The 1142989-nt window shown below is 38.8% G+C and overlaps 11 protein-coding genes, 7 long non-coding RNA genes and 3 other non-coding genes across 51 annotated transcripts; 9 read left to right on the plus strand and 12 right to left on the minus strand.

Annotated features, from left to right (window-relative positions):
- Positions 1 to 17675: 17675 nt before the first annotated feature.
- LOC110832372 (uncharacterized) lies at positions 17676 to 20106 on the minus strand. Of its 2 annotated transcripts, none has more exons than XR_002543903.2 (3): positions 19969 to 20106; positions 19655 to 19892; positions 17676 to 18764 (listed from the first exon to the last, which is right to left on the minus strand). It is a non-coding gene; the product is annotated as an uncharacterized LOC110832372 (long non-coding RNA). The 2 variants fall into 2 exon arrangements; XR_002543904.2 differs by having other exon boundaries at positions 17676 to 18791.
- A 25290-nt stretch (positions 20107 to 45396) lies between these two features.
- Positions 45397 to 199545, plus strand: LOC110836314 (CABIT domain-containing protein serrano). Of its 3 annotated transcripts, none has more exons than XM_087343575.1 (4): positions 45397 to 45612; positions 93806 to 93853; positions 157840 to 159765; positions 190697 to 199545. In XM_087343575.1, exon 3 carries the CDS (start codon positions 157862 to 157864, stop codon positions 159752 to 159754), a length of 1893 nt encoding a protein of 630 aa, XP_087199701.1. In that variant the 5' UTR covers positions 45397 to 45612; positions 93806 to 93853; positions 157840 to 157861; the 3' UTR covers positions 159755 to 159765; positions 190697 to 199545. The 3 variants fall into 3 exon arrangements, with proteins under 3 accessions (XP_087199701.1, XP_087199699.1, XP_087199700.1); XM_087343573.1 differs by having other exon boundaries at positions 45397 to 45588; XM_087343574.1 differs by lacking the exon at positions 190697 to 199545 and adding an exon at positions 161007 to 161496 and having other exon boundaries at positions 45397 to 45588.
- Positions 199546 to 227879: 28334 nt separating this feature from the next.
- On the minus strand, positions 227880 to 236432 carry LOC110836307 (uncharacterized). Of its 3 annotated transcripts, none has more exons than XR_015533802.1 (6): positions 236405 to 236432; positions 236088 to 236160; positions 235363 to 235631; positions 234059 to 234130; positions 233521 to 233759; positions 227880 to 232538 (listed from the first exon to the last, which is right to left on the minus strand). It is a non-coding gene; the product is annotated as an uncharacterized LOC110836307 (transcript). The 3 variants fall into 3 exon arrangements; XR_015533801.1 differs by lacking the exon at positions 236405 to 236432 and adding an exon at positions 236347 to 236399; XR_015533803.1 differs by lacking the exon at positions 236405 to 236432 and adding an exon at positions 236347 to 236394 and having other exon boundaries at positions 235363 to 235595.
- Positions 236433 to 240099: 3667 nt separating this feature from the next.
- Positions 240100 to 756028, minus strand: SP2353 (EGF like, fibronectin type III and laminin G domains protein pikachurin). Of its 9 annotated transcripts, XM_087343561.1 has the most exons (24): positions 755527 to 756028; positions 539374 to 539490; positions 474096 to 474473; positions 412771 to 412972; positions 385357 to 385501; positions 349770 to 349959; positions 332115 to 332251; positions 322808 to 323031; positions 314472 to 314700; positions 311948 to 312219; positions 310957 to 311187; positions 309961 to 310064; positions 295460 to 308364; positions 294795 to 294917; positions 291293 to 291358; positions 288342 to 288731; positions 287604 to 287675; positions 287050 to 287305; positions 265791 to 266019; positions 243918 to 243989; positions 243377 to 243615; positions 242237 to 242393; positions 241453 to 241569; positions 240100 to 240455 (listed from the first exon to the last, which is right to left on the minus strand). In XM_087343561.1, the coding sequence occupies exons 1-13, from the start codon at positions 755636 to 755638 to the stop codon at positions 308216 to 308218; spliced, it is 2490 nt and encodes an 829-aa protein (XP_087199687.1). In that variant the 5' UTR covers positions 755639 to 756028; the 3' UTR covers positions 240100 to 240455; positions 241453 to 241569; positions 242237 to 242393; positions 243377 to 243615; positions 243918 to 243989; positions 265791 to 266019; positions 287050 to 287305; positions 287604 to 287675; positions 288342 to 288731; positions 291293 to 291358; positions 294795 to 294917; positions 295460 to 308215. The 9 variants fall into 9 exon arrangements, with proteins under 9 accessions (XP_087199687.1, XP_087199688.1, XP_087199685.1 ...); XM_087343562.1 differs by lacking the exon at positions 242237 to 242393; XM_087343559.1 differs by having other exon boundaries at positions 240100 to 241569.
- Positions 272163 to 275654, plus strand: LOC147874710 (uncharacterized). The gene is made up of 2 exons (XM_087343576.1): positions 272163 to 272291; positions 274083 to 275654. The coding sequence occupies exon 2, from the start codon at positions 274377 to 274379 to the stop codon at positions 274740 to 274742; it is 366 nt and encodes a 121-aa protein (XP_087199702.1). The 5' UTR covers positions 272163 to 272291; positions 274083 to 274376; the 3' UTR covers positions 274743 to 275654.
- LOC147874711 (uncharacterized) lies at positions 350435 to 355346 on the plus strand. 2 transcript variants are annotated; one of them, XR_015533800.1, is made up of 3 exons: positions 350435 to 350609; positions 354486 to 354642; positions 354752 to 355346. It is a non-coding gene; the product is annotated as an uncharacterized LOC147874711 (long non-coding RNA). The 2 variants fall into 2 exon arrangements; XR_015533799.1 differs by lacking the exon at positions 350435 to 350609 and having other exon boundaries at positions 354058 to 354642.
- On the plus strand, positions 489468 to 491657 carry LOC147874712 (uncharacterized). The gene is made up of 3 exons (XR_015533804.1): positions 489468 to 489510; positions 490972 to 491035; positions 491502 to 491657. It is a non-coding gene; the product is annotated as an uncharacterized LOC147874712 (long non-coding RNA).
- Positions 756029 to 760111: 4083 nt separating the features above from the next.
- Positions 760112 to 844793, minus strand: LOC110829849 (ferric reductase 1). Of its 5 annotated transcripts, none has more exons than XM_087343568.1 (12): positions 844373 to 844793; positions 779060 to 779414; positions 778011 to 778111; positions 775707 to 775893; positions 774586 to 774783; positions 772488 to 772589; positions 772011 to 772167; positions 771451 to 771677; positions 768018 to 768261; positions 766395 to 766507; positions 765980 to 766096; positions 760112 to 764946 (listed from the first exon to the last, which is right to left on the minus strand). In XM_087343568.1, the coding sequence occupies exons 2-12, from the start codon at positions 779411 to 779413 to the stop codon at positions 764797 to 764799; spliced, it is 1950 nt and encodes a 649-aa protein (XP_087199694.1). In that variant the 5' UTR covers position 779414; positions 844373 to 844793; the 3' UTR covers positions 760112 to 764796. The 5 variants fall into 5 exon arrangements, with proteins under 5 accessions (XP_087199694.1, XP_087199696.1, XP_087199695.1 ...); XM_087343570.1 differs by lacking the exon at positions 844373 to 844793 and adding an exon at positions 782608 to 782628; XM_087343569.1 differs by lacking the exon at positions 844373 to 844793 and adding an exon at positions 781921 to 782180.
- Positions 844794 to 849024: 4231 nt separating this feature from the next.
- On the minus strand, positions 849025 to 849872 carry LOC110829854 (uncharacterized). The gene is made up of 3 exons (XR_002543106.1): positions 849711 to 849872; positions 849293 to 849358; positions 849025 to 849112 (listed from the first exon to the last, which is right to left on the minus strand). It is a non-coding gene; the product is annotated as an uncharacterized LOC110829854 (long non-coding RNA).
- Positions 849873 to 857609: 7737 nt separating this feature from the next.
- Positions 857610 to 871237, minus strand: HLH3B (Helix loop helix protein 3B). Of its 2 annotated transcripts, none has more exons than XM_022064010.2 (4): positions 871026 to 871237; positions 860724 to 860992; positions 859283 to 859504; positions 857610 to 858999 (listed from the first exon to the last, which is right to left on the minus strand). In XM_022064010.2, exons 1-4 carry the CDS (start codon positions 871026 to 871028, stop codon positions 858276 to 858278), a joined length of 1218 nt encoding a protein of 405 aa, XP_021919702.1. In that variant the 5' UTR covers positions 871029 to 871237; the 3' UTR covers positions 857610 to 858275. The 2 variants fall into 2 exon arrangements, with proteins under 2 accessions (XP_021919702.1, XP_021919701.1); XM_022064009.2 differs by having other exon boundaries at positions 859283 to 859540.
- Positions 871238 to 890250: 19013 nt separating this feature from the next.
- On the minus strand, positions 890251 to 950749 carry LOC110829855 (uncharacterized). 6 transcript variants are annotated; one of them, XM_022064013.2, is made up of 6 exons: positions 950354 to 950749; positions 916253 to 916548; positions 906233 to 906414; positions 898756 to 899563; positions 897206 to 897435; positions 890251 to 895384 (listed from the first exon to the last, which is right to left on the minus strand). In XM_022064013.2, exons 1-6 carry the CDS (start codon positions 950370 to 950372, stop codon positions 895057 to 895059), a joined length of 1863 nt encoding a protein of 620 aa, XP_021919705.2. In that variant the 5' UTR covers positions 950373 to 950749; the 3' UTR covers positions 890251 to 895056. The 6 variants fall into 6 exon arrangements, with proteins under 6 accessions (XP_021919705.2, XP_087199703.1, XP_021919706.2 ...); XM_087343577.1 differs by lacking the exon at positions 950354 to 950749 and adding an exon at positions 946744 to 946843; XM_022064014.2 differs by lacking the exon at positions 950354 to 950749 and adding an exon at positions 927118 to 927258.
- Positions 916591 to 920459, plus strand: LOC110829858 (uncharacterized). Of its 3 annotated transcripts, XR_002543108.2 has the most exons (4): positions 916591 to 916727; positions 918008 to 918212; positions 918380 to 918472; positions 919843 to 920459. It is a non-coding gene; the product is annotated as an uncharacterized LOC110829858 (long non-coding RNA). The 3 variants fall into 3 exon arrangements; XR_015533805.1 differs by lacking the exon at positions 918380 to 918472; XR_002543109.2 differs by lacking the exon at positions 918008 to 918212.
- A 3495-nt stretch (positions 950750 to 954244) lies between the features above and the next one.
- Positions 954245 to 956293, minus strand: LOC147874713 (uncharacterized). The gene is made up of 2 exons (XR_015533806.1): positions 956252 to 956293; positions 954245 to 955254 (listed from the first exon to the last, which is right to left on the minus strand). It is a non-coding gene; the product is annotated as an uncharacterized LOC147874713 (long non-coding RNA).
- Positions 956294 to 957824: 1531 nt separating this feature from the next.
- On the minus strand, positions 957825 to 1014268 carry LOC110829856 (spliceosome-associated protein CWC27 homolog). 3 transcript variants are annotated; one of them, XM_087343578.1, is made up of 10 exons: positions 1014177 to 1014268; positions 976891 to 977100; positions 974050 to 974250; positions 973811 to 973953; positions 968327 to 968587; positions 967841 to 967972; positions 965001 to 965173; positions 964355 to 964514; positions 959790 to 959958; positions 957825 to 958194 (listed from the first exon to the last, which is right to left on the minus strand). In XM_087343578.1, the coding sequence occupies exons 1-9, from the start codon at positions 1014177 to 1014179 to the stop codon at positions 959796 to 959798; spliced, it is 1446 nt and encodes a 481-aa protein (XP_087199704.1). In that variant the 5' UTR covers positions 1014180 to 1014268; the 3' UTR covers positions 957825 to 958194; positions 959790 to 959795. The 3 variants fall into 3 exon arrangements, with proteins under 3 accessions (XP_087199704.1, XP_021919711.1, XP_087199705.1); XM_022064019.2 differs by lacking the exon at positions 1014177 to 1014268 and adding an exon at positions 984181 to 984349; XM_087343579.1 differs by lacking the exon at positions 1014177 to 1014268 and adding an exon at positions 984303 to 984324.
- On the plus strand, positions 984546 to 1004727 carry p47 (NSFL1 cofactor p47). 2 transcript variants are annotated; one of them, XM_087343581.1, is made up of 8 exons: positions 984546 to 984801; positions 986729 to 986874; positions 988123 to 988284; positions 988854 to 988957; positions 993449 to 993596; positions 994345 to 994482; positions 1001112 to 1001315; positions 1004014 to 1004727. In XM_087343581.1, the coding sequence occupies exons 1-8, from the start codon at positions 984700 to 984702 to the stop codon at positions 1004144 to 1004146; spliced, it is 1137 nt and encodes a 378-aa protein (XP_087199707.1). In that variant the 5' UTR covers positions 984546 to 984699; the 3' UTR covers positions 1004147 to 1004727. The 2 variants fall into 2 exon arrangements, with proteins under 2 accessions (XP_087199707.1, XP_087199706.1); XM_087343580.1 differs by having other exon boundaries at positions 984547 to 984801; positions 988120 to 988284.
- On the minus strand, positions 1005238 to 1014314 carry LOC110840401 (uncharacterized). Of its 2 annotated transcripts, XM_022085417.2 has the most exons (3): positions 1014177 to 1014314; positions 1013308 to 1013480; positions 1005238 to 1009871 (listed from the first exon to the last, which is right to left on the minus strand). In XM_022085417.2, the coding sequence occupies exon 3, from the start codon at positions 1009793 to 1009795 to the stop codon at positions 1008395 to 1008397; it is 1401 nt and encodes a 466-aa protein (XP_021941109.1). In that variant the 5' UTR covers positions 1009796 to 1009871; positions 1013308 to 1013480; positions 1014177 to 1014314; the 3' UTR covers positions 1005238 to 1008394. The 2 variants fall into 2 exon arrangements, with proteins under 2 accessions (XP_021941109.1, XP_021941108.1); XM_022085416.2 differs by lacking the exon at positions 1013308 to 1013480 and having other exon boundaries at positions 1014177 to 1014310.
- A 21004-nt stretch (positions 1014315 to 1035318) lies between these two features.
- LOC110838518 (uncharacterized) lies at positions 1035319 to 1037031 on the minus strand. Its single transcript, XM_022081790.2, has 2 exons — positions 1036486 to 1037031; positions 1035319 to 1035701 (listed from the first exon to the last, which is right to left on the minus strand). Exons 1-2 carry the CDS (start codon positions 1036785 to 1036787, stop codon positions 1035614 to 1035616), a joined length of 390 nt encoding a protein of 129 aa, XP_021937482.1. The 5' UTR covers positions 1036788 to 1037031; the 3' UTR covers positions 1035319 to 1035613.
- A 26250-nt stretch (positions 1037032 to 1063281) lies between these two features.
- LOC147874714 (uncharacterized) lies at positions 1063282 to 1069852 on the plus strand. Its single transcript, XR_015533807.1, has 2 exons — positions 1063282 to 1063602; positions 1068708 to 1069852. It is a non-coding gene; the product is annotated as an uncharacterized LOC147874714 (long non-coding RNA).
- Positions 1069853 to 1104648: 34796 nt separating this feature from the next.
- LOC147874715 (uncharacterized) lies at positions 1104649 to 1107664 on the minus strand. The gene is made up of 3 exons (XM_087343817.1): positions 1107528 to 1107664; positions 1106969 to 1107023; positions 1104649 to 1106810 (listed from the first exon to the last, which is right to left on the minus strand). Exons 1-3 carry the CDS (start codon positions 1107662 to 1107664, stop codon positions 1105962 to 1105964), a joined length of 1041 nt encoding a protein of 346 aa, XP_087199943.1. The 3' UTR covers positions 1104649 to 1105961.
- Positions 1107665 to 1110386: 2722 nt separating this feature from the next.
- Positions 1110387 to 1110492, plus strand: LOC147874716 (U6 spliceosomal RNA). Its single transcript, XR_015533867.1, has one exon. It is a non-coding gene; the product is annotated as a U6 spliceosomal RNA (small nuclear RNA).
- A 4454-nt stretch (positions 1110493 to 1114946) lies between these two features.
- Positions 1114947 to 1131976, plus strand: LOC110838769 (uncharacterized). The gene is made up of 5 exons (XR_015533808.1): positions 1114947 to 1115567; positions 1117732 to 1117857; positions 1122082 to 1122171; positions 1123765 to 1123935; positions 1129731 to 1131976. It is a non-coding gene; the product is annotated as an uncharacterized LOC110838769 (transcript).
- The last annotated feature ends 11013 nt before the right edge of the window (positions 1131977 to 1142989 follow it).

Here is a 1142989-nt window from a genome sequence, read left to right on the forward strand (position 1 = left end):
CTCGGCGCAACAACCCAGAAGACTTCCATCTTCAGCCTCGCCTCTGTGAGAATCTCAAACCTCACATTCTCCCTCTGGTTCGGCTAGCTGCAGATGTGTGTATTGTCGTTATCTTTACGCTCGTTAAACAGTAAGGTATGACGGGAGATTCTTTCGACGCCATCAACATTACAAAGTTGTAGAAAACTCAAGCACTGAAGAAGTCTCACAATAATAATGTAAATAATGATATGGTTTTTGGATATTCTATTTTACTATGCAGTTAATTAAACAACCCAAAATAGATCGTTCGAAGTTTCTATGTTTGTTACTAAAATGCTTTTTCAGGGCACGAAATGACATTTGTATTTGCTATCAATCAGTTATACGCCATCTAATTAAATCTTCAGACATATTTTTCAGAAAATCGCCTTCATTTAAAGTGTCCATAATTTTCTGGCCGTTTTTGAAACCTGTAAAAAGCATTATTTGTTAGAACTTTCTGGAAGTTGGCAAGCTCCTGAATCACAGAAAAGCGTGAATATATTCCTATAGCATTTTCAGGAACACAACACTTTATCTGTGCTGTTTGCGTAAGAGAGAAAGTAGAGATGATACATTTTACACTCCTGACAGTCCGTCGTGGGGCGTAATAACCGAGAAAATGAGAATTAAATTAAATTATTCAGCTTTCACGTATAACTTATATTTGGCCTTTTGGTCTGTTTCAATTCAGCACTGATATCAGAAACTATTAAGTTTTTAGATGTTTAGAAATTTTCTTAGAACGGGGAATTTCCATATCGCAAGTCGTATATCAACAGGAAAACACACAGCATACAGTGGGGCCTATTTTGCTGTTTTAAAAACAATCGTAAAATTGAACAGCTCAACAGATTTTAATGAAACCCCGAACTGAATAAATCTTTTTACCGCACAAAATTAATTAGGTTTTTTACAGCTTATATGAGTTTCATTCAAATCCGTTCAGCCGAATTAATGTAATTTTAAAAATTTTGCTCTGTATAAAATGCGTTTCATTACAATTCAAAGGAACAAACATAACACACGTTTATATCCTAAACACGACAGTCACTTGCTTTCAACGCTGAAATGTTGGTAACCGGAAAAAAATTAGACAGAGGCGGATTTGATAACAGATTATCTAGAAATTTCTTGATGGTATAGTGATATTAGTGACATGCACGCTAACAGCGTAATCTGTTATGCAGATATAAAATACCGGTCAGTACTCCACACAGAAACGGATAATGACTTTCAGACAAAAAATCATTGGTTCATTACCTCTTCAGATTTTAATACGAAAACTTAGTTCTGTTTCTGAACTACATTTTACAATCATAGGCAAAATATACAGTAATTTATAAAAGCGTTTACAGTAGTATGCCAACATCAGAAAGATGCCAAAATTACTATTCGATTAGAAGTTTATTATCGCATTAAAAGATTAAACACTACTCATAAAATAACTTTTCATGTCGAATAGCAATACGATTTATTGCAGCATCGCAATGAAAGTACAAAATTTATATTTTTATAATATAAAACAGATGTTAAAATGTCGTCACAGCGACTGAAACCAGATTTTTGCCAAACGCACCAACACAAAACCAACGGCCTGACCCCAGACTCCCATTAAACGCAGACTCCGCCAGGCCCCACCACAGGCACCCATACACCCTTGTTTTCATTTCTTCCTCCCAGAATCGCCACCGACACCACAGAAGTACAGTGAAGTGTGATGGACACTGGTTATTGTGTTGGGAGTAGGCAGAATTTTGTTACAACCTTGTTACCATGATGCCTGTTTCTAAACATGATTTATTGTGACAAAATTGAGAGTTTATTTCATTTGCTACCTACCAGTTCAGAAAAGTTTTTCACCCAAGGGCCATCCAGAAACATAAACATAAAATAGAACATTATAATTAAACTTGTTTAATAAAATTTGGTCTCTCGTCCTAAAGGAGGGACGTATTTGAGGATGTGTAAAAACTAGGTGCTGAAAACGATGATTATCAAGGAATTAATTAGTTGTGTTATGAAACACGTACGAGCTATTATTTTATTATTGTTCTTGCAATAGTATGAGAATGTGTCTCTGTGATATTTGGCCTCTGAAGGGCCGTTTGTCCATTCCCCCAGCCGATATACGAATGGATGTGGAGTAACGTCGGAATGATATTGACAGGGTAACACCGAAGGACTTGGAGAAAAACCTGTCCCAATACCACAAATCCAACACAAACTAACATGGACGCGAACGCGGGTCTCCGCGGTGGGAAGCTGGCAGTTTATTGTGGACTGCATTGCATTTGGTTTAACGTTATAACAAAGAGTTGTCGGATATAATCAGTGGATAGGAGTATAAATGTCTGTTAAAGTACTTGATAATTGAAGCCATCGATGTAGTCCTTAAGCGTCTAATTTGGATATTGATTTGCTGTCGTGTGTATACGCTGTGATATGCATACGAGGATAATAATCACTCAGAGGAACATTTATCATGTCATCGATTCGGTTTCAATTGAAAGTTGAGTACAAGGGTTCAAGAGGATGTATCCCATAGCAGGTTACTACAACCACAACAGCAAGGACATAGACTCGTATTTGGTAGGCCACCGGTTCGAATATCGACAGGAACGAAATTCAGGATGAGAACTCAGACTTATAACATGACCCATTTTATTAATCCTTCGACAAATTTCTTTTCTTCATCCCCTCAGACACTAAATGACCTTCTCAGATCGTCATCAAATTTTCTCGGGTCCTACAATACTACTTTTGCTCGCTGTTACGTTATATTTACTGAGTGACTGGTTCTTAAACAATGCTGTTTCAAATACAGAGGTTGCCGATTGGGAGGGAAATATAATATGACCGAGCAGTAACGCTCTATAATTGTATTCAGATGTACCCGCTTCGAATTTTTTTTAGGATACCGGCTAGCCAGGGTCAAGCTTTTTGTGGATTTCCTCAGTCTCGCCAGATGAATTTCGGTACTACTCTGAAACACATTACGCCTATTTTCCTCAAAATCATTGCTTTCTCACAACTCTTATCATTTTCCAGTCTAATTCGATGCTATATAATATCCACAATTTAAGCAGCGTCGTTGCATAACCTAAGAAATGAATAATAACCTCACTGGACTTAAATCTTACTCCATCCATCTAGTTACTGGGTAAATAACTTTCCTTTTCTTAAATGTTCTAATCACAATGATTTGTTAGGTTAGGTTTACAACGCTGTCATATTTGATTAAAATGAAAATACATATCGTAGGTTTTGAGGTTTTCACGGCTGTGAGTCTCAAGATACACGACTCAAGAATGGTGTTACGATGATATAGTTGTAATTACCTGCAGTACCTAAACTAATTCGGTTTCCAGTCGTATTAATATATGACGACGATGGTTACGTTGTGCTCATGTTTGTAGTAGAGTCGATTAACCTACCATCAGTCAGTCGCTGTCCTTGATTAACTGTGCACTGAAAACAGGTACATCAAGGGTGGACATGTCAACGTATATGAGCGGTACGACCCCACACCAATAAATTTTAAAGATCTGTGAATAAAATTAGAGACGTTTCCGACTCAAAGTCTATTTGCTTTTTAATCTATTTATGGTCATAGAACATATCCTCAAATTTATAAAAGGCAATATTAAATCGTCCTGTATAACTATAATTAACTACAGTGGTAACAAAAGCGTCCTTACATAGTGCTAAATAGACATGGGAAAAATTTATCTCTCTTCGCCATATTGTTTTCTTAGTTCTAAAACGAGCCCATTTAAGACCGAATATTCTTAAAGACAAAAATTGTAAACACCTACATTCACACTTAAATTGTCCCCATATCGGTATTATAAAAATTAAACAATTAAAAATTAATATACTAAGACATACAATGCATGATGTTAACATCTGCTTTCAAACGACCAGGCTAAGCGGACGCTTGGTCATTTCGCCTTGAAGACGGGGAAAATCAAAACGTCGACAAACCAGCCCACCACAATATTGTATCACCCAACAACAGAAATAAAATTAGCTACAAGGTCGTGATATCAAGACATCTGCAAACATTTTGTCTGCTTTTCTTCTTTGTGCTAAACGCAAAATCCTGGTTACTGGCCCCCTTTAGTGTAGAATCTACTCTCGTCTTCGTATGCAGCGAAACAGTTGCCTCTGCAGATGAGGCTAAACTTTGACAGTGGCGTCCCATTACATACCACGTCCCTGTGCGCAATTCTACTGCTTACAAAAACAATTCGAACTAACTAGAGTCTTGGGAGCCTCGCAAAATGGGTATTGCCAGATGAATACCAGTAATGGCAACCAGGTCAGAAAATGTCGCCATATGAACAGAGGCATAGACAGATGATTGCCTGAGGTCCGTACTGAAGACGAGTGAAGGGCTACCACACAAAACAATTTGACTAGATCTCATTCAGAGAACGACTCTTACAAAAATATATTCTAGAAAGAACTTGCGATTTTATAATACTATTCTTTACATTCTTCCATTGTACACTGAGGGTAGCACAGGCTCTAAATTAATAATCATACAATTTTATGACTTATTTATGTGAATACTGTCAATTAATTCCGATTTTCATTACATTTAATTACTCAAATATAACTTATAAACATTGTCGTACTTTTAATATACAATAATGTTATATAAAATATTAGAAGTTATTGTACGTTTATTATTATATCCTTGCAGTTTTCAGTTACCTAACTCACATTCTGAACTCGTTGTTATCGTAAAACGGATAGATAAACACACATTTCGCCCGTTTTCCACGTCATTTCACATTGTACAACTATGGCGGTCAAGTTGCGTAACTTTTTAAGATGTTTCCCCTCACAACATTTTAGAAGCCTAGTTTGAATTATACTAGTGTCGCTTACAATTCTGAAGATGGCATAACTACGAAAATGGGGTGGCCTCCAGTTGCAATAGATAATCCATTCTAAGCTGAATGGCATAGAAATTAAACTTTATATGAGGTTACCACGTTTAGTACGTCCTTCCCAAACATAATTCCAGCGAAGTGAATTATACATGAGTTATCTATACGTTTTCAAACATCATTAGTTGACAACATACAGCGCTGTTTATACACAGTAACGCAGAGCTATTTCCTGTGGCAGGAATACTGTGTCCTCAGGAAGTCTCGATGGGTTTAGCTACCATGATTGAGACCGCTTTTCCTAAAATCATTAAAGACCAATGGTAGCCTAGTCTGCTTCAACAATCAATAACTCTTCATTCTGTATTTATGGGTTAATTTATGATTTTCACTTAAACAGTAATTATTTTTTTAATAGTACTAACCAGCTGGTCTTTGTAAAGGTGACATATTTGCGATACGGAATTAATTCTTAAATATTATTTAGACGAGCTTTGACTTCCAGAGTTTACTCACTCCAGGTAAATGAGAGAACAGTTTTAAAATATTTTTAAATGTCCGCCTCCACACATCAAGAAAATATTACATTGTAAGTTTAAGCATTCAATTTACCACGTTTCGGACTCACTGGTCCATTTTCCGGCCCCTGTCTGGCAGCGCAATCCACAATGTAATTATTGCTCTGTTGTGTGTTTGTTCCGGTAGACACATATTAATATCTTAAGATATTTAAAGGTTAAAGTATAATAAAACTTCCACTTACATGCATTTGAATTGTGATCCTGTGTTATATTAAGTTGCTGATTATACTATGTGCAGCTGATGGACTTTCTCTCTCTTCTGTTGATTCTGTTTAAATAAGCCGTGACCCCATCCCTCAACTTCGTTATTCTTTCCATTTCATTGTTCATGTTCCTTTCGTCACTTCTTTCTTGCTCTCCAGATATTCTTCTCAGTACTCTGTACACGAGAATAGGGACAACTGGAGAGCTCTGTTTGGGCAGAGCAATGGACCTGTCGTAAGACAGAACACTTAATAATAATACACAATAAGACACAAACGCCTTCTCCTAGGATGGAATGCCCATAAAAATAACAGGTAAATTAAAGTTTTGTGCATTCCACAAGAAAATTAAATATTTTGTTCCCAGAATTTAATATTCTGAATTTCAACATGAATATCATATGGATTTCGTACTATCATTAGTAAGCAGTGTATTCCATCGCGTGATATTCAAATAACATATTGGCAGCCACTAAATTAACAGTTTACGAAAGGAGAGAGACGCAAATAGAAATTTGTCGCGACATTGTAACTAGCAGTCTAAACCATACACAGGACTAAGACTTACGGAATGTAAATCCTTCCCTCACAGTCCTCGCTCGCTAAATACATAGCGATTTGCTGACTTTGAGCCGAGAGAGTTCAAACACGACGCCTACGGCTTGTTCATGCCTGTCGATAATCGACAGTTGGATTTAGGACGCTTACCGTTCAAAAGTTCATATTAATTGGCCCTTTTAATAGCAGAGCTCTTTGTGTATCCAAGCTACAGAATTCAGGTCTAGACTGTATGGCTGATACACTGTAAGGCAGTCTTAATTAGTCTAAAAGAGGCGTTTCTCTAGTTCGGGGTTTGAGCGTGGGAAACCTTGAACTACGATATTATGCATCTTGAAATTGTGACAGAAATTAAGTGTTCCAGATGTTGAGGGTGTTGCAGTTTTCAAGGACAGGGAGTCGACACGATAAGAAACCCAAGACAAATATATGGCAAATAGTTCCTTAAGTCTTCGTATATAGCGCGAATAATCAGTGACGGTGATTACGTCTATGCTATGTTAAAACCACATAAAGGCGTTAATTATTAAGCTACAGTGCAAATAAATATGTTTGGAAGTGGCAGTATTAATTATATTCGCAAATCATTATTTGTACTGTCGACAGAGGTATCTGGAGGAATGTTGGTTAACTACTTCCAAGACCATACGGAATCACATTTCAGAAGACAACAGAACCAACAACATCTTAACAGAACATCAAACCAATTCAGTTTAAAAAAGAAAACGTATCCGCCCTCATAAACCTTTCGTTATTTTACCTGTCCGTGAGAATGAGAACCACAACATCAGTCCTACAAGTTGGCGTAAACAGACTAGGGCTAGCTGCCAGGCACTGGTCAGCCTTCTGTTTGAACCCACAGAGAGCGAATTTCTGCTCATTTGATGTAACATTATCTGTCAGCATTACAGACACAGAGACTACGGTTTTGCAACATACAGACCTACCATGGCAACGGGAGTTCAAGTCGTTAAAGTTATTATGTACTAGCCACGGGGAAGCAATTGAAACTCACATACGTAAGTTACAGGACCCCAGACAAAGTGCGTCGAACTTGCAATGCAGTGGACCTTTCATATCAAAACTGAACTCTTGTACCTCTCTTCGTTTGTTTTCGATACAACCCACTGCCAGCTATAACGAATTTTAGTGGTTGTCCCTGAAGTTCTTGACGTTACTGTATCAACTACAGGAGCTATTTACAGTCAAGTGACATGAGAGGGTAACAGTGTAAGGTGAATAAGAAGATATGGAAACGGTCACAAACGGTTTTTCTCTAATTTATTCATAGGGTCTGAGTAAAACCATAGAATGCCTCGTTTTCCGAAAAGGCACGTATTGAATTCAAGTTCGATAACATGGAAATTAAATATATGTGTTGTGGTCTCCAGTTAGCATATAAATTTTCATGAAAACATGTTGATTGGTTCGAAGATCATTTTCAAAATAATTTTGCTGTACACAGCATCAACGCAAGGAACAAAAATCAGCTTCATAAACCAATTGCCAACACCTCGTGTTTTCAGAAGAGTGCATATTATACAGGTATAAAAATTTTCAACAGTTTACCATCAAGTCTCACAAGTCTTGTAAATAAAAATACACTAAAAACTTACTTAATTACACTCTGCATTTAATGGGCGGATGTATTTGTAACATATCACCAATTACGTAAACTCTTTGCTTATAATATGTGAAATTTTATAATAATATGAATTGTACTTTAAAATGTATTATATTATTATAACCCTATTACATCCTATTGCCATCTGAATAACTTATGAATCCATGGAATGCAATGAAGGTGTGTGTTTGAAAGGTTTTATATCAGTCACCATTTCAAGAATATAACATGTAAAAGTAGATTCTTCTGATGCTGTTATTTTCGTATGTCTCAGGTACAAGTGTCTCACTGAGGTGAATTGGTATCATTGCTTTTGTTAAAAAAAATAATGGAAGTTTTCACATCCTGTAATTTTCATATTTCTTTTATTTAAAATTCTAGTTTTGCACATTTTTGTATTGCTTATTCTCTCTCATGCAAATTTATGCTCATACAACAAATTTTTACTTTCGTCTCTGTTTCATTTTCAATTAAAATGCCCTATTTCTTATCACAAAATACTTTCTCTGTATTGACATTGTTGTCGAATTTGTATTTTTATATTCCATTACGTGCATTATATATTTATTAATAATGTATGTTTAGTAAACATAGAATCATTGTCTTTCCCAGTTGCTTCTTTGCCAATCATTCCATATTTCCCTATCCTCCTTTAGAAAATACAATTATGAACATATCTTAGGGGGGAAAAAAAGACGTGAGGATGTGAACTGGATACCAGCAGTACAGGAGAGGGTCCATTGATGGGTTCTCTGTATGCTAAAAATAATCTTAATTTTTTCTAAAAGGTCGCAGATTGCTACACAGAGCAATTCACATACCTAATCATATAACAAGAAGAAAGTTTTGAAAACAAAACATAAAAATATAAATTTTGAAAAAATGAAAGCTTCGGGGTCCCTAGTAAGCTATGTTTATTTAAAATAGACTGCTTACAAATAGTTTTAATAATGTTGAGTGGGGCTCATTTCAGATTTTGATTAATGTGTCTTGATACCTTAAGAATGCCAATCAAAGTTCAGGATGTAGTGTCCAAATTAATAATTAATTAATTAAAATTTTATTACATAATGCCAGGGTCCTCAGTTTTCTATAATAATAAATCCAAACATTTATTTGAGAAGTTTTCATAACTGTAAGCACCTGAAATTAAACTTTTAATAACTTCTTAATAAAAATTGCACAAATGAAACTGAAACATGAAGAAACAACTAATGTTATGTTGAGTGAAGAAAAGTAAATGAAGAGGAACTTTAAAATTAAAATAGTTTTCCTCATATAATAGACCTACTGCTAGCATGAAGAAGTCCAGGAGAACACAAGTAGGGCATGTAACATCCTTTAGTTGGTACTAAGCTTTCATTATTTTGATCAGAAAGTAAGGAAAGGGCCCAGTTGGTACATGTGACTATAACTCAGAGGATAATAGTAAAACTGAGTGTAGAGATGCGGGATGTAAAATTGTGACTGGATTCAACTGGCTCAAGAGTTGGTCCAAAGGCACCATAATTCCCATAGACCATAACAACTTAAGATAATTTTCTCATCACAAGATGGCTGTCATCTGGGTTGTTGGACCATGTAAACTGGTAGAATTATTCTGAAATTTCAGGAGTGCTTGCTGCCTGATGATGGAGGCACATGCCACTGAAATACTAGTAAAATTCTGCTAGATTAAATTGTGACACAATTCAGATGACAGCCATTTTCATATTTGTCACCACAAGAACCTAAACTTTGACATATATCTTGGCTATGAAACAGATCTCAACACAGCAGATGGTTGCATCAGTGATAGAAATGTGTAAACATCAATTCAGGTGGTATCAAGAATGGACTTCCAACTTTCCTGAAAACCTTGTACCATTCAGACATATTCTGTAGACATTGACTAGTGAATTTCAGCACTGGAAACTCCTTCACTGATGATAAATTTCATGACACAGCATTATACCTGCCATATATCCACATCTACTTAATCGTTATATTGAAAAGACAGAAAACATAAATGAATAGTAAAATTCATATTTCTCCTGTCAAATGTCAGATGCCTGAAGCATGGAATGTTTTAACATGGACCATTTAATTTTATTTAAAGTAGAACAGGACAGAAGAATTCAGTTCCAAAATTCATTATACATTCCTTAAAACTAGACTTAGGTTGATAAGTTTTGATGGTACAATTGTAGGAAATTTAAATGGTTCTTGTTTTCCCCAAAAGGACAGCATTCATGTTAACCATGCTGGCGATTTTAATCTAGCTAACACTTTGACAAATGAAAAATAAAGTATTCAGTCTTGCTTCTGTGGTTTGGTGGTACTCCATATTTCGGAACACAGCAGAACCGACCACCATTTGCCACAAGCCTAAGCCTCAACTAGCTGGCTGTAGCTGACTGTAACTGGCTAATGATGCTTGTTATCTCATTGGTTATGCTGTGTTCCAATGTATGGAATACCACTATACCATGAAAGGTTTTTCAAAGTGTTAGCTGGGCTAACATAACTGATGTAAACACTTCACACCTGTTAACATTAATTGAAGGTACAATTTAAATGTTTTCTGAAATACATAATTTTATAGAAACATTTTTCATTGCAGAAAATAACCATTATTTTTTAGCCACACATATCATCTTTTGTACTGGTGATTTTCATGGTAATGTCTGCTCACCAATCAATTTGGGTAGGAGCTCTCAGAATTGGTGATGTGTACTTTAAAAGCTTATTCTAACAAACTCATTTGGCTTATAACAGATGAATGTGTCTGCCAAAGAAAATATATTTTGTATTTAATCTTATCAGTTGTGTGTGCATAGTAAGTTAACAGCATGTCATGGACATTAGTAGTAGATTTCTTACTTAGAATATGAACTGTAATAAGGAGTGGCCTACTAAGAATTATTTTAATTTGTGGGTTGAAAATGAATGACAATGAATTTACAGGCATTGGGACAAATGAAATATTATTTATACTAGCAGTGATTAAAGTGTTCACAGTCACTGCCATATGGTGACTAAACAACATATTCTGTGTGTATAAAATTTATTCAGCCGCTTACTAACACATGCTAATCACAACAGTGGATGATGAAAGAATGGCTGTACAGTAAAACCTGCATATAACAGAATCAATCGGAAGGGTACTGAACATGCAGAATTTGAGGTTTTCATGGTGGTGAGTCTCAAGATGACTGTATTCTGGGTTGTTGCACATGTAGTCTGGTAAAAGTTTACCGACCTCTGAAAAGTCGATGTTCCAGATGTCTACCAGAGTACATGACGGAACAACCCAGGAGACAGTCATCTTTGGTACTGAACATGTTTGCATTTAGTCAAGTTATTTACTTCTAGGCAAATACTACAGAGTACATATCCTATATACTTTGGTATTTATAACTGAAGTCACAAGTTACTGATTAATACATATTTTCAGATTTCTTTCTTTCTCTCTTTGTCCAATAACCCCGGAAAAGTATTCTGCATATTGATGGTGAGAACGTTGTTAGAGGACTGTTTCCCATTCTTAAAAGAAATTCAGGAATTATAGTATGTAACAAAATTTTATTAACGGATAAAAAATATTGAAAGAGATTGCTTTCCTCTAAATTCTTGTTTCCCTTTTTGTTTACACATTAAGCAATAAAGTCTTTTTCCCCCCTCTTCCATTTCCACATTAAGCAATCACCATCTATCTGAGGCAATTTTTCATTAGCTTTCATTAGCTTTCATTCTGTTCTCAGAACCAGAGAGATTGTTCAGTGAAGGCAGGTTTCTGTTTTAGACAGGTTTCACAATGGACTATTTTATTGTAATGAATTTGTACTTACATCATGATTTATGCGTGTCTCATCTCCTGTTAGAATACGCAGAGAGTGTAAAATATTTTAAGCCAAAGGTAGATTTCTAGGTTATGTAATGATGCAGTTTCAGCTGAAGAGGTTACGTAACATTTAAATTAATGAAATAAATTAAATTAAATGGGGAATAGCATTGTAAATAGTGAGTATGCAGGATTTTGGAAGAACATTTTATATTCTGTTTGAAAGTACTGTCCTAATATTTGTTTCAGTGATTGAGTAATACCATGTAAAACTTCATTAGATAGCCAATAATCTGGTTGGGACTTGAGCCATGTCTAGAACACTGCTGCTTCACCAACCTAGTACCATTGTAAAATATGCAACAATTATCTTAAAAGTCTCCATAGGTACTTGGTATATTACCTTTTAGCAAAGTAGCAAGATTGCTCTCCCCCTATACTTCACTGTCTGTTGGATGTCCATTGCTTTCGGTGTTGTTTGCTACTTTTTCGACTCTTTAAATTTCCAAATGAAAGTCAAAATATTGCACTTATTAGGTAAGATATAGTGTACTCATGCAAAATTCTGTTACAGAGTTACATTTATTTTGAAATATTTCACTACTTTAATATAGTTATCTTGAGAAGACAAAATCAAACAATATACAAAGTAACTAAATAACTAGTTTTTGTGCAGGAAGACCTTTTATTACTGGTAGGAGGGGCACCAGTTCTACATGTTAACCCACCTTTGATGTATACACCTGACATCAGCAGAATTTTATTTATATTGTTAATAAATGATTTCTTATTGTGTTTCTTAACCTAAATCTGGAGTGTCTCAAACTTACACGGAATTGTAAGTATAATAAATAAAAATAATTGAGATGTATATTACAGACCTCAAAATATGTGTTAGTTTGACAGTCCATCTACACAAATATTTTTGGTTATATAAGATTTGAGGTTTTCACATCGGTGAGTATGAAGATTTCCGTCTTCTGGGTTGTTGCGCTGTGTAGTCTGGTCAATGTTAACCAACGTTTCAGAGGTCATACTGCCTCCATCATCAGGGCGATGAGTATGAAGATTTCTGTCTTCTGGGTTGTTGCGCTGTGTAGTATGGTCAATGTTAACCAACGTTTCAGAGGTCATACTACCTCTGTCATCAGGGCGATGAGTATGAAGATTTCTGTCTTCTGAGTTGTTGCACTGTGTAGTATGGTCGATGTTAACCAACGTTTCAGAGGTCATACTGCCTCCATCATCATCGCCCTGATGACGGATGCAGTATGACCTCTGAAACGTTGGTTAACATAGACCAGACTACACAGCGCAACAACCCAGAAGACGGAAATCTTCATTTTTGGTTATAGTTTCAAATTTTACCAATTATGTTCAAAATATTTAGTGGATCTTAATCAACATTGAAACTAATCAAAAAACTGTTGTGTAGACACACTGTCAATGTAAGGTTCAACATGCAACAGGATGCATCCCTTAAAACAAACAAGAACTTACATTTCTGTCAAAAACTTTTATTTACTTGCAGCAATTGCTCTAGAGGAATTCAACAAATTAAGATCTGAAACCACAATCACCCTTTTTCACGGACTAGCAAGGCTACTGGGTTGTAAATAATGACAGTTTAGTGAAATTTCATGGTGGTTTGTTAAAAACTCTATCAGCAAATTATTGTAAACAGGTATACATATTACTTAATAATATGAGGTTAAGTAAATATTTGCTTAAAATTAGATATTTTTTCATAATATATATGGAAGAGGTTCAGACCAGGCACAGTGAGGAAATGAAGGTTGACAGCTCCTTAAAATTGTTTGCTATCTGGACTTTTTCCATCGTCTTTGTTTAAAAGAAACCAAATGTTTCAGAAACTGGATCTGTTTCAGTCTTCAGGTGAGAGGGAAGGTACCTACTCAGTTGGGTCCATCAGAAAGATCTAGTCTCTATCACTTGATGATGGAAGAAGACCAGATAGCAAAATATTTTAAGTTTAAGCCATAAACATCAGAACCCTTTAGAAATGAATTGGTAACTAATGTTCTAGATCATGTGCAAAAAGTGTTAGATAAATTTTAACATATGAAGGATTTCAGGTTCTCTCATTGGCAAGTATGAAAATGGCTGTCTTATGGGTTGTAACACCATATAGTCTGGTAGAAGTTTACAGACAATTTTAAAGGTATTTGCTGCCTGTATCATTGCTGTAATGAATGATGTCGCAAGTACCTTTCAAACGCTGATAAACATCTACTAGTATACATGGCAGTACAACCCACAAAACAGCCATTTTCACATCTACAAGTTCTTAACACATGTTGACTTCATGACTGTAATTACATTTCAGTGTTTTAATACATTTCATGGAGAATCAATAAACTGCGTTTCTGAATAAGTTGTTTCTATGAAGTAACTGTGGAGTACATAATGTTGGATAGTTTTATAACATGACAGTAGTTTGTATCACTTAACACAAACGTCCTTATCACAGATATTTAAACTGAGCACCATTTTTTTATTTTTGATACTCTAAACTAGATCCTACTGCAAAAATGTTATTTAACAATAATCTCAATTGTAATGCTTCCTCAGAAAAAAGGGAAACCTAAGATTAATTTTTGCTGTGATTTCTAAAGTGTATCTTATTTGTCCATGAATCATGATTAATTAAAATAACTTACAGCCTAAAACATGTGTTATGATTGGTGCATGTCTATTTTCAATTTGCTTCTAACACAGGCTTATAAATTACCAGAAAACATGCCATGATAGTTGTGAATGCAATTATTAATATATTTTGTCTTGATCCTCTGTAATTATTAGATTTTAGGGATTCTTTGGATTCTACAAGTTAAAAAGTGGACAAAATTTTGTGGTTTCCTTCCTTATTTTTAGAGAGAATGAACCATTAAAGATAAAATGCTTTCTAGATATAGAAGTATTTATATATTAGCTATATCTAGTATGCAACATTTTAAAGCTGTTAATCCTAATATTTATATTAAAATCTTGTGCATGTGCACTTCTTGCAGTATAAATTTAAAGCAATGTAACTGCAGTTTTAAAAAAAAATTACTGTTATGTTTTACCAAACAGGTTTCTGCACGGTGTAATGGTGAAAATAAAATGACTGCTTGTTAATATTCTTTTATTCACAGCAGTTATTTACTCATAAAATGTAATATTTTTCTCTAGTATATGTTTTAAAATAAATATGAAGCACCCAAGTAAAATACTCTGAGTAGAAATCTTATTTTATAAATGTTAATTTTATGAATTTTCATGTAAATATACTTGATTTTCTTTAACATATAGTGAATGTTTGCTATAGACGAAAGTTGCCAAGCTCTGAGTGTGTTTCCACCTCTATGCCACATTCGCTTTTACCGTTGCGTGTGAATCACAGCTAGAAGTCAAATGATGCTGCTTTGTTTTTGTTTTTATTTTATTTTTTTGTTTCTATATGCCTTGTATTTGTTTTAATATGTACTGTTCGTTATACTCAATAAATACTTACGCATGTATGTATACTACATATATTTCACTCCCTTTACTGTTCTTTACATATGTGTTAATTATCTCAGATCAATGTACATCTATTATTTCCTTTGAAATAAAGAAAAATCTGTTTTCATTTAGGAGAATTCCGCTTAACAAGCAACTTGCAAGTAAGAAGCAAGCATGGTCCGTATCTGTTTCATAAAACATGGAATTATTATTATGTGACATTGAAAGGGTTAGTAATGAATACTGCTTTCAAAAGTCCTAATTTTATTGCCAATATAAAAGTAAAAGTAAAGCAATCTTACTACATGCCATGTAGGTCACTTAAGGGGAAAGGAAGTATAGCTCCTACTCATTCTTGACCTCGGCACTAGATGGGGGTAAATGGTCAGCATCACGCCCCGGCTACGCTTTACCCTGTGACCCAATGTAGGGGAGGCTGGGTGGACCCCAGAGCCGGTCTGGACGCATAGGCTAGAGGAAAAATCCTCTGCCCCTAGAAGGGATTGAACCCCAGTAGTCCAGCCCATAGTCAGTCACTATACTGACTGAGCTATCCTGGCTCATATTGCCAGTATAAATATTGTAATATTTTGTAGGTGATATTCCACCAACAGTGTTTTTTTACATTTTGCATCAGAATGTCAGTTTCATATACTGTAGTAAATGCTTTGTATCAGCAGTTCATAACATCAGAGAGTTTTTTGTCTCGATGTGTCTCCACCTTGTCATGATGGTAGAGTTTGCAAGTTCAAATATTTTCAAGAGCTATGCTAGTGATATTATAGATACTGATAGGATATCCCAAACCAGAAAGGTCAAGAGTGAGGTTCCAGACTAAGTGAGACACCCTGGTCCTCCAGGTTGGGGGTTAGGCTTTGGGTTCACATCCCAATCCTGTAAAAATGAAATTTGTTGAGAAGGCAGTACAATTGAAATCCCAACCAGACATGTGTTTAGGATTACAACTTGGGCAAAGATCTAGGAAGAAGAAAACAGATATACAAATTACTACATGGAATGTTCGTACTATGTTCCAACTTGAGAAAATGCATTAAATTTGACAAGGAATCATGAAGTTTGGTATAAGTGTTGTAACCCTGCAAGAATTTACAAGGAAAGACAGAGAAAAAATAAATAAGATAGATTATTCATTAATTTTCAGTGGACCTAAAAACACAACTGGACACTTAGGCACAGGATTTATGATTAATAAGAAATTGAAGAAGCATTTGATATGATTTGAACCAATTAGTGAAAGAATTTGTAAAATAAGATTTAAAGGAAGGTTCAGGAACATCACTACGCTGTCAGACAACATCAAAATCTTGTGGAATGATAACTACAAACAAATTTGGACCATGACAGTGAAGAAAATGAAAACATAGAAACAGAATGGGATAGAATTAAACAATCGATCAAACTTCAACTTATATTACTAGAGAACAAAGGAAACAAAGAAGTGTAGAATGGTTTGACAATGAATGTTTTGATGCTTTGAAGAAAAAATTAAGCTTGAACAATAATGTTGCAACATGAAACAAAGTAATATTTTGAAACACATAATAATTATTGAAGGAAAGCTAGTAAAATATGTCAGAAGAACAAAAAATAAATGATAAAAATCAATTAGAGACAAATGAAGAACATAATTCTAAAAATGAGAACAGAATGTTTTATAGTAGATCAGTTTTACAGATGAAACGTGTTTAGCAATCAATCTTAAACCATCAAAACAAGATAAAATAATAGGAATTAAAAAAGAGATCTTAGATAGATGGAAGAGCATTTTGAAGAACTGTTAAATAAGAATGATGTAAATGATTAAAGAAATAATGAAAGTATTAAACATCTAACTGCACATTCCTTCATTGAATATCCCACTACAGGAGCAGAAGAAGATGCAATATTAAAATAAATAAATAATAAAGCTCCAGGTGAAGAGTCTATTATCGCTCAATTAATAAAACATGGAGGTCAAATCTTATTAGGAAAAATATACAAATTAATATTTATGATGTGGGACCAAGAAAAAATGCTATAAGAATGGAAGGAAGGTTTGACATACCTAACTTTAAAGAAAGAGGACAAGTTACAATGTAATAATTATAGAGGAATTACCCTCTTAAATGTGTCTTATAAAATTCTATCAAATATTATTTTTAAAAGACTTAATGTATACATCAAATAGATAATAGGGAAAAACCAATGTGGATTTTGACCAACTAGAAGCACCATTGACCAAATATTTGTGATGAGGCAAGCAATGGAAAAATGCTAATAGTACAATATAGACGTGAACATGTTTTTTATTGATTTCAGGTAAGCATTTGATAGCCTATATGGAAATTAATTATATATAGCTTTAGAATCAAATGGTAAACCATTAAAAATAATAAGGCTAATAAAAATAACACTAAATGATACTACACTAAAAGCGCTTATAACAAATAACAGTAGTAGACCTTTCAATATATTAACAGTAGTAAGACAGGGAGATGCACTATCAGCAGCACTATTTAATGTGGCACTAAATATTGTCTTAAAAGTAACTGCAGAAAAAGAAAATATTGTTCACAAATACAAACAAATTTGTGCTTATGCTGATGATTTTGTCATGGTTGCAAGAAATATTCTAGAATTAAAATAATTATTACCTGCATTGGAAACTGAGAGAAGAAAAATGGGACTATAAATTAATGAAGAGAAAACTAATATTTGGAATTAGTTATACACAATCAAAATAAAATGTGGAAAGACATTCATTTTAAAATTATGACAGCAAACCATGCATATTATGTACGCACTAAACGTTTTCCCCAAAACACTATATTAAAAATATACAAAACTCTAATAAGACCTATTCTAAGTTATGGGTTGGAAACTTGGACAATTACTTCACAAGAAATTTAGATCCTTCGAATATATAAAATAAAGATTATTAAAAAAGTCTATAAACCCATAAATGAAGGAGAAAATTGGAGAATAAGAACTAATATGGAAATGGCGGGTATATTAGAAGGGGCAGATATCAAAACATATATAAAATCTTTCAGATTGAGATGATGTGGTCATCTTGACTGGTTGAATAATGAAAGAATGCCTAAAAACATAATGATAACTAAAATGAAAGATAGAAGGAATGGCAATATAACACACAAGACAGCCATCTGAGGTTGAAGAGCTGACATACAGTGACTAAGGACCGTGAAGAATGGAGGAAAATTTTACTGGAAGATAAGGTCCACAACATATTGTAGTGATTTTGAAGACAAGGACTCTGCACAACTGATAAGTAATTAGATAATTTTGCTGGCTGTTGGCCATATTTTATTTTAAGTTGATATTTGCTTGTATCTGAAAATAGAGTATATAATCAACTAGTAGGGGTCCGCAGTGGCCGCGCGGTCTAAGGCGTGGTTCTTGTGCTGCTTTGTTGCAGGGACTGTGAGTTCAAATCCCACTCAAGCCATGGATGTTTTTCTGTGTTGTGTTGTCCAGTGTACAGGTAGAGGCCTTGTGACGAGCCGATCCCTCATCCAAGGAGTCCTACCGAATGTCCATAGATCAAGCCAACTGAAAAGTTGGGGACCCGTAAAGGGTACCGGATAATGTACAAATATTATTAAACCGGAAAATGAAGAAGAATCAACTAGTAGTGCACATGTATCGCATAAAATCTATTTGTGGTGGAAGCTTTAAATCTTAAATAATAGTAAGAGGCATAAATATAGAAAATTTATAATCTATATACTTTTTATACTGAACAGTGTGTACTGTAGATTTGTAGATATCAGTAGTTCATGAATTATGGTGTACAAACACAATAAGATTTTAATTGTAACAAAATTTGTAAATCCTCAAAACTGATAAAATGAGGTTCACATGCTATCTAGTAGTTAAGATCATAACTAAAGTGTCAGAAAACATTTTAAATCCCATAAAATTTCTTGTAGATGTGAGTTTTTCTTGTGAAGGCAACAGTGTTTGTACAATATACTGACACAGGAAAACAGAAATATTCAGAGAACAACCTACCCAGTGACATATTTCCTACCACATATCCGACATTGACTGCCCTGGGCCCCCACAGTCAGAAATTGGTGACTTACCACCTAACCTATGGCATGATTGATCATAAGTTTTGCCAAATTAAAAAATCTGCTTCTGTATAAACTTACAGATACAGATTGCCCTGCAAAAGGATGTCCACAGCTTAACTGCGTGCTCTCGGGGATCAATTTTAGTCGAAAAGATCAAATAAACATGGGTTCCGATCTGCAGCGGTTTGTCAAGAAAATAAGAATGAGAATTTTATTGCATCTGCAGCTTTTACATTATTTCCATTTAATTTTAGGTTATGTTGTAGTCATTACTATTATTATTATTATTATTATTAATATTAGACTACACTCTAAATTGAATTTGCAATTACTCACGTTATTTACGTGACTCGAAATGGCAGTTGAGCCCTTCGTGCATTTAAAGAATCATGATCATTTTTGACGTTATCACCGGAGTCCATTATTCAATTCTGCAGCTCAGCCCTATTGTTTGACTTGATGACATATACCAGGTATTTTATGTGACCCAGAGAAAGTAGTCCAAAGGCAAAAGATCTGGTGATATCGCTGGCCAAGCAAATGGACCACCTCGGCCAATCCAACGGTCTGGAAACTGTTTATTCAGAAATGCAGTCACCTGCCTACCAAAATGTGAAGGTGTGCGGTCTTCCTGCAGCCAAATTTCTTACCTGGTTAGCACAGGAACTTCTTCCAACATCAACGGCAGCTCTTCTTGTAGGAAACGTAAGTAGCGCTGAGATGACAAGCGGTCTTCAAGCGCTGTGTCTTACCTACGTGCGCCATGTGCGCAGTTAGTGAAATAATTTCTCAACCATAGCATTTTCGTGACAAACTGTTGCAGATCGGACCCATGTTTATTTGAACGTTTCGGCTCAAAATTATCCCAAGAGCACGTAGTTAGGCTATGGACATCCTGTTGCGGGACAACCTGTATAATTAGTATCTGAAGAAAACGTGGTAGTATTGCTTTCTTTTCCTGATAAATGGCTGGCTTGTGAACAATGTGACTGTGATTTGAATAAAATATTAAAATGTCCTGCGAGTAACATTTTTGACACACATTTCATGGTGAGTTGTTGACCTACCATCAAACCTCCAGGCTGCAGTACGACCCATTGTCAGCTCTCCACAACTGCTTATTCAACATATTTGTGCTGTACAGTATGAACTATGACCGTGTCATCAAATAAACCATAAAATATAAACCTCACACTAGTTTACTTTATAATATTTCTGTTGCATAAATTTCGTATGTATAGTACAATCAATCCATTGTGATTTCCACATTAACTATCATTGGCTGTACATTAGAAACGGGCCAGTTGGTTGTTTCTTTCACAGTAGCACACCACTACAATTAAACCACCTCAGAATTAAAATCTGGCCTGCAGCGCTATAGTGGGAGCCGGGAGAGCTACTCATTATAGTGATCAGTTACGGGCTCGATGACTGGGGTTCGATCCCCGACGGGGGCAGAGGATGTTTCCTCTAGCCGCTGCGTCCAGACAGGCCCTGCGGCCCAACCAGCCTCCTGTCCTTTCCCGGGGGTAAAGCACGGCCGGGACGTGACGCTGACCACTCACCCCCATCTAGTGCCGAGATCAGGAATGAGTAGGAGCTATACCTCCACTCCCCCCAAGCACCTACATGGCGTGTAGCGGGACGGCTTTATTTTTACTTGTAGCCCCATAGCAAGGGAGAAAACCCACTACTGCTGAACGATAAATGTTAATGTCTCAAGCTTTCTAAAAAATATATTTTGTATCTCTGATGGTACTTACTATGTTGGCAGCTCCGAGGCTAGTCAGATGGTGGTATTCCTCCCAACGGGAAACTTGTGTGTAGAGAATTCTGTGCATCCACACCCAAAATACTAGCAGATGACCAACAAACTGCTTCATGTTGTTCTTGTAAGTTCTAAAAATAAGAGATATTGATAAAATATTACACAAAACTCTTATAAAACAACATCCTCATATTTTCAATAATAATAAAATAGCACTACTTGTCGCTGTTCGTTCTTGTACTATAAAAAGTACTTGTGACCTACAGCAATAGCATTGTGTTTATCATATTAATGGCACAGTAGACTACGTGTGGTTGTAGATCTAACTTTGCCTACAAGTTGTGTCTTAGGAATGTATTGCATTTTTTAAACTTTTATATATAAAAAGCCTTCCCATTACATGCCAATGTTGGCACTTAGGGGAGAGGAGGTATAGGTCCGACTCATTCTCAATTTCGGCACTAGAAGAGGATGAGCGGTTAGCAGCACGGCCCGGCCGCACTTTACCCCCGAGAAAGGACCCCGAAAGCTGGGTGGTCCCCAGAGCCGGTTTGAATGCAGAAATCCTCTACCTCTGTCGGGGATCGTACCCCAATCACCCAGCCCGTAGCCAGCCATTATATTGTATTATCTGGCTCACAAACTTTTATATATAAGGAGGTATAAATGTGGCTGTAGTGTTTCTGAACTTATATGTTGTACAGATATTGCAAAGTACTTTTAATTTTACGATGCAATGTTTTATGCCGAATGTTTAACAAAGCTCTAATTCACTGTAAAGATGGAATATATTTCAGTGGCTCTGAACATGTTACACAAAGCAGGCATGTAGAGATCAATATCTATTAAGTGCCACTTGAAAAGAGGTGACTTGTTGAGTGGTATCACGTGGAGGGAACAGTATTACGAAAATATTTATTTCACATGCAGCTGAAACTTGAAATTCATTAAAACTTGAACATTTTCGAACATTGCATATAATTTGAGAACTGAGTGGGCGACATGGAATATCAAAGAAGGCTGCATATGACCCACGGATCTGACCTAAAGCATAACATATTCACCCAGCTCCAATTTCTTTATTCTAAAATTAAGTAAAATATGTGAGAACTGAGTGTAAATTTCAACCAGGCTACACAGTGTAACATCATAGAAGACAGCCATCTTCAGAGTGAAATATGTTATTTAGCCTACCTTGTATGGAATTACTGGCTCATGGTACTTATTATTGTGATTGTATGTCTGTCCTCCGTCATAACTTTATAATATATTTTGATATCTCTATAAATTAAGTTAGGTCACTGTTCACCATCATCCTGTGATGGGAAGTTACCGAATAAATATTTTTATTGGGCATTAACTGCGCTTTTTTATATTTCTAAAAAATAAATAAATAGGTTCTTTTCCCCAGAACAGAGCCAACGCTTAAGTAAAACCTTGACCTCTGAGGGAGGTGGCTTTGTGTTTCCTCTTAACATATACCTTCATAAGACAATTGACAGTCTGGCAAAGCAAAGTTGGGGGGGGGGGGGGAGAGGCAATCACATCGAGCGCCTTTGAACCCGGAAGGTCAATGCCATGGGAACACGAGTTTCTGCAATTACTCGATCCATACTGTAATGAATCCTCCTCATTATGGCTGAAGCCTTCGTGTACCCATTACAAAAGGTTCGTGGGCAGAACAGGATTTTATATCATGATTCGGATAGTCATTTACACAGTAGAAATTAGTGTTTGGGTCTGTTACGTAACATTTTCTTATGTAATAAACCACAATGTCATGTTTAATTCAGAAACAATGACCCAGCGGAATGGAAAAGAGGTTAGTGCGCCTGGCTCGCATCAGGGAAGTAACGGTTTTCAGTCTTCCAGGGTCAGGTTATTTTGAGAGTTTTCTCAGCACGTGGAGCAGCCCTTTAACATGGGCCATGACCACTTCCTCCCACAACTTAAAAATAAGTTCACCATTTCACAATTTACACCGTTGAGAAAGCGTCGTTAAATACAATAAAACAGGTTTATAATGATTGTGAGATTTGGTAGGCTGCAGCAGTATTGTCTGAATCGCATCATGGAGGTACACAGTTCTAATTTACACTAGAATATATATCCTCCGCCATTTAGATGTGTAGAGTTCGCAGATTGAGACTCCACGCATTCTAGATTTCTGAATTTGATGCAGGCGAATAATCACCTTCTCGCTCCGTCCATCTTATTTCGCAGAAAGAGTTGCTGTAAACACTAACCTGTAGGAGGTTGCGTGGGCCGTAAAGCCATTCCGGAGACAGTGAAGTTAAATGTCCTTGTTTCTGGCGGGAATCGAATTCCAGTCAGCTATTCCGAAGACATTTTACTGACTGACGTCCGTCATAGGGCCAGGTGTGATTTTACTTCAATAGAAAATTAATGAAGTAGGCCTAATGCAGTGTTACTTAGCAGATAAGGCCTAATATGATCCATAAAATAATTCTTCAATCGGTGATTATAATCACCGATTGAAGAATTAATCGAGAAAGCTGTCTTCTGGGTTGTTAGGCCATTCAGTCTGGTAGACTACATGGCGTGTAATCTACCATTGTAGTGTACTTTCTAAAATGCATTATTTCCCTTATTACAGTCAATATAAGATATAATAGTTGATATGCTCCATCGAGCAGAGACGTTGATGAGAAGCTACTATTCGCTCACTTCGTTAAGAACTTTTCCGAATCCGAAGGTCCACTGCCGTGTTCCAAAAAACCCACCACCGCATCCTGCCCAGAGTCAGATGAATATAGCCTCCTCCCTTCTCGTTTTCGGACCGAAATTTCGATCGCATTTAGTTGCAAGTTTGTTCTTATTTTAAAACCCTATTCCCGAAAACGGGACTGCTCGAACGTGAACGTAACTATAATTGGAATAAACAGGCTATTAACCTACGCTGAGTCTGTATTCACTTTCAACTGCAGGACTGCGATGATGACAATGAGGATGATGACAGTGTCGCAGAGATGATTCCCACCCTAAAAGTGGACTCGCCGCAAGCCACAGAGATATGAACGTGATGTACCGACTTGTTGAACCCCCGCCTGCCGCTATGCAGAAGGTCACGCAGGTACAGAATGTTCCAGAAATAGTGATATCTTCTGTGTATGATTTGAGGTTTTCACAGCCGTGAGTATGAAAATTTCTGTCTTCTGGATTGTTGAGCCGTGTAGACTGGTAGATGTTACCAGACTACACGGCTCCACAACCCAGAAGACAGAAATCTTCAGTGATATATTCCTTTCTCGTCGCTGTTGAACTGTGAACTTTACAGAAGAAATCCCAAACTGCTATTCAACTCAACAGGAGAACGAAAATTGGGTATAATAATAGCAACGCTACTAACAATCTAAGCTAAGTCTTTGCTTTGTTTCTTCAGTTCTACAAGTGTTGGCGGTGTTGCTATATCAGATTTTGACATTTTGACGTACTATTACAGTCCGAGGATGGATGTTCTGTTGAGATGAGAACAGGAAGCCACTCCTAATGGCGCCTCAAAGGACAGCTTGCCATTTTAATGAAAAGGTTATGTAGCTATTATATTTTGTTTACGTTTCGTTTATCGACGCTGTCTATAGCTCAGATGAAAAGTGTCGAATGACAGGATAGTTAATGGTCAGTGATGGAAGTGGTCGTGGTACCATTATGGTATTTGCCTGGAGGGACAGACGAAAGCCACGAAACACCTCATTCGCTACAGTTGGTGTCCGGGCCAAGATATGAAGCCCGGAACGTCCCGAATACGAAAAAGTCCTAACCAGTCGGCCGTGATGTTCGGTCGCTGCCGGTATAGAAAAGATCAGCTGAGAATATGTTTGAACATACTTCCAATGCAAGGCCGTTCACCTTTCGAGTACAAGTTCATATCTCGATATTGCCATATGGCAAAATGTTTTTTTCCTTCTCACGGATAGACCGAAGTTTTTTTTACACAACAGTTAAATGTTTTTCCTGTTCGACTTTTATCGACTCCTGTTCGCAATCTCATGAATAATCTCACAACGGCTTCCTGCTGCTTCAGGAAACAGCTTATCGCCTCTTCTGACACACCACCACTGTTACTAAACCCAGGTAAATAACACTGCATGTGTGAATAGGCCTATGTATGTGTGTGAGATGCATGTTTGCGTGCATCGCCCTGATCATGGAGGCAGCAGGCACCTCTAAAACGGTGGAAAACTTCTACCAGACATCTTGGCGTAACATCCCAAAATATCCTAATATCGTTAGAAAAATGAAATGGAGAAAACTGTAATATCTGAGGAATGTATGGTTATGTTGGAAAAACGATTAATAACAAAAATTTTGTGTGGATGCGTCCTGTGAAAACGGCACTTGGGAAAATGGAGAATATAATGGGAAAAATATATTATGATCGTTCTAAAAACAGATTGTTTATTTAATAACACTGTCAGAAGCTCAGATTATACATCAAGTGAGGACTGGGGTTGATGAAAGTGGCTTAAGATAGAGTCCAGTGGTAGGTTTCCGTACTAGCAGCGTTGAACCTGATTCTACTACCAGAATGATGTAATAGGGCAGCGTTTCTCAACCTATGGTACGCGAGACAATGTTGCGTGGTACGTGAACTAAGTAAGAAAATCAAAATATAATATGAACATAAATAAGTTTTCCCTGAACGCATTTGGTTACTGGTACATTTGAATTAGAATTAGTGGTACGCTAGCGAAAAAGGGTGAGAACCCCTGTAATAGAGAATCGGTAGTTAAGGGTTGCAGGAGTCGGTCGCCCCTATTTTCTAGCTCGAGAGGTAAATGCTGCCGCCGCCCCCCCCCCCCGGGCAAAAATTGCAGTTACAGTGTCGTATAAGCTGACATTTGAAGAAGGGCGGGCTAACTGCACCACATCATAATAAATTATATAATTCGATCACGAACATCTGGCTCGAAACTTATTCGAAAACATATGCAAGACGAGGTACAAAAATGACGAGTACGATAAAGAGAAGTACAAAACACCAAAAGAGAGAACAATAACAAAAGATAAAAAGATTTCCCTTTCGATGTTTACGACCGCAGACAAATTCATTAGCGTTACCGTTTCCAAAACATGACGTAACTGTGTGATCGTTCCAGTTACCGGCAATAGGCTTCTGGTGAGACCAAAGAGCAGAGGAGGGCTGGGTGAACGACCAGCGCCCTACCCTCACAGGTAGGCTGACCCTTGTGACCTCACGGCCATGACTCGGCACGTGCAACAAACGACCACTAGGTGTGCACTGGAGCCACACTATTATCTGGCAGTCGCAACCATCCAGACTTTTTATCTTGTCGGGCACAAACTATGACGTAGTATCGCTTGTCATTTCAAGTCATGAACAATTCAATCTCATAGCTCGAGCCATTATCCGATTTCCCAGATACGTGTGTAGAAAATTCCAGAAGCCCAAGCCTTAGAAGAACTCCACCTAATCAGATAAGATCGAATCATGGCGGTATAAACACTGTGTATGGTGTGAAGGATGTTCCTCGAAGTCATACAAGCCTCTACGTTCGGTTAAAATGGCCACTTCATTACTGCGATATGGCTTAACTTCCATAATTCGTGTTCCTCTACGTTTTAACGATTCCACTGACGAGCGTCCGTAATAGTGACGCGAGTAAAACCGTGATGCCATTCTGTGATTGTCACTTGCGCTCATGGACGGGTTTTCCTGGTTTCAGGTTTGTAAGTTGATAGCGTGTAACCTGCTTCTACTTGTATGCTGCATTAGTCTTGTTCGTGTGAAGTTAAGGAAATGGATTCAGCGAACTTTTCCTGTATTAATTCCTATGACAGAATGATTCGAAAAAGAATTGTGTATTTTGCAAGTCTGAACTTTTTTATGAATATTTCCAATTAAATAAACCTTCTTCTGTCATATTTGTGTGGTAACGTAGTTTCTTTCGTCGAACATCTACGAGCAGTTAATCTTAACTATTAAAAAGAGCGCGGCACGTATTTTCCATATCTCTCAGGCATCAAATAAATCTAGAGCAGAAGAGCTAGCCGAGATATCTCGTGCGTAGCATGTAATAGTTGAACCTTATGACGCAACTTGGATTCCTGTGTTAATTTATGCTACAATTTCAACCTGAGCTGAGGAAGCTGAAAATAGTTGAAAATATGCAATAAATAGAAATATTTCAACCAAGAATTTCATTTATAGGTAAAAAAAGTAGTTATGTCTGTTTGGAAACAGCACACTAGGAGCTGGGGTAAATCCACAGGCATTCTTAAACTCAACATGGATTGAGTCGAATCGTTACCTTCATGTCTCATTTGCTTTACATTCGGCGACAGAGGTAATGGCGGTGGAAAATGTCTCTCCTCTGACGGAAATCGAATACCAGTCCTCAAACCCCTAGCGACTCCTTTACTAACTAAATTTCCAGTGCTTTCGTTATTTTGTACGGTAATATAGGCTTATAATATTATGTCCATATGCATAAACGTATAGACCACTGACAATTTTCGAACAAATTTCACGAATTTTCTTGGAAGTTGGAATGATCATCAGGCCATTAAAACGCACTCTACTGTCGCACTTGTATTTCCAAATTATTCGCAATTTTAAAAAACGGTGGTATCCGTCTGTCCGCGTGTTTCAGCTCAGAAATTATCGAATGGCTTTTTCGTGTTGAAAGTCAACACTTAAAACCGCCGATCGAATTTAATTTTGGGTTTCATTAGCCTTACAAATTCCAAATGTACTGTACAGCTGGAATCGAACTTCATAATTTTTCTAGGAGATGGCTCATGGTACAATTTTATTTTAAACTGTTTCGGTGTAATATATATTTAGTTACAAATTAGCTAAGTGTAATAAGAGTTGCTGTTTTTTTAAATATATATAATTTACGACTTTAGGTCTATTTCAGTGCGATTTCTATACTGCTGATTAGGTTCTCATCAATATACTCTCAAGCCCATAGTGAATTAACACCAATAACAATGAAAAATTAAATATCCCAATAAATCATTTGGAAAACCACACCACGCAGTCTCGTTGCTGTCCGGAGCTCGGCAATCCGAATGATATAATTGTGTAATATGTTTCAGGATGAATCAATAAATAATGCGTAGAGTAACCGGCTCGGCCTTTGCGGAAGATGAGTGGAGTGACATTCCAACTTGGATGTTAATGGATTACAGAAAGAAACACAAGACATGAGAGAATGCTATACCGATATAATCATTTGCAGGAAACCAATTCGAGATTACAAGTTTTCTTTCTGTGGACATTATGGTTCTGCATCGGCCAGTGAACTTGAATTCCATCAGCTACAAATACTGTTATGGATGACAGTTACGGATGTTGATTCTTAGGCTCTTTAAGGACATTGCTTAAGCAGCAAATTTATACTGAAATGGTTGTCTGCTGTGTTGTGATGCCACGTAGTTTGGTGGAATTTACCAACGTTTCAGAGGTCCTTGCTGCTTCCATCATCAAGGCGATTAGTCAGACTACACGGCGCTACATCCCAGAAGACAGCCATCTTCATACTCACGATCGTGATGACCTCAAGTTCTACTTTGCAAAATTATACTGTTTACAGCCAAACGAAACGAGAAAATAATGAATGTTGAAGAGGAAAAGATTTATCAATAGGTGTCTGGCCTATTTTCAAGTCACTATCCAGACATTCGCTTGGAGAGACTGAAGAAAACCATGACAAACCTAGGAAGATCGGTAATCCGGTCGAGATTCAAACTGGGTATTTCTGGAACACAGGTAGCGTGCGGAGCGTTACTACTGCACCAACTTGTTTGCTTACAAATTACAGTGCTACAATAAATCTACTCCTAATATGACAGCCAATGTTCGTCACGCTTGATTGCACGAGTGCGCCGTTCTTGCGATGCGGAAAAATCGAAATTAAGTTCTATCGGTGGCGACTATGATAGCAATACGTGCACACGAGTCTATGGTGGCGCCTGTGGTGGAGTCTGCGTTTGGAGGGAGTCTAGAGTCAGGAGACTGGTTTCGAGTTAGTAATTTTGGCAGAAATTTGGCTTCAGTCAAGTGAAGATGTGTTCACATCCGATGTAGTTCATAAATACATTTTATAAATATTGTACTTTCAGTGCTAATTACAAAAACATTGTTGCAATAGATCGTATTACTGTTCAGCGCACAAAGCTTCATTACCGTCAACTTAAACAGGTCATACTACGCTATGGTGTAAATAGCAGCCACATCCTTGTACATTGTTTTCTTGAAGAGTAGACAGTTACATATCCGGTTAATAAATACTCTTTTTATGGAACTATATGACCAGGGGTAGCTGTTAGTGAAGTGACAGGCTACGAGTTGGACCACCAGGGTTAAATTCACAGCAATAACTATTTTTTCAGATTGCCACTGCTAGACTAGACGTACAGCGACCACTCAACTCCAAGTAGTTCAGAGGTCTAGAATTCGTGATTCTTCATCTCCATGCCCTGAACATTTATTCATAATGCGTTGTTTAGAAGCAGAAACCGACTTGTTTTCATTGGCCTGACATCTCTAATCTTATTTCTATAAAAATGTTATGGGTTTGTGTGAGGGATGCCTTGAAATTCAAGTAGAGCCATTGGAGAAAAACGCCAAAAAAACCCTCACTCAGAAAGTCAAATCACGTTCTCAAATAAAACAAAAATCTAAGATTATCAAAAAAACTCGTTCCATGTTGACAACACCTTTGCTGCTGATGATATATCTGCCCTGCCTGTCCCTTTGTCCTTTCATGTCACGGGATAAAAATCTGAAACTGCTAAAGATTCTCTTGTCCCCCCTAACCCAGGTGCCAACATGTCGCGTCTGGCCAGACGGCCCAGTACAGCAACGCCCTTTAGCCGCCTGAGATGACAAAGAAGTGTAATACACCCCTGTAACAGCGGCCCAGCCCAAAGACCGACTTTCAGACAAAAGAACACAGAGAGAGGTAAGTCGACTGCCCAGAGTTTATAGACACAACATAACACATCTGTAAATTGTATCACTACCTTTCTGTGTTGGGTTCGATGCCCTACTATAATCATTCTTATTTATGTAGAAGTACGTAGTTTCGTGGTGTAATAAAACGCTTGTTGTGTTGACAACCGGCAGCCATAGTATCAAGTTCTCGGACACAGGGTATGACAGCGGGACAGGCTAATTGCATGCTTTGTCTTGAAGCAAAGAGAGTGAAAGGAAGGGAAAAATGAAGATGTCTGTCTTCTGGGTTGTTGAGCCGTGATGATGGAGGCAACAAGTACCTCTGAAACGTCGGTATACATCTTCCAGACTACACGGTGCCACCCAGAAGACAGCCATCTTCATACTATCCGCCGTGAGAACCTGAAATCTGAAGAAGAAAAATAGTTTTGATAATTTTGTGTAGGTTATAATTTGATCGTGTTTCGTGTCAGCTGAATGCAGCTCAGTGGGTGGTCCACAGCTGGTCTTACCCCGCCCAATATTTACAAACCTTTCTGCATTCCTAAGATAGGCTTGATAGTGAATATATAACTCGAAACTGAACTTGACAGTTCAGATAGCAGATTTAGTTGTAGTTACAAAGTTATTGATTTTAAATAAACGGAAGTGGAAAGGAGTACTCCAGTGGAGTGCACATGCATTCCAAAGGTGAGTCTTTGTTGCGGTAATGCATGCTTTATTTGCCTTAATGTTCATTTACAACACGTACCTGTAAGCCTACTGTTTTTAAGCCATAATAATTTTTCTCGTGTTTCGCGAAGTATTTACAATACAGAAAAATTGTCAAATAAAACTTGTAGGTATTAATAAAAACAGTATTATGCAACAATTTTTGTGAATGAGTATAAAATTTATTTTGAGATTAATGTGTAGTAAGAGTTTCATGGGACCAACACAAGCCAAGATTAAATCCTCTTGACGACTCTTCGTATAATGAACTCCAAAACACTTTGTGGTTTTTCAGGTGGCCAAGAAATTCCCCCGCTTTTTATAAAATTCAGAAAAATCATTACCATATTCACAAAACTCCATCAATGTACCTTATCCGCAGCTAGTCCAATTAAATGCATACCATCTGGTATTAAATTTAATCAAAAATTTTCGAGTAGTTTCGGAAATGAAACATTCAGATGAAGGGACACGTGAACATACCAATTTTTTGTTTCATGCAATTACCTTTATCTACAAACGAATTAATTTAAAATTTAAACCAGATAGACCATTACAAAGTACCTAACTGGATATTGAAGATTTGTCTTCTGGGTTGTTGCGCTGTGTAGTCTGGTCGATGTTTACCAACGTTTCAGAGGTCATACTGCCTCCGTCATCAGGGCGATGAGTATAAAGATGTCTGTCTTCTGGGTTGTTGCGCTGTGTAGTCTGGTTGATGTTAACTAACGTTTCAGATCAGGGCGATGAAACGTCGGTTAACATCGACCAGACTACTACACAGCGCAACAACCCAGAAGACAGAAATCTTCATACTCATCGCCCTGATGATGGAGGCAGTATGACCTCTGAAACGTTGGTAAACATCGACCAGACTACACAGCGCAACATCCCAGAAGACAGAAATCTTTATACTCACCGCTGTGAAAACCTCAAATCTTACGTAACCGGATATTCATTGTCAAACTATCCTCAGCGTCTTCTGAAGCTGCTTTGGACCATAAAATTGACCCGGAAGCATATAATCACATTAGCCATGTCAGAGTTAATAGAATTCGGGCCGCAGTTTGTCCTGCATGATCGATCGGCTAGTCCCATGTGTGTAGTGACGACCACGCGCGCGGACTACGATAATCCACCTCCAAACAAGGCGAACCCTCTCGAGACAGGGGAGCAACGCCCTCCCATGATGTGATACCGGAAATTAGGATAAGCATAAAGCGCATGTTCAGGAAGAAAGCAACTGGGAATACTGATCAGTGGAGACTCAAGAATAAATTTGTTCTGATATCGAATGACCACTCTGTGTCACGGAAAACTGTTCTGCACCATCAAAATATTGAGACAAACTGAAATATTCTACTCTACAGACGAAGTAAGACCGTGCAATTTGTAGCGTACGAGATCATCGATTCGAACGTCGAAACAATGTTACTGCTGAAATAATTGTCTATCCATTGTTGCGAACATATTACTGATATTATAATATCGCTGTGAAGCATGGCACAGTTATATTTCTAAACCAGGGGTGAAGCGTTCATCTTAACCTTGTTAGCCGTGTTAGCTCGGCTAACAATTTGAGAAAATAAAAAGTTTTATTTTTTATTTTTGGTTTGCTGGTACCCTATACACTAGAACACAGGAAACCCGATTAGATAAAATTCATCGTTAGCCAGCCAGTGGAAATATGTCTATAAGAGTCTGCTTAGATAATTCTAAGAGATGAATCCTTTTGTGTGTTATTCGTTAGGTTGGCAGTCCGTCTATACAACAATTGTTGAATACAGTTTCAATGTTTATTAAGAATCTACTTCATGTTTTGCCCTTAATTGACCATCTTAAGTTGGTTCTCTTTACGTGTTCGAAACTAATAAATGTGACATATTTTTCCAGCAGCTCTTTTATGATCTTGAAGGTGACATGAGGTATTAGGGACGGTAATGTCGGTTGTTGTTGGTTTTCTAAAGATGATGTATTCAATATTTTCGTTATTTTTCTTGACGGTTAGATGAAGAAAATGTTTGGTGTTTCTTAGTTTTTTTTCCATAGCAAATTTGTCGGCAGTGAAAAGAGTTTAGTACTAACAGCATTCAGTCAGTATGTTGACATTATTTAAGTATAAACTATATGTTAAACAGAGCATATACATGTGCACATCCATTATCCTTAAACAACAAAAATATGGAAATGGAAACCATCGAAACATCCACACCACAGATACAATATCTCCTCAAACTTAATACTACCAAAGAATCCTTCAACACTAGACAGACCAAAAATTGACTATATTTGCTTACAATGGACAACAGACCGGAAACTCGCAAACCTCTTCAAAATATAGGAACCACTATTAATTTCAGAACGTCCAATAATATATACAGACACTTACAAGACACAAATATAACAAAAGTAAAATGTACTATCTAACTTGGCAAGACTGCCATAGACATTATATAGGACAAACACGCAGAAATTTCGAAACTGGGTTCATGGAATACGCCAGAGATATAAAAGCTAATAAATCTAACACAAGATTTTCCCGACATATTCTACAAAATGGACAATCACATGGCACCTTGGCAAATACAATGAAAACTGTTGAAGAGACAGAAAAGGGCAGTTACATAGGCACACTAGAAAAATTCTACAAATACAACAGCGTTAAAAAATGTTTATTTAAACGAAACAAACCCATTTTTGACAACCCGATAAACTTCAATAAGAACTGAAGACTGTTCTCCGCATACACCACCGCTACCGTTCTACCCATCGTCCCAGAAGTACCACTCAACATTAACTTCAGCTTTCCTCTGTTAACTGCATTAACGTAGTCAGCTAAATAGGCAAGCTGCTTAAAATACAGTCAATTACGTGGAAAAGTCAGCAATTGGAAATTCATGTATACAGATCAGCAGTCGTATCTCTTAGTTTTTAACACTTCAAGGAAACCACATGAAGATGACCAATAAAGGCCGAAACATGAAGTGGATTCTTAATAAACATTTAAACTATCATCAACAATTTTTGTGTAGATGTATTGTTAAACATCCGACTGTTTTGAAGATTAGTAATCAGTTTAAATTTGCGGTCAATAAAGTAATTCAAGACATTATCGCTTACAGCAAGACAAGGAAGGTCTGTTTAGATTTAGTCGGCTACCGAATGTCGCAGTCGAATGATTGGCAGTTTTGCTTCGTATTCGGGAGGTTCCAGGTTCATGTCTTGGTCCCAAGACCGACTATTTTCACTGCGGTTTTTGGGGGATTCCCCAGTTCTCCAGGCAAATGTTGGGATATTATCTTTTATTAGACAACGACCGTTTCCTTCCATAGTCTTTACAATTCATTATTTAATAATCATCCAATCAAGAGACGAATATATGCACATATTCTGCACTACCGACGTCTTCAAATAAACCACAAATAAAGAGACGTGATCTAAGATAGTATGCAGAGCGAATAGTAAGAGGAAAGCAAACGAGAAACGAGAAAATGTTTTTTTTATATCTGTACAAGCCTTAAACCTTTAAATGCCATCTCGTGTAGAAACTCCACTTTGCTCTTTAACACACTGTTACTTAACAGAGTTGTAAGTTGAATCAGCCATGTTCTGTTATATTAAGAAGTTATGATCTCAGCTGCTCGTATTGGAAAAAAAAGTTATCAAATTTAAGTTTGTGCTGATGCAGAAAGGATGTATTCTAATTCGTGTGCATAACAAGAGAAAAAAAGGTGTACCAAAATATCCAGGACGCCTCTACAGGCGTGGCTAATAGCTACAATTATTGGTATGACGAAAGATGGACTTCCGGATGACAGTAAATAAACATCAAGCAGAACAGACCTAAATAAGAAGGTACACAAAAAGTATCAACTGGAACGGGCTGTGCCTAATTAGTACACTTTTCTTGCCTGTGGGCGAGATCGCAGAGTGGAGAAGGCAAAACTTATTCGCGTGGAAAAGATGGGCAAGACTTTTCTCACACTCCAAACTGCATAAATTGTACTAATGTGAATTTTTCCAATGAAGCTTCGTGCAACGTTTGTGAAGGATAGTTGCTTCTGAAGAACAGTTTAAGAAGGGTTAAAAGCAGATTAAATCGATAGTGCGTTCAATGTTGTGACGCCACGCTGACTGTTACGTGGTTACGCATTTCCTCTGTCTTCAGAATTAAGATGGCGTTTTGGAGGAACGCTGGTAAAAACCCACAAGACCACAACTAAGAATCGAAATCTTCATCGCCGTGAACACTTAACATTCACAAAGGACTACATTAGGGAAATGTTTGTTAAAATGCATCTCAGAATATTTTACCAGAAGATTCAAATGTACAAAATTATGATGTTACTGGTACCTGTCGCTTTTATGAGTGTGACACTTGGTCTCTCCTAACATTTGCGAAACATGTAAATTGTTTAAGATGGCTGTCTTCTGGGTTGTTGCTCCGTGTTGTGTGGTAGAATTTTACCGACGTTTCAGAGGTGCTTGCTGCTCGGGGCAATAAGTTGAGGATGATTGGTTAATAATAATTTTTAAAAGATTTGGAAGGGAGCGGTCGTGGCCTAATTTAAGTATCTCTCCTTGCATTTGTAAGTAAAGACTGAGGAGAAGTACGAAAAACCTCAATCAGGATAGCCGATCTCCGGACCGAGATTTGAACTCGAGACCTCCAGAATGCAAAACAGGAGTCGTAATTACTCGACAATGACGTTTGACGTCATTCTGCAAGCTTTATAAATATATACTAATATCGATAGCATAAAAGGTTGCCTTTAAAAAATAAAGTAATGCCAAGCAGCGTTTTTCGGATGACAGTTTGGTGTACAAATTATTTCTACTTCCGTTTCCTCTTTGTTGGTTATCTGCGAGCAATCAGTGGGTATATCAATGGCACTGATGATCTTCAGATACTGTGGCATGTTAACTTTTTGAGTGGCGTTGACCTCAGATATCATGAAGTGAGTTCCAGTTAGTCACCCATCGCATACAGGAAACTGGTTAGAATTATTGCTGTGGGAATCGGTTCTGATTGCACCGGAATTTCAACTCGTGATCGGACAGGTAGAACTTCGACTTCGTGTTGAGAACACGAATATAAAACAAGGAAACTTTCAGATTTTAACGCACATTCGTCATTGCAGCTGTTAAGATTATATTCATTGCAATGCCTATTAAGACATTCTTTTGAAGAAGGATATATTCGTGCTGTTACTTTCAAAGAAACTGGATTTGTAAAATGAAACGAATTACCTGTGTTATTTTAAGGAGCTGTTTCATTACAGCATCCGATATAATAAACTAGAATGACAAATTGAACAGTCTGAAGTAGGAAGTTAATCTAAATAATATTTACAAACTAAATTTCTGCCTTAAAACACAACGCATCTCCATTACAAAGATCAATTAGTTGATACTGCTTACGGAAAAGCTGTTTATCCTGGGAATCATCCAAAATAAATACACTTTGTGAGAAAATTCAGAGTTGTTGGATGCTGCAGTATGTAGAATGAAAAGTTACACTTACGGAGTTAAGACCGACGTACAGAAGAATGAGGCAATACTGGAAAAATCTTTCGGAGTGTACACTTAACAAATAAAGAGATTTGTGGTTTATCGATGGTGAGAATGACGATGTTGTTGTTTTAAGTTTTGGTGCCGTGTATACTCGTAGATTGGCATTAGTCTACACGGCACCAAAACCCAGTTTAAAAAAATACGTTGTAGTATTTGAGGTTTTCACGGCGGTGAACCTGAAGATGGCTGTCTTCTGGTTGTTGCGCTGTTTAGTCTGGTAGAAGTTTACAGACGTTTCAGAGGTCCTAGCTGCCTCCATCATCAGTGAGTTCGCCCTGATGATGGAGGCAACTAGGACCTCTAAAACGGCTGTAAACCTCTACCAGACTAAACAGCGCAACGACCCAGAAGTAATCATCTTCAAAAAACACGTTCTTTGCCAGTGCATATCCTTTATCCTATTCATCTGATATCGTAGCGGATGTCCTAGCATCGACCGGAACTTGAAGGAGGAACTTCTCGAATGCGAGTAAATATCGTTACTGCTCGGAACTAAGGATCTCGAAAGAATTTTGTCTTAAACACAGACATAGCAAAAATTGTAGTCAGATTTTGACATGGAGTAATGTTATTGCATGTAAGGAATTCGAGTTGCCACAGGCAGCTTCTAAACAACATTTTTTTCGCATCGCGGTAGAATGCGTTCAAAAAGGAAGTAAAAAATCACATTCCAAGAAGCACTTATCAACTGTTGCACTCTGTGTTCGCAATTTGCCAATTACTACTGAATTCTTTTGAGAATGCTTTATTTAATGAGCTGAGGTTTTGTGACTCAACAGAAAATAATTTTCCTGCTGAAAACTTCCTTCCTATCTCACATTATTATGTTAAAACAGCCTTAAAAACAAAGTTTAGTTTCATAATAATTGCTTCCTGGCGCCGCACCACCAGACATTGTTCAAAACTAGATGTACGGTAAAACTTCTTTTTGCAAATCAGCACTTGCATTTCTATAAGCAGATAACCTGTAACTTAAGAACTTTAACTAATTGAGTTTAAGTTTTTAACCTCTTAACCGATTTTTATGAAATTCGTCATGAACGTTAAGTCATTGAAGAACACCGGAATTTCACACTTTTCGGTGCCCTACAATCGGTAATAACTACCCCGCTGATGCACGGCTTCTGAGGTGGGAGAAATTCTTCCACCGCTCATTATACAAACTTTAAATAAATGTATAGTAGCCTAACAGGACTCTGAATAATACTTAACTTTTATCAGATTATCGAAAAATATGTTTCAGATAGAAGTTGTAGATACTTTTTAGTTATATGTTTTATATTTCGATAAGATTCTTTGAGAAAATTTATAAATTTTATTTGTGTTTCATGTTTTCTAAGGATTATTTTGAACCAATGCCGGCCAAAAATAAGTTAGACAAACAACTCTTTTCCTGGGTCTCCAATAGTAAATTTGTTAGATATTCTTTGTGTCGTTACGGAGATGAAACATGTAGATGAAGGGGCAGCGCTAACCGTCTTTATGTGTTCATTTTACGCACTTAGCACAAAGAATGTGTGCAAACAAGGGTTATCGACGTTATATGTATACATAGGACAATGACATCGATAAAACGGCCATGAGTGGTCATGAGTTATTTGCTTATCAGTGGACAACCAACAGGAAATAATTATTGTAGCATATGGTTACATGCATGGGAGACATGAGGAAGTACATACAAAATCTTGATCAAAAATCATAAGGAAAGAAAGAACTTGGAAACCTTACGTTTTGGTTGGAGAATGATATCATAAACTTGTCCAATATGATGTAGGGGTGAGAAATGGATTTAACTGGCTCAGAATAGGGTGCAGTGGGTTCATATGGAAACGGTAGTTGTTCCTTCGGTCAAACAAGGGGCAGATATTTTTACCAGCTAAGCGACTACCAGCTTATGGAGAAGACTTGGCTCCATCGGGTTATTTAATAAATAACATCTCTGGTACCGTCATAAATAAAAATACAAATGCAATTAATTTTATAAATATTAGTAAAGTTTTTACATTTAATTTATATCATCCGAAACCCAAAGACGTATTTATCTTTTTAAGAATAATTTCTTTCCAGCAGAAATATAATCTAAATAAAACTTGCTAATGAAAGCAAAGTAATTGGATTTTTATTCTTATTCACACTGTTTCGGATCGGTTAACTATATATTATATTAACAGATACTAATTAGTCACTAGAAATCTTTATAATTTAATTTCCCCTACTATCTCACTGTATGTTTTGAAAATTTAAATTTCCATCTTCATGCGAATTTCTACGGAAAGAAATCCAATACATAGACTTATACCGAACACTCGTACACAATACATATTATGATATATCGTGATCCATGTGATGTTCCGACAGGGGCCAGCAAGTATCCAGTCCGTGTCATCGCTAAGTCTCTGGCTGACAAACACAATGGCGAGGTCGCATAGCAACACGTTCTGTCCAATGAATAGTTTCATTTCTCGCCACATAACCATTTATTCGCCTTGATTGGAATATAAATGGATACATTCGCCTTATACAAAGCGGTATTGTGGTAACTGAGTATTTAAAGCTTTTTAACACTGTATGTAAAATTTCACGCTGTTTTAATATTCTAGATTGAAGTCCATTGATGTAGATTCTCTCTTCATTTCACTTTGCTGTGTTTATCCTTTTTCTTTGACGTACTCTGTATAAGTTAGGTGTTTCTGGTGCTGCTTCGTTGTAAAAAGTTTTCCGTATTGCAAACCTATATTACAAAATTTCGGTCGCAAGTCTGTTACACTAGACCTGCACTAATTTTTAAGTGATCGTGTTTATTTCTAAACTGTCTTGTAAAAATGTAACATACAGTGGTTACTCTTTTATGCATTATGTTACTGATATGAATAAGTAAGCACTACGAATGTTACGTGCTTCTGTTAAGGTATTTGAAGTTCGTTATGTGTTTATTTGGAAGTTAATACGGGGAACTACATACATCTTGAGGATGGCTGTCTTCCGGGTAGTCTGGTATAAGTTTACCTTGTGTTTTAGTGCCGTTTGCTGTCTTTATCACAAGGACAACAAGCACCGCCGACACCTCGGCAAAACACCTTGGCTAACACACGGTACGAGAACCTGAGATCTCACTGGGTCTGAATACCTTTTGTCAAGTAGACTCATTGCTTGGTTAGGGAAAACCAGTCGTTTACTACGTTGCTATGTATGGTCTACATCAGACAATGTGAAGAATAATGAGAATATTCCATTAGGAATGTGGCATAGATGATAGAATAATATTAAAATTAATTTTCTGAGAATTAGAGTGAAGGAATTACAGTCAATCCTTCGGTGCTTACAACCCGCTGGGTCGCTGTGCTATAGGTCGCGCGATTAGTGGTGGCACGTAAATGCGCGATGTGTAAGCCGGGAGAGGGGAGTTCATTAGTAGTGGGGGTCGCACGGCCTCAGCTGCGGTGACCCACCGATCTAAACAAAACTAGAGCTACAAACCAACTGAAGATGACATCCCTCTAGCTCGTGCTTCGGGCGTCTCATATGACCAAAATCAGTGCCAACACTTCTCGCTCGGCCTCTACATACGTTTCCAAGTAGAACGGGTAATTATTAGCGTAGAAAACTGTTGATTCTTTAGATGCCAGATCGATCTGATTTTTGACCGTACCGTAAAATCCAGGATTTACATATGGGAAGAAAGAAAATAATTTACAGACAGCGAATTTCAGGCGCCTTATCCCGTGCCTGAGTGGAAATCTGTCACTATATTTCTCGGTCAAAGAGGTAGAACCATTATCGTTGTCTGTATCCAGAGGTGATCATTCTTTTTACATGAACACTGACGGCCGAACACCCCGTGAAGGAAGCTTAGTTAAACTCTGAAAACGATATCAGCCTTCGGAAGCTATTTACACAGTAAATTATCCCGCTGCTTTAAAAGTAAGTGTAAAATGGTACATTATGTTGTGGAAACTACTTGCTTTCAGTTTATGAGCTCTGTGAACAAGTACAACAGCTCTGTAAAGTTTCGTTGTTCATTTGTACAATATTTGAAAGCTTCGGGAACATCGCATTGAACACGTTTTGGTTTCAGCTTTTCCATGCGTGTGCAAAGATCTGTAATTTACATGCTGTTAAGTAAGTAAAGTTTGTCCCGCTATGCGCCATGTAGGCGCTTTGGGTGAGAGGAGGTATAGCTCCTCCCTTTCTTGACCTCGGCACTAGATAGGAGTGAGTGGTCAGGATCACGCCCCGTCCGGCTTTACCCCCGGGAAAGACCCCGGTACCCATTGTAGAGGAGGCTGGGTGGGCCCCAGAGCCGGTCTGGACGCAGAGGCTAGAGGAAAAATCCTCTGCCCCCGTCGGGGATCGAACCCCGGTCGTCCAGCCCGTAGCTAGTCACTATACTGACTGAGCTATCCCGGCTCAAATTTACATGCTGTTACATTAATTAATAAAACTGTCAGTTTTAAAGCGTCAGGTGCTAAAAGTAATTTGGGGGGGGGGCTGTAATTGTGCCCCGCAATTCTCGAATTGAAGCAGGGAAAATGACATGAGTAATGATTACGGAGCTGTGCCGAATAAAAGAAACCCTAGCCGTGGTCCTTCAAAGTATATAAAGTGAACGCAAATAGAAAGTTGTGTTTATCTATCAGTTGACACTTTTCGTTTCTAAAGCGTACTCAACTGATTTATTGAATTGGGTTTGGAGAATAAAATCATTTCCCTCGTGGTTTTTGAATTTTTGGCAATATCATCCCACTATAACTCCTGCTTCATATGCAGTGAAATCGAACTTCAATTAGCTACACCGAAATGTGTCTTGGTACAAAAAATTGGCACTCAATATAAACTGTAGCCTACATATCATTATTATCTACATATTTTTAAAAGCATTTTGAGTGTTGCAAATATTAAAAACTGGGACAAATCACGCATCGTAATTTCTTTTGTTTTGCAACAACAAATGTGTATCATCATAATGGTACTTAAGGGCTACAGAGCCTGCACAGGAAATCAAAAATAGTCATTTGGATAATACAGAGTACATACTGGAGAATAAATTTCATTGTTATTCTACAAATAGAAGTTTGTGTCTCTAACCAACTCTGACACAAAATGAGATACTGAGATAAACACGAGAATGGAGAAGCTTCGTATATTCTAAATTATTTAAGTTTTACTGCGGTTTGAAACATTTACACACCGCAGAGATACTACAGATTTATAGCCTGCAGGCACAACTTCTTAAGGCCGTGAGGGTTGGAGACACTCAGGAGTCATACGTGCTACATAACAAAGACACGTGTGAAACAAATATGGGTAAACACTACACTATTATATTCAGCACCTCTGCTTCGGTACTAGGAGTTTCCGGTTCGAGTATAGGCCGATAAACCTGCTATCTTGTTTGAGAACGTTCGTAATTTTAATCGGTAAAAGTAAAAGTAAAGTTTGTCCCACTATACGCCATGTAGGCGTTTGGGGTGAGAGGAGGTATAGCTCCTCTCTTCCTTGACCTCGGCACTAGATGGGGGTGAGTGGTCAGCATCACGCCCCGGCCGGCTTTACCCCCGGGAAAGGACCCCGGTACCCATTGTAGAGGAGGCTGGGTGGGCCCCAGAGCCGGTCTGGATGCAGAGGCTAGAGGAAAAATCCTGCCCCCATCGGGGATCGAACCCCGGTCGTCCAGCCCGTAGCTAGTCACTATACTGACTGAGCTATCCCGGCTCGTAATTTTAATCGGTAGAAGAATTTAATACAACAACATTGTAGACGCGCGAATAAATATTTGATTCTCATTTTATAGCGATGGCTAATAAAACGATGAAGTTATGCATGAGGAATTTTATGTGGTGGTAGACTGTAAATGTATCTGAAAATGCTGTACAAAAAAAAATATATGTTAGACTTACAAATATGGCAATAAAGCTAAATTTTGCTGTTTTATCCGATGCGCATGCATTCAAAGCCATCCTCATTATTATACGTGCAGTGAAACTCCGATATCGCAACCCCTACCCCGCACCCCCCCCCCCCCCAAAAAAAAATCGTCGCCCTCGCATTAAGCCTGCGGAAACCAAGAAATTCCCTATGCATTTTCAAAGCAAGTACCCCGATAAAGCGCCAAAACCGCTAGCCGCCATCCTCCAGCCTCTGTGGCAAGACAAATGTAACGTTAAGCATATGATGAAGTCCGATACAGCGCCACGCCATTTTGTTTCCACCAGCTCTACGAACAACTTCCTATAATATTCAGTTGTGCAGGCACCGTACACCAACAATTCTACCTTAACGAACGAATCGATGGATTTGTGCCGTATCTAGTAGAAGTTTACCTACGTTTCTGCGGAGCTTTACTGATTCTACCATCAGGACAACAGCCCAAAAGGTACCACCCATACTGACTAGGTGAGTCAATTGGATTGATGCTTGGGGTCAGCGGCGTAAATTCTGACATTCCAAATCCAAGCAGTTGCAGCAAATGAACCTGTTACTGGCACGGGCCTTGATTTCAAAATGGAAATATTAGTACCCAGAATAAGCAGCATACAGTTAAGAGGTAGCAATACAAGAATTCTGACAGAATAATTACACATCCATCGGTCTGTGTGACTTTTTTGTGACAGCAGCAACTACCATGTAGTACGCAACACACACTTAAGGAAGCTGAACAGATGCGTACGCTATACCCACAATGAGTATAATTTGTCGGCGATGTGTTGGAAATATTACGAGTAAAAATAAAAGTTTAAATTTACTGCTATCCCAGCTGTAACACCAGAACAGTGTGGCGCCATTATGGGGTTTGACTCTTAGTGATTAAATAAAGTACGGAACAAATTAACCACAAGAGCTCATATTAAACGAGAGAACAGGTAGCGGTAACTGTCTGCAGAGCGTACTGGTTCGAATCTCGGCTTGATTACGGGCTATATTGACTGAGTTTCATCGTTCCATGCCCTGCTCTCTGCTGGTGGTTTCATTATATTCGCTGTCTTCTGCATCTGCGATCGGACGAGTCAAGCCGTGGTGACAAGGCATCATTGAGTAACTAACGTAACTTCAAATCTGTTCAACCGTGAAAGACATAGCTGTCAGTAACAGATACGAAGAGGTTATCAGTATTGTCTAACGGAGCAATCTAGGCATTTTCGTCCAGATACGGAGCGTGTCTCACGACAGTAACACCGAATGTACAAACGTTTGTTGCTTCCGTTTCTAGATGCGAAGTGGTATGGCAAGTAACTCAGGTCTGACCCCTGACTCTGACCCCACCCCACAGGATTCACCTGCATGGAATTTCTACGTTGCCATACCAGCAGCCGTTTTATTTGAACACGAATCAAACCTTGGGTCTGTTATCCCCGCAGCTATGCATGCAACAATAGCCTGGCTGCAAGGATGTCTAAAGGTGTTCCAGCCTTCTTTCTCAAAAGGGGTAGTAATATTAATTCTTAAATTATTTTAACTACTCCGTTATAGCGTCTAATGACACAGAAAAATTAGATATCGATATCTAAGTATACAATTGTAGTGTATTTGGACGTTGAATTACTATTTATTCTAGAGAGGTTTGCCCATCAGCAGTAACTTCATACAAACTCTGACTCGACAGTCTTTTGTGAACACGGTTTCATAAAATTACGGGAATTCTGACTAGCTGACGAATATAACTTTCAGATTTGTGGTTCTCACGGGGGCGAGTATCTTCTGTTTTGTTGCGTAGCATAGTCTCGTGGAAGTTTATCGACGTTTCAAAGGTGCTTGTTGCCTCCATCACGGCGATGGGCCTGTCAATTTATCGAGAAAAACTTTGCTCCATGAAGACTGTGTATAACGCTTCGTAACTTGCTAACTTTTGGGGGGGAAGGATGATGAGTTGTTGGATCCCTGCCCAACCCTGAAGCTGGCTGTCAGCGACTGCTTATTCAGTAGGTTCACAGCTACCCTCCCTACGTACAGACCGTCTCATAAATCCGCAATCTTAGGAAGCATCATGTCGTGGCCATAAGGCTATCAGCTCCATCCGGTCTCAAATAAAGACTGTTTGTCCCTGGATTGCAACTGTTGCCTTGTCATAAGTCCTGCCATCAGTACAAGGGTATAAATTTCATAAAAAGGAAGACACCGCTTAAGTAGACACCTGCGTGGAAATGGAGCCGAGCTTAACCAGACATCTGAAGGAAAATGACACCATTCTACACATAACACCTGCAAGAAAATGACATTTCACGTAATCAACCTACTGAGAAAAAAATAAAAATGTTTAAAGACAAAGGCATCCTTTACGTGACTTGGTACAAAGATTATTGCAGATAGAGAAAAGCATCTACAAGATTCTAGTTTAAAAATTTCAGAGAAAACAAAATGCTCAGTTATGCCAGCGTTACTTACGGCATTAGTTAAAATCAGGCCATCGGTATGAACCGGAATTTGGTCAATTTCAATAGGATCATTGATGATTTTTACATTTAAACTCTCGTCCCCTGGCACCCCGCTCTCTTTTTCAAAACAGCTGACCTGAATCACCACACATTGTTCTTTTGGACGGAGTGTTGAAAAGTAACTGCATATACATGTAAGTATATGCATGCGTGCTTGCTTATGTATGAGTTTGTGTGTATGTAATGTATGTACATTCGTGGATGTATTTATGTAAGACTGGTTTTTCTTTCATTACTTGTGTGTGTCTGCATACACAAGTGGAATATTTATACATTTGGATGTATTGCGAGTGAAAGTTACACATGCGTAGGAAACAAGACATTAATGCTGAGGAACTGATTGTCTTATCTTACTGCTGAATACACTGATAAATATAGATACATACACTTACTCAGTGCTTTATTCGTTGTTTAGATGCGGTTGGGTATCGAATACCCGACGTTTAAGATGAAGTGAGACTAGTTTTAACAGTATTCCGCGAGGCATTGACCTGCAGTGTAAACAAAAAAATTAAGGTGACATTTCAGATTATGTGCAATTACAGCTCGACAGATGGCACTGAGTTCAGTTTGATGAGTGCAAGGTAGTACACAGAACTGCCAGCAGATAGTAGTGAGATCGTTCGCCTCAGCTGGCGAGTAGCTAAGTGACAACATACCCAGCCAAGAGCAGTCTCTCTCCTGCTCTCGTAGCTGAGGTAGATTGAGCTGAAGTGTCAGTGTGTGGGGCGTCTGTACATCTGCGGCCGGGCAGATGTGTTTGTGTGTTATGTTTGTGAATGTGTTAGCGAGTGACAAGTGTTCCATAAAGGCAGTCCATCGCTGAGGATTAGTAAGAAAAGTGAGTGTTTGAGACTTGAGGAGAGTGAGTACGATATTATGAATCATAGATGTTTTATTTAAGAATACTTTTTATAATTCATCAAGTTACAATACTTCATTTGCTTATATTTATTCATGAAGATGACTTTTCTGTGTGGAAGGAAATATCACTGACCGTTGGTAGTTAATTTCACTTTTGAACCTTACGGCTAACTATACGAAAACTTCATTCCTGTATAGGACCTCGTGGTCGTAAAATGCAGTGAAGTTGAAGAATTGCATGCAGTCAGTATCGTGAAGTAGCAACTTTTCTTAATGCCTCTCATTGTCAGACAGAGCATTTATCTTAAAGTGATGTTTGAAGTTGGCGCTCGACGGCGTTTGGCGAATAAGTGGGGCTTAAGAAAACAGCCAGCAACTTTTCTTTAGATGTCTTTACCATCTCCGTGCTATTAAAACGTATTTTGAAACTACTCTTGACATTCTAAATAAAATCGAAACGCCACGCGCAGTACTCACTTTTCAATGATCGTGAAGAGTTCTTATCCTTTCGTGTCGTTAAGGTTTAAATAATGACCGAAATCATTGTGAACTGGATAAATAGGAGATTTTTGGAGAAAGTTACATAATGTCGAAGTTTGCAGTTCGCATACTTCACGAAATATTTTTAGAAGATGGACGGTGCATGTAGTACGCACGTGTGCAAAATGTTGGTCAGAAGATGTCAAGGTAAGATGCTATTGGTAGACATGAGCGTAGATGGGAGTATAATATTAAAACGGACTGGATTCGACAGACTTAGATAGGGTTCATCAGTGGTTGTATCTTTTAAACGGTGTTATGTTCCTTTGAGTTACATAAAGAACTGGAGTTACTTACAGTTCCTTAAATGTGTGACTCTCTGTATACAGGCGTATATCCTTTATCAGTACCATTCAATGGCCCGGATTAAGTAAACGGTAATTCCTTCACACACAGAGAAATGTTCTTTTCAATTAGGCCTACCTAAACGATCATGTCAGAATTGACAGATTCATTGGTAATTTGATGACACTGGTTCTGATATGCAGTGTGGAATGAGATGTTAAGGTGGTATATGTATATATGGCAGGTATCTGGTTCGGCTGTCGGTCGTATTACCTACCGGCCATACTGATTCCAATACCACCTCCCTTCATCGTCCTCTTTTATTAGGCGATATTTAACCTCTGCAAATAAGATTCGTCTTTGAATGGAGAATCAGTCCTCTTCAACTCTTATCATTCGCCCGTCTGTTAATTTCTTACTTTTTTCTTCTTATCCTCCAACTATCTTTTCTGCTTCTTCCTTCCTCATTCTCTCGCATTTATCGTCATCTTTCTTCTTGATTTTCTGTTCCCACTCTTCTTAATTCTCGTCGGTCTCTTCCTCCTTCGTACACTGTACACATTATGATCTGTTAAGCCAAATTAACGTAAAACAGGCAATGCCTGTGTGTGTGTGTGTGTGTGCAGAACATCAGTGTTACTGTGTTTGTCTCCTTGTTAGTAATACGCACTGAAGCATTTAACAACCTCTAATCATTGATTAGCCAACGACCTGATTCAAGACCGCTCTGTTAGCTGCATATCGCAAAATCATGCTTCTAAACGAACTGCTGTTGGCAGTTGCGAATGGCTCGCCCCGACTAAGGAAATGTTTTCAAAGGAGCCACTGTGCACTGCTGTTTCATTCTGGTTCCTTAGTACGTATTTTATATAATAAGTCTCATTCACGAGTTTGCCAGCTTTGTAACAAACAACACATACCACATATTTTTTCTTACACACATCCAATTATCAAGAAATGACATGAGAATTATTCATTGTCTGGACTTTTTCCATCGTCCTTTTTTGAAAAGAAGAAATTCACGACGTTTCGGAGAACGGTTCTGTCTCCGTCTTCAGGCGAGAGGTACCTACTCTGTTGGGTCCATTAGATAGAGCTAGTCTCTGTCACTGGATATATGTCACCGAACTGTCTCGGCATATCCACCTGGGTACAGATCTTGTCAGCAGATGATAGGAAGAATGTGGAAAAATAAAATTGTAAGATCGATCATAAAAACTCTAAAAAACGGCCAGTAGCGAAAACACAATATTGACAAAAAATCCAAACCGAAGAGGGGGGGGGGGGGGTTTAACTCCAGCCTCTAAGTCGTCGTAGGAAATTAAAACCAACATCAGAGCCAGTCTTCGAAACGTCGTGGTTTTCTCCTTTTAAAAATAGGACGATGGAAAAAGTCCAGACAATGAATAATTTTAAGTGTATTCTATCGTCGTCAGAACCCTTTAGAATTGAAAAAAGGGCATTGTTGGATAGAATCTTCCTCATATAGTTTGTTGTAAAGAAAAAGAGTATATTTTATTTGTTTAATGGTTGGATATTCAAGAATTATTTCAGATTTTAAAGTTGAGAAAGGTGCCTACACTAAGCCTACATTCAACAAAGATTAATTTATTTACTGAATTAATTAATTGTATTCTCAACAACAAGAAATAGTCTACTGAAAATGGAATAAAAGTGCCTAGAACACTAACAACTATTTACATGGCAAGGTTCCTGTACGCGCGTCATCTGGATTTCAGCAGTGTCTCTTGTAATATGAAGACCATGCACTGGTCAGCACCTCTGCTTTGTTTTTTCGAAGATTCCGGCTTCATAACTTGGCTTGTCGACCCGCTATAGAGACCAAGGTTTCTCTTGATATTCCTCATCAATTAAATGGATCACGACCACTTTCCTCCAGTATTTCCCAAACCACCACTTACAATGAACTTGTCAGCCGCCGCTATGTACAGGGTGGGTGGAAAGCAAGTAGGCATTGAGATGGTTATAACCTCTATATTTCCAATGCAATAGCGATTATTTAATGCCTACTTACTTCCCACCCACCCTGTAGTTAGAGAAGCATCAAACACACAAGATCTTGCGCCTAGGTGCTGGAGCCTCATGCATTGGCACTGTGCCTTTATATTTAATTGCCGAGAGAATCTTTCATCGTGATTTGCGTGTTGTCATTGCTTACTTCTGACCCGCCCAGACAAATGTTCCCTTCCATGAACTTCAGTTTTGTTTGTGCATCAATTCATAATCTGCCATGACATCTGATCGGTTCAGCTTATGCACAGTAAAATGACAGAACCTGTATTGTTACCGTTAAGCTTATTTCAGTCATATTTAGGAGTAATTGCATCAAAATAGGACTTGTATCAACGGTAGACTTACTGTCTTTCCAGATAAGACCATTTCGAGTGGCCTCTTGTCTTCAAAGATCCAAACGAGAGTAACACTGTAGTTGGAATGTTTTTAAATACAGAACCCAAAGGTTCATTATCGTGTTCACATAAGCCCACCACAGGGCCCTGTCTTGAGGCCACTGAATCCAGGTCACACCAATACATTTTATTTTCTGTAAGATCCACTTTAATAAAATTCTCCTGTCTTCGTCGGTCATTCTGTCGAGGGTTTTCGTCTAATTTCTCTATCCTCATGTTATGTCCTTTCTCAGGTCTGAATATTTCCTCGCCACGTTGTTCACAGCCACTGTCTGTCTGTGTTTTCTCTCCGTTGTATCTCATTGTTACTAATGTCTACAGGGTAGGAAGATTAAGAGGCAATTTTACATTTGCCTTCTTAAATCTGGATTATATGTGCGCTCCATTGGGCTGCATCTATCCATGGACGCAGGTCAGCAACAGTAGGGTATCGTGAAACAAACGCAGATGCTAGATGTTAGAAGTTGTGGCTCGATGATGAACGGAAACAGCACCTGGTGGTCTAGAAGTATCATGGTCGCTGTTTTGGACATCACGAGTTGTCTGTCACACAAACAGAAGCAGATGGCGCAGTAGTCATGCAGATGTTGAATTGTGTCGACTCTTGTAGGTTATGGTTGTGAAACAGTAGAACACGTAACGGGACAGATTGACTGGCTGACTGCTTTCTGCCACCTTTTCATTCTACATTGATATGTCTGACCAGTTTCGTTGAAAGGCGGATGGCACTTGATTGGTTCTCTTTCTTGAAGAGGCGAACTACGGAACTAATGTACGACTTCCAGACAAACGTTACTTTTATAGTGACACCTCAACAGATAACATGTCGTAGCGTTAACCCTTATACTGCTATCTCAGTAACGTTACTGTTACCTCGTTTAATGTTTGTTATGTCCTCTTTGCTCTAAGAGCACGAGATCGTGTCTTTCCCTTTGTCCGCAGGTTTCATTAAAATGTACAGTTTATTAGAAAGGATGAAGGTGGAAGTGGCTGTATCATACTTTCAGATGCCATCCTGGCATTTTTATGGAAGGACTAATTCTCTTCACATAACATCGCGGTCTGGATAGCGGATGTTCGAAAGACATTTGAACCAAGTACCTTCCGAATACAAGTCTAGACTGCTCGATTACTGCCAACAATTATCTGTCTGCTATCACAGAGCCTGTTAATTACGAAGTGTGGAATTTCACACAAAGTTAAGACTTCTAGGTGAGACCCGTTTCTAACATGGCATGGCGGGTATTCGGATTGTGAATAGAGGATAAATCTTCCAGAAACGGCAGACATTTAGAGCGATTTTTACCGATCACATTTAAGTAATGAGTTTTCTTGCGCATTTCATATTGATTCTCTAAATTTATCAATATAGATTCCACGCGTTGATTTTACTTTGTACTGGTCCAATGTAAGACCTGCGTTAGAAGTTCCAATACAAAGTTATCAGTTTTATGCTTGTTGATAAGTGACATGGCATGATGTGACGTATTTGAAACGGTATTTGACATGGTAAATATTTTACGAAATACAAGGAAAAATGATTTCCGACCAGTAAAGAAGTAACAACATCTAAAATAACTGAACACCAAGGCCAATGATGTGTAGACCTGCAGAGTAAGAAAGAAGTAATGTGGAAATTTTGTTTTTGCATTTCCCTTATAGTGTACTATATTATTGTATTTTATCATATTAGATTTCTGGTAAAATACACAAAGCTAGATTCCTTTCTGTAGGTGCCCACATTAGATCCGGTGGACTAGATTTTACAATACATGTCTGTAGACAGCTGATCCAAACGCCTCCGAAGTGCAAGTGACACGCCGAGTCAACTTGACTACAAAACGTGTTTCTTGATCTCGATCCTCATCTTACTGAAGATGGTAAACGCGACCACTGGCGTCCACACTAAAGTAGAACACAGAACTGGAAAGTGGTTGGACGTGTATAAAGGCGTTCAAAGAAACTAGATTCTCTAAAGCTCTGTGACATTTTCTGATTCATTATACCAATGTTAGGTTGAGCACTGCTCATTTTCTGAGTTAGTGTATTTTGATATACGACGTTTCGGGAGTTGAGGTTTCTTTACGTCTTTAGATAATTAGGTGTCATTGTATTTTCTTACATGTTTGATTAAAAAACAATTCTGAACTGCTCCAGGCTATAAGGCCTAGTTCGTAAGAGTTGATGATGCTAACCACCAGAACACAGTAAGTTGCAGTAATACGGAGTAGAGAGGAAAAAGGTCGAGGTCAGTTGGCATTACACGAAGCAATGCCTAAACCACTCACTGTGTTGCTATTTTATTTTCAGTTTGGTTAAGGTGACGTAAGACAAACATTAATCAACATTTCATGCATCTTTTCAATGGCAGTTTTTCCAGTAGTCGCCTAAAACAAATGTATTTTTGAGGAAGATTTGCCACTGTTTATCGGCTTTGAAAGGAACAGAACAATCCAAAAATATGAATGATAATTTTTTTTGTATGCAGCATTTTAAGCTTTTAACTTATTGATTTATTTGAACTAAATATGGTATTGAAGTTACGCAGTTGGAGGCTACTCCAACCTCGTACGTTTTAATTTTCTGCATTCGTTAGCAATAATTTGAAGGGGAATGGGAATTATCTTTAGTCCCCTATCTTAGGCGTAAGCCGAATGGGTATTAGATGCAAAGCGTGTTCTTCAGTTTGAAATACTTTTATAATCACCTACTTTGTGTGGATCCAGTAAGCAAATGAAAAGTTAATAATAACATCTGCACGTTCCTGGAAAAGAATAGAGGTAACTTTGCAAGTCTGCTTGGCTTGTCATCAAATATTAATTAATGGGTGTATGAGAAATCAGCGGCCATAATAACTGACGTCTCTGTCGGGTGGTGTGACATGACGTGACGTGACGTAGTCTTAAAAGCTATGGTTCAGTGGCTATTCAGAACTCGTGTGCTACTACTTGCATGCCGTTGTTAAAATCAGCAGAATTGAATGGAACTAGCATTTGAAAGGTTTACCTGCCGTTCTGACTGTGTATTCATATGATTCCACCCAGTCCGTCAGTCTAATCCGATACTTCGTATTGCCATGAAATGGATAACAGGAAATTCTTCCATATTCCACTGCTTTCAGGTTTTATTGCACTTTGTTGGAGTGGCAAATCCACAACTTGTGGCATGGGTAATGCATGTCACACCCGCATTCGAAAAGCGACCATCAATCTATCGGTTCTGTTGCTATGGTAGCTTTCCTGTGAAGTAATGGGATGTTGAGCCTTTCAAGTGGTCTCTTGGTGAAATACTACGTCTCTAACGTGGTTCTGATTGACGTGACAACTGAAGCGACCCTTAGAGTAGCGCAGATCATAGCATGTTACAAATGTTCCCGTCGGAATATGGTGAAGCATGGTGATATTAGAGTAAACCAACGTAAAGTACCTCTAACAAAGGGAAATGGTTAACCGGGGAAACGAAAATAACAAAACAATGTTTCACCGGAAAACAGAATGCTAGAATGTTGTTTATTTTGTTGTTCCGAAGAAGACCGTCGACAAAATGTATGAAGAATATTCTAAAAATATAAAAGTAAATAGCGATAAAACTAAAAATGTGTGTATATATAAATATAAATAAATATAATATATATGTACTGCCATGACTTTTGTTGTAAACCCCAGGGGGTTAATACTGTACAATATATTTTCATCTAACGGAAGCATATATTAAAGCAAACAAGGTAGGATATGTACGCATGATGATAACAAATCTGACGCGCCAGTTTTACCTCTGACCTTTGAAAATGACACCACTGACGTCAGAATTTCTTATGGTCAGTGGAGTAAATGGGTGGGGGTGTCTGGCGCTCGCCTGGTTGGGTGACGGGTGTAATTACTTGTTTATCGGTTTGCTTCACAAAATTATAGAATTTTGGTAGTTGATTGGAACCCCGGCGACTGGGAGAGGGATATAAAGGTTATTTGATGACACTATATCAGTCACAGTGGTTATATAACTTCAAATTAGATTGGAACATTGGTATTAATATTAACGATGCAAGGATCTGGAAGGAAACGGTTATGACATGTTTCACTGTAAATCAAACTGTGTCGTTTCTAAAAAACTGCAGTTGACGAACTTTGGCGTCAGATGGCAAAGGTCCAAAGCGGGAAGCTGACAACTATCATCTCATACCGAAACTGGGAGAACACGTGATCCTCGAGAAATGTTCATGGCGTGGTCGGTATTAACAGGGAAAAGTTTGCCTTTTTTTCAAACAATGACGTGGGAAAAATTAAATCTCTGCAGCTTACGTTTAAGTACACGTACGTACTCACGCGCGCACGTGTGTGTTATGAATTGTTAAACTACATTTTAATGTGCCTTCACGTGAAAATAACATAGTAACCGTGTGATAAACGCCTAGTCAGGTTTAAGGTCAGAAGTTTAAAGAACAGTGTAACGAGGGGTGGTTATTTTCATTACTTTTAATTCACAGTCGGTTCAACCTTTGAGCTAATGACTACGTCCGAGTTTCATAACAGTTGAAAGGGGCTGAGTTCGCTTCATGACAGATGCTAGCGTGAGACTGGTAAATGTAATTAGTGTAATTATTTAGTTTCACCGACGGTCATTGCGTGAATATTACGTGGCTATAAGTAAAATAAAAATAGCAAGGCGCACGAGGCCTTGGATTGATCGTGGTACAGTCATCACCTACCGCGATGATCTAACCTTCACTTGAAATCGGTTGTAATTCTACCGATGGAATTACGTGTCAGCGCTGAATTATTATGTGTTTGGATCATACTAAACGTATCCTTGAACAATTTTTCGAGCCTCAATACATTCTATTTTCGTACGAGATAAACTTTTTTTCTAAAAAAGGGGGAGTAACATGACGTTGATCAGAATCACGTAATAAGGAGTTTCATGAAATTGCGACTGGCTACCAAATGTCTAAACGGATTAATCATTTCACAAGTAGCCTATTACTGAATCAGAAGAGGTCATAGAGAGACTTAAGTCGTTCTCAAGGCACCGAGCACGAAGATGGCTGTCTTCTGGGTTGTTGCGCCATGTAGTCTGGCAAAAGTGTACCGGTGTTTCAGAGATCGTTGCTGCCTCCATCATCAGGGCGCCCTAACAACCCAGAAGAGATATTTTCAAGAAGTACTTCATAATTTGTATGCTATTCTTCAGTTAATATTAGGAGGGTGATGTAACCAATGAGGGTAAGGGCTGAGTGCTCTCAGCTTCTCAAAGATTCTAATAACGCGGAGTTGGTGTTCGTGTCTTTTACAATCTAAATAGCTTTGTTTGTGTGACAATGACCCATGGGGCCACAGGTTTAACGTTTACCGTTTTGGATTTGAGATTTTCACGGTATTGAGGAAGAAGATGAAGTTCATCTGGGTTTCGGCGCCACGTAGACGCGTAGATAGATGTCAACGTTTCGGAGAAACATACTGTCTCTGTCTTCAGGACTGAAGTAGTGATGCTGGGAAGTGGGGGATTTATATAGCGTTAGAGAAAGGAGAGGTTGGGAGGATGGAGCAATCAGAGAAAATCATCAGACATTTACCAGTTACCATAGTACAAACTAAGTAAATCTGTTAAGATGGTGTAGGGTTTGAGGTTTTCACGGCGGTGAGTCTGACTATGGCTGTCTTCTGGGTTGTTGCGCTGTTTAGTCTTGTAGAAGTTTAGCGACTAAACCTTTACTCCCAACTCGACACTTTGGTTCATTTGGAAATTTTACAAAGTGTAATTCAGTTGAAATGAAATATAAATCTACAATGAAAGAATGTCTTTCTGATGAAACACTCGACTTGGAAAGGGTTAAACTCCGGACAGTAAAAACCTTGTATGCATAAAAGCAGTAAATTACAGAGAATTTTGTAAAGGACGGCCTAGAGTAGGGCTCAAATGCGAAATTATACAAAGTATTGGTAAATGAAAGGCAAAATAATGGGAGCGGATGCCAGAGACAAAAGCAGAATAGAAGCGGCAGGAACAAAATTTGGAATGCCTGCCGGACATTCCGATTGGACAAAGACGAATCCTGAAACATTAAGTTCGATAATGCAGATGACTAGATTGCTACAAACAGCGATATGTTAAATTGTTGAATCTTAGGTTATTTGATGATACTACTTCATCTGCAGAAGCTATATAAATTTGAATGAAATGTAAAGATCACAACGACTGTCAGATAAGGATTTGAAAGCCTCAATCTTAGTCTAGTTCAAGGTGCCTACCGGCATTGACCTGGAGCGGCCATTGAGTTTCGAATTGTATTTGTTTAAGATTAAGAGTGGCATCAGGCGTTAAATAAGATGAGGGCGGGGGTGGGGGGGGGAGCGGCGAGTGGCGAGTGGCACGGTTTCGAACGATGAATTGGAAATGACGTGGAAGGAAGCTTTTGGGAACTGCCCCAACAAATACGACGAAGTGATGTAAAGTACGAAAAACGCGGTCAGCTTAACCCATCTTGGCGAGAACCGAGGCCGGGGATCCTGATTACGAAAAAGAAATTAATTCCTTACTGTATTTAACGACGCCTTGTCAACTGCATTCTTGGACGGTATAACCTTAAACAGAAGTTCGCTGTTTTCAGGTACAGTCCTAGCAGCTTTATGGAAGTACTGAAATAAACGGCAGAAGGCATGATAACAGGCCTTCGGTACGAGAATCGAATCCGGGACCTATAAATTGAAGTGGTGACATGGTGACATTCCGTATGCGGATATGTGCATTTTATTTGGCATTATTTGCGAAATAGAACATTCACTTTTTTAAAAAGAAGTTAAACAAGAAACGTAGTGTTTGGTCGGTCTGTGTAAGTTCGAAACTTACGGTGGCTTCGAGGAATGTCCATGAAAGGAAAATTCGCAAACAAAACCTCTTGTTTGTTTTTTGTGCAGAAAATGTACATTAGCACAGCCCACACATGGTCGTTCACCTCAATACCAGGCATCTCACTGACTGACTGATCCCGACCGGTCGGCGTGCGAGTGATCGATACAGGAGTCAGACCAACGGCCTCTGTCGGGTTGCCTAACCATTCGCATTCGCAAACATTAATGTGCATATGTAAAGTAGAGAAGACACGGGTGCTGTGTTCAACAAGCAAACAAATGAAGGCAGATTTACCTAACTTTGTGGTTCAGTAGTTGGCAATAATTTGTATTTGACAAGTCCCAGGTTCGATTATCGACCTTAAAACCAACTGACCTGACTGAGGCTTTTATTAGTTTTACTCAGTGTTAATGATAGCGTCTTAAAGTAGGCCACGACCACTTTTACGTCTTTCCAAATTCGTCATTCACAGTGATCCTTCCAGCCCTCACTATATAGCCTGTACACTTCAGAACGCGTCGATAAATACACTATAGAAATTAGAAAATGTCGGAATAGCTTAACAATACCGGTACATTCGCTACGTTATTGCCTCAGATTTTCACTTCGTCAGCGCTAAGTTTTGATGCGGCAGACGAGTATGGACCTTCAGTATAATATCTGGAAAAAATCAATCGAGCTTATCTCGAGTTATGAAATTACATCATAAAATAATTATCACTAAAACCGTCATGCTTAATATGTAGTTGTAATAGTAATAATAGTAATTATAATAGTTTTTATTAAACATCCTAAATATCATATAATCGTTTGCTGTAAGTTGTGTGGTTTGTGAACTTTTTTTGCGTTCCCACGTTTAGCGAAATGACGTCTTATAAGGAGCAAAGTAATCGCTGCACTCGTTAAAACAGAATTTTACTGCAGTTGAAAAATTATCGTTAAATAAAATAAGAAAAAAGAGTTACGTGAACTTTAAATGACGACATGTTGATTAAACAACAATTGTTGTTATTATTACCTTTGCTGTACATCATAATCTCAAGCCCAGTCTCTCAGCCAGATGCGTTTCCGCTGCCAATGCAGTCTGTAGGAGCATCAACATCTTTAACAAAGATCGTGTTTTGCTTACTGATGTCAGTCAGCTTTTTAAATAATATTAATTGTTCTCTTTTATCTTATCACCTTTTCGTTTTCAATTAATTTTATTGTGTCTAATTATGTTTCTTATTGTACTTCTGGATTCTTTTGGTTTGTTTCCCAATGTTTACTTATTCATTTTTAAGGCAATTATAGATTATATCCTGTACTTTCGTCCAGTGCTTGGCTGTAATTGGCCTTATCTGGCTGTTATCAAGCACGTAATAAATGAATTAAATTGCATTGAATTGAATTAGCTGAGACTTAGACATCTTCAATAAGGAATTTATTTTTCTGACTGATATCCTGTACCATTATTTGTTCTGGTTAGCTTAGCTTTCTTATTCTTCCGTTTATCTATTACAATTTTTATACCTCATTCTTATATTTACTTGCTGTGTTGACTGCATCTTGTTCAGTCACTATAACCTACTCTTAAGAATGTTTTGTTATTACTTCCTATGTTTGCATTCCCCCCTTTCCCCCCACTAGTGTTTGTTTGTTTGTTATTAGTTTTTGCTGGTGGCTAACACCTTAATAAAGGAATAGTGGAATCGAGGAAATTATAATATTTAAAATATTTCCTTGTTGTGCATATTTTGTGGGATTTAATTTTTTTTAATTTTTATGGTTTCTTATTGTTTATTTGTTTTCACTTAGTATTAATATTCTATCTTATATGTCATCTATTTATTGTACCATTGTTAGTGACTGCTGTTTTTCTGCCTGGCTGTAATTAGCTTTGTTTGGCTGTTGCCATGCGCACTAATAAATTAATTGAATTATTATCATCATCATCATTATTATTATTAAATAAAAATCAAGCAAGGCTACGGAAAGTTGGGAGTAAAACTCCACTCCTTGTGCACCTTTTACTTGGATTAAGAAATCCTCGGCACCCATTGGATACGATTATGGGCTGGTCTCAGTTCTGGCCGCAGCAACGAAGAGGACACCTACTGGGATTTCAATCCGGACCGTCCCACCCATTGACACTCATTACGGTTCAATGCGCGTGTAAATTTAGGTTGACATCAAAGCGATTATTAAATTTGGGAAGTGCTTTCTACCGTTCAGATTAAATCTTTTTGTCTTCCTGTTCTGTATCTGTAAACTTAAGAAATAAAAGTATGCAAAAAGTTTATTTGTTATTTTGTATGTTTGTGAAACATAAGTATCTCAGTCAGATGGTGCGCTTAGATTGAGGTAGACTGAGTGTAAAGTTCTGAGGTGAATATTTAGAAACCCTATCAGGAGGAAAGTAACATGAGGACGAGTAATTTTGTGTGCTGAGGAGCTTTATAGGTAATTCTCCTCAAAAGATATTAGGATGACCACTTCAAGGAGAGACAGGTAATACAATATTTTAGCATAAAAATATGAAGGGAAGAGATCGCTTGGAAATGCCATTTGTAGGTAGATAAGAGGGATTATATTTAAATAGTCTAGATCGTAAAAAGTAGGGTGTGAAGAATAGGATATAATTAAAGTTTTTTAAAGGAAGTAACTGACTTTCTGGTACATTAAAAACGAGGAATTTCTTGACTAGCTGAGTAATTATCAACTATTTAAAAAGACAGGGACCACTCTGTGGAATGAGTTGGTTAATTCTGAGACTGTCAGTAGTTGGTATTATAGCAGTCACAACTTGTTGAACATTGTAGGAAGCACACAGAGATTCTGCACTGGTAGAGTACACAACTCACTAATAGCCAGGAAGTCAGAAAACAATGCTTTACATGCCCGATAGTTTCGCTCTCCTGTAGCTACCGATATGGAAACCCAAGTCCTTATACGTCTATGGTAAGTTGATGAACTTGACGTGCTGCGATCATTCACCATGACCTGAATTCGAGGACACCTTCATTCTCTTTCAGACTCTGTACGCACAATTATGCCAGTCTCGAGATTTATTTCCCGTCACATCATTACCATCAACTTATTGCAGGGAAGTGCGCGTCTGTCGACAGCGTTTATACCTGCCTCGGGGATGAAGGACGTTGAAGAAGACGAGGACCAAACAGGAGGTGAAGACGGAGAAAGATAAAAGTGAAGGGAGCTGGGATAAAAACGAAAAACGTTAGTGTCTTTTTAAAGTTAAAAAAGAACGGATGGAAGGAAGAGAAACACAATATTATGATGAAAGAGGGGAAGATGAGAAAGAATATAAAAATATATGAAAATGTAAAAGAGAATTAAGGTTGAGAAAGAAGAAACAGAAGAAAATGACGAGAAAAAGTGAAAATAAAGGATATATGACGAAGAGGTAGTAGAATAGTGAAGAGGAAGAAGTTAAGGAGGAGAATGAATAATTAAGAAATGTGAGAAGCGAAGAAGGATAACAAAGAGGAGAAGAAGAAATCGCTATGAAGAAGAATAATAAGATAAAATGTAAATGATATTTTCATGTATCATTTCCATGCTTCTATTGTTAAGGGAACCGCTCGTGTCTAAAATGTTTTAATTGTAATTGCTTTGGCTGAAAGGGCGAAACATGAGAAAGAGACCCGATTATGCCGTCCCTTCAGTGTAGTCTTCTGTCCTTTAATTAGTGTCAGTGTTTTGATTACAAGATACATCACAAATTTGTTCTCTATTGGCTGCAGAACGTCTAGTCGTTGCGGATACAGTGCGCGAGCAGAGGAAATGCTCAGCTTTTGGAGACGAAATAAGTAATGCAGGGGTGAACAAAGTACGGCTGAAAATAATTCTGTCCGCCCATACACTAATATAATCTCTCTAGGGTGTGGTGACTTATAGTTGTTCAGTTGGTCAAGAAGTTACCTGATTTTGTGGAACCCAAAAGTTTATTATCGTGTTGACAAAGGGCTGCCATCGTTCCCTATTGAGAGCCAGTTTAATCCAGTCTACAAATCGACACGACATTTCTCAAACATCCACTTCACTGTCATCGCCCCGTGTACACCCGAGTCGGAAACCAGAAGGGAAGGCCTACGCGAAAGTGGAAGCATAATATTAGAATGGGCTTGAATGAAATAATGTGTAATGGCGTGGACCAGATTTATTTGGCAAAAGATAAGGCCCAGTGACGAGTTCTTATGAACACTGTAGGCACCTCGGTCTCGCATGCCGTCAGAGGTTCGGACTAAAATTTTGTTTGCATTTTTTATTTTTGATCCGCGCTAAATGTCTAATCCATATTAACCTCCTTTATTTAATAACTTTGACAGTTTTTGATGAAGCGTACAAATTATGAAGCACCGTTATGTAATTCTCTCCATTCTCCTACTACTTCCGCTTTTTGGTGTAATTCATACATTGAAGGAAATCATTTTGTGTTTTTCGTGCTTTGAAAATTGGTTGACACTTTATTAATTGCAGAGTTTGTTGTACAAATAAAAATTAAAGTTTACTGATTTGCTCAAATATCATATCAGAAATGACGCTTGTGAAATGTGCTGGCTGGACAGGCCTGCCGCAAATAGTCATAGATGCGCATGGACTTGTTCTCAAATTCTGATTGCACAACGAATTTAAACAGTTTTCGTTTTCTTTTACTGTACTTGGAACTCAAATCAAACTTCAGCGAACGTTTTCTTAAAAAACGGCTTCTTGCCTAAAAGTAGCTACATGTCGGGCCTGTAAAATACACATCTCTGATCGAAATATATGTAAATGTGGCAGACATTTTCGGAAATACGATCTAAAAGTAAATTTCTTCTTGTGGTGTCATTCTGTACTATTTGTAGTGTAAGCTGATGTTTTGCTACACAAGGTCAATTCATAGATGACAAAATAATCTTTAGGATGAGCCAATTTGAAAGCGGAAGAGGAGGGCGTTCTTGTTGTACCACTCGCCCAGTTTCTTTGTAAATTACAAATTGCAAATTACGTCGTGGAATCCTCTAGACTGCTTTCCGTCGAAGAAAGCCGAAGTCTTCCCTCACTTAACACTTGTTATTGACGGGTGTGATTTTAACTGTACTTCTGACCAACATGCATGATGCGCGAATTTAAGAAGCCCATGAGTACAATATACACCTCAGTTTTGGAAGATTAAAGTAAAGAAATGTTTTACATACGGCTAGCAGGGCAACAATTTTTTTTCTCAGTTTGAACGTGTATTAATATAATGAAAGCGCAGTCATTTTTCTCGGTAGTTTTTGGGGAGATAATTGCACATCATACTATGGAAAATACTACGTGATTTTTGTGTTAAACAAGCTTTAATGCACGAATTCCAATTTGAAAGTACTGAATTCCTGCCCTGGCCTGAAGATAGAAAAAGTAGTTTTAAATGTAATGAAACATTTGTGTGCAGTGTTTCCACTGAAGATGTTAGTAGACTGATAACGCGGTAAAGAAATGTGAACTGATGATTATTCTCATTACTTTTTTTAATTTTATGATAATCCAACAGAATCAGGAAGAGCTGGTTCTTGTATTTCAGATGATGCCAGTTTCTTGTGGGAGAACATAAATACCACGAAAAATAACGCAGAAATCATTTTATAGACGAGAAGTAAATGTGGATACAACTAAATATATGAAGTACGGAAATTTGAAGGTGTGGTTCTTGATAAGTTCCAGTGACGAGGTCTTGTGAACACGGTAATGAAGAATAAAATAATAACGACACTGTTATTAATGAGGGTGATGATAATATGGATAATTATTATGAAAGACATGATAATGTACATGAAGACGGTCGTCATGATGAAGACTAAGCAGTATAGTGCAAATGTAAAATGTTGGTTTTCCTCATTTGCTTCATATTCCGAGTATTCTCGTTAATAACTTTGCATATTTAAAGCCTTCGTTGCTTTGCCTTCCTGGTTTACCGGTATTTTGACCCGCTGTGGATACACGGACAGTTTCCGCTGCGACAAGTATCTTGCGGGCCGATGCTGTGAGATCCGTTCTCAACTGGAAAGACTGGTCATTTCATATAATTGATAGGTTGAGCATAATTCTTGTTTTGTTAACGTAATGCTTCAGCAGTTGACAGCTGGAGTAGCTGCATTTACGGATAGTTCAAGAAATAATATCATATTTGTCACTGACAAGTTCTCTTTACCCCTTATTTTTTTCCGAACCGGGTAATAATTCACCGGGGTTCCGAATGGACAGAGTTAATTTTTCGGAAGTTTAAGATCTAGTTACATGTTTCTGCTTGTCTGCTTGAAATACAGACATCAATTTAGTGGACACTAATTTACGGAATTTTATAAAATCAGAATGAACATCATGTAATTAGAGACCTACCCATCTGCTATTTCATAACTTATATTTTGTTGTTTCTTTAATTCTGTATTCTTTCCTGTTTTGCTTCTTTTATTTTTTCCTTAGCGTTTTTTATTCTCCATTTTTTGTTATTTATTGATTTTAAAGTTGCGAAACTAGGGTGGGGTAAATGTCCAGTAACATATGATATTGCGTCTCATAGATTACAGGCGAAACATGTCCTTGAATTAAAATAAATAATTACCTACTCTTCTGAAACGAATTACGAATTCGGAAATAATCGAGAAGGGTAACTGGTCGAAAATTGTAACTGCATAACATTAGCTTTCGCTATTTTATTTTAAGATTATACGATCTTAATGATTGTTTGGGGGGGGGGGGGAGCATTTTAAACTTGCCCCGAGCTGGTTCCGTCTCTGCCAGGATACAGTGATTTATGGTAGAGCTACTAATAATGTGAGTCACAGCAACTTATATGACCATTCTCACATTCAAAGGAAAGAAAATGTCATCTGATGCTTACCCAGTCTCAAAGTCAACGAGGCTCTTCCCTCGGGATAAAATGGTGGAAGTTTGATACTGATACTTCTCTCCTACTGAAGTTAAACATTCGTGGATCATTTTCTCTGCTGTTGAGATTATGAATGCATTTTCAGCACTTTTAATGCAAGCTGTGTCCACAATGGATTTTAGCGAAGTGTAATGTGAAATGAATGTATTGTGAGAACATTAGATGGTTCAATTTAGATTAATATTTATCCGGTATGGATGGATTGCATTACAGGAATCGTTGATTACCCACGAACAACGAAAGTATTATTAAACAGGTATCAATCGCGCTATCTTTAATCTACTTCTAGATAACAAATATCTAAACTGCTGCCACTTCAGGACATTTTATTTTATCTAATCACACAATATACTGAACATATCACTGTTGGGAAATAAAACTCCCATCCTGTTCTTAATTGGTTATGAAGGACAGTTAGTGTCAGCCTACAGCCTACATTTTCGGTTGTGACCGCTACGTTGCGCATTGGTATGGCAGACTGGCAAGACAGAGAATGAGGAGAAGGGTGACGCAACACAATTCAAGAAACTGAACCATTCACATCATGGGCGTTACTAACACACCCATTTATTTTCGTTAGTGGTAAAGGTGATGACAAGGAAATTTGTTTCTGTACCAAGCAACACGCCTCAACATCGGCATTGGATGAAACCGAATGATCATACTTCATCAGCGTTACTCCGGGAAAGAAGTCTCGTTTCCCATCGGATAGGGATCCCTATTAGTGGATTCGACTAAATTAACTTTGCATACAGTTTACGGCGGCCGCGTCTAAAAGAAAGGAGTGTCCTCCAAGTTTCAGTGTGTTATTTATTATACGTTACGTATGACTATGGTCAGTCGGCAACTACAAGAAAAAATGTCTAATTGTTTATGTTGTAGGTTTTCTTTAAATAATGGTGTTAAGTTAGCCTGCCCTTGGGTTGTTGATGTTTACGTAAGTTGTGCAATTACGTGCTCTTTTGACACTACGGCCTCTAAACAGAGCTCCATGCTGTAGAAGAATGCATTAACTTAATATAACCGTGACATTTTAGTTATCTTTTACAATTACTGCAATCGAGCGCTTTGAACGAATGAGATGGCAAGTAAAATTTGCATACAACCTGTCATCGATAACACTTTTCTCGTTCGTAATTTAAAATTTGCATGCACTGCTGAGTTACAGTTCAACTCGATTAACTAAGACAATGAATTTGGATATATCAATAGCAAAGTTATTGGCTAAGATCTGGAAAACTGGGATTTGAGTTCTAATAGGACAGATTTATTTCGTTGCCCCTGCCGTGTCCAAATCGGCTGTGAGTCTCACACAATCTAACCAGTTGGTACGAGGGGCTCGTATCCAGAGATAAAGCGGTCGGATTGTGAAGCAAACCGTATACTTCCATCTAGTGTCAAGATTAAGAATGCATTGCATATCTTACTCGAAAACGAAAGATCGTAGCTCTTGATCCATTAATCCACTCCAGAAATCACATCGAGTGATGCAATCATTACGTGCAGTGACTCTGACATATGTACACATTTTCGTTTCCTTCATAACATTTGCTGATCGCCGTACATTCTGCTTTTTGAGGTACCTAATTTATTTGGCATTGACTTTGTGAGCAGTTATTTAAAAATAATTCCCAAGTACACAAACAAAACTACTTAAGAAGCTCTCTGTACACGTCCGTGTGGCGTGTTGCCTAGGAACAAGAGAACAATGTGAAAACAAGTTGTAACGAATACTGTAACGACATGCAATGACCCCTGGCAGAAATACACTCCGCTCACCATGAGCAAGAGCTGCATTATTTTGACAGTGGTGTGTTAGCTGTTTGCTGTAAATTCAACAGCAATCTTATTTCACCACAAAGGAGAGTCTATAACGAGATTTTAGCACACCTGTTTCACAAGAAAAAGTTACCTTCGTCTTTATTTTGTTGTTATTTCCAATATTCTTCAAATCGGCTCTCTGAACTGGTACCATTCGATAAACTCCTCATTTATTACACACTGTGCCTCCCTCTGCCTGTGGCTAGGGTGTATTTTATACGGTACAGATCTAGTCTAACTCTAGACTATTCTAATCAGAGAACGGGTAAAAAAATTCTTAAATTACACATCATTATACATCATTAAACGCCAATTCGTCATCTAGTTAGTCTTACATTTTTGGCGTTGTCGATATCAACCTATGCGTATACAGGACGCCAAATATCTGCGAGACTGGGCTACATCACAGCAAGAGGGAAGGGGAAGATGAAAAGGGCGAGGGGAAACAAGACGCTTTATGCGCTATATCTGGGATGGCTGACCACCAATTTGAAAAATACTTTCTCGAACATCGACGGCTTTACAATAATGAAAACTGAATGTGATATTTCAGGTAGTGCTAACTTAACACCGCGACGTTTGTTAACTCGAATAAAACATTAAAATTATGCCAACTCCAATTAAATTTTTTTATTATAATTACAGATTTCAACACTACACGGCGCAAGATCCGAGAAGGCTTTACAGAAATTGGTCGGGTTCGATCCTTATTCGTCGTAATTTGCTTCGATTACACAGGCGGTCGGTCGGACGGTCGAGTTGTGAAATGTTTGAATGAACTTCAGCAAAGTCTCTGTTTCACTCGAAGAAATTACTCACTAAGCATTGGTTTCACAGTGTTGTCCCATTAGATATCCGACTTTACTGTGATTATGTAGATGATTACTACGCCAAGGAACCATTCAAAATAGTTCACTGATCAGCCATATAATTATTTTTCATTTTCCTAAGTACATGTTACACAATTATTATAGCTGTTTCACCATACAGAACTTCAGGATGTAATGTTCAGATCGACTTTCAAGAGATATGGTCATCTGGTATCTGTTTCTAATATCTGCTAATATTAGTAGGAACGGTATTTAGATTCATCGACACCCTAAAAATGAGAATTTCGGAAGAAAATTTAACAAGCATATACATCAATAATGTGTCCGATTTGCGCTTAAAATGCACCAATTTTTCTCTCATCAAGTCCTTCAAAGATTACACAGTTAGCTGTCCTGTCTTTTCCTTCGACTTTTCATAACTTACATGGAACAGGGATTTCCTTGAAAAGACAGCAGTTACTCAGCTGGTTAAAAGTTATTTTCTCATGGAATCAAAAAGTTAATTTCTTTGTTTATAGAAACGCACTATTAGACCTGATCCATAACCAATTCATCCAGTCAAAAATTTAACAACAATTTTAATATTATACTCCCATCTACACCATTTAGTATTCCAATCAAAATTTAATTTACGTGTGTGACACATGTATCGTTTGTTTCATTCTAATATAATGCCTAAAAATATTAGGCGAAGAAAATAAGTTACGCGGCTCCTCGTTATACAATTTTCTCTATTTTCCTGTTTCATACACTTGATATAGCGTAAGTGAATAACACAGGAACCAACTATCAAATAAGACAAACATGTCGGTCGTGATCGTCCACACTGCAAACAAGTTTTGTTATTGGACGTGAATCCCGCATAATAGACTTGCATTGGTTGCTCGCAGGTCATTCACAGGCCGATAATTGTGAGGTTAGGAGTTACCCCAGGGGCGAGGTCGGGTGCATTCCTTTCCTTACGTGGGAACAAGAAGGAGTCAGAGGACATTACAATAAACAGAAGGCGGAGGGGGACATCTGTAAAGTTTTGGTAGGGGTGTGTGTGTGTTGTGATGCTGAAACCACAAATCAGGAACGTAACTGGTAAAACTTCAAATAACATATTTTACTACCATTGCAGATAGCAATTCTTCATTCACGAAGTCTGTAGAATTAGCGGTTATCAGATTGTTTAACTCTACCTATGCACGAATCAGATAAATTACGCGGAAATCGAATTATTCTTTTCTGACAGGCTTCGTTATGTGACATTATGCGTTTCCTTGAGTTTAAACACTCCATTTGCAGTATTCAAGCTTTGAAAATTGTAAATACTGCCCGCGTCAGTTTACCTGACTGCTACACTCTATAGAATCGACTTTGGCTCGGCTCGTGACGGCTGATTTACACAACGGGACGGCAAGGCAAGTATTCACCTATCAAATAACATTCTACACGGCAGTGTTTGCTCCATTGTCGCTCCTGCACACTGCACATGCTGTGCGTCCGACGGAGAGAGGTTATTTGAAGGACAGTAATGTCATACTGACCTCCGTCCTTCAAGATCCCTATTCTTTAAGACATCAAATTACATGACATGGATAAAATAACTATATATTGTAAAGAAATAAAAACTACATATTTAGCAGAGAGCGAGTTAACTGTTTCTGAAGCTGCTAATATTAATGACATTTTAAAATGAGAATGTACACTAAAAGTTGTCAAACGAATTTAATTTTGGTCTGTATCGTCCATTATAAGATGTACTTTACAAAAATTTCAATTCCATATCTTACATAACATTAGATACTCGTGTTTTAATATCCACAATTATTATATAAAACGTTTTTATATGGCGTGTATTTGACGAAATACAGCCAACAATAATTTCCCACTCTGTGTAGTGTGATTATATTTCAAAGGATGTGTTTGTGTCTACAGCACATAGAAATTAAGGCGAATGAGGCATGCGAAATAGGTAGTAACGCTCGAAATTGGAATAGGTTTTCGTATGTACGCTTTTTTTGACAGTCACGAATAAAAATACACAGTATAGGCCAATAATTGTTCAAAAGATTTAGCTTACTTGTACATTGAACTGTGTTATTCAAGGCACTAAATAAATAAACGGACATGCACTAAGAATATCGATGGTGTTCTGGGTTGTGAAACATACTGTCTCCGATACATTGCTATCTGCCTACGAGTCCACACGGTGTCACAACTCAGAGCAACATCGACATCTTCTCCGTGAGAACATCATTTTACATGCACCACGGACAACTTCCCGTTAAGTGCTTGTAACCAGATCAGTGAATCTTCATTCCGTTAGTGAAACTTGTTCTTACTCGTATTTAAGTAAGAAATATTTCTCCATTAGTTTTATGGAGAGGATTAAGAAGCCTGCTACCGGGTGTGGTGCCATCAGTGGGTGTCAAAAAACCAACCTTATTTTATTTCTTGTTCTTATTGGCGATGTAATCTGATCCAGTTTTTGGCTTCCTCTGATATGTGTACTGAACGAGTGTGAACAAGCAAGAAATCTATGCATAATATTTGTGAAGGAACTTCCTGGAAAACATACTTAGAAGAAAAACACTGTCTTCTGAGATGTTGCGCCGTGTAGTCTAGTACAGATTGACCTGCGTTTCAGAGGCGCCACTGCCTCTGTCAGGGGAAGATGAGTAAACCCGCGTGACGCAACATTCCGGAAGACAGTCATCATCTTAATACTCACTGCCATGAGAACGTAAAATCTCATCTAGACACTTGGAAGACCAAGAATGAGATGGGAAGATGGCATTAAAATAGATCACAGGTTGTGAGGATGTGTTCTGCTGCCAAAGAGTTAGTTAACTATAAATATTCTTTGTATAACTTCGACTTTTGGGTGAGAGCCGCTCAGTTATTTCGTCCGACGTTTCGGCAAACACTGCAGACGTCATTTTCAAGATAGAAATGGCAACTGCAATCAAACTAAAATACAACTTGTGGCCAGCGTACAGAGTTGTTGAATATTAAATCAGGTGATATATATATATATATATACAGCCGATCCTTAAATGGTTAAATACAGTTATCGTCATTTGAAGTAACAACCGACAAGATCTATATCCTATTTTTAATTATGGTTGGACCGCAGGTCACATCAGAGAAAACGCATTGCCCAGTGAAACTGTCTGTATTGTCCAACTCGACCTGCATCGTGCACTGTATTCTGTGGGGGCAGCAAAACACGAGAATTACAGCAACTCGGACCGAACTGTGCGCTTCGCCTACGTCACTAGCTTGCAAGTAGGAAGAAAAATACATAAACAATACAAACCCAAACTATAACCGATAAAGTAATGGAGACAGCAAGCTTTTTTCGGGCAAATACGACATTTTTTACCCAAATAACCCCAAATTTGATTGTAGCTGGTAAACCTTACATTTAAGAAGCTTTTACCAGTCTTAGTCGAAGCTACGTAATTCGAAATATTGACAGTGTTGTTAAATAAACAATAAATACAAATAGATAAAAAAATATACGTCAATTCACTCTGCCAAATTCCATTAGTAAAAATCTCGAAATGACAGAATGTTGACTGGATGAGATTTCAGGTTCAAACGGCCATGAGCATGTGTTCTGGGATATTGCACCATGTGTCTGGTAGAAGTTTTCCGACGTTTCAGAGACAATTACTGCCTTCCTCAGCAGAGCGATTGCCCTGAAGTACCTGTGAAATCTCAGTAAACTTAATTTAGCAGGTCAGTCAGAACAGTGACAGGCTGCGGGTTGGACAAGTGGGATTCAGCAGGGTCCACCAGGAATGGGGCTCACCCATATTATTTCTTACAAGGTAACAGGGTTCTTATCCCGAGATAGAGCAGCCGGAGCGTAAGGCTAAGGTCTAGAATGTGGGGATATCTACGTTTCTTCTCCGTATGTCTTTCTGGCGTGGTGCTTAGACAAAGGAGGCAGTTTCACCTTTAGGTAGCAGTACCTTTAATGTTTCAGGGGCCATTACATACTTACTAATATTTGTACAGAAAGCTATTTTTTTAAATGGCTACTTTCAATGCAAGTTTCATTTACAGTACTGGACCGACATGGGCTAAAATAAAATTTACCACAACTTTAGATCTTAGTACCAAATTTAATCTAAATTCGATCAGTAGTTCAATTCCGGAGATGAAACACTTGGACGGAGAGACAGAAGAGCAGCCACCACTTTATGATTACGATTTCATTTTATGCACTTCGCGAATACAATTCGAAAGCTCAATTGTCTTTGGTACCTGGCAAGAGATATCAGAACCATCAGAAAGCAGCTGTGTCGTAAGAACAGCAGGCTGTGTCACTCACAGTAGCTCAAAACTTTTACTATTCAATTGGCAATAGTTTTGTAACTACATCTGCAGCGCCTTGTTCCAACATTTATGAACGAACCCTGACAGAAAGCGAGAATTCATTAGCGCTGACACCTGGATACGACTCCGATTTGTTTAACCTCCGCCACGTGTACTTGTGTGAACTTAGCCACGCCCTTGTTCGATCTTTATTTCTCTTTATAATTATTGTGTAACTGCGGTAACACGATTCAAAAGTGACACAATGAAAAGTCTAGTCACGATTTTCGAAATCTTTAAGACGGAATCTTTTAAGGATGTTATTGATCTGAGACACCGATCCGTTTATTCTGAATGGGTTTCGAAACGTCTTAGCTAGTAATTCATTTAAGGGAACAATAGTTTTACGGAAAGTTATTTAATTTTAATTAGTACTGATAAACTTCTGCAGTTACTTATAACTTGTTACACAACTCGTCATTAATTGCAGCAACCTAAGTTATTTTGTAGGATTTATTACTAAGCCTTTTCCCACAGTGTAATTTAGGTCAGCATTCTACTTGAGTTTTCGAAAATAATTGTTTAGTGTCACTTGGTCAAAAATTATTTTCTACCGGTTTGTCAGGAAATTCTGAATTGAAACACGGTAATAGACACGTGACAACAGTTCACGAAGTGTGGTAATTATTAGATGTATTGGACACTTGTGGCATTTCATCGCCTTGTGCTATTGTTTTTGTTGAACGAATTCTGGTTGAATATTGACATTTTTATCGCCAAATATGTTTGATTGTTTTGTAGCTGCACGCTTCTGACTTTAAGGTTGCATTATATTTCATACCACGTACTTCCATTTATTTGTCACACAGGTCTGCTTTTCTTTAACAGCCGCTTTCTCTGCTTCTCTGTTGCCCCCGCGCCATAGAGGTGCATCGTAAAGCAGGCAACGTTATGCCCGAGCAAAGGACCATCGGTATCCCCTGGATAGTGTGGTTGCCTGCCAACAAGTGGGTCTTTCACTTTGTTGGTGGCGAGTAAAACGTTGTCTTCTAGCTGGCAGCCAGCCAATTCACTTATTGACCTATCCTGGCGACATTGTTGGCGTTCTTCACACTTTGGCTCCAGCGATGAACACATTATGGCCCTTCCATGTATGTCTCTCACGGTCTTCCTATGGGGGTAGGCATAACAATGGAGATATAACACTGTTACGCAGCAGTGACTTAGGATCACATCAGTGCACGAATGACCTTCGGCTCAACTATGACCTCGCTATACATTTGTTCTTCACGCCACATTACGTAGGTCATTGTTGCAGCAATATGATGTCATTGTGGTCCCTTAGGTCATTCTTGTAGTGACGTGATCAGAGGTCATTGTTACGGAATTGCGTGTTTCAACATTGACCTCTCTTCCCACTGTTGCGCAGTAATGATCCCCGGTCTTGCAGGTTGCCTACACCCGCAGGAGAAACGCGACAGACATGGACGGACCCATAAGGTGTTCTTCGTTCACGCGCAGGCGTGAAGAACGCTTAATAACGGTTATGAACCTTCGGGCTTCATAAAAGCATGCCATTTCCTGATCAGCTTCTCATGTAAGTTATTTCGTTGCTTATTAGCAGCTTACCCAGAAATGTGCAAGAAAAACAGAATAGCGCATTGGATCAGAACGCGCATTGAAATCAAAAGCAAATCGAATGAATCATTATTCTGCTAACCTACACATGAAGAATGGGGAATAACCAAGGATAATGCTCTTAGATAAAGAGGTGTGGACAGAATACTTGAGGCAGGCGGTTTTTGGCTTGCGGAGATGTTCCGCTCTTTTTCGCATGTCACCTAGTCGAATTTACTATCTCATGCATGGTACAGAGAAAGTACCGTAGTCGCAACAATAAACAAATGATCAGTCTTGTTTGTATACAGGCCAAAAACAAGATTTTTGGATCCCCTAGTATAAGTCGTAACTATTTATAGAGACACATACCTTGAATTTGCCACCTTTTAACTAACCTGTGCAACATACTTATCCGAGCGAGGTGTAGCTCTCAGAAGTTAGCATGGAAGCCATACTGGTATTACTTATAGAAGATACTTTAAAAGTACAAAAATGGCGTGGACACCAGTATCATGATGTTTATACAAGGTTTCGTGAAAATGCGTTAGTTGGTTTCCACGGTATACTGGCGAACAGACATGTAATATCCTTTTCAAACTAGAAAAGTACGCCCATAAAAACCATCTGACTTCGAAAGAGCAATCACTAAAAGCAATTGCCCCAGAATTAAACCATCCGGTGCCGCACTTCACAACAGATCTATTCTAGTATCCTAATTAGATTGTTAATGTAAATCATTACAGTTCAGTTGTTCCCTAGACTTCCAGACCAACATCTCAACAAGCTTCAATTAACTTTCCAGTTTCTGAAGCCCTAGATAAATCTAGAAGAACTGGTAAATTAATAGTAAACCCGCCAGAAGCAAACTCTGTTACTCTGCATGTAACTATAAGTTGGGAGGGGAGGGTGTCGGCCTGCGGGGTGGAACGGCGTGGGGTTTGGTGGGGAAAGGATTTATGTTGGAGGCCCCCCCCCCCCTTCGCCATGAACATCACGCGACCAGCAAGTTTATCACGTTCCCTTTATGACAAACCTTCTCAACTCCCCTGTTCATAGACGCGATCGAATCTACTGCGCATTTGTTTTTCCCCGGCCATGTCTGAAAAAGAGAACTAGAAATTAGTACAGTCCCATTTTTCTGACGTGACCGGTGAAAAAGAAATCACGTTTATTACATCCGTTACCAGAGAGTATGGATTAAATATGTGTGTGTTATGTGTGACAGGCAAGCAAATGCTGTAAAGAAAACAGTTTCTGAAATTGCAATGAGTAAATATTAACAGATCTTCCTGACAGACACAACACAGCTTCCATTATACAGCCATGCTTTCATTTAAGCGTTACACTGAAATGAAGATTAGATAACGAAAGAAAGGAAAGAAATACCAAGAGAAATAAGTAAAAGATGAAGGAAGGAAGAAAGGCATTTTAAAGAAAGACAAAGACAAGAAAGTAAAACTGACTAAAAAATACAAAATAACGAAAATTGTTATCTTATGGGCTGTAGCGCCGTGTAGAGTGGTAGACGTTTGCCAGCGTTTCAGAGGTCCTTGCTGTCTCCACTATCAGGGCGATTGGGACCTCAGTCACCGCCCTGATGAAGGCAGCAAGGACTTTCTGAAACGCTTATAAACTTCTACCAGACTACGTGGCGTTAAAACCCAGACGACAGCCGTCTTCGCACTCACCACCGTGAGAACCTCAAATCCAATATAAAAAAATAGAAAGAAATTCTATTAGACTGCAGGGAGGCTCATGTTATCAGTATTTCACCATGCTGTTGTGGGGACTAAAAACCTTAGCGAGAAGAAAATTGCCTTACACACAACAGACAGAATAAGAATTACAAGGTTATACAGTGACATATTTCGACCTGCGGACGGGGTCATCTTCAGGCTCTTAATATTCACACTACTCACAACATAAACATTTTGTCAGCCTTTTACAACTAGTTCAATAAACACTTATTAATTTTACCATAAATACGTACGTGTTGTTAAAGCATTACACACAACCTACATTTAAAAATGCAGTCAATAAATAATAAAATTTCAAACTTAATACGGAAAGTTGATTTCCCATTATTGTGATTATAGGACTTGGGATTGCTCAGTTGATGCTGTTCATATCTGTAGATCACGATTTACTCTTACGAACATCTCTATGATTCTGTCTTTGGTTGTGAACGCCTGTGCTCTTACGTTGTGGATCCATTTACCGCCAGCCATTTTTAATACAGACCCTACTTAATACTGCAACAACACAGTCTAAAAATTGCAACAATTTTAACAACTCAGTCGTAGTAACAATAACAAGTAGTCATTACATTAGTGGAAAAGACTGACAAAAGGTGTTGAAATATGACAATTTTTGTTTACATTGTGATTAGTAATACCAAGAGCCTGAAAAATGTCCTCTTTTGTGTTGGTACATGTAGTTGTGAATACGAATGGTATTGCACAGCCTTGTAATAGACTGAATAGAATAGTTTTATTATGTTTGTTACAAGTATGACTATCACGAAAAAAAACAGCTCAGAGGAATCTTGATTAAGATCTGCTGTGGCTGCTGGTGTGAAATGAGGTACGGTAAGAGAACAGCAAGCTGCCAGAACTGCCAACAACTACATTCCGTCGTATTTGTTTCATTCAACGTCGAACGACGTAAGTGACTGGTAATTCGTCTTATCTAGTTGTATAGGTGGCGTGATGGCTTCGGACCCAAGAACAAGTCGTTCAGTAAGGAACACAAAGCCTGACTAAAGCACCGAGTTAACGGTGACGACCAGACAGATGTGTTTGCTCCATGAGTTATCTGATGAAGCTTTACGAACTGTACAGGTTACTTCACCGGAAATGGGTTTTAATAAATTGGATAAAAGCCAGTCATGCCCATTTTGCAAGGTACTACATCGGAATTTCTAAGGAAGGACTGAGGAAACTAAAGATAACAGACACAATCTTCGGTAATTCGGAAGAGACTCGAACCGCATAACCTTCGAATAAAAATCTAGATCTTTATCCGCACATAAACAGTATTTACAGTTGTAATTTTGACATCAGTAGTACTATTTGAATGTTCTTATATTAAAGTACTCACAGCTGCTATATTCATTACAAGTCTCATGTGTGTCTTTAACTAACTCCCTGGTAGCACAACCCGCAGGTCAAACACCGAAGCCCGCCACCGGACACGATCCTGAGCCAACTCCATCCATTTTCATCCTCACAGCCCACCTCCCTAAGATCCAGCTTGATATTATCCTCCCGTCTCCTTTTTGGTCTGCCCAATGGTCGTTTTCCACACATGTTTCTTCGACCATTAATTTTTTGAATATTATTCTTCGATGCGTTTTGTCGTATTATAAAGTCGTAGCCTTGGGAGGGACTGGACGTTGCTTTATCAGTACTGGTAACCTCTCTTAACGATTGTTAATGTTGATACAAGAACAATCAAGTGGATCCCTTGTTACCATGTCACGGTGCGTCCTTAAGTTGCGGACAGAATAGACGGCCTAGAGACGTGATGGGTAGCTGCGAAACAGTGCAATAACCAGTCTTGGACTGCCGGATTCCTTAGGTCGACTTAAGCAACGGAAAATGGACATGAAAGACGACGACGACACTTGGAAGATCGTAAGAAACATGGTGCAAAGAAGTGGACTGAATTAATATGGGTAAAGTCTACTGGCGGATTCCTCGGACGATGGTAATGAACTTTTGGGTTCCAAACATGGCGGTAAATTTCTTGGCTTTTCAGAAAAGACTCTGTGCTCCATGAAGTTGGTTAACTGATTGGTTTGTTTCCTCTACGTAGATATAGAATACATAGAATGTATGGTACATAACCTACTCTGAGGATGAACCGTAGATTTATGTGGTAACGATTACCAAAAACGGAAGAGAGATGGAACAGAAAGAGTAGAACAAATAAAAGTAAAATGAACGGATGAAACATAAAAATAGATAAAAGGAGGAAGAAAAAAAGAAGACACAAAGAAAATACAAACCCAGACATTAAAAAATCAGCCGCATACCCTGTCGTACATTACCAACCTCTTAGGAATTCAACGCGATTACAAACAACACATGATACACGTAGCTTAATCAATGTAACTTGTAAGTTACAGCTCAGGCAGCCCAAATGTAGGCACACACCTTCATAAGCAGAATTCGTCAACTCCTGCCAATGAACCATGAAAACCGAAGTACACTGAAATATGTGCAACGTGGAAGGTAAAAGTGTTCACGTGCGTAAGTACAATGCCAGGAAGGTTCTATGTGGTGTGTGGAGTTCAATATCTCGATATTAGACGGAGACGAGTGCAGCGCTACGGCTGTTTTATCCCCTAATGTCCATAGCTTAGGAAGTTGGGTAGTTCCCCGAAGAGAAAATTTCTCTGAACAGGATGGAACACCATTGGTTCAGTGCATTACAGAAATTAAGTTCCATTCAGCTGCTATTACAAAAATTTCTGACACACCATCTCTACTGTTCCCAGTGCAAATTTCAACTCGTCCTCGACACCCAGTTCCTCGGTTTCAGTGTGAAGGCCATATTAAAATGGTGTGATTTTATTTAGTATTATCCATTTTCGTATGAATTTTATTCTTGAAATATCTGAGGTGTTCCTGCACCCATATTATTCAGATGACTGTACCGTTTGACTTCTGGTAGCACACGAAGATGAAAGACTCACTTATGAGGAAACAAATATCAGTCGATTGGGGATAAAATTTACATGTGGCGAAACATGTGAAACCCAATTACTAAAATAGTCCAAAATTGCATACAGTGTAGCAAATATGTCTAACGATAACATGAGACTAACTCTGTGGAGCGGAGTCAATCTTTAGAAACTGACCTTCGCTCAGCTAGGCAAGAAATTTCTTACCTGCCAAGAAAGTCGAAACTTTATTACCATGTTTACAACAGCCTAACACTGGCCCCTATTCTGAGCTAGAAGAATTCAGTTCACACCCAGTTTCTGTAAGTACAAGAATTATAATATCCTGTCATATAAGCCAAGAGTGTCTCTAAAGTAGGCCTACATACGTTTCAATGTTGTACGGTTTCCACTGCAACCCAGAAAACAGTTACGGTAATCAAAATACAAAATTACACCGAACACAAACTGAGACACGATACAACCTCTTTAGAAGAAATACAAGAACGACCCAGCATCTGTGCACAACCCACTGTTACTAAAGTTTCGCATTTCAGGGGAGCGTTATATGCCGTGACAGAAATTTGAGAATTCATCCCTAAACATTTCACCACATAAACTGTGGGACCACGAGAGCATCTCGAGCGTTTCTGATATTTTGTGGGTCGCCGCTCGGTAGACAGGATAATCCGACAGTTTTCGTGGTTTTATTCAGTCCCCAGTAAATGAGGGGTGGAGCCTAAAATACTATTTAGCAAACAATGAAACAAACACACAAAGACGGAGAAGAAAGGAACAAAGCGAGGCAGAACGAAAGGTAGTAAGAAAGACAAAATGAAATAAACAAATAGAAATACAAAGAATAAAAGTAAGAGAATTAAACGGGGTTTACATGAGGCTAACGAAATCCGTGCTAGCAGTGTATCATGAAACGGCCATGTCACAGTCGGATCTCAGACTCCGATTGGTGGGAGGGCAATGCCCTGGTCACCACACTACGGAAAATCATCATAATGAAACATGATTTAAGACACTGCATCGGAATGTCTGCTCGTCGCGCTCTGACCAGTTTGCATCATCCCACCTGCTGCACACACTCATGTGAATTGCAGTCTCTTGCAGTGGACGTTACAAGAATCATAAATCCACCCCCCCCCCCCCCCCGGGGCCGGACATTAAAAAAAAGTCCGAATCACTGCAATCCGGATAGCCTATGTGTATAGTTCAGTTTTTCTTTAAATTCAACTGGAAATTGTCGATCCCCGATCGACAAGCCACCACTACATTCAACCATTTGTAGATATAGTAGGCTTTTGCGTCAGTGAATGCCATGAGGATGGATGAATGCCTCACGTGCGTCGCAAAGTTAAAATAACTAGGTGATATTTTAAATTCTCACGGTTACTAGTATGAAGACGGCTGGGATGTTGCGCCGTGTAGTCTGGTAGACGCTGGCCGAAGTTTCAGAGGAGCTTGATGCCTTCATCATCAGGGCGAAAATCTCCTCTGAATCGTCGGTCATTATCTACCAGGCTAGGCGCAACGATCCCAGAACACAGCCATCCTGTATAAATAATGACAACGCGATGAATTTTGTATTTTTCCGAAAGAAAACAATTATGTTTGAAGTAAAAGGCTAATGTGAAAACGAATCTTAAAAATGCTCAAGAAATTAAGAGTATCTGTGAGCAGGGTAATGAATACTTTTGTTCGATAAAACACGATTTTATTTACCAGCTCAGAGTATAATCTCCTCAAGAAAGTTTCTACTCGATGGATTTACTTAGCTGTTGAAATAGTACCAGTTACCACACGTGACAGCAAATTGCTGTGAGCTGCTTTTTTATCATTTAATGTGGTTGCCAGTAGATCTTAATAATGTCCAACTTTTATTAAGTCTTGTTGGCGGCCTTTCGAAGTCTGAATTAAGCTTTCGGTTTGACTGTGGTAACTAAAGAACATTAGAGATAGAGATGCAGACCGTTTGTAAACTTAATTCTTCTTCCTTGGCTCTACAACCAAGTTGTGGGTCTTCGCCGCCTCCTTCTCGGAGGTTTCCTAGTCGTTGAACCGTGCATTTGTGAGTAGTGAGTGACCAGCCCACTTCCTCTGTACAATAACTACTCAATTCTGATTTTTGTCTGCTAGAGCAATCTAGTAGTTAATCAGGAGACAAGGGTGAGAAATGGCCGCTGAAGTTTGCTTATGAAACATCTCGTATCATGCTCGTAAGTTTATTTTACATGCCGTGAATCAACGACATGGGCTTTACTTCCCCTCCGAAGGAAGTTGTGCTACGGATTTTTAACACCCTTAACAATGAAGTTAGTTAATTGCTGTTATTTATTTGTGTCATTTAATTTTATTCGATGTTATCTGTGTATCTGAAAAATGTTTTATGCAATCTAATGATCGATCTACAATTTTTTTATCGTCTTCTGGTGCAGACTTCTCGGAGTAGAAGTGAATAAGGTTAGGCCTACTCGTATTTGTGCCAACATGGTCTTCTGCTCTCTCTTCACCAGGCCTAGAGAATGTAGGAGTACGTCTTAACAAAAGACAATAGATGAACATGACTAACAAGGTTTATAAATAATAGAACTTTCTCTGCTGTACCATGGCTGCAGCTGATGTTTCAAATATCAAGGACGCTGCTTGCAGACTCAATATTGTGACTTGTCGACGAATTTAAAGCCTTTCGCTTAAGGAAGCTCTCTTTGACCTCGTTCGTGTGTCTAAAAATATTTTACTACAGCTCTGAAGTGCTTTCATTTCGTTTTATATGTTCCAGGTCACAAGAATAATTCTGAATTTAATGTTTATGACCATTTTAACGTTTATATATTCCAGTACTATATATATATATATATTAGTGAAAGCTTCTTTCAGAACAAGTTAATATTTTTCGGCCTTTCATTATGCCAATGTGTGTTTTTCATTAATGACAATGTTTGTACGAACTGACACACTTTATTAAACTTGATATGAATATTGCGTTATTGACAGTTGGTACGATAGTCAGCTAATAGCCTAAAGCAATTACTGTTATGTCTCCTATTCCAGCACTATTACCATATTCATATTTCTTTAGTCCAGTGACATATTATGTCATTTAGAACAGGAAACGTTTGCCTTTGAAAATGGCTTTAAATTCTTCATAACACTTAGCATTTCTCACATTGTTACTACTTTTAGCGGCGTTTACTTTAAACCGAATTATGTTACAGCTTTACTATGTCATTTCGTTGCGCGACGCGAATGGATTTTTATAAAATTTGGGAATTTTAATTCTAAGAGCTTCATGACGCTCATCGGTAAGCTAATTCATTGTGTTCTATTTCCGAATATAATTCTTAACATTTTATTATATAATAAGTAACATACGACTGTGATTTAACAATAATTCATGGTGGAGGGTCTATCTGGAAAAGGTGAAACTCGCTCAGCTGGCAAAGAAATTGTTTTGTGTGCAACCCGAAGTTTCGTTAACATTTTCACAAAAAACCTGCCACACGACAACGTTTTGCGCCACATGAGCCGAGTTTTAGCCTTCAGTCCCATTCTTCTGTAAGATGGACATTAATATTATTTTCATTTCAACGCCTTAGGCATCCAAAGTGATGTCTCCAACCCATCATCAATATCTTTAGTCTGTGTTTCGTTCTCGTAGACTGTTCCTGGAATTCATAATGCATATTCACCGATCGAAACCGTCACTTTTTCTCATAAATCATTTTACCTCGATTTCCGGGTTTGTTAAGTCACCCTAGGACGGGCTTCTTTAAAGACGGCGTTGAATTTCGAATTTTTCAGAAACAGGGAATTTATAAACCACTGCTTAGAAAGACCCAAAAATCAACTAGCAAGTTATAAGTCATCACTTCCTTGTTTTCACTTTACCCATCGTCTGTTTTCTAAAAGCCTTAGATATCTTGGAACCTTAAAAATCACTACGTTTCGAAGAATGCATCTTCCTTCCCCTTTAGGTAAAAGTGGGAGGACACACATGTTCTGTTGGATATGTAGACCGAGGTATTTCAGAACTGTGATCCATTCAATTTCTTGAATCGTAGTGGTTTTTAAGCTTTCAAGATGTTTACGAAACAGACGACGAATTAAGTCCCTAACAAATAAAGCATTAATATAAGATCATCGCCAAAGACGTTCGGAGACGATGCTACAGTGTAAGTCTGTCAGTAATCCTGCCAATATTCAGTCAGCTATGACTCAGTCATCGAACACTCGAACCTCTTGTCCCAGTACTGCAAACCCGGATATGGAACTGTCGAGAAATGCTGAATACCTCGCCTCAAGGCTCGAATTGTAGACCTTTAAGACAATGGCGTGAAGTAGGCTGCGATCATTTATTATAGTAACTACTCATAAAGCCATTAACTATATAGGGGACAATTTGCATTTAAACAATACATATTCTTTAAGTTTCTTCAGACTTTTTATAAGCTTATGCGCTACCATACTGAACAGACTGTCACATATTTCAGAATGTTTCCTTATCGCATTTTTAAAACGCATTGAGTTCCATGGGATGTAGACAGGCAACAGTAGGAGAGATGAAATGACAGTTGTTATTTACTTGTCCGCCTGCAATATACGCGGGTAGTATAATTTACTGTATGTGTTGGGTGGATGTATTTGTAACATATCACGAATTATGCAAACCGTTTTTATAATTTTAGAAATTTTATAATGGTGTGAATTCTACTTGCATATATGTATTGTATTATTATGACTTCCTTCACATTATATTCTTATGTGACTAACTTATGTATCCATGGAATGTAATGAAGAAGGATGTGTGATATATGATGCTGCCCAGGATGAGGATAATAGGGAGGTACAGCGACTACGGTGCATAGTCGAGAACGTTTTTAAATAAAACAAGGTCTGGGAAGAATTACCACGTTCCCTTCTCTTCAGATATTTTAATATGACTTGTATTATGATATAAGTAAGAATTATAAATTATAGCCTAATTACATAATTTTCATCAAGAAAGGTCTGAAACAAGGAGATGCTTTGTCTCCATAGCTCTTTAACTTTGCGCTAGAATATGCCATAAGGAAAGCCCAAGATAAAGCCAAGGAGGGTTTGCAATTGAATGGGACACATCAGCTATTGGCATATGCTGATGATGTTAATTTACTGGGCTAGAAGTAGATTCAGAAAAATCTACGTACATGTTAGTATCCCGTCAGCAGAAAGGCGGGCAAAATTGTCTTAGGGTGGCTAATAAATCGTTTGAAAGAGTGACAAAGTTCAAATATTTGGAAACAACAACAACAAATCAAAATGATATTTATGAGGACGGTAGGATGAAACTAAATTCCGGAAATGCTTGCTACTTCTCAGTTCAAAATATTTTGTCTTCCCATCTGATTTCTAAGAACCTGAAAAATTAAAGTATACAAAACAATAATTTTGCCTGTTGTTTTGTATGGGTGCGAAACAAGGTCTCTCACTCTGAAGGGGGAACACAGATTGCAGGTGTTTGAGAATAGGATGAGCTTAAAAATTTGAACTCCTCCCCCAATATTGTCAGGGTCATTAAGTCAAGAAGAATGAGATGGGCGGGTCATGTGGCACGCATGGAAGGGGTAAGATGTGTTCACCGGGTTTTGGTCGGGAAGCCTGAGGGGAAGAGACCTCTGGGGAGATCTAGACGTAGATGGGAGGATATCAAGCGGGATCTATGTTAGATAGGAGTTGACGGCGACTGGATTTTGTTGACCCAGGACAGGGGCCGGTGGAGGGCATTGGTTAATTCAATGATAAAGCTTCAGGATCCGTAAGCCATCTAGTTAGTTAAAGTAAAGTAAAGTTTGTCCCTCTATGCGCCATGTAGGCGCTTGGGGTGAGTGGAGGTATAGCTCCTCTCTTTCTTGACCTCGGCACTAGATGGGGGTGAGTGGTCAGCATCACGCCCCGGCCGGCTTTACCCCCGGGAAAGGACCCCGGTACCCATTGTAGAGGAGGCTGGGTGGGCCCCAGAGCCGGTCTGGACGCAGAGACTAGAGGAAAAATCCTCTGCCCCCGTCGGTGATCGAACCCCGGTCGTCCAGCCCGTAGCTAGTCACTATACTGACTGAGCTAGCCCGGCTCATCATCTAGTTAGTTACTAATTACATAATTTAGTTATGTACTAAGAGGCTGCAGGTTTTGACTGCATAAAATTACCTTGATATTACCAAAAGTTCTGCAAAGTCGTCATGTTTGTAATTGTTAAGAAAACACGTGTCTGATATATAAACAGTTTTGTATGTATGTTTTTGATCTTTTTCCATTCAGTATTTCATAGAACTATTTCTAACTATTAATCACTTATCGCCATAAAACGGTCACCATATTACAAGACCTTTTCTTTGAAATAGTGGCATAGTTTCTAAGGTTTATAGCTACACAATATTTGAAGTGGAAAAAGTAGGAGTTAAATATTGCTAGTGTTATTACTACTATACTTTTGGGTTAGGGTTCAGGTTAGCAGGTTCGTACGCACGCCATGCCAGTATTATTTATGGCAGGGAATTAAAATGTACAGCGTTTAATGGTAAGGTGTTCAGATCTGTCATTTGATTCACAAGTTATTAAAGAGGACGGAAATAATAATATGAAGATTCCATCTACCTATCTTTCATTCTTCAATCAGGACAGTAGATTTTAATTTGTACGTCTGCTGAAATGCAAGTTAAAATTTTCTGTAGACATTTTAATTTTGGCAGATGTAATATTTATTGTATTACATGGAGTTAAAATCCAGGTGGATGGGCCTACTTATTGCTTGCGCACAGTACATGCTAGCAAGGCCGCACCTGATTGTCGGTAACTGATCTGCTAACATGTCGAGGATGAAAATGTATTGTGGTTTTGAAACATGCAGTGGACTACAACTCTAGTTGCCATGAGAGTAATTTTGCGAAACGAATAGCGTTTCAACGCAGATAGTTTAGATAGTTTTACAGGTGTACTGCCCGCAGAGTTTGACGCATTCAGCCATTACAGTACGTACTACAATATAAAATATTACAACGTAAGCCAATAAAGATAACGGGTTTGTAGCTCAAATGACTGTAAGGTATTCATACTTGAGATATAAGGTAATATTGTAAGCTCGAAGTCTGAATCACCCGGCTTGTTTTTATCTATATAAATTGGAATGCTTTCAATAAAGCGTGGATTGTGTATGCACGTGGGTTACCATGACCAAGTCTGATATTTAATATGAAACGACTAGTTCAATACGGCATGGAAAAATGGATGGTCATGCTGAAAGGTCTTCTACTATGGCCGCTGCAACTGTTGAAGTTATTTATTCTTCCCTATCGATTTTACCACATCCAGAAGACACAATATCAATCACTTTTAATCAGTTCAAATGATCTATGATAAATTGATATACAAAATAAAAAAGAATACTAGAAATAAATCATTAATTGTATCATTTTGGTGGTGTACTAAAATAAATTATTCAACCCATGAAAGAATTTTCTCAGTATTGGTCTATTCATTTTTTTATATAGCGTAGATGTTCTTTTAAGATATTAATGATATATTATTTAACATTAACTCATGTAAAGATGTGTTTGTATGTCATTCATAAGCTTTTCATTTTTATGAACTGTTGCGAAGATCACAGAATAATGCCTGAGAAAAGTTCTTAGGAGAATATTTTAACCAAAGAAAGAGAACAGGATGGTGCAGAAAATTACGCGATGAGGAACTTCATAATTTGTACTCATCAGATATCACAGATGTGGTTGAATAAAGAACGAAAACAGTAGCACGTGTTTCACCAATTTGGAAGTAAGAAATGCATTGGGAATTCCAAACAGACGAGCCGATTTTGGAGATTTAGACATGGGTGGGAAACTAAAATTAAGATGCATATTAGATAATTAGGGTGGGAGGTACGGACTGGATTAAACTGAGTCAAGATAAGATACGTACAATGGCGGACAGCAACATGGCAGTGACCATAATGAACAAATTTTTAAGATTAAACTGTTTTTGTAATAAGATTAAACTTAAGGTTGTTATTAATATTAGGAATATTGAGATTAAAATTAGTTGATTCGATTCAGAACACTATTTAAAGAATATGAAAGAACCAAGATTAGAAGACAAAATGGTTATATAAAACGTATAGCTAACAAGTCCTTCGTAGATGAGGCAGAATTAATATTCTTTAAGGAATTGCATTCATGAAGAACTTAAAGGCGAGATTACATTCTGGGAATGTGGTTCATGACTTTTAATGAACCTATAATTTTAGCCGTTGTTTGTATGGGGCTGAACTGTCTCTCACATAAAGGCATTAAGGAAAGAGCTCATATTTAGGGTGTTTGAGACCAGGATGCTGAGGAGAATATTTGAACCTAAGAGGGATGAAGTTATAGGCGGCTGGAGAGAACTGCATAGTGAGAATCGTCATAATTTGTACTCTTCACAAAATATTTATAGTTAAAAATTCTGAAGGGGAGAGACCGCTCTGACGACCTAGACGCAAATGGGAGAATGATATTAAAATGGATCTTAGAAAAATAATGTCTGGGGTGTGGATTAGATTTATCTAGTCCACGGAAGAAACCGGTGGTTGATTCTTGTGAACGTGATAATGAAGATAAGGATTACATTCAATGTGGGGATTTTATTGTTTATTTGAGCGTACTTTTCAGGATAACATTTATAAGACGCATTTCTTTTACGCTTTCGATTTTGTACTTTTAAATTGTAGCTTATACGAAAAAACACGCGTATGGATAAGCTACAAGTTTTTTTCGGGGAATTATTCTGAGGTAAGCATGCAGAGAGATACGACCAAAAGTGTATCTGTGCCCTTAAGTAATGTATGTCCTGAAACGAATACAACTGGCACACGTCACTGTTCGCATAATTAACAGAAAGATGTGAAAGAAAATTAACAGCATCTGCCGAAGAACACAGTCTTGAACCAGTTGGAAGATGTCCACATATTTCAAGCAGATTTTAAAATCGGTATTCTTAACAAACTACATTCCGCCATGCCTGCTACATGTATCCCCTATTGATTGACTAAATTACTCTGTCAAATGAAGAGTACAAATTACAAAACCCCTCATTTGATATTTGAGTTTTTACGGTGGTGAGGAGGATGCCTTCACGAGGACATTACGTTTCTCAAAAATTTTGGCATCCACCGACAAGTTTACACGGCGCCAAAAACCAGAAGAACGTCATCTTCCTCATTATTTACTTGTTCTCCCTCGAAGGGATTAAAGGGTTAATATGAGTTTCTTGCTTATCTTTTTCCCTTCTTGCCTTAATTTTTATCGTTCTTTTCCTGCGTATTTCTCTCCATTTTCGCTTTCTTTTCATTCTCTTCCGTGTGCTGTCGAATACTGCGGTCAAGACTGGGGAGTAACATTTTGTAGGGAACTTGGACCGGATCATTTTCGTACGTATTTTGAATATCCAGTTTCATTCACTGTTATAAGAGACGTTCTGTAACTAGATACGCTACATTCTCAGTCGTCTTTCGACGAAGGAGTAGTGTATTAATCATTCAGAAGGAATGCTAATACGAGGTCATTGCTTTATACTACAAAAGATACGATTTTATAGTTCCTGACATCAGGCCAGGTTTTTGTAGGAAAGCAGTTACTTGTCTAATTTTAATTTTACTGGGCCATCTTATTTATTAATTTCAAAAGAGTCTGGTAACTACGTCTAGGCTACAGGTTGGGCAAATGGGTTTGATTTCCGGCGGAGGCAAGACTCGTTTCTTAGTTACCGCGTCCAGACCGGATCCGAGGCCCACCCAGCCTTCTATCCAGTGATTACCAGGACGAAGCGTGAAGCTGACCACTTATCTCCATCTTACGCGACCAAGAAAGAGTGGAGCTATAACCAAGCCATGAAGACATGTGAGGGAATGAGGTAACTATCATTCTTAGCCTCGGCTCTAGATGGCGGTCAGGTCTGGCCGCTTTCTTTAGCCCGGGAAAAGAATCCCCAGTACCTACCTGACAAGAGGCTGTGTGGGATCCAAAACCGGTCTGGCTGATAACAGGCTGTATTGTTTATAGACTTATTATTTCCAGATATCACATACCCCAGTATGAGAATTGTTAGTAATATCGATCCATCCGTATGTGGACGTAGGTAACTCTCATAACTGTTTTGGACCTTTCTCTCTGAGAAGCACGTGGATTGATGCAACTACTGTGATCTCTGAGAGTGCACGGGATCAGAACGGATGGCGGTTCTGATGTTAGAAAGACCTATTCATATTTTATAAGGGTCTCAGCAGACGTCTACATTGCATCTAGAACGGGCTAGACGTGTACCGGCTGGTCAAGACAAGATCAAACAGACTTCGACACCTTTAGTCACGATAGGTCACACTGCCGTCTGATGGGAAACGCACATTGGTTAGACACATGAATGAGACACGTCTGAACGCATCTTTCCTGCTTGTGTGAGTTAATAACCCAAGCCCCGTTCAAATAACCAGCAACAGACAGGGACTATATTTCTGTTGTGTTTTGATGGCACATTGAGTACCAAATTTGACAGAGTATTTCTAGAAATTTAACTGAGCATTCCAATACCTCATCCCCTATGAATTTCCAGGCCTTTATACTGGTTGCGAAATATCTCCGAGCCTGGGGAACGTTATAGTGAGAGAGGACGCTTTGTGCGCCTTCGTCTTCTCTCCCTCCCTGTGCCACGGTTGGCTGGAAGAGAACGTGAGGTGGTGAAGCATTTCTTTTTGTGCCATCGAGTCGGAGCCGTCCCCTGGTGACATTATGAACAAGTTCCCTCTGATAGGGACCTTATACTTTTCCTCGGCAAATGATCAGAAGTGGTTTGCCGTTGCCTTCTTCTGTGTGTGTGTTGATGAAAATGGAGTAATTGTTGGGATGCCACTGAGAAACCGGGGAAGCCCCGGAGGAAAACTCCGTGATACCTGGACCACGGCCTTGCCCAACACAAGTTATAGATCCGGGCACAACCGGGAATCGAACCCGGGACCCCAGGATTACAAGCCCAGCGTTCTGACCGCTTGGTGAAGTATACAGGCTGCATAAAAATCTTTCGAGAACCTTTTCCGGAATGATCTTAAATTGTGATGATTTTAGAATATGCAATTAGGGATTTTACAGTAACGAAAGTTCCGCATCCATTCAGAACGTTTAGCACTTTCTTCTCATTCTTCTAGGGAATACTCACTTTTAATACAAATTTTCGAAGATTTAGAAACAGTTCCAAGTCGAAACATGCCCAAAAATGTAATAACAAGAGTAAATAAATAAGCATTGACTACATAAATACATTAACACCATGGAGCACAGTTATTTTGAGAAGATAATGTACGCTCAGATAGTCAAGAAATTTTACTCCTGTTATGGAACTCGAATGTTCATTACATTATTCACAAGATCCAGCCATCTGTCCCAAAAAAGTCGTGAAGAAACATATTAATAGTTAAATACAATACACGTCATTCCTACATTTCTTTACCTCTATGTATTTTTCAAGCATCGCATTTGAGTACCCCAATTACTGAAATGGAAAAGTAAGGGGCTGCCGCGATAGAACAAAGGTCGGTGAAGTTCAAAATAGGCAGATGACAGAGACTTGGTTGACACCCAGTCCGAAGTGCGGAGTTCATGTAGACCGGTCTGAGAAGCGAGACGATGGCAGCTGCCACAGTGCCCTTGGGTGGTGTCATGTGTGTACATGAACAGAATACGTGGGAGCCATAACGGTACTCACACACCCTGCCGTGTTCTACAGCAAGACCGGACATGCATTTCCTGTAAGAGTGACACAGCCACAACCATGGAATACTGCATATCGCGCATTAATATCACCATAGAGGATAGCGTAAATCTTGACAGAAAGTGTAGGAACCAGCCTTTAAATACTTACACTATTTTTATAACCACCGAAACAAACAACCATGGAGAATATTAATTTTCTCGATACACGTTTTGGTTTTAGAAGATCAGACCTTACAGCAAAAATGGGCAGAAGACTAAGCGAAAAAAGTTATTCTAGTCTGCGGCTACGTTAAGATTTTTTAACGTCAATTTACTTTTCCATACATTGTGTAGAGAAATTGTTTTATCGCATATAAGTTGGCGGATGGATAGACAGAAATACGGAAGGGTAAATAGATGAATAGATGGATAGTCAGATTGGTAAATAGGTATACAGACAGACATTCAAAAGTACCAAATAGATTTGTGGATGTATGGATTAAATCGGCTTAAAGTACGGTTCGTGGCATACTCTTGTGAACAAAGCAGTGAACATTCCAGTTCCACAAAATTCTAGGCATAACTTGACCAGCTGAGCGACTGCCAGTTTCTTGAGAATTAATGTAATTACGTAGTATTTGATATTATATACTATTTTGACAAACAACGATGACATCAAAGAACAGAAAGAATTTGTGTTTCTATTATACGCGGTCCGGCAAAGAATGACGTTTTTGTGTTGAGCAGTACACAACATTGTGAGGAATGGTGAGGTTTTGAAGGCAATATGTATATGTATGGCATACACGGGAGTTTGGTTGAAACACATGCGACATTGTGGTTCCAGCAAGATGGCACCACATCACATACTGCACAGAAGTTACGCGAAATGTTTCCGCATCGCCCGATGTCATGGTTTCGTGACTGAAATTGGCCTCCAAGATCTCCTGATTTCTCAGCCTGTGGCTATTTTCTTGTGAGATTATGTGAAGAGTCGCGAATTAGAGACGCGGCCGTCGCTTTGGATGAACTCAGAGAAAGACAGTCATGACGTGTTACAGCGCGTGACGGATGATTTCACTGAAGTCTTGCAAGCGGGCAGCACTGGAAAGGGGAGGGGGCTTTTGTTGTATTCTGTTTAAAGAAAGTGAACAATAGTATTAAACTGAATTTCGAGATTTCTGTTGTGTCTGTATTATTTACTGAACGGAACAATTTATTTGCAAATCAAAATGACATTTTCTGCCGGGCCCTGTGTGAAAAAAAAATAATTGCACAGGTTTTTTAGTTCTTGTACGTACTTGAATAGCGAGTATTAGATTACAAAACTGAGAACATCCTAAGGTGAGTTGATTTATACCTGGGTTACTTAACCCACGCTTTTTGAAGATACATTATACGAATTAAGACTGAAGATGTTTCGTGAAAAAAGTGTTTAAAATAATACTTGTACCTGAAACAGGGGAAGTAACGGGGGTGCAAAAAATTACATTACATTAAATTGCAATACATTAAATTGCAATACATAATGAGGCGTTTAAGAAGCTGCACTCCTCCAAAAAATACTATTATGGTTGTCAAATCAAGGAAGGTGGGAAAATAACACACATGGGGGACAGAAGGAATGAGAATAAAATTTCAGTCGGATAATTGAAAGGGAAGAGGTCATGGATAAGACCTAGAAGTAGATGAGAGTATGATATTAAAGTATCTCTTAGATAAATATGCTGCAAAGGGTATGGACTGGATTCAGTAAGCCCAGCTCCAATAGCGAGCTCTTGTGAGGACGATGGTGAACATTGAAATTCAATAAAATTTTGGGAATTTGAGCTTTTAAAATAAGAGGATGTTTCATCATATGATAGAAGTATTTTCATGTCTCCCAACGTCACGGTTTAGCGGTCACCACTCCTATGTATTTGGTTGACCCTGAGTTAAATTATCGACCTGCTATTCTGACAGACTTTTTCATGGGTTTCTCCAGCCACTCCAAGGATTCGGACGATATTGTTTTTTCCCTGTTTACATGTTTCGTTCCGTGAGATTTCAGGCGTCTGGGAAGGGACAACACCTAAGGCGGCATCAGGGCCCGCGTTACGTATGTGTAGACGATTTAAGACTTCGTGTCACCGCTCGGCTACCGGGGTCGGCATACTTTTATTTCACCACATCTAATTGTCCCATAACCGTGTCTCACGTTTTACATTGAATGTTTTGTTGTTTCATGTCTGCAAATACGAGTGTTTTCATTTCACGCCTTACTGTCTGTAGAAAATTATCTCACAAGATGGTTTCTTCTGGTTATGTGCCGCTCTGCGCTGGGCACCCAGACAGCATTTTCCTTACTGCGTCTCGTGGAGACCGTTGTAAACGGCTACATAGCTCCTTTAGAAAGGATCCAGTGCTATATCGCTCATTTATTGTAAATGCAAAGGTATTGTTTGAAAGCTTATTACGTTACATGTGACACTATATATGTGTGAATAATGTTACTTGTATTTCGTTAAGTATAAGCACTCATGTTAACAAATTTTAAGGATAAACGTTTTAGACGTTACGAGCTCTATTCTGTCAGCCCACGTACTTTCTGCACGACAGTCCGTTTTTGCTGAAAGATGTAATTTATGTTTTTGCTTCATATAAATTAGTGAGACAGACATACAGACATGGCCAACCCATAAGGCGTACTTCGCTCACGCTAGGGTGAAGAACACCGAACATGATTTGAAAGGAGTAAGCCTACTCTTTGATCACACCAACATTCGACAGGCTTTCTTCACCGCACATTACATAGATCATTCTTGCAAGAATGTAATGCCAGATCATTGTTTTACATTGTCTTCCAACAATTACCGTCGAATGCGATCTGAGGTCTCATTATAGAACAACAGTGGGACTTGCTGAATACTATAGCAGCCCAAAAACTAATTCCATAAATTGAGTTGAATCATGTGGACAGACGGACAGACAGACATAACCAGCACATAAGGTGTCCTATGCTCTCGCTAGGGCTTGAAGAACAGCTAAAAATAACAGTCCATCCCTGCCATAGGGCCTGCTCATCAATAGAGAATGCGAGTTGTGATTCGTCAGGCCATTAAAATTCTAGGAATGTAAAACAAAGGTTTTACTTTCAAACAAAAGCAGCATATTTATTATTATTATTGTTATTATTATTAAAAATTTCAATTTTTGTGCAGTTGTTGGGGGTTTAGTAATATTACATTTTTTTAATACCTGACTTCTGGACCAGTATTCGCCAGAGGTACTCGGTCACTTGAGCTCTGGAACCTAATTTAAGTCGATCTAAGCATTAGGCTGACCAAGTGCATGCTCCTCCACCCTCTTATTTTCCTTTATAATACAGTGCTTAGGAAAGTTATTTTTAACTCTGCGCTGAAGATACGCTCATGGGAACGGGATATTTCTACTTCCAGTTACTTAGCTGCGTTGAGCGTATAATTTAAATAAACAGATGTCTAGTATGACAGTGTGATTTGTAGAGAGTTCACGGCTTTAGATAAGTTCAACATCTGTGGGAACTGTTTCCGGTTCAGCGAATACAGTGTCTCGTTCATTTTTACGTGGGAAAATATACAAAAAACTAACGAGTTCAAAATTGGCAATAACTGTTCCTGAAAGCTAAAAGCATTGGATCCGATAACCGTTACTGAATATGTTAAGGTCATTATGGTGACTTGCGCCTATAACATGAGTAGCAGAGAAAGTATTAACCTCAACGAGCTACTTGGTTTTAATTCGGAGTATGTACTGGGCATTTTCCCACACATAACAAGGAAGGAAGAAAGAAATTGGATAAGAGGAACTAGGAAAATGTGTAAATGATAAGAAATAGAATGAAAGTTCAAGAAAAAGATAAAGAATTGACAGAGACAGAAAAAACTAGGAAGAGAAGGAAAGATGGAATGAAACAGAGAACGAATGTTAACGGAAGGAAAGGGCAGAAAGAAAACAAATAAATATGTACAAGAATGAGGTGGCAAAATTCCTAGAATTTGTTTGTTTCGCAAATGTTGGTCCAAGTTATTTTGTACTGCGGAGTGAGCATCGTGAACATAACCACGTGCAATGTTCGTGTTTGTGCTCTTTCTTCTTGGTCCTTCAGGTTTATTTGTGCACTGCAACTACAAAAGTTTCATTATTACATCGAAAAAGCTTTTTTCTCCAGATCCGTTCAATTGTTTCAATCTCTCTCGACGGCTGTACATTCCTCCTTACCTTCCTGACACACCTACTTCAATCTTTTACGTACTGGTTTTTATTTGAACGAAACTTCTGTTCATGTAGCGACAGGAAGCTGAAGAACATTGCCCAGTGAGGAGCTCCATAATATGCATTCTTAATCAACTGTTATTACGATGATCAAGGCAATGAGGAAGAGATGGGCGGGGGATGTAGCGCGAGTGGGGGATATGAGAAATTCGTTCAAAATTTTGGTTGGAAAACCGGAAGAGAAGCGACCACTCGAAAAACCTTGACGTAGACGGGATGATAATAATTTGGGGATATAGATTAGATTCAACTGGCTCAGGATAGGGTCCACTGGCGGGCTCTTGTGAACACTTTCATGAACTTTTGGGTTCACACAAAAATGCTGGAAATTTCTTGTCTAGCTGAGCATACGTTTGGCTTCTCAAGAAGGACTCTGCTCCATGGAGTTCCTGTGTTTATATATTTAACAAATTTCTGTTGTTGAAAGGCGTCAACTGTCGTGAGATAGCGGTATACTTTTAATTGATTTGAAAGACAGAATAAATACAGTGTTTGCAAGCAAGGTACCTCGTTCGAAGCATGGAAGGAGTTAATTGGAATCCACTTCAGTTCCAAAGAGTATTAGAACAAATATTTTGTTTTTTTATTTAAATGGTGGGTTATGGTTCACGTTACAATATGTTGCAGTAAAGTTGTGTCTAAACATCACACCACGAACGTGTAGATAAGTGGTTCTCAACCTACTGCCTGACGGCGGCATGTGGACCGTCGTTGTTGTTTGTGCAGTTCAGTTACAACATTTGTAATATTGTGTCACACTGGATTAAAAAACAATTACCCGATATCATAAAGCTGGTTTTGAAAATGTCTTCACTTTTTGAAAGAAACTGGCCTTGACGAGCAACTGTCAAATGAAAAACTAAGACGCTTCTTAGTGATGAATATTTGGTATGTTGCATGCGAACAGCGATGGTAGAAATTAAATTTGATATCCTCAAGGATAATCAGTGTCATATCTTATTAATAGCTGGCTTTGTTCAAGAAAATTACGGGGTACGTGATATGTGAATGTGTCTGAAATAATAGGCATAATTTAGTAGTAATTTTAATGAATATCCGTGAAGTTAAAATTATTAAAACTACATAATGACGAACTTAAAAATTTGTACTCCTTCCCCAGTGTTGTCAGAGTGATTAAGTCGAGATGAATTCGATGGGCGGGGAATGTAGCGCGGGTATTGGTTAGGAAGCCTGAGGGGAAGAGACCGCTGGGGAGACCTAGACGTAGATGGGAGGATAATGTCAGGCGGGATCTATGGGAGATTGGAGTTGAAGGAAACTGGATTTTGTTGGCACAAGACAGGGTCTGGTGGAGGGCATTGGTTAATTCGGTGATGAACCTTCGGGCTCGGTAAGCCATCTAGTTAGTTTGTTAGAAATTAAAATTAGTTCAGGTCTGCAAAATGTTTAGAACCCCTGGTATAGCCCATATAGGATTCATCGACTTAAATCTCCTTGCATTCTTAATTTCAGTTCTATGTGGAAGTGAATGGTTCGCTTTACGCTGTGGTCGTTTCGCCCCAATGGAGGCAGAACCACGGTGTGGGCGCGGTCGTCGTGTTGGAGACAATTCTTTGTCTGCAAGGATTTGAACATGTGCACCCAGTGCGTACGCATTCATTGCTTACTGTGCTGTGCAATCGTGGCCGTTTTAGGGAAGTATTCTGTAAGAGATTAGAGAAAGAAGACAGAAATCTTCATACTCACAGCTGTGAAAACCTCAAATCATACAAATATAGGTTAGAGAAAGCAAAATATGGACGGCGAGAGCGAAATTGTACAGAATGTTGCTTGAACACTCTGGGTTCTGTTTCTGTTTTGATGATGTTGTCTGTTTATTGACTAGTATATAATCATGGTGTTTATTTTTTTTCACAGGATTCCTGTCAGATCCAGTTCTTACAGGAGCTGCGGAATTTATCAAAGGTGAGTATTCATGTACTACACTGTACGTAGTTACTGTACATTTCAGAATGCTGAGGACGCAGTATGTCCATGTTCTTTCGGACTTGATGGTTTATGATGTTACATGATAATGGACCTACAATGCTAGGTTAGACAGGTCATGTACTGGTAGGTTATAACGTGCTGGGAATGTATCTCGCATAGTGAGTCAAAAGTAAATACATATTTTCCATTGAAAGAGGCAATTCTTGAGGGACTAGACTGGCAGATGGGAGGATAACATATACCTTAAGGAGCAAATTGTGAGGATAAATTGTAGAAAGAAGTGTCTCAGGAAGGGGTCTACTGATGGGCATTAAGATTAGCGGTGTGGAACCGGGTCCTGCTATCAGAGCGCTAGTTTTGTAAGTTGTAGTTCTAGGATTGTCGTTAGAAAATCTACAAGAAAATTAATTTTGTTTTGTTACTATTTTAATTTATGACTAAAATAAATTCACGAACCTTTTCGATTATAACTTCACACAAAATTTGAGGGCCATTTATAATGACGCCAGACTTAATTTCATGTTTTGTATTCTAACAGCAGAAAGAGTCAAAAGTACATCGTGATCTCCAGTGGCATGACCTCCACACTGATTTTTATGACGATTTGTTCGATAATTTGAATGTTATTTGGGAAGGATACGTCTCAATTAAGCATGAATGAAGCAAACGATTTTCACTGTTTATTACAGACAAATGAAACTCACGATTTATGTAGAAGCCGTGTTGAAATACAAGGTTCTTACGATTTGAGTCTTGGAGGTGTGAGAGGTAACATATCTATCAGCTATGTTATAATTAATTGAAATAGCAGGGCCTTTCCAGCATAATTTTTCTTCACTCCTGCTACTGCAGTGACTAGTCACAGTTGTGGGCGTTTCCACGTCTAATGACAGAGAATGTGCAAAATATTTTAATTAAATGTCTTAATCAGAATCCGTGCATCGTGATAACCTTGTCATCACGGCTAAGAACCGGAACGTCGCTCCTAACCCCTCATTCTGCACGCCTCCAGTTTTGAAATGAGAAAGAAGGAAATTAATAAATAAACGAAAGAGACAAAGAAAGATAACGGAAGAAAGAATGCGAGAAAAATAAAGAACTAAAGGAAAGCAGGAAGGAAGGTAACGAAGAGAAATCTAAGAAGGTAAAAAGAAAGAGAGAAAGATTCATGTGCAATAAAGGAACGCTGCGACATATCTTTTTTTCGGAACTAAGTACTTGTGATAAACGAAGACTCGTTCAAAATAGATGATGTTGAGGTCCGCTACAAAGGCAGGTTAACGCTGAGCAATCCTGCTCGGTCCTCTGATAATGACTCGCAGAACATCAGAATAGGACAAACATGATAGACAGGAGTCGTAGTGATTTGTAGGCGCATTTATGCTTTCCTTCGGATAAGCACTGCATTAAAATATTCTTACCCCCAGCAGTTGTCATGGATGGCCTGGGTTCCTCTCCGGGGAATTGTAAAAGTCCAGACCGGCTTGGGACCATCCACCCACCCTCCTGTTCAAAGCGTACTGGGTAAAGCGACCATTACTCTTCCATCTAGTGCCGAAGCTGTGAATATATGGAGCTATATCTTTATCCCCCCGCACCTTTGTTACTTAATTAAAAACCACTTTACCTCAACCACGCATTCCTTTAGAATACTCTTACTTTCAGTAACTTTCACACTGACACTACAGTTACTACAGTGACTACATTAAGCTGAACCATTAGCATAATCTGATTTGAATACAAAGGTACTAATATGAACAAGTCAGTGGTGAGGGCCAGTTTAACACGAGTCGGTAGATGTTTTCCAATTGAAGTACACAGATTTTCCAAACACTTTCCTTGCTATTTTGCATACCGCATTAGCCTTGGTGTTAATTTACAGTATATAGGGAGTGACCAATTGACCATAATGTATTTATTGCTCGTGTCTCAACGGAATGGCGCGACCTCTAGATACAGAGGAGATGGCTCCAGATACGGAGGTTAAACGCGAAAATGTCAAATAAGCAACTGCAAGCAATAGGCAACGGGCGATAGTTCCGCTTGGAGGTTGGGCGTAAGGCGAACTACCACTTCACTGTCATAAACTAGGCTAGTCCAGCAACCAGAAGTAAAACATTTTAAAGAAACACGCAGATCCGCATATCGTTAGTATGAAATATGAAAATACCAAGTCTATAATGAGACTGCATTTAATTTTAAATAAAATAATTCAGGTTTTAAGCAATTCATATAAAATTAGTGTTAGTTGACAATTTAAGAAGTAACTGTACACGTTTAAGCACAGATAAGTAACTGTTATGGTAACAATGGCCTATCATATACACCCTAAATGAACTATAGGTCATATTAATTTATTCATGATTTCTCTGGAGTAGTTTTACAGCTGAATTACACAAACTGACCTGACAATGCCAATTTACGTTGAAACATGTCGTAATTTCATAATAGGCCTGTCATCAGTGTAATGATCACGATGATGGTGGCAGCAAGCTTCTCTAAAACGTCGGCCAGTATCTATTAGACTACACAGTGCTGCATCCGAGGAGACAGCTGTCTTCAATTCGGTCGAAATTAATTCAACAGTTTACGGTGTGAAAACTGCAATGAACTTCAGATCGCGGCGTAGCCCAGACAGTAAACCTGCTTCGATTTTTGTCAGAGATCAGCTTACCTGAGCAGAGTTTCCACGTTTTCTGTTAGTTCCTGTAAGCAAATGGCAGGACATTTCAAAATAAGCTATGACTACTGTCTTCCTCATCTCTCCACTTCATCGTTCAAAATCATTTGACGCTATATTATCTACGCAGTTGAAGGATTATCGGTAGTTAATCGACACAGACTACGGAATGATGGAAACACAGGGAAAAGCTACACATTATAATCTCATTTTAAGGATTTTTGCACTACGAAAGCGTTGAACGTGGGAGTACAATCATGGGACCTTGTACAGACTTCCTGATTTAGCAGCAGTTTCCATGTATGGCGCATGCAAGTACAAAAATCTAGACAATGGCGCCACTCGATATACTGAAGGTCTTCACGGCAAGCTATTACTGGCATTCCACACTTACACAGAGTGAGCTGTTGACAGCTTCGGTAAGTAAATCATAAATAAATCAGTAAACCCACATTACGAGCAACATGCAGAATGATGATAATACAATGTACGAGGGTTTTAGCTCTTCAATGTTTAAATGGATTACCAAAGACATTCGATAGCGAACTTACGAGGAATTTTACGTAGCTTCAAAACTACACACAAGGGAAGAACGGTGCCAAAGAAAAATTAGTTCTTTTCACAAAGGGGGTCACAGGATCCAAAGTCACTAACGCGAAAATTGACCAGGGGTCGAGTCTCGGTGAACATTTTGGGTTTACGGGTAACTTTTCTTTTCTATGTATTTAACGATACGTAACCCTCGGCACGATATACGATGACACATACGAACCCACGACGAGAGTCCCAACGACGACACGAGATTCCATCTTTTGCGCAGATGCGCCCAGGAAGTCATACGACACGACGATGGTTAACCGACTTCGAGCATTAAGACGCCTACTATCGCGACGTCAACTCAGAATACTGAAAGTAAGCCAACAAAATCCTCGGGAATATATGGCAAGATGCTGGCAAACTGTCGAGGAGCATCGCGCCGCTAATTATGCCGACGTCCAAATTACATGTCACATTTAGTGTTGGGATATGATTCGACACGACGCTGAAAAGTCGACGCCTAACGTGCGTCGACCAGAATCCTAAATCAAGCTAAGAAATGCCTTGGGATGCTGGAAAGCATACTGCTGGCAAGCAGCGACACCATAAATCGGAAATTTAACGTGGATGATCCTTCGGATATCTTTTATTGTTTCCAGGCGTCGAGCATCGCGACACCTAACGTAACGAAGCAGGCGCCGAAACGCAAATGAAACCAATAGAAGCCTTGGGATGGTATGTAATGATTTTGAAAAACCGACGCTAACAGTCGGGACGTAGCTAAAAGACGCCATACCTGGCGAAAATGAGCCTTGCGATGCATTCGACATCACGTTGGAAAATCAACGCCGAGTATCACGACGGATAGTGCTGCGCCGAGTACAACGAAATGGGAGTCAGTAAAAGCCTCGGGACACCAAAAGGCTGATAGAACAAATCGACGCTGAACGCTTCGTGCACCATATGTCAAGACGCCGCTGAAAGACGATATATTTTTCGCAGGTGAGTCTTAGGATAATATTAATACGACGCGGAAAAATGAACGCCGAGCGTCGCGACGTCAGAATAGAACGGTAAATTTGGCCCAGGTTAACTTCGGGATATCGTCGAACAGGACCTGAAAAACCGACCCCAGCCCTAGTGTCGGCCGTCATGGCGATGTCGCTGAAAAGAAGTATCACTTTGCGCAAGTAAGTCTTGGGATGACACTGGACGTGACTTACGATAACCTACGCAAAGCGTCACAACGCCAATAAACGACTCCACGTTTACCATATGTGATTCAGATGCCATTTGACAGAAAGTTGGAAAACTGACACAGAGGCTCACGGCGCCGCCACAAGACACCATTTTGCGGAAATGGGTCAAGGGACGCCAATTGAAATGAAGTACAAAACGGACGCAGAGTGTTGCGATGCCATTCGTAGCGACAGCACCACTTGGTGCCATACATGAGACATGAACATTGGACACGACGTTTGAAAACCGACGCCAAACGTCACGTCGCCTCAAGAAGACTCTACATTTTCCGCAGATGTGCCTTAGAGTGTCAATGGAAACTACGCTTGAAAATTGACGCAGAGCGTCGCGACGCCTTCACGTGATGCCATATTTTACACATGGGGCCTCAGGACGCCAACAAACACGACGCTGAAAATCTGACGCCGGTTCAGAACGGTATATTTGGCACAGATGAACTCATGGATGCCATTGAACAAGACATGGAAAACTGACGCCAAGCGTCGCGTTGCCTTTCGCCAGAACGTTTACAGAATACTCTATATTTAGTGCAGGAGCCTCGGTATTACATTGGACACAACGCTGGAAAACCTATGCTAAGCGTCGCGACGCCATGTTTACCATTCCAGGTAATCCATGGGATAGCATTGGACAAGAAGCTGGGGAAACCGACGCCAAGCGTCACGCCACCGCCACAATATACTATGTTTTGCTGAAGGGCCAACGGACGCCGATGGATATGAAGTAGGAAAACAGACGCCGTCGGTATACTATTCATTGCGTTGCCGCAACAAGACTCTATGTTTGGAACTTGAACCATGTTGGCACTGCGCATGGCATGGGAAGAACGACGCCAAACGTCTCGACACCTATCATCACGACTGCCCCAAAAGACGCCACACTTACCGCAAATTAACCTCCAGGTTCCTTTGCAAACGATGCCATCCGTCGGTGCGCTCTCACGAGACGTCATATTTGGCACAAATGCACCTCAGAATGCCATATGACGGCGTTGAAAAACCGATGCTAGGCGTCGCGACGTCAAAGCGCCATATTTAAACTGGGTGCGCCTCTTTACATCGTTACACGCGATGTTGGAAACCAATGTCAACCGTCGCACCTACAAGATGTGGATATAGATAACATACTTAACGTAACCTAACCTAACACAACGGAACCGAACCCAAACTAACCTAATCTAACCAAAGCTAACCTGACTAAACCGTTCCCAACCTAAGCTGGTCTAACCTAACCTAACCTAACCCAACGCGACCTTACCCGTATCTTACTTTACGATACAATCTGACATGTTCTGACAGAAAGTTACCTAACCTTCGGGCAAGTAGTCGAGTTCGCCTGTCTCGCCCGAATCACCACGGTGACTCACTTCGTTTCCACTGCGGGCACTCAGTTATTATTTAATAATTCAGTTCGAAGCGGAAAAAAAAAAAACTTCATCATTACGAATATTAGTTTTTTTAACCTTCGTTAAGTAATTAATCGCTGTTTTACATTGTGGATCGTACGAAACAAAAACTGCATACTTACGGATTTGCAATTAGGTGGGACAGATATTTACCACCAGGCTTCAAAGGATCAAGTATTACCTAATTACACTCTTTAAGACTCAGATGCTGGGGTATCCTTATGGTTGATAGTTTGATACTGAATTACTAGTTTACTTAATACAGCGTTTTCAAGTGAATAGCTTATCTTAGGTTCAATGGAAGGATGATTCGAGAATGTTGAAATTAGAAAGGTATTTAATGAACCGGCTGTCGTCTGTTTGTGGCATAATACGTATACAATTCCTCTATGTACGTACCTGCAGGGAATGGAGGAGTGATACAAAATTTCAGTACAGGTCGTTACCAAGATGCGACTCCAACCTGGTACAACTTTATTGTAAAATAAACAGGAATAAAAATGCGTGTGCCAATGGGCTTGTGTTTTCCGAACAAGTTGTTTGGTGTTTCGAACAGGCGTACGTCATTGGTGTTGTTAATGAACTTGAGCTGTTCCTAAGGTAATAGCTCTTCAGACATCGCATGGTTTGCGTTATATTTCAAACACCTTATCGAAAAATATTTCAAATAAAGGAAATCCTATTGAGATCGATGCAACATTTTTTCGAACGATGTTGGACATTCAGGAACTAAACTGAAATTCGCCCGCTAACCCTTAGTAACTTACAACACCAACATCAGATTTTGTCGAGTTCCGTCAGGTAGTTTCAGAGATGAAAACTACGAACAGACAACGGACACAAAGAAGGAACGCACAGAAAAAGTGAATTGCGTAGAAGTAAAACACGATAGACAATAATAACAGTGACAGACCAAACTTACTGTAACCGTGATAAATACAGTTAATGCACAACTATTATTATTCGGCCTATCATATTGTTCTGGCCTGACTGTATCTAACGATGTAACGAGATCACGTACGGAGAACTTTTTTTAAGCAATTTTATAGTTGCTGCTGTCACGTTTGTTTTAAGTGTCTGGGATATCGGCCTTTCGTGTGAAGGCCAACAGTCAGTGAAAAATTTGTCTTGCAGATATGTTGTACGGATATTTCCATGTTCAAGGATTTGCAGTGACCCAAGTTGTTCAAGAAGGCTGCTGACTAGGCACGTTGTCGATTCTGCCCCATACTACAACTTTCATAGCCGCCAGTGCTCGTACTAACACCGTAAACCAAAAATGCACGTGTGATCTCATTTAAAACGGACAAGGCCGAATGCAGAGAAGAGTGGTTGAGTCTTAGGCTATTTAACGACTATATTTCAATGAGGAAGTCATCTGTGTCGTGTAAGTTGGGAAGATTATTAAGGATGCGTAGATAAGTGTTTAGAGGATTTGAGGTTTTCACTGCGGTGGGGGTTTGGCGTTATTTAGAGTCGTCGGCAGATACCAACGATTTGGAGAAACATACGGTTTTCATCTTCAGGGTTAAAAAGTGGCGATACTGGGAAGGGTGGGGTTTTATATATGGTTGGAGGAGGGAAGACTAAGGAGTGGCCTTCTCTGGTATTATATATCGGCATGTGTATGAACGTACTGAATAAAACCATGAATAAACATAAGTCAGGAGAGACATGGCCGGAATTCGAACCGGTAACTCCGGAATACGGGTGTTATCCTTACTACTGCACCGATATTCTCGGTATGAAGTAATTCCTTAAAAGTACTAAACATTTTTATTTGTTCCTTCATGCCCCCGAGTGCTACATGATAAAGCTATTACAGTGACCAGTAATAACCTTGGCCCACTTCCGTACATTCCTAATTTAGTGTCAAAACTTTTCGCCTGCATTGTTATTTATGCTTTCGGTATGGTTCAATTTACTTTAGCACTCAAGAAATCTGCTTTAATTCTTGCCCTTTGTCTTTTAAAGTCTGACGTCATATTATCGACTTTATATTTCCCTAAACTGAGAATTAGTTGTAAAAATATCAGAAATGGCGCAGGAGGCCATGAAGTTGCGTTGAAGGAAACAGCGCAAACGATTGGTAACAAAATGTTCCGACTAGACTACACCGACAGTTGCTTGAAATACGTGGCATTTGTGTACAGACACCAGGTAATGTTCAGCATTCCTCTGGGAGTCGATGTGACCTTTATGCAGTAGGACCCTAAGTTCACAACAGTACGTGCCTCACACTGCCTAAGACGCAGATCGTGCTGTGAAGTTTTATGCAGCGCTGTGTGTGCAGGCGCGGCGGTTTCAATCTTATGGTCTGTGTTATTTAACGACGTTGGTGAAAATGAGAAATCTATGGAAAATGTTCGTCGTTAATCCTTAAGGTAAGAAGAATACTTGGAAAATCTATTTCTAGTTTCTTAAGCGTCGGATGACTGGCTGTTGTGAACAGGGGATGAATATTCGAGTCCCATTGAAGCAAGGAATTTGTCGATCGGCCGAATTGTCATCATGTGTTCAGTGAAGACCCTGGAAAAGAGAGAAGATACACGTACAGCATTTGGTGAGAAAATGTTTTGTAGAACAGCTACCTGAGAAGGCCGAAGAAACTGTACGAAAACATTAAGACAATGAAGATTTCTGTCCTCTGGGTTGTTTCGCCGTGTAGTATGGTAGATGTTTACCAACGTTTCGGAGGTCATAATGCCTCCGTCATCAGGGCGATTCATCGCACACTCTTCACACTCACCGCTGTGAAAACCTCAAATCTTACAACATTAAGACAGTTTAAGATAAGCCGCAGGAAATTGGGGTTTGAGGTTGGTATGTGGATGTAACTGGCTCAGGATCGTCTCCAGTAGAGGGTTTTGTTATTAGTGCCTTTATGTCACAAGATAATAACTTGCTTATATACTTTATAGACATTCAATTTTTGTGCTTTGTCTCAGTGATGTTACTCATGAACTGGCCAACACGACTACGTGTCTGTGTGTCTGAGGGTCGATATCTTCTGATTAAGTTACGGGTACAATGTTTGCAAAGTTACTGTCGATGTCATTTTACTCGTAACTTGTTTTCGAAAGTTATTTGGGGGTATTTCGAAAGAAAATCGAATAACAGCTTTTAATTTCATTTCCGTCCGTCTCTCACCAAGTTATGCCAGTATTGAAGATGTAAGTTACATATTGTTTGGTCATTTTAAATTTTGTTTTGTTCACAGTAAGGTGCATTATACGTTAAGGGATTTCATTTTTACTTATCTCTTTAGGTTACTTTTACAAGTTTTAATGAAATTCTTGTACATGAATATTACCACATGTAAGTTTGATTTTCTCTAATTTAATTTAGTGGTTATTATACTTAACCTTTATACATTTTACTCACATCTCCAAACTTCTCTGTTGAAGCCTGAGATACACTATTTATATTAGTATTAACTAATGTGAATTTAATTTCTATTAGTTTTAAGGCTCACATTATTCAAGTGCCAGGATATATTTTGAGCATATTTGGATAAGCACTAGGCCTAGGGTCTATTCACACGACAGAAAAATTCCTTTAGTAAAATCTCTCCGTAACATACACATGATTGAGCTGTACAATATTTATATAAAGCTCGCTGATTTAAGGTAAACAACTAGTACAATGAAAATATATTCTAATTATGTGACATCGAAAGCAGTACCAACGATTCTGTCTCCACTGATGCCCACACAACTCACAACGAAATTAATATCTACACAACTGACAGGCGTCGTGCAAAATCGAAACGAACATTTGCACGCTCAAGCCGTGCTAATACGATTTGAGCGAACCCATATGTTCATAGCCTAAGTCCATTTTCTGAGCTTTTAACTCTCATTGTGCCAATGGTAACGTCTAGTGACGCGTGCAATCTAAGCACAGCTGCAGATATGACATGTGACAGCCTTACTCTGCGTTCTGCTGGTGATTTCAAGAATTCAGTAATCCCGACTGTAACACCATCGTCAGTATACTTTAAAATTGACTTGGTTACACATCTGTCTATTCTTCGTAGTTAGTGGAAAGTTATTTATAATTTTCTTATTTTTATTCTTTACCATGTTATTATTCAGCTGTTTTGGATATCTAGCAAGGTTGGTACACCATCTGTCCCGGTCTTGCAGGACAGTGGTTGTTGGCTGATATGAGCCAGTAGATGGTCTGTGATGAAGGTGGATTTCGGCATAAAAGACGAGCAAAGAAAGAAAGAAATGTGGAAAATAAATAAGAGAGTTGGTGAAGGAATAAAAATTAACTATAAAATGAGCACGTAAAAAAGCATAATTCATTTTTACTGTGAATACTTATGTACTATGTTTGTGACCATGTCGGAGTCTAGAATTATTTTACAAAATATCTCGGATGATCTGAGAAGTAAGGGTTTATTTAATGCGAGAGGCTGCTTACACAATAGCATCCTCCATCCTTATGACAGGAAATGATTAGGCCTTGTGGGAAGGGCATGGCCCCTCAGACTACAGAAAGGCAACGCCTGTCGGCCACCTTCTATACCCATGACAGGGAGAGATAAAATAATGAGGTGGTACCTGGAGTATCACTATTAAATCTTTATTATGATGTGGCCTTCCACAAACCGCAGGTACTGATGAGCAACAGAAGTGATTTTGAGACGAAAGAGCTCGTAGTTCGCTCTCCGATCCTCGCTTTTCACTTCGTCCTCATTATTTGTATCTTCCATTCTTCCGTTCTTATTTTATTTCGTTCCTAGACAGGTCTTTTAATTCTCATTTCTTGAAAGGTCCTTTGCGCCTTAAGTGATCATTTGTAGAAAGATAATTTTCTGAAGAAGGGATTCATAAATCATCTGATTTCACGAGTTTAGTATTGTTACTGGACGGCCTATTTCAAAATTACCTATCAAATTTTACTGCCCGTTCTTCGTGTGCTTTGAAACTTTCTGTGATTACCGTCACCAAACTGCATGCTTCAAGGCCACGAAAGGACTTCACATACCTTTACCGCGCGGCTCAACAGCACGACCTAGCGAGCTTTGCTACGATGAGAGCTCTGAGCTATCTTCATTCGCCTCGGCTCTGATGTTCGTGTTGCAACGGTGTGCAGTTTTGTTGCAATCCTGAAGCATGCAATTCGGCGACAGGTACTATACGTTGGAAGCTGAGAATTTCTTAGGAGGAAATAACATAGACTTAAGCAGGGCTGCTGGTTGCTTGCAAACCAATTCGGTTTGCAGTTCTGCGTTCTGAAACAAAATTCGTGACTATGAAACCATTTCTTCTCGAGGCCTTCATATTTTACAGCCAGCTTAATTGAGGTTGCTGCATCTACCTGAGCCACTTATTGCCGATGATGATAAAAATAATGGACAGATTAGTGCAATTAATTGTGAGTGTGAAACTTGGTCTCTTGCTCTAAGAAAAGAAACTAAATAGAGCATTTTAGCACAATGTGATGTGGAGAATATTTGGATCTAGAAACGAGAAGTTTACAATGTGGAGAAAATTACTGAACGGATTTATACGAAATTTGGTATTTGGTAGTTCCGGAATTCAACTTGCCTGGCCAGTTGAAGCCGTAAATATAACCCCTGTTTTATGAAGTCCAAATTCAGCTGCATTAATTAAATTTATCAAGAACTCTTCTCAGTACAATAAAGAGGAAATAAACTTACGAAGCAGTGTGATATGTATAGAGCAATTAGCTTTATAACAATGAGTTTTTGTCTGTAACGAATGAACACCAAGGAAAATTAATGTTGGAAAAACGTAAGGATAGCATTTATAAATGCGTGTAAATCCCCACGTATGAACACATATTTGGACTGTACCTTTATATGTGCAGTTATTACATGTGGTTTAGTTCTGGAGTAAATGTTACAAGTGCTTGATGGAAGACTGTAGATTACTTTCGACATGACTGCAGTGTCATTTACTCCACTGAGCGTCATATTTTCTAGTGGTCTATTTGAAGCACTTCTGGAGTGCCTGATTAATGTCATGTAGCAGTTGCAGCCTCCATAAAGCGAGGTCTTCAGAATTAGAATTTTGTTGATGAAGGTGATTTATTTATTTTTGTTATAAGAAGCGTGAAAAGATTGCTCCATTTTTAATACATTCTCTGTGATCTCACACTGTATAGTCAAATTATTTTTCATTGTATTTTGGCCATTATTCATTGTTTCGTAAACATTCACCCGAAAGAACTTTAGTGTAGAGCACCAAGTAATAAGTTTCACTGAAATCTGTCAAAATCTGATTAGTTTCATAGATGGGGCGGACAAGCAGAAAGATGAATACACATGACCATTCCATAAGCATCAGACTGTGAACTTTGTGAAAATATCGCATTAAAAATGAAACAGCAATTTTAAAATATGTATAACCGTTGCCAGTAATAGGTATTGAGACGTATTCTGGGCAAAACTTATAACAGGTAAGTCTGCATATTTTAATCACCACTTAGAAGTAAGGATGCTGACTATCGGTTTTATTTCTCCTATGAATTAAACTGTACTGTTATCTACTGTTTAATATGGGAGTGAAAATTGGTGTCCAAGGGATTGAGGGTGTTTGCCAACAGGTTTCTGCGGAGAATATTTGGACCTAAGAGGGCGGAAACAAGAGGGTGAAGAAAATTACATAATGAGGGGGTTTATAATTTTTTAGCTGCTTTTCGCGAGATATGTGGGTGATCAAATCAATGAGGAAGCAGTAGGCGTAGCATGTAGCGCGCATTGGGGACGCGAGAAATGCAATCGAAAGTTTAGTTTACAAACATGAAGGGAACAGACCGAGTAGGAAACCTAGAACTAGAAGCGAGGATAATATTAAAACTGATAATGAAGAAATGGGGTTTGAGGCTGCCCTCTTGGTTCAACTGACTCAGTATGTTTTCCACTGACAACATCTTGTAAACGCGACAAGTTGCATGTACTCCATAAAAAGGCGGGTTCTTTGTAGCTGTGCGAGTTATGAGGTTTTGGAGGACTGCCCTCCACGGAATTAATTAGTTTTAGAAGCAACGAAAGGGATGTAGCGTGGTCACAAACACGTGGTCCATAAAGTATATCCATATATGTTTACCATCTTGAACACAATGGAGACGAGATACAAGATATTCAGATTTATTCAAAAGTGTCTGTCTCGGCCGGCAACCGTGACAAGAAAGACAAAAGAAGTTGAGGAGGCAGGGTTTATGTGAGATGCCTGTTCACATTTTTATGAGACTTTTAACGTTATAAACCTCTTTCATTCTTATGAACAAAGAAGTTGTCCTTCTACGTTTGTCGTGCTGTGGGGTCTCACAGCAGGTCCGCTCCCTCAACAGACACCAAATGACAGCATGGTCTTCCTACGGACTATCTTTTGTGTTGCATCCACGTGTAGCATTTCCCTGCCTTTCCCACGTGTCAGCTTTCCTATCTCAAGGTACACCAAATCATATATTGCTTATTTATGATATTCGTCATACTTCTTTATGCCGTTTGTTTATAAAATATTTTTATTATGCATTACATTTCGTTGGAGAATTAAATATTAACAACACTTAGGAATAAATAATACATAAGAAGTGTGACAGAAAAGTAAAAACGTGAAGTTGGCCAGGTATTAAGCACCGCGCTATGAATATTTGCAAGGGAATGGAGGTTCTTAACCTTGTTACTAGATGGACGTTAGTGGTCAGCTTCACCTCCAGTGATATGGCATTAATTTATTCCGAAATTTGTGTTTGAGATTGTTTAAGCCTGCCGGACGTGTTTGAAACACTTTGCTTTTTAAACAGCCCCATAAAACGAAAACACAAGTCGACAGCAGGAAAAGTATTCGATGTTCAATCACAATTCTTAAAGTGTTTGTTGACTGCCGACCATTACGTTTCTGAATAAATTAATGCCATATCACCGGCTATGTTAATGCACGTAATGGAAAGTATTATGAATCGAGTGTACCAGTCTTGATGGACGACATCTGATGGGTGTTATTTCTAAGAAGTAACTTTGTTATAATGTCCTTCAATAATGGCAAACACTTGTCTTTAAATTAAAATTACTTTCAATAAATTTGAATGAACCGTGGTCAACTAATGTATCTTTAAAACAATGAATGAACGCTGCCCCATCCTGTACTAACGTTTAATATGGTTATTTCTAAATAAAAATTCCAGGCGAACTTATCGTTCTGATGATGGAGGCAGCAAGCACATCTGAATGTTCGATAAACTTCTACCAGACTACACAACGCAACAACCCAGTAGACAGTCATCGTCATACTAGCTGCCGTGAAATCCTGAAATCTCACTCGATATACTTCTTTAAGGATGTCTGTGGTGGGAATACAAACATATGCAGAGACGGTATCTGTAAAATGCTGTCGGCCTACTGAGATTTCAGGTTCTCACGAAGGCGAATACGAAGATGACACCGTCTTCTGGGATCCTGCGCCGGTGTAGTCTCGTAGAAATTAGCTGACGTTTCAGATGTGCTTGCTGTCCCGATGTTGGATGCAGAAACCTCCTGTGATATCTTGGTAAATTTCGACAAGACTACACGGAGCAACATCTCAGAAGACTTGTTACCTTCTGTTCGCCTGTTGGCCACAAGCAGGGGAATTTCCAGTAAACGAGGTTAAGGCAGGGCTTCTGTTTCTTGCAGAAGAAAAACATGCATTCGAACACGAACCAAATGACTGCATGATCTTGCGGATTTCTTGCGCTGAATTCCCTCTTAGCACCATGCCATGATGACGTATTGAGAAAATAGAGGTACAAGTCCAGGCATTCTAACCTCGGCAGTACAGGAGGTGAACTTAGTGCTAAATCTATACGAGGAAATGAGACACAGTACGCAGAATTTGAACTTCGCAGTGTCAAAACACTGACCATTTGGTCGCTAGCTGGAGAAATTAAAATAAGCTTGCCTCACACACTGTGAATGGTTACGGGCCGGAAGACCGTTGTTCGTTTCCGACAGTGAGGACTTTTGTCTTCACAACTATATCCAAACTGGCCCTGGAACCCTCTCGCCCTTCTATTAAATGGACACCGGAATCATTTTGTGCGAGAGTAAAGCGGTTGGAACGTAAAGCTGACCATTCAATTCCATCTAGCACAGACGCTAAAACCGCGCGAGCTTTACATAACTCTTTCTGGCGGGGTGCATAACCACAGGGACATTCTTAGCACTGTAAACGTACAGTGCACGGTTTAAGGGTTTTGGAGTCATTGAAAAATTGATTGGCTTCTATGATTCTTCATTTTTCTCATTAATTCGAACGTGTAGTTGATAAAACCCTATATAATGCAGCCCGGAAAACCAACATCTACAAAGCATAGAGGACGGCCGAATTAGTTGGCACGTCATATTCTTGTAATGAACGCGAATGTTCGTCTTCCTGGTTCACCTCCTCCAACTAACCTGCCTTGTGCCTGCCTGCATTAACCATCACCTGTTCCTAAAATTCAGACGTTGGTTATTAATAAAAACATCCAAATTCTTTCTTTTTGTAGCCTAAGCTTGTGAAATTGCAGCATCATCGCCATCTGTTCCGTGTTACCTCTTTAATGTAACAATAATCACATCTTACGCTCCATATAAAGCCTACAGTTTTATGCTTAGTTGAGCGACAAAGAGCAGTGGCATTGACTACAAACTGCCATCAAGGTTTCTGTACTTAGTGCAGTATTCGTGTGATGAGAAATGACTGGTGTTCCGCGTTTGTATATGTACTTTTGCTTATACTAATTGCTTCAGACTGGGACTGATTTCTTGTGCAATTTTGTTTTATATTCAGACCTTTAATAAATTGACGTATTTATTAGTCATTTATGTGTAGAGAGTGTCATGTGTTATTTCTGAAAATGCGGGTGCCATATATTAATATCTAAAACTGCTGAAAGTATTTCGACGAAATTTAGTATTTGGCTGTCTACTGTACATGAAATTAAAAAAAACACCTTTACAGAATTTAAAATTAAAATTAATAGGTAATGTACAAAATCTATAATTTTTATCTGAAGCATTTTTGATATAGACTATTAAATATTTAACGAGATCAATTAAAATTAATTTCGAAATTCGCAAAGTTTATCTGTAATATGACTAGCTTTCCGATAATGTAGCCCTATTTATAGGTAGAACATACGAACACAGCGCCAGTGAGGTATGCAAAATATCAAATAAAGGTTTTCTGGAAAAAAAACACATTCTGTCGGAGTACACCACACCTCTCCACCCTTCGTTCGATTATGGAGTGTTTACGAATTAATACGCTACGGCGTCCAGCATACGTCAGCACAGCAAAGGCAACTCATGTGGAAATAGACCAAAGAAATAACTCGTATTTTCTTTCAAACGTGTCTCCATGATGCGAATGAAAACTGTTGGCACTAAATAACAAAGGTGAAAGCATACTGAAACCGTTTTTAATGAAATTTTAGCGTCGACGATGTAAGATATCTAAACATAACCATATCCCATTCAAACAAGTAAATATTTATTATACGGACATAAAGAAGTATATATTAAACAGCCTGGGTGAGATTTCAGGTTCTCACGGCCGCGATTATGAGTATGTCTTGTGGGATGTTGCGCCATAGAAGGTTACCGTCATTTCAGAGGTGCCTGCTGCCTCAGTCGTGAGGGCGATCACCCTGATGATGGAGGCAGCAAGTAAACTACTTCTCAGCTTAATTTCGCGAATTGTTTATGTGAAAGGAAGTCGTCCATTTACGAAATAAACGATGTAGTTATAAAGCAATTAATACCTCACGCGGAAAAATATTTACACACTGTTAACTGATTTAAAAAAAACGCTCGCATAGTAACACCAAAGTATGTGTTACTGAAAGCGTCGTTCAAGTTCCTGCGATGAATTTTTCGTTTAACAGATGTTCGGTCTGTTCGTACAAGTGCCTAGATAACAGGCAGATGCAAACTAAACGCCTTCCTAATGCCTCACCGAAGGCTAAAATTGCCCATTATTCTCTTTGCCGCGCGGCAGACCTGCTGTGGGGCCGACCCTGCCTCGTAACGCGGGTGTTTCCAAAGCGACAAGAGCGCCAAATTGTCAGCTCGCTTCCATCTAAGAGCAGAGGCTAAGAATGTATGGAGCTTTGCCAAAGTTCCTCAGTAAGTACGGTCGTGAATGTCACTGTTATTACAAACAGAATCGGATCGTGTTCTGCAAATAGCTGAAACACGGTAAGCGTGGGACTTTACGACACTGTCCGTCGACCGGTTGCAGAACAAGCCAGAGCAGAAAACAGCCACAGGGTAAGAAAACTGACGAGAGAAGTGGGACAAGCTGTAAGAATCACAGGAAACTGGACCAATTGAATGACACAGAATAGAAGGTAATTGCTAACTGTCAGTGGTTTTCGTAATCTGAATATGGGGCAGAATTTCACCAAGTAGAAATCAGTATCGAATACTTAACCTCGTCTTCCACCACATTCTTTCTAAAGAACGCGAAGTTCATCGACTTGTTGACCACACGCTCCTTGTCGCTAAGCGCAAAAACGTGACGTCATTCCAAGGTGGTCCCATCCTAATTAAACATTATTATCTGAATTTTAGTGGCCGATAACTGTTCCAAACTGACTCCATATTGCAGGGTATCTCGTGAGAAACGGGTTTTGAGCAGGTAAAGAAATTTCCCATATTTTACGTAACTGGAAGGTTCATCATCTTCACTTGACTCTATCCTCCCACTTCATTTCAATAAACAGTTTATTTAAGATCCAGTTTTATTGTTAGTCTGCCCTCACATATATACGCCTAGGTCCCCAAATTGTATAGGATATTCGCCTAACTAAAACTCGGCATATATCTTCCATGTGTGCTACATTTCTCGCTTGTCTTATCGTCCCTGAACTGTCCGAGACACTTTTGTTAAACACTGTTTTTTTACAGTGAGGGTTGTTTGCAATGTTCAAGCTGGAGGACCACCCTTCATTGGATGTCAGTGTCTGCTTGTTCAGGATATTGTTCAGGATATTCGCAGCTGCGCTTAATATCTGGGGACTAGACATGCTGTGACGATAAGGGGCACACTCATGTATTCAAACAGCGAACTTCGTAGGCTTAAAAAGGCTGCATGCATTCTTCAGCGCACTCTTACGTACATATAACGTGAGTCGGTACATCTCAGTACAGTGACTGGTTACTGGCTTGTCTGTTGGGGTACATTTCCCGGTAGGGGTTTCTTTTCTCCACCATGTCCAGACCGATTCTGACGTCCATGCAGCATACACCTTCTTGGGAAGTTAACAGTACGCTAAGGTATGAAGATAGTGGCAGTATGTTCCTCCGAATAGTTGGCATCTGCGTACTAGATCGTACGACTCTACTACCCAAAAGACCAACGTCGACCTCGAGAACCTCAGATCTCCCATGTTACGTGTTTCTGATTGGGTTCACAACCATGGCTGCACGTGCGTGCTGTTTCTCAACAGAGAGAGTGGTGGAGGTTATTTTTGCATGGCAGCCGTGAGGACTGGTCCTTTCACTCGACACTCTGAAACTAATAACTTTTGCTGCAAATGAATGATACTTAAGAGAGAAGACTAAATACAAACTTCAGGGAGTTTACAATGTATGTATGTATGTTGATTTGCAGTTACGTCTGGCCGTACTATGTACAGTGCCATACAGAACGTTTATGTTCCTAAATAAAGTGTAGCGTGTCATTTTTTGCCATAATGAAGACATTCCGCGTGTTTCTTTTGAATTGGATCACAGACAAGTCCAGCTGTAAATGCAGCTAGATGCATGTGTTCCTTGGTGCGGGAGATTATAGTATGTGTTCCTGTCCACGTCAGTCAGTCGAAGGGTGCCTTTACCTTAGGCGGGGTCCCTGGCTGTTGACTGGCGGTCTTCAAGGGCAGAGACCTTAGCGGCGTTGCCAAGCCGAGAGGACTTCTTGTGGGCACTCCTTTCAGTATTATGCATATATAGACTGTGTTCTCTTATGGGCTGTTTACGTCCAATAATGCCATCCGTTACGAAGACAGATTTTCTGTTTTCTAACACCGGCCTGGCCTGTGAAGTAACTACGTTCTTTATGCAGGTAAAATCAAATAAAAGCGCACTCATTCAGACGATAGTATTCCATTTACTATAAAACAACAACAGTAATAATAATAACAGACTAGATATTATAATCCGAAACAAAAATGGAACTTCTCTTAATTGATATAACAATACCAACCGATAGAAATTTAATTAAGAAGGAAGCGGAGAAGATCTTGAAATACAAGGACCTTCTCATTGAAATACAGAGAATTCAGAAAGTTAAAGCAAAAATAATCCCAAGAATTATAGAAGCAATTGGAACTGTCTCCAAGTCACTCAGAAAGTATTTGGTCAACATTCCGGGCGAACACAACATCAGGGAACTGCAGAAAACTACCATTTTAGGATCTTCATACATCATTCGAAAGACGCTGTCTTAAAATATATATCCATATCTAACAATAAAATTATATAATACATGTAGCACGTATTAAAAACAAAATGTATTTCGGAAATAGCTGCTGCACTATGTACCTTAGGGACAAGGTTTGTCTAGGGTACATGTAAATACCCTATAAAGCGGTGAATGGATGGAATAATAATAATAAGTTCCTATTTATATAATCTGAGCCCCATTCGCGAAACGTAACAGCTTCCCTACTGCTGTCCAAAATTCTTTTAAAACGCAAGGTCATTTTAAAAGATTGTGAACAGTGTTTTCCTTGCTATCTTGATGAAATGAAATGTGTGCTCTTGGACACTGGCTAACCCTTTTTTTGAACAGCGTACAAGTAGACAGGAACCATTCCGCTGCATCTCACAACTGTTGCCACAAGAATCATAGCTTATTCTACACGTTGGACAACCCACTCTTCAAGTACGCTCGAAATTGTCGACGACACACCCGCCATATCGAGCCGAAGATTATGTTGCCTTTTGTTTACAATTGTCGAATGGTTTCGTAATTCGTTTTCTATACTTAACATCGTGGTACTGGTTAGATAAACAAGCACGAGAGCGCTGGGAGATATAGGTTGGAGGGTAATATTAAAATGGACGCATGAAAATTAGTATGTGAAGAGGTGGACCTGATTTATCTGGATCAGGATAAGTAGAAGTGGAGGATTTTGTGAACACGGTCATTGACTCTATAAAAATAGGGCGCACCTTGATCAGGTGGGAAAATTTAAACTGTTCTTGTTACTCGCTGTATCACACTGCTCATTATGTTTTGTGTCACCATGTGATGCAAAAACTTCAGAGTGACGTTGCTTTTTAATTGGACGTTGGAGCTCTTCTCTACGCATTTCGTTATTTGATGGCGAACAGCGCTAAGCCTCCAAAGCCCGAACACCTTTAATAACAAAGCTCATCGTCAGTCTTTTCTCCTAAGGTGCAGCAAATGTTATCCCTCTAATTTCTTTATCTTTCAAGCAGTCATTTACCAAGAAGTTCCCACTTTTTCGTCCCTATCCAACCTACATATTCAGCCCACCATATTCACCTTGTTTCTCTTACGAACACTAATATATGACCCTCATGAATAACGAAGTTCCGCGTTATATACCTTACCCTGATCTGCTCATTTATTTCATCCACCTTATGTTCCATATATTTTCCAAAGTAATTTAGTTTTAAACATGTGCAGTTTACTTTCTGTTGTTTCACTGTCATACAAAACTGGTAATATTTACTAAGTAATCCTCTGGTAAAAATAATGATTAGACTCATATTTCGGCACAGCGTTGGACGATCTTGAACCAATTCAGCTCATTTAATAGTTTTGCTATTTAAGTTTGGTTTATATGTTATCCATTCATTCCGTTCCTAGGTTTTCCGAAGGACCCGTTTCACAAGTAATCTATTTCGCCCAGATTTGTACATATTTCTTGTCTGTAACAGAAGCATTTACGATCCTTCATTTCACTTGATTTAACCAGACAACTGTTGGTTCAGAGTGATTAGTCGTGCGCTACCGAAAATTGTTCACATCAAATCAGCTGCGCTGCAGAAAAACATTCCCGTCTTTCTACACTGTGTAAACCGAGTCGCTTATATAAGCTACTGCTTTCGTTACTGTACTTAGATAGGTCTTTATAACTATTTACGTGGTGTGGAAACTATTTTGAAAAGCTTATGGTTGCTAAGCTGGTAAATAAATTTCGCACATTTTATGGAACCTAAATTCTCATCATTATGTGCACGAAATCCATATTCGATTTTATCCTGAGCCAGCTGAGTCCATTCCACACACATCTTATTTAAGATTGATTTAAATATTATATTCTCATTAAGACTACCTCTTGGCATACCAAGTTATTTATTACTTTCAGGGTTTTCGACCTTTTCTTTTTTGCATTTATCATCTCTCTTTGCTTGTTACAATGAACCGGGATAGCTCAGTCAGTATAGTGACTAGCTGTGGGCTGGACGACCGGGAATCGATCCCCGACGGGGGCAGATGATTTTTCCTCTAGCCTCTGCGTCCAGACCGGCTCTGGGGCCCACCCAGCCTCCTCTGCAATGGGTACCGGGGTCCTTTTCCGGGGGTTAAGCCGACCGTGGCGTGATGCTGACCACTCACCCCCATCTAGTGCCGAGGTCAAGGAAGAGAGGAGCTATACCTCCACTCACCCCAAACGCCTACATGGTGTATAGTGGGACAAACTTTACTTTACTTTGCTTGTTACATGTCTCGTCACCCTTAACTGAATCTAACCAAACACTTTTTATAACAGACTATTTTAACGAAGCTCCTCATTATGTAACTCTCCGATTACTCCCTCTCTCATAGGTCAGAGTTTTTTCTTCAGACACTCTCTCTTAAGTTGCAAGGCCGAATTTCACGTACAGTTCTATAACACTTTAACGTTTAAACATTTAAGCCTAAACATTACTTTTTTTAATATGGCCGTCTTCTGGGTTGTTGCGCCGTGCAACTACATTATACTTCTTAAATATATTTTTGATTATGGCTTCTGTAACAAAAGAGTAATAATCTATTCTCATTTCTCTATTCGTAATGACCAGTTATTAAATTAATTTCTTTATCTTTCGATCGATTAAGACATACCTAACAGGAATAGTCCTACATCTGTTGAAGGAATTTTTCATAATTTTCCAGCTATCACTTGACTGATGTACTTATCTCCTAATACTATTAGCATAATTAAGCCAAGCAGGAAGATACTTTTAGAGTATGCAGATTACGAATAAAATGTCGATCTCTGCAGCTGAAGCAGCATGGACAAGAACCTATGAATCGTCTAACATAACAGACCCAAGTGCTTTTATAGTTGATTACGTAAACTTTAGCATTGAAATAGTGTCGTTAAAGTCATAATCCCTAAGTGTAATTTTATAATATGCATTACGTCAGCGCCTGCAGCTGAAAGAGTATCGTTAAATAACCAAAGACTAAATGAGTATAGATCTGATTATTATTATTGCTTCAACGTCTACACTTGAACAACCGTAATTAAACAAACTCAGAATTAATTAATATTGTTTCTGTGCTGTTTATTTCATCAACCTTTACTATTGAATGAACGTCGTTAAATAATATAAAAAATAATTAGCCCTTTACATCCTAATAGCAATTGCCACCTGCGTCAGCAATCAGTAAATTTTACTTTTGTATTTATGGGTTTCATATGATTCTCTGTGTAAACAGCGATAATTTTCTTAAACAGAGTTAACCAGTTGATCGTTGTAATGGTGAAGCATTGTGTTTTATTTGTGGCACGAACTAAATTCTTAAATATTATTCGGACGAGTTTCGGTTTCATAAGATTAATACAACGTTGGTCATGTTTATTCAGTCAGCGGCTTCAGCTGAAACAGCGTCATCAAATAAACTAAGAATCATATACAGTTATACGTTTTTCTTCGTTATGTGTATCTTGCATTCCTGAGCTCTTACGATACGTATCGCATACGTTAGCAGCCATTTTAAAGCGTTAAAACCATGTACTAAACATCGAATGGTCTATACAATACGTTTTATTATGATGTATGTATGCGTTATGGTTTATCGTTTACGATACGTAACGTACGCCACGCGGCTGGCATGTAAACCAAAGTGTTTTTACTGGATAGATTAGTTTTATTAACCAAGAACAGTTCAGTGTAATTATCATATCATAAATTTCTGATAATTATTGTAATAAATACATTGCTTAAAAGTTTATTTATTTAAATCTTGCATTTATGTTCACTATACGTTTGGCATTTCGTTTTATAAGTAACTCTATCTATTGGCGACTTTAAGAAATTTTGAATGAATTGTGACGTTCGTTTTAGCGAATGTTCGTAAACCGAGAGTTGCCTGTAATAGTTTAGTGTATTTTCTTACGTCGATCTGTACACTTTAAAGAGTGTCATTAATTCACATAAAAACAGTCACTATTGTTTTCATGGTGTTCAGGCTGTCATCCTCTGCAGCTGAAACAGCATTGTGGCATAACGTAAGAATCAATCAGTGTGACGTGAAAGGATTATTCAAACTGTCTGTTTCACGGTGCCACCTTCAACATATGGCACTGCTGACCTACAGTTGTCTATTGTGAAAGCGATCTACTGTGCTACAATGGCGTCTTTTTAAGGACTCCGTATCACAACTACCGTCACGTGTCTTATTATAACTATTATTCTTAAGTAGCAGCAGTGGTGATAATTGCGTGTGCCAGTATTTAAAAACCTGACTACAATGACGTAGGAATTCATGTGACTAACCTCCATTCTCCCTTTTCTTATTTGTCTGTTAATGATCTAAATACAATAGTTCACAAGAGGCCCGTCAGTCAAGGCACTTCCGGATTAAATTAAAGATCTGAAACTCGGCGAAAACAAGGACAGATAGAATCAGGAACCAAACAAGAAAATAGGTGAAGAGGCGAGTATAAAGATGGCTATCTTCTGGGCCGTAGCACTGCGTTGTCCGGTAGAAATTTACCGACGTTTAGGAGATGCTTGCAGTCTCCATTCACACGGCGCTACAACCAAGAAGATAGCCACCTTATACTCGTCGCCGTGAACACAATGTAGATGAGTGTTGACTGAACAGAACATAGTAGCGCTAAAATGTGTACTGAACACTTTCTCACCTAACTCTGGAGCAAAGTCCTTCAAGAGGAACCTATAGTCACTCAGCTCGTTATGAATTTTCCAACCTCTTTATGGATCTAAAAGACTAATTAGCCTAGAACCTGCCAACTGACCCTATCCTAAGCTGCACACCCTCATTCCTGATTTATTTAACATACATTTGAATATTATTCCGTTGTCCCTTATTCTCAGGTTTTAGGACTAAAATTGTGAATGTATTTCTCACTTCCCCCACGCGTTTTACACATCTCGCTCATCTCATCCTCACAGATTTCATCATTTTAATAATAAATTATTTGATGAACAGTGTGTATTACGAATTTTGACATTATGTAATTTTAATGATCTTGCTCTATCACAGGCGCAAAGATCTTCTCACCATTTTGTCACAAACACAATCTAGGTTATTTTTTAGTGAGATATAGTTTAACAACCCTATAAATCAGGAGATAAAATTATAAATGCATGTTTTAAAGTTTAAGTTTTCAGCCAGTAGATAGAAAAGGAATTGAACATGTTAAAGTGGCATCACACTCCCTGATTTGTTCTATGGAATTATATTATTACTATTCAGTGGGTACCGGGAGTCCTTTTCCAGGGGTAAAGAATGAGTAGCAGCTATACGAACTCTGCCCCCAAGCGCCTACATGACAGCTTTACTTTTACTTATATTATTCCATTACATGAACGTGTTGAATCCTTAAAGCTATATTTTGCAGACATGAAGTTTTTCTACTAAAGCTTTAGTCTTGTTTTCGTACAGAAATGTTCTTTTCTCTTGTGGTTAAGATCGCTCATATATCCTGATATACATAGCAGCGTACAGAGGAGTTGCAAGGGCTGTTTTGCGCACTGGCTACTTATATCCTTGCACTACGGTCATAGACCGAAGAAGCGACTGGAAATAGAACGGTCATCTGCGTTTCCTGCCATTGTTTAAGTAGACAAGGTCGCCATTTGCATTATTCATTACTTAGTGAACCATGAACATGAGTTCCAAAATTCGACTTGGAATTTGTACGCAATTTGTACATAAATCGGCATATTAAGACATGAAATTTCTAAAATAACTGCCGTGCCGAAGGATGCCGAAACATTGCTGTACTGCTATAAGTTGAAGGACACGCTGCTTGCTAACGAAGAAATCACTAACCGATTAACACTGACAGCAAAACTTGAAAGTTAAACAAAGGCAGTCGATGGAAACGATGTTGAGTCAAAACATTTGCCTAAAATTTATCTAACGAATGTTATCATTTCATTCCGTTCTCTTAATTCAGATGTTGCCTTTGAAATACGATTTCCTACCAAACCTTTTCATGCACGTCTTACGTTTACAACCCAATGTAATTTTCTTGATACTAAGATGTCATCGAATCTTTTCGAGTAGCTGTGGATGGACAGACAGACATACGAATTCTCCCGATTATGCCTTAATCTGACGTACTTCGTGTAAATAACAGGAAAATAAAGAAAATAAATGTTTCTATTCCATCTCTGCGGCTACCTTTTTTTCTCCATTTTAAATTTTGTCCCGTTTTATTGACCCAATAACAGTAAAGTAAAAATTAGAACTGGTGGTTCTGGTTTCCAAATACAGGACTCGACCTCACACAGCTGTTGTTTTAAGGTAGCGTGTTACAACAGGTGGGCCTGACGTGGGTCTCAGTTGCCGTGCCATCCAAACGTGTTCTACGCATTTGAAAGTAGTTCTCGAAGTGACTTTACTCAGTCCTGTCTTCTCTGTTATTCGGCTTACGTTGCTGTTTGAAGATGGCTTTCTTCTGGATTGTAGCGCCGTGTAGACTGGTAGGAGTCTACCACCGTCCTTGCTGCCTCTAACATCAGGGCGATGACTCATCACACTGATGATGGAGGCAGCAAGGACCTCTGAACGCTGGTAAACTTCTACAAGTCTACAAGGCGCTACAACCCAGAAGAAAGCCATCTTCGGACTCAATACCGTGAACACTTCAAATCCTACTACGTTACTCTTTCATTACTAAATGATGATTGCATCAATATTATTTTATATTTGCTAATTTTAATATCTGTTACGTTCTGCGCTCTTTGATGCGTTCGCACCGAAAGACTGAGGAAATGGGGCTATTATTTCCGCTATGTGTGTCTGTTCGCACGAAACAACTCCAGAATAACTGAATGGATTTCCATGAAATTTAATACTGAAGAGTTCTCCTGGAATATGTTGATACATTACAATTTCGTTAAAATCTAATAAAATAATGGATACTTTTCATTTTCATGAAGACACGCGGGTCTGTGCGAAATCTCGAGCGTAACTCATTTATGTTTTTCGGACGATAAATTTTTGGTAGAATTGTTGTAGATAAAAATAAATCACGCTTTGCATGTCCAGTACACTTTTTACGTAAGTTTTACGTAAGATGGTTTTCGAGATAATTAAGTAAATGTGTTTGTTAAGCTGTGCCATCTCATAACTCGAGAACAGATGGACTTATTTTGATTAAATTCGTCTTTTTTTATCCACTCTGGCTGCTTTAAACTGTTTATAGGGGAGTATGAAACGTTAGTATTATCGATTAAAAAATCTAAAGGCAGTTATAGGGTGAAGTGCCAGAATTGTTATGCTTTGCTTCCGTTTCTAAATAGATTCAAAATGTGCCTTTCTAATATTAGTAACTTATTTATCTGTGACTCTTGTATTTATAGATTAACAATTCTTAAAATGTTGTAACTCCACTAAATATTTCTATAAATTGTAACGCATATTTCAGAAACATGAACGGAAACATAATAAAACATGGATACTTTTAACTTAGTTTATGCATGCGTGACTTCATATGACGTGAGGTGCTGAATGATATGTTTTGAATGTAGCGGCGCTAGTTGTAGTGAAGATGGTTAAGAAACACCAATTTATTGTTCACACAGATTCGACATGAGAGTGCCTGCTTAAAGGAAAGCAATACAAGGGTCGTAAGCATACCACAGACACAAATCAGGAACGGGAATTTTAAGATAAGCAATCGACTGAAATCATTAGCTATGGTTTAGGCTGGCTGTTGAGCACATACAAGGAACTTGGAGGACGACAGCTGCTTCAGTAATGCGTCCTGTGTGGGTTCGCTGTCGACTCCCATACTGCTGAATCAGGGAAGCTGATTGCTTGGCGTAGGAATTTTATAACGCAGTACGTTAAGCGTTTTCAATTTTAATACAGCGTTGACTTTATTCTAGAAGCAAGCTGGTCTTTTGTTGAGAAACCGGCCTTTGAAAACGCTATAACGAGATCCTTCAACTTCGTTTCAAGGCGCCTGATAGGATTAAATGGTTTAGGAATGTTGGACCGTTGAACGTCACTATCAAGTGCTTCGAACTCATGCTCTGAATTTGGGACTCTGTCCATGCTCAGATTTTACCGTGGCTTGCTTTACCGGTTTCCTCTAGGCAAATTTTGGGATAATACCGCTGGAAGCTGGAGAAAATACCATAATGAAGAGCTTTCCGTAATTTGTAATCCCACCAGTTATTACGATGATTAAATCAATGAGGATGAGATTGGCGAGGTATGTGACAGATATGGAGAAGTGAGATATTTGTACTAAATTTGGATCAGAAAATCTGAAGCGTGGAAACCATATGGAAGATCTATACTTAGATCGACGATTAATATTAAAATGGTCATCAAGTATCTGTTGGGAAGTTATAAGACAGGATTTATCTGGATCTAGATAGGGATTAATAACGGGCCACGGCAATGAAACTTCGAGTTTTATATATTTTTTTAATTATCTTAGCGACTGTTAGCTTCTCAAGAAGGACTCCATTACATTGCGATGAATATTTAACGGCATATAAGATAAATTAACACCGAGTGTATAAAAGGTGTTTTACCTGTACAGTTGATAGGTCTTCTTTGTTCGGCTGGTCCAAGTCCCTTATTTTACGAAACCCGACTTTTCATTAACGTGTTCACAAAGACCCGTAAGCGGACTCTGTCTTGGGCCAGTTTAATTCATTTCCTCACTACCTATTTCTCCAGTTCCATTTTTGTAGTGTACTTCGCAATTTAATCGATTTTTATTTTATCTGTCATAGAAATGAAATATTGATCGCAAATAATTTTGAAGACGATTTTTGAAGAAATATACGTATCATAATAATAATTTCTGTTTGATTTCAGGTGAGTGTACGATGTCATAAACCAGTCACACGGAATGTAAGTACCTCCCTCTGAGGGTCCTAGAATTATCAGTACTTGTATAGTTCCTATGTTTTTCAAAATTAGCGGAGAGGTCCGTTGAAACCCAACGGGTACTGACTTTGTCGGCCTTCTTGACTTATCCCTTTTATTCCATTCTTTTATCCCTTTTATTCCTTTATTTCCATTTTAAATATTTATGGACCTTCCTAATGGTAGCAGCACTTGTGAAACAACTTTCTGCTGTCTAGCGCAGGGGTACCCAACCCGCGCCCCGCGGGCCGCATGTGGCCCGCCTTGAACATTTTTCCGGCCCGCGAGATTCATCACACTTTTACAAAATATATTTATATATATTATTATTATATTATCTATGTTTACATGTAAGAATAATAGTAAACACAATAATAATAACTCATTATGTTTCAATTTTTCACTCCAAAAAAATGTCTATAGTGTATCTAAATCTAATATGGGGATATATAATTTTATATGTGGCCCGCGGAGTTATGATGCATTTCCAAAGTGGCCCGAAAGATCATTTGGGTTGGCCACCCCTGGTCTAGCGTCAATAATGTGAACTTGGTCAGTCACGTATTAACATACACACACAGAATCATGAACGGTATCTCATTATAGATACAGATACTTCAGAATCGTGTGGTTATGTAGCGTTGAATGTGAAATGTGAGGGTGGCGGTAATGGCGGAAGAGTGGTAGGATGTTGTCGTGACCGTTAAAGGTAGCAATCGTTCAGTCCCCTGGAGGATCTGATGAAAACCTTGAAAAATTATGTCAGTATTACCTGTACTCGAGGCGAAGCAACTTCGTCTGTGCAGTATTAAACGTGGCTACAGTAAATGATTGATTATAAATGGAGCTAAGGCATTTGTTCATAATTCAATCACGGGAAATTGCCTGTGTTTTTGAATGCACTCACGGAAAATTTTTACTTTGACTACTATTCTAAATTAAATATGAAAACAAGTTTCCTTATATTCACTCGCTTCCGTCCAGACCTGTTCACGTACAAATCGCTGGTGCCAGGGTAAAGAGGTTTAAGTCTAAAATTGACAACCAAACCATGATTGCTTCTTTACAGCCTGTAATTTCGCAAAACTGTCACCTCAGCCTTGAGTTGATGTACAAATTGTGTAGGCCTACTCATATTTGTGTAAATTGCTGGAAAATCGGTGTGACAGCTTTCTGAAAATTGTTGTTTATTTCGTAAAAGTTCTAGACTTTAGTCTGACACCGGCGAAAGGACGGGTAATTAGGAGAGCTGTATATTCATTTAATGGGTAAAGTTCCCATTACTTTGTTATTACAGACCGTCAGATTGCAATGTGCGTAACGGATCACTGGGCTGCCCACACCATCATTTGAGTTTAAAATTTTTTGACACGAATATTGGAAGCAGCTCCACTCACATCTCTCTCCTTTAAAAGCGCGGGTCTTCGGAATGCATGTTGAATCTACCGACTTTTCGGAGGGCAGTGGCAAGTGCCCCGGTCTGGTTAGCAGTGCACCGCCAGACCACTAAAATTGGGCAATAATTAAATAAATGTTTTACTATATTATTATTAATACACCTAGGCACTGCTGTGGCGTTGTTGGGGGAATTGATAAAAATTTATTCTATTTCCGCACGACCTGACTTCTGTCGAAGATTTGACACTCCCGGGAAGAGGCTTAAACTTTAAAATCTTGAAGAACCTTCTAAATTCTTTATCTCCCAACAATGCTTTTTCTTTATTTCTTTACTCCCTCCGTTCCTTTCTTCTTATTTCCCTCTTATCTTTTCTTCTTTCCTTCTGTTTCTGCCACATTTTCTTAATCCTTAATTTATTTCCTCATGTTCTTTCATCCCCTCATGCCTTCCTTTCCTGTCTCTTTCCTCAGAGGTTTTAGGTGTTCTGGTATCCTATACATTGTGGTGATCAGTAGGACAAGATGTAATTACCCTTTACAATTGAGGTGTAATTAGTATGCACGTGCGATAATAATGATTTTTCATTACAGTAGAGCAAAATAAGCATTTCTGATGCTTATATGTTGGCACTTTGATCACTTGAAATATGACATCCGAGATTTTTACTTCGTTAGGCGATGTTTTTGATCCGTCCAGAATAATGCGCTCCCGCCCTCTCGCTCGCGAGCAGTACCATCAGGCTTCCAGCAATGCGCTGTTTTCCGCACCGGTGGTGCTGATGTACTTCCTGCGGTTACGGACTCTGCGGTAACATCTTAAGTCATTAAATAAAGTGGAAGACGAGAAATTTAATTCCCATGCAAAGAGCAACAAAAGTGCTACACTGATATCCGGCTTCTTACCGTCTAGTAAGTAGTTACTTTCGCGGTCATGCACCCATGGTTAGTGCTGTGTATTTATCACTGTTGATCAGCACCTTGCTGATCATCGCTGTATAAAGTGACTGTAAACGTTTCTTATTAAGCAACTATCGTCTGCCATAATGACACTGTAGTAAAAGCTGATCGTTCAAACTGTTATACTCATTACACGCTATGAGGAATTAAAAAATATTTTTCATGGACACTTTGTCGGGATTGAAACGACACGTCAACTTTGTAACTTCTTTTTTATACGAGATCATGATCGTTTCAGAGTTATATAATGTCCAGACGGAACATTTTCACGAAGTTCATTATGGAACATCGACGTAAAGTCGTCTAAAAAGTGTGTATTAGCATTTGGAGGAATGTGACTTCCTTTGAAAGATACGAAAGCCAAAAGCGAAAATTTACACGACACCAGTTGGAAACCAGCAAGGGGAACAAAGGTATAGAAGAAAAGGATTTTAATGAACTGATAGAAATAATCGACAGTACTCGGACGTGGAGTATATAAAAATGGGAAATCCCCAGAACGAAAGGGAAGGATACAAAGAAACAGAAAATAAAGAACATGAAAAATAATAAAAAAACATTAAGAGAATAGTGAAAGGAATACGTAAAGTAAGGAATCATCACCTTCATCATTCTGTCACGTATTGTACCACGTGGCCAGTTACGGTTTCATGCCATGCCTTCGGCTGCCCTCCTAAACTTCTCATGCCCTTATTGTATGTTATAAGTTGGTTTGCTGTTCTGATTTTTCTGTTTTTGCATGTGAGAAAGCAAAATAAAACTAAAAAGGAATGAAACAGTGTGGCAGGAAGACGACTTAATAAATAAAGACAGGAAATAAACTCTAATCTATATTAATTTTTTCTGTCTTTGAATAATTAGTGTTTGTTGCTTGCAGTATGAAACATTTTCAAGAATTTTACGTGATTGGTTTGTCATTTTATCTTGGAGTTTCACGATTCGTTTTACACTGATGTGTCATAGACCTTGCTGCTTCCATCCTCACCTTGCAAATGGAGACAGCAAGAACCTCTGAAATGGTGGTTAACTTCTGTCAAACCACACGGCGCTACAACCCAGAATATATCCATTTTCTTTCCCGCGTGCCATCGCAACAAAGTGCAGTTCAGAATTTATTATAAAGTGCAGTTCAATATCTCATAGCACATCAAATCATATACAGGAACATCTTCTTTCAGCGGAATCCCAAGCGACCTCGACATTTTTCCGTTTTAAATATGTCTTCGTTTTCACAGGTAACACCTGCTTCGAGATAAAAGAGATATCGCATTGTACATATGCCATGATATGGTTCATAGCACAAGTCAGAAATTCATGCTGTTTGTGAACACTGAAGTGTTACAGTGTACAGTTGTCGCAAGATATCTGCGAGCTTCTTTGACCGTTGCAAATATACAACTTGGTGGCCAGCCAACTGTGGTTCGGCGAGGGAGGAGAAGTGACAGCTCACAAGGCGTTTTGTTCCCCCTTGCTTTTTACATCTTCCATTCCCGACGCAGCCCAGGCTCTCAGATATTTTGCGCCCAGTATAATGCAGATTTTCAGTTTTGTTTTGTTTTGTTTCGTTTAGTTTTGACTGTATAATCCCATAGACAATGCAGTTATGTGCATTAGGTGTATAAATATGGCATTAAGGAACTAATTTACTTTATAATAAGTTATGTACTAAAATATTCGTGCTCGCCACAAATACCACCGATCATCTCTTAATGGTATTCGGTTATAGATGCTGCAGGTAAATGCGATTAACATGAGGGATACAGCCTGATTTTTGGGCAGTGTAATTTTTGAGGTTGAGGGAACTGAACTTTCTTCTTGTAATTTACTAGAAGCCTTCTCATTACTTGTCTGTTACGTATTTAAGAAATGAATGACACATGCATATGCGATGAAGTGGCATGCAAACAGGGGCTGTTCTTAAGAATGAAAACCGCGTATATGAGAAGAAAGGAAAATTTAAAACGTGTAAATTGGGGTTGTAATTTTTTCCTTACACTACGAGGACACGTTTCATAACCACACGAAATATCAATGTATTGGCAAAGACAATAAGAAAGTAGTGATTAGATGCACATTTTGTGGAGATCGTGTACCAGTATTTCGACAGTGAATATGACTATGCAAGTCTTAAACATGCAGTGATGATTGAAAAACACTGTAGCCATCTTTGTCGTTCATAAACAGATTCGTAGCTTCAAGATTTCCACATCAGGGATGTGTACAAGAAAATCCATTGAAACTTTCTCTCGTAGTATTAAGTGACTCAGATATTGGAATGGGCCTGTTTGAGGATGATTCCTTTTATTCGTTCATTGCACTAATTGCTTGAAATGAGGACATTGAATGGAGGTCGCTGTGTCTCTTATGTTACATATCCGATTTAAATAAACTATGGTGTTAGAAATTTACATTAACCCTTAATGGCCCGATGGTAACTACCTGCTTCAACAATCAGCAAACCGTTTATTTTTATTTTTTTTCTTGTGAGTCTCACTGTAAACAGTGATTATTTCCTTCAACAGCATTAACCAGTTGGTCTTTGTAACAGTGATGTGTTGTGTTTTCTCTGTGGTACGCACTGACTTCTTAAATATTGTTTATTCGAACTTTGGCTTCAAAGGTTCAGAGGTTGTCTCGCGATGGTAATTTGTGTTCCTTTCGGTTCAACGTAACCCCTACATTACGATACGCTCTAAACGAACTCGATCAAGTTCCTCAAGAAACATAGTGAAAAAAATAATATAGATATCTTTAAGATATTTTAATTTTAATTGAAACAGCATGCAATATGGTGAATAATTAAGTAAATAAACTCTCTGCAGCACTCCATAGCTCGAAATTTAAACATCGCTAAGACCAAAGCCCGCTACTGGACATGATATTGAGCCAGTTCCATTGACCTACCATCCTCATAACTTAAGATCCATCTTAATATTATCCTCTCGTCTCTGTTCGGTCTTTTAAGAGGCTTCTCTACCAATATTTTGTATGTGTTATGGTCTCTCTCATTATAGCTACACGCGCGGTTCGTCGTAGACTCTTCTAATTCACTGTTCTAACACAACTAGATCATCTGTATACATTTTAAAGTTCGTAGTTATGTACTAATACGGTTAACATGAATGCTGCGCCCCTGGACGTTTTTATAATCGATCAAGTTAATTTAAAGCAGAGGCTACACTGGATCAACAAAGACCAAAATCAATTTCCCCCGACATGTTTTAGTGTGGATTCCTAATACGAATTTAACTGGCTTCCGTTTCGTACTTTCAGAGATGAAACATGCGCAATGAAAGATTCCATTTTCTCATTATGCGCTAATTTTGTGCACTTTGTGCAACTGAAGCATAATAAATAAGTAAATAAATAAATAAATAAATAAATATATATATATATATATATATATATAGCCTGATCATTATTTGAAATAAACCGCTCTCTGTCCCGTCAACAACAGACTGACTAGCTGTCTGCATGGTCCAGGATCTTCTTTCAAAAGTTGATACTCGCTCAGCAGCTGTTTGCTTTTAAGAAACCTAAGGGTTCATTACTGTGTCTGCAAACTCCCGCTGTATGAACCTGTCTTGAGTGTGTTGAATCCTAATACATTTTTACTTTAAGATTCATTTTAATATCATCTATGCCTACGTCTTTTCCATGTAATTTTTTACTTATTTGTGACAATGCGTTTCTTAAATGTCCTAAAATATTTTGTTAAGAGTGTAAATTTTATTCTTCTTCATTATGGAGTTTTCTCATCTTCGCGTCACCTCGTCGCCCTTCAGTATAAATGTTTTTATCAGCACGCCTAGTTTCCTTGTCTTCCCCATTTCGTTATATTATTTCAGTTTTCAACATAGGCAATCTGTTAATCCTTGCTGCCACGCCTAGGTCTTCACACTTCGTCCTTTCATTTCGTTTTACTGACCAAACAGCTATGTTCATATCATATTTTTACCATACCACGTTCTACCAGTCTCATCCTGCTTGATTTGATCACAGTACGAACATATGTCCATATATGCAGTGGAAATGAGTCCTCAAGTTAAGATAGGTTTGAACAAAACCAGGAGTTGCGCGTGCCAGTATTATATTCTGAGTCGTGTGTTCGAACGTGCGTTAGAACCGTTTAAATCCAGAATCTTGTTCACAACAAATAATCGTATTGAATTGGAACATTCACAAGTTTTTTATTCGAAGAATAAAAATCTTCCACGAGCTACTGATGATCCATGAAGAAGTTTTAATTGCATTTCCTTCTCGTCAATATCTATTCATTAATTTTTGTTCACGGTGGCTGAGTTTGCTGGTACGTGATTTCACGCTAATTGAAGAACTGCAGCAATATGCCATGGTGGTTTCCATTTCAAGGTCGTATTTATTGGTTCCCAAATGCACAGCTTAATTCAGGGTGATAAAACTGGCGGCCGCGGGTCACATGGACCCGAGACCGCTCAGCAAAATTATTTTATAATTTGCTACTAGTTAGTACAATGTTTATTTTCTTACACTGAAGGATTTTATAGGAAATCGTGATAAAGAGCTACTGACGTTAAACCCCCACTTAAGACGTTTTTACGTTAAAAAACTTATGTCAGATACAAGCTGTTGCAGGAACAAATATAAAAAATGCAACTCAAAAGTAATCTGTGCACATTATATGTTAGCAAATGGTATGGTAATTCGTTATTTCTGAATAGACTAAGTATTTTTAAAGATAACGAAAATTTTTGAAAACAATGTCCATGGCCCTACGGAAGAAAAGGATTGGAGCATTCTGTCTTTAATTCATACACGCCTCATCTGGTAACTTTAACTTTGTCGGAAGGTGTACTGTTGGAAATTATCCACAGATAGATAACACTAAATTGTGTGCTTAATACTTCACATTTCTTGAAGATTCCTGTCTTCTGGTTTGTTGCGCCGTGTAGTCTGGTCGATGCTAACCAACGTTTCAGAGATCATACTGCCTCCGTCATCATTACAGTGATTGAACATTTCAAGGAATTGAGAAATGATAAGTTATTTAAGAATTATTAGTTAAGCATTAAGTTGTCGCAGAGATCACCCTCAAACCACTGGATCCTCAAAAGGACCTTCCCGAACCTCGCGGTCAATGGACAGTGGCCACTCCCTTCTCTTCAGTTGCTGTAAATTCTTTCCCGTCCAACCTCATCGTCACCTTCTCCCAAAATATCCGTCACTTCGCTTCCCCATGCTCACAGCGACAGTTACTGCCAAATGCTAACGGCATAAGTGAATTCTTTTGATGTCCCGTAACTAATTTTATGTAACAATATTACAAAATGTTAGAAGTCTAATCGATGCAAATGAACACTACCTCAGACGTTTTAGGAAGAGAGACGATACTTTACAGTCAGATTCTTTTATGTTCGGGTGGTTTAGGTTTGGTTTCGGTGCGTTTTGCTCGGTGATTGGCGTTTGTTAAACGGAAATTTATTTAGAGACAATAACTAGGGGCACAAGTTAACTTGAAATCATAGCAAGTTATATAATTCAGGAGTTGTCAACGTTCCATTCACGCCTTCTTATCGACACGCGGGACGCTGGGTTTAAATGAGATTAATTTATTGAGACTTTATAACAGTCCTTTGAACGTACTACTAACACAATCACAGCTCACGTGTTCACATGTTAATTAATAATCAATCATTTTCTTGTAATGTATAATGATTTGTTGTTAATGATGGTTCACTGAAAACATATCAGTTCAACATAAAGCCTACAAAACTCAAATAAATCTTCCTGGTTTTCTAAAAAGGGACTCGTACAAATAATTGATCCAGAATATGAAATAAAGACCCCCATTACCGTACAGGTTACAACGTTTACTTTAAACATTTTTTAACGCGGTTAATATTTAACGAAATGTGTCTATTCAGTTGCATGTAATAGTATAAACACACGATTTTCATGATCAAAACGCAGTTTGATATCGTGTCTGTGGTACCAATCGGCTACGACCGCTCTGCCCCTCAATTCACTGCGCTTAGTAATGTTATTCAGTGCAGTTGATATGACGTTGTGAAATTGTCTAAGTAGGAACTAAGAGCTCTGCAGTATTGCCATAAAAGCCAGAATTCAAAATGAAAAGTCTGCATCTTAAGTTGTATGTAGGTGTAGGTACAGGCGGATAGAAGGAATAATGAGGAAGAGACAAATGATGTAAAAGAGAGAAAGATGAAAAATGACAGGTAGTAATAAAACTGAAGATAAAGGGATGAATGACTACAAAACAAGAGACAAGAAGCAAATTAAGTGAAGGAAGAGAAATACATGGAGGAATGATACTGAAGTGGAAAGAAAATTTAGGAGATTAAGAAAGACCAAGAGAAAGGAGGAAAAACGGAATAGTGATGGGAAAGAGGCAAATATTTGTGACAGATAGATGAATTAATAAATAAATGGGCAGAGGAGGAACTAAAGGAGTTATTCTTAATTTTCCTGTAATTATTGTGGCAAAAGGAATGGGTTACTGAGTGATATCATCGAAGGCCAGGTTGAAGGAAAGTGAGGACTGGGAAGAAGACTGATACAGCTAACCGACGATCTGAAACAAGGAAAGAAGATGAAGTTCCAGGAATTAAAACGAGAAGCTGAGAATAGGGAAAACTGGAGAGCTCTTTTTGGGCAGAGCAATGGACCTGTCGTAAGACAGAACACTGAATAATAATAATATTGTGGCAACCAGAAACCATCAGTTCTGGACCGATTGCTCGTTATACAATACACGGTTCTGTACCGTTGGAGCCAATAAGCAATTTCCCCAGCAGCCAGTCCCTCGTTTCGCTTTTCTTAACACGAGACAGTATCCGACTGCGAACTCTGCTCTGCGATTATGTACGGAATTTTGTTTCGAGAGATTTCTCTTTTTCCTCGGGACTGTTGTAATAGGTAACGATCCAAGAGGCTGATGATCGACAACAAATGGCAAGTCACGACAACGCATTGTACATCAAGTGCAAATTCGAGGCGTTTCGTCACAATTGCTTCTGCGCTGTTGTCAACAGCGATGTGGAACAGGGTTACCAACACTAGCACGATGACTGAGAAAATCGCAGTGCACGTATCTTTAGCTAAACTTCGGATCAGAAACATGAACTTTGAAAGGAAAAGATGTAAACGATCTGAAACACAACAGACGAGATTACTCACACTGTTTGATGGTCTTTCGCCAGAAGATCACGGTACTCAAGGAGTTGACTAAGGGGAAAATAAAGGAATAAAAGAGGAAGAGAAGGAAACTCTTTCTCTGTTACAGCGATTCCAAAATGCGGCCAAATTTATTACCCCTATGAGGCGTTCAGTTACTTTTTAAGAAGAGTTACAAAACGAGTCCGAAGTATCGAGAATGAGTATGGTACTAAATGTTATTCCATTCTGGGGTGTTCTGTTACATTATTCTCCATACCCTGAACGATCTCAGTGCATTACCAGTTTTCACACCCCCAAGATTTCAACGCCCTTATATGTACAGAATATTTCATAACAGGTCTGTCGCACATCGGGTTGGGGGGGGGGGGGGCGTGATTCTGGAGGAAAATTGTCCGAGAAAAATGTTAATACCTAAAACAGCGTGCTATTTCCATCCGTTGAATCGCATACAATTGAAGTATGACGATTTATAAGTGTGTGCAAGCGACAAATAAAGTTGAGTATTTACCTGATAAATTTATGGCTACTTTGTATGAGATACATCTTATAGCTGTACAAAATGTCAGCCACACAAACCGTGCTCGTTTCAAATAAGATTTTACTACCCGTTAGATCATTTGGAGGTGTTCTCGTATGTGAGAAGCATCCGTATTCGGGTGTGTACTTTGGTATTCAAGGTCACCTCTTTCATTGTATCCCATAAAAATAAATCAAGTGGAGTTAGTCCAATATCTCAGAGATATGAAAACCTTTGGATTAGTCTCGTGGTCCTATGCCGTTTTTCGTAAAATGGACGATATTTTGTTTCAACTACATGTGATAAAAGTTGTTTCCTATAAATGAGCCAAAATTAATTTTGAGCGAAATGTGGTAGTATACACCCACAATTCAAAATGTAACAATACATGATTGTCCAAAAATCAACTCGGCATTCTCAAGAGTAGTGTGCATTTGCCGCGAAGTAAATTACGGCGGAATTCTACTAACACTTCATGCAAATGGCGCATAACTGTTCTTCAGCTAATCAAGAAATTAAATTCAATAATTTTACCAAACAAATTCATATGTAAGCTAAATATGGATAGTGGTTTCTAATAGCCTACGTTCCTTGGTGAAGGACGCTATTTTTCCATATTTACATTATGTAAAGACTGCATATAATATAATATATCGTATCATATAAAACCGTACGGGCCTACTTGAAGTGCCGCTATACAGAATGTTTTGTGCGAGGTGTGCAGTTTTACAGGTTCACATTGTTGTTCGAGGAAGGTTGCATGGTGGTTCAATATCGGTAGGAACACAATACAGCCTAAGTGCACTGTGCAAACTGAAGACGAGGACTTGGCATCAGTTAAAATAACATACCTTGAAGAGTGAGCATGATTTCTGCTTTTTACACACTGTGCTGAGAGATTTATCTTGAGAAATTCATCACCGCCAACGATCCTTGCCTTTATGTTCAGGCGCCATTTCCAGCGACGAAGTTCTTGCTAACTGTTGTGGAATACACCACTGCCAATCATCTGGGTTTGGTTTTTGTCTTGAAATCCACCACTGCCAATTGTCTGGGTTACAGTATCTGTTCTGAAATCCACCACTGCCAGTGATCTGTGTTTTGGTTTCTGTTCTGAAATCCACCACTGCCAATCGCCTGGGTTTCAGGATCTGTTCTGAAATCCACCACTGCCAACAATCTGGGTTTCGATTTCTGTTCTGAAATCCACCACTGCCAGTGACCTGGGTTTCAGGATCTGTTCTGAAATCCACCACTCTCAGTGGCCTGGGTTTTGGTTCCCGTTCAGGAATGTACGTCTTGAAACTCTGTCCGTTAGCCATTACGTAACCATGTGTGTCAGTCTCCTGATGGCCTGGGCCGAGATGTGTACCAGCTGCTGCGGTCATGAACTGCCTGTTAAACACTCGTGCGTGGGCATTTTGCGTTTTTCACCTTGCTTTCTTTCCTACCTTCTTTGTTTCTTACCACCAGTCTTTCTCTGTCAATTCATAATTTCCTGTTTTAGTTTTCTTTCCCTGTTTCTTGGTTCATATAACGACACATTCTCAGCTACATCGAGTGTTTGCTGTAGCTTCTAATGCTTACGGTAAAAATTGCTTTACTAGCTGCTTGGAAATGTTGGGCTACCAGTCATTTAATGTTAAGATTCAGAATTTCCAGGACGTAGTCTGTGACGTCTCGAAATGATGTTTCTGTTGTCTGCTCCGGCATCATCTCACATAAGTTCCTCAAACGATTGAACACGAGAACTGCAAACGTTTTAAAACAAAGTTGTTATTCAACGGTAACTATTCTGTAGGTCTACCGGTACTCGAAAACTAACTACTAATATTAACACGAAGAAATAATGTACCCTAATGATGTACATTGAAAATAATGAAAATAGAATATTTTATCAGTGTGTAAATAAAATAAAAAAGGGATTCCAACCCAAATTTAATTTATGTAAGGACAAAAAAAGAAATATAATTAGTGAAGAAGAGAAAATATTATATCGATGGGCAGAATACTTTGAAGAACTGTTAAATACAGCAGGATAAGAAGATAATCTTTGTAGATATTCGACAGGCATTTGATAGCATAAATGGTAAACAAATATACACACCTCTAGAGTCTTTTGGAGTACCAAGTAAATGAATAAAGTTAGTTGAAATGACACTTAATAAATCACAAGTAAAAGTGGTGGTGGGAAACCAGCTTCCCAGATCCATAATGGTGTCATCCGGAGTGAGACAAGGGAATTCACTATCAGCTGTGCTTTTTAATTTAGTTCTCCATAAAGCATTGAAACAAATGGAAGTGGAAGGTACTATTGTTCATAAGTCTAAACAAATATATGGATATGCAAATGACGTTGCCTTAATTGGAAGGAATTTGACAGCTCTTAAGGAGTTACAGAAAGGATTTAATATGGGGTTAAGTATAAATGAAAATAAAAACAAATATATGAAAATGTCATCTACACACATTAATAGACCGCTACAAAATCTATCAATATAAGAACATAATTTTGAGGCCGTTAAATAATTTACTTACTCAGGAGTTACTATAAACAACGAAAATAAAATATAAAATGAAATATTAAGAAGATTAATGGCTGGAAATCGTACCTACTTCTCTCACATCTAATGTTTAAATCAAATATCTTATCTAAAACAACGAAAGTAAAACCATATAAAACACTTGTACGGCCAGTAGTTTGAAAACAAGATCATCAGGATTTATGGTCCTATATACTCCCAAGGGAATTGGAAAATAAGAATTAACAGGGAAATTTACTTAATTGTAGGGCATGAAGACATTGTGAATTTTATTAAGTCAACGAGAATAAGATGGTTGAGGCATTTTGAGCGAATGAGTAATGACAGGTTGTCAAAAATGATTTTAAATGCCAAAATGGAAGGTGGCAGAAAAAGAAGAGATGGATAAATGATGTAGAACAAGATCTTAGGAAGTTAGGGATACGTAATTGGAGATCAAGAGCTGGGGATCATCAGCGTTGGAGGGCTGCTGTGAGGGAAGCCAAGGTCCACCCAGGACTGTAAAACTGGAGATCATCGAGAATGTACATTCGAAAGATATCTGAATCGGAAACTTGGATCGTGTGTTCTTACAGGGTTAACTGTTCAAGTGCCTTATGTAGGTTTTGGGGAGGGGGAAGGAGGCAGGTGCCCCATAAATTCGCGAAACATCATATGAGGCCTTAAGAGAAACTCTAACGTACATGTCGATTTTATTCCCATGCTGACCGATTCTTGTGACCGCGGTGATGAAACTCATGGTTCTACAAAAGGCAGGGAATTCGTTGACTAGCTGAACGACTTGTCACTTTACTCGATGAAAAACTTGGCCGAGAATATTATCTTCACCATTTCAGGGGCCATTACTGGGTACAAATTGCTTCAACGCAGTGGTGACAAGCCCTGCGACCTTGGAAGAAGAGAGTAACAAATGATTTTTAGTTAGTGTCAGTGGAATGAACTGGAGTGTGCGGTTCAAGGTCAGTCCAGCTTCAGCAGAGCGCATCTGGACCGGTTAGTTGTCCAATTCTATCCACCAGATCTGATCATCGGTTACAGATTAACAGTGACATCATCCTAGCAACGATAGAGCGGGCAGTGATGCGATGCGCATTCTTCTTCTCATTATTGCGTTCGATTCGGTCCAGAGACGAAGTCTACGCTCCCTCTCTTGTAGAGGAACTACGACAAACAGGAACATTTCGAATTCCTTACCCATGAATCAGTGCACTGTCAGCAAATTCTTGTCCATCTCGAAGGAAGAGAAAGACGATGTTAACTGAGGACTGTAGTTAGTCGTATTTCCCGGAAAACAACGCGCATATTTCTTCATATATTTACATTTAGTCCCTGAAAAGCTGATGATTGAGTAGCTGGTCAAAATATTCTCCATCTTTACGGAACACACTGTTTTATCTCTTTGTATCTAAGAACCCCACAATTGACCATATCTCGATCCAGTTTAATCCAGTTAACAAACTTATCTTTCTCCAAGTTTTTTATGTTATCCAACCATCTGCACCTAGTCTTCTAAGTGGTTTTCTTCAGATGTTCTATCACATATTTTGTGTGCATTCCTCATCTACTCCAATGTGTGCTACATATTTCACTAATATTTTTATGAGATTACCCTAATGATATTTAACGAGGCTCCTGAATGTGTAGTTTTCTTCATTCTCCTCTGAATACCAGTCTCGTAGACCCAAATATTCTCCTCTGCACTTCGCACTTTCAAATATTCTCTTCCCTAAAGGTAAGAGACCAAGATTCGGTATAACAGCAGATAAGATTGTCGTTTCATACGAGGTGCGATCGAAAGGTTTCAAGACTGCGCGTATAAAAACCCGTACACTTATCTCAGGTATTAAATTCATCCATCACCCTCGAAGTAGTTCCCCTGGGAGTGAACACAACGATCCCAGCGCCGCTGCCAAGCCTGGAAGCATCCCTGGAAATCTTTCTTTGTCAGCCTGTCAAGCACCATCTGTGATTCTGCCTGAATCTCTTGCCAAAACGGCTACGGAAACCTATGAAATGCTAAAGCAAGCATTTGGGGAGTCCGCAATGGGTCGTGCACAAACTTTTGTGTGGCATTCACGTTTTAAAAATGGCCGAACCTCTGTCGATGATGACGAGCGTTCTGGACGACCATCTTCGAGCACAAAGCCCGAAAATGTTACGAAGATTCGGCAGGCCATTCACGAAGATCGACGTCGTACCATCAACGACTTGTGCGACATTGTTGGGATAGGCTATGGGACCTGTCAGCTGATTCTAAAGGAAGAACTCTACATGCGACGCATCATGACAACGCGCCAGCGCACACCGCCCTCAAAGTTCGCCAGTTTTTGGCCTCAAACACCATGGCCGTCATCCCGCACCCTCCTTATTCGCCGTGTGACTTCTTCCTCTTCCCAAAGATGAAAATTCAGCTAAAGGGAAGGAGATTTGAGACGATAGAAGAGATTCAGGCAGAATCGCAGATGGTGCTTGACAGGCTGACAAAGAAAGATTTCCATGGATGCTTCCAGGCTTGGCAGCGGCGCTGGGATCGTTGTGTTCACTCCCAGGGGAACTACTTCGAGGGTGATGGATGAATTTAATACCTGAGATAAGTGTACGGGTTTTTATACGCGCAGTCTTGAAACTTTCCGATCGCACCTCGTATAGCCTATTTTAATTTTAGGTTTTTAGATAACGGACAGGAAGACACGAGATTTATTGTGCATTGTATTCGCACATGCTCAGTTTTATTAAGTACTTTACGAGACATTTAATAACATTTGAATTTGCGTCAGGTACAAGTTTTAATTGTTAGGGTTTTTGAATAAGGTAGGGGACTGAAAGACAAAAGATACTTCTCCTGCAAAAATTCTTTGGACATGTTCAATTATGGTAGATATTTTCAGAAGTAACAAGACATTTAACCCAACTTAACTTCCGCCAGTATTATGCGCAGACAGATTTTCGGGACGTGTTTGGAAGAAAAGTAGGTGATTATTTTATATATTATTATTCGGGTAAGAGCGACAAGTCTGTAGTACATTATATTCTGCCGGTGAAGAAATGATCTGGTGTTTTGGTGGTCAGAATGTTCATGACGGTGTTTACGAAAGATCACCATTGGACCCTGTTCTGAGTTATTTAATTCAATTTTGCAACCTCAAATTCCATTTGTGAAAGACGAACTTTTTTTACATGCGTCATTGTTGGTTTAGATTTAAGTTGTGAATATAAAGAAATCTGAACGTGTGGCTGATTTCTGATTGTACAACAACGCCCACATCTTATCAGCCCCAATATCTTTACCTGTTATTAAAAATTTTCGTATCGTTTCTTACTGAAATGCCTTCTTTCACTTACTTTATTGTTAACTGTGTAAGCCAAGCCCCTGGCAGTTAGCTTTAACTCTCGAGAGATCGCAAGACAGGTTTCACTGTCTCTAACGCAAACATATTTAAAGCCTACGGCCTGAGTTCAGAGGATGGCACCGAATTCATCAACATTTGGCACAGGATCAGCATACTGAAAGGCCAAACGTCATGCCCCATAGGGTTTACAGTCAAATCATCTTTATTTAAGCAATGTTCAAATTGATGGCCACCAATTTCGAGGTACTTATTGACACGGAAAGTTAACAGCTGCTTGCACCTGCTGTAATGTGCCATTGTGATTTTATCATACTCAGACCATATCTTGTTCAGCAATTCCTCAACATTCCTTTGTCGTTCGGTGTAAACGACAGGCTTCAGGCTGTCCCAGAGGAAAATTCTAGAGGCGTAAGGTCCGATGACCGCAGTTATTTTTATTATAATGCATTATATTTCTATGAGGCGCGACTTTTGGTACAGTCTGTACATCGAGTCAGTCGTGCGGGCAATTAACAACAGAGGAGAACCCATCTTCGGCGTTTAGTTACAGGGCCCTTTGCGTCACTGTGAACCGTTTTATCACACTATTTTCATGGTGTAAGGTTAGTTTGAGTAGCTGATAACTGTTCATCTGATTATAAAATGTCCTGGTTTTACAAAATCAGAAGTTTCACATATATTTATCACTGAGCCGTGTCCTGGGCTAGTCGAGTCGTCCTCACCTCCAAACCCTCGCCTACGTCCCCAAATGGCCCCTTCTCTTGAGGGGTTCCGTTCAAAATGTTACTCGAAATTCCGGATTCTCGCATTAGACTTACGCTCGGTCCAGCTGGCCGGCCTAGCTTCGCAGTAACAGAACGCTAAACAGTTTAAAGTCCGGCCGGCATCCCCCAGTACAAGATTTTAAATACCCTATTCCTGCTCGATGAATGCTAATTACTCTACGCTAGAAAATGCCAATTATGTAGTTTCTAATCATATATTTTTTCCAAGTCTTTTATTCTATCTCTTTTAGGTCCAAACATCGTCAACACTTTGTTTTCCAATACCCTCAATATATATTATTCCCTTAGGGTGAGGGACCAATTATCACAACAAATAAAATTACAAAGATGACTGTCTTCTGGCTTGTTGCGTCGTGTAGTCTAGTAGAAGATGCCCATGTTTCAGAGGTGCGTACTGTATCGATCATCAGGGCAACAAGCACTTCTGAAACGTCGGTAAACTTCTACCAGACTATAAGGCGCAACATCCCAGAAGCATTCATCTTCATAGTTGCCGCTGTGAGAACCTGAAATCTCACCAAATAAAATTATAGTTTTATATATTTCAATCTTTGCATATTTAGCAGGATCTAGCGGGACCCAGGCAGATGAACGACTGTGAACAGAATAGTACCAAGCGTTTTCCGAATACAGTCTTCCCTTAAAGACATCATGACTTTCTGACTTCGTACTGTCGGACTGTAGTTACTGGCTGTTCCAAATACCTCAGGTGGTCATTTAGTATTACGATCTGTGTTAACCTTAGGGTATGAAAGAGAGAAGCAAAATGCAAGATTCTCTCACTTTTAAAAACACAAGATGTAGGGCGCTGAGCGGTTATCGAAATGATCGATTTCTATCGGTGCTCCTACTGGGCGGTTTCACTTGGGAATGGCGTGATGATGATACACCTACTGGAAGTGGGTCACTGTTGGTCATAAATTCTGAGGGCACTTGAAATGTTGCCTTCAGCGAGACAAATGGGTGTCGATTATAAGAACTCTTAAAGAAGTGCCGTTACACGAAGACTGAGCAAGCTGGCAACACGGGGAAATGCGATGAAACTTTTTAACTACACAAGGACCACGCAGTATTTCAGCTATATCATTATCAAACACATGACCTACCGCCACTCTGGCCGGGTTTCTTAACTTAAACTGTCATTCGTATAACGGTGTTGGTACAGTGCACTCGGCATCTTTTAATTTCACAGTCTCATTATCCATAATCTCTTGAATTTATTAAACTATGGGTGTTTAATGATGCTGTGTGAGCCGAAGAGACAGAACAGAAACATTGGGAAAATTACATATAGAGGAGCTTAATGATTTGTATTCTTCGCCTAATATTGTCATGGTGATTAAATCAAGGTGAAAGTGATGGGAGGGACATGTAGTATGCATGGGGAAGACAAGAGAAATATACAAAGTTTTATTCCGAAAACCACAAGTACAGATAACACCTAGGTGTAGACGAGCAGGTAATATTACATTGGATATTAGAGAAATAGAGTGAAGGTGTAGAATGGAATCAGCTTTGTAGGGTGCAGTTACAGTCTCCTGTGAACAAGAAAATTAATTTTCGTTCATCATGGAGGGTAATTTCTTTATAGGCTGAGTAGCTATTATTTTTTCAAGAAACACTTTCCATTTTTGAGTTCGGTTTGAATTTATTTTACCTACGCCATAAACACGCACTCTCGATTGTACAGTGAATATTTAGGATATTAATCTCGGTTCTAAGACGGAATTTTCTTATTGAGGTTTCTGTTGTTTCCTTAGTGCCTCCAAGCAAATGCCCTGGCAGAAACGTGAAGCAGATCGCGAATGTCCCTTCATAACCCTTCCATCTTTTTTCCTTTTGTTTGTATTTCACCTGTACACAGCGACTAGCTGCATTTATAAACGAATAATTATAGAAATTATTGACCTGTGTAGGGAAGGGTAGGGTAGTTTGGTTATCAGTGTAAATATTACACTCATCATGTGTGTAGTTCTTGATATGTTTAAGAAAGTACGTGCAAATTTTGTGGTGTTATTTATTGTCTCATTGACATATCAATTTTTTATTTTATTTTTCCATTAGATACACTCTTAAAACTTAAAAGTAAATATAGATTTTCCTTTGCCGAGTTGTTATTTCGTGATGTACGTAAAAGTTATCTTTGCAACAGTTGCATACTGTTTATAGACTGTCACGTTTCAGAACTTAGGATCTGTACATTACCTGACGTTGGTATTACAAACCAACTTCGATTTATTTTATCCCTAGTAGGACATGAAAACTACACCGTGGGGTGTCCTTCAATAACGTGAACCGGGTGAGATGTCTGAATCGATTGGAAGTATAATGTTCGATTCCTGCCTCTCTCATCGTCACCGTGTCTGAATTAGCTCTGGTGACTATCAAACCTCCGATGTAATGGGTAGTCTGTCGCGACTTTTCTAGAGCCTGGCTCGAGCGTGAAGCTGGCCAATAACCTCTACCTAGTGCTGATCTTCAGAATACGTAGCGATATACTACAACGCCCTCTATACGCCTTCACTGTATGACTGTTTTAGTATCAGCCCTACTTCTATATAGGCCTGCATTTCGGAAATTGTATATCAGATAAGTTTGAACTTACAAATTTTGAACGACTTCGCTTATTGATGTAACCTTTAATTGTGTCTTCAAGGTACATAAATTTTATATACAAACATAATTACGGATAATTTACGAAGGTAACGTGACAATGCATAAATAGTGAAATGGTGCGTTCTAATTAGCGGTGCCACGAGGCCATTTTATTTCGCAACTCCCACCAGTAAGAAACAAACAAACAAACAAACAAACGCGTAAATTGATATTTACGTTTAGTCTCCGCAATAAAAGTTATGTAATTTTACAGCCAGTGCACTGAGGTACCCTGTCAGCTTTCTGAAAAGAAAGTGTTGAATTAAAAGAATATAATTATACTAATAATTACATTTAAGATAATGCATATTTTTATCACTGGCTCTTTCAATAAACTGACACGCCAAAACACGAGAGTGAGACACTGTATATTTAAATGCCTCATAGACCGCAACACAGTATATCAGCTTCGAAAGAATGTACGTTCATAAAAATGTCATATCATTAGAAAGGTGGTAAATATATTTTCTCTGTAAACTGTATTTTCTTTTAATCTATAAATCATGTAGTGTGATCACAAGATATAAGATCCATCAACTAACTTCGTGTTGCAGAACTTCTCATGAAAGTTAAGTCATCCAGCCGGTCACGAAATTGGACAGTTAATTACCATTTTGCATAAAAGACCACCTGTAGACCCTAACCGCTAAGTAATTTACATGAAAAGTAACGTTATAATGCTGTTTCTGCAAATGATAATTTTTCATGTAAAATATTTTAATTAAGAAACTTGACCAAATCTCGGTATGAATGCCAAGACGTCACAACGATGTCTCCACTGATTCATAAATTATGTAACTATGCACTTTCAACTACCTGGGATATGCAGTGTGGAACGATGTAGAATGATTTTTGAAGACCTCTGGAAAGAAGCGGTAGTGACCTAATTAAAGGTGCAATCACAGAATTTAAGTGGATTAATTCTGACAAGAAACGTAAAATAGAGTGACAGAGTAATATATGAGGCAGAAGTGGAGTTAGAAGGAAAATGGCTACATCCGCTCTATATTTAAGGTTTAATTTTCGTACTTTATCCATTGGAAATTTAATCCAACCTTTTTTTTTTGTAGGTTATCAGATATTTATAGTTCCACCGCGACAGTAATGCGTGGCTTCTTCAGGTATTCGGTAGTTCGATGCAGTAGGATTTATACAGTTTTGAAGTATCGACTTTAATTTTAGATATATTTTTTAAGACACGCAGAATCCTCAATATCAAAATAATTTTTTAGCCTGTTTCAGCTCCTGCAAATAGACCTAACTGTCATAATTAAGATAAATAAATCTCACTGGTTAAAGAATAAAATCATTTAGTACTTTATTACGTAATTGTTTCCAGTACGTTGTTATTTTCTGTCTCTTAGTTCCAAACATTTTGTCCTCAAACACCTCAGTTTGTGATTTTCAGTTAAGAGTCAGGGACCACATTTCACACGAATGCAAGCAAGATGTAAGCTTACAGTTCTTTGTATTTTAATCTCTGTAAGTAAACCATTAGATGGTTATTATTTCAAAGTGTAGTTTCAGCATTGTTTCACTTTCAGTTATCAATTTAATATTTAGCTCATTGTTACAAAATGGCGTCAATATAAATAGGCCAATTTTTAAGGTACATTATAGGATATATTCTTAGCATTTCACGTCTTAACTTCATAAAATTGCCATCAAAATGTATGGTAGTACCTGTGCAAACATACCGTGCCTTATCAAAACTGCTTTCGATCGGCCTGTGTCCTGTAAAACGTTGACGCCTTGAAATATGAGGTTCAGGTTAGGGTGATATTTAAATCTCAAAGTTGTCATGCCCCTGACGTAAATAAATGAACTTCTTCACTAGATTCGTCCGTCAATTATGAATAGTTGTTCAACTCCTCTTATTTTAACCGCATAACAGTAAACGTTTGTGGCGGTAAATAACGGCAATACCACATTGCGGACAGCCACATGGCGTCGCGATCCGTCACCACGGACAACCTCATCGTTTCACACGATGTTTATGGTTAGAAAATGTGGTTCGCGAACCCCTTGCTCTGGTTTCATCCTCATGTTAAGAACCGACATTTGCGTGGTAACACACTACAATTGATCATCCTGCAATATTTATATTCTGTCTTGTAGTAGTTCCTTTGGGATTAATCCCGTGGAACGCAGTCTTCGGGCCACGTGTTTCGAACTTCTTCGTTTAGTGGAAGATGTTTTTTAATTTCCTCATTATTCTTGTTTACCTAGTTGCTACAAGGTGGTTTTGAGGTTAAAATTAGATGGACGTACCTTTTTATTTGGCTAATTATGAGTAATTAGTTCTGTGATGTTGGGTTATTCCAGGGAGTTCGAGCGGGTAATTCTATTCCAATCTATACCCAATATTCGTTTTCGTCATTGTTAGCAGAGTTTAATCATGTGTTGATAGATACGTAATATTTCTTCTTATTCACAACGAGGCGTTCAAAATTTCACCGAACTTGCGTGAGGCGACTGGCTACATTTACATCCCTACGTAAGACAAAAAATTAAGTCGAGAAGCGTATTTCCGCAAAACCATTCTTGTGTCAGATTACCTATCAGACTGATCCATTAGATGCTTGCGTTTCTCTTAGTGAGTCGGAAAGCTCACTCAGTAAATAGACTGACTACGGGCTGAACAGCCGGGGTTTGATTCCTGGTAGATGGACAAGATTATTTCCGTACACCGCCTTGCCAAGATTCATATCCAATAGGCAGCGGGGCTGTTTACCCGAGGGTAAAGCGGTTGAAACGTGAAACTGGCCATCGGTCCCAAGGTTAAGAATATGTGGAAATTTACTTCCACGCCCCCTGCATGTCTCCATAGCGTAGTGCTTAAGCACAGTGACAGTTTTCTGTCATAGTAGCTCGCATTTTCTTACAGTAAAATGCCAGTTAAGTTGGATATCGAGTCGTTATGACAAATGCTTCTTAATTGTGAAGCCTCTGGTTCAGTTGTTTACCCGGAGACAAGTTTAATCTAAGATATATTTGTGGTTTTCCGCGTATTCTCACAATTTATCATTCACAATCATCCGGTATTCCCACGAATTTATAAGACAGATGAGAATCAACGTCTGATAATATAGAATACAAACTGGCGAAGCGCTAGTAAACCACTTATGGACGTGCGCGCGTATGTATTTAAAAGTAGGTGCCCAGAGAAATATTTTTACCTAAGAAAGATGAAAATGATTGCCTTCTGGATTGTTACGTCGTGTAGGCTCGTAGATACTGCCACAAGTTTCAGAGGTACATACTGTGTCCATAATCAGGATGATGATCGCCCGGATGACTGAAGCTGCAAGCACCTCTGAAACGTCGGAAAACTTCTACCAGACTACATGGTGTAAATCATAGAAGACTTGAGGTGAGGCTTTCGCGGCGACTGAAGTTTATGAAAGATTCTCAGGCTACAAGCCGCGTCAGGTGTCTGAACGGTGAACAAACCATATTTTCTGCCAACGTTTCGAGAACAGTCTCCGTCCCTTTGCTGGCCCTAGCTGGTGGGAACTTAGCACAAGAAAGGAGCGGACAGGTTACCCAGCAGCCCTGATGATGAGAACGAAGATTGTTCTCGAAACGTTGGCAGAAGATATGGTTTGTTCACCGTTCAGCCACCTGACGCGTTTTGTAGCCCGAGAATCTTTCATCAACACAGAAAACAGTTATCTTCATACTCGTCGCCGTAAGAACCTGAAATCTCACAAATAACTAGGTACTTTGTATTACGCAACGAGCATCTTTGCTGTTTACACAGGTCACTCAGTAGTCTACTGTTTGCGTAATGAAATGTAGGCAGTTAGGATGAGCTGGATGCTTAGATTGGACTGGAGACGTAATGCTTGGAAGAAAACCATCTAGAAGGCCTTACAAGGTATGAAGAACAACAATTGGACGGCAGTTTCAGAAAGAAATTGTTAGGATGAAAGATCGAGGGAACTGTGGTGGTGGGCTTTTGTATTATTGTCGTTGAATCTTCAGGTTTTACACGCAGATACTTTGCGATAAACAATTCCTGAAATAATGAAAACGCTGTGGTGATGCACATGACCGGAACACGGTTACTCGCAGGTCACAAGAAGCAATCCAGGTGAACGTTTTCACTTTCTTTCGGTTTCGATGTATATCGCATTGGAAAACGAGAGCTCACGACTGTGTATGAAGGGGTCCGCCGCGGTCCATTGGCCACAGGTGTGAAGTGTTTCTTGGGTTAACTTACGTTTAGTTCTTTTTCAATTCTTACTGCATGACTCATGCTGCTTCTTCAATTGAAGTTTTTGATACATATTTTGCAGACCTGCGAACCGTTATTGTTTAACTTTTTCCTTGCTGCCTCTATCCTGTTTTGTGTGTTCCCTCCCCCATTTCGCTTCTTTCTTGTCTTTGCGTTCTTCTTCCTTGTTTCTTTCCGTATGTTATGTTCCTTGTACCTCTTTCGTTCCCTCTTCTTCTTCCTGCCCTTGTTTCCTCGTATGTGTCATTTCTGTTTTATTTTCCACAGTTTTTTAAACCTGAATTCGAGGGGATTCAAGAGTGTTCTCAAAGCTGTTTAACCCTGAGCATTTGCGTATTTAAATGAGGTTTTGCTGGAGAAACTTCAGTTTTTTGCTTTGCTTTTTTTTTCTATGTGGCGAAATATCCGTCGATAATAATGCCCTAGGAATTTTACCTGAGACAAATTGAGGTTTTTATTATGGCAATACGAAATATAACCTAATACATCCCTCAGAACTGCTATATGAAGTAACAGATTTGCTTAGAAAGTGCTAGACAGAGATGTTATCGTCACAATTAGCCAACTTCTTCTGGAATGCAGTTGGATATAACTCCAACACGTGCATGGTTCTTTTGTTCGCTGTCACAACCTCGTTCAGGACAACAGACATATTCGTTTTATCCACAAGAATGTTTTTCTTAGGTTGCATGCAACTTGACAAATTTATTATAATTCTTTCCAAAGCAATGTACCAAGGGACTCAGTCTACCACACTCACATAATCTGTCGCACCAACGACTCTTTTATATTCCACTCTCTTTTCACCCTGTAGGTTCGTAATTCCATGCTATGGGGCTATCCTGCCACTTAATCTTTACTCTTTATGTCTTCGTGGTTATGTCTTTTGAGGCTTCGAACAAGATACACCAGAACGTGAGATTATCAGTAATTCGATGGTGGGGCTGACACATAAAGGCCTTCGGACGCACTGTGTGCTGCCACATGGTTCTTCGACCTGCCCTACAGTGTACCACTAGCATTTGATGATACAAGAGGACAGTAGCAATAACGACGTTAGACTCTTAACTGAGTGGTGAAATCGTTATAGTGTAAGCCACCGTTTTCCGTGCCGCTTAACTACTTGAAGCCGAAGCTTATTTGAATAATAATTAATAATATTTAAGAATTAAGTCCGTACTGCAAAGAAATCACAATACTTTACCAAGATCAACTGATAAATGCTGTTTAAGAAAATAATCGCTGTTAGGACATAGACCATAAGAGACTGATAAATACAAAATGCAGTTACTGATTGTTAAAGCAGGTGATACATAGTAGTTCCCATTTGGCGAGTACGTACATGTTAAGCGTTGCTTTATGTTCGGTTATAGGAAGGAACTGGCATGACAGAACCTAACAGTCGCTCTGCTACTCAAGAATTTTCCTTTATTTTTTTAGGGTCCGAAGGTTGAGTCCTTTATCACAAGACCTTCCCAACGGCTTATATTCCCCACCATGTGAATCAACCCCATCCTTTTCCCTCAAGATTCATTTTAATATAAACTTCCCATATTCGACTTGGTTTTCCGAGTGGTCTCTTCCAAGTTTTCTAATCAAAATTTTGTTTGTATTTCTTATCTCCCCATTCACGCTACATGCCTCGCCCATCTGACTCCTTGATTTGATCGTCCTAATAACATTTGGTGGAGTTCATCATTATGGAATTATTTTGTCTCCTGTCACTTCGTCCTTCTTAGGTCAAAATATTCTCCACCGCAACATCTTCTCAAACGTCCATCCGTGTTCATCCAATATAAGATACCAAGTTTCGCACCCAGACAAAACAAGACGGAATTGTAGTTTCGTATATTTTAATCTTCGCGTATTTAGATGGCGAATTGGAAGAAATTATCTGAAGTACACGGTAGCAAGTATTTCTGAAGTTGATGTGTTTTTATATAAATAAGCTTGTCTGAAATGGAATTTTGTGTTTTTGGGCCAGTCTTTAACAAACTCGTTCATTCAGCACAAACGCTACTAGCCTCTTTTTACAAAATGTTGTTCGCTCCCGTTTTATCTCGCTGTAGGCTATTTTGCGACATTTGTTTCAACTGACATGGAAAGTGATAAAGACAAGTCAGCGTTCTGCGTACGCACAAATGAAATGCGGACGCGCCGGAAGCTAAGAGTTGTGGCACATAAGACATTTTCTGTTGCTCTTCCATGAGGAAGAGAAGGGAAGCTATTACTTTCTTATTATTGTCGTCACGGTTCTGAGATCCCGATGTTTTCAGTGCGTTTGTAGATAGAAGGTACTTGTATTAGCATTCTATCCCTTTGGAGAAGCACTTTACGATTCATTTCTTTAGCGAAAGAATTGCTTTAGCTCTAAATGTGGTCTTATTAGATATCTGTTAAATATTTTCATTGACTGAACATTCTCTATATGAAAATACATAAAAATGATAGCCTATTAGCATTACCTAAACAAATTACATAAAATTACGTAAATAAGAAACATATTATTCTGGAACTATGTGCTTCAACAAGTTAAGAAATTGATGCATAGGGTAGCAATACCGGCGAGTTCTCCAAAACATAACCTTTGACCTGGGACCAGTTGCTCTTCGCGTGGGCCGCGAGTCTGTCGTCTCTCTAAGTTGTGACGTTATGACGGAGGATTTACCATGTGACTGCGTCTATGACTGGGGATTCCCCAGTAGGCATTTTGGTGATAAACTGGGGATTCCCAACCCAATATTTTCCTCGATCAGAACCGCAAGTAAATGTCACGTAAAGTGTATTTTCTTACTGTCCGCTTTTAACCAAAATTAAATTCGTTTACACGTTTGATAAACTTTAATATCAAGTTTCATTACACTGATCCCGTTGTAAACACGGCAGTGAACGTTCGAATGGGAGACCTCGATGCTTTCATACCCAGTTCAATAATTAATATGAATACATGCCTTTCTGCAATTGTTGTACTTCTCTGTTACCTGGAACTCAATAGTATAGTGACTGGCTGCGACATTGGCAACCGGGGTTAGATTCCCTGCAGGGTCAGACCGTCTCTGCGGCCCATCCAGTCTTTGAAATGGGTACTGAGAGGTCTCTTCCAGGGGGAAAAGCGGTGAGGTGTCGATATTAAGAATATTAAGAATACCTCCATTCTTTCACGTATTTTTTTATATCGTGGCGCTTTCTTGAGCATGGGATATCATTACTTTTGTTTACCTTTAATATGTAATGTGTGAGAGATTTAAGTTTATAAAAGGTCACAGCTGTAAGCGGGCTGAACTTTCCCCCGGCCATATATTTTCCCATCTTTGGCGTCAAGGACCTGAAGAAAAGCATGAAAGACCCCAACCCAATGAGTGCCGGGGCCGGTGACCTGGGTACGAAGCATCGCGATCTCGGACGTTAAGGAAGGTGACTTCTTTTGTCTACTGTCCTCTCAGCAGGATCATGATTACACTGACAGATGGGTCACGGCATTGCTGGCTTCGCCGTTACCGGCCCTTATAACGGAACAGGTTTGTATCATGCTGAGGTGTGTTTCGGTCTTTCGTGGACGGGCCAATATTACTTCTTCCGTGCATCCATGTAGTGGATGTACGCACTTAAGAATTTTGTCGTCTCCACTAACAAGGAAGCAACTGAACGTATAATGTGTGTAGTATGTATGTAAATGGCTCAGCTGTCAGTGAAATCGCTGTGGACATGCAATGCAGTTAATAATAGTACTTGTATTTTAATTCACGTAAAAGATTTAACAGCATCAGAAGAGGCGTGTAAAGTTACAAACTTTTATGGAGAAAAACGTTCATAAACAAGGAATTTTCAAAATAACCTTGAGAGATACGATGTTTGCTTAACATCACTTCAGGAACTCGTAAATTTAACATTATGTCAATTTCTCTGTTAGGTCACGACACACAACAGCCATTCGAAGAAAGGAGAACGTGAAGAGACTAGTAGCAATTAAGGGAAACACTCTTGTGTTGAAACTACTAGATAACCAGTAGAATAAACACGTGAATTTAAGTAGCATGTGTAGAACATTTAATGCTACAGGGTAAAGTTACGTATGGGCTGTGCTAGAAAGTTACGTCACTCGTCTTGTGGTATCTGTTTTCCCGTTCTGTTGTTAGGCATCCAAAATCCAGAAAGCAGCCTATGTCGATCGCTATTTCGTTGCTCTACATCCTTTTTTGATATATCGCGATGTTATTGACGCAGAGGAACTATCTAAGTGGCATTACATTCTATCGTTCTTGAGAAGTTCATAATCGGCTAACTGGCCAAGACAATCCGTACCTTTTATGGAACCTACAAGTTCGTCAATGTCTTCATAAGTGCCCGAAGCTAGAGCCTGTCCTGAACCAGTTGGATCCAGTCCACACATTCACACCACTCCTTTGATTCGTAGTAATATAATTCTGTCTTCCGGTTTTTCAACTAAAATTGTATATGCATTTATCATCTTCATAATGCTTGCCATGTGATCCGTGTAACTGTAGACAGATACAAAATTCATATCATTGATAAAATCCTCTCGGGCGTCTAGCCGCGCCAACGTTCCACTCTGTCTCCATCATCAGGGAATGATGTGTTCAGAGTTGACGCGACTGGTCGCCCGAGAGGATTTTGTCACTGTCAGTCGCCTCAATACTTCAAGTCATGTATAATTCATATCAGATTTAATGCATATTAAACTTGACGTCGTCTGAAATTGTAATTTGTACCACTGAGTCCAGCAGTCAAAGAATACGTGGAGCTTTTCCTTCACGCCTCCTATCCTAATGGCATTCACAGTAGTACTTTATAATATCGGCATCTTGATGTCCCCGTGCCTGCAGACTAAAATGTCTAATTGAAATCTCGTTCCACGCTTGGATGTTTGTTCGCGGTTTTCTGTATTGTGCTCATGTGAACTGAACCCCTCTGTGGATATGATTATAGTATATATTGCATTGTGGATAAAATAATGTTTTAATTACTCGTATTTTTGCATGGCGAATGTCGTACCCTCCATTTCAAACACTATACCTACTAGCTCAGCGTTTCTCAACCTGGTGATACGCGAGCCAATGTCGAGTGGTACGCGAACTAAGTAAGACATTCAAAAGATAATATTAACATAATATGTCTTCCCTGAACGCATTTGGTTAGTGGTACTCCAGCGAAAAAGGGTGAGAACCCCTGTACTAGCTTATATGCGGGAATGTGAAATAGCTGAGTACACTGACCGGACGGGTAAGGTCTGATTTCTGGGAGTGACAGAATCTCTGTCTTAGGCATCGCGTACAGAACGGCTGTGGGGCCGGGCCAGTGTCTTATTAATAGGTAGGCCTGATTGGTGATCTTTCCGCGAGGGTGAGGCGGCCAGAACATGAAACTGATCTTCTCACCTCTATCTTCTACCGAGGTTAAAAATATCTTTATTATTTGCCTCAACGCCCCGTATAAACTTTTATGACGATGCGCACGTGGATAGTCTTAACTTTTACCTTTACCTTTGCGGAGACAGACAGAAACAATGAACGTCTGTATTGGTGAGAAGGGTTCGAAGCTCCTACTGACTCCTTGTAGCATTGAGGCGAGTGGAATATTCTTTTCACTGTACCCTGCTTGATGCGTTAGTTGTTCCGAGGCTTGCATGGAGCATACAATTGGGTCGCGGCGGGTGGGCGGGAGTCTTCGTGCTGCAGTCTGCCACAAGTTGCAACACAAGAGTCCTCCACCTTCTCTTCTTCTCTTCCTCCACCTCCCTATTTCATATTACATATCGACTGACTTCGATACGCTTGACTAATGTGGACCCCGGTACCTCTACATCGCTTTCCCTTTTCGCGGAACAAGCAGTTGCTAATTGCGATATGCCTGCCGGGGATACAGACTTTCATACCCGCGGTGTGGGGACAGAAATGCCCATCCCTATCCGTGACCCGGACTGGATTTAATAATTTGATTGTATTCTCTGCACCATCAGTTCGTACATATCAGGAGCCTTTCATAAATGTCTGTGAGAAAGAAGGAATGACAAAAATGAAAATAAAATAAAAAGAAAGGTCTGACACGAAAAAGAAATGAGAAAAACGAATACAAATAGAAAGGGAAAAAGGACGACATGAACAACAATGCAAGAGAAAGAAAGACAGAGAGACAAAGAAAAAGAGGAAAAGAAAGAGTAAGGCGGATGATATTCAAAAGAGGGAAAAACAAAAGGCAAAGGAAATAAAGACAAGGGACAAAAGAGAGACTGGTGAGGGAAAGGAGGTAGGAAGATAGGAAAATAAGATAATAAAAAGTAGAACAAAATGAGTAAAATACGAAAAGAAGAAAGGAAAGCGGAGATTGAAAGAAAAAGATCAAAACAAGTCTGTGCGATCGCATTCGCCTCCCCCCCCCCCCACCTAGAGTCATTAGGCCCTTAGTTTTTATTTGTAGTTCAGAATACCGCAAAAGTAGAACTAACATCTTAAGGAGCTGCAACAGAGGGCTAAGCAGCCTGGGGCCAAATTTAAAGAAATAAATGTCATCAATAAGTGTTGCCAGCCGTCCTCGTTGCGTCGTATGTTTTTGTAGGATAAAGGTACTACCACCACCTTCCTTTTGCATTCCTGGGCCACCGTACTTTTCGGTATTCGGGATGGAAAGTGTGAATTAACGGCAGTAAAATGTATCTTTTCCCTCCAAAATTATGGCTTCATAAGCCACTGAATTATCAAGTGCCTGCAGATGCTGATACAAACAAGACAGCAACATCTCGTGCCAGCTGAAATTCCAATCGGCCTGGTCTTGAAGCTGTCAGTTTCAAGGTCGTCTGGCTTACCAAAATCTAGACCCTAGACAGGAATTGTCTGCCACCATTATCGTTTTTTCACAACTACCAGAAAGTGCACACAGACAGAAGTAAATACGTTGCCACCATTTATTTTGCGACACTTCCTAACTGCAGGCAAATAAAGCCATATTGGACGTCGTACCGTTGTATTTCACACAATAGAAATATAGCTGAATGTGTTTATTTTATCCTCAACTGTACTGCACAAGACTGGTAATATTAATTAACTCACACCGCTAATACAAGTAGTTGCATTTGACATGTTTAACTTGTTAAGATACTTGAAAAACGTCGAGATTTTTAACCTTTACTAGTTATGTGTTCATTTGGACTTTTATTTTTACCTTCATGTGGTATAAGATTATTAATTTTATTAGAAAACTGCCCGTCAAGAATAACAAGAGAATATAAACCAGAACTTAAAAAAAAGCTTTTGTTGGAAAGTGAAACTAAACACCATATAAAAATGAAAATCATTACTTAACTTTGCTTAAGTACGAAAGCCGTGAAGTGTTAACATGTAAACATGTTTTGATGCGTTCTATGAAAGTACGTGTATATAGCAGGGCATGGATGAGAGAATAAGGTTTTGTTTCAGCGCTTTGTTTCCACAAGGAACCGTATAAAAATCAGATTTAAGTAATGCGATCAAAACTGATATTACTTTGCAAAAATGAAGAATATGAAACTATTTAACATAATGCAATTTCAAATACAATATGTTGAGTTATAACTGTGCTGCTTTGTACAGAAGTACATGCAATTGTACATAGTAGACCATGACTGAGTGAAACGTCATAAATATTATATTCCATAAGGCCCAAAAGTCTTTAATAGAAAATTGTCACCTATGAACCTAGATACCAACACTTACATATTTTTGGTACATTCTAACACATAAATATTAAAATTTATTTCAAGATGCAGCACGTTTTGTAAGAAATTATATACGCACACCCATATGATGGCCCAGGTGGGCTAAACATTTTGTATATGATAATTATTTCAAGTAACATTGTATATAATCAGTTTAAATTTGAAAATCTGGGAGCAGCAGTGGGCTTATAAATAATAAGCTGTTAGTACGATATGAGGTTTTCACGACGGTGAGTCCCGCAGATGGCTGTCTTCTGGGTTGTTCCGTGGCGTATGATAGATGATGCATCGTCTTGATCATCGCCCTGATTACGGAGGCAGTATGACCTCTGAAACGTTGGTAAACTTCTTCCAGACTACACAGCGCAACAACTCAGAAGACAGTCATCTTCCCTTTGAGTTGTAAGGCATATGGAAGAAAGCGGTCCTAGCCTATTGTTGGTAACGTTACTTGATATCAGGAAGGAAGGCCTCTCTGTATAAGTACCTAGAGACCATAGAATTTAATAATAAATGACTGTGTTTCTTGAGATTTTTAACTAATGTGGAACACTCTTATAGAGACATGCATATTATGACTTTCCTTATGAGATTACGAAAGCAGCTGATACGCGAAGCTTTTACAATGATCTAGCACCTCATTTAAAATAGGTGTAAGCCATAATTGAAAGAAATCCGAGGAGTAACTGCATGACGGTGCATCGTTGTGATCCCAATTATCAATTTCTCTTCAAATTCCGAAGCACGGGTCATTTCCGCAATCGCGACTGAATTAATTTTGGGTGTGGCATAATTCTGGTCACGAAGTCCGACAATGCTAGATCAGTCGGTCAAAGGTCATGTTCCACAGCCACCGTCTTTAATGCGGTGATTGCGCAAGTTTAATTTTAAGCTAGACATCGCGTAAGACGAGGAGGAGAGTCGTGACTGGTGACTGAAGCGTTGTCATCTTGTTATGTGTAGATGTGCCCTCACCAAACCCGTGCAACATTCTGCACTTCGTCTTTCATTGTTTTTTTTTATTTTTACTGAGAACGGCGAACTGACAAAGGTAGCAGGATTAATGCCTCGTTTGTGTGGACATGCGTACTGTTTCTAAAGTAGTGATTTAGGTTTCTCACGGCGACGAGCGTGAAGATGGCTGTCTTCTGGGACGTTGCGCGGTGTAGTGTGAGCCGTGGAAAGGAGAGTCAGAAAAAGGAAAGGAAGACAAAAACTAAAGAAAAAATAGAATGAAATAAAAATAAACTCAAAAACATGTAAGAACGATAAGAAAGAAAGAACGCGAAAGGAGAATGGAGACAAATAAATTAACAAATAAACGTTTCCGCGAACAAAGAGAACCTGTAAACATAAATGACAGTGAAATTGGCAGAACCATAATAACGCCTGTTCCAGTGTAAATCCCACCATGAATAATTGTGTCTCGAATCTGAAAGTGGACGACCAGAACACTTTCCATAACGCGTTCATTTTGCACTCGGTATTTTGCAAAGTACCCTGTCGACTACGATCTTCTGGGTTGTGATGCCTTGTATTCTCTAACGCAGGTGGTTACCGACGTTTCGGAGGATTGTTGGTAGTTACCTACAAGACCACACGGCCTCGCAACGTAGAATACTATTGTCTAGATCTTCATCACTCTGAGAATCTCATCTCAAATCGTTCGTTCTGTGTCGCTACGAAGTTGTGATGTTTGTAAGTTTATAATAAGGGATTGGAGGTAACATACGTCCTTCAGTGAAACTTACATTTTTACATCGACCCAAAGGAGTACCGGTCCTCGTACCGGAGACCCGTTATCAGCCCTAAGATACTTGTACGGAAGCAGGGAAGCCATCCGGTGATTATCACGTGTCATTACTCTTTTTACCCACATTTTCGTTGATGAGCGATTCGCCATGGTACCAAATTCATGATTCACTTTATCATACATAATCACATGGCTGCACTAAGTGCTCTTCATAGGCCTCATGAAAGGACTCTTTCTACTTGCCAACATTTAATATGGTTTACACTTCAGTGGCTGCGTCTGCTTCTTAACTGCCTGCAGTTCCAGAAAAGGGTTTAACCTATTTGCGAACATTTCTTTACGCGTAACCGCAAATTATACGCCCATATTAAGAGCCTATAGCGCGTAACAAAGACACGTGAATGGACGCTAATTTCGAAACGCCAAAGTAAGTGGCTTCAGCTCGGCGTTAGATGCTGCTTCTATTGTATGCGTTTTACTTTTGAACAAAACGAGGGTGGACACACATTCGTAATTAAATGCTTCAGATAAAAGTGGTTTTCCTTAATGAGGTACATAGGCTTATTTATTATGTTCAGGATATTTCAGAGAGGAAACCTGAAACAATTTCTCCCCATTATGTATTCATTTTATACAAGTAACATATTCAGAATGTCTGCTCCGATTTCAAGTAAAAAAAAGAAACAAAATATGGATTTGGTGCGGAGTGTTTACGTTAACCGTCTTATCCTCTTGTGTCCTGGTGAACATTACTTTTGTGATTCCATGGTAGGCCTACTGCTAACGCTGGAACAGAACGGAACCGACCAGACAAAATTTATCATTAGCCAGCTACAGTCAGTCCGCTCGCTGCTAGCGTAAGCCCCATCTTACTGGCTAACAACGACTGAACCTAGCTAATAATGCATTTTTATCTCATCGGTTCTGCTGTGTTCCAGTGTATGGAGTAGGCTTGCCATTAAACCACGAAAGTAAGACAATACTTCTTTTAATTTTCATTCTTTCAAAGTGTTAGCCGGTCTAACACGGCTAACACATTTGTTATGAGCCGAACTTGATTATGGATGGTAGCATTCGCGAACAGCCGACAACGGGTGATTCTCTGGCTAGCTTGGACTAGCGTTCTGTGTTGGGAACATTTTAACAAAACCTTGGAAATGTATGGGCGTATTGTAATGACACATGAGGAGTATGAAAGGGCCCGGGTTCTGAGACGGTATGGTATAAGCGGAGTGGAACTTTCGTGCTCCTCCTACCTAAGTGATATTTAGGTAGCGTACTGCCAGGTATTTTGATTTCCAGCTCCTTTTATCTTTTTAAGCCTTTCACGGTTTAAATTGCATATGTTCTGGCTTTAAATGCATTGTCTTGCTATATCTCTATAAGCATTATGGTTTACAGTAAACCATACTGAAGTTGTCAGTTTGATATTGTCATTTTGTTACGATTGGCCAAGCCAGTTTTGTCTGCAGCTGTTTCTTCTAGCATGTACCATTAAAATACCCAGTTCCTCCCATAATTCTATTTTGACATTGTCTAATACTGTTATATCAATTGATAGGTCATACAGTTTTAATTTTGTTTGTTTGAATTTTGCCAAAATGTTTGTTTTTTAACCCAGGTTTGTCTTTCATATAAAGATGTGGGAACTGCCAACCATTCATAAAAATTAGTTCGTTTCTCTTCGTTTGTATATAATTACATTAGTGTTATATTCACCTTCCCGCTGTATTTTTGAATAATAATGTTAATTTGTTTCTTTTTGTTTAGGACTATATAATATATTCAGCATCAAGGAAATGGCACATCCGAGGTAGTTAATATGCGAAACTTATTCTATAATTAAATTTAAAATAATTCTATAGATGAGCATTAGATTTAATTCTGTTTAAATATTTACCAAGATCTGTTGGACAAATGCTGAAAACATTTTGGTCAGACTGCGTTATTTTAACAACGTGTACTAGTTGATGGAGAAAGTTAGGGAATTAATTAATGGTCGCATTAAAACTATGGTTCCGCTTGAAACGAGCAGGTCTCAAAACTCTCACAATGTTTCAAAGACATTTTAAATAATGTGAACTTAAGCAGTGCCATTATCGAATTTTTCAATACTGTGTTCGAGATTTCGGTCGGAAATCCAGGCTCCTTATATTCTGAACATTTCGGTGTTTAAAATAGGCAGTCAATAAAGATAAGTTCTGCTGAGATATGTGATACTTCGAGATGAGGGATTTAGACGTTACAAACAACCTTGAGGACATATGAAACCGTTAGTTTTGAAAACTAAACTAACACTGAAATGCTTTTTAAACCTTTGACTTTGCAATTATATGGTCTGTTTCTTTTCTAGAACAACGAATATTCCGGCTGAAATATTAATTATTTTACCATAACTCCATGCAGCTGAGACCATATTGGGAAACTCACAGTGGCTCAGATGATCAAAACATTATCCCCCTTTATCTAACCTGAAGTTAAGTCTGTTCTATTCCTTCCCATTCGAATCTTTTAAAATTAAATTTTACATTATCCTTCCATCTTCGCCAAGGTTTCCCTTGTGGTCACAGTTGTTCTGGGTTTCCAGCAAAAATTGTCTTTGCACTTATTATTTTTCCCCATGGTAGTACAACTAAGAGTAACATTTTGCCAACTAATTTGCAGATGGAGCCGGAGAGGTGAGATCATGGCGGCCACAGATGGGCAGATCGTGGTGGCCGCTGCCCGTTGGGCGGACGAGGGCCACTACCTGCGTGAGTTTGTCGCGAAGCACAAACTGCCAGCAGTGGTGAAAATCATCAAAGGCCAGTACGGAGGTCTGGGCGTACCCACACTGCCTAGTCCAGGACTGCAGTCAACAGCGCTGATCGTATCTGCGGGACGACGACACAAGATCGCAGCCCAGGCTGTCAAGTTAAAGGAGGGCCGCAGGGTGGCCGCCGTAGGACCTCGGCTTGCCATCCCCGACACATACCCCGGATACTTCGAGCTGCTGAGTGAGGAGGGACGTGCTGTCCGGTGCATAGAGGGCGTGGCGGAGCTGGCGCGTCGGCGCCTGGAAGCGGGGTGCCTGGTGCGAGACCCGGTGCGAGCCATCGTGGCGCGCTGCGATGAGGATGGCGGCGTAACGGCAGACGGGGCACGGACGGTGGCAGCCGGAGAGACGCTTGTGCCCGCGGGGGAGGTGCAACTCGGCGGAGGGACCAAGGGACGTTACCTGCGGTGCCTAGACTCGCGCGGTGACACAGTGCTGCTCGGTATGGACCAGCGCGGGCGGTTCAGTGCACTCGCCCGCGAGGATAACATCAGCGGAGTGCACACAGCCCGAAACCTGTTGAGTAAGCGCATGCCTCTCACCGTGCGACTTGTGCACGGCTCGCCGCCGCGGGGCCTCAAGACCCCCAGCCACTTCGTGCCGGAGCTGCGCTTGCTATCCACGTTCGAAGAGGAGCACGTATTTGCACTCTCTTTGCAGAAGGAGACGGGAGCCGTCATAGCGCTGCCACTGGCGGCACCACTCAAGCTCCAGCGCACGCGCAATGACGAGCAGCTGAGGGCCCTCAAAGAATTTCAGCGACTCGTCGACAAGTGCAGCCGCCTGGTGTCCGATGTGGCGGACAGAGTCCAGGTGCTTGACGGAAAACTGGGCGACTCCAAGGCGTTACGTGTGAGCAACCAGAGCTCCGTCATTAAGACGGGCTATTTCCTGCGGAGAAGCGCCTCGTCGGATTCGGCCAACTACCACCATCACCACCACCACCACCACAGCCACAGTCACAGCCGGGACGAAAATCGCGTTCCCAGCTCGCACGCGGACGATTATGACGAGATCGATCAGATCTACGATTATGTCCGCGGCTTTGCCCCTCTTCCCAAGAACATCAGGTCTCCGTTCGCAGATACTCAGACATCAGCAGCGCCAGTAGCGCCTCTGGAGCCAACCGGTTCCCTTCCAGCCCTCATGCCATCCGCCGCGGATGAAATAAAGCCAGAGCCCCCTCCCATCGAGACGATCCCAACCAAGAAGCTACAGGCGACGCAGAACAAAGCAGAGAAACGTACACGCCCGGGCGCCACGGCGGGAAACAAAGAATCGCCTTCCTCTGTCAATAAGGAGAAACCTGCAGCTCCTATGAAGCTGTACGTGAAGAACGGGAACACCCAGAGAGGGCGCTTGTTCCGCCAAAAGGAACAACCCCCCAGCCAGACAGGAACCATAACCAAAGCAAGTTCCCCGATCTTCAATATTCGCTACAAGTCACTCAGTAACCTGCAGCAGGCAATGGAACTAGACGGTACACTGGACTCCAGTCACTCCGGCGGTCGCACGTCGGGAGATTCCGGTGCCGGAGCCAAGTTGCCAGAAAAGAGATCTCGTAGACTTAGCCGCCCTCGGTCCCTCACCAACCTGGTCTGGGAGCTGCGTGGTGGGATGGGAGTGCCTCCCGCAGCCCATCACGACGCCGAGCGAAAGTCAAAACCCAGCAAACTGGAGCCGGGTGTTCACCGCAATAACAGTAACAACAGCAACAAACTGGTCGTCAACGGTCAGAAGCGCATAGGCACCCTCTACCTGTGATGCAGTGTCAGGTACGTGTCTTTTAGACCAGACTGTACTTGACGATGATGCTCTCTCAGGGACTTTACATGTTAACAGGGCTATCACTGTGCTGAGACAGCCACGTTAGCAAAACGAGCTTAGATTACGTACATGATTGAAATTACAGTGGTTTTGGGGTGATGGCTTGGCTAACTTTGTTTCCTTGGACGAACTTATATGAGTTAATTGAGTCATAGTTTCAAAATAGGAAGCAAATGGGGAGGTCTATACATGGAAAATTATCCCCTCTAGTAACAAATAAATGTCATCTCTGCCCCCCCCCCCCTTAAATCAAACCAAATGGAGTGTGCATATATACAATTTAGATACATCAACGTTTCGAGAACCATCTTCGTCCTCGTCCTCAGGGTACTGTTGTCCTAATAGCCCGAGAAGAATTCATTACTACTATTGTAGTTGATGTACAGAAAATGTTTCATAAAGAATTAATAGGCATCTGCAAGTGGGTGACCAGATAAATGCGCACATGATAAAAGTCCACACGAAAATTCCGCACAGAAAAAAGCCCACTGTCATAAGCAGGACTCTGTTCTTTATGGAGGCGACCGACATGATAGCTCGATACTGAGGGTAGTAGTTTTTCATAAATTCCCAAATTTTGTAGAGAATAACCGTCTCCTGATATGGCTGATCCCACCAAGGGCTACCTGACATTTTCACCGACACCTTTAAATGGAAATCCTTCGGGAGTAGTACTCATCTTGGTGTGTACTGTTCGTCTGATTGGTACGGACTCCGCCTGTGGCAGCAGCAGCTCGCTCAGTAAACAGAAAAAGTAAATTTCGAGTTTCGTGCATAAAGGCACTAGCTCCATTTTTATAAATATGAAAAAAACGCGAAGGTGTGTAGTCTCTCTAAATGTGTACTGAAATTCCACAATGTTGATATTGGTCTTATTTCTGTATAAAAATTCCCGGCGTAGTTTGTTAAAAGAAATAGTACGAAACAAGAAATTCACCTCAGAACTAATGATCCAAATCGTATATTTTGATTTTTCTAGAGACTACGTTAAATTAGAAATTAATTATACATTTCTATGAGTAGATAATTTACGCTTGTATAGATTTCATTATAATGGTCATAAACGTCATAAAAGTATCGATCTTTGGTTTATTGCTTATTGCCATACAAACTTCGACACGCCTAGCTACAGCGCTTAAAAAATACAGAAATCACAATACTAATTTTTGGAGCTGCGATGTCGTTTCAGATTCCGTAAAACTTGGCCTTAGTACGACTTACATATTTTCCAAGACTTGCACCACGCTTATATGGAGTGTGAAGTGTCTGTCTCGCCTCAGACGTTCGCACTGTCGCCTCAGAAGTTCGCACTGTCGCCACTTTTGTGGTGCTGGCAGAGAAGTGGAAGCTACGAAGGTAGCTGTGGCCTACAGTATTGTGACGTTCGAAAGAATTCTCTTGAGAATCCGTGTCTTGATTTAAAAAAAATATATTAGGTAAGAGATACGAAGACGATGTTTGTTATAAAAATAAAACGTAAAGAAGGAAATAAAGAAGTAAAGAAGTAAAGAGACAGAATGAATAAATACTCAAATAGACGAAGAAATTAAATGAAGCCAACAGGTTCGCATACTTTCGAGCTTTTGCAGTTTCGTCCTATTGCACCAACCCCGTTGTGCCTCTGCATCTCTCAGCCAGTCAATTAATAGTTATAGTAAAATAAAGGTATGAGCATCCTTTATGAGTTATATTTCAAATTCCTTTTGTTACGTTCACTTTCTCCTTGCAATGTAGACAGACCAGAAGATAATTGTTTCTTGAGAGATAGTAGCGCGACCCCAGTTCATGTAACCGGGTCACATGTATTGTCGCTTGAATGCACGACTTACACACGAAGTTCTGGGAGGAACGTATGAAGCATACTTTCCATTAAGTGCTTCGATCTATTCAGCTGTGCTAGTACTAAGGATAATTAATAATTATACGATTTAATGATCCATATCGCCGATCACAGTGGCCGCTCGATCTAGGGCGTGGGTTTTGACCGCTTTGATACTATGATCGTGGGTTCGAATCCGCTCAAGGCATAGACGTTTGAAGATTTCTGTCTTCTGGGTTGTTGCGCTGTGTAGTCTGGTCGATGTTAACCAACGTTTCAGAGGTCATACTGCCTCTGTCATCAGGGCGATGAATATGCCAATAGGGTATGTGGCGCTAGGTTTATAGATGTATACGTGTTTCGCATAGACGTTTGTCCTCGTCATTCTTTGTTGTGTTCTGTGTAGGCACAGTCTTTGCGACGAAAGTAAGAAAGAAAGAAAGAAAGAAAAACTTTTGGTATCTGCGCGTAATTTCTTTAGTACATACTCGTATTCCTACTGCAGTAAAAATGTATTTCATAATTACAAGTACAAAGTTTCTTACTGCCATGTTGTAATTGTAAACGTAAAACTTCCTTCCGTTCAAAACCTGCAGGTATATTCATATTCTGTTTCCAGGCTTGTAACATCTTTTCACACTAGGCCAAGCTAATAAAGAATTCTAATTTGCATCTCAAATTAAAGAATAACTTCAGATAAACTGCTTTTGAGACGTAGTCGTGGATGAGAAAGTTCTATTAGAATTGGTACAAAACTTGTGAGTTTGTGAACTACTTTCAGCAGGCGCAGGATAGGTACAGTGGTGGTATTCTGTGGAAGTGGCAGTAAACTTCTCTTAACCCCTCTAGCGCGTGCATCGAATGGGTCCATCTCACACAAACAAAATCAGTCCTTTCGCGCGACCTCTAGCAAGATATCCCCAAGATTCGCTGACCGTTTACACACATAAGCGGCTATTTCTTCGCACGGGCAAATAAAATCATTTTTAAGTTTATAACGTGTATTTACTTTATTGCAATATATTTTTGGAAGACTCCATAGGACGTTACTTTTCGGCTGTATGTGTGTGTCATCTGATTTAGCAGAAAATTTCCTACATTTAACATTTGTGACACACCTTTTTTATAAACTTGGATGGTTTATTGCTTTCTGGATTTAATATCTCTTTTGTGTGTATGGACACACCCATCCGACCTGTACCAGAGTGGTCAAGTTTAAATCCACGCTCTTTAGTATAATCTGCTCCACACTACCGTGGACTCAGTAGAATTCGTAACAATGCATGCACCATAAACTAGACCGTACGTGTTATCTAAGATTCATTGCCAAATGATTTTATGTAGCACTTGCTAGCATGGGCAGCATAGTATAGGCAAGTTAAATGTTAATTTAATTCGCTTACCATTTTCAAAATTTCCATCTTTGCTCAAATGACGTTTCAGTGCACCATCCTACTTTAATATGACATTAAAATACACGGATATTGTTAAGACCTTTGTCAAATGCAAAATGAAGTCGCACAGCGTCTGTAGTTTCTTCCAATTGATCCTCTTGCGAGGCCTGAGTGGATGCCAAGTATCCGTCATTTGTTTCCAAAAAGGAGCGCGCCATTTGAACAGAATAGGAATGAAGAATCTTGGAAGGAGATAACAAAGAGGGCCATGGAATACACAATATTTCTTGTTTTCATTCAGTGTAATTGGGGCTACATATACTGCTATCTGTATACAACGCTAATGCAGTGAGAATAAGAAAAAAAACAATCAGGCCAGGGGATATTGTTCTGTTTGTTGGCTGTGGGAATCAGGGTACTTGAGCAATGGAGATGTTTCCCTATTGTCGTACGCACGACGTGTCATAATACAGTGCAACCTTGGATGAAATTTATCCAATTAGAATCAAATAAAGCACATGTGAGCCAGACGGGTTGTCTCAAACACGAATGCCATTGTTTATTTTTGAGGAAGCTTGGAGGTCTATAATTTTTCTATCTAATTTCCACATGTTAACAATAAATTCTGAAGAGAAATTGTGACGCCTAGTTCCCTTCAAATGCTTTAGTCGGTTATAGGATTACGATGTTGGACATTGTTTATTGTCTGAGATATATTTGATACACACGACGTTTCGGATTTTACGTCTTCAGGCGTTTGGTTGTTATGATACTGACACTTTTATGACTGTTAATGACAACGGTCGGAATCAAATCCGGGAGATTTCGAATGCTAGGGTAGCATTACTAACCGCTAGACCACTGGGGTGTCCGAAGCGAGACACGGTTGTAATTATAACTGCTTATGCTACAGATCCAGTTTTCCTGTTCCGTAATATACAGAGCCAAACTGACTTACTATAAGTTCGATTGCCTGATGGCCTATTATGTTCTGATGAATGCAGACTTTTTCAGTTTGCTAGTGATTATCTTTTTTTCTTTGTGTGCGATTTCTGCCTTATCCTATTTAACTCTATGGTCCTCGTCCCACGGGTGTTCTGCTGTTATGGACTTAGACATTTCTTCCATTGTGTTCGGTTGTCTTCCCGTCTTGGCCGGCAAGATTCCGCCTTGCCGAACTTACTCATGTACCTAAGCCAACATTTTTTCCTGATAATGGAGACAATAAGAACATCTGATCCGTCGGTCATTTGATACCACATTACACTAAGAAACATAACAGAAGACAGTAATTTTCATACATGCGGCTGTAAGAACCTGAAATCTCACCTACAAATCGATCGCTTGCCCAAGTGTTAAATATTGTCGGCTGCGGACAAATTAGCAGGACGGCAAAGAACGCATGTCTCATGACGCAGGAAAATTAATCGAAACTGATACTTAACAAAAGGAAGATTCTTTTGTCAGAAGCTGAGCACGGAAAGATGAGTTAATACTGTTGTCGTACACAGAACTATGTGTCATTGCAAACCTGGTCAGACCATTCAGTGTTCATCGAATGATACGATGATTAGTAAGTAATGAAGTTGAAAGGACATGGAAGGAAACGGAAGTAACCAAAATATATACTCCTAGGCATTTGCCTGGAGGGGGGGGGGGGGGGTGACGAAAGCCACGAAAATTGGCAGTCAATGTAACTGGCACCTATACCGGGATTTGAACACGAGGCCGTCCGAATACGAAAGGAGGTACTAACCAATCGAAGACGATGCTTGACAAAAACATGATTCATATAGGAAGGTAAGCTTAAGGACAGTTTATTATAGGACTCACCAAAAATGATACAGTAGATAGGCATATCTTATGTTTCATGTACACCTAATCGTCCTGTTTTTCAATTCAAGTGGTTCATCCATAAATTTACAGATTACGCCAGAACGAAGCGCTTTCAGTTACTTCTCTTATACAATTTTTGCACAGGTTCTGTCCATGATTTGTCCTCTCATTCAAAAAGCAGTTTCCTCAATTCTGATTCTTCGGTTATCATAGATATCTCAGACAGATCTGCTCCTTATCCTCGACACATGTTGACATCGAGTGATGTCAACCCTGAACGTATATTATCACACTTCTGCACTCCTTATTTGTCACCCATTCGTAAATGTTCCTCGTACTCATCCAATTACCGCCATACTTGTCATTCTGTACTAAGTTTCCTTAATTTTCACACTTTATGATCACGAAAATCGGTTCAGACATCGTAGATTATCAAAACTGAAAAGACAGTGATAACCATCAAGGGAAAACTGGAAGATATTGGAAGATTTCTGTCTTCTGGGTTGTTGCGCTGAATTCATCGCCCTGATGACGGAGGCAGTATGACCTCTGAAAAGTTAGTAAACATCTACCATATTACACAGCGCAACAACCCAGAAGACAGAAATCTTCATACTCACCGCTGTGAAAATCTCATATCATACATGGAAGATATTTCATATTACTTATGTCCGCCATATCTTTCACTGGTGCCAACGTCACTTTTGAGATTAATTAAACTTTTCCTCGATTATTTTACTTATACTTTCGAGAGCTTCGTTGTGTAGCATAAACTCTTGTGATGACCCATTCTTCAGGTCAGGCCATCAGCTACCGCTATTTAAATAAAGTGTGTATAAAACAGACAAAAGGAGTATAATACAAACCGTGGAATAAAAAAGGAAATAAACTGGTGTTCATTGAGTGGTGGGAGTGTAGTCACGACAGGAAAGGCTCTTTTGTCGCAAGTAAATTGCAAATTACCTCCAGGTCTCTCAGCTTTACGTTTTTGCAGTTATATTTTTATTATTATTAAAGACTGCAAAAAAGTAGAACACAGAGTGAAAACTCTTCTGCGCATTTAAAGCTGCTTTTGCTATTGAAATAACAACAAAGGAATAACACGACTTTAAAATGAGTCTTACTTTTGAATAGCATGTATGTAAAATACATAGGAACTTGACTAAAGCGAATACATGTTGAAGCATCATTGACTGACGGAAAATAATAACACAAAATTGTCTTGTACTGTATACGTACAGTCATGTGAAAATTAAAACACTCGCCGGTTGGTTGTGAATGTAGCCAGGAAATCTGCAAAGTAGTGCATATATCTTCAATGGTAATTACAGTTTTATTCCGTGTTTTAGTGCACTGATGACAGTGATTAGTGGTTAGTTATAATAACTCCTTTCAGAATTCCGTAACTTCCTTGTAACAGCCAACAACTCTTTGTGAATTGGCTTTTCCTATTGAAAACACGCGATGCCTTGTCCGTGTTTATATTCACTCCATGTTCGTACTGAAGAAAGTCTTTGTTCATGTATTAGATGCCAGTAGATTAAATAATTGAATGCTACCCTGAACAGGCCTATAGTGTGCACTCCACTTCTGAAGGACGAAATTAAAAATACGCATCAGTTGTACATGCATTATTACAGCAACAGTAATAATAATTATAATGATGATGATAATGATAATAATATTTATCGTTAACAGTGCAGTCTGTTCCGAAACCCTCTAGGGGTATTTCGCCTGTCATCTTTCCCTCGGTCGCCCAAGTTTGTAATTTTTTCACCCAATGTGGCAGTTTCTGAGCTAGTATTGTACGTGTCTTCATTGTGTGTAGGCCTATCTGTTGTATTAATTTTGATTTTTGTTCTTGATCTATCCTCTTCCAGTGAAGTAAGTTTCAACTTGATCGCTTCACTCAGTAGCAGTGGACGAGTGCTTCTGTATAGACGTGCTTTTACGCTCGGTCGAAAAATGTCAGATTGTAAATTGGAACAACGCGTTAACATTAATTTCCTCGTTAAACTTAAGAAATCCGCGACGGAAACTTTTCAATTATATAGAAACTGGAAGTCGCACAGCTTGTAAAAAATTTCCCCACGATTTATAGAACCCTAGGATTCAATACCACTCATTATTTTACCCTATCTTAAGGTCAGTACACATCCTATTACGACGCATTTTAATATTACCCTTACATTTATGCCCAGTGTTCCTACCTGCTTCTTTTTTTCAGGTTTTTCACCACAATTTGTTTGCATTTTTCACCTCCCCCAATCCCAGTATAATTTTCGATCATTCAGTTACTCTTATAATTTTTGGTAAGATCATACATGGACGCATACGTAATGCATTAATTTCTGGTCCAACAGATGTTATGCCTTTCCGTATTTCCTGATGACGTGCTCTGAAAATAAATGTGTATAACATCTTGGTGTAGGCCACTCCAAATAGGCATGAATAGGACAGATGGTTTCCTAAAACGGACTTCATCGTGGGTTACATTTGAACATATTTTATTAATCTAACTAGTTTTATTGGTGTAGGAAATTCAATGACAACGTTCTACGGTATTGATGTCTAGAGTCATAAGCTATGAAGTCTATATAAGTAGCTGAATTACCGTTCATTTTCTTCTCAATTTTGTTCAGCATATGTTGAATGCGGAATATTACTTGATATTCCCCTTATGAATCCCAGAATAAAGGTCAGTAACGTTTTTTATAAAGTTGATAAGAGTTTCCTTACAGTCATCTTTTTGCTCGTTTTATGAATAAGTTTAATAATACTGCAGATTCATTCCACTGCTGTGGCAATTCTTCCTTATTCAAAACAGATTGAATAAATCTGTGAATATTACCTTACGGTATGTGGTAACAGTAATGTTTATAAAAGTACAATTACAGTGAAATAAATACTCAGAGTACAGTCTCTTGTAAATAAATATAAACATAATTTGGCGCGGTAACATATTGGATTCCTGTTAACACGTTTAATACATAATAAGGCATAAAAATTAACGTTTTACGTGAATGGAAGAAACGTTATATGCAGCCACGCTGAACAGTCTCAATTAAAACGTACGCATTATAGCCAAGGCATATGCATTAATTTGTCAGTAATGTCATTTTATGTGGCACGAAAACAGTAGACTAATATGCAGCGAGACTTCCTGCAAAAATGTAGCATGTTGAACACAATATCTGGAACTTGGTGACCTGTTAAATACCACTGTGACTGGCAAGTGGCTTGTTCGCGTTCTTCATACAGGAAGGATCTGGGATCCCATTGTCGTTTCGGATGCCGGTTATATTGCATGACGTTTTTCGTGCATTTCCTCAGTTCTTCCTGTCAAATATTATATTACTGTAGAGTATACCACAGAAGCGTCTTTCTACATACACCTAATTTAGAATAATTTTCCCATTCTAAGAAGTCACCCGGGTTCGACCTTAAGTCTGTATGTCGACTATCTGAGATTTCTCATGATTTATCTCAGTCGCCCCAGGGGAATACTGGGTATACATTAAAATAGTTCACGACCGCTTCCTGTCACATTATTCCAAGTTCATTTATGATAATTTAAATTAACGTTAATAACGTATAACCTCCGCAGTTGTGACAGTTTCATTAAATAAAGTAAGAAATTAAAAATCTGCACATCCGACGGTATTCACCCTATACAGATCAGAAAGTGTCATTAAACAAATTAAAAAGGAAACAATGTCATTAACCGTTACGTATATGTAGTTTCATAACTTCATAACAAAGTCTAAGAGAAAAATTTTGCACATTATAATGCACCATTGCCAGGAACTTTTAGACTTCGATAAATAATTCGATATAAATTAATTGTAACACGTCTAATTATACGATTATAATTAAATTATGTCGTAATTTATCAAACCATTATCCTAATTCTCATAATGCAGCCCGGGCCACAACTCAAAAGTGGCCTACATAATTATGTGTAAAGGCGTACAAGTCTAACACCTGAACACCATCCTTAACAATAACGATTCCGTGGAGAAGTTGTTAGTTGCTCAGCTGGAGAGAAAATTCCACTGACATATTTGAGGCCCGTTGTGACATTTTGTAATATGTTAGTTTTTGCGGTTAGAGGTCAGCTTTAAAGCTGGACGTTTACCCTTTTTCGACAGTCCGCGATTGTTCATTCTGGAAATTCATAGTCATCTGAAAGCTAAGGATGCGAAATATGAAATATCACAGTGATAAAGGACACGCCCAATTTGGGCCACAACGTAATTGAGAAAGCGTCTTTACATAACCCACCCTTGTAGCCCTACTTGGTTAATATGTTACCGCGTGGGTAAAGATTGAACTATACCTCTTTAAAGTGTTATGCCAATATATGGTGGTGATCAAAACACTGATAGAGGAGGTGAAATTGCAAAGTGAAGGTGGGGACCCATCCAGTCGTGACTAGAGAGCCTGCCATCCGCCTCTTAAGCGGGAAGAATAAGGAAATTAGATACTGCCAGAAAATTCATTATCTGATAATTTGCTTGGGGCTAGACAAACACAGTATTACTATTAAGGATACCGTCAACACGTCTACATGACTGCGTACTTCAACTGCACTACTAAGATGTTTGCACAACATGTTTCGGAAGTTTGCCATCTTCGGTTTCTCAGATACATTAACATAATTGAAATATACTAAAATGTGTAATTTACTTGATGGCTAGGTATATGAACTCATACTTACAAAATAAGGGATAAAATTATAAAAAAAATGTACATTATTTCCTGAGATACGTTTGAGTGATACAGAATTACATTTTATTGTTCTAGTACAGGATGCACGTGTCCAGTTGCCCCCCCCCCCCCCCCGTTCCAATCGTAAAGACTCGTTCTCACCGATTTGTAACATACAAAACCTGAAGATGAGAGCTCGTTATTAATTGCGCGTAATGTGTAATTACATCTTTGTACTGAAACATGGAGACGGAACGTGTGTTCAGAAGACCCCTTCAGGCTTTGAGCCCAAAATGTTATCAGTGTTGGTCTTCTGGGTTATAATACCGCGTGGAATCTCAAATTCCATAACCAAAATTTTGTAAAAATTTCGTATCTCCCCACGCGCACTACATGCTCTGCCCGTTTAATCCTTTCTGACTTTATCATAACAGGAATATCTGGTGCAATGTACAAATTATGGTCCTCATGCAGTTTTCTCCAGCCTCTTGCCACTCATACCTCTTAGATCCAAAAATACTTGTCAGTAGCCTCTTTTCTAATGCCGTCAATATGTGTTGTATTAAAGTGAGAGACGAAGATTCACATCCATAAAATTATTATATTGTCTATTTTAATATTTACGTTTTGGACAGCACAAGAAAAGATTAAAAACTGCGTGGTTGCAAACATTGGTCTTAATTTCTTCATGGATGAAATTTTTACTCGATACTTTAACTTTCATACAGAGAGAATGTATTCTAGTGGGAATGATCACTATATAATCTTCGGCATTTATTTGTACAAGATGGAAATGACGAAAGGAAAGCAGACGACTTCTCGTTTTGATGATAATGAAATTTCTATCGTCAATACGGGGTGAGAAATCTCCCAAGTCCGTCTGCTTTCAGCTCTAACCTGTGAATGCCTTGTGGATACAGATTCGCGGAACACTAGTTGTATTACCTGCAGTGTATCGAGTTAAATCTACCACGTTGCCGGTCAAATGAGTAATTGGAAATACGATGTGATCTGAAATCTGAATTTTATACTATGTTGCCTAGAAGATGAGGCATGCTTAAGATAAAAACCCCTTTCCGAACTTTACCAAATAGAAAACTCCACAGGGACAGTCCACTGGAGTAAAGTTTTAAAAAATCTTTATCTCTGAATTCGCATTATTGTTCTTGTATGTCAGATTGTTAAAATCTTGCAACGTAGAACAGCGTGTGTCTTATTGTTGACAAGATTAATTAAAGTAAGATGCTTGTAGTTCGTAAAATATACACTTCACCAAAAAATGATACCAATAAATATAATAGGCTGTAGTTCTATATCAATAGGATCTTTATTTCACGTCACGTATCAGTTTACAGTCTTTAATGCCATACGAAGTTTTGGAAAAAGTTCTGTTAGCGACCATCTTGGACGGATACGAACCAAAATCAAATTTTTCCGACAAATGTTTTATAGACCACATTACCAAAATTTATCGAAAACTGTTTAGTAATTTCATATATGAAACATGCGGGCGGACATGACTCCGTGCCTTCGTGCATAGAGTATATAAACCAACCAACTTACAACTTCCTTCGTTTTCTTCATTATTTTTTGTTGTTTTTGTTTCTTACACACACACACACACACACACTGTCTTTGTTTATTCCATTCTTCGTTTTCTACTTTCATCTTGTTTTATTCCTTCCTTGTAACTGGTACCCAAAGTAGGGCCCTTTCCATGTCACAGGAACAAAATGCTGTACCATACTGCAGTTTTTATCGGCCTTTTTGGTTCCGCGAACCCCACCCCCAAAATTTTCTCACACATTTTTATGAAACAGAATAGGCCTACAAACAAAGTGTAGTTTTTGTCATAATTTTACACCAATATGAAAGTAAAAAAGTTCAGGAAGATTCTCACATCTAACAGCAATACAGCATCATAGAAACTTCTCAACTCGCGGACACCTTACGTACAACTCGAGGACCCCAGGGTTCGGCGGACGCCCGGTTGAGAAACACTGCCGTATTGTACTTGATGTAATGGACTTTACGTAATTCATTGGTCATCATGTAGCATGAGGTAAGAAGCAAGCTTGAAATTGAACTGAAATAACAAAAGGAATATTCAGTGTTTACTAGTGACACAAAGAAAAAGCAACATCTGACGGATTAATGTGGAGGGAAAGTCAGGCCTTGAAAAGTTCGCCCACGTAAATAACTGGTGTTCGTTTTCAACACACTTCTCAGGTCCTGCACGTATTTTTGTGTCTGCAACCAGCCAAACCAAAATATACAGCAGAGGTTCTCAGATTTTGTGCCTCGTACTTCTGATGAAGTCAAAGGAAACTCCGGCACCCCACGCAAAATAAACTTGGAAAATACAAAACCGACATTTGCACTGCTATCAGAAAAGAAACCACACGTAGCACAGCTTGGTTATGTTAATTTTAAACACCGGAAGCATGTGAACTACTTTCAGGCTGCAAGAAGGTCCATTATTGTAATTAATACTCTAAGTATGACGTGGAATTACCTGTACCTCTGAAATACATCTTTGGTACCCCAAGGGGTATCGGTACCATAGTTTGAGAACCGCTGGTGTATATTAATCACTTGGAGATGAATACGAGTATGTCACATCAGAGTACTGGAACTGCCATTGCTCTGTAACATTTTAACGTCGTCTCCCTCGTAACTTCTAAGTTTAATGTTTCTTTTCTGTCATGGCACATATTCTTTGATATCACTGATTAAAATTAGCTGCATCATCATCATAATTTAGTAAGAAATATTGCAACACAAGTAGTCGTTAACAAGTAGACATGAATTTGAAATTACTTAGCAGTGAACTGGGTGATTCCTGTAAAAGACATTACTCTTGTTTTGTTATTGATATTTTCATACAAAATTGTTTACCAGGATTTTGTGACTTGTAAAGAACTTCTCCCTACCACCGAATGATAAATTTCACATTCAACTTTGTGTGTGAATTCACTGCATGTTTCAATATAGACTTCACTGAGCAAAAATTAAAATTTTAAGAAGTGTCACGGGATGTACAGCATAGAGGAAATGTACCAGAAATGATAAATTCGCTCTCCAAATTGCACGTTTCGTGTACGCATGACGTATGTCTATTGTCTGGGATGCCGTGCGATGTGAATCGAACTGGTATCTACTGGGTGGAAGAGATCCCAAGAGCTTGTACTACGCCTTCAGTAACGCAGATTAAAGACATATCGTTAGGCCTATTGTACTAATGATTTTGTCGATGTTGTTTAGCTTGTCCAAATATTTTAAAGGCTATGCATAAGTTGGTGAAAGATTCTCTGGCTACATAAGCATTTCTACTTCACTTTCATTAAAGACATTTTTTGTCATGTTGATACTCAAAAAACCCTATTTAGGCCCCTGAGTAAAATGATTGGTGAATTAACCTGAAATGAAGGTTTAATAAAAGTGACAGATTTCACCTCTTTGGCCTCCTCTATGAAAGTCATTCTTGTCCGTGCCATCTCCTAGACTCGCGAAACAACTTTCACTATTGAGACTGAACTATCAGTAATCTGGAAGAGCTGACTGCGAGGTTTCGGTCCAGCAGTTATGGCGCATTCAGGACACGTCTGTCTTAACCGATGTTTCTTCTTTCTTTCCTTCCATGTGACTTTCTTCCTTCCCTCTTTCGATTTTTCTTCTTTTCTTTGTTCCTTTTTCTGGTGTTTTTCTCTTCTTAATATTTTTACTGTCCAAAACAGTTACAGCAGATATACTATATACTGCCCCTTGTATGTCATTAAAAACTCGCGTTATAATAAAGCGTTCCAAATAAATGCAGAGTATAATGAGATATATTATGCTACATACAAAGGTACGATATATACGATCTATCGTTTCCTCAGAAACATTAAGTTCCGTGAATTTATATTTACGGAAAGGAATTAAATTTTCTTGAATATTTTCATGTAAACCCTTCATATTAAATGTGAATAATACTAACACTGCCGTAATAATAATAGTAACAATAATTTATTCCGATGAGAATAGTTCTATTAATGGCAAGAAAACAAGTGTAAAGACCGTAATTTTAGTGCGATTAACGAACTTCTAGGCAACCGCAGGTCATGAGTTTGAATCCCTGTATTAATTTTTCTAGCACGGGTTTTGTGAATCCACAAATCTGCTTGACCGTTGACGCTAAATAAATCATTTTCAATCCGTGAATCCCGGTTACATCGCTTGTTACACATAAATAGTTGTTCATTTTGAAGGTGATTGATCGGAAGCTCATTTACAGCGCTTCTTTTGTGCTCATAAATATTGTATTACTACACGGTGTTCCATGACACTTGGTTTCTAAAACACAAGACTAAATTATAGTTATAGCAACTTTTATCACTGCACACCACATCACGTAGTGCCTACGTAAAACCAGTCCAACAAGTCTAGTCCAACTAATTAGAATATTTGTGTAGAGTTTTGTATATGTAGATTAGTTAGTTAGATGATAGTACGCACGCATAAAATATGTTTGTTTTCTCCACATTTATTTATGCTCTACATTATTATTATTATTATTATTCCATCTATCCACCAATTTATAGGGTATTTACTTCTATGTACCCGAGATAAACCTTGTCCCTGAGGTACATAGTGCAGCAGCTATTTCCGAAATACATTTTGTTTTTAATATGTGTTACATGTATTATATAGTTTTATTGTGAGGGATGACTACATATTTAACAAGTGTCTTTCGAATGTTATTAGTATTATTATTATTTTATATTTGAAAAGGACTTCTACTTTGATGGGATTTCCGGTTTTGAGTCTGATGATGACTATTCTGGGGTGTTGCGCCGTGTAGGTTTGTAGAAGTTGGCCGACGTTTCAAATGTGCTTACTGCCTCGTTACCCGGGCAATTCAGTGTCAGTTCTGTCCGGGTCTGAGGCTAGCTGAATCAGGAGGCCCAACAGGCATTTAGTCCTTCCCCGTTTTGTCTGATATCTAAATCAGAATAAAGCTTTCGAAACGTTGTGATTTAATAACGTAGACGACTGACAGAGTCCAAAAGAACAATTTAACGCAACATCGTCCGAATAATTCACACTTGGACTATTCGATTTCTTGTTTCCGTGGCCTATGAGAAAATCTGTTTCGAAAAAGGAAGTGGTAGGAGATTTGCAAAATTGTCACTGATTACAATGTTATGAAAACGAAACTAACCAATCTTGACTAAATTTAGGCTGCTGAACACGAAAATCACATTGGCTCCTGTTTTCGAATTATGGTTGGGGTCTCATATTAGAGATTTTCTCTACATTATCATCAGTTATAGTACCACCACGCTCTTAAAACGTGATCAGCAACAGTCATCCCGCTCTGTATTACGTGATAAGTTGTTGCCGCCTCAAATGCATCTTCAACTCTTGCAGTATTCCTCGAATCCGGCCAGGTACTGGTAATTTGTTCTCAGTTAACGGTTCTCTGTGAGATTCCTACTTCTTGAGCAGTATTTGTGTCTTGTACGATTAATATGCCCCGTAATTGTGTGAATAGCCTGGATAACTTCTGTTACGTATGTGGAGAAGTCGCATTTGCTTCAAGAAAGTGTACGTTAACTAAGCCATAAAAGAGGTTTACGAATTGTACTTTGGGTGTAAAGTAGACGATCAGGACAAGAACTGGGCTCCACACATATGCTGCACTACCTGTCCATCAAAACTCAATGCATGGGTGAACCGTAATGGACGTTCTGTGCCTCTCGCAGTGCCCATGGTATGGAGGGAGCCAACAAATCACATCACAGACTGTCACTTCTGTATGGTGCCTCCTATTCGAAAAGGGGTGACAATGAGTAAAACGTGGACAGTGACGTGCCCATATATACCATCTGCAATTCGCCTCATGCCTCATGTGAACTACTACCTATTCCTGAACCCCCCGAAAGTTTTTCTGTAGACTCTGATGAACATGAAGACACTGGTGATGTTCATGTTGAGCTTGATATAGCCTACACGAAGAAGTACAGCAGCCATACACGTCATGGGATCCACCATTTTGTACAAGCCTCTATCCTTCTGAACCACATAAGATCACAGAAAATGAGCTTAATGACCTAATCAGGGATCTCGAACTGCCGAAGAATAAGGCAGAGCCTTTGGCGTCGAGGCTACAACAGTGGAATCTTCTAGATCATTCTGTGAAAGTGACAACATTTCATGCTCGAAATAAAGACTGTGATAAATTCTATCAAACAGACGGTGAACTCATTGACTTCTTCTGAAAAACTGGGGTGCAACATGCCATTTAAGATGCATTTCTTGCACTCACACCTGGATTTCTTCCCGTCAAACTTTGGTGCTGTCAGCGACGAACATGGTGAACGCTTCCATCAAGACATCTCAGCGATGGAGCAAAGATACAAAAGCAAATGGAGTGCCGCCATGTTAGCCGATTATTGTTGGATGGTGAAAAGGGATGCTTCAGTAGCTAAATACAAGCAAAAGGCGAAAAGGCCCCGTGTTTGACAAATGTATATTCGTAGCTATATCTTACTGCCATATAACTAAAAAATATCTTGTATAAATATAACAAACTAGTTTCTTTTCGAAAACAAGAGCCAGTCTGCCAATTTGAGCTCTATTTCCGTGTTTAGCACCCCAAAATCTATAAAGTAAACTTAACTTCATGTCCATAACAAGAAATGACCCAAAATTTGTTGAACAGTGTTATACAAGGCGGGTGAGTTTGATAATACGTGTAGCACGGGGAATCTGAAATGCTTAGGCCTACACAATTTTAGTCGTTCAATCTGAAGTTCAAATACTACTATTTCAGATAATTATGCCATATTTAGGATACCACCTTATATTAAGACGGATCTCTGTTGACAAGGACGTGACGGTGGAGACTTCATTAAAATGACACGGGGTAGCGTAAAATGGCAGATTTTAGTAAAAAAGCAGAGTTGAGCCTTCGTGTTCTGTTAGAAGAGTTAGTTTATAAGAGCCGTGTTACACAAACCATAGCCAAATTTCTGTATGCAGAATAACGTGGCCTTTTGTACACCCCCATACACGCGCTCCGCGCCGTCTCCTCAACAGATGACGCAGCACGGAATAACGGTCTAACTCGTGTAAGCGTTTTTTTATGTCAGGGGCGGAGTGACCGGTCTCTGATCGGGCGGTTCCCAGATAAAGAAACCGTCTGGAGACTGAGTTCAAAACTCGACCCTACAGTCTGCACTGGTGTCTGAAGCCCGTAGCGAGAGTTACAGTGTCCAGGTTGGACCTGGCTTTTCACTGATCGTCCAGACAATTTTTCGATACTGGTTTATTCCACTACAAAGTTAGTGGAACAATATAATGGCGTAGCCCCGTTTGTCCAACATTAATTCAAATCTCTGCACCTCGTGGTGCGAGACCCTTTCCATGCAACAGATTTCAAGTTCTCAGGACGGCACGTATGAAGATGAAAGATGGTAGTCAGCCATTTTCATGTAAGATTTGAGATTTTCACAGCTGTGAGTATGAAGATTTCTGTCTTCTGGGTTGTTGCGCTGTGTAGTATGATCGATGTTTACCAACGTTTCTGAGGTCATACTGCCTCCGTCATCAGGGCGATGAATCCTCTGAAACGTTGGTAAACATCTACCATATTATAAGGCGCAACAACCCAGAAGACAGAAATCTTCAACAGCCATTTTCATGCTTGGAATTATCAGCATCGTCGTATAAGCACAACAGAAACTGTCCTGACGTCTCCTGTCTTTCAAACAACATTAATTCAACAATCCACAGAGATGTAACAACAGATGATGTCGCTTATATAAATTAAACTCTTAGAGGAAAGAAGTTAAAAAGGAACTCTCAGACCCAAAAACAATATCAGTACTGACACTGACGTGGGGCAATGACATTTTGATAATAATAAAGGAAAGAATTTTGCACTGGAACCCGAAGCTTCACAACGCATCAGATATGATCCCGAGACAATTCCAGCCACCTCCTAATATTTCAGATTGCCCTATGATCTATCCTGTCACATCTTCCGCCTCCCAAGCAGTCGCTTTTGAAAAGTTTTCCATGCGAAAGTTCTGTACGCATTTACTCTCACTATCTAAGCTACATGTCCAAATCATCGTAACGTCTGAGCTTTAATTATCTTAACAACGGCAAGTGGCATGTGTACATCACAAAGTTTTTGTTTACGCAGTATCTTGAACTACCCTCTTACGCTAAATATACTTCTGAGCACTTTGCTTTCATAAGCTTTCAAGATGTTCTGCCTTCAAACACATACGACGTTTCACAGCATTACGAAATAGTTGGTTACGTGATTATGAAACTAACCAACCAACCAATGAACCTACTAACTTCATGGTAAGGTATCTTCTTTGAACAGTTTGTACCGTTTCACTTGTTAAAGAAACTCACTGCGTGTATGGAATTTGAAGTTTCATTACCATTACGAAAACTGGACTTGTCCTTTGTCTGGTATTTTGAAAACGGCACATCCTTTGGAAACCAGATGTTTCCGTTCTCAAGTAAAACTGTATGGAGTATGTTCTCAGTTGCGTGTTTTAGAAAGATTTGCCCTGAAACACTAGAGAATACTTCTTCCTAAGGGACCCAACTGAGCAAGCCCAAAGTATTCCTCATGTTTTTATCTGATTACCGCAATAAAATCGGTTTCCGAAACGTTTTAATACCACACGATAGGCATAGTCTAAGAATCCAGTGATAGTTATTGTAATATACAATCCTTAGGGCCCTTTAGAATTGATTTCATTGCCGTGCTTACAAAATCTCGCCAATGAACTGTGTTCTGAGCCAGTATATTCCAGTTCAAATCTTCTCCCCTTATGTTTTAGCATGCAATTTAATACTTCCTTACCATATACTCTTTAATAAAGTTAGCAATTGATGCAACTTAACAAAATAACCAACTAATAACTAATTAATCAGGAATTACTTTCCGAGTCCGTGAAGAACCCAGAAAGCGAAGGCGCATTTGAAGTATTTAGGACCATTAATACGAATGAAACACATGCACATCGATCGCTGCCGACCTTGTGGCGTGACTTGGTGTAGTATGTTGTTCCTTTGGACAAGGGTTTGACAACCAGGATCCGTTCGGATACAGTACGCGACTGTAATCTTGAGACTTGCAAGGAATGCAGGAAGTCCGAAGCGTTAAAGGCCGACGCTATCTTTCCTCCTTCACCACACTTCCTCACCCCGCAAGTCACAAGATTACAGCCGCGGACTGTACTCTCGTAAGTCCAGCCAATGCATTGTTATGAATTATAATATTGAGTGTGCAGGATCAAAATTATACGGCTCGTCTTAGACAACATGGTTAGCGCCTGTGGCATTTGGGTTGCATAAGCAGGAGGTGTAAATGTGTCTGCAATTGTGAACGAATCTAGAATCGTTTGTAGTTTAGTATTATTATTTATGGAAGCCACTGACTTTTGAATGTCAACATACTTGGTAGTGACCACTCACGGCATAGAACCATCGGTTATTATAATATAATAACAGTAGTTTACAAAGTACGGGCGACATATGTACTACGTACTATGTAAACTACATGGTGCAGTTGTGCAAAGTCGAATAAGGGAGGACATGGCCAGACAATAGCTATTTGTTACTACGTCAGTAAATCTAACGGTAATTAAAGGTTATTGTTTCCCAACAGACATACGACTACGTTGTCACTAACTCTCCTTCAACTTCCGATATTTGAGCTTTTTGTTATTTTCACTGCTTCCCCTCTCGCGTGTTCAATGGGACACTGTCTAAAATAATTTATATGACTCTACATGAAAACGTTTCTAATTTGGCAATGGAGTCGATGTTAGTACGTGGAATAAGTATACAGCACGAAGGTGACAACCTTCTGGGTTACTGCGCCGTAGAGCCTCGTAGGACTTGACCGACGTTTCAGAGATGCTTTCTGCCTTCATGATTTCATAGGCAACAAGCACATCCGAAACGTTGGTCAACTTCTACGAGGCTACATGGCGCAATAACCCAATAGGATTTTGTCTTTATACTCACCGCCGTGAGAACCTGAAATCTCACAAAGTATGTGGCAGTACTAGCAACTATTGTGATTTTTTGGAGCCACATATTCCAAGCTAAAGTGAGGATACAGATTGTAAGTAGAGGTGAAATTACGGCGAAGCAAGTGCCACTTTCAAATTCTGAAATATACCTGGAGATTATGAATGTAAAATACGAAATTTTTACGCTTGTTACGTGGTTGCAAAGTATAAGGGCGCGAAGGGTTTTGAACTTGCCCTGGATGCAAAAATGACTAGTTCCGCTTCTGAATATGAGGAAAAATATATGTATCTTAGTTTGTGTCTTGAATTTTCCATGACGATGGTTAACATTCCCAGAAATTGAAAGTAACATTTGTCTCTACTGAGTCACGCCTCCAAACACAAACGAAAGGACTGAACCACTGCATAAACGCTTTTTCAGAAACTTGTTGGAAAGCGCTAATCGCCTTCAGACCCAATTCAGTGAGAATTAATGGTTTTCTGAACAATGCAAGTGCAGAAGTGACATAACAAGTAACTTTCATTTCTTGTCTCTTCCTCCTTCTGTGCCTTTATCTCCTTCCTTTTCTCCTCTTTTCGTTCCTCCTCATTTTTAACTTAGGCATTGTTATTCCTTATTCTTATACTTCTTTCTCTTCTTAGTCTATGTTCCTCTTCCTTCTTTTATTCTTCCCTTTATCCCCCTCTACTTTCCCACTTCTTTTCCTCTTCTTTGCTTCTGTCATCTTCTTCATCTTATTATTCTCCTCCAGTGGTCTCACATTTTTCTTGTACTATTCCCAAGATGTTCCGATCGCACAAATGTTCGATCAAGCACTGAAAGGATTACAGTCCTCTTTACTTACCTGAAGTATAAGATAAATCGAAGCTAAGTATTAGTTTACAGCGCCGTGACCTCTGACATTTAGTAGTCTGCACGTCTAGTGACGTACATCAGAGGCAGAGCTAGTGCCTCTGTCGGACATGCTCCGTACTATGGACGCTGTCATTTGGATTAAAGCGACGCTTCGCAGGGAACAGATGAAGATTGATGGAAAATATTTCTAACCTTGAAGCCTTTTTCCACAGGGCGGCACAATGATGCATTTCTACATCTCACAGAATCACGAATATTTTTTCTTTACACCTGGAAATAAAATCTTTGCTTACAAGATTAATTTACGAAACTGTGTCACTTTCCGGGGTTATTTAGTGTCTATAGAGGAATGTTAGCCTATGATGATTAATGAGGGGTGTGAGAATAAGCAGCGGCAACCTATTCAGACTAATGTCCTAATACTTTATTGAAGGGACTGAGGAAAAGAACGAAACATCTTCATGATAGCGAGTCCGCGGTCGGGTTTCGAACAGGTTACTTTCAGAATGAAAACTACAAGCAATGCTCGTGTCGAATCAGCGTATAATTATCACCCTAATCTATATTTTATATTATATAAGTCTACCGCAATTATACGAGATGCCATTTTATTTGAGCTTCGTGTAGTGAGACGTATACTAATCTGTATAAACCAAAATTGAATGTCTGACAAATTTTCGTGTAGACTTAGCCAAATACCACATTGCATCTATATTTGTTCAGTACTTTCGGAAATGAAATACTGAGGAATGGACAAATATCTGTTCATTTAATTTACTTTGTGCAAAGAATTAACTCCATGCTGCAGGGTCTTCCTTAAGAAGTTGATAGTTTCTCAAGAAAGTCCCCATTTTTAACCCAAGGCTCATAACACTATTCAGAAGAGCTGGCCAATAGGCCATATACTAAGCCAGTTTCAATATCATCCAGTCAATGCCTGTTTCCTTAATTTGAGGTTCCCCGACTAAAAAAGTGTGTACGAATTCCTAATCTCCCCCTGCGTGCTACATGGCCCATGCCCCTATCACATTATCCTCTATTACGGGATAAGCTAATACTAATTTCCAAACAACACAACCGTGATGCTTATACTCACACAATTTTCTCCTTCCTTCTGTCGTTTCTTTATAGGGTCCAGGTACTTGTATTAGTATTTAATTCTCAGACACCATCTGTATATACAGAGAACAAATACAGACCAATCCCGTGTTTAGGAGGTACTCTAGAAAAACTGCCTTGTTCAAGGAAGGGCATATCACTTTGATACACAAACCACGCATTTGTAAAAACATTCAGATTAATTATAAGTTAGATGTAGAATAATAGAGCTGTCTTTTCGACATGTGTTGGATGTATTGACACTTTCCCTGAAAACGAAGCAAAACAACAATCGATTCGGACCCCCCCCTCCCCCCACTTTCTCTCCAAATTGTTTCTCAGCACAAGCGCCGTGACCTAAATTCTTTCCTTGTCTGTGGGAACAGGTTACTTCCAACTCACACGACGGGTCATATTTTATTCTAAATGAGGCGTATCTGTGATGTTTACAATATTTTTAAAATTACATTTTTTTCGTAAAATATATCACGTCGATTTCTAAATTTGTGTTCCGTGGTGTATTCCCAAGGGCTCCGCGGATCTCACTGAAGCCAAGAGACTACTTAAAACGTCGCAATTAAGTTACTGCTTTTCTTTCATAAGTAGTGCTAGAAAAGCATTCCGTAATTTAACCGGTAGCAGCTTTCCAAAAAAAAAATTTGCACAAGACGGAAAACTCTAAATTTCAGTATTTTTCTTCCACATACTTCATTCTAACATTGAACTGTAGCTAGAACTCGTGACACTCTCCTACAAACACTTAAACCTATGTGGTGAGGCTAACAAGAAGCATTTAAATTCACAATTATGGATAGGTAGACAGACAGACGGGTATACAGACTGACTGATGTACGTTTGATGGATGGATGGACGGACAGACAAGCAGATCACTGCTTTGAAAAATGGCTGGATTTTCACCGTTCTTCTTCTATGAAAATAGCAAAGAATGATTTTTGTCTTTTGGATTCCTTCCCCGAAATCCTCCCCGTGCAGACTGAATCATTCTGTACACGCTGATGCAGCATCCTTTCCAGTTGGAACGCAGCCATGAGGTCGCACGTGCCGGTAGGGTTCAACAGGACCATAAGTCTGCTGGGGACGTCATCCGAGCTCGTGTAGCTACAAGCAGATTTGGTAGGGAATATCTTGCTTTTTGCTTCTCACCCACCCGCGCTTTAATTTTGTATAAAGATAGGAAGACTTTTAGAGATGTACAGGACATGTAGCAAGTATGGGGAGATGAGAAATACATACAGAATCTTAGTAGAAAAACCTCGTTGTAAGAGATCAGTTGGGCGACTAAGGTATAGATCGGACAACAGTGTTAAAGACGTAGAATGTGAAGGTATGGTCTGGGTTCAGTTGGCTCAAGTGGGTTCTAATGGCTTATATTTTGTGAACGCGGTAACGAACCATTGAGTTTCATAGAAACCGGCGGTTTCTTGGTTACTTGTATCATTGCGTTTCAAGAAATAACGTGAATATAACTGTCATTTGTTATGTTGGTATAGTGTGGTAGAAGTTAACTGACGTTTTCAGAGGTGCCTTCTGCCTCCATTATCAGGGCGATGAACTAGCAGAAGTCAAAACCTGTAGGACAGCGTAGAACTTTGGCTGCATCAGGGAGGCAGACGGTGAGAATAAGGTGAGGGCGAGAGAGCTCGCCATCTTCCGCAATGGTCCGACCAAAGTTCTGCCTTTCCGACTGAAGCCCATATATTAAACTGATTCCTCGATCACTTTTCCTCAGTTGCAAGGCAAATGCCAGGGTATAATTCAAGAGGGGCATGGCCCACCTACCCCCATCATAGAGGCCTTGGGCCAAAATGATGCCCCTTATGTTTCAAAGGTCATCATCAGCCTAAGCGACCCCAACCCTATTGGGCTAACTCTCAGACATCTATCCAGCCAAACTTCTTTTCGTAAAGGACAAATTGCCTGACGGTATCATTCTCTCATCAGTAGCAACAGCCTGAACATGTCAAGGCCTTCAGGCAAGACAACTATCACATTAGCGTAGACATAAACGTGTATGTAAGTTAATAGTTTGTAAGACACCATTAACCATTTCTAGCTGTGCATTACGTACGCAGGAATGGTCTAACCTAGCCAGGGATGATGTCCTACGCTTGCGTAGGACTCCGAAAAGCTTCAATTTGAAACAGACTGTAGTTACAAACAATGTACTGTACTGACAGGATAACAAAAAATGGGCTTCTACTGTACATAATAATATAATGCACAATGTTCACCCATCGAGCTGGTGTGTGACCTCTGACTTCCTCTTCAGAGGCGTGCACCGGAAACAGAGGCGTGCAGGAAGACAGAGACACACTCTACTGGTCATTGTCATTTGGCCTCACCTGTCTCCAAACATGGTTCATCCTTTGTTCTAGCGGTGCCGTAAACGAAATGCAAGAATGTACATGCACGTTTGTCTGCGTGGGTCCTGTTCTGTTTGGTAGATAGACTGATAGATGGAACAACCAGGCATCGAGTCACATCGAACAAGCATGCCGTCCGCATTTTCAGGGCTCTTCGGAGGTCAACTTTTTGTTTTTATACATTTCCACACAGAGCGCATAACAATGGACAGAATATGGCGTCCCCATGTATGTCCGTCCGTCCGTCCTCTCCATATGTTTCTCCGAAAACATTCGAAAGATTTGAAAGAAGTTTGGTGTGGGGATGGGAAGTGTTGGCACGCTGTAATTTGTATGTGTCCGCTGAGATTAATTTAGATGCGTATGGATAAGATAAACGCATATTTTATTAATGTAGGAATTGATGTTATCACGGCACTGTGAAAGGGATAGTGGTATTCTAGTTTGTTGTGCCGTGTAATATTTTGACTGTATGCGAACGTTTTGGAGGAACGCACTTTCTCCATCATCAGGGCTGAAGTGTTGAAGATGGAGGCAATATCTACCTCCGAAACGTTGACATGCAGCCAAAAGAACATATAGCATAAAGACCCAGAAAATCATCATCTAAACTTTATATAATTTCTTGAAAAGCCTCTTTATATAAAAATGTATTTAATGACGTTAAACAGAGCCTATATGTTCCATTAACACCTACGAATTTTATTTGTAATATTTTTGGATGTATTTAAACGAAATTAGCATATTTATTTGTTTCTACTTATCCAAAGAAGTCAGAAACCAAGTCAAGTGAGTTTTACTATTAGAACGACTTTGACGGAACCACGTCTTTTTCTGTAATCTACATTAAAATGTAAATGACATGAGCCATGAAAAGTTACTTATTCTTCTTGAACCATTTTACTAAGCATTGAATCTAAATGTTTCCTGAAATGCGTTTAAAACTTGCAGCAATACAGCAACAAAAAAATAAGAAAAGTGGAATTACTCAAATCGCGGACCCCTTAGGTACAATCTGCGGACTACCAGGTTAATAACCGGTACAATGTGTTATTTGTAACGTGATCATCCTTGAAGTATTATATCTGTATCTGCAACATATTAAATAACGTTAAGACCAATGAGGAATGTAAATAAACAAAGCGTACGGATAAGTTCATTGTCTTCTAATCACATTCCCAAGGTACGATCTAAAGATAACATTGTATTTCATTACGTATCTGAACACAGAACGTGTTTTGGTTAACCAAACTTAAAAAAAAAATAACAAGACGTGAAGCAGATTAAAGTATGTTGATACATACACACTTTCATTCACTTCCCTCTCCGATTTGTGTTCCGCAGTTGTGAATGTTCTTATTTTGATTTTTGTAAGGTCAACTACAGGATGATGGCCTTGTGTGAAACTCCGAAACGCTATTAAATAATCAACAGGAACTACGGTTACATAAACTCAACTTAAATTGTTTCAAATTTATTACACTAGGGGGACAGGGTATTGTTTCCAATTTCTTAAGATGACTTGTAGTCCTTGGAATAAAAACGCCATCAGCTCCGCCAGCCGTCATCAAGATCACATGAGGACTGCTGGCTGAGATAAATTGTCGCTAGAGGGTTCATGGTAATTGATACCATATTCAATGTAATAATGGAAAGAAGAGCCTAATGGCGTACTCCATTAAAATCTGTTTATTTATTACGCCTATGCATTAAAATATGTTATTAAATGTACAAATATATAGTTTCGAAGCAAACACACGCCTAAGTCATAGCAGAGAGGCAAAATATATTTATAGTTTAGTGAAATACAGGTATATGCTTTATGCTATTTGTCAAATCTTTGTACACCGACTCTGTTTATTGATACAGTTCGATAAATTCAAGGATGTTGATGGAATCGAAATCCATCTGTGCCGTGAACAGAATGAGTAAACTTTACCTCAATGCCAACTATTCGCCTTCACTGATCAGAGCAATTATACATTAGAATATTAAGAAGAAAATGACAATTAATCTAAATCCCGGCGTTCTGTCTGACAACTTTAATCCACAGATAATTTATAATACTGAATAATATAGAATACATAATGGATGTATCTCTAAGTTATAAATTATTTTACAAGTCTGTAGTCCCTCTGTATTATTTGAAGTGTTTAAAGGAATGTAGAGGTCGTAAGTTATTCCTAGTGCTTCAAGTAATATGAAAATACAAATCGTCTGTACAGTTCCCTTCGCTTTTTACGATGCACAAGGAGTCCATATTATACAAAGCCGGTTTGGTTTGTTTTCAGTGGTTGAGGCCGTGTTTAATGTACGAGGTATTTTAATGGGCGGGGACAGCACTGAGAATGTGTGCCCTGGCATATTACTTAACACTTAATTAAAATGTCTGATATAAAGAGTTCTTGGTAATCACACTATATGGCAACATGTTTTGTACGATGTCCCAGAGATTCTTTTGAACTGATGCTCTTTGGTTTCATGAGACTTCGATACAACACGGAATAGAATAATTTCAGTGGAATAAGTTCTTTGTGGCGGATAGTGTAATTATTTCTCTAAGTTGCTACAGGTTGATCGAAAAACCACGCGACCCATTCCTGACACACGCTCTCTTTGTCAAAAAATAAATTACATTGAAACCAGAAAAAAAACCTTATATCAAGTGTGAGAAGTGTCCACCGCGATCAGCGATGCATACATTCACTCTTTCCCTCATGTATTATACAACACAGTGAAGAGTTTCTGTAGTGACGGAAATGGTTCACCAGTCGAGAGTGTAGATTTTTTGGCTCAGTAGAATGCAAAAATGTGTCATTGGACTCATTCTGGAACGTTAAATAAGAATCAGATGCCAGGTAGTGTTAGGCAAAGAACACTCGTTGCACTTGTGAAAAAGAAATCCTTGCACCTCGACACTTTAAAGACAACTGATGGACTGGCGCGAACAGCCTACGAAATGACGTAACGTGCATGAACACTTCTACAGTCACAGCGAAATTGTGTCTTTAATTAATCCAATCGAATTGTGTTAAAAGCAACTATCAAATATCTTAGACTGGTTTCGTGACTTTTGGATCTCTCTGTTGGCGTACTTTTAATGCGAGTTTGTGAAAAAAGACACAGTAATTTACATTCGGAATTGGTTTTAGCCATTTATGATTTCAGTGAAATAAGTCGTATATGACGTACTTTTACATTGAGAAGTGAGTGTAATCCTGTTTAACGAGAGTTTGTGACGTTACTTTAAAAATGCGGTGTAACTATTAAAGTGCCCTAACTGGTTTTAGAGAATGTTGTGTGTTTGCTAAAAAGAGGAATACGTTAGCAAGGGTGAGAAGGACCGATGTGACTGAGTTGTGTAGAGATTGGGAATAAGGGAGAAAGCAAACAGGATAAAGGACCGAAAGGGATGAAGGAAGAAAAGAAAGAGAGTGAGGGGCTAATGTACGAGATAAATTATTACAACGGCATTTCACAATAGTGTTCAGTATCAAGCCACAACAATAGAAGTCACGATGTTTCTACACGAATCGGTTTCGACCACTTTTGCTGACAGATCATCACATTTGTTCTGGGGATGTCATGCATGTTGCACTTTTCCCAACATCGAATCACGTACAAGAAAAATTGAACCATCGAAGAATGATCTTTGTCACAGACTACGAGAAAATTATAAAAAAGAAAATCTCTGCAGTGTAATTATGAATTAGAAACACTGCATGGTTACTTCGAATATTACTTACAAAAGCTGAATTAAATACAATAGCTCTCAATTCCTCCTCCACTATGGATTCCCATAACACGACAATTATCACCTATTACTCCCAAGTTTGTAATATTCAAAATTTTTGTAACTGTTAAGATAGAATCAGATGTTATACACCAGATCTATCACCAATCCAAATTCTACACGTCAGCCATACAGCAGGTCTTTATCGTAAGAGCAGTGAAAGTGAATATGTCTTCTGGTTTGTTGCGCCGCGTAGTCTGATAGAAATTTACCGACGTTTCAGAGGTATTGCTTCCATTATGAGGGTGTTCGCCTTGATGTTGGGGAGGCAGCAAGCACCTCTGAAATGTCACTCGGACTACACGGTACAACAATCCAGAAGACATACACTTTCAAATTAGCTGACGTGAAAACCTGAAATCTCATATAAATTTAACGTGTTTAAAAAGAAGGTGCTGAGAAATATTAACTGGGGGGGAAGTAACAGCCAGATGAAGAAAAAGATATTAATTGGGAGTTCTATAATTTTCACCCTTCACCAAATATTATGATTAAGGGAGATGGGCGGGACATATTGCGTATGGAAGAGACAGATACTGAGAAACAATTATAAAAGTTCTGCAAATGGCATGATGAGAATACTGAGAAATAAAACTTTCAAATTATATGGTTCGATAAAATAGTGTTCTTTCATACTAACTAGAAGTTTGGGCACTAACAAAAAAACAGACAGACGAAGGACTGAAGCTGATTAAATACATGTACTTAGGCCAGTAACAGACGTTATACCCAGAGGTCGAAACATGAATGAATGTGTCAGAAATTAAATACAAATTAGTAACATTGGCTATGCACTAAAATTCAGTCTACGCAAATAAATGGTGTGAACAGACGAAACGAATGGAAGCAAATCATATCCCGTAAAATGTGCTCAAATATGGTTCAAAGGAAAAGTAAATGCCGGAGGAAACAACCAAAGGAGATTTACATAGAGAGAAAGGGTCACTGGGCCCACTCATTGAAGCCGAGGAAAATAAAATCTTAGTTTACTTTTCAATTCGAGAAGTTTTATTCTCTAGTTAGGTGACATTAGTATTCTTTCACGGATGTTTTAGAAAGAAAGCCATAGTCTTAGACCGCGGTTTTAAATCAAAGTTACAGAATTTTAATGTAATCCGGGCATAAACTACAGCACCCTTCTCTTTACTTCTGTAATTTCCTTTTTTAAACTTTGAAGACTTTTATTCACGACGACGCATAATGATCCGCGTTCTGTTGTGTACCACATATGCTTGACGAACGACAAAACGGTGGTGGACATGGATAAATTTAAAGCATTATATCGTCTGTAAATAAGAATAAACTTGTCTGATGAATATTCCTCTCTTGCCAGATTATCGATCTCCTCTGCTAGTAATGAGTTCATCATCTGGATTTACGCAATATGACGTAACACGAAAACAATAGGCCAATGTCTACGGCGCATTCAAGGATGCAGCTGGCTGTTTTCGCAAGCGCAAGGCCATCAAACTTCATTACTGTTGCCCATCCAGTTGTCCGTCCCAAGGCCCAGACCTTGTTCTTCCGGCTTCAAACATAGCCTCCACCTTGACGGATTTCCGTGTTTGTTCTGTGTAAACAGACATCTCGCGTGCAGTCCAATTCCTTGATAACTTCCACGGAAGTAATTTGGTTCTCGTATTCAAACTGTCACGGGTAACAGAACCATGTAATTTTGTTCCAAACAATGAGCAGCTATGCACAACTTCGGCTTTCGGGGATGAATCGAATGTTGAAAATTATCTACCGCTTCGGCAAACATTACAGTTGCCATCTATAGAGTGAAGTTGATAGAGAACTCGATAAAATTTAGAAAATTCGGAATATTAAATTGTGAACATTTACGTGATTTATAAAGATCGGCTATTGTTTTTGGGGTAGTGAAAGCCAAGTTGTTTCGTTGGCTTGACATATCTCGAATGAGGATGACAAAGAATGGCTACAGAATTTTGGTGGGAAAACCTTTTCGACAATTGATGGAGCATAGGAAATGGGTTCTTCGGATGGTAGGTGGATGGAACTGGCCCAGAATCGTGTCCAAATAAGGGCTGTATCATTCGCTATTTTAAACGTTCGGTTCTACCATTAGAGAGTGAGTTTCCAGGTTCTGGGGGCGGCAGACAAAAAGGTTACAATCTTCTGGGATATTGTGTAGCGCAGTAGCATATAAATTAACCGACGTTTCGATGGTGTGTACTACCTCCATCATTGCACTGAACGGAGACAGTACGCACCTCTGAAACGTCAGTCAGCTTCTATGTGACTGCACGGCGCAACATCAAAAAGGCTCTCATCTTCAAGCCATTAGATAGATTATCAATTAGTTAACCCCTTGAAACGCGTTCCAAGATTCAGTTCTTAAAGCAACTAAGATCACGTGGTTATGTAGGATTTGAGGTTTTCACGGCGGTAAGTTTGAAGATTGCTGTCTTCTGGGTTGTTGCACCGTGTAGTCTGGTAGATGTTTACCGACGTTTCAGAGGCCGATGCTGCCTCCATTATTAGGGCAATGAGAAAGCCGTGCGAGCGGAAAACGTTGGATTTATAGGAAATTACCGTTAGAGTTAGGCTCTTCCCTCCACTCACACGGGTTACTCATCGCCCTGATGATGGAGGCAGCATGGACCTCTGAAACGTCAGTAAACTTCTACCAGACTACACGGCGAAATAACCCAGAAGACAGCCATCTTCATCACTTGGTTAATGTAGTGAAACAAATTACTGTTTTCTTGACAATCATACAAAACCTATAAATAAACAGTTATTGAAATCCAGAGTTACTGCCGATTGCTAAAGCAACTGATAAACTACCGCACACTGCATACAAGGGTGCCAGTAAAGTTTCTCGCTCAGTTGTGTTTTATTCAAGAAGAGCAACGCACAAGTTGTTTATCTTTCAGATATACTTGGCTTATGACTGTATCTTTAATGTTTCAGGTTGCAAGCCGTCCACACTCTACCAGTTCATTGGAAAGGCCGGCGTATCAACTGCATCCCAGTTCAAATCTAAACAGTGAACTACTAGATTCTGTCTTCGATTCCGGGTGCATCCATGGCAGAAATCTACAATATGTTGACACGCACCTCCGATGCCTATGATCCGCACTTAATTAACTGTTGAAACTATCGATCTATAATTTTAAACTGTGACCCGAATCTGTGAATCTGAGCACTAATCTGTCTCCGAAACGTGGGAATCTATAGCATCCGTTTCCGGAGCCTGTGAACTTGCAGCACTCATCTGTGTCAGGAATCTGTGGATATGTAGCATTCAACTATTCCTGAAATCAAGGAATTTATAGCAGTCATCTGTCCCTGGAGCCTGTGAATACGTGTCTGGAATTTGTGCATCTGCAGCATTCTTCTCCGTGCGGTGCATCTGTATTATTTATCTGTATCCAGAGTCTGCGATTCCGTGGAATCTAGATTCCTCCTGAATAATGCGGATGTAGCATTATTCTATCTCTGACACCTCCGGGTCTTTGGCTTCCGGCTGTCACCATAATCTGGGTCACAACTTCAAGTTTCTTCTTGAACTATATCTCCTCGGAATCGGTGTACACGAAACGCCCTGCTGTGCTAGATGCCAGCGTGTCCGTACGAAATGTTTTTTTTTTTTTTTGGGGGGGGGGAGTTGTGGTATACACTACATACGTGATCTGTATTAATTCTGCTGCAGAATCTGTGGTCTTTCAATTTAGATTCAAAGACCCAGCATTCATTGAAATCTGCGAGCACGTAATGTACACATGACAGACCTCGGGAAACGGCCGTCATACATTTACACTAAAGCACCCACACCCTAAGATGTCGGCGAATATCAAAGACGAATTACCATGTTGTTGGCTAAATTTTCATTCAGCCGTAGTGGAAGTATTATGCAAGATTATCTAGACGTCTTTACTCTTAGTTAAAACACAGGTTCGTCATAGAACAATTACGCATCGTTAACATTAAGCTAGGCGCAATTTCGACATGTAAGTTGCAGCTAAATATGTTCGTGTAGGATATTCTATAAGATATTCCATTAGAAGTATATGAATAAAACAATTAGTTTGTTAGCAGATTATTTTAAAACCACAGAATGGTTCGAAAGTCTTTATGCACCTGCTGGACGTAGGAAGTGACCCAAGTATCCGTGCACACAAGCGCCCACTTCCAAAACTAGTTACTACATGTTCATAGAGACTTCTGAATGACTCTGTGAAAACAGATAAGTAGATTTCTTTCTTAAATATGATTAAAGACGCATCACGATTCCAGCAGACTGTAACAAGAGACCTTTCTTATAATGGTGTTTCTCTTCTGTAATATTTCAGTCCATAATTTCCACCATAGCAGCTTCTCAATTTCATACATAAACCTCAAAGTTTCGCACCGTCTTAATGTTATCGACTCATAACACACACAAATGTTTAATAAAATGTGTAATGCTAATAATTTGTCTTCATACAAAATTTCAGTTGTACAACTTCATCAGTATCGTTGTCAGAAAGCTAAAAATATATTTCGCGAGGCCGCCATATTTTTTTTCTTTGTAAAAATTTCTTGGCAATATAATATTTTTCACACATATTTCAGGACCCTTTACTTATTTCAGAAGTTCGCAGGGCTTCCTCCCTACTGTTACTGAGGGTACGTAATTAAAGATTCGAAGGAGTACGATACCCATTCTAAGTTACGTAGAAATCTGGAAGTTGATTTGTGTGCGACACACATGAAACTGGTAATGCTTTAATTGTGCTTTATTAGAAAAAAGAAGCAGAAATAGGCTAGAAATCGAACGTTTAATACACAGGATATGAGGTAGACTTCCTAATATGTATTCTATTCATGGGGAGCGAAGTTCACAAGTTCAATGTGATAAAGAAGATTGTCACCAAAAATAAAATAGATGAGTTAAATATTTGCTTTAGAAAACTTAACTTTTAAAATAAAATGATACGGGTAGTGGACCTCTTCATTCAAATCAGTATAGCCTGCGTGGTTTTAACTAATCGCCAAATTACTGACACCGTTTATGTGCCTGCCTTTCAGGAAGAGCCCGATTTAAATCTTTGATCAGGGCCGTTTAGCTTACCACACAGAGATATTCGTGTATTTACTCAGTTCGTCCCGGTATATTCCAGGTTAGTGCCTTACGAAAGGCCAAGGATGCTTCGTTCCACATATTGAACTCATTATATTAAATGAAATGAATTGAATAACTCTTTAAACGCCCCATAACCCCCGGTAGATGAGACAGAGTCTAACATAACCGAAAAACCAACCTAACCTTGAAACTACTTGATCATTCTGAGATTACTTGGGCAGTTAAAATCATTCAAATACATCTTGATTTCAGTTATCACAGAGAGATTGGTTTTGGTGCAATCTGTCAAAAAACTTTGAGTATGCAGAAGCTCTATGTGAAAGCATGATTTGGTTTAGTAACACAGTGCGAAACATTTTGGCTTCACCTTGCCTACCCCAGTTTATTTCAGTTAGAACTTAAAAATATACTGAGCTTATACCACGAACACCGAAGAAGCTTGTGTTACTGTGTTTACTCGTGCAACAACACTTTGTCTGTTATACATTTGATATTTTGTATATAATGCCGTCTCAGAAATAATTCAATTTGACCAATGACGGTCGCATTATATGAACACTACCGTCCTTTATCTACTTTTAGTTTGTCACAGATGATATAGTGTACAAGTAAAAGAATACTTATTTACGAAATACCTGTAATTCGATTTGAGAAATTCAAGCAGAGCGTACTGCAAGTTTTTGACACCTTCAGAACACCAATCATATTCTTGGATATCATATTTGAATTAGTTATTAATAATACTATATTCAGTTTTGTGGTGTATGTTTAAAATATGTTTAGTCGATGCGAACAACTGACAGTTTTAGTACAATTTTTTGTTTTTGCAAGGATTTCCACCCCGCAGTCATTTATAAATATTCCAGTTTGGTCCACGAGTAAGAATAGTTTTCCAAACCTGTTGAATATGGAGTGTCATTTGGTTGTTATGAATATAATTTCATGCCGCAGTAATGTGTTTTGAAATATTATATTTTTTTCGGATTTCTGACATTATTACATGTAATAGTCCATATATTACAAAAGTTCTCGTCTTTATATTCAGATAAATGTAAGAAGTGATTTGTAATCAGAATTATGTATCACTCATGTTGTTAAACAGGGACTTTGCAAGACGACAAATATCTTTTAAGATGTATTTTGAACACTGGTTTTTCTGCAAAACTTATATGAGTATAAAGTTGAACGGCAACTCAAAGAAATGTTATGTAAGTGAGCAGGTGAATTAGTTCAAAAAGAAATCACAAAAGGCGCTTCCAATGGAAGATTGCCACGAATGCTTTGAACCATGGCCTTCCAGATCTCCGGATCTAATCCAATGGGGTTGCGTTAAAAATAGTATCTATGGCCCACCGTTACCAATTCTTGATGACCCAAAATATAAAATCTGTAAGGCCACTGTATCAGTTGTGCATGTTTTCAAAATTACCAACGGGGCTCATTTTGAGCTTCTGTGAATTTAAAAAGAGAAATTTGGAGTTGTCGTTTCCATCTATATAAAACTACTTATGTATATGTTTTGCACAATTATTATGTTGTTGAAAATATATTTTTATGTATACTAAATGTATAATAGTTCTGCATTTCTAGCAGCACTGTTTGCAAGTTATATTAGTTCCATGTGTCTCAAATATGGCATCATATCAGGGGAACTGACTGTACAGACGGTAAGATTAATTGACGTGGCGTAATAAGAAGCGTGGCTTCGTGTCTGTCGGAAGTGAAATGAAGATTATTCAATGGACGGACGGAAATATGATATGCAATTGAATATTCAGTTTTTAATCAGAACGTTCTTATTATTCTAGAAGAAGATTATGAATGGAACTGAATCTGTTTCGTGGGGTTTGTGACATTGAAATGGTGATGTCCACCATTCGACGAGCCACTAATAATGGGCTCCTACCCCGTGTATGATTACCGGATGTGTATATATCCGACTACATTCCACATTTTAGTGTACATCATTCATTGTATTATAAGTATTTCTGAAGGCTTAAAATCCCCTTTACATCTGTGGGCGTGTAACAATACAGAGTCCAAGAATAGTTAAGAAGCAACAGCCTCACCAGTGATCCGATGACCACACCATGTTGAACACAGTGAATGCTTCTTCATCGAAAAACAATGGGTGTGGTCAGTACTTGGATGGGTGACCTCAGTAATTAGTTGAGGGCTTTAATGTAGCGTGCTTACTCTATCTCCTCTCTGATACGTTCCTGCGTGACGGTCATAAGGCATGTGGCAGTCAGAGTGCGTTACCACCAACTAACTCACACAAATAAAGTTCACCGCAAGTGTTACAAGTTGGTTGCTTTTTCAGCAAACCTTATTATTTTTTACTCTATTCTGATGAAAGGTTTGCTTTACTTTTCATAAATACTTAAAGTAATCCGCGGGCGTTACGTAACAATAAAAATATTTAGGTTCACCGACAGAACAGGATTATTAGCTGTTTAAGTCTTTCGTAAAAATGTACGAGCAGGCTCCTGTAGTGGTCACGTGTAGGTCATATGGGAGGTGCCCGGTTCGAATCTGTGCCAGATTACCAACTATCCTGATTTATCTCACATTTTCTAGGCGAATGTCAGAGGGATTATAATACAGGGGGAATATAACTCTATCGAATACGTAGTTACACAGTTCGTAATCCATTTCACACTGACGACATTCGGTGATGATTTCTTTGAAATTAAACATTCTTTAGTGAGGTAGCCGCTCACCACTGCAGTTGCCCCATCCCCCTTTGCCTCTGCCTACCACATTGGACACGTCTAGCTGGAACTCCACTGTCTGGGTGGTGGTTCTTACAGACCAGAAACTGGTATATTTGGTTTACTTTACAAACATTCTGTTGCTTTTTACTAGATTGTAAAGGTTGTGGATTTTGAGCCTTCGACAATTCAGGTAGATTAAAAGCCATATATCTTACAATATTGTATTGAGCCAATTTTAAGTCAGCATATTCAGTGCTGTTATCATTATTTCTTTTTTATATGTATATTTAATATTTGCATATAGTAAGACTTGGTGTTGTAGTTGTGCTGATTGCCCCCGGATGCTTAAATGTCCAGTTGGAACAATGTTAAATGAAACGCTGAGAAACAATTAAAATATTGTTAAAGTCATTAAACGACGACGTATGTCCAATAAAGTTCGCGGAAATTTGAATAAATCAACGATAAGAGATGTGTTTTCAAGCCATTTTTGCAACGTACTTAAAACAAGTAAAATAAAGTGTATTTTAATTTCCAACAAACATTGAACGTCGAGATTTTCTTTCAGTAAGTCGTATCTCATTGTCCTTCAAGGAAGGACAGAGTAACTTTTTTCCTTTGAACAGATTAAATTGCCTATAAAACCTAATTTGAGAACAGTACGTCTCAAAACCAAAGAAATTATATATGTATCATGAAGAATATTTGCCCAAAAATATACAATCCATCAACATACATTATTATTTACTACAACGCATTTCGATGCTGCAATAATGCTATAACTTCTGACGAAATTAGGCTGTTGTGTCGTTTATAAAACAATTATAATACACAATTTATACTCGATATTTCTTTGTTAGCGTCACCGAGTACCTGTGTAGGTTACATCTTCAAGTATAGGCCATGTCAATAATTTTGTAATGTTATAAGATGACTCGCTGGCACATACGCCCACTGTAGTAAAATAACTAGCTCTTGTAACAGAACCAGAAGCTTTAAAACTCTTAACATCAAAATCTGCCGTAGCAAGGCACTCGATCTGGAGCGAAGTTCCACCCACTGCTTATCAGCTTATCATCACTATCTGCGTTTTTGATGATGATTCTATTCCAGTCCTACGCCACAACCCTCTTCCAAGTGGCCACATTCCAGCAAGTTTATCTAAGAAAATTTTGAATTAACTTCTTGTTTCCTACATCGAAGTTACGTGTCCGGGCCATCATAGCCCCCATGATTTCAGCAACCCAACAATACTGCATTATTTGAAACAAACCAGGAAGTTTCACTTTGAAAAACGTCTATCCTAAGTTCCTCACTTTTTTGATGCATCCACTTTAGGCAAAAATATTTTTCCGAATTTCTTGTTTCTAAACACATAAGTTATGTTCTTTTATCAAAGAGGCCAAGTCTCATAGCCACAGAAAACTACTGCCAAAATCTTCGGTATATAAACATGCATTCTTACATAGGTTCATTTATGTATCTTGATTTTTTATTGCTCTGAAAAGCAGACATCTGAGCTATGCAATCTGCACTACTGACAGTTAACCCACAAATTAAACAAAGTATATGTGATTATAAAAAATTTAATTGAATAATAGCGTACACTATCACTATTAAAATTGTGGGCTTGTCGTGTATATTCTTGTGTTCTGTAGATGTAAATAATTACGTTGTTAGTAAATAATAATAATATATAATAGTGCATACGTAGATGGATTATTCATATAATGATATACCCTATGTGGTCTCGAATGGGCTGCATTGTTGCCCTTATCGATTTACCGATGATACTATCCGCTCTACAGTGCGATAAAGGATGGCTTTGTACTTCACTACACCGCGGATTTGTTCAGTTAATCTCTCCCGCCTGCAAGTACAATTTTCTGTCTTCAGGGCACATTTAAATACTACACAATGTTCTCTCAGTGCCATGGTATCTTTGTGAATTTTACTCCAGACACAGTATAAATACATATTTTTGATATGATACAATCTGTGTAAAGTGATGCAGTCATGCTGCTCAAACAGTTGCATTTCAATACGCGTAAGCAAGTCGGGGGGCATTCTGCAGTCACAATTTCTTAACTATAAAACAATGTATAGCTCTGTGATTTTATTGCACTGTACAAATTTCAGTCGGCAGTGCCAAACTGGTGCAAAATTCAGCAAGAAATCGCAATTATATTCTACATTCTTCACGTTTGTAGTTTTATGGTCTGTCCGACGTTGACTATGAAAAATATGGACACTTTAACATTTATTTTCCACCTTAATTGTTATCAATGTAATCCATATGGAATGAGCCTTATCTTCACATTCTTATTCCCTGCAATAATAAATGCACTCTTAATTATGAATTTCTAATAAGTTATCTATTGTGGTTTCTTTGGTTGTGACACCGTGTAATCTTGTACGTAGTTATCAACTTCCATCTGAAACGTTGGTAACCGTGTATAAGACAAGTCGTCACAACACCAAAGAAAACCACAATCGACATTCCCACCGCCGTGGTAACCTTAAAACAAATTTTCACACAAAAATATGTCCAACTTTTATGCTATGATGAAACTCAAATTATATACAAATAATCTGACCTTAAAGTGATTACACTGATATTACAAGCATTCATTTTCATTCAATTTTTATATGTAGATGCGCTTTCTTGCTGGGTTCATGCACACTTATGAGCTGCTGGTGAGGTAACTTTGTGACGGCTACCGCTTTATGTGCCATCAAATGGTCGGCACGCAGTTATGTGCCCTTTGCAGTATTGGGCAAGTGATGTTATGATTTGACTAGCCTTTAAAATCTTATTATGCTATTATAGTCATATCCTCAAATTTAATTTGGAATTAATATTGATCTAGTTACTTGTGACTTTGGTGTATTATTCTGAAATGACAGACACGAATGAAGGAGGCTGGCGCAGACGGAGAGAGAGAGAGAGAGCGAAACGTATAAACAAAATGGCGTATGCTTCACGCTGGAAGTAAATGAATACTTTATACACCAGCTCACGAAGGTGCGCAGCCACTAGATTTGCAGGAGCGTCGAAAACTCAGCTACCAGCATTCATGTCGCTCACTTCAGGAAGCATCAAATGGATGTGTCTATGATTGCAATGACTAGAAACCAGGAGTAAAGCGTGCATGTTAACCGTGTTAGCCGTGCTAGGTGGGCCAACACTTTCGTAATTTCAGCAGTACTTCATACATTGGAGCACGGCAAAACCTACCAGATACAGCGCATCGTTGGCCACCTCCAGTCAGCCAGGCGTTGTTAGCCAGTTGACGCTTGCAGTCACCGCGAGCGGGCTGGCCGATTCTGGTTAATGATGCATTTTATCTGATCGGTTATGCTGTGTTCCATTACGTGGAGTACCACTGAACCACGAAAGTGAGACAAAAGATTTTATTTTTCGCTTTTCAAACTGTTAACCGGGCTAAGACGACTAACATGGATACCATGAACACTCAGCCCCTGTCAGGAACACTTTGTACTTAAGCTCCGTCACTGTATACTTGAACTAGTGGCTTTTACGGTAAGAAACACAAAGTGCGTTATAGAATACCGTAATGCTGTAAACAATGTTATTAATATTTTTAGATAAACATGTAAAATTAAGTCATTCATTTCGATGCTATGTGTAAGGTTGTAAAGTTCAGGGTTAAACATATAACAACAACAAAACCACAAGACTCTTGTTTCAGCATCGAATTATGTAAGCACATTTTGATTTTATAAGTTAGCCTTGACTGCACCAGTGTGCAGAGATTTATGTAAGTCATAGACAGCTTTGATCTGTATGCAAGGAAAGGAAATATTATTACCAACAAAAATATAACCTGTGTTTTTATAATATTCTTTAGCTCATGTATAGATGATTGGTGTCAACATGTAAGCCGTTGTGTCATATATACATAGGATGCTCTCTGTGGAATAAAATAGAATGCATTCCACCTTTTTTATACAGAATGATCCAATGTTCTCAGAAGATGAAACGCGGTAGTTTGAATTCAGATACATATTTTCACATTTATCAATACTTTACAAGTATGATAACAGTAATGTAATCCCATTCAGACATGTTCTGCCATCTCATGGGCCTGAGTTGGAGTTTGCTTTTAAAACTGTTACTACCATTATATCTTTAATGTCCTCATTTTTGTTGCATGCTGTCCATTTTCAGAACAGTAATTTTTAATTTTTATATTCTATTTATATGTACTTGTCAGATTATTCGTTTTAAAATCTTCGTATTCTGCTAAATGGTTCTATAGACTTCCAATATAAATTATAAACATGACAAAGGACGAAGAATAACATGGTTTATGCTTACACACAATCACCCCTCCAAATATCAAATTTCTTCGATTTTAAGAAGCACTTTTTCACATTTTAGCATTTCTGAAATCGAGGTGAGTCTTACATTCGATGGCGTCCAAGAATCGATATAGCGTATTTTTTCCTGAAAACCTATTACTAAATCAAGGGTGTGTCTTACAATAGATGACGTCTTAAAATCGAGGAAACGCGGTAATTTTACAGAACTGTAGAATATGGTGTGCCTTGAGATGTGAGCTACATTTTCGTATGGGAAAAGTTGACAAACATTGCGGTAATCTCTACCGCGACCTACACCCCTTTCCAGTCTCCCTTTAAATTTAACAATTCAGCATAAATAATAATCTGCTTTCACAGTGATTTAAAATTATTGTCTTGTAGCAGAAAACTCTGATCAATTATGAAAGATTAATACAGATTCCACATTGTTGAAACAAGTGGATATTTGTCGGTGTAATAATGAATTAAGCAATTGTCTAAAGACAAAGCAGCAATAAAAATCACGAATAGGATACAAGACACAAGATATTAAGGTATTTTGGAAGGAAGTGACATGGACTCTCTCGGAAAGAAACCAGCGCAATACAAATAAATGTTAAATAATTTTAAAAGGACGATAACCTGTGTCGTGACTAGAAGAAGAAATTTTTGAAATCTTTTGATTGCGTTCACTTAAGTCATTATAAACAAAATGAACTAGGATGATATGAATATTTTCTTCGACATCGAAAACATCGCTTTGTGTTCGAGGAAATTATTGCGACGAATCGAACAAAATCGATGCCAGCGTTGTTTTTATTGTTGCGATGGGGTGATACTATGTCCCTGTGGAAACGGACCGCTAACAGGCCCACTGTCGAACCCTCCGATGACACATGAGTGAATATGGAGCAGCAGTGGAATAATATTGACAGAGGAAAAGCCAAAGGTTTCGTAGAAAAAAAACCCTGTCAGATTGCCACTTTGTCCACAACAGATCCAACATGGACTGACATGGGCACGAACCCGCGCTTTCACAATGAGAAATCGGCTGATAACCGCCCGAGTACTGGTACGACCAACGCGGGAGTTAACATGTGACATATTTAATTTGCCCCTTTCACTGCATATAACCATCATTGGAAGTTTTACTACTCTTTACAGTTTGATGTAATGCGGTTCGCGTAACTGATACTCATTTTTCATTTAGCTACTGGATGATAGAATGAGCCGGGATAGCTCAGTCAGTATAGTGACTAGCTACGGGCTGGATGGCCGGGGTTCGATCCCCGACGGGAGCAGAGGATTTTTTCCTCTAGCCTCTGCGTCCAGACCGGCTCTGGGGCCCACCCAGCCTCCTCTACAATGGGTACCGGGGGTCCTTTCCCGGGGGTAAAGCCGGCCGGGGCGTGATGCTGACCACTCACCCTCATCTAGTGCCGAGGTCAAGGAAGAGAGGAGCTATACCTCCACTCACCCCAAACGCCTACATGGCGTATAGTGGGACAAACTTTACTTTACTTTACTGGATGATAGATGTGAGTGTGTTTCTGTGCTAGATCAGTGATAATAGACAAGAAATCAGAATTGATTAGCTGACAATGTTTTTCTGACTACATTGGTCGAAACGCAACCTACTATTGTTAAAGAACGTAACCTCATCGAAAACAAGTGAGTTGAACTGTGTTATTGTAAGTACGTTGCGTGTTTTACTGATCTGCTGTGACAGATGTCCCGCGTGATCCGTGGTTACAGCAAGGTCTTTCGTCGGTGGCTATCCCCATCATCCGTTTACGTTACTACGTAGCCACCAGGCGCGAAGTTTGGTATTACATTAGGGTTGACGGATGTTGCCATTAACATCGCAGAGATCGTTTTGGGTTCGAGACTGTGCGAGTCCCACATCCATCCTGGACTTGGGAAAGAAAGTATTGTAAAAGGACCACGGGCATCCAAACAAGTTGAACACCAAATTTAGTATGCGACTTAGTTTAATTTGTTCTACGTTTCTTTAAAGTCTGGATAAGTATACAAGGGGAAAGAGTGTGCATTGAGAGCTTCTGTTTGCAAACAACGTGGCAGCTGGCAGGCTTTGGATTGATCGAAGCAACAATTTGTTTGGCAGTGTGAAATTTTTGGTTCTCACTGCTTAGTTTATAAAGACAACTGTCTTCTGCAGTCTGGTAGAAGTTTACCGACGGTTTAGGGCGATGAGATCGCCCTCACGATGGAAGCAAAAAACATCTGAAACGTTGGTAGACTTTCACCAAACTGCTTGGCCCAACATCCCCCCACATAACAGATAAACAGTCATCATCTTCGCCTGACTGTTAACCAACATTTCCAAGCGCATTCATGAATGTAAATCTTAACGCATTGGGTACGATGTAATTTTATGAATCTTGATGTTAATTCTACAATCGGATAGGAAGAGTAAAACTACAGCAGTGTGAAAATGATATATTTAAAGTATGGCGTATCATCCTATAGCTGTTAGTAAGCTAAGATTCGTGCAGATGAAAGTAAATCTTAGAGAATGCATTAGGTCATGAGTTCGCTCAACGAAACGGGGCAAAAGTACGAAGGCTCTTAACCAGTGCAGCAGATCAACTTTAAGCTACAACCCAGCCTCGGCCGAAAATAATCCACGGATAACTCAAATTCCTCCTGTCGACATTGTTCCATTGCCTAAGGGGAGGGAACATAAAGAAGAACAATGGGAAAATTATCAGAAATCAACACCTTTACCTTCCAAAAACTAATTAGATGCTGAGAGGCAAAGATTGGAAAACAGGAAACTTGTTACTGGAGTAACTCGCACTAAAATATCAACGTTAACGAATGTCGAAACCATCGAGTCTGTAAACATTTTACTTGAGAATATTTCCCCCACTAAGATAGTAGCAGCGTTAGTCACATCCAAACTGAATGTCTTTTTGAATTTATTTAATGTTTTTTGGCAATTCAAGCGACTAGCCAGAAGAATGCCAAAAAATGAAAGTATTCGTCGATTAAAGGCAATAAATATTTGTCCAGTGCTTTGGCTTTCGGGAGCACTTGAACAGTCAATGAGCGCTTGTATTCCATTTCACTCTGTGCTTTCTAACGTTACTTCATACCTCAGAGGTAAATACCATTTCTTAACAAAATGTTTGTAAACATTTGGAGCATCATTTTTTTACGGACTCGCTTATCACGTGGCAGCACAGTAAGAAAGAAGTGGAACCCACCAGAAGCGTCATCAGTCATCACTGGAAAACATTCCACCGAGCTGAGTTTCTTGCGATGATAAAAAGTTGGAAGTATTCTTCCAAGTTGTAATTTCTGCTTTGTCTAGAATAACCGACAAAGAAAAGAATGGAACTCATGATTAGTAGAATTAAACTTGCCGGTGACGTCATAATTGGTATGACAACACATTCAGGTGTCCTTGGGGACTCAGAACGAGAGTAGTGTTGGTAGTTATGGAACTACCAAGCATGAAGTGCAGATGGGTGAGTGGACAGGTAGGATCGCATCACAGTGTTAGATCAGCAATGTGAAGTAAACCTAATTAGAAGTTTTATTAGCAGTGTGCAGGCACGTATTTGGAGGGTTAAGTAATGTCACGCTCCTTTCACCTAAAACAGAGGTTCTCACCCTTTTTCGTTGGCGTACCGTTAATTCTAATTTAACACATTAATTGTACCACAAACCAAATTCGTTCAGGGAAACCTGTTATTTATTGTTAATATTATCTTTTGATTTTCTTGCTTAGTTCGCGTACCACTCAACATTGGCTCGCGTGCCATAGGTTCAGAAACTCTGACCTAAAATATCTGCGACACTGTTGAAAAGTAACGGTTTGAACTGAAAAAAAAATAGTTAAAATATGTTCCAGTTCGTCAATGAAAGAAGCAACATTTTTGTCAGTTTCACAGTTAATTCCTGATTGCACGCAATATTATAGCATCCCGTAACATATTTTGAAATCCCTAATTGTGACGTCAAACCAAAAGAAACCTGCAATAAATGTATCACACCGTTATGATTGTCAGAAATCCGTATTCGGAAGTCTTGGTTTCGATACTTTAGCCCGATGACAGCTTTACTAAAATGAAGTGATCGTAGATTCCGTTGGTTGCTTCAGGCAAAACATGAAGGTTGCTGTGTTGTGAATGGCTAGTTTTCTTCGTGTTCGAGAGGTCCTTCCATGTAAATGTTGGACTAGTAACTTAAAAAAAGTTACGACCGCTTCGTTCCACATCCTTTCCAATTCATTATTCACAGTTATTATTGGACGGTACGTAAAATATGCAGCTGAAAATTGGCATTAAATGGCCGAAGAATCGATCAATCCGGACAAAATAATTTTGGGTAGTATCTTACAACAGGGCACGAAACCTCCCTTTCAGTTTTTCTCAATTCATAACTCAACAGTTCTGCCGTTCGCTGCCATGCAACTTATGCAGTTGGGAAAAGTAAAGTATGTACAAAGTACGAACTATCAATGGAAGCGTTCGAGTTATTTTGCGAAGAAGTTCTTTTCAAAATTATGGGAGAAAGCGAAAGCACAACTCTTTCTGGGGTTTTACGTCAGTCTTGCATACAATAACAAGCTGCTCATTCATCTTTTAACTGGAATCGGAACACAGAGATAACGTCAATCTGATGATATAAAAGTAATACAAATTTGAGATTTCCTTCAGTAAGGTAACACAAATTGGATGAAATGACTCCACCCATGTCGCGTGACTAGTTATGAGTTGTTAATGAAACTAGAGAAGGCCCTGAAAGTATGATGACATGGACTGACGGGGAAATCAGATAACGAACTGGCAGAAATTTGTTCAGAGGCGCTTCATCTTCGATATGTATTCATCCATGTAGGTCTGACGTATATGCGCCTTGCGATATGTTTTACATGAAGCACAGACCATTATGAAAAGCGACTAGCAGCTCAGCTAATCAAGAAATTCCTCACATTTTAGGCAGCCAAAAATTTATTACTGTATTCACAAGATCCCGCCACTGAAACCTGTCCTAAGCCAGATGAATTCAGCCGACACCCTCTCACCCTATTTACTTAAGGTATACTTAATTTATCCTCCATTATGTGCTTAGTTCTTCAAACAGTCTCCGCCCTTCAGGTTTTCCGACTAAATTTGTATACGCATTTCTCTTCTACCCCATATATGCTACATTCCCCGCTCATCCCATTCTTCGAGATTAGACCACAATAATATTATTGAGCACATATTAAAAATCATGAAACTCCTCATTATTCAATTCTCTACAGTCTCCAGTTGGTTACTTCCTCCCTCTTACGTCCAAATACTCCCCTCAGCACCCTGTTCTCTAGAGCAGTGGTATTCAACCTGGGGTACGCGAAGACATCTTAGGGGTTACGTGAAATTTAAAAAAATATTATTTTATGATAAGCACTGAATAATCAATAATGTAATTTATTTAATTTATTTTAGATGTAGATTATATACTATGTATAACTTGAATTATACACCAACAACTTTGGGGGTACAAAGTTGAAGAGAAATTATATCTGGGGATACGCGAACAAAAAAGGTTCAATACCACTGCACTAGAGGGCATTAATTACTATCAGTCATTAAAAGACAAACTTAATAATGCAGACCCGCCTTGGTCGAGGGTTTGTGCATCGCGGTTTCGCTTATTCGCAAGAAAATTATTGCCGTAATATTTGTGCATCGCGGCATAGGTCCCTCAATTTTACGCTGTCGCTCTTGCGCAGGCGCACGGAGTAATACGTGGTACCATACATGGAGATGTTGAACGATACGCAGAAGAACACAAAGCAACATAATATCACCTTCTCTACTAACTTCTACTCCCCCTCCGAAATGTTGTACGATCAAGCTAACAACTTTTAGACAGGAAAGCGGATTTCATCCCAGTAACTACCAACAATAATGTCTTAATGTTTACAGTTTGCACAAAGGAAACGTCTAAACAGGACACGTAACACAAAGGCAAAGGACAATTCTGATAACTCATTAGTTCATATATATTACATATAAGAAATACACTGAGCTATAAGTCCGGCTGGACTATGGACAGCGGGCAAATTCGGTTTGTACCGTGTGATACCAGAATCCGTTAACTGGACTGCAATTAATGAAATTCTAAAATGAAAAGAAAACCAAAGAAACGTACGTGACAGTAGCTAATAACAAAACTGTTTACTGCAACTTTTGAAGGCAATTGACCAGTACCTTAATCTCTCAGAACCGCAACTTCTTTCGTGTTACTCAGCTCATTGCACTGTTGTTGTTGTTGTTGTTGTTGTGAGAAATGGAATTTCCTTTCTGTAGGGTTCATGTATTCCAGCCAGACGTTTGACGAGTAAGGCAGGACTATATTAAACCGTTTTCCATGAGCTGTACATAAAAAACTGTTTTTTATTCTTCCTCTTTTGCTATTGTACCATCACCACCAACAACAACAACAATAACTACTACTACAGATGGTGCAACAATTCGCCAACTAAGTGAAACCCGGAGGTTACATTTCTTGCTCACAAGAGGTCGCCGATGAACCAGATCTTGAAACAAGTGAATCCAATGTTCACTTTAAAATTTTGCTTTGACCTACGCTAAAGACTCCCGAGGAGTGGTCCTTCTCTTTTGGATTGTCTTACTGAAATTCTGTCCGCATTTCTCATCTTCTCCGCGAGTTCCCCAGTCCTCAACCATCCATCCCATCCTCTTTGATTGATCATCCTAATAATACGAGGTGCGATCGGAAAGTTTCAACACTGTGTCAATAGAGGGCGAACCGGATGTAGTACGAGCTTCTGCCGCTAGGGGGTGCGAATTAGTATTTGTTTCTTAGTTAAGGGCGCTTTGGTAGTGCATTACACCGACCCTCCTGCGATTTCGGAATGGCGTGTGCATCAAATTTTGCCAAAGACTCGCCAAAACGGCTACGTAAACCTATGAAATGCTAAAGCAAGCATTTGGGGAGTCCGCAATGGGTCGTGCACAAACTTTTGTGTGGCATTCACGTTTTAAAAATGGCCGAACCTCTGTCGATGATGACGAGCGATCTGGACGACCATCTTCGAGCACAACGCCCGAAAATGTTACGAAGATTCGGCAGGCCATTCTCGAAGATCGACGTCGTACCATCAACGACTTGTGCAACATTGTTGGGATAGGCTATGGGACCTGTCAGCTGATTCTAAAGGAAGAACTCCACATGCGACGCATCATGACAACGCGCCAGCGCACACCGCCCTCAAAGTTCGGCAGTTTTTGACCTCAAACACCATGGCCGTCATCCCGCACCCTCCTTATTCGCCGGATTTAGCTCCGTGTGACTTCTTCCTCTTCCCAAAGATGACAATTCAGCTAAAGGGAAGGAGATTTGAGACGATAGAAGAGATTCAGGCAGAATCGCAGATGGTGCTTGACAGGCTGACAAAGAAAGATTTCCAGGGATGCTTCCAGGCTTGGCAGCGGCGCTGGGATCGTTGTGTTCACTCCCAGGGGAACTACTTCGAGGGTGATGGATGAATTTAATACCTGAGATAAGTGTACGGGTTTTTATAGGCGCAGTCTTGAAACTTTCCGATCGCACCTCGTATCTGGTGAACGGTGCCATTTTCTCTCTCCTCCCATTTATTCCTTTCTCTTAGGACTCTCCCTTGAGAACAAAATTATTTTCGAAACGGAAGATAAATTCTAGTCATATTATAAGTTCGACAAGCAGTCTCTGATGTATAAACAACTGAAATAAAAATCAATAGATGCTATTCGCTTAAGCGAGAAAGTTTCAACATTCAGTCTCAAAGGCACGAGGAACTCCAGAAATGGCAAAATTCAGGTTAATGTTAACCAAATATTGTCTTGGAAGATGACGTGATTGAATTACATGTCCAGAATTACTAGACAACTCTGAGTGGAGATAAGAAGACATGAGTCACAAGAAACAAGAACGGAAATACAAGCACGTCTTCCAGTTTCACTGTCATCTCATCGACGTTGATGTTCACTTGTATAGATAATCTCACTACATGCGGGATACCACACAGAACAAGAATTTAACTGTTTTCATTCCTGACTTTGTCAGATTTATGACAACCTATTTGGAAAACAAGACGTACTGTAAAATATGAATAGATGATAAAGAAGTAACGTGCGAGGATATGCAAATTTATTACTTCCATGTATGATTTGAGGTTTTCACAGCGGCGAGTATGAAGATTTCTGTCTTCTGGGTTGTTGCGATTCATCGCCCTGATGACGGAGGCAGTATGACACATCTATCAGACTACACAGTGCAACAACCCAGAAGACAGAGATCTTCTTATTACTTCCACTTCGACAATTTCTCTCCTATTTTGGCTGATAATGAATTCGGTCCTAGCGTTTCGGACACCCATGTAGAGACAACTGGCCACGCCCTTGTCATTTACCACCGGAAATGTAAACAAAGCTACTACCCCAAAATGTGATACAGCAAGGCGTAATATTCTTGAAAGCTTTTGTCTACATCACGAACATTAGAGGGAGCATCTGATTATCAGCTAACATGCATGCTCTGCTTTACTGTGTCTGTGCGTATTCTGTTCATCACTGTTATCTGTCTTGTACTCGCAATGCATGGAATGGCTTTATAAGTCAGAGCTGACCCCAACTACAATCTTACTCATATAACACCTTTTATGGCTGATGGTAACTGTAATGCCTCATATTACGAGATCAGAGTGTCATTAAATTGCCATCAAGATAATTTTTGTCAGCTGAGCGAGACGGACTTCTGACTCGGATCTGGGAAAATATCGTGTACACTCTCATATTGACCAGTATTTATCAAGTGATAGCATATAAAACAGAGATCAATCTCTCAAGGCACACCAAATTATGTATTATCATTTTTCGGCTTGAGGGTGCGTGTTTATCGTGTGTGTGCGAAAAGGAAGTTTATTTTATTGTTTGAATGGAGCGATATGTGACTCGTATCGGGAAAACCTGAGTCACGCAGTTCCATCCCGAAACACGAAACTGACGGTTGCGTTGAACTTTATCGCTAAACGCAATGTATATGTGTACGAGGTGCGATTGGAAAGTTTCCAGACTGCGCCTATAAAAATAAAAACAACACGTACACTTATCTCAGGTATTAAATTCATCCATCACCCTCGAAGTAGTTCCCCTGGGAGTGAACACAACGATCCCAGCGCCGCTGCCAAGCCTGGAAGCATCCCTGGAAATCTTTCTTTGTCAGCCAGTCAAGCACCATCTGCGATTCTGCCTGAATCTCTTCTATCGTCTCAAATCTCCTTCCCTTTAGCTGAATTTTCATCTTTGGGAAGAGGAAACCTTAGAAAGGAAGTTGGGGTCGGTTCTTGCAAGATCTTTGAGCTCCTGACAAACGAGAAGTCGATTCTGCTTTTGGTCCTCAGAGAGGAGCCTTGGCACAAACTTGGCTGCGATGCTCGTACTACTTCCGGTTCGCCCTCTATTGACACAGTCTGGAAACTTTCCGATCCGATGTACGTTTTGCTACATTATGCTCACTGTTAACTGTGTTATTTATCTGCATATTTTTATGTACGTTAGAGTTTGTGAAAAAATTAACTTATCTTCATATATTTTTTAGTAAACATATATTTTGAGCACGGAAATTTGCTGGAAATATTGTTTCACATACTTGGAAAGTACCTATATTAAAATATAAAAACCGGAAGGAGGCCTAAATACAGACACATAACCCAACATAACGAACAACTTTACAAATTTAATCACAGATAAGGTTAATGAGCTTAGTCTTTTAAATAAAAAGAGAACTGATGATGTTAAACACGATTCTAAAGGGTTTTGACGACGGTAGTTTACACATAAAATTATTCATTGTCAGGAATTTTTCCATCGTCTGTTCTTTAAAATCACGACATTTCGGAGGCTGTTTCTGTCTCCGTCTTCAGATGAGAGGTACCAACTCTGTTGGGTCACTTAAATAGAGCTAGTCTCTGTCACTGGACAATATAAAACGTGCAATTATTTCACCTGAAGACGGAGACAGAACCAGCCTCCGAAACGTCGTGATTTTAAAGAACAGACGATGGAAAAAGTCCTGACAATGAAGAATTTTAAATATTAAATACGAATTACTAAAAGACCTATTTAATGCAAACGCCCTGATGATGGAGGCAGCAAGGACCTCTGAACGTCGGTAAATTTCTACCAGACTAAGCGGCGCTACAACCCAGAAGACAGCCATATTCAGACTCACCGCCGTGAAAACCTCAAATCCTACAATTAATGCATTCTACAAGATAACGGACTGAACATCTGGAGAATTCATAAACTCGCCGTATACTCGCCCGCAGATACGTCTCCAGCTAAGGACAAAATTGTGCTGGCTGGTCGGGTCTATCGTACACCTCTGAGTCGGTAATGGATGATTATGGAAAAGACCGACTCGGAGAGAAGACTGCCTATTTGCCAAAATCTACGCCACGAATCTGATGAAGAACCCAGGACTCTACGGTGACAATCAGATTTCAAAGCTCGCGTGGACCGCGAGTGTACAACAAACAGGCAGGGTGCACTGATACAGCTAGGACGGTGGAGATATTTTCCTACAAGGAACCTGGGTGCTCCTAGTATTAATTAGGGCAAAACCATCTTCATTTCTTAAGTGTCTTATTTTCAAACTTAATACATTGGTTGTTTTGATCTTTTCCTAGAAAGTGTTTCTGTTTACCAATCCCTTTTTATAACATTAAAGTTGACATGTCATGGTTTCAGTTCAGTTCTTCCACTGATGCTTCATGTTTCTTTATTATTTAAAAGCTTATAACCTACCATTTTCTTGCTCGGTGCCAGGAATTACCTTTTGCCCGCGTTATTTATCTGACTTTACTGAACTCTAGACAAAAACATGGTCCGCTTCCGAAACGCCATAATTAACTCCATGCAACAGAATGTTGAGAAGCTAGTACTTAATCAGCTAGTCAAGAAATGCATACAATACTTTTATTTTCCGTCGTTTCACAAGCTTATTGTTAAAATCACATAAAATTTCACATAAAATTGTTACATTTTTAAAATTGACGACATGTTTCGATATACAATTCTATCATCGTCAGGTCTATCAAAATTAAAATTAAAATCTGGTGTATCTGTTGCTCTGCTTATATTGATTTTGTTTTTACCCGTTTTTGATTTTATTACATCTCCAGGCTTCTTCCATTTAATTTTGGAGACTGCGCCTGGGTGCCTATATCTGTAAAATCAATTTTAATTTTCATATCGTGATTCTGGCTACCGACATAGGAAATGGAATAATTTTACTCTAATTTTATATTTATTTTAAGGAATTACTCAAATATATCGTATTACAAGCAAAAGAAATGCAATCACAAAATATAAAGTATTATAACATACCGGGTTGCGTGTGATGTGCGTGTCCGTTGTTATTGAATGGCAGACAGCAACTGAGTTGTGAGTATCGTGTGTGGCTATATATAGGTGAAAGTTGTTTAGGGGGTTGGGTCAATGGACTGTAGAATGTTAAATATCGGATTGTTCGTGTAAATGTTGCTGTCGTTTAATGCAAGGTTTTGTTTATGTGTTCTTTGTATATGATATTTCTCTATGGTGTCTCTATGTCGTTTGTTTTGTATTATTTTTATAATGTCCATTGTATGTTCTATTTTGTTGTATGAATGTCCTGTGTTTAATATATGCTTTGCATATGCTGAATGGTCTTTATTATGTTTTATTGCTGTAATATGCTCTTTATATCTTTGATTAAAGGTGCGTCCAGTTTGGCCTATATAGGTTAACGGGCAATCATTGCATTTTAACCTATATATGCCTGGTTTTTCGTATTGATTTGTTGTGTCTATTTGTGGTTTTTGTTTCAAGATGTTTTTTATAGTGTTTTTTGTTCTAAATGCTATTTTTATGTTATTTGTTTTAAATGTTTTTGTTATATATTTGGTTTCTTTTCCTATATATGTGAATGTGGCCCATTTGTTTTGTTTATTTTCGTTTCCGTCTTCATTTATGTTGTTTATATTGTTTATTTTATTTTTGGGTTTTAAGTCATAATTATTATATCCGTTTTCTATTAGAATTTGTTTTATTGTGTTACATTCAATTTGTTTGTTTTCTGTGGTTATGGGATATGTATTTTTTCTGTTTATTAAGTAGTTAATAGCAAATCTGTTTATGTTCATTCGGATGGCATGAAGAGGCATGAATTATGGTGCTTGTATTTGTGGGCTTTCTGTATATTTTGAATTCGAAGTTATTTTCGTTTCGTATTATAGTTAGATCTAAATAATTTAATTTGTTATTTTGTTCTTTTTCTAAAGTGAATAGTATATTTTGATTTATGTTGTTAAATTCATTTAAAACATTTTTTATGTCTGTATTTTTTCCATCAAAAAATGTTGACGATATACTCATGATTTTTGATGGAAAAAATACAGACATAAAAAATGTTTTAAATGAATTTAACAACATAAATCAAAATATACTATTCACTTTAGAAAAAGAACAAAATAACAAATTAAATTATTTAGATCTAACTATAATACGAAACGAAAATAACTTCGAATTCAAAATATACAGAAAGCCCACAAATACAAGCACCATAATTCATGCCTCTTCATGCCATCCGAATGAACATAAACAGATTTGCTATTAACTACTTAATAAACAGAAAAAATACATATCCCATAACCACAGAAAACAAACAAATTGAATGTAACACAATAAAACAAATTCTAATAGAAAACGGATATAATAATTATGACTTAAAACCCAAAAATAAAATAAACAATATAAACAACATAAATGAAGACGGAAACGAAAATAAACAAAACAAATGGGCCACATTCACATATATAGGAAAAGAAACCAAATATATAACAAAAACATTTAAAACAAATAACATAAAAATAGCATTTAGAACAAAAAACACTATAAAAAACATCTTGAAACAAAAACCACAAATAGACACAACAAATCAATACGAAAAACCAGGCATATATAGGTTAAAATGCAATGATTGCCCGTTAACCTATATAGGCCAAACTGGACGCACCTTTAATCAAAGATATAAAGAGCATATTACAGCAATAAAACATAATAAAGACCATTCAGCATATGCAAAGCATATATTAAACACAGGACATTCATACAACAAAATAGAACATACAATGGACATTATAAAAATAATACAAAACAAACGACATAGAGACACCATAGAGAAATATCATATACAAAGAACACATAAACAAAACCTTGCATTAAACGACAGCAACATTTACACGAACAATCCGATATTTAACATTCTACAGTCCATTGACCCAACCCCCTAAACAACTTTCACCTATATATAGCCACACACGATACTCACAACTCAGTTGCTGTCTGCCATTCAATAACAACGGACACGCACATCACACGCAACCCGGTATGTTATAATACTTTATATTTTGTGATTGCATTTCTTTTGCTTGTAATACGATATATTTGAGTAATTCCTTAAAATAAATATAAAATTAGAGTAAAATTATTCCATTTCCTATGTCGGTAGCCAGAATCACGATATGAAAATTAAAATTGATTTTACAGATATAGGCACCCAGGCGCAGTCTCCAAAATTAAATGGAAGAAGCCTGGAGATGTAATAAAATCAAAAACGGGTAAAAACAAAATCAATATAAGCAGAGCAACAGATACACCAGATTTTAATTTTAATTTTGATAGACCTGACGATGATAGAATTGTATATCGAAACATGTCGTCAATTTTAAAAATGTAACAATTTTATGTGAAATTTTATGTGATTTTAACAATAAGCTTGTGAAACGACGGAAAATAAAAGTATTGTATTGAGGAACACAAGCAGGATGCAATTAAGACACAAGAAATGCATGTTTTTAATGAAACCCGAAGGTTTATTTCGTAATCATAAAATCCTGCCACGAGCCTTTTTCCTGAGCCACAATAAATCTGTACTAATTTCTTTAATATCTAAGTGATATTTCTCTTTAGGTTTTACAGTTTAGAATTCTACGCATATTATCCATATCTCTCGTGTATTGTGTGCTGTCCTCTTCAAACTGATCATCTTAACAATGTTTGGTGAAAAGTGCAAATTATGAAGTTCCATATTTTGTAATTTTCTCCACCCTCCTGTTACGTCCTCCGACTTAGAACCAAATAATCTTCTCAAAAGTTCCTAACCTACGTTATTCCTTCACTGTCAGACACAAAGTTACTCACCGACACATAAAGAGGTAAATGCCATATTCTTATGTAGACAACGAGGAAAGAAATTCTCCCATGGCAGCATTTCATCTTGTTCAGAATAAAAGTCAGATTGATTACTCCCATGTTCCTGAGAACGTTACTGCATAATTCACTGTGACTTCTGACCTGAAGTGGAAAAGATCGATCCTATAAAGCCCTACTCTCAAGTTGTTCTTCAGCCCTCAGTTCATAGATACTAAAGCTGTCTAGGCTTAAGAGATTAATGAGAAAATAAATCAGACTTTTTTACATTTGATAGCTTTTCTTCTATTTATAAGCCTATATTTAATGTTTGTAAGTTACGAAGGTCCTTGTTTCTTCCGATTAGACTCATCCTCGTGCATTATGGTAATAGGATACATTTGTTTATTTCATACAGAAAGAATTTCTATTCAGTAATGTTTATAAATAAGTACCTCTCCTCTCTTTTATTCAGTTAAATTTTACTGCAGCAGTAAATAATTAATATACCTACAATTTACTTCACGTTTAGAAAAGACTGGAAAGTCCCCTGTCATGAAAATATTACAAAATTATCAACTAATAGTAAAGTGAAAATAAAGAAATACGTTCTGTACAAGGACGCAGTGAATAAATAAGTTCTGAACATATCATATGTTGCTGGGAAGGGCAAGGCCTACGGTCCGTGCCGAAACACACAAAACACCTGAAGGTGATAGGCCACCTCACAAACACCAATACATCCTTATATATCAGTGTGCACAGAAAATACGAACTATATTTCATGCATATAATATTTAAAATTTCGATTGTAAGTGGAAGGAATTAAACATACGAAGACATTCGAAAAGCAATTGACGGTTCAACAATGCTCCTTGAATATTTCGAATTGAACAAACGCGATCCAAACGCACGAAAGTATTATTGTTTCGAAATTCCAAAGCACTATACGTGGAGAGCAGAAATAAAATGTACCAATGATGATGAAGAAAACTGTTGAATACGAACAAAAGACAAACTTGAAGAAACAGAAGTCATGGTTTCCGCGAAGAGATGGTAAACACACAATCGGACGCGTTTACGTATAGTTTAAGCCCTAGAGATCAAGAAACATTCCATCTACGTGTTCTTTTGATGAATGTGAAAGGCGCAGAAAACACTGTCACTTATCAGACATTCACAGAAGCCTGTTTAGCACGTGGACTGATCGAAGATGACGCTGAATGGAAACGTTTCATGCAAGAAGGTGCGATCTACCAAATGCCTTATCAGCTACGTGTTTTGTTTGTTCAGATTCTAATCCATTGTCACCCATTGCACCCCGAAGAGCTTTTCAGTGATTTCATCGATATAATGGCGCAAGACTTTAAAAACAAGATAAACTTTCTGACTCTGACGCACGTGACAAAGCTCATGCCAACATTAATGAATTGTTAATTATTGAAGGGAAAACTTTGAAAGACTTTCCAACACTGCCTCAGGAAATTAAAAAATTACAGACAGTAAATAACAAAGAATTAACTGTTGAGGAACACATTGGACTTGGCGAAGAAATGTACAAATCATTGAACGAGAAACAAAAGGAAATCGTTGACATTATACTTAATCATATAGACGGAAAAACAACTGTCAAAAAACCATACTTCTACATTGATGGTCCACGATCATTGCCCCCACATACTTTGCGACTACGTAAGAACGCTGTTGATTCGTAACTTAAGCGTTTGGGAAGGATTAGTTAACGGAACACGTTTATTAGTACAGCAGATGACCAACAACCTCCGTCAATGTATGGTCATAACGGGAGATCATTCCGGTGAAATTGTTTTCATGCCACGTATAAAACTATACTGTGACAGATAATACCAAATTACGATGTGGAGACGCCAATTCTCCGTAACACTTGCCTTCGTAATCACTATCAACAAAGCTCAAGGCCAAACGTTGAAACGAATTGGCATTTATTTGGAACTGGATGCTTTCGCACATGAACAAATCTACGTCGCATTTTCACGTGCACCAAGCGACAATTGTATATTTGTTTATCTAAAAAAGGTACGAAAAAATAATCTCATTAAAAACGTTGTCTATAGAGAAATATTGAACGAACAGAGCATGAGTGGCAGGAGAACAGAAGACATTAAAAGAAAAGACAGAAAACGAAAAATTGAAATGAATCTTGACGAAATTAAAAGTGAAACAGTTGAACATGTTGTTAAACATGTAAAAGTTGAAGGAAAAAAAAGAACAATAACTCATGAAGAGAATGAAACGACGATTACACGTGAAATTGTACCAACTATCGAACATTTGAAATTGGAGAATGTCAGTGGATCAGACTGCTTTTTGATTTCCTCACTAAACATGTTGCATTCAGCTGCTATGTTCCTCGAAAGTCTAAAAGAAATGATATTAAATGAATACGACGGCAACAACAATGGTGCAAAATTGATCTCCGAGACTGCAAACGTATACAGACGTCCTCAAAACATACATAATGTCCTTTCAATACGACAGAACCTTAATCGAGATTTGAGAAGAGGTTTCCAAAGTGTGTCCGAAACGATCAACAACATTTTCGAGAATTTACCTATTGAAATGCAAAACCTGTTTGACTATCAGACGGTGAATACAAAAACATGTAGAAATGGTCATCAACGTCAAGAACGTTATAGAAACCAAATATTGGTAATGAACTTACCACAAACGAACGTGACAAACTTCAGAGACTTATTGGACCATCAAACACAAACAGATCTGCACGGAACGTGTACGGTATGTCAACAACACTACATATGTGGAACGAAAGGAATTGTTGTTGGTGACCGTCAAAAGTACGAGGCTCGTCCACAAAGTAAGTTTCCCTGGGGCCGTTTACAGAAACAAAACACAATTTCATGGAAATATTTATTGCAACAGATACAGCAAGTGTCCAGCTATTTTTCAACATATTCGCCACCGGAATTGAGACATTTGTCATACCGTGGAACCAACTTTTGAATACCTGCGTCGTAGAAGTCTGCCGCCTGGGATTGGAACCACTGTGTGACAACCATCTCCGCCTCTCTGTCATTCTCAAAACGCTGACGCTGACCGGACAGGAATTTCTTGAGGTGTAGGAAAAGATGGAAATCACTGGGAGCGAGGTCCGGGCTGTAGGGTGGATGATTAAACACCTCCCAGCTGAACTCCTGCAGGAGACTTGCTGTCCGTCGAGCCGTGTGCGGCCTAGCGTTATCACTGACCGCACTTCACAGTCGGCGGGAGCTGGAATAAGAACCTCCATCTTCAACAGCTGCAACAATGCTACTGTGAGAACGCGGGAAGTACCGTTAGTGCATGCGCCATGCTACGTCATTGCTCTATCACGTACGCACAGTCGCTTCGCGCAATATAAGGTTTGCTAGCTGTGGGACGAGTGGGAAACTTACTTTGTGGACGCGCCTCGTACATGATTTTGGAAATAAATAGATTGACTCTAAATGGAGTACGCACATTTGAAATAATGAGAATCAGACAAGACAACCAAATTATGTATGGAAAATATTGGAAATTGCAATGTGCGGTCGAATTTGTAGACATTAACGGTACTGGAAACGACGGACATTTTAAGGCATGGCGACGTTATAACGATGAATGGCTTATCTTCGACGATAATCACATTACCAAATCTAGAAAATTTATCGACAAATGTAAAAGTGTTACACTTTTATTATTTGAAATCATAGAATAAAAAATGTTGCATCATTTGTTTACTCTGTTTTGTTGTGATGGTATATTGCCTTCAACAATCCCCTTCCGTTTTTACTCATAGTATTTTAACAGACAATACGTCTTTATCGAATAATATATCGAAGATTGGCAAGGGTTGAGTTGGCTGTAGAAAGTTGACTGACCAAGAGTAGTTGGCCACCGAACATCGACGTAAAGAAGTTGAATATCAGAAGAGAATATAGGACGGTCAAAACTGCGGAAACGTGTCCTGAGTTCAATTTCCGGAGAGGGTGGTTACTGTTGCTTGGAAACTAAGCACAACAGAAAAATAGCACCAAGGCAAAATTAATTCGTTTAGGCGAGGATATTACAGGAACTAAGGTTAAAAGCCAATAAACCGTACTGGGTTCGAGTCCAGGTAAGATGGTTTGTGTATCTCGAGAAATAAGCACAAATGGAAAACTACCGCAAGACCAAAGTTGTTTTGCTGAAGAGCTTGCGGGAAAGAAGGCCGCAAGCCAACGATGCATCTACGGAAAAAACAACAAACGTTGTTTGTAAATAAGTTCTAGTTTGAACTGTCATGACAAGAACGTAACATTTGACTTTCCCTAGAAAAGGAAGGAATGTAGGACATGCATTCTCAAGAATAATTAATGTTAATAGTTTTGTGTTGAGCATTATTTTTAGAAGTTTGTAAATATGAATTCTTATTCAAACATCATTCTGTCTCTGTAGACTGTAATATTTAATTTAAAAAACAAAACTACCTCGTCAATTTAATTTAATTCCTCAGCTTGCTACAGTACAATATACACAAGCACTTTCCCGCGCTGATGTCAAATTATACTAAAGGTGCAAAGTGTGTTAGAGGAGTAAGGGATATCTGCAAAAATAATTTGTTTCGGCTGGTGCTTTAGAAAAGGGTGACCAGTGGCTTTGGACGAAGATGAATAAAGATTCTGAGGCAAGCAAAGAGGAGCATCGGTACGACGATGATACCGAATTAACATCGCGACACTGACTGAACACAAAATCATAAAAAGGTAAGCCCCGAAATGCCGTACAACACGAATCTACGACACCTATCGTCTCGACTACGACACAGAAATTCTTGTAATGTAGATGAGACAATGGCAACCATAGGGCATGACCCTAACCGAAGCCGAGGGCCGAGACAAGTTAGCATAGAAATACCATTCTATACAAAGCTGGCAAACCGACCCCGAGAATTGCGATGCCGACTCAGAATTCCAAACCAAGTCTCGGGACCACATGCGACATATTTTTCAAAAAACGACGCCGACAGTCGCAACGCCTATCGTCGCGACGATGATACATTTCATGGAGAGGTCAGATGAGACAGGAAACTATTGGGAAAAAATTGTTAACCGCCCTTCAACAAAGAAACTGCCATATATGTGAACCTATTAAACGTAGTCATGATTAAAAAACGCATGCCTCTGACCGGCTTTAAGTTAAGGAAGATTGATAAGTAAATGTAGGAATTTGTTGAATTTCCTCGCAGGAACTTTTTAGACACTACTACTGGATGCACAAACCCATGCCGAAGGCCACCAGTGGAGGCGATCCTCGGCTAGTTCAGCCATCTCCCATCCTCACGATCTGCTTCCCCAAGACTCACATTCGGGGCATACCTCCATTTACTTTCGGCGAAGATGACTTTTCTGGAATGTTACGCCGTGTAATCTGGTACAAGTTTACCGAGTTTCGGAGGCGCTTGTTGCCTCTGCAACGTCCGTAAACGTCTACCAGTCTGCACGCAACAAACTCGCTGACGTAAGAACCTAAAATCTCACCGGTTTTAATTAAGTTTTCTCTTAATTATGTAGACTGATAATTTATTCTCTCTACATCCAAACTACACATTCATTTCGTCGCAACATTCTGATTTCACTATTCTGACTAATTGACAAATTTCCTCTTTCAGCAATATCATAAACTGCTCATTACCTATATCTTCTTTCTTAGCACTTTGTTTGCTTACATTTTTAGTTTATATTATACTCTTTAAGAGTTTCACACTCATACAAGAAAGAAAATAATTTACAGCATATTTCGCACAGCACAGTTCTTCTGGGGTTTGACACAGTGCAGACTCACAGATACCAAAATGTCGGTGAAAAGTCTATATCTTCAGGATTTCAGGGCATCCTCATATCTGAAGACAGAGATAGTATGTTTCTCCGAAACGCTAGTTATCTACCTACGATTCTAAACGGTTTCAAAGCCCACAACATCGTCAATCTCATCACAGTGAGAACCTTAAATCTCAAATACTTAGTGTCCTGTAAAGCAAGTGGCTGGTGACACATTCTACACTACATAAAAATATATGCCACTGTAGCTATCAACAAATTAAATTTGAAAATATTTCGAGAATTTTAAACACGACACATCAAAATAAAGTCCCTTATTTTTACAATTCATACCTGAAACTAGAAATGACGACATTATGTTTATGAAAAAATAAACAATAGAGAGAAGATAAAATATTATCGAATCTGTCTATTCCTCGCGTTACATTAGATTTAGACTCATGACACAATGCTGACGTACCGCGGTTGGACCGCCTGGATCATCTGCGTTCCTAATAGTGAGGTAATCATAACACTCTTGGTATCGACCTTGGTAGCTCCTTTCATGGAAACCGAAGGCCATTAAACAATAAAATAATTACTATGTAAAATGCCGGGGATATTATATAAATGGATGGCGCACTACGTAAGACAAAGTTCGTATAGAATCATCATTTATTCTCGCAAAGCCCATGTTCATTCGAATGACATCAGACAATAATCTCTCCGAAGTTCACAATCACCTGCACGCCAAAGGTCATAAATGCACTGGTATGTAACATAACATACATACAATTAATGTTTATACACATTCTGAGTTGTTTTATCACTCCTCTGGTTGCGCATTTCATAAAGATTCGAGTAATTTTTGTTCTCTTTTACAGATGCGCAAAACCTGTGTTCCAGCCTGCCCATTTAACTAAGAATTCAAAGATATAGCCTACTTAATCTGGGCAATGAAAACGGCGTCCAAAGGAGACACAAACTGAATTCTGCGTCGCAGAAATTAACAGAGAATACGAAGAAATTCAATCGTTACCGAAGAAAATCTCCTGAAACCAACTCTATCGTTTACTGACACTGTCATTGTAAAATTCTCAGGTCAGTGAGGGAAGCCACGCACATCCAGTGTAATAGAATCGGTCAACTGAATAGTCCAGAAAGTAAATTAGCCAACACGAACTTTCAAAACTATTAGCATAATCCGTCCACACAAATCCATCGGATTGGTCATTTACGGTGACCTCTGGATTGCGATAGAGAGGAATTAAGTGTAAAATTTGTGTACAGAATAAAGACACAGATTTCTGGTACCAACAGAGGATGGATCAATAGTTACTGCTCAGCTATAGATCTGATGGTAACAGTGGTCGTAAATTACAGCAAAAATTATTGATGTACTCGTAGTATTTCGCAGGATTTCTACTTTTATTTACATCAACTACTACTACTATTATAAGGATTGGGCCTATTGGCCCGTTCCGGTTACTTAGGTCTTTTTTCGTTACTAACTCTCTCGTTCGGCAGCGCACAGTTTGCCTTAACGTTTTCACAGCGTATATAACTAAAAATGATGTGCTTGCTAGCATCACAGCCGTAAACTCTCAAAATTCCACGCCTTTCGCCCAAGTTCGTGAGAATGGATTTCACCGCAATTTCTGCGCAGCTAAAATTCACCGGCCTCCACAAAATATCTGAACTGTAGCCAATATCAATTGGCAATTTCTGTGAAGGTTCATTGTGTTGTAAAAAGGATTTTACTGGGCCAAAATCTTAAATCGTTCATGCATTTTGAAGTAAAGTTTGGTTTTAATATTTTACTGTTACAAACTGAAGATAATTCTCAGAAAGCAGGAAGTTTATTCGGAATTACAAGCTGAAGAATCGTAATAAAAAAACTAAGCTTAGGAGCTATATGTATATTCCATTGCTTAGCAAACGTGTTCATAATACGATTATCTTTGGTGTAATGACGAATCAAATGACAAGTTCAGAATCTCAGGATCATGACAATTACAGCTGTCTGAATCATAAATGTTCATTACAATTCAAACAAGCACTGAAGACACTCGCTGGTGTGTTTTAGTGTTCGAAGGAATACATTATGTAAATTCTGTAGAAATTATTTCAATTATATTATGGGCGAGGCACATACTATGCATGAAGAGATAAGAAATGTATTCACAATTTTAGTTTGCCTTAAGAGAGTAGACGACTTAGAATACCTAGAAGTACTTTTGAAAATAATATTAATATTAAAGGAATACCAAGAAATTGGACTGATAGTGAGAGAAAACGTCTACGTTGTGCGTTTACAAGATAGGTTATTGGAAAATGAGGTTCTCGCGGCGTTGAAGATGTCTATGTTGGTCCTCCGGGTTGCAACGCCGTGTGGATTTGTAGGCAGACATCGAAGTTTCGGAGTAAACACTATGTCCATCTTTAGGGCTAAAGTCCTGAAAATGGAGACAGTATGTTCTTCCAAAAGTTCTTGACTAGCTACGAGTTCGCCCGGCGTCACAATCCAAAAGACCACCATTTATGGACATTGTTTATAGGAAACATAGAGTAGTGGAAAAAATACTGCACAAAAATTCTTGACCGCGGGTTTGATTAACGCTGTCACCTCTTCTTTGGGCGCGAACAAAAATGCACTGTCCCTAGTCACCCTTATTAACGGGCTTTATTCTTATTAATAAAGCCTTCTCGGGCTATCAGCCGTGTTAATTGGTGACCAATCGCCGACGTTGACTGTGTGGCTGTGTGGCTCGTAGCGCGAGCCACAGTCAAAAACAGCCTTGAAAATGAGGACAGAGATGGTCCTCGAAACGTCGGCGATTGGTCACCAACTAACACGGCTGATAGCCCGAGAAGACTTTGTTAATGAAAGCCGCCGTGAATGCTTCACATCATATATCAGGCTTCATTCTTGTTTTTTTATTTATTCTGACATATTATCAGTGCCTATCGAAGTTGATATTACACGAAGCGTTGAATTCCCAAATGAAATAAATACGTTTAAAAGTGTATATAATGATAAACAACAATAATATCACAGGTGAGATTTCAGGTTCTTACGGCGGTGAGTAAGAAGATGGCTGTCTTCTGGGTTGTTGCCGTCAAGCATTTCTGAAACGTAGGTCTACTTCTAAGAGTACATGGCGCAACAACCTTGAAGACAGCCCATATTAAGATTCCCAAACTTATAAAAAAATGATATAATTTTAGCCATAATATTGTGCTGCAATTAGTACATTTTAGTATGTCTTACTATACCTATAAATGCGCACCGAAGTTCGAATAACTGACAGCAGTTTAAAAAATTTTAATTCATGAATTAGCCATGTCGCAAGATTCTCACGCCCGCTAGCAACGATAGCCCTTTGCTCCTAAGTTACAACAAACCTTACAATTCCAAATAAACTAGTTTTCCTGGAACTTGTAGGTGAGTTTCAAATCATGTAGCATAAAGCCTAAAATCAAGATCACGCCCCGAGTTACCAAGAATCTGTCTACAGATAATTACAGAGAGGTCACAACAGGGAACCATTCGACGAATGTGGCAGAGGACAGAGAGAAATGATTCTTCTTCTGAGAAATTAGGGCTCTATCCAAAAGTTCTAATCAAACGTGGCTTCTTAAGTTCTTAAGTTATTTTATGACATTACACCGGTTGTTGACATCATTTGCTGTCTCTCCGGATTAGACGATAGATTAATTTATAACAGGATTATTTTTGACATTGTTTCTACTATACAGGTTATAAAGAGGCAACCGAAAGTTGCGGCCTTGTGGTTACCGCTCCTACTTCTTGTTCAGGTTGTCCCGGGTTGAATGTTGCTCCCGGCAAGCTTAAGACTCACTATCCGAATAAAAAAGCCTGGCTGCGCTGGTTAACGATGCGCTTTATCTAACCGGTTCTGCTGTGTTCCAGTGTATGGAGTACCACTGAACCACGAAAGTAAGACAGAAGACTTTATTTTTCGATTTTACAAGGTCTTAGCCTGTCTAACACGGTTAACATGAACGCTCCGCCCCTGATAGCATTTAATGGGACATTAGCATACATGTGGTGTTTTATTAACGTTATATTTTAGACGGAAAATCTTAAGATACCAACTGATGCATCTAGAAGGCTGGAAAATATTAAAATAAATCTTAAATGCCAGAATCTGACGGTGTAAACGGAATTGAGCTAGCTCATCACATGGTCAATTTGTGGATTCTTGAGAATACAGTAATGGAACTTCGGGTTCCATACAGACGGAGAATTCCTTGCTCATTTGAGCGGCTATCACCTTCAAGGTGGACTTGGTAATAGTACCAGAAATAAAGTCAAGTGCACAAAGTAAAACATTTCTCACCTACAAGCAGATGTTGTCAGAATGTCTGCTTATCGACAAGATCACACTACTTGTTACCAGCAACCGATAGAAGCTCGAAATTGTTCCGTAACAACCCAGAAGACAATCGACAAGAGTCAAAACATTATTTTACTTGTGCCATTACTTTACAAGAACAACTGACTTGTTTCGAGGCTCCAGGAAAGCTTTAACACGCGACAAATTACTTAAATACTTCCATGATTTCTTGTGCTTAGAAACATAAGACCTTCCCTGTGAAGAGCTTTTTTGTTTAAAATTCAACGAAAAAATATCTCTCAAAGTTATTTGTCCAGTTTAACAGAGGGGAAAATTGTATTGAGTAAAGAAGCCGCAGCCTGACGTTAATTTTTACTACCATTTTCCGTATACACGTTCATGACATTGGACTTGAGCATGAAACAGCCTATTATTCTATTTAATTCGATAGCTGATAAGACGTCGTCAAATTAAGGCGTGGGAAACTGATTTAAGTGCCTTCAGAGTTTTTGTATGGAGCTAACTAGCTCCGTGTTACGCAGGAGTGGAGTGAAATTATGCATGGAGCATTTTCAATGCATTATAAAGGCAAGTGATGGAAAAAATTTAATCTTTATCGAAAACATCTAAACCCCAGTGTGTATGCTAAATTGTCAACATTAATGCAAATTGTATGCTTTATATTCACCTTCATGTCAGGCTTCAGAGTGTCTGTAATAAACGTTCCGCGAAACCGTCTTCTTTCTGCCTGTTGGTCAAATTAAAGCAAAAATTCTTGGAAACCTGCTCCTTAGGAATTTACTTCGCTATCAAGAATCAACCTTTGGTTTTAATAATGACAGATGTAGGAATCTGTCGATCGATGGAAGATGCAGCGTATACTGGCATTAAATAACCAGCGTATTATGACCCATTACTGTTGAAAGGAATACACAGTTGAACAGTAATATAACTTACTCAAACGTCATTGTAATAATAGCACATCTATCAATTTTCTTCATAAACTAAATGTGAAAATATCTTCACGGCGACTGTAATCAGATTTCTGTCAAAAGCACAGCCGACACAAAACCAACCGCATGACTCCTAATTTCCGCCAAACGCAGTGTCCACCAGACCCCAACACAGGCGCCACAATAGCCTGGTTTGAATTTCTTGTGGCCACAGTCGCCACCGCCAGAATGTAATTTCAGTTTCTTCCGCATCGCACGAACTGCGCAATCGAGTGTCACGGACATTGGCTATTATATCAGAAGCAAACAGAGCTTCAGACCTAAATGTAAAATACATTACTTCAGTGAAACTGGTAAAAAGTTTTTTCATCAGAGTCACGTGGTCTTTAAACACCCCCCCCCCCCTCTCCACCTGAAGTAACAAGCGAACATTTCCTTAATATAGGCCTGTGTCACACTATCGTCCATAAGGTATGTCTACTCTCGTGCGCTTTCGTTTTCAACATTCAATTCAACTTTCGTTTAGGGCATGCCTTTGTTGAATGTGTCAAAGGCATGCCTCTAGCTGTCCACACTACGCTGCCATTTGTCAGGCAATTCTTCTGAACAGGAGAGAGGAACATGGCAGACGTAACTTTACTTATGGGCATAAGTGCAGCATATTTAGTTATCGCAGGTGAAAGAAAAAGAAAAGAGCAACGGCGGCGACGCATATGGATGAAGGATTATTTAAAGAAACGGGATTTTGGAATTCTGAAGGATTTGGAAGTCGATGAAGAGGTTCTATTTAGAAACTTTACACGAATGTCCAGAGCAAACTTCAACACGCTTTTGGAAACAGTCGTGCCGAAAATCGCAAAAAAGAACACTCACTTCAGAGAAGTGATACATGTTGCGATCAAGTTAGCTATAACGCTGAGATTTTTAGCTACCGGTGATTCGTTTTCATCCTTAATGTATTTGTTTAAAGTTTCCAAGCAATTCATTTCAGCAATGCTGCCAGAGGTTCTGAAAGCTATAGTGCATGGACTTCATGATTATGTCAAGGTAAGTGGTTTTATTAAATTCTAAATAAATTATTATAAATTATATATATATATTTATTTATTTTTATGTTATATTTTATGTGTTTGCATACACATAATTACTTTTTTGGAAAATACAGAAATTCTTTAATGCCATCAACAGGCATGTCCGTGTTGTTTGTATGAGTAGTATATGTAGAAGATGAATATCCACTTTTTGGCGTTCCTTAGAAAAGTATGAACGCAAATTTTTTATTTTGTTTTTCACACTCTTCACGTCGATGTTTAACTTGCTGCTCATCTCAGTCAAAGCATCGCTACGTTTTGTTTTATTAGTGTAGTCTCGATGGTTGTGACGATGGTTGAAACGACCTGTAAATGTCAATAAACAACAAAGTTTCTTCTTCAGAAGACGCCATCTTGAGAATGAGACGCACGGCGTGTTGAACCAAAACCCACTCAGGCTGGGAACACGTGCAATGAGGCATGCGCTGCTAAAACTGCTGCCGTTCAACTCTCTTCAGGCATGCGCAGACGCATGCGTTACGTGCGCTATTGCTTGCGCTATAACGCATGCCATTGACGCACGTAAAAGCGCACGAGTGTAGACATAGTTAAACAGAATTTGTTGACAGCCTTCTCCATACCACAGAACGTCGCGGTTGAGTGGTTAGCATTCCCATTTCGTATTACGGAGATCCCGGATTTGAATTTCCACAAAGGGGCCGACCATCCTGAGATTTTGGATTTGTCCCCTCAGTATCATCAAAAAAGTACGGGGATTGCACTGTACCGTAAAAGAGGTCACTACCGTTTCCTTCCCAGTTTATTATTCAGAGTTACTCCAGCAATCGACGATGACTTCTGCACCTAAGAAATGTTTATAAATAGAAGAATCACATGTCGTCAGTGGACTGGTCACTCACTACTCACAAATTCACACTTCAAAGACTAGGAAACCTCCGCGAAAGGAGGGAGGTCATGTCCCGAAGCACCGTAGAATAAGAATCACATTTTTCCTATTTGACGCTGTAAAAACACCGCATTTGCAAACTACGGCCCGCGGGTCAAATCCGGGCCGCCGCCTCTTTTGTACGGCCCGCGAGCTAAGAACGGATTTTACCTATTTTATTCTTTGAAATTTCACGGATATATTTTCTGACCTCAAAATACAGTTCCAGCAGCGTTTCTCGGATCTTGATGCAAGTGCAGAAGACATTTCCATATTTCAAAATCCATTTGACTGTACAATTGAGAAGCTTCCACCTAACCTTCAATTGGAAGTGATTAATCTGCAGTGTGATGACATGCTAAAAAGCAAATTTCAAGAGAAGAATCTTAACAGAATTCTATAAATGTCTTCCAAGCGATGAATACGGTCAATTAAGATCATATGCTCGGGGATTTATATCTGTATTTGGCAGCACCTACCTGTGTGAAAAGACATTTTCAAAGATGAAATATGTAAAATCTCAATATAGGTCAGCATTAACGGATGAACAGTTACCATCAATTTTGATGCTAGGGAGTACTGAATTTAAACATCAGTTTGGTGAAATGTTATCTCATAACAGGCAATTCCATTCTTCTCATTAGTAGAGCTGTATTTCAAACAATTGTAGTAAACTTATTATTACGTTACATTTTGTTCAATAAATTTGTTAAAACTTGGTTTTTTCTTGTTACATAAGTAGGTTTACCTATATAAGTATCCTCGAGTTTGCCTCTTGGCCCGCAGAGCCTAAAATATTTACTATTTGGCCCTTTAAAAAAAATGTTTGCCGACCCCTGACCTAAACTATTATATTCTCGCACATACCCCATGATAGAGCCAAACTGTTTGCTGAAACAAGTTTTCGGGCGATAAATGCAAGAAGATACAATATGTCATAAAGTCATGCTTCACAATCCAATGAGAACGGTCTCAGGAAAGAATGACCATCGCTTCCTGCGCCGGTGTGCTGCATTTTAGTGGTGGAAGTCTCTCTTAATTTCAGATTTAAAGGATAACATTTTTTTCCATTTACGTCTTATTACTTCATTTCTTTCCGTCTAAAACACTTTAATTACAAAACCACATTTATGTTTACGTCTTTATTTTGTGAAAAAAATCAGCCGGAAGAAATTTTTGTCTCTCTTTCTATCTTTTATTTCTTATTTCCTTTGTTCCTTTCACGTGTGTATGATGTAAGGCCGGCCCTAGGATACGGAGAATATGGGCAAATGTCCCAGGAGGCGAGCTTGGAGGGAAAACTATCTTGCTCGTATTAATAAATACCGACATTCGTTTAAAAAATAAAATATGAAAACGTCTTTGAATACTTTAGTGTCAGAGCGAAATCACTTCCACGTCCATGAAAACTGGTGTAATATTCTGATGTGGGGGCTTTAGGTGAAACAGTAATGTGGTTCAACCATAATACGAGGTGCGTTCGGAAAGTTTCCAGACTGTGTCAATAGCGGGCGAACCGGATGTAGTACAAGCTTCTGCCTTTAGGGGGTGCGGCCTACATTCATAGTGAATCAGTGTGCCAGCCGGCATCATCAAATTAGCATTTGTTTCTTAGTTACGGGAGTTTTGGTAGTGCATTACACCGACCCTCCTGCGATTTCGGAATGGCGTGTGCATCAAATTTTGCCAAAAACTCGCCAAAACGGCTACGGAAACCTATGAAATGCTAAAGCAAGCATTTGGGGAGTCCGCAATGGGTCGTGCACAAACTTTTGCATGGCATTCACGTTTTAAAAATGGCCGAACCTCTGTCGATGATGACGAGCGTTCTGAACGACCATCTTCGAGCACAACGCCCGAAAATGTTACGAAGATTCGGCAGGCCATTCACGAAGATCGACGTCGTAAAATCAACGACTTGTGCGACATTGTTGGGATAGGCTATGGGACCTGTCAGCTGATTCTAAAGGAAGACTCCGCATGCGACGCATCATGACAACGCGCCAGCGCACACCGCCCTCAAAGTTCGGCAGTTTTTGGCCTCAAACACCATGGCCGTCATCCCGCTCCCTCCTTATTCGCCGTGTGACTTCTTCCTCTTCCCAAAGATGAAAATTCAGCTAAAGGGAAGGAGATTTGAGACGATAGAAGAGATTCAGGCAGAATCGCAGATGGTGATTGACAGGCTGACAAAGAAAGATTTTCAGGGATGCTTCCAGGCTTGGCAGTGGCGCTGGGATCGTTGTGTTCACTCCCAGGGGAACTACTTCGAGGGTGATGGATGAATTTAATACCTGAGATAAGTGTACGCGTTTTTATAGGCGCAGTCTAGAAACTTTCCGTTCGCACCTCGTACATCTCAACACCACTGTGCCCTCAGTTCAGCAATTTTTATTTCAAAATTGACTAATGTGGTTTTTGTTCGTTCCTCAAACCTCTAGGCGTCAGTGGTAACTAGTGCCCGCTTGCACGCTCAAAACTGATTGCTCAGAGTCATTTAATTCTCCGAATAATGAGCAAAAAGGGTCATAAAATTGTTACAATATCTACGTTTTGTATAAAATAATCTTAATTTTAGTTATACTTATACGAAATTTCCCAATTCCATTCACTTTTCCCAGTACAGCGTGTGGCCGCTACAAAACCGTGTTGGATGTTTCCATTTGATGAATTTCTTTGGCCAAATAGCTCGCGGGCCGTATAAAAAGTGGGTGCCGGGCGGATTTGGACCGCGGACCGTAGTTTGCCGACCCCTGCTCTGAAGTCAACTTGAAAATTGTGTGTGACACTAGCCCAGGATACAATTATGGTGACTGCAAGACTTAAAAGATTACCCAAGAGACAGAATACAAATGTATGATACTTCACTAAATTCACAGGGTAACAGACCAAAAATCTAGCATTATAGGTGAAGGATGTCAGTTGTTTGAGGTACATATATATTGGCATGACAACTCATCAGGTCCAATTCATTTCATACTTTGTACCAGTGCCAGAGTAAAGGGGTTAAAGTCCAAAAATTATAACAGACCTAAGACTATCTTTACAGCAAACATATATTACTTGTAACTTGGTAAAACTATTGCTACAGCTTTAAGTTCATATATAAATTGTATAACCACAATCAATAAACAGATCAATGAGAATATTAAAAAAATTAGTTTTTTTGAACCAAAAATAAAGTAACTGCTGTCATTGTTATCATTATGGAAATGACATATTCATGTAAATTTCAACCTGTCACTCACCCCTACATCCCAAACTGTTACACAATTTGTATTTATTTATGGTTACTATCCCTGACATAAATAATTTAATTTATCAACTGCAACTCCATGTTACATAGATATCATGAAATTACATTAATTACGAAACAAGTCTTAGCACACTATTTTAAATTCGGTCCATCAAATTTAACATTAATAACACTATTATCTGGTATGGTGGATGTTTACTTGCCAGGGATACAAGCACAATAGACTGGACAGCCTCTTTAAATGAATCATAAATTTTTGGTAAGAGTTCTTCAAGTTTTGTCTTGCTTGGGATTTCGCATGGAGATCTCAGAGTTGCAACAAGCCTCTGGGAACCACAGCCCCCCGCAACATCCAGCAGCTGCAAGTCAAGGATAACTAACTCTGCTATTGCACTGATATCTTTCTTACCATCCATCATGCCATGCCATGAAGATGATTGTTAATATTGTCTTCTGGGAGAACGACTGCCACATTCTGATTGGAGAGACCAGGACTACTACCCTTCAACACTACCCACACGTTGTTTTGATTACTGCTGCTTTCCTCATCTTCGAAGTTCTGAAGATTAATGACTATCACCTTCTATCTGCACTGTACCATCTGCTGCTGTTGTGTAGATGTGTGGTGGCCCAATTCCACCTGGAGACTTAAGTGACTACATGCATTCATACTCGGACGACATGGTGGCGTATTGGCCTCCAATTCCAGGTCATGTGCATGTTTATTCTGCAAATGCATTCGTAAATTACTAGTGTTGCAATTATACGCTATTTGCATTTTGCATAAGATGCACACAATTTTTACTTTTGTAAAAAAAATCTCCATCATCTGTGGCTGGGAAACCAAAATACTTCCAGTATATACTACACATAGACATCGGAACAACAATTTTTTATATGTAAAGGTGTGTTTTTCTTCCACCACTGTTTTTTGCTCTAACAAGTACTTCTCCTTCTTCCATGGCTCTCCGGTCCGTATTTGGTCCATGGCCTCCTCAATTCTCCTCTTCCATTCGGTCCTCTGTTAGGTCCGTCTGTCTGAGGCTTTGATTGAGTTTCAAAACATCTTCCTTTTTACGGTGCATAGCCTTGCAACCAACCCCCAACCTGGAGGACCAGGGTACCTGTCTTAGTCTGACCTCTCCAACTCGAGTAATCTGGCTACAGAGGCCCTACCAGTAGCTCTTGGGATGACTGAGGTACTCAAGCCCCACCACCACGAAAAGGTGCAGGTACCAGTAAGTGGGGTATCAAGTACTACTGTTGTTTAATAGGTATGGCATTGAATACACCTTTGTCACAAGAATATATAAAAAAGGCTATAAATGAAGAAACCGATATAACTCTGAAAATTCATAGCATTTAAAGTTAAATTGGTAGTTTCTAACCCTAGTAAAGGTACAATTGTCTGTAGTAAATAAACAAATGATCATGAGTGCCAGACAAGAATTGATGGTGGTGACCATTAGAGATAGGAAAGTTTGTGATGACATGGTTGACAGCAATGTTAAATTTTACATGGAATGACCCAGTATTATTTGTTTAGGGACATAAGTGATGAGATTGTTTTCCATTTTTTCAAATGAAGGAATACTTCACATTATGCTCGCAGTATTTGGTCTATACATTATGACTTGAATTACCTAACAGACAACTGTTACACACAAATACTTTAAGAATAAAAAACATTTTATTATAAATACTTATTTGCTAATTAATATTAGAACAATGAACATATATGTAAGATTTGAGGTCAAAGGTCATACTGCCTCCATCATCAGGGCGATGAGTATGGGTTGTTGCGCCGTGTGGTATGGTAAACATCGACCAGACTACACAGTGCAACAACCCAGAAGACAGAAATCTTCATACTCACCCTGTGAAAACCTCAAATCTTATAATAACACAACAGACCCTAATCTATATAGGAAGCCAACCACTCGAAGCCATTCTGATAACCACTGCGCCTATGGGCCGAGCATTGGAAGACTTCAAATGGGCGTTTTTGCAGTGCTTGGGATCTGGTGCCCTACAGCAATGAAAAACTCAACTATTATAATTATTTAAAACAAACTACCTTTACTCTAAGACAAGTCAAGTGCTTGATCAGATGATGCACCTAACTTCAGACAAAGGATATAATTGATAATTTTCTGCTTGGTCAGGGCCATCACATATCTTGTTGGGTGGTTAGAGATGAGTATCAACCAGTACAAAGTGGAAATAATGCAAGAATTATAAACAAAACATCCATTTATGTGACAATCAGGGAACCAACATTTTTGTATTACTTATGCAGGGATTTAAAAAAACTTCTTCAGGTACTTTTACTTCAGTAATACATTCACTGCAGATTTAAGTGAGAATCTCCTTCTGTGTCAAGCATAAGTGTATACACCTGAATGTAAATTTGTCATTTGTTCCTACCTACATCCTCCTGGTATGGCCTTTGCCCACCGAAGCAAGGGGGAAAGGCCACTTCTGAAGTTGGAGCACCCACAGGGCAGATGCTGTTAATTCGAATCATAGGATGATCAAGGGAATGATAGTCAGCAGACGGAACAAACAGTTTAATGTGAACTCTGAACCATGATACGAGTCTGGTATTCAGTCCCAAAGTTCCTTCATAAAACCTCAAGGTAGCATGCACATGTGGGGACCAAAATGAAGACAGAATACATACTTTGCATCATATCCTTAGTTTTCTTAATGACACTTGAGGATCTCATGACAGCAAATGTGAAGATGGTGTTTTGCATTGTTGCACTTTGTAGTCTGGTAGAAGATTACCAACATTTCAGAGATGCTTACTTTTTCAAATCACTAAGGTGATTTCCCTGATGCACCTTCGAAACATCATTAAACTTCTACAAGACTACATGGTGCCACAAACCAGATGCCACTTATCTTCTTACCTGTCTTGTTCAGGAAACAAAGTCTAAAAGGGTTGATACCATCTGTTTCAAGAAACATAATTACATTCATATATTGCTTGCTCTTCATTTACGTACCTTGCCTGTGGTCTTCCCTAACACATCTGTGAATTGTAAGTTTAATCGGTTCACTAATCCTTGCGTCGGATTATCCAGTTTGTTAAGTATAGCAAGGATAGGGGCGCCTTTGAATGCAGGATTTATCAAGAGGCTTTCCAGGAAATCTTTATCCTGCGCCCACTGATCGTCTCGAGTGCAATCAACCACGTATATTACTCCATGTACCGCCTTAAAGAGCTTCTGCCAAGCACAGCGTCCTGGAACACAGAATTTCATTAACTCGGAATCAACAACATTCCAGATAGCGTCAAAACTTTAATTTGCTTACCTATGGCATGGAAATTCTAAAATATTTCAGTTTTTGTTTCATTTAAAGATATTTGCTATTTACATTTAAAAGAGAAGTTAGTTCAGAAAAATTATAATTCAACCATCCATAACACAGCAGATTATGAAAACCATAACTGAAAGACTGATTCAGGGACTAGAAGTTTTAAACACTAGATACTTATTGTAATTAAACTTTTTAAAATGGAAATAACTTTCTTTCACTTACCTTTAGAATCGCCTTTCATGTCATATACTACATATTCGTTTTCATTTATTATGATTCTTGTCTCTTCTGCCCCTATACAAATAAAAACAGAAATATAGCTATTTCAAAATGAACACTTTCTAGCTTAGTTTATGTAATTAAATCCACACATCAGAGTCCTTTCATGCAAAGCTAACAGTCAATCAGGAAATAGCACCTCTTTTATGTTCACAAGAGGCTGCCACTTGGCCCCTCAATCCAGTCCATATTTTCTATGTTTGCTATGCCTAGCCCACAACCTTCTTGATTTGATTTCTGATCCCTACTAATACCAGAACCATATTTGCAAGGGTTTTACAGAATGAACCCTGAGATGTCTGGAATGGCATTTTGCAATAAAAAATTTATTGCCAGCAGAATAATTGGCTTATTTACGAACCGCCATTTCACATCCTCAAAAATAACCACAATTAAAAATGCTACTGCTCTGAAACAACTGTTTTGTTCCTGCTCCACTTTTACTGATACCTAGCTATATTTTGCGGAAATGCCAACCTAACAGTGCAGTTCTATTGTAAAACAAATGTAAAAGAAAATTTAATTCCGAGTCCTTCCATATTACTCTAATAACCACTCCTGCCTTGAAATAGCTACTTAAAATTAAATACAGGAAGATCCCATAGCCTCTGTGCTTCTGTATGAATACAAATATATTGAGTAGGCAAATTTTATATATAACAGAATGGAATATGTATTGGACAATATTTTCTGATTCCCGTAGAATAACACCAAGAACTGTGCAAAATAGTTCCTCTGTTATATTTTAGTGGCTATAAAATAATTCCACTCACAAATTTTCAGATACCACAGAAATGCTGTCAGCACAATGAATTAGTTTAAGCTATAAGAAACCAGTTCAATCATGTTTGATAGGGCTGGTGAAATTAATATGAAACTGGGTAAAATGAATCCACAGTTCATCAGATATTCTACATACTTCTACAACAGCTGTATATCCATTTTCAATACAACTGCATTACATTACATTGCCGTGTTAGAAAATGTTTTAAGAAACAATATTAAAAAGATGTTAACAGCATTTGTTGCAAACAGTTTCAGTTCGACGGATAAAAAGTTGCACTTTACATCTTACATTAAAACTAGCACTTAACAAAACTTATCCAACTTCCTAGACATCCATGCATTTATTATATGGAGACAGTCCTCTGCTGAGAGACTGCAATTAATCTCAGAAAATTAAGGAAGGAGGTGAACAAAGTGTCATGAAAGAGGTAAGTTTCACTTCTCATAGGCATGCTGCTTACTTTAATGCAATCTCCAATCAAAAGTGCAGATATCTGCACCCTTCATAAGGTGCACTAAGGATGATTTCCCCACTTCAGGTAATCCAACCACAAGAATTTTTCTTGAATCGTCCAGTAATGTGAAAACCACAGAACATATATCATATATCAAATCATCCATCCATGGTATGGGCTCTATGCAACCTCCTTCCAATAGCTGCCGTAATAACGTTGTCTTTCCATTTTTTCCACTCCTAAAAATGCAAACCTCACCTTCTGATGCCATAAACCTTTTATAACAGGAAAAAAGATTGAACCACGGTTCCGGAGAATCTGACGTAAATACGTCTATACGGAAAGGAAGTTTATATATTAGCTTTAATTACAACAACATTAACAACAATGCCGAGTAAACAGATGACGTTTCCTAGGTAACACAATGCACGCAAGCTGACCATTGTTGTCCATCCATATTAACACGTTTTCATTTCACTTTTTTGCCAAATGATCCTTCCGTATAGACGTATTTACGTCAAAAAAACAACCCAAAATTTGTAAGACCTAAGTTTTGGTTATGCAGTATGATTCTATTGTATAAACAAATATCCTTACATGAAAGTATTCTATCAATAAATATTAATGTGTTTTATTGGCATTGTGAACTGATGTGCTAGAAGCGCATATGGGTTTCGATTAGATCTACATGCTAAGACGAAATAAATAAACAGGATTCACATCACACTTACCCAGGTATCGCCGAACGCCACTTATTATGGTCGAAACATACTGAATAATCTACTGAACACAAAAATCCAGCTTCTGTAATGCAAAATAAAATGTAACACAGCTACTTTTATAATTGTACAATAAATGTGATCTACACATGCGGGTTCTACGGAACAAAGAGCACCATATAAAATACTGGCGGGAACTACTAAATGAAATTAATTCAACCATAAATATGGCCCAGATCTTTTACGTCCTAGTGGAATGAATTCACGTAACTCTAGACTTTACTGGCCTCTTCATGTATCGATACGGATTTAATTAACTACACTCTTACCGGTACACAGAAAAATTCATACGCCAATACTTACTTAACTATTAACCACACCAAAAGAACAAACGTACGGCCACGCCACACCACTCTGACGCCATCAATCCCCCTTCATCACATCTCTAGACGTTGCGTAATTTACAAATTGAAGATTTATGGCAACCCTGCATCGAGCAGGTCTATCGCCGCCATTTTTCCAATAGCATGTGTTCATTTCGTGTCTCTGTGTCACATTTTGGTAATTCTCGCAATGTTTCTTTAGACATAATGCTATTGCACTCTAATAGACTACAGTATTGTGTAAACATAACTTTATATGCACTGGGAAACCAAAATTTCGTGCGACTTGTTTACATTGTCATATACAGAAGCTATTTAATTTCTATATTAGTAATATCTGGGAGTAGTAGTTGTACATCAGTGTATAATTAAATTCTGGGCATCAAGTTTCAGTCACTCAGAACCTTCATTGGATACATTTTTTATTCTGAAGCAGAGTTATATGTGACTTGCCACTGTCTGAAATTATGTATTACAAAATTTAAAATTAAGTTGAGAATTAGAAATTAAAAAGTACAAGTTGTCTTGCAGTAGTGTATATAGTGCACATAAAACCAATAACACACAGTCCTACAATTAATCACATCAATCTGTAATCACAAGTTTAGTTATTCAAAATAATTAACCTTTGACCATATTAAAGTTACTTTGTACACTATAATCTTAAGTTTGAGGTTAGATATCGTTTGTAGAAGTGTGTACTGATTATTCCCAAATTTTTTTTGGAAGTTAGAGGTATTTATTATTGTTCTTACTTCTGTGACATGTGTCATGCTGTGGAACCTTTAGTATAATATTGTGACTAAATTTGCTTTGACTACATGCCAATCTAAGTGATTTAGTTTTGTTGACTTGAACGTATTGATTTCAATATAGGATGTTGATGTCTTTATTATTGTTGATAGGTGAATGAAGCTTAGGTGTTTTGAACGAATGGATAGTTCCATGGAAACTCAAAAGTTTGTTAATAATGTTCCAAAAAAGGAACCCACTCCTTCAAAACAATAATAAATTAGGAAAATATTAAATGAGTCACAGAGATTATATAACAGCAGGAACTACTCTGTACACATTCACACCAATCTCTTGCATTTTGGTGGTGCTTGAGATGCAGCTGTGCTGTAAACATGGACAAGTGTATGGGTGTATGAGTTAATTTGCTGATAGCTGTACATGCAAAGCAAGTAGACACGGATCGACCCGTTCTGCAAGTGCCTGAGCACTGTGGGTCCCAACTTCTCGTTGGCTTGTTCTATAGTCATTCGGTAGGACTCCTTGGACGAGGGATAGGCCCGTCGCAAAGCCTCTCTCTACCTGTACACAGGACAGCACAACAGAGAAAAACGCGGACAAACCTCCATGCCTTGAGTGGGATTCGAACCCAAAGTCACAGCGACCAAGCGACACAAGGCCCACGCCTCAGACCGCGCGGCCACTGCGGACCCCGAGTAGATACTAGCAAACATAAAAACTTCAGTCATTTGTATGCTGCCTACATACAGGTACAATGCATTCATTTAACAAAATTCACATTCAAAATTCTACTAGAATAACATCAAAAGTCCTATGTACTACATGGGTACCATGTCTCATGGTAATTAAAGTTTAATCTATTCCATCATATCTGCAGTTACTCTGTCTGCATCACTTCTCTTATTACTGATACCACTACCCCATTTCACTTTCCACAACTAATCTTGTATCCCTTCCCTTTTATTCACCTATTCCACTGGTAAGAACCACCATAACAAGCAATAGATCAGTACAACCAAAAATCTAGCATTATAGGTGAAGGATGTCAGTTGTTTGAGGTACATATATATTGGCATGACAACTCATCAGGTCCAATTCAATTCATACTTTGTACCAGTGCCAGAGTAAAGGGGTTAAAGTCCAAAAATTATAACAGACCTAAGACTATCTTTACAGCAAACATATATTACTTGTAACTTGGCAAAACTACTGCCACAGCTTTAAGTTCATATATAAATTGTATAACCACAATCAATAAACAGATCAATGAGAATATTAATTTTTTTTTTAGATTTTGAAGCAAAAATAAGGTAACTGCAATCATTGTTATCATTATGGAAATGACACATTCATGTAAATTTCAACCTGTCACTCACCCCTACATCCCAAACTGTTACACAATTTGTATTTATTTATGGTTACTATCCCTGACATAAATAATTTAATTTATCAACTGCAACTCCATGTTACATAGATATCATGAAATTACATTAATTACGAAACAAGTCTTAGCACACTATTTTAAATTCGGTCCATCAAATTTAACATTAATAACACTATTATCTGGTATGGTGGATGTTTACTTGCCAGGGATACAAGCACAATAGACTGGACAGCCTCTTTAAATGAATCATAAATTTTTGGTAAGAGTTCTTCAAGTTTTGTCTTGCTTGGGATTTCGCATGGAGATCTCAGAGTTGCAACAAGCCTCTGGGAACCACAGCCCCCCGCAACATCCAGCAGCTGCAAGTCAAGGATAACTAACTCTGCTATTGCACTGATATCTTTCTTACCATCCATCATGCCATGCCATGAAGATGATTGTTAATATTGTCTTCTGGGAGGACGACTGCCACATTCTGATTGGAGAGACCAGGACTACTACCCTTCAACACTACCCACACGTTGTTTTGATTACTGCTGCTTTCCTCATCTTCGAAGTTCTGAAGATTAATGACTATCACCTTCTATCTGCACTGTACCATCTGCTGCTGTTGTGTAGATGTGTGGTGGCCCAATTCCACCTGGAGACTTAAGTGACTACATGCATTCATACTCGGACGACATTGTGGCGTATTGGCCTCCAATTCCAGGTCATGTGCATGTTTAATCTGGAAATGCATTCGTAAATTACTAGTGTTGCAATTATACGCTATTTGCATTTTGCATAAGATTCACACAATTTTTACTTTTGTAAAAAAAATCTCCATCATCTGTGGCTGGGAAACCAAAATACTTCCAGTATATACTACGCAGACATCGGAACAACAATTTTTTATATGTAAAGGTGTGTTTTTCTTCCACCACTGTTTTTTCCTCTAACAAGTACTTCTTCTCCTTCTACGGCTCTCCGGTCTGTTCGGTCCATGGCCTCCTCAATTCTCCTCTTCCATTCGGTCCTCTGTTAGGTCCGTCTGTCTGAGGCTTTGATTGAGGTTTCAAACCATCTTCCTTTTTACGGTGCATAGCCTTGCAACCAACCCCCAACCTGGAGGACCAGGGTACCTGTCTTAGTCTGACCTCTCCCACTCGACCAATCTGGCTACAGAGGCCCTACCAGTAGCTCTTGGGATGACTGAGGTACTCAAGCCCCACCACCACGAAAAGGTGCAGGTACCAGTAAGTGGGGTATCAAGTACTACTGTTGTTTAATAGGTATGGCATTGAATACACCTTTGTCACAAGAATATATAAAAAAGGCTATAAATGAAGAAACCGATATAACTCTGAAAATTCATAGCATTTAAAGTTAAATTGGTAGTTTCTAAACCTAGTAAAGGTACAATTGTCTGTAGTAAATAAACAAATGATCATGAGTGCCAGACAAGAATTGATGGTGGTGACCATTAGAGATAGGAAAGTTTGTGATGACATGGTTGACAGCAATGTTAAATTTTACATGGAATGACCCAGTATTATTTATTTAGGGACATAAGTGATGAGATTGTTGTCCATTTTTTCAAATGAAGGAACACTTCACATCATGCTCGCAGTATTTGGTCTATACATTATGACTTGAATAACATAACAGATAACTGTTACACACAAAGTTACAATCTGTGAAACATTGAGATGAAGTTGGAATTCTTGTGATAAGCGATGTAGATGTTCAGAGTTTAGATGATGGTTCGTTTGTACTGAATGCATTCCATTCTGCATAGTACAGAAGATCCTTTATATGCGATACCCAACAGCACAGAGGCTCTGATGAGAAGCAAAGGACTTTGGCACGAACATCTTGAGGCTGAAATTCCAACTTCATGGGAGAAGAATTGGGATTTACTTCTCTTTAATAGTAACAAATACTTTAAGAATAAAAAACATTTTGTTATAAATACTTATTTTCTAATTAATATTTGAACAACAGTTTTATTAATGTGAAGGAACACTTAGATGAAGATTTCTGTCTTCTGGGTTGTTGCGCTGTGTAGTCTGGTCGATGTTTACCAACGTTTCACGATCGCCCCGATGACGGAGGCAGTATGACCTCCGAAACGTTGGTAAACATCGACCAGACTACAGAGTCCTTCCATATTACTCTAATAACCACTCCTGCCTTGAAATAGCTACTTAAAATTAAATACAGGAAGATTCCATAGCCTCTGTGCTTCTGTATGAATACAAATATATTGAGTAGGCAAATTTTATATATAATAGAATGGAATATGTATTGGACAATATTTTCTGATTACCGTAGAATAACACCAAGAACTGTGCAAAATAGTTCCTCTGTTATATTTTAGTGGCTATAAAATAATTCCACTCACAAATTTTCAAATACCACAGAAATGCTGTCAGCACAATGAATTAGTTTAAGCTATAAGAAACCAGTTCAAGCATGTTTGATAGGGCTGGTGAAAATAATATGAAACTGGGTAAAATAAATCCACAGTTCATCAGATATTCTACATAATTCTACAACAGCTGTATATCCATTTTCAATACAACTGCATTACATTACATTGCTGTGTTAGAAAATGTTTTAAGAAACAATATTAAAAAGATGTTAACAGCATCTGTTGCAAACAGTTTCAGTTCGACGGATAAAAAGTTGCACTTTACATCTTACATTAAAACTAGCACTTAACAAAACTTATCCAACTTCCTAGATATCCATGCATGTATTATATGGAGACAGTCCTCTGCTGAGAGACTGCAATTAATCTCAGGAAATTAAGGAAGGAGGTGAACAAAGTGTCATGAAAGAGGTAAGTTTCACTTCTCATAGGCATGCTGCTTACTTTAATGCAATCTCCAATCAAAAGTGCAGATATCTGCACCCTTCATAAGGTGCACTAAGGATGATTTCCCCACTTCAGGTAATCCAACCACAAGAATTTTTCTGGAATCGTCTAATCCTGTGAAAACCACAGAACATATATCATATATCAAATCATCCATCCATGGGCTAAGGGCTCCTTCCAATAGCTGCCATAATAACGTTGTCTTTCCATTTTTTCCACTCCTAAAAATGCAAACCTACACTTCTGATGCCATAAACCTTTTATAACAGGAAAAAAAATTGACAGTGGAACCACGGTTCCGGAGAATCTGACGTAAATACATCTATACGGAAAGGAAGTTTATATATTAGCTTTAATTACGGCATTAACAGCAATGCCGAGTAAACAGAAGACGTTTCCTAGGTAACATAACAATGCATGCAAGCTGACCATTGTTGTCCATCCATATTAACACGTTTTCCTTTCACTTTTTTGCCGAATGATCCTTCCGTATAGACGTATTTACGTCAAAAAAACAACCCAAAATTTGTAAGACCCAAGGTTTGGTTATGCAGTATGATTCTATTGTATAAACAAAGATCCTTACATGAAAGTATTCTATCATTAAATATTAATTTGTTTTATTGGCATTGTGAACTGATGTGCTAGAAGCGCATATGGGTTTCGATTAGATCTACATGCTAAGATGAAATAAATAAACATGCTAACCTCTGAAACATTGGTTAGCATTGACCAGACTACACAGCGCAACAACCCAGAAGACAGAAATCTTCATACTCACCACTGTGAAAACCTCAAATCTTATAGAAACACAACAGATGTCAATCCATGTAGAACGCCAACCACTCGAAGGCGTACTCATAACCACTGCGCCTATGAGCCGAGCATTGGAAAACTTCAAATGGGCGTTTTTGCAGTGCTTCTTGAGATCTGGTGCCCTACAGCAATGAAAAACTCAACTATTATAATTATTTAAAATAAACTACCTTTACTCTAAGACAAGTCAAGTGCTTGATCAGATGATGCCCCTAACTTCACACCAAGGATATAATTGATAATTTTCTGCTTGGTCAGGGCCATCACATATCTTGTTGGGTGGTTAGAGATGAGTATCAACCAGTATAAACTGGAAATAATACAAGAAGAATCAGGGAACCAACATTTTCGTATTACTTATGCAGGGATTTAAAAAAGACTTCTTCAGGTACTTTTACTTCAGTAATACATTCACTGCAGATTTAAGTGAGAATCTACTTCTGTGTCTAGCATAAGTGTATACACCTGAATGTAAATTTTCCAATTGTTCCTACCTATATCCTCCTGGTATGGCCTTTGCCCACCGAAGCAAGGGGGAAAGGCCACTTCTGAAGTCGGAGCACCCACAGGGCAGATGCTGTTAATTTGAATCATAGGATGATCAAGGGAATGATAGTCAGCAGACGGAACAAACAGTTTAATGTGAACTCTGAACCATGATACGAGTCTGGTATTCAGTCCCAAAGTTCCTTCATAAAACCTCAAGGTAGCATGCACATGTGGGGACCAAAATGAAGACAGAATACATACTTTGCATCATATCCTTAGTTTTCTTAATGACACTTGAGGATCTCATGACAGCAAATGTGAAGATGGTGTTTTGCATTGTTGCACTTTGTAGTCTGGTAGAAGTTTACCAACATTTCAGAGATGCTTACTTTTTCCATCACTAAGGTGATTTCCCTGATGCACCTTCGAAACACCACTAAACTTCTATATGGTCCCACAAACCAGAAGACAGTTATCTTCTTACCAGTCTTGTTCAAGAAAGAACCTCTTTCCAGAAATGTACATACTTCTGATTACTTCAGTCTAAAAGGGTTGATACCAACTGTTTCGAGAAACATCATTACATTCATATATTGCTTGCTTTTCATTTACGTACCTTGTCTGTGGTGTTCTCAAACACATCTGTGAAGTGTAAATTTATTTTATCCACTAATCCTTGTGTTGGATTATCTAAGTTGTTTAATAAAACAAGGATAGGGACTTCTTTTAAAGCAGGATTGATCAGGAGGCTCTCCAGAAAATCTTTATCCTGAGCCCACTGATCCTCTTGAGTACAATCAACCACATACATAACTCCGTTTACATGCTTGAAATGCTTCTCCCAAGCACAGCGTCCTGAAACACAGAATTTCATTAACTCGGAATCAACAACATTCCAGACTGTGTTAAAAGTTTAATTTGCTTACCTATGGCATGGAAATTCTAAAATATTTCAGTTTCTGTTTTCATTTGAAGATATTTGCTATTTCCATTTAAAAGAGAAGTTAGTTCAGAAAAATTATAATTCAACCATCCATAACACAACAGATTATGAAAACCATTACTGAAAAAGTGATTCAGGGACCAGAAGTTTTAAACACTACATAGTTATTATAATTAAACTTTTTAAAATGGAAATCCCATTTCCTTTCACTTACCTTCAAAATCGCCTTTTGTATCATACACAGTATACTCTGTGTTATTTATTTTCACTTTTGTCTCTTCTGCCTCTATACAAATAAAAACAAAAATATAGCTATTTCAAAATGAACACTTTCTAGCTTAGTTTATGTAATTAAATCCACACATCAGAGTCCTTTCATGCAAAGCTAACAGTCAATCAGGAAATAGCACCTCTTTTATGTTCACAAGAGGCTGCCACTTGGCCCCTCAATCCAGTCCATATTTTCTATGTTTGCTATGCCTAGCCCACAACCTTCTTGATTTGATTTCTGATCACTACTAATACCAGAACCATATTTGGAAGGGTATAAACAAATATCCTTACATGAAAGTATTCTATCATTAAATATTAATTTGTTTTATTGGCATTGTGAACTGATGTGCTAGAAGCGTATATGGGTTTCGACTAGATCTACATGCCAAGACGAAATAAATAAACATGATTCACATCACACTTACCCAGGTATCGCCGAACGCCACTGATTATGGTCGAAACACATTGAATAATCTACTGAACACAAAAATCCAGCTTCCGTAATGCAAAATAAAATGTAACACAGCTACTTTTATAATTGCACAATAAATGTGATCTACACATGCGGGTTCTACGGAACAAAGAGCACCATATAAAATACTCCAATGAAATTGATTCAACCATAAATATGGCCCAGATCTTTTACGTCCTAGTGGAATGAATTCACGTAACTCTAGACTTTACTGGCCTCTTCATTGACCGTCAGTCTGCATGTATCAATACGGATTTAATTAACTACACTCTTACCGGTACACAGAAAAATTCATACGCCAATAACTATTAACCACACCAAAAGAACAAACGCAAGGCCACGCCACACCACGCTGACGCCATCATTCCCCTTCATCCCATCTCTAGACGTTGCGTAATTTACAAATTGGCAACCCTGCGTCGAGCAGCCATTTTTCCAATAGCATGTGTTCATTTCATGTCTCTGTGTCACATTTTGGTAATTCTGGCAATGTTTCTTTAGACATAATGCTATTGCACTCTAATAGACTACAGTATTGTGTAAACATAACTTTATATGCACTGGAAAATCAAATAATTCTTGCGACTCGCTTACATTGTCATATACAGAAGCTATTAAATTTCTATATTAGTAATATCTGGGAGTTGTTGCTGTACATCAGTGTATAATTAAATTCTGGGCATCAAGTTTCAGTCACTCTGAACCTTCATTGCATACATTGTTTATTCTGAAGCAGAGTTATATGTGACTTGCCACTGTCTGAAATTATGTACTACAAAATTTAAAATTAAGTTGAGAACTAGAAATTAAAAAGTACAAGTTGTCTTGCAGTAGTGTATATAGTGCATATAAAACCAATAACACACAGTAGTACAATTAATCACATCAATCTGTAATCACAAGTTTAGTTATTCAAAATAATTAACCTTCGACCATATTAAAGTTACTTTGTACACTATAATATTAAGTTTGAGGTTAGATATCGTTTGTAGACGTGTATACTGATTATTCGCAAGATTTTTTTGGAAGTTAGAGGTGTTTATTATTGTTCTTACTTCTGTGACATGTGTCATGCTGTGGGGCCTTTAGTATAATATTGTGACTAAATTTGCTTTGACTACGTGCCAATCTAAGTGATTTAGTTTTGTTGACTTGAACGTATTGATTTCAATACAGGATGTCGATGTCTTTATTATTGTTGATAGGTAAATGAAGCTTAGGTGTTTTGAACGAATGGATAGTTCCATGGAAACTCAAAAGTTTGTTAATAATGTTCCAAAAAAGGAACCCACTCCTTCAAAACAATAATAAATTAGGAAAATATTAAATGAGTCACAGAGATTATATAACAGCAGGAACTACTCTGTACACATTCACACCAATCTCTTGCGTTTTGGTGGTGCTTGAGATGCAGCTGTGCTGTAAACATGGACAAGTGTATGGGTGCATGAGTTAATTTGCTGATAGCTGTACATGCAAAGCAAGTAGACACTGGGATCAACCCGTTCTGCAAGTGCCTGAGCACTGCAGGTCCCAACTTTTCGTTGGCTTGTTCTATAGACATTCGGTAGGACTCCTTGGATGAGAGATCGGCTCGTCGCAAGGCCTCTCTCTACCTGTACACAGGACAGCACAATAAAGAAAAACGCGGACAAACATCCATGGCTTGAGTGGGATTCGAACCCACGGTCACAGCGACCAAGCGGCAGAAGGCCCACGCCTCAGACCGCGCGGCCACTGCGGACCCCGAGTAGATACTAGCAAACACAAATACTTCAGTCATTTGTATGCTGCCTACATACAGGTACAAAGCATGCATTTAAAAAATTCACATTCAAAATTCTACTAGAATAACATCAAAAGTCCTATGTACTACATGGGTACCATGTCTCATGGTAATTAAAGTTTAATCTATTCCATCATATCTGCAGTTACTCTGTCTGCATCACTTCTCTTATTACTGATACCACTACCCCATTTCACTTTCCACAACTAATCTTGTATCCCTTCCCTTTTATTCACCTATTGCACTGGTAAGAACCACCATAACAAGCAATAGATCAGTACAACAATAGTGTCACTAAGCATGAGGTGAAGATTCAACATTCTCTGATTGTACATTTTATTGAAAGAAAACAATATTTATGATTAGCAATGCCCATTCAAACTTCAAACCTGTCACTCATTTCTTTCCACAAAAATTTTGTTCATATCACTGTGGCAAAGCACATAAATCCATCAGTGAAAATGAAGAGCTCTGTAGAGGAGACTGAATACTGACATTACCTACAGCAAGAACCTTGCAAAATGCACATGTAGGAATGAAATTGAGAAAAATCCCAATACAAAGAGACAATGTTTCTTGAGATTTAAGGTTTTCAGTGTTGAAAAACAGGGCTGTGGCCTTCTGGATAGAACACTGTATAGTCCTGCAGATGGTTAAAAATGTTATGTAGGAACTTATAGCCTTCATGTGCTTAGTGATATATTCCTCTGAAAGGTAAGTAACCACCTACAAGACTACACAGTGCCATAACATGACCCAAACTGCTTCTTTACCAAGGTCTGGCACAAGTCAGGTGGTTTATTATAAAGGTAATATTCATTCAACATCTAACGCTTAACCTTATAGCTAAACCTCAAAATTATAAAATTACACATACGAATTCACACTTATTAGTTTGTATTTATTCTCTGTTGTGTGCTACTGAATCCAGTCTTTCCATGTTAAATCTCACTTCAGAGGCAACATTTTCATGGCTATCTCTGATTCTAATAAACTTCTGGAGACTTGTTAGGTCTCCTTATAAAGTGAATTAAAGTAGTTCTGTCCCACTATACGCCATGTAGGCGCTTGGGAGGAGAGGCAGTATAACTCCCACTCTTTCTTAGGGGCAAATGGTCAGCATCATGCCCCGCCCGCACTTTACCACTGGGAAAGAACCCCAGTACCCATTGGATAGGAGGCTGGGTGGGCCCCAGAACTGGTCTGGATGCAGAAGCTAGATGAAAAATCCTCTGGTCCTAGTTGAGATATTGAGCTTACTCTTGAACCAATTGAAAGCTGTTAAGCAAGGCTTTAATTTGGTATGCAACTATTCTGGAACACAGAAACCTTTTGGCTGTTTCCTTCTCATTTATTTTCTTTATTCTAAAGGCTATGACAAATCAATTGTGATTCTTATCTCATCTGCTGCTTTAAATAAATATACTACATGTGCTATTTACTTTAATACCACATAATAAAATGTGGTTTCCAACCTCATTACTTGGCTACCAGCATTAATTTCTGCAACTGGTTTTTATAAGCATTTCATAACAGTGAAGTTGACCATCAACTGTCTTTTTTCACAGATTAACACATACTTTCATTTGCGCTAACATGTTTCCTCCCAGAATAATCAATACTGGAGTTAATCCACAAGTTGCTTTTAAAATAATTTAAATGTATTCAAATTGTGTAGAGAGAGTGTGTTTGTACAGTAGCGGCATTTCCAGCACATAAAAAAATGGAAAGGCAATTTTATTTGTTTTATGGAGCAATACTTGACTACAGGAAAATCTAGTAGCACTTAGCAGTGAATCATGAAGATCCTGCCAGGAGCTGCAAACTGACAATTGTGTTTGAATTTGTAAGTGGACACACTGCATAAAACACGTTCATAACAGATATGAATGTCACACAATTCATTTGATATCTGATAAGTAATCCTACATTTTAATTTTCTGAGAAGCAAACAGAGTACCTAAGAAATACATTACATACAGTGAGCATGGAAGGTGGAGTGCTGATATGGATGGTATGCATATCGCACTGTAATGGGTAATGTCACTGTTTAACTAAGCACCATGCCATCAAGACAAATGGAAGTATAACTCAACACGCTAACTTCTTACATATACGTTCCACTTCCGAAACACACATCCAAGAAACTTGGTAACATCTATATCAAGAATAAGAAAGAAATGATACACCAAACTGAAGTTATGTCTAAAGCTTGACTTTGAAACAAATTTAATAAAACTGTAGAGATTTATTCAATTTTATTCTTCACGGCGATACTCATAATACCTTCCGAAAAACCTAATATCACGGGAAAAAGACCACCGGAAAAATGGTTAGAAAAAAGGAATCATCGTATTACTAACTTCAAATACTACCTCCCGGTAGTAAACATAAGAGTTTAAAATTTCCATGCCCACCTGTGACAACCCACGTCCGTCATTCATAAGACGTTTTCCCTCTTTCCTACGGCCAAACATTGTGAAATACCTAATATTAATCAGTATCTACAAAGTTTGCTGTATAACCCATACACAAGCAAATTAAACATATTCATTACTCATTCAACTGCAACATGGTCGCCAATAGTGGTGTACTAAATTGCTTTCTCCAACAGGGTTGCCAACTGACGATTATTGTCATTATCATTACAAATAAATCAGAATTACCCACTGTGTGCAATGTAACCAATTACGTTTTGCATGTCTATTATCTTTTTACTAACAGAGGGCCCACAGTGTTACTGTAGGAATATTCTACAATTACTTACATTTCTTACCAATTATTATTGCCCGAAAGCTTTCCACAGGCCTGATAATTTGATATATGTCGCTGAATATAATAGGAAGAAATTTCCCTACACTAAACGTCTTCACCGGGACTCAGACCCACAACACACATTCGTGGTTGTGATCATTGTTCCTACAGTTCTCTCGCAGAAACAAAGTCTGATCTTGGTGTAGTTTTTCTACTGTGGTTATTTTATACTTTCTGAAATAAGGTAAACATTTTCACTAGGACTCGGACTCAACGATTTTCGATTTTCTGGCCTACGTTTCTTGGATACATTGTCAAGATTCTTGTCCTTTCTAAAATGTCTTTCTGATCTCAAGGAATAAGCTTGTTACGTTCAGTGCAAATTAATGTATTTGTTTTTTTAGCTATAATTGCACACACATAGTTTCGATTTTATAAACATTTTGGTCTTCAGACAATCGTCAGTGTCCATGCTATTTTTAACATTTAGATTCAAGAAGCAATGCATTATCTAAGGGATTCACGGCCACTAGGTATAATGAATTATTCTTGGACTACCAGCCGTGTCAAGTGATTGAATGGAGAAAAACACCAACGTTTCGAGAATCATCTTCGTCCTCGTCCCCAGTGTACTGAAGTTACCCTATGTTGGTGATCAGCCACCCAACCAACCAAAAAGCAAGCTAAGGGCGAAGTCCTGCTCTGTGCAGGACTTCGTCCCCTACTATGTTACACCATCCTTGCGAAAGAAACGCATTACTGGAAATGGTAAACAGTGTCTTACAACCAAAACGGGGTTGTGCTTACGCTGACCGGGATTTTGTCTTGGCGGAAAGGCTTGACTATTCAAACTAGGGTATATTTCGGCTGATTAGAGGTTATCCTGTCCGTCAACTTTTCCTTTATGAAAGGATTTTGGTTATATGGCTCTTACACCTGAGAAAAAGCACGGAAAAACTCAGTCAGTGTAGCCGAATGGTTACACCACTCGTTGCGCCGACTTGACCGACTTTTCTGGAAAAGCTTCGGCTATCCTGCTAAACATCAGCCCCCTTCGGTTGTCTATGGATGACCTCAACCAGCCCTTGGTCGACATAAGCGTCTTCGAAGTTGCCGAATCAAGGAGTTCCCCTCCTCAGCTAACTTTGAGTCGAAGCTCTCAGTCAGTGCTCTGATGTGCGTGGCGAAGAATGGAATTCCAAAATCCTCGTGAATTTGCGTTACCAGCGTACCGAGGCTTGTTAGTAGCAAAACATGGATTGTAATACTTGCAGCTTCCGGACGTGGCTGCTGGCATTCAAAATCCATCATAGGACGTAGGAGCTGCTTGTAGAGCAGCGAACCGTTTCTGATGGACAGGCCGCTTTTCCTGTTAATCGTTGCATTGCCCTATTTTCCACCTAGCTGACGTGCGCCGATCAGGTAAGCCCGGAGTCAAGGGTCACCCCAAGATACCGCGCTGTTTCGACCCATTGTATCGGCTCTCCGAGAAACTGCACTGCTCAGGGCTTTTGGATGCGTTTCGCGTTTTTAATGAAGAGCACAAGCTGTGCCGCTAGGTCGCTGGGACCATGGGTTCGAATCCCACGGATGTTATCAGCGTTTTTCTGTGTTGTGCTGTCCTGTGTACAGGTAGAGGCCTTGCGACTGGCCGATCCCTAGTCCAACAAGTCCTACCGAATGTCTATAGATCGAGCCAGCGAAAGGTTGGGACCCGCAGTTGAAGAACGGGTTGTTCCCAGTATTTCCCCCTCCACTCCACGCGTTGCGGAACTTGGCAGTAGCCAGTTGCCTGATCCAGCTGCTTTACCCTTCGTTAAAGAGCCTCTAAAAACATTGAAATGTCAAAGCATGGCTCATTCTCCTATCCAGATTTGAACCAGTTACTTCCCGAATACAACAAGCCTGAAGCCTTGCAGTTTTAAACACTACCTCGGTATATTAGACTTCGGAAGCTTTGTATAGGCAGGCCTACTCTATTTTTGTTCAATTTTAAAACACTACAGATTCGGTACCCCAGTTCTTTCAAACGGATGGGTATTAACAAAACCTGATTCCGACCTTGGCGTAGTAATAGGAAAAACTTAGAAGATTCGAATGTATGCAGCTCAGGTGCTCAAAAGTATTTATTATTCAGAAAAATGCTGAATGCTGCAAGATAGACCAATGGATTGTAAAATTAGCCACTACAAAATAAACCCTCTCCATATGGATAAGCGATATGCCAGGAAGGTTCCTTTCGACGCGTATCGATAAATTTAGAAGCGATATTGCTATCTTTCCGGTGCGAACGCTAAATATTGTCTAAAAGCGACATGTATTGCGTGTTGCCTTTTGCTTCTTGCTTCTCCTAAAAGGATGAGTCCATAGTCCCGAATAAGAGAAATATGCATACAAGGAGATTGAATTCGAGTTGTTCAGCCTGAATGAGTGCTAATAATAGAGGCCTTTATCCTTTCAGAAGAACATCATCGGCTCGGGCAGTACCAGGCTTTGAATTCCGGATGAAGCATCGAATGTTATGCTGTTTTCATGGTTCTCCTCAGTCTTTCCAGACTAATGCTGGGTGAATTGAAATACATCTTCACGTCTTTTCCCCCCGTTCTTACTACAACATCTTGTACAATCATAATCTGAGTCAAAGTTGAGTAGCCTCTGTACTTGATACAGCATGGTTAAATAGCCTATATTTTTATTCGTCTCTGGTCAATACCTGACCGTCGCGACCCCCTTCGGGGCGCTCATGCGAAAACCACGGTAGGTTCGCACTTCCTTCCTTGGCCAGTCTTTACCTAACAGACTGAAAGAGGAGACGCGGACAAAGATCCATGCCTTCAGTGAGACTCGAACCCACGGTCGCAGCGGCCAGGCGCACGAGGACCATGCATCAGACCGCGTGGCTACTGCGGCCGGCTAAATAACCTATAGGTCACCAAAAATATGAAAGGGACGTGGTCTCTTAACACGCCTTGTGATAAAAGAAACTGTCTGTTTGGTTAGTTATTTGCCTGTGGAATTGGGTTGCATTTCAGTACGAATGTTGACCCCATATTGTTGATAAAATGTTTCGAGGAAAGCATAAGGGACTCCTGAGTAATCCTTGATTCACAAAGAAAGTTAAACAGGAAACTGTCGAATCTCCTCTGGCACCCAAATGGCTCGCTTCCACGTTCGTTTCCTTATGTTTAAAAATAATTCACATGCTTGAATAAATCTCGTACGAAACTTCGCAGTCTGTAGGCCTACTTTCACGACTACAAATTCTTATTCTATGTTCCTTGGCTATTTTATTACGGTGAATTACAGAATTCATTTACAGTACCGAGGTAATTTACAGTTTAATTAAATATTATTGAAACTTTAAATCAGAACGGATATGGAAGTAGGCTCCAAGATGCGTGTTTTTGCAAGTCGAACTTTAGTGGAAAATTTACCGATATTTTTCTATGTTATTTGAAATGGAAATCATCGTAGTGTCGCAAATTTTTGGGTACTTCTATATTTAACTTTTTAAATCTAAAAAAATAATAATTTGCCAAGTTTCCTCTATAAGCGGAATATTCTTATTTTTATATCTTTTTACGATAAGCTGTTATATACGTATTTTGGAAAACCAATGCTTGATTGTTGAAAAACAAAGAAATTAATTTTTTCCAGGATTGTCTTTCCAAGAGGTATTTACCACTGTTTCTTTAAGACACATAAGTTTTTGAACACCCCTGTGTTTGATTTCGATATTTTTCTGGGGCTGTACCTCCAAGAGGAACAATTTTTGTCCGTGTTACTTTTTCTACGATGCGTCGTTTGGGAGGAACTTGATGACCCGGACAGACAGGCGGACTGTTGGCTGGTATATATAATTAAAGATTAGATAGAAAGTGTTGTTTTGAATATGGTTGGAGTAGACATGGAAAGAGGAAGTAATTTGGTTACCCTTTTAAACACAAAATTCACGCAAATATTATTTAAAAATTCAGTCCCTATCTCAGAGAAAACATACCACCAAATGGTTAATGCTGTTACAGAAATAATCGCTATTTGTTCCGAGAATAATATGAAACCCGTCAATGCCCTCTGCGGGAAAAATTCAGAGTTAATGAATATGAAAACCGGTTGTATGTACACTTACCAATATCAATACATAGAAGAGCCGTTTCGTTATGACCATTCTTTAGCTGCATACATTTTAACCAACTAGTTTGACATCACCGGTTATTATGTATGTATTTATTATTCCAGTCTATACACAAACTTAATTTAAAATGTTGTTGTTAAAATTATGGCGCTTTTCATCGTATTACGATGTTACATTTATTCGGCGCTTATTATTAACGACATGTTTCGATGCTATTATTGCATCATCTTCAGGTTTTTATCGTTTTTTATATCTTTAAAACTATTATATATTTTATTTTAATGCAACCATTTATTGATTTATTGATTTGTTTTGTAGATTTTCTTTTGTAGGTTTTTCAGTCTTCGTAATGTTCTGCATGTCTATGGTCAGATGTTCATATTTCAAATTTGTGATGTGTGGTGTCTTACATCTGCTATCGGGTGATGACAATCAATATAAAAACCGATAAAAACCTGAAGATGATGCAATAATAGCATCGAAACATGTCGTTAATAATAAGCGCCGAATAAATGTAACATCGTAATACGATGAAAAGCGCTATAATTTTAACAACAACATTTTAAATTAAGTTTGTGTATAGACTGGAATAATAAATACATACTTAGTTCAACACAAACATGACGCATCTAAGCTACAAACCGGTTATTATATTATTCAGTAGCCTATACAGATTCACGTTTATTAAGTACGGCCCTGCTCAGGTATTCTAGCATCCATTGTCTTATTGTCTTCCAATACAGACGTAGGGGAGACCAGGGCAGAACAGGGCATCGGCTTTATTTCCTCTGCAATGCGATGCGATCTATTGGGACCGGGTGAAATACCATTAGCAGACAGCACAGGGTTAAGTCATGTCAGTCAGCGCCATTTTGTAGTTAAAGTTTCTGAAATAATCTCCCATGCTGGATTTTGCTCCTACATTTTACAAATGTTTCTCAACTTCCAGTGAAGCTAAGACCTATTCATTATTCATATTCACTTTGTTGAATGATGCATGTTACAAGGTGTTTTCTTAAAAGTCTTAAACACAATATTTTTATTTTTATTTTCATGATGTCATTTTCGTTGGGACAATCCTAATTTGAAAGAGTATACTCTGGGCAGAATGGGGTACCCAGAGAAGAGGATCAAATGACAAGTGCCTGTAATGTGGCGATGTCTGTTCGCAGTCTATTGAAGGGTGGATCCGGTATTCGTCTTGCTTGAAATGGGCCCTTAACTCATGTGCAGGTGTTGGTAGACACGATGATGAAGAGGTGTGCATGTGTGCCATCTGCATTAGCCCTAATTAGATTTCAAATGTGTAAAGTTTCGACATTTTACATTGTATACTAAATCATTTTTATATCATGCGTCATAATTATTAGGTAATCTGTCTTCTTATAACTTTTCAAACATATATCAACCATATTCCATCTTTCCCCGGGCACGGTGCAAAATAGCGCAAGTTACATTCTTGTAGAGAAATTAATATTTAAAAGAACTGTAAATCATAGAACTAAACTTACAACACATTATCAATTTCAATTAGACAGTAAATTCACATAAAGTTCCTCCACATGTTTATCTCTCTTATTTTCCTTTCCACATGCCTCCAAAAATTAAGTTCTCAGTTCAGCCCTGGAATCCCATACGTTTCTTCCACTTGGTATCGTCACTTTAGGTTTTCAGACTAAAATTCTTTGTTTATTTCTCATCTCCCCTCCTCTTGATAGCTGTATGTCCCTTTAATCTCATTATGTTAAACAGAAATTATGATGCACTGACATCTCTGGTGACGTCATAGAAAGGGCCTCGAGCTGTTATGGCGGTTGGGGTTGTAGTAGTTTCTTTGTGGTAAAGAAAAATCTCACCCCTCCCTTCTGTGTTTCAAAGTTAACAGATCGCACGAAAAGTGTAGCCTTGTGTTCTTAATCCTTAATTTGAAAGTCTGTTCTTCTGAATCTGCAGTTTTGCAACACAATGGGCTGGCCGGGAATAAATAATATGTTATGTTAATCACGACTGGGTTAATGGCACTTTCTGGTGCGGTATTGCGGTGTAAAGTCTTCTTTCAGCCCCGGCTTATGATCTGATAAGCTGATTCTGTATTTGATTTTATCTCGGAAACATGCCTTGAGTTCCCCTTTTGATTACAGCTGTCACATTTTTTTATTACTCTGTATGTATCTTAACTAAATTCAAGTTCCTAGTTTTGTGTATTTTGTGGTAATATTTTGCACTTATTCATTAAAATACTTAAAAGTGCCGTACAAAATACCGTCAATAAATAAATACATCTGTTAATTAAGAGAATAGAATTCGAAAAGGTTGATACTTCCCTAGAGACATGGCACAATTACGCGGTATATCGGGTTAACCCAGCCAAATGTGATTTTGCAATTTTTTCAAATATCACGCGTAGGTCAGAAATAAATACAAAATTCTCAGTGTGTTGCCTTCATAATGACGATTTTGTAAATGACGTTCACGAAGCAAACATTTAATATTCCCCTAATACCATTGTTGTATACGTATAATCTAATTACGGGAATCATAATAACCACATATAGCACATATATGATTAATTATAAGGTCTAGCGGTTAGAACGCTGGCCTTGTAATCCTGGGGTCTCGGGTTCGATTCCCGGCGGTGCCCGAATTTATAACTTGTGTTGGGCAAGGCCGTGGTCTAGGCAACACGGAGTTTTCCTCCGGGGACTTCCCCGGTTTCTCCTTGGCATCCCAACAATTACTCCATTCACACACAGAAGAAGGCAATGGCAAACCACTTCTGGATCATCTGCCAAGAACGTATATGAACAGGTCCCAGTCCGAGAAAAGGATGGAAGGATCCTGTTCATATGGACCTGTCGTCAGACAGAACACTGAATAATAATAGTTATATTGTAGACCTTGTGTAGAAAGCAAGACTTTCCATTTACAGCTGTTGTAGACAGGGGCGACAGGAAGCCATTATGGTGTCCGCTCCAGATAAGTTTATTGAAAAGGGTTCCAATTGTATTCACAGATAGAGGAGGCCTGCCGAGGTCAAGACGCCCGAACTTTGACAGGGCAAGGGGTCACGGTCCCCGGGGGTTTATCGTGTCCTCTAATTGGATCCAGAACCACGCCTTGGGACGACACGTTACAGCTTGTTGCATCAGCTTGCATGTAAAAAACTGTCACTGACGTCACAAGGGCGATATCGAGATTTGCTTATAACCAGTGCATTTCGAAGACACTTTGGACATATCATTTTACTCGTCAGGGGGAAACTATGATGGTCTACGCATTTATCTATATATAGTCAACATTCTTTGTCATACGACTATAACTATCCTTCCTCACTACTTTTACCTTCTCTGTTCTTACAGAAAGAGATAGTTATATCCCGAACTAGAGTCAGTGGGGAACAAGGATCACCTCAGGGTTGACGTGGTAATTTTGATGTATATCAATAAATACAGGAACAACAAATTTAAGAAACCGAATAATTTTACTTTTTAAATTACAGAAAATCTTATACACTATTTCCCTAACTGGTACAAAAGTTTGGTTTACTGGCTAAAAGCCCGCTGTCGACTATGTCCACTCGAGTACTGCCATGTGTTTTGACCTGCAGACCAGATCCCTTGCTGGCGAGGGAACCTCCACATATGGCTTGCTAGCGGGGGGGCCTTCACCCCTGATCTTCCGGCCAGTTGAAATTTAAAGTCAAAAAGTTACAGGGGTTCTGGACTGGTATAAACTCCCCGATAATGAAGTGAGGACAATTTTGATTTCAAATTCGTCTGAACTTCTTATCTAAGCTCTAAACATCCCAACGTGAAGCAAGGTCATTATGTTACCTTATAAGTAAATACTACGTTTATCATTCGCATGCAATTTACTCCACACCTATGTGAGTCCCTATCTCCACATGCGTTGTTCTTGTATTTCTAAAAGATTATAACTCACAGATCCTCTCAATTTGTCTCCTACCTCACTACTTTTATATATATCTGACTAAACTTACACTATAAACCAAGTACCTCTATCCCGCTCAAGATTATATGTAGTGATAATTATTCCCTAGAACAATTGGTACGTATACTCAAATGTGACATCTTATAACATAGAAACATATTAAATACAAATCAAATACAAGGCAAACATATGCCAACTGGATAAACTTTTTATAGTCTGACTGCTTTATATACCCCTAATTGCTTTCTCTAATCTGCATTCTGTTTCAAACATTCCTTGCGTTCTTATCATAGCTTTCCATTATAGAGATTTTTAAAGAAATGCATGTACTATTATTTAGCTCAAACCCTCATATTTTGGGTTATGTAACCTTTTTTTTTTTTTTTTTTCTTCTAAACCTCAGGGCAGTTTGTGGGTAACAACATTTTCGTGAATGGTTTAAATTTAGATTATCTTCATTACTTTATCGCGGCTAATTCCCTTGCGGATACCTAGTACAATTCGGTGACGACATCGGTTTTGTCAATCCCGCATTTGGGTTCAGCCAAGACATCGTTTTCCATGCGAAAAGGCTTCAACTCCCGCTTGTTAAACATGCCTCGTGGTTTCCCGTGCTTATCTTCCAGCTCGAACATGGCGGGCGATAGTGCGTTTGAGATGAAGTATGGGCCTTCAAACGGACGCATAAACTTCCCCGTAACTCCTTTGCCGGCATCAGAGACAGGCATTATTCTGACAAGCACTGAGTCTCGCAGCCTAGGTTCCCATTTGGCGACTCCTTTCTTACACCTCTCCTTTCGTATGGCGGCGCGCTCTTTCATTCGTGTGTAGGCTTTAATAGCCTTCTTCTCAACGGTTTCCTCGGTTAAGAGAGGCTCCGGCGCTTTCGGTAACAATTCTCTGAAAAGTTTCGGTTTTGGACTGCCAAACATTAGTTCAGCGGGAGTAAAATTTGTGGCCTCTGAAACGGTGTTGTTTAACCAATACTCTATGTTACTAAGCAGTTGCGGCCAGCTCTTCTGCGTCGTATGGCAGTATATTCTGAAAAATTTAGATATTTCCCTCATAAACCTTTCTGAAGGGTTTGACTCCGGGTGTCGAATCGGGGAATATTTTACTCTGATGTTTAGTTCTTCCAAAGACCGTCGCCAGCCCTCGGAAGTGAATTGAGTCCCGTGGTCCGATAAGATGGCTTCTGGATGAATAACGGTGGGTACGTATTTCTGGGTAATGTTCCTCAGGCACGCCCGAGTCGTGGCCGATTTTAGAGGGTACAGCTTTACGTGCTTTGTGAATACGTCCAAGCATACAAGTATATATTTATTCCCAAAACGTCCAGATGGTAGGGGCCCAAATAAATCAACGCTGACTAATTCTCCAGCTTTTGTGGGGAGATGTGATCTTACTTCAGCCTCGTACCTCCGGTTCGGGTGTTTTACCTTCTGGCAAACTTCACAATATGAGAGGGTCTTGCGTATTTTTCTGCCTAGGTTTCTCACATAGAAGGAGTCCGTTATGGCTCTTAACGTTTTATTGGCTCCGGAATGGCCCAAATACTCATGAACGAACTTGATAAACCTGGTCTCCAGGCTGGTTGGCAAGTAGATTCTCCAGTCTGAACTGCAGTGAGGTTTCCTGCAGTACAGTACTCCTTGGTGAAGCAAGTACCTGCCTTTTATATAGGGGTCGTCGGCTTGCAGCTTTTCCCTTGCTCCTTGTATAACGTGGTCTTGACTTTGGTGAACAGCGATGTCTCTCAAATCTTTTCTAATATTTGGGTCCACATTTAACTTGAACAGAGCCACCAGTAGTTCAGTAGGCTTTCTGACTTTCGCCACCTGTCCTGGGCCCATACCCACTGGATGCCTACTCAATTGGTCTGCAAAATAATTGCTGGTCCCATTGATGTGTTCAATTCGGAAGTCATATTCCTGGAGTTGAAGTATCCACCTAGATACTCGGTTTGAAGTCAAAATGCACCTCTTTAAGAAAGATAACGCCTTGTTATCCGAGTATATGGTTATTGTCCTTCCCCATACATAAATCCGAAACTTCTGGGGGGCATATACAACAGCAAGTAGTTCCTGCTCACACGTTGTATATCTTCTTTCGGTGGCGGATAGTACCCTGGATGCAGTGGAAATGATCCTCTGACTTCCCTCACTGCCGGCTTGAGTAAGGATCGCCGCGATGGCATAGCTACTCGCGTCTGTATACACTGAAAATGGATCACCCTCATTAGGATGCATTAATTGGATACTGTTTGCAAATTGCAGTCTCAGTGTCTCAAATGCAACCTGTTTATGTTCATCCCACTTCCATCTGTTCCCCTTTTTCAATGAAGGCAACAAAGGAGCCACGTAGCTTGCATAATTTATGATAAACCGATGGTGGTAATTACAGATTCCTAAAAATCGCCTTAGTTCCTTGTGGTTTTTGGGGGCGGGATAGTTTAGCATCGCTGTCATCCTTCCAGGGTCTGGTACGACGCCGTGCTCGTTTATTATGTGACCTAGGAATTTGACTTCGGGCTGCCCGAACTTGCATTTTGTCACATTGATAGTGAAGCCCGCTTCAATTAATTTTGATAATACAGTATCCAAATGCTCGAGATGATCTCGGTAGTTCTTCGAGTAAATTAGTAAGTCGTCTACATAATTCACCAAGAAATGTGAAGTGGTTCCGTCAAATATGGTGCGTAGCGCTCTCAGTAAAGCACATAAGCTGTTTTTGAGCCCAAAAGGTACTCTCTTGAACTGGTATTGCTTTGACTCGAATAAAAATGCGGTGTATTTCCGGCATCCTTCATCCAATTCAATTTGCAAAAACGCTGACGTCAGGTCTAAGCTGGTCATGAACTTAGCCCCATGAAATCTTTGAAGTAGTTCCTCAGTTGGTCTTTCTCTTTCTGAATCCGCAATAGTTATTTCATTTACCTTCCTCGCGTCCAAACATATCCTGGGCGTTTACCCTTCCCGACTGACTATAACCAAAGGGTTGACGTGAGGGGAACTGGAAACTTCGATGATACCATCATAGATCATCTGGTTTATTTCCTTTCTTACAGCTGCCCTCAAAGAGAAAGGTATCTGCCTTGATTGCGTTCTAATCGTTGCCTCACTGTTCAATTGGAACCCATAACTATACGTTCTGCAACGCCCTGGCCTCGACGTGAAGTGTTTCAAGTACTTAACTAATACATTTGACAGTTGTCCTTTCTGCAGACGCGACAAGTTTCCCTGGGCCTCTATGATTCCGGACAGGTCCTCGCTGGAAATGTTACGACGTTCATCCGGTGCAGCTCTTGTGTTTGAATTATTCGTATTGCATTGTCTCTCCCCCTTATCAATATCGATACGTCTCCCGTATTCTAACTTTGCTGGGTCCAATTGAACGCATTCATTAATCTCAATCTCCCTTTCGGAGCAATCATAACTGCAATCCCTGTTGCAACAACTACAAATTACATGTACACCTGGGGGTTCTCCTTCTATCTCTTCACCAATCTCAGTCCCTTTCTGCGAATGGTTACAATCACGAATGGCTGCGGGTTGATCCACCTGTAGTTGGCTTTGGCTACCAGAGTCTAGTACCAGCGTGTGGTTAACGTATGCTTCGTTGTAGTGACCATCGTCCTTTGGGTCCCGTCCGTTACATCGCGCGATATCTTGTCCTGCGCCCTTGTTAGATTTGTACCTAACAACAACTCCGTCTCTCTCTGCCTGGAGGCTTCTCTCTGCAAAATTTAGTACCACTTTGTTTTCATTCAAGAAATCCGCACCTAGTATCATAGGAACCATTAATTGCGGAGCAACGAGGAAAACCTGGTTGAATTTGTCGCCTTCAATTTCAAATTCCACCATTGCCTGTTTCTTCAATCTCTTAGATTTGTTACCGAGGGCTGTAATCAGGATAGCGGCTTTAACGGGCAGCGTCAAAATTGAATATTGCTTCAATATTAATTTCTCGTAGATTTCTTCAGTGACCAAACTTATCTGCGATCCAGAATCTAATAAAGCGTCCACCTCTTCACTTCCCATGACAATTTTCACGTAGAGGCAATTGTTTAATCTGTCTCCATCTATCGCTTGTAATAAAATTTCTTCGTCTTCTAAACCCAGTTCGTCATTGCAAACTCCTACCCTTTTGGCTTTTAACTCATTCCTTGGGGCGTTTTCTACTCTATTGCACTCATCTAGGACGAACCCACGCCCTCCGGACACGTCCTGATCTAATTCCCCTGATGCTGATTGGAGCTTGGTCGTGGAATCCGCAGATCGCTGTCTTCCTCTTTCCTCTCCTGATTGAAAGTGGGGGCGTAAGGGTTTAGCTGGTTCCCCTGCCTGTCATTCCGACTCTCCTCCTCCCTGTGCTGCCCACCTGTGGCAATGTTGTCTCGCCTATTTCCAAAATACGGCTGTCGACGCGTCGGGCGGTTTTGATAGTTGTTTCCCCTACCAAATTCCATTCCTCTGACTTGATACTGCCTCTCCTGGTTTCTGCCATTGCCTCGATATTGTGCCCTGTTGTTCCGATAATTCTGCGGGTTCGAGTTGCCAGGGGGTTCTCTTTCAGTCCTGTAACCCTGCTCTTTCGCTTCTATCTCATCCATTTGCCTCAGGAAGCTGACGACCTCTTCAACATCCTTAGGCTGCTTAGCTAACCAAATTCTCTGCACGGATATTGGGTAATGAGCTTTTAATGCAGAAATGAGCTCCTGGTCTTCCATTGGGGGTTGTAGGTGCCTGGCTAAGACAGCATATTTTAGAAAATGATCGGACATACTCTTGTCGCTCTGACGACTGAATTTCTCTTGGTATATTCTGCAGCGAGTTTCCGACTGGCTTTCGTTACTCCAAAATTGTCTGATGAATGAACTCTTAAATTTCTCATAATTTTGGAACGTTCCCGCGGTCGCGAGAATCCATGACTTGGCTGATTCATTTGTGAGTGACTTCACAGCAATAGTTAGGCGAAATTGTGGAGGAATTGCTTTCAATTCGAAATATTCGTCAAGTTGTTTCACATGGAACAAAGCATTTTGCGCCGTAGCATCTACAAAAGTGGGTAACGGGATTTCTACTGCGATTAATTTCTGGATATCTGCCCTGAGATTTAAGTTTGAGTTAGGTGACTCACTTACATGAATACTTTCATTCTGCATGCACCGCCCATCAGCACTCGCATGCAACAGATGTTCAGTTTCAACCAAAGCATGCCTTACAGCTAGCGGGTCACTGGCAGGCTGTTGCAGATGTGGGGTGGGACTGCCACCACGGGCCTGCTCATGGTTGGAATGCGACTGACACGCAATTTGTCCTGGTGACGCGGAGTTCGTAGCTTCCCTTCTCAATTCTACAATTTCGCTCGACATTTCCTGCCTAACACGGGCGATTTCCTCTCTCACCGCTTCAATTTCTTTGTTTACCTTCGTATCTATGTTTAATACCTCATTTGATAGGTCCCTGGTCTTAATATCCAACACCTCTGTCTTGTTGTTTAAAGCCGTTATGGACGCATCTAACTTATTATCTAACTTGGTCGACAGTTCTCGTAGGGACGCCTCGAAATATTCGGCTTGTTTAGCAGTTTCCTCTCTAACTTTCTCGATAGTTTTAGCCAGTTTTTTGTTCTCTGCCTCAAATTTATTCGTTAGTCTTTCCGATAGTTTAGTATTCTCATCTTTCAAGCTTTGTTTCAGTGACTCGTTGCTTTCTAATATTAAATCCATAATTCTCTGTAAGGAATCATTAGTTATTAAGTTGGTTTCTGGCCGTAAAGCTACCCCCGCATTTATGGCTTGTCCCTCATCTGCTGTACTCTCTCCCCGTCTGATCGCGATAACTTCCCCGTGTCTGTCACCTACCAGGATTTCCTTTTCGGTCTGTGGTTCGGTGTCATAAACCGGAGATGGTTGACCACAAATGCTAGGTGATGTTATATCAATCTCAAGCTCTGTGTTGAGGGAGATACTTGGTTCACCACCTACATCCACTGAGCGGTTTCTCAGCTGCTTCTGGTTGTACATTTTAATTAACTAAACTCTGTGCCAACCTGGTGTTCCGAAGATGATGTTGCTGCTGTTGGGGTTGACTTCACTAAGCACTCACTGGAGAGGGTTTGTTTGTGCTTGAAGTGACCGAAGGGTTGTCGCGTAGCGTATATGTGGGCTTTCCTCCCCGCTCCAAACCTCCTTAAATTGACTTGCCAGGGTCCGCGGCTGATTCCACGGGCGACGTCTCCTCGCGGGTGCTGGAATCCCTGAATCTCGTTGCTCACTTCGAAGTCGGCAGATTTCCGGAAAGGCGGGGGCTCGTTTGATGCTCCCGTGATACTTGCAGTGTTGTGCCTGTGTTCTTCTGTCCAATCTCGACGCCGATACAGTGCGTTGTGGCCGATCCTCGTAGCCCCACGTCGTTGGGCGCCACTTTTCTATAACTATCCTTCCTCACTACTTTTACCTTCTCTGTTCTTACAGAAAGAGATAGTTATATCCCGAACTAGAGTCAGTGGGGAACAAGGATCACCTCAGGGTTGACGTGGTAATTTTGATGTATATCAATAAATACAGGAACAACAAATTTAAGAAACCGAATAATTTTACTTTTTAAATTACAGAAAATCTTATACACTATTTCCCTAACTGGTACAAAAGTTTGGTTTACTGGCTAAAAGCCCGCTGTCGACTATGTCCACTCGAGTACTGCCATGTGTTTTGACCTGCAGACCAGATCCCTTGCTGGCGAGGGAACCTCCACATATGGCTTGCTAGCGGGGGGGCCTTCACCCCTGATCTTCCGGCCAGTTGAAATTTAAAGTCAAAAAGTTACAGGGGTTCTGGACTGGTATACGACTGTACTCATCTGAATTATTAAATAAATCACCAATCGTCGAACGTCTTCTCGTCAGACTAGGCATTAACCTTTTAAGCTGTGTATTCAAACCTACCATCGCCGACCATCATTCCTAGCCGCTCGGGAATATTGCACTCCTGCGGGACTGGCCAATCCTCCGGGATAAAACACCATGAAGACAGTTTCGTTACTCGAAACATGTGGATTTAATGCAAGACGCAAAGAGAATCTGCTATGTGTTAATGGAGAGTAATATTTCGGATAAAATTAATCGTCTTACAATAATTAATTTCAATAAGACGTATTGAGCAAAAAATAACGAGGGGAAATAAATTTACCTACTTTGCTGCAAACAATATTTGACTTCATTTTTCTTTGTGGTTCCTACATCAAGTCTGTCGTATATGGACCCTGTACACATGTAATTGTGTATGACCACATGTATTGTTTGGGACTTTTAGTTCTTATTATTAATAGATACTTGTAATTATCAATCATATTGTAATAGTCAGTAATCTACAGAAGCTACGGGCCAGACTGTGGAGATATTGAACTATAAATACGATAGGAAGTTTTCCATACAAAAGTCCGATTATACATATACCCCACGCGTCTCTAATTATGTGTCGACCTATGATAAACACCAGCAGCTGTTGATGAGTCTGTTTGCCGCCTCCGGCACGACGATAGTACACGACACACTTTTAGTCCCTTTATAAACCACTGTCTGGAAGGATAACGCTAACTACACCGGAATTCACCACCGAACGTCACGTTCTACCCTGCATAACGCCTAACACACTCTTGATTCATAGTTTTCTGACTCAAGATAGTGTAAACTGGCGTAAATTTATTTCAATATATACACACATATATCTCTACTGTATTGTTACAAGTGGAATTGAATATCAGTTCTTGAGTGTCCAACGCCTCCAATCTACAGACTTCGCTCGGTCTGCGCTCCCGTATCCCATCACCATCCTTCGGGTTACAAGTCCCAGTTATCTTCATTATTTTCGTAAGGAAATTAATTAAAATTAATGTGTTCGTCATGGTTGTAATCAACTACAAACTACTGATTTTCTTGTGCCAGTCGAGGCTCGTAGTTCGATTCCCGAACGGGCTGAACCTTGAGATGAAAAGATAACCAGGCTTTGGCATATTAATCTGGTTTATACAAACGAAGGAGGCGTGATGAGATGATATTTGGTACGCTTTATTTCATCCAAATTGGATTGATTTTATTAGGTTTGGCATTGTTTTATATAGTAGATTGGAAGAGACTAGCGACAATCAGTCGCTCAAACTTCTCTCTTCCAGACTTTCCGTCTAGAGGCGGCGTGACATTCACAAAGCTTTCGCACTTCTTTGCCCTAGAACAGTCAAATACTGCGACTGGGACCTATGAAATTCGAATATGGCTTTTCTGGGCGGTTCCGACGTTATGGGGTGATTTTGGGGGACGAATCGGATCGCCGTATTCAATTCGAAATTTAAGGATTATTGTGATAGCGCGCTTGTGATGTTGTGGCGCTCTCTCAAATGTTGGACTACAAGTCGTGCAGACGTGTTCTTTTCGCAAAGTTTCAGTACATAAACAGCCGATTCATTGCGCTGCCTAATTATCAACATAATTGTGTCTTTTGCATCAGTGTGTTTCAATTTGTGAATAAGTTAATTGATTTAAACCATAAAAAGTCTGTCGTCACCAATTATATCAGCTAAACGACTTCGCTACCCTTACGCGAGCGCAGCTCCAATTAAGGCCTCCTCTGTATATTCCATGAGAGTCGCAGATCCCTGCCCACCGATTAACTCCGTATCAAGGTATCCTGAGAAAACCTTTAACCCTTTCCGCCCACCGAAGTAAGAAATGTTGTATCCGAAACAGCGCTGGTCCAGCTACTGGGATTGAAACCGTGGCTATATCAGTAGAAGAACGGTTACACTCCAAATCCAACATTTTTTTTACGTTTCTTCTTCATTAATTTGTCTCTGTGTTTGTAGGCGTAATCGCTTGCATTCGGTAGGTTCTTGATGACACAAGTCCACATATCGCATATATCAAAATTCATCTCTGCCGCCACGTACCTGCAATTTTAAATATTAAAAGTGAAAACAAACCCTCTTTCACCATCCATCAGTATTATCTCCACTCAAGACAATTTTTATCACATTTCACTGACGCAGTTACAGAAAATTATGTAACTCACGAAGAAATGCGTTTTCAACCGTACATAATTTATTTAATATAAATTTAATGGGAATCTAATTTGAATATCAATGTATTTATGTAAAGAAATTGTCCAATTTGTTAAAAATATATATACCTTTGGGGGTCTAAAATATCAGAGATTTTGGAGTAGAATAAGTATAAAAGAATTATCTATGGGAGTCGTAAAATTTGTTGACCTAAAAATATCTATGATGGGCTGGCTCATTCTTTGGGTAGAATGGAAAACTGCTTGAAGCTAAGGGCACAGCTTAAACCAAAATGTCGTTGCTTATAATTTGTCTCCAGACAACCTTAACGAAAATTCCCCCAATCGGAATTGAATGCACGATTGCCACACCATATTTCAGAACAGTTCCCACGTGATCTTGCTTTCACTCATGCACTGCCAATGTAATGAACACTTCCCCATTCCCCTAGTAGCATTCTTCCACAGACAAGCCAAACTCTCCTACACACACAAACGTTAATTATTGCTCAAGGTACGGAACATGATCAACAGTACAGCAGATCAATAGGGATGGATATAGAACATGCCAAATAGGTAAAATGTTGTGTACAGGTAACCTTCGATTTGCGCCGATTCAGAATAACGGCGCTTTTGAAACCAGCAAGTCAAAAAGTGGAAAAAAATATTTTACTATTATTTATAACGTTTTACAATGTATATCGTGCCGATTCTTATACTAAATCGTAATTCTTACATCACTGATTTTGAATAAATATCATAAATACAGTCACCTCTGCAATTACGTGTGTTTCGTTAAAGCGAATTTGCTCGAATGAGATCGATGAATCGGTAAAAGCTGTTTGTGAAATGCAAACTTTTGCATATGCAGTTTCATTCCTGGCGCTTTAAATTTTCAAAGGGCTAATTTAATCTCTGCGGAGGTACCGGGGTTATTTTTACTTCGCGATATTCTATAAGTCGGAGTCTTACATGAATGCAACTATCGCGTAACAGCAGAGATGACTGTACACATCAGTCACATGAAAGAATCGTAGGGACCAACGAATTGCCGATTGTAAGTGTATAAAATATATTTTTTAAATTCCCTTTATTTTATTTACGTTATTTCAGAGCTTTAATTGTAATGTTAATATATTACTCGTCAATGTTTGGGTGCCGGGAACGCATGCCATTGACTATTTCATTTCATGTTCAAATCACTTACTTAGTAATTATAGCAGCAAATATAAGGTCCACCTATTCTAAAATTACTCTTGACCAGTTGCAAATAATCTTCTTTGAATTTTAAAAATTACAGACTCAGTTTGAGGATATCCTCTAAAGCAGGGGTTGGTAAACATTTTTTCTAAAGGGCCAAATAGTAAATATTTTAGCCTCTGCGGGCCAAGAGGTAAACTCGAGGATATTTATATAGGTAAGCCTACTTATGTAACAAGAAAAACCAAGTTTTAACAAATGTATTGAACAAAATGTAACGTAATAATAAGTAGACTACAATTGTTTGAAATACAGCTCTACTAATGAGATGAATGGAATTGCCTGTTATGAGATAACATTTCACCAAACTGATGTTTAAATTCAGTACTCCCTATCATCAAAATTGATGGTAAATGTTCATGCTGACCTGTATTGAGATTTTACATATTTCATCTTTGAAAATGTCTTTTCACACAGGTAGGTGCTGCCAAATACAGATATAAATCACCGAGCATATGATCTTAATTGACCATATTCATCGCTTGGAAGACATTTATAGAATTCTGTTAGATTCTTCTCTTGAAATTTGCTTTTTAGCATGTCATCACACTGCAGATTAATCACTTCCAATTGAAAGTTAGGTGGAAGCTTCTCAATTGTACAGTCAAATGGTTTTTGAAATATGGAAATGTCTTCTGCACTTGCATCAAGATCCGAGAAACGCTGCTGGAACTGTAGTTTGACCTCAGAAAATATATCCGCGAAATTTCAAAGAATTAAATAGGTAAAATCCGTTCTTAGCTCGAGGTGGCCGGCCGGATTTGGCCCGCGGACCGTAGTTTGCCGACCAATGCTCTGAAGTCAACTTGAAAATTGTGTGTGACACTAGACCAGGATACAATTATGGTGACTGCAAGCCTTAGAAGATTACCCAAGAGACAGAATACAAATGTATGATACTTCACTAAATTCACAAGGTAACAGACCAAAAATCTAGCATTATAGGTGAAGGATGTCAGTTCTTTGAGATACATATATATTGGCATGACAACTCATCAGGTCCAATTCATTTCATACTTTGTACTTTAACCCCTTTACTCTTTTGCATTCATACTCGGACGACATGGTGGCGTATTGGCCTCCAATTCCAGGTCATGTGCATGTTTATTCTGCAAATGCATTCGTAAATTACTAGTGTTGCAATTATACGCTATTTGCATTTTGCATAAGATGCACACAATTTTTACTTTTGTAAAAAAAATCTTCATCATCTGTGGCTGGGAAACCAAAATACTTCCAGTATATACTACGCATAGACATTGGAACAACAATTTTTTATAAGTAAAGGTGTGTTTTTCTTCCGTTTTTTGCTCTAACAAGTATTTCTTCTCCTTCTTCTTCTACGGCTCTCCGGTCTGTTCGGTCCATGGCCTCCTCAATTCTCCTCTTCCATTCGGTCCTCTGTTAGGTCCGTCTGTCCCAGGCTTTGATTGAGGTTTCAAAATATCTTCCTTTTTACGGTGCAAGGTTGTTAGCCTTGCGACCAACCCCCAACCTGGAGGACCAGGGTACCTGTCTTAGTCTGACCTCTCCCCCTCGACCAATCTGGCTAGGGAGGCCCTACCAGTAGCTCTTGGGATGACTGAGGTACTCAAGCCCCACCACCACGAAAAGGTGCAGGTACCAGTAAGTGGGGTATCAAGTACTACTGTTGTTTAATAGGTATGGCATTGAATACACCTTTGTCACAAGAATATATAAAAAAGGCTATAAATGAAGAAACCGATATAACTCTGAAAATTCATAGCATTTAAAGTTAAATTGGTAGTTTCTAAACCTAGTAAAGGTACAATTGTCTGTAGTAAATAAACAAATGATCATGAGTGCCAGACAAGAATTGATGGTGGTGACCATTAGAGATAGGAAAGTTTGTGATGACATGGTTGACAGCAATGTTAAATTTTACATGGAATGACCCAGTATTATTTATTTAGGGACATAAGTGATGAGATTGTTGTCCATTATTTCAAATGAAGGAATACTTCACATCATGCTCGCAGTATTTAGTCTATACATTATGACTTGAATTACCTAACAGACAACTGTTACACACAAAGTTACAATCTGTGAAACATTGAGATGAAGTTGGAATTCTTGTGACAAGCAATGTAGATGTTCAGAGTTTAGATGATGGTTCATTTGTACTGAATGCATTCCATTCTGCATAGTACAGAAGATCCTTTATATGCGATACCCAACAGCACAGAGGCTCTGATGAGAAGCAAAGGACTTTGGCACGAACATCTTGAGGCTGAAATTCCAACTTCATGGGAGAAGAATTGGGATTTACTTCTCTTTAATAGTAACAAATACTTTAAGAATGTAATTAAACTAAGTTGGTATTTAATTTATCTTTGAAAAACATTGTTATAAATACTTATTTGATAAATATTATTTGAAGGATTTACTTCTCTTTAATATAATAATAATAATAATAAAAAAACATCCCGCTACACGCCGTGTATGTCGTTTGTGGGGAGTGGAGGTTATAGCTCCTACTCTTTCTTGACCTCGGCACTAGATCGGGGTGAGTGGTCAGCATCACGCCCCTTAATAGTAACAAATACTTAAAGAATATAATTAAAATAAGGTGGTATTTAATTTGTCATTGGAAAAACATTTTGTTATAAATACTTATTTGCTAAATATTATTTGAACAATGGACATATAATTTTAAATTTTAAGCTAGAAAATAGTTTACCTGAGTTCTCTCCATTACAGCACAGATAGTAACCAATGCACATATTTGTTGTGGTTCTTAAAATTCTGTATTGTAGTAAGTTATGATAATTTGATGTGAACACAATAATTAATTTTTGGTTCCAAAAAAGAGGTGATATTTCCTGACCTGACTACTTGATTGACTGTTAGCTTTGCATGAAGGACTCTGATGTGTGGATTTAATTACATAAACTAAACTAGAAAGTGTTCATTTTGAAATGGCTATATTTTTGTTTTTATTTGTATAGAGGCAGAAGAGACAAAAATTAAAATAAATAACACAGAGTATACTGTGTATGATACAAAAGGCGATTATGAAGGTAAGTGAAAGGAAATGGGATTTCCATTTTAAAAAGTTTAATTACAATAAGTATGTAGTGTTTAAAACTTCTAGTCCCTGAATCACTCTTTCAGTTATGGTTTTCATAATCTGCTGTGTTATGGATGGTTGAATTATAATTTTCCTGAACTAACTTCTCTTTTAAATGGAAATAGCAAATATCTTCAAATGAAAACAAAAACTGAAATATTTTAGAATTTCCATGTCATAGGTAAGCAAATTAAAGTTTTGACGCTGTCTGGAATGTTGTTGATTCCGAGTTAATGAAATTCTGTGTTCCAGGACGCCGTGCTTGGCAGAAGCTCTTTAAGGCGGTACATGGAGTGATATACGTCATTGATTGCACTCGAGACGATCAGTGGGTGCAGGATAAAGATTTCCTGGACGACCTCTTGATAAATCCTGTATTCGAAGGCGGCCCTATGCTTGTTTTACTTAACAAACTGGATAATCCGACGCAAGGATTAGTGAACCGAATAAACTTACAATTCACAGATGTGTTAGGGAAGACCACAGGCAAGGTACGTAAATGAAGAGCAAGCAATATATGAATGTAAGGATGTATCTCGAAACAGATGGTATCAACCCTTTTAGACTGAAGCAATCAGAAGTATGTACATTTCTGGAAAGAGGTTCTTTCTTGAACAAGACTGGTAAGAAGATAACTGTTGGACGAGTACATCAATTGATGTCTGCCGAACATTGGCAGGATAACCATAGCACGAGCGGGAATTGAAGGAAATGGCATTTCCCAATCCTATTTCATCTTGGGAAGAGCAGGTGCCCCTGCTTAGAGGTGGCAACCCCACAAGGCACTCGGGTTGTGGAATGTGAGGACACTCTATGAGACGGGAAAACTGCCACAATTGGCAGCAGAGGCAACAAGATACAAGCTTGACATCTTGGGATTAAGCGAGGTCCGCTGGAATGAGTTCGGGGAAGCAAGAATGCAAGCGGGTCAATCCCTGCTCTTCTCTGGACAACCAAACGAAGACAATCCACATCAAGGAAGAGTTGGAATCCTGCTTAGCAAGGGGGCAAGGAACAGCCTCATCGACTGGAAGCCTGTTTCATCAAGGCTGATGACTGCAAGGTTCAAGGGACGAGTGAGGAACGTGACCATCGTGAAATGTTATGCTCCCACCGAAGAGGCAAATGAAGACCTGAAGACAAGACTACTCGCAGCTCCAAGACATCATAACGAGCTGCAGCAAGGATATCCTGATGGTTATGGGAAATCTAAACGCCAAGGTCAGATCAGAGAACCTGGGATTGGAGCAGGTCATGGGGAAGCATGGGGAGGGTGTCATTAACGAAAACGGACAGCACTTTGTCGACTTCTGTGCAACAAATGATCTCGTAATTGGAGGCACCATATTTTAGAATTTCCATGTCATAGGTAAGCAAATTAAAGTTTTGACGCTGTCTGGAATGTTGTTGATTCCGAGTTAATGAAATTCTGTGTTCCAGGACGCCGTGCTTGGAAGGAGCACTTTAAGGCGGTACATGCAGTGGTATATGTGGCTGATTTCACTCAAGAGGATCAGTGGGATCAGAGTAAAGAGCTTCTAGAGAGCCTCTTAGTAAATCCTTCACTAGAAAAAGTCCCTATCCTTGTTTTATTGAACAAGTTAGATGAGCCAACAAAAGGATTAGTGGACCGAATAAATTTACACCTCTCAGATGTGTTTGAGAAGACCACAGGCAATGTACGTAAATGAAGAGCAAGAAATATATGAATGTAAGGATGTATCTCGAAACAGATGGTATCAACCCTTTTAGACTGAAGCAATCAGAAGTATGTACATTTCTGGAAAGAGGTTCTTTCTTGAACAAGACTGGTAAGAAGATAAGTGGCATCTGGTTTGTGGCACCATGTAGTCTTGTAGAAGTTTAATGATGTTTCGAAGGTGCATCAGGGAAATCACCTTAGTGATGGAAAAAGTAAGCATCTCTGAAATGTTGGTAAACTTCTACCAGACTACAAAGTGCAACAATGCAAAACACCATCTTCACATTTGCTGTCATGAGATCCTCAAGTGTCATTAAGAAAATTAAGGATAAGATGCAAAGTATGTATTCTGTTTCCATTTTGGTTCCCGCATCTGCATGCTTCCTTGAGGTTTTATGAAAGAACTTTGGGACCGAATGCCAGACTCGTATCATGGTTCAGAGTTCACATTAAACTGTTTGTTCCGTCTGCTGACTATCATTCCCTTGGTCATCCTATGATTCGAATTAACAGCATCTGCCCTGTGGGTGCTCCAACTTCAGAAGTGGCCTTTCCCCCTTGCTTCGGTGGGCAAAGGCCATACCAGGAGGATGTAGGTAGGAACAAATGACAAATTTACATTCAGGTGTATACACTTATGCTTGACAAAGAAGTAGATTCTCACTTAAATCTGCAGTGAATGTATTACTGAAGTAAAAGTACCTGAAGAAGTTTTCTTAAATCCCTGCATAAGTAATACAAAAATGTTGGTTCCCTGATTGTCACATAAATGGATGTTTTGTTTATAATTCTTCTTGCATTATTTCCACTTTATACTGGTTGATACTCATCTCTAACCACCCAAAAAGATATGTGATGGCCCTGACCAAGCAGAAAATTATCAATTATATCCTTTGTCTGAAGTTAGGGGCATCATCTGATTCAGCACTCGACTGGTCTTAGAGTAAAGGTAGTTTGTTTTAAATAATTATAATAGTTGAGTTTTTCTCATTGCTGTAGGACATGGAACCTCGAGCAGATATCGATGGACGACCATTTGAAGTTTTCATATGCCCTGTTCATGAACACAACTGTTATGAGGAGGGCCTGAAATGGCTAGACAACTACATCATATAGTTCACTTGAGTTCTCTCCATTACAGCACAGATAGTAACCAATGCACATATTTGTTGTGGTTCTTAAAATTCTGTATTGTAGTAAGTTATGATAGGAATTTTATGGAACATAAATGTTACAGGTTTTTCTGTTTGTTTTGAAATTCAAACATGCAGGATGACTGTTGAAAGTTATTTTATAAGTAAGTGATTGATTAACATATTGTTTCATTTCTTTTTTTGTGTTCATTGTAGAAGCATCTCGGGTATTTTTGCACTAAATGTTAATGTATAAGTGTAGTGGTAATAAATATAAATATACCAACATATACAGTATACAGTGAAACCTGTGTGTGGAATACAGCATTGTCTTTGAACAAATTTACATTACCAAGCAGAACATTATCAATTATATCCTTATATCCTTGGTCTGTAGTTAGGGGCATCATCTGATCCGGTCTTAGAGTAAAGGTAGTTTATTTTAAATAATTATAATAGTTGAGTTTGTTTCACTGCTGTAGTGCACCAGATCGCGAGAACCGCTCCAAGGACGCCCGTCTGAAGTATTTACATGCTCAGTTTATAAACGCACAGGATATGAGGAAGGCTTCAAATGGTTGGGCAGCTACATCGATTGATGTCTGGCACACATGGACTTGTGTTGTGTACTGCTTAACATCAATGTGTTCATGTAAGATTTTACCCTGAAGAAGGACATGATTATCGGTTTTGGGAATGTGAGGACACTCTATCAGACGGGCAAACTGGCACATTTCTGGAAAGAGATTCTTTCCTGAACAAGACAGGTAAGAAGATAACTGTTGGACGAGTACATCAATTGATGTCTGCCGAACATTGGCAGGATAACCATAGCACGAGCGGGAATTGAAGGAAATGGCATTTCCCAATCCTATTTCATCTTGGGAAGAGCAGGTGCCCCTGCTTAGAGGTGGCAACCCCACAAGGCACTCGGGTTGTGGAATGTGAGGACACTCTATGAGACGGGAAAACTGCCACAATTGGCAGCAGAGGCAACAAGATACAAGCTTGACATCTTGGGATTAAGCGAGGTCCGCTGGAATGAGTTCGGGGAAGCAAGAATGCAAGCGGGTCAATCCCTGCTCTTCTCTGGACAACCAAACGAAGACAATCCACATCAAGGAAGAGTTGGAATCCTGCTTAGCAAGGGGGCAAGGAACAGCCTCATCGACTGGAAGCCTGTTTCATCAAGGCTGATGACTGCAAGGTTCAAGGGACGAGTGAGGAACGTGACCATCGTGAAATGTTATGCTCCCACCGAAGAGGCAAATGAAGACCTGAAGACAAGACTACTCGCAGCTCCAAGACATCATAACGAGCTGCAGCAAGGATATCCTGATGGTTATGGGAAATCTAAACGCCAAGGTCAGATCAGAGAACCTGGGATTGGAGCAGGTCATGGGGAAGCATGGGGAGGGTGTCATTAACGAAAACGGACAGCACTTTGTCGACTTCTGTGCAACAAATGATCTCGTAATTGGAGGCACCATATTTTAGAATTTCCATGTCATAGGTAAGCAAATTAAAGTTTTGACGCTGTCTGGAATGTTGTTGATTCCGAGTTAATGAAATTCTGTGTTCCAGGACGCCGTGCTTGGAAGGAGCACTTTAAGGCGGTACATGCAGTGGTATATGTGGCTGATTTCACTCAAGAGGATCAGTGGGATCAGAGTAAAGAGCTTCTAGAGAGCCTCTTAGTAAATCCTTCACTAGAAAAAGTCCCTATCCTTGTTTTATTGAACAAGTTAGATGAGCCAACAAAAGGATTAGTGGACCGAATAAATTTACACCTCTCAGATGTGTTTGAGAAGACCACAGGCAATGTACGTAAATGAAGAGCAAGAAATATATGAATGTAAGGATGTATCTCGAAACAGATGGTATCAACCCTTTTAGACTGAAGCAATCAGAAGTATGTACATTTCTGGAAAGAGGTTCTTTCTTGAACAAGACTGGTAAGAAGATAAGTGGCATCTGGTTTGTGGCACCATGTAGTCTTGTAGAAGTTTAATGATGTTTCGAAGGTGCATCAGGGAAATCACCTTAGTGATGGAAAAAGTAAGCATCTCTGAAATGTTGGTAAACTTCTACCAGACTACAAAGTGCAACAATGCAAAACACCATCTTCACATTTGCTGTCATGAGATCCTCAAGTGTCATTAAGAAAATTAAGGATAAGATGCAAAGTATGTATTCTGTTTCCATTTTGGTTCCCGCATCTGCATGCTTCCTTGAGGTTTTATGAAAGAACTTTGGGACCGAATGCGAGACTCGTATCATGGTTCAGAGTTCACATTAAACTGTTTGTTCGCTCTGCTGACTATCATTCTCTTGATCATCCTATGATTCGAATTAACAGCATCTGCCCTGTGGGTGCTCCAACTTCAGAAGTGGAATTTTCTGCCTTGCCTCGGTGGGCAAAGGCCATACCAGGAGGATATAGGTATGAACAAATTTACATTACCAAGCAGAACATTATCAATTATATCCTTATATCCTTGGTCTGTTGTTAGGGGCATCATCTGATCCGGTCTTACAGTAAAGGTAGTTTATTTTAAATAATTATAATAGCTGAGTTTGTTTCATTGCTGTAGGATGGAGTATTTCGAGCAGATCTCCAAGGACGACGCCCGTTTGAAGTGTTTGTATGCTCAGTTCATGAGCTCCACAGTTATGAGGAAGGATTCCAATGGTTGGACCAGTACATCAATTGATGTCTGACGAACATTGGCGGGATAACCATAGCACGAGCGGGAAATGAAGGAAATGGCATTTCCCAATCCTATTTCATCTTGGGAAGAGCAGGTGCCCCTGCTTAGAGGTGGCAACCCCACAAGGCACTCGGTGCATGTGGGCTAATAACCCGCTAGCTTGCTTAAATATCAATTATTAAAGAAACTAAGACAAGAAGTAGCCGGACGGACTCTACGACGACGACTTTTAGTCTGAAGGACGACACGATTATTGTTTTTTGGAATGTGACGACACTCTATCAGACTGGCAAACTGGCACAATTGGCAGCAGAGGCAGAGAGCATGACATCTTGGGATTAAGCGAGGTCCGGTGGAATGGGTTCAGGGAAACAAGAACGCAAGCGGGTCAATCCCTGCTCTTCTCTGGAAAGGCGACACTTCCAACTGTGATAACTGGAGGTGTATCACTTTGCTTTCGATCTCCAGCAAAGTGCTGGCCAGAGTCATATTGAACAGGATCAAAGAGCGAATAGAAGAGAGACTGCGCAAGAGCAGGCAGGCTTCCGGAACAACCACTCGTGTATCGATCACATCAGAACTCTCAGAATTATCGTCGAACAGAAATACTCAAAAGAAGACCGTTTGAAATATTCACATGCTCTGTCAGAGAACACACTGGATATCAGTACGCCTTGGAATGGCTGGCATATTACATAGATTGATATCTGTTGTGTTGATGTATGATTTGAGATTTTCACGGCGGTGAGTATGAAGATTTCTGTCTTCTTGGTTGTTGCGCTGTGTAGTCTGGTTGATTTTTACCATACTACACGGCGCAACAACCCAGAAGATGGAAATCTTGATATTCATCGCCCTGATGATGGAGGCAGTACCACTTCTGATCTAAAATCTTACATATATGTTCATTGTTCAAAAAATAATTAGCAAATAAGTATTTATAACAAAATGTTTTTTATTCTTAAAGTATTTGTTACTATTAAAGAGAAGTAAATCCTTCAAATAATAATTAGCAAATAAGTATTTATATCAAAATGTTTTTTATTCTTAAAGTATTTGTTACTATTAAAGAGAAGTAAATCCTTCAAATATTAATTAGCAAATAAGTATTTATAACAAAATGTTTTTTATTCTTAAAGTATTTGTTACTATTAAAGAGAAGTTTTGAAGTACTGCAAGACCTAGACAGCGAGCCTGGTGAGAGCGTCGAAGAGTACTGGGCAAAGATCAAAACCGCTTTCACAAATAGAAGTAGAAGTGATAGGTTTCTGAAATGTTCAACGAAAAGATTGGATGACCGCAGAAACGTGGGAAAGAATTGAGGAGAGGAGGAAGCTCAAGTTGCAGCTTAACAACTGCAAAACAAGACTTCAAAAGACTGAGGTCCAAGCAGCCTATCTACAGAAAGACCACAAGGTTAAGCGTCATGCCAAAGCATACCTTAAGAAGTGGATAGCAGACCTAGCGCACAAGGCAGAAACAGCAGCCAACGCTGGAAATTTGAAAGAGCTATATGATGTCACACGCGCACTCTCAAAAAGAAGAACCATCCGAAACCGCCCAGTCAAAAGTAGAGAGGGAGAACTGCTAACCAACGAACAGGCACAACTGGAGAGATGGCACCAGCACTTCAACGAAGTTCTTAATAGAGAAGACGAGGATGAGCAGTGCGAAGATACTGAGGAGCAGGACAATAGAGAAGTCCTTCCCAGGTAAACGTAGTTTATTTTAAATAATTATAATACTTGAGTTTGTTTCATTGCTGTAGGCCATGGTACCTCGAGAAAATCTCAATGCACGACCATTTGAAGTTTTCATATGCTCTGTTCATGAACACAGTGGTTATGAGTACGCCTTTGAGTGGTTGGCATTCTACATGGATTGACATCTGTTGTGTTCCTATAAGATTTGAGGTTTGGGGTCAAGAACATATGCCAAAAGATTGGACAGGACTGCTTGTGAAACTCCCAAAGAAGGGCGACACTCTTGTATCAATCACATCAGCACTCTCAGAATTATCGTTGAACAGTGCAACGAGTTTATGGCCAGTCTCCATCTCGTTTTTGTAGACTTCGAGAAAACCTGTTGTAACGGTCCAAATTACATCTTCTGCTGAGGTAATTTGATCCTACCATTTAGTTCTTTTATTATTTTATTAGGCTGAATTTCTTTTTACTTTTCGTTTCAAAATTCTAACTTGTTGTTGTGTTTGGAGGGTAATACTGGGATGTTTACTTCTAGTTCATGGCATATACCTAACTGTTTAGGACAAAGACGTCCGAGGACCTTCGGTTCACATGAGTCTTGTGATTTTACACCAGGGCAATAAACTGGCGTGAATTGGTTGTAGTCCCAAGTGTCATACTTCAACATTTATGGCGGAAATATGTAGAAAGTTAGTTAGACTTTATGGTTCATTGTCACTCAGCAGATGATGTTGCTGGACCTTACGCATTAAATAGGTTGAGAGAGGACTCTTCAACAAACTTTCGAGGTAGCCGCACGCAAACCCAATACAGTTCTGAGATCATCGTCTTGTGGCTAAAGCCAAGTATTATCATCCGCACATCTGTATTTATTCTTAAATAATTAAATTGTGTATAAATAAAGTATTATATTCAGCGATAAAGGAAGCTTCTAGTTGTCGGGAGTTACATACCGTTAACACCCCTGAAGAGAGTCAAGTGATTACCAAGGAGCGAAGCTCCTATTACTGAGCGGCTATAGCAAGAGTGGCGCCCAACGTGGGGCACAAAGTGGTAACGACGGCAACAGATCCAGAGGGCAGCCAGCTGAATACATTCAACAACACCATCACAAAGCAGACTACAGTTACAAACAACGACCACACCAGGAGTCGTACTGTAACACCAACAAAGTTCAAGAAGGACAGAGCTGCAAGCTACGAGCGCTCCAGGAGTCCGCATTTAAGAAGATCACCAGATCATCAGCTCCATACGTAAAAGGTTAGTTGGTGAAGTGAGGGAAGAATGGCAACCCGCAGCTTACGTAACAGAATTGTAACTGTTTCAGAAGAAGAGAGCGACCGTTTCGGAGACGGTGAATTAGAATTGTGTCGGGTTGAAGGGTCATTGGAGGAAAATGAAAGACTAAATACGGGTTTGGAAATAGTGGAACAGGAAGAAGTTGCATTAAGAATGAACGGTGGGCAGCAGGCCTCTACTAGCGTTCCACAGAGTGACTCGCATAGTTATTTCCAAGATATGTTTGCTAAATTAATGAGTGTTATGAAGGCAGACAAATTAGAAGTAATTTCTAGCGTAAAAGGGGAAATTTCTGATATAAGAAAGGAAATTTCAAGTGTAGAAAATAAGATTGAGAGTTTACAAATAAATGTAAATAACATACGAGAAGATGTCAGACTGGAAAACGAAAGCTTGATTAAGAGAGTTGAGAGGGAAAATTCGAAATTAAACAAAGAAATTTCAGATAAATTACATTCAGAATCTGTAAGATTTTCTTGTGAAATCAAAGAAGTTAGAGAGGATAATGAAGGGGAGTTAAGAGCTGCTAAACAGAATATGCAGGAATTGTCAAATGACTTACATAATAAGTTAGACCATCACATCGTTGAGGTGAATTCGGTAACAGGAGAAATAACCAGTAGGGTTATCCAAAATGAGGAACATCTAGGACAAAAGCTAACAAAATTGACTGATGAAGTTCAGGTTCTCAGAAATGATATGGTAAAAGAACAAAAGAAACAAAGTCATCGGCAGGGGGAGCGTTTTGTAGAGATAAATAAGGAATTTGAAAGGGTTAACTGGGTTAACTGCGTTAACGACAGTAGGTTTGAGAAGTTGAACCTTGAAATTAAACATTTAAAAGGTAAGTTGTCAGAACCAACTTCCGTTGTTTGCAATGGAAATTTCTCACGATCAGCTGATGGCAATGCAGCCAGTCAAAGCAGTTCCCACTGCGAGGCTGCTGAAAACTTGGGTAGTCAGGTGTCTGGGTCAATTGATATTTCAGGGAATGCGAGTGATGTGAATTGTAATGTGTGTATGAATGTACCTGTGAGTCGTGATATCATGAATGTTCGCCATTACAATGCACATAACTATTTAAGTGCTGCTGATCTATCCCTACCCATGTTTGAAGACAGCGATAAGATCAACGCCATCTACCATTTAAACCAGTTAGATGAATTTATGAAGTTGAAGGGGGTACCAGAATCATTAAAATTGGCTATAGCATTGAAGTCAATATCAGACCCTGTTGCTAAACAGTGGATGTCAGCTGTGGCTCATACATTAAATGACTATGAGCAGTTTAAAGTCGCATTCACTAAAACGTTTTGGTCCAAGACGACACAGAGTCGAGTGAAATGTTCGATATATCAAGACAAATATGAAAAGCAATCAAATCTCTCAATGTCAGGGCACCTGATTAAATATGCTGTTTTGGCTTCATATCTAGGGATGAGTGATGCTGAATTTATTGATGCAATTAAGTTACACTACCCGGTGAACATACAGAGGTGTCTGGTGGGGGTTCCCTTGACTACAATGCAGGAAGCCATAGACGTTTTGAAGCGCCTTGAAATGCTAGAGTTTAACGAAGCAGGTAGTAAAACAAACATAAGGGCTAATTATCACCAGAACAATAATCCCGATAAGAGGCAGAACCAGAATCATCATTACGTGAGACAGACGTATAATGACAGGAGGCAGAATTATTCTGGTTACAGCCACAGCAATAGAAATGGGAACAATAACGGTAGAGGTGCTTATTTTTCTAGAGACAGGGAAGATGACAACCGTAATAAACACGAAGGGTCTTCCTTAAACCCTGGTGCCCCACCTTACCACAGTCCGACAAGGCAAACCGATAGGAAGGAACCGCAAGGACCATCCGAGCGTCCGGCGTTAAACTAATATCGAGCGGCGTTACGGATCGAACCCCGTTCGCATCAAAGACAATAGAAACTTCAGATCCAGACCCAAAGCACAGTGTAGTTTGTGAGGTGGGAGATAAATTTAGAGATGTGATGATTTCCGGTAGTAGTAATTATATGGATCCTTTGAATGAATTGGTGATATATTATATTAATGACAGCCATTTATTAAATTGTCCGCAGGTGTCAATTTCATTCGGTGATATCACTACCAATGCTATAATAGATTCAGGCAGCGAAGTTAACCTTTTGACCGAAAGTATTTATAAAGACTTAGTATCTGCAGGAGTGTCCACTTTAAGTTTACCCGTTGCCAACACAGTGTTAGTGACAGCTTTTGGCAATAAGACTCGGCGTATTAAAGATCAGATCTATATGGAATTTAGTATTGGGGGCGATAGTTTTGAGAGTGTGTTTTAGTGTCCCCACAACTGACTAGCTCAGTGATTTTAGGTTGCGATTATGCAAATGAGTATGGGATTGTTTTGGACTTCAAAAGGAAATGCTTCCGTTATGAGCTAGATGGAATTGAGAAAGTGCAATTGTTTAATCGAGGTGACCGGTTACGTGATGTGAGCAACGATGGACAGGAGTTGAAGGGAAGTTCTGCTTATAGCAATCATTTGATAGTTCAGGATTCCAACCTAGTTCGAGAAGGAGGAGGAAGTGAAGTTTTAGGGCGAAGGTCCTTGTTTATAGATGCCACAGAAGGTGATATCTACAAGTTTGATAAAGATGAAGAGAATTATGGTAGCCGTTGGGAAGGCGAATTTTTCGACGTAGCAAATAGCCGTCGTTTTTATTGTGATGGTAGTGAGAGACGAGTTGGAGAGGAAGGTCTGATGTATCCAATTTTGGTGCAGAATACTAGGATAGGTTCCCCTGATCCACGTTCTTTGCAATCTGTGGACGTAACCGCTCTGATTAATGCAAATGCACACCTCAACAGTCTTCAGAAAGAGAGTTTAATTAAATTGTTGTTGAAGTACCTGGAGTATTTCACTTCGAAACCAGGTATGTGTCGCCGGTTTCAGTACGAGTTCGTACTAAGTGATCTTAAGCCAGTCACGGGTAGTTCAAGAGTGGTCCCTTTCGCTGTCAGGCCAATTATAAGAAAACAAATAGCTCAGATGTTGGATGACGATATTTTAGAGACATGTAATTCTCCGTTCATAAATCCTATCACTATTGTGTATAAAGAAGAGAGAAAACCACGCCTTTGCATAGATGCTAGGAAAATAAATTCTGTTATGGTTCCAGATCGTGAAAGAGTTTACCCTATAGGCGAGTTATTACAGCGTTTTAATGGAGTAAGGTACATGACATCACTAGATCTCACCAGTGTTTTTCTGCAAATTAGCCTTAAAGAAAGTTCACGCCGCTTTACAGCTTTCCTGTTTGATTCAACTGTGTACCAATTCAAACGTGTCCCTTATGGATTCAAAAACTCATTATCAGCATTTGTTAGGGCGTTGAAACTTGTGCTGGGTTCAGATAGTGAGGAGTTTGTTGTGTTTTATGTGGATGATTTATTGGTATTTTCGCGCAGCTTTGAAGACCACCTAAAGCATTTAAACATAGTCATCGGCAAGTTGACTGAGGCAGGATTCACCATAAACGCTGCAAAATGTCGGTTCTGTCAGACTGAAGTTACATTTTTGGGGCACATAATAAGTCAGACCGGTGTGTCTGCAGACCCTGAGCGAGTAGCCGCCATTTTGAAGTATCCTGCACCCCGTAACCAAAAGCACTTGAGGCAGTTTTTTGGGACTTGTAACTTTCATAATAGGTTTATTATCAATTATGCAGGCTACGTAGGCGCTCTCCTTCCATTGTTGAAAAAGGGAAGTAAATGGAAGTGGACAACAGAGATGCAATGTGCTTTTGAGGAACTACGTGCGAGGTTTGCACATACAATACATTTAGTCCATCCCAATAATGACCTACCCTACGCCGTGTACACTGACGCGTGCAAGTTTGGCATTAGCGCAGTTCTGATGCAGACAGACGAAGCGGGGGTTACCAACATTGTTTCTACAGCTTCAAGGGTGTTGTCATCTGCTGAGATGAGGTTCACTACGTGTGAGCAGGAATTGTTAGCCGTGGTATATGCCTCAGAAAATTCAGACTTTATGTTTTTGGGCAAAAGGTTACTTTGTTTTCAGATAATAAGGCTTTATCGTTCCTGAAGAAATGTGCTTTGACCTCCAACCGAATTACACGTTGGGTTTTAGAAATTCAAGAATATGACATTGACATCGTACATGTAAAGGGGTCAGACAACGTCCTTGCGGATGTTATGAGCAGAAATCCTGTGGGCTTAACTGAAGAAGAGATCAAGGGAATGGGAAAGCCACGAGGCATTTTAATAGCAGCCATAAACTTGAATATCGATACCAAATTAAAGGGGGAATTAAAGAATCTAGCGCATCACCAAGCCAGCGACCCGTACGTAGTTAAGGCCAGAGAGAGACTAACTTCGGGGGCGGCAACCTATTTGGACAAGTACATGCTAAGAAATGAAGTCCTATACCAAAAAGGTATAAACTACCCGTATTGGAGGCCCGTTCTCCCTAGCAGCCTGGAAGATCGTGTGATCAACTTTGTACATACTTCATCGGGCCATCAAGGTACTGATCGATGCATTGCACAAATAGCTCATACTTTTTACCTGAGAGATTTAGGCCGAAAGGTTCGCAAATACGTCGCACACTGCGACATCTGTCAGCGCGTAAAACATCCTAACAGGAGTTACGAGGTAGAATCTAGGTCACATATGCCATCTAAACCTGGTGAGCTAATGTCTTTGGACCTGTACGGTGCTCTGCCTACAGGACGTGGAGGAGTGAAGTACATTCTGGTATGTCTGGATGTATTTTCGAAACACGTGAAACTTTATCCGATTAAATCAGCGACTACGAGAGCTTGTTTGAATAAGTTGACTCATTATTTCCGTCAAGTAGTCCAGCCTAAATCAATCCTTTCCGACCATGGCACGCAGTTTACCTCACCATCGTGGAAGAAAGCCCTTTCCAACCTAAACATTTCCGTCAGATATTCTCCTATTCGCCATCCTCAGAGCAACCCCACAGAGAGAATAATGAGAGAATTAGCTAAATATTGCAGGATATATTGTAATATCACGCAGAGAAAATGGCCTGAATTAATTCCCCTTATCGAGAATTGGTTAAATTCATCCATAAGTGGGACGACAGGTTACACACCAGTGGAACTAATGTTTGACGAGCCGAAGCCGGTCATATTCGAGAAAATTTTTGTTAAATCCCCAGATCAGAAGCCACCAGCGGAAAGTTTGGAAATTAAGGTTCTCCGGGCATACGTTAAATTGAAAGCAAAGGCACTGGAAAGAAAGAAAAGGAGGAAAATGGGAATCGCAAAGTGGAATCCTCAGCTGTCAGATAAAGTGCTTGTGCGTTGTCAACCTGTTTCAAACGCTGCACAAGGTGTTACGGGCAAGTTCATTCGTCCGTACGAAGGCCCGTACGTGATAACGAGAATCATTCCTCCTTCGGTGTATGAAATCTCAGGGAATAATGGGAAAGTCAGAGGACAATTCAATAAACATTCATTGAAGCCATATTTGGAGAAAATCAGCACTGATTGATTTGATTGCACGCGGTTGACTAAATTTCTTGGAAATCAGTAGTCACTGTTTGTCATAAATTTGAGCTCAATAATCATTTAACTATTGTAACAGCTGTAGTATGGAGTTTAATATTAAAAATTATACCAATGTAAGTGCATTGTGAGAGCAGAACAATTGAATATTGTTGTCAAATCCTACCAGTCATTTATTATTATTAGAAGTAACTTATAATTAACGCTTAAGAAATTGTTTAGTGAACGGATAACTGTTATGTTGTAATGATCAAGACAACTATGTGAAGGTCAAGTAACCTAAAGGATTTATATGTGTATGACTACTATAATTGTTAAGTGTTCATTTCATTTTGTGTATGTATCAAGTAATGTTATATTTTGTATTGTGTTGTTTTATTTTTCATTTTCATGTAATATGGTGTAATTGAGCTGAAGCTTTAGCGGCAAGAAGATATAATCTTTGACATTTCTGATAGAAAGTGACCAAAATTATACTTGGGGAGGTTGTAACGGTCCAAATTACATCTTCTGCTGAGGTAATTTGATCCTACCATTTAGTTCTTTTATTATTTTATTAGGCTGAATTTCTTTTTACTTTTCGTTTCAAAATTCTAACTTGTTGTTGTGTTTGGAGGGTAATACTGGGATGTTTACTTCTAGTTCATGGCATATACCTAACTGTTTAGGTCAAAGACGTCCGAGGACCTTCGGTTCACATGAGTCTTGTGATTTTACACCAGGGCAATAAACTGGCGTGAATTGGTTGTAGTCCCAAGTGTCATACTTCAACATTTATGGCGGAAATATGTAGAAAGTTAGTTAGACTTTATGGTTCATTGTCACTCAGCAGATGATGTTGCTGGACCTTACGCATTAAATAGGTTGAGAGAGGACTCTTCAACAAACTTTCGAGGTAGCCGCACGCAAACCCAATACAGTTCTGAGATCATCGTCTTGTGGCTAAAGCCAAGTATTATCATCCGCACATCTGTATTTATTCTTAAATAATTAAATTGTGTATAAATAAAGTATTATATTCAGCGATAAAGGAAGCTTCTAGTTGTCGGGAGTTACATACCGTTAACACCCCTGAAGAGAGTCAAGTGATTACCAAAGAGCGAAGCTCCTATTACTGAGCGGCTATACTTTCATTCCCTCAAGAGAAAGAGCATGTGGAAAATCATGCGAAATCATGGCATCCCGGAGAAGTTCATTAATATTACGAGAGAAAATTACAACTATACATGTCGGATAATTCATGAAGGGAAAGTCTCTGATTCGCTTGAAGTGAAGTCTGGAGTAAGGCAAGGGTGCATTTTATCGCCGACCATCTTTCTCCTAGTACTGGACGAGGTGATGAAGAACACCACAGAAAGAAAAAGAAGAGGCATACAGTGGGGTCTTACTGACAGACTCGAAGACTTAGATTTTGCCGACGATATCTGTCTCCTGTCGGAGTATCAGACAGACATGGAGAGGAAGTTGCAAGACCTAGAAGACAAAACAAAACAGTGGGACTTGGTCTGAAGTTAGGGGCATCATCTGATCCAGCACTTGAATGGTCTTATAGTAAAGGTAGTTTATTTTAAATAATTATAATAGTTGAGTTTGTTTCATTGTTGTAGGACATGGTACCTCGAGAAAGACTCAATAGAAGACCCTTTCAAGTATTCACATGCTCTGTTAAAGAACGCAGTGGTTATGAGTACGCCTTGGAATGGTTGGCATCCTACATTGATTGATATCTGTTGTGTTGATATAAGATTTGAGGTTTTCACAGTGGTGAGTATGAAGATTTCTGTCTTCTAGGTTGTTGCGCTGTGTAGTCTGGTAGATGTAACGGGAGAAGATGTCAAGGCGAGAATCCGCAAAGCAAACGCCGCCTTTATCCAACTGTATCCTGTTAGGAAAGCGCGAGAGGTCTCATTATCGACGAAGCTATGGATATTCAGGACAAATGTAAAAGCTGTGCTCCTTTACGGATGCAAAACTTGAAAAGTCACTGCTGAGATCATCAAGCGTCTCCAAGTATTCATCAACTGCTGCCTCCGAGGGATCCTTCGCGTGTTTAGGCACATCATCATAACAAATGAAGAACTTTTGAAACAAACAAATGAGGAGCCAATAGCCACACAAATTAAGAGCAGAAAATGGAGGTGGATTGGACATACCCTGCGGAAAGACCAATATGCTGTCGTAAAGCAAGCAATCTCCTCGAATCCCCAGGGACGGAGGAAGGGGAAGGCCAAAAACAACCTGGAGGAGAACCATTGAAGAGGAGACAAAGAAGGAAGGAAAGACCTGGAGGGAGCTGAAAGTTCTGGCTCGTAATAGAACTCGTTAATGCTGCTTTGTCAAGGCCCTATGCTCTGGCTAAGATCTACAGGACATCAATCAATTAAGTATTTATAACAAAATGTTTTTCCAATGACAAATTAAATACCAACTTAGTTTAATTATATAAATAAAGTATTTGTTACTCACCTCCATCTAGTGCTGAGGTCAAGAAAGAGTAGGAGCTATAACCTCCACTTGCCCAAAACGACCTACACCACTGATTCTTGTGCCACGTCATCACACTTGTTTGCTGAAACAAGTATAGGGAGATTTTTCATATCTGAATTATTCAGCAGGCTCTCCAGATAATATTTATCCATACTCCATCGCCTCTTGTCAGCATAATCCATCACATATACCAGTGTATGTACATGCTTGAAGTAATTTTTCCAAGCACGGCATCCTGGAACACAGAATTTCATTAACTCAGAATCAACATTCCAGACTGTGTCAAAAGTTTAATTTGCTTACCTATGGCATGGACATTCTAAAATATTTCAGTTTTTGTTTTCATTTGAAGATATTTGCTATTTCCATTTAAAAGAGAAGTTAGTTCAGAAAAATTATAATTCAACCATCCATAACACAGCAGATTATGAAAACCATAACTGAAAAAGTGATTTAGTGACTAGAAGTTTTAAACACTAGATACTTATTATAATTAAACTTTTTAAAATAGAAAAAAACTTTCTTTCACTTACCTTTAGAATTGCCTTTCATGTCACACACAGTATACTCCTTGTTATTTACTGTCACTTTTATCTCTTCTGCCTCTATACAAATAAAAACAAAAATATAGCCATTTCAAAATGAACACTTTCTTGTTTAGTTTAGGTAATTAAATCCACAAATCAGAGTCCTTTCATGCAAAGCTAACAGTCAATCAAGTAGTCAGGTCAGGAAATATCACCTCTTTTTTGGAACCAAAAATTAATTATTGTGTTCACATCAAATTATCATAACTTACTACAATACAGAATTTTAAGAACCACAACAAATATGTGCATTGGTTACTATCTGTGCTGTAATGGAGAGAACTCAGGTGAACTATTTTCTAGCTTAAAATTTAAAATTATATGTCCATTGTTCAAATAATATTTAGCAAAGAAGTATTTATAACAAAATGTTTTTCCAATGACAAATTAAATACCACCATATTTTAATTATATTCTTTAAGTATTTGTTACTATTAAGGGGCGTAATGCTGACCACTCACCCCGATCTAGTGCCGAGGTCAAGAAAGAGTAGGAGCTATAACCTCCACTCCCCCAAACGACCTACACGGCATGTAGCGGGATGTTTTTTTATTATTATTATTAAAGAGAAGTAAATCCTTCAAATAATATTTAGCAAATAAGTATTTATAACAAAATGTTTTTCCAATGACAAATTAAATACCAACTCAGTTTAATTATATACTTAAAGTATTTGTTACTTACCTCCATCTAGTGCCGAGGTCAAGAAAGAGTAGGAGCTATAACCTCCACTCCCCCCAAACGACCTACACCACTGATTCTTGTGTCACGTCATCACACTTGTTTGCTAAAACAAGTATAGGGAGATTTTTCATATCAGAATTATTCAGTAGGCTCTCCAGATAATATTTATCCATACTGCATTCTACAACTGGACGGAGCTCCCCACCATTTTCACAGGAATGGACGAGTGCTTCTCAATCGTGTTTTTCCACAGCGCTGGATGGGATGAGTTTGATTACTGTGTGGATGTGTGTCGTGTGAACCAGGGTGCACACATTGAAGGATTGTAATTAACGCATGAGAAACTTGGACAGTTGCGGCCACTGACGGTGTATGTTGTGCCCGTGTAAGCTGTAAAATAAATTTTTTATTAACTTTTGAAACTGCACCATTCTTTTGTGTACACTCTGTATATAACTGTGTCACTTCATTATATTTTAAATCATCTTTTTATTCTGTTCAGTTTTGTGAAATAGCTCCTGAGATATTACCGGGTCTACAATTTATGCTGTAACGGCCTTGCTTGCATTGCGTGCTCGGCCGAGTGCACTGTTGGTGTGGGATAGAGATAGCGTGTTATTCCCGTGAGTCACAGGCGAATCAGTTTCAGTGCCGCTAGTAACAGCGAACTACGAATATTTCTCGATACTAATACATGTTATTACATTAATTGTTCTTACCTTAAATCACAAAAGATGTTCAAAGTGACTTCCTTGTGCTTGCAGGCAAGCACCAGTGTCAGGATTTGTGAGTCTCTGAACAACAGTGGTCTTACATGATCGCAATTTCAGAAGTCTCGTTGCTGTGTGAGCAGATCCCAATGACACGCCAGATTGTGCAGCTAAACGTGCCAAAGATTTCCTAAGAAAGCTCCAATTTCATCCAATTTCTCTTCCGTCAATACACTCCATTTCCTGTTCTTCTTTTTATCCAAAACTGATCCCGTACTAAGAAATTTTTTTATTAATCTCTCTATCGTGGGCCTGCTAGGAACACTTTCACCGGGAAAATGTCTGCGATATTTACGGCGGCATCTTCCGTAGGATGAATACTTGGCATATGTTTCAACTAAGAACACACGTTGCTTAATACTGTACACCATATTATCAACGTCAATCCGCGACGAGACACGCAATGAAACTGATTCGCCTGTGACTCACGGGAATAACACGTTATCTCTATCCCACACCAACAGTGCACTCGGCCGAGCACGCAATGCAAGCAAGGCCGTTACAGCATAAATTGTAGACCCGGTACTTTTGTGGTACAAGTCTGCATGTAAATGATAAATACACCACCTTACATGTTCAATGCTTTAGACATTGTCACAAACATACAAGGAATACCAAGTTACAAATAAGTGTGCATCAAGTTCTTCAGTACTTTCAGCATTAGCTGCAAATACCCATTAGATAATTAACTAACAAGATGGTTTAGAAAACCTGATGGTTCATCACCGAATTAACAAAAGCCCTCCACCGGACTCTATCCTAGGCCAGCAAAATACAGTCGCCTTCAACTCCTATCTCCCATAGATCCCACCTGAGATTATCATCCCATCTATGTCTAGGTCTCCCGAGCAGGGTTCCTGATCAATACCCTATAAACACCTCTTGCCCCATCCACGTTATTCTTCTTGACTTAATCACCCTGACAGTATTGGGGGAGGAGAACAAAATTTAAAGCTCATCATTATAAAGTTTTCTCCATACACCATCGTCTTCTATCCTAGGCCCAAATATCCTCCTCAACACCCTATTCTCAAACCCCTACAATCTATGTTCCTCTGTCAGAGTGAGAGACCATGTTTTACACCCATACAAAACAGGCAAAATTATTGTTTTGTATATTTTAATCTTCAGGCTCTTAGAAATCAGACGGGAAGACAAAATATTTTGATGAAGAAAACTGTTTTCTGGATGTTATCCATTGTCCAATACTAAATAAAATCAATAAAAGCTACGACGTTTCTCAGATGGGAGTGTATCTCCGTCTTCAGGTAAAACCTAATCTGTAGGGCCCAATCGATACAGCTAATCCCTATTTTGAACTGAAAATGTACACACATTTCCTGAATTTAATGTTCTCCTAATTTTTCATTAATATAATTTTGATGTAATTGTTGTTCCCAGATATTTGGACTTTGTCACACTTTCAAAGTATTTACTAACCACCCTAAGATAATTCTGCCCGCCTGTCTGCTGACGACGAGATACTAACATGTATTTAGTTTTTTTCTGAATTTACTTCTAGCCCCACCTGTCTACTAGCCTCTAGTAAAACTTCTGCATTCCTCTTTAATGTATTCATATCGTCCCCCAATAAATTAACATCATCAGCATATGCCAATAGCTGATGTGTCCCATTCAATTGCAAACCCTCCTGCCTATCTTGGACTTTCCTGATGGCATATTCTAGCATAAAGTTAAAGAGGAAGGGAGACAAAGCATCTCCTTGTTTTAGACCGTTCTTGATGAAGAATGTCTCAGATACATATTTACCTACTCAAATTTTGCTACAGGTTTCATTTAAGCACATTTTTGTTAAATTCAGTAGCTTCTTTGGTATACCAAATTCAATAAGAATATTATATAGCACTTCTCTCTTAACAAATCTATAAATAATTGATGTATGGTCCAACTGAACTCCCATTTTTTCTTTAGTATCTGACGAATGCAAAAGATCTGATCAATTGTTGATCTGTTTCGTCTGAACCCACACTGATGATCCACAAATTCACCAATAATCAACAGGAATTTGTGTACGTAAAGTTTTATTATAACGGCCTTTTATATCAGTTATATATAATGATAGACTTCATTATGATCAATTGTATTTTTTATTTCACTGAATTTGGTGAAATAGTTCCTAAGATATTATATTATTGTAAAAGTTTGCATATAAAAACTCACCATCCTGCATATGCAAAGCTGCTTCCTACCACACAGGCAAGCACACAGGATAACCGTTGCACCAAACTGGAAAGGAAAACAGATATAGGAAGATAATTAATTATTGCAACATTAAGGAGTTATATTATTTTAATGGTCCCTTACATCAGTTATAAATAACACTGTGTTTTACTTCATTATGTCATAAATAATCTCTCTATTCTGTTGAACTTGGTGAAATACTACCTGAAATATTAATTTTATTGCAAAAGCCTACAAATAGAAACTCACCATTCTGAAAACTCAAAGCTGCTTCCTCCCACACAATACAACAGTTGCACCGCACGGGAATGGAAACCAGATATAGCAAGATAATTAATTATTGTAACAAGACGCTTTTATGCATAAAAGGAATATCAAGTTACAAGTGTGCGCATCAGTTTTTTCAGTACTTTCGGCGTTCTCTACATATCCAATACATTATTCATCAATAATTAACAATAACAAATGTACGCAAATTTTTATTATTTTAATGGCCCCTTACATCACCTAAATGTAACGCTGTTGTTCCTTGAGTGGGCGTATGTCCCACTACAGTGGACTATTTCTTGACTGATGTGTCATCTTCATGTTGGTCATCTGCAGCAGCTTCCATATGTCCTAGCTACATATATTCCTTCATGAAATCATTACACTGTGTTGTTTCAAGAGTCGTTTCTCAAGCTTGAAAAATCTCTCTTTGGCCATTTTTCTTGACTCACCTAGCGAGTCTGGATTGTCCTTAAGAGGCAGTCTGACCACGTATTTACCTGTGTCCAATCTTCTTGTTTTTTCACAATAATATTGCTCACATTTTCTGTCCTCCCTTGTGAGAACCCTTTCATTGTTGCATTCTTCCAACTACCAGAAAAGTTGTAATCGATGACTGATGTCATGAGTAATGCTGAGACTGCACACTGTTATTTGCTGAAGTAACAGGAACAACCCTACCTGTTACTACCCAGCCCAACTTGGTTTCTCGAAGGTAGACCCAGACTATGACTTAATGACTCTGGGATGCTGAATCCAATATGGCTCGACATGTGACTGGATGACCTTTCTGGTCCAAGATCTCAATTTGCACAGTGGCAAGTAAAACTTCGAGTTTCACTTGGATTGGTTGAATGAGCTACAAAGGAGTCCTCCTTGCTAGTTTCTGATGTTGTAACATCTTCCCCTTTATCCTTTGTATTGATTCTCTGAGGTGAATGCAGTAATGTATTGTGTCTTTTGTTGCACTGTTTACAGTGACCTGATGTGCACTGCTTGATCTGACCTTAAACAGTTGAAATAAAGTCTTAATTTCTTTACCTTCTCACGTCTCTCCTCATAATTCAATTGCAGAAACTTGAGACATTTAAATATCTGGTGGTCTCCATTGAACATGCTGCAAGTGGTTTGACGTGAGACAAAGCTTGACATTGCCTGATTATGCTTCATAGGTGGTTACGTTGTGGCTTGACATTGAAACTCCTTGTTCGGTGTTTATAATTGCCTTCCATGGCCTCCAGGATTTGACTCCTCTGTTGTAAAAACGTTGTAATGTCCTTTATTGTCGGCATCACATCTTTCTGACTTGTCGTTTCCGAATGGCATAAGGTAACTTGATCCAACTTTGATGTTAATAAATGCACAATGAGTGTGTCCCAATGCTCTGTAGGTTGTCCAAGTGCCTTGAGTGCTCTTAAATGCTTTAATGTGTCATCTAGCAGTTTCCTAAGGGCAGCAGCTGATTCCCTTTCCACTCTTGTTAACTCAAAAAGACTTCTGACATGAGTCTGTGCAATAACTCTCTTGTTTTCAAACCTCTCAAATAACATTTGCCAGGCGATGGGATAATTTCAAGTTGTTACTTGTAGTGAGTGAATTACCTTTTCTGACTGTCCCTTCAGAGTTGACTTTGAGTAATGAAATTTCTGAATGTCTGATAAAAACCTGTTATTACGAATTAAAGATGTGAATATGTCTTTGAATGGCAACCATTCATCGTAGCCCCCATTGAAGGATGGCAATTAAATCTTTGGCAGTTTAACTTCTGAACACCGATTTTGATTTATCAATAAATTGTTAATGACGTCTGTGCCCTCGTATGTTTGAATCAATGACTGTGCTTCCGCCATAGCTTCAAAATATGCTTTCTCAAATTCTTGCCAGTCATTTGCATGTACTTCGCTATCATCATACATTTCTATTTCTGTTTGAATTGCATCATACTCTGTGTAACACTCCTCAGCCTTGGAATGCCGTAACTTGAGTTGCTGTACTCCAATCTCAGCACTGAATGTGCTTAAGAATGTAGAAAACCTAGTCAATCGTACCTTGACTAAGCCCTGTTTCTTTAATAATTTTGCTAATGTGGAATCCTGAGACATGATTTACCTCATTTGATGCTGGTGCTTCTTGTGTGAGATACGTTCGATGTCTGTTATATCCAAAATGCCATGTCTGGTACGTAGTACCTGGCTGGTGATGTCGCTGCTTGATCATGCTTGGAATGCAACTTCCAATATCTGTTACTTGTAAGCTGTAGAAGTATATCAAATCTAAAACTTCTTGACGATGGTGAAGAGTCAATTGAATAAAAATTTTCTTGGATATTATCCATCGTCTAGAGATAGAGTCCCATCTCCGAAACGTCGTTTTACGTAGAAGTATGCTTGTTGAAACCGAAACTTTCGTGTTCAGATCCGGCCCGGAGGACCAAAATGTTCCTTGAGTGGGCGTATGTCCCACTACAGTGGACTATTTCTTTATTAAAACAAACTTCAAATTCGTACAGAACTTGCAGCGACCTTTCCTCGACGAAGGCACAAGGCAGAAGCTGCAAAGATTCCAGTACTAACATTATACACCGAACAGCAGCTAAGGTTACAGTCTTACCAACATGAAAACATTGAACATTAGCTAAGGTTACAGTCCTGCCAACATGAACACCGAACAACTGTTTTACTTCATTATATTGTAAATGATCTCTCTATTCTGTTGAATTAGGTGACATAGTTCCCAAGATATTAACTTCAATGGAAAAGTCTGAATAGAAATTTAAATTCCCTATCTGAGCTGTTCAGTGGATTGCCTGTAGTAGAAAATAAAACTCACCATTCGCAAACTCCAAATCAAAAACTCAGAGAAGCGTATGTCAAACAGCCAGCAACCCTTGGCGATCTCTAAACATGAATCCAGGAGTAAATTAAAAAGATTCTACCAGAGATGTTGCAGTGCATAAAGAGGATCTTCACCACACATTTATGACAGAATGTCCAGCCTGACGGAGCTCATCTGACTAATGTTATTTTAAAAAAATAACAATTTCTATGTTATGTTTTTTAAGAAACTTCCTGTGCTTGAAAATTCAATTAACACTCTAACCCCAAAAGAGTTATCACTGATTACTGATGGACCCTGCAAAATATTTACAAAATATTAGCCTACATTTAAGCACATGCCACAGCGTAAAACAACGCCATGGTAACTTGCTACTCACTTTCAGGATCTGAGGTTTTCACGGTAGTGAGTCTGAAGATGGCTGTCTTCTGAGATGTTGAACCATGTAGTCTTGTAGATGTTTACAGACATTTCAGAGGTCCTTGCTGCCTCCATCATCAGCCTGATGCAACAATAAAGAAGACACGAGCCATTATATTCGCTGCCAAGTGATCCTCCGATTGTACTTGGATGAAAATATGTTTTCTTAATTTTTAAGTATGAGTAATATCATGTAGGTAGTTTGATGCCTATTTGAATGTCAGAAATTAGCATACTTCCCTAAGCAAATAATGCAATAAGCATAAGATATGTATGATTATAGAATGGCCTGAAATGTTTTTACTATCATTTTCACCAGGGCCAAATTCAAACTTTATAGTGCAAAAAGGTCCATGCCAGTGCAGGCTTGTAGGGGCCAGAAGTCAACCACACTGTGATAAATCCCCACATAATGCACTCTGAATGACCTAAAGTACAGTAGGGCACCGCTTATACGGCAGGTTAGGGACCAGAACCCCGCCGTAAAGCGGATCTTTACCTTTTTTCACTTGTAAATGCTTATCAAAGCCTAATAAGATGTTTACACTATCATATAGTAAGTGCACAATAGCGCTAGGCCTAAGAAAACGATATGAAAGTAAAATGAATATCAGTAGTACACACATTGTGGCTCGTTTGATCTTCAATCCACACAACTAAAAGTTTTTCCATGTCAGCAATAAGGCTATCTCTTTTTCTTATGACTTTAGAGTTCATTTGTGTGGCACTTTTAATTTCATTTAACACTTTCTCCTTAGCGTTCACGATTGCACTAACAGTTTGGCGAGCTAGGCTTAGCTTACGTCCTATCTCGGCCATAGACATGCCTTGTTCACGAAGTTTAATCATATCTAACTTGGCATTTAAAGTAAGAGGCTTACGACTCCTCTTTTTATCGCTACTACCCTTAGACGCCTTTGTAATTACACTGTAGTAACACAAAAATATTACGTAAATATACAGTTTGTAATAACTTTGAAAAATTGCCAGAAATACGGAGACGCGGACCGCACAAAAGCTGTAAACAGACTGAATCAGCGACGAGAAAATGGCGCCGGACGCACTTCTCTGAATCAGCTGTTGAGCGCCATATTAGCGAATCGCCTTAAAGCGGAGCGCCGAAAAGCGGGGCCCTACTGTATGGCATAATCTGTATGCCAACAGCCCAGATATATTAAAACATTTACAGAAGTCAAGACACTGGTGATACGCAGACACACCCATAACTGAGAAACAAGCCATACTTCACATTCCAGAGTGTGGATATAAAATTCTTAAAGTGAAGGTACATTGGACCTAACCAATACTTTTCCAATGCTAACCAGGTCAATCATCAATGCTGCCAATTTCTCATGGCATTTATCTATTTCACTGCTCCCTCGAAACGCAACGACACATAACCTCAACTGACATACGACATCTCCACACACTTTCTAGTTTCTTCCTCAATACAGTAAACACTGTTCACATCAAGTTCCTAACTGCAATGAATTCTCCTTAATGTCCTATGAAAAGACTGAATACATGCCACTACGAAAGCAAATACTTTTATCATGCGCAGAAAGCCGAGAAGGGCGAAAACTACATATGCCAGTTATGCCACAATGTTTACAACGCTCCAAAGGCTGATGAATACACACCTATGCTTCCAAAGTCTTTGTCATAGTAGCGTAGTGGTAAACTATGTCTTACACAGGAAAAATCTGAGAAATGATGGGGGGGGGAATAATAATAATAATAAAAAAAAAACACACACACACAACAACACTTGAAAGTACAATCTTCCGTGTGCCTGGTGGTCCAGGGGGCAAGTTAAGAGAGTGAAATGCAAAACGCAACCAATTTGCCTCTAGCCATATCTCAACTTCTTAAAAGAAATGCAATATCCAACAGCCCAGTCTGCCTAAATCTTTAACCATTCTAAACAGCCAACAGAGGGCACATGCACAAACACAAAAATAAAATTCCAAGCAGAATGCAATGTATTTTTATTATGTTCTATATAACTGGATTCTTGTATGCATGAATAACAGCAGTTCAGATACTGGAAAGGAATAATGCTTGAAGATGGAGACAAAACTCATTACAGCTTATAAGGTTAGATTAATAGCTAAAATCTTTCTTGTAGTCATTTGAATGTTATTCCCTCATCTTGGCAATTGCTACACTGAGGTCAAGTGCTTGAAAGATGGTGCTTTGCTTCACAGAAAGTATATAAGATTAACACAGAAATCTGACCAGAGTGGCAAGTCTACAAGAAATCATCCCAAATCCTGGACAAACTCAAAATATAACTATTGGTCACAACCTCTTTGAATAGATTTCAAAACACATCACATGAAATATAGCTGGCAAGTGGTTTAAATCTTATCTTCATGACAGAAATCAACTACAAATAAAATCATCTTATTCAAATGACAGCACCTACTCAAATTGGAGTGCCTCAAGGTTCAATATATGGTCCTCTGCTTTTTCTCATATATATCAATGATCTGCCCCCAACAAACTCACATTAAATTTTTACAAAACAAATTTCATGAAATTTTGTGCTTACAACAGAATTTGTGTAAATCGAAATGTGGGGTATGTTGATAAAATAATCGAGGAAATAGAAACAACTAAATTTCTTCGCCTACAAATTGACAAACAAATTAAACTGGAAAACACATATTCAATATATCATTCCTAAACTAAGCTCGGCATGTTTTGTTATGAGGGCAGTTGCAGCATTCATTAAAACAGAAACTTTAAAATTAGTTTATTTTGCTTACTTCCATTCCATCATGTCATCATCAGGGGAATCATTTTCTGGGGAAATTCAACAGACAGCATAAACATACTTTACATTCAAAAGAGTATCATTAGAATGGCAGGCACTAAAAGGAGAGCCTCTTGTAGGGAATTATTTAAGAAGTTTAATATTCTTCAACTACCCAGTGAATTCTTGCTCTCACTATTATTTGCAGTGGATAACAAAACAAATTAGATATTCACAATATAAGAACAAGATACAAATACAACATTCATGTGCTGAATTCTAACTTCACTAAATATCAAAAAGGAGTTTACTACCTGGAATTATGTTATTCAATAATCCCCTATCTACAATCAAAAGTTTAAATCACGATATAAAAATGTTTAAGACTGTGTTAAAAGAGTGTCTCCTATTTCACTTCTTCTACTCATTAGAAGAATTTACATCACCCAAAAAGTATTAACTATTATAAATACATGAAACTAATAATGGTGATGGTTACTCATCATAATTACTCTGTTATAATACTGGAATTCCAAAAATTTCTAAATAGCTGTTATTACTGTGTATTTATATTTGTACTAGAAACATGTACTGCATTTTTGCTATGACCTGTTCTACATCATTGAATTAGGCCTATAAAGGATCTATGGAATGTAAATAAATTCTATTCTTTTCTATACAACTTATCAACTTCCAGTTATATGTAGCTTCCCACAAACATCCTATCAGAAGATTTAAAGAACCACATATTATTGGAAAGACTAAACTCTTTCACATGCCTTACACGTGGTTCAACTGCCTGCCTTCATCTCATGCTCAACCTACTCAGTGGAACGAAGAGCCGAGATCGATATACCTGCGCATGCGCCAACTAATCGATGACAGGAACCATTTCTTCCTGGAGAAGATTCACCACGAAAAAGAACTGCTAATTTGCAAAGGACCCTAGATGAAACATGTCGTGTAAAAAAGTGATGATCTAATGTAAATCGAACATTTCTATAGAGAACATCATTTAATATATTTTAAATATTTAAATGTTAATTATAATAATATTTTAATATTTAATAGGAATTTTATTGTGATTAGACTGACAAGATTTAAACAAATACGAATTTATACATCAGAATCAAGAGTTAAAACGAGAAAACGAGAAGCTGAGAGTAGGGAAAACTGGCGAACTATTTTTGGGCAGAATAATGGACTTGTCGTCAGACAGAACACTAAATAATAATACATCAGAAACGTGGAAGACTAAATCTACAAAATATTCAACTGGTAACGATTTCTTAAATCGTACCCTTGTTTTAATGTGTTGCTTCACTAAACAGAGTAAATGATAAGATGTTTTACTATCGATGCATAAATAAATTTTAAATTGATAAGAATTGTTTTGTCTTAATCCGTGTAAAAGTAGGAAAGGACTAAATTTGCCTTTCTTCATATTCCAGTTTTGCATCCACATCATCCGTTTTGATTTTAGTCATAAACTTTCGGTAACATGAAGCACAGCAGCTGCTTACACTAAAACATTTACGTCTTCTTATTCGCAAAATAATCATAAACACATCACTTGAATAAGCAACACAGTAACATGAGAATTGCAAAGGAAACTGGTCAAATTCTGAAAATTACATAACTGTTTTGTCTTGTCCCACTATATCACGCGTTATGTTGTCTGTAATTGTCGTTTTGAACACATTCTTAGAGAGACTTGCTCCTTCCTTTCCAGATTTCACTGGTGATGGTGTGTCTCATTCTAATTACTAATGATACTTACACTTCATAGTTGCTACATAATACAGTAACAATCCACATGTTATTGACTACCTTTGGCATAAATGTGCCATGACGATAGCACTATTCAGTATATTTTGAAAATTCTCTGAAAAAATGAAAATACTTGGTTCAATTTAAATAGTATTTGAAATTCAAAATATTAATAACTTTTATACTAAAAGATAAAATACTCTTAATATGAATCAGTACCAAAAGCACTGTAAAATGTATGTACTATATAAATTATTTATTAATAGGGCTTCAAGAATGTGGGTATACCAAAGCCTGACACTGAACATGATTCTCAGTCACTTCACTTTAGACGACATCCCCATGTTCTATTTCAGCACGATCCACCTAAGTTATGTCTCACATTCTCTAAGTTGCTGCTTTCCTTGACATTCCCCCAAAAAATTAAGTGAGCATTACTTATCCGCTGCCCCTACACCTGAGCTACAAAGCCAGCTCATCCCATTTTGATTTAATATCCTTAAAATTATAAATGTTGTCATTACAAGAGCTTCTTTATTCTCCACTTCCTCCATCTTTCTTGGATTTTATTTTATTTAGTGTTCTGTCTGGCGACAGGTCCATATGAACAGGATCCTTCCATCCTTTTCTCGGACTGGGACCTGTTCATATACGTTCTTGGCAGATGATCCAGAAGTGGTTTGCCATTGCCTTCTTCTGTGTGTGAATGGAGTAATTGTTGGGATGCCACGGAGAAACCGAGAAGCCCCCGGAGGAAAACTCCGTGTTGCCTAGACCACGGCCTTGCCCAACACAAGTTATAAATTCGGGTACCGCCGGGAATCGAACCCGAGACCCCAGGATTACAAGGCCAGCGTTCTAACCGCTAGACCACCGTGGCGGTCTTTCTTGGATACAATTAATAAATGTTTACTTTTACTTTGACAACTGATATTGTATTGCTTGTTAAAATGTCAATTAGAGAGCATGTTGCTGGTAAGGTCAAATTTGGAAAGTCAGGCTAGGTTGTGTCACATTACTTATTTTCTATATGGACAGGCTGAGCATCAAGCGGACATTCCGAGGATAAAGGGGTAAGCCATTGAAATAAAGAACAGTTTTAAAATATTTCTACAGAAGTCAACTGTTCATGTGCTATTACGAAAATGAAACACCTAGAAACACTTTCCATTTTAGTGTCAGACTATGTCAGGCTTCTTGCAGGGTGGTTCTATTCGTTGTAATTTGTTAGGTTCCGATAGATGTAAACATAACTGTGTTAAGCCTGAAAACTGGTAACTGAAAAAAATATGTGTTATAAAATTGAGAGTAGGATCAAAAAGATGCAAGCACCATAAAACAGAAAATATCCTAACAGGAGTTTTGTAGAGGTTATAACTACAACAATTGGTCTAACCATAAAGATATGTCAAGTGTCGTCATAAAATGTATAATGTATAAAATGCACAATATTTCCTAGTTTGGATTGGGAACAGTATGGCGTAACTGCAGTGATATAAAGTCATTAAAATTATACTCCACAATTTTCACTTGTATTAACATATGTGACATTGAATTTGAATTCCAGAATAAATAATTCAGAAAACATTCTTAATATTATAAAATTAAATAAAATGGCCGGTGTATTGGGCACCTAGTCGCTAGTTCTGCAAGTGTAAATACTTTGATTTATGGGTTTTTGATATGTGCATCTTTTGTTTGTACACAGTTTTCATTTTTATGAATATCCTTTGTTTATCGCAACGCCACATTTGTGCTATTTGCTCATTAAGTGAGACTTCAGGTTCTCATGACAGCAAGAATGGAGATGACAGCTATTTCAGAGGTGTGTACTGCCTCCATCATCAGGGTAATCACCTTTACGATGGAAATATCAGTCAACTTCTTTGAGACTGCATGTTGCAATATCTCAGCAAGCTGTCAAGATCATATTTGTTAATTCATTTCTTTAAAAGAAAGGTACAGAAAGAAAGAGGATACTGCTAAATCACAAACAGAAAGTTCAGCATCTTGAAGACCAGAAATTACAGTTGACCAGCAAACAGAGTAATCCTCTGTTGATGACCCTACTACCTTCATCTCCTCCACTTAATGTCATTACTCTAGACCAAGGAAATACATCCACATGCATAAATGCATCACTAATTATACTGGAAGAGAACCACATGATGCATAACACACACAGATTTTAGTCACTCACCACTGGACACTTATCACTTTTATATAATGTCACTGTTGCGCTGCAGACTAATAGGGAATGTGGTGAAGTGAGCAGCATTGTCATTCACCACTATGGTCATGTGACATAACTGTGAGTTCACAGACACAAGACACATTTGTCTATTGGATGATGGGTTTTCTTACATATGTATGCAACCCTTGCACTTCAACCATTAACTGTTCTTTTGTGCCTTCCCCATTCTTCTGATTCCCCACTAGTTCTGTGCCTACGCAACACACAGTATCTCACTCAACAGAATTTGATGAGAACTGCCTAGTTCCACAAAATGTCTGCATAAGTGGCAAGATTGTAAATCTGCTGGTCATAGTCAAGGCCTCATGGAGTCCCTGGGTCTTTGAAGAGGATTAACCTCTTAACTAGGATACTGCCCTCAGACCTGGGCCTTCTAGGCACCCTGGTGAAAGCCTTCCTAAGTTTAGGTAATGCCATGTAGCCAGTTGCCATAAGTTCCGGTACTACTTCGTTTCTTCGTAGTTTTAAGCTTCCTTCTGGTGCTTGCCAGCTACAGTCTGCCTGTGGAACAGTTGTCTTCCAGAATCCTTAGGTTGGGTGACACTGTCACCAACCAATGTAGTGTGTCAGAGATGCTGGTTCCTTGCTGAGAGGGATCGACTTTCAAGTGAAAACTTTGAAAGGTCTCATAATAGTATGGCCAATATCATAAAGCTTTTTACAAACTCTTTGCCTGTAACACTTTACTATACTACACCACACCATATTATTAGATATTCAGTTGAATTGTTGCTAAAACTTGATCCGTAGAATGTGCATGGGAAAGTAAAACAATGGTGGGTCCTTCCCTTATTGGCCATGTGTCATATCTTACGCACAATCCAGTTGGCCATGTTACATGATAGCGTTTTGTTACTATTAAAATCTGGCCAGAATCCTTGTAGTACAGGAATTTAAATCCCCTACTCCCATAAGATGAAGGTTAAGTATATAGAAAAAATGTATTATGCAGTTCTTTTGTTATATAACATTTTAGAAACAACTATCACATAAATTCGAATATATCTATGATCTGAACCATAAAACTAATGTTTGTAAAATTTACACACAATCACAAACTCAGCAGCTCAAATATTTTACAACTCTCAGTAACCAAAATCTCTTCTTCTCTTCAGCAACTGTTCTGAAATGTATGACATATCAGACATAATGATTACTGTCTGATCACTGTGGTGAAACTTGTAAGGACATGACATAAGAATGATTACTTGTCAATTTCTGATCCAATAGAATTTAACATTTAAAATTTAAATTTGACCTATATACAAGAAGTAATAATACACCACATCCCTATTAATAAAAATATATTTGTAGAGGAGAAATCTATTCACAATCATAACTTATTTATTGCCACTGTTTTAATCACCATTTTCAGCAGCAGACAACATTCTCTAAATGATAGGAAGTTAAATTGGCACGAAGCTGAAACAATTTGTTTGGACATTTGTGCAGAATGTCTTGCTGCTGTCACATAACCTAAATGTTCTGTACTGGTTATGAACTTGTAATATTGCTTTACACAGAATGATATTGAAGGTATAAAGATACACTATTAAATAATAAATTATTACCCAGTAATTCAGTAACAATGCTGTGTTGAAAGGTTAATGCATCTTGTGTCACTAAAATCTGAAGGGTTGAATTTTCATAGCAGAGAAAAGTCCACTGTACAGACTCTACACAAAAATTGTTTATAGCTGTTGAAGATGATTCAGATGTAAATCATAATAGAAATGGAATATGAGAGTGTGTGTGACAAGCGGTAGTACACAGGAAAGAAAATGTTTTGCATATTTATATAATTACAGACAAAAAGAGCAAAGGAACATATAATGTAGGAAGAATTAATATTTATCTTATAATAGCTATTTCTTGCAAAATCATATCTGTGCTGGATTGCAGAGGTTGTAAACCCAGGGATTAAGGAAGACAGGATAGATGCAAAAAAAAAGAGCATTTATTTCCTGCTTTAAGTTTCACAACTTTGCCTGTAAAAGTCAGAAGTTGCTTTATATGAGATATGAGAACATCTGATAATGTCACAGCAACAGTGTCAGTGGTGTTTATGCACAAAGTATGTTTTATATTAAATTCAGCAATTTTCCTTTTTTATTTTGATCACTAATTAATTATGTTTCTATAAACTGGTGAACATGTTTAATAAATATGTGAAATCCTGAGTGGCTCAACACAGTAATCACTCTTTAAAGCTCCATGTATACGTTTAATAAAGCTGAAAGTTTGTAACAAATCTTCAGCGGCCCCTAATTATTCAACACTATACCTCATGTGGTCAGAGGTGCTGCTCCTTTGAAGATTACTGTATATAAACATGAAGCATTATGTTTTCCAACGTATACACAAATGTAAGGACACAGTTTCACACTTACAGCTTGTTCTAGTTACCACACAACATGGCTGCCATAACAGGTCTACTCCCTAAAGTAATCCTGCAAGAGTTAGGTTGCATGATTGAATATGAATTGTGGTTCATGAATGATCATGTCTTCTTTATACCTTTTCCACAAGAAAACATCAAATGACATTTTTATAACATTGTACAGAAATAACATACAAAACTAATAGACTACAGGATCACATTTCACAAAATGATATGTTTTTAAGCTTTATGGATCATTACTGTGGCAGCATTGTGTTTGTATGAGTCAACAGCAGAACCTTATGTTGTGTAAGAAGTGTTCAGTTTGCTGTTGGATAAAAATTTGTGATGAAAGGGTGAAACAATAACTTACTTCCCTATGAAATTACTAAGTACCGTGCAATAAAACACTCAATAGTAAAACAGCGTGAGTACCATTTTGTAAAATGACATAATGCACTATAACAGAGGTTTATAGCATAGCAAAATGAAGAATGATTTTGGAACATACAGTCAGGTGCAAATCACTTTAAATTTGTGGGTACTGAATTTCATATTGACATAAAGAGCACTATGTTCACATTTAGTACACTTACCTCATTTGTAAGAAATTAGTGATGTACTATTTCAATGTCTGATATAACACTCACAACATATTCTAATAACCTACTATGTGTCTTACTTAGTTTGACTCCTCTTCATCTTCAGTATAAATGTCCTTATGTAATTACTGGAAATAAGAAATGTTATTTTGAGTTGATGACACGATGTCTTCACATTCCTTTTTCTTGTCTTCCCTTTGGAGAATCTGGATGTCATCTGGGAGCAGGTTGTCAAAGAGGCTGGGTATGGTCTTCCAATGTTTTTGTAAACTGCCTTTACCATTGGGCCAATATTTTATTAGATTACTTATATATGAGGCCGCTAAGTTAGAAGAGAATATCTTCTATAAAGCACTTGGAAAAGTTGAATGTAATCCCACTGTAGTTTACATAGTTCCCACATTTCAATTTTCTAGCTTTGTACAGTGCACTAGAAAGACACACATGGTTGTCATTTTTATACCTATTGATGCACACACAAAAGTACCCCATGCCATTAGATTCACTCATATCTTTCATTCACTGGACATAAAGTATCTGATTCACAATGATGAATCTATTTATAAAAGTTCAATATTTCTTTTTTAAATTATAGAATAGTTCAATCAGGCTTAGAAGAATATTGTTCTTACATCTGTACATCACTACTCTCTCTCTCCCTCTCATCATAATAAAAGTCTATATTGCCATGCTTGTGTCTGCAGATATTGGCAGATATGGATTTAACCATATAAAATTTAATGTAGATTTGCTCAAAGACTGGTGAGATGGACTTAGAAAAATCTTCAGTAATGCACCATTGGTTCAGCAGGTAATTGATTAAGTCCCTGCAGACATGGCAGTTTCAAAATGCCTAAACTGAATTTCTCTAGAAAACAGTCACTATCGCTATTCCACACAAATATTGACAAGTTGAATCCGTGTTTCTACACATTTTAAAAATTTCTTACAACCTGAAGTTTATCATGATGCTGATGCTATTCTTATCAAATTGGTCCACAATTTGAAGTTTTTCACTGAGGTATTGGGTTTCCAAACTTCTATAATATCATGAATTTGTTCACAAAGCATACATCTGTTTTTGTATGGAACAAATGTTATTTGTAGAACATTCCCAAAAGTAGTCTTTACATTCTCAATTTATAATGCAATACAATTTTATTAAATTTAGAGTTGTTTACATGGAAGTAAAGATTTTTTATAGCAAATTTAAGATCAGGTTATTGTTCTTGTCATTTGCCCTAAAGATGGCAACTGCAATGTCTGCCGAAACGTTGGATAAATCTGAGCATTTAACAAAGCTCATTACAAAAGCCAAAGTTTCACATCAGATTATTGTGTCTGACAGAACTCACAATTGGCTTCCTTTAATTTTAACATTGTTTTTTCCACCAGATTAGAAAAAAGAAAGTAAATTAACCACTGGAGAATGTAATATTATTAAAATATGATGAGGATTCCATATTTTTGTCTCAGGCAATGAACAAAAAACTCACAGATATCACAGAAAATACATTCATATAAAGTTTGTTCAGTTTGTGTTTGGTTTAATATGAAGGAATTGTCACTTATAACCTACTTTATATTCTAGTTTGATATTTATTCATGTTTTAATATAAGAGGCTGCTTTCATAGTTCACCTATGAGAAATGAAACCTATCTGAATTCAGCCCAAAATATTACTGCCATAGTTTATGTACTACACTATAGAAATTGCTAAATAAACTAAAAAATAACTTCATGGAGAAAAGTCCTCCTTGAGAGGCTAATGCCACTGAGGTAGCCCATAAATTCTCCACCTTTTATGGAACCCAAAGGTGTTTAAAAGTGCCTGCCATCAGACCCATTTATTATGCAGTTCTCTCCTGCCACCTGTCACATCATCCCTCTTAGTTCCAAATATTCTCTGTAGCATCCTTTTCCTAAACACCCTTAATATATGTTATTCACTAATGTGAGAAACCCAATTCCACATCCATGTGAAACAACAAATAAAGTTATAGTTTTGTGCAGCTTAATCTTTTTTTCAGATAGCAGACAGGAAGACAAAAGATTCTGAACTGCACTGCGGGAAATACCCTTGAACTTAATTTCTTCTTTATTTCTTCATGAATATTTAAAGTCTGCCATGTTGCATGCTAGTAAGGAGTTTGTCCAAAGGTAAACACAGAAAAAACTAAGTAGGCTGCATGTCTCATTATAAGACTGCAGGACAAAATCCTTATCATCTACTTTTATATTATGAACAATATAAAAGTAGATAAAATCCTTATTATCAATTTTATATTATGAATTTGTCTTACAGTCTTGCAACCTACTTAGTTTTCTCCGTGTTTACTTTTAGAAAAACTCCTTACTAGCACGCAACAGAACCAATAATTTATGATCGCCAGCGTACGATAGAAGTTGATGTGTCCCAATCAAATTAAGCACTTGACATTCCTAATGGTGCATTATAAACAAAAGTTTAAAGTAATGATGATACAAAATTTTCTTTTTTCAGACATTTCTAAATAGGAAAGGCATCCAAGAAATGTTTACCTATACAGATTCTGCTGCAGACTTCATTTAAATACAAATATATAAGACATGTTGCATTTACAGAACTGCAAGCTAAGACTCTAAAAACAGCACTAATTTTAAACATATTCCCAGCACTGCCAAATCAAAATTACACTAATGTGCTAAACAAGAGAAAAATAGGGCTTTGTTATTTTCAATGTAATGAAAAGCAACATTGGATAAAGCAGTATAATTCGATATATAAAAATGTATATAAATTACTGAAAGAAATACTTCATTCAAAAAAGGTCTTCTTTTCTCATATGGAAACTCTGAATAACAGAATTAAAGTTAACAGCAACGATACCGACATTGCAGGAAAAGGTGCTGGTACAGATTGCTGCAAATAGCAGCATGGCAAAATATTATGCAAAGATTTTGTTGCCTGCAGCTAGTTTATACTAATATGTACTTGAACCATCTGCATTAGAGGAACTTTGTATTATTATGCCCTAAATTACTTCACATGTATGCTGTTGCATGAAATAAGCCAAGGGCATAACACAAAAAGAAGTTATTTTTACTGGGTCCATCAGTAAGGATATTGGAAATGTTATTAGGCAGTGTTTCTTACTTTCTATAGCACATGGAAAGGTTTGCGATCATTCAACCTGAAAGTATCTTTGATACAAACATCATTTTCCATCCATGTAAACAACAATAAATTGTCTACAGTTACCCTTATCTACATTCCTGAGTGACGGCACTGTGTTATGGTACGTTGGTTTGGTCATACTTCAAAGAACCTGGCAGGCTTCATCTTTGTTCCAAAGTGACTAAACAGTGGTCCATTACCAGGCACATCAGATTCCTTTACATTCAAGGCAAGTCAGCCAGGTTCTTGAGAAGATCAGAAAACTTACTCACCGCAGCATGGTGCATCACCCATAAATGGAAACAAAATTAGATATAAATTACGATGAAAGTCTCAAGACTTCTTTTCCAGAATTGTTTCTTAAATTCTTTGAGAAATGTTAATTGAAGATCCTCTGAAATGCAGTTTAGGCACAATGAGTGCATGTGTCTTCACCATATCTCACCTCAACGTTTATTTCTAGCCACAGTGTTTGATGTTCTTGCCTGCTGTTGACATCTGAACAAGTTTCACATGATAGTCTGTGTCCAAGATCAGGTCTGAGATACAGCCAACCATACCATTCTTATATTTGTTCAGTGAAGCATGTTCTATATTCTCCATTCCACCTAAGAAAAGAAAAATTATGACATTTGTGGTAAGTTAAAGAAACTAAATTATACTTTAAAGCAATAGGTTTCAATCAGTATTCCATAAACTGACCAAAATTCCACTGTAACAGAAGAATTGTATTATGTGTTTGTATTGAAATTTGTACAGACAGTCTAGTGATTATGAATCACTTTTACTGAATACATTATGCATGGCATGTGTTCATGTTCACTTTACAGTTATGGGAGAAGCATAGTTTAAATTCACTTTAAACTTGTGTATAAAAGCAATTGTTGATGTTCGGGCATTAATAATTTTGTGTAATATCATTTACTTTATGGTATTTTGATATTTTTATGATAAAGTGTAATTGTATGATTAATAAGAAGTACTGGCAAATGAATGTATGTGTTGAAACTTGTTGAAAGAAATTACGGAGGATGGTCAGTGGTAAAGCTGTATCTAGACTTCTATTCGAGAAGCCTGAATTTTAGCCTGGTTACCACATATAATGATTATGTTTCCATGGTTTCCCAATTTTATTTTGAGTGAATTCCTGAAACAGGTCACAATTCCCTCCTTCCAAATTTTTATCATGCAGGTTGATGTGACAGGATCACTTTCAACCTGTATTCAGGAGGTACACAGTTTGAATCTTTGCTATGTTACCAATTATTTTGGCAAGCTTTTGGTGGCTTTCCTCAGTGTTTCAAAGTGAAGGCTGTGATAGAACCTTAAAAAATGGGCCACTCTTTTCTTAATATTTATTGGGTACATTGGTGTTGCATGTCATTTTAGAACTGTATTTGTGAGGCACCCAATTGGAAACTGAACTGAGTTACTGGCTATCCAAACTTTCTCATGGTTTTCCTCAGTCTCTCACCATGATCATAGTATGCTAAAATAAGAAACAAATGACTCCGTTTAAGCATTTACCTTCTCACCATTCATGACCCATCTCAATGAATGCTCCATATATCATGCAACTGAAACATTATTGTTAAATAGTATGGAAGTTAACTGCATCCCAGATTATTCTGAGATATCTAAGAGTTGATGATCTTTGTAAAAAATAAAATATCAACCTGAGTTAGCATGGGATAATATTTTTTTTCCCATCCTATTACTGCTAAACCAAATTCATTTGGGACTTAAAGAAAATACACATATCTGACTCCAGATGTTAATGAATTAGAGACTGCTGTACATTCATAAGACATGTTTATATATTTTTACACTGGAATGCATGTGAATAGGAAAACTTTTCTGCTCCTGTAGCACATGTCATAAGTTCCCACACTAGATGCAGTGACATTTATGTGTTGTTACTGTGAATAAGCTAATTTTTACAAACAATGGAAAGTGATCCTGAGATAACTTAGAATAGCAATCATTATAATTATTACATAAGCAACTTTTTGTACAGTACCATCGAATATTTTAAATCAAAACACACAACAAGAATTTAATTTTTGTTGGGATATTCCAAATGTTAAATAAAATCAAGATTTTTTATATTTTTTTCAGAAAAAAACTAATTTGGATAGTGGTTAATAATTAAAAATGTAATGAATGGTGGGAAATATGCTTATGCTTAACTAAAATATTATTACCTATGTAAAGACCAGTGTTGGTGTTCAGTTGTCTAAGCTTTCCTGGTGATCTTTTGGCGACTGTTGTGCCATTATCAACTGTCACTGAGCCTTCCTGTTCATTTCTGAAAAGAATTACAGAAACACTTTTAATCATCTTGTGAATTATTAACATATTTCATGTTTTTGGCAAGTATGGAGACAAATGCAAGAGGAAACCAAATTAACAAGGGAATAGAAACCAGCATCAGCTGTGATTCCTATCTTTGCTGACAAATCCCGAGAAGCTATGGGGCTCAGCCAGTAACCAAGCCAATGGGAAGAGGGGACTATTTCCTTTCAGATAAAGTCAGCTAGAGTGTGAAGCTGATCATTCACCTACACCAAGTGGCAGGGTCTAGAACAGAAGATGAAGCTTTATGCCTCTTTTGCTGTCACAACATGGTGATTGCCACAAGGGCAACTTTACCTTTCACATCAGCAGTTTATAATTTTCATATCTGCTAAAGGTATAAATTCTTTATGTACAATGCTGGGGTAGGCTGTCTGTTGATACATTTCTCAGATATATCAATCAATAAAATGACATGTTATGGGCTGCACGACCTGGGTTTAATTCCAAACATACACAGAGTTTTTTGTCTTTGGTATCTATAATTCAGTGTAGACCACCTATCCATAGACTATTTATTCACAGGGAAAATGATCCAGAAAATTACAGACAACTTCCAAACTGTTATAAAAGAATTTCTCTGATGTTACAAACACACTCCAATTAGTACTTAATCAATATGTATAATTAATAATTGTACAAGATAGTCAGTTGTTCAGGGCATCCACACAAAAATAAAGGTTTAAGCATTTGAAATAAAGTACATAATCTACTATATTTATTCAGCCACATCACATTAGCATATTGCACAAAGAGGTATGGATATTAATTCTACGTACGACTGAAAACTTTTTGATAGGGCTATGCAAATGCATCAAATAAAGAAAGCAAAAATTGCTACAAACCTGATAGCCTTCACTCTGTGCCAGAGGCCATCGTCAACTCGTGTATAGTTGTATGGTATGATAACTTCTCCGCTGCCTAAGTTGAACCTGAAGTGGAGATAGCCGTCTGCAATACCAAGGCCCAGGAAGTCCCCTGCTGCAGACATATTTCGACGCCCACTCCAGAGAAGAAGACCCACAGAGGAGCTAGTTCGGAATCTCATGTTGATGTTGATCTTATAGCTAATGATCCTGTGTGTAAGATGTAAAGAAAGCATTTAAAGTATGCGACAGAAAAAATTTCCATAATGCTTTCACTGTTAAGGGTGAAAAAGTTCTGGGAAACAGAAAAGAATGCTGTACCTTATAAATGGAACGGTTCTGCCCAAGTCATGACTACATTTTTTTTGGACCAGGAGCCATCCCAAAAAAAACAGGAGTCAGATAATTTTCAACTTGGTTTTATATTTTAATGACTAACAAAAATAATTCAGTGTGCCAGTAATTAATCACCTTTCTAAGCATACATAACCAGTGGAACACCTACTGAAATTACTCTGTCCATCTGTCTGTCTGTCCATATGCATGAAACAACTCGAGAATGGACAAACTGATTTTTATTAATTTGGAGAATTGGAGATTTTTGCAAAGAAATGTGTTCAGCCACTTTAATCTACATTCAGATCATAATTTCAACAAGAACTTTAGGTAACAGCATAACTACTTTTTGAGCTCATTTTATTATACAGAAAAAAATATTTCTCAGTAAAGAAGCATGCAATTTTGATTGAACCCTGGTCGTCCAGTCCATAGCGTCACTATACTGACTGAGATATGCCATACTATATGACCAATGCATTAACAAAGCATCATTAAATAGGCCAAAAACTAACTAATGTCTCACAACAATTATTCTCCCATTTAGTGCTATATAACATATTTCACTAAGAAAGCACTATTGAAGAAGTTAAAAAATTAAACTTTATGAGAGGCAAAGTAATTCACTACTTGCCTGCGCATTGTGTCGGGATCACTGTAGTGGAGGTAGCTGTCACCTGCAAACCTGGGGATTGGTATGTCCTGCAGAATGGTGGGGGCAGCATGTTGTTGGCACTGCACATCATGATGGCCTTGTGCACATTCACACGTGAAGTAATCCATTTCAGGTACACAATGACCTTCATCACCACATGGTCGAGTGACACATGGGTGAGGACAGTTGTCTACATTCACACCCCCTAAGGCAGCTGCCAGAATCTGTAATGGCTGGTTGTTAATCACCACCTAAAGCAAGTATCAGAAATTCATCCAAAGATTGTTATGAAGTCAATTTCAGATGCATGCAACACTGAATGTATCAGCCAGTGTCCAAATTTCTCACTTGATAATAAAAATGCAACTTCTCTTTACAATCCAGGAAAATAATTTCAGTGTTTAAATTTGTATATATTCTTTGAACAAGGTGCAAAATGACAGCATAATGTGGCAGGTGTTAACTGTGCATTCACCCAAATGTTCTGTATCTAGAACCAATGACTGAATTATAATAAAAGTTTATATTGGGCATCTACACTAATGAGGTAATAAAAACTCAGATTTGCTCTAAGTTGGCCCAATACAAACCCCAGTTTTCACAAACCTCAAATCAAACATCATATTTTTTCTCAAAAGTGGCTCATTACACAATACAATAAAACAACATAACTAAAGTGTTTATTAAGACACATAGATTTTATTTGAAATAATCTAAAGAGAAGAGGAACCAAAATATAAGAAACAAAACACATTGGTTCTCCAAACTCTCCTCCTCTCCTGTCAGTAATTTGTGGACAATGAAAGCCAAAGACAAAGCCATAACCACTGTTGTTCAGATGAAATCCACACAACAGCTTAAATGGACTAGAAGGCTACAAAATATACAAGACATTTCAAATTACCCAAAAACAATATCTGTGGAAACTGAAATTTTGGACTACTAATAGAATCCAGAAAGACAGGCTCCTCAAATAAATAATTAATTAGAGACCATGTGAAACAAATAATCACAGGAAACCAATGAAGAGTGCAAAATTATGAGAATGGAACTGACTCAAGATCAAACCACATGGATTTTGTTATTAGTGATTGCCAAAATTTTGAATTCTACTGCCAGAGTTAGTTCGACCAATAGAGCTTCTCCCAAACTCAATAACTGCTAAAATATCATAAAATAATCAAATACTAACCTAAATAATCAGTATGTTTCTTCCTTTCATTGGTACAACCTTAGTAGAGGAACTGAATAATTTTTTACTACGAGGGCAATTCAAAAATTAACCTCCGGTCGGGCGCGAAAAACAAACCAGCTGCCATAGCAACATAGCGCATGCGCAGTCGACATCAGCAAACCTTCACCTCGTTGCACATCAAATTGGCCGCCAATTTGTTCAATACTGCCTGAGTAGTGCGTGGTGTAAGATGGAGGCTATAGTTGCTGCTCCCGCCAGTTGTGAGGTACGTAGTGTCATTCGTTTTCTGCAAGCAGAATGAAATTCTGCCGTTGGGGACGAGACATGGGTAAGCTTCACGAATGTGGAGACTAAAGAGAAGTCGAAACAATGGATGCACACTCAATCACCGAACAAGCCCAAAAAATTCAAACAAACATTTTCGAACAAAAAAATGATGGCTACAGTGTTTTGGGACCGCAAAGGAATTTTGCTTACAGAATTCATGGAATCAGGGACGACAATAACATCACAGGTTTATTGTGAAACGTTGATAAAGCTTAGGAGATCAATCCAGAATAAACGACGTGGGATGCTCACGAAGGGGACTGTTCTTCTGCACGACAATGCGCGGCCCCACACCGCCGCTCGCACAAAGACTCTACTCGACCAGTTCAAGTGGGAGATTTTCGACCATCCCCCTTACAGCCCTGACTTGGCGCCGAGTGATTACCATCTTTTCCTAAAAATGAAGGTCTGGCTGGCTACTCAGCACTTTGAAAGTAATGAGGAACTCATGGATGGAGTCAACAACTGGCTGGGCACCTTGGCGGAACCGTTCTTCGAAGAGGGAATAGATAAGCTGGTGTCACGATACGACAAGTGTCTGAATATGGGTGGCGACTATGTTGAGAAGTAATGTATGTATGTTTGTAACTTTTGTATATAATATTTTTTTTTCACTGTATTTTGTTTTTCTTTCCTACTCGATCGGAGGTTAATTTTTGAATTGCCCTCGTACATCAATATTTAGAAATTATTTCTTGGGATACTGTTTTACATGACCAATGAAACTTAATTAACATAGTGCAGTACTATTGTATGAACTTTCTTAGATCTGTATAACAGAGTAAAGCCCCAGATAACTGATCCCAGTTGTAAGGACTTGCATGTTTGCTAATCACAAATTAGGGATGGCTCCCTCTGAATATATACTGGGGCCATCAACTTTATGGCATCTTGATCACTAACTTGCTTACAATTAGGAACAATCTGATTTACCTTGAGAAATTTATCATCATTTTGTTGTACTTATCTTTCTTTCCATACCTTCTGAATGCAGCCCACAAAGGATGTCCGGACCTTCACTTTTGGCGACACCATATCAAAGTTGGGTACTCCACCAATGTATAAGTTCTGAGGGAGAGATAGCTGTGTGAACGCACCAGGGGCCATAGCCTGTGTTGGTACCATATTGTCTACTTGCAGAATGGCGAGGCGTCCTGTCCGTGAGAGCCGCAACTCATGCCACTCGCCCAGAGTCACTGGCTCACCACTCCTGTAACATACACATATAGTGGCTTCACTTAACTTAGAACACAGCCTGTGGTATTCCACTTGTACAGAAACAATGCTGCTGACACCAATTTGTAAAAATTATAAAATTATTTTTAGGACTTTGTCAATCATCTAAATTATAAATAAAACCACAGACCTGGTCTGAGGCTAGCTCAACCATGGGGTCCAACAGATAGGGTTTCTGTACTTTCCCTTTTTTTACCTGAAGATGGAAGCAGAATCAGTATCCAAAAGATTTCAATCTTATTTATAATTTAGATGATGGACAAAATCGAAAAGAAACAATTTTACAAATTATAATACACCATCATCAGAACTCTTCAGACTTCATGCTGACACAAGTTGAAAAACAAAATAACGCTGTTAGTATACTAACAGTGCTAATGTCCAAACCTGCCACTGGACATGTACTCAGTCAGCGTCATCCATCTCCAAACTTCACAACCTCTTTCTTTAATATCCATATTAATATTATCTATCTATATCATTTTTGGCTTTCAAAGTGGCAACTTCCCCAAAGGTTTCCCACCAGATTTCAGTATTCATTCATCTCTCCATCAAACATACCTTAATTAGTGTAACAAAAATAGATCACCTGAATAAATTACGAAGTTTCTTGTCATGCCCTAACCTGCCAACTTACTTGTCCCTCTAAGTTCATTTTGATGAGCATTTTTCTTTCAAGCACTAATAATTTATGTTTTTCAAACAGTTTGTAACCACCAACAAGACCACACAATTGCAAAACTCAGAAGGCCACACTCTGAAACAGATAACATTAAGTAAAAGTAACGAATTAGTAAAAAAAATAAGTGTAGTTTTCAGTATATTTATAAAACAATGATCTATTCTGTGAAATGAAACAACTATTAATTTATGCAAATAATCTGCTGCACTAATGAGTCCCACTGGAAAAGCATATTTTGATGTAGTTCAAGAAAAGTAACATATATTGATTCACAGTTGGCAGTAGGCACTGATGAGAATGCAAAAATGTTAGGTAAGGTGATGGACTGACAAAAATAAAATAAAATAAATAAAAATAAAACAAGCAGCACAACATGAATTTCTGTGCACTGAATTTAAACTACAATTACTTACACTACTAGGCTCATGAAATGTTACAAAATTTGAAAATGGCAAAATTAATTCCAAAATTTTGCTAAACTTTTTTTGCATGTAACATTTTAATAATATTAAAAGAAGCTGAGCAAAATTTGAGCTTACCAAATGCTTCTTACTGAAAATTAATCATATGACGTCCATCTAAAATTTGTCATAGAATCGTGACAACTTTTGAATCTACCCAATGCAAATTACTTGTGCCCATGACTACTCTTCCCTTCCGTTTTGTCCATACCACAAGCCACCATAAAATAATATCACAGTACTAAGAAACCTTTGAGAAAATACTAAGTCAGCACATCGTTGCCCTGCCTAATTAGTTCCCGGTGGCGTTCTCTGTTTATGGAGTTAGGTTGTCGTCACAAAGGTTGCAGAACATACGGTGTTTAGTCACAACATGTAAGCTTTGCTCAAGGGGATTATCGTGCAGTGAGATAAATCGGAACAGAGTGAAACACGAGGGACTTGAATCCTGATAATCTAATAGGTTTCTCTTGTCCTTTGGTATGCAACAGACTCGCACTCAGTGTCATCTTATTTCATACAACAAAAAATGAAAGTGCACAATGTCAAACCAACAGTTCAAGCAAACTTTATTTTTTTTTTAAATACAACAAATCAGGAGATGTGGAAAGTAAAACTATTTTTACCCTATTGCTGTGATATTCAACAGGAATACCTAAAGGAAGAAGATAGTTTGGGGCACATGGGCATAGATAGAATGATAGTTTTGAAACAAATGTAATTAATAAACAGAGTGTGAGGTCATGGACTGGATGAAACTGGCTTGGGTAATGGCTGAATGGTGTGTTTTTGTTAACATTTCTTCTTCTTCTTCTTCTATGGCTCTCCGGTCCGTATTCGGTCCATGGCCTCCTCAATTCTCCTCTTCCATTCGGTCCTCTGTTAGGTCCGTCTGTCCGAGACTTTGATTGAAGTTTCAAAACATCTTCCTTTTTACGGTTAACACAGCAATGAATATTCAGGTTCCATACAAGACAGTACTGACTAACTGAACAACTAACAGATTTTATAAAGAACAACTCTCATCCACGGAGTCAGGTACCATATTCACATTCTTAACAAATATCACCCCTACTTTGTATTTTAAGGGTTCCAAATTTGAAAGAAGGTGTGGAGCAATATTGAAGTTTTTAATATTTTTACTCATATAAGCAAAATTTATGACAAGACATTCAGACCCCTACAAATGCCTTTTTCATGAACAATACCACACATTATTTGACAATATATAATATTTTCATTGAAAACAATAATATGAAATAAACTAAAAATCCAATACTTTGTTCCAGTCAGGAAGCAAGATACACAGGAAAAACAAATTAAATTCTTCATCCTAATTACCAAATGTCAATTGTTTTATTTATTTGAAGGAACAGTGCAATATTTAACCTATTTGCCTTACTCCATAAGGGAAAGTAGCCTTATGCTATCACGTTCCATTTAAAGAATGTGTTACGAAACTTGACGTAAATATCATGCTACTAGAAACTGTCCCACCTTTTTATTTTTAATTTCCCATCATCAATAACACCAACATGGCGATATTACTTTTTGGGTGGGAGTGACAATACCGGTACGTAATAAAAAGTACTGTAATTTTAGGTGGTAACAGGTCTTCAAAAAATATAAGTAGGTCACAAACATGGCTATATAACAGAAAAACAATTCTTATTGGCCTGTGCGAAAAATTACTAACATGATGCGACATGACACCGCAAAATGTTAACGTCATATAAGACATGCCAGTTGCGGTTTTCTGGGTTCTGACACCACTGTGGTTTTGTAAGAGGTAACAACGTTTTATAGGAACATATCACCTCCATCTTCAGGGTATGGCATCACAACACCAAAAATTACAGTCAATACCTTTTGGAAAATGTAATATAGTCAGAATCTGCACCAGCGGAACGTATTACAGAAATGGATAATTTGATTTCATAGTTACTGAATTATAACTCACGTCATCGTTGCCACAAAATAGTAGACACAGGGATCACAAGTTCTTCCCAGAACTTCTTGTTGAAAAGGTTGTTGAAGTGTCTATTTTATGTTATATGCATCTTGTGGGCTCTTACAAACCTCTGATATTGGTATCCATTAATAACTCTGATTCTGTATATGCAATTATATTATTTACTTTATTATTTGTCAACCTTAATTTCGTGAGACAATTTCCATGATTTTATGCCAAAGACACACAATGACGAGCACTGAGATGTATCTTGAAACTTCTATTCAACCCCGAGAGACAATTTACGAGATAGAACAATCTGTAAAGAATACTGAAAGAACAGTGGAGAGAGGAGAGAGGAGAGAAAGGAGAGGCAAGGACGGAATATAGACACTAAAACAAGAGACAATTCTCTGCCTCCCTACCACCATCAGCTTCATCATGTCGCTTCCTATTTATTTTAATCTTATTCTCTTAGTGCTTTGAGCTCCTAGAAGCTGTCATCAAAGATTAGAGGAAGTTCCTCTTAGTCGCTTTCTTTGTCATTACAGAGTTCATTCCACTTCTACACTTTTCTTCTTCTTCTTCTTCTTCTTCTAGCACGTTCCATTCCAATAAAGTGACTATTCTGTATTTTAACATTCTGCTGTGTTAACTACATTGGTTCTGTTCAGTCAAAAACTAATATAGTAAACACACCATGACACCAAAACACTTGTTACACTAAGAGCATGTAAGTTATTGCACTACAATGTAACAAAATACATTTTAAGAAACATTTAACTCCAAAATTTTCTGAAAGAAGAATAATCCATCAGCAAAAAGAACAAAACATTTAAGACATAGGTTTGTAAAGTGGTGGCTGAATAGAATTAATGAAGTTACTATCTTTCTTGTTTACAGATTTTTAACGGCGCTACATTAACTACAGAAGTTATGTAGTATTAACTTGTAGAATGATTGTGAATGATGAATAGGAAATGATGGATCTTACATTATAGTGTATAATGACGTTCTATCAAGTGCAGATATTATTTAGTTTCAAATTATACAAAAAGATGACCATGTCAGGTGCACTTGAAAGAAACAGAGAAGAAGCGGCCATGGCTCATTTTTAAGTAACTATCCCAAAATATGACGAAGTTTTTCTTCTGGGTTTTGGCGCCGTGTAGACTCGTCGCCATATGAAAAAGTTTTCATGTACAGATTTGAAGATGGAGACAGTAAGTTTCTCCGAAAAGTTGACACCTACTGACGAGTCTACAAGACGACATAACCTAGAAAGAAAATATCGACTTCCTCACCGCCATGAAAAACTCCCCAAGTCTCACATCCCAAAATACATTTAAAGCAACTGAGGGCAGCCACTTTCTGGGAAAAGGCAGAAAATTAATACAAAATACAAACACCACCAACGGAACCCCCAGGATTGGTCTTCAGATATTAGGTCTGTTCAGCGGCAAATGAGACGGGAATATGAACCTAAATGGTGAGTGTCGCGGCCTCTTTCAAAGTTCCAGAGATTTCTCGAGAGACTCAACAAATTCACATTGAGAAATAAACGTTAACTTCACAAAGATTCCAACAAGGCCCTGACTACAGCGTCAGCCCAACACCTATCTGCTTGGTTCTTACGAAATGTGTCCGGACAGACCGTTCCTTTGATGTACGTCTGAACACAGTTACAGAATTCGAACTCGCTAATTATCGACTGGTTAACAGGTCAAATTGGTGCTGTCCGCCCACCAACGGGCTTGTTAGCTGTTAATTGGAAGCTGAGACGTAGGCCTAATTATTACAATCCGGCAGATATGTACATCCTGACACTAATAAGAATTATATTTTAATCTATGATTTAGAACTTTCATACCTCTTCTGAAAAGAGAGTGTTTTTTATGGTTAGTTTGAAAAAAAGTACACGAAATGAATGCACAATGGAGATGCCATGCCCATCCGTCCAAATGGCACATTCGAAACTAGTGAATATATTTCGAAACACTGGTGCAGGACATCATCACCAAAAGTTGTTAAGGGAATTTAATTTTGGTTCACATGGGTCTAAAATGCTTTATATGAAGGTAGCTCTCTTCTGAGTTGTAGCGCCGTGTAGTGTAGTAGAAGTTTATCAACGTTTCAGAGGTCCTTGCTGCCTCCATCATCAGGGCGAAGAGTCATTGAACTCATCACTGTAAAAACCTGAAATCCTACTTTTTATGAAGTTCAGATAGGATTTAACAGAATTTCCGAAACCACCTTATCTCACACCCATACTAGATCTCGTTCGAATTTACAACTTTTGTTTTAAACGTTTTCCAACGTTTTTAGCGTCCAGCTTTGCGACAACTGTTAGTTTTGGTAATAAATGGTTGTCAGAATCAACGAGAGATATAAAGTTTCAAATAGCATATTTTAAAAGCACAGAGTGCTCCATACATTTCATAATCATAATATATTATAATATGGAAAATTAACCTTGTGTGTAGGCTATAGATTTAATGGGACAGTCTGTAAATGTACTTCAGCTGACAGCTGGGCCGTCCTTACACCGGAGCGGCCGCCGCAGGCACCGTGCTTCGTACGACATAATGACATGAGGACTTTTGTTACACACGGCGTGCACAAGATGAAAATTTTAAGAAACGAATATAATCTTGCAACATAACACTAGCCTCGACAGTATTATAATACACCGAGATCTCAAAGGATATGTATAACAGCAAAGACAATTATGACGTAAAATATCGGCGTTATTTTTATCAGGTACACATAGAGTTAACATGAAAATACAGAAAACGAGAAAGCCGAGTAGGGATCCAAGGCATGGATCACAAACAACCCACATGTTTCTAATTAAAAGCCAATTTTATACATTAAATGGTAGAGTAACCTCAATGTTACTGCGTATAAATTCGACAAATATTTACATTTCTAATCAATATTTATCGTCTCAAAGCTTATCGTAAACCTCATCATTTGATACGTATCGCTGAATATAAAAGGAAATAATTATTTTTCAAAACTCAACATCTTCAGGTCTGTGACCTTCGGGATGAAGGTCTAGACTCTAGACCCCGTTTGTTTCCGAACTACATAAGCATTCTCACCAAGACTGGAACCCATGACAGTTTTTGTGCAATCTCACCATCAAAACAAACAATTTTCTTCTTTGCGCCGTTCTTTCATCGTGCTTAGTTACCAAACTACAGAAACCATCTTCACTGAGACTCAAACCCAGGAAACATCTTCGGTCTTATGACGGACTTATGGTCTCCTCGCCGAAACAAACAGCTCTTGTCTTTGCGCTGTTTTCCTACTGTGCTTAGTTTCCGAGCTTCAGAAACCACCCTCACCGGGACTCGAACCTTAGACATTTTTGAAGTTTCGACCTTTCTGAAAATATCTTCCTGTTTCAAAAATAAGCATTCAATGTCTTGGACAAAGTGGTGAATCCATTCTCGAGTTATAAGCGAACACATATAGGCCCTACTTACATTTTCAATGTTATGCACGTAAGATATTACAGTATTTTAATTACGTCTTGTATCATTATGTTATAATTGCAAATGTATTAATAGAATATGGAAACAAATTGAATGAAGTGGCAATATTCAATAACTTTCCATGTTTGAGCTACGTGAACTTGTAAGATTTGAGGTTTTCACAGCAGTGTAGCATGTTAGTAGTGTGTTAATACCATTAAAATCTCAGACTACCGCAAACTGACAACATTAACCCATTCAAAGTTCTTTTGGCATGTGGCCCTAGTAAGCAGACTTTTTATAATATAACTGGTAAGCTTATAAAATTTCGAAGACCCCAAAAGTCTTCCTGGCGGCAAGTTATGCCACATCATACATCTTCAGCTTCATTACCGCGTTAGCCTATACATTGTGGCTGCGCAGGGTGCAAGTGCAGAACCAACAAATAGTAATTTTTGTAGTATTCAGTGGTCTATGTTTCTTCAGAAAAGTTCAAAAGCGTAAAGTCTTTTATAGTAGTCGCTCAGCTGGCCAAAATTTTTTCGGCTTTTATGGAACCCACAGGTTCGGTACTACTCTATGTTCACAAAGGCCCGCCACTGGATTTTATCCTATAGATCAGTGGTATTCAACCTGGGGTACGCGTACCCCCGGGGGTACGCGAAGACATCTTAGGGGGTACGTGAAATTTTAAAAAAAATATATTTTTTATGATAAACACTGAATAATCAGTAATGTAATTTATTTAATTTATTTTAGATGTAGATTATGTACTATGCATAACTTGAATTATACACCAACAACTTTGGGGGTACAAAGTTGAAGAGAAATTATATCTGGGGGTACGCGAACAAAAAAGGTTGAATACCACTGCTATAGATGAACTGTTTTTGGAAAATCTATTTTAATATTGCCTTCCCATCCATGTCTAGGTGCCCTAGGTTATCTTGAGGTTTGATGATTAAATATTTACAATTTATCAATGCGTGCTACTGATCTAGACTATCGTTACTTCAATTTAATCACTTTAAGAATATTAGACGAAGAACCTCATTACGTAATTTAATGTATTTCCGTGATTCTTTCTCCCTCTTAAATCCTAATATTATCCTCAGCAATTTGTTCCCAAATGCTCTGAGACCAATCATATTTTATGTTTTCACAAAGCACCATGTGAACTTACATTTTTGTTTTATTTTTAGGTTTCTGTGTACAATACAGGACGATAAAAGACAGAACTAACTGGTAGCATATTTTCCACAAAATTACCCAAGAAGAAATTATTTGTACTCTTTACATAATCGGATGATGCAGGCAGAATTGTGTACGCTGATCTGGTTGGCAGATGAGTCAAAATCCAGTGATTATAGTAATACACAATGGAACTGTTTATTTACACATCTTTCGGGCAGTAACTTTTCCGCAACACTTGTATTATATTCACTAACTGCGTAATTTACACATTTTTTAAGTAGCACTTCAACAAAATTTGACAAGACATTTCTTACCTGATGGTGGCAGCACCAGTACCCAGATCAAAAGTAAACTCGAGATGACCATCACTCATGTACACAGCCATGAAATCGCCGACTCCATCTGAGCGATGCCCATTGTACAGAATGACCCCATCTTGGGCACTAGGTTTTAGGGTCAACTGGAGATCAAGCCAGGAAAGCGCTGACCCCCCGAGACCCGGGTACCTCAGGTAGCTTGACCCATTGAAAGAGGGCACCTGAAAAATTTAGTTCATGATATTTGTGGTTCTCATGGCGGGAAAATACATTCAACACTGAAGATGGAGATAGCAAGTCTCTCCGAAACGCTGATATCTACCTACAGGTATGCATTATGTTACAACCCATATAACCAATAAGTTAAGTTAATTTTTGTTGCGCTCTGTAGCGGACTCGATAAACCTTTCGGTACTAAGCCTATTTTATCAAACATACTTCCTTCTAAAAGTTTAATATTATTTATAAACTAGTGCAAAAGTCCGTTAAAATTTACTGGGGAATGACCATGTATATAATTTTATTTTATTCATCTTATTATAATTAGACAAAGATTTGTAACATTATATATTTTCAATTTCGCTAGGCAAAGAAATACAATTATGATTATTTTACCGACAATCTAATAAACATAAAGATCCGTATTTCCATGCCCATTAATTTGTAATTAGTAGCTATACAGTCCGACGTCTACGGAAAGTTTAAAGAAACGCCTGCAGATGGATGAAGGTTGAAATATAGTTATCTTGACGATCGCACTGTTCATCATTTAGGTTACACACACAGCAGGATACAACTTTTCAAGATTTAAGATTCACCGGGAAAGATTTCTTCGATATCTTATTCCCTCACCCTCTTTTATTTCTTTAATTTATCAATTTTGTACTTCTGTTTTCTTCCCTCCTCTTTCCTTACTCCTTTCCAAACTCTTATAGAACTTAGTTATTTTCTGGGTACTTTGTAGCTACATAAAACAGCACACAAAGCAGGGCTGTGGAGTCGGTGCCAAAACCTCCGACTCCGACTCCTTCATAAAAACTCAATATGTATTAATAGTGGTAATCCTATTACAATGGTAAATGGTACCATAAGAGATTTCATCACCACCACGTGAGTCATCAGGCTACTTCTTAGACTTATAGCCTACATTTAAATATAAGTCTAATGTTTATTGCAACAATCGGTTGATTTGTAGACAGTCTTAAGGTACTGGAACTAAAGTTATAAGGTATTATTCCCACACCACGTGGCTCAACGCGTCGTTGAATCTCCCTAAGCGTGTGGCCACAGGCGGCTCACACGGTAGCGAAAGTGTTCCTAAGATTTTATATCGAGGTCGGAGTCGGTACATTTTTATCGACTCCGACTACACCTAAAATTGCTTCCGACTCCAACTCCACAGCCCCGATACAAAGGAACACAGAAATCACAGGTTTCTTTCTGAAATGCTTGTTTATATTTCGATTGCATGAAACCATGCTAGTATCAAGGGCGAACGAGAGACGTAAACCATCTTACGTGTTAGGCGGCTTCATATAAGCTTGACCATGTTTCTTGGCAAACTTCACGCTGGAGGTTTCATTTATTCACTAAACGAGACTTACGGCTCTCCTGAAAATGTAATTTCATTCTAAGACGTTGGATTCTATTATTACTCCATGTAATAATTAGTTTAATATTTTTTCAGCTGTTCTTTCTCTCGACAGGTTCATAGGTTTCTACCTGCAAGTTCCGTCGAGAAGTGTGGAATTTTATAGGAATCTGTCGCGCTGCAACGTGTCGCACAATGTGACAGGCCCTTTTGCAGATCGATATGGGAACCCTCAGGTCACAAGCATCAGTTTTGCACGAGGAAAGAACACATGGAAGATGAAGTACAGCTAGAGTTCTATCAGACAGCGATAAATCAGTTTTGATGAAGACCTGCTGATGGGAATTTTCTCTTGTCACCACGTTTAGATTGGCCGGCTTTCGGGTACACTCAAACCGCTTACCAGTGGCACCGGAGGGCTCTTTTACAGAGATAAAGCGGCCGAAGTATTAATATGACTAACCATCCTCATCCAATGCCCATATTCGGCTTCAAGTCGTGGTGCTTGGGTAGACGGACAAGGTTCAATGGTTTGTACTCCTGGTTCCTGTTGCAGAGATCTGGGTTCTAATCTCGACCCGGTGACAGCCTATCATAGAAGAAATGTTTCCTGGTTTTCCTCAGTCCAACCAAGTAAATTCTGGGACCGTTCTTCAAAACAGGCGCCTCCGTACATGTCATTTACAAAGTCGTAATTTACAGTAATACGAGGTTCGATCGGAAAGTTTCTAGACTGCGCCTATAAAAACCCGTACACTTATCTCAGGTATTAAATTCATCCATCACCCTCGAAGTAGTTCCCCTGGGAGTGAACACAACGATCCCAGCGCCGTTGCCAAGCCTGGAAGCATCCCTGGAAATCTTTCTTTGTCAGCCTGTCAAGCACCATCTGCGATTCTGCCTGAATCTCTTCTATCGTCTCAAATCTCCTTCCCTTTAGCTGAATTTCCATCTTTGGGAAGAGGAAGAAGTCACACGGAGCTTAGAAAGGAAGTTCGGGTCGGTTCTTGCAAGATCTTTAAGCTCCTGACAAACGAGAAGTCGATTCTGCTTCTGGTCCTCAGACAGGATGCGTCGCATGTGGAGTTCTTCCTTTAGAATCAGCTGACAGGTCCCATAGCCTATCCCAACAATGTCACACAAGTCGTTGATGGTACGACGTCGATCTTCGTGAATGGCGTTGTGCTCGAAGATGGTCGTCGAGAACGCTCGTCATCATCGACAGAGGTTCGGCCATTTTTAAAACGTGAATGCCACACAAAAGTTTGTGCACGACCCATTGCGGACTCCCCAAATGCTTGCTTTAGCATTTCATAGGTTTCCGTAACCGTTTTGGCGAGTCTTTGGCAAAATTTGATGCACACGCCATTCCGAAATCGCAGGAGGGTCGGTGTAATGCACTACCAAAACGCCCGTAACTAAGAAACAAATGCTAATTCGATGATGCCGACTGGCACACTGATTCATTATGAATGTAGGCCGCACCCCCTAAAGGCAGAAGCTCGTACTACATCCGGTTCGCCCTCTATTGACACAGTCTTGAAACTTTCCGATCGCACCTCGTACTACCATTTGACGCAACGCAGTTGAAAAATGTCGTCGATAATTTAAGAATTAATCGATCAATCATCGATCGCTATTAGAAAGGAACGGTTGGTCATTGTTCTGCTAAATTTCTAAAAGGAAAAATTAATTTTACTTCTGGCATATACAGTTACATTGTTCAGTTCGTTTATTTTTGCTTTTATATTCGAACACAATACAAAACATCAAGTATCAAAGATAACATGTTTTGGTACATACGTTTATGCCATGTGACATACGGTAGCTGTATGGCGTGCATCCGAAACTTAACATTTATAAAAGTGTGGGGATATCATGCCTAAGTCGAGAACTGAGTCGGGCCGGTTAAAATATCGAATACGGCCACGACGTTAACACACCTGATGTAAACCATAAATACCTAGCTACACAAACTATAATTTTCCTTTATGTTTTGTACGGGTGTGAAACTTGGTCTATCGCACTAAAGGGAGAATACAGATTGTCTTAGATAAGGGTGCTGGGGAGAACTAAGGTGGATGAATTATCAAAACTATCTAACTAAACAAACTAAGTGGCTTACGGAACCCAAAGGCTCATCATCGAATTAACTAAAGTCCTCCAAGGGCCCCTGTGCTATGTTGTTGAAAGTAGGTGCATTCTCATATATATAGTATGAACAAATCGTATACATTACAATTTGCAAAACCCTTTACTGAACCGAGATTTGAAACTGCATTAACAACACAGGAGATCTGTAAAATCAGAAAGCTACCACAGACCTATCGCGTTACATATTCTGTTTGTATTTAATTCTTTCTCATATATATGTAAAAATAGTGTTCGACATATATCAGACAATTGACGCATTGCATAATAGTAATGAAATATATTCTAAAAGCTGGCGATCATGCGCTGGTTTCTCAACTGTTTGGGGAAATGCTATTTTCACTGTTTTAGTCGATTTTTGATGTGTTTTGTTAAGAAATATACAGCGTTCGACAAAATTTTTGAAAATCCGAACGCTATAAAACTGCTTTTTTGGGGGTTTGTCTTTTTTCGGGGTGTTTTATTAAAACAATAGTGTCCGGATTTTTCATGAGTTCGTGCCCACATATTATATCTACTGACAGACAATGTCCAAAATAACAATTTTACATATTACAACTGTTATCATGTTCCAAAGCTGAACGTAGCAATATCTCGATGCATTCACAACACAGTATCACTCCTATTTAGAATAGGAGCTGCATTGTTGAAAGGCATGAGTTGAAAAGCTTTGTTCCTTGCAGGGTCTTAAAACAGACTTCCATATCATAATGTTTCATGCAAAACAGTTTATATCCGTTAATTGAAGGCAGGAGAAACCCGCTGAACGCAGGGAATTGCACAGATCTGATCCAATTACGTGTACGGCAAAGAACATTAATTGTTTGTAACTCTAAATGTGACAGAGAAGATGCGAGGAATACAACCACAGTACTTCGCCACTGAAGCACCATTTATGTCTTCTCGCGTGCATGAGAAATGGAATACAATTAACGTACATTTTCTGCTGCAAGGGACTGAAATGATATGCATGCTTAATCACTTGGAACGCTCAACAAATACTACCTAGCTATTTAGCTAAAGTTAAGTTCCTCAGTGCGCTTTACACAAGTAATTTTGTAGGTGACACACAGCAAAAGTCTAAGAATGCACTCGAGTGCAATATAAGTAACTCCTTTGAGCAGAGGATTCTTGAGAAACTGACAGTCGCTTAGCCAGTCGAATTTTTTTTTTTTTAAGGAACACGAATACTTATTAGCGCGTTCGAAAGAGCCCACAATCTCATGTCTTGAGGTTACCAGGCTAAATTTTTATGCATTTCTCATCTCTGGCATTTGCGCTGTATGTCCTGCCCACTTCATCCCCTATGATTTAACCATCCTAACAATCTTAATTGACATTACTGAATTTTCTCCGTTTTCATGTCAGTCAATTTTTTATGCCAGTATACTTTCACCTGCAATGAAGTACAATTAGGATAATAAACCTTATTTAAGCAGACATTTTTCACGCATTCGGTAATAGTCTCGTCATTGTAGCTTAATCTTTGTTTCATGTTTAACTCCGAAAATGTGAGCTGTTCAAATTGGATAGTATTCTACTGCCAGTTACAAAGCTGACCATGAGCGTAATGTCGTTATCTGCCTGCATTTTAAAATGCGTTCATAAGTGAGCATTGGACGCATACACCGGGTGTTCCACCTTACATAACGTTCAGCGATGCCGTCAGCGACATGACATGATGAAAAGGACCCTAGATCCTATACAGGATGATTTAAAAGGTTAGGACCAAATTGAAGGAGCATATAGAGGGACTCAGAGAGAACAACTTTCGAATAGGAATCCATGTCCTCCGAAGTTATCCTGAGTCAGTCAAGGCCATTGAAGGTAGGGAAGTCTGATAACATACCGCTGAAACAATTTGGTTTGTAAGATTGCTAATGTAATCCTTGTACATTAATAACAAACAAAATTAAGCTAGTAGGAGAATAGCGAAGTACGATTATTTCAATTTGGCCCTAACCTTTTGAATCACCTTGTATATTATGGCTGACACAATGAGTCGGACGGTCGTTGATAAAATCCTGCAATTCGCTAAATTTGGGTTCCATTTTATTTTACATAATACTTCGTATTCTCACGTGTGATTGAGAATAAATTTCGATCTGAATTTCATGTGACGTAGTGCATAAACATAAACCTAAACTAAACAGTCTACAACGAAAGTCATGGTGCAAACTGTAAATAAAAAAATTTAATAAAAATCAGTTCAGTTGTTTCTGAGTTTAATCGTTTAAAGCCGAAGCTCCCCTAAACAACCTTACATACAAAGTTTTAAGGGATGGATCTTATTATGTATTGAACGTTAAGTTAAAAGTTTACCTACATAACAAATATTGATTATGGTTTCAATGTTTATTAAGAATCCACAAATTTTTCGGCCGTAATTGGTAATCTTCAGGTGATTATCTTGAAGTTTTCGAAACTAATCGATATGACTGCTACTTTGTAAACACGTTTTCAGTTGCTTAGGTCGAAACATATAGTTAATATTTAAGAAACATTTAAACTATAATCAAGTATTATTGTGTAGGCGCAATTTCATCCTTACATATAAAGTTAAAATTATGGGTTTATAGCTCGTGAACGGATATACAGATTTGCACCAAACGTGGCACGAGTATTTCTTGAGACAAAGAAGAGAATATAAGGTCAAAACTTCAGGATAAGTTGTCCTGAGTTCGATTTCCGATTAGGGATTTTCCTGTATGATTTGGTGTTTTCACGGCGGTGCGTCCGAAGAGTTTCAGCAGCGCGTAGTCTAGTAGAAGTTTACCGACGTTTCAGAGGTTCTTGCTGACTGCATCATCAGGGCGCAATCACCGCAGCACCAGTAGCAAGGATATCTGAAATGTTGGTAAACTTACGACTACCAGACTACACGGCGTTAAAACACAGAAGACAGCCATCTGCGTTACTTGAACTTGCGAAACTAAGCACGATATAAGCATGGAGCCTAGGCGAAAGTTATTTATTTCAAAGAGAATATTACAGACACAAAGATCAGAATCCCTGATTATATTCTCAGTAAAGACAGTTCCTGTAGGTAAGATACTAAGAACGACAGAACAATGGCACCAAGATCAAAGTTGTTCGTTCCAAAGAGGATATTACAGAAATAAATTCCACAACACCAACAACTGTTATATGTTTGAGTCTTGACCATGAACGTTTATGCAGCCCCAAAACTAGGCATAAAAGGTGGACGGCGTCAAAGCAAAAGTTGTTCATTTCGGAGAGATTACAACACTCAAGGTCACAAACCCGAAAAGACGTGACATACAACATGACAAATACGAACCCACGACAGCCCTGGCGATAGGCGTTGCGACGCCGATGCCGACAAAATATTCCATATTTGTGTAGCAGATGAGAATCGGGATGTCCTACGACACATTATTAAACCGACGCTGAACGTCGAGAAACCTATCGACGCCACGCCAACTTCTTCAATTCCAAATCAAGCATCGATACGCCATAATATACTCAAAAGCCAACATCGAGCATCTCGAGACGCTGTCACAAGACCATCGAATACCATCGGAAAGGACAGAGAACATCGACGTGAACAGTCGACTGTTGTCGCGACGGCTCCAAAAGACGCCATATTTAGCGCAGGACATCCTCGGGATCACAGTAAAAACGACGACGCTTATAAACCGACGACACAAAAAATGCCATGTTTGAGACAGGTAATCCAGAGCAGTGGTATTAAACCTGGGGTACACGCACCCCCGGGGGTACGTGAAATTTTTAAAAAATATATTATTTTATGATAAATACTGAATAATCAGTAATGTAATTTATTTAATTTATTTTAGATGTAGATTATATACTATGTATAACGAATTATACACCAACAACTTTGGGGGTACAAAGTTGAAGAGAATTTAAATATGGGGGTACGCGAACAAAAAAGGTTGAATACCACTGATCCAGAGGATGCCACTGGACAATAAGTTGGAAAACCGAAGCAAAGTTTGCGAAGCAGAAAGGTGCTACATTTAGCGTAGGATAGCCTAGGGACACCACTAGAAATGGCGGCGAAAAATCGACGGCCAGCGTCACGAAGTCTAAGGTCGCGACCTCAGCTTTGAAACGTGAATGAAGCCAATACAAAAGCAGGGATGTCATGCGACACGCATTGAGAATATAGCAGAGATGAGCCTCGAAATCCATACGTTACTAAATCGACGCAGAGCGCAGCGACGACACTGTTACGACGCAGAGCGCCAAGAGGTGAATAATGGTAAACAGACCTAACCTGACCAAACTTAACATAACTTGACCAAATCCTACGATGTGACCTAACATAATCTGACGTCATAACCTAATATAACCTTAGCAAAACTAGACAAACCCGCCTACGTATCTCTCCGATGTCTCACAAGTCGCCAAGGCCACTATAACATCGCGGTCAGAATAGTCGCCAGGTCGCCACAGTATTCAGGTTTCAAAGGCCACGCATGTCGTCCAGATTGTCACAGCGGCTGGTATTCTGCTATTAATTAATTATTCAGTTCGTACCGTAAGGAATATATGTCACCATTACAAAGATCAGTATGTTAATGCAGTTCAAGGAAATAATCGCTGTTTAAACTGAAAATCATAAACGATACATACTTACAGATTGTCAAGCAGGTGAGATAAATATTTAGCACTGGGCTTTAAAAGGTTAAACATGCGGACATATATGACCTTTCCATTACACGCCCATTTTATGTACTTAATGAAAATATTCCATCATATAAAACAAGGAAACTGATTATTTCTAATTTTCTGCCTAATATAAATTCTGCCATTCATAGTTAAAGCTTCTTTTTGTCATGCAAAAAATCGAACTAAACATTCTGTATGCAGCCGTCCATTCGATTCTGTGTAAGCCAGCCTGAAGTGATCTAGAAGCATGTCCAACCAACTAATTAAATGGCGTAAGAAACTCGAAGGTTCTTCATCGAATTAACAAAAGCCCTCCACCGGTTCCTGTCCTGGGCCAACAAAATCCAGTCGCCGTCAACTCCTATCTCCCATAGATCCCGCTTGATATTATCCTCCCATCTGCATCTAGGTCTCCCCAGAGGTCTCTTCCCCTCAGGCTTCCCGACCAATACCCGGTGCACACCTCTTGACTTAATCACCCTGACAATATTGGGGGAGGAGTAGAAATTTTTAAGTTAATCATTAAGCAGTTTTCTCCAGACCCCATCGTCTTCTCTCCTAGGCCCAAATATTCTCCTCAACACCCTATTCTCAAACACCTGCAATATGTGTTCCTCCATCAGAGTAAGAGTCCATGTTTCGCATCCATACGAAACCACAGGCAAAATTATTGTTTTGTATATTTTAATCAACAGGTTCAGACTGGAAGATAAAATATTTTGAACTGAGAAATAGCAAGCATTTTTGTAATTTAGTCTCCCCCTAATTTCCCCATGAATATCATTTTTATTTGTTATTGTTGTTTCCAAATATTTGAATTTTGTAACACTTTCAAAGGATTTTATTAGAGAAGCATGACTATAAGAATTTTCTAACAGTCAGAAATGAAAGACTTCGTCCTACCTGCAAGTCGACTCTGGTCTCACACAGGTCCCCTGTAAATCCGAGGGGGCACAGACACACCGCCGTTTCTCCAGAGATGAGACACTTGCCACCATGTTGACAGGGCACCTTACTGCATCGGTCTGCGCTGCACTCCTCTGCAAAATATTAATTATTGTTGAAGATTTCTGTATTCTGGGTTGTTGCGCCGTGTAGTATGGTAGATGAATCATCGCCCTGATGACGGAGGCAGTATGACCTCTGAAACGTTGGTAAACATCTACCATACTACACGGCGCAACAACCCAGAAGACAGAAATCTTCATACTCACCGCTGTGAAAATCTTACATTAATTATTGTTATTAATTTCATTGCTACCACTTATACAACAATTATCCCTGTCAGAACAAATGAATAAAATGATAAATTCAACTGATTAATTTCTACAGCCACTTCCACGACAAATTTCCTTAACAGGATGGACATGTACAGGAAGATGATTTGTTACAGAAGCCAAGTTTCGATGTTGCCGCTGACAAAGAAATTTTCTTTGGAACCTGATAGAATGGAAATGGTCAGAAGTATCACTTCAATTGGTCTATTTCTATACAAGTCACAGTGTCCGTATGAAAGCAGTCACATGGACCAGTATAACAGTTAATGTGTACCATTTTTATTCAAGGGATTTCCCAGGTCAGTGTCTCACTCACGTTAGGTTTGTGAGCCCCTTGTGAGGTACTTCCATTCCATTAAATGTTTTGTAGAAACATGCAGTACGCGTTCCGTTACAAAGAACAAATAAAGCGACTGAGTAAACCAATTTCATGCTATCTCATGGACGGTTGACACTGTCTTCCCCGAGACCAGCACTGCTGCTTGAATTAATGAGTTACATGATCGCAGAGGGAGGATAGAAGAGGACCTCCCATGAAATATTCAATGGCAAGGGTGAGTAGCACGTGGGATGAGAAAAAGATTCCTTCGAAACTCTCTCTCGTCTTAAGGAGACTGGCGTCTAAAGACTAATAAAGCTGTAGGCTACTGGCTGATTCTTAGATATGTTTAACGACCCTGTTTCAACTACAGAGGTGACGTAATGAAGAACATCAAAACTATACGAGTGAGCCTTATGTAAGGTAAGTTCAGCGTAACGGACCAGGGGTTAGTAGAGCCATGAATAAGACAATATAGAGTCTTCACAGAATCGCATGAAACACTTCAGGTAAGAATGCAATCACAACGGAAACAATGTATCATATTGTGGAAGGACCAGACAACCCAAAAATGGCATGGTCATAATTTTTCAATCACTAAGTATAGCATCCTAGCTGATTTTCCTTTTTGTGGTCCGATTAACCCACACTTACCCTAATTTAACGACGATATCCAAATATTACTTGACGTGTAATCGGACTGGAAGATGATCAAGGATGATGAGCTGAGAGATAAATAAAGACGAGGTCGTGGTATATTTGCCTACTATCTCAGCATTCGCGTAGTGAGAAAGAGCACAACTAGAGAACTATCAGAACATCCGGTGGATACCTGTATCAGGAGTTACAATGTTCGAATCCAGGTCGGGTTACTGACTATTATCACTCAGGGCTATAGTAGTTTCTCCTAGTCTCCTAGTGCATAGGCCATAACTAGTTCCTTTCAACTGTTTAACTACTCATCATCCATAACCGTGCTCCCATAACATAAGAGAAAAAAACCACACATATTAAAAAGTTGTAGTATATGTGTGTAAAAATTGGTCCGTCATTGTGGGAGATAATCACAAATTGACGATGTCTGAAAACGAAGTACTGAGAAAAAGGAGCAGTAAGAGGAGAATGGGAAAGTTACATAATGAAAAAAGCTTCAAAATTTATTTTCACCTAGTATTGGTACGGCGATTACATCACGAAGAAGGAGATATTTATAAAAATGACTGGGAAAATGAGAAATATTGTCTATAGAATTTAGCGTGAAAACCTCCAAGGAGATAGAAGGTTACTACGGAGAACTAGACATAGAAATATTATGGGAGAATAATATTAAAATAAACCTTAGGGAAACAGAGTGAAGGTGTAGGCTGCAATCAACTGATTCAAAGTGGGGTAAAATGGAGGGTCTCTGTGATAAATTTAGAGCTCCATAAAGCTGGAAATATACTGATAAGTTTAATAATTATCCCGTAAAATTAACGCTGTTAATTTAAATAGTGAAGTTAAACAGCCCGCGAATTAATCAAACTGGACGCTTATTTTTCTCTTTACCGACGTCGTCCGGGTCCGCGCGGAGATTTCTTGTCTGTTGAAGTGCGCCATGACGCTAGTGAATGCACAATTGTGTGTCATATTGATCCACAAGAACACGAAAAAACCCAGAGCAGGTGCTTTGGCGTCAATAAAGCGGGAAGTTCCTGAAAGTATCACTAGCATCTACGAGCAAAACGGAACCTACAACTTAAGTGTTTTGAAGACAACAGTCTTTGGATAGTTTAACAAACTTGTTTGAACGGTCTGTTCATATGGGACATCGTCTGGAAACAAAATAGGGCGTTTCGATACTATCGACATTAATTGCAAAGGGCAAATCGTCGAGTGGGCTGGCTTCTTGAGAAGAGAACTGTGTAAGGAGGATGAATGTTTCGATTAATCGATCTTACGTTATTTTATAACACTGCTTAAACTGCAGAAGTAATAGCCTATAGCGCAAAACAGAATTTGAAAGAGACCATTATTAACTAATTGCCACAGGTAAGAACAGGCCTATGGAGGGAGTACAAATAAATTCTTAGGTTATTTAACGACGTTGAGTAAATTTTAGACTTTCCATAAAATAAGATTAGTTTAAGAGATGAAACAAGAGGACAGGCAAACAATCCCCCCCCCCCCCATCGTATTTTAACTTTATATACTTTAGGCAAATAACTCGTAAGCTAATGGGCACTAACAATACATAATTCCGATGAAGCCGTAGGCCGCATAAAATAGGCCACCAGATTCGTTCATGGACCAAATGTACCTGAAGGCTACAGACTCTGAAGAAGGAAGTTAACAGGAAGATGGGAAAAGAGGAAACATAAAAAGACGAAGGAAAAGGACAGAAGATATGGAGGAAAGAGATGAGAAAAAGAATAAGATGTAAGGAAAAGGATTACGAAGAGGATGGAAGAGAGAAAGACGAAAATAATAAACATGGGAAAGAAATAATGAATAATAAAAAACAAAACAAAGATGAGAAGAAGAAAAATAGGATGTAAATAAATTGGAGCACATGACGAATTCGAAGGTGTTAAATTTTTGACTAGAAAGCGATGTACTCCAGTTGTCCAGTCGAGTTCTCTGAAAGTAAAGTACAGCAAAGTAAGGTAAGGATGGGGGACAGGAGTATAGATCCAACTCATTATTAACTTCGGCACTAGATAGGAGTGAGTGGTCAGTGTCACGCCTCGGCCGCGCTTTATCCCCGGGAAAGGACGTCGGTACCCACTGGATAGGAGGCTGGGTGGGCTCCAGAGCCGGTCTGGACGCAGAGACTAGCAAGTACTGTGCGAAAGTTAATTTTACTTAATGTAATATTTCTGTTTTGTATTTGTTTGTGGTCGGATCCGTTCCCAATGCAAAATTACCTAAAACAGGGCGATGCTTTATCCCCAGTGCTCTTTAATTTTTCTCGAGAACATGCCATCAGGAAGGGCTTGGATTGAATGGTCTGCACCACGCACTTGCCTATGCTGATGACGTCAGTCTGCTCAGGGATGGTGTGGGCACCAATAACCAAGAATGCAGAAACTCTCCTACAGGAGGGCAAGGAAATAGGCATAGAAGTAAATTAGACAAAACTAAATACATGGACGTAATACGAGATGAACATCAGAAACAACAGCGGAACAAAATTATAAGTAACACATCATTTGAAAATGTTTAAAAATTTAAGTATCTGGGAAGAACAATAACAAGTAGAAATAGGTCCATGATGAAATTAAAAGTAGAATACATTCGGGAAACACTTGCTTTTCAATTTAAAAACTGTTATCTCGTTTTTAATCCAAAACACTAAAGATCAGGATATATAAAACAATAATTTTGCCGATTCTCTTGTATGGTTGTGAAACATAGTATCTTACCTTGAAGGATGAACGCAAATTACGAGTGTTTGAAAGCAAGGTGCTCAGGAAGATATTTGGACCTAGTAAGGATGAAGCAAGTGGGGAATTTAGAATACTGCATAACCAGGAGCTGCGTGAATTGTACAGGTCACCTAGCATCGTGAGAATAGTGAAATATAGGCGGCTTAGATGGGCTGGACATATAGCACGCATTGGGGGGGGGGTGAGGTTGCAATAGGTGCATACAGAATGTCGGTGGGATATCGTTCTAGAGAATGACCAGTTGGCAGACCAAGAAGGAGATGGGAGGATAATATCAAGATGGATCATAGGGAGGTGGGCTGTGAGGATGGTAAATGGATGGAGTTGGCTGAGGATCAAGGCCGGTGGCGAGCTTTGGTTTTGTAGTTTTTGGACCTGCGGTTTCTGCTACCAGGGATTAAGTTAGTTAGGGAGTTATTTGTTTGTGGTATAAACTGAAAACTTTACGAATTGCCAACAGTCGAAAGAAGGGTAAAACCATTTACAGTGAAGCTAGGGAGATGAGAAATCACGTGAATTACAAGTGTAAATAAGAAGTAGTGGAGTAAAGTCCGATGTGCCGATGTTCCGTGCAGATGAAAGAAGAGAAAAATATTATAGATTATTGATTGTAACAACGAAGCAATTGATTAGATGGGAAAGCAGAGATAAATACGATGTAGAGTTATACATTTAACAAGGTCCACATGTTCCCCCACAGCGATCCTCCACATTGCCAAAGTCAGATATCAACGTTTAGGAGAAACATACTCCCTCCAACTTCATGGCTGTAGTAATCAGTAGTAAGTTCCAAATAAACGTTGGTATCAACGTAAGGGTTCACACGGTGTCAAAACCCAGAAGACCAACATACACGGCTTTTTTTGTTGTTTGAGTCTCTCTCTACTGTACTCGAGTTTGTATTCTGACGGTCGTCCTAATCACTGGACTGAATAAGCAGATTTTATGTTGAAACTCAGGCATCCAATGTTAAACTAAGACCAGATACTGAACAAGGTAACATTTTTCAAGGGAGATAATTTTATCCCCTTTCATTATTTTAATAACATTCCTTCAAATGGGCTTCTAGTTAACAAGACAGAAAACTGGAGAAAAATAAATTGCATTTATTTCTTTTATAAATGGAATGCTCGGAGGCATATCTATGATTAAAAAGAAACAAACGAAACACAAACATCGTTTAAAAACAGAGAAAGTTAAACTTTAAAAATGAAAAATTATGTCGGATAAAGAGACACGGCAGAAGATGTTTACACTAAAAACCTACATATCTAAGGTATGTGTACTATCGACATTTTTAACAACTTAATGAAAATACATTTTATCGAATTTTCTTAGTTCAAAGTCTTCATTGTCTCTTTATATTCAAGCTTGTTTCAAATGTTATTCATTGCAAATATGAAAAGAAAGAATCTTGTGGAAGCCAAAGGTGCATCATGTCCAGAAATAACCACAAATGGACCCAATTCTGAGACAGTTACACAATAATAACCAATTTCTCTGAAAATAACAGATGCCTAGGAATCGCAAGTGATCTCTACCCTTGAGATATTCTAACGGAAATATAACGCGAATTTCTCACTTCTCACAGGAATGCTACATGTACGTCCATTTTATCTTTCTTCAATTAATAACTAGCAATATTACGCGAACTGCACAAACGAAGAAGCTTATTGTCGAGTGTATTCTTCTGGATTATGAACTGTATTCAGAAGAAAGTATCGCTTCCATATTCATGGTAAATGATTTTTATCGTATACAACTTTTAACTTGAAGATGAAGGCGATACTTTGTTTCGAAACATCGAAAATCATCTACAAGAGTATACGTCACAATTCAAAACACAATCGACATTTTTTTCACCACTGTAGGAACCTCAAATATCAGACCGAAAACTTAGCAAGTACTCAGTCTTTCGACACGAATATTTCTTACGTCAAAATACATGAGAAATAATAAGAAAGGAAAGATAGGATATTATTTATGATGAGGAAACAGACTCCATCACAAGACATACATGTTCAATACAATTAAAATAAAAATCACATGTAAAGAGCGACGTCACATAAATCACAACATTCTGTAACATCAACTGCTTTAGTTAGCTAAGAGATGTCATTACACTACAGCTATGTGCTATAAGATAGCTCACTGTCGTAATTTGAGTCGTAATATATCAAATCGCAGTGTCAGCATGACTGTCTTTTGAGATGTTGCGCCGTGTAGTCTGGCAGAAGTCTATCGACGTTTCAGACGTGCTTACCGTATATATCATCAGGGCCTTTTATCAGACTACATGACGCAACAACGCAAAAGTAGTCGTTGTCAGTAATCCTTAAAGAATTACGCTATTTACACTTGTATTAATGTAGGAATTACAGCATATATCCCACAAGCAATAGAAGATTAGGAGACTGGACGTAAACTATGGAAATTCGTGGTGATAAAAGACACTGATATTTGATTTTTGCTTAATTCCCACACAGACACTGATACTTTGTACATAATTAACTTGACAGATAGATTAACTAACTATAAGAGCCAGATATATGAAACTATACAGTGGTACTTGTTAACATTGTATGTAATCTTTAAGCTAAAAGAGCCTGCTTCAAAAACAGAAGTCTACTAGTGTTACACACTGACCTGGAATTAAGAGAGATTTTTCTGAAGTTATATGTTCGGAGCACAGCGCTATTCGGAAGCGAAACATGGCCAGAAAGAAGAAGGATAGAAGCATTTGAAATGTGATGCTGTAGAAGGATGTTGAAAATTAAGTGGACTGATGAAGTACGAAATGAGCAGGTCTTAGACAGGACAGGCGAAGGAAGAGGTCTATGGAAAAATCTTACGATGGTGGGGCACATTCTGAGGCACCCAGGATTGGTTAATTTGGTAATGGAAGGAACAGTTGAAGGGAAAAATTGTAGGGGGAGACAAGGATTGGAATATGTGATGCAGATTTTTGAGGATGTGGGCTGCAAAAAATATGTGGAAATGAAGAGATTGGCGCAAGATAGGCGAAAAAGGAGGACCATATCAAACCAGTAGGAAGACTGATGACAAAGAAACAAACAAATGTAATCTTTAGGGTTGTATTTCTGTAGCGATTCGCTATACTATGTGAGGACGGGTGTGAATAATTCTCTTAAATAATATTTTGGAAACTAAAAAAAATTTCTCTTTAGAAGTGATATACCGCAACTATTGTTAATATTTTTATTGTGAGCTGTTTTAATAAAACCATTTTATCCTTTCTTGTTTCGTTTTTGTGTTTTAATGCAATTGGCTTTTCAGCTGTTGTCAAGCTCATCAATAAATGAACTGAACTGAATTACTGGCAGGAGGGAAGAAGTGGAGGGAGACCGAACTGACTGGGAGAGGAGAGGAGCTGGGGCTTATATCGAATGGGAAACTGTGCCATCTGAATTTGCAAAATCTAGAAATGGGCTTCCTAACCCTTCCATACAGACATTAAATCTAACAATGGTAACTGCAATGTTTGCCGAAACATTTGAAAACATCCAACATTCGACGTGGCCTATCGCCGAAAGTCGAAATTATAGGCTACATTATATTATGGCTGAAAATACCAAGGTTAATAGTTGTCATCATCAGCATAATCTATGCAGAACGAGCGAAAACAGTTTCTGAGTTTTACGGTGGAAAATAAATTACGAAAAAGTTTGAAAACAATGTGTTCATGAATATAACTGGACCTAAGGAAAATTAAATAAATAAATAATTTATATATTATATAACAAGGATCTTGGCGATTTATAACGCCACTAGTATTGTTACACTTTTTAATTATGGAAGTAATGATGGACTGATCGAGTACCTAGGATGAGGAACACAAGAAAAGCTTACAGAAGTTTGGTGGGGAAGCGGTTATTTGGAAGACCAAGAGGATAACAATGACATGTATGATAAAATTTAGAAGGTTGTGAGAATAAGATAAGGATAGAAATGGTTCAGGAATGTATCCTATGACGATCTCTGGTATCAACCGTAACCTGCAGAACAACCCAGAGTTAACTGAACATATAAACGAGGGATAAGTAATTCGAATTTCATTATTAGAATATAAGTAACGAAATATCAGTGGGTTATGTTCAAACAAGAGGAACGATTGCAGTCTTTCAACTACCGGCGTTTTGCTCTTCGTACACTGGCCCGAGGACAAGCGCTTTGCCTGACTCATTTGATCCCGACAACCTCTAGCTGCAATCATGACAAACAGTTACGTCGATTGCGTGTCAGAAAAACGACAGAACTTCGAAAGTGGAAATAACAATTTCGAAAAGTCACGAATTTATGTTCTGAATGCAATTTCCTCATCAGTTTTCATAACTTTTTTAATCTAAAGTACAGCCTACATACAAATATACAGTCTTCTTCTATACAGAGAACAAATTGGCAGGAAACTTTACCTAGCGTCTTGCGTACAGAATGAGGCCTTTTGAGACTGTGGCATAAGATTCGGATAAAAATGAACACTGTGTAACTGGCCGTCAAAAAATCTTTATATATCGGCTTGCGTCATTCTGTTTCTATTTATGGCGCATCAACCCTGGCCGAACCTTGGCCTCACCACATGCGTGCATTTATGAGTAGTGAGTGACAAGCCCACTGCCTCTGCAGAATTTCTACTCAATCCTGATATGTCTGCTAGAGCCATCTAGTAGTGAATCAGGAGAGACTTGGGTGAGAAACGGCCGCTGAATTTTGCTTATGAAACAACTCTCACATGCTCGTAATGTTCTTTCACATGACGTGAATCTACGACATGGGGCTAGCGTCATTAATTAAGTCTAAATATGATTATAAGCAGTTTTTACGCTAATCCATACTACGAATCATGTCAACTTCGTCGTCCACTTCATGCAGCTAGAATGTTCCCGAACTGCACATGATATCAAAAGCCATCTGTGTACCGCTGTTTCATATATCACTTAAATAAAGTAGAAATATGTTTAAATTAAATTCACTTTTGTGTGGAACTGTGAGAAAATAAAAATTACCTCGACTTAGTGAAAGTACACGGTTATGATTTTTTCACTCATGTAATGACCCCTGTAGCAGTAAACTTATCTTCAGCGGGCAACAGTAGACGACGATTTTAACATGACTGCTCTATATTGTAATATACTATTTACACACTAACATCTGGGCACAGTACCGGAATATCATAATGGCAGACGTACAGAACAAAATCTCCATCAAAAACATAAGCAAAATAGTTGCTTCGGAACTTCTTTTTAATGTTTATGTTTATTCAAATTATTGTACTTCTCCCAAATTAACTGAGCTTTAAGCTCACAAAACCTAATCCAAAAACTTTCATCAAAGAACCTTTGTATCCTTTTAGGACGACCTCTACTTCTTTTGTCACTGTATTTATGTACTACAATATAACGCTATGAAAATCTGTTTCTGTACATTATTTCTTTTTGATTTTTCAATTTTACCGATAATCATATAACTCGTGTATTTCATTTCCAACTTACAATCTCTCCCTTGCATAAGCCTATATCTGTGGTGAAACAATTTGTAAATCCCAGCAAAGGTATTATAAGATTTCATCTGTGCTGCTTCCAAGCATTGATCGTTTCTTTTATTCGAAAACTAAATCTCCCTTTCATATAGGTCTTGCTTTTGAAGTTAAGTAATCTTAATTTAGCTTGAGCGTAAGAACGTTGCTATCGTCAAATGCTGTGACGTTCAAACCACATTTTATTAAGACACACACATCACAAACGCATGTAAATAGGATGCCATGCAATTAGCAAACATACACGCCTTATACCCCAATTTATGAATATACGGAATGTGCTCCCTCGTATATACACGGTATTCTTTCTACGAGCATCCCTGCCTAAACGAAGAGACCCACACAAACGCAGTTTGTTCATTCCTAGAAAAAGAGAATATAAGCATTCATAAGAAATTTCAGTTATTGAACAAAAATCAAGGGCGGCCTCTGCTGGAGACTATTTTCTTCCTCCAGTTATCTTCCACAAACCTAAGACCTGCTTAATACGCTCTCAAGTCTATAAAGCGAAGTTCTGAATAATAGTTGATGGGTATTAGCGTTATGATAAATAAAACAATTTTAATATTTAACTTTGATCCTTAAATTTATTACACATTTATACGTTTAAATGGCCTATTTTATTACTGTTCCAACCAACACCATACAAAAGCCAAGATGTTCCTAGCTCTTTATTGGACTCGAAGATTCACTTTCCTCTTCAAAAGAACTCACAATCGGACCACACCCCGAGCCAACTGAATCCAATAAGCAAAAATATTCGTAACCTAGCTCCCTAAGGTCCATTTTAATATTATCCTCGTAAACAGTCTCTCACCTTTAGAATTTACGATTATATTTACATTTGTACGTATTTATCACATATCCCAGGTTTACTACATGTCCGTGATGTGTTTACCACCATCATATTTAGCGAAAAATACAAATTATGAAGTTCTTCACTATACTGAAGATCGAAACTCAGGCCAATATTTGTAAAACTGATTTTATGTAAGGAAAAGTGTGTGCGTGCGTGTGTGTACCTGATGAATTTAGCTTTATTAAATTTATTTTAGGATGACAGCAAAACAAAGTTTCTTCGGACTCAGTGCTGTATGAACTTTTACTCCACTCTGTCCGTATAAAAATGGAAGCAACAGACAAGCGACACAAGTTTTCCAAAAAAATCGTACATTGTACCAAGTTTATATTACATTAAATTAGGCATACAGATATTAAAACATAAGGAAGTATGAAAAATTATGTAAACACTGTAATTTATTCATATGCACAGACACGAATAACTTCAGAATAATGTTTAATTCTGTGTGCTGTGAGATTCTTAACCATGTGTTAGTGTGTCGCCATGACGAGAACACTGAGAATCGTTGCCATGTTCCAGTCTTTCGGTACAAAATTAGGCAAAGAGGATACGAATAAACCTTAAGTTGTATGATTTGAGGTTTTCAAAGCGGTGAGTATGAAGATTTCTGTCTTCTGGGTTGTTGCGCTGTGTAGTCTGGTCGATGGTTACCAACGTTTCAGAGGTCATACTGCCTCCGTCATCAGGGCGATGAATGAATCGCCCTGATGACGGAGGCAGTATGACCTCTGAAACGTTGGTAAACATCTACCAGACTACACAGCGCAACTCAGAAGACAGAAATCTCCAAATCTTAAATTTTATGAAATTACGTTGGTACTTTGTCCACCGAGACAAGAAGTTGCGGTTGAGTACTACCAAGTACTCACTCGAATTCTAGAGGTAACCAGTTAGAATTTCAGCCCAGACGCGGTAATATTGATTTCAGTGTGTTATGGTTTTTCTTATCCCCTCCAAGCATACAATGTTGCAGCTCATTAAAACAGCCCACGACCGCTTCCTTGCATATTTCTTTTTAAGTTCATAATTCGCAGTCATACTGACATTTAACGCTACATAAACTACAAAGTTGAAAACTTGTTACAATAGAAGAACCAACAAACCATACGTGCAGTATGATAGTAGGCAAATAAGATTTCAGGTTCTCATGGCGCCGAGTATTAAAATGGCTATCTTATGGGTCGCTGCGCCGTGTAGTCCGGTAGAAATTTGCCGTTGTTTCAGAGGTGTTTGCTGCCACCATCATCAGGACGATGATAAACACCAAGCACTTCTCAAACGTCGTAAACGTCTACCAGACTACACGGCACAACAGCCCAAATGACGGCCGTCAACATGATACTAGGCAGGCTGGAGTGAATCGCTGTGTACCTGAGAAATTCAAACTGAATCCATTTCTCAGAAACCAGGATGGCGCAGTTAGATCCTTATACAAGGCTCAAGTCTACTTGATAGCAATGTTCACGCGAAACAGCAATCCCTACTCAATCTACATAATTACAGCATCACAGTTCCCTTCCCATGAGGCCTGCCTCTAAGTGACAAAAGCAATCATGCCCAGTGTTCACTGAAACGAGGTGCCACAACAGTGCTTATAGTTCACATTGTCTTTTTTATTTTCTATTATGAGCGCAGGCTTTTGGGGTTTAACTTCCGTACCACTGGCGGCAAACTCGGGGCTTATGTTACCCGCTAAAAGTACCAACGTAGATCGCGGAATAGGCCTATATGTACAGTCTGTCTGAGCGGAGAATTTGATCGAATTTGAAATGGTGACGTCATGCTCAATACTGTCCTAAAAACATTGCCTCCTTCTAAGAATAAGCGCTGTATAAACCAATAAATACAAAAAATACAAGAACGAGACGAAACACTAAAAAGCTACTAAAGTAATGGAGAATCGAGAGTCAGCTACTGTTTTTACACCGCATATCAGAACGGCTATGCCCCTGCGAAGATTGGTACTTCTGTTTAAAGGTCAAGTCCGCTCCGCTCAGACAATAAACAAGAAGAATTGAGTTCATAGAGAAGGATATTTCTCGAGAAACTCAGCAGGTCAAGAAATCCGTCATTTATAGAAACACAAGAGCCCTTCGCTGCAATCTGTCTTAAGCTAGTTGAAACTAGCCCACTACATATTTATAAAATACATTATCCTCTAAAACACGACAGCATTCTTTGAATAAAGTATTAAATATATTTCTCAATTTATTCTTATTGATTATATAACATTAATTATATTTGTGTACGAGAAATTTTTTTGAAGATCCTCATTATGTAAATGTTTCCATCCTATTTATTCGTACATTCTATCTTTTACGTCTACAGCACTTTGTTCTAAAACAATTAGGTGTTACAAAACCATCCGAATTAAAATTATAATTTCTAAAAGAGAGCAACTTTTTTCTGAGTTATTATCAATCACACAAGGTTCCTTCAAACAGCAAAATTAACAAGAGTGTAAAATATCATAATCTTCGTGAGATATCAGGTTCTCACGGCGAGCGAGTGCGCAACTCTGAAACCTGGACAACTTCTACAAGAATGCAATATCCAAAAATGTTGCCATCTTCAGTAAAGCCTTTGAAACACTGACAGAATTCATGCACTTAGGAACGACAGAATTAAAATCTTAACTGAATTCAGGAAAACATTAAGAGCAGACTGAATTCGATTAATTCTTGCTACTATTCAGTTCACAATCTTTGTTTCCTCGTGTTCTTTCTAAAAACAAACAGGTTCAGGAGGTATGAGACTAACTCGGCCAGAGGGTTCCACGATGAACAATTTAACACTGGAATATTTGTATCATAGCGAAGAAAACTGCATAATGAGATTCGTAATTTGTACTCTTCACCAGTTACTATTAGGGTGATCAAACGAGGAAAATGAGATGGGCAGAGCATATGGCGTACATGGGAAATAAATACAAAACCTTAATAGCAAAATCTGAAAGTAAGAGAATACATGAGGGACAAAAGTCATATGGGAGGAAAAACAAATAATCGTAAAAAATAGTACAAGGACGACAACTGAATTTCTCTGCCTCAATATACTGTCCAGTGACGAGCTCTTGTGAACATGGTAATGAACCTTCGGGTCTTATGAAATGAAGGACATTTCTTAACCAACCAAGCGACTATTAGCTTCTCAACAGGGACACATCTGCATGAATTTAGAAGGAAACAATCAACCGTGTCTCTCTATAACGTACTATCCCATCTTTTCCCTACAAATGTGCATAAAACCACGAAAACTTGTCAGGAAATTCGGTCTCTGGATAACTAACGAAGACGAAGCAAAAATGGTTAAGTGCTCGGTTTTAGGCTACAGGGCATGCTCGCACTAGAGACCAGTAGATCTAAAGGGGAAAAAAATTCTGGAGTTAATTGAATCGTGCATCTGAGAAAGGCCTCAGACGGTTTGACATAACTACAAACGTCGGAAATACCCCAAGACCGCTGGCGGGCATCAGAAGCGCAGAACACTGAATGCCACTTAGGGAGGTTATCTGTTGGGCGAGGTATGCCCCTCCTATCACTTCTGATGTTACTGCTCTGTCTGCATGTAAGATGCGCTGTTTAGTGAATATACAATAAACAGCGATAAATTTACCCAATCTAAGACAAATATCTCGATTGAATGTAAATATACACATTGTATATACAATAGCGATATTGTTGAAGTTTGAAGGCACCTAGCTATCTTCAGGGGTCCTTGCTGCCTCCATCATCAGGGCGATCGCCCTGAAACGTCAGTAAACTTCAACCACAGTACAAGGCGCAACAACCTAGAAGAGAGGTAACTTCATTTTTGCCACCGCGAGAATCTAAAATCTCACCAAATACTTTTTTATTGTGCTATGATTACGATGATTACACAGTCTCTTACATTGACAAAATAAATTACAACTGTTCGGAAACAAAATTCCAGGATGCATTTTGGTACAAGAAGAATGAATGAAGTAACTTATTATTTTCAAAGCGCGAACTATGTTATGTTATTTGTACATGCCCAACTAGTTTTGCCCATGTTGCTGTATGATGGAGGTTACAACATGGTAAATGACAAGAAATGCATTTAGAATACTGGTTAAGATAACATTAAGATGTATCTAAGGATGGTAAATCGTGAAAGTGGAAGATGGATAGAATTGACTTAAGATTGTGTCCAATGCTCTTTAGTATCAGAGGCGTTGAAAGTTCTGGTTCTACTATCGGAGGATAAGTTAATTCATAATGCCTATTACACATTTTATACCATACACGTACGATTGTATAATAATACCAGCGTTTCGGAGGAACATCCTGTGTCCATCTTCAAAAGTACTCATGGCGTCACTTTCCACAAGACAACTTTAATAAATTTTAATACTGGCGACAAATCCTAAAATATGTTCTGGCTATTATATGCAATACTGTAGTTGTGCATACGGGGCCAAAGTGTGGAATACAGAATGTAGACCTGGAAGCAGCCATATTCTGGATCAGTGCAAGGCAAAGATGAGCATTGTACTCCCCATTCTGCAATATATCTTTTCCGTCAGCCTTTACTCTCGACATATCTTTCCCAGTTGTTCTTATTTTTCAGGTGTAAGAAGAGATTTTAGGTACAAAAAGAAACAAAACATGTTCATGTCGTCATGTTTCGTAACGTTAAACTGAAACTGGCCTAATCAAGTTTCCTAACGCCCCCTTCTTAATGCTGCATATCTAACTAGTAGTTCGTATTTATTGCAGATAGGCTACAGGTTTAAAACCGCAAAGCTAATCACACCACATAATCATTTTTCGTTGTTGTTGTTGTTATCATTATTAACTGACTCCACGAACAGAGTTTCTCTTAAGACGATAATAGTCGCTCACATGTTAAAGAAATGTTCCCGTTTCTATAAAATCCGATGGTTCACTGCCATGTTCACATTAGCCTACCATTCGACGCTACTCTGCGACATAAATTCTAGAGTTTTATTTCATTAAGATTATGTTATTTCCAAATGGTCATTTTCCTCCAGGTTGGGATTTCATATATGTACGCATTTCTCATTTCTTCCATGAGTACTCCATACCGAGCTCATCTAATCTTCCTTCACATGGACACTAATAAAATTTGGTGCAGTATCAAGCTCCTGATTGCACAATTTCTTGCGCCCTCCTACTAATTCATCTCTGTTCTTCTCCGCACTTGGTTTCCAAACATCTTGCATCTTTAAACCTCTCTTAAAGTGAGAGAACAAAGTTCACAGTTGCATGAAACAAGAGGTAAATTACAGTTCTATATTTTAATCGTTTGATAATATATTTAGACAAATGTCGGGGCGATTGTGAACTGAACGGTGACTGTAATACTGGCATATAATCTGTTCCTTGTATCCACATTAAAATAATTCTGATTTGTTACTGCCGTTCTCATTTATTCGAACTTCGCCAAATATTCGAATAATTCATTATATATTTTTACACTGTAATTTTACCCTGAATTCTGCTTCCAAAACATAAACATTTACCTGCATTAGGTGGCATTACAGAGATACGAACTCTCAGGATTTCACATGAGTTTGTATTAAGTTCTATGTGTAACGAATACGTCATATGACTCATAAGCTCTTTAAACTCAATTTCCAGTTGGTTTAACTAGTCATGATGACTTCGGAGTTAGTGGAGGAAGTAAAACATCAGAGGGACCCTTCCTAATGACATCCGAAATTTTACAGCCTTCTTTAAAAACATTCCCTGCGTCGCTGTAATAAAAATTTTCGATATGGATTATTTTGAAAATAAATTGACTTGACTCTCCCAGTGGCTGCATGCTCCACAGCCTGGAATCAAGCACGGTATTGAGATAGTGAACAGAACATTTATGAAGCTCAGATACGTGAAGCTGATGTATTTATATTCATAGGTCACGCAGTCTGCTTATCAAAACCTGAACACAGACTTTAAGACAGGTCTTATGGCGCCGCTACTACAAATGGTAATCGCCGTACACTGGTTTCTTTAAAAAGAACTTCTGCAAAAAAATTACGAAATTTGCCTTCATCGAAATGCCCATATGTCTGTCTATATGGTAGGGTTAGTAAAACCTAAAACTTAAATATTAAATAATTTCCAATAGACACCGTGTTACAATACTACAAAATGCAGACGAGCCTCACTTCGGAGGGCTGCATGCGACCCACATGTTGAGAACCCCTGCGTTAGTATGGCACAGCCCGCATATTTCTAATTATTAATATTTAAAATTGTGTTCACCCCATAAAAACTTTCCAAATAAGTTTTACATTTTAATTAGATTTTTTCTTCTGGCGTACAAATTATTTTGTACGATACACCTTTCACGAGTAGGTACTACAGCATTCGATTTGAGCTTCCGATATGCTGAGGTCACACTGCACCAGCACGAAAGAAAACAAAGCGTTCCCCACACCTAGCCAATGTCAGATCCAAGGGTCAAATTTGATAAGGTATCCCCCCCAAGCCCCCACCCCCAAATATAAGGGCTTACAGACACAGAAACATGAAAATAAGGCATAAAAACAAACAAACGCATGTTAACTGTACGCGAGAGTTAATTATTGTAAGGACCAGATTACTTGTGAATTCCTGGCGGGGGGTGAAGAGCAAGGTGATAAGCACTGTGCGCGCACTTCCATGCTTTTACTATTCGTTCTACCTGGCCGTTCCGTGCACCGACCAGACCGTGTCGAGTGCAACTATCCACAGCACTAGGGAGCTCGGCCAGCAAGTAATGTGGACCCTAATGTAACACCTGTGACGTATACTGCCTGGGAAATCGCATACTGCGTTGATAGCAGACCCAAAAACGTCGTGCTTGTTCTGATTAAATATAAACTTAAGAGACATAATTAATAACAGTAAAACAATTATAAGATAACAAAACGAATGACGACGAACAGCGGAAAACAGAAAAAAATTGTCATAATTACTGTTTCACTAAAGACAATGTTCTCCATTCAGGAATCGGTGGGTTACGCATGCGCAAATCACTTGCCTAGCGGGGTGCCTACGTCACATGTATTTTCTTAACGCTCGCGGATTGTAGTCTATTTTTCATCTCCAGTGTTCGGCACCAAATTTTTTCCCTGGAACTGTACTTACCGACGTCAAACCCTTTGACTGCGTCCCCAAGGGGAGCCAAGTTGAAGCTATAGGCATGGTCATTCACTTCTAAGTGCCTAATGCAGCCTTTGAGTCCATCCTCTGTGGGCAGCTTGTCAGCGAGACCAGTCGTGTTTCCCGGACCGCCAACAAAAAGAGGTTCCCGGAACGTGATCCGCGAGAACAAGCCCTGAGGAAAAGAAATTCCACAACATTATTCTCTCATTATACAGAACACATTTGTTTAATGCATGTATTTAACACGAAAGGTTTAAAATGTACCTCATTTGATATTCAAGTTTCAAGTTTATTTGGTTGAGTTCTCCGTACAGTGAGCTGTTGCCACCAACACCGAGTTTTCGCGGCCACAGTCCTTAAATAGCTAGCTCCATTAACACTGTTTATTTGCTATACGTATTCCTTATTACTACTGTACCTTCTCTGCCAATTCCAATTATAAATTCCTACCTTTACTCTGCCATCTATATCTTATTTTATACAAGAAATTCCCTACATTCCTGGCATCCATATCCTTAGTACAACTTATTATCTTCTTCAAGGCCTCCCGTTTACGCTCACTTTAACAGTATGTGGATCTCATTATCCTCCTCCCTGCCCCGATTCGAACACCGATCGCCCAGTCCACAAGCTTGTCTCATTGCTAGGGGTTTCTGAATGGAGGAACATTTATGCATCGATAAAAAACGTAATTTTATTGTTCTAGAAAGTAACACACCTTCACTGGTAAGCGGGCATCAAGTTGGGTCAAAGCAGTGCTCAAGAGAAACTGAGAGACAGGCATGAGGGTTGGTTTGGAGGTCCTAGGAGTCTGTTCCTTAGGTGAAGTGATAAAAATTGCTTTGGTTTTACATTGCGCCACTTTATTTGATATTCATTTTTCTGCACTTCGTGAATACTGAACTGTTAGTAACAGGCTTACATTGTATACAGAAGACACATCGCCAAAGAAATCTGTGTATTTTATAAAAAAATTTAAACAAGGACACAAAAGAATTCCGATGCAATATAAATATTTTTAAATACGTCATCGAGATTTTGTATAAATACTTAGTCCGCATATTTAAAAACTGCAAAAGGAAAACCGCTTATTAAAAGTAAATGCACTTCAGATAATGAATTGTTCTTGGGCTGCCAGCCATGTCAGGTGGTTGAATGAAGGAAACACCAACCATCTTCCTCCTTATCCTCGTCTTCAGGGTACTGAAGTTGTTGCTCGAAGTGCCTGTGTTTTCGCCTTTCAACCACCTGACACGGCTGGTAGCCCGAGAAGAATTAATTACACGTAGTCGCCGTGAAAGCTTTAGATCATACGACACTACACATAATGCGCTGCACAATGTCAGAAATAGTTGCCGCCCTGAGAAATGTTTCAGACAAAAGTTGTAGGTCTTATATGAACTCTGCATTTTCTCACCAATTTTTGTACCATGCCCTTTTTGAGAAATTTTATAGAATTTTATTACATCTTCGGAAAAGTATGCGGTCTATAACTACCAGTAACCACAAGAATAAAATTCTTCATACATATTTAATGTCGAGCCATACAACCAATTTTGTAGATACACCGAGCAATTTTAAAGATGCATCAGACAAACCGACTGACACGTCATCGCATTCATTTACAAATTCTTACGAAGAATAAACCCAAATTAAAAAAAAACCTATGCGAGGAAAAATGCATATGTTGAGTACCCCGTAGGAACAATGATCCTGGTCATGTAACTAGAGTACCCAAACGAAACTGCGACAGACAGATAGAATGAGCCGATATGATGCACGTTGCTCACGCCAGAGCTTAATCACTAAAACAGAGAAAGCAGCATAAATAATGAAGATGACTGTCTTCTGGGTTGTTGCGCCGTGTAGCCTGGTAGAAGTTTACCGACGTTTCAGAGGTCTTTGCTGATCAACAACCCAGAAGTCAGCCATCTTCGGACTCACCGCCGTGAAAACCTCAGATTCTAAACAGAAATACTGTATGTACCTTTCACTCGTTCATTATTTGACTCCCTCGATCACTTACTCATCCATTCATTTGTCAAACCATTTATTCTTTCACTTCTTCAATCATTTAATAAGTAACTCACTTTACGTATACAATTTTTAGGTCTACGATTGAGCGCCTACGTTACATTATGCAATTTTGCTATGAAACTAATTGTAATGTGCCGATTGTGGTCTTTTAATTTGTGACGCCACTTAAACATATGGGTAGTTACCGAAGTTTTGGAGAAACGTATCGCTTCTATTCGGACTGAGGTTTTCACCGTTTCGGAGTAGCGTTATCACCTTCAGGGCTGAAGGCTTCATAAACGAAAATACCACACTCAGTATCTTCACCGCTGCGCCGTGAAAATCTCAAATATACATTTTAAAATCATCAGTTTGAATAATCGCATGTCCATTAACGGCAATAAGAATATATATATAATTTATTACCGTGACAAATTTCAGCGTTGTATAAGATTACAGAGGAAATCTAGAGCTAATAACATAATCATTATCCACCGAGCACAGACATCAGCATAATTACTGTGGGAAGCAGATCGAAGTCAGCCGCCACATAAGAGTGATGAATTACACTTTGGAGAAACCATTAGCACTGTCTGACAAGTCAAGCACTGAGGAGCAGCGCAGAAATACAGTCCGTGGTAATGTTTCAATTTATTTTTAAACAGGTCTTTACGTCAGTGCATTTCATGAGTTCTACTTGTACGAATTTTTAGTAACATAAATATCTTAAATAAATACCACTTCCAACGTCAGTGAGCATTTAATGCTTCAACTATGTTCAAAGCAAAATTAAAGTTACCTAAAATATTCAGTAGTCTAAAGGAATGAAAAAGACAAATTGTTTAAATTTCCCTAGTGTTCATATGGGCCCCTCTTCACCGCGGCATGGACTTCTTTAAGCTGCTGCGTGACAGATGGCCCCCAATACGTATTGTATCTGTTATCGGCAATGTATAAAATACATAGGCAATGTTACCGGCAATGCACTGCAGTGACGTCTTTAGTTATTCAAGAGATTTCGCATCCTACGCAAAACATGAATCCTTCACCCTATATTCCCTGGGAATCGGAGTCCCATGCTCACCGACCTCAACCCACGCCCATTATCAAATTTTCCTAATATCCCTTCCGCACTTATCAGAAAATTCGAAGCTGCAACCGTACGAGCGCCTGGCACGTCACTGGGTTTGACCCGTGGCATCAACAAGCAAACATCGAGACGAGAGTGTGGAAAGACGGTTACACTATGGAATGCCCAGGTATTTTATAAAATGCCTAGAAAATTTAGTCAATGTATGAAACTAACAGTTTATTTTATACTTTGCCTAGGTGTTCTATAGAATACCTAGGAATTTTATAAAATGCCGCAGATTCTTTAGGCAAAGTATATAACAAAGAATTTTCTGTAACACCATTTATATAATTTTATATTTATATTTTCCAAAACTTAATATAAAACAATTTTTCTTAATTATCAAAACTTTTGTTAGGTTAGGTTCGTATATAAAACATTTTTTATTCAGTAGTTTGGTGTTTTTGCGACTAGCTTGCACAACCTCTATCTTGATAACTTACCCAATCGATTTTGATTAATTTTAATTTACACAACCAAACATTACTAACATTACGATTTATTTCATACTTTGCCCACTGACTATAGGCATTCTATACATTTCCTAGGTATTCTATACATTGCAATGGTGAGCCAAGAGACGTTTACTTTTTTGCCTCTTAAGACACTTTAAGACCAGATACAGTTAATGCTAGGCAGTACGATGAATCGGCTGTTGTGTAAAGATTCTGAAGTACGTGTAGCACGGTGTGCACGACCTGAAGATCAAAGCTTAAGAGCGCCCCGCAACCACAATCGCTCTTTAAATACTCCTGCATTACGAAATTGTTATTAAATTTGAATTAAATGTGACGATCTGATTCGTTCCCCCATATCGGCAGGAACGCGCCTATAAGCCGTATTCAAATTCATTGGTCAGTCGCAGTGAGGCGCTGGTTGTAATGCAATCGTCACTCCACATCTGGAAAGGGGTCATTCGACGTCTGGAGTGACTTAAGTGCACGTCGCGTAACAATTTGAACTATTGCACAACCTTTGTTTATTCCACACTCCCTCCAGACGGAAAGTCGAGCAGAGAGACGTCCAAGCGACTGGGTATGCCCACTTTCTTCCAATTTAACACATTTAACAAGCCAAAAATTAATAAAATCAACCAAATATGGATGAAGTAAGGCGTACCAAATAATTACGCCTCCTTCGTTTATATAAACCAGATTAACATGCCAAAGCCTGGTTAACCCCTCATCTCGAGGTTCAGCCCGTTCGGGAATCGAACTACGAACCTGGACTGGCACAATAGAATGCCTGAATTTCATACTTTACCTACTGACTTTAGGCACTATATTCTGTACATTGTCGTATTTCATAGTTCGCCGGTAACATATCTACTAATATGTTAAATAAATTACAATATTCCAGCTTTTTGAACAGGCCTGGACATGAAAACGCCTCTCAACGTATACAAATGTATTAGAAATAAATATAATGAAGGATGTGGTTAAAACACCTCAAGTGACGATACCATCTGGGAGACCTAGAAGTAGATATTAAAACAGTTCTCAGAAAGACAAGGTATGAAAAACTAACTGAATTCATCTGTCTTACCACAGGGCCCAATGGCAGACTTATGGGAACAATGCAGAGTATTTCTTGACTAGCTGAGTAACTATCAGCGTCTTAATGAAGATGCTGCAGCTTGGAGTTAATTAATTTTCACGCGGTACTGAAATTACAGACTCATAACGTCGCGACTCAGCAAATACGCAGGTAAGAAAGTATGACCTTTAACCTCAGAAGGTAGCATGCCTGCCGTATTGGTATTATTAATGCGAGATTTGATTTTCTCACGGCGGCGAAATTTACATTGTTCTTCTAGGTTGTGACGTCATCTAGACTCGTAGGCAGATACCAACGGTGGCAGAAACATAGTCCCTTCAGCAGCGAAGATGGGACAGGATGTTTCCCGAAACGTTGGTATCTCGAGTTGTATAACTAAGAAACACATGACCTTGAGTGCGCGCCGTTAGAACATGTCTCACACAGTGGATCTCTAATAGGACCCACGCAATACAGAGTCCGAAAACTGGCGAAGAGGACCAAACTAGTGTTCCTATCCTGATATTTAATGCCAAAAAATGGATTTTTTTCAAGTGGAATAATATCTAAGTGATATGACATTGATACAAAATGCCACTAAATTCTTTTAACTCGTTCGCAAGTTACTGTGAGAGACAGACAGACACACAATGACGATAAATTTGTGAGCAGAGAGCATAAGAAAAGAGACAATATATTGTTTGCGTTTTCTACATTACATATCGTTGGTATAGGGCACAACTTTAAATTACATGTGGGACAAAATGTAAAGTACAAAAGTGCTTCGGGCCGCAGTCTCACATTTCCTGAATGATAATTACGTTGGTTGAAAGTATGTAAACGTTATGCATTAATTAAAACTAATTGACAAGCTCCCTGGTAGCAGAACCCGCATATTGTGCAGGCCTGGTATAATGGATTCGAGAGACAATATAAAACTACATTATGAGCTAGTTTTGTTGAAAACAAACCATCATGAAACTATCAGTTCGGAAGTCCACAATTACGCAAGGTTTGTGAGAGTATTTTCCTTGTACACCATAGTTATCAGGTCTATCAGGGACGTCACTGTCAAAGGAGAGAGAAATTCCATTTTCTGTGAACTCCACAAGCATTAAGTAGGTTTTGCTAAATGCAGTGAGCAGAAGGCAGTCAGTAACGGAAACCAAGATCTTCTGCTCGGTAAAGTGTGCCGCTATATTGAGCAACACTCAGACTTGATTGCCGGGGTGGACGTCTTCCTGCCTTTGATATTGCTGATGACGCGTAGACAAAGGCTCCAGGTTCTACCGGGCAAAACTGAAACAATAGCAGACTTTGGAACCGGAATGATTTGTCTGGGCCGACTGAGACACAGTCAACACAAATGTGAAGAAGCAAGCCTTTCGATTCGGAACTTCCATGCAGACAACAAGCGCGGAAGTAGCTGGGTCAACAAACCGACTTGACTGATTCGTCCCAATGCACTTAACTTGATTATACAGAATTGAATGAGATGGAAAGAGAACAGGTAATCAGTGGCGGATTGTCATTTAAATGTACTATCTAAATCGTGTGGCGGGGGGAGGAGTCGTGAAAATTTTGATAACTGAGAATTTACATCGATCTCCAGCTGTTTAACGATGTATTAAATCTTGTCAGTTTTGCTGTGTTCCACTCTATGGAGTACCAATGAACCTCGAATTTTCGTTTTTATTGTGTTAAGCGGACTATGAAGGCTAACACCAACGCTCCACCCCTGTAAGTAATGACTTGAAGGAGACTGTCGTGGCACATTTCAAGGCACTATAGTGGAAAGTAAAACCAAGAGACACATTAAGCAATCCAGCCCACATTAAAGTAAATACCTCCCACTACATAAACATGTTCGGTGTTAGTGGATTCATGTCCGAGATTCGATTCTCGACAGTGGCACCATGCCCACACTGGCAATGAAAATCACACAGCTTCCTGTTTTTTTTTAAGGACAGTGGTTTCTTCGCGGGATAAATCAGCCGGAGAAGGAGGCTGACCAGTCAACTTAATCTAGTGCCTGGATTAATAACCCGTGTGGCCCTAACTTTGCTCCCGCATATATGTCTTCATGGCACACACACACACACAGATGGTAGCAACTTACAATGCTCGGTAAGACGGGAAGGAAATTATAAACATATAATTATTAGTCCACAAGAGATCAGATCAAACATAAAAATAATGTATTTAAAGAACTTTTTCCCGAGTGGATAGCAGTGATATTTTTGAGGATGAAAGACTTTACAGAACGTCAGGTTACAGTCCGATTTTTTAGTCGTGGCCGCTAGGTTGCGCATAATACGAAGAGTGGGAAGAAGAATGTAGGATGTGTAATATATCTTGAAAAGAAAGTTTAAAAGAAGAAGGGTTACGTGCTATAGTTAAAGAACTTAAACGCGGTGATATTCGGCTAATATAAATGCCATATATAAAGTATCGCCAAATTATGTCAAAGGGCCAAAAATATAATATGTTAATGTTCATGTAAAGCTGCGTTTTAATGAAACAACTTAAAACGGTTGCATACAACATAGTGTATGTCTAACATACCAAGTTTCGAAGTTGTCAACTTAATACTGTGAGTGTAAATACTTTGGAACAAAATAAAATTATGACAGCAGAATGTTTTAAATACTTTTCGAAATGTTTGGGAAAAAAAGAGTAAAGTTACGTGGTTCAGTTGTCACTAACGACGTTCTTGCACGTAGTCGGGAGACCCACTGGCACGGTCGCTGCTTGGATGGATCCCAACACGCAGCAATTACGACAAGATGGAGTGCACTAGTGTAGTTAGGACTACACTTTATAATATATAGAGTCTTGGAAATTGTTGTCACCGAGAAAATTGGTTTCTCACCCGCAACGGATAGATTACATCCCATGGACTGCTTCGTGCTCTGATTTATTCTTACAACATTGTGGAAAAAAACCAATAAACGTTAACTCTGTTTTCAAATAACGATTACAGACAGACGAAACTTTAGTAATTACGGCGAAAATGTAATATTCTTCTTCTTTATCAGTGGGTAACTGTTCCAAGTTTAAAGTATTTTGGCCAGAAGGTAGCGAACCAGAACACGTGTCTAAGAGCAGCACAAACGATTCTCACAGAAAGGTTACGGGAGGGATATAACAACTCATTTCCATGAAAGAACGCCATGTTACGGTTGTAAATTGTGGTCTTTTGGGTTATAATGCTGTGTAGTCTCGTAGGTGATTGCCAATGTTTCGGGGAAATGTATCGTTTCTATCTTCAGGGCACGCAAAATATTTGTAAACTCCTACAAGACAATGAAGTGTCACAACCCCGAATGCAACTATAAATTTCGCCGCCATGACAACCTTAAATCTCTGCTGAAAAAAATCATGAAAACCGAAAATATCGTATGTTACGAAATGTTACATGGGGCTTCGCGCCTGGATTCTTTGGAACGTTCCAAGCACCGGCAAATATCAGTGATTAAATCACGGCGGGTGACCGTATGGGATGGGCGAGGCACGTAACTGAAAGCCCGCAGTTAATCACTGTACTGAGTTATGTCTGCCACTACTTTAAAACAAGAAGGAATGTAACTTACTGATTTATTTTTGTGAATAATATCCATTAGTATGCAACGCTCTACGCAAATGCTGGTAATGTCTTGAAGATAACTACAAAGAAAATAATTTATCTTTCTGTATATGTAAATCAAGGAGCGTCGGAGCGAGCTATGCTATTTTTAGCTTTCTTTTTGACAGTAGTGACAAATGTACTATTCAAAATACACATGTAGAATTTTTTGTGGAGATATGTCATAAACAGACATAAATTTTGTACGAAACACATTACACGGTTTTAAAATTTGACGACAGTACGAAATTCTAACGCTACATTTCACATCTTTGGATAAGTTGGAATGCACAGTAAGGCTTTGTATGAAGTGGTCTGAAATATGACAGCAACTTGAGAATGCAAAAACAAAGGATGTGCATGTCAGAGAGGGATGTTGGTTTTCATGCGTCCGCTGTTGGGTTAAGTGGAAGCGATCATGAAATAAATGCGTCTGTAACTGTTCATAAAGGGAAATCTCACAACGTGAGACAGGCCAGCGTTGCACAAGTTGCACCTTATTTGGAGTGGAATCAATTTACTTTAACCTTCGCATTCACCAAATCCCTCACCGTTAGACAGAGACCAGAAGAGACTTCTAAGAGATAAAGTATTTCGTGTTCTCATGCCTATAAAATGGATCAACGGGAAGGAATCACATGCATATAAAACATTACGTCAAATTACGTAATGGCTCTCACCCTGAACATGAATTATAAGTGTCACATTACAGTGTAAAGGTTACTTTTAAGGCTATTTTATGCTTTGGTCTACTTTATTCTGGGACATACTGTAATTGGTGCAAATCACGTAAGATCAGTTAGGGATATCTCGATACGTGAAGAAAAAAGATTTATATTTCAGGCATACTTTCCGAAAATTCAAGACAAATTTTCAGATAGCGTTCATGGAGGTATTTTTATCTGTATTACAATAATAATGCAGGTAAGTTTAAGGTATAGTCGGCGCAGGAGATTTTGGCCGGTGGAGGAGCTGGCGGACGGGGCTAGTCTGTGTACCTGAGGTGGCAAGGTCAGTGTATTTTTTTTGGGGGGGGGGGGCGTTCAGTCAGATAAGCTCCTCGGTGCAGTCAGCATTATACATTACACAAGTGACTCGCTCCTAGCCTTCCCCTTGAAGATTCCACCGGCCGAAAACTACTGCGTCGACTATAAACAGTGCAAAAAACCATTAAAAAAATATATATTAAAAATTACAGTCACTTACAATTATAATAATAAAATAATATTAAAAGGTTTAAAATATCATTTTAATACACTACTAGTTTCGGCTGCATTCAGCCATCGACGGGTGTATGCAATATAAACCTATCACCATTTTACTGATTTTTAACGTTATTCATATTTCACTGTCTTCATTCTTGATGGTGTTCATGTTCTTTACCGTTTCTTGTTTTGTTGCACTATCATTAGTCCTTACTAGGTTTATATTTTGTGTTTTGTGTTGGCATCATTTTGTGACCAAGAAGCAATATCCCACTCGTAGTATGTGAACGGAGAATACTGGACTGTACAGGATTGGGGCTGGTAACTGACTGATATTTTAAACCTTTTAATATTATTTTATTATTATAATTGTGAGTGACTGTAATTTTTAATATATATTTTAATATACGGATCACAATATGACGCAATTACAATATTTCATTAAAAAAAGTCAAAATGTCCACTTCTCCCTTAGTACGGGAAATTCAAGGAGACTGTAAATACTGAACAAAAACAACTTAAATTTATAAAATGCCGTAAATAAACAGTAGATATACTATATTAAAGACAGGAATTACACGTGAACTGCTTATTTGCTCAATTTTCTATGCAAGTTTCATAAAAACATCTTCCACAGTCGCCGATACATTTAACCCTTTGTTCGCTAACGCTGTCATCGTAAAAGCAACCACTGAACACAACACAGCAGTTTTCATCGCGGTTGGTGTTACTCGAGGAGCCGGATGCATCCGTCCCGAGTCGTCGTTCTGAATGACGAATAATAATTTTCTTCATTTCAGTACGCCTGTTTTGCTTTCCACTTTCCTGTCTGCTCTCTCGCTCTCAGTTTTTCTTTCTCTGAAGGCTGCTGATGTTACAACGGCCGATCCCTCTCGTTTCCTTCCTCTCCTAATAGACCAGTCAATTCGGAATGTCGTCACTGGAACTAGTGACAGTTCTTGAAAGGACGTAACAGTTGATGAGGATGCAGGGGAGTAAACAACGTCTTCTGTACCAATCAGTACTGGCACAAACTCGTACTCGAAGATATCATCTGCCAGTACGTTAGGGCTGTTGGAGTAATCTACATTTTCAAAGCTCACTAGTCAAGTTACCAACTGTCGCTGACTTACCCCAAGTAGCTTCAACACGTCACCAAAGTCTTCCTTGGCAATTTCCTTCCCTGGATGCCGACGAACGAAGTTTCTGCAGGACTCCTTGTAGAAGTACATAAGGCTGTTGTAATAAAAACATCATGCGACTGGGTGATCTGCGGGGGTAGGCACAGCACTTCAATTCCTAATTACGATGCTTTCTTAAGCTCATACGGATTCTTGTAACGGGTCCGTCTAATATTAGCAGGATTTTCCTTGCGGCTTTACCTACTAATATGATCGAGGAACACTCAGAATACCTCAGACATCATGTAGCCAGAGTCGCAGTTAAACGGATCCAATAAACATTCCTCTCGAGTGTACATCTCTCTGTCTCACCCCTTTCGTTATGACAAAAGGTGGTAAAGCCTGTCGTGTTGCACACCACAACTGTCACAACGGAGCCCTTTCCCCTGTCGTTGCATGATAAACATCCTTATTTCCTTTGCAGACATTACCTTGCCTGATTTGAAGAGTAGTTTCAGTACTCTGTATAAAAAATTCTGTCAGGCCCCATCTAAAACCCGAGATCGTCTGACGTTTCACTGATATTTCTGAAGAAATTACGAACAATTTCTTTATTTACCCCTCTCGAACTAGCATGCGACAGGCCCTGACCCTTCCGTACCCTTAAGTTTCGATTTCTATCTAAATATGAATAAACCCAATCACACTCTGCTTTTCTGTTTCTAAATTAAATCAAAAGTTTAGCCAGTTTTTTTTCAGGAAAGTGAAACGCCAATCCTCTGACATCGGTCAAGGTCAATCCAAACCCCTCAGAACACAAAAGTAGGTGGCAGAGCAACTGATCTATGGCTGTAGTTAGTGTCATAGCTTTCGCCAGCCGTCTGTTGCTTACGCTGATTGTGGTTGGTCTCGACCTCAGTGTGTTTCTAGGAACAACATTTTTTTGATGCAGTTGCTAGCGGAATTTTGTTATACTTTAATTCTTGTACTGCTCAGCCATGTTTTCTGGCTTTAATTGCCCAAGCTTGCCGTAGTAATAGTACATTCATGGCATTTTTCGTACCTGGAAATTAAACTAAATGCCATATAATTACATCCATAACGAGAAACAGAGACAACAGGGAGAAGTCGACATGTCGAAACCGCTCCGAGTTACACGATTATAATACAGATGTCACCCTTGGTCGCAGATGAAGTTTTTGTTAGTTCATATAGCATGACTGTCCTTTAGAACGTGGGAGGTGTCACAATAATTATGAATCCGCAAACGTCATGTGCATCCAATGGAATAATTATGATCTAAAATGCAATTATTACAGGAGAGTATGTAACATTCGTCTGGTCGTCTTTGAGGGCTCTTTTCAAGGTTCAAAACTGCAAAGAATCCTTTGACCTTACATAATGATCATGGTATGGTAAGCTGTCTTCTATATCGTTGCAGACCTTGCCACTAGAGTGTAGCTGTCGCTAAAGCGAAATTTCTTGAATATGTCGACATCACTCTAAATAACCTTCCCGAAATAAGTCACTAAATGATATAATGATTACTTTAATTTTAACTTCTGTGAATATACTTATGAATGTGAAGGAAAAGCAGGCCTTCTCGATATTACAACACAATTATCTGTATAACATAATTTTTATAAATGATTGGAAAGCATGTAGTCTGATGATACTGCTATAGCCTATTAGTTCCCTGCTGCTGAAGTTTCCCATCAACTCTATAACAAAATTATTTAATATTATACAATCATAACGAACCACCAACATGCCTTAATCTTAACAGACGATTCGTGCAGAACTACTATCATTATACCGTCACGTAATCACCACAAACGACATTATTTTAATATGGGCATTATGACCGTCATTTGTCGAGGTAGAAGCCTATGTAACAGCCGCTGTGAGTTGTTACATTACGCATGCAAGGCACTGCCTCTAGAAACGATTACAGTTACAGTTTCTCTGAACAGCTGCGAACATTTTCCAAGTTTCTGCTGGGATTCGGCTATAACTGTGAACATCTTCTAAGTGTTAAAATACCGTCGTAAGTAATTGGAAGCACCCTGAGGTACGTATTCTCAGTCCGCTCATTTCGACGTCAGGTAATCGGATTAATGGTAACGGGCCCTGGCTTCGTCGCACCAAATTAACGTGTTACGTAATATCAGTAAAGGATAAGACACTAGTCTGTCGCTGACTTGTGAAATTTACTGAGATGTGGAAACAAGACTCCTTCACGCGATTTAAATGTTCATAACAATTCAAATAAAAATAATGAACGACGTAACATTTTGTAAGATGAGCTACATTAGTTAGCTAAGACATTTTATAATACCACATTTATGTGCTTATATGATGAGCCGGGATAGCCCAGTCAGTATAGTGACTAGCTACGGGCTGGACGACCGGGGTTCGATCCCCGACGGGGGCAGAGGATTTTTCCTCTAGCCTCTGCGTCCAGACCGGCTCTGGGGCCCACCCAGCCTCCTCTACAATGGGTACCGGGGTCCTTTCCCGGGGGTAAAGCCGGCCGGGGCGTGATGCTGACCACTCACCCCCATCTAGTGCCGAGGTCAAGGAAGAGAGGAGCTATACCTCCACTCCCCCCAAGCGCCTACATGGCGCATAGCGGGACAAACTTTACTTTACTTTACTTTACTTTACTTTATGTGCTTATACGGACAGATCGCTGTAACTGTCTCTGTTTTCTGCGGTGTTGCGCCGTGTAGTCTGCTAGATGCTTACAAATGCTCCAGTGGTGCTTTCTGCCTCCATCAACGGGCGCTTTCCTTGATGACGTCTCAGCAAGAACCTCTAAAACGTCGGTAAACTTCCACCAGACTACACCGCGCAACATCCCAGAAGACAGCCATCTTCTTCACAGCCGTGAATACCTCAAATCACGTTTACGTAGTTACCACACCCATGCGTTAAAAACCAAGAATTCTGATTATTCGTGTTAGTCAACTCGTATAAAATATTTTCTAAAATATTAAGTGTTTATGATAAAATGTTTTGATTACTAAAATGTTTTGAATCTTATTAATTATTGTGGCATAACTAGATATGGTCTGGTGTGGAGGTGTTCTTATTTGTAGCAGAAAATATTTTGTTCAGTATTATGTTGCTTTGATTTTATAGTATGTTACAGTGTGTATTAAATTGGTTTCTTGCGTGAAGAGTCTCTTAACATGTTTCTCTAAAGGATGGGATGGGGTTTTGTGCTACTGTCTATGTTATTGTTTTGTAAGTGTTTTATGTATTACTTCGAAAATTGGATTTAATTGATCATTGTTAAATTCATTCAAATGTTTGTCATTTGCTCGCTTGGAACATGTGACATTTCGAAACTATCTAGAACTTTCCTTTCCTCGCATTTTTATTACTTGCATGGTATTTTCTGTATTCTAATGTGTGTGTCCAGTTTCTAATATATGACGATAAACACAAAGCGTATGTAAAAGTAAGGAGTAGACAGATACCAATTACCTGAATACACACCGGGATGCTCTACTACAGAGTTTGAAATGGCCTATATATAACATCTTCCATTTTACATAGACAGCATATTTATTTCTCATATCCCCTCTTTCCGCGCCACTATAAGTCTCCATTTTGTTTTCCACAATTCACAAGCGCTCTCAGCGGCAATGTGAAGAACTGCAACTAACAAACGAAACTTGAGGTTTCGCTCTACAGATATCTGCTAATATCAGCGCATTTTGGCTGTAGGTAACACGGTTACAGTTCTCCAAAGGTGTGCAGCTACTTTTGACTTATCCTGTATATTAATGATCACTCTTCTGATCTATTTTAATATCATCCTCCTATCTTGTCTTCAGCATTCCCAATAAAAGACTTCCACCAATGATAAATACGATACAGCTTAAAGGGAAAGGATTGTTGTATCCGTAATAATGTAGGAAGAGCTTGTATTTTGATAGGTGAATTTCGTAGATACCACTACATCGTTGGATCACAATGAGAAGAATGAAATTCCATTCTGTGCAGAAGCATGGGCGGTGGCGGAGTAAAGCCAACACCAGCGCAATCTGCCGAGTGCCAAGCGGTGACTTTATGGATTAATGTAAAACAAAGGCACGCAGGAATTATCTATAGGCTTATCAAAGCTTTGAACTTTAATTAATAAACCTCGTAACTGTACAAGCAACGTATTTATTAACTATGATTTATTCTGGCAGACGAATTGCTCGTTTTACGAGACGAACTCCATTGATGAAACCCAAATTCTGAATTGAACGAAGAAGCGTAGTGATTACAGCTCCAGATTCATATCACGGAAAGCCAGAGTTCAAATCCTAACACGGATATCAAAGTATTTTCGCTATTTCTCCCTGTCTCATTTACTCAGTTAGTAAATAAATTCCCTTCTTTATTGACCAAATAAAATCTACCCCTCGTTCCCTACAAAATTCCAACATCATTCTCCCATCTACGATCAGGTCTTCCAAGTGGACGTTTCCTTATTTTTTCCGGACGAACATTCCGTATGAATTTATTTCTAGCCATAAGTGTTACATATTCCAGCCTATGCCATTCTTCTTGATTTATTCGCCCTACCAATATCAGCTGAAGAGTACAAACTATAATATTCGTTACGGAGTAATTTCTCTCTAGTTATTTATTACTTCTGAAAATATACTTCCCAATACTTTGTTGTCAGATTCCCTCAAACAGCTACCGTGTATGAAGACACCTGTCTTCACGGTTTTTGCCTCGTGCAGTCTGGTAGATGTTTACGGACATTTCAGAGGTTTGCTGTTAAATGTCTCGAAATAAAAATCGACGATATAGCACTCTTAGAACCTTCCAGGACAGTTAATGTAGATAAAACACAACACGCTATACAGCGCGGTTGAAATGTAGTAACTGAGACAATAAAAGAATTATTAGATGGTTCAGAGAGATGGAAGGATGACGTAAGAAAGGCAGTTTTTGTGAAGGAAAGCTCTAGGACAAAACTGAATGATTAATTTGTCATAATTGTGGAGTATGGGTTGAAATAATGATTAAATCTTAGATTATTTAACGTTTATCATTCATAGCTAAATTTCTACAACTTCGATAGAAACGTGGAAACGATAATGATAAGTATAAATATAGGCAGCTGGATGAACATGAAATGGGAAATAAACATACACTTAGTATTAGATTTCTGTGTTGTATACGACTGATCTCTATAACTTACACAAGCTACCAGATGTAAATTGAGGCATATCTTCATTGGGTGCAACGGAATGAAAAATGATGTCTTTAATTGTGTCTCTCACCAAGACAAACACACAACGTACAATCTTCGACTATAATACACGTATTATGACCTTAATTTGTATGTTATTTAGGTATCCTTCCTCTTTATCTAATTACAGTGTCCATGAAAATCCTCGAGACTAGATCCAATCATGAGCCAGCTGAATCCAGTCCCCACATTCACAGCCTACTTAAAAAAGATTCATTTTAATATTATCTTGTAATATACTCCTAGGTCTCCAACGTGATCTCTTCCCTCGAGGTTTCTCCACCAGCATTTTGTATACCTTTCTCATCTAACAAATATGTGCTAAATGATCCGCTCATCTCATCCTGCTTGATTTTATAACGTTAAAATAGTAGGTGATTCGTCATCTCTTCAACCAGACAGTCGTCACTTGCAGTTACACCTGTTTACTTCATTTGCAGTGTAGACTGGTGTGTTTTGTATTAGTAATTCCGATACATGTGACTCTCGATATCAGAGGTTGTATTTCAGTATCATCGAAGCATCAACATACAATTTTCGGCCAAATTTCAAGCGTACTACCTACGCCAAACCTTTCTAGGTCTCATCAGGGAATGCGTTGCAAATAAGCTATGCACCAAGCAATTCTGGTGTTAGTTTAACATCAAAATGACTATCGTCATACGTTTCACGTTTTACGCGTTTTCAATAAACGCGGCGATCTAAAAGAACGCAAACCCCGTATATAACGAGTCAGCTGCATATTTCATGCAAGGGCCGTCCATGACTGACAACTCGCAACACGAAGCAAATCACATGCCATAGCACCCGCAGCAGTTCTCTCGACGGCACTGACTGTTAGAGTTTGTGACGGCGAATCCAATGAGCGAAGATTAACGGCGTACACGCCTTCACCCTGTTCCCGTCTGGCACAGACCTCGTAAAGCACCACCGAACTTGTGAACGTAAAAACCTGTCCATTGCCTTCCACCTTAAGAAGTTCCGGTGTGCTGTAAAACGTAATTTTCAAAGTACACGACTTTCATTATTTTTATAATTGCCATCATCATCATCATTAGCATTATCAGATGTCGTCAGATACGATTTCTGGCCTGTTGACACTTCATATTCATAAAATATGTCTTTTAAGGCTTTCCGTAGGGCATGTTGGATAGGATATCACCACCACTACCACTGTCATACTATTTTAACACCATTTTCATCATCCCTTTTATGAAGGTTAGTTGATTTTATTGTTTTTATGGACAGATGATTCATTCGTAAGGGGAAATTTTTGTAGCGCATGACATTGATTAATGCAAATCCTGCTGGAAAGTGATAATTGCGTTTAACTTTGTCAGTGGACCCACTGTAGATGTGAGACGGGATTCTGAACTGAATGGTAGCAAGCATTCCGCGATCCAATTTGCTCTTAAAGACTTCTTGAATGTAACTTTGATTTATTAAGGTCCTAACTAAATATTTTAAAGATACGAAGGATTTAGAAGCTACCATTGCATAACAAATTTGTTCTGAATTTAATAAAAGTAATATAATTTTCTCCAAATTTATTTCTATACCATACTACGGTGTGTTGTATTCTGCTATAAAGATATGTCTCATTTAATAACATTCTAACAATGCTGCGTACTTTGTCCACCTCGCACACAGGCATGGCCACTTCAACACAATAACCACAAATTGAACACTTTGTGTCCTGCTGTCCCTGGCTCCTTCCTTAATAATATTTCAAGGAGTAATGTTGTTCCAGATAGGTATTTGAAATCGATACTTCGAATAGGTTCCCTTTGTGTAGGGACGGGCGCTTTACAATCGCACAGTCGGATTGATAAACGAGACGAGTTCATTGCCTTTCAATTTCAACCGGTCAAAGGGCTACTCTAATAGATCGATTGGAGGAAAGCAGGGGATTCCAGCCTAGACCACTCATTCCATGTGCGTTTGAGGCTTTGCCACAACAAGGGTTATTTGACCAAAAACTGCCTAAACTAACGAAACTAATCCAAAATTTAATTGAAAGCATCCAACCCAGAGAGCTTCTTGAGAAATTGTTCAAGAAGTTCCAATCCTTTTACCGAATCCGAAAGCTCAATGCCATGCTCATAAGAACCCCACAATGGAACCTGTCTTCAGCAAGTTGAGAGTAGTCGACACCGTCACACCGTGATTTTGAAGATACATTTTAACACTCATTATCCTCCCATCTACACCTTTATCTACCAAAGTCTCTTCTGTTCTGGTTTTATGACTTAAATAATAAACAAGACAAAATAATATAATGGCTGTGTTCTGGGTTGTAGCGCCGTGTAGTCCCAGAAGACAGTCATCTTCATACAATTCGCCGTGAGAAACTCAAATCCCACTGAAATAGAATAATAGGTAACATTAACAAATGAGACACATGTATTTAGAGGTAATCGGTGCTCAAGAGTAGATTCCAAGATGAGCATTTTTAGAAATCACAGTGCTATTACTTTCTGAAAATTTGGTCTTTCAACATAAGAAGCTAGGACAATACCTGAGATAGAACATGTCTAAGACATTGAAGATTTCTGTCTTCTGGGTTTTTGCGCTGTGTAGTATGGTCGATGTTTACCAAAGTTTCTGAGGTCATATTGCCTCCATCATCAGGGCGATGAATGTGGGGGCAGGCTATAAACCTAGCTCCACCCATCCAATTGGCACATTCATCGCCCTGACGACGGAGGCAGTGTGACCTCAGAAACGTTGGTAAACATCGACCATAGTACACGGCGCAACAACCCAGAAGACAGAAAACTTCATTCTCACCACTGAAAAAACCTCAAATCTTACATGTCTAAGACATTGGTTTATAAGTTTCGTCCAATCAGAAGATCGCGAAAGATTCAATATTTAAAAAGTATCTATAATTAATGCCCTTTTATCGATTCAGGATTCTGAGCTTCGAGCCGCTAGTAACATTTCGGTAAATTTCACGTCGAGCCGCGTAGACTGCTTTCGGTACATTTAACGACGCTTAACAAATGCGTAAGACATGAACAGTCAAATAAATCGATGACATTTTAGGTTCTGACGGCAACGAGTCTGAAGATGACTGTCTCTGGAATGTCGTGCCGTGTGGTCTGGAAATACTGACGCACGTTTCAGAGATGTTTACTGCTTCCATCACCAGGGCAACAATCGCCACACACACACACACACACACATACACACACCAAGTGACGCAATATCCGCTGATTCTTCTAGTATTATCCAATAAAGAGGCACATTAAATACAGGAAACAGAGCGCACAACTCTATGGGTGACCTAAAGTGTGTTCAAGCGGTAAACGTTCCAAAATTATTTTAGAGGATTTTCAGATTCTCACGGCGGCAAACATGAAGATGGCTGTCTTCTGGGATATTCCACCGTGTAAACTAACAGAAGTTTACCAGGGCGAGTAATCGCCCTGATGATGGAGGCAGCAAGCACCTCAGAAACGTCGGTAAACTTTTACCCAACTACATGACGCAACAACAAAGAACACCGCCATCTTCAGGTAAAGGTAATCATTTTGTGTACTTATGTTTTTGTTTAGAATTTAAATGTAAATATTTTGAACCAACAACAACAGCAAACACTTGTCAACGGATGTTTGTAAGTTGTGTCAGAATAAACACATCCCAGTAACAATCATTGTAATGGTTAGAATGAGCTACAGCGCTAAGCGATGTAGTCGTAATGCCGTACTCTGTGCTGTGGCTGTAAATAGATCATGCCTACGGTATTGCCGGAACCCGGATAAATGTGCTGACCGCGATAACGAGCGTAGCTCCGGGGGATCCTGCAACAGTGGTATGTACTCCCATCCCCCAAACCCCCAACGCTACACGTAACGTGCAGGGGCTATTCCGGGAATCGCGACCAGTGGATGTCGTTTTCATTATCTTCAGCGATGTACGTTCTGAAATCTACGATTATGAGTAACATTCAAGTTAGAAACTAATTAAACACAATAATAACGATGATAATAGCAACAAGACAATGTTTTATACCTGTAAAATTTGGTCTGTCACCTCGAGGGGAGAATACAGATTGAGGGCCATGGAGATTAAAAGTGAGGAGAATAAACACAGAAGAAGAAGAAACGGGGAAATAATTTATGATCTTGAGCTTTCACGGCGACTATGTACAATAAAATCTTCTCGGGCTATCAGCAACGTCAAGTGGTTAAAACATAGAAAGACCAAAGTTTCGAGATCCATGTCTGACAGAGATAGCTGATAGCCCGAGAAGATTTTATTGGGGAAATAATTGTTTAAATAACCTATTAGTAACGACATAAATTGTAATTTAAATTTACTTGTCGTTTTTTTTTTGTTTTCCGAGTTTACTCTTTTTTATTTTGTTGAACGTAAAGTTAACTTACCGCTGTAGAAGAAACTGTTTAATTAACCCCAAAGAGTAGCTAACGCTGGTTGCAGTAGCATTGGTTCTTTGACCATCGTTAATCAATCGCAACTCTGCGTCAAATTTCCACACATGACGCACAATGCTCATTTTCTATTTTGTGTACCCAGGTTCGGGAGAATTACAGCGAGGACATTTGGTCGTGTTTACTGTTTCGATTTCTATGGAAAGGGGAATGACAATCATCAGCTAGGGACGGGTTTTTTTGTTCATAGCAGAATTAGGGCAGCAGTTAAGAGAGTAGAATTTGTTAGTGACAGGTTGTCTTACGTAATTTTGGAAGGACGTTGGTGCGACATCATTGTCCTTAATGTTCATGCCCCAACTGAAGACAAAAGCGATGATATCAAGGATAGCTTTTATGAAGAATTGGAATCAGTATTTGATACATTTGGCAAGTATCACATGAAAATTCTGCTAGGAGATTTCAATGCAAAAATTGGGAGGGAGGATGTCTTCAAACCCACAATAGGCAGCGAGAGTCTCCATGCACTTAGTAATGATAATGGCGTCAGAGCAGTGACCTTCGCTACGTCAAAAGATTTAATTGTAAAAAGTACAAAATTTCCACACCGTGATGTTCATAAATACACTTGGACTTCCCCAGATGGCAGAACACACAATCAAATAGATCATGTTTTAGTAGATAAGAGAAGGCAGACAAATGTAATTGATGTGAGATCATTCAGAGGAGCAGATTGCGACACTGATCATTATCTGGTGGTAGCAAAAGTGAGGGAGCGGCTTTCAGTAAGTAGACGAACTAAACAAAATTTTGACACAGAAAGATTTGATTTGAAAAAATTAAGTGAGGGAGAGGCAAAGGAACAATATCAAGTTGAAATTTCGAATAGGTTTCAAATTTTAGAGACAAATGAGGATAATGAAAGTGTGGACATCAACAGGGAGTGGGAAAATGTCAGAAACTGCATCAAAATTTCAGCAAAAGAGAAACTAGGATACTACAGGAGAAAGCAAAATAAACCGTGGTTTGATGAAGAATGTTCAAAATTAATAGATCGAAGGAAGCAAACAAAATTTCAATGGTTGCAGAACCCAAACAAAACAAATGCGGATAATCTATGTAACGTGAGACGTGAGGCTAGTAGAACCTTTAGGACTAAGAAAAGGGAATACCTGAAGGGCAAAATTGCTGAACTTGAGACAAATAATAAGGAAAAAAACATCAGAGACCTGTACAGAGGCATTAATAACTTTAAGAAAGGATATCAACCCCAGACTAATTTGGTAAAGGATGATAGTGGCAATTTGCTTGCAGATCCAATAAAAATTGTGAATAGGTGGAAAAATTTCTTTAGCGAGCTCTTAAATGTTCATAATACTGGTGATATTAGACAGATTAAAATGCATACAGCTGAACTGTTGGTGCCAGAACCTAGCTTAGATGAAGTGGAACTAGCCATTGGGAAGTTGAAAAGTTATAAATCTCCAGGAATTGATCAGATTCCGGCCGAATTAATTAAAGCAGGTGGCAAAGGGTTGCATATGAGGATCCATAAGCTTATTCAGTTAATTTGGGATAAGGAAGAGATGCCACATCAATGGAAGGAATCCATAATTATTCCTATTTATAAGAAGGGGGACAAGACTGAGTGTGGTAATTACCGAGGAATATCGCTGCTATCAACCTCATACAAAATTCTATCCAACATTCTTTTGGCAAGATTAACCCCATATGCGAATGAAACTATTGGGGATCATCAGTGTGGGTTCAGACGAAACAGATCAACGATTGATCAGATCTTTTGCATTCGTCAGATACTAGAGAAAAAATGGGAGTTCGGTGGGACTGTACATCAGTTATTTATAGATTTCAAAAAAGCCTATGACTCTGTGAAGAGAGAAGTGCTATATAATATTCTTATTGAATTTGGTATACCAAAGAAGCTAGTGGGTCTAATAAAAATGTGCTTAAATGAAACCTGCAGCAAAATTCGAGTAGGTAAATATGTATCTGAGACATTCCTCATCAAGAACGGTCTAAAACAAGGAGATGCTTTGTCTCCCTTGCTCTTTAACTTTGCGCTAGAATACGCCATCAGGAAGGTCCAAGGTAGGCAGGAGGGTTTGCAATTGAACGGGACACATCAGCTATTGGCATATGCTGATGATGTTAATTTATTGGGGGACGATATAAATACAATAAAGAGGAACGCAGAAGTTTTACTAGAGGCTGGTAGACAAGTGGGGCTGGAAGTAAATTCAGAAAAAACTAAGTACATGTTAGTATCTCGTCATCAGAAGACAGGCGGGCAAAATTATCTTAGGGTAGCTAATAAATCCTTTGAAAGGGTTACAAAGTTCAAATATTTGGGAACAACAATAACAAATCAAAATGATACTTGTGAGGAAGTTAGGAGGAGACTAAATTCCGGAAATGCTTGCTACTTCTCAGTCCAAAATATTTTGTCTTCCCGTCTGATTTCTAAGAACCTGAAAATTAAAGTATACAAAACAATAATCTTGCCTGTTGTTTTGTATGGGTGCGAAACATGGTCTCTCACTCAGAGGGAGGAACACAGATTGCAGGTGTTTGAGAATCGGGTGTTGAGGAGGATATTTGGGCCTAAGAGGGAAGACGATGGGGCGTGGAGAAAACTGCACAATGACGAGCTTAAAAATCTGTACTGCTCCCCCAGTATTGTGAGGGTGATTAAGTCGAGAAGAGTGAGATGGGCGGGACATGTAGCGCGCATGGATGGGACAAGAGGTGTGCACCGGGTACTGGTTGGGAAACCTGAAGGGAAGAGACCGCTGGGGAGACCTAGACGTAGATGGGAGGATAATCTCAGGCGGGATCTATGGGAGATAGGAGTTGAAGGAAACTGGATTTTGTTGGCCCAGGACAGGGTCCGGTGGAGGGCTTTGGTTAATTCGGTGATGAACCTTCGGGTTCGGTAAGCCATCTAGTTAGTTAGTTAGTTACTGTTTCGATAGATTTTCTACTGTTTATTTGATACGAATCAATGAAATAATATGAAATTCTGTTCAGAAGGTTCTGTTTATTACATTATGTACCATTCAGCAAATAGTCATCACAATTAGGCTGAAACTTGTTGGGGTGGAAGAGTAAGCTAAAATTAATGGGAATTACCAAATTAATTCTGTTGATATAAATCCAACGTAACGTTACGAACAAATTCAATGACAAAGTTATCATTTTATCACCTAAAAGTACATTCTGGTGGGGAAGATGATGGTTAGACACAAACTGTCAGCTTAACATTAAAACCAATGAACAGATAAATAATGTATTCTTACAGTACAGTTTATGGACAGGAATACAGACCAAGCAGCTCAACTTTGACAAATCATGTGTCAGTATCAAAACTGCCCATTACTAGCTTTGTTAGACTGTACTGATATAATTGTGTTGCTTGTACACTATGGCGAAATTTTTATTATTGATATCAAAAGCGCCACATATATGTCACTATATTATTATCAGTTAGCAATGAAACAGTGTTACACAGTATACAGTGCAAATAAATTCAGAAAGAGAAGGTAGTTTCCGTCGGTACCCGTGTTTGAACTGCAAATGTAGAGAAATGATTTTGATAACATTTATTATTAGATTATAGACAAAACTAACTGTGGTTCGATTCTATTTAATATAATTCCTACATAAATCGAAAGTCAAGTCTAACATCGATTTTCTTAAAAACGAAAAATTTCCAACGAAAATCTGATCGATTATATTAAATATAAACGTGATTGCAATCGAAACTTACGTTCCACTTTCTGAGTAGGTCAATATTTAAGGAAATATAAAGCAAAATATTTTCTGACTCCATGTACCGCCATTAAAATTGAAACGATAAATTCTATGTAAAATAATATATTTTCATCTGAAATAAGTGGACAGTAAAGAGGTATGCAAATATCAAATAACGCAAATACAAAGTATGGGTATTCCATGGCTACCACATCACTCTCGCTTTGAAGCGAAAGAGAAGTTTTCGATAATCGACTTTCGAATGTGAGCTCATCCATAAGGTGCGTTCGTAATCGTCGAAAGACATTTAAAAAATTAAACTACCGAATTAAATAAACGGATACACACACAAATCGCTATTGACTGTGTAAAGTTTGATTTAATTACCTGCACAATTCGCATGCAAATAGTCTCACCATTTCATTCTTCGAATGCCTACAATTCTTTGTCCTAATACTTTCTACTCCACTGCTTGGTATCTTATTAAGAACTGAGAAAAGAAAAGAAACACCTGCGAGGTATAGGCGCAAAAAATACAGCTTTTTGTATAATTATTTAAATGTAATTTATTTTTTACAATATAAAACGTGTGAAAAATGGTTTAAATTCAGTCAATATGTTCAAATCTAAATTCTTTGATACCAATTTTAATATTATATTGCATATAAACCTAAGTCTTCCAAGTGGTTTCTTCTCTTCAGTTTTTTTAACTAAAATTATGTAAGTATTTCTCATCTCGTGAGTATATGCTATGTGAATCTCATCTTAATCCACTTCATTTGTTAATTTTAATAATATTCCATGAGATGTAGAAATTATAGAACTCCACATTAAGCAGTTTTCTCCACTTTCGTAGTACTTTATTTCTCTTAGTTCAAATTATCATCCTCAGTATTTCATTCTCGAACACCGTCAATCTATGATCTCCGCTTAGGGCGACAAAGTTTCACACTAAACAAAACGTAAGATTATGTTAAATTGTTCTTCTAAACTTCATCCATCATCTAGGCATTATTAAAATCACAACGTTTCGGAAGTTTTACTTCCGTCATCAGGTAAAAAGAAGGACGAAAAGCCAATCTGTTTGGTCTCCTTGCCAAGCTAGTACCAACCCTGGAAGTTAATAATACCTATACGACGGACAAAGTCCAAAAGAATAATTTAAGACAAGCTATCATACCAATGTCAGAAACCTTCAAACATTTTTTATGTAAAATTATACTTTTCTGTATTCTAATGATTATATTTCTGTACAGCAGACGAGAAAACAAAATACTGTAGAATGCTTGTTTTCATTAAACAAGCATTCTACAGATGTAACCCGTTCCTAATTTCCTGGCAAATAGTTTCCAATTTGATCCATTACAGGCTCTCCTATGCTTATGAATTTTGCCACATTTTCAAGGGTTAATTATCTATTTTCATATCATATAAACTTGTTAGCAATATGATCAAGAGGAATAACTATGACTTAAGTAGTTCTCTCCGTGTCTACTTCCACACCAACCTACTTACTAGCGTGTAATATAAGTTCTGTGCTTTTATTTGTCTGGATTTGTGTTTCCGCCCAATTAAATTACTACTATAAACACAAACCATTCAGTTCTAATGCCTCGTCGTCTTCTTGGATCCTCCTAATGGTGAATCCTATAGAACATTACAAAGCAATTATGATACACGTACTCGTTGTTTAAGTTAAGCGTCCTAGACGGATTTTACCGCAAACTTAATTTAAAAACATTTTAATTAACCCAACTATTTATATAGATATATGACATTCATTGGCAAATTATTGTCACCTGAGACTCAGGCTTTGAGTTCTGTAAATAGTTATGTCCTCTTTTACTGCACTTCTCATTTTTTATCTCAGACAAATGCAGAATATATTCAACAGATATGTAAAATGGTGATATTAGCAATGATGGTCTCTAATAATATGATCCACGTATGGAGTTAGCCTACCGAACTGTGTTGGATAACATTTTACATGAATGGCGATATTCGTCAATAAATATTACCAATAAATTTCTCGCCTTTCTTGAACAGCGAAAAGAGATAAAAATACAGTAACAAATTCCTTCCACCACTGCGTAAATTCATCTTTATTTGAAACAAACTGAATAATATTGTGGACCTCAGAGCGTAATATTTTACCTCCTGCTTGAATTAATTTGATCGCTACCTGTTATTTATTTCTCAGCTTAGAAAACTTAGATTCAAAACAGCTAGGATCTGATACTAATGGTTCTGCTGTATGTACATTAGTCTGTGTAACTTAGCTAACCTTATTCAATATCTGACTGGCGTTATTCTTCCTCCTATTGAAATTACTGTGGAAGTTGGCAATTATACCATCATTCTCTCCCCCTATCAAGTTATTTGGGTAGCCCTTCTTAAATTCATTTATGTCTGAAAATGCCCCTTATTTTTGAGCTCACTATTTGTTTCAAGCTCATTAATTTTGTCTTTCAGATAATCCCTTCTTTCCTTCAAAAACAAATTATCTCCATTCATTTGACTTAGATTAAGCAACGACTGCAATTTTCTACAATCTGTAGTCTCCGTTAACAATTATGACCACCCTTAAACAAACCAAATGGCTATAAAGCTTCTGGTTGCGGAAGAGGTGGGGAATTTCTTGAGTAGATGAGCAACCATTATCTTCTCAAGAAGGTCTCTGTTTAATAGACCCTATTTAGTTTGTCAGTCAGAATAGTTCAACAAACCATGGCTTGTGTTACTTTAATTCCGACTAACCTCGACTCCCGTTGGCTAAAATTTCGATTTTATGACATGTTTTCGAATATTTGAGAAATAGAGTGTGGACTGTATTCAGTTGGTTCACAATAAGGTAGAATGGTGGCTTACTGTTAACACAGTCGTGAGATTTAGGGTTCCAGAAATGCCGTTAATTTTTTATCGATTTCAGTGACCATCGGTTTATCAAGAAAAAATACGTTCCATGTAGCCAATATTTTAACCAACTGATTAATGGTTTTGAAGTAACAATTTTATTAAGCCCATAGCGACAAACACACATACTGATCTACTAAAATGCATTTCTAATGTGAGAGGACTTAGAAATAAACAAAAATACAGTCTGAGCAAGCTGAGATAGTTCACTGAGAACATAATATTAGCTCTATACATAACAGCCAGCTTTTCAACTGGTTCAGCAAGAGCCATTACGTCTGTATGCATTACCTGTGGTAAATGGCCACAGGATTAAAAATCATTTTATAAATATTAATAGAATTTTACGTGTAGGTTTCTATATGCAATGCTGTATGTAAATGAATAAGCTGAAAACAAGTTTAGTAAATACACATTCAATATCAGTGAAAGAACGCAGCTGGAAATGTACAGAATTGCCATTTTAAAGACAAATTTTTTTAACCGGTAATAGAGAACCTCTGTCAGGCTAGTTATCATTACTAAATCATTCATACTCCCCGCCGCGAGAACCTAAAATCTCAATTCCATATCTATTTATTATTCAACGCAATACCTATCATTGATAGAGGGTCGTTAAATAGAGAAAAAACGAACGAATGGCTCAAGCACCGTCGTTTGTAGTGAATACGTGATGTAGAGCACAGCAGCGAGTTTAACTCAGTCAGTTGGCACTGGCGGCGCTAAATCACTTTCAGAGTGGCAGGGAGGGGGGTGGGGAGGGACTGTGTTGAGTGTAACCATTGTTAACATTTCACAACTTGTCTCATTCACTACAACATGTATCCATGTACTTCCATCAGCCAAACGTTTCCTGCAGCCATCTTTGTTCCGAATTTCAAGCTTGTTTCTTAAAAGAAACCACGAGTGCAAAAACAGCATACGTAATAAGCCTTAGACTTTCACAGTAACACACGAAGAGATTTTCAAAAACAAAATTTCAACGTAACAGAACTCAGAATTACCGGTTTTGTGGTTAGCAATAGTGCAGCTGAGAAAGTGTTGTACGGGGATATATCAACCGTTCGAAACCATAGGAAAACTTGGTAAACCTAATTTGGAACATTCGGAAAAATCACGTGTTTCAAATCTCCAGTGTTGGCCGTTACGACGCTACTCTATTGACATTATCAACAGTAAAAATTACTACGATGTTGCCAAGTTAACATGATAGCAAAAGGGGGACCTCCACCTTCGATTATGTAAAGACCCCCCCTTTCGCTGTCATGTCTACGTTGCAACATCGCCGTAAATCTTGACTACAGGTGATATACAGCGTGAAGCACCATAACGGCATGTCCTAGATAAATAAAATTCGACACCTGAGATTGAAAACTGATCATCTTCAAAATCCGTTCTCTCTTTAGAATTTGCCAAATAACATATGGCCAGGATTTAAGGAAGAGTCCACAAACCAACCAAGACACTAAAACAATGCTGATTTAAAAAGCGCAACAGATAAGGACATATAAAACATTAATTCCTTCAGCTGCTTTGTGTCAGTGGCTTCTGTTTTTGTGGTAAGAACAAACATTTCAAATATCTGAAAACGAACTGTCTAGGAAAATATTCGGACCAAAGAGGAATGAAGTAAACGAGGGCTTTAGAATTTGAGGTCTATAATGAGGAACCTGGGCGATTAATACAGGTAAATTAGTACTGATAAAACAGAATTACACTGAACACATAACTAAGAATGTATCGGGTTTGGGAAAAAAAAAAAGAAATACATGAAAAATTTTGCGAGGAAATACGTATCTTGGGCAAGAACCACTTGGAAGGTGACGAAAGAGATGGGAGACGTGCGTGCGTGTGACTGGCTCAGGATAGTGTCTAATGACGGACAGTGGCATTAAGTGTTCTACTAGAGGTTGCGCGAGTAGTCGTGGCACCTAAATGCGCGATGTGTAAGCCGTGAGATGGGAGTTCATTAGTAGTGGGGGTCGCACGGCCTCAGCTGCGGTGACGCACCGATCTAAACACAGCTAGAGCTACAAACCAACTGAAGCTGACACCCCTTTAGCGCGTGCTCCAAACGGGTCCATCTCATACGACGAAAATGGTGACCAGATAAATGCGCAAATGAAGGAAATCCACACGAAAATTCAGCACAGAAAAAACCCACTGTCATAAATACTCACATGAAGAATACCCACAAGGAAAATTGCTGACACTGATAAATGCTCACACGGACGAATGCTCACACAGAAAAATACGCAGTACAATAATTCTCACATTATTTTTAGTTTACAAAAAATAAATTTGACCAACGGGGGCCAAGGGTAGGTTAGGTTAGGTTAGTATGTATAGTATGTTTGAACTTCACTTCATAGCATGCACATAATGCTTTATTAAGAGTCTATTACTTGATAGTATTGCAAATGTGAAAATATTTCTATGTGCGTATTTTTCTTTGTGATCATTCGTCCGTGTGAGCATTTTTCATGTGAGCATTTATGAATGGGGTTTTATTCTGTGAGGAATTTTCGTGTGGGCTTTAGTCATGGAACCGACCAAAATCAGTCTTTTGCACTTCTCTCTCGGCCTCTACCAGAGAGTGGAGTTCGTTATAGATATGAAATAAGAAAACTCCTACAGTTTGGAAAAACTTCATCGTTGAAAACCGTAATTTGGATTTAGATGGTAACTGCAACTCTGGTACAAAGAGTACTACGAGTCATCGTAACATTACGAAATTACATTTAGCCGTTCTACACGAATACCTAAACATGCGAAGAATATTTATGAGAAAGATATTTTTCATCATTTTAAAAATTTAACATTTTGTACAAAAGTATAATTATAAAACACATTTTACTTTATTATACTTATTATGTTATCAACGAAAAATGTATCTGCTAGGGATGCACAAATTTAGTTTACATTTAACGAAAATTGAGCCGGCACATTTTCCAAAAAACGTTATTTGATATTTCATACAGCTCATCAGACTTCATGTTCATTTACAGCAGATATATAATTATTGTCATAAAGATAATCAGACCACACCACTTTCACTTCATAGCCCGTATTCATAAATAAATTTATTAAATTTCATTAACATCCATACCAAAAAATGATTCAAATGAATCTTGGTGATCGTAATGAGATCTATATTTTATGTCATGCGGCAAGCAGTTTTATTAAACAAATCAGTAGCTCTGGATTTAAGCTGCATGAACAACAAAAGTTATATTAGACAGATGTGAATCAAAATTAAATTCCTTTGAGAAGTTTCGGGAAAAAAATACGGAAGGACGGAATGCGCTATATGCGTTCACTTTGTGTAAACGATTCGCGTGTTGTGCCGTGTGGTAAATCTTGCTATCCGTTGCTTCGTGGTGCCACAACCGTGCATGCATTTTAATTCACAATTTTTTCTTCCACAAAACCATCTTTTTTTCAGAAACAACATAAAAATAACTAGGATTTACTGTAGTACGTACATATTAATTTTTTGAGCTGAAAGCATATTTATTTTAAGTCTTGTTTCCATTTGGCTTGCCTTTCCTCCAAGAGATGATGGAGGGTAACATCTCTCAACGCACATTATCAACGGATTTCATTTCAAACCCGCTTCATGGAGCTGCACACTAAATCTGACGCATTTTCAGCTACTTTTAAAATCTGTTCTATAAGAGGAGGTGGTAAGCCCTATATAGCAATGTTAATTTTGTCATATTAAGACACTTTTATAAACACGGTACACATGAAGTTGTCGGATTTCTGTCCCTACCGACTTTTCTCATAGTAATATATCTGTAAACAAATTTTTATGTTTTATAAAAGACTAATATTTTTCAATATTTTTCATGGTGAAACATTAATAATTTTACAACTTCATGTTTTAGAATCGTAGAAACATTTGAAGTTTCATCTATCCGTATAATTTTTGATATAATTTTATGCTTTCATTAAATAGTTTCTGAAAAATGTACCATTGTCTATCAAACCCAAGCTGTGGGAGATCACAATGTAAAAATTATCATAAATCAGTTTATAAGTAAATTATTATAAAAAAGGCAGTCGATACAGAAACAGTTTTTCAGGAAAATTCACCTTAAATTGACCAAAGTAATATTGTAGAGATGACAGAAATCGGACACCACTTCTGAAATCCTACAGGCTATTATTTCTATTAACGACTTTTAATTTTTTGTACACGTGTCTTATTTTATATGCAAAGGCATTATTACGGTAGTATCAGGTGTGTATGTGCGTCCGATGTATTTACTTTTAAACCAATTCACATATTTTCAAGCAACTCGATAGATTGCAAAACAACATGGAAGGCAAGCGAGATCAAATTCCACTTTCTACCTGATGGCTGAAATCATCGAATGCGATTCTGTATTTAAATAAATTTTATACATGAACCGAAAAGTTCTGAATGAAATATTACTTTATATGTTACCATAACAAAAATGGTGACGGTAAGAAACTTTAAAACGTGCAGTAAATGAAAATGATAAACCTCAAATAGAACGTTATTATTAGACCCCACGATCCCAGTGTTAGAGTACTGTATTCTTCATAATAAATTACCATGGATGTATTCTGATACTCGTGTAGAGAATATCTGGATTAAAGAGAGAAAATTACAATAAAAAGCTCCATAAATAGAATTATTCATTAAATAGTTGGGTGATCAATTCCAGGAAGATGAGAAGGTTAGGTACATATAACACGCAGCATGGGCGACGAGAAATTAAAAGTCCAGAAAGAAAGGTACGTAAGTGTAGAGGAGAGGATAAAATAAAATTGGATCTTCAAGAATTAGAGTGTGAAGGCGCGTACTGGATTCATGGACATGAACAAATGACGGGCTTCTGTAAACACGTCAAGTTTAAAAAAAGCGGGAGATTTCTTCACTAGCTGACTAATCAGATTTTGAAGGACTGTTCTTTATGTACTTAATTACTTAGCATAAAATACAAAATAACATGCGCATGTACAATGTGCCGTTTGTTTTGAGAGTGGATCACAAATCTTAGTCGTAGAGAGTCGCCTAGGCTTATTCTGAGAACAGTCACCACAATATCAGCAGCGGTTATGCTACTGACGCGACAGGACAACTTTCAGTGGTACTGAGACAACGAAATTCTAGGGAGAATCATCACGCCATATACCAATGACAGTAACACATAGGCAGCCTTCGAATTATTCTCCTGAAAAGTTCGGTTACCCGTTGTAAGCATCGGAAGGCGAGCTTAGGATTCATCTCACCATCATTAAATTGAAAAAATCACATGATTCTGAATACTGAATACCTAGCAGGTAGGCCTAGTTCAAGATGTGTCAATTACTAAGAAACATGTTAAGAATTAGCGTAATAATCGGTGAATGGGTTTATAGACGTTATTTGTAATAAGTACACAAAATTAATGTATAAAGAATAGGCCATGTCTGTCCGTCAGATACATTTCATATCCGAAGCCACTGAATCCGAACCTCTGTATGGCACAGGGTCTGCTTGAGCATTTTATAGCTATTCACCTACTCTCACATGGTCTAAATCAGCAACTGAAACTTGTAGTTTGATGGCCCCTATAATATGAAAGCGCATAAAACATTAAGAGTCACAGTCAAACGAAGAAATTCCTTGCTTTTATAAAACTCCAATATAATTAAATAGGCCTATAGTGTTCACAAAAATCAGGCACTGGACAAACATATGAGCCAATCTGAACCCCTAAAAACAATTTATATTACGGCTACATATATGTACGTCTCATAAAACGTTTTCCGATCAATATTTTATGTGTATTTTTCATCTTCCTATTCACTATAAAGCACTAACCTGCTCGCTAAGTGCATGATTCAGATATATACAATATCGAGACTCCGACAAATGATTACCATGAAATTTACAGTTCGAGTATTATTCCGCTAGCAGCAATGGCTGTTAAGATAGATGACACGACCAGCAGTTCGTGGGCTGCGACATTCATCGAGCGAGGTAAAAACTTCTATGCAAAATAAACATAACTTTAACTCTATATAACATAGAAATACACAATATTCCGTGATAAGCTATAGGATACCGCTCCCTGTCGCATACTAGCATCTTAAAGAAGCGTGATTTCAGATGTGCCTGGGGCGGATGCTCTAAGAGGATCATTACTTACCCTCCACAGCCTGGGTCGTGTGGCGTTCATCCCAGTCGTCATTACAGAGGATTTGCAGAGAGGAGCTGTGCTCAAGTGGCAGCGGTCCTGCAGTTAGGGTTTGTTCACAATTCATAACCTGGTCCAAACATGTTTCTTCTAATCTCACTTATATTCCGCAAGTTTAAGGCCCCCTTCACATTTCCTAGAAAGATGACAAGAAAAGACCCGGTCCGGCATTTGGCAGACAGGGCTAGAAACCAGGCCGGCAATTTTGACTTTTAGTCGATGAAAGAACGTCTTCTCAACAGAAAACATTATCCCGATAAAATGAAGTTGAATCATGAATGGCGGCCATACCGTAATTGAATGTACTATCGCAGCTTTTCATGGCGTGTATTCTGGTAGAAGTTTACCAAAGTTTAAGAGGTCTTTGCTGCTTCCATCATCAGACAACCCAGAGGACAGCCAGCCATCTTTGACTTCACCGTCTTGAAAGCCTCAAATACAACTTTGAAAGACAAATGTTTCCCAATATTCAGGAACACCACAACAAAGTTTATTTTTAAAAGTAACGCCCGTCAGATGTCCATCAATTTTGATACACTGATGCACTCGGTCCACAAGCTGACAGATCAGGCGAACGGACTGCCCGAGAAATGTTGACATGCCGAAAAATTAATCGATGTTCAAACACAGTCCTCAAAATCTTCATCGACTGACGAGCGGTAAATTTCTGAATAAATTAATGCCATATCACCAGTAAGTGTTATGAATCGAGTGCATCAATCTTAATGGACGGGTGTTTTTAAGAAGTAACTGCTATAACATTCCTCTAAAATGGCAGTTGTATTTCAATCCACACTACTTTAAATAAATAAATAAATCTGAATAAAGTGCGGTATACTAGTGTATCTTAAAAAACGACGAATGAACATAATGCCGTTTTCATGTTTCAACAATTACAAACACTCAAAGACGCGAAATTCTGAAGCTGGACCTATATTAGAGAGAATTAACATATCCGAAAACTGTAGCAGCGGACATTAAGCACCAAATCCGAACAACAGACTGTGGAATTTTAAATTATAATAGCCATCTCATGCAGGTTTAAAAATCCGAAGGGAGGCAGGCTTTCGGTGTTGTTTCTAAAACTATTTCTTTCTTTCTTAACACAAAACTGAAGTAACCTATTTTATTTTTATTTGATTTGATTTTAAAGAATTGTGTTTACATACTGATGCACACACATAACCATTATTTTGGTCTTCTTTCCTCTCCTCCTCGCCGCTTCCACACACTGACTTTTATAGTATGGAAACCAGAACCCAAATTGACTGTCATGAAATAGGATGTTAATGTACCGCTCACCCTGAATGCTACGGAACAGTATTTGGGATTGGAACAGCATCGATTTTTCGGTCGATACACTGACAAAAATGACTAATTAAATGTAGTGCGAAGCCGTTATATGCTATTTACAGGGACATTATACACTGACATCAATTAGCGTAGAATCTGTAATGATAACAACGCAGTGGCCAAAAATACGTCTTTCCACGGTAAATGTACCCTGTAATCCAGGGGTATGGAACATGTAACCCGTCAGACTCGCCATAGTGCCTACAAGTTTAAATTCACGATCTAACTACGAGCTATTAAGTCACTCAATCAGTCAACAAATTTCCTGCATTCAATAGAACTCGAATGTTCTTTACGTGTTTACAAGACTGTGCCACTTACCATTATCCCGAGCCAGTTGTATCCAATCCACAACCAACCACCCTAGTTCCTTAAAATTAATTTTAATATTAGAATAAGATCTACGACTAGATCATCCAAGTCGTCTTTTCCTTCAGATTTTCGGACCTCTAACGCCCAAAAATTAAAACGTTACACCGCGATATACATTCAATTACAAAGTCTATGTACCATCAAACGATCACGACTTTCATGTCCTCTAGTATCAGAAAGGAGACTGTCGTGGCGGGTATATAAAGCCAACCATTCCAACGTAGACACTAGAATCTGAAAGAAACGTTTTTGCGCCGTGTAGTCTAGTAGCCGTTCACCGGCGCATCACCCTGATGATAGAGTCGGCAAAAACCTCCGAAACTTCGATAAACTTTCATAAGAGTATACGGCGCAACAATCCGGAAGGCGGCCATCGTCACGCCAAAAGAATATAAAATCTCACAGTCCTAAATCTGCTAAAGAGGGATGAAAAATGCCGTTCTCTGTTTACCCAAACTGTCTCCATTATTATGACGCAGGTCGCCCAAAAGCACTATAGAAAGGACTCATGTTTTATTGCGCTCACCCAAATGGGCAGCAGTAGCTGCGACACACGTTTGAAGAAGCAGAGGGGAAACTACGAAAATCTTCAGTCAGGACAGACTGAGGCTCAAGGGGATAAGCAGGAACACTATGACGAAGGAACTTACTTTGGAGCGTCCTTCCACATGTTTGCCGTTGTTGAGCTGGATCCAGGCGTCCCAGCGGTGACGGTACAACGTGAGGCGATTCCATTGGTTCAGCAACACAGTCTCTTCAGAACGAACCACTCCAAGCCCCGATCCACAGTCAAACCTGCAACAAATGCATTGACCACTCTTCAATTCAAGTCGGAAGAATGGAAGGATATTTAATTAACATTTCCGACGATGCTATTTATTTAAATAAACCTTTTCCTTTTGTAAATATTTCCATGGTAACGTGTACCTTATATTGTTTGAAAATTCACAAACATGGATTTCCCCTTTAAGGAAATAGTGGGAATGGTTGTAAGAAAATATGATCTTGGGGTTTCCTCTTTTTTAATAAAAAGACCTTGCAATTTGATATCAGTACTTGAATTAACAAAATAAATATAAACAAGAATATAAAATATATTCTTTCAGAATTAGGATTTTTTCAAAAAAAAGTTTCTTAAAATTTTATAATTTTACACCAGAAGTATGAAATGCCGAACTACCAACGCAAAAATAAAATCATTTTACATTCGTTGTGTGTGTTATCCAGTTAAATGAATTGTACTTAAAAGCTATACAAGTAATTAAAGAATTTCGGAGTATGTAAATTAAAATAAAAACAATACTGCAACCCAGAAACTTGGTATTTTACGGACTGAAGAAACCGCGAATATATTCTCGAGATATTCAGAAATAGTTTGGTAAAGTTTAAGCGCATGGTGGTGTTCCCTAAAATTAGAAGACTCTGGGAAGCTACCAACTGTTCCCACTTGGTGGCGAAACACGTTTCTTTCACCGATGTTGTGATACGAGGTGCGATCGGAAAGTTTCAAGACTGCGCCTATAAAAACCCGTACACACAGGTATTAAATTCATCCATCACCCTCGAAGTAGTTCCCCTGGGAGTGAACACAACGATCCCAGCGCCGCTGTCAAGCCTGAAAGCATCCCTGGAAATCTTTCTTTGTCAGCCTGTCAAGCACCATCTGCGATTCTGCCTGAATCTCTTCTATCGTCTCAAATCTCCTTCCCTTTAGCTGAATTTTCATCTTTGGGAAGAGGAAGAAGTCACACGGAGCTAAGGAGGGTGCGGGATGACGGCCATGGTGTTTGAGGCCAAAAACTGCCGAACTTTGAGGGCGGTGTGCGCTGGCGCGTTGTCATGATGCAGCAGCCAGTTGTGGTTGCGCCACTTTGCCGGCCCCTTCCGTCTCACATCTTCACGCAACCGCCTCAGGACCCCACAGTAAAATTCAGCATTGACCGTCTGACCTGCAGGAAGAAACTCCCTATGGACGATCCCCTCCTGGTCGAAAAAACAGATCAGCATTGACTTCACATTGCTCTTGACCTGTCTTGCGTCTGTCTGTCGGTCGTGGTGACGATGGGCTCTTCCATTGTGAAGATTGCTGCTTCGTTTCCGGATCGTACCCGTAAACCCAGCTTTCATCACCTGTGATAAGCTTAGAAAGGAAGTTGGGGTCGGTTCTTGCAAGATCTTTCAGCTCCTGACAAACGAGAAGTCGATTCTGCTTCTGGTCCTCAGACAGGATGCGTCGCATGTGGAGTTCTTCCTTTAGAATCAGCTGACAGGTCCCATAGCCTATCCCAACAATGTCACACAAGTCGTTGATGGTACGACGTCGATCTTCGTGAATGGCCTGCCGAATCTTCGTAACATTTTCGGACGTTGTGCTCGAAGATGGTCGTCGAGAACGCTCGTCATCATCGACAGAGGTTCGGCCATTTTTAAAACGTGAATGCCACACAAAAGTTTGTGCACGACCCATTGCGGACTCCCCAAATGCTTGCTTTAGCATTTCATAGGTTTCCGTAGCCGTTTTGGCGAGTCTTTGACAAAATTTGATGCACACGCCATTCCGAAATCGCAGGAGGGTCGGTGTAATGCACTACCACAACGCCCGTAACTAAGAAACAAATGCTAATTCGATGATGCCGGCTGGCACACTGATTCACTATGAATGTAGGCCGCACCCCCTAGCGGCAGAAGCTCGTACTACATCCGGTTCGCCCTCTATTGACACAGTCTTGAAACTTTCCGATCGCACCTCGTATAGGAAAAAGAGGACCAGAACAGCACCGCAGCGGTTAATTCACCAACCGCGCATGGTTATCACTTTCTGTTCGGGAATTTGTAGTATCGACTAATGCACGCGTTACTCCATGTTTGTCTTCAGTGTCTGCTGAGACAGCAATTTGAAACAGGCTCAGTTCATCGATCCATGTCGTATATAAGTCAAGTACTTTGCAAACAGTCGTTAAATAAGCAGTGTCGACGAATCAGGTTGAAATTTATAAATGCCCTGCTTCTCACTTGGGAGGTAACAGGTTTTAATTCATACACAAACAAAAAAATACTCAACAACGTCATGCGTCTCTTTGGACGTGACATGTTTGTTGTGTAGGCCTATAGGTCTGTTCTGCTTTCTCCAGCTGTTTTCTGTTCATCATTTTTATTCGACCCCACTTTACCAAAGCAGAACTTCTCCAAACACATATCGACAGAAACTCTAAAGAATTGAACTTCAATTCAATGTGGGATGAAAGCGGCAATAGGGCAGTTGATGCGCCAGTTTCAAGAAACTGCCGTGAACACTGACGTTATGAGCGCTGCGGGCAGTTCCAACTCTTTCACGGTCTATGTCGGACTCTGGCCCAAGAGTCCCACAGTTGCAACGAAGGAGGAACGAATAAAAGTCATGGAGAGACAGCGAAGGAGAGCTTGGAAGGGCGGAGGGAAAGAAACAAAAAATAGAGATGGGAGGAAAAAGAAAGAAAAAGGGACTACATGGAGGCAATAAACTCTTACGAAACGTCGATTATTACATTGTTTTGTATCCCTGATGACAGCCATCTTCACAGTGGGCGCCGTGAAAACCTTAATCTCACCCGGTAATTATCTTGCTCCATTATATATTAATTACATAGATTTATAAGTAATTTCGCCCATTTTCTCCCTTTCTCCGTCTCTGGTCTGGCTACTAGATTATCATAACAGGCTTTTATTGTCCAGAAGTGACATATATTCAGCTTGGAACCTTTAAAGGAACTACTATATGGCGTCAATGCAGTAAATATCACAACATTGGTCACCAGAAATTACATGCACAAGACTGTTATCACAAACAGACAGGCATAATTTCAGTGGAATTAATGTAAGAAAATAGAAAATTCGAACGAAGAACGGACACTTTCGTCAAATTTTCTTTTATACTATTTATTTCGATTATACCCGAGTGCCCAACGAACACATTCACTTAATTATGTTTATTTGCCATTACGAGATTACGCGAAGAGTGCTAACGTATTTTGCTCTAGGCCATTCAACAAATCTTATGAGAGACAAAATTCCATTTCATATGGTAATTTCTTTATGATTCAAAATCATGCATAACACAGTGTATATAAATTATCTTTACAACTTTACTCATGAATAAATCCTTTATGAAAATTCCTTACGGGCTACCCTATCATCTTGCGTATTTTCCTGCACCACCTGCAACTTGCAAGCATATAGACGCAAACGTTTTCGTAACACCAGATGCGCTGTTGAATGCGGCATTTGCAACTCACGTGCTGCAGCTCGTGTCGACTAAGGCTCGATGCACACGAGCGAGTTATTTTCGCGAGCTCGCCGCGTCATTTTCTCGCGCGTTTTAGCAGTACATGTGAAGCAATGGAGCAATGCACACTATGGCGGTGACGCCGCGAGTTCGCCGCGAGGACGCGGCGAGCAATTTGCGCTCGCCAACCACTGCTGCTTCGCAGCGAGTTCGCAGCGATTTCGCCGATCGCCGCGAAGCAGCAGACTGTGTGAAAGCATTGGGCAGTGCACACGTGCTTCGCAACCCTCGCAACTGCTCAGAGTCACAACCAGCATTTCTAGAGGTATTGCAAGCCTCATCGCAGAATCTTTACTTTTGTTGGATGCATCCAGTTTTGCTGCTAGCTCATCTAACGACTTTAAGCTCATACGAAAATAAATATTAAATTTACTTTCATCTTCTCTTAAATCTATAAACATTGTCACGAACGCCCCTTTTAACAGACGTGAACTAACCAACGGGTGTGTCCAATACTTCCTATTGCGTTTTTTAAGGTTGTATTCATAAACGAAATAGGCAAAACTACACGTTTTCTTCTGTACACATCCATTTTGGTTGCCATCCAATCTAGTACTGGTGCACACGAGCGAGAAAATGTCGCGCGAGCTCGCAGCGAACTCGCAGCGAGGAAACCCGTGACAGTGCACACGTAGCGTCATCGCTGCGAGTTCGCCGAAAAACTTCCACCCGTACTAGATTGGATGGCAACCTAAATGGATGTGTACAGAAGAAAACGTGTAGTTTTGCCTATTTCGTTTATGAATACATCCTTAAAAATCGGAATAGGAAGTTTAAGGTTTACATGCGTCATGTTTGTGTTTTTGATTAAAATATATAATAAAATTCAGGTCAATACACAAAACTTTATTTGGATGTTAAAATTTAAATGTTAAAATTTTAAATTTTAAATTTGCGCCATTCATCACTATAAGGATGTTACATTAGAGCACTTTCATTCATTTCACAACATGTTTCGATGTAATACATCATCTTCAGGTGTTGTTTTTTAAAACTATTTTATATTATAATGCATGCCTTTCAATATATATATTGAATTGAATATATTGAGAGGCATGCATTATAATATAAAATAGTTTTAAAAAACAACACCTGAAGATGATGTATTACATCGAAACATGTTGTGAAATGAATGAAAGTGCTCTAATGTAACATCCTTATAGTGATGAATGGCGCAAATTTAAAATTTAAAATTTTAACATTTAAATTTTAAATTTTAACATTTAAATTTTAAATTTTAACATCCAAATAAAGTTTTGTGTATTGACCTGAATTTTATTATATATTTTAAGGAATAGGAAGTATTGGACACACCCGTTGGTTAGTTCACGGCTGTTAAAAGGGGCGTTCGTGACAATGTTTATAGATTTAAGAGAAGATGAAAGTAAATTTCATAATTATTGTCGTATGAGTATAAAGTCAAAGCAGCAAAACTGGATGCATCCAACAAAAGTAAAGATTCTGCGATGAGGCTTGCAATACCTCTAGAAATGCTGGTTGTGACTCTGAGCAGTTGCGAGGGTTGCGAAGCACGTGTGCACTGCCCAATGCTTTCACACAGTCTGCTGCTTCGCGGCGATCGGCGAACTCGCTGCGAAGCAGCAGTGGTCGGCGAGCGCAAATTACTCGCCGCGTCCTCGCGGCGAACTCGCGGCGTCACTGCCATAGTGTGCATTGCTCCATTGCTTCACATGTACTGCTAAAACGCGCGAGAAAATGACGCGGCGAGCTCGCGAAAATAACTCGCTCGTGTGCATCGAGCCTTACTTGGACTGGGGACAAAGATCCTGCGTATCCTTTCGACATTTTCATCAGACAGACGTGGACTCTGTGCCTTTCAGATGAAAAATACTTCCTAGTATCCTAAAACTGCATGTACCAGGCACCTATCGATGGCCTTGATCGTGGCGTCTTGTAATGCGTTGTTCTGAAACGTCTTTGGATCTGTGTGTTTCACTTCAACAGACCATTTCACGCACTGTGCCTTCTCCTGCGGTAACTGACGTGATACACAATGACGGATATACCGCAGTGGAAAACAACGGGTGCTGCCATCTACCAGGAACTCCGCGAAACTTTGAGAGTTTCTCTCGCAGATGACGCTGAAACAATGTGAGAGTTTCTCTCGCAGATGACGCTGAAACAATGTGTCTATGTCCTTTCATAAAGGTTTTTAATCACAAGTAAATTTGAAACATAATTTATATGCACCCGGAATGGCCGTTGTTCTAACAAATAAGACAGGCCGACATGCACTTTAGAACAAGCAGACTGCAAAATGTTAAGTTACAAGCAGTTAACACCACGTTTGCTGCTATACGCTTGGTCTAAATCTCGGTGCCACTCCAAATGTTGTATATACCAATATTACAGAATATTAAAACATGCAGACCATAATTTAGAGACTGTAAAATCTCGACTCTGCTTAACGATATAAATCATCATTCTTTTATGGGGCAAGAAGGTGAAATGTTGCCTGATTTCAATGACACTGTCCTTTAAGGTTTTTCGAAACGATGAATTTTCTACTTGGAATAAGTTCGAAATTCCCTGTCCATGTTTGGGCTTCAATTAAATTTTCGTTTGATGAAAGAACAGCTAAAACAGTGAAGACTTTTAAATTACGTTCTATTCTTACCAACGATGATTATAAAGAGGCTATTCACGTCTGTTTCTCTTATAAGACTGTCAACTAAATGAGAAGTTTTATCACTGGAGAACACTTCAGTTTAAGAAGTCGCTTTCTTCAGTGTTATTGTTTCCTTTGCTCGAAGTGAATAGGATACAATCATAACAGGGAGATCTTCCTGGTCTTATGTTTCATCCCTGGAACAATGAAACGGATTTAAAAGAGATTTGGTAATGGGGGTGGGTTACAGTAAAAGACGACTAGTGAATTTAATTCTGGACCGAATCGATCCAATACAACTACACAAAACAAAATCTACATAATCAAGACTTCCTACTTTTATATGACACAATTATTTCCAAAGAGTGTATATTTAATTAAATGCAAGGAAAATAATTTAGAATTGTTTAACAATGCCAATGTACTTGCAATATAAAAATGTAATTTTAAAAATATATTTATTGCAGTTCGAACTTCTAATCAACTAAAATATTCTCTGTGGGGGAATTCAGGCAAATATGAGCAATGTAAATAATGAAAAACCTTTATTTTTCTTATACCTGTGACCTAGTGGAATTTTATGGCATGGCGCTTATGCTGATGGCGGCTCAGGGATGTGTGAAACCTGCAATGGAATAAGAGCAGTTGTTTTTCTTGATTAATTTTCTTAGAAATTTGGACTGAAACGAGTTTATTAAATGCGAGGTTCGTTCGTTTATGTAAATCAGAGAACAAGAAAATTGTGTTATTGGTAATGTAATATTAATACCAGATACCAAGCTTGATGTCATGAATATACCTTTGGCTACAAGTTGATTCAAGTTGTATATGTGTCCCCACATTTTGAAACGAATATAAGCGTTAAGGGGGGTTCACACGGAGTCGTGGACCGGGCGAGAACACTACTCTAAGATAATATGATCACAGTTTAATGATTGCAATAAGAATTCTAATCGAGCCACCATTATCACAGTCAATGACATTTAGTACATTGTGTGATTTAAACATAAGAATAATATTTGTAGCGTAGAAATACTGTTAAACATAGAACAAACATGTAAAAACTGTTAAATGGTTGCAAATAAATCAGCCTTTCTTTGCACGTGATTGAATCTATTTTCTGAGTAAAAATGATATTTCGTGATTTTGTAAACGATGCTCATATTTCACACACCCAGTTGTAATATGAGCGTAATGAGAGGGCAGTTTTTTTTTAATGTAAGACAAACCACTGTAAGTCGATGTACATCACACTGTAGCTAAAGGATTTGGGTAAGTGACTGTCTTCCTGATCCTGTATCTTAAATAAGTTTGGTTTTCTAAAGCGTGTTCTGTACTATGCTCATATTTGCCACACTTCCTCTTGGTAAAACAAACACTGACAACTGACCGCATTTCTATCAATACCATACCCGACAACCGTAAGATATACAGAACAGTTTTGGGGCGGTTATTATGACCATCCTTATGCTCACAACAAATATTCGCGCCTCGTTTTAATAAATCTAAAAACATCCAAAAGGATTCAGATGCAGTTTACACCACTTATTTGCTGTCCTGTGCAAGACTGTGCAATGTTTTGAACGATCCTGAATTCCGAGGAAGACCTTCCGGTATTTCTGTACGTCATGTCAGAACCACGCGTGTCTCTGTCACTCTATTGTCACTGGAACAATGAATTGGAGGGGGGGGGGGAATTGTGCGCCCCGCGGATAAGTGTCATAAAACAAACTTTGTGGTTAGCTTTGTTTTTTTTTCGACTCCTAAGACTGCATTTTTACAACAACCTAAATACGTAGTACATCTTATCAGAATATACCAAAGTTATTACTCGACTGAGTATAATCAGATAAAATTTCGGCAATAAATTCCTACTCTCATGTGCGGCTGACTTCGTGTGTTCGCTTCACAATAGAACCAGATGGAACAGGGAACGGACAACGGTGAGGTAGATGAGAAGTACGAGGAGAACTAGCAAGAAAGGAAATGGATAAATAGTCCAACGCTTTGAGCCAACAAAAGATAAAGCGAGGCAAGGCCGCGGAAGGCCGACTCGCTAGCAGATTTCAGCTAGAGGGTGGGAATGTTTTTTTATTCTTTTGCGTCCTTCTTGTACAAGACTCGATAGAACTTTCCTCGCCGCTCTTTCACGCAAGTTAAACTTCGTGCCTGCCTCACAAACGTGAACGCACTTTATGGGTTAGAAAAGGGTGGGGATTGAGTTTCATAGCACACTGGTTCACGATTTATCTATTTCTCTAAACTAGACAGTAGTTGTCGAGAAAAGTTCGTACAGACGCAGAAGGAAAATCGCCCCTGCAAAATGGCTCAGGTCGAAGGATAAATATCACATGCTTATGAGTTATAAAGTGAAAGAATTTAAATTGTTAAAAGAAAATGGAAATACAGTTCCTAAACTTGGCATTTCAAATTTCACTCTGTGCAAAACGCCCTTGAAGCTTAAACTGCTTCAGTCAAAGGATAAAACTTACTCCGTTGAGTCCATCAAATTGAGCTATTGTAGTCGTGACCAAGGTGGTTGTTTCAAGGTCACAACAAAATCATATAAAGTTGGAACATTAAGAGCGAAGTCCAGGAGAAGACAGCTCACAACTCGCAACGTAGTAAAGCTAGCAGTGCTATATTCTTTTAAAGCCATATGATAGGTGGCCTTGAAGCATGCCATTTTGTGAAGGCTACTGTAATCTCTATCCCCGGGGATAGTATTTAGTGTGAGAGAATGAACTGTAAAATATATACCTGAATAGTGCGGATGTTTATAATTAAAATATACAGTTATTGTGACGTTTAATGTTAACCTATGTATAAATTCAGTTCATATGGTTTTATCGCTTTTGTCTGTGTCTCCTAACTATCGTTTTTCGATCCAATTGGCTTAGAGGGGCGATACGAATAGCAATTCATTACTGAAATATAACGACAATGAAGATGTTTGAAAATGTAAGATTTGAGGTTTTCACAGCGGTGAGTATGAAGATTCCTGTCTTCTGGGTTGTTGCGCTGTGTAGTCTGGTTGATGTTCATCGCCCTGATGATGGAGGCAGTATGACTTCTGAAACCTTGGCTAACATCAACCAGATTACACAGCGCAACAACCCAGAAGACAGGAATCTTCATGTTTGAAAATATTTTACTGGTTTGAGTTTGAATCTACAAGTGCACAAATAATGTTAATATTTACGCAATTTATGCAAGGAGTAATGCAATTTCCGGCCTGGTATGAATTTTCATCGAGTACAACAAACGCAAAGTCAAAGCTAGTCTGAAGCTTGTATGTATCAAACCAATTCCACAACTAGTAACCTAGTTCAGGAGCAATGCTGAATATAACGCGATAGAAACGTTTCTGGCGTCGCAGAATTAAAGTAAACTATTTAGAAAATCAGCATTTTCAATGGAACTCACGGAAATTTACACTTATGTAGAATTTGAGGTTTCCACGGTGATGAGTTTGAAGATGACTGCCTTCTGGGTTGTTGTGCCGTGCAGTCTGGTAGACGTTTACCGACATTTCAAAGGTCCTTACTGCCTCCATCATCCTAGAAAATCCATTTCCCTGAGGATGGTATCAGTATGTACCTCTTAAGCTTACGTAAACTTCTATCAGACTACACGGCGCAACATAACAGCGGACAACCATCTTTATATTCGCCACCGTCAGAACCTGAAATCTCACCGGATACATTGGCAGTTTAAAATTGAAGTGCTTGAATATTTCAGAGATATAATTTAGAGTTGAGTGCTGAAGGTAAATGCCAAAGGTTGGTACTGGAAGATGATTAGAGTTAATCCATTATGCTCAGGCAGAGATCTGTTAATGACATGCAAAGCGAATTAGAATTTACGGCAGACGGAAATAACATACATTTACAACAAGATTGTCACAATAAATGAGAAACTGAATTATTTCAGCACAGGTGAAAGACTTGTGCTGTAGCTAGTTATACAGACTTACAATTACGTGCCGATTTAAAGAAATTAGAACTCTAAAACCAACAAAGCTGTGAATGCGATATGTAATACATTATATCCGTTTGGTTTTATAATTTACATTTTTTAAAAGTTATCAATATCTGCAACTTCATTCAGTTCAGAGTTAGATTTTTTAAATCGGAACCTAATTATGACACATTCTTTAGAATAAAATTCTGAGAGTTTAAAAGTAATATTTAATTATTATAAGTACCTAACTGCAAAGTATAATTACTGTGTTTTCGTTATAAAGTACATTTATTGTGTCTTCATTGTAAAGTATAATTATTATGGGTGTTCTAACTGCAGAAAACAGCCTGACTCCACAAAACTGAAATTAAATTTCAAGTAATGAAAGTTATTGCGACAGAGAGAAAGCGATAGAGAGTTATGCACGAGGAAAACAAAAGCAAAAGTAAGGATAATCTTGTGTACAAAAAGACACAAAAGACACAGCTGTATGTTTATAACCTGCTTATAAAAAATCTTAAAGTCTTTCGGAAAACATTAATTAAGTTAATATTATTCACTGTCATTTATTAATTCGTTACGGTGGTTGGAATTTTATACTAAGCGCCGATTTCAATCGTGTTATTATTAATATAATATGGCACACTGAAATGTTCAAAACGAATTACTGCATTACATTTATCGCTCTTTTTTCTTTTTCAGGAGTTTTCGAGATCGAAACTACGCCCGATGGCTGAGATATTCTCAAAAGGGCCGCATTTCCTGCCTGATATAAAAATACAAATTAGTATTTGGTTTTCTATTATTAGTGACAATTTTGAATTCACACAATATCACGTGTTGAAATATTTTTGGTCTTCATTCAAGCCGTTCACCCCTATTCAACAAATTGTGGTGCATAAACTAGTTAGTTTTGCCAGTAATATAACATGGAATATGCTTTTCCGTTGTTTAATGCCATTTGCATTACAGTGCAAAAATGAAACAGGGACACTTGTTCCTATGTCAAAACAATCTACTAAACGGTACATGATATATATTATATGAACTTGAACTGTGGGTTAAGAGAAAGAGCCCAGAATTGTTTCTTTACACAGATATGAGAGGAAAAGGGGCATCACAGAACGAAAGTACGTATGATAGAATTACGCAACAAAGAAAACTGAATCTTCTGATATTACGATGTAACCTTTGGCTTAAGTAAATATTCTTTTGTACAAACGAAGACAAATTACAGTCGTTTTAGAAGAAACAAAACAGAAGTAAAACTGCAGTAAGTTATTATGCATTCTATTCATAAAATAAACAAATCTTGAAAAAGACAGCTTCCATCTTTCTCGCATGTTAGAACCTGCATCTAAGACATCACTGAACAGATAACGAAAAATTTCGGTAGCCGAGTTCTGCAGTAAAACTTGTCGGGCGAGTTTAATTTTATTTAGTATGAGCTTTTATCACCCTTACATTATGTGAAGCTCAAATCGAATATCACAATTGTTTTAAAAATTGTTTATCTTGCCAAAGTTCGTACAACATAAAATATAACACTTCCCATTAAGACAAAATATGGATTTGAAATATTGTTTTCCACGCCTAACGAATTGGAAACGAAAAATTGTGCAGTGCGGTATCTGCAGCGCATCTATGCCGTACTTGTATCAGCAATACATTAATATCAAGGCGAAGGAGGTACGAAAGATGTTAAAGAATATATTTTTATTCACGATGGGCTAAAGTGGCTGGATGTGAAGAAGAAAAAATAGTATCATCGAATGCAAAGGTCCGGGCGTCCCACGTCCACATACACTTCATGGATTAATGCTCCAGCACAGAACACACTTCCATTTTTTATACCGTATGTTTCTTTAGCTGTCTAAACAGATTCAAGCAAATAGCTGACTGGCTGCCTTCATAGAACAGTTTGTCCTTATTAGTCGAAGGATAAATGGTTCTACCAAGACATTCACTGTCAGTACAGAATCCAAACGTTCATCACTATATTGACAAAAGCTCGTCATTAAAAAAATTCAATACAGTTCATATAAACACAATCGATTTTCTGAGGAATGCATTACTATAAACTTTCAATCTCCGTCTAAATCTCAAACGGAATCTCTCTCTTTGACATTTTAAAACCAAAGGTTTCTGCAGACTCATAGCTTCCACATGAGTGCTAAATGCCCTATCCGTCCAATCCTCATTAATAAACCTTTGTAGCCTCAGTTATATAAATATGAAACAAGCTAGTCATTTTCATAAAGGTCTGACTCCCAACTTGGGAGGTCTCTGATTAGAACTCCTGGACCAGACCCAGGGCGAAAACCGAGAGGAAAACAATGCACTATCTAGAGAAAAGAACTGATACTAATTGGTTTGGTTCCAACTACGAAAAAATTCTTTCCAGTGCGCAAATATCAGTCACATGCTATTAGAAAAATATTCAGTGCAGTTGTTTGTGTGTTATTTCATTTGTCCTTTTACTGAACCACCTTTTGTTATTTTGTAATGAGTTTCAGTAATTAAACATGTTGAAAACAACAGGTAAATACATGCTTTGTACATCGTAATAAACGTTCACACGCTGTACTCTGCTATTATATTTATAACATAAAAACATACAACTAAATTAATACGTGTAATATTATGTTGTTCCTCTGTTCAGGACATAATGGATTATAGCTTTGATGTAGCTTACCACTAAATTATTACATGCAACAGAATTTAGTGTTCTAGAACAGTGGTATTCAACCTAGGGTATGCGTACCCCCGGGGGTACGCGACGACATCTTAGGGGGTACGTGAAATTTCAAATATATATTATTTTATGATAAACACTGAATAATCAGTAATGTAACGTATTTAATTTATTTTAGATGCAGATTATATACTATATATAACTTATATTATACACCAACAACTTTGGGGTACAAAGTTGAAGAGAAATTATATCTGGGGGTACGCGAACAAAAAAGGTTGAATACCACTGCTCTAGATGACTGTTGTTCTCATTCGAAAATAGGAATTGTAGTTAGAGATGATGAAAAATATTTTCTGTAGATTTCAGGTTCTCGCGGCCACCTCCATTTTCAGGGCTGACTCATCAGGGCAATCAGTCAGCTCTGACGATGGAGACAGAAGTATTTCTGAAACGTATATAAACATCTACCAGACTACAGGATGCTATAATCCAGAAGACAGTCACCTGCGTATTTTGTGTTGTTATAGTTATTTAATTCCAAAATGTACAAGAAATGAATATAAAATAACGAGGGCAATTATCGGTCATCACGAGCATGTTTAATCTCTAAACTACTAAACGGATTTCTTTACGATCCATTACATAAATTGGCCTGCGACATCCCGAATATGCTTTTACGCTTTCCACCTAAGAATTACATATAGGGACATCATATCAGTACAGATTGTATTTTATCCAGAAGTGCACAGAACAACCACGGCCAATATACATCTCCATTTTAACAGGTCAAAGGAACTGAGCCTGTACATTTGTCACCACGAGTTCTTTCTCAGAAAGGGGACAGCAACCTTTCAAGATCTCAGCACACAAAGCAGTTCTGAAAATGGAACGATAAGTTATCGTAAAATTGCAATGCAGGATACAGCTGGATGGATGTGCTATGCGCGTACGTCTATATCGTGAATACAATTAACATTATTGTCAAAAAATCTGAAGCAAACAGATAAAACTCAGATTTTGTAACAAATACCACTTGTATAAACAGTCATTAAGCTGCGAGATTTCTGGTTCTCACGGTGGCGATTATGAAGATGGTTGCCTTCTGAGTTGTTCCACAGTGTAGTCTGGTAGAAGTTCGCCGACTTGTCGCCCAGATGACAGAGTCAAAAACTACCTCTGAAACGTCGGCAAATTTCTACCAGCCTACGCGGTGCAACAACTCAGAAGACAATCGTATTTAATCATTATGTCACAATGACAGTCACAGACCCTATGAAGAACTTAAAAGTAATATTCCTATATCATTTTAAAGTTTTTTGGCAATGGTGTATTAGTAACCGTATTATTATGGAATTTTCTTTTAACATTATCCATTCATAATTTAATTGAAATTACATTAATAAACAAATTAAAAGAATTTATATACTACCAAAGCTTGAACGTTTCCGACGACTCTGCAATACCTTGAGTAGAAGTACTCTTTTGGACTTTGTTCATCGTCTAGGTGTTATTAAAACCACGAAGTTGTAGAATTTCGTTCTGCTTTCGTGAAAAGGAGAATAACTCTGAGGTTTCAGACTAACAACTAAAGGGTCCAACAAATGATTTTTTGTTCCCCTTTTCACTTTGTGACGGAAGTAGAACCGACCTCCGGAAACCTGGGGTTTTATTATAACTTAGGCCATGGAAAGAAGCTAAAAAAATAATTTAACAAAAATTACTACTTTTCGGAGACTGAATCTGGGCCAAGGATGATTATTAGCTTTGTCTAATGGTACCACACAATAAGCACCTTCTTGACTAAAACGGGAAAAGAGCCTATTTCCAAAACGTAAAAAGCTCTCAGAATTTTTAATTTTTATATTGGTATAATTGTAACAGACAACAGATAACATAACAGCCAATGTCCGTTACGTTGCTATGTCGAAAAAACTGAAATTAATTTCTGAGGATGAAGATTCTATAGCAGGAAATACAAATTACGCTATGGTTGCGCCTACTGTGGGGTCTGTCGCATTCTGCGTTCGGAGGGAGACTGGAGGCAGACTTTCGGTTTTGTGCTGGTGTGTAGCAAGAATGTAGCGTCAGTTGTCGCGAAAATGTTTTCACATTTAATTTAGTCGAAAATAAATGTTATAAATCTTGTATTTCAATGTGATCTTCAAAAAATAATTCTACAATATATTGTGTTAGTATTCAACACACAAAGGGTCCATTCCCTTCAACTTTGACGCCCAATACCACGCTAGTATCATAATGTCTCTGTATGTATCACTTTTATTATTAGGGTCAAATATCAACAACTCATGACTATATATATATATAGAGACCTATTGCCTCACGACAGACACGTTTCGGTTGCACAACTATCTTCAGTACTTTTAATCTGCAGTTTCTCATTAATATTGTTATTTTTTATATCATCCACGCTAAGTAGTACGTTAAGTCTTAAGTAGTAGAACCCAGTCGGTAAATACCAAAGAGCTACCTTGTGTACAGTTCAAGAATAAAAATAAGTAAAAATGTATCTACAAAATAATCAGTATAAAAGTGTAGAAGCAAGGAAACAAAAGACAGGCTTCAAGGACACGAACTGCAAGGACCGATATGAGTCGTCATTGCTACCAAAGTATCCTGACTAGTGTAGAATCTCAACTGTGTGTAGGCCTATGTGATAGTGGGAATAGAATTGATGAAATGGGTTTTACTACAATATAAATGCGGACAGTTACAGTTGCTTCCTCTCTCACTTAGACTCAAATATTCTCCTCAGCACACAAACGTAACTACAGCTTTTATATTAAACATCTTCGTATGAAAATTATTTCAACACAGCAGCGACGGAAACTGCTATCACAGCTTTACATTTCCTTTAGAAACTGCTGGATTCCCTTAAAAGAGAAGGAGTACATGCAGGTAGATAGCCTACTCCTTAGACTTTTATATCCGCGTTTATTCAAAATGAAGCTTTTAATATAGCGGTATGTGTAACCCTTTCAGTGGTATGGACGATGTCTCTCATGAAGATGTAAAGATGATCTTTGCTCTGACTAAATTTTTAATTTGATATCATAAGTGAAAATGAAACCACCTATTTAAAAATCGGAAATCAATATTTGTGGTCATTTAATAGCTGAAATTGTTAAGATGAAACAAAGAAACAGAACCTAAACAGAACCAACAATCAATTTATTTGTATTCTGAAATGCATTTATAAGTTTCGTTGGTCTCTTTATAGACAGAAGCATTTAGCCGAACTCTGGCGTTATTATTTCTCAAAAGTCCTTGAATCTCTGCGTTAATTCACACTCTAGGGTTTTTAATACTATGCGTTTAAGTATTTTCGAAATCAAATTATATTCTGAATGTGTATTATGACACTAATAATTTAAGTACATTATTTCGTTCTCCGTGAAAATTTCTGTTTATTACTGCTCAAATGAAGAACGTGGCCCATTTAGAGCTAGGAATTGCGATAGGTCGAGTCAGGCGGAGGGAATATAATTTGAATTGCAAATTTCTGCGTTCCGTGACAAGCTTATTCAGCTTCTTCTTCATTTCCTCGGAATCTATCTCAACCTGCATCATTTCCTTTATTCAAGCTGCAGACTGGTGCCTATAGTAGTAACACGCACTATTATCGAAAGAAAACGCGAATCTTGGTGACTTGACTTGAATTCGTTAGGATCGAATTTCGCACAACATCCGTTCTCATTTTTGCCATCAATGACTTTCACTGGGTATAAAGCAGATGAAGCCTGAAATATTTAAATACATTACGAGTTGGATTTCAAGGGATCAGAAAAATATTACTTCTACAATAAAATAATATAATTTATACAAAAATATTCATTAACACACTGGCCACCCTCATAAACCCAATGTTGTCTTGTGAGCAAAGTATTAAACGAAAGGTTCCTTAAATTTCTATTGGTGTACAAATACCGGACGAAAACTTGATAAAATCCTAGCAAAACAACCTATTAATACATTACTCTCTGATGCTGTAGCGCATTCCAAGAAGTTTAAGACAAGTATTACGTTAGAATTCACTGTGCACACCTCAAATGCAAGGGGCCGCCCGGTTATTATTACTCTGTGTTTAATTTGCTTCATCAAACAACGAACTCCGGAAACAATCTTCCTTACCCCGTCCTAACAAGTATTGTCTAAAAGGTTTATTACAGTCGACTAATGGGACCCAGAATCCAGCTTATAATTACGATTTATTCACTTCCCTTCTCTTTATAAAAAACTGTTAGATAAAATTAAACTGGCAATGTTGCGACCCTTCTAGTGCTGGTATAATGGCATGCCAGAGCTTTAGAATCCCAGATATAAACGAGAAAATTGCTTACAAATCACACTCACCGCTCTCTACTCCTTCTGCACAGCAGTGATAAGTTCGGAAGGATGTGGTTACGTTTGGGAAATAGTATTATTACCGGTATTTATCTCTGTTCAAACACACCTTATGATTTGTTTTAGTCTGATAATATTCCATTGTAACAGTGTTGCATGCGGTGATACAGAACCTGGCAAATATATTGTGATGAAGTCATTGCTCTGATAGCTTTGTATTTGTAGAAAGTTTAGAAATCGAAATATTAATGTTCCTGGAAGAATGATAGAATTTCCATGCAATTCAAATATTCAGTGATAATGCGTAGTATATCTTCCATAAACTGACGAGTGTTTTTACGTATTCCCGGCATCACTTTGCTTTACCATGTTTCTGGTTACCAAGATGAGTGGGCTCCTTGTTATTATGGCACAGCGCGTCCTCTGGTCGCGGATTTAGAATGGCTCCGGATTTGTGTTAAGGATAGCTGCGAGTATTTGGAATGATATGTCGCTACAGGTGAAAATGGGTGATCTTTCACGTCGACGGGTAGCAGGGATCTAATAACTCACAGCAATAAACTCCCATGTTACACAATGTCGTTATATTGGACCTCAAGCTTGAGTTGTTTGGAACGACTCCAAGCAACGGAAAGTGGACACGAGGTTTTGGAATTTGGAATATCAGGAACCTCTAAGGACTAGTTTAATTTAAAAAACGTATGTTTTATTTGTACAGGTGTAAAAATTTGTCTCTCACCATGAAGAGAATATACGAAAGCAAAAATTTGACAAAGAGAATTTTATGAATATCTTTATAAATTCAGTAAATATTAGGGCGATAAAATCGAGGGTAAGATGGTCGAATCATATATGGGGATACGAGAACTGCAAACGAATACTCGTCGGAAAATCTGAAGAAGAAAGAGCCCCTGGGCCACTAGGACGTAGGCGGAAGGATAATATGAAAACTTACCTTATGTGAACAGGCTGTGAGGGTGCAGAATGCTTTACAGTCGATCGGTCCACTGGCGGATTCTTGTGAATACGACAATAATTATTCGGGTTCAATTTAAGACGGGAAATTTCTTAATCAGATGCACGACTATGAAACTTATGTTACGTGGAGTTGGAAAATTTCAGAATAATAATAACATTGCCAAACAGAAACTAACCTTGCCTAACCTAACTAAATAAAGTCACATACAACTTAAGGATAATCCGTGGAGCTGAATTCATTTTCGCAATTCCGTGTATAAAAGTAGTTAAATCTTTCTGAAGGTCCAGACGATACAGCCAGGATTATTGGGTTTTGGGCGTATCCATCGTCTGATGTTATAAAATTACACGTTTCGAGGAATTGATCTGTGCCCGTCCTCAGGTGTGGTGAAGAGGAAGGTCCCATAATTTGTGAGACCCGTTTGAATGAGACAATTTCAGTGACTGGACAACTTAGGTCCAACCAACTACTAACCAAAAAAGCCAAATAAGGGCGAAGTCCTGGGCAAGCGCAAGAAATACAGTCCCTTACTAGATTACACCATTCCTGCGTACAAGGCGCAATGCTGGAAATGGTAAACAGTGCCTTAAAAATGAACGGGGTTGTGCTTACAATAATGGGAATTTCGTCGTGGTGGAAAGCCTTGACTATTCAAACTAGGGGCTACCTAATGATGGGTGATTATCCCACCAGGTAACTTGTCCTTTGTGAAAAGGAGTTTGGTTGGATGGCTGTCTGGGATTTGAAGCCAGGACTTGTGGGGTCGCTTTGGCAAATGACATCTGCGACTTAGGAGGGGGAATCACATAAGCTTAAGGCCTCCATGATTGGGGAGGGCGGGCCGTGCTCCTTTTGAATTATATCCTGGTATTTGCCTCAAAATTAAGGAAAAGCACTGAAAACCTCAGTCAGGACAACCGAGAAAATAGACAACTCATTGCGCCTACTTGGCCTCGGCTGGCCTGTTGCACATGAGGCCCCCATAGTTGCTCGTGAGTGACCTCAGTCTGCCCTTGGTCGGCTCAAGTGTATTCCAAGTTGCCGAACTAAGGGTTTTCCAGCATAAGCTAGCTTCAAGTCGAAACTCTGTCGGTGCTCTGATGTGGTTGGAAGATTGCAATCCCCAAATCCTCGTGAATTTACCTGTTACTAACGTACCAAGGCGCGTTAGTCGCAACGCGAACACACTTGGATCGTAACGATTGCAGATTCCGGACGTGGCTGCACGCAGCTGACCTCCAGACCGGGCATGCGATTTCCATCACAGGGATGGGCTTCTTGTAGAGCAGCACACTGTTTCTGACGGTCAGGCAGTTTCTGCTGTTCACGAGGGAGTCAAGCACGCCCTATAGTTGATTGCCTTTTTCCCACCTGGCTGACGTGAGGCGAACAGATATGCCTGGTTTCAAGGGCCATCTCAAGACAACGCGCTGTTTGGAGCGACTGTATTGGGTGTCCGAGAAACTGCATTTTTCTTGGCTTTTGGCTGCGTTTTAACAAAGAACACAGCAGTGATCTTTAAGACGTTGATAGCAATCCTCCAAGTCCGTTGCCAGAACACCATTCTATCGAGATAGGCCTTCAGATAACCAACGGGAAACGATGGACTACGGGACGTGGCTACCAGAGCCGTGTCATCCGCGTACTGCACTGGCACGACGTTGCGGGAGGGTGAATGTACGTCGTTGACATACATACTGAATAGCACAGGGGAGACGAGTCCACCCTGGGCAACTCCAGCCCGCATGCCACGGCAGGTGGATGTAGTTGACTAAAAGACGTTTGGAACATTCGGCAATCAAGGTATGATGAAATGGTTTTCACCATATAGGACGGGAAGTTCAGGACGGTTAGGTTGTATAGGAGACTTTGGCTTACACTGTGTCGAAACTTGGTGATCACCAGAACACCCAGGAGAGAAAGAACACTGATTATATTTCCATGGTGAATTGGATGGACGTTCTTGGACTACTGAGATGGCTGAAAATTTTTGTAACATGCCTGGACCATGTGGCTAGTTCGGCAGTGTCAATAGCCAATTTGTCAGAATCCTCCATAAAGATGTTGCTAGCAACCCTAGAGCTACCCATGGTTGTTGTTGGTAAAACTTATTATTCGCCTGAAACTAGAGGGTTTTCAAACAAAATTCCATTACGGCTTCGAACTGGAAGGCGAACCATTCCGGCAATGTGTGATCGTTGTGAAGCATATCGGTGACGACTGTAAAGGCTTCGTCCACTGGTGCGTTAGTGAAGAGACTAACCACATCAAAGCTAACGCGCGTATCTACACCTTGAAGATTTACTGATTTTAACAGTTGTATGAAATGGTCCGAATTATCCCGTTGACATAATCTGGTATCGGGTGCTTATAAACTTGCCGTAATTCTCACCTAGGATGTCCAGTGATCGAGATTAGCTCATTTTAACGGACCTCGCGTAGAAGGCGCCATTCATTTTCATTACACCTGAAGACAAGGACAGATCAAGTCCTCGAAGCGCTGTGCATTTTACAACATTAGATGACGCACAAAGTCCAAAAATCCAACAATCCAGTTTGTTTACTCTACTTCATCACAAAATAGCATCCACTGATAATGCCATCATTCTGTTCGTGTTCAGTCATCTTGCCATTCGGTTCACGATCTAGTCTAGAAAGCTGAGAAAGTGTTTTTAGGTAAAGAACGAAACTTCTTAATTTATCTGTACTAAAATATTGTGTCAGTATTTAATTAATATTACGCTCCATCCAAGACACTTTATAACTTTCCCTTTGTTCAAACGCGTAATGATCCTGACGAAGCTCGCTGAGACTTCAAAATATCTGATTGCATGTTCAAGGAAGCAGAAGAAGTTTTAGTGTCTCAGTCTAGTCTCAGTGTAAACAAATTATACGTGCTCATTCACTGGTAACGATAATTAGTTAATTGGCAAATTCATCATAAAACTGTGACTTGTAATTTAATTCCTATTCGTCATATTGTAGGTTCTCACGGCAATGAGTATGCAAATGACTGTCTTCTGGGACGTTGCGCTGTGTAGTCTGGTAGATACTGGCAGACGTTTCAGAGGTGTTTACTCTCTCCATCATGAGGGCGGTCAATATCTACCAGACTACACGGTGCCAGCATCCCACAAGAAAGCCATTTTCACATTTTTACTTGTCGGCGAAGAGCTTGAAAGTTGTCATCTCAAAATAACTGTCAAAAGTCGGTTCGTTTGACCCAGTAGCACATATGGAGAGCTGTATGACGTTTACTTGCTGTGAAAAGTCAACACCAGCAGAAATCATATTTCAAATTCTCACGGTGCCGAGAACGAAGATGGCTGTCTTCTAGATTGTTGCACCGTGTAGTCTGGTACAAGTTCATCGACGTTTCAGAGGTGCTTCCTGCCATGACCAGCTCCATCAGAGCCGCCGTGAGAACCTGAAATCTATTTGCAATGTCATTCGGCAACTCTATAGTAAAAAGTAAAATAAAGCAGTCCCGTTTGGGGGGGGGGGAGAGGAGGTATAGCTCCTACACATTCTTTACCTCGGCATTGGATGCGGGTGAGTGGTCAGCATCACGCCCCGGCCGCGCTTTACCCCCGGGAAAAGACCCCAGTACCCATTGGATATGAGGCTGGGTGGGCTCCAGAACCGGTCTGGGCGCAGAGGCTAGAGGAAAAATTCCTCTGCCCCCGTCGGGGATCGAACCCCATTCGTCTAGCCCGTAGTCACTGTACTGACTGAGCTATCCCGGATCATACCTCTGCAGAGGGCACTGGGAAGTAATTATAGTTACTAGGTAAGACTTAAAATTTCTGTGGGAATTAACGTTCTGCTTCATCTACGAAGTTCGTAGACAAAATGGCGGCTAAGCGCGACAGTGGACAGTATCGTGCATGCCGAAGATCTTCAGGATATATTACAAGTTAGATTTGAGCAACCGGCATTCCTAGAACAGGACATATATTCGAAATTCACATCAATTTTCACGGCGGTGGGTCTGAAAATGGCTGCCTTCTGGGTTGTTACGCCGTGTAGTCTGCTACAAATTTACCGACCTGATGATGGAGGCAGCAAGGAATACCGAAATCATACGCACTCAGACTACTCTAAAAAACGTATCATGCTATTAATTTGTGGCCATAGGCCGTAGTTTGCTCGCCCTAGTACGATCCGCCCTTCGTAGATAAAACTGAGTAATTACTCAATAGAAGGTTACCTTGGCCGGTGGATGTGAGGTGGGAGGGGCTAAAGGAACACAGCGGAACCTCAAGCGACTTCAGCTAAAATCCTGATTGCGGGTACTGACCTGAAGATGAATGGGGAGCAGGGGGGGGGGCCTGGGTCAATGTTCTCCCCATCTTTCACTCTCGCAATCACCCGGCGCCCAGAAGAATAAAGGAACTTGTACAAAGGCAATATATTTATAGACGTTTTATTTCTTCTCACTTCACCTAACGTCACTGTACCAGCCACATTCACGATGACAATGGAGTGAATGTAAACACTGTCAAGGAAACGGATGGAGCAACTGAAAGGCCTACAACAATTCACAATGAAAAAATGTCAGCATTCGTTATAACATAACACAGTAAAAAGTAAAGTTTGTCCCAAACCTCTACTAATCAATGGTGCGATTTCAGGTCCTTATGGCGAAGAGTGTGAAGATACATCCTCCTGGGAGGTTTAGCCGTGTAGTCTCGTGGAAACTGTCAGATGTTTCAGAGATGTTTAGAGCCTCCATCACCAGGGCGATCGCCTTAAAACATCGGTCAATTTCTACGAGAGTAGACGATGCAACATCCCAGGAGGCAGCCATCTCTCTACAAACCGAAATCCTGTTAACCGTGTCGGCCGGCCGGCAGAATTATGACGTAATAAAGAGATAACTATAAATATACAGGGTTATTCATATTTCCCTGACACATTACAAAAAATCGCCAAACTTGAATGTTGCAAAGGATGGTAACATACGACATGCCGATAAAAAGAGAAACACTCCAAGTTTGTAACAGCACTTGGAGGAAGACGGTTTCGCTGAATAACTGATTTTCAGCGACGAAGCTACGTTTCATGTTTATGGGAAGGTGAACAGACACAATGTGTGGGTATGGGGAAGTGAAAACCCAAATGCCACAATTGAACACATTCGGGAGTCACCGAAACTGAACGTTTTCTGTGCCATATCCAAAGAGAAGGTGTACGGACCATTTTTCGCCGAGGCAACCATCACTGGCACGTCCTATCTTCAGATGATGCAGGAATGACTAATGTCGCAGCTTCATGATCACAGCGATGACTTCATTTATCAGCAAGACGGGGCATCTGAGCCGCGAAGACGAATCATCGCTGTCATCTCACAAATCGATCGTGACATGCTGCAGCGGGTATGGGAGGAAATGGATTATCGGCTTGACGTCTGCCGCGTCACAAAGGGCGGACACATAGAGCATTTGTAAAATAAATTTGTATAGTTTCTCTTTCTATCGGCATGTCCTATGTTACCATCCATTGCACCATTCACGTCTAGCGATATTTTGTAATGTGTCAAGGAATTATGAATAACCCTGTATACTATGTTAATATGTTGTACACATAATATATATGTTGCCAGACGGTATTTTGTAAAAAAGAACACTTCTTTAAATTACACTGTACACATTTCTTCTTCAAATGACTACGGGCTTAGGCGATAAACGAACCCCAATAACCACATAAGAAAATACAAGAAAGGTGAGTTTCGGTTACGGGAGAGAGCCACGTTTCCATTTATACCGCATAATTGAGGTCCCGTTGTATATTTTATAATCGCTGTTCTTCTACCTCCCATTTATTACAGATTCTGACTTACAGTATACTATGATTCAAAATTAATTACAGAAAGATAGTTTTTGGTATTTGGTAGGGCTCTTTGGATGGAGAATCGAATCTTCGAAAGATATAATCTGCACAAGACAAAGAGAAAAGATGCGGACAATTGAGTAACAGAGTGGAAGTCTCGTGCAATAACTCAATGTTGTGTAATTAATTAAACAATTGAAAATATTTAATTACTTTAAACAGTGTCCGTCTGTATTATACGAGGTGCGATCAGAAAGTTTCAAGACTGTGTCAATAGAGGGCGAACCGGATGTAGTACGAGCTTCTGCCTTTAGGGAGTGCGGCCTACATTCATAGTGAATCAGTGTGCCAGCCGGAATCATCGAATTAGCATTTGTTTCTTAGTTACGGGCATTACACCGACCCTGCTGCGATTTCGGAATGGCGTGTGCATCAAATTTTGCCAAAGACTCGCCAAAACGGTTACGGAAACCTATGAAATGCTAAAGCAAGCATTTGGGGAGTCCGCAATGGGTCGTGCACAAACTTTTGTGTGGCATTCACGTTTTAAAAATGTCCGAACCTCTGTCGATGATGACGAGCGTTCTGCAAGACCATCTTCGAGCACAACGCCCGAAAATGTTACGAAGATTCGGCAGGCCATTCACGAAGATCGACGTCGTACCATCTACGACTTGTGCGACATTGTTGGGATAGGCTATGGGATCTGTCAGCTGATTCTAAAGGAAGAACTCCACATGCGACGCATCATGACAACGCGCCAGCGCACACCGCCCTCAAAGTTCGGCAGTTTTTGGCCTCAAACACCATGGCCGTCATCCCACACCCTCCTTATTCGCCGGATTTAGCTCCGTGTGACTTCTTCCTCTTCCCAAAGATGAAAATTCAGCTAAAGGGAAGGAGATTTGAGACGATAGAAGAAATTCAGGCAGAATCGCAGATGGTGCTTGACAGGCTGACAAAGAAAGATTTCCAGGGATGCTTCCAGGCTTGGCAGCGGCGCTGGGATCGTTGTGTTCACTCCCAGGGGAACTACTTCGAGGGTGATGGATGAATTTAATACCTGAGATAAGTGTACGGGTTTTTATAGGCGCAGTCTTAAAACTTTCTGATCGCACCTCGTATTAAGCGACTTCTCTAGCAAAAATAGCTTTGCATCTACACTGCGTAACATAAACACCAAAACAGCAAAGAGCGCATCTGAAGAAAATAAATGTAACAGATCTTCATACTGATATGCTTTTATGCGATTTTACGTTCTCAAGGCGGCGCGTATGAAGCGTCGGTAAACTTCTATTGGACTATACCGCGTACGAACTCAGAACAGTGCCATCTTCATGTACTTTTATTTCTTCCCACTTAACAATTTGATGTCTAGTGGGAACTAACCACCTGCTTTAACAATAAGTAAATCTGCATTTCGTATTTATGGGTCATGTATGATTCTCAGTGCAGACAGTGATAATTTCCTTACACACCATTAGCCAGCCAACTGATATTTGTAATGATGAAGTGATCTTGCCTGGGGTACGGACTGAATTCTTAAAAGTTATATTTACAAGCGCCAACTTCAAAGGGTTAATTTCTTCGCAAACTGCAAATGATATCAGAAAGTTTCATCTGCAATGCTGAGTATGCAACGAAAAACAACGGTCAGGGCTGACAACACTAACTGCAACACAATAACCTAGCTGACGTCAGTTTAATCACATACACACACATACATTGCGTCATTGGTGATTGTCTTTCGTACTGATGTTATCCCATACTGAGATTCATACTAACATATATATATCACATCATCGACTGGATATTAATTACACTCCGGGGCAATCGAAAAATTAGGATTTATAGAATACGAAATTTGGATACATTCACTGGAAAGACTGTTCCAATAATAAGAAAACCACATCCGAAGCACAAAGTAGTGGATATGGGAACTGGCTAAGCAACTAATTTGAGTACTAAGATATTTATTTACCTAGTTTAACCAACAGAAGAAGGCTGTGACTAAGTAACTTTAGGGGACAAAGTCTTCCTTGAAAGAACTACTCAGTTACTAAAAAATCAGTAATTTATTGGTTTTTGATTGTACGAGTATTCAACGTTATTTTAAATGTTAACGACAATGTACCCGACGATACCAGGCCAAACGCTGAAGCTGAAGCTGAGGCGAACTTGACACCCACGTTCGCGAAGAGCATGAAGATCATTCCGTGCTCAGAGGTGACTGTTGTGGACGTTGAACACACCCTCACAAGTAAACCACACTTTGTCTGTCCACAGAATGCGTAAAAAGAGCTCAGCGTCATTGTGTCCATGGCGTAGGCGTTCGTAAAATTGCATTCATATAGGACGATCGTCTGGAAACATGCGCGCTGCTCCAGTCGTTAAAACACATTAGTGTCTGGACGACTTCGACCAGAATAACTCAATGCGTAATTCCGCGAAGCAGTACCAACTCAACTATTGCAGGCACCGAGGTTTATGAGCATCTTGCAGTATTCGTCATGCGTGTATTTCATGGTCATTCGGTCGCAACTGAGCCCAGGAGAGCACTCTGTCTTGAGAACACCTAACAACTCGCTTTATGTATCGTCGTGATAAATGACTGCTGAGAAGTGTGTTACCCCATTTGACGGTGACGGTTTATCTCGAAATCTAAGCGTCTCAGGACATATGTCCTGTAACATTTTCTACTTATTTTTTTAAAAAAAGTAAACATACTGTGGGGAGCTTGTGCGCGAATTTCATATCATCTCAAAAGTCACAGTGAAACTGCGTGTTTAGTAACCAATAGAATTACATTCAATGACAACCTTATTATATGTTTCAGACTTTTCCATCAACCCGTATAATGGCATCTACCACGAAAACCTTTTCATATCAATTTACGAGTACAATTTACATGGTTAAAAAGCCACAAGTAACCACAACTGTCAAGGACAACAGAGTACATAATATCAAGTTATAATATAATAGCCGGCGCAGTGGCCACGCGGTCTGAGGCATGGTCCTCGTGCGCCTGGCCGCTGCGACCGTGGGTTCGAGTCCCACTGAAGGCATGGATGTTTGTCCGCGTCCTTTCTCTTCCAGTCTGGTAGATAAAGACTGGCCACGGAAGTAAGTGCGAACCCACCGTGGTACTTTCGCAAGAGAACCCCAAAAGTGGTCACGACAGTCAAGCTTGACCATAGACGATGGGAAAAAAAATACTAAACATGGTTCTGAGGAAGTTTTATCGATCATAGCATCATCAGTTACGAAATACGTGGCCTACCTAAACTCGACGAATCCCTGATGCAGGAGCAGGGCCATGAAGTCCCCAGCCATGTCGTCGCGCTCTCCCGTCAGAAATAAAATTCCATCCCACGCCTCTGGGCGGAACTCCAGTTCCAACTGCACGTGTTTATATGCAGCGCGCAGCGCGGGGAACGCGAGCCAACCCTGGCCTGTGAACCGCGGGGATCTAATCTCCACATCTGAAACAGAAGAGCAATGGTGTCAAAACTGTCACTGACATATACGGGACTGCGAACACCGATGGTGCTGATAGTTGTAAAGGCTACTGACACAGCTGACAGCTCAACAGTAAATCTGTACGGCGTCACAACCCAGAAGACCGCTATCGACATTTTCATTGTCTCGAGAAAATTAAATCTCATACAATGCTGTTATATATTCTCTGACGGAATTGTACAGTCCTTTAAAATTATTTTAGTCATGACTTGGTAAAGCAAGGCCTGCCCGTTTTTCGCCAGTGTTTTGTTTACAATTAGATTAATATTATATATACATACTTAATGGGCAAACATGGCACTCTAACAATTTACGTTGCATAATAAGTATATAGTCTAAACGAACTGCAATCAAACACCTAATTATCATAAAATTGGGACCTGAAAGCTAAACAATGCGTTATCACATTTATTTCTTAAACCTATTAGTCTACCACTGTGTCGCTGCATGGTTGCATGTCTTGTAAATAACAGATGGATAGCTTTATGCATTAGAACTGATGCTAGCGTAGCATGGCCCACCTTTGCCAAAAGTACTGAAAGTATAAACGTTGAAAAAAATTCTTATCAAAATTAATTATAAAAACATCCTCAAGACGACTAAAGCCAGATTTCAGTTAAACGCACCAATAATAATCGACCACCAGACTCCAGATTCCCGCAAGCGCAGACTCCGCCAGACTCCACCATAGGCGCATCTTTTGCTACCAGAATCGCCACCGTCAAAACATAATTTCAATTTTTCCGCATCTCACGAATTGCGCGCTCGTTCAGTGAAGCATGAAGGACATTGGCTGTTACATTTGAAGCAGATTGTCTCCTAACGATTACAACACAGACGTGGATGCAGGAAACACGCAGATATTTTTATGTTACATAGCGGGTGTAACAATATCACGGATTAATTACTGTAAGGCTATTTACGTAGGTTCTTTCAACTGAGATTTTATACAGTACTAAATGATAAGTGTTTGTGTATATGTAGGTATTGACAGAAATTGATAAATCAGTAAGGAATTTGAAATTCCGTTTACGTAAGAAACCCTCCTCTCCGGTCCTCCCTCGTTTAACCATAATTAAACTTCGTTGATTTTATTTAATCCTAGACGATGGATATGTCGAGAAAAAAAATTCCTTCATAATTAATCTTCATGTTAGTTCCGTTATATTGTCATGAATATCACATAAAACCGACCGACACTTGAATGTGTGCACACAATTACATCATTTCGACAGCTTGCGTGAGAATGGCTCCTAATCGCGTTCAATATGCAATTAGTGTAGAACACTACCAACCCACAAGCGCTAAACCCATTTACCCATTTCTCAGAGCAGTGTAGTACTTTCAATAGCAGCCTATGGGAAGGTTTCTTGTAGGACATTTTTCTCATGTTAAACAGAGTTTAATGCGATACGCAATGTCACATTGCAAATTTCTTATATAACCAACCTTATAGGTGCTAGATGATCAAGATATTCCTTGCTTCTAAGCAACCAGAAGTTTAATTACCGTGTTGAGCCACAAACTTTACCAATAAGTGAATCATCCTTGATATCGAATGCTAACAATTCGTACAACATTTTATTCCTTAAAATATATTTTTATTTCCATTATTTGTATCCTATTAAATTTAAATTAATTACAGTTCATTCCACTTCAGATACACTGGATTAGGCCGTCTGCCTGTACCATTTCAGAACTAATTTTGAAACCTCGACACATGCATGTCCCATGCGAAAATTAAAATTCATTAAAATAAATAAATGCAGGATGTGTACTGCAAATGTTACTTCCGTTGCTGTTACGTAGGCCTATGTACCTGATCGTGTCACCACACCTCAAATTACTGTATATAAATTAATTGAAAATTAATTTGTTTGTAAGGAATTTTAGTCTGAACTTTGAAGATTCACGTTCCTTTCATAAAGCGATGAGATAGTGTACGAGGTGCTACCCAAAAGTTCGGGGAATTTGAATTCCACGCGTGAACCGGTTGTGGAATGGCCTACCGCCGCTAGATAGGGCGAGCAGTACCCTTCGTGAATTAGGGTGCCAACAGCCGTGAAGGCGAGAGGCCGCGTTCTTGAGTCTCGTGCGTTTTGTAACGTTGTGTTGTAGTTGTTCGGCGATTTTTTAAATGGCAGATTTTAAGGAGCAAAGAATCTGTTTAAAATTTTGCTTTACGCTTAAAAAACTGGTGTAGAAACCCACCGATGCTTGTGGAAGCATTTGGTGAGAATGCTATGAGTCAAAGTAAAACTTTTTGTGCTACAAACGCTTTAAGGATGACCGAACGTCTATCGACGACGATGAGCGTTCAGGACGACCATCGACAAGCACAACACCGGAAAACATCGTGAAAGTGCGAGAGGCTGTGGTTGCAGATCGTAGACGAACAATCCATGACGTTTTGTGAAGTTTTGAAGCGGCTACGGGAGAGTGACCAGAAAAGTGAGAGAACAACAGCTGGGTTCTCCACAACGACAACGCGCCCGCCCACACGTCGCTCGTTGTTCGGCAGTTTTTGGCTTCCAAAAGCACGACAGTGATTCCCCACACACCCTATTCGCCTGACCTCGCCCCCTGCGACTGTTTCCTGTCCCCAAAAATAAAATTTCGATTGAAAGGCCGTCGTTTTGACACAATTGAGGAGATCCAGGCAAAATCGCAAAAGGTGCTTAAAACACTCGCACTTGAAGACTACCAGGGATGCATGGAATCATGGAAAAAACGCTGGGATCGCTGTACCCATGCCCAAGGGGACTAATTCGAAGGAGACGGTGGAAACTAGGAGTTATGATAAGCAATTTTTTGAACGGGCAAATTACCTGAACTTTTGGGTAGCACCTCGTACTGTACATTACCGAGTTCACACGATATACTGCAATATTTAGGAATAGTGAGAGCCTCTAAATATTCTGCTGCTAGGAATGTGGAATTTTTTACCAAAGCTCAAAACAAGATTTCACGATTCTATGCACTCCACAGACAGACAGGGGAATGTAATTTGATGATAAATCCAATTTCTCTTTTATTGATCTCGGAATAAGCTGCACTCGAGACATAAACCTAATTTAAGTTCGATGGAACAGGCAGTAGTCACTAATATTGGTTTCAGAACCTATCCGTGACCTAGTCAGTTGTTATAAAAAGATGGCTATGTGGTTCCCCATAGTAAAGGGCAGTTTACTGTTAAATCTGCAATTACATTCACCTGTACACGAACATTTACGACTTTATGGAACCCAAACCTTTATCTTAGTTTTCAAAAAATCTCGTCGCTGGACAATATCTAGAGATTATTTCTCAAATTTGGTCTCATCTTTTGAGGTTTTCCAAACTAAATTTTATATGAATTTCCTATATTCCCCACACACACCCGGTGCCTTCTAATACAACTATCCTTATTTTAACCACCAGTATGAGACAGAGAGACACAATATGAAGCTACTCATCATACAATTGTTTTCATTCTCCCACTACGTTATCAAATTTTGTCCCTAGCGCTTTGTTTTGACACACCCTCAGTCTCGAACTGTTTTCTTACAAAACAGATGAAAGCGATACAATAGCTGCAGTATTAGCCTATATATTCTGTTAGAAGTTATTACTGTTCTGGATCAGAACGCGTCTAGCTTTATCTACAGGCAGAATGCGTAATTGTAAAATCGATGGTGCCAAAACCTCCGTGGCACGACGACTCCTAGGAACACCTCTTTTCTCTTTCAGTGCCCTACATTCCTTGGAGGACTCTCCATTCTATAGTTTGCCTTCCGCTTCACCTGCTACATTGCAGGCAATTCATAGCTTTAACGAAAAGGGAAACGATATGCGAGTTCGCAGACCAGTGACTCAGCAACGTTTTCTAATCAAAGACTACTAAAATACAAGCAGGTTTTTCTAGAAAAGAAAATATATTGTACAGTACAAATAATACTCTCCAAACATGATCAATTATTATGGTAGACCCTCGTTATACCGCTGGCGTCAGGGGACAGTTTTAACACCCACAACGACATTTATCTAATTTTAAAATCCCTGATTTTATGTATGATTACATAGTGACTTAAAACATGAAATTCAAGACACACGTCACGCATATTATTGATTATATTGTTATACGAGGTGCGATCGAAAGGTTTCCAGACTGCGCGTATAAAAACCCGTACACTTATCTCAGGTATTAAATTCATCCATCACCCTCGAAGTAGTTCCCCTGGGAGTGAACACAACGATCCCAGCGCCGCTGCCAAGCCTGGAAGCATCCCTGGAAATCTTTCTTTGTCAGACTGTCAAGCACCATCTGCGATTCTGCCTGAATCTCTTCTATCGTCTCAAATCTCCTTCCCTTTAGCTAAATTTCCATCTTTGGGAAGATGAAGAAGTCACACGGAGCTTAGAAAGGAAGTTGGGGTCGGTTCTTGCAAGATCTTTGAGCTCCTCACAAACGAGAAGTCGATTCTGCTTCTGGTCCTCAGACAGGATGCGTCGCATGTGGAGTTCTTCCTTTAGAATCAGCTGACAGGTCCCATAGCCTATCCCAACAATGTCGCACAAGTCGTTGATGGTACGACGTCGATCTTCGTGAATGGCCTGCCGAATCTTCGTAACATTTTCGGGCGTTGTGCTCGAAGATGGTCGTCCAGAACGCTCGTCATCATCGACAGAGGTTCGGCCATTTTTAAAACGTGAATGCCACACAAAAGTTTGTGCACGACCCATTGCGGACTCCCCAAATGCTTGCTTTAGCATTTCATAGGTTTCCATAGCCGTTTTGGCGAGTCTTTGGCAAAATTTTATGCACACGCCATTCCGAAATCGCAGGAAGGTCGGTGTAATGCACTACCAAAACGCCCGTAACTAAGAAACAAATGCTAATTCGATGATGCCGGCTGGCACACTGATTCACTATGAATGTAGGCCGCACCCCCTAAAGGCAGAAGCTCGTACTACATCCGGTTCGCCCTCTATTGACACAGTCTTGAAACTTTCCGATCGCACCTCGTACATTACTATATAGTAGGTCTATTTATATTGAGTCTACTCGTAGAAAGTTGCCGTACAGTCAACTAAATAACTGAGCAAATATGGAAGTACAGTCCTATAAGTTAAACATGTTTCGTATACATTTCTATGAAATAAACATAAATATCTTGGTGAACATGATCAAACCGCTGTATAACGAGCCAGATCCCACACCTTCTATTCAATGAGCTTATTTCTCTAATACTTGTTTCCGTGTTACCCTACCATATTCAAGGTGTAAAATGAACATTTTAAAGAGTTTTCCGCACCAAAATTTTGTATGTATTCCCTGTTGGCCCTATCCTACCTACTCCCGTATGATGAAGCATATATACTTACGGTACAGAAAGTAATGTCTTAACGTGGTGGCAAAATTATAATTATCCACAAAGGAGATCTGCAATAAAAATTAAGCACCGAGTCATTCAATTATATAATTTTCTTTATCAAACATATCCGTCTTCTTGCTGGATCTCGTCACATGACTGTTTTCTCATTACGTCTACTTGAGGTGTGTAGTGTCATCACTTAACCGGTCGCTTTTTACCGTACTGTCAAAACTAAACAAAGCCAAACTAGAAGGGCCGTTCTTTGAAGCGAGACATCTGTTGAGTAGCATAAAAACTGTTAAAAGAAGCTTCCTTCCACATCGTTTAATTAATCTACAACCATGTCTACCGACACAAAGTAACCAGCTGACAAAGTGTTGTTAAACAGAAAATATGTCTCAAGAAATCTCTGTGTAGCAACCCACGTAATTTCTATTGTGTCAAAGTTCACAAGACACATAAAAAAATTTCGTGCTCTGGCCCTTGAAGTCAGCTAGGAATCGATACAGTAGATTTTGAAAACATAGGTAAATAAACGTAGCAACCTGATTTTCCATCTGCTGCCAAAACACACCGATGAGGCCACTTACTCGTAGCTGTGAGCGTTGTTACTCTCATGGAACTAAATTAAATCTTACGTATGTCCTTTCAGCCCATTTACAGATTTTTATCAAATTCAATGTATTGCACTTGTTAGCCAGGATTTTCATGTGAGAGTTCAATTATTCGCATTACTACAGACACCGCAGACACGTCATTCGTTAATGGAAAGCACATTTAAATGCTTACCCAAGGATGCATTTACCAATTACCCTAGTTCGCCTTGCTACATAAAGGGCACCATATAAAGCAGTACGTTACGAATTGTCACAAGTCCTTATATCTTATGTTTTAAGTACGAGGAAATTGAATATGTCTCCCTAAATATTTAAATATATAAATCTTAAGTACTGGTATTTGTTATTTAATAAGAACAAACGTGGAAATCTATTTCCAGCACTAAGTACAGTAGCAGTCTATGTACATGCAGTTGTGAAAGTTATAGGAGCCTGTCCCATACGTTAGGACGTAGAGGGACGCTACAGATTATGGCGAGTGTATCTGTGCGTATTAACTGAATTCGGATGTAAATTTATCTCGTTTCGCTCCACCTCCTTGCTCAATAAAGTAAGGATGGAGACAGCATTCCCTTCATCCCGTCGCTATGCAGGAAGTCTTAAAGGTATTTCTTCTATCTTCCCGTTCCATTTAGCCTAGTCAACGTTTTCTTTTTCTTGCCATTTCCGCCACCACTCCATTCCAGTTTCCTCGATTTCTAGTGTAAGAGTCTCAGTCTGTTCTCTTTGGTGTGAGGTTATGGTATCCTGGAGCCACCCTCATTACTCCCCTTCCACAATGGCTTTTACCGCCACCGCCTCCTCGCTATTTCCAGATGGATACTTGGTTTCAGAATGCGACCGTAGGTTGATAAAGCAATCGGCATTACCCACGCAACCCACCAATGCACGTCAATAATATGGCCGAACATGCAAGCGCGGGCGATGGGTGCGCCACGTATACGCTGGGTTCGGTACTGAAGCTATGTTAACAAAGTGCGTTCTGTTTGTTCAAAGTATACAAATTTGTATCTGCAATAAAATAACAAGCTCAGTATGTATCCAAAACCGCAAACAACGCATTTGGAAAATATGTGTTGGCCCTAGACCAATTTTCAGTTCTGTTTGTCAGTCATTTCGTGGAACTTCAGACGTACAACGTAGAGGATCGAGTGCATTCCTCACAGCGCATGAGTAGAGGCAAGGTAATGCCAGTAACTACACAAAGGAAAGCCTCATTGTGACGCTAAAAGTAAATCACACATTTAACGAACGTACCCCTCTTTTTGGAGCTCGAAGGGTCATTACAATGTTTAGAGGTTCATATCCTGAGCAAGAAGAATCAGGATGATAGCTATCTTCGGAGTTGTGGCGCCGTGTGGTCTGCCAGAAGTTGACCGACGTTTCAGAGGTGCATACTGCCGCCATAATAAGGGCGATTAGGCCTCTACCAGACTACACAAACATCTTCGACATTCGGCGCAGTGAGAACCTCAGACCATACTAAGAAGAATCCAGACTATTTTCTCACATACTGTTCACAACCTACTTTAATATCGAATATTTCTGTCTTCTGGTTTGTTGCGCCGTGTAGTCTGGTCGATGTTAGCCAACGTTTCAGAGGTCATACTGCCTCCGTCATCAGGGCGATGAATGGTAAACATCTACCATACTAGACAGCGCGCAACGACCCTGAAGACAGAAATCTTCATACTTACGGCTGTGAAAACCTCAAATCATACATAGAAATTGTTACTTTGCTGTTTTACTTATTTACCAATGGTTTACTGAACGACGCTGTCAGTAGTGTCGAATTAAAATATGACTAAAGAAAAATGACTTGGGAAGGATATAGAAGGACGCAGTCGCGGCCTAATTAAAGGTACTAACTGGGTAGGCCTACTTTTATTATATTTTTAGGAAAATGGAAAACAACAACGTGGCATCTTCTGATGCGTGTGTGGTAGGCTTACCGGGAAATGAAGAATCTTTAAATGACTGTCTTCTGGGTTGTTGGGCCGTGTAGTCTGGTAGAAGTTTACCAACGTTTCAGAGGTCCTTTCTGCCTGTATCATCAGGGCGATGAATTGCAGTACCACCTTTGAAACGTTGATAAACATCTACCAGACTACACAGCGCAACAACCCAGAAGACAGAAGTCTTCATACTCACCGCTGTGAAAACCTCAAATCTTGCATATTTTAATATTATCTATCCGTCTATGCCGAGGTTCACCCAAGTGGTACTTCCCATTCGTATTTTTGGCCTATATGATCTATCCACCCATATCGACCGTGATTCGTGGTATTGGGCGAAGACTACAAATTATGACTTCCGATTACGTACTTTTCTCCAGCTTCCTGTTATTCTGTTCAAACATTCTCCTCTACATCACGTTATGAAACCCTAAAATCTATGCAGTTTTCTTGACGTGAGATATAAAATTCCATTTCCCTCAAAATAAGTTAAAATTTTTGATTATTTTAATCCTTTAGAGTTTTGACAGGCCTATGTGACTTCGATCAATTTACGAATCGAAGAACGTGATTTCAAGTAGAATCGCCGCATTTACAGTCTATTCTTTGCTGCAGAACAAGTTCCCAGTTCATTTTCGGAATTCTGAATGAATATTCCTTAATCCGAAAAATATATAGTTCACTCGTTTACATATGAGACCAGACGGAAAAAATGTATCTGTTTTTAATTTCCTTGTGAATGTAGTTTTCCTTTGCGAGTGACTCTCGACCCAAGTACGAATCACTTTTCGCTCCACTAGCCACTAGACAGTCTAAAACGCGTTAGACACTTCAAACAGAGCTCATTTTAGTAATGCTCTACAACACAGAAAGGACGAATAAGAAGTCAAGGGAATTATTTTACTACACTAAGGATAACGAGATGTAATGCCGTTTGTAGTTACCTATTCAACGGGCAGTATCATATTTCGCTATCCTTCGTGTAGTAATAGAATTCTGTCTAACCTCGTACCTTCAAAATTCGTCATTCGGTAATTGCTAGTGATACATTTTCTCGTCTACCCTGCAAATGTACCATACTTTAGAAATAAAATGATTGGAATATAATAGGCCTATACAACAGTCTTGTATGCCCAGAGTGACTAATTAATGGCTACACTGGGCAGGGTATACGATCAATCAATATATGTGGTTTATTTTCAGACTGCATACAAATGATTCAATGCGACATCATAATTTTTACGATCAACTGGATGATTTAAATGACGTACAGATGCACAGTTATATTGGGAGCTTGGGTAATGCAAAGGTACTAATTGCACCCATTAATTGTATGAACGATTGTTTCCCCTAACGATGAATTATCTTGCTGCAAAGCTAATGATGTCGATGACATTATACGGCCATTATGAACGGTGAACTCTCAGTTACAAAAGTAGCCGCGTATGGTCAACATCCGGTAGAGCTTAATTACGGACAAACAAATTCTTTTGTTTCTATAGTTTTAAATTACACAGTTTTAATGACAGCAGGGTTGTAATGGATTCAGTGTGGTTAGGTTTCCGATAATCTATCTATATTACTGCATATTATCTGACGTTTATAAAAGACAACTGTTTCTACTGAAACAGCGCTGGAACATGCAGTGGAATAATGCAAGACATCCAAATGCATAACGCGCATTGAAATAAAGACACCAATACGCAGTCAAAATTTAAGATAGGTCTGAGGTGGTAGATATAGCAAGAAAACGATAATATGCGTAATTTAGCCGTCCAATTTATTTAGAAGAATCTGTCCCTTTTATACAGCTGAAGCTCCCAAAATTCATATAGCTTCAGCGATGCAACTTATAATGGTTCTTAATTTTCCTGATATTAGTACTTACGTTATAGATATCACATTGAAGATGTTTAATTATACTTTGGATCTGTACATTCGTACGCTTCACGAAACCACCATTGGTATTCGAATGAGTAAATTAAAATAGCTTACACCATCTAGTAATATAAACGCAACTGGAGTTCAGATTTTTAAAGTAGTATTAAGGATATATTTAATTACACACTTCTTTTATTGAGTTTACGAATTATTAATGTTTAAAATGAGTCATGATGTTTATTAAGGTTTTCTTGTCTTCATAGTACATAAATGGGTTATACAATTTATCTACTTTATGCAACATATCACTAATTATATGAACCCTCTTATATAATATGAAATCATTATAATAGTATAAATTGTACCTGTAATATGTGTAACATTTATTGTATTATTATGATTTATTCCATATTCTTTTGTCATCTAACTTTCGTATAGGTCCATGGTATGTAATGAAGATGCATTTATGTAGAACCTACATTGGCCCACATACATCGGACGAAATCCGACGGAAGAACCGAAGACTTTAGCCTTACCAGTGTTGAAAACATTGCAAAAACTACGTTCACAATTGCAACGACTGCAGCATGCAGTGACAGACTGAAATTCGTCGTATGTTACTAGGGGATGGGTGAACTTATCTCCTACGAAGCAGGGTTACAGATCTGCGGTTCGAACTGGACTTCGATTTCTTGTTCCCTTCGTCCTCATTTTCAGCCAAATACCAAATTCAAATAAGTGTCTGATGTCACGCGAACTGATGCATGGGAATGTCCGCAGTAGTAGATTAGGGGACTCCCCCAACAGAGTTTGTGAACATTTCAATACGAGTGCAGCCAGTTTCTAAGGTCGGGTCGATAAGCACACGTTACGCGCACGCACTCGTTTGCGAGGAACTTACAAGTGACCTCTACAAACCCTCCCTGCCATGTTTTCTTTGTTCAATAGCTCAACAAATGATTGTTTCATTGTACGAGGGTCGCTCATTAAGTAATGCCCCACATTTTTTTTCTCAGCCAATAATGAAGATAGAAAAGTGCACTTTTACATGCTTGAGATTTAATGTTTCCCGCGTTCGTGTACGGAGTTTCAAATGATTCCAACCGATAGCGGAGCTGTAGTGAACTGTTAAAATGGCGTCTGTGAACGACTCTCGTTACAAACAACGAGCTGTAATTGAATTCTTTGTTGCTGAAAAAGAAACGGTGGTGAACATTCATAAACGTTTGTGTGCTGTGTATGGAAGCTGTGCAGTCGATAGGAGCACCGTTGGTCGCTGGGCTAAGAGAGTTAAAGCTTCAGGAAGTGAAGAAACCGAGCTCCGTGATCTGCCGCGCTCTGGGCGTCCTGCCACAGCCACCACTCCAGACATGTTGAACCGCGCGGATGCCATTATTCGTGAGGATCGGCGCATCACAACTCGACAATTGGCCCAACAGCTTTCAGTCAGCAATGGAAGTGTGATTGCAATTATCCGGGCTCTTGCATATTCGAAGGTGTGCGCAAGATGGGTTCCACGAAGTCTCACAGCAGACCACAAGGATTCAAAGGAAAACGATTTCTTCTGAATTGTTGGAGCGTTTTGATGCTGAGGGAGAGATCTTTCTGTCCCGGATCATTACAGGTGACGAAACCTGGATACACCACTTTGAGCCGGAGACAAAAAGGCAGTCAATGGAGTGGCATCATCCTCTATCACCGAGAAAGAAGAAATTCAAGTCAACTCCCTCCGCCGGAAAAGTCATGATGACTGTCTTTTGGGACAGTGATGGGGTCATTCTTGTGGATGTGATGCCAAGAGGTGCGACCATCAATTCAGACGCGTACATTATGACCCTGGAAACCCTCAAGAAGCGTTTCCGACGAGTTCGGCCTCACAAGCATCCAGCAGAAATTTTGCTCCTGCATGACAATGCACGCCCTCACACAAGTCCGAGAACCCGGGAAGAAATCACCAAATTTGGTTGAACGGTGCTGCCCCATCCACCCTCCGACTCCATCTCTTTGGGCCACTTAAAGATGCTATCCGCGGAACAAGGTTTGAAGATGACGAGAGCGTTATTCAAGCAGTGAGGACATGGCTACGTGCACAGGACAAGAGCTGGTACCGGCAAGGCATGCATGCACTTGTTCCACGCTGGCGTAAAACCGTACAAGTTGATGGGGACTATGTGGAAAAATAGTATGTGTAAAGGAAACATTGATTTATATTGTCACTAAATTTGAGCCATCTTGAATAAATATGTTCTGAGGAAAAAAATGTGGGGCATTACTTAATGAGCGACCCTCGTATTTCGTTAAATATTCGCCATACCAAAAATTATTTCAATAAATATGCTATGCTCTATTTAATTCTTCTAAGATATATTTTTTATGTCATATACTTCTTATACAGAATTTAGATTGAATCTATATCAGTTAATTTGTTTTCTGAAATAAATTACGCTGAAGAACAGAAGCACACGACGATGCAGACAGGTTACATGTGTCTTTGTTCTGTGTCGTAATTACTGAATGACAGTCGTTTAGCTTAAAAATTAAAAGTTGCACTGTGTGTGTCAGGCTGAAAACGGGACGTGACACAGCAGTCGCTGTAGGCTGACACTAGTAGCCACTCATCAATGTGACTGGCGCCCAGCGGAACAGCGCGATGTTTTCTAACTGAAACCCGAGATAATTTGAAGCTTTACAATACAGCACATGTGAAGCTATTGTAAAACTCGACGTGTTCCTAGTCGAAAAGAAATTAGCACCACCTACTCTATAAACAAACATAGCTATATTACGTTCGAACTACGGTAAATATTAGGCACCCAAGACAATATCTTGACTATCAATCTGAAGACCAAAGTCTTGATCACCATACAATGTTAGATACAATATTGAGACCGAAACACTCATCAGAAAAACACGAAAATGACACTGAAGACATTGCTCACATCTACATGCTTCTATAAACTTCACCTTTTAATCTCTCCTATAATGGACGTCCAATAAACTAAATCCTGCTGTATGTCTCATGAACGCCACTGTATTTCTACATTGTTTCCATGGCGACTAATGCAGTTACCAAACTGTGGGATGATTTGTCTCTATCTCCTGTTTACAGACGTCATCTTTCAACTATCGTCTCACACCATATTTAGTTTTAAATCTGCGGTCTGCCGGACGCTGCTTAGAAGCAGGGGCGGAGACTTAAGTTAACCGTGTTAGCCCGGCTAGCACTTCCAACGACGAAACATAAAAGGTCTTCTGTCTTAATTTCCTGTTTCTTTGGTACTCCATACACTGGAAGACAGCAAAACTGATAAAATAAAATGGACCGTTAGCCAACTACACGAGGCTCACGTTTGCGGCGAGCGGGTTAGCCGTAGCTGGCTAACGATACATTTATTTTGATCCATTCTGCCATCTTCCAGTGTATGGAGTACCAAAGAAATAGGAAATTAAGACAGTAGACTTTTTATATTTTGTATTTTAAAGTGCTAACAAATACAGCATTAAAACTTCGCTATTGCAGACAGACAAATTGATAATTTAGTGCAGTCGGACTGTGAAGAAACCATCTGACAGACCCAGAAAGAGATGGGACGATAATATTAAGATAGATCTTAGATAGGTTACTAGGATCGCAAGTGGATGGAAGTGAATCAAGATCGAGTCCATTATAAGTTCTTCTGCTACATAGTCAGTACACGCCGACTGGAACAAAATTTAAGGACGATTACTGAAGGGAATTATCAGACAACTGAAAGATGAATTCCTTGAAAATTTTATGATGACAATTATGACACCAGCAATCCCTTGCATAAATAGTGCTTTTCCGGACCAACATTCGTTAAAAAATATTTATAATATAATTTATATAAAAACATTACAAGAAACGTATACTCGAGAATCCAGCAGTACTTCAACTCCAAAAAATATCTTAAGCTTCCTTTTATGCTGGTAAGAAGCTTTAGAGCGTCATTCAAACCAATTGATATTGGCAGGGTTTCGACAGGTCAGAATCTTCAAAGTTTAAGTACGTCATGACACTCCATTACGCAAGGAAATCCTCTGGTTTCAACGGAAACTTTATTAATACATGCCGATAGGCTTTATCAATGCTGTCACAAAATATTAGTTGCATCCAAACTTATTTAAAAATACAAAGGCGGTTACCAATGAAAGGTCTACGCCTATAGATTCTTACATAATTATTACTTGCTAATATGCATTTATCTGCTGTCAAATGAAACCCGGGTTATAACTTTCGTCTTATGTATCTTGTGCTGTAGCAATAAATACATTCATAACTCACACTAGTTTGTTGTCAACAGAAATTCGGAATAGAATAATGCTCTACACTATGTTTTCCGTCAAAATTGTCGAGATAATATTCGGTTCAAAGCTATTATTAACGAGGTTTGTATCACGTTTTATTTATAATATTTTTGTGTTTCAGAGTCTACAACCAACAGACAGACCATTTCAGAGACAATATATGTCGTTTGGTATGAGTTTTATGCAAAGTAATGAGTTGTTATATCGGCCAATATGTACCAGAATTGAATTCGTTCAGCAAATTTTAGTGTAGACACCCAATACCAAATTTCATCGACATCCGTTCAGTGCTTTCAGTGTGCCTGTACTTCGCGATTTTTGCTGGCGTTAAAAGCGACGGGAAGGAATGCGGAAGATAACATCACGTAATTTAATGCATGTGATCCTGTGTGCTGCTGCGACACTTGTATAACAATAAATAAATGACATAAGTTCAAGAGGATCTTCTTTCCTGAACTCTTACAACACATCACACACAACATAGTGTATTTTTAGCTTCCAATCATATATAGCACGAACAACATACATTTTTATTAAAAATTAAAAAGATTTAAAGATTATGTTGGGACGCGTTTATAAAGTCCACTGATTTTCAAACCGAACAGATCATTTATTAAGACGACAGCGTTCTGGGACAATGAGTCATGTGGACACACGAAAGTTAACCAACGTTCAAGAGGCGCTAACTGCCTCCATTATAGTGGAGGCAGTTAGCGGTGCAATGTCCCAGTAAGTTGTCATCTTAATACAAACCGCCGTGAAAACCTAAAATCTCACACAGATCATGTATAAATTAAAAGACCTAGATTTATTTATGCAGTTGAAAAGTATATTTCTTTGTTCCTTAACAATCTATTGCGCATAGCCTTCCGTTTATCTTTGATTAGTCTAATTCGATCTTAAGCTGTTTTTGTGCGAAGTTCATGAAATAAACTCACGATGGGAATGTTCGTCTGTCCGCACGTTTAAACTCTAGCACTGCTAAACGGAATGCGATGAGATTGATATCGGGCCTATAATAAGAGTGTCGAGAAAGAAAAAGAGAAGGAAATATATAAGGGCAAAGGAAGAAGGAAAATGGGAAATGAAGAAAAATAAAAAAGAAAGAAAGGAGCACGGGCAGTAAGAAATTGACGAAAATGATATAAAACAGCAAAAGAATTATAAAAGTCTGCCAAGTTTAAGAAAGAAGCAACAAACAGAACGAAGAATATATACTTCTCAGCAACAGTGTAATATAAATTATTTGTTTGTAGTTTTGACTATAAAGAGTTGGAAATGTACAGCACAGTACTCCTTGTCTAGAATTAAAATCCTGTTACAACAGAAACCTGTTTGAAACTGCCTTACTGCGTTTCCAACCGTGCTCTCAGAGATGAGGATTCTTCGTGGTGCCCTCCAAGAATAGGGAGAACCAAACAGGATTACGTGATAATCACATTTTCCAATGCTTCATCTACAACGGGTCTAAATACCCAGCGTACCCCACAGCAACTGACTTTACTCTAGAGGAGATATGCAGCAAGCAAGGGCGAGCTGGACAGTGTTAAATTATAGCGTGCTTCCCTCGCACACTGTCGTAATCCATTAAAGTCCTACTGTGCATACACAAATGCCACATAAGTAAGCTTTGCAACTTTCGGTACTGCGGGAATACAGTGCTGTTAATGGTTAATGGACACAGAAATAATTAAAAAACAGCTGTGGGCAAGTATACTTCTTCCATGCAAAGGACGTGATTTCTAGCTCAGAAATAATAAATAATTCTGAACTGAAGTTTTCTTTGTGTGCAAATATTATTCTTACACTCTAATCCATAAAACGCAATGATAATATGCAGAGAATATCACACTTGCAATCATAAATTGTATAGGTCATTACGAGTTAAAGATTTAACAAAGAATATCTAGATTAATGTGCAGTGGCTGCAGACAAAAGCCAAATGAATCGTAATAATATGTACAATATAAGAGATGAAGCTAATAAAACTTTCTAGAACAAAGAATGGTGTATCTGAAGAACAAAATTAATAAGCTTTAACCAACTGGCAAGAACAAAAATATTAAGGACTTGCGTAGAGGCATAAATAAATTAAATAAGAATTACCAACATTGAATTTGGTGAACAATAAGAGTGGTGATCTGCTTGCAGATTCCCGCAGTATTCTGAGTAGATAGAAGGATTACTTCTACCAGCTTTTCAGTGCGCATATGGTACGCGACGTTAGATTGAAATGCACACAGATAAGCCATTACAACCACGGTCTAGCACTTTTGAAGTCGAGATTGCTGCTGAAGCGCTCTAGAAATAGAAATCACTAGATAATGATCGATTTTAGGCAGACCAGATCCAAACGGGGAGTAATACATTACATTTTAAGATTAATAAATGTATTAATTATATTTGAAATAAGGAACATTTTCCACACTATTAGAAGGAATCTATTATTGAATCTAGTGAGCTTTCAGGTTTTCAGGGCGAGGACTATGAAGAAGATTGTCCTATGGGAAGTTGAGCCGTGTAGATACCGATACTGGCAAAAGGGTGATGATCGCCCTGATGATGGAGGCAGCGAGGACCTCTAAAACGTTCACAAAGGTCTACCAGACTACAAAGCGCTGCAACCCAAAATACATTCATCTTCGTACTCACCGCTGTGAGAATCTCAAATCTTCCTAACCCCTCTAGCCGCCGGTCACTTCGAGTGTCTAGTGCCTCTCAATCCAACTGTAAACATCCCAGTGGCTACTCCATTATTCTGTTTGTCCTAATTCTACTTTGCCTTGTAGTAAGTTATTTCTGTAGTCTTCAGATGCACAGATAACTGGGCCATTTGAGCTTTCTTTGATGTCATTACTTCGTTGATGATGAAACGTATGCAGCCACAATTTATATTACACTGAAATACCGTCCTCGAAAGTAGCGCGTTCGGTGAAACCGCGTTGGACAAACTTAATAATTTATGGAATAAATTGGGATCCTACTGTGGAAAGTAAATAAAAAACATAAATGTACTGTAATAATATTTAGCTCCCTATCAACAAACTGTATAAACAATAAAGCATTATCGTAAATTTAATCATTAAAGTAAAATATCAACGGAAAGTTAGACTTCAAAATACAATATCAACAAAATGTCAGGCCAAATGCTGGTGCGCTCATATCACTGCGCAACTGACTTATCTAGAATCTTTATTGTCTCATCTTGTGCTTGTCCTTACATCTTTCCTTTGCTTCATTATCACTTTTACATTCAAGTCTTGATCCCACAATGCCGCCCAATGGCAAAACAAGAGAAAACAACAGGACACAATTTAAAGTGGTGGCAGCACAGGGAAGCCTTTGACCGCGGCTTACACGCAGTTAGAGAGACGAAGAGGTGGTGAAAGACGAAAACGCGGGAAGACAGTTGAGGTGAACGGAAGGAACCAAGTTGGCTACACAAATACACACGCAAAACCTAAACGGTCTTAGCGTTTTAAACAGCAGCGATATTTTTGCATGCTACAACAGCGTGGTTGGCAGACAGCGAATAATCGATTTTTTCGCGGTCGACAAACAACCTCTCGCATTTAGTTTCACGCGTATGATCTAATTCGCGTTGGGCAACCCCACGTTGAAGGAGGCTTTACTATATACTATGAGAGTATTCTGAAATGACTTTCCAGCCGTGTAACGTTCACAGCCGGTAGAATTTAACACAGTGTTTGAATATTTAACGAAACCATTTTACCTGTATATATTACATAACTTCACGTGAGATAATCATGAATGGTATGAATTTGAAAAAGAGGCGGTCACACCCTATTTGCAGATAATACACCGAGTTGTTTATAGGGACATTATGAAAACCATAAAATAACTCAGATCAGCTGGTAACACGGCCGAGATTCAAACCGGGTACTTCACAAACACGTCTACAAGAGATCTAAATTTCTCACGGCTGTGAGTATAAACAGACTCCTCTGGGATATTGCGCCACATAGTATATTAGAAATTTACAGACGTTTCGGAAGTGTTACTGACTCTACCACCTGGGTAAAAATGGAGACAGTTATCACCTATTCAATTTTGTTAATTTCTACAAGACTACACGCCGCAATATCCCAGAAAACATTCATCTTCATAAATCTTGACCTCGACAGTTAATTTCAATAAGTACAGTACAATAAACTTCTGATTTTAATAATTATCGCCTCGGGTTTGTCATCATTCAGAGATAATATTCATACGTAAATCGTTTCGACATCTGGCAGGTCTCATCAGACCTGGGATCGGCCAATCATAATGCCTAAATATACAGAAAAATACAAAAAGAAACGTGCTGGGATGACTGTGTCGACTTTAATACAGACAATAACAATAAAATAACAAATATGTCAGTCAACGAATAAAACGTCGTACAGGTACATTCAGATAATAAACAGTGTAAAATCATATCTGTGTAAAGTACACAAATTGATGGAATCAAACTTGTTATGTGAGGAGCATGTGTTCGAATGACACGGTCCTCTTTACTTTTGTGTCCCGCAAATTACTCGCACTTTAAGTAGCTGATTTAACAAAATATAGGACTCGTAGCAAAGCCATTAAACCTTGAAACACTTCAATTAATGCAAGCTTTCAGTAATAGTACGAGAAAAATGATTCATTTGGTGTAATTTCGTATATGCAGCAACTTTGAACTACTGAAATCCCGTTAACTCTTTTAATATTTGAAAGGGCAACAGATGCTCTCTTCAGTTGTGCGGAATGCAATCTAATTAACGAGCACTACTTTACCTGCTGACACTGTACATATGTTGCTGAATAAACAAAGTTTGGTTGTTTTAACTGAATGAAATTACATAAACGTGTGAAGCATATAACATACGTCCTGCTAACAAGTATATATGGGGAAAGCTGGACCACAGGAGCCTCACCTACATGAAACGTGAATTACACGCGCGGTCAATATTCTCCAGCGGATAAACAAACACGTAGACTCCTATACAAACGCTTGTAACATCTGATTGATTTTCTGGGAGCTTAACAGTCTGTTGCATCAAAGTCTTGGCGAAAGTTCGAAGCCGCACAAAGAAAACGTTCAAATGATATTCTGGCACACGTCGTCCTCTGTCTTCCTGCTGACAATCCTCTCCTAGATGCAATTCATTATTTGCAGCTTTGCTGTTAGCCACAAAGGCATTAAGCTGTGTTACAGAAAACTTGCCGAGTAGCATCAGACACTTCACAACAGACACACCAAAAGCCACACACTTCATAATCATTCCTGTCTTCATTAGTCCAGTATTTATCGCCGTCAAATATACAGGCCTATAAGAGTGGCGAGGAAGGGTGTTTTACGAGAAGAAATACTAAATTAATAATTAATTAATTACGATCGTGATAGTGTCTTCCGGGTTTTAACACTGTGTATGCCTCCATCATCAAAGCGATGAAGACAACAAGCGCCTCTGAAACGTCGGTAAACGTGTACCAGACAACACGGCTTAGAAACCCTGAAAACAGCCCAATCATATTCATTCTCGCTGCATATTAATCTCAAATCCTACTTAGATCGTAAATCTGTTGTCTTTTCTAATCACCTCCCTCCCATACAACATTATCCCCTAAAATCAATCTTATCCATGATATCCTGCCGTCTGCTCTACCAAGTTAGTTTTCTGATATACATTTGTTTCTTATGAGAATGAATAAGTTTATCTTAAAGTCGGTCTTGAGGCTTGCGTTATTGTCCACCGTGAGCCGTTGCTGCGCCATCGGTACCTGGACCGTCGTGGATCTCTACTGTCAGCTCGGAAAGTGTGACTTCGGTCATTGGACATAGTGCTGCAACACAAGAACGCCTTCACTTCGAATAGAAAGACGCGACCCAACACATATGGGTGACTCAGTGGGACAATACACCAGTTCGTGTGCAGCACAAACCCAAAAGATTCCTGAACCAAAAGTGTGGTATTACAAACATGACATAATGGAGCAGGACACCATCTTTATACACAGTGCTTTATGACAACACGTTGTTGTATGGACTATATGGATTTAACATGTTAATGGACTGATTTTAATATGCTACTGATGATGAACTCATGAGGTTGAAACGCGTCTAGAAATATACATTTGTGCTAAGTGTAAAAAGTTTGTTTGTATTTGTGATTTTATATAGCGATTCTTTTTCCTAGAATACGTCTCTGCAATGGCATACGCAAGCGGAAACGAAAATTCCCATGTAATATGTACAAATATGTATGTATATGTGTATATATATATATATATATATATATATATATATATATACATATATACACACACACCATTAGTCCTTAAAATTGAAATTTATTCTTACAGGTTTCACTACAATCTCTGACACCTTGTACACAAAGATATTAACCAGACATGTAAGCTTACATTCACGTCAGACTACTGTGCTTTAAAGTCCATTATTCTAGAGCTTTCAAAATCCACGGTATCAGCGCAAAGCTAACACAATGGCTAACCTCATAATAACAGTAATGTTTCTGCATACGTAGGCACTATATGTCTGTCAGTACCTGAATTCATGTCAGGTATTAACAACAGGGCTACCATTGGTTAGAAGCTGTTGTAAAAAGAATGCATAACTCTACTTTGTCATTAAACCTTTAAAACTAAAGCTAGCCTAAATAATATTTTAGATTTCAGTCCGTACTGTTATTAATTTTTATTTTGAATACGTATTGTAAAGACGGTTGAAATCAAACCCTACACCTTTTTACCTACATAATATTAGTGGGTATATAATGGAACAATCACTGACAAGCTTTCAAAAATATAATTAGTGTCGGTCTGTTCGTATATTTCATTTTATGGAAGTACTGAACAATTTAGATAAATGCTATTACTGAATTTCTGACTTTTGTTCCATCGTTGATATTCTGAAAAGAACAAAGGTTTTCTGAAATTGAATTTCTTTCCGTCCTCAGGTAAAAATACGGGCTGTATGTATCTTCTAGGTTTTGAAAGACTCAATCACTGGTCCAGATCCAGTTTTCGAAACGTCCTATTCCTTTTAGAGACCAAGTCCAGGAATCCCAATAACAAATTGTAATATCCCACCTCCAGAACCTTTTACATAAAACTGGTGCTTGAGGTGTGCAGCTGGAGTTCTTAAGCTAATTTAATTTTGGTTGCATCGTTCAAATAGAAACCTTAATTTACACGAAGCGGCTCGTCGCAGAGATTGTACGGGATATAAATATAGGAGATTTATAAGTTACATTTGAAAAAGTTTCGACGTGGCAAATAATTCACAAAGTACAAGAAAACATAATTTCCAAAACTGTGCACTGAGATATCTCTGATGCGACTAATTTTACAAAAAAAAACAGATTAGCGTCTATAGTAAATTAACACAAAGAGCTTTAAGTGTGTAGATCGCATAGAACACATTAAAGCCTTTAATTCTCATAACAGCCTATTAATTTAACAATGGCCTAAACAAACTGGCAGTATCGTAAATTGTATGCTATTCCTCGGACAGAAGACTTATGGGTCGTAGAGGCGGTGTGGTAGTGGTGGCGAATACAAACACTCCTGTCCCAGCAGAAAATGAACCCCGTCCGTCCAGCTCGTAGCCAGCAACTGTACTGACTGAGATCCGCCAAAAGTTACTCTTCTGCCAAGATGTGGAAGTGCACATTCCAAGGTGCCCATTTACCTCAATATGAGGTCAGCATATTTTACCTTAATTTGTTACTAAGTGTATTTCAAAAGTAAGGGACGTAATAAATTCCGAAGCAAATACCGCGTGTTATTTGTAATAAACTTGTAACCAGGTAAAAATGCTGACCTTACCTAAAGAGAATTCAACAGCGGTAGTATAGGTCACGCGAGTAGTCATGGCACCTAAATGCGCGATGTGTAAGCCGAGAGAGGGGAGTTCAGTAGTAGTGGGGGTCGCACAGCTGCGGTGACGCACCGATCTAAACACAGCTAGAGCTGCAAACCAACTGAAGCTGACACCCCTTTAGCGCGTGCATCGAATGGGTCCATCTCACACAAACAAAATCAGTCCTTTGCGCAAGTGTCAGAACTTCTCGCGCGACCTATAGTAGTGGTAGTGGTGGTGGTGGTAGTTATGAACTATATTTATAATGCCAGAGTTGAGGGAACTTGCAGGAAAAGAAAGTCCTGTAATCATTACAACTTATTGCATACATGATTAGCTGACTACAGACAGACATAGACACGACTTGATTTTAACAGAGTGACAAATTACGCATATATTTAAGTTTATTGAAAATTATTTAAATTGCCTGTCTTATGGGTTGTTTCGCCTTGTAGTCTGGTAGACGTTTACCGACGTTTCAGAGGTCGTTGCTGCCCCCATCACCAGGGCAATGAGTCAGTCACCGCTCTGATGATAGAGGCACGTAGGATTTTGAAACGTCGTAAAACTTCTACCTGACAACACGGCGCTACAACTCAGAAGTCAGTCACCTTTAATATGAAATGTCATAAAAATTCAAGCAGCAGTTCTCCAGTTAAATAACGAGTGTAAATGGACGGATGCACAGTCGCGACCAGCCCCATATACATTGAATGTGTGCACACTGTACGACGAACGCATTCGAATGCATTTAGTTAATTCTTCACGACAAACTCCGTAAGACATGGGAGTAATATTGGACAGACTCCTAGCTAATTTGGCGTCTCTCCAACAGCCTTAAGCTCATGGTCTCATGGCAGTAATTAGGTTACTGTGACCAACTCCAGATGCTGGACTCTGGAAGATTTAGAGCCTTCTGCACCACTGTTCTCGCACACTAGTTTTCTCCCTATTTGCCTTGGCTAGGAACAAGAATAATGCCCTATTTAACCGATGTTCGCTAAATTTTAACACATCATTAGCTAAACTGTTGCATTAAAATTCAACCACAAATAAGGAACAACAAAACGTCCCCCGCAAAATCTTAATTTGCTTCCGTGTATTCACAAAGAATAGCAGAAATTGGACAATAATAATAATACAAATTAGTGACATATTTTTGTACACTGTTTCCAACGGTAAAGAATCCCACCGCCTGAGAGTTTCAATCGGAACGCTGTCGCCTGTTTGTAACTTTTAAATATAGAATGTACTGTTGCCTGTGACAAGGGTGCAATGAGAGTAAAAGAGCTTAAATTATGGCCGTAACAATTTCGCGGTTACTGTGAAGTAATTGATATCAAAATGATAGTCAAAATCTATGAACACACATAGCTTGGATACTTGGAAATAACACTATGAATTCTTTTCTAGATGGCTCTAACAGACAAAAATCAGGATTGAGTATAAATTGTGCAGAGGCAGTGGCTGGTCATTCACTACTCACAAATGCACATGTCAAAGACCAAAGAAACCTCCGAAACGAGGCGGCGAAGACCCACAATTGGGTTTTAGAGCCAAGGAAGAAAAAGAAGAAGATATGTCAGCGACGTCTGATAACAAATAGAAGAGACAGGCCAAGTACTCGCTACCACCTCAGAATGTAGCATGGCCGCCATGTTTGCATATTGTAAAAATAAATTAAAAATCTACGAAGGTGGTGTTCGATTTTAACTTTATTTTAAGTATGGTTTACATTTTACAGATCCCAACGAATGTTAAATTCTCCTAGCACCTTGTGCTCAAACCGCATTAATTAATTCAGCGCATTAATTAATTCTTTAGTACTCCTGACGGTAAAATAATTGGGATGAAAAGACAAGGTCTGCACATTACGCGTTCATCTCGGGGGTGAGGAGCGTTCGTGTTAACCGTGTTAGCCGGGCTAACAATTAGAAAAATAAAAAAATAATGTCTTGTGCCTCAATGTCGTGGATCAGTGGTACTCCATACACTGGAAAACAGCGCAGTTAATATTAACGCAACTGATAATTTTATAGCTTTTACGTACATAGTACAACAAACCTCCAAGGTCACATCATTCCGGGTCATGAACCGACGCAACTGCACGTTCAAGCTTATTCTACTGTCAGGTGGTTACTAAACTGCGAATTGTTATACACATTATCCACACTCAGTCGTTTTAAAGCTGTCAGCGAAAACCCCATGAATGGTTGGAACGTCGGTAACAATGCAGATAAAATTAAAAAGGTGGGGTTTCAGCAGAGTAAAACGAATTGTCAGTATGGCTAGATCGGTGGTCGGAAGTCTATTCGACAAAGCTTTACAATAACTATAATGAAATTAAAAAAATTGAATAATCACATTTATAGTCAAGGAAGACACAAACACTCTCGCATTCATAATCCTTGTAACTACGGCCAGTCCAGTAATAATAATGAGTCAGGAGGGAAGTTAAGCCGGAGGATTTGCGGGTTAAAGTCCGACCGAGTCGATGCTGTCCTTTGTCCCAGTTCTCTGCTCGCATCAAATACATGGAAATTAATGGAAGGACCATACAACAAGGTCTCCTTTATACTGCAAGATAGCCTGGGGCGATTTGCGGTTTATTCACAGAAGACAGTGCATGTACGGACATGATAACAACGCTCCATTGCACGCGGCTGGAACAGAGGTAAGAAAAATGTATCATTTGATGTAAAAAACGGAATCCAGCAATTTACAATATCTCATTCTCTCTGTCGCCGTTGAAGCACTGGTGTGGTCTTTATGTGTGGGGCTTGGTTGTGCTGGCACACATATATGCATTAGGTTTCGAAACACACATGACGCATATTTTCCTTCAGCTGTTTCAGTCTATATGGCAAGATAAAAATAATTATAAATAAATGCTTAATTTATAAAATTTTCATGATAGAATTTTCACTGTTGCCATGTTGTGATTGTTAACAAAGAGCCTATACAAATTTTCACACAAATATATAGTCACGTATTGTATCTAGATACACAAAGAATTTAAGTTGTTTCATAACTTAATACTAACTAACGCTAGATACAAGTTTCTCGATGTCATCCTTGTTTTAAATAATTGACGCGGCTGATCGCCGGATAAGATTTTGTTGAATTATGTCGCCGCGAAAGCTTCAAATCAAATACCGTCTGGGTTCTTACGCCGTGTTGCCTGACATATGCTTACCGACGTTCCAGAAATGCTTTCTACCTTTATTATCAGAGAATGAAACTCATCACTCATCGCCCTGATAATGGTGGCAAGCAACTCTGGAACGTCGGTAGGAGATTACTCGGCGCGACACTACAGAAGACTGTTATTTTCATACTTGTGGCCGTATGTACCTAAAATCTCACCAAGAATAAAGTTGCGTAAAGCTCTTGTTCTCTAGTTCTCAAGATAAAATGTACTTATATTATGTTAATCTTACAAGTTGTTGTTTCCCGGCACTATAACCCTGTTGTGGGTTTTCGCCGCCTCCTTTTCGGGGGTTTCTTATTCTTGGTCGTGCGTGAAGTAGTGAGTGACGAGTCCACTGACTCTGCACAATTTTTACTCAATCCTGATTTGACAGTTAATCAGGAGACTTTTAGGTGAGAAATGGCTGCTGAATTTTTCTTACGAAACATCTCGTAACATGCTTGTAATCTTACAAGTACATGCATGTATATTAACGTTGATCAATATTAAATGCGATAGCCCAGTCGGCTCAGTGACTAATTATGGGATTCGATTTCCGACAAAGGTAAGGTCTTGTCTTTCCCCCAACATTTCTTGATCAGCTCTGTGGCTCACAGAAACATATACTGAATGGGTATGGGGGGACTCGTTCTTCGGAGATAATGATGATGGAACGTGAAACTGAGCACTTACCTAGGTTTTGTGCAGAAATGTAGCTAATTACTTCTACGCCTCCCATACGCTTCCACGGTATCATACTTAGAAAATTTCGTTTCAGTTTTACACATTACATTTATGAAGGTGCTCTTCGGCATGTAGGTGTACTGCAATACAGGGCAGCTTTATAAAAGGACCAGATTTCTTGCTGGTTATTGGTGCGGGGGTGAAGAGCATGGTGATACGCACTGCGCGCGCACTTCCACGCTTTTTCTACCCCTTCTACCCGGCCGTTCCGTGCACAGTCCGGGCCGTGCCGAGTGCAACTATCTACGGCATTAAAGAGCTCAGCTACCAAGTAATCTGGTCCCTACTGTACATGTTGCAAAATATTCAGCAGCCTGAACCATTTATTTTAAAGCTGCAAATGCTTTGTGGATCGTGATTCCGCATGATTTTGAAAATGTGCTGCAGTAACCAAGCAACATGATTTTCAATACGTGGCCGCGAGTCAGGTCAAGTTATTCTTGCAAAACAAGCAGCACTCAGCATTTGATTCCAGTTCTATTCCAAAGCAATGTCGCATTTTTAGGATACAGCCGCCTATCTCCGTAACTGATCCTCTCCATATTTTGTATTGTACATTGTTTTTATGAATATCTAACGAGAACAAGCCGTCTGAGGGACTGTTTCTTTACCACAATCCTGTATCTGTTAAAGGGGATTTGGAATCAAGCCGTGATCCATTACCAATATAACAAAACTATTACTAGAGACTACACACTATGGGAAGCACATAATTTCGACGCGCGTCCATTATTATTTTAGTAACTTACTGGTTTTGATATTCATTTAATGACGATAAAAATTATTACTGTAAACTTAATCCTATTAGAAATATAGCAGTACCAAATGCAGAAATTATTTTCATTGTATTTAATTAAGTATTCACAAATAAAAATTTATTTAATACACAAGTATTAGATCGTATTAGTGCAATCCAATCACCTGTATGATTGACCATTTTCGATAAATTATGTAAGTTACAGTTGATCTTGATCTGAAGCAGGATTTATATTGGAAGGATACCAAAAAAAATAATAGTTTAACTACCCCAATACCATACATTATAAACCTCAAATTTAAAATGTATACGACACACGTTCGGTAATTTTGTACATAAAACATGAGGATAAACAGTTGAACGGATATGAGTTACGCATTACGTATCAATTTTAGTTCGTGCATGGAATATATAAAATTACCATCATGCAACGCAACAAAATCTATGCTTCGCATATGTGACAGTTTATTATGGTACAATTAACGCGCGTGCGATATACATATTTATTAAGAGAAACTGTAGATTTAAATAACCACTACTTTTGTATTCGGGTAAGAGTTATATTTAAACGTCAAAATATGAGCAAAATCGCATAATGAATAAATGACTACAAGTTTTATTATTATTATTTAGTGTTCTGTCTGACGACAGGTCCATATGAACAGGATCCTTCCATCCTTTTCTGGGACTGGGACCTGTTAATATACGTTCTTGGCAGATGATCCAGAAGTGGTTTGCCATTGCCTTCTTCAGTATGTGAATGGAGTAATTGTTGGGATGCCACGGAGAAAACAAGTTTTATACCATGATATAATTTTTAAAGAAGTCTTGCAAGCGTAGTCTTCGCCGAATATTATTTAGGCAAACGAACCTGAAAGAATAAGATGGGTGGGACATATGGGAAAGATTTTTCCTCTAGCCTCTGCGTCCAGACCGGCTCTGGGGCTCACCCAACCTCCTCTACAATGGGTACCGGGGTCCTTTCCCAGGGGTAAAGCTGGCCGGGGCGTGATGCAGACCACTCACCCCCATCTAGTGCCGAGGTCAAGGAAGAGAGGAGCTATACCTCCACTCACCCCAAACGCCTACAAACTCTACTTTTACTTTTAGTCGCACTACACATACCACACTGCACCATAATTAGCTAAATATCCACAAAATAATCAACAGTTTTACACAAGAGTTGAAGATCTTAATCAGAAATATATTCCGTGCCATGTAAGATGGGAAACAGTTCAAAATTAACTTCATGCAATTTAAGCCGTAATGTAAATTTAATTTTTATAAACCACAATTAACACATTTAGTAAACATTAGTATACAATCATCCAATACCACATTTCATCAAAATTAATTACGTGGTTTCCAAAACACGTAAAACTGTCAAGAAGTACGACCTCCTTGTGCATTTATTGCAAAGCACATGTCAGAATTGGGAACTACCGTACATTCTTGTTCAATGAATCGAACTCGAGGTTCTACGTCGAAAATTGTACGCACAAAATGTAAATTTCTGTAATTGGTTTCTAGCAAAATATCACTAAAAATACTTTTGCTCAATGTCCTTATTGCTGTTGTCAGCAACAACATATTTACCGCCCTGATCACAGGACAATGGTTACATACACCGCCTCTCCACAACAATTCAACATTCTATCTGTACATCGCAACACCTACGCGTTTCATTATACTAGAGGTATCTACACCAAATATGTGGTAACGGGAATTACTAGAAAATCGATGCATCGATTCACTGCCTCCAGTATAATGGTACAATATTAACGTCGAACCGAGAGTTACCACTATCAGCCTCATGTCGATTTACGGCTGAGTTAAAACCACCTGTAACAAAAATACACATACAGTTTTATCGGTCTGTATTTATGCTATACAATCTGACTTTTTTGTCGTGGGTTGTGCGTTAATTGCATGGAAGAAGTGGGGTGGGTGGGGTTATGTGTGAATTATAGGATGGACGACGCATGTGGCGAAAGAACTGGACTTCTTCACAGCATTGTTTGAATACTGCAAGTGAATTTCGACAACAGTTTCAGAAGATACATGACGGCTAATTGCTATTGAACATTCAAAAGAAGGCCATTTTTCTTATGTATTTCGCTTGAGAGAAGAGTCCAACCCTATATTTATGTCTATATGATGAACTGTTCTGAACAGATGGAACAACGTTCTGATACTGATGAGTAATTTTGTAAATATGAAGATTGTAACACGTTTCGTTTAGTTCATGTCCAGGTGTTACAGATGGCTAAAACTACTGTTGACTAAGATTAGTTAACATTACAGACTCTACATTACGATGATACAAAATAAAAATGAATAGAAACACGCATATCAAATGTATACTGCATAGCTGTATAATTTCTCGAAGTATTTTATAAATACAAAGATAAAACATGTTCAAAATATTTTTAGGGTCAGAATGACAGGGGATGAAGTGACACTTATGAGGAAATTAGAAATTAAGGTAAGTCGGAAAACCTGAACAGAAAAGTATGTATGTAGGCACAGGGTACTGGATACTGGGATACTGGGAACGACCTGTTCTTCAAGTGCCTGAGCACTGCGGGTCCAAACGTTTCGTTGGCTCGATCTATAGACATTCGGTAGGACTCCTTGGACGAGGGATCGGCCCGTCGCAAGGCCTCCGCCTGTACACAGGACAGCACAACACAGAAAAACGCGGACAAACATCCATGGCTGGAGTGGGATTCGAACCAACGGTCCCAGCGACCGCGAGGCCACTGCGGATCCCCAGGCACAGGGTTCAGTATAATAATATAATGTATCTTAAATGAAGATGTGTAACGGACTGAAATGCATATGATAATGACACTACGGGTTCCATAAAAATCGACGAATTTCTAGAGTAACTGAGTGACTACGAGTTCCATAAGTACGACTGTTACTCCATGAAGTTACTTGGTCGTATTTGACAAATTTAATGAAGTTCGATTTAACCATTAAGTAAAAATGAGGTTATATTGGACTGATATGACTAAAAAAGAAAACATTCCATTTCTAGGGGCTGAAGATGTTTCTCCGAAACGTCGGTATGTCTAAACGGCGCTAGAATCCAAAAGACCAATATGAATGTCTTCACCGTCATGAGAACCTCAAATCACACAGTAATAATCCAATTTCAAGTTGAAGTATTTCGTTTTTCGTCGAATTTAACAACGTATAATTTCAAATTCATGCGCCATACAGGAAATGCTAAGAAAATATTTTGCGAAAAGTTAAAAGAGGCAGTTTTCAAATACCGAACGAATTTACTGTATGTGGTGTTAATGACAGAAAGGCTTTCTCATTGGAGTCGTGACAAGATGTATAGCAGTGCAGCCGACCTATAAACTTGCCACTTCCAGGTAAGTAATGTTTCTTCTTCTAGGAGAAATGGAATTAGATCCTTGCATTTTTCATGAAAGTCTGGAATATCACTCCAGGGGGCCGGAAGCTTCTCATTCCTCGTCTTAAAGCCAAGCTGCAAGGCAGTACCAGCCGGATTAAGGACTTCGGATATGCTTTACGTACGAAGATGGCTATTTTCTGGGTTGTTTCGTCGTGTAGTCTAGTACCAATTTACCGACGTTTTAGAGGTGCTTACTGCCTCCATCATCAGGGCAATATATATATATATATATAAATATATAAAGGGTGAGTCAAAAGTATGTTTACAAACTTCGTGTGCGTGTTTCAGGAATAAAAATAAGAAAAAATGTTCATATGAACATGGGGTCGCAAATGTTTCATTTTCGAAATAATAGCCAAAAATAAGTTTCAATGACTAGACTTTATATCAAACTGTATCCGGTTTCCAGCAAAGATTTTCAATTAACGTTTGGGCAGGAATTGTTGGCGACATGCTTATTGGTCCACACATGCTTCCATCGCTTTTAAGAGGACCTTCACATCGGCAAATCTTAAGAAGACACTTGCCACTTCTCCCTGAAGAGGTACCACTGAATACAAGAAGACAAATTTAGTTTATGCACGACAGAGCCCCAGCGCACTTCTCCCATCGCGTCAGATATCATCTCAATGAACAGTACCCTCAGCGAAGGATTGGGCGTGGTGGCCCAGTAGCATGGTCACCGAGGTCACCGGACCAGAATCCATTGGACTTTCATCTGTGGGGTCACTTGAAGTCTGTCGTTTATGCCTTTATTACCAAGTATAAGGACAGGGATGTTTCTTTATAACAGATGCTCAAAGGTTGTTCCTCAATTCTCCACACTTGCACGATAACGACGTACACAAAACTGACGAATTCGTTCGTACACACCAGGGTTTCCTGCAATCATCTGGCATGCAACCTGTACACGTTCCCATAGGTCGTCATCATTGTTTATGGGTGTTGCATCAATTATTTTTGGCTATTATTTCGAAAATGAATCATTTGCGACCCCATGTAAATAGGGAAATTTTTTCTTATTTTTTATCCTTGAACACGCACACGCAGTTTGTAAACATACTTCTGACTCATCCTGTATATACCTCCCTAGTAGCAGAACCCGCAAGTTTAACACCGACAACACTAAAGCCCGGAACCGGCCACGATCCTGAGCCATCTCCATCCATTTGCCATCCTCACAGCCCGCCTCCCTACGATTCATCCTAATGTTATCCTCCCGTCTACTTCTTGGTCTGCCCATTGATCGTTTTCCAGAAGGATTCCCCACCAAAATGCTGTATGCACCCCTTGCCTTCCCCCATGCGTGCTACATGTCCAGCCCATCGAAGCCTCCTAGATTTTACTATCCTCACTATGCAAGGTGACCCATACAATCAACGCATCTCCTCGTCATGCAATATTCTAAATCCCGCACTTATTTCATCCCTCCTAGGTCCAAATATCCTCCTGAGCACCCTAATTTCAAACGCTTGTAATCTATGTTATTCCTTTGAAGTAAGAGACCATGTTTCACAACCATACAAGGCAACCGGCAAAATTATTGTTTTATATATCTTCAGTGTTTTGGATAGTAAACGAAATGGTAACAGTTTTTGAACTGAACAAAAGCAAGCGTTCCCCGAATGTATTCTACTCTTAATTTCATCATCGACCTAATTTCAGTTTATTATTGTTGTTCCCAGATACTTAAATTTTGAAAGACTTTAAAATTATGTTACTCATAATTATGTTCCGCCGTTGTTTCTGATGTTGATCCCGTATTACGCCAATGTATTTGGTTTTTTCTACATTTACTTCTAAGCATATTTCTTTGCTAGTCTGTAGGAGAGTTTCTGTATTCGTGGTTATGGTACCCACACCATCCCTGAGCAGACTGACGTCATCAGCAGAGGCAAATACCTGGTGCAGACCATTCAATTCGAGCTCTATTGATTCCCTCTGACCTTCCTGATGACATGTTCTAGAACAAAATTAAAAAGAATTGGGGATAAAGCATCCCCCGTTTCAGGCCATTGTGCACTGGGAACGGATAAGACAGAGAAGGTTACCTATACGAACTCTTCTAGATATCCCGACCATACACATCTTAATTAACCTAACAAGTTTCTTTGGTATTCCAAACTCAGTAAAAATACCTCTCTTGTAACTGAGTCATATGCCTTCCTAAAGTCCACAAATATTTGGTTAACTGACCCATCATACACCCATTTTCTCTAATATTTGTCGAATGCAAAAGATCTGATCACTGCCACCGGATATAAACCCATTTGCAGTCAATAATAATAAATAATAATAATAATAATAGTTTATCTATTACGGCAGAACCCACATTGATCATCCCCAATAGTTTCATGCATAAATGGCGTTAACCGTGCCAAAAGAATATTCGATAACATTTTGTATGAAGTTGACAAGATAGAGGTACGTCGGAAGTTACTGTACTCAGTTTTGTTACCTGTTTTGCGGATAGGGACAACAATTGTTTCTTTCCACTGTTGTACGTAGTAGTATTTCCTGTTTCCAAATAGAGAATATAAGCTTGTGTATCTCTGAGTGCAGTGTCCTATCACCTGCACGAATTAATTCCTCTGGAATTGAGTCAATGCCTGGAGATTTATAACGTTCTAATTTCCCAATGACAATTTCAACTTCATTAAGGCTCGATTCCGGGATGAGGGGCTCTGCTGTATGTACTTCAGGCTCATTAAATTGATCAGGAACGTGAACGTTTAGTAACTTGCTAAAGTAATCTTTCCATCTGTCTACGATGTCATGTGAGTCCGCGAGCAGATCTTCCTTGATCAAATGTGTCCCAGGTTTGTACCCATTCTTGAATTCACTTATGCTTCAAAACAACTCTCTGATGTTTTTCTTTGTTTTTTCTGTTAGTTTCCCCTATCTGATCTTTGAGATACTCCCCCCTTCTGACTCCTCGAAGTTCTGCTGGTTTCGCGCCTTAAACTGACATATCTTTCCTTGTTTATTCGAGTACGGGCCTGCAGCCATTGCAATCTAACCTCTTTTCTCTTTCCTACCAAGATACAACATTCTTCATCAAACCATGCTTTGTTTCGCGAAATTTTATGATAACCTACAATGTCCTCAGCTGAAATTTTCATGTTATCTCATATATTTTCCAAGGCCTTATTGACGTCTACTTCACTGTCCTCTGCATTCTCTGCATTCTCTTCAACGTTTCATAGGATTGCAAACTTATTTGAGATTTTTACCTGATGCTCTTACTTAATTTCTACATTTGATGTTGGATTTCTCAATCCTGTACGTGTGCCTCGCCTCTTTTTCGTACCGAGAGTCTTGCCCCCATTTTGGCTATCACTAAATAATGATCAGAATCACAGTCCGCTCCCTTATAAGATCGTACTTCTACAATGTTTGATTGTTTCCTCCGATCGAATAGAACGTGATCAATTTATGGGTCATCCCATCATTGGAAGTCCAAGTGTGTTCATGGACATGAAGATGTGGGAATGTTGTGCTTTTGACAATCACATTTTTGGATGTGGTAAAATTCACTAATCTAACCCCAATGTGATTACTAAATTCATGTGAACTCTCACTCACTATAGTTTATTTGAAAATATCCTCCCGACCAATTTTGGCATTGAAGTCTCCTAGCATAATTATCATGTAGTATCTACTAAACTGATCAAATACACGCTCTAATTCTCCATAAAAGATTTCTTTTACTTTATCATACTTATCTTCAGTTGGTGCGTTTACGTTTAAAATAATAATATCACACCGTCGACCACGACCACGACTAATTATGTATGACAGCCTATCACTAATAAATTCTACTTTTTTAACTGCCGGCTGAAGATATCATTTCACTAAAAACCCGTTCCCAGACAGTGGTTCTTATTACCTTTTCCATGGTGTAATATGTAGCTCCCCTTTATTAGTCTTCCATCATCAGACCACCTAACCTCCTGTATTCCTGCAATATCTAAACTATACTTCGCTACCTCCATAGCTAATGTATCCCACACTCCTGTTCTATATAGACTCCTTACATTCCATGTTCAAATTATCAGGTCCTTTAAATATCGCCTGGGTCATAAATCCGTACAATCCGTCCTAATCCGAGTCTTTAGTATTGTGTTCGTAACATAAAACATTTTTTATGGCGAAGGGTTGTTAGACCTGGTATCTAGTAAATATGAAACTGATTGGGCCTCAGAGCTGGTCTGAACGTGTGGTAAAGAGAAAAATTTTGACCACAAAGTGATTCGAACTCGATCCAGTAAAGGAAGCGGTACTACATTAGCTGAGCTATCCCGCTGTTATGTGGTGCTGTAACTCGAGGAGTAGAAAAATTAATAATTCTTGTTGAAAGTAGTAGTAGTTTGCGAGTATCCTCTGAGAAACAGCTAAATGGATCCTAATTATATTTGGTACTTGTCATCTGTATTAAAAGTTGTCAGGTAAATCTAATTCTGATCTGTACCGCCCGAATGTAAGAATCACTTCACATGACGCTCACAACGAACTTTCGGAACCATTTTAAAGCGTCATATTAGGGCTACTTCACCTGTTAGTACATGAAACAGTATCACATTTTTAAGATAGAGTCGATAGTAAGATCACACTGGTAATAAATGAAATTTAATGAAAACCTGAAAAGTGAGATTTTAGAGATGGGAGGAAAACAGAGAGCCAATAGACAGTTGAGGGTAATCCATTAAACTCTTTTGCATTCATATGAATGGAGGCCTCAGCACTTTGCTCCTATTCCTGATCGATAGATCACTGGTGCTGAAGGGATTCGATATCAGCCTGGCACCAGAACAATAGATGGATGACTAATCAAGAGCTATGCAGCTAAGCAGGGAGTTTCGCAGCCAGTCGCCGTAGTGGTAACGGTGACAAGAGGCAAGAACGAGCGACTATTAGGCCTATGCAATCACACTATTAAATTAAACGCTATCTGACTTTCATATGTGAGTTTACCATGCTTTGAATCAGTTTATGGTCATAATGTGAATTTTTTTTTAGGATTCTTCACTAACTGGTTCTATGGTTCAGAATCATCGTTGAGTAGTTGATATTATATATTTCTATTGAACCCAGAGAATCGTCACGTGGATTCTATAATGAGACAATTAATTCAGTTCAAAACTTTATATTTTTATGACATGGACTGTCATAACATTATTAACAGTAAGTTTCATCCGAAGTTCTCCAATAATAATTCCTCGTAACGTGCTAGATGTTCCATATACCTCACAGTTAATAATTTTAACAATAATAAAGTTATCATTGCTAAATTTTCTTCAATTCATTGCTAATCTATCTCTTCTTCGCAATCCGTTCCAAAATGCAATAAAGCTGTGCGCTTCCATCAAATGGGAACCCAAAATTCGCATCTTCACAAAATAGGAGGCAAAATTAGTTTTACATATTTTTGGTTTTTGCTATTTTAGACGCCAATGTCCACTTTAAGACAGCACCTTGAGATACGTAATTTTTCAATTACAATATTTGACGGGAAGTGGCGTGACTCTGGAAAATTGTTTAAAGAAAATAACTTATTTATCACAAAATACTTAAGCGCCCATGGACTGTAAATTGGTATTTTTTCACGAGGCTTTTGAAACACAATCTTATTTGCATTTCTTCATTTTACCATAGGCCTATGTGTTACATGCCCCGCGCATCTCATCCTTCTTAAATGAATGTTACTATAAATACAGATGCAGAATACCGGCTGTAAAAATCCCCGTCATGAAAGTGTCTGTAACTGCTGATCTATTAAGATATGCAAACTGCAATTTGGAAGATCCGGGGCGTGAGATAAAAACCAAAATGAATTTTAGGTTGTGAGAACGAGAGGTAACATAACTTGATAATGGTGACGCCAACTAATAGGCTTCAGTCTTGCTATTAACAATGTCAAAACTTTGGGTTTTGAGACCTACTATCAATTTTATACACTGATACCTCTGAGTAAACGTAATTACAGGTATGGTATTGAAAATCTACCTTATTAATTAGAAGTATGAGGACTAATTAGGACGTTACATAAAGAAGAACTTTGTGATTTATACTAGAACAAAAAAATACAAGACACGGCGATGCGCTGTGCATACATCACGGGTTCTCAATCTTTTCCAGGCCCGGGGCCTGGATCGTGGACCAAAAAGTTTCAAATGAGGGAACCTTTTGGAACACCACGGCAGTTTATTATAAAATGCTACAACGTTTGGCCTACCACCGTAAACAGGTTTGCATAATTATTAAATCCTCAATACTTTACTTTAACAAAAATTGGCATTATTTCGTTACTTGAAACTGATTTATTTGAATGGGCATTTATTTTATATTCATTTAGTGTTCTGCCTGACGACAGGTCCATATGAACAGGATCCTTCCATCCTTTTCTCGGACTGGGACCTGTTCATATACGTTCTTGGCAGATGATCCAGAAGTGGTTTGCCATTGCCTTCTTCTGTGTGTGAATGGAGTAATTGTTGGGATGCCACGGAGAAACCGGAGAAGCCCAAGAAGGAAAACTTCGTGTTGCCTAGACCACGGCCTTGCCCAACACAAGTTATAAATTTGGGCACCGCCGGGAATCGAACCCGAGACCCCAGGATTACAAGGCCAGCGTTCTAACCGCTAGACCACAAACAAAATGTCTAAATTTCTTTCGTTGCGGTTCGCATGCATCTTTCCATGTGTTTATCATTGAGACGCGTCTGACATCCTTCATTAAGCTGTTTAGATGCTCACAGCGACAGTTTCTGCAAAATACTGATGATGTAAACAAAGTGAATTTTCTGATATGACGTGACTACTTTTAACACACCGAGTGATATAGTGTTACAAAGAAATATGTGGGTTGCACATAACATCTTCAGGCCGCATGTTCAGAACCCCTGATCTAAATGATTGTCTATTGCATTCTTCCTTTATCAACTCACAGTATACCGGGTTACAAATGCAGTTAATTTATTGAAAATTCGGAGCAGTTTTTTAAGCGTTACCAACTGCCAATCACAGATTATAGTTTCACAAATTACTTAATAATTTGCTTAAATTTATACGGTGATTCATTGCTTGATTGCTAACTTAAAATTTGACATTTAACACGTTGGCTACCATGAGGGTCAACGGAGGGTCTCATGAGGATTAATTTTAGTACAGTAAGAGACATCAGTGGGTCCTTGGACTGTATCGTTTATTGGTGGTTCATTTTTCACAGAGATAAACGATGCATTTCTATCGCCACTGCTCGCATAGAAAATACGCATGGCGTTTGTGAGTGCCACCGGAGGGTCACACGGTTCTTATTTTTTAACGGTCACGGGACAAAATTTAAGCCTGGAAAAATTTGCCTGGGAGCCAACGTGTTCATTTTACCGCTAAATATTTTTATTATACCTCGTAATACAATATTAAAAAGTAATCGCGCCGCATATATGGCATGGATGGGTCGTAGATTGCCATACAGCATGGAATAGTAAGACAAAACGCACGCACAATTGTGATGAGAATAATTCGAAAAAGGCGTTAATTTGCAAGATCAAGAGATGGACTGGTAAGATGGTAAGCTGACAGGCTATGAGGGTGAGAGATCAATGGAACTGACAATAAGTCGCAATCCTGTTTAATGGCGGAGTGGTGCTGAACTCTAGGGTTCTATTACTACAGAGTTAGTTACTGATATATTAATATCAAAATGTATAGGTCTATTTAACCGTAAATACGATATACCGCATTTCAGTCTATCCACCAAACCAATTCATCATGTTACTGGCTGTAACAGCTTATATAACGATATTACTGGACGTTAATTTAGAATTATACAGATTAGCCAACATCCAACAATAACTAAAGAACAAGTAGAACTGCTAACCTCCAAAATTTAAAATGATTACGTCGTAAATATAGGTACAGGTAGCGCGAGAAGTGCTGGCACTTACGCAAAGGACTGATTTTGATCGCATGAGATGGACCCGTCCGAAACACGCGCTAGAGGGGTGTCTGCTTCAGTAGGTTTGCAGCTCTAGCTGTGTTTAGATCGGTGCGTCACCGCAGCTGAGGCCGTGCGACCTCCACTACTACTGGACTCCCCTCTCTCGGCTTACACATCGCGCATTTTGGTGCCACGACTACTCGCGCGACCTAAACTGACAGTTCCACTGTGTCATATTATCCTGCTTTCATTTCCTTTCAATGTAAAAAATGGGCTATTATATTACACATTGAACCAGAGTATGGAACATGTACCTAGATTTTAACTGCCATAATATTATCTGCGACCAATATACATTTGGCACCTCATATTCGGTCGGGGAAAGGAGATATAGAACGAGTAACTATTGTGACGGTCTTTTATGAACAAGATCATATTTAACAGAAATATTTTGCACGTCTAAATAAGTATCAATTGGCTCAGAATCTTGTCCGATGGTGAGCTTCAGTATTAGAGATTTTGAACCCTCCAAGTCAGAGAATTAGTTAGAGTGCAAAATTTACAGTGAATATCCGATCTCTTACAACAAATTTCTGAGGTATCGCTAAACTAGCTGAATCGATGGAAGGTCAATGAAGATGTCATCTTCGTAAAGGGATTTCTTGCGTCGTAACTTCTTCAAAATGTGTGTATAGACAGACGTTGTTTTATAAGAACACACGGAAATGTGCATACTGTTAAAGAAGACTGACAAATCTGACAAAAAAATTTTTTTGCATCACAATGGTATGCAAAACTGAAACTTTCGTAAATGTGGTCAGGTTTTCATTTCACTAATACGAACACAGATACTAAAGCTATTCAGAGCACAGCCGTAGAACAAATAAAAATTAAAGCAACCTTTCGAACACTAAAAATGTTACGTTTCTCATTTACACTCTCTGGGTTTCAGCATAGAGTATAGAGACATAAGAGATTTCTTCTGACATTTATGAATTTAATAATTAACATTTGTTGCTATTCATAACAATTAAAATCTCGAGATGCCAAGAGGAACAGAACTAGTTATCTGATTTTACGCTAAACAACTCGGCACCGAAACAATCAGAGTACTATTTAATTACAGTGGACCCTCGAACTTCGAACGGTTTGATGTTCGAACAACTTGAAACTCGAACAAAAAATTCGAGGAAAATCCTATTTTGAAACTCGAAAGTCGAACAATGAATCACGTGGTCGCCTTCTCTCTCTGCTCGGTCAGTTCTCCCGTGACTGGTTCAGTGAGCATCTCGCAAATTCAGTCTGTTTTTCAAGCGTTTTATTTATTTGTTTGAATTATTTTTATATTATCTTTAATAATACCCATTCATAATGGCACCAAGGAAAGTTATTAGAGGTGAAAAGCCTTGGAGAAAAATTGTAATTTCTACGATAGAAATGAAAAAGGAACTTATCACTAAGTGGGATAGTGATACACGTTTATCGGACCTGGCTGCTCAATATGGCATGGCTAAGTCGACCATATCGACCATACTGAAGAACAAGAAAGCCATTAAAGCGGCTAATGTGGCGAAAGGGGTAAATACCCTTACCAGTAAAAGATCGCCAGCAGTGGAAAATTTTTTAATGGTTTGGATCAATGAAAAACAGTTGGCTGGTGATAGTGTGTCTGAAGAGAAGTGGCCTCCCAATATCGCAGTTGTGATCAGGAGTATCAACCTGTTTAATGACAATGCAATGCAAAATTTCAGAATTGTTTTAAAAAATAGTCAAAAACAAATGGCATTAGACAGGTTTCTCTCCAAAGAAAATTCAAGTGGTGGTAATGTAAATGAACCACAACTCTCAATATGAAAGAAGGGTAATTCACATTCCAGTGAACAGTAATATCCCTTCTATTATTATTATTTATTGATTATTATACAATATTTTTATGTACGTACTATTATAAATAAAAACATTCAATTAATGAAATTAAATATACTTCTTTTATAATTATTTACCAATATAATATTTTGAAATAGGCACTTAAAATGTTTTATATTGGGTAAATTTTGGGTGTCTGGAACGGATTAATTCAATTTACGTTATTTATTATGGGGAAATTTAACTCGAAAGTCGAACAATTTGAAAGTCGAACCGTCTCCTGGAACGGATTGTGTTCAAAGTTCGAGGTTCCACTGTACTTAGGTCTTCAGTTGATACATTGCATACACAGAACCTGAAAGTTCATTGCAATATTCGTAATAATAAGCCAGTGAACCTATTCGAAGACAGGAGACTCCACTTCACACCCTCAAACCTAATGTATTTTCCATAATAATACTTGCCATCTTTCTATTCCTACAGCTCTTCCTTTGAGGTTTGCAGACCAAAATGTGCATGCATTTTTCACAGCTCGTATGCATGTTACATACCCCACTAATCTCGTCTTCCTTTATTGCATCATTTCAGTAATATTTGGAGAAGAATGCTAATTACGAAGCTCCTCGTTATGCAATTGTTCTCACCCCCCTATTATTTCCTTGTTCTTAGGTCCAAATACTGTCGTCAGCTCTCCATAATACATGAGTTACACTGCGAGGTTTTGGCTTGTGAAAAACAGTGAAAGTACGAATGTCACCAAGTTCGTTTTTGTTTAACAAAGCCTTTGGGATTAAGTTAAAGCTCTTCATGAAAATCCTGTTAGAAACGATTCTGTTAGTAGTTACGCGTGGACAGAGGCGTAAGCCTACGAGATGCCGTCGCTTGTAAACCAGGGGAAGCTGTAATATTGAGCTGTCAAACGAAGCTCTCGTCGATCACGAAGTGTAGTTTGAGAGTAACTTGTTAAGCGTCAAATACCTTCCATTCCTCACAACTGAAGCACACTAACAGAATAAAAACGCGTTCAACATCCTTCCCCTTACATATCCCCTAGCTGTTTCAGAAGAAAGAGATGTGTGCCAGAAACACACTAAATGTTGCGATTAATTTGGAAAATTTTTATTTAATTACTGTATTAAAAACTGTCGCGATAATAATAATTATTACTATTATTATCTGTAGCAGTAGCAGTAGTTACGGTGGTAGCAGTAACCTTATTCAACCTCTGCTCAGTATGACAGACAAAATTACATTTCTCTTTGTTTTAGAGAAACTACAGCAGCCGTCAAACGCCGATTGTTTCAGAGGCCAGGAAGAACTTTATACCCCTTAATGCGCTGCTCTACGTCACAGTGCAACGTTTCTACCTTTGCTACGCTGCTATTTCTGGGTTGTCTTCACTCGCTCGGGATCCACTGTTCGTGCTGCAATGCTGTTCGACTTTGCTATGACCTTGAAACATGCAATGATGGCTACTATAACCACTAACGTATAATTTTCAAGAAATTCCCTGCCTTTTGGAACATGAAGATTTAATATCACGTTCACAAGAAACCGCCATTTTCCCCAATTTTGAGCCACACCCTCCGACTTTATTTCCACAAAGATCAGTTTTAATGTTAACACGGCTCGCGTGGTATAAGACATTCCGACCAAAATCTAGTACGCATGGGCCATGTAGCGTCGTATGTAAAGATGATGATGGACTGGATATGATGTGGCATAACTCATTTGTATATTTTAATGTTCAACGTTTTCCTGGAAAGCATGAGGAAAATACAAAAAACCTCAGTATGGATAACCGGTCTCAGGACTGACATTACAGTAATGACCATCCGAATTGGATAGCGATATTAGGTGTTGCATGTAAATATTTTTGTATTCCGAACTTTGTAAAAAGTACAACAGAAATATTATCATATTAGGATATAAGACACAATGCTATTTCCTCTGCCATTCTCCAAGTATCTTGACCTGTACGGTAAGTATCAAGTTCACATGTTAATTTCTTCCGCGCGGCTTTCTAGGCTGTTGTTGCTTAATAGGTCTGCAAATGAATGGGGGATATCTCGAGCAGTTGATATACAATTAATCGGCAGATAAAATATTCAATTCAGATTTGAGATTGTAACGGCGACATGTATGAGACGAGTGTCTTTTGGATTGCTACGCCGTGTAGTCCGGTAGAAGTGTATTGACATTTCAGAGGTGCTCCTGCCTCCATCATCAGGACTATCGCCATGATAATAAAGATAGAAAGTAACCCTGAAACCTCGGTAAACTTCCACCAAACTATATGGCCCAACATTCCAGAAGACAGTCGTCTTCAGGTACCTTATTTTTCATTATACAGACCGATTAAATTACAGTACAGTATTACAATAAATGCCTTTCCTATGTAAAGAATACACGGCTGTTCTTAGTGCAAAAAGTTGTAAAGCAGCACCTACCTACTTTACAAAAGAAGCACCAAGATTATCCTCATCAACACAAATTTGTTACTCTATGATAGCATCGAAAAACACTTTATAATCCTTATGACAGACTGTCTGTATTAAAGTAGAAACGCAACTAATAACTGTAAAGTCAGCTGCAGTTGGATTTCAGTAATCTTAAAATCTAAAAATCAACACAAAAATAAAGTAAAGTTGTCCCAATATGCGCCATGTAGGCGCTTTGGGGGAGAAAATTATTATTTCGTACAGGCAGTGTCGTTAAAATTGATAACCCGTGACGCCGTTCTCACACGGCTGATCACCCTAGAAGATAGCACCGCTCTCAGTCGCCGTTAAAGTTTCAAAACATACATTAACCCTTAAGGCAACAACAGTACATTCATAACACCGGATGCACCACACACTAACTGCGGTTTGGAAGAAAACCTTATTTAATTTTAGCCACTCTAGGCACCGATATTCTGCTGGCTTTCTGCGCTTTGCAGACTTGTCGGTACATGTCCACGTTTCGGAGAAACATGCTGTCGCCATCTTCAGGGCTGAAGTGGCAATGCTTCCCAGCATGCAGTACGTTTCTCTAAAAGGTTAGCACCTACCGATGAGTCTACACGGCGCCGAAACCTAGAACAGCATTATCACCCTCACCGTCGAGAAAACCTTACATCTCACACAGACCATATTTTGTTTTGCTGCAATTACTTAACACTATTCATCTTCTTTATAGAATTCAAGAAGATACAATGAAGAAGGGAAGTATAATATTTTTCGGGTTCTCGGACTATTGTGATACGGTGAGACTATGTATGCTAATATAAGACTCTTTATTTTCTGCACGGGCTCACCCCAATAAAGGATGGTGGGGAACCTTTGCCCTACAGCAACGCTGAAAAAGAGAATGGACTAGATATTGTTTTATAGAGGAAGAAGAACGGAGATGAACGAAACAAAGGGGACAAAAAGTAGAGTTTTTCTATCGCACAGGGTGTTCTGTAAGTAGTGTAGGAGAGACGATAGTCGACTCATAAATAATGTATGAAGATCATTTAAACTGGCGAGGAAATGGGAACAGTGCGTTAACCTACCAAGGGTATATAAGTAAGGGTATGTACAAAGATATTTAATTTAATCTCGCCTTAGATTCCTAACACAAGGAAATGGAGAGTGGTCATTTATTTTATGGAATATTGAACTAGGGTTGAGCAAAACTCTGTTAGGCATAAATTGAATGCCTCAGACGAGGTTTTACTTAATAGGTTTTTAAATTTATTCTGAGGAATATAGAATGCCCCCGCCAAGAAAGATCCATTTTTATGTTTTAAAAATTTGCGAAATTTTCTCAAAGTGGGCGTCACACAGAAGATTTTCCGCTCAACACCGGCCCTCATCCCCCGGGGCTGTTATTCCTATTTTCCAGTAAGCAACTCGGGCAACTAAGAGCCTGTTCTGATGTCTACAGCCTTTATAAAACAATACTGACATATACATATTCATAGTTGCCTGTGCCATTTGCAAAATATCCTAAAATAAACGTATAATGCAGAGTGCATGTTCCAAACCACAAAACAGATATAAATGGAATACCACATAAAAGGTCTATATTAAATGTTACTGAGCGAATTTAATTTTCTTTCTATCAACCCCCTAAATCTCAGGCTTTATAATATCACATTCAATATCGAAATTTAATATAAGGTCTTAATATTTCGATCTTTGATCTATCAGTGCTATTCTACATTATTTACATTACATATAAAGGGCAGTATAGTGCAACTGTAACTATTTTATAATTGTGAATATTCTTAGTTCTGCTTTCATTTGTTTAATGTGTGTGTGTGTGTGTGTGTGAGAGAGAAATTATCATAAGATTTTGATGTTGGTTACATTTTAGTAAAAGCATTAAACTGAATCGAAGTGAACTACTCCTACTACTACTATTGCGTAGCAGAGAAAAACCAGATCACAGTGGCTGCGCAGTCTAAGGCGTGGTCTTTTGTTCACTTGTGTATTGTGATTATGGGGTCGAATGCCGCTCGATGCATGGATGTTCGTCCTCGTATTCCTGTTTTGTGTTGTACTGTGTACGTATAAGGGGTCCGCAGTGGCCGCGCGGTCTGAGGCGTGGGCCTTGTGTCGCTTGGTCGCTGGGACCGTTGGTTCGAATCCCACTCAAGCCATGGATGTTTGTCCGCGTTTTTCTGTGTTGTGCTGTACTGTGTACAGATATAGGCCTTGCGACGGGCCGATCCCTCGTCCAAGGAGTCCTACCGAATGTCTATAGATCGAGCCAACGAACAAGTTGGGACCCGCAGTGCTCAGGCTCTTGAAGAACGGGTCGTTCCCAGTATCCAATACTATGTACGTATAGGCCTTGCGGCAAGCCGATCCCACGTCCAAAGAGTCCTGCCAACTGTCGATCAATGGGCCCGAAACCTCACATTTGGTGGTGGCCAAGGTTCTCTGAAAACTGTACATCCACACAAAAAGAAGAATAGAGCGAAGAAACATACCGTTCTCGTACCGGACAGAGAGAAATTAGTTGAGAATGAAAAAACCAGATATACGATTTAGCCGCATAAAAATACTATACTAAATTTTTGTTTAAGGTTCTCAGCTAGGATGCACAAATTGATGGTTTCAAAAAGCCACTGTAAGAAAGTTATTTCATTTTAAAACGTCCTAGTACAGCTTCACTTTGCCAATTAGCCTTTCCACGCTAGATTCATTGAATGAAGACTTACTGTCAGGATGTTTCCATGGAAACGTATAAATTGTATTTGTTAAGAGTTAGTTTTAACTGTTGATACAGGGAAACCCAAAACCCAAACACCAGGCAAAAAGATCCAGAGATTCCGAGAAACCTATCTTCTGCATAGCAATGAAGGAATACGAACTTACGAATATTTTGGCAGGAAAGTGTAGTACCATTTATAAATAAATTTGATGCACTCATGGCTACGTACGCCACAAACGATATGAACTTAAAATAAGATTTTTATATATTACTACTCAAAGAGTTGATAAGACCGAATGTCTATTATGTTTCATATAGGGGATTACACATTGGCGTATAAGAAATTATATTAGTTATTTTTCGAAAATTACATTCTGTAGCACATTAATGAAAACCTATTAGCATTTTAATTCCAAATATCGAAGTAGATGTACTGAAAATTCTTTTGAAACTGTTATGTTTATACCTTCGCTGCACAAAATGCAATAACTGAATGTGTGTAAGAGATACACCTTTGTTGAAATATAGTCTGTAGTGAAGCATCCAGTTGTGTTATGTTGAATTATTGGTTTCTCTACAGACATTAAACAAAGGGCGTGAAAAGTGACGTGCAGAAAAACCAACAACTAAATTATAATTTCATCGACTTTCTCAGCGAAGGATCGTCGTATTAAAATGGATTTTGACAAATTATAAACGTCATTAAGTGGTATAATTCTATGTAGAATATTTCAATATAATATATTCCTTTTTAAATGCTATCAAAACATTATCAGAACGACTCCTCGACATGTGGTTGTAAGCCTAACTAACTAACTAACTAACTAGATGGCTTACCGAACCCCTAAGGTTCATCACCGAATTAACTAAAGCCCTCCACCGAACCCTGTCCTGGGCCAACAAAATCCAGTTTCCTTCAACTCCTATCTCCCATAGATCCCGCCTGAGATTATCCTCCCATCTGCGTCTAGGTCTCCCCAGCGGTCTCTTACCCTGAGGCTTCCCAACCAATACCCGGTGCACACCTCTTGCCACATCCATGCGCGCCACATGTCCCACCCATCTCATTCCACTTTACTTTATCACCCTGACAATATTGAGGGAAGAGTACAAATGTTTAAGTTCATTATGCAGTTTTCTCCACACCCCGTCCTCTTCTCTCCTAGACTCAAATATCCTCCTCAACACCCTGTTCTCAAACATCTGCAATCTATGTTCCTCTCAGAGTGAGGGACCATGTTCCGCACCCATACATAACAACAGGAAAAATTATTGTTTTGTATATTTTAATCTTCAGGTTCTTAGAAATCAGACGGGAAGATAAAATATTTTGAACTGAGAAGTAGCAAGCATTTCCAGAATTTAGTCTCCTCCTCACTTCCTCATGAATATCATTTTGATTTGTTATTGTTGTTCTCAGATATTTGAACTTTGTAACCCTTTCAAAGGATTTATTAGCCACCCTAAGATAATTTTGCCCGCCTGTCTGCTGACGACGAGATACTAACATATACTTAGCTTTTTCTGAATTTACTTCTAGCCCCACCTGTCTACTAGCCTCTATTAAAACTTCTGTGTTCCTCTTTATCTATTTATGTCGTCACCCAGTAAATTAACATCATCAGCATATGCCAATAGCTGATGTGAATGTCTGCCCTGAGAAGTGAGTTGAGCAAGTTTAAAAAAAGGCGAATATAAATAAATTTTAATATTGTCGTGCCATTTTCAATGACAGAGAACCATTGCTGCATTTATGTATTTAGATTTGAAATGTTAAATTAAACATCCTTGAAGGGCTTTTATGCCTATGTTATGATTTTTATTTCTCTACTATGTCACTACAGTTCAACAGACAGTAAATAATACGGGGGAAAGAAAGACAAAAACATCAGTACATGCTATAAAAACACAAATTATAAAACAACGTATTTAGAAAATTTGCGCCCTACTGAACAACACATTTTCACTTTTGTTGACACGTGGAGAAGCAACTGGCGCACAGATTAATCGGATTAAGACTTACAGATATTCGTGATGAAAATCTGACAATTTACAGTCACAATGATCAACATTTCATATACACCGCAGCATACCACACAGCACAAAAACCACAAGAAGATTACTGCACACATACAGACATTGCTGGTACAATACTTTTATTAATTATTCCAAATTACTAACCTAAATATTTTAAAATAGGACCTGCATTACAGTTCGCAGCAACATTGATAAATTAACGGAATATTAGAAACGGTTTATAAATTACACACTGACAGACGTAAAAACTTTGAGTAAAATTCATATTAGGAAAAGGCGTAGCAAATGTAACAAATATAAAGAAAGTTAAGTGTTGTGGCGACAAAACATTAACAGAGGAATGAAAGAAGAGTAGATTAAACAAAAGTGAACAAGATCTCATTATTACTGCCATAATTTTAGAAACGTACAGAGATGAACTTACATTTAAAATGGCATTGCTGAAAGGAACACCCGATGAAAAACCTTGATCTTTCAAATCAGAAAATTAGCCGTGCATCAACCAGTTTTTATTATGACCAATTCTGGTAATTCTGAACTTCGCTCTGAAGAAGTTACTCACAGTTGAAAGAAGATAAATTAGAAGCACTGCGAAGGGGAGTTCGCAGCCCACGCCGCGTTCTATTATAAGGGAAAGACAGGATGTGTTTGTTGCAGGGCGAACTATATCAAGCATAAATCCCGGACCAGCAACTGCAGACGCTTAATCCCAACGGTCAACAATCATGAGCAGTAATTGCGGTCGGCTTATAACTTTGTTACAATAGACTTGAATAAGTATTAAGCGACACTGTACAAGCTAATCATAATATACCAAGTAAAATTCATTCCACCGCTCACTCTGATCCGATGACAAAACATTAATTACGAGTGGCAAGGAAATTTTAAGAGCATTTTCAAGGTTTATATAAAAACACAGTTTCGTAATACTACTACTTCTATAGAGTGCAACTGTACACTCACGCACATGATTATTTTCATAGTACGATCCTTGTTTATGCAATCATGTAGTAAAACCCCTAATTTCACTGTCAGACCTGTCAGGTTTTCCACACCTGGAATTTCTAATTCTGGCAGAAGCAAATTGCCTTAAATGCCAAAGTGCCTTTAAATCCACAAACCATACACACATACATTTACTCACTCCATGGTTAATCCAAAAATGTTCTGCTTGCACGATACCCGAAGTTACATAACCCTGTTTACAAAAACATGCCACTTTTTCCCAACCCCGAGCCATTCCGATCCAGTACCGCACTTTGAGTCCTATATAAGAGACATTTTAATATTAACCTCCCATCTATGCGTAGGCTCTTCAAATAAATTTGGGTTGCAATTTTTATGCGTTGATTTCCCTCCAGCGTGCTACAAGACCAAGTAACCATCCTTAATTTTAACACTCTCACAACGTTAGTTGAGGAGTACAAACCATAAAGTTATGAAATATTCTGGTACATATTTTTTAGATATTTAACTTCGCAAAAGCTATTTCATGTATTGGTTTGTTTTGTAGTACAATCCTACATCTTAATACTTTTCCATTTAAATATAATTATTTTCGCTTTATTAACTGAAAATTAAAGCATACAGTGCTTCAATTCAGAAGAACGGGTAAGATTTCAGGTTTTCACGGCGGCAAGTATGAAAATCTCTGTCTTTTAGACTGTTGCGCCGTTCAATCTACTGGAAGTTTCCCGACGTTTCAGAGGTGCTTGCTGCCTCCTTCATCAAAGCGACAACTCAGAATACAGCCATCTTGATTTTCAGGTAGTTTCAATAGGTAATGAAACGAAGTGTTCTAACTTCGGTGTCAAAGATGTTCTGATAAGGAGACCGGAATCGGCTCTCGCTACATACACGTGAATAATACCTCTCACATTGAGATACATACAGCCTGTAATCAGGAAAGCTGCCTGTATTATCCCGACCGGGCGAACTAATCAATAATCCGTAAGAAACAGCGTTATAAACTACACGAATGGGCATATATAAAAATAACCACTTAAGAGACCCCCACAAAACTAAATAGAGTTATAAAGGAATGTAATCAAAATATTTCCAGTATTGAAACAGAAATGCGGGGGAATGTTACTTATCAGGTGGACTAGAGGGCTGCTATTGGTGGGAAGTGTGACAGGCCAGAGAGTTATGCTACTACACAGACTGAAAACATCAAGCAGTTGAGATTAGCGTGTAGTGAGTGCGTCTGTACTGTGTTCTGTGGGTGTTGTGATAATATTCTATATTCAATCACAGGTAATTTAAAGACGTCGAGTGTACGTAAACAGGGGAAAACTATTCACAGGGAAGCGCGGGAAATAATATCCAGCGTAGTGAAGCTGTGTGATGAGGAAGCAAGACTTCCGTCTTGCTTCCTCATCACACAGCTTCACTACGCTAAAATTTCTCTTGACCCGTGCAACAGACAGGGCAGCCAGATACGCGGGTGTATCTAAGGCTTTAATTAAGAAGGTAAGGCGAGAGTCAAAAGATGGAGACGAGAAGGGCACACCGTCACCTTTACACACGCCAGGGAAACACCGGCTTAGACCTACTGACATGTCAGTGATAAGGCGGACTGTGCAAGTATTTTACGCAATACAGAAGAAAGTACAAAGCTGCCCCAAGCTACTGCCCATAATTAAACAAAAAATTGACTTTCCATGGGGGTGTTGATTCTCTACGGAATATTTTACATAACTTAGGGATTAAGTGGAAGAAATGTCTAAGTAAGCGCAAGATCCTGATTGAAAAACCGGACATAGTAAACGCGAGGGAGGTATTTAGTGAATATTAAGACGCTTCGCAATAAAGAAAGACAAATATTCTACCTAGATGACAGCTGGGTAACAGTAATTTAACTTTAACTTTCAAAAAGTGCTGGCAAAGTACGGAAGTTAAAGGGGTATGCTCCGATGAAAATGCTCGAAAAAGACTGATTATGGTTCACACTGGATCGCGTGCTGGTTTCCTTCAAGGTGCGGGACTGATATATAAAGCTGGCTCGGCAAGTGGCGACTACCATGATCAGATGAACAGTACAAATTTTGAAAAGTGGGTTAGAGAGAAAATGTTACAGAATTTGCCCCCCAGTTCAGTGGCAGTACTTGATAACGCTCCATACCACAGTGTACAAGCAGATAAAGCTCCATTAAATATTCGGTTAAATCTGAAATGATCTCATGGTTACAGCGGCACGGAGTTTTCTGTGATCCAGCTATGAGAAAAGGTCAACTGTATGACCCAATACTGACAAGGAAACCAAAAGAAAAAGATTTCAAAATTGATCAGTTACTAAACGCCCATGGTCACATTGTAGTTAGGTTGCCTCCATATATATGTGACCCTAGCCCAATAGTACATGTTAGTATCTCGTCATCAGAATACAGGCGGGCAAAATTATCTTAGGGTGGCTAATAAATCCTTTGAAGGGGTTACAAAGTTCAAATATTTGGGAACAACAATAACAAATCAAAATGATACTTGTGAGGAAGTTAGGAGGAGACTAAATTCCGGAAATGCTTGCTACTTCTCAGTCCAAAATATTTTGTCTTCCCATCTGATTTCTAAGAACCTGAAAATTAAAGTATACAAAACAATAATCTTGCCTGTTGTTTTGTATGGGTGCGAAACATGGTCTCTCACTCAGAGGGAGGAACACAGATTGCAGGTGTTTGAGAATCGGGTGTTGAGGAGGATATTTGGGCCTAAGAGGGAAGACGATGGGGCGTGGAGAAAACTGCACAATGACGAGCTTAAAAATCTGTACTGCTCCCCCAGTATTGTGAGGGTGATTAAGTCGAGAAGAGTGAGATGGGCGGGACATGTAGCGCGCATGGATGGGACAAGAGGTGTGCACCGGGTACTGGTTGGGAAACCTGAAGGGAAGAGACCGCTGGGGAGACCTAGACGTAGATGGGAGGATAATCTCAGGCGGGATCTATGGGAGATAGGAGTTGAAGGAAACTGGATTTTGTTGGCCCAGGACAGGGTCCGGTGGAGGGCTTTGGTTAATTCGGTGATGAACCTTCGGGTTCGGTAAGCCATCTAGTTAGTTAGTTAGTTAGTTAGTTAGTTAGCCCAATAGAACTAGCATGGTCTAAGGTAAAAAACTACGTTCGCGAGAACAACGTGACAGGGGATCTGTCTTTGAAGCGGCTGCTGGATTTAACAATAGAAGAGATTGCAACTGTGACTGCAAAGGTTTGGGAAGGATACTTCCAACTTGTGGAACAACTGGAACAACAATACTGGGAACGGGACGGGGTTGTTGCTGACGTGATCGACTCAATAATTATTTCCAATCCAAAGGACAGTAGCGTTGACGAAGAGACTTCTTGTGAAGATGTTGAGTCTGAAGAAGCAACTGACTTTTCTGACATCGAGTTCGCTCGGCCACTGTGAGGTAATTTTAAAGCTTAGAACTTATAAAAGCCTTTTGTCTGTTGTTCCTTCAGTGGTTGTGGAACGAATGCTTTTAGGTTGGCTAGTAGCAGCTCGTCACTCACCGCGAAATCTTGCGCATGCGCTTATATCGCATTCCTACCAGGGCTTTTCTCCTGATTTGTGGACTGTATAAGTTTAAAAATTAGTCTGATGACTCACGTGGTGGTGATGAAATCTCTTATGGTATCATTTACCATTTTAGTAGCTTTATCCTTATTAATACATATTGAGCTTTTATGAAGGAGTCAGAGTTGGAGGTTTTAGTACTGACTCCACAGCCCAGACTGTGACACAAGCAAGATCTGCAGATTGCTGACTAAACATAACATCAAGACCATCTACATCCCGGTCAGGAAAAGTATCCGTATGTTCGGATATGTCAAGGACAATTTGGGTCTGAAGGTCCCCGGCATATAGCTTATCCTCTGTGAATGCGTATGCTGGACAGACTGACAGAACCACTAAGCAATTTGTCATATTCGTCTTGTCCAACAATACAGGTCTGCTGTGGCGGCCCATGACACGGAAACGACACAAGATATCTTCAACACAATCACTATACCATAAAGAAGCTACAGAGATACGCCGACATCCCAGTAACTTCAACTGGGACGGAGGTTCCACCCTGAGTCGGGCATCGTATCCTGTGACAAATATGCTCAAGGTTTCCGGCGAAAACTCTAATAGTAAAGCAGGGACACAAGACACGATCCACCCATGAGTACCGGTCCCGGACAGTGAGTCAGAATTATGTTTACAAGCTTCGTGTGCGTGTTCCTGGATGAAAAAGAAGAAAAATGTTCCTATGAACTTGTGGTCTTTCATGCTTCTTTTTCAAAATAATAACTAACAATAAGTTTCAATGTATGCCTGTATTGCTAAAGTATAAGGACAGGGATGTTTCTTTATAACAGATGCTCAGATGTTGCTCCTACATTCCCAACACATGCCCGAACACGACGTAAACAAGACTGACGGATTCGTTCATACACCAAGGTTTCCTCGAATCATCCGGCATGCAACCTGTACATGTTCCCATAGGTCGTCATCATAGTTTATGGGTGTTACATAAACGACGGACTTCACGTAACCCCACAGATAAAGTCCAATTGATTAAGGTCCGGTGACCTCGGTGGCCATGCTACTGGGCCACCGCGTCTAATCCATCGCTGAGGGTACTGTTCATTGAGATGATATCTGACGCGATGGGAGAAGTGTGCTTGGACTCTGTCGTACATAAACTACATTTGTCTTCTTGTCTTGTCTTGTGGTGCATCTTCCACGAGACGTGGCAAGTGTCTTCTTAAGAATCACCGATATGAAGGTCCTCTTAGACGCGATGGTGTGGACCAATAAGCATGTCGCCAACAATTCCCGCCCAAACGTTAATTGAAAATCTTTGCTGGAATCTGGATTAACTTTGATATAAAGTCATTCATTGAAACTCATTTTTGGCTATTATTTCGAAAATGAAACATTTGCGACCCCATGTTCATAGGGACATTTTTTATGTAGTCACATATCATAAAATTATGCAGGCAGCAAGCAGAAGTCACACAAAATCATAATCCAAATGTTCTCAATATAGGACAAGGTAAAGCCCAACACAGAAAGTATAAAAGGCTTAAACTTGGCGTTCAAATAACTAAGCTGCCGATGTAGCATAGAGAAATTTAAAATACGACATAACCTGCCTGAGCACTGCCTGGACTGGCGGAGGTCATGTATTATTGCACAGGAATTGTTAAATTTAATACATGTGTATAAAATGTACAGACTTGACAAAGACAAATCTCAGATCAGCCTTCTCGTCACAGAGGACGCCACACAATGACACATATTGTAACAGTCTGACCATGACAAATTTTAGACATGAGTCCCAAAAGACCGTCAGTTTTAAAGTGACTTGGATTTGGATACAGTCACAAGCGCCCAAATCGGCCCCAGTTTAGCATTCTCCCGAACACGAGAACTTAGACCCTGATTGGAACCACGTTGTCCATGGTGGCCGTGTCAAGACTCAGGGCACGGAGAAACATACCCCCACTTTATCCAAAATAGAAAGACGGTCCAAGCGGCAGGCTACCCTTACTGTTGGCAAGCGTAAACCCGCTTATCCTGAAGTACTGGTGGTGGACTCCCAACCACACCGATCCAGAGAAACTGACTACCCCCCCGAGTTAGTCACCGCTCGAATAAATCGCAGATCTGGACAACTTCCCAATGAAGGCCTGAGCAGACTTGTCTCCGCAGCCTCGCAGCCTCCTTCCTTCCAACAGGGGAAGTCCGCCCCCGAGCTGTCCTTAAAACTATCATCCTCTTCACAGCAGAATATAGCTGTGCGGCCTATGACATACGGGTAAAGGCCTTGCGGCTGGCTTTCTGGAATGCCGATGGTGTTCGCGTAGTTAGGAAACTGGAATTGTAACAGTTCCTCAGTAAGCACTGCGTCGATGTTTGCTTCTGAACGAGACGCACCTTGAGACGGCCGGGCCCTAAATTCGCAAAAAAAAATGTCACTGGATGAACCGCCCAACTCAAGGGGAAGGCACAGCGATCCTTGTCCGCAGGTGCATTCGCCATTCACTTAGTGTTATTTTCCTCAGTTGTAAAGCAAATATCAGGCTGAAATTCAAAAAAGGGCACGGCCCACCCTCCCCAATCATGGAGGCTATCAGCTGAAGTGATTCCCGCCAATTAGAAGAGGCCATGTGCCAAAGCGATTCCCACCACTTCTGGGTTCAAATCCCAGCGAGCCATCCAATCAAAATCCTTCTCACAAAAGACAAGTTGCCTGGTGGGATAATCTTCCATCAGAAGCAAAACCAGTCAAGGGTTTCTGCCAAGACAAAATTCACGTTAGTGTAAGCACACTCCCGATTGTTTTAAGGGCACAGTTTACCATTTCTAGCAATGCGTCTCGTACACAGGAATGGTGTAACCTAGCAAAGGGCTATGGTTTGCTAGTGCGTAGGACTCCACCTTAGTCAGCATTTTTGTTTGATTTGGTTTGGTTGGTTATCCAATCACACACCATGATGGGGAGGGAGACAGTTCCCGAAGCATTGGTCTCTTCGTGTAACCAACTGACGCGGCTGATTGCCAGAGAAGATTTTATTGAGTTTAGTCGCCTAGATTGCTTCAAATCATGTATACTGTTAGGTATGAATGCGATAATGGCAAAGAAGAACTACTGAACAACTGCATAAGTAACAATTCTAGTGTGGAACAATGAATAGAACATTAAACGGAAGAATGAGAAAGGAAGCAAATTTAAAATTTTAAGAATTCATGCCCACTTTAAACTTTGGCAGTAGAATAAGTAGGATCAACAGAGAGAGGCAAAATTTGTTTCGATTATATCTGGAAAGATGTCATTGGTGTTTTAGCAAAAGATGAAGCATAAATGATCCCATTTCTGAAGGCAAGAATATATCGAACTCTGCACCAGAAGCGAAAGAAATAGGTTAACTCGCATGGAAGCAGACGTCTGGAAGCTAAGAGGGGTTAGAAGGAGACTGGGAAAAGGAACATACCCCCTATGCAGGGTCAACGAATAAGTTAAGCATATACTCTTTAACTGCCAAAAAAATTGAGAATGCAATTTATAAACAATTATTTAAGTATAAATTAGGAACTAGAACACAGGAAAATAGTAAACTCTATAAATAAAACTCGTATAAAACAGGAGAATATTTGGACAAAGTTAAACATAAATGTAATGGGTAGGGTGAGAATTATATTCAGCTCTCATTAAATGTAAAATAATAGCTTATGTATGTAAGAGACAGTACACCAAAGAAACAAAATTTTAATTTCATTTTCACATGCCCATACTGCCACTAACAAGACGACCTAAGCAGGATACAAGCTCACAAGATGAAGTCCTTATGTAGAGTGGCAGGCAGTCCAAATTGGATACAGTTCACAAAGAAGAAATGAGAATTACGTATATTTTCAGCAGATAAAAAGTGCAGGATTATATAAGAATGGATGAAACACGTACATCGAATTGATGAAAATTGGATCCATAAAATTGGGCTGTACTAAAGATCCAAAGAAAGAAGTGATATAAATGTCCAAGATAATGATGAATTGATCAATGAAACCGGAAGAGGTAATGCTGTCTAAGAGAAGAGGGAAATAAGAAAAATAACGCAAGAAAATTGGAGCAAAAGAAGAAAAGGAAATAAACATGAAGTATAAGAAATTCAAACCCTTACTTTAACTCTCTCATTCAATAGCTACAGCAGCCAATTATAGATTCAGCATGAGACGATAACAATGACAATAATTACAAAAAAGAGAAAGAACAAATAAATGTTCTAAGTTCCTCTGCCCTAAAATGAAATCACCCACGAGTTACTGAAATAACCGAACTGTACCGAAACTGAGATATGCTAAATAAAATCTAAATATGGTGTGCAGAATTAAATTATTTTCACCAAAGTAGAGTGAACCAACTATGGACCTATATTCTTATGAATAAATAAATATTAAATTACAGACAGAGTGGGTTGAAGATTTGGGAAGAATGCAAAATTTCGAATGTCAAAAAGTACAATGAAACACAAAGCGACAGAAAACGGTAATTTTAGAAGACGAAGAATGACATAGTATAAGGCCAGAGTATATTTATAGCCTATAAAATTAATTACGAAATAATATATTAATTCCATTGATTATAGATCTAGTATCGTAGTAACATTTTGAAAAAGACAAGGGAAAAGCCACGTAGTCAAAACCACACGGCTACTGGACAAAAATTATTCTTTACTGGTTACTCTCTAATACCATCACTGAAATTAGAACATCACACTTCCCTCTAGAAACCACAGAGCGTCAGTTTCATTAAACTAAAAGAAACTACAAACACAAGACGTCTAAGAAAATATATACGTCTCCAATCATATATCGTTTTTCCACTCTGACGTTGAGACGGTGTTACGGAGCGCTGGCTTACAGATTTTCTGGCTCGGAGCTAAGCATCTTTTAATGCCCCCATCAGATGTTTCTGAGTGCAGACGGTTTATTGTAGTAGAAAATGATTCATGGTAGCTTTAATATTGCTCAGTTATAGTAAAATAAAGAAACAGGTATAAAAAAATGCTACCAGCCAGAAGATGTACAAAACTCGAATGAGCTCGTCTGCCGTGTAATTTATATGCGCTTTATGAACGAAGGTTTCTCACTGAGGCGGTCCAGGTTCGTTCCTACGGCAATGCACATCAGGATTCGTGGCGGACAAAGTGGTACTGGGACAATACTTCGCTTTTCCTCTGTCAGTATCATTCAAACAATGCTTCATATTCTGGGGATTGACAGCGTTCCCCTTAGCGGCCCTGTTCCACACCGACACAGCCCCACTCCAACGTAACAATAACAACAAATAACGTACCAACTGAATTCTTACTGGAAACGACTTGTGTCAAAATTCTGTCAGCATGTTTCACCTCCTTAAATACTTCTGTGAAATTTGATACTGGTGTGTTACAGTAAACGTTGAAGGAAAATTTTAGTTTACGTACGTACATACACACACACACACACATATATACAAACAAACAAATAAACATGTTTGCCTGAAAATGTCAAGGGAAGAGACCACCTCGAATATTCAGAAGAAGACAGGAGGCATGCTTATAATGAAATCCAAAACGAACTTCTAATTTTTCCATTTAAAACATGTTTCCATGAAAACCAGAATCCTCAACACAAAATACATTAGAATAAATGTCCACAGTTTTAGGGTCCAAATCAAATTTCACTAAATTCTGTTACATATGTAGGATTGACAGTAATCTTTTGAGTAAAAGTGGATACATCTCTTTTATTCGTTCTATTCCTTCTTTTCCATTGTGCATCAAAGTGTTCTGAACACATTCTGTCTACTGTCTGTAAGTCTATGTGTATAATTTATCTTAGGAGCTTTGTTCAGTAGACCAGCCGTAGCCTCTTTACAATTGTAATTAAGAACTGCCCCTTATGGTCCCTCGAGCAATTTCAGAAATCAGTTGAACACAGCTTACTGACCACTGGAGAAACATGTAAATGGCAAAGATGGTTTCAGAGTAATTAAATCCTTCAGAATCGTGATATTCACACAGACGAAACTTAATCACAACCAAATTATTTTGTTGGAATTTCAAAACTGTGGACTGACACTCTGGAATGAGGAAAGCGATTTTGGAATGTTAAGAATATGACAGAGGCCCTTTCGAGTTTCACATTTCCGAACACAAAACTGATCAACAGATCAAATTGTTCGTGTTTCCGTTTCGCTTTTTCTATTCCTGTCCTCTGTCCTCTTTCCTCCTTCCCCCTTTTTTATTGTATTTATTCTTTCCTTTCAATTTTGTTCTTTTCCACTCAAGACCTGACAGGTTATCCTCATACATGTCATCTTCGGCATCACACTTCTGCCCATACATTCGTTTGTCGTATCTTAAACTTACGGCATTAATGTTGCTGAAATGTGGCTCATAGAGTTTAACGGATTGTTTTTTTCGATCGGACACTAATTACATCATCAACACAACAACCGCACAGTGTCGAGGACAAGTACTTATACCTGAAGTCAACACTGACGTCAAGGTTGATCCACACAACATGTACTTCCATACTATTTTAAAACGTCACGTGGTTTGGGCTGTGATCTAATAAGACGTGTTTCGACAATAAATAGTCCACTTTGTGTAAATGGTTACAAGTGATGTAGAGCCCGATGTGGCCTACGGGACACCAGCTGAACAACAATGGCTTTGCATATACAGCGGCAAAGGCAATTAAGAATGGTTAAGTATGAGCGAACTCCGCCACGGTGGTCTAGCGGTTAGAACGCTGGCCTTGTAATCCTGGGGTCTCGGGTTCGATTCCCGGCGGTGCCCGAATTTATAACTTGTGTTGGGCAAGGCCGTGGTCTAGGCATCACGGAGTTTTCCTCCGGGGGCTTCCCCGGTTTCTCCGTGGCATCCCAACAATTACTCCACTCACACACACAGAAGAAGGCAATGACAAACCACTTCTGGATCATCTGCCAAGAACGTATATATGTATGAGCAGGTCCCTGATAACCTGAAGAGGATGGAAGGATCCTGTTCATAATATATGGACCTGTCGTTAGACAGAACACTACAAATAAAAATAAAAAGTATGAGCGAATTAGGAAGGAGAATGTCGTGGCCTATTTTGAGGTGCTATATCGGCATTCGCCTGACCAGCATGACGGCGACTATGAACAGTCCCAGTCAAGACGATGGTTTCACTTCCCAAGTTGCTTTCTGCAACGGAAAATTTTTGTGTTATGAGGCCAATGGAACAGCGTATTTGTAAACAAGCGTATCCTAAAAACATTTACGCTTTTTCCTCTTGATTAATGCGAAAGGGGGCATGTCTTTGTAGTTCTTTTAAATTATGATCTTTGTTCGCACTGTGTTACTGATTGTCCGGATGCCTTCATGGCTATATTGAATCCTGATTCACGTGAGACGTCTTGTAATGTCAGGCTGAAAGAGCCTCCGATTGCATCCAACGAGCTTTGTGACAGGACACAAAAACACACAGCACACACGTTCAACAAGGAGCACTGATCAACGCAACACCCAAGCGGACAACACTTTGACACTGAAGAAAGTAGGCCTGTCTCTAAAATCGAACAAGTGACTCGCGGACTACGGAATTTTCATTAAGCTATAATGTACAGACCCGCTCTGGAGTTCACTCAACCTCGTACCCAGTGGGTGCCTGGAGTTCTTTCTTCAGGTTAAATCGGACAGGGCTTCATAAAGGAAACGCGTATGAATATACTTTTAATAATTATTTTTCCTTTAATTTAATTACTCGTCATGCCCGCCCTTACAAATTTCTTTAAAAGAGGATAAGTACCATTTTACGTCACGTGCTCAAAATGGCCGCCACAAAGAGACTGTAGTCGAGGGATGGCCACTGTATCTTGACTTCCGCATCAGTAAGTATAATGCGGAGCTCCAAGTTCAAGGCTCTAAAGACTGACTTTTACATACTACCCGCCGCGAGAACCTGAAAACATGCTATACGCTCAAAAGTTGTATTTATGCATAGGAGCCTGCTTGACAGCTAATCAGGAATGTGGGTGGAGACAGTTCTCTTGTTCATCAAAAATTATGGTGTAAACCATACTAATATAGTTATAACGAAAGAAAAGCCGTGTGCAAATACGTTTGCCCCCCCCCTCCTCCTTCTCCTCCGAGCAACTTTTGGATCACTGGGCATATTTAAATGAAAATCGGTACGAATCGTTCCAGTAGAGGTTACATTATCTATGTAAAATGTTTTAATTTCCTATCACCAACGAAACAACAGAACATCGATTACGGTTTTGCTTATTTTTTAAGAGTTTATAGTAATATTTGTGTAAAGTGGCATACGGTCCTTGTTTTCCAAGGTCGCTCTTGCGCAGGCGCATGAACTAATACACAACAGCTTAAATGCACCTGCCTGTCTCAGTAGCCACTAAAATATCGTGCCACACGTGTGTTTTGCGGCTGTACTATTCGCAATTTTTATAACTGTTTCCCTGAGTTCGAAAAACCTCGCATCTTTCAAATTTCAGCCACAAGAGTCGATGTCATTCTAATAAACACAAACACTTATATTTTAATGTTTATCTATTATATTAAGTATAATGTTTCCTGTTTCAATGATAACCCTGTTTTCACATAACGTTTTAAATTCGCGCATCGACGTTTTACCGTTAGCAAAGTTTTTCAAAATCGTCGAACGGATGCCGTACAAACGACTGTACAAACATCTGAGGTGAGATTAACACCCACTGCACGATCCGGAGATTTGGAGTGGTAATATTAACATGTTAAAAATCTAAGTATAACTGCGGTTGATGTATTTTTGTAAATAGCAAAAGAAGAACAGGGTGACCGTGAAATATACAATACATGAGTACGTGTACATATGTACATAGGTTTCGGAGTTTTGACAATAATACACGACCAATTGAGCTAGGATAGTTAATTTTTGTACGGAGATAAAGCATCAGCGTTCCTACAGATCCTGTATAAAACACTTTTATCCGTTCTCAGTTAGACACATGGCAACGGTGTGAAATGCGGTCTTGAATCTGACAAATTTTGCATAATCGAACTTTGTAGAGAAATGTGGACTTGCGTTAACAAATTGTATATAACCCGAATTGTGGTCAAATGGAAAGCATGCAGTATAGGAGTGGAACATTAAATTGTAGAATAGGCCTATAGTTTTCTCTAGCCTTGTCATATAGATTCATGCATCTAAAATCAGGTTATCTGCAGCAAACGTTTTCCATAATTACTAGTTATTCGCTGAAATTAATCTTTTAACCTCAGACTAATAAGCTTACTCAGGTACTAAAAATAATTAGTCGTTCAACCGACCATTTAGATTGTCCCAACAATTTACACATCAAAGTTCCCAGAAACAATTACGACATAACATATCGTTTTCTGAAACTGACCTGCCTGGCAGTGGCGACCGCCTCTTCCCAGCGGGCACTGACAGCGCTGTTCTCCGGGACGGTCGGAGTCAACAGCGTCCATTGCGCAGGACCCACCGACACCACAATCCAGCAAACACGGAACAACGTCCGTTACACGAAGGCTCTCCGTTGTTTGTTCGTTACTGCCCGTGCTGCTGGGGACTTTCTGCTCCAGGTTCGGACTCTGGGTCGTCACGAATTGAACTTTTTTCTCCGTGTCTTCAGATGTGGGAGAAGGAAGGACAATGTTCCCTCTCACATCACCACTTGTGTCCAGCTCGGCTGAGAAAGACGCGTCCTTTTGATACAATATGTCTTCCTCCTCTTCAATGATAGTCTCCATCGTCGTGTTCATTTCTAGAAAGAAGAACGATAATTACTGCAGCAGGTTTTAATTTTTAACAGGAGGCTAGATGTGGCTATTGGAAGTGACCAGGGTCAACACTCCCCTGACGTTTCCCTAAATTATTCACAGCCCTAGGGTGACGAGTGAATTTTTGTTTTAACGAATATGATTTATCACAATTTTTCAAGCTCCGTACATACTCTCACGTGTATTAGCCATGGACACTTCGGATTGCATCACCTACGATATGAGTTCTGATGACGCAATTTAGAATTCGGTACAAGATCTCGGAAGATGGCAGGCGTAACACACAGAATTCACTGTAGGGAGGGTGGGGGAACATGTTCTAGTCCCGATGTGTCTCAATTAACCGGAATCCACTGTACTTGTAGTGTAGGCCTACAGCCCTTCATCACAGTGAGACCAACTGTCACGCTTATTAAAAACAAATAGGTAATTTATTAAAATAACAAACTTTCTGGGAGTTATTTATGATCTTACTAAAATTAAAACACGATGTTTTGGAGAGTGTAGTCTGTCTCCATTCCGTCTCCAGACATTTATTGTTTAATATATCTTGACATACCATGTTCCTCTTCCATAATTATTTAAGGTGCAATAGGTAAATTATTTGTGTTTCATTTCGTCCCAATTGGATCAGCTAAGGAAAGCGCTAAGTATGAAACTGCCTAAATAAATAAATGTGTGTGAGTATACATAAATAATCAATGAATGAACGAATATATTACTTAACAACAAATGGCTAAACACATTAATAAATATATATATTTAAATGTATAAATAAATACACGCTTGAGTGTATAAACAAAGTAATTTACTAAAAAATTATAAATCAATAAGAAGAAAATAAGTAAATGAATATGGAAATAAATAATAGAAATGAATAATAAATAAAGAAAGGAATAAACAGCCAAGTACATAACTAATTAAATAACTGAACAAGTAGCAAAATAAACAACTTAAAACAAAATAAATGCACATATATACACTTAACAACAACAAACGGCAAATTCATAATAGACCATAGTATGTTATGGCGCGTTTTTTGCGTGATATGCACAAAACGGACGCGTAGTACGATCATGTCTATCAGACTGGTTGTCCACATGTTTCAACTCCAGAAACGCTAGAAGGATTCTGACGACATTTTGTATGGCCTTAATGTCATTGCATGTCACCCAAATCTCGTACAATCCTACCATGAGTACGTGGATGACGCACGAATTTTTGAGGTGTGAGCGATACTAGATTCACTTAACTGTGTCATGAAATGATTGCAGCCTGATATATCTGATACTTTGAAATGTATTCTGTTTGATTATCTATTCACAGCTATTTGCACAGTAGCCCACACCAAACACACTATAATTAACTGTTAATGTAGCAAAGTTGCTATCACACCAATCACGATAGGCCTTTCAATTGTTAATTCATCTAATTCAAACGTATATGGTCTACTACAAATATACAACTAGAAGCATTCAGAATGCCACGGTGCAAAGGGCGCATGTGGAAACTGCGTGTACTTCGGAACACATTGCACCTTTCCAATAATTAAACTATTAAACTATTTTACTACTACTAAACTTCCTAGCGGGAAAGCCCCTTTAAATTCTAAGGGCTTTGGTTTCTTTCTTGTCCTCATAAAATCCTCTTTTAAGTACTCATACTAATATTTCGTTTGCACATTAAGGTTATCACAGCTGTCTAGGGAGTTAATAAACTGTTTTCATGCGTTCGTCTCGGACATGCAGGCATGTACGTATTTCTTCTGTTTTGTATTGCGTCCTGTGTAAAGTCCTGTGATGGGCAGATCCACAGTCTAGATAGTCCTAAAAATCCCCAAGGATTCATAGTTTCAAAGTTAATTCTGATTCGGAAAATGTAAGTGACCTAATATTTGAAAAATTAAGATGAGAAGAAGATATACAGATCATAAACCTCTTCATTATGTAATTTTCTCAATCACACTGTTTTTTTCTTTCCCACAATTCCAAATATTTTCTTCAACACTTCCTTCCCAAACAAACTTAATGTATTTTAACTACAAATTCACAGCTAAGAGGAAGAAGAATACGTAAAGAATCCTATTTCGTATTCGCGAAGGACTTACTTCGAATTTCGGCATGAACACTTGCTTTGTGTCAGAGTTACGTAACTTTTCATAGGCGTAAATGCCCTTCTCTCGCTAGTTACATCAGCTTTAACATAACTCAACAAAATGGCTGACATTGACAGTCTTAAAACATTCTCCACCAAGTTGTATACGCTACACAACGTCATAAATCACTCTTGCCAGCTGCAAATTCGAAGTGTCCAATTTTGACTACTTCAGAATTCTTCTTAAACCCTTCCTTACAAGGTTTAATAAAAATTGCTAGTCGACTTGGCCGGTGTTCATGGTACACTGAGTTCCAATCCCATCAGGTAGGCTCACTCTTCCAGAAGAACGAAAAAATTGAAAAGGAAGACGTAACACAAAATCCCATTTCTCACATGCTCTTTAACAGCCAAACATGGACGTATTTCGTGGCAGTACAACGTGTACGGCAAAGGTGGATTTTATCTGTTTTCAAGCCTTTATCGGTTTTCTTAAAAACAATCTTGCTTTTTATCCCCAATTCGCGTTTTCGAGAACTGCTTAGTGTTTATATCTTTGAAATGCCAGCCACATGGAAACAAGAAGGTTATTTCAACAAAATTTTGAATAAGTGCGAACTGTGTAAAAATGCGTTGCGAAAGGGCTCCTACAAAGCAACCAGGGTAAAACACGGAAATATATTTTTAAACAGGTATTATGTAACAAACTATCTTACGGAATTTAAAGTTATCTTTTATATTAACTTACAAACTTAAAAAGAAGGAAAATAGTAAAAAAAACTCACTAAGCACCCAAATAAATTAATAAAACCACCGAGAAAGGCCGTCTTAAGTTTGTATTTAACTAATCAAGAAATTCCCTATTTCATGGAACTAAAATGCTGATAACTCTGTAAACACAAATGAGCCACTGGTGCCAACCGACTCGGTCTATTTTTTATAAACAATTTTAATTGCACCTACATGAATGTCTGTGCTTCAAGAAATATCTTCACTTCAGAGTTTCCGACGTATAATTTGTATGCACTTTTCGTTTCCTCGATGCGTGCTACGTGATGTGATCGCCCTAGCCGAGTTCCCCTATAGGCCTGTGTGACTTTTTCCAGGCACTTTATACCTCACCTGTGTAACATGAAACTAGGCCTAGCTTCTTAGGTCCTACTTTAGTTTTATTCACTCTCAGTGTACATTAAATTGTTATTTTTCTTTTTTCATCAATAGTCTGGGTGTTTATTACAACCATAATGTTTCTGAACTTAGTTGTACTTGCGCCTTCTGGTGAAAGGAGAACGGAAGCCTAATCTGTCGGACTCCATAGTCGATGAGACAGTCTCAAACCTATCAAGGCTTTTGAACTCCTTTCAACTGAAGGCGGAAGTAGAATGAAGTACCGAAAGTAGGATTTGAGGTTTTCATGGCAGTGAGTCTGAAGATGGCTGTCTTTTGGGTTTTTTCGCCGTGTAGTCTGGTCGTCCTGATGACGGAGGCAGCATGACCTCTGAAACGTTGGTGGACATCTAGCATACTACACGGCGCAAAAACCCAGAAGACAGCAATCTTCGAAATACTGAAATTTTGTGCTTTAACCCATTAACGCCCAATGGTAATTGTATGTCTCGTCTGCTTCAATAATTAATTACTCTTAATTTTAAATTTGTGAGTTTCGTATGATTCTCATTATAAACAGCGATCTTTTCTTTAAACAGCACCAACCATCTGATTTATGTGATGGCGGAGAGTTCTGCTTCCTTTCCGGTACGAATTTAATTCTTATATATTATGCAGGCAAGTTTTGGCTGCAAAGAGTTGATAATACCCAAACTTCCAAACTCTCAATGTATGTCCTTTGATTATGGCACGACACCAACTTCTCCAGTCACGTAAAACAGCAGGAAATATTTCAGTCTGTGTGTTTTAAACTCTTCGCTTTGTGTTGGGGAAAGAATTATGACGTGAATCGCAGAAAATATTTCTCATATTGATCATGAATACTATCATGTTCGTTACTGTCACATTAACATATACTTTCAAAATACTATGTATTATTATTATTATCCCATCTATTCACCACTTTATGGGGTATGTACTTCTATGTACCCGAGACAGACCTTGTCCCTAAGGTACATAGGGCAGCAGCTATTTCCGGGATACATATTGTTTTTAGCAAGTGCTACATGTAGTATATAATTTTATTTTATGACAGCGTCTTTCGGATGATGTTTGAAGTTCCCAAAATGGCGGTCTTCTGCAGTTCCCTGATGTCGTGTTCGCCCGGGACGTTAGCCAAATATTTTCTGAGCGACCTGGAGACAGTTCCTGTTGCTTATTATTATTATTATTATTATTATTATTATTATTATCAGGAATGCTTTCGTATCCTTATCGTGTTAAGTGTGGGGTGCCTCAGGGTTCCACCCTAGGCCACTTACTTTTTAATATATTTATTAATGATATCTGCGACTCCATACATAACTCACAGTGCCTTTTATTTGCTGATGACTTAAAGATATATCGGAGTATTAGCGATGTTGATGACTGCAAACTGTTACAGGACGATATTCATTCAGTGCAAAATTGGTGTCTTGTTAATGGGATGCAACCTAATTTAAGTAAAACTACTGTTATATCATTCACCCGGAAGACAAACAGTATTTACTTTAATTACAAATTGTGTAACAACCTGGTGGCACGCTCCCATTGTGTTAAAGATCTCGGTGTTCTACTGGACTGTAAGCTTTATTTTCACCAGCATATCAACTATATATTCTCACAAGGCTTAAAAATGCTAGGTTTGATTCGGTACATTACTGCTTCCTTCTCCACTGTTGATAGCCTATTGGTTTTGTACAGTACTTTAGTCCGATCCAAAATCGAGTATGCATCCGTTGTTTGGAACCCTATTACTAATATTTTTATTTGTAGTGTTCTGTCTGATGACAGGTCCATATATTATGAACAGGATCCTTCCAACCTCTTCAGGTTGTCAGGGACCTACTCATACATATATACATTCTTGGCAGAGATGATCAGAAGTGGTTTGCCATTGCCTTCTTCTGTGTGTGAGTGGAGTAATTGTTGGGATGCCACGGAGAAACCGGGGAAGCCCCCGGAGGAAAACTCCGTGATGCCTAGACCACGGCCTTGCCCAACACAAGTTATAAATTTGAGCACCACCGGGAATTGAACCCGGGACCCCAGGCTTACAAGGCTAGTGTTCTGACCACTAGACCACCGTGGCGGTCTATTACTAATACTGATTCCTTTAAATTGGAAAGGATTCAAAGGAAATTTGTAGCTCTATGTTACACTAGATTCTTTAATGGCGTTTGTGCCTATAATTACGATGATATACTAGTTAGATTAAACTTCTTATCGTTACATTTAAGGAGGAGGCTTTTGGATGCGCTTTTCCTCATCAATGTTTTTAAAGGCAAAATTAGTTACTCATCTGTTTTTGATACAGTTAGTCTCTGCGTACCCACTAGGTCTATCAGAGACTACTCTACCTTTACTGTACAACGTAATTTCAAGGTCAGTCCCTCTGCCAGATGTGTTTCTGGTGCCAATGCAGTCTGTAGGAGCATCGACATCTTTAACAAAGACCGTGTTTTGCTTACTGAGGTCAGCCAGCTTTTTAAACAATAATCATTGTTTTTTATTGTTTATTTAGTATAACATTTTATTTTGTATGTCGTTTGTCCAAAATTAAACTGTTTTTAGTTTAATTATTACTTTACTTATCTATAACATTTAGTTTTTTACTTATTAGTTATTTTGCAATAAATCAATATTGTACATTTATGTTTTCAGTTCATTGTTTGCTTTTGTATTGTAATGTTTGTATTGATGTTAGTGCTTGGCTGTTATTGGCCTTTTTGGCTGTTGTCAAGCACTTTAATAAATGAATTGAATTGAATTGAATTGAATTATTATATCCCATCTATTCACCACTTTATGGGGTATGTACTTCTATGTACCCGAGACAAACCTTGCCCCTGAGGTACATAGTGCAGCAGCCATTTCCGAATACATTCTGTTTTTAATATGTATTATATAGTTTTATTGTGAGGGATGACTGTGTATTTTACGACAGCGTCTTTCGAATGATGTATGAAGATCCTAAAATATCAGTTTTCTGAGGTTACCTGATGTCGTGTTCGCCCGGGATGTTGGCCAAATATTTTCTGAGCGACCTGGAGACAGTTCCTGTTGCTTAGTATTATTATTATTACTCCCTTATTAACCTATATTTTTAATTTAAGTTTAAATAGTGCCACCTTTCCGTCCCTGTGGAAACAAACAGCTGTTGTTCCCGTGTTTAAAAAAGGAAACAGTTCCACTGTTAGTAATTATAGACCCATCTCTATTCTTAATAACTTTTCTAAAATATTTGAATTTATTGTTTACGATCATTTGCAAAAAAAAATTAAGTACAGATTAAGTCCCACACAGCATGGTTTTCGTAAATTTAATTCCACAGCAACCAATTTGGTTACTTACCTTAATTCCGTTTTTCCTACAGTGACTACTCAAGGACAAACAGATTCAGTATACTTTGATCTTACTAAAGCTTTTGACTTAGTTCCTCATAATATTATTTTTGGTAAACTTAGAAACTTTGGACTATCACCCAGTTATGTTGATTGGTTCCATAGTTATCTTTCTGACAGGCAATCCTTTGTTCGTGTTTCTGGAACTCTTTCGTATCCTTATCGTGTTAAGTGTGGAGTGCCTCAGGGTTCCACCCTAGGCCCTTTACTTTTCAATATATTTATTAATGATATCTGCGACTCCATACACAATTCACAGTGCCTTTTATTTGCTGATGACTTGAAGATATATCGGAGTATTAGCGATGTTGATGACTGCAAACTGTTACAGGATGATATTTATTCAGTGCAAAATTGGTGTCTCGTGAATGGGATGCAACTTAATTTAAGTAAAACGACTGTTATATCGTTCACCCGAAAGACAAACAGTATTTATGTAAGACTTGAGGTTCTCACAGCGGTGAGTATGAAGATTTCCGTCTTCTGGGTTGTTGCGCTGTGTAGTCTGGTCGATGTTAACCAACGTTTCAGAGGTCATACTGCCTCCGTCATCGCCCTGATGACGGAGGCAGTATGACCTCTGAAACGTTGGTTAACATCGACCAGACTACACAGCGCAACAACCCAGAAGACGGAAATCTTCAAACATATTTACTTTAATTACAAATTGTGTAACAATTTGGTGGCACGCTCTCATTGTGTTAAAGATCTCGGTGTTCTATTGGACTGTAAGCTATTTTCATCAGCACATTAACTACATATATTCACATAGCTTAAAAATGCTTGGCTTGATTCGGTACATTACTTCTTCCTTCTCCACTGTTGATAGCCTTTTGGTTTTGTACAGTACTTTAGTCCGTTCCAAAATTGAGTATGTATCCGTTGTTTGGAATTCTATTACTAATACTGATTCCTTTAAATTGGAAAAGATTCAAAGGAAATTTGTAGCTCTATGTTACACTAGATTCTTTAATGGCGTTTGTGCCTATAATTATATGATATATTAGTTAGATTAAATTTCTTATCGTTACATTTAAGGAGGAGGCTTTTGGATGCGCTATTCCTCATCGATGTTTTTAAAGGCAAAATTAATTGCTCATCTGTTTTTGAAACAGTTAGTCTCTGCATACCCACCAGGTCTATCAGAGACTACTCTACCTTTACTGTACAACGTAATTTCAAGGTCAGTCCCTCTGCCAGATGTGTTTCTGCTGCCAATGCAATCTGTAGGAGCATCGACATCTTTAACAAAGATCGTATTTTGCTTACTGATGTCAGTCAGCTTTTTAAACAATAATCATCTTTTTTTGTTTATTCATTTCCTGTGCTGACTGTATTTTATTTTGTGGTATTAATTTTATAAGGTTTTTTCTGTTTTGTTTTATTTAGTATTATTAATTGAATTATATGACTTAGGCATATTTAGTTTATTTACTTATAATTATTTTGCATTAAATTAACACTGTTATTTTTTTTGTATTGTATTGTTTGTATTGTTTGTATTGTTAGTGCTTGGTTGTTATTGGCCTTTTTGGCTGTTGTTAAGCACTTTAATAAATGAATTGAATTGAACTGAATTATCATCATCATCATCAATAGATGAATTGAATTAAATTGAATCACTTACCCACTGATTGATATTAAAAGTATTTACTAAGTGTTTTACGATAAATATTTACAAACTCAAATGTCCAATAACTGTGTATGAAATATGTTGGACAAATTCTATGTAGACTACAAGGATCTTCACTGTAAAGGGATATTTCCACTTAAAAAGCTGCAGATTATGGAGCCGGTATCTATTAGGCCCATCACTGATACTTCAGTTCCGGGATAGCTCAGTCAGTATGGTGACTAACTACGGGCTGGACGACCCCCGACGACGGGGCAGAGGATTTTTCCTCTAGCCTCTGTGTCCAGACCGGCTCTGGGGCCCACCCAGCCTCCTCTCCAATGGGTACCGGGGTTCTTTCCCGGGGGTAAAGCCGGCCGGGGCGTGATGCTGACCACTCACCCCCATCTAGTGCCGAGGTCAAGAAAGAGTAGGAGCTATACCTCCACTCACCCCAAACGCCTACATGGTGTTAGTGGGACAGCTTTACTTACTTACTTACTGATACTTCAAGCTGAATGTAGATGTTATGGTTACATTTACATATACAATACCCGTATTACCTTCTAGTACGATACTTCTATCCCTCTTATGACATGAATAATTCATTTTAATCTCACATAACAAACAAGAGTCCGGTACACTCTGAATTTAAGAAAACGGCAGTGAAAAAATAGTATTGCCATTCAGTACCCACGCTTTCCAAACACGTCAATTGTGATTTTGGATGTACCTGCCTTTATATTAATTTACGGTATACTCAAATATATTGTTACAAAGCTCATACAGCCACACGTAACACTGCGCAGTCATAAACACATTAGCAGTGTGTATATTGCTAAATATATAGCACACCATTGATTTAAGGCGCGTGAAATCTGAGCACTGGAAAAAAGGAAAAAGTAGACTAAATAAAGATCATGTTAGAACGATGAATTGCATTTAGACACCAAAGAACTTCTTGCGTAAACCCCGTCGGAAAAAGAATACCAGTTCGGCCACGAATGAGGCAACTGGACGGATACAAACTTGAGGTCCAAGTAGGTCATTTACTGGTGCATCTTCGGAAGCAGATGAGGAAACGTACGCTCGGCTTGTCAAATAATAGCTCACTTTCTTTATGGAACCCAAAGGCTCATCACCCTGTTCACAAAGGCCAACCACCGGACTCTATCCTGAGCCAGCTGTATCCAGTTCGCTCCATCGATTCCTATCTCCCTAAGGTTCTTCTTAACGTGTCATTCCATCTACGTCTAGGTCTTCCCAGCGGTCTCCTCCCTCCGGTATGCCTAACCAATACCCTCTAAACACCTCTTCCCACCTCTATGCGTGCTGCATGTCCCGCCCACCTCATCCTCCACCCTAACAATATCAGGTGATGAGTACAGGCTGTAAAACTCATCGTTATGCAATTTCTTATGATTCGTCTTCCTCCCATTTAGGCCTAAATATCTTCCTCAACACTCTGTTCTCAGAAACCCTCAATCTATGTTCCTTCCTCAAAGATAGAGACCAAGTTTCGTACCCATACAGCACAAGTGGCAAAATTACACTTCTGTGTATTTTAACCTGTAGTGTTTTCGGTAAGTGACAAGAGGACAAAAGATTTTGGACTGAATAATAGCAAGCATTGCCTGAATTTAATCTGCTCCTGATTTCGTGATGAATGTCATTCTGACTTGTTAGTGTCGTCCCCTGTTACTTGAATTCTGTCACATTTTCGAATGATTCATTAGCTGTCCTCATACTCTGGTTCTGTTATGAATTCTGATGCCGACAAGTGATCATATACTTTGTCTTCTCTGCATTTACTTGTAGACCAACATTCATACTGGCCCTAAAGAGTGTTTCTGTGTTCGCTTACATTTCGCTTAATATAAAGAACGTATACGTGAGTAAATGTTGTTATTCTGGGTTTTTGAGCCGAATAGACGCGTCTGCAGATGCCAATGGTTCGGTGGAATATACTGTCTCTGTATTTAGGGCTAAAAATGGACAAATCTACACAGCGCCTAAACGCAGGACATCAACATCAGTTTCACCGTCGTTAAAACATCATATCCCAAACACATAATTATTTCACTAATTATTATTACTGGGCAATCACTGAAATTACGTCAAAGTTCGTGTCTTATAAAGAGTTTCACTCACTGTTTAGTAATTTCTTAAAACAAAGTTGTAATGAATTCAGGTAATGCGGTAGAGGTCGTAATTATAAGGGGGTTGGATTCTGATCTGAACACGTTCGTTCACACGTCCCTTGTTTATTGGCAATTAGCAAACTCGTGATATGTTGCCTTATTACATTCTCACTAAGACCACGCAGTAAGTGGAGGGTAGGAAGTGCATCCAATATGCGTATACAGACTGTCTTGTTCAGTCAAAGACGGTGATAATGTTACACCACTCAGTCTCTGGCAATGCTACCTTACACGTTATTATAGTACATTCAGGACATAGAATAGGCAATTTTGCTTATGAAATTAGTGTTTCAACAACGTACAGCGAGACAGCTCAGGCGCCAAACCTATAGCGATATTCACCTGAAGTTAATAACCATAAAAGCAAATTTTCCAAAATGAGTGTAACCCTTTCTGTTTTTGTGTGCCTATAATAACTCGTGATTTAAATTTCCGAAAAAAGTGATAGTGGAACCACGGTTCCGGAGAATTTGACGTAAATACGTCTATACGGAAAGGAAGTTCATATATTGGCATTATTCTAAATATTTCCTTTATACATGCTTTACAATTGAGATAAGTTTGATTAAGACATTGCTTCTTCAACTTCACACTGACCCTAAAATATAGACGTATTTACGTCAAATAATGTTCTTTACTAAACAGGACAGATTCAGTTACTTATGTTTAAGACACCCAGAAATAGACGGGCGAATAATATTGAAACAAATTTTTAAAATATATGGTGTGATGATGAGGAACAGATTGAAGTGAGTGACATTTGAAATTCTCACGGCGGCGAGTATGCTGATGGCTGTCTTCTGGGTTGTTGCGCCGTGTAGTCTGATGTCCTGATGATGGAGACCGCAAACATTCGTCGGTAAACTTCTACCACACTACACAGCGCAAGAACCCAAAAGACAGCCATCTTCTTACAGTCATCCTGTTCAGAACAGGACCCATCATCAGAATCTTTTGAGCATTAACGAACCTCCACGTTTCACAACAGATTAAATAATTCTTGAGCAGCTGAGCAACAATCAGTTTGTAGAGAATTCAATTCCAAATAGTTAAAATTCTCGACACATTCTGACCTCACAATTGTCTGCATATTCCAGACTATGTTCATTTTTTACATGTTACTCGGGGCGGAATTCATGGCTTCCTTGGCGTATACTGTGGCATGCGAAGTTCGAACTTCAGAGAATTTAATTTAGTACTAAAACAGTATGAAACCCCTTTATTCGGTTGCTCACGTAATAAAACATACCAGTGACGCAACAGATCCTACAAACGCGATCATAAAAACAAACAAAACCATTTCTGAAACACAGACTTGAATTTCGCATTACATATATCCGTCATTTAAATCCTGCTGATGAACTGAGGTCATTGCACTGTAGGACTCCTCATTAATTTCATTAGCAATGGTTCGTGAGTTTTCTATCAGGTCAACCACGCGGTGAAGTCCACTCTGACAAACTTTCTGATGTATCAGAGTTCACTACAACGCCACGCAAAACAAGTCAAGAGAGCCATTGTTCACTTTAATGACGGCGACACTGACAGAGTTATCATCCATGTGAATTGCAAATTAAAACACGAGGTAGACATAAAATTGTCACAAAATGCAATGCTGCGTTACCTGCAGTAACTTTCAAGATGTGGCTTGAAATGTCTTAGAAATTATGGCACAGCGAAATTATTTTTGACGTAAATACGTCTATAAGGAAGGGTCATTCGGCAAAAAAGTGTGACGAAAAAGTGTAACCTGGTTACCTAGGAAACGTCGTGTTTACTCGGCATTGTTGTTACCTAGGACACGTCAATTGTTTACTCGGCATTGTTGTTACCTAGGACACGTCAATTGTTTACTCGGCATTATTGTTACCCACGAAACGAAAAAGTGTAACCTGGTTACCTAGGAAACGTCGTGTTTACTCGACATTGTTGTTACCTAGGAAACGTCATTTGTTTACTCGGCATTACTAGTACCTAGAAAACGTCATCTGTTTACTCGTCATTATTGTTACCTAGAAAACGTCATCTGTTTACTCAGCATTGTTGTTACCTAGGAAACGTTCGTTACATTACATTTCATTTCATTACATTACATTACATTAAATTCATCTACCACAGACCCATCTTAAGCGTAACTAATTGAAGTTGACTAAGCAATGTCTCAATCAAACTTATCTCAATTGTAAAGCACGTATAAAGGAAATATTTAGAATAAAGCCAATATATAAACTTCCTTTCCGTATAGACGTATTTACGTCAAATTCTCCGGAACCGTGGTTCCACTGACAACTTTTTAAACTATTATTACTCAGCAAAACTCGTTTGTTTAATTTACTCCACAAGAAATCGTCATTCTTATCTCGTATAACATATTGATTTGAAAATCCCACCATACACTGTATTCAACATATAAATTATGTCCGATATAAGCCATTGCAGATATAAACTTAACCCCATCGCTCTCAGCCTATTTACACTGTTCTGGTCGACAACACTCAGGCCAATTTTCACTTATTTACAGCTTAAAATTCACCCCAAAAAGATTTTTGACACATACAAATGAAAAAATCACACCCCTAAATACTGTAGATTTGGAAAAAAAGTCTCATAAATTCTAATGTCATACTTAACTTACAAAAAAATTGAGAAAAATTGAAAAATGATATCAAAGAAATTTCATTTTCAGGAGGTAAAAACAAAAACTGTTTTTTATTTTCCTTTTTTATCACTCATCCTGCAAGAAAGAACATTTATTACTGCAAAAATCTGAAATACGTTTGTTGCATGTGCTGTTATCTGGTTCTGAACTACAACAGTTTTTGTAAAACAATGTACACGTAAGTTTGAACTTGAAACAGCTATTGCCTAGGTGAAAAATTTACAATAAATGAAATTATATATAACACACTACAGAAAACAACGAAAAAATATAATAAGTACTACATAACCCTTATATTAAAAACAAAATTACGAAGCTATACACTTACCTTAGCACAATTAAACCGAAAACCACGATAAAAATACGTTAAGACGCTACGAGGTAAACATATGAGCTCAACGTATTTCATTTGTTCAAAAACCATTTTTTGTTGGCCTTTAGGAGCCATCTCCTGAGGAAGATATGAGTTAAAGTCGTTTAAAATAAATTATAACTTTATAGTAATGTGTACACATTTCAAGAAAATTTACATTTGTGCACAAAGTATGCTAATTTGCCATTTCTGAATAAGTATTGTTAAATAAAACAGAAATTGGTTGTTAGTTTTCAGAACTACTGCAAGCATAAGTATCCTGATCACTGGATCCAACGAATGAGAGAAAAATGTTTTAAAAGCCTCTAGTGAACAAAGTCAGTGTACTGCAATTTAGATAAAATGCTTCTTCTCAGTGTCCATGTCATACGATACAAATCTACATAACCTACTATGTCATGCCATCCAACCAACTTCCGCCAACCCCGATTCCTTCACGCCCTCAGTCTCAAAATTTCCAGCGCCTTCCACCCGTCTCCGGAATTTCATCTCTCCGAAGAGTAGCAGCCCAGCAACGAACACAAACCCATGAGATCACAGCTGTCCGGAGAGACGGACAAGAAGGATAACATTTTGTAACTATGATGATGTCGTCAATTACGTCAGAGACGGGTAGACTGCTTACAAAAACAAGAGATAACGATATGACCTGAAATGTTCAACGCCTTTCACGTAAACTCGAAACACTAACCTGTCACAGCAGTGATATATATATAAAATATGCACGTGTGTGTGATCACTACTTAACAATCTGCATCGAAGTCTCCAGAAATATATGCAATATTATACTATTTACGTGTATTTCCTCATTAATGACTCTAGGCGGCAGAATGTTCTATTTTACACGTATTCAAACTTAATACACATATTTATATCGGGGTAAGTAAAAAATAGCTTCACACCTTTGGAGAACTGTAACCGTGTTACCTACAGAAAAAATGTGCTGATATTAGCTGATATATTTAGAGCGTAACCTCAAGTTTCGTTTGTTGTAGTTCTTCACATTGCCGCTGAGAGCGCTTGTGAATTGTGGAAAACAAAATGGAGACTCATAATGGCGAGGAAATAGCACAATGTGTGTTCTGGTTCGAACAAATAAACAGTGTAACTCAATTTCAGCAAGATGGTGCACTACTTCATTTCCATACAGATGTCAGAGCATGTTTGGATCTCCACTTCCGAGGTCGGTGGATCAGGCGAGCAGGTCCAATCGCTTGGCCACCTCGTTCACCGGATCTCATACCAGCAGATTTTTTCCTGCGGGAATACATTAAGGATCACGTTCACCACCCACCCTTACCCAACGATCTTAGAGAATTACAAAAGGGAATTCGTTTGTTTGAACCAGAACACACATTGTGCTCTTTCCTCCCCACCATAAGTATCCATTTTGTTTTCCACAATTCACAAGCGCTCTCAGTGGCAATGTGAAGAACTACAACAAACAAACGAAACTTGAGGTTAGGCTCTACAGATATCTGCTGGTATCAGCAAATTGTGGCTGCAGGTAACACGGTTACAGTTCTCAAAATGTGTGTAGCTATTTTTGACTTACTCTGTATATTATTGTACGTCTTTACAGAGTAAGCAAACACTTCATGTCTTATTATTTAAAACACATATAACACTTAGCATTTAATGGACACATTACATGTTTTGGGTTCAAGAACACATCGCCAGGTCCCAATTTATCTTCTCGTATCACTACACTATTGGTGGACACTATAAAACTATAATAGATATCTTGGAATTAGTTAAAAGTCTTTTAAACTGTATGTTGCGAGCCATTTGATTTTGTTCGTATAACTGAGTATAACAATATGACACAAAACAATACAAAATTAGAGATTAAAACCTGTTGTGAATGGCCACTGATAAATTCCCGTCACAATATTATTGTCACTAATTAAATGCTGTGTGGTTCATCAAAGTACACCATCAGTTATGTTTAAATGTTGGAACCTCTCCGCGTAAAATCGAGGCATATAGGTTATCGTTGTCATTACCATGTTTTAGTATTCTGCAGAGCGGGAGCTGATGTAGAGAAATGACGTCCACACTCTGCAGATATGAATTTTGAGATCCTGATATCGTGTTGTGGTCTGTCTGGTGGGAGGTTCTAGGTTGTATTCCCGAAACATGTCATGCATTAAATACTAAGATATTAAGTGATGTGTGCTTATTAAATATCAAGATATTAAGTGTTAACCTCTTTTGTAAAGACGGAAAATAACGTATATATAAGTTAATCTTCAAAACATGACGCTTCAGAACAATTTCATACAAATACTTTTAGCGAAGACACTAAATGTCTCAGCAATAAATGTTAAGATAAGGGAGCACATTAACACAGAAATTTATTTCTGTATTATGTAGATGTCTCTGCATCATATATTTATCGAATTCTTCGTACATTTAAGTCGATGCTAAAATGTACTGTCTGTAAGTAAAGTCCAGTATTTAAAAAGGAAGTAAATGCTAAATACGAAAGCTGAGAAGCCAGTTGCGGCAGAAGGAACATAACCATAAGAAAACATACTTTCGGTTCCAACTTAAGCAGATAAGACTGCAAATCTACTAGGCCTGCTTGTGTATCGATTAAGACATAAAGTGCCAATAAGACTAATGTATTCTGATGAAAACAGCAGTAAATAACATATATTTACGATAAGTTTTAGTTTTCCTTCAACGAAAAGTGTTAAACGAACAGTTTGTATTCATTGCAGTCGCGTATTCGTTTTCTCACGCGACAGTTCTTGGGCACACTCCACTCCCACCCCGTACACCGAACCATTCTTTCCGTCTTTTGTCCAGAAGTCACTCCACAGGCCATTTGTTGTGTAGGAAATAGTCGCTTTCTGCTTGTAAGCTTTAATGCACTACACCCACTAGCCATTTTAGAGAGCGTGCAAAGAAACTGAACTCAGCATAATGTGGGAAATGGAAACTCTGCTCTTTTACCAGAAAAATAATCTTTTATTCGTTAACAATAGATTCCGCCTTCGGAGAAGAATTTTAAAACTGGTGGAGTGAAATGGGATTCGAAAAAGGACCGTGGTGAGTAAACATTATAGAACTTAGATCAGAATTTGTAAAGCAATTATCTGGTTGAGCTCATACAGGGAAGTTTAAGTGATTTCTTTTGTGTTTATTAATTTTATTTCAACTTCACAGTTCAAAGCTGTCGATAAAAATTTTGGACCAAAAAGACGTGGAAACAATCATGTCATGTTTTAAAGAGTTTAATCAACTTTTGACTGGGTGAATTGAGGAAAGCTATTAAAAACCTGTCCGATGATACGGTCTTAGGTTTGAGAATCGAATCCGAGATCTTTGCAAATAGCAGATAGAGTGATAACCACTACAACGTGGCATTCTGAGTGGTTAAATTATACGAACAAATTGCTGGAGGCAAATTTCTTGAACAGCAGAACGATAATCGACTTATTAAAAACGACTCTACTCCATGGAGATAGACAGTACAAGATACAAATCATAAGTATAACCGATTCGCTTGTTCCAGGAATAGATCTGCATGTGTGGCACGAGACTTCAACACAGACGTAATACACACGTACAACTTTACTGAAAACCCAGTTCTGAGTATGAAACGAGGGTATCTGGCAGCCTTTATTATAACAGTAGTCTATTTGCAATAAAAGCGTTGCTACAAACCTTATCCTAAAGACTTGGAGGAGACTGAATGATGATAAGCTATTAGAAAGACTCTTAAAAGCAATGGTCTATCGTAGGAACACAATATATAAGAGTCTAAAATTAACAAATATTTGGTAATTCATTCATGATTTTCCTAAGTTAATGTACCATTCTGAGACTATGTAAGATACCAGACGAGGGAATCTGAAAATTTTACCACAATTAACAGGAAAAAAACAGCTAACTGTGAAGGAAACTATCAATAGATTTGCTTCTACTATGAAGAGCCAATTAAGCAAATTTTATGCAATGCTTAAAGACTACTAATAGCAAAGCTTGGGCCGTTCATTTCGTGTGATGTTTTGCCTTACACGAACAATTGCACTTGATTGGGATAAAAGGCCAACTAGTCCCACGGTACGGAAACATCCTTCAAAGTAACTAAGTATTCAGTGTCTCAGCACTCTTTGGGGCGTACAAAAGCTATTCACACCTAATCCAATCCAGTCCACACCGAATTTGTCTAAACTCCATTTAAATATTGTTATAAAAAGGACAATCGATAGTCCGGGTAACTTTCGAAACGGATACCGCTGGAATTTAGTACCATAAATTTACAGCTGCACTAACTGACTTGATGCAATTTTAAGGAATAGTTTTACTGTGACCTAACTAACCGGGTGATGGCCACTCAGCATGTTAAGAAACCTTCTAGGGAACTCACAGCAAGGAATTATAACATTTCTTTCTGTTTAACCTAAAATTATTACTGATGCCTTTGCTAACAATTTAAAATCCATTTTTATCACATAATGCCCGACTGTTATTCCATTTTATTCTACCACGAAAGATTTTGTACCTATGACGTAGATCACTGTCGTTGATGAAGTGTAAAGGGCTATAAAATGTCTTAAAAATCCAAGAGTGGTGGCTTAGATAGTATTACATAATTCATTATTAAATATTTTCTGATACATTTACTCCATTTGAACTTGTATTTTAAAGTCATATTTACAAGTAAGACCTTGCTGTCTTTGTGGAAACAGACTGCTTCTTTTCGAGTGTCCGAGAAACGTAGTAGTAAAATAGTAAGTACAGTAATCAATTTCGATAATTAAAACATTTTCCAAAAAATTATAATTTATTATCAATGCCTATTTTCTAAAATACAGGCGTATTCTTTCTCAGTATCGCTTGTGAAAACAATTTTATCTTGATCTGTTGGTTACTTATCTCAATGGGTACTGTTGTCTTCGGTATCGTACATATACGTATGTACGGTCAAACTGATTATGAAAATTTTTATTTAAGTAATGCTCTTGACATTTTTCTTCGAAATTTACTTTATCGTATAATTACTAGCTTCAAAATAGCCTCTACGAGGACAGGTTTCAGTACTATCTGACCGATGGTCAGTCTTCTGTTTACATTTCTGGATCCATTTCACGTTCATATGTTTGAATTCAGGAGTTCCACAGGGATCCATTTCAGAACCTTGTTTGCTCATATATCCATTAATAATATATGTGTCTCTATTCACTATTCTAAGTGGTCTACCTCATGTTCGCTGACGACTTCAATATATATCGCAGCCTTAATAATGGTTATCGGTGAAAACCTTTGACTATAATACTGATTCTGTGCAAAATTGGTGTTCAGAAAATGGTATAATTCTTAATGTTGATGAAATTACGAATATATAATTTCCTCATAAGATAATCAGAATTAACTTTGCTTACAAATTATGTAAAAATCTAATTTTATGTTCCTAGTGTGGTAAAGATGTTATGTTTTAATTACGTTCCATTTCCATTATCACATTGGTTTAACAATTCACCAGTCGTTGGCTGTTTTCTGTATTCCCTGTGTGTCCTTCACTACAGTCTTCCTTACTTTGGAAACACATCCAACATTCGCTGTCAAGTCAATATGGCTACATGGCGTAACATTTTCTTATTGATAAAGTAAGCGTGTAGCGCCGTAACAGCTGCTTATACATAAAAAAGCTCCAAAATTTGATACTAGAAACAAATGATTTGTAACAACGTTTCCCGCTTTACATTTTCCGTGTTTTGCAAAATAAAAGAGTTCTTCTATGGCCCTGAAGTTACGCGGAAACCTGTATGTTGTGCGAACATATGGCGTACAAGGTTCTGCTTCACCCGTATGTATAACTTCCTGTCTAGAAGAACTCATCTTTCAGGTGATATTTGAGGTTCTCACGGCGACAAGAATGAAAATAACTATCTTCTAGAGCAGAGGTTCTCACCCTTTTTCATTAGCGTACCACTAAGTCTAATTTAACACATTAAATGAAACATTAACCAAATGCGTTCAGGGAAAACTTATTTATGTAAATATTCCCTTTTGATTTTCTTACTTAGTTCGTGTACCACCAGTGGTACGCATGCCATAGGTTGATAAACGCTGTTCTAGAATATTTCACCGTGTAGTCTGGTAAATACTGATCGACCGACGTTTCAGGGGACTGAAAATATCTGACTACATGGCGCAATACCTAAGTGTTGTCTGTTTATGAAACCCTGGCTAAATGTCATTACGAATTTATTGTATAATCTTTCCTGAATACGTGTATCACTTCAACTTCACTAGAGCCATTCTTAAGAAGCTAGTAGTCGCTCAGCTACTTTAAAAATAACCATCATTTACGTATCCAGAAGGTTCAGCCAGTCACTAGACCTTACCTTGGTCAGATTATTAATTATTTAGTCTTACATTAGCTTTGACACGTAGCTTTTTAGTTTATAAAACAACACCCTCATACCTACACGCACAACAAATAAAATAAATAAACTGAGTTCAAGCACATTAAATACTAGGACATAACTACACTTGAACAGGCTGCCAATAACGATTGCACCGTGAAAAGATGGCTCAGACGTCCAATGCTGTTCTCTCAGTGGACTCACATAATTGTCAGCTGCCAATTTGGTCACGCTAGACTAAACCCTAAATTGTCTCCCATCAGATATAACAGGAACGCCTCTGAATAAAATACAGGTACGCTTTAGTCTCACGATATTAAAACGCAGTGACTAATATATTTAGGTATAAACGCTCTATAATAGATGAAACATTCCATATTGACATTCAAATGTCATTAGAATTCATTCTAAGGAACGTGCCTAACACTTCTGAATTATTTAAGTATATTACGAACTCCACGGTTGTTGTTGTTGTTTCTTGGCTCTACAACCCGGTTGTGGGTTTTCGCCGCCTCCTTTTTCGGAGGTTTCTTGGTCTTGAAGTGTGCATTTATGAGTAGTGAGTGACCAACCCACTGACTCTGTACAATTTCTACTCAATTCTGATTTGACTGCCAGAGCCAACTGGTAGTTAATCAGGAGACTTGGGTGATAAATGGCCGCTGAATTTTTGCTTATGAAACATCTCGTATCATGCTCGTAAGTTTATTTTACATGCCGTGAATCAACGACATGGGATAGCCGGCTTTACTTCCCCTCCAAAGGAAGTTGTGCTACGGATTTTTATCACCCTTAAAAATCCATCGATCTCGGCTGGGATTGAACCCGCGAACCTTGGGTCCAGTGGCGAGCACGAACTCCATGGTGGTCTTTCTTAACAAGACAACTGTTCAGTTGTTGAGGAGATTCCATGGTCTTGTGGAACGTATGTTTCATTACCGTGTTCACTACAAAATTCTAATCAACCCGATTACAGTTCACAACTTCACACTGTTTGATATAAATCTTAATCATCTCATCTAAACCTGGGCCCCGTAAGAAGCTTAACATTAGAAATGTTATGATGTGTGCTACATCTCCTGTCCATCCCATCCTATTTCTTCAAAAGTATTTGTTGAAGGTTAGAAAGGTCTTAGAAACTCATAACCTCAGAAGATTTCAAAATGCTTAACTGCTGATATTATTCCGTCATGTTCGGAAATCTGTTAGGAAAATGTATAATCGCCTGCAGGTTCAGTGTACCTAAAAGTCTAATACTAAACTGTATAACCCAGAATGTTTACAATCATGGCGTTTCCCCTCACTCTATTTTTAATATCCTGATTTCCCTTTAGGTCTAATGAGAAGGCATGATGCAATACGGGTTGAAAAAAATGTCACAGTCTGGTATAAAACTGCATATCCTTTATAACCGAGCATTGATGTGGCATTGCAGTTTCCCATTCGGAAAACCCAAGTTCGATTTTGGTACGGGGGCCTGCTCTACTGAGTCTTTCTATCTTCACAGAAATTTCACGTTTCAAAGGTGAATTATCACACACAATTTACAAATTTACATTGAACGACGCCGGTGTAGTTCCAACCACACAAATTCACACGACAGCCAACTTGGTAATATTAATTTTCGGAAATATACGAAATCAAAACCTTAGAGCTGACGTGGTGTGACACGATGATCATATTAAAGCGAGACTGGCGCATAAATATATGGACGACAGGTACCAAACCCATCTTTCCTTACACATCGGGGCGAATGACACATTACTGAAGCTGAAATAAATTTTATCGTTTTTCAAAGGACAACTTACTGCATGAAACAATAGGTGATGATATAACGTGCGGACCCGTTTAGTACCTACAACTTTTATCTGTATAATTTATCCATATGTCGGAAATAGATTGTTTGCTGTAGGCCTTTATCTAAAGGGAGTCTCACTTATCGCGTAATCCGCCATGATAGCATACCGCAGAAGCAGCAAGCGAAATGCCGGGAAATGAGTTAATCACAAGGCAGAACAAAGCCGTCGCATGCCAGTAGGTGAGTTCTGAGTTACGTGGGACATTCTCTTTAACGGCAGTGTAACACTCAGTTTTACATAACCTCACTCCAAATCGGCGAAGACTTGTTTATGGAACATGATGCTGTGTATGACGTGATCTAAATGGGTCCCGCAGGCGTCTTTCATGTTATTCGAAACTCTACGCTACAAGTACGCGACAATAAATCAGACTCCCACAGTAACAGATTGGAGAAGGGTGGAAACGAGCTGAACCCTGATTAATTTCACGATGGTCTTTCAATATTTTGTATGAAACCAAACACCGTAACTTTATTACTGTAACGCCTGTCTCTGAGAATTACTTCTTCAGTGCACTGTACAATATCAGACAGGGCGTCGGTGTTCGGCAAACCCGCTGTTTTACCGTTAATTAGAAACGGCTTGAAACCACCGATACAGAAAGTTTTTCAGCTTACTGACAAGGTTTAATTTTGAAAGTTGCCAGTTCGAATTCCAGAGACCGCTATCTTGTTACTAAATTTGCCATCACCACTGTTCTTAAAAAAATAACATTGTATAATACTATTATAGCCTATTACCGTGTCTAAACACGTTTATTTTTATTTTTATTTAGTGTTCTGTCTGACGACAGGTCCATATGAACAGGATCCTTCCATCCTTTTCTCGGACTGGGACCTGTTCATATACGTTCTTGGCAGATGATCCAGAAGTGGTTTGCCATTGCCTTCTTCTGTGTGTGTGTGAATGGAGTAATTGTTGGGATGCCACGGAGAAACCGGGGAAGCCCCCGGAGGAAAACTCCGTGTTGCCTAGACCACGGCCTTGCCCAATACAAGTTATAAATTCGGGCACCGCCGGGAATCGAACCCGAGACCCCAGGATTACAAGGCCAGTATTTTAACCGCTAGACCATATATAAATAAACGCCTCTACAGGTTGAGACACATTGTTCTATAATACCGTTAAAGTTAAGCTAAATGTGTAACTTCTGATCGATTCTTTTGTCTGTCTGAAATTTGATGTTCTAACGGCTGTGAATGTGTCAACTGTAGTCTTCTGTTTTAAGACATCGTACAGCATTAAAGGTGGCTGTCAATGTTTCGGGAAAACGTATCGCTTCCATCTTTAGGGTTAAACAATTCAAATCTATAGATGGCGTTAATAAGTTCCTCCAAAACGTTATCACCTACAAGACAACATGGCGTCGCAACCGAGAAGACTGCAGTCGACAATTCTTTTATCACTTAAGCAAATATTTTTGGAACAGGTAGTAGCTCAGTGACTGTCATTTCTCTCTCCACTTTTCCTCTCCACTTGCTCTTCTCTTCGTATATCTCTAGAGTTCCCCTTATTCTGATTAAATCCACGTCAGATTTCTAAAAGGATTTTCAATAATTATGCCCGAACTGTCGTCATCTTGAAGTCGATTCGAAACTCGTTTTGGTTGTCTTCCGCATTCTTTTCTCATTCTAAGGAAATACGCCCAACGTCATCTGAGATCAACTCGAGAAGACAGTGTCTCTAAAAACTGTTTGGTGAAGAGGGCGGATGTACTTGTATTACGCATGTACACTACGTTAATAAAGAGCGATGTTATTAAATAAAGCGAAGGAAATGGAAGTTGACGGAGAACCAATATTAAAATTTCTATTTCTTCATCTCTTCAGTTTCTCAAATTACGCCCTGTGGCCTGGTCCTACTTAAACTTAGTTTCAAACAGTCAATCTTTTACGCGAGTAAATGATGAAACGGTGGCTTATTTAACGACTCTGTATCAACGGTAGCTGTTGTTTTGCGTCAAGTGTATATATCACAATGCTCGCTTTCGATAGAACTAAAAGGATTCGGGATAAAGCAGTTGTGCCTTCTTCAAGGTACTACCTTGGCATTCACATCGAGAAACCTTGCATGCTCGGGGTGTCCGCCTGGCAGGCTGGATGACAATGTAATCGCGGGGATTGACCACTGACTGCTTGAGAGGGGTGGGGTTTCAAGGTCACATTCGAGCAGAAACGCACTAGGCCTCTGTGAGAAGTGCCCACAAATCGCTGTAAGATTTTAACCCAATTGGACTGTGTTTACAAGTTCTAGTAAAACTCGGCAGCGTCAATTTTCATGGAAATACAATCAACTTTTCCGGAGTTGTGATGTACTGAAAGACGAACGGAGAGACATGGTAAAGCTAGTATTTTCTGCATAGCACAGAACCAGCGGATATACACGCCTGTTCTGACCGGAATTAGAATCTGGGAGAGTACCTTAAACCATATGACAATCCGTTATGAACCAAGAAACAAACATTCAAGATTAATATGTCAAAAACTTTTTAATCAGGCTGTGTATGACAACTTGCCTCTTGCTGTGCATGAGATTACTGGTTCACTAGTCTTTCAGTGAACGAGCAATCCATCGGCCGGGCAGATAAATAGTCACTTTAGGCAAAACCTACGTCTCTCTGGTCCCGGACTGACAGTTCCTTCAAATCCTCAGTATCCATGAGCTGGAGACACCGAACTAAAGTAACAAAAAAGCAGAAAGACGGAAGTAACTTACAGCAACTTTTATTGCCCTAATCAATCATATCCATCCTCACAGAAAATTATTCTGCTTTCTGTAAACTGAAGTTTTTATAGGTGTACCGACAAAAACGAAACAGTTTAAAAGCGTGGTACAATTATCAGCTAACTGCCCCTATTATAATAGCCTATGTCCGTCACATTGCACTTTCATGCGACTTGCAAAATGAAATGAAATTTAGTTCTGGAGTTATGGTGATGTTTTATGGAGTCTGCATTTGGCGGAGTATTTCAGCGATGGTGTCACTGAAATTCAGTAACATGAAGTTTTTAAACAGAAAGAGGTGTGCTTTCTGGGAGACTGTCTACTAAGTTCTTTAAACATAATTATATGGGAGTGCTTTTGTAAAATATCTGGCTGGAGCCCGAAACTCTAAAGGAATTTTGTACTCAAATCGTGAGTGCCAATTAAGAAAATATGTGCAAGTCGACTGTTGCTTGTTATGAGATATTGTTCCGAATTCAAATGAAGGGATTTACGAAAACTACAAAAAATACTGATCTCGAAAGTTGGCTTCAGGAATTTAAATCAGGATGTCTGGAAGCAGAGCTGCAGTAATCGCACTGGAGAGAGTTCTTCCACAGATAGAAGTCACTACACCGATAGGAGGGTGGAAATAAAGGTGATTAGGGAATGATCACCTCAATTTATATAGCAAATGGATAGGAGAGCGTTTGTGTCGCCTTCCAGTCCATAACTAATCACTTCACTGGATCAATTTCCCCGAATTACAAACTGTCTCGGTAAATTATTTTACTTAAATGTACTTTGCAGGTCCATAATGTTGACTCACAATACGATCAAAGGCGAGTAATAATTCCCCACTTCTATGATTTGCTAAACTTTAACGGATACATTTATAGAATTTTGATACTAATATTATTCATTAAATTAAATTACAAAGAAGGCAGCCTTTGCAGAAAGTAGATTACGAGGCGAAACCCAAGCAATATGGAGGGTTGTTCTTATCTCTTAATGAATTTTGTGATGTATATGAAGCTTCTTTATGCTTGGTAGGGACGAAGGGTGGTCACTAACACAAGAGTTCAAATGGAATGTTTTACGCGGGCTCATTCATTCCTGTAATTACTGCTGCAGGTAAATTAGAAACACTTCTTAAATGCAGCAGGCACTCAAAACCCCTGGTTGCCTTTCAATGGAAGTAAACCTCCAATCTGATTTCGTGAACCATTAATATAAGCGAGAAAGTAAACATAAGGTTGTGTAGCCCTTCCTCCTTTCTTTATTTTTTGTATATCCTTCGGTATTTATTCCTTTATCTTAATTTACTTTACGTTTCTGATCATGTTAATTACTATAAAATCAACAAAAGTTCAGTTATACGTTAGTAAGATTTGGAAGTAAGCTCAGAGAAATGCAACTTTCGAAAGTTCGGGTACAAGACTAATAAATTACAGGGTAATTACTCAGATTTACGAAGAAAATAAGAGCAAATTAAATTCGAGGAACCCTTGCTACCATTAAAGCAGAACACTTTGTCTTCCTGTACCTCATATAAACACCTAAATATTAAAATATTCGCCTGCCACCAAACGTTATCATGAGCCAGTTTAACCCTGCCAGCACTCTCAGACACTATTTCTCCACTAGGTCTTCTACATGACTTCTTTTCTCAAAGCTATCCGACAGAAACGTTGTATGTTTTCTCGTCTTCCCATGCTACATATACCATCCACCCTATTATCCTCCATTTGATCACCACAAAATACTAGGTGAAGAGTACAAATTATGAAGCTCCGTGCGTAATTTTCTCTGTCCTCGTCTTATTTTCTCCATTTTCTTCGTTCCAAATATCCACCTCAGACCCACATGCGTGTCGAACGTTCAAAACCAAATACAATCCGTTTGTACACACAATAATCTTATTTATTGGCTTCCGAACAGTCAACACAATATAAACAACTTGATTCGAGGAGTGAACAAAAGATTTTAGTATATGATTTTATTAAATGCTTTGTACATGTCTTGCAACTTATATTTACCTTAATAACTATCCTCAAAATCTAAAAAAAAATTCATCTCCGTATTGGTTTTGCAGACTTAAGAATTTAGATTTAAATATGAGCATCTTTAGAACCTCGAAACATTTCGCACAAACGTTAGCACTTTTTAACAGGACTTAACTGCAGAATAAAGTCGAACTCTTCTCCAATCAGTGTCGAAGGGGAAAAAACAACATATTCCACCTCTACATTCGACAGACTGTGAAGAGTTATCAGTGTACATGATTTGAAACTTTCGCGGCGACGTAACTCAATAACATTTTCTCGGGTTATCAGCCGCGTCGCATGGCTAAACGATGAAACATCAGAACCCTGATGATGGGGACAGAGATGGTCTCTGAAACGTCGGTTTCATCATTTAGCCATCTGACGCGGCTGTTCACCAGAGAAAATTTTATTGACTTATAAGTGTAGCCAACACCTGTTCATTGTACATGAATAATGCCTATACAACAGTCCTGCCACGTTTATAGACTAGGAGATTTCGGTCGTGTGTCTGTGTAGGTTAAAAGCTGATAGTCCAGTTGCGACACACGTAGTGTAACAGACGCTTGCCATCTGGTCCATAGCAACGCCGTTGGATTGAATGTAACCTCACAGGCTGTTCAAGCTTTGTGAAACATAAAGTCAAGAAGCTATACACAGGCTATCCAAAAACCTCTTTTTAATTTACTGTACCGCTAAATGGACTTATTATACCAAATGCATGGCGTATCCGACGTTTAGAAGTGACTACTAAGTCTTGTGAGCTTTTAGTTCCAATGGCGCAAGATACAGGTCATACGAAGTCTTTATTTTCCGTATCTGTTCTGTCACCATTCGAAAGAATACGTATAGCGACGTTTCTTCAAATTGACAGTAATGAAGGCAGTTATTCGTTTACTTATTTAAAAGAAACGCACAAATGTTATTTTAGAAACAATATACAGAGTGTCCTAAAAATATGTATACACACAAAGTTAATATTCCATATTATTATGTGTATACATCTTTTTGAGGCATCCTGTGTTCCATTTTAGATCATCAAGACCCCAGTGAAAATCTTCTGGGATGTTATGCTGTGCAGTATGATAGAAATGTTATGCCATTTCAGATATGATTTTGCCTCCATACAAGGCGGTGAAATATCTTAAAAGTCAGTCTGCATACTCGCCGTCATGAAAACCCGAAATCTCGCCAAATCCTACGTCCCAACATTGTCAAATATTCTCACTTAGTCGGTATACTTAGCCTCAAAAATGCGGTCAACAGTTTTACTACATATGTTGTATCTTAGAAATGTCTAACACTTTTTTCTAATAAAAACAACAGTATAAGTCGGATTGTAAGTTAAATTACTGAAGCTACAGACATATCGAGAGCTTCAGTTTATGTGTAAGGGGCAGTGTCTCTGAAATAAATCGTACAAGTAACATATATGTTCAATCTTTTCTATTTCGCAATGTACAAGGACTGCACTATCCCGCTGTTAAGTTTTAAAACTGCTGTGGCTAGATCAACAGTGTTTTATAAATGTCAGATGGGCCTTAACACACGCTGAAATTTATTGCATTCACTTAATAAGATCAGAAGGACTACATGATATATGAGGTTTTTAAAAGAAACAGATAAAATGATGTTTGAGTTATGAGAAGTATTATTCATTTTGTATCTTAACGAAAGACAATGGAAGTTGCCAAAATTCTCTTAGTACAAACCATCAACATCAGACATGTCGTTTCCTTGAAACAATCTGCAGTAAACTATTACGGAAATAAAATGTACTTAAGTCTGTGCGAAAGCACTACATAACGACGCTTTTTCAACTTCATAGGCAATCAGGCGTCGAATGGGAAGATTATTGCTAATAATGAACTGTCAAGAATGTGAAAGGAAGTGACATTAGTATCTCGTAATGTACTATCCTAACATTTGCCTGGAGAGATTAAGGAAAATCACGAAAGAACCTCGGTCATAGTAGAAGGTATACAAAGAATGGATTCTGGGAACTCTCTCTGACGATTGAGGACTGATATCACTCAACCTAAACTAATCGAAATGCGTAGGATCGACGGACGTACAGACATTGTATGTTCGCATGATGTATTTCGTTCACTGATTTCTTATAAATGGAAGTTATACAAGTAGTAAAGTATGTTTTCAGGAGTAGTATGGTGTCCTCAGAGTCTAGCAATACTTCTTTAGAATATCGATTATTGTCACCTGGTCTTCGTCCGTCTTGTGACAGCGGAGAATATGACGTCAGACACGAGCATATGCTCCTCAACTCTGACCTTCAACGCATGTCCATGTCTCAACATCAGACCCATCTGCTACCTTCTAAAGCCGATCACTGTACACGTGCAATAAATATACAATGAAAGGCTGAAGATGTCTGTCTTCTGAGTTGTTCCGCCACATAGTCCGGTAGAAGTTTACCCACATGGTGATATCACTGATGATGACGGCAGCAAGCATCTCTGATACGTCGGTAAATTTCTAGCAAACAACACGGCACAGCAACCCAGAAGGCAGTTATTTTCTTACACTGCGCACTAAGAATCTGAAATCTCACGTATTGTAATTTATTCCCGGCAGTTCCCAATACAAGTATAAAAATAAATATTTGTATGTACAATTTGAGGTTTTCGCAGCGGTGAGTATGAATATTTCTGTCTTCTTGGTTGTTGCGCCGTGTAATATGGTAGATGTTTACCTTACTACACAGCGCAATAACCCAGAAGACAGAAATCTTCAAATAAATATTTGCCCTGTTTTTGGTCACAGTTACTCAACACATCAGAAATGCGCAGTGACTGTGGTTTCTTTGTTTTTGATCTGGTTCATACAACTTACAGCACATAAAGATAGGAGAATAATAATACGTAGAGGCCTGGGTTTCTTTCTGCCAGTGCGACGAAGGAAGGGCGGTCCGCTTTATTTCTCTTCTCAAAAGACTTAGAAGAAACATCTCATTAACTATCATTATCATTTAAATGAGGCTAGCAACAGACAGAGAGGCTAACAATAGACAGAGGCATTCCACAAACAACCGCCATTAGTTTCCCGCCTGTTTTTGTTAAATGAAACAAAAACAGCGACATTCTGCTTCCATGTTGGTGTAAGTTTGTGAAGGTTGCATATATTTCAAAGCGTTCTAAAACCAACTACAGTGGAGAAGCAACGTTCATTTTTATACTAGCACGTATCTCTCAGAATAGAGTTATGACTTGTTTATGTCCTCAGAATCAGTCTCAGGATGTTTTGTGGGATTCCTCTTGAGCCCTTATTCCAGTATACCATAATACTTTATGTATTCAAATATTCCATTATTCAAGTGAACACGAAGAATATACTTCAACACAACATTCAAAGCAAGTGTTTCTTGCACAGCTACCATAATATGTATTCGGCATGACAAAAGCTTGCGCACTATGACAGTAGTGCCAACCTTCTAGGCATGGCGTACTGGTGAAACATTTTATTTCCGAGAACCCCAAAGAAGCTCTATAAATAAACCGTAGGTATTTCCAACAGAAAGTTGCAAGGAGAGATTTTAATTCTCGTAACCAAATTAGGCCGTCATATCCATGATAGAGATAATGCATGAAGCACATAAAGTGAACGCATAATAATAGTGTTCTCTGTCTGTCATTACTGCACACGTTTTATCTCCGAAAATAATAAATACAATTTTATTATTTCTGGACTAGTGGGATCAACGTTATAAGCTGCTGGAGAAATTTAATTTTGGATCCTACTGGGTCAATATAACACATACCTTACGTGAAGTAAAAGTAAAAGAATATTTTTTTTAAAAAACGGCTCACCGTATGAAAAATGATTACATTACATAAAATATCATTAATGTTAAAACGTACGACTTTTTTACATTTTTCGATATCTTAATAAGACAATTGCTGTGTCGTTCCACGTTACAACTTTTCAGCGCTTATAGTTATCAGCAGAGTGCAGCACAAGCTAAAAAAGACGAAATGAAATAACAAACACACTTTCGAATTATTTTGTACCAAGTGATTCGACACTATCACGTCTGGTGAATCGTTTCTGGTCGCGGCAGAAACTTATCACCGGGTTGCACCAAACATGAGGAAAAGAGTGAAAGCGGTGGAAAATTCCAACACTTAAAATAGCATTGTCTTTTTGACGTAAATACGTCTATGAGGAAGGGTCATTCGGCAAAAAAGTGTTACGAAAAAGGGAAATGAAAAATTGTTACGAAAAAGTGTAACTTCATTGTTATGTTACCTAGGAAACCTCATCTGTTTACTCAGCATTGTTGTTACCTAGGAAACGTCATCTGTTTACTCGGCATTGTTGTTACCTATAAAACATTACATTACATTACCTTACCTTACCTTACATTACCTTAACCTTACCTTACATTACATTACTTTACATTACATTCAGCTACAACAGACCCATTTTAAGCGCAACTAATTGAAGTTGAATAAGCAATGTCTTAATCAAATTTATCTCAATTGTAAAGCATGTATAAAGGAAATATTTAAAATAATGCCAATATATAAACTTCCTTTCCGTATAGACGTATTTACGTCAAATTCTCCGGAACCGTGGTTCCACTATCACTTTTTGTTTTGTGTCTTAAATGTAACTATTTTGTTGACAATTATAAATGTTTCAGAATGAGTTGTGTCACATTTTGATCATCTTGTATTACCTAACTATACTACTAACTACTCAAAACATTTGGTTAGTTAGCCCGTGCAACAAAAGCGCTGGCTCCACCAGGAACTCACTGTTTCCATTCTCCTGTTACTTAATTTTCCTTAGGTCCAAATGTTTTCCTCGACCATTTGTTCCCAAGCAGTATTCACGGTAATTATGCATGACAGAAAGTCAGCTATTATGGGCACAGCAGGAATGATGCCCTTCTCTAAAGAAACTGACGTAAGCCATGAAAATCCGGTAAAGAAACCAGTCAACCACAGGATATGTCCCAGAATTTATTACAGCTCTGTTTTGTTAATTGTTTCTTGATCTCAGTATTAACATGGATAACGCGTCAGATGAGACAAGGGAAGAACAATGCTCATAATGAGCCGACAATTGTAACACAATAGACGGTAAATACTTAACTTCACCTATGACAGTCACTGTTCCAGCGACACTGAATATCTTAAACTATATCAATGTGGACTTACTGTAAACGTTTTCTGATGTAGGTTATGCAATTGTTGATTCTAGAATAATATTAAAATTGATCTTAAGGAAATACGGTGCCGAAGTGAGGTACCGGTCGGACTAGACCAGGATGAACTCCAATGATAAATTTTTGTGGGCATGGTGGTAAGTAGTCGAGTTCCATAAGAACAAAATATTTCTTGATCAGAAAAATAATTAATAACTGTCGAATCAGGATTCTACAGCACACAATTAGTTCTATGAATTCTCACCTATTTCCTATAAATCAATCTCGGGCGGAAACTATGGAGAATAGGCAGCTAGCTACGAACACGAGCCAGACTTATCGTACTTGAGGCAAGAGACCTATTTCACTCAAAGCAATCTGCCATCAGGTGTCTAATTAGACGAGGGATGTATACTCAGTGACGCAAGTCGCCAAATTTGGCCTGCAGAGCATAAGGTGAAATTAGTAACAGAAAGATTTATCTTACTACTCGTAAATTAAAATTCGCATGACACACGCTTTAGGAATGAGACAGCAATGTTCTAACATGTTTGCCTTATAACAATATTCCCAGGGTAACAATTACAGGAAACTGAAACAACGACATCGAAGGCATTACGTTGAATGAAAAATGTGTCCATTCAATCTCGATAACATCCTGTTATTCAGAAAATTGAATATCAACAGACCATGCTCACTCACGCCTTGTACCCCACAATGCCTTGGAGAAGAATATTATATTACAATATCATTAACATTGTGATCTTATAGAAAATATCAGATCTGCTGTAAAATATCTCTTCTGAACTTGACTACAGAACAAGATCTGCATTTCTTCCGTTTGAGAAGTGGCATCTCTTGTGAAGCAAACAATAAAATACATCGATATAAGGAATATGTGGCACGATAAACGACGTGGAAGTATAAATAGAATATTATAACATGAGATGATAAATAGGACGACGTTGGGCGATAAACAGAATATTTTAATTGTGTGGGACCATAAGCAGAACTTGATAACTAGGGAAGATAAACAGAATATTATAAAGACGTGGAAAAATAAACAGAATATTGTACGACCTTGGACGATAAATAAAATATTGTAATTGCGTGGGAACATTAAAATGACGTGGAACGACAAACTGGGTATTATAACTACGTGTGAAGAAAACAGAATGTTATAACGAAACGTACGTAAAGAAATTAAGTTTTAATTCTATAAATTTACAGCACTTCGAACACTTCTATAAAAATTAAAACTGGATTATAAAGAAAAAAACCGTGAAACAAATTCTTCTCGAGCTACCCTGAGGACGAGGACGAAGATGGTTCTCGAAACGTTGGTGTTTTCTCCATTAAACCACCTGACACGGCTGGTAGCCCGAGAAAATCATTATACTGATTCGCCGTGAAAGTTTCAGGTCACACAACAAAACCGCTAGTTACATTCGGACAGCGGAAGCGAAATTGTTCACAGGTGTCTAGGAAAACGTTAAATCATAAAAACAAAAGAAAACGTACGAGCTAAATAATTACACGTATGCACGAATGGACAAAAAAATATGAGATAAACAGTTATCTTACTTGAACAGGTTTTCTATGGCAGACACTCAGGCTCTGCACTTCGTAACAAAACAAAGGGATACAAAAATGTAGGAAAAACGCTAAAAAAGAAAAGCTAGGAAGAGCATAATCCGTTGAGGCTGAGACACGTTGCTGAACGTTTTTGCTTAAAGGAAGAACAAAAACAACAATTTAAAAATTTCGACGTCGAGATGTTAGTAAATCCCCTCAGGGACCACATCAGTAGGTACGGGGACTGGCACCCCCGAAATACCAGAGCTATCCAGTGCCTGAGGGTATAGCTGTAGGGGGCTGTAAATACGGAGGTCTGGTCCTCCAGGTTGGGGGTTAGGGTGGGGATGACAACCCCACTCTGTAAAAAGCAACTTGTTACGAAATAAGATGAAGCAACTGCCGAATGGACTCATTCACGGCGGACTGGCAAACATATTGTCTGTGAATGAACGAAGAATGGAAGCTTTCGAAGGAGGACAGGGCCCACACAGGGTTGTAGAGCTTATAATGATGATGCTGGTAAATAAAACAAAAGTTATTACAATTAACCCACTGGCATATTTTCATGTAATCTTCTGGTGGTGTCAGATAATTTGTTAACTGTGAAACATCACTGGATATTTCCAAATATTTCTCGGGTGACATATGTAGCATACCTAGGGGCCAAGTCTTATATAGTAACTCTGTTGCATTTATTTCCAATGAAAATTCTATGTATGTATCTTGAAAATAAACTAACTAACTAGATGGCTTACCGAACCCGAAGGTTCATCACCGAATTAACCAAAGCCCTCCACCGGACCCTGTCCTGGGCCAACAAAATCCAGTTTCCTTCAACTCCTATCTCCCATAGATCCCGCCTGAGATTATCCTCCCATCTACGTCTAGGTCTCCCCAGCGGTCTCTTCCCTTCAGGTTTCCCAACCAGTACCCGGTGCACACCTCTTGTCCCATCCATGCGCGCTACATGTCCCGCCCATCTCACTCTTCTCGACTTAATCACCCTCACAATACTGGGGGAGCAGTACAGATTTTTAAGCTCGTCATTGTGCAGTTTTCTCCACGCCCCATCGTCTTCCCTCTTAGGCCCAAATATCCTCCTCAACACCCGATTCTCAAACACCTGCAATCTGTGTTCCTCCCTCTCAGTGAGAGACCATGTTTCGCACCCATACAAAACAACAGGCAAGATTATTGTTTTGTATACTTTAATTTTCAGGTTCTTAGAAATCAGACGGGAAGACAAAATATTTTGGACTGAGAAGTAGCAAGCATTTCCGGAATTTAGTCTCCTCCTAACTTCCTCACAAGTATCATTTTGATTTGTTATTGTTGTTCCCAAATATTTGAACTTTGTAACCCTTTCAAAGGATTTATTAGCCACCCTAAGATAATTTTGCCCGCCTGTCTTCTGATGACGAGATACTAACATGTACTTAGTTTTTTCTGAATTTACTTCCAGCCCCACTTGTCTACCAGCCTCTAGTAAAACTTCTGCGTTCCTCTTTATTGTATTTATATCGTCCCCCAATAAATTAACATCATCAGCATATGCCAATAGCTGATGTGTCCCATTCAATTGCAAACCCTCCTGCCTACCTTGGACCTTCCTGATGGCGTATTCTAGCGCAAAGTTAAAGAGCAAGGGAGACAAAGCATCTCCTTGTTTTAGACCGTTCTTGATGGGGAATGTCTCAGATACATATTTACCTACTCGAATTTTGCTACAGGTTTCATTTAAGCACATTTTTATTAGACCCACTAGCTTCTTTGGTATACCAAATTCAATAAGAATATTATATAGCACTTCTCTCTTCACAGAGTCATAGGCTTTTTTGAAATCTATAAATAACTGATGTACGGTCCCACCGAACTCCCATTTTTTCTCTAGTATCTGACGAATGCAAAAGATCTGATCAATCGTTGATCTGTTTCGTCTGAACCCACACTGATGATCCCCAATAATTTCATTCGCATATGGGGTTAACCTTGCCAAAAGAATGTTGGATAGAATTTTGTATGAGGTTGATAGCAGCGATATTCCTCGGTAATTACCACACTCAGTCTTGTCCCCCTTCTTATGAATAGGAATAATTATGGATTCCTTCCACTGTTGTGGCATCTCTTCCTTATCCCAAATTAACTGAATAAGCTTATGGATCCTCATATGCAACCCTTTGCCACCTGCTTTAATTAATTCGGCCGGAATCTGGTCAATTCCTGGAGATTTATAACTTTTCAACTTCCCAATGGCTAGTTCCACTTCATCTAAGCCTGGTGCTGGCACCAACAGTTCAGCTGTTAGCTACTACCACCAAGATCTGCACCGGCGGCGGCTCCAGGCGGGCTCGCGCCCTGACCCTTCCGCGTTATTTTAATCTGTCTAATATCACCAGAATCATGAACATTTAAGAGCTCGCTAAAGAAATTTTTCCACCTATTCACAATTTTTATTGGATCTGCAAGCAAATTGCCACTATCATTCTTTACCAAATTGGTCTGGGGTTGATATCCTTTCTTAAAGTTATTAATGCCTCTGTACAGGTCTCTGATGTTTTTTTCCTTATTATTTGTCTCAAGTTCAGCAATTTTGCCCTTCAGGTATTCCCTTTTCTTAGTCCTAAAGGTTCTACTAGCCTCACGTCTCACGTTTCATAGATTATCTGCATTTGTTTTGTTAGGGTTGTTCAACCATTGAAATTTTGTTTGCTTCCTTAGATCTATTAATTTTGAACATTCTTCATCAAACCACGGTTTATTTTGCTTTCTCCTGTAGTATCCTAGTTTCTCTTTTGCTGAAATTTTGATACAGTTTCTGACATTTTCCCACTCCCTGTTGATGTCCACACTTTCATTATCCTCATTTGCCTCTAAAATTTGAAACCTATTCGAAATTTCAACTTGATATTGTTCCTTTGCCTCTCCCTCACTTATTTTTTCCAAATCAAATCTTTCTGTGTCAAAATTTTGTTTAGTTCGTCTACTTACTGAAAGCCGCTCCCTCACTTTTGCTACCACCAGATAATGATCAGTGTCGCAATCTGCTCCTCTGAATGATCTCACATCAATTACATTTGTCTGCCTTCTCTTATCTACTAAACATGATCTATTTGATTGTGTATTCTGCCATCTGGGGAAGTCCAAGTGTATTTATGAACATCACGGTGTGGAAATTTTGTACTTTTTACAATTAAATCTTTTGACGTAGCGAAGGTTACTGCTCTAAGACCGTTATCATTACTAAGTGCATGGAGACTCTCGCTGCCTATTGTGGGTTTGAAGATATCCTCCCTCCCAATTTTTGCATTGAAATCTCCTAGCAGAATTTTCATGTGATACTTGCCAAATGTATCAAATACTGATTCCAATTCTTCATAAAAGCTATCCTTGATATCATCGCTTTTGTCTTCAGTTGGGGCATGAACATTAAGGACAATGATGTCGCACCAACGTCCTTCCAAAATTACGTAAGACAACCTGTCACTAACAAATTCTACTCTCTTAACTGCTGCCCTAATTCTGCTATGAACAAAAAAACCCGTCCCTAGCTGATGATTGTCATTCCCCTTTCCATAGAAAAATGTAAAATTGTCCACTGGGATCATGCCCTCCCCCTCCCATCGCACTTCCTGCACTGCCACTAAGTCTAACTTATAATTCCCTACACACTGATTTCAGTGCCCCAGCCCTATAGAGGCTCCTAATGTTCCAAGTACCAAATCTCATGTCCTTTTTCAATTGCCGTGGTCGTGCCAAAGAGTCCGTCCTGATCCGAGGCTTGGTTGATTTTTTCGTAACACATATTTTTTTAAAGGTGAAAGGTTGTTAGCCCTACACCCAACCCCCAACCTGGAGGACCAGGGTATCACTCTTAGTCTAGCGCATCTCCTTAGACCTGTCCGGCTTGGGTGACCCTACCATGAGCCGAAGCTCAGGCCGGCATAGCCCTAAGGGTCATTTGAGCACGCAAGCCTCCTCACCCGGCAGATTGCCTTCGACAAGGTGGTGATACCTTCGAGAAGGATCTTGAAAATAAAACATAGTATATTTATGAATGAATTAAACATTCGGGTAACGTATCATTTAGTTACGAAAGATCGTTCCATTATCTATCTAAAAATACGAAGAATGAAACTACAAATTTCGCTTGCTCTGTATTGGTATAAAATTTAGACTCTCGTTCTGAAAAAGTAATTTCAGTTGGATTTATTAGGAAATAAAGTGCTAAGGGTACTTACTGTTTCCTGTATAACAAAAAGAGTTTATCTAACAGGATGATTTATATCAAACCTAAAAGTTCTTGACGATGGTGATGAGTCATTTGAATAAAAATTTTCTTGGATATTATCCATCGTCTAGTAAATAAAATATAAAACGTAAAACGACGTTTCGGAGATGTGGCTCTATCTCCGAAACGTCGTTTTACGTTTTATATTTTATTTACTAGACGATGGATAATATCCAAGAAAATATTTATTCAAAGGATGATTTATCCAAAATATATACAATCATGCATACAAACAAAACTGTTTACACTTTGAAAAACACTTAGGTCATCATCAGTGGCAAAAACATTAATTCATTAGTCTGTCTATTAAATCATACAATTCAGAAGGCGATGGTTTGTTATAAAGTACTGAGATTAAAAAGGTCGCACCTTATAAAACCATACTTCATGTAATACCACACTGAACGTTTAATTGCGCATGAGTTGGTGTATTATCTAAATTGAGCTATTTAGCTTTATGTCCACTGGCCTAAGTTGAGGTTTCCGTTGTTAGTCTACGGTGAGCCGTGGTTGCGTGTTGCATTGTCTGTGCCTGGATTGTGAACTCAACGTTGCGTGGGTATTACTGTCAGTTTTGTTTGTATGAATAATTATATATATTTTAGATAAATATTCAACACTGCAAGATGTGCAAGGTTTCAAGATTAACAGGATGAGATAAGCGCATAATGAAAATTTTTGTATTCTCTTAACCTATAATTGTCAGTTTAAAAAGAAACTAGCCATCAGGCGGCTGAAACATGCGCGTATAGCACTCAAGAGAGGAATGAGTACGAGCCCATAAATTTTGGTCATATTTAGATTACGTCGAGGAAAGAGAGACCTCGTGTGAGATTCAGACGTACTGCACACAGCAGGTCAGTATTACACATATTCTTAGAGAAATACATTTTGAACATGTCAATTGGATTAAAATAGCTTACGATATGAATTGACAACGGTGATGCGCCATCAGGATTTATGAAAACAGAAACATCTTTATGAGTGTCAGACTTCAGATTCTCGCGGCGGTGAAATTGTCGATAATGTTCATGTGGGTTTTGGTGTCGAGTATATTCGTAATGCAGGTACCGTAAATTTGAAGAAACGTACTTTTTCCATCCTCAGGGCGGAAGTGGTGATGCTGGGAAGTGAAGTCCTTTACACATTCCACACAATTAACTGCTTCTACGTTATTCGTATAGTAAATATATTATTTACAAACATTTAAATACAGTAAACATAAGATAAAAATCAATTATGTATTATGAAGCCCACATTAATAATATATAATAGGCATATATAAGTAAACACGAGTATCTACCTCAACGAAGTACAGTACATCTTGAGAACCAAATAATCATTCAAAGCTAGCCAAGAAATCGCCTGACTTTTATGTCATTGTGTTCGATCAGAAGAGGCCAATATTATCCCTCTCCTGGCTTTCAACATTCTCATTTTCAGCAGTTATTGTAGCAAGTCAGCAGCTAACAACACTGATTACACATCTATTTTATCGTGGTATGTTCCATTACACAATATAATTACTGTGTCCATTACAACGTGGACGAGGTAGGATCTTTTTTAACTTTGTGTCGACAAAACCATAAAAAGCGCACTGATCGACCGCAGTTTTACTGTTTTGATGTTAGTCTCGGTCCCTAGTTTTGAATTAATCACTTTAAAGTTGTTGGTGTCATCACCAATTTATTATGCGTTCTACGCACTATGTAGGCCTGCATAATATGAATGCACAATAGGGATGCTGTGTCCATCAGTCTGAGGAAATCTTTGTTCTCAAAACGATTATAACGAAATAACGAATTTAGTGAGGGATATTGAAAGTTGTCAGGCGAGATTAATTTTAGCTCATATCGATTCAACATAAAATATTCTGTGCATGAAGCTTTATCGATATTCTCAATAATGTGGAAAGGTCTGAAAGAAAAATAACTAAGCTAGATAAATGAAAAGTATACGAGGTGCGATCGGAAAGTTTCAAGACTGTGTAAATAGAAGGCGAACCAGATGTAGTACGAGCTTCTGCCGCTAGGGGGTGCGGCCTACATTCACAGTGAATCAGTGTGCCAGCCGGCATCATCGAATTAGCATTTGTTTCTTAGTTACGGGCTTTTTGGTAGTGCATTACACCGACCCTCCTGCGATTTCGGAATGGCGGATTTTCATGAACAAATCAAATTTTGCCAAAGACTCGCCAAAACGGCTACGGAAACCTATGAAATGCTAAAGCAAGCATTTGGGGAGTCCGCAATGGGTCGTGCACAAACTTTTGTGTGGCATTCACGTTTTAAAAATGGCCGAAACTCTGTCGATGATGACGAGCGTTCTGGACGACCATCTTCGAGCACAACGCCCGAAAATGTTACGAAGATTCGGCAGGCCATTCACGAAGATCGACGTCGTACCATCTACGACTTGTGCGACATTGTTGGGATAGGCTATGGGACCTGTGAGCTGATTCTAAAGGGAAGAACTCCACATGCGACGCATCATGACAACGCGCCAGCGCACACCGCCCTCAAAGTTCGGCAGTTTTTGGCCTCAAACACCATGGCCGTCATCCCGCACCCTCCTTATTCGCCGGATTTAGCTCCGTGTGACTTCTTCCTCTTCCCAAAGATGAAAATTCATTTAAAGGGAAGGAGATTTGAGACGATAGAAGAGATTCAGGCAGAATCGCAGATGGTGCTTGACAGGCTGACAAAGAAAGATTTCCAGGGATGCTTCCAGGCTTGGCAGCGGCGCTGGGATCATTATGTTCACTCCCAGGGTAACTACTTCGAGGGTGATGGATGAATTTAATACCTGAGATAAGTGTACGGGTTTTTATAGGCGCAGTCTAGAAACTTTCCGATCGCACCCCGTATGTGTGCATGAAAAGATAAGAAAATCTTTCTTGAACGAGTTAGTACATTACTCTCCCCAATTTTATGTTTATTATTTCCTCAAAGACAGAACTAATAAATATATAAATTTCAATTAACAGCTTGACGCTCCTGTATAATCTTATCGTTCTCAGGTTTTCGCAGCTGAGTTCAATGTAAAACTCTAGCCTTCGGAGATACGGATTCGATGCGGCCCATCTCGGAATGACGAAATTAGCATGGGCCTACAGGCTATCAATCGTAGTGGAGTAAACTTACATAAAAGTATACATGATCAAAACACACAAAACCGACTTCTTTATTTAATGAAGAAATTATCTTGAACAGTTTTATAACATACTGTAATTTCACCACTAATAACAAAGTATTTAATTAACAATCTTCGTGAAGTGCAGCGAAAATTGCAGTCGCTCACGTGGTCAAGCAATTAGCTTCTTTTATGGGACTGTGATGATTACTGTGTTCATAACAGACCGCCACACAATTACACCATCATAACTTTTAAATTTATGTCAGGTGAAATATCAACACGGAGCCATAGAAATTTATGAAATGAAAACAGAACTTCTATCATTCAGTGTAGGAACTGGAGTGTCTGCATTGTGATGCATAATTCAAATAGACACCATTTCTACTAAAGTAATCTATTTAAGGAAATGGAATGTTTTCAGTCTACTCCTATCACATTTTGTAGTCAGTGCCCACTGAATTATTTGTTTTGGTCATCTATTATCTTTCATTATATGTGTATACCTACGTATAGGTAAAAAAGAAAACTTTTGTGGATTTATTTTTCTCACGAAAATATTACAACCTGAACGTTAATTCTCCTGAAGACTTTTCGTTACGATGCTCATAATTCCAAGGTTAAAGTAAAGTAAAGTTTGTCCCACTATACGCCATGTAGGCGTTTGGGGGGAGAGGAGGTATAGCTCCTCTCTTCCTTGACCTCGGCACTAGATGGGGGTGAGTGGTCAGCATCACGCCCCGGCCGGCTTTACCCCCGGGAAAGGACCCCGGTACCCATTGTAGAGGAGGCTGGGTGGGCCCCAAGGTTAGAGCGTTAATCTTTACCTCCTTGTCCCATGTATAATCCGAAGTCGTGGCTTTTAGGCTCATAGACAACTTTACATTTTACACCTTCCATTAATATCAGAATATACTTTTAAATGTTTAGGCTGACGGGCTTGTCGTTAGTGAGACAAGGTGAAAAACAAATGTTCCGATAGACAGAAAAGGGACAGTGAAACCAAGTTATTACGGCGGAGAGACCATGTACATGGAAGCACAAACTACGTCACGAAAATACAAACTGTCGCCATCACTTAATAACAGGCCTATAAAATGCTGTTATGGGGAAAAGTCTTTCCTCTTGATGTCATTATGGTACGGCAATATGAATTAAAATGAAAGACTTGTTACCGTGAAATAGAGTATGATGTGGGCCTATTTTATACGTAACGAGCTCCAGGGATATTTTCGAAGCCCGTTAGTGTCACAAGTAAGAAAGCAAGCCGCAACTTCTCCTTATCATCCTACAATTCAAGGGGAAAGAAGACGTGTCGTGCGTAAGAGCTTTCAAATAAGTGCCAAAATTTTTACAAAACTTTCCAAAGAAGCTCGAAGAAGTATCTCAAGCTAAAGGAAGAGAGCCGATTGAAGGTGTTTGAAAACAGAATGCTGATGAGTAATCAGACTATGTTTGGAGCCATGAAACAGGATGGTGGAAAATGGATCATCACAAGATTATAACTCTTCACCAAATCGTCGTATTTTTCGGGTAATGACATCAAGGAAGATAAAATGGGTGGGACATGTAGCACAAATGAGAAGATAAGTGCAAAAATAATTTTAGTCGGAAGACTGAAGGGAAGAGGCCATTTATGAGATACAGACGAAGAAGAAAGTATAATATTTAAATGGATCCTAAAGGAAATTGGGAGAGGATGTGGACTGGATTCAACTGACTCACTTTAGGGACCAGTAGCGGTCTCCTGTGAATGTGGTACAGGTGGCAACGTTCTGGCTACCATAGACAACGAAGTGTCAAGACCAGCTAAACTACCTTTGAATTGGGACAGACGGCAGCAAATGAGGGTACGACATGAAGGGCAGTCATTAACAATGTAACAAAATCGGACTACAAGGAGCAGGCCACCCTCCTTCCTCTCCCAGCCACCCGGCCTGTGGCGTCTTCACGGTAGGTCGATTGCACATATGCGTAATTGTAGTACCTTCCAACGCCTGCTCGCACTCCAACAGTGCCAGTCACTTGACAGCTTGGCGAGCCCCATTGTTCAAGTAATACAGGAGACAGCAACCAAGAAGTTGCGATGTCACTGGGGAGTTAACAGTTTTTTGTCAAGTGGTAGCGACACTCATACATTGTGAAGTGCTCTGCAATATGACCTCGATCATAAACACGTGCGCTATGTTAGCTCTCAACAACGCCTTACTTCTTCATGATACACTTTAATATTATCCTTCATCTGTACCTTGATCCCACAGAGTAGTCTCTTACCTTCCGTTGTAGGTGCGCGTTCGCAACTCTACGACGTGCCAATCACTCCATCCTGTGTACGAACGTGACAATTCGGCAACAACCTAAATAAGAGCCGTGATAGGCCGATATAATAGTTATGGCTTTTACTTTAATCCGTCGACATGAACATCAGGCAATTTACACAGAGACTTACTTACATGCGTTTCTGCGAGTACAAATCACTACGTGGGAATCCCCACGTGAGGAACACCAAGTCGGGGAATTACGCGTGGGAGATGCCCAGGCAGACACCACGGACGCCACTAACCCCAGAAAACGTCATCACTGATGACATTCAAAAGTTTAACGGTCAAATTTTCGCACAATGCCAGAATTGATATCGCCTGCGTTAGTTTCCTAACTTGTTAATTTATAAAATTAAATTTTATTGCGTAAGAATTTAGTTCTGATATGCTACAGCTCAGGATACACTGAGTTTCATGATTTTGTCATTAAATCATGGCGGATTGCGGTACAGTATCTGTTACCCCTGCCCCTTTTGCGGTATAAATCCGGACTTTCAACAAACCTGATCCTGCACAACCTCAGCAGTTGATACACACGTACGTAATAGCCAAAGGAAATGCTTTAAATAACTTCAATCAAATGTCTTGTTATTTTGGTGCAACCTGTACACTATGGCGGAATGAAGGAGATTTGAATGTGACGTGAGATGTGAACAAATGGAAGAAATTGGGATAGAAACTAATTCAGCTCCACAGCCTTACTGAGAACTGAGCACGCCATTTGTTTACAAATAATGTCAACGGAATGATTAAACAGGGAAGGAAAACGAATTATTTAAGCCACTCGAGAAATCGGAAATGCGTAAAATATGACGCCCTGAGATGTGACAACCAGAATATGAATATTAAGTAAACTTATTCAATATTTACGTACCAACGGCCTCATTATTTTCCTTCGCTTTCTACTTCTACAGCTAATTTGATGGTCTAAAATTCCCGAACAAAACCACGTACCCCCTCTTGTTTATTCTGATGTGGGGTTCTGTCAGAAAGTTTAGTGAACAAACGTTTATGGACCCCAAAGATGCTTCGTCACTGTTACCCCGGACATTAAAACATAACCTAATAATCATTGATTTCTTTAGTTCGCTTATAATGACACATTCATTACGAGTTTAAAAACAGGTTTCGACCTGCTGTCTCCACTTCACTGGGACCATAATATTGGAGAAATTCTCTAGACCATTTTAACCAAATTTACAGAATGTGTAAGTGATTTAAATGATTTTAATGGTTTACCATAACCCATAGACATTTGGCAGATGCAAGAAATTTTGAGACCGGAAACAAATTAAATGTCAGGTTCTGAAATTTTGTAAGCATCATATATTCCACGTTTCGAAAAAAATTACAACCAATTTGTCTTAATTTAAATAAATAACAAATCTAATCAATATATACATATGTTTATATGTATAATTAAAATAATTACAAATCTAATATTGATATTGAATCAACACGCTCTACGTAACTGTCATAATATAAAAATACGGAAACATAATCTGTTTTAAAATTACACCATTATCTTGAAACACCTACAACTGAGTGATTTCGGTACCAAGATAATAATCTGAACAGAACAAACAGTCTGTACAAAAATACAGCGTACTATGTGTGGCTGTGAAAATCAACATCGCCGTTTAAGTTACATAAGTTGAAAGCTGCATAAAAATCTTGCGATAGCTGTACCATATTTATAACTATTTACGCAGGACCAAATGTAACTATAATGTAAAAACTAATAATCTCTTTGAAAATGTAGCCATGTTCAGAAACGATAACCGAAAATGAAGACGGCTGTGTTCTGGGTTCCTACGCCGTGTAGTCTGGTAACGTCGTATAATTATATCGGCCTACAAGACAAAACAACCCAAAAGACAGCCATCTTCATACCCTCCGCAGGCAGAATCTGAAATCTCACGACAGTAACAAAAGTTTGATCCATATAGAATAGAAGAGCAAATTAAATTCGCTGAAGTTTACTACAATTCACTGCACGATAATTTATTTTTTTATCTTTTACCTAAACATCTGAAGGATAAAGTATTCAAGGCTGTAATTTTGTTCGGTACCCAGTGTTGAATCTGATATCACGTATGGAGGGAAATATCACTGACTGAGGGTGCCAAGACTGAGGAAGTGACTAGAGCAGGACGACTGTATAATGAGGTGTTCCATAATTATACTTTTCACGAAACAGTAATTAGGAGGAATAAAATGGAGTATGAGGTGGGTTGTGTGTTGGTGTGGACTGAATTCATCCGTCGTGAAATTTTGGGCTCTCACTACTGCGAGTATAAAGATGACTGTCTTCTGTGATGTTGTGCCGTGTAGTCAGGCGGAAGTCTACAGTCGTTAAAGATGTGCTTGCTGCGTCCACCATCAAGACAGCAAGCATCTCTGAACGTTTGTAAAAGTATACCAGACGACACGGTGCATTATCCCAGAAGACAGTCATCAAAGATTCATCTGGTTCAGAGAAGGGTCTTCTGGCAGAATCTTGTAAAAACGGTAATGCGTAGATGGCTGTCTTCTGGGTTGTAGTGACATACAGCCTGGTAGAAGTTTACGAACGTTTCAGAGGTCCTTGTTGCCTCTATCATCAGAGTGATGAGTCACCGCTTTGCATCGCCTTTAAGATGGAGGCTGCAAGAACCTCTGGAACGTTGGTAAACTTCTATCAGACAACATGGTGCTACAATCCAGAAAACAGCCAACTTCGGACTCACAGCCATGTACACCTCAAATCGTACAGTAAGGCGTCTTCGGCTTTTAACTAGGCTACTCCCAACTCATAAAGAAGGGCCACCATTCACTAGGTATTCCCACAAAGTTCAACTATCTTCCAGTTAACAGGAGTAATGAGGGAAGAAAATTAATCTACTAATTGTTTAAAGCTACTGTACAGATAGTATCAGGTGCAGGCGTCTGCTGTATTTTCATGCTCCGAGATGCTGCATGTTGCATGTAATCTGTTGCCCGTATTCAGCAACACACCGTATTTTTGGTTAATAAACACCAGATAACGAAACCATAAAGTGATGTAACTGAACTTACAGACCAAGCGTAGCAATAAATAAACGTCGAGATAAATGCTGTACGAAATATGGCAAATAATGAATTTACAAATTACAGTAAGCGTGCTCCCTTCCGAAATCATCTTATGCTAATGCTATTTACTGCATTAGCACACTCGAAAATAATGCAATAATAAAAGTATAAATTTTTGGGGGATTAATAATAATAGAATAACAAATTAGCGTAAGGAGCTGATAAAACAGCTCAGAAAATCAAGAAATTCTCCATCCTTTATGGGACCTAAAGGTTCACCGATTTATTCACAAAAGGCAATCACTGGATCCTATTCTAAATCCGTTAAATGCAGTCCACACACTCAAATCAAATTTAAGATCTTTACTTGAACCTAATAAGGTAATTTAATAGTATCCTCTGTCAAATTATCTCTTCCTTTCAGGTTTGCCAACTAAATCTTTGTAAGGGTTTCTCATTTCACCAAGTCCGCTCATCTCATTCCACTTGATTACATGATTACAAAGCTTCTCATTACGTAATTTTTATTATCAGAAGATTGCTGTCTTCTGGGTTGTTGCGCCGTGTAGTCTGGTACATGTTTACCAACGTTTCAGAGGTCATGTTACGTCCGTTATCAGGACGATGATTCAGACTACACGGCACAACAACCCAGAAGACAGAAATCTTCAGACTCACAGCCGTGAAAACCTAAAATCTTACAATTTGTATTATCCTTTTGTTACTTCTCTCATAGAAACAAACAACCTGCTTATCACTCCTTCCTCACACATCTTCAATTTACGTTCCCTTAGGATGACGTATTCACACAAAGAAACATGTAAAATAACAACAGACGAGCATCAATGATCATTGTGACAACGCCTACGCTATGCAAGTGTGGACATCATAACAGTGTTTACACATAGATTCATTAATTTTAAAGTAAACAAGGAGACAAACTATTTGAATGAAACATTTTATATTTTGTTCTTGTACTGACTTAGTTAAGTATATTTAAATGCAAGTTCCTTTCTTGTAACAAAACTTAAAAAGGACTAATTTAATCTCTGCGGAGGTACCGGGTTTATTTTTACTACGCGATTTTCTATAGGTCGGCGTCTTACATGAATGCAACTATCGCATAACAGCAGAGATGACTGTACACATCAATCGCATGAAAGAATCGCAGTCAATCGTGGGGACCAACAAATTGCCGATTGTTTTTTCATCCATGGCGTAACAGCCCTCTGAGAGCCAAGGCCGACTAACTGTCTGCTGGCCTAACGTTCACATGCCTAAGCAGAGGTGAACGATCATCCAACCAGATATAGAGTGACGTGTGGTCAGCACGACGAACCCCCAGCCATCGTTAGCTTGCCTGACCGGATTACGCTACTTATTGTAGCTCCCCAATTTCCTCACGATGCTGGGTTGGCACCGATCCCATACATTGGTCGAAAGCTCATGAGAAAATTTCTTCTCCCCCGAGATCCGAACCATCGCCCATTCCGTATCGCCGGTCCGAAGCATGATGCCTCGGACCGCGCGGCTACGGTGCGGGATTTAAGTGTATAAAATATATTTTTTTAAATTCCCTTTATTTTATTTGCGTTATTTCAGAGCTTAAAATGTAATGCCATTATATTACTCGTCAATGTTTGGGTGCTGGGAACGCATGTCATTGACTTCCCTTTGATTTACATAATAAAAGAGTTTCAATTTATGCCGATTCCGATTAAGCCGGTTCGTCCAGGAACGCATCCCCGGCGTAAATCGAGGGCTATCTGTAATGCATACACATTTTCGTCTGACCATCTGAAGCGAAGTTACCACCACTTCGAAGAATTAGAAACGTATGGTAGGATAATATTAAAAGGTAATATTTAAAATAAATGCCAAATAAAGTGAATAGCATGGTGTGAATGGTATTAATGTGGCACAGGAAAGGGACGGGTAGTGGGCTCTTGTGTATATTGTAATAAACTTTTGGGATCCACAAATGGAGAGAATATCTTGGCAAGCTGGGCGATTATTAGCTTCTCATGAAGGACTCTGACACATGGAGTTATATATAAGTTTCACAGCTTTCAGTGTTTTAATCTGTATAAGAAATATACAGATTTTAGAGTTGGCCTATCTCTTCGGAACCCTAGTAGTAAGTCCTGTAACAACACAGCATATTTACAATAATTTAATTAACAGTATATATTTCATGTACGAAAATGAACACAAGACAAGGAAGGTTCGTTTGTGTAGACTTAATAATTGGTTACAACCTTCGCTAATATTCACGAGCGCATGAATAATGAAAGGGATCCTTGAAATAAAGCGGGACATGTAATACTTCGTGTCGAAAATTATAATTTTTTAGAATAATTAAAAGTAGTAATAACATTAATCACGTCTAAACATATATATATATATATGATTAAATTATTGTACTTGGTAACGATGGGTAAAGTAAAAGTAAAGTTTGTCCCACTATACGCCATGTAGGCGTTTGAGGTGAGTGGACGTATAGCTCCTCTCTTCCTTGACCCCGGCACTAGATGGGGGTGAGTGGTCAGCATCACGCCCCGGCCGGCTTTACCCCCGGGAAAGGACCCCCGGTACCCATTGTAGAGGAGGCTGGGTGGGCCCCAGAGCCGGTCTGGACGCAGAGGCTAGAGGAAAAATCCTCTGCCCCCGTCGGGGATCAAACCCCGGTCGTCCAGCCCGTAGCTAGTCACTATACTGACTGAGCTATCCTGGCTAATGGTAACGATGGGTTAACTAAGTAAGTATTTAAAATTCACGAAACTCAGATTGTCTTAAACAAAATAAATAACATAAGTAACAAATAATATAAATTAAATGACAGATTCTTGGTAATTAATAATAATCAATAATTACACAATTGATTCCGAAAATGTTAATATATATAACATAATAAAATATAATTATTTTAATAATATAAGAAGACGTAATATATTTTATATATTAAAGGAAGTCCCATGAGTCAGTCACAGAGATCAATATTGTAGACTCTTTATAACTGGCATTTGTTATTGGAGATCACCCTACATAGGTACTTTTATTCTTTAGTCTACTTGTATAAGAACTAAGTAAAAATATTTTTATCGCGTGAAACATTTTGAACGGAGCTGTGTAAAAATCTGACACGCTTGACATGAAAATGCATATGAAAATAAATACGTTATTTCCTTACGATTTCTTATTTAATTTAACTACTTCTCATGTCTGTCAAATATTTTTTACAGGTTCATACACAAATACTCTACTAATAAGAATTAAAAATGGCAGCTTTCGAGGGGTGACCAGTTTATCCTTACGCTTCCACCAACTTGCATGATATCCTGTGTTAAAAGTCACGTGGAGAAATTTATGTAAACCAAGAGAAACATCAACTGTATAGCCACTAACTTGTTAAAAATTCGAAGACATGTTCGTAACACAAATCGAGCGTTTTCTCTGCATAAGCGTGATACAACTAGCGGTCCGTGGGCCACATCCGGCCCGAGACCACTTGTAACAGAATAAATTTATTCACTCATTTATTACTTTGACATATTTCAATGGTAGGCTTAACGTACAAATTCTGCTGTTAAAATTACACGAATAATTAGCTTTAATTAATGACAGATGGCGAATGGGTTTTTCATTGATCGTATTTAACAACAAACACGTATAAATACAGACCACAGAAGTTAATATTGCCCTACTATCCAGAGTGCAGCACATACAGGGTTAAGAGCTATATGTCATATGCGTTTACTCATTAATGATGATCAACACTTCATGCTCATTAATGCGGTGGTGTTACATATCAATGTTGAACAATAAAAACCACAATGAGATATTTCTGCCACCATTTAGATATGCAGAAGGCATCTTTAGTGGATGTAGGCTGTATTGTAATGTCGCTGAGTATAAGCACGTTTTATCATCGACGTCGCATCGCAAGCGCTTCATTTCATATTCTGATTCGATATGAGATAGCACAAAAGCACATTACATCAACTCTTCATACACTTCTTTATCTTAATACCACTCAGCACACAGCAAGCAGAGTCTGAGGGGTCTAAGGCATAGGCACTATGCCTAGCTTATATCACAGTTAACAGCGATGTTTCTCATGCTTTTTAATTTCTTTAATGGCGATCTCAAGAAAAAACTGCACACATTATACAACACCTCAAACCCTGAACTAGCTCCGGCTAGAGACCCAAAAAAAAAATTTGATAGGCAGTGTCGGACACTGCCGAAGTTATTTTCGTGAAAACGTCAATCGTGTATAGTATATTGAAATTGAACATTTTTGTAATTCTGGTTGTACTTTGCCCTCATATATCGCGACATTTTAAGAAAATCGGGAAATTTTCAAACTTTTTCAAATTCACAGCCTCGTATCTTTTTGAGTTTTTGAGATACACACTTGGAGGCCAGGATGAGTTGTAAGATATACACTCCTCTTCAAAACAACACTTAGTTCACTTGTATCGGATAATTAGTCTCTGAGATATGATCCCGTTTATGGACACGTGTCGAATCCGGAAATTCGAAAATCGTGGGTTCACTTTGCGCGTGCGCAGTTCGCGACGTCCGGCCGCCACGAATGTCGGAGTGGTACTGGCACAAACTTTCATCCTTCCTCTTTAAAACGAGACTAAGATGGCGGCGCTATGTCTAGTTTTAGCCGAGTTATTGAAGTTTGAAATTACTTCGACAGAAACTGTCGCTCATTTGGGCGCGATTGCCTCCCCACACCCGGCATCGATTTTAAAGACGTTTTCACGTCAAAAAGTAGAACTTTTATCGTATCTTCTGATGAGGGAAATAGAGTTACGTAATTTTCAGACAGATAATGGTTAAAAATCTGGAAAGAAGGACAAACTCTAAAAGATTAGTAATAAACACTATAAATATTGAAGCAATGAAACAAAATAATATTTTTATTTGCACGTGATGTGGCAAAACAACCTTCACCCTCGCTCACGTAACATTTCTGCATCTCGTCAAGTAGACTGAGCAAAGGCGTTAGGTCTACATTGAAATTAACCCCGTTATGTCGACGATCGCACGGAAGCGAAACGCGGACCGCGTAGTAAGAATGTCTGGTGTGATGGTATTTTGTTCGAAATGCGTCATTAAAGAAATAACTAAAATAAAAGAGGAAAGGTATTAAGAAACATAAAGGAAAATAAAATGAGAGAATAAAGACAAAGAAACAGAAATTGAAGAAGGGATATAACGGCAAAAGAACTAAAGAAAGACAAAGCCATGGACAGAATGATGGCACCAGGCGTTGTAATTACTCCTGTGAATCAGCACTGCAGCGGTGGCCTCAGTCATCCGTGATTCTCTAGTAGAGACTAATTATTTAAAATGTAGAGTTTCACAGTCCATAATGTTTTAGACAGGAACATAGAATGTGGAGTGTAAATTAGTCTACAGTGATTAGATAATTTTATTTTCATTGTAACTGAACCGAACAATTATGAAGTTTAGATCTACAGCTAACAAAAGTAACAATTACTAACATGTTTATTAATTAAGTAACTTCCTAAGTATCTATGCTACTAAGCATCTAAATAAACGAGAAACAAATTACTAACTTATGAATTAAAAAACTATCTTACTAAGTTACTAACCAAATAATTAACTAAAATCATGACAGTTTTACCTTAACTAGTTGGTATTAAAGCACTAAGTTTAAAACTAACTCACTAAATAAGATAGTAAATAAGCAACTCAGTAATAAAGTCACCAGTGCATAGTTGTTTATATGATCAAGAAATTCCATATTATTTTGATACCCAAAAATTATAACAAAGACCACATAGGCTAATCCATCTGCAGAATCCTAATTTTAGCCAGCTGAATTAAGAGCCCATTATCTTCATGGGCCTATTTCTTTAAGACTCTATTTAATATTGGTCCACCAGCATGTTTATCTGAAGTTGTTTATTTTCAAGCTTTCGAACCACACTCTTGTGGGCATTTTACAATTATTTCTAAAATTTGAGACTCGATACAATTGACGTATTAAAGGAGTATCAACAGGCTCAGAAGTGTTCTCACATTAGGCAAACAGTACAATTTGTGCAGCTCTTCATAACATAATACTCTTTAATTTTCTACCACTGCTCCTTTCTTATTTATTTATTACAAACCAGGCTTAAATGACATCCCCAGATCTTAGTCAAAATTTCCCGAATCCATGCTTTCCCTCAGAGTGAGAAGGCACGTTTCACACCTATACAAAACAACAAGTAAAACTGTATATATATGCCTATTAGTTATTATATAGGAATATAAAATCGTAAATATGGAAAGCCAAATGAACACTCCTTATTCGTATTCAACTTTGTTTTGCGCAGTAATACAATTTATTGCAGCATTAGCTTTGCAAATCACACTAAAAGTACAACATTTATAACATTTATTTATAAAGTAAATTAAATGAAAATTTCTTATTGCGACTGAAACGCACATACAAGAAACCGACTTTAGACTCCGGCCAAATGCAGACTCCGCCAGGTTCCACCACAACATCGTTTGTATTCCCTGATATTGCAGTCGCCACCGTCAAAAACTAATTTCATTTTATTCCGAGTCGTACGAATGGTGCACTCGTAAAGTCGGTCATGACGGGCATTGGCTATTATATTAGGGGTAGATGATTAACTGTGAACACTCTAGAAGTTTACTAACATACAAAATTGGAATTAAACTTTCTTGTCACTGGACAAAGTTTTCAAATTCTCCCTCTCTCTCTGTCGCTTTCTTCTTCTAGGCACCTCCCTCTTAAGAATAAATAGACGAAAGTTTGTCATGGGGACATCGCTGCTACCTCTTTATTTGTTTTCCACGCTGTGGAAAATCCACTTAGCCATTATCTATTAAGCCAGGGGCTAGACTTTAATTGCATGCAATGCAATGTGTTTATCACCACAGGCCTGCGTGTGCTTCTGATAGGCTTAAACTAAAGTCGCGGTTCCGCAATTTTATAAACATCAGAACGCCTGTCATTTGAAGAGTTAAAACTGTAAGAAATAAGTGTTTTCTAAATACGCCTTTTAAAGGAAGCACAAGTTATCGAACGAATAAGATCTTGGTTCATACTGGTCCAATATACAGTGTACAATACAATAAATAGGTCCATAATCGGTCCAATATATATAAAACTCAAATTACATTTTAATATTTCTCCCGAAAATAGCTTATGTATAAATGTGTTATACATGACCTTTTTTGTTGTGTGGTAGATCCGTAACTAAATAAAGGGAAATTAATTTCTTACTCCGTGAGGCGTGATATGGTAAACTGGCCAAAAATTTCATTATATATATATATATATATAATATAAATGTTTAATGTATTAGTATTGACTTTTTATGCTTTCAGTTGTATGTGGAGTATAATGAAATATTTGTTACACATGCAACGTCTTCTTGTGGTCTGTTTTTAAAAATGACCGAAATGTCTACAATTTGTCATTTTGTCCAACAGCCCGGGTAAAATGACATACATGCATACACTCTTCTCATGAACTACTATTATGAAGATTTCTGTCTTCTGGGTTATTGCGCTGTGTAGTCTGGTCGATGTTAACCAACGTTTCAGAGGTCATACTGCCCTGATGACGGAGGCAGTATGACCTCTGAAACGTTGGTTAACATCGACCAGACTACACAGCGCAATAACCCAGAAGACAGAAATCTTCATATTCACCGCTGTGAGAACCTCAAGTCTTACAACTACTATTATGTTTAATAATACAGATTACGAAACACGTAAGTTTATCATGACAAACATCATTGGACACAGAGGAGCTAAACATAAAACAGAGCAATATAACACTCTACAAACAGAACCTCCTTACTATTAATAACAAATTAATGACACGTTAAAATAAGCAAGTTATAAATATGATAAAAACTGACTTCTTCATAGCAAAGTTTTAAGACAAATAATCGAACATTAGCAAGAAAACTTAGCGACTGACAAAGGAAAATGCTCTTTGTCTGTGTGCAGAGTTCACAGACAAACCTGTTATATCATTTAACCCAAAGACGGCAGGACTTATCTCCAAACCATAATCTAAAAACAAGTCTGATCGAAAAATTAGTTTTAAATATGACATATTCCAAAGTCTTTGCTGGATATCTGTTCAATAAGTTAACCACAAGTCATGGGCTGATAATTTTAACAAACTGTAACCTTAATTTCCTAAGAGATACACCATAAAACATACTTCGCACATAAAGCTTGAAAACCGAGCTCTCGTAACACCCATCTTTCACTAGAGTTGAGCACCAACATGATACACCTAACGCCACGAAATTAAAACCCTGTGTCATTTAACTCAGCTATGTCGATTTAGGCTAGTCCCGCCTGTCTGTTACCTGAAACAAAGTAATATCATCGCCAATGAGGTATCAATCCCCTTACCTCGAAGCAGGATCTTTCTTGAAAAGCTTATCGTTGTTCAGTTGGTTAATAAATCTAAAGAAACGTTCAAAAAGACATTCATATAACTCTATATGAAATGTTTAAACACCAAATTTCAATTTGCTAAGTTTAAATTTCGTGAACTGATTGGCAATCTCCACAAACACAAATATCCTAAAACTAAACACCATAAGATAATTTTATAAACAAAATATCCATAAAACTACATTAACTACTTCAGTTCCTTTAAAAGCGAAACATTTATTGCACGTGTTACCATTCATGACTCCATATTTAAAGATGTTATTTCGCAATGATACCGTTTATGTAACAACGAAAAAAAGATAACTTGTCAAGTTTTCGGTCTTCGTCCATCTTAACGGTTCTACGGTTTATCAGCACTCCCTGATGTTAGGAGATATCTTTAAGCTATCACATTATATTATTTGTTGGATTTAGTGAGCTCCACTAAGCTGGACAGACAATAGTATCAGAAGGGATTGTTAAAAATTATGTGTATGCTTCTAACCGTTGATACGAGAAACTTTAGTTTCCTGCCAAACTGCTGTAATATCGGAGAGAAAAGTTTCTGGAAAGTACAAAGTCCTGTGAGTCCTACTCCCTAATGTCAAGCACGTTTCCTGGCTCGGCATGACAGGAATTAAAATTCCGCTTTGACTTGGAATATTTACTGCACTTGGAAGTGTCATAAGCAATTTGTGTGTGAGTAGCACTGTTAAGGAACAAACACCTTGAATATCACGCAAAATTCCAGTTTCAGAGCATTTTCTTACAAGATAGTAATTAATGTACTCGTTATGAGAGTTTTCTCGCGGCAGTGAAAATGTTGATATTCGTCTTTTGGATTGTAATCTCAAGTAAACGGATACCACCGTTTTGGATAAACATACAACAGCCATCTTTTGCGCACTTTAGAGACACCTGACCTCCAAATTAAGGACAGAAGCCTGGAAGAATCTCCATTATTTTAGCCCTCGCTCCTATTACATGCAATCACTTTGGTGTTACGAATATCAGGGAGGAAGCCGGGTCGTATCTCCACAGTGACAGCAGCGGATATCGTGATTGCATGTTCTAAAAATATATCTCAACTTGTCACGCTAGAAACACGAATCGATGCACACACGGGACGCCGAACACACTTTACACAAAAAACACGAGACGAGAGACACATGTTACGCTGAAAACACGGGTCGCTAAAAATATGGAATGCTGGAGAAACGACACTGTAAACACAGAACGCAGTAAACACAGGAAGCTGGAACGACGGGAACAAGGAAAAACTGGACGCTGAGAAAACGGAATGCTGGTAACGGGAAAAGTAGAAAACCTGGATCGCTGGTAACCTGAAACCCTAGAAACGTAGAATGCCAGAGCCCTTGGATCCTGAACACCTGGTAAAGTGCAAAGCCGAAATCGAAATCTCAACTCACCTGACCTGGTATCACATACCTGAAACTAACCTAACTCAAGTTAATCTAACCGAACATAACTTAACCTATCAAAATCCAAGCTAACGTAACCTTACCTACCAAAATCAAGGATAACATACCCTAACACAGCCTAACCCAACGTAACCTAACCTTACCTAAAATAACCTAACCTAGACTAACATAAGATAACCTAACCTAACCTAACCTAACCTAACGTAAGCCAGGCTATGCTAAGCCGACAACCCGGGATGCTGAATTGCTAGAAACCTAGCACACTGCAAAACTCGGATGCTGGAAACATGAACATGGGACGCAGGATACATTGAACGCTGCAATTACGGGATGCTGTAAATATAAAGTCTGTGCAAAAAGAGGACGGTAGTAAAGCTGGACACACGATACGCTTGAAAGCCTGGATGCTGCAAAAACGTGACGCTGGGAACACGGTACACTGGAAATATGGATCGTTGTGAAAACGCATAGCGGGAAAAACGGAACGTTGGAAAAATTAAGCACTGGAATGGGACGACGACTCCAATGGAAATGGGGGGCGTACCACAGCCTGGACAGTAGGCAGAGGAAGGTCATGAAAACAGACAGGTCCGAGAAAGCGGCCCTTATAAGGGCTCACGGGTTCCGAAAGGTGAATCACCCGATATTAGGGATGTGGGTGGACGTGATGTGGAGTACTGCGTGTAAAGGTGGAGAAGTACCATTCTCCAAAAAAGTCGCTTCAATGCAAACGCAGCCACAGGTTCGCACGTACGCGTGGTATCCATAATAAATAAGAGGAACGACCCCACGATGCCATCTTCGTACAGACCCATCAGTCTTCTTTACGGTTTTGGGAAGATCTTCGGACGATCCTACTTGCTAGGGTACGGGAGGTAAATGAACATGGGTTGATACGTGACGAACAGTCTGGGTACCAACCAAGACGTAGCACGACGCTAAAGCTGGCTCGCCTTTTTAAAAGAATTTACAGAATCGTGATGTGGAGCGGTTAAACGGAGTAGTATTCCTGGATGTGACCAAAGCCATAGATACATTGTAAGTTAAATGCATCCTTTACAAGTTAACCATTCTGAACTTCGCGTCCTACCAGGTGAGAATCATTTTATCATACCCTCACTGCCCAAAGTCACAAACGTCCTTCCAGTCAGCCATATCCGCCTGTCGTGGCATGCAAGCTGGAGTGGCTCAGGGTGGCTTCGTCTTCTCTGTGGTGTTCAGATGCATGTGAAGGACATACCTACACATCCCGCGACGTCGAGCTACGCGGATGACAGCTGTCGTAGCTACGTCCCGTAGTCTATCGCTTCTCGTCGGTTATCTGGAATCCTCCCTCGGTAAACTGGAGCTCCGGCTGCGGGCTTGGAGAATTCCTATCAAAGTATCTAAGTGTACCGAGGTGCTCATAGTTAAGGTTGCGAGACGCATCCAGAAGCCCAGAGCAGTGCATTTCCTCGTAAAGCCGGTACAGTGGGCCAGAGACAGCGCGGTATCTTAAGGTGACCCTTATCACCGGTCATATCTGTTCGTCGCACTTCGGCCAGATGAGAAAAAGGCAATTAAACGATTGAGCGTGCTTGGCCCCTCCTTAACAGCAGAACCGGCCTCTCCGCCATAAACGGCATGCTGCTCTTGAAGAAGTTCATCCGTCTTATGAAGTATTACACATGCCCGATCCGGGTGTTAGCTGCCCGCAGCCACATCCGGAAACTGCAAAGTGTTATAATCCAAGTGTCTTCGCAAAGCGACTAACGCGCATTGATACGCCGGTAACAGGCAAATTCATGAGAATTTCGGGATTCCATTCTTCGCCAACTACATCAGAGCGATGACTGTGTTCGACTCCAAATGAGCTGATGCGGGGGGCTCCTTAGTTCGGCAAGTAAGAAGGTACTTGTGCCGACCAAGGTCTACTGAGGTTGCCCACGGCCAACCGAGGAGGTCTGATGATCAGATGGTCAGCCGAGGCTGTCCCTGAATAGACGGCAAATTCGGCGCAACGACTGGTCTAACTACTCGGCTATCCTGAATGGGGGTTTCGGTTATTTTACTCAGCTGTTAGGCAAATGGCAGGGTGTAATTCAAAAGGGGCACGGTCTACCCTCCCCAACCATGGAGCCCTTCAGCTGAAGTGATTCCCCTCAAGACGCAGAGGCCATCTGCAAAAGCGATTTCCAACGCTTCAGGGTTCAAATCCCAGCAAGCCATCCAACCAAAATCCTTCTCACAAAGGATAAGTTGCCTGGTGGGATAATCTTTCAGCAGTCGCAGTAATTCATGGTTTGAAGAGGCAAGGCTTTCTGCCACAAAAAGTTCCCGTTACCGTAAGCAAACTACCATTTATTTTTAAGGTACTGTTTACTATTTCCAGCAATTCACCTTATAGGCAAGTATTGTGTAGCCTAGCGATGGGCAATGTCTTTCGCATCTGCAGGAATCCGCCCTTAGTTAACGTTTTGGTTGGTTCGTTGATTGGCGTATGGTCTACTCATCGCCCTGATGATGGAAGCAGCAATGACCTCTTAAAAGCTAGATAACTTCTTCCAGGCTATACGGCGCTACAGCCAGGAAGACAGCCATTTTCTAAACGTACCTAACCTAACCTAAGCTAAGCTAAGCTAAGCTACGTTAACCTGTGTTGCTGGAAATCGAGAAACCTGGAATGATTTAAACTTAGTGGACATAGCAACGTGTACCCTGGAAAGATGCAACGCTGGAGATACTGGGCGTTAGAGGTATGAGATTTTGGAAGGACAGGATGCTGACGATGGAAGATGCCACAAAGACTTACGTATAAAACACGGGTCGCTGAAAATACAAAACGATAGGAACACTGGAGACATAAAACATGGAACTCTGGAAGCACGGGATGATGCAAACACGGGACGCTGTTCACACGTTACGATGGAAGAACTGAACGCTGGACACACGGGACGCAGGAAACCTAGTATGCTGGAAACCAGAATCACTTTGAAGCCAAAACGCTAGAAAACTAGAATACTGGATGGAAACCTTAGATCCTGGTAACCGTGGAGACTCGATATATAAAATGCTGGAAGTGAAACCTCAACTCACATGACATGATGTGACCTGCTCGAAACTGACATAAATTAACATAACCTAACCTAAACTAACTCAACCCAACCTAACATAGCCTAATATAACTTAACTTAAACTAACCGTACCTAACGTAACCGAAGCTAAGATAAGTTAAGCTAATCTAACTTAACATTGGTTGCTGGAATACTAGAAAGCTTGAAACTAGTTACGCTGGAAACCTTGTCTGGTGTAAGCATGTAAAGCTGGAAAGACAAGAAGTTGGAGAAAACGAGACGCCGGAAAGTCTGGACACTGGAGACTCAGGACGCTAGAAACAATGGACGATGCAATATTTCCTGAAAACAGGAAGAAAAGGCTTTGAAATTCTTCAGATTAAATCTTATCATTTCTCGTTCAACGTTCTGTGCAGGTAAAACAACGATGCTGAATGACTTTTTTATACATAAGCCAACAGATATTATTTACTAGAGCATAAGTACGAAAGTAATGTAATATGTGATACAGTTGGTTTTCTTCTATTACGCATTCTACTTTATTTTTCTTTCTAGCGCTTTCCTTCTTCTTTTACTATTCCTTTCTCTCCTTTTCGATTTCTTCGTCGTGTGCTTTTCTTTTTTTTCTTCTTCTCATACTCTTCTCCAACCTGTGGCGCATCCTTGTGCCAGAAATCTTAAATATTTCTGACGCAAACAAAGATCCATATGCTTTTGCATTCCGAATTTAAATTCCTGGGTGTTATGATAGAAAATAAATGATGTCTTGACACCCATAACTGCGTCATGAGACTGCGAAACTACAGAGAGAGAGAGAGAGAGTATTTTATTATATCACAAACTTGAAGTTGTAATAAGGGTCTCCTAGCCATGCACTTCCAGCATATCTTGTATCTATGTATTACTATATTTATACAGTAATTCCATCTGGGAAAGTCTGGGTCAACTTCTGATTACATGATCAGCAAATAGATCAAAAGAGAGATCGTCTGCTGGCAACAGCTTTTCACGTTCCCACGTCCTTGAGACAGCAAACAGATCCCGTTGCCCATTCAGTTACATTTATTCTTCATTCTCAAAAAAGCAGTAAAACCTCTTCGTTGTGTCGTTTACGAAGATTCGTGTTACTAGGTAACGTTTACTACAAGACGTAGGCACATATGTTTGTTAGTCGTATCGCAGACACAAAACATCACCAAACCAGAAATAAAAGCACACTAATACGACAGAGTGGTATAGAACTTTCACTGATTCCAGTAAACAAGTTTTAGGTCTAACAGGTTTTGATCAAAATGCACACACAATAGAGTTATGATTTTTCAATTACGTTAATGTAAGCCAATAATCTCAGTAAAAATATATGGCAAATATATGCAAATCAATGTGGCAAAGACAGCAAGAATTATAGATTAATAAATAGGCACACTCTTTAGCAATTAAATTCTGCTTGTAATTTTCAATAACAATTATTTCATCTGTGTTCAGGTTAACAGATACAATCTCTAAATTTCGCACAATCTACATGTTTGTAATTGGTAAAACATTTCGTAAGAAATTTGTAGATGTTTCCGATCTTATTCCATGTGTAGCATCACAGACCTAGCTACATTGGTGCAATAGTTATTTCCCTTAAGCAAAGAGTTAAATACAGGCCATCATATTGATGTTAATATATTAAAAATTTATGTCAGCAGAAGTTGCAGCAAACAACATTTCAGAACCCTTGCAATTCACATGATCGCAATGAAACTTTGATATTGATGGTAGAAAATTAAGAAGTGTAAATGTTTAGAAGTTTCTAGTACTGTGATATATACACAGATACTATTAAGTGGTCAGACGAGAGTGAATGATGTAAACCACGAGTCAGCTGCAAGAACTCAAATAAATTTGCACAGTGAGCTTTGGTTACAAGTTGAAGGGTATTGGTCAAGGCCATACTACAATCATGTCACGTACGCCATATAGGACAGAGGAACCCTTCTATCAGCTCCCACTTTCGGCACTTGTTCCTACACGTTCATAGGAGGTTTTTAATTATTCTATACCAACCACCCAAAAAGTTACTAACGGCGGAGTGCATGGCATCGTCCCTTGCCAGGTTACACCATTCCTGCGTGCGAGACCCAAGGCTGGAAATGATAAAATATGCCTTTGTAACTGTAACTGGAGATGTGCTGTCGATAAACGGGCTGAAGGCCTTGATCTGCTCAGAGTAGTAGTCGGTCTGGTTAATAGGAGGATGATCCCACCAGGCAATTTACTCTTCAGAATCACCCTCTAGAATGCATCATGCAATAATTCCAATCATTTTTTCGCCACTAGGTAATCAACCACATGCAGTTCAATGCATTAAGCAATTAGATTTATCCGTGATCTTTCTTGGAAGTTAGATCTGGAATACCTCGGCTTACAGGATCCAACAGAACAGGTATCTCGCCCCTTTCTTCCTGATGACGAGGGAAGATCCATCCTCCGAAACGTAGTGACACCTACGATTTTTAAGACTTTTTTGTAGCATCTGTTAAATAAAACCCAAAATAGAGAAAGTATTAATATAATACTATCGCAAAAGACAATAAGGAATAAATTTCGGTCTGGTGTTTATGACTTAACGCCATGTGGAGGCGTAGCGTTAAAAAGGATAAACGGTCGATGTTGATCTTCTGAATTGTAATGCCACGTGGACTTGTAGGAAGATACCAACGTTTAGAAGGAAAATACTGACTCCATCCTCAGGTATCCTTCTATTTTGAAGGCGAAGGTAACGTGTCATAAGTGTCAATAAGTATACCCACATGGTGGAGGCAAGACGATTCACCGAAACGTCGTTACCATCTACAAAACTATATTGCGTAACAAACCAGACTTCCACAACCGATAACGTTACACGTTTAGAAGCACATTTGAATTCGAACCTTTACTCCAGCCAGATTGAGGAACACTGTATTACAGATGACAGGAAAGCTATGCTGGTCCATTTCCTCCGATCGTAACTAATTTCTAAGTGATCACGACTTGCAGAGGACACAGCGACCCAACAAGATGTTGGATCTTGAAACCTAATAAGCAGTTTTGTGTAAGGCCTAAGAATGTATAGATAAGATCTTGAGAGATAATTTATTGCAGTAATAAGTCACCATTACAATCCAAATGTTCTATGACTCTTAATTAACGGGTCGAGAGGGATTGGAGCGGGGTGTGAGGGGGGGGGGGGAAGAGCGGGCAACTTGCGGAGACAACCTACTACCAACCGACACTTTCAAGACTCATAAAAAATTCCTAATATTAAGCTCATCTCGGAGACTGGAAGTGCTACAACTTCTTGAAACAAGACCCTCCCTCCATCAAGTGCTCTTTGCATATAATTCAATGCGAAATTCCTAATGCAAAGGATATTTCTGAAATGCGTTATATTATACCTTCGTCAAATATGGGAATAACAGCAGGACAAAGTCTAGTTTGCTGATATAAAAACGTACCTGTGCTATCTTTATTATTTTTCAAGCATCAGTGGCCCTGAAATTCGATTATTACAAACACAAATTAGTCATTAAAAGCATTATCGCACTACAATCACATCATACTGCACAGAGCCAGAAGATGTGTTTATTTGTATTTCGTTAAAAACGTACCGCTCGGAATCATTTTGAAATAAGAGTTGTAGACCTTCAACACTTAACGACAGCTCTTTTTCGGAATGTTGCATTGTACAGTCTGGTAGATAATGACCGCAAACACTGGCCACAATGATGATGAAAACATTAAACTCCATTAATCGTCCGTCAATATCTACCAGACTACACGTAGCAACATCCCAGACAACTCTACACACGAAGAAACAAGTTTAAATTGAATACGTCGCGACACACTTGGGCTGCTTTCACACGTGAGCACGTGATCCGCTCAGCTGAGCGGCTAGCTGTGCCGGTAAGTAGCTCATGCGGAGCCGATACACAATTCGCAGGTCAGCTCGCATGACCCTCCACTAGAGTTATCAACTTCACTCTGTCTGTCCAACGACATATGTGCCTGTGTCTTAGTAGCGTTCATCACATAATGTTGGAACTTAATGAAGAGGTCGCTTTGATTGTGCTGGCTTTACAAAAGCGAAGAAAGCGTAGAAAAAGGTGAGTCTGGGTGCATCCCATTGTCTGTGAAATGGACTGAGGGAAGATGATAAGAAGATTTTAATTACTTCTGAATGTGAATTGCATAATTTGATGAGTTGTACAATAGCTTAAAGGGCTGCTTTTGTGGGAGAGACACAGCTAAGTAACGATGTATTCCGCCTGAAGGGAGGATTGTTGATATTGAGGCAAGCAAAGTACTCCATTTTTGTAACACTGGAGACCAAAATGGATTGTCAATCACGAACGTCATGTATAATAAAGGGTTCGACGTCGAATGCAATTCTATATTTCTTTTGGTAAACAATTCAAGTACAACTACTTATTTAACATATTATATGAAATGGTAATATTTTATAGCATAATTATCAATAATTAATAAATAGTACCCATTTCTAATTACTTTCTGGGGTTATTTTCCCCATTTTGCCGAGAGTCGCTTCAGCTCTCGTGAGCAGCTCACATGGGCCACGTGTGAAAGGGCCCTTAGACTCAGTCCATGACACTGACCTAAGTTAACATGAGGTCCATTCTTGTTACTGATAATGGGAAAACACAGGGCTAGTAAATTACTGCAATCCCAAACCCTGACCGCAACAGGGAACCGGAGACATTTGTTAGAGAATAATGTTGTATAACATCCTGTACCAACACACTGAGGTTTGTGAGCAGCGCCGTACGTAAAAAACCTCATCCTAATTATGCTAATTAAATGTAATTTATCATCCCACTCTGCTTTGAGACACACATAAATCGCTGTGTAAACTACAATAGTGTCATGAAGATTTTATTGCCACGCTTATAGAGTGACCTTTTAGCCAAATGACAAATAAATAACTTGAGGGAAACTTTACATATTTTTAAATGAATCGGAAATTACGAGGTATAAAATACAACTTAAATGATCACAACCGTAAAATGAAGTACAAAAGCTGTGTAAAATATATATTAACGTATGAACTAAAAGGGAGAAAAAATAAAGACAAATTATAAACATTAACAGCCGGTACAAGTTACCCTCCACGCTGAAGTACGAACCATTTCACGATGTTTAAGAAGTAAGATGCCCTGTATATTGCATCTCATCCTTAATTCCAACCACATTAACTTGGTACACACTCCATAATCATGAACGAGGAACTGACAACAGATTTGTGGCTGTATAACTATATCTGCAAGAAGTTAAACTAGATAATTCCGGAATACTGAAGTACAGCACTTGGGCATGCAATTTCAGTACCTAGCTCCAGAAGACCGAACTCTGACATTATAACCGTTACATTTAGTGTGTTACAAAGCCATTACGTAATTCCAGAACACTGCATAATGGCGGTAAAATCTTTAGAGCTGATGAAGATAAAATGTCACTGCCACAGTTATGTTCGAAATTATGGCCAGGTCCTTGAACATAAACCAAGAGGAAAGAGATATTTTGGGCGACGAAATCATACTTCATAAACATACTTATTTCATAGCCTGCATTAACCTTGCTTTAACGTTGCGGAAACTTTGGGGTTATATAAAACTAATGAAATGTACTCAGAATCAGTTCAGGTGGAAATTATGCACAAAAGATAACAAAATCGCACAGTTATTAATTTATATTTCTTTCCTACCTCATCGTATGGATTTAATCATTAGAAATATGCGCCGTAAGTTCTTCCCTGAAAATTTGTTTATTATGAATACTGTCCAGATTCAGTGCTTTGATAGCAAGGCGTATTGTGATAATAAAGACGCGAGCTTGTGGCAGAAATGCACGCTATATCGAACGACTACTCACCCAGACAGCTGTATCCATTCTGGTGCAGCACAAATCCGTCTTTACAGTCGCACTCGAACATCCCGTCATGCAACTCGTAGCACAGCTGTTCGCAAGGACTACCATGACCACAGCGACCTGCAAACAGAAGAGTAGCCACGTCACAAACCCAGGCCTATTAAACAGGCATCAGCTAAAAACCAGAACTACAAAGTGACGATCGTTAATTAAAATTGCTAGATACTCAGATGAACAACAAATTCCCCGTTTTATGCAAGCCGTACGTTCATACCTTACTTTAAAATTCTAACACGGAATTCTATTCTATCATACCCCACTTCCTTATGATCTATTTGAACATTGTCATGAAATCAACGCCCACGTTTCCTAATTCTATATTTTATTGAGGCTCTGCGAATAGAATTTTGTGTTCACCTGCTAACGCCCACACGAAATACGCATCCGCCCATCATAACCTCTTTGCTTCGATCACCTTAAAAATATTTGGCGGAAGAATACACATGAAGAACTTGGATTGGAGCATTCTCGTTCTGTAATAATATTGTTATTATTATCATTATTATTATTATTGGCTCCCAGGGTCAAGCTGATGCTGTTTATTTTGATCTTAGCAGTGCATTTGATCTTGTTCCTCATACTCTTCTACTCAAGAAGCTCAGTGCTTTTGGGCTCTCTGATGGTTATGTAAACTGGTTTCGTAGTTACTTAACCAACAGACAATCCCAGGTTCGCGTTTCTGGAACTCTTTCCTCTCCTTTTGTGGTCCTCTCTGGTGTTCCACAGGGATCTGTTTTGGGTCCTCTACTATTCAACTTGTTTATTGATGATATATGCCAAGTAATTAATTATTCTAAATGCTTTCTTTTTGCTGATGATATCAAAATTTTTCGTGCCATTAAATCTCCCAACGACTGCAATGAACTTCAAACTGACATTGACTCGGTACAAGGTTGGTGCACTGCTAACTTCATGAAACTCAATATTAGTAAAACTACAGTAATTTCCTTCTCCAGGAAAACCACTACTTTGATCTTTCATTACAAACTTTTTCAGTCCTCCATAACACGTACCGATACCATTAAAGACCTGGGAATATTTATCGACTCCAAGCTCCGATTTCACAACCATGTTGACCACATATTTTCACATTGTATTAAGTTGCTGGGTCTTGTTCGCACATTAACCTTTTCGTTCTCTTCTCTCGATTGCCTGTATATGTTATATGTAACCTTAGTTAGATCCAAGCTTGAGTATATCTCGGTCGTTTGGAATTCTATTACGACTACTGATGCCAACAAACTGGAACGTATTCAGCAGAAGTTTGCAGCCCTTTGCTACTATCGTTTCCTTCCCCAAGTGCATTACAGCTATGCTGATGCGTTAGAGTTTTTAAAACTCCATACCCTGCGTAAGAGAAGGCATTGCAGTGATGCACTGTTCCTTGCACATGTTTACCGCGGTTTTAAATGCTGTCCTTCCCTTCTGGAAGCTGTCGGTCTCCGCATCCCTGCTCGGAATCTGAGAGATTTTTCTATGTTCAGTTTTAGCCCTTTGATCAAAAACAGCCCTTCTGCTAGATGCGCATCAGCTGCTAATGTCATCTGCAGGGATTTGGACATATTCGAGACGAAAATTGTCACACTTCTTCACATTTTATAATAGTATAATTTACTTAATTTACAAATATCCTAATATAGTTAGTAGTAATTTTTGTGTATTTTTTCCGTATCAATGTATTTTATATATTGCTTGTTTTACCTTTTATGTTTTACTGTGTTTGTGAGTTTATCTCTCTGCTGTATCTGTAATTGGTCATCAGGCTGTTGATACAGCACACAAATAATAAAGAATTGAATTGAATTGAATTATTATTATTATTACTCCATCTATTCCCCATTTTACAGGGTATTTACTTCTATGTACCTGAGACAAACCTTGATATTTCTGGAACATATTTCGTTTTTAATACGTGTTACATCTATTATAAAGATTTATTGTGAGGTATATGCAGGTAGCCCTTGATTTACGCCGGGGATGCGTTCCTGGACGATCCGGCGTAATCGGAATCGGCGTAAATTGAAAATCTTTTATAATGTAAATCAATGGGAAGTCAATGACATGCGTTCCCGGCACCCAAATATTGACGAGTAATATATTAACATTACAATTAAAGTTCTGAAATAACGTAAATAAAATAAAGGTATTTACAAAATATATTTTATACATTTACAATCGGCAATTCGTTGGTCCCGCGATTCTTTCATGTGATTGATGTGTACAGTCATCTCTGCAGTTATGCGATAGTTGCATTCATGTAAGACGCCGACCTATAGAAAATCGCATAGTAAAAAGAACCCCGGTACCTCCGCAGAGATTAAATTAGTCCTTTGAAAGTTTAAAGTGCCAGGAATGAAACTGCATAAGAGCAAACTCGCATATGCAAAAGTTTGCATTTCACAAACAGCTTTTACCGATTCATCGATCTCATTGGAGCAAATTCGCGTTAACGAAACATGCGTAATTGCAAAGATGATTATATTTATCATTTTTATTCAAAATCAGTGATGTAAGAATTATGATTTTTCTCACTCTTTGACTTCCTGGTTTCAAAATCGGCGTTATTCTGAATCTATATATAATCTATACATTTTACATCAGAGTGTTTCGAATTATGTATGATGATCCTAGAATGACGGTTTTCTGCAGTTCCCTAATGCCGTGTTCGCCCTGGTTATTGGCCAAATATGTTTTGAGTGACTTTATTATTATTTCTATCTTTCTGTTCCTTTCTCTTTGGTTCAAATACTCTTGACATCACTTTGACTTTAACACCCTTATTCTATATTCTTTCTACGGAGTAACAGATCAAAGCAGGTAAAATTAATGATTTATATAATTTATGTTAATGTTTACTGTGTTAAACAGAAGACAGTAAGATGAGAGATTCTGAACTGAATATTTGGCGTTGAATTTTAATAGTATCTTAATTTAATGCAGAGTAAGGTTTTCATTTGGAACTGGTTTCGATAAATACACGGATTAACTAGCTGACACGCGTTTCCAATCAACATAACCTAACGATTTAAGTTTCATAAATATCATCTGCGGTACTGGACGATTTTGATGTTCTTTCAGGTTTTGGCGTCGTGTAGACCCGTCAATAGATAACAAAGTTTCGGAGAAACATACTGTTTCCCTCTTCAGAGCTGCAGATAGAGGTTGTTTGTGTATCCGAAAAGTTTACATCTACCGACGAATCTACATGGCAGCAAAACTCAGAACAACATTAAAATCACCCTCACCGTCACAAAAATCGCAAATATCATAAGACAAAGATGCTCATTGGTTTAGATTTCTTTCCTTCATTTTGGCTAAAATAAATTCTGATATATGTATCAGTTTAATATGTCAATTTCAGCTTTATGTAAAGTGAACCCTGTGTTGGGCCAATGCGAAACAAATTTATTTTTAAGGACAGTTTTGATTTTTACCTCCAGAACAAAGTTTCGCCAAAATCAGTTCAGTATATTTGGAGTGACAGACGTACAGATACGACCTCCCTTTTGCGTTCACTTCGTCAATCTCATTCGCCACAAATGTTATTGATTCTAGAATATCCAAGCTTTAAACAAAACAGTAAAACGTTAAACTCTTGGTCACGTTTCAATCAAGAGATATGTGAGACGGAAGTCAAACTCACGACTCTCCAATATCTTATTCACACTGAATACAAACACCTGGTTGAGATGCTGTCGAGTCTTCAACTCCATGAGAAGGCAGGAGAGGAAATTAACGAGTCTCGTCTAGTCTGCAGAACACGAAACACAGGTTCGGCCGACTGTCTGTGTGTCTACCAACATACCAACTCCCCGCAATATTAAATGTCATCCCGTATCTGTGAGGACCGACGCACACTGAGAGCAACCAGAACCACAAGCAAAGCACTGACTTGAAGCTGCCTCGGGGCAGAACACGGGTTTGACGTTATTATAAGGAATTTGAGGTGCATTCTGCGCGTTTTCCGCCGGTTTGTATTCCATTGATTTATGCGTGTTTAGTCAATTAACATTCTTATTGCACCCAGTCGGTTGGCGATGATGAGTCTGAAAGAATGCACCAAAGAAACAAACAAACATAATAAGAATTAAACACACCCAAACAAGCGAATAAGAAATTAATAAATGAATAAGAGACTGGAGGAAACACGGAAGGGAAAAATAATGTGAGAAAAAGACAGACAAGACATGAAAATAAATTAAAGAAGATAAATTTATAAAGACAGAAAAATATAGTAAAAAGTAAAATGAGAGGACTGAATATGTATTGCCAAATGCCGGAATGGTACCTTCAATTAGACCACAGCTTCTTGCGATGCGTTGACAAATGTTAATCCAAGAATGTATCGACTGGCACTTCGAAACCTAAGAAGCAGATATACAGTCATGAAACAGAGCTATTTGGATGAATAAATAAATGTTTTTCGACCATACATCATCTTGTCGACCTGTAACTGACGGAGCCATATGTTAACAAAATGTTATTAGGAACCAGTTTCAAATTAATGAACGAATGCGGCTGATTTTAACGCTTCTGCACATTTACTGTCACATGTTGTCGTGAACCAATCAGCTTAAGGAAGACGGTGTATAAAGTATTCAGTGATTTCAGCGTAAAGCGGACGCCATTTGTATGCATCTCTCTCAGCCACCCGCCTTCGTTCATGTTGATGCAGACTGCACTCCTGATACAACTGTCGTAAACGTTGCCGGCTAAAAACAAACGGAATAAGAGAGATGAAGGGAATTACAGAAGTTAAAGTATGCCTTGTTAATTAAATCTTCGTTTGCTGTAACATTTCGTGTGTACAAATGCATATGATAAAGATACAAATGAATACAACTTAATTTACTATAAACGAGTGTACATCATCCCTCCGTTTTTGTCTCTAAGATGGCCTTAACGGATTCTCCAGGAATTGTTCGAACCTGGACTCAATTCCCTCAATTTCTCAACGGTTTCTTGTTTACACCGTGTGCCAGACGATGATAGACCAACGATAACTAACTACTAGTTAGCGACTCTCCTGAAAACTTCATTGTTATCTAACATGTTAAGCAATTCTCCACCATCTCAACCAAAATCTACTCGTATGCCTCTAAAGAAAGGGTTTTCCTTCAAATATTCAAACAAAAATTGTTTATACTATTATCATTTCACCCATAGGGGATCCCAGGGCAGAACGCGGCCACGGGGCAGAACAGGATATCGGCTTTATTTCGTCTGCAATTCGATGCGATCTATCGGGACCGGGTGAAATGCCATTAGCAGACAGCACAGGGTTAAGTCATGTCAGTCAGCGCCATTTTGTGGTTAAAGTTTCTGAAATAATCTCCCATGCTGGATTTTGCTCCTACATTTTACAAATGTTTCTCAACTTCCAGTGAAGCTAAGACCTATTCATTATTCATATTCACTTTGTTGAATGATGCATGTTACAAGGTGTTTTCTTAAAAGTCTTAAACACAATATTTTTATTTATTTTCATGATGTAATTTTCGGTGGGACAATCCTAATTTGAAAGAGTATACTCTGGGCAGAATGGGGTACCCAGAGAAGAGGATCAAATGACAAGTGCCTGTAATGTGGCGATGTCTGTTCGCAGTCTATTGAAGGGTGGATCCGGTATTCGTCTTGCTTTAAATGGGCCCATAACTCATGTGCAGGTGTTGGTAGACACGATGATGAAGAGGTGCACATGTGTGCCATCTGCACTAGGCCTAAGTAGATTTCAAATGTGTAAAGTTTCGACATTTTACATTGTATACTAAATCATTTTTTTACTTTACGCCATAATTATTAGATAAACTGTGTCTTCTCACAACTTTCAAAACATATATCAACCATACCCCGTCTTGCCCCGGGAACGGGGGCAAAATGGGGCAAGTTACATTCTTGTAAAGAAATTGATATATTTAAAAAACTGTAACTCTTAGAACTAAACTAATAATTCATTATAAATCTCAAATAGACAATAAATCCACACAAGGTTCCTCCATGTGTTTGTCTTTGTTATAGCCCCTTCTAAATGCCTCCAAATATTAAGTTCCCCGTTCTGCCCTGGGCTCCTCTACATGCTTCTGTCTGACTCATCTCAAACTATTTGATATGATCACATTAATAATATTTGGTGAATACAAATAATGAAGGTTATTACGTAAATTTCTCCAATCCATTGCCAATTCTTCTCTCCCAGATCCAGATTCCTTTCTCAGAATTTTGTTCCTAAGCCACGCAAAGGAATGTTTAGGTTTTCAAATATGAAACAAAAGTCATCACTGTTATCATTTAGGTTTCATGTTGTCGATTGTCCACATACGTATTACAGAAAACCAGTTCCGGAAACACATTAACGCAGATTCACTCATTATCTGGTATTTCCATATGAAACGGACATTTTAATATCAAAGGAAAGTTGTCTCTCTCAGCAAAAATATTACCCCAACTTTCCTTAAACACTTTAAAATTTGCACATGTAAGGAAACTGCAACAAGCATTTTACTCTAACACGGGCTTATTTACAAGATAGAACACTATGTAAGGTAGCGTGTTTAATGTGATTAATAAAAATCCTATTTATGAAGTGTCCCTAAAGAAAACTAAGGATAAAGCGTGACAAGCAAACATCAACAGAAAGTCATATCTCCAGAGAGAATAAATTACTTCGCAGTCATTTGAAGGAGAAACTGTCTCTAGAATACTTATGCAGTACACAGCGCTGGACGGGCTCTATAAACTCTTGCGTCTGTAACTTCATACCTAAAACTTTCATGATCTGTTTGCACAACGGGCAAGTCGTGTCTCCAAACCTGGTCAATGGACGCTGGTGGAATATGGTATAGAAATTTTACATTACAAGTTATGGAAAATTGTATTTTTTGGTCCGTGTCAGTCCAAGCTCAAAATTAAATAATTTTCAATCATCTTACAAAAATTGGTGTATAAAACATCTCATTATTTGTGATACATTTTATATGTTATACATTCAGTAAGATAAGTTTCGTAACAACAGAGTTTAATCTGTAACAGTTGAACTTGGAGGCCAATGTGGTATGAAATATCGCAAAATAAGCAGTTTAAATCATGTGCGTACTCCAATACACTGCATACACCTTCTCACTCTTGTTTAAAACGATAATAAGTTTCTGATACCATAAAGATCAGTAGTTATGAAAAGTGGTGAGACAAATCAATAGCTCCTTCTATGTTGATTTATTGATTCATACGTTATTTAGCATCTTTGCATTGTCTAACAGTATATAAATTGTAAACAGCATATTTATATGGCGTCAAGTCAGAGACGACATGGAGATTATACACAATCGTAGTATTCGAAGTGTAAAGGTTCCTGACAATAGTGCGTTATACGTAACATCCAAAATTGTTGTTTTGGAATTTGTCCATAGTCTAAATTATTCAATTATAAAACTACAGGCCTGGACTCTCCAGGACCCTGGAAGGTTCAGATCTGAGGCCAGCGCAACCAGGGACCCAACAACTATGCTTTCTGTCCTCTTCCTCTTTTATACCTGAAGATGGAAGCAGAATTCGGCTCTCGAAACGTTGTAATTTAATAATATTATAACTTTGATGATGAAAATATCCATATTGTGGTTCTATCCCAGCACATACAAAGATGACCGAAGTGTGTCCCTTGTAGACACTGCATAGCATTTTCGCTCTATTCGGTGCCACATGGACTCAAGATATGTAGGACAAGTGCTAATATGTTGAATACAGCAGTCACCAAGAGCAAACACGGGATGGTCCTCCATCAAAATTAACGTCACATAAAGCCTCGGACCAAGAAATTAAAGTTTTATTCACACAGAAGTTAACAGCCCATTAAATTAAAGGAATGCTTGCAACAATTAAGTTCAGACTTTTTATAACCCCATCCCCAAACATAAAGAAAAATAAAAACACAGACATAATTTCACTAGTTTTTTGGTGTGACTTTCCTTCTGGCCTAACGGAGACACAATTTGAGAATGTTACAGAACAATGCAATGGAAAAGGATATTTGGACTAAGAGACGTAGTGACACGGAATGCAAAAATTATATAACCATATACTTCAGAATTTATATCCTTCATAAAATAAGTTGCTGGTGCAAAAGATGGACTGAGCTCGCAATGTGGCCCAAGATTTCAATTTAGTAATAATTAAGGGCACGTACAAGCGGAGCGCGTGTTGATACCTGCTCGCCATCTAGTTTTATGCACACAGGAACAAGGGCAGGGGATCGGTTCCAGTCTGCTGGTAGACGCTGATGTCTAAGAAGTACTGATGACGAAGGACGCTCGAAAATTCAAGCAAGCAGGTTTTCTAATGTTTACGTATAATTAATTGCGATAAAAATTGTTGTTACATATGAGAAAAAGCTTATTTCATGCACTTTATAGTATATTAACAGGGTGTTCCTTATTACGAAGCCGAATGACAACAGAATATTCGTATGTGGTAAAACATGTAGTACCTAAGGCGGCCCGGGGTGTAAAATTTCTTATCTTCCTGCGTGTTTGGATAAAAGAAAGTTTTCGCTAGCAATGTTAACAGTGTTTTTGTTATTAGGCGGCTTTTCTTTTATAAACTATTCAGTTGTAATTGAATGCAGCTATATGAACAAATTTGGTAAAGTGTGCAGTACCTTTTTCATTTTCTCGTATTTAAAGTGCATTTCATTTTATTATTTTACTATAAAGTATGTAAACAAACAAAACTGTTTACACTTTGAAGAACACTAATGCCAAACGCCTTTCGACCTCACCTTGATTTCAGAGTTTATATATACCCTGCACATTTTTAAAAACTGACAGCATCGTTGAAGTTCACAGGCACAGACGACGCAACCACGGCTCGCCGTAGACCAGCAACGGCAATCAGACCAGTGGACATAAGAGCTAAGTGTCCAATATAATACACCAACTCCTGTGCAATAACCGTCTTGTGAGGTGTTATATAAATATGGTTTTGTAAAATACATACCATTTATGCCCTGTTAAATACCATAATCTTTTTGATTTGTATTATGTGATTTAACTTTTTTGCCACTGATGATGACCTCTTGAGGTCGAAACGTGTTTGACATTAGTGTCCTTCAAAGTGTAAACAGTTTTGTTTGTATACATACTTTATATTTAAATACACTACACGGTATGCAAGGTTTTAAGATTTTTTAAATTTCATGCATGTTTCCTAAAACGTTTCTTGTTATTCTTTAATAATTCTACCGGCAGTCCACCTTCGGAGTCTTGGGTCCCTAAGAAGGCCCCATGTACAATTCTCCATTTCGGCTTGTGGCTTCCAAATCCTACAACATTTTCATAAATTCTGTATTTACTTTGTCACTTTTCTAGTAGATCATATGTTCAGAATTGTGAAATATACTACAACGGAATAGAATAGAATTCAAGTTCCAACACACAAAATTAAAACAAGCCTCACCCTTAAGTGGCCCATCTGTAGTTTCTACATTTCATGTAACCCAGGAGGATGAGACGAAGGAGCACGCAGTATAGCATTACATTTCAGTCGGAAAGATATCCTTTTGGAGACAGTGGCGTAACTTGAAGCATGATATTAAAACGTATTTTAAGAAGTATAACTTATGGGTGTAAACTGATTTCATGTGGCTCTGGATAGGGGCCATTGGCGAAGTGCTGTAAACCTCCGAATTCTATCCAAGACGAGGAATTTTCTAAGCAGGTGAGCGATTAATATCTTTTTGAAACGTACTCTGCTCCACCGAGTTATGCAGTCTGTTACTTAACTCGTATTCATAACCAACATCATGGTCAGACCGTGAGTCGATCTACCTACGAGTTGTGAATAGACCATAAGGCATATTCAACGTCGCTTTTCAAAACTTGTCCTTATGCAATACTTTTAAAAGCGACACGGTGCATTGAACACAAGTTACTTTATAGAGATAAGGTTTCACAGTCACTGCCCGATTACATCAAGGTTTTGAAGAAAGACTTTATTATCTGCTAACATGAAGAGGCTAAGGTTAAGTAAACAGCAAAGGGTTAAATTACGAGGTCCATCCCATCTCATTCATGGACTTGGCTTGTTATTAAAGATCGTTTCCTTCTTTCACAGAAGAGGATCTAATAAAATAACATGAACTTGGAATACACTATATTATATAACAAATCCGGCCATTTTCCATACACGCTGAAGGGTTTGACGCAGACATTAATTCTTTGGCAAGGTATGAAGGAATTAACCACTTACAGCCGAAGCTCGGCTGCACAATTTTTCATCAACATTGTGTGTTTTATGTTTGTTCGCTTATAGCTCGAGAATGGTTATATCGATTTGCACCGAACATGGCATGTTTATTTTTCTTGAGACCAGCCAGACATTGTATCAGGACAAAAACTCCGTGAAAAGAGTCTTGAGTTCGATTCCGCTCGAAAATTAAGCACGAAAGAAGAATGAAGCCCAGACCGAAGTAGTATGCTTCTAATAAGGGACTGCAGAAACAAGGTGCAGAACCCCTGAAAAAATATATTGGTTTAGATTCCCAGCACAGATTCCTTAAGCTCGCATAATAAGTACGATAGAATAAAGGCATCAAGACCAAAGTTGTATATTTTGAAGAGGGGTTAAAGAAACAAACACCACACCACAAAAACTGTCAAAGGTTCAAGTCGTGACGAGAAAGTTTTATGTACCTCAAAAACTAAGCACAAGACAAGGAGGCCAAGTGAAATTTTGTTCCATTCGGAGAAGAGATGAGAGGAACTAAGGTAACAAACTTGAAAATACTCCTGTGTTCGAGTCTTGGTGGATATTTAGAGTTAGGTACAATTCTTTCTACAATATTCAACGACACGCGACTGTCGGGTAGCCATAAATGACATTCCCAATACACGAAACCACTACAGGAGGTCCGACGATGCGCGTTGCGACCCTGATCCATGTCGCCATCCTTTGTGCAGATGAAACTACAAATGCCACAATACTCGACGCTGAAAAACCGAGGACGAACGTACCGACGCCTACTGTTGCTACGCAGACAAAAATCCATGTATGCATTAGCAAACCGACGCCAAGCTTACGAAGACAGAATATTAAATATCGTCAATAAAAGTCTCAGGATGGCACAAGCCACGACTTAACCTAACCTAAAATAACCACACATAACAAACCAAACCGACCATACCCTCCCTAACTTTTCCTAACCGAACGGGATGATACGAAACCTAATCAAACCGAACCAATCTAACCGAAATTAAGCTAACCTAACCCAACAAACTAAACTAACGCCAGTCAACCTCATCTAACCAATTCTAACCTAACGAATCCCAAACTGTAATAACTTAACGTAAGCTATTTTAATCTTACATAACCTAACTTAAACTGAGCAAAACTGCGATGCAGAAAGCAGCAAAGAACAATGTTGTGATGTGCAAATCCGCGATGCGCAAAACTGAGATATGTAAAGCTGCGCAGCGCAAAGCTACGATACGCTAAGCAAAGTTAAACTAACCTTGACAAATTTCGAAATTCTTAATGTTTTTCATATTTTACAATTTTAGATTTTTTAGAAATTTAAAAATTGTTAAAATGTTAAATCTTTTAAAATACTTCCAACAATTTTCAAGAAACTTAAAAATTCAAATTATAAATTAAATTCACAGTTTAAAAGAAATTTTAAAATTTTAAGAAATTTTCAAAATTTCTCAAACTTCTTAGATATTTCAACTTTCTATACAAATCTGAAAATATTTTTAAAATCTCAACATTTTAAGAATAGTTGTTTTCAAAATTCCTATATTTTAAAATTGTCCTAATGTTCAAAATTTGCTAATTTTTAAATTTAAAATTGTTTAGAAATTTCGCAAATTATATCATTTTCAAGTTTTTCGATATTTTTAATATTACGAAACTTAAAAGTGCCCAATTTTTCGGAATTTTAAATTCTAAACTCAATTCGCAATCAAAGTCAATATCGTGTAAATGTCTGTTATTGTGTTAAGAATCAGTTTCCATCAAATATCTAAACGAGGCGAGAAGAAAGAAAACTATATTTAAATCTACGTTCACGTATTTTGGTGCAACATGTTGAAAACCTGATTGCATTTATCTCGTTTATTTTATTGCTAGGAAGACTGATATGACAATAAGTGGGTACGATTCAATGGTTAAACCTTATGTTGAAAAGACACTTTAGTTCTTGCCTGGAGCCTAATACATATTCATATATATTAGTTCAATATTCCACTGAATACATCCTTTTCAGACACTTGTAATTTTGGCTCTTTAATAAACTTAAAAATTGTGTGTACGGATGAAAATCATGGTAGTGATATGATACAGGCATACAACTTTATTAGCCTTACAACATATAAACAGTCACTGTACAGGAAAGGAAAATGAGAAGTAAAGGCGGAGTTAAGGGGCTATTAATGTTCAAGTGAGATGCAAATCTTGCTCTTCTTAATAAACTTCGAGCTATAGTGCTCTCCTATAGCTATACATTACCTAAGTAAAAGCTCTTAAAAGATACGGTAATTAACTCGAGCAGCAATTATCCACTTTTCACCTAATTGGTATGCTGGTGTTTTCAGCCTCCTAGAATAACATCCTTACTATAAATTCTTCTGAGACTATAAATAAAATAATCAGGCTAAACAAATATTTATTCAAACTTACATACTAAGTTAGTATAAGCACGTATGAATTTGAGATTCTCAAGGCGTTGAAGATGGATTTCAGGGTTATAACGCATTACAAACCAGAAGGCCAACTTTATCCATGCGTGTGTGTGTATATATAATCAATAACTTTGCCACTTTATTGCATACGTGTAAAACATTGTCTCTGTATTTTGGAGAATTATATAAATTACACGATGTTTGGAAACAAAAAGCTATTGAAAACATTTGAACCTAAGATGCACGAAGTGAGCAATTTAGAACATTACATAATATGGAGCTTCGTTATTTATATATGTTGTTTGCTATTGTCAGAACAGCGAAGTCCAAGATGCTACAATGGCCTAGTCATGCAGCCTTGATGAGAGAGTAAGAAATAGTTCAAACCACCTTCTACTAATTTAGTATGTTAATCTTAACATACTGAGACCTGATATAAAAGGGCGAAAAATGGAAAATTGTTATTCAATATATTTGCTATTTAGTGTCTACAGTGTGAAATCAATCTGTTCCAATAAACATTGTAGGTTTTCATACGATTTGCCGTTTTTGAGGAAATCGATTAAGTTCGATTTCGACTCCATCTAATATATAATACAAAGTAGAATAAAATTTACCCGGCAACTTCTACAATGTTTTTTTAAAAACACTGCTGTTCATTAATTTTGGAAAGAACACCTGTCCATAAAAAATTAAATTAAAAAATTTCACAGCAAAACCTCAGAAGAGCTAGAAAAATTTATGAAATACACACACGTATCTGTTTCTGGACGCAAAATAATAAATTGTATTCCAGTGAAAAAAACCCAGAAGGCCCTAGAAATACTGAAGTGGAATCTGATAAAAATAAATCACTAATTCATGTAAAAAGGTAAAGACGAAAGCTAAAATGTTCAGAGATAAAAATTGTTATACATTTACATACGACAGGATCACAGGAAAATAAAATGTGAGCCTATACCACAATGGCAGTAAACTCAGCTATGGAATTGAAAAGGGTGTTTTATGAAGTTAGTGTGTTCTAAAGGCATCCATCTCAACTTGAGAGTGGTTTACAACACGTGGCTCCGAAGCTAACTTCATGAACAAGAAACTAACAATATTAACACAATAACACCCATCGGCAAGACTGATTCATTACGACAGATAACTCGCATGCCTCGTGTACACGCCACGAGTTTAATGAAACAACAGCTAATTTCAGAGAGAGTTGCTCTAAATCCCAGTCAAAGTTATCTGTGTAGTAAACTGTGATCATCTCGCCACAATATTGCCCTGGTAAAACCTGAAGTACGTTTAATGTTCAGATAGTATTGCACTTGCATGTTGATAAAAGATTACAGTTTCGACGCTTAAAAAGATTTGATTTCTCTCACATCTAAGGCAAATTATGCTTGACTCAAGGTAATCGAATAACTCCTGATGTTCGTGATTATTTGTATGAGTTCATGCATACATGAAGATAGTTTAATAAAAACTCGACCGGGATCGATTACATAAGACAGGCGTACAGCACGACACGAAGGATTCATTATATTCCTCGAAAGTGTGGTTGTATTGTGAATGGTCAATTTTTGGGGTACGTTTCCCCACAGACTTCTGTGTTTTAAAGTAAGACACGTTCCAGAGCTTGTAGAAAAATAGTTTGAGATTGCTTTTAATGCTATATAATGATAAACGTGACCTAGCAGTGATTAAATTTTAACAATGTTAAAAATTATTAAAGGTAATATAATTAATAATAACCCTAGATGTGTAATAAAAATCACCCTGAATAATAAAAAACTACATTAAAATAGAAACCTAGTAAAACAAATTGTGAGTTTCCACAAGGGACTCCAGAAATGGAGGCATGTTCTTTTCACTACAGTGATGGTATCTCAACTTTAGAGGAAATTTTAACCAACTTCAGTTTTAAAGCAGGTTTCTTTTCTTCATGCGTCACTTTCTAGAATGCCACCTGTTTTTCAACATCTTGCGCACTTTAGAACTCCTTTCTGCATTAGGGTCTTCTTGATCAATCACATTTACAAATTTGTTCCCTTTTTGCAAAATTGAAACATGCCTTTTCAATCCAAAGATCTTTCCTAGTGACGAAGAAACCACTATGTTCATCTGATTCGACGTCTTGCAGTTGGGCATTGGATTGCTGAAGTCCGATGAGGTCTTCGTTGGACGATAATTCTTAGAATGACATGTAATCAATTCATCTAACAATTTTGCGTCCATTTGTAAATTATGTTGCCTCCCATATCAACAACTTTTGTGGTCTGTTCAGTAATCTGCCTCTTTAAGATCTTGAAAGTCTGTTACAAATTGTTGGAAATCTTTCCCCATGATTGTGGATGGTTTAATTTCAGCTCAGGAATCTCCTATGTTAATTACTCCATTCCATATATTGTAAGCTAGCCCTACCAGAATTCTTTAAGGGTTGGACCGCCTTCAGTCTTCGTTGAGAAATTTTCTGGGTCATTATGTGACGCGCATAGTACAAAACGGCGAAAGGAAAAATTTGGCGAGTCCACTTGTTTGACCAGAACAAAATCATCTGTCCTAACATTGGAACCGATCGGTCGTATTTGTAGGGCATGCTATCACTGCACTATGGTAGCATTGGCGGATTGGACGTATTATGGGGTCATCGAAACCCGGAATACACCTGTATCTACTGAGCCCATTCAAAAAGTCGCGCATCCATAATTAGACGTGTCCCAATGGGTCAAAAACCACGGAGTCCTTTTTCGAAGGAATCAGAAAGTTACTCCTGAAAGATGTCGCTAACAGCGTTTTCCACTTCAGTGTATCACAGAAATCACCGGCCCTTGAGTTCCTGTTTCCTAACCGAAAAACATAAAGGACGAAAGGGGACGATCCGGACTGTGCACTGGATGCTCCACCACCACCCAACGATGGTTAACATTATATGAGGAGTATGTTACAGTGTCACAGTCTGCGCTAATCTCTAACAGTTGTTCTTGACACACACACGCTTGCTGCATCCGCCAGTGAATCTCCGCTGGATTAGAGCTCTCTCCGCCCAAAAACCGAATCACAGTACGCTGAATTTACTTCAATGGTGTGTAATGTGACGGATCGTATTTTCTATTGTGCCACACGTCACTGCGTTGAACACTCGCACTAACACACAACCTCTTGAAGCCGAAATTCTCCTCACAGTCGCACACACAAAAGTAGAAATTGTGTTAAAGTGCTTGTTCGCTTCTAGCTCGAAAACGAATATATCGATTTGTACCCAACTTGACATGCTAAACTTTTCTGACCAGGAAGAGACCAAATGAGGGTAAAAACTCAGAAAAACGTGTGCTGAGTTCAATTCCGGCGGGGGGAGTTTCCCGTAGCTCGGAAACCAAACATGATGAAGGAATTATGCCAGGACTGAAGTTATTTGTTTTGAAGACGGGATTACAGAAACAAATATCAGAAGTCCGAAAAACACCTGAATTCGATTTACAGCGAAGAGAGTTTCTGTAGCTCGGATACTACGCATGACAGAACAATGGCTCCACGACCAACGATGTTTGTTTCGAAAAGAAGATAACACCACAACAATAAAAAATTTCTAAGTTACAGTACTGACTAAGAAGTCTGATGTAGCTCCGAAACTAAGCACAAGAGAAGAATGACGTCAAGGAAAAATTTCTTCGATTCGATAAGAATATTATAGGAACTAAAGTCACAATCCCGAAAACTAACTTGGGTTCGAGACTTGGTGATTATCTTGGGTTCAAGGATAATTTTTTCAGTAATATTCGACGATACTTTACCCTCGAGATAACACACGTAACACATAAGAACCCACGACAACAACCCTGACGCTAAGCGTTACGATGTCGACACAAGACGCACCTTTTGCGGAAATGAGAATAGGGATGCCGCTAGTTATTCATTTAGGTATACCCTCCGACACGATAATATCAAATGGACTCCGATTGTCCCGACACCCATTGCAGCGACGCCGACACAAAAAGATATCGATAGCGAACACGATATAGGGAAACCACAAGACTGGACGCTGGCAAACTAACGCGCGTTGTGAAGTGTATCTATGAGACGCCTACTGAAGACTCAGTTTTTGTGAAGATGAGACCAGGGACGCCGTAAGACATGACGCTGTAAAACCGATGCCAAGCATCGTAACGTCACTTGTCGCGACGCCGAAAATCGATGAACAACGTCGCGATGATAATCGTCTCGACTCCGACATTAGAAGCAGGCGAAGACTTCAGAATGCCACAAGACACGATGTTAGCAAATCGACTCAAATCGCAGCGACGCTGATTCCGAAACACAAATAAAGGCAACAGACGTCTCGAGACGCCATGTTCTAAAATTGCGTCAAACCGACGACATGCGTCGGGATGCTAATCGATTGGAAGCAACCGAAAAACTCCTTAATTAGCAAAGATAAGCCTTGGGATTCCATTATACATGGCGTTCGGTAAACGAAGCCGAGCATCGCGACAGAGTATATTTGCACTGATGAGCCAAGGGATGCCAAAGACACGACGCATAAAAGCCTATGTAAAGAGTGGTTACCACACTGCTATATGGATCATATATGAACGCTACCAAAAGCAATGAAACAGCGAAGGTTATAATATAACACACCACATCAGAAACCAGGCAATCAAACAAGAACTAAACTTTCAATTACTTGGTGCCAAATGTGTGTAAACAGAACACACGTAGCTCGATAACCAGTTTAATATTCCATATTTTAATACGTATACACCTTTTTGGGACACACTGAATTATTGTTGAACTTCTTCACAAAATATTCACTCATGTCTTATATATCTAATTTATCACGGCATGTTTCGGACCGACAAATCCATCTTCAAGTTTGAGTGAATAGCTTTTTTTAAGTTGTGTAATGACGGTCGATAATGTACACATATATGAGCTAAACATATTTAATATCCCAGTCAAATTGAATATCAAACGAACTGGTTCTAACAGCTTAGAAGCAGTTGAGCTAAAAGCCTTCATTGCACCAGCACGCAGAAGATGGGCAGACCATACAAAAGACGGGAAGATCAATTTAAAGTTGAAACTTGGAACGGGATAATTTTCTTGAACTTTCTCATTGTGCGATAAATCGTACTGTAAAGCACTTTTCTCTCAAGTCCCCACGCATCTTGAACCCCAGCACAAGACCCAATATTTCCATCACTTTTCAGTTTTTTTCTTCTCCCCACCGCAAACTATCAGGGCCCCAGTGCCGTTCTCTGTTTCCAGTGTTTCCCTCGAGGATATTCCCCTGGCGTAGTTGCACTTTGTAAGCCTGCCTAATCGCAACCAGTAAAAATTTAGGTCGAGATAGTCGCCTCTGTACCTTTGTGTTCCTCAGTAGAACTGTGGCGCAGAGTCAGTGTCTACTCTCTGTGAGTGGCCAATCAGTGCAAAGCCGGTCTGCTGATAATCAGCAGGAGCTGAGTCTGTTCAGAATCATCGGCTGCTGAACTGCGGTGATGCTAGTTCGCACCTGTTACTTGCGTAGTGATATAACCTTGTTTTCTGATAGGGAAGAAAGAGGTGGATTTGTATAGCAAAGCTCCCGAATAAAAAGTGTTCAAGAGTAGATGATTCCTTGCATGAAAAAACGTTTAACAAAACAATTCGCATTCATTACAGATCACTAACTGTATGCTCTATACTTCCTTGCTTTGTTCCCCTGTCCATCCTTTACTTCTTTCCAAGTTACAGCACATGTGATTGGTGCAGTCTTCAGTTGCCAGTTCTACGATGGGAAAAAACAACATCGCGGCGTTTGAGTATCACAAGAGACAAGTTGCCTGACGGGATATCCTCCCATCAGCAGCAACAGACCCTAGTTAAAATAATCAAAGCTTTCCGCCACGACAAAATCCCCGTTAGCGTAATCAAATTTCCGTTTTAGTTATAAGGCTCTGTTTACCTTTTCCAGCAATACGTTTCGTACGCAGGAATGGTGTTACCTAGCAGGACACGATGTATCGCGCTTGCGCAGAACTCGGCCTTTCGTTGGCTTTTTTGTTAGTTGTCTGGCTGGCGTTGGAGGGAGTGAAAGTAAAGCTCCACAAATTCTTAACACAAACAACAGGTGGAGGTGAATTGAGCGTACTCAGTTTTACGCTTTATCCCATGAGAAATATCCTATGGAACCAACTGCTTTGGATGAAACTGTAAACCAAAGCTGGTCTGCACACAACAGCAAAGAGAGACATTTTTGCTGATATTAATGAGCTTTATGCAAATACTTCAAAAGGTATTACATGTGCACTATATGGATCCAACAAATCGTATTCAAAACACTTTACAAAAGCCTGTGTGTTGGTGTATGTGAGGCAACAGAACCAAATCCGAAACTGAAAATAGTTTTTCTAGTAATTTCGCTAGATCGCTTGAATTGAAATCAGTAATTTGAGCAATGTCTTGTATATAGAGCTGTTACAATTCCATTAGCGCCTGAGCTTATGTACTTATGTGCAAACAGTGCATACAATCCGCATATCAACAACAGAGGCTCCGCCGAACACAGACATTTGAATAAACTGGAATTAATTCTGTTAGTATTACAGTACGTCATCCGACAAACGTAACGTATTTATAGTATTATTGACCAACCTGAAATCTAAAGTCTGCACGTGGCCTTAGGGATGATTTAACGACGTAAAAACCTACAGAAAGTTTTGGAAACAATAAGACGCTTACTCGCTTACTTACCCAATACACTGGTATATATGATAACACAGTCAAGAACTGTAAAGTGATAATTATTTAATTTAGTAATATATTTATATGTATAATTTACACTAGTAGCCGAAAGACTTCAATTAGTTAAAATATTTCAGATATAACCTCAAAATTGCAGCTGTATTTATAATCAATCTGCATACAGAAATTGACGTCATTAGCTCAATTAGTTCGATAGTTACCGATATCAAACGGCAAGCTGAATACAAATTCGCAAGAAAGTCATGCTGTTCTGCATAAAATCTACCATAAAGATGCACAGTATTTTCCTACAAAAAACGTCCCAGAAAGTTTACAAACGCAGACAGTTTCGTTCCCAAGGACGTCACAACTGATGACTGGAAAGAGGAAAGGCCCTCTGCTGGTGTGTTCACGAAAATATGTCTATTGGTTCAAATGTTTTACTAAATATAAGCACACAGAAGAACACGCTTTCACGGCGACTAAGTATAATAAATTCTTCTCGGTTTTTCTCCAAACCGAATTTCACGGCTGGTAACCCGAGAATAATTTATTATAACTTTCATCGTTAAACCAGGAAATGAGGCTAAGTGTCACAAACAGCAGTCACAAGACACCAATATACTAGAAATGCTATAGTGGACAAATTCATTGACAAATCTCGAACCCAGGATCGTTTGGCTAAATACAAGACACTATCTACAAATTACGTAGGAAAAAATAAAAACAAAGAAGCAGACAAAACTCGGAAATCCACCGCTTGGAAGAACGAAATTTACGAAATTACAATTCAATATGGCGTTTAATTTACGAGGCTCAGGAAAGGTTACGAAATGGGTGGAACAATTCAAAGAAACGTGGACGAGTGTTTTTAACACGCAAGTTCTGGACGGCCAACATTATAGAATGTGTTGGGGCTAAGAAGTTGATGGATCAATGTATCCGGGACAACCGAATTCCCAGAATTGATTTAATTAAATATGAATAAGCATCAGTTGAGTAAAGACGAGACACAAGAATGTTTTAAGGCAAAAGGTAAGTTATTCTCACACAGTTCGGAAACTTCAGGATCGTTAGACCAAACGCATTAAAAAGCAGCGTGATTACGTAAAAAAACCACTATTATACAACGATTTTCTCAAACGTATAATATTTGCCTTTAATTCTTTTAACATACATTTGTAATATTTTTATAAAGAATGTTACGGGCCTCATTGCCTTGCATACTTTATTATTTGTCTTACGACGCACTATTTTCCGTGTGTTAAATATTTAAACACTGAAAGCAACACCACAGTCTCTGTGAATTTCTCATATATATATATATATATATATATATATATATATATATATATATATATATATAAAAGGCAACGGAATTCTTGACTGGCTAAGTTACTACCACCTTCTCAAAAATATGTTACATAGATTTCGTTAGTTATTTTATTATGAGATCAGTCTGATCTATATTTCTGTGTACAGCCAATTGGAACGAATCATTTTAACAAGTTTCTACGATGTCTATACAGTCGGAGCTTCTTGAGCCTATGAGATGATCCCAAAATGCATCATACCTTTTATTTCTTCAGCGACGTCTCTTTTGATCCTGTTTTGTATTAAAACTGCGTTTTGTGCGATCCTTCGTATTTTATTCAATTTTTCTTATATACCAGACCATCCCCCCCTACACAACGTATCCGTCTTGTTGCGTTTCAGATAAATGTGGTTACGAGGGAGAGAAGAGATTGATGTGCGGGTGGAGTGAAACAAGGCGGGACGAACCGTCTTCCAAACTGTCTAATCTTGTGCCGTACAGGCGCCAAACTTCAACTGGGCATTCTCGGCTGTTCATTGCAGGCTACAGACCAGATCTAAACTGAAGAAACTTATGGAGAAAGTTACAGTACTTCCCCAGTGTTTGGTTATTTAATTACTACGTTTCAGAGGTTACTTAGGATTTAAAGGGTACGACGAATTATCAAATATTATCCCAATATTTTCTTGAAGGGAGTAAGCAAAACACGTCTCAGGTATTTGTTATCATTACGTTGGTCATAACCGTCTTATTTGCAATTAAAATGCCAGAATTCAAATATTAACCAGGCTTAGAATGATTTGTGCGCTTTCTTTCCACAAAGTGCATGAAATGATCAAGTAATGGGGAAGTAGTGTCCGTGTGTCTGTCTGTATATCATTTACGAATCTAGCCTATTGAACTAATTCTATTTAAACTTTATATTCAGCAACGTTCTGGGGAGTACTCAGTTTTCTACATGCCTGTCTTCTCGGTTCTTGCGCCACTTTGATGATAATGGCATCAAACACTCTGAAACGTCGTTAAAGTCTACCAGTCTACACGATTCCGGAACCCAAAGACAGCCATCTTCATACTCGCCACTGCGAGAACCTAAGGTATTGAGTTTTGATTCGTATCGCTAAAATATAATTTGCATGAAGACCAAATAGAGTTCAGAGTGCTATGAGCTATGGGAATCATCAACATTTGTATAAGCGATGCGGCATCAGTACGCTGTTATAAGGTTACAGCATCGTACAGACGTCTTCATGTTACTCCCCGCGTCCTGGGATTTAGATTCCAGATCGTTTTGGCCTCCATCAAATCTCGTCGACCGACAGGAAAGTATAGCAACAACATCCATCAGACATATTGACACTCTCTTATTCTTTTATGGTCAGATCTGCTGTGTTTCAGAAAGGTTTGTAAGACTAGAGGACAGGTGACAGAGTCCTAGTAATATAAGTGCTAAAACACTCAAACAATTCGTGACAAGAAAGTACCACTTTAAACATTTAATTTTACCCACGTCATATGATTACACTTTCGGAAGGCGCTACACCAGTTTTACAACATAAATTGCATTTAAACAGATGACATGTAGGATCCATTTTCTGCTTCACGAGAAATTTCAGAAACATTTTAATGGAATAAGTACTTGCAAGGTACCTATTAATTAATTAATTCTTAGTTTATTTAATAGCATATTATAATGCGTGGTTTATACAGCGTCAAATTGCGGAAATTGTAAAAGAAATATGGGAGGAAGCTGTCGCGGACAAGTTTAAAAGAACAGTGAATAAATTTAGTCAGGATATCCAGGCCGAAACTCGAACCCGGACTTCCAAGAGACTAAGTAGGAATGCTAACCACCGATAGCGGCATTCGGTCACAAGCCACCGACGCATACCATTTTGTTTAACTTCATGCTACGAGCTGAAAGCAGATGGAGACCACGTACATTCTAGACAAGCATTATTTCATTACAGCTAGGCTAAATTCTTTAAGTTCTAGAACATAAATTACCACGCTCTCTCATATCACAGTTCCTCCATATTTCATCACCCAACGTCCTTTGTCTTCGCCACTGATAAAAGTCGATAACATATTCCTACAGTGTAATATTAATTTTAGAAATATACCACTTCCACTTTTCTATACTACTTCAATTGTACAACAAATATTTTAAAGACCGAGGAGATCTGAGGCTAATATTAAGATACATATTTAGGGAGACAGGGTTTAAGGAGTACACGATTGCATCCAATAGTGACTTTAGTATTAGATGTTTGATCCCTGGGGTTCTGCTACCAAAAATGTAATTACATCACACACGATTCAAATGAAAGCATAGCGAGACAGGTAACATTCAGAATATACAGATTGTATGTTATAGACAGGGGTCCACAGTGGCTGCGTGGTGTGAGGCGTGGGCCTTGTGCCGCTTGGTCGCTGGGACTGTGGGTTCGAATCTCACTCAAGCCATGGATGTTTGTCCGCGTTTTTCTGTGTTCTGCTATCCTGTATACAGGAAGCGGCCTTGGGGCGGGCCGATACCTCGTCCAAGGAGTCCTACCGAATGTTTATAGATGAAGCCTACGAAAAGTTGGGACCCGCAGTGCTCAGGCACTTGAAGAAATGGTCGTTCCCAGTATCCCATTATGTTATAGACTATATACTCGCTCACTCACGCACTCAGTGGTGCAGGATATTCTTTGAAAAGTCGATTGAATACTCGGCCTGTCAAAAAACAGCGATAGCCTATATGGGATACTATAATTGGATACCTCACAGTATCTGGGCATAGGCCTATCAAATATGCAAAGGTGACAGGCTATAATCATCCCACATATTGTGCCAAGGAAGTGTGCCCTTACTAACACATACAAAGTCTTAGTATATTTTTCATTAGCACAACCTACTTTATTTATTTCAAAGCAAACATTATCTTATGGAACCATAATGACCTTTTCTCTCTACCAGCAATCTGAATATTTATGGAAAACATTTGATGTTCTGAAAATGAATTTCTTGCGAAAGACGATGTCAATAAGATCTAGGGTGTGTGCACATGATTATCATACACTACAAAAACAGAAAATACACAACTGGGGTGGCATCAAAACTGAGCCTTTTGTTCACGTATGACGTCTGTCTCTAGCCTATGTATATGCAATAAGCAGTGAATCAAACCCCACTAGTAGGCTTTTGCAGACTCGGTAATTAACATTCAAGCTGTATAAAAGACGGAGTGTTTCTTTACTAGTTGAGAGACTCTTAGTTTCTGAAGGTGAACTTTGCTTCAAGGAGTTAGTTAAGTAGTTAAACCAAGCAGACAAGAGCTATACAGCAAACAAACTGAAAGTGGCTGCCTAACGCTTTATACGTATTCAGCGCACTTAATGAGTAGTGTTTTCATATTAATAAAAATACATTTTTAAATACAGCGAAAAAGTTTTATTTTGTATATTAATCCGTTGACCATTCTTCATTTCCTCTGTCCCTTTTGTACTTCCTGTAGAAGTACTTATGAATCTAGACACGACTTCATGGCACATGAATGCTATATATTTTTTCTCGGGCAATGAGCAGCGTCAATGTTTAATCACATGCCAGCGTTTCAGAGACTAGCTCTGTCTTCATCATCAGAATAAGTGTAAGGAATACGAAGATTGCTGTCTTCTGAGTTGCATCGCCGTGTAGTCTGGAAAATTTTACCAACGTTTCAGAGGTCCTTTCTGCCTCCACCATCATCGCCCAGACTATACGGCGCTACAACCCAGGAGACAGCCATATTCGTACTCACTGCCGTAAGTACGCTCAGCCCTACTAAGTGTAAGAAATAACCAAATTTGTTTACATATGTCAGTCTTAGCAGTGTCCCCTCTTTATTGGCATGTTATATAACCGGAGGGTGAAGTCAGGTTGTGTGGCCACACTCTCAATTTGTGCAAGGTGCCAAATCGCTTAATCTAAACCTTGGTCTTGTCCCTTGTCTTGTATTTCCCTATCGCTAGTCTCGGCCATTTCGGAATTCACCACGCCTAGTACTATTATATTCTACTATTGTCTGTGTCATTAGTTTATAATATTTTGATGGTGAGGGTCCATGGTTGACCCATATATTGCGCCCCCTGATTAAGCTAACCTCATGTCTATCTGAAGACGAAAGCAGAATCTAACTTCCAAAATGTTATTTTTCAAACTGTATAATTCAGACGAAAGACAAAGTCCAAAAGAACAATTTCACATTTGTCAGGAAGATTAATTAGGCTACGAGTTCTAGAAACAGTGGATTTGGCTAACGATTCATATTATCTGATCGATTCTGCTGTGTTCCATTTACCACAGAACCATGAAAATGAGACAAGACGTTTTTTATATTTACGCTTCTCAAAGTGTTAGCCGGGCTAACATGTTTAACATGAACAATCCGCTCATGACTAAACACCTGTGTATGGTGATTGATCTGTCAACCATTTTAAAACGTTTGTATTCTTATACTAAATGGCTTCTGGTATATTCAACTAAGAACAAAACACATGTCACCACAACAGCCTATATGTGAGCAACATAAGTAGCTTGTTGTAATGGGAACCGCTAGATTCGCCTAATACAAACTAAGTCAACTATACGAATGTGTTACCACATCAATCAATATTCACAGTCGCACTTGACACCAATAACAGTACTCTCGCCTGCGTCCATATATTTTTAATATTAAAGATTCATGTTGTACTCAGAGAAGCAATGGATGGCGTCATATATACGAACAACAGAAAGAATAATCTATTCCCATGTGAATAAACTAATTCAGTGTTATGTGCTATCTAAAATATTTTAGAGTTGCACTTTTTAATAAAATTAAAATGTGCCGTCTTCTTTCTGTTCACATACTACACACGTTTGTAGCGAATCAGAGTCTGAACAATACGATTATACGACAGTTCAAGAATGCTTGGTCAATAAAATAACTACAGCAAAAGGGAATAACATGTTACACAACCTCGTAAAATATAACGGCGAACGCAAGGTAGAGCATGGAAGTGTAATTTAAACTTTATTGTGTACTTGTTGCTCCATATGCGAGATACTGGTTTTACTGCGACAGCCCCTGCCTCCCCCTAACCCTCCCAATATCAACCCATGGCACTACAAACGTCATCCCTGAGATGTTTACGCTCAAAATTCTGAGACAGTACCTTAGAACAGACTATGATCGTCTGCTTCCACACTCCTTCCAATTCATCACTCCCATTCGGCACTACAAATGCAATTAAGAGTTATTATGCCTTTGATATCATATAAGAAAACTAAAAAATATGGACCTTCATTGTGACTATTTTATAACTTCCATTGTAGAAAGAATTAACAGTAATATTTATATCAAATTAGAAAAGACACGACATTTTTTGGTCTGCTAGTGTGCAGCACGTGACTTCCCGGGCCGCATACGACACAGGTACGTTACTCTCCTGTGCAGTAGGCAAACCTCTCAACAGTCTCACATCCTTCCTAAGGCAACAAATTTCTGGTTACGTTGATCGTGATGCTTTTTTTGTTTGTTCAATATTCTCTCCTTTCTAAGAAAGTGCGTTCCTACGCTACCTGTCAAAGTATCGAGACGTTTTGTATCGTTAGGATTATTATTCGGAATCCTGATATGACAGCCTTGCGATATCATCAGAGCTAAATTAATAAAATCTTCTCGAGCAATCAGCCGCCCTAACTGGTTACCGTAGTAAACCGACGTTTCGGGAACAAATTGTGCCCACATCAGAACCCTAAAGATGTGGACAGCTTGTTCCCGAAACGTCGGTTTACTACGGTAACCAGTTAACGCGGCTGATTGGCCGAGAAGATTTTATTGATTGTACTCGCAGCGAAAGTCTCAAATCCTGTACCATCAGAGCTGTTTGTTTCTTGTCACACAATGCCCAGGAAAAGCTTGTTACTCTGTCAGATGGTTGCTGTTTTCAGTTCCCGTCAACGTTAGAGAACAAATGCAGCAGTTCTGCTGTGCCAAGAACTTTCTTCAAACGTGAGACTGACGACGGAAATAAAACACAGTGAGGATGATCAAACCTCGGTCAGCAAAAATATTGAGACATCAATTAACAAACTGTTTGAAGTAATCAATTGTTCTTAAAGTAATTAAATTAACTGTTATTAGTGGGCTGCATCAAAAGCCAGGAGGCCAATTACAGATACATCACAAGAGAAAAACGCGATAATAAATATAACAAAATAACTATAAAATTTTCTAAAAACAACATGATATTAGGGTGCGATAATGCACAACGAAACTTATTAGTGAATACAATAAAATCTTTGAAATAATAATTCGATTGAATTACATCAATTAGATTAAAAGAAGCAGAACACATGCAAAACAAATACAAACAAAGAAGACATTAATCATGGAATTTATATAATTAAGATAAAATATAAGGCAATGCCGTGTGGAGAAAATAAAACTGTATACTTATCTTATGAACGTAATTAGTATATAATGTATAGATGGTACCAAAGTTGTTACAGAATTTGACAAAGGACAATTATTTTTGTTTTGAACATATCAAAGTCCCTGTAGACAACATTGGCAGCTGATACGCATCTAGCAAAACGATTTTAAATGAAGAGCCTAAATTAAACATAGAAAAGTCTCTGAGATACCGAGTAGGTACTCGAAGCCCGACGTCTCCCAGGAGGGAAGGACAGTATTTCAAACCACGGTAAACTTGGATAAAGAATAGTGAATCAATTCAGGAAACCATATTGTGCACTCAAATAATGATATTCCTTTTTTTTAAATCACACATTTCAATAATTATTGATTCATGCTTGATACTACGTGCAGGCGTGTACTGATCTGCTACCTGCAACTTTTAATGTCATTAATAAATAATGCAACGAATGACAGGAGAGACACAGACGTAAGTAGCGCACTACAAGAAATAAATGCCAAATTATCCTTAATTCAGGTTCCAAATCCGAAAACTTTTCTATAATTTACCGCCGCGACGCTTTATTGTGGCATAACTGTTGTAAACAACAAACAGGTTGTGTTATGCATATATCTGCATAAATGGCAAATTTTTAATTTTGATTCACAATACTCAGAGACTACTACAATCGCAAAAAGACAACAAGCTACATTAAAACATAAATTTGACACTAAGCCTAATTCAAGTTTCGATTCATATCACACGTAGTTCTAAGGCTGGATAGCTCAGTCAGTAGAGTAACTAAGTACACACTAGACGACTGGGATTCGATCCCCGACAGAGACATAGGATTTTATTCCCTAGCGTCTGCATCTAGACCGGCTCTGGGGCGAACCCAGCTTCCTTTGCAATGGGTACGGGGTCCTTTCCAGGGAGTAAATCGCGGCCGGGGCGTGACGCTGACCACTAATGCCGAGGAGCTATTTCAACTCTCCCCCAAGCGCCCACATAGCGTGTAGTTTGACAGCTCATTTTACTTTTTATCACACATATATAAAGATTACTGTCTTCCCGTAAAACAGAGAGCAAGAGATTTCCTAGCCAGTAGCTATAGAGTTACTTTCCCGATGGTTGCAGGCCTATTCACGTACCTGGACCTATTAGTCATATAAACAATTAAAATTTTAACTCAGAACTGTTTAGTTCACAAGGCGTTTGCTTGCTTGTAGGCAATTTTCAGAGGTTACTCGGTCTCCATTTATAATTATTTACTTGTAAATTTGTTTCTTGGCTTATATTCAGCACAGCTGTGTATGTTTCTCGTGGTTATGAACAACAAAACAGACAAAAAAATTAAAAAAATCTAAGAAATGTCCATGACCCTAACACAAATTGACAATTTCAGAAGTTGAATTTCTTCATATCAAGACCCAGTGACATTAAATTAGGCAATAATGTAATTTTCTCAATTTAAAATTTAATTGCTATAGCACTACGAGTCCGCCAGCTCGAATTTGATATTTACATTTCCTGTGCTATGGATTCCTAAGCACAGGAGGAATGATAATATTAAAATTAAGCTTAGATAACTAGAGTAAGAGGGCAAAAACCGGATAAAAATTGCTCAAGGCATAGCTCGAGAACACGGAATGAAGTCTTAAGGTTCCATAAAAGAAGACGATTCTTTTGCTCAGCAAAGCGAAACAGGAATGACTGCTCTATTTAGTTAGTTGGTTGGTGACTTCGGACAACAACGAATGCAATGTGACCGAACAACAACTGCCATCTGGACTACCCACAGCAAGAAAACGGACCTATTACCTTATTATAAGAATGCGTCGGACGAAGGTCATGATTCCCTCCATGATTTAGGTCCCTCAGGTATGTTATGGGCCAAATAATTAGAAGACTTCCAGGAGCCCCTCTTCCGAGAACCCGTTGCCTGGCAACGCCGGGTCGGTCTTTCCAACCACCTCAGCCTGTGACGAGCTACGGGAAGCAGGAGAAACAAACGGAAGACAATATGATGTCAGATATTCCACCGCCTGGTGCATGGAAAGATGCGACATAGCAAACACGCTTCGGCAATGCCAGAGCGGGAAATTATATCAATAAAATAAATACAACGTAAATACACGCTAACAAACTGCAAAACAGATAATTATTCTTCGTCGAAAACGATTACGAATCAGCCGAATTAACTAGAAGACGGAGATGAGACTTGTTCGGAGAGTTAAAAATTACTGAGCAGATAAAAACTATCATCTCTTGCGGAACCTTAAGCATCATTACCTTGTTCACAACCTAATGACAATATTCTTTTACTTAAACTCATCCTAAATCTTATTTCTGCAGGATAAATTTTAATGCTATTCTTCCATCTACCCGTACGCGTTATTCTTGGATCTGCTTACTGGCCTTTATGTTCATTTACTACCATTAAAATCGTTATTTTAAAGCTAATCACATTACGTATTGCGCTCTGCGTGATATTTATATTTTATTTAGTGTTCTGTCTGACGACAGGTCCATATGAACAGAATCCTTCCATCCTTTTCTCGGACTGGGACTTGTTCATATACGTTCTTGGCAGATGATCCAGAAGTGGTTTGCCATTGCCTTCTTCTGTGTGTGAATGGAGTAATTGTTGGAATGCCACGGAGAAACCGGGGAAGCCCCCGGAGGAAAACTTCGTGTTGCCTAGATCACGGCTTTGCCCAACACAAGTTATAAATTCGGACACCGCCGGGATTCGAACCCAAGACCCCAGGATTACAAGGCCAGCGTTCTAACCGCTAGACAATAATACCTGTAATATGGATAAATATTTACTGCATACAAATATTTCATATCTAAATTATACATGAAAATGGGGTCTATAATTCGTCTAACATGGTGTTTCTGTGATAAACTGCTTTTGATAAAAACATAGTTTTATTATAACATCATGTATTCTGCTTCGGGGTCCGCAGTGACCGCGCGGTCTGAGGCGTGGGCCTTGTGCCGCTTGGTCTCTGGGACCGTGGGTTCGAATCCCACTCGTTTTTCTGTGCTGTGCTGTCCTTTATACAGATAGTGGCCTTACGAAGAGCCGATCCCTCGTCCAAGGAGTCCTACCGAATGTCTATAGATAGAGCCAACGAAAAGTTGGGACCCGCAGTGCTCAGGCACTTGAAGAACGGGTCGTTCCCAATATCCAGTATCCAGTATTACGTTTCCCCGATTTTATGGTCCATCATTCCGTACCGTAAGACTGTTCTGAAGAAACGCATTCCTGTCATATCTATTCTTTTTTATTGTTGTTTAATTAAAATTCAACATTAGGGTCCATATAAAAGTAGACAAAAGTTACAGCTATTATTGTACAGAGCTTAATAAGATTTTCATAAGGCATCTGCCTATTAATAAGCACTTTATAATTCCAGGAAAGATTTGAAAACCACTTAGTATTTTTATATTGCATGTGTATCTGTCATACGGTGAAATATCAAATTTTTTGGGTATCACAGGTTTGTCCAACCTTGTTTAAAATGGTGGTTACATTGGACAGCTACGTACCAGAACCGCAAAAATTATTTAAATTTGTTGAGTATATTAGAAGATGGCGCATGCGGACAAACAAATTCTGCTTTCCCAGTATGCTTTCATTTCATTCACTCTGTGCATAGATCGTATAAAAACGGGCGATTAATAAGAACACTGAGTGTCATTTGTCTCGCCAGCATCAGCAGTACATTACTCAACTTTGCGTCCCCTCTCCTTCCTGACAGGTCACCATGGTTACAATGTCAACGCGAACAAAAGAAACAGTCGTGCGAGCAAACTAATATGAACAGCCCTTCACCGCTAACAATCGCTTGCAAATGGTGGAAGTAAATCATACAATTACAAAAAAACATTTACACTAAGAAAAATCTTACAATCAAAATCAGTAGCCTGTTTCTGCTTCAGAATGATTTACAACTAATATACATCATTCGCATTCGAATTTCAAACGTACCACAAATATTAAGGCATACTACTTCACGAATCACAGTTAATTTTGAGTACCTGACAATACCTCAGCTGGTCAAAGTGATTCACCACCGTTTACGAAACCCAAAGTTTCAACGCCATGTTCACAACAGTCGACTATAAAATCTATATTGAGGCAGTTACATATTACTCTACCGTCTACGCCCACGTCTCCCAATGGCTCCTCACCCTCAGGATTTGCAAGCAAAATGCATTCTCATTGCCTCCAATTACCCTAAATTCCTTGATTTTATCAACCCAACAATATTTGGTAAAGAGAACATATTATGAATCACCCTGCTGTATAATTTTCACCATAAATGTGTTACTTATTCTTCCCTGGGGCCATGTACTTTCCTCAGCATCTTCGTCTCAAACACCGACAATGCAACAGATCATCACTGACATCCATATGAAGAAACAGATATATCAGGCCAATATTCCCACTTTTCTACATTTTAATTTTTATGATTTTGTGTAGAACAATAGAAGATGTGGATTCTTTACACGGGTATAGTCTCTCGATGGTAATAAAATGAAACAAGCAACCGTGAAATTTCCATATCGAGTCGTCTTGCGGTGCAACCTCACGATCTGTGTGAATGTAGTGAAGAAACACACAGGAAGTAAATTATTATTATTATGAATTGTTTAATTGGTCCACAAGCAGCCAAAAACTTCAGGCGTGTTGCCGTCATAACTCGGATGCTTGCAGGCCAGATGAAACTGTAGTCACGGCTCGAACCACGAGATAGGCGGCTACAGTGAGTTGGGGTCGTGCGCACGTAGTAGTCGGAGCGACCCAAGAAGCACGGCCTTTTGCATCCGGCTGAGTAGTGCTTCAGCGTTACGCTGGCATGCCGGAATGAGCTTGATGTTAGCCAGCAGTGACGACTTGACTCCTCCAAGAACTCCAATTATAAGGACGATTAATTTGACAGTGAATCCTGGGTACAGCTGTCTTAGCTCAAACACAAGGTCTTGATACTTGGTCCGTTTTTCAGCCTCCTTCACAACTATGTTGGTTTCAGCCGGGGCCGAAAACTCGATGACATACATGGTGCATCCAGAGGTATCGATGAGAACGATGTCAGGTTTAGTGGCTGTTAACTGCCTGGTAGTGGGGAACGAATAGTTCCAATAAATTTTACATTTGTCGTTCTCAACGACGGACTCAATGTCCCCAGGAGCGTACGGCAAAACGGGTGTCTTATCTATGCCGTAAAAGTGTCTCAGGTGGTAGTAGAGTATACGTAAAGCAGCGTTATGTCGATGAATGTAGGCGCAGCTGGCATAATGTTTACATGCCGACAAAAGATGCATCAACGTCTCTGGTTGCATTCGGCATGCCCTGCAGACAGTATCCACTACCCCCACACCCATCACCATTCGGCGGTACACAAGTATGTTTACCACACCATCTTGGCACGCTAAGATGAAACCCTCGGTTTCAGACTTTAGTCCAGCCGACCGTAGAAAGGCGAACGTCAGGTCTTTTGACAAGCCCATTTTTTCTACATTTTTGAAGAAGGCCCCATGCATGGGTTTATCTGCATGTTGTTTGAGCAACAAAGTTTGCTCAGCCTTCTTAACAGTGCCCTTGAATTGATCTGACGTCAGTGTCAAGAGGGGCAACTGTCTTCGCTGTACAACTGAGCTGGTGTCGAAGTCAAGTCCGAGGTCATTTGCTGCTCTCTTTGCCGCCTGAAATATAAACGCCCCTACACCCGCAGACTCATGCGAACATACGAATGTCAAAAGGGGGTCAGAGCTATTAATGATGGAATGAGCTGTGCCCAGAACTATCCTGTTGTGAAGATTCTCCAGACCCAAGAGACCTCTACCGCCAAGATGACGCGGGAGGTATATGCGTTGGACAGAAGATTTAGGGTGAAGACTTCGGTGCATGGTCATCATTTTTCTGGTGGCCCTGTCCAGGTTTTTCAACTCGTTAACTGTCCACTTCATTGCTCCAAAAGTATAGAGCAGGATCGGAACAGCAAGCATGTTGGTGGCAGTGACTTTGTTTCTATCAGAGAGCTCGGAACTCCAAATCTGTCGTAGGGTGTGTCTATACTTGCTGCACAGAGCCTCTTTGACCTTGGAGACATCTTGGACATGACTCTCACTCACACCAAGATATGTATAGGACTCTTCGGCATCAAGATGGTGTATGATACTTCCGTCCACGAGTTGCACGTCTTCGCCGAAATCCCTATTTCTTCCCCTTTTCAAATGCAGAACTGCACACTTGTCCAATCCAAATTCCATGCCGATATCCTGAGTGTATACTTGCACGGTGTTCAGTGCACTTTGAATGCCACTGTCGCTGGCAGCATAAAGTTTTAAGTCATCCATATAGAAAAGGTGTGTGACTTTGTGCCTACGGATGGACGGTGCACCGCACATGTAGCCACGCTCACGTCTTAGCACAACGGAAAGAGGAAGTAGCGTGATGCAGAAAAGAAGAGGGCTCAAGCTGTCACCTTGAAACACTCCGCGGTGATAGTATACCAACTCGGTTGACACTACACGCTTCCCAGATGTTAGAATGAAGCGCGTTTTCCAGAGCGGTAGTAGATTTTCAATGCATTTCACTATGTCAGGTTGGACTTTCAGCGCTTTGAGCAAGATGACAATCAGCTCATGAGAAGTTGTGTCAAAAGCTTTTTTGTAGTCCACCCAGGCCATTGACAGGTTGCGCTTATAATGGACCGCATCTTGACAGATGCATCTGTCAATCAACAGATTGTCCTTGCAACCTGCAATGCCACGTTTCGAACCCCGCTGCTCATATACCTCTTTCCAGATAGGGTCAATATGGTGCAGTATGCGTTCGTTCAAGATGGAGGTGAACGCCTTGTATACAGTATTAAGACAGGTAATAGGTCGGTAGTTTTCCGGATTAGACAAATCTCCTTTCTTCGGAATAAGAACGATGCGCCCTTCTGTTAACCAAGGTGGAATGGGCTCTGTACCACACAAAAAAGATGTAAAGATACGAGATAGATGTTTGTGTGTGCTCGTGAAAGTTTTCCACCAAAAATTATTGATGGCATCTATTCCAGGAGCAGAAAAATTCTTTTTGCCAGTAAAGGCACGTTTCACATCTTGTTCGGTGACCACTAGGGGCACATCATCATCCTCTAAATGGCGATCGCAGAACTGCCTAAAGAGGCCAATGGCCGGAGAATCTATGTTCAACGGAAATCTAGTTTCGTAGAGTTTCTTCCAGAATGACTCGACCTGCGTTGCTGTTGGTGGGGTATGAACGACTGGAGTGTTCTTGCTGAAGAGACGGGAAGGGCATACACGAAAGATGGTGTTCTCCTTTACGGCCCTGTAACGTTTCACTAACTTCTTCCTGTCCGCGGTTAGTGCCCGTATTTTGTCCAGAGAGTGCTGCTTGATGGTCAGCAGCGTATTCTTGTTCAGTGTGTGATACTTGGCCTTGAGAGAGCGGGCGATAAGCCTCAGCTTGGTGGTAAATCTCCGACCAGAGTTTACATACTCAATCACGCAGTGAATTCTGGATACCAGTTGCCTTTCCAACTTTAACTTCGCGTCCAGACGTTTTGTTTGTTGCTCAGCTTTTTCTGCCACCCTAAACGGGGCTGGGGTTACTAATAACCTGGCTGCAGCGTAAACGGCGCGATTGATAGTAAGCAGATCAGAATTATTTTTTAGTAATTCATCTAGGATTTCGTTCATTTCGGTCAGATGTTTGGCCCGCAGCGATATCTTGTGGTGAACTGTTCGCTGCCTGTCCTTCAGATATTCACAGGAGTTCAACAATTGGTAGAACCGCGTTTTAATGTCGATATCAACAGTCGCAGCTGGGGGACATGGTGCGATATTTTTAATTTCTTCCGCTTTATGCGGCGTAGCTGCAACTGGATCTTGCGGCTCAAAGTCAAAGCCTTTCCTTCGCAGATGGTTCACATAGTCTCGCAGGTTTTGTTGCGAGAGACCGGAGTGCTCAGGATGCATCTCGCACCAAAGGGAATGCTTCCGTGCCATGTATCCTCTCCGCGAAGGATCACTGGTGGCGTGACACGCAAGAAGGCCACGCCGTAGATCGTCCGTCCACACCATGCGAACGGCCCCACGGTTTGTGCTACTCCCAGCGCCTCTAGGGCCCACATCCGAAACAGGCCGGCTGGAAGTGGCTTTACTATGATTCTTTTTGGGAACCAGTTTAGACTGCGTGCCGGGTGGTTGGCCCGACACACAGACGGCAGCATCTGTCAGTACAAAGACTGTCCAGGACACGCCACGAGGAGGCTGCTGATCCGATTTATTATTATTATTATTATTATTCAATCTGTTCACCATTTTAAGCGGTGTTTACTTCTATGTACCTGAGACAAACCTTTCCCCTGAGGTACACAGTGCAGCAGCTATTTCTGAAATACATTTTATTTTTTAAAACGTGTTATATTCATTACAGAGATTTAGTGTGAGACATTATTACGTATATATATTTTACATGAGCGTCTTTCGAATGATTTATTATTTCATCTGTTCACCATTTTAAGTGGTGTTTATTTCTGTGTACCTGAGAAAAACCTTGCCCCTGAGGTACATAATGCAGCAGCTATTTCTGAAATGCATTTTGTTTTTTAATACGTGTTCAAGGCATTAAATATTTTACATGAGCTTTTATTATTGAATTGAATGTAATTGAATTATTATGGTGGTTAACAACTTAATAAAGGAAAAGTGGAATTAAGGAAATTATAATATTTAAAATATTTCATTTTGTCCATATTTTTTGATATTTAATTTTGTAAGTTTCTTCTGGTTTCTTATTGTTTATTTGTTTTCACTTAGTACTAATATTTTATCTTATATGTCATCTATGTATTGTACCATTGTTAGTGACTGCTGTTTTTGTGCCTGGCTGTAATTGGCCTTGTTTGGCTGTTGTCATGCACAATAATAAATTAATTGAATTATTATTATTATTATTAAATTGTTTCCCTTAATCACATTCTAATATAATCTAATTTACTTAATAATTTAAAATTATAATTAAAAATATACTGATGTGTTCGTTAGAAATTCGCCTTTGTGAATTAATGAGCTACACATTCATATAATTTTTTACAATATCTTTGTTGTTACCTTTTATATTTATTATTATGTTCTTGTGTTCATTCCTTTCTCATGCTGTATCTGTAATTGGCCTTCTGGCTGTTGATACAGCACACTAATAATATAGAACTGAATTGAATTAAAGAATTGCATTAATATTATTATTATTATTATATTTATAATATGTTATATCCTACAAATCTGGTTGTAATGTAAACGATACAATTTATATGTATCAAGGGATATGCGATAAGATAAACCGACTTAAATACTTCCACGATACGAATGAGTTATGTCACTTTCAAGTGCCCTTGTCTGTTGGCGTTTCTCGTTCCATATTCTATATACACCTTTTACTTCCCAATGCATCTTACATGTCCCGTCCATTTCATTGTTTTTAATTTGTCACCGTAAAAAATGAGGTCATGAGTACAAATTTTGAAGCTCATAATTTTGCAATAAAGATGATTCAGAATTCCCTGTGCACCTGGAAGAACACGTATTGGATGTGCGAGCCTATTCTAAAGTCCCTGTGCACACATGCCTGAAGTGACGCAAGTGACGTGTGTGTGGGGGGGGGGCACAGGGACTTTTCAACCGCTTTCCGCTTCCAACAGATGTTCTTACAGGTGCAAAGGGACTTTTGAATCACTTTGTATATTCCCCGTAAAATGAGGTACACTTCATAATCAGGAGACATTATACACTGTATATGAAGCACAAAATCTGTACGCAAACTTTTCTGTTTTTAAAAACACTGGCGATGCTAGTCTAACAGATGACAACTCATACGAAACAGAGTACGAAGGAAACAACTGCGTTTGACATCGCATCACTCCTTCCCATGCAACGTTCGTGAGACCTGAGGCAAGATCAATGGGATTTAGTTACTAACCGTTGAACGTAACACATCGACCTGCCATACGCTTCCACTTTCAGATTCACAGAAGCGACAGATTGAACATCAGAAACCAACGTAAAGTGAATATAGTCCGTGCATCCTGATATTTCCATTTTGAACTATACGAAAAATGCACTGGAATATTTTTTCCTACACCACATCAGCAAGAAGGAACAACATTTTGTACTTTGCTTGGGTGGCCACATAAAACATGCCTTCATAGTCTGTTCAAAATTAGGCTTCCTTATAATGAGATTTCAGGCTGTAAAGGAGATAAATATGAAGAGGCCTATCTGCTGGGATGTTGCATCACATAGACTATTAGATAATGACCGAAGTTTCAGAGGTGCATCATCCTGATGATGGAAGCAAAAAGCACCTATGAAACGCCAGGCAATATCTATAAGGCTACAGGAAATCAGAATTCCAGAACACAGCAATCTTCATGTTTATTTCTGTTTCCAGAATGTTTAACACCTGAACCCAGTAATGACAAAATCCTTTACCGATAATTTTATTTCAGCTTTAATTTTAACGATTAAGTATTACATATGACATGAGATTTGAGGTTCTCAAGGCAGTGAGGATGTCGATGTTGGCCATTTGTGTTGTATTGCAGGTGCCAAGGTTTCGTAGAATCTAATCTTACTGTCTCCAGCTTCAGTCCTAATGTTGGAGACAGTTATGTTTCTCCGAAACTTTGATATACTTACAGTATGTATGACATTACAACACAGAAGACAAACAACGACTTAAGTGTAATGAGTTTTAACTCTCATATTTAATATCTCAACATTTGAATATATATACTGTATCTAAAACAATATTAACGTACTTATACACAAATATGCATCTATTATATTTCTATACTTCACGCTGCAACACTTACATATTCGGCACTGGTTTTCGTTTTATCACCACCTGATAATCATTTAAGAGTCTAAACATGCAGTGGAGTTTAATTCAAGCGACTGGATTATACGGGTCGGAGGGAGGGGAAACAAAGCAAAGACTTACTTGTATCCATGTCAGCAAGACAAAATGTCAGAGTGAGCCTTCATGAAATGCATAAATGAAAACATGATGGCGTGGTCATGTCTATGCGCTCACATGTTTCACCTACGAAACTATTCAATAGGCTCAAACGTCCATATAATTTGGTGTTCAGGAATGTGCACCAAAAATTGAATGACGGATTTAACTTTGGTTTCTATCAGTACAATACAAATTACATTGCACAAGGGACTAAAATTAAACTTACAGTTTTCATAAAAGTAGAAAGAAAGTTGTTCATTGTGTAATGTACTGGTACCTAGTATAAACACTAATATTACTAAAGTCTTCAGCAGTAATTTATAACATTTTTGATATAAAGAATATTCAAATAAACACAACAAATAATGTTTCATAACATAATGTGATAGATAGTTAGATTAGCTTTCCAAGAACAGATTATCATCCACATTTATACATTTGTACCTACAATAAATGATCAAGACCAATCAATAATGTAGACCAGTAAGTGAACCTCGAACTGACGAGGGCCAAAACCTATACCCTATTCTTTTATCTTACAAACTATTTATCATAATCGCCCTGATGATGGAGGTAGCAAGCACCTCTGAAATGTCAGTAAACTTCTAGACTACAGGAAGCAGGAACCCAGAAAACAAGTTATTTTCCACTTCATCCCTTTCTTTTAAAATTGGAGCTGCATTCTTCATTGTTAGCCAGAGAGAACTATCTGAAATCCAGGCACTAGCTGCAATGTCTACTCACTCATCCGGCCAGGAGTTTTCTTGGTGACCTAAATTCTACGGACGTTCTTCCTGGTAGTAACTGACCCTGAATTAGCCCCCTCGCTAGTCTGACACACAATTTGTTTAGACGTAATAGTGAAAAGATCCACAGTGTAAATCATAATGTTTAGCAACTTAACCACAGCGCTTGAGCGATGACACTGCAAACTGTTGGTACACTAGCGAACTAACAATTTATAACTTCCGACCGTTGTATAATTTTGTTCCACACAAAATTCATTCTTTTCTAAAATACTCGTAATTCAATTTATTATTTTTCGTCCGACATATGCTCTGATATCAGAATACTTATTGTTTACATCACAGCTTACTTTTGATTTTGACATTTATATTATTTCTATTTTTAAGGTTCTAAACTTCCAATTAGAGGCTTTGGCGTTTTGTTGTCGGGGCTTTCTACAAGATTCGGGTCCCGCCAGTCTCTAAAGTTTCATAAAGATCGCGTTGTTCCAGCAAAACTATAAAAATATCCAAGTACTTACACCCTCATTTTCTGGCAAACAGCAATATAATATACCAATAAAACACTTACTTCAGCTACAGAACAAAATTACTCCCAGAGACCGTTTAAAAAAATTGTTGAATCATATAGCCACATGAACTAACACGCGCCAACTCAACTGTCTTACCAGATACTGCACAAACCGTCCGGTTATTTGTCAGGCCTCGCTCAAGTTACATGTGTAAAAAACGGAGCTTAGAACACAGTTCAGACCCTCTTTTCTATCTAAAGAAAGACACTCCTTGCCATCTTGGCGTGAAGATTCTCAAGACTTCCGTAGAAGACTGAAACCGATTTAAACCAATCAATAAGGTTTAGTTGATTTCTGTAACTGTCTCGCAACGCTGCGCTCGAGGCGGAGATTCGTAAGAGGAGACAGGGTCCGGTAATTTGTTGCCAGCGAAAAGATAACAACTATATCGGAAGGCTTAGAAACTGAATTATGCATTCGGAAACGATCAGTTCAATTAAGACAAACAGTCAGCTAAAATTGTGGCACGTATTAATAAATAACACACATTCTTGAAGATGGTTATCTTCTGGGATATTGGGACGTGAAGTCCGGTAAAAGTTTACCTACATTTCTGAAGTGTTTACTGCATCCATTATCAGGGCGATGCACAGCTCTGAAACGTCGGCATACTCCTACCGGACTTAACGGCGCAACATCCTAGAAGACAAATATCTTCATACTCGACAACACGATAACCTGGAATCTCCAGGATCGTACTTACACTTCTCGGGGCCCGAGGCGCCAACCTCTTGTGAGGACCCATTTAAAGATATCAGAGAAAACAATCACCGATCTGTTTAAACACAAACGTTGTAATACTGCGAAATATAAAGAACAATACTGAACTAAACTCTGTGTCGAAACAGCTCGGAGGGTCTTCACGTCGTCAGCGCATCGACTCCCATCACCGTTTTTCTGGCTTTCGTCATCAGCGTCCGCTACCCTGTCACAAGTAGCTCCTCTTTTCACACCCTCTTTTTGAAAAAAATACCGTCTTTATCAGGGCTGTGCAAATGAGGGGTGCGCTGAGTGCGGCGCACCGGGACCCCGATCGATAAAGCACAAAACGTTTAATATTTTTAATTAGAAATAATAATATAATTGTCATTGGTTGCCACAGAAATATAGAAACCTGCACACAATAAGACGAAAGGAAGTTTTTGGCGTGGCCCGTTCTCCCGACTTGGTTTACTCATTGCGGCGCGGTTTAATATTTTCTTATCTCAAATAAGTAACTGGACCCCGATTTCTTCTTGCACCCGGGCCTCAAGTACCTTTGCATGACCCTGATATTTATCATTATGATTTTTACGTATTAAAATTCGTTTTTATTTTTTTATTTTTTGTCAAAATTAACTTTATTTGGGGCCCCTGATATCTGCAGGGCCCCAGGCCGGCGCCTCATGTGCCTGTACCTAAGTACGGCCCCGGGAATCTCAACAATTCTAGCAAAATTCTGCCTGCTTCCTTCCAGTATTAAGGTTTTTCGAGGCAGTCTTTCACCAGTATCAAAGAATCAGGCCGTGAAACTGTATAAACATTTCAGACACCGAACGCACAGGCAAACAGAATAATAAAGACGGTGGAAATAATAGAAAAGCGCACAAGGAATATGAGATGAAAAAGAAATGAGAGTATAAACATTAAAACTAAGTAAGAGAGTAAGAGTAAAAAGTAGAAGAAATACGAGGTGCTACCCAAAAGTTCAGGGAATTTGCCCATAAAAAATTGCTTATCATAACTCCTAGTCCCCTTGGGCATGGATACAGCGATCCCAGCGTTTTTTCCATGATTCCATGCATCCCTGGAAGTCTTCAAGTGTGAGTGTTTTAAGCACCTCCTGCGATTCTGCCTGGATCTCCTCAGTTGTGTCAAAACGACGACCTTTTAATCGAAATTTCATTTTGGGGGACAGGAAACAGTCGCAGGGGGCGAGGCTAGGCGAAGAGGGTGAGTGGGGAATCACTGGAAGCCAAAAACTGCCGAACAACGAGCGACGTGTGGGCGGGCGCGTGGAGAACCCAGCTGTTGTTCTCCCACTTTTCCGGAAGTTTGCGCCTAATGCTTTTCCGTAGCCGCTTCAAAACTTCACAAAATGTCATGGATTGTTCGTCTACGATCTGCAACCACAGCCTCTCGCACTTTCACGATGTTTTCCGGTGTTGTGCTTGTCGATGGTCGTCCTGAACGCTCATCGTCGTCGACAGACGTTCGTCCATCCTTAAAGCGTTTGTAGCACAAAAAGTTTTACTTTGACTCATAGCATTCTCACCAAATGCTTCTACAAGCACGCGGTGGGTTCGTACAGCAGTTTTTTAAGCTTAAAGCAAAATTTTATACAGATTCTTTGCTCCTTAAAATCTGCCATTTAAAAAATCGCCGAACAACTACAACACAACGTTACAAAACGCGGCCTCTCGCCTTCACGGCTGTTGGCACACTAATTCACGAAGGGTACTGCTCGCCCCATCTAGCGGCGGCAGGCCATTCCACAGCCGGTTCGCGCGTGGAATTCAAATTCGTCGAACTTTTGGGTAGCACCTCGTATGATGATCAGAAAATGAAAAGGTTATTGATTTCAAATTGTTTCCATTTAAGTTGTGTTGAGAAAAGCGTTAATCCACTATGACGACCTAGCCCTGAATGAGAGATAACGCAGTGTATAATCCACATATTCTCAACTATCTACTAGATGAATCTGGGCGTTCAGTTTCACGCAATACCGATCGAAAAAATGGGTCTTAGTGCCGGTATGAATGTGTTAGCGAATAAAAATACCGCCACAGTCGAAAATAGAACCGCGGTCGTCAAGCAAATATGTAACAGATGTCCCGTCTCACTAGTGAAATTCTTATTTCAGACTAGTCTGAATAAAAACTGCTAAAGTATTGAATTCAAAATAAGCTAACGGGTATTTTGTAACACAGTTACCCAACGGGTCTACTGGTAAGAAGGTGAAATAAATCTTCGTAGTTCGAAGGACAACAATTCATTTCAAAAAACAAAATCAGTAAAGTGGATGGCTATGGATTGCGTGACCGAGGTTCGATTCCGGCCAGGATTAGATATTTTCACCACTACTTCCAGACAATTGGATAGCTGCAGTCTGGGTGACCGAAGTTCGATTCCGGTCAGAGTTAGATATTTTCATCACTGCGTCGAGACGGGTTCTGATGTCTGCGTCTGTTGTTTTTCATAACCCGGTGTTTTGAGGACTCGATCTGTTTCCGTCATCAGGTAATATAAACGGTTCCTACTCTCTAGAGTCCCTTAGAAGGAATCAGTCTCGATACCTGGACTCCTACTAAAGTCCAAGCCGGGTATATATACTCCTTGTGTCGCATTTCATCTGTGAGAATCGTCAACACCTTAAACCTGAACAAAAATTCAAGAATATACGTAGGAGCATATCGTCGAGTTATGAGATGCAAAAAACGATGAATAATGTCCAAACCTTTAGCCAAAACTATAACTTAAACTAACTCTACTGACAGGGAGAAAATAAATCGCATACATTTCTGAAAATCAAGTCGATATATTCCCTTATGCGGCCCAGTTACAGAAGAGTTTTCACATGACTACATAATACCCTTCCCAAATTCTAAAAAAAAAACATCACCAGAGAAATGTTCATTTAATGCGCCTAGTGATGTTACACCGTCTACATTTCAAGACTGTTTTAACAATATAGGGACCATTACTTGGGCTGTCCTTTATTGGCGGTATAAATGCGCCCCCTTTATAACATTAACAACATTAAATCCTGTACAAAATGGCGACTACCCTTTGCCTGTTTAACAAAAATGTGCTACAAAACAGATCCAGTGAGAAATACAGAACTGTTATTTAAATCACTAAAACAGAGGCCCATTTTAAATGCCTTCGCTGCCTCCGACCTTGAAAAGATTCTCTGTCGTGACATATGATAAGCGAGATGAAAATTTCCAAGAACATGTCAAACAGTTGTACCACATGAATCACAAAAGTGCAGAATTGCTCTTGGGTGGAGTATATTAACCTCCACATTATATTACGCATAGTCCTTGGGAAATTGGCAGTCTATTAGCTGGTTAAGAAACTCCCCACAACATATGAAACCCGAAGGTTCAATCTTGTGTTTAGTGGGTCCTATCTTGGCAACTACATCCAGTCACAGCACTCATCTTTATTTCCGGTCTATTTTAATATTATTTCCCCATCTACGCCTGCGTCTTTCTAGTGATCACTTCCCTTCGAGTTTTGAACGAAAGTGTACGCATCTGTAATGTCTTCCGTGCGTTGTACATGTCCCTACTATTTCATCCTTCTTCATTTGGTGAGGATTAAGCCTGAACTAAAACTACTCCGAAACCAGCAATGTTCCGGGTCACACATGAAACCCTGAACTTAGGCCGAGAAGATGATAATGTGCTTCTTGAGGGCCATTGCACAACTTGTGAGGATAAAATGTGGAATGGTGATTATCAGGGGAAAACCGAAGCAATTGGAGCTGCACTTCGTCCAACAAAAATCCACGGTGAGAAGCCAGCATATGGCCGCCTGAGCCTCTATCATACAGCATTTTCCAAATACTGTATGTTATTAGTTATATAGAATACATCACTGGCCTTCGGGGTTCATTTAAATCATATACAAACGAATCTGCTTTTGCAAACCTGATCCAAGAAGACATTTCTGCACAGACAAATCGTATTTCTTTAAATATTCACAGATAAGTATTTACTATTGCACTGATTTCTCGTACGATGTTGAACAGACTGCAATTAAAATTAAAATTCTAGCGTGGATTTCCAATACCACATTTCATCTAAATCCTTCCTGAACGTTCGGATATTAAACATTAATATGCCCATGCCGACAGACACGACTCTCCCGTATGTGTTCACGTTTCGTACAAAGAGCAAACAGTTACAACCAAAACTACTTTTACGATTAAGTATCCGCTTATTTTTCATTTATTTGTGGTTTATTTAACGACGCTGTTAGTATCTCAGACCACATGCAATCGCATGACAGCACGACCAATAATGATTTGAAAAAGATACGGAAAGGAATGACTGTAGCCTGATTTTAGGTACTATCCCGGCGTACCCTGAAGGGACTGCAAAACGCCACGATAAACCTCAGCCAGAAGAGTTGATCTCCGGACCGAGTCTGCGCATTCTCCGATTTGTCAGTTGATAGGCCAGTAGTCAATTTCCGGGGTCTGCAGCGGCCGCGCGGTCTGAGGCGTGGGTGTTTGTCCGCGTTTTCTGTGTTGTGCTGTCCTGTGTACAGGCAGAGGCCTTGCGACGGGCAGATCCCTCGTCCAAGGAGTCCTACCGAATGTCTATAGATGAAGCCAACGAAGAGTTGGGACCCGCAGTGCTCAGGCACTTGAAGAACGGGTAATTCCCAGTATCTCCCCCCCCCCCCCCCGTAGTCAATTTCACGTTGCTGCATAAATTAACACAAAATCCCGGGCTGCCTCTAACAGATTGTCTCGAAATGATGTTCAAGAGGAAAATGCCTGTTTCTGTTCGGAATCGAATTCCGGCCTTCCTGTCTGTAGCCAGTTTGCTGACTGAGTAACGGTTAAGTAATGAAGAAAATTAAGGTATATTATGTGGTAGGAAGAGCACACTAAAAGTGTTTTTGAACGCAAATGCTCCAGATCAGTATTTTCCAAATATTTGCGCACCCCTTTCGGAAGAATCACTTTCTTATTGACGAACCCCTATCCTATCAGAATCAGGTAACTCGTAAGCGGAAGTACCACATTATCATTAAGCTTTAGATATGAACTGGAAAGAGCCATGAGGTAAGCTTAAAAATGTACAGAAACTTACGGGCTTTCTCAGTATTAATAAATTTGTTAATTTGTCTTTATATCGAAACTCGTATAACAACAGATAAAACTTAAAGAACAAATTTTAATAACTTACTTTTTGCCGCGTATACCTTGAAATCCTTTCGCGTACAACCGGTGGTAAGCAAAACCACAATTCGGAAACATTACTCTAGAAAGATAATCAACAGTGCGCCCATTTTCCGTTTACTTCTATTTATTTTTGGTTCACGTTATTTAATGACGTCGGTCGATCAGACTATCTCCTATACTTCGACGGATAATAGGTTAATTAATAAGTTAGGAAGGATATGGAAGGAGGAGTTCTTCTTCTTCTTCTTCTTATTCTTCCTTGGCTCTACAACCCAGTTGTGGGTCTTCGACGCCTCCTTTGCGAAGTGTTCCTAGTCTTTGAAGCGTGCATTTGTGAGTAGTGAGTGACCAGCCCACTGCCTCTGCACAATTTCTACTCAATCCTGATTTGACTGCAAGAGCCATCTAGTAGTGAATCAGGAGAGACTTGGGTGAGAAATGGCCGCTGAATTTTGCTTACGAAACATCTCGTTCATATTGTAGGATCTTTTACATGCCGTAAATCTACGACATGGGACCGCAGGTTTCAATGGAAGGTAGAGTGCGAAGCCTTATTTAAGGCACTATCCCGAAATGTCCCTGTCTGGACGAAGGAAAAAATTTCAGTCAGGTTAGCCGGTCTCCGGGCCATAATTTGAATCCGGACCTCCCCCCTCCCCCTGGTATATAAAACAGGAATGCGAACCACTCAGCCGCGACGTTCGGTTCACACACCATACAGCGCCAAATGGCATGGCAACTGTCAACAATGAAGTGGGAGTGATGCGGAAATGTTCCTATTATAGTTCAAAATACGTTCACCTAGGGACTGTATAAGCCGGGCAGATTCCCAGAACAACCAGCCTCCGGGCCGAAAAGAGAACATAAGGCATCGAGAATAAGAAGCGACACTAATCCGTGACGTCAGGTTTCGCGGTCTATTTTCGCGTGTTTATTTCTTTGCATACTTTACTGTACGACAACAATTTAGCGTATAAAGGACGAGTGACTAGGTGACAAGTGTGGACGTTTCCGATGGTACAACTTTAATTGCTATTATTCTAGAAGTAAGTGATTCTCAACGTTTTCAGACTCAAGAACCGGTAAAATAATAGCAGATTTTAGAGCCGGAATCAGGTCTGTCTGAACAATAAGTAGAAATAAAATGCAAGCCCCTAATTACTAGGCTTACTAGAAGGCTACATCTAAACATGGTTTGACTAGCCATGGACTGAACGGCCAGGTTTCGATTCCTGACAGGGACAAATATTTTTCTCGTCGCCACCTTGAGAAGACTGGTGTAAGCATCGTGGGTTCTGTACCCGGGAGGTAAAGTGCCCGAAACGTGAAGTCGCCCACTCATCTCCATCTATTGCCTGGGTCAATGACACTCGAAGGTTTACCTCCACGTCTTCACGGCGTGAGTAGACGTCATTCGTTTAATTTGCATTTTATAATACAGTGTGCGAGGAGCACTAATGTGTAGCGTATCTACTTACATACCTATGTATTCTTTTACTGCAAATTCACGTTATTTGATATTTCTGTGTTAACTTTGTTAAAAATGTATGCAGCAACTGGAAACAAAGCCGTTGACAGCCTCAAGCCGTTTATGATCCCATACTCCACACGAACCAAAATTTTTATAGGCTTCCTACTTTTCTTTGCTAAGTAATAATAATAATAATAATTTATTTAAATAATATATTAGCCCCACTTGAATGATTATTATTATACATAAATTTAGACCAATTATTCCAACTCAAATGTAAAGTTTGTTATGCTCAAAAATCATCATAACTTTAATATATCTCTTTTTAAAACTTGTCCCCGGGAGGAACCCGTGGCCGCCCATGTTACCAGGGGTATGCTCCACATCCACAAGACTCCCTCTGTACCTCCAATTTCAAAATTATACCAAAGTGTGTCACACACATTAAAAGATTCCGAAACACTCCTATAATATGTAGCTATGTATTACACCGCTATAATTTGTAACGCTGTTGCAGTAAGACCAATGACAGTATTTTCCTTACTAACAATTAAATCTGTAAACTATTATTTGCGCTACATAATGTGAGGCATATAGGGTACTGGTCTTCGGAAAATCCAATGCCGTTTTACTGCCAGAAACCAGAATTGTAGTCTGTTCAAGAAAGTTGAAAGCCGTGAAGAAAGTCTGTGTAAGGATGTATACTGCGTAGTCAAACGAAACCAATCAATGTTCTGTTTCACAAAACAAAGAGTCTTTCAGGGGCTAATCTCACACAAGTTTCTACTTGTAAGAAGCCATGTCTGATTCAGAACTCAGCCAAATATTCCCATGCTACCGCACATTTTCGGAAGTCAACGTTCACCGTTCCATAGCCACTCTTTTGTTTCACAAAAACAAGTAAAGTGACAAACTTTTGTAATGCCTTAGCATCTTACAACCTTAGGGATGGTATCGCTTTAGCGTAATTTTGTCTGGCTTGAGACTTCAGATTACATTCTTTGTTTTTCTTCCACAGGCTTCGTAATTAGAAAATTAAACCCTCTAGTATACAGCATTCAAAATTAAGGTGTCAGCCGAAATAAAAATGAGACATTCAGAGAACAAATGTAACGAACATAATGAAAATTTATCTTTGTTATTGGTGGGTAGTCTTCGTTGTACTTTGTTATTAGTTCAGTACTTTCGTGTTGAGAACAAGAGACACTCACAAGTAGGTAGTTACCACAAACTGACGGTCAGTGGCGGCTCGTGAGTCTGAACAGTGGCTGCGCAAGGGGAAAAACTCAGAATAGTTTTTCAACATATAACAATATAAATAAATGAAAAGTAAATTTAGGTCAGGAAAAAACCCATGCGTGCTCGACGATGTTTTAACTATTTGTAAGTCCGGAAGAGGGCGGCCATGATTTTTACATCACTTTTTCACTCATAGACAATTTAGAAAAAGTAATTTGCTGTAACTATGATACACTGCCTTTGCTCATTATTATTATCAGAACAAAAAATAGTCAGCACACAGAATTATTGAACACTAATTAACAATAACCACGAAACAGTTTGTGATACAGAAACCAGTCTAAAACACGTGGTACCGGGCAAGCGTGTTTACTATAAGCCGGGAGCGGGGACTGCAGCCCCGATACGCGCTGTACCAGTGAACTGCCCCTCACCCCACCTCACACCGCGCTCCCTACTTTTGACCGGCTAGCCGCGCTGAAATACTTGCAGCCGGATGACAGCTCCATTCTGCTTCGCACTCCTCGCCCGCGGACTTACTATCAGTTCAGCCGATTAGTGGATAATGACAACGTAAGGGGCAATATTAAAATAATGATATAGAGGAAATAAAGTGTTACAAATTATTTAACACAGAAAATAATTTTTTCAATTTTTGAAAAATTATAGGGGGTGCTTTAGCTCTGTAGCTCTTATGGACGGGCCTCCACTGCTGCCCCATTCGTGGGGGGGGGGGGGGTAGTTTAGTGTCTTACTCAAGATTTTAAAACATGACCAACCCCCACGAGGAGCTCCGAAAGGAGCGCTCTGCTCTAGTTATATTAAAACAGCACACTTATTGTGACTTTTAACATAATAAAGTACTTATACTGTCTACATAATCAAATTTTATTTAAATAATATGTAATTCAAGGCAACTACATGATTCGGCCTCTCAATAACCGTCTTCAGGTGACACATAATTTGTGTAATAATGTTCTAGATTTCGTTCCCAGACAATCCCATTAAGCTGTTATCTCCTCGTAATAATACAAACCTCGGCCTTAACAAGTTCCAACACTTAGGATACCAACCGAGAATACTGACTTTATTATGGAATATATTGCATATATTATACCTCGTAACTCATAGAATAAATATTAATTGTGCAAACTAAATTTAACGAAATCTTATGTATACACCCATACTATTACAGTCGTGACTTTATTCGTTTATAAAACTATATTCAAACGTGGTCATAGAGCTCAATTTTATCGTTTGATCATGAAGGTGGTCGTTTGAAAACCCGAAACATTAGTCTGAGCCTTGGAGCACTTAATATTATAGTTAGAATGTGATTGTGAATACGGTATAAATACGCCATTATATTGGAATACACAACTGGATGCCTTATAAAGACTAATTATGACATCTGTCGCCCTGCTGATGTCAACGTTAGTGATGTAAACTAAAGAACGCCTTTAGAATCTCAGTGTACTAGTAAGAGTACACTTTTCCATATTATTATTGCTGTTGTTTTTGTTTTTATTATTACTATCCCATCTATTCACCACTTTATAGGGTATTTACTTATATGTACCCTAGACAAACCTTGTCCTTAAGGTACATAGTGTAGCAGCTATTTCCAAAATACATTTTGTTTTTAATATGTGCTACATGTATTACATATCTTTATTGTTAGATATGGCTATATATTTTAAGACAGCGTCTTTCGAATGATGTATGAAGATCCCAAAATGGCAGTTTTCTGAAGCTCCCTGATGTGTTCGCCCGGGATGTTGGCCAAATATTTTATGAGTGACTTGGAGTCAGTTCCAGTTGCTCCTCTAATTATTGGAATTATTTTTGCTTTCACTTTCCACATTCGCTGTATTTCAATGAGAAGGTCCTTGTATTTCAAGATCTTCTCCGCTTCCTTCTTAATTAAATTTCTATCGGTTGGTATTGTTATATCAATTACGAGCCAAGTTCCATTTTTGTTTCGGATTATAATATTCACTTTGTTATTTGGAATGGTTCTATCTGTTTTGACTTGTTGGTTCCACAAAATAGTTATTTGGTTATCCTGACTTATTGTTGTTATTATTATTTGCTTGTCTGTAATTACCCATCCTTGTCTGCAACTATCAAGTACATAAATAAGTCGAATTTACTTAAACTACTCTCCAGCACAAATGGATATCATTGACATGGAAATGCCAAGTGTTTCAGGACTACGACAAACATTCATAAATGTACAAAAGAAAAATTGTATATATGAAATATGTTAGGTTATTTCTATGCGAAATACAGGCCTAAGCATCTTCGTGTCTGAAAGTAGATGTCTTTTGATACTTTGATGCTGCTATGAAGGTTCTGTGCAAATATTTCAGTAAACTACTGCAACTTGTGTATACTTCATCATTCGCTCTATTTCTTTCTAGGTATTATTATTATTATTATTATTATTATTATTATTATTAACAAGGACTATATTTTGCTTAGGCATTTTACATAGCCCATTAACTTGTAATGAACAACTGAACTGAAGAAATTATTGTATTTAAATATTTACCTTTTGGGTTTTCATTTTGTAAGGTTTTTGGTTTTTACTGTTTATAGTTTTTATTTAGTATTAATATTTTATTTTGTATGTTATCTATGTATTGTTTTATAATTTAACTGATTTAATTTAATTATTTTATAACTTAGGCATTTTATTTAGCTCATTTACTTGTGAATTATTAGGCAATAAATGAACTAAATTATTATCATTATTAATGTGGTACATTTATATATTTAGTTTTGTTTGTTTGTTTGTTTGTTTGTTTGTTTTTGTATTTTTAATGTTTTACTTTTATTATTGTTATATTTTATCCTGTACTGTTGACCTTATTTAGCTGTTATAAAGCACATAAATAAATGAATTTAATTTAATTATTATTATTTGTAATTGGCTCCTGTAGCTGTTGAGTTAGTACATTAAAATAAATAATTTAATTTAATTATTTTAAACTCTGCGATTGAGATAGCGTCATTAAAGAATCTTTCAATAAATCAAGAGCACGCGCCTAATCTTTTCGAGACAAAATGTGTGAGAATTAAGCCATTACACTAAAATTTGCTACGTTCCTTACACTTAAGTCCGTTCAGTCACGGTCATACTTTTTTTATACATGCCGCTGTTTTGGCTGCGTAGAAAAACTGGAATCCACTTTTAAATCAACATTTCGTATTTGCTCTTCAAACTATGCCACCTACAACACAGAATCTTGGGCACACAAGCAATAAAGATAGTAAAAATCTAGTGATGTAGCAATAAAATTCATGTCAGATGTTACATCTGTTTCCAAATACATCCATGACCAGACTATGGCCATTTCTTCCTCCCCACTGCCGATATCTAAGCACTCTGTGTTGTTTACTTTCGCTCTCGTGCAGACCAGTGGTCACAATAAAATAACAGAACTGTAAATGTTTTGTGACAAGATTAACTTGTTTCATTATCGTATTATGAAATAAAAGAGTCAAAAACTCGAAGTAATGCAGAACAGTGTTAATGCCCTTTGTCTGCTGCCTGTGTGACTAACAAACTGGCTGGGCATCTCCAATTATGTAGGAACGTGCCTTTAGGAAATGCCATACTTTCTCTTGTCTTATTACGTTGCGGAATGGAATCATTTTAATACACAGAACGTTAATACTTAAAAAATACCACAGTTACATCAAAGATAGTCGGTCAAAGGAAATACGAATATCTATTTTGAGAATTTACACTCTAAATATTAACATGAATATAAAATTTGATTATACGAGAAAGAAAATAGTACACACTTAAATGGATGCACGATGGAACTGAAAAGAACTATTATATACACATTAGCTGAGTAATGATTTGGAGGAGGAGACATGTAGTAACAAGGTCCATCAGTCATAGTCACGAAATGTAATCAATTAAAATAAAATAAATTATTTTCAGTGTAACACGTACTACAAAGTGCAAACGAAACGAAACAGATAACTCCCCATGGTATTTAGTTGGCTTTAAAGTAGGTCTATAACTGATGAAGACCTGTCCCGACCCAAAGAGAATAGAAATTTCTCCTCTAGCCCTTAATTGCTTAGCAATGTTTTAAAAAAATGTGCTTAGAGAATGTGTATAGACAGATGGAGATAGACAGCAAGCAGGGAAACGAGAAAGAAAAAGATCAAAAACACTGGAATGAAGAGAAGAATAACATAATTTGAAAGAAGTGAACTTTATCCAAATTAAACAATCTAATAAATACAATGGTGTCACATGTGGTTGTAAATACACACACCCAGCGATGTCAAAATTATTGTAGGAATAATGAAAATGTCACGTACCTGGAAATAGAAAAATAAAACTGTATTTGATTACACCCTCTCCAACACAGTGAGAATAACATAAAATTACTTCTAACTCTATAATATTAAAAAAATAGATTAATGATGAGTAAAAACACTATGTATTTTATTCGATGATTCTACCATAGTTTCAGCAGCGTTAACGTCATAGACCGCAACATACATGATCCTTACTCACTTTTATCCATACTACACACTCACAACTTATTTCTATAAAATTCACACCAATATTAGCCTATCATAATCCTCTCAATCTATCAAATAGCCACCTTCAAAGACGTTTCCCCACAGAAAATCTGCAAATATCTTTGTGTTCAAGTAAAGCTAAAAGTCCCCTTTATACAGAAAGTTCAAGAAGTCACGCATCCAATTCCGGATACCCGTTCTATTTGTCAAAATAATAAATTACACCGAAATCAAAGACAAAAAATAATGTTACATTAAGTGCTGGAAATGTCCACCCCGTTCACTCTTTCTCTCATGTTTGGTGCAACCCAGTGATGAGTTTCTGCCGTGACCAGAAACGATTCACCAGACGATAGTGTCGATTTCTTTGGCACAGAATCGAGAACTGTATCCCTAAACTCATTCTAACAAGTAAGAATGAGATGCCTGGTAGCGTTCGACATTGAACATTAGCTGTACTTGAGACAAACACGTCCTTCCATTTTTGCTCTTGAAAAACAAACGACGGACTGGCGCGAGCAGGTTCACTACATCACGTGACCTGCGTGAGCTCTTGCAAAGTCACAGGGATATTACGTGTACTAAATTTGATCTAATTGTATTGAATTGCATCCATCAATACATTTTGAGATAGGTTACGAGATTTTTCGATCCTTCTATACTACAGCCCTAATAATACGAAGTAGGATTTGAAGCTTTTACGGCGGTAAGTCAGAAGATGGGTGATTTTTTTGGGTTGTTGTGGCCTGTAGTCTGGCAGAAGTTTACCAGCGTTTCAGAGTCCCTTGCTGCCTCCATCATCACCGTCGCCCTGATGATGGAGGCAATGTTGATAAACTTCTAACAGACTATCTGGGCTGTGGAGTTGGAGTTGGAGTCGGAAGCAATTTTAGGTGTAGTCGGAGTCGATAAAAATGTACCGACTCCGACTCGATATAAAATCTTAGGAACACTTTCGCTACCGTGTGAGCCGCCTGTGGCCTCACGCTTAGGGAGATTCAACGACGCGTTGAGCCACATTGTGTGGGATTAATGCTTTGTAACTTTGGCTCCGGTACCTTAAGAATATACGTAAACTGTCTACAAATCAAATGATTTCTGCAATAACCATTATACGTAAATTTAAATATATGTTACAAGTCTAAAAAGTAGCCTGATGGTTAACGTGGTGGTGTTGAAATCTCTTGTGATACCATTTACCATTGTAATAGGATTACCACTATTAATACATATTGAGCTTATATGAAGAAGTCGGAGTCGGAGGTTTTAATATCGACTCCACAGCCCCGCAGACTACACGGTGCGAGAACCCAGAAAACAACCATCTTCTAATAAAAGTAGCTTGTCTGTACCAGTCACGAAGTTGCTCGTTTAATTTAATCGACAAATAGAAGAACATAAAAGCTTTAAAAATTGTGTACGCTCAGCAGGATTCAACCAAAAGATCCCAATGCAAACATAAGGCCGTGAGTGTTTTAAAACGTGCTGCCTTGTTTTGTTTAATTTTACTGATACGGTAGTAAACTAAAATGCTCTTCCAGTGACACTTTATTTAGGGTCAGACTGACTTATCAAACACAACAAATTGTTGTCACTAGTTCTGTTATTGATATAAAACACAGCCTCTTACAATAAATAAATTAATGCATGTCGTCTCTCCCCACGTTATATCCCCGAGATGAATTTCAATTAGGCCTACATTTGTCATTCGGTTTTAACTGCAACCTGTTGAGCGAATTTAATTTTGTTCTCGTTGGTCCAATATAACCCCCAATTTACATGAAACCCGAATCAAATTGTACTGATTTTTCTCAAAAATGGCTCATCGTACAGTACATGACAGTAGATGACAGAAAAAATTGTTCTCAACAAAACTGACAAATTAACTCTGAAATACTTCATTTATGGTACGCATTATTTTAACGAAATACAAGGATGTATATAATTTCTGGCGTTATCTGTAACATTATTTGTATATCAGAAATATACAGGAGCCCAAAAATTAGCGATTAGAAGGGGTTTAATTATTTATAAGACATAGGAACACTTTTGTATGAACTTCCGTCACTACACGTGAAAGAAACTTCAATGTTGTGTGATTATTTATAGTTTACATTTTTCATATGTGCCATAAATTAGTAATTACAGGTCCTTCACAAATCGCTAATTTATAGACACCTGTATTTGTCACCATCAATCTCGGGAACCTTGTGGGGGTTATGTTATTAAGGACTGTCAGCAAAGCCAGGTCCACACCTGCGCATTCTGCCATAAAGTAAGTCATTGCGCATGTGTGGGCCACTTTGCTGCAGCATTAGCTCCTGCTCGGTTTCACGGTATGTCCGATCGACGTTGCTGTCGGCTTTTCAGAGAACACAGAATGAAGTTTTGACACCGGAACAAGTATGGGCGTTCGATAGAATGCGAACAGTTATCGTCCACACATGAAACCTGGCATCCTTTGCTGCGTTGCACTGTTAAAGCAGATTGCACAGAAGTAGACACAGCATAAGAATCCCAAAACGGTATATCTGCATATGTAATAAATGGACATTTGCGCCAGCAGAGTAGAAAGATTTGGGGAGGGAGGAACTGTCTTTTCATTATTTATCGTTTCATCACAACAACAAAGCGCTTGAACGAACATAAACGTGCTTGTATTTGATAGTGGGTTTGGTTGCTCGCAAACAAAACCGATGCAAGATGAATAATACAAATAAGTGTTACAGTTAAAGGCAGTTATGTACATCAGTTTTATGCCATCTCCGTTTGTCCTATCTTGAATCACTTGGAAAGCACCCGGTTTAATGCAACAGGTCATGCCTTCCAAATTAATCATTCAGAATAATTCTTACAACTACTGCAACCTATCAAAAGGGCGTCATTAAAGTAAGAACTAAGAAACTCGTGTCAAAATTCAGGTTTTCACAGAGGCTAGTATGAAAATCACTGCCTTCCGGGATGTTGCACCGCGTAGTCTGATAGAAGTATGTAGACGTTTCAGAGGTGTTTGATGCCTCCATCATATGTGCATCAAACACCTCTGAAACATCGGTAAACTTTTACCAGACTACACGGCGAAACATCCAAGAAGAAGGATATCTTCAAGAAACCATCGCTCCCTTCAAGCTGGATGTCTTCTGGGTTGTAGCACCGTGTAGTCTACCGGACAGTCATCTTCAGACTCGCCGTCGTGAAAACCTCAAACCCTAAAGTGTTCCCTTGTACGTTAAAACACCGGCTCCCAACTTACCCAGTTCATACAATTAAAGAAGAATGTACAGGACGATTATAAGTGTTTTGTTAAGTAAAAACTATACAGAGACAGCGGCCTCGCTTCGTTCTCAGCTAGTAAACCGTCTCATACCGACCGGCCGTTGGAACAGCGTGGTATAAAGTGAACACAAAATTGAAGGACGAGGCATATGGCGCGTATTAGGGTGGTACTCCTGTATCATTTTCGACAGGAGTTGGCTTCGATATTCGGGCAGGGGATCGGCTATTCGGACTAACGTTTCTCCTGATACCCTAAATCCCCCCACACCAATGTTAGAACTGTTCCTTAAAATAAACCACGACCACTTCCTTCCAAATTGTTTCCAATTTATCCTCCTTAAGCCTTAAGAACCAATCACTTTCTCCAATAACATTCAACTGTTATTGTTATTCATATCAATACCAAGACGTTGGCTTCTCACCACGGAGACCCGTGGTGACATGGTGGTGGATGAAGTAGCACTGTAGAAGGATTTTCTCCGATTTCGTCTACTTTCTCCTGCATATGGCCATTCCATCACTGTTGTCACCGCCCCACAAGATGTGCGATGGCCTGACCAAACAGCACATTATCATATCCTCACTCTCTGACCTGGCACTTCGCTGGTCTCGGAGTAAAGCTACTTCTAGAAAGGACGTTTCCTGAGTTGTGCCTGGTTGCTGTACCCTTCATTATCTGGGCTCGGATCACATGCCCATACATTCCACAAGTCGACACTGCGGTATTAATACTGCAAGAAGTCATCAGACGACAAAATATTTGACAGTCTCTACAATTTATGTAGCATGCGCTCAAAAACTGTCTGAGAAATTTAATATTTATGTACGCTATTTTCAAAAATTAAATCTATTCCCATGGGCTAAGGAGCAGTCATTTCGTTTTTATACTACATTCTTTTCTGTTTATTCGGATAGAAACGCGTAAGGCATACCAGTGTCTGGCCATTACATACATCAGTTTAGTCCAGTAGTTCCAAAACTCCTTCAGCCCTGAGACTATCCTAATGCAAACCAAACATTTCCAAGACACTTAGTCACCAAATCCCTAACCTGTACAAATTACTCCTAATGCGATTTAATTACACATAATAATTACTACAGAACCTTAATCATATATGAAGTACAAATTGCATAAGTCAGCTACCTTTCACACACTATATTAGATGAAAAGCAAAGAGTTACTAGCTTTAGTAATTTGTATATGAATATCCAAACGGCATGAGGGGTATTCAGATATAGTATGGAGTATTCTTTAATTCAATATTGTAATTTAATGTGGCATTTATTTTAAATTTATGTGTCATGATCAGGTCATTTACCCTTTTATGGGTTGTAGCTCTCGCTCTGGGAAACATATGTCTAGCCAATGACAAATTATCTTCAGTACAAAAGTCTTTCGGTGTTATCCAGAGCCACTTTCTCTGTTTACAGCACGGAAAGACGTCATGAAGTTATTATTCCGCTTCTACTGGAAAGAATAAGTAAATAAGAGAAGCAAAGTGGGACACTGCAGTGAAACATGACGCAGTAAGCATTTTGTAAAATTGAACACAGAAATTCATTCCACTTAGAAGAAGTAAATTAGTATTCTGTCCGGGGAATTTGCAGCAACAACCGTCAGACGTGACAGATATCGAAGTGGAACCAAGCGGCAAGCAGGCAGGCAAATTCCGTCGCTATGATATTTGCCTGTTTCTTTATCTTAAATTCTGCTACATTTCTCGACATTTCCGAGTGTGTCGTTTGAAAGCCCACGTCGCCCGTCTCTCTAGTGCAACAAGCACCTATCTCACTCGGATATTCTGTTTAGACAAGGGGTCGGAAAAGTTTTCATTACCGCGGGCTGTTCGTATGGTCGGGCGCATAAAAAAAATTAATAATTTCATGGACAGTAATCAAAACTATTTCCTTGGCTTGAAGTGAAAATATTATATTCGCTGTATTTCTGGTTACAACCGAGTTTACTGAAGATATGTTGTTTGTTTATAAAACCTAATTTATGAAATGCTACAATACTGTTTACATTGTTTTGTTGAATTTCGTATAACTTGAACTATAATATATAGTCTTGTGTAATAAAGCGATTTTAAATTGTAAGACTTGAGGTTCTCACAGCGGTGAGTATGAAGATTTCCGTCTTCTGGGTCGTTGTGCTGTGTAGTCTGGTTGATATTAACCAACGTTTCAGAGGTCATACTGCCTCCGTCATCAGGCAGTATGACCTCTGAAACGTTGGTAAACATCTACAAGACTACACAGCGCAACAACCCAGAAGACAGAAATCTTCATACTCACCGCTGTGAAAACCTCATCGCCCTGATGACGGAGGCAGTATGACCTCTGAAACGTTGGTAAACATCGACCAGACTACACAGCGCAACAACCCAGAAGACGGAAATCTTCGATTTTAAATTCTTGCTTGTTTCATTATGTTTATTTTCTTGTGACTGTTTTGCCTTTATACTTATGTATGTATTTATATCAGTGTCCCTCAGTAGCAGAAAAAGTTTTCCCTTCTTCTTGCATTGGTTAATTCAAAATAATGTGACGGTCCCCTAAAAAAAAGGTTCCGGGGGACGCAGACAGCAGACTGCTGGCCTCTGGTTTGGACAATTCCTTAAAAGACTTAAACAGGGATACTGAAAACTTTGCTCATCATCACATTTATTTTTAAAGGCAATACACATGGAAAGAAACGGAAATGAAGCACCTATTCGTATACAAGAAATAGTTCTTCAATGAAACACACAGGTTGTAAGTATGACATCCGAATCTGCTTGTGTGTTATCGGTCAACTCAGAGGTTCGCAACCTGTTATGATATGTGGCCGTATTCACTCTTCCTCATTATTGGGTTATACATGGCGATAAGGTATTGAAACTTCATGGCAATATATTAAAGATGCCGCTAACTTAATATCACAAGCAGGTCCATATAGTGAATAATGTTCTTTAAGAGACCGTTGATTTGCTGGTTCAATCAATTATTACTTGCAATTAAATATATTATTTGATTTATGAGGCAACTATTTTCTTGCACTACACAATTTTAACACGTGCGCTCTTGGTTTGAAATTTGTTTGCGTCGGCAAAGAAGCGAAACAAAGAGGGACACTGCAGTAAAATCTGGCGCAAAAAGTATTTTTTTACTGACTGTAGAATTTAATTTCATTTAGAAGAAGTAAAATAGTCGTCTGTCTGTAGAATCTGCTGCAACATTAGTCAGATAAGACAGATATTGAAATGAAACCAACTGTAAACCATATTATTTACTTCCTTCAACCACGTTATCTTTCACGAAAACTCTTGTATCCTGTGTCAAAGGGCCTACATCGAGCTTAGGCCCCACTATGTATCCATCGTGTACTTTTGGAGAAGAAAATACACCCAACTGAAAGATACATTAAATTCAATACTGGTACGTTAAACGTTACACGTCAGTGTACTTGTCGCAAGATAGCTCCCAGCTTCGTTAACCAAAACAAACATAAGTTGTCTGCCAGCCAGCCGGAGTACGGGGAGAGTGGGGAAGCTATAGCGCATAAAGCTTCTTTACCCGCTATACCCTTCCAACTTCCCTTCCCATCTTGTTGTGACGCAGAGCAGGCTCGTAGATATTTGGTGTTCAGTACACACATGGATATTTTCGGTGCAGACCAATTAAACTCACATTGCTTAATAAGTCTCATCAAGAAACTCTTACAGTCTTAGCAGTACAGTCTCTCTTATATGACTTCAAATAAACAATAGCTATAAGAAACTGAATCTTCTGATATATGAATCCTGAAATCAGTGGCAGATTACAGGATAATGGATGAAAGAGAAATATAATAATATATATAAATATAATAATATAATATTGGACAAAAAGAAAATATCTTCAACCTAGGAAAGGAAGTAAAAGAATGCCGACGGAACGACCTAGAACAGCGTTTGCCAACCTATGGTACGCGTACCACTGGTATTACGAGATCCAATGTTGAGTGGTACTCGAACTAAGTAAGAAAATCAAAAGATAATATTAACATAAATAAGTTTTCCCAGTATTCATTTGTCTAGTGGTGCATTTAGTGTGTTAAATTACAATTAGTGGTACGCCAGCGAAAAAGGGTGAGAACCCCTGACCTAGAATATATTTTAATAACGCCAACTTACTGAATTCCTCAGAAGTTGTTTGACTACCATGCTAAGAAAGACTACCGAAGAGAGAGAAGGATAAATTCGACTAACATAGAAATCGGAGGAGATGAAAAGGCACAAAATTGCAGTTGATGATCATTCAATACTTTAGGAATTGAAACCTGTGGACAAATGTACATGCCGACCTCCGCTTTGCGCAGTAACGTCGTATACATATGCAGTCAAATCACAATAATCATAATAATCAAAATACCGCCATCTTAATTATGTCAGATTGAGACCCCAAATACGCTTGATGACTCATCAAACTGCGAGACCTGGTAATGCGTTCAGGGGAGTGTGTTAGTCTCCTCTGGGTTCAAAGTAATCGCACTGAGGTCAGCACATTACAAACACTCATCGAATCCAGACAAAGGCACTTTGTACCTAACGAAGTGGAAGAATGACAGAAAAGGGGACCTAGACAGGGAAACGAGTACTCGGAGGAACGGAAATTACTGGCAAATACGATGACTAACTCCCCCAAGTGAATACTTCCCACCCTTGTAGGGGTAGGAATCCCCTTTACGTTAGGTCTAAATTCGTAAGGGTGTTGGGAAGAACGGGTTTGTTCACAACATACCAAGTATTTAGATGCCCTATGAAAAGATACCCCTAGGACACGAAAGCTGCAACCAGAATAACGTGATGTTCAACTGTTATTCGCACTTATACGTCGTCTAGCTTTTGTTAAAATCGCAACGTTTCAGAATTTGATTTTATTCCCATCTTCAGGTGAAAGAAGGGCTATCTCGACTATGGAGTCCTCCTTTCACCTTAATGTGAAAGTAGAATCAACTTCCGAAACGTTGTGGTTTCAGGAACACCTACCAATAACACGATGTGTCGCACTACTGATAAAAACCTTCACATTTCGATCATAAATACAGTTTTCCGGAGAATAAGAATACCGTGACATTCTGACATACTGAAACGTCCAAGTTCATTATTTCTGCTTTTCCTTAAAATAAATTTGTCCCTGGGTCTAATCACCACGCCGTTAAGGCGTACAGGTCAACAAATAATATTTTTTGGAGTAAATTAAGGCGAGTGGTCAGCTCCAAACTCCGGCTGTTTTATCTCGGGCTAATAGCCGTGTAAGGTTGCTTACTGAAGAAAAAACCAACGTTTCGTGAACCATCTTCATCCTCGTCCTCAGGGTACTGTAGTTGTAAGAGATCCGTCCGTTCTCAGTATCTACCTAACCCAGTTTCGTGTTACTGGCTGAACGTTAGCCAATCGGACCTGGTGTGCAGAATGACGTGATCGCTATTTTTAGCCCAGCTTTCCGATTGGATAACATGTTTGTCACCAGGTACCAGGTCCGGCTCAAAGAGAAACCTCCGTCTCTGTTGAAGTTCCCTGAGACAAGTTGAATTTTAAATGTTTCTTTCACGAGGCGGTCCATATAACCTGTTGTCTTGTCTAACACGAAGTCAATGCGGTGTCCAGTATTTATGCTGTGCTCCGAGACCACAGATTTCTCAGGCTGCTCGAGACGTTTCTGTCTCATATTTATGTGGAAACCGATAGATCTTCCAGTCTGACCTACATATATTTTTTTCCAAATTCACACGGAATTCGGTACATGCCGGAAACATTCAGACCAAAATCATCCTTAACCGGCCTGAGCATGTTCATATTTTTCTTTAGCGGAACTTGAAACGTCTTGATGTCGTTTCGCTAGCCTGATGATTTTGTTCGAAACGGCTTTTTGACACGGTAATATGGCTAAGAGACCGCTGGGGAGACCTAAACGTAGATGGGAGGATAATCTCAGGCGGGATCTATGGGAGATAGGAGTTGAGAAGACTGGATTTTGTTGGCCCAGGACAGGGTCCGATGGAGGGCTTTGGTGAATTCGGCGATGAACTTTCGGGTTCTATAAGCCATCTACTTAGTTAGTTAGTTTATACGGCTACACCTTTGGGCTTCTCTTGTTTTAATTTCGTCTTCTCCTTCGGATGAGCACTCTCGGCTGATATCTTCCTTGCTGTAACAGTACCGAAAAACGCATTTAAGATGTTGAATTTATTCCTTGATACTTTCAGTATCACAAAGACGTCTGGTACGTCAGACTAGTGTTGTTAGTACGGCTTGTTTTTGTGCCGGGTGATATTCAGACCTAGCGTAAAGGTATAGATCCGTTTGCGTCGCTTTCTGTAAACCGCGTGTCCCAGTGATCTATCTGATTTCCTGCTCACCATAACGTTCAGAGATCATACATCCTCTGTACCCATCTAATAGAGAATGTAGGCGGGCACCAGAACAGATATTGGAGTGAATGGAAGAAAATATCCCTGCCCCTACCGGGTTCCAAATCTCGGCCACTAAACCCATAGTCATTACAATGACTGAGCTATCATGTTTTATCTTTATTTCACATTTTTGGAAATCGAATTAATTTTAACTCTTTCAGACACTATTTCTGTGCTGGTTTAATTTAAACCCGTTAGTATGTTTTCAGAAGACCATGTATGGTGAAAATGCACGAGCAGAACAGACAGAGAAAGAAATTTGTTCTTGAACATCAAATGAATTCACACCAGAAGGTCTAGTAATTATAAGGTAGGGGAGCCTAGAGCAGAACGGGGAACTTAATTTTTGGAGGCATGTGAAAGGGACAATAACAAAGACAAACACATGGAGGAACCTTGTGTGGATTTATTGTCTATTTGAAATTTATAATGACTTATTAGTTTAGTTCTAAGAGTTACAGTTTTTTAAATATATCAATTTCTTTACAAGAATGTAACTTGCCCCATTTTGCCCCGTTTCCGGGGCAAGACGGGGTATGGTTGACATATGTTTGAAAAGTTGTAAGAATTATCTAATAATTATGATTTAGTATAAAATGTAAAATGTCGAAACTTTACACTTTTGAAATCTACTTAGGCCTAACACAGACGGCACACATGTGCTTGCAGCATGCATCATTGAACAAAGTGGATATGAATAATGAATAGGTCTTACCTTCACTGGAAGTTCAGAAAAATTTGTAAAATGTAGGAGCAAAATCCATCATGGGTGATTATTTCGGAAACTGTAACCACTAAATGGCGCTGACTGACATAACATGACCCTGTGCTGTCTGCTAATGGTATTTAATCCGGTCCCGATAGATCAAATCGCACTGCAGATGAAATAAAGCCGATGCCCTGTTCTGCCCCGTGACCCCGTTCTGCCCTGGGCTCCCCTACATATCAGGGGATTATCATGGAACGGTGTACGCTCGGTTTCGTAGATTTCTGGCGCAGAATTATGTTTGACCATACAGACCTACGTATCACACTCAACATACTGTAGTATGTAAACCAAATTTCTATTTTAAGAGAAAATGCTCTACCCCTCAAACGGTTAAACCACGTAAGCTCAGGCTTATATTAAGCTTGCGTTTGTGTGTGCGCGCGCGTGTATACACGCATTTTAACATAATCTAACAGTTCATTTTGTACACACAACGTTAAATTATTTTGGTAACAACGACCTTGAAAAAATGAAATTTACTTTCTAGATATGTGAATTTAATCTCCGCGCAAAATCGTGCCTTGTGCTTTTAGACCTGCTCACAATTCCTCACTCCTCGCACATCCAGTCTCCACTTTCTTGTTCGTTGGCGGCTTGGTGCACGAAAGAAATCGTGTTGTTACTTAACACCTTTTACGCATTACGGTTTCTGACCTGTACAATCTCATAATTCTTTAAATGTAAATCCTTACGAGCTCTTTAGGCCAGGAGATCGCGATCCAGGTTCTAAAGTTTTATTTCAAAATATCTTATCAGATCTGTTCACATTAATTAACTTTCCTTATAACACAACAATGACTACACGTGTGCTTTATATATTTATCTTTCTTTACTATTATTAATTTATTAACATTTCTCTGTTAATGGTTCTGCGCCTAACAAACGACGTTAATGGGGCTAAAACATTTTATAATAGTATGAGAAGACCTAAGTTAATAGTTTTTCACTATACTACATTAGAACCAATTTTAAACATTTATGTATATAGGTGGGTGGGAAGTAAGTAGGCATTAAATCATCGCTATACATTGGAAATATGGAGGTTATAACCATTTCTCAATGCCTACTTACTTCCCACCCACCCTGTAGAATTGAAGCGCACTTTGTAACCAAGGTAATTAAAGGACCTTCTAGTCTTTTGCTGGCACGTGTGTGATAAAACACACAGTTGCCAAAAAATATCGTTTCACAATAAAAGTATACTAAATAAATACAACTTTTATTTCTGAAAGAACCACACTTTTCCTACAATTATGAAAGATAGCTTATGTATTATGACACTATGTTGGTCTCATTCTAAATAAAAGATGAAACCAATTTTTTATAACTACGGTGAGTAGGAAAAGATTTACTAAAAAAACGATAGTCGTTTAATTTCATGTACCACCTACACATACGCTTGGGAGGTTGAATAAAACCACGAATTATATCAGTCAGTACAGTCGATAGCCTGACCAAGTTTCGAATGAGATACCTACCGAAAAAAGCCTAGAATTCTACCGACACAATGTCGGTAATGTTTTAGCAAAAAAAGAGTAAAGAATTTCACATCGAAGCGCAAGAACATAGAACACTCTTACCACTAGACATAGCTGCAAGACATGTAAGCCAAGAAATATAATACTGGAGATAGATCGTCAATCAATAAAACATCCGCCCACTGGCCGTTACTGCTATCGAAACTTCCCCAGAGGTACATTTCACTTATCTGGATCTGAATGTTGTGGCAATGATGAATTGAGGCAGAGATGTTTCTTTTAAAAAAAAGTAGGCTGCAACAGTGGAGAATAAATGACCGAGTTCATGAATGTTATGATAAAACCTGACAGCAACCTCGTCACAGACAGTATATATACACCTAATATTCCGGGTGACGCAAACAAATGGCATTTATAAAAACCGTACAGTGAAACGGCTTTAAGGATTTGAGTGAAACTCGTATAAGTTACATAGAACATAACTAAGTACATGTACAAAAAGAGAGTTACGGTGTTCAGTTAATACGTTACACAAAACATTTTCCGTCTCAATGTAAAAAATTACGTGTATATTTTATTAAAATTCAATCACATGTTTTTTTGACGTAATTACGTCTATACGGAAGGGTCATTCGTCAAAAATGTGTAACGAAAATGTGTAAGATCCGTATCAACAAATCGACAACAATGGTTAGCTTGCGTGCATTGTTATGTTACCTAGGAAACGTCATCTGTTTACTCGCCATTGTTGTGTTATATTACTGCCGTCAACCTGGGCAGGGTCGATCATACTCGGAAAATTAGGACTAGGAAACAAAGAACGGATGTAGGCAAATATTCCTTTGTAAATAGGACCATAAGAAGCTGGAACCAATTACCTCCAGGCGTGCTAGAGTCTTTCCCCTGTAAATTAGGCACCTTTAGAGAAAGGGTCAGAAAAGTAGTTACAAGCTAAGGGTTATTAAGTTGGGAATAAATGGTGATAAGGGAAGTGAAGTGTCTTAGTCTCCAAGTGATGAAGGGCTGTAGTTCTTTGGGATAACATTTTCATGTACTGAGAGCGGATTTTATATTCTACTCTAAGTATTGTGATTAATTAGTGGATGTGTGTTTTGTATGGTGTGTCAGATGTTTTATTTTGAGTGCGGTATGTTGCATTGTTGTGTCTCATTGTATTGTTGTGTGAGTGCATCAGTTCATGACGTTTGTAATACATTACAGTTATTGTCTTATGTCTAGGTGGTATTAATTTTAATTTTTTTTTAAGTTAAGTACTTTAGGTTGGATGGTTTTGTAATTTATGAGTTGGTTGATTTTGAGTGGGATGTGTTGTTTTGTTGTGTCTTATTGTTTTTGTTGTGTCCTTTTGTTATTGTTTTGTTCTGTCTCTGTGTTGATGTATCTCATTGTTTGTGTGTCTTATTGTTTTTTTTGTGTCCTTTTTATTGTTTTGTTCTGTCTCTGTGTTGATGTATCTCATTGTTTGTTGTGTCTTATTGTTTTTGTTGTGTCCTTTTTTTATTGTTTTGTTCTGTCTCTGTGTTGAAGTATCTCATTGTTGTGTCTTATTGTTTTTTTGTACCCTTTTTTATTGTTTTGTTCTGTCTCTGTGTTGATATATCTCATTGTTTGTTGTGTCTTATTGTTTTTGTTGTGTCCTTTTTTTATTGTTTTGTTCTGTCTCTGTGTTGATATATCTCATTGTTTGTTGTGTCTTATTGTTTGTGTTGTGTCCTTTTGTTTATTGTTTTGTTCTGTCTCATTGTGTTGATGTATCTCATTGTTTTGTATATTATTGTAGGTCACTGCCACCGGGTATAAACCCATTTGCAGTCAATAATAAATAATAATAATAATAAAAACAATCCGCTTTCGTAACAAGATGGATGACATTGAAGATAACATTACATTATATTACATTTCACTACTTTACATTACATTTCATTACTTTACATTACGTTTTATTACATTACCTTACATAACAGAGACGTAAATATAAATTAAATAGAGAGACGTATTTACGTCAAATTCTCCGGAACCGTGGTTCCACTGTCAATTTTTTCGGAAACATACACGCAATAACGTGTCTCGAAGTATATCATATCCTGTCTTGTCAACAGTAGCGGCATCCGAGACTGGCTGGAACTAGCTAACGACGCATATGTTCTGATTGGTCTTCCTCGGTTCTTGTGTGTGGAGTACCACTAAACCATAACGTTAACACAGAAGATTTCTGATTTTCAGTACGTCAGAGTGTTAAATGGCTAACATGGATAATATGAACTCTTCACCCCTGGTGACTTCTCTTTAAAACTTACGAGCCAATGGCAATGTCGGTGGTCAGCTGCTTTTAACGATGTTTTGCACAGTACCCAGCCTTTGCCACTCACATCGGCCTCCTGTTAATTCCAGCACAAACACGACTTTATGAGGCATCTGTGAAAAGTTAATAGAAATACGCATTATGGGAAAGTCGTGTCCGTTCTTATGTCATCTCGAAGAAAGTCAAATAATTTCAATGGAATGTGGAATTGTGGGCACAAATCTACTGTGTCAATTCTAACATCGATCCAATTTAACGCATATTTTACACGAAACAAACAAAACATTCTTATAATAATTCATTCACCGTCCATACACAAACTTAAAATGTTGTTAAAATTTACTTAAAATTACATAAAATTACAACATTTTTTAGAATTAGATCTTGATACATTTCACATTTGACGACATGTTTCGGTGTATTACACCATCATCAGGTCAATCAATTTAAAAACTGTTTTAAAAGCTGTTGTACATCCTGCTCCGCGTATATTGATACGTTTGACTGTTTTGATTTTCTTCCTTTTAATGCTTGGATGTTTATATCTGTAAAATTAATTTTCAAATCATGATTTTTGGAATTGACATAGGAAATATAAATTTACAAATTTAAAATTTAAAGGGTTATTACCGTAATATAACGTAATACAAATGTAGAAGAATCATAATATAGTAGTAGATGGTAGTAAACATACCGGGTTGTAAGTGATGCGTTGTACGTCCGATATTATGGGGCTGTAGATTGCAACTGAGCTGTGTGTGTTGTGTGTGGCTATATATATTGAGTGAAAGTTGTTCAGGTGGTTGGGTCGATGGACTGTAGAATATTAAATATTGGATTGTTTGCGTAGATGTTGCTGTCGTTTAATGCTATGTTTTGTTTATGTGTTCTTTGTATATGATATTTCTCTATTGTGTCTCTGTGTCGTTTGTTTTGTACTATTTTTATAATGTCCAATATTCTACAGTCCATCGACCCAACCACCTGAACAACTTTCACTCAATATATATAGCCACACACAACACACACAGCTCAGTTGCAATCTACATCCCCATAATATCGGACGTACAACGCATCACTTACAACCCGGTATGTTTACTACCATCTACTACTATATTATGATTCTTCTACATTTGTATTACGTTATATTACGGTAATAACCCTTTAAATTTTAAATTTGTAAATTTATATTTCCTATGTCAATTCCAAAAATCATGATTTGAAAATTAATTTTACAGATATAAACATCCAAGCATTAAAAGGAAGAAAATCAAAACAGTCAAACGTATCAATATACGCGGAGCAGGATGTACAACAGCTTTTAAAACAGTTTTTAAATTGATTGACCTGATGATGGTGTAATACACCGAAACATGTCGTCAAATGTGAAATGTATCAAGATCTAATTCTAAAAAATGTTGTAATTTTATGTAATTTTAAGTAAATTTTAACAACATTTTAAGTTTGTGTATGGACGGTGAATGAATTATTATATTGATTAAACACAAACATGACGCAGTTAAGATATAAAAAAAAAAATTCTTGCTCAAAAACAATTCTCAGAATATATAATTTGAACAGTGAGTGAAATGTACAATATGTCGCATAGGCCTGAGCTGAATAAACTGTTTTATTGCTTATAGAGACTTACGTACTTCATATACACTTCAGTTGTTCTCAGAATTTTCTGTCTATAGTTGCGTTGGCACTACATCAGTTTGTTATTTATTTGTCAGAACTCGTACATTTGGTGGATAAGTTCAGAAGATCTATTACGTTGTAGACTACATTACAGACTGTGAGCAGGCATCCACAAGGCTTATATATTAACGTTAATGGTGCTTTCGAAGCCTAATTTTCATTAAACTCAATCTTAACCGAGTGTCAACCAATATAATACCGGAGTCTATTAATTGAGTCTTTAATGCATTTTGAAAATTATGTAAAGTGATTATAATTACATATTTGAATCCTTATGTTTCGATGTACCATTTAGTAGACATGAAGCAGCATTCTCTTTTGTCCAGAACTAACATGGTAGCTGCGGCAAGACCCAAGAACTCGCCTATGCTCTCAGACAATGGCAAGGACTAATAAATTTGTAATATGAATTTCAGTGAGACTCAATTCGGTATTAACGGATACAGACTCTCATTCTCGTCGACATCGGAGATAAAGTATTAATATTAAATTATCTTCAGTAAACATCTAGAAATTATTATTTTTTATATGAAGACTTAAAAGATAAATCATATTTTTCAGAAATCAAACAATAGAAAAAAAATCAAGTTATCAAAAAGTTATGTTTCCGAATATATGTGAATAAATGATAATTTACTTAGTAAACAATATATGTCATTATTTACTTTAAGAGGAAAACCTAGAGAAAATATAGTTTTATGACAACATATAAACCAATATTTACTCGGTATGTAAAGGACGCAAAAAACAATTTATTTGGCGACAGAGTACATGGACTTACAACATTAACAATCCCATTCAAATAATAGTGTAAATTAATAAATTAATACAAAATAAATGGAAGTAGTATGAACTTTACATGCGACAGCACACTTCGTGAAAATTTCGTTCTAGGCATCTGATGGGCAGAGAAGCTGACTGCTCCATTAACTCCAGACTAAAGAAATCAGCAGGCGAGACCTCCCAATAAAACCACATTCTTCTGAAGATAATGACTTTGTTATTTATCTCTTTCGCTCCTTCCGGACACCAAACTGACTTGGCACCTCATCAACAAACTCATCCTTAAAACATTGTTTCACAATCATTCTTCTTTTCAAAGGAAACAAACTATTGTAGCTATAGATCTCACTAATAGAACTATTATACAGACAAAACTATATAATTATTTATTTCTAGAATTAAATTAACCTGTACTGGTAACTCTCGGCTTCGTGTTCTGGAAGTTACCATCTCACATCCCTTCAGCAAATCCAGTTATCATGACAGGTTATCACGGTTTTCATAAGTGCCTCCAGGCAATAATAAAGTCACAAGTAGTCATTTAAATCTCCATACCTCCTTCCAAAATCACCAGTCGCTTTGCTGCTGTCGTTTGTCGGCTGTTGGTTATACAGAATCGGTATCTGGTACAGTGTTATTAAATGAAGCATGTAAAGTAAACAAGAAAAACAAACTACAAGGTGACAGAAATACGAAGTGGCAATGAGAGATAGAAGGAAGCAGGCAGTTCGCAAAACAAAGAGAGAAGAAATATTATGAAAGGGATAAAATGAAGAGAAAAGGAAGAAGAAAAGAAAGCAACGTAATGACGAAATGCAGATAACTACGTAAGTAGCAAGTTAGACAACAATAAGCAAAACAGTAAATATTGTAGATTGCTGTCTGGGTTGTTGCACCGTGTAGTCTAGTAATATCCACCGACGTTCACAGAGGTCATGCTGCCTCCGTCATCAGGGTGATCAGACTCACCGCCGTGAAAACCTCAAATCCTACACAGTAAATATTGTAGCTTCTCCTTTGTTTCTTCTCTTCCTTTCAACACTCATTCTTTGCAGACGGCTACATAAGTGTATCCACTTATTGTTTGCAGGAGTCCGAATCACTTGCTGTTCTGCATACTAAAACATGCAACGAAGCAATAAGGCTGATATAGTCGCTTGTTTCTTCACAATATTATGCGAAGGTATATGATTACGAATGACCATACAGACATGAAATCTGGTGATTCATTTTGTTTCATGGCAACCTTGCCACTTCACGCAAGCCGATAAATCCGTTACATCTCAAAGTCTTGCCCTAAGCAAGTTACGCAATTTCCGTTAATTGTCTGATCCAGGTCAATGAGCACAGAAGCAGTATGAAGTATCTGATATAATTTGCATTATTAAGAATTCGTGTCAATGATTTTAATTACAGTTACGTTTTACCTAGCCCATTGCCCGAGATATAATTAACATATAGTACTTTTCGGTGGTGGAATTGTGTAAGTCTCTCCTAAGTGGGAAGGCCTACACATATTTTTCAGTGTATTCTTTGCGATTCTAAATACCTTACAGGCATCGCGATATTCATCTCTTGCGAAAATTTAATTTTGTAAAGAATATTACAAAGGTAAAATTATAAATTTGTAAAAGTAGTATAGCATGCAAATTTTAAACTCCGATAAGGAAACTATGTTAAAAACAACAACACGCAAAAGTTAATTTCTGTAATACAGGTTTTATTATACAGAGTCGTATTAGTTCACAAAAAGGATACAATTGTTATTACATTTAATTCGCTATTACACTTTGCAGGAATTCTTCTGTTCAGCATATTTTCATCGTAGGCCAAGGGATGATTTTCTTCGCTCCGTGACCACGTGTCTTGCAGCAGGTACAAATCACAATGTCGTACATAAGCACGGCATTATGATTTCTCATAAGAAATCTTAGTCTAACTCTAAATCGGCTATTTCCCGTCTTTCATGGCAGCCTAACCCAAGAATTCATTTACAATGAGCTACTGCGCCCTATTCTAGGTCAGACGGATCCATTCAGCAAACTCACATTATATTTCGTCAAGATGCACTCCAGCTCCTATAACATTAATGGAAATTTTCCTCAGATTAGCCTAAGCAGTAGATTTCTCCGGGGTTACGCAGTAACCAATCTTCTTCTTCTTATACCATTTTATCTCCTACCTTTCGGAGGTTTCTGATCTATTTGTAGATATTTGGTAGGGACTTCTTGGACGAGTAATCACAGCCCATCGCAAGGCCTCTACCAGAGTCATGGCTGAGAAATGGCCGCTGAATTTTCTTGCGAAACATCTCGTTCATGCTCGTAAGATACCTTTACATTCAGTAAATCTACGACATAGGACCGACGTCTTTACTTCCCCTCGGAAGGAAGTCGTGCTACGTATTTTTATCACCCTTAAAAATCCATCGACCTCAGCCAGGTTTGAACCCGAAAACCTACCACTAGACCACCGGGGGCGACAGCAAACAATCTGGATATTAATAATTGCAGTACACAATAAACATTCATAATCATCCACTGAAATAAACCGACGTTAGTACAAGTTTTCCTACGTTTCCAGGAAGACTAAACAGATGAATCTGTATGACATCATTGTTTTTTATTTAAACGCACAGTGAATATCGCAGGAAAACCAAACCTTAGAAGTTCATTTACTTGGAAGTAATTAAGAAGTCACGGTCCACTGGTAGCTTAAATTGGATTTTCTGAAGTTGGAAGAGACACTGGCTTCTTTTTAAACCGTCACTATACAATAACTATAGAGGTTATTAAGGCGAGAACGTTTAAAAGTTACAGCATTTATCCTTGTTAAGATCTAAGTTTTTGTTTTAAACTCTAAAATAAAGGTGCGACATATAGGTGAGTAAAGATTCCATCGTTTTATAACTTCGTACTTAGGTTACACGTTCCCTTTCTCATCACAACTGACTCGATAAAAGATCCATTACTTTCTATGTTCATCCCGTTTCCATATGTAAGGCTAACATACGTTAAATAAATATGATCTAATAGACGTAATTCCAAAACCAAATAAAATGGGGTTTCTGAACGATCCACATCACCAATGAGAGAGCAAATACGGGAAATTAACACAGCGCTGAAAACTGATAATTGCGAACTATGCTGTACCATACAAAAAAGAGCATAAATTCGTTATCTTCTCAAATTTTCTATATTGCACTGGCCTTGACATTTAGTTATTGCAAATAAGAGACTTATGTTACAAATACAATCACGTTATAGTCATTCGTAAGAAGCTAGTAGTCCAATTCTAAAGGGTTTTGACGAAGGTAGTTTACATTTAAAATTATTCTTTGTCAGGACGTTTTCCATCGTCTGTTCTTTAAAAATCACGACGTTTCGTCCAGTGACAGAGACTAACTCTATCTAAGGGACCCAACTGAGTAGGTATCTCTCACCTGAAGACGGAGACAGAACCAGCCTCCGGAACGTTGTGTTTTTTAAAGAACAGACGATGGAAAAAGTCCTGACAAAGAATAATTTTAAAAGCTAGTAGTCGCTCATATACTCAAGAAATTGTTCCAAGGTCCCGTATTCAAATTTAGACCTGGTGACTAGCTACTCCAACTGCAAATAAATGCTGGGATACCAGAAGTACTTTATTTCACTTTCTCTCCGATTCATCAAGACAACATGACACATTGCACAATATATGAAGTTGAAGTTAAAAAACACAGAACATATGAAGTCTTTGTTTTATTCATATTTAATTTCATGTCTGTTACTGAATAAGGCTGTTTGGATGGAGGACTGGTCTATCGTGACGCCCCTCCCTAAAGAGGATCCTATTTTCATGTGTTATTAATTTTTAAAAAAGGATTTAACAACTTGGTCCTTGTTATCCATAATCATAGGATCAGAATTCGAACGCACATCTAAGCGATGGCCGGTACTGAAACTAACGATCTCAGTGAACAAGATTTCTAAGTCCGAGCTGTCACTGTAATCGGCGAACTACCATAACTGTATTTCGCGACTTGCAACTACCTGATTTTCTGACATTAAGACGGGTCGTGGACAGAGTCAACAATTTGCATGAATAGTAGGATTTGAAGTTTTCACGGCGGTGAGTCCGAAGATGGCTGTCTTGTGCGTTGTTGCGCGGTGTAGTCTGGTAGATCTTTGGCAACGTTTCAGAAGTCCTTGCTGCCTCCATCATCAGGGCGGTGAGTCACTCATTGAGTACACCATATCAACACTGCGATTTTATCGCACACTATCGCAGAACTAAACGCAGATAAGGAAAAAATTCGGTCATCTACAGGTTGAGTTAAGACTTTCAAGACTTTGTGCGTCTAGTTCAGCTAAAGCTGACGGACAATTAGTTCGGAAGAGAAGCTTCTGATGGTATGGGACACCTCCTTTCGCAGTGTTACTGTAAAGCACGTACCTACACGGCAGTGTTACCGAAGAAGCGGCTCAGTTTCGTGTCACAGCAGCTGCGCATCAAGCTTTCATGTGACCCTGGGTGTGACTTTCAATTTTAACCAACATCGCTTTTCGAGTGCATCAAAGTTCTCAGTATTATGAAAACGATTGATTTTCCTCTGTGTATAACCCATCTACATTATTTTGCTTCTTATCTTATTAAAGTTTAATTCTACTTTGTGCATAATTACTCCACGCTCTATTAGTACATATTGTCAATGATAAGGAAATGTAGATTAGTGCACAAAAAGACACATGAAAGGAAAGACTAATAAAGGAACACAAAATATTCATAAGTGATAGGAATCCTAATAAAACTGTTCACGTGGAACGCATATCTGGGCCCCAAAATAGGCAAAATGAATTAAAAGAACAGTTCTACTGGTGCACTTTAGAAATCATATCCGAGATATATTTAAGTTCGAATGTCGCCCACACACTGAACGTTGTGAAAGATTTTGTCTTGCTTCCCCCATACAGGCCACAGCCGCTTCCTTGCAAGTCCTTTCAAATGTAACCGACACAATCATCTTCTATAACTTAGGAAATAGAGTGCAACCAAGATCTTACGCAGATTATGTTTCGACCTTCTTCCAGCTGCACACGTTAACAGAATGGTTTGACAAATTGGTGACACTGACGGAGGACTGCATAACACGACTGAATGAGCCAGGACATTCGATAGAAGCAGCTTATTAATCTTAATACTCTCTTTGCTGTAATGTGCTTGGGGGGGGAGGGGGGGGATAAACATTATGAAACAACTGAAAAGGCTAAAATACAGATTATACTATTTCTGTATTGTACGTCGCTTTTGAATCTGCAAGGACCACACGGGCAAGTATGACATATAAACTCATTATGGAGTAAATGTTCGACTCAGAAAAATGGAGGCAGAAAAACTTCTGCAACACCAAACCTCTGATCAGCCATCAGTTTAATTCCAATATATAAAGTCCTGAGTAAACAAGACTGAGAGTCTTGAATACACAAGAATTCATGCCGCATCACGAAAGATGACATCAGCTCTTTTAATATCCAGTCACAGGTACAGTGGACATATCACTGTTACTCGAAATGCATAGTAAAAGCAACAATATGAAAGGCACCAGTGGATCCAAAGTTATTGTTGCAATGTAATTAGAGATCATTGCTCAGTCAACAATGATATTGTTCCCACTTTTTAATCCAGCGTTTCAGACGCAACAATGAGGCCCGTTCCCATTGCCCCAATAGTGTGTTTCAACAATGGTCCTGGGTCATATGAATTGCCTATAGTTCCTAAGAAAAACACGACAGACAGGCAGGGGCCCATAATGTGTTCTTCGCCCACGTTAGCTGTGAAGAACGCTTGAAAATAATGAACTAAAACAACGAATAGAAACAAAGTCACACAACAGCAGGACTTCTACCGAAATTCAAAGACCCTCAACAGTTTAATCCAGCCCACTTAACACAACAGTATGCTTAATGGGACGGTAAATTAAAGGAAACTTAAAAAAGCCCCTGGTGCTTTACCTAAGCACCATGCTATGCAGAAGCCCCAGTACCCATTGGACAGAAGGCTGGGCGGGCCCCAAAGCCCGTATGGTCGTAGAAAAGATACTGGCGTGGGGGATATAGAACCCCGGTCGTCCAGCTCAAAAGCTAGTCACTACGCTGACTCAGATAACCCGGTTCAATATTAAAACAGCGTGCTTACTAATCCACCATCACGACCACCACACGTAAACAGGTTGAAATAAGGTTATAATTTAAAATACTAGGCGTGCCTCCAGGCACAAATTAGTAACAAACTTCCTTCTTCAGAAGTAGGTAACAGTTCAGCAGGTCAAGATGTTTCTATTTTAATGAACCAGATGTTGCATTACCGTGTTAACAAGATCTCGCCATTGGACCGCATGCTGAACCAAGTCCGTAACTCATAATCTGTTTTTAAGATTCATTTTAAGTATATCGTTCCAACTACGCCTAGGTTTTCCGAGTTGTAACTTCGTTTAGATTTTCCCACTAAACATTGGAAGCATTTTTCATCTCTCTTCATACGCTACATGTCCCGCCTACCTCATCCTCCTCGATTTTAACACCCTACAAATTTCCAAATATTCTCCTTAGTGCAATGTTATTAAACAACCCTTACCGAGATAAAGAAATGCAATCGTCATTTATTAAAATATATCCCTCACTGACAATGCTTTACAAACAAGATACATGTGAAGACGTTTAGAAGCACTAATCATTATGAGTTTAGAAAACTAGTCTGGAAGGCCTGAGAAAACGAAATTCACAATTCATCGCAATATGCCATGTTTTTATTGGAAATCTACGACACTATTTTTCTGTCGCACAGATCATGGAGGAACCGGATAGTTCCTTCGAAACGTCGACAGTGCTTACCATAATGACACGGTCCGATTTCCTGAGGAAATAATCAAGCTTCGTATATTGCACACAGAATCCTATTCACCTGCCGTGTTACTTTAATATCGTGTGATTAATGGAGGTGAATTCCGAAGCACCTGTAGATGTCTTGAATGTGTGGGGATGCTATTAAGTTATCCAGGCGCAGAGACAAAGGCAATGGTATGAGAGCGACATGACAATGGCTGCCAACTCAACCGCATTATCACATCAATGCAGAACACTACATGTCACCGACACACAACACTTCAGCTTCATCGGAATAAATTTCATTGCAACGTTATTCACGGATCTCAGATTAATAATATGATCATTGGTGGTGTTAAAATTGTTATAAACATTACAAATGGGTTTCTGGATTTCTTTGATAGACACGGGGTGTAGCAAGTATGTCAGACATATTCACACTGCACAAATAAGCTTATATAATAATTGTGTATAAAACAGTATAACACATTAAAATGGATAATTAGTGATATTCTGGCAATAGAAAAATCAAACCTGATATAACATTATGCAACACTGATGATGGCATATTTGTGCCGAAAAGCGTCTGAATAAAGATTAACTTGTAGTAAAGTGTAGATGGAAATTCGTATAAAATTACAACATAACAATACACCACGGAAATGCATACAACACATGGAGCAGAATTCTACTAGAGAAGCAAATAGTCGCTCGTTTAGTTAAATTACATTCTGAGCCCTTTCCGGAACCCGGAAGGCCAGAAGAACCTGCCACTAAATTCTAGTTTCAGCCAGTTTAATCCGGCCCACATCCTCACACTCTTTTTATTTAGGTCTTGTAAGTGGTCCCATCCATACAGACTTCCCGACTAAAATTTGTATACATTTCTCACCTCCTCCATGCTTGTTCATTCTCTTCCACGTCACGTTCCTTGATTTGATAGTCTTAATAATATTTTATGAAAATAGCCAATTACGAAGGATTCTCAGTATGCTATTCTCTTCAGTCTCCTGTTTCTTCCTCTTGGTTGGGATCAAATATTCTCCTCAACACACTGTTCTCAAACACCCTCACTACATGCTCATCCCTCAATGTGAGATTTCAAGCTTCAAACCCTTACAAAACAACAAAAATTTTGTTCTCATTTCGATCACTAGTCTACATAGACATTTAAGACCAACGTTAATCAAATAAAGTTTAGAAGTGTAAAACCAATCGACATTATAACGTGATGTGAGGTTCATCTTAAATATGAACGAAGTCCTGTCTTGCGCTGCTACTTTATCCAAAGGTCATCTTTTCATTTAAAATTAGCTTATAGTTTACATGAATTTAGATGGAACATGCACTCGCTGGTACCGCAAACTGTAACTGCCCGACTTGACAGCCGACAGTAATTTAGAACACGTAATGGATGTTGTTGCCACTCAACGTTCATTGCTGCAAGAAGTTTCAAACTTCCCTACACTCCACACGGTGCACAACCAGAGCTTATTTTGTTTTACAGCAGTCTGAGGTTTCAGAATATTCTTGCACAAATATAAGCTGGAAACTCGATCAATAAACCTAACAATCAAGGATGAAAACCATGACTAAACTCCTTAGAGTGAAGTCTCGGTTTCGATTCTTGGCCCAGAGACCTGCTTCCTGACCAAGAACATTAGCGATTTTCCTGAGTCCCTCGAGACATTTTCCATGATAATAGGCCCACCTTAAAATAATCAATGCACGTCTCCTTCCAGACCCTTCGTATTATTTTGAACTAGTAGTTATTAGTTTTGAGGTGCCAACTTATTTCACAACAAGTGCGACGAAACTAAACATGTTAGGTAGCCCTTTACCTAAATACCACGCCAAAACGGAATATAATGAGAATTTAGAGAAGGCTACCCGTCATCCTATGCCTCGCAACTGTATAAAGGTAAGTAGTCAGCCTTACGCTCCGGCCGCATTAATTCCGGAGAAAGAGCTCTCGGTGGGGATTTGATCTAGACGAGAATAAAGCATTTCCTTCCTGGGAATCGAATTAGGGCGATCGAACTCGAAATTGTATGATTTCGGGAAAAAGTACTAGCCCCACATACCCTGACGATAAATATGGTACGTTGTTCCGCACAAGGCAAGAAGACCACAATTCAGGTTTAACGGTCTCCAGAACTGGGTCCAGTGACAGGATTTTGAAATTAAAGTATCTAATAAATCTCTGGGTCCCGTAGACGGAGTTTCTGAATCATCTGAACATTAAACACTCAAAGAAGTTAATTTCCTTGAATAGATAACAACAGTGGAAAGTTCTAGCTCACTCGAAATTGAAGTATTTATATTTTCCAAGTGCACTCTTCGATTTTTCACACATCAAGGACCTTGATTTTCACTATGTTGATACTGGGATACTGGGAACGACCCGTTCTTCAAGTGTATGAGCGCTGCGGGTCACAACTTTCGTTGGCTTCATCTACAGACATTCGGTAGGACTCCTTGGACGAGGGATCATCCCGTCGCAAGGCCTCTGCCTGTACACAGAACAGCACAACACAGAAAGACGCGGACAAACATACATGGCTTGAGTGGGATTCGAACCCACAGCCCCACGCCTCAGGCCACTACGGACACCGCTATGTTGATACAGAAATATAATTTATAATAATTTTTCTTTGCAATTCTATAAATATTCAGCATACAAATGCAATTTGTAGAACCCAACGACATGTACAAATTCTTATATGATTATTTTGTTCTTCTTCTGAGTTTTGGCGCCGTGTATACTCGTTGGTAGATGTAAACATTTCGAAGAAACATGCATTTTCCATCTTCAAGGCTAAAGAAGCAATACTCGGAAGCGGAGGGATTTATATAAAGTTAAAGAAGAGAAGGCTTTCCATTCCTCTAAGCCTATAGAAATCCCTTATCATCCCTCACTAGCACAAGCTTGCAAGTCTACACGGCACCAGAACCCTAAAGAATAACATCACTCTAACCGCCGCACCTCCGTGAAAACCTCAAATCTCACATTTCCATATGTCAGATATTTCTGAGGCAATGAACAAATTTCAATTTGGGCATCGTATAAAATAACCCTAAATTTAACTTCCTCCAGAGATTTTGGGTACCAAAAGTAATCTAAATCCGGTCTATGGTTTCAGACATGAAACACGCTGATGAACGGACACAACATTCCGATTATGAGTTTATTTTATGCAGTCTGTTCAATCATCACGGATTAATACCAATTACTAATCACTACGACAGTGATATAACTGTCAAATTCCAGCTTTAAATCTAGAAATATATTATGCACGGATGAACTCACTACAGGATGGCAGCCATTATAAAAATAAACTCGACAACAGCTATTGCCTTTCTATATAATGCACCAGGTTCAGTGTCTTCCGTGTAATGCAAAACTGTGAAGTGGAATAGAGCGAGTGACAGAGACGACTTCAGTCATGCCATTTAAACACGATAATTAATTAAAGTAGATAGTACTGCTAATTGAATTCGAAACGGATAAGTCTCATACCACTGTAATGTAATTGTACGAAGTAGTGGGCGGAACCTGCAACTTAAACACTGTATAAGTAGAAATAAGTAGAAATGAAGCGTGTCTAGAAAACAGACCTATATAGTGTACAAAATTCTGACATTCACAAACACTTGAAATATATTCAATTAATGCTCAATTCATTTATATCCTCCAACATGTGTTTAATTTATTATTGATTTTTCTATCAGCTGCGTCCATTAACATAATCGTTGTCGGTATATTTTTCAATCTAGTTTATCAGGTACTATTTGCTTTGCCAAATTCACTACAATCCTCAACATTCCATTGCCTATACTAAAAGTCTTATAATACTGTATTTGATTATTACATTTTAGAATCTGTTCATTAAATATAAATACAGATTTGTGTTAATATAAAAATATTGAAAAACATAAAGATGATAACCGCAATAACTTAAATTAAAAACACGAAATGCTTATAAAATTTTTAAAACTAAAAGGCTTACACATAATTGGAACAAGTTAGTCTACAACCTGTTTTATAAAAAGAAAAATACAGGCTCATATTAGTCCTGTCATCGTAGCTTGTGTTCCCCCTAATTAATTCATAACTAATGGACGAATTTTCATTACAGATACTATGAACATCTAGCCACTAAACGTCACTCCACATTTGTGTCTTTGAACAGTACAAACACGGATATTGTAAATTTCTCAGGTGTGACAGACAATATCGGCAATTACTGTAGGTTCATAAAATTTTATGGGAATGTATCCTCGAAAATATGCAACCTTTGTTGAGTTAATTTAGCAGAAACTAACAAAACAACATGACGATTGCAGAAAATAAGCTAAGTATTTAACAGCGATAATTGACGAATTATTTACAACAGCATATAAAGTTTCCTTTGGAAACAGGTCACAAGCACATCCATAAATTCGACATTAACTGGTTTTTGTATATAAAATTATAAACTATGACGAGGGGTCCCATTCTGGTGTTATAAAGAACACATTGGAAGCATCATAAATTTTTATTAGTTTAAATTATGAAGAGAAATGAATCACTAAATTGTGTAATAATTATCCAAGGCCTACGTTAACAATTATTGTTAACGTAGGTCTTGGATTCTCGACAAACTAATTAACTAGACTGAAACCTTTTAATAAATGATCTTCCCAGAAATTCTTCTTATATATGATATTAAGTGATGATTAGTGAGATTGCAGATTCTCATGGTAGCTAGAATAAAGATTGTAGTCTGCTGGGTTGTTGCGCCATTTAGTCAGGTACAAGTTTGCCGACGTTTCAGTGACGCTTGTTCCCTCCATCATCAGGAGGATGAGTATTTCTACCAGACTACAAGGTGTAAAAACCCAGAAAACGGCAATCATCAAGTGATGACTAATTCACCTTACCAGGAAGTCATTCCTGGTTGTTACACCCTACATTTACCACAGAATAAAGATTAATTTTTAACTTCAGTATCGATAAAAGGCAAAGTTTTCTCAAAATTCAAGTCTTCTCAAAACCCTTCTTAAAACACGAACATTTCCACCTCACTAAGACGATAACCAACCGAAAGACGTCGATATGTCTAAATTTATCATTCCAAGGCCATCTTTAAGTGAACTCACTTTAAAAAACAGAATGAAAATTGCATGTGTATTGACAGAAGCGAACTAGCTAATTATACTGTCCGACAAGAAAGTCACTGCTTCAATAAGAGCTCGGATCACGAACTTTGGTTACCGTTCGCACGGTAAACACTACGCTAAGTCCGTTCGGCGTAAAGGGAATTACCATGGAAGTTAATACGAGTCAAACGCCACCATTATCGAACACATAAAGTACTACACTTACAGACACTCTTGCCTTATAAACGTTTCGGAATAGACATCCCCATCTGTTCCAGTTTAGAATTAACTTATGAAAATACGATTATTTACTTAGGCATCCGGTAGTAGTACTCCTTGGGCGGGAACAGGCCCACTGCAAGGTCTGTACGTAGAAACAGGATAAACAGAAAAACGTGGACAACATGCAAGCCTCGAGCGGAATTCGCACCCAAGACCTTAGTATTTGGGCTTTCCAAGAAAGCGGGACCACTGATCGGTGACATGACTGCGTAAGTCACAGCGTCGACAAGGCATCAGGACGAACTTGAATGTTCAGTACGTTAAGGATTTAGAAGAAGTCGGCTTTAGCCTATTATAAGTTTCTACCCCGGAATTCTTTTCAATAACTGAGGTAAACCACGGAGAAACACAGGCAGGGTATGTGAGATTTCAGGTTATCACGGCGGTGAAGATAATGATGTTCTTCTGGGTTGTGATGCCATGTAGACAACGTGTAGACTCGTATTTAGATACCAACGTTTCGGAAAGTAAACTATCTCCATCTTCAAGAGCTGAAGGTGAAGACAGTGTGTTTGTCCAAAACGTTGGTATCTATCTACGAGTCTACACGACGTCTAAACCCAGAAGAAAAACATCGTCAGCCGGGGTAGATGGTAACAAGATGAGATTCGAACTAAGTGCCAAAAGAATACAAGTCGAGACAGTAACAGTTACATTAACCTGTTGAGTGGAGGCATTTGGAAAGTGTCTGTACAACAGATCGGAGTAGCTTACATTTTATCCCTTATTGTTTAAAAAATATAGCTGTACGAAACTTCTGGAAGGATTACAGAGTATGCCTACTCACATTTGATTAATTAAATAAAATGCAGGCCTAAAGATATAAGGCTCTCGCCATGGCCATTCCTTTTAAACTTTCTATGGTATTAATGAAATATATCTGCTTGGAAATGCATATTCTACACTGAATATCGCAGATTACATGGCATTTGCAGAGTGAAGAAATCTAAGCTGTACCTCTTGACAGCTGCAACCAACCATTCCACAAACGAAAGCTTTAAAACTGCCAGGAAAATGTAAGAAAGAGTAACTGTTAGCTGTAAAGCTGTTAGTGCGTGTTCTATTAATAGGGATTAGAACACGCACTAACAGCTTTACTGTTAAATAAGAGGCTGGTTTCTGCTGGCATTGATAAACACCAAAATTATTGCGAGTTGAATTTAGGGTAAAGATGGCTGTCTTCTGGGTTTTAGCAAGAACTTTTGAAACATTGGTAAACTTCTACAAAACTACATGACGCCATCAACCCAGAAGAAAGTCACATTAATAGAAATACAGTTTTAAATGTGAAAAATGGAATCGATCCAGCTGCATTAGGACGAGGCTAAAATTGTCTTTTGTGAATACAGCGATAAACCCCCAAGAAAAGACCCTATCAGGTAATTAGTTTGTTTTGTATAATACTGTGACGTGTCGCCGTGGGTGCCGAGGCCTCGCGCTGGGGGGGAGGGGCTGCCTGGTCTGGATCTTTCAACATCTTGGGAGGGGGATATAAACAAAGTCGCATTCCTGGGTGCGACCGAGTGGTGAAGATGCATGCAAGAGAGTGAGCTGGAGGGCACCGCGGCAGCAAGACCGCGAAGCGTTGAGCGTGTGATTAGTGTGTAGATCCCCATGTAAAAGTGTTTGTCGGATCGTATTCAAGTTAGCAGACTCCAAACAGCAAGGGTTGACAATAAAGGGCGTAAGAACCAGCCTACGTCACAATACTAATCAAATAAAAATAAATGTCTTTGTAAATGAAAGTCATGCTATTCTGGATAAAACTTAAATGGAGATCAACTCAAAACACTAAATTCTGGGAATAGCTGAGCACTCTCCCACTTGCATACAAACGACAATAAAATTATAAATTACTAATTAATCAACATGTCCCGCGCCGTAGCCACGCGGTCTGAGGCATCATGCTTCGGACCGGCGATAAGGAATGCGCGCTGGTTCGGGTCTCGGGGGAGAAGAAATTTCTCATGAGCTTTCGACCGGTGCCAACCCAGCATCATGAGGAAATTGGGGAGCTACAATGAGTAGTGCAATCCGGTCATGAAAACTAGCAATGGCTGGGGGATCGTCGTGCTGACCACACGTCACCCTATATCTGGTTGGATGATCGTTCACCTCTGCTTAGGCATGTGAACGTGAGGCCAGCAGTCAAGCTAGTCGGCTTAGGCTCTCTGGAGCTGTTACGCCACGGATTTAATTTTTAATTTAATTTTAATTAATCAACATATTAATATATTTTAAGCATAATAGCCACCAGTATATATACCGATCACACAAAAATTTTCAGAAATAACATTAACATTTATCATCTACACCCCACTTGTAAATTTTAACACACAAAAAAGTTTCATAAAAAATCCATAGGGAAATCTATCTTTATCATTTTCAAATTTGTTATTTTTTTATTGGTAGACAAACTAGCTAAATAACGAGTTCAGATAAATTAAGACTTAGATGTCCCTTGTTATTCAGTATTCTAAACTGCCCACTTAATTCTAGCCCCTATGGTCCAGACATTTTAAACTCTTTTATTTTTCAGACACTTATAATTTGTGTTTGTGTTCTTTTTTAAAGAAAGTATGACATCCATGGTAAACAACTCAGAAACTTATTGTATTGCGTATCCTAATCTTCAGCGTTTTCGAAAGGAAACGAAAAAATTACAGATTCAGAAAAAAAAGTTCCTAATTCCGTAACATCATTACTATTTGTATTCTTGCTGCCAGATGCTTATATTTTAAACAATACATTATTGATTGGTATTGAGACGGTGCTGAGATCAATAACAAAGCCTTTGACTGCTAAAATACTTATTCAAAAGGAGATATAAGGTAGATTGGAGGTAGATGATGTAGGCCTATATAGAGTACCTCTGTGAATGCTGTTCTCTTACTATACAATATTTATTGTCGTAACTATAAATCTACTCCCCTTCCCAATTTTTTTTTTACTGATTTTATACTGAAGAATTTTCCTGTACACCTTAATACAGCGTTAGTACAATTTATTATTCTCTTACAAGCCACCTCTTCGTTAACAATAACCTTTTTCTGCTCAGGAATTGTCCCATCCACTGCCTTGAATCCTTTAATTTTAATAATATATGTAAAATATCTTCTTCCTCTACATAAAAGGTGTTCCAACTGAATATGATAAGTGATTCGAACAGAGGTATAACAATGTCCCTCCCTCCCCAACACTCAATTTCAAGTGAGAACAGAAAGTTTCCTTATCAAATACTTGTGGCAATCTAGCTTCATACACCAGGCTCTAGTTTCCTTGTTTTTCGTACTCGAGGTGACGACAAGAAAACAATTGCAATACCACTGATCTCCCACACAAGGACACTGCATACAGACAGTAAAAGCATATTACCTATGCGTACAATATCGCTGCACAATGCACAAAGTTGACAAATGAATTACAGTGAACTCTTGACATTTGAAGCGTGTTTTGTTAATCAGAACAGCGGAAATAATTCTATAGTTTAATTCGAGAATTGTTATGTTTCGTGGCACAGAAGGAAGGACTAGATATCAGACTGACATAATAGAAGAACTTTGTAAATGTACGAGTAAAAATTAAACAATTCTGTAGCAGTTCCACAGCGGAGTGCAGAAGCACTACAAACAGCGCTCTTGAATCAGACATTTCCATTTTACAAAGAGCTAGACTAAAATGTTTACTTACAGTTTTGTGTTGATACACTCAATAATTATAATCCATACATTTTCAAAAGGATATTTCTGAGTTATTATATACATAATAAATGATCAGAAAGAAAATGTCTGAGAACAAAACGAATATCGGCATTTGATTTCTGGTTCAATGTTAAAAAACGCTTAGTTACAAAGTGTAGTAACTAGGTTGCGAGTTAGGTGGTCGGAAGCCACCTAGAGGAATGGTTAGCTACGAAGTTACTTAGATTTGTAGTTACATGGACAAATGAGTAGTAGGGTAAGGTTGCTCAAGTTGTACCAGTGCTTAAGTCGTACCACTTGAATTTTGAACGAACTACGACGACAACAGCACATACAACGGCAACCAAATATACATCTGAGTCAACCAAGTTGCTTTACGTATTATTGTCTGCCATAAACCAGCCTCGTTATAAATCCTGTCATCAAGTAAGTTTATTTCAATTTTCTTATAATTTTCTGCATATGTTTGGTAGTTAATATTGCAAGTAAATTATTGATAAAATTATATTCCTTATTAAATATAAATTCAGTAGAATTTACATAATCGTTTGGTCGAAACGAAATCTTATTAATTTTATTCAATGTTAGGTTATGTTTACTGTTAAATTTAACTTGTGCCGTGTCTTAAGTCGTACCCATATGAGATTCCTAAGTCGTACTGGTAAGAAGAGCTTTCTGCAGTGGTTACACAAGAAAGTAAAGAAATCCATGAGGAAGAAACGGACGCGCCTATAAACCAAATAAAACTGCAATTAAATATTTTAGCTCCTATTCCAATAATAAACCAAAGCAAAGAGTTCCGTGAATGCTCTACCTCGTCAGTCGAAATAACGTCAACGCAGAATAAAGAAAACATAAAAAATGCGGCAAATAAAAGAAACGCAGTAATTAATGAAAAGGAATTGGCATTAAAAATTAAAAAGAAGAAAAGCGATTGGTTTTGTTTTATTTGTGGAGAAGATCGGGAGGAAAACATGATTCAATGCTTGAAATTCAAATCATGGGTGCACGATGTATGCGCTGGAGTTGACAAAAGAACAAAAAAATTTGTATGTGATGTTTGTACTAACTGAATACCTATGTGTCATGTAAACAGATTAATAAAAAATACGTTTTAATTATTATTGTTGCTTAATTGAATTCTTAGGTACGACTTAGGCTATAGGTGGTACGACTTAGGAAACCAGTTACTTTAGTCGTACCGATGTAAGTTTTTAAAGATTTAGTTTATTTTACGTGAAAGCATATAGATTTTCTAATTTCGTTATAATAAATAACAACAATATTAACACAAGTTTTGAATAACACATTTAATTTCTATTTATTTGATAAATCCTAAGTTTTATACGGTTTTTTCCTTAAGGGGTACGACTTGAGCAACCTTACCCTAAGTTATCTTGTTACAAAGCTGTCTGTATCACAAGTACTTTACTAGTTACTCGGAAAATTTAGTTTCTGCTTAGTTACTTGGTTAGTTAAATAGTTAATGAGATACTTGGTCAGTAGATGGATACTTAGCCAGTTAATTAATGAGTTCCTATTACTGTTACGGTAGCCTTCTCATCGCCACACTATCTTAAAAAACATCAAAAGCCTCGCAGTAACAATTCATAACATAAAACAAAACAAATTTGTACGAAAAAATATGTAACGGATACCAAACATTCTAACACGAATAAAACTGGAACCACGTGTTCAGAATACACCGACAGAGAACGTCACAACACAGTGGTTAGCATTTTGCTTATTCAAGGCTCCTGTTTTCGTTGTCGGGCAAGAGGAAGGGCACCCTGACAGATGTTTTCATGACTATTCATTCTATTAAGTCTAATAAACAGCAAGAGTGAAGCTATCCCGCTACGCGCGAAATAAAAGGTATAAAAGCGGTATAGCTCCCACTCATTCTCAACCTGACACTCGATGGGGTTGAGTGGACAGCTTCAAGACCCGGCCTCTCTTTTCCCTCGGGGATAGGACCGCTGGTAACCACTGGAGAGGAGGCTGGATAGGCCTCAGGGCCGATCTGGAAGCAGAGGCTAGAAAAAAATCCTTTGACCCTGTCGGGGATCTAACCCAGGTCGTCCAGCCCGTAGTCAGTCAGTATACTGAATGAGCTATCCGGCTCATGTATTCAGCCTAATACCGATAGTATCTTAAAATGGAACACTATCGCTTTCTTCCAAATACTTATCCATTCTTGATAACATCCAGTCTCGGGCAGTGAAAAAATTCTACTGCTCTAAAGGAACCCGACGGCTCATTTTTGTTTTCGCAAAACCCCGTAACTAGATCCAACTTAAGCCAGTTGTATCTAGTCCCCACCCGCCCCATGCTTTTTGATTTTCAATTCAATTCAATTCAATTCAATTCAATTCATTTATTAAAGTGCTTGACAACAGCCAAAAAGGCCAATAACAGCCAAGCACTAACAATATTTAATGAAGATTACTAATTATGAAGCACATTTTAGTTTTCTAGATCCAGTTTAATATTATTCTATCCTCCATCCCTAGGTACCCCATGTGACATAAACCGCAAGAGATGTACCGAAAAGAAATTTTAATGTATATTTCATTCTCCTATCGCATGCTATATGTTCCGTTAATCCTAACCACCTTTACTTATGCATCCTAACAATATGAGGTGAACAGTACAAATTTTAAGCTCGTCGTTATGTAATTAAGCGACTGAGCGATAAGCACTCGGGACTTCCCAGGTTCAGATTTCAGTCCAAGGTTAACAGGTCATCATCTGCCCGTCTAAGCAAATACCGGGACATCACCTTAAAGTGGACAAGCGCTTCCTTCCACCTAATTATCCAGTTCATTTGAATACGTGGGAATTAAAAGGGCCATTTGTTTCAAAAATGGTGTTCTTCATGGAATAATATTCCGTAAATGCAAGCCCATGAAATCATACGAAACGGCAAATATCCCATTCAAATCAGCTTGCTAAAGGTTCTCAGGTGTTTTACAAATTGCGTGAAGTCACATGCCACTAACTTATGCCGCTGTCATAACCACAGCTGTATTCTGGTGGTGGTGTCTTGAACCACACATGTTTACTAGAAACCGCCTCCTACCTTCCCTAGCTTCAGTACATCGTAGACACGCGTGAAGTTGAGCATTGTATATCATTAAAAACCTGTCGCTCCCACACATACCAATGCAACAGATTATTTTATTTCCACCAGGGTGTAAACATTTTGAATAAGCAACACAGAAAATAACAAGTGATGTTCTTATCTGAATCATGAAGGGAGAGCGTAAGAGACTACCGAAGAAACGTGTTCCTTCTTTTGTACACAATATACCGTTAACCGTTACACTGTACGAGGCTGCTGACACGGCAAGACTCGCCGAGGTAGCCGGTTATTGACGGTCCGCTTTCCCGCTGTAGTTTAATTTAACTCTCAAAGTGACGACACTCTGCTACGAGCATGCGTCACATCGTGAGAATATGTTCCTAGAACGCCGAAGTTGCTGTATGGAAATAGCGGAACTTTCATGCCTAATATTTTATTAATGTTCTTCCAAAGAGTGAGGATTGTTCACATACATTTCCTCTTTCAGCGTGCCCAACAAATAACAGTCACAAGAATTGAAATCGTGTGATCGCGAAGGCCACAATTCATGTAATGCAAGCATAGAATTCTTCGCAATGTGCTGTTGCATTATCTTGCATAAAATTCCCGTACGTTTTTTCTTCAGAAGTCATTTGCTCGAAGAAGAGTGAGAGATTCAGTCCCACATAACGGAATTGATTTCTTTCGTAAAAGAACGCGCACTGATTGCACACCAAGCCTCAACGTTTAACTCATGTAATGGCACTTCATGAACAGCATGAGGATTTTCTGTGCTCCAGCATATATTATTTTGGCTGTTTACGTAACCACTTCGAGATTTCGTTTTGTCCAGCACCGATGCCGTAGAACGTAATTTTGGAACGATATTGCAAATCGCTGCATTACATGGCACTGTATCGTCAGGATACTTCCTACGAAACTTTCTACGGCATTTCTTCCATGAAGAACGCAGTACAAACGTATCGTGAATAATTTATGTTCAACACAATACTTGGTTTTTGAACACTATATTTCACAACACTGCGAATGCTTAACACGCAGCGCTATCGAGATATGCTAGCAAGTATCGAATGGCAAAGAGACAGTTTGGCGGCAAGTTGTGCGCATGCGTCGACAAGCAGTTTTTAGCCGGTCAGCCTAAGGACAAATTGTATCCCTGTATTACAACAGGGGGGTGAAACTTTCCTCGGGCCACTTATAGACTTCCTGTTGGACCCAATGGCCAGGGAAACGTCTCCTACAACCATTTTGAAAACTAATAGCCACTTTTCGTTGTCTTTAACTCGTAATTGTTAATAAATGACAAAATATTCCACCACAGTATATGCTCAAATATAAATTTTAGTGAAATGTGCATGAATTTCTCTAATTATCGTAGGGTGTTAAAGTCAGAAGCATGTGGCAATTGTATGTAAACAGCAAAAGAGGTACGAAACACAATATTATTTCAAAACATTCCGAGTAAAGAAAATAAATAAGCATCTAGTGACTAGTAACAAATAATTTCGAGTCTTCTCGGGCCAACACCAGCTGGAACACGTTGGATTACATCAATAACCACATATCAGAAACTGTCAAGGAACTGAATTATTTTTCGACAGCTTTCCTGGCTAAAACAAAGAATACTATTGTTGTAAGACTTAAGGTTCTCACAGCGGTGAGTATGAAGATTTCTGTCTTCTGGGTTATTGCGCTGTGTAGTCTGGTCGATGTTAACCAACGTTTCAGAGGTCATACTGCCTCCGTCATCGCCCTGATGACGGAGGCAGTATGACCTCTGAAACGTTGGTTAACATCGACCAGACTACACAGCGCAATAACCCAGAAGACAGAAATCTTCAATACTATTGTTCATTGAAAACGTACCTGCTAATATGAGATCAGCATTTCCAGCATTTCCCCGTCAGAGGACACTTTTATGAACTGTAACAAGGAACCTTGGAATTATAAAAAAAGGTATATGCAAAATAGGTAGGGCCTGTTCACCAGAAGCATACTGCAAATCGACTGAGCAGTCAAGCAGAAAAAGGAAGTTTTCTTGTGCAACAACTACTTCAGCACAGAATGTAAATGATGGTGGCCAAAGTTACACAAAAGAACACAATGGCAGTATATTCCTACTGTTTCTAGGGTCCATAAAGTTATTTTTCCATTTTACATTACTACATATGTAAGTATAGCTCTCAAAAACCAAGAAATCATCAACACAGATTTCATCGCATACAACTTCAGGCTTCATTATACCCTAATAAAAACCGACCGCAAAATGACTGTCGTCTCGGTTGTAGCGCCGTGTCGTCTGATACAATTTCACCGACGTTTCAGAGGATCTTGCTGCTTCGTTCTTCAGGGCGATGATAATATTGGCAGCAAGAACCTTTAAATCATTGGTAAACTTCTAACATACGACATAGCACTACAACCTAGATGACAGCCATCTTCGTACTCATCGCCGCGAGAATCTCGAATCCTATAATATGAACAGTAATTTCCACTTTGTCAAAAGTTTACTTGAAGTGGCATATGCCCTTTTCATTCCTAAGCATTCATTTTATATTCGGTTTTCAGTAAGAAAAACTTAATTCAATACAAATTACGCCCTACTTAGGCCCTCTTTACCGAACGCCAAACATATGTTCCACCTTTCGACGCATCACGATCGTTTAGTTCAACGTGGCGTTAAATAAACCAAGAATAAATTACGCAATTAATAATCAGCAAAGCATGTCTGCAGCCCGACTCTGCCTATCACAAAACGCAGAACAGTGGAAACCTGACAGCCAGCAACGACAAAAAGTGATAGTGGAACCACGGTTCCGGAGAATTTGATGTAAATACGTCTATACGGAAAGGAAGTTTATATATTTGCTTTATTATAAATATTTCCTTTATACGTGCTTTACAATTGAGATAAGTTTGATTGAGACATTGCTTAGTCAACTTGAATTAGTTACGCTTAAGATGGGTCTGTGGTAGCTGAATGTAATGTAAAGTAATGTAATGTAATGAAATGTAAGGTAATGTAATGAAATTGTTTTATATGTAACAACAATGCTAAGTAAACAGATGACGTTTGCTTTTTAACAATAATGCCTAGTAAACAATTGACGTTTCCAAGGTAACATAACAATGCAGTTACACTTTTTCGTTTCACTTTTTCGTTTCACTTTTTCGTTCCACTTTTTCGTTTCACTTTTTGCCGAATGACACTGACCCGAAAATATAGACGTATTTACGTAAAAAAAGCGGTAAAGGCAGAAAGAAAATGAAGCAGAAATGCGTGACCAATGCCTTCACAAAATCAGGGCCATTCGAAAGAAAGCGACAAACAAGTATGTAAGAAAAGAAATGTCTTCCGGGATATTTGGTAGAAGATAAATGATGTTTCGAATGCGCTTGTAGTCCCATCAAAGCGCATCATCCCAGAAGACAGTCAACTTCTTGCAATATGGAGTTAGCTATGACGCGGTATTTGTCATTGGTTTCTCGTGTTCTACCACAGTAAAATTGGACAGTAATATTTCTCCTTATTTCCTGTTAGACCAGTGTTCCGCAACCTTTCTTCAACCGTGACACACACTAATTTATCACAGACATGATAGCACACCACAAAATCTCGCCTCACGAAAAAAGATACAAAATTATACAGGTCAACAAATATGTCTCTATATAAAAATCCTTGCCCTATATGAATGCAAACATATGAAAACGAAAGGTAACACGTGTTAAATAAAACTACTGACTAACCAGTGTGTGTGTGTGTGTGTTAATTATTCTAATTACGATATATAAGATACTGTCTCTTTTTATAACTATTATGTACGAATATACAATTTCTTATAAAAATTCACGACACACCGGTTGCGAGAACACTGTTTAACTCATCTTCAGAGTGTGTTCGCAAATCTCCCTCGCCTACTACAGTTCTTCCTCTTGCTTCTCACGTCTTCAGTGTCAGCACAAGTTAACTTCGTACTTCCTAAAACAAATACTATTCTCGTACACTGATGTCTCGCTGACGTGATGCCTTCTTCTACAAAGAACCTTTGTCGCTTATCCTGCTTAATCTCTGGAAGGAACGTAACAGGCTTCGCTCTGAATTATTTATGAAAACACTACTCTGTCTTAAAATAATTTAGCATGATATAAGCAAGGGTTCACTAAACACACAGTCTAACTCCATGGCTCACAGCATTCCTAGCAAAGTCGATAATTAATCAGACAGAGAAGAAATTTACTGCTGTTAAAGAACTTTAAGGTTCATTATCTGTTCAGCAACAAGACTCAGTCCTGAGCTAACTAAAACCAAGTTCACCACACCCTCAAATATCATTTCTCAAAGATCCATTTTAATAGCATCTCCCATGTTGTATCTTCATTTGAGATACATCTTTCCATGAAAATCTTGCACCATTTATTTATTTTCCCTACGCGTGCTACTTGATTAACCCTTCTCATCCTACCTTGACTCAGTTGCCATATGAATTACAGGTGAAGAGTGCTCTCAAGTTCTGTTAGAAGTAAAAGGTAAGTAGATCAGAGGAGTAGGAGGTAAGGAAGCATATATACTGCACACACCATAGACATTATTTCGCAGAGTCAGTTCTTCGTAGCTTGCTGTCTCATTTCCTACGTCGGTATGTCTCTGGTTTTGTATCACATACAAGTTTGTTTTCCTTCTACCCAAAAGCCAGTGATGCAAACAAAACTCACATATTCACGCCAACCATATTACATAATTTTGAGCGACGTTATCTGTGACACTGTCAGTAACTCACGCTATATAGGGTCAAATGATACAATGAATATGAATTACGAATCGAATAGGCTGTGGAAGGACGCGGTAGGGTTAATTTACGTATTATCCCAGTATCTGCCTGGAGAGATCTAAGAAAATCACGTTGCCGGAATAATAGACTGATCAGTTCAAGGCCTAGCCTAATTTACGTCTGTTATAAGAACAAACTATTAAATTATGTTGTATCGTCTGGATGAGGTTAATACACAATAGCAAAAAAAAAATTAAAGCATGAATTTTTTAGTTTAGTAACAGCCTGAGTGCGATTTCAGGTTCTCACGGCAGAGTGTATGATGGTTTTCTTCTGCGTTGTAGCGCCGCGTAATCCGATAGAAGTTTGCCGACGTTTCAGAGATGCTTACTGCCTCCATCATCAGGTCAGGGCGCAACAACCCAGAAGACAGCAATCTTTTTAGTAAAAGTTTATTCATGTGACCTTCACTGAATCGTTACTTCAGTTCAATTACACCAGGCACAGGAAAAACAATAAGAATGGCTGTAAAATTCTTGGAAAGCAACACTTGCTGCTGTTGATAATTTTCTGATTACTGGATCTTCTACTCGAACTAAATGCGTTGCAGAATAGAATATTAAGTTCGCCTCATAATTTATTCTCAAGATGTCGTGACAAACTTTCACTCCGACTGGCTTAAAATGTGCTCTATGAATAATAAAAATGTTGGAGTTCAAGCCAAATCAATGATCTCCATTCAAAATGTAATGCAACTGTAATTTGTAAAACATGTTTACTCCTATAAATCCTTTCAGTGTTTTGCTGTTTTATGATGAGCCTGTGCGTGTTTGTACTTCTCTTTATTCTGAGCGTAGTATTACTCGTTTTGAATTCACTGCTTGTAAAATCCGAACCTGACAGAGTAAGTTAGAAGATAGAAAAGTCACTTCAAACAGAACAGACAGACGTACTCGTAGAATATTGTTATGTGACACTGCAAATGCTATTGTGGATGTGGCGTTTTTAACTAGTTTATCTAAAGAGGTGGCTGTCTTCTGGGTTGTTGCACCGTGTAGTCTGGTGTAAGTTTACTGACGTTTCAGAGGTCCTTGCTGCCTCCATCATCAGAGCGCCCTGATGATGAAGCCAGGAAGGGCCTCTGAAACGCCGTTAAATTTTTACCCTCTACACGACGCAACAACCCAGAAGACAGTCATCTTCAGAGTCATCATCGTGAAAACCTCAAATCCCTACAAGTATTGCACTGTACAGTATATATTCCATGTATTTATGATCCAAGTCCGATGATAGGAGTTTCTGTACCTCATAAAAAACAAAACACATTTTCAGATTTTTCTTTCTTTGGCCCCTTTCCTTTTCTTCGTTCTTTCTCCCCTCCTTCCACAATTTCTTCATTTATCTGTTGTTTTCTTTGCGTGTCTTTCTTAAATTACTTTTTTTCGTTTTTACTTACATTCTTGTTATTAAATTAGTCTGCATATATTTTGTCGATGGCCATACTCTTTCTTTCCTAATCCTACAGAAACATTTATTTTCAGGTAAATTGCAGAACAGAAAATGATTAATAAAATTTACTACTTTCCAGCCTTTAAAGATAATTAAACATGAGTTTAAACTCTATAATCACGAGACCAAAAGAATGCTCCGATAAAGTAAGGATTCCACTTAATGATAGTTTCGTATTAGACAGGTAGGTCTGAATTTATTGATTTGAAATGGTATTACAACTATTTAAAATAGAATTCAACTAACTTGTCTGGTAGGAATCTTATTGTTCTGTCAGAGTACATTCAACGACTGTTCTTAAATTACAAATTAAAAAAAAATAATGTGAATGGGTAATTGCGAAGGATGTAAAAGGTAGTGGTGGTAACATATTTTAAGGCACATTTCCTCAAGGAACTGAGAAAATAACAAAAACTCAGCTAGACTGCATAGCCTTAGGGCCACGAAGGTAATCTCAGTTTTCCTGAATACGAAGCAACGGTAGCAATCAGCCAACTGGAACTAACCGATCTTATAAATACACGCATAATACATACACATATTTTCATTTATAATACAAAACACATACATGTATACACATACTTATATGCATACATACACGCATGAATGTATGCATACGTACATAGATTACATACATATAGAAATGAGCTGATTTGGTCTGCCGTGAATTACATAACCACACTTTCACGCGTTGCACTATGGACAGTCTATTATGACAAGTTCCGCGCGTTGCTGCTGAAGCAAGAAATAACAAAGCCCACGTCCAGTTTGATTCTCTCCGGTGACTGAACGACGCGACTTAACCGCCTGTTCCAACGGAATGTTTGGGAGTTAAGAACACCAGAAATTTCCGTGCTTGTGAAATCCTTTCGCCACAAAACGGATTAAGACATTACAGCCTTGTTTCTGTCACTTTAATAAATTTTAACAAACAGACGGATTTTATTAAATTTGCTATGAACAGGTCTTGCTGCTTAATTCAGTATAATCGGTACTACCTACATAGCCGGTGAGAGAATTTATGAAATCGAAGCAACAAGAGCATCACTTAATACAGGGCTCTGAATATCTGTGAAGTTTACACATTAAAATTTGCAACTTTTCTAAGGCTGTATTTTTTAGACAAAAACAAACATTCAGCTATTTCTTTGGTGGCGAAAACTAATTAAGTACAGAATATGTGAAATTTTTAATGGAGGTAACTCACAAACATACCTACAAAACAAATGTTTCATATAAACAAATTACAAAAATGAGGAATGTATTAAATTTGAGTTATATCCATGAAATGTAAGGTACTTCATAATCTGTATCAGTAAAACATATTTGCACAAAAGCCACAATTCATGATTAATAATTTTCAGTTCTTCATACCCTCTCCATATTAACTAATAATGTAAAGGTGAATTCACAATTTAATTATAATAAATTAAAACTGATAAGTCTAATCAGGCTGTGAATCTCGAAAGTGGTTTGTGTAAACCTAATTGTAGCATTAATATGACGTTAATGTGCACTACGTTAACATCTAAAAACTCTGTACTTCGAAACAATTTTAGGCTTATAAATCACCAATGAGAAACTTCATTCTGCGAGGAATACTTTGTACATTGCACGAAGAAATGTTGCAAACTGAATTTAGTATAGGTTAATCGTACTAGCCCCTCTAAATACACAGACTAAAACAATGCAGTTTATTGTCCTTCTGAAGCTACACTGCCATCCGCTGAAGTCAACAAAAATCCTTCATCTTAATTCTGTAACATTACAAAATCTCAACGCAAATATTAAATTGAAAGAAGTGATGTAGAATTGAGAGATGTATTTGGTCTGCAGGTAGCGAATATTGTTGGAGCAGATATGACAACTCAAACCAGCTGTCATTTAATATTGTTCTTTCAGGTTGTCCTCAATGTCCACCTCTGGTGGCCAGGCAACCCAGATGGGGGCCATAAGACAAATGATAACATCTGGACGTGCTTCTACTGTAGCTGCAACAACATTACAGATGTAAACATAACTTACGCCATTGTGGAATTTACGTTCTGGTACAAGCACAGGACAGATAGCAGTGTCGTGCATTATTTCAAAATTGTGGCATGCATAACATTTCATCTAACAATTTTTCTATTCGAATCGTTTATAATGTCAACCATAACCATTTTATTTTTACCTTTTGGAAATGGCCAACAGGCAGCGTATTTGTGTTATTGCTACGTGTATTCCTGTTATCAGTTTAATGGGTTGGGTCTTCAGGCCTGTTATTTATACTCCTCACTTAATTTTTTTATGGTAACTAAATCGAAGAAAATGAGATGAAAGGGGAAAGTAACGCGCAAAGTAACAATTTTTTGTGCCTAAGGTCTAGGTGGGCTAGATGCAGGCATAGGTGGGCGGAACATATTAAAATCAATCGCAGGTAAACAACGTTCAAACTCGATTAAATTATCTCAGTGTAGGGTCATTATACGATCCAATGGCGAACAATTGTAAATACATGTTGAACTGTAGGGTCCCACTAAAGCAGAACATGTCTTGATCAGATTAGACATGTCTGTTAGTTATTTGACTAGTTGATTTAAAATTATTCCGAACAAATTATGAGAGGAATTTAAACTTATATCTGTATTTCGCTATTTCGAGAGTCTGGTCTAATTCTGAGCATAATACGTCATATTTTACACAAATAAAAGTCTATAAATCTAAATATTTATAACGTTTTTAAAATAGGTCTCCTCCATTTATTTGTATTGTAAACCTTAACGCCTATACGAGGTATTAAAATAGAATGTACTTAGTAATAATCTTGCACTAAACATTTTAAATTAAATATCATGCACAGGGATTTTTTAATAATTTCAGTTACCGGATGAATCAGTCTTCAAAGATATGAGTGTCTCGGTCACAACACTAAATGCAGAAAAACAGATGGAGAGATGGAAATGACAAACCAGAACTAATTAGTTGCTGAAAATAATTGAGTTGTAAAATAATACATGTTTCCAGTTGTGGTAACTAGAATATGCGGACCACCTGTTGAGAAACGCCGGCATACACCCTCCAACTTTTCCGGTGAGTGGTCTGTATTAAATCGATTGATCGAGTACAATTTGCCTGTAGTTAAATCAATATTTTCCTACAGTCAGCATCAACGAGTTCGACAGGACAACAAAACCTTTCAGCCTTCTCTTTGTAAAAGTTCCTCATTTGAACGAAGTTCACAAAAGAGCGCGTTAAAGTTAAAAACAATCAAAAGTTAAATCTCAAAACATTCTGAGACTTCCCTCAATTGATTCTGATTGTAAGTAGAAGTATCGTAAAGCTATAAAGAAGCAGAACGCCAACAATATTTCGCTTAGGTATTAATACCGTTTTAAATCTTTAATTTACGATTTAATTGCTGTTTTCTGCAAAACAAGTTGTACGCTGTGTTATTCTCTCTGCATTCCGTGTACTTTAGAACATGACGTCATAGCTTCCTTTAGGTTTAAACGCCTGTACTTCGCTGAAGTGATTGTAATTTTGTGCGATATTTGCTAAATAAATGGGCTGAAGATGGAGACACTATGTTCCTCCGAAACGTTGGAATATACTTAAAGTCCACACGGTGTTACAACCCAGAAGACCTACATCGACATCTTCATTGCCGCGATTACATCAAATCTCTCATATTTTATTTGAAAAAAATTTCCACGTAAATATTTAACTAAATATAAGGAAAAGCAATTTGGGTCTGCTTAAGTGGGATAATTAATGTGTGATAAACACAGCAAAAGCAGGTTCATATTTGTATGAAGTTAACACAAACCAATGAAATAAACAAAAATTTTATACAGCGCAACTGGAAAATAATTGTAGGCCTGTACCGCTGTAATAGGCCCACACACATCGATTCGAACTAAGATCAGTGACGCATCAAGAAGAAATATGATTATAAATTGCGTAATACGAGGGATATTCAAAACGTAAGGGCAATACTAGAATACTTCCGTTGTATGATTGATACTACTGTTGATGCCTGGTCATAATATAGCTCAAGGGCAGACATTGGCACGCTGCGAGCACAGTCCATTTGTGCCGAGTGAGGCGTGAAAGTGCTTGCTGCAGTAGAGGTTAGCAGCAGTTTCCTCAGAAGTTGCCCTACACTTTCCTAGGATCATCGCTTGGGCACGCTTCGTGTTTTGTTCTTTTGTGAATGTGGATAGGTGTCATTGCCTGTCTGCATCAACAACACTGGCTCAGCTCGGTTGCTTTAAACATTTCGATCCATTTGAACACACTCCATTGTGACAAATAGTTTCGTCCATACTTGGTAGCCAGTTCATGAATCTCTGCCCATTTCATTCCTTCACACACCAGAAAGCGCACATCTGCATGTTTATTCTATTTTGTGAAAATCTCTAGTGGAACGTCTGCACACAACACTGAAAGCAAATAACCTTTAAGTGTTACTTATTTCATGTTAATATTTCCCTATGACACGTTTTGGACAATACCGCTCATCTTCAGACAACTGCTTGTGACATACTTTGGAGACATTAAAGACTGAGAGTAACACAGAAGATTAATTTGATCCCGATATGACGCTGAAGTACAACTTGCTTTAGTGGAGCAGTCATCTTTACGGCATGGGTATGCCCACTCGGCAGAGACAAAGAATAACCGGACCACACGCGCAGCATGACCAAGCCTCAGAAGTGCTGCCAATCAGACAATGAAAATATCCCAGTATTACCATTACGGTTTCTGTTTCCTTCCGAAATAAGAACTAAATCACCGAACTTCACGTTTGAATTGTGCTTATGATCCCTGACACTTCGCACACGTCAGTCAGCGAAACTGAACGACATCGACCTGTCTTCAAACTCGAAATTGAAAAAGGAATTTGAAAACAAGAAAGGAAGAAAAATGTAATTCGTAACACATTACAACCCATCACCCCTGAGCAAATGTATTATCCCAGTATAAACAAACAAGAACGGACAAATGTAAACTTTTCTGTTACATTTACGTGTTTACGTATGAAATCTATCTGATGTCTTCTGTTTGCACTGATAAAATGAACTCCCGAAAACTAAAACAGCAATGCTAACCTCCAAGGCAGTGTTCCTAAACTTTTTTTGGTGCCAAGGACCCCTGGTAGAGAAACACTGCAGTAACGTTCGGTTTTCCCCTGATCCCTTGAAGTTGTTTTATGATTCATGTAACAGTATCTAGGATTAGGCAGGTCCGGCGTCGCGAATCTTGCATCCTGTAGGATTACCGCTCTTCGTGTAGGCCACAAAGCTGGCTCGTTCCGTGCACGGAATGGCAGCCGGAACCGGTAACTCATTATTAGGAACGCCGACGCGCCCAGCGAAGTAGCAAGCAAGCTACTGAGTGACTGCGATATCAAACAGACAATTTGGGAATACACTCAAGTGGAAAACATGATTAATATTAAGTCCGTAAAGACCATAATACGTGGCAACCAAACCCGTAAGCGACGTGTTAAATAGTAATATATTTTCAAGAGATTGTATTATTATTATTATTATTATTAATCAATTGTTAGGTTGGTTTACAAGCAGCCAAAAACTTCAGGCATGTTGCCGTCATAACTCGACTGCTTGCAGACCAGGTGAAACTGTAGCCACGGCTCGAACCACGAGATGTGCAGCTACAGTGAGTTGGGGTCGTGCGCACTAGTAGTCGGAGCGACCCAAGAAGCACGGCCTTTTGCATCCGGCTGAGTAATGCTTCAGCGTTACGCTGGCATGCCGGAATAAGCTTGATGTTAGCCAGCAGTGACGACTTGACTCCTCCAAGAACTCCGATTACAAGGACGACTAATTTAACAGTAAATCCTGGATACAATTGTCTTAGCTCAAACACAAGGTCTTGATACTTGGTCCGTTTTTCAGCCTCCTTCACAACTATGTTTGTTTCAGCCGGAGCCGAAAACTCGATGACATACATGGTGCATCCAGAGGCATCGATGAGAACGATGTCAGGCTTAGTGGCTGTTAACTGCCTGGTAGTGGGGAACGAATAGTTCCAATAAATTTTACATTTGTCGTTCTCAACGACGGACTCAATGTCCCCAGGAGCGTACGGCAAAACGGGGGTCTTATCTATGGCGTAAAAGTGCCTCTGGTGGTAACGGAGTACACGGCGTATGCAGTACAAGTTCTCATAGGTAGCGCAGGATTATTCTCTTCGCCACGACGTCCAAGATCGGTTATGCGACCCATCCTGCCCCCTATCCAATGTGTTTTCCGGTTATTTTCTCTGGTGTAATGCTGTACGCTCTTAAAATCCACATCCAACTAATGGCGAAGTTAAGAATGCGTGGAGCTATACCTCAATTTTATGTCTGCATGGCGCCGTGCTTAATCTTACCTTTAGTCCTAAGAGGATTCACAAGTGTCGCAAATGCGCCCCATTTTCGGCCAGTTATTAAACTTCATTTTTCAACTTTATTTTGCCCTATTACGGAGCTTCATTCTCAAGTACTCTTTTCGACGTTCTTTTTAGTTTTCCTGTACTTCTATTCCAGTGCATCCTTCTCTGTCGCTAATATTTCCTTCCTTAACGTCTGTTTAATGTAATTTCCACCGTCTTCCTGTAATTTTCACTGTAATCTCGATCAATCCTGTTGTGTTACTCAACTCTTGGGTGGAGATAATTTCCAATCATTTTATAAAATTGAATTAAAATTTGTATTAAGTAATGGTTTACCATATCGTCACGAATTCGACTTCTCTTCTGTATTATAGAGCCGTATACATGGGCAATTTTAATGTCAAGTAATTATTATCCCTGCTTCACATAAAGGTCAAATCAATCTTGCACAGACTTTTCTAAAAAAACGTCTTATATTACAAACGTACATGACATAAGATATATATATAATAAAATTTATAAAATGTTTCTAAACATTTCTCTATGTGGTGGTAGCCAGACAGTTTCATAACTGAAATAAAAGTAATATTTATGACTATCTGATACTGATACTGATACCTTGCAATGTGAACACAGCTTTGTAACAATATACGTATCTTTATCAGTAATAATGAATATCAAGGTAACTACGACACATAAAATAGCGAAAAATACATATTGAAAGCGGGCGCACTAAATTGGAGGGTACATTTTTATTCTTTTCACTATGTAATTTGTTGGCAATCTCTACCAGCGTTCCATAACCTTTTTCACCCGCGGCAGACCCTTATTTATCAAAACCATATGACGGTACACAACTAAAATTTGCTTCACGAAAATTGATATAAAAAACAACAACACATCTTGAATAAATCCATGGATGATGAACCAGAGTGTGTGTGCATGCGTGCGTGTTACGAATCCTAATTACGGGTGATGAATTACTGCCCTTTCCTTACTGTAACATGCGAAAAGAAGGTTCTTATAAAAACTCGAGGCATATCTGAAATCTTGTGGCGGCACACCGTTTACGGAACGCTGGTCTATACAATATTTCCTTAAAGAAAACATACGTTAAGCAGAGAAGCAGAAATCAAATTATTTTCCAAGAATAATCAAAAAGCAATATTTTTTATTCTTGCTGGTGAAAGAACTTTGGAAATACCCTCTGCGACGTTTATCAATTTTCGCAGTGTTCCAATTCCTGGCAATCCGCCACTGCTTTATCCAAACCCCTTCTATTATCACAGCAAAACTTCATTCAAATATATTACACGATAAACGCATTCAACTGAATTCCGCAGCGTTTCCGCTCAACACAGGGATTTCAAACTTGCGTTTGCAATTCCTAATAACTTTTCACAGCCCGATGAACAAGAATTGCTCTATTGTAGTCGAGATAATAACAATTTAACAAGAGCATTTTAATCAAAACAATTGTTTTGAAACATATTATTTATTTTAACATTAAAAAGCTATCTGATTATCTTTACCTCACGCATACAACAAATTTTACAAGCGAGATGAGAATATACAGGCCTAGGTATATTATCAGAACAAGAACTTATAAGAAGAACTTAGGACTTACTTTCTTTAAAGTTCTTCACTCTATGTTGTGGGGCGAATAATGATCCCATAGTGGGGGAATCTCTGTCGAGGATCTTACTGCAATATAGATAAAAATTAATTTCCAATGAAAGATAATAAAAGAAGAGTCACTGCGTCCAAGGATTATAAAATGCTACCTTAAATCTATCTTTCCATGAAAGTATAAAGAAGATAACCAAATGGAGTCTGAGTACTAAACTTCGCCAAATCAAAAAATCTAATTGCTAAGAATACAATTTCCCCACATCATGGTAATCATAAATTCACTTCGACATCTTATGACGGAAAAACACACAAAAGTTTGACCACATTTTGATAGATAGGAGACAGCATTCAAGTGTACTTGATGTCAGATATTTCAGGAAAGCTGGCTGTAATACCGATCACTATCTGGTGGATGCAAAACTTCGGGGGGGGGGGGGGGGTTACTGGCAGTAAGTAAACGAGCAACGCAAAAGTCAGATGTGGAGAGATTTAATCTCAAGAAACTAAACGACGTAGAAGGTAAAGAACAGTATCGAGTTAAAATCTCAGACAGGTTTGCAGCTCTGGAAAACTCAGATGACGATGTGGGTATCAATAGGGCTTGGGAAACCATTAGAGAGAATATCAAAATTTTAGCCAAGGAGAGTATAGGTTATTATGAATTGAAGCATCAGAAGCCATGGTTCGACGAAGGATGTTTAAAAATATTAGCTCAAAGGAAACAAGCCTAATTGCAATGGTTACAGGATCCGAGCCAAATATATAGAGAGAATCCGAACAATGTAGGACATGAAGGTAGAAGACATTTCGGGAACAAAAAGAGGGAATATCTGAAAGACAAAATTAATGAACTTGCAACACATAATAAGAGCCTTAATCAGAGGCATACGAATAAATTTATATAGGGCTGCCAACCTAGACGTATATTGGTAAATGATGAGAATGGTGACCTGCTTGTATATTCCCACAACATCTTGAATAACTGGAAGAATAACTTCTCTCAGCTATTGAATGTACATAGGGTTAGTGATGTTAGGCAGACAGAAATACGTACACCTCAGCCTAGATATTTTGAGGTTGAAATTGCTATTCAAATATGAAAAGTTATAAATCCCCAGGTAGTGATCAAATTCCGGCAGAACTGATTCAAGCAGGCTGTGAAACATTACGTTCTGTGATCCAAACACTCCTTAATTCTATTTGGAATAAGGAAAAATTGCCTAATCTGTGGAAGGAGTCTATTATTGTACCAATTTACAAGAAGGGTGATAAACCTGACTGCAGTAGTTATCGAGGCATATCAGTGTTTTCAACTTCATACAAAATGTTATCCAACATCCGTCTCTTCAGATTAAGTCTACACGTAGACGAATTATTGGGAATCATCAGTGCGGGTTTCGATGCAATAGGTCAACTACTGATCAGATATTTTGTATTCGTCAGATACAAAAGAAAAAATGGGAGTACAATGGTACAGTATATAAGCTATTCATAGACTTCAAGAACGTATATGATTCAGTTACAAGAGAAGTATTGTACAATATTCTCATGGGGTTTGGTATACCAATGGAATTAATTAGACTTATTAAAAAGTGTTTAAATTAAACTTATAGTGAAGTCCGTATAGGTAAATATTTGTCCAACACGTGTGTTATTCAAAATAGTCTAAAACTTGCCGTCATAGCTTTCCAACTTTGCTTTAGAATATGCAATTAGGAAGGTCCAAAAGAACCAGGTGGAACTGAAATAGAATGGGGCACATCAGCTTTTGGTCTATGCTGATGATGTAAATCTATTGGGGGGAACATAAATACCATAAGAAAAACAACGATACTTTACTTGATGCTAGTAAGAAGGTTAGTCTAGACGTAAACACAGAGGAAGGTATGTATATGTCGATTTCTCGTCACCAGATTGCAGAGGAAAATCGCAACATAAAGGTCGATATTGGAGGCTTTGAAATTGTGGCAAAGTTCAGATATATGGGAGTGACAATAACAAATTAAAATTTGATTCACAGAAAATTAAGAGCAGATTATATTCCGATAATGCTTGCTACTATTCAGTTCAGAACCTTTTGTCTTGTCGCCTGCTGTCTGAAAACGCAAAAATTATAATATACAAAACTACAATTTTGCTGTAGTTTTTATAGGTGTGAAGCTTACTCTCTGACACTATGGGATTAATGTAAACTGAGGGTTTCTGAGAACAAGATGCTGAGGAGAATATTTAACCCAAGAAGGATGAAATTCTAGGAGGCTGGATAAAGTTGCATAAAGAGGAGTTTCATAAGTTGTACTCCTCACCAAAAACTTTCATAAAATGTTGAGAATTCGTCAGTGGCTGACCGACTGTTGGCTTCTCAGTAACGACTTGACCGCATGGAGTAAGTACGTAAGATAACTAAAATTCCAAAGATTGTAGTTCTGTAGTTATCACTTTTCCATGATGCACTGGAGGTTCTAGGTTCGATTCTCGGTCAATCCTGAAGTAGGGGCGATATGTTCCTCTTACCTACAAGGCTATACAGCGTCAGAAGCCAGAATACCACAGTCAACGTTGTTAAATATCTAATAATAATCACTATATCAAGTAAAAAGTAAATCAGTCCCGCTATACGCCATGTAAGACGTTTGGGAGAGAGAGAGTATACCTCCTACTCATTCTTGACCTCGGCACTAGATGTGGGTGAGTGGTCAGCATCACGCCCCGGCCGCACTCCCCCCCCCCCCCCGAAAGGACCTCAGTACCCATTGGATAGGAGACTGGGTGGGGCCCAGAGCCAGTCTGGACGCAGAGGCCAGAGGAGAAATCCGTCGGGGATCGAACCCGAGTCGTCCAGCCCGTAGCTAGTCACTATACTGATTGAGTTATTCCGGCTCACACTTTATCAAGTACTATACATATTTCTGTGTGCGAAGGTACTGTAAAAACATGTAGGAGGAGTGAAAGTCCAAGCCTTGCTCAAGGTAGATAATCATTAGAGCTCCCGTAGTCTAAGGGTCGAATGTATATATACGTAAAATTAGTACAGATTTTGGTGCTTCAAGCAGCACTTAAGTGATATTCATCTCGCTATTTGGTATGCATAAGACAGCTCGACAAATTCCTTTGCGTACAGAAAATATTGACATCAAATGTACAATTCAAATGTACTCTTATGGGAGATTATCAACACAATTTCTCATGAAAACAACTTACTGGAGCAAAACAAAATCCATAAAGGCATTTAAAAAGTCAATGAAAGGTTTGTAAAGTCTGCTGTTATGATTTTTGTTCTTTAGATTTTCTTTTATTTCTTCCGCGTTGAATTATCTTCTTTATTTTTGTTCTTCAAGTCTTAGGCCCTCAGGCCCGTGCCATCTTCAAAAGAATTAATTTTTCTTGTAATTTCTCGTACCCGTGCGTTCTTGCGATTTGTAATTCAATGCTATCCTTGAGGGTGTTTTTCATCCCATTCTTAAAATATATTCATACTCATGTCTACTTTATTATCTTTTTATCTGAGCCTTCTTCCTTCCAATTTGTATTAACATAGCAACTAAAAATACGTTTGAACAGTACGAAGTCGAGGATACTGTTTTTCATTTACTCTATTAAACAATAAAATAATTACAAATAAACAATTCCTTTGTTTCTAAAGGAAATGGTTGCTGACTTCTATGTTTATTATTAGCTTGTTAAGTTATTTAATGTCGATTCCCCACTTACATAGACCACTACCAGGTAGGAGAAGTGCTAAGAAATTCAGGTTAGAATCTTCTTACGCTTCCCATGCTGAATTGTTTTTATATAAAAGCCGATATTTTATGCCTGTTGGTACACAGGAAGCCACAGCTGGCAGTTTTAACTGTCAAAACTTCGCGTGAGATGCAGTTTCGCTTACATGGCAAGAATCCAATAGCTTCCATATCAAATTATATCGGCGTTTCTAAGAGATATATCTTTTCGTAGCAAGGGAAATGCTTTCGGTATGAAGTATACTGGTTTCCAATTCGAAATTTTAAATTCTAAGCGAAATCAAAGACCGCTTCATAATCCAACTAATTCAATTAATGGAACTGGCATGTTCTAGGACTCCCAATTATGAGTAAGGTTCACATCCAAGACAAAATGTAGTAGCCAATGAGTGTCTCGATCTCTTTCAAGTACCAGCTGTAACATGTTTTATAAATATTCGAAGGGAAAATCGCTTATCTAATTTGACAAGCACTTGTAGCTGAACTCAATGCGTGCAAATTTCTCTTTGAAAAGTTAAAATAAGTCGTCAATTTCCTGATGGAAAATTCGAATAGGGAAGATTTGAAACCAAAAGACGTGTGTAGCAGGATATTAGACCACAATATTTCTTATATACGGCAGAAATTAGATTGCGCATCCATCAAGCGACGTTTTCTTCGATAATCAGAGGGCCAGCTAAGTAACCAACACTGTGGCATCAAACACCTGAAGGTTCAACGGCGCTAACACCACAGCCCCTCCTTCCGTTGGACAAGATCTTGAGCCTGTTTCAACCGTCTCACACTCCCAAAATCTACAATGTTTCTCATCCATCTCCTCTTCGATTTTCCAAGTGGACATTTTCCAGAAGGTTTCTTCACCAAAATCCTGTATACACTGATCATCCGAAATCCTTATCAAAAGCCCAGGCAGGCCATCGTAAACCACTAAACTTCACTTTTCCCAAAATACTAAGTGACTTATATTGGTAGTAAGTGACTGAATAAGCAATGAGTAATCAGTAATGGTTCACCGAATGTCACAATCATAACACACTAAGTGCTTGATTCGGCAATATGTGATTGACTGATGAGTGATTAATTGGGCTCGAATAATAATCTGGGTGGGCCCCCAAATTTGGTGGCAAAGAGAAAAATTCCTGAAATACAAACAATAGCATGCAAATGCAGAGGGTCTTTTCCTGGTATTTTATCAAATTCTTTTTGCTGGCTTATAAAGAGAAGCTTCTTAAAATCCAATTAAACTGCCTTAAGCAACATTTCTAAACTGATATGTTAATTTTATTTGACCCTAAAAATAAGCATTAAACTTGTGGATAATACAATTGATAAAATAAACGCCAGGTTAGCTCAGCCAGTACAGTCTATGACTATGGACTAGAAGACCGAGTAACTTGGGTTACGTAATGAGAAGACAATAGCCTATTGAAAGGGAACTTCAAACATATGAACGAGAAACCACAAGTAATGAGTTATGGTAGTTGTCATTACAGGCATATCGAATGCACAAAGGCTTTCTTCCGTTGGCTAATTAGAAGGCACCCTATAATAATGAAAGGAATGGCAAAGCACTAATCAAAAGGAACATCCTTGTTACAGGAAAATAAAACTCTCCTGATTTAGGATAAACTACTCTGAAACTTTGTAGTCGACGGGCAGAGTATTAACATACCTAATCAAGTAACTGAATCACGCAAATAGCTGATTGAGATAGGTACAACTAGCACAAGTTCCATCGCATCCAATGTTAGGGGCAGTCTGAAAGCCACAAATTAACCTACACAGTTCAAGGTAGTCAGAACCCCACCCCAAAGTGACATTTCTGAACGTCGCGGAAAAGTTTTTTGTGTTCAGGAGGTTTAGGGTTCAAATGTCTGCAAGGACATCGGATATTGTGACTTAATATTCTTTGTGGTTCTCCTTGAGGCAGTATCTCCTTTCGAAATGTGGTATTTACCTGCAAGTCCACACGGCGTCAAAACCCAGAAGATCAATACAAACAAATATGGTCATCTGAATGCCACTCTTGCTAACTACGGAATTCATATTATGCAAGGTATGCGCATTATATTTAGGTACATTTCTATATTCGAGACAACTCGGACAAGATTGCCCAGAAAGAAAATTAAAACAACCATAAAAAAATAGCTAAAAATACGTGCCTCTTGCTGCTCGGCGGTTCACACAATACGTATTGCTATTTCTTAAAACAAAACTGTCAGTCAGGAAATCTGTAAACTAATAAAGTGTGTAGTGATATAGTTCAAGTGCTTTTAATGCCATAAGAAAAGTGAGTAGTGATCAATTGAAATGAGTGGCATGCAGTATTTCTCAAGTCATTTTCAGAACCATTAGTTCATTACAAAATATGTTTCACATTATTCACTACAGATTTCAAAATGTTTATTTACATACCCTCCACGTACATATTTGAAGCAATGTATTAAGCAAAATCTACATTTATTGGCAAGCATATATGACCGCAACACGGAGATGATGGATCATACAAATAAATATGGGGCTTTTACTTCAAACAAGGTGATCGGTCAGTTGAATACCTCGAAAAGAACAAGTTTTCTTAAAAATTATTACAACTTTAGAACGAAACCAATTTTATTACGGCATCAAAAATAAGCACATAAAATTAAGTTCATCTTCATACATCATCGCCAAAGTGTAGAAACGATCATAACATAAAGACAGTTAACAAATCCTCAGAAAATCTAAAAAAATTAAATATCAGGATATGAAAGTAACAGACCAAATTACATTCATGATAAAGTAAAAAACACATTAAATTCAACTGAAGCTTACTACAATTCAAAATCCTTTCGTCTTCCCGCCTTTAATCTACAGGAAACTATCTTTTTAATGGTTGTCTCACAGGGGTATGAAACTTGATCTCTCGTCCTGTATTTTTAAAACGAGAACGAGAAAAGTATTTTGACTTAATAAAACGCAAGTAACAGGACGACATACAAAACTGTGTAATTAGGGGCTTCATAATTAATACTCTTCTTTATATATTGCGCTAATCAAAACGCATGGGCGGGCGAAACATAACGCTCGCATATGGGATATGAGAAATTCATAGAACAGTTTAGCCTGAAACCCTGGAGAGAAATAGGAAAGCACATGGTAGTTCGGCTAGCATGTGATTCCAACGTCCGAGCGTAGCTTGTGCCGAACATAACATTTCGAAGCCAGTGACTGAACAGTATCCTCATCGCTACACAACTGAATTTTCGTTTTATCTTTGTTTATTAATGTTGGATTGTGTTTAGGCAAGTAATATTTCACAGGGGACATCATGTTTCTACAACCGGTACTGACATTTCTACCGCGCGTGCACACACGTGTGTGTGTGTGTAAATTATTGAAGGGAGGTAGGCATAATTGTTTGTTCCAGCTCTCACACACTCTCTGTTGACAAATAATTAATTAGTTCATTTAACTGAGCTTATATTACTGTAGAGGCATTCAAAAGGTTCTCACATTTAATACGAATAAACTGTTGGTTTATTTCAGACGACAGAATGCGTTGTGCGAGTAAAATACTTAAACTATGTAGAAATAAAGCTAATGCAAACGATCAAAGAACAATTTTAAGAAAATGGCTATCTTCTGGAATGGTGCGCAGTGTAGTCTGATAGAAACTGACCTAAGTTTCAAAGGATCTTACAAATTCTCTCATCAGGGCATACCAAATGAAATGTCCAGAAATATTGTCACATGGTCAGATTAATATTAAAATGTAATATTTTCCGACACTTACTACTGCTACTTCCGCCTTGAATGTTGGGAATACCCATCTCCATAAAACGTTCTGCGTACAAACACCGACTTACCTGCAACAAAAGAGAAATGTTACCAATCAAGTTAATTCTCAGTTACTGTAGGAATTCTGTTCGTTAACAACTTCTGTGCTCAGAACCTATCCAGTGAAACATACTTGGCTTCGAGTCGTTCAGTCAGTGTAGTGACGATACTCATTAAAAAAAAAATCTAGAATCCGTGAAATTTTAGGTGAAATGCCGATCGTGGTCTCCTAAGCTGAGACAACGTGTGATCTTGAAGGTGGTTACCAACGTTTCGGAAGAACCATCAAGACCACGTTGCGTAGCAACTTAGAATACTAATATATACAAATTACACCACAGATTTCGACAATAGTTAATTTATCACACATAAAACAAGAGATATGCAATGTTGCGAAGCGTGTAATTATTAAACACAAAAAGAATATGTAATTTGTTGTACAGGCAGCTAGCATGGTAAATGCGAGAAATGTATTATAAATTTTGAAAGGAGAATTTGAGGACTAAGTATGTGACGACGACGGCAGCATCAAACAGAATCTTAAAGAAATAGGGTCTGAGAATGTGGATTGGATTCAAAGGTAGGTCGGCCTGGTCTTGTAAACACGTTACATAAGGCAAGGATTTCTTCACTAGCTGAGCAACCATAGGTTTCTTAAGGACTTTTCTCCATGGTGTGAGGGAGTTGTTAAGCAAGCCGTGTTTTAGAAGCTGTAGATATGTCTTTCAGCCATGCCATAGATCAGGCGGTTAGTCACCGGCTTTTCACAGCGGAGGCTATTCTATGGAATTTGTGGTGGACAGGCTTCTCTCCGAGTTCTTAGATTTTCCCGTCAAGAACATCCTACCGCTACTCCAAACTCACTCATACACCATTTGGGAGTTGGACAAAGGACACGTCGAAGGCCCATTTCCACAGAGACATGGTCTCACCCCACCGCAACAATATCAAGTCTATTTCACTCAATCGCTTCACTGCTGCTGGAAAAAAAAAAAAAAAAAAAATCAGTACCACGAGACCCAGAGAGCATACCAGAAATGCGGTCACAATGCTTAATAATGATGATGACAGTCTTCTGGGACATTGCTCCGTGTAGTCGCGTAGTATTATTCCGACGATCCAAGGATGCGTACTACCTCCATCATCGGCCTGTAGATGAACACATTTATAATGTAAGGGCAACGGCCCATGCGTGCAATATAATTTTTATAGTAATGTCAATTCCAATTGAAGGATTTGGAAGTTATTATTCAATTTGATGATTTTAGTGGTGTTTCTTACGTATTTTATTTGTGTTTAAATTATGAAATGTCGGTCAAATTCTACTATTGTACACGGCGAAATATTCCAAAAAGCTGTCATCTTCATTTCCGCTGCAGTAAGAACAACAAAATATTTCTTAACGCTAAAGTCAATCAGGTGTCGAAACTTATTTGAAGGCAACACGCAGTCGCTTGGGCGTCTCACTCCTCGACATTCCGTCTGGAGGGAGCGAGACGTAAACAAAGTGCACTTAAGCCATCCCAGACGTGGAATGAACCCTTTCCAGATTTGAGGTGAAGACTGCATTACGACCATCGCCTTAGTGCGACGGACCAATTGAATTTGAATACAGCTTATAGGCGCATTCCCGCCGTTGTGGGGGAACGAATCAGATCGCCGCATTTAAGCCAAATTCAATAACAAATTACGTAATGCAGGAGTATTTAAAGGGCGACTGTGGTTACGGGCTCGCTCGATACAGCTGGCTCGCCTCGTCGAAAGGATCAACAGGAACGTTGATGAGAAGCGGCTAACCGGCGCGGTTTTTCTGGACGTAGCCAAAGCCTTCGACACAGTCTGGGTCGAAGGCCTCCTATACAAACTGACCGTCTTCAATTTCCCGTCGTACTTGGTGAAAACCATCTCTTCCTACCTCGCTGACCGGACATTCCAGACGTCCTTCCAGTCGGCCACGTCCACACGTCATGCCATGCGGACTGGAGTTGTGCAGGGCGGACTTCTCTCCCCTGTGCTCTTCAGTCTGTATGTCAACGACATACCCACACCGTCCCGCCACGTCGAGTTAGCACAGTACGCGGACGACACGGCTCTAGTAGCCACGTCCCGTAGCCCAACGTTTCTCGTCAGGTATCTGGAGACCTACCTCAGTAGACTTAAGCTCTGGCTCAGGGCCTGGAGGATTGCTATCAACGTCTCGAAGAGCACCGCGGTTCTCTTCGTCTCGGCAAGAAGACGCATCCAACAGCCCAGAGCAGTGCAGTTTCTCGGACAGCCGATCCAATGGGTCAAAACAGCGCGGTATCTGGAGGTCACCCTTGACGCAGGGCTTACCTGGTCGGCGCACGTCAGCCAGGTGGGAAAGAAGGCGGCGCAACGATTAGGTGTGCTAGGCCCGCTCATCACTAGGAGAAGTGGCCTGTCCATCAGGAACGGTGTGCTGCTCTATAAGCAGCTCATCCGTACCATGATGGATTACGCATGCCCGATCTGGAGGTCAGCTGCCCGCAGCTGCAAGTGTTACAATCCAAGTGCCTTCGCATCGCTGCTAACGCGCCTTGGTACGTTAGTAACAGGCAAATACACAACGATTTGGGGATCCCTTTCTTTGCCGACCACATCAGAGCACTGACTGAGAGATTTGACTCGAGGTTAGCTGGTGTGGGGAACCCCTTAGTCCGGCAACTCGGGAGGCACTCGTGCCGAACGAGGGCTGTCAGAGGTCACCCAAGAGCAACCTAGGGGGACCGATGTTCAGCAGGCCAGCCGAGGCCGTCCCCAAAAGACGGCCAAGTCGGCACAACGAGTGGTTAGACTACTCGGCTACCCTGACTGAGGTTTTCCGTGCTTTTCCTCAGTTGTAAGGCGAATGCCAGGGTATAATTTAATAGGGGCACGCCCCGGATCATGGAGGCCATCAGCTGAAGTGATCTCCCCCCCACGCCGCAGAGGCCTTCAGCCGAAACGGCCCCTCCCTCTCTGGGTTCAAACCCGAGAGATCCAGCCAACCAAATTATTTTGGACAACTTGCCTGACGGGATAACCTCCCATCAGCAGCAACAGATCCCAGTTTGAATGGTCGAGGCTCCAGCCACGACGAAACCCTGTTAGCGTTAGCAAAATTTCCGTTTTTTAGTTTAAGACCGTGTACCATTTCCAGCAATTCGCCTCATGCGCAGGTATGGTGTCACCTAGGTAGGGACGATGCTTGCGCAGGACTCCGAACTTAGTTAGCTTTTTGGTTGGTGGTTGGTTGGACGGGCTCGCTCAAGTTTTCTTCCTTCCACCGAGAAGACACGTTTTTATCAAACGCAACAGCCGAGCTGTCTACGAGAAGTGTAATTAGGAATATATTCGTCTCTTTGTATCTTAAGAAACAATAAAGGTACGCTTCTCCGAAATATCACAGCGACATAAGAGAAGAGAATTCGCCCCATCTGTGCTGAATCCGCCTCACCTTCTGCTCCACGTATATTCCCTGGGTGTCGGAGACTCTTACTCGCCGACAACCCCACATCAACGTCAAAATTTCCCTTCAATATCTCCACACATACCCTACGTAAGATAAAGCTGTAACCACCTGAGCGCCAGGCTGAAACAACAACAAACAGTGAGAAGCAGTGTAACGTGTGGTAGAAACCAAGGACGGTTACAGTTAAAATATACAAAAGTATAATTTTTGTCATTTGTGTTGTATGGATGCGGAACTTGATCTCTCACTTTGAGGGAGGAACATAGATTGAGGGTTTTTGAGAGCAGAGTATTAAGGAAGATATTTGGACCTAAAAGGGAGAAAGACGGATCATGGACAAAATTGCATAATAATGAGCGTCACGGCCTGTACTCCTCACCTGATTTGTTAGGGTGATTAAATCTAGGATGATGAGTTGGGCGGAACATGCGGCACGCATTGGTTAAGGGAGGGGTGTTTACAGGGTACTGGTTGAGAAGCCTGAAGGGAAGAGACCTCTGGGAAAACCAGACCTTAGGTAGTTAGGAATCGATAGAGCAAACTGGATTCAGGTAGCTTAGGAAAGAGTCCGGTAGCGAGCTTTTGTGAACATGGTGATGAACCTTCGGGTTTCATAAAGAAAGTGTGCTATTCTTTGGCAAGCCGAGTATACAATCGAGTTTTCAAAAAATATCCCGTACCAAAGAGTGAGTGAGTTAAAATTGATTGAGCAATCTTACAGGATTAAAACAGTTGGTCGAGTAGATATTTAAACAACAAAGGTTAGCAGACAGTAAGTTAAAATTTAACTCTCTGTATTATTCTTCGAACACAAACTCATTAAAATAGTCAATGTTTTGTATTAATTTGTGCCTCAAAGTGAATTCTATACTAAACTCGAGTGAACTCAGTTACGGTCCAAACCGTAATGTGTCATAACTATGTGAACTACTAATTACCTTTATAAAAAGTTGACTGATGTGGACTCAGTCTACAGGTAATCATCCCGACAATATTCGCTAATCTGCAGTGAGCAACTCATCTATGCATGTCTGTGTGTGTTCAAATTACTGACGTCATGGATATGAGTTCATTATCTTTAACGAAGACTGGACAGAATCGTTGGGGTGGCTCGTTTTTAGTTTTGTAAAGTTTTGTTCCACAAAACATTTTTTCTGTCAGGCGGATATTTCACATCTTCTATAAATGTATTTTGACCATCATGAAAAATTTCAAATCTGATCCATGATATCACTTTTCTGCTAGAGTGTAATTAGTAACTTACAACGGAGTTCAAATGCTGCGATATTCTGTCTCCGGAGGACATAAACATGTATCTCTATGGCCATATTAACGGGCGAAGAAGTCAACGACTTTTCACAAGACAGAAGAAGTGGCCCTTCATTTGACCATAAAATACATGGAAGAACGTGCCTGGATAAAAAAACAGTGTACAACTAGAGGTTCTCACGGCGATATGAACAGAAACTGTGGTCCTCTGGGTTGTTGCGCCACGTAGTTTTTTGTTGCATTCAAACGTTTCTGAGGAACATGCTGCCTCCACCTTGAAGGTTTAAATAAGAAGCATTAGTAAGTTGATAGATTATATAGTGTTAAGAATAAGGAGATGAGCAATCAGAACCTTGGAAGAGGAAGAAAAGATGGAGCAGAATCCGGGCCAGAACGAGGTTGACCGGATTCACCACCCAACAAAGCCCTATAACAGGGCGAATGTTAAATTCCTTCGAACAGTTTCTGTTATGCAATCGCGCACAACGTTTTAAAGCCTTTTATGTAATTCTTCTTTCAAGCAACTGGTATGGAAAATAGTAGCGTTGCGCAAAGTTTCTCACCCGTGGCACAACCTAGCTTGTCAAAAACACACGAAGGCACAAAACAAAATTTTGCCTCACAAAAGGATCATAAATATGTTTCTACATATAAATCCTTGCTCTTTGAGAAAGATGGCGAATGAAAACAAAACATGACACATGTTGAGTAGAACTATCGTTAATGAAACTGTGTATGTGTGTGCGTGCTTCGAATTCTGATTACGAAAGACAAGATATTGCGTTTCTTCTACCTACTTGTACAACGTGCAAATATACAATTTCTTACAAAGATTCGCGGTACATCTAATATCTTGTGGCGGCACACCACTGCGCCGTGGAACACCGGTTACGGAAAACTGAAATATAGCGCTACCGCAGTGTTCTGTTGTGCATTGAAGAATCAATCGACAGTAGAAGAATGCACTGCAGTGGAGTAAGAATATTTTCCAAATGCATTCCCTGCTATTTTTCCTTTTATTTTTGTTTTATACAGGTAATATTATTATACTACAGTTATAAGAAAATATTCGTCACATTCAAAGGAGTGTGATATAAAAGTTATAGATCTTAACGAGGCGTATTTGTCACGCCATGTGCCTTTTTCATAGAGAGAGAAAGAGAAAAAGAAAGAAAGACAGATATGTATTTGAGAAACTGGTAGAATTTTATTTGTTTATACAAGATAAGAATCACATTTTAGGTTCTTACAGCGATGAACACATAGATGGCTATCTTCTAGGTTGTTGCATTGTACAGTCTGGTGGACGTTTACCGCCGTTTCAGAGGTACTTGCTGCCTCCACCATTAGGGCGATCGCAATTTGAAACATTGGCAAATTTCTACCAGACTACACGGCGCAAAAACCCAGAATACAGCCAACTGCAAGGTAAGAGTTACGTTGGAGTGTTACAAACCAAAATTAGACTTAAAGGCAGAAGGAACGACGTCATAACTTCCGCTATACACGTTCACATCTTGGTCTTTTTTAAAGTGAAGCATAATCGTGTTTTTCTACTTTCAAGAAAAGAAATGTTTGACTGCATCTGCTATTAACTTCGTCGTACGGGGTCTGTCTTCTAGAGATGATCTTTAATCAGGTACCGAAGTGCAGACTTCATGTCTATAAAATCCCCCAACTAGAATCCAATTCACATTTAACAGTTTATAAAAATTGATAGCAGTGGTTAGTTTATCATATTTATAATAAAGAACTTAATGATTTACATAGGTCATGATATTGTTTAAACAGTCGAATATCGGAAGTTACAATGGGCTAGACATACAGATCAGTTGGATGAAAACCTGTTGAAAATATATATTACTATTTATTACTCGTAAATACAGAGAATACGGGATAAAATATTTAACTGTAACAAAGGGAAATTTGTTGTAAAGGTTTATGGCACTGATATGGTGCTTGGTAACAGACCTTTACAAATGTTCAGCTTTGGTTGACATAGTTCTTGAATAATGTAAAACGACGACATGCCCGAAGATCGAAGTTAGAAACTGACCTACACTAGTCTTATTCATTGAATTCATATATGACTAAGAAGAATCGACACCTTAAACCTATATCAGTTACTGATCAAGTAAAAAGAGAAAACTGAGTTATGGCTGTTGAAAATTTCACTTGAACTGTAATCAAGCAGTTTGTACGTTCGACGATGGACCTTCCCAAACAAATAAAACAAATAGGCAGTAAGCCAACTGCATGCAATAGTTTTCATTGGCTGTGTTTATTACAACTGTAGAGTGTACAACATTCTCCATGAAACATCATGGGCATGTTATTTCTTCGTAAACTGAAAGCACAAGCCGGACGTAGCATGAACATGTTCTGTATTGGATGTTTGCCTGTATATAGGCTACTAATAAGCACGGCGATTCACTGTTCTCGTATGTATATTAGAAAGAATTAATACACAGAATAATGCATGGACGGGGTTGGTTGTACAGCGCCTAGATAATTAAATTGCTTTTGGTCGGGCAGGAGCATGTACGTAGAAAAACAAACTACTGACCACACAACTCTGGCCTTCTCTTCTGTCTGGCAGTATTCGTACACAGTGCAGACCGCATTCAATCAACGATGCGAATGCTGACAAGCAACTCTCACGATCTCTCTCCATTCTTTTTTCTTTTCTTCCTTTCATTCACTCTCTTTTCTGGGTGGGCGGTAAAATAGGGCAGTGATCATAAATATTATCATTATGTGCGGTGACACTGTCAGTGGACGAGACTTCCATCTGTTTTTCGAGTATGCACTTATGACCATTTAACACGTCAGAAATATTTTCGTTATTCGTGAAATTAAGAATTTCCGGTCTTAAGAGACAGAGACTTTTAAATTAAGGTACGGTTAGTGTCGTTTTTAAATTCGACGACACCTAGCCACCATAAGGGATTAATTTTAAAGACATTACGAATATAAATCGCTTTTAATCTTCTATCTTCCCGTTCGTGAGCAGGTCTTGAGAAATTTCGTACCTTTTTCGCCCTTAATTTTGTGCACTTCATTCCTCGTTCCTGCGTAAAATAGCTGTTCATTCTGCCATGTTTTCCCTAGGCCTCCCCGGCCCCTTTGTTCTGTGTTCTGAGTTGCCAGGATTTTAAACCACCCAGCTTGTCTTTATTCCATGTTGATTGAAGATAGCGACAACCAGCCTCACATGCGGTAGCCTAGTGGAGGGTCTTACACCTAGGAATATCCATGTCGCATTCAGAACATGGTCTTCTGGGTTGATACATCGTGCAGTTTTCTTATTGTATACCAACGTTTAGGAGTGATATGCTGTCTCCAACTTTGGGATTAAAAGTGGTTATGAAATTGAATGGCGGATGTTCAGTGCCTTTTAACTTTTTGTTTTATGCAGTCCCGCACAAAAACCAGTCTTTATTTCATCACATTCTTTATTTATTTTTTCTTTGTCTCTCCTATAATTCTATGCCTTATTCCATAAATTAATTTCTGAAATCAACTGTACTCCATTATAGGGTTTTACAAAGGATGTACAAAAACAAACCATCAAGTGGCTCTCAGAAAAGTTTCAATTGTCAGCTTCGGTTATATAGCGTTCAGTAATAACGTGACAGTATATTACTTGAAAGCGACGTGGCCTATTAAAGGCATTTGCCTGACAAGAACGACGAAATCCGTGAAAAACCTAGGACAGAACAGCCTGTCACCGTGTCAAGCTGCTCTGCACACACTGACCCTCCAGTGAGCAATGTAAAATATTGGGATTCACTGAAAAGTTACAAGAGGAATATTTACGGTAGGGTTGGTATCAGTGTGGGACCTCGAAACGTGTATTGACGTGAAGGATAACTGGGTGGGCATCCAATAAGAAACTGTCCAAACAAATGGAGGAAGATGGTATTCTTCGATCCAGCAGTTTTCAATCAGACTTTGAGTTTCCAACTTTTCGCGGCCAGCAATTCCCCGATTCCCAATCCAATGAAGTGGTACCATATGGAGGCCTAGAACGCAATCATACAGTATATCCCCATCCCTACAACACAACTGGGATTAAGAACATAAAACTTGGATTGGGAGAGCGTACGAAGTAGGCTGCTGGAAACAATGCTTGCTCGTTGAGGTTCTCCTTATTAAACTGTTACAAACAATGCAAAGATGTTGAGAAACGATAAAAGAAACCTGGACTACCCGCGAGAATCTGCAGGAACACAACGATTTAAGAGAAATAATTAGCACATATTTTCTTATGTATAATAAGCATGATATTCTTTTTGTTGAGTTCAGTATTTCAGAACAACGTATGTGAAAATCCTAACTCCTCACACAGCTGATTTTGTCTTCGGTTTAATTTCCTTCTTGTTGTTTCAGACATATTTTAACTGGAGATATAATTTTAATTTTTAACCCCAGCTTTTGAAAACTAATTTTATTCTCGAAATATACCCGAGAATACGATTAAACCCTTTTCTCTTTTGCCCAGACACTCTACTTAGAATATAAGATTGAAGTCTACACAATCATCCCCTCTTTCACAGTTCAGAAGATAAGCTTCTTTTGGAGATCCGCCGCGGCTTAATTGTCATTATTATTTCAAAATTCCCCGGGAGAGACTGAGGAATCCCACGAATAACGTAGTCAGGAAAGCCAGTAAACTGACCAAAGTTTAGCCAGGGTAACTCACGAATACAAGAATATAACGTTGACAATGAGTGTCATTAAACAAAAACATTAAGTTCTACTCGGAAGATTATGACCACCCTTCGTTTTTTCTCATTTATCTGCTGGGATTTAAGGAAATTACACAAGAACCTCCCGATTGCGAGCTAGTTGCGTTAAATAGCCCAGCACTGGCCCTGATTATTAATGGGGTAGTAAGCAAGAACTCTTGCAGGGAGCATGTTCCCTGATGTCCGGTTTTAATCCCTGAGGGCTTGATGTAATATCACTCCATCACAGCGGTACTTAAACCTCCCTACACCATTTCCTTACATAAGTTATTACTAGTCTGTGCTTAACTCAAGCTGAAGAATGTGATTATCCTGTAGGATAACTTAACGTAATATATATTACCACAGAGAGGAGGATAAATTATTACGTGTCATTTTAACTGAACTGAATTAGGAGAATTATTGAAATTAAGACAGATGTCCTCTGGATGTTGCAATTTGTAATCTGGCAAACATTCACCAAAGTTTCAGAGATAAGATTTGAGGTTATCCAAAATTAGCGACTCATCGCCCTGATGATGGAAGCATCAAGCTCCTCTCAAATGTCGATAAATATTTATCAAACTACGTGGTGCAACATCCCACAAAACAGCCATCTTCACACTAGTCGTTGTGAAAACCTTTATGCTCAACTACTGAAATTTAAATCCCCACAGATTACATAGCACAGAACTACAATTTCACTTGTTGCACCATACATGGGTGTGAAACTAGAAACTTGGTCTCTAACCTGAAGGAGGAACACAACTTGATGGTGTTTGTGACAAAGTTCTGGAGAGAATATTTCCACCTACGAGAGAAGAGGAACCAGCAGAATATCAGAAAGGACATAGTTAAGAGCTTCATACGTAATTTTACGATTCGCCAGATAATTTTAAGCTTATCACGTCAGGAAGGACGAGACATGCTAAACATGTTGCAAGCATGTGAGAAATGAAAAATGTATACATAATTTTAGTCTGAAATATGAAGGTAAGAGGACCAGTTTGGAGGTTCAGACGTAGACAGGATAATAATATTACAGTGTATCTAAAAAGAAACAGGGTGTGAGGATGAAGCATGAATTCAACTGGCTAAGATAGGATCCAGTGACGGTTTACTCTATTTTCATAAAAGGGTCGGAATTTCTTGGCCAGATTAATAAGAGTTAACTTCTACAGAAAGACTCTGCTTTGCTGAATTACTTTCTTAATTATTTCAGTCACCAATATATTTTATCTTAATTTAACTACGCCATAGCATGTTACTTCGATCAGAGATCTGCCATCATTACGCTGGTCTAAACACATAATGCAACCACTACAAGTCAAGGGAGATCCATCACGGTGGAAAAACACTTCAAGTCGTTAGTCAATATTTTCAAACACATTTCTAGCACTGTCGTGTGGTATGTCCATGTTAGGTGGATCCCTGTCACGAAGGCATGGCGCGTCCTCAGGTTGCGGATGGAGGAACAGCTTCCAGTTATGGAGGTTAGCTGCGAATATATTGAATAAGCTGTCGCGTACAGTCGACAAGGGGTGGTCCTCCAGCTTGCTGTTGGGCGTGAGGCTAACAATCTTTCACCGTAAAAACCTGTATTGTTTCAGCCAAATAGATACTAGGATACTACAGGGGAAAGAAGAATAAAACATGGTTTCATGAAGAATATTCGAAAATTAATAGATCGAAGGAAGCAAACAAAATTTCAATGGTTGCAGGACCCAAACAAAACAAATGCGGATAATCTATATAACGTGAGACGAGAAGAGAGTAGAACTTTTAGGGGAAAAGAATCTGAAAGTCAAAATTAATGAGCTTGAAACAAATAGTAAAGACAAAAATATCAGAGATCTGTACAGAGGCATAAATTATTTTAAGAAAGGATATAAACCTCAGACTAATTTGGTAAGGGATGATAATGCCAATTTACTTGCAGATTAAATCAAAATTTTGAATAGGTGGAAAAATTTAATATGTTGATGGGACTGATGATGTTTGACAGATTAAAATATATATGACCAAATTCTTAGTGGCAGAACCTAGTTTAGATAAACTTGAACTAGCAATTGAAAATTTTAAAAGTTATAAATCTTCAGGTACTGATCAAATTTTAGCAGAATTAATTGAAGCAGGTGGCAAAAATTTGCACACGAAGATCCATAAGCTTATTCAGTTAAATTTGGATAAGGAGGAGATGCCACAACTATGGAAGGAATCCATGATTATTCCTACTCATAAGAAAGGGAGATAAGACTGAGTGTGGTAATTACTAAGGAATGTCTCTACTATCAACCTCGTACAAAATTCTATCAAACATTTTTCTGGCGAGATTAACTATATATGCGAATGAAATTATTGGGGATTATCAATGTGGGTTCAGATGTAACAGATCAACAATTGACCAGATCTTCTGCATTCGTCAGGTACTAGAAACAAATTGGGAGTAGAGTGGGGCCGTACATCAATTATTTGTAGATTTCAAAAAAGCCTATGACTCTCTTAACAGAGAAGTGTTATACAATATTCTACTTGAATTGAGTGTACCAAAGAAGCTAGTGGGACTAATAAAAATGTGCTTAAATGAAACCTGTAGCAAAATTCGTATAGGTAAATTAATTTTCCTTAAGAAAGGTCTGAAACAAGGAGATGCTTTATCTCCATTGCTATTTTACTTTACGCTAGAATACGCCATCAGGAAAGTCCAAGATAGGCAGGAGGGTTCGCAATTGAATGAGACACAACAGCAATTGGCATACGCTGATGATGTTAATTTACTGGGTGACAATATGAATACGATAAGGAGGAACACAAACGTTTTACTAGAAGCTAGTAGACAGGTGGGGTTAGAAGTAAATTCAGAAAAAAACTAAGTACATGTTAGTATCTCGTCATCAGACAGGAGGGCAAAATCATATTAGGGTGGCTAATAAATCCTTTGAAAGTGTGACAATGTTTAAATATTTGGGAACAACAACAACAACAAATCAAAATTATATTTATGAGGACGGTAGGATGAGACTAAATTCCGGAAATGCTTGCTACTTCTCAGTTCAAAATATTTTGTCTTCCTGTCTGATTTCTAAGAACCTGGAGATTAAAATACACAAAACAATAATTTTGCCTGTTGTTTTGTATGGGTGCGAAACATGGTTTCTCACTCTCAGGGAAGAATACAGATTGCAGGTGTTTGAGAATAGGTGTTGAGGAGGGTATTTGGGCCTAGGAGAGAAGAGGACGGGGTGTGGAGAAAACTGCATAATGAACTTAAACATTTGTACTTTTCCCTCAGTATTGTCAGGGTGATAAAGTAAAGTGGAATGAGATGGGTTGGACATGTGGCGCGCATGGATGTGGCAAGAGGTGTGCACCGGGTATTGGTTGGGAAGCCTCAGGGTAAGAGACCGCTGGGGAGACCTAGACGCAGATGGGAGGAAAATCTAAGTCGGAATGTATGGGCGATAGGAGTTGAAGGAGACTGGATTTTTCTGGCACATGACACGAACCGGACTTTTGGTTAATTCGGTGATGAATCTTCGGGTTCCGTAAGCCATCTAGTTAGTTAGTCATGTGTTATGCTGCTATATACATGTATATGCGTCCCAGCTGGTTCCTGAAATGTAGTCGGCATTGGATTATGAAACAGGGTATCTTTTAAAAGTCCTTTTGTGTAAGTATCTGGCGGAGAGGTTCCAGGAAAATGGCAGAGAGAGAAATACGCTTTCTCTGGAAATAAAGTGGGGCACGTACGGGATTCGCTTGCGTGTATGGTCGCCCTCTGCACTCTTGTTCCATCTGAGCGGAAAACATGTTTCACGATAAACTCTTTTTCAGGCACATTCTTTCATTCTTCCCGCAGCTTAACCTAAGAACAGAGTCAACGATAAAAATGTGTCTGCAACATAACCGAATAAATATTCCACGGTTCTGCATTCACTGAGACACTCGTATATCAGGACTACGTAAACTGGGCCATACTATAATTATCAGTATCATCAAGTAATGTAAACACTGAAGATTGGTGTCTTCTGGGATATAGCGCTGTGAAAACCTCAAATCGTACAAAGTAAACACTGTTCGAGGCAGACACGTTGACATATATAAATTCTTTTTATATAAATAACAAACAGTAGAAATATATTCTCCAATCCGGAGTATACATGCTGTTCTTTACTAATTTACTGACAACATTAGCCTTAAATTATTGAACGTCGTGGCAGTGTGGTTAGCACTCCTGATTCGTATTCGGGATGTCACGAGTTCAAATCTTGGCTTAGAAACAGGATATCTTGACTCAGACCCTTCAGTGGGACCACCTCCTTTCATATCCTCTCCAATTCTTTATACTATAACATTAAACATCCGATGCTGTGCAGTCTAAGCTACTTAGAGCATCGACAAATACCATAAAAATAAAAACCACCGAAAAACTGTATTGTAGATCCCGTGCCAAACTTGATAGAAATCTGTTAAGTAGTGTCGGAGTTTATACATGCGTACGAACCAACAGACGAAATCCATATTGTGCGTTAATTCTGTGATATTCTGCACATATAACGTGTATATAAATATTTCAACCTGCGCAGTGCCCAGTAACCAACCAGGTTCTATTCGGTGCAGAATGGATTTTTCTGAAACCGAATATTACCTTTGTAATATGGGCTGACCTAAAAACAACGCATAAAAGCATATGACGTAAGCTTTACAGGAACATGTTTGGGTAAATACGCCATCGCATTCTTCGATATCCATCTGCATGTGGCGAGCGGACATTGTGATCAGCTTTTCCATCCAGTAAGTGACATTTGTCTATATTTTCTCATTCCCCCTTGAATCCAGTAATTTTATATTGCACATATCTGTCGATCCATCACTTGAATTTAGCACTCCATTCTGATAGCGTCTCTACACTCATTTTCATATTGTCGATAAAATGTAGGGTCATAAGTCAAAATGATTAACAGAGAGGATTCGGTGTGTACAATGACAGAAAGAACTAATTCTGGGAGTCAGTTGAGCCAACTAAGCTATTCAAGTTCCCTGCAAGAACAGGTATTGCGTACGACATTTGCACAAACCTCGTTTCGGTTCATTGTGAAACTCAGATTATTAAGACTAATAATAGTAAGATTAGGGTGCAAATAACACAATGAAACTACGACAAAGTCGACAATCTTAAACTTATACAGGTAAACCTCAATTTGCGCCGATTCAGAATAACGCCGCTTTTAAAACCAGCAAGTCAAAATGTGAAGAAGAAAAAATTACTATTATTTATAACGTTTTACAATGTTTATAGTACTGATTCTTATACTAAATCGTAATTCTTACATCGCTGATTTTGAATAAAAATTATAAATACAGTCACCTCTTCACTCATTGTTAAGAAGTTGCGAGATAATCTCCTAAAAATCCGCCAACATTGCGCAACAGTCACGTGAGCATTGGTCACTCTTCATTTGCGTTCAGTCTGATAAGGGAGTAAGGAAAAATGCGCTCAGTTCGCTTCTTGTTGACACATTGAATGTGCTGAAAACTGTGGCTAAACGTGTTTGTGGTGTTGTTCGACCACTATTCTACAGTAGCAACTGTTTTATATTTATAAATTGTAGAAGAGCCACCATGTCTGGTAAGAGAGGTGAATGTGTTGCTAAAAAGTTGCGTAGGTCTATTGCGTTAGAAGATAATTTGGACGTAATTCGTAGAATAGAAGGTGGTGATACCCGTCGTAATGTGTGCAGAAGTATGAAGTTGCCTTCTTCCACTGTGACTACCATAATGAAAAATTCATATAAAATAAAACAGTCAATGCAACGACAGTAAGTGCAACGCATAGCAGAAGTAAACTTTTAGAAAGAATGGAGAAATTACTGTTGCCATGGGTGGATGACATGAACCGGAAAAACATTGCCTTGACTGAAATTGCTATCACGGATAAGGCGAAGTCAATTTTTGAGGAACTTAAGTCGTCAATGTTTGGGTGCCAGGAACGCATGTCATTGACTTCTCATTGATTTACATCATAAAAAGAGTTTCAATTTACGCAGATTCCAATTACGCCGATTCGTCCAGGAAGGCATCCCCGGCGTAAATGGAGGTTTACCTGTATATTAAAAAATTGTTTTATTGTATCACCCTGGGTTAGCACATCTGGCTTGTTCCGATTCAGAATTTATTATGAATAAATGAATCCTTAGATATTGGAACGAATCTTTGTATGGTACAACGGCCGATCGTAGGAAGTAAGAACAACATAACAGAAAAACAATATAAGAAATGCATACATGCCACGAACGAAATTAGGGTCCTCAATACCAGCTTCTGAGTCGAGACGAATAGACTGTATTTCCTTAGAATGCAAAGCCATTGTGATAAGAGAAATATACATGTATGTGTCTGTGTACACACACAGAATGAATATTCAGTGCTTTCGCATTTATAAGTTGTACAACCCCACGCAACAAACGTTACAATTCCACACACACATACTTGAAATTTTGTAATAGAGAATTGATCCTACTTCGTTCGGTCATTGCTTCTCTCTTCAGTCCCTTCTTTATCATATCTCTTATTCTATGCCTTCATTTTAAACGTGACTGTACTAAATTACAATATTTTATAAAGGATTAATATAAACAAACCAGCAACTGGTCATTCAAAGGAGCAGATTGTGACACTGAACATAATCTGATAGTGGCAAAAGTGAGGGAGAGGCTGTCAGTAAGTAGAAGAATTAAGCAAAATGCCGATACAAAAAGATTTGATTGAAAAACATGTATAAGGGAGAGGTAAAGGAACAATATCAAGTCGAAATTTCGAATAGGTTTCGAATTTTAGAGACAGATAAAGATGACGAAAATGTGGATATCAACAGGGAGTGGGAAGATGTCAGAAACCGTAACAAAATTTCAGCCAAAGAGAAACTAGGATACTACAGGAGAAAAGAAACATTGTCTGAAGAAGAATGTTCAAAATTAATATACCGAAAGAAGCAAACATAATTTCAATGGTTGCAGGACCCAAACAAAGCAAATACGGATAATCTATGTAACGTGAGACGTGAAGCTAATAGAACCTTTAGGAATAAGAAAAGGGAATACACGAAGGGCAAAATTGTTGAACTTGAGACAAACAATAAGGAAAAGAATATCAGAGACCTGTAGAGAGGCGTAAATATTTTAAGAAAGTTTATCAACCTCAGAGTCCCGCGCCGTAGCCGCGCGGTCTGAGGCATCATGCTTCGGACTGGCGATACGGAATGCGCGCTGGTTCGAGCCTCGGGGAAAGAAATTTCTCATGAGATTTTGGACCGGTGTATGGGACCGGTGCCAACCCAGCATCGTGAGGAAATTGGGGAGCTACAATGGGTAGCGGAATCCGGTCAAGAAAACTTGCAATGGCTGGAGGTGGCAAAAAGTTGCATATGAAGATCCACAAGCTTATTCAGTTAATTTTCGATAAGGAAGAGATGCCACAACAATGAAAAGAATCCATAATTATTCCCATTCATAAGACTGAGTGTGGTAATTACTGAGGAATTTCTCTACTGTCAATCTCGTACACAATTCTATTAAGCAATCTTCTGGCGAGATTAACTCCTAATGTGAGTTAAATTATTCGGGATCATCAGTGTGGGTTCAGACGTAACAGATCAACAATTGATTAGATGTTTTTCTTCCGTCATTTATTAGATAATAAATGTGACTACAGTGGGACCGTACATCAATTGTTTATAGATTTTAAAAAAAACCTATGACTCTGTTAAGAGAGAAGTGTTATACAATATTCTCATATAATTTTGTATACCAAAGAAGCTAGTGAGACTAATAATAATGTGTTTAAATGAAACATGTATCAAAATTCGTATAGGCAAATTCATTTTCCAAAAAGAATGGTCTGAAACAAGGAGATGCTTTGTCACCCTTGCTCTTTAACTTTGCGCTAGAATACGCCATCAGAAAAGTGCGAGATAGGCAGGAGGGTTTTCAATTGAATGGGATACATCAGCTATTGCCATATGCTGATAACGTCAATTTATTGGGTGTAGAATGGCATCAATCCAAGCCTTTACTGTGCATGGGAAACCTTATCCTTTATCTCTTTCTGGTCAAAACAACATGAATTCTGAACTCATAACAATTTATTTTCGGTTTTGACCACAAAGAAACTAGTTAAACCCGCAGAGACTTAGATAGGTCTCCCCAGTAATAAAAAGACGACACACAACCACACGAGTTATGTAATGTTCCTTCAACATTATGCGATTACTTGTAAAAACAAGAGCCCAAATATAGCTTTAGCTTAAAAGTCTAGGTGCAAATTATGTCAGTGAATTACAATCCCATTAAAAAGGTACTTGTCAATCAAGCGTAACATAAATAGTGTGTCTGCTAGCATGTTATTTTTATTTTTCTCGAAAGTGATTTTTTGTTCTTCTGTGTCTTTTAAACAACAATTTCAATTACTTATTGATTTTTAAGTGCAGAATTCATTACTAATTTGAAATCAACAATATGATCAGGGTTAGGTACTTTTCGTGGATGTATTTGCTAACAGCTCGACTGTTCTTGACTAACTTGATACCTATTATAAAATCCATGTAACACTGATTTACCTTTCCTCTACACACTGATATTCGCGCAAAAAGCCAGATTGTTGAAGCTGCAGCCACCAGGGCACTGATATCACTAAACTGGTTATGAACAAAACTTACTTTTGATCAGGCTCCTTGTCGCGTTTCGCTCAGAATTAATTTTAAAATAAGATTACTCCTGCCTCCTGTGGATATGGTTAGACTCTGATTTGAACAGTTCAAAATTCAGCTAGTGCAATATGCATCAATAATGTCATGGTATTATGTTGAAATACTTAACATGACATAAATAAACAAGAAGAGGAAAATATGTTCTGACTAAATTTAAACTACACGCGCAACACTTAAGATGGAAAAGCTGCCGTCAGAACAAAGCGATACGTCAAAGTCACATGTGACGTTTTCGTGATTTGTTTTTCATTTTACAATCAAATTACAATGTACAACTAACTATAAAATGCAACTTTATGTGATTTTCATTGATTCTTCAGTAAAATAACGAAGTTTTCAAACTTCAGAAAAAAGCGTCGAATGAGGTAGGAATAATGCCTATGTAAGAATTAGAAGGTATCTGTCACGAACTACCTGAAGAGCTCCGAACTCTCTACTCCTTACCCTTAACATACACCATGCAATTAAAGTGTTACATCGCATATGAGGTTACCACAGCGGGTGTGAAATCAGATAGTGGTATTCTCGATTATTGTGATGTGTAATCTGCTGGTTGCATCCCAAAGCTTCGGTAGAACCCTGGAGTTTGAGACTGAATTTCTACGGAACGCTAGTATTAAGCCAAAAGGCTACACGGGACAATAATCCGCAATATCACAATCTAGTGTGGCAAGTCGGAGTCTAACAACAGAGTGGATGACCGGAATTCCGTCTCCGGCAGGGGCAAAGGATTCTTCTTTAAGCCTCTGGGGCCCACCCAGTTGACAGCCCTTTTGCCAGGGGTACGGCTCGTCCGGGGAGTGGCGCTGACCACTCACACAATCCCTCCCTCTAAGCGCCACTATAGCGTAGCGGGACACGTTTCCTACAATGTGCTAAATCATCAACATCTTACGATAAATTATTTCCGTCTTGAATTAGGCGTCTTGATGTATTCGCCACGCTATGTATTTTTGAAGATTGTTGTCTTCTGGGTTGTTGCGTCGTGTAGTCTGGTACATGTTTACCGACGTTTCAGAGGTCCTTGCTGCCTCCATCATCAGGGCGATTCATCTACCAGACTACACGGCGCAACAACCCAGAAGAGAGCAATCTTCAGACTCACCGTCGCGAAAACCTCACACGTATTTTTCTTTTACGAGCCGGCGTAGCTCAGTTAGTACAGTGACTGACAAAAGGGATTGAATCCCCGACGGGGGCAGAGAATTTTTCCTTTAGTATATGCAGCCAGATCGGCTCTGGTGCCCACCCAGCCTCCTATCCAATGGGTACCGGGGTCCTTTCCCAGGGGTATATTGCGGCCGAAGCGTGACGCTGACCACTCAATCCCATCTAGTGCCGAGGTTAAGAATGAGTAGGAGCTATACCCCCTTCCCCCCACAAGCACTAGTATGGCGTATATTGGGACAGATTTACTTTTTACGTTTATGTATTTTCCTTTCAGTGACGCTGCAGTAACCAGTGTTAAACAAGACCACTTCAAGCAACTTTCGTCTCATTTGGTCGTTAAATAGGTTTGGTCTGGGGATTATTTGAGGAAAGTCCATCTAACGATAAGGTTATATATGGCATACATTGCTGATCGCATAACTGAACGAGAAAAAATCCGTCAAACGCATTCCCTAAAACTAATCAACAAATGGAAACCTATGAGAAATGTAATGTTTTTATAGAGCAGAACTAGTTAGTAGTAAAAATAAAAAAGGTGTGAGAGCATAGTTAAACAATAGCTGTTATGTGTTCAGTTGGATGTATCCCTAAAAATTAATCATCAAATGGGCAGCTGACAGAGAAGCCGCTTTCTGCGAACTGTAAATAAGTCGGTGGGTATTTTTCATAAAAGGCTAAAACGCTAAAGAGCTACGCGCATGATTCTGTCTACAGAATGAGAGTCAGTCGCTACATATAAAGCAAATAAGAGCACAGTTAATATTTCTGATTCTCTGCTGGTCTGTTTGTGCTAATATGACTGACATTGCCCACGACTAATCAACACAAAATACATAAATGAGCTGAACCTGAACATTGGTTCTCTCAGAACATATTTGGGATAGCATTTACAATCAGAGTACCCTTTATTAATAAAAAACTCCAAGGAAAAGTAAAGCAAAACAGGTCAAATTTTTACCACATCTCTCTCTTGGGCAAAACATTTCTTATTTCCGTTTCAATAAAAGAAGGTTTCAGGTGCATTTTCTACTTTGATAGTCAACAGAATACCAGAACAATCCATCGGCCAATCAAACGCAGACGTAAATTTCGTATTAGCTCTCACTAACATGTGATAGAAAAAATTGCTTAACATAAATGCTTACAAATACGCCAATGCCGCCTCTGTAGTCTACTGGTTACCATACTAAGACAAGATTCAAAAGATACGGATTTAATTCTAATCGTAACAAATTATAAAATGCAAAATGACCACCAGTCACCTCAATACGGAAATATAACCAAGATCCAAAACGCCGTGTATAATAAATACACTTCAGACAATGAAGTCTGTCCAATATGAAATCAATTAACGTCATACACCTTTCGTGAATGATTGGATGAGTCAGTACGTCCCTCTGAAATGCTGGTACCAACCTACAATCCACTCGGCATTACAACCCAGAACTACGTACTGGACGTAACAGAAGTTGATGAATAAGAACAAGCAACAATATCACGAATGGATCCATTTACCGAAGTTATTAAATGATTATTTGTAATTTATGCACATAAAAACGGCACACTTAGCAACCTGAATAAACCAGTATGATGGCCTGAATATTACGGATGCCGAAACACGAAGTCACATAATGTAACTCATAATAAAAGTTGTGAAGATGGAAAGCAATATTAGTATATAACAATACAAACGGGCAGACTCCTATAAAATTGTGATATCATAGTCTACATTTCCTTATAAAGTAATGAAATATGCTGAAAGCATTTGCTGTAATGAAAGTCAATTCATCTACTACTTCTGCCTGTTTTGGAGCAGAGCACCTCAGTTTTTTGTGCCAGCCTCAATTCGATTTTAATGACCAAAGTCTGTGTATTATACAGTGTGTTCACAAAGTCCCTTCGGGGTTTTGAAAAATTGTGGCGCGCAAACAAATTGAGCTTGCCACATGCGGTTTACGGCAGATTACAGTGAAACTCTGGAAGTTTTTTACTGACCTCAGTAGACATTGATGTGGGTTCCCTTTGTAGCAAGGAGAACGTCCAGATGATATTCGATCTCTTGCCATGTTCTGTGGAGCATGTCCGCTGGAATAGCCGAGATCGCATTCTTGATACGGGTCTTCTGGTCATCAAGTCCGTTTACTGGTGTTCGAAACACATTGCTCTTGACATAACCCCACAGGAAAAAATCCAGTGGTGTTATGTCTGGTGAACGTGGAGGCCAAGGCATTGGGCCGTCTCTGCCGATCCATCTTCCTGGGAATGTCCTCTAGGTACGCGCGTACCTGCAGACCCCAATGAGGTGGAGCACCATCTTGTTGCAGAATTATGTGTGGCTGTAAGTGCTCAATTTGTGGTACTGCGTACAGTTCCAGCATGTCCAGGTAGGTGTTCTTGTTGATCGTCTGTTGTCGATAAAAGAAGGGTCCAATAACCTGGCCATGCATTACACCACACCACACATTCACTTTCAGACTATCACGTATGTGCTTCCTAACAACAATGTGGGTTTTCAGTGCCCCATATGCGCACTTTATGCCTGCGAACTTTACCCGAGACATGAAATGTTGCCTCGTCTGTGAACATGATTTTTTCAAGAAGTCCACATCAAGGTCAATGCGGTCGAGCATTTCTTCTGCGAAGTGTTAACGTGCTATGCCATCACCAGGTTTCAGCTGTTGCACTAACTGAACCTTGTACGCACATAACCTCAACTTCTTATGTAGCACTTTGTGTACCGTTGAACGTGGGAGTAACAATTCATGCGAATCTCGTCGTGTGGATTTTGTGGGGCTTCGTATAAACGATTCACGGATTCTTTCCACACATTCATCGCTTACACCCCGTCTGCCACTTCTCTTGCGATCATGGACGCTACCAGATTCTAAGAAACGCTGTTGCCAGTTTCTTATTGCATTGTCACTCGGAGGTTGCGTATTGAACTGTGTGCGGTAATTTCGTTGAGTCTGTGTGACTGATTTTGTCTCAAAAAGCCATCCCACACAACGCGCGCGTTCCTGCACAGTCGCCATTTCACAAAGAACTGACTGAGAAACGTAAATATGGCCGCTTATGCCATCTGTTGGCGGCAAAAAAAACTTCCAGAGTTTCACTGTAATCTGCCGCAAACCGCAAGTAGCTAGCTCAATTTGTTTGCGTGCCACAATTTTTCAAAACCCCGAAGGGACTTTGTGGACACACTGTACTTTATAAATGTCCATTTTGAATTAAAATTACGTCGTGTGGTGCTCGCGCCAATATAAAGGTCTCCTGTATCTCTTTGTGCGGTCGCATTAGTATACATATAATAGCTCTTTCTAACATTTTAGAGTCTTCAATCAACAGTGGTGAAAAGGGTCAATCCGGGTGAAAGGCAGGGTAAAGTACGCCATCACCTTCCACCATTAAGCGCATACCTGGGCGGAAATACCTCAGCAGCACCCGGCGCTGGCAATTGTATTTGAACAAGAGAATTAATTCTATAGTCAAATCAATATCAGAGCGTGCCACATACGAGCGCTGCGTAGGTCTCCTCAGCCAGAGATGAACTGTAACTGTTCCTCGCCCCGATGATATTTCGATTCCTCATTACAGTCCATCTCCAAATGCAACTCTTAAAAGATGTTAATTGTATCATTTCAGTCTACAAGTGCAATGTGTAGTAGATTTGGCGATTATAGAATATTTGTATCTTACAAACGCATCACGTACGAACGCAAAGGTATGGGTTATTATTATTATTTATTTAGTGTTCTGTTTGACGACAGGTCCATATGAACAGGATCCTTCCATCCTTTTCTCGGACTGGGACCTGTTCATATACTTTCTTGGCAGATTATCCAGAAGTGGTTTGCCATTGCCTTCTTCTGTGTGTGAATGGAGTAATTGTTGGGATGCCACGGAGAAACCGGGGAAGCCCCGGAGGAAAACTCCGTGTTGCCTAGACCACGGCCTTGCCCAACACAAGTTATAAATTCGGGCACTGCCGGGAATCGAACCCGAGACCCCAGGATTACAAGGCCAGCGTTATAACCGCTAGAACACCGTAGCATGTAAAGGTATGGGTACAAGAGTATAACTAAGTGGGCAAGCTGGTGGGTGAGTTGGTGAGTGGCTGGATTGGTGATTGGGCAGATATCATGGCAGATTGGTTGGTGAATGAGTGAAAATTTTGGTGTATGAGTTGGCCAGTAGATGGATGGGCAGGTAATTTCGCAAGAGAATGGGTGCTTTGGCTAATGAATGGGTAATTTGTCGATTCGGTAGGTGAGTGGGTAAACGAGTTTGTGTATGAATGAGTAGGCGAATAAGTGGCAGAATGACTGGGCGGGGTGTATGAATAATGGGCACAAATATGGGTAAATAAGTGAATTAATCCGTTCATGAGTAAAGGTTGGGTTACAATGAGGGGTTTTAGAGCACGATAAACAAATTTGGGGATCAATAAACACAGATAATTTCCTTACCAGTTCATTAACTAGGTACAGTTCAAATGGTCAGACAGCAGGTAGGTTCAATATCGTTGGTATGGGGAACGGCTCCAATACTGAAATGAGTGAACTAATTCAGAGGTCAGATTCCTTTAAATTGGTCACACTCGCTAAAAAAATAAGTAACAATAAACTCTTTTACAAATATCTGGTTATGCAATTGATATCGTAGGCTTGCCTTTATATAGCATATTTTGAAAACAGAGGCTTTAGCAGTTTCATATTTCAGGCATCATATATGTGTACTGCATTGAAAGCAACAACCATTGATTCCATACGGACTATTAAACTTTATCTTGAATTAACACAAGTGGTTCCACATGACCTGGCACACAAAGATAATTTAAAGTTCTGTACAATACACATTATTCCGCGCATAGAACGTTCTAATATTTAAACAATGCAGTGTGCGTAATTATGATACTTCATTAGAAGAGGTACTGAGGGTCGTCATCATGGCCGTGTTTTTAAGTGTGTTTTAAAACAGTCACCTATAAAATATTATGTTTAAGGTAACCATAACTTGGTATACAGAAATTACAACAAATTACATATAACGCACCCATGCTGAATGCTCTTATAAATGAAATTTTATAAATAGGACATGCAGAGTCTAAATAAGTTCTAATGTAAAGACTGCTATCTTCAAAAACACAATTTGTTAGGCCCATAAATCACTGTTAAATTTTAGTCCAAAGGAGCAGTTGTAAAGTAATATTTTTTGCTGTGCAATCAAACGAATCATCACTCTATAACAAAGCGCTAAAATTGTCTGAAGAAAAACTCCTATCTATGAACCGTTGTAACGGTATTGGTAATGTTGAGATTGACAAAGGCTATGTCTCTATGGAACTGGGCATATAACGGAACCTTTGCTCATTCTGCACACGATAAACGAGTAAATATGGAACAGCAATGGAAAGTTACAGGCAGGGGAAAACCATAACACTCTGAAACAAAGCCGTCCCAGTGCCACTCCGTCCCCCATAAACCTACATGAACTAGCCTGGGCACGAACCAGGGCCAACGTGGTGAGAAGCTTGCGACTAACCGCCTGAGCTTTGACGTAGCCTACGAACCACTAATTGGCCGAACGTTTGCGGAACTGATTGGTTGCAAACAGACGGAGGATATAAATCGTTAATGGTGCCTGAAACCGGAAACCACCGAGCAACGTAAACTATGACTGCGTGCTCTTAAAAGGCAGGTGTACTCTGTGGCAAATTGCTCTTATTCTTCCCTTGTTGGATTAGAATTAAACCTACTACAACTCCCACGTGTTAACTTTCCCACGTTCCTACATAATTTCACTTTGCAATGAAGATAGTGTTTCGAATATTCGTCATTGAACATGTTCAGGCAACATAAACATTGGTTGCCTATTGTCCCTTCACAATGAAAGACTTGTCGTGTAGTAATGGCCGCATATCAGTCCGTCCATCCCAGTGTGTTTTACCTAATAATTTAGGGCTAACTAATGGATTTTTATGTTTCTTGACATGAACATCATGTCTCCAGAGACTCCAATATGATGGTCACAAGAAATACTTTGATTTTACATTGAGCCACTAATGATCTTCTTCTTCTTCTTCCTATCACGGTATAAACCTTAGGTCTGTTCCGGCTTCACAATCTCACACCATCTTTTCCTGAGTCGTTCCACATCCCGAAGCCCATGCGGATAATACTTTAATACATGCTTAGGAATGCGGTCTTACATTCTTTCCAGATGATTGATCCAATATTCTCTATATAATGTTAATTTTCATGTTTCTTCCTCTATATTCATTTTGTCTCTTATTTCTGTATTTAGAATATGATCGTGTAGTTTACATCTCATCATCCCTCTCAGAAATCTCATCTCAGCTGCTTCGAGTCGTTTCAAATCTCTTTTGCCGACTGTCCGTGAGTCTCTTCCATATAATAAAATCGGTAAGGCCATAACGTTATAGAACTTTAATTGTTTATCTTTCCTAGTTTGGTCTTTAAGATTTCTTCTGATCATTCTCGTATATTTTGGAATCTATCCAGTTTAATGTCCATATATTTATCTTTACTGTAGGATGCCACAGATGACAAGTGAGTTAAATATGGAATCGAGATTCACAAAAATATACCTAAAACTTTGTATTACCCGAAATATTGTTTACGTGCCAATAATTACATCTGTGGTGACACGACGAAGCTAAAATCGGTATCTGTACTAGTGAACATTATGCACATAAATGGATTATAAAGTATATATTGTTCTGGCTGGCCTCACCATGTAAACTGGTACATACGAAGGGGAGCAGGCGTCATCATTCTTCACACAACCCTTGTTCTGCGTAGTCATCTCTTCTTCCATTTTCCGGACAAATACGTAGCTTCCGTGCACCATCAAGGAGCCGAGACCTTCTTGGGAAGGTCATTTATTGTAATACGAAAACTCCCTGCCTCTTATGAAACCCAAAGTTTCACTACCGTACAATTAATAGCCCGCTACTGATCCTTATCACAAACTATATGAATAAAATCCACACCCTCTAAACCTAATTCCTTAAGATCCATTTTAATATTATCCTCCAATCTACGATCTGTTTTTCGTTGTAGTCTCCTTCCCTCAGGCTTTCCAGAAAAAATGCTGTAAGCGTTTCTCATCTCCACAATATGCGGTACATTCCACACACATATTATCCTCCGTGAACTTGATAAAATTTGATGAAGATAACGAATTACTGACATCCACATTATGGCGATATCTCCAGCGTCCGGTAATTCCATCTCTCTTAGGTCCAAATATTCCCCTATATACTCTGTACTAAATACCCTCAATAACAGTTCTTCCTTAACGTGAGAGACAAAGTTTCACACCTTACAAAACAACAAGTAAAATTACAGATGTGTATATTTTAATATTTTAGTTTTTGGATAGTAGGCGGGAAATAAAATGGCCTGAACTGCATGGCAGTAAGCACTTTCCGATTTTAGTCTGCACGATAGAATAAAATATTGTGAACTGTGTGCGGCCAATCATCTCACGAATTGATTCTGCTCATAATTTATTTTTAGACTGCTCATTTTTGGTCGACTTGGTAGTATGGTTTCCAAATATTTTAACTCTTTCACGTTTTATAATAATGTATTAGCTACATGTCTTTCTCGAGATAAATGTTTTGTAAGGTTTGAAATTCGTATTCTTAAGGAAATAACATTTCCCCATTTCTATTCACAATCCGCCCCCAGGCTCTACGTTAGGGAAAGCAAAATAACTGAATTTTAATTTAATACCTTCTGTCAAACGTTAAAGGAAAATGTCAATAAAACACACCATATATACGCTAAAACAACAAAGCAGCACTAGAATTGAATTACACGGGAGCTCTACTAGGAACTAAAGGCTTACGATCTCCGATTTTAAAAGCCACTTGCCAGATCTCTCTACTGACTGGTTTTCTGTTTTGTTTTACCATTCCACTTTGTGTCCTTCCCCCCCCCTCCCCACGTTTAATATGACTTATCCTGGCATCAGTTCTAAACTATCCTAATAGTAGTAGTAGAATATAGTTCTAGTTGTTCTTGTAACAATATTGGTGACATCGACAAAAAAACGAACAAGATTTGAGGTTCTCATGGCGGCAGGCATGAAGATGGCTGTTTCCTGTCTTACTGTGACAAGTAGTATGGTAGAAATTCACCGACGTTTCAGAGGTGCTTACTACTGCTTCCATCAATTTACTGAACTTCTATTGTACTTACAATTATTCGCATGGGCCTTAACTGGCTTACGTATGAAGGATTTGAGGTTTTCATGGCGGTGGGACTGAAGATAGCTCTCTTCTGAGTTGTTGCTTCCAGTAGTCTGGTAGAAGTTTATCGGGCGGTGATGGAGGCAGCAAGGACCTTTAAAACGTCGGTAAACTTCTACCAGACTACACGGTGCAACATCCCAGAAGACAGCCATCTTCTGGCTTATATATTTTTACCCCATCCTGAGATTCTTGTGTAAAACGATACAGGATAATTCTCTCAGGCATATGCGAGAGGCTAGCAGCTGTGGGTATATTTCACTTCTCCACATCTAGACAGCAGACAGAGGACATGCATGTAATAAACGCCGGATATATAATGCTACAAGAAAAGTACATTTTCCCTATCTTCTTTGTAACATTTACTTCTATACTGAGTCACGTGAGATCTGAGATTCTCTTCAGGGTAGAAGTTATAAATGTAACATTGATAGTCACGTACAAAATTACTTGGCGTCAGAACCCAGAAGACATCTGCATTTTTACTGAATTGTAGCGTGCTAGTTGGTTTAAAATATTTTTTAAAGGGTCCAGTTGAAATTCATCTACAAGACATTCGAATAATGAAGGCCATCATTTCGTCTGTTCTGAAATACATCCAGACACGCAATGCTCCGCGCGATTGCAGTAATACTTTCACTTCTGAATGTGTGGCTGCTAAGATACCTATAACCTTTCCAGCACTCCGGTATTAACTCAGCTGTCCTGACAACGGCTAGCCAGTTGCTAAGTTCAGGGCAAGCTCCTGTCTGATATTTCACAGCCGCGGTTCGCGTAAATGCAATGGTAATGCTGTTTGATTAGGTACAGTGGCAAACTTACAGCAGAAATGAGTAAAGTTATTCTTCTTCAGAGACTAAAATCGAGCTGAAAGGTCAGAGGTTTTGAATGACGGTTGAATATTTTCGCAATATAGCACAAATTAGCAATTATCGTGATCTAAATTATTTATTTTTTGTTGTGAATTGTCAATCATTCTTTCATTAAGCCTATCTTTCCATCATTTTCTTATTTTATATCCTCCATCACTCTTCCTTTTCCTTTCCTCTCTTGTATTGTTTTCAGAATGTCACTGAATAAACTGGAGTTTATTATTTTTTAATTATTTATACGTATTTATTTAATGACGCTGTCAGTATTTCAGACTAACATCAAATGATAGCATGATCAAAGGATGATTTTTAAAGGATATGGATGTAAGCTATCTTGGCCTAATTTTACATAATATCCCTGCATTTACCTGAAGGTACTGAGGAAAACCTGTCAGAATAGTCTGTCTGCAGACCGAGATTTGAAGCCGGTACCTCCAAAATACGACATGATTCTTCTTGGAAATCTGTTACAGGCATTTCGACAAACAACAAAGGCGTACTTAAAATTCAGGACGCCAAGCTTTCCTGTTTATAATGAAGCGACACGTACCGAGTGTCCCTTAACTTTAAACTGCTGCTACAGACATGACAGGCACTTGACTTCTCCGGTGATTTATTTTCACATATTTGAGCTTAATATGCAATATGCCAACATCTGAAACATATTTTAGACCGACTGTAATGTATGACGCTACTCATACTAACGAAACTTCTCACATTTATGGAAAATCTAATGTCCATTGGTTCTGAGAAAGAACCAACAAAAAATCCCGTGAAATCTTGACATTTAGTTTATTTCAAAGATAATTCTGTCTACTCTGTAAGGTTATTAGAATCTTATTATTTAGCAATAAATTCCGTATATAATTTCCACTATAGGAGCACTAGCCAAAATTGCAAGGACATGGAAGAACTTCACCCACCTCCTCATACCGCGGTTCTAAGTCAATAGAACAGCGCTGCTAGCTTAGTTACGCTACTAGTTCAAGCCAAAAGCTGAGTACAAGTTTCGTTTGGCCTGACATACACAAGAAAGCTTACATAATTTTGCATATTTTTTTTGAAAATTTATCACTCAATATTTCAGTTGCCTGTAGTCACATGATGTTTATAACAAGTTTCATAAAATTCGTCTGTTGATTTAAGAAGAACACACACAGACACACGAACATAATGATTTCGGCCTCCCCCTCCTAAAGAATAACCTATCAGTTATAAACAGAAGTGCGGGGGAGGGGGTGTAACAATATAGCCTGTCTCGAGCACTGCAAATCATACTACTTCACGACTGATGGCTTAACTAAACACATGCCTCGCATGATGCCTGTTACTGGCCTACAGGCAATAAAATTTCCACAAGCGGGGTTCAAGTCAAGCCTCTATTTAATGATTCCCTGGAGTTTTTTGGCAGTGCATGATTAATTACACCAAAGTCATGTTGGATATTATTCAGCGTATGAGGCGCATGTTTTACATACACGTCGGTTCGGAATACGGTTGCCCTCCATCTTCAGAAGGTTGGTTATCATTGTACTGACATAATTTAAATATATATCTTGCTTTAAAGATTAATGGAAAAGGTCGAATATGGAACTGTAAACCTCTTAATGCAGACTTCGCATTCTATGCACCGAGTAAATGGCATTTATGTACAGATGCCTTTTTTTCTCTGTGTTGTTTTGTCATGAGCATTTACAGATGACAAAGAGCGAAATCTCCATCCACGAACACAAACCAAACATCTAAATAATTCAGCATTTCAAAATTAATTATGAATGGGAATAGTGCGATTATCTAATGCATGTAGGAGGAAGAATAATAACAATAAGACGAAGAAGAAGAAGACGAAGAAGGGAGAAAAAGGCAGAAGTATTAGTAGTAATAAGGACAAGCATGAGAAAAGAAGAACGGAGAGGGAGAAAACAAGGTTGTAGGAGAGAAATAAGAGAACGAGCATAGAAGAAAATAAGGAGAAGACATTATTCGATAAAGATGATGACAACGAAGGAAATGAATACGAAGCAACAGAAGAAAAAAGACAAAGAAAGAGGATAATAGAACAAAGAATATGTTGGCGGCGACGCAGAGGAAGTAGAAAAAAGACGAAGTAGATAAGAAAGAAAGGATAAAGATTTCGAATTTCCCTGCATAATGAATGGAAGAAATGGTTTCGTCTCACTGTGAATAACATGTGATATGCTTAATGTAAGAGTGTGCAACTCAAAATGTTATAGCACAGCGCCACTGGTATGCGGGCAAAAAAAGTAGTCGGGGGAACAGTAAGAAGCAGAGCGAACCGATTGGACACGACGCAGCCAGAATATGAATGAGATCACCCAACGTCATCCATCATAATATAGCTAGCATCAACGTGACGTCACTATCCACCAAGATAAGTAAACCTCACTGTTAGCGCTTTAGCGCGATCCATACAGGCGAAGAGGAATCTCGCTATGTCGTATCCCTCCGGTCTTACCAGCGATTCCGAAGTACAGAGTGTCTACAATGAAACGCCCTGATTTTGGAGAGTTTTTAAAAATAGGCAAATGGTTTTTCTTCAAGTCTTAAGGGTCTCCTGCGTACTATAGGACTTCAAATTCTAGCCTAAATTTTTAGGCTACCTCACGGGCCACCCTTGGGGCACTGTTGTCATTTCACGCAAATATGGCGTTAGCTCAGGAGAAGGCGCGGGTTGTTGTGTGGTTTTCTGAGTTTAAGTCCATTGTGAGGGTGAAAAGGGAGTTTCGTCGTGTTTATCAGAAAGCAGCACCAGACGCGAAGAGGATTAAAGCATGGCACAAGTTTCTGGAGACTGGGAGCGTCTGGAAAGGGCACGGAGGAGGCCGGCAACGGGTATCCGATGAGAAGGTACATAACGTCCGTTAAGCGTTCATCCGAAGTCCAAGGAAGTCAATTCGTCGGGCTTCACGGGAACTGCAGATGCCACGAGCAACTGTGCATAAGGTTCTCCGAAAGTAGTTGCGTCTCTATGCAGCGAGCTCTGAATGCAACATTTCCAGGCCGTTGGATAGGAGGAGATGGAGCAACAGATTGGCCTCCACGTTCCCCTGACATCACGCCGTTGGATTTCTTTTTGTGGGGCTACGTGAAGGACAAAATTTACGCCACTGAAGTGCGAGACCTTCGGGCCCGGATTGTGGAAGCTGTCGGTACCACCACTCCGGACATGTTGCAGCGGACCTGGGCGGAACTCTATTACAGGCTAGATATCCTACATGTCACCAACGGAGCTCATGTACAAGTGTATTGGTTTTTCAATTAAACTTGATGTATTGTGTGACTGATATTTGTCAATAAATAGGCCATATCTCCATTCCTTACTTCCTGAAAATACAATAAAATTCGGACGTTTCATTGTAGACACTCTGTACATCACTAGTTGCAAACATGAACAGCGATTCGCATACTGCATTGATATTGAATCCATTTACTGCAAATAATAAGTTAACTGCAATATCAGTCATCAAACTGCACGACTTACAATCAGAAAATAGTTTACCTTGTAATACGGTAAATATTCATCATGTCCAAAAATGTTTCAAAAATATGATGTCAATTTTAATGACATTATAATTCAGGACTTAGTGGAGCGCTATGAAGTCCAGCTGGCCACCTGTTTCCCGATTTATACAAGGCTTCCAAAAAGAGGCCAACCACTACACGTCCACCCTAAAGATGACACAATCAATATTTGTTGAAAAATTGGATAATTATCAACATTCGTTGCGGTTCATCCCCGAAAGCCGAAGTTAAACACTCTCAATGATCTTCCCTTACACTGAGGAATTAAAATTACAGGCCCACAAACCAATATTAGACGCTATTAATTTAAACTAAACTACAGGTTCACAGCTCCTGACGCATATCCAGCAGCAGTGTTTTAGATCTTGACACTGGTGTCACACAGCCTTGACCCTCACGGATAGATATCGCAGGATGGTAATACCATGTATTCTTCGTATACCATTCCTGAACTTCAATAAATATTTTCAATTCTCCATAACCTCATTTAAAGCTATTCCTGTATAAATAATTCAGACGTAAGTGCAGAAAAGTTTATACAGATCCCCTGTTCGACTCATTACATTTCATAGCCTTGGCCTAGTCGTTCACACTTTTCATCTGACACACCAGCAGAACAACGCTTCAAACTTCCTGTCACCAATCCCCACGCAAAAATCTCACGCCGAAGTATGGTATAGCAATTAACATTACTATTTCATATCTGAGAGATGAGTGTTCCGATCACGATCCAGTGACGAGACATCCTGAAGCCTTGTTAGGTTAAATATGATTTTAAGCTTTCGCGGCGACTAAATTCAATAAAATATTCTCCGGCAATCAGCCACATCAAATGGTTACACAAAGAAACTATCGTTTAGGGAAGTATGTCCCCATTATCAGGGTTCTTGCTTGGTTGTACCCAGTCGCGGCAAAAGCCTCCTCCAGATCATTTCGAATTCTCCACCTACTTCGTTTTTCGCCCTGCACGAATCATTCTAATGTTCTTTTTCGTATGTATTCAGGAGAATGTTTCGGAGGTCCGTTATTCTCCTTCTGTTCAGGTAGGTTGTCAATTTTCCTGTGTTTCTGTCTATTCTTTCATTTAACCAACAAACATTTATTTCCTTCCGTACGTCTTCGATATCCATTTACAGGCTTAAAAACTTCAATTCCGATACTTTAACTTCATTTATTCATTTGTTTTCCTACCCCAGTCCTCACTTCCTTATAAGAGTGCATGACTGTTGCAACACTCTGTAGTTCCTTTTCTTCATTCACAGTTTATCATAGAATACGGGCTTATTCCCTCATACCAACATATTTTAGTTTTCACCACAGTTACCATCACAAGAAATTCAACTTCCATTCCAGATACATTATACGTAATCATCCTACCGTGTTATTCTTGGAGCATAGTCCTTTTAAGTGACTGATAGTAGCTTAGCTGGTCAAGAAATTCCGCTTTTCATGGAATCTAAGGATCCAATATCTTGTTCGCAACAGCCGAGCAGTGAACCCCATCTTCGGCCAGTTTAATCTAGCCTTTACTCTCTAACCCTGTTTCTTTAATAACAATTGTTACGTCATCCTCCCATCTACGCCTAGTTCTCTCAAATGGCCTCTTCCTTTCAGGTTTTCCGACAAACATTTACATTGCACTCCAAGAAGTATCACACATATCAAACGGTGAAATTTCAAGTTTCCACAGCGGCAAGTATGATGATTGGTGTATCCTGGATTCTTGCGAAGTGTGGTCTGGTAGAAATTTACCGCCGTTTCAGAGGTGCTTGCTGTCTCCAATATCAGGAATATCTCATCTGTGTCCAAATATTTTCTATGGTATTTTACTCTCAGACACCCTCAAGTATACAGCTTATGCAGTTGATAAAAGTGGATATATGACGTGGATAATTCTGCGCCAAAACTCTCCAGTTCCCTTTGAGGAGCTTTCGTAACGAGTGTTAGAAAGTGCCACACAAACGAACTGTAACTCTTGTTACTCGACTCATAAATAAATCCCAAAGTGGTAGGTAGGAAATCTGATCGCGGCTTCACTCAATTTTCGTATGCAAATTGAGAAGAAGTCTACCTGAATAAAGAACTAGAGCAGACATTCAAACGAAAGAAACAGCCATCAGTACATGGAGATGGATAGTTAAAATGGAACAATCACTGTTCTTTAAAACAACGCAATTCAAACCTGCACTTTAATGTCTTGGAAACCGATCAACGTAGACCAGACTATTAATATTAAAAGAAAAATGGTAGCAATTATGTTTAAAGACCGGTCAATGGACTTTTTATAAGACATTCGCCAAATTTGAATCACCACACAAAGGAAACTGCAATGTGACATCAGTCAGTAACTTCTCACAATATGCAAGAATGTTTTTAGCCCTCGTTACTCGTTTTATAAGAAAAACAAACATTGCGGTTTCATCATATCCAAAAATTCTGTCGTGTGGCTGTTCCTCACAACTTGGAATCTTTTCACGGTCAAGACAATGAAACTGCGAGCATGAACGTTTCATAAACCTGAGGCAACCCTTGCAATGTATATCCATCAATTTAGTACCTGTAACTTCTCTGCAAATAATATCATTACCGACGAATTATACGTCTGCTTTCACCAAACGTTTCGACCACTCATTTCCCTGCTTCTCTACAAGAATATTCAGGCCGAAGTGAAGTAAGAAATCGTCTCTCCTTCAGTTAACGCAATTTCATTTTAAATTAAATTCTTAAGAACCGTAGCTACTGGCTGATCCAAAAGCTACACAATGATAAGTCAGCAATTAAGGTTCAGTATCCTACGTTATACCTTATTTGGTTACTTACTAGTAGTTCAAATATAACTACAGTAATAGCTGAACGTTCATTTGCACTGGCTGTGACTTAAGTCACTTCATGCATTAACTGGCCTATCTACCTTATGGGTTGTAAATATACAAATTATTAAACCAGATAGGTTCAACGCCTAGTTACTGATAATAATGTGTTCTATAACACCCCACCCGATATCAACTAAATCATGCTATTGTTATACACGTGTACAGAATGGATGCTATCACAGTCGTCAGTTATTTCAAACTCGAAGGAAATAAAAATATAATAACTCCACTTTATATAGACACCTGCATCAGTAAATTGGCTTTCCCGGGCTTCGAATTTAGGCTGCCTAACGGAAAGAGGCGCTTTGAACCGCTGCAGAATGCTTGAAGTGTTATGTGCCCCTTCTGTGCCTTCATAGTATTGCGCTAACACATGGGGACAGCGTTTACTTTAGCTATATCTAAAATCCTTTCGTGATGAAATTCTTTCAGTAACTTTCCTCTCGTGTTCTTTTGGGAAGATGCTCCCATCGAACTGTAATCTGAGAACGGTTGGGAGACAGCAGATGGCCAGCTACCTTGCAATTTAAGCATCAGATTTACTCGACAGGTGCAGTCCCTCGGGCCCCAGACAATTTCCAGAGCGTCTGAATCATATTTGGACGCTGAATCGCCTGTTGTAATTATTTATGATCGAGGAAGACAGTGAGAACAGTATAACAAAACATAGCCTGGACTTTAAGCTACAATAAAACCGATCGCTTCTTCTCGTGGACGAATAAATGTCGATTGCTGTTCACTTATTATATCTAACTTCTTAATGATATACAATCCATATTGATGCAATGATAAGAATCTAAATTACACAGCCATCGTCAAACACAATGTTTACTACTGATGTTTTAAAGCTTAGTTTATTAATTTTTAACCTATAGGGGAGATCAGGGCAGAACGGGGTCACGGGGCAGCTTTATTTCGTCTGCAATGCAATGTGATCTATCGGGACTGGATGAAATACCATTAGCAGACAGCACAGGGTTAAGTCATGTCAGTCAGCGCCATTTTGTGGTTACAGTTTCTGAAATAATCACCCATGATGGATTTTGCTCCCACATTTTACAAATGTTTCTCAACTTCCAGTGAAGCTAGGACCTATTCATTATTCATATCCACTTTGTTGAATGATGCATGTTACAAGGTGTTTTCTTGAAAGGCTGAAACACAATATCTTTATTTATTTTTATGATGTCATTTTCGGTGGGACAATCCTAATTTGAAAGATTATAATACTCTGGGCAGAATGGGGTACCCAGAGAAGAGGATCAAATGACAAGTGCCTGTAATGTGGCGATGTCTGTTCGCAGTCTATTGAAGGGTGGATCCGGTATTCGTCTTGCTTTAAATGGGCCCATAACTCATGTGCAGATTTCAAATGTGTAAAGTTCCGACATTTTACATTGTATACTAAATCATTTTATATCCTACGTTTTAATTACTAGATAATCTGTGTCTTCTTGCAACTTTTCAAACATATATCACCCATACTCCGTTTTGACCCGGGCACGGGGCAAAATGGGCCAAGTTACATTTTTGTAAAGAAATTAATATTTAAAAAACTGTAAATATTACAACTACACTAATAAATCATTATAAATTTCAAATAGACAATAAATCCACACAAGGTTCCTCCATGTGTTTGTCTTTGTTATTGTCCTTTCCACATGCCTCCAAATATTAAGTTCCCCGTTCTGCCCTGGTCTCCCCTATGTTTCGTCTGATCTAACAGACATCTTCAGGGGTCCATGCAACAACATTTCTAATCGAAGATAGTTATCATTTTATTTTAAAACATTTCCTAACGTTGTATTTAATTGTTTGTATGTTATAAACATTAAGTGAAATACCGTTAAAATAATCCACAACTTATATGGCACAAGCTACAAGAGACACAGTTCCCCTGAGATAATCTCGATTTAGATGAAGTAAAAAATACATTAATAATGACATTTTTCGATTAGTGGTAAAATAATAAACAATTTTATGCAATGAGATTACTATCAGATCCTACGTTCAGTTTCATCCCAATCATTTTTATAAATATCTACAACACATCCCTTCAAATGCATTACAATTCTATATTACTGTCATAGAATCCATTCGCTTTTTAATTTCGAAGCGGTTCTGTCAATATGGTGCGAAGAAATACCTCACTTTTAATTCCCCACTAGTGTTTCGAATATTTCCTGCGCATATATTTGTATAATAAGACATGCCATCAAGACGATGTTTTTTTTCAGAATTCCATTATGTCAGGGTTCTACAGTGTGTCCACAAAGTCCCTTCGGGGTTTTGAAAAATTGTGGCGCGCAAACAAATTGATGTGTAATGCATGACCAGGTTATTGGACCCTTCTTTTTTCGACAACAGACGATCAAAAAGAACACCTACCTGGATATGCTGGAACTGTACGCAGTACCACAAATTGAGCACTTACAGCCACACATCATTTTGCAACAAGATGGTACTCCACCTCATTGGGGTCTGCAGGTACGCGCGTACCTACAGGACATTCCCAGGAAGATGGATCGGCAGAGACGGTCCAATGCCTTGGCCTCCACGTTCACCAGACATAACACCACTGGATTTTTTCCTGTGGGGTTATGTCAAGAGCAATGTGTTTCGAACACCAGTAAACGGACTTGATGACCTGAAGACCCGTATCAGGAATGCGATCTCGGCTATTCCAGCGGACATGCTCCACAGAACATGGCAAGAGCTCAAATATCATCTGGACGTTCTCCGTGCTACCAAGGAGCCCACATCGAGGTCTACTGAGGTCAGTAAAAACTTCCAGAGTTTCACTGTAATCTGCCGTAAACCGCATGTCGCCAACTCAATTTGTTTGCACGCCATAATTTTTCAAAATCCCGAAGGGACTTTGTGGACACACTGTACATATTCGCAAACTCAACTGCCACAACCGTAGAATCTTCAAGCTTGAGACCGTCTCCAAATGCATTAGGCCTATCAAAGTGATGATAATTTATTGGTTCAAAATGGTCACCTGACTTAAAGGTACTTGAATAACATATAGTCCCCGTATTGCATGCACTAATCAAAAGTCAAAAAAGGAAAAGACCAGTTTTAAACACGACACGAATTGTTAATTATATATATTATTATTATTCCATCCATTCACCATTTTATTAGGTATTTACTTCTATGTACCCGAGACAAACCTTGCCCCTGAGGTACATAGTGCAGCAACTATTTCTGAAATACATTTTGTTTTTTTAATACGTGTTACGTGCATTAAACAGATTTCGTGTAAGGCAAAAAATATTTTACGTCAGCGTCTTTCGAATGATGTATGATGTTTCCTGACCGCCACGGTGGGTCTAGCGGTCAGAACGATGGGCTTGTAATCCTGGAGTTCTGGGTTTGATTCCCGGTGGTGCCCGGATTTACAACTTGTGTTGGGCAAGGCCGTGGTCCAGGTATCACGGAGTTTTCCTCCAGGGCTTCCCCGGTTTCTCCGTGGCATCCCACCAATTACTCCATTTTCTTCATCATTTACACACAGAAGTAGGCAACGGCAAACCACTTCTGGATCATATGCTGAGGTAACATATGAACAGAACTTGTTAATAATGTCACCAGGGGTTAGCTCCGACCCGATGGTACCAAAAAAAAATTATGTTCCCAGAATAGCGGTTTTCTGAAATTCCCTAATGTCGTGTTCGCCCAGGATGTTGGGAAAATATTTTCTGAGTGACTTGGAGAGCGCTGCTCCTATCATTATTGGAATTACTTGTGCTTTTAATTTCCACATTCATTTCAATGAAAAGGTTCGTGTATTTCAAAATTTTCTCCGCTTCCTTCTTAATTAAATTTCTGTCGGTTGGTATTGTTATATCAATTAAGAGACAACTTCCATTTTTGTTTCGAATTATATCAGGTTTGTTATGTGGTTTGACTTGTTGATTCCACTTGTTATCCTGACTTGTCTCAACTGCCTTCGGGATGTGCTTCTACTCTAACTTTACCCCTACCTTCCTGCATATGTTAAAATGTAACTGAGTACACACACGATCATGTCGTTGTACATATTGCTCTTTTGCCAGCACTGGGCATCCAGACAGAACGTGACCTGTCGTTTCATCAAATTGCTGACATAATCTGCATTTGCTGTCTGTACCTATTTTCAATATTTAGTGTTTAGTGCCTGGTCTTGTGCTGCTATAATCTGAATTTCAGTCTCCCCTTCCAGAGCCACAGAAATGTGTCTTCTTTGCATATAAGTTGTCTGTCCAAACTTCGGAGATACTGCCAGTGCATTGTTTTGTTTTCTCATTTTTTCTTTATAGCTGCTTGAATCAATGACTTAATTTGTTGTTTTCCTTTATTTGCGTCATTGATTTCATCTTCAGAATTGAGTTATTTAATTCTTGATGCTGTCTTAATTATTGAATTCATTGTTGCTTAGGACCTGTCGTGCGATTTTATAATATTTATATATGGATCCTTCTGATGCTTTATGTGCAAATACTCGGTTTGGGATGATATTTCCCTTATATTGTCAACGTTTTCTTAATATTTCTGTCAAATGTCTGCAGTTCTTCCAGTCTCCAGTTAATTATAAAAAATTATTATTATCACTGTTATCATCATCATCATCTGTGGCTCTGCAGCCTTCGACGGACCTCGTACTCCTCACACATGGGTGATTACTAGATCTATTTGAACATTTGACAGGACTCCTTGGACGAGTGAGCAGCCCGTCGGAAGGCCTTTACCTATATAGGGTAGCACAATACAGAAAGACGCGGACAAACATTCATGCCTCGACTTGAATTCGAACCCACGGTCCCAGTGCCCAAGCGAACAAGGCCCACGCCCCTGACCACGCTAGCGGCATAATTAGGCCTGTAAAACGACAAATTCTAATTCCTAACATTGGCACTAGATGGAGGAAGGAATCTGTTAGTTCCACGTTCCGATCCGACCCGATACCGGAATCAAAACTGGGTCGTCTGGCCGTAGTAAGTCATTTAGATGTAATCAAAGTACCCAACACACCGCAGCATTAAGGCTCATGCAAGGAGCCCTTCAGGCACTACAACCCTCGGTATTGGATGTACGAGATGAGAGGGTAGATTCACGGTGTACGACCGATAATCACCGGAAAACTCTGTGTATGGGGGCAGAGACAGTGTCCGAAACGTTGAATTACAATGATCATCCGCCACTGTTCATGTAAAAATTTTAAATCTTACGTATGAAACATATATATTTGAATCGGTTACATAATCACACTCATATGGACACAAAAACTGATAACGAAACCACACAGCAGTTGAATTAAGATTCAGCCTTAATACCATTGGGTCGACCACACGACTCTGATACAAATACAAGCACTACTGTGAAGCGAGGCACTCAGTTACGTATGGAATCAGCTATACAACAGACAGTAGTTCCAGCAGAAGAAAACACGTGAGCGCGTAGTAACATTAACATCTCCATGTTCTGCTTTCAAGTATCTGTTCAGAACCTGTATTCTAAATGTCAATTGTGTCTAGTACGTACAAAGTTACAATTTTCATACACAGCTTACGCACACAAGAAGCGCATGTCAAAAATCTTACTTTGTAGCGGAAGGTCTTCAGTATTACGCATTATTTTAACTATGTTCTGAGAATGTGGTTTTCCGTCAGTCTTCGTTGTTATACCACCAAAGTTATGAAACATATTTTATTAACATTTGTTATTGTGGGGTTGGAGAGCAGGGTGTCTACAATGAGTTGTTGGAAGAATTTAATTTTTTCCCCAATCTGTCTAACGTAGTACCCTACTTTACACGAAACACAACGAACAACTCAGTAGGGCAAATACCACACAAAATTAATCCTTTAAGATCAGTAGTTTAAGATGTTTGCATTTTGCCTACCAGTGTGCTTATGATTTTCGCATAATTTTCAAAATAAACATCAATTATAAATAGCATTGACCACTTGATGTTGAAATGGAGACGTGTTATGTCCTTTTGAACTACAAAATTAATCATTAAATGTTCTTTAACTTCGAAGATCTTCGGAATCCAAAGGCCTAATTTCTTAGCATAAAATATTTTATTTTCCTGTTAATAACATAACCTGAGACGTGCTGCTCTACGTTGTTGAGAGTGATTCTGGCAGGTCGTAGAATCCCCGCTACGGGATGGAACCAGCTGCCAAAAATTCACCGGAGACTGACACTTCATGTCTGGCGCGCGGGATGGTAAAGACAGCCCCCTGGGGCGTGCTGCGGCTTGCTAATGCTTCGCGAGCAGTAATGCCAACTGTGAGACGTGATCAGACTTATAACAAGTGTACTAAGAACAGCCTCAGCAACAATATAAATGGACTCAAATTCTAATGTTTATAGCAGAAAAATTAGTGTTGACTGATATACAATGCAAGAAATATGCACTTAAAATGAGTACACATTTCATAGCCCCTTTACTTTACAAGAAACGATAGGTTAATCGCACCGTAGTCCAACTGGTGACCTGCGTGTCACATCCGGCCCAAGACTTCTTGTAACCACGCCAGTAAAACTATTTGTTAATCCACAAACAATGGTGGGAAGAATAATTGCAAGCCGTAGGTTACACTGCTTTACCGTGTAAAATCGTATAAATTGACCATCATCAGGCCAAAACGTAAACCGCGTGCAAAAATGTAGATTAAGACATAGGCCGGACAAGGCAGAAGTTTGGCACGCTCCTATATGCAAACCTACTTCTTCACGCGCTACCTGCTCGTCGCCCTGATAATGGAGGCAGTAAATACCTCTGAAACGTCGATACACTTCTACCAAACTACATGGCGCAAAAGCCCAGAAGACAAATCTTCATACCCGTCGCCACGATAACCTGAAGACACAGAAGAAAATATGTAAGGTGCTGGTCGTCTATCATGCGTTCAAACAAGAATGAGAAGTTGCGCTCCACTTTGGTATTCACACGTTATGAAATCTGTTGTTTTCGGTTTTGCAAATTTCACGGAACTTAATTTCCATGTACTTATTGTGATGCATACAGGTTAACTTGCAGCGGGACACGATTTATTTATTTAGAGATTTCACGGCAACTGATGCAAGAGAGTCTTCTATGGCGATCAGCCTTGTAAGTGTGCAAGTGTCTGCCTCCATCATTAGGGCAGGGTAGGCGAAGACAGTCTTCGGAACGTTGGTTTCACTGAACTGATTTCATCTTCATATAAATGACTGTGTTCACACTGGTATAAATAATGTATAGAATATCCGTTTCCTTTTCTCAAAACTTTTCTCCAGGCTTCTATTTTACCTTCCGGTTGCTATCCTAGTTACAGGACCTCAGGCAAAGCAAACATCTTTTTCAAAATATGAGCGGTTTTGAGGATTAAAATTCATACTTGCCTAAATGCCTACAAACATTCACACGGCGCAATATTTAAATCTTGAATAAATCTTAGATTTATCTAACATATAATTAATCAATTTTCATTGTGTTTTCAATAAATCGTACTTGGATATCAAGTAAATTACTATTTATATGCTTATCTGTTCATTCTCTTCAACACAATATCTCCAACAAAAGCTTCAACTTTAACGAGATCTATAACCGATTTTATGTATCGTACCATATACTTTTTCCCTTCTCCGGTAAATCAAAACAAACTCTATTTGAGGCTTCTCTCATGTTGCTAGCAAGATTAAATTCTTTTTACAATGTTGATCCGCAACACCACATTCCATTTATACTAGATCAGCTGTTTCGTAGATGCAACATGTAGGGTACAATTTATCCATTACACAATCATTTTATGAACTTTATGCACAGGAAAAATAAAAATGAAACTCAAAGAGGGTTCACTGTCGAACTCAATCCAACACTGAGACAATCAAGTTCTAATGCAAAAAATGCTATGTCCTGTTTGCAAGGACGATACAAGAGGGCGACCTGCCTCCCAAGACTCGTGATTGCCGAAAGAGGGGCAGAGTGGTTATCGATCGTTGACAGGAAGGAATCTCCCAGCATCACTGATGCGGAATCTGAATTGCAGATAAGGGTATCATGAACTGTGAACAGACCCTGCCTTACGTCATACTCCAAGCTTCTGAGACGGAATGGCTCAGTAAAGTCACAGACTGAGAGCCGAATTATCTGAGGCTATCACGGCGAAGACGTCGATGTTGGTCATCTAGAATCTAGATTCTAGGTTGTAACGTTGTGTGGGCATGCAGGTAGATGCCAACGTTTTGGAGAAATACACTGCCTCAATCTTCGGCCAATAAGTGGAGAGCCCTGTTTCAAAACGAGATATCAAATTGGCCAAATGCTGAAACCGTGGTCTCTGCATTAAGTTGATATATTTTCAACGTTCCTTCCATAACAGCATCAATCTATTATTAATATAAGTGTAGGACACGCCATAGACATAATTAGATCAGTCTTCAGATTTCAGAGATCAAGCACTAAGTTACATTCGCAAACTGAAATACCATGGCTCCAGTAAGGTCGAAGTTACCATCACAAGATCGGTAAATTTTAAAATCTCTTGAACAAAACTTCTGACGAGCGAGAGCCTTTTGAAATATTCTTTTATCCTGTGTTAAATACGCTAAATCTCGCAGGTCCTTGTACATCTAAACAAAGTCCCAGTTTGTAGCACTAGTGGCCTTTTATCTAGACTTACCGTGAAGAAGTGAGTTCTTCAAAGCCATCCAACACAGCCGACAACAAAACTCTCCTGGGATCTTCACTAATGCCGACAAATTTCAACCGTGTACAGCATTCATAGAGCCACAGTAGCTCAGTCGGTACAGTGACTAGCTACGGGTTAGACGACTGGGGTTCGATCACCGACGGGGGAAAGAGGATTTTTCTCTTGCCTCTACGTCCAGACCGTCTCTGGGTCCCACCAAGTCTCTTACCCAATGGGTACCGAGGTCCTTTCCCAGGGTATGAAGCGCGACAGGGGCATGATGCTGACCACTCACCCCCATCTAGTGTCGAGGTCAAGAATGAGTAGGAGCTATACCTCATCTCCCCCAAAGCGACCTGCATGGCGTGTAGCGAGACTGCTTCAATTTTACAGCATTCATAGCTACTGTACAGAATAAAGGTATCTACATGGAATGGCCAAATCTTGAACGACATAAGTCATTTCCTGTTATGTATTTTTCTAGAGTTCGTTAATCAAATTTTGTAATTTTTCGTGAAGGTTTCCGTCTATATGCTTCCGTGCCAAACAACATTAAATATTAAAGAATCAGATTACATGATGTATTGAGGTAAACGAGGGCATGCTTAAGTGGATTTAAATAGAACTGGACTACCACCACTGGGATGTATACAAGTTACAAAAGGCACACTTTTCACATTTCTGGCTAAAATAAAACCAAAGCTGAACACAATTGATCTGTTCATAATTGAGAACACTGTCTTATCGTATTTTGCGCAGTGTATTATGGTAAAGTTTATCGACATTTCAGCAATGCTTGCTGCTTCCATTATCAAACGTCTGTAAACATCTACTAGATTACACGTTGCAAAACGTCCCCTAAGACAATCAACTTCACACTGGCCGCCGTGAGAAACTGAAATTTTACCTGTTCAATAACGGTTCTGTATACAACATAAAGTTAAAAAGGAATCATTAAATAATCCCAAAATCTTGGATTATTATAACCGGTGGTTTGAGCTGTGCTGTGTAGCTCGGGATTTACACCAGGACTATGCTACTTGCATTGCAATTCTTTCCAGCCGACGAGAACCCCTCGGTTCGACATGTCCCATCGGATGTTCAATTGCATCAGGTTCGCGTGGTAGCTCGGCTCCGAGTCACTGGTTCAATCGACAGCATATCCTCCCCTAACAGATTTCCTAACATGAGCACACTGTACAGCCCTTTAACTTCGTGCAATAACAAACTATGAACCCTTTAATCCTTTATATGTTAGTTTTTATAAAAAATATTATTGTAACGTACACTTTTGATGGTTAAAAGACACAATTTAGCTCCAACTGTTGACAGACACGCTTCTTACACTGCTCTAAAAACAAACAGATCCAGATCAAAAGAACCAGAGCTTCTAAGCGAAATAACTCGTGCATAACATGAAAGGTGATAACGAGATGATAAAAGATGTTTTATGGGAGAACAAACATTTCTGTTGTACGTTCTTTGCTAGTTTACATTCCTCTGCTGTCTGAATGCTCGAGGCAAATCAATTTTTATGTTCCTTTCGTCTCCTGTATCTTTTACCAAGTCTTTGCAGCAGAAACTGCTTATTATTGTTAACAGACACTATTTTACACGTAATTGAAAAAATATATTTATACAATACTAAGTTATTTATGCCGGTAACAGTGGCCGCACGGTCTGAGGTGTAGGCTTCGTTCGTTGGGACACCGGGACCGTGGGTTTTAATCCCACTCAAGGTAGGGATGATAGTCCGTGTCTTTCTGTATTGTGTTGTCCGGCGTAGGTAGAAACCTCGCGACGACCTAATTACTCGCCCAAGGAGTCCTGCTGAATCTCGAAACAGATTCACATTTTCAGAAGTAATTCTGAATTGGAACAAGCCAAATGAGCCTAATCCATAGGAGCATTAGGAAGAAGGAGGGACTAAGTTACTTGTATTTATTTATACTACACAATGTGGAAACATTCATCAAATGTTTTAGATCTTAATGACCCCTACATTTTATGTCATGAACTGTACCAGTTCGTTGCAGGACTCCCGGGTTTTTAGCAAAATTTACACGTTCAATTCAAATGCCATCCAAAATAGGGGTTATACTGTAGCAACACAAACCAAGATACAATTTCTCTACAAATGTTGGTGTAGATTGCCAATACCAAACTCAATAAAATCCTGTTCAGCAATTTCGGAGATGAAACATACCTCTATAACGACGTAATTTGCACAACACACATAAGCAGCCTATGCAGTTGCCCGTGTGTTTATGCATCCCGCGATGAAAGTCTTTATAGGGAACAAAGTTACTGCTTCAGACATTTTAGAACTCCGTACTAAACACAGGTAAATTGTCAGCCTCGCACTTCAGTGGCTTCACATCGAGAAAATACCCACCTACACCCGCGGTATGGGAGACAGGCAAGCCCCAAAGGAATTCCGAACGCAGCAGCGAAGAGAAAGAAAGAGCTTGTTAGCTCACTGTGAATTATTTTTCCTACCTTAAGATTACCTTATAACTGAAAAAGTTGCTTTTTTACACTAGCTTCTCGTTTTATAAATGTTGAGCTAACGAAATTCTGTTTTAATGCATATGAGGGGAAAATACTGCTCTTCCGCGTAGAAGCACGCTAAATCGAAAGGACAGCGAAACAGGCAAGTGTCCGAGGACAGTGAGCAACTACGAGAGAGTGATTATCATCTAAAGATGTCGGATCGCACCGTGTATTATCGATTTAAATTTTTTCGTTATTAATATTGCAACTTTTCATTCCACTTACTTTCTGTTTTGTTACTAATGATCATGAGGCTACAATCAAATTATAAGCCGATGAATGCATGTATAGTCCAGGCATTCTTTCCTAAATTGCTGTAAAATGTAATTAATTCTCTTAAAAATTATTAACGTATTAACATAAGGCAAATGCTGGACGTTACCAAAGTCAATTTACACATTCTACAAGATCAATTATGACATGTATATTTCATCTAAGACTAGATCTTCCATGCGTTCTCCTCCTTTTAGGATTTCCACAATCAAAATTTCCCCATTGGTGCTACTGGCTGTGCCTGTTCAATCCTCCTTACGTACTTTCGTTGAAAGAACAACTTTCAAGAGCACATTCGCCACAATATGACATATATACGAGGGTCGCTCATTAAGTAATGCCCCACATTTTTTTCCTCAGAACATATTTATTCAAGATGGCTCAAATTTAGTGACAATATAAATCAATGTTTCCTTTACACATACTATTTTTCCACATAGTCCCCATCAACTTGTACGGTTTTACGCCAGCGTGGAACAAGTGCATGCATGCCTTGCCGGTACCAGCTCTTGTCCTGTGCACGTAGCCATGTCCTCACTGCTTGAATCACGCTCTCGTCATCTTCAAATCTTGTTCCGCGGATAGCATCTTTAAGTGGCCCAAAGAGATGGAAGTCGGAGGGTGCCAGATCTGGACTGTAGGGTGGATGGGGTAGCACCGTCCAACCCAATTTGGTGATTTCTTCCCGGGTTCTCAGATTTGTGTGAGGGCGTGCATTGTCGTGCAGGAGCAAAATTTCTGCTGGGTGCTTGTGAGGCCGAACTCGTCGAAAACGCTTCTTGAGGGTTTTCAGGGTCCTGATGTACGCGTCTGAATTGATGGTCGCACCTCTTGGCATCACATCCACAAGAATGACCCCATCACTGTCCCAAAAGACAGTCATCATGACTTTTCCGGCGGAGGGAGTTGTCTTGAATTTCTTCTTTCTCGGTGATTGAGGATGATGCCACTCCATTGACTGCCTTTTTGTCTCTGGCTCAAAGTGGTGTATCCAGGTTTCGTCACCTGTAATGATCCGGGACAGAAAGACCTCTCCCTCAGCATCAAAACGCTCCAACAATTCAGAAGAAATCGTTTTCCTTTGAATCCTGTGGTCTGCTGTGAGACTTCGTGGAACCCATCTTGCGCACACCTTCGAATATGCGAGAGCCTGGATAATTGCAATCACACTTCCATTGCTGACTGAAAGCTGTTGGGCCAATTGTCGAGTTGTGATACGCCGATCCTCACGAATAATGGCATCCGCGCGGTTCAACATGTCTGGAGTGGTGGCTGTGGCAGGACGCCCAGAGCGCGGCAGATCACGGAGCTCGGTTTCTTCACTTCCTGAAGCTTTAACTCTCTTAGCCCAGCGACCAACGGTGCTCCTATCGACTGCACAGCTTCCATACACAGCACACAAACGTTTATGAATGTTCACCACCGTTTCTTTTTCAGCAACAAGGAATTCAATTACAGCTCGTTGCTTGTAACGAGAGTCGTTCACAGACGCCATTTTAACAGTTCACTACAGCTCCGCTATCGGTTGGAATCATTTGAAACTCCGTACACGAACGCGGGAAACATCAAATCTCAAGCATGTAAAAGTACACTTTTCTATCTTCATTATTGGCTGAGAAAAAAAATGTGGGGCATTACTTAATGAGCGACCCTCGTACATATACACATACCAAATATTGGAAAAGTCAAAACACGCATTCTGGTTGGCACTGTTAGTAAAACAGTACTTATAAAAGAATTCCGAAGTTAAATATCAACATGTAATAGTGACAGATATACCCGATATGTTCATAAGAGAAGTTCACTCAAATCGATATGACTCGATTTTTTGTGTTTGCATGGCAGTGACTCATAATCGTTATTTTTTATTTCCACGGATGTGACCCATTATCTTAAATACTATAATCCATGTCGTTATTTATGTGTTTGCGCGTTATTTATTTGTGTTTCCATGGATGAGAGAATCACTGGTGTGTTTGAATGAATTTTACCAGTTACTTTTGGTTCGTGACAAGTTATATGTGTTATTTTCACAGGTGTGATCCATTACTAGCAACGTTCCTCATTGTTTATGTGGTTACACGATGCTTCAATGGATGTGACTCGTTATTAGTTCAACTTATATGACCCGTTATCTGTGTGTGTGCATGGATATGAATCCTTATTCATATGCTCTCATAGACAAGATCCGTTATATTTTAGTTTACATTGTCGTGACCCGTTTTATAATAACCCCTTGGATGATGGCAATTATCTATTCACGGTTTTGGTGATGCAATATTAAATTACCAAAGCAAACAAATAATTAATACAACCTCTTAATGAACAACAATCTACGTCTAACTACCTATCGAACCAAAAAAAACAGTAGAAACTTTGGTTTAGCACCGCTAATACCGAAGACGCCACGGTGGTCTAGCGGTTAGAACGCTGGCCTTGTAATCCTGGGGTCTCGGGTTCGATTCCCGGCGGTGCCCGAATTTATAACTTGTGTTGGGCAAGGCCGTGGTCTAGGCAACACGGAGTTTTCCTCCGGGGGCTTCCCCGGTTTCTCCGTGGCATCCCAACAATTACTCCATTCACACATAGAAGAAGGCAATGGCAAACCACTTCTGGATCATCTGCCAAGAACGTATATGAACAGGTTCCAGTCCGAGAAAAGGATAGAAGGATCCTGTTCATATGGACCTGTCGTCTGACAAAACACTAAATAATAATAAATAAAATACCGAAGAACACTATTAGACGTGATGGAACAGGTCCACCTACATCCCATATCTTACAACCTTATTCCTTAAAATCTACCTCAGTAATAGCCTTATACCTACTTCTCACTCTTCCAAGTAACCATTTGCAGGAGATATCCCAAAAAACTTGTAAATGGGAGGTGGTTAACAAATCTATCGTAATCTATGAAGATAACAGTCTTCTGGGATGTTGCGTCGTGTAGTCTGTTAGAGGTTTCCCATCCCTCTGATGATACAGACAGCAAGCACCTCTGAAACGTCGATGACCTTGTATCAGACTATTCGGCGCAACATTTCAGAAATCATCTTTATACTTGCCGCCGTCAAGAACATGAAATCTCGCCGAGTTGAAATATATTCTTTAGTTTTATATTAACATAAATTTCTCTCGTAGCCTATTTCAGTCTAAATAATCAAAATTCCTCACTTGTTACAAATATTTTATTATTTGCAACAATTTTTTGGCTCTTAAACTTGTTTCCTAAATATGCATTTATAGGCCAATAAATTTAAATACTAACACACGCCAGTAATATCTAATTTACGTCACCAGGGTTTAGATTCACAGTCTGTTGTTAACATGGCGACGAGCCTTCCGATTCTATAAATATTGGAAATTTCTTTGGGCTGCTAACAGAGCGATTATCATCTTTTCAATCAGTCATTTAGGGTTTAGATTTATATTAGTAACTTGTTTGTATTTAATCCCCAAACTTAAGTCAGATTCTGTAGCAACAAAACTAAAATTGTATATGGATCGCCGTGGATGTAGCAACTTTAAAATTCCTATTACGTAGAATTCACTTCGACTTGTCATTCAACAACAAACTTATAGCTGTTATGTAATTTCCATTCCAGCCCACCGGTCTAAATCGATTTCGTCCCTTTCGTATGTAAATCAAAGGAGAAATTTGCATTGCTAAGGGTGCAGTCTGCCAGAGTGTAACATGTTTGTTCTCAAGTGCTTCGTAACGCCTGCCTACCGTCAATTTCATCCTTTCACAGTGTACATGGCATGCGATCCACTTGAATGTTGAGGACTACCAGAATTTACAAACATATTACCCGTTTGCTGTAATGAGTAGTCTTCACCTTGTGTGACATGTGAGGCCTGTCTCTCCTGAGACAATCCAGACAGCACATCACATACCTATAAGAATGTTTCACAACTTAATTAACTAGTTGCCCATGGTTTCAAATTTCAGTTAACAGGAGTAGGTCCTAGTAATCAGACTTCCTTGCCGCTGTCATTAAATATTTGATTTACTGACTCGCCCTGTTATTCTATAACTTCATGATAAGCAATTTTCCTTTCGCAGTTCATACATCTAGTAACGAACTGCCTTCTTTTTCTATCGCCCTGCCATTCCTCTATTCATTTCTCTTTAATTATTTCTGATTGTTTTCTTTCTTTTCTTACCATATTTTTCGTTCGTAACTTATTAGTGCAGTGTTGATGGTGGCCTACTGGGTTGTGGCGCCATGTTGTCTTGTAGGTGGTTACCGAAGTTTCGGAAGAATGTACCACCTCAATATTCAGGAGATGAACTTTTTCAGGTGAAATATGGTACCAGTTCCGCTTCACCGTTACATTAAGCTGAAGTCGAACTCCATGAAACACCTCAGAAACGGCACATCTTACAAGACTTTGTACAGAACATACCACAAATCTCATTAAGATTGATAACTTTCGATTGAGACGTGCTTTATTTCGTATAGGCCAATATCTAACGAAATAAAAAAAATATGACTGAACAGTACAATCGCTGTAGTCTGATTACATTGTTTACATTGTGCTTGTGTATGTAATAATTACACACGAAAGCCTAGCATATGACGTGGGCCGCAAAATCTCAAACATTGGATATAGAGTTATGCCTGCCCGTACTCCATACTGGAATACATCTTTTCACTCCTGATGTAGGATATATTGCAACACTGAAGAAGATAATCAACAAAGAAGTTATGCAGCCGAAACTTCTTAGAAGACAAAGAATGTTAACATGGAGTTCCGCGCAGAACTTACGATTCTACTGTAGAGATATCTAGTCCCAAAAATTTTGTATTGTTCATATTAGCCTATATTTTGGAATTTAAAAGTCTATAAGCAACAATAACATGTAATTTACATCGCGGGTTAGCTACTGGGCTCGTGAGTAGATGGGCATATGATCGATTCCAATTTTAATTACATATTTTATTTCTGGTTGTACAGCAAATCCTTGTTATACCGCAGGCGTAGAGAGGCAGCTTTTCAACATCCGCATTATAAGCAGAACAACATCTATGTAAACCCCATCTTCTATGGCATAATCACACCCAAGGTATAATGAGAATCAACTATAACTGTAATATTTGGAATGTTTGTGACGAGATTGGGTAGCTCAGCCAGAAGTGTCTGACTTCGGAATGGCCGACCAGGGTTCAATCCCCGACGGAGGCAGCGTATTTTTCTTCTAGCCTCTGCGTTCAGACCGACTCTCGGGCTACCCAGCAACCTATCCAATGGGTAACGGGGGTAAAGCTTTTCCGGGGCGTGGCGCTTGCCACTCACCTCCATCTAGTGCCGAAATCAAGAATGAATACGTGCTAGACTTCTCCCCCCAAGCGGCCTTATGCTGTGTAGTGGGACAGATCCACTTTACAGCATGGACGTTTACTATTATCATGTACTGGAGCAGACCGTCTCACTTTAGTACAAATTCTACCTACGCTAAAGTTGTTAGGTATAACCTCATAGCAAACCGTTAACTACAAACAGTATTACACACATATGTATGATCTATCTCCACACCAAACACCACATACTTAGCTCTAATTATAAAATGGTTATCGCTGCTAAAGGGAATTTTCGTATGTCAGTCATTTTGTTGTTTTGCATTTTACCATAAATACTCCAATAGAAGGTGCATATTTTTGAAGATCCTTTGCTGTACATCAAATGAGGTTCCTACATTAAGTGACACTAGTGTCTTTTCCATCGCATAAGTTCGAAAGTCCGCCATGTTGTTATTGTTTTTTAGAAAATTAAAAAATACAAATGTGGGATGGCTAACAATGAAATAGCTTTATAGCAGATTGTGTAGAATTCGAACTAGTTAAAACGTTGAATGGAACATACACAACACTGGCAACATGGTGATCACATAAGCCAACTATCTTTCCTTGTGTAAGGAAAATATGCGGAAATGCGGATGATAATGATTACATCTGAAAATAAGGGAGTAGCGCATACGATCCAAAAATATTTAAATGTGGAAAATAAGAGGCCTACCATAAAAATGTTTAAAAGAAAAAATTACGCTCTGGTGCAGATATTAAAATAATTTTAAGTAAACTTGTTTTCAATGACCCCAAACACTTACACTCAAACTCAGTACATTCGTTTGAACTTTGTAACTTGAGAGGAATCATGATAATGATTCAAGGGGTGCATGAATAAAACAAATTCTTGACAAGCCAATCTGTGTAACTGCTTAATTAAAACATTCCAATTGCAAATCAACAAATGACCGCAACATTCAAAGGCCATAATACAGATATCCTGAGGGGACTCTAAAACATTTAATTATACAATGGAATCAAACGAAAGCCAATTATATTTATTCCGTTAACAACATGTAGTTAATTAAATTACCACAGCCTTTCAATAAAACGTAATTTTCACCCTTCCCTTCTGTGTATAGCATGACAACTCTAAGAATATAACCGAAGGATTAGATTCACAAACCCCACTAAATTGCCCCGGTTTTAAAACTCATCCGCTTGATAATATGGATAACATTTTCGAGAGATCTGAGTTGTATAGGGCAGCGTTTCTCAACCTATGGTACGCGAACTGAGTTAGAAAATCAAAAGATAATATTAACATAAATAAGTTTTCCCTGAACGCATTCGGTTAGTGGTACATTTAATGTATAAAATGATAAATTGTGGTACGCCAGCGAAAAAGTGTGAGAACCCCTGGTATAGGGTATTTACTCGAACTATCACCTCCCCATCTAAACTACATTATAAAAACTGAACTATTTTCTTTGATGTGCATCGTAACTTAGGGACAACAGAGCGGAAAGACGTTAATTTTCTGGTGTCATGTTAGCTTCAGTTCTCCTTCAGGCAGGGTTTTTGGTTGCTACTACAAATGTATTATCTTCTTATAGAAACTGTAAAGATGTTAAAAGGTAGAAATCGCAGCCGATTTGAGGTACTCGCCCAGCTTTTGCGTAAATAAACCGAAAAAATCAGGAGATACCTCAATTGAGACAGAAACACCGCTGAAGGTCTAATGCGGCTCATTTCAGTCTGTAATTGTAAGAACAAAGGTCAGAAACCTGAGTCCCGCTGATTTCACGTGGCACTCGTCACCTTTAATGTACAAGTCACATTATTTGGACGATAACCATTAAAATGTGATAATTTCATCATTTTTATGTTGTTTAAACCATGAAAGTTTACAAACAATTAAAATTATTGCTGAATAAACAACTGAAGTTATACGAAATTAAGAACGGCTTAAAATCAAAACTGTTTCAAAGCTAACAAACAACGTATTTACAATAAACTCAGTTCTGCAGACAAATACAGCTATTATTCGTTTTCAAGGGAATACGACCTGTACACTTTTAAGTTAGAGAAATACTGTTTAGCTCGCTGTTGACAAAACATTTTGCCTTCTTTTTGCGGCATTCGACAAACATATGAACAGCTAATGCGGCCCGCAGTAATGAAAACGTTGCCAAACCCTGTCTTAGTGTATAAGAAAAAGGCTCAAACAGTTCTTGCGGAGGAACGTTTAATTGAACCTGCCTTCATTTCAGTGCACAGACCTTCCATATACAGTACGAGAACGACAGAAGTTTAATTTCGATATCTTGTTTTAAAAAAAGGTCGTGTTCCTTGAAAGTCGTTCATTATGCCAACATACATGAAATGGAAATTACAAATTAGGTCGTTTGGTCTGTTCCGATGGATCATTAATTCTGAAACGTTAAATCCTGCCACAAACTTGATAAGACTTTTGAAATGATTGAACTGAATATCTCAAAGCGTATTCCTACACAGTACAACAACGTATAAGGTGGACATAGTATCCATACCTCGAGCAAGATTCAAACGCAGAATCCAGTGTTAAAGTAGCCCAAAGTCATACATGCCTTAGATCGTGTGCCTAACAAAGCTAGAAGCCAATGATGATTATGGCGTATTTATTATTGACTATCAGTGTTACTGGCGGGAAATTCGACAAATGCTATAATTTCATATAAATCTTTGTTGCCCGAAATCTTAGCATGGTCTTCTATATTTATATCATTAAGTATCAAAGAATAAAATAATTATCCTAAACCCAACATCTCCACAAACACTCCAGTCGAGGACGGTTTGGGGCCTTAGTTCCTGTAATATCCTCGCCGAACAATTTTGTTCTTGCGCCGTTCTTCTACCGTGTTTATTTCGCGGGTTGTGGAAAATATCTCCACCGGGCCTCGAACACAGGACAGCTTTTCGGAGTTCCTGTCTTTATTTCTGTAGTCTCCTGTTAGAAACATATATTATCAGTCTTGGCGCCGTTCTTCCATCATAATTAGTTGCCTAGCTACAGAAAGCATCTTCACTGAGGCTCAAAGCCAGGACAGATTTCTTGTGGCTGTGGCCTTTGTCCCTGTAATCTCCCAGCTGAAAAACTACTTTGGCCTTTGTGACGTTCTTCTATCAACCTTACTTTCAGAGTTACAGTAACTGCCCGCACCTGGACTCGAACTCATAATACTCTTCCGGCGTTTTGGCCTTTCTATGTTCTCATCCCGGTGTCAAAGAAAGGTCATGTTAAGTTTGATGCAGATCGGTTTATCCATTCTCGAACTATAAGCGAACTTTGATATATACATGCAAACACGAAAATATACATACGTGCATGCATACATACATCACACACAATTTCAATTTGTATACCTATAAGCTCGTACTACATCCGGTTCGCCCTCTATTGACACAGTCTGGAAACTTTCCGATCGCACCTCGTAAATAAGATTTTACGACGCTGTCTATACATTACAATTGTGGTCTAATAGCTTTGAATAATGGAATGATTAATTAATTATGAACTATACAGAGTGTGAAAAGAAAAGGCCATGGCCCAATTTAAGGCACTATTCTGGATTTACCTGTAGGACCTAACGAAATCCACGATAAAATTCAGTGGGAACAGCCGGTCTCCGGGCCGAGATATGAACCAGATACCTCCCGATGGCGATGATGATAATCATAGTACCCTAGTGCCCTAGCACTATTTATGGAAGGAAATACATATTAATATGAATCTAAATAAACACATTGTGAGCGCGTGGATTGGTTTCAACTGGCTGCGGACTGTGGGTCCAGTGACGAAATCTTGTGAGAACTATAACAAACCTTCGAGTTTAGAATTTATTGACCAGTTTCATAGAGACTCTGCTCCACGGATAGTCGTAGCCGGTTATGTGACTAGTTATTTACTTAATTGGTTAGTTTGGTAGATAGTTACTCAGTCCGATAGTCTGTTAGTCTGTTTTATAAAAATGTCTTCCTTACACCAAGCACTTGCCATGCGGTATGGCAAATATCGAATACCAGGAATAGCTGGTGTGGATCGTCATATGAAATACAATATGCCAGGATCGCGTATATCAAACAATTTCCAACACAGAATGCCAATGATTCCATAAATCTAGAATTCAATAGGCCTACATGGTCCGAATGAAGCAAACTGTGGCCTTCATGAATAATACGCATACAGCAAAACCATTGATTGGCCTAATATGCGCTAGGAACTACAGATCAGCGCCCTGTGCGTCAAAAAGACTATTTCAGGGCTTGCTGGAAACACAGCCGCTGTGTGCTCCTGAGCAGCAGTCACAGTAAACATTTTATAGCAATCGAAAGCCAATTCTGAACGGGTTTGGTATTAATTTGTTCATAAAAGTAAGTTGAAGAACCCCGTTCATTTCAAAACAACATCGGAAGTTTGAGACTCGAGACTTTCAAAACAGTCTTTATTTGCTATGGAACCTTAACGGTGTCGAATCGTGACCATATGTTAAAAATTACAGGCGTTTTGGAGAAAAAAATGCTGACTCGTACTTCAGTGTTGACTTCGACCCTGTCGGAGCAGTTATATTACTCAGAAATGTCAACAATTCCTTCGCACCATATCGATACGCCGAACATCCAAAAGACTCCATAATAAACAAGTCATCGTAAAAAGTTATGGTATGAGAAGTCATATATTCCTGGTATAAGTTTTCAAGGAGATGAAAGATTCCCGGGTTACAAGCCGCGTCAGGTGGTTGAACGGTGAATAAACCAGATCTTCTGGAGTTCTTAAAAATACGAATTAAAGTTCCACAGACGTTCATAATTTAGGCGATGAGCTTTGTACCCCCCCCCCCCCAAAGAAAACGAGTAAATAGACAATCCGATGCGGTTTCGGTAACGTAGACGTAAACATTCAATCTGTGGGGTGTGTAGAGGGTGCAAGTACTGTTGCCATTGATCCAAGCGCCTTAGAGGTGAGGCGGGAGGGGTGGACGTTAGTTTGACACGCTATGTGAACTGTCTACTCAGTAGGCTACCAACGTCCTAAACATTTCTCCACAGAAGCACAGTATGTATATAATACATGTAACAATGGGTCGAACAAAGCAGCGCGAAATCGTCTCTTGACCGGTGAATATACTGTAGTGAGGGCGAATCTGTGCAATCTGCCCATGTCACTGGCTTGAGGGTAGAAGGAAAACAAACGAAAGACATTACCGAAACCGGAAATGTGCGAGACAGCGAGCTACAAAGCGGCTGGGAAATAATGTTTATAGCATGGAGAGGGCATGCTTCCTTATCTGCTACCCATTGCCTTTTTTTAATTCTAACGGATCTCGAGCACACAGACTACTGTACCTCCTTACCGATTCACAATCACATAAAGTAAACTGTCGCGTATTGTATCAATCACTTGTTACGTCACCACTAAAGATGCAGTGACAGGAGGAGACTAAAGCTGTTTCTCTTGCCTGTTAGTAATTCGCAGTAGGCCCTTACCTGAAACGGAGGAAAAGAAATAAAGTCAACGTTTCTACCAGGCAGAAAATAAACTGAAAATGAAACTTCGACCTGACACATAGACACGAGCTCATTATTTTATAAACTTCCTGCAAAGAACACATAATTCTATGGGTTCTAGTTTAACGACTTAATGTATTTCTGCATGGAGAACAGTTATGATTTGAATTTCAGACAATAAATTATCCATACAAGCACACAAACAGCACGGCAATGTAAGAAAAACAATTCTCTATTGTTTCCTTTGATCACCAACACACAGCTCGAAAGCCGAGATCATAAATCTCGTCTGGATATCACGCAAATGTGGGGTAATATGTTGAACGGGCTATATAGTCCATGGCCTTCTATAAGGCTTCATGTCACGTATTTAACCTGAGGGAAGACAGGGAGCATTGTTTACCACAGCTATCGAATGTCAGTGCAGAATAGTAAAAAACCCACAAGATGATCTCCCACGCCACCTACACTTCGTTAGCATTTGTGGTGCATTAAATCGTCTCCCCTGCTCTCACGTTCTTCACTTCATGAGTTCGGTTCGGTTTTCCTTGCGCTCAAGCACAGCGCCATGAATGTTTCTCAATAATTATGCTTCATCTAAAACATTATGGTGCTATTCAAACTACAATCTGAGCATAAATGCTGTAAGGTGGAAATGTTTTATATTTTTTTGACAGTTGCACATTTTTTCAGCTTTTATTACGACATACAGGTCAAAAGAAACTGCATGGCTGCCATGCAGAATTTATTGTTAGTACAAAGTCTACAACTGTCGTATGGCCTCTACTGGCATTATCGTACCACGTTTCATAAATATCAGTCACTTTAGTCTCATTTGTTTAGGAAAAAGAGGCATACACACACATGCATATAATATGCATATATTTCCTCATAAATGCGTTTTTTCCTACGCGAAAAATTTTGTGTACGAAAAGCGTATTAATTATGAACGCATTTGTCATTTACGGTTTTCTGTTACAGAGTAAGCATTTAAAATTTGTTTATTTCAATGTCTCCTTGGAACAGAACGCTGTAAAATCAATGAGCTGGGAAACCACAGTCTCTTGACTTCGTAAATAATTCGTGCCTGACTACAGTATCAATCTGATACACTCTGCCCCATCGGTTACAATAGGCTATATAGTGCGATTTTTCTGTTGTGTCTGCTGCATATGAGGGGAAGTGCGGTAGGGAGGTGGGGCCATACTGTACGGATTATGTTCTGTCTTTCTGTCGACCAATAAAAGCTTCGAGGAGGAGGCATGTGACGCAATGCGACGAATTGAACCAACTCACACTTATGCTTGACAAACCGACAATAATCCCTACTCCCGATTCCAAGGCGCATTCAGTGAACAGCAATCAGGTCTAAAATACGGAACAGTACAGCTGGTTCAATTCTTTATTTCGTTGTGGCCGCGAGGTTTAAAATGAGAATTGTGTTTGGCTGTTCACAAACTACAATCTAGGAACATAGATGTACGTTAGGATAACATCATGTGTAGTTGAAGCCTTTGAAAATGAACAGATGTCCCATCAAAGGAGACACACCGATTGTCTAAAGTGTCGATTTACAAAAACTATTCGTGCTTATCTTTAAATGATTATAATGACTGTTGGGATGCAGCGCTAAGCAGTTCTCCTACGTATTCGTGACCTCATTACTGCAAACCACAGCCCCGAAACTGGACACACTAATTGTTTCCCCTCAGTTCTTTCAGACGACGGAAGGGACTGAGTCTACTGCCGCCTGACTGAATGGGATTTACAGACGCTCAATCAGAGATAATTCAGTCATGAACTGGAGTGTAGTATGATGAAGAATAAAAAGAACTTCAAGTACCACTAACGATTTTCTGTTATCCTTGGGTCCATTCTGGAAGACACCTGAACTGAGTAGCTAATTCAGATATAACATGAAGACGTAGAAGTTATTAAAGAAACTGCATGTGGAGCCCTGTTAGCATTTATTTAATTCATTATTCTATTGCAGAGTTTCTCAACCTATGGTACGCGGATCAATGGTGGTACACGGGCCAATGTCGAGTAGTACGCGAACTAATTAAGAAAATCAAAAAGATAATATTAACATAAATAAGTTTTCCTTGAACAAATTTACTTAATGGTACATTCAATGTGCTAAATTAGAATTAGTGGTACCTTTAACTGATTATGGAAACAGTACTTTATAAGAATTTAGAATTCGATAGTTTTCAACATACTTTAAGCGAATAGATTAGAATAAAATAAAACAAAATGTGTCAAAGAGTCTTGATAGGACTACACGAACACAGAAATACATAAACAGCGATCTTATGTTACTGGACTGAAATTTCGTGTTTTCTTTTTTCGACTGGTTTTCCTCCTTTCCAGTTCATTATTCTCTATCATCCTCTCATTCGACACTATATATTCTGAACTGCTGAAGAAGCGTAGTTAAATAATCTATAAAGAACAAATGTTAAGAATGGAACTGAAACTTTTAACTGCATTTGAAGAAATTAGCGGTTTTGATATTAATATATACGCCTTTCCGCGGAGTCTACTTAGACGTAATAATTTAATCTAATTAACAACCAATTAATGGACATACCATTACATTTTATACAATGGCATACGCGTTTCGGCAATTAGTGTGCTCAATGCTGAAACGCGTATGCCACTGTTCTAATCACATCAAATTGCTGAAAGAATAAATCGACTCCACAAATTCTTTCCTTTCGAAGCCTGTGAAACTGAGCCCTGAACACTTATTATAACGTAGCAATTATAAATTAATTATCCCACAGGTCGATTTCTTGAAGAAAGTATGTAATTTTCGGCTCCTGCAACTGAAAACAGGCGATATTCTAAAGAGATTACTTTATTCACTTCCGCCGGGGGATTAGGCATTTCCCACACAGACTACCGTACAAAAGTAATAATTTGTATAAATTAGTACCTGACTATTACTGAATTCAGGCTACCCTAAGATTTGTACTGCGTTTATGAACAAAATCTGAGCAAGTCGAAAATGGAAATTGTGCCTTAAACAAATCACGTTAAGAATGTGGTTGCCTCCTTGGATGTTGTGCGGTGTAGTCTGGTAGATGCTGACTGATGTTTCAGAGCATTTTAATCAGAGTGATGGCGTCAACACACATTTTAAAGCTTCTTCCCTCAAAGCTATCTAGGAAATAATTTATATTTTCATCGTCCGTCAAACAAAACGAAAATGATAACTAAATATCACATTAAACCACGGTGGATATAATCGCTTTCTGAGCTATAAAAAGTATTCTAGTCGCAAAGCAATGAAGACAATCATGGAATTATAAAAATAACCTGTTCGGCCCGCAGTCGGTGAGCCATCTCCAAAAAAAAAAGTTTCCAAACACAAATTACTCTGTCAGATGATAACCATCGAAGTATTAGCAGATCAGATAGGTGCTGGTTGTTAGCTCGTTGAGTGACGAAGTACTGACCTATACCATATCTGCGTATCGTATTATGCTAATGCCTTATGCGACCTGTACTTTAAAACCATTTGTAGTGAATGAAATATATTAATTAAATCGTAGTTGCAATAAATATCTGATAATAACCTATGAAAAAAACACTTGCTAGTGCAGCGCAAAAATATCACCGTTAAAATTAATGGCAAGTTACACTTCAATACATGTTAAAATTTCTCGAAACTTTGAAGTTATTTACGACAAGAACAGTTATTTGCCTTCTTGTTCTAATACATCTGATTATAAAATATCGAGACTGAATTCATACCTCAGTTAAATTGCACTCATCATGAACGTGTAATAAATGACATTTAAAGATCAATGGCAATTTCATGGATCAACTGCTATAACATTCATTGTCTCTACATTTTGCTCGCATAATGTATTTATGTGTCGCATGATTCTCAAAACAAACATCGAACATTCCTTTAGAGAGAATTAACCAACTGAACTTTGTAATGGAGAAGCAATGTTTTCTTTCACCTAGAAACTGAATTTTTAAAAATTATTTACATGAGCTTCGGGCTCAAACAGTTAATGCACATCTATGCGAGATTACAGCTCATTACTTTGCTTCAGTCTTTCGCGGCCAGCGTTTTAAATACAGTGTTTTTTTCCTTCTGTCGATTTAACAGCGTCCAATAGTACAGAACACGTATGCGTTACTGGGACGATCAACAAGCAGAAAAGGGCACCCAAACAACGTCACAGTCTCATTACGCTGCGTTATATAATATAATATCAATACAGACAGTATCGATCTGCAAGTTTCACATGTGAGTTGACCTTTGACTTCCACGCTGTCACTTGTAGAATAATTATGGCATATCCACGTCAGTGTCTTTACTGTTCCTCACCTTAGGAACTTCAGAACCTATGACGTTATCTCAGTACATGTCAGGACGATGGATGCTACTTCATCAGCATCAAATTAAAGCTGAAGCCCTGCAAACTTCTGAGCTAGGGGAGGAATTACCAATCCATTCAAAAACATTAATTTACCTCTTAAAATTAAATATTTATTATAAAATGATACAATATTATAAAAACGTACGCAGGGCGGTATTCGGCCCTCAGACCGTGTGTAAATATCCTCCGGCCTGATAAACTAAAAAAACTGAACGGTACAGTGCACACTATTTATGCTCGGAGACCTTCGTTTTAACCACTATTTACAAAAATGGTGTTTAAAATAACAAAAAAGCAACGACGAAGTCATTATTTCTAGAGTTTATATGTTGATAAAGAGAAAAATAATACTCAGTCAGCAAAGATGAAATAAAGTCTGCATTAGACCAAGAATAAAGATAACAGGAAAGAGTTTAAAAATACAATTAGTACAATACAAAATACATAAACAGAAAACTGGATAAACAATTTGGATAGAATAACAGATGAAATAATGCCAAAAAAGTTTCTGCAGTTCAAACTAAAAAGACGCCAAGACACACGTAGACCTCGAATTAGATGAAATAAACATGTGAAGTCAGAAAGGCTTGAGTGCCTAGCTATATCATAACGTGAAGAAGCCGACGAAGAAGGGGATTTGATACACAAAAACTCTATCAAAAGATTATGCATTGTCCATTTAGAATTAAATATACAAGTAATAAAACTTGTTTTAAATTTTTAAAAAATCAAAGTTAACTTGCTATAGCTAACAACTATTTCTGAAATAGTGAGTCGTAAGAAATAAATTATAAATAGTTTTTCATATAAAAATTCCCCCAAATACATAAAACTCAAGCTGGTTACAGAGGATGGGAACTCAGTTAAAACAGGGTGGCTTAAAGGATATTGCTAGCCTGAAATGCGACACTTACGAATTCGTGAAGCATCGTTCTGACTGGAAATGTGAACGTTTGTTGAGTGTTATGCATTCCAGCAACATCAGAGTGAAAAGGTGAACTGCAATGGAATACATATGTGAAGATTTCTGTCTTCTGGGTTGTTGCGCCGTGTAGTATGGTAGATGTTTACCAACATTTCAGAGGTCATACTGCCTCCGTCATCAGGGCGATGAATTCATCGCCCTGATGATGTACCATACTACACGGCGCAACAACCCAGAAGACAGAAATCTTCATACTCACAGCTGTGAAAACCTCAAATCTTACGAATACATGTGTTATTATAATTCCGCTATATTCATTCTTAGCGGTTTTACATACCACACTAGTCTTGAGGCGTATTCATTTCCGATGCGAACACACAGTGCACTGCAGAGCAGAACATTATCTTCCTTTGTGTATCGTCAAATACTGAAAAATGCTTCAAAGATAACTTGTTCTTTCCCGCTTTAAGAAAAATTATAGGCTTATTTAAACTTCATGTAAAGTTACAGACCTGTATCATCCAAAATAACACTGACTCGACAACTTTAATTTGTGCTAATGTATATTAATCTCATCAAAATAACACATAAAACATGTGGGCAAGATGCCTGAGATACTCGTGCACTTTTTGAAAAGAACGCATGAGGGGCCTTCTAGGTCACATGTATCAAACAAGGAAAGAAGCTCCAACATTCCTTTGGACGGTGAACGCGGCGCAGAAAACCAATAAAACAGTCCCCCTACACAGTGATTTTCAATATGGAACCCACTAGACAGGGTTTTAACATAACAGGCGCTTTTCATACGGTACTATTCAGCAACACAGAAAGCCAAACGAACTTACTAGCTCCATAATACCAAACGTTACTTCAGAAGCTGACAGAAGTACCCGACCAAGAAATTTCTTACTGTTACGGAATCCAGCGTTAAAACACAACACCGCCATTAAATAATCGTATTCAGAGTGGATACACACTAAAAACGCGCCGTTTTCAACTGTAAAATCGAGTTCACAATGTACAGAAGATTGTAGTAACAAAATTACAAAATTCTGAACGCATATATCTCGAACAACTACTAATCACAATCCCAATGGCAATACACTTCACACTGTACGTTTAAGTGATTGCTTTAACAACACTAACAACAAGCTATATCTCTGGAAAAAAGCAATGGCATCGTGAGAATTGTGGGAAATATCTCATCTGGGGGTCAATAGAAGCCAAATATTTTCCTTTTACTGACATGTTCAGTCATGATTTAGGATCAGTCCACACGCATCGTGTACAGGTTGCAGTTTGTTTTTATTGTATCGGACGTTCACCCCTTCAAAATGTTCGATCTGGTAGCTGTGATGTGTCTTGTTTAATGTTGGGTAGGTGCAGTGGAAGGCTCTATATTCCTCCAGTTACAAAATGTAAAAAAATACATACAGCGTCGGGACTTTATGGTTGTCATTTCGTCTTAACATGGAAGAAAAGTGAAAAAAAGGAACGGTCCAAAAAGTCAAATGATGTTACTGCTGCAGCATCTGAATTCAAACTGCACTCGTCTCATTGTGGAGACGCTTGATTGCATTTTTTGTGATAGTTGCATACAGCTATTCAGAAAATGCAAAAAGTATGTCTGACCTCGAATGAAGGACGCGGAATGGAGATGAGAAATTCATACAAAACTTTACTCGAAAAATCTGAAGAAAAAATCTTTAGAGAGACAAACGCAATCTGGAGGATAATATTAAAATCGATCTTCAATAAATGGTGCGTTAAAGTAAGTACTCAATAAAAGACTCCATACAAAGCGTTCTCTTACCCAATCGCCACAGGCGAGTTAAAAAAGACCGTTTGTGCGTTGCCAACAGCTTTATCATTGGTCTAAATGTAGGAGTCATTGCTCTGATGATGAAGGCAGCAAGGATCAGTCTACACGGCACTACAAACCAAAAGACAGCCATTTTAAAACTCATCGTCTTGAGAAACTACTTAACCAGTTAAAGTAAAAAGGATAAAAAAGCTGTCCCGCTATACGCCAAGTAGTCGCTTTGGGGGATAGGCTACATAGCTTCTACTCATTCTTAACCTAGCACTAGATAATGGTGAATGGTCAGCGTCACGCCCCGGCCGCGTTTTATCCCCGTGAAAGGACCCCGGTACAAAGAAGATCTTAATGCTCTCTTCCGATCTCCTTCTCCACTCTAGAAGTAGTCATTTTAACAACAGATTTACTCATCAAAATTTCATGCAAATATTTGTCTGCACCATCTCAGTTAGATGCCTGCTTACTATAGAGTGAGGCCGACTGATAGTCTACAAACATGAAATACACATTAAGTGTAGATAATGCAATAAATAGCTCACATAAAAGAAAATACACAACGGATATGTATGCCTTAAATTTTAATAATTTGTAAACGTAATCTAGCATTGTTAAGGTGATTAAATTAAGAACGTTGAAATAGGCCAAACCTTTAGAATGCGTGATAGAGGCGAGAAAAGAATATGCAATTTTGGTTAAGAAACCTCAAGGGAAGAGGTGTAGAAAAAATATACTATCAAATTAGGTATTAGAGAAGTAAACGCAGTGAAAGCTCTCGCATATATTTATGTCCTATCAACAAAATAAATACATAAATGCAGCAGCATGCTTTGAAAATGTGGAAAAGTTAAGATATTTGCATAGTGGTACCCATATGTACCACCTGCTTTAACAATCGATAATTCTAGAATTTACATGTATGGGTTTTGCATGATTATTCGGCTACAAAGGGTTAAAATATGCAAAACTATAATTTTAGATGCTATTTTATATGGGTGTAGAATTTTTTCTTTCGAGAAACGGGAAGAACAGATTGCGTGTGTTTCAAGAACAGGGTGCTTAAGACATCATTTGGACCTAATACGAATGAAGTTACAGGAGGGTGATAATAAGTACTAGCCACTAATGGAGGATAATATTAAAATGGATTGTAGGGAGTATATGGTTGGTGCATGTAGATTAGATTCGTCTGGCTCAGGATAGGAACCGGTGGTCGGCCCTTGTATACACAGTATTGGACCTTCTGATTCCACATAAGGCGTTGAATTTCTTTGCTGGCTAAATGTACTATTAGTTTACAAGGACTCTACTCCATGAAATGAATTTGTGTATTTGTTAGCGAGCTAGTGGAGAAATACGATGTGAAGGTAAGTACTTGATTTAGCTGTCTCAAGATAGATTTCAACAAAACAATAAACCATTTGCTGTTTAGAATTTGACATTCTAGTTCCTTGGCTGGCTGGGTAACTATATTAACTTTACTAGGAAAATCGTGTAACATGAAATTAAGATAGAACTATTTGGTTTTGAGAATGATCTGTCTTGGGTGGAAAAACAGAAACCTTTCTCCCGAACATTGAGAAGGAAACAAAGCCAGATGTATGCTGAACGCAAAATATCTGCAAGCTTGAGATACGTCACAGTACGGACAAGTATATATGAAAAGGGGCAGGGGGGCAAGACGTATTATGACCTCCCGGCCCATGCCAATGCTGGCTGGAAACTGGATATCTGCGGGTGTATTTGTAACGGTCTACGAAGCTCGGAGATATTTTGCAATAAGCACACATTTTGGGCTGCGTCTGTCTCCGTCCTCAGGGAAAAGGCATGTATATACTGTTTCCTTTTATCTCAAGACAGAAGAAAAGGCCAGGTTCCGAACGTTCTCGTTTGCCTAGACAATGAACAATATTCAATCAAAGTACTGCCATAAGACTGCATTATACAGTCTGCATAGACGAGCTTTGAATGTACTTCTGCACCAACGTTTCTATAATGTCGAACATAGTTTGCTACAGTTGTGCTTGGAATTCTATTGATTATCGTGAAAATGTTGAATTCAAAAGTTTGTTCCCTAGAGGAGGAAATTCAGGGAGGAGGAAAGATAACTTTGTAAGGTGCTTCAACCGTCCGTAGGGCAGGAGCGCGGGTGATGCCAAAATACCGAAGAGGGTCCCGACATCTCAAGGATCAAATTTTGGTTCCTTTAAGAGCATAACAATGTAAAAGCTGCTGCCACAGTTGAACTACAGCAACAAAAGATTGTGAGCAGCGACTCTCACAGAGGTGTTTCAGTCTCTACGATCATAGGACCTGAGATTACAAATCTTACATCCCATACAAAACAGAATGATCCAAATAAATAACTTGCTTGGTCCATGATACACGCGCTATATGCAATCTGGAGATTTGGTTTGAGAAAATCGGTCAAAGAAGCGTGCCCTGCCATCTACGAGGTGCTACCCAAAAGTTTGGGGAATTTAAATTCCACGCGCGAACCGGTTGTGGAATGGCCTGCCGCCGCTAGATTCGGCGAGCAGTATCCTTTGTGAATTAGTGTGCCAACAGCCGTGAAGGCGAGAGGCCGCGTTCTTGAATCTCGTGCGTTTTGTAACGTTGTAACGTTGTCCGGCGATTTTTTAAATGGCCGATTTTAAGGAGCAAAGAATCTGTATAAAATTTTGCTTTACGCTTAAAAAACTGGTGTAGAAACCCACCGATGCTTGTGGAAGCATTTGGTGAGAATGCTATGAGTCAAAGTAAAACTTTTTGTGGTACAAACGCTTTAAGGATGACAGAACGTCTATCGACGACGATGAGCGTTCAGGACGACCATCGACAAGCACAACACCGGAAAACATTGCGAAGGTGCGAGAGGCTGTGGTTGCAGATCGTAGACGAACAATCCATGATGTTTGTGCGATCGTAGGAATATCGTACGGGTCCGTGCAACGCATCTTGTCAGACGATTTGAACATGAGACGCATTTCTGCAAAATTTGTGCCGAGACTGCTGTCCGCACTGAACTCAAAGATGAAGCCAGAGATGACCCCAACTTCATCTCCAAGATCATAACCGATATGAGTCATGGGTTTACGGTTATGACCCTCAGACTAAGTAGCATTCGTCGCAGTGGAAGTCGCAAAATTCACCGCGGCCACAAAAGAACGTCAAGTTCGCAGCAATGTGAAGTCCATGTTGATCTTTTCTTTTAACATCCAAGGCATTGTCCACAAGGAATTTGTCCTTACTGGTCAAACTGTCAACGGGAAGTCTTAGTGTGAAGTTTTGAAGCGGCTACGGGAGAACATTAGGCGCAAACGTCCGGAAAAGTGGGAGAACAACAGCTGGGTTCTCCACCACGACAACGCGCCCGCCGACATATCGCTCGTTGTTCGGCAGTTTTTGGCTTCCAAAAGCACGACAGTGATTCCCCACACACCCTATTCGCCTGACTTCGCCCCCTGCGACTTTTTCCTGTTCCCCAAAATGAAATTTCGATTGAAAGGCCGTCGTTTTGACACAATTGAGGAGATCCACGCAGAATCGCAGGAGGTGCTTAAAACACTTGAAGACTTCGAGGGATGCATGGAATCATGGAAAAAATGCTGGGATCGCTATATCCATACCCAAGGGGGCTACCTCGAAGGATACGGTGGGAACTAGGTAGCACCTCGTATTAAGAGTTAAATTTACTATTCGTAACATCTGAACTATACACGGTCTTTGCAACAGATAATCACCACTGGATGACCAACACAGGATAATGCTCAAGTCGACACTGCGGCTAAACTAAGCTTCACACTGTTAAGACATTACACCTAGTCTTCACACGGTAGCTAAGAGAACAATTTGAAGTGGACTGAAATTCCAAAGAGTTCCGAATTTGAGCCGGAGCGTAAAGTTTACGACTTTTCTCCATCTGACATAAAGAATCTGCTGAGATGTACCTCCAAGCGTAGATGCTTAGACACAATGACAAATTTACCTTTAATTGACTATAATAAATTGTATCACAACGAGAATAAATAAGACAACTGTGAACAAAAAAATAAAGAAACAAGTTAAGTCCACAACAAAATTCATATTCTTTATATTAGACATTTCCACCAAACCGACTTCAAAATCATGTTTTTAAGTGTATATGCTATTTTTGAATGGAAGCAAACATTAATGTCGTTCCTGATATCGGAGCAGGAAATGAAAATATGTGAAAAATAATTTATAGGGCTAACATAAATAACTCAATGTAACAGTTGGCTTCCTGAGAAACTGACAGTGACTCAACTGGTCAAAAAATTCTCCACCTTTCATGGAACCCAAAAGGTTTGTTGTTGGACAAGACCTAGCTCACACTTTCTCACATGCAGTTTCTTTTAGATCCAGCTGAATGTTACGAATAGTGTACTGACGAACACACTCGAACACACTAGGGCTTCTTTTACCCGTGTTATAAGCAACCCACAAACGTCGCCATAGCTCCTGCTGTGTGTTAACTGGCGTCACTGGACCTAAACCCCTTGGACTTTTACCTGTGGGGTCAATTGAAGTCCCTGGAGTATGCTACGCCACATAACAAAGTATGTGGGTTGCTTATAACACGGTTGAAACAAGCCCTGGTAGGTTCGAGCGTGTTCGCCAGTCCACTGCTCGTAGTGCTCGGGCATGCGAATGTGCTGGGATCAAAGTTTAAACACCTCTTGCAACATAGCGAATTAGATACGTCGTAATAAACACTTTGTACCAGAAATGTGTTCTCCATTCGGTTATAATATCTGGGTAAGAAAGTATTTCCTACCCCAAGTTCATGGAAACTTTTTTATTGTTTTGGTTCCCAGAACATGGCCCTTAAACTTTCCAAACATACTTTTGACTCACCTGTATATAAAATGTTAGCTCTCACCGCTATGAAAAATATAAAAACTTTATTCCCCCATGCTGAAAAACGGCGAACAATAAGAAATTATAGACCAAACTCCTCTCAATCGCAGTTGAGATTTTGAAAATAAACGGTAGAGGCAAATGCAGGATCTTGGCCGCTGAAATTAACCAGCAAAATAAACATGCAAAACCTATATAGAAACCAACATATTTTGGATGGTTACACAACCATTAATCGGTTTCTTAAATTAAATAGCATTTCCTGCAGAGCCGGTCACAGTGGCGTGGGCCCCGAGTGCTTGGATACTGTGACCACAGGTTCGAATCCCACTCAAAGCATGTCAGTGTTGTGCTGTCCTGTGTACAGGTACAGGCCTTGCGAGGGGCTGATCACTCGTCCAAGGAGACCTAACAAATGTCCAAATAGATCAAGGAAACCTCCGAAAGAAGGCCATGCTCCATATAGAAGCGAAAAACGTATAAAGAATAAACTCTCCTCCACACCACATACCGCCATAATTTGGCTTCTTGAATAAGGCAGAGTTAATTACTTCCCACCATGGTGGTTTCTGACTCAGGTATCGGTAATTCCTTCATATTACATGTGGTATTTTAATTTCCAAAATTTCGTCAAAATGTGCACAACTTACAAGTAACATTAAAAGTAAAATAAGAGAAAATACTGTGCATCCTCTCCCTTAAAACCTGACTAGCTGTCGTTGGTAATAAATGGGTTTCTAAATATGCCGTCTGAAAGAGCTAGTTCGACGGTATCTGCTGTTGATTACAATACTACACGTTCTTTATACGACGTACATAAAGCCAAACCATACAGGGCTAGTTATGTCTGTCTGCCCGCGTGATTCAACTCAAGAACCGCTGAACGGATTTGGATGAAATATGGTATGGACATTACGCCATTGGGTACCTCTCTAAAACCGTACTTTTTAATTCCAAAAAATCTATAATACCAACTTGGCAAACGAAAAAATTTGTGAGGTGGGATCCACACTAGAGCCAGTTACAATCGGGCCATACAATGATGTCTGAAAAATATTTTCGAAAAAAAAACAAGACTCTGGTGCAGTAATTCTTTGTGTTATGCAAAATAACAACATGATGACTGCATGAAATAATAAAAGTCTTAATTTGACCGGAATTCAATCTTACGACCCTACGTGTACGAGTTCAGAGTGCTGCCACAGAGCTACTCCGCCTTGACGTTGATTTGTGGTAGTTAAAGAAAATATTAAAGCCACATGATTTGTATAGTTGGAAACTAAATTTGTCTAAATAAGGTAACTGACGTAAACTTTGCAAAGAACGCATTATGTATTTCGGTACGAATAACACCTTCCTAGTCTTTCTACAGTTGTGTTAATATTACTAGGCACTTTTATAACTAAATGTTGTAATACGCACGATTGATAGCTGCGTTCTGTGTAGGTTTCCGCAAACATGCACTGAGGACGAAACTGATACAGTTTTCAAATGCATGGTTTAGCATTCATCAAAAAATATGATTCAGTTTTAATAGGCAGCGCGGAAAATAACACAGAAACAGGATACAACTTGAATTGTATGACAGGTGCACAGCTTTATGGTCTCGTCTGGGTGATATACCGCCCCTCCCACCGGCCCCAGCCAGCCTAACGTCTGCACGCATTTCTTCGTCCTTCATCCAAGGTATACGCAAAGTTCTTCTTATCCTTATTCCTTCACAGGAAGCCTACTGAGATGTCCTCGTCATGTCTGTGTATTAATTATAACTGTTTCTTATTTCATCTGCCGTAGGCTTTGGGACTCGAGATATTCTCTTTTCTTTATTATTTATTATTATTAAGTGTTCTGTCTTACGACAGGTCCATTGCTCTGCCCAAAAAGAGCTCTCCAGTTGTCCCTATTCTCGGCTTCTCGCTTTAATTCCTGGAACGTCATCTTCTTTCCTTGTTTAAGGTCGTCGGTTAGCTGTATCAGTCTTCTTCCCAGTCCTCGCTTTCCTTCAACCTGTCCTTCGATGATATCACTCAGTAACCCATTCCTTCTCATAATATGTCCCAGCCAGTTAGCTTTCCTTCACGAACATATAATATCTGATGCGGTGTTACGTAAGCCAATAACCTTTCGACACTATTAATTTGACAAACAACCAGACGTGTTTCGGTTCTCACCGAACCGTCTTCAGTGTTCAGTGCTTATATATCTGGTTCAAATATAACACAAGCCGTCATGACTCTAGTTAGCATTATAGTTAAAACTGACTTGTCAAAATCACATTATAAAAACAAATATTAATATATGGAAGATAGTAATGTTTGTTAGTCTGTTGGTGTGTGTTTAAGTAACCTTGTATACAGAAACACACGGCATAGATACAATTAAGATTCATTAAGATACAATTGAGATCATGTTTTACAACCAAGCAAAACACGTGAAAATATTAGAAACTACTTTTGTCGTTTATAATGCAAATGAGACGAGAATTTTGAAACTGCATTACCGTAACTTTCTTGAATTTATATGAGTCATATTTGAAGGGACAAGAGTGGAAGGGAAAATGTGTAGACATTATCTGTACCGCAAAACATGAAAAGTCACATTCTGGTACGGAGGAATTGGAAGGCGGAAAGGAAGGTAGGCTGTTCTTTTAGTTCGTTTTCTATTTTTATTTCTTTTTCTCTTTACTTTTTCCTGTTTTATTTCTTGCTTTCATTCGTGCGGACCCTCTCCTTGGATAATTTACCAGCTACCATATAACATCATAAGTATGGCGCTCGCCTCTTCACATTTAGAATACTTCTGCCGCCATTGACTTGAACCGGGGGAATTGAACCGAGGTGACCCGTTCCCACAAGCGGGCAGGCAGCTCTTAATACAGGCCTACACACTTTACACGCTGTCATTGATTTCCGATGGCAGTCTGCTGTTGTAGAGGGGTGGAGTTGGAACCGCGCAACTGCTGCTGGCGCTGGAAATGGCGGGAAACAATCCGGAACGTAGCCGTGACGGATCGGAATCACAGGCACCTTTACTCTACAACCGGCTACTCCAGTTACGACGTCATCACATTGCACTGGTACAATAAACAGACCATACGAATTTACAACAACAGGGTACAAAATCATAAGGAGCTTGTAAGATTACAGTTTCTAACGTCAGACGACTGTCATCTGCCGTGTAGTCTGGTAGACGTTTTTCGACATTTCAGAGGTTCACACCGCCTCCATCTTCAGGGAAATATTTACGCCAGTTGTGGCTTCTCAAGAGCATCTAACGACCTTAAAACGAAAACTAAAAATTAGTTATCGTCGGGTCACAAAATCCAGCTACTGAACTCGATCCTAGGCGAACTTAATTTAGTTTGAAGTTTTACATCGCATTTCCCACTCAGCTTTAGAGTTAAACTGTCATTTAAGCCTAGGATCCTCAAGTTTCTTCCACTGAGGTTTACATCGAAAATGCTTCACACATTTTTCGTTCCCTTCATGCGTGTTATAAGCCACGCTCATGTTCATAAAATATTGTCTTGAAAGTACAAACAATGAAAATCCTAAATACGCAATTTTCTCTACTCCTTTATTATTTAATTTCCCCATGCCAAAATATATTTTTCTCAAATGCCCTCAATCTACATTATCTTCTCAGATTGACAGGCCACATTTTGCACCATTAATTCACATTACTCCCTCTGGCGTGAGAAACTAAGTTATTGTTCAGTATATTTTAATGTTTAGAGGCACGGGATAAGCAAGAAATAGAAACTTACTTCTCAACTGAATTGTAGTTAAGTGTTCCAGGTGTTTAAACTGCTCATAAAGATTTTGAGATCTTATTTCCGTCCCGCTGAATACACTATATTTATTAGTTTACTTAAAGATGCTTTCTCAACTGTTTAAGTCATATAACGTCGAAGAATCGGAGATAAAAATTTGAAAACTTGGTCATATCAAATACAAAACGAACATGGAACTCAGAAAAATTAAACCATGAAACTTGAATCTGATATTAATTTCTGTACACATTTTAGCAACTGAATACATTGTTTCCAGGTATTAATACTAATTTACATCGATCTGGATCAAATGAGGTTAGAGCTATAAAATATATTGTGGTTATTATGTTTGAGAAGCATTTTCAGGTATAAGTGCAGCCTACAAAATAAGGTCAAATTGTTACACAATATATGTGAAATTTCTACAGCAACTTTTACTGAGAAAACTCAAGTTTGCAGTGAAAAACGCAATTAGTCACTTGTTTATTCAATTTACATTTACATTAAAACACTTATAATGGCCGGGCCTGGATTAGACGGGTCAGTGCCCACGAACTAGGGTTAACGACCGACTCACTTTAACTTCTCAAAAAGTTGGTCTTCAAAAACCAAAGTCCTAAAAACCTCACAACGCTGAATATAACCCATATATTGCAGAAATTGATCCCCTTTCGTTCACAAATGTTAATGGTTATCTCCAATGCAATCACCACTACGCTGGCTTCCTCTTCTGCCCCAATCAAACAGTTATGAGAATTCGAACCAGGAGCTTAGAGTGATACACAAATGTGTAGAGTTCAGGCATACTCCCAGATCTATGCTACGATCTATGCTGCACGAATTAACTTTGGTTGAAGCCGAGTCTGTCATTTATCGTGATCATCGTCTTGGTCGTCTATTTAAATCACCAATTTTACAGGTTCGAATCCAGAGCAAAGGTACAGATGTTTGTCCTATTTGTATTGTCCTGTGACAAAAGAGGACTAAGACGTCATGCAATTCTCGATCGAAGGAGCCCTGGTTCATGTATTACGAATGATTTACAAAAAGCTGTACAATAAAAGTGGTCCAGATCCAAATCAGGCTGCAGCATAGAGGAATAAGAAAGAAAAAATAAATAAAAATACGGCGACATCTAGAAAAAGGCTACAGATCTTTCCTGAAAATATAATGGATTGCTAAATTAGGAATTCTGTTCCTCACACGCAACCCATACAAATTAACCGATTACATTTTTGCCAAGTGCAGACTTGTTGGCTGCCCAGCATCCAATTACTCACTCACCACTGAAACCAGTTTTCTTTCATGCTTAAGTTCATAATCCCTGGTGACCTTGTAGAAGGGAACTACTGCAACTGAACGCTCTCTGCAGCTTTATACCATCACCACTGCCACCATACAGACATCTGATGATCAACTACTTCCCTATATTAGAAAATTTAATGGGCACAGTTTACTGAACTTTTCGCATAAACTGGATGAATTTTAACTGTCCATAAAATCAAAAATCATAAACAAATAGCTAAATAATTAAACAATAAACCTCCCCCTTCCGTCTTTAAAGACAAAGCTAATTAAATTATCTCTGTGCATTAACTATCACACCAAGAAGGCGCTATGCGTTCTTAAAATTTACACCATATGCATGTGGTTAGCTTCATGTTCCAGCTGCTTTACCTCTGAAGAAATAACACCCCCCTCCCACCTTCTCCCTGAACAGAATGCCGATCCGATCTGGACGTGGCGATGAAAGTAACTGCCTCTTTCTGCCGGGATTCAAGTCCTTGGCCGGCCAGGGTGTAGCCAGTTACCAAACTTCATAGCCCTGTGAGTCTCGTGAGAAACAGAGCAAACTGTTGTGACTTTGGTTCTCATGTCAATTTTCTCTTCGCTCATTACTGCCCAGATGTTTCATACGACATGACAAACTCTTTATCTCCTGAAAGATGTGCCAGTGGGAGAATCGAGAAGGTCGATACAATACACACGAGAAACTAAAATTACAAAATTAACCACTGAAATACAAAGCTTTTTAATCCAGAACTATGCATTAAGGAAGTATCTTTTATTTTGACACACCGCAGGTCGAGGAAATGCAATTTAAAACAACACACACAAATAAATTCCACACCTTACGTCTCCGGACCGCGATTTGAACCAGGGATCCTCTCTTCGATAGACCTACCTTCCTTCCTTTCTTTTCTTTTCTTCCTATCTCCTTAACTTGCCACCATCACTTTTTTAGTATCCCGTATTTCTTCCATACTTTCCTCAATCATTCAATTATTTTCTCGCTTATTTTCGCTTTCTTCTCAGATTTCTAACCACAAACTGTTCCTTCTTGCTTTATTCCAATCATATTATCGTTCCTTCCTTCCCTTATCTAACTTCTAAAAATTAATTTATCAGTTACAGTCAGAACCAAATATTCCGTTTTATGGCGAAGACAGTTTTAGATGCAACAATATTTTAGACCCTCTGTCTCCTTCTGGAAAGCCTGCTTCCTCCAGCCTGTGTATCCGTGGTCAGAAGTTACAAGCGCCCCATTCATCAGTCTGCGGACAGCGTCAGGTGAGTTACGGCGCTCTGCTATATCTTATCTTACAGAAGAGTTTGGGACCGAACATACTGCAGGTGCAACAAATTCATCATTCCTCCCATTGCATTTTCTAAGCCACACTCGATATATATATATATATATATATATATATATATATATATTTATTTATTATTTATATATATATATATAGAGAGAGAGAGAGAGAGACTGGCTACGGGCTCGGCAACCGGGGTTCCATCTGCGTCCAAACCGGCTCTGGGGCCCTCCCAGCCTCCTGTCCAGTGGGTATCGGGATCCTTTCCCGGGATAAAAAGCACGGCCGGGGCGTGATGCTGACCACACACCCGCATCTAGTGCCGAGGTCAAGAATGAGTAGGAGCTATATCTCCTCTCCCCCCATACAGACAGCGTGTTCCAAAATTAATAAAACTATTGCAGTTGGCTATACTTAATGCACCACTACAGTTACAAAAAACCTATATTTGGAGAAACAATTTGCCGCTGCAGCGGTCACGCCATCCCTAATTTAAAATGGTGTCGTCACTATTATCGGTATTACACAGACTTTACTAGATATTCCCGAGCAGAAGTTACGGCCACAGCTCATGCAGGACTTCCCTGGCCATTTACTATTCCAACAGGATGGGGCTCAACCACATTTCACTTAGCCGTGAGTATTTATCGATAATCAACTGCAAGTTGGGTAGGGCGCTGGGACGCACCACCTCTGTTACCAGACTCCACAGACCTGTCACCTCTTGAATTCTTTTCCTGGGGTTTAGTCAATAACTGCGTCTAGAGACAGCCATGGCCACAGTCCTTCTCAGAGATAGGGGGCCGGATCTCAAATACAGTTGCTCATGGCGATACAGCAATTCACACAATACACACATTTGTTGCGTAACTAGCGGTAGGCACACTGAGCATATTTAAACAAAACTTAAAGTGTTTCTTTGCATGTACCAAGTTACTTTATTGTTGTAACTGCTCCGGAGCATTAAATATTGCCAACTGTATCGTCTTAATTACTTGAAACACCCTGTATGTGTAAGGAGTCCTGAGCTATTCCGATGGTGATATATCAGTTTCCGCATTATTAAATTATCTACGTAACCCAACATTTTACAATTAACTACCTCCGATGTATCAGCTGCTCTTAAACGGATTCTAATTAAGTTTCACATAACAGTTAAAGATGGCTCACATGTGCATAAGTACCACCTGTTCCTTTGTCATCAGTCTTTCGACTGGTTTGATGCGGTCCTCCTTTTTCGCCTATCTTGCGCCAATCTCTTCATTTCCACATATTTTTTGCAGTCCACATCCTCACAAATCTTCGTCACATATTCCAATCTTTGTCTCCCCCTACAATTCTTCCCTTCAACTGTTCCTCCCATTACCAAATTAACCAATCCTGGGTGCCTCAGAATGTGCCCCACCATCGTAAGATTTTTCCATAGACTTCTTCCTTCGCCTATCCTGTCTAACACCTGCTCATTTCGTACTTTATCAGTCCACTTAATTTTCATCATCCTTCTACAGCACCACATTTCAAATGCTTCTATCCTGCTTCTTTCTGGCTATGACTACAAATAGGGGAGTGAAGACAAGGCTCCACCTATTCTTCAACTATTCTTCACCTCAATGCTAGATGAAGGTGAGTGGTATGCGTTACACTTTGCCCACGTTAATCACAACATCCGGTGAGTCGAAATCTAGCTAGGTAAACCATACAGCGGTATCAAAGATAAGAATTCCTGCCTTTGTCGGAAAACAAAACCCCGATATTCCAACACATAGCCTGACACTTCATTAAGTTTGAAAAACGATAAGTGGGATGTCTAGTCACACTTTCGTGATTCAGTGGTACTCCATCATGAGCGTAAGCCTCGACTGGTCGGCTAACGCCAGCAATTTTTATTTCAAACATATTCATGAAAATAATATTTAGATACACTAGGAACCAGATTCTGTCCATGCACTGAGATAATCTGTAAAACGATTCCCGTAGCAACAACAGATTTGTATCTAGGCCTATACTAAACTAACATTAAAGCCAAATTACACATGCAAAATGGGAAACAAATGATAAGTACAGACTGTCCCAAAAAGATGTACACATTACAATACGGAATACTTTTTGTGAAAACATCTTTTTAGAGCATACTGTATGTCGCTGAAGAAGGCCTTGTATTTCTCACAGTCTTATTGGTCTCTTATACGCAGTACCAGAGAAAGCAATGCAATCGAAAGTAAACGTAAAATCTTAATGAAAAATACAAGAGAATTTGAAGTAAATACAGAGTTTGCGGTTTCCAGAAGCCTGCTACTTAAAGCCTTCTACATCTATACAATTCAATACGTGCCTTAAGAAAATAAGAATGCTAATAAGTATTTGAGATAACTTATTATGTCCGAATTATTTATTTATAATGTTATTTTCATGCAATTTTGTATATCTATAACATAAGTTCTGTGCGAGAAAATTATTATTATATTATTTTTCGACAACCCAACTCCCATGAGCACATCGGCCTCGCCTCGTCTTTGTTATTCGCTGTCCTACGTAATTATGCAACAACAATCTCCTCGTTTGTCTTTGTTTCTTACTGTAACCCCACCGCTAAAATCTTACAGTTCAGTTCTCACGGCTCCTGTACTGCCATGTCAAGAAAGGAAACAGAGGGGCTCCAAGGTAAACACGCTCTTGTACCCAAGAACCATATCATTTCTTTTATTTCTGGTTTACTTAATGACACTGTCAGTTAACTCAGTCTATATAGCGTCGAATGACGGTATGATTAATGAATGATAAACTGAAAAGGATATGGCAGTAAGCGGTCATGGCCTGACTTACGATACTATCTCGGTTTTCACCTGGAAGGATTGAGGAAAACCTCAAGACAGCATTCGTCAGCACAGCCGGTCTCCGGGACGAGGTTTGAAGCACTGATATCCGAAGTACGTAGGAGTGTTAACTAGGCTGCGATGTTCGGCCCAAGCATCATATTATAATAGTAGGTATTAAACTTCGTAGTCGAGGCATTGGTGCTTCGTATTCAGGAGAACGCAGGTTTATATATCAGTTCGGAGACCGACTACCCTCATTAAACTTTCCGTGGTTATCCAAAGTTTTTTCAGCCGAATGCCGGAATAGTGCCTTAAATTACGGCAAGGCCGATTATTTCCACATCCTTTGAAAGTTACCACACACCATATCTGTTGTAATCCTGTTCGGGAGCATGAATCTTTGTAGGCATACACGTTTTTCTGTGTTATCTCTGTAATGATAGAGCCTTTATACACGCTGATTTTAGGCACGGACTGGTAACGAGTTAAATCAGACCAGGTCGCGCCCATATATGAAATATTTCGTGCACAGCGATACCTTAAGCGCCCAATAAGTAATAATACATAAGATACATTAAAATATGTGCATTTCATTGTAATCCCAGTACAGCGATATAAATACACTTTTAGCACATACACAGCTTGGTGCCGTAAACTTACACCCTTCCTTATTCAAGACATAAAGAGGTGAAAGCACAGAAGGTTTCCACCCCCCCACCCCCCACCAGGGGGGGGGGGACGGCTCCGGGAAGGACATTATAAATAGTGAAAAGTTACGGATGTAAGAAAAAGCAGTCGTGTCCTTAAAAGAACTCGTAACATCATGGTATTCATATAATAAGATAAAAACCTGAAAAAAATACATGTTTGCCTTTCACATCGATTATTTTAACAGGCTCTCAAAAAGTATTTTTATATAATATTTAATCTATAAGTTATTTCATTTCAAGATACAAATAGTAGGAAGATACAGACAGATAATTCACTGTCAATCGTCATTCCATTATATTTCAGAGTGATCAGATTCGAATAATAATTTATAATTGAAAATGTTTAATGGGTTCAGGATCCGACTGTTCCCATTTAGTTCATAAATGTTAGCATCTAATCCACTTTTACGAAACCCGACGATTCATACCGTATTTTTCAAAAATTGCCTTGCACCCTATCCTAAGCCAGTCGAATCCATTCCACACCCACACCCACACATCTTACTCCTTCATTCATCACATATCGAAGTCTAGCCCGTGGTATTCCTCTACGCTCTCAGCTTATTCTCCACAACACTTTTGTTCTCGGAGTAACATTATGAACTACCTTGGTTTATAAACTTTAATATTTAGGAGGTCAAAAGGGCAAAGAGTATATCAACAACTTGCTACATAGAACAGAATGTTTCTTGAAAAGCTGATAATCGCTCAAATGATCAATATATTTAATAGTCTCCAAAGCGGCCTCTTAGCTTCTTCATCTTTTACGACTAAAATATTGTGCATTCTCCTCAATTCATTATGTCTTCTACACGTCCTGAGCATCTCATTCTCATTTATTTAATTATCATGGTATTATTAGAACGCTATTACTTTTCGAAGAATTTATTAATTATTATTGTAATACTATTTATCCTGCATTAAGGGAGTGATACATGGTCAGACAATCACTCTGTTTCAAACCAACTAGAGAGAGTTGAATTTTCTTTAAATCATAAATTTCGACCAGGGTGAGCTGTAACAAATAATATCATAGGAAGTACGCACTATATGCTACACATACAGGTGCGCCAAAATACCCGGAATAGTTAAGAGATCATAACTCCACGAATAATCAACGAATTCAAACCAAATTTCTTTTATTTAACAAAAACAAGTAGCAAAACGAATGGTTACAAAACATGTTCAAAATGACCACCCTTAAATATACAAGCATCAAAACGTTTCATGAAATTATCGACGATGCTCGCACACTCTTCGCCTGTTATTTCACCCCAGGGTTTGTGCAGCGCCTGTTTCAGCTGATCCACGTAGTGCATCTTAAAGAGGAGATTTTTTCCAGAATTGACCAAACTGCGAAGTCCATAGCGTTCAGATCAGGCGAGTTAGAGGGCCAAACGTCTTTGTCCAAAATCTGCGGAAACAGCTCTTTGCAGAGTGTGATTGAAGATTTCGCTGCATGTGCGGGAGACCAGTCCTGATGAAGGTTCCAGTGTTTGTTTCCGAAATGCATGCGTGTCCACGGCTCCAATTCATCTCTTAAGATTCGTTGTTGTAGACGACGGCGTTGATTTTGACGCCGCTGTGCACAAAAACCAGCGGCGTCTTACCGGAGGAGCTGATGCCGGCCGAGACCATCACAGAGGCCGGAAAATGGAGGAGATACCTCAAAACACGTTTCGGCGAGTTGCCTGAGCCTGTGGGCAACAATTGATTCATCGATTCTGGAGCGGCTGGATGGTGAAAATCTCTTCATCCGTAAAAACAACCGAGCGATGGCGAGCAACCTGCGAAGTTTCTTTGCTTTTTTGAGTCGATTCGTCGCCATTACATCCTTGAGGTGATGACCACTTCCGAGTCTGTAATAACGGAGTTTCAGCTTCTTTTTTATGATTCTTCGAAGAGATTGTTCGCTGATACCGGGTATTTTTTGCCATCTTTCGCACTGACTGTACCGGATTGCGATCGTACCTTCTGGATGTTCCTCTTTGTAACTGCGGAAGATTTTCGTCCTCGTCCTTCCCTATCCTCATTGCTCCCAGTCTCCTTGTAACGATTTATCGCATCGTAGACGGTTTAAAGTGACGTTTTGACCATCTTCGATATTGTGTTTGCCTTAAAACTTTTTTAAACAAATTTAAAGCCGTTATGCGGCCTTCTTTTGCCATATTAAAAGTCTAAATCAACTGAAAAAGTTATTATGTTTGGTATTAGTAAGTGCAAAACAGTACGGAGAATCAAATTAAAATATTTGTTTCCCGCAGTAAACATAAAAAACGGCGCTAATTTGAAATTACGGGTATTTTTGACTTACCCTGTAGACGATAAAACTAATTATAAATGTGTATGTGCTGGTGTAATCCCGGCCTTATATTTGTATTTTGTTCCTTGAAACGTTCTTCAAAATTTCCATCAGGATCCATGAAAAAGTAGGCATGGTTAATGATATTTCAGTCTGTAGAATGTTCCAATATTAAGGTTTTGCTTTTTTCGTTTATTTTAACGACATTAAACTCACTCAGAGTTTTAAATTGAACTTGGGATCTTCGTAATGGTAATTAAATTCATAAAGATGCCGCAAGGGGAACTGGAAAAGCTTTCAGATCTTGTAAGAACTCGTGAAGAGGTCGGTGGACTGTGACAGAACTGGGCGTGTAGACCTCCGTTCGGGCGCATAAAACGGTGTTCCATGCCAACACAGACCTGTTCCCTAGTTTGTATAAAAGGAAGACAAAAAATTATGTTACAAGAAAAGACAGAAAAGCAAGAAGAAATTGTCAGCTAAAATAAAATAAGAAGTGAGGACAATGAGAGTATTAAAACAAATAAAGAACATCACAGGAGAGAAGTTGAAAAAGTAAAACGAGATTGTACGCAATGAAGCAGACTACATATAAGGGTGTTTATTGCCGAATTATTCTGATAAAAATTAAAGGATGTTATTGAGTTACTTACACGAATAGCAAAAGACGAATGTTTGAGTCATATCTGTCCACATGTGACATGTCCAAAATCACTTATAGATTTCCGTCAATTTAATATTGGGGTCTACAATAACAGTGGTTGGGAAAATTTAATTTTGACTTACATCGGTGTAATACAACTCACAGTTATTAAGTTCAAGTCTAACTATAATAATTATCTCAAAAACAAAATGTAATACAAATTGTTGTGCATAATACACTATACATTTATTCGAAACACTTTCCGATATGCTGCATAATTAACGAAAGACAAGAAATAATGTGATTCGATTAACTTTGAAACAATCGATTTTTGTTTACATTACACAGGGTGAGTCAGAGGTATGTTTACAAGTGTGCGTGTTCCAGGATCAAAAATAAGAAAAAATGTTCCTATCAACATGGGGTCGCAAATGTTTCATTTTCGAAATAATAGCCAAAAATAATTTTCAATATATGCCTTTATTGACAAGTATAAGGACAGGGATGTTTCCTTATAACAGATGCTCAAAGGTTGTTCCTCCATTCTCCACATATGCACGAGCACGACGTACACAAGACTGACGAATTCGTTCGTACACACCAGGGTTTCCTCGAATCATCTGGCATGCAACCTGCACACGTTCCAATAGGTCGTCTTCATTATTTATGGATGTTGCATACACGACGGACTTCAAGTGACCCCACAGATAAAAGTCCAATGGAGTCAGGTCCGGTGACCTCGGTGGCCATGCTACTGGGCCACACCACGCCCAATCCATCGCTGATTTAGATGATAAATTACGTGATGGGACAGGTGTGCTGGGGCTCCGTCGTGCATAAAACACATTCGTCTTCTTGTATTCAGTGGTACCTCTTCAAGAAGACGTGACTAGTGTCTTCTTAGGAATTGCCGATATGAAGGTCCCCTTAGACGCGATGGAAGCATGTGTGGACCAATAAGCATGTCACCAACAATTCCTGCCCAAACGTTAATTGAAAATCTTTGCTCGAAGCTGGATACAGTTTGATATAAAGTCTAGTCATTGAAACTTATTTTTGGTTATTATTTCGAAAATGAAACATTTGCGACCCCATGTACATAGGAACATTTTTTTCTTATTTTTGATCCTTGAACACGCACACAAAGTTTGTAAACATACTTCTGATTCACCCTGTACACATCAAGGTCAATGAGATAGCAGATAATCATCATCAGCTCTTACGGGTTAGGCCTTGTGACTTCTTCCAATTCTGAATTTATGAAACAGTTTACAAATTTGGCGGAACACTTTGGACGGGTGATAGCAGAGAATTAATATGAACTATATATATATATATATATATATATATATATATATATATATATATATATATATATACACTCCAGGCAAATATAAATCTCTGCTCTTATCTAGGCTACCAGCATTTGTATTTAACAGTACATGATCTTTAAAAGCCCTTATATCCCATTTCTCCAGTTCAGACAGACTCACTCTTCGTTCAGACGAAATTATACGTCGAGGGATAAAGTAAATACATAAATTGCATGTTTGATGTCTAATAAAATCACTGCTCACTAAATCATTAAAATCTTGAAAATTAATTTCGAACACGGTCACAGCACACCACAAGGTTTAATGAGGTTCATCACGCAAGGCTATGCGTTCTTTGATGCAATTATATGTAACAGCAGCCGATACACAATATCGAGTGATATCTTATACCCCAGTACCCCATCTCTTCCACTCGCATACAATTTCGCCCGGTTTCGGCTATTACTAACCTTCAGTGCAGTGAAACAACTGGCATCAAAAGACTGCAGCCGAGCAACATTGCAATTACTGGTGTGACCATGTAACTAACTCAGAGCCATGAAACGTCAGGATGTGCACAGGGTTCTAGGTAATATGACATGAAGAATTATACCAAGTCCTACCCACCACATTAAAAATTAATTAACCAGCTTGAAATATTTAAAAACATTATCATTGTTACCAGCGTCATCATCATCATCATCAGTGTTCAACTAAATATACTAAACCCTGCACGCTAAACTCCAAGCTCATTGGCTACTTCGCCCTGGATCGTGTTCAACGGCGGGTGTTGAACCTTAGGTCCTTGCTACCACAGAGTCAGTCACTCATCTAGCGTTACATGTTACAGAACACAGACGAAATCAAATATAAATTATTACTATGCATGAGTACCTCTGCACCTGCTGTACCTCAGCACTAGTCTATTCACCCCGACGACACAGTCGATGTACGCCTAGACAACTGTCTCGTTCCCGTGAATAGAGGTTAGACTTCAATCCGGATGCCAGTCACTTTTTGAATCTTTGTTCCAGCTCATAAAACACAAAGTAGGCCTTGTCAGTATAATAGAGAATTACATGTGTTCGTTTTGAGTAGTTTCTCTACATTTGACTTTTACTCCAATTTGTTAAATTAGCATTAGTGGTTACGGGTTTATTTTAATCTTGATACGATTGTCTGGCGAAAGATGCAAATCGTGAAATGCCTTTCGTTTTATATTTTTATGTTATACTGGCAACATCGGTAAATTTTTCAATGACATCACCAAAGTCTACAGCTGTACCGTGTAGCCTGGAAGAAACTACCGACGCTTCAGAATTACTTACTGCCTCAACCATCAAGGCGATAGAGGCAGTACGCACATCTGAAACGTCGGTAAATTTCTTCCACCGTAACATCCCAAAAGATAGCCGTCCTCACACTCGTCGCAGTGAGAACCTGCAAACTCACCTAGTCATTTGTTCGGTTAATTAATCCCCCGCTTTGGTAGACACCAAAGTTCGTCACAGTGTTCACAAAAGCTCGCCGTATATCATGCGCTTTAAAGCCTTTCAGATGTCACTATCCTAATAATACTATGTGATATTTAAAATACACAAAGTTTCTTGGTATGTAATACCTTAAATTGTTCACTTAGGGCTAATATTCTGGTCTCAGCATTATGACTCTGTAAGGCAAGCATGTCAAACTCAAAGGCTAACACGGGCCAAATAAATAAGGTTTAAGTTTATGTGGGCCGCAAAAGAACAAAAACTTCAATTTTCGTAGAAAGGTAGGTTTATTTCGAAAAGTATAGTATAAAAAAAGAACAAGAACAACGATAAAATTAATGTTTTCTTCCTAACACTTGGCATCTCTTCTCTCAAGTCAGTACAAGACTAATGACGTGGCACTGGCACGTGGTAGCAGGTATATAATCGGCTGCTAAAATATTCGCTGCTAGTATTAGTGGGAGGAAATGGTGCGCCTGCGCGTGAGGCGCGTAAGGGAAATGGATGCAACACGATTATAGTAATCAGTCATTGGAAAACGTTGTAGTTCGTTATTAATAATTATGTATAACAGGTTATTGTAAAAATTAAGTTACGAAATTTTTATTAAAACATTTTTTACATACCGTTATATTGACTGGGCTGCAAAAATATTCGTTGTGGGCCGCATGCGGCCCGCGAGTTTGACATGCTTGCTGTAAGGTATATAGGGCTTTGTCTTCTCACACCGAACTAGTTTGTTCACCTGCATTTTTAGTTTATAAATCCTTGTAATTGATTATTGTTCTTAGGATTTTGCGGTTAGTCTTCGGGGATAAGCCTAGTCAAGTGTTGAACGTGTTCCAGCGATTCGGGAAACACATCGTTACCACCTTCAGGTTGAATGGCTTGACCACATTCCTCTTTGACTACTTCCTTTTATAGCCTTCTATTATACCTTCTTAATTTTCTTATTATCCGTCTTCCTCAACCACGTGGTCTCTCCGCAATGTATAGTAAACCGCTCCTCCGCTCATCCCATTACATCTCTCACAAAAAATGTAACCCCCAATTCTTGATCGTATAAGAGCTTTCACCCCAAAAAGACCCTAAATATGACAGCTGCAATGCTTGCCGAAACGTTAACATATCCTAAACACCCGTCGTGGCTTAATCCAGAAATTAATATTAACGCTTATCTTTCTGGCTAGACAACACCTTTTATGTAATAAACTTGACGTAACACAACCCAACGCAATCAAGGACGAAAAAATCGTCTCGAAACCGACAAAATAATCCGAAAAATGCGAAAACATACTTCGGTATACCATCCGACACGTAGGTAGATAACCGATGCTGCGTGTCTTCGTAATATCGAGACGTTGCCTCAGGACTGCGACGCTCTGCATCGAACCCCGACACAAGATTCAAAATAAAGAGAAGACGAGCCTCGAGCCGACTAACGACACCGAGCGTCGCAACTACTAAGACTAGACTCCGAACGAAACAAGAATAACACTAGGACGACACCACGATGGTTAACCAGGGCCGAGTGTAACGTCGCCAATAGTCAGGATATCGACGTGAGTTTTTGAATTTATCGAAACGAGTTTCAGTACGCCATTAAGCGAAGATCAACTGCACGCCATACGACATGACGCTGCAAACTCAACGCCGAGCGTTAAGACGCCTGTCGTTCTCACACTGACACAAGATTTCGAATGAAAACGCGCACTGGGACGTCATACGTCACTTCACTCGCTGAGTGTGGCCGCAACACCTCTCTTCTCAAAAGCGACCCAAGAATCCGAGTAAAGAGAACACGAGTATCGGGACTCCATATGGCACGACACACCAGATTCCGAAAATAACAATTGCCTTGGAAAGAAATAAGACGCAAAACCGGAAATTCGACTCAAAGCGTCGTCAGGCGTTCAAACGTCAACATTTGTCATCCGCAGAGAAACTCAACCTAACTCACTAACGTAAGCCAACCTAACTGAACCATACCTAACTTAACCCGAATCCAACTTAATCCAAAACAAAACTATAAATTTATAATCCATACACACATGCGTTCATGGCATATTCTGGATTCTGAATGTCCCTACCTGAAACAGTTTGCAAAGAATCATTAACAAAATATTTCAAAAGTTATCTTACACGACTTTCGTTTCCACATCTCAAATCATATAGTCTTAATGTCTTCTGTTAGTACTTCAAGTCAACAGAGATACGTCACAAGGCGCGTTAGCTCTGTAACAGAGCACTTGATTAGTTTTCTTGTGGTGACAGGATAGAATTATGGTAATGTCAAACTATTCTCTTTTCTGCAACCGACGTGTTGTTATTTTACATTATAAAAACATTACTATAGCAAATCTGTATATTATCCGAAAATCTGTAACCACAGATTATTGTTTGGTCCTAATTCATGTAGCAGCTTTGACGATCCTCTCACCTCACAAGTTTGTTCGCTCGCCGTATTGGTAATACTAATTGCAGGAACCGGAAGTTACTATTCTTGGATAGATCCCAATGGCATAACATCCATATGAAATTTTACCCATATTTCTCCAACAGTTCTGGAGTGTAATTATGCAGACAGAAAGATAGACGAATAAATAAGACAGACATAATCAGCTTTAAATATGTTAATTTCATGCACATCGTGCAAAGAACGCATAAAAAGGATGAGAAAGGAAAACACAGGACTACGGGTGAAAGGAGTGAAGGAGATAAATATATGAAAGTACAAAAGAAAGGAAAATGGGAGGTAAGGGTAGAAGATACGAAATAAATAATTACCCGCTGAAAATCAACGAGCCCTTTTCACTAGCTTCAAATAAGCTGTACAAATTTTTTGCTAGTTCTTTATTCCGTTTAACCTGTTGTTATAACGAATATTCATTACGCACATCTTAAAGTAAAACGCTCCTTGTTCTGTAGCACACCAAGACATTTCTCCGTGGCTTTTATCGTAATGCCATGATCATTTTCATTCTAGGATTCTTAATGCATGCTCGTGGTTATAACAGAACTGAATCCTCGTGTAATGTCATCATCCGTGGAAGTCCCACTATCCCTGAAATTACTGTCAGACATTTCTGAATCTCAGAAAGCTCCCTGTCTACACAATTTCATAGCAAGTTGCCGACAGGAAACAAAGGAACATTCTTACATTATATATTGTCACGTACGTCCGAAATAATTTCTTCATGACCAGAAGACAGGCTGTTAAAAGACATAATGACAAATTACTTTACGATTCTACTTATTGCGTTCTTCGCACGAACCACACAAAATTATTGTATTTCATTGAGGTCCGTTGTCAGAATTTGATATCGCCGAAACTACTCAACACATTTGGATTCAATTCGGTACTGACAGTTCACAACATCCCAGAATATAGTAATATTCACGAGAACCTAAAATCACACCGACTTTTGATTCCGTTCACGAGCAAGTGTTATTTTCAGGTCCAAAGCAGTATTAGACTGCTCCTCAAATCGTTCGCCAGGTGGTAATCGATTTTCATTCTCTGCATTTAAAATCGCCAAATGTTCTGTGGTTTACCACATTCATGATGACGGAACTGTGCAGGCCCGTGAGGGTCAACAGGTGCCAAGGGGATAATTACACGTCACGTCGCCAGACAGGCAGATGTTAATCTCGTGTCTCATGGACAACTTCAAGTTTACGTCATTCAGACTCTGTATAATTATTATCCGTCTCACTGATTCTATAGGAGACTAAGGCGAGTCATCCACAGGAAACTAAGTGCATGAAATCAGTTTCATAAAACCGGAAACATGGTTTAATAGAAAATACTGAAGTCACACATAGTCATAAGAAAATATTCTTGCACAATTATAGTAACATGAAACACAACTTTAGTTTCGTTGGGAACGCTGCCATTTTCAGCCCTAAGAATGACTGTCTTCTAGGATGTAGCGCCGTGAAGTCTGGTAGAAGTTTAGCCTTGAAGATGGCGAAGGTATGTTCCTCCGAAATGTATCTGCATACAAGTCCACACGCCGTCACAACACATAACAACACAGCCATATTCGTCACCGTGAAAACCTCAAATTTCTCCTGTACTGATCAGCAATAAATTCTTTAATTGGGTGGAACTTGTTACGTGAAAACATGAACATGCAACTGTCTTCCTCCCTCCTTAAGAAGATGTGATAAGTGACACAAATTTTTAAGGTATTAAATAATTCGCTGAGTTTGTATTTCAGTGTCTTCCAAATTTCCTGTTTTATGTCATCCAGTTGTAGCAATGTTAGGTCATAGCAGTGTTCAGCGCCAGCAAGAAAGGAATCGTACCCGTGTCGAGTTCGAACATGAATTTGCAAGTGATGCTTACTAAGGAGTTTAAACACGGCATGCTGGTTGCAATCTGACGCCCATCAGCGGTAGACGTAAACACTCACAGAGACAGGCACAAAGGGTAGGAGAGAGAGAAAAAACAAATTACGTTGTTAACCTCGCTAATAATTCTTTGCACATTTCTAATGCTAAAATCGCACACTTTAGCAGTACATCTTGCTCTTCGACAACGACGTGGACTGACACTCCTGTGTCACCTTCCATATTTAAACACATTGACTGATTTACTGCTGGAAACCAACAATATGTGACTGAATCTGATTGGCTTATGAGAGCACGTGACAACAGATGCGCAGACGCGTCCTAAACTCACCCGCTATCATTCATATGGAACGCTGGCTTCTTAGTGACGTACGTAATATGATTTCATTAATAATGAAGCACAAAGTATTTTCAACTGGAACATATTGGTCAGAATTAACTTCCTCTTACGTTTTTAATCAAGTTTTCCTCCTCGCCCACACCACTGACAACAGAGTCAGCAGCGAACATTACACATACTGGGAGTGCCATTGCTAAACCTGGACCTAAACCAACCCCTAACGCCTCCCACGACAACCCCTCCTCCCTTCGCCCAAACCCCTCTACTGAAAACAAATTTGCAATTCGACGAAAGATAACAGAAAGGGCTCGTGCTGTGTGGCTGTTTGCAAAACAAGGTGGACTTCTGTGGCGACCTTCGTATTCCTACACAGGAAATACCTCTGAATAACTATCAACTGCTCTATAAACACAAGCCTATTGTTCCACCGAGATCATCCCGACAGAAAACACGAGGCGAGACTCGCTCACTACGCGCAGGTACGTTAACCCCGTCATAAGAGTTCGGATGTATTGTGCTGTGTTGCAATGATGTCCTGGATTTGGCGAGATGGATACAGCAACAACGCACGAATGAATGAATTAATAAATTAAAGAATGAGTGGAAGGAAGCACTAACAAATGATTATAAAATAAATTATTCGATTATTTGCAAGCCTTCGTTGTTTAATAACAGATTTAAAACAGTGAATAATGTAACAAAATCATATTTGTTTTAATATAAAAAAGCGGACAGTGGAATTAATTTTTAAAACAAACCGTTTTGACTGGGTTGTTTATTCCTAGTGCAGCTGTTGTAGAGACAGATGCACCGAATATCCGGAATGAAAAAAGTGTGAAACGTCAACTAACAAAGTTTAATACAGAAACCTTTGTGTTCTCATTACTTAGCTCTGTTACATGAAAAAATAAGCAATTAAAAACTTCCAACTTAATTAATTTCGACATGCCGATGGTATAAGTCATGTTGCTACAGAAACTTAGGATGGCTGTCTGATGATGGAGGCATTAAACCTCTGAAACGTCGTTAAACTTCTAGCAGACTACACGGCGAAACAACCCAGAAGACAGCCATCTTCAGACTCACCGCCGTGAAAACCTCAAATCCTACAGAGAAACTTAACTTTGGAACTCATTTGGTTTTCAGGTTCTATAATAAATCTGTAAGTTATAATTCATGACCAGCTTCAAATGTTATTTGTTTAATGAGCGCATTCCAGGCAACAGAAACCACATTTGGCTCCCATTGCCTCACCGCTGGTTCTTATTGTCATTTGTTGGTTTATATAGCAATTGAAAACTGTCGCATTCTTAATTTTTTTCAATAACTGCACTCTTTTATTTTGTCGATGTCCCGAAACAGAAAACGAACTAGTAAAAATGTTGCATGGAAAAAAGTAAATTAAGAAATGGCAGCCAAGACTGGAAACATGGAAAGTTTATTCACACAGAAGCAAAGAAGATTGGAATACCTTACAAGATATTTCAGAAAAGACAGAAACAACGACAAGAGTCTTCTCCAAAAAAGACAAGGAAACCAGTATCTTCGGAGGAAAAGGAAGAATTTCTCACCTTTCATTTGGTGAGGCTTTCAAACATATGGTTATTGTTTGAGATACCACATTTTTATTCCTAGTTATAGTAGATGTGAGTACTGTGTGATGTGAAGTTACACCTCCGCAACATTTTTATTAAACTACTAATTTATGGTATTTATTTTGTTCTTAATAGATACAGTACGTTGTTAACATTTCCCCGAACTGCAATGAAATGATGGTCAATCAGACCCTTAAAATTCCTCCTGCGTATCATAAACCACCGCTTTGATTAACAAAGTCAGCATTCATATGATAGTATAAATATTCAGTTCCTGGCTAATGTGGCTTCAAAAGTTTATTTTATTTTGACTTTTCCTTAGGTGGCTCCAGTTTACGCGGTCTCCCCTAGCCTTTATACTGGGATACTGGGAACGACCCTTTCTTCAAGTGCCTGAGCACTGCGGGTCCCAACTTTCCGTTGGCTCGGTCTATAGACATTCGGTAGGACTCCTTGGACGAGGCATCGGCCCGTCACAAGGCCTCTGCCTGTACACAGGAGAGCACAACCCAGAAAAACATCCATGGCTTGAGTGGGATTCGAAACCACGGTCCCAGCGACCAAGCGGCACAAGGCCCACTCCTCAGACAGCTAGGCCACTGCGGACCCCAGCCTTTATACACTGAACTAATTTGAATAACAGTGAATGAAATGTACTCCGCCATCTATCAACAGTTACAGCTTTTTTTGACTTTTCGACAATGAGAAATTATACGTTACCATGGAAATATACAAACAAAAGAAGGTCCCTGTAACACCAAATCGCAGCGCAAATGGTTAAGCATGTGAAATGATTCCCTTCTCTCCAGGGATTCAAATTAAACGTCTCTTGTTCACAGATGGGTCCATTACTCCTGAGCATTCAGTCATGTTTCTGTGCCCATATCACTTGCGGCATTCATGCGAATGCATGTCAACTAGTAATTGGAGACAGAGAGGAATAGGATTCGAATTCGCAGGACTGGCAGATGAATTACTGCCATTTTCAGCCAAACAATGTTTGTAGTGTGTTATATGGCGTACTGGCGGGTAGTAAGGTACTATCCGAAGTTCTAACTACAGAATGTGGGGAAAATGGCGCATAATAACAATGGGAACAGATAAGATGTCAAAAAAAACGAAAATGTTAAAGGAATTTAATGATGCAAGAGTCGCACCGATCATAAGGAGGAAATAAATTAGTAGTGACGCTGAGAGACAGGGAGACACACGGAGGGTTGAATAACTACAAAGAAACTGCATGTAACACTCATGAACAAATGAGCTACAAAAGAATAGAGCGAATATGAATTCCCATTTCACACATGTCAGAATGAACATCGCTTGTGAAGCGTACAACGCTTGCCGACACAGAAGAGCAGATACATAATTGAGAGAGCAGTAGTTACAGCGTCCACCACGCATTCGCCGACACGCAACCACACGTCATGGAATATTAGCTTGCACACGTCGTAACATATCTGCATCAATGGTCACCACAGCACCACGAAACTTTGCTGTCATGTCTTAAATGTCAGTCGGCTCTCATCCCTGTAAACAATTTATTTCAGGTGTCCCCAATGGAAGAAGGCCAGAGGGTTCAGGTCCGGTGACACCGCAGGCCGTGCTAGATACAGAGCCGCCACTGCTTGGCTACTAGTCAGGAAACTTGAGTGTTGAGGCGCAGTTGGGTATGTGCACTAAAATGCGTCGGAACAAACCACATACCGCGTACAGCCACCAACGGTGCATCTTCATATAGCACCGGTAGCATTTCCTGCAGTACAACCCAATAAGCAGGGACATTAATGCGACCGAGTAGTAGGTATCACCCAACCACACAACTGCCAACGATACCGGCCCATATACTGATGCTCCAGCGAACTTGATGCCCTCACTCAGGTGTCACATGGAGATTATGCTTCGTCCGACCATAAGATGTGCTCCAAAAAGCCCAGATTACGTAAAAGCCACAATTAGTATCACAGTCGATGATGATAACCATGAGACATGGGAATTTGGACCCATGAGTACAGGTCTTCATCCCGGAGGATTAAATTGACAGCGTGATGTTCGACACCCAGCCCTCGGGAAGTTCCTCGCTGCCACCACATCTCTTCGACTGATGGTAACCGGTGAGTGCACGGACGGCCCTTACCCAGCAGTGATGTTGGTAGGACGCTGCCAGTCTCCCTCATTCTGTCGTCCAGCCGGCAAAGCATTACTGATTGGATGCCGGCATGCTGGATATTTCCTGGCTGCAGCGTATGCCCGATTACAAAATACATATCACGGTATTCGTGCAACGTGAAGTCATTTTATTTACTCATTCTTGCTGTCTTGCCGCCATGGGACGACTACCCAGTACAACAGTAAGACCACTCCTGTGCGCTGAGCGTTGATCACTGACGACCGTGTTATCTCAGGGACTATCTTCATATTACCCGTGCTGTACGTCACGTCCTATGGCCCTTGGTCCTTCCACAGTGTGACTAATGCACTTGCCCCATTTGACGGTTACATGAGAATTCCTTTTAAAGAAGTCCTCTTACATTTTCGCTTGTTTAGGCTCTCCCTCCGTTTCCGCTGTTATTATGCGCCACTCTTCCCACATACTGCATAGCGGGGTCAGAATAAAGTAAACCAGCCTTAACGCTTTCCTGCCAGAGGCTCCTCTACATAATATTCTTCGTGCTTTAAAGAAAACACGTCTCCATTACAAAGATCAGTCAGCTGATGCCATTTAGGGAAATATAACCTGTATTCTCCGACAATCGTATGAAACACGTAGCAGACTTGAGCCTACAATCTGTGGACAAAACGCAGAGAGTTTTAATGTATGAGATTTGAGGTACCCATTTATGACAAAGATGCCATGGTGGTCACATCGTGCCGTTCTGAATGAATATATTGCCTCTAACCTTGAGGTAGATAGTTACTGTATGTTAAAGTGGGGTGGTAGGTCTATATACTATAAGCATCATTGTGCTTTAAAGGGCTAAATCAATACTTTCCATTGTATTAACGAAATATGTCGATTTGGAACGAGTACTTCTTCGCATAGAAAAGTAAAAGTAAAGCTGTCCTACTAAACGCCATGTAGGCGCTTGGGGGGGGAGAGGTGATATAGCTCCTACTCATTCTTGACACCTCTTCTTCGAATATCTTTGTTATGTGACATTATCAGTGAAAGTAATCTTATCATCCCTTGTCTTAAGCAAACCATTTGCCGCATTCTAGAGACTCAATTTTTACGTTAACACAAAAATATAAAAAAAACAAGACTATTTCTCTGCTGAGAGTTTCAGCGTGGGAAGGTTCGAGCCAATAGTGGGACTTCAGACTTCATTGTACGGCTCAAGGATTGTCGTTTCCAGAACCTGAGAGGCTCAATGGCCTGGTTTTGGAGAGGTACTGGGAACATACGGTGAGTTTTGTAGGCAGCGCAACCGTGAAACAAACTTTTGCATTATGGGTCGGCCCGGCTTGACGGGAGGAATGTCAGACTCTTCCGCCTGAGTGCGCGCTCGAAATAAAAATACTCAGTACAGTAGAACGTTGGAGGTTTATTTGGTAAAATGGGTATAGCAGTAGTACTTCATAAAATAAATATCTTCCATTTGTTTATTTAACTTTATTCCACTTGATAATATCCGAATGGAACTTTAACAGGGTGTGAAGGTGTGCACTGCATTGAACTGGCTCAGCATAGCATTCAATGGTTGAATTCTATGAACACAATAACAAAACATTGTTCTGTAAAAAGCGGGAAACTTCTTGAACAGCTGAGCACACATTATATCTATTAATTCATTGGCGTGTTGATTAACTATCGACGCTTCAAGAAAGAATGTGCGCCAAGGAGCCACTGAGTTGGTTAGAGAGTCAACGGGAAACAGCTAGGCTGAGTCTCTATAAATTATCCGAGAAATTTAGTTAAGCGTTTATATTTACTTGTACTTCACGTGCTTTGAGTTTAATAATAACAGCCAGTCTAGACGCGTGACGTATCTATGTGAAAACGTAAGAGGATCAAGTTGCTATATGCACCAGCATGAAATGCTGTTTGCAGTATCCATGGTGCAGGAAGTGTGTCAATTCGGCGTTTTACACATTGCATTCCACATGGATAGAACCATAAAGTGCCGATTCTACCATATAATCGCATTTAGCTAACACGCCGCCGAATAAAATCGAGGTACAAAATGATTAATTTATACATGGAGATACACTACCGTCACACAGTTAAGTGTACAAAGTATTACAAGATATCAATCTTCGTTACATGCTGGACGTGTGTCGTGTGTTAACTGCTTCAAATACACCTTAATGAGTCTTACGAGAGCGTTTTTTATTATTTAAGGACGATTTATCAAATAAAAGTTAGTATCGAATTGTAGGATAATGGCGAATGATGGTGTGGAAAAAATTGGGATGGAAGGAAGAAGTATTTGTCCGTATTAAAGTGGAATATACTCAGGAATATGCTATTAAGAACTAAAAAAACAAGAAACACCTGAATCAATATAGCGAGGGTTCGGCAAAGATTCAAACCCAGGAAGACGAGAATAATGAGTGGTAATCGCTCAACCGCGAAGTTCAAAATGGTGCGCGAAACATTGAAAACTGGTGTTTGATCTCTTACCAACAGCCTTTTAAAACAAAAGTTATAAAACCTCAATCTTATCTGCTATTTTGTATGGGTACAAAACTTGGTCCCCTCACTCCAAAGCCAGAAGACAGATTAAGGGTAGTTGAGAAGTTGCCTTCTAATCACTGACTAATGAAACTGACATGAGATCGTGAAAAATGTTAGAATTTGTGACATATCATTTGCCGAGGAAAAAGGTTACTGGATTATCAGCGTCACATATATGAAGTAGGTGATGGCGCTACTAATGAAATCGTATATGCTGCACTAAATTTGCAATCGAGGAAATTACAATTCAAATTAAATGGCAATATCCTGTCTGTTCGCAAATAACGTGACAATATATTCCCGGAAATAGAGATGGACGTCGTATGTAGCCTACATCACTGTTTACATAGGCCACTGTTAGGATTAGGAATGAAAAGTGTTACATATCCAAGATACAGTCAATTCAAATATGAGTATTTTCATCATTATCATCAACTCTTTCGGATTTGGCATACGGCCCGTTACAAATCAGAATTACTTCTGAAATTATGAATCAGTTTCGACATTTCGATGGACTCCATGAACGAGTGGGGTTCGCAGTGGCCGCGCGGTCTGAGGCGTGGGCCTTGTGCCGCTTGGTCGCTGGGACCGTGGGTTCGAATCCCACTCAAGTCATGGATGTTTGTCCGCGTTTTTCTGTGTTATGCTGTCCTGTGTACAGATAGAAGCCTTGCGACGAGCCGATCCCTCGTCCAAGGAGTCCTACCGAATGTCTATAGATCGAGCCAACGAAAAGTTGGGACCCGCAGTGCTCAGGCACTTGAAGAACGGGTCGTTCCCAGTATCCCATAAACGAGTTATCAGCCCCTCTCAAGGCCTCTACATACACAGGTCAGCACAACACATGAAGACAAACACAAATATTCGTACTTTAAGCGGATTCGAACCCGTGATCCCAGCACTCAAGCAGCCAAAACCCATGTCCTAATCAGTGCGGCCACTGAGACAGTTCCTTCCAACTGTACGAATAAGTACCAGAAACACGATCGACCGTATTCATTTAACCCGTAATACAGAGTGGCCATAAAAAACCTTTACAACTTCAACACTAAATAAAAAAATAATGAGACAAGATAACTGGATGATATTTTTGCATTCTAAACAACGTCTCTCAAAGTTTTTAAGGGAATTTTGTTTAGTGTTAATAACATAACTTTTGTTAATTGAAGGTGTGCACGTCGACTGACATTTAACATTACAGGAAATGGCTACTCCACAGGAGAAGACACAATGTGTATCCTGGTTTATCGAGACAAAATCAGATACGCAGGTGCAGCGCAAGTTCAGGACCAAATATGGAAGGGAACCGCCATCAAGACCCACAATTCGTGAGTGGCACAGGAAATTTATGGTGACTAGCAGTGTTCTGCAGCAAAAAGGCAGTGGCCGACCAAGCACAAGCGTAGTGGACATTGAATGTGTGCGTGGTGCATTTGTCCGTATCCCTAGAAAGTCCATTCGCACCGTCGCCAGACAATTGGAGTTGCCACGTTCAACCGTCCACAAAGTTCCGCACAAGAATCTGAGACTGTAGGCATACAAAGTTCAGGTGGTGCAAGCTCTTGATCCAGATGATGGGCCACGCCGCACAGCATATGCTGTCGACATGCTAGCTCGAATTGACGTCGAGAGGCTTCCTTGAGCGTGTTCTCTTTGGTGACGAGGCAACGTTCCATGTGTCAGGGTTACTGAACAGGCACAACGTAAGGATATGGGGATCCGAAAACCCCAATGCGGCCAGAGAACTTGTGCGCGATAGCCCGAAAGTTAACGTGTGGTGCGGACTCATGTGTGACCGAATAATTTGGCCATTCTTCTTCGCCGAAAAAGCAATCACATCTGAAGACGCTGACGGAATTTGCTGTCCCACAATTGGAGGACATTCAACAACATGTAATCTTCCAGCAGGATGGAGCAACACCCCACTGGGGGTTGGCGGTTCGTGGTTACCTTAACGAACAGTTTCCTGATAGGTGGATTGGGAGAGATGGTCCAATACCGTGGCCACCTCGTTCGCCCGACATAACCCAGCTGGATTTTTTCTTTGGGGTTATGTTAAGGATCTTGTGTACCGAACACAGGTTCCCGACATCGAAGAAATGAAGCGAAGGAATGTGGAAACCAAAATTACAAAACCAATCTTCAAATAATTACAATCAAATCAAATTTCATGAAAGAAATTTCAACAAACAATCCAAAAATTAATAACAATGTAACCCACCACCAACTTAAATAAAAGCTGCACCATTGCAACCATTAATGCAGAGATTCTTCAGCGAACATGGAGGGAAATCGAGTATCGAGTATGTGCTACGTGCAACTAAGGGTGCACATGTAGAGGTGTACTGACTTATGTGCATAAACCTTTGAGACACGCTGTTTAACAAGCAACAAACCCCATGCAGTTATCTTGACTCATTAATTTTTTATCAAGTCTTGAAGTTGTAAAGGTTTTTTATGGACACCCTGTACAATCTATTCTGCTGCACACTGCAGTGATTTCTGATACACTGATCGGTAGAACAGCAGTGGACCTTCTGAGGATAGCTTATTGCACATTATCATAGCCACAACGCTCTATACTTGTACCCGATTCGAAATAATTAAATTTCTAAATGATATTTCCTAGTTTCCTACGAATTCTGGAATATTGCTTAGAAATATGCCATAATCATCTCCTTCAAAACCCTTATCTACTCATGATTCATGAATATGTTTCCAGTTCATTTAAATCTGCAGTTCAAACTACGTCCTTTAAATAACACAAGAGTCGAACAACACATTTGTTCTTATCTCTAAACTGCAAAGCAAATCTGCAACCGTCACAGTGAAATTTTCCTCTTTCCAAGAATTTTAAAACCTTCATTCTTTCAAACATATTACATATTTTTGTGCAATATTCAACGTTTCTCGCTGGCTTCACTAAATTACACGCTTCAAGGTCATGAAATTTACAACGTTGCAACTCGCAGCGCAGCAAAGCTAGCAACGCTGTACCGTTGATTTAGTGATGCGTGCTAGGGCGCACGCGCGGGGGTGGGGTGGGGGAGGGGGGGGGTTGAAATAGCTCCACGGCCATAAAGCATGAAATTTCGAAACGGCTTAATACAACACTCGTTTTCGTTAAGAATACTTCGTGATCTAAGTGGCTAAGTGACAAATTGCCACAAAATTCCTAAACTTATGGCGATAATTATGATGTAGAATGGTCCCAGTAATCGGAATTCGAGAATGTTAATATTGTTTATTCAAAACGTAATGCCATTTTCAATCTGATGCAAATTCTTCCCCCTCCCCTAAACACAACGCAAGTTTGTTAGCTGTTGAAATGTATTACTGAGTCTAAAGTGTCTTGATACAAAATCTCACTTCACAGTTAGACCTAGTACTTCAGTCTCATGTTCTTTGATTTAATCACACTAACAATATTAGATTACAAAGTAGAAGTCATTGAGTTAATGATGTAAATTTGTCCATTCTCTTGTTACTTCCTCCTTTAAGGTCCAAACGTTTTCCTCAGCATTTTGTTCTTAAATAAACTGAAAGCCTACAGAAAAGTGTAAGCAGCTCCCTAATTTGAACGACCTAGCGGCTGCTGTGCCAAACGAAACCCCAATGAGCTTTAAATACCAGTATTACGTGAACTAGAATAATTCCTCTTCCATAAGCAAGACTGCTGATTACAGACCAGATGCAACGTTGAATTAGAACGAAGTCAGGCATAAGGTTGCATGGCCTGCACGGAGCAGATCAGCTCTACAGAAATGCGACCGCCTTCGACCGTCTTTCTATTCCAAAGTTCGGTAAATCTCGGGACAGAGATTTGTCGTGGTTTCCCGTATCCTTTCATGAGACGATATCTTCGTAGTCCTTTTCACTTTCAATTCATTAAAGGATCTTTTCAGAAGTTTATTATATCTTACATCCTTCTATATCATAAACGTCTGAAAGTGATATTTAATCGTTCTCTCGCAGACGTGTGACAACACTGAAGACAAACTTCTTCTTTGTCTTTTGTTTCTTTAACACTCTAAGCTGTTTTCATCTTCCTGGAAACTGCACTTATAACATCCTATTAAAATATGAAAAAAGAAGTCTTTCTAATGAAAAGCTCAACAGAGAAAGGATTAACGTACACCACTAGTGCAGCTGCTGACTTCGAAGAGGCACTTGACGTATAAATTTCAGTAACCTTAGCAACTGGCCTACGGAGCCCTATTCCAGTTGTGTCTTTGCTCATTCCACAACCTTTCTGAATTGTACAGGTCACGTACTTCAGAAATGCAGAATAATGCAATAGATTTTTAGGTTATTAAAAGAAGTTGTTCAGCTCCAAAGTGGAAAAAGTAGAAGGGCATGGAAGTGGCTGTCTTCTGGGTAATATATTAAAACTTTTCTGACAATTCGGAGGTGTATGATACCTCCATCATCAGGGTGATCATTCATTGCCCTATTGGTGGAGAGAGCTGAAACGTCGGTAAGCATTTATCAGGATACATTACACCTAGACCCAAAAGACTCGTCACCATGAAAACCTACAATCTCACCTATAAAGATATGCTCTCCCATAAATACAACAATATATGATACAACAGTATTGATATATTTACAAATATAGGCAATGTAAGGATTACGTAAATGGCCTCGCAGATGTTACTTCCACTGTTTCCCGATGTAACAAAGCGATGACTGAAAAAAGGTCTAGACAAACGATAGAAAACCTAACGCTACAGAAGTCGCGTACACTGTCTCATTCTTCATGGCCACTATGCAAATTAACAGTTCCCGTGTCGTAATACGACGTATTATCCACATGAAAGATTCAGTGAGGCACTTCGAGATACGTACTTTACTCACAATTTGACCTCAGTGAGAATAGTTCATGAATGTGTACGTCCACAGATCACTGAAGCACTAAATTAAAGTGCATTTTATAAGCCATCAAGTACAATTAGTAAGAATTGCGATTGATGGCCTATAAAAGTATATTTTAATAAAGAAATTAATACAACTAAATGGACCTTAACCAAAAAGAAAGCACCGCAAGACTTAAATGCGTTGTCATCCCCACTAAAATAATACTCAAAAATGTAAAAAAATTCTTTGACATTTATTGCAGTTAATTTCATTGACTTTAGAGTACTACAATAAAATAATTTAACAGCAATACATGTATGATCTGCGAATCAGTCATAATTATTTGGTTATTTAATGACGCTTTAATTGATTAGAACGTGAAATTTTACTCTTTGGCGTCCATAGAAGGAAGTGAAAGAAAAGTTCAGGATAGGAATAAAGGTTCAAGGCGAGAGGATAGCAATGTTAAGGTTCGCTGATGATATTGCCCTTCTGGCTGAAAGGAAGGAAGACGTAGAGAAATTATTGAATGGTATGAATAGATTACTCAGTGAGCAATTCGGCTTAAGGATAAACAAAATCAAGCCAAAAGTTATGAGGAGCAGCAGAAACGAGAATAATTGACCTATTACATATTAAAATTTGGAAAGACAAAGTAGAGAAAGTGAAAGAATTTTGTTATTTAGGAAGCAAAATCACAAAAGATGGACGAAGCAAGGAAGACATTAAAAGCAGATTAGCACAAGCTAAGAGAGCCTTCTTCAAAAACAGAAGTCTACTAGTGTTAAACATTGACCTGGAATTAAGAGAGATTTTTCTGAAGTTATATGTTCGGAGCACAGAGCTATTCGGAAGCGAAACATGGCCAGAAAGAAGCAGGATAGAAGCATTTGAAATGTGGTGCTGTAGAAGGATGTTGAAAATTAAGTGGACTGATGAAGTACGAAATGAGCAGGTCTTAGACAGGACAGGCGAAGGAAGAAGTCTATGGAAAAATCTTACGATGGTGGGGCACATTCTGAGGCACCCAGGATTGGTTAATTTGGTAGTGGGAGGAACAGTTGAAGGGAAGAATTGTAGGGGGAGACAAAGATTGGAATATGTGACGCAGATTTGTGAGGATGTGGGCTGCAAAAAATATGTGGAAATGAAGAGATTGGCGCAAGATAGACGAAAATGGAGGACCACATCAAACCAGTCGAAAGACTAATGACAAAGGAACAACAAAGGGGCGAGACCTTTGGAAGGCTGGATAAGACCTAATGCCGGTGTAAATAAGGTGGCGAAGACAAATATCTTGCCTCTAAAATCAAACCTCGCCTACCTCAAAGCCAGTTACCTACTTTGCCGTTGCTTTGTCGCTACTCTCACGTAATCCGAAATTTTCAGAAAACTAAATCAAATGTCATTCACAAAGTCTTGTAAAATAACTAGCAAATGTCGCTCAGTTTTAAGTATGTGAAATATATTACAATGCTTCTGGTGATAACAACCTTTGTTCTCGGAGCGCGAAAAATATGACAACTTGGCTTACAAATGATTTCTTTACATAGCGATGGATCCTCGCTTAAAATCGGAGCTGCAATGGTTTTCCTTCTCTCACGGTAGTAGATAATTTACTTTCAGCAACGCTGGTGATGATGAGACCATAAACTTCGCTTTGGGATTCTGTACCCACAGCAAAGCACAGATTAACTGAGCCTAATTGAGAACAGAATGCTTCATACAACATTCATTCTGCACAATGTTTTAGAAACAGCAATACATACCGCATAAAAAGAGCGGTTGCAGTAGTGGGAAGGTGCACTACAATAAAACTGTACGTAAACTACCTTCCAGATGAGTTCTTCGAAATAATATCTAAAATTTCAGTTCCAGCCTCTAAGAAAACGCAACGCATCTCGATGGTTGTCTTCTGGGTTCTTGCGCTGTTTAACCTGCTATAAATTCTGCTACCTCCAACATCACGGCAAATGTCTGCAAATCGTTAGAAATAGACCCGCATAGAAACTACTGCGCAATTACATTTCTCATCCATCCGGTTTAACGTGCAGTTGAAGAGCCGAGCTTTGTGTGAATCTATTGTACGTATTCTAACAGCTGAACACTGCCAACCACGTCTTTACATAGGAAACCGCCATCCGACAGACGCGTCTGTGGCCAACACAGCGTATAACCTTTAGCTGAGCACCTGTTTTCGACGGAACGCCACTTTAAAGGACGCAGGTTTGTTTTAACGTATTGCAAGTTTTGATCTAAACTGTGCCGTGTGGTGACAGTAGCAAAACTGTAATATTACCATGTGAGATTTCAGGTTCTCACGGCGGGCAGTGCAAAGATGGTTCTGGGGTGTTGCGCCGTGTATTCTGTTGCCGACGTTTCAGAGGTGTTTGCCGCCTCCATCATCAGGGCAAGCACCTGTAAAACGTCGGTAAACTTCTATCAGACTACACACCCAGAAGACAACCATCTGTAATGTTACCTGTTGTTTCAAACGAACGTCAAACCCGGTCTCTTCCCTAAGGGAGGACACATATTGAAGGTGTCTAAGAACAGGGTGCTGAAGAGAACATTCGGACTTGCAATAAAAAGCTGGAAAAGTTAAATATTCGCAACTGAAGAAATAATCCGCCTTCAAAGAATCTAGGGTGTATCACGGCTCAGCCTCCCGCTGTACCCTGAGAAAGAGGGAAGATGCAGCGTCCAATCTCAGAATCCCATGTCCTCTTCCTCCTCGCCCCTCGTAAGGTCACATAATCATACACCAGAAAGGGACAGTGGGGAAAATGAGTAGTACGGCACGTAAGACAAAATTTAATCTCTAGCCTTTACGAAAGGCGCAAACGACTTCAAAGTTGTCTGAGGTTAATGACCTTTGACCCCCGTGTCACAGTACCCACGCCCCTGCCAGCTTCTCTCAAAGCCTGGTTTCTCTCTCAGATGAAAGGACAGTTCAGAGAAATGGATTTTTCGTTACACATTAGGCTATTAATAATATTAATGTAAATATTATTGCAAAAGTTGTACGGCAGTGTTACTTGGATCGTCGGGTTCAAAGAAGAGCGCATTCAATTACTTTTATTCACTGCCTCGAAATCCGAAAGACTTGGTCAAATTCGGGGAAGGGAAGTGAGAAATTTCTAATTCTTTAAGTTACAAAAATGGGTTGCTAGGATACAGACAATAAAAGTATATGCTTGTGTTACAAACGAATATAGACTACTTCTCTATATGAGCTGATCTGAGCTAAATGGTATGAGTCACCAAAGGTAGCTACAGGAGTGTTCTAGATGTATGTTTTCAATTTAGTCACTCCAATCAATAAAAATATATATTTTAATACAGCTAAAAAAATCCTAGCAAGCACGCCGAATCAGGAATTCCCTGCATTTATTCATTCGGCATTAAGGACAAACCTAATTTTATAAACCATTAAAAGACGTTGACATACACCACTTAGCTCTGAGAAGTTAATATAACGAGGTAACATCAAAGAAGTATTTACTGCGGTATGTAAAGTGGTCGTTCAAACAGTTCATCTAAATGCAAATTCAAACAGCTAGACAGTTTTTCATTAACTTCTCCAACAAATGTCACCAACATCGGCTTATCCGTTCCCAAGTTGTTTCATGCCTACGGACAGTTCTCTGGTCTACCAGACCACTAAAATTGGAGGGATATAAGGAAATATTTAAGAATATAATGTAACATAACAGCGGCATATTAGTATTGTTGATATTAAAATACCCGAACCTTAGCATTGTGATGCGACCTGGAGGGGGAGAGATAAATTTTCCCCTGTTGAGCTTTTATTTAAAACAGCATCTCACGCCCCCGGCCTCCCCCAAATAAAAAGGAGTATCACAGAATAAAGTCGGTGACCAGTTGTATGGCTTGCTTGAGCGTGCGAATGCAACTAAATGTCGCGACCAAGCAGTTAAATAGGCCTACTCCGGCTTCGTACTCGGCCCGCAGAACGGTAATTATGACCAAGGGCTCTCGTTACTTTCTTCAGTCTGTCCAAGCAACTACTGAGACAGTACCTTAATTTCGGTCACAACTGCTTCCTTCCGCATCCCGATTCACCCATGTCATCCTATAATTTAATCTTACGTAACCATTCCAGTTAAAAAGCGTGTTAAATCAGTAAAGAATCAATAAATACGTACCAATTTATAAAACAGTCACGAATAATGACGGTTAGGTTAATTTAGTTTATCTTAGGTCAAGTGAATGCAAACTCGGCTACACTGTAAGCAAAGTTGATCTTTGCAACAACCGCTATTAAAGGGGGAGGGAGACATTTCAGTTATGAAGGTTCCCAGGCAGTGCTCGTTCGTCTTTTGGTAGAGGTTGCTTGAAAAGAAGGTAAGGCTTTCGAAGTGAAGAAGGAAGACTGATGAGAAGTGGAGCAAAGGAGGGAACCTGAGCACGGTCTTGCTGCACTCGAAATTTTAAATTTTGATATTGTCCTTGGAAGGCTGAGTTTGGTGGAATTTTGATGTTAACATGAGGGATTACTTGAGCGCAAATTTCTGGTGTTCATATTATAAAGAGTAAGGTCGTCTCATGAACACTTCAAAATTCACTTCTTACCTCAAAGAAAATATGCGTTCATTACAAAGATCACTTGGTAAATACCATTGAGGGAAAAAAGGCTGTTTGTTCTGAAAACGACATGACAAAAATAAACTTCGTGAGCAAAATACGGAGATAGTGACTGTTGAAGCAGTTGGCAGTTTCCACTAGATTTTAAAATTTAATTTTTATTTTGACAGTTATGTGCTGGGAAAACCTTTAAAGCTTAAAGGGTTAATCAGCACACAAATGTTAAAATATTCTGAAGTAGATAGACACCTACTCTGAGAACTCGTTCGTAAAACAATCTCGTTACACAACGAACTATACAGGCAAAAAATGACCTATAATATTTGGAGGGTTTTAAGTTACCTTGAAATGCTGCTTCAAAGATATTCTGCCCTTCTTGCTCTCTGGTAAACGAGAAGAGGCATATTGCTGGCACAAGTGCAGTAACTAGGAATGTTGACAAGGGGTTAAACATGGTGACCTCGTGAAATAAAGGCCTCTTCTTATCGCAGCAACACGTCTTTATGGAACCTTTACATACACGCAGTCCCTTCACCGCTGATCGGTCGATATTATTACTGTTATTCCCTCTCTTGTTACAGCCGTTGTCTTTCACACATGTCCCGGAAAAACTAGACGAAAAACAGTTTCAGTGTCAGTGTCAAACTGACATAAAATAAAAGCTTAAAGGAACATGGAATCAATTGTTACATAGATCTCGTAAGTCACACGGATACACTTTCATAACACAACTTATATCATAGATAATGAAGAATTAAGTACACGCGCATGCATTATCCTGAATGAGGCGTTTCGTAAATTTATTTCAGGCATGAATTCAGTTCCGTAATGCAATAAACCCGCACTCCGAAATGACACACCGGGCCACCTCTTTACATAACAGACATCATGTCTGCACCCAGATCGTCCACTGTCTGAGTCACTCCCGCTTCCACCAATAGAGGTCTCAAGTCAGCTACTATGGATGGACCGGTCGAAGCGGGAAGACTACCAGTGGCAGGGGAGAGGTGGCACGAGCCTCGTGACGTAGACAGCAGACTTCGATCGAGAACAGTACGCTTGCTCGCTGGGTATGTTTTCAGAAAGCAGCTTCGGTTTTCTCATCTTACGTTCGTTGGAAAACCTTCACTGAACAAAGAACTACATTGAACATTGGCAATGGTTATTAGTATTTGCAAGGTGGTGTTGCATTTGTGGTGTAGGATTAGGGCTGTAATTCGTACTTTGTTTTTCACTAAAAAAAAAGAAGGAACAAGTTTAGAATACGGCGATTACGTATATCTGTTGCTAAATTTGAGGTTTATTTTCAGTTACGTCTAAAATTGCTCCAAGCTAGCCAATTCCCATAACCTCGCCCCGAAATTTGGTTGACACAAAATAAATCATTGTAATGTAACTAACACAAATGGTCATTGCATTTTAAAGTTATGCCAAGATTGTATGTGTAAAAATGTTTATGATAAACGATAATTATGCATGTTTCTCAGAGCAACATTGCCACAAATCCTTCATTGGTTTATTTCCGATTAAAATTATTTTGTCTGTTGTCGCCCTAGTTTTTGTACCGACGTTGGTTTGGTGGGGCGTGATTCTTAATGTAAGAGTAAATATGCATGACGTTCTGTGTTGAGAAAAGTTACATCTTATTACATAATTCACAAACCGCTTTTTAATTACATATTTTAAACTTCATTTATTATGTGTAGGTAACCTGCGGGAAACATGGCTTTCGAAACCGTTTTATGGAGCCAGTTATATAATTTGTGTATTAACCAATGCACGCACACACATTATCCAAGCATACAGGAAAGCAATAGCAAAGAATGGCTTAAAGGTACATTGTTTTGTTTTTCAAACCATATGGTATCTAACAAAACAATATTAAAGTAAGTGGTTTGAATAACTAAAGTTTTAAAAAATTAAGTCACAAGGAAGGTAACATCTTATTAGTAAATTCAGATGCATGGAGCAATTATCCATTTTAAAGTCAATACCACTTTACATTAAAGAAATACAGTTTTGCTTACTGTCCATATTTTTTTTTCTGTGGCCCTCAACAAAGATATGAATAGCCAATGTGGCTTGCAGAAGTGGAAAGTTGCTGACATTTAATAGTCGGATGACTGAATGATGAAAAGGAAGCAGTCATTAATTCCTTTACAAGTCTTCATGGTGATACTGTTCCATCAGGTATAGCTGGAATATGCCTTATTCAGTCACAGTGCTAAGGGAATGTAAGAAACTGCCTAGTAGGAAGCGAAGACAAAGGCTACCTCTTATTCCAGTCATCTGCCATCTACAAAATTGATACAACTTACAATACTGTGAGCCAGGTACCTCAGTCAGTATAGTGACTGGCTGTGGGCTGGGTGATCGGGGCTCCATCCCCGACAGGGGCAGAGGATTTTTCCTTTAGCCTCTGCATCCACACAGGCTCTGGGGCCCACCCAGCCTCCTGTCCATTGGGTACTGGGGTCCTTTCCTGGGGGTAAAGTGCGGCTGGACCGCGCTGCTGACCGCTCACCCCGCTGAGGTTGAGAATGAGAAGGAACCATATCTCGTCTCCCCTAAGTGTCAACATTGGCATGTAACAGGACGGCTTTACTTTTTACAGTGTAAACTCACTTCACACACTTGCTCTGGTACACAATAGTTTTTTCTGCTAGTTTCAATTTCCTCCATATTGTTTTTGATAAAAATGGCACTGATAAATCATATGCCAAAATTCAATAATTGTTTATTGACAGGAATTTATATTAGTAAAATGTGCACTGTAAGTAGGAGAAGAAGGAAGAGCAGAGACCAAACACAAATTTCTGTTACAAATCTTTACATTTATCAGTTTCAAATAATACTGCCAACATTGATATTCACAATTAAGATTATGTATAAATGACAAATGAAATGTGGGAAAATTAAACTTTATGATAAAAACAGAAAAATCATACTGTTGACTTGTAAAATATATTTACATTAATAGTATCTTGTTCAATCTTTTATGACATAAATTCTTCTCAGATTACATGCTGTGTCAGGTGGTTCAAAGCCAAAGCCAGAGAAGAATTCATAATGCTTCATCGCCATAAACGCTGCAGATCATACAGCACTAATCTTGCATGACTTCTGTTGGTAAAAATGAATATATGGATTATACATTAAATGTCACTATAAAATTTACATTTTAACACTTATAAACCAGGGGCCCGGCTGTGTTATACTGGTTTCCAGCTTGTGCTATCCATGCAAATCTGAGATGCTGTTACACTTATTTATAAATCAGTTTTACTGTAGACATTCAGACTTGCATTTCAGAGATTCCATCATGATCTACTGATTTCCTGTATTGCTCTCGGAGTGCTGAAAGCACTGTTATTTTTAATGGTTTTATATGTCAGTGAATCCATGTATAATGAAGCTGATAACTAAATAATTGTATAAGGTATATTAACAAGCTTCTATCACTGTGTTTGAGAACAATAATATTTTATAAAATATAATTTAAAATGCCATGACAGAGATAATAATTTAATGAAAAAAGTAATTGAAAGATGGAAGATAAGAACCACCAATATACCATACTTTCTTTTTCATGCATGGCTCATTACATAAAAATATTTACAGGCCACTTAATGTACCTCGTTAAAGGCAGAACTGATGCCCTGCTATACAGCAGACAGTATTAGCCGACTGCTGAGAAAGTTTTCATGAAACTGACAGTGGAATAATGTCCATCACTGTATGTGCTAAGGAATGTAAAATTTGGGCCTGGTTATCCCATTTCTTTCCCATTCTCCCTGCCTTCAACCCAGTATATGCATTCTTAGTACTCTATACACATACACTTGTAAGTTAAAAGCACCTATTACACGCGTCATATGAAGATGAATAAAGTTTATGCATTTCTTCTGGACACAACATAAAATCACAAGTAATGAACATAATAAGCCACCAGTGAACGAAAGGAATTTAAAATAACACAATAGATTGTATACTGTTAGGGGCAAAGTACTCTTTGTCTTGATCAGATGGCAGAAAGTGTATTTCCAGTGCATGTTTAGTGACCAGAACTATTATCCACCATTGTTGTTGTGTAACTTATAATTCTGTAATGTGACTATCATTGTCAGATGATTAATTGCTGTGTGAGAGAAGGCCTGGATACTGCGTAAGAGAGCATTAATCCTGCATTTTAAATTCTATATATTTTGTTGAAAACATTTATTTGTTGGGTAAATGTGAAAGTTTTAGGTCTGGTAGTAAAGTCATTGACAAACCCAAATTAATTTACAGATGTGTGTGCATATCCTATTTTTCATCAGAATTTATATGAAGTGGTTAACAAACTCCACCATATTCTCAGATAAACTAATGGGTAACACACAAAGCACATGTTTCAGATTTGAAGATGAAGTTGAATGTTGTATGGAACATTACACCAAGTAGTCTGATCGTCCTGATGGTGGAGGTAATAAGAGCCTCTAAAACGTTGGTAAATTTCTACCAGCCTCTATAGTGCAACATAACATCCCAGAAGACAGTCATCTTCATACCTTTTACGCTGTTATGCATGTAGGTAAAGAATTCCTGGTAAAGAAGGACCCTCTGTCGACAACACTGGTTTTATGAACTTGAGCACAATTTTTCATTTCCATGTTTACACTTCATTTATTCAGAAACTCAAGTGAGTACACTGCACTAATATCATTGATGGACAGTTAATGACATGTTAGCTATTTCACATAAACTATACTTTCTCCAATAGGTATCAACTTATTACAAAAACTTCACATATTGTTACAAAATCTGTTCTAGTTATCAGCACATATTTAACAGACTGAATTGCTTCTCCAATCAAAAATACTTGTGTTAAATTGCTTAACTGCTGCTTGGACGAAAGACTTAACACTGGCATTTAAACACCTGGCAGTGAATGTGTTAAATTTTTATTCAGAAGAATTTGTGGCATTATATTTGTAAATATATATACAAAATTCTCTTTACTTCTTATCTTTAAAACTTAATTCTAAACTCTTATCTTTACAGTTTATGAAGTTTCTTTATAAACATTAAATTAAAGTGGCATGATTAATACAGCATTGTGCATTTATATATGAAAATTGAATGCAGTTGATTAAGGTTACCTACAACACTAATGTTATTGAGAATAAATATTAATGCATAAACCCCGAGTAATTATATAAAATATTAACAAGTGCTTCAAATTTTTGAATAACTCTATCAGTTATAGTTTCTCAAGACATACAATAGCACACCCCAGTTATCTTTCTAAAAATGAATAAACTACAAGGTCAGAGGGAAGTGACATACAAATTTGTTCTTTCAGTATTACAACAAATTTAGACCATCGTTATAAATGCCAATTATTAGCTTAATGCCACACTATTTAAAATCACAGAAGCTTGACAATATCAGACCAGCTAATTCAAATCAAATGTTCTTTACCGTTTTAGTATGTTCAACACAGCAGGAGGCATTTGCCTTTCTACTACATTTGACAGGGCATGAGAGAAAACTTACAAAGATAAAATGCTATTTCAAACATGACAGAAGTTCTGTACTCAGTGTTTTTATCCCTATCAAGGACAGGGTTTGTCAAACACTATCAACAAAATGGCTATCAAAACCAACTTCAATATAAATGGAAGTCATATTTTGTGTCACAAAAAACAATAAAAGCTTAAAGAGGTGTTGAAACTTTTATAAAACTAAATTAAAATTATATAATAAAATTAAATAACATAGAAAGCATTAGCTTTATTCTCCATACATATATTAACCTGTCAAGTCAATATTTAAATATCCACCAAGTGAACACTGTGGCGGTAATTAAATAACCTGTCAGTAAGAAATTTGTGAAATACAAATTGTCAAGTTTTTTACACTTCCAATCACTCTGCAATCATGGTCATTTCAAGAGAAAACTGCTCACTAACTCATCTCTTTTACATCACAATATCTGCTTCACTCTCTTCATTATCCGATTGTTCTTTCAACAACACTCTTTTCATCTTTATCACTATATAAGTCACTCCCACTATCACAAATTATAAAATTTCTGTTAACAGGTTCCTGCAAATTTTTGTGAAAATTCAGAATGTGCAAAAGGCTAGGATATCCCATGTTGCATACTGGTTCATAGCATCAGTGTGAAAAACGGAAATAACTCACATGCAATTATAGGTGTGAATGAACAGGTGGAAGAAATGAGAAATACAATGTTCTGAGGTCTTGTGCTCCCAATAGTACAACAAAAATCCAACAGATCATGCAGCAATGACAATTGTCTTGGTGCCTGCAAACAGTGAGTACATACTCGGAATACCACTGATAAAGTAGGTTTCTAACTGCAATTATGCTCTCAGGCTACTGGGTTGGAGGGTTAATTTTAGAGATTATAAGTATAGGTGATATCTAAAGTCATGCAAACAAACAAAACTGTTTACACTTGAAAAAGATACTTGCTGTCAAACGTGTTTTGACCTCAAGGGGTCATCAGTGGCAAACAAATTAATTCATATGAAATCATACAATTCATAAGATGATGGTTTGTTATAAAGCATAAAAGGTTGCACTTTACAAAACCGTACTTTATGTAATACCACACTGAACATTTAATTGCAAAAGAGTTGGTGCATTATCTAAATTGAGTTACTTAGCATTATGTCCACTGGCCTACGTTGAAGCTACCACTGTTGGTCGTGGTTGCATCGTCTGTGCCGGTGAACATCAATGTTGCATGAGTTTGTTTGTACGCATGATTTTATATATCAATACACTGCATGGTATGCAAGGTTTTAAGACATAGTGATATGAGTGGAGGGAAGACTTCATCTGTCTATTCCTGGCTTGGCAAGATAATTAATTTAAAGAATGTGGAAAGTAGTAGTCATGGCCAAATTTAAAATATTAGTCCTACATTTGCCTGGAGGGACTGAGGAAATTCACAAAGATCCTTGGACAGCTGGTCTTGAAGCCAAAATCTGGATTGGGCACCACCTGAATATAAAGCAGACAGGCTAACCTCTTAGTTACAACATTGAGTAAGACCCAATCAAAAGGTCTCGCCTGTATAAGTAATAACTTGCAGTTTCATAAATCTGCAATGAATTCAACAGGAGAGTAATCAGAAGCATACTTAATTTTTATATTTCACACTGTTAAGTTTTATTGTGTGTCTGTATGTTATGTTTTTTATTATTACATCCTACTGTCATTCTGGCTAACTTGTGGATCTATGGAATGTGTAGTAATATGTATGTAAGTAAAAAAAAGGCATTTAATAATGGACCCTTCTATAAAGTAACAGGAAACTCTGGAAAAGTAAAATTTCTCCATTACTTAAATTGGAATCATAAAGGTGAGGAAGTGTTGGTTTGTTGCATAGAGAGATTGTCACAAGACTAATAGTATATTGGCGATAGCAATGCACATAAACCAGTTGTGAAATTGATGTCATTCAAGGATTGTTGTCTGCAGGCAGTTTGGTGACTGGTTCATTTGCAGTCAACGGTTTACAGAAAGGGATGACAAGAGTAGTAAAACAAGGTGGCAAATTAATTGAGTGAAGAATTAATCAAAAGAAAATTTGGATATACTTGGCATGATCAAAAGGAGAATAATGTGGGTAGGATGTTTAGAAATTAAAGAAAGATGATGTAGAATATCAGAATTAAAGTTGCTTAAGTTAACTGATACTTTTATACTGAAACATTCTGTTCTGTGTTGTAAGAAACCAATTATTTTCTTAATCTGTCAGATGATGAAAGATGTAACATGCTATTCTGACCAGCATCTGATTCACATCTATCTCACACCTTCAACTCACATTACACAGTACAGAATGCCACCAGCCCACATTCAACACTCTTATACATGCCCCCAGTTCATCACAAATTAGTTTATGAAAATGCAAGCACTTCAACTTGCACTTTTCATGTTTCTAACAATCCAATATCTTAATATTCAGTCTGCATTTCATACAGTAGACCCTCATGATACTGTCGAATCGGATACACCAGGAGTAAAGCATGTACCTCAAGACATAGGTAGCTCACAACACAGATGTTGAAACTGTCTCAAACACACAAACACATCTAAAATATCCTATGCTATGTAAATAATACTTTATTGTTATTTTTATATGTGATAATAATTTTATCTTTCTGTTTTTTAGAAAATGTATGACATTTATGTAAAAAACTGATTAATTTTTAAAACCAAACCATGTTACCAACACTTTAACATTGCATTAAAATAACTACTTGCATGTAGGCCTGAAGATGGCAACCTGAACTCACTGAAACATGTAGTTTCACAGTTGTTATTGTACAGTTGTTTGTGATGGATTAATAAAAAATTGGTACGCTAATTAAAGACAAACACTTGAAAAGACCTTCAGACTTTATAGAAAATGAAAAGCATGTTATTCTTGCTTAAAATTGATCCTACTCTAAAATGGTCTTCAGAAATAAATTACAAGTTTATAAATGCAAATATTTTCATACATACAGCATAACACTACAGAAGATAAAAAGAAAATTACAAAAATTTTGAGATTTTCCTTGTATGAAAATGTTTTCAGTTGTTTCAAAATGGAACTAAATCTTACCACTAGTACTTCTACAGTAATTATGAATTATGGGAATCTACAATCCCCATAAGTCTCTGCAAGCATTATTGATCACTTAATTATGGAGGTAAAGGTACCGGTATGGTTGTAATGGTCACTGTATTCCCCTCCACCTAAACTGTGTGATTATATTTTGCTGAGATTTTTAAGGATCATATTTATCACAACTCCCTAAACTCAATAGAGTTGCAGGTAAAAATCAAAGCCTTTAGTGATATCACTCATCAGAATATGAGTTTATGAGTCATTCTTCTTTTGCATAGTGCTTCTGACATCTTCTGCAATGTATTTATGAAAATACACACATTTAAATTGTATCTTTTTTAAGACAGCACATTTCACTACAGCAATGTCATACTTTTATAAAAATGTTATTCATGTGAAAGTACTTCTACACTATACAGAAACTATACAGAAGCAAACACTAATTACAATGCTTGTTTTTACATTATCTTAGTTCCATAGTTCACTGTAGTCTTTTATCAGATAATACTGAACCAAATTTCCAGTTCTTCTTTGAAAGTAGAATACTTCTTTCTTGAACTACAAGTGTATAATTATTAACACCACAATTAATCAACTAGATTGCACCATCAAAACAGCACCTTATGGTTTAGTTTTGTTGCAAACACGTCAGAAAAACACTCATTTCTTATGTTAAAAATGGCATAAAACCCTTTGCTTCACCTCTGGAAGGAAGTTGACTACTCTCTCATATACAAACCATCAAGCTAACTTCAATAAGTAAAACACTCATTATCCTACAGTGACCAGTTAAGTCACTGTAAACAACTACTATACTTCACTGACCAACACCGCAATACAGAACTCAAAAATAAAAATATTTGTGGTGCACACAAATTTTTATAATTAAATGGACTTTCACATTATCAGGGACAAACACAGTAATACTAAAATGCTGAAATTCATACCCATTTTAAATTTGTAGAATAAGTTTACTGTCAATTTGTGTTATTTGGTGCTATCATACTCTGAAATTTTGCCCATTTTTCCTCAATGGGAGCAAATACCGTGATGATGATAAGGGCAGCCACCAGTAACAGAATCACCAGTATGTACACAGCTAACATGAATTTCCGGAAGCAGGAATGCTGCAACACAGAAGTTGTACATATAAAACTCAGTCCATAAATTCCACTTAGGAGTATGAAACACAGTCTCTATTTCGAACATAGAATTTAACCACTTTGTTATGGTAATCAAGAGTACTCAGTTTCATTTGAGTGGTTCTCCTTTGCTAAAGTTAAAAGTAGATGTGATTAAAAATTGCGGTTTTATTGTGCGGTGTGTATTTACATGATACTTCTTTGATATAAAAGTGCCAATTATGAAAACAGAAGATGAAATAATAATAATGATAATGATGATGATTTGATTTAATTTAATTTTAGAACAAGCTTCATGTTTTAACTCCCGGAGATGTGACAATTCTGATGAAGTTATGATGTATACAATAAAATGAACTGATATCTACAAATGAGGGATGATAAACAGACAAGTAAGAAAAGAGGCAAATTTCATATTTTATATAGTGATGATAGTTGTCACAGTTCTATATGGAATTGCAACTATTATTAAATCAAGGCAGCATAGATAAAATGATTTAAGTGTTGAGGGATATACTAGATTTAGACAAAATTAAGAAAAAAGATATATATGACAGGAAACAACATTTACAAGGTAAATAAAACAATAAATAATTACAGTTAACACCTTAACACAGTGGATAAAAACAGACTGTCAAATGAGATTTGAGATTCTCACAGCAACTAAGAACTTCATGGTGGTCTTCTGGGTTGTAACACCAGGTGGACTCACAGATGGGTAACAAGATGAAAGTAGTGTGTTCCTTAAAAATGTTGGTACTCACCTACAAGTTTACAGCACATACAACCCACAAGACCACCACTGCCAACAGATGGCCAAATGTTTCATTTGGGTTCAAATCAAAAGGATGTAGAAATATAATTTAATAAATGGCTATGAGCCTTATCCACAAAGAAGAATAAAGAGACAGAGAGGTAATGTAAAATAAGAATCAGGGAGTGGCAGAAGAATATTGAAATCATCCCAGGTAGTACTTGGCTCTGAAAGTATTAGAAGGCTGCAGAAAAGCAGACTCACAGGAGAATCCTGCTTCCTCTCAGAAGAGTGTAGTGGACTGCGACTGGAGGTCATCTCCTTCATAGGAAATGAATTCACTCTCTTGCTATGGTTTCTCTCACTGGCAATGCTTGCAATCTGCAATAAAATGACCATATTTCATTTACAGTCTTTGTGTGCTTCAATCAACATACAAATGAGCTTGACTATTTATATACATGAACACCCACAAAATATGGTGATAAAACAGCATTTGTGTTGTATGCTTGAAACACTTTATTGAACTCGAGGCCTGTGGTACAAATAAGGAAAACATAGCATGATAAAAGACGTGATAAAACAAACTGAATTCCTGTTGAGTTTGTTATCAATTTATAGGTAAGTCCAAATGCATTAAACACACAAACTTCCTTCCACAATTACAAATGAGGCTCACCGATAAGATAAGATGAACAGCAACATGGAATGCCACATAACCAACCAGAATCCAGTCCATCCAGTCAGGCAACTCAGCTTTTGTCAATTTTGTGGCAAAGAAAATGGTCACAACTGAAAAAATACATTTGACTTGCTATTAAAACATAACAGTAGAGTATTTACAGCTACTTTCGTTAAGCCAAATTCTTCCATGATCTTAGTTACTGATGCATAAGTCTCTAGTTTCTCAGCAACCTTTAATTTATCCACAATATTCAGAGTAACAAGTTCCCTTTCCATTTCACTTCTTTTAAAAGCCAGAGTTGACTGAATTAATTTATATCCAAATAAACAAATATGTACAAGGTAATTACTAATATGTTACTGTACATATACTCACCTCAAACTGAACTACAACTTGTACGATTTGAGGTTCTCACTGCAGTGAGTATGAAAATGGGTATCTCATGGGTTGTAGCATCATGTAGTCTGGTAAAAGCTTACCACTGTTTCAGAGGTCCTTGCTGCCTCTATCATCAGGGTGGTGATGATGGAGGCAGCAAGGACCCCTGAAACAATGGCAAACTTCTACCACACTACACAGTGCTACAATCCAGAAGACAGCTATCTTTGGACTATAACATAATTTTTATCTTTATATACTGTCTTCATATAACATGTCTAAGTCCAGAATTTGTCCACTTCGACTGAAGTGTCCTATAATTTACCTTAAAATATTCATTTAACTTTGTAGCAAGAGTAAACATAGAATAGGTTATACTCATACTCAGGAAGAGTGAATTTCAGATATGAATGCATGTGTCCATTTTTTAGAAATTTAAAAAACTGGGAGTTAGTTCTGACCTCGAATTATTAGATAAACAACCAGAATTTCTTGAAATGTGAGACCAAGAGAGACCTTGCTTAGAGTGGGGAATGATGCATCAAGCTATAAATAATGTCAGAACACTCAGTTCAATGTAATTTTGGACTCAGCACATAACAGTTGCAGAAAGAAATTAAAATAAAGAAGAAATATTAAATACATACATATTACTAATACAAGCAGAAAATAGTATCTTTTGAAGTGAACAAAAATATTTACCAGAATAAGATCATATTTATACTCTGCCAATTAATATGCTTGTGAATATCATTTGCATCTTTATCTCAATTAACATTTTTCATATGGGATTTAGAGTTCCATATTACAGGGCTCCTGGCCACACTTAACTCTGGGGTTAATGGCATAGTACTGTATCAAACAGCCAGCCATGATGCACAGCCAATAAAGCTTGATAATGTTCAAATTTTTACCAAACATCATTACTGAATATTTGTCCTCTTCACATTCATATCTCATATCAGACATTCATCATTCTAAGGTCTCTCATAACTTTTCTTAGTCCCTCCAGGCAAATGTCAGGATAGTTAGTACCTTAAAACAGACCATAATCACTTCCTTCCAAATTGTTTTCAATTTATCATTCACAAATCATCTTACCATTTGACAAATAATCGATCATGTAGATTATTCCCATTTCACCTGATTATCCCATCCAACATGCAAAGTTACCCAAGATTCATTATTGCACCAACTAACAACATTAATTTTTGGATTAAATAACAGTCTTGTACTTACTGCCAAGAATATGTGCCGCATTTCCAATAAGCCAATGTAGCCAGTTGAAGATGGGTCGTCGTCTTGAATCGGGATGTGGTCGGAAAGCTGCTCCAAATGGTTGCACAAATGCTAGTGCTGTTGTTACACATCCAAGAATTGCATGTGGATTGTCCTCAGCAGACCAGTCTTTCAATTCGAGGAAGATCAGAACAAAGGCAGCCACTGTCAACCCCCATGTCAACACCATGAACATTCGATGCCACTGAAATTAAAATCAAAATATTCTTTGACTTTGACTATTTTCAGATCTTCCTTTAGATATTTTTTTAAGGAGTGAAGCTTAAATTCCAATCTCATCTTCACACAGTACATTGCATGGCAATCAAGTTATGGAAGCATACAGGCTACATCCACAGTAGAGACAAATCACTACTTAAATCTAGAAGAATTGAGTCATGGCAACATAACCATTAAGACTAGTATGGAGGGAAAATTACTACCAAAATTTGGGTTCATATAATTACAAGCTCAGTATATGTAACAGGCACACTGAAAATGAGAAATAGTTACAGAATAATTGGGCAGAAAATCTGATGGAAAGAGATCACTTGGGAGACCTAGATGGAATGATAATAGCACAATGAACTTACAGTGATATGGTATGAAGGTATGGTTTATTTAACAATGCTGTTAATAACTAAGTTTGTATAGCAACAAACTTTACGAAATCAAGCTGCACCATGCTCAGATGCCACTTGTAAAAGAACTTGAACGAGATAAAGAATGAAAAATGAAGAATTTGGTTATGCTAAATCTGCACACTGAGCACAAACTATAAACAATACTGAATGAATGGAAGAAGGATGTTGGACTTGTAGGTCCACTCCTTGGGTCACCACTTGTAATTATTCTTGCCTCAAGTAGTACAGCAAATGAGAAATCACAAGGGTTTACCTATAGATGGGATTGCTCAAAAGTAACACAAGAGGTGAAGGAAATGTAAGCTAAAATAATGACAATTGAACTTTGTAGTTAACTGGTGGCAATTCTTTCAGAGTGCTATTGCACCACTCACACAAAACATGCACTTCACTACACGTTGTTGCAGAATATGTAATAATCAACTTGAGGATTTATGAATTATTTATAATTTCTGGATTACGAGTTTTGTCCTTAAAATACTTGCAATAAGTGCAGTTATGTTATTTAGATTTTGTTCACTAAATTTGATACAAGTATAAATTTGATGGCATATAGTGTCTGTGACCTGCTAATATCTGTACTTGAACTTGGAAACCAAAGTGCTGGAAGCTCGCTGACATGCAGTGATATTTTCTACAAAATGTGAAAATCTTCTCCCTCAAATCCAATTGAATCTATGCATAACCAATGGGTAGTTTATGTTACTTAGCTGTGATATGGCAGAAGGTCCAATATCCAGAATCAAGGATCTGGCTAGTATGTTGTTCAAATAAACAAAGAAGTATTTCAATTGTGGAAATGAAATAGTGAAATGTGACTTGGCTGATTTTTGCTATAAATTCCTTGATCAAAATATTAGGGGTTATGGTCAAGAGGTACGTTATGGACAAATTAGCACCCTTGCTGAAGCTGAAAACAAATTAACACATATGCACATGCACAAGTGTTAGCACACAGAACACACACACACACACTCCTTATACAAACATTTGCAATTGAAAAATGGTTAGACTTGAATTTAAACCAAAGCTGCCCAAAGAAAGAGGCTGTGGTAATCTGCTGAAAAATGCTGGGATAAGTGAACAATGATTTGGAAAAATATGAAAGGAAGTGACCACGGCATATTTTATGTATTGTACCAGCATTTGTTTGGAAGTAGCTAAATCGACAACAAATCTCAGTCAGGATAGTTGTCTCCAGGTAGACATCTGACCACAGCATTCAATGTGAAGATGTGGACTAGAATTAACTGCCTGAGAGTTGGTTCAAATGGTAGGCTCTTTCAATGTGGTGATATTCCTTGTTCCATAAATGAAAACCATTTCTTGGTTTTTTTTGCCTGTCACTTTTCACACACTCTGTTCACTGTCTGTTCGCTTGAACAAAATGTTTCGAACTAATGTGGCCATTAATACACCCATCATTTCACAACAACGTACCATAACACACACAACTCAGAGGAAATACACTCATCCTCACAAGGCTGTGATAAAAACAATGAAAAACATTTTGTTAATCATTTTAGCAATTTAACTTTTAAATGAATTAACACAGTTATAAATGTGTTAATATAAAGTTATTATTTCTGGACATCGGGGAGAAGATTCTTACTGCAATGACACAGAAGCAGGGAATTGAAACCAATGATGGCCACATTGGTTTGAAACATGTTATTCAAATGAACAGAGTGTGTGAAAAGTGATGGGCATAAAAACTAAGAATTCAACATAACACACCAGGATGCTACACTACAGATGAAAAACATTTCCTGACCAACTGAGAAACTAAAAACTTTGTATCAGAGAACTAATAGGTAGGTACTAAGTTGTTCACAGTAATGGAATGCGATGAATTTCATGTAAAACTCCCAAAAACATTCTTGTATGTTATGTCACTGACAGCTGTAAACAATAAAAAGCAAAAAAAAACCACTAATATTACTCCTTTTAACAGCTAATGGCTTGTCCTTGTTGTTCATTGTACTACATCAACACTAAGTTCGACAAGCTAGCAGCCCAATTAACTGGTGCGGAGACATGTGTCACGAACCAACTGGAAACCTAACTGGTTAATAAGTCACTGATAAAGATCACTTACATATGGTATACTATCTTCTTTTATTTGTGATAAATACAAAATTCACATTCTGCTTCATAATAAACATACGTGAATTAAGTGAGATTTGATGTTTTCACAGCACCAAATATGAAGCAGGCTGTCTTCTAGGTTGTTGCACCATGTACTCTGGTAGAAGTTTACTGATGTTTCAGAGGGGCTTGCTGCTTCATCACTTTGATGATGGAGGCAGCAAGCGTATCTGAAATGTTGGCACACTTTTACCAGACTATGTGGTACAACATCATGCAAAATGCGTTTTGAAACGAAATCACTCCTCTGATGTCATTGCAAAGAATATGGTCATGAAAATCTTCATTCAGAAATCCATACAAAAAATTGTTAATAAAAACAGTATGTCACTGTTGATTTCTTATGAATAGATCCATCTGCTATTTGTAGGGAGCACATAATAAACTTAATAATTAATGTGAAAATTCCACCAAAACACAAATATATAAAATCAAAAATATATAGATAAGAATATCACACAAAAAGCCTAAGTGTGTCAAATCTAAACAAATTCAACTGGATATAAAAATAAAGTTTCTGAAGACAGAAAAAACAGACAGGCATCAACACTAGAATCAAATGTTCCCAACGTCTGGACCTCATACTACAACGAACAACTTACAGCAAACCACTGATCTTTTCCACAAAGCTGGCTTCCAACCCAGGTCTGCTTGAAGTAACGCGCCAGCAAAATTCCAATTCCTGCAGCACCAATCCAAGCTCCAATCATGAATGCCCCATGAAGTCTGAGTAGCAAGTTGGAAGATACAGATGCTATGCTGACATCAGCCAAGGACTGACTGACTTCAGCTGCTGCACGTCCTACATCATGATATCCCACATTGCCACCTGAAATACAAACATTCTGTACACGTATTCTACATTTATAGATACATTAACATTATAAATTAAATGCATGGTGTATGGTTTTCTTGAAACATCAATATATATTTAATTGATCAAAGAATTCCCAGCATTCACAGAACCAAAAATTTCATAATCAGGTTCATGTCAGCTTGCTACTGGGCCAAAAACAGAACGCCTGACCTGATTTCTAGGAATGATATGGCTCTGGACCAATCGACTTCAACCAGTACATATGTGATTTCCAGAGGCATGTATGACCACAATTTACGTAGGATGTAATGCTAAGATGGTACACCTTATTGTGTTAAATCTCACCATGAACCTTAGATCCTGCTGCTACCAACAAATGGTACTTGTCCTTAGCCAAATTAAACTCTGTATTTTCAACATTTGTAATAGGATCTCTCATGAATTTGCAGTAAATTGTTCCATCCACAAATGAAGAATTTTTAAGAGAAATTCCATCTTGAACCTAGAACAGCAAACATGAATATTAAATGGGTAAATACAAATATATTATCAGTTGACTCAACAAACAGAATATAAAGCATTTAATTGCATAAAGGCGAGGAAAATATGAGAAACGTTGTATGAAATGGAGACAGCTCCAGAAATAAAAACATTCTGTAGTAAGTGGTATAAAAATAAAATAATATAAAGTCTGATTCATATAAAAATATATACTGTACTAACATAGACCTCCATCCCACAATAACCAAGGTAAAATGGGAGGAACCATTTATATGTGTACTACAAAACTCAGTAAACAAACAGCATTTGTCCATTTCTTACCTTCAGTCGTCTGTTTTCTTTTCCAGAGTTCCAAGACATATAAGCATTTACACTGTTACCACTTGTGCCATCATGTACACATTCCACAACACTGTCATCACCCTGAAAGCACATAAAGATAACAAATAAGACAAAGTATATCTGACTTATCAGTCTCTGCAATACTCAAAATATAAGAAAAATAACAGGATATGTGAAAATAAAAGCAGATGTGAAATATCAATACTACAAGGAAAGTGAAGCAGTTCAGAAGTCAGGGTGGACGTAGCTAAATGGTATATGAATCCTTACGTCTGAAAACAGAACATTAGGGTAGGTATGACTAAGGGATATATAAATCATTTGGTGAGAGAATGGAGCAGTGCAGTAGTTAAGGCTGATGTGGCTAAAAGGTTCACGAATCCATGGGTCACAGTATGGAGCATTGCAGGGGTCAGAATTGATGTTCATAAAGCATGAGCTCCATGATTCCTTCAATGACCTCCATAACTTTTCCCCCAAAAATTATTTCACATCAACAAAAGAAAATTGTCAACATGGTCGTTAGGAAATGAGGAAAACTCAAAGAAACAGACTTCATTTCCTGTGATGGCCATAGAATGCCAACTGTTTTAGTACCTGAATGTCACCCTGCAGGAAACCAGAAAGACCTTCAAGTAACACATGAAGGTGAGGGCACCTGTAGCCCTCAGGGCCATGTACAACATAGGGAACCTGATAATACTCTCCCTACAGACAGCCATGAAACTATTTACTTAAGAAATAACATTGGTACTCAAACACAGTCTTGAACAGATTTGGGATCACTTGGTGGAAAATTACCTTATGATCCTCAAGAATGTGACAGCGACATACCTTACAAGGGCACTTTATCACGGTTCATGGTGCACTGAGGCACGCATACTACGGCACGGGATCTCTTCTTAATTGAAGAGTTCAGTAACAAAGCCATTTATAGACATATCTGAGAAACTGCTGAACATAAGGCACAATTCTGAAGTAAACTATACACTGCTTGTATCACATACCATGCGAGAAACAACACATCCTCACATGTGGAAAAAGGGCTTGTTCTATAACATACCAAGGCAAAGAACACTAAGGCTGTACCATAGATTAATAAAATTCACAATCTATACATTGTGCACGAAGCAGGGATAACTCAGTCAGTATAGTGACTAGCTATGGGCTGGACGACTGGGGTTTGATCCCCAACGGGGACAGAGGATTTTTCCTCTAGCCTCTGCATCCAGACCAGCTCTGGTGCCCACCCAGCCTCTTATCCAATGGGTACCGGGGTCCTTTCCTGGAGGTAATGTGCGGCTGGGGTGTGATGCTGACCGCTCACCCCCGTTTAGTGCCAAGGTCAAGAAAGAGTAGGAGCTATACCTCCACTTCCCTCCAAGCACCTGCATAGGTGTGTAGCATGACAGCTTTACTTTTTACAGATTGTGCACATGTCTTCTCATTTATAAAGCAGTTTTATCCTAGTTATGGGCTGTGGGCTGCTAACAGTCAGCAGCACAGTTTATGCTTGTCTGTAAATTTTTGCTACAGTCAGAAAAATTAATATTTTATTAGCAGTCATATTTTTACAGTTTAATATCCTTTTGATACCTAAATAGTTTGTAGTGAATGTTAAATTTTTTCAGAAGTATCATTAGCTAAGTTGAATTGATTACTTTTTCCTTCTGTTATGTAGACCTACTGACAAGACAATATGAGTGCTCTCTGACAAATTATTTTATATGGCCTCATAAGTAATATTTAATTTGCATATGTTCACTGTGGTGATGGAAACATTTGTTGAATTTTAATACCACATAAACTTATTATTTTATTTTTTAAATACAGTAACATATTCAGACATGCTAGTGTTAAACAGATTTATAGACTGTCATATGTACGTACTGTACAATGTAGGATAGACAGGATATCAGTTCTCAGACACCATGCTGGTGTTTTACCAGCAAAAGAGTCAGGATAAGCTAGGGACAATTCATATAAATACTTTATGAATGGCTGGGTTAGCAAATGGCTGGAGCATAGATGAAGCAGTTAATGAAGATAATATATAGAAATTAATACATATTCTTACCATATTCACATCTTGGGAGAGACCCACTGCAACATAAGCACTATTGCTTGCTTTCATATCAAACTCATATCTGTCTCCTTGAACCAAGCAAGATACCACCGCTCTGCAAGACTTTGTTTCCACACAGCCACCCGGAAATCCAAAACATGTCTTCTCTGTGCCACAACCATTATAGATGGGATCTGTCACAACAGACGCCTATGCAAGAAACAAAGATACAGTGAATTATACGTATAGTCCATAACTGGTTACTGTCAGAATATCCACAATCTTACATTATATTTACATAAGAATACTCTTTATTGTTTAAATTATTTAATGACGCTAAATAAAGTTCAAAGATTGTTCATCTTAAAAAATTCCCAATCTGTGACCAGCCTGGCAAATGTATTCAAACTAAAGTGAGTTTGTGTACTGTACGCTAGTTACTGAAAGTGTCTGGAAAACACTTCCATCACTAAAGAGTCTATACCTGATCAAACAGATATAAAGAGGTGTGGATCTGCAACTCTTCTGTCAGGATTCTTGGAATGTTACATATTACTGTTTGAAGCTTATTCTGGGTTTGTTTCTGTTTGTAAATCAATTTCCCTGTTAATTTTAAAATACTAGATTATAGGTCTAATATTCTTCATCAGTATCATAAGGCAAGTCATATGAATGATGGGTTAGGACAGGTAAAGCATTCCCTGAAGATATTAACACACAACTGTCAAACTTATTCTGCTTAAAAAAATGTGAATAATTTGGTTTACTATCTTACAAAGCAATTCTCAAACACACTAAGCACTTTCAAATGGTATAATGATCTTCCACACTGGAAACCACAGAATTAAGTTACTGTAGTTAAATATGTTTGTAACAAAGAAGGTCGTATGGTGTGGAGCTAAGGCACAGAGGCAACACTCCCAATATCACATGTGATAATATTTTTGGATTTCCAATATCTGAAAATGTCTTTAGAAAGAAACCAAATTGCTGATAAACTAGAAATCCACAGAATAATTTTGTAAGACTCTTAAAGACACAGTCCAAAATTACAAAAAATAATTACCTCTGACAGGAAAGTGTCTTTAATTGTACCGTGTACTGTGTAAGTTTATGAAACATGATTTGCATACCCTTCTTGGCGGAGTTGTAGGAACTGAAGGCGGAGTGACAGTTGACCTGAGAGTTGTAACAAGCGGTTGTCTTGTGGTTGAGATCCCTGTTGACTGTGAACTGTTGTCCACTGCACGTTTTGCAACACTTATAGGCGCAGACTTCACACCTTCCCAGAAAGTGGAGAAGTCTTGCACCACAGTAGCACTACACATTAAGAATTACAATGTTACCAACACGCCACACTATATAATATGAATGACAATGACAACAACAACTTACTCTTGTTATCAATATTGATTTCATTATTACTGTTATTGCATGCTTATTTTATAAATTTTATACTGATAATTAAATATAATTAACATATCTCGGTCAAACTATTGCACATGCATATTCCAGTTATAAATAATTAAAAATCTGCAGACGGCAGTTGTCTGACTTCTGTAACTGAATGTGTATGTTTGTATTTAACTATAGATATTCTATGCTGGAAGATGACTCAAGTCAAAGAAATGATGACTTGCATCACAATCATCTTTTCTTTTTTTCTTTTTTTGTATATTAAGTGTATTTGGTACTGAGATGTCAATTAAGTATAAAGTTTTCCTTCTCTTCTCTAAAAGTGTAACATGTGGTCTGCTGTGTATGATGGGTTTATAGGCGGTGATGTCTTTGATATTTAATACTGTTTCAAGAACATATTTTTACCACGGTATATCTAATTCTTTAAAATATGTTTTCACACTCAAATTGATGGATTTGATTAGCTACATCATCATTCTTTTGTATATATTCTTTGTGTTAGACCACTGCACCCAATTCTTATATGTTCTATGGATTCTTATTGTGTATTGTATTTTCTGCATTTGCAGGGGGTAATTGCTGAATCTTTTACTATGAGTTTAAGATACTTCTTGGCGCTTATATTTGGCCTTGTACGGTGATCTCATGAACCCCTCAGTTTTTCCATATATTGTGCCTTGTCCAACCTTATTGTTATTATATAAGGATACATTTTTTGTGTATACAACATATAGTTTTAATCTTATGATTTTGTAGTTTAAAAATCTTTTTACACTATATTATGGGAAAATTTCAAAAAAATTTCTTAATTCAATAAAATTTAATGGCTTCAGATCCCTTATTCTGCAACAAGTGTATTTATTGAGTTTAAAGTCATACATTAAACTTTACCATATAGTAGCCATACTACAGGGTTGCCAGCTAGACTTCTAATTCTCGCATTAACAGTTTAGAGGTATGCAAATGTAATGCATTATTTGAGAACAACAGTAATGAAACTATACCGCATCATAAAGCAATGAAAAGCACACTACATTAGGATAATACCTGCTACCATTCAGTTCAGAATCTTGTATCTAAAATCTGAAGATCAAAATGCACAAATGTTAAAATGCCTTTGGTTTATTAATGTTGTCAAACTTGTGTCTCACACTCTAAAGGAAGAACATAAATTAAGGTTGTATGAGAACAAGGTACTGAGCAAAATGTTTGAAATGAAAAGGATGGCAAACATTTGTAAGAATGAGCATCATAATTTGTTGTCTTAATAAAAAATTATTAAAGTGAGCAAGTAGAGTGAAGCATCAGAAATGTAGCAACCACATGGAAGTTTAAAAATGTATACAAAATATTAGTTAGAAAACATGAGAGAAACATATCACTTGGTACACCAAGGTATAGATAGATGGTCAAATATTAAAGTTGATGTCAAAGAAGCAGGGTGTGATGGTGTGATCAGATTCATGTGGCTCAATTTTGGGGCTTCTGTAAACCCAATAATATATTTGGGTTTCATAAAAGGAAGAAAATTTCTTGATCAGGTAAGCAACTATCAGATCTGCAATAAGGACTCTCATCTACAAAGTTAGTTATCATCACGCAGAATATTACAACCCTATAATGGTGCTAATATCAGCATGGCTGACAATTGGTACTCTTAATGACAATAAATAAATCAAATTTAGATGAAACCTTGCACTACATAGTCTTGCAGAAGTTGACCACCATTTCAGAGGTCCTCATAGAAATGTTGATCAACTTCTACAAGATTACATGGTGCAATATCCCTAATGACTTATCTACATAATCACTGCCATGAGAACACAAATCTCAACAAGCTTAAATGGACTTCCATGTTATCATGTTCTTAACAAATTTAATAAAAGTTGGTTAATTAGTGTCTTATATTATTGTCCATAATAGTACCAAACTAACAGAGTTCTGTAGAAGGTTGTGTTCATTCAGTCCCCAAAACAATTACATAATTTAAATATATGCTACAGATGTATTCCACTTACACAAATATTATGGAACCCTCATAGAAGTCAGGCGCTTCCCACTCAAACTCCAGGCTGTCTCGTTCTGATGGATCTGCATGTGTAACAGTATTCTGAGAATTCTGAAAGCAGCATAAATTGTGTTTGTTTTATTTATTTAGTAAACTTGTGTTGCACATCAATGTGTGCATTATTTAGTATCTTCTTTAAATAGGTCACAGATTACCTACAAATAGCAGACTGTGGCACATTCATTAATTTTTATTGCTTGTACATTGAAACTGCATCTGAATTTGATCAAAAGTTTATTTAAATCTGATTACTGGGAGTAAGTTTGAACTTCAGTTCACAAATCACTCTGAAGTAGTCAGTGTCACTACTTTGTGTACAGAATTTATATTCCACTGTGCAGAGAAATTTTCATGTGCTAAAATTATCATAATTTAGCATGTGACTACCAACACCTAGCACCAGCTACAGTACCAAATTACACAGAACTCTGCAGTCCATCCATAACCTGTACCAAATAGGATACCGCACCATGTACTGGTCAGGATATGAAATGCAATTAGCTCTCTGCAGTCTGTCCCAGGTCTTCTTCTTCTTCTTTCTAAGATGTTTCCACTTTATACAGGCCATCAGACTGAACCAGATATGACACCAAAAAACTTAACACACCCAGTTCTGGTTACAGTATCAGAAATGCTTACAACCCTACAGTGAACATCATGTATTGGTTAGGGTACCAAATGCAGTTAGACAATAGAACCAAGAATCTAAGTTGATAAATATGTTGAAGATGGCTGTCTTCTGGGATATTGCACCATCCAGTCTGATACTGACAAACATTTCAGAAATGCTTATTGCCTCCATGATCTATTTGATCACCCTGCTGATGAAGGCAATATGTCAGTTAATGTTTACCAGACTACAAGGCACAACATACCAAAATATCTGACAAAGGTTATTTAAATTAATTTCTGTTTTCTTCACAGTAGATGCAATTTTGATGTTCTATATTTGTATTCATGAAGGTTAAATATTCATCACAGAAGCATGAATATACTCACCTGATAGCCTCCTGCACAGGTGAAAGCCTTGGTGAGGTTTGGCAGTGCAGTGAACTCGCCAATTGCAGAGTCACTATCTTCTGACTTTCGTGCTTGCAGTACAAAACCCTTGAAAGGTATTCCAGTAGTTGATGTCACCATAAGCTTTAGTTTTGAACCGGGAGCAACGCTGAGTTTGCCGGCAGTCACAGCAAATGGAGACAAAGTTTGTTGGGCAGGTGCACCATGGTGCTTTGGAGCCAATGTAAAACAAGTGCTGTGTGGGGCACCAGATGGGTAGCTTTCTGTGCCATTAAGCAATGTCAGTAGTGCCAATGTCAGCAGCAGGAATGGGTGAAATGATAATATTGTCATTCTGTAACAAAATAATTCAATCAGAAGGCTGGAAATGATTCAAAGCGAAGAAAAAACAAGAAGTAAAAAAGATTCGTAGGAAAGTAGAAATTCTTTTATTTTAATATTTAGTGAAAAGACCTTGTTTTACCTATAGACTGAAATTTCAATAGGATGAACAATGATAAAAATTCTATTGATAAATTACAAAAAACCACACAACTGGTATCAACAATTTATTTGAAATAAAAATATCAGAAGCACTGAAAGATGAAAGGGCAGGACATGTGTGAGGGAAACAACAAAGGAATGTTTTTTGTAACTTCGACTTTCGAGGATGGGCAGTGTGAAATGCTGAGAATTATCCAAACGTTTCGGCAAACAATGCAACTGCCATCCTCAGGGTGTGTAATGGTTGGGCCCTTTTCGAAGCCTTATATATGGCATGCAGTATGTGGTGAGTTAGGTTTGACGGTGATGATTATTGGAGTGGAAGAGCATTTTACAGAAAAAGTTTCTTCCTATATTTCCCTTTCATTAGAAGTGTCTGAGATGCTGATACAAAGGAATGTCGCATTACGCATGTACAACACTGTTAGCCAAAACAGTATAGAAAACAGACACTTTACAGTAAGCGCTGACCAGAACAAAAACACGATCGTTCCATTAGTAAGCGCCTGTCACTCAGAAAGACAACTGCAAACTGACCTCAAAACTTGAACCACAAGCGCATGACGTCTTGACGAGGGAACAGTGTCTCCTCCCTTCGAGGCTTGTGTGTAACGGAATAAATGCATGAATAAATAAATGGAGTAAATTTATCATTATATGCATGAATAAACAATTTATTTACCAAATGAATTAGTAAACGAGTTAATTAATAGGTAGATGAGTAGGCGAATGAGTAAATTTAATAAAAACAACGTAACGAGTAAACAAATGCATTATTAAACTCTCAATAAATAAACGCATAACTAAATCGATAAATAAGAAGTACATAAATATATGAATAAATAAATGTGTTTATAAACAAACAAGACTAATTACAGTGGCTAAACGGTTCAAAGTCTCATGCGGTCTTGAATCGCTCGAACACTGGCATCACCCGTTCGAATTCCGCTAGTAATAATGGATGTATATATGTCACTCATCGCCCTGATGATGGAGGCAGCAAGGACCTTTGAAACGTCGGTAAACTTCTACCAGACTACAGGGCGCAACAACCCAGAAGATAGTTATCTTCAGATGTATATCTGCGTTTCTCTGTGGTGTGTTTTGTTTAAGTATGGCACGTTCAATGTTTCTCTTGACAACGTACAGCGGAATATTGAAATAATCCCTGGTATACTAGCCTACAAGCTATAAACGCCAGCGCAAAAACAAGTTTTGAATCAGGTCTTCAATCTTATTGTCAGACCGCATGTGGTACATTAAGTCCTTTATGAAGAAACGGAAATACGTAACATCCCTGTATAATTTCTTGCAAAGACATTATCTGCTCTACACAAATTGAATCACCCAAAATACCCGTACTTTTAGCAGTTCGAATCACAATTCAATTTTCACTTCCCATGAGATCTTTACTTTCAATATAAACATGTTCAAAATCATTTGCCGTTCTTTGGTTCAGTAACTTGCTCACGTATAGGCTTTACAAAATCTGCAATAGTAATTTCTAGCAACACCTCGTATCACCATGATAACAGTTTACCGACCACAACAATTTTAATCTAGAAAATTAATTCATAAATATTACAGTAATGTTTAAAGTCTTTGTCGAAACGTGAAAACGTTTACCAGTAATTCATTATAATCTTACAAAGAAACAACTTTTGAGAATAAGCCCATTCATAAACCTGCAATATTCTGATTACTAGTCAGTCCAGGGGGTATGTTGAATTTCTAGAGGTTTAACTATGTATGAAGTAATTCTGAATTATGAGAAGACAGAAGGTTTAATCTGTAAAAGGTGAAGAAGAGCAAATAGATTATATTTATAAAAGCCCGAATTTTATTTTATTATGGTTGTGCTAATGGAACAATAACAAGTATATACAGTTACAGAAACACAGTCCCACAATATTTATACTATGAATCACACGATTTTGCTTTTAAAACTTATAGAAGATTTAGAAGTGCCTTACTAACTAGTACGACTTGTCTAATCAAAACAACGTACGTACAAGAAATTAATTCAAAATTAATATCTCAAAATTATCACAGAACTTCTCTGTAAGTAGATTTTCAACGTGTGAAAACCTTCTGGGTTATTTTGCCGTGTTGCCTGGAAGAAATTTAGCGACGTTTCAAAGGTGTTGCTGACTCTATCACACTACACGCCACCACAACACAGCTGTATTCATACTCTCATACTTGTCGCCGTAAGAGCATGAAATATCAATTTTTATTTTCATCCCGTGGCACTGCACAACCATCGAATGACGAGAACGTCCCTTAACCATCGAAATATACGATGATTGGCTTAAAAGATATTTTAAAACAGGCCACTGCCACTTCGTCCCACTCACTCGATGGTGCAGGATGTTTTTTGAAAAGTCGATTGTTGATCGGTTTGTCTAAGAATAGCCCACTTTCTTTAAGGAACCCGAAGGTTCATCACCGTGTTCACAAAAGCCCGTCACCGGACTCTATCCTGAGCTAGATGCATCCTATTCCAATTCATCATTCACACAAACATTCTAGCTAAACAATCTACGAAATCAGTCAGTTTATTTCAGCAGACATCAAAGACCTGTCGTGTAGGATCATAAGGAAGATTCAACACGAACTACGCAGAAAGCATCTAAATTGCAACATGGGAGTCACTGCTCAACTCTCAAGGCTGGTGAGAAAACAGGTAGGTGTCACAGTACATGCCCGTCAACTACACGTCGCGTGTGAAGAGATCCCTAACTCTGTGCTTGAATCACGCTTAACAGAAGTCGTCTCCTACTGTCTGCTTGTTTCTTCTCCGGAACAAATAAAAGATGACTCAGATTGGTCTTCATAACCCATAAAAAAATTAGTGAAGGAACTTAATTGTTTGTACCAGTGAAATTTATGACTCCCACTTTGCATGAAGCCCCAAATGAACATTGTCAGATATATCAATTATTGTGCAAAACCCACAAAACTTTAACTAAAGAGTACGTTAAGATCAACAATCTTTGATCGAGACATTTAAATGCTCGGGTAACAATTTGCCTGTGCATTACCATAACTACAGTGTAATCAGCGTTGCAGCAATCTTAACGTGAAACAGCAAAGCACGCATATGTCACAGCTGAAATTTTATACGTTCTGACACCTTGGCGAATCTTGAGTACAGCAGACCCCGGTAATGACTAGGGCCATATAACACGCATACAGTACTTATGGCTCGCAGCATAACACGATAGATGTGTCAACACCTGTTTTGAACGCTGATGGTCAAAATGCGACTTGATATATTAAATATCAGCGTATGGATCCGGCTTTCCTTCCTTGTCGTGTTTCGGTCTGGAGTCGTCCTCCGCAGGTATGTCAATAACAACATCCCACTTTCCGCACATTTACAACTTGGCGAACTTATATTGTCCCCAACCTGTAACCAAACATGAAGAAATGTCACGTATCGTACTCACATGTGCACGCCACCTCAGATTTACCCCATTTTCTTCTTTCGAACATTTTTCTTTGCAAATACAGGTGACTCTAGTTATACACGGAAGTTGCGTTCCTGCGAACATCCGCGCAAAACGGATAACGTAAAACAATAGTCATTCTGATGTTAAACTGACGAGCCTGAAGAAGGTTTGGCGCAGGTAATAAGTCTTTAAAATTTTACCTCGGATAGGATATAGATATTGATGCTTCTCGTACCGAATAAAACCGCGAATAACGAGTCAATGTCACGGTATATTAATGGCTGCATATGGCCTATGGGACATAGCTTGTAGATTCGAGTTATCCTCCCAAAATTATTCAGTATGAGACTGTAAATAAACTGAATAAACTTCATTATACCTGGGGGGGGGGGGGGGGTCATATTGAACAGACTGGCTACTCAAGTTTTGCTACAAAATCTTAAGTTCCTTCGCTGTGTTAGGAAATGCTGTCGTACATTCAATCCTACCAAACTCAAACCAGTACACAACCACATTCCCTATTTCTATAGGAACAATTTTAACATTATCCTCAAGTTTCAACTAGTCTTCCAAGTGATTTCTTTCCTTGAGGATTTTCGACGAACGCTTTTGATAGTTCTCATTTCCCATGTTAGTACTACCTACCTATCCTGCCAACCACATCCTTCTTGCACTTAAAATTATTCAATGTCTTGACTTTTTCCATCGTCCTTGTTTAAAAGAAGAAACTACGACGTTTCGGAAACTAGCTCTGTTTCCGTCTTCTGTAGCGGAGACTAGCTCTATCTGACAGACCCAACTGAGTAGGTACCTCTCGCCTGAAGACGCAGACAGAGACAGTTTCCGAAACGTCGTGATTTCTTCTTTTAAACAAGGTCGATGGAAAAAGTCAAGACAATGAATAATTTTAAGTGTAATCCCCATCGTCAGAACCCTTTAGAATTGAATCACATCCTTGTCGATTTAACCGCCTTAACAATAAGCTTTATAGGGTTCATATAAATAGCGTTAATTTCCCTAAACATCATCTTCGTAATGGGTGTCTTCTTAGTGGTACGAACTAATTTCTAAAATCTCATTTAGATAAGCTTCGGATTCAGAGGGTTTAACATATCAAAGTAAGAACTTGTGTTTCTATGTAATTTTTAACTGTTCCAGCACTTAGAATTCGTGTTCCCGGAAGCATTGCGTCATAAGAGGAAGTACAAAGCATGATCAGACTGCAGCAATCCTCATTACGGCACAAGGAAGGCTTAGCCATGTTCGTTTATACCAATTGCAACACCGGCATGACAGCAGGGCCACGGGTGTTAGAGAACGAAGTGCTGAGGAGAATGTTTGGATGGGAACAGCATCATAACATGTACTCATCAACAATTTGTATAATGTTCTTTAACTGCGCCTCGTGACCTATCACCACACGATTTCTCTTGTTGGAAATTAAAGTTGTGTATGTGAGATAACTAATGCAATCTTTTATTCATCATTCAGAATTTGAAAAGAACGAATGTGTGTATTCTGGTGCCGAATACACCTTTCCAGTCTGTTGCTGTTCGGGTGATCAAGGAGGATGCGATGGAAAGCCACGTGCAGTGGATCCAAAACAACTTCGAGCTTTGTCGACAACTGCAAATACACACTTGAGAGGGAAAGACCGCGAAACGATGCACGTACGAAGAGAATCTAATCCAGAATGCAGATACGTATAGCGCGTGCTGGTTACAGCGTGTGCTGCATAACTCGTGTTTTATAGTTCATCTGATTCACAAAATATGGCGCGGTGTGTACAGTCACTGCCTCAAAATGCCTCGTATTGTGTTAACATTAAAAGGGAAAAGATGTTTTCAGTTAAACTGTACATGCTCATACGGATTCTTTGCCGTCTTCCCCCCCCCCCCTCCTCGTACTTTTCAACTTCCCTTCCCACCATACTGTGACGCATCCCACACTCTTGAGTTATTTTGCGCCCACTGTAGTACGCCTGGGATAGAACAGAAATGCGTACATTCTGTTGGTAAGACCTGTCAGAAATATTCACTTTAAAGACCTATGTTTAAAAGGATAATATTAAATTATATATTAAATAAAGAAGGTATGAGGATGCACACTGCATTCAGATGTCTCAGGTAAAGGTCTAGTTGCGGACTCCTGTAAACACAGTAATGAACGTTCGGGTCTCATACAAGACTGGATTTTACCAGCTGAACGACTATCAGCTTCTCGAAGATTTTGTTCCATAGAGTTTGTTGCAGCTACATCATACAGCATATAACACATAACGAGGCCGGTAAACAGTAGTTTTGGTTATCGAATGGTCAAATAATCGGGCTGAAATGTATCAGATAACAAGAAAGTCTATAATATCTCGAGAGCAATAGTTTTCTGAGATGGAAATAATAATATCTGAAGATAAATTTCATCTAAATACTATTTAAAAATTCAGTTCCTACCTCAAGAAAACAAAGCCCGTCTCTATTACAACCATCAAATGATTAAGGCTGTTCGGGAAAATAATCGCTTGATCTGAAGCTTTCAAGGCGACCAAGTATAATAAATTCTTCTCGGGCTACCAGCCGTGTAATGTGGCTTAATGAAGAAAACATTAAGCCAACTTACACGGCTGGTAGCCAGAGAAAAAATAATCGCTGTTTATTTTGAGAATCATACAAAACCCAAAAATGCACTCTGTGGGCAATATGCAGAGTGGCTGATTAATATTAAAGCACGTGGTACAAAAGGTATCAATGGAATTGTAATATTTAAAACACTAAAACGAGCCGGGATAGCTCAGTTAGTATGGTGACTAGCTACGGGCTGCACGACCCCCGACGACGGGGCAGAGGATTTTTCCTCTAGCCTCTGCGCCCAGACTGGCTCTGGGGCACACCCAGCCTCCTCTCCAATGGGTACCGGGGGTAAAGCGCGGCCGGGGTTTGATGCTTACCACTCACCCCCATCTAGTGCCGAGGTCAGGAATGAGTAGGCGCTATACATGCTCTCCCCCCAAGCGACCTACATGACGTGTAGCGGAACTGCTTTACTTTACTGTCTTACAATTTATGTGTTACTCTTATTTTCGTTTCTGTAGTCCTGTGGCAGTACGAGGTGCTAAAATTGCCAACAGAATGGCGTCTGTTATTAAGGGACGCATTACTTTTTCCGTTACTCCTTTTAGCTTACTCTCATATCGAAAAATGCACTTCATGTCCAACAATTTGTTTCACGATGACCTGCTTTACTTTTAGTAGAATATAGATACAATAGAGTCAAGATTATCCGACTTTTGGTTATTTGAAATTCCGTTTTATTCGAAGTGCAGTGTCGAAACTCTCCTTTTTATCAACAGTCAGCTCAGCGACTAGCGGAATGAATCACACTCCCCCACCACTCACCTTCTAGTCAGTTTATGTACTCGGTTGCTACAGACGCTGACGTGACCTTGCCGCAAAGAAAAGGAAGGGGACTCAGAAGCAAATACCAATCATTATTTTAAAAAAAACTCTTTAAACAAATTTGCATTATGTTAAAAACTATATTTTTGTGAGACTTTTTCATTTGATACAGCGTTGTATTTTCTGCATAATTAATAATATCGTAAATTCAGTTATAAATTAAGTTGATATTCACCCTCGTCCTTTTCATTAGTCTTTCGTATTATCCGACCGTCCTTCGGTCCCGTTAGGGTCGGGTAATTGGAATTCTATTGTAAACACAGCATAAATTGAAACAAAAGAAAGTGGGTGTAGCATTAGTCGATACTGACATTGAAATTAATACAGGTGGTGGCTGAAAGTTGCTGGGTAATCTGTGATGTACTCTAAGCGGAAATATAATATTTTGTCTAGGCCTACTGAAATAAGTCGTGGATTCTTCAAACATGTTAACACAAGATTTCATGATCTGAATATTCGTAAGCCAAGATGTTCGTATGCGGTGTGTTTTTTGTCGGTCCGTGATTCAACTCGAGAATTGCTGGTACAGACGTATGACACACAGGGCTACCTTAAAATCGTACATTAAGTGTTCTACAACCGATAACATGGAGGAAAAATAAAACTGTGAGGTGGGGGTCAACAGGGCCATGAAGTGATGTATGGTTACAGATCTGCGGAAAATAAAAAACTTTGGAAAATAATTCTTTTCATAAAGTAAAATAACAGCACGCAAAAAAATGACTCGAACCTATGACCTAGTGCATAAGAGTCCAGTACCACATAGCTAAAGCGCTTCATAACGTGGCAATACTGATTTACAGTATTTAAAGAAACTAAGATCAAGTGATTTGTGTAATTTGAAACAAAAGTTGCCTAAGTACGATAACTGACATCTTTCATTAAGTATTCAGAATTTTCAAAGAACGCATATATTATATTCCGGTACAGAATACACCGTTACTGCCTTGTTTTGGAAGTGTCCTGTTAAAATCTTGGCCCAGTTACTGGCTATTGTGACAAAAATTAGTCGGTCAAAACCGTAAAAACCACGACTCATGCCAAGGACGTCTACGATTCCGACAGACGAACATGGCGACGGTGCGTAGCTTTAGGCAAATGTGAAGGCATTATTGCATTAGCCCTGTTCGTGCGGCATCACTTATAACATTTTGCTTCCGACGGTACCCAACTCCATGAAGCACTCTTTCTTGAGAAGCTCACAGTTGCTCAGCTAGTCAAGAAATTGCCTGCAGTTTGTGAAAACCAATGAATCATTGTCGTGTTTACCACAGTCTTGTCCTGAGTCAGATGAATGAAGTCCAAACTTTTATGCTGAATGTACTTAAAATCCATTTTAATATCTTCCGTCTACGCCAAGGTCTCCTACGTAACTCTTCCCTTCAGGTTTTCCTATTATAATTTTGCATGCATTTCTCATTATGCACAATCATAACTTCTATGAATTCCGACAGAAGTTTCATCAATCGTTTAACAAGAAAAATAACTTATATCTTAATTGCATCCTGCTTGTGTTCCTCAATACAATACTTTTATTTTCCGTCGTTTCACAAGCTTATTGTTAAAATCACATAAAATTTCACATAAAATTGTTACATTTTTAAAATTGACGACATGTTTCGATATACAATTCTATCATCGTCAGGTCTATCAAAATTAAAATTAAAATCTGGTGTATCTGTTGCTCTGCTTATATTGATTTTGTTTTTACCCGTTTTTGATTTTTATTACATCTCCAGGCTTCTTCCATTTAATTTTGGAGACTGCGCCTGGGTGCCTATATCCGTTGTTATTGAATGGCAGACAGCAACTCTGTCTGCCATTCAATAACAACGGACACGCACATCACACACAACCCGATATAGGCACCCAGGCGCAGTCTCCAAAATTAAATGGAAGAAGCCTGGAGATGTAATAAAATCAAAAACGGGTAAAAACAAAATCAATATAAGCAGAGCAACAGATACACCAGATTTTAATTTTAATTTTGATAGACCTGACGATGATAGAATTGTATATCGAAACATGTCGTCAATTTTAAAAATGTAACAATTTTATGTGAAATTTTATGTGATTTTAACAATAAGCTTGTGAAACGACAGAAAATAAAAGTATTGTATTAAGAAAAATAACTTTTATATTCAGGAACCATATCCTTCCTTCGTCCGTGTTGGGTAATACTGCATGAGTTCATAAAGTTCTTGGTTTAATACAACTGACTTCTGGGTACAGCATTAGTTGGATCGTGACGCAGTTGCTACGTAAATGCTATGGAGGTCGCCCAGTTCCGCCTGGGTGTGACAGAACATGCATTTTCTTGACTGTGGGCGCTGCTGCAGATTGCTCTCATCTTGACTTGTCCTCCAGGAATCTCAGTGTCTTCGACGACTAACGCGAAACTTCTGAGCCTGCCTCCGAATAAGGTTCAAATCCGCAACCCTATCGTGAAGTCGTCCTGAGGTCGAGTAACGGTCAAAGTTTTCAACTACATTAAATGGCCTATTCGTACGTAACAACAGCTGCCTCCGGATGCAGCCGACATGAGAGTAAAATTTCGTTCCTCTCTCTACACACTACGAACAGACCAGGTGCTAGCTGTTGTGATCACGATAACGCACCTTCCCGTTCCACACAAACTGCGAATTTCTACACCAGCTTACCTTCTAACAACTTTAAACAGAATCATAGAACTGCTTGTTTTCTAATCGGTGTGTATCAACTGACTAGATAAAATCACGAATATTATGAATGAAGAACTGTTATATTGTTATTATTATTCCATTTATTCACCATTTTGCAGGGTATTTACTTCTATGTACCTGAGACAAACCATGCCCCCAGATACAGAGTGCAGCAGCTATCTGAAATACATTTTATTTTTCTATACTTAAATAGATTTCGCGTGAGGCATTATATATTTTACATGAGCGTTTTTCGAATGATGTAAGATGTTCCTAGAATGGCGGTTTTCTGAAATTCCTTAATGTCTTGTTCGCCCGGGATGTTGGCCAAATATTTTCTGAGTGACTTGGAAACAGTTCCAGTTGCTCCTATCATTATTGTAATTACCTGTGCTTTTAATTTCCACATTCATTTCAATGAAAAGGTTCGTGTATTTCAAAATTTTCTCCGCTTCCTTCTTAATTAAATTTCTGTCGGTTGGTATTGTTATATCAATTAAGACACAAGTTCGATTTGTATTTCGAATTATAATATCAGATTCGTTATTTGGAATAGTTCTATCTGTTTTGACTTGTTGGTTCCACAAAATAGTTATTTGGTTATCCTGACTTGTCTCAACTGCCTTCGGGATGTGTTCATAACAACGCTTCTTTTCTAGCTTTACCCGTACTTTCCTGCATATGTTAAAATGTAACTGAGTACACACACGATCATGTCGTTGTACATATTGCTCTTTTGCCAGTACTGGGCATCCAGACAGAACGTGATCTGTCGTTTCATCAAATTGCTGACATAATCTGCATTTGCTGTCTGTACCTGTTTTCAATATTTAGTGTTTAATGCCTGGTATTGTGCTGCTATAATCTGACTTTCAGTCTCCCCTTTCAGAGCCACAGAAATGTGTCTTCTTTGCATATAAGTTGTCTGTCCAAACTTCGGAGATACTGCCAGTGCATTGTTTTGTTTTCTCATTTTTTCTTTATAGCTGCTTGAATCAATGACTTAATTTGTTGTTTTCCTTTATTTGTGTCATTGATTTCATCTTCATAATTTAGTTCTTCTTTGATTTTTAATGCTGTCTTAATTATTGAATTCAATGTTGCTTGAGACCTGTCTTTCATTTGTTGATGTATGTCATCTCCTTCCTCAATTCCTAAGTACTTTTCCTTGTTAAAACTGTCGTATTACTGTGTCCGCATCGATTAATAGATTTTTTGATTCAGAATTATTATTATTATTATTATTACAAAAACTTGAAGTTTTCAGTAGCAAGTTGCCTTTGTGTATTAACGGCCTCTACACTCTTGTAGTTTTTAATAATTTGTTTGTTGTTACCTTTCTATATTTATTATTTATTGCGTTTTTTTCTTGTGTTGTAGCTGTAATTGCCCTTCTGGCTGTTGATGAAGCACACTAATAATAAAGAAATGAATTTTTGCAGTAATTATTCAACGTTTATTTGCACTGACTGGAGAAAAACACATAAACAGGAATTCCGCTCTTCTGGTTAAAATTCGAACTCAGGACGACGCAAAGTGATAACTATATACACTATAAAGTTCAGAAGTTGTTCTCTGAAAAACAACATTTATACACATATCGCCCTATATCTGTACTGTACACGTGCTGATATCGATTACCTTTTGAATTCTGCAGAGTCACTAATTCTACCTGCACTGAATAAACAATATCCTTCGTATGAAACCTTAGAAACCGCAGGCTAAAAACCAAAAGGTGCCACCAGACTCTACTGAGATGTAAAGGTAGCATTAGAGTCATGTTTTATTGGGCGATCGCATTAATTGATGGTCTGTCACGAAATCTGGCACAAAATAACTGTCTGTAATAGTGACTGGCGTATTATTCTGATAGGCCAATATTCAGATACAGAATGATCGAGGTCACGCAACCCTGTTTCAGACACATGCTCTGTTTGTCAACAAATACACTGCACTAAAATCAGAAAATAAAAACAAAAAGAAAACAATAATGTCCACCGCGCTCAGCGACTCGTGCATATACTCTTCCTCATGTTCGATGCAACCTGGTGAGCAGGGCTGCAGTAACCGTCAACGGTTCACCAGACGAGATATTGTCGATGTGTGTGGTACAGGAGAATCGTGATAACGAACACTAATTGCATATGTGAAAAAGACATCATTGCACTTCGTCTAATGAAAGACAACTGCGGGACTGGCGAGAGCCGATTACGACATGACGTGACCTGCGTAGGCCATTGTACAGTCACAGTTATATTGCGTGTTTATTAGCCAATCAAACTGTATTGAATTGCAGCCATCAATAAATATTTTAATATGTATTCCGTAACTTTGCCGATAAACTTATAAATAAAACTAAAGTAATGTATCAACTTCTAACACAAATTAATTATGTGTAGCCGTCTATCTGTCTAAATTCTGGAAATGCGTTTCAGTTCAAAATATTTTATCTTCCCGTCTGATTTCTAAGAACCTGAAGATTAAAATATACAAAATAATAATTGGCTGTTGTTTGTATGGGTGCGATACATGGTCTCTCACTCTGAGGGAGGAACATAGATTGCAGGTGTTTGATAATAGGGTGTTGAGGAGGATATCTGGGACTAGGAGAGAAGACGATGGGGTATGGAGAAAACTGCATAATGATGAGCTTAAAAATCTGTACTCCTCCCCCAGTATTGTCAGGGTGATTAAGTCGAGAAGCATGAGATGGGTGGCGCATGTAGCGCGCATGGATGGGACAAGAGGTGTGCACCGGGTATTGGTCGGGAAGCCTGAGGGACAGCTGGGGGACCTAGACGTAGATGGGAGGATAATGTCAGGCGGCATCTATGGGAGATAGGAGTCGAAGGAGACTGGATTTTATTGGCCCAGGACAGGGTCCGGTGGAGGGCTTTGGTTAATTCGGTGATGAACCTTCGGGTTCCGTAAGTCATCTAGTGAGTTAGTTAGCGGTCTATCTGTGCGTCCACAAGTTTCATTTCCAAAAGTACTCGACAGATTTAAATTTGATATTTTAAGTGTGAACGATAAGTCGTCTGACAGGTCTGAATTTGGTTTATATCGATGCCTTTTAATCCGTACCTAACATAAAATTCAAACGCAATTTCGTGGCTTAAGACAGAGGCCGATATCTCGTCAAGCTACAAAATGAAGTAGTGCCACACAAATCTAATCCTGTTATTCATAGCACAACGTAAAAGGTTTCACTGGAAGGTCGATTACAGGGAAACCTTGAACCTTAAGTGATAACAAGACTAGTCACCTTCCTTGAAGGCAAAACAAACTTTCACTTTCATACCTAACGAACTAAGCTTCGAAGGCTCTTGGGTGGGTCCAGTGCTACTGTCGGGTTCTTTTAAACGCGGTAATTGAACCTGCGGTTACATAAATGATGGATAGGTTCTTAAGCAGCCCCGACGAACGGGCGAAATTATTTACGCGATTGATTATCTACCCAGAATCTATCTGTACAGCAAATACTACAGCAACAAGCCTATAATAACTATAAGATTTTCCTACGGGGAGACAAGCAGTAACACTCACAAAAGAATAAGGGAATGAACAGATAAGCAACCCGAAAGATAAATCAATGAGTAGCTGGACAAGACATACCCCAGCAATTATGATACCGAAAGGTCCGTTACAATGTTCATATTCACAGTCAGTTGAATCCTCACACTTGTTTCTTGAAGAACCATTTAAATGACATCATTTACGCATAGGTCCATCGAGTGATCTCATCCTTGCTTAGAGATTATTTATATACAGTAGATTCCCTTTAATTGGGCCAACGGTATATCGGGGCAGCCGTTTATTTGGGACAAATTTTAAAGAACAAACCTTTTTAACTCTTTAAGTTGGAACCTTGCATAATTGGGGCAAATCCACTGTGGCTGTGTGTGTGTGTGTAACGTATAATAAAAGACCCTACATACATAACAAGCAATAATTCGTAGGCCCACCAGATATAATGGTTATTTAACGGTGTTTAAGATAAGTAAAATGTTTTATAACTTGCTCAGACGTTTTTCTTATCTATGTTTCGTGATCTAGTTCACAGACGCGACTCAGGCAATTTTAAATTATACATTGTCACGTGCAAGTCCACGAAATTATTATTCTCAATATTAAACATTCTTCTTGTTATGTGTAAAGTGAACATAATGAATACTCGCGTTTCGGCATCTCCAATCATATGTTTTACTATTACATTCAGTACACAACGCCTAGCATTTACCATAGTACGTACCATTAAGTGAAACGAACCACATGACAAGCAACGCAGTACAGACCGAAGCATAAAATTAATTTAGCCCTCGTTAAAATTAGTAGCTACTCTTTTGCTTGTTATCCTCTCGTGAATGCTGGGAAGATGAATAATACAACTGGCAGCAATCATTTGATAGACAGGCCAGCAGCAAGGCGTTTTGGTGATAACAAGCGGAAATTCATCAAGAGATTAATTCTGCAGCGTGGGGTATTTTTATCCTCGCTCGTACTGATATCCAGATCCATTAATGTTCTAGTGGTAACTAAATTAGTAGCTGTCGTACTAGCCACTCCGGGCAGTCTCTTTTATTTGCTGCTGGAAACTGCAATTTCCTATCCTCTTCCGTATTTCTACAGTAAACCCTCATCCAAAGCGGGAAACACGTTCATCGAAAGCAGCGCCGTCCGTGAATCCGCGTTAAACGAACTTATGATTGTGCGGAATTAATGAGGAAACGGGAAAACGACCGTGGGAAGTCAAAGCAAATAAAAAACATACTTTAATCATGTTTAGCTACTTATGAGAAAATTGTGTAATATGATAAAGTATCATCAGAAATTTAAGCATTAAAGTAAAATATCAACGGAGAGTTAGAAGATTTCTGTCTTCTGGGTTGTTGCGCCGTGTAGTATGGCTCCGTCATAGGGGCGATGAATCATCGCCCTGATGACGGAGGCAGTATGACCTCTGATACGTTGGTAAACATCTACCATACTACACGGCGCAACAACCCAGAAGACAGAAATCTTCATACTCACCGCTGTGAAAACCTCAAATCTTACAACGGAGAGTTAGACTTTAAAATAAAATATCAACTGAATTTCAGGCAACTGCTGATGCGCTCATACCACCGAGGAACTTATCTAGAATCTTTATTTCCTCATCTAGTGTCATAACCTTACAAAATGTCTTTGCCTCATTATCTCTTTTATATTTACGTTTTAATCTATAACACTGTCCAAGTGCAATATCATGAACGGTAAAATATGGGAAAGCAATACCACAAAAGTTAATACTGCAACAGCACAGGCGATGCTGAAACCGAAGGTCGCAGTTTGTGAGAGGAAGAGAGGGTGAAAGACAAAATCGCGCGATGACAGTCGAGCTAAATATTTGCACTCTTACATATGCTACACAAAACAAAACAAACAAGAGCTAAACGGCCTTTGGCTTTTTATACAATCATCAGTGCTTATTTTTCGTTTCCTAGTAAACATTTGCGCAATCGGCAAATAATTGTTTGCATTTATCTTCATGCGCATAATCGAATCCGCACCGTGGCCACTGGAGAAGCATTTGCTGCTTCCATCATTGCCCTGATGATGGAGGCAGCAAGGACCTCAGAAACTCAGAAAACTTATACCAGACTACACGGTGCTATAAACCAGAAGACAGCGATCTTCGTATTCACAGCCATAAAACAATTAAATTCTAATTTTATACCACCTTTTCGAACCTTTTACATCTGGCGGAAGATGGGGTGTCGCCAGACGTCTACCTATAGTGGAGGAAAGTACAGCATAGAAAAATTCCGACATATGAGTGGAATTCCAACCCAGAAATCTCAAAAGTGTCCTAGTCAAGGCCCGCATCTCTGAGAGCGTGGCCACTGTGATCGGGATTCTTTTCTTTGTTTCTTCCTTCTCTCCCTTTATTTCTTTCTTTCTTCCTTCATTCCTTCCTCTTTCACATATAGACATGCCTTTTAATCATGAAGAATGCAACTAAATAATTAGAGGTAAACCACAAAGGAGAATAGAATTTCGAGACATAGAATCGTTTACGAACTATTACGTTTGAATCAGAAACTTGGCATTTGCTATTACATGCGTGTGTGTCCTTACGACTTCGCGGCCTACCACAAACACAAATAATCTGTCAAAAACAAAGATGTGAGTAATTATTTCCCTGTCTCCCCATGGGATCAGCGCTGCAAAATTTACTCGTTTAAAATGCAAAACGTCTTCATCACAGCGATCGATAGAAAGACAGGATCGCAGATTCAAATCCTGCCGAAGAATTAATTGTGTCCGTTTTCCTGTGCTGTGGTATTCTGTATAGGTTGTACAGACTCTGTGTATTTTCGGGGAGTGCTGTCCGACGTTTCAGACTTAATTGTGAATCGATCCAAGGCACAGGGAATATTAGGCCTACTTTGTTGCAGACAGAAGAATTTCAGTTTACGATGTGGGAGAGGTTCTAAACAAATATTGAGAACCCGTTCCCTTACAAGCGCTAAATGTAAAACTCCCCTGATAACTAACTTGAATCTAAGAAGTTACAACTAATAAGACCTGTCCACCTACCATAGCCCCTAGTAACTGGACACATGTCACCTAAAATGACGCTGCTAATTGCAGTGTTCTTCTATTTCACGCAAGTGTGCGCAATTCTGCGATGACTTGCCGTCACAGGACACTGTCCAATACGTCACCGAGGACAAACTGCTATTGACAGAAGCAAATTGCAGTGGATTTACACAGGGGGGAAACCAAAGTTTAGTGGGAACATAGCTTTACGGAAAGCTTCTTCGGTACCGCGAATGCGAAGCGAAAATTTATAAAATTACACAAAAAAATGGGAACGGAAAATAACTTTAACATTAATTTTTATCACTTGAAACTGGAGAAAACTGCATGAAGAGGAGCTTCATACTTCGTACTATTCGCCAAATACTGTTAGGATGATCAATCGAAAATAATGAGTTGGGCGAGGAATGTAGCACGGCTGAGATGAGAAACGCGTACACAGTTTTGGTTGGGAAGGGAACAGAACACTTAAGAACTGGCCGTAAATGGGAGGAAAGTATTAAAATGGATTTTAGGTAAATGGGGTGGGGGGATATGAACTGAATTCATCATACTCTAGACAGGGAATTTATTGGGTAGCTGAGCAACTATCAGATTCTGAAGAAGGTCCCTGCTTATCAATTTCCTTACTGTGCGTTCTGTAATGCCACAGCAATTTTTATATTGTTAAGTCAAGTGGCATATGGTTTGAACAACGAAGCAATATATCTTTGCGAAATAATTCGATATTATTCTCAAAGAACTACGTCTGCAAAATTTGTTTCAGTATTTTTTTTGCTATTGTTTCTTATTAGGATTAGACACTGTGTGTGTGCGCGCGCGTATTATTTTCAACAGCAGAACATGTTTGCCCTTCTTTTCGCATTGACTAATTCCCAAGTCATGTGACGGGCCGCACAAAAATGTTGCAAGGGTCACATGCGGCCCACGAGCCGCGGATCGCCAACTCTTGAACTAGATAAATGACCGATAAATTGAGCAACCTGCGATATTGGTCAAGGTGCAGTCTGACGACTGACAATTCCAATGAAGGACATGTTTATGAGTAATGCATGCACTGCCAGGAATGTTTACATTTCTCATAATGAAACACAGGGTACGTGTTGTTTGCGTCTTTACGGATAGTGACATAGTCCGGCTCAAAGTAATGATTCCTGAAATTACGGGTCCTTTTAGACACTTGGTAGGACTTCTTCGATCGGTGATCAGCCCGTCACCAGGCTTCTATCACACGGGAAAACCAGGGCCATATAGCCAAGGATAGACTAATATTCGAACCCATGGCCTCAGTTTTCGAGTGGATGATACCTGAAATCGTACAGCCGCTGTGGTTTGTATAAATCAATTTTATTCTCCGTGTTTGTATTTTTACTACATATATTTCTATATAGATCTTAGCCATCAATAATTCTGTCCCTTCACAAATGAAAGTATAAATAAATACTTCGAAAAATTTCAACGCACTCAGTAAAACGCAAGTGTAATATTGAAATGCGCTATATTGAACCGCATACTTCATAACAACTACAGTTATAACCAAAAAACAGGTTACATGAAACACATACTGTGCAGAATATTAAATCATTTCTCTGGTCACGCAATGAACCTACCAACGTGTGGATACTATGCATGAAATTATAAAGTACTTATAACGTAGACCTCTTAATTTTTTCCGTTTCTGAGAGAACTCAATTGTGGTGTACAGAAGGAGTGGGAATAAAGTTCACTTGTTCTTAGCCTGTATAGAAGTGAATTGTCAGCTTCATACTCCGGTCATTTTATCACAAGAAAAAAACCTCCTCCCGGTACCCACTGGATATATGGCTAGGTGATAATGAACACAAAAATCTCTGCCTCTGTCTGGAATCGAACCTCGGTCAAACAGCTTACAAAGTCACCTTACTCTTACTGAGCAGTCTTAACTTATAATTCTGTATTAAACTGACAAAGAAATGTGAATAACTTTTTGGAGAGAATAGATGTTTTTTGTAAGAAAGAACAATAACAAACGTGTTTTACTGGTAAAAGCCGCAGCCTACAGCACTTTCTTGTATCAGCAAACGTGAAGTTAAAACGGTCAATTATCAAGCAATGTTGTCCAAACATTTGACATTCCTTAATAAGCGAAAACATCATCAAGGTCTTCGAAGCCTTACTGGGCATTAAACACCTTACTCCTACGAACGAAGCTGTCTGACTGTTCACGGTCCCAGACAGCAGAACTGCATAAGCAGCGAACACAACTTAATGATCAACAACACAGTCATACGTAAATAAACGCATGTGCAAACAACACTCTAATGCGTGCTGTACACCCAACTGGTGATATAAGGTAATGAGTACGAGGTGCGATCGAAAGGTTTCCAGACTGCGCGTATAAAAACCCGTACACTTATCTCAGGTATTACATTCATCCATCACCCTCGAAGTAGTTCCCCTGGGAGTGAACACAACGATCCCAGCGCCGCTGCCAAGCCTGGAAGCATCCCTGGAAATCTTTCTTTGTCAGCCTGTCAAGCACCATCTGCGATTCTGCCTGAATCTCTTCTATCGTCTCAAATCTCCTTCCCTTTAGCTGAATTTTCATCTTTGGGAAGAGGAAGAAGTCACACGGAGCTAAATCCGGCGAATAAGGAGGGTGCGGGATGACGGCCATGGTGTTTGAGGTCAAAAACTGCCGAACTTTGAGGGCGGTGTGCGCTGGCGCGTTGTCATGATGCGTCGCATGTGGAGTTCTTCCTTTAGAATCAGCTGACAGGTCCCATAGCCTATCCCAACAATGTCCCACAAGTCGTTGATGGTACGATGTCGATCTTCGTGAATGGCCTGCCGAATCTTCGTAACATTTTCGGGCGTTGTGCTCGAAGATGGTCGTCCAGAACGCTCGTCATCATCGACAGAGGTTCGGCCATTTTTAAAACGTGAATGCCACACAAAAGTTTGTGCACGACCCATTGCGGACTCCCCAAATGCTTGCTTTAGCATTTCATAGGTTTCCGTAGCCGTTTTGGCGAGTCTTTGGCAAAATTTGATGCACACTCTTTGTTCATGAAAATCCGCCATTCCGAAATCGCAGGAGGGTCGGTGTAATGCACTACCAAAACGCCTGTAACTAAGAAACAAATGCTAATTCGATGATGCCGGTTGGCACACTGACTCACTATGAATGTAGGCCGCACCCCCTAAAGGCAGAAGCTCGTACTACATCCGGTTCGCCCTCTATTGACACAGTCTTGAAACTTTCCGAAACTTTCCGATCGCACCTCGTATATCTCAAGTGGAGGTCTTAAAGAGCCCGAGCGCGTCTCGGCCCGACTGGGCCGGGCCTAGCAGCATAGAGGATAATGTTCAGGTCCGGCTCTGCTTACGTCCTAGTTCAAGTGAGAGCAATCTCAAACGTTATTTTGAACATTTAGGGCTTTTTCGTTGTTTTTCCCTAACCGAACCAAAGTTATTCGTAGATGCACTCATCTCATGCTCCTGAAACAGCAGAACTTCGAAAACAAATTCCACCGACTTGATTTTCTCGGAGATTTTCGTAGGTGTCTCCTCCCAGAGATAGTTTGACAAAACACCTTACATACTTGGCATCCGATACCTTTGCACAGTCCCGCAAACGCCAACATAAGCTATATGTTTTACTGCGTCCATAAGTAATTTATACAAGGATTACTGGCATTTATGAATTAAAATATAGATGTGTTGATCATACGATAAGTCAGGGCAGATTATAAACAATCGGACTTCATTCAGGCTGGAATAAGAGGAAGTCGGGCTTAGGTGTGGTACGGGTAATACTGGATACTGGGAACGACCCGTTCTTCAAGTGCCTGAGCACTGCGGGTCCAAACTTTTCGTTGGCTTCATCTATACACATTCGGTAGGACTCCTTGGACGAGGGATCGGCCCGTCGCAAGGCTTCCGCCTGTACACAGGACAGCACAACCCAGAGAAACGCGGACAAACATCCATGGCTTGAGTGGGATTCGAACCCACGGTCCCAACGACCAAGCGGCACAAGGCCCACGCCTCAGATCACGCGACCACTGCGGACCCCACGGGTAATACATTTGAAGAAGAAAAAACTTCAGGATCGGGCTGGGTCGAGCCAAATGATCCTCGGGCCGGTCCAGGTAAAATCCTAAAATTTCAACCCGTGCAGACTTCTAATCTGTAGGTAACGTCTTACTTCAAGTCGAGTAAAGTCAACGTCAATATACCGTTGTCAGAAGTTTTAGAAAGACACAACATCTGAAGAACTGGAAATATGTGCAATGAAAAGGTTTCGACTCTGACCTGTGAAGATTGCTGTTTGCTTAATTAATCCGAAAGCAGAGGACATTAAAAATAATAAGGAAAGCATAAGTGAGAGATGTAAATAAAGAAAGAGGCTGAGAAAGAAGAAATAAAGAGGCATAATAACGCAAGAAAGAGAAGGAAATAAAATATAAGAAAAACTAGAGACAAGGAAGCATTAATTGTTATGATGATGAGGTTCTTTTGGATTCTGGCGCCGTACTGACTGGTCGGTAGATGCAAACGTTTCGGAGAAACGTACAGTCCTCATCTTCCGGGATAAAGATGGAGACAGAACCCACCGCCGTGAAGACCTAAAATCTCATTAAGTGTTCAGTTAGTGTCATGACACGGTTTAAATGGAGCGGCAGGGCGTTTTAAATCAAATGACAAACTCAAGTAGAAAGTTAATTGTCTATGGTTAAACTAAATAACAAACTGGTTTCTGGCCCCACAACCGACTGCAGGCCTATACAGTAAATTTTCCGCTGTGTCACGCCCCACGCGACGAAGCTACTGTGGTGATATAAGCTAATGGATAATGGCAGACCATACAATCTGCACTGAAAAAACCTGTGCTGCAAAACCTCTCTTAAAGAAACGAAAACTGTATGAATCGAACAAATGGCGTATCGGGAAACTAAACAATTTAACGCATAAATTACAGAAAAAACAATATTTTAAAGTGAAAATATTCTGTATGAATATGTATAATTTTTCCCGTCATACGACTTTTTCTGTACGGTGTGTCCTTCAATTTATCGCAGGAGAACCAATTCTGGCGCAGATCAGAGGAAAATAAACTCAAACACAGCCAATAAAATCGGATAGACAGGTCCAAAGACGTTTCAGAACAACGTATCACAAGACGCCACGATCAAGATCATCGACACGTGCCTGGTACAAACAGTTTAAGGAGAACGGAAGAAAGCTACAAGTGTCCACGTGTGTCTGATGAAAATGTCGAAAGGATACGCAGGATCTTTGTCCCCAGTCCACGTAAGTCGACACGAGCTGCAAATGCCGCATTCAACAGCGCATCGGTGTTACGAAAACGTTTGCGTCTATATGCTTGCAAGTTGCAGGTGGTGCAGGAAAATACGCAAGACGATAGGGTAGCCCGTAAGGAACTTGCAGTGACCATGGACGAAGACGAAGTCAACGAGTTTCTGAGGAGAATAAAATAATGTTCTCTGACGAGGATAATTTCACGTTTCAGGAAAGGGAAACAAACAGGACGCAAGCATCTGGGGATAAGAACATAATCATGATACAGTGGAACACATTCAAGACAGCCCCAAAGTTGATGTGTGATGTGACCTCTTGCACGATCGTTTGATCGGACTCTTTTTCTTCGCTGAAGCGACTGTGACGTCCAGCAATTAACTTGGATATGCTGGAAAACTCTGTTCATCCACAGTTACAAGAACTGCAGCCTGCCGTGTTCTTCCAGCAAGGCGGCGCACCAACACACTGTAACTTGATTGTGCGTGCATGTCTTAATGAGGATTTTCCAGATCGATGGATTGGCTGTGCTGGTATCATCTCTGGGCCGGCCAGATCACCGGATATCACACTCTGTGTGTGACGAACTCCGGTAGCCGACATCAACTATTTGAAGGACAGAACTGCAGCTGCTATTGCAACAGTTGACTTTGACGTGCTTCGGCGTACATGGATGGGGCTTGAACATCGTTTTGACGCGATGCGCACGTGCGGTAGTTTTACCGCTGCGGTTTTTCGAACGCAACATGCTTAATTTTCGATGCAGTGCGGTGGCCGCACAGCGGCTGGCGGTGGCAATTGAACACGAAGAACCCAACCTGTGTGCGCGCACGAGCGGCGAAACATGAATAGAAAACGGAAAGGAGCACCGGATAATAGTCAAGTCTCGGTGACAAAGGTTTCGTTTTATTGACTTCCAAAAGACGATAGTTTAAGGCAGCAATGGGTGCCCTAGTGTAAACGAAAGGACAAATTCAAGCCAGCAACAGCCAGAATCTGCAGTGACCATTTCATAGAAGCAGGACCGTACTTACACTTTTCGGGGCCCGAGGCGCTAAGTTCTTGCGGGGCCCTCTTTAAAGATACCCGGAAAAAGCATATATAAATATAATAAGAAAAACAATTATTTTGTATCTTTATCAGGGCTGTGCAAATAGGGGGTGCGCTGAGTGCGGTGCACCAGGGCCCCGATCGATAAAGCACAAAACGTTTAATATTTTTAATTAGAAGTAATAATATAATTGTCATTGGTTGCCACATTAATATAGAAACCTGCACACAATAAGACGAAATGAAGTTTTTGGCGTGGCCCGTTCTCCCGACTTGGTTTACTCTTGCGGCGCAGTTTAATATTTTCTTATCACAAATAAGGGGACCCCGATTTCTTCTTGCACCCGGGCCTCAAGTACCTTAGCACGACCCTGATATTTATCATTATAATTTTTACGTAGTGAAATTCCTGTTTTTTAAAATTTTTTTGTCAGAATTAACTTTAATGGGGGCCCCCTATATCTGTGGGGCCCCAGGCTGGCGCCTCATGCGCCTGTGCCTAAGTACGGCCCTGATAGAAGAGGAGTTGCATTGGGATTTGCTTCAGGATTCTCCACGGAAAAGCCGCAAGGTCAGATCTGGAGCATTACCCTCATTAAAGCCGCCACTCGGCTCTGTGGAAATAAGAAATGCATCTGTAACATCAATGAAAGGCAGTGTAGGTAGGCTTATGTTGTGTGATTTGTTTTACATGTTAAAGACTGGACAATGTGTAGCTAATGCATTCAACAAAACAAGGCTTATGTAAACATGCAGCTACTGATGTCAGCCAAACTGAATATTTATACTCTGATAACAGTAACAAGTGATGAAGATGGAATAAGTTGTTAGCCAAATGGATATCATATACTGGGCTTATAGAGGATATGAAAAATTGTGTTTCTTTTCACAGACACCTGCACAAAGACAAATAGAGGTGACCGAGCAGCCAAAAGGACACACAAACATCTTTTAAAAGAAATCTTGCAAAATTCTACTTCTGATAGGCCTGCCAATTGCACCAAAACCATTCCTCACTCTGCCACTATGATTGAAAATTATCCATTAAATTCACCTGAAAATTGTGAATCTCTAGTATTAAAAATCAAGCATATGTTTAACATGGGGGATCTTATAGATCTACGTTTCTTCTTCTTTAAGAAATAGAAGTATGATAAAAATGGTTCATAAACTTATGTTTCATTGCCATTTTATTTAAACTTCACAACTTCTAAAATATATAAACACATATAATTATTTAAAATCCAAGGAAAAACGAATAATTAAACAACCTCAAACTTCCCTCCCGCAGTTGAGCACAAGGTGACGTCATTGCGCAGATCCTGTCTATTTCGACAGTCAGTCTTTCGACCATGGTTTGCCCGACCTTGGAAGCGATTGTACACGTCACGGATCTTGACGGCAAAGTGTCTGACAGGCCGATTACTGAAGAAATGAAAAGGCGGGCACTGTACAGTTCGGTCATATCGGAGTACAATGACAAAAACTGTAAAGAGAAACTGTGGATAGAAATCTGTGAAGCTCTACTGCCGAACTCGAGCCAACTTGACAAAAAAGAAAGTACTGAATAATTTCTTTGGATACATACACAGGTCTTCATATAGGGGAGGACGGGGGAATGGCGGTCAGTGGGTAATGCCGGTCAAGCACTTTTCTGACGAACGGTATCAGATAGAATCTTCAAGCTGGTGCTGAGATTCAGTGAAGGGCAACAGCGAATTCCGCAATTTGCTTCTGGTGCAGTTACCGAGATAGTTGCATATGTTTGTTTTGTGCTCCAGTGATCTAATACTTTACATCGAAATATCTTTCTTTGAATTATATGAATTTTTCTTGTGGGTGTGCATAACACGCGAGAATTGGATGTTATAAATGCGTAGATGGTTATGAAGAAATATGTCATAGTTCACGTCAACACACCTTTCGTTTGAGGTTACGCATTTCGGGTAATGGCGGTCAAGGATCTGCATTACCTACGGTGGGTGTACGGACACCTTGCAGAAAAAGCAAAGGCATTCGGAGATTCTGACAGGGAGACCCATGAAAGGTTGTTTAGAAAGCAAGGCATTAAAGAGAAACACAAGAGCACAGAATAGAAATATTTCCACTGAAAAGGCAAAATAAGGAAACAAGCCTCCAAAAGAGAAAAACCGCTGCAGGAAAAATCTGAAGAAAAGCTGGGCTTGGCTTCATCTGAAGAGGACACAGAAATAAAAGATCAAAATATTCTTGACGAAAATGAAGAGGATGACATAGAAACGGATTGTGAAATATGTTTAATTTATGAAAATGTTTGGAAAGACGGAGAATTCTGATATAGATGCACAGGCTGTGGTATCTGGGTACATGCAGAATGCAGTGGCTGGGAATTTACGGATGGGTATCTTTGTGATCTGAGTTGGATAAGAAGAAATATAAAATGAAAAAGGTTACTGAAGACTTCTATCTTAACATTCCGTTAGAACTTGTACGTTCAAATGATTTAGACGTGTACACATTTTGTAAACTAAGATATATGCCTATTACTTACTAAGAAACACATTTTATTCACTCATTATCTTATTTACTTCAGTGACATCTTGAAGCTCAAATAGTGACCGTCTTTACCCCTAAGGGTGGGGAATACCGGTCAAAGCAACGTCTTCAATTATCATTTCCTACAGATTTTTATTACGTCCAACGTGTTTTATATTCCATACTTTAGAAGTAGATCCTTCAGACCAAATACCAGTTTATATAAAGTTTCAACTTTGCGTAAACTTTTCGTTTTATCTAGCTTTTCTCTTAAGTGACCGCCATTTGCCCATTTTCCCCCAACTTGTGAAATTGGGCTTTCAACAATCTTTGACAAACAAGTGGAGGGAACCAAAATCTATTTCTACAAAATCCAGCTCCCAACCGAAAAGAAAACGCTAACACTGGCATTTATTTCGCCGTCCGTGCGCACAGCCAACAAGAATCTGTGGTTGCGGTTGTTCTACCGCTGCGGCGAAAAAACCGCTCGTGCGCGCTGGCCCTTACGATCGAAACCAGAACTAAATGTATGTGTAAAAAAGGAGTTACCAATTCTATGAAGTATCTATGTATTATGTGAAATATCTTGAAGTACTGTAACCTGAAGCTTACGAATATTACAACTACTCACAGCCAGAACAGCAGAAATCTCTTGTATCGCGACATTTATTTCAGAAGCAATGGAAATTAATTTATTTCATGTAACTTCCTCGTATACCGGCATCAATTTCCCCATTTATTTCACACCCCTAAATGCAACCAAATGTCAACTTTTCAAGATAAACATTCCACCATGGAGAAAGTTAGTTACGATAAAAAGGTGATGACCTGCTGGCATGGTCTTAAACGCATTCATGCGAAATTTGTTATATTAGATAAAAATAAATTTGTCATGTATTGAGTGCTTCTAGATTAGTCCTCACCTCATTATTGAGACGCCAACGCATCCACAAATCCTGGACAGAGTAGCTTGTTTGTGATTGAACCGTAACTAGCGTGACATACAGAATCACTTATAACACCTACATTTCATTTTGTTTGGAGCGTGCATGTTCAAAACAGTCATCGCCATGACAACGCCTGATCACACAAAAGAGACTCGTCATATCTATATGTGCTAACCATTATAGAAGAACATGTAACACTGACCAACTAACCTTTCTCACGTGACGACACACTAGAACACGAATATCTGGTGACATATAAATACTTCAAGATCCTATTTCTGAGGCCATTCAGAAATGAAAGAAACATGGGTCCGATTCTCAACGGTAACGAAGCTATGAACAAAAATTCAAAACGCAAATTAAATGCAGCTAATCGGAATTTGTATGTATGAATAGAACTTCCGCACAGAAAAGGATCAGCGTCAGCTTTGACAGATGAAGCCCTTGGTCCGTTCTGATTCTGAAACAATACTTATGCGTACATACTTAACACGACCCTCGTACGGGGTATACGACCATCATCAGCCTCTGCCTACACAGAACAGCAGAACACAGAGTGGTTTGAGCGAAACTGGAATCCCAGACTCCAGTTTTCGAGTGGCCCAATAATATGTGAACCACCTTAGACCGAACAGCATCTATAATCGGCAGAAATGGATCACTGACGTGTATAATTATTCATTTATATGCTTTCTGCTAGCCTCACTACATAGAAAAATCAACGTACATTCAAATTTCAAGAATTATGAAACTGTGGCCGGCAGTGGTGTGAGATAAACTGAACATTATGGTGATTCAGGCGGTACGGTTTAACGGTCTCTGTTGCCTGATAGAGAACTTACGCGACCATGGAACACCGCACTCCGTACAATCAATAACAATGCACAAATAATGATCCCTAAATCAGTACTTCGATCAGCTAGCTTAGGCCTACTGCTGTAAACTATCCACCAAGATCGACTGGATTAAATGAAGTTCAAGTCGCGTATTGTAGTAAATGAGAAACTCCTGTACTGCTTCTGTATAATAAGCTTCTCATTATGTGGGCGGGTGTAATAAATATTGGTAAGCTCTATTTAGTCTATTTAATTCTCCGTTCTTGAAATTATAGTGCAGTGCACAATACAAACTTCAGCAGCAGGTGCACGGACTCAAGTTGATCGCACAGTGTTTAAGATTTTAAAATACCATTTACGTTTGTATTCTTTATTATCTACTCTTTCAGGTTTCAGGTTTGAGGCGTGAAGGAACAATACAAACAATATTAAAACAAACATAATTTTGTGAGATTTGTCTGTTTGCTGAGCAGATGCTCTGTGTAGTCTGGTAGAAGTGAGGCTTCCTGTCTCCATCATCATGGCGATCGCCTACTTTTGTTTCCTTCTATTCTTCTCTCATTTTTCTCTCCTTCTCATCTTCTCTTTTCCTTTTCTTCTCCTCTAAATCTTCTTAGTCTTCTTGTACCTTTCTCCTCATGTTTCGTTCTATACTTGTCTCATTTCTTTTCCCCGTCTTCTTATGTTTCATTTCTTTTATCTTCTTTTACTCCGTCTTCAATGGCATGGCCCAGATTAGTGCATTCAGGTTCTGGAACAGCTATTCCACAATTCACAACACCTGCAGGCTGAGCTCTCCCCGGTAACCTTCCGCAAACAAATGGCCATATACTGTCTGTCTGTTCTTATTCCAGTTCTCCCTTGCCCCTTCACACAAGCACAGCAAGGACCAGATTACGAGTTCTTGAAGCGGGGGTGAAGAGCATGGTAATACACATTGCGCGCGCACTTCCACGCTTTTTCTACCCGGCCGTGCCGAGTGCAACTATCCACAGAATGAGGGAGCTAAGCTAGCAAGTAATCTGTTGCCTACTGTGCTTTCACCTTCGAGCGTTCTGACTCAGTCTTTTTACAACCGAACATTCACAGGAACTACGCTGATGTGGGAAGGCAAAGTTGCTTTTATTTTTTTAATTGCGATCTGGAATAATTACTGTACACCAGTAAATGCAGAGGACAATATTTATACCTAAGAAAGAAAGAGGATGGATTTTCGTACATCGTTCCGTTGATGTAATACTGTTAAACTGTCATTTTATCTGGTGTTTTGTGTGGGAGTGAATCTGTCCCTTTCATGGAAGAAATCAGATTTAGGGTTTTGACAACAGAGTGTAGGGGAGAATATTTTGATCTGAAAATAGAAAAGTGGGTGTAGAACATTGCGTAATGAGTAACGTCCGATTTTGCATTCGCCACTTAACATTGTTACAGTGATTAAGTAACATGAGCAGAATAAGCAACAAGCGCGAAGAAATGTTAAATGCATACAAAGTTCAGGGCGGAAGGCCACTTGGTAGAAATAGTAGGCGATTATTGTTACTCTAGGAGTAAGATATAAAATATGGGTTGAACTGAATTACCTTAGGATGAAAGACAAAAGCGGGGTTTCATTAGCACAGTAACGAAATTTTTGGTGCCATAAAATGCATACACAAGTTAAGGCAAGGTGTACATGGGAAGATGATATTAAAACCGTTACCAAAAAAATATGGTGGATCATAAGGACTGGGCTGAAGCCGCCCAGGATAGAGGCAAACGATGGACTTAAGTCAACACCATGACGAAGCCTTATGTTCCACAGACGTAGGGAATCACTTCACCAGTTGAGCGGGTGTTAATTTTTCGACAAGACCAAGCAGTACGAAGTTACTGAGTTGGTGTATGATAATTATATAAATCTTGGTGTTACTGAATTACCTCATGTGACGTGAAATAAAACGGAAGTGCTGTCAACCTTTGAGAGTTATGGTAAAATTTATTGGTCATGATTAATATTCAAACAATGAAACCATGAGATTCTAACAGACCTACATTTGGTAACATATATCTTTGTGACACAATCAATGGAAGAGGTGAATCAAATCTGCCAACAGAAGGGAATTCACGAATACCTGCAGAATTAATTACAGCATTCAAACCAAGTACCCTTAGAACTTGTTCCATAGGACTAAAACAGTGGTTTCTGAACCCACACAGATCTGAGCATAAACGGAGATTCGGCAGAGGCAATCTAATGTCATTCTGAGTGGTTTATTACTGGGTAATTCACCAACAATATTTAAAGTATATAGAGTAAGCCTTTATTAAGTTCAATGGCAGGAGAATTCTGAATTATCAACTGCAAGTGTTTGTGTCATATTGTCAGGGCATATTCAGTCATCTACATTAACACTAAGACAAATCACGCCAAATTTCAGGTACAGTTGGCCAGTCGTCGGCCCTAGGTTGATACAAGGACATACCTAATTTGAAGCAGGAGCGCAGGAATGATTCTTAAATCCGATGGGAAAAAAAATATTTTTGGAGACGTGAGACAATCGGCAACGTTAGCCTGAGTGGTAGTACACCCCCATAGGTTTCCCGTTCGCTCACATTTTCAATTTAATTACAGAATTCTATAGCCTATATCAGCGTTTTTCAATCTTTTTTCCGTGAAGAAACCCCCAAAATAGTTTTTCATATCCTGAAAAACCCCAATCTATGAAAACGTTTATAAGCCATAAAAAGTTGATGGCTATGAGCGCAATTCAATTATTGCTAAATTATTGTCAAAATGTTTTGTAAATAACTGCTTACATTGTAAGAAAAAAATTGAAGCATTATATATAACTATAAAATTAAAATACAGTTTACTAACATAAAAATAAAGTTGAGGCAGCTCTGCAAGAACACGAAACTAACACAGATATAATATAAGATAAATATAATCTTAAATACGAACTGGCCAACACAAAGAGGCAATTGGTAGCGCACGGAGATTACTCCAGAACTGCCAATTGCAGTACAAAATTTCCAGCGATATTTGGAAATTTCGCGGTATTTACAATTTTTTATTTATTTATTCCACGATTTCTCGCGGAACCCTGGCTGGGAAACATTGACCTATACAGGCTGATCGAGAAGCCACGCAACCCATTCTTGACACATTTTCTATTTGTACACTTCTGTATAATAATCCACTCTGAAGAGAAAGTTTTCTCAGCGACTTTCGTAGAGGGCACAACACAGATTGACAGATATCGCCAAACTATCGTCATTTAACACCGAAGGTCGACCGGAACGATGTCTGTCCCGCCCGCTTTCCGTGTCACGGAAATGGTTCACCAGACGATATATTGTCGATTTGTTTGACAAGTTAAGGAATAACGAGATGACAGGTAGTGTTCGATAATGACCACTCGTTGCACTTGTAAAAAAAACAAAGACCTTCGATTGCTGATTGATAACTGACGGACGGCGCGAGCAGGTTCCAACATGACGTGACCTGCGTAGGCTCTTGTATAGTCACACCGACATAGTGTATTAATATACTCAAACTGTATCGAATAGCAACTATCAAAAAATACTGTAATGTGGACTGCGTGATTTTCCGATCACTCTGTACACAACAAGATGATTTTCCAATGATTTCGTAAGACAATTATTAATCATGATCGTACGCCTAACGAAAAATGGGACTGTAGAGTCCAAGTTCCGTTCAATTTTTTTTTCATCGCCACAATCAATCAGCTCATAGCCATGACACACGCAATGTTGTCATACTGTCATGGGTTAGCTTCTCTTTCTGTGGATGAATCTACAGTAAGTTATTTATTTACATAGCGCTGCATAAAGTGCAACTGTTATTTATAGTCGAATATTTTATGATCGCGTTCGATGAACTTTAACACGCGGGAGCAACACTGCTTATAAATTATTTTTTGTACGAAGTACGTTACAGTTGTTGGGTATGCGTTTTAAATGGTATCCGCTAAGCACCTTTATTAATCACAACTTCATATTCAAAATTAAAGTGGCGAACATTTATGCGGCTGGTCTCTCGAGAAGACTTCATTACTTTTAGTGGCCGTAAACATTTCAGACTTGATGAAGTACTGTTTCCAAAAGAATTTACAGTTCAGCGCTCTATTTTATTCCTTGATAGCTGCGAAATGAGAATAAAGTACCAGTGAAAAAAAGCTGCATTTTAACTACATTCAATTTGTGGTTATTTATATGTTACACGGCCAAGAAAACTTAGACATATTTCGAACTGTAGAAGGCAATTGGAACCACCATGATATCAGCGAAACATTCTTTAACCCTTTGAAGCAGATAAAAAGTAAAGTAAAGCTGTCCCGCTACACGCCGTGTAGGCATTTGGGGGGAATGGAGGTACAGCTCCAACTCTTTCTTGACCTCGGCCCCGGCCGTGCTTTACCCCTGGGAAAGGACCCCAGTACCCATTGGACAGGAGCCGGGATGGGCCCCAGAGCCGGTCTAGACGCAGAGGCTAGAGGAAAAATCCTCTGCCCCCGTCGGGGATCGAACCCCAGTTCTCCAGGCCGTACTAGTCACTATACTGACTGAGCTATCCCGGCTCATCCTTTGAAACAGATACTCGTCTAAATTACATTCAAGAATTCAGTCCGTACCGCATATAAAACACAATACTTCTCCATTGCTAAGATTATCTGGTTAATCAAGAAAATAATCACTATTTACAAGGAGAATGATACGTATACCTACCACTCGGCTTTAAAGATCTATCTTTTCTGGGTTACATCTCCTGCAGAACACGGTAGCAAGCAATGAGGACGGCTCCGAGAAGTGAACAGACATTTCGAGTACAATCCAGAAACATTATCGATGATCTAACTTGCTCGGTTCCTCCCGAAGCCTGAAGCTTATTTCCGGCTTGGCTGGCGCTGTTAATAATGCTTTCTGAAATTAATTTCAGACGCTGTTGAAGTTTCATTGACTAGACGTAAAAATTACAGAGAAATTCTGGCTTTATAAGGAGAGATGCCAGAGGAGAGCTGGAGGGTGAAGACAAAAGTTATTTGGTCTGTATGAATCCAATATAAATAAATTCTACCACACACGAACTAAAATGTAACCATCAGTTTTTCGAATACTGCACACTGTACAAAAGCACATTACTTGTAATACAGAAGTAATTAAACACTGAAAGAAGGCTACTGTCTGAAAGTTGTCCGATGCAGTGTGTATGTAACGAAGTGTAAGAAAAATTATTTTAAGTTGGTTATATTTGCAGTGTCATATCTTTGTTGTTATGTAGACTTGCAACAACATACTTGTCTCAGCAGTCAATGAACACAGAAGACAATGAAGTATTCAAGAGCGAAGTGGCCATTTACAAAACAAAGATTTTATTAAGTAAACATACGCCTGTCTGCAGTAGCTGCCTCTAATTAAAACTCCAATCATGCTAATAAACCCACTCTGTGGAGTAAATGCAACTACCGGAAAGAAGGTTGAATTATGTCAGTGTTTTTGTTGAGAGCAGTAACGCCCTGTGTTGCTACAGGTATTATAGATACCAACGATTCGGAGTAACACACTCCCTCAATTTTAACCTCACATCTCATAGTGAACCTATTTGGCTTTAAATAAAATATGAATTAAGTTCAAACTTCACGAATGATAGGAGTGCAGTAAGCCGATTCAAATAAACATTATATTTACCCCATAAATTCTGATGCAGTTCGAAACATGAAATGTAACAGAAAACGTTTGGTATTGAGAAATGAAACAAGCGGTCAGTAGTCTTTGACCTTCTTATGAGTTATCTTTATGCACACTGACAAAGGAAGCAAGAATATGGAACGTAGCTGTCGCAAAAATAAATGCTTCAAGGTGAATGCAAAAGCGTGCAACATTGCAACATGAACAGCGGGAAATTGGGGGGGGGGGGTGCTTCCGTGGCCATAAAGCATGCAATTTGGTCTAGTCGAAATTCGAAGGTACTGCACTAGAATTTGCATGGAGACGTCACAAGTGCGGAACACCAAATTTAGGATTGCTGGAAACCTGGTACATTCGTACCAGTTACCTCCCGAATACAAAATTATACCGTCACCACTACACTAATCGGATCAATTTCACGAATGAATTATATTTCTGACACATTTTCACCATACAGGGCTGCATTACTGTTCCTTGTTTATGTTCGTCTTCTGCACAAGGCGAAAAAAAAGTGTCAGTGGAACCACGGTTCCGGAGAATTTGACGTAAATACGTCTATATGGAAAGGAAGTTTATATATTGGCTTTATTCTAAATATTTCCTTCATACATGCTTTAAATTGGAGATAAGTTTGATTAAGACATTGTTTATTTAATTTGAATTAGTTACGCTTAAGATGGGTCTGTGGTAGCTGAATGTAATGAAATGTAATGTAACGTAAGGTAAGGTAAGGTAAGGTAAGGTAATGTATTGTATTGTAATGTAAGGTAAGGTAAGGTAATGTAATGTAAGGTAATGTAATGTAAGGTAAGGTAATGTAATGTAAGGTAAGGTAATGTAAAGGTAAGGTAAGGTAGTGTAATGTAAGGTAATGTAATGTAAAGTAATGTAATGTAATGAAATGTTTTATAGGTAACAACAATACCGAGTAAACAGATGACGTTTCCTAGGTAACAAAAATGCCGAGTAAATAGATGTTCCTTAGGTAAACATTATTGTCGATTTGTTGATAAACAGATTAAGTTTCCTAGGTAACCATTGTTGTTTATTTGTTGATAAACCATTGTTACACTTTTTCGTTCCACATTTTCGTTCCACTTTTTGCCGAATGACACTGACCCTAAAATATAGACGTATTTACGTCAAAAACCTTTCAACCACCTAACACGGCTGGTAGCCCAAGACGCACTTATTATAATTTGCTTTCTCTGTTGTAACGCCGTGTGGACTAACATGTTGATGCCAACGTTTCGCAGGAACATAATGACTCCATCGTTAGGGCTAAATCCACGTACAAGACCTGGGGGCCTTACAATTGTGAAGGCTAACATCGACATCTTCACAACCTTGAGAACCATATCTCTCATTACTGCTCCTTCGGAACCCATTAGCGAACTGTATAGCATTACCAGTTCGCATGAATCTCAGTCTCGGGTTCAGTAATGTGTCCCTACGCACTGATTGATAAAACACTGGTATATCACTATGAATTTCAAAGTTTTCAGCTACAACTCGGAGTATAAGTAACGAAACCGAAGTTCCTGGTCATGCCGAAGAGAGAATGGCAATTGTCACTTGAGGAAAAATAATAAAACAACGGGAAGCAGAAGGATAAGAATAAGAATGAAGAGAAGGTAAGACAGAATGGAACGAGGGGAATAAAATGAGGGAGGGTTTCATAAAAAGAGTGGAATTTTTTGACCAACAGAGCGACTATCAGCTCCTAAAGAGGGAATGTAGTTCATGAAGTTAGTATGGTTAATTTAATTATTACAGCATCGACATCAAAGGCAATTAAACACGTAAAATAGCAAGAAACACGTTAGGAAAAGTGTGTACTGGCCACAAACTGTTTAATGTGGTAGGGCAGAATGGGGTACGCAGAGCAGAGGATAAAATGACGAGAGCCTGTAATGTGGCGATGTCTGTTCGCAGTCTATTGAAGGGTGGATCCGGTATTCGTCTTGCTTGAGATGGGCCCATAACTCATGTGCAGGTGTTGGTAGACACGATGATGAAGAGGTGCGCACGTGTGCCGTCTGCGTTAGGCCGAAGTAGATTTCAAATGTGTAAAGTTTCGACATTTTACATTGTATACTAAATCATTTTTATATCGTACGCCATAATTATTAGATAATCTGTCTTCTTACAACTTTTAAAACATGTATCAACCATACCCCGTCTTGCCCCGGGAACAGGGGCAAAATGGGGCAAGTTACATTTCTCTAAGGGAATTAATATTTTAATAAACTGTAATTCTTAGAACTAAACTAATAACTCATTATAATTTTCAAATATACAATAAATCCACACAAGGTTCCTCCATGTGTTTACCTTTATTACTGCCCCTTCCACATGCCCTGGTCTCCCCTATATCTGTGGCAGCCAAGTATGATTTTGAGTGATGATTTGATGATTGGGGAAGAGGTGGCATAAAATCGTTAGTGAGGAACCTTCAGCAGACGCTAGAGTCACCAGCGTCTGCTGACAAGAGATGTGAATGCCCGCCCACTTTCACAGCGATCTCCGGAATTCTGTTGGATGAGAGAGAAAGTGTTGCTGATGTATGTAAAGGCATTCCAGTTACGCTCAAAGACCAGAATGTTAACGGGTGTGATGTAATAGTCTACAGCCATTTTGAATTTCACATCGTTTACTGGTTTACTTCTATTAGTTCACGGAAAGTATCGATCCTTAGAATAAATTCTATCAATTCTAAAACACGTGTCACTGAAACTAGGTCGTACTCCTCTCACATGGTTTCCAAACATTGCGTCGGCTTATGATTTTTTGATCAACACAGTGTATATGAAGAAATAAACATAACACAAATATTGATTTACAGAAATGTTGGCCTCAATATTTGATGTATTACAAGATTAACAGCAGCTGCCACTTTAAACAGCACTGGGTTTCTTGATACAAGAGTGGACATCGAATGGCAGTGAAGTACACATATTTTTCAAACGTATTATTTGCTATTTTAAATACCTTAATAACTTGATGTGCTCTCAATGCGCACACAAGTCTTGTCTGCTGTTTAGCGTATTTCATTGGCCTTGAGGTTTATTTAAGATACAAATATTTTTTGCGATGTTAATCACGCTACAAATGAGTTAATCACAATGCACACAGTTCTAACTTGTACTGTACCTTGAATTTATTTAAATATTCGCTGCATCGAAAAATGTTTCAGATGTCAACTGTAGGTCTTTATTGAGAAACGCAGATAAAATGAAACCCTACTACTACACACAAACTGGCTGGACAGCTGATGCACTGCTTGAAAACGGTAATTTCAGCTGTTTGTGGCTCGATGAGCAATTGTCACAAAATATTTCCTGCGTCCCGAAATTCTGTTACCTCACCGTGTAATGCTTTCCTATCCAGTACTTCCGTATCGAGATATGCGTTGTTAAATGCTCACGTACGCAATGTTGGAGAATAAATTCACACATATGCTGCTCATAAATACACCTTGCTGATGAAAGATTCTCGGCCTACAAGCCGCGTCAGGTGGCTAAACGGTGAACAAATCATATCTTCTGCCAACGTTTCGAGAACAAAAAAAGGACTGGTTACCCAGCAGCCTTGAGGATGAGAACAGAGATTGTTCTCGAAACGTTGGCAGAAACTATGGTTTGTTCACCGCTCAGCCACCTGGAGCGAATTGTAGCCAAGAGAATCTTTCACCAACTTCAGTCGCCGCGAAAGCTTCACCTCATACATAAATACAGCATGTTAGCACTTGCACAGCTTTTGCGCAACCGGCGTGAGCAGCGGCCTAGAAAACAAGGTGACCTTTGACTCAAGTATCACGGAGGTTAGGTTTAAAAAGACAGTTTCACGGAGATGGACATGCGTCTGACTTGAGTTTTGAACCGCGGTACGTTAACTGTTGTCAGGTTGCGTTTAAAATTGAAAATTCTGCATATCTGCCACCTACAGACATTTTTACGATAACGTAGAGAATATTTAACGAACTGCAAGAGAAAACAACTCCTTACACTATGCATAGTAGTATCTATTGTGTGATTTGGCTTGCATCCAGCGCTACTAAGTATGAAAAACTGCAGAGAGCGCATCCAAGAGATAAGCGTAGGCACTGCATATTTCCACTCTGATTACAACCACTGCGCTAGGCATTGCGATACAACGGTTGGCTTGCAGTTTCTAAGAAATCATATTCTTAGAAGTGCCAGGAAAAGTAAAGCTATTGTTTCCTAGGTGTTCTGGTGATTGACACATATGTTAAGTATTCAAAACTTTCCGGGTTCGATTCACGTCGCAGCCACTAATATCAAAATATTAAAACAGAAACATTAGTATAATAATAAGCAATCACGTGCATGTGGGATTAGAGCCAACATCCGAAATATCGCGTGACACATTTTGGTCAATGCACAAGTGCAACACAGCTGAGTTGCATCCAGGAGACGAAAGAAGCCAACTTTCGAAACGTCATTTATAAATGAGAAACTGTATTTACAGACGTCTTGTGGAAAATACATTTAGTATCAGTGTGTTAAATCAGTGCAGGTAATTCATAGCTACAGTGCGTTCAGTGATAAATTTTAACGTAAATGTTACTTCTCGGCTCCCGGCTGGAAAATACCCATCCGGCCCCCAACCAAAGAAAACTCGCTTAAAATGTCCTGATTTTACATTTATTTTTCCACACTTCTACGTTTAATTTGTGGGAAAAAATTTGTTCAAAATCGTCAAGAAATAATATCACATAGAATACAGTACGGGAGTAAAAGATCGTTTTCGGGAACAGATCTCGTTCGTAACACGGAAAAGGTCTAAACTGTACAGTACCGTGGTTCTACTGTTATTGCTGAAAGAAGTTTCAGGAAAATGCTGGAAATGGTCTATAACGTTACCCTGAAAACAGAGTGGTCTGCCGACAGATGAACTTCATTCTCATACACCCGGTTGCGTAGCCCATACAACCGGTATGACTGTTGCCTCTTGTCAGTGGTCACCAGGGCTATCGTGTCAGATACAAGCCAGAAGACACGCGTAGATCTGTTGTGACGAGAAATTTCAGCTTCAGTTGCTCCTCTTAGCCGCTTGTCCTCAAACTGAGGAAATCATAACGGCATGACCTAACTGGAAGATACCTAAAGAACTACCTAACTACGAGGGTCGCTCATTAAGTAATGCCCCACATTTTTTTCCTCAGAATATATTTATTCAAGATGGCTGAAATTTAGTGACAATATAAATCAATGTTTCCTTTACACATACTATTTTTCCACATAGTCCCCATCAACTTGTACGGTTTTACGCCAGCGTGGAACAAGTGCATGCATGCCTTGCCGGTACCAGCTCTTGTCCTGTGCACGTAGCCATGTCCTCACTGCTTGAATTACGCTCTCGTCATCTTCAAACCTTGTTCCGCGGATAACATCTTTGAGTGGCCCAAAGAGATGGAAGTCGGAGGGTGGATGGGGCAGCACCGTCCAACCCAATTTGGTGATTTCTTCCCGGGTTCTCGGACTTGTGTGAGGGCGTGCATTGTCGTGCAGGAGCAAAATTTCTGCTGGATGCTTGTGAGGCCGAACTCGTCGGAATCGCTTCTTGAGGGTTTCAGGGTCCTGATGTACGCGTTTGAATTGATGGTCGCACCTCTTGGCATCACATCCACAAGAATGACCCCATCACTGTCCCAAAAGACAGTCATCATGACTTTTCCGGCGGAGGGAGTTGTCTTGAATTTCTTCTTTCTCGGTGATTGAGGATGATGCCAATCCATTGACTGCCTTTTTGTCTCCCGCTCAAAGTGGTGTATCCAGGTTTCGTCACCTGTAATGATCCCTCAGCATCAAAACACTCCAACAATTCAGAAGAAATTGTTTTCCTTTGAATCCTGTGGTCTGCTGTGAGACTTCGTGGAACCCATCTTGCGCACACCTTCGAATATGCAAGAGCCCGGATAATTGCAATTACACTTCCATTGCTGACTGAAAGCTGTTGGGCCAATTGTCGAGTTGTGATGCGCCGATCCTCACGAATAATGGCATCCGCGCGGTTCAACATGTCTGGAGTGGTGGCTGTGGCAGGACGCCCAGAGCGCGGCAGATCACGGAGCTCGGTTTCTTCACTTCCTGAAGCTTTAACTCTCTTAGCCCAGCGACCAACGGTGCTCCTATCGACTGCACAGCTTCCATACACAGCACACAAACGTTTATGAATGTTCACCACAGTTTCTTTTTCAGCAAAAAAGAATTCAATTACAGCTCGTTGCTTGTAACGAGAGTCGTTCACAGACGCCATTTTAACAGTTCACTACAGCTCCGCCATCGGTTGGATTCATTTGAAACTCCGTACACAACGCGAGAAACATCAAATCTCAAGCATGTAAAAGTACACTTTTCTATCTTCATTATTGGCTGAGAAAAAAAATGTGGGGCATTATTTAATGAGCGACCCTCGTAATTCCACGAAGAAATGTCATTCTGAAGAAGTTGACAGTTGCTCGCCTAGCCAAAAAATTCCCGGACATTTAAGAAAGTATCAATATTTATTACAGGTACAATGTACTCTGGACCAAACCCTGAGCCAGTTGAATCCAGTCCACATCTTGACACACTGCTTCAACGGTATTTACGTTATCGGCACAGACCAAAAGCTGATGCGTTATATTCAGTTTAAATTAGCCCGACTGTTAGTTACCTTGGGTTTTCGTACTAACGTACTGAAAAGCGAAGTTGAAAAAGGTTGGTAATATCCCTTCGTTGCACAAGCAAAATAATAATAATTTAATTCAATTCATTATTTCAACCTGCTGACTCAAAAGCTACATGAGCCAATTACAGAATCAACACAAGAATAATATATATATATATATAAATACAGAAAGCAATAAAAAGGCGTAAACACATATAATCTAGTATCGAAAATGTGCCCTTAAGGAGACCATGTTTTTTTCAAAAATTTAAAAAAGAATCTGCATAAATCATTTACAGTGGTGACACAATGACCGACGGACTGTCTCAAAGCATTGCTCACGCTGAAAGCAGAAAATTCTATTATTTGCCTTGTGGGCACACGGACACAAACAGCTTCCACGATGGAATGGCAACTGATCTCGCCACTGAAAGCATTAATGAGAAATAAAACACGGAGATGTCGTTTGGAAGTGTGTGAGAGGTACCTACTTTGGACAGAGACTAGCTCTATCTAAGGGACCCAACAGAGTAGGTACCTCTCACCTGAAGACGGAGACAGAACCAGCCTCCGAAACGTCGTGGGGTTAAAACAAAATACTATGAAAAAAGTCCTGACAGTGAATAATTTTAAGAATATCTCTGTTGCCTTTTATAAAAACAGTACAACAGCCGTCAGCTCCCATAACGGGGGAAACTTCCTACTTACTGAGACTGGAAATGTGACGAGCAAAATAATAACAATTGGCGTGGACTTTTTCGAAGTTCAAGGTGATAAACATGATGATTATGCAATATTAATGCAACGATGATCAGAAAGACAACCTAAGTAAGCGGAGAAAAAGAACCACAGTGTCATTTTATCCATGAGGAATCGCTCATTGACTGTCTTCGGACTTTAATCCGGCCATCAAATCCGAGGTTAGACACATCACGGAGTTCACAGCCCTGACAGAAGACCAACTCGGTGACCAGAGCGTCAATAAAGAGAAATTGTGTCATAATTTATCACACATGATTTTTCTAAAAGCTCTTCATTACGCAATCTCTTTAATAATTTTGTTCCTCCTCCCATTCGCTTCGCAACTTTCCAACCGCATTTAGTAACTCGAGAATCGCTCAACCGATTTTCATAAAAATTTTCATTAGGAAGTTTTCCTGAGATTTTTCAAAACATGCCACTTTTAGTTAAACACAGACTACAGTAACAGATACTTTGCGGGCATCTCGAGCGTAACTTGCTAAATATTCATTGGCGCGAGAAAGTTTGAAACCAAAGTTTTAGAGAAACAAATACAAGTTTATGTCCCATTCGCTTTTTTCCGCAAGCCTTACGGTTTTCAAGGAAAAAATGTTTATGCTTTGTCATAACTCGAGAACTGAAGGACTGATGTTGATCAAATTCTATTGTCTAACGAAGGTCTTGAAGCAGTAGTGTCTGACGATGGAATGGAGATGACCGGGTTTGATCGCCGGAAGGGCAAAGCTTTTTCTTCTAGTCTCTACATCCAGACCGGCTCTTGGGCCCACCCAGCGTTTTATCCAATGGGTACAGGGGGAAAAGCGGCCGCGGCGTAACGTTGAAGACTCATCCTATCTAGTACCGAAGTTAAGAACAAATAGGAGCTATGCTTCTCCCCTCAAGCGTGTTAACGGGATAGCTTTACTCTGTTGGAGGCCCTTTCATAAATTTATTGAATCACATTTTGTAAAGAACGGTGCACTAGAATAACCTAATTACGGTTTCGTAGGTCATACAGCTAAGATCGAAAAATTAAAATTGTTAAAACGTTAATCTAACTTTTCAGATATTTTATTTTATTACATTTCAGGCAAAGATACGCGCAATCAATTAAAAACTGAGGTAAATGCTCCTGCGAAATGCAACCGACGTCACAACCCAGAAGTCCGAGAGAGACGAGAGAAAATAAATTACTTCGGCAAAGATATTAATTCCGATTTGCTTCGCGTAAAACCGAGGTGTTGTCTTTCGACTGGTAACTGTTCGTCAAGCGATTTCTAGACTCGTAACTAAAATATGAAACATTTGTAGGAAAGAACAAAGTCTATATCGGTAATAAAATGGCATTATTTCTCTATTGTGTAAAAAGTGGAAATACGAAGATTTCTGTCTTCTGGGTTGTTGAGCCGTGTAGTATGGTAGATATTTACCAACGTTTCAGAGGTCATACTGCCTCCGTCATTAGGGCGATGAATAGCCTGATGATGGAGGCAGGATGGACCTCTGAAATGTTGGTGGACATATATCAGACTACACGGCGCAACAACCCAGAAGACAGAAATCTTCATACTCACCGCTGTGAAAACCTCAAATCTTACAAGTGGAAATACATTTACAACCATCGTATTTCCTGTGTAAAACTTTAAAAAATACATGTGTTACGCTAATTATAAAATACCATCAAATCTTTATATTCACGTATTGAAAATCTAGATGCAACAAGACAGCGAAATCACCAGAATATCTGGGCTATGTATGCATTTCTCATCTTGTTCTAAAAGTGCTTATTTCACAAAACATGGCAAGCCTTCGTTGGACGAAATACAGTCTAGATATCAACAAGGCACACAACATTCACTTGAACTTGTTATGGTATTATAAATATTTACTGAACAAATATTTTGTGACTTTTCAGTGATACATCTGTATTGCAATTAACAAGTCCTAAGCACTCAGGATTACCAAATTCTTGGACTTTGTCCATCGTCTGGAGGCTCTTTATAACGGACCCAGGTGGGCAGGCGCCCTTCCCTTTTTCACCTGAAGACGGAAAGAGATCCAATTTCTGAAACGCTGTGTTCTTTAGAATACAAGATCACGGACAAAGTCCAAGAATTTAGTATCCCGAGTGTATCACGCCATCGTCAAAACCCTTTAAAGTGAAGTTTGAAGCAGTCTGTTATTTTTCACGTTATCACGAGAGGCTTATTACCACAAATGGAAATAACTCAGCTAGTAATACAAGGAAGTGAAATAAAGTCACCCATTCATTTTCCAAAGTCAAGCCTCCCGTCCTCCTGGAATTCGGTTAGTCTAATTCCCTTGCGTCGAAATGTCGTCAGATTCTTCTTTGAAGTGGATCCAGATGCCTCTGCCTCTTTGCACTATGATTTTGCCGCAGTGTTCTCGGAAGTGGATTCTAGGGAATGTTATCTGATTTAGTTCCAAATATTCTAGCGAAGATATTCATTTGGGCAGGAAGACTCAGACCTGAACGTGAACGCAAGTACAAAAGTCGTCGAAAGGAAAGTCGTGACTTTATTACTAGGGAACTCCTAAACTACCTCAACAACCGGAACAAAATGCCCGTAATATCAAACATTGCTGCTGTTGTGCTGTTACGACCAGGAAATGCGGCAAACGACGCAATGATCTCTAACATTGCAAAATGCTTTGCCGCTAGCACAGCTGCCGAAGGCCCACACTGGATGTTGCATGGATTACAAGATGTACTTTGACACCAACTTCTTCAGTGATCGAGTTTCTTTGTGTGGCATTTTCGCCATGGAATATATTCAAAGTCAAACAATGTTCTGGACTGGATTGTAAATTTTGTAAGCTGACTACTAAATAACGAAAATGATAACATCAATAAAACTCCAACGACAAAGCCCAGCTGAAATTACGAATTAATATTATCAGCTTTTTCACACCTATTCACATATCTTATACGTATGAATTATGAACTACGTATTACGAATGGTAGTAATTATTTGTCTAGATATTATTTTAAAGGGTGCTTTTCTGTGTCATTAGATTCAGCCGGCATGAAAGCTGAAAAGACTGTCTGCCGCAAAGCAGAGCCTTTTGTACTGGAACTACCTACTACAGTACAGCCATCCTGAAAATTACAAGAAAAAGAATTCTAATCTGTCACCGAAGAACGGACGAGATAAGACAAAATAAATTTAGATAATATATTCGAAATTTTCCATACAAAGCTTGCCACTATAAACTCCCAGGATAAAAGATAAAGTTCTCAAGTGAAGATCTAAGTAAACAAAAACTATTTCTGCAAGAACGTTTTCCTAAAAAAAAAGTTGTCAGTGGAACCACGGTTCCGGAGAATTTGACGTAAATACGTCTATACGGAAAGGAAGTTTATATATTGGCTTTATTCTAAATATTTCCTTTATACATGCTTTACAATTGAGATATGTTTGATTGAGACATTGCTTATTTAACTTGAATTAGTTACGCTTAAGATGGTCTGTGGTAGCTTAATGTAATGTAAAGTAAGGTAAGGTAAGGTAAGGTAATGTAATGAAATGTTTTATAGGTAACAACATTGCCGAGTAAGATGACGTATCCTAGGTAACAGAAATGCCGAGTAAATAGATGTTTTTTAGCTAACCATTATTGTCGATTTGTTGATAAACAGATGACGTTTCCTAGGTAACCATCTTACATATTTTCCTTTCACTTTTTCGTCACTCTTTTTTGCGGAATGACACTGACCCTAAAATACAGACGTATTTACGTCAAAAAAATAAGTGTACAAACCGACCGAAATGTGACAAACGAGTAGTACAGAAACTTGTCCAGCTCAATCCATCCTTTTTTAATACTTCCGTATAATGTTTGCTCTAAACTCTAAACTGTGTAGAACGAAGAAAATAATATAGCTGCAAAATGAGAATTTACTTAAAGAAACGCTTCAAAGAGGGCATAAAACTATACTAATTGAAAGTAAAAACAAATCTGTAATGAACGCCGCAAATTAAAAAAGGCCATGCAGCACGACGAAGCAAAGCCTTTATAAAATTCTCCTTCGATTAATTAGCTTGTCAGCGAATTCTACTATGTGTGTCAACTTCGTGATTATGACTTGTAGCCTGTTTACAGAAAACAAAAGACAGCAGGAGCTATGTTTATGTGGCCAAAATTTAAGGGAGAAAACTGAATTATTTTTATTTATGCTTCACTTAACGACTAAGTCAGTAACCCAGTCGAAACAGAGTAAAATGGCTGCATGATTAATAAATTAGAAATTATGTGAAAGGAAGTAGTCGTAATAAAACTTATGGTGTCATCCCAGCATTAGTCTGGAGGAAGCACGCGTGTCAGAGGGGTAGTGTCCTGCCTAGATTAAGACATTATGAATGTGAAACTGTTGCACCTATCCTTTTCAGATGCCAGTGTAGGACAGAATTTAAGCACAGGCACAATTCAAACTTAGTCCTCCCATGCAAATGTATGGGTAATAAACCACAACCACTTCCTTCCACATTCTTTGTATTTCACTATTTGCAGCGGTCGATGTAATCCTAAAAGGGCCACCGTACAGAACGTTCTCCGTGTGAACACATTAACATTCGATAGCCGGAATGAGGCATACGTTGCAGAAAGCGAAGTTGCTAGGCTCAACACTTACATACAAAGCCTACACACAGGCCATGAGCCGGGATAGCTCAGTCAGTATAGTGACTAGCTACGGGCTGGACGATCGGGGTTCGATCCCCGACGGGGGCAGAGGATTTTTCCTCTAGCCTCTGCGTCCAGACCGGCTCTGGGGCCCACCCAGCCTCCTATCCAATGGGTACCGGGGTCCTTTCCCGGGGGTAAAGCCGGCCGGGGCGTGATGCTGACCACTCACCCCCATCTAGTGCCGAGGTCAAGGAAGAGAGGAGCTATACCTCCTCTCACCCCAAGCGCCTACATGGCGTATAGTGGGACAAACTTTACTTTACACACAGGCCAGTTCACGCCTGCGGTGTAACCACCTACCACAAAGCAATGCGTACGTAGGCGTTTGAATCACTCTGTATAATAAGAAGGGAACAAAGTCGAGAAGAAGAAGGAGAAGAAAAAGGAGTAGAAGCAGAAGATAAAGTAAGACACGAAAAACAAGAGTGGGGGGGGAAGAAATACAAGATGATAGAAAAGGGAAGGAAGTAAATGGGAAGGAGGAGCTGAATCATTTGGAGTAAGAGAGGAAGAATCGAGAAGAGGGAGAGGAAAACAAATGACAAAGAGAAATAAGATACGGTGTAGAATGAGACGAAAGCGAAGAGGTTACATTTTGTCAAATCCATACGTGGTTTTTCTCAGGAAACCAGAACTCCACAAAAACTTACTTATTCCTAATTACTTCTGCCTGCACAAATTAAACATAAACAGTTCATTATCCTCTTGACCTCCTTACAGAACATGACACGGTCAAATAACACAATGAACATGTTTACTGTGCTGCTATCTTCATGGCCATGCAGCGTAGTTTCACATAAAACTGACGAAACCGAAACACTTCAATAATATTAATGCTGTGTTATTATTACTCGAGGGGGCGTCCCACGGAGTCAGCATTGTCTGCGGGTAAGGACAGAATCCCGTTATTCGGCACGTGGGACTTCACGCGACATCAAGTCACCCAAATACGAGTTCTTACACAGACTTTACAGCGCTCACTTATTTCGCTTCAGAGAAACTCCGGCCCTTTGTCCAAAAGCACATAATTAAGTCTATGATTGCGCCCTTTTTCAAAACCTGATCATGGTTCAGATCAAGATATTCCACTGATTTCTACTGTACCTGACGGTTGACACAGAAGTGCCGCCATTTAACAACTAATTCCGTTTAAATCAGTCCACAATCGAACTCAAAATTCCTTTAAGATCTACTTCGGTATTAGCCTCCCTAGTGGTTTCTTCCCGTAGACAAAAGAGTAAGCAATCTTTCCAACGCATGTCACCTGAATCATCTGCCTTGATTTGATCAACCTAATAATATTATTTTGAGTACTACACAAATTATTACGTATGAAGATGGCTGTCTTCTGTGTTATAGCGCCGTGTGGCCAGGAATAAATTTTCCGACTTTTCAGAGGTGCTTGCTTTTTCCATGCTATTGTTACTTCCATTTTCTTGTTCCCAAATAGTCTCTCTAAACACGCCCAACCTTTCTGTAATCTTCTCTACTGGCGTAAGATGATTTGCTTAAATGAGAATCCGCAGGGAAAAGTTTACGAAGCCCTTTTTACAAGTGGATAGGTTTCATTATATAAGACGTCAAGTAATTCGGTCGTTACAACAATGTGATTCCTAATCTATTAACCTTTCATATGAATTTTGTGTCTTCTACTTTCGTCTTTTACTACCCCTCCTACATCCTGCGGTGCATTTGTCGTTGAAATGAGCTCTACATTAACTGAACATTGATCGTAGAGGATTCACGTATCACGTGACATAAATGTGGCAATGTATTGAACCGAACAACTACATGTGGATAGTTAACGACGTTTCATCAACTGCAAAAATAAACTTATAAAGCGGCAAATGAGGCGGGACTATAATGATAACAGTGAATGGGTACTGGTTTTCAGATTTGATTGTGACCTATTTCAAGTTACTGTCATTCAGCGAGGTACTAAGGAAACCACGATAAACTTCCGCTAGGACAGCAAATATTCTGACCTACATTCGAACCGGGAACCCTGTGTTCACAGTGTTGCCGATATACCAACCCGCAAAGTGGCAGCATTGCTCCATTCCACTTCCGAAATACTTCTGATAAGCAAATAAACATACAAATTCTTTTAAACAAACAAAATAGGTTAGTCTCTCGCTCCTTTCGTCGGTTCGTTGCTTCTTCGTCTGTTTAACAGCGGTCTTTAGGTGTCCTTCATGATCTAGCGTGAACGAAGACATCTCATAGGCCGGTCCATGTCTGTCTGCCAAGTTTCTCATGGATAGACTCACGAGCATGGCTGGGGGACATCGTTCATGCAGGGGTTTTCGACCTACAGGACAGGGTATGACAGGTCAGCGTTCCTCGGGAGGTGCTCAAATCGCATGGCAGTGGAGTCAGTTTTCCTACAGTTCTCGTCCTGCATTTAAGCCGGCGTAGCTCAGTCAGAGTAGTAACTAGCTACGGGATGGACGATGGGGGTTTGATCCCCGACGGGGAAGAGGATTTTCCTCTAGCCTCTGCGTCAAGACCTGCTCTGGGGCACACCCAGCCTCCTATCCAATGGGTACCGGGGTCCTTTCCCGGGGGTAAAGCACAGCCCGGGCATGATGCTGACCACTAACCCCCATCTAGTGCTGAGGTCAAGAATGAGTAGGAGCTATACCTCCCCTCAAGCACCTAACTAACTAACTAAGTAACTAACCAACTAACTAACTAGATGGCTTACCGAACCCGAAGATTCATCACCGAATTAACTAAAGCCCTCCACCGGACCCTGTCCTGGGCCAACAAAATCCAGTCTCCTTCAACTCCTATCTCCCATAGATCCCGCCTGACATCATCCTCCCATCTACGTCTAGGTCTCCCCAGCGGTCTCTTCCCCTCAGTCTTCCCAACAAGAGGTGTGCACCGGGTAGGTGCACACCTCTTGTCCCATCCATGCGCCACCCATCTCATTCTTCTCGACTTAATCACCCTGACAATACTGGGGAAGGAGTACAGACTTTTAAGCTCATTATTATGCAGTTTTCTCTACGCCCCATAGTCTTCCCTCTTAGGCCCAGATATCCTCCTCAACACCCTATTCTCAAACACCAATCAATGTTCCTCCCTCAGAATCAGAGACCATGTTTCGTACCCATACAAAACAACAGACAAAATTATTGTTTACTTTAATTTTCAGGTTCTTAGAAATCAGACGGGAAGACAAAATATTTTGAACTGGGAAGTAGCAAGCATTTTCGTAATTTCCCCCAAGCACCTACATGGCGTATAGTGGGACAGCTTTACTTTAGTCGTCTTGCATGCCCTGGGACGACATCGTGCAAAAATTACCTGATGACGTTAAGACATAACAATAACCTCTGTTCACATCAGTTCAACAACGACCTACGTGAATTTTTTGTAGCAACAAGACGGATGTGAAACTACGATGCTCGTCCACAAAGTAAGTTTCCCTGGGGCCGTTTACAGAAACAAAACACAATTTCATGGAAATATTTATTGCAACAGATACAGCAAGTGTCCAGCTATTTTTCAACATATTCGCCACCGGAATTGAGACATTTGTCATACCGTGGGACCAACTTTTGAATACCTGTGTCGTAGAAGTCTGCCGCCTGGGATTGGAACCACTGTGTGACAACCATCTCCGCCTCTCTGTCATTCTCAAAACGCTGACGCTGACCGGACAGGAATTTCTTGAGGTGTAGGAAAAGATGGAAATCACTGGGAGCGAGGTCCGGGATGTAGGGTGAATGATTAAACACCTCCCAGCTGAACTCCTGCAGGAGACTTGCTGTCCGTCGAGCCGTGTGCGGCCTAGCGTTATCACTGACCGCACTTCACAGTCGGCGGGAGCTGGAATAAGAACCTCCATCTTAACAGCTGCAACGATGCTACTGTGAGAACGCGGGAAGTGCCGTTAGTGCATGCGCCATGCTACGTCATTGCTCTATCACGTACGCACAGTCGCTTCGCGCAATATAAGGTTTGCTAGCTGTGGGACGAGTGGGAAACTTACTTTGTGGACGCGCCTCGTACTATATTTGTTTACCTATACCACTGGTTAGGATTTTCTTGTAACAAACTTGTTTAATTTTTTTGAATGGACCAGTAATGTAAAAATGTTTTTCAAATACTTAAATATCTCGAGGCTCCCTGACTTAATTCACGGCCCCCAGTTTGAGAAGCAATAGCCTAAGAAACATGCAGCATTGGAAGTGCGGATTCAATAAAGGTTATTTTCATTTGCAAGAAAGAAGACCTCGTAAACTTAGGCGACCACAGGAAAAGTCCATTAGTACGTTAAATTTGAAGGTCGGTAGGAATGAAAAATGAAATGAGGAAAATACGTAGAAAGAGAATGATAATGAGAAGAAGACGCCAGAGAAAATCATGAAACGGGAGAAGATGAGACAACGAATGAAGAGGAGATAAAAAGAATATGTTCACCTTCAAAACAGCTTATCTTAACCTACGAGGAAGATCATCGCGACATGTACAAAAGTTTTAAGAATTGTTCCTATGAAGAAAAAACGCCGGAAGAAAATTTAGACATCTATGAGGTGTTACTTAACATCCATAATGCCATATTAACGGTAATCATATTTACTTACATGATTTTTCTGACATGCATAAACCCTTGTATGCCTAAACATACTTTAAAGCCCATTAATTATTGAGACATTTACGGCTGCCTGTGTAACGCCGGAAACAAGAGTGAAAGACGAAATGTTGTTAGTCTATGTCTCAATACAATTAGTAACTGTCACAAACACCGGAAACAACACGTGTCACCACAACAAATCAGAAGGAAATGACACAGCCGGTTAAGTCTTATGATTCATGAGGACGTGAATTACCTTACATGAAAGAACAACGTTAATTCCACGAACGAACCAACACAGCGTCACGCCACTGAACATGACTGTACTTATTGTTACCGCCTTTGTTTCTTTCAGACAGTAAGGGGAAGTAGCACAGCCAGCAAAGGGACAGCCTAGGAACTGGAGATCCAGAATTCGATTACAGGTAGGATCTGACACCCACAATGCTGTCTGCGGCTGCTTTATTGTGGTCATAATCAGGCCTTGGCGTGAGGCTGGCCACTCTCTTCAATCTGTTGCTGTAGTTAAAAATGCGTTTCAATTTAACAACTGTTTTTATAATGTATTGTTACTCAGGAGAAAAGCTTTGCAATTGGTAGTGAGGGCTGAATTTGTGTGTGTGTGTGGGGGGGGGGGGGGGGACACGTATCTCGTCAAAAACACAAGGCTTTAACTCTGCAAACTTCTCTTTCTGTCTCCCGTTTAATCCATCGCACTGTCCGCACAACAGTTAGCTGCTCTTTACATCTGCACAACGCACAGACAAAATCAGACTCTTCTCCATTGCTTCTTGTTTACACTGGTGATTTACCCTCGTGTCACTAAGAATGGTTTTACCCTTCTTTCGACTGTTGGCCATCTGTAAACTGTCCTACTTATGTAAAAAAATAGAAAATGTAAAATAACAGAAAATTAAATTGAATTAACTTGACCGGACTACGACACAATGTTTTCTCAACTGGAATACATTGGTATCTAGCCATACGTTTATTGCGGTCGGACTTCCTTACTGCCAAGGTCAAACTTTTCTCTTGGGCAAAGAATAGGACATTAAACGTGAAAACATCTTCACGGCGACCAACGCCAGATTCTTGCCAAACTCACCAACACAAAACCGGCCTCCTGACTCCCGCTAAACGCAGACACCGCCAGAACCCACCAAAGGTGCCACTATAGCCTGGTATACATTTCATGCTGTCAGTCACCAGTCAGTTTCTTATCGCACGAATAGCGCACTCGTCCAATCAGGCGTGTCAGATATTGGCTATGCTAATAGTACAGATCGCCATTAGGCGACTCTCTAAACACGGGAAGTAGGCGAAGAGATCCCTACACTCGAAGATTTCTGTCTTCTGGGTTGTTGCGCTGTGTAGTCTCGTCGATGTTAACCAACGTTTCAGAGGTCATACTGCCTCCGTCATCAGGGCGATGAATATGCCAATAGGGTGTGTGGGGCTAGGTCTCCGAAGTGTTGGTAGAAGAGGATGCTTTATTGTTCACTGAGAAAACGTACAAGTTATGTTTATCGGGAATTTCTAATTCTCATTTCATCCTCATTTCACAGACACACGTACGCACAAGCATACCTTAGTGCATGACTTGCAATCCGATCTTACCAATACTTCAAAACTTGCAGAAAAAAACTATTGTGCGGTCATTTTTTTCAGAATGGACAGTCACATCAAAGTTTTTGACAAGTGCATATCTTTCTCTCTGTCGCACGGTATGACGTACCCACCACGTCGCTTGCCGGCCAGAGGTTTTCAGCTCACGAACGGTCAATGGACTATCTTCAGCAAAAGCTTTAAAATAAATATTACCAAATAATTGTACAACAGTACGTTAAATGTGTTGAAATGATCTATACAAAACACAAGTTTCTCAAGACCTTTGTCGGGTCAGGACATTGTCTTTTATAAATGTATGTGCTGTCGAGCAAGTGAATTTTACGCCATTTTTTTAAAAAAATAAATTCTGATTTGTTAATCGCCGTAGATGTTCCATGTTTCTAGAGAGATTTTCTGAGATCATTCCAGCGGGAGACGGTCCATTAGAACTATATACACTGACAGTAACACCACGCTTTCTTTATTTCTTCTGTTAACGGGAATTTATTTCGGATGGGAGTACCTTTGCATGTTACTATTGTGGCACCTATCCGTGGTCGATAGAACACATGTACAGAGCCTGAGTCGAAAAGAATCTTTAAACACTGAGTCTGCTTGTCTACTCGAACAACAGCACAATAACTGTACGTGCTACGTGATGCACATTCGGACAGCATTCTTCCGTGGCCAGACGCAAGTGCCTGTGAATACCGCACTTTCTAAACTACCACAAGCACCGCTATGGGTGCGTCAGCACCGAACCTATCCTCGCAGAAAGACCGAAAGGAATTGAGGATTGTGGTCTTCTAGGTTATGACGTCGTGTAGTCTTGCATGTGGTAACCAACGTTTCTGGCAAACTTGTGGCCTCCGTAGAAATTGGGTGCAAAGCGAGTTTAAGATGACTGAGTACTGGTAACAGGTGAAGAAATATCATAGACGATGCTGAATTCGAACCCATCACCGAATATCTTTCATGCGAAAACTCTGGCAATGCTCATCCACATGGATCATTTATGTGTGTGTATAACAAATCGTTCTTTTAGCAAGTTATGCCATTTTGAATGGCCATTTGCATTATTTATAAGGAAAATTAGAACCTGCATATCTGCTCCCCTTTTTTTAAATACGCTGACACACATATACATCAACATCGCCTCTAGGTCAGTGTCTCTTCGTAGAATGCGTAGGCCCTAAACGACTGCGTGGCGGCTGCTTCTTACCCACAGATAATCAGTCTTAGCAGCTAGACTCGTGTATCTGATTTACAGGCAGAGCAGAAAATATTCTGCATATATCTCTACGTTAATAATAATTAAATAAATGGCTAAGATACAAACTCCAAAGTCGTGCCTGAAAACATTCAGGCAGTGGTAGTTGTACGATTATTATTTTGTAATTCGTCATCCCTCTGCCTATGCAGATGGAAAAGTGTGATCAAAGCAGACGTAGTAACATAAGCTTTTCTCCAAAATTTGTTTTTATATTAATTACATCAGCGTGTACAAAACTCTGAAAATAAAAATGGAAAACATCACAACTGATGCCAAAAATTAATTACATATCGGCTTTAGTAGAGTCATTTATAACTGCTTAAGTGGTCAATAAATTCGCCGCTTTGTACACCACTAAACCGAAGGATTACTTCCGCCACTATCCTTTATCCTCAAACAGTTGAAGCCAGTCCGCACAAACGCCATCTTTACTTCAGATTCAGCTTAATATTATCCTCCGCTCTAGGCTTAGGTATTGCAAGCGGCTTCTATCCTTCAGGTATTCCAACTAAACTATGAATAAATTTCTCACGTTTCCCACGCGTGTTTCTTATCCAGCCCAAATCGTACTCACTGAATTGATCACCGTAATGATATTTGATGAGTACAAAGCCCCTCAATACGCAGTTTTCTCCTTCCTCCTGTTACTTCCTCTTTCTTAGGTCGAGGTTTTCTCCTCAGCAGACCGTTCTCAAACGCCCTCAATTTGTGTTCTTGCTTCAGGGTGAGAGAACAAGTTTCTTCACGAAGATCAACAAAACTGCGGTCGGTCGGTAATCACTGAACTAAACGAGACTGTGCTGAGGATTATCTTGAGAACAAGACATTTACATTGTCTTCAGGTGAAACGTCTCTTCACGCAAGATAAGAAGACGTACATCTGTAATGACAAAACTACATTTCCTTGGAAGAATTAACCTGCTCATTTTAAAATTAACGTGAGTCCACATAACTCATTTTATAGAAGGACAAAAAACAAGCTAGTAAACACAATTTTTTCTTTTAAGTTTAATTTATTTATCCCCAAGAATAAATGTAATGTATCAAAGTTTTTGAAACGGTTTTAGTTCACTGCCATCTCTTGCATCTAGCATTAGAAACTGAAGTTATTTTTTTGCCTCGTATCGTTTTTATAAGCACCCACATAAATAATAATGAGTTAACACTGCGCGATACATTTGTCTCTTTTCACAAATGGGGGTGACCTATTTACGTCCCTTTGGGTTTCGGTGGCTTCTTTACGGCAAAACCTTAACAAAAACCTAGTAGTAAAATAAACATGAGTTCAAGACTCATGTCGTTTTACCAGGAAACAGGCGATAGATAAGGCAGTCCACGCACAGTAAAGACATTGACCGATGTAGGAAAAGATGGATTTACCCCTGGTGACTGCTATGGTAACAACAGGTCAATTCCCACAGAAAGTGGATTTATGTGGTTCTATAAATGATTCAAATGTAGGTCATAAAGACTTCTCGAAGAAAACGGAACGAAATGTGTTTTTCATCCAGCTTAATTAGGACTACCAGCAAATCCTATTAATAATAAATTATGATACTACTTGCAACCATGAGCCGGGATAGCTCAGTCAGTATAGTGACTAGCTACGGGCTGGACGACCGGGGTTCCATCCCCGACGGAGGCAGAGGAGTTTTCCTCTAGCCTCTGCGTCCAGACCGGCTCTGGGGCCCACCCACCCTCCTCTACAATGGGTACTGGGGGTCCTTTCCCGGGGGTAAAGCCGGCCGGGACGTGATGCTGACCACACACCCCCATCTAGTGCCGAGGTCAAGAAAGAGAGGAGCTATACCTCCACTCACCCCAAACACCTACATGGCGTATAGTGGGACAAACTTTACTTTACTTTACTTTTACTACTTGCAACCTGAAAACGGTACCCCGTTGTATTAAGATGTTCAAAAGTATGAGTCATTTACTACTGATGAATGGACTGCCGCCCTAAAAAGTTGTGTTTTAAAGTATTTATTATTTATGCAATCAGAACATGTGTTCTCAAACTGTTATTAGTATCATGATAACGAAAATGACTCACTCGTATGCCTAGAGAGACATTTTTGAAGAAAGGTTTTATTAAGTTTTTTGGATGAATGATTTAATGCAGTAAGAAGAAGTCATCATTTAAGAATGTAAAATAAAGCAGCTTGCGCATGAATACAGATTTGTGTATTAAGGCACTCTCGGTTTACGAACATTCGCTATAACGAACGTCACAATTCATCCAAAATTTCTTAAGGTCGCCAATAGATTGAGTTCCTTATAAAGTTGAATACATATGTATGTACATACATTATGTTAGTACTCATTTTCTTTATTTCTATTTTGTAACTTTTCATGCTTCTAATTAAAATTAACAAGTACGATATCTTGTTTTATTACTCTTTTATTTCATTTTATTTTACGTTACGTATCGTAAACGATAAACCATACCGCATACATACATCATAATAAAACGTATTGTATAGACCATTCGATGTTTAGTACATGGTTTTAACGCTTTAAAATGGCTGCTAAGGTATACTATACGTATCGTAAAAGATACACATAACGAACAAAAACGTATAACGAACGTCTTGGAACGGAACTCGCTCGTAAACCGAGAGTTTCCTGTATATATAATAATTATATTATAGAGCGTTTGGCTCTGTGCCTTGTGGTGTGGTGGTAATACTGCTGTACTGTACGTGAATCTGGGGACTGAACTTTTACCCCCACAGTTGCATCGCCTCTAATTGAATTTTAAAATCCCTCATACTACAGACTGAACAAATGCATTATACTGAAAGTGCGACACTCATGTTGAAGGACGGTAAAAACTCAAAATTCGGGGAGTATGGGTAAACCGCTCTGGGCGAAGCGGTCCGATTTCCAAACATCCCAAGTAAACAGCAATGACAACAGCGTGAACTTTACACCATTTAGTACTGTCTCTTCTTTTCACTGGAGTGAATATAGACAACAAAATTAGAAATTTAACTGACCGCAGCAACCGAGTTATTGTTTCGTACTCGAGGTATTCCGGGTTTCATTTTCGACCCAAAGGCCGGCTATCGCGGCAAATAATGTTCGTGGTTGTGCTCAGTCCCTATGCAGGCTCTGGTACACTAATACAACACAGGCCACACCTTCGTTCTGTACCCCAAAACATCTTTCACAACCACTCTCAATACGCTTTTGGTCTATCACATATAAAATGGAGAAAGCGTAAACAAGTAAAAGGAAATGCAAGAATATCTCTGTGTCAAAGCGCCTTGTTAGTTGTTTTCATCCTCTAGCCATTTCACCCCCAAAAACAATACTCCCATCACCCATTATAGAGATGTCCCAAAAATGTATACACACATTCAATGAGTAAAATAAATACTTTTTTAATAAATTAAATCATTACATTCGTCAGTATTGGCACTTCGTGAATTAGCGAATCTAGTGTAGTGACCACCGTTAGCTTCGTGGCTCAGTTGACAGGGGTGAGCAACTGACAAGCCGTCACCAAAGTTGTAGCTGTATACACATATTTCAAGGACACTGTGTTTAGGAAGCTTGGCACCACAGCCGAGCAGCATTTGGTAGCAAAGATAAAACTGCCTGGCCTAGCCAATATCGAACAAGAGTAGTTCAGTCCGCAGGCAAATACGAAGCATGGTAGGATTTTCCTGCAGATGCTTCTCAGGAAAATATGGCAAAGGAAGGTGAGGTTTACCAGAAGTACTCCGCCGGAAGAAGTGGTTTCAGCAGGGTGCAAAAATGCATCCGGTTATAGGTAGATACGATCTGGTAAAATGCAGACACAGTTCATCCTTCTTCCGGAGGAGTTTGTTTCCAAATGCCTGTAATTTACCTTCTTTCATGATAAGTAAGACACCTTGTTTCACACGTATACAAAACAAGTGGAAAATTATTGTTGTTTACGTCCTCATCATGAAAGTTTCGTAAAAACTGACTGACCAATAACAGTTTTCGGACTGAACAAAAACATTTCCATTATTTATCCTTCACTTTATTTCAGGTCTACGTATTTACAAACATTCGCATGTAGCTGCATTACTGAAAACATCGCCCAAGGTAAAAGATCGTTAACCGAAAACCTTCGTCCCACAGAGCGAATGTTAAAAGTAGAGGTTATGTTCCTGAGCAGCCATTTTCAAGGATAACTGACTATGAACATAGGTTCCTCTACTTCTCAGTCAACAACTGCAATTTCTGACATTGGACTACTCTTCTTTGTGAAAAACTTTTCTATTGAGGTGGGTAAGAAAAAACGATTGTATGTGCAGGGATGCAAGGCGTAAACAAGTAAAGTTACGATTCTGCAACAAAGGAATTTGTTAATTACGCCTGCACATATGAAATGCTGGATGAACTCTTTGGAGCATCGACATAGGATTTTAAGCCATTTCCTTTCCACTCCAGACATGAATTAACATATACTTTAAAAATTTTCTGGGCATGGTTCTGGCTGGTCAGTGCAGATTTGTATCGATTCATTAAAGAGCGTTCTCTTTCAGTTTAAAAAAAGACGGAATTCGATGTGCCCGGCCAAGAAATCACAAGAATTAAAACAACGCAGGTAGAAAACACCAAGTAGACCGAATCCTGATCGAGAGGTGGCCCTGAAAGCTACACTCTCTTCAGCTAGTCACGTCTGTGTTATCACTTGTTGCACGCTCATATACTGCTTTGTCGAGATCGCATTACAGCAACGGAAAAACTTCACAGACCATTAGAAAACATGACATCACGTCTTGTTTAAATGCATGTATACTATGTATCACGTGCCAATAACAAATCAGAGTTTGGGTGTTGTGTGATGGAGGAGAATTCGTGACAGAACGGAAACTGAACTTCATTAAAGAAAACGCAGGCTTGGGAAAGGTTTATGACGGCTGCAATGCTTCATACCCATTATCGTTTGCTCTATTCACTGATTAATTTCTATGCACCACTTCCACTAGTACCGATTCCGACTGTTACACTTTTCAATATAACCTCAAGGTAAGTATAACTTCAATGTTCGTGATAACTTTGCTTACAGACGTTGTAGAATTGTATGATACATCTTCCACGGAATTGGAATTTGCATTTGTAGCTGCAATATCATTGGTTATCGCAATAAAATCTAAAGCTGGAAACAGATTTCGTGAGGCTATATTGTTACTTTACGTTGACTAAAAAAAAAAATCCTCAACCAACGTCTGACAGCAAATATGTGACACGACACATTTTCAGGAATCTATATCAAGAGGTGCTTGTGTCGCTCTGACCTCAGAAGTTTATGCGGTATACAGAACGAAATTAAAAACTGCGAAGATGGAACAATCATATGTGGCAGAATGTTCGTACTTAGTTTTATTAAATTTATATCACTGGTTTAAATGTTATTGGGATATCTTGAAAAAACATGCGGGGGGAGGGGGGGAGGCACACACGGACATGACGATACTATGTGCCTGTCTTCCCTTATAAAACAAGGATAATTACATAAGATTCTGCCTGTATCTATGCACTAAGCACTGTTTTCCATTCTATTGAGGACGGATGTATGATTTCCTATGGATTATCTTTGCGTTGTGAAAAGCGGTTATATTTTGCTTTGTATTCAGGATGTCGGTGTTCAATCACAGAGGCCACCTATCGTGCCAGATTCTCTGCGGTGTCTCAAGGTTTTCTCATTAAAATATTGGAGCACAATCATACTCCTTTCAAATCCATATTTATGCAGGAAATCTTATCCAATACAGCAGTGTACAGCTTCGTATTCGGTTCGAATTTCTGTCGTGACGCCTGCCTGTTATTTTCAATGACGTTCTAGGGGTTTTATTTTTTTCCTCGCAGAAATTATGTTAAGCATCTTTATAAAATATTCCACGACCGCTTCCTTCCACACCTTTCTCAATCGTCGTGTCCTTGAATTTTCACTTTCAAGATGCAATGAACAAGGCGTCGTTTTATAAATAGGAAACCATATCTTTCAGGCGTTTGAATCTGATGCAGTAGGAGATGGATGAGAATGAGGAAAAGATACTGAAGAACAGAAGTGCAATGATGAGGAAGAGAAAACACAAATTATGCTAATAAATAATAATAATAATTGTGATTAAGAAGAAAGCAGAGAAGATCTTGAAATACAAGGACCTTCTCATTGAAATACAGAGAATGTGGAAAGTTCAAGCAAAAGTAATCCCAATAATTATAGGAGCAACAGGAACTGTCTCCAGGTCACTCAGAAAATATTTGGCCAACATCCCGGGCGAACACGACATCAGGTAACTTCAGAAAACTGCTATTTTAGGATATTCATACATCATTCGAAAGACGCTGTCGTAAAACACACAGTCATCTCTCACAATAAAACTATATAATACATATTAAAAACAGAATGTATTCGGAAATGGCTGCTGCACTATGTACCTCAGGGGCAAGGTTTGTCTCGGGTACATAGAAGTAAATACCTAATAAAGTGGTGAATAGGTGGAATAATAACAATAATAATAACAACAACAAAGATGCAAAGTTTAAGAAAGAAAATGGAGACGAGATTGAAAGGAAAAGAATGAGGATGACGAGAGGCAGGAGTAGAGGAACAAGAAGAAGGGAACGGTAACACAATGATAAATACATTCATGCCATTTTCGTATCTACATTGTTCAGAAAACCATTTCTTGGTGTGAACAACAATATGTTATGGGGGGGGGGGGGGCAGAGAAGCCACAGAAAACTGCCACGGCAGATCCAAACGCTGCGGACTCCAGACACAAAGACCGCATTTCGGATCCGATGTCGCTTCGTACCTAGCTGCGACGCTCAAGATTTCCAAAGCCCTGTCGAAGGCAACACAGCCAGCACCTAATTTGCATAAATTATATGGAAGCAGAAACTGAGGATTCAACACCGCTAGAACTAAAACCAGTTCCACACAAAACAATCGACAAAATTACTGTTTTATATATCACGATTTGTAATTATTCAAAAAGGAAACGTCATCATACATTTTCATAACACCACACATTTAACGAATTTACCTTTCTTATAATTTCATCGCGAACTCCAGTTCTACATTTATTGCTGTTCCAGATATTTATGTTTAAAATATCTTAAAATTATTTCATAATCATCACAATGCAATCAAAAACTTAGGCCAGGGGTTGGCCTGCTTCGGTTGCATTATATAATGAACGTCGAATATATGTTTTTTTGTAAAACAATAAACTTCCCTGCCCCATTAGTGGAGCGGAGTTACTGCCCAGCTGTGCATAAGCTTTTCGCTATACCATAGATTTGGTTAGATATGTTATGATCGTTCCAGATGTTGGTTCGTACCATATTTAGTTCTATGCACATTTACACTCACATGCACATGACCTACATAAACAAAATGTCATCAGCCGCTCTGTAGTCTTCACTTGTCGTATCAGACATTGGACTCTTCAGATCTACAGACACAATCCAGATGTTTTGTTCGGAGGATCACAATAATAAATACTGAATACTATATAAGTGCTGATAAGCTGCATATCAAGACGTTCAAGAATTAAGAGACGTTACTGAGCATGTTTCCATTTCTCGTTTTTACGTAAAGTCCGTAATACGTCGGCCATGAACAAGTATAGGGTGTAACAACTGCCCTTTCTTGTTGTCGTCAAGAACATTCTTCGGCATATGTATTCTGAGATAGGCCATGTGGTGGCAAAAAATTTGACGTGTTCTGATTTCTCGGCGTTTTACTTCTAAAGACCTCAAGCCCCTTCTTGCCCCCCACAAACCCTTCCCCAATTTCTTTCTTGCAATAAACCAGAGTTCTTCTTCCCTAGTGCCAATAACAGAATACCGTTGGAACCAAGGGCCCAGAAACCCCTTCTAACACTATTTTAAAAAGTAATAGCAAATATTCGCTACCTGCAACAACGGAAATGGCAAATTACCATAGCACACAACAAAATATAAATGTTACTGATATGTGCACACATTAGAATAGAGCTGCAATCTATTTTAAATTTGCTCATGTAACAATTTATACGTTACACGTTTCTTACCTGGAAAATGTAATTTTTCCATAAGTTTTTGAAAATAAATAGCACGTGTTACGTGTATGTAAAGTACAAGACGAGACATTGATAAGGATTTTTTGCAGATCCTTTGGGGCTGAGAAAATAAATGAGCGTGTAGCAGATATTACCAAATTAAAAACAATTTGCGGGCCTTGTTACAAGTGGTCTTGAGCTGTATATGGCCCACGGGCCGCTAATTGTACCAACTTCAATAAACTGGACATCAATAATGAAAATTATTATTCATTATGGGAATCTTATAAATCTGTGAAGTCAAATTTTAAGAACATGCGGTAACGCTGAACAGTGATCGCTTTATGAATAAAATGATTGCCAAGTAACAAATCAGGGATACGTATAGATTACTTGAGCAGTATAAAAACCAACGAGCAACAGGCCAAAGAAGGGGTGACATGGAGAACAGTATAAAGAAGATTCTATATAGCGTGAAGGAATATTGTTAAAGAATACATGCATAAGAATTACTCCAATGAAGTATTGTACAAGGTTCCAAATGCGTCCCTTGTTACTCTGAGCAATTCATTGGTCTTGACGCTCTTAATACGACAAATACCATTGTCACAAAGCTCAACACACCACAGACGCCACACTGAATAGCGGGAAAATATTTTTCTTAAATCTTGTTAAATGTTCATCATATTCGAATACTTTCAAATAAAAGTTAAGAATATTTACGGGCCTATAAGATTCAAAATACAGGCCCATATATTTTAAGGCATGTTCGAAATTCCACTGTAATGAACGGATTTAAAATTTAGTAAGTTCGATTTGAGCTTCATACAAAATAAGGATTACAGGCCTACTAGACAGACATGAAACAAAAATTTGCCAGGTAGCTTTACACAAAGACCCCAATATAAAATTTAATCAAAATTTTTATAGAAATTTCAGTCCTGAAACATGACCTAAATGGACGGACAGACCTGTGCATGTCTGTTCCGTGCACGCACCTTGTGGAAAGAATGCATAATGCCCTATTACTTGGCGATCCGTACATCACAGGAAGCTCCTCGCAAAGCAAAAAACCTGGTCGATATACGCTAGTGAGCCAGTGACCAATAGTGGCTTTGTAGTGACCAGTATGCTACTCCTGCAGGTCCCAAATCAGAAAATCTGCACCGATACCAGCCCGTCCGATTAGTTTCGCTGTTTTTAGTCCTTCAAGCCAAATGCTATGACAGACTTCTGTTTTGACTACAAGTGAATGCATCAAGTGACTATAAAAGGAATGCGACCTTTGTAACGGTGAAAGTGAGTGTGGAATGTGAAGGTTCGAGTAATCGATTGTCAAGTAAAAACTGGAACACTCACATGTGCTTTTTACTTCAGGTGCTACTTGTTATACATTGTTCATGCAAGCAGCTGGTGCCTTTCACCATGCCACATGGCATCCCACGAGATTGCCCTTCGTACTTCAACAAAAGAATGTCGTGCATCTGGAGCACATCATTCAAAACGGACAACAAACAACAACCACGTGAGTTCGACGTCCGTTAGAAGTAAAATACAAGGGATCAGAAGGGTGCGAGGAGCAGCAGATAAGAAAGCATACGAAGATGCTGGCTTGATGCGCCGTGTAGTCTGGTAGAAGTTTACACGGCGCAACAACCCAGAAGACAGTCATCTTCAGACTCACCGCTGAGGCAACCTCAAATCCTACAAGGAATTATATACTCCTCATAATATAAGCATTGTTCTCAGCTGCAGTACATTGTGGCGTGTTATCTCAGTTCTTATGTGGGTAATGTCTTTGGATTAGAGGAGAGTTAAGTTTAGATTTTCTTGTATTCTGAATAAAAAAGCAAAAGAATGTTTGGATAAATAATGTATCACAGTACGCGAATAAAATAAAAAATACGCTGTACCACAAATCGTTAAATTAAAACAACATAATTTTAAATTCATGTTCTCCCCCCCCCCCCCCCCTACACTTCTATAGAATGTCGGGTGGCACCGGACAGTCAATCTTTCTCATATTCAAAACTACTGCCAAACTTCTCCGAAATACTCTCCCAAAAAACGCACTAGTTGCTGTACCTGCAGCTAATCACATGGGTATGATCTAAAACTTGAATTCTTTGGTGCTAAGCTTATTAACTGCAACACGTTCCCTGATAAACCTGGAAAGTTCGATGCAGGTAACAGGCTTTGAAATTTGGCCGCGGTCTGGATATTGATGCTCCTCACGATACTGACACTAAATCGCGGATATGCGAAAACGCAAACAGCGTAAGGGCACATAACGAGAGCTACGTGTAATACTGGAATATCTTTAACCTGCACCCAATCCTACGTCCATTACGTGTGGAAGGTACACGCCAGAGACTGCTGGTGGTTACTGTGTCATCGACCGCTCTCATTGCATCCTAATGATGCTGGACCTTCCTTTACGTCGGCCCTACAAAGCCAGGCTGTATCTCACTTTTCCGGGTACAACACAGCTCCATTCACCAAATACCGCGGGCCACGTGGCAACACCAGTGACCCGCGAATAAGATAACCACGAAGTGGACCTAATCATTATCATCTTTCTGAGCAGCGATTGTTTCCCATGTTATAAGAAAGCAGAGGAACGGAAAGGTGATTCTGCGACACGGGGGGATGGAGGTTATAAAGAACGACAGAAAGAGCGGAAGGAAGATAGAAAAGGGATGAAGCACCCGCCAACTTTAAAACGCAATACTTGGTATGCTGTTCTTCATAGGATTGCTAGGGATTATGACAACAGCAGCAGTGGCAGCAGATATGACACTGAAGCTGTCAGTCGCTGAGGTCAGTCTGCGGGAATAAAAAGGAAACTGTTGCCTAAAGAACAAAGGAATTGTTTAATAAATGACGATAAAAAGTACCACCCACATCGTTTTTTAAAAATACGTTCACAAGAAACTTTCCTGCAAATCTTACATCGAGGACAAAAATTAAACTTTTTTCACAAAGAATAAAAAATCAAATAGCGCTTCAAGGATACGAAATATTGACCGACTGACAACAGCGGAGTACACAATGCTGGTCTGAATGACAACTCCTCTAAATTCAGTAATACTTGCAACATCTTGGTCAGTACCACTTAAGCCATGTGGTAACTTTTTGTACCACCTTCTTCAACAGTCAAAAAATAACTTTGTTTTGTGTATTTAACTCAGAAGAAACCAAGTATATATAAGCAACGTCAGGCTTCTTAGTAAGAGATGCCACCTGACAATTATAGAAAACACTTTATTCAATCTAGTTTCGCGCTTCTTGTATTAACCTTAATCAACGTGCAAAGTGTATATGTTTATTCAGGTTAATGTAGCGGGTAACGTCCTGCACTAATAATACTAGCGGCATGACGGTTACCGACTATCTTGACTACTTTCTTCATAGTTTTCATCAGTTCCTCACGGCAAGTACTACCTTCAAACATTCCACATTCTTTGATGTGAGCTATTAAAGACAAAATCTGTAAATGTTGGGATGTTGTGGAAGGAAGAGGTCGTGGCCTATTATAAAGCAGTATACAAACAAAAACTGCCTGGAGGAACTGGCTAAAACTATTAAAAAGGGGCAGCTGGTCTTCGGGCTGACATTTAAAAGTGGACCTTCTCAAGCAGAAGAGGTATTCGGTACAAATCCTTAAATACAATTCATAACCATCCTTCCATCTTATTCCGCGCTCCTAACCTGTCATTGAAACAGTTAAGATTGAAATACACTTTTTGGTCATCGTCTGTTTCCTAAAGAAGCACGTTAAAAGAAACTGGCAATCCAACCTCTCTTGTGGTGACACTTTCCACGTCCTTACGCATACACGTTGAAGAACACAAACATATTTGTTGTGTTGATTCAATGTAACAAGGCCGCAGTTCGTTAAAGATATTTTAGAAACTGTGCTGCAAAACAAAAAAAAAAAACAATAAAGCACAAAGTTTCACCTCCGACATTACTGGGCAGATTTTGAAGAAAAAAAAATATTACGTTGAAACTCAAGAACTGTCAGTTTCCTGTCGAATTTCATTTCAATTTGTTCCGTTACCTTTGCATGAACCCCATTTGAACTTTGAACCACATATCACAATAGCAGCTCATAGCACAACATATAAATTGTGTTTCAAACACTTCTGGATGTGGCTACTTTGAATATGCAATAAATACAGATACAGTATTGTACAAATGTCCATTCTCGAATAGGTTTGTACGGTAAGGTGTCCCTACTGCCTACGTAAGTACCTTGCCATGCAGACGTATGGAGAACGTAGGTAGGTATAACTCCACGTATTCTTAAAATCAGCAATGGATGGAATTGAGTGATAAGCTAACATCTGGCCATTTTCTCTACAATACACAGTCATCAGGGCCAATGTGACGCGCAAATCAGCAAAAATGTATCTGGAAAAACCGTGTTTTCCAAAATTGAATATACATTTCCTCTGTCTTCCTTTCAGACCTTAAACGTGTTTCAATAACTATTGTAGGAAGCAGTCCAATAACAACGTGAATACAGAGTACACTGAAACGAATGATTTGCAGCATTTGCTGTAAGCGTTTCGTCAAACTCTGAACTGCTGAGAAAGGAACCATGTTTGTAGCGGAACGAAAAATCAAGGACAAAAAGAGTAGAAAGCAACGCCCATATCTCAAGACTCACCTTACTGAGGAGGAATGGTTAACAGGGGGTCAGCGAACGGTCAGTCGACACCAGGAGTAAAACACCTTACAGAATCACTATATCACTAGCTTTAGTGAACCTGCAGAACAACAAACGAAACTCGTTCGTTATTCGAATGTTCAAAAAACCACAACACTACACTTGCTTATAAACAGTAAAATAGGTAACTGATCTCTCATATGTTGATATAGCAAATCATTCATAGCAGTCTTGGTCCATATTGTACGCTGCACAATGCGGTAATTACTGTTGAATACTTGAAATCAGGAGAAATTAAACTGATCTGAATGTAGCTTGTCACGTGGATCGTTTTGCAAACATTCGTTTTGTGGTGCAAAACTATTATGTCCCATTATTCTACCTTACACGCGCAATTCACGACACAGACTAATCGTAACAGAAATGCCGCCGGCTAGGCATGCATGGGATTGGTTGCCATACAGACAATGACGCCACCTGTTGATACTCAACACGACCGCATGGGAGCGTTGATGGTTGGAATCAGCGTCATGGGTTCTAGAACTCAGGTTTTGAAATTTAAGTCAGCCAACCTGGGGTATTGGAAGCAGGAGCAGGACACAGGCATCTAAAAATGAACACATTTTTATAATACAGAAAAATAATATTTATGTCTGTCTGTCATTATATCTTATCTCTGAAGTTTCTCAGTGGATGTAAAAGAAAAGCCTCAGACCAGTACGGACTCTTCGACACGTCCATGACAATTAAAAAGAATGAGATTTGGGACGCGGAATGTTAGAAATCTCGAAAGGGCTGAGACACTGAAATCAGTGAGTAGGGAATTAGAGAATTATAAGTTAGATTTAGTGGCAGTGCAGGAGGTGCGATGGGAGAGGGAGGGCGCGATCCCAGTGGACATATTCACATTTTTCTACGGAAAGGGCAATGACAGTCATCAGTTAGCGATAGGATTTTTTGTTCATAGCAGAATTAGGGCAGCAGTTAAGAGAGTAGAATTTGACAGTGACAGGTTGTCTTACGTAATTCTGTACGGACGTTGGTGTGAAATTATTGTCCTTAATGTTCATGCCCCAACTGAGGACAAAAGCGATGATATCAAGAGAGCTTTTATGAAGAATTGGAATCAGTATTTGATACATTTGGCAAGTATCACATGAAAATTCTGCTAGGAGATTTCAATACCAAAATTGGGAGGAGGATATTTTCAAACCCAAAATAGGCAGGGAGAGTCTCCATGCACTTAGTAATGATAACAGTGTTAGAGCAGTAAACTTCGCTACGTCAAAATATTTAATTGTAAAAAGTACAAAATTTCCACACTGTGATATTCATAAATACACTTGGACTTCTTCAGATGGGAGCACACACAATCAAATAGATTATGTGTTAGTAAATAATAGAAGGCACACAAATATAATTGATGTGAGGTCTTTCAGAGGAGCAGATTGTGACACTGATCATTATCTGCTGGTAGCAAAAGTGAGGGAGCGGCTTTCTGTAAGTAGACGAACTAAGCAAAATTTCAAAACAGAAAGATTTGATTTGAAAATATTAAGTAAGGGAGAGGCAAAGGAACAATATCAAGTTGAAATTTCGAATAGGTTTCAAATTTTAGAAACAAATGAAGGTAATGATAGTGTGGACATCAACAGGGAGTGGGAAAATGTCAGAAACTGCATCAAAATTTCAGCCAAAGAGAAACTAGGATACTACAGGAGAAAGCAAAATAAACCGTGGATTGATGAAGAATGTTCAAAATTAATAGATCGAAGGAAGTAAACATAATTTCAATGGTTGCGGAACCCAAACAAAACAAATGCGGATAATCTATGTAACGTGAGACGTGAAGCTAGTAGAACCTTTAGGAATAAGAAAAGGGTTTATTTAAAGGACAAAATTATTGAGCTTTAAACAAATAGTAAAGACAAAAATATCAGAGACCTGTAGAGAGGCGCGGTCTGAGGCATTATGCTTCGGACTGGCGATACGGAATGCGCACTGGTTCGAGTCTCGGGGAAATAAATTTCTCATGAGATTTTCGACTGGTGTATGGGACCGGTGTCAACCCAGCATCGTGATGAAATTGGGGAGCTACAATGAGTAGCGGAATCCGGTCAAGAAAACTTGCAATGGCTGGGGGTTCGTCGTGCGGACTACACATCACCCTCGTATATCTGATTGGATGATCGTTCACCTCTGCTTGAGACCAGCAGTCAAGCTAGTCGGCTTTGGCTCTCTGGAGCTGTTACGCCACGGATTTCATTTAATTTTTTTATCAACGTCAGACTAAGTTGGTAAAGGATGATAATGACAATTTGCTTGCAGATCCAATACAAATTTTGAATAGGTGAAAAAATTTCTGTAGTTAGCTCTTAAATGTTCATGAGACAGATGATGTTAGACAGATTAAAATACATATAGCTGAACTGTTAGTGCCAGAACCTAGTTTAGATGAAGTTGAATTAGCCATTGGGAAGTTATTCATAAGAAGGGGGACAAGACTGAGTGTGATAATTATCGAGGAATTTCGCTGCTATCAACCTCATACAACATTCTATCAAACATTTTTTTGGCAAGATTAACTCCATATGCGAATGAAATTATTGGGGATCATCAGTGTGGGTTCAGACGAAACAGATCAACGATTGATCAGATCTTTTGCATTCGTCAGATACTACAGAAAAAATGGGAGTTCATTGGGACCTTACATCAATTTTTTATAGATTTCAAAAAGCCCATGATTCTGTGAAGAAAGAAGTGCTATATAATATTCTTATTGAATTTGGTATACCAAAGAAGCTAGTGAATCTAATAAAAATGTGCTTAAATGAAACCTGTAGCAAAATTCGAGTAGGTAAATATGTATCTGAGACATTCTTCATCAAGAACGGTCTAAAACAAGGAGATGCTTTGTCTCCCTTGCTCTTTAACTTTGCGCTAGAATACGCCATCAGGAAGGTCCAAGGTAGGCAGGAGGGTTTGCAATTGAATGGGACACATCAGCTATTGGCATATGCAGATGATGTTAATTTATTGGGGGATGATATAAATACAATAAAGAGGAACACAGAAGTTTTACTAGAGGCTAGTAGACAGGTGGGGCTAGAAGTAAATTCAGGGGGAAAAAATGTACATGTTAGTATCTCGTCATCAGAAGACAGGCGGACAAGGCCTGTTTTTAAAGTACTGTGAAATCATTTACACGGAAGGAATAAGAGAAATCGCGGGAAGCCTGAAAGCCGAAGTGCGAGCCAAGATTTGAGCCCGGTACATCTCCAAGATACCTTTAACCTCTACACTGCGATATTCGGATCAGAGTATTATTATTTGGATACAGGCCAGTGGTCAGCTCTGGCCTCTTTATCCCCGAGGAAAAATCCTGAACATCATTGATTGTTAGGCTAGATCAGCTTCAAAGCCGGTCTGGAAACTACAATCACAAAATGAATCCGAAACCTGTCGAGATCAAACCCCAGCTGCCTCGTCACTTGACTGTGTATTATCTTGACTCGTGACTCGTCTGTTATATGACTGTATACTGGGTTACACAGATAGCAATAAGCCTGCTTCCTCACACTTTATATCAGCTTTCCGGTCTGAATGCGTGATATGGAGCACAGAGGGATGAACGTTCTCCCGACTCACTCTTCTGTATAACGCTACTCCGTTGAAAAGTCTGCTTGATCGCCACTAGGTCTCACCACAGCAGCAAGCAATGTGGTTCCCTAAGTTTCGGCAGTTATTTACACTGAGCGCCGAGTGGGTAGGCCGTGTACCTTGAAGTAACCGCATGCTGTCAGAATCTCGCGAGAAAAATTGTGTACATTGTTGCAAATTATTCACACCGACAAAATTTGTTTTTCCGGAAGACTTTAGCATAAGATTGGTAACAATTAATTCGGACACAATATCACAAATTCTCGTTAACCCTTTGAAGCCGAAACGTCTTTAAGAAACATTTAAGAAATCAGTCTTTAACTCGAAGAAAACATAATTCACGAAACATCGATTTCTTAATGCTGTTTCAGGAAATATCCCTGATACCGATGATCACACAAAATGCAGTTACTGATTGACACAGTAGGTGACCTCTGGGCTTTCAAGAATTAATGTCTACCGAATGTAGAGTGGTCCGTATCAATTATCGCATAGTCAGTTACAAGTGTAATAAATACGTGTACTTGGAAACTAAACTTTGATTTTCTTTAAACTCTAGATAACCTGTTAGCCCCTACACATTATTTATGTGTACATCTACGCCTGCTTGATTAGTGTCATTGTTATTGCGGTATTTTCGTTAGATTGTTTATATGAAATTAAAAATTGCCAAAAGGTCATCTTATAAATAACAGGTCTCTCTGAACATCGCATCGCAATGAATTAAATTGATTTTCAAATGGAAGTACGCAACACAATACGAAAATGTTAAAAAATGGCTGACCATTGGTAGGTCTATGTGCAGTATAAAGTTGAACTTGTTGATCGCTTTTAACACGGTCAGTTATCGATTTCTGAATTGACTTTTTCGTACTGACTGTTGCCCATGTAAAGAAAATTGTTTTCTGCCTAGGAATATCACCTTCAGAAAATTTGGATCTAAATGTAGCAAAACAACAAAGCGATGTAATAATATATCGTTCTAGTACGTAGTAAAATTTTCACTCCTGCTTCTTGTCCCGCTCCATAAGTTCTCCTGAAGCAGGGGTGTATCCATTCGACAGCGACCTTCGGTTTTGCCTGGAAAGAAATTAAGACATCAACAACGGTAGACCGGGCGAAATGTAAATATGGTATTTTCTAATTCAAGTCTAAAACTTAACGTTTATGCAATTGATTTAGTGTACAAATTATAAACACAAACAAAAATAAAGATACGCTACCATCACAATCACAACAGTTTCTAACCATTAACATTACCTGTTATTAATGGGTGTCTTCATCACTGGCAGCGTCACACCCTGACTCCTGTCAGCATGAGCTGACCTGTAAATGACAGAGAGACTCATGGCCAGCTACACGAGAGTGTTGAATTAATGAGTGTATCATTTTTACAGATCATAAAAATCTAAAAAAATTCTGCAGAATTAGTCCATTTTCGCCTGTACGACCTCAAAATTAAAATAATCACAATTCAAATAGGCCCATATAATTTTCAACCAACAAATAGGCCTACATCAAAACTGTAGGCCAATGCCTACATTTTTAAACCAAGCCTCGTGCCCTTATCAAAATCAGAAATAAATTTATATGACTTTAGACGCTTAAAACAGGGGCGTCTATCCTTCATTTCCAGGTACTTAAACATTAGCTATGATGAATTAAGTAGTTTCTGTACCTGTCTGTAAGTATTGTTATTCCCTGTTTTGTCACAGAAGTACAGATCCATTATACATTCGTAATTTCAGCAGCTTTAACTGTTGCATAAAACCACAGACGACTAGGTCGATCCCAGAGTTGGTCTCAATTTTGTGACGTAGAGGAACGTTCTGCTACATTGAGAATCAAACCACGGTATTCGTACTCGTACTCTTGTCATTGTATTGCTATTTGTACGCTTTAATAACCAGTCGATACTGAATGCATAATATTACCGACTGAGCTACCGAAGCTGATGTTAATATTCTTTGTCAGAACACAGATAGCAGCAGAGTTTAAGAGCGAGATGCGTTTGCATAAACGGAATTTAGCACCATTGTACGTACAGATTAAAGCACGTAACCATTGTAGGAGGTATGCTATTTGCCACGTCGGTTGAGCATCAAGGAACAGCGAAGTTGAGAAGACGTTTAAGTGGAATGGCGTGTTGCGACCGGAAGTCACTTTTCATTTCTCGTTCTCAAATCGTCTTCAGCAAAGCAAAAATATTTTCTGCTCTGCATACCTTGTATTCTGTAGGTCTCAGGTTCAAATATCGACTCAGAGAAAGGCTATTCGGACTGAGGTTTTTGTGATTTTCCTCGGCCCTTCTGGGCACTTCTTTCCGTGGCATTTTCAATTCATTGTTTATTAATTGTCATATTCGATGTTGTATAGACGTCGTATGAGCTGCTGACAGTTCGTTAAACAAACCACAAACCGCAAATATATAAAACTTGAGGATTACAACTAAATTTGTCTATACATTTCTCACTCTTGCATGTTACATGCGCCTCCTATTGTATCCTCCTTGACGTGATCTCAATACTAATATGTGGTTAACAGCATGCATTTTGAAACTGCTCATTTTTATCCCGAACTTCTATCCAATTACATCTTCTCTTAGATCCAGTTACAGGCGCGTTAAAAATCCTGTACGTGTATTCGTCCCACGGACCAGACCTCACACTTTTTCATCTCGCTGTTCCCAAACTCTGATTAAAAATTTTATGCTTCTGAGATCCTGTAATAACAATTTTAGTTAGGAGTCGATAACAAGAAATATATATTTAGTACATGCATGTACATTTTTTACTGAATTCCAATAAAACAAACCAATTCTTTTACTTACAAAAATTGTCTTCGATATTGCAAGAAAAAGAAATTGTCACAACAAAACGGATGAGTACTTTCAGTACTATCTTACACATACCGCTGTTTTGCGTTCTTTGCTTAAAATTTGTTCACTTCTTTTAGTGGATCAATAATGTAGCAAATATTTTTTTCAAGTGCTAAAATACATTGTAGCTGTGTAACTTGAGTTTCACTGCTCACTGGGGGGCTGTGGCCCCAGTTTGAGCAGCATTTATGTAGCAAACACGAAACCATCAGCTGGGACGATGGCGTACGTGACGAAATCGGGCGTTTCCCAATCGTTCTAGATTAGTGTCGGACATTTTCTTCATTTACGGCCACATTTTCACCGACTTTTTCAAGTCCACCAATCGCGACAGACAGAGTTCAAATGCGCGACAAACATATTCCGAGGGACAAACCGGAATTAAATTATTCTAAATGGGCGTTACGAAGAACGCATGAGAAAACACTGTGTATTCTGGCACGGAATACACCTTCCAAGCTTGTTTACATTACAGAATGCAAAGAACGCATGTGGAAACTGCATAAATTAAAAACGTTATAATTATCTTTGATTACATAAATACTACATACGATTTCATGCAATGCAAATAGTGATTTTAATAAATAATCACCAATCAGGACTGGTCTGTTATATAATATTTTCTCATAGAGGAATAAATGCGCCTACATGGTTACTTAACATACGCGGGCCTATACTAGGCCTATAGACATATAGGCCCATTCGATAAAGCCTTCCTTCCTTAATTTCAGGTTATTTAGTCAGTCAAAATAATTATTTTTGTGTTCTTCTGTGCTCCGTGTTGTCTGTTACGTGGTTACCACCTTTTCTAAATAACGAATCGCCTTCAACCCTGTTGATGGAGGCAGTCATCTACACAGCTTCAGTACCAAGAAAGCCACAATCGACACCTGTTCTTCGTCTTATGATCTATTCTGGCAATCTGACGAATTATTTCCGTCAAATAACAATGTAGTAGCCGTACTGAAATTGCCAAAGGAAGAACCTTCATGGGTATTTCTATTAGCTTATCAACAGCCGTGCGAGGTATGCTAATTATTTTTGCTAGTGGTGATACTAAATTACTTTATAAGTTGTAAACAAGAATATAAATGTAGCCTATACGGTGTAAGCCCACTATTAACAGGCGTGTTCCGTGGAATGGATTATAAATGATGCGCAAACATCCATACTCTTCCAATTACTACGAAATTAAAATTGCGCACACATTAAGAAGTCAAAACTGTACCAAATGAACCCTATTCGCTGTTATTAATAATCCGTGGCTTAACAGCCCTCTGAGAGCCAAGGCCGACTAGCTGACTGCTGGCCTCACGTTCACATGCCTAAGCACACGTGAACGATCATCCAACCAGATACAGGGTGACGTGTGGTCAGCTCGACGAACCCCCAGCCATTGCTAGCTTTCCTGACCGGATTACGCTACTCATTGTAGCTCCCCAATTTCCTCACGATGCTGGGTTAGCACCGATCCCATACGCTGGTCGAAAACTCATGAGAAAATTTCTTCTCCCCCGAGACTCGAACCAGCGCGCATTCCGTATCGCCGGTCCGAAGCATGATGCCTCAGACCGCGCGGCTACAGCGCGGGACGTTCGCTGTTATTACACACACTAAAATAAAATAAAATACATACAAATTGCTTAATATATGTTTCCCAGTCGTACTGTAGGCTAATAGTGAACTAAATTAACAGAATAGAGTCTCAAATATGACTGTCTACTAGAGTTTTTAGCCGTATAGTCTAGTAAAAGTTTGCCAATGTTGAAGAGGTACTTCCGGCCTCATCACAAGGGCGTGTGACGGAAATGGATATTGCAGTTATGGTCGCCTAACCACCAGACAAGAAATGAACAAAACTTGACAGGTGAAAGAATTTTACACTTTACTGGTACTGGTACGATGGCCCACGATTTTAATTTTTCGGTAATTGTGAAAATAAATAAACTAATCTAGCATCTGTTGATACCTGCTCGCTGTCTGGATGGATGCATAAGTAACAAACGCAGGGGATATTTCACCACCTGTTCGTAGAAATACATGTCTGAGAAGTACTGATGTTGAAGGACTCTTAGATAATTTAGCTAAGTAATTTTCCAAATAATTACATATAATTTATCACTGTAAACAGTTAATATTGTTATTTAATTCACCTTTGGAGCCTATTAACAGTTTACGATAATCCGTATAACAAATCCAATAACATCATAAGTATGTGGTAAAGCATGGGATTCATAAAGTGGCCCAATAATAAACGTTTCACTAGCAGTGATAACAGCTTTTTTATTTCTGGGAGTATTTTCTATTGTGTACTACTGAACTGTAATTAAATGTAAATGTTTGGATAAATTTAGTAAATTGTTTTGCAGTGCCTTTTTCATTGTAATATTTTGAAAGTTCCTTTCATTTAATATTATTCCTACAAGTAACTTATGTAACAAATACATGTTTTCTAAACTTTTTTAAGAGTTTTTAATAGTTCAGTGCGTGGGTCACCTTCAGATATTTGGATCCGTAAAGTGACCCGTATGAACAACTTTTCCGTTTTGGTTTGCTGCTTCAAAATCTTACATTTTCATAGTCTCTAATGTCCCTCTATTCTCACTTTCCCATGTGCCATTTGGTCAGAATTTCAAAATTATGGCTACAGCACGTAAAATCAAAGAAACTGACAAACTTTTAAGTGGGCCACGTTTGGCGCTAGTAACTGGTAATTCAAGATTATCTCAGTCAGTGATTAAATTAACATAAAATGTAAGCCTTCTATAGAACAGTGTGAATAAACGAAACTTTATAGCTACGAATCAATTAATCAATAAGTAAATATTATCTTGAATATAACTACCACAGTCAATATTATTGACAATACGTTTAACAAATTTAACACTTGCGTGTATTTTATGTTTGTTCCAGCTCTGTATGTTTGCAGGACAAGGATGATAAATACTAAACAATTAGGAATGACGAGGTGACGAAGTAGTTTCCTCTATCAAGGGATGAATCAGTGATCAAGTACCGGACCGCTTGTTTCATTACCCCGAGACCACTGGAAACTCCTCTCGAGGAGTTTTTGCGATACAGTGCTGACTTGCCCCTGCAGTTTCCAGTGCAGTCTGTATCCTGCCCCTCGCTACTTCAGCACAGCACCAGCCTGTCGTCTCGAAAGAGCTCTTGGAGCGCCACATCAATTCGGCTTACCCTGTCCTCCACGAAGCGGCCGTCACTAACATTCAGATACTTGAAGCGCCGAAAGAAATTCAGCACCAGGAAAGAGAAAAGCTCTGTGCCGACATGGGTGTGGCGGACCGTATAAACCGTTTCCTACAAAATTCTCCAGTTACATTTTGTGGAAGGTTCGATTCCTACATGTTGCTTTCGGATGAAAGGGGGATGGGTGACTTGAACACAATTTGAACGAACGAAGGAAAACCACCTTTCGTCCTAGAAAATGCCCCAGCTATGATAAAATTAAGTTATCGGCATTTCTGGCACATTCCAGTAACAGCATGTTTAAAAATGATGCAAAACACCTCAGCTGTGGCGTACCCTGTGCATCTCCCAAAGGGTTTCAGCAGCGTGGCATCATTGTTGGAATCGTCGGTCCTCGTTGTCGCTTGGAGGGGTCCTGGATTGCCATGAAGTGATGGTAACGTAAACACAGAATGTAAAGATAAGGGTTGCAGATAAACAGCACTGAATGAGAGTCAGCATTACTGGCGTCAAATATGGGTAAACTTTTATGGCGTTTTAAGTCTTCCAACATACAAAATGTATTTATATCGCGACTGAACTGCTGCCTTTAGAGACCGTGGAGCCATGCATCTGCCGAGAACAAACTAGCCTACATCCACTAGGACTAGGAATTTGGAAGATTTCTGGACACTAGGAGAATAATTGGATTCTGATGGTGTGATATAGTCGGTTTTGTTGGGTTTTTGGACCTTGTCCATCGTCCAAGGTTAAAATGTATACGAAGTTTCGAAAACCAAATCCGTTTTCGTCTTTAGGTGCCCCTGCAGCATACACCTGAAGACGAAAACGGATCCTGTATACGAAACGTCCTATACATTTCAACCTTGGACAATGGACAAAGTCCAAAAACTAAACAAACAAAACTAGGAGAATATTTCCTTGACGTATTCGCTATTTGCTTTGAGAGACGTTGAATCACGTAGCCGACATCAATTTTGTTTGGTTCATAGAGAAAACCTGTGCTGGAGAGGGAAATGGAGGCACAATAGGAGACGACGAACATTCCATCCGGATACTCTTCTCAAGAAGTCATTTACATGCTCCTCTGGAGGATGCTGAAGATGCCGGGAAATTGTGGGTGGTATGGAACGCTTGGGATGGCAATTCACTGCCGGGAAAAGAATCTGGATAAGACAATTAGACAGACCTGGATATTCAGAAAATGAGTGTTGCACACAAATGTCAGAAATTCAGAACCTACGCATTAGTCGAAAGAAAATAAGCAGCACCAATCTCCATGTAGCACGTTTAAGATGGGGACTTGTGCATGTGGCAGAATGTGCTCGCAGTAAACTTAATTAACAGACATTTCCAGATGAGAAACAAGTGTCTCACTAAATAGTGACGCGTCTGACACATGCCCTACATGTTCTTAGACAAGGCTGTATTCAATAATGTATTTAATCTATTTTCGTTTTTTCCAAAGAGAATAGCGACACGTGTCTTGAAGTCACCACGTCTACTTCCTGCATTATTCTCCTTACAAAATGTTGAATCCCGATGTTCAACTTCGTCTACGTAAGGCAAACTACGAAGAAAGTCTCTCCAGAATGAAATACTGCTCTTTTCTTCAACATTATTTTTCCATTCATTAATCTTTTTTTAATCGTAACATTCTTCGTCTTTCTTCGATCATCGCAAAATAAAGTCCCTGAAGACTATTGAATAGAACATGCACAGCATAATTGGTGGCCTCGTTTTCGGTAATTTCATCTTTCTGTTCATTAAGACTTAGGCTTTGAACATTCCTGTTCGTTTCCTTACTCCTGGTGGAGGAAAGTGAAGTGGACACTGGGTTCTTGTTTAGAAACTTTAATTTGTTATGCCAATTTGTTTCTTTGGTGATGCTGAGACTAAAGCGTCTTAATTTCTGCTGCAGTATCTCCACGTATCAGGCAGCATTAAAAATGCCATTATAAATAAAGACCTGCAATTATTGCTTGTACGTAATTTCATTGCGATCATAAACAAGAAGATATGATCATCTACGTGCACTAGGGTACGATAATTTGTCATTTTGTTTTCATTTACTACACACAATTGTATGCGTACTGGAAATATTAGTCTGAAACATTTCCTCTATGTACTTGTTTCTTAATAAAATTATTTTTATTCCTCATTTTTCTGACTTCTTCTTGTGATAGGAATCACAGTATTTTGCGTAGGCTACAATCTTCTTTTGCATAAATAATTCCCTCGTCCCAGTGTATTGTTTAACGCTGTTGCAATTTTATTAGATTAAAAGACTACATCTGAAAATAAAGTAAGACTGTAGGTCTAAGTCAGTGGTCACCAACGCGGTGCCCGCGGGCGCCATGGCGCCCGCCAAGGCTTTTTCTGGGTGCCCGCGTTGATACGGAAAGAGGTTATACTGAATAATGAAGGCCGTTCAACCATGAACATTATAAAATCAAAGCACAGATCTCGACTTACTAACGTCCGTCTTGACGATTGTTTGCGAGCAGCAATATCATCCTACACTCCCAAATTTGAAAAACTGGCCGATGAAATGCAGTGCCAAACATCACACTAACTTCCCACTTGAGTAATAATAATTGTACTTATAAAACTACGTATTTTTGATTGCGTGGTTTCTTGTATCATTAAACGTCGTGTTGTTTTATGTATTATTTGGTGTCCATATCTTATTTGTCCAGAGAAAAGAAAATTTGGCTTTGTTAATTGGTTGGTGCCCGCCACGATCTCATAAACTCTCAAATGTGCCCGTAGGCACAAAAAGGTTGGGGACCACTGGTCTAAGTGAACATCACTGATTCAATATGTAGAAACAGCATGCATTAAAATGTGAAGCGTTCAAACTTGAACCATAACGTCGGTGACATGCGATACGTGTTGAAAAAGGTTTCTGCCACACCGCTTTTCACTATAGAGCGACGTTGGTGAGGGAGGAGTTGTAATGGCTTGTTGCGTCATCCAATGAATGATCCATCTTCATCGTATGCAACGCGTCGGTGTAGAAAGAATAATATAACCGAAAAGCAACGAAATATTAAATTCGCGAAAATTATAGAATATGCCGGAATGAAATGACCATTCCATTCATGGTCATTTTCACAAACTAACAATGCGGCTGCTTTGATGCGAACGTCCAGGCGATATGATATCACCTATCGCCTGCTGAGTTTGCTAGTTGCTTTCCTGAATTCTGCCTAAGGATAAACGTTCTGTTTTGCTTGCAGTTGTAAAGGTATGTTTTCTTTCTACGAAATAAATAGATTTCATTCATGTAGGTTTAGCGTAATAATGAATAGGAAACAACATTATTCGTGAAATTTGATATTCTTACAGAAAGATGCAGGATCTAACCGACGCTGAAATGGTCACTAAACATCCTGACTCTTATGGAACTCGAAGGATAATACCAGTGTTTGTTCGACCCTGCCACTGGGCCCTAATATGAGGCAGTTCAATAAAATTCACGCCCAATTTCCTTAAAATGTATTTTAATGGATTCTCACATGAACACATGCGTGTCTCAAATCATCTCTTAGATTCTTTGCTTCCGGCTAACATTTTGTGTGAAAGCCTATTTCTCATCTTCCAAATTCATGCTACATGCCCGACTATCTTCAGCCTCCTTGACCTGATTACCCTCTTCGTATTCTATGAAGTAAAAATTACGAAGCTTCCAAATGAGTTATTTTCTACATTCTCCTGTAACTTCTCTCTCTGAAACATTTATTCTGACTAGACCTACAAGTCGATTGACAGAAAGGTTAATAAATTGAACTAATACAAAAGAATTGGAACACAAAGTGACTTAATTTAAGTTATTAACCCGCTATTTGCCTAGGGGGGACTGAGGAAAACCATAAAAAGAACTCAGGACTAAAATAAACGTCAGTTCGTCAAAACAGTGAAAGCCTGATAACGGAAACAGAGACGGTCCCAGAAAAGTCGGTGAGTTTTAAGCACTTGACATGGCTGATAGTCCGAGAATGTTTCATTAATTCGGTTCGTCATGAAAGTTTTAGATCATACACAAATGAAGGTTTACCTTAGGTCTATGAAGTTCAATCGAAAATATTACAAATCATGGCTTGAAAGAAAACAATTAGATCAGAACATCAGAGATGTAATCTAAAACGTTGCCTATTTCTTGTTCAAAAGCTTGTTATCCTTCTCCGACTGGAAGTTTGTCGCCCAGCATTGCACTTCCCTGGCGTTTCCAGTTTGTGCCCGTGTCTTTTTGTTTCTCATCTGTTGATGAACAAATGCCGATGGAACTACATTTTTTGTGATTTTGGCAGGTGTTCTACGTCCTCCTGCCACATGAAGATTGCTGCTATGCATCCTACCAAGTCCTGACGTTTTGGGTGAAATACCGACGCACAATTTCTCATCAGTCGCATTGCCCATTTTCTGAACTACAAAGTCTTCACCATCTCTGATGTCCTCATCATCTTTGGCTGTGTCTTCATCCTTTTCAACCTTTATCTGTGGTCGAGGGAACACACTGGCGTTCCCTGGGTTGGTCTTATGTGTTTTGTTGTTGTGGGTAGGGGATGGCACAAACGGTGATCCGTGCTCGATCATTAGCAGGTTATTCCCGTTTCTGTCACACATGAGGGGGGCTTTCAGCATCAACAAGTGGTGGCGACAGCGGATAGACTGTTGCAGGCGAGCGATCGCACCCTCAGGACAAGTCCCGTTGCTCAACGAGGAGTTGCATAGCGTAGCTTCACACTTCACTTGCACCTCAAGACCATTGTTACACACATTGTTAGTCTTGTTAGCGTTGCTGCTGTTGTTAACAGTTATTTGAGGCTGATGTTTCTTCTGCCATTCCAGAACGTTAGTCAGCAAACGGATGTACCTGAAACGAAGCACATACTCTTCATTTAATTATATATTCTCGAATTCAAGGAAGACGATGTTAGTTGTCGGGTAACAATAATTATTACGTGGCGGAAATTGAACAAATTTAAGAAATTCTCACTTACTGCTAGAAATAAGGATTCCACATATTTATTAAAAATAAATTAGTCATATGATTGGCTGGTATTAGTGCCGTTTTTCAAAACAGAACTCGAATGCCACATTCTATACAGATCAGCTTGTTTCTGAGGAGTTAAATCATTTGAAGCCACGTGATGTACCTGATGGCCATCCGCAGGATTTCGTTCTTGGAGAGCTTCTTGTCCGGCGGGTGTGTGGGCACCAGCTTCCTCAGCTCCGCGAACGCTCCGCTGACGTTTTGCTGTCGCCAACGCTCTCGGCTGTTGGTGAAGATCTTACGCACGATGATGCGTGGTGAGGGATGCGGGTGGGTTTGAACAAGCCCCGAGTGATGGCCCGACACCTCGCCACCACTCGCAACGCTAACTCCGGCAGGAGACAAGGCCGAAAACACACTCCTATTGTATTATACAAAAAATTAATACAATTATGATCCCCAACACCACTCGGACAGGATCGAAGGAGGCTGAAACGCAGAGAGAGAGAGAGATCGAAATACAAATTGCGATGTTGCCCTCACTGATAATTCTTTGCACACTTCTAACGTAACTGAATACTTTATAAACCAACTGCCCGAGCGAGCGCATAGCATAGGACAGACTAATTGGCAAAACAAGGGCACGTGACAGTAGATGCGCAGGATCGTCAAAAACTCACGACTCCATCGTTCGTGTTGGCCAGTATAGCGGAAATCAAATGGTTACAAATAACAAAAGTAAGGTGATACTTGCTATGGAAATTAGGCCTCAAACGGACGTATTTGCGATGAAAGTAGGGTGTACTAGGAGAAAAATCTTCACTTGTCCCCACATGGACAGCCCTGGAATTGACAGAGTGCGTCTACATTGTGAATCCAACAACTGACTGCTGCAGATAACGCTAAGTTAAGTAAATACCTGTACTGTATGCGGCCTGGGAAGTCACATGGTACACTACTAGCAGACAGAAAAACATCGGGACTTTACTGGTAATATTTTATAACACTGGAAATTATAAACTAGTCAATAATGACTATTTCCTATTTGACAACTGACGTTTTTGTTCGCACGGCGGTGAAGATGTCATGTTTGCGTTCTAGGTTGTGGCGCCATGACAATTTGTATGTATGCACCAACTTTTCTTAGGAACATATTTAAACCCTGGAAACGGAAAAAGCATGTTCCTCCGAAACACTAGTAGGCCTATCTACTAACAAGTCCATACTGCGTTGCAAGCCAGAAGACAGGCAGAAAATTGTTCTTTATTTTTCCTGAAAATTATTTTTGCAGATCCTGAAATTCGCCCTGTGGTCGACGATTTATCATAGCTGCTAAATATGCCAACGTGACTGGCAGACACTTAATAACCTTGGAATAAGTCACTGCATTAATTACAGACGCATGTCTCAGCCTGAATGTGCATATACCCGCACTCAGGATTTAGTGACCGAGGAGACAATAGCTCTTAGTACATCTAAATGTATGTGACGAGCAAAGGAACTGACGACGAGAAATACTTTGCCTCTACACCCTTATGAAGCAGCACCTTGCTCCTACAATGCACATAAACAGTTCCACTTAAAATAGACACACTATAGCCTACCTGTTGACTGCAGTAGAGTCTAGTCTATTGTCTTCATCGTCGTCGTCGTCTGAATCAGGGATAGAGAAGTCGTCAGACATGAGGTCGTCCTCCAGTTCCTCCGACAACGAGTCCATGTCCGCACCAGCACTCGCCGCGGGTCCCCTGGACCCCTCGCCCCTCGGTTCACCAGGGCGTCGCGGCGGAGACGAGGTCGTGCTGTAGTCTGTGCCATCGCCATCGCCTGACCACTCCATCTCAAACATGGATGGAGAGAACGTGATCAGGGGCTGAAAACACGACGTCATATCAGCTACTGAGGATTAAAAAGTGACATCACTATGCTTAATAGAGCATAATGCTACGCATTGCTATCTCGGCATTAGATGAAGGTAAGTGATTTGCTTCAAGCTCCGGTCGCTTTACCATAGGCAAAGGAGAACCCGTAGTCATTGGACAGAACAGTGGATCCCAAATTAATTTCTTACCGGAGAACGTAAAACTGCTGAGGGTCTTCGCAGATCATTAATGACTTTTTACATGTTGGAATTTGGGGGTTTCATGGCTGTGAAAATGTCGATGTTGATCTTTCGAATTGTAACGCCATAGTGGTCTTTTTGAGCAGATACCGAAGTTTTTGAAAAACGTACAACTTCCATCTTAGAGCTTGCAAATGGAGGCAGCATGTTCCTCAGAGCCTTCTGATTCTTGTTTAAAAGTTATAATGCAACGTGGCAAAAATGATAAAGTAAGCTTATTTAAAATATAAGGAAGTTTCAGTGAATGAGATATAACAAAGCAGTAAAATTAAACGAACCCTTTCAACTCTAGTGGTAATTATATGTACCACCTGCAGTTCGTAACCCTTTATTTTGTATTTTGTGTTTTCTGTTATTCTCACAGAAAACAGGGATTGTTTCCTTAAATGGCATTAACAAGTAAATATTAGAAATGCTAAAGAGTTGTGTTCTCTTTGATGTACAGGCAGAATTCTTGAAAAATATTTAGACTAGCTTCGGCTTGAAAGGGTAAAAGTCTACGGCATAGATTCCTATGTGGTATTTCTTAAAAATGCCATCAATAGCTATAAATGTTTTAATGTGATGGATGTGTCTTTTGTATTGAAGTTATTCGAAGTTCGGCGTTACATCTGTCAGTTTGTGTCTGGTTTCATCTTTCTTCTGTGTTTGCATTTGATAGCAAAAGTTACATAAGCGTGGCCTTACAAATACGTTGTAGAAAATGGTATCAGAAAATAATATCTTAGTGCTCTACATTCTGGGCAATCTCCACCTCTTTGAATCCAAAACTACTTTTAAATTCTGAACGCACTGTTTTGTCGACATATGACAACTCTTGTAATTTTCTTGACAAATTAAATTCTGTCTTGGCTCATTTTATACTCTAGTGAGGTACGTGTAAAGCCGAAGTTAATATAACTTCATTTATATCGCACTGCCTTGTAGTTCTTCTGCGTCTCGGTGTTAATTTGTCTTGAGCAATTTTATTGGCCCCTGCTAGATATGCAAGCTTATTTGCTCTCTGCATGTGCGTTGGAGGCTCCTTTACTGGTGGGTCATCTTCCTTCATGAAATATTTTGTAGACTTAGTCACTGTTTGTTTCAGCATTTCTTAATTTAGTTTTCAAATCTCTCGTCTTCATCCACACATCTGTTTCTAAATGTTCTTTACTGTCCATTTTTATAAACAAACAACTCAGAATCGTTAAGTGAGATTTCGGGTACTCGCGGCGTTGAGTATGAAGACAAAAATATTACTTTTCTTCATCAACACAGGACAAGCTGGAACCTCCAACAAGCATTAAAACTACTGATAATGTACTTAGGCATGCACTGTTACGTGTTTCAGCCAAATACGGCCATCTTCAGGCAATACTGAACTTGTATAAAACCACCTGCTGTAAAATACATAAGAGACTATTATTTGGTAGTTGTACATAAAGCATTAAAGTAAAACAATAAAATAAAACATTATCCTATTGTTACACTGCAAAAATAATAGCCCATATTAAAATTAAAATAAAAAATAAAAATTAACATTAAAATATCGATATTTATGTTAAACTTTTGAGTATGTTCAGGTTAAATATTTGGCATTCAATGCAGCAACATTGGTTACGGCCTAATTAATATTTAATATAGTAAAACAACGCATCATAATACAGAAATATGCAATAGAGTATACACCCAGTGCTGCAGTTTCATTGCTCACGTACATAAGATGTGAACATTACGCACAGAATGTAATTCTATAGGTTATAAACAATATATAGATGAGGAAACTTCGTTGTTCCGAGATACATTCAAATGGAGCAGCTTCTCCACTCACAGGCCTGAAAATGTAATCAGCACATCGGGTGCTTATAGACTAATGACTAACTAAGTGTTAAGGTTGTGAAGATAATTATGGGACACGGTGTACATTAGCTCTTGTTGCAAACCAACAAAGCAACTGAGTACATAAAATGTAGGAGGTAAAGCGAAATGTTGGATAACCGATGGTCGGATGACCGGGACTCTACTGTATATGTCTCCTATGAAAAATATGCAAGACAAAACGAAAAATAAACTACACTGATACCCGGAAATTATGCAATAAACCAATCATAGCAAATTACTGAAGCAGGATACCTCTTACTCGATGGTATTTTGTTAATACCCGGAAATGTCTGAAGCAAGATGCGATGTAATAAAAACACGTATGAAATAGAAGTGTTGGATTTTCAACGCATGAAATTTCAGTTTATGTTTGTCAGCCGATCACAGGAGCTAAGAAGCTTATCGTCTTACACCATTCAAATACTGGAAAAGAGGGTTTGAACACGGATTGAAGCTTGAAAGTAAGAAATGTAGGCATTCCTCGCTTTATTGCGCTTCTCATATATTGCATTATTTACAAATTGAAGGTTTGTGGCAACCCTGCGTCGAGCAAGTCTATCGGCGCCATTTTTCCAACAGCATGTGTTCACTTCGTGCCTCTGTGTCACATTTTGGTAAATCTCGCAAAGTTCTCGCATTGTTTTTTTAGACATAATGCTATTGCACACTTAATAGACTACAGTATAGTGTAAACATAACTTTTATATGCACCGGGAAACCAAAAAATTCGTGTGACTCGCTTTATTACGGTGGTCTGGAACCGAACCCGCAATATATCCGAGGTATGCCTGTATTTTGTATTACGTTGTGCTGTACATCTAGACACTGCACTACGCCACTTCCCCGAGTCACGCTTCATTATTTCTGATGCCTGAATAGGAATTGGGCCAAGAGACCAATCCATGACAGCTGAAAAAATAATAGATTAGTTTATAACAAAACTGACAATGTTCCTCTTACGAAAACTTTCTTCACATTCTGGCCCAAAGTTACTAAGTGAAAGCAATTATTAACACTGACACGTGTACACCAATGGAGTACCCACAGCTGACCTATTTTGTAACTGCGTTCTTTGCTGGGTCCAATAGCTTATAGGTCTATTTGTTCGGCCGTGAGGTTAATTTATTACAGATACAAATCTACTTTGGCACAGAAAATAAAGTTTTTTTCTTGTGTTGTGTAAGACTTGAGGTTTTCACGGCGATGAGTCTGAAAATGTCTGTAAACTTCACCAGACTACACGGCGCAACAACCCAGAAGACAGACGTCTTATTTTGTTTCAGTTAAAGGATCTTCAACTTTCTCCAGACATGTCTGAATTAAAAGTAGCCATTTCAGTTAGATTTAACCATACAGGACTGGACCTACATTCAAAAAATGTCATATTTGTTACGATGAGGCTAGACTATGTCTCTGTGAAACTGGACCGCCAACGGGCCCATTTTACATCCCCCCATATGATACATGAGGAAGTACGGAGCAGTGATGAAAATTCATAGTGACAGGGGAAAACCGAAGGACTCGGAGAAAAACCTGACCCAGTGCCACTTTGTCCACCATAAATCCCGCTGGGACTGCTCTGGACGCGAAACTGGACTTTAGCGGTGAGAAGCGACTTTCAAGCTGAGTTCCCGAAACTGTTAGATGATGATGGGATTAAGTGGTTGACGAAGGTGTATAATTGCATTTATGATGCAGGAAACATTCCTTATGAATGGCTGAAATCCACATTTATACCTATCCCCAAAAAATCCAGTGCAAAAAAATGTGAGGATTATAGAAAAATTAGCCTCATGAACCTCTTGTTAAAATTACTGTTGAAGATCATTCATAGACGAATATACGAGTACAGGCTATGCGAAGAAGAGATTACTCGCACCCAGTTTGTATTTCGAAATGCTGTGGGAACAAGGGAGGCAAGTATTAATTAAGCGCTGCAGGGATGTCAACTGTGATGTATATGCGTGTTTTGTTGACTACCAAAAGCCTTCGATAGAGTTCGGCACGATAGGATGGTGGAAGTCCTGAAAAGGACTGGAATTGATGGAAAAGATTCGCGTCTCATTGTGAACCTCTATTGGAACCAAACCGCTAACATCAAGGTGGAAGGTGTCTGTTCAGAAGACATAAGAATAAGGCGTGGTGTTCGGCAGGGATACAATGTATCTCCAATTCTATTCAATCTCTTTTCGGAACACATATTCGAAGAAGCGTTGGAAAATGTAAACGCTGGAGTGCTTGTGAATGGAGAACATTCGGTACGCGGACAATACTGTAGTGTTCGTCGACTCTCCGGAAGGTCTCCAAGAATTGATGAATCGTATTGTGAAGGCCAGTACCAACTACGGCTTAGAGCTGAACATCCAAAAACGAAGCTCATGGTCATCGGTAAAAATTCTGTATTACCCGGTCAGCTGGTTGTTAATAATGAAAATGGAAAGAGTATCGAAATATACATACATGGGCAGCACAATTAATGACTCCTTGGAAATAAAGTGCCGTATCGAAAAAACCAGAGCCACTTTCATCAAAATGGGATCAATATTCAGGAGTAGAGACTTAAACTTAAACACCAAGTTAAGACTACTCAGATGTTATATTCTCTCCGTGCTTTTATACGGCGCTAAATCATGGACGTTGACCGAAGCTGCTTCAAAAAAGTTGGAGGCCTTCGAAATGTGGTTGTACCGACGTATTCTCAGAATTTTCTGGACTGACCGTATAACCAGCAAAAACGTTCTCGAGAAACTCCGCAAGGACGTCGAGGTTGTTAAGACCATACAAAGAGAAAGTTGGAATATTTCGGTCATATCATGAGAAATAGTGATAGATACGGGTTGCTTCAGCTGATAATGCAGGGAAATTATTCGGAAAGAGGGGACCTGGCAGGCCAAGAATCTCCTGGCTTCAGAACCTAAAAACTTTGTTCTCGATGTCCACTGGAGGGTTGTTTCAAACAGCAGCCAGTAAAGCTCAAATTCCTATGCTGATCGCCAACATCCGGAACGGATAGGCACTTTAAGAGGAAGAAGAAGAATTGGGAGATAAAACCAGTGGATGGACTCACCGATCTTTTATTTTATGTAATTCGTGCAAAGATCGCACAAAATATTTCACTTTTCATTTGCATTGTGAACTATAATCACTTGGCTCTGAAAAACAGTGACAGTCGAAACACGTTAATTCCGTGGATGGAAAAGTCGACAGCTTCACAAGCAACGTTCTGGGCATATTCAAAAACAACCCGGACATTCCGGCTTTTGCTGATTACTGAACGGTTATCAGGGTTCTGGCACGTGACATTGACGAGGTCACTAGAATGGTATCTGAACGGAAAAGCTAAGGAGAGGCCTTTTCTGGGAGTTAAATAGCTTTAATATTGGCATTATGTAAAATCAATATCAATTGTGATAATATGATATCGATTGCCTTATTGTGCTGGTAGACTACGTTTCGTTTCGTTTCTCCTCAGTAACCCTATGCATTTCAATTCATTAAAAAGTTCTCCCTTCTCTTTCAGTAACTCATTTACTGAAAACTAAAAAGACGTGCAGTGTTATGAAAGATGCATTTTTTACGTATGGAGTGTCTCTGGTGTTAAGTAGCTACATACAATGCTTTGTGGATCGATCGGGCGTTAGCTAGACGGCAGTGCGACAGCATAAAATATTTCTTATGGTACAAACGTAACAGGTATTGTTATTTGACCAAACTACGTACTAATAATTTTCTAGAAATTGGAGAGTTTTATGCAAAGACCTTGGCGCGCATGTTTTGCGTATTTATAAGACTTTAAGACAACATATTTTTCTCATCAGCGCAAAGATACGCACAGATGATTATGTAAAGTAGCTCGTGGAACGAGATGAAATAGAATTAAATATGAACACTATAACCAAGTAGGTTTCGAAAAGTAGGCCTACAGTGTATGATGCATAATATTAATTACAGGCATAACTTCGGCTCTTGGGGATCACCAATTCTTGAATAATACAGTGCAGTTTGGGACCTAGTCCATTTCCAGTACAAATCTCCCCACTAAACCTGCTTTTCTCTTGGTGTTCCCTCTGTTACCATACCCTCTTCTTCATAGCTCCACACACACTCAAACCCAAACGTTCTTCTGCTGTTGTGCTACGGAAAAATGGAAGAGTATCTAGCTCTTCGACATCCTTAAAAGATTCTTGTAGGCTATGACTAGAATGGCGATTAACCATTTAAAGACGAAATTCATCTAAATAATATTTAATTACCAAGTCCGTGCTACAAAGGAAATAATATTTCTCCATTGCAAAGATCAGATAGATAACGCTGTTTAAGGAAATAAACTCTGTTTAGAGTGAGAATAACAATAACCTCACAAATATGTAATTAAAAGTTATTGTTAAAGCAGGTGGTACATGTTGGACTTGGGATTTAAAGTGTTCATTATTAATTTTAAATGTAACTGAGCAGTATCGTTTCTGTCCTTACTCTCACCTAAGGCTAAACAAAAGCTTTAAGATTGTTTCTCTTTGTTTATGGGTCCATTAAATACTTTATTATTGAAATCTTCTACTCGTCGTGTCATTGTTGCACGAGGCAAAATTACAATATTAAAAAAGATTATTTTCCGTGACAAATCTCTTGTATTAGGCTAGGCATATGCGTTGCATATATTTTATTACAAATTCTCCCAACAATCACCGAATGCTATTGCTAGAGCACATCGTTGCTCAACAACGACCTCGGATACCATTAGTGCAACAGTATCCTACGTGATGTGGCGTGAATAACTTTTGGAATATCCGTGTTATATAAAGACTGCCTACACCTTCCTTCTTAATTTAGGCTGTAATATAGGAGTATAGGTAGACGGACCTACACACGCAAGCAACAGATAATTATGTCGTGATATCGACATTGAACGTATTCTAGCGTGCCGTGAGGCGGAAAGTGTTGACAGTGACCTCACACTGATAAATTAACAACAATTAACTAAGTAACGCCCGAAAAATAGACTGATAATTAATAAATGACACCTATTCTCGATTTACGAACGTAATTCGTTCGATGAAAACTGTTCATAAGGTAAAAATCCGTAAATCGAAAATAAAATTCATATTAATTTACGCCTAAAAAATTCTGACTGGGTCCTAACTTCCAGAAAAGTCGCCCAAGATTGTTCCTACGTATGTTGGGATGCTATGCAGTCATAAGGATAGTAAAAGTACTACTCTTTTAAGATACGTATTTCATATTTAACTCTGCAAAGCATTATTGAAGTGTTACATCAAACGTTTGCATTGTACTGTAATTATAAACAGCTGTCTTTATTAAAACCTTCATCGCTGTACGTGTAATAATGATGAGGAACAAATAATAAGAAATTAACATAATTTACTCTAATAACTAGAGTTAAAATGAATGTTTTAATCAAGAAAGTGAAGATGAGTACTAACGAGATTGCGTTACTTTTGAAGCGGACGTTCGAACCTCAGACGAGGCTTGGTTCTTCGTTGTAGCGAAAACAATATTCGTAAATGAAAAGAGAGGTATAAATTCACGTGGTTCGTTGTCGCGAAAATTCGTAAATCTCACGTTTGTAAATAGAGGGTTGGGTATAATTATCAATAATTCAGTAGGCTGTGTTCTTGCAATGCGATCAGACGCTTCAATGTCAAATAAAATTTTTATGTGTCGGACATTTTTTACAACAAGGACTGATGTTATAAATGACACACAGAGTCCTACAAATCTTACGCGTCTGTGCGTGCTTACAGGACCTACCAATAACTTTCATCGCGTGCGCTCACTCCACTTCTATTGTTGTATTAGTTTGACATGTCATAGATTCTGATTTCTGGATTCTATTCTTGGCGATGTCTGGCACCTGTTTGCGATTTATGACTTGCAAGATTAAGGAGTTTCACATATCCCAATTCTTTCAAAGTGTTTGTGTACTTTTGTTATTCTTTTGACGGAAGGCCGTGTGGGCAACTCATGATATTGTTTTCTCAGTCTTAGTATTGTGGAGTCGCTTTAAGGGAGTAGACATTGTGCATGCGTGTTGAGATTGAGGCAGCTGTTGAGTTTTGTGTGAACGGAGGTGTACAGCCTAGGGTGAGGGCTGTTGATTCTGTTTGAAGTGGTTTAATAAAGGAGACGATAGTGCGAGAGAAGTTTGCAACGCATGATTTGCATTCTTTGTTAAAAAATATTTTAAGTATGTATAACTACATATATCCGAAGGACTGTTTTGTGAGGGAGAGTCTGAAATAAACATTCGGACTGGACGGACTTCAGAAATAACCATCTATCTCTGTGAGCTGTCCTCGATCAACAGCACGTTAAGCGCCGCCTTGAGACAAACACCCTGAGCAACTAAGCAAACCGGTTAGAGGTGCAACGGTTATAACATGTTGATAAAGACAGAGTGTATGCGACCTATAGGCTATATGCCATAAATATTCTATGTGTCATATAGGCCTCTTGGCTTAAACATGATGATTTCTGAAACAGAAGCAGTGTTTGAAACGTAAAATTTATGATCTGCTTACAGAGGAGGCTGACCGTCTGAGAGGACTTAATTAGGCCTACAAATGCAACTATCAATGGGCCACTGGGCTTATAAATTAGCTAATCACACGCGACTTTTATTGATGACTGTTTTTTGGGATGATGCGCCATGTAGTCTGGTAGAAGAACGCCGGTCAACTTCTACAAGTTTTCTTCATAATATCCGCTGTGAGCACCTGAAATCTAACACCACTTTTCTAACTTTGTTAACTCTATAGTAAAAGTTTCATTAAGCGGTCTAATCATTGAACTTTCCACAATATTGTCTTATCTTATCGAACGAAAGGTTTTGCAAACCTGTCCACAAACGTCCTCCTGTGTAAGGCAACAATATCCTGCAATAGTTTGGTGTAAATAAATTCTGACAGTGGCATAGCAATTAGGCATTTTAAGCTTATAACTAAAATCTTTGACTTCGTCTGTCGTCCAATAGGTCTATTGACGCGGAGTATCCATTCAGAATACTATTCTTATCTTTGCGGGCATTACCTCAATTTATATTGCAAATTGTCTTGTTTTCTAGCGCTGACGAAACTAGTCTCAGGGACTTAAGACATATATAGCTTTAATTTTATAACGTACAGTTTCAGTTAACTATGGGAAATTGACCAATTAGCTTTCTTTCCGCCTATCAACCATACATACATGACTTGTATGGACAGAACCATTCCAATCTGTAATATATCATCATCACTGTCCTACGTTAACTCGCATATTGATTTCATATGTTTATATACACTACTAATATTGGTATATTTTTACATAAGTTAAAATTTCTACTGAAAATGGCCAGTTTTCTCTAGTGCACAACTGAATATCCGAGCATTCGTGTGAAATATCAAACATTGCATTAAAGAGATGTCATCACTTTTCCCCATCGTTTCCACTGTATTATTTGATAAAATATTATTTTTAAAACACCCTGTTCCATAGCTGGTAGGCCTATTCCTTACATCATTTTCTGCCACTCACAGAGTCACAGTTGTCTCCGTAAAGTGTCTACTTTTGCTTTTAATCACACAAAGCCATATGATACACTTCATAAATTCTTCTAGTCCTTCCTTCTTAATGACCTATCACTCCAATCTTTTTCTCTCTCTTTTTCAAAATGCATGACTTCTTACACTATATATTGTTTCTTGAGTCCAGAAAACACGCTGTTGAATGTTATTGACTGTCGGAGTTATGGCGGTACGACCTACTGTGTATTGTGTTTAAAATTCTGCAAAAGCTGATGCTGTTATGGCATCCATGAACTTTCATTTACAGATAATATAAGTTCAACTTACCTCATCTGTAGTGAGATTTTCTGGTAGCCTAGTGTGTCTACAACTTTACATCCCAGTTATACATTTTGTTCACTTACCATTTATGATATTTCACACCTCCTGGTTGTTGAGTGTCGAACACCGCCCAGGAAGGAGTTGCGGTGGAAGTGAAACTTGGTGCACAATGTTGTAACACTTCTAGTTACACTCTATTTACTGTTTCAAGGTTTACTCTGTGGTCTGCTATGTTTGTCTGTGCCCTGGAATATGAACCACCTCTCCCCCGGTGTCCATTATTTCCCCCTGCTGAGGAAACTAAACTGTGCTATCTGGAAGGTGAACGCAGGCATGCGCAGACCATCTAAACATTGACCAATTATTTCATCGCTGAGGGCTGAGTGGGCGTGGCATTGATATTAGACCACCCACCTGCAAAGCAACCCTCCCCGACTATGCAATAAAAATCTATCAGGTAAATCACATCATTTTGTCAAAATGGCTGGTAACCGATTTGTTAATTTGTTATTTAGAAAGGGAATTTTGCACCTTCCGAATTTCCTTTTTTACGTTTATTACTCTTTCCTGTTTTTCTTTTCACTTACCAGTGGTCCATTTTGGACCTTCGCTTGGTGTATGCAGGCCCCGGGTAAAACCAACCTGTGAGGTACTTAACATTTCTTCTCCATTCTTATCCCCTTCCCCCACCCTATTCGTAGCCACAAGTTTCTGACCCTGCTTCATCATTCGCTACCGATTTGTGACTCCGTCTTGCGTAGTGTCAAAATCTACTCTTCACGAATTTGTCGAAGTTCCTACCATAATCTACATATCATATGACCTGATGTTTCAAATTGCATTTCTTTGTATTCATACCTGCTATTAATAATAAAAATTAATGATAAGATCCAGGTTCTCATGACGACAAATGTGAAGACAGTTCTCTTTTGGGATATTGTATAATGTGGCAGTCGCTTTGTTGGATTACCTGCGCCTTCTTATTAGAACATCGAGCGGCGAACATGGCATAAGGAAATGAAAACATGGAATAATTATGGAAATACAGTTTTATATTTATCGTTTATTGAATGTTGTCAGTAGCTCAGGCCCATCTCGGACGACAGGATGAACAATGAATAAACTAATGAATTGGTAAGTATATGAAGGAAAGCGGTTTTGGTCTAATTTAAGGCAATTACAGTCCTGGCGTTTGCCTGGAAGGACTAAGAAAAGTGACGAAATACCTCATTCAGCATGGCCGATCTCCAGATCAACATTTAAACCCGTCATCACCCGAATATAAAGCAGGAATACTAACCATTCGAAAATACAGATGGACTAGTTGGACTGATATGTTTCTTTTGAGAAGTTATCATGGTTCATTAACTTTCCTTTAGTGGCTCAGACTAACGTCGAATAATAGGATGGTTAATAAATAGACCAAATTGGAAAGTAGACTGTGTAGAAGCAACATATCCTGGCCTAATTTAAGATTGGCCTACTGTCATGTACAAATTCTAAGCTATAGCCTAGTCACGTGTCTAAATTTTTTTGGAAAAGTGAATAGACACGTGAGAACTCCCCGAAGATTGTTTTATTTTTCTGAACTTATAGGATCCCTTTGCTCTGACACGGGTTTTTGCCCCTCAAAGTCAGGACTGTACAAAAAAATTGGCCTACTGCAGGTTTCATAACGTTAAATTGTTTATCTTTCCTTTCCGTGTTACTTGTGGAGGTGGTTAAGAATGATACACTTATGGTGACATCATATTTATGTTGCCCCTCACAACAAGTCTTGAACCAACTGGCGGAACCTAGCAGAGAGATAATTGAAGTCTATTTCTCATTACTGGGTACTTTCTAAATATTTAAAAGTGGAAGTACCAACATGTAGGCTGCGTGAAATTTTAAGGTGTGGTCCTCAAACTTTGCATAATAAAATAAGTTACTTTAAATTGTAAGCAACTGGACTTTATTGACACCACACATACACACATAACGCTCGGAAACCTAGGCCTAGTATCTACATTGACAATAAACCTAAGCAACGGGCTAGAAGAAAGGCTATTGCTATTTCAACTAAGAAAGCGAAGTTTGGTAAGAAAGATGATAATGTTTCTATGAATGTTTAAGAATCAGTTGAGATGATCTGTAACTAATTTATTTAAAATTAGTGGACATTAACAGAGGAATATAAGTTGCATCACCAAATATTGTTAATCTATTAATTTATAATTGCTGTTAACATCACTATAGGTTAGGCCTGTAACCCATGTCTAATTTTATTGAAGCCTTTAAAGTGAAATAGACGTCCTAATTTCTTTCCAGAGACTCTTGTAGTCCATTATAATTTTTCATTCTGGGTTCTGTTAACAATAAAGCCTAAAATGCTATTTTCTTTATTTTCGTATAACTCATAAATTAATTTTAGAAAAATTGGCAGTGGAACCACGGTTCCGGAGAATCTGACGTAAATATGTCTCTGTATTTAAATTATATTTAGGCAATAAATACAATGAAAGGAAGGGGGTTAAAACACTTGACCAACCCCCCTTGGGGGGGTTGGTCAAGTTTTTGAAACGCAACCAACCCCCCTTCGGGGGAGTTAGTTTAGTGTCTTACTCAAGTGTTGTAACAGACCCCCCCCCCCCCTTCGGGGGAGTCGGTTAAACACTTGACCAACAACTTGGTCAAGTTTCCTAGGTAACAACAATGCCGATTAAACAGATGACGTTTCCTAGGTAACAACAATGCCCAGTAAACACGACGTTCCATAGGTAAAAATTGTTGTCGATTTGTTAATACGGATCTTACACATTTTCTTTCCACGTTTTCGTTACCCTTTTCCTTTCACTTTTTTGCCGAATGACCCTTCCGTATAGATGTATTTACGTCAAAACTGAAACGTTGCTAGCGGGATTTTGAAGATAACCTGTTAAAGGCGACATCAGCATATTTATGTTGATATTTCAGGCAACAATATCGACGAGGTGCTAGTGTTTAGAACAGAGAGTATAAACTCGAGGGCTCCAGCCTCGATTAAGGCGGACAAGAGACAAGACAGGCCTATCCTTCATCTTGTGCAGACATTCCTCTGATGCCAGTAGTCTGCCTTCTAGGAGACAAGACGCTATCTAAAGGGAGGGCCTCGGCTGTCAGCCCTTATCAGACCGGACTCCAAACACTAACATTATTATCATGGGACCAGAAGGATAAGTTAACATTGTAATTAGCCCAACGTCACGCCTCTGTCTGATCTGTTTGTTAGGGACGTGGAACCTCCTTTCGGGTGGCCCACACACGCACAGCCATTACTTCCGGATATACGTAGGTCTATAAGGGGGATACAGAGCGAGTCAGAAGTATGTTTACAAACTTCGTGTACGTGTTCCAGAATCAAAAATAAGAAGAAATGTTCCTATGAACATGGGGTCGCAAATGTTTCATTTTCGAAATAATAGCCAAAAATAATTTCCAATGTATGCCTTTATTGACAAGTATAAGGACATGGATGTTTCTGTAATGAATTAATTTTAGTTAACATATGGTAAATTAGGAATGTAGAGATTTGAAGTTACATAGAATTAAGTATAGTAGACATTTGAATTTGCTAAAAGGTAGGAATGTGTTGATGTCATTTCCTGGCATTGAGTAAATCAGCAAGGCTAGCTCACTTTTCTCTAAGGGGATGAGAAAGAAAAATTAACCGGAAATGCAGACGTAGTCATTAGGCAGTCAGCAGAAGTATGGGAAATTGCGAACGAACAGTTGACGAGGGAAGTGGGAGATAGATCGCGGTCAAAACCGCCGGAACTTTGAAGATACAAGGAGGTCACCGAAGCCATGGGCAAGGGGAAGCTGATCGGGCTACTGATAACAGGTAAGCGCTGAGGTGATGACTCCAGATATGCTACAGGTAGTACGATAAATCTTCAAAATTTACATAACCAGAGTGTGGTTGAGATAAAGTGAACTAGCCTTAATTAGGAAGGTAATGTTTAATACAAATGTAAAATTTCTATAGTACTTAATGTTAGAAATAAATGGTGCATAGTCTTAGGGACAAGCTGTAGCTTCACTGGAAGAAAAACCATATCAGCTGAGTATGTTTAAGCCGACGACAGCATCCTTGTGAACTTGCCTTGCTCCATTCCAAGCCACGCTACCAACATAAGTAGGACTAAACCTATCCAAATTATCATCATTACATTTCCTTATAACAAATGCTCAAAGGTTGTTCCTCCATTCTCCACACATGCACGAGCACGACGTACACAAGACTGACGAATTCGTTCGTACACACCAGGGTTTCCTGGAATCATCTGGCATGCTTTCTGCACACGTTCCCATAGGTCGTCGTCATTGTTTATGGGCGTTTCATAAACGATGGACTTCAAGTGACCCCACAGATAAAAGTCCAATGGAGTCAGGTCCGGTGACCTCGGTGGCCATGCTACTGGGCCACCGCGTCCAATCCATCGCTGAGGGTACTGTTCATTGAGATGATCTCTGAGGCGATGGGAGAAGTGTGCTGGGGCTCTGTCGTGCATAAACCACATTTGACTTCCTATATTCAGTGGCACATCTTCAAGGAGACGTGGCAAGTGTCTTCTTAATAATCACCGATATGAAGGTCCTCTTAGACGCGATGGTGTGGACCAATAAGCATGTCGCCAATAATTCCTGCCCAAACGTTAATTGAAAATCTTTGCTGGAAGCTGGATACAGTTTGATATAAAGTCTAATCATTGAAACTTATTTTTTAGCTATTATTGCGAAAATGAAATATTTGCGACCCCATGTTCATAGGAACATTTGTTCTTATTCTTGATCCTGGAACACGCACACGAAGTTTGTAAACATACTTCTGACTCACTCTGTATAATAATGCACATTGTTTGACCTGCTGACTGACTCTTAGTACATGAAACTACGCTTTTTCAACTACATAGTTGTGGATAGCGTCACCTGGGAGGATGATTGAAAATGGTTCTTGGAATTTATACTAGAACATCTATACCGGAAATATTAATAGATGGAGGATGGTTGTCACATTTAGTCTCCGGCTGCTTGGCCAAGGGAAAGGCCCACTTAAACCAAATGGATAGGAGAAAAGCTGTCCCAGGGACAGAATATGCTGGCTAAGTACAAAATCTCCCACGAATGGCACACAAAGCCCTGTCCTTCCTCATTGTACATAGCATTTCTCTTTCAGAAAGACTTTTAGGGGTTTGAATTAAAGTGAAGATTGTATTGAGCTTCACAACAATAAGCGAATTTCGGGGGAAATTGTTATATAACACAATTGTTAATACGAGGCGCTGATGTAGGGGTGTATTAAACTCATTAAGACAAAGAAAATAAAGAAATACGACAAGAACCAATGAAACAAATAACGGAAAAACACAATCAACGACAAAGACGAAAGAAATAGATACAAAATGAAACAACGAAAGATAGTTGAATACGAGTCAATGAAAAAATTCGATTGCATACATACTATATACTACACGCACGCGCGCGCAAGCACGCACACACATTAACGGATCTAATTGATGTAGTTGCAAATTTTATTGATCGTTTACTTAACGACGCTCGCATTAGTTTTGAACATATAGCCGACGGTCGTTTGATAGGATAATTGCGCTCCTAATAAATTGGACAGAATGTGGAAGAAAGCGGCGGAACTTAATTTAAGGTAATATCTCTGGATTTGATTCGAGGGACTAAGGAAAGTCACAAAAAAAACTCAGACAAGATAGTCCATCTGCTGTCCGTGATTGTAGCTGCAATGCAGAGGTAGCGGTATTAATCTCGGTCGGGGGAACAGACAATCCTCAATAAATATTTTTGTGACATATCTAAGTCTCTTATTTCAAATTCTACCCCTTACACCATCCTTGAACATCTGCTCGGTTCAGTCAATGCCATGTAAAACTTACTTAGGCCAATGTCGTTGAGACATGGTCTTTAAATAATTACAGGATTATTCAATCATAATACACATATTCTTCTAAGAATCTTATACAGAACAGTATGCTCTGGGTTTATCACAGATGTGAGTGGAAAAATGGTTGTGTTCTGGGTTGTAGCGCCGTGTAGTTTAATAGACCACCAGCGTTTTCTGCCAGGCTACACGTCACTACAACCCAAGATATTACCATCTTCCTCTACAGGACCTACAAAATGTTCGAAATTAACACAAAATATTATCAGATTATTGAGACTTAGTTACTAGCATTCGGCCTAGACATCGCGTTCTGCAAACTTCAGGTTTTCGCCTCGAACCCACCAACTGATCAATACACAACGGACTAAGGTGTGCGCGAGTTTGTGTAGAGAGACAATGGCTTCTTAAGATTGCTTTCTTTCAGTTATTACGGTTTAATTCCTCTGGTCAATTACAATTCACAAATAACTTTCGAAATTATTAACATTTTTAGACATTTGGCAGAAATCCTTCGGTGGGGGTCAGTATTTCTACCACAAAGAACAAAAGAAAAAACCACGAAAGCATACATCAAACCATCGAATAGTATTCAAACCCACGCTGCCCGTGTTCGACCCATCCAACACAACGCGGCCACTGTGATAGACAAATATAATTATTTGTCTGCTTAATGTTCCTTTTTCAACATAAGATATTATTTAGCATAGTCTTGGAGTAAATCTATTTCATCAGAAAAGTTACAAGTCAGCACAGATGATAGGATTAATCGCGTTTTTGTTTATACGTGTGACGATTCTTCAAGTGAAAATATTTTAAGGAATTTAGTGAGATAAGAGTGCGGTGTAGGCTATTTAACGATGCTTGTTTTATGTAGGCCAATAGTAATAGGAGTGCGGCATCGATAAATAATAAATGATGTGGAAGGAAACAGTCATAACTCGTATCAGAAAATTTTTCTGGGTTATTTGATTATTTGACGACGCTTTATTAAGTACGGTAAATACGCTGTGGACAACTTACTCAGCAAGATGGTAAGATTATTGAATGAATGAATTATTATTAAATTGTTGTGGATACTGACGGAATCGTAAATTGCCTGCACAAAATAAAAAGAACCATGAAACACCTTATTTGGGATTGAAGGGTTCCGGGCCAAGATTCAAACTCGGCACCTCTCAACTAGATAGGCGTACGTAGCAGGAGTTCAACTTCTCAACTACCACTTAGGGTGAAAGAGATGTGATATTCAAGATGTGGTCGTGGCCTACTTCAGGGCATGCTATTGTTTCAAAACTTATCTGATTAAATTTACCCTAATAGACACCTCTTTTTATCATGATATCTCAGCCCTGAAGATATCTGCCTATGAGTTCTCACATTTTTATAACCTAGAACAGTGTTATCCTCATTTACCGCCGTGAGATACTCAAATATAAATATTATCTATTATAGTTTTACTAATAACGCATTTTGTCCCAACAGTTTGAGATCGCTTTTCCAGATTACATAGTTTTAACAATCTTTTATTGTCTCTCTTCTCAGTTATTAAAATAATAGTTTCTAAAGTGTTTTATTCGGTGAAGTTTCTAGACGAATAGGACTAGGCTCTACACAAATCTAAAACATAACTATGAAGAGTAAGAGGCCTACAAACAGAGTAACACAATAACTTAGTATAAGACATGGGAACTCCCTACGTAAGTACACATAGGCCCTACACAACTTAACAAATCAGTCTGATGGCGTGCGCCTTCTGGTATTGAACCGGACGTCTTTTAGTGTCTTGCCACGTGAGAAAGTTTGAAAGAGATCTCCACGACTAATTAACTCTGTCGCTAGTCGAATATAACGGCAGCATGGTCTTCTCAAGAATAAAATGCTCTTAATACTTTTTATTAAAACCCTCTAAGAACGTTGAAAATAGCTTCTATTATTATCTTTCATGTTCTCGTACAAGCCACCCTTTCGCCTCAAAAAATCCCCGCATAATTAGCTGAAGCTGTAGGCAATCTTGTTCTTCCTGCTTTAGACTAAGAGATTAATACTTGCCATTTTGAACAGAAGAATTTTAAATGAAAAGATTATGAAGATTATTAGCCCACGCTTGTCAAGTCGACGAAAAGGACTTTATTTATGGGTTCTAAACTGAGCCGAGCACTTTAACAATAGGAAGACCTACTGGAGTTCCATCGCCAGTTAAATCGTCAGCTTATTGGTACAATACAACTCCAATATATCTAGGGCATCAAACCAGAAGGGGGTATCAACTATTTTGTATAATCGGAGATACTTGGTTTAATAACATAAAATAATGGAATGTAATTAATGTCAGAAAGGCGTAATGCTAATGATGTTCTGCAGAGAATTACAGACACCTAAATTTGGGCTTATGAATACTATTAATGTACATATGTCGAAACAAATAAGCGCAAGCAATTACACTCCTGTAAATCAATAATTCTGTTGGTACGCCTTCTTGGCATGTCCTCGATATAGTAAATTCTAGTCTTTACGGAAACTTGTCTCATTCAATTACACGCATCAAAAGACGATAATCGATTTATCTTTAATAAACTTGTTAGGCCTATGATTATCACACCCTCTTTGGTTATTTAACAAAGCTGTTTCAACTATCGTACAATATAGCAAAGTAAGACTGGAAGATGATCGTAAATAATAAAGAGGTGAAAATCTTGAATAAAAGGGTCGTGGCCTAATTAAATTTGCTGTTCAGACATTCGTTTTGTTCCTAAGAAATAGAAAGTAATGGAATTAGTTCCACATAATATGTGACTTCATAATTTGTAGCCTTAAACTTGTATCGCTACAAAGATTGAATCAAGGAGGGCAATATGGACGCATGAGGAAATAAAAAAGAAATACAAAATTTTCTTCGAGAAACGCAGAGAACGATATCGATGGAATGATATACTTTGAAGTAAATAGAAGGATAGCATCATCTTTATCCTCTGTCAAGGTTTAGGCGCCTGCCTGTTCCGGCTCCATCTCTTCCTAGGTCTTCCCGGATCTCTCCCTCCCTTTGGCAGATAATTTAATTTTTCTCTGGAAAATCTTCTATCTTCCATTCTTTCTAAATGCGCCACCCATCTGTCGTTATAGTCTTGAATACTAAAATATAGCCAATCGTATATAGATAGGGCGTGTGAAGACTGGATTTAGTTAAATCAAGATAGGGTCAAATGGCGGCCTTGTGTGAATTCAGTGTTGGACACTAAGTGACCACCTTGTATAGTGAAGGTCGTGCCCATCTGTGCATCTACTCGCATAACTTAATTCCGGAACTACTAAATGCATTCCAATGAAATTCTATAGGCCTTGTATATGTCCACACTAAATTTGATTCTTTACACGAAATTTAACTCGAATTTGTAGGTTGCGCAGGAGCCGGGCGTTAATGTTAGGTACATAAAATTGGCTAACATAACAAATAATATATCAATTATGTCAAAATAGCGTAACATAAATATAATAGATTTATTTTAATAAGGAAAAGATATATATCCCATATACAAATCGACATTATGTGGTCTGAAATACTGACAGATTCGTTAACTGAAAGAAATCTACATTGTTTGTTTGAAACATTTTTATATGGTAAATATTTTATTAAATACAAGGAAAATCATTTTCTGATTCTGTGCTGTGTGATATTTGTAGAGCGAACATCTTTGCAAAAATAGATTTGTATCAGCAATGAATGAACATCACGGCCAATGAGACAATGCACAATAGAAACAAATGCGCTCTAAAAATAAAATATGCTTTACTCTATTGGAACAGCCTTACGCCTTAGCACACATGTTCTAAGTTCAAGATAAATGCAAGGCTTCTGATCACCAGAAAATGAGATAGAATGACGTAGCTTAGTCGCCCAGCAGAACTAACATAAATTACATTAGCATTCATTAGATGGGGGTTTCACGCCAATCAATTGAACAGTCCGGATATTATTTGAAGAGCTTTTATCTGTATGTGTGTGAAGAACTCGTTGGCTATTTAAAGAAAAACGTGTCGTTGTCAATCACGAAGAAGCATTCAGATCTGAATATATTGTAAAATATGCTAATTACAACAGACGACACGCGTTCAAATAGGCGTAGGCTTTATTCTAGACGGGGGTCAGGGATACATAACTCAACCGACCGGAAAATCTCCACTCAGCAACTTCAGTGTGGACCCGTCAGGATGAGCAACTGTCTGTACAGTCACTTCATATAGCAGGAGGAAAAATGTCGCAATGTAATCATGTGACATTCTAATGTGACGAGGGCATAGGCCTAAACAATAAGAAGTTCTGTAAATAATTATAATGCCTATTTGTGTTCAAAAGACTCAAATTCTTTGGTAGGGCTGGCAAGAACTATATGAAGTAAGTTTTGTTGAAATCTATATGGCCACAGGCCTACAGCTTATCGTAATGGCCTCCGATATAAAATGCCATCAAAATCCTTGCGTTGAAACATGCGGACGGACTGCCAGACATAATCTCCTTCGAATGTGTTCAGGTCATGTACGTCGCGAAAAAGACAACATAACAAGAAAAGTGGATACCAATAAGTAAATGGACTGTTAAAAATACATTTAAACGTTAAGAAAGAAATGAAACTCAAATTCAGAAGATGGCTGTCTTCTGGGATGTTGCGCCGTGTAGTCTGCCAGAAGTTTACAGACATTTCAGAGGTCCTTGCTCCCTCCATCATCAGGGCGATAAGTGACTCATCGCCCTGTTATGGAGGCAACAAGAATATCCCAAAAGACTGTCATCTTCTCTTCAAACTAGTTCATCGTTTTTCTTTGTAAATAGCTATGGCTATATTCTCAAACTTAGTTAATAATATTTAGCTTCTTCATTACCGGCAGTCCCATGTGTTTGTATTTAGTTTTGTAGGTAACAAACCAACTGATACCAGACCTTCAATACTTATTAAAAATGTAATTTTTGCTCACAGAATAATAATGGTAAGCTACGTTTATTTTTGTTCTTAGTTCAAGTTTTACTTCCATATTAAAGTGTCGCATTTGCCACCAGTCTAAAACATGGTCACATTCATTGATTTGAAAATATATTATTCTCATAAAATTTTTCGCCCTTTCTCCTCCTCTATGACAGGACGCGTGACGTCTGTCACTACTAACGCACGTCAAGTACACAGTATCACTGCTACACATCTCACATCAGCCCTTGTGTGTTTGTAACCTCACGTCTAACTAATTTCCGACACTTTTGTTGTATCTGAATCACTTCTCACGATAGATGACTGACCCTCTTAACTGACACCGCATACACGTTATGGTTTTTATAGCATCCCTCCTAGCAACCCCTAAATGATCATTTAATATTCCCACAAACCAGCGCGCGTGCCGAACAGCATGGGCTCTCCAGCCGGGCACAGGACCTCCCTATTCTACGGCAGCACCTTATGAAATATTTACACGCGCGTCCCCTCGCCAACTTATTACTATGCGAATGGGCTAGTTAATACTATACACTGTAATACATATGTTTCTCAAACAGTGTCCCGCGATATTTTGAATGTAAATGCGTGTATACATATTTCGGTTCACAAAGTGACAACTCATCGGAGTGGGCTGCTTACAAATGTTAAAATGTTGGTAGGAATTAAGGTTCTCAAGGCGGCAAGCACGAAGATGGCTGTCTTCTGGATTGTAGCGCCGTGCAGTCTGGTAAAAGTTTACCAACGTTTCAGAGATCCTTGCTGCCTCCATAATCAGGGTTATAGACTGCATGCAATATACACGCTCACGCAACCTGCATTTTATAGGCCTCAAGATAAAGCCGAAACTCCAAGCCGTGAAATCGACCACGATCGGGGGATTGAAGGTATGGTTTCACACAGCCTTATCCTTGGCACTTCACTGAGTTGTCACCTTCACACTCAGACGCTTTGCCCCCAGGGCAAGAATCTTTGGTCGCCATCCTATTAAGTTACAGAGGAGGCTGCGGGGACCGCAGATCCTCTGTGGATGCGGGGAAGAGAAAATTACCTGCCTCTGCCAAAGAATCGATGCGCATGTGAACTACACACACAATTCACAGCGACTCACGAGTTGGTGTAACCTGAGGTATGAAACTCTATTTTAGGGTGTCAGCGAGTGGAAAGATCGAAAAATCAATTGACTAGTCAACTCTTGTCTCTTTAAAGAGAGATTATGTGCTATTATGACTATGAAGAATGTAGACTTAAAGTAGGAATGAAGTAGGCATACATTGTGCCCAAAATTCAACACCAAGTTTCATAAAAAAATTGTTAGGCAGTTTTTGAGGCGAATTAAGTAAGACCGCCGTGTTACTCAACGTGTCAGAATGCATACTATCTCCTGGACCAAAATTCCATGGCCCTTCTTCAATCTGGTGCCTTGAAACTAATGCTCATGACACACGATATGGAGAATTTATTAAAATGCATTCTTTTTTCGTTTTGCAGCTGCTTAATAGCATCTCAGCAAGCTAATACTGACGCAACTTTCGTATGTTTCTGTACTAAGGAAGCGTCTCTTTGATTCGGTAATTAGCTTTATCTGCGCAGTAAGGAGATAATTATAAACCTACTTAGATTCTTACTGCAAACATTTAAATTTACTAAGTAATCTTAACAAGCTGCGTAGTGTGAGGCATGAGTTTTGTTCACTTAGATACTGGGATCTTAGGTTCGAATCCCACTGGAGGCATAAATATTTATACTCGTCTTTCTGTGTTGTGTTGTCCTGTGTATTTAGAGAGGTCTTTAGATGGGCCGTCCCTTCGTCCACGGAGTTCTGCCAGCTGTAAAAAGGAAAGAAGGAAAGGAAACCTCACATAAAGACGCAGCCAAGATTCTGTATAGCCACTGCGAAATGAATTACATTAAATAACTTACATCAGACTCAGAATGACAGCAAATGGCAGGCTTTGCTATTAACGTTTTCAGACCGTAGGGCTCTGCTCCTAAAATGGTATGTAAGTTAGTTATGTGATAAACCAATTATGTTCGAATAAGTCTAATGTTTTGAAGAATGTTCTAGTAATACGGTTTAACTTACACGAATATTAAGCTATCATGCACTGGTGCAGAAAGTGATTTTTATAGTCTGATATCAAAATTTACTTTGGATGAAATCATATGCTCCCAATTGGTCCCTCCACATCCAACACATAAAAATAACGTGTGTCACTCCTCTGATTTATTTTACGCTACGTGGCTGTGTCACCACGTGCTGCCCCCCCCCCCCCCACACACACACACAGTTCACTGCTTAAAAAAACTTCATCAATATGTCGTACATAACAGTAACCATTTCGTTCACTGAAAATCTTTCTGCTTGACTAGGAATCTCCCGGGACGCCCCTTAAAATTATAGAAACTATTGCAACTATTAAATCCATTTACAGACAAATAAAATTGGTGTTGATGGGCTTAATTGCCTAAAAGTAATACACTAAAATGTTAAATGAAGTTACAATAAATGAACACAATTTATTTTACAAATATTTCTAGCCTTCTCACTCACAGTAGGCCTCATTTTGCTAGTTTTGTGTGGGCTGTAGTTATAAAAATGTTCTCCTACCTCGGAGCAGCAAAATCAACAGAGTCCTCAGGCAAGTATCTGTATGAAGTACGGACCTAATATGTGGACATTTCAGGATATTACCTTTGTCAAAAAGGAGCTTTGTTTTTAGGTGTTCTTCACGCCCTAATGTGTACGGGTGGATTTTTTCTGTTCGCATAATTCAACTAGAGAGCCGCTGGACAAATTTCGGTACGGCTTTTACCAGTGTACACTAAAATCATATTTTTCAATTTTCACGGCTTGGTAATACGGACTTGGGTGAGGAACAATGTGAAACAATGGGCTTCATAGTTGTAACATATTGTTGGTAAGCAATGAGATCGAAGATATCCCATTGTTTGAACCTATCTATCTATTTGTATCTTAACCCGGTAATGGGTCATTGCCGCCTCCTTTCGGAGGTTTCTTAAGTCTTTGGAGCGTACATCTATGCGTAGTGAGTGACCAGCCCACTGACTCTGCACAATTTCTACTCAATCCTGGTTTGACTGCCAGAGCCATCTAGCTGTGAATCAGGAGAGACTTGGGTGAGAAATGGCCGCTGAATTTTGCTCTCGTATCATGCTTGCAAGGTTCTTTTACATGCCGTAAATCTACGACATGGGACCGCCGGCTTTACTTCCCCTCCGAAGGAAGCTGTGCTACGGATTTTTATCACCCTTAAAAATCCATCGACCTCGGCCGGGATCGAACCCGCGAACCTTGGGTCTAGTGGTGAGCGCGCTAACCACTAGTCCACCGACGGCGACCATTGTTGGAATCTACTGTTTGCATTCGGCCAATATTAGAGAAAAAGTGGGAGTATAATGGGTCGATATACCAACTACTTGTGGCCTTTAAGAAGGCATATCACTAAGTTAGAAGAGAGGTACTGTGTGAAATTTTGATTGAGTTTGGAATACCAAAGAAACTTGTTGGTTAATTAGGTTTTGTAAAGAATGAGGCATCTGGTAGAGTTTCTATAGGTAACCGTCTGTCGGATACGTTCCCAGTGCACAATGGCTTTATCCCCAATGCTTTTTAATTTTGCTCTAGAATATGTCATCAGGAAGGTCAGGGCAAATCAGGATGGGCTCAAATTAAATGGTCTGCACCAGGTATTTGCCTCTGCTGATGAAGTCAATTTACTGAGGGATAGCTTGGGTACTACAACCAAAACTGCAGAAACTCTCCTACAGGATAGCAAGGAAACAGGCCTAGAAGTAAATGCAGAAATCGTTGTCAGTGGAACCACAGTTCCGGAGAATTTGACGTAAATACGTCCATACGGAAAGGAAGTTTATATATTGGCTTTATTCTAAATATTTCCTTTATATCCGCTTTACAATTGAGTAAAGTTTGATTAAGACTTTGTTTATTTAACTTAAATTAGTTACACTTAAGATGGGTCTATGGTAGCTGAATGTAATGTAATGTTTTATAGGTAACAACAATGCCGAGTAAACAGATGACGTTTCGTAGGTAACAATAATGCCGAGTAAACAGACGACGTTTCGTAGGTAGCAATAATGCCGAGTAAACAGACGACGTTTCGTAGGTAACAATAATGCCGAGTAAACAGACGACGTTCCCTAGGTAACCATTGTTACACTTTTTCGTTTCCCTTTTTCGTTCCACTTTTTTGCCGAATGACCCTTCCTTATAGACGTATTTACGTCAAAAACCAAATACATGGACGTAATACGGGATCAACATCAGAAACAACGGCGTAACATAATTATAAGTAACACATTTGAAAATGTTTCAAGATTTAAGTATCTGGGAGAAAACAATAATAAATATAAATACGTCCATGATGAAATTAAAAGGAGAATACATTCGGGAAAAGCTTATTTTTCAATTCAAAAACTGTTTTCATCTCGTTTGCCATTCTAAACACTAAACATCAGGATATATAAACAATGATTTTGCCCGTTGTCTTGCGTGGTTGTAAGACGTGGTCTTGAAGAAAGATGACAGATTATAAGTGCTTGAAAACAAGGTGCCCAGGAATATATTTTGACCTAGGAAGAATGAAATAAGTCGGAAATTTAGAATATTGCACAAAGAGGAGCTACGTGTATTGTACAGGTCGCCTAGGTTAGTGAGGATAGAGTAATCTAGGAAGCTTGAATGGGCCGGACATGTTGCTCGCGGGGGGGAGGGGGAGGGTGGAGCCAAAGGGTGCATACAGTGTTTTGGTAGGAAATCTCTCTGGAAAACGACCACTGAGCAGACCAAGAAGTAGACGGGAGAATAATATCAAGATGGATCTTAGGGAGATGGGCTGTGGGAATGGTAAATGGATGGAGTTGGCTCAGGATCGTGGCCGGTGGCGGGCTTTGGTGTTGTTGGGCTTGCGGGTTGCGCTACCAGGGGGTTAGAGAGCAATGCAAAGAAGACAGCTTTAAATAATGAATTTATGGATAACACAGTATATTGGCAGTGTTTCATATCAGGATGCTGAGAAGAAATTTGTACCCAACTTAAATAACAGGAGTACGGAGTAAAGCAACATAATTTGTATTCTTCATCAAATATTAAAGTGAAAAACCACGATGTTTGTAGCACGCAAGTTTGAAATAAGAACTTAATAGAACAACTACGTAGGGAAATCTTAACGAAAAACACGACTTATGTGATATAGGCGAAAATACGAGGACGATGTTACAAGGAATAGAGAGTCAGGTTGTGAAATGGATTCATATTGTTAAGAACAGGGCCCAGTGGCGGGCCATTTTGGCCACGATAATGAAGTTTCGGTTTCTTTAAAAGAACGTTTTTGCAATCTAAGCGACTATCAGCTTGTCAACAACAACAATGAAGTCAGTCCAATATATTTCTCCACGAAAATTCTACATTTTCTTTAAACATCAAAGCTGCATTTCCAGCTAGTTTTTGTTTCACTTCACTTGTTAAGAAAACAACTGTGAGCAGAAGACATCACGAAAACTCAGTATCTGTCCTGCTGTCCTGCAACTGGTGATATCCCACCGAGGAAGAAGCATCCAATGAGATTAGCATTATTACCGCCACGCGCCCTCGTAATGGAAAGTTCTGTTATCGCATCCGTGCAGAGCAGAACGCGTGAGGGTGGCTGTTGGGGGGGGGGGGGGGGCGAAAATCAATTTGCTGCATCCCCTTATCGCAGGCAACCAGTCAGGTGCTGCTAGTCTCTGCCCCTAATAGTCAATCTTCAACGAAGTAGGGCAGTTACTACTGTATTACTGTCAACATTTCACTGTCTGATTTGATTTTCGACCGGGGCAAGTATTTATTTATTTATTTACACTGAACTCAGCAGCCTCGCGGTCACAGATGTGGGACTCTGCTGCTTGATTACTAGGATCTTCGGTTCGAATACCGCTCATGGCATGGTTGTTTGTTTCTTTTTTTCTGTGTTATGCTGTCGTGTGTAGGCAGAGGCATTGCTACAGTCTGGTCACCAGTCCGAGAAGTCCTGCCAAATGTCGAAACTGATACATAATTTCAGAAGTAATTCTGAATTTGAACAGACCACAAAGCCTAATCGCTATTAGTTGATTTATTTAAGGTACATGGTCTAATTTAAGAAACAACACCGACATTTGCCCATAAGGACTGAGGAAAGCCACAGACATGGTCCCCGGACCCGAGATTTAAAGCAAGATGGGAATGGTGACCACATTGTCACGACAGCACTGATTAAGAACACGTGTCATGTCATATGCTGCCTTGTCGTAAGCTAGCAAAACTACGGCCTGAACTAACGAACATTCAATTTCTCTTTCGGGCCGACGGCACTGCGAGCTTCATATCGATTGATACCAGAGCGTTCTTCCCCATGCGGTCAAGCGGTTGGAATGTGACGCTAATCACTTTAATACCACCGAGTGATCCATGATCTTTAATGAACAAAAAAAATTACACTATAAATCAGATTTATTATTAGGCTTGTGCCGTCATTATTAACATACCACACGCTTTCACAACCAGCTGGCCACAGAACACCATAACCTCTTCTACCACAAAACATAAACTGCCATCATATAGGCTAGTTTACCATGTTTTTATATGAGCCGGGATAGCTCAGTCAGTATAGTGACTGGCTACAGACTGGGCGACCGGGTTTCGATCCCCGACGGGGACAGGATTTTTCCTCTAGCCTCTGCGTCCAGACCGGCTCTGGGGCCCACCCAGCCTCCTCTACAATGGGTACCGAGGTCCTTTCCCGGGAGTAAAGCCGGCCGGGGGGTGATGCTGACCACTCACCCCCATCTAGTGCCGAGGTCAAGGAAGAGAGGAGCTATACTTCCACTCCCCCCAAGCGCCTATATGGCGTATAGTTGGACAGCTTTATTTACTTTTTTACCAAAAATTGCTCCACAAAAATAAAGCAATTTTTGGTTATCATCGAGAAAAATCTTGTAGCTCTTGGCGGTGAGTCATGCAGTTCGTGACGGTAGCCAAGAAATCACAGTTGCGTTCAACTTTATCACTGATCGCTCTGAATTAGGCCTACCAGTGCCATATCATCATATTTAGTACGTCACATGAACAGCAGATAGGCATTCTTTGCTGATTTATATGGCATTAATCAGCATGAACAAATTATGTAGTTATTACTGAATTACAGATTAAACTATTAAAATATATTATAAAATTCAGGTCAATACACAAAACATTTATTTGGATGTTAAAATTTAAAATTTAAATGTTAAAATTTAAAATTTTAAATTTGCGCCATTCATCACTATAAGGATGTTACAATAGAGCGCTTTCATTTCTTTCACAACATGTTTCGATGTAATACATCATCTTCAGGTGTTGTTTTTTAAAACTATTTTATATTATAATGCATGCCTTTCAATATATTCATTATTGTAACATGTGTAATATAAAATAGTTTTAAAAAACAACACCTGAAGATGATGTATTACATCGAAACATGTTGTGAAAGAAATGAAAGCGCTCTATTGTAACATCCTTATAGTGATGAATGGCGCAAATTTAAAATTTAAAATTTTAACATTTAAATTTTAACATCCAAATAAATTTTTTGTGTATTGACCTGAATTTTATTATATATTTTAATCAAAAACACAAACATGACGCATGTAAACCTTAAAGATTAAACTATGTGAGTTGCCTTGCCACGTAAACAAGGTATGAGCTGGGACACATCAATCAGTAAGGGAACTGACTGTGGGATGGACAACAGGGTTTCGATTTCCGGCAGGGACAAGGACTTTCCCTTCACCACCACATGCAAAGAGATCTGGGGCCCACCCAGCTTCATACACAATGGATACTGGGACACAGCAGACGGAATCTGTTTGTGGTCATTCACTCAAATTTATGCCGAAGCTAACAATTCATGAAGGAGGCCAAGGCTCGACTTCGGGCTGTCGCGCCATGGAAGAAGAAGAACAATTCATGGGGATTTACCTCTACCCCCCTCCCCAAACCGTCTTCAAGACCCGTTAGGGAGAAGGCTATTTAAATACTGAAAAAGTTAGTGAGGTTAAACACAGCGTAACAATTCTAGGTTTTTCGCCGGAATTTGACGTTCAATAATGGCGCCAGCAACATCAAATTTTTCCGAGTGAATGGTACTCCCCACAGTGAAAACATCAGATCTTACTGAGTATAAATACGAGTGTTCTGATGCTGAAGGCAGCAAGTGCCTCTGAAACATCGGTAAAATTCTAGCAGCTTACATGACGCAACATCCCAAAAGACAGTTATCTTCGAAACGTTCCCTTTCAATTCTACACACAGAAGCTGTTACTTTAATTATTTGAGTCAACAAGTATGATATGCGAATATGCCATCAAATGAATCATATTTTATTACAAGTTTTATTGAAACAGACATCTCCTTACCGAAAGAGAATACTTCATAACAGCTATCAGATTCTCTATGAAAGTAACAATTAAGCATATATTAATGTATAAAAATATATTGAGACTAGGTAATTTCAGTACATACCCGTATTACCATTGGTTACAAATCTTAATCTCCTTGTCTCAAATTCATTACTAATGTGACAGGTAATAATAGCAGGATTTTTATGGCTCCCATAGACATGTATTTTAAGCTTTACATACATACTTCTCATCTTAACCCTTTCCATGCTATATTTGAAGAATAAACCTTCTTTATAAGTAAGTTAAACCTATATAACACAGTTTAAATTCTATCTTTGAACGGCCACATAACAATTAGTGAAATAATTAACATGATAGGGCAAATTTCTTTCGCTGATCTGACACAAAAAATAAACTAGACGACAGACGGACTGTGCTTCTGAGAGAAATATCTCGTGCGTAACATGGGAAGGGCTAATAACAGCAGACAATTCTATGAATGATCATTCTTTGAAAGTAATTACCATAAAAATCTTGGATAGGATCGCGTGTATCTTAGCATAAGATTCACAACAGAAAAGTTTGATGCTTCACTTTGTATTATAAAGCCTCTACGCTGTTCTAGATACAAATGTCAAAGAAATACAACATTCATTTTTGTACATATGTTTGTATTCCAGTGATCCTAAATAAAAAAGTACCATGTATATATGTAATGGTAAAATTTAAGAAAGCGTAGATAATATTAACACCTTTGTAGTTGGCATGTTGCAGTTTAGAGACGCGAAGGACAAGATATACAAGGTTTAATACCACTCGAAATGTATCCCAACCTAGGTAAATGGCTATGTGGCGGGAAACGAAAATATTCATTCTACCCTACCATTCAGTTTATTAAGTACAGACGTCAGCGATCTCACAGGCCAGATAACCACTGAACTTTGTTGGAATAATACCGGCAATTTTTGTAATATGTCAAGTTGTAACTTTTAGGGGTTAAATTTACACTATGTGACAGTGATATCACATCACAAAAATGTGGGCCTACTGTTGTGTTTTCAGACAACACCGTCACTATGAACACTGAAGTTTTCTCTCTCGGTGTGGCATCCGCCGTTTAATTTAAATCGTACAGTGGAGTGTTGAAGTATCTTTCTTAGCTGACGGAATTGACTAAAAACACTTCCAGTCACCATGGGTAGCATATTATGGATTGTAATGCGGCAGAGACAGAATTCGCTATGCTAGAAAGGGAAATGTGGAAATATTTTCTACGCTTTGTCCTGCACACATGTTACATTTTGGAATTAAGCCAAGACATGCGCTTAGCACGTGGAGAAAACTGAATGTAGAGTAATACAGAACAAATCTGTGTATCTAAATATAGTAGTTATTCAACTAATGACAGATCCAAGTCCGCAAATTGTAACTTGGGGCCAGTCTCCTTTAGAAATTGAGGGACCGTTTCTTGAAAGATGGATATGTAGGCCTATCACAAATTGATTTATATCATATGCCCTCGCGATTAATATTAATTACAAGTATAGGTGCTTGTGATATGTCTTCAATTGCAATATCACAAAAGGCGATAATTTTTATACTAATGGTAAACATGTCTCTATGTACTATTAGAAATTAGATATGCAAACTAATAAGTTCATTTGTACTTCACCGGTGAGAGGCAGATATTGGTACCACATTTGGCACTCTTTTTCCAGAGAGTGAATCAGAAAATTTAGGTCCAATACACTAAAACCTCATGTAAGCGTGTTTCAACATAACAGGAATCGTCAATTTGCTCTGAATATTAAACGTTTTTCTTAACATGACACTCTGTTTAAAATAATTCATTAATTTTTCTTTCTGAAATTGCTTTTGGCGATCTCTCAAAAGTACAATAAGCATGCAATTATTGATTCTGATTATTTGTTACTTAATAGAGCCATGAGATTCTTATGTGCCTGTAAATGTCCGTATAAAGAGACACAAATTATATATTATTTTCAAACTATACTATTGCAACAATATTAAAAACGTATCAAATCCCACCATTTTTTCAAGAACAAAAATTAAACATTTAGACACACAAGAAAACTGCGAAGAATATTATTAAGAACACAAGTTTTGAAGAGTAACTTCTTCATATTAGAGCCTTAATGAAGTAAGTACGGAATATCCAGTTGTTATTGTAACCATTTGGAATTGTTATTCCAGTTCGTAATCTTTAAAAATACTCGTCTGGACAACACAGTAAGTAGTAACTTATGTGAAGAAACAAGTAGTTAAGCATGAAACCAATTTCTATCCTTAGACTTTATTTGATTTCAGTTTTTGAAAATACATTGGAACTGGCCCAAAACCAATTCAAATGTTTCAAAATAAAAGTGTCATAATCACAGAATTTCGTAAAGATATAAATCTGTTTTGCAGCAAATAAACTGTTTCAATTTCCATCTAGAGGCAGCCATTAACATAATAAACGTCGCCTACGTAAGTAGACGTTTCACAGTCGTCAAAGAATACTAGAGGACTAACTTCAAGACATAAAGGACATTAATTTTCTCGGTGATAAGAAACTGTTATTCTCGTTCCAGTAATTTGTAGTATTTTTGTGTGTGCTGATTCAGCTTAGTATTTCACAATTCAGACCTCCTCATACGGCGTATGACCAGAAGAAAACCGGATTTAGAAACAACCTATTTTGAAGAACGTATTAACGGCCTCAGAAATATGGTATTGTTTTTACTCTTCAATAATATTTCCAGATACTATTTTCCAACTATGTGCTCTAGGTAACCCAACCACTGAACTGGCCGATTATAGAACGAATAATAGGGATAAAAATCCTGGCAGAAACGGAAATATGTCACCACGTCCAGACAGGTTTGAGGCCCGCTCAGCTTCCAACGTAATGGATACCAGAGCCCCTATATTCAGTGATATAGAGCGACGTTAACCACTTGCATCCTTCATGCGTAGAGGTAAAGAATGCGAAGAGAAAATATGCTCATATGGGGTGGTTCTTAGAGAGGGAACTTTACTTTTAGACATTAAGTATACAGACTTAATTATTCGACTATCAAAGGCATTTAAAAATGGCAATAGTCTAGATATAATATTGTTATGATATGTAAAATTCTTGTTTTTGACTTTCGTCCATCTCATACAATATAAATTATAAAACTAGAATGTTTCGGAAGCAGAATCCAACGTCAGAAACATTGCAGTTTTACAATTTTATGATTTAGAAGTTGGACAAAGCCCAAAAGAACAATTTTACATGTTATAACGCATCGTCATCAGAAATCTTCAGACTTCGATAATACTGAGTAAGATATCTGGTTCTCACGGCAGCAATTGTGATGATGGCTGTCTTCTAGATTGTGTATTCTGGTTCCCGATGATGGTGGCAGTGAGTACCTCTGAAACATCGGTAAACTTCAACAAGACTACACGGCGCAGCAACCCTCAAGACAGCCATCTTCATCCTCAAAAATATTGTTACGATCATGCTCTACGGTCCATTTTAATATTAGCCTCCCATCTATACCGACCTAGGTCTCCCTGGACTACCTGTCTGTCAATGATAAAAACAATAATTTATCGATACTTCAACAGTAGTATGCTGTTGGGCTTTGAAATGCAATGAATGAAAGAAACCACTCATCAATTTGTCCCAGTAAATAGGCCCTTATATACTGCTATTAATCATGCGACCCACTGCTATATTAATATTCAAAATGTGATGTTAAACAGTGGGGCGAGTGAGGCTGTCTTCAACATAGTCACATATTAAAAAAACACTGTATGCCACTTGAACACACTATAGGCTTATAAACAGTTCTATTTAACGTTTAATCGTTTTAAACGTCTGTGCCAATTTCAACTGAAGGCATGCAAATGTTTCCCACAGGAAGTAAGAAAAATAAAGTAAAGTGAAGTTAACAAGTGAATCGGACACTACATCTCGCTATGTTCCCTGCAAGTAAATTGGCAAGAACAAGATATTTCTACAGAACTGAACATAGACCTGTAGTGACTTATTTACATTTGCAGAGAAACAATAACCTAGTCTAACTGTAGAGACGGGAGGTCAGTCCTCTCTTCTTTTTTACCACACATGACAAAAACTAAAGGACATGCATGTTCGCACAGTTCGATAATTTTACATTGCAAACGCATGAACAATCACTATGATAATGTCCTCGATAACGATTACAACAACAACTGGTTACATAAATATTACAGAATTTAAGGCAGAATATATCTTCCGCTTGCAGGAGTCAACATTCATGAAACACGTAAGCAGAAACGTTCTTTGGGCGAAAACAAGAAGAGGAGGGGGGCGGAAATCACGCACCCACGGCACAGTACTATTAATTTATGGAGGCTGCTGAATTTTTCTGCGTAGTAAAGTTGGTCAAGTACAATTTGGATTTTGGGTGTATTTGTATGTCAGTCTTCTGATGGTTGAGTGCGAGAGTGGTCAAATGAGGAAAGTTTATCGTGGTAATATTTCAGGGAACAATAACACTGGTATTTAGTGTTACCACATATTCCTTGGAGAACTATGTGAACAACCAGACAGGAGAGAAAGACGCCAGTCAAAATGTTAGTGACGCAACAGAAAATTTGTGCACGGTACATCAGTACCTCTTATGATATTAACTCCTTCTTCCCACAGGCCAGCGGTCACCAAAAATAAAAGGGCAGTATAAGTCATTTCTGCGCTCTCAATAAATGAAAGCAACTAGAAATGTGGCTTTACTGAAAGGCAAACATAAGGATAAACAGAGGAACAGCGATGACACAGCCCAGGTAGAGGGCAGTCCGCGGCTCACATGTGGACACTGCAATGAACTCCTCATTCCAGAGGGACTCGTTCGGGCGGACTGGTAGCTCCAGGACCACTTTCTCACTGGAGAAGAAGTGGAGGGGCAGTGAGCACGACTCGGTGGAGTTCCTGCAGGCCGCCATCGAGTTGGACACATTGTACATCCTCTTCTCAAGGTCAAAATGAACTCGAATGTAGTTTGTTTGCACTTCGTTCTCACTGCTGAATACGAAGAAGTAGTACCCGTTCCTTGGAATCCTGCGGAGGAAAGAATTAGCCCAGTTACATGGCTGTGTGTCTCGTGATCAAGCTGGCCATATTTACATAACCTAATATTGAAATAGTAACTGTTACTGTGCTGAATTCATTAGATACTTTCCATGTTGTTAATGCCAGTGTTTCCTGACCAATTATATTAAGAGACCAGTATGACAACAGTTTTCCTACCGAGGACCGTTCCCTACCTGGATCACACTGCACACAAAGAAGTCTCCTCTAAAATCTAATTCTTACTAACACATCGATCAACATGTTTTCTAACATAAACGATCAACATTTTCGAAATATTAAAATGACGAGACAGCATAATCATCCACATCAAACATTCGCAGTTAACTTTTTTTTTGTATGTTTATTTTTATACATAAATTCGTTTTCTTTGCGACCCATGTCCCATGAGCTGAGGCGTAGGACCAGGAGGGGTTCAAAATTATGAAGAGATATATGAAATAATTTGTCAGACAAATTTGACTGCCAGTGGCTCAAGGTTAGTAACATGGCTCGCTTAAACAGATCCTACAAATCCTCATTATTCCGCCGGTTATAGAAACATCGCAGCAAGATCGAGAGGAAATAATGTAGGAAGGAGGCTTGATGTTCGACATAAACGAAAAAGAAGATGAAACATGGAGAGGTTAGGCAGTTGTAACGTGACAATTCTCAAAATTGTAGTAAATTGTTAAAATACAATTAGAATTTTGGGCCCGACATGAATTGCGCCGCACTAGTTCATAAGATGAAAGAAACGAATAAGATAAAAACAGATAAATATTCTCGGATCACTTGACATATCACCACAATCTTTTATGGTAACTGTATTGCCAATACTTACAATAATTGCCCACACGTCTTACAGCAGGGCCGCACGTTATAATATGATTCCTTATTTAACATGCAGCACCAAGAGCCGCGATAGAAATACATGAAAATTTGAAAGGGAAAAATACAATTCTATCTCTAACTTCCACTGCTAAGAAACTTTGTGTCATAATTGGAGAGAACCCAACAATACAATTAAATTTAAACACATGAATTAACGTACAGGCCCTTATAGAAGACGGTAAGAAGAATCATCATCATAGTCGTCGTCAACGTGATACTGTTGTTACTGATTGGCATTACACCATACATTTTATGGAAGAACTAACTAAACAAAGATTTAGTTCAGAGTAAAGATTTCGGACACAAGGCTAACCTGAAATATTCGTTGTCACTTTGCTTGTAATTATTTACTTATAAACAATATAGAAATTGGCAGTAGGGAATTTGTGATTTGTCAAATTTCCCATGCCTCGCGACAATCGTTCATTTGCCACAGCCATCAAATCAAAGGCTAAGTTAGCCTATAGATTTCGTACGACCTCTATCTTGTTTTACATTCAGATGATGGTAATGAATTTGCTCTAACAATGCTTTCTCACCTCTTACATGCCCTCAAATGGCTAAGCTGTAAAAAGTAAAGCTGTCCCACTAGCTCCTACTCATTTTTAACCTCAACACTAGACGGGGTTGAGTGGTCAGCGTCACGCCCTGGCCGCACTTAACCCCCTGAGAAAGGACCCGTTACCCATTGGTTAGGAGGCTGGGTGGGCCCCAGAGCCGGTCTGGACGCAGAGGCTAGACGAAAAGTCCTCTGCCTCCGTCGGGCATCGAACCCCGGTCGTCCAGGTCGTAGCCAGTCACTAAATCGACTGAGCTACCCCGGCTCACATGAGAAACAGCGAAGTATAAAGATAAGGAAGAATAACAGTTGAGGCCATGCGCCAAAATGGATAACCTGTTACGCTGTTGTTTACTCACTTGTAAGTGATGGTGTTCTCATGGGCCGCAACAGTGTGCTCGTGATGTGACCGATGTTTGCTACACTTGCTGTGCGGGCTTAGGGGCAGATTGAGGATTAGCCCCGCGCACGACAGCAGCCTCTCCTCACTGCTGGAGAACGAAGACCAGAATTCACTCTTGGATCGGTCGTTAAGAGTCGTCTCATTCACCATCTGGTGGTGGTCTGCAATCCCGTCGGGCTGAAATCCCTGAAAGAGAGTCCCGACAATCTGACCTTCGGTTATCCGACGTGATGTGTCGAAATGCTCCAATTTAGCATTAGTCAACTCAGGCTGTACCAGAGCAAATCACCTTTTTTATTTTACGTACTCAGTTGCTACAGACTGTTCAGGCGATGGGGAGACTGCCGAAAAGAAAGAGGAACGAGGTTCATAAGCAAATACCCATTACTGTTTTGATTTGTGAGACTTTTATTTGATACCGTGTCGTATTTTCTTCATAATTTAATAATAAGTATCGTAATTTGAGTTATAAATTAAGCTGATATTCACCCTCTCCTTTTCATTAGTCTTCTGTATTATCCGACATTTTCGATTATCCGAAAGTCCTTCAATCCCGTTTACGTCGGATAATCGAGACCTCTGTACATCATCAATGTCCCCTGGTCACTGGTCCGCAAATTCTAATTTGAGTTAGGGCTATACAGGTGGCTCCGCACTTCCAATATCAGCATTTTGCATATACGCGGCTTTATTTCAGTGTCATGAGGAGCACCAATATCCTATCAGTGGCCATGCAGGGTCACTAAGTTGCCACTATATATAGTTTTTAATTGCAAGCATCCAGTGTTGAAGATTAACATGTCTTTTCGATTTTAGTAGCACATAACTATGTGCCTGGTGAGTAACGGACAAAATATTCCTAAGTCCATGTAAGGTGCTCTTGTTAATAATGTGCTCAGGTAATCAAAACATTCACCAACATTTACTGAAGCAGAAGGTTCAATACTGTGTTTAGAAGAGTCCGCCACTGAACCCTGGGTATATTCTGAGTAACCTGAGTTAAGTCCACACCCTAATAACTCATTTCTTCAAGATCCAAATTAATATTAAACTCCAATCTACGCCAATATTCCAAGTAATCGCTTCCTGTCAATTTAAGGGTGTTAATATGTACGATGCAAATTAATATATTTAGATTTGTGGTCTGATGTTTTCACGGCAATGAAGATGCCGACATGTTTTTCTGGGTTGTAACGCCGTATGAAGTATTAGGTGCTTATCAACGTTCCAGGGGAACTTCAGAGCTGATGATGGATGCAATATTTTCTTCCGAAACTTGGTACCAACCAGAAGACCATCATCGATTTTTGATATTACCAACAATCATTAGTTTTGGTAACGTTACATGCAGTGTACAGAAAGTGGCAGACAGATACCGGTCCTCGGAAAAATCATTGCTGTTTTACGATTCCCTACATATAAAACGTTGAGAACCACTGGGTTAAAGGATAATAATAAATGTAAGTTTGAAAACATTGTGCAGTTCGTAAGATCTGCTTCACTTACCTCCTCATTGGCTGCATCCTCGTCCTCAGCGTGCATGTTGAGAGATTCCTGCAGACTCGGAGGTGCCAGTGTGATTCCCCTGCGACTTCTGTCCAGCATACCTTCACTCCCGTTATGATTTCCAAAGTCCTGCTCCAGTATAATGTCACGAATTAAGTTTCTCAAAGTGTTAAAACTTTCGTAACCATTTACGTCGTCTTTTCTGGGAAGAATATTACCCATCTGAGAGTTCAGTCGCCTTAGAACACTTCTGCCACGGTCTCCTAGTCGTTGGAGTCTTCTGAGAACATCCTCAAATACTTCACTAGACGTCAATGCAGAACTGTGCTCGTCACTCTTACTTGAAACATCACTTCTAGGCGATTCAGTCGACACCTTATATTCTCTTGAATATGATTTAGAAGGCGAATTATTAACAGCATTCTTTGCTTTAATCCTGCTTTTTGCCCAGGCCACGTTTCGAATTAACTGTATTACAATGTTATCTATATCATCAGAGTCACCATCATCTCCATGTTCCAACTTTTCGTGGGAATTAATAGGGCCCTTGCTCGCGTGAAACATGACTCCAGGTCGAACTCTTCTCATTTTTGCCGGCTCGTTCATCTCGTTACTGTTTTCGCCGTTTGTAGACGAGTGAATATCTGTTGTAATTTTTGTTCGGTTGGGGTCATGTACCGATGTCATTGGCCACTCCTCCAAATTCCCTTCCATCTCCTCAAGTTCCTCTGACGAATCGTCCCCGATGTATGCGCACTGATGCAAGTGTTTATGGCCCCGGATGACGATGAGGGATGCGCCGGGCCACCTGTCGATAAAAAATTAAACTATTTAATAGACTATAGTTTGATTATTTCCTTGTTACTTTTCGACTACACTTTATTAACATTGTTGCCACATCGTCACTTTGCACTCAGCCACGGTGATGACACCTAGCGATCCAGATGCCTGGAAGGTCCTTTCTCCTGCGTCAGAGCTCCTGCGAAGGAATCACTTGCTACTTCCCATCCTTATTGCTCTGCTGCCAACGCTAGACAGCCTCAGAGGAAGTTGGGTCGGGCACTTTATGCGCTTAAAGGATGTTTCCAGTTCGAGGACTAAAGACAGACTAAGGATGTGTTAGACGCGGTAGATATGTCCCGCTGTTTCACGTCGTTGTTCCTGTCTCCCCCACCAGTTCACCTTCTTCTCGCGCAGATCGCGACAGATTTATCTGGCTTTGGTCGATACTACAATGAGACAGACAGCTACAGACCATGGTCCACATTCACCCTTGCTTCTCAACTAACGCGCGGGCCGCAAGGTTATAAACGCGGAATATTTAGTAAAACTCTATGGTAATTTGTTAAATATGATACTGGCTTACTATCCAAAATAGGTGCGTACACTACACGCCTACATGATAATTTTAAACACAATCGGTCATTAGTGAGATATTTTATGTTTTAATTTCTCTTTTTGCAATTCACAAGCAGAACACATCTCCATGTGTTCACCTTTAAGACCCGTTAAAATTCTTGATTTGACATTATTCATGAAGTAGAAGAGTTGCTCACAGCAGTGGTTACAGACCAATACTAACGACATAAACAAAACGTGTCGTTTTATATCACAAAATATAAATTCCTGCTAGAGACCTAATGGAAAAGACGCATTGTTAATTGTCGTAAGATTTATTGATTAAATATCTCTATTAGATTCAAACTGCGTACCAATGGCGAAACGAGCTCTAGAAGTCACGTCGTGTATAAATGCAATATTATTAAATCCTCCAAACAATTGAAACACGATGCTAAGGTACTTTATTAATAATAATGGATGGGACAAGAAGTGTGCACAGGGTATTGGTTGGGAAGCCTGAGGGGAAGAGACCGCTCGGGAGACCTAAACGTAGATGGGAGGATAATGTCAGGCGGGATCTATGGGAGATAGGAGTTGAAGAAGACTGGATTTTGTTGGCCCAGGACAGGATCTGGTGGAGGGCTTTGGTTAATTCGGTGATGAACCTTCGGGTTCGGTAAGCCATCTAGTTAGTTAATAATAAATGTAACACGTATTAAAAACAAAATGTATTTCGGAAATAGCTGCTGCATTATGTACCTTAGGGGCAAGGTTTGTTTCGGGTACATAGAAGTAAATACCCTATAAAGTGGTGAATAGATGGAATAATTCAATTCAATTCTTTAGTATTAGTGTTCTATATAAACAGACAGGAGGCCAATTACAGATACAGCACGGAGATGAACACACGAGCAAAGTAATAAATACAGAAATGCAACAACAAAGGGAATATAAAATACACGAGTGCAGAGGACGCCCATACGCAATGAGAAAATGCTACTAAATACATTGGTATATATGTAGTAATAATTTAGATAAATCAAGTAAGTTAGATTATTGTAGGATGTAATTAAGTGTAACAATTTTCGTCTCGAATATGTCCAAGTCCCTGCAGACAACATTAGCAGCTGATATGCATCTAGCAGAAGGACTGTTTTTAATCGAAGGGCTAAAACTGAACATAGAAAAATCTCCCAGATTCCAAGCAGGGATGCGGAAACCGACAACTTCCAGGAGGGTAAGACATCATTTAAAACCGCGGTAATCCTGCGCAAGGAACAGTGCATCACTACAATGCCTTAAGCAGGGTATGGAGTTTTAAATACACTAATGCATTAGAGCAGCTATAATGCAGATGGGGGAGGAAACGATAGTAGCAAAGGGCTGCAAACTTCTGCTGGATACGTTCAAGTCTGTTGGCACCAATAGTCGTAATAGAATTCCAAACGACCGATAATAATAATAAAGTAGATCGATTGGTACACTGTTATAAGCTGCTGTTGTGTTATACAGTAAAATATATATTTAATCCTGCAGTTAAGCGGCTACCGGAGCACTAATAGCCAGACCATAGTATTCGACACTGATGTGTACGTTTCCTTTCCGGCGGACAAACTAAACGACCCTCTTTTGCTGGAATAAGCACGCTAAGACCTTGAAACTATATCACATATTCTTACCCAGAAACTCACCCGCAGATCAACTGGGAATTAAATTTCGTAAGTATGAACTCGGTTAAATTTACTGCGTAGTCGAAATTCATTGGCCTCCATAAAATAATTGGACTGTAGTGAATAACTGCAAAGAACACTGCTATGGATATGCCAGAATTTTACGTATCAAATCAAATTTTTTTAACATATCCCTAATAAATGTACATGCTCCAACAGAGGACAACGATGATTTTAAAAAAAGATTAATTCTACCAAGACCTGGAAGTAGTATATGACACAACAGCCATAAATAACACCAAAATCATACTTTGAGGCCTAAACGCCAAGGTGGGCAAAGAAATGACCCACAGATGAACTACAGGGGCACACAGTTTATTTGAGGAGTCCAATGATAATGGTTGCAAACTGATAGATTTAGTAATGAGTAAAAATATGGTGATCAGTTCAACCTGTTCCCCACATAAGGATATACCCAAGACAACATGGGTATCTTCAGATGGCATAGTGTTTAATCAAACTGATCATATATTAATAGACAGACATTTGCCTCAAGCATTCTCGATGTGAGATCTTACCGTGGTGCCAACTGTGACTCAGATCATTATTTGCTGAAGATCTGATTTAGATGTCGTATCAATATAAGTAAGCCAATAAAAGGGCAGGTTCAACCAGAAACCAACATACAGAACCTTAAGAACCCCATGAAGCTAAAAGAGCTACAAATGATGAATGAAGGAAAATTTACATCTGGGGACACAAATACAGAAGATACAATTGAGCAATTTAGGAATAAGGTGAAATCAAACATACCAGAGTCAGTTGAAACAGTACTTGTATATCAACCTACGAAACACAACAGGCAGTGGTTTGTTGAAGACTTCTGCCACAAAATACAAAAGAAAAGTCGAGCCAAAGAATGACCAACCAGAATAAGAACAGAAAAGTGTAAGTGCCTGAGACATGAAGCAGATGAAATATGTATCAGTAGTAAGTGAAAATTCATGAATGACCATTTTGCTTTTAATGGAGAGCAACTTTACAGAAAATAACATAAAGCAAGCTTTTGGAGTACTTAAATTCTATAAAGAAGGCTTCAAACCAAGGACTGATTTATATATAAATGGGAAAATATAATCAATAACAATGCAGCAATTAAAAATACATGGACGGAACACTTTCAACAACTTCTCCAATCAAAGGTGAATAAGTGTCATCACAATCCACAAGATGCCTTACAAACAAATGATGTTGAACCCCCTATACTAATTGAAATAAAGGAGGCAATCAAGATGCAAAAATCCCTTAAGGCGCCTGGTAAAGATGGAATCCCAGCAGAGCTTTTGAAACATGGGGGAGAATCCTTAATGCAAACATTGCCCCGGCTCATATGGAAGATATGGAATGAAGAGGGAATGCCTCGTGACTGGAAGAATAGTATAATCTGCCCCATATATAAGAAAGGGGACAAATTAATGTGTGATAATTATAGAGCAATCTCTCTTCCATCTACCATATATAAAATAGTTACTTAAAAGGAAAACTTGTTGCTGTGCAAGTGATCCAGGAGTATCAGACGGGATTTAAGAAAGGTAGATCTACCGCGTGCCTTATACGTATTTACTATGAAACAGATATCTGAAAAAATGTTGGGAACATAATGTGGGCTTGTTTCAGATATACATAAATTTCAGACAGGCCTATGTCATATTAACAGAGAAAAAGTATATGAAGCTATGTTCCATTTTCATATACCAGTTAAAATAATTAGACTGATAAGACTTACAATGGCAAGTACAAAGAGCCAGGTGATAGTACAGACTGAGTTAACAGATTCAATAGCTACAGAAAGATTAAAACAAGGAGGTGGATTCACTCCCCTGCTATTTAATTTAGCTTTGGAATTTATTTTAAGGAAACTAAGCATTGATCTGGAAGGGATGATAGAATACAAATCTACACAGATTCTTGCCTATGCAGATGACATTGTTATCCCCCAGTTCTTGTCAAATGTGAAGGAAATATATATAGCAGCAAAGGAAATGGGCTTAGAAATTAGTGCAAATAAAAAACTATTGATTCAGAGCCAAAGGGCAGATAAGCAGTTCCATAGTATAACTTTAATGGGGGAAACAAAATCTATGTGCAAATGCTAGCGAGGAGCATTAGATCCTAAGATAAAGTGGTCAAGCAAATAGAGTGTATTTAACACTGCTGCCCATCATGAGATTTAGAGTAATACATTGACAAACAAAGATAAGGCTGTACAAGATAGTGATAAAACTGGTGTTATGTTATGCAAGTAAAAGCTGGACCCTAACCAAAAAGTCAGAATCAGCAATGGATGCATTTGAAAGGAAAGAAGAATACTTGGCCCAATGAAAGAAAATGATACAGGGAGAAAAGATATAACATTGAATTATATAATCAATTTGATGAGCCACGTATATGAAATACTATTAAACTGATAAGACTACAATGGGCAGGTCTTGTCTAGCGTATGAATGGAAAACGCATACCGAAAAGGATTCCGGAAAGCAACATTACTGAAAAGATTCCTGTAGGTAAACCAAGGAAAAGATGGGTTAATACAATAGAAACAGACAGCAGGAACATCTCGAAAGTGAGAAACTGGAAAAGAGAATCTCTATACAGGCAAGTTTGGAGGCATATTTAAAGGAGGCCAAGGCTCGACTTCAGGCTGTTGCGCACGAGGAGGAGAAGAAGAAGATCCTTGGAACACGGATGTCTGAAAAATTGAAGTTATTTAATTCTCTTACTAATACTCGTCCTTTAAAATCCCACGGCTCATTTACCACCCGTAGTTTGGAAAGACAAAATCACAGATAAGTAAAACACGTATTTTAACGTCCATTTGCACTTCTGAATATACGTCTACAGATGTAATATTCAGAAACTAATTTTAATCCTTATGACCAGGATCGGAGAGTTCAAGTTAACCGTGCCAGCCTGGCTAACACTTTTAAAAAAAGGAAGGAAAAATAAAAAGTCTTACTTTCGTGGTTCAGTGGTACTCCATACACTGGAACACAGCAGAACCGAACAGATAAAACGCGTCGTTAGTCAGGTGCAACCAACCAGGCGTTGTTGACCTTAGAATAGACTATCAGCACATTCCATCTCCGAAACTCTTGAACGGACTTGAATGGGTTCTGTGACATCTTACAATAAATGTTGATATTTGGATTTAATTATATTTCCTATCGGTAAAATACAGGCATTCATTTTTTACACGAAAATCAAAATATAAATCCATTTAAAAATCATCCCTGTAACTTGACACTTATTAGCGACAACAGACCAAAAGTACGAAGTAGGTGGACCAAAAAGTAGGTCTGGTTATATTGTGATGAAGCGTGAGATTTCAGTTTCTCGCAGCGACGAGTATGAAGATAGATGTCTTCTGGGTTGTTGCACTGCCCTGACGATGGAAACAGCAATCATCTCTGAAACGTTAGTAAACGTCTACTAGACTCATACATTGCGCAACAACCGAGAGGCTAGCCGTCTTTGCGATGAAACCTCTGTGTGGTAACACATGTACCACTTGACACAGCCTTCACATTCTCATACGGTTAACATGTGATAGCTAGAGAAAAAATCTGTGTGTAAGGAATGTGGGAATGTGTATTTTGCGCACTTGGTTTTTTATAATAATCTACTGTAATGCCAGGACGAGCCGTTGTTGTTGACTTACACCCAGTGGCGGTACGTCCACAAGAGCTGCAGTACCTCTATAATTTGTGAAAAATTGAAAAATTTATTTTCTGTGTTTATATAATTTGTAACACTTTATTTCCTCTATATAATTATTTTAATATTGCCCCTTACGTTGTCATTATCCACTAATCGGCTGAACTGATAGTAAGTCCGCGGACGAGGAGTGCGAAGCAGAACGGGGCTATCATCCGGCTGCAAGTATTTCAGCGCGGCTAGCCGGTCAAAAGTAGAGAGCGCGGTGTGAGGTGGGGTGAGGGGCAGTTCACTGGTACAGCGCGTATCGGGGCTGCAGTCCCCGCTCCTGGCTTATAGTAAACCCGCTTGCCCGGTACCACGTGTTTTAGACTGGTTTCTGTATCACAAACTGTTTCGTGGTTATTGTTAATGAGTGTTCAATAATTCTGTGTGCTGACTATTTTTTGTTCTGATAATAATAATGAGCAAAGGCAGTGTATCATAGTTACAGCAAATTACTTTTTCTAAATTGTCTATGAGTGAAAAAGTGATGTAAAAATCATGGCCACCCTCTTCCGGACTTACAAATAGTTAAAACATCGTCGAGCACGCATGGGTTTTTTCCTGACCTAAATTTACTTTTCATTTGTTTATATTGTTATGTGTTGAAAAACTATTCTGAGGTTCCCCCTTGCGCAGCACTACCACTGCTCAGACTCAACGAGCCGCCACTGCTTACACTGAAGTATTTTAGGGGGCTGAATGTTTACCTGACACACGTGGAGACCGTAACGGATGACCCTTGCAGCAAGTAGAAGGCCCAGTACTCCTTCATGTCGTCGTCGAGCTCCAGGTGTCGCGTCATCGACACTCTCATAGGTTCGGGTTCCAGTCCCGGCTGCTCTGGCATGAGGAATGCATTGAAAGTGGTGTTCGCTCGGACAAGCTGTCGCTGCAACATGTAAAACAATAATATGAAAGTTGTAGTTTTTACTTCTTGGGCACTTGAAGTATCGCTGTGCATGAAGTACATCGAAATGTCGATGAACGGAGTGCGAAATCCGGGGCGGACGCCATGCTCACTGCGTCCTAAAGACGACTCTGAAAACAAGATACTATTTAAACTATTAAGGGTAGTCAAAACGTCAAATGAGAGAGGGAAATGAGCATAAATAGCTAATGAACAAGGACTCGGAAGGGGTTAAAGCGGCCTAACATGAAGACATTAATCCAGCAATCCACTGAAGGTACTGAGAAAAACAACGAAAAACCTCAATTCAAAGACAATCATACCGAGATTCTAACCAAGCATCTCCCGAATACAAGCTACAGTATTTTTATAAATGACAATTATATTACAATGTCATATCAGTTACCGAAGATGTTGAGCTACAATGCCAAGACGTTACTGCAGGATCTATATGGAGTGTGAACATGACAAATTACTTTTTCTTTTTTTGGTATTTTGTTAAAAACACATTACATTGAAATACTCATTAAATAAAAGCTGAAAATCTTAATCTGAATGTAATTTTCCGTCATATACCAAAACATTGTACGATGGGTCTCTATTGGGGAAACAATTATGAAGTTAGATTCTAATTTAAGGTAGTTGTCTTCTGGGTTGTTGCGCCTTGTAGTCTGGTAGAAGTTTACCGACGTTTCAGAGGTCTTTGCTGCCTCCATAATCAGGGCGATAGTCGGTAAACCTCTACCGGACGACACGGCGTAATAACCCAGACTCACCGCCGTGAAAACCTCAAATCATACTTAGATTTTAATTTATAATATCAGATGGCTAGAAATTAAATCAGTAGAAATTTCACCGAAAAGCGTTGAGCAGTTTCGAATAACAATAACGCGGTCGGACAGACTGACACAACCTGCTCATAATATCTACACTTTCGTTCAAATAGCTAGTCACTTAATGACACAGAAATCTGTCTGAAGATGTTAAAAGTTTCGTCCCAATCCTGTTCGTTACACAACATGCGTGAAACGAAAGCTTAATGGAAATTACCTGTTCCATGGTATGATTCACTGCCAAAACTTATGTATCAGATTATAATTATAATATAGAATCGAGCATTGCTTGAATAGTTATCATTCCTGCTTTGTGCTCGGGAGGTACCAGGTTCAAATCTCTGTCTGGAGACCGGCTATCCTGACCGAAGCTTTAATGGCGCTCCTCAGTCATTCCAGACAAATGTCGAGATATTGCCTTAATTAGGCCATGACTGCTTCCAATTCGTTATTCACTAATCGTCACTATCATTCGACGCTATACAACCTGAGTTACTAAATGTTTTGTTTATAAACCTTTAACGGATAAAACAGATGACACTGGAAACCTACATTTCAGTTAACTTTGGCGAGATTAATTTTTGCTCATATTGGTAGAATATAACCTCTGCTTTTCAGGAAAATAAAATAAAATTTCTCCATCTACCTGAAAAATCGTTTAACCTATAAATAAATTGCAACATAAGAAATAAAGACCTCCATTAAAAATCAGAATTTTCATTTGAAACATTCTTCGATATTGTGAAGTCAAGACGGCATGCAAAACAGCAAGGAAACTTTTTGAAAATACGTTATCATTATTATTACGATGGGGTGAGACTGTGTCTGTGAGGCTTCTAAAAAGCCCATTATCCATTCCCTAGATCAGCGTGGTCCAGCTTTTTTCGTTCTTTCGATCAAGAATAGCTTTTCCTTTGGACTCAAAACACCAAGAAGCTAATAGAAAATGTTCGTTACTCCTAATAATCGGAAACGACACATTGCTACACCACATGGACAAAACATCAATTTTTTTAAAATGTGCACGAATTACTATAGATTTACATATTGTTTTAAAATTTCTCGTGCCACAGCTTGTATCTGACAAATTTTACCTGTAAAATTTGTATTTTACAGCAGCGTTTTAAAGTCAGTAGTATGAGTGTATTGTATTAGTAGTGAAGCAGCAGACGAAATAAGAATCGTGATTCCTTTTTTCATCCTTTGAGCTCATGAAGTAAAGTAGCTTCTAGTAACAATTAACAAATGATTTGATGGACCGCCAGTTGAAGCACGTTGTCCCAGGTAGTGCATTTGTAAATATACGAGGTGCGATCGGAAAGTTTCCAGACTGCGCCTATAAAAACCCGTACACTTATCTCAGGTATTAAATTCATCCATCACCCTCGAAGTAGTTCCCCTGGGAGTGAACACAACGATCCCAGCGCCGCTGCCAAGCCTGGAAGCATCCCTGGAAATCTTTCTTTGTCAGCCTGTCAAGCACCATCTGCGATTCTGCCTGAATGTCTTCTATCGTCTCAAATCTCCTTCCCTTTAGCTGAATTTTCATCTTTGGGAAGAGCAAGAAGTCACACGGAGCTAAATCCGGCGAATAAGGAGGGTGCGGGATGACGGCCATGGTGTTTGAGGCCAAAAACTGCCGAACTTTGAGGGCGGTGTGCGCTGGCGCGTTGTCATGATGCGTCGCATGTGGAGTTCTTCCTTTAGAATCAGCTGACAGGTCCCATAGCCTATCCCAACAATGTCGCACAAGTCGTTGATGGTACGACGTCGATCTTCGTGAATGGCCTGCCGAATCTTCGTAACATTTTCGGGCGTTGTGCTCGAAGATGGTCGTCCAGAACGCTCGTCATCATCGACAGAGGTTCGGCCATTTTTAAAACGTGAATGCCACACAAAAGTTTGTGCACGACCCATTGCGGACTCCCCAAATGCTTGCTTTAGCATTTCATAGGTTTCCGTAGCCGTTTTGGCGAGTCTTTGGCAAAATTTGATGCACACGCCATTCCGAAATCGCAGGAGGGTCGGTGTAATGCACTACCAAAACGCCCGTAACTAAGAAACAAATGCTAATTCGATGATGCCGGCTGGCACACTGATTCACTATGAATGTAGGCCGCACCCCCTAAAGGCAGAAGCTCGTACTACATCCGGTTCGCCCTCTATTGACACGGTCTTGAAACTTTCCGATCGCACCTCGTATAAGCATCACTGGAATGATACTTACATTAGAGGGGAAAACCGATCGATTCGGAGTAAACTTATCCCAATGCCACCTTGTCCACCGCAAGACCCTCAAGGCCTATCCTGGACGCGAAACTAGGTTTCCGCGGTGAGGCGAATAACCGCTTAAGCTATCACGACCGAGAAAGAAAACAACTTCAAATAAAGGTACACCTTTCCACAGCTGTTTTCTTCCAAAACATTTTTGTTCACATTTAACGATTGAAGCTCCATACAAAGATAAAGCTGAAAATGGACACAGCAGAACTTCTGAGAACACTCCAATGTCAAGTGGTACATGGTCCAACTCACAGATGGAGGTATCAGCCGAGCGAGTGTTGAAGTATCAGGCAACGTGGGAAACGCTACCAGGCTGTCTGTCATATTGCAATCAAGAGCCAATGCCAGCAGCTAAACATTATCCTTGGCATTGCAACGCATGGAAAAGAAAACACTGCCGGGCTGAGAAATGTTTAACACAGCTGTGTCGGTAATGCAAAGATACCATGAATTACAGAAAACAAAAACACACGCAGACCAAGTCAGTCCGAACAAACGAAAGGTGTTTCTAATGACCGTGTGAACAGGATGTATATTCTTTGTATTAAAAAAATCTATATCATGTTTCTGATGCACTGTCACTAGTGTCGTAACGTAGACCAGGTCTGTATTTGACCTTGTCGCACGGGTGACTTTCTCATAGGATCACGCATTTCGTCAACCGGTAAGGGATACTTCAGTCGGTAAGTACCTGGCTGCAGGTTGGAAGGTTGGAGTTCGATTGTCGACAGGGTCCGGGACTTTTCCACACGACATCATATCAAAACAAAACTTTGGATTTTTCTAGTCTTCTATACAATGCTCTTTCCACGGAAGTAGCATGGCCTGTCCGTGTAACTAATGACTAAAGAAATCCCCCTCTAAGGTTTAAATGCGTTAAGCTCTACTCCACCTCCCCAACACATCCTAACGGACCACATGGCACACGATCTCCCTCAAGTCGATAGTCGCCGTTCAAGCTGGCCAAGGCATTCCCTGCTCTTATGAGGCCCATTTTAATAAATCTCATACCTGAATCTTACATATGAACCCCTTATTTTCCTTCCATCTGTAATTAAAGTAGTTTTTAAAATAAATAATGTCTATTACATTTAAAAAAAAGTGCCACAAAGAAATTTAGTGTAGGCCTAACATACCAAATATAATCTAGTAGGATATCAGGTTCTCGTGGTGGATAGTATGAAGATGGCTGTCTCTGAGTTTTAGAGCCATGCAGTCTGGTAAAAGATTACCCAGAATATGGCTGTCTTCTGGGTTGTTGCGCCGTGTAGTCTGGTAGAAGTTTACTGACGTTTCAGAGGCCCTTGCTGCATCTATCATAAAGGCGATGACAGCCATCTTCAGACTCACCGCCGTGAAAATCTCAAATCCTGCAAAAGATTACCCACGTTCGAGGTACTTGCTGCCTTCATCTTCATCGTCTGTTGACGGAAATAATACGTACCTCCAGAACACTGGTAAACTTCCACCAGACTACACGGCACTAAAACTCAAGACAGCCATCTTTAAATATAATATAAATTGGTTCCATTATTTTTATTCTGGTTGTCGCGGACCGACACAGCGTCATGAATAAATTAAATATTTATGTGACTCGCGAATAATGGTAGCTGCATTCAATTGTGTAAACACACGTGACTATATCTAGTTCCAAGACTTGGGAGTCCAGATACACTTATGTAATTCACCAAGGTCAGGGAAGTCAGAAGTAATTACGTGGAAAGAATTCACGCAGTCTCACGATTATGGACCTTTAGCTCATCTGTCTATGACCGGGTTTCAACACTGCGATATCATGCATCTTACAAATTGGGAAGAGATGTCTCGTCATTTGGCTTCTGAGCATTCAACTTATGAAGCCTCACACGCACTCACACAACTGAGGAATAAAGAAATAGCTTCTTCAGCTTTTAGGGATCAAGCCCTCTGACGTGTTCCAATTCAGAATTAATTTAATAAAACTGTGAACCTTTTAGACATTTGGCAATATCCTTGGACGTGGAAGCAGCCCATGGCAAGATCTCCCCACAACAGGACAGCACAAAGTCTCGAGTGAAATTCTAACCGACGATCCCGGTGCTGGCGTCTTAGAACGCGCGAGGAATAACTTACACAAGGTGAAAGTTTAAGCCCTGAAGATGGAGACAGAAAATTTGTCTAGAACTTCGGTATCTACGTACGAGTCTTCACGACGTCAACCCCAAACAACACCGTCATACTCACCGCTGTGAGGACCTCAAATCTCACAAGGTGAACGTTTAAAGTCTTCGAATTTGTTATGCAGTCTGGCGCAGCCTATTAAAGTATCATGGCTGGTCTACTATCAAGCTCTTGGTATGGACACATGGCGCCACTGACCGCAGTGTACTCTGTGCACTAACGACTAAAATACAGTTGCTGGTTTTATTGTAACAGCCATTAGAAAGCACTGTAATGAAGTAGAGTTTCGTTCAGAAATAAAAGTATAGAATAAAGTGCGGGCGGGAAAACATTTCATTACCGCGGGCAGCATTGGCATTGCATATTTCTGTCGAGAGCCGCAGAAAAATTAATGTTTTCGACAGAAAGCTGAACTGCGTTTCTTTAACTTAAAGAACACAGCTGGCAATCACTTGGAAACGGACAATTCCGGCATTTCTCCATACAACTGAATACAGTCTAAACTTTAAAATGCCAATTTTCAGGAAAGAAAATTGTGCGTAAAATGTATTTGAAACAATTGAGAAATGTATTAGTTCACCATATTTTCAGAAAATGAATTTCAAACGTGGCACAGTTTCCAACAATTAAGTGTCCAACTTCCAAAGCTAAGGAGAAACATGATATTTGCGGAATAAAGTTTCCTAAAAATTTGTCTCTTTTTGGGCCTTCGAATCTCTTAGGAGAGAAGTGTCATACAATATTCTCATTGAATTTGGTATACAAATAAAGCTAAGGAGTCTAATAAAAATGTGCTTAATTGAAACCTGTAGCAAAATTCGTACACGTAAATATTTATCTGACTAATTTTCCATCAAGAACTGTCTGAAATAAGGAGATGCTTTCTCTCCATTGGTATTTGACTTTGCTTTAGAATACGCCATCAGCAAAGTCCAAGATAGGCAGGAGGGTTTGCAATTGAATGGGGCACATCAGCTGTTGCTGATGATGTTAATTCATTCTGTGACGATATAAATACAATAAAGAAGTACACAGAAGTTTTGCTAGTAGAAAGATTGTGCTAGAAGTAAATTCATAAAAAACTAAGAGCATGTTAGTATCTCGTCAGCAGACAGGCGGAAAAAATCATGTTAGGGTGGATAATAATTCTTTTGAGAGTGTGACAAAGTTCAAATATTTGGGAACAACAATAACAAATCAAAATTATACTCATATAGAAATTAGGAGGCGACTAAATCCCGGAAATTCTTGCTACTTTTCAGTTCAAAATATCTTGTCTTCCCGTCTGATTTCTAAGAACCTCAAGAATAAAGTATACAAAACAATAATCTTGCCTGTTGTTTTGTATGGGTGCGAAACATAGTCCCTCACTCTGAGGGAGGAACACAGATTGCAGGTGTTTGAGAACAGGGTGTTGAGGAGGATATTTGGGCCTAGGAGAGAAGAGTATGGAGAAAACTGCACAATGATGAGCTTAAAAATTTGAACTCCTCCCCCAATATTGTCAGGGTGATTAAGTGCAGAAGAATGAGATGGGCGGGGAATGTAGCGCGTATGGATGGGACAAGAGGTGTGCACCGGGTATTGGTCGGGAAGCCTCAGGGGAAGAGACCTCTGGGGAGACCTAGACGTAGATGGGAGGTTATCAAGCTGTATCTATGGGAGATAGAAGTTGAAGGCGATTGGATTTTGCTGGCCCAGGACAGGGACCGGTGGAGGGCTTTTGTTAATTCAGTGATTAACCTTTTGACTCACTAAGCCATCTAGTTAGTTAGTAACTTATTTATGTCTATATTTGGCTTAAGTTCGTTGTGATAATTATCAGTTGCTAGTGCAGATTTTCATCTGTTAACTTGAAACAAACTTGTTATTCATAAAGCGAAAAAGGAAACAATATTGTTATCACCTGCAGAGAATTTCCTGATTTTTGGGAAGACTTCGGAAGACAGTCCAGGATCAGTTCTTGTGGTTTGAAATCATTCTTCAGCACTTAATAAGTTCAGTAACATCCATCTGAAGTATATCGACAGCTTCATTGATATCTACTTTAGAAGGAAGATAGATGGCTCTCCTCTGGGTTGGAGCATCGTGTAGTCTGGTAGACGGTTACCAGCGCTTCAGAGGCCGCTGCTGCCTCCATCATCAGGGCGTGCTCTGATGATGGAAACCGCCGTGATAACTTAAAATTCTATTTTTATAGATCTTAGAAAGAGAAGAATTTCATAAGAATAAAAGTGAAATGTTATTGAACCTTTATTGGAATTTGTTATGAAGCAGTTGGATAAGTTCTGGAATTTTTTTCCTTTTGACATACAAAACTTTAATTTTTTCCAGATATTTACAAATGTATATAAGTTTTTTGCAGGAATGAAAGTATACCAGCTTTTGTTCATCAACATGCTTATTAAAAAAATTTCATTTCATTTCGAGAGTACGATGCCAGAAAATATGTCAGGGAAAACTTTTCCTTTGGTCTGAAGCGTCGTATTAAGGTTATTTAGAAGCGATATTTTAGCTCTGAAACTGCACCTGCATCTGATAGTTCAGGTAATTATATGTTTTTCTCATTCATTAATATGTAAATTTCTGCTACCAAATTAAATAATATTAGCACGTTAGAAATACGACCTCCATGGCCGTATTTTACCTCAGAAGTTTACTGTAGAGGACCTGCTAAAACGTCATCTGAGGCAGAGAGTTTTCTTGCATCACTTCACTGATAATTCGAGCAATAACGCGAGTTTTACAAATCTTCTATTCTTCTGTAAGCTGTTACACTTTTTAAGGTTCTCCATTTTATTCATAACGAATGAAAATTTCGTTCACTTTCACGAACAGTCAATGCAAACTTGAAACGGATGCGAGATCTTCTTGGAGAAAAAATATGTCATATATGCCACAGATGAATTTTAAGAGTTCAGCAGAACCTGAGACATCATTAGTTTCATCCATAGCTAGCAAACAGTAAAGAAAATAACTGCTTTTTCTTTCAAGCGTTCGTGTTAACTGGTCCCCGAATCTTTTACTCGTTGCGTCATTGCACGCGTTGAAAGACTAATAATGTCTTGAAATAGCTTAATTTTTTTCAAAACTGTTCTTCAACAGTTGCCAAAATACACGAAATGTCAAACACATCATGTGTGAAATATTTTCCTTTCTTAGCTAACTGTCAGTCACACAGTAACTGGAAAGAACCCAAGATCTAGTTTGATTTGCAAAGAATTTTAAACATTTGTTGTCGGTGATATAAAGAATATTTCACAGAGTTAATTTTATTATTTCTTAGCTGACCAGTAAAACAGTCGTGTTGCTGCTCTATGTAGAATTCGAGCTTTGCATATGCTCGTAGTGACGTTTCAAATTGTTCTCCTTTAGAACTGACAATGCACCTTTGCAAATAAGATTTGTGGGCTTACCATTCTTATAGGTGACGTAGGAATCTTTTGTCCATTGTTCTTTAAATATTCGGCCTTCGTCTTTAAGTTCCCTATTATTTTCCAATAACCATTTAGTTTCAGGTGCAATTCCATTTTGTACTTTTATTGCAGTGAACAATGACGACAAAATCAAGCATTACTGAAAGACGTTCTGTTCTTTAAAATATTATTCCAGGAATTGTGCAATACTGATTGCTACCGAAGGATTACATCAAATTACAAAGAAGAAAATAAATGCAGAAATAAAAGAAACTAATGTCACAACAATAAACTAAAGAATAAAGAAAAGGAGGCTTTAAAAGTTTATTGTTAACGCCTTGTTTGTTAGCATTCAAACAGCTTCAATTCAAGTCGTAGTTATAAAACTTCAGTTTTAATACCACAGAAATTTTTATATTCTTTTAAACTTTATGTGGCTTGAAGAACGGAACGTTATAAGTCTACATCTACACAATTTTTGTTCCATTAAAATAATTTTATTTGAGACTGTTTGCCTTTACGCATATAACGTACTTTATTTATTTTTCTCGTCAGTTTCAAAAAATTGTTGCCCTTGTCGCAATGGCTGATTCCTAAATAATGTGACAGGCAACATAAGAAGGTTGAGAGGGTCTCATGCGGCCCGCGGGTCGCAGGCTGCTGACTACCGGAATAAAGCGTAGGATTAAGGAAAAAAGAAATGTTGGCGACAGCGTTTCTGGCATGTCCCTTTCAAGAAGGTCGCCAGCTCAAAAACCTGTTGCAGTATGAAATAAACACTGACTTTTCTTGTAAAATTGTATAACTTTGAGCTGAACTGCAAAACATAAAAACGATCAAAATTCACCCCGTACATCACAAAATACGAAAGACACACCCCCTCCTCCTGTGCACAAGAAAGTTAACAGAACATCCGCTGTTGCTGCTGCAACTTCAATCTCCATCGTCACAATGACCTTGTCAGTCATACTTCTTCCATATCCACATTAATATTGAAACTCAGATTCTGGAAAACTGCAATCCTTTCACTGGACAATAAACAATGAAGAAGAAAGGACAAGACAGAACAAATCAAGAAGGGAGCACCCCTCATGTGTAACACAATTGTTATTTCAAAGCAAAACTCACCTGGCACCACGTGGTAGACATCCTGTTGTCCAGGACTCGCATGTCAGACATGCCTACAGGGTAGAGCTGTTCCCCATAGACGTGGAAGCGCATGTAGAGGGGCACAGCGACCAGGAGCCCCGGTAACAGCACACTGAGGATACATAGCCGTAAGGCCCGCAGAGGGCCCTTTAAGCCCTTCTTGTGCCGCGTCACTCGAATACTCTGACGCCGCAGACGTAGGTTCTGGAAGCCGAGGGGCGGTCCCTGCATAGGTAGCAGCTCTTCCTGCACCTCAGCAGACATCGCTGGCATCTCTGTAGGAAAAATAACTAGTATTACACAATGCCGTGAATTATACAGAGTATACACAAAAGAATGGTGCAACTGTGACTGGCGACTCATTTTTGGACATGTTGGAAAGCTGGTTGTTACCCCAACTCAATACCAATTATGACGATTACATTATACAACTGGACGGAGCTCATTTTCACAGGTATGTATGAGTGCTTCTCAATCGTGTTTTTCCACAGCGCTGGATGGGATGAGTTTGATTACCGTGTTGATGTGTGTCGTGTGACCCAGGGTGCACACATTGAAGGATTGTAATTAACGTATGAGAAACTTGGACAGTTGCCGCCGCTGACGGTGTATGTTGTGCCCGTGTAAGATGAAAAATAATTTTTTTATTACCTTTTGAAACCGCACCATTCTTTTGTGTATACCCTGCACAGATCACATAAACTCTGTCTAAAATACGAAGGTGGCAACCCAGCACCTTCCGCAGCCAACCTTGTGGAAGTAAAGTTCTGTATGTTCAACAAGATCTCCCGTATGGCTTTCCTGGTTACTAGTATGACTGTGTTTAACAATTTCATACCAACCCTTACGAAACCACACGCAATTATATCTGAAAATAATATCGTTCAATGAAAACATTTCCATATAAGGGAATCTCTTGTAAGTAGTCACGATTAAAGAAAAAAGACGTGTATCTAATTTCTCTTACTTTCTCATGAACATAGCACAATTTTCTCTCTCTTATCCTGGCAGCAACAATGCTGTCGTCTTCTATTCCCTAATGTGGAAGTAAAGGCTGCCATTTCAGAGAGTAGGACAGCTAGGGAAAATAGTTCGTACACTGAAGTAATTATATTTGTTTCATGACCTTTCATGAATGATTTTAATATTTTTCTAATGTTAAATACAGGATTCAAAACGTTATTTATTGTAGTGTACTATTTATAACGCAAATATCGACGCAGCAGAAATATGTTTTGACGTAAATACGTCTATAAGGAAGGGTCATTCGGCAAAAATGTGTTACGAAAAAGGGAAACGAAAAAGTGTAACTTCATTGTTATGTTACCTAGGAAACCTCATCTGTTTACTCAGCATTGTTGTTACCTAGGAAACGTCATCTGTTTACTCGGCATTATTGTTACCTAGGAAACGTAATCTGTTTACTCGGCATTATTGTTACCTAGGAAACGTCATCTGTTTACTTAGCATTGTTGTTCCATATAAAACATTACATTCAGCTACCACAGACCCATTTTAAGCGTAACTAATTGAAGTTGAATAAGCAATGTCTTAATCAAACTTATCTCAATTGTAAAGCATGTATAAAGGAAATATTTAGAATAATGCCAATATATGAACTTCCTTTCCGTATAGACGTATTTACGTCAAATCTCCGGAACCGTGGTTCCACTATCACTTTTTGTCTGGCACCCATCTTAATTGTAGGTAACTCACGTGTCCTGATTTTCATAGCTAAAATGCACCTATATGGGAATTCTCAATTTATGAAGGCTATTAGAGATGCACATTCTTTCTCCAAGAAAAAACTTTTAAAATAAAAGTTAAGTAGCCAATAGTACCACACACAGCGATAACACAACGTGTTTGTGCCTGCTTAAATATTAGCCCAAACACGGTCAGGTGGACCCGACAGGAATTGAAACTTACAGTTCATCAGGTAAGAAAAGGCTTTGTTATCAACAGATATTGTTTTAGTATCTATAATGTATGTGTGCACGTGTGTGTAAAACACTTTTGCATTTATGGGCATCGGTGATAAAGAATTTTGACATAAATATGTTGGTCGCGATAAATACAGGTTTGTTTTTAAACATTTAATTTTAGGTACACCTCAGAAGAGAAGAGGAAGTGGTAGAAAGAAAGTGGTGTGATAATTTCTACAATGGCGGAATCAGACAGCTGATTCATAGCAAATGTGTAAGAGGCAAGGTTCATGCTATTAAATAAAGAAACACAACATGGAAAAATGTCGGATTAAATCAGATTAAATTAAGATATGTCTAATAGAATATATCACACCAAATGCTTATATGTGACTTAATTAAAACACCTATCATATAAATTGCGATATATTTTAGTAGAATTCTTAGTACTTCAAGTTGATGTTAAACAGTTATCAAGTATATTATATGGTTAGGGCCCAGGGAATTTATTTTATTTATTTATTCATTCATTCAGCATGCCCCATTACAAGATTGTAATATTACATGCATTAATGTATAACACGTTAACAGATTACACAATTGTAATATCGTGATTCATTGCCACCGTTTGTACCTATGTTCCTGTGATAAACTGCAATATAATCTATGGATTTAGTGAATGTATTAAAATAACCTAAATATTTTTGAACAAGTGCTTCATGTAACACTGGCCATGTGCCACCTATTGCATCTATTAATTTGCGCCTTGGTTGTTGTAGTTTTTCGCAGTCATAGATGAGGTGATCCACTGTTTGTGCTGCTTTCAGACATGAGCATGTTGGGTCGTCAATGATCCCAAACCTGTGTAGATATGATTTGTTTTTGCCATGTCCAGTCAATATTGCAGTTAGTTCGGGACGTATTACAATGTTTAGCTGCATTCGTTGTCGCCGGGACCGGCTCAGGGCTTTGGTTAACTCAATGATGAAACTTCGGTTTCCATAAGCCATCTAGACACTAGCATGATTCGATGAATGGGGAGAATTTTGAGCTTTGGCTGCTGACTCAGGTTCTGCCAAATGTAGAAGGCCTTCAGTTGCCGTAATACACAATTCTGCTTATCACAGTGTTCTTGGGAAAGACCTCCAACACAGCTGGAGAAAGGATGAGGTAATTGCTTGGCTGAAAGAGAAGGGAATTCTCTTAGCAGAGTAATCTTCCAAAGCCCAGTTACTGAATCTTGCCACTGCCAAAACACCAACAATCTCATTAACAGTAGTTTCACCTCTTAACAGACTATTGTTATGTATAGGATAGGGTTGTCCTCTCCTTCACTCAACAGCATGACATGAAAATGTGGCCGTACATAAGGAATTGTATATCTGTCCCCTCAGAATCATTTAAGTTCCTGTAAATATACCCGCCAGTGTGAATATTTTGCTGTGTAAATACCAGTATGAGAAATACTTAATTTTTTTCATGTTATGGAGGAAGTTAGTCTAATAATAATCATAAACATTTGTTACATAATATTCTTATGACTAGTTTAAAATTGATGAATATATTGAAAAACATGGGCATCAGGTTTTACTGCTACCAGCATACAATTGCCACCTTAATCCCATTGAAATGGTTTGGTTTCAGGCTAAAGGGTATTGCAACAGCAACAGTGGTCATAATGGGTTTGGACAGGAAGACGTAAAAAAGACGTAGCAGGAATCACTGGAACAGGTTTGTTCCTTTTATTCTGACTCCCACATAAAGACGTCCAGTGCCATATGAGATTCCTTCTACTGTTATCTTGTGTAATTTTGTTACAGTATGTAAACACAGTGGTATAAATGGAGGTTCTCAACCTTCAGGTAAAACAAACAGTGTGGGAAATTTTTCTACAGCAAACAGAGAAGCTGATGAAGGAGCGATGGGAAACAAAAACTCTATACAAAATAGGGAACCTGTGAATCATCTTATTATCAACCAGCTTTGAAGAGACCTCTAAGGAAGAAAATTATTCAGAAGAGTGGCTAGTCCCTTTAGAATAAGTATTGTAAATAATAATCAGTAACTAAAAGTGGTTTGATTGGAAATAACACCATCAGGTAATGGGCACAACTGGTGGCTAGTGACAGTTTAATCATGAGACAACTTGTACAATAATTTGATAACAAACACGACGCTATTTTGTCTTTGCACCAAGTATTTTGAATGAAATTGTGAGGAATGTAAATGTTATTTTAATATAGGATTCTACTTCATGCATATTTTTTACTTCTTTTGTTCACCTGATTGTGCAAAAAATAATTTTGATTTGTGACATTTTAAGTTTCAGAATGACAATTTAGTTCCTCCTACCTGCTTCTTATTTTCCTTTTCATAACTGCTTTCAATATATTTTGAGATCTAAATGTGTTGTGTACTCTGGAGTCTAAATTTCTTGTTGCAATGAAAGAAACACCTCATTTATGGAGATATTTTGTGTTATAGAGAGCAAACTTCTAAAAAAGAAATACATGACATCAGCAACCCAATACTTTGCTTGTATTAAGGGCACTTGGCTGTAAATCAATCGGGATACGAACTATCCTGACTAGGGTTTTTCATGGTTTCCCGAAATCCCTCCAGGCATATGCTGGGATATTACCTAAAGATTGGCCATGATCCCTTCCTTCGAAATCCCTATCAACCCACCATCATTCCTAATCATTTTTCCCGCTTTTTGAAACAGAGTCCCATTTCTGTAAAGGGCAATGAATTATAATAATATTTAAGAAAATATAATATATATTATATACAACAATAAAAATAACAATTCTAAGAGTTGAAAAATTTTAAATTCCATTTGATAACTTTTCTGCCAGTCCTGTTTGCAGGTTACATTGCTGAAAAAAAGAAAATCAAGGGGTGAAGAATGAGTCTGTTCTTTGTTAAACACTATGCAGAAAAGAGAATTGTTGCAGAAGTGGCTTCAATGAAACAAAAAGAAATTAGCATAGGACTAATGTATAAAGAAGTAAAATGATAGGATTCAATATTTGTTTTAAATTCGTTATAGTACACATTCCACATATATTAAAATGAGTACAGGTAGCCCTCGATTTACGCCGGGGATGCGTTCCTGGACGAACAAGCGTAAATTGAAACTCCTTTATAATGTAAATCAATAGGGAGTCAATGACATGCGTTCCCAGCACCCAAACATTGACGAGTAATATAATGACATTACATTTAAAGCTCTGAAATAACGTAAATAAAATAGAGGGAATTCAAAAAATATATGTTATACACTTACAATCGGCAATTCGTTGGTCCCGCGATTCTTTCATGTGATTGATGTGTACAGGCATCTCTGCAGTTATGCGATAGTTGCATTCATATAAGACGCCGACTTATAACTAATCGCGTATTAAAAATAACCCCAGTACCTCCGCAGAGATTAAATTAGTCCCTTGAAAGTTTAAAGTACCAGGAATGAAATTGCATCTCACAAACAGCTTTTACCGATTCATCGATCTCATTGGAACAAATTCGCGTTAACGAAACATACGTAATTGCAGAGGTGACTGCATTTATAATTTGTATTCAAAATCTTCGATGTAAGAATTACGATTTGGCATAAGAATCAGTACTAGAAATATTATAAAACATCAAATATAATAGTAAAATATATTTTATTCACTTTTTGACTTGCTGGTTTCAAAATCAGCGTTATTCTGAATCGGCGCAAAACGAGGGATACCTGTATATCATATTAGGAAAGTATTGCTTTAAACAAATTTAATAAGATCATTCATAATATGAATTCATAATTATGAAACTTTCTTTTGTATCATTCGTACATGCCATGTGTCATCTGGTGAGATAAGTGTGTTTGAATTTCCCACAGGCATATGAGCACGGAAGGACGTGGAAAATAGAACCTTGTAATTTTTTGACGATGTGGTTAGTTTACATTCTAAGAAAGAAATTGAAGCAATTTTCTTGTATTTTTCTTTTGTTATATATAATCATTTTCTCATCAGAATATAAAATCAAAATAAAGTTTACTTAAACTTCAAATTCAAATTCCAATCCAAAGCCACTACAATATTTACTTTCAGTGTGACACATGGGCTTGTTTCTTTTGGTACAAATGTTGAATTTTTGGCCGAACTTATGACAAACACACTCACAGTTCTTCCTAGACAGACAGCAGACAATTTCTTTCTTTGCCTTGAAAGTTTATTAGGCATAAGAACTCGTGCTTTTGCTGAGAACTTATTGAAATCAAAAACACATCAGGTGACACTTCAATAAATTTTATCTTCAAATTTCAATCGAACTGTAGTTAAGTCAGTTCTTCTTTTCTTCTTGCACACTGAGTAAATTTTGTGAATTTGTTGAGAACTCAACAAAACTAACTAACTAGATGGCTTACCGAACCCGAAGGTTCATCACCGAATTAAACAAAGCCATCCACTGGACACTGTCCTGGGCCAACAAAATCCATTCTCCTTCAACTCCTATCTACCATAGATCCCGCCTGACATTATCCTCCCATCTACGTTTAGGTCTCCCCAGCGGTCGTTTTCCCTCAGGCTTCCCAACTAATACCTGGTGCACACCTCTTGTCCCATCCATGCGCGCTACATGCGCCACCCATCTCATGCTTCTCGACTTATTCACCCTGACTAGACTGGAGGAGGAGTAAAAATTTTTAAGTTCGTCATTATGTACTTTTCTCCACACTCCATCGTATTCTGTCCGAGGCCCAAATATCCTCCTCAACACCCTATTCTCAAACACCTGTAATCTATGTTCCTCCCTCAGAGTAAGAGACCATGTTTCGCACCCATACAAAACAACAGGCAAAATTATTGTTTTGTATAGTTTAATTTTCAGGTTCTTAGAGATCAGACGGGAAGACAAAATATTTTGAACTGAGAAGTAGCAAGCATTTCCATAATTTAATCTCCTCCTAACTTCCTCTTGAGTATCATTTTGATTTGTTATTATTGTTCCCAGATATTTGAACTTTGTAATTCTTTCAAAGGATTTATTAGCCACCCTAAGATAATTTTGTCCGCCTGTCTGCTGACGACGAGATACTAACATGTACTTAGTTTTTTTCTGAATTTATTTCTAGCCCCACCTGTCTACTAGCCTCTAGTAAAACTTCTGCGTTCCTCTTTATTGTATTCATATCGTCTCCCAATAAATTAACATCATCAGCATATGCCAATAGCTGATGTGTCCCGTTCAATTGCAAACCCTTCTGCCTATCTTGGACTTTCCTGATAGCATATTCTAGCACAAAGTTAAAGAGCAAGGGAGACAAAGGATCTCCTTGTTTTAGACCGTTCTTGATGAAGAATGACTCAGATAAATATTTACCTACACAAATTTTGCTACAGGTTTCATTTAAGCACATTTTTATTAGACTCACTAGTTTCTTTGGTATACCAAATTCAATAAGAATATTATATAGCACTTCTCTCTTCACAGAATCATGGTCTTTTTTGAAATCTATAAAAAATTGATGTAAGGCCCCAATGAACTCCCATTTTTTCTCTAGTATCTGCTTTTGCATTCGCCAGATACTAGAGAAAAAATGGGAGTTCATTGGGGCCTTACATCAATTTTTTATAGATTTCAAAAAAGACCATGATTTCTGAACCCACACTGATGATCCCCAATAATTTAATTTGCATATGGAGCTAATCTTGCCAAAAGAATGTTTGATAGAATTTTGTATGAGGTTGATAGCAGAGAAACTCCTCGGTAATTACCATACTCAGTCTTGTCCCCCTTCTTATGAATATGAATAATTTAGAACTCAACAAATGGGTTCATAAATCAGTCATACATTTCTGATAACAAAGGAGGAATGTATTAGCCAAGGTTTTGTCAGTCATTCCAAATGACTGATAATTGATGGGACGACTTTCTTATAATCTGTCTGACTCTGATCCTGATGTAGGAGGAGAAACATTTCTTTCAAAACCTAGAGTTTATTCTTGAATGCAAAAGGTTTGTCTTTTAGGTCCTGTATGCCGATGTTCAAGGTGTTTTTTTATCGTCTTAGGTCAATTTTGACCCTTCCTGACCCCCTTTCGGGGTTTTCTTGCGAAAGTACCACGGTGGTTTCTCCTTGTCTTCCGTGGCCAGTCTTTACCCACCAGACTGGAAGAGGAGACGCGGACAAACATCCATGCCTTGAGTGGGACTCGAACCCACGGTCGCAGCGGCCAGGAGCACGAGGACCATGCCTCGTGCAAGATGTTGAAGTACAGATAAATATCTGCTAAGTAAGCTAGTTGCAGCAGACATTTTGTATCTTCAAGAATCATAAAAACTGGCTTTATTATGATCTTTGAAGCAAAGCAGAAGTTCCTCTCGCAGCTCAAATAACCTTGTTTAAACTTTCCCTCTTGAAAGCCATCTGACCTCGATGTATTGAAGGAGAGCCACGTGGTAATTATGCTTATTTCCACTCAGCTTTGCAAACATGCATGACTTAAGAGGGCGCTGCTTCAAAAATATAAATAAATGTAACTTTAAATGCGAATTGACCAAAACAAAGAAGCAGCTGTTAGCACGCGGGGTTTACTCTGGTATTGCCAACTGCGGGGGAAAATATTCCGCGATATTTCGAGAAATTATTTGGAAATTTCGCGATATTTGAAATTTTCTATTTGTTTATTCCACGAGTTCTCGTGGAACCCCTGACAATGTTTTACGGAGCCCTAGGTTCAGCGAAACTCTGGTTGGGAAACACTGATCTGATGTTTCATTTCCTACATGCTGTTTTAATTATGTGTACTTACATGTCGAACAAAATCCTGGGTCCTTATTAGCGAAGAGAGCGTCCATTAAACAGCGTACAATCTACAGGGCTGGTGAATGAAGTTGGCTAACCCAACAAATCCAGCACATTAGCATTACTTCCAATTCTTTTTCGCCTTCATGGCCAGGTTCTTATGTAGGCGACCCAGGGCCATCCGGTTAAACTTCGAGGCCCCATGTAATAATTTATTTAGGGGACTCATAACCCAATCAGTTAAACTTGGTTGTTGCTACCTGTCCTCCTCCTCATCCCCTCATACTTCCTCCGGGCATTTCTTATTCCGCCCGCCCCTCCCTCGTCTTTTATTCTATCCAAATGATAACATAAGATATACCTCTAGATCAATCGCTGCTTTTCAAAAAGCCCGCCCGAGACACATGTAGCATTACGAGGGTAAAGATTTTTATTTACTAGAGCAGGGCGCTCCTTTCGGAGCTCCTGGGGGGGGGGGGTCAAGTTTGTAAAACGCAACCAACCTTGGTTAGTCCCGAAGGGGAGTTAGTTTAGTGTCTCATTCAAGTGTTTTAACCCCTGAGTAAGAAACTAAACTAACCCCCCCCCGAATGGGGGGTTTAAACACTTGACCAAAACCCCGAAGGGGGTTGGTTGCGTTTTAAAATCTTGAGTAAGACGCTAAACTAACCCCCGTATATAAACAAATATAAGGTGATATTGTTGATGACGTCATTTTTTGACAACAACGATGGCTAATCCTTTCGGAGCGCTTCCTGTAATCTGATATTTTACTTCTTTACGTCGCTGATCAGAGGCCAACAGTTCATGGTTAGTCAACTTTCTACGTCCAAACCCACCCTTGCAAGTCTTCTTTTTTTTTTCTCTTCTGTTTTTGTTGAATAGTTCTGATGTTTTAGTTCTTTACGTCGCTGTTCAGAGGCCATCTGTTCTTGATCAGTCAACTTCCTACGTCCAGCAACACCATTGCTAATCTTCATCTGTTTTTTTCTTTTTTTCTCTTCTGTTCTTGTTATATACGTTTTTCTATGTTTATCAATGTAACTCTCCCTTCGTTTTTCTTTATTTGTTAAATACGTCTGATGGATTACTTCTTTACATCGCTTTCAGAGGCCAACTGTTCATGGTTAGTCAACTATCTACTTCCAACCCCACCCTTGCAAATCTTCGTCTGTTTTTCTACGTGTGTTATTAATATGGTCTCTTTTAACAATGTAAGTCTTCTTTCGCTTATCCTTATTTGTTAAATAGATCTGATGTCTTAGTTCTTTACATCGATGTTCAGAGGCCAACTGTTTTTGGTCAGACAACTTTCTACGTCCAATCCCACCCTTTCAAGTCTTCGTTTGTTTTCTTCTGCTCTTCTGTTCTTGTCCAATACGTTTTTCGCTTTTCTTCATTTGTTAAGTATGTCTGATGTTTTAGTTCTTTACGTCGCTGTTCAGAGGCCATCTGTTCTTGATCAGTCAACTTTCTACGTCCAGCAACACTATTGCTAATCTTCGTCTGTTTTTTTCTTTTTTCTCTCTTCTGTTCTTGTTGTATATGTTTTTCTATGTTTATCAATGTAACTCTCCCTTCGTTTTTCTTTAATTGATAAATAGGTCTGATGGATTAGTTCTTTACGTCGCTTTTCAGAGGCCAACTGTTCTTGGTTAGTCAACTATCTACTTCCAACCCCACCCTTCCAAATCTTCGTCTGTTTTTCTACGTGTGTTGTTAATATGGTCTCGTTTGATAATGTAAGTCTTCCTTCGCTTTTCTTTATTTGTTAAACATGTCTGATGTTTTAGTTCTTTACGTCGCTGTTCAGAGGCCAACTGTTCTTGGTGAGTCAACTTTCTACGTCCAATCCCACCCTTGCAAATCTTCGTCTGTTTCTCTACATGTGTCGTTAATATGGTCTCGTTTATCAATGTAAGTCTTCTTTCGCTTTTCTTTATTTCTTAAATATGTCTGATGTTTTAGTTCTTTACGTCGCTGTTCAGAGGCCAATTGTTCTTGGTCAGTCAACTTTTTACGTCCAGACCCACCCCTGCAAATCTTCGTCTTAAAATCGATCATAAAGTCAGTTTTCATAATAGTTTTCGTAATCGTAATATATCGAATGAGTATCAGTTTACCTTGTTGAAGTTGTTGGAGTTGGTACTTGAAATACTGGATAACGTCTTCTTTCACTTTTCTGATGTTTTAGGCCAACTGTCAGTCAATATTCAAGAATACGAAGTGCTCCTTCTGGAGCAGTGATAATGCGACTGGCTTGATATTTTTTGATTTCTTTGTTGTGAAGCGTTATATTTGTTTACTCGACATTGTTGTGTTCCACAACAATGCCGAGTAAACAAATATCTGTTGACATTGTTGATGACGTAATTTTTGACGACAGATTGGTTGACGACAAATTGGTAGACGACGACGAAATCACAAATTTTTATAGTAAAGAAAATATTTCAGTTGCAGGAGGAATTATGTTGTTATGAACACATCCCGAAGGCAGTTGAGACAAGTCAGGATAACCAAATAACTATTTTGTGGAACCAACAAGTCAAAACAGATAGAACCATTCCAAATAATAAACCAGATATTATAATCCGAAACAAAAATGGAACTTGGCTCTTAATTGATTTAACAATACCAACCGATAGAAATTTAATTAAGAAGGAAGCGGAGAAGATCTTGAAATACAAGGTCCTTCTCATGGAAATACAGCAAATGTGGAAAGTGAAAGCAAAAATAATTACAATAATTATAGGAGCAACTGGAACTGACTCCAAGTCACTCATAAAATATTTGGCAAACATCCCGGGCGAACACATCAGGGAGCTTCAGAAAGCTGCCATTTTGGGATCTTCATACATTATTCGAAAGACGCTGTCGTAAAATATGTAGTCATCCCTCACAATAAAACTATATAAGAAATGTAACACGTATTAAAACAAAAGGTATTTCGGAAATGGCTGCTGCACTATGTCCCTCAGGGACAAAGTTTGTCTCGGGTACGTAGAAGTAAATACCCTATAAAGCAGCGAATAGGTGGAATAATTAATAATAATAATAATAATAATAATTGTTATAAATGTGGAACTGAGAAACTCGGTCCTTACCAATCAAAAGACACATCAGACCTCACTCACCTCCACTTCTGTACAACTCGTCTGGCCGTGAAAGAAACATAAGATTTGAGTTTCTGTTGCGTAGAGTCGTACTGTAGGAGCAGGGACAGCTCAGTCAGTATAGTGACTAGCTACGGGCTGGACGGCCGGGGTTCGATCCCCGACGGGGGGCAGAGGATTTTTCCTCTAGCCTCTGCGTCCAGACCGGCTCTGGGGCCCACCCAGCCTCCTCTACAACGGGTACCGGGGGTCCTTTCCCGGGGGTGAAGCCGGCCGGGGCGTGATGCTGACCACTCACCCCCATCTAGTGCAGAGGTCAAGGAAGAGAGGAGCTATACTTCCACTCCCCCCAAGCGCCTACATGGCGTATAGTGGGACAGCTTTACTTTAATTTACTTTTAGAGTCGTACTGTACCTCCGAAACGTTGGTTATCTACCTGCGAGTTTACACGGCTTCAAAACGGAGAATAACACCATCCTCGCCACCATGAGAACTTCAACTCTCACACGAGATTTGAGATTTTCATAGCATTGAAGTTGTTAATGTTGGTCTGAAGACAGAGGCAGAATTTCTCTGAAACTTTGGTATCTACTTACTATTACACATGGCCCTACCTTTACGTTTACGTTTATCTTAATCAGTGCATGGAATACCATGATCTGAAATCGTGGCCCTTTGTAGGAGACGTGGGGTTGCCACAAGTCCTATACGGCAGTGTTCCTCAGCCCAAATTGTACCGCGGAACGATAAAATATCTAAATTCTATATCGCAAACTATTAAAGTTATGTAACAATTCTTAAATAAAAATAATAAAAAATATTCTAATCTTTTTAATCGTTTCTTGTATGACTAAAAACACAGATCAATATCAAAGAATTATATTTAAAGACATAATTTACATAAATGTTATGCCAAAGAGTTATAACAATTACAAGAATTGAAATATACCGGAATCAGTGTAATTTTGTTCTTTTTCACCAATTTATCTACCCTTAAAGATGAAGAGCAGAGTCAGACAAAAACTGATTTTTTTATTTTTATTATTCTCATAGCCGAAAATGTTGCTTCAGATTAGCACGTAGCTGCTAAAGGTATAACAGTTACATTGCTGTGTAGTGTACGACACCCACTGAATTTCATCAACTTGTTAACCTCTTCTAGTATGTGGAATCCCATAGAAAACAAATCTGAACACGAGACGATCGCGTGCATTCGAGGTCAGTCAGAGAGACGTAAAGTGGAATGAGTGCTATGGTACTATGGATAAGATTGGACGCGTACCAATTCTCTGCCACAGAAACAAACAACTTCAGACTTGCTCTTATCGCCACGCAGAATAGTTCCTCGTGAGCAGTTTGTAGGCCAACGCGTATCTGGGACTGGCACTGGCAGCCGGGTACACGCACGCGCATTGTGCTGTAACTTTACAGCACAATGCGCATGTGTGTACCCGGCCGCTATAACCCGGTATCGCTTTGGCGGTGAAGACTGCACAGTTGTTAACTGCCCACAAGTTTACACCAATAAAGAGAAAAAAGAAAAACAATTTAGCAGTAATGTTCTTTCTGTATTCTTTGTCTAATGTTTGAGAAAGCTAAAGGTTGGTTTTGTGTTAGGCTATATCACAGTCAAGCATTTTCTGTCGTCAGGAAATGTGTTCCCACCACAATTTTAGAAACTCTTTACTTACATAGGCACATTAATATGATTCACTACTAATCCTTACTGTGCTGGGAGCCAAAGTAGAACAATATTCTGAAACATTTTATTAAAAAAACACTACATATACTCCTTTGGCGTCATAAAATTTCTGATAACGTGATCAGCATACAGTGGGACCGTACATCAATTATTTATAGATTTAAAAAAACCAACGACGCTTAAGAGAGAAATGTCATACAATATTCTCATTTAATTTGGTATACCAAAGCAGCTAGTGAGTATAAAAGAATGTGCTTAAATGAAACCTGTAGCAAAATTCGTACACGTAAATATTTATCTGATTCATTTTCCATCACGAAAGGTCTGAAACAAGGAGATCCTATGTCTCCATTGCTCTAACTATGCTTTAGAGCACGCCATCAGGAAAGTCCAAGATAGGCAGAAGGGTTTGCAATTGAATGGGACACATCTGCTATTAGCATATGCTGATGATGTTAATTTATTGGGAGACGATATGAATACAATAAAGAGGAACGCAGAAGTTTTACTAGAGGCTAGTAGACAGGTGGGGCTAGAAGTAAATTCAGAAAAAAACTAAGTACATGTTAGTATCTCGTCGTCAGCAGATAGGCGGGCAAAATTATCTTAGGGTGGCTAATAAATCATTTTAAAGTGTTACAAAGTTCAAATATTTCGGAACAACAATAACAAATCAAAATGATACTCATGAGGAAGTGAGGAGGAGATTAAATTCTGGAAATTCTTGCTACGTCTCAGTTCAAAATATTTTGTCTTCCCGTCTGATTTCTAAGAACCTCAAGAATAAAGTATACAAAACAATAATCTTGCCTGTTGTTTTGTATGGGTGCGAAATATGGTCTGTCACTCCGAGAGGAACATAGATTGCAGATGTTTGAGAACAGGGTGTTGAGGAGGATATTTGAGTCTAGGAGAGAAGAGTATGGAGAAAACTGCATAAGGATGAGTTTAATTTGTACTCCTCCCCCAATATTGTCAGGGTGATTAAGTGCAGAAGAATGAGATGGGCGGGTCATGTGGCGTGCATGGAGGGGGCAAGGGGTTTGTACCGGGTATTAGACGGGAAGTCTGAAGGGAAGAAACAGCAGGGTAGACCTAGAGGTAGATGGGAGGATAATATTAAGCGGGATCTATGGGACAGAGGAGTTGAAGGCGACTGGATTTTCATGGCCCAGGACAGGAAGCGGTGGATGGCTTTGGTTAATTCAATGATGAACCTTCGAGATCCCTAAACCTAGTTGGTTAGTGGTCAACACGGGCTAGGTGTATTTTTCACGCATACCTACCCACGTGAAGTAACACATAAAAATTCGACTGGACCAAACCGGCAGGATCCAAGAAGGTTTATGAAGATATAGCGCTATAGAACTGTAGGCTTATTAAGGACGTACTCGATTAGAATTTTATCCTAGATACCGTCCATTCTGATTGAGATTTAAGGTGTTCCCAGTACTCTGAGGAAAGCCCTTACCTATTAAAGATTCATAATATCTTACGATTCAATGTGTTGCAATAGGATATGCAGTCTCCGTAGGCGAAAACCTCACGAAATAAGCCAACGACAAATCATAGTGAAACGACCTTCTTCCATTCCACCACTACCAGATAAAGTATGCGGAATTTGGAAGTATACTAACAAGGTATATTTTAAAACACTATTCGAGCTCTTATCCAAATGGTGGCTAGCTTCGGTTAAAACTGTCAACAAAATGATAAGGTTTCGAATCTTAAAAAATATAATTTCTCAGATAAAAACTGTTTTCATACAACTCATACTTAATCAGCGATAATATGTATTTATGACATTTTCAACAACATTACAATTTGTGTAAAAATAGAATCGGATTTATCTGATTAGAAGGTTGTCAATAGAGTGATACAAGTTTGTGGCCTTTATCAACTTTGATCTACAATTTATATAGATAATATTAAAAGCTCTAGAAAGAGCGGGATTAAGTAAGAAATAAACTACATATCAACGGACACTTTAACCTACATCTTTGCTGTTATAGATTATCAAGTAATTACAGTCAAACAGAAGATAAATTACAATGAGCAGTAAATAATTGTCAGAATCTGACACATTACTGTCGGTTGAAAGAATATAAATCATTATGTTTTAAACAAAAACATTATCAACAAAACTTGCATCAATAACAAAATACCGAAACAAGTCATTCGTAACAGGCCATAAAAATACCAAATATATATGAGCGAATGGAGGAATAAATCGGGTATTTAAACCTTTATAAGTTCAAGAACTTTCTAAAGTTAACATTTACAAAATCTCGGCAACATATTTGCGAATCGAAGCCAGGACGATTATAAAACAGATTAAAATATATTGTCAAATTCGGATATGAAATGTATTAGTATAATCCAGTGGGTACCGAGGTTCGTTCGTTTGGGGTAAAGCGGCACAGCGTGCGAAGCTAGGAACTCATCTCCGTTTAGTGCTGAGGTGAAGAATACTCCACTTCCCTATACTTCTTTATAGAATGGTTCTTATCCAAGTGCCACCAGATTACATCACAAACTGAATGAAGAATTATGAACTGTTTCATAAAATGTGTACAAAATCACCTATCCAATCGGAAATAACATATACCTAAATCAGATTATTGCACACAAGCCTCGAAGGAAAAGAACTCTGCGAAGAAAACCAAGGAGATAGTATGAAACAATATGAGAGTACAGGCCTAGTATCTGACAGACTGGTGATGTCAAAGCGAACTGAACAGAACCACAAAACACTTTTTCTTCTGGCATGTCAGGGGTGCACAACATTTCCAGACAGAAGGCAATGTTGGATGATACAAAGCTCAATACGGGCCAATATGTAGTCTTCGTACAGAATGGTGCAAACTGAGGTTATATCAAACCTAATTAATTTTCCATGTACCCGAATTCGTTATAAGAGATAATGAGCTCACTGTTATGTAGAGAAATTTAGAGATGTTCACTATAAATGAGTCATCGGACATTTCTTGCCTCACTTCCGTCACAGATGCCCATTTTGATTTCATAAGATGTGATCTTAATTCACGTTGTAAATGTTCGCCCGAAAGTCTACTCCACATTTTCGATTTGCAAGGCTTCAGTTCTTGAAACAGTTGCTAACAAATATATGTAGTTTACTTCAAAACAATGAGGAGATGCAGTGACTTGTCTGTAAAGCTGAAGGAAACTACTTTGATGGACTCAGAGTTTTATAAAATTCCAGAAAATATTTACACAGAAATTACTAATTTATTTGCTGATTTGTTTGTCTCATTATATATTTAAAAAAAAGGCTTATACATCGCTGGCAAGAAGAAGTAGTAAGTTCCTCTGAAACGTCGATCAATTATCTAGTTCAAAGAGCAACTTAAACATCACCATGAAGGGAGTAAGCTCCTCTGATACGTCGACAAATATTTACCAGAGTACACGGTGGAACATCCCAGAATACAGCCACATTTCCGGTGTATTAAATATTTTAAAAAATACAATAAAACGTATTTTATTCTATTCGGTAAATGAAATTTGACTCTTTTTTGCAATATTCAGTTAGTATGAGTTTGTGTAACAAGGATTCTAGTCTGCAATACATGGACATCAAGGCCAACGGAGCATACACAATCACAAGCCTTGCATATAAATTGCCATACTTGTGTACCTATTTACAGCTTGTTTGACAATGCTGTCAGTAGCTTAGACTATAAAATATCGAATGATAGGATGGTTCGTGAGCAATGAATTGGAATGAATGTCGAAGAAAGTGGACATGGCTTAATTTGAGGCACTATACTGACATTCACTTGGGGGTGGGGGAAAACACGAAAAACTATAGTCGGGATACCAGACTTTCAGGACGAAAGTGTGTAATAAGACAGCTGGCGTCAGTAGGCGACGGTTTAACAGAGTAATGAAAATAAATGTGATCCATGGGCAGACCGAATCTTAGCTTCTGCTATGTCTCATAAGCCAGTAAGCAACAGGCCGCTAGTCATAGCTCCAGAAGACATAAAAATAAACTTGTTTGTAATAGTGATGGTGCATAATAAATTAAAGTGTCTACAGATGAGAAATGGTAACATGACAATATACAGCATTCAGGGGAGTTCTTAAACATATCCTAAATTGACGCTTACGTCATATCTGCTATACAAGAAAAATATCTTCCAGGTCACAGGGATCTTACGTAACACCGAACACGGCAGCTGCGTGCCCACCAGCACGTCTGTGCACAAATATCACTTAGCGATTCAGAAAACACTTCACAAAAGAAGTATGTTTCTGGAAAAGCAACGGTGGTGGCTCTCCTACCTTGAGTACCACGACATGACTTATGGCGGTGGGGGTAAAGTTTCACGCATAAACCTCGGCAGTAGCTTCAAGCTCCGGTCGCTTTATCCTCGGGATGCCACAGCCGACCTAGATGTGAAACCGGGTTCTTCAAATAAAGTTCGATATCCATATGTGAATTTCACATTAAGGTAAAGAAACAATTAGACATACATTTCGTGACCTGAGAAAAAACATAGACCTCATAATTTATAATAGCAAAGTAACGCAAATATCTAGCACAGTATAAGGATATATTTATTATAACAAAGAAACACTAGGAAGCCCTGATTAAGGACAGATAACATTGCTGAGCCAAAACTATAAAAACAGCTAACAATCCAAACTTTATATAACCAATCATTGGGGCACAATCTGGTACACATGCACTTCAATAGATACAGGAACACGCACACAAAGTTTGTAAACATACTTTTGACTCATTCTGTATTCTGGCACAAGCTGTATTTTTCACACGAATAAAATCATATTTACTGTCGAAATGTATAAAAACCTTCGACTTACCACCACTTTCACATGTGAGTGAATCCACGTTACGGTTAAAGCTGTTATTAAATTCAATTTCATAAAATATAACGTTGTCAAGTTAATAGACGTCTCGCTGTCGCAGAATCGGTATATTCTACAGCAGGGGTATCAGGTGGTCTATTCCGATGAGCAAAATTCTGTGTGTGTGTGTGGGGGGGGGGCTGTTATATGAACTGTAGATAACGATGTTTCCATATCACAAGAGTTTCGAGCGTAATATGGATTAATATGTGGCATATGTGCGATAATTATATGTTTTTAGGCATTAGCCATAATCTAACAGTACATGTGATAATTTTGTGCAGTCTATTTTAAGTTGCCTTTACACATGTTGGATCTACAGCCTGATAATGATAGTATATCAGTCTAAACATGTATCTGGTATGTACGTATTTATGTCAACCTACACAGCTATGTCCATCAATGTATTTATGTTAATTTGTGACGTGAATATTAATTAAGCATGAATGTGGTACAAAATTCATCGCCATCAGAAGTCGCTTCCTACTTGTAACGACATGATTAAATGATTATTTTTAGTTCTTTACGTAAGCAATGGTCAGACCCTCTCCAGACGCACAGTCGAACTGCAGTCCTTGTACCACGACGTCAAAAAGCGCGAACGTTGAGTCGTGTCGTTTACAGTTCTGCGCGGACTAAACAAATATACAAGTTTCGTGGACTAAAATCGATAGACCAGCCGACGGACTACATTACTAACTGGCACAGCAATAAACTGTTATCAACTACACGACTAGATGATCAACGTACATTATCAACCAACGGATGACTGCCTGCCTGGCTAAACAAATAATTTTTCAACAAACAGACTAATCTACTGACCAAATCACTGAATCATCAATGCATTAATTGACTAACCTAATAACTAATTAGCCAACAAACCAGCCGACTGACAGACTGACTCCTAACATTCTAACTAATAATGTAACTAGTGAACCGACCAAGTAACCACGAACTGACTTTCCCGCTTACTCGCTCATTCACTGGCCAACTAAATAATCAATCGACCTACTTACTCGCTAATCGACAGACAATCAAAGGGACTGACTAACTGAACTGAATCCACCGTAATTCCCTTCCTGATTAGGCATTATAAGCAAATCAGTCTCAGTTAACATGCCCGACGGTATCAAACATGTGGCTCCTACCCCATAATTATCTCAGTATTCTGACACTTAACTGAATTATAAACGGACTGAAATATTATCTCCGGCAGGCCTACACAACTTCATTTGAAATTGCTTCGGTGACTTGGAGAGTGACGTACCTTGCATAAAAACCCGATATGCCCTACTGTAAAAACTTCATATTCTTTTACGAGCCACAGCACAGTCTTCGAGGTACAATATAATATGCATCAGGCAAAATACAAGGCAAACAATATTAAGATTGTACAAAATACGTGCGATTTGAAACTGTGACCCAGATCCTCGCAAGCAGGATTCAGAAGATGGCGCTTTCAAAGAAACTTTGCAAAAGAAAATTAATTTCAGGTTGGGGTTGCCGCATCCTGGTTTCTGCAGAGGCGTTCGTAGAATTATTAAATTTGGGCAGCCCTAGTCTTGCATAGTCTGATGATAAGCAACTTGACATGTGACTCTATACAGAAACTGGCAATATTGGTGAGCTGCAGTGTGTAGATAAAGATAAATAAACATTTCAGCAGATTTATGTCAGAAATTTATTTGGATTCACTTTATTTTGTGGCTGCATTATTTTACTGACGAACAAAGAATTTTGTCACACAAGCCTTTCGGAAGATGCAAATCTTTTGGCAAATACAGTAACTCAGGGATAACCAAGCTTTTCATTGCAGGAGACAGCATTAGCTATTCACAGCTCTGTCGAGGGCTGCACAAAATATTAATGTCATGGACAGTCAGCGAAACTGTATTTGTTTAACTTAAACAGTACAGGTGGTATCCATTTTAAAACGTACAATAGCTGTATTTCTCAATAAGACTAACTTAATAGTAAGGACGTTTGTTAACTTTCAGTTTTAAAGTCAATGTCAATTTTATAAAACTTCAGTTATTAAGGCTTTTTATTCCCCTTTCCCTCCTCGTGAAGCAGAGGTGTCTCTTTTAACAGTTACTTAATCTGTTAAGACATTTGGTAGGACTCCTTGGACGAGCGATCAGCGCTTCGCAAGGTCTCTACCTTTACACAAGACAGCACAACGTAAAAAGACGCATGCCTTGAGTGGTATTCGATCCCAGGGTCCCAGCCAGGGTCGAAGCGCACAAGGCCCACGTCTCAGACCGTAGATCACTGAGACTGGCTAGTTATTAGGTCTAATACCACAGAAATTTTCATTTGTTTTATTAAATTTTATGTGGTTTGAACAACGGAACAAAATACCTTTACGCAATAACGTCATATATATATCACACGATAAATGTTCCTCAGAAGCAGAAAATGTTTGCCTTTCTCGCATTTATTCATTCTCTAATCAAGTGACGTGCCGCATGGTTACGAGGGAAGTATATTAGCGACCCCTGCAATATCTGGTGATGTAACTTGTATCTTCCAAAGCCCAGAAACAAGACAACAAGTCTCCAAAGGAAACTTCCAGTCCCTGTGACTGAATAAAACGTAACAAATTCAAAGGTAAAAACAAAACAAACTCAAAGATCAAGATCACGCCAATCATATTTTTCTAATATTAAAAGTCTTATTGAAAACTAAAGGAAAAGTGAATGAAGCATTCTGCCTCCATATTCTAGAACAGTTAGGACCCTGACAAGTAGGTATCACCACTATGAAAATGTTCATTCAAACCCAAAACTTTCGATACAACCATTGCTGGCCAAAGTAAATAATGTAGGTACCGTGTTGGGACATCCACTGTACCGTAATTTAAACCCCTATGAGTTTTCTCATGTTGCAGAAACCAAAAATATACTTGAAAGGATCTTCGTTTAAACACGTAATTTGAAGTGGAATGCGCGTATAAATTAAGAGAGATTTTTTGACGTAAATATGTCTATAAGGAAGGGTCATTCGGCAAAAAAGTGTAACGAAAAAGTGTAACAATGGTTACATAGGGAACGTCGTCTGTTTACTCGGCATTATTGTTACCTGTTAAACGCCATCTGTTTACTCAGCATTGTTGTTACCTAGGAAACGTTATATTATATTTCAGTACATTACATTAAAATACATTACTTTACATTACATTCATCTACCACAGACCCATCTTAAGCGTAACTAATTGAAGTTAAGCATTCAAGCATTTTTGTTATCATCTGTTTACTCGGCATTGTTGTTACCTATAAAACATTACATTACATTACCTTACCTTACCTAACCTTACCTTACATTACATTACATTCAGCTACCACAGACCCAACTTAAGCGTAACTAATTCAAGTTGAATAAGCAACGTCCTAATCAAACTTATCTCAATTGTAAAGCATGTATAAAGGAAATATTTAGAATAAATCCAATATATAAACTTCCTTTCCGTATAGATGTATTTACGTCAAATTCTCCGGAACCGTGGTTCCACTGACAACTTTTTTTCTAAGAAGACACTTACTATGGCTTGGCATGCATATATAGGTGTCTGCCGAACTTCGGGTCCTCATTCATTGGCTCATGTTGAGTGAAAAATATTTTATCAACGTAGGCCAAAATCCCAACCGTCCTTGATGGACCGTAATAGATCATCACGTGTATGCGTTTTCTGATGATACAACGTCCTTCGTGTATCCCACACAAGAAGAAATGAACGGGTGTCAGGTCTGGCGAACAGGATGGCCAGTCCTTCGGACACAAGATAAACACACACACACACACGCACACGCACACATGTATACATTCATAGAATCAGACCGGCTATTTAATTTCCAGATTTTGTCCATCCAAGTTTCGTTTGTCGTAATTTTGTATTTAACTTTCCTGAAAAACTGCCCTTGGGTTTTAAGTAAATTCTGAGAGCATATTATCACCAGGAGATATCGGGACACCACTGTAAGCGCACCAAAATGTAGTATATAGCCTATTTAATGTTCAATAAGCTGATTATTTGAATAGGAATGGTCCTGTATAAACTCCACTATCAGCATTCAATCCGATACAACATGTGACAACAGCATATGTGGGATATGAACGACGAAGCAATGTTAGAGAGGATGCAAGACATACATTTACAATTATGTTAACATTATTTAACAGAAATACTAATGAAAACGTTTATAGGAATATAATAACATAATTTACACGAGGACTAAGAACTGACTTCATGGTCTTGCTACAATTAATTCTTCTTTGGCGCACAACCGTGCGAGAATGGATCGAAGGCTGTCTCCTCATCACACTTCTTTACATTCAGTCGCCGTGAAAGTAAATCTTTTCGACAGTTTCGATAAATTGCAGGTAATACAACATATAGGCTGCAAAGTAGCAAATACACACACACTGTGCAACGAACGCATAGTTTACATATAAAAAGAAATATATACTTATAAACCCTGTGTTTGTCATTTGTTTACTTATGATTCATGAAGAAGTTAGACTTTGAGGCCAAACTTTCTACAAACGTTATATCGTGTCCATTTCTTCAGCGCAGGGTTACTGTCATTCGATAGATATTTAACCGTTTTATAATACGAGTATATCCACAGATAATCTCTTAATAAGTCTAGTCAATTTACCCTGTTTGACCAGATATAGCACTGTACATTTTTCAGTACCTATTTTAAATTAGAAATCTGTGTCTGCTCTGTCCATGACAAAATTTTAAAACACTTGACTGATTTTTATTAAACTTCTCACGGAAGTTATGCCACTGGAGGCTACACCATTGTACAATGTACTAACATGGCAGCTATGCAGACTTTTAAGATACGTAATACACGGTCCTGCATTTCTGTGTGGTACAGAATGTGAAAAAAATCATTTCCGTTCATGTGTAAACTAACAACGTAGTTACCGCGAAAAATTCACATATAGGCCGTATGTTTTATGACGATAACTAATAAATCGCTGCAGTTACGAATGTCAAATTAGGCAAAGTCAAGGCCTATGGAACCTAATCTAACCTGCACAAAAATGCGGTATGTTCGAAATTACAGGCACTGCGAAGGAGCGGAACGATCAGGTCTAATAACGTCCAGGTGGCAGCATTTCAGGTACACGTCATACATTCGTTGCTGATAAAAGAACAATTCTCACGAGTCATCTTCAGTAAAAGAGACATCTGGCTTAAACAGGCTATAACAGGTATAGAGAAAGAAAGTTACGTTGAACAGGTACGGGGTTAATGCTTTTATGTAAGAAGTATTGCGCGTCTACACGTGACAGGACAATAGAAATAAAGATAGTGAAGAAGACAGACAAGTTACAAACACCAAGTGTAAGACAGCGGCACGAGACAGTGGAAGGAGATGGAACAAAGTAAATTTGTAGTGGTCCTACACACTGACACTCCACAGCGTTGTTTGGCGGAAAATGCGTGTTCCTTGACGTAGTAATTTGTTCGTATTATTGGGGAGATAAAATACAAGCGGGCGAGATACGCAGGGCATGTGGTACACATGAGGGATCGAACCATTAATACAATTTTAGATAGAAAACCTAGAGGAAGACTTGGGGGCACATGGGAGAACATTATTAAAGTGGATTTTTATAAAATAGTGTCAAGGGGTGGGCTGATTCAACATGAGGCCCAGGGCTCTTGCGAACACTGTTATGAATTTTTGGGTTCCATAAAATGCGGAATCTCTTGAGCAGCCGAGCGATCCTTAGTTTCTGAAGGATTACTCCATTGAGTTAGTTATGTGTCGTTATGAGTCTAAAATTAGCCAAAAATGGATTTCCCATTAACTGAAAAGTAAGAAGTACAGATTCTGTAACCTGAGATGTTTGTCACACACACACACACACACACACACACACACACATATATATATATATATATATATATATATATATATATATTAGTAAAGGTAGGTGTACAGAAGATTTACACATACTGGCCTGCAATCCACTAAATAACATATTTATGGCAGTATTGCTCACGCAAGTTAAAGATAAAAATATTTCTCCGATAAAATTCAGTAAATAACAACACAGTCAAAGACAGTGACTGATTGAGTGAAGGACTAGAAATGTAATATAAATGGAAAAGTAAGAAATTCTTACACAATTTATGTAGAAAAACCTGAATTAAATTTATGTTTAAGAAACAGGATGTGAATAAAACTAAACAGGCCCACGTTAAAATCTAATAGCAAACTCTTTTCAACGAGGTAATGAATCTTCATCTTCTATGAAAGTTGGAAATTTATTGACCAAATGAGTAACTTTCAAAGACAACGTACTGTAAAGCTAGATCTTTTAATGAAAAGTAGTGTTTCTTAGGCCAAATACATTAGCCCACGGTGTGAGGTGTTGCAGATACTCCAGGGGTTTTCCTTAACACAATAAAAAGTTTGAGAGTACTCGGATATTCCCTCTTAAAAAGAGCAGTTCTCTGAAATATCACACAATCCTTCGATCAGCTAGCACTAGCATAAATTTTAAGTAAAAATACAAGTATTCTTATTATAATTCAACTCTAAAGGGTTATTATAAGTTTTTGACAAAATCTCTCAGTATTTAAACATTACTTATTTTCTAAGTAATTTCATTTCCTCGTATGGTAACTGTCTATATAAGCTTCCTGATTCGATCAGGATAAAATGGTTTCGGTTGGGTATTCTTGCACTGCTTCTTTACACGACTGATTAATTTGCTCCTTGACTTCAACACTAGCTGCAGTCGAAGACCACCCAGAATGCGCATAATCAACACTCCTGTCCGCCTCTTTCGGACCTTTTCACACTTTCTTCTGGCTAAAACTGTAGCTTAAGTGGTGAAATATGAATCAGGAGTAAAACAAAGACACTAAAGACTAATATTCCGGCAAATCACTTAATTGAAAGAACATATACATGTGTCTTGTACAAACAGTACCTGACAAACCTTTTCTTTTGTCAGAAAAGTGGCGTAATTAATGATATTTTAGATTGTCAGGAGTGTGAAAATGTCAATGTTGGTCTCCTGGGCTGTTACGTAGTGTTGACTAGTAGGTAGACGTCATCGTTTAGAGGAACATACTGTCTCGAGAAGACCAACATGAACAATAAATTACCTGTTTCGGCCTTAACAATCTAATCACAGTCTGTTTTATGGTCGTCCAGTTCCTCCTTTCACGACGGATTGGTAGTGAAGAAGTTGTTTTGTGTGTCTGAATGTATTTAATCATTCTAATATAGTTGACCTTGTACGGGATGGATGATTGGGTTTCGACCAGCGGGGGAAAGGTAGAAGATTTTTGTATAGTCGTTAAGCCCAGACCAGCTCTGAAGTCCACACAGCCATATGTTCAATGGGTACCGGGGGTTCTTTCCCCGGTGGTAAAGCGCGGCCGAGGCCTGAAGTTGACCACTCACCCTCATCCAACGTCAAGGTTGAGAATGAGGAGCTATACAGGATATACACAAAAGAATGGTGCGGTTTCAAAAGTTAATAAAGTATATCCCTTCCTTTTGAGTGGCAACATGGCACGTAGCGGAATAGAAAAAAGTAGTCGACCTATGACCCGACAAAAGTTGACGCTTAATGGACCTTATCTGTGTTCAACAGTAACAATGTATTCAGCATTGTCTTTGCAAATAGCATTCCAAGGACAGAGTTTATAAACTTTCTTTACAAAATAAGTTAAATACGAAAAAAAATTACGACGACTAAAGCCATATTCCTGCCAAACGCAAACTGCGCCAGACCACACAACAGGTAACACCACACCCTCGTTTTAATTTCTTCCTAACAAAGTCGTCACCGTCAGAAATTTATTCCAATTAATTCCGCATCGCATGATTGGGGCGCTCGAACAGCCAAGCGTGACGAACATTGGCCATTATATTAAGAACAAATTTAACCAGTTTCATTTCTATTGCGCTACTTTCTTTCGGGCTGGATCCATGTTCATTTCTTCCAAAATATCTTCAATTATTCTGTACACAGTTCTGCGTCTCATGAAATACATAATCTATGGGCAATCTTATATTCATTTGTCCGACAGGCAGTATATAAAAATGAAAATCATCACTTATCTTTGCTTATTAATGAATAGAACGGATAGTAACAACGTCCTATTGTCACGTTTTAGCAACAATTGATTTAATACGTTAAATAATATGCAGCTAATATATATATATATATATATATATATATATATATATATTCCTTCCTTTTTAAATGTTCTAACTTTTACAACAGATTATTAAAATTATTTTTTCTTTAAGCCAGATAGACCGCGGTTAATCAGTCCCGGGATAATCAGGAGAGATTATTATCATCATAATGACTAATGACTAATGAGCACGTTGAGCAGTTCATCCTTTATTCCGACAAGGAGAAATATAAGCAAAGAGTAATACAAGCAAGGATAATGCTTTCAACGACATGACGGTTTAAAAATCAGAATCCGAAAGTAATTCCGCAAAGTTTATATGCGTTGATGAAAGCATTCTCTTTTAAGGCATGCTGGAATTTAACTTATTCCGTCCACAGGACATACGAGTAGATTAAAAATAAATTTGGTTGTTTTATGGGGCGCAAATACTAGTTATACATAAATTCTCATAGCTTATGCAAGTAACTAAATCCATGGAGCAGAGTTAATCTTGAGAAGCTGACAGTATGCATTCCTCACGTTTTATTTAATCCGAAGGTCCATTGCCGTGTTCAGAAGCACCCGCCATCGTTCCCTATCCCAAGCCAGATGAACTCAATTCACGCCCTACCATCCTACTTCCCTGCCATATATTTTAATACCACCCTATCGACGCATAGGTCATCCGAGAGGTCTCTTATCCTCAAGTTTTCCAACCGGATTTTCTTTATATATTTCTCCTCCCCCATGTGCACCACATGCCCCACCCAATTCATCCTCATTAATTTAATCATCCTAATAGTATTTGGTAAAGCTTATGCAGTTTTCTCCAGGCTTACCGTTGCTTGAAATTACGATGTTTCTAGAGCCACATCTGAACAAAGGACATACTCTGCAGGTGGAAAGTTGGTAAGTCAACCCGTAATTCTTTGACGTTCTGTAAGGAGGATGAGGAGAGCGATTCCTGCTTTGAATAGAAAGTACAGCAAAGATGTGAGCGATGCTTTCCACCAACGCTGGCAACCATTGTTTCTAATGGTGCAATGGAAAACGAAAAGAGGTTTCCATGCTCACAACCATTTATGACGGAAAAGTAGCCGATACCAGCAAAACATCCCATAGAACAAAATAACCATTTGCGTTAAGACCCATTGTGAGGTCGAGCAGGTCAGTTGATAAATCTTTTTTGTTACGTTTATGTTATGTTATGAGCATAGCAATCTTTTGGGTTGTAGCTCCGTACAATCTGGTAGACGTTTACCTACGTTTCAGAGGTACTTGCTGCCTTCATCATCACGCCATCATCGTCCTGATTATCAAAGCGGTAAGCACTTCTGAAAAGTCAATAAACTTTCCTAGACTACACGCTGCAACATCAGAGAAGAGGAATCTTCATACTTACAGCGGCACGAACCTGAAACCTCACAAATTTTATCTTCATTCACTTCTGCATACAAAAAAGTGGGCTAATTACAGCCGTGTGATTGTTATTAAAATATGTTACTATAATTCTATGTATTTTAGCTGCTTTTAATGGATCTATGTTTCATAAGATACAATATTTATTCTACATTTTTACCTATTTGTAGTCCAATATATTGTTCAAGAAGCAATACATAAAACATGCTTTCTAGTTCGCCTACAGTCGTAAGCTTTTTGAACCATTCATAATGAAAAGACTGAGAAAATTAAATAACGGTGTTTTAAAAAACTTCTTCATATTCAACCATAAGTTAATTGAAACCTGCAAATGACTTCATGCGAACTTTGCATAATATTAAATGGTGTTTGTGCACATATAAGGTTAACTAATTTTGTCGTTGCACACATACAACTATGAAACTATATCCAGAACACTTAACCACTGCCGAAGTATACTTTAGTTTTCTTTCAACCACAAGTAAAATTGGGTGAATTGTAATTTAATAAAATAATAAAAGACACAAAAGTATATTTGTGTGTTTCTTCTAAAAAGGAAAACCGATTACTAATTGAATTTCATTAATGACAAAGCATTTTTGTCTAAGTAAACTGGATTGTCCACAAAAACAACTTGTGCTTTTCTTGAAAAAAACCCGGCTAGAATTAGAAAATAAAGACTATAATTATAACTTGACCGCAATGCTAATGTCAAATATTGCTACAAATTATACTTCCATAGATAATACGTATTAAAAATATATGCATGTAAATTATAAAAATAGATTTCAATATTTAAATATCTGCTGTGGAGAATATGTGAGTGCTTAAAAATAAGAGGTGAAAGGGTTAACATATTATGTCTCTTACTATCTCTCTCCTTTAAAATTCTATCGGTTTTATTTTATTATTAAGTGTGCGTCAGTTATAACGTTCTACATTCATTAATAAAATCCTCTCAATTAAAACTTATCTTAAGCCTGTAGTCATTTTCTCTCACCAGTTAAAATCGCTACACTCAAATTATATTTAAAATAATTTATAAATATATTTTAAAACTCCTTCTACATATTTAGGATTCCCGTTTTTTATCTCCAATATTTTTTGGTACACACATAGTTTATGTTTATCGCAAACCCTCCGCAGTGATCTTTTAATGCATGAAACGAATGTCAATCAACGAAAACAGTTGTGGGCACAGATCGTTTGATGCAGTATAAAACCTCTCTCTGTTCGCCTAGCAACTAGACAACAGACACAGGTAGGCAAAGAATTGGATATTCTTAAGAATTTTGTATTGTACCCAAGAGATTAGGTCAACAGAATAATGACCTAAGCGTGGAAATAAAATCGCAGAGGGAGATTTTTAAATAATTAGGAACATTTGCTTTTAAACATTACACAAAACTTCATGAACATGGCGCTGAAAATAACATTCCGTAACAATAGATCATATACAAAATAAACGTTTACTTGTAATGAACTTAAACAAATGTAAGTCTCTCGTCGTAACAGATATCATAGTTTCTGAAAACAGTTTCCGCTCTTGGGCAAGATCCTCAGTTAGTTTCGTTCAACTCACACAACCCACCTCAGATCCATCGCATTCTCATAGATTTCACTAACCTACTAGGTGATCAGCATATTCTTAAATCACAAACACCTTGTGAATAAAGTAAATTGACCATTTACTCGATGATAGTTTGGCGTTGTAGAAACGTCAATACATGCCAACGTTTCGGAGAAACATACTGTCTCCTTCTTCAGGACTGAATAAACAGGTAGATACAGTCTGTTCTTCGAAACGCTGGCATCTACTGACGAATCTACACGGCGCCAAAACCCATATCATCATCATAGCCGAGAAAACCTCGCATCTGATCATTTCCTCCATCCATCTTAGGTGCAAATATTTTCTAAACACTTTTTTAATACTAGTAACATATGTTTTCCGTTTAAGCAGAAACCACGTTTCACAACCACAAAAGCAGCCTAGAGAATGACTGCATTGTTTAACGCAAATTACTCTCCTACTAATGTAATCATAAGACTCAATGGTATAGTCTGTCCAGTCTTACTACAAATTAATCAAACTGTAGGCCTAATGGTTAGGATTTACCCATAAACGGAGCTTGTATTTTCGTTCTCATATGTGCCTATATTTAGTGTATAAAATCTCCTCATTAGACTATGAAATTTCTTCTAGTACTTTACCAGCAATATGTCGTCAAATATCTGCTCCAGTAACTTTTTCTCAAGCACTATCCAAATATGGCTTCATTAGAGCGAGAAACCAATTTTCACTTACAGTTCATTATTGTTTCGTTATACGTATAAGACTAAAGACTAAACATGCCGATAACTAAAAACAGGGAAGTCAAAAAGCGCTGACTAAGGAACAGCTGTGAAATATTTTATTTTACCTTCGACTGTACCCACTACTTGCATACTTACAACTTATTTCTGTTCAGCTCCAGATAGACTTTGAATTGTGAAGTGAACCACACTAGGCTCCTTGCTTGCCAACATATAAGCGTTTCTAATCTTACTGTCAGTGAATAATCCACGGGTCACAGAGAAAATAATATTCTTGGGTTTTATAAAAGAAGAGATAAACTTCAGCACGTCCCACTAAGCGCAGACCTTGCATTGCTTCCAACCATAGAGCAAGGTCGAATGAATATTTACACAACATATTAGATCCTACTAAGTCCCCCGAATGATCTGCAAATGAGAGATACATAAAACATCTTCAACTGCCACAGAAGAAGATAATGGAGGTGGTGGCTGCTCAAACGTTATGTTAATCATGCATAAAAAATAATTTGTAAGAAGTTATGACGTCTGCGTCCTTTAAGATATGTAAGGCGAGCAAGAAATACAAAGTAATAATTATACAATTTATTGAACCACTTTGTGCATAATTTTAGTTAGTGCACATTCCACTGCCTTTAACTAGTAATAGATCACGTCCGCGCACCGCCGCCATGATGACTATGTTTCATACAAAATGAGAGGCTCCATAATTTTAAATATTCACAAACTTAGGACGATAAAATCTAGGTGTATGAGATACAAGTGGTCAGAAAACGTGAAGGGAAGAGTCCATTTGGAAGACCTTAGCGTAGATATGAGGATAATATTGAAACTAATCACACACAAATAATTTGGAAAGGTGTTGAATGGATTAATCTGATTCAGTACAGAGACCAGTGGTTGGGTCCTGTAAACTTGATAATGGACCTTTGGATTCCATATAAAATAGGGGACAAACTACGAATTGCGAGTCGAACTCCGTTCTCGACACGCACTTCTCGGATCCGAAGAGGACAGTACACGTATGAGAACAAGATACAGCTTCCTCAAATTCGCTTAACCCGAAACATACAGAGTCAAACAAAAGTGTCGGTGCAAATGTAGAAACAAGCGTTGGAACTGGGGAGTGATTAAAAGTCCCCGTGGTTCTTGTGACTTATCCACAAGCACGTGGAGCCGACTTGCAACACACGGCACACTATTTGGCTCAGCAATCTGAACTCGGGGACTGTGGGCCGATTTAGTTCGCTTAAGTTCAGTGTCAACTAAAAGGTTCAACCTATGCCGAAGCACCATATCGCGCCATTAAGTTTTATAGGTGACAATTCTCCATCCATATCAACTCACAACACTATGTTGTCAAACACCATCTACTTATGCTATTCGCTTAGAATTAGAGACCATTTTACTACACAACAGGCTATAAAACAACAAGTAAAATCATGCTAATAATTTCACATCTAAATCTCTAAGTTTTAGGCAGGTTCTCACGGCTAGTTTTCGTGGTCACACAAATCTCACTCGTAAAGTTTTGGAACTTTCATCCAGTTCTAGCTGATGAAAGACGATAGTATCCATCTTGGAATGTAGTGAAAATGAAGAACATATGTAAATAGAATCACTGTTACAGAATGGGCATGCTTGCACATTTAACCACATGCGTCATTTTACCTCTTAAGTACTTACTCGTTTTTTCGGGCACGAAACTGGCAAGGTGCCGACTTTGCTGCAACCGCCAAGACAGCGCGTGGCGATTTGGAATGGAAAATGTTCAGAAAAAGATTCGTGCTTCCCATAGTGGTAATGCCTATGTAAACGAGTATGGCCACAATGGAACCCAAGAGAGCCCTGTATGAACGTTACACCTACTGGAGGGAAAATTTAGTTAATATCTCTCTCTCTCCCGTATTAGAAAGGTGGGAAAACATGATTTTCAGATATTATCAACACACTGGTATACTTTGACGGCTTCGAGATGTTTTGCCAATCTGTGACCCTGATGATGGAGGCAGTAAATTCCTCCGAAATGTTGGTATCTATCTACAAGTCCACTACACGGGAGACCAACATCGACATCTTCACCCCTGGTGAGAAACTTAAATCTCTTATGCAAACTTTGTCGCCAGAATTACGTACCCTTTTTAGGATAAAAGTCTAAATTTTGTTTCTATAAAATATTTCAGCAAACTTCCCGTATGATTCTCCATTTCTCAGCTATTTCATAATACTCCCACCCAGCCCCCAACTAAAAACAACTGCCCAAACATGCTTTAGAGTCTTTTCGGAAAACCAGGTGTTACAGCTTTAACCCTGGAAACGATCTCCCATGAATGAACCGAACTGTTTAAACTTCTGTGGGATATGTTCATACACGGACCTGCAGTTTGGAGAATTTTGATGCATACTCTTATGACTGACGGCGGTAGACAACACATACATATCCACTCCATTTCGTGAGATGACTCCGGTAACTTGTAAACCACTAGATCACATGAATTATTTACTACTGAACTAATCTTAATTTACTTAACGACACACGGAATGAAGTAGGGAAATTATCATAAAAGTAAGCAAATAAGGGTTTGGAAGGCAGCCTCTGTCTTCCCAGGACAACATAGAAAAAATAGAATATGTATGCATTGCGTAACAACTCTGGCATGTTCGTCCTTATCATCTCTGGAGCATTAAGAGTAACGGGAGACTGTTCCGTCAAAATACGACCTTTAATCCTTACGAATGGTAACAGTGATGTAATTGCTGTCAGGAGTCAATGACCATGTGCCTGGCGCCTGTCTGGCTCAGTGATGACATCATAATGGAGATAATCGCAGGATTCCCCGCGTGGGCACATGTCTGACTACGGATTCCCCAACCAATCACTTCCGAATGCAGAAAAGTGTATAGGTCTTCATGTAAAGTATTTGTTGTTGTTAGATGGTTTTAAATAATTGAGCGTGTAGACAAATTTAAGCAAAACACCACAAATAAGAAATTTGATAATATCCGCTCAGCAATTTTAGTTCTATTCAACATACACGGCAAGGCTAATAGACTCTCTTTTGCAAATTTAGTTGCGAATGTACCTAAAAATCGAATTTATTGTTTATATATACAAAAAAATTATTTATAGGTCTGTTTTGCATATTTACAATTAAACATTTTATTATCCACTCAATATGGGTAAGCATGTCACCTTTTATTTTTTCTTCGGCGACGTGCAGACCATGTCCATCAACATGATTGAACTCAACAACCGCTGGACAAATTTTCATTAAATTTGATATGGGCATTATACCTTTGGAGGCTACCCAAAAATATGACCTTTTGATTTCCTACATTCGGTTATACCAACAAGGCGGCCACACAAACTTGTGGGTCGAAGAAACAATAGCTCCACTTAACGTAGGGTCCTATTTAATTAACAGTTTATAATAGAAACAAGGTCTGTTTGGAACTATGTTATTCACTCAATAATAATTCCTGTCCCTAGGAAGAGAAACACGAGTGCCCAGCCCCTAACCTGTTGCTTTACTCAGTGAATTTAACCGACTTATTCATCGTCATGGTACATTAATGTATATGAGAAATGTAAAGCAAAATAATTTTATGAACTGAATCAATATTATATTTGCTTTGAAGGCAAGCAATGCATAAACAGTAAAATCAAGCTAAGAATTTATGTTGTCGTCCTTGAAGAATTGCTAAATATCTAAATGAAAAAAATACATGAAGTTAATTTGCTTAATACCTGGATCGAAGCTGGACATGATTTTCTGTAAGTCTGAGTTGAGTCTTGAGGCCAGTGAAGTATTTCAAAGTATGGTTACCATTCAACACAGCAATCCAACTCTCGCGATGTCACTATTAATTGTTCCCACGACAACAAATGAATTACATTAAATATGGCGAGCTCACAGAGCTCGATTTCCATCGCAACAATCGAATTAGTCCACTTTTTCTCCTCGTTCTTATGCGATACTATTTCAAGCGACAATTTAGTTCACAATGCACGCGCTTAACCTCACCGTATGTTGTACTAAGAACGACTGCCGGGAATTAAAACCGAGGAGTAGCTGTTAGTTCCCTTCTTGCTCGCTAGAAGCTTTTATCTTGAACCAATGAGCTCGACCTCCAAGACACTGCTTGTGGCTTATTATAGAATCGGACGATGTTAATGTTCAAACCGGACTTAAAAACTTATAGACGGCTTACAAAACCAACACTAGGGAAAGGAACGTGTTGTTTCAAAGATCATGGAAATGTCCTTCAAATGATAAAATCTAAACGTTGGTTATAAGCATCGTTGCTACGTTCATTGTATTTGGGGATCGAATGTAGAAAGAGGAAATACGAGATTGTGCAAACGGTGCTGAATTTAAGTTTAAGCTCAAATTAACCCAACTCATGTATGACCATTTAAGGTGGTTTCCAAATACTGCGGATGTTTTTAAATACCTGTAATTTAAATTATTACCAGTCATGAAAAAAAGCTCCTGTACCTATTGAAACAAAAACTTCAGCTTCCAAATAATTCTTGTAATATATTTTTTTTAAAATTTCTTAGGAACCTCATGTTTTTCATATCATAGGGCCTTATCGCAAGGCTGTGGATGTAACAAAAATAAAAAAATTAGGAAATAACACTGAAATAATCTACGATATTTGTACTCTGTTATTAGGGTGAATAATACCAAAAACGAGATGGAAGAGACATAAAGCACAAATCGGGATAAATTGGAAAAAAATGTCACAGAGTTCTGGTCGGGAACCCTAGTAGTAGATATGCTGAGTTTGCTGAATTGGAGGTGAAATCTCTAAGGTCGATCGTAGTATCCCGGAATACGTCTGTAGGGACAGTAAATACAAGAAAATCTTACGGATAGCCGGCACAGAGCCCAGATTCGAAAAGGGTGCATGTCGAATACAAGTATAAAGTGTTACAGCTACACCAACCTGCGCGACAGGAAACACTACCATTGTTTGAGTACAACACATATCAGTATGGGCTTTCGTGCCGCTATTGCACAAGATTGGAAAGAATTTGGAGTACAATGATACTCCAAAGGCGTTTCAAATCACTCTAGATTGTGAAGAACAACTAAAACCCCCATATTTCTTACTACAGGCCTACGTCGATATTGTACAGGGTTATTCATAATTCCCTGACACATTACAAAAAATCGCTAGACTTAAATGGTCAAACGGATGGTAACATAGGACATGCCGATAAAAAGATAAACTCTCCAAGATTATTTTACATACCTCATAAATGCTCTATATGCCCGCCCTTTGTGACGCGGCAAACGTCAAGCCGATAATCTACTTCCGCCCATACCCGCTTCAGCATGCCACGATCGATTTGTGAGATGACAGCGATGATTCATCTTCGCAGCTGAGGCAGATCATGTGGCAAAGGTGGTACAAAAACCTAGTATTTAACGTACCTCCATAAGAAGAAATCACATGGCGTCAGGTCAGGTGATCGGTGCTGCTTCATGTCGGTTGTTTCTTTGTCATCAGTCTTTCGACTGGTTTGATATGGTCCTCCTTTTTCGCCTATCTTGCGCCAATCTCTTCATTTCCACATATTTTTTGCAGCCCACATCCTCAAAAATCTGCGTCACATATTCCAATCTTTGTTTCCCCCTACAATTCTTCCTTCCACTACCATATTAACCAATCCTGGGTGCCTCAGAATGTGTCCCACCATCCTATCTCTTCTTCTGTAAGATTTTTCCATAGACTCCTTCCTTCGCCTATCCTGTCTAGGACCCGATCATTTCGTACTTTATAGTTGGTTTGTTTTTGCGCCATTTTTCTGGGACATCTATCCTAGAAACGAGAATGAAGTGGTCGGTATTGATGTCATATCCTCTGAAAACCCTCGTATCTTTGACTACCAGAAGAAAAATGTACATTGGTGACGAAAATAACACAGGAATGAATTGGGGAAATACTTGCTGCTATCATTCGGCTCAGAATTATTTATACTCCAGGACAGTTTTAGCAGGCCACGCGGTCTGAGGCATGGACCTCGTGCGCCTGGCCGCTGCGACCGTGGGTTCGAGTCCCACTGAAGGCATGGATGTTTGTCCGCGTCCTTTCTCTTCCAGTCTGATGGATAAAGACTTGTCACGGAAGACAAGGCGAAACCACCGTGGTATCTTCGCAAGAAACAACCCCGAAATGGGGTTGCAAACCAATCCTAGGATTGATAGAAAAAAAAACACACACACACAGTTTTAAAAAATAAAGATCAATATATAAACCTGTAATTATATCTGCCGTACTGAATGGGCTCCAAACAGTTCTCTCTGCGGGAATAACAAATTAAACTTTCGAAGACGAAGTGCTGAGGAGAATATTTGGGACTATGAGACAAGAACAGGAGGGTAGAGCACATAGGTTATTTTTGAGCTTTGTAATTTGTATTCATGTGATATTATATTTGAAGAATTGAAACCAATAAAGAGACGGGTGGGGGCATGTTACGCACACAGTTTAAAGTGGAAAATTTCGAGGGAATCCGAACTGTATAGGTATGGTACAATAAGACTGGAATCCAGTGTAGAGAATAGGATATGAAGCAGTGGACTGGTTGAAAGGATGAAGACGTCTTATGATGGGGTTTTGTGAACACAGCAATGAACCTACAGCTTCAATAAATGCAGGGAAGTATAAACTTTGAAAGACAGATCCTGCATCATGGAATTTGTTGACATTGGCATGGAATGTAGCATGCATAAAGACTCTTTTGAAGGTACTACTACTGCTACTGTAGCTGCCAATCATTACTGTATTCCAGAAATTTGAGTCATATATCACTTACAATTTCCTTAACTGTCCTCATCTGAACATTGTAGCCTTTATAATGAGATTAATTGGATGTTTGCAGACAAAACTCTTGTCTGGTATAAAACGTTGTTAGGCACCATGAAGCATCTTAACATGGACAGAAAAGGAATATGTTGAGAAAATGTGAATGTGACAAAAGTATCACAACATTCAGAGAACTAAATAATAACAGAGAAAGAAGACGTAAAAAATCGTTGAGTCCTTAACAACCTACTTAACATCAAATAGACTCGATATGCTTGATGCAAAAACACAAATTAAACTAATTATCCTCCAAAGACAAAAGAATGTGAATATATGCAGTCTGACAAACATGATCTTGTGCTGTGCATGTCAACACATGCACTAGTATCCATTTCAATTGGTTTGTGACGTAACTAGCCAATGATCCTAATGATTCACTGACCTCAGAGAATTAAATTCTCAGCTTCCACATGCATCATCACCATCATAAAAACCAACAGAAGTCTTCATCAACACCATTCAGAGGTACAAACTTTAACCTGTTAGGTGTAAAGGTTGTACAACAGACTTGCAGATGACTGTTATTTGGGATGCTGCAATGTGTAGTCTCACAGAAATTAACAAATGTTTCAGAAGTCTCCATCATCACAGCGATAGAGGAAGTAAGTTCCTCTAAAATACTGGTCAATTTCTACCAGACTACAGGGCACAACATCCCAGAACACAGTAATCTTCATACTTGCCACTATGAGAACCTGGATCTCACCAACATAGATTTACCTAAAGTGCACTTCTCAAGCAACATAACCCCAGCAATGGATAAGGGTTTACATAACTTTTATTTCTACTATTTAACAACAGTCAATCCCTCACAACTTAATTCCTTCATATAGAGTAGTGCATAAGCAGGATTTGAAGTTTTCATGGCAGTGAGTCTGAAGATGGCTGTCTTCTGGGTTGTTGCGCCATGTAGCCTGGTAGAAGTTTACCAATATTTTAGAGGTCTTTGCTGTCTCCATCATCAGGGCGATGAGGTAAGCCCTGCGAGTGGAAACTGTTAGAGTTACAGGAAACTGACAGTCAAGGCATCAACCTGGGCCACCGCATTCAACTCCAAGAAGCCACCATCATGTCCACCAAATACAGATACATGGACCAGATCATCAGGGAGGCCATCGAGATCAAGCTACATCCGAACAACTTGAACAGGTAGGATGGACTTCGCCTGAGCTGGTCATTGAAGCCCCTCATCTACTGTCTGAAAGGACTCAGAAAGTATCCCAGAGCAATGCCAGTCCCACACAAATCACTAAGCCACTACACTGCGTTTTAATGGGACATCCGGCCCCTGCCAGTTCCGATTTCCATTCTCCTGATTCCTCCTCAACACGTCCACCCACCTCCCATATGTCCGGTGATCCACCGGCCGGACTTGCAGGACATTAATAAAGGCCAATAAGGCTCTTCCTTGACTGTCAGTTTCCTCTAACTCTCACCGTTTACACTCGCTGGGAATACTCCAAACAAAATCTTTTGCACAAAGGATAAGTTGCCCGATGGGATATCCTCCCATCAGCAGCAACAGACCACAGTTTGAATAGTCAAGGCTTCTGCCGCGACAGAACCCCCATTAGCGTAAGCAAATTGTCGTTTTAGTTACAAGGCTCTGTTTACCATTTCCAGCAATGCGTTTTGTACACAGGAATGGTATTTCGTAGCAAGGGACGATGTCTTGCTCTTGCGCAGAACTCCACAGTCATTTAGCTTTTTGGTTGGTTGGTTGGTTGCGTGGCAAACTCATTGCTCTGATGATGGAGGCAGCAAAGACCTCTGAAAAGTAAGTAAACTTCTACCTGATTACATGGCGCAACAACCAACAAGACAGCCATCTTCAAAAGTGCATACCTTATAAATATGAATATTTCATGTAGGTGATTAAAGACAATTTTAATACCATGTGAAGTCATATATTTTAATATTACTAATAAACATGTTGAGATGTTCTAAATACAATTAATTTATTGACTATTTTTTCACAGTCAGTGAGACAGACAAGAAATTAGTTTTCAGAAAATTCACTGCTCTTCTAACAGGTTCAGGACCAGTCAGGCATTTTCAATGGTCATCTTTGACTTCTTGTACCATCTTATTTTGCTAATACAAACAGAAATGTCAATAAGAGTCAACTATATTGCTTTTGCTGCTACCATGGCTAATGTTTTTGAACATCCTGACCTCTGTCTGCATGACAAGGGTGAAGGCAAATTCTACACTAAATAGGAAAATTCACTGGGTAGTATAAGTATTTCCATTTTGACAAGATGATAGTGAAGATGAAGATGACAACTGGGACAGGGAACCTGTACATTAATGAATGTTTCAAACAACTGATAACACCAAAGCCCGCCTATGGACGTGATGATTAGTGCTACTTCCAACCGCTCTTTGCCACCTTCACGTCTATTCCTGTAAGACCTAAATTAATTATATGTTTCCTCTTAGTTTTGTAATTTGCAGAGCATGAACCAAAATTGTTTTAAAGTTGCACACAAGTGCAGTATCCTATTGGTTTGAAAAGCTACAAACTTGAAATTGCTCCCTATTCAAAGAGCATGAGAAAGACAGAACATTTATTGAAACAATGTGCAGAACAAACACTAAGCATCTTCCTAATCAGAAACCAGCTGGAGACACCTTAAGTAATTTATAGCCTTATTGTTCTTTAAATGTGTATTGTATTCTATTTATATGAACAGATTCTGAAAATAATGAGACATATAATCATGTTCAGCAGAAAATGACTGCAAGTCTTCAAATTAAATCTTACCCAGACAAAGTCTGAAGGGAAAATATAACATCTTCTTCTTCTACCTTATAAATATGAATATTTCATGTAGGTGATTAAAGACAATTTTAATACCATGTGAAGTCATATATTTTAATATTACTAATAAACATGTTGAGATGTTCTAAATACAATTAATTTATTGACTATTTTTTCACAGTCAGTGAGACAGACAAGAAATTAGTTTTCAGAAAATTCACTGCTCTTCTAACAGGTTCAGGACCAGTCAGGCATTTTCAATGGTCATCTTTGACTTCTTGTACCATCTTATTTTGCTAATACAAACAGAAATGTCAATAAGAGTCAACTATATTGCTTTTGCTGCTACCATGGCTAATGTTTTTGAACATCCTGACCTCTGTCTGCATGACAAGGGTGAAGGCAAATTCTACACTAAATAGGAAAATTCACTGGGTAGTATAAGTATTTCCATTTTGACAAGATGATAGTGAAGATGAAGATGACAACTGGGACAGGGAACCTGTACATTAATGAATGTTTCAAACAACTGATAACACCAAAGCCCGCCTATGGACGTGATGATTAGTGCTACTTCCAACCGCTCTTTGCCACCTTCACGTCTATTCCTGTAAGACCTAAATTAATTATATGTTTCCTCTTAGTTTTGTAATTTGCAGAGCATGAACCAAAATTGTTTTAAAGTTGCACACAAGTGCAGTATCCTATTGGTTTGAAAAGCTACAAACTTGAAATTGCTCCCTATTCAAAGAGCATGAGAAAGACAGAACATTTATTGAAACAATGTGCAGAACAAACACTAAGCATCTTCCTAATCAGAAACCAGCTGGAGACACCTTAAGTAATTTATAGCCTTATTGTTCTTTAAATGTGTATTGTATTCTATTTATATGAACAGATTCTGAAAATAATGAGACATATAATCATGTTCAGCAGAAAATGACTGCAAGTCTTCAAATTAAATCTTACCCAGACAAAGTCTGAAGGGAAAATATAACATCTTCTTCTTCTTCTTGGGCATACAGACAGTGCCTCCTTCAATATGATAACCCATTGTTTCACTTGTTCAGTCATGGCCCATGCTTCACAACCACACAGCACTATTGGTTTATTTATTGTATTATAAATCTGCAATTTAGATTGTTTGATAGATATATTGTTTTTATCACTTTAGATAAATTGTAGGTTGTGCAACCATATCCCCAGAAAATCATGGACTAAACATTTAAAACTAATCAATGTCCATATGCAAAGTTAATTCTTTCAAAAGAGTCTAGGAAACACTGAAACCCATTAAAGTACCTTAATAATATGTGATCAAATTTGCCAACATAATACTTGTACATCACAAAAGAAACCAACCAGACAGAAAGTAAGATACGTAATTCCATAATCAGACATTTGTATTGCCTAATTTCACAGTAACTATCCCAGAAGCCCACAACTTACTTAAAATTATAAAATAATTTGGACACAAAAGTGACAGGCTTGCACACACATCCAAACATTACATTTCTTTAAACCTTAATTATATAGGGGACAAGTAATGCAAAAATTTAATTACCAGTACTATTAATACTTTCAATGACAATCACTTTATTCTCATACTGCCTATTAAACTATCAACAATTATATTCAGGTTCACATGGGAGCAAGTACAAAAGTGGCTCTCCTCTGGTGTAGTCTGGTAGAAGTTCATCACCACTTTGGAGGTGCAGGTGCAGTAAGCACCTCTGAAACGCCAGCAAACTTCTACCAGACTACACGGTGCAAAACCCAGAAGACAAAAATATTCAAACAGTGAATAATTTAACATCGTATGAACCTCTATTCCTGTACCAACTCATTTGTACACACAGAATGTCAAGCAACTGGATGTCCATAGCTTAACCACATGCTCTTGGAATCATTTTGAGTCAAAAAGTTCAAATAAATGTGGATCTGATCTGTAAAGAAAATGAGAATGAGCATTTTATTGTGTTTGTAACATTTTGCATTAATTTAATTTAATTTTAAGTCACACTGTTGTTGTTGCTGTTGTCGTTGTCGTCATTGTTAAGTTTAGAATACACTCTAAATTGCATTTTCAATTATTCACGTTCTTTACATGACTCGAAATGGCCACCCTAATTGTTGATTCACAGTTGAGCCCTTTGTGTAATTTAAGTAACAGCCCTCTTCACATTGTCATGATTATTTTTTATGTTAGCACCAGAGCCAGTGCGTATCGGGGCTGCAGTCGCCGCAGCGGGCTTATAGTAAACATGCTGGCCCGTTACCACGTGTTTTAGATTGGTTTCTGTATCACAATCTGTTTCGTGGTTATTGATAATGAGTGTTCAATAATTCTGTTTGCTGAGTATTTTTTGTTCTGATAATGAGCAAAGGAAGTGTATCATAGTTACAGCAAATTACTTTTTCTAAATTGTCTTTGAGTGAGAAAAGTGATGTAAAAAATCATGGCCGCCCTCTTCCAGACTTATAAATAGTTGAAACATCGTCGAGCACGTATGGGTTTTCTCCTGATGTAAATTTACTTTTCATTTGTTTATATTGTTATGTGTTGAAAAAGTATTCTGAGTTTTTCCCCTTGCGCAGCACTACCACTGCTCAGACTCACGAGCCGCCACTGGATAAAAGCCAGCACCAGCGATACCCAAACTAAGACAATGGCCTTTTAACCCTCAAATTCACTAAGTGTTATCTTTAACAGAGGTGATGGGAGAAAAACATGTAAAAACATTCTGTAAAAGATTTGGCTTAACTCAAACACAAGTTTGTAGGTATAGAAATTCAGCATATTACTGCTATACCTTCATATTCAAAGATGAAAATAAACATTTCTACAAAGACACCATCATTACTGGCTCATTGGTTATTTAAAATTTATTTTATATGCTTAAATTATGTCGTTTATAATGACATGATGATGAAGGTGAACTAGAAATATTCAGGGAGCAAATGGTAATGGCCTAATCCATGATACTATTCAGGTATGCCTAAAAGGAACTGAAGAAAACACCCAGCTCAAATAGCTATGCTCCAGTGGAGTTTCATGAATTTTAGATCTTGACATTACAATGAGCTTCGAGCTCCAGCAATTTTAGACTGGATAGGAGAAAGGCTATTTAGACTCCAGAGACAGTTAGATCATGGTGGTGATGAGGAAACTTCCTCTCTCTGCTACGGATTGGACACTGTCCGTTAAGCTTTTTGCCAGCCATTTACTGACTAAAATAGTGTCATATGAGACAAGTATTATTCAAGGATCTAAAAACAGGACTTTGTAATCCCTCAACAAGATACATGGAGCAAAACATTATTTCAGGTTTAATGAAGAATTGAAAATACAAACTGGACTGTACTATGAGAAAATACAGGAGAAATCTTATCACATTGAAGATCATCCTGATGAACTCCACTACATTACATGGAATATATTTAGAAAATGTACCAGGGTATGGAACAAATTTATTTACTTACAGTTCATCAGGGGTTGACAAAGAATTGTGATTTTTCAAGCAAGACAAGGTTTACTCACATTCCTTTACTGCTTATCTCTAGTTTTCATAGCATCTTTACTTGCTTCTCTTCTCCTCTTATTGATAGGATTTCGTGGATCATAGATTTCAAACCAGTCATCAGTTTTGGTACTTGCATCTTTGGCAAGTACAGGTGTATTAGTTTCAAATATCAGCATATGGGAAAGCCTAAAAGAGACAATCATTATTTTATATAAAAGAAAATGACAAATTAAATAATACAAAAGTGAGATGGTTTACAACATCATCTTGTCCATACTGTTACAAGAAACACCATCATTAGTCATTACAGAGGGAAATAAAGATACACATAAATCTGATTTCTTACAAATAAGAAAATTAAATGTGTCTAACCTACTGCCACTATAGTAATGTTGTATTGTGAATTTTATTAACATCGTTATGGAATGTAAAATATTGCAAATGATACACACATTCAATATTATCCTAAATAACTACATGCATCAGAGTCCTTCTTGAGAAGATAACATCTGCTCACTTATGTGTCCACAAGAGCCTGCCACCAAGTCCTATCCTTAGCTAAACCAAGTTCATAGTGTCATATTACATTTCTTCACAATCCATTCTAACATTAATCTACCATCTATGTCTATCTCTCACAAGTGATCTCTACCCTTTAGATTTTCTGCTAAATGCCTCAAACATATTTCTCCTTGAACTGATCACCCTGAAGAGTACAAATTATGAAGCTTCTCTTTATGCATGGCTGTAGTTGCGAATATATTCAATAAGCAGTTGTGGACAGCGGTCGAGGGGTGGTCCTCCAGCTTGGGGGTTGGGCTTAAGGCTAACAACCTTTCACCGTAAAAAAAACATTGTTACAAACACATTAACTAAGCCTCTGATCAGGACGGACTCTTTGGCATGACCGTGGCAATTGAAAAAGGATATGAGATTTGGTACTTGGAACATTAGGAGTCTCAAAAGGGCTGGGGCACTGAAATCAGTGAGTAGGGAATTAGAGAATCATAAGTTAGACTTAGTGGCAGTGCAGGAGGTGCGATGGGAGTGGGAGGGCGCAATCCCAGTGGACATATTCACATTTTTCTATGGAAAGGGCAATGACAGTCATCAGTTAGCGACAGGATTTTTTGTTCATAGCAGAATTAGGGCAGCAGTTAAGAGAGTAGAATTTGACAGTGACAGGTTGTCTTACGTAATTCTGGACGGTAGTTGGTGTGACATTATTGTCCTTAATGTTCATGCCCCAACTGAGGACAAAAGCGATGATATCAAGATAGCTTTTATGAAGAACTGGAATCAGTATTTGATACATTTGGCAAGTATCACATGAAAATTCTGCTAGGAGATTTCAATGCCAAAATTGGGAGGAGGATATTTTCAAACCCAAAATAGGCAGGGAGAGTCTCCATGCACTTAGTAATGATAACGGTGTTAGAGCAGTAAACTTTGCTGCATCAAAAGATTTAATTGTAAAAAGTACAAAATTTCCACACTGTGATATTCATAAATACACTTGGACTTCTTCAGATGGGAGCACACACAATCAAATAGATCATGTGTTAGTAAATAATAGAAGGCACACAAATACAATTGATGTGAGGTCATTTAGAGGAGCAGATTGTGACACTGATCATTATCTGCTGGTAGCAAAAGTGAGGGAGCGGCTTTCAGTAAGTAGACAAACTAAGCAAAATTTCAAAACAGAAAGATTTGATTTGAAAATATTAAGTAAGGGAGAGGCAAAGGAACAATATCAAGTTGAAATTTCGAATAGGTTTCAAATTTTAGAAACAAATGAAGGTAATGATAGTGTGGACATCAACAGGGAGTGGGAAAATGTCAGAAACTGCATCAAAATTTCAGCCAAAGAGAAACTAGGATACTACAGGAGAAAGCAAAATAAACCGTGGATTGATGAAGAATGTTCAAAATTAATAGATTGAAGGAAGTAAACATAATTTCAATGGTTGCAGGACCCAAACAAAGCAAATATGGATAATCTATGTAACGTGAGACGTGAAGCTAGTAGAACCTTTAGGAATAAGAAAAGGGAATACCCGAAGGGCAAAACTGCTAAACTTGAGACAAATAATAAGGAAAAAATATCAGGGACCTGTACAGAGGCATTAATAACTTTAAGAAAGGATATCAACCTCAGAGTAATTTGGTAAAGGATGATAATGGTAATTTGCTTGCAGATCCATTAATAATTGTGAATAGGTGGAAACATTTCTTTAGCGAGCTCTTAAATGTTCATGAGACTGATGATGTTAGACAGATTAAAACACATACAGCTGAACTGTTAGTGCCAGAACCTAGTTTAGATGAAGTTGAACTAGCCATTGGGTAGTTGAAAAGTTATAAATCTCCAGGTATTGATCAGATTCCAGCAGAATTAATTAAAGCAGGTGGCAAAGGGTTGCATATGAGGATCCATAAGCTTATTCAGTTAATTTGGGATAAGGAAGATCTGCCACAACAATGGAAGGAATCCATAATTATTCCTACTCATAAGAAGGGGGACAAGACTGAGTGTGGTAATTACCGAGGAATTTCTCTGCTATCAACCTCATACAACATTCTATCAAACATTCTTTTGGCAAGATTAACCCCATATGCAAATGAAATTATTGGGGATCATCAGTGTGGGTTCAGACGAAACAGATAAACGACTGATCAGATCTTTTGCATTCGTCAGATACTAGAGAAAAAATGGGAGTTCGGAAGGACCGTACATCAATTATTTATAGATTTCAAAAAAGCCTATGACTCTGTGAAGAGAGAAGTGTTATATAATATTCTTATTGAATTTGGTACACCAAAGAAGCTAGTGAGTCTAATAAAAATGTGCTTAAATGAAACCTGTAGCAAAATTCGTGGAGGTAAATATTTATCTGAGTCATTCTTCATCAAGAACGGTCTAAAACAAGGAGATGCTTTGTCTCCCTTGCTCTAGAATATGCCATCAGGAAAGTCCAAGATAGGCAGGAGGGTCTGCAATTGAATGGGGCATATCAGCTATTGGCATATGCTGATGATGTTAATTTATTGGGTGATGACATAAATACAATAACGAGGAACGCAGAAGTTTTACTAGAGGCTAGTAGACAGGTGGGGCTAGAAGTAAATTCAGAATAAACTAAGTACATGTTAGAATCTCTTTGTCAGCAGACAGGCGGACAAAATTATCTTAGGGTGGCTAATAAATCCTTTTAAAGTGTTACAAAGTTCAAATATTTGGAAACAACAATAACAAATCAAAATGATACTCATGAGGAAGTTAACAGGAGACTAAATTCTGGAAATGCTTGCTACTTCTCAGTTCAAAATATTTTGGCTTCCCGTCTGATTTCTAAGAACCTGAAAATTAAATTATACAAAACAATAATTTTACCTGTTGTTTTGTATGGGTGTGAAACATGGTCTCTCACTCAGAGGGAGGAACACACATTGCAGGTGTTTGAGAATAGGGTGTTGAGGAGGATATTTGGGCCTAAGAGGGAAGACGATGGGGCGTGGAGAAAACTGCATAATGACAAAATTAAAAATTTATACTCCTTCCCCAGTATTGTCAGGGTGATTATGTCGAGAAGAATGAGATGGGTGGGGCATAATCCGTGCATGGATGGGACAAGAAGTGTGCACTGGGTATTTGTTAGGAAGACTGAGGGGAAGAGACCGCTGCGGAGACCTAGACGTAGATGAGAGGATAATATCAGTCGGGATCTATGGGAGAGAGAAGTTGAAGGAGACTGGATTTTGTTGGCCCAGGACAGGGTCCGGTGTAGGGCTTTGTTTAATTCGGTGACAAACCTTCAGGTTTGGTACGCCATCTAGTTAGTTTAGTAGAAAATTGCAGTGTCAAGCTTTGTAATCTACACAATCCACCAATATTTTTAGCAAGATAAAATTAAGAAGGATGTAATGTGCAGGATATGTCTTATGGTTGTGGGGTGGGGGTGGGGGGTGAGATAAAATGAGAACAAATTTTAGTTGAAAATTCAAAAGGGAAGAGTCCACTCGTGGGAACCAGGTGCAGATATGAAGATGATATAAAATTATTACAAGTGGTTATACAGAAACAGGGTGGAAGAAGTGGACTGATTTGTCTGGGTCATGATGGGGTTCAGTGAAGGGCTCATATGAACATAATAGCATGCACCTTGAAGAGCTACTTATTGAACACCCTCGATGTTTGTTAAACGTTGAATTTTTAAACAGTCTCAGTATATAATGAGTTCCTTATACAATATGCATGAAATAAATGTATACATAGAATACAGAGCCAGTCTATATTCAACCTCCTCACCAATTCAACTCCGGGCTGTTTTAACTAAATTTCATCTTGCAGATATACACTAAAAGTTGTCTCATTTTAAATACTTTTACAATGTGATAAGCATTTAATAAAACACAAGGAGAAATATCTTCTGATTCTATCCAGTGAGACTGATACCAAAACATATTTTTCTAACAACAGATTTGTATATGCAATATATGAACATCAAGGCCAATCAGATATGTAAAATAGCAAACAACATGTGAGAGATACTATTCCACCTAAGTAACTGTGACTCACCAGTCTTCATCATCATCATCATCTTCGGTCTTATTCTCCAAGTTGGGGGAAGACTGTCCTGCTTTATCACCTGACTTTTCACGGGCTTTATCTTTTGCAGATGACAGCTTCTTTTGGAACTTGGCCAATAATGATAATGTAAACTGTTCTCTTGATGAACCTGAAGATACACTAGTTCACTTAATGTAGTTAATTAAAACTATCTAGTTTGCATCAAACTTCACCATAGGCACTACAGATATTGCAATATATTATCACGCTGAAGTAAAATTTCCTTACTTCAAGTGTGTGTGCATGCACCATATTTGCTCGTGTATAACACATACACTTATTTTTATGCAAGGAAGCCCCAATTCTTCCTACTTTAAATATATGTTTCCTCTATTACACATGCCCTAAATTTAATAAGGAACAAATAAAAAAGTGTGTGTTATATACAAGTAAATACAGCACTGGTATGTAAGCATAAATGTAAAAGAATGTGTGTGTACATTCAATCATGTCAATTACTGTTGTTTCTTCAACCTTCAGTTGTGTTACTGACAGCATCCCAGCCCTATGATTTGGTCAGGGACATTAGAACACATTAATATAAAACTTATTTGCATTGCATGCAAGAAAGCATATTTTGCCATTATGCCCTTACCTTTCTCAGGCATCTGACTCTTCAGCTGTTTATATTTTTCTTGTTCCTGTTTGTAAGCCTCAATTGCCTCATTTTTTGCTACTTCACTTTTTATTTCAGCTTTTTCTTCCTTTTCCTCCACTTTTCTCTGTAATTCCCATTTTAGTTTCTGTGCTTCTTTCTGAATATCATCCCTGATGAGAACAAATTTACTTATCTCAATGAACAGATCAAAATAGACCCGAAAGAAACAATCCACTGAATAAACAATTATATTAACCCTTCAAAGTTTAGTAGTTCCACCTGCTTCAACAATCAGTAACACTTTATTTTGTACTAATGGGTTTCATATAATTGTCACTGTGAGCAGTGATTATTTCCTTAAACAGCAAGAATCACTACATCTTTGTAATTGTGAAGTGTGGTGTTTTCTTTGTGGTATGAACTGAATCGTAAATATTATTTAGACAAGCTTTGGAGTCCTTCCAGGTTTCATGGATATCCATTAATTTTTTCAAAAGTTATTAAGGGAGGACACACACAGACAAACACGTGAACATGATTCCACAAGCCTAGCTTTCCTTATAAAATGAAAACTGAAATTAAATTCATAATAAAATTATGAACAAAATACATTCAGAAAACATCTGCTGTCATTAAATTGGGAATAGTTTGCTTTTACTTATCATTCAAAACAAGAAAGTTGAAATCTTAATTCCACATATCAAAGAGGCTGACCAAATACACCCTTATGGGATGGCATTTCAAAATGTATTTTGTTTATGTCTTAAGACTATTGGCTGCCTACGTATATGAAAGAATAGAGCAATGCAGAATAAGCTGACCAGAGATTCATTAAATGGCATGATCACAGAAACTTGTATATCACTTCTGATAATGCACATTTAGGAGGTATACAAGTAATTTTCTAGAAACCAGATTATTATTATTATCCCATCTCTCCACCACTTTATGGGGTATGTACTTCTATGTACCCGAGACAGACCTTGTCCCTAAGGTACATAGGGCAGCAGCTATTTCCGGGATACATTTTGTTTTTAATATGTATTACATGTATTATATAATTTTATTTTACGACAGCGTCTTTCGAATGATGTATGAAGTTCCCAAAATGGCAGTTTTCTGAAGTTCCCTGATGTCATGTTCGCCCGGGATGTTGGCCAAATATTTCCTGAGCGACCTGGAGACAGTTCCTGTTGCCCCTATAACTACTGGAATTATTTTTGCTTGAACCTTCCACATTCTCTGTATTTCTATGAGAAGGTCCTTGTATTTCAATATCTTCTCTGCTTCCTTCTTAATCACATTCTTGTCAGTCGGTACTGCTATGTCAATTAAGAGGCAAGTTCCTTTTTTGTTTCTGATTATTATGTCAGGTTTATTATTTGGGATGGTTCTATCTGTTCTGATTTGCTGGTTCCATTATTATTATTATTATTATTATTATTATTTATTATTATTATTAACTGCAAATGGGTTTTTACCAGGTGGCAGTGGTGCTACAATAAGACACAACAAAACAATAAGACACAAAAAACATAAGACACAACGAAACAATAAGACACAACAAAACAACACACATCACACAAAATGACACACAACACTCTAAAAAAAATCATAAGTTTATAAAACCATAGGGCACAAGTATTTAAACACAACAGATAACCTAAAGTAGATAACTTTAAAATAAATACCAACTAGACATAAGACAGTAACAGTAATGAAATACATACATCATGAACTGATGCACTCACATTTCATCAGGACATTCTCTTCTCTTCACGTCACTAAACTTCTGAAGCCTTCCCATCTTCACCCCGATTTACCTCCCGTCACCTCACTTCATATCACTTACTTCACTGCACCCACCCATGTACAAGATTTTAAAACGCAATCAACCACAAGTGCCTTATACCATGTCTTATTTTATCAGAATACATGAAAGAGCTCAAAATGTTTAAATAAAAGTCAACGTACTTCCTTAAATAAAGTGTTTCTAAAAATGAATTAAAGACAGATGATAACAGATGGAATGCTCTTGGTTCTACTGAAAACAGAGAATTTCCTGTGAATGAAAAGGCTGCACCATGAAGTTTATTGTTAATTAATCATCATATTCATCAAGTATTAGGCCAAGTGGCCTGTTACGGTTAGATATCACTGGCCACAAAAGGAGAGAATGTAAAGTCACCTTTCACAGACTGGTCCGCGCCGTCTGAGGCATCATGCTTCGGACCGGTGATACAGAATGCGTGCTGGTTCGAGTTTTGGGGAAAGAAATTTCTCATGAGATTTTCGACTGGTGTATGGGACCGGTTTCAATCCAGCATCATGAGGAAATTGGGGAGCTACAATGAGTAGCGTAATCCGGTCGTGAAAACTAGCAATGGCTGGGGGTTCGTCGTGCTGACCACACGTCACCCTATATCTGGTTGGATGATCGTTTACCTCTGCTTAGGCATGTGAACGTGAGGCCAGCAGCCAGCTAGTCGGCTTTGGCTCTCAGAGGGCTGTTACGTCATGGATTATTATTATTATTATTTCACAGACTGGTACTTTCTCTTATATGATTACCACACTGCATTTCATAATTTAATTAAAACTCAATGATACAGAATATCGTGTTTGGACTGGGAAGGCTGGAATAACAGCTAGCAAAATTAAATATTTCCATTCTTGTACATGAACTGGAACTGTGTTCTGTACTTGACAAAACACTAAACACTTTCAATGTAAAATATAAAAAATGTATTTTACATGAGATGTCACAGGATATACCAATTATTAGTCCTGCGACCCAGGATATGATTAAAAATAAAAGTAATAAAAATCATAGTTACGTTTTTCTTCTCAAATTACTGTGGTTCTCCTTTTCTTCATTTTTATCTGCCTTTGAATTCTTGGAAACAGATGGTTGTATGTCACTATCTTTGTCCACTTTTAGTTTTTTCTTGATTCTGCTTAACTCATCCCTGGAAACCAAGGAACTGTGTTCAGATACAAGGCAAATTAGATGACAGTATGACAAGCGTTACTGAAAATTCGAAGTGCAAAGTATGTCTTATTACTTGAACGTAATGAATCAGTCTTACAGCAATGCAATAACAATACTGATACAGTATGTCACCAATGAATACTTATTTTTAACCTAATATCCCTATGTCATAGGTATGTGTAGGCTTATGGTATTAACACATAAATGTGTCTGTCCCCTAATATAACTTCTGAATCAACAGATAGATTTTAATGACACCATGCCATTAATGCCAACAAATTTCAAACTTGACCACCCAAGTGACTATCAGCTTCTCAAGGTACTTTGTTACCTATCTCCATGAGATGCATTGCTTCCTCTATGTATAACTTCATCTTCACTGAGGGCAGGATCACTGTCACTCGAACCCAATGTCCACTTATTGATCTCCTTGATTTCCTCTTCTGTTTCAATCGCTGGCACTGCACTGAGTCCAGGATCCTTCAGAATGTCATGTGTTGATTTGCTGCGCCCTGAGTATTTCCTGTTCGCTTCACTGGTTTCCTCTTCATCCTCCTCTGCTTCTTCACCAAATGACAATAACTTGAAATTTCTAAGAAGAAAACATTGTAAACATGTGTCATGGTGGCAGAGGCATAATACAATGTAACACAAGTCCAAGATGTATTTTTGTTTCTTCATTTATACAATGATGCTTTGCTTTATTTATTGAAACATAAAATGAACAATTCTTCCTAATTTAGTATTTAGTGTGAAGGTACCTTATAATCATAAACAAAGGAAAAAAAGATCGTAAAATCGTATATAACATGGACAAATGTTTTAATCCCCAGTAGTACAAGTATTCAATGCTTTTAGTGCAGGAGGTTTGGTGATCATAGTATGAGCATGGTAGTTAAACTGAATATGTTATTCAGAAATACATAGTTACTGGAGGATGAATAAAGCTCAGTATTAAAACTGGTGGGAGGGGATTATATTTAATTCAGTAGTTTACCAAGCCATATCTATTTTTGATAAACAATACACTTTTTGTTTACTTTATGTTTACACTCTGAATACCAAAAACTGTTGCCTACAGAATGATAGGCACAAGAGAATAAAACTTTGTAGTTTCAGAAGCCATCTCAAAATCAAAATGAGTGTCACTTGTGTTTATTTCTAAATCAGTACATGAGTCTGAGTCACAAATTGAAGAAGTGTCTAAAAAAGTAAGCAGCATGTATCTCCACAAGAGCAGTATTAAAGAAACAAGAATGGCTGGCACCATTTCACCTTGGTAAGTACATTCTGATGTGCATTTGGCACAGGGCAGCAAAGAAGTTTACAATCCATGTAAAAGTGTAAAATGGGAAATTATAGGGTTATGAATGATAAATGTGCTTTAAGCTACCACTGTATGTGTTTCAAGGGACCAAGGAAAATTACATATAAAATATCAGTCAGGAAAAATTATTGGAGCAGTACACTGTCCAGGCAAAGATTAGAACCTGAAATTTCTCATATATAAAGCACTAGGGACAGCCACTGTGACATTCAAACCAAGATACTCATACATTATCACAGGTTCAAACTAGCTAAAATCTATCTACTTAGCTTCAATATGGAAAATATTCCTAATCGCCCCTTAAAAATTAAAATTTATGCATCCCCAAATAATAAACACTTCATGCAAATCCATAGAATTGCTAAACTGAACATATCACACAAATGCTTTTCAAAATAGAGCAATAAATAACTGTCTTACAGTCAAAGAGAATTCATATCAGACCACTTCAATATAACTAATAGTTCCATGCAAGGGTTCACACCTTACACAAACTCTGTTTCTCCCAAATGTTTTTAACTGAATTTTTATAGGAGAAAATATCTGGTGTCTAATATGGAATTAACTCCTTAAACTGGTTAAAATTAAATATTCCATCCCTCCAGGTACACATATCATCAAAGAAAATGAAGCTAAAAATAATCACAATTATAATTCTGCTGTTCAATATACAATACTCTATCATCTCCAATGATTATTTATAACATAAAAATTTAAATAAATATTATTTGTTATTCATCAGACAAAGTTATAAGATATAGTATGATGACTATAGTTCATGAACAGAGAGATATGGAAGGCAGAGACTATGGCCTGATTTAAAGAAGTATTTAGGAATATTCTGCAGAGAAACTGAGGAAAATAATTAAAACCCTGTCAGTGTAGACACTCCCTTGCTAGGATATGAAATGTGTACCTCCTGAATGTAAGTCAGATGCATTAGCTCTGTGCTAACCTATTTTTATCGCTATGAAAAGATGTTATTATCCTGCATATGAATTTAAGATAAACTTTCTTTGTTTTGGATCAATACAGTACAGATTTAAGTTCTTTGTTGATAAAGTAAAGTAAAGTAAAGTTTGTCCCACTATACGCCATGTAGGCGCTTGGGGTGAGTGGAGGTATAGCTCCTCTCTTCCTTGACCTCGGCACTAGATGGGGGTGAGTGGTCGGCATCACGCCCCGGCCGGCTTTACCCCCGGGAAAGGACCCCGGTACCCATTGTATAGGAGGCTGGGTGAGCCCCAGAGCCGGTCTGGACGCAGAGGCTAGAGGAAAAATCCTCTGCCCCCGTCGGGGATCGAACCCCGGTCGTCCAGTCCGTAGCTAGTCACTATATTGACTGAGCTATCCCGGCTCATAAGTTCTTTGTTGATAGCAGGTTCAAAATCCATGATCAGCTTGGGCCTGAAATAACTTCACTATAGCCCCATTAGCCATTCATTTTTAAAGTTCTTCTCAGCCACACTGGAGGTGGCAGGGACTAAATCTCTACAGTGTACAGCTCCAATAATCATTCCTGTACATGAATGATATCCCTCTTTTATGACATGGAGCACATATAAAATTTTTAAGACATAATGAAAGGAAAACCAAAAGAGAGAGAATAAAAAGAGAGCTAGAGTGAAGCTGAATACTTTGGAAGACAAACTAACAAATAAAAGAATGAGATGGTATACACACATTTCAAAAATGAATAAAGAAAGAGAGAATTCCAAAGCAGGTTCTGAACATGAATGTAAAAGGAAAATCAAACAGCAGAAAATTATACATTTTTCTATGGAACAGGAAGTGTTATGGACAGAAATTTTTGTACATAATAGGATTATTTCAGTAGTTAAAAGAGTAGAGTTTGTCAGTGACAGGATGTCGTGTGTAACTCTAAAGGGTCGTTGGTATGATATCATTGTACTGAATGTGCTTGCCCCAACTGAGGATAAAGATGATGACATGAAGAAAACTTTTATGGAAAGCTAAAACAGGTATTTGACCAGTTCCCTAGGTATTATATGAAAATTTTGCTAGGAGATTTCAATGCAAAGGCAGGGAGGGAAGACATTTTTAAACTGATTATTGGTAAGGAAAGTGTACATGAAGTTAGTAATGATAATGGGGTCAGAGCAGTATATTTTGCAACTTCAAAAAAATCTAATTGTCAAAGGCACAACTTTCCCTCACCGTGACATTCATAAACATACTTGGACTTCTCCTGACAGTGTCACACACAATCTAAAACATCATATTTAATTGACAAAAGATGGCACTCCAATAGATTAGACATCTGATCCTTCAGAGAAACTGATTATGATACTGACCATTACCTGATAGTGGCAAAATTAAGGGAGAGATTTTCAGTAAGTAAACAAGCAAGGCAAAAGTTTGATTTATAAAGATTTTATGTGATGAAACTCAAATGATGTAGAACTCAAAGGAAAGTACTGCGTAGAAATCTCCCATAGATTTGGAGCTTTACAGAACTTAGGTGACAGTTTGTATATTAATAGTGCTTAGGAAAATATTACGGACAATATCAAGACCTCAGCAAAGGAAAATCTAAAATATCACAAACTAAAGCATAGGAAACCATGGTTTGTTGATGAGTGCTCAAAATTAATAGACAAATGGAAGAAGGATAATTTACAATGGTTGCAAAATCAAGACAAATCAATGGAGATATTCTACAAAATTTAAGATGTGAAACCAGCAGAACATTCAGGAAGAAGAAAAGGGAATACCTGAAACACAAAATTAATGAACTTGAAACTAATTATAAAAGAAAAATATCAGAGTTATACGGAAGCTTAAATGAATTTAGGAAAGGTTACCAACCTAGAGTTAATATTAGCAAAGATAAGAATCACTATCTGCTCATGAATCCCCACAGGATTCTGAATAAATGGTAAAATTTCTTTAATCAGGTATTAAATGTTCACACGGTTAGTAATATTACCTGGACAGTTATACATATGGCTGAGCCATTATTGCCAGAACCTAGCCTTGTCGAAGTGGAAACTGCTATTAAGAAACTGAAAAGTATAAATCCCCGGGTATTAATCAGATTCTGGTCAAATTGATCAAAGCAGGGGGTGAAACGCTGCATTCCAAGATACACAAACTTATTCGCTCTATATGGAATAAGGAGGAAAAGCCACCAATTCATAAAACAGGGTAACACAACTGATTGTAATAATTATCGAGGAATCTCTCTCTTATCACATGCCTACAAAATTTTATCCAACAATCTTCTGGTGAGGTTGGCTCTATATGTCAATGAAATTATTGGGGATCATCAGTGTGGGTTCAGTCTACAACTGATCAAATTTTCTACATTCGCCAGATACTTGAGAAAAAGTGGGAGTACAATGAGACAGTACATCAACTACTTATAGACTTCAAGAAAGACTATGATTCAGTTACAAGAGAAGCTCTTTACAACATTTTGCTTGAATTTTGGTACCTAAGAAGCCAGTAAGGCTAATTAAAATGTGATTAAGTGAAACCTCTAGCAAAATTCGTGTAGATTAACATTTATCTGATACATTTCCTATTCAGAATGGCCTGAAACACAGAGATGCTCTACTGACACTGCTTTTCAGTTTTGCCTTAGAATATGTCATCAAGAAAGTCCAAGAATATCAAGGCAGTTGGGAACTGAATGGGACACATCAGCTTTTGGTCTATGCTGATGTTATTAATCTTATGGGTGATAACATAAATACTATAAAAACAAACACAGAAACACTCTTAGGAGCTAGTATGGAAGATGGTCTAGAAATAAATGCGGAAAAGACAAAGTATATAATCATATCTTGGCATCAGAATTCAAGACAAAACCAGAATATAAGGACAGCTACTGAATCGTTTAAAACGTAACAAAATTCAAATACTTGGCAATGACACTAATAAGTCAGAACGATGTTTATGATGAAATCAAGAGCAGATTCAATTCAAGGAATGCTTTGTATCATTCGGTCCAAAATCTTTTGTGGTCCCGTGTCATATCAAGAAAACTAAAGGTTAAAATATACTAAAGTGTAGTCTTGCCAGTTGTGCTGTATGGGTGCAAAACTTCGTCTCTCACTTTGAGGGAGGAACATAGACTGAGGGTCTTTCAGAACAGTGTTGGGGAAAATATCTAAACCTATGATGGAGGAAGAGAGATCATGGAGAAAATTGCATAATGAAAAGCTTCACAGCCTGTACTCCTCACTTGATATTATTAGGGTGATTAAATTGAGGATGACGTAGGTGGAACTTGTGGCATACATGGGGGAGGGGAGGGTTGTTTACAAGGTATTGGTTTGGAGGTCTGAAGGGAAGAGACTGCTGGGAAAACCTGGGTATAGATGGGAGGATAACAATAAAATGGACCTTAGGGAGATACAAATCAATAGGGCAAACTGGATGCAACTAGCTGAGGATAGGGTCAAGTGGTGGGCTTTTGTGAGCATGGTGATGAGCCTTAACAGAAACTTAAAATAACCTTACTTGACTCCAGCCCTCTTCTCTTTTTTGCTCTTTCCCACTTTGTCTTCCCTTGTTGTGGGTTGTGTCCTTGGTATAATATCAGGAAAAGGATTATATAGAATTTCTGCTTTTATTATTTTCTGTGGATAGAGTGGTTTATCATCCTGGAAAATGATGAAGCAAACATTTAACTACCAGTTATATTTTACGTATAAAAAGTCACTGCATACATGTATACATTAGATTCAGTAATTTCTAACCTTATCAACAAGCGCATCTTCTAATTTCAGCATGTTGAAAATTGTCTCACCAGTTACTTTACCAAAGACTGTATGCTTGTTCTGCAACTCTGGAGTTGGACCCAATGTGAAGAAAAACTGTGATGCATTATCATCCTGACCTGCATTTGCCATGGCCAGGAGACCTCGTCTGTTAAACCGTAACCGGGAGTGAAACTCATCCTACAATAAGTAATTTCAAGCATGAAGTTCATCTTAATAATATTGAAAAATTCAGTACTTCCCTTAAAAACAACACAATGCATTTCCATTGCAAATACCAACTGGTTAATGTTGTTTAAGGATATATTACACTTTGAAGGGTTAATAACACCAGATGAAGCAGATTAATTTTAACTGGTTTATATCATAAATTTCAATCAGATTTATGCAACTCAATATACAGGTTTGCACATTAAATGTTTACCCATTTGTTTTGAATTTCAAAAATATACCATATAAGAAACAAATTTCAAACTTTGGTGGAAAATGCAGTAGTTCATGAGATATGCTGTAGTTGGCAGCAGAACACTCTGCGACCTGTGATGCAGTTGTAGCAAGTCATTCTGTAAGATGGCAGACAATGGGAGGCTGACTGCCAAACAAAGCAAAAGTTGTGTTGTTTATTGCGGAAAGAAAGAAGAATTTTACTGTAACACAGAGATGTTTTCATGTGCATTTCAGCACCAGGTGGGCTCCTGCTAAACAAACAATACAAAGACTCAAGACAGTTCTAAGAGGAGGATTCAGTGTTGGAACAAAAAAGGCCTCGTGTTCCAAGTGTCGGTACCCCAGAGAACATGGAAGCCTACAGAGTGGCAATGCAGCGAAGCCCGAGTAAGTGGTTTATGAAAGATGGAACTAGGCCACACACAGCTAATGTGGTCCTTGATTCTCTGTATCAAAGCTTTACTCCCAGAGTGATTTGTCATCGTTTTCCTGGATGCAATGATTGTGGACAGGTCTGGCTACCCCACAGCCCAGACATTAATCCATATGATTTCTTTCTGTGGGGCTTCATAAAGGACAAATTGTACTCAAGGAAACCTGGTTCATTAATAGATATCAGAGCCATGACCATCCACCTGTGCCGCACACATTCAGATTACTTGTGCCATGAGGTCTAGAAGTGATATGCAACACTTTTGTAAGAAATATAATTTTGTGCAGGATTTAAAATGGTAAACATTTCATGTGCCACCCTGTAAGTCACTTATATTTGGATGTAAATAACTGTTGTACCATATTTTTCAAAACACTAATATTGAGCAGTTGGGGGCACATTTTTTTAGAGTGGACACTGGTGACTAAAGTGGCCTAATGCAGCTTCTCAGCATGGTGTAAACCCCTACCCTGCAGATCTTACCATATCATTTAGAAATTAGGGATTGAAGTTGAGAAAAATACTTGTATTTACCTGTACTTTATATGCTTTACATTATCAGACCATTTTGAAATAAGAACAAGACTGATTTTCATGTGTAAGTCACAGTAAAATAGAAAATAAGCATTTCAGTAATGCAAACACTGAATTATGGAAGCTTTAATTCAGTATTCATATTCATGTTGTTGGCATTCAGAACAGGAAATCAATAAATGCAGTCTACTGACACATGTGCCCTTTTGCTAAGTTGTGAAGCAAATCTCAGGAGCTGACACTTGCACATGACTTCCACAGGCAATAGCAGATACACAAGCATGAAAATATTCTCAGCTGGAGAACACAGGGCAGTGGAGTGAAAACATCTCTAAGTAATCTAAAAGTAGACATTAGATTCCTCTGTGGTGGTTAGGCAAATGTCATTCAGCAGACACCAGTGTCCATGGCAATCAACATGTTAAAAGGGGAATTATGCTACACTAACTAACTAGATGGCTTACCGAACTCAAAGGTTCATCACCGAATTAACCAAAGCCCTCCACCGGACCTCTTGTCCTATCCATGCGCTCTATATGCCCCTCCATCTCATTCTTCTCAACTTAATCACCCTGACAATATTCGGGGAGGAGTACAGATTTTTAAGCTCATCATTATGCAGTTATGCTATACACAAGTGATCAAAAACTAACAGCCAACAAGAATTCAATATTCAAATACCAGAATGAAAGTTTAACAAGAAAATGTTGAAAACTACAGTCTATACAAATTAACATAATTAGCTGGTACCTCCTCACCAAGAATATCCATGTGAAAAGCAGATTTTTGTTACAGGTAATGTATCTATTTAAGGAAGTACTAGGAGGCTGGAGAAAGTTGCATAAGTTGTACTAAGAAAAGAAGAAAACCAAACAGACATCTATTCTATCATTTTTAAAGCAATAAATTTTCTTTCTTTTTCTTAAGCATTATCATCTTAAACATTATACAATTTTCAATATGTAAATTTCATAAAATAAAACATTTTTCAAGTATTTTGTGTTGTTTACTGAAAATCTTGGAACGGAACCTAATGTATTTACATATGTTCCCATTAAATTTTTGCTTCAATTTACACCGCTTCATTTTACGCCTGAAATCTCAGGAGCCTAACACCGGCATAAACCGAGTCCTACCTGTATATTTCTTATTTTATTTTACACTTTATCACTTTTATGTCTTGTATAAGACCAATCTCTGTAAAGAAATTTCATATTGTTATTAAAAGGTCTTATTCTGATCTGATTACTGTTCACTCATGTATGTCTAATATTTATTATCACTGATCATTCATGGACACTTTTTGTTTTCACATCTGAGAGAAGAAAGCACAGGTCAAAGTTATGAATGACATGAGAATAGGAGAGGTTCCCACTAGTTTTAAAGTAAACTTCCTTGATTAGCACCTTGAATGGGTGTCCATAGATAGATTCTCCTCCAGTGCCAGTGCCAGTTCTGTCTCCACCTTGAATGATGAAACCTTTCACAACTCTGTGAAATATTGTGTCATTGTAGTATCCCTCCATGCATAACTGGACAAAGTTACGGCATGCTTTAGGCGTTTCCTTTGACCACAATTCTAAATCAATATCACCAACTGTTGTTTTCAGCAACACCTGTAAAGAAATCAATATCTGTTTTCTGTTTCTTAGTTTATGTAAAGATATTCTTAACTGAGTCATATGGGAGGATAATTTTTGAAGTGGCAATGGCCAAAGTCAAGGCAATATCCCAGACCCTGCCTGGAAAGACTGAGAAAGCCAAGAAAAACCTTAGCTAAGATAGAGGCTTCTAAGTTAACATGTAGCACACAAGGGGATGAGAAATGTATATAAAATTTTAAATAAGTGAATGGAAGGAAAACAGATAAATGTATTTTGATGGTTTGATCAGCATTCAAGTAACTCAAGTAGCCACTTGATCAGTTGAAAAACCATAAGCTTTTCAATAAATATTCTACATCAGCATGTTAGACAATTAGTTAAGTTAAACAGACGTTTGTGCTTCAACTTGAATTGGCCAACATTCATCAAGTTCTCACGCCTTGTTATTCTTTTCTGAAGTGTTACAGCTCACCATGATGACGCCCGAGAGCTCGTACCTCCAAAACATGAAACAGCAGTTTCAGAGGCTCAACCATGATATTCTGTACAACGAACCAGCACTGCTTTATATGCCATCATCAACTACTATAAGGATTTGGCCTATTGACCCGTTCCGGGACAGTTGATCGAGGCAACTTGTCCTTATTAGTCTTGTAGGGTGTATTTGAGTAGAGTGACAAGCCAAAACCAACCAACCAACCAAAAAACTAACTAAGGGCGGAGTCCTGCACAAGTGTAAGACATCGTCCCTTGCTAGGTAACACCATTCCTGCATATGAAATGCATTGCTGGAAATGGTAAACAGAGTCTTAAAAACAAAACGGGAGTTTTCTTATGATAAAGGGGGTTTTGTTGTGGCGGGAGCCTCGACTATTCAACCTGGGGTCTGTTGCTGCTGATGAGATGTTATCCCATCAGGCAACATGTTCTTCATGCAAAGGATTTTGGTTGGTTGGTTGGTTGGTTGGTTCTCTGGGGTTTGAACACAGAGCGGGTGGGGCCTCTGCGACTTGGTGGGGGGGGATTTCACTTCAGCTGAAGGCCTCCGTGATTGGGGGTAGCAGGCCGTGCCCCTTTTGAACTATACCCTGGCATTTACCTTACAACTGAGGAAAAACACGGAAAACCTCAGTCAGGGTAGCAGAGTGGTCAGACCACTCGTTCCGCCGACTTGGCCGTCTTTTCAGGGACAGCCTCACTGGCCTGCTGAACATCAGTCTCCCTCAGTTGCCCTTGGGTAACCTCTGTCAGCCCTCCGGAGGCACAGGTGCCTCCCGAGTTGCCGGACTAAGGGGTTCCCCACACAAGCTAACTTTGAGTCAATGCTCTGTCAGTGCTCTGATGTTGTCGGCAGAGAGCGGAATCCCCAAGCCAACCAACCAAAAAGCTAAAGGCGGAGTCCTGAGCAAGCGCAAGACATCTTCCCTTCCTAGGTAACACCATTCCTGCGTACGAAACACATTGCTGGAAATGGTAAACAGGGCCTTATAGCTAAAACGTGAATTTTGCTTACGCTAACGGGGTTCTGTCGTGGCGGGAGCCTCGACCATTCAAACTAGGGGTCTGTTGCTGCTGATGGGAGGTTATCCCGTCAAGCAACTTGTCCAAAAAATTTGGTTGGTTGGTTGGTTCTATGGAGTTTGAACCCAGAGAGGGAAGGGCCGCTTCGGCTGAAGGCCCCTGCGGCTTGGGGGAGGGGGAAGATCACTTAAGCTGAAGGCCACCGTGATCGGGGGTGGCGGGCCGTGTCCCTATTGAATTATACCCTGGCACTCGCCTTACAACTGAAAACGGAAAACCTCAGTCATATTGATCCCCAAGCCACTGCCTCTGCACAATTTATACTCAATCCTGATTTGTTTGCTAGAGCCATCTAGTAGAAAATCAGGAGAGACATAGGTGAGAAATGGCGGTTGAATTTTGCTTACGAAACATCTCGTAACATGTATAAAATGAAGCTTTCGCGGTGACTGAAGTTGAAGAAATATTCTTGGGTTACAAGCCGCGTCAGGTGGCTGAATGGTGAATAACCCATACCTTCCCAGGTGCGTACCGTATTCCTTGCGAGTGCGGAAAGGTGTACGTGAGGCACACAGGAAGATCCATTGAGACCAGGTGCAAAGAACACATCCGTCTCTAACAACCCGAAAAGTCCACAGTAGCGGAACATTGTGTAAATACAGAGTACCGCATCGACTTCAGCAGGATCTCGGTGTTGGACAAGGCATCAGGATATATGGACCGGCTCATAGAAGAGGCAATTGAGATCCGGCTGCACGAAAACAACTTCAATAGGGAGATGGTTTCACTCTCAGCCGGGCCTGGTATCCTGACAAAACTGCTGTCCGCCCGGACTTGACCTCGACTGCCAGTTCCTATTGGTCAGCGCGAAACAAAGCAACGGAAGGGTCACCAGCAATAATACCTGCCGTCCACCGCCAGTTCCCATCGGCGAGCGCGCTACAAAGGACCAGATTTTTGTTACGCAGCAGCCCTGAGGATGAGAGCAGAGATTGCTCTCGAAACGTTGGCAGAAGATATGGTTTATTCATCATTCAGCCACCTGACGCGGCTTGTAACCCGAGAATCTTTCATCATCTCGTATAATGCTCGTAAGGTTATTTTACATGCCGTAAGTCTACATGGAACCGCCGGCTTTACATTGTGCTACGGATTTTTATCACCCTTAAAAATCCATCGGCCGTGTTTGAACCCGCTAACCTTGGGTCCAGTGGCGAGCACGGTAACCACTGGTCCACCGAGGCCAATATTTCTGTTGGTGTGTAAGAAACACCATAATTTCAGACATAAATATTCACTATGTTTACATCACAAACCTTCTGTGAAAAAGATGCAGGGCGATGTTAAGGGGAATTTCTGAAAAAGAAACTGTCTTGTGTACTAACAAATAAGGCATATTACAAACAGCATACAAAAACTGCCGAAGTGGCCATATTCTCTCTTTCTCTCTTTTTTCTGCACCTCCTACCACTGTATTCACCACTCTACAAATCAAATAAGCTGCAGTTCTATCAACTAATTTTCTACACAAATCAATTCAATTTGTATTTTGCACTGAATGAGTAGTAAATACACAACATGTAAAATTTATCCTCTTGTTGCTAAACAAGAAAACACTAAACAGCTATCTTCAAAACATGCACTAAAAGAAACAAGGAAAAACTATTATTCAAATACTTCAAAATAATGAACTATGAACTATAACACATCACCCCCACAATTCTTTGCATTTTCCACATACACAAATCTTACTAGCTGACCTAGAAACACCTAAAACTGAGCTACACTAATCAAAGCCAACCCTAGCTAATAAAATTGACAACTAAACAGACTATCTCACTTCCAGTACCTGACATGTTGTTATCACTGTGTGTAAGAAATTAAAAAGTAGAAGTTTCAAATACTCTCCAGTGGCATAACACACATATTAAATTTCACAAACATCATCCCACCATTCTCTCCTTTTTAAACATGTACAGACAACTATCAAAGGCAATGATATCATAAGTGATGACAGAGATGTCATGCACATGCACAGAGGGGCATGGGTAATGAATGGCATTATCATCCCACCTCAAGACTTTAAGCATCCATCACATTTGTATTACCAATTGTAGGAATCTTAAAACTTTGCATACCGTGCAGTGTATTAGAACATAAAATAAGTAAACAAACTATTAACACTATAAAAAAGACACTAGTGCCAAATGCGTTTCAACCTCAAGAGGTCATCATCAGTGGCAACAGGGAAATTAATTCATTTAATCAAAATGGTTTAAAATTGGTTCAAAAATGGTTTAGAAAACACCCACGGTTTGTTGGAGTTCACAGGTACGGATGACGCAACCACGGCTCGCCGCAGACCAGCTACGGCCACCAGACCATTGGATCAATAGCTAAGTGCAGAGTACAACTCCTGTGAAACCAGCTTCTAGTGTAGTGTTGCTTGATATGGTTTTTGTAAAATACTCTACTCGATGATTTGTTTTCTAAACTATTTTTAAACCAATTTTAAATCATTTTGATTAAATTAATTAATTTTCCTGTTGCCACTGATGATGATCGCTTGAGGTTGAAACGCGTTTGGCACTAGTGTCTTTTTTATAGTGTTAATTGTTTGTTTGCTTACTTTATGTTCCAATTGTATGAAGTTCAAAGGTATGAGCAGACTAGCCTCTAATAGCATAACCTACATACAGTGGGTAAAAGATGTATTTAAACACCCTGTTTTGTTACAGTAACTTTACACAAAGAAGAACATTGCTACAAAGTACTTTGTTCAATATCTTATTACAAATGAAAACAATGTGTTCTGACAGATATCATAACACAACAAAAACACATATTTCATGGTCAAATAAGTATTTGTAAATGAGAAAAGTTAAATAAAAACAATCCATTTGGTAAACATACGAGGTGCGATCGGAAAGTTTCAAGACTGCGCCAATAAAAATAAAAAATAAAACCCGTACACTTATCTCAGGTATTAAATTCATCCATCACCCTCGAAGTAGTTCCCCTGGGAGTGAACACAACGATCCCAGCGCCGCTGCCAAGCCTGGAAGCATCCCTGGAAATCTTTCTTTCTCAGCCTGTCAAGCACCATCTGCGATTCTGCCTGAATCTCTTCTATCGTCTCAAATCTCCTTCCCTTTAGCTGAATTTTCATCTTTGGGAAGAGAAAGAAGTCACACGGAGCTAAATCCGGCGAATAAGGAGGGTGTGGGATGACGGCCATGGTGTTTGAGGCCAAAAACTGCCGAACTTTGAGGGTGGTGTGCGCTGGCGCGTTGTCATGATGCGTCGCATGTGGAGTTCTTCCTTTAGAATCAGCTGACAGGTCCCATAGCCTATCCCAACAATGTCGCACAAGTCGTCGATCTTCGTGAATGGCCTGCCGAATCTTCGTAACATTTTCGGGCGTTGTGCTCGAAGACGGTCGTCTAGAACGCTCGTCATCATCGACAGAGGTTCGGCCATTTTTAAAACGTGAATGCCACACAAAAGTTTGTGCACGACCCATTGCGGACTCCCCAAATGCTTGCGTTAGCATTTCATAGGTTTCCGTAGCCGTTTTGGTGAGTCTTTGGCAAAATTTGATGCACACTCTTTGTTCATGCGAAATCCGCAGGAGGGTCGGTGTAATGCACTACCAAAACGCCCGTAACTAAGAAACAAATGCTAATTCGATGATGCCGGCTGGCACACTGATTCACTATGAATGTAGGCCGCACCCCCTAGCGTCAGAAGCTCGTACTACATCCGGTTCGCCCTCTATTGACACAGTCTTGAAACTTTCCGATCGCACCTCGTACTGTTTGCATCATTTATGGCTTACAATCTTCTTGACATTGATTCTACTAATTTTTTTAGTTGTATTTGTAAGAATGTTTAGCCATTCTTTAGATATTACCCTCTTTAAATCACTTTTGCCAGAAATTTTTCTTTCCCTCAACTCTAAATCCAGCAGATGCCATAGATTCTCAAAGGATTAATGTATGGTGACTGCGGAAGAGAGATGAACCTTCTGTGAACATTATACAGGAACAATTCTGTTGTTTCTTTTGGTGGTGTGAGCACTCGTAAAAGGTTCCTTTAGTACCTGTTTTATAATCTGTCATTGCTCTCTGGAAGCAAGTATTTTTGGATGGCCTGGTTGGTGTTTGTTCTCCGTGATACTAGCTTCTTTGTATCTTTTAATAACATATACTACACTGTTGAAAAACTCAGGTTCAATGTTTTACCAATTTAATGATAACTTTGACCTTTACTGCATAATAAAACAATTTTATCTTGCACACACACATTTCTTAGGAGACATGATTACCCAGCTGGGTGTTATCATAAACTGAATCAAAGCTTCTTGCTAGGACATCATTGTAAACACTTTGTTAACGTTTCTGCTATTTACATTTCAATGTGGACTAACATATATTTATTAGAGGCCTTGAAATTGGAATTCCTAGCGTGCAAATACTTATTTGACCATGGAATTTGTTTTTTTGTTGCGCTACTTTTTTGGTGTTCATTTATTTAGATTTGTCAGAATATGTTGTTTTCATTTGACATAAGCTATTGAATAAAGTATTTTGTAGCAATATTCTTTTGTTTGTGTAAAGTTACTACAACAAAACAGGGTGTGCAAATGCTTCTTTTTCCACTGTATATAATTACATGACATTCCAATTAACCATTCTCAAGTTACATGGCAGAACACATCATCTGTAGGACCATTCACAGATGGCAGCATGACCTCTTCAACTGAAAAAACATGACAGACAAAAATGAACAAGCCCACAAAGTGTTCTTTGCTTATACTAAAGCATAAAGACCATTATACTGATAATATTTGGTTCCAAGACATGTAACCACACTGGATGGATCTAATGTCATACAACTGAATACCCATAAGAGCTGATGTGCCTCTAAATTCTCTCTTTAACATGTAACTGAAGGAAATGATATTCTGAGGGTTGGTGCCCAAGTCACAAGAATGGAGTTGTGCACACCTGTAGCCTCTTCAGAAAGTAATGCATACAGTACATGTCAAACTTGCAGTTGAGAACCTTCTGGTTTGTACTTAAGGCTAGCAGTCAAAAATAGGACACTGAAAAGTGATGCAGAATCATGTTCTCTTCAAAAACTATTAACATAAAGTATCTTATAGCAAAGGCAACCATCTTTATGATTATAACTTTACATTTCAAGTATGTAATACAAAAAGTTTTTATGACTATATGTGTTTCATATATTATAATTTTTGCAATGTAATAAGCACACCAATACAAACCACTAAATAATTGTATCATAACAGGAAATTACTACAAATATATGTAGACATAACAGTGTAAATCTGTATTATATTATATTAATACTAACATGTCATTTACGTGTATTGGGATTGTATCTAATGGTAGAGAAAATAAATGCTATTATACTTGATATTAAGGAATGGACTTCACAGGATTTAAAATTATGATCGGAGGAATCAAGCCAAATTTTCAATATTTCGTACCTAACCTAGAACAAATATTGCACGCATATAAAAGAACTGATGTATTATATACATACCTTCCCATTTGTAGGGGGCTCTTGTATGTATATGTTACTCATTTCTTTTTCAAATTACGAGCAACTGTTACCCACATTAACTCGTTACTGACATATTTATCTTTACAGTCTTCAAAACTTACTATTGCACCCTCTATAGATCATTCTATATCATTGTTTTCCTGGTCGATCAATCGACATACCATTCTCCTGCAAAATTTACCTCTTTACTACACTATTGCATTTAAATGATAATAGTGCAACACTTGAAGCACTCCTTATAAATTCACGAGAAACAATTATACAACAATTATATTACTGCTGAATTTCCCATATAAAATTAATGCTGCGTAATTTCGAATGCAAGTGTAAAGCCATGTACTAATACGTAATCAATTGGTCACACTGATGGGTGAGTATAGGTCAGCTGTTGTGGTGCAGATTCATCACCAAAACAAAGGCATAGGGCAGTAGGAAAGTAGTCGACTGAGGATTGAGGAAAGGAACCGGCGTTTGCAGCCACAAATTAATTTCGGTATTATGGCAGACAGAGATGAATTGTTATCTCAGTTTACGGATGTGACGGGTACAGATGCCGATAGAGCAAAATTCTACCTTGAATCATCGGCTTGGCAGCTGGAAGTGAGTATGCACATATTGATAGTTGTAAATTACGAAATATGTAACATTTAACGGACAGCTGGCTGATGGTACTGTAATTCTATTTTATTATATTCTGTTCTATTCTATTCTATTCACTGTATGTATTCATTGCTGCCAACAGTGCCGATTGCTGAATTATAAATTGGTTTGTGATATTATTAACTCCCCGTCAACAATCGTACAGTGTTATGGCATTTTAATAATTCATGTAAATTCTTTATTAAAAATAATCATGGTAATAGTTCTCTGTTGTGTCATATAGTGGAACCCCTTTTTTATATTCATCCCATTTTAGTGGTCTGGCAGCATACTATTAAACAGACATCAGCATTTTCCACTTATCGCTAAATAACCCTAAGGGGATACCAGAAACTAAATTGTTATCCTCAAAAGGAACTTTATAAAACAAGGTTTTATACTGTCTTCGTTGTCTTGAGGCAACCTCTTTGGTTAGAGGATGGGTCTGTCCATTGCCAAGATCATGGCCTTTCACTGTTTTTTATGTACATGTTTTCATGGTATTTACAATCTACAAAATGCCCACAAAATATATAATATGCAGATTAATTTGTTCTCAGGATTACAAAGTCCTTGGACTGGTTCATTGACTGCAGTTAGCTCTTTCTAATGGACCCAACTGATTAGGTGCCCATTCCTGTTTCACCTGAGGAAGGAAACAGATCCAGTTTCTGAAACAATGTGTTCTTTTGAGTACCAGATAATGGACAAAGTCCAAGAATTTAGCAATCCCGAGTGAAACACACTGTCGCCAGAACCATTTAAAATTGAGATTAATTTGTTATATTAAATATATGCAGGACCTCTGCTAATCCAGGCTTTGTGAAGTAGATAATGCCTTATCCTACTTATCTTATCTTGAAACCTTGCTTACTGTGCAGTGTATTAATATATAAAATCATGCATTCAAACAAAACTGCATACACTTGAAAAGACACTTAGTGCCAAATGTGTTTCAACCTCAAGAGGTCATCATCAGTGGCAAACAAATTAATTCATATGAAATCGTACAATTCATAAGACAATGGTTTGTTATAAAGCATAATAGGTTGCACTTTACAAAACCATACTTTATGTAATACCACACTGGACATTAATTGCACAAGAGTTGGTGTATTATCTAAACTGAGTATTTAGCTTTATGTCCACTGGCCTGATTTCTGTTGTTGGTCTCCAGTGAGCCGTGGTTGCGTTGTCTGTGCCTGTGAACTTCAACGTTGTGTGGGTATTACTTATCTTATGCTATAACTTCAGCTTGGGGAGCCAGAGTAGCTCAGGCAGTACAGTGACTGACTATGGACTAGACAACGGGTTCAATCCCTTACAGGGGCAGAGGATATTCTTCTGCTTCCAGACTGGCTCTAATGGGTACCAGGGTCCTTTCCCAGGGTTAAAGTGCTGCCAGGGCTGACTACTTACCCCTGCCTAGTGCTGAGGTTAAGAATAAATAGGAGCTCTACTTACTCTCCCCCAAAGCACACATATGGTGTATAGTGGGACAGCTTTACTTTACTATACTATAAATTGATCAGCTGTAAACTTCAACAAGCTACATGCAAATTGCAGACTGGTGTTTGCCCCAGAAAATTCCCAGAGGTATGGCGAATTTTGTAATTCAAGCTAAAACCTTGGAATGTGTCTGTATCTTCACACTGTCCTTACTGTTAACTGGTGCATGGTGCATAACAAAATTCTGTATATAATATAGGATTTATAGTTTAAGGTATCCCCTTGGTGTAAGTATATTTCCTTAATGTGTGGACTAGCATCTTGCTTACCAATTAAAATGTTTATATCTGCTTGTAAAGAATTTAGAAATTCAGTCCCTAAGAGCTCAAAAATAATGTTTGAAAGTTTACTTATAAAATATTCCATTTCAATTTCATAGGTTGCATTGGCTAGTTTTTATGAAAATGATGCTGAAGATAATCCAGTTGAGGAAGAGCAGGAAGAACCACAAGCTGTTGAAGAACTTCCTGAACGACCACCTGAGCCAGATCCAAAACCTAAATCTCGAGGTGCATTTTCTTCAAGGTATCTATTCGGATTTGATAGTTACGTATTGTTTGCATCATTTATGGCTTACAATCTTCTTGGCATTGATTCTACTAATTTTTTAGTTGTATATGTAGGAATTTTTAGCCATTCTTTAGATATTACCCTCTTTAAATCACTTTTGCCAGAAATTCTTCTTTCCCTCAACTCTAAATCCAGCAGATGCCATAGATTCTCAAAGGATTAATGTATGGTGACTGCGGAAGAGAGATGAACCTTCTGTGAACATTATACAGGAACCATTCTGTTGTTTCGTACCTCAGCCAGTAAAGTGACTGTTAGTAGCAGGAGGAGGCATTTCTTTATCATCATCATATCCAGATATGCACTAAGGCCTGTCCATAAATGGCTAGAGCATGAAACTGGATGCTTGCCACTTTACCTCCATTTCCCCATATGTCATTATAGTGTGATGCTGAAACATGGTGATAATCTTACCTTTTATATAGTAATATCAGGGCTGTGGAGAGAGTCAGAGTCGTGGAGTCGGAAGAAATTTTAGGTGGAGTCGGCAAAAATGTACCGACTCCGACCTCAATATAAAATCTTAAGAAAATACTATTTTAACACTTTTGCTTCTGTGTGAGCTGCCGGCAGCCTCGTGCTTAGGGAGATTCAATGATGCATTGAGCCACATCTGGGAATAATGCTTTGTTACTTTGACTCTGGTACCTTAAGAATATAAACTGTCTACAAATCAACTGATTTCTGCAATAACCATTAGACTTATATTTAAATATAGGTTACAAGTCTAAAAAGTAGTCTGATGATTCACGTGGAGGTGATGGTACCAATTACCATTTTAGTAGCTTTACCATTGTTAATACATATTGAGCTTTTATGAAGGAGCCGGAGTTGGAGGTTTTAGTACCGACTCCACAGCCCTGAGTAATATATATATATATATATATATATATATATATATATATATATATATATATATATATATATATCAGTATTAAATGCTTACATTGACAGCTCTGATGTTGAGACTTCTTCCCTTATACTTATGTATGAAGTATGTAAAGTGCCAAAATTTATTTTTTGACTGGTGACAGGCACTTGTGACTAGCTGAGTGACTGTTTGTTTCTTAAGAAAGACTGCTTCATGGAGTTTGATAGCGATGGATGTGTTGACTTACAGATGTTAGAATAGTTGCATTTGCACTCCTTCCACTTTACACAACTGTGTTGTTTGTGAAATTGTTATCTGGTGACTTACAGCAGGTTTGGGACTGTGGCTGGTCTGAATAGAAATGATGGGAGCTCAGATGAGGAAGAAGGTCAGGCATTCTATGCTGGAGGTTCAGAATACAGTGGACAGCAGGTCATTGGACCAGGGAAGAAGAAAAAAGACATAGTATCCGAGATGTTCAAATCTGTGCAGGAGTAAGTTACTTTCATCATAAGCAGAAACTTTCAGATCCTGCTTTTGTTTGATACTCTGCTGGACACAAAGATTCATGTCTGCTTGTCTAGAACAAGTAAAAAATCAAATATGAACAGAGAATCCATGTTCTTTATTTGTAGTAATACAAAAATTATAGTCACACTTAATGTAGAGTTTTCTGGATGAGAAATTATTGTCAGTTGGCTGTCTGGAAAATAATAAACTGAACATAAGTAGAGAAACTGGGATTGACTTTGGTCAGAGATGTGAATGTGAAAGTTTGTGCCAAAATGGTACTGAAAGAACTGAGTTATGAGTAAAAAATGTGTGGAAACAAAATTTGCATAAGACACTGACTTTCTTGCTTTATTTTCTTCCCTTTATCCTTTCTTAAAAAAAGAATGATAATGGTTGTTAATTGTCAGATTTTGTACATTATTACACTTGGAAGCATGGTTGTCAAGCAGTAAACAACATTATGTTTTATTTATGTTGTTTTTAAAGACTTACAAATTAATGTCTTACCAAAGTGATAACTTGTAATAAAGTGGTTAATGCTTTTATACAGGCAAGGAGCTGAGGTGGTTGATCCTCAAAATTCCAGCCAAGCCAAACACAACAGTTTTAGTGGTACTGGATATCGATTGGGGCAGTCTAGTAATGATAGTGAAGGTATGTTTTATTTCAAAGTATGTAACACATTATATTAACTTGGTACACTGGATTCCTACTGTAGTTCAAAGCAACACACAACCTGTTAATTCCAAATTTGTACTACTGGCATAGCATTTTTGAAAGTCATTAATATAGTTTTGATGTGTAGACTTTGGACATTATTGCAGTTGAATACCAGTCTGTTTTCTGAGAATAATTTAATGTTCAACTAAGGATAAAGTTTTAGGCCTCACTGTTTTTATTCTCATTATTTTGGGTGTCTCAAGAAACAGCATAATATAGGAAGACAATGTAAGACTTGAGGTTCTCACAGCGGTGAGTATGAAGATTTCCGTCTTCTGGGTTGTTGCGCTGTGTAGTCTGGCCGATGTTAACCAACGTTTCAGAGGTCATACTGCCTCCGTCATCTCTCTCTACTTTCTCTCCCACTCTCGCCCCCAGAACCAACCAGACCACTATCATAGCCCTTTTCAGGGCCCAGATCCATCCAACCAAACTCAACCTTTCTCTCTCTACTTTCTCTCCCTCTCCCACTCTCGCCCACATGCTACCATTGGTCCACTCCCATGCCTGCTCCCATTGGCTCGGGGCAGGCTACACCTTTCACTTTCCGGCCTATAAACCTAGCACCTCACACCCTATTGGCATATTCATCGCCCTGATGACGGAGGCAGTATGACCTCTGAAACGTTGGTTAACTTCGACCAGACTACACAGCGCAACAACCCAGAAGATGGAAATCTTCATAGGAAGACAAATTCATGAGTCAGCTTAGGGTCTCCTTACCAGATTCATCAATGGCTTCATAATCAGATTTGCTTGAGGCCACATCTGTAGTACAGAAAACTTTTGCCCAGTGCAATGGTTAGTTTCCTTTAAAATGGTGTGTTAGCCATTCTGCATTGGACAAACTTAATATCATATGGGTTAAATTTGGATATATGAATGTGGCTGTGTAAAGTCTCCCATTAACTTTTACACACATGTATGAATGACCATTCCTATGAAATAAAAACATAATAAAATCATAAACATTAATGACTTTTACACATGATAAACTATATTGTATTATAAATTATATACCTGTGAATGACTGATGAAGAAGACTTCTGTTTCTGATGTTGTTGACGATGTATTTGGAAGCTGAGGGCTTAATTGAGATCATTGGATTATTAGGATCATCAGATAGTTTGATCTCAAACTGTGCTGTATCAAAGGGCGTATGAACATGTACAGTACTAGAGCTTCTTTGGGCAACTGTGTATGGTTAGTTTTTCCACATCACCAAATGATTACTTGTATTTGTTTTGAATCTATATGCAAATCATTGGACAAGAGCTTATTGTATACTTGTTAAAATAACTCAGACCAGCTTCAGTGATGGAGTTCTGTGCTGATTCTGTAAGACTTTATCCTTCTCTTCTACGCATTGTTTGAAAAGCATAAATAAGCCTCCTATCCAATAGGTACTAGGGTCTTTTTTGGGGGGTAAAGTGCAGCTGGGGCTTGACGCTGACCACTCACCCGCATATAGTGCTGAGGTTAAGAATGAGTATGAGCTATACTGCCTCTCCTGCCCAAGTGATTGCATGGCATATAGTGGGACAGCTTTACTTTTTTAAAATAAATTAACAATGAAGAGGTCATGTCTATGTGTACATATGCATGTTTCAACTTTGTAACTCCCTAAAAGAAATCTGGTATTCAAAACCTATATCAGACATAAAGAAGATTTGATTTTGGTTTTTATTGGTCCAGTATAACCTTAAACTCCATGAAGCAAAAGATAGTGTCTTATACAGTCAAGGAACCTAATGGTTCATTACTGTGTTCACAAAGAGTCTGCCACTGCATGCTATCCCTGAGCCAGATGAATGCTGTGTGTGCATTTCCCATAATATTATTCTCCCATGTGTGCCTAGGTTGCATAAGTTGTCTCTTCCCTTCAAAGTTCCCAATGTAAGTTTTGTATGCATTTCTCATCTCCTCTATTATCCTGTTACTTCCTCTCATTTAGGTCCAAATATTCTCCTTAGCATCTTGTTCTCAACCTCCCCCAACCCTTCTTACTTTAAGATGACACACCATATTTCGCAGCCAAAACAAGTTACATTATTGATTTGTAAATTTTAAGTATTTAAATTTTTAGATACCAGATGGGAAAACAAAAAATTCTGAACTGAATGGTACCAATAATTTCTTCATGCATATAATTTTGATTTGTTAGTGCCTTCTCTAAACATTTATATTTGTCACATTTTCAAGGAATTTATTAGATATCTTTATATTATAATTTTGTATTCTGGTGACTACACATCGAGTTTATAATTAGTTGAAGATAACTGTCTTGTGAGATGTTACACTGTGTAGTATGTTGCAACATAACCAACGTTACAGAGGTGCTTGATGCTTCCATCATCAGGGCACAACATCCTTGAAGACTGATCTTCATACTTACCACTGTGAGAACCTGAAATCTCTGGTTTCCTCTGTGTTCACTTCTCGACCAATCTCCTTACTAGCATATGGCTATGCTGTGTTATAAATGTAGTGTTATTTTCTCTGCAAGAATAGTTTGTATTATTATTAAATGAACATCTAGGGCAATGAAATGGGCAGAACTGTAAAGAATGCATAATGGTCACACACTCAGTTTCTTCTTCCCAAGCCATTTTCACCCTACATGGTTCATCTGACAACTAAACCTCTCCATTTATTTGCTTCTTCCCACAGCTCCATCTCAGTTTCTTCCATGTTCTTCCTTCCATGTGACATAACTTCCTAACCAGTCATTTCATATTTACAACCTTCTCTGGGATCTGTCTTCGTTCATTCTTGAAACATGTCCATTCTGTCCCTTTTGGTTTTTCCTTTATTCCTGAAAATAGTCAGGTTGTGAAAAAATGAACTGTACTGAAATTAGAAAACAAAAAACAGTTTCCATTTTGGAAGTTGATGAACAGGACTTCTAGTTTCAGCAAGATGGGGCTATGGCACATGCAGAAAATTCAACAGTGCAGATGGTGAGTGAGTTCTTTGGTGGTTTCTCAATCCCCAGATTTATTGCCACTAGATTTCTATCTTTGAGGGTTTTTTAGGAGAATGTGCACAAAAAGTAACCCACACATATTTGAAGAATTTAAACAAAATATTGAGCTGTACATTTTAAACATAACTACAGAAACTCTTCAACAGGCTGAATCACACATGAGTACAAGAATGAATGCATGCATTGCTGAACACAGTGGACATTTCCAACACTAAGAGAAACACAAAATTCAGAATCAATTTCTGGTAATGTTCAGCTGTTATCGTTTCATTGAAGAAAATGGAAGCATTTGTCCACCACTGAAAGGCTGCATACCATACTCTGACTTTTAATGAGTGCAATGGTCTGTCATGGAAAGTATGCTTATTTTCAGCACTCTGTATTCAACTGTTTTGGCTATTAACATATCCACTTGGGAAACTTTATGTAAAATGCCTGTATCTCCTTGAATGATATGTGTAGACCATCTACAGTATGGTCATTTTTTCCTTGTCAAGTTCCTTGAGATTGTACATGATGTGCACAGTGTGGATGAAGTTTTAAAATATTTGTAATTCACTTTGAAGAGAAAGTTTTCTTAATGACTTTCATGGAAAGTATAACAAAATTTAACAGATATTGCCCAAACTATTATCATTTAACACTAAAGATAAACTGCAGTGGTTTATATCCTCATGTTTCTTGTGTCACGGAAATGGTTAACCATATGAGATACTGTCAGTTTGCTTCACACAGGAGATTCCAAAACTCATTTAGCAAGTTAAATAAGAATGAGATGCCAGGTAGTGTTCGACAGTGAACACTTGTTGCACGTGTAAAAAATGATGTAGGTCTACTTGCACTTCAACTGTTGGAAGACGACTGACAGACTGGTGTGAGCAGGTTAGAACATGATGTGACTTTCGTGGACTCACAGCAGTGTTTGTTTATTAATCCAGTAAAAATGTACTGAATTGCAACCATAAATAAATATTTTAATATGGTTTGTGTGACTTTTCTTTTATCCTCTATCTGTCTTGGTTGATTTCCAAGTTAATGTTCTATACATTAATATTGGTCCATTATGGTAACTTTCAATAAGTCCCCTTAGGAATTTTTTATTTCCAGTCTTGGTTTGTGATACACAGTTCTATGGTTCCATGCACAAAGGTCGTATCTACTCTTGCTCCTCTTTTCCTTCCTTTCTTCCTTTATCCTCATTTTCTTTGTGTGGCATACTATCAGCACACCTCAAAGTGATGACCAGATTTTCAACTTTACAAAATGAAAATGTGTATTTTTTTTTAATTTTTAATAAGTGTAGTGTTCACTTCAGTGAGAATATGACTCACTAATTAATGGAAAACTAACATTTGCATACTTTGTTATGCAGTGTGCAAGAATTATGCATGCATGTGAGAGTTGAACTAATGCTAAAAATTCCCATTATTATTTTACAGTTATTGGGCCACCTTCAAGTTCAAGGCATGATTCTCACACAGAAGTGATTCTGAAGCTTTGGAAGGAAGGTTTTAGCATCAATGATGGAGTAGTGAGAGAATATGCAGATCCAGCTAACAGAGAGTTTTTAGAGTCAGTCCGCAGAGGGTGAGTGTTGTTTAAGTGTTCTTATTGTTTCACATTCCAGACAGTGAATATGCTAGGTGATAAGATGTTTATATTAAGAAAAATGTGTCATTAAGGCATGCATCAGGGTACCATTTTCGGTGTAGAGTCATCTTCTGGATATTGTACTTTGCCAGAGTGGTAAAAGTACCAACATATAAAAGAAATTTACTGCTTTCTTCAGGAGTAAGATGTTTTTGATGGAAACAGAAAGAGTAACTTTTCTTCGGTACTCCATAGGTTTCTAAAATTTCATATGGAGGAGAAATGAAACATCAAAGCATATGAACCAAAAATTACTAGTTTTCTTTGTAGTAAAACAAAAGTATTGGACACACTTTGTAGTCTTAATGGTACAGCAACATGTCAAAGTGATAAAAATTTCAGTTGAACTACTGCCTGCTTCTTCAGTCAAAAAGACATTGAAGAAGGATGTAAGAGGTAATTATTGAGATGTTAGTAATTTTGCCATTTTAATACAGTACAATGCTGAGAAGAGTACAGTGAATATGGATCACTGTGAAAACCTCCAGTCTTATAAGATGATACTTGTTTCATAGTTTATTTAATAAAACTGCTTGGCTGCATAGACTATATAGCATCACAAAGCATTTACAGTGCAGTACATCCACTGATACAGAATAAACCAATGTATCCCCATTGAGATTTCAGTGCAGTCTTCTAAGCTTGCTTTTGCTTATTAATGAAGTGATATAATTTTGTGTGACAGGGAGGTTCCTGTGGAACTAGTCAGAGAAGCAAGGGGCAGTGAAGTGCATCTCAATATGGAAGACCATAGGCATGAAGAATATTTTCCTAGTAAACCTAAAGTAAAGGCATTCTCAGGAAAAGGACATGTGCTTGGAAGGTATGTTAGCAGATATCTGTGTTTGTAACTGTTTAATTATTGCAGTAGTAACCACTGTTGGTTCCTAAATGCCAAATTAACTTTTAGCAATTTTTTTTGTTTCTTACCTATCAACCTGATGAATCATTTATTTATTTAGTACACTATCACTGTTTCTAAAACTGACATATATACATATTTTATTACATTCCATGGATCCATAAGACAGTCAGATGACAATACTATTATATAAATTTCACATAATACAAAGGGTTCACCTAAAGAAATGATAAGTTACAAATAGATTTACCCATTACACACATAAGAAAATTTATCACTTATTTGTAAACAACATAAATTCATTTACAGAGTAAAAGGAGTGTGTAATTAAGTATCTTTTTAATGCTAGTTTAAATTGTGCCTTTTTATTTACAAGACTTATGAGACTTGATGGTAGACTGTTGAAAATTTTGATTCCTGCATAATATGCACTCTTCTGAAAGAATGAGAGGTTGGCAACAAGTCTATGAAACTGATTTTTATTCCTTGTGTTGACACTGTGTACAGCAGAATTAGTTTGAAAAAGTTCTTGGTTATCTACAATAAAGTCTATTAACGAGAATATGTATTCACAGGGAAGAGCTAAGATCTCTAATGTCTTAAATCGACTTCTACACGAATTTCTAGGTTTGACATCAGCCAATAATCTAACACTTTTCTTTTGTAAAATGAATATCTTTTTGCTGTTTGATGAATTATCCCCAAAAATTATTCCATACTTCATTATAGCTTGAAAATAGGTAAAATATACTGATCTCTGTGTGTCAGTGTTGCTGACATGCAACAGAGATCTAATTGTGTAACATGCGCCACTTAACTTAGGTATCAGTTTGTCAATATTATTTGTCCAATTTAGGTGATTATCAATTTGCAAACCCAGGAATTTTGTATTTATTGACTCTTGTGTATACTTCCCATTTTAACCAATACTTAAAGCAAGTTGTGGTGAGTTATTTGTTATAAATTTTATTATATTCCTTTTATCTAGATTTAGGGTCAACTTGTTAGCAGGAAACCATTTACTTATGAGACAGAACTATGTTTGATCTCAAATCTAAAAGTTTGTGACAATGGTGCGTTATTCAAATAAACTATTTTTTGGATGTTTTCCATCGTCTAATAAAATAATAGAATTGAACGACATTTCGGAGATGGGTCTCTATCTCCGTCTTCAGGTATACCTACTCTGTTGGGCCCAATTGATAGAGCTAATCCCTATCTCGTTCAATTTTATTATTTCATTAGACGATGGAAAACATCCAAAAAAAATTTATTTAAACTGTGTTTGATGTGGAACAGAAATCATCATGACACTAAACTAGTTTCACCAACCATTTTTGTGAGATTTATTTTAACATATCTTGCCATCCATTATGAATTCCAAGTAAAAGTAAAGTAAAGTTTGTCCCACTATACGCCATGTAGGCGTTTGGGGTGAGTGGAGGTATAGCTCCTCTCTTCCTTGACCTCGGCACTAGATGGGGGTGAGTGGTCAGCATCACGCCCCGGCCGGCTTTACCCCCGGGAAAGGACCCCGGTACCCATTGTAGAGGAGGCTGGGTGGGCCCCAGAGCCGGTCTGGACGCAGAGGCTAGAGGAAAAATCCTCTGCCCCAGTCGGGGATCGAACCCCGGTCGTCCAGCCCGTAGCTAGTCACTATACTGACTGAGCTATCCCGGCTCATATGAATTCCAAGTAGTCATCCCTAAATTAATATAATTCACTATTACAAACAAATAGATGTTCACCATATAATATCTTCCTTTCCTATTACCGCATTTCGTTGATTTTAAGACCAACTTTTTTTCACATTTTAAAATTTCTGAATTTGGGGTGCATGTATTGTGGGTCCCTTGTCACCACGGCATGGCCTGCCGTAGGTTATGGATGGAGGTGATGAACTCCAGATATGGAGGGTAGCTGCGAATACATTAAATAAGCAACCACGGGCAGCCGACAGGGGGTGGTCCTCCAGTTTGGGGGTTGGGTGTTGGCTAACAATTCCTCAGTGCGAAAATAATCAATTGTTACAATATGTTACACATGGTCACATATTCTTTGAAATTACCTAAGTGCAGGAAAATAGACTTGAGATTTGGCACATGGAATGTAAGGAGTGTGTATAGATCAGGTTCACTGGGAACAGTTGTAAGAGAATGGTATGATATAAAATAGATTTAGTGGGAGTACAGGAGGTCAGATGGGACAGGGGTGGCACTGTACCAGCAGGTGATTATATAATTTTCTATGGAAAGGGGAATGAGAATCATGAATTGCGGACAGGATTTCTTGTGCATAAGAGAATCATAACAGCACTTAAGAGGGTATATAATATTAAGAGGGTGGTTTAGAATGTGCATGCCCCAATGGAGGATAAAACTGATGATACAAAGGATAATTTCTATGAGGAACTGCAACATGTATTCAATCAATTTCAAAAGTACCACATAAAAATTTTGTTAGGAGATTTCAATGCCAAAATAGGTAGAGAAGATATTTTCAAAGCAACAGTTGGGAACGAGAGTTTACAAAAATTCAGTAATAATAATGGAGTTAGAGTAGTAAACTTTGTCACATACAAAAATCTAATTGACAAGAGTATATTGTTTCCACACCTTAGCATTCATAAATTCTCTTGGACATCTCCTGATGGAAAGACACACTCAGTTTGACCACATATTGTTAGATAGGAGACAGCATTCAAGTGTACTTGATGTCCGATCTTTCAGGGGAGCAGACTGTGATACCGATCATTATCTTGTGGTTGCAAAAGTTAAGGAGAGACTGGCAGTGAGTAAATAAGCAACAGAGAAGTTAGATATGGAGAGATTCAGTCTCAAGAAACTAAATGAGGTATAAGGTAAAGAACAGTATCAGGTTCAAATCTCAAAGAGGTTCACAGCTCTAAAAAACTTAGGTGATGATGATGTAGATATCAAAAGAGTTTGGGAGACCATTAGAGTAATTATAAAAATTTCAGCCCAGGAGAGTATAGGTTATTATGAATTGAAGCAGCATAAGCCATGGTTAGATGAAGGGTGTGTGAAACTATTAGATCAAAGGAAACGAGCCAAATTACAGTGATTACTGGAGCCAAGTCAAATAAATGAAGATAATCTGAACACTGTACGATGTGAAGCTAATGAACATTAACTAACTAACTAACTAGATGGCTTACCGAACCCGAAGGTTCATCACCGAATTAACCAAAGTCCTCCACCGGACCCTGTCCTGGGCCAACAAAATCCAGTTTCCTTCAACTCCTATCTCCCATAGATCCCGCCTGAGATTATCCTCTCATCTATGTCTAGGTCTCCCCAGCGGTCTCTTCCCTTCAGGTTTCCCAACCAGTACCCCATGCACACCTCTTGTCCCATCCATGCGCACTACATGCCCAGCCCATCTCATTCTTCTCAACTTAATCACCCTGACAATACTGGGGAGGAGTACAGATTTTTAAGCTCATCATTATGCAGTTTTCTCCACGCCCCATCGTCTTCCCTCTTAGGCCCAAATATCCTCCTCAACACCATTCTCTAACACCTGCAATCTGTGTTCCTCCCTCTGAGTGAGAGACCATGTTTCGCACCCATACAAAACAACAGGGAAGATTATTGTTTTGTACACTTTCATTTTCAGGTTCTTAGAAATCAGACGGGAAGACAAAATATTTTGAACTGAGAAGTAGCAAGCATTTCCAGAATTTAATCTCCTCCTAACTTCCTCATGAATGTCATTTTGATTTGTTATTGTTGTTCCCAGATATTTGAACTCTGTAACCCTTTCAAAGGACTTATTAGCTACCCTAAGATAATTTTGCTCTCCTGTCTTCTGATGACGAGATACTAACATGTACTTAGTTTCTTTCTGAATTTACTTCTAGCCCCACCTGTCTACTAGCCTCTAGTAAAACTTCTGTGTTCCTCTTTATTGTATTCATATCATCCCCCAATAAATTAACATCATCAGCATATGCCAATAGCTGATGTGTCCCGTTCAATTGCAAACCCTCCTGGCTATCTTGGACTTTCCTGATAGCATATTCTAGCGCAAAATTAAAGAGCAATGGAGACAAAGCATCTCCTTGTTTTAGACCATTCTTGATGAAGAATGTCTCAGATACATATTTACCTACTCAAATTTTGCTACAGGTTTCATTTAAGCACATTGCTAATAAACATTTCAGGAACATAAAGATGGATTATCAGAAAGATAAAATTAATGAGCTAGCGACACATTGTAAGAATGCTTAGAGACTTATACACAGGTATAAATGAATTTAAGAAGGATTACTAAGAAGATGGGTCATTGCTGTGAAAACCTCAAATCCTACAAGGGTTACCAACTTAGAAGTATGAAGATTTCTGTCTTCTGGGTTGTTGCGCTGTGTAATCTGGTCGATGTTAACCAACGTTTCAGAGGTCATACTGCCTCTGTCATCAGGGCAGTATGACCTCTGAAACGTTGGTTAACATCGACCAGACTACACAGCGCAACAACCCAGAAGACGGAAATCTTCATACTCACTGCTGTGAAAACCTCAAATCTTACAACTTAGAAGTAACTTGGTAAAGGATGAGAATGGTGATCTCCTTGCAGATTCCCACATTTTGAATAGGTAGAAGAATGACTTCTCTTGATTGTACATGGGTTAGTGATATTAGGCAGATGGAAATATATACAGCTGGAATTGCTATTAAAAATTTGAAATGGTATAAATTGCCAGGTAGTGATCAAATTCCAGTACTGATTCAGGCAGGAGATGAAACAATATGTTCTGAGATCTATAAACTCCTTAATTCTATTTGGATTAAAGAAGAATTGCCTCAGAAATAGAAGAAATTTATTATTGTATCAATTTACACGATGGGTGATAAAGCTGACTATAGTAATTGTCAAGGCATATCACTGTTATCAACTTCATACAAAATTTTATCCAACATCCTTCTGTTAGGGTTTAGTCTATATGTAGACAGAATTATTGGGGATCATTGTAGGTTTCGATGTAATAGGTCAAGTACTGATCAGATTTCTATATTCATAAGATACAAGAGAAAAAATGGGAGTACAGTGAGACAGTACATCAGCTATTCATAGACTTCAAGAAAGCTTATGATTCTGTTAGAAGGAAAGTATTGTATAATATTCTCATGGGGTTTGTAAACTCATGAAACTAGTTAGGCTTATTAAAATGTGTTTAAATGAAACCTGTAGTAAAGCCTGTATAGGTAAACATTTTTCTGATGTTTCCTCTTCAAAATGGTCTAAAACAAGGAGATGCTTTATGATCATTCCTTTTCAACTTTGCTTTAGAATATGCAATTAGGAAGGTCCAAGAAAACCGGGTGGGACTGAAATTGAATGGTACAAATCAGCATCTGGTATATACTGATAATGTAAATCTATTGGGGGGTAACGTAAATACCATAAAGAAAAACACAACCTCTAATTGATGATAGCAAGGAGGTTGGTATATAAGTAAACACAGAAAAAACTAAGTATATGTTGATGTCTCATCTCCAGAATGAAAGGAAAAATCATAACACAAAGACAGACAATAGATCCTTTGAAATGTGGCAAAGTTCAGATATTTGGGAGTGACAGTAACAACTCAAAATTTGATTTATGAGGAAATTAAGAATGGACGGAATTCAAGTAATGCTTGCTGCCATTCAGTTTAGAACCTTTTGTCTTCTCATCTGCTGTGTGAAAAGGTAAGGATTAAAATATATAATTTTGCTTGTAGTTTTGTATGGGTGTGAGACTTGGTCTCTGACAATAAACAGGGTGCTAAAGAGAATATTTAGATATGAGAGGGATGAATTACTAGGAGGCTGGAGAAAGTTGCATAATGAGGAGCTTCATAAGTTGTACTCCTCGCCAAGTATAATTAGACTGATCAAGTCAAGGAGGATTAGATGGGCAGGGCATGTAGTGCACATGGGAGAGGAAAGGAATGCAGATAGGTGTTTGGTGGTCAAAGCAGAAGGAAAGAGACCACTAGAAAGACTTAGATGTAGGTGGAAGGATAGTGTTAAAATGGTTCTTAGAGAAATAGGATTGGTTGGTATGGACTGCATTCATCTGGCTTAGGACAAGAACCAGTGGCAGGCTCTTGTGAACATGGTAATGAAACTTTGGGTTTAGTAAAATGTTGGAAACTTCTTGAGTTGCTGAGTGACTGTCGGCTTCTCAGGAAGGACTCATATATTATATTTGATGGCATCTAAGCATCAATATAGTGTGTTTTTTCCTGGAAACCTATTACTAAATCAAGGGTGCATTTACAGTTGATGGTGTCTTAAAATCGAGGAAGTATGGTATTTATGCATGTATTGTCTGGTCACTGGATATATAATTATTGCTTAAAAATTAATTTATCACTTATTTGAAACACAATTTGTGTAATGAAAGATTTTCAAAGAATGGATCCCTTTCATAAAACAAAGAGTATACATTAGTGTCATAGATCTTTGTAATCACATGGGTAACATAGTCAAAGGTCTTACGTCTTGTTTAATGAATGTAGCTTTAGGAATTACTTTTCTTCTGTTGCATCTCTTATGTACAAGCATTTCTGTTTGTTACAGCCCATCTCCTGCTACCATTGGCATTACCATGCCATTGGATGAAAAAGACAGAACTGCAAATGAGGATCAAGCAAAGAATTCTGTATCAGTGGACAGTTCACGTCCTGTTACGACTGTTCAGATACGACTGGCAGATGGTTCTCGGCTAGTTGGACAGTTTAACCATTCACACACAATTGCAGATATTCGTAGATTTATCATCCTGTATCCTTTACAAGAGTTTTCTGTGAATAGGGCTATAATATTGTGGAGAGTCAGGCAAGTAGAAATTTTATACTGGTGTTTAAAATAACTGCATGTTAAAAGAATTCAACAAAAACTGTTGAGTCACATGGTCAATCACATGCCATTTCACCAATGCTCCAGTTGCTGCATAAGAATATCAGTCCAGTTTTGTCAGACCTTGAAGTGATTCAGCTTTATTGTTAATTTTTAGCTTACAACTCTGAGCCACGTGGTAAGGTTTGTGGGACTGGAAGTCTGTACAATAACATAGCAAGCTTTATGAGTTGTTCTCAGAACTTTTTCATTTATTTCAGTTTGCCACGAAGACAGAAATATATCTGCTTGAAGTTTACTGATGAAGTGTAACAAGTTTTAGTAACCATTTTACTTCTAATTCATAAGATGTTACTGGCTCTAAAAATAATGTTAAACATGTCCACCCCTGCTGTAGAGCAGTGTTCTATGCCTGATGTGCCGCAGATATTTATAAGAAATTTTATATTTGCGTGTTATAGTTCTTCTCTGGCCTCCTTTAAATATGCCTCCAAACTTGCCTATATAGAGATTCTCTTTTCCAGTTTCTCACTTTCGAGATCTTCCTGCTGTCTGTTTCTACTGTATTAACCCATCTTTTCCTTGGTTTACCTACAGACCTCTTTTCAGTAATGTTGCTTTCCGGAATCCTTTTCGGTATGCGTTTTCCATTCATACTCTGGACAAGACCTGCCCATTGTAGTCTTATCAGTTTAATAGTATTTCATATACGTGGCTCATCAAATTGATTATATAATTCAATGTTATATCTTTTCTCCCTGTATCATTTTCTTTCATTGGGCCAAGTATTCTTCTTTCCTTTCAAATGCATCCATTGCTGATTCTGACTTTTTGGTTAGGGTCCAGCTTTTACTTGCATAACATAACACCAGTTTTATCACTATCTTGTACAGCCTTATCTTTGTTTGTCAATGTATTACTCTAAATCTCATGATGGGCAGCAGTGTTAAATACACTCTATTTGCTTGACCACTTTATCTTAGGATCTAATGCTCCTCGCTAGCATTTGCACATAGATTTTGTTTCCCCCATTAAAGTTATACTATGGAACTGCTTATCTGCCCTTTGGCTCTGAATCAATAGTTTTTTATTTGCACTAATTTCTAAGCCCATTTCCTTTGCTGCTATATATATTTCCTTCACATTTGACAAGAACTGGGGGATAACAATGTCATCTGCATAGGCAAGAATCTGTGTAGATTTGTATTCTATCATCCCTTCCAGATCAATGCTTAGTTTCCTTAAAATAAATTCCAAAGCTAAATTAAATAGCAGGGGAGTGAATCCACCTCCTTGTTTTAATCTTTCTGTAGCTATTGAATCTGTTAACTCAGTCTGTACTATCACCTGGCTCTTTGTACTTGCCATTGTAAGTCTTATCAGTCTAATTATTTTAACTGGTATATGAAAATGGAACATAGCTTCATATACTTTTTCTCTGTTAATATGACATAGGCCTGTCTGAAATTTATGTATATCTGAAACAAGCCCACATTATGTTCCCAACATTTTTTCAGATATCTGTTTCATAGTAAATACGTATAAGGCACGCGGTAGATCTACCTTTCTTAAATCCCGTCTGATACTCCTGGATCACTTGCACAGCAACAAGTTTTCCTTTTAAGTAACTATTTTATATATGGTAGATGGAAGAGAGATTGCTCTATAATTATCACACATTAATTTGTCCCCTTTCTTATATATGGGGCAGATTATACTATTCTTCCAGTCACGAGGCATTCCCTCTTCATTCCATATCTTCCATATGAGCCGGGGCAATGTTTGCATTAAGGATTCTCCCCCATGTTTCAAAAGCTCCAGGTGTTGGTAGAATTCATCTTTTTTAAAATCATCATTGTCCTCTGTTGGAGCATATACATTTATTAGGGATATGTTAAAAAAAATTGATTTGATACGTAAAACACATACTCTGCCACTTATAGGTCTAAAATCTGAAATACTACTGCTCAAGGATTTATCTACCACAAAGGCAACACCAAACTCTCTCTTCCCAATCTCCTATAGTCTGTTAATTGTTGCAGTAAAGACCAAATTTGTAATCCTTCTACAAAATCCGATGTAATTTCTCACTCATCCTTCCTTTCCGAGGCTTCCTTAAAGGGTTCGAAACTAGTATGTAGTTTACAGGGAGGGGTAGTTGGCCCCTCTCCCAACCCACAACCTGGAAGACCAGGGTATTTCACTTAGTCTGGGCCATCACCCTTGACCTGTCCAGCATGGGAGCCCTTCTGGTATCTGGTAGCTAAGCTACCACTGGCATAGCTCTCAGGATCACATGACCACACAAGCCCCACCGCTATGATAAAGTGGAGATACCTATGGGGGACATGTTATAGTTAGAAACTGGAAATAACTTATCTTTCATAATTAGAATTTATGATACACATGCACTCGCTTGCTTGCTCATGTGTTGTGCCACACAAACATATTCATCATTGATAGTTTTGTGTACTCGAAATTCGAGAACACCTTTACAACTTTTGGTGTATTTTATGTTAGAAATATCTTGCAGATGGAAGTTTTAATACTTGTTTTATAGAAGCTAAGAAACTCTGAACAATATCTCAGACATTACATATTAGCCTTAACTGATATTAATCAGAGCCCGACCACAGTATGAACATCAAGCTTTCAGTCTGCTAACAACCTTTCCAAGTAAAGAATTAAGTGATAATGGTCAAACACTGGATAAAGCAGAGATTCTAAATTCTGCAATTCTGCAGAGGTTAACATAGATTTGTCTAATTATGTTAACTCCCAATATGAAGTAAGGTTGGCTTATTTTATAAGTTCTCAAAATGAAATAATATTTTTTCACTAAATATTTCTACTATAACTGTTCTGTTAACAATGAAACCAGTGCTTCTATACTTCAGATAGGTGCTGTAATGAAAATTATGTTTATTAGTATTTAAACTGTTAACTTTACAGTAACTGATATGTGCTTCATGAAGTGTTTACTTAGCTGTCATTGACTACTTACAAAAATTATAGCTTACAGTGTTTCAAACACACATTACTGATTTAAAACTTCTGTAGACGGACATAGTTAAAGGAGTATTAATTTACAGACTGGAGGAGACAATTAGTAGTCATGGTTGTGAGGTATGTTTAATACATTTGTTACAATTTCATAAAGTTGTGTTCAGTATGTCATTATGAAACCTTTTTCATATTGGAGAGTTCCTAATATTTTTGCCTAACTACAACTTGTCATCGAACCCTGGGACATGAGTATGAATTTGATAATATGTATGCAAAAGATGTATTGAATCTAGTTGAGAAATAAAATATCTTAATGGTCGACAAAGTTAAATCATTTCTGAGATACAAATTTCTGTGTACTGTATTTTAATTTGTTAGTGTTGTTCCTTATCTTTAAGCCATTCTTATATAACATAAACATGTCAAAAGGTATCTGCATTGGAGTTAATGCATCATTTTTTGAGATGGCATCCTGCATTTCAACACACATTATCTGAAAATATACAGGTTTTGTATGCCTTCAGAGAAAACTGTTTTTGGCTATGTGGTAGACCACATCCACGCTGCCACCTTCAGCTCATAATATAGACTAGGTAAGAAACAAAAACAATTCTAAAGCATGTTTCCCCCCCAAATAAAATGGTTTTTCTGCAGTCAGATTTGAACATGGAACCTTTAAATGGGAATATCAATGAACAACAAATCATGGAAGAGTAAGACAAATACCTGCCTTCCTTGTCCTTATGACCATGCCAATGCAGCACAAATAAAGCAGTCTTCATCTCTGTTTTGCCATGGGACCTAGTTCCACTCTTAGAAATGTCATTAACATTAATTCATGTTTTTCTTTAAATTAGGCACACATTGGTGTCTTTATTTAACATGGGTCTGGTATACATAATGTTAATGGAAGGTACAGAAAAAAAACATACAAGGAGGTTACAAATGATTGAGTATGACACTTCAAAAATTTTAAGCACTTGATTTTTGTTCTACAAAGTGTACAAATAATTCCACATGTTCTTCAGAAGATGTTATAGACATACTGTTGTCACAATAAAAATAAGAGTTACAGGCTATGATACACTGGATGTAGTGATGTGGTACGGCACGGGAATACCATGTCTGTGTCTGTCAAGAAGTAAAAAGTGAGTTTTACATAATATAATACAGAATCCCTGAATGATGGATATAATACTTCAGTTTATGAATGATTGCCTTCAGTACTGTTTTATATAAAAAAATTATAACCAGTTAAGTTACAGGCACAAGAAAGATCACTACAAATTTTGTGACTTTTATGTTCAATTGAATGCCTAGACTGTCATGCAACTGCTTTGACTAATTATTACCCTTAATTAAGATGACATAACAATTACAGAAGGTTTCACCAGATCCATAGTATCAGGATGAATTTAATCTTTATTGACAGTGCATCTTGGCTTATGACTAATCCAGCCGGCCATGCTTCATAGTATCCAAACACTGAAACACTAACCATGGAGTTAAAGCTCAGCCAGCAGTCCTATAGTATAGTGCATTAAAAACCTACTCCTGTACAATAAAGATTAAAATTTTAATTCTTTAATACAAATTAGTTTTAATCATGAGTCAAATACTGAACTCTACTCAAGGGCAGCCATAACGCCCATAAAACTACATCATGACAAAAGGCAAATTCTTTGAGCTATCTGCTCTGACTACATCATTTCCATTTAAAGGAGACAACAATGGGTCAATAATATGAAGTAGAATAAATATTTAAATAAACTTTTTAGAAATAATACAGTCATCAATAACATGTTATATTTTTTAGAAAAAGAAGATGGCTGTTTTCTGGGTTGTAGCGTTATAAGTCTGGATGAAGTTTTTAAACGTTCAGAGGTCCTTCCTGCCTCCATGAGTAGCACTAATAGTAATAGTTACTCATCGGCCTGATGATGGAGGCAGCAAGGACCTCTGAAATGTTGGTAAACTTCTACCAGACTACACAGTGCTACAACTCAGAAGACAGCCATCTTTGGACTCACCACTTTCAAATCCTTAAATCCTACCTAGAGAAAGAATTTCCCATGATACACCATGCTACAGTATGTCATTCATGGGAAAGGATAACTATGCTAGCACATTTCACTATGCTTCCATGAGACATTGCATATTATTTTCAACTTAACTTTGTTGATACACATAATGATCAGAGCAATTCCCTACAAGTCCACAACCTTTCAAATCTGTAAATCTGCAAAAGGCATAACAAAATGATCACAACTAAACATTTTGTTGAAAAACCTCTAATTAGTAATTTTCTGGAAGCCATACTATATATCATTCAGGATTTTAATTGAAAGTTTATAATACTGTGAATTACTGGAGCCCGGATTTTCTTTGTTATAAGGTTTTCATTACACGTACACAATACACAGTATTACACTGATACACATTTAATCTCTTACAAAATTAGTCCATACTACTATAATGTCAATATTAATAAAAATAAAAATGGCCATTGCAATTTTCTGTTAATAACTCTGATATAAAATTTAATTAAAACATGTCCACAGTTTCTAGAGTTGGAAAGAAAAAGACACATATGCCATAAGCTTTCTTCACACTATGACAGATGTATAACAATAATCATTATGGTTATTTTTAGGTTTTCATGATTTTCTTCAGTTCTTCTGGATGAATGCTGTTACAGTACCAAGGCTACAGCTCCTTCAAACTTACTATCATTTAATTTATTTCAATGCTACAAAATTCTACAGTTGATAACATTATCACTTAATAACCTACAGATAAACTTATTAACTTCCTGGTAGGGAGAACATTTTGAACAAATTCATATGAGTACACCTTGTCTCCCCATAAACCATCATTCACAGTATGTCATAAATATCTTGCATTTAATAGGCAACAAATACAGGACACTCAAAACAATGACCATAACAATTATAACAATCAGAGAATTATTGACTGAATGAACAGGTTATTTAACAACATTAAAGAAGTAACGATGTGCCACACCATATAAGTGTATGGGAAAGTAGAGGTATAGCTCCACACATTCTGAATATCTGTATTAAATAGAATAAAATGATTAGGTTCATGCTCCAACTGCTTTTATTCTGGAACACACTGAACAGGAAACTGGGTGGGCCTCACGCCCTGTCTGGACAAGGTGGCAAAGAAAAAGAATAGGAAAGGTGTACTCTTTGGAGTACGCTAAAATTCCAAAGGTGTCCTTCATACATCACAGCCAGTGACATCAGTAGGTTGCTTCATTTATAACAATAACTCAAAGGAACTGTGGGCTTACATCTCTCTTGAAAGGAATAACAAATGCAGCAAAGGTATCAAAGGTCATTGTTGTGAGCCAACAATGACATCCCCAATGTTGCAACAATGTGTTCCAACAATTGCATTCCCCAGTCACAACAATGTGTTTCATGAATGACCTCGAACCCCACTGTTGCAACAATATGCTCCAAGAATGATCCTGCTTCATGCAGACTGCTTAATTAGTAGGAAAAATGTGATGAACAGACAGATATGGACAGGCCCACAAGGTGTTCTCTGCTCACGCTAAACTGTAAAAACAACACATAAAAAAATCCCCACTGTGATTACAAACCACTTCTTCATCCCATAACCAGTCACTATACTTACTGAACTACCCCCAACTTCTAACAGTAGTCAGCTACTAAGGTTTAAAATGTAAAGGGAATGTAACAACTTGTCACACAAAAATTTGTCTGCAATAAATTGCACACAAATAAGCACATATTAGACACTGGTATACCAAGTGGGAGATCTCTGATCTACCCACACAGCTACTTGAGACTCTGGAGAAGTTAAAACATCAAAATCTAATAATCTAGTAGTTCAGAGTATTTCACTCTAAATAATATACCAATGAATAAAACAATCAATGAAGAGTGTAAAGATTTCATGCTCGAGTGGGTGAGATACATGTTCTGCAATTCATTTGAAATTGAAACTCATGTAAATAATCTACCAGAAGACCATGCCTTGAGCAATTTTGATCTCTTCAGATCATTTGAAAATCGCAGCATGGCAGGTTCATTAAGGTATGCTGTGTCAGCAAGGTGTCCCCCACTCTGGGAGCACAATGCATATTGATGCACTGCAGCTATTCCCTGAGACACATGCTGTGTTGTCAGAGCAAGCTGCTTCTTGCTGGCTAAGATCAAGTGTGGGCGATACACATAAAATGGACGTTCACTGCTACTTATTTTACTATACTGAGTTTTACGAAGTACCAAAGGAAATGCTGGTTCTGCTTGTTCATCATCAGGAAAGTCAGTACAGAATGTTATAGTTTGAATTTCAAACCTTGATTTTGTCTTCTTTCCAGAATCAAAGTCACCTAACATAGATGTAAGCAAGTGGTGATATCTGGGTACTATGTATTCTTCCCACGTTAAAGCAGCAACGTTATAAACTTTCCCCATAGTACGGAGAAGACAATCTTTCTCCATGACCATCCTAGCCACTGCTCCTGCTTGTAGAGATGGGAAAGGGAAGTTCCAGGGGAGAATGGATATGCCTAGTCCAAGATCCTCAAGCACCTCTGTACCACGGAGAACTGAGAGAACTGTATTTGGCAAACCTCCATCATATATAATATAATCTTTCACACCAACTAGCTGGTGGTAGCTTAAAAATTCTGCAACAGTCGACTTTAATAAACCTGGTGTTGAAGATGCTGTAATACAAAGAGCAGTGCTATTTAATGATGTAGTTTTCTCATTTGTGTAATGCACAGGTATAAAAGCTTCAGAAGGCACTGCATCATCAGTCTTGTAAAATGTGACTCCATATGGCACATCAGTAACACCTACAGCTCTGCAAAATAAATAGTAGCCAGTTATTCTGTGAATGTTTTTGTCTTTTAAAGCTTCATTAACAGTTTCTTTCATTTCTATTTTGGAAAAGTTGAATTTTCCTGATGTAGATGTGTCTCTATCTTGAAACCAGAAACTACAACCAAAATCTGGAGTGCTATTTCCAAATTCTACTGACAGAGCTTTGACCCTTCTTTCTTCAGACAGTTCCCAATATGCTGAGTAAATAAAATGTGTATTGCTGAGTCTTTGCCATGTAGGTATTGATTCTGTAAAACTTATGAATTTTTTACCATATGATAAATTTCCAATGGTACAATCATCAGAAGCCAAACCACTTTGCTGTCCTCCAGGTTTCCCAAAAAAGTTCAAAACCTCCAACACATACCGCAGTCTGTTGTATTCATGCCGATAAAATAACAATGTAACCACACTCACAAGTGAGATAATCACCAATGCAAGCTGATAGTATTTCTTCATAGTTGATGGAACAGCCTGGTGATGAGAAATAAGTGTGTTGCTGCCCTTATGCATGTTAAGTCTTCGGTTGTAATATTACTGGTACACAGAGTACAAAGCATTTCAAACAAATGGATGTTTTTTGTATAACCTGAAATACCAAATCAAGTTTACTTCAATTAAGGAACCAGAAAAGGAGATAAATTCAAAACCTAGTCAGTTCATGCACAAGTGTAGACTCAAGCAGAAGAGCTGGAAACTCCTACTCTCAAGTTTGATTTATCCATAATGCATACATTCACTTAATGGTCAAATCATTCGACATCAAATCAACACAGAAAACAGACATTTCAAACCCTTAGAATTTAATGACTTTTTTCAAAATTGTAGTCCCAATATAAATAAGTATCCTTGCCACATGGTACTGCTTTATGGCAACTACTTTTTTGGGAGCAGACATCCAAAGTTGTAAAAACTTATTTTCGGGCACAAGTTGGCTTAGAAACAGTGGCATCTTCTGTGTTAATTGAGCTGCAGACCTCATTTTAATCACATTTCAAAGTAAATAAAATGCCCTTTCCAACCACGTATTTACAGCACAGTTATATTTTTCATTATCTTCAAATTTGACCCTTGACCCTGCATTTCTCAAAATACATATAATATATAGTGTGCATGTAGCAACTGTTTAATATATATGAAAATATCAATTTGGGACTGCAATGGGATTGGGTTTTATGAAGCATTTTATTGTGAAAATCACTTCACCTGTATTGAAAAGGAAACTTAGAGCAACAAGAAAATGTCTCTTTGTTGTGTTGATCCGACATGCAATAACCTAGTCATGTAGAAAAATGACTTTTTTTGTAGATGGGAAACATCTATCAAACTATTCACTGTAATCAATCAATTTGTACTGCAGAAAAAAATCCCTAGAATTTACATCAATTACCAGACTTTTCATTCGGTATTAGCAAAAATCTAATTTTATACAGCACTAAAAGAATATGAATTATAACAATGAAGTCTGAGGTATTCATGTAGAAAGTGGTGCACACAACATTTATGAGTTTATAAACAACCACCCTACCAATTTTCACATCTGAGGCTACAAATCACCGAAGGATGAAAATAAGAAATAAGTCTGCATTGTCACCATGTTGTTATTTCTACTCTACATAAAGTTTTAGAACTATACATTATTGCTGTCAAACCTGAGAAGTCCAAACAGCCACCACGTCTATACTATGAAGATGGAGTTATGAATAAAGGCAAGCATGGAAGTCAAACACCACAATCCGCACAATTCACACACACACATGTACACTCAGATTCCCTGATAAGCCTGGGGAAGGATCAATTCAGATAAAAAGCTTTAAAATTTGTCCATGGATAGGGTATTAATGTTTCCCATGATACTGAAATAAAACCACAGATATGAAACAATGTGGTTAGTGATTGTATGACATGGATCTTCATATTATGAGAAGTTGAAAAATTATAAATCCACAGTACTAATCAGATTCTGGCTGAACTGATCAAAGCAGGAGGCAAAACGTTAAATACCAAGATACACAAACTTATTCCCTCTATATGGGATAAGGAGGAAAAGCCACAGCAGTGGATGTAATCTATCATTGTAATAATTCATAAAACGGGTGACAAGAATGGCTGTAATAATGATAGAGGAATATCCATCCCTCATCATCTGCATACAAAATTTTATCAAACATTCTTCTGGCGAGATTGGCTCCATATATCAATAAAATTTTTGTGGATCATCAAAGTGGCTTCTGTCATAATAGATCTGGGAAGTAGGTAGGCATTTCCATTTAAAAAGGTACATGTAAAAATTATTTTCATTATCTTTGTATTGGAAATATAGAGGTTATAACCATTTCTCAATGCCTACTTACTTCCCACCCACACTGTATAACTGATAAAATATTCTACATTCACCAGATACTAGAGAGAATGTGGAACAGTACATCAATTATTTATAAACTTCAAGAAAACCTGTGACTCAGTTCAAAGGAAAGCTCTTTAGAATATTTTCCTTGAATTTGGTGTCCCTTAGAAGCTAGTCAAACTAATTAAAATGTGTTTAAGTGAAACCTCTAGCAAAATTTGTGTAGGTAAACATTTCTCTAAAATATCTCCTACTCAGAATAGCCTGGAACAGGGAGATGCTCTATCACTGTTGCTCTTAAATTTTGCCTTAGAATGTGCCATCATGAAAGTCCAAACAAATCAGGGCGGTTTGGAACTGAATACGACACATCGGCTTTTGATGATATTAATCTGTGGGGCGATATTATAAATACTATAAAAGTGAAAACATAAACACTCTTAAGGGCTAGTAGGGATGTTGGTCTAGAAATAAATTCGGAAAAGAAAAAGTATACGATCCTGTCTTGGTATCAGAATTCAGGACAAAACATGAATATAAGGATAGCTATTGAATCGTTTAAAAACGTAACAAAATCCAAACACTTGGCAATGACACTAATAAGTCAGAATGACATTTATGATGAAATCAAGAGCAGATTCAATTCAAGGAATGCTTCGTATCATTCATATCTGGACCTAAGAGGGAGGTAAATAGATCATGGCGAAAACTGCATAATGATGGGCTTCATAGCCTGTACTCCACAGCGATTAAATCAAGGAGGATGAGGTAGGTGGAACATATGGCATGCATGGTGGAGGGGAGGGCTGTTTTCAAGGTATTGGTTTGGAAGCCTGAAGGGAGGAGACTGCTGGGAAGACCTAAGTGTAGGTGGGAGGATAACATAAAGATGGACCGATGGGAGACAGGAATCGATGAAGTGAACTGGATGCAGCTAGCTCATGATATAGTCTGGTGACAGGCTTTTATGAACAGTGATGAAACTTCAGGTTACACAAGGAAAGCAGGCTGTTCTTTCATAAGCCAAGTAGACCATCAAATTTTCAAAGACAATCCTGCACCATACAGTGAAGTGAGTCAGTGATTAGAGAATTCACGGCTTTTTGAGGTAAGTAAACATTAAACATATTTCATGTAGTTTTATTTAAAGATAATAAAAATAGAGTTGAGCAAACCTGTTGAAATCAAGACTACAAGCTAGAATTTAATTTACAAACAATAACAAAATCTATAATTTAGAACTGTCAGGCCATATCACAGTATAATTTTGTGAGTATATCTGTAATAATGCTAACCATATGATGGCCTTGGGTCATTACTGAATTTCAGATGAGCATATTTAAAATGTAATTACACTTAATATTTAAGTGTAACAGTACAGCAACAAGTCATGCTACATGTTTCAGCACCAGTTGAGCCACATCACTATCACAAATATTAATGGTTTACAAAATGATAATGGTTTATCTTTTTGACCAGTACATTAACTTCAGTAAATAACATTAGACATATTCAATTTTACAAACTTCAACCAAGAAATATGCAAAATAGGAAAAGTAGCCTTTACTAAATGGTTTACATTGTATATTTGTTAATACAAGGCAATAGCACACAAATTTACATCTGAATTATTTAAACTGTGATTACATTATGGCTGAAATAATAACTTCTTCTGTACCTTCCATTTTTGGTGTTCTATATTGTTCTTCAAGAAAGTGTGTGTGTCTTTATTTGCGATTTAACAACACAATCAGTCGCTCAGATTTTATAGCATTACTTGCTAGATTGAACTGAAAATGATATGAAGGGAAGAAGCCATGGCATAACTGAAACCACTCTCCTTACATCAACCTGGTGTGATTGAAAAAATCCACAGAAACCATCAATCAAGACAGATGATGTGTAGACCAAGATTACAACCTAGGACCTAAAGTATTGCCCATTTTGTATTTTATGATAGAATGGTAACATGAGGAGATGGTAAAATTAAGAACACCTTGTTTCAGTTATGAATGCATGATATACACAAAGACCAAACCTTCAAATCTTATTTCCAAAGCAACGTGTATAAACATGTTTTGTAATGTCAATGTCCTTAAAACTCCATGATGCAGTACCTGACACCCATTCCACTGGATACAAAATTACCAGAACTTTACAAAGAAAATGGTTACGATTGATCCCTAACCACAACAAATAGAATACATTTCAAAAAAATCATATTCTCTTTCCGTAAGATCCATTTTAATACAATTTTCCCACGCATGCTTTTCCGATGACAATTTTGTATTAATTTCTCATCTCCTCCATGCCTCTAACAAATGTGTAGACCACAGCACAAATTCCTGAGCACGTACGAAGTAAAATGTATACACATATACCAACTTCTAACGAAAAATGTTACTTCAGTCACACAAAATTTCTACTTTTCAGTTTACTGAATGCAGTACAGTTTAAATACTGCCGCAGTGCGCAAATAGGTTTTCTCTACAGTTTACTTAAATCTTTACAGTTCATTTTGTCATTCAGAATAGCAGAAATACTTACCATAATAACTGTCCAATGTCCCAAACCACTTTCAAATTCATACAAAAAGTCATCAAACACAATCAATTATTCCCTTCAAGTCATACTATATTCTCACATTATGATATGTAACTTCCTACGATTCTGCCGAGCTAACGTAGATGTGTCCATCCAATGCCTATGCTAACAACGGGGCACTGAACGAGTGCGGTCACCTATGTACCATAGCCTAGTAAGCTCACTGGTATCGTGATTGGTGTATGCAGTAGCCCAGTCGGTATGGTTAGCTACTTCCCTATCGTCAAATTTCTTCTGTTACTTCATCCAGTTACGTTACATTCCAATAACAGTGGGACCAAGGTTCCCTACTTAACGTTGAATAACGTTTAACTGAAGTATATCTGTACTGAAATAAAATTTTATTTACATATTAATGTATACCTTTACATTATTTATTTACCCAAAGAATACATTATTTATTTACACAACAAATTATATTATTTATTTTACCCAAACATTACATGTCATTTTACTCAGTAACAACTTCACAAACTTGGAGTACCTTGAGTTGTGACACTAAGTATTTCACTAGTCGCCATCATGTAAGGAGTTACTTTCACTGTTTCCTTAAAATTTCCAGGTTGTCCTGTGCCAGTCCAGGTCTGTGGTTCAATTCCCGAACGGACTGGGCCTTGAGATGAAAGGTAAACCAGGCTTCGGCATGTTGATCTGGCTTATAAGAAAAACGAAGCAGGTGTAATTACATGATTTTTGGAACGCCTTACTTCACCTAAATTAGACTGAATGCTTAATTTTGGATTTGTAAACACATTGAGTTGAAGGAATGTGGCCCACTTGGCCACTTGCGGGTCACCTTCCTCGGCATTCTTTCTGTCCCAAGGGAGCCGGGAGTAGAAAAAAACGGGCAAACATAAACCAACAAAGAAAATACTTAAGCGATGCGGGGTGATGACTGCATTACGACCATCGCATCCTTGCGATGGACCAATTGAATTTGAACACAGCTTATAGGCGCGTTCCCGCCGTTGTGGAGGAACGAATCAGATCGCCGCATTTAAGCCAAATTCAATAACAAATTACGTAAGCGCGATCGTGGTTGCGGGGTGGTCTCTAAAGTTTTGGTCCTTCGGTTGAGCGGGGGTGTTTTTTCTTTAAAATAAATTAAAATGACTCTTGAAATTTAAAAAAATCAAATATACAGGAAGAAATCCAATTACTTTTATCATCCTATATCGAAGCAAGTATCAAAAAGCACACATATAATAAATCGAGAAAAATAAGATTTTATAAATCACACAGAATGATGAAACATCACAAATTTTCTAGTAAAATTAAAAAAGAGTAAGCAAAATAAATATACAGATATAATATAAAGGATATAATGCTACTAAGAAAAGAAACATGTTCATGACTTCCTTCAATTTTAGAGCGAGATTTCCCTCGTATTTACGCACCAATTCAACAGAGCTTCATATTTCTATGTCTGGTGCTAATTTTACAATGGTGACCTCCTATGTAGAGATTTTAAAAGGTCATACCACTACAAAATAGAGACAAGTTATCTGATGCATTAAGGAGAAGTCACTTTACTGGCCAAAAAGAAAATGGGTAGATAAAAGGGTCCTAAACATGGAAGAGGGTCCTGTAAAGTAAAGTAAAGTTTGTCCCGCTATACGCAATGTAGGCTTCCTTGACCTCGGCAGTAGAGGGGGTGTGAGGTCATCTTCACGCCCCGGCCGGCTTTACCCCGGGAAAGAACCCCGGTACCCATTGTAGAGGAGGCTGGGTGGGCTCCAGAGCTGGTCTGGACGCAGAGGCTAGAGGAAAAATCCTCTGCCCCCGTCGGGTATCGAACCCCGGTCGCCCAGCCCGTAGCTAGTCACTATATTGACTGAGCTATCCCGGCTCATCAGCTCAAAAAAAATTAAGATAAATAATGATCTCACGCGTACCTTGTTCAGTTCTCGAAGCAAATTACTTGGAGTGTATTGCAAATTGCAGTTGCCAAGTTGCAGAGCATCGATTGCAACAACAGAGCACATTCGCCTACCACTACTGTCACGAGGAGTCATATCTTGATAATTTCCCATCCATTCAAATGTACTACTGTAACCTCTGTAGGTGCTCAACCGTTCACAACCTGACAAGAAACATAATCACTCCACTAATACAATAACAAAGAACACTCCATAAAAGTCTTCAGTGTGTATAAAATTACAAATACGTTTTCATAATGCTAAGTAATTTAACTCTGTTAAAGTTACCACTAGTGAAGATTTTTGATTCCTCAAAACTGTCAGGAAGAAACTCAAATGTCTAGTACAGTCCATAACTGATTCACCAACTGAAGAATTCAATGAAGATTTCGGCCTGATGACGGAGGCAGTATGACCTCTTAAACTTTGGTTAACATCTACCAGACTACACAGCGCAACAACCCAGAAGACATGGATCAGAATTTTACATTCTAAGTAAGAAAAACATACTGACACAGAAGCAAAGCACTGCACTAATTTATATGTTGAGTTGGTCTGTCTACATAGATAAAATATTTAACGGCATGGCAAGGCTTCACAGAACTCTATGCAGTTACTCAAACAATTGTTTATGATCAATAAATTTTACTTTACTAGAGCAGGACGCTCCTTCCGGAGCGCATTGTCTAATCTGATATTTTACTTCTTTACTTCGCTGTTCTTGGTCTGTCAACTTTCTACGATATATTATTCGATGAAGACGTATTGTTTCTGTTAAAATACTATGAGAAAATACGGAAGGGAATTTTTGAAGGCAATATAACAACACAACAAAGAGAGTAAACAAATGACGTAACATTTTTTATTCTATGATTTTTTCGAATAATAAGAGTGTTACACTTTTACATTTATCGATAAATATTCTAGATTTTGTAATGTGATTATCGTCGAAGATAAGCCATTCATCGTTATAACGTCGCCATGCCTTAAAATGTCCGTCGTTTCCAGTACCATTAATGTCCACAAATTCGACCGCACTTTGCAATTTCCAATGTTTACCATACATTAATTGGTTGTTTTGTCTCATTCTCATTATTTCAAATGTGCGTAGTTCATTTAGTGTCAATCTATTTATTTCCAAAATCATGTACTTTTGACGGTCACCAATAACAATATCTGTCGTTCCACGTACGTAGTGATGTTGACATTCCGTACACGTTCCGTTCACATCTGTTTTGGTTTGATACTCCAATAAGTCTCTGAAGTTTGTCACGTTCGTTTGTGGTAAGTTCATTACCAATATTTGATTTCTATAACGTTCTTGACGTTGATGACCATTTCTACATGTTTTTGTATTCACCGTCTGATAGTCAAACATGTTTTGCATTTCAATTGGTAATTCCTCGAAAATGTTGTAGATCGTTTCGGACACACTTTGAAAACCTCTTCTCAAATGTTCTTTCAGTTTTTGTCGTATTGAAATGACATTATGTAAGTTTTGAGGATCTCTGTATCCGTTTGCAATCTCGGATATCAATTGTGCACCGTTGTTATCGCCGTCGTATTCATTTAATATCATTTCTTTTAGACTTTCGACGAACGTAGTAGCTGAATGCAACATGTTTAGTCTGATCCATTGGCATTCTCGAGTTTCAAATGTTCGACAGTTGTTACAATTTCACGTGTAGTCGTCGTTTCATTCCGCTTCACTCTCCGTATAGGTTGTTCATTCTCTTCATGAGTTATTGTTATTTTTTTCCCTTCAACTTTTACACGTTTAACTGCATATTGGTGGGTTTCGTGCCGGAACGCCGTCCGATGTGATATAAGCGTACGACGCACGATCATACCAGTGGAGTGTGGTGAGTTGCACGCATTTCTACTCTTACCTTGCCTTGTTAAATGACGCCTCCAAGAAAAACTACTCTTCCACTCTTTTACTTACTTATACCAAGTAATTGTATATTTAAGATTAATTACAAGCATCTTCTTGCCTCTTTATTTTGTGTTCTTTTATTTCCATTGCAGTGAAGCTTCAAAGACATTAATTAAAAAGAATAATTTCATAAATTACACAAATGCTGAGTCTCATGTACAATGCAAGTTGTAAAAGGATTCGACGAAAGATATGAAATTTGCCTTAAATACCATTTACAATAACTGTCATGGCAACCTGTCTGCTGATTTTCAACATGAAATGAAATCGTTGATCATCAGTGGATTACAACGTAATATATGAAGTATTGATCAGTGACGATGTTGGCTAATTGCGTTGTAACACCTCATGAAGGCGGACACACTGTTTGTGGAGGATTGGGGAACATACTGCCTCCTGCACTGCGTTGATAAAACCCAAAACACCAACATCTGTCTTTAGCATCGTACGGACCTGGAATGTCAATAATTTATTCTACATTTGTCTGTCATACTTGACGAGAGCACTGGTAATGTTTGAGCTTCTCTTCGGGTCTTCCTGATTCCTCCGTCTCCCATAATTCCACCATTGCTGCAAGTTAATTCTCACGGTCTTTGTCAAGTGCCACCCACCACAGTGTAGCAATTTCGGTCCACTGTTGGTGGTTTCAGATCTGCTCCAGTGGTTGGTCGCTTGAAGGACTTCACAACAGTAAACCAAATGACCCAAAGAAACTTAAAGCCATAACCTGTCGTTCCTGTAGGTGGAGGGGGTCGACTCGATTGGTCCGCGATCTGAACACGGCACGGCAGTAGTCGGTTACGACATTTACGTCATCGGTGCTACCGATAGCTCTGAATATTTAAGCTCATGTCGCTGCTTCAACGCTGTTACGAAGAAATGCCGCGGAGTGGCGCCTATGCATATCGGTAACTAAGGAAATCCTTGGAACAGGGTCCTTCTACAAAAGTTGATAGTCGCTCCGTTAGTCAAAATATAAATGTGGGCAGGGGTTGTAAAATTTTACCACTTACATACAGGAGGACTTTTGCGACAATGTTGGTTTTAAAAATACGACTTCCTTGTTAATTCATTTGAATTATGATTTAACAATGCCGAGCGAACAATTGCGTTCTGCGAGAGGAAATGCATCATAATCAGCAATAAATGAGCACAGCAGAGTCTGTACTTTTATCGTTTCAGACTCATTTTAAGTGTGTCAGTTTTGCGAGGTGCAATATACGCCATGGGCGGAAACGAACATTGGGATCACAGAACAGCTGAAAGATACGACAGCAAGACGAACCAGTGGTTGTGGATTGCTCCCATGAATACAGCGCGATCCAATGCATGTGCAGCTATGCTTAATGGTACGTAAATGCCGTGAAATAGGAATTTGTGTATTAGTGCGTCTGTCTGTATGTCTGCCTGTCCGCGTGTAACAACGCAAGAACGGTTGTATAAATCGGAGGATTTGAGGTTGTCTCGGTGGAAAGTACGAAGATGGCCGTCGTTTGGCTTCTGTCTACGTTTCAGGCTAACTTTTTGCCTTCGTCATCAAGGCATTCCCCTTCGCTCTTGATTTTAGTATTCCCCCTCCATTGTCACATATTCATTTATTATCCCTTTCTTTTATCTCGTCTACAACACACTTCACCTACATGTGATTTACACTTCAGCTCTCTTCGCAATATTTCTTCCACACTCTCACCTACTACACTACTCTCAAAACCAACCAAAGAAGCTAACTGAGGGCGGAGGCCTGCGCAAGCGCAAACATCGTCCCTACCTAGGTGAAACCCCTAGCAGATATAAGGCTAGAATTCCAGTCCGTGTTTTTCGCGTTGAGGTCACCAGCCAAGAGGACCGGGAAACCCCCGCTCAAGCACTCGGTCAGGTCCGACTCAATCCATGGCCGGGTGGGTGCGAGGTATGCCGCCACTAGCTTGACTTTCCTGGTTGCCAGCACCAGGTGAATGGCGGTTGCTTCTAGTTGCTGTAGACCCGATACCGGCACAGGGTAATGATCAATGCCCCTGCGGACAAGGATCGCTGTGCCACCCCCTAGCGTCGGGTGGCAAACGTAATTCGCGAACCTCAAGGCCCGACCCGACGTGAGGTGCGTCTCGTTCAGGAGACAAACATCGACTCCGTAGTCACCGAGGAACTGCTCCAGCTCCAGCTTCCTGTCGCGAACACCGTCGGCGTTCCAGTAAGCCAGCCGCAAGGCCTTGCTACCGTGTCCTCTAGGCCGTGCAGTCATTGTCGGCCATGAAGAGGAGAACGGTTTGGAGGAGGGCTCGCGGACGGGCCCCCCCGGGTGGCGAGAGGGTTTCCAGGACATCTGAGATGTCCTGGAGCGGTGAGTGACCCTTGGGTGGGGTGGGGTCAGTCTTCTTGGGAGCAGGTGCAGTGGGATTTGCCACCGGCGCCACAGGACGAGCGGGCTTGGCACGGCCGCCCTTGGGGACAGTCTGCCGCTCAGTCCGTGTAATGGCGCCAGATGGCGTTGGGGCTGGGTTCTTCATAGCCGCAGCCTTGACGACGAGGCCACCACGGACCCATATACTCCTGCTAGAGGGAAGGCTTAGTTGGCGCCGATTTGGGCGCTCGTAGGCGCGTGGAGACGTCGTCCCCTTTCACACGCTGTAATTTTAACCCCGATTGGTGGTTTCAATTACATTCTCCACAAAGAACAATTAACTTACTTACTAACTAACTAAATAACAACGCATAAACACTTGTGGTATCTTAAGGCCTGTACGCACTAGGGCACATGTTGCGATACAAGTTAAGCGACTTGTATCAGGGGACAACAATTTCGAGTAAACATACATAAGGTGACATTGTTGATGACGTAATTTTTTGACGACAAATTGGTTGACGACGATGAAATCACAAATTTTTATAGTAAAAAAGAGTACAAAATAATACCACAAAATACACAAAACTAGGTATTTGAATTTAGTTAAGATATATACTGAGTAATAGAAAAACGAGTCAGTTGTAATCCAAAGGGGAAATCGAGGCACGTTTCCGAGATATAATCTAATACAGAATCATCTTAACAGATCACAAGCCGAGTCTGAACGTAGACTTTACGCCGTCTAACTGCCTGGTACCTGAGCAATAAAGCACTACAAAGTGCCATTAACCCAGACGTAGTTAACATAACACATTACTTATTCCCGCCCGAAACCATTGTGTTACAAGACAGCAGATTTTGAAGAATAGACTTTTAAGTTAAGGAGTAAGAACACAAGGCTACACTTTCCGTGCAATCTATCAACTTCAAAACACAGCAGGGAGAGATGAGATTTCTGTTTACCACAAAGTAATGACGACAACCTCAATCGCCATAACAGCTCTTCACTGTTTCTATGATGTCACCAGAGATGACAGTGCCAGCAGGGCGCGCTCATTTCAAATCGTTCGAAAGATAAATTCAGTGGTGGCAATGACCTCTCTTCCACTTCCCTTGTTGTTAGACTCTGGGGTTCTGATTGTTTACGACAGATATTTGAAGTAATTTTAAGCATTTGTTTCACATCTTCACTTTGGCTGCGTATGATAGTATACACAATATTCATATTACTTGAAAAAGAGAAATACAATGCAAAGTGGCGTAACTTTTACTTGAAGTGACTTAATATCGATTTTAGACAATCAGAACCCTAGTGTTTAACAACACTAACAAACTTTGCAACAAGAATGCAAAATGACCTAAAAACAGCAATTGATAATAATTTTGTGGACAGTATAAGACTTAGTTCAACTTCTACTTCTTCCATAATAAATGGATTATCAGACCATGATCAGAGTACTTTATGATTAATAATAATGCTGCAACTAAGAACTTAAAAGCTTTGAAGCAGAGGAAAAGAAAAGTAAGTAATGAAACAATCATTATGTATCAGCTACGTCTGAAGAATGAAAATGGGAATCTGTTTATAAGGTCAATGATACCAACAAAAAGTTTAATTCATTTTTGTCTACTTTTATAAATATTTTTGAATCTAGTTTTAATATTACACATGAAAGTATAGGCAAAATAAAGAATGACTGGTTTACGCAAGGAATAAAAGTATCTTGCAAGAATAAAAGGAGTCTGTTTACCTACAGTAGGAACAGTAAAGACAGAAACACAACACTCTAATCTTAAAATGCGCGAGTCGCAGTAACCACCGACCAAGTCGACCTACATCTTTAACCTTTCTAAGGAGCCAATCTCAAATTTATTATGCTCGAGGTAACTCCTACACTTTTCACACTCGAATAACACTGCCAAACATTCCTTCTCATTGCGATTTTTCAGCAGAGGACAAAAGCTTATTATAAAACGAGATGGGAGCTAGTTGCCCATTTGCTCTTTAATTTAACACTGCGGAAACAACCGAGTCACTAGCATCAGTCACCAAAACAAATTTTTTTACCACAGTCGGAGATTAGCAATACCGGCGCCTCACACTAAGACTTCTTGAGAGACTCGAATGCTTTTTTGTGCTCCTGTTCCCACACAAACTGAATCCCTTTGTTCTTCAAAGCATACAGCGGGGTAGCTTTCTCGGAAAACTCCGGAATAAACGTAGCATAAAATCTGACCATTCCGATGAAAAAACGAACTGCACGCAACGTCCTAGGATGCAGAAATTTCATCATCGCCTCAATGTGCTCCGGGATGAATCGCGCTCCACGTGAGAACACATAATGGGCCAAATACTTAATTTCGCTAGCACCGAGAGTAATTTGTTTTTTGTTCAGGGTAAACCCAGCCTGCTGGAAGATAACCCTCGTGCTCGGCGATAGACGACGAATAGACCACTAGGTCATCCATGTAATTGAACACGTATTTCACCTTCAGATGCCAAAATAAATCATCAATCACACGACTCAACCCCATGCGCCCCACACTAATCCCCAAGGGCAATTTGTTAAATTCATACAACCCAAAAAGGTGTGCAGAATGCAGTAACACGACGGCTAGAGGAAGAGAGTGGAATCTGGTAGTATGCAGAATTTAAATCCAACACGGAAATTACCACCGAACCAGCAAACTGTTTGGAAAGCCTGGTCTATCATTGTAACGGATAAGAATCAAAAACGACCTTTGCGTTAACCCTACGACAGTCCACTACCATACGGAACTCACCTCCCGTCTTGGGCACAAAATATGCCGGACTGACATACGGACATTTGTTGGGACATATAACTCCCCTTTTTAGCAACCAAATCCGTTAGAATTTTTAATTTCGGCGGGGCATAACGGTAAGGAGACGCGAGAACAGGGACCTGATCCAAGAGTTCAATCTCATGAGGCGCGCACCTAGCGGTACCTAATCTACCCGAGAATAAAAGCGGATAATCCTTCAGCATACTTTCTAACGGGTTCTCATTGGGGAACACCGAGGACAAGGCTTGAACCTGCCCAAATTCGCTCGAAAGCCACCATAAATAATCTTTCGTCCTCTCCTGGTATGCTATTTCCCGGAGTTCATTTAACTCGAAACTCGCTCGACGCTCCGGGGCGAATTCAAAACAGTATTCCCGAGACATATTGGTGTGACCTAAAAAATCTAGCCCATATATAACTGGGAAAGGCCCACAATTTAAGGTTTTGAATTCCTGATTCCACAAAAAATCCTACAACTTGATATGTAATTTAACTGCTTCATTCACCTCACACCTCTGGCCATTTGCCAAAAAGAAAGATAACCTACACGGGAACAACTCACCGCCAACACCGGAATGAAACAAAAATTCCATCATATCAGAGAGAAAACAAGAAAATTGGGCACCCGTATCAACTAACGCTGGAATCACTCCAACATTGAAATACAACAGAACAAATTTAGAAGGCTATCGAACTTTCAAAGAGTTATTGATTATGGGTGGCGACTTCGCCGCCGATTCTCGGCCCATTTCCCGTACGTTTTCCGTTAACCCTACAGTCCCTTCCGACATGTCCCATTCTACTGCCACCTCCATCACTTAAGAGGAGGTTTTGGCAACGAAGCCCGAGGGGACAGTTTAGTGGAGGCAGAAGTAACTACCAGCAAACCAGCCACACCCACAGGTGGAAGTCCAGACAATTGTTCAGACCGTTACCGTTTTTACAACACTGCTACTTTTCCTTCCAAATGGCCAACCAACTTCCAAAGTTCACAGTAGGATCTCGGTCGTTCAAGAAATGCAGACTGTCCCAAGATAGTAGGATACATATTCATCAAGACGCGATTAACTATCTGTTGCTCAGTAGCGGCTCACCGCAAAAACACGCAGCTTTGATAACATTATCAATAAATGTCCCGAAATACAAACAGGAAATTTTCGTCCAGCACCTCAGCCTTACACTGCTCCCATGAATTATTTCGCCCAATACAATCCCCCAAAAATATCAACATACTCCGTTTGACTCGGGGTAACAAGCGGACCACTAAATGTTCAATACGAAATCAAGTGAAGATCATACACAGATTTCACCTCCGAAAAAGATTTCAAAATTGCTTTAGGATCGTTAGAATCTAAGGACTCAACACTATTTAAAAATTCCGACATTACAGGAGAAACATTTACTGGCGTGGCAACATGAGAGCCCGACTCCTCACCCTGACTAAGAGAACCGTGCCTAGATACCTTATCTGCAACCGAAATGCTTGCCTCGGCGGTTTCCATGTTTCACGAAGTTCTTTGAGTACCCTGTTTAGTAAACCCGTACATTAAAGGTCATACATAAACTGTAAGAAATGGTGGTTCATAAAGTTCAAGGGAAATGTTTCTAAATATGTACTTTAGGGTTAGATATTCATTGCTTTAAAGTAGCACTTTTGTCCCATTAATATTATTTAAGTTACAGGCAGAATTAGTGTGTTGTCATATTTAACGTTTTCAGCTCTGAGTAGCACACAACATTGGCGTGCAGCGACAACATAGTATGACAGGGAACATCGCAGCAGTTTGTATCGTAACGTTTATACGTAATTTTCAAAATAATATGATATTGGTGTTACATCATGCTTGAATACCTCAAAAGAATAGTGTTTTTAATATAAAACAATTATTTGATAGGACGTCTTTAAACAAACATCAAAAATCAAGTCTGTCTGAATAACATTGCATCGTATATATTCACTCATATCTTTGTTGCTGTGATAAATTCCCGACGAACTCAGTGGTCGCCGCACGCGGATGTTCGTTGATACAAAATTGTGTCTTATTCAAGGCTGAAAAGGCGTAATATGACAACACATTAATTCTGCCTGTAACTTAAATAATATTAATCGGACTAAAGTGCTACTTTAAAGCCATGAATATCTAACCCTAATGTACGTGTTTCTAATATTTGGAAACATTTCCCTTGAACTTTATGAACCACCATTTCTGAAAGTTTTTGTCAACCTTTAATGAACGGGTGGACTAATTATCTGCTTTTTAAGATTTGAGTCGTGTGCCACTAAATACTGTTTGTATTTTAACGTTTGTACATAATGTTGAAAGGATAACGATGATCGTGATACATAATGCTTGAATTCCTCAAAAGATTAGTGGTTTTAATATGAAACATATATACGATAAGACGTCTTCAAACGAACATCAAAATTCAAGTCTATCTGTGAATAACATTGCATCGTATATATTCACACACATATTTGTTGCTGCGATAATTACCGACGTACTCTGTGTGCGCAACACGCGGATGATCGTTGATACAGAATTGTGTTCTATTCAGAGCTGAAAACGCGTTTTATGACAACACATTAATTCTGCTGTAACTTAAATAATATTAATCCGACAAAAGTGCTACTTTAAACCAGTGAATATCTAACCCTAATATACACGTTTATAATAATTGGAAACATTTCCTTGAACATTTTTTGTACGATCTGCAATGTACGGACTTATGATTTGATTTTTGAGTTCTGAGCCATGTCCCACTAAATACAATTTGAATTTATAGTATTTACGTAATTTTCCAATGAATATGATGTTCGAGTTACATAATGATTGAATAACTAACTAAATAACTAACTAACTAGATGGCTTACCGAACCCGAAGGTTCATCTCCGAATTAACCAAAGCCCTCCACCGGACCCTGTCCTGGGCCAACAAAATCCAGTTTCCTTCAACTCCTATCTCCCATAGATCCCGCCTGAGATTATCCTCCCATCTACGTCTAGGTCTCCCCAGTGGTCTCTTCCCTTCAGGTTTCCCAAACAGTACCCGGTGCACACCTCTTGTCCCATCCATGCGCGCTACATGTCCCGCCCATCTCACTCTTCTCGACTTAATCACCCACACAATACTGGGGGAGCAGTACAGATTTTTAAGCTCGTCATTGTGCAGTTTTCTCCACGCCCCATCGTCTTCTCTCTTAGGCTCAAATATCCTCCTCAGCACCCGATTCTCAAACACCTGCAATCTGTGTTCCTCCCTCTGAGTGAGAGACCATGTTTCGCACCCATACAAAACAACGGGCAAGATTATTGTTTTGTATACTTTAATTTTCAGGTTCTTAGAAATCAGACGGGAAGACAAAATATTTTGGACTGAGAAGTAGCAAGCATTTCCGGAATTTAGTCTCCTCCTAACTTCCTCACAAGTATCATTTCGATTTGTTATTGTTGTTCCCAGATATTTGAACTTTGTAACCCTTTCAAAGGATTTATTAGCCACCCTAAGATAATTTTGCCCGCCTGTCTGCTGACGACGAGATACTAACATATACTTAGTTTTTTCTGAATTTACTTCCAGCCCCACTTGTCTACCAGCCTCTAGTAAAACTTCTGCGTTCCTCTTTATTGTATTTATATCGTCCCCCAATAAATTAACATCATCAGCATATGCCAATAGCTGATGTGTCCCATTCAATTGCAAACCCTCCTGCCTATCTTGGACCTTCCTGATGGCGTATTCTAGCGCAAAGTTAAAGAGCAAGGGAGACAAAGCATCTCCTTGTTTTAGACCGTTCTTGATGAGGAATGTCTCAGATACATATTTACCTACTCGAATTTTGCTACAGGTTTCATTTAAGCACATTTTTATTAGACCCACTAGCTTCTTTGGTATACCAAATTCAATAAGAATATTATATAGCACTTCTCTCTTCACAGAGTCATAGGCTTTTTTGAAATTTATAAATAACTGATGTACGGTCCCACCGAACTCCCATTTTTTCTCTAGTATCTGACGAATGCAAAAGATCTGATCAATCGTTGATCTGTTTCGTCTGAACCCACACTGATGATCCCCAATAATTTCATTCGCATATGGTGTTAATCTTGCCAAAAGAATGTTGGATAGAATTTTGTATGAGGTTGATAGCAGCGAAATTCCTCGGTAATTACCACACTCAGTCTTGTCCCCCTTCTTATGAATAGGAATAATTATGGATTCCTTCCATTGTTGTGGCATCTTTTCCTTATCCCAAATTAACTGAATAAGCTTATGGATCCTCATATGCAACCTTTTGCCACCTGCTTTAATTAATTCGGCCGGAATGTGATCAATTCCTGGAGATTTATAACTTTTCAACTTCCCAATGGCTAGTTCCACTTCATCTAAGCCTGGTGCTGGCACCAACAGTTCAGCTGTTTGTTATTTTAATCTGTCTAATATCACCAGAATCATGAACATTTAAGAGCTCGCTAAAGAAATTTTTCCACCTATTCACAATTTTTATTGGATCTGCAAGCAAATTGCCACTATCATTCTTTACCAAATTGGTCTGGGGTTGATATCCTTTCTTAAAGTTATTAATGCCTCTGTACAGGTCTCTGATGTTTTTTTCCTTATTATTTGTCTCAAGTTCAGCAATTTTGCCCTTCAGGTATTCCCTTTTCTTAGTCCTAAATGTTCTACTAGCCTCACGTCTCACGTTTCATAGATTATCTGCATTTGTTTTGTTAGGGTTGTTCAACCATTGAAATTATGTTTGCTTCCTTAGATCTATTAATTTTGAACATTCTTCATCAAACCACGGTTTATTTTGCTTTCTCCTGTAGTATCCTAGTTTCTCTTTTGCTGAAATTTTGATGCAGTTTCTGACATTTTCCCACTCCCTGTTGATGTCCACACTTTCATTATCCTGATTTGTCTCTAAAATTTGAAACCTATTCGAAATTTTAACTTGATATTGTTCCTTTGCCTCTCCCCCACTTAATTTTTTCAAATCAAATCTTTCTGTGTCAAAATTTTGTTTAGTTCGTCTACTTACTGAAAGCCGCTCCCTCACTTTTGCTACCACCAGATAATGATCAGTGTCGCAATCTGCTCGTCTGAATGATCTCACATCAATTACATTTGTCTGCCTTCTCTTATCTACTAAAACATGATCTATTTGACTGTGTGTTCTGCCATCTGGGGAAGTCCAAGTGTATTTATGAACATCACGGTGTGGAAATTTTGTACTTTTTACAATTAAATCTTTTGACGTAGCAAAGGTTACTGCTCTAACACCGTTATCATTACTAAGTGCATGGAGACTCTCGCTGCCTATTGTGGGTTTGAAGATATCCTCCCTCCCAATTTTTGCATTGAAATCTCCTAGCAGAATTTTCATGTGATACTTGCCAAATGTATCAAATACTGATTCCAATTTTTCATAAAAGCTATCCTTGATATCATCGCTTTTGTCTTCAGTTGGGGCATGAACATTAAGGACAATGATGTCGCACCAACGTCCTTCCAAAATTACGTAAGACAACCTGTCACTAACAAATTCTACTCTCTTAACTGCTGCCCTAATTCTGCTATGAACAAAAAAACCCGTCTCTAGCTGATGATTGTCATTCCCCTTTCCATAGGAAAATGTAAAATTGTCAACTGGGATCGTGCCCTCCCCCTCCCATCGCACTTCCTGCACTGCCACTAAGTCTAACTTATAATTCTCTAATTCCCTACACACTGATTTCAGTGCCCCAGCCCTATAGAGGCTCCTAATGTTCCAAGTACCAAATCTCATGTCCTTTTTCAATTGCCGTGGTCGTGCCAAAGAGTCCGTCCTGATCCGAGGCTTGGTTGATTTTTTCGTAACACATATTTTTTTAAATTTGAAAGGTTGTTAGCCCTACACCCAACCCCCAACCTGGAGGACCAGGGTATCACTCTTAGTCTAGCGCATCTCCTTAGACCTGTCCGGCTTGGGTGACCCTACCACGAGCCGAAGCTCAGGCCGGCAAAGCCCTAAGGGTCATTTGAGCACGCAAGCCTCACCCGGCAGATTGCCTTCGACAAGGTGGTGATACGTTCTTGATTGAATACCTCATAAAAATATTGTTTTAATTATATAAGCATGTATATGATATGACGTCTTCAAACGAACATCAAAGCTAAAGTCTATCTCTGAATAGAATTGCATCATATAAATTCACACACATCTTTGTTACTGCGATAATTCCCGACGAACTCTGGTGTCGTCCAAGCGGATGTTCGTTGATACAGAAATGTGTACTATTCAAAGCTGAAAATGCGTGTTTTGACAACACAATAATTCTGCCTGTAACTTAAATAAAATTAATCAGTCAACAGTGATACTTTAAACCAATTAATATTTAAATCTAATTTACTTGTTTATAATAATTGGAAACATTTCCCTTGAACTTTATGAACCACCATTTCAGACAGTTTTTGTGCGTCCTGAAATGTATGGATGGACTAATGATTAGATTTTGGCGTTCTGAGCCGTGTGTAACTAAATTCTATTGGCATTTTAACGTTTGTAAGTAATTTTTTTAAGGATAACGATATTCGAGTTACATATTGCTTGAATACCTCAAGAGATGCCGATGTTCTTTGATACAGAATTGTGTGCTATTTAGAGTTGAGAACGCGTAAATATGATAACACAATTATGCCTGTAACTTATATAATATTAATCGGACAAAAGTGCTACTTTAAACCAATGAATATCTAACCATAATGTACATGTTTATAATAATTGGAAACATTTCTATTTAAGTTTATGAACCACCATTTCTTAAATTTTTTTCTACTGTCTGTACTTTACTTTTGGACTAATATTTTGCTTTTTACGTTGTGAGCCTTCTGGCACTAATACTGTTTGTATCGTATCGTTAATACGTAATTTGCAAAAGAATAAGATGTTCGAGTTACATCATACTTGATCACCTAAAAAGAATATTGTATTGGATATAAAACAATTATATGATAAAGCGTTTTCAAACAAACATCAGAACTCAAGTCTGTCAGAATAACATTGCATTGTATATATTCACACATCTTTGTCGCTGTGATAAATTCCAACGAACTCCGTGGTCGCTGCACGCCAATGTTCATTGAATTAGAATTGTGTGCTATTCAGAGCTGAAAACGCGTAATATGAAAACACATTAATTCTGCCTGTAACTTAAATAATATTGATCGGAATAAAGTGCTACTTTAAAGCCATGAATATCTAACCCTAATGTACGTGTTTCTAATATTTGGAAACATTTCCTTTGAACTTTATGAACCAACATTTCTGAAAGTTTTTGTCAACCTTTAATGAACGGGTGGACTAATTATCTGCTTTTTACGATTTGAGAGGTGTGCCATTAAATACTGTTTGTATTTTAACGTTTGAACGTAATGTTGAAAGGATAACGATGTTCGAGATACATAATGCTTGAATTCCTCAAAATAATAGTGGTTTTAATATGAAACATGTATACGATATGACATCTTCAAACGAACATCAAAATTCAAGTCTGCTGTTAATAACATTGCATCGTATATATTCACACACATCTTTGTTGCGGCTATTATTCCCGACGGCTGATACATAATTGTGTTCTATTCAGATCTGAAAACGCGTTTTAGGACAACACATTAATTCTGCTGTAACTTAAATAATATTAATCGCTCAAAAGTGCAACTTTAAACCAGTGAATAGCTAACCCTAATATACATGTTTATAATAATTGGAAACGTTTCCCTTGAACTTTATGAATCATTATTTCTGACATTTTTTGTACGATCTACAATGTACGGACTAATGATTTGATTTTTGTGTTCTGAGCCATGTGCCACTAAATACAATTTGTATTTTATAGTATTTACGTAATTTTCAAAGGATTATGATGTTCGAGTTACATCATGCTTGAATACCTCAAAAGAATAGTGTTCTTAATATAAAACTTATATATGATAAGACGTCTTCTAACAAACTTAGAAATTCAAGTCAATCTGTAAATAACATTGCATCGTAATAATTCACATTAATTTATAGCATAAACTAACTACGTAATATACATAACTCATAGTTCTGCAAGCAAATTTATCTATTATACTTACATAAGTTTTTCATTCTTTAACGTTCTTACAAAATTATGTATCTTCAAATTATGCTTTGCAAGGTTGTAAAACCTGTAATAAAGTTATATATTTTATATTCTTGTGTTTGAAGGAGGCAACGGAAGTCCACATACACGTCCGTCAGAAGGATCACGCTCTAACCTCTATATTTAAAAGATCGGTACTGCTGGTCTGTAGCAAGAGGTGTAACGTACAACCAACTTCTGCACAGAACATTGTCTTACTTCGAGTCTTATATATAAATGCTGTACAAAACGTACAGTAAGGAAATAGTCAGCTCTACTATGGAACATATGGGGCTTAAATTTGTATTATCAGGCCACAGCCCTTGTTGTTGACACACTTCTTACATTCATACTTGATGATGATGTTAATGTAAGGTTATATAATGTAAAGTAAGGTAAGGAAATGTAAGGTAAGTTTACGTAAGGTAAGGTAATGGAAGATAAGGTAAGGTAAAGTGAGTTAAGGTAAGGTACGGAAATGTAGGGAAACGTAATGTAATATAATGTAAGGTGAGGTAAAGTAACGTAAGATAATGGTAGGTATGTTAATATACTTTTCCTTAAGTTACCTTACATTACAATACTGTGACGTGTTGCTTTGAGAGCAGCATAACAATGTCAATAAACAGTTTAGTTGTCTGTTTATTGACATTGTCGCGTCTGGCATTGTTGTAACCGTTTATAGACATTGTTGTATTTGGCATTGTTGTATTTGTTTATAACCATTGTTGCGTTAGACATTATTGTGTCTGGCATTGTTGTGTCTGTTTAATGGCATTGTTGTATTCATTTATAATTGTTGCGTTTACCATTGTTGCGTTTAGCATTGTTGCGTTTAGCATTGTTGCATAGACATTGTTGTATTTGTGTATAAAAGCCGGTTGACAATCGGCTTTGGAGAGTTGGAAAGAGAGTGTAGTAGGTGAGAGTGTGGAAGAAACACCATGAAGAGAGGTTGGAAAGAGAGAGTGTTAGAGTGAGGTTGTATTGTGAGGAGACTGTTGGAGGTTGTATTGTGGAAGGATGTAGAAGTGAGTAGCAAGCGGTATGCTGTTGCGGACATTGGTGGAGTCGAGTGAGTGGAGCCAACGAGAGGTCTGGTGCGACGCCGAGTAAGGACGGGTCGGCTACGTGAGCGAGCACCGGGTACGTGGACGGGGGCGGCTGAGGAGCCAGCGAGAGTCCAGTGGGGTGCTACGGGCCGACGACGAGTATGGACAGGTCGGCTACGTGAGCGAGCACCGGGTACGTGGACCGGGGCGGCTGAGGAGCCAGCGAGAGTCCAGTGGGGTGCTACGGGCCGACGCCGAGTAAGGACGGGTCGGCTACGTGAGCGAGCACCGGGTACGTGGACGGGGGCGGCTGAGGAGCCAGCGAGAGTCCAGTGGGGTGCTACGGGCCGACGACGAGGAAGGACGGGTCGGCTACGTGAGCGAGCACCGGGTACGTGGACCGGGGCGGCTGAGGAGCCAGCGAGAGTCCAGTGGGGTGCTACGGGCCGACGCCGAGTAAGGACGGGTCGGCTACGTGAGCGAGCACCGGGTACGTGGACCGGGGCGGCTGAGGAGCCAGCGTGTGTCCAGTGGGGTGCTACGGGCCGACGTGTAAGAGAAGAGTGTGAAGAGCGGAGCTCGGGGACCAGATAGACTCGATGGACAGTGCGAGAGAATGTGTGTGTTGTTGTAGAGAGAGACTCGAGTGTGTTATTGTAGAGAGATGACTGTATGTGCAGACCACTGTAAGTGATTTAATTTGACGTGAATAAATCAGGGTTGACAATCCAAGGTTGTATACCGACCCCATGTAATATAATGTAAAGTGAGGTAAAGTAACGTAAGATAATGGTAGGTATGTTAATATACTTTTCCTTAAGTTACCTTACATTACAATACAATACCTTACAATACCTTACCTTACATTACATTGCCTTACATTATATTACCTTACATTACCTTATCTTATATTTCATTACATTACATTCATCTACCATATTAAGCGTAACTAATTCAGTTTAAATAAGTAAAGTCTTAATCAAACTTTACTCAAACGTAAAACATGTATAAAGTAAATATTTAGAATAAAGCCAATAAATACACTTCCTTTCCTTGTAGACGTTTTACGTCTAATTCTCCGGAACCGTGGTTCCACTATCACTTTTGTCATTTAAGGTCTTACCTTTGACAGACTGTTTCCTCCATCAACGGCTTACACATGGAGTCAGCAAGTATTTCTGAAACTTTTGTAAACTTTTACTACTGAGGTAATGTAAGGTAATTTTAGGTAAGGTAAGGTAAGGTAAGTTAAAGTAAGATAATATACCTTTCCTTACCTTACGTTACATTACATTACCTTACATTACATTACATTACCTTACCTTACATTATCTTACTTTACCTTACCTTACATTACCTTAGCTTACATTACATTACAATTCCTTACAATACCTTACCTTACCTTACTTTACAGTACCTTATTTTACTTTACATTCCTTACCTTACCTTACCTTGCGTTACCTTACCGTACCTTACCTTACGTTACCTTACATTACATTACCTTACATTATCCTACCTTACTTTACGTTACCTTATATTATATTCCATTACATTACATTCATCTACCATATTAAGTGTAACTAATTCAGTTTAAATAAGCAAAGTCTTAATCAAACTTTGCTCAAATGTTAAATATGTATAAAGTAAATAATTAGAATAAAACCAATATATATATATATATATATATACACTTGCTTTTCTTGTAGACGTATTTACGTCTAATCCTCCGGAATTGTGGTTCCACTATCACTTTTGTCGTTTAAGGTCAGACTGTTTCCTCCATCTGAAACTTTTGTAAACTTTTACTAGACTACAAGCATCTAAAATCCAGAAGGCAGTCATCCTCGTATTCACCTCTATGAGGATACATATTATATCGTCTTGAGAATTTGCCACAACCGAGTAATCAGGTTTCATCGTCGACCTGTCACAAGATCACCTATATATTTTCTGCTAGTTCCGCACGACTTCAGCAGCGGCTATTAATTCTCACACTCTACATACAAATCCCCCGGCGTTGTCTAGACCCAGTCGGGTATTAACATTTTTTTACCGCTATCTTCTCGTTATTTAAAGGCGGGCCAATCGCGGACCTGAGAAGTCTGTCCTAATTCAATTATATTACTGATCGGATTTTCCATCAAGTCGTTGTCATACGTATCTCCAAATAGAGATGAACCGCATTCAAGAAGTTTTTGTTGCATAATTTCTGAATTTCTTCTGCTTAAATTAAGATGCCCGTCTGAGTTCCCACTGTCATTAATTTCGTTTGTTTGTTGTCTGTCTACATGAATTTCCAACGTGATGGGTTGAGATTATTCGTCCACACGCCTTACGTCAGATGCGGCAGCAACTTCTATCTGTGGGATTACTAGGTTACGACGCTCTTGAGGTCGCGTGTCTGGTATATCAGCCGCGGGGTTTACAACCCGCTGAGCTGCACTTATCCCCAACGATGTCCACGAGAGCGCTATTGCAAATAAGACTGCTAAGAGTAGATCTCGGCTGCCATTCCGAATGGTATTGGACTGAAGCTATGTAGGAATTTATGTATTCTCCCAGCGTCTGGCCATTGTCAGAAAGAATAAATGCCCGTGTATTTTTTTAAAACCCATCTAAACACGGGTTACAGATACATTTATTGACAAATTTACAGAATAATTCAAATCTTCGGAAAGCAGATGTACCTGGTAGAGAATAGCTTTAAACGAATATTAAAAGTAAATTTAGAAACATCGCTGTAAAATTTATATCGTTTAACAAAGTAAGTAAATTAATGCAAGAAGTTCTTTGCAACGTGCATTTGGAGGTATTACATTAGCCTTGTCCTATGAAATAAACTTAAAATTAATTCAATATTGTATTTTTTTTAATGTTGTAAGCCCTATAAATTTATAATGTTAAAAAATAATTTTGATTTTTATAACTCTTGAATTTAATATTTTATAATTTTCACATTCGGTTTTTAAACATTTAAAATTCGTATTCAAACATCTATCCTAACTTATGTCCCTAACTGAATCTAGAGAAACCTAACCTAACACGTATTAACACAGCCAAATCTAACGTGTCGTGACCTGTTCTAACTTAAGCATTTCCAAATAAAATGCAGTATTAACAAACACGGACATCTTACGTCTTTATTTAGCATTGTTTTCGTAGTAACTACCATAACAGTAATCAGTTGTCGACATTGCAACAAACAAATTCCCGCTGCAGCCGCTCCTGAGCCCATCCTACGATTTTCTCATCCGCCATCTTATCACCGCTGGTAAGAAATTTAAACGTATAATTGTGAGTTTCCGTATAAAGCGAAAACGAACCCCAAACTCCACATCAAGTATCATTCAAATTCCTCCAGTTGTTCCTGAGTTGAATTAACTGCACAGACAAGGCCAGCACATAATACGGTCTGCCTATGGAGTTCGACCAAAAAAAGTGTAACACTTACATAATTTGAGGTATAATTCAGTTGTAGCCATAACGTTTATGACAAAAGGAAGTTATTGCTATCCATTCTGATCCTTTAAAAATTGTTGGTATATACAGAATTAAATTTTAAAGTTTTGCTAGTAAATCTTTAACTATATAGACATTTTATGTCTGTAAATAAACTTAAATATTTGTTAGATTTTAGTTTTTCTATTCAATTTTAGAGATTATCCAGGATTTCGATTATCTGGGAACATATATTCACCAACCAACATGAATAATCGGGAGTCTGTTTTCCTTTAACTTTATCGGGTGCTTTGATTTGTTATCTCAGCCCTATGTTCCTAAGAGGAATAAAACTAGCCTCAAAGACGGGTTTAAAGGAGTGTTGATTGAAATTCTGTTGCGTCATAAATTAGTTTTTTAACCATTTCAGTAACCTAAGTCCTTCTGTTAGTCTGTAAAAGTTTAGATTATGCTGACCCGGTCTTACGTTGCCTAATCAGAGACTGAATCCCTCAAAAAAGTTAATCAGTTTATAGGGAGGTTAGTTGACCACATCAGCTGATCTCTTATTTTGTCAGTGATGTGCCTTGAACTCGATCGCAAAACGAACTTACATCGGTGTGACGTTATCTCCACCCTCAACCATGACTTCTCGTGACTCATGGTGTTGCTTAAGAAAATAATTTTTCCTGACATGCGGAGGCATGTCCTCGGACCCGTGTGTCGAATCTTTAGAACCATTCCGATGGTGTGTGCTGATGTCAAGAGGCACAAATTGCCAGTAACTACTAGGTTCATCCACAACACTACTTCCTGTCCGCGGCAAGTACTCACATTTACACAGCCCAGTAATCGGCTTGTGATCACAAGTATCTTTCAAAAGTGTATCCGTCTGTTCTTGAGAAGCTACGTTCATTCGAATGTCAACAGTTCCAGTTTTATGATCATAATATACAGAAAAGTTCGCAGGAGCGCCACCAGTGTTGGCGTGTACATTTTATATGTCGTTAGCCTGAAGAACTTCAAAGAATGTGTAGTTTCCCCGACACGTCGATTTTTCTGTTCACCCTGGTCTCTTGCTGTTTTTCTGCTCTCACTGATCACTACACACGCGTAAAGTTCACTCGCAAAGGTTTGTTACCCTCTGAAGTAGCAATGTCGCTATTTTACAATTTCTATATGCATATAAACAGACTTCCAGTTGACAGTTACCATGGTTTCAACCAATACAGTTGTGTATTTCTGTGATGATATCTGTTTGGACGGTTTTTATAGTTTTGATATGATTTTGATTGTTACTGGCGCAACACATAAGTGCGTAAGAAATTTAGTTGAATGTTGTCAGTTTAAAATTGTCACCGCTGTACTTCTCATTGTATGAACTAATTTTTAATTTAACCTCTAAAAGTGATAGTGGAACAACGGTTCCGTAGAATTTGACGTAAATATGTCAATACGGAGAGGAAGTTTATATATTGGCATGATTCTAAATATTTCCTTCAGAAGTGCTTTATAATTGAGATAAATTTGATTAAGACATTGCTTATTTAACTTCAATTATCCACGCTTAAAATGGGTCTGTGTTAGATGACAACATTGCCGAGTAAACAGATGAGGTTTCCTAAGTAACATAACATTGAAGTTACACTTTTTCGGTTCCTTTTAACGGAACACTTTTTTGTAACACTATTTCGTAACACTTTTAGGTAACACATTTTTGCCGAATAACACTGACACTAAAATATAGACGTATTTACTTCAAAAAAGCTCTTCCTAATCTTTATTATTTGCAATGATACAAACTATTTAGAAACTCATTTAGCTTTGATGTTGTCACTTACTGTGATTGTGCTTTACTGGTGGATTTCTTCCAGAGAATGTGACTCGAAAGAAATATTGTGTGAAACCAATTATGAAAATCACATATAAGCAAGCACATTCTTTTGCACTAAAACGCTTTTACTGCTGTGTTTATAATGAAATTATTTGTCTCTGAAAACAAGCTGATAAAATTATATCTTTGCTATAAAAACGTAAATTGTGTGTTGTATATTGAAATCAAACAAATTTCACATTTATGTCCAAAGTCGTTGCCTAAGAATGTTTTTTTAAAGTAGTTGTCAGACCCGTTTCAAGTCCAATTTGTGGGCCCCGTCGCCATATTGGGTTTGCCAAGTTGTTCCGAAGGGTCTGGGTTTACCTCCATTGCAGTCTCCGTCTGATTAACAACTCAGTTCTCATCAATACTTGACCCATGCTCGTCAGATGCCGCCTGAGTTGTCCGAGCGCGCTTACGTTGCCTATACTGCGGCGGTACTGCGCTTTGGTGTTGGGTCCGGGCCTGACGTTTTCGGTGTGATTTTCTTTGGAATTTTGTGCTCAACGCATTCGTGCCTGATGTTAGTAATTCTGGTTGTACTTTGCCCTCATATATCGCAACATTTCAAGAAAATCGGGAAATTTTCAAACTTTTTCAAATTCACAGCCTCTTATCTCTTTGAGTTTTTGAGATGAACACTTGGAGTTGTAACATATACACTCCTCTTCAATACATCACTTTGTTCACTCGAATCGGATAATTAGTCTGTGTGATATGATCCCGTTTATGGACATGTGTCGAATCCGGAAAGTATAATATCTTGCTTCTATTAAACATTGTACTTCAAGTTGCTAATAACACACTGTATAACCATTATCATTATCTGAAGTTCACATTGGTCACGTTTTCTTAATACATGCCATTATATGTATGAACCAAGTTTACTGATATGGCTGAAGCTGCAGCTAAACCTCGACTCTCATTATAACTTTCTTAATTTTCATTTCTATGCTTCTTCGTCTTTTTCTTCTTCTTCTCGTATCCTCTTACAAGGTGTACAAAACAATCTATTGTGAATGTAAGTTTTAAAATAAAGAGAACTGTTAGAACTATTTTGTCACGTTAATAGTGGGCAGGTTCCTTAGTTATTTTTAAGAAATGCTGGCCCACTTCTTAGAACCAAAATTACAATAAATGACAGTACAATTAAAAATAAATCTCATAATAATTTAAATCTTACACTGTGTTTATGAAGTGGACTATAAGAAACAATGCAAAATGGAAAAAATCAGGCTGCCATATCTCATTTGGCACTAGAAAACACTGCCCGCACCTGATGATTCACAAAATAGACCTACGTACTATTCTGATTTATTTTCGGACTATTCATGCACTGTCCAGAGGAGACACTTTACAATTTTCTGCGTTGTCTCCTGTACTGACTTTCTTTTAGTGGTTGTAGGTTTGCAACTTTTTACATTTCAGCCGTGATAATTTTGCTTCTAGGCAAACAGTGATCTAATCAGCATAAATGCAAGATGGCTCATCAAATCTCCGAAATCAAAAGACTTAGGGTGTACATTTAGTGTATATATTTGGGATAACTTATATTGCTACACATGCGACCATACAAACCCATAAGTAATTTAAGGGTGATTTAGATGGTTAACCTTTATGGAAAATACAGAAATACACATCAACTGATTTGCCTCCCTTACGCCCAACTGCCTCCATGATACACTGCTGGAGAGCTTCACTTTAATAACCGTTATTCGGTGAATACTGGTAATTACATGGAGCTGGCAATCATAAAGGAATGTTGTACAGGGAAGCCAATAAAACTGCACTATCATAATTGCTATTAAATGCTTTTATATACATGATAACTTCAGAGGTTTGCTAGCGTAAAGCAAGGCCAGATGTAATAGACCAACAGCGAGGCATGCAGGTGATAAAAGTTAATTTGCATGAATTGGCCACTTCCATTACACGTGCAGATTTGCTTACTTTTTGTATCTAGATTTTTGTTGTTTATCTATATCTTTGGGACAATATGCTTATTTATATGTGTCCAAATGATATTCCTTTCGTCCTTATGTTCTGCTCATTTTATAATCCTTCTAAGGAACCTTCTGCATATCTCCATTGCTAGGACACTTGTTTGTATTTCCTGTAATTAATTATAGAATTTTACAGTCAATTAATTAATTTTCCCTTCTGCTTTTCTCATCTTAAATTCATAAAATTTTTTAACAAAGTCCAATCTCTGACATGTGAATGTATTTTAGACTAAATTGGTGGCATCTTAAATGACAATGGATCATTTCACTGTTTGATTAGACCTTGCCACACATCAACACATCACAATCTAATCAATCACAGAGGAATGACAATGTCAAATGCGTGAGAAGTCTGAATACAAGACAAGTGATACAGTGTTATTGTTCAGTAGCATGTCTGCTGGCTGTACATTAAAAAAAAAACGTAAAAAAGAGAAGGATTAGTATTATTACCCATGTGAATCAACTCCGCAACACCAAATTGCCCCAGATCTGCTGCCTTCTTCATGGCTGATGTTCCTTGTTCTGAGATAATGAGTGAGGATTATCTACGTTCAATGCAATGGACTCTGGCTCGAAGTAAATGCCAAAAATATGATTACAAGTTTCCCATCGGATAACAGAATTAACCTTATACTATGTGAATAAACAATGGAAACAACGGGACATGAACATATCGATATTGGTTTCATGTAAGTTATATTTCACTTCTTACTCTAATTTTGATTAAAGCAGCTTTGAATTATATCAAAGTCCTGGGATTCGCAGTTTGTGGCCTGCTAATGTGTTTTGTGAGGAACACATAAATTTTAAACACTCACAGCAATACAATATTCACAACGTAAAATTTAACAGAATAATAACAGAACTCAATTGAATTGGGTAGTGATATTCTAATAAGTTACAAACAACTATTAACACTATGAAAAAGACACTATTGCAATGAACATTTCGACCTCAAGAGATCATCATCAGTGGCATCTGGGAAATCAATTTATTTAACCAAATGGTTAAAACTGGAATTAGAAATAAATAAGGTGTTTTACAAAAGTTATTTCAAACGATACTGTTATTCACAGAGTAGAACTATGAATTTAGCTATTGATCGGATGGTTCGGTAGCGGTAGATGGTCTGCGGCTAACTGTGGCTGCGTTCTCCGTACCTGTGAACTCCAGAATCGTGGGAAGTAAATTTACTAATACACAAATTAATTAACTTATAATTCCTTTCTGCTAGGACTTGCTTAATTACACTAACAGTACTATAGGGTACTGGGAACTACTTTTGGTTGTCTTGATCTATGGACATGTGGTAGTACTCCTTGGACGAGGGATCGGCCCGTCGCAAGGCCTCTGCCTGTACACAGGACAGCACGACATAGAAAAAGGCGGACAGACATCCTGGCTTGAATGGGATTCCAACCCACGGTCCTAGCGACCAAGCGGCACAAGGCCCACACCTCAGACCGCGCGGCCACTGCGGACCTCCAACAGTACTACAGAAGTACATAACTGGCAGTTCTTTTGAAAATAACTTATTTCCTCTCGTTTACAGAAAACTGGTTTTGGCAAAGCAAAGGGATTTGATTTCATTCTGTAGTTTCTTGTATTATTTGCACTCTTCCTTGTACAAGTTTTTGGTCTGCAAACTTAGTGTGAATTTCACAAGAGTTCACTGGCTCTTATTACTGTCATTCATCTCATTCAGATTACAACAGTTATTGCACAGATTACCTTCCTAATTAATTTTTCACAAACAAAACGTTCCTTGGTATGATTTTATTAAAAAAAAGGGCATAATGAAAATTAGCTTCAGGAATCTGTAACATCACTTAACCCCACTTTAAATCACAGACAACTGCAGTCAGTATACCACAGTTCAAGGTCTCTGAATTATACTGTGCGGTATAAAACTGTGAAAGAAGGAAAACCAAGACCCCGACCTCCCATTTTCTGAGAACTGCGTCTCTTTCACTGTTCAAGGTGAACTAAAATCGAGATCCAATCTACAAAGTACTGTGACTTACCTCTGAGTGAACATTTGGTGAGTTCGCATCTCTGCAGAAAGCATATTAAAATTCTCCGTCCGTCTTTACACTTGTAAAGGCTGAACACATCGCGAAATTTGATATTGGACCGAATTATTACAGTTTTATTTACAAGACTAAGGGCAGCTGACAAAGACGTGCATGTGTCTATGGCGCCAAAGTGAATGTGGAATTACAGACATTACATTGGATCAACTGCAAACACCAATAAACAAATTTACTTCTCACCATAAATCACAGGAAAAAAACGGGTCCCCTAATAGGGTCACGTCGTCTCAGCAAGTCAGCCTCATGTCCCGACCCCTTACCTTTATTTCATATGTGGCGGCTATATTTCGGCGTTTTGTCATTCTTGCAGCCCCCCTCTCTCTCGCTGCGGTCCATTAGACCAGCAGCTAGGCACAGGCTTCAAAGCGCTAATATGAACCCCAACAGAATGACCACCAAACAAATTACCGAATCGATTTCTTTTATATCTATACAATACTTCACGTTTGCATAGAAAAATGACGTGTGGGTAAATTAATGTATACCAGACATTCTTAAAGGGAAACATTTTCATACACAATTTATTTTTGTCCACCAAACAACGTGCTTTATTCAGCCGCCGGTTGAATGCGGTATTTATATATTACCACAAAACTTTTCTCTAATTTGGGTATATACTCTGGCAACATCAGGTGGCATTTGTTAATTAACAATATAATCTAAAGCCAGTCACGTGCTTCCAAAAGAAACAATTATTTGCCTACAAGAATTTATCAATGGATTCGACGTTCGTTTGCTACTCTGAGCTATTACAATGCGTCTATAAATTAATAAAAAAATAATGGTCTACTACGACCACAAAATATCGGCAGCTTAATTAAGAGACATCTTGTAGCATACGTGTTAATAAACAGTACGTAAATATGAAACTACAAAAACACTGAACTAACAGCAATACGTGCTCGGCTTCATGATACTAGTCCATTAGACAAATTTTAACACCAAAATGATTTTAATTTAAAGTGATAACTAAAATTAATTGAACTTATAATTTTTATCGATGTGATGTCAAATTTGAAGGAAACAGATGAAAGATCTTTCTTCAAAGTCTGTACATGCAGATGACGTAACTGATGTTTTAATTTTCTAATTTAAAGAGGCAGCTAATATTAATTGAATACCTTTGAAATGCACTCCAACATGAAATACGCAGAACCAAATACTCAATTCTGAATCAACGAACATCGCCGTGCAGTGACTACAGAGTTCGTCGGGGATTATCGCAGAAATAAAGATGTGTGTGAATATATACGATGCAATGTTATCTACAGACAGATTTGAGTGTTGACGGTTGTTTGAAGACATCTTATCAAATACATATTATATATTAAAAACACAATTCATTTGAGCTAATCAAGCATGATGTACCTCGAACAATGTAATCGTTTCAAAATTACATACAAACGTATTAATACAAACAGTACTTTGTGGACACAGCTCACAACGCAAAATTCAAAACATTAGTCCACCCGTATATTTCAGTTCGACAAAAAACTGTCAAAAATGGATTTTCTAAATGTTGACGAGAATTGTTTACAATTTTTGTAAACATGCAAATTAGTGTGTTGTTATTCTGCTCGTTTTCAGCTCTGAATAACTCACAATTCTGTATCATAAAACATCGCCGAACAGTGATCACATGTTACGTTTGAAAATATCTCAGTTGCAAAGATGTGTTATTATATACGAAGCAATGAAATTTACAGACAAATTTGAGTTTTAATGGTTTTTGATGACGTCTTGTCATATATATATATATTTTATATTTAAATCTCATTTCTTTTGTGATAATAAATTATGATATACATCGAACAATGTTATCCTTTTAAAATAACATATTAAAGTTAAAATACAAACAGAATTTAGTGGCATAAATATCAGATCGCAAAAATCAAAACATTAGACGATCCATTCATTACAGTTAGTATAAAAACTGTTAGAATTTGAGGTTCATAAAGTTGAAAGGAAATATTTCAAATTATTATAAACATGTATATTTAGGATAGATATTAATTGCTTTAAAGTAGCACTTTTGTCCGATTAATATTATGTAATTCAATTGAGGTAATCAAGCATGACGTACCTTGAACAATGTGATTCTTTCAAAATCACATACAAACGTAAAAATACAATCAGTATTTTGTGGACACAGCTCACAACGGAAAATTCTAACATTTGTCCACCCGTATATTTAAGAACGTCCAAAAAAACTCTGAAATGGAGCTTCATAATGTTGACAGGAAATGTTTCCAATTTTTATAAACATATACATTAGGCTTAGATATACATTGATTTAATGTAAAACTTTTTTCCGTTTAATATTATTTAAGTTACAGGCAAATTAGTGTATTGTCATTCTACTCGTTTTCAGCTCTGAAAAACTGACAATTCTGTATCAACGCACACCGCCGAAGAGCGACCAAATGAAACGTTTAAGAATATCTCAGTTACAAAGATATGTGTGTTTATATACGATGCAATGATATTTACAGACAAATTTGAGTTTTGATGGTTTTTTGATAACGTCTTATCATATACATATTTTATATTAAAATCACTTTTCTTTTGAGGTAATAAAACATGATATACCTCGAACAATGTTATCTTTTTAAAAATACATATAAACGTTAACATACAAAAAGAATTTAGTGGCTTAAAGATCAAAACCCACAAATGAACACATTAGACGATCCGTACAAAACAGGTAGTACAAAAACTGTTAGAAGTTGTGGTTCAGAAAGTTGAAGGGAATATTTCAAATTATTATATACATGTATATTTAGGATACATATTAATTGCTTTAAAGTAGCACTTTTGTCCGATTAATATTATGTAAGTTACAGGCAGAAAAGTGTGTTGTCATATTATAAGATTTCAGATATGAATACCACAGAATTCTGTATCAACGAACATCGGCGTGCAGCGACCACAGAGTTCGTCGGGGATTATCGCAGAAATAAAGATGTGTGTGAATATATACGATGTAATTATATCTACAGACAGACTTGAGTTTTGATGGTTGTTTGATGCGGTCTTATGATATACATATTTTATATTAAAATCACATTTCTTTTGAGGTAATAAAGCATTATATACCTCGAAAAATGTATTCCCTATTAAAATATCATATAAACGTTAAAATAGCAACACAATTTAGTGGCACAAATTTCTGATCGCAAAAATCAAAACATTAGACCATCAGTACATTACAGGTAATACACAAATTGTTAGAAGTTGTGGTTCATAAAATTGAAGGGAGATATTCCCAATTATTATCAACATGTTAATTTAGGATAATTATTAATTGCTTTAACCCAGCACTTTAGTTCCATTAATATTATGTAAGTTACAAGCAGATTACTGTGTTGTCATTCTACTCGTATTCAGCCTTGCCGAGCCACGCCTTACCTTGCCTAGAAACGGCTTGACTTGCCTTTCCTTTCCTTGCCTGCCTTGCCCTGTCTTGCCTTGCCTAGCCTTGCCTTGCCTTACCATGTCTCGCCTTGACCTGACTCGGCTGTCCCGCTCTGCCCTGCTCTGCAACGCCCTGAACGCCCTGCCCTGCCCCGCCCTTCACAGCCCAGCACTCCACTGCCTGCCTTTCCTTGCCTTGCCGTGCCTTGCCCTGACTTTCCCTGCCCTGTTTTCCATGACCTGCTATGCCCTGCCATGCATTGCCCTGCCCCGCCTGAACCATGCCATGCCGTGCCTAGCATTAATATGTTTTGCCTTGCCTTGGTAGCCTTTGCTAGCCACGCCTTGACTTGCCTAGCCACGCATTGCTTTGCCTAGCCACGCCTTGCCTAGCCTTGCCTAGCCACGTCTTGCCTTGCTTAGCCTTGCTTTGCCTTGCCTTACCTTGCCCTGCCTTGCCCTGATCTGCCCAGCCCTGCATTGTTCTGCCCTGCTCTACCCAGCCCTGCCCTGCCCTGCCCAGCCCTGCCCGGGCCTGCACTGCCATGCCTTTCCTAGCCTTGCCTTGCCTAGCCACGCCTTGCCTTGAATAGACACGCCTTGCCTTGCCGAGCCAAGTCTTACCTTGCCTAGCCACGCCTTGGTTTGCCTAGCCACGCCTTGCCTTTCAAGCCACGCCTAGCCATGTTTTGCCTTGCCTTGCCTTACCTTGCCTTGCCTTGACTTGCCTTGCCTTGACTTGCCTTGCCTTACCTTGCCTAGCTACGCCTTGCCTTGCCCAGCCACGCTTTGCCTTGCCTAGCCACGCCTTGCCTTACCTAGCAGCGCCTTGTCTTGCCTAGCCATGCCTTGCCTTACCTAGCCACGCCTTGCCTTGCCTAGCAACGTCTTGCCTTGCCTAGCAACGCCTTGCCTTGCCTAGCCACGCCTTGCCTTGAATAGCCAAGCCTTGCCTTGCTTAGCCACGCCTTGCCTTGCCCAGCCTTGCTTTGCCTTGCCTTGCCTAACCACGCCTTGCCTTGCCTAGCTACGTCTTACCTTGCTTTGCCACGACTTGCCTTGCCTAGCCACGCCTTGCCTTGCCTTGCGATGTCTACCCACGCCTTGTCTTGCCTATCCACGCTTTAACCTTGCTTAGCCACGCCTTGCCCTGCCTTGCCCTGCGTTGCCTTGCCTTTCATTGACTTGCCTTGTCTAGGATTGCCTTTCATTGCCATGCCTTTCCTTGCCTTGCCTAAACTTGACTTGCCTTTCGTTGCCTTGCCCTATCACGTCTGCCCCGCCCTGAAACGACCTGCCCCTCCTTGCCCTGCCCAACAACGCCCAGCCCTCCAAAATAACTGCCTAGCCACGCATTGCCTTGCTTAGCATTGCCTTGCCTTAAATTGCCCTGCCTTGCCCTGATCTGCCCAGCCCTGCATTGTTCTGCCCTGCCCTGCCCTGATTTGCCTTGCCTTCCCTTGTTTTATCATTTCTTGCCTTGCCTTGATTAGCCACGCCTTGCCTAGCATTAATATGTTTTGCCTTGCCTTGCTTGTCTTTCCTAGCCACGCCTTGTCTTGCCTAGACACGCATTGCGTTGAATAGACACGCCTTGCCTTGCCGAGCCAAGTCTTACCTTGCCTAGCCACGCCTTGGTTTGCCTAGCCACGCCTTGCCATTCAAGCCACGCCTAGCCATGTCTTGCCTTGACTTGCCTTGCCTAACTTCGCCTTACCTTGCCTAGCCACGCTTTGCCTTGCCTAGCAACGCCTTGCCTTGCCTAGCCACGCCTTGCCTTACCTAGCCACGCCTTGCCTTGCCTAGCAACGCCTTGTCTTACCTAGCCACGCCTTGCCTTGAATAGCCAAGCCTTGCCTTGCCTAGCCACACCTTGCCTTGCCCTGCCTTGCCCTGAATTGCTTTGCTTTGCCTTGCCTAGCCACGCCTTGCCTTTCCTAGCCAAGCCTTGCCTTGCCTAGCCACGCCTTGCCTTGCATAGCAACGCCTTGCCTTGCAAAGCCATGCCTTGCCTTTCCTAGCCACGCGTTGCCTTGCCATGCCTTGCATTTCATTGCCTTGCCTAACCTTGCTTAGCCTGGCCTTGTCTTGCCTTGCCTTACGTTGCCTTGCATAGCCTTGCCTGGCCTTGCCTTGCCTTGCCATTCCTTACCCTTGCCTTGCCTTGAATTGCCTTCATTGCCCTGCCTTGCTTTGCATTGCCTTGCCTTGCCTAGCCACAGCTTGTTTTGCGTAGCCACGCCTTGCCTTGCCTAGCCACGAGTTGCCTTGCCCTGCTTTGCCTTGCCTTGCATTTCATTGCCTTGTCTTACTTTGCTTAGCCTGGCCTTGTCTTGCCTTGCCTTACGTTGCCTTGCCTTGCCTTGCCATTCCTTACCCTTGCCTTGCCTTGAATTTATTTCATTGCCCTGCCTTACCTTTCCTTGCCTTTCCTTGCCTTGCCTTGCCTTAACTTGTCTTGCCTTGACTTGCCTTGCCTTGCCTTGCTTTGCCATGCCTTGCCTCTGCCTATCCACGCCTTGCCTTGCCTTGCCTAGCCACACCTTTCCTTGCCTAGCCACGAAATGCCTTGTTTAGCCACGCCTTTCATTGCCTAGCCACGACTTGCCTTGCTTAAACAAGACTTGCCTTGCCCAGCCATTCCTTGCCTTGCCTTGCCTAGCCACACCTTTCCTTACCTAGCTACGCCTTACCTTGCTTTGCCACGCCTTGCCTTGCCTAGCCACGCCTTGCCTTGCCTAGCTACGCCTTACATTGCTTTGCACAATTTGCCTTGCCTAGCTACGCCTTGCCTTCCCTAGACACATCTTTATGCCTAGCCACGCCATGCCTTGCCTTGCCTTTCCTTGCCTTGCCTTGCGTTGCCTTGCTTGCCTTGCCTAGCCAAGCCTTGTCTTGCCTTTCAACGCTTTAACCTTGCCTAGCCACGCCTTGACTTGCCTAGCCACGCCTTGCCTTGCCTTACCTTGCCTTGCCCTGCCTTGCCCTGCCTTGTCTTGTCTTGCCTTGCCTTGCCTTTCATTGCCTTGCCTTGGTTTGCTTTGTCTGGGATTATCCTAGTATTGCCTGGCCTTGCCTTGCCTTTCCTTGCCTTGCCCTACCCTGTACCGACCTGCCCCTCCTTGCCCTGCCCTAACCCGCACTTCTCTCCACTAACCTGCCTTGTCCAGCATTGACTTGCCTTGCCTAGTCTAGCCTTGCCTTACCTTGTCTTGCCTTCCCTGCCCCGTCTGTCCCGCCCTGACCTGCAACGCCCTGAACACCCTGCATTGCCCTGCCCCTCCCTGAACTCCGCTGCCCTGCCATAAACTGTTCTCCATTACCTGCTATGCCCTGTCGTGCATTGCACTGCCCTGCTCAGCCCCGCCTTGCCCCGCTCTGCCCCGGCATGCCCTGCCATGTCCCGCCCCGCCCTGCCCTCCCTTGTCCTTATTTCTTTTGCCTTGCCTGTATTTGGCTAGCCACGCCTTGCCTTGCCTAGCTACAAGGCGTAGCCACGCATTAACATGCCTATCCACGCCTTTCCTTTCGTAGCCACGCCTTGCCTTGCCTAGCCACGCCTTGCATTGCCTTGCCTAGACAAGCCTTGCCTTGCCTTGCCCTGCCTTGCCTTGCCTTGCCATTCCTAACCCTTGCCTTGCATTGACCTTCCTTGCCCTGCCCTGCCTTGCCTTGCCTCTCTTTGTCTTGTTTGCCCTGCCCCGCCCTGACCTCCACTACCCTGCCAAACCTTGTCTTAGCCTGCCCTGCCCTGCCCAACCAGGCCCTTACCTGCCCTGCCCTGCCCAGCCCTGCCCTGAGCTGCCCTGCCTTGCTTAGCCACGCCTTGCCTTGCCTAGCCTTGCCTTGCCTTGCCTAGCCACACCTTGCCTTGCCTAGCCACGCCTTGCTTCGCCTAGCCACGCCTTGTCTTGCCTAGCCACGCCTTGCCTTGCCTTGCCTAGCCACGCCTTGCGTTGCCTTGCCTTACCTTCCCTTGCCGTTCCTTGCCTTGCCTAGCCATGTCTTGCCTTGCCTAGCCACGCCTTGCCTTGCCTTGCCTTGCCTAGCCACGCCTAGCCTTGCCTAGCCGCTCCTTGCCTTCCCTAGCCTTGTCTTGGCTTGCCCTGCCTCGCCTGTCCAGTCATGCCCAGCCCTGCAACGCCCTGAATTCACTGCACTGCCCTGAAACTGCGTGCACTCCGCTGCCCTGCCATAAAATGTACTACATTACCTGCTATACCCTGCTTTGCACTGCCCTGCCCTGCGTTGCCATGCCTTGCCTTGCCACGATGCAAAATTATCTACAGACATACTTGAGTTTTTATGGTTCTTTGAAGACGTTTTATCATATACATGTTTTATATTAAAAACATAATTCATTTGAGCTAATCAGGCTTGATGTACCTCGAACAATGTTATCCTTTCAAAATACATTTATTTAATGAGAAACTTTTTTCCGTTTATTATTATTTAAGTTACAGGCAAATTAGTGTGTTGTCAATCTACTCGTTTTCAGCTCTGAATAACTCACTATTCTGTATCAACAAACACAGCTAAACAGCGACCACATGAAACGTAAGAGAATATCTCAGTTACAAAGATATGTGTTTGTATTCGATGCAATGATATTTACAGACATATCTGGGTTTTGATGGTTTTTGGATGACGTCTTATCTAATACATATTTTATATTAAAATCACGTTTCTTTTGAGGTAATAAAGCATGATATACTCGAACAATGTTTTCCTTTTTAAATAACATATAAACGTTAAAATACAAACGGAATTTAGTGGCATAAATATCAGATCGCAAAAATCAAAACATGAGACCATCTGTACACTACAGGTAGACAAAAACTGTTTGAAGTTGTGGTTCAAAATGTTGAAGGGAAATTTTTCAAATTATTATAAACATGTATATTTAGGATAGATATCAATTGCTTTAAAGTAGCACTTTTGTCCGATTAATATTATGTAAGATACAGGATGATTAGTGTGTTGTCATATTATGTGTTTTCAGGTCTAAATAGCACACAATTCTGTATCAACAAACATCGGCGTGCAGCTATCACAGAGTTCGTCGGGGATTATCGAAGAAATAAAGATGTGTGTGAATACGTGCGATGCAATGTTATCTACAGACATACTTGAGTTTTGATGGTTGTTTGAAGACATTTTATCATATACATGATTTATATTAAAAACACTATTTATTTGAGCTAATCAAGAATGATGAACCTCAAACAAAGTTATCCTTTCAAAATTACATACAAACTTATAAATACAAGCAGAACATTTTAGACACAGTTCACAACGCAAAATTCAAAACATTAAACCACCTGTATATTTCAGTTCATCCAAAAACTGTCAAAAATGGATTTACAAAATGTTGACGGGAATTATTTACAATATTTATAAACATATTGTAGCGTGGGTTGGTATACAACCTTGATTGTCATCCCTTGATTTCTTGCAAGGTCTACTACCTCAAATCCAATCTCAGTTGTAAACTTGGTTGGATTGTAAGAGACCACAAAGTCTTCCAACAATAATGAGTTTAATCAACTAAAACGTCTTTACAGCAGAAAATAATTTCGTCTACAACACACTTCTCCTACAAGCGATTCACACTTTAGCTCTCTTCGCAGTATTTCTTCCACACTCTCACCTACTACACTACTTTCAAAGCCAAACCAAAGAAGCTAATGAGGGCGGAGGCCTGCGCAAGCGCAAGCTTCGTCCCTACCTAGGTGAAACCATTCCTGCGCACAAGACGCATTGCTGGAAATGGTAAACGGTCTTAATATAAGAACGGAAATTTTGCTAACGCTAACGGGATAACTCTCAAAGCCAACCAACCAACCAAAAAGCTAACTGAGGGCGGAGGCCTGCGCAAGCGCAAGCATCGTCCCTACCTAGGTGAAACCATTCCTGCGCACAAGGCGCATTGCTGGAAATGGTAAACAGTCTTAATATAAGAAACGGAAATTTTGCTATCGCTAACAGGGTTACGTCGTGGCGGGAGCCTCGACCATTCAAACTGGGATCCGTTGCTGCTGATGGGAGGTCCAAAGGAATTTGGTTGGTTGGATCTCCGGGGTTTGAACCCAGAGAGGGAGGGGCCGTTTCGGCTGAAGGCCTCTGCGGCATGGGGGGAAGATCACTTCAGCTGATGGCCTCCGTGATCGGGGTGGGGGTGGCGGGCCGTGCCCCTCTACCATGCCGTCCGACTGTGGGTGCAGAGGGGTGGTGCGAGTCTTGGCCACCCCCAGACGCTGCAACACTTCTTGGAGCAGTCGGGATTCAAAGTTCCGGCCCTGGTCGCTGTGCAGCTCCCTCGGAACTCCGAAGCGGCAGAAGAAATTGCTTATGAGTACATCTGCCACTGTTGATGCCTCCTGATTGGGTATGGCATAGACCTCTGGCCATTTCGTAAAATAATCCATTGCGATCAGGAGATAGCGGTTTCCTGCGTCGCTCCTCGGGAAGGGTCCCGCGATGTCCAAGGCGATCCTCTCAAATGGAGCGCCCACGTTGTATTGACGCATGAGGCCGCGACTTCTGGTCCTGGGGCCCCGGCTGGCGGCACATGTGTCACATTGCCGACACCATTGCTCCACGTCGCTCCTAGAATGTAGCCAGTAGTACCGCCGCCTGACCTTATCCAGGGTTTTGTTAATTCCCAGGCGTCACCCGGAAGACCCTCCATGAACCTCGGCCAGAACCTCCTTTATCTTATTTCGTGGCAGGACCAATTGAGCCGTCTTCGCTTTACCATCCGCCGACTCCCAGTGTCGTTCTTGCACGCCGTCCCTAATCGCTAGGGAGTCCCACTGTGCCCAGTAGCTCTTCTAGACCGGGCTACGGTCGTTGTCCTTTTCCATCTCTTGAAAGATCTGCCCCACATCTTGGTCCTCCAGCTTCTCTTTTCTTAATGTTACCCGGTCCCAACCATCCGCGACTGTAACGGCGACGGCTCGCACCTTTTCGCGTCCCGCTCGTTGCTCGAACTTCTGGCAGTGGCCACAGTCCTCCGAGCATGGCCTTCTAGAGAGAGCGTCGGCGTTGGTATGCCTCCGTCCCTGTCGATTTTCAGAGGTAAAGTTATATTCTTGTAGTCGCTGGACCCAACGGGCAGTCTGTCCCTCCAGGTTCTTGAAACTCAGCAGCCACGTTAAGGAGGAGTGATCCGTACGCAGGTGGAACTCTTGCCCATACAGGTACTTGTGGAAATGTTCCAAGGTTTTTACCACATCCAGCAGCTCCCTCCGGGTGACACAGTAATTCCTCTCGGGGCGGGATAGAGTCTTGTTATAGTAGCCTATTACTCGCTCCTGGCCATCTTGTACCTGGGATAACACGCCTCCGATCCCAACACTGCTTGCGTCGGTGTCTACCAGGAACTTCTCGCCAGGTCGTGGATATCCTAAAATGGGCGATGCACACAGCGACTCTTTTAAGGACTCGAATGCGACGTTCGCCTACGGGGACCAGTGGAACGTTCTTTTCTCCTCGGTGAGTTGAGTCAGTGGCTTGGCGATGTCAGCAAACCCGGCAATGAATCTCCGATAGTAGGTGCATAGGCCGATGAAGCTCCTTAGCTCGTGCTTGTCCTTTGGCCTCGGCCACTCTCGCACAGCCTTCAGCTTTTCGGGATCGGTGGTCACCCCGCCGGGGGAAACCACATGTCCTAGATATTTCGCTTCCTTCTGGAACACCCGACACTTTCCGGAGTTCAGTTTAAGTCCGGCTTCCCTGAGCCTCTGGAGCACTTCCCTCAGATTATCCAAGTGCTCCCGGAATGTCCGACCATTGACGATGACATCATCCAGGTAGACCAAGCAGGATTTGTGTGTCAGGTCACGCAGGACGGACTCCATCAGCCGCTCGAACGTTGCCGGAGCGTTGCAAAGGCCGAATGGCATTACCATGAATTGCCACAGCCCCTGTCCAGTAGAGAATGCAGTCTTCTCTTTATCCTCGGGATGCAGGGCCACCTGCCAGTAGCCACTCTTTAGGTCTAATGTCGAGAACCATTTGGCCCCTGCCAGTGTGTCTAGGGTGTCGTCGATCCTGGGCAGTGGGAAGCAATCCTTCTTGGTGACGTTATTCAGCTTCCTGTAGTCAACGCAGAACCGTAGTTCCCCGTTCTTCTTTCGCACAAGCACGACGGGTGACGACCACGGGCTGTCTGATGCCTCGATCACACCTTGTTCCCCCATGTCCCTTAGCATACCGTCCACCTCTTCTTGTTTTGCTAACGGAAGTCTCCGAGGAGGCTGACGGATCAGACGAGTATCGCCTGTGCTGATGCGGTGGAGCACTCTGTCCGTCCGCCCATAACAATTGTTTTCTGTCACGAAGACATCCTGAAAGTCGAGGACCAATGCCTTCAACTCCCTGGCTTCCATTGTCTTCAGGTTCAGGATAGCATCGGCGACCATGCCCTGCAGTGGCTTGCACAGCTCTCTATTCTGCGGCGGAGGTTCTGTATTGCCAGCCGGGCCCGCCCACGTGACCGGTTCACACAGGCCCAGGGTTGTGCCTTCCGCCAGCACTTGGTCGCCGTCCCCGACATTCACAATTCTCAAAGGCACGCTGCGCTGGATGCGGACAAGCGCCCTGGCTACGTATAGTCCTTCTCGTGGTAAAGGGTCCATACCAGGTTCTATTATTCCGCTCGCCGTTCTCACGGGGTCGTTCATCCGTGCCATCACCACCCTCTCGCACCGCGCCGGTATTATCTCCTCGCTGGCTAATGACAGGCGTGTGGATCGGGGTCTGCTCCGAGGGCCCCACAGAGCTTGCCTTGGCTTGCTTTGTCTGGGATTATCCTAGTATTGCCTGACCTTGCCTTGCCTTTCCTTGCCTTGCCCTACCCTGTTCGGACCTACCCCTCCTTGCCCTGCCCTAACCCGCCCTGCCCAACACTAACCTGCCTTGTCAAGCCTTGATTTGCCTTGCCTAGCCTTGTCTTGCCTTGCATTGTCTTGCTTTGCCTTGCCTAGCCTTGATTAGTCTAGCCTTGCCTTACCTTGTCTTGCCTTCCCTGCCCCGTCTGTCCCGCCCTGACCTGCAACGCCCTGAACACCCTGCATTGCCCTGCCCCTCCCTGTACTCCGCTGATCTGCAAGGCAATGCAAGCCTTGCCTTGCCCTGCCCTGCCCTGCCATAAACTGTTCTCCATTACCTGCTATGCCCTGTCGTGCATTGCACTGCCCTGCTCAGCCCCGCCTTGCCCCGCTCTTCACGGCATGCCCTGCCCTGTCCCGCCCCGCCCTGCCCTCCCTTGTCCTTATTTCTTTTGCCTTGCCTGTCTTTGGCTAGCCACGCCTTGCCTTGCCTAGCTACGCCTTGCCTTGCCTAGCCACGCATTAACATGCCTATCCACGCCTTGCCTTTAGTAGCCACGCCTTGCCTTGCCTAGCTACGCCTTGCCATGCCTAGCCACGCATTAACATGCCTATCCACGCCTTGCCTTTCGTAGCCACGCCTTACCTTGCCTAGCCACGCCTTGCATTGCCTTGCCTAGACAAACCTTGCCTTGCCTAGACAAGCCTTGCCTTGCATAGCCACGCCTTGCCTTGCCCTGCCTTGCCTTGCCTTGCCTTGCATAGCCTTGCCTTTCCTTGCCTTGCCATTCCTAACCCATGTCTTGCATTGACCTTCCTTGCCCTGCCCTGCCTAGCCTTGCCTCTCTTTGTCTTGTTTGCCCTGCCCCGCCCTCACCTCTACTACCCTGCCAAACCTTGTCTTAGCCTGCCCTGCCCTGCCCTACCAGGCCCTTCCCTGCCCTGCCCTGCCCAGCCCTGCCCTGAGCTGCCATGCCTTGCTTAGCTACGCCTTGCCTTGCCTTGCTTTGCCTTGCCTTGGCTTGTCTTGCCTTGCCTTGCCTTGTCTTGCCTAGACACGCCTTGCCTTCCCTAGCCACATCTTACCTTGCCTAGACACGCCTTGCCTTGCCGAGCCAAGCATTACCTTGCCTAGCCACGCCTTGCCTTGCCTAGCCTTGCCTAGCCTTGCCTTGCCTAGCCACACCTTGCCTTGTCTAGCCACGCCTTGCTTTGCCTAGCCACGCCTTGCCTTGCCTAGCCACGCCTTGCGTTGCCTTGCCTTACCTTCCCTTGCCGTTCCTTGCCTTTCCTTGCCTTGCCTAGCCACGTCTTGCGTTGCCTAGCCACGCCTTGCCTTGCCTTGCCTTGCCAAGCCTTGCCTTGCCTTGCCTAGCCACGCCTAGCCTTGCCTAGCCGCTCCTTGCCTTCACTAGCCTTGTCTTGCCTTGCCCTGCCTCGCCTGTCCAGTCATGCCCAGCCCTGCACTGCCCTGAAACTGCGTGCACTCCGCTGCCCTGCCATAAAATGTACTCCATTACCTGCTATACCCTGCTTTGCTCTGCCCTGCCCTGCGTTGCCATGCCTTGCCTTGCCACGATGCAAAATTATCTACAGACATACTTGAGTTTTTATGGTTCTTTGAAGAACCTTCCTTTCCTAGCCACGCCTTGCCTTGCCTAGCCACGCCTTGCCTTGCCTTGACTTGCCTTGCCTTGCCTAGCCACGCCTTGCCTTGCCCTGCCTTACATTGCCTAGCCTAGCTGCGCCATGCCTTCCCTTGCCTTCCCTTGCCTTGCCTTGCTTGCCTTGCCTTGCCTTGACTAGTTACGACTTGATTTGCCTAGCTACGCCTTATCTTGTCTAGCCACGCCTTTCCTTGCCTTGCCTAGCCACGCCTTGCCTTGCCTTGCCTTACCTTGCCTTGCCCTGCCTTGCCCTGAGTTGACCTGCCTTGCCCTGCCCTGCCCTTCACTGCCCTGCCCAGCCTTGCCCTGTGATGCCCTGCCTTGCTCTGCCCTGCCCTGACCTGCCTTGCCTTGCCTTGCCACGCTTGGGCTTGCCTAGCAACGCCTTGCCTTGCCTTGCCACGCCATGCTTTGCCTATCCACACCTTGCCTTGCCTTGCCTTGCCTTGCCTTGCCTTGCCTTGCCTTGCCTTGCCTTGCCTTGCCTAGCCATGCCTTGTCTTGCCTTGCCTAGCAACGCATTGCCTTCCACCCGTATATTTCAGGTCTTCCAAAAACTGTCAGAAATGGAGTTTCATAATGTTGACGGGATATGTTTCCAATTATTATAAACATTTACGTTAGGGTTAGATATATATTTATTTAATGTAAAATTTTTTCCGTTTTTTATTATTATTTAAGTTACAGGCAAATTAGTGTGTTGTCAGTCTGCTCGTTCTCAGCTCTGGAAAACTCACAATTCAGTATCAATAAACATCGCAGTACAGCTACAACATGTTACGTTTGAGAATATCTAAGTTACAAAGATATGTGACATTATATACGATGCAACGATATTTACTGACAAATTTGAGTTTTGATGGTTTTTGATGAAGTCTTGTCATATACTTATATTATTTTTAAATCACATTTCTTTCGAGATAATAAAGTATGATATACCTCGAACATTGTTATCCTTTAAAAATAACATATAAACGTTAAAATACAAACTGAATTTAGTGGCACAAATATCAGATCGGAAAAATCAAAACATTAGACCATCCGAACGTTACAGATAGCCAAAAAGTGTTAGGAGTTGTGGTTCATAATGTTAAAGGGAATTATTTCAAATAATTATAAACATGTAAATTTTGGATGGATATTAATTGCTTTAAAGTAGCACTTTTGTCATATTAATATTATGTAAGTTACAGGCAGATTAGTGTATTGTCATATTATGCGTTTTCAGCTCTAAATAGCACACAATTCTGTATCAACAAAAATCGGCGTGCAGCGACCACAAAGTACGTCGGGGATTATCGAAGAAATAAAGATGTGTGTGATTACATACGATGTAATGTTATCTACAGACAGACTTGAGTGTTGATAGTTGTTTGAATACGACTTATCATATACATATTATATATTAAAAACACAATTATCCTTTCAAAATTACATACAAACGTAAAAATACAAACAGTATGTTGGTGTCATAGCTCACAACGCAATATTCCAAACTTTTGTACACCCGTATATTTCAGTTAGTCCAAAAAATGTCAGAAATGGAGTTTTATAACGTTGACGGGAAATGTTTCCAATTATTATAAACATATACAGTAGGTTTAGATATACATTTATTTAATGTAAAACATTTTTCCGTTTAATATTATTTAAGTTACAGGCAAATTAGTGTTTTGTCATTCTACTCTTTTCAGCTCTGAATAACTCACAAATCTGTAAATACGAACAGCGTCGAATAGCGACCACATGTTACATTTGAGAATATCTCAGTTACGAAGATATATGAGATTATATACGATACAATGATATTTACAGACAAATTTGAGTTTTCATGGTTTTTTGATGACGTTTTGTCATATACATATTTTATATTAAAATCATAATTCTTATCTTCCTTATACTTACTTTAGTGCATTACTCAAGATTTCAAGACGCAACCAACCCTCCCCAAAACGTGGGTTGTTCAAGTGTTTAACCCCAATTCAGGGGACTTAGTTTAGAGTCTTACTCAAGATTTTAAAACGTCTGACAGACCTAGAAAAGTTGTCCTCTGTACTACGACATAAAAACTAAAACATCAGACATATTTAAGAAATAAAGAGAAGCGAAGGAAGTCTTACATTGATAAACGTAGAAAAAACGTATTCAATAAGAACAGAAGGGAAAAAAAGCAGAGGAAGATTTGTTAGGGTGGGGTTGCAAGTAGAAAATTGAGTGACCAAGATCAATTGGCCTCTGAACAGCGACGTAAAGAACTACTACATCTGACATATTTAAGAAATAAAGAAAAGCGAAAGAAGAATTACATCGATAAACAGGACCATATTAACGACTTTTATAGAAAAACAGACGAAGGTTTGCAAGGGTGGGATTGGACGTAGAAAGTTGACTGACCAAGAACAGTGGGCCTCTGAACAGCGACATAAAGAATTAAAATATCAGACCTACTTAACAAGTAAAGAAAAGCGAAGGGAGATTTGCAATGATAAACGCAGAAAAACTTATTCAACAAGAACAGAAGAGCAGAAGAAAACAAACGAAGACTTGAAAGGGTGGGATTGGACGTAGAAAGTTGTCTGACTAAAAACAGTTGGCCTCTGAACACCGACGTAAAGAACTAAAACATCAGACATACTTCAGGAATGAAGAAAAGCGAAAAACTTATTGAACAAGAACAGAAGAAAACAAACGAAGACTTGCAAGGGTGGGGTTGGACGTTGAAAGTTGTCTGACCAAAAATAGGTGGCTTCTGAACATCGATGTAAAGAACTAAGATATCAGATCTATTTAACAAATAAGGATAAGCGAAAGAAGACTTACATTGTTAAACGAGACCATATTAAGAACACACGTAGAAAAACAGACGAAGATTTGCTAGGGTGTTGTTGGACGTAGAAAGTTGACTAACCAAGAACAGTTTCCTCTGAAAAGCGACGGAAATAACTAATCTTTCAGATCTATTTAATAAATAAAGAAAAACGAAGGAAGAGTTACATTGATAAACATAGAAAAACGTATACAACAAGAACAGAAGAGAAATAATGAATAAGAAAAAACAGACGAAGATTAGCAATGGTGTTGCTGGACGTAGAAAGTTGACTGACCAAGAACAGATGGCAACTGAACAGCGACGTAAAGAACTAAAACATCAGAACTATTCAACAAAAAACGGATTAGAAAAAAGGAAGACTTGCAAGGGTGGGTTTGGACGTAGAAAGTTGACTAACCAAGAACTGTTGGCCTCTGATCAGCGACGTAAGGAAGTAAAATATCAGATTACAAGAAGCGTTTCGAAAGGATTAGCCATCGTATATAATCACACATATCTTTGTAACTGCGTTATTCTTAGACATACTATGTGGTTGCTGTGCGACGATGATCGTTGACATTGAATTGTGAGCTATTCAGAGCTAAAAACGAGTAAAATGACAACACACTAATTTGCTTCTAACTTAAATAATATTAAACGGATAAAAATTTGTACTTTAAGGCAATGAATATTTAACCCTATTGTACATTCTTTACAATAATTGGAAACATTTCCCTTCAACTTTATGATTCAACATTTCTGACAGTTATTGTAATACCTGTATTGTACGGGTGGACTAATGTTTTGAATATTGCGTTCTGAGCCATGTGGCAGTTAACACAGTTTCTATTTTAACGTTTCATTGTATTTTTGAAAGGATAATGTTTTTCGAGGTACATCATTCATCATTACCTCAAAAGAATAGAGTTTTTTATATAAAACTAGAGCAGGGTGCTCCTTTCGGTGCTCCTACGGGTGGGGGGGGGGGGGGGGGGGGGGTTGGTCAAGTTTGTATAACGCAACCAACTTTGTGTATGAAACTAAATTAACTGCCCCGAATTGGGGGTTAAAAAAATAGGGGGGTGGTTTCGTTTTGAAATCTTAAGTAACATGCTAAACTAACTGCCCTTCGTGATGTTAGTTAAGTGTCTCATTCAAGTGTTTTAACCTTTGAGTAAGAATCTAAACTAACCCCCCCCCCTCCCCGAATTGTGGTTAAAATACATGACGAACATCTCTCCGGGGCGTTGGTTGCGTTTTAAATTCTTGAGTAAGACACTAAACTAACCCCCCTTTGGAAGGGTGAGTTTATGTCTCATTCAAGTGTTTCAACCCTTGAGTATGTTACTAAATTCACCCTCACCCCCGAATGGGGGTAAAACACTTGACTATCTCCCCATTCGGGGGGTTGGTTGCGTTTTAAAATTTTGAGTAAGACATTAGTGTTCGAGGTGTTAATTTAGTGTCTTATTCAAGTGTTTTAACTCTTGAAGAACAGTATGACTTGTATGAATATTATTAATATTATCAGATTACATTTTTGGATTTGGTAAAGTCTTATTTCACTTTTCTTCATTTCTTAAATAGTCTAATGTCGCTGTTCGGAGACGATATAGAGCAGTGATAATGCGACTGGCTTGGTATTAAGCGTTATTTATTTACTCTGCATTGTTGTGTACACGGCATTGTTGTTCCACAAAATAAGGAGCTTTTGTTGATGACGTCATTTTTTGACGAAAACGACGACTAATCCCTTCGGAGCGCTTCTTGTAATCTCATATTTTACTTCTTTACTTCGCTGATCAGAGGCCAACAGTTCTTGGTTAGTCAACTATCTACGTCCAACCCCAACCTTGCAAGTAATTCCACATTCGCTTTTCTTTATTTGTTAAGTAGGTCTGATGTTTTAGTTCTTTAAGTCGCTGTTCAGAGGCCAACTGTTCTTGGTTAGTCAATTATCAACTTCCATACCCACCCTTACAAGTTTTCGTTTGATTTCTTCTGCTCTTCTGTTCTTGTTGAATAAGTTCTTCTTCGTTTATCCATGTAAATCTCCCTTTGTTTTTCTTTACTTGTTAAGTACGTCTGATGTTTTAGTTCTTTACGTCGCTGTTTAGAGGCCAACTGTTCTTGATCAGTCAACTTTCTACGTCCAACCCCACCCATGAAAATCTTCGATTGTTTGTTTTATAACTTCAACTTTTATCTGAATAATATTATTTAAGTTACAGGCAGAAGTGGTGTATTGTCATATTACGCGTTTTCAGCTCTGAATAGCACACAATTACTCGAATGTATCAAAGAACATCGACGTTCAGCAACCACAGGATTCATCGGGAATTATCGCAGTAACATGGATGTGTGTGAATATACACGATGAAATGTTAATTACTAACAGACTTCAGTTTTGATGGTTGTTTGAAGACGTCTTATCATATAAATGTTTTATATTAAAAAAACCTATTATTTTGAGCAATTCAAACATGATGTCCTCGAACATTGATATCCTTTAAAAATTACGTACAAAATTAAAATTCAAAAATTATTTTTGGGAACACGTCTCAGAACGCAAAAATCAAAACATTAGTCCACCCGTACATTACAGGTCGTACAAAAACTGTCAGAAATGGTGGTTCATGTAGTTGAAGGGAAATGTTTCCAATTATTATAAACATTAACATTATGGTAAGATATTCATTGCTTTATAGTAGCACATTTGTCCGATTAATATTATTTAAGTTACAGGTAATGTAATGTAATGTCAAATTAGGTGTTTTCAGCTCTGAATAGCACACAATTCTGTATGAACGAATATTGGAGTGCAGTGACCACGGGGTTCGTCGGGAATTATCGCAGCATCAAACATGTGAGTGAATATATACGATGTAACTATATTTACAGACAAAGATGACTTTTGATGGTTGTTTGAAGACGTCTTATCATATAAATGTTTTATTTTAAAAAAAACTATTCTTTTGAGGAATTCAAGGATGATGTACCTCGAACATCATTATCCTTTAAAAATTGCGTACAAAGTTAAAATTCAAAAACTATTTAGTGGAACACGACTCAGAACGCAAAAATCAAAACATTAATCCACCTGTTCATTACAGGTCGTACAAAGACTTTTATAAATGGTAGATCATGTGTTTACAATTATTATTAACATTTACATTATGGTAAGATATTCATTGCTTTTAAGTAGCTCTTTTGTGCGATTAATATTATTTAAGTTACAGGACGAAGTAATGTATTGTTATATTACGCGTTTTCAGCTCTCAATAGCACAAAATTCTGTATCAAAGATCATCTGCGTGCAGCGATCTCAGAGTTCGTCGGGAAATATCGCATCAACAAAGATGTGTGTGAATATATACCATGCAATGTAATTTACAGACAGACCTGAGTTTTGATGTTTGTTTGAAGACGTCTTATCATATACATGTTTTATAATAAAAACTCTATTCTCATGAGGTTTTCAAGAATGATTTACCTCGAAGATTGTTATCCTAAAAATTTACTTACAAACGATAAAATACAAACAGTAATAACTGGCACCGTTCTCAGATCGCAAAAATCAAAACATTAGTCAACCCGTACATTACAGGTCGTACAGAAACTGTAAAAAATGGAGGTTCATTAAGTTGAAGGGATAAGTTTCCAATGATTATAAACATTTATATTAAGGTTAGATATTCATTTGTTTAAAGTTGTACTTCTCTCCGATTAATGTTATTTCAGTTACAAACATAAATATATGGTGTTGACATATACGCGTTCTCTGTATCAACGAATATCGGTGTGCAGTGACCACGGTGTTCGTCGGGAACTATCGCAGCATCAAAGATGTATGTCAATATATACGATGAAGAGTAAAATACAGTGAGACTTTAGTTTTCATGGTTGTTTGAAGACGTCTTATCATGTACATATTTTATATTAAAAACACTATTTTCATGAGTTTTCCAAGTATGATGTACCTCGAACATTGTTATCCTTTCAAAATTGCTTTTAAACGTAAAAATACAAACGGTATTTAGTGGCACACGGCTCAGAATGCAAAAATCAAAAGATTAGTCAACCGTACATTACATGTCGTACAAAAACTGAAAGAAATGGTGGTTCATGAAGTTGAAGGGAAATGTTTCAAATTATTATTATAATGTACATTACTGTTTGATATTCATTGCTTTAAAGTAGCACTTTTGTCAGATTAATATTATTTAATTTACAGGCAGAAGTAGTGCATTATTATATTACACGTTTTCAGCTCTGAATAGCACACAATTCTGTATCAAAGAACCACAAGGTTGGACGGGAATTATCACAGCATTAATGATGTGTGTGAATATATACGATGAAAAGTTATTTACAGACAGACTTGAGTTTTGATGGTTGTTTGAAGACGTCTTATCATATACATGTTTTATATTAAAAAAACAATCCTTTTGAGGTATTCAAGCATGATATACCTTGATGAGCGGTTACAACGTGGTTGTTGGATTTGTAAGGTCCACATATTATAAGGGTGAGGCTGAACGTAAAAAGTTGACTGAATCTTATTATCTTATATTTTTTTATACTATAATAATTTGTGATTAGTCGTTGTCTTCAATAAATTACGTCATCAACAAGGTCAACAGATATTTGTTTACTCGGCATTGTTGTGGACCACAACAATGCCGATTACAACAAAACAATGGCGAGTAAACAAATAACGCTTCACTACCAAGCCAGTCGCATTATCACTGCTCCAGAAGCAGCACGTTGCATCTCCTTATAAAAATTTGTGATTAGTAGTTGTCGTTAATAAATTACGTCATCAACAGTGTCAACTATAAACAAAATCGGCATTGTTGTGGAACACAACAATGCCGAGTAAACAAATAACGCTTCACAACAAATAAATCAAAAACTATCAAGCCAGTCGCATTATCACTGCTCCAGAAGCAGCACATCGCCTCCGAACAGCGACATAAAACTATTTAAGAAATGAAGGAAAGTGAAAGAAGACGTTGCCAACACCAAAAAGGTAATCTGATACTAATAATAATATTCAACCAAAAAGAAACTAAACTAACCCCCTGAACGGGGTTACTTTAGTGCCTTACTCAAGATTTTAAAACGCAACCAACCCTCCCCAAAACGTGGGTTGTTCAAGTGTTTAACCCCCATTCGGGGGACTTAGTTTAGAGTCTTACTCAAGATTTTAAAACGTCTGACTGACCTAGAAAAGTTGTCCTCTGTACTACGACGTAAAAACTAAAACATCAGACATATTTAAGAAATAAAGAAAAGCGAAGGAAGTCTTACATTGATAAACGTAGAAAAAACGTATTCAATAAGAACAGAAGGGAAAAAAAGCAGACGAAGATTTGTAAGGGTGGGGTTGGACGTAGAAAGTTGAGTGACCAAGATCAATTGGCCTCTGAACAGCGACGTAAAGAACTACAACATCTGACATATTTAAGAAATAAAGAAAAGCGACAGAAGAATTACATCGATAAACGTAGCAAAAGGTATTCAATAAGAACAGAAGGGAAAAAAAAAAAAGAAAAAACAGACGAAGATTAGCAATGGTGTTGCTGGACGTAGAAAGTTGACTGATCAAGAACAGATGGCCTCTGAACAGCGACGTAAAGAACTAAAACATCAGAACTATTCAACAAAAAACAGAAGAGAAAAAAAGAAGACTTGGAATGTTGGGGTTGGACGTAGATAGTTGACTAACCAAGAACTGTTGGCCTCTGATCAGCGACGTAAAGAAGTAAAATATCAGATTACAGGAAGCGCTTCTAAAGGATTAGCCATCGTTGTCGTCAAAAAATGACGTCATCAACAATATCACCTTATATTTTTTTATACACTGGGGTTAGTTTAGCGTCTTACTCGAGATTTTAAAACGCAACCAACCCCCTTCGGTGTTTTGGTCAAGTGTTTAAACCCCCCATTCGGGGGGGTTAGTTTAGTTTCTTACTCAAGGGTAAAAGCACTTGAATGAAACACTAAACTAACTCCCCTTCGGGACTAACCAAGATTGGTTGCGTTTTACAAACTTGACCAACCCCCCCACCTAGGAGCTCCGAAAGGAGCGCCCTGCTCTAGTTATTAAAAAGTGACTGACAGTTGGCTTAAAACATCATAAATGTGAAAAAAGAAGTTATCAACTATTTGAAGTACCAAATCAAACAACTGCAACAAGGTAAAGTGATACTAATAATAATACTCATATACTCTATATATTACGATTACGAAAACTATTATGATCGATTTTAAGACAAGATTTGCAAGGGTGGGCTTGGACGTAGAGAGTTTATTGACCAAGAACAGTTTGCCTCTGAACAGCGACGTAAAGAACTACTACATCAGACCTATTTAAGAAAGAATACTTACAATGATAGACGAGACCATATAAACGACACACGTGGAAAAACTTATTCGGTAAGAACAGAGGAGAATAAAAAACAAGACGCTGGTCAAGTGTATTAACCCCCATTGGGGGGGTAGCTTAGTTTCTGACTCAAGGGTTAAAACACTTGAATGAGACACTAAACTAATCCCCCCAATGGTGGGGTTGGTTTAGTGTGTCACTTAAAATTTTAAAACGAAGCGAACTGTTAGAACACTTGAAACTAACCCCCCCGAAGGGGGGTTGCTTGCTTTTTAAACACTTGACCAACCCAACGGAAGGGAGGGTTGGTCAAGTGTTTTAACCCTCATTCGGGGGGTTAGTTTAGTTTCTTACTCAAGGGTTAAAACACTTGAATGAGGAGGGATAGTTTAGTGTCTTCCTTAAGATTTTGAAACGCAACCAACCCCTCCGAAGGGGGGTTGGTTGCGTTTTAAACAATTTACCACCACCCCGGAGGGTGGTTGGTCAAGTGTATTAACCCCAATCCGGGGGGTAGTTTAATTTCTTACTCAAGGGTTAAAACACTTGAATGAGACACTAAACAAACCCACCCTCGAAGGGGGGGTTAGTTTAGTGTGTTACCTAAGATTTTAAAACATTAAAACACAACTCAATTCGGGGGGGGGGGGGGGTAGTTTAGTGTATTACTTAAGATTTTAAAACGCAATCCCCCCCCGAAGTTGGTCAAGTGTTTTAACCCTCCATTCGGGGGGTTAATTTAGTTTCTTACACAAGGTTGGTTGCATTTTACAAACTTGACCTCCTAAGATTTGAAAGGATGGGGTTTGACGTAGAGTTCACTGACCAAGAACTGTTGACCTCTGAACAGCGACGTAAAGAACTAAAATATCTGAACTATTTAACAAATAAAGAAAAGCTAAGGAAGACATACATTGATAAACGTAGAAAAACTTATTCACCAAGAGTAGAAGAGAATAAACGCAGATATGTATGGATTGGGTTAGACGTAAAAAGTTGGCTGACCAAGAACATTTGGCCTCTGAGCAGCGAGGTAAAGAACTAAAACATCAGAACTATTTAAAAATGAAGGAAAGCGAAGTAAGACTTACATTGATAAAAGTAGAAAAACGTATTCAACAAAAACAGAAGAGAAAGAAATCAGACGAAAATTTTCAAGGGTGGTGTTGGACGTAGAAAGCTGACTGACCAAGAACAGTTGTCCTCTGAACAGCGACATAATGAAGTAAAAAATCAGATTAGAGAAACTGCTCCGAATAAGACACTAAATTAACATCCCTAAGGGGGATAGTTTAGTGTCTTACTCAAGATTTTAAAACGCATCCAACCCCCCGAAGTGGGAGTTAGTCAAGTGTTTTAACTCGCCTATTGGGGGTGAGAGTTAGTTTAGTTTCTTACTCAAGGTTTAAAACACTTGAATGAGACATAAACTAACACTTCCGAAGGGGGGTTAATTTAATGGCTTACTCAAGAATTTTAAACGCAACCAACCCTCCCGGAGGGAGGTTCGTCAAGTATTTTAACCACCATTGGGGCGGTAGTTTAGTTTCTTACTCAAGGGTTAAAACACTTTAATGAGACACTAAACTAACCCTTCTGAAGTGGGTTAGTATAGTGTATTACTCAAGAATTTAAAGTGTTTAAACCCCCCCATTTGGGGGTTAGTTTAGTTTCTTACTCAGGGTTTAAAACACTTGAATGAGTCACTAAACTAACCTCCCGAAGGGGAGTTAGTTTAGCGCGTTACTTAAGATTTCAAAACACAACTAACCCCCACGAAGGGGGTTTGTCAAGTGTTTTAACCACCAATTCGGGTGGGTTAGTTTAGTTTCTTACTCAAGGGCTAATACACTTATATTTGACACTAAACTACCCCCCCCGAAGGGGAAGTTAGTTTAGTGTCTTACTAAAGATTTTAAAACGCAACTAACCCCCCGAAGGGGGGTTGTCAAGTGTATTAACCCCCCATTCTGGTGGGTTAGTTTAGTTTCTTACTCAAGGGCTAAAACAATTGAATGAGACATTAAACTCCCCCCCGAAGGGGAGGGTATTTTAGTGTCTTACTAAAGATTTTAAAACGCAACTAACCCCTCCGATGGGGAGTTGTCAAGTATTTTAACCACCATTCGGAGGGTTGTTTAGTTTTTTACTCAAGGGTTTAAACAATTGAATGACACACTGAACTAACAATTCCGAAGGGGTTTATTTTAGTGTCTTACTCAAGATTTTAAAACGCAACGCAATGTTTAAACCCGCTCATTCGTGGGTTTAGTTTAGTTTCTTACTCAGGAGTTAAAACACTTGAAAGAGTCACTAAAATAACCTCCCAAAGGGAAGTTAGTTTAGCGTATTACCTAAGATTTAAAAACTCAACCAACCCCCCAGTGTCAATTGGTCAATTGTTTTAACCCTCTATTCGGGGCGTTTAGTTTAGTTTCTTACACAAGGTTGATGGCGTTTTAAAAAACTTGACCAACCCTCCCTAGGAGCTCCGAAAGGAGGGTTGGTCAAGTGTTTTAACCCCCATTGGGGGGGGTAGCTTAGTTTCTTACTCAAGGGTTAAAACACTTGAATGAGTCACTAAACTAACTCCACTTTGGGACTAACCAAGTTTGGTTGCGTTTTACAAATTTGACCAACCCCCCCCTATGAAATCCGAAAGGAGCGCCCTGCTCTATACTATAAAAATTTGTGATTAGTCGTTGTCTTCAACCAATTTGTCGTCAAAAAATGACGTCATCAACAATTACAACAGATATTTGTTTACTCGGTATTGTTGTGGAACACAACAATGCCGTGTAAACGGATCGCTGAAGTGCTAAATGCTTTAGTAACTGAGGTAAACGAGGACAAAGCCATCATAATAGCTGCACTCTGAGCCAAGATTCTTGCCCATAGCCTCCGGAATGAAAGCAAAAGGAATGATAATCAACTGATCACGATGTTTGGTATAATCAGGCATTGGCTTGTATTGAACACATTACCCCTTTAATTACATTGTGAAACAAGGATTTCAAGCATTATTTTGTTCATATTAAATAGCTTTAAACTAACATTCAGAATAGTAGCCGTCTCAGGTTGAATGAGAGGATATTTCGCTTTTATCAATAACAATAACTTATTAAAGAAAGTTTTTACACATTTATTTTAAACACAAGTAAATAATGCTATGGTATAAAGTCCTATATGAGAAACCGTTAGTCGCTGATGTCGTCTAGAGCATCATGCATTCCGTGAAACATGAAGACCTATTATGTTTTATAAGAGGATATAAAGTGTTAAAAAATTATAGACAAAAAAAATAAATTATTCTATTTTTGTAAAATTATATGGGGTGCAGCAGCTCTACAGTTATGTGCGCCAGTTAAATGGCAGACTTGGCAGTGCGGTGTTGAAAGCGAGTTATGTCATAATAAGATGAAGATTTCTAAAGCGTCCGTGGTTTCCAGACTACACGTCACAAGAACCCGGATGACATCAATCTGCAATAGTGTATAACAGTGGCTTGCAGTGTGCATTATGTTATATTCTACAGGTCAACCGTCTCTCTCTCTCTCTCTCTCTCTCTCTCTATCTCTTTGTGGCCACCGTTTAAGGACTTTGGTTAGGGAGCAGTAAATATTACCTACTAAATAAAACTCTGAGTACAAAAGCTACGTTATTATTATCATCTAATTTTAAGATAAACTTTCCTTATTTTTGAAATTCCCTAGATTGACAATCCGAATTCTCCTTCCATTATCTAGCTCGAACCAGACCAAGTACCTCATCTACAGTCTCAGTAGAACAAACAACATATACAGTACTCACTCAGACTAAAAACCACCGTGAGCAGCAGCAATATGTCGAGCACGAGTAACGCAGATTCCAGTAGCAGCAACACCTGTTGTTCGAGAGTCCTCCTTAGAGTAAAGATCCTGCAAATTTATAAGGATCGAAGAACGCGCAAGGAACCGAACTGGAATCGGCGTTTCTCATTGGTCAAATGGGTTTGTCCTACTTTTGTAACTGCAATATGGAGATCTCGTATTGCCTTATTTCCCTAAGTTAAACACAGAACATAGACGCTGATTCATACCGTAGGAAGAATGCTTGGTTTCGCTCGACTTCTCCTGACTTCCGGCCCGTCATCTTGTATATTGCGTAACTGTGAAATTCCAAGATGTCTGAAGCAAGTCATACACAGGGGTGCAAATACACGGCAAAGGTACGCTGGCAAAACAATTATGATAAAATATTACGAAACAATTTATTTTGTAGTGTCATTTCTGCTAGTAAACAGAATAGAAAACTTAGATACACAAAGAACATTCTAAGAACAGAGGGCATAGAGGAGACATGAAGAGGAATATTAACGTATTTGAAATGCACTGCTTACATTTGATTAGCGGAAATTTCAAGTTGAATTTGAATCCGGTTCCAATGTTTTCTTTTATGCTTAGAGTGATGTAGGCCTACAGAAAATATCTTTTCATTAATCAAAATTACAGCAGGCTTAATTGACTAATGCAACACAGATTTGGCATCACCAGGACTCGATCGTGACCCCCATGTAAACTTCTTAATAGGCTCACATTTGAGATTCTCAAGATGTTACAGAAGAACTTGTATTTTTATGTCGGAGGCTTTTCGCCTTTTGGAAAGACAGTTAACTTTTCAAGAACACATGTAAATCGTGGGAAAAACAGATATCATCAATCATCATCATCATCATCAATAACTAAAATACGTGATTTCCCATCGTCGCCAAACAATTACGTCATCAAACAGCGTTAGTTATGAAGATCCAGCGCCGAGTCACATTTAAATGTTCATTCCTCAGGAATGGTAAGATTAAGGGTAATGTAACAATATATGTAAAATGATCGATAAATAAAGATCTTTAAGAATCTCTAATGTTTTTTTATTGTAATTATAATAGTTTATTAATTTATTGTAATTTTAACGAACCAATGTGTACAATCTTCAAAACATCTGACGCGTTAAGTGCCCGCCTCTCGAAAACCGTAAATACGTATTACCTTTTGAGCTTTCCATATCTGTTTTCTGAGTTTACATATCACAAATGGTTTAGGTTCTACAAACATATTTATACAAATAAAAGCGCAATCCTCTCACGCCATTTGCTTACTCGGCTACTTGAGTTCATTTTCTTCCCTACAGAGAGAGGCTTAACAGTCACGATATTAACGCCTCTCTCACTGATATACCTCTTTTAATACACATAAAATCTTTTATTTAAGTGTAGCTCTGTAGATTTGTCCTGGCGTTCATCATGACTTTTTTATAATCAACAGTTATTTGTAAGACTTGAGGTTCTCACAGCGGTGAGTATGAAGATTTCCGTCTTCTTGGTTGTGCGCTGTTTAGTCTGGTCAATGTTAACCAACGTTTCAGAGGTCATACTGCCTCCGTCATCAGGGCGATGAATATAAACAATGATTTGTTTTAATATCACATTATACGAGGATAAACTACTGTCAATTAAATCGTATCCTAGAGCGAGATTTAATCAAATTCGTCAACAAACACAAAATAGATCCACGCGGATTTATGTTTAAAGGTTATCAATTATTTGAAGTACAACAAGGTAAACTCATAGTACTAATACTACTAATACTACTCATCCAACTCCTAATAATGATTCGATATATTACGATACGAAAACTGGCTTAATGATCGATTTTAAGACGAAGATTTCCAAGGGTGGAGTTGGATGCAGAAAGTTGAATGACCAAGAATAGTTGGCCTCTGAACAGCAACGTAAAGACCTAAAACATCAGACCTATTTAACAAATAAGGGTAAGCTAAAGAAGACTTACATTGATAAACGAGATCATATTAACAACACACGTAAGAAACATGCGAAAAACGAAGTATTAAACATCAAAGAAAAACCGATAGACGAAATACGCGAAAATATCGAGAAGGAACGACGAGGATCTAGAGCTAGAGCTCGGAAGGAACGAGTGGCTCTAGTTTCGTATAAATTATCAGTGACTAGTTGAGTTATGACTACGACGTTTCGGATGTTGGTTCTTTATCCATCTTTATTTATTATTATTATTGACTGCAAATGGGTTTTTACCCGGTGGCAGTGTTCCTACAATAAGACACAACAGAACAACGAGACACAACAAAATAATAAGACACAAAAAAACAAAGACACAACAGAACAATGAGATACATCAAAACAATGAGACAGAACAGAACAATAAGATACAAAACACATAAGACTCAACAAAAACAATAAGACACAACAAATCAACATACCACACTCAAAGGAAGTCCCTTACCAATACGACTACCCTCGAGTCTACGCCCGATGCCGCAATTTTCGTAAGTAGCCGATCCTGAGGAACTAAATCGAAGGCCTTAGAAAAATCTGTTATAATCGCGTCTAACCGTCCTCCGTTATCCAGTGTGTCTGCAATGTCCTGGCAAACCGTGATTACTTGACTTTAGCATGAATGTTCCGGCCTGAACCCATGTTCACACTCGAATAACCAATCCTTTTCCACCCAGATTTTCCTCAGGTACGATGCTATAACGTGTTCCATTTGTTTGCAGACCACCGATGTTAAACTAACCGGTCTGTAATTTGCGACCAATGATCGGTCACCTACTTTGTAAATAGGAACCACTATGGCTTTTTTTTCCAGTCCCTGCATCATTTATTAGCAAGAAATATTATACTGGGTACATTTATTCTCTTCAATGTAGAAACTACTGATGTGTCTTGTGGAAATGTATGTGAATCAATTAGGAACCTAATAAATCAGAACGAAATTATAGATTTAGTTATTGGGTTTAAAAGCATGAGCGTTATAAGTCTACGTTGTGACAGGAATTGGACACAGAGTGAGATAAAAATTATGATTTCCATCCCAGGTACCTTCTTTAACAAGCCGGATGAGCCAACCTCAGAGGCAAATACGAGGCGCGTCCTCAAAGTAAGTTTCCCACTCGTCCCACAGTTAGCAAACCTTATATTGCGCGAAGCGATTGTGCGTACGTGATAGAGCAATGACGTAGCATGGCGCATGCACTAACGGAAATTCCCGCGTTCTCACATTAGCATCGTTGCAGCTGTTGAAGATGGAGGTTCTTATTCCAGTTCCCGCCGACTGTGAAGTGCGGTCAGTGATAACGCTAGGCCGCACACGGCTCGACGGACAGCAAGTCTCCTGCAGGAGTTCAGCTGGGAGGTGTTTAATCATTCACCCTACAGCCCGGACCTCGCTCCCAGTGATTTCCATCTTTTCCTACTCCTCAAGAAATTCCTGTCCGGTCAGCGTCAGCGTTTTGAGAATGACAGAGAGGCGGAGATGGTTGTCACACAGTGGTTCCAATCCCAGGCGGCAGACTTCTACGACACAGGTGTTCAAAAGTTGGTCCCACGGTATGACCAATGTCTCAATTCCGGTGGCGAATATGTTGAGAAATAGCTGGACACTTGCTGTATCTGTTGAAATAAATATTTCCATGAAATTGTGTTTTGTTTCTGTAAACGGCCCCAGGGAAACTTACTTTGAGGACGCGCCTCGTACATTGGCGTTAGTAGCTTTGTACATTCGCGTCTCGCGGCGTTCTTTGCTGGCTTCATAGCACGAAACTGAGTTGCAAGATTTTAGTGTTACATTGACTGTCAAGGTAGTCTGTAACTAATTTGATGTTTCTTCGCCTGATATTACTAATTTAATAATTTGATGAAGGTGAAAGAGGCTGAGCATGTAGCACGCATGGGTTATATGAAATGTACACAGAAGTTTATTCTCAAAGCCTGGTAGACTTGAAAATAGATTTTGAAACATAAATGGTGGATGATAAGGATGTGTGGGCTCAGATCAAATGAGTGCAGAGACCCATAATGTAGCGCATGCTCGAACTTGTAATTATTCATTCCGTGTAGCCTCCAGCAACCATTAACTTCTTTCAATTAATTTTGTAAATAACAGTATATAAAGCGGAAGAGACGTATAATCGTCCAAATCCATTGTTTAAGGTAAAATAAACTGTTAGTTGAAATGGGAGCAGCTTAAGGTTCAGTGTTGAAGCTATGCAAATGGAACAGTCTGGAATTTACGGGAAGCCCAGTCAAAAAGCTGATATGGAGTGCAGTTTTCGAGGCTACAGTGTTTGTTAAGATAAAGACTTATAATGGAGCATGTGTAATTGGTAATTGTGCAGAAGCCCTTGGACAAAACATTAGTTATTTATTCCACTATCTGTAACCGTCCACTGCTCGTGGCCTCGTGACAGCTGCCGTATCAGGGTTGGTGTTTGACTGCCTCTCCTCTCGAGGGCTATGTGGATATCTCAGGGTGTAGGATTTTTAGATTCTAGCCAGTCGGTAGGTAGCTCTTATCTCAGGTCGTGTTAACGGCCTGATCACGCCAGCCAATAATAATTCAAATTGAAGTTAGAAGTCACTACTATTTATTGGTATACAATTTACAGCTTCCTGTGTGTCTCTAGCACCTTCGCTATCGCGACTTAAAACAAGAGTGTCCCTACCTAATTCTCCTCGGCGCAAGGATCCCGGACTTGGTGCGAAGCAGATCCCCAAACATTCCTTTCTGTCCAGATGGCTTAAATACGACTTCTAACTCTTAGGGCTGAAGTCCATCCTTTTTCTCGGTAAGTGGTGATAAAATCTTAAAGAAAGGTTTTGACATATTGGATACACACAGAAACAAATAACAAAACCAAACTAATTCCAGATGAGCGGTTACATAGCTTGGTCAGAAATAATTTTGTCTGTGTTGATCTCAATAAATCCACTTTAAGGAATTATAACAAAGGTTTTCAGCAATATTTCACACACAACATGAGTGATGTGGCCTATGTACTTTTCTCGAATCCGATCTACCAATCTCTGTCTCTTAAGCCTTGTTTCTGATCGACCGTTAAAAGCCCCTGCAGAACATTGCTTACAGCTAGTTAGTCTTTGATTGCAAGATTTTGAATTAATGTAATCGGAGAAGAATAAGAGATAATGCTTGCACAAACTTCATATTACGTGTTTAAAAGATTGTCGTATTAATTTCAAAGTTTTACTTATACTGGACACTAACGAGAAGGGTTGACAGACTGACTAAGTTACAATAGGAACTTCATGAGTTTATCTCTTTAACTAGTAATGGCGGTGTGACGAGATCAGGGACGATGATATGTGATGTGTAAACTGAAGGTGTGGGAAATATTTTAGACAGAAATCTTAATGGATTATAATAAACTTAAATCTCTTCCTGCTTCTATGGCGAAAGCTTGAAAAGTTTGGTGTTAATTGGTTTATCCATTCTCGACCCAGAAGCAGATATAGGTATTACTTGTTCGGTCAGATAAGAGCTGTGAGATGCGCGTGAGGGTCGGTAAGGACGCTTTCTCCGTACTACTTAACACAAAAACATAAGTGCAAATTGAATTTCCACCAGTGTGACGAACATTTTACAAAGGTTCTGTTTCACTTAATTCCCTATCATCTTCTGCAACTTCTTCCTCCCCCTCCTCACTACTGCTACAAATGCTGGTATCACTGTCGTTTTGTAAGTTAACTATAATTTGTTCCGAAACGTCGTCAAAAACCGCAAGTAATTCTGTTCGCACTGACGGGAATTGTTGCACAACGAGCTCCGTACTTCCTTTGTGATGATACTAAACTTTTCCTCAGGTAGCTTCATAGCATCATCTAGGCGGAAACACATTTTTTCCGGCGACATTTTCTTTGGCCCATCCCCATATCAGTTTAATATTATTAAGATTTGGGTGATATGGCGACAAGCGAAGGAAAAAGTGGCCATGTTCAGCCAGTAGAGTGTCAAATTTGAATCTTTTGAATCGTGATTTACGCAGTGTAATTAGGCCAGTACAAGGAATGCCACGATGTGAGAAACTTTGATCATAGCAATTTTCGAAATGAAGAAGTTCGAGCCGGATTGAGTTGTTTATTATGGTAAACTTCTAATACTGAATTTGGTGGAAGGTTTGGTATTAACTTCGTTTTTAGCCATCTTTCATAGTTACCAAACTTGTGAATATGACAGGCTTTATTATAAGTGAGTCGAAGTTATTCAAATGGCATTCAACACACGGTCACAGCTCGCTTGTAACTCAGCTCCGCTTATACTCCATCCATTAGATGGTTACTCATTAGGTTCCAGTTTCTGTAGACAAAACCTGCAGATGGAAGGAGTGCGTATTTTTTTTTTAAGATCAATGTTTCAACAAAATTGATATTTCACAACACTGTAGAAAACACGATTTAGAAATTTGTGTAATTCAGCTAGAGACAAAAACAGCTCACTTAGTTATATTAAGCCTGTACAGATCTCCAACTGGCAATTTTCAACAATTTCTAAGGGGACTAGATGCTACTCTAAGGTATCTGTATAAACCAAAAACTGAATTTTCATCTGTGGCGACATGAATCTAGAGTCTGCATTGTAGACTATCAAAATGAAAACTGCCGTAAAAAAAAAATTTAAACTCACTATTAGCAACATATAATTTGATGCATACTGTAAACTTTGCAACAAGAATTCAAAATAACCCAACAACGTATTATGGGAAAGTTCAGTCCCAGGCTGCATTACCGACATTTCTCATAATTAAAGAATGAAAGGTTCATACACTTAAAGTGGTACGTTTCCAGTCTCCATAAAATCGTTCTTTACTCAGATAATATCTAGTTGAATTGTGGAACACTTGAAATTTACACAGTTACAGGCTGATATTTCGTGTTGTTATTTTTTGTGATTTCTGATCGTGAACAAGAACGTATTAAGCGAATGTTCTTTTCCCCGCTCCATTACCGACACTTCTCAAAATGTAAGAATGACTGTTTCATAAACTTTAAGTGGTGCGTTTCTAGTCTAGTTGAAAATAATCATTAGGATCAGATAATGAATAATTTGAAGTTCTACTATTGTCCTATTAATATTCACAAAGTTACAGGCTCATGTTTGGTGACGACTTTTTTTCGCGTTTTCACAATGTGAAACGCACATATTTGCGACCTCGTAGTTCGTCGGAGAATATCGCAGCAGTTCATATCTGTGTGACTTCAGCAGACATATTGAATTTTACTGACCGACTTACGGTTCGATGGTTGTTTGAGAAACCATATCATTCAAATATTGATTATTTGAAACACACTCAACTTCGAGTTAAACAACCGTGTTGCAACTCGAACGTCATATTCCGCAATAAATTACATGTAAACGATAAAATACAATCAGTATTTTGCCTCACTACCCCCATGAATTTATTAAGCGAATGTTCTGTTCGATTCTGCATTACCAACCCTTTTCAAAATCTAAGAATGAGTGGTTCATAAACTTAAAGTGGTACGTTTCCAGTCTTTATAAGAATGTTAATTAGAGTCCCCTGATGACGGAGGCAGTATGACCTCTGAAACGTTGGTTAACATCGACCAGACTACACAGCGCAACAACCCAGAAGACGGAAATCTTCAACCTCAAGTCTTACAGATAATGAATAGTTTAAAATTGCACCATTCTCTGATTTATATTCACAAAGTTACAGACCCATATTTGGTGTTTTCATTTTTCTTGTTTTCAGGTCCGTGGAGGGATTGCGTAGTTCGTCGGAGAGTATCGCAACTCACGTGTGTGAATTCAGAAGACTTTTTGATATTTATTGACAGACTTGTAGTTCGATGGTAGTTTAAAAACTTCATATCATACAATTGTAATTTACTTTAAACACCCTTATCTACGAGTTATTCTACTGTGATGCAACTCGAACATCATAATCCTTCATAAATTACGTGTTAACGATAAAATAAAATTAGAATTAAGCTCCCCTGCCCCCAAGAACGTGTTAAGCTAAAGTTCTGATCGCGGCTGTATTACCAAAAGAAATGTAAGAAAGTGTACTTCATAAACTTAAAGTGGCACGTTTCCAGGCTACCCAAAAATTTTCATTATGGTCAGATTATGAATAGTGTATAGTTGCACTATTGTCCGATTAATATTCAGAAAGTTACAATCTGATATTTCGTTTTGTCATTTTTCGCTTTTTTAGATCGTGAAATGCACAATTTTGTAAGTTCTTTCATTTGCGTGCACTGCCTCCAAGAACGTACTCACTACCAGTCTGTCCTTCTCAGAGCTCTTACTGATGACGTATTTTGGGCATAGTTTTCTGTGAGTCTAGGAACACTGGTTTCATTATGGGTGTTACTTCCTCCATACCTAGTAAGAATTCAGGAAATCAAAAGTTCATGTCATGGTTCGTGCTATGAGAAGTTTTGAAAAGATTGACAGTGAAATGAAAAATGGCTTAAGAGTGGTGCGTGTGAAGTGGACTTCCAGCACATGATAGACGGACATTGTTAGTGCTGCCCTGAAACAATGAGAGTGAAGTTCATGCTGTCCGGGGCGTGGGTCAAGCGAACCTCTGATACATAGAACTGAACACTCCTCCCCCTTTCGACTGTGGTTGAAATAGGGGAGAGTGGATCAGATGATAGCAGAGCGTGGTTAATAATTTTTCATCTTGAAACGATCCCAGTTCTGAGCGTGGTTTCGCTTGACGGCCCCTTTTTGATTGCATTATACTTAAAACTTTGTTGTATGTTTAAAGTACGTCACTGAATGGGATATTTACCACTGGTCGCGACCTATTTGGAGCTGAAGTGTAGAGAGTGGGGCATTGAAGCAAGCGGCTTTTTTCGTGTGTTACGAGAGCGCTTGTCAGCCTTTGTTAAACAGGGCAATCAAAGGACTTCGTGCAATATGGAAGCTGCAGAGGCAAGCATTTCGGTTGCAAATAAGGTATCTAGACAGGGTTCTCTTAATCGGGTGAGGAGTCGGGCTCTCATGTTGCCACGTCTGAAAATGATTCTCCTGTACTGTCGGAATTATTAAAAAATGTTGAGTCTTTAGATTCTGACGACCCTAAAGCAATTGTGAAATTTTTTTCGGAGGTGAAATCTGCGTACGATCTCCGCTTGTTTTCGGATCGAACATTTATGGTTCGTTTGTTACCCCGAGTCAAATGGGGTATGTTGACCTTTTTGGGGGAATGTATTGGGCGAGGTGAATCATGGGAGCAGTGTAAGGCTGAGGTACTGGACGAATATTTCCCATTTGTGGTTCGGGAGAAATTAGACCGTGAACTAATTGTCGGCAAATTTCAAGGGCCCAATAACCCCTTACGGACATTTATTGTTGATGTCGCAAAGCTGATGAATTCTTTCCGTATGCCGCTACCGAACCACAGGTAGTTGATCGCGTTTTGATGAATATGCATCCTAATATCTTGGCACAGTCGGCATTTCTGGAACGACCGTGATCCTACCGTGAACTTCGGAAGTTTGTCGGCCACGTAGAGGATGAACGGCAACGGTCGGAACAATTTTACCGGTGGGGTGTAGCTGGGTCGCCGGTCGTTACGTCTGCCTCCATTAAACCGTCCCAGCGGGTTTCGTGGTCAAACCCTCCTCCTAAGTGTTGGAGTTGCAGTAGAATGGGACATGTCCGAAGGGACTGTAGGGTTAACCGATCGCTTTCAAGCAACTGGTCAAAGCCCGGGCGGTGACGTCGCCATCGGGCACCCATACTCAATAGCTCTTTGAAAGTTTGATCGCCTTCTAAAATCGGTCCGTTGTGGGTTATATTGGATTTCAATATTGGAGCGATCCCAGCGTTAGTAGGTACGGGTCCCTAATTTTCCTGTATTTGTTCTGATGAGGTGGAAATTTTGTTTCCTTCTAGTTCTGGCGCCGAGTTACTCCCGTGTTGGTTATCTTGCTTTATGGCAAATGGCCAGAGGTGTGAGGTGAATGAAGCAGTTAAATTGCATATCAAGTTGTTGGATTTTTCATGGAATCAGGAATTTAAAATCTTGACTGGTGGGCTGTTCCCGGTTATACTTGGGCAAAAATTTTTAGGTCACACCCATATGTTCATCGATCTCGGGGCTCGAGAATACTGTTTTGAGTTCGCCCTGGAGCGTCGGACGAGGTTCGAGTTGGGCGAATTCCCGGAAATAACAGACCATGGAAAGATGAAAGATCTTTCACAGCGGTTTTTGAGCGAAGCTGCGCAGGTTCATACCTTGTCCTCGGTGTTTTCCAATAAAAACCCGTTAGAAAATATGTCGAAGAATTATCCGGTTTTGTTCTCGGGCAGATAAGGTACTGCTAGGTGCGCGCCTTATGAGATTGAAGGATCAGGACCCCGTTCGCGCGTCTCCTTACCGTTATGCCCCGCCGAAAATAAAAATATTCTGAATGATTTAGTTCAAGACCTGCTGAAACGTGGGGGGGGGGGGGGGGTATTACGTCCCAGCAAATCTCCGTATGCCAGTCCGGCATTCTTAGTGCCTAAGGCGGGAGGTGAGTTCCGTATAGTAGTGGACTGTCGTAGAGTTAACTCAAAGGTAGAGTTTGATTCTTATCCCATAGACCAGGCTTTCCAACAGTTTGCTGGTTCGGTGGTATTTTCCGTGTTGGATTTAAATTCCGCATACTACCAGATTCCACTCTCCAGGTTCCAGCCGACAGGTTACTGTATTTTGCACACCTTTCGGGTTGTACGAATTTAACAAGTTGCACATGGGGATTAGTGTGGTGTGCCAAGGATTGAGGTGTGTGATCGATGAGTTATTTTCGGATCTGAAGGGAACATACGTGTTCAATTTCATGGCAGACCTAGTGGTCTATTCGTCGTCAATCGCGGAGCACGAGGTTCATCTTCGCGAAGTTTTTTGCAGTCTCCAGCAAGCTGGGTTTACCCTGAAGAAAGACAAGAATAATCTCGAGGGTAGTAAAATTAAGTATTTAGGCCATTACGTGTCCTCACGTGGAGTGCGAGTCTTGATGAACTTTGCGTGCTATTCGCCGATTCATCGGAATGGTCGGATTTTATGCTAGGTTTATTCCGGAGTTTTCCGAGAAAGGTGCCCCACTGCATGCTTTTAAGAAGAAAGGGGTTCAGCTTGTGTGGTAACAGGAACATCAAGGAGCATTCGAGTCTCAAGAAGACCTTGGGTATTGCAAATCCCCGACTCTGGTAAGGAATTTCTTTTGCTGACTGATGCTAGTGACTCGGGTATTTCTGCGGCGTTAAATCCGAGAGTCAATGGGCAACTAGCTCCTATCTCGTTTTATAGTAGACTTTGGTCCTCTGCTGAAAAACGCCACAGCATTTATGAGAAGGAATGTTTGGCAGTGTTATTCGGCTGTGAAAAGTGTAGGTGTAACCTCGAGCATAGGGAATTTGAGTTACAGTGTGACAATCTGGCTCTGTTTTGACTCCTTAGAAGGGTTAAAGATGTAGGTCGGCTAGGCCGATGGATCCTGCGACTCGCGCATTTTAAGTTTAGAGTCACACATACTCGGGGAAATGATAATGTGGTCGCTGATGGGTTATCCCGTATGTTTGAAGGACGGGAGGCCGTTGAACTGGAAGCGAGTTACATTACTGTGTTGCAAGGCTTGCCCCTAGTGTATTCATCCCTTGGGGAACACCAGAAGCTGGATCCCTTCTGTTTGCATCTTCTAGAGAAGGGGAAAAATGGTGAGTTGGTGGTAGGGAACTTTGGTGTAGACCGAGATCACCTTTGCAATCAACCGAGAGGAGTTAAACGAAAGCGTTTTTATATCCCTCCACCACTAAGAACGATGTTGGCAAGGTATTTCCATGATTCTCCATTTTCGGGACATCTTGGTGCCCTTAAGACTTTAAAGATCACTTATAATTTCTATTGGACCAAGATGAGGAAACAGGTGTATAATTATGTCAATAATTGTGACTTGTGTCAGCGAGCGACGGCCGCTCAGAATACTCAAATTGGATTTCATTCGGCAATCCCATTATCTAGTCCGTTGAAAAGAGTCTTCATTGATTTCATCGGTCCGATGGTTAGGACCACACGAAGATTTCAAGCAATTTTGGTCGTGTTAGATGGATTTTCTAAGTTTGTTGCTTTCTACCGGGTTCAGAATAGTAACGCTAAAACGGTTAGCGACGTTTTGGAGCGTCGGTACTTACCGGCTTATGGTATCCCCGCCTCAGTGGTATCGGATAATGCTAAAGTTTTAAGATCTAAACTTTTTTGTGATTTTTGTTTCAAGTGGGGGATTATGCGAATAAACTTGCCGCCTTATTATCCTCAGTGATCGTTGACTGAAAGAGTCAAGGCTGCATTTAAAGTTTTTCATCATATTTCTCAGAAGTCGTGGGATGAAGGTCCTTCTTCTTTGAGTTTGGCATAAATTATATTTGGGACGGGAAACTAAATCACCTTTAAAAGTAAATTGGAATGTGAGCGCGGAACTACTTGAAGAAGGTCATACTAATGAGCGTTTGAAAATTTGAAAGCAGCGAATCGTTGGTTGCACAAACGTTCAATAAAGATCGCATTCCAAATTCATTCAAACTTGGAGATACTGTGGGGTATTGGTTGAATTTGATGAGTTCCAGAGTCCGCGAAACCTCGGCCAAATTAATGCTGAAATTGTACATACCAGTGGTAATTGCTAAATTTTTGAAAGAAAATGTTTACAGTTAGCTAAACCGGACACTAGGGTCATTGTAAGGAAAGCTCATGTTTCTCAACTAAAAAGATACAGGACATAATTTGTATGTATTCTTGTTGTATGAGTTGTGTCTGGCGAGAATCAGGTTTGAAGATGTATTTTTGCATCTATCTCCTGCCTTACCCACGCTCATGGCCTTTTATTTCGTCGACTTCTTCTAGGTGCGCCGTCGGTGGATGGACAGGCGATCTCGTGGAAAACAGGATTATTTTTGTCTGACCACTGAGGTGGACTCTGTTTGGTGGGACGCTACAAGGTAGCCCCCCTCTCCATCAACTGCGAACGATAGCCACTGGGACTGTGAGGTCTCTCATGAGAACACGTATGAGACAATACCGAGCGGAACGGCGATCCCGTGGAGAAGCAGATGATCGTCTCTAGGACTGCAGTAGCGAACCCTGCCATGTGCGTGGTTGCATGACAGAATCACTGTCAACGGCGAACAATATCCGCTGGGACGGTGGGGTCTCTTAGGTGGACACCTATGGTGACTGTACCGAGTGGAATGGACGTGGGTGTGGTTCGCTGCGAACGAGTCACAATTGAAGCCATTTGGTCGCTGGTGTTGCCTGTTCCTGGAGTTCGATGCTGAGTAACGTGCATGATGTGGTGTTTCCCTGTGGAAACTGGACCTGATATTGGTGGAAGAGGGGGCGGCAAACACCTGTGTCAAAAAAATATTTTTAAATATATTTTAGCCGACTGTAGCTGGCTCTATGGTTGTAATGGGCGGAATCTTCGAAAGGGGTGAGCATGCGTGCGGGGAGTTTAAGCTGGTTTTTGTGGAGGAACTGATGGGGACTGAACCCTTCTCGCCAGAACACAATCACTCACTCTCTCTTTAGCCGTAGTTACAAGGTCATTCGGCAAAGTCTCGCGGCTGGGCAGTCCCTTCGAAGTGACATTGGTTTGTATGTGTTTCTTGTAGTAGTTACCCGTCCAGATTATTATTGAATTGTTTGTTAATGGAAGGGGCAACCGCTGTGTTCTTGAGTTATTCTTGGTCCCACGAGGTTGTCCAGGCTGGGGAGAAAAATTGTGTATTGTTGAGAGTGGGCTGTGTTGTGGGGCTTTGTTATATTTATATGTTTTAATTAAGAGTTTATTGTTTGTAAATGTTTTATCATTGGCCTCTGGTAATGTGTATATGTTGCATTTGTTATAAGAAATTAAATAGTTTTATTGCCAATTGTATTATATTGTATTTGAGTACAATTCTTGTCTGGGGCGTGGACCAAGCAAACCTCCGACACATAGAACTGTGCAACCCCTCCCCGTTTCGACTGTTGTTGAGATAGGGGAGAGCGGATAAACAGTACAGGGTGTTAAAATCTATAGTATATAGTTTACAATAAATTAAACCCAGTGGTAACAGTAAATATTAAAAAATAATACAGTAATAATAATAATGAAAATCTACCCCAGAAATCATCTCTAATTTCTGCAGGTTACAATATGCAAGGACAAGTTATTTTATACGTAAATTATTGACGAAACCTGAGATATTTTGCAAAAGCGACTTGAAGATTTTGAGGTGTAGATGCATTTCGCTATGTATAAAGTTTTCTTTAATTCTCTCATTTCTTATTGTAGTGTTCTCTCCCCCTCTGTAGTCCATCATAATATTTTAATTCGTAGTTACCATCTTCTCCCTACACAAGCCGCTGTTTCAGTGCTCTACTACAGGAAAAAAGTTTTGTATGTTCATAGGTCGTATTTTTCATGATTTTCAGTACTCAATGTTGTACACTGGTTTCGTGTTATGAATGCTACAATGTTGTAGAGCGTTTCATTATGTCTGAGGTTGAAAATAATAACAAATACACATAATCAATTACTAAATGATATTATAAAGACATTTTCGTCATCCTTAGAAGCATTGCCTAGTGTCTCATCCAAGTCGTTAATTTCACGAAATAAGTTAAATATATTTATTCAGACCAAAAGAAGCTTATCAATTGTAATTCGTTCCACGAATATTATTTATATCTATCATTTCATATTCCAGTTTTAAATAACTAAAATTTTGTAGCCTGGACCAAAGTTATTTAACAACCCCCGCAATAATACATGTATTTTACCAGTGTTTTATTTCGAAGCGAAAGTAACGAGTAATTTCTTCTTACTTGGCCGTACATACGTATCCACCTTGGAGATAGCAGTGGAAGCAGAGGAGGAATACGGGGTTAAAAGGAGGTGGAACAAGATCAAGAATGCAGTACAAGTAGTAGCTGAAAACACGCTGGGAATATACAGAGAAAAAGAAAAGGAATAACTGGTATGATGACGGAAAACAGAAATGAAGACCATACGAAGATGCTACAAAGAAGTACAAGAGCAAATGTACAGGCATACAAGGAAGCAAGGTAACAGGCAAAAAACTTATGCAGAAGGAAGAAACGTCAATATGAAGACAAACAACTAGAAGAAGCACAAAACAGGTACAGAAGAGGCGAGGTACGAAAGTTTTATGAAAGTGTAAGACAGATGAGAGGTGGCTTCCAACCGAGAACATCTATGTGCACAAATAAGGATGGAGAATGGGTAGGGGATGAAGTGAGTGTCCTTAATACTTGGAAGGAGTACTTTGAAAAGCTTCTTAACCCAGGACAAGGAACACCAACGTAAGAAGAAGTCCACACCAGAAAGGGAAATCACCCCACCTTCTTTACAAGAAGTAACTGCAACAATAAGAGAGTTGAAATTAAATCGTTCTCCTGGGGAAGACTCTATCTCAGCCGAGTTGATTAAATACGGTGCTAGAACGCTGTGGAATCACATACTCTCTTTATGTGAATTGGCGTGGAAGACGGAGTCCATGCCTGAAGAATGGCATACAGCAATTATCTGCCCAATATACAAAAAACGAAACAAGTTAGACTGCGGGAATTACCGAGGGATCTCACTCCTCAACGTCACCTATAAAATATTTGAAGCAGTATTATCGAAGCGCCTGGAGCTTTATGTTGAAGATTGTTTAGGAGACTACCAGTGTGGTTTTAGGAGAAACCCATCAACAATTGACCAGATTCATCGCCTTACAACTACACTGGAGAAGATATGCGAACGAAACATCGAAGTACATCAACTATATATTGACTTCAAACAGGCCTACGATAGAATAGATAGAAATCAGCTAATAATAGAAAAAATGAGAGAATTCGGATTTCCCGCAAAGTTAGTAAGATTGGTGAAAATGACCCTGACAAATACTTTCAATAAGGTGAAAATACAAGGTAGGTTCTCTGACAGCTTTGAAACAGTGGCGGGCTTACGACAGGGCGACCCTATGTCTACACAGATATTTAACATTCGACTAGAAAAGGTCATTAGAGCAATCAAAACAAACATCTTTAATAGAACCAGTCAGATACTCGCATACGCAGATGATTTGGTGGCGCCGGGAAGAAGCATGAAGTACCTCACAGAACCAGTGGAAGAGATAATTACTGCAGCCAAGAAAGCATGCCTAGAGATTAACAACACCAAAAGCAAGTACATGCTGAACAATGTCCTGAAACAGGGGTATGCTTTATCCCCAATGCTTTTGAATTTTGCTCTAGAACAAAAACTGGCATCTCTTTCAATTAGCGTCTTCCATCCACCTTTATCACATGCAGGCCATGTCCACACTATTTACGTTTTAGCTACCGTTTTCTGCTGTTTCATAGATACCATAGATGAAGCGATGTAGCGATTATTTCATTGTCTCTCGTGAAATTGAAAAGAAAGGAAGTAGTTCGTCGCTCACGGTGGTCTAGGGGATGGTTGCTAAAGAGGGGTAGATTCTTTCATGTGAATTTGCTTCGGGAATTACGTCATGAACCTGAAGATTGGCGTAATTATTTACGAATGGATACGGTCACTTATTTGAAATTACTATCGTTAGTAACTCCAGAAATACAAAAAAGGACACTAAAATGAGAAGGGCTATCATACACCATGAGAGACTGACTACTACTCTAAGATTTCTAGCGACAGGTGGAAGCTACAATGCTCTAACCGATCCGTTTTCTGAGAGACGTCCGTCTTCATTCAGTTCGGGCAAAACGTCCGTTTCTCTGTCCATAAGTAACATTTTGACCGATACGTCTTAACTGATCAAACAAAATGTGCGATAAGACGTTACGTGAGACTTAGATGACTTTGTTATGCCAAATGCAGAGCTGTTGTTACCTGAAGTGTGCTAATAAAAATATATAAAATCATGCATACAAACAATTTATTTTAGATAAATATTCAACACTGCAAGGATTTAGGATTAAGTAATCATTACTCTTCCATTTGGCATTAAAAGTTAAATTAAAGTAACATTAATTTCAGTGTTTAAGCCAGCATTGAAAGATTCTCGTTTTTGTCACTCCTTGCACACTAGAATTTATTTCAATTGAAACTTATGATAAATATAGTAAATAGTTGCTACAACTATCAAGTCATTGTGTTGTTATTAATATTAAGATGTTTTTCACATCCTTGGCTAGTACTATGAAGGATCTATGGAATATAAACATTGATCCATACTGTTGTATTCATATAAAATAAGCAAACAAACTATTAACACTATAAAAATGACACTAGTGTCAATCTGACAGACTCCATGTACAAAGGAATTTATCATGGATCAAAGAAACATGTATTTGACCTAAAAGAGCATGGGACATTGGCATGCAGAAAATGATCATACAGGAGCCAGTTTGGAAGAAAGCGGAGAAGCTCTTCAGCTTGCAAATTCCCATGGTTTATAATTCAGTTACAATATTATCATCTTATCCCAGTGTTCTGATTGTAATCATCACTTAAGTAACTAATTAAGTGCAACTGATTTCATAGTACAGAGTTTTCTTGATGAGTTTATAGATGACGATGGTTGTCTTCTGGGTTATATCACTGTGTAATCTAGTAGAAGTGTCAAATTTCAGAGGTGTTTACTGCCTCCATCACCATTGGTCATGACATTCTGTGCTCATAGAACCTAAAGGTTCAACACTATTCAGAAATGAGCGCTTCTAGACCCTATTCCATACTAGGTCAACCTGGTCCACTACCAAACCCCGTTTTTTCTCCAACATCTGTCTAAATATCTCTAATCTTTGCTTTGGCCTCCCAAGTGATTCTTTCCCAACAAAGTTTTGTGTGCATTTCTCATTTCACCCATTCCACCCTTCCTGATTTCATCACCCCATTACGTGAAAAGTACAGACTACGTACCTTCTCATTATATAATTTTTCAAAGTCCTTTGCTATTTCATCTCTGTTGGGTCCATATATTTTCCTTGTTCTTTTTGTTCTCAGACACCCATATTCTACCCTAGAATATGGGTGAGTGTAAATAAAGTGTCGAGGAGAATATTTGTATGCTGAGAGGGCAGAGATTATTCAATGAAGGGCCTAATTTTTATTCACTGTATAAATTTATTAGGATCATTAAAACAAGGAAGAGTAGATGGGATGGGCATGTACTGTAAATGGGGGAAGAAATGCATATAAAAGTTTGGTGGTGGAACACACAGGAAAGAGACCATATGAAAGATGCAGGTGTGAATGGGAGGATTTAAAAATTAATATTAGAGAAATAGGGTATGAAAGTTTGTAAGTGGACTGAACTGGTAATGAACTTATTGACTTCCATGAAAGCAGGAATTTGTTGTTTGTCTGATCAGTTGTTAGCTTTTCAAGATGAGCAATTTTCAAAGGAAGGCCTTTTCCATGAATTTATTTAGTAACTTAATAGTCAAAACTGTTCTCTACTGTTCACTTCATTCAGGATATTAAAGTATTTATTGGGACTAAATTTTGTAAACACTGTGCATTTTAGAAAAAGTATACAGTACTGTGGGCTGTCATCCAAACAGATGTGGTAAGTTTGAGAAATCAGGAGACCCAACATCATACCTTCAGTCTCTCCAAGATCTAGCACAGGAAGGCCAGCATAAAGTGGTAGCAATTGGAGAATGTGGACTAAATTATGATCGACTGGAATTCTGCCCCAAAGAAAAATACTGATACTGTAAAGTCAAATTTACTACAGGGAGTTGAACTAATACAATAAAACTTTGCTAATCCAGATCCCTTTACAAACATAATCATCAGTCCTAGCTCAGTCAGTATGGCTTTTTGAAGCCTGCCTCTCTACCATGGTCTGCTGAAGGAAGTGGCTTGACATTCTGGAAACAAGTTATTCAAGTGTGTCAAGTGAAAGCAAAATATCTTCTGAACCACGCTCATAAATAATGGGAAATGAATGTTAAATGTTCAGGTATGGTGGTTTCAGTAATATATAATGGTTATTAGTACTTTTTAGTAAGTGTACTAATCCAGGTAACCCTTGCCCCGTCATATATTCCAGATTAGCAAGGTTTTACTGTGCTTACAAAATGAACTTGTATGAAATAATACCATTTGTAAATGAAGTTTCATGTTTTGATAGGGAAAGTGAAGAGTACAGTATTAAACTTTCAAAAATTAACAATTGTTGTAGAAGAGTTCTTATGATCAGCAGTTAGATTACTTAACAAACTTTCTTAATAGTAACAGAACCCTAATCACTGCTAACATAAAAACCCGCAATTCCATAGGCCTAGAACATTCCGTGATGGCCACACCCCTCCATGGCAAGCCGTCTGCCCATTTGGCACCACATCACAATATTCTATATCTGACAAGATTAGGGATGCTCTCCACTGTCTCTGTAGATACATGTAGATACATTTATTACACTCATCACAGGAATATGGACATTATGTAATATATATTACATGATGAGTGATGATGTGATCACTCTACTTAGTGAACCCACACATCACAAATGTGGATCCCCTCCATGAAATATACTTTAATATGCGTTCAGATGACCTCTCTGAATGAATGATTTATTACATAAGATGAATATCGACACTGTATTCTTTGCACCTGTTAATATTTCTTAAAGTCTCCCTTTCTGCTGAATGATTTACTGCAACCATCACAGGAATATGGCCATTCACCACTATGTATGGGTTGATGTCTCTCCAAATGACCCCTCTAACTGAATGATTACTACACACATAAGACGAATATGGACGTTCACCATTATGCACACACTGGTGCACCTTAAGATGATTACTTAGAAAGAATGATTTATTAAACACATCACAGCAATATCAGTGCTGACCACTATGTATACGTTGATGCACCTTGAGGCTGACCTTTCTACTGAATGATTTGTTACATGCATCACAGGAATACGGACGCTCACCACTAGGTATGCGTTGAAGCATCTTGAGTTTCCCCTTTCTAATGAATGATTTATTACACACATCGCAGTCATATGGACGCTCCCACTATGTATGAGTTGATGCATCTTGAGTTTCCCCTTTCTAGAGAATGACTTATTACACACATCTAAGTCATATGAACGCTTAACATTACGTATGCTTTGATGTTTCTTGAGGTCCCCCTTTCTAATGAATGATTTATTACACACATCACAGTCATATGAACGCTCACCACTATGTATGCATTGATGATCCTTGCAGTTTAACGATGGATAAATCTGCACGTTTTATCTTAAGGTAGCCAGTTAATCCGCACTTGGCGTTTCCTGCTTTTCTTGTGTACTCTCCAGTCTATTCGCAACTGCTGAAAATGTCTGTGGCTAATGCAAGGTCTCGAAAAGGTTGACATTACAATACTCATTGTTCGTGGACTTCACTACTTACACGTTGTGATTTTATTTCTTATCCTGCTGGATTTAATTGTGGACAATCGTATCATTCTGTCCTTAAAATCTGTATAGTCATGGTGACTGTTCACCAAACGGCATTATCATCACATCATATATGTTGTCCTGTTGTGATCTCCCATCCCGAAAGTGCTAATATCTGTTAAGAACTTATATACGTCATGTCTGATTAATTATGGGCCGGAATTGCCCAGGGCGCTAGTTCTTGAAAATACAATAATGTTTTCACTTCTAGGATATTATCAAATGTGTTTCAGATGAAGAGGTTCCGTTCTGTGGAACGAAACGTGAGCGTGGTAGTGAATGGCGATCTGTGAAATAGCATGTGCTAAAGGCTACGATAGACTCTGCAGATTATCTCGAGAGACTTCGGGTGATTCCGTTTTCAGGATAATCTCTGCGAGAAAATAATTAAGAAAAACCTTGTATGATTTGAGGTTTTCATAGCAGTGAGTATAAAGATTTCTGTCTTCTGGGTTGTTGCGCTGTGTAGTATGGTCGATGTTTATCATCATTTCAGAGGCATACTGCCTCCGTCATTAGGGCTATGAAAGACAGAAACCTTCAAGAAAAACCTTCCTTAAATGATAATAAACTCACAGAAAATACATTTTGCACAGGATTGTCTCTTTTATTATGTTGTGCCAAGTAAGATATTACTTTACGTAAAATAAGACGTGTCAGCGTAATTATGATTGTTGAATTTCGGTGAATTAGGAAGGATACGATCATGACCTACACTCGATATTATCCCAGCGTTTGTATGGAGCGACTATGAAGAGCGTTTAATGGATTAAGCAGTTTTTCTATAGGAGGTGTAGCCACTACACCGCGGTGTTAACTGATAAATTAAGGATGAACCTGGTGTACTAATTTGCCTGGCAGAAGTTCATTAACACCCATGTATCTGTGTTTAAAATCCCGGATTTTTTAAAATAAGTTCTTGCCACACAGAATAATCAGTCATAAGAATCCATAGCGGGTAAATTGTTTGGGTGCTAGTTTATATTAACGGAGGTAGTTTGGACTTAATAATTGGGTTTTCATATTTGTCTTTAGATGTTTAGTTTGTATGGATCTTGATATATGCGTTTGTAGCATTATCTTAACATTGCTTAGAGCCAATCGTGGACATCCCACAGAACATGAGATTTTGGTTTTCCGTATATCTAATGCACTTTCTGTACACCCAAGGTCTTTGTCCCTTTATTGTTATTATAAATACAATAAAGCAGCTAGTATGTCTATTTGCTAAAATGTAATTTATTATCATATGCATTAATTTTCCTACTGTTTTGTGTAATTGAGCATTATAGTCTCCATGCGAAGGTTAACTGAACTAGATCATACGCACTTTGTGACTTACATAATTGAAGGATTTGTAATCAAGGTTTGTCCAAACAAAAGAAGTAATTCATCTGGAAGAAATAAGACACTTGTAGGCTTACGACATGTCTGTGAATAATGCGGTCGTTTGGAATACCGATATGAGATAAGCATATGAAAACTGGATTTAACTGGTACAGGACAAGGATCACTGATTATGAGTGATGGCCAGGCCTCACATTCATCTGGGAAATGTCCCGTCTTGTTTACTTTTTAAGGACTCCTACTAACTAATCTTAAGATCGCAACTCAGAAGTTGTGCACTCCTGAAGTATTCGATATGTCGACTTTGAGGAGCACGTGCCTATAGTACCGTAGTAGGCCACTTGTGACCAGTTTTATTATGAATTCACAAAGAATTATCATCGTTATGAAAGCATGAATAGTGGCTTGCAGTTGAGTTATGGTTTTGTATCATTTAAATTTGTACTTGTAACGATATAAACATGTCGGAAATGCGAACTATGATTTTGGAGCGAAGCAACACATCCATTTCGCAAAATTTTTAAAATGTCCATGATAACAGGTTTTAAAATATGCACCTTTAGTTGAGACTATTTATACAAAATGTAAGCCAACGAAAGTTTGACAGAACAGGGCTGGCTTATGGGTTGTAGTGCCGTGTTGTCTGGTAGAAGTTTATCAGGATTTTAGGGCGATTCGTCCTGATGATGGAGGCAGTAAGGACCTCTGAGACTGCGGTAAACGTCTATCAGACTACACGGCGTTATAACCTAGGAGACATCCATTTTCGGGCTCACCGCCGTGTAAACCTCAAATCATACTAAAAATTTTGATAGCTCAGAATCTATATATTCATTTTGATTTTATAATTAAATAGCTGATTAATGATATGAATGGTAAGAACGAATGGTTAAATGAGGTAGGTGAACAAGTGATCCTAGCACGGCGACCACCCACTGTCCATCCTTTCCTGTGTTCAGCCTTCTAGCAGTCTTGTGCCTCCGTTGTGATGCCTCATGACAGCCACTTGGCTTCATGATATACGATGATGATCCCAGGATGGACTGATGTAACTGGGCAGTCAGGTTGTTGTATTTGTAGCGACTACACAGCCGTGATCTTCAGTTTGCTCGAAGGAAGTCTTACAATTCATGAATATTGTCTTACTTATTCAAGTAAAGAATGGAAGTTTGTAAATGTAATACATCACTTAGGGATTTTTCTTTGCTGTTATTTACACCACTTCCTTGCGTTGAGTTTTTTATACAAGCAGAAGAATGTGCTTGTGTGTACATTTGACGTAACTCTTAAATTTAGAGACACACCACCTTTTTGCCTTGTGTAAAAAGTTTGAATTTCAAGTTACTTAGATATTTTCCGTTTAATATTGGCTTCTATTTAACACAAGTTGTGGCGTATAGATTATGTGCTATATCCTCCGTGCAGGCCTACTTTTATTTACTTTCTAAATACCACGTCATTTGCCTTACTTAATTATTTGTCATTATTTCTGATAGTATGTTGTCTGCGATCAGACGTATTTTCCGACAAAGGCAAATTTTGGTTTATCCCAAGTTCCGTCATAGACACGTTTTGTGCCTAAGAAACAATTCAAATTCTCTATCTGTTATCTTGATGAGAATACCTAGGTGATTTGTTAATATTAAGTGGATCTCAGGGAAATGTAGATTGCATTTATTTAGCTCAGGATAGGGATTGGTTGAAGACTCTTATGAACGCGGTAATGAACCTTAGTATTAAGATGACTGTCTTCTGGGTTGTTCCCAGAACACAGCCATCTTCAGATTCACCGCCGTGAAAACCTCAAATCCTATAAACCTTGCATATACCATAAAAGTGAGAAATGTCTTTACTAGCTGAGCGCTCTGTTAGCTTCTGAAGTTGGCCTCTGTTCCGTGGAATTAATTTCTCGTGTTACACGATGATACCTTTTTATATTTATATATGCATTTTTGTATTATGTAGATTGTGATGTTGCGTAGAATGTAAATATGTGCTAGGCAAGTTCGGAACTGTAAACCCTGATGAATTACTGCCCAGCTTAACTTATAAATGCGTTTGCGTCAGCAAAGTAAAAAAGTGCTTCAGTTAACAAAACGTTTACCAATTCGGGACCGGTTTTACATTCATACTTTGTTTATAAACATAGATTGTAGACAAACTGATACGCTCTCATTTGTATCCACTGTAAACACATGTTTTGATACCTTTAATTATTTAGGAGTGCATTTAATTAGCGATGTTGTCATATGTACGCTGCACTGTTTGGAACGTAGAATTGTATCTATTTGCTTGTGGTGAGGCGGTTTCGTTTTGTTGTTTCTGCTTTCACACGTAGCACAATAACAATTTCTGGTCCGTTGTTGTTACGTTTGGTTTGTATAATATTCGCTATTTTTCTAAATAGCTTACTAAGTCTGTAGCACGCTACTTGAAACATTATTATTATTATCTCATCTATTCACCACTTTATGGGGTATGTACTCCCATGTACCCGAGACAGACCTTGTCCCTAAGGTACATAGGGCAGCAGCTATTTCCGGGATACATATTGTTTTTAGCAAGTGCCAGCTAGTACAATACATGTGACACCAAACTACTTCCTTCATTTCTTCTCTTGTCAAAGCCACTCTTGTTTTTCTTGATTGATTTTCTTGTGAGTCGTGGGCTTGTTGGTTGTGCATGTCCATGGTTGGCCTGCGTTGAGTTGCCTCGTTGCCGTAACCAACCTCAGCCCTTGGAGTACCTAGGCGACCTGTACTCCAGATCTTTGTCTTTCCATTTTTCGGTAGTAGCTGCACGGGATTATTAATCGAGGTTTACTCCTCTAGATCCGCCGTGTTCTGTTATATAACAGGGTCACCTCTAGTCGGATGTTGCTCTTCACCACGCACGGACGGTCTTGAGCAAGTAGAGGCTTTTGGATGCCTAGCATCTGTATTGTGCTTCACTTACTCCTGGCTGGATGAGGACCAGTGTCCAGCATAGTCAGACTATGATGGTGAAAGGTACTACCTCTCCTCATTGCCTTAACCCTTTATTATTATTATTATTATTATTGAATTACGTAAATAAGATACAGTAGTAGCTGTCTGAACCCTTTGTAGCACGAAGTTCATCTAAATAATATCTGAAAATTCAGTTCCTATCTCAAATGAAATAGAAATACGTCTTCCCACACCAGCTAAAATTAATTTAAATTAAATTAAATTTATGCATAATTCATAGTACGTTTCTAAGCGTTATGCAGACAGCGATTTCTGGTTGACCTACAGATGGTAGGTCAACCAGAAATCGCTGTCTGATATGGATTTAAGAAGACAAGTAATTACAATGAATACAATAAAACTATAAAAATAATAGCACCTTATATGCATGCTAATGCCTATATTATATTTCCCCCCCCCCCCCCCCCCCCCCCCCCGATCTTGGTACCTTATTAATTAAAACCCTGAAATGAGGGACGATCATACAACGTTCCAAGTTTTGTGTCTAACAGTTTTGAACCTACACACGGTTTACATTTTATGAGCATAGAAATTTGTTTATGTGTAATTGTAAAACAGTAGTCCATTTATATTTGTTTCCAATAATTTTAAGTAAATACAGAATACACTGTTTCAAAAATATAAAATAACAGTATCTTTACGTGTTGGACGCTCATTTGTCAAGGAAATGTCACAATTGGAAAATTTGCAGCCTTTCATGTTATCATTAAACAACGCGTGGAACAATAACAATAAAATTAAATAATCCACCGGCTTCACTTTACAGCACATACTAGGTCAATAGTTTTCCCTATTATAAGCAGACACAGAATAGCAAGACAATAGAACACTTGCTGAAATTAATTTTAACACCTGAAAATGGCACAACAGTCGAAACCAGGGTAAATATTTCCAGACAAATACAGTGAATAAAAACTATTATATGATTAGCTTTATCTATTGTTAAGTTATTAACTTTATTTGCGCCAATGCCAACGTGTTTATTTGGTGATGGGAGTGGACCGAAATCTTCTGATCATGTAAAAGAGTTAATGTGACTCAACATGGGATTTAATGGCAGCGAAATTTGCCTTGATACGTAATCCTCGAACAGTTATATAATGTTTCAGGAGAGGCTTTTTGCTAGGAATTAACATAGCATCAGTAACGTCTGCTGTGTTTTCTTCAGTTTTTCCAGCCAAATTTCGGAGTACCTCAAGAGGCCACGACCGCTTTATCCCGATTAATCAGGGCACTTCTTTTTTGAAGGCAGAGTCATTTCTCCGCTCAGACGTACTCTAATTCCTCCTGTTTGTAGGTGCCGATAATTATGATACGCTTGAAAATTGCATTTTAATTCTGTTAAGCGTTGTTTACATAAACCGCAATTCGTAGGAATTTCACCAAGTGGAAAATTTTGATAATTATTCATAAATGAAATGATGATACATAACTTGAAAGTCTGCCGTTGTAAACAAGTCAGAATTAATACCTGTGTAGCATATAACAAACAATACACCGTGTTACATTCGTCTGTTATGTAGGAGCGTGATTGCGCTCAAACCAATGTGCAATAATACCATGAAAATGTTTTAGTGAAGAAAGTTTGTTTCACTCGTGTTATCAAACACTAAATATGCCATACCAGAGGGGCTAATTAGAATTGTCGTAAATCGGAAAGTGAGTAAGTAGATTTGCGTTATTAACATATATTAGACCTCTCGACATTTCTGCACAACTGTTTTGTCACCCCGTATAAAGCCTTGTAAAATTTGTTGTTGTCGGTTTCTTGCCATTGTTTTCGAGAGCGAATTTAATTAACATACCAAAAACTTGAGACATTTATATAATACCGGCCACTTGCTACAAGTCTAAGGGCGTGGCAGAATTGCATGATGCATTTTTGTGTCTTTCTTGCCAGCGTATCCTTCACTGAGTTGAGTAGATGTTCAGAAGTTAACTCATCCGTTCGCAAGTAATTCTTCATTCAACAAGGTAGTCGCTCTCAGTTCGATTTCTTACTGAAGCCTATTTATGTTTTTCTTGGCGACTATTAACGCTTCCGTATTCATTATTTTATTAAACAAGTAAAAACGCGCATTCAAAGGTCGTGTCAGTGAAGGATTTTAACAATTGAAATCGCATGATCCTTTTAACTAAATAAGATGTAGGAAATAAGAAGCAATTCAGTATAGTTTTCGTAGCTCCACTGTTTCATTTGCAGTTGCTACGTGAAACGACAAATCCAATGAGTAATCATATCTTTATTACTGCATAAAACTGCTCATATACGATATTTATATTATTCATAACTTAAAAAAATAATAAAAGGTTACATTAATGCGTCTTCTTGCATCTTGGTTGATTAAACAGACGCTGAGGTTATACGGCAAATGTTTGTAATGCGGGAACAATTTTTGTGCGTTTCCTAAATCACTTGCCAGTCTATGGCCGTACCCAAAATGCTTTTAAATGGTTTCCATAGCGTAGACATGTTTTTGTTCGACATACAGGCATATCGGGTTTGAATATTTACGGGCACAAATGTTTATTGCTTGTTTCGTTTTGTTCGAATGCAGCGTTAATGCTTTTAAATAGGCTACGATCGCTTCCTTTCGCATCCTTAAATGTTTTCTATAATTCTTTGCGGCGTTAATTAATTTCAGCAAGTGATATAACGGTATGGAATTATGAGCAGTCCTGTACAGATTTGTCGCCGTGAAAACCTCAAATCTCTCATGAAATTAGAGTAGGCTATTTCTTACGTGAGTTTTTATTGCAAACCAGAGTTGAACTTGTGAGGTGGGAGGTGATATCAGTGATACTTCTGCACACTTTCATTATTCTTGGATTTTGTGATAAAAGTTCAGATCAAGTAGTGAAATAGGCGTAATAGCTACTGTGTACCCACAAACCCACAATCTTCTCTGCATCAGATTTTAAAGACTCGATTACTGAACGTGGTATTTGTAAAATTTAAAATATTCTGTATCACTAAACAATAAATAGTCTCTTGTAACATTTAGGCTAAGAATACGGAAGCTCCGATAATCATATTTACGCCCATTGACAACTATATAGCGAAATTAAGGCAGAAATATGCTATATGCTGGCCTTTCTGACGATGGGCATCTGGGTTTTGGCGTCGTGTAGAGTCATTGGTAAATATGAAAGAGTTGATCAGCGAAACTCATATGGGAAAACACAAGAAATTGCCAGCCACATGCATTTACGTAATTTATGATATATAAGAACTGTATAATTTTGTTGTACTGATACCATGAAAAGGGCAAAAAATATTATCCATCTGTTAAAAAATTCAATCATACCATAGTAGCTATGAATTTTAAAACAGGTAGTGATAAAGGTCTGTACCACAGTATATGCAAATCTAAGGTTTCATAACTTCTTTTACATGAATGAATCAATTAAATAGTCTCAACTATATTCATTAATGAATATCACAACTTACATTATAGAAATAGATTCTTGTAAGTTTTTCAACTGATTTACATCTAAAGGTACTCAAGTAATCACTAAAACTGAGGAATGTAATTATGTATTTTATTTACCATGTAATAAATTAACTACAAGAGTATTAGCAAAGGCAGAACAAACAGATTTTTCAGTAATTTCATTTAGATGTGGGTAGTTCACTGAATGTGTTTCTACATTTCCTAGTACACAGGGAATAAGTATGACCTAGTTAAACAAATTCCTAGACTTAATACCAATGTGTCGAAATTTATTTCCCCCTGCCGTTCTTAAAAAAGCTTCTTCTATTTGCTGTATGTAAGTAAACAGAACGTTTCTTGCTCCTTCTACATACGAAGTTACATTACCCTCTTTTAATATTTATTTTAAATTATAAGAATTAGATAAAGCGCGTACAAAATGAAGTCACAAATAGTTCATGACTAAGCATCATTCCCTTAGGAGGATTTAGCGAAAGCATGTGCATCGTACGGGTAAATTTCGCGACTGAAAATCCCTCACTGCAACTACCAACAGTCGCAGCCTGATTGTACGCAACACATAGTCAGCCATTTTAAGAAAATGGAGTGGCCACGAAATCTCAGTCGGTATTGCAGCCGGTAACTAGGTCGACAGTTTCTCCTTTCTTGTCAAAACAATTTCCCGCCTATTACCGAACCGAAGACTCGCTATCTTGTTTGCTATTCTGCGCCAGATGATTCCACGGAAGACTCTATATTTATTTACGCTCCATTTTAATATTATACCGTACCAGGCGACTGGTTCTCATTGCGAGTATAACACCGCCAGCCAATCACTGAAGACTGAGTCGAGTATCCTGACACTTTTAGTGCAGACAGACAAGAAAAAGTCACGTAGCCTGACTGCCCTCGAAGCTGCAAACTGCTACATTATTGCCCCTGTAGGACGTCGACCCTTCCTCTGCCATCCTCCTGGAGTCCATCAACAGCCACTTGGACGAAGAAATTCGATATGGGGTAACATTGGACTAATGCCGAGTTTGGGTTCGAACCGGGTGTTCTTGATTGCTTGAGCTCTGGACTGGAATATGTTAGATTGTCAAGAACTCTGCTCCATGGAGATCGGCCACGGTAGAAAATACAGGGGAGTAAAACGAAACAGCTGGCAGGCACCAGAAATCATGACTGCCTTATTTATGGCAAGAAAAGACCATGGCTTACCTCCTCCATTAGGTACTAAATCTCTTATTGCGGAAGCCAAGGCCTATTCAAAAATTCCTTCCGCTTCTTGTTCTATCCGTTTTCATTGCACGAGTTCTCACTCACTTAAATCAGAAGCTGATATCATGATTCAAGGGAAAAGATTATTAATGTTTAAATATGACAAAGTTAATTAACATAATTACATCTTTTGAATAAAGTGCACGCAAGTATTTAAAGACGCAAGAAAAGAAACGAGAATTACGAATATAAATACGACGTTAAAAGCCTCAGCAAAGCAGTGGTTCGTACACTAGCAAAGAACGCCTGAGAACGCGACACGGATCTTCTGGCGGTAAAAGCCCCCGGGGGTGGGGCAGACGCCAAAGGACGTCAGACAATACGAAGGAACAGTCTTAATTCTTGAAAGAAGTTCAGGCCAAGAGATAAATCTACGACGCTATGATCATGTAAACTGAATCCTGAGACGCTAATGGTCGCTCAGCTAGTCAATTATCCGTCCTCTTAAACGCAAAAACCGAAATTGATCACAGTCTTAAAAAGAGGCCGTCATTGTTCCCTGTCTTCAGCCAGATAAATCCAGTCCAGACCTTACTCTTGTAAGATCCATTTTAATATTATATTCATATCTGTGCCTACGTGTCGAGTTACCTCGCCCCTTCAGGCTTAACACCAAAATGCTGTACAAATATCTCGCCTTGCTCACGCATGCTACATGACCTAACCATTTCAGTAACATTGAATTAATCGTTCTAATATAACAATTTCAACAGTAAAATCCAATAAGTTCTTTGTTGTGAATTTTTCTCCATTTGTCTCTGTCCTTCACTTACTTTCTCCCTTTGGGTGATGACGTTTGACTTCGAATTCCCTTTCAAGAGGAGCGTAACTCTAGCAATAAATTTCCGTGTTCGTTCATCTGTCAAAACCCTAATCACGCATGCGCCTTGCGAACAAACTTCGACGATGTTTGCATAGGCCTCGTGTGCCAGTTACATTCCCACTTTCTGTCGATAGTTATCATCGATTTTATATGCAAGCCAGTATAAGACGACTTACAGAATGAAAGAAAGTGTTTTACTCAGACGCACTAATCAAACTAAACCCTTCAATGTTCCTAAAACGGCTTATCAACGTAAATGAAAATTATCTGTTATCTTTCAATGAACTGCATTTCAAGAACGCGTTATGGGCTGATGGTCTCTGTCTGTCTGTCCAGTCGATTCAACTCGAGAACCAGTGGACGGACTTGTTTGAAATTTGATGTGGGGGTTGGCTATTCTGCAAGATTCCAAAATCGTACTTTTGAATTTCCTACGAACGGTGAGAACAAGATGGCGTTTGAGGAAAGCAGTGAGGCAGACGCTGATTTGGTGCTATCTGGTGACCAAAGTGGGAAGTATCGAAATAAGACGGCTTTAATACATCCAAATGCACGCTGCAAAGAACGCGTCACGGAAAACACTTTCCGAGCTTGGTCGATATATTGCTTGGCGCACGATCATTAAATTTCGTTGAGGAGGGCGTCAGAATGCAAAACTGCACAGGAAAATTACGACGTCCGATGCTCTCCGACAAAAGGCACAAAGGGAGTTGATCGTGCTCTTGATATTTGTATTTCCCAGCTTTGAAACCCCAATATAATCCAAACAAAATGAGAATTTTTGCAAATGGATGTTTTCAATAGGCCCCAGAGAAGAGACGAAACATCGGACTTTGGTGGTTCTGGTCCCGTTAAACCCAAGCCACGTTTTAACGGGTCTTTGTCTTAGGGCTCATTCTTTCGGGTCAATTCCGGATTGGAACGGGTCAGGGCCCCTACGACTTGTTATTGAAAACGAAACAACGAGATACAAAAACTTCGAGCCCAAATTACCACGTGAAGTAAAAGTTCTCTTCACGCAAATCTAAGACTCGAGTTCAAGCCACTTAAGACGGAGGCGACACGTCCTACCGAAACGTCGGTAACCACCTGCAAGATTACACATCGTAAGCCAATAGATGATATTTTCATCGCTGTCAAAATCTCGCGTTTCACGTGTTCCTATCTTCTAATTCATACAATTATCGCATGTACAGAACTTGAAAGCAATTTAGGGTCATCCTTTACAGATTCTCGAGGCTGGCACGTGAAATGAAAATACGAAACTGGAGTGAACAGAAGTTGCGTAATTGCCTTCGACTTATCGGTCTAATTAAATGGACTTGGAAAACGGGGAAGCGTCTGATCAAATTGGACGTGTGACTGAGGTGAAGGCGGACGGAACATTTTTTTCTCTGAAATCTAAACTTCTATATATTTTCGCTAGGAAAGTTTTAAGGAACAGCTTTATTCGTGAAAGAAACAATTCTTGCCCTTAGAACTTGTATCTCAGTAACTGGTTCTTTTGAAAAGAATGCGTTACACGTGGCAGGCTGTAAATAAGTTACGTTCGATCATTAATCAACTGCTGAACATATGAAAAAACATTTTCTTCAAAAGGAAATTAATTTGGGTAATGTTTTTCTATGCTATAAAACTATTAATTTAGCGGTGACCAGACGAATGCACACATGGACGAATGGCCATATTCACAATACTATAAGTAATCAGAAGCGTAATTTTCGTGTGCGGTTTTGTCATGGAACCGTATGAACGGGTCCCCGACAGCCTGAAGAGGATGGAAGGACCCTGTTCATAATATAAGGACCTGTCGTCATACAGAACACTAATAATAATAATAATTATTTTGCAGAACATTTTTGAGAAGGCCTATTTTCAATCGCTTGTAAAATGCTCCGCTACAAAACTGGAGCCCCTAAACAGGCCTTACGATGTTTTTGAATGCTGGATACCATTTTCCGTGTTCAAAGCGGAAGGAAAGCACAAACAGTCTTGAGTGCTTTACAGTAAAAATGCATCTTTCTCAACTTGAAACTGATGCAGTCAGTCACAGCGACTTGTTTAGTCAGAAGTAATCCGGGGAGGCTTGATCACAAATTACTTAAAAGCACGTTACTAAAACCTACGTTTATCCCAGCCGCACGCCATCGTCTGTTCACTTCCCTCGATCGAGCAATTCTTGCTGTTTGTTCTGAATCCCTTTGCTCGATGCTGAGCGTGAATTTGAGTAAGCGAGAATAAATATCAAATCTCAACGCGAAGACGAGATTTTCCTCGCTGTCTGTCGGTAAAAGTGCCACCTCCGTGAACGACTGTCCACTGTTTTGGGATTTTTGTCTCTTTGTTCGAAGAATCCCAGTCGATTGCTGACAGGCACAAAGCATAGCGCTTCAACGTGGAAAAAGGATAAGTTATTGGCAGCGCGTTCTTTTATGTCTGTCTGTCTGTCGTACGTGATGTTCCGAAAAAAAGGAAAGCGATGTTTGTGTCCCTGAGGTAACCAGTGGGTAAGATGGGCCGCTGTCCAGGCCCCCCCCCCCCCCCCAATTTAAGAGCCCCAACTGGACGATAATTTTGAAAGTCTTAAACGGGTACCTCATTTTGAAAATATGATTCTCTGAAAGGTCTTTGTTACATTTGGCATATTAAGAATCTGTTGGAGTGAAAATCGTTCTTCATGCACTTTTATGTGTGAGGTCCGCCGGACGTTCTTCGGGTATTTTGCAACGCTTCATCAGGTTATGAGGTTCTGTAATCTTGAATAGGGTACTGACACGACACGATAACCCACTGGCCTCAGGGGTGCAGATTCCGATGTCAGAGAGAGGTTACATACAATCATAACATTTGCAATTTGAAAATTCTTTGAGCGCAAGTAGGACCACGGACCTCTGACTCACGCATTGCCTGAGCCTGATTGTCACAAAATATCTCCGAGCTCTGTTGCAGTTACAAAGAAATCTCGTTGGAATCCAGAAATCTGAGTAGGGGTGTCGGAGGCTAAGGTAACAGAGCACATGGCGCCTTCGTCCCCCTTGACCTCTTCGTGTGACGTAGCCCAAGGTCGCTTTAAACTTGCACCCAGTTCAATTCCTGCACTGTACACAGCACAATGATTTTTACAGGACGCCTTACAGGTGGTTGAATTGCCTGCCTTCATCTCATGCTCAACCTAATCAGACGAGCGAAGAGCCGAGATCGATATACCTGCGCATGCGCCAACTAATCGATGGCAGGAACCATTTCTTCCTGGAGAAGATTCACCACGAAAAAGAACTGCTAATTCACAAAGAACCTGATTTCTTAACATTAAAATACATTGTACCTTCTCTTTACAAACCGTTTCACCAGAATTGTGGTTATTTATTTTTTAATGGAACCATGAGACGGTCTAAAGGCGACTTCAATTTCGACAAGGAAAGATCTCCAACCGTTCAGCTTTTCGATTTTTTAATCTGGATTTCTTTACTTCACGTAACGAAACTGATACGTCTGACGGCGTAGTTAATGTTCCAGAATCCTCTAACATGGACCTGAATATTGACATAGAACTTCACTCACCATAACGGTGGCACCAATAAGATTTTATGATAACTGTCTAGCATACCTTTGGACATCCGCTGTAGGCGTGGACGGTTATTGCCAGATCCGCTTCAGGTGAATCATGGAACTAAATTCCTTTTGAAAATTTCTATAAATTGCTCTGCGTCTCTTGCAAACGGCCTAACGTCTACGTTTCAACATATTATAAGCTCTAGCAAAATGTATTAATACAGAAGATTGCTGTCTCTCTGGGTTGTTGCGCCGTGTAGTCTGGTAGATTACCACCAACGTTTCAGAGGTCCTTGCTGTCTCCGTCATCAGGGCGATGAATGTGCCAACCGGAATAGCCTAATCCTAGTCAATGAGAGCAAATCAGGCGTCGTTGGAGAACAATAGGAGAGCGTGGGCGTTTCTAGCGGTGTAGATTTATCGCCCTGATGATGGAGGCAGCAAGGACCTCTGAAACGTCGGTGGAAATCTACCAGACTATAAGGCGTAACAACCCAGAAGACAGCAATCTTCAGACTCACTGCTCTGAATACCTCAAATTTTACATAATTAATACAGTTTCTTTGTTTAAGTGTATCTCATTACTGATTTGTCTTTAGCCCAATGATACAAATTTCTGTATGTAACTAGAATTTACGCAGAGAGCAAATAAACACAAACATTTTTACAAAGATTTACATTGCATTTCCTTGTGTCAGTTTGAATGTATTCCACCAACAGGCTTAAATTCCCATTGTACGTGCATGCAGTGGCGAAGCGTGGCCTTTTTTTTAAGAGTGTCAGCCATGGTGTAGTGTTTCTACTTATTTTTGTACAGAGTATACCTGTATTAGATGCACGTGAATAGTAGGCAGTTCTTATGGATCACCCAGTGCTCTGTTTCCATGTGAAATAAAGTTAGTTTCCTTGCTCGCCTACCCAATGGCCGCTCGTGAGTCTGAGGAGTGGCAGTTCTGCACAAGGGGGAAACTCAGAATAGGTTTTCAACACATGACAATATAAGTAAATGAAAAGTAAATTTACATCGTTGATGTTTTAGCTATTTCTAAGTCTGGAAGAGGGTGGCCATAATTTTTTACATCAATTTTCTCACTCAAAGAATTTAGAAAAACTAATGTCATGTATATATGATACACTTCCTTTACTCATTGTCATTATCAGACAAAAAATAGTCACCACACAGAAATACTGAACACTCATTAACAATAACCACGAAACAGATTGCGATACAGAACAGTCTAAAACACGTGATAACGGGCAATCGTGTTTACTATGAGCCAGCTGTAGGGACTGCAGTCCTGATGCGCGCTGTACCAGTGAACTGCCCCTCACTCCCCCTCACACAGCGCTCTCAACTTTTGACCGGCCAGCCGCGCTGAAATCCTTGCAGCCAGATGATAGCCCCGTTCTGCTTTGCACTCCTCGCCCGCGGACTTACTGTCAGTTCAGCCGATTGGTTGATAATGACAACGTAAGGGGCAATATTAAAATGATATAGACGAAATAAAGTGTTACAAATTATATTATTTAGTGTTCTGTCTGATGACAGGTCCATATGAACAGGATCCTTCCATCCTTTTCTCCGACTGTGACCTGTTCATAAACGTTCTTGGCAGATGATGCACAAGTGGTTTGCCATTGCCTTCTTCTGTGTGTGAATGGAGTAATTGTTGGGATGCCACGGAGAAACCGGGGAAGCCCCCGGAGTAAAACTCCGTGTTGCCTAGACCACGGCCTTGCCCAACACAAAATAAATATTTCAACTCTGCAGCTCTTATGGATGGGCCGCCACTGCCTACAATGTAATACTTAATACTTTCCTTACATGCATTTGTCATTTCCCTGAGTTTTCCTACTAACTGTGAGAATCTACCTGTATCTTTGAAGTCCCACCCGTGGCTCAGTTTACGAAAAAGGTAAAGACGGTAGAGTTATTCATGTACTTTATTGATGACTAAGGTATGAAAACATATCCATGTGCTTTAACTAATCAACCTATGATCAGATATGACAAAATGGAACTATAGATCCATACATTTTTACTATTGGCACTAAATAAGGGGCGAGTGATTACCTTCAAGCCCTCAAACTCAACCAAGACACTTGTTGGAAACAAAACACACTTATGTACTTCACAAATTCCTAGCATGTACAAGTTTCCTGGACAAGGTTAGTATATTATCCTTTGGTAACAAATAGTGATTCGATTAGCAGCAAATGTAATATAACAAAAAATATACCTGCCACTATGTAGGAATGTCTTTGACAAAAAACAAAAAAATTCTCTACATCTAAATTCACGTATGTTAGTCACTTAGATCTGCTCGTGACAGTTCCAAGCACAGCATTCCGAAGGTGGGCTATTTATAATAAAGCAATTGCAACTTACACTCTTGTTCGACCTGCAAGTAACCTGTTGATTAGTAAGATTATTTTGAACTATCAGTAAAATATGCAACTGAAAATAACAATAATGACAGTTGCTAAACCCATCTTAAAATTAAATAACATATCCCATACCAATGAAACAGTTATAAAAGGTTTTGAAAGTAATAAACAGAATGAAATTGTTAAACCAAAAAGACGTCACTGCCACTGTTTCGCTTGTTTGAAGCGAGAAGATTTTATTGCATTTAGGCGCTGAGAAACTTCATGTCATTCATCAAGAGATGCTCATCATTGTATTACACAAGAGTGTGACTGCCCCTTGCCTCAAATGCACAATTACTATTCCTATCCTGGACAATATTCCTGTACAAAACAAACGTGCACGAGTAGGTATTCATTTGCATTCTGAGCAGAAAACGTCTTATTCATGGTGGGACAATAGTTCCTTTAATCTGGGTATGCAATAATACTTCTGCAGACTCTTCTGATAATAGCAAGACTTACATATATCACGAGAATATGAGCACCCCTCACATGTATTGACTCGGATTATTCGATTAATGAAAAGATTTAATGTCACTGAAATACAGAGTAGTCATTAAAGAGATTATGCAGGTAAAAAATCATTTATTATATACATCTCCTAAATGTGGCTCCTATCTACCATGTGTAAGTAGATGTTTCTTCAAAGCACCCTTCTGAACAAACGATTTTTTACAGATGTCACAAGAATATGGCCTTTCTCCACTGTGTGTACGCTGATGTCTCTTCAGATGACCCTGTTGAATGAATGACTTCTTACACACATCACAGGAATATGGCCGTTCTCCACTGTGCGTACGGTGATGTATCTTCAAAGTACTTCTATGGTTGAATGACTTATTACACACATCACAGGAATATGGCCGTTTCCACTGTGCGTACGCTGATGTTTCTTCAAATTATTTCTATGGTTGAATGACTTATTACACACATCACAGGAATATGGCCTTTCTCCACTGTGTGTACGCTGATGTGTCTTCAGATTACTCTGTTGATTGAATGATTTGTTACATACATCACAGGAGAATGGCCGTTCTCCACTGTGTGTACGCTGATGTATCTTCAGACTACTCTGTTGATTGAATGAATTGTTACATTCATCACAGGAATATTGCCGTTCTCCAATGTGCGTACGCTGATGTGTCTTCAGATGACTCTGTTGAATGAAGGACTTGTTACACACATCACAGGAATACTGCCGTTCTCCACTGTGTATACGCTGATGTGTCTTCAGATTACTCTGTTGATTGAATGATTTGTTACATATATCACAGGAGAATGGCCGTTCTCCACTGTGCGTACGCTGATGTTTCTTCAAATTACTCTGATGATTGAATGATTTGTTACATATATCACAGGAGAATGACCATTCTCCACTGTGTATACGCTGATGTATCTTCAGACTACTCTGTTGATTGAATGACTTGTTACACACATCACAGGAATACTGCCGTTCTCCACTGTGTGTACGCTGATGTGTCTTCAGATGACCCTGTTGAATGAATGACTTGTTACACACATCACAGGAATATGGCCTTTCTCCACTGTGTGTACGCTGATGTGTCTTCAGATTACTCTGTTGATTGAATGACTTGTTACACACATCACAGGAATACGGTCGATCACCATCATGTAACAAGTTCTGTTCATTCGGAGGACCCTAGCAGACAAATTGAAAAAATATTACGGTAAATCTTATTAGGAAGAAGAATGAAACTGAAAACAAGATATAAAAATGCTCAATAAATATTTTCAGAACAGATTTATTTTCTCAGTGGGATAGAATTATATTTCATATTTCATTTAGTTCCTGGCTACCTGAGACAAGACTGCAATTTTATACACAGCAAACAAACTCTTGACTGACAGCAAGCTGCAATGCAAAAGAGTTACATATTCACATTCCATAACACGATGTGCAAGTTCAAGTTTGCTTCACCCAACCAGACTCACTGTTAGAAAACCCGAATAAAATTGCTTAGCCTGATGGGGAGAGAAAAAAGAGAAAATAACCAATCTATTTATTGGTATCTAAAGAATCAAAAAGCAGAGATACACAGATGTCATCATAATAGTGACATATAATTTTATGCATTATAATGAATCTTCTGATAAAAATCTTTGAAACAATATTGTTAACCATTAACTGGGTTCAATCTACAGTACAGATATGAGTGAAAGGAGAATCTAAAATAAATAAACCCCAAGTTCACTCACACCCAACTAAATCAATGACTTTCTATTACAACTTGCATCATCTACTTATTAACCTCTTGTAATTCTTGCATCTCTTTATCCTGAGAACAGAATCTCATAAACACTGAACAGGTCTGCTTGGCAAACTAAAGCAAATGAGGACAAGTGGAACCATTCTGACACATTCACAGCAATTTGGCCTTTGTGAATGATGCCAGTGTCATCAGAGGTGTTTGGGGTAAGAGACCTTGGTTGAGTAGGGTGTCTGGCCTCTGTTTGGATGGCTGATGATGTCAATATGAATAACAACTTTGTCATTGCATAGCTAAATGATGACTGTCCACCACTACAACAAAGTCACTTTCACAAGCAAAACCACCTGTAGGCATTAACGTAAGTACCAAATGTTGCCAATATGACACTGAGCAAAACTGAAATGTCTCTTCAAACAGAAAAATTCCGTAACATAAAAAATCTTGAAAATCCAATTAGCTGTTTGCTCTCAAGTTCTTACAAATGGATAGAGGAATAGGTATAGTGAAGATAACAGGTATATTGTTGTAGCTCTTAGTTTCAAACCTGCTTAAAAATAAATCAGAGAAAAGGACATATTATGCAGGACCTATGTCACTACATCACAGAATGTCTTCTGGCTGTGGATTAAAGACTGTGATACCACCAATAAGGTAAGTGGATGCCCATCCAGTTTTGCGATTAAACATGTAACTAACTATACGCAAAATAAAGAATAGCTGTTTACACAAAGAGTAGGCAAATTTATAACAAGGGATGTACATATTTGTATAGCAGGAAGAGTAACGATCCATTAACATAGGTATTGCACATGAAGTAATGTGAAATTACAAAAGTGGCTAAGGACAGCATTATAGTACACTTAGATCAAAAGTCAATCATAATACATGAGTAACTTGGTTCACACAATGTAGGAGAGAAGAAAAATATGTTCAAGGAAACAATAAGCAATTAAAGAGTCAGCAAAAGTTGCTGATGCTTCCAGTACATTAAAAGGGGTAGAAAGATGCAGTTTTATATTTAAAAGATTCTTGTACCGTTATATGCCCAAAGACAGAGCAAAAAATTCTTAATAAGTAATTTATGTAATTAACACTTTAAATGTATACATCTTCATTGATTAATTTGTATTAGACATACCTGGAACATGGTTTAAGAAATCATTTTGTTTTAATGTGTATTTCTGATGATGAAAGCTACATTTTTATAATGCCAGCCAAATGCTTGGTCACAGCCCAAACTTCTTACAAGGGAATGATAATTTGTTGTCTGGTCACATCTGTCATGCCCTTTATATGACAATGACAGATGAGTATGGAACAGTGGCGAAATGATGATTTGGAGGGGAAGGCAAATAACTTTGAGAGAAACTGCTCCAGTGCCACTTTGCCCACCACAAATGTTCAGGATGAACTGACATGTGACTGGTATGAGAGCCAAGACAATAAAGTTTTTTTAATGATAAAACTTTGCACATTCTCTGGATTATAGCAAATTCTTAATCCACTTTCAAAGCAATAGCATAAAATAAGTGTAGATATGCAATGTGTACACCAAACTAGACGTCTGTTTTCAGATCACATCATGTATTGAAACCTTATTAAAGAAATATAAAAAGGGTAAGGGTTATTGTTTTCAGTGGTCTGGCTAGTAGTGTGCCAACGTTCCACTGAAATTTGAGGAATACGTGATGTTTTCTTGTGTTGTTTCCATACAAGCTTTACTGTTTGCTTGGATATGGCTTTATTAATTATGCAGCTTGACTGCTACACCATTTGATAACGTTTTCATGCACTAGAGGAGCAGAATGATTTATCACTGGACCAGAGGTTCCAGTCTACGCATTCATGCTTGATTCAGAGCGAAGAAAAAAAGAGAATTTGCCCTTTAAGCACAGAACGACTGTGACTCAGTTGAGCTGTGTTGTGTGCAGGTACTTCTCCTTTCATGCAAGATTCTTGTAATGATGGCAAATTAGTCCCTTTGCTTTAAGAATATTATTTTTGGCATCCTTATACTTTTTGGTACTTAACAGTGAGTTTGTGGTAAGTAGATAAAATTTTTACTAAAGATATTTTTATAAGAAACTGTTGTTAAAGGAAAATGAAAATAATACAATATGGGAGACTCAGCCCACCGTCACCCAGCCTTAAAAATGTATGTAAGAACAAGTAAAGAAATGCACTCCAGGAATTTGTATATTTTGCTGTATTACCCATGGTTAATGGCTTGGAATAATCTGAAAAAACTGCCTAGATGGCCATGCTTGCTGCTTGAAGAAAGGCTAAATATTTCTATTTGAGGGGCCTCTCCTAACCTCATAACTTCACCAAAATTGAAAAATATAATGAAGAAATGTTTAGATGATTGAAAGTGTTGCCATTTAGAGGTTAGTGTCAATCTGAATAACTCCTTTATAGAGGCAACTATGTAGAATCTTTGCAACTGCTAGAAGATTATGATCCTCTCGAGAGTGACCACTTAGAGGCAACCACTGTTTTCAAGGGCACATCTTCGTTCTTTCAGAATGATTTCATTAAAGCCGTCCATGAAGTGATACTAGATGGCATTTTATGGCAGATATAAGAACCACTTAATAAAGGATGAAACTTTAGATATTATTTTCATATTGATGTACATTCATGATGGTAAGAGGTTTTTCTGCTAAAACACTTTCTTTATCTGGTTTTTAAATGCTGACATTTTGCTTCATATATTACAAACAGTAGGTGTGAATTTAGATTACATCCACAAAATAGGAGTATTTCAGTCACCTACAATATGGTCATGACAAAGTGTTCTCACGTCTGTGACCCAACTCAAAGAACTGAAGAGGGTAAAATTTCACATGGGATATTTTGTAGGGGAAAAGTGCAGAATACTTTTTCACAAAATTATTGAGAACCAAATCGGTCATCTGTAAATTTCTCTCTGAAGCAGTGAAATATATAATCTTCTAGTTTACTAAATATGTAGATGAAATTATCCAATGGCAGTAGCTTGAGTGGCAGTCACTTTGACACTATACGAACTAACATTGCAGTAATACAGGGAGATTAGCGTGGCCCCTGCACAAGGATTACATGGAAGATCGTGAAGCGTTTCGTAATTTTAATGTATTGTTAAAACTAATATCTCACTGTTTACAGTGGGCGTTATAGTTTATCATATAACAACAAATGTAACTTGACTACAGATCATAATTGATTTTGTTAGGTGAATGTTATTTGCAGAAAGTTTAAAATACTGACCAATGAATTTTAGCCTGAGTGACATACTAGTACAGTATTGCCCAAAATAGGGTCTCCTTTCTGATTCATGACTTACAATATTCCTCAGTCCTGGGAAATTTCAGGATAACAATTTAAATTAGGCCACACCTGCTGCCTCCCACATCCCTTCAGATTCATCCTGCCACATCACTGAATCCAGATATGTTTTCCTCAGAAATTTACACGCCTGCACAAATTAACTGAACTTCCAGATTATTGAGTATTTAGAATTGCCGCATTTCCACACTGGTCAGTTTTGGCCTCACTATTAACTGTACTTCAACGTTTGACACTGCACAGCAGCTTTTATGTTTACCTTTTCATTTCAGGAGACAGGCATACATAGAGAAGATAAGTTTGCCGATGTCGACACATTTCCTACATTAATTAGTTTGTATCTACTGAAGCAAATGTAGTTCTAGCATTAAATTTAAAGTCTCTTATATTTGTCACCAGTTCTTGCTGTCTTTGTGTTGAATTCAACACCACACTTATTTTGAACATTGTCTATTGCCTGACATATATTTCATACACATATATACATTTGAATGTTAGTTCTACTCATTTCTTGTGATGACTGGGTATTGGTTGCAGTAGTTGGGATCCAAAATACCTTAGGATCGTACCACGAACCCTTTCAATACCAAAATACCTTTTAATATTAAACTTGTATCTTAACTAACAGACTATTCTAGAATTCTAAGATAGGGTGCAGCATTGAGGTTCAAAACACAGTATTTGTCTTAATTAAGAGTTATTAACCTTCACCAGCCGTGTGTTATTGAATATGTGTGGTCTAACTGGCCATATGTCAGAGCAGCTTGCCATAAATTATTAAACACCAGAGTCAATGTTCAGGAGTAGAGACATAAAATTAAACAACAAGTTAAGACTACACAGATGTTATATTCTCTCTGTGCTTTTATACGGCGCTGAATCGTATACGTTGACCGAAGCTTCTTCAAAAATTTGGAGGCCTTCGAAATGTGGTTGTACTGACGTATTCTCAGAATTTCCTGGATTGACCGCGTAACCAACAAAAGAGTTCTCGAGAAACTCTACAAAGAGGTGAAGGTTGTTAAAACCATAAAAGAGAGAAAGTTGGAATATTTCGGTCATATCATGAGTAATAGTGACAGATCCGGGCTGTTTCAGCTGATAATCCAGGGAAAAGTATTCGGAATGAGGGGACCTGGCAGGCTAAGAATCTCCTGGCTTCAGAACCAAAAAACTTGGTTCTCGATGTCCACTGGAGGGCTGTTTCAAGTAGCAGCCAGCTGCTATGCTGATCACCAACATCCAGAACGGATAGGCACTTTAAGAAGAAGAAGAAGAGTCAATGATTGGCCTGCAGTAATGTAGTATGGGAGGTTTAAATATCTTATTCCCAAATGGTAAAGGTTAAAAGTTTCTTTCAGTGTTGGATTAGATTTGTAGTGCAGTGTCATCATAGACTCGATATAAGAATTTGACCTTGTAAATCCATGGCTGTTATATTTGACATGGCCAGGCCTCATGACATTTTAAAAAACATTTTGTGTAACTTTGTGCGCTTATTGAGAGACAGAATATGGGACTTAGTAAGAAAGAAAACAGGTCGCTGGTAATTTCCAATGTACTGAAAAGTAGTGGGAAAGGAAAGTACACACACAAGCATGTACTCAGGGGGCTAGAAGATATGCAAATGATAAAAGATCGCCATGTGGAAATATGAGGATGTCAGGGAATACGGAATATAGGACTTGAGTTGTGTGTAACAAAGAAGAGGCTATTCATTATTTATTTTCTAAATATAATTTATATCATTTGATTAAATGAATTAATTTCCGTGATGCCACTGATAATGACCTCTTGAGGTTGAAACATGTATGGCAATAGTATCTTTTTTATGATGTTAATAGTTGTTTGTTTGCTTATTTTATATTCTAATCACTATTTGTTACCAAAGAATAATATACTAACTTTGTCCAAAAAACTTCAGATGATACATGCTAGGAATTTGTGAAGTACATAAGTGTTTTGTTTCCAACAATTGTCTTGGTTGAGTTTGAGGGCTTGAAGGTAATCACTCACCCCCATGTAGTGCCAATAGTAAAAATGTATGGAACTATATATAACTCCACCGTCTTCACCTTTTTCGTAAACTGAGCCATGGGTGGGACTTCAAAGATACAGGTTGATTCTGACAGTTAGTAGGAAAAGTCAGGGAAATGACAAATGCATATAAGGAAAGTATTAAGTATTACTGTGTAGGCTTGAGAATTCATTCCTGCATCGTAATCGTCGCAGGTCGATTGTGATGCCTTTAAGGACTATATATGCTAGTTATGCTGTGCCCAGGTGTTGATCAACACTGCTTCAGGCTCATTCAGACTCTGCAGAAAAGGCAAGAAGTAATTTTAGTCTGTGGATATATTACCCCTACAGGAACAAAAATCAAATTTTTATAATGCTGTTTCTCCTGTGGGGTGGTTAGCAGTGACTTTGAAGAAACCATGTCACTTCACAGTCTTACATTCAAAATTACAAAGCAGTTCAGCAGAAATGTGTTCAGAACAATATGTTTAATATTTGTAGAATGAATGATGTATTTGCATGGCAGCCTTCCAGAGGGAACCCAGCTGTCATAATCCTGAACATCTAACTACATACATCTTTATTACATTCCATGGATGCATAAGTTAGTCAGATGACCATACAAGTCATACTGTTATATAAATGTCACAAAATACAAACAAAGGGTTTTCATAAAGTAGGGATAAGTTCACACAATCCATGATCAGACGCATTTAAAAACGTTTTACTTCCTGACAAGGATCTGTGCTCTGGCAATGAAGGTAAGTTAAGCAGGATGCAATAACTACTGTAAGGACTGGCAAGTAAAGTAAAGTAAAGTTGTCCCGCTACACGCCATGTAGGCACTTGGGGGAGAGGTAGTATAGATCCAACTAATTCTTAATCTTGTAGGCCGTGAAGCTCTTCATTGTGCAGTTTTCTGTGTGATACATTCCCCTCCCATTTAGGCCCAAATATTTTCCTCAAAGAACTTCTGAAAGGCCCTCTATCAATTTTCCTCAAAGTGAGAAACCAAGTTCCACACCCATACAGCACAATTTGAAAAATTACAAATCAATTATGAAGGGTGCAGTGACAGAGGAACTCAGGCTGACCCAATTGAGTAAGTGCCCTTCCCCACTTTATAAACTGAGGAAGGAGGTAGATGCAGCTTCAGAAAGGCTGTGTTCTTTTTAAAAACACAGACGATTGACACAATCCAAGAATTTAGTGTTCTCGATGCCAGAATTACACTTTTGAGTACATTAGTCTTTGTAATTATATTAGGAGTTGGGACAAAACATTTTGGACTGAATAATAGCAAGCATTCTCTGAATTTAATCTTCTATGGATTTCATCATGAATTGCCATACTGACTTGTTAGTGTAATACATATTATTAGCATGGTTTATGATTTGCGAATTATTCACCAGTTATTTGATTTTTACTATTATTAATTACAAGCCGCGAACATTCGTTCCCACTACGAAGAGGCCGTTACTGTCGATTACCAAAATACAATAGCAACATAAATGTCCAAGCATGTAACACGTTCATGTAGCGAAAAAAATGACATACTATTCAGATGTAGTTTGCGTCTGACTTGGTTGCCGATGGACATTGCGTGAAAAAATATGTTTTTAAAAAAAGTTCAACGGCGAAATGTTTTTTTAAAAGTAGTTTAATATTTGGGCCAACGCTTTTTGTACAGATAGTGGATTGACAAATATCGGTTTGTAAGGCGCGTTAATTTTGACTGCACCAAGTCTCGAAGTGAGGTTATAATCATTAATTAAGTGAGTTTAACATAACATCGCTTATGAAGATGACATGGCCACGGTGTTCTAGCGGTTAGAACGCTGGCCTTGTAATCCTGGGGTCTCGGGTTCGATTCACGGCGGTGCCCGAATTTATAACTTGTGTTGGGCAAGGCCGTGGTCTAGGCAACACGGAGTTTTCCTCCGTGGCATCCCAACAATTACTCCATTCACACACAGAAGAAGGCAATGGAAAATCACTTCTGGATCATCTGCCAAGAACGTATATGAACAGGTCCCAGTCCGAAAAAAGAATGGAAGGATCCTGTTCATATGGACCTGTCGTCAGACAGAACACTAAATAAATAAATAAAATGAAGATGACCCAGAAGGCTAAAAATCTAAGTTATCATCTTCGAGAGTTGTCCATGCTTGCAACGTACAGGTTTTCAAAGAGTGTGACAAAATTCCTAACATCTGTGGAAGGGTATGTTGTATATAATTTAATGTATATTTGGTTCTTCTTGTTCCTAACATCATTATTTGCGATTCCCCGTTTTTGTGTAACTTTACTGCGAACAGTAACTTCTCTATCCAATCTGAAGAAATAATTTAATGTATTTTGGACGTAAGAAATTGAATTCGTTCACTTTCACGTGTAAGCAGATCATATTCGAGAGACATTTCTGTATTGTAAATTATTGTTATATTTTTCAAATATAATTTTTGTTGTGTTGTAAGTAATGCAATAGCATTTTTTATCGCTTTTGGCACTAGTGAAATACTTTTGTTTCTATTTCTTGAATTTTGTTATAAATTTTTTCCTTCTAATTTTACAGGAATTCATTCAATTGCCTATATAGGCTTATTCCATGACAGAAGAAACATCTGTAGTCTTCACATGTTAACATGTGTAATGAATTGTTTTTTTTTCAAGTTGGCCATTCTCGTTTGCAAACTCATATTGTGTATAACTTTTTGTCACGCATGCGTCTCTGAGGATATTGTGTTGCAAGTACAGGAACTGCATTGAATTTATTCAGAAAGTAGAGGAACGTAGTGACTTGGAAAAACATGGAGAAGAAATACTCGGATTTTGGTTATGTATGTATTTGTTGCATTATTAACTGATTGATTGTTATTGTAATATTCCGATAACGCAGTGGGTGTTATATCAGTCTGAGAACTAATTTTTCCCGCCCTTCTGGAATACTGAAGAAAATAATTAGAGATTCATTTGTTGTGAGTACTTTGGACAGGTTTATCCAAGTCCAAATCATCCAGGATTTCAGTCAGAGTTGGCCATATAATGAGAATGTTAAATAGTTGATTTCTTAGGACTTTCTCTGCAGTCTCACTCCAAACTCGCGCTACATCATACAACACTTCCAGTTTGATGAAACAAACTGTTTCATACAAATCACACACTGGTCACTAGTGTACGCAGCTTGCTGAATATCCTGCCAAGGAAGCACTGCTAATTGATCAGAATACTCTAACCTCTTACAGGTTCTATGATACCAAAGTTATTAATGTCAGTGCAGTATATCAGCAAATATTGGGATTTGTAACAACAATGTCTTTTCTTAATATTTTGTGTGGGTGTGAAACCTGGTTTCTCACCGAAAGGGAAGAACATAAGTAATTTTGACTGGTTACAGGGAATGCTTATGTGTATTACATTTGATCTCAGTTTCATACAATTCCATTTTTTATTTATTGTTTGTAGTATTTGCACAATATTGTTTGGTTCTTGAGATATGTAAATCAGGAAGATACCTGGGTGAAATTCGTTATGTGTGCCCTTCACTTCACATTATTTTATTTGTTAACAACTGTTGTGTTAAAGCAGAAATGAGCAAATGTTCAGGTATAACCACAGTATGATGAAAAAATACAATCTGATACGTTATTAATACTTATGTATAACATATAAAATCAAAGAGTGTATTAACAGAAATAGGCATTATATATGAAATTTTGAAACTCCTTGAATTCTGTGATTCTGGAGTAGATCATCTTTGAATGATTCTTCATCTAGAGTAATGATGCAGGACCATCTTGAAGTGTTCTGTGCATAATTTTTAAAATTCAAAATCAGCTCTTGATTTGGTCTAGTATGTTTTCTATTGAAGATATCCGTCTTCTGGGTTGTTGCGCTGTGTAGTGATGAATATTCATCGCCCTGATGACGGAGGCAGTATGACCTCTGAAACGTTGGTTAACATCGACCAGACTACACAGCGCAACAACCCAGAAGATGGATATCTTCATACTCACCGCTGTGAGAACCTCAAGTCTTACATGTTTTCTATTCTTTAGTATCATTGTCTTCAACTTAATTTCAGTTGAACTTCATATTATGATAAAATATTTGTTCTGAAATTATTCTCACACCAATTTTAAAATGATTAGCCTGTTATTAACAGTTTATAAGGTGTGTTATATGAAGTGTAATGGACATGGGGTTGCTATTGGACACCCCCAACATGACCAATTTTACCATTTCTTCCCACTCAGCTATTATCACCAACAGTACAAACAAAAGGGGGATCACTTGTAAGAATAAGACCACATAACTTTATGAAGATACAATTAATTTGTATTTATAAGGAGGTATGGATAACAATTTAAGCCGTGATACATACACAGTACGCCCATTAGTTAAGCTGCCAGTACAGATTTTAGTGTGGTTCAAGATTGAATTATACAATTTTTGTAGTCATTAGGCAACGGTCAAAGGAAATTGATATACTTAAAACTGAATACAATAGTAATATACATATGGAAGTGGGGAAAGTGCCCAAAGTAATATGTAAAGCAATGATTTTCTTGGAAGCAGGATAAAAACAGGCTGGAAGGGAATTTAAAACACAGGACCCAGATATAATTTAGAATCAACACCCACTTTCCAGGTCATACAAACTGAACAACTTGTTCAAATTCTTTTCCTGTGAATGTAAAATGTATTTTTTCAAGAAATTACTCTGCCTTTCCATGTGGTGAGTACAGAAATGTGTACATACCTTACATGGTTTTATATCCTTCAACATATACTATGATTGAAATCCGTATTGAATTCTGGACATACCACCCACTGGGTGAATTTAAATTACGTATATTTTTTATGTTTAGCTGTATTGACAGGCATGCATGAACATCGTCATTTTACTACAATATTACTCATATGCATTATTCAGAGTACAACTATTTCCCTCGATTTTTGAGTTATCTGCCAAAATTTTATAATTTAATTTTAATTTTACAGCAGAAGAAGGGTAAAATCAAAATGGAAAATGATGTTGATGTTCAAAGTGAAAAAGATTCCATTAGCGTGGTATCTGATGAGGTTCATATACAGTCAGGAACTTCAATACAAAAAGATGAAACTGAGGTAAGCCTTCCTTTCAGATGAGATTTTTTTTCTGTCCATTTATACAAATGCCTGAATGTTTCTTTTTTGTGTATGAGTTGTTATTATCTGTGAAACAGTTATAAAGAAGGAACATTACTGTACCTTTTCCCTAACTCTGGTTTTCTCCTGTAGTGCTCCAGTCCTGTAAGAATAATAGCAAATTGCAGTCTGAATTGGGTAGTGCATATATATATATATTCATTATCTTAATTTGTAATACAAAGTAACATAGACTCCTTTTTCAGGCTTGTAGAAGATCTGTGAAACAGTAATTGTAAATAAATGCTAAACAGTCAAAGATGTTACAAATTAAATATAATGCATTTGTTCAAATAGGTTTCTTGTTTGGAAGCATGTGTGCATGTGCGAACACACTTATGCATGTGTGTGTGAGAGAGACATTAACAATAGTAATAATTTCTTTCCATTAATCTTATACTTTGCCTTACATCTTTTTTAGATTTATTTTCATAATATGTTTCCACTTACAAGTCTTATGATAAATCTGTTTTGACAGAATCTTATATTTTGGTGTGAAGATTTTGTTATAAATTACACTGCTGCCCATTTTTTCTCTCGTTACTTTAACAGCACAAGATAAGGAAAAAGTGTCTGTTCTCACAAACTATTTGGTAATGTTATTAAAGTGGTAGTTTGTTTATAATGATATACTTTAGCGTGTGCTGTGCAATATTTAAATGTTAATATGTCCCCTGAAATGCCCTATTTGCCATAAATTGTGTTATTGGGTTATAATATATGTCCCTAAATACACTGATTTTCTACAACACCACAGTCACCTGTTAAAATAGTTAGAAGGTTACATGCAACAGTTAGTATAAGTGGAAAATAAATTTCCAATTCCATATTACATTTCTATTACTGTCCACTGAATTCCAAACTTCCGATGGTCTGTCGTGTTTTTGTGTTAAGGCTGGATGCTCGTATGATGTTGAGTTGGCGCAGTTCCTCCTATGTCGATATGTTTACTGCATTTTGGTATCTTGCTTCTTGCTGTGTGACTTCTGTTGATACGATCTTCTGTGATATCGGATGTCTGTGGAGTAAATAAGATCAGCAATAATATGTGTAATAAATAACATTTCATATATTTGTGTATATATTTAAATCTATTTAAGACTGATGTGGTGCATTGACACTTACATTAGGTCATGTGGCTTTCATATTTTGTCTGTTGTGGAGGAGTGTTCTGCACTGTGTATCATGGTATAAGAGTAATGAGATTGGCAACACTGCTCATCTTTAGTGGCCTTGATCGAGATCACACGTTCTGTTTTGTTTTCTCAAGTGTGTTTAGCTATTAATACGGATATAATCATTTTCCAAGGTGTGTGTGTGTGTGAATAAACTCTTGTATGAAAATCCTGTTTTGCAGTGGTGGAACAGAATGACATTTCATGTTTTAAGGCAGAGATGTGCAATAGAATTTTGTGTGAAGCTCAGAAAGAGCGGTGAAGAGACGTTAAAGGTGTTACAGAATGTGTATGGAACAGAAACAATGAGCCGAGCTACAATGTTTCAGGTGTTGAAACATTTTAAAGATGGAAACAAAAGGGTATTTGATGGCGCTCGAAGAGGGAGATTAAGCACTATCTTCTGGAAAAGTGATGCTGATATTGTATTTTGACCCAAAAGGCATTATTCTTCAGCACAGGCTAACTCAGAAGCCAACTGTGAATGGTGTTCACTATGGATATATACTTGAAACTTATTTGGGGAATGCAATTCAGAAAGGAGTGATCAGAGTTCTTGAAGAAAAGGTGGTGTCTGCTTCAAGACAATGCACGACCACATATTGCACATGTGGCCAGGGCTGCGGAGTCATTAAAAATGTGGCGACTCCTACCTCCTTATAAACTCTTAAGAACACTTTCGCTATCGTGTGAGCTGCCAGCGGCCTCACGCTTAGTGAGATTCAACAACGCGTTGAGGCACATGGTGTGGGAATAATGCTTTGTAACTTTGTCTCTGGCGCCTTAAGAATGCAGGCTGTCTACAAATCAACCGATTTCTGCAGTAAGCATTAGTTATGTATTTAAATATAGGTTATAATTCTAAAAAGTAGCCTGATGATCCATGTGGTGGTGATGAAATCTGTTGTGGTACCATTTACAATTTTAGTAGGTTTTCCATTATTAATACATATTGAGCTTTTATGAAGGAGCCAGAATCAGAGGTTTCAATACCGACTCCACAGCCCTGCATGTGGCGACGGAGGCGGTACCAGACATCGATGTACCACCTGTAGAACGCACCCTACAGTTCAGACCTTGCTCCATTTGATTTTTGAGCATTTCCAGCGCTTGAACATGACACCGAAGTTAAACAAGCTACTGCTGCTGCCCTACACAAGATGTCTGGAAATGGGCTACTGCACGTGTTTGAGAAGTTGGTGAGAAGCTGCAAAAAATTTATAGCACGTGAAGGCCGTAAACTTTGGCAGAGAAAGTGCCAAAGCCTCAGGAATCCTCAGATGGTGAGTAATGCGAGTAGTCGCATTACTTTTCAGACCCCCCTCGTTAAGGGGGAGCATGTGTGCTGTTGGTAATAATGCTCGTATAGTGCATCAAAGATCAGGTTATGACTGTATGGATATGGTTCAGCTGTTGGTTTGGTTTTGGGTACAGTATATGTGGTGTTTCTCTAATAGTTTAAACATCTTTCTTTACTCACTGTTTTTATTATTTCCAAGTATCTTCCGTGGGGCCATAGGATTCTCCCGTATTATGGATATGATGTGCATTACCTGATGATCTCTATTGTTCGATATTGAACATACATGTTCTTTAATCCTCTCTTGAAGTGTGTGATCTCTTTGTGCTATATAATCGGTGTGCAGTCTCTACAGTTTAGTTCATTTGCACCTGCATTATCAGTTGTTTTTGTGATTTAGGTTTTTGGTGTTTTTTTAAAGGTTTCAGTGGTTTGCAAAGCTATTTTTATCAGTATTTTCTTTTAATTTTGTTATATGCAAGGTTTGTTTGCATGTGTATACAACCATTTCTCTTTATGACCTTTGTTTGTTTATTTGTGCTAATATGTTGTTTTTATGTTGATGTTTTGTGTTTACTGTTGTTAAATTTGTTCCAAATTATATTTGTATTATTTTTTTGGTTATTTGCCAAGTGGAATTTAATTTCTTACTTTCATTCTTAATTTTATGGTTGTTATTTTTGTTACGTGATTGAACAGGCAATTGTCGCTGTTTTGTGCTCTGTAGAGTGACGACATGTTTGATGTACAGTCATACTTACTAGATAATGCTTCCAGTATGTATTAGTTAATTGATCTTGTAATGCGAATGTGTGGAGATTCCTTTCTGGCAGGTATTCACTGAATTATTTAATGATATTTAGATGACTTCAGCCGTAAAGGGTTAAGGGAAGGACAGTCGTTGATGCTTTTTGACAGTTGGGGTACAGAGCACAATATTTGGAACAATGAAGGAAATAATGGGGATTGGAGAAGATGCTTAATGTGGAGGTACTTAATCATTTGTCTACATCAAATATTAATTATTGTGGTTATCAAATCAAGGAGGATGTGTGGGGAATGTAAACATTAGAAATGAATACAAAAATTCAGTTCAAAAACCTGAATAGATAAGACCCCTTGGTGGATGAAGACATAGATTGGAGGATAATATTAAAATAGTTCTTAAAGAAGTAGGATATAATCACAAGGACTGGATCCTTGTGGCTAAGGATAGCAACCAGTGGCAGGCTCTTTGAACTCACTCTGTAAACCTTTGGGTTCAGTATATGCGGCTAATTTCTTGACTGCCTGAGAACTAGTCTGTTCAGCAGACTTAGTTCAGTAAAGAAATGAAATATTCCATTTTACGTTTAATTTGTTAAGTTGTTGTTGAAGCTGTTCGTACAGCGCATGCACTACCACAGTTGTAATCTAATTCTTTCAGTCCAGATATATATAAACGCTCTTTTATGATATAATTATCAGATCCTCCAAGTTACCTATGACCCAAGAAAGGTTATCGATCCTTGTTCTAGCCCTTTATTTTGCAAACATGTCTTATTATGTTATGATTACATTTTACATGGAAATTGTAAGTGGACAAATCGTGGTCATGATCATCAGGTATGGAGGTTTCGCATAACTTCATGCTACTGAAAGTTGTACCTGGTTCATAGATTGAGACATGTGTAACGTCTTCTTTCGCAGATCATGAATATAAAAATTGAGGATTTTGCAGATACACAAGAAGAGGAGGATCGTATAGCAAAACTTCCATTAATTAAGTCTGAACATAAGGTGAGTTGTACATTACAATTAACTTTTAAGAAATCTGTAGGATTACCTATTGTGTCTCTCTTATCCATCTCCACATGAAGCAATTCCACTCTGGTGAATGGATTTTGAAGTGTCCTTTGCAAAATGGTGCTAGAGGACTGAATTTTGTTGCTCAGCATTTATGAAATACCATTTTAAATTTCTGTTGCATCAGTTTTAAAACATGTGAAATTAAACATTGACCAAACTGAGAAATATTTTAGACAAATGTGGCCCATTAATCTTTTATAATTTGTGGGCTTTGTATTCAAAATACTGTCTGCTATACAATTCACAGGAACTGTGAATGTTTTAAGATTATCATTTATTTCTTTTGTGTCTTGATACAAATTGAACTGATATATTAGAACAGTGTTGTCATTTCTGTGAAGCATCATTAACTCTTTCCATATGGGAAGATAACATTGCTTATGTAATATTAAACTTTTATCAGGAGATAAATTTGCAGCCATGGAGACTTTTAATGAAGAATCGAATTGTATCATAACATTTTGTGCTTTGTTTTTTACTTTGTTTCCATAGACCCAAATATTCCCCTTTGCTCTGTTGTTTCGGCACAGCTTTTATTGAATCAAATACTTAAGAGATTAACTTGACTTCATATAAAACATTGGCCGGGAGGGAGGAGCGTTAATGTGATACTCTGCTCAGTATTTCTGTCCAAAACATACAAAATGTGATTTCGTTATTGTGTGCACATTATGAGTGATGTGTACATGTAACTATTGATTAAATCCCCGTAACAAAAGTTGTTGTGACCATTTAATATGTGCTTTACCGCCTCATTACATAAACCAAGCCATTGTCACTGCATTGGCATGAACATGCCAAGTAAACTAATGTGGATGTGAAGATTCCTGTCTTCTGGGTTGTTGCGCTGTGTAGTCTGGTTGATGTTAGCGAACGTTTCGGAGGTCATACTGCCTCCGTCATCAGGGCCCTGATGACCGAGGCAGTATGACCTCCGAAACGTTGGCTAACATAAACCAGACTACACAGCGCAACAACCCAGAAGACAGGACTCTTCAAACTCACTGCTGTGAACCTCAAGTCTTCCATGTCTTCCATGTCTTTGATTTCATATTACATGGAGACAATACTATTGAAGTTATATTTGTATTAGAAAAATCCTTTTCATAGTAATGGTTTTGATAGTTATAAGCAAGAAAGTCTTTATGAAACAGCTACTATGATTGCATGTTGGTGTTTTTTTGGACTTTGTCCATAGTTTGGTATTCTAAAATAGATCCGCTATATTTTGAGATCTGGATCTGCTCTTGTCTTAAGGTGAAAATACCTATTCTGATTAGCCCCTTGTATGGGACCAGAGCAAATCTAGTTCCCAGAACGTAGTGATCTTGTTTTAAAATATCAAGTGATGGATCATGTAAAGAAATACAGCAATAGTAAATAAAATGCATCACCATCAGGCTCCATTAAAGACGTTCTGCAGCTGCTATTAGTTTGATTCAGTACAATTGTATTGATAATTATTCCATTTCATGCAGTGAGAGAGCAAAGTCAAGACTCATAATGAGTATGGTTATTTTACAGGACTCCATCAATTTACAGGAAGTTGTACCTGATTCTTACAGTGAAACGAGTTTTGAGGCTTCTTATGATAACAATCAAGTCATCGATATCAAAGTTGAGGATGACGGAGGTGTGAAAGTGGAGGAGGATCCTGTCATGATAACATTTCCAGTAATAAAGGCAGAGCATGAGGTGAGTTGTGTGAGCATCGTTAGGTACGTTGCATCTCCATTTGTCTGTCCTTATAAGCAATTCCGCTCTGCTGAATAGTTCTTGAAGGGTCCGTTGCAAACTAGTTGAAATGAATTGTATTTGTTGCCTACTGTTTGTGGAATTTCGCTTCTGTTTTGTGTTGGCTTTATTTTAAGACGTGATATTAAATATTGAGAAATACAAGAAATGTTTTAGACAGATGTAGCCACACAAGCCTTTGATAGTTTGTCCACACTTTCCAGTACTCCTTGTTTTGATGGCATTAATTCCCATTGAATTCTTTGCACATTTTTGTGGATCTGTGAATGTTTGAAGGTTTTCACGTGGTGCCTTTTATTCCCCTTTCTTTCTTTCTTTCTTTCTTTCTTTCTTTCTTTAACTTTGTTGCAGCGTGTATCACTACAGTGGTATAGACCTGCCATTTTCATTAAGGACCTTTAACAGGATAATAGACGACCCTCTAAAATTGTAATATTATTTGATCTGTTATATGACTATGTTGGACATTGTTAATTTTCTGAAGTATTATATTGCCTTGATTTTAAAACTCCATCAATATAAGACACACTTGATTTAATGGTAGGTATTGGTGGGGGGGGGGGGGAAATTGCTACATCAATTGTTAGACACCATCAAATGTAAAATGCATTGTCAGTGTTCCTGTCTTTGGATAATTCGTTGTGATTTACGGACAATTTTAGATAAGTGGCAGATTGAGTCAAATGAGGTCTTCTCCAGTAAACGATACACTTAGGTTCAAGTGCACGTTACTCATTACTTAAAGGAAAAGATAAGCTGAATCTCTGGATTACTATCTGAAAGTTGTTCCTTCACATGATTCATAATTAGGGTTATTACTGAATGATGAACAGATATACGTCCCTCAGATCCTCCTGAATCTTTCGATATAAGCGGTTTTTAATTAAACTTGTTACCATGTCGCTGGCAGGTGATTTTTATATGTATTTGTTTTGTATGGATGTGAAACATGGTCTCTCACTCTGAAGGTGGAACATAGATTGCAGGTGATTGAGAATACGGTGTTGAGGAGGATATTTGGGCATAGGAGAGAAGACGATGGGGCATGGAGAAAATTGCATAAAAATGAGCTTAAAAATTTGTACTCCTCCCCCAGTATTATCCGAGTGATTAAGTCAAGGGGCTTGAGATAGGTGGGACATGTGGCACACATGGATGGGGCAGGGTATGTTCACCAGGTGTTGTTCGGGAATCCTGGGGGATGAGACTGCTGGGGAGACCTAGACATAGATGGGAGAATAATCTCAAGTGGGATCTATGGGAGATATGAGTTGAAGGAGACTGGATTTTGTTGGCCCAGGACAGGGACTGGTGGAGGGCTTTGGTTGATTCGGTGATGAACCTTCGGGTTCCGTAAGCCATCTGGTTAGTTATATATAGTTGTCCCTACAAATTCTCTTGTTTTCTTTGTATAATAACATCTCAAAAATATTATTTAGTTTGTGGACATCAAATAATATTCATTACAATTAAATGTTCCTGTGATGAAATGCAAAAAAAGTAAAGAAATAAAAAGGCTAAGATTTGTTGTTTTTATAAAGGATATGAATTTTTGTCACTCATTTATTGTGATATTGGTGAGCATGAAACTGTCATTCATACAATCACACTGTTATATTGTAAACTAGAATAATATAAGATGATATCTGTCTTCTGGGTTGTTGCGTTGTGTAGTCTGGTCGATGTTAACCAACGTTTCAGAGGTCATACTGCCTCCGTCATCAGGGCGATGAGAACCTCAAGTCTTACATAGAATAATATAACATCATCAGGGTGTTGAGTCATTGCCCTGATGACAGAACATCTTTAGTTAATGTTCTGCTTTCTTATTATGTAATATGTAATCAATTATTGATTTTGTACCTTTAACAGACCATGACACTGTTTGTAGTTTTATCTATATATATATATATATGGATGAAAATAATCAACTCAACCATACATTACAAAACCTGAAATTCATATACATGTTCTTACGAGAAGTGTGGAAGTCATTTGACCAACGCATGCATGATGAAAAACTTCAGCACCAGGAAAATACAAGATATTGATTCAGCTGTCATTTATAGGGCATATTTGCTGCAATTTACCTGTGTGATGCACTCCCACAATCTGGCTGCAAAATTGTAATTATTTATTTATTTGCAATGTCAGAAATAATTATTAAAGTTGTACAGATCTTTATTTGTCGCACGATGTTGGTGTACAGCCATGTGCGTCTGATTATTACAAGGTACATGTACATGTTGGTATCATGATGTTTCCCATGCTTGCTCCATAAAAGTGGAGCTGTTTATATATCCATTTTTTGGCCATAAAACTGCCTCTCTGGAAAAAGATGAAGAAACATGTATTCAGGGTTTGTCACTGTAGAAACTCATATGGAACCTTACAATATAATTGGAGGTTGTGTTCAAGTGTAAAAATAGTTCCCCAGTTTTAAAAAATTGAGAGTTTTTTTGTTTGATTTTGCTCAAACCTTTTGTATTTTCTCTCTTAAATAGGATGTGAGCCATTTTGCAACTATTCCTTGAGTGCCATGAAAATGTAATTTAGTTAACAAACTTTAATGACTTACACAGTCAGAAGCTTTTGCTAAATCACAGTAAATTCCTCTAACCAGCATTTTTTTGGTTGCCTGTTAGTTTGAAGGCTGCGTCCTCAGTGGACACACCTTTCCTGAAGCCAGATTTTTCTGGGACCAGTGTGCATATGATGACATAACCTAACCTCACATACTTCCAAAGAAGTACTTAACAGTTCAGTTAAATTTATCTTTCCCCTCCCCCTTTTTATTATGTATCATGTTGTTTTTTATTTTATTACCAGATTTTGTTATTAGCCTACTGTAAAACTGCTTTTTGACCTATTTTATAAGATCATTCAGGATTTTACAGTACTTAATATAGAATGCTGCTGTTTTGGGGTTTTAACTGTTCCTGCTGTGGATATGACTCCTCTTACATTTGCAAGATATTTTTATTCCTTGGAAAATCCAATCATTCTTTATTTTGCCAACATTATTACATTTATTTAGAAAGCTACCTTCATAGATACTTAGAAAAAAATACAAAAATGAGTTAAACATATATTTTGATATTTTTGTCATTTTTAAAAGATAAATTACCTGGTACAGCAATATTATATTAATACAAAATATTACAGTATATTGTATTATTCATAAGCTCCTGGATATTATGGTCTGATATGTAAATTATTATTGGGGAGGTAGATGATGAACTGAATCTTATACTTGCATTATGCTTCCCTCCTAACTGAATCATAGGATTTCATGAAGGCTATAAGTAGCTGACATGTCTTCCATTGTACTCCTGATTTTTCTCCAGTACCGGAAAGATGCAGAATGTCTGATCAGTGTTGATTGATTACAAAAAATTCTTGAGTGTTGATCCCAAATGAAATAGTTATTCCCACATTATTAGGTCTTCTCCTTAATCCACAGCCAGAAGACATTCTGTGATGTAGTGTAGTGACAGTGGAACATTGGCACACTACTAGCCAGACCACTGAAAACAATAACCCTTACCCTTTTCATATTTCTTTAATAAGGTTTCAATACATGATGTGATCTGAAAACAGACGTCTAGTTTGGTGTACACATTGCATATCTACACTTATTTTATGCTATTGCTTTGAAAGTGGATTAAGAATTTGCTATAATCCAGAGAATGTGCAAAGTTTTATCATTAAAAAAACTTTATTGTCTTGGCTCTCATACCAGTCACATGTCAGTTCATCCTGAACATTTGTGGTGGGCAAAGTGGCACTGGAGCAGTTTCTCTCAAAGTTATTTGCCTTCCCCTCCAAATCATCATTTCGCCACTGTTCCATACTCATCTGTCATTGTCATATAAAGGGCATGACAGATGTGACCAGACAACAAATTATCATTCCCTTGTAAGAAGTTTGGGCTGTGACCAAGCATTTGGCTGGCATTATAAAAATGTAGCTTTCATCATCAGAAATACACATTAAAACAAAATGATTTCTTAAACCATGTTCCAGGTATGTCTAATACAAATTAATCAATGAAGATGTATACATTTAAAGTGTTAATTACATAAATTACTTATTAAGAATTTTTTGCTCTGTCTTTGGGCATATAACGGTACAAGAATCTTTTAAATATAAAACTGCATCTTTCTACCCCTTTTAATGTACTGGAAGCATCAGCAACTTTTGCTGACTCTTTAATTGCTTATTGTTTCCTTGAACATATTTTTCTTCTCTCCTACATTGTGTGAACCAAGTTACTCATGTATTATGATTGACTTTTGATCTAAGTGTACTATAATGCTGTCCTTAGCCACTTTTGTAATTTCACATTACTTCATGTGCAATACCTATGTTAATGGATCGTTACTCTTCCTGCTATACAAATATGTACATCCCTTGTTATAAATTTGCCTACTCTTTGTGTAAACAGCTATTCTTTATTTTGCGTATAGTTAGTTACATGTTTAATCGCAAAACTGGATGGGCATCCACTTACCTTATTGGTGGTATCACAGTCTTTAATCCACAGCCAGAAGACATTCTGTGATGTAGTGACATAGGTCCTGCATAATATGTCCTTTTCTCTGATTTATTTTTAAGCAGGTTTGAAACTAAGAGCTACAACAATATACCTGTTATCTTCACTATACCTATTCCTCTATCCATTTGTAAGAACTTGAGAGCAAACAGCTAATTGGATTTTCAAGATTTTTTATGTTACGGAATTTTTCTGTTTGAAGAGACATTTCAGTTTTGCTCAGTGTCATATTGGCAACATTTGGTACTTACGTTAATGCCTACAGGTGGTTTTGCTTGTGAAAGTGACTTTGTTGTAGTGGTGGACAGTCATCATTTAGCTATGCAATGACAAAGTTGTTATTCATATTGACATCATCAGCCATCCAAACAGAGGCCAGACACCCTACTCAACCAAGGTCTCTTACCCCAAACACCTCTGATGACACTGGCATCATTCACAAAGGCCAAATTGCTGTGAATGTGTCAGAATGGTTCCACTTGTCCTCATTTGCTTTAGTTTGCCAAGCAGACCTGTTCAGTGTTTATGAGATTCTGTTCTCAGGATAAAGAGATGCAAGAATTACAAGAGGTTAATAAGTAGATGATGCAAGTTGTAATAGAAAGTCATTGATTTAGTTGGGTGTGAGTGAACTTGGGGTTTATTTATTTTAGATTCTCCTTTCACTCATATCTGTACTGTAGATTGAACCCAGTTAATGGTTAACAATATTGTTTCAAAGATTTTTATCAGAAGATTCATTATAATGCATAAAATTATATGTCACTATTATGATGACATCTGTGTATCTCTGCTTTTTGATTCTTTAGATACCAATAAATAGATTGGTTATTTTCTCTTTTTTCTCTCCCCATCAGGCTAAGCAATTTTATTCGGGTTTTCTAACAGTGAGTCTGGTTGGGTGAAGCAAACTTGAACTTGCACATCGTGTTATGGAATGTGAATATGTAACTCTTTTGCATTGCAGCTTGCTGTCAGTCAAGAGTTTGTTTGCTGTGTATAAAATTGCAGTCTTGTCTCAGGTAGCCAGGAACTAAATGAAATATGAAATATAATTCTATCCCACTGAGAAAATAAATCTGTTCTGAAAATATTTATTGAGCATTTTTATATCTTGTTTTCAGTTTCATTCTTCTTCCTAATAAGATTTACCGTAATATTTTTTCAATTTGTCTGCTAGGGTCCTCCGAATGAACAGAACTTGTTACATGATGGTGATCGACCGTATTCCTGTGATGTGTGTAACAAGTCATTCAATCAACAGAGTAATCTGAAGACACATCAGCGTACACACAGTGGAGAAAGGCCATATTCCTGTGATGTGTGTAACAAGTCATTCATTCAACAGGGTCATCTGAAGACACATCAGCGTACACACAGTGGAGAACGGCAGTATTCCTGTGATGTGTGTAACAAGTCATTCATTCAACAGAGTCATCTGAAGACACATCAGCGTACGCACAGTGGAGAACGGCAATATTCCTGTGATGAATGTAACAAATCATTCAATCAACAGAGTAGTCTGAAGATACATCAGCGTATACACAGTGGAGAATGGTCATTCTCCTGTGATATATGTAACAAATCATTCAATCATCAGAGTAATTTGAAGAAACATCAGCGTACGCACAGTGGAGAACGGCCATTCTCCTGTGATATATGTAACAAATCATTCAATCAACAGAGTAATCTGAAGACACATCAGCGTATACACAGTGGAGAACGGCAGTATTCCTGTGATGTGTGTAACAAGTCCTTCATTCAACAGAGTCATCTGAAGACACATCAGCGTACGCACATTGGAGAACGGCAATATTCCTGTGATGAATGTAACAATTCATTCAATCAACAGAGTAGTCTGAAGATACATCAGCGTACACACAGTGGAGAACGGCCATTCTCCTGTGATGTATGTAACAAATCATTCAATCAACAGAGTAATCTGAAGACACATCAGCGTACACACAGTGGAGAAAGGCCATATTCCTGTGATGTGTGTAATAAGTCATTCAACCATAGAAATAATTTGAAGAAACATCAGCGTACGCACAGTGGAAACGGCCATATTCCTGTGATGTGTGTAATAAGTCATTCAACCATAGAAGTACTTTGAAGATACATCACCGTACGCACAGTGGAGAACGGCCATATTCCTGTGATGTGTGTAAGAAGTCATTCATTCAACAGGGTCATCTGAAGAGACATCAGCGTACACACAGTGGAGAAAGGCCATATTCTTGTGACATCTGTAAAAAATCGTTTGTTCAGAAGGGTGCTTTGAAGAAACATCTACTTACACATGGTAGATAGGAGCCACATTTAGGAGATGTATATAATAAATGATTTTTTACCTGCATAATCTCTTTAATGACTACTCTGTATTTCAGTGACATTAAATCTTTTCATTAATCGAATAATCCGAGTCAATACATGTGAGGGGTGCTCATATTCTCGTGATATATGTAAGTCTTGCTATTATCAGAAGAGTCTGCAGAAGTATTATTGCATACCCAGATTAAAGGAACTATTGTCCCACCATGAATAAGACGTTTTCTGCTCAGAATGCAAATGAATACCTACTCGTGCACGTTTGTTTTGTACAGGAATATTGTCCAGGATAGGAATAGTAATTGTGCATTTGAGGCAAGGGGCAGTCACACTCTTGTGTAATACAATGATGAGCATCTCTTGATGAATGACATGAAGTTTCTCAGCGCCTAAATGCAATAAAATCTTCTCGCTTCAAACAAGCGAAACAGTGGCAGTGACGTCTTTTTGGTTTAACAATTTCATTCTGTTTATTACTTTCAAAACCTTTTATAACTGTTTCATTGGTATGGGATATGTTATTTAATTTTAAGATGGGTTTAGCAACTGTCATTATTGTTATTTTCAGTTGCATATTTTACTGATAGTTCAAAATAATCTTACTAATCAACAGGTTACTTGCAGGTCGAACAAGAGTGTAAGTTGCAATTGCTTTATTATAAATAGCCCACCTTCGGAATGCTGTGCTTGGAACTGTCACGAGCAGATCTAAGTGACTAACATACGTGAATTTAGATGTAGAGAATTTTTTTGTTTTTTGTCAAAGACATTCCTACATAGTGGCAGGTATATTTTTTGTTATATTACATTTGCTGCTAATCGAATCACTATTTGTTACCAAAGGATAATATACTAACCTTGTCCAGGAAACTTGTACATGCTAGGAATTTGTGAAGTACATAAGTGTGTTTTGTTTCCAACAAGTGTCTTGGTTGAGTTTGAGGGCTTGAAGGTAATCACTCGCCCCTTATTTAGTGCCAATAGTAAAAATGTATGGATCTATAGTTCCATTTTGTCATATCTGATCATAGGTTGATTAGTTAAAGCACATGGATATGTTTTCATACCTTAGTCATCAATAAAGTACATGAATAACTCTACCGTCTTTACCTTTTTCGTAAACTGAGCCACGGGTGGGACTTCAAAGATACAGGTAGATTCTCACAGTTAGTAGGAAAACTCAGGGAAATGACAAATGCATGTAAGGAAAGTATTAAGTATTACATTGTAGGCAGTGGCGGCCCATCCATAAGAGCTGCAGAGTTGCAGCACCCCCTATAATTTTTCAAAATATAAAAAAAATATTTTTTGTGTTTATATAATTTGTAACACGTTATTTCCTCTATATCATTATTCTAATATTGCCCCTTACGTTGTCATTATCAACCAATCGGCTGAACTGACAATAAGTCCGCGGGCGAGGAGTGCGAATCAGAACGGGGCTATCTGCTGCAAGGATTTCAGCGCGGCAATCGACTGGGATTCTTCGAACAAAGAGACAAAAATCCCAAAACAGTGGACAGTCGTTCACGGAGGTGGCGCTTTTACCGACAGCGAGGAAAATCTCGTCTTCTCGTTGAGATTTGATATTTATTCTCGCTTACGCAAATTCACGCTCAGCATCGAGGGAAGTGAACAGACGATGGCGTGCGGCTGGGATAAACGTAGGTTTTAGTAACGTGCGTTTACGTAATTTGTGATCAAGCCTCCCCGGATTACTTCTGACTAAACAAATCGCTGTGACTGACGGCATCAGTTTCAAGTTGAGAAATACGCATTTTTACTGTAAAGCACTCGTTTGTGCTTTCCTTCCGCTTTGAACACGGCAGATGGTATCCAGCATCCAAAAACATCGTAAGTATAATTCAGACCTGTTTAGGGGCTCCAGTTTTGTAGCGGAGCATTTTACAAGCAACTCCGAGTGAGTGGGTTCAATATTCTGACTTCTCCATTGCACCTAACACTGAAAATAGGCCTTCTCAAAAATGTTCTGCAAAATAATAAAATATAAAGGATATGAACACAATCGCCAGCCACAGTGCGTTGGACCTATTTTGCGAGCGCTTTCAGGTCAGCCACACCACCGCTGCGCTCTCTGGAGACGGACATACTAACTAACTCCCTGGTAGGAAAACTCGCATGTCCAACGCCGACAACAACAGAGCCCGAAACCGGCCACGATCCTGCGCCAACTTCGTCCATTTGCCATCCTCACATCCCACCCTCTCGATCCATCTTGATATCCTCCCATCTCCTTCCTGGTCTTCCCAGTTGTCTTTTTCCAAAAGGATTCCCTGCCAAAATTCCGTATGCACCTCCTGTTTCCCCCTTCCATGCGTGTCTGGAGACCGACAGTGTTGTTAATTCGCAGTAGAACCTGAAGATGGCGAAGTGGCGTGTTCTTTATTGATAAAAGGATTTCCCTATCGTGTGGCCCTTCCTTACCTGTAATGAGCCTCGACGTGGCATTTCGTTCCATTGACTGTCACCGCCTGTGCCTGTGGAGTCGTCCTGATGCGTCTGGACTTCAAGCGATGGCAGAGGTCAATAAGCTTTGCCCCAGAGATGGAATAATCACGTTCGAAATTCTCTGTTCTTTTCTTCAAGTGGTTCATGAATTTCGAGTACTGAGCGGACAGTTTGAAGACTGCGTTTCCCCTAGTTTTGTCAAGCATGATTAAACCCAAGAGGGTCGGCGAATGGTTGGCCACTCGCAGGGACCTCAGGAACTCGTCCAGCAAAGTGCCTGCGTAGAAGCACGCCGGACCGAGCGCGCGATACAAATTCGTTGCTGGAGCAGTGTTTCATTTTGTGCTTCAAAGCAGCATTTACCTGGAAATATTCTGTAATCACTTCTAAAGTCGTAAAGGACATTAAGACCTAATGTAGACGCGCTGAAGTAGTAGATACATTTCGCGGCTTTTGTTCAATTTGTTTTCAATTTGTAACGCTTCAGATTTGTGGATGGATTTCCGAAATACGTCTGCGTATAATTGGACAGTCAGTATCACGAAAGAGAGGACTGATGCACCCCTCCTCCTTACCGATTCACTGCTCCTCATTTTACTGGTATTACTCGTTCGAGACTACATGCCCTCAGAAGCTGATATTGTTAATGCCCTCGAGTGCATTAAATTGCTTTCATCGTACTTTCTCCAAACCCACTTAAAAGTAGAGATTATCTTTCCATTAGAGAAGTTCGAACACTCCGCGTATTAATTAAAGTTAACTTTCTGCAGAAGATTCGCGTAATAGAAATCAAATCTCTCGTTCAAGTTATTTTGTGCATTTTCTTATTATTATTTAGTTGGTGTTCACGATTTCTGCCGATCTTAACGTTTGAAATGTCTTGTACAAACTTTATTTCATGCCAGTCACTGAGCTTTGCAATGTAGTGGATAACATTATTCCTTTGTATATAGGAGGCTTGGGTTCGAATTCGACTTGGGTCTTACCTGAAATTGGCATAACTACTTCCATCCACGCCATTTTCAATTAATATTTCATCGCAATCTTTTATTTTGCTCTGTATATTGTAAGACGACTTTATAGAGTTATGTCAGATATTTAAATATTTGTGCGAGCCACTGATGGAAAATGTAGACACTCCTTGTACTTGTTTTGTCAGAGTACGTGCAGTTCATTGCGCATAAAGGACGTATTTTGTTTTTCTGTTGCAATTATTGCTTGGCTTGCCTCGGTAATGTGTTGGATTTTCATAACAGAGATAATTTGCTCAGTAAAAACGTGTACTCAGCAGGTGAATAAAGCAGGTGACACCGGCTGATATTTGTGCAGCAACCACAGACAACTGCCTAGGATAATACTGAAATTTACACAGGGCTATGCACTTGAGTGGCTAGCTCATGAAGTTACCTAAAAAACTGAAGGTAGCTGATGTGATTTCTTTTAGAGAGTGAGTTCTGTTGTGTATTCATGCTAATAAAAGTGAATAAATGTTTACACGTCTTTTATTCTACGATCTAATATATGTATCGACCTAAACAGGTCATTTTCAGGTATAGATATTTGAATGTGAATAACCTGATGCATGTGTGTGTGTGTGTTTATGTACGTATATATTTAAATGCGCTAACCGAAGCTAAGATCCATCCGTGAGTTTTGCAGGAAGTTTCGTAAGGCCGGAGTTTAACTTGTTGAGAGAGTTTCGTAATAGTATATTTGAAAGTTGAGCATTAAAAGGTAAAAATGTTAATGTAAGCAAGAGGTTTTATGTGTTTGAACAATGGCTAATTTTAAACTAAAGTTATTGATTGAAATTAAACATGATTATTAAAATTAAAATTAGGTATTATAGAGGAACCAACTGGACCTCCACTAATTTAATGCCACAACAAAGATCAAATATCCAACAGTGTCATGTGGTACATATTCGTGTGGCATTCTTGTACTGTACATGCTCTTGTAATTATTGTTGTTGTTCTTTGTTATTATTATGTACGTCACGTATTTTGCAAGTGGTCCGTAATGCATGAACGTGGTGGTTCAGTCCTTACCGAGGTCTCTGTTGTGGTACTGATGATGTGTGCCCAAAAGTGAATTGGTTTTCTGACTTGTAGGTAAATATGTGTCGTACTAACATACTGCCTACGTTTTCAGCTCTGAAGATAAAGTAAGTGAAATTTATTTTAGAAATATTTAAATATTCGAAACTGTGCTTTATTGCAAATTCCGTCATTAAATAGCTCTATCTAGATCCATTTTGATAATAGAAGTCAACTATGACCTACTTGCTTGTTCTCGCGGTGTTCTCAGTAAACAGGAAACTGGCTTCAGTAAACTAGTAAATATTCATGAAATTGTTTCTTTATAACCCAAGAAAAATCTAACCACGTGTCTGATTATTCCGAAGTCATAATTATCTTAAGGCAAGTGCATAATTTCTTTCTTAAAAAGGTTCAAAAGTGGTAGAAAAGGAAGCCAAGCATGGAGATAGCAAGAGTTTTATAGTCCACAGAATCGTATTACATAACATAATTCAACAGAAACTTCCGCCAAACCGAAAAATGCAGAGATAAAAATACTTAGTGAGTTATTGATTATATCAAGAGTAGAACATGAACTTAAAATAGTGCGAACAAAATATGATAAGAATCTTGTACCTAATGGGTTTAAATTCACTGTGGTCGATACTGTAACTCTGAACCGTGATGATGCTGTACGTGTTTTTGATTATACTAATTTGTGTACTAATTACATAGAACAAACCATCTCGTATCACTTATTGCTAAACCAACTACGAGTTCCAATTTATTCCAGTCATAAACCAAAGTTTGCTTATAGTTTATTACGCCACGAACCAATGCGTACTAAAGCCTGAACGGAAGTACAACGCAGTTATGGAACCCTGTCTTTAGATGTAATAATATCCAGGGACAACTAAGTCCATGCGTTTTTCTTAACTTCTAATTGAGTGAGTTTGTTTTCGAGACTGGTAATACCAATTACATCTCCCACAGAAATTGTTGATTTAACTTGCGAAGCGACTGCACTAATTACCAAGCTTTCTGAGCTCTGAGGGTTAAAGACGTATTCACATCAAAAAGTCTCATTGAGGTAGTCACTTCATTCATAATCAATGTCTTGTTTCATTCCACTGGCATGCCCTGTAAACCGGTGTTAAGTGCAGAAGGTCAAGATTGTGTCCACTGCATGTAGCCTGTCTCTGTCCTGTCTCCGCTTCATTGTCAGTATTACTCTGAGGAGGAGAAATATTTTTGTCTTCAATTCTTGTGCTGTCTTTGTCTTTGAGGTCTTCTCTTGAAAGCCACTGGGTTCCAAACTTCAGCACTTGAAACTAACGCACTTTGCAATTTGTAATCTTATGAAGCATGTGAGTGTTTAATGAAACATATTTGAAGAATAAAAAGAATGTAATTGCTTTCTGTATTCTGAAGAAATTAAGTTGAATTCTTGAGTGGAAGGTGGGCATAATGAAATTATAACACACAAAACTAAAATATAAATTAGTGCAACTGAAAGATAATGTGATGAAAACATTCACTAAATTTGTTTATACAAGGAATAGCTTTAAGGGCACAGTTTAGTATGTTCTCAAAAGTGGTTAAGTTGGGAATAGTCCCTTTTTGTACTGAGTAGATCAATAACTGCTGCTTACTGCTGGGCTTGATATAAATGTTTTTATTAAGTTCCTATTCTTAGAAGTGCTTTATAGTCAGAAGTTGTGTTTAGGTTTCGTGGTATTGAGATGTGACCACCACAAAGAGGAACAGCTATGTTATAATACAGCGTGTTTCAAAAGTAACTTTACAACTTGAGGGCGAGATATTGGTGAACTGATAGGAAAAACATATAATTTCAGAACATAGAAATGTAGTCAAACACTTCAAGTTTTATGTCCATCGGATTTTTATGGTTCAATGTCACTTCCATTTGTTATGCGGCAGACGTCCCATCTGTAGTCAATATCTTGCCACACGCGGTGTAGCATCTCCGGTGTCACTTCAGCAACTGCGGCGGTAATTCGAGTTCGGAGTTCGGCCACATTTGCAGGTAAAGGTGGCACGTACACTCGATCTTAACAAATCCCCACAAAAAAAATCTAAAGGTGTTAGATCCGGGGAACGAGGTGGCCATGCTATTGGTGCGGCCCGACCAATCCACCGACCTGGGAAACGGTTGTTGAGGTACTCGCGCACTTCTCCTAGGTAAATGAAATGAATGCGTCCCTCCTGGTCATCTTCGTCAAGTTGAGGAATGAGGAACTGTTGGAGCATGTCCAGATACACAATGCCGGCAATGGTCTTCTCCATGAAAAAGAAGGGGCCGTACGCTTTATCTTTGTTGAGGGCGCAAAACACATTAACTTTTGGACTGTCACGAACATGTTCCAGGATGGCACGTGGATTTTCACTACCACCAATCCTGCAGTTGTGGGTATTGACCTTACCAGTGACATGGAACGTGCTTTCGTCATTGAATTACTGAGTCCAGAAATCCTTCGTCGTTTTCAACCCGCCGCAACATTTCCGTGGTAGCGGTTTTCGGTACTGTAGTCTATGTGCAAGAAACTTTATGTGTTTTGATAAATTTGTGCATTTAAAAATATTGCGCAAGTCCTTTAAATAAATTGATATTCTTCTGCAAAGTTGTACAGCTACTTTTGAAACACGATGTATATCTGATGACAAGTAGGAATGCTTGGTATTGTGTAGGACTTCTCCAATACAGGTGAGGATATTTTCACGAAGAGAAAACAAAATATGTGTAAATAATAAAATTGTTTATAAATACAGTAAAACCTTTCTAACTTGGACACTTGCGGTTCCACGATGTGTCCAACTTACAGAGATGTCCAGGATAGAGGGAAAGGGGAAAATCATCCTTTCAAATTGTGGCGTGATGACAATGTGGTAATTCTAAAGTATTACGGAGCCCTTCCCTAAAAGAAAATTATTTATAAGAAAAATCAAAAGGGTAAGTTAAATTTTTACAAATTTTGTTTTGAGTAAATTAAACTTGCATGGATAAGCTCAAAGGGATGGGCACCATTACTTTACGTTTACCGATAATGTAATCTATTTACTTACATAATCTAACTACTGTAGGCTTGCTTGAATTAAGAATTAATGACAATAATAATAATAATCTTTTGAAACCCACTCTCATCGTTGCACATTACACCCCAGCCTCAATGAAATTTTAAATGTTCAGAATGTATTTTTTTAATTGTACTTACGGCATTAGCTCAACATATGATGTCACTTATTTCTTGTAAAAAAAGTCCGTCACAAAACACTGGTTTTTTACTTTTATCTTGAAATTTGCCCATTTTCTTTCTAATTTTCGCCGCAATCCGAATAAAGTTTCAACCATTCGTGGTTGATTATGAGCGAAAGCATACCTTTCTAATTCTTCTATGTATTGCAAAGCCCTCTGATGTGTAGGTGGTTCTTCGTACGCAGATAACTCTTCTTCCTCTGAAGATTCTTTACACACGTCACTTGATGTCATCACTTTGTCTAGCACATTATCGATTGTAAGATTTGAGGTTTTCACAGTGGTGAGTATGAAGATTTCTGTCTTCTGGGTTGTTGCGCTGTGTAGTCTGGACGATGTTTACCAACGTTTCAGAGGTCATACTGCCTCCGTCATCAGGGCGATGAATATGCCAATTGGCAACGAACGAACCCAACCAAAAACCTCTGCGGCTTGGGGGGGGGGGGTGATCACTTCAGCTGAGGAACTCCGTGATCGGGGGTGGCGGGCCGTGCTCCTATTAAATTATACCCTGGCATTCGCCTTACAACCGAGGAAAAGCACGGAAAACCTTAGTCAGGTTAGCCGAGTAGTCAGACAACTCGTTGTGCCGACTTGGCCGTCTTTTGGGGACAGCCTCGGCTGGCCTGCTGAACATCAGTCCACCTCGGTTGCCCTCGGGTGACCTCTGTCAGCCCTCGTTCGGAACAAGTGCCGCCTGAGTTGCCGGACTAAGGGGTTCCCCACACCAGCTAACTTTGAGTCAAATCTCTCAGTCAGTGCTCTGATGTGGTCGGCAAAGAGAGGGATCCTCAATTCCTCGTGACTTTGCCTTTTACTAACGTACCAAGGCGCGTTAGTCGCAATGCGAAGACACTTGGATTGCAACACTTGCAGCTTCCTGACATGGCTGCTGACCTCCAGATCAGGCATGCGTAATCCATCTTATGAGGTATGAGCTGCTTATAGAGCAGCACACAGTTTCTTATGCACAGGCCACTTCTCCTATTAAGGCGCGGGCCTAGCACACACAATCGTTGCGCCGCCTACTTTCCTGCCTGGTTGTCGAGCGCCGACCAGGTAAGCCCGGTATCAAGGGTGACCCCCCCCTGACACCGCGCTGTTTTGACCCATTGTATCGGGTGTCCGAGAAACTGCACTGCTCTGGGCTTTTGGGTGCTCTTCGAGACGTTGATAGCAATCCTCCAGGCCCTGAGCCAGAGCTCCAGTCTACCGAGGTAGGTCTCGAGATACCTGCGACAAGCGTTGGACTAAGGGATGTGGCCACGAGAGCCGTGTCATCCGCGTACTGCGCCAACTCGACGTGTCTGGACGGTGTGGGCATGTCGTTGACATACAGACCGAAGAGCACAGGGGAGGCGAGTCCGCCCTGAATAACACCGGCTCGCATGGCACGACTTGTGGATGTGGCCGACTGGAAGGACGTTTGGAATGTCCGGAAAGAAACGTAGGATGAGATGGTTTTCACCAGATAAGACGGGATGTTGTGGACAGTTAGCTTGTATAGGAGGCCTTCGACCCAGACCGTGTCGAAGGCTTTGGCCACGTCCAGGAAAACCGCGCCGGTTAGCCGCCTCTCGTCAAAGTTCCTGTTGACCCTTCCGAGGCGAGCCAGCTACATCGTCGTGCTGTGTCTGGGTCGAAACCCAAACTGCTCGTCGCGCAGCAGCCCGCGTTCGTCCACCTCGTGCAGGACCCTAGTTAGTAGGATCTTCTTGAAGAGCTTGCCGACCGTGTCATGAAGACTGATGGGTCTGTAGGAAGAAGGTAGCGTGGGGTCCTTCCCCGGTTTCAGTATTGACACCACGCGAGCGTGTTTCCATGCCGAGGGGAAGTGCTGCCTGCGGAGGACCGCTTTGAACACTTTCGTGACAAAGGTTATCGCGCGCTGTGGAAGATGTCTCAGGACCCTGTTCGGTAAACCGTTGGGGCCCGGAGCCTTGCCAACCTTGAGTACCTTGATGGCCTGAATGACCTCCGAGAGATTGGTTAACTTCGGTTCACTTGCGGGGGCATACTCGCATCGCCTCATTAACAATATCAATAACAGCCGGGTCCGACGGGTCGTCCACCGGCTGAAACTAGACCTCAAGGTTGTCGGTCAGGGCTTCCGCCTTTTCGGAGTCCGAAAGATCCAGTCCTCCCGACACTAGCAAGGGGGGGACGACGGAGTGGGGACTCGCATCACCCGCTTAGTCATCTTCCAAAGTGACTGGTCCTCGCAGTCCAGGGATTCCAGCGTGTCGCTCCACTGTTCGTTCCAGAGGCGGTGAACCTGGGCTTTGAGATAGGGGTCCCTCGTGATCTACCACCGCCTGCTCAGCCGGATCTTCAGGCGTATTTCATCCTGAATACTAGCGGACAGGGGCGGCCGCCAGTCCACGCGAGGTCGAATCTTGGGAGCAGGCGCATGCCCACAGTTTACGTATACGTGAATTTTTGTGTTGTTTTATTTAACCACAAGTAGGGGCCTAGAGATGACTTTAGTTCGGTTGGGAACATGCGATTTAATACTCTATTACTCAACGTTACGTTCTGGATCGAAGTAATCCTTTGAGAAAGTGGTCTGAGGAGGAAGGATCTACAATCGAACTGTGGGACCAGCTCCAGAGACAATCGGCCATTCAGTAGACGAAAGGAGCTCACCACGCAGTTACTACTCGCGTTGAAAATATTAGTATTAATAAGTCAGTTTAGCAGTGTGCATTCTCCTGCCTTGCAGTCAATTTTTTGGTCAATTCTTTCTTTCCGTGTAGTTACAGGCCCACCCCTGCTGGAACAGTGCCAAAATTTCTTCGTTCCTTCAGGGGATTCTGAGCTCTGAGTGTTGTGTTGTTGTCAGTTGTGACTTGGCTGTTTATTGTCGTGTAAGGTAAAGTGAATTTGCGATTCGATCCTTTGTCGCTGTGAATCAGTCGTTTCATTGTGTTGGGTTTTAATTCTCTGCAAATCCAGAACGAATTAATGTTTTTGCTGCTTTCGATCTTGAGTAAGTGTTTGCTTTGAATTGAATTCATATGAAGATGTGTACAGGGAAGTGAGCTGAGTTCAACCAAACAAAATTACTTTCAACTTTCAGAGAAATACAGATGCTAATACAGTGATTTGAATCAACTTTCAAGTTAACAAGGCGAAACTTTTCGTTCATTGGGTGTAGTAATTTATTTTGTCGCAAATTTAGCTGTACTGTGAAATATTAAGTACAGCCAAAAACGTCTGGGATGGAGGTTATGGAAATTTATTGATTTATTTATATTTGTTCAGTATGATCAGTCCTTTAATGATGAGACTTTGAGATATTAATAGTTTATTTAACATAAGTTTAGTTTGGCAACAGACCCCGCTCCAGGTAATGAAGTTATTTGGTTATTTAATTAACAATGGTGCCAGCAATAATCGTTGTCATTATGAAAATGAAGTAAAAATGTTGCACACTGATTAATCAGCGTGTTACAACTGTACGTCTTGCTGTCATTTCACTATTACCTGACGGTCATTGTAGACAAAGTACGTTGTAACAAAACGCAGACCCCGATTCAGCGGTTTTGGTCGTTGCGTTTTGTGAATTGGAACCTCGGAGCAAGTCACTTACCAGAAGTTTTCTGGAAGGGATGGCAGCAGGCCGCGTACAGTACACTCCTAATAAAATATCACCGAGGTATGTAACAGAGGAAAGATGATTTCACTACAATACACATCACTAGAAAATTAACACTGCAGAGTGTTAGATAATTTTATCTTCTTCACAACTCTTCTGTCCTCTTCCAATTCTTCCACTCCTGACAGACCTTCGCTTTTTGACGTATCACTCGATTCATCACTGCTGCCGCTGCTGTCCACTCCATTATCTTCAATTATAATGCGTTCAATAGCGTCTTCAATTACGCCTTCTTGCTCATAATAAATTTGTTCTAGATTTTCAACATATTTTCGTATATAGAATATAAAGCTATTTGTGTCTTATGAGTGACTCTCAAATATTGATAGAAAATGAAGAGATTCTTTGTTCTTTGATTAACATTAACAAAATACGGAGCAACCAGTGAAATTGTGCTAGGTGTAAGAAAAGAACTTGTTCTGTACCGAGTACAAAGGTTGTTACAGGATAAGAAAAAGCATCCAATTGAATGATTCTTCAACATCTGTCAAATGACTCTGGACAAAACGTCTGCAGGTTGCAATTTATATCATATTACATAACTACAACAGAAGTTAACTATCTGTCCATAGAAGTAGGTCATTCTTACTTTTCTCTAAGAATGTTAATATAGGTAAACAATTTAAGTGTACTGCTCCACATTCAGAATCTAAATGAAAATTACTTGGCAATTTGTCAATTACCTAGCAAAA

Source organism: Zootermopsis nevadensis, unplaced genomic scaffold (genome assembly GCF_977971745.1).
Source record: "Zootermopsis nevadensis isolate Lab colony 2312 unplaced genomic scaffold, Znev_1.0 Znev_ptg000006l, whole genome shotgun sequence".
NCBI lineage: Eukaryota > Metazoa > Arthropoda > Insecta > Blattodea > Termopsidae > Zootermopsis > Zootermopsis nevadensis.

Bases quoted from the DNA above. Each gene is read 5' to 3' on its own strand.
- LOC147874715 (XM_087343817.1), bottom strand. From the start codon at position 1,107,664: ATGACAAAGTTGTTATTCATATTGACATCATCAGCCATCCAAACAGAG. The intron at 1,107,024-1,107,527 runs GTCAGAATGGTT...TTTGCATTGCAG, and splicing joins GGCCAAATTGCTGTGAATGT to CTTGCTGTCAGTCAAGAGTT. The intron at 1,106,811-1,106,968 runs GTAGCCAGGAAC...TTTGTCTGCTAG, and splicing joins AAATTGCAGTCTTGTCTCAG to GGTCCTCCGAATGAACAGAA.
- LOC110840401 (XM_022085417.2), bottom strand. From the start codon at position 1,009,795: ATGCATAAGGGCAGCAACACACTTATTTCTCATCACCAGGCTGTTCCA.
- LOC147874710 (XM_087343576.1), top strand. From the start codon at position 274,377: ATGCAAGCGGGTCAATCCCTGCTCTTCTCTGGACAACCAAACGAAGAC.
- LOC110829849 (XM_087343568.1), bottom strand. From the start codon at position 779,413: ATGACAATATTATCATTTCACCCATTCCTGCTGCTGACATTGGCACTA. The intron at 775,894-778,010 runs GTAAGTGGAATA...CTTAATGTGTAG, and splicing joins GAGGGTTCCATAATATTTGT to TGCTACTGTGGTGCAAGACT. The intron at 766,097-766,394 runs GTGAGCCTCATT...ATTTTATTGCAG, and splicing joins CTGTTCATCTTATCTTATCG to ATTGCAAGCATTGCCAGTGA.
- LOC110836314 (XM_087343575.1), top strand. From the start codon at position 157,862: ATGGCGGCCACAGATGGGCAGATCGTGGTGGCCGCTGCCCGTTGGGCG.
- LOC110838518 (XM_022081790.2), bottom strand. From the start codon at position 1,036,787: ATGAACGTAGCTTCTCAAGAACAGACGGATACACTTTTGAAAGATACT. The intron at 1,035,702-1,036,485 runs GTAAGTTCGTTT...ATTTCTTACCAG, and splicing joins GGAGATAACGTCACACCGAT to CGGTGATAAGATGGCGGATG.
- SP2353 (XM_087343562.1), bottom strand. From the start codon at position 755,638: ATGTTTAACCCCTTGTCAACATTCCTAGTTACTGCACTTGTGCCAGCA. The intron at 323,032-332,114 runs GTAGGACGAAGT...TAAATTTTTCAG, and splicing joins AGACCAGAGTCGACTTGCAG to GTGCCCTCTTTCAATGGGTC. The intron at 310,065-310,956 runs GTTTGTAGCAAT...AATTCTTTTCAG, and splicing joins CACAGAGTGAAGGCTATCAG to AAATGAACAGGAAGGCTCAG.
- p47 (XM_087343580.1), top strand. From the start codon at position 984,700: ATGGCAGACAGAGATGAATTGTTATCTCAGTTTACGGATGTGACGGGT. The intron at 984,802-986,728 runs GTGAGTATGCAC...TCAATTTCATAG, and splicing joins CATCGGCTTGGCAGCTGGAA to GTTGCATTGGCTAGTTTTTA. The intron at 994,483-1,001,111 runs GTATGTTAGCAG...TGTTTGTTACAG, and splicing joins AAAGGACATGTGCTTGGAAG to CCCATCTCCTGCTACCATTG.
- LOC110829855 (XM_022064012.2), bottom strand. From the start codon at position 916,636: ATGAGTCGCCAGTCACAGTTGCACCATTCTTTTGTGTATACTCTGTAT. The intron at 906,415-916,252 runs GTGAGTTTTGCT...TACATGTTGCAG, and splicing joins TGTCTACCACGTGGTGCCAG to CGACAGCTTGTCCGAGCGAA. The intron at 895,385-897,205 runs GTGAGTAAACAA...TTTCCTCCGCAG, and splicing joins GAGAACACCATCACTTACAA to GATTCCAAGGAACGGGTACT.
- HLH3B (XM_022064009.2), bottom strand. The intron at 859,541-860,723 runs GTAGGCTATAGT...ATAATACAATAG, and splicing joins GACTCTACTGCAGTCAACAG to GAGTGTGTTTTCGGCCTTGT. The intron at 859,000-859,282 runs GTACATCACGTG...GCTTCGTTTCAG, and splicing joins ATCCTGCGGATGGCCATCAG to GTACATCCGTTTGCTGACTA.
- LOC110829856 (XM_022064019.2), bottom strand. From the start codon at position 984,222: ATGAGTAACATATACATACAAGAGCCCCCTACAAATGGGAAG. The intron at 977,101-984,180 runs GTATGTATATAA...ATTTCTTTACAG, and splicing joins AGCCCCCTACAAATGGGAAG to GTGTTGCTGAAAACAACAGT. The intron at 959,959-964,354 runs GTGAGTCACAGT...TGTCTCTTTTAG, and splicing joins GATGATGATGATGAAGACTG to GCTTTCCCATATGCTGATAT.